The sequence below is a fragment of the Hemicordylus capensis genome, chromosome 3, assembly GCF_027244095.1.
Source record: "Hemicordylus capensis ecotype Gifberg chromosome 3, rHemCap1.1.pri, whole genome shotgun sequence".
NCBI classification, from domain to species: domain Eukaryota; kingdom Metazoa; phylum Chordata; class Lepidosauria; order Squamata; family Cordylidae; genus Hemicordylus; species Hemicordylus capensis.
The window spans coordinates 296,239,790-297,393,222 of record NC_069659.1 but is presented as its reverse complement, the minus strand read 5'-3'; the positions used below and the strand labels follow the sequence as shown (position 1 = coordinate 297,393,222).

At 44.7% G+C, this 1,153,433-nt stretch overlaps 5 protein-coding genes and 9 long non-coding RNA genes across 48 annotated transcripts; 4 read left to right on the top strand and 10 right to left on the bottom strand.

The window, feature by feature from the left end:
* Positions 1 to 52,867: 52,867 nt before the first annotated feature.
* AMOTL2 (angiomotin like 2) lies at positions 52,868 to 74,744 on the bottom strand. Its single transcript, XM_053311909.1, has 10 exons — positions 74,429 to 74,744; positions 70,172 to 71,015; positions 66,914 to 67,178; positions 63,491 to 63,635; positions 61,730 to 61,822; positions 59,211 to 59,506; positions 57,684 to 57,976; positions 57,138 to 57,337; positions 56,114 to 56,287; positions 52,868 to 55,082 (listed from the first exon to the last, which is right to left on the bottom strand). The coding sequence occupies exons 2-10, from the start codon at positions 70,918 to 70,920 to the stop codon at positions 55,024 to 55,026; spliced, it is 2,274 nt and encodes a 757-aa protein (XP_053167884.1). The 5' UTR covers positions 70,921 to 71,015; positions 74,429 to 74,744; the 3' UTR covers positions 52,868 to 55,023.
* LOC128351894 (uncharacterized) lies at positions 70,825 to 86,305 on the top strand. The gene is made up of 2 exons (XR_008320102.1): positions 70,825 to 70,962; positions 85,778 to 86,305. It is a non-coding gene; the product is annotated as an uncharacterized LOC128351894 (long non-coding RNA).
* A 4,213-nt stretch (positions 86,306 to 90,518) lies between these two features.
* On the bottom strand, positions 90,519 to 118,437 carry LOC128349152 (uncharacterized). Its single transcript, XR_008318587.1, has 5 exons — positions 118,286 to 118,437; positions 117,767 to 117,897; positions 102,900 to 102,970; positions 98,639 to 98,789; positions 90,519 to 91,275 (listed from the first exon to the last, which is right to left on the bottom strand). It is a non-coding gene; the product is annotated as an uncharacterized LOC128349152 (long non-coding RNA).
* A 43,284-nt stretch (positions 118,438 to 161,721) lies between these two features.
* ANAPC13 (anaphase promoting complex subunit 13) lies at positions 161,722 to 169,959 on the bottom strand. 5 transcript variants are annotated; one of them, XM_053309108.1, is made up of 3 exons: positions 169,821 to 169,959; positions 166,087 to 166,212; positions 161,722 to 162,769 (listed from the first exon to the last, which is right to left on the bottom strand). In XM_053309108.1, exons 2-3 carry the CDS (start codon positions 166,183 to 166,185, stop codon positions 162,644 to 162,646), a joined length of 225 nt encoding a protein of 74 aa, XP_053165083.1. In that variant the 5' UTR covers positions 166,186 to 166,212; positions 169,821 to 169,959; the 3' UTR covers positions 161,722 to 162,643. The 5 variants fall into 5 exon arrangements, with proteins under 5 accessions (XP_053165083.1, XP_053165082.1, XP_053165085.1 ...); XM_053309107.1 differs by having other exon boundaries at positions 169,737 to 169,872; XM_053309110.1 differs by having other exon boundaries at positions 169,696 to 169,835.
* Positions 169,850 to 231,965, top strand: CEP63 (centrosomal protein 63). 11 transcript variants are annotated; one of them, XM_053309101.1, is made up of 18 exons: positions 180,157 to 180,171; positions 180,850 to 180,946; positions 181,651 to 181,696; positions 181,807 to 181,933; positions 182,168 to 182,236; positions 188,270 to 188,447; positions 190,803 to 190,898; positions 200,909 to 201,031; positions 204,767 to 204,880; positions 210,339 to 210,572; positions 210,873 to 211,018; positions 214,045 to 214,164; positions 214,657 to 214,771; positions 216,806 to 217,003; positions 224,575 to 224,640; positions 226,508 to 226,713; positions 227,264 to 227,537; positions 231,447 to 231,965. In XM_053309101.1, exons 5-18 carry the CDS (start codon positions 182,193 to 182,195, stop codon positions 231,603 to 231,605), a joined length of 2,073 nt encoding a protein of 690 aa, XP_053165076.1. In that variant the 5' UTR covers positions 180,157 to 180,171; positions 180,850 to 180,946; positions 181,651 to 181,696; positions 181,807 to 181,933; positions 182,168 to 182,192; the 3' UTR covers positions 231,606 to 231,965. The 11 variants fall into 11 exon arrangements, with proteins under 11 accessions (XP_053165078.1, XP_053165072.1, XP_053165080.1 ...); XM_053309098.1 differs by lacking the exon at positions 180,157 to 180,171 and adding an exon at positions 180,203 to 180,241; XM_053309103.1 differs by lacking the exons at positions 180,157 to 180,171; positions 180,850 to 180,946 and adding an exon at positions 169,850 to 169,983.
* Positions 231,966 to 248,779: 16,814 nt separating this feature from the next.
* Positions 248,780 to 313,813, bottom strand: KY (kyphoscoliosis peptidase). 13 transcript variants are annotated; one of them, XM_053312099.1, is made up of 12 exons: positions 313,627 to 313,813; positions 295,932 to 295,994; positions 292,349 to 292,390; positions 291,037 to 291,084; positions 285,823 to 285,897; positions 280,896 to 280,952; positions 267,305 to 267,387; positions 264,918 to 265,026; positions 260,512 to 260,629; positions 252,906 to 253,094; positions 251,139 to 251,329; positions 248,780 to 250,325 (listed from the first exon to the last, which is right to left on the bottom strand). In XM_053312099.1, the coding sequence occupies exons 1-12, from the start codon at positions 313,655 to 313,657 to the stop codon at positions 249,421 to 249,423; spliced, it is 1,911 nt and encodes a 636-aa protein (XP_053168074.1). In that variant the 5' UTR covers positions 313,658 to 313,813; the 3' UTR covers positions 248,780 to 249,420. The 13 variants fall into 13 exon arrangements, 12 of the variants coding, with proteins under 12 accessions (XP_053168074.1, XP_053168077.1, XP_053168070.1 ...); XM_053312102.1 differs by lacking the exon at positions 313,627 to 313,813 and adding an exon at positions 311,579 to 311,597; XM_053312095.1 differs by lacking the exon at positions 313,627 to 313,813 and adding an exon at positions 307,266 to 307,539.
* A 9,097-nt stretch (positions 313,814 to 322,910) lies between these two features.
* On the bottom strand, positions 322,911 to 331,416 carry LOC128351991 (uncharacterized). Its single transcript, XR_008320163.1, has 4 exons — positions 331,282 to 331,416; positions 328,338 to 328,439; positions 324,747 to 324,821; positions 322,911 to 323,032 (listed from the first exon to the last, which is right to left on the bottom strand). It is a non-coding gene; the product is annotated as an uncharacterized LOC128351991 (long non-coding RNA).
* Positions 331,417 to 379,476: 48,060 nt separating this feature from the next.
* Positions 379,477 to 401,335, bottom strand: LOC128351990 (uncharacterized). Its single transcript, XR_008320162.1, has 3 exons — positions 401,188 to 401,335; positions 382,506 to 382,628; positions 379,477 to 379,895 (listed from the first exon to the last, which is right to left on the bottom strand). It is a non-coding gene; the product is annotated as an uncharacterized LOC128351990 (long non-coding RNA).
* Positions 401,336 to 401,455: 120 nt separating this feature from the next.
* Positions 401,456 to 415,958, top strand: LOC128350107 (uncharacterized). The gene is made up of 3 exons (XR_008319156.1): positions 401,456 to 401,510; positions 405,961 to 406,016; positions 415,701 to 415,958. It is a non-coding gene; the product is annotated as an uncharacterized LOC128350107 (long non-coding RNA).
* Positions 415,959 to 425,444: 9,486 nt separating this feature from the next.
* On the top strand, positions 425,445 to 908,070 carry EPHB1 (EPH receptor B1). Of its 7 annotated transcripts, none has more exons than XM_053307810.1 (17): positions 425,446 to 425,890; positions 574,124 to 574,188; positions 614,359 to 615,040; positions 773,667 to 773,822; positions 789,091 to 789,426; positions 818,498 to 818,622; positions 825,943 to 826,105; positions 831,491 to 831,599; positions 835,770 to 835,834; positions 847,854 to 847,976; positions 851,059 to 851,306; positions 853,160 to 853,375; positions 862,807 to 862,956; positions 865,446 to 865,639; positions 866,564 to 866,719; positions 867,583 to 868,830; positions 907,657 to 908,070. In XM_053307810.1, exons 1-16 carry the CDS (start codon positions 425,626 to 425,628, stop codon positions 867,689 to 867,691), a joined length of 3,162 nt encoding a protein of 1,053 aa, XP_053163785.1. In that variant the 5' UTR covers positions 425,446 to 425,625; the 3' UTR covers positions 867,692 to 868,830; positions 907,657 to 908,070. The 7 variants fall into 7 exon arrangements, with proteins under 7 accessions (XP_053163787.1, XP_053163785.1, XP_053163784.1 ...); XM_053307809.1 differs by having other exon boundaries at positions 818,498 to 818,679; XM_053307814.1 differs by lacking the exon at positions 425,446 to 425,890 and adding an exon at positions 557,515 to 557,601 and having other exon boundaries at positions 818,498 to 818,679.
* On the bottom strand, positions 507,041 to 522,994 carry LOC128350108 (uncharacterized). Of its 2 annotated transcripts, none has more exons than XR_008319158.1 (2): positions 522,758 to 522,994; positions 507,041 to 507,295 (listed from the first exon to the last, which is right to left on the bottom strand). It is a non-coding gene; the product is annotated as an uncharacterized LOC128350108 (long non-coding RNA). The 2 variants fall into 2 exon arrangements; XR_008319159.1 differs by lacking the exon at positions 522,758 to 522,994 and adding an exon at positions 513,914 to 514,093.
* Positions 753,957 to 764,265, bottom strand: LOC128350106 (uncharacterized). 2 transcript variants are annotated; one of them, XR_008319155.1, is made up of 3 exons: positions 764,239 to 764,265; positions 756,270 to 756,369; positions 753,957 to 754,774 (listed from the first exon to the last, which is right to left on the bottom strand). It is a non-coding gene; the product is annotated as an uncharacterized LOC128350106 (long non-coding RNA). The 2 variants fall into 2 exon arrangements; XR_008319154.1 differs by lacking the exon at positions 764,239 to 764,265 and adding an exon at positions 762,917 to 763,154.
* LOC128350104 (uncharacterized) lies at positions 882,434 to 904,638 on the bottom strand. Its single transcript, XR_008319152.1, has 4 exons — positions 904,591 to 904,638; positions 901,657 to 901,785; positions 893,822 to 894,095; positions 882,434 to 882,514 (listed from the first exon to the last, which is right to left on the bottom strand). It is a non-coding gene; the product is annotated as an uncharacterized LOC128350104 (long non-coding RNA).
* LOC128350105 (uncharacterized) lies at positions 906,337 to 918,169 on the bottom strand. Its single transcript, XR_008319153.1, has 3 exons — positions 918,044 to 918,169; positions 917,020 to 917,118; positions 906,337 to 906,866 (listed from the first exon to the last, which is right to left on the bottom strand). It is a non-coding gene; the product is annotated as an uncharacterized LOC128350105 (long non-coding RNA).
* Between the last annotated feature and the right edge of the window lie 235,264 nt (positions 918,170 to 1,153,433).

Here is a 1,153,433-nt window from a genome sequence, read left to right as displayed (position 1 = left end):
AACTGCAATTCGGGCACCTTTGGCCGAGAGTAAGTGATGCAAGTATTTGACTGATTGTCTGGAATAAAGCAAACTCAAGTACAACTGAGTGATGATCATACAGCCATCCAACATTTGACCCTATCCTAAGCATGACAACTTGCAAGTCAACCGAACTGAATGGGACATACTCTGAAATATGTATGCATCAGATTGCAGCTTTATAGTTAGTGGATGTGTGATGAAGTTCCACAGCTACCATATTCCTACTACCATTTTCTTTTAATTACAGCCAATGAGCTAAATCTTCCCACTAACATCAGTCCAACAGTCAGCTTCTGAAGAAAGGTAATGTGACTCAAATGGACAGAGAGAAATAGTTCATTGATTTATTGGGCAACTTTGGGCGAAAGATTGTTCTTCACAGGCAGAGGTGCACCTAGGTAATTTTTGAGCCTGGACCTAAAGGCCTTTGGAGTGCCCCCTCCCCCCGCTGCAAGTTAGGCATCATTTTTTAACACATAGGTACTTGAGGGCACAAACCACACCACCCAGGACAGATTAAAGATGATTCGGGGGGGCCCCAGTGAGTGTGGAGGCCCTGGACTTTGGCCCCGAAGTCCAGGGGTAAGAGTACCTCTGTTCACAGGTCTCTTATAAGGACCAACACAAGAAAGTTTGCAAAACACTTTGCAAATGGAAAGTATTTTATGAATGGTTGTTCTATCAGTAGTTCCACAGCACGTATAAATGATCAGCTCAGATGGAGTTCTGTTCGTTCATACCACTGAGGTATCTGCCTTCCTGCTTATTTATGTGCCACACCATAGATTCATTATATTAGCATAGCAAGCTAATAACTTCCCATTAACAAAAATGTGTTGGCTTCTTTGCTGTTCCGTGCAATAGATGTTGCCACATATTTGCAAAAGATATGAGTAGTTTCATTAATGAAATATGTACAGAAGGTACTTATGAGAGGCTTGTAATTAAGAATGAATTCTTTTTTTCATTTTCCCACATGTGGGTGGTAAAGGAAAGTGGGTTGCTGCTTCCCGCATATCTCTTGCAATAAGTCTACTCAACCCTTTCATCCTGATGGAGGCGAATACTGACTTAGCTATTTTTAAAAATGTATTTCAAAATGTGAACCTGCCCTTCAGGCCATAGTAGGCCCCTGTGGTAACTTACAACAATAAAAGTACTTATCATAGATTCAAAGATTAAAAACATCTGAGAAGCTGTCTTTAAAAACTGGATGCTGATATCCAATATCCCATAACTGATATCAAGGGCATTTTCTTGGCAACTAGCTGCAGATCGTCAGCCAGTCCAGCAATATTGCTCTCAGACACAGCAGCACCAGATTCCTGCTGCATGCCACATATATAAGGAAGAAGCCTTTCTCACATCCCTGAAAATAGGGTAAGAAGAGATCATATTCTCCTAACTGGTATCTCCACCTCAGCGATCTGACTAATGCCTTTCATCGGTAAGAAATGTATGATTGAGCCCAGAATGACTTGTACTACAACTTTGCTCAGGGCAAAGACAGACTGACTAATTTTCTATGTATAGTAAGTAGGTCTGGCACCAGGCAGAAATCCAACAAACACTACTTTTTCTCATCACGCCCTCCACATGTCTGGAAAGGCTGTGCCAGTTGAATTTCTGACTGCCATACAGCTGATAAAGTTAGAGGCTCTGTCAGTATGAAAGATAGAAACCCAGTAATAACATGCTGGAGGCAATAACTCCTCTTAGGCAGTCAAACTACCTATTATGTTAAGCACATGCTTCAAGTGAACATACTTTTTCCCTTTTAAATAAATAGCAGCAGGATTGGGCTCCCCTGGGGATTAGAGCCATGATGAAAGGGCCATGATGAAAGCTTTCCATGATGATGAAAGCTTTCTGCCTCTGTCACAGTTCCAATCCAAATGAAATTCCAATCCCCACTATCAGCTGCTATTTACCCGGGCAGGGGGGATTCCATTGACCTGTCTATGTAGGTTCTCAAACTTGGGTCCCCAGAGGTTGTTGGACTACAACTCCCATCATCCCTAGCCCTCCGTCATTGTGTCTGGGGGTGATGAGAGCTGTAGTCCAACAACCTTTGGGGACCCAAGTTCGAGAACACTGGCTCTAGGAGATTCATGACCTATCTCCCAGTGTTTTGCTTTTTACTGAAATGCCAATAAATGGAGCTCCCAAGTGGCTCACAGGAGAAGTAGAGAGGAGAGAGAGGGTCTCTAATCCTTTTCACTGTATAGTTTTCCCAGTAAAAACTCAAAGCAAACAGTAGCTATGGTTTTGATCAGGAAAACAGCTCAGAGCAAAGGGAAAACAACCAGGGCAAAGCACCCTTTCCTCCAGCACTGCTGTTGCAAGCAGACAGCAACCTCTCCTCCAGGCTGTATTTCATAAACAGAAAATTAAGAGATCTGCTATGCATTCCACAGTCTAATGTGTAGACGGGCCCTAATTAAATGCTGGGAACTGATCTTTGTAGGACCCATAATTCTCAACTTAGTACACGCCTGCTTTTAAAAAGTTGACCCTGTGCCTTTTAATAGCAGCCTGACACTCAAAAATTAAACATGTGAAGCCTTTCCTTATCACTTAATTCCATGCATGCCACCCAGAGAACAATTTGTTATGGGGTGGCTAATAAATAAAGTATTATTATTATTATTATTATTATTATTATTATTATTATTATTATTAACACAGTCAGACAGGTGTTATTGACTGGTTTGCTTTATCCAGACATCGAGTTCTTCCCAAGGACCTGGGATGGCTGAATTTTACTATCAATGTTGTTGCTGTTATTATAGATATCGTCGCAGAATATAGGCTGTTCCCAGTAAAGCTGTTTTTTGTAATTGGCTGATGGTGATTTCTGTGACCCCTATGGTGTTGAGGTGCTCTTCAAGTTGTTTTGGAATTGCACCCAGGGCACCAATTACCACTGGGATTATTTTGGTCTTCTTATACCACAGCCTTTCAATTTCGGTTTGTAGATCTTTGTATTTTGTTATTTTTTCTATTTCTTTTTCTTCTGTTCTGCTATCCCCTGGTATTGCTATTCTTAAGCCATTGCCAGGTCTTGGTGATGTCTGATTTTCCACTTATATTGTGCAAATATTGACCATGCAGTGACTTATTTTTCTGCTTGGTTCTTGACTTGTTCTTTCTTGTAGGCCTACTTTATATCATTGGTGTTGAATAGTTTCGCGTTATTGATCATTTTGAGTGCATCTTCCTCACTGTCCTTGATATATTCTTCAAGGCCTCTTTTCTCCTCCTCTACTGTTTGATGGACTTGCAGCATTCCTCTTCCACCTGAGCTGCGAGGGAGGTAGAGCCTACCTACATCACTGCGGGGGTGCAGAGCATGATTGATGGTCATGATTTTCCTGGTCTTATGATCTAGCGTCTCTAGCTCTGCCTGGGTCCAGTCTATTATTCCTGCAGTGTATCTGATAACAGGTATAGCCCAGGTGTTTATGGCTTGTATGGTGTTCCCGCCATTGAGTTTGGACTGTAGGATATTTGTAACTCTCCTGATGTATTCACTTCCAATTTTTCTTTTAACTTCAGTGTGTGTGATGTTATCAGCCTGGAGAATGCCCAAGTATTTGAAATGTTCTTTCTCTTCCAGGTTCTTGATCTTGCTTCCACTGGGCAGTTCTATTCCTTCTGTTTTTGTTACTTTCCCTCTGTTCATTATTAATGCAGCACACTTGTCTAGTCCAAACTCCATTGCTATATCGCTACTGAATCTTCGGACAGTGTTTAGCAGTGATTCGATTTCTGACTGCGACTTTCCATACAACTTCAGATCGTATATGTACATGTAAATATCTGAATGTGTTTGCTGACACCAGTTGTTTCTAAACATTTTAGTATCCATGTATGAGGCAATGAGTTGAAGCCCTTCTTGTAGTCAATCCATGCAACACTTACATTTGTTTTTCTTCTCTTGCAATTTTCTAAAATCATTTTGTTAATCAGCAGCTGGTCTTTTGTGCCTCTGGTGTTCGGGCAGTTTCCTTTATGTTCAGCTGGAAGGTGCTTATTAGTTAATAAGTGTTGCATTACTCCATCTGCTATTATTCCAGTTAATAATTTGAACATGGTTGGCAGGCAGGTTATCGGTCTATAATTACTTGGAACTGCACCTTTTGCTGGGTCTTTCATTATGAGATGAGTTTTCCCACTTGTTAGCCATTGTTCAATATCACCTCCTTGCTAAATGTGATTGAACTGTTTTGATAGTTGTTTATGAAGGCTTGTTAGGTGTTTAAGCCAAAAGCCATGCAGTTCATCGTCGCCTGGCGCAGTCCAATTTTTAATTTTCTTTGCTCTTTCACTTATTAATTCTGGTGTTATTATTAGATCTTGCATTTGTTGGTTACATTTTTCGACCTCTTTCACCCAGCCTGCTTTTTTATTATAATCTATTGGATTGTCCCATAGTTTTCCCCAGAATTGCACTGTTTCTTCTTTATTTGGTGTTTCTACGTTTCTTGCAGTTTCTCCTTCTATGCTTTGGTAGAAACGTCTCTGATTCGACTCGACTAGAATTGGAGATTCTGCCTGTGTTGTGTAATTCTGGCTTTGTATCTGCTAATCTTTTTTGACACTGCTGTTATTTGCTGCTTTATTATTGCCAGGACTTCTCTAATTTTCCTTGAATCAGATACTGTTTGGTGTTTTCATTCTTCAGCTTCTTGTCTTTCATATCTTTCAATTTACTAGCATCTGATCTAAGCCTGGTGATTTTATTTTTTAATCTAACCTTCCATGTAGGTGATGTAGTACTTTCTTTTTTTACAGGTCCACTGATCTTATATTCGAACTCTTGTGTTGTTATTGTACTGCACTGTACATTAGTTGGTTTGTTTCTTGCAAATTATTGGTTGTTATTTCTGCAAGTGCAGCATTTACAGCTTTTAATGCCTGAGCAAGTTGTTTTTTGGCAACTGTTTTTAGAGCTGGAAGCCAAACCCTGGTGGTTGTTTGGTTCATGTGTTCAGTTATTTTTTGCTTTAGTTCTTGTTGTTTTTCTGTTAAACGGCATTTGGGTTTTGGAGGTTAAGGCAAAGGGGAGGTTGCCTTGTTTTGATTTTGAAACAGTTCAGCAACAGTGGCATCCTCTATTTCCAGCACCTCCTCCACCTGTGCCTGAGCCACTTCTTCAGTTGGTGTTAATTCTTCTTCCATATCTTGAGCCTGCATTTCTCTTTGCAGTTCTTCCAGCTCAACTTCTGTGAATATTTTATTTCTTTTTATGAATTTTCTCTGGTATGTTATCCTTTGTTCTGTTATTTCTGTATCTGGATGCTTCTCTTTCCAAATCTTGTACATTCTTTTTAAATAACCTCTTCTAGTTGGACTAGACTTGTAATAGCAGATCATTATTTCCTTGTTGGCATTTTTCGTATTTTTTTTCCAGTTAAGCGACGTTTCTTCCAGTAACCTTGCAGTCTCCAGCCCTGGTTGCTCAGTTGAAGATCCTGAGTCCTGTAGCCCACTTGCCACCAGATATCCAGGGACTCCAGCACCTGGCGCAGTCCTTGTTGACCCGGGCAACGACCGATCCGGTATAGATTTATTAAATTTATGTCTCACCATATTGTTGATGGGAGAGGCACTCTTCATTTGGCTCCGCTGGTGAGACCTGTCCAGTATAGTTGGACCTCTGGCATAGCTCTCACCTTCCTCTGCACACGCAAGCCCCACAACCATGCCAAGATGACGACGACGATGATTATGATTATGATTATTGCTATTAAAATCATCACCTGCTTAGTGAGTGTGTTTGTGTGTGTTTGTGTGTGTGTTGACCGCTGCTAACAGCATAGGAGCAGTACCAACTGGCAACTCTAGCAGATTTTCTGAGGTACATTGTCTGATACTTAGCTTTATTTGTTCAAGCATCCTATATATTGGACATTTGATTTATCTTTGCTCAGTTCCTCTATGGTAGTGGACTTTTCAGGAAAGATCTGCAAACTGGAGCTGTCAGAAATCTAGTATCCTTCTTGCATATCTTTCCTGGCAAATCTATGTGGAATTTTAAGTACTGACATAATGTTTTCTGTGCAAACTTCTCAGCTTAGAATAGGGTGACCACAGATGCAGCAGAGGGCAGGGTCCCCATACTTTAGTCCTTGATTGTGTAAAAGAGAGAACTGGGGCTGATGGAGTGGCCCATGCTAGGAGGTACAGAAGCCCTTTGCCGCCTTCTTTGCATTTGGTCTCCCCCTAACAAGCAGAAGATTGCTGGTTTGAATCCCCACTGGTATGTTTCCCAGACTATGGGAAACACTTATATTGGGCAACAGTGATATAGGAAGATGCTGAAAGGCATCATCTCTCCCTGCGCGGGAGGAGGCAATGGTAAACCCCTCCTGTATTCTACCAAAGACAACCACAGGACTCTGTGGGCTCCAGGAGTCAAAATCAACTTAATGGCACACTTTAAAGTTTAAGGTAAACCTTCTGCTTGTTAGTCAAGCATTTCCCCGCTGCACCATTTACTTTACTTTAATTCACCACAATCTTCCTTCAGGATGTATCATCATTCTGACCTGTGTAATATAAGCAGGTAAAAACTCTAAGAAAGCTTCTGCAGAGTTCCACAGAGAGGGTATTTCCAATAGACGTGCTTCTTTTGTCACTTACAGCACTTTGCTGGGGAAAGTGGCACACCTTATGAAACTCTCCTTTGTCTGCCATTCCTAAAAGCATAGAGGTGCTCGCATGGTCTGGCCCTGACACAGTAGATGTGTGCAAGCCAGAGGGTGGATCAATGATGGGAGAACATACTCTGGGAACAGCACTCACCCATTTCTGACTCACAGAGCTTGCATGCTGAATCTTGCATATACCTGCCCTCCATACAGTGCTGAGAAACAACACAAATTTGTATACAGAAACAGACCCAGGTGCAGGGGCGTAACAAGGTTAGAGTGGGCCCAGAGACAAAATTTTAAAATGCCCCCCCCCCCAACACTGCCTTCCTCTAAATTTTTTTTAAAAAATATTCAAGGAAGCTCGGGTGGGCGTTGGGTGGGGGAGACATGTCTCTGGGTCCCCCAGAGGCAGGGGGCCCTGAGACAACAGTCTCCCCTTGCCCTATTATAGTTACGCCCCTGCCAGGGTGGTCTCTCCATGAGGATGCCAGTGGACTGAAATGTTTGCCTACACATGCTACCTGGTGATGTATTCCAGAGCCAATGCATGCTAGGACAGCCACTGTAGCTGTATATATGGGGCTGCAGCTTAGTGCTAGAGCAGCTTAGTGCTAGAGCTTCTGTTTTGCATGCAGAAGGTCCCAGGTTCAATGCCTGGCATTTCCACGCCAGGCTGGAAAAGACTCCTGCTTGAAAACTTGAAGATTCACTTTCAGTCAGTGTTGATCAGCCTTGTACAATTTTGGTCCTCCAGGCTCCAGCTGTTTTTGAGTTACAGCTCTCATCATCCCCAGTCTCTCAGGGATGGGATTATGGGCGTTGTAGTCCCACATCTGCAGGAGGGCTGAAGTTGTGCAGCTCTGGTGTAGACAATACTGAGCAAGATGGACCAGTGGTGGTCTGACTAGGTAGAAGGAAGTCACCTATGTTACTGTAACAGCATGATCAGTGGATATTAGCCGGTGTTACAGGAACATAGGAAACTGCCTTATATTGAGTCAGGCCTTTGGTGTATCTCACTTGGTAGTGTCTACACAACAAATCTTCATACTGTGAAAAATTTCACCTGCTGGCATGGGCGCAGCAAGGATCGGAGTGGGCCCAGAGACAAGATTTTAAAATGGGCCCCTCGCTGATATACACACACAAACACACTTCACAATATATAGTGCACTCACACCCACATCTTCATTATGAATATGGTGAATATCTAGTTCACACTGAGTCTAGTTTTTTTACTCTCTGCTACTGCCGATCTCCAAGAGACTCAACATAATTCATAGGGGGTGCAACACAGGTGGGCGGGGAGTCATGTGACGTGCCTCGGGGGGGGGAGCTTGAGGCCGTGGGGCCCCGAGATGACTGTCTCCCCTTGCCTAATGGTAGTTACGCCCCTGCCTGCTGATTTCTGCAAATAAAACTGTTGTCAAAGGCACAACATGAGTCACAAATAGTCCCCCCCACCGGTTACTTGGCAATCCTAATTCACACACCCCAAAGCTGTCATCAGATTGTTTAATCTTGATTCCAACCCGTAGCTAGGCTTTCAGTTTTTGTTCTTACTAGCCCTGCTAGTGTGACTAATGTAGCATACTGCCTAGGAGGTTGAGCAATCAACCAGGAAGATTTCTGTTGGAATCTTACTTCTGCCACAAGCTCACTAGGGACTTAGCCAGGCCCCTTCTACCTTGCCTCCCTCCAATATGGAAATAATAATACCTCTCTGCTTTACAGGGTTATTGCACGGATTAATGAGCAGCAGCCTGACATGCAGAAATTAGGTAGGTAATGCATTTCCTACCATGGAGATCAAGTGGTAAGAAACCTTGCTTAATTAATTTCTGCATGTTAAGAGTACTGTCAGAGACAGTGGAGCAGGGCCAGAAAAAGGTAACAACCTTACTTGTTACCACAGCACTGGTCACTCTACTTTGGGAAGGTTTGCAGTGATCAAAGCCATGATCTGCATATCGGGAAACAATCAGATGGCTGTTTTGCTGTGGAATTTAAATGCTTGCTTAATATATCTTACCATGCTAAAGTGATTATATGAATTGATCCCAGGACTTGCAGAGAGAGACTACAGCTGAGCTACTCACAATAAATGATGTACCCAGCCCTGGTTCTGTCCCCTGCTCTGGAATGTCCGTAAATAACTTTCAAAAGTAGCTCACCATTATTTTTATTACATGTCAAGCTTATCTCATCAACTTCCAGCATCTGCAAATATTTACTGCACCGGCTAGTTATAACTAGTTGCTGGATTAAACTGAATGACATTCTTTTCTCTCTTTTTTTCGAATTAGCACAAGTACATTTGTTACAAAGAACTTGCATGCAAATATCATTACATGTGGAATTTGAATTCTAGGAATAATTCAACTGAAGGAGATACAGAAATGAGGCTGTTACACCCTCCAGCCAGAAATGGTGCAGCAAGCAAATATACAAAAGGAAAAAACAAGTTCACCTGTTGAAATAGAGAGGTGACTGTTAGGAGAAATATTTCAGTGCTAGTTTTCACAGAGCTTGCTAACATGGTTTGGAGATGGCTCATACTCACTTGCTTTGCATATGGCCCAACCAGTTAGACCAGACACAGCATCTCAGAAATGTTCATCAGTGTCTACTACTGGCATACCAAGGTTAAATCGGGCTGATAGGGTAAAAAAAGAGTAAGTCCCCCTACAAAATTTAGGCTAGTCATACTGACTCCGATACGCATAGTCAAAAGTTTTTCTGAGCTGGAGAACAGGACTGCACCACTGGAAACATTGGGGCTATATCTTGAACAGACTAGGACAGTTTTCACATGTGTAATGTAGGCTGCAGACCTACATGCACTTTCTTGAGAGCAAACCCCATTGAACACAGCAAGACTAACTGCTCAGTAAACATGCATAGGATGATTGCATTGTTAAAGGCCTTTTGAGGTTCTCCCCCACAGTTAGTGTGACTGCATGGAAAACAGAAATGCAGTTTCAAATGCACTTGTATCAATCAGTTGGTGGCCATGCAGGTAGGTGGATTTACAATTGCATTTCATCCTTGCTGCATTTGTTGTGACAGGTGTGAACGGATGCATCCTAACTGAAGCACATGTTAAGCCCCCTCACCAACCCATTATTTTCTCCACAGAGTTGCACACATTTGAGGAGTGGCCTTTTATTTGCATCCATTCATTCGCTTATTTATTTATTACACTTGTATCCTGCTCTTCCTACGAGGAACTCAGAGAGGTGTACATAGTTATTTTTATCCTCACAACAACCCTGTGAGGTAAGTTAGGCTGAGAGATACATGACTGGCCCAGAGTTACCCAGTGAGTTTCATGGTTGAATGGGGATTCGAACTCGGGTTTTTCCGGTCCTTATCTAACACTCTAACCACTACACTATGCTGGCTCACCTTCGCTATGCTGGTACACTTTAACAAGTATGGCATGGCTCTCTTCCCTGAGTCCTCCTTGTTGCCCATTACTGTGGGCATCTGCTGAATGGCCATTTCCTCACAGTCCCCCTAGCCCTGGCCCCTGGTGAAACTGGCAAGCTTTTCCAGTTTCACATATCTCATCAGTTATTTTTAATAAGCATCACTAAGTGAACCAGCCCCATATAGATGCCATTTTGAAGTGGGGGAAAGAAGAAAAAAGAATACGGTATTCCCAGCCATGTCCTGATGGGATAGTTTCTGAATCTGGTCACAGTTTCTGAATCTGGTCACAGGGCAGTATGAACTACCATCTACGGTAGGCAAGTGAAGGAATGTCTTCTCCCACACCAGCTAGAGTGGGTATGCTGATGTTTAAACGGGAGTAGCGTAACTTGTGAGCAGTAGTAATATGAAGAATAATTTTAAAAATGAACTGAAGCAAGGGAAGATGACCAGTGATTATTAAAGCAGTCAGGAATCTTTACCTTAAGACTAAGATATTTCTCCATAGATATCCGCTTGCCAATGAGGCCATTTTACTCATTATGTAATTCATCACAAAGACTACATGTACTCATATGACTGTTCAAAGCAACCTGTGTTTCCAGCCACATGTGCATTTACAGGAACATGCACTCTAAAATAGATTGAGCCACCCATTCCTCCTATGAACCTGTAGTTTACCATTTCCCCACCTCTTGTAACTAGCTGATTGTCTAGTGTGTCTTGACTTGATTAGCAAGCCAGAGGTTGCCGGTTCGAATCCCCACTGGTATGTTTCCCAGACTATGGGAAACACCTATATTGGGCAGGAGCACTATAGGAAAGATGCTGAAAGGCATCATCTTATACTGTGCAGGAGATGGCAATGGTAAACCCCTCCTGTATCTGAATTCTACCAAAGACTACTGACTCCGACTCAACACCTACGACATCTTTTAGTATATACTAGCCGACCCCGCACAGAGCATCTGTGCACTCTTTGGGGCGGGCGGTTACCTCTTTCCCTGCCACCTTCTGCCCCAGTCTCCACTTCCGGGCACAGCCGCCTCTCCTCCCCACCGCCACTTCTGCCCCCGCACTTTCTTTCCCCCCTCCTGGGCCTTGCCTCCATCGGTAGGCTGGGCCCACCACCACCTCTGGCCTCCGCAACCAGGCCCACTGCGGCAGTGACCAATCCTCCTCGGTGCGCCTCAGCCAATCAGGCACGTCCACTGCCCAGCCAATCAGCTGGGTGCTGGGACGCACATTCCAAGGCACACCCAGGAGAATTAATATAATAGACTAGTGTTTCAGGCCCGTTGTGATAACGGGCGCTAGTAGGGGAGAGTTCCCCCCCCGCCCCACTTCCTCTGGCCTCCCCCCCCCCACGCCCTCCCAGCTGGCCGAGACTTCCTTACCCAAAGCAGCCCGCGACAGTCGGGCGATCAAAAATCCATTTTTTGCGAAGAAGAGAGGAGCTCCGGAACAGAGCTCCTCTCTGTGCTAAGCCAATGCCCAAACTGCTGCTATGGACGCAAAGGACGCAATAGGCGTCCTTTGCGTCCATAGCAGCAGTTTGGGCATTGGCTTAGCACAGAGAGGAGCTCTGTTCCGGAGCTCCTCTCTTCTTCGCAAAAAATGGATTTTTGATCGCCCGACTGTCGCGGGCTGCTCTGGGTAAGGAAGTCTCGGCCAGCTGGGAGGGCGGTTGGCGGCCATGGCGGCGGCCGCGGAGGCATTCTTCTGGGCCATTTTGGCCCTTAATCATTTGCGGGGGGGGGGAGCGGGGAAGGAGTATTTGGGCAGCTGGGAGGGCGGGAGAGTGGGCGGTGGCGGTGGTGGTGGCCGGGCAGACTCTGGGGGCGCCGCTGCCGGTCCGGTCCGCCCCCGCCTCACATTCCCGGCCGGTCTCCCCGGAAGGGCAAGGGCCCCAAGGACTCGCAGCCGCCTGGCTGCGGCGGCGGTGCCAGGCCTCGGCGGCGGCTCTGCCGCCACCTCGGCCGGCTTACCCCGTCACCTCCTCCCCCCGCCCGGCTTCGGCGGCGCGGCTCCACCGCCGCCTTGGCCGCGCTGCATCCTCTGGCCGAGGCGGCGGCTTCGCCACCGCCTCGGCCAGTCTCCTCCTTCCCCGCATTCCCGGCTTCTTCGGGGCGGCCGCTTCTGGCCGCCCAAGATGGCCACCGGGTGCCGGCCCTCATGTCTCCCTTGCCCTGTTCTGCGCCTGCGCTTCGCGCAGGCGCAGAACAGGGCAGGGAGGCACGAACACACGCTTGGTGCCCGTCCACGGACGGACACCAAGCGTTTTATTAGAGAGGACTAGTATTTTGAAGCCCGTTATAATAACGGGCGCTAGCCTTTTCCTCTCCCCTTTACTGTTTTTTTTTAAAATTCTGACGACGACGCTGCCGCCGAAGTCCCACCCTCCCTCCCTCCCAACTTCTGAAACCACCTTACCCCTCCCGTGACAGTTGAGAAAAGAAAGACCTAAACTGAAGAGGGAGAGAGGAGCTCGCAAGCAGTGCTCCTCCCTCTGCAAAGGCTCTGCCCGAACTGGCGCTTGGGGCCGAAAGGACGCCTCTTGCGTCCTTTCAGCCCCAAGCGCCAGTTCGGGCAGAGCCTTTGCAGAGGGAGGAGCACTGCTTGCGAGCTCCGCTCTCCCTCTTCAATTTAGGTCTTTCTTTTCTCAACTGTCACGGGAGGGGTAAGGTGGTTTCGGAAGTTGGGAGGGAGGGAGGGTGGGACTTCGGCGGCGGCAGCATTTTTCTTCGGCCGCCACCCACCGCGGCCCGTGTCTCCGGCCGGGCCGGCCACCCAGGGCTCTGGCGGGCCCGCCACCCACCGCCGCCGCGGCTCCAGCAGGCCCACCGCCGCCGCCCGCGGCTCCGGCCGGGCCCTCCGCTGCCCGGGGCCTCTCCCTTGTCGCCGCGGCGTGTCCTCTGGCCAAGGCGGCGGCGGCCAGTGTCCCCCGGCACCGCTCACCCGGCTTCTTTGGGGCGGCCGCTTCTGGCCGCCCAAGATGGCCACCGGGTGCCGGTGGCGTGTCTCCCTTGCTCTGTTCTGCGTATGCGCTCCGCGCATGCGCAGAACAGGCCAGGGAGGCACGGACACACACTTGGTGTCCGTCCACGGACGGACACCAAGCGTTTTATTATAGAGGATAGAGGCTATTCTCACGAGGGGCGGGGGAACCGGGCTAAGGGAGCCCAGCCCAGTTTGCGCCCATCGTGATAACCATCTAAAACAATCAAATAATTTAAACACATCCATATTAATAGCATATCTGTACATTGCTTCTAACCATTAGTAAACAGAGTACTGTTATTGTCCAGTCTTTGCCATTTGTAGTATGGACAGGGGAGAGGAGAAATAGGATTGCTGACTGGCCAGGATTTTCCTGGTCTGGCCAGAATTTCATTCTGCCCAGCCACCAACCCAGAAGATGTATAACTGGGGTGGGGTGGGTGGGATGTTCAATTTTTACTGTGTTACTGCTATACTATCTAAAAAAACACAGATTTTATATTTTTAAAATACCGTTAGATGGGGGCACTTTGCACATGCTCAAAGGCATTCTGTCATTACTTTGATTTTAAAAAAAACAAAAAAGGGGCTTCCTTTCAGAGGAGAAAGAGAGACATGATGGTCTTAGGTCCATCTTTTAAAATGAATTTGGATCCCTTTACAAAGGAAAAGATGCTCAAGGGTGCTCAGAAAAAGGTGCCAGTGTTTTTGGAAACCAACACTGGCAACTGGAGCAACAACAGCATGAGATGAAGTTGAGAGTTCCTGAGGATGCAAGATATTGGTTGTGCCCTTCCCTGACAACCATCAGGTAGACTTGGCCGTAAATGTTAGCAGAGCCCCAGTGACCATGGACAGATGTAGTACTTCTTACTCTAGTGTCTGAAATATGAGGAAGTGCAAGAAAAATACTTCCATGGACTCTTGGGCATCCTAATGTGATGGTTCATCAGGAAATGATAAAGGAGAAATGGTATCTGACCCCAGGGAAAGGAGCAAGATGACAGAGATGTGACCTACTACCAGGTTAGTAGTGAGCAGTGATGACAAATGGACACAAAATCAGCTGCAAACCATGGTGTTGCCATGGTTACCACACACAGGCCTGTGAAAAGGGCCTGAGGTGGGTTACCTCGCCACTGCCCCCTCAAATTTGGCAACATTTGCCCAGTATGTTGCCCTGCCAGTTCCATCTCATGGAGCTGAAACAGGGCATATGCGACTGTGCATAGCCTACATCACAATTATCTGGTGCTTGTGTGTGTTTAAAGCAGAACAAAGCCAGGATGTAGTCTTCTTAGTTTGCCTGAATAAGCAGAAAGCCTTGTATGTCTGAACAAGCTTGCCAAATTCTCCCTCCCTCTTGCCTGCACTATACGGCCTGCCTGACATTCCTTGCATATAAACAGTAAACAGCCTGTTATTATCCTGGCATGCTTGGAATAACTGTGGCTATTTTTTCTCTTCCCAGAATTCAAAAAAGGCAAACAAAACAAAACAAAATTATAAAGATGGAGCAGTTTTTGAGTCCTCTCTCACTCTTTCTTTCCCACCACCCCCACGACCTTGAGAAACAGGCAAGAAAGTCATAGTCCTTCCCCTCTCTTTCCTTTGTTACGTTTGTTGCATGCTACTTTGGCTCCCCAACTACTGAAGGCTGCGTCTCGTGTTACAAAATACACAGAAATCACTTCTCTGTAGGAATTAACGTGTTCCCACATGTTGGCCCTAAGTTTGCATACTTTATGAGCCCTATTCACATGTTATATTCAACATTCGTACAGTCTGTGTACAGTGTACACAGGTACAGAGCTGTATGCAGGTAAAATTACTCACATGTTACGTTGAACGCAGGTACAGCAGTCCACTTTCTATCTGTACAATGCATTTCAAGGGGCCAGTAGCCAGGTTCACTTTTAAAAGGCATGCAGGTATTGTCATGCACACAAAAACATGTATGAATGTACAGACATCTGAATGCAGGTACAATATAATGTCTGGATGGTGTATGTGCTGCCACAAGAGCATCACGGGTTTAGAATGCATACAAAGTAAAAATGCTATGTATTATTGCTGTGTGATGCAGCCATGAGCCTGTGTAGTTGTCTAGAGCAGTGGTTCCCAACCTGGGGTCCTCCAGATGTTGCTGAATTACAACCCCCAGCATCCCCAGCCACAATAAATTGTAGCTGGGGGTAATGGGAGTTGTAGTTCAGCAACATCTGGTGGAATCCTGGTTGGAAACTACTGCTGTTTACCATTGAATTACCCAGGAACACCTGGTTACATAAACAGGAATTAACTTGTCAGCACTGTATATACCGTATGAGGCTCTACACACGGTCTGTGTGTAGAGCCCAACCGGGCTCTGCGGGGAGAGCGGGTTTAGCACACAAGCAGGCTGAGCAGGTGCATCCCTGGGGGGTCGAATTGGCTGCCCACATGATTACTGGCTCCGTCATGGAGCCAGAAGGGGGGATTGGGGGGCCATCCAGCCCCCGAAATTCGCAGGATGCCCCTCATGAGTGTGTGAGGCATTCTGTGGAAATCCCCAAGGCCGGGAGACTTGCAAACAGGGTTAGCGGAGCGCTGGAGCTCCACTAACCTCATTTAAGGGGAGGGCTACTTTGGTAGACTAGCCGCTATTGAACCACCGGGCTCGCGGGCGAGCCATCATGAGAACCAAAGACCGAAATAAAGACTGACTGACTGGACAATCAGTGCAGGTAGTAGCTGTGCTTTGAGTTGGAAAGAAAGAGAGAGAGAGAGAGAGAGAGAGAGAGAGAGAGAGAGAGAGAGAGCGAGAGAGAGAGCTATTTCCCCCCAAGGTCCATTCTTGCATTAGCCCTTACAGAGTGACCAGAGGAAAGGGAAAGAGGGTTTGTCTACTTTTAACAGTGGATTATGATGTTTAAACAACAACGGCTTTTCTTGTTAGCTTTTAATGGAGTTTGATGTGTGCTGCTGCTTTTATTTGTGTGAATTTTGTACTGATGGCTTTATATTATTGTTAGTACTAATTGATATCTACATGTTATTGTTAGTAGTTCAGGAATCCTGTGATTTAGAGGTAGGGCACAGATCTTATCAATAAATAAAAATAAAATAGTTCAAGGAGAGAATTTGGCCAGGTGGAGCTTGTCATGCAGGAATGAGAAAAATGGCAAATTGCTGAAATTCCCTCTTCTGCATTACTATTATCGTTTCAGCTGCCCTGCCCTGTCCTTTTTTGCATCTGATCATCCTGCACATCCTACATTTTCCATTTACAAATGAGCCTGTGGGAAGCTGACGTCTGGATACACCCTAAAAAGACAATCAGAGAACTACACTGCTGCAACTCAGATGTCTCCCTGGTAGAAAGAATGGCACATCCTGATGGTACTTTCCTGTGCTCCCATCTAAATTGCCCAGGTGGCAATTCAGGAAGTATCTCAAGAACAGCAGACACCTTTCCCCTCAAGATAATTAAAAGTTGTGAGCAAGGCCTCTTTCCGAAAGTTATTATCTTTTGTGGTCAGGAGAGTACATTACAAGTATATGTGCAGCAAAATAAATGCATGTATCTGACTAACACAAAGATACACAGGGTTACACCTGTGCCATACCCTTTGATTTGAAAGATGTAATGTGGGTCTGAAGATATATGATACTGTTGCGCTGTTAAAAGTAAGGAGGCCTTACCAGAAGGGAAGATGAGGTGACTGCCTTCAAGAGCAATTGAGTGGGAAGCAGACAGGTCTGACGCAGGCAGGTGTAGTCAACCAAATGTTTATCCTGAGCAAACCCCACTGCAAGAAAGAGGAGTTAAGTAGTGCAAGAGCACAGGAGTCTTTCATAGCTCCTATTCATTTAATTGACATTTGCATTGGAAAATGTCCTCCTGGACTGGGCCCTACAGCAGATCACTTGCAGGTGTCAGTGCCACCAGGCAACTGACAAGACCCCATTTCTTCAGAAGGACCTCCTGGTGCTGACCCTTGAACAGCTGCTGAGAGGGTTGCTGACTGAAGCTATTCCTGGATATTTCACCCCAACAACCATATTTCACCAACCACCCCCATATTTCCCCCAATATTTTTCATAATATCACGCCATTACAATAATCAGGATTACTTTTCAACCTTTCCTGGAGACTGATACCAATTCCTGCAGATTCCAGGCCAATCCTAGATGGCTGGAATCCCTAGCTGATGACTGGCAGGAAGGCCTCCTGGGAGGTTTGCCCTCCCATGGCTGCCTTGGGCAGATTGGTTGCTGTGTCCAAACCCAACTACCCCGCCACCCAGAAAGTGGATGCAGGGGACAGCTGGCATTTCTTAGCCACTTGGCTAGGCAAGTGACAACAGCACTGCAAGGAGCAGCCACTTCATGTCCTCCATTTCAATGATGAAATAGGGATATGCCTGTGAATGTGTAGGGGGTCTGGCCAAGCATCCTGGGAGGTGTGGCACACAATTCTGACTACCAGCATGCCACAAATGGAAAACGCATGCAGAGCACGTGATCCAGATTATCAGATCAGAGGAGCCCAATTCACATCTGCCAACATTTCACAGATCTTACTTACCTACTTACTTACTTACAATACTTGTATACCGGCTGATATGTATATCTCTAGGCGATGTACAAAATTTTTAAATATGTTTAGGGAGGAGAGCTGGTCTTGTGGTAGCAAGCATGAACTATCCCCTTTGCTAAGCAGGGTCTGCCATGGTTTGCATTTGAATGGGAAACTACATATGAGCACTGTAAGATACTCCCATTAGGGGATGGGGCCGCTCTGAGAAGAGCATCTGCATGGTTGCATGAGGAAGGTCGCAGGTTCCCTCCCTGGCATCTCCAAGATAGGGTTGAGAGAGACTCCTGCCTGTAACCTTGGAGGAGCCACTGCCAGTCTGTGTAGACAATACAAGCTAGATGGACCAATGGTCTGACTCTGTATAAGGCAGCTTTCTATGTTCCAATGAAAATAGAGATGCACTTTTAATAACCAATTAGCATACCAAGGATTACTGCCCAAGCCCCCCACCCACTATTATACATTGCCTATAGGACTGGGTTCTACACAATCTATGCTGTGCACTTCATGGCATCTTAGTGTTGTACACACATTTAATCCAGGTGTCCTAGAGGCAGGATGCATCCATTCAGCCACTTGCAGATTTAATTTCTAGAGGATCTGAGGAAGGAGCTGAATCCTGGAAAATGACAACTAGTAACTTACAAGATAAATATTGAACAAGGAATCCCCAAGAGGCAAAAATAGGGACAAAATAGGCTCAATGATTTATCAGGGACAAATGCTAGAAGAAAGCTGGCATTGTCCATGGTAAATAGATGCAGTTGGAGCTGATGTATTGTTAGACTGTTTTATCACACATACCCATGTATACTTCCCTAACTTCAATATATATATATATTTTTTTTAAGAAATAAGCAGGCCTAAGGGCCTGACTCACAACTTTTAATAACAGGCAAGTAATAAAGGAATAAATACATGAATAAAAAGCAGCATGGTAGTTACAGAGGGAAACCCCCAAAAGATGAGCAATAATGCTTTAGGGGGGAAATGAAAGAAGACTTCATGGTGTGAAAGCAAGGAAGAAATACAAAGAAAAGAAGGCAAAGGGACCAAAGGAGAAACCGAAACATTTTTGTCCTGCCTACTTCTTTGCCTGACAAGAGCTGTAAAATAATTATCATGATTTTTTCTTTTTCTTTTGTAAATACCACAGCCTTGTGTCATAACTCCCGGTGGCTGCCAGCTTTTTACAACACATGAAGAAAGAAGTGACCCAGAAGTTTGATAGGTCTCTTTTTAGATTTCATTAATAGCTAAACAATGAATTGTGAGGACACAGATCTGCTCAAACATAGAAGGGGGGGTGGGGGCAGAGTTCTCAGCTCAGTTCTGGTTCAGAACAGGGGGAAAGAGGACAAGATCAAAAGAGGTAACCATTCCCCCTGAATATGTTTGCTTCCATTAGTACATGCTCCCTAACCTATGGAGACATTTAATGAGTTTGTTGTGTAAATCTTTTCTGCATTCTGTTCATACCACTGGCTCCCAGTTCTTTGGAAAGTTCAAACAATCAATTTGTGTAACAGGCTGGACATTCCAAACCTTATATAAAAGATAATGAACACCCATCGGACTGTCACAAAGCAGCCGGGCTCCCATTCCAAAGGGGATTGGGTCAATTGTACTGTTGCTGCTCCTCTGCCATGTCCGTCCTCTTACATGCAGCAATGCAATTATAAAGCAAATGGCTTGAAAGAGGCTGAGAGCTTTAAGTCCTGTTGCCTCTACTCTAAGGAAGAATGCTCCAACTCTGACAAATACTGCGGACTAAGATTTTTGCTGGCCTCCACTGATATTTTCAAAACTGTACTTGGAAAGGTGTAGTGGTTAGAGTGCTGGACTAGGACCGGGGAGACCTGAGTTCAAATCCCCATTCAGCCATGAAACTAGCTGGGTGACTCTGGGCCAGTCACTTCTCTCTCAGCCTAGCCTACTTCACAGGGTTGTTGTGAAAGAGAAACTTAAGTATGTAGTACACCGCTCTGGGCTCCTTGGAGGAAGAGCGGGATATAAATGTAATAATAAGAATAAGAATAATATGCTACAAACCTCTGCAGAGGAAGTCCCATTCAGAGGTGTAGCTATAAAAAGGGCAGGTGATGTGGCTGAACATGGGCCACTGATGCCCAGGGGCCACTGTTGTCCCCTACCCTCATGGCTGTCTTCACTGACCATCTGCCTCCACTGGCCTGCCTCCTTTTATTGGGCTGGGCCACACCTTAGTCCAACGAAGTTACCACACTGGTGCCTGTTCTCACTAGGATGGGGTAGCATGCACACGCTGGTGCAGAGATGCCATTAAAGCATGTCACGATCCAGCAAAGGGAGGCACGTTGACAGAGGCCACCTCAGATCTCGCTCCAGGGCCACCCTCAATGTTGCTATGCTACTGGTCCCATTGAACTCAGTAAGACCTACTTTTGAGTACTCATGCATAGAATGAGGCTGTGTATGGGGTTGGGTGCAGACCCTTAAAATCCTTGATACCTGGAAGGAACTCTCAGATCTCTTCAGGGTTTGGAGCTTCAGGGATCCATTACAATCAGATTTGCAAGCTTGTACATGAAAAGAAGAAAATTTAACCACGCAGGGGTAGAAATCTTACATTCTTATGGTTATAACAAGCTATGTCTTTCTCTATGCAACCTGTGCTCCCTTTCTGTTATACCCTTGGCCAGGAGTGTGTGTGGGGGGGGTGTGTAAATGGCAAACTGCCTTGGTGTAGTGGTTAGAATGCTGGACTAGGACAGGGGAGACCCGAGTTCAAATCCCCATTCAGCCATGAAACTAGCTGGGTGACTCTGGGCCAGTCACTTCTCTCTCAGCCTAACCTACTTCACAGGGTTGTTGTGAAAGAGACACTCAAGTATGTTGTGCACCGCTCTGGGCTCCTTGGAGGAAGAGCGGGATATAAATGTGATAATAATAATAATAACAACAACAACAACAACAATAAATAATGATGTTGAGGGTACCCAGTGTTTTGGTTCATAGTGACAGCATTTGTGGGGGGTGCAGGAGGAGGGCCCCAAGACTGTCTTGCCCCAGACCCGGGTTACCTCTTTGCAACCCCGCAAAATAGGAAGATATACCAGTGCCGATAGCAGTCAAACCAGCACTTGTTTGCCCAAGTCTGGAATGTCCTTCCCATTCTCAGAGTTTCCTGGGCAGCAACAGAGAATGGTGGGATAATGTGCTTTGCACGTCTGGAGCTGTAATATCCTACACATATATGATGACTCCATCGCTACAGTATAAATTAATGGTTTCTTCCTTGCCACTTCAGAACTTATGAGCTGGAACTCCACTCCACCCTTTAATACTCCACTGGCCTTAGAAAGCCATCATTTAGGACCTCAGTTATGTTTGGAATTCAGTCAGTCTATGAAGCAATTGGGCTGAGTGGGCTAGCAAGAATTTCCAAACAAGCTGATAGGGTGAAATGAATAGAGAGAGGTTAGAGCCAGATCTCAACAAGGGCAAGATCTCAGGGTGTTAACTAATGAGAGAAAAATGCTTCTGTATCAAAAGCATCTCCTTGTGGAAAGAGAACGACTGCTTCTTGCTCAAGAATGCTGATTTCCAAAGAGCCTGGCATAACATATGGTGTGTGTCTGCCTATGTGCGTTTGCATGTGGGTGTGGGTGTTTGTGGGTGTGTCATTTGTCTGTTAGACAGTAGGAAAGTTTCTGAATCACCTTTTCCCCCTCAGATGCATGCCGTAGACCAATTTGACAGAATCCCCAAGTGAACTCTCTGACCTTGGCGAGAAAGGAAGCTCACCAGACCTTTTCCTATTTTTATTCACAAGGGGAAATGGATCAGTAGTTGGCTGAGCATACAACTGTCTGTGAAATAAACAGCTCATAGCTCTGTGCATATGTGCTCGTTCTTGCTTGCCAGCTTGGAAAGGTGTTGGTACATGTATGATTGCACTCCCAAGAGAAATGCCAGTGGGACACGCATGGTTTTCCTGGCATGTGCGGAAACAAGCACACTGTCCAGGCAACTTTAAGACTGTCAGTAAATGGATTCCTTGATTTTAAAAAGAGCTTAAATCAACTAAAAAGGTGCTTCCAACTGATCAGCCAGTTGTTGTGTTTTTTATTTTAAGAAAGTATTTTTAATACAGGTACTTATAAAAACTTCAGGCACCACAGGAACATAGGAAGCTGCCTTATACCAATTCAGACGATTGGTCTATCTAGCTCAGTGTTGTCTACAGTGGCTGACAGCAGCTTCCCCAAACATTTAGGCAGGAGTCTTTTCCAGCCCTGTCTGGAGATGTCAGGGATTGAACCTGGGACCATCTAGCAGATGTTCTACCACTGAGCAACGGTCCTATCCCCATGCTCGCAAGTAGTCACCCATCCAAATGCAAACCAAGGTGAACCCTGCTTAGCAAAGGGGACAGTTCATGCTCACCAATGCAGGACTACATGTTACATTTGTCTCATCAGTGGGGCTGATGTGGGAGGGCCCAAATCACATGATTGCACCGCGGCTGCAATTTCACAAAGAACAGCCCTGCGAGGGATGGTGGAACTGGATCAGAATCGTAGCATGGAGGAGGGGGCTTGAACCCTTGCTCTCTTCATGGTCCCAGTCTGGATCAGACTGCTGTTTCCCCATGGAGGAGTCTGAGGGCACCACTGCCACTCCATTAGTTATGAGAATATGGCAGGACTTACCACTGCCATTGGTACTAGTAGCAGCTTCCATCCTGGGGTAAAGAGCCACAAAGGGAGCAATCTGGATTGGGACCATGCTTGAGGCAAAGGGTTAAATCCACTCCCTTGCACCACAGTCCCAGTCCAGTTTGCCCTTCCTCACAGCTGCTGTTTAACAACAATTGTAAACCGCCCTGAGCCATTTTGGAAGGGCGGTATAAAAATCAATTTAAAAATAGAATTAATAACAGCAATAACAAAAGGCAAGCCAGCATGTGGTTTCTACTAGTTTTCTGAGGCATAAGAGGGGCATATGGAGAGATTCCCCACATCCAGAGACTTGCAGAGGAACTCCACGTTACCCCTTAGCTACACAATCCATGCAAGAGAGGCACCTCAGTGTCTGCCTCACAGCCTGCATATCTGTGGCTCTGCACCAGAGACCAGCATTCCTCTGATTAGGATCAAGTTCAACAATGGTGTTTGGAGCACACGGATTTTTCAACCACTGTTGTACTCTCTGGAGCGGGATTAGCATGAGGAATTTGCAAGCAATAAATAGTGTTATCTTGTTATAGAAAAGCAATTAAAATTTACGCTACAATTCTTCTGCCACTAGTAGTTATGACTTAATTTGGTCTGTCACCAATCCAATAAATATTTGTATATATTTGCATATGGATAAAACCAATAATTGTGAATCCAAAAACACATGTACTTCCTTCATATATATATATATATATATATATATATATATATATATATATATATATATATGTAGGTGTACTGTAGAAAAGGTAACATCTTAGAAAAGGCATCCCCTCAAGCATAAAAGAAAGGGAGCTCTTCTCTCTCTCTCTCTCTCTCTCTCTCTCCATTTATATTCCGCTCTTCTAAGATGGTATTTACTACCTGAAGTTTTTATATGTAGCTGTATTAATAAACAGAGTTTTTGTTTTGTTTTTTAAACTGCTTTCTTGGGGCATCTTTTAGTCAATCAATATATTTTAATTGATTAATTGATTGATTTAATTAATTAAAATATATTGATTAACTAAAAGATTAATCTGATTAACTGATTAAATGGTGCAGCCCATTACTATATTTATCCAAATTGAAGATGACTCTGAATTTAAGATGACTCCCTTTAAAAGCAGAGGTTAAATACAGGTCATACCTGCATTTACTCAAAAGGAACAGGACTCTGAAATTAAGATGACCTCCCGATTTCTAATATAAACAAACTTGGGGAAAACCTTGTCTTGGATTCAGTAAATTATAGTATTATTTATGTATGGGAAGAACACATTTATAACTACCTTAGTTTAGAAAGCACTTTTTCTTACCTTAGAAAGCACTACCTGAGTTTAGAAAGCACAGAGTTTGACTTCTGTGCCCGCTCCCGCTCCCACCCCTTTTAAGAAGTGCAGAGCCCCAGATTTAACTTGAGTCACACAGGCTGCACATTCTGTGTGGATGACCAGTGCATAACTAGCCTGCGCTGGTTTGGAGATACGTTGGGAGAGGGGGGAAAGTTCAGGAACTTGGAGCCCACCCAACCCTTCCTCTACAGCTGCCACCTCCCTCCTCTCAGCAGTGCAGGCCCTACAATTCTTAGGGCCAACCACACTCTCCATCTCCCTGAGAGGCAAGTTTTAACAGCACTGAAAGGAGCTTCCCTCCATGACCTACCAAGCCTGACCACAACCAAGACAACCCCCATGCACACACTTACTTCCCGTTTTGGTCTGGGCACTTGAGAAACCAGGATGGAGGCTCCTTCCCAAGCAGCTGTACAGCAGTAACAGAGTGAGGGAGCCCGCTTCAGACATTATAAATCATAAGCATGAGCTCGGCTCGAGAGGGGAAAAGTAGGGAGGAAGCCCCACCCCCCACTGTCATTCCCTGTGCCCAATGACAATGCTTACTGCACTTTTTGTCTGAATGGGGTGGCCCCGTAAGCATGGTGGCTAACGATCCCATGAGCTGCAACCTTGATTGATCAAGGTCCAGAATTCGCCAGCCATCATGCTTACAGCACTGCCCCATTCAAACAGTGCCGTAAGCATGGTCTTCAGGCACAGGAAGTGAGTGATATCAGGCGCAGGGCGGGAATTCCTCCCTGCTTTTCCTTTACAAGCAGCGCTCACACTTATGATTTATAATGTCTGAAGAGGACTAGGAAGGGTGCAGGTACTGAGTGCATTGCGCGGGGAGGAGAAGGAAAACAAGCCAGAGATCAGCTAGCAGGTAGGTCCTACCCACTCAACTTTCACACAGGGATCTGCGGCACCTGCCACCCAAGAACCAGTGCCCCAGATGATTGCCTTAGTCTGCCTAGTAGACGGGCAGGCCCTGAAACTAGGATTTGGCATTTCCCAAGTCATACTGATTGCTGTTTTCTAGAACACAACACATAGGGCATGATGTGGACATGACTGTCTCCTTTTCTGTATCTTAGCATCTGGTAACCAGAGGTATATTGCCCTTGAATATGAAGGTTCTCTACGAATGGAGTAGGCTGATGGTGCCGCCATTGGGGATGTGGGCCAGGATACAATGGCAAGTTAGGGTAGAACCCTTAAATGTGGCAATATTGTTTTGGAGAATTGACCTGGACTATATCACGAATCCCAAGTTCATCAATGCTTCACACAACATTTAGATTTCATGTCAGGACTCAGGCAGATTTAGACAAGGAAGTTTGGAGCCATACAACATTCTGTGCAAAATGAGGTTGTGGTGACTTCGCACGGATTTGCTTGAATAAATGCAAAGGATGACAAGAGCATGGTACATCTTCAAGCCATTCCCTGTTGTGGGGAATGGCTAAAGATTGTTCTTGTATGCCCCCCACCCCCTGAGAAATATTATCCTTGTCCCCAGAGCTCTCAGCAGCTAGGATTGTACTCTTCCAGCAAAGTGTTTTTAAAAGAGATTTTCTCCAGCTATCTTTTGTGATGAATGTCTATAACTCTAATTCAGAATTTAGGCACTTGAACGGCAGATCTTGTTGGTGCCTTATATACAAGATAAGGGTCAGACTAGCTGTTCCTTCCTGAGCTTGGATTCCCTAAACCAAGTCGGTTTATTAACTCTTCTCCATCATTAGCTGAGCAAGGCATGTAGTGCTGATTGGAAAGATCACTCATCATTTTTCATTCTAGTAAAACCCTGGGGCCTGGTAGAAGCTGAACTGTCCAGCAGGCTAGACAGGGATGGTGAATGGATATTGCACAAGTTGGGTAGCCCTTTGCTTATTCAGTTATGCAAGGTGAACTCACTTGTGCAGGTGTCAAGGCTGGCTTATGTGTTCACAGCTGGAGTATGAGGCAGCTCTTTACCCTCAAGGGTTTCTGGAAATGGAAGTCAGAACAGTTCTGAAGCACCATGACCAAGAAGGACCAGCCTTATCCACTTGTTATCTAGATTCAGACCCATCTAGAGAGGGGACATTCTACCCCTTCCTCTCATATCAAACGGGACTTTCAAATGTCTAGGCCCCACATATATAGAAGACATTCTGCCTGGAGAACACTGAAGATTTTCAAATCCAGTTGTTTTGGACCAAGCACTCACTGCATCTTATCACATTTGTATCCCAACTTTCTTCCATCATGGAATTCCAGTGGCAGTCCCAGGTGGTTACCCATTGAGGCATTGACCAGATTTAGACTTGTTTAGCTTCAGCATGGTGGCTGTTAAGCGCCCTTGGACCATGCCCTGGGAATTAACAGAGCCGCAGAGAGGACTCAGCCTCTTTACATTCTGTGATGGCCCCTGAACTATAATTCTTAGATTGCTGTGGCAGGCCATCATTTGGCTGAAATTGTGGGGGGTGGGGTGGGAATAAGGGGGCATTTGGATTTCATTAAATGCACCCTACCTTTTCAGGGGTATAACTATAAAAGGGCAAGGGGAGACAGTTGTCTGGGGGCCCACTGCCTTGCCCCCCCCCCAGAGGCAAGTAATATGACAGACTCCCCGAGCCATGCACCCGCCCGGGCTTCCTTCAGTTGTATTCATCCTCTGAAATTTATATGAGTGTTAAGACCTGGAGCTACCAGAACAGCATGTCTTTATCTAGTACCATTGAATGACTTGCATTGTCCACAATTTACAAAACTTTTAAAAATAATTTAGGATGATGTTCTATTGTGGCACATAGGAGAGAGAGAGAGAGAGAGAGAGAGAGAGAGAGAGAGAGAGAGATAGAGAGATGCTTTGTGTTACCATGGTTCAGCTTCATTTAAGATTTCTTTACTTCCATCAACTGAGCTTCAGTGAGGTGGGGCCCATTTTAAAATCTTGTCTCTGGGCCCACTCCATCCTTGCTACGCCCCTGCTTTCCCCTCATAATTTATGCATGGTCTGGACTTCCAGAAGTTTCTAGGTGACCAAGCCACAGGCAAAATAAATCTCCTTTGGCCTTGTTTATTCCTCGCCTTCTTTCTAGCACCCCCATCTCCATGCAAGTGATATGGCCTTCCAATTGCTCCCCTCAGGCCGGCACACCCACCCTCTCACTGACAGATTTTGTGGATATTAGATTGCCAACCCTTTGCAAAGGGGGAACCCACTGAGGACATTGCTCATTGCAAACGTTAATTAATTCATAACAAGACACATTTTTAAATGGCTGAGCTCTTAAAACAACAGTCCGGTGGAGGGGGGCGGGATATTAGTCTGGTAAGTCAGCCAGGTAGATGACTAGCAGTAGTCACAGATGGAAAAAGAGGAAGAACCAAGTCCTCCTGTGTGCTTACCATTTGCCATGCCATTAGGCAGCTCTCTGGACATTTGCCAGTGTCTGGTGAGGGCGCTGGGCTGATCACCAAAAGAAATGGGAGCTGCTGGGGTGGCCCAGGAAGAGGTGCAGGAAGCAGGAAGAGGCACGAGGGCGGCCAGTGCTGGGCCCCTGCCACCATGGATACCACACTCTACTGTCCACCACCATTACCTTTCCTCATCCCACTGTTCCTAGCATGGGCATCCACAGGACATTGTTCTGGTGGTGGGATGGGGGAAGCCAGAAATCCCATATCCCCCCCAGGAGTATGTCCCACTGAATTCAGTGGGAACAGGCTCAATCCAAGGGGGGCATGCCCCTCTTGCCCCCCCCAAAGCCCTTGCTTCCTAGCCCAGCTGGGGCACACCTCTTTCCCCCCCAAATCCTACCTGAGCTAAGAATGCCCCTGCCCCCACTTCCTGATCTGAGTGTGATCACCTGTCGCCACTGGTGCCACAAGTCGCCACTGGTGCCTCAGCAACATGGCCTGGGAATGCTGAGGAGCCCACCGGCAGATGAAGGGGGTGTAATATTCTCCTTCACCTCAGGCAGCAACATGTCTTGGGTGTGGAGCTGTCCCGGTGGAGCTGCCTAGTATGAATGGTGGCCAGAGACCACCAGCTTCCTTCCTAGTGAAGAGAGGAGCTACCTCTAGCATTCATGCTATGAGCAAATGGTCTGAATTTCAAACACAGCATCTGAAGAAAGTAATAGCTACAGAAACCTTAAACGTTTGCCACCACATCAGTGCCTTGGCCAGACTTCTCTCTGCATTAAGCCATGCAGTGGGCATTTTTCTTTCTTCTTTCTTATTGCCTTCGGTCTGAACTGCAGCCATGGGCTTTTCAATAGGAGGCAGAATGGAGCAGAGGCACAGCCTGTGGACTGGAGAAGAGCTGTTGGGACTAAAGTAAATAAGCTGCCACTCAGCAAGATGTGAGCTATGCCTGGAATGCAATAAAGCCATTTGCTGGCATCTGCCTTGGCGTTCACAACAAGGAGTGCACAATGCGCGGTTCATTTCTAGGAATGCACAAGTGTGTGTGTGTGTGTGTGTGTGTGTGTGTGTGTGTGTGCTGCTTACAGTACAATTTTGCTGTGTGTCTTCACAACATTTACTATGATCTCCACCATTGGCTAGGAAAGAGCCCCCCTGATGTTGTGTTATTCTCTTTTTCTAGACTTGGGCGGGGCTGGTTGAAGAAGGAGCCCCAAATCCCTAGAGCTTTGAGGTTGCTTCCCTATTGATATGGACTGATGACCTCCTCACTGAGCTCAGGGTGAAGTAAAATTTGGGTATTGAGTCTTCCTCTGGAACATGTGATAGCCACAATAAAGAAAAGAGAGTTTCTGCTTATGTGCGGAGTGCATGTGCTTCGCAGCCAACTAATTGCAGTATGACCTGGGTCTGGAAGAAAGGTCTTACCAGTCAAAGGTGTGGCTTCCAGACTGGCCTGAGCCTCCCTGCCTCTCATTTTAGAAATTAACTACTGCCTAGGACCCATATATGTTCCGTGGGACCATAATGTGAGGATTTGAGATGGCCATTAGCCAAGATGGCTTTAAAAGGGAGTTAGGCCAAAGTACTTGTGACATCAAAGCAGGGCAACACAACTTTGACTCTCCTGTAGATGTTGGACTACAGTTCCATCATCCCTGACTATTGGCCACTGTGGCAGGAGATGATGGGTGCTGTAGTCCAACAACAGTTGGAGGGCCAAAGTTGTGCAACTGTGCATTAAAGCTATCATGACTGGCTGAGGGGGGTGGGTGGTATCCAACCCAGGACCATGGCATGTAGTTAGTACTGTTTCCCCTTACACTGTTTTCACACTGTAAATCACTCACAAAAGTGGCTGTTAGCTATCTGCTGGAAATGCAAATTTCTGGGTTAAATAGCCACTCAGGTGGGCAATTTGCTGTGAAAAAATAGCTCAAGAAGAAAGTGTTAACCCCACCACACACATACACCCCACCTCACCACACACCACAGGCTTGGTTCATATTGCCACTTGTGGCAGATTTTGGGGGTGGAAAAGGACTGCTTCTGATCCACTTTCTTGTTCAGCCTGCCAATCAATGGATTTTTCTTTATTTCAAATAAGTAATGCAACTTAAATTCATTACCTAAAAATGATACAATATACATACACACACCAATGATGGATTTAATGTTATGTGTCATTTGATTCTTAGATAGATTCATGGAAGATAAGTCTATTAAAGGCTTGGCTGCTTCCCAGTTCGGGGCAATATATCTCTGAATACCAGCTGGGGATAGCTGGGTGGTAGAGCATCTGCTTTGCATGCAGAAGGTCCCAGGTTCAACCTTTGGCATCTCCAGGTAATCATTTGCTGCCAATCAGTGAAGACAATACTGAACTAGGTGGATGAATGGTCTGACTCAATATAAGGCAGCTTTCTATGTTCCTATGGGAGCAAGAGCAGGAGAGGTCGACAGATTCTACTTCTGGGCTTCCCAAGACATCTAGTTGGCTGCTATGGGATGCAGGATGCTGAATCCATCTTGGGGCTGATCCAATAAAACCATTCTTATGTACTAACATACATGGCTGAGGGCAGCCGTGCCTCTTCCCCCCTGGGATTATGCAATGGTGTTTCTACTGCTGGGATACGCCCCTCCTTGGTCAGTACATTTCTTAATGTCTGGGTGGTTATTTTTAACATGAATTTATGTATGGAAGCCAGGCGTGCTCTTTTGAGAAAGTGGCCATGTATCCCAGGACACATCTGCCTCATTTCTGGCACCCAGGGCCACATTTCTCTGCTTTCTGAAGGATGATGGTCATAGCTTTAAATACATGTCTAGTTGCTATAACTGGGGTCGCTATCATGTACACACAGACTGCTTTCTATTTTCTGCAGGAGGCTCTTCTACACTCCTTGAATCAGAAACATGTTTACAACCCTTCCTTGTAGGGACATGCAATGACACATATCTTACTGATGAGAAACTGAAGCCCAAAGACAAAAGGATTGGGCAAGTCTTGTAGAAGGATTTATTGACAGAGACATGACCCAACCCCCACCCCACAGTCTTTATTCTCACAGTGATAATGGTGGTGATAATGAATAATAGATTTGCAAGAGATCCAGCGCTCAATTAGCCCAACCTCTGCCTCTCATACACAGTATCTAAAAATGTGAGTTGTGAGCCAACATGTTCTCAGTTCAAATCTTACTTTAGCCATAAATGAACTAGGCACCTTAGACAAGCTACTGTTACTAAGTGTACACTGCCAACATGTGTGTGTCTTTTAGACTGTGCTTTTAGACTGAGTTAGGGGAGTTAACTCAAAAACCAAACCTACAAGTGTGCATAACAAAAAATTGCAGTGTGGACACAGGCAAATGCCAGAGTACCCCAGAGAAGCAACAGACTCAGAGACAAGGTTTTTGAATCAATGAAATAAAGTTCATTGGCATAACAGAAGCACAATCAATAACAATAACAGCATATTTCTTACGCCAGATATACAATGTCCTAGCTCTATATTGCAGCAATTAAATTCGAAACAAGGCATTGGAAATGTGAACAGCACCATGCTGTCCGCGTAGGGACTGCGGAGTCACAACACAGGAAATGTGGAAGTACACATCCGAGATACGACTTGACCCCGTTGCAGGGTCTAATCTAGAAAGTGCCGAGGTGGGAAAGACCCATCTAGAACCTTGGAGAGCCACTGCCAGTGAATGCAGACAGTACCGACCTAGATGGACCAATGGTCTGACTTGGTATGACAGCTTCCTATGTTATCCCACCTGTGTGATAGACTCACTTTGTGAACTTATGCAAGTAATTCCCACTCTGCCTCAGGCCCTCATCTCTAAAACAGGAATTGTAGTGATTAGGATTTAAACCCCGCCCCCCTTCCCTCCCAGGCAGGACACTTTTAACAGCTGCAGAACAGGACAGAAATGCAATAGGTGAACCTTTGCCATCACTGCATCACTATTCAAAGCAAAGCTTCACCTACGTGCATTTTTGTCTGTTATGCAACTGTTAAAGATACAGGAGCCTTGCCAGAAAAAAAAGGTGGGACAGCAACAACCTACTTTAGAGGGTTGTTGAGCAGATTAGTCTAATAAAGATCACAAAGCTATCCTCAATTTTTAAATGAAAAAAGCAACTACACATTTCTGTTTGCAGAGAGATTTACAGTATTCCATTGATCTGCACCACAACCCTGCGAGGCAGATCATTACTTAGTGATGCCACCTTTTTTTTTTTTCTAACAAGGCTCTTGTGTTTAACAGCTGCATGACAGGCAGAAACTCACTGCCTGACATACTGAGGAAAATTACTCAAAGTACTCCCCTTAAAATTAAATGGACAAGTTAAGAAATTCTTAACTGTTTGTACAGAAGCAATCATTTCAGGAGGAGGTAAAGGTCAATCTTGACAATAAAAGTGTTAACCTTGAGCCTAAAAGATGCTACATCTACTGCCAGGCAAGCTATTAAGGGGAGGAAGTTCCATAGATCAGGTGCCACCAATGAAAAGGCCTTTACCCTACTGAGCATCTGTCTCCTCTCAGAAAGCAAGGACACCCAGAGTCAGGCCTCTGATGCTGATCTCCATTAACAAGCAGGTCTGTGTGGTCCCAGACATTTTGGGAGTTAAATGTTTAATGTCCACACACCCCCTCCTACACCCAGCTGTTGAATGAAGCACTCACTGGCTGGGAAAGACGGACATGTGGCTGCTCAACCTCTCCCAGCTGGCCCTCTCTTTGTTCTCCAGTTGGGTGCTTTGTTTTTTTCCCTTGCTTCGAGCAAGGGAGAGGAAAGAAGCAACCAGGTGGCGAAGAAAGCACTTGCTGGCTGGGAGAGATAGAAGTGTGGACCCTTGCCTCCTCCAAACTAGTGAACAAAGCTCTGGCCGGCTAGGTACTTCCCGTCTCTCGCTCACTCCAATACTTCTGACACCAGTGCAAAGGGCGTAGCTGGTGCAGGTGCATGGTGGGTGGCCACCCCAAAGGCAGGTGGTGGCAGGCTACCCCAGGCCACTGCCAACCTTCCTACACCCCTGTTTGCACTTTCAAATTTGTGTTTGGAAACAAGCCAGGAGCCAATGCAGGTCTTTCAGGTCTGGCAAGGTCGATTAATGCCTGGCTGCATCAGTTAAGTGGTTTGAGCTCTTTTCTGAATAAGCTGAAGTTTCTGAACAGTCTTCAAAGGTAGCCCCAAAGTGTGCATTCTAGCAATCTGTCCCAGATATTACCAGAACATGAATGACTGTGGCCAAATCATATTTTTCCAGGAAGGGACGCAGCTGGCAAACCAGCCATAGCAAGTGAAAGGCAGTTGGCGCAACAGTTGTTGACCTTTCTGCTAGGCAGGATCTAACGGCACCCTCAAGTTGCCGAACTGATGATTTATGGGGAGTGCAAATGCCATACAGAACTGGACAAACATCAACCCCCCCCCCCGCCACCGCCAGGCCCATCTTACCACCAATCAAGATATCACACGGGTTTTATCTGAATCACACTTCAGAGAGTTGTTGGCTTCCAGTCAGCCAGATGTTATGTAACATGAAGTAACAGCTCTGAGAGTTAGCCATGCCTTAGGAGATGTTTTCCTCTAAGCATAAAGCAGTTGCTTGCAACTCATTCTGGTCTGCAAGTTCAGAACATATATCCTCCCCTTCCTTCCAGCACACTCTGCCTGCCATCACTGTGGATCCCGCCCTCCAGCTCTCCTGCTCCTGCTCTGAACCTCTGGGAGTTTGTTTGAGGGTGCAGAAGCTACATTCCAAGCTAAGTCTGGAAGCAGCCATCACTGAGCTAGCGCTGATAAGAGCTGGTATTCAACAAGATAAGGAACCGAACCGAGGGAGGCATGCATGTAATGTCATGGAGCAGAGAGCTAGGGACTCTCTAGCTGGCTCAGAAGAGCTACAGAAGTTGGGATGGGGACCCCGTTGGTTTCTTTCTTCTCAAGTCGCTTCTTGCATTTAGCCACAGGTCATTGTAATGCAAAACTCATGCTACAGCAGGGATTCTCAAACCTGTTCCCCGCTCACAGACCACTTGAAAATTACTTGTGGTCTTGGAAGACCACTTACACTTTTTTGTTGTTGTTCTACAAATCAAAGCACATAATTCATATATATATATATATATATATATATATATATATATATATATGAGTTTGACTTCAATACACAGTAAAACATTAGACCAAAGAATAACCTGAACAGCTAACAGGCTTCTTATTCAAAGCTTTGATCCAATTTTTCTCTTCTCATCTTTTTTTCATTTCTTTTCTTTTCTGCTGATACTGCACTATGCATAGCATATGTATCTTTCTCCGAAAGCAGTCAGCAAATAGCATCAGCTGAAGACCAATCTGAATGTAAAGACAAAAGTTAGGAAATAACTTCCCTCCAGGCTGATCATATATTATTATTATTTTATTACTATTATTTCTTGTTTACACAGTCAGACAGGTGTTATTGACTGGTTTGTTTTATCCAGACATCGAGTCCTTCCCAAGGACCTGGGATGCCAGAATTTTATTGTCAATTGTTATAGATATCGTCGCAGAATATAGGCTGTTCCCAGTAAAGCTGCTTTTTGTAATTGGCTGATGGTGATTTCTGTGGCCCCTATGGTGTTATTAATTATTGTTATTATTATTTTATATAGAGGGCACTGCAGCACATACTGTACCACATCTTCATCTTGATCAGCGCCATAGATACAATATCAACAGACCGCAGGAATTTGATGATATCTGCTATCCAGATATGCAAATAGCATGGATTGAAACCTGAGCTGTGTAAAAGTCTGCCTGACTGAAGACTGAGTAGACCTTCCTTCTCAAATCCTGTACTTTTAACTGGGGTTCACTGTCTTTGGGATCAGCTTGCTCTAAGGTCTTGATAACTATCAGCCGAAGACATCGATGTTGGGTATTTATCAGTGATTTTAAAAAAATCTAATATATTATTATAAATATGATATAATGGTATGCAAGTATGTAATTCCACATGTAAATATGGAAGGGTTTTGTATGGAAATGTCCTGTAGCCCAGAGGTAACTTGTATAGGGTCTCTTTGTGATTTGAATCACGTTTAGTGTTCACTAAGCACTTAACTATGAATTTAATGGTGTACTTATCTGTTTACTTATCCTGATTGGTTTCTGCATCTAGGCTATGGTGTACTTTCCATTTCCTGTAATGGAGTTCTAATGTCTGCACATGCAAGTGTTGCTTTAATTTTTTTTAAATTAAAAACCTCAAATAAATAAATAAATAAATCCCAAGACATCCATGTGAGAACAAAGATCAATAAAGAGGAATATATGAGAAAGAACGGCTACAGGATTTTGCAAATGCCTGGCTAACTTTTCGATGGCCATCTCTTTACCAGAATGAACTGACTGCTTTGTCATGCATTGATAACAACCACCAACAAGGTGGAGATCGTTGCGGGTCAGGGATGAAAAGAACGTACAGTGCTGTAGCAAGGAAAAACACATTGCAGGCTCAAGCCCCATCTAAACTGCCCGTCTGGATCTGGAGGAACTGTTACACTCACTAGCTCTAGTTGCATACTGGAAAGTGACAGGTTTTTTCAGAAGACAGATGCATGCCATTAAAAGCCATGAAGTGAGGAGAGAAAGCATTTGCATGGGATAGTGGTTCTCTGCTTCTACTTCCTTCCTCTTCCCCTAGTGTCTCCCTCGTGTTTGTTTTCAATTATAGAGCCCTTCAGGACTGGCCTTGCCGCTCTGCGTAAAGTGCTATGCACAGGGATGGTTCTATATAAATAAAAATCATGGCTGGATTCTGCCTGTGGTTCCTAATCTGGCAAGTTATACTTTCATGTGCAGATCTCCTTCACTTGTCTTTTTTTTTTTTTTAAATGGTCAAGTGCTCTGGAGAACCTAATTCACTAGAATACACCCTCCGAGTGAAGGTTCACTCTTTGACATCTGTGGCTAATTTTAAAAAACAACTAAAGACTTTTTTTTATTTGTTCAGGCTTTTACCCCTTAGGGGCTTGCAGGTCTCTCCGCTCTCCAGCTTCTGTTTGTCTTTTTAATGTTTTTTTCTTTTTTCTTTTGGTGTTTTATGCTTTTTACTGTTCAACTGATTTTAAGGTTTTAAATGTGGTTTTTATGGAGTTTTATTGTATTTTAACTTTTGTAAACCACCTTGGGATGTCTTATGAAAGACGGCATTAAAAAATTGAACAATAAATAAATAAATAAAAATTAGTCCATGCACTTTTTGCTTGATGGTTTTCATTTCTTTGCAAGTTGGCAACAACTGCCCATTATATGAACAAGGCAAATTATCAAAACACCCTGGATCTCCTTTACTAGCATATCTTTTGAAAACTGACATATATATATATATATATATATATGAATGAATAAGTGCTTGGTGAAAGAGGACATGCACATTGGTGCCTCCACATATGCTTGAAAACCAGGAGGTAAATTTAAGCTATTGTATTCCAAAAAGAACCACATGATTCAGCTTTTAGGATCAGTAGACCAGATACGATGAAGCTCAAGGCTCTTGTGCCTTTAATACGTATATAGAAGAATGCAGATCATCACATCATAATACTGGTTGAGTTCAAAGAAGCAACACCTGCCAAAATTTCATCTTTTACCCTGCCATTAAAGTCATAGCAGCTGAATCATCCACTGCATCTAGTTCCTCTACTTTTGGGCCCTCCTAATTTCTCAAGCATTTGCTGAGCGGCAAAATAGTCTAAAAAATCTGGAGTTTGATCTCTGAGCTCTACAGGTCTCAACCTAGCCCAGGAGTTCCCATATGTGGGTCCCCAGATGTTGTTGGAATACAACTTGCATCATTCCCAGCCACAATATATATTATGTATGTATTTAACATATTTGTACGCCGCCCAAAATGCAAGTCTCTGGGCGGTTTACAACAAAACAATAAAAACAAGAAGTAACAAGGTTAAAACATTACAACAATTGAAAACTTAGAACAACGTTAAAACTATTAAAAACCACCAAACTATTAAAACAGTGAGGCTATTCTCACAACCAGCAAAAATCGGGCTAGGAGAGCCTAGCCCGATTTTTGCTGGTCGTGTAAACCACGGGGCTCGCAAGCAAGCCTGATGGTTTGCAAGCAGGTAACCCGCTTATGGAGCCCTCCTCCTTGCCCAGGTTAGCGGAGCGAGTGCTCCGCTAAACTGTGCTTTCGGATCGTGTGTTGCCACAGCGCAGCTCTGCGGCGCGGCAACTCACGAGGAGACCCCCGACCGAGAGGCTAAAAAGCAGCCTCTCCGCTCAGGGGTCTCTGTAGCATGCTCTGCACGATCGCTCAGAGCATGCTGGAACTTCTGGGGGCTGCACGGCCCCCAATCCCCGCAGCCCCCGCCAGTTCCATGATGGAGCTGGCAGTTGTGTGGGCAGCCAATCCAGGCACCCAGGGCTGCAGCAGGGATCATCTGCGGGGAGAGCAGGCTAAGCCCGCTCTCCTCGCAAAACCTGTAAGAGACTCTTGTTTCAGCAGGGAGCATGTTCCAAAGCGTTGGGGCAGCAACAGAGAAGGCCTGTCTCTGGGTAGCCACCAGACGAGCCAGTGGCAACTGCAGATGAACCTCTCCAGATGATTTCAATGGATGGTGTGGTTCATTGCAAAGAAGAGTGAGGAGAAAGCTAAGTATGTAGTACACCGCTCTGGGCTCCTTGGAGGAAGAGCGGGATATAAATGTTTATTATTATTAAATAAATGTTTATTTATTATTATTATTATTATTATACAAGGTCTTAGTTGTAACCTATATAAAGCCCTAAACAGCTTGGGCCCTGGGTATTTTATTATTATTATTATTATTATTATTAATAATAATAAAATACCCAGGGCCCAAGCTGTTTAGGGCTTTATATAGGTTACAACTAAGACCTTGTATTTTACCCGGAAACTTATCGGCAACCAGTGTAGCTCTTTTAAGATAGGAGTGATATGGTCTCTCCAAGATGACCCAGAGACCAACCTGGCTGCTGCATTCTGGACCAACTGCAGTTTCCAAACAACATATAAAGGCAGCCCCACATACTGCACATTGCAGTAGTCAAGTCTGCAGGTGTTCAGCAGATGTAGTACTCTTCTGAGGTCATTTATCTCAAGAAACGGGCACAGCTGACGTATCAGCTGAAGCTGATAAAAGGTACCTCTGGCCACTGCCTCAACCTGTAACACCAGGGAGAGGTTTGTGTTCAGAAGCACCCCCAGACTACGTACCTGTTCCTTCTAGGGAAGTGTGACCCCATCCAGAACAGGCAGATCACAATCATCTCCTGAGTTCCAACCCTGCACAATAGGTACCTCCGACTTATCTGGATTCAGTCTCAGTTTGCTATCTTTTATCCAGCCCATCACTGCCTCCAGGCAGGCATTTAGAGAGGTTATGCCTTCTCCTGATGGTGTTGACATTAAGAAATAGATTTGGGTGTCATCAGCATACTGATAACACCTTGCATGTCTGGATAAAACAAACCAGTCAATAACACCTGTCTGATTGTGTAAACAAGAAATAATAACCCCCCAGTGAGGCACTACCTTGGCGTGGTTGTGGGGCTTGCGTGCTCTGAGGAAGATGAGAGCTATGCCAGAGGTCCAACCATACTGGACAGGTCTCACCAGAGGAGCCAGATGAAGAGTGCCTCTCCCATCAACAATATGGTGAGATGTAACTTTAATAAATCTCTACCGGATCGGTTGTTGCCTGGGTCAACAAGGTCTGCGCCAGGTGCTGGAGTCCCTGGATATCTGGTGGCAAGTGGGCTACAGGACTCAGGATCTTCAGTTGAGCAACCAGGGCTGCAGACTGCAGGGTTACTGGAAGAAACATCGCTTAACTGGGGGAAAAAATACGAAAAATGCCAACAAGGAAATAATGATCTGCTATTACAAGTCTAGTCCAACTAGAAGAGGTTATTTAAAAAGAATGTACCAGATTTGGAAAGAGAAGCATCCAGATAGAGAAATAACAGAACAAAGGCTAGCAGACCAGAGAAGATTCATAATAAGAAATAAAGTATTCACAGAAGTTGAGCTGGAAGAACTGCAAAGAGCAACGCAGGCTCAAGATATGGAAGAAGAATTACCACCAACTAAAGAAGTTGCTCAGGTGCAGGTGGAGGAAGTGTTGGAAATAGAGGATGCCACTGTTGCTGAACTGTTTCAAAATCAAAACAAGGCAACCTCCCCTTTGCCTTCACTTCAAAAACCCAAATGCCGTTTAACAGAAAAGCAACAAGAACTAAAGCAAAAAATAACTGAGCACATGAACCAAACAACCACCAGGGTTCGGATTCCAGCACTTAAAACAGTTGCCAAAAAACAACTTGCTCAGGAATTAAAAGATGTCAGTGCTGCACTTGCAGAAATAACAACCAATAATTTGCAAGAAACAAACCAACTAATGTACAGTGTAGCAACGATAACGACACAAGAGCTCGGATATAAGATCAGTGGACCTGTAAAAAAAGAAAGTAGTACATCACCTAAATGGAAGATTAGATTAGAAAATAAAATCACCAGGCTTAGATCAGATGCTAGTAAATTAGAGGAGAGCTGGTCTTGTGGTAGCAAGCATGACTTGTCCCCTTAGCTAAGCACGGTCCGCCCTGGTTGCATATGAAAGGGAGACTAGAAGTGTGAGCACTGCAAGATATTCCCCTCACGGGATGGAGCCGCTCTGGGAAGAGCAGAAGGTTTCAAGTTCCCTCCCTGGCTTCTCCAAGATAGGGCTGAGAGAGACTCCTGCCTGCAACCTTGGAGAAGCCACTGCCAGTCTGTGAAGACAATACTGAGCTAGATAGACCAATGGTCTGACTCAGTATATGGCAGCTTCCTATGTTCCTATGAAAGACATGAAAGACAAGAAGCTGAAGAATGAAAACACCAAACAGTATCTGATCCAAAAATACCATCTAGATTCAAGGAAAATTAGAGAAGTCCTGGCAATAATAAAGCAGCAAATAGCAGCAGTGTCAAAGAAGATTAGCAGATATGAAGCCAGAATTACACAACACAGGCAGAATCTCCAGTTCCAGTCAAATCAGAGACGTTTCTACCAAAGCATAGAAGGAAAAACTGCAAGAAACCTAGAAACGCCAAATAAAGAAGGAACAGTTCAGTTCTGGGGGAAATTATGGGACAATCCAATAGGTTATAATAAAAAAGCAGGCTGGGTGAAAGAGGTCGAAAAATGTAACCAACAAATGCAAGATCTAATAATAACACCAGAATTAATAAGTGACAGAGCAAAGAAAATTAAAAATTGGACTGCACCAGGCAACGATGAACTGCATGGCTTTTGGCTTAAACAACCAACAAGCCTTCATAAACAACTATCAAAACAGTTCAATCACATTTAGCAAGGAGGTGATATAGAACAATGGCTAACAACTGGGAAAACTCATCTCATAATGAAAGACCCAGCAAAAGATGCAGTTCCAAGTAATTATAGACCGATAACCTGCCTCCCAACCATGTTCAAATTATTAACTGGAATAATAGTAGATGAAGTGATGCAACACTTATTAACTAATAAGCACCTTCCAGCTGAACATAAAGGAAACTGCCCGAACACCAGAAGCACAACAGACCAGCTGCTGATTGACAAAATGATTTTAGAAAATTGCAAGAGAAGAAAAATAAATCTAAGTGTTGCATGGATTGACTACAAGAAAACCTTCAACTCATTGCCTCACACATCGATACTAAAATGTTTAGAAACAACAGGTGTCAGCAAAAGCATTCAGATATTTATTTATTAAGCAACTAGCATGTGGAGTACACAGTTAACAATCAATGGTGAGAGACTTGGACAGGTCAGCATTAGAAGAGGTATTTTCCAAGGGGACTCACTATCCCTTCTGTTAGTTGCAATCGCCATGACTCCACTCTCACAAATACTAAATAAAACAGGCCTCAGATACCAAACATCTAAAACATCAAGTAAAATAAACCATCTGCTGTACATGGACGATCTGAAGCAATATGGAAAGCCCCAATCAGAAATCGAATCACTGCTAAACACTGTCCGTATATTCAGTAGTGATATAGCAGTGGAGTTTGGACTAGACAAGTGTGCTGCATTAAAAAAGAAAAGAGGAAAATAACAAAAACAGAAGGAATAGAACTGCCCAATGGAAGCAACATCAAGAACCTGGAAAAGAAAGAATATTACAAATACTTGGGCATTCTACAGGCGGATAACATCACACACACTGAAGTTAAAAGAAAAATAGGAAGTGAATACATCAGGAGAGTTAGAAAAATCCTACAGTCCATACTCAATGGCAGGAACACCATACAAGCCATAAACACCTGGGCTATACCTGTTATCAGATACAATGCAGGAATAATAGACTGGACCCAGGCAGAGATAGAGATGCTAGATCGTAAGACCAGGAAAATCATGACCATCAATCATGCTCTGCACCCCCGCAGTGATGTAGATAGGCTATAACTCCCTTGTAGCTCAGGTGGAAGAGGAATGCTGCAAGTCCATCAAACAGTAGAGGAGGAGAAAAGAGGCCTTGGAGAATATATCAAAGACAGTGAAGAAGATGCACTTCAAATGGCCAATAATGAGAAACTATTCAACACCAATCAAACAAAACAGGCCTACAAGAAAGAACAAGTCAAGAACCAAGCAGAATCATGGAAAAATATGCCACTGCATGGTCAATATTTGCACAATATAAGTGGAAAATCAGACATCACCAAGACCTGGCAATGGCTTAATAACGGCAATTTGAAGAAAGAAACAGAGGGTTTAATACTGGCTGCACAAGAACAGGCACTAAGAACAAATGCAATAAGAGCAAAAGTAGAAAAATCCACAACAAACAGCAAGTGCCGCCTTTGTAAAGAAGCAGATGAAACAATGGACCACCTAATCAGCTGTTGTCAAAAGATCACACAGACTGACTACAAACAAAGGCATGACAAGGTAGCAGGGATGATACACTGGAACTTCTGCCAAAATACAAGCTACCTGTAGCCAAAGATTGGTGGGACCATAAAACTGAAAAGGTTGTAGAAAATGAAGATGCAAAAATGTAGAAAATGAAGATGCAAAAATATTATGGGACTTCCGACTACAAACAGACAAACATCTGCCACACAATGCACCAGATATAACTGTAGTCGAGAAGAAAGAAAAACAAGTTAAGATAATCAACATAGCAATACCAGAGGATAGCAGAATAGAAGAAAAAGAAAGAGAAATATAACAAAATACAAAGATCTACAAATTGAAATTGAAAGGCTGTGGCAGAAAAAGACCAAAACAATCCCTGTGGTAATTGGCACCCTAGGTGCAATTCCAAAACAACTTGAAGAGTACCTCAACACGATAGGGGCCACAGAAATCACCATCAGCCAATTACAAAAAGCAACTTTACTGGGAACAACCTATATTCTACAACAATATCTATAATAACAACAACAACGATATTGATAATAAAATTCAGCCATTTCAGGTCCTTGGGAAGGACTCGATGTCTGGATAAAACAAACCAGTCAATAACACCTGTCTGACTGTGTAAACAAGAAATCATCATCAATCATCATCATCATCATCATCATCTAACAAATAATGACCAGATTATTTTTAGGCAGCATGCAAATACTTCCATACCTTATGTCCATGTCATTTTTACACTCAACATAAACATCTTTTGGAAGTATTATAAAACTGTGCTGGCTTTGGGCCGTGTAGATTAAACCAGCAGGGGGTGGAAATTGACACCTTTTGGGGCATGATCCAGTTGCCCACTATATCTTCCCCACCCTGTACTGTTGCGCAAGCTGCTCCAGAATTCCAGCTACCAACCCCATTTGCCCATAGAAGGTCCTCCTAAAAGTGGAGAATTACACTCACAGAAAGGCTGTGCACACCAATGGCATACTTAAGGGACTAAATGGATCTTGTGTTTTAGCTGTGAAGTGTTTATCCAGTGAAGTAACAGGTGAAGCTTTTTATGGCAACGAGCTAAAACATGCTTACCTGCTAATTGCTGCAGATCCGACTGCTGTGAAGGGCCAGCAGAAGCTTCTCTCAAAGTTGGCAACCATATGTGAGAGAGAGCATTGATTGGAGGGCAGGCTGAGGAATGAGCCTTCTTCCCAAAATATTCCCGCAAGAGACACATTGGCAATGGTTCTTTGCTTTGCTGGAATGTGCATGAGAGAGCAAGAAAATAAAATGGATGTGAAACTTAGAGGGTGATTCATGCTTCTCTGGAGCATTTCATACAAGATCCAAAGAGAATTATGATGTTAAGATATGGAAGCTCTCTGTCTCTCACAACTTTTGGAAACATTTATTGGGCAAGAGAGAGGAGACTTCTTCTTATACCAGGATTCAAGGGTGGCCCAAGGTATTGCAGCACCTGAGGTAAGGTACCAAATGCTGCTTTGCTCCATGACCCTGGTGGGGGCCAAATTCCTTTCAAAACTGACCTTTGCAGGTTTTGAAAGTGGTACAGGGGTTGGGGAAGAGGGGAGGTTGCCAGCAGCCTCCGCTTCTCTCCTCATTCTTCTTGCAAGCTTTGCAAAGCGTGTGAGGAGAGGCACTCCTTGCAAAGCTTGTGAGGGTCAGATCAGTCCTGAAGAGCTGCTCTGATGGTGGCAGTGGGGGGCATCTCACCACCTGATTGGAGCCCTAATAATGTGCTGCCTGAGGCTAACAACTCACCTTGCCTCATGAAAGGGCCACCCTTGCCTGGATCAAAACTAGGTAAGGCCACCATTTAACTATCCTTGGTCCTGACAAAGATATACTGGCAACAGCCATCCCAGGTTTCTTTTGTCAGGTGTGCAGTCATACTGATGGAAAAATGTAGACCAGTTTGACCAAGCATGTTAGCAGGGTCTTCACACCAGCCCCATCAAAATCAGTGCAAGTATCTAAAATGAAACTGGACTCACTGCTCAGGCAAGGGGTCTCAGCCTTGGGTCCTCAGATGTTGTTGGACTATCAGGCCTTTGTGGCTGGGGATAATGGGAGTTGTAGCTCAACAACATCTGGGGATTCAAGGACAGGGGCCCTGGCTTAGGCACTTCACTGGATCAGACCTGAGTGCCTTGCTCCTATCAGATTTGAGCCGTGTGTGTAGCTCAAGGTTATGACCTGGTCAAAGTAGTCCATATAAGGCAGCTTCATATGTAAATCCAGTAGTACGTTCTCCCAAACAAATACTACTGCGGAGGCTGATGCCTTATCCATTAGGTGACTTCCTTATGATCAGCGCTGTTGCCCCTGCAGCTCAGGGGATATAGAGTCTATCACCCATGGTCTTCTTTATTGCCAATTTTATAAGGACGCTCGCACCAAATTTATTGCTCCTATTTTAGCCATTTATCCTGGTCACACAGATAAATTTTATCTGGAAATTATGCTGACCAATTTTAAACCTCTAATTTCAGATAATGTGGCAAAGTTCTGTTTCGTGGCTTTGGAGCTCCATAAAGACTTTATTAGTAATTTGAACAGTTTGTGACTTTGTAAACTTTGAAATTTCCAGAATTTTCTTATTAATGCTATTAATTGTTATTGATCTGGTCTGTGACCACAATAAACTTACTACTGCGGCAGCCAGACTGGTCTCTGGGGTATCCCGGAAAGACCATATTATGCCTGTTTTAAAACAGTTGCACTGGCTGCCGAGATCTTTCCAGGCAAAATACAAAGTGTTGATTATTACCTTTAAAGTCCTGAACAGCTTAGGTCCGGTTTACCTTCAAGAGAGTCTTCTTCTGCATGATCCCCACTGCATGTTAAGGTCATCTGAGGAGGTCCATCTCCAGTTACCTCTGGTACATCTGGTGGCAACTCACAAGCGGGCCTTCTCTGTAGCTGCTCCTGGGCTATGGAATGCACTCCCGGCAGAAATCCATTACTGTCTTTCAGGAGAGCCCTTAAAACCTTTGGCCTGGCCTTCCAGGATTTTTAAACTGTTAATGTTTTAATTGCTAATGGTTTTGTGCTGTTTTTAAATTGTTTTTTAATGACTGTTTTTTAAAGGATTGATTTTATTTTTGTTGTTGTGCACCACCAAGAGCTGTTTGGATGGGGCAGTATATAAATGTCATACATACATATTAGGATCCTATTGTACGTGTGCGTGCTTACTATGGGACTGATACCCAAGTGTGCAGTACAAGTCACTGCTGAAGCTCAAACGACATGTGACAGCATCAAACTGTTTACACTTGAGCCTTATTCACACGTTGTATTCAAGGCACTTACAATCTGTATACAGGGTACAGACATAATTCCCACATTATGCTTCCTGCCTGTACCCTGCGTTTGAGGGGGCCTGTGCCAAGGTTCACTCTTTAAGCCAGACTCACTTCCAACTTGACTTATTTGCCAAATGAGCCTCAGCCTCTAGCTTAATTTGCAATACCCACCTTCAGATGTTTTGCTTGAATGGCCTGAATGTTGTTCAGTTGTTTGGGCACCATGTGACAAATCTTTAATTGGTTGAGGATTCTTTTTTTAAAAAAATCATCAGTGGTCACCTGGGGAAAAATGGAATGTATCAACATCACTTTGCACAGGTCTTAAAATAGCTTATCTATTATGTTTATTACAATAAATAAGGCAGTCCTGCCTATCATTGTTTATTTCGGAGAAGGAAACCACAGAAAGGTTGTTTAAGCACTGCTTTCCTCTCTGCAATAACTTTGTTGGCTTCTAACTCAAATTCTTCAGGTTAATCACAACACATACTGGGGCCAAATGCATTGTTAATAGTTACAGATTAACCACCAAGGTCAGTGTCTACAGGATACAAGTTGCTGAGATGAAGCAGAAAATGTTAATGGACCTTAACAGGACATTTTGGAAGTGTACCCTTCCCTGCAGTGGAATGTAACTGCAAAGTAAGCGTGTGTGTGTGTGTGTGTGTGTGTGTGTGTGTGTGTGTGTGTGTGTGTGTGTGCGCGCACGTGCGCACATGTGTTGCTGTGGGCACAGTGGTTGCCATTGATCTCTTTTAATGTGCTGGAATCTGCCTCGCCCTGATCTAGAATTGCCATGTGCGCACACATTGTTCCCTTATTACATATTGTGTTTGCGCGATTTCGCGCTCAGTCAGAAATTGGGCCCTCTGGACACAAAGACAGCTTGTACACTAATTGGCTTGCAGTTTAAAGTGGATACAGCAGACAGATACGCTGAGTTCAAGGCACTATGAGATTCTGCTGGACAGCAGAGCAGACAATGGCTCTAGCATGCCAGCCACCCAGCCAACCCTCACCAGTGCAGTCAAAGAGCTTGTGTCAGCTACCTGCCACTCTCTAGCTTTCAGACTACACTCACCTAGAGCTGCTTCTCCCATTAGGTTTCCCTAAATCTGGGGTTGGCAACCTTGGCTCTCCAACTGTGGTTGAACTACAACTCTCATAATCCCCAGCCACAATTTATTGTGGCTAGGCATGATGGGAGTTGTAGTTCAACTACAGCTGGAGAGGCAGGATTGCCCACCCCTGTCTTGAACACATTCTTAGAACCAGAGCACACCCAGCATAACAGGGTGGTCCTCTGGCCAGGGGTGCAGATCCTCCACTAAGCATTTGAGGAATTCCTCCCTTCTCTTACTGAACTTCCTCTGCCAAGCCTATTAACCCCTATCTCCCCCACAAAAGTGCCTTTTCTCCCCCTCACAAAAATTTAAGTGAGGAGAGTTGCTCCCCAAGCCTTCCTGCTGTCTGCACCCCTGCCTCTGGCCTCACTCCTGTGCTAAACTGCTGCTAGACCAAGGCTGATACTGGCATTAGGTAGTTGTGTGACCGTAAACAAAAGGATAGTGGCATTGCATCATAGAATGGGGAACAAAATCAACCTCAGCACTGACAGGCATGCCTATAGTGTCCCTGGTCAGCCAGTTGTGAAGCTCATTGTGACGGCAAGTGATATCACGGGCTTGCGGCGATCTATTCCAACTGTGCAGGCATGCTGGAGCACCTCGCAGTTCTCAAGGGCTGCTGGGCTGGACAGACAGGCCCAGCAGTAGTTTCACCCACCATGGTGGGGGGCGGACTGCTCAGCTCACCTCCTACCCCCGGGTGCACACATGGCAGATAAAATTATGGGGAAAATCAGTGATTCGGTGCAGCAGGGCAGTGGTGGGATGGGTGCTGGGTGGCAGCAGGAGCCCCCCTTGGACATCTGGAGGGCCCCTGGACCTTCAAGGCCACAGACTGGGCCCCCAAGGTTCAAGGGTAAAAGCACCTCTGGACAGTGCCATAACCATGGTTCCATGCAGTCAGAGGTGCTCTTACCCCTGGACTTTGGGGCCAAAGCCCAGGGTCTCCACACCCTCTGGGGCCCCCCAAATCCTCTTTAGTCTGGCCGTGCTGGTGTGGGTTGTGCCCTCAAGAACCTACATGTTAAAAAATGATGCTTTACTTGCAGCGGGCAGGGGTGGGATGGGGCTCCAAAGGCCTTTAGCTCCAGGCTCCAAAATTACCTAGGTGCACCTCTGCATGCAGTTTCTGGAACTGCAATCAAGAGATGGTGGTGCAGACCCACCTGGGATCATACCTGCTCCATGCCTGTGGCACTTCTCGCAGGCCGCCTCTTCGAGAACTCACCCTGCCCTTTCTGTCTCCAATAGGGATGTGCACAGAACCAGCCAGACCAGTTCAGTTCGAATCTGAACCGGATTCAAACTGACCTGGCCAGGCCCAGTTCTGGTCTAACCAGTTCCAGCTCAACAGTTCAGGTAGAACCAGACCCGGTCTGGTTTGGCCACTGAACCTGTTTGAACTGGTTCATGGACCAGTTCAGGGGTCTACTTGTAAAGAGGCGGGGGTCTTCCTAGATCTAGAGGGTGTGGGAGGAGAGTCAGGGCTACTGACATTCAGTGGCGGTGACAGCAGTGGTGGCAGTAGTGGCTCCTCCTCACCCCCCCTGGCCTCCTCCAGAGTAGCTCAGGCCGGAAAAGGCCTCAGTTGGGCTGCAGCTGGCCCAGGCTACTCTGGAGGAAGCCAGTGGGGGTGGGAGGAATGTCGCCGCTACCACTGCCACTGAAAGGAAGTTGTCCTGACTCCACTCCCACACCCTCTAGTCCTAGGAAGCCCCCCAGCCCAGCCCTTTAACTCATAAAGAGGAATCCTCACGGACTCCCCTTTACGAGTAGACCCCGAACCAGTCTGAACCGGGGCCAGTCTGGTTTGAACTTGGACTGGCACCCCCTTTTGGTGTGCCGATCTGGTTCAAACCCAGGCCACTCGAACCACCTCGCATCGAACCACCTCCCACGTGGTCTCCCATTTGAATCAAACCAGGATTCGAACTTGACGGGTTGCACACCCCTAGTCTCTGATCCAACAAAGCAGTTGCCTGGCAATAGGGGTGATCCACATCCCAGCCCAAGCTTGTCAGCCTGTCAAATGGCAAAGACACACAGGGCCATGCACTCTTCACTCTGTCCCTTGCTCCCTGACCCTGGCAAGCAGGAGGGAAAGGGGATGGGATGACAGGATGGGGAGTCTAAGTGCACTAAGTGCTTTGCTCCCTGAAAATCAAGTGGCAAATATGTATGCTCACAAGCAATCCAGATGGCATCATAAGCAGGGTATCCCACTCGAGCACTGTCACAGAAATATAGGGGATATCCAGGGTGAGGTTTAACGGGCAGCCCCAACCAGGGATTCTTATATGGCTAAGGTATGTTTTTTGTACAAAGTTATAGGAAAAGGGGGGCCCAGCCCCTTCCCCTTGGGGGTACCTGTGCGGTCACTAGGTTTACTCATGAGAAAGGCCGGGCAGCAGGAACACCATTGCCAACCTTGAGAAGGGAGATTTCTCCAATTTGATAATGATGGATGCTGATCTTGAGTGGACTGCTCAATCATGAGAATGTAAGACCATGGCGACACCCTCTCACAACTCATGAGAAGAACTGTCTGTGGAGACAGAGTTGTTGAGCTGAATTGCTAATAATGTGTGATGGCATCCCCTTCTCCCACGGACCGCTCTCTCACAAGAGTGTCAGGCCATGGGGACCGGATAACAGATGCTACCCAGACAGGTTGCTCTATATAGGGAAACTGTGGGAACGGGTACCCCAGCAACCGCTCTTGGTGACTGCCACCAAGAAGCTGTCAAAGTGTGCCCTCTGCTAGCCCATTTGCCCATTTGGACATGTCCATCCTTGCTTGTGCCCCAAAATGGCAACCTTACAAGATCAAGCAGTGATCCAAAGTTGATCTACCATGTCTAAAAGGCAACCTTACTCTCCTGGAGTCACTGGAAATCGGGAAACCCCTCTCCTGCAATTCCCTGTGGCAGCAGATCTTCATATGATGGAACACCAGTCCGAACCCAGGAATTTTGAATGAGTGTAAAGATCCGTCCCCACACCTGGTGTCTACCCTGTCTGCACATGTGGCGAGGCTCTGACGCATTAGGCATCAAAATCTCCTTTGGGTCCATGCAAGCCTTCCCAGGGGAGGAGGGGTTTGCAGTGCAGAAGTTCTATCATTAACCAGAGAGAGCAGTAGCCCCATGCAAGTGCGTCCCCCCTTTGTTGGGTTAGCTCAACTTATGCATGCACAGTCAACAGAAGACCACAGGTGTTTCACCCTAAGGTCCTCTTCAGTAGACTGGCCCTCTTAGGAGAGTGCAAATGTGCTGGCAGCAAGCCACCCAGGGAGCAGGGGTGTGGTTTCATCTGCATGGACTGCTTTGACGAGTTGAACCATCACAAGAGCATCCTTGGTCACAGAGGGCCAGACCTCAGGATCCTTTGCCCTCCCTCATATACATATTCCTTCCTAGGAAGTCATCATGTTCTTTTTCCTTTCCTGAAATAACAGGAACATGGTGCCTCCCCCCAAGATCCCCCTCCCCAGTTGTGCTTGTGCGGAACAGTTTTGTTTCAGGGCTCTTAGGAAGGCAGTGGTGCCATTGCTATCAGAAGAAGTGCTGGCATGGCATGGCATTTAAAGGGATTTAAATGCCTTTCCATGACAAAGGTGGTTGGACCGTTCTGAAAATGTATGATCGAGCTTGGTACGCCCCCTTTAAGATTGTGGCCAATGGCTGCTGCTCCTCTGATGTGCTGACGCCTTGCTTGCAGTCTGGTGACACCAACACTACGGAGCTTGCAGGAATATGGCCTCTGTGGACCAGGAAGAGGGAGGGGCTCCCCTGTCCTGAACTGGAGGTTGCCAGATGAATATCTGTAATGCAATTTACAATTTGAAAAATTAACTGACCTGGTTTCACATTAGGTGCAAATTTGGCCATTCTGTGGAAGCAAGGTAGGAGGAAAGCCTGGATAGCTTTTCCTCCTACCTTGCTTCCAGACAATCAGTTCTGCCCAGGTTTTCCTCTTACCTTGCTTCCACACAACCAAAAACTGGGAGCACACACAGCTCCCAAGCCCGGGTAGAACACAGTTTTTAATTGTGTGAATGACCTCAGGGTTTCCCTGACAGCACAAGCATAAACAGCCTACAAGCAGGCCTTCTTTTGCCAGGCAAAATGCCAGGGCCACAAAAGGAAGGAAGGGGTGCCATTCCTGTCCCAGCACTAAGCTACCTCTACAGTGCGTTGGGTAGGAGGCACACATTGAGATCCCATGTGCTCCCCACGCAAAGAGTTCAACTCCTGATGGGAGAACATACAAAGGTTCAAGAGAACACTTGAGGGAGGCTCTTATTTCAGCAGGGAGTGCATTCCAGAGTCTCACGTCATCAACAGAGAAGACCCATCTTTGTATAGCCATTATCTGAGCAGGTGGCAACTGCAGACAGACCTCTCCAGATGATCTCAATGGGTGGTGGGGCTCATGGCGAAGAAGACATTTTCTTATATACTTATATGTTATAACCAATACCTTGTATTTTGCCTGGAAACTTATTGGCAGCCAGTGTAGCTATTTTCTTATAGGAGTAATATGGTATCTCTGAAATGACCCAGAGACCAACTTAGCTTCCGCATTCTGTAGCAACTACACTTTTCAGACTATGTACAAAGGCAGCAGCTCCCCATAGAATGCATTGCAGTAGTCAAGTCTGGAGGTTACCAGCATATGTACCACTGTTCTGAGGTCGTTTATCTCACGAAATGGACGCAGCTGGTGTATCGGGCGAAGCTGATAAAAAGCACCCTTGCCACCACCTCAACCTGGGACACCGGGGAAGAGGTTTGGATCCAGAAGCACTCCCAGACTGCATACCAGTTCCTTCTGGGGAAGTGTGACCTCATCCAGAACTCACAGATCAAAATTGTCTCCTGAGTTCCAGCCTAGCACAGTAAGTACCTCTGTCTTATTTGGATTCAGTTGCCGTTTGTTATCCCTCATCCAGCCCATCACTGTCTCCAAGCAGGCATTTAGGGAGGCTATACCTTCTCCTGATGATGTTGGTATTGAGAAATAGATTTGCGTGTCATCAGCATACTGCACCAAATCTCCTGATGATCTCTCCCAGAGGTTTCATGTAGATGTTAAACAACATTCAAGTCAATATTGAACCCTGAGGGACACCATATGAAAGTTCAAGTTTTGAAGGACAGTCTACAAGTGACACTATCTGGAATCTGCCCGAGAGGTAGAAGCGGAACCACTCCTGCCTGTAGCTTCCAGAAGCATCTTGTGGGCCACTGTGCGAAATGGGATGCTGGACTAGATGGGCCTTGAGCCTGATCCAGCAGGGCTGTTCTTATGTTCTTAAAGCAGTGCCTCCCACCCCCAAACCCCTCAGATGCTACAGAAGGATACGATGGTCAATAGTATCAAAAGCTGCCAAGAGATCCAAAAGGACCAACAGTCACAATCCATCAATTCCCAATTGGAGTCCATCCATCCGGGCTGACCAAGGCAGTCTCCACACCATAACCTGCCCGAAAGCCAGTTTGAAATGGGACTAGATCAGGGATTCTCAACATTGGGTCCCCAGATGTTATTGGACTTCAACTCTCATAATACCCAACCAAAGACCACTGGGGCTGGGGATTATGGGAGTTGAAGTCCAATAACAGCTGGAGACCCAACATTTAGAATCTCTGGTCTAGATAATCAGTTTCCTCCAAGATTGTCTGGAGCCCGGAGACCACCACCCTCTCAATTACCTTGCCAAGCCACAGAAAGTTGGAGACAGGCCTATAGTTGCTTACCTCTGAGGGATCCAAGGCAGGCTTCTTCAGAAGAGGTGTATAACTGACTCTTTAAGACAAGGAGAAGGTATGAAGAAAATACTTCCCCTTTGAATGATCAGCTGGGCGGTGGAACAACCTGCTTAGGCCAATTATGCCATCTTAGTCAGTGGAAGTTTTCAAGACTGTCCTGGAAAAGTACCTGCCGCTCATCATGCTTTCAATGCAGGACTTCCTGCCTCCAGGCAGATGGGCAGTTAGACAGGATGACCCGTACAAATCTTGGTTCTCTGACTGTGTGTAGCAAAAATGTGAAGTGTGCAAGATGAGTATCCTTTCCACATTTTCCTTTGGCGAATGGCTTGTGCTGCTCCATCCTGGGCCACTAGCTCTGTCACCAGGTTAAATGAGAGTGCTATTGAATAGTACCTGTATTGCCACTGCATCCATTTCTAGGCAATGACATGGTATGTTGCATCTTTCTCAGAGCTAACTCAAATCCCCTTTCACGTGTCTTTCTTCTAAGCATTCTAATCTAACCAAACTCACGTACACACTTCATTCGTCTAATTTCCAGAAGTTCAAAGCACATGGGGGAGGTGGGGTGTGTGTGCACAATGCCACCTTTATTTGGCATATTATTTAGGCTTAGATTTGTGTCCCAGAAGTCATTCTGAGATTCAGACTATGAGAGATTCCTCTCCCAATACATTTTAAAAAATGCATTACTCTGATCCACAAAAGCCCACTTTAAACAAATTACTGAGGACAAAAAGACAGCCCCTGGAAAATATCTTCAAGCTTAGTTCCCTCACTGTGTAACAACCTTTGAGAATACCTTACTATGCACTCTTTTGTCATGTGAATGTGGTGCAGGAGTACAATATATGAAGCCGCCATTACCATATCAGACCACTGGTCCATCTAACTCAGTATTGCCTTCACTCACTGGAAGAGGCTCTTCAAGACAGGAGTCTTTTTTAGCCTGACTTGGAGATGCCATGGATGAACATAAGAACATAAGAAGAACATAAGAACTGCCCTGCTGGATCAGGCCCAAGTCCCATCTAGTCCAGCATCCTGTTTCGCACAGTGGCCCACCAGATGCCACTGGAAGCCACAGACAGGAGTTGAGGGCGTGCCCTCTCACCTGCCATTACTCCCCTGCAACTGGAACCTGGAATCTTCAGTATGCAAAGCATGTACTCTGCTTTTGAGATATGGCTCAAAACTGGAACCTGGAATCTTCAATATGCAAAGCATGTACTCTACTTTTGAGATATGGCTCCTCCCCTAAGTAGTACTATTAAGAGTTAGGTAACACTCTCAATCTTAGAAAGCTGATCATATGTAGAGGATGAGTTGGAGGAAACGGTAATAGCCTCTTAAGTAAACTGGGGTTCCCAAGCCATTTAAGGCAAGTTGTGGATTGTACCTAGAAGACAATAGGAGAGTATGCATGCAGTGTTAGGAAAAGGCTTCGGAGACACCCACTGCTTATGATCTCCTACACAATGGCAAATGTAAGGTAGTGGAAGAACACAGGCTTATTAGACAATATTTTTTTATTATTAAAATATTGTTATACCAAGTGGAATGCTACAGCAATCTCGGTATAAAGCGGCATAATAAAACAGCCAGGTTTACATTTAAATACTTAAGATAACTTAAAATGCATCCAAAACAACAACACCCCTCATTGTCTTTGGCAGAAAAAAAAGTTCACAGCACACACAAAAAAAATACTTAAAGGGATATCAATATTAATACGAAATATATTAAGCTGTGTTTCTCACTCTCTCTTTCATAACTTTTTTGCTTTTTCACTTTGTAAACAATGCACGATAACTGAACACCTTTTTACATATTTATGGAGGGGTTTTTTAAAAAATGCAGTTGTCCAGCAAACGCACCTGTTTAACACAAACAGGGGGTTGGGGGGCATGAAAGTGTGTGAATGAAGAGTCAAAAAAGCACCATTGTTTGGTGGAGTGAGTAATGTATTCACATCTGAGTTGGCTACTGTCAGAAGCCAGCTGTCAGTAGACGGGGAGTGTGTAAAAGGCCTTTATGTGATCAAGACAGCATGTTCTGGAGTGATTCCAGAGGGGGGAAAGAGAAAAGGGTGTGTATGCATAATCAATATTCATCAAGAAATTTAAAAAAGAGTTACATTTAGGATTTAAACTTCTTGTGCATCTCCATATTCACTCGCATCATTCCCAGAAATGCCCCTTATTTCTTTAGAAATATACTACTCAGTATTGGCCACGCTCCCCTCTTCACAAACATACCAGCTCAACACAAACCCCCACACACATACTGCATCATCTCTCCTCCTCCACTCTCTTGAAGTAGTTCAGGTTCACTTTTTTCAAGCATTGCTTGTGTGAATAATCCTCGTTCCTGTCACCCAGAGGCCAAGTCATGATCTTGCCTCGGACCAGATGATACTTTCCACTGATGAAATGACCCCCATTTTACCCTAGCCAGGAATCAGGGCCATTTGTCCCAATACAGCTGTTCTGATCTCCCACCACCTGAGGATGCATCCAGTTTAAAAGGCTGCAGTTTGATAACGGCAGCACACAAGCAGAAAGCACTTGGCTTGTGGCTGTATTCAAACAAAGAGCAGGGAAATTCCAATCTGAAGCATCATGGGAAATTGCTTCAAGGGAAATGGAATCTGAAGGACTCTGAAGGCGGATATTTAACTCTGGACAAACAGGATATGAAATGGAGGAAAAGAAAAAGCAAACACTAGAGCAATCCGAAAACAAGACACACACACACACACACACACAAAAGTGGTGGGGACCAAACAGAAAGCTCAGGCAGAACCATTGCAAATAGCAGAAAGGGACAGGAAGAGCCAAATTAGAGGGATTGTGGCTGAAATGTTGATTTCTGTTGTGCTTTTTCTTCTAGAAGATATTTACAACAAAAATGGGACCATCCCCTTAATCCCCCAACCCCAGTAACCATGTGCTATTCCCCAGCCAAAGGTAAGAGACTGCTTGCAGTCCCCAGTATCTGCAGCTGCCCTCTGCTTGGGAGGCAAAGGGTGGACTGTGCGGGGCGGGGAGGGGGGGCAGGGGAAGAGAATAGGGTCTGCGGAACGAATTCTAGCCACACCAGCACCAGAGAGACACTCTAGGCTTATGATAGCTTACACTTCAGGTCCAGGTACCTGCCAGGAGCCCAGTGAATCAGGATGCCACCTCTTTCAGTGCCAAAGTCCAGCATGTCACCCTCTATTGGGTCACATCCAGGCAGCACAAAGGTCCCACTTAGCATCCCAGTTTGTCTTTCCATCTCTCAGGAGAGTCAGTGGCAAAGAAAACATGGAGCAGTTGTCTCTGTACAAGCATCAGCTCAACACACTGTGCTCCAGCTCTGGCTCAGTCCATTGGAGAGGAGATGTCTGTCTGGGCACCAGGGGACACCCCCAGCCCCAGCCGAGTTGTGCTGCTCTTGTAGCTTTTCATCCCAAAATGCAACAGCTGGTCTGCTTCATGTGCTCCTCCAGCCCAGTCCCTCTTGCGGAGTCTTTTGCCTAGCCACCACAGGCCATCCTAATGGCTGAAGGGTTCCTCAGTCTGGGCTCTAGCAGTCAGTTTCTGTCCCCCTGATAAGGCTGCAGTCTGCTAGGGCAGAGAGGAGCAGCTCGGTCCGGTCACGTTCATGGAGGCCTCCCTGTTCCTCAGATGAGAATCTCCACCATCTCTGACAGGTCCAAGGCTTTAGCAGCTGGCAACGTCTCTGCAAGGCAACCAGCCAATGTTATTGCAAACGTATTGAGGAAGAGTTCAAAGCTACTTTTAGTACCAAGGTGCCACAAGGGACCCCAGGGTCTCTGCAGCAGGAGCTTCATCATAATGTGAAAAACAAGAACAAAAACTGGAAGGAATTTTAGAGCCATATGCTGAAAAATCACTTTGCAACCAAGCAACCGTCCCTTTCAAAACACTTCATGGGATAAGCACCAAAACCTCACATTGAAAACTCCAACCACGGCAACCCCTTCCTGATGCTAATGGAACATATGGCACATTGACATAGCCATGGGCATCAGTTATTAATTCAAGCCACGTGTAGGAGGAGGCTGATCACATCCTGCTCTCAGAAAAAGTTCTAAGCACATCTGTCCCTCCTACCTCTGCTAGCTTTGTAAGCTTGGGGGTTCAGGATAAGACTTCTTGTGGGTTTGGGGCCTGGACAGAACCCTAAAACACAAGCTGAGGTAAGCACCAGCCACTGAGGTGGAGGGAAACAGAAGGCAGCTGCTCAGATTTCACCAGCCCCCCCCCCACTCCCAACTTGAATCATCCTTCATAACTTCAGTTCTCCGGTCCATGATGATTAGACAGTGGAATGTTGGGAACATCTGGGCTTTATTGTGGAATGCGGTATCTGTAAGACCACTAGGGAATTTAAAGGAGCTCCAAGGATGCTGTTCTTCCACACAAGCCATTGTTTATCCTCTCTTTTTTCTGTGCTTCCCCCCACTCCCTCAGTCCCATCTGCTCCTTTCAGATAAGCCTGCATCACATTGCATGAAACTCATGATTAGTCACTATGGCAGGAATCTCAGCCCTGGCATCTAGTCTACACAAGGCAGCTCTGTGTTCACCGCTTAGTTATGTGAACCTTGTCAGGCATCCCTGGTAGGGGAAAGCAGTTCACTGGGTTTACTGAAGGCATTGCTATGAGGCTAGTCTACAAGAGAAGGTCAAGCACTGTGGTAGTCCTATGGTCAGTCATTGGGGGTTAGACCAGCACTTGGCACTTACCTAGTGAATTTGCTGCGCCACTGCTGTTTTCAAGATGGGGCTCAGGCTCATCAGACTGAGTACTCTCAGATGAGCCATCTGTCTGCGTACTCCCATCTTTGCTGCCATGTTTGGCATGGAAAGGAAGAGGGCCACAAACTGATGGGACGGTCGTTTCTGCTGAAGCCTTCGGTGCTGATGGATGAACAGGAGACTAATTTAGACCAGCAAATTCAGGATAGGCTTACAGAGAAACACCTAGAGAATGACTACAATATTATACTCCTTTGCCTTCTGTATTTCCTCCTTGTTGCAACCGCCAGCAAGAAAATAAGTTGGGAGTGTCAAGATTTACTGGCAGATATTTATCTTATCTCTTGCTATAGGTCTGTGTAGAAGTAAATTCCACAGCTGGATGGTTGACTTTGGAGTATAGTTAATTACAGAGCACAGGCCACTGACTGGAGAGAGGCAATTCACCCTCAGTTCTAAGACCATTTCTCACTCAAGCTCTGATCAAGGGACTCACATGTTCAATTCAGATCTCATAGTATCAGTTTTCCAAACCAGACGCCTGAAGTGAGAGCTCTCATAAGGATCCTATCGCCACATACTTGGTGGATTTGAAGCCATGATTTGAAATGGATTGCAAACCACGGATTGGAGGGAAACTATGGTTTGGACTAGGAACTATAGTTTGCTTGATTTGGACACAATAGCAAACTATGATTACCCAAACCATGGAAGAAGTATGAAAAATCTCTACATGACAGGGCATGAGGGAGATTTAAAGTCCACAATACATTCCTGATCCTCCAATCCATGGCTTGGGAGAATTGAAAACATGTCACCTGAATTCAGCCAAGGTGTTTTCCTTGCAGTACAAGAAGTAGAGGAGAAAGAATATAGATCCTATGCAAATTGCAGCTAGTCAAATGCTTCTTGGGAAGCTTAACAGGGACCCAAAGCAAAGGAACTCTATACACATTACATATTTAGAATTTCTCTCTGCCCTTCTCCCAACATTATGCAAAGCTTCTGTTACCTGGACTCCCTTGGGAACCACTTTCACTGGCTGAGGCACCTGGCCAATACTGGGTGCCAAAGGCTGCGAAGATGGATGGCACAGATTTGGCAGGCCGCAGGGAGCCCTGAAGTGCCTTGCTGGGGTCCTTGCGAGAGCGCTGCTGCAAAACTTTGATGACAGCATCCTTCTCGAGTATTTGAGCATGAAGTACTTTTAACCTGGGAAATGAAGAAGGACGGGCAATGTGATAAAAAGCAGGCAGTAGTGTCAAGGTTTGCAGGCAGGTTATCTTAGAGGAGCACCATCTTGCGGACTCCTGCTCTTCAACTGTTAACTGGAGTTTTCCCTCTACCACCACTGTTTCCATTTTGCCAATAGAGAATCTGCTTTTAAATTTGCCATTAGTGCTAAAGAGCTCATCATGGACACTTTATTTTCTTATGTTTCGAAGGCTGGCCAAGATCTCAGCAATGCAATGTTTAAAAGGGCAAATCCCCTCCTTTCTGCTGGAGCCAGGCCAATGGACAAGCATCTGCTTACGCATCTTCCTCTGGCAGGATGTACCTGTTCTCCATCTCCTGGTGCTTGTGATTTGCCAGCAAGAGGTCCTCGTCAAAGCTGCTGTTGGGGGAGTGGCGGGGAGAGTGGTTGATGATGGTGGTGTCTCGCTGTGCAGCAGCAGTGGCAGCAGCGTCCATGGCAAACTGCCTCATGGTGCACTCTTCTAGGTACTTTTGCTCCCACTTGGTCATATCAGCCTCCAGGGCTAGGATCTTCTCTTCCTTCTCTCGCAGCTGTTCAGATAGCATGTGGGCATTCAGCTCAGGAGATCCTCCATTAGGTGCTCCCATTTGTCTCTAGATTGGCAGAGAGAAACAAAAACTCGCATCACACTGCATTCTATGCTGCTGATGGAAACAACCTATTCATTATGTGAGGTGTAGTGGGCCAGAGTGCTGTGGGTGTGTATCTCAAACCACTTTGAGATTTCAGCAATTTTGTTTTGGAAGGAGTCTGCTTCCATTAAGCCTGTTCTTTGCAGCAGCCTCTTCACGAGGATGTTGTCCAATACCTACGGTTCCCAAATTGGCCATCCAAGTGGGGGAGCTTCAGTGTGCCTCACCATCAGGTCACTTTTGGATGCAGGCACATCTCAGCTTAGTAAGTAGCTGTACCGAGGACAGCACTAGAGATGGCAACCAATCCCCCCTTTTAAAAAATTCATCTTCCCCCCGCTTTTTAATTTATCCAACAAAATGACCAGTGTCTTTCACTTCTTGCCAGCTGCTGATCTAATAGGTTAATTTATGTAAAGCACTTTGCACATAGGTGGCAATAAAATAAATAATAATAATAATAATAATAATAATAATAATAATAATAATAATAATAGCAGCTGACATGAGGAGGAAAATTACTCAGAAAAGCCCGGCTGAAATTACAAGCACAAGTTAGACAATTACTTTGAGTAAATTTCCTCATCCTCTCAGTCACTAATAAGAATACAATATAACAATTTTTACAGTCAGCAATATCTTGGGGTATCGTTCCTTTATACATGATGCACAACTTCTCCATTTTGTGGCTACCAAAATCTCAGCACACACTAATTTACAAGATATCCACTTGCTGTTCCAACTAGCTGTTGTTCCCCAATGAATCCTTCAGTATGTGGTAGCCAGATACTTAACTAATGACTGTGTGTACCTGCCGCCACTGATTTTTAATCACTGGGCAATCTAACCAGCTGAGTAAGACGACCGCTGGAGAGGATCCATATGCCAACAACAGTTATTTGACTGATGTTCTATAAATTTGCTGTATATTATTGGGCTTGGAGGTACAAACTAGCCTTTTGTTTGACAGACCTCTCCTTTTGAGTTATTGCAAGGTGAACCTGCTGGGCCTCTCTAGCAAAGAGTTATGGCCATAATTCACCAGAGGAGTTGCCTTGATCCAGAGTTAGAGTCATGCCACCCAGGGTTTTTAAACAGTGTCACTGGCCCTGCTTGTTAAACTCTATCACATATGGATGGAAGACTTTCTACAAGTGTTACTTCCAGTTCCTTGGAGTTGGCCTTCTCCTCTCACCTGCTGAGCCCGCAGCATCTTCAGCTCCTGCTCTAGGCGTGTACGGAGGCGCAGTTCCAGCTGCTCTCGCTTCTCACAGGCTGTCTGGAGCTGGCCCAGTGCCTGCTGCAGCCTCTCCACTTTCTCCACATACGCCCGCTTCTTCCGCAACTCATCCTCGGCTTTGGCGGTCCGGACTTGAGCACTGCTCAGGGCCTGTTCCAACAGCTCTGCCCGCCGGCGTTGATCTTCGTTGGCACTATGCAGTCGTGCAACATCCCTCTCCAGCTTCTCCCTTTCTTGCTGGTGCTCATAGTCTGGAGGAAACACAAGGAGGAGAGGCCGTTAACGAGAGAGATCTACTCCTCCCTAATCAGGAAAAAGACACACTGAAGCCAAAGGCCTTCCTTCCATTATCTGCAGACAGAACTTCTGACAGCTTCATCACAAACTTAAACCAGCCATTCCCTCAGTCATTAGAAGAGAAATGGGTGTTGACTGCATTCTTAGCAGCCATTTACTCTTCCCGAGCTGAATTATTCTATGGTGTGGTCATATTGGGCTGGTGCCCAGGCAACCGACAGCCACAGGAAAGAAAAAGAAAAAAGCATATTTGTGCCAATGTACTTTGAATTTGGGCCACCTAATGGCGCAGCAGGGAAGTAACCTGCCTAGAGAGCAGGAGAGCAACTGTTGGCTGTTGGTTTGAATCCCCGCTGGTGTGTTTCCCCAGAATATGGGAAAACTCCTATAATGGGCAGCAGTGATATAGAAAGGTACTGAAAAGCATCATCTCATACTGTGTGGGAAATGGCAATGGTAAACCTCTCCTGTGTTCTACCAAGAAAACCACATGGCTCTGTGGTTGCCAGGAGTCGACACCGACTCGACAGCACAACAACACACCTTGAAAATATGCTATAATCTTAGGTACAAATACCCCAATTCAAGCATCCTCACATTATTGCTCCTCCCAATGTGATCATGAGGGGTGCCCCAAGTATGTTCAGTGCAGTGAGATAAAGTGTGGGGGGGAAACTGACGGTATGTAGCATAGTGTCCAAAAAGCTCCAGACTAGATTTACTGTACCAGTTTCTTTCAGCCTGTGCATGCATGTTGGGACTGCGTACATACTATCTCCCACTAAGTCTACCAGAAGCAAGGAAGACGGGATAGCCTGACAGAGCTATGGAAGTTCCATCCATAGTTCTGGGGAAACCATCCACATTCTTTCCCTCAGTTCCATGAAGACTCAAAAATCACCTACACAGGAGCAGGAATGTGTTAGGACGACAACAGTGGGCTAGTCGCCCCTTCCCTCCTCTCCCAAACTTGCAGCCTTCCTGCCAAGGCCAGTGTCAAGGGTCGGCCGTGGGGCATTCGACAGGGGCCCAGAGCCATCAGAGCAAACTTGCAGCCAAAATCTGCCCAGTACCCAATTTCTTGCATATTTTTTTTAAAAGATGGTGGCCATCAGCACCACTGAGGAGTGTTCTGAGTTTCTGCAACTGCCAAAGTAAGCCTCCCTCAAACCTTGGTGATGGGGCAGTAGTGGGCTGGAATGCTCCTTGGCAGCTGTCTGCCAGCCACATATATTTTACCAATAATGCAATGCCTCTGTTGCTGTGAGATGGTAACACAGGCAGGGACACTATATTACTGATTTTTCAAAGAAGGCGGCCACTGAGGAGTGCTCCATGTCACTGCTGCCTCCCCCATGAAGAAAATCCCTCCTTGGGATTGGAGGGCCCACCAAGACATCTGGTCGACGGTCCCCATGAATCTGGAGATGGCCTTGCCTCCTGCCATTACAAGTTACATGAGAAAGCTGAATGGATACAAACGAAGGACAGGAGGCCTCTTGATGCAATTCCTCTACAACTGAAGTTAAATGGACCACTATAGCTATAACAAAAGAGCTATCAGAGGGCTATACCCATTTAATGCTTAACGGAGTTTCATGCTGCCTTGTTTACAAGGCTAGGAAGAAAAGTATGCTTTGGGAGGAACCAGGAGTGATTTCTATGAAGGCAAGACAGTTCCTTGCATTAGCTGCTGAAAAGAGAACTCATACTTTTCTTCACTGTTCCCACCCGCCCCTGCCCCAGGGCACTTTCCACCCCTTGGCAACAATTTCTCTTTAAAAAACAACAAACCAACAACAACAAAAAACCCACCTAGAACAATAGCAAGAGAGAGACAACCGCTTGGACCTAGGATTTAAAACAGAGGGAGTGCACCCTGTGTGCTGGAACAGCCGGAACAGCCACTGGAATGCAAAGAATCCAGGTCACACTGATGGCTGTGGTGATTAATGGCTCTAGTTTAAGTGCCAAGAACAGCTTAGCGCTCTCCGGGGAATGGCAAAAAGCTTCCAAGGGAGGATCTGCCTCCTCTTCATTCTTAAAGGAACCTCAAACTTTCCTTCCTCCCAGCCCGTCCACAGCAAAAGCCTTGGGAAGAAGACTGCAGTGTAAAAAATAACCCAACTAAGCTTGACATGCAGTTTCATCAGCATAAACTGCTTTATGAGACTTACTTTGGGCAATAAGTTTTGCCATAGTCCCTTGATTTCCTTCTTGGTTTTCCTGTGCCCGTCTGGCCAGCTGCTTGTTTGCAGACTCCAGGCGTTCTGTTGCAAATTGTGGAGGGGGTGGGAGAGAAAGGAGGATCAGAATGTAATTCTTACAACGGCCTCTGAATTATTAGAAGGCATCAGGCAGTCACTTTCAGGTACCAGAGATGGCGCTTTGGTAACATGCAGTTAGTAATACAAGGGAAGCATAGCAGCTAGCAATGGCACTCACTTTTAGATGGGAACAGAAGCAGGTTTCCCCACCAAAGGAAGACAAGCAAGAACTTCTCTAGTTACAAAGCCTTAACACACACACTGCTGTCATATTTTGGTTTGGTTTATTATTCACATGTTCCCACAAGTGCCAAGGTTTAAGAACATGATTTTAAGAACTGAAATGGATTTCAAGATCCTACCAAACTAAGTTGTTTTCTCCAGACCATGGTTTGAAGCAAGGCTTCCAAATTTTGGATTCCCAGAGCTTCTTGCGTCTTATTGGACTATGACTCCCAATGGCCTTTGGCTATTGTGGCTGGGGATGATGGGAGTCATAGTCCAGCAACATCAGGAACTATGGATGTGCACGGAACCGGCTGGCCCAGTTCGGCGGTGGGGGTGTATGTGTGTCCGCGGAGGTACCCCCTCCTCCCCAGCCTTCAAAATCACCCCCTTGGCCAGTTTGGCCAGTCTTCAGCCGGTTTTCGGCCTTCACCCGGCGGCCATTATGGGAGCCGTGCGCCACTGGGCTGCCGGGTGTAGGCCAAAAACCAGCCCAAGAGTGGCCAAACTGGCTGAGGGGGTGATTTAGAAGGTCAGCAGGGGGAGGGGGAACCTCCGCGGACCCCCTCCTGCCACCTCCAGGAACTCCCCCGAGGGGAGTAAAAGGTGAAAAAATGTTTGTTTGTTTATTTATTTTAAACCAAAACTAAGTTTGTGAATCCCCTGAACTTTCGGGGGTGTTTGGTACGGTGTTGTTTAGTTCGACCCCAAACAGGGGGTGTTTGGGTTCGACCCTGAACAGTCGAACTGAACCGGTTTGACGTCAAACACATTCAATGTCGAACCTGTTTGCACACCCCTATCAGGAACCCCTGGTTTGGAAGATCACAAGCAAGCCATCAGTGTTCCCTCTAACAGGGATTCCCAGATGTTGTAGACTACAACTCCCATAATCCCCAAGCAAAAGCTATTGCAACTGGGGATTCTGGGAGTTGCAGTCAACATCAGGGAATCCCTGTTAGAGGGAACACTGAAAGCCATCAAGCTGCACCCTTCCCACTCTCCTCTTGTGAACAGCTTCTCTCTGCATTTCCTGTTTAGCATTCATCAGTTTGCCATGACATCCAGCCTGGCAAACTACTACTAGCACTCGCCCTCCAAATGAGATCTAGAAACCCACTGGTAAATAGGAGTGAGAGGGAAGTTGCACATGTGAAAGGAAAAAAGTGTGCACAATTCCCAACCTCATCCATTATCCTCCAAACCAAATCAGGGTGCGGAAGATCATCTGAACTGAACCAGAGTCTGCTACTGTGAGAGCAGATACACAGTCTGATTGGACCCCTAAGTAGGACCACACCAGGCAGAAGAAAATATTATACCAAATTTCTGGGTTATTTTAAAGGGATGCAGGAGTGGAAGAATCCAGCCTTCTTATGACTACCATTTGCTCTACTAAGATACTAGCACTGAGTGTACTGTCCAGGGCCAGCCACACAGTCTTACCTTTCAGATCCCGGTTGAAGTCCTGCAACCGTCGCATTTCCCCATCCTTCTTATTCCTCATGGCCTTCTCCAGTGTCTCTCGCTTAGAAGATGCTTTCATTAGGTTTTCATAATCCTCTGAAATTCGCTGAATCTCAGTTTCCAACTAAGGGAGAGAACCAAGAGATCTCTGTTAAAAGTTATCAGCATGAAAAGATACACACTGAAATGTCCTGACAGATATTTGCTCAAGACATACTTCACAAACCAAGTGAGAATATAGATTTGCAATCATTTCCCATCTATAAGTATCCAGAATTGGCCTGTAATCTGAATGCCAAGATAGATATCCAAATGCCCTTAGCAGATATTTGCTCGATAGATGTACGTCACAAACCAAGTTAAAATACAGATTTGCTTTTGAAGATAGATCACAACATTCAAACCTACTTTGACCCATGAAACAAATAAGCAGAGCTGCTCAGGGGAGACCAAGGACTGGAAAAGCAGGAAATCTTGTAAGTCATGAGTGAAATGTAAATTGCAGGATACAGGGAAATCTTGCCTGGCATCTGCCTGGCCCAAGCTGTTGCTCTTATAGCATGACTACCGGGCAAGTTTAACTTGGGTCTATTATCACTTCCTATCTTTTTGTCTAGCCAAACCAGGAATGTTTACATTCAAACACATTCTTAAGTTTTCCTTCTCACACAGAAGCACAGGAGAGAAAAACAGAAGTCAAAAAAGTTTAGGACAAAGACTGTGTCAGCATGACTGGCCTCCACTCCAAGAGGATTTAAACTTGCCACTGTTCAGTTCTGATTTCCCAGCTGATCACTCTGAACGCCCATCCACCATTTCCTGCTGGTTCACTGAACTATCCAACATATTGCTGAGAATGCAAGCTGCAACTTAAGCTAAACAAGGCTTGGCCTTTGTCTAAAAAGGAGCAGCAAAACTCATGGCTAAGGAGTTATGTTGGCTGCAGCTCCTTGCCTGTCCATTTTTTATGGACAGAAAAGCTGTCAGTGTCTTTTTATGGACAGAAAAGCTGTCAGTCTCCAAAGCTCCAGAAAAGTTAAGTGACACACAAAATCATGGAAATAGATTTAAAAAGTAAAACAATCTTAAAAATCAGTTCTTTCCCCTCTGTATTAAGAAGCATTATGATTTCCTGGAAATTTTGCCTTCTTTCCTTTCTTCCTGACTCTCCTCTCCCACTCCGTTCCAGCTGGCAGGGTCTTGACATGTTCCATTTTTACCCCTTTCCTTTGCAGGCTTGGCACATTCCCTCTGCATCCCCACCTCTGTAGGCCTGGCACGTGCCCCTTAGTCCCCAAATAACTCTTTGGTTCAGAGGGGAATCGTCTCGCTCTTGGCTCAAGCCAGGCTAGAACAGGCCTCTCCTTATGTGCTGTGGGACAAAAGACTTTCTGTGACTTGCCTAATGCAGACCCTAAGAGGGAGGGCCCGATAGTGAGAAGGCACAACTGTTAAGAGAGATGGTGAATGCACTCTTTTCTATCCACTCAACAACTGCTTTCGCTTCAGACCTGTTGTGCACTGTGTGCTTGTGCTCCACAGCTGTTTAATGGAGAAGGGCAATGATAAGAAGGAATGCATTTTCATAACAGCTGTTTCAGAGAAACAAAAGACAAGAGTCAGAGAATTTCAGGAAATGTTGCTGAAGACAAGGCTAGGGCCAAGAGGCATTTTGAGGAAAGCTCATCTGTCCATGGGAAGGAGCATCATGGCTGCTCCCACTGACAATGGCTACCTCATAATGACCTCGACAGGCACTTGCTTTGCTATCGCTCTTCTCCTAACTGGAGGCTCCCAATACGGGAAGAACATAGAAACCTTTGGTGGGTGGCAAATTTGGGCACTGCTTCTTTGCTACTTGTTCTGCAACACACCTTCAGCCCTTGACATAATTGGGGAGCTTGTGGACAAATCAACATTAAGCTATTTCTCCTCATTCAAATGTGCACCAGTGACCTCAGGGGAAGTGCAGTCAAGGTGGTGCTGACACAAACCTAGTCCCAATGGCTTTACAACAAGGTTTACCAAAAACATTAAAATAAAGATGGTTCTAGGGTAGATTTACTGGATGGGGTCATTGTTCAGTGATAGAGCATGTGCTTTGCATGCAGAAGAGCCTAGATTAAATCCCTGACATCTCAAGGTAGGGCTGGGAAAAACTCAACCAGAAATTCTAGAGTGGCTGCCAGCTAGTGTAGACCAGGGGGTTTCTAACCTGTGGTACTCCAAACGTTGCTGAACTACAATTCTCATCACTCCCCAGCTACAGTTTATTGTGGCTGGGAATGATGGGAGTGGTAGTTCAGCAATATCTGGAGTACTTCAGGTTGGGAATCCCAGGTATAGACAATACTGAGCTAGATGGACCAATGGCCTTACTCAATATAAGGCAGCTACCTATGTATGTCTAGAATTTCTAACTTCTGATCTAGGGGAGAATTTGTGTGGAAGAGAGGGAGAATGGTTTCTTCAATCAAAATGGTAGGAGAAGCCACACCAGAGAAATGCCTTATGGCTAATAAAGGCCCAGCAGCCCCAAAGATCACCAACACACTCCAATTCATTTGCTCAGCTATTAACTGAGCAAATGCATATTATCACAATCACTTGGAAGAGTTCATTTAAACCCCAATGCAAAGAAGGGATTAACAGCACAAGCTGTGGACATACTGGAGCTAAGCTGGCTTCTCAGAAGGACATGACTGTTATGTCCCTTGCCTTCTGCATATGCTACTCTCTGGTATTGTTTCTAAATCACTTTAGGAAATTCGGGTTAGCTCTACAGCCATAGTGCAGAAAAGAGAGGTTAGAAAAGGGTCAGAGTAGAAATTCCAACTGTAAGCAGTTAGGAATCACCCAAACTTATTCTTATGAGAAAGCCCCTCCACCTCTGGCTGCAAATCTTTTTTACGTTGTACTGTCAAGTCAGTGTAGACTCCTGGCGACCACAGAGACATGAGATTTTCTTGGTAGAATACAGAAGTGGTTTACCATTGCCATCTCCTGCGCAGTATGAGACAATGCCTTTCAGCACCTTCCTATATCACTTGCTATATCGCTATATAGGAGTTCCCCATATTCTGGAAAACACACCAGCGGGGATTCAAACCAACAGCCTCCTGCTATCTAGGCAGGTTGCTTCCCCGCTGCGCCATTAGGTGGCTCAGTCTGCAAAAAGCCATATCCTCCGTAGTCTCACTGCCAGCCATGCCAAGTTAAAGGAGGTTTATATTCCAGATATTAAATATAGATTTAAATTCTAGAATCCTAAAGTGTGCTTGCCAAGTATGTGCAATTCCTTTGCTTGAAGCAGTTTCAGCCTGCATGTGGCTCTGAATCTGTTGCATATGCTTTGCTCATAAGGCGCTGTTCAGAAAGCTATGATGATGCCCACTCTTTTACCTTTTGGATTCGACTGGCTTTTTCACCGTAGCTTTCCAGTTCCCGTCGCAACATCTCGTTTTCCCGCTGAAGCTTCTCATTCTCTCTCAGCAATTTCTCATTCTCCATCAACACGGCTTCCATCTGGGACAAATGGCTACTAGTGGAAGCAGCCTGAGCAGACATCAAGGCCTCCATCCCAGCTGGAGTGAGTGATCCCAGGGGACTATGGCACATGGCAGCCTGTGGTGGCAGGAAAGTTTGGGACATCTGTGCCTGCATCATTCTAGAGAAAGGAGACATGAAGGAATTAAAGAGAGGTTCTTTCCAACAAGAGGGCCTCAGCACAGGTCTTGATCCAAATCTGTAGCTCCAGTTTGGGTACCCAGTAGAATCAAATGAACAACATAAGTTGCTAGGCCTCAAGAAGTTTTACACCTTGGATTTTTGTGACTAAGATCTATTGCTGTAGGGCAAACTTTGGTCCCCATATGTTATACTACAGTTCCTATCATCCCCAGTCATTATGGCTGAGGATGATGGGCACTATAGTCCAACAACATCTGGGGACCTAAGATAGAGACCCCTGCTGTAGGAGCTTTTCACATTCCAAACTTTTAAAACTCTTCACTAAACCTTGAGAGGCTGGGGTTGAGAACACAATCTGGACAGTGAAATCTGTTTTAGACTTCTGCTGTACTCATCACCAAGTGATTTTTCCCTGTAGGAAAAATGGCACTGAATTTGCTACTTAAACTCTTTCAGTATTGCTTTTTTCAGAATAATCCTTAAATGCCTAAAAGATTCCTTGAATAACTCCCAAAGCATTTTTGAGAAAGGGCCAACCTCAGTTTGATAACACATGGTCTCCATGGCAACAAGTAGCACTACCCAGCTAGCCAAAAATCACTCCTCACTGGCCAGACCTTATTCTTGAAGAAAGCAAATGTCATAAAGGTTATTCGGAACAAAAATGAACAGAAGTGCTTTTGCAAATCTAACCCATATTTTTGCAAATGTTACATTCTTGCACTTCATTCCTTCCCAAAGTCCCCATGTTAAAAGAGCAAATACTGTATACCTCTCAACACATTGCAAAAATTGAATACATAAAATGTAGCTGAAACACAGTCATTCACCACTAGTGTACCACTTTTACAGTTTCTGATATTAAGCAAACTAGTCTGTAGATACAGAAATAAACCTGTATTGCAAAATACATAAAGCAGATTTGTTGCTCTGAAGTACTCTGATATTTGTGTGAATTAATATTCATTTAATTTTTCAGAAAGTTTGATTGGTCGTGCTGTGCCATGCAGCTAAAAACACACCATTGAAGTTATCTGTACCCTGCTCATTTACTAAAGAGAACCAAGTCTTCTGACGTCAGTGGAGTCTCTTTCCAAGTAAATGTGCTTCATCCTCAATGGCAGTCTGAAATGCTTAAAAATTCAACATGGCTACCATCCTCCTGCCTGAATGGTAAAGTGTTTCCTGAAAAGACATGGCCTCATCTGACTGCGGATTGTCCGGTGGAGACTTATTCAGACATTATCGTGAAGCAATCTTGGAGCAAGAATGAACAACTGTGCCTTCCTTTTAGCATATAGCTGCCACCCCTCCTTTGTTCCCCAGGAAAGAGGCTATTTCCTGTCTCCAATATTATCTCTTCCTGTCAGCATTCACTACAGTTTGCTTCACAGCAAGAAACCACAGTTCAGTTTCCCCCATCTTTCTCTGAATCTATGGCTTGCCAGTAAGTCACAGACAGAGGGAGGTAGTTGTGAGACCTCTTAAGACAGCAATAAAAGTGTTTATTCCTTAGCAAATAGGAAAGCCCTTTACATGGTTTTAAGGTGCCTTGCATTCTCCAAGATCAGCCCTCTGCATACTCATCCATTGCTGGAGGCAGAACTCATGATTTTGGAAGGCATAATGAGATAGCATGTTACACCCCCACTGATATTTTGAGGGCTTACTCTGCAACCTCTGAAGCACTCACCACTTTTACCTTCCTTCTATCAGGAAAACACAAGTTCTGTGAGTAACCACATGCAACTTAGGCAGAGCATAACCCTGCTATCCCTTCCCCAATTGTGCAGATCTGTTCTAAATGTAAACTCAACACTTTCCTAAGTACTTTGCAGTTTAAAAAGCACAAGAAATGGCACTTTTTAATTCTGGTACAATGTTTTTATCTATGGCTTGATTGAGTGAAGCACTGCAGTTCTTGACATCTCTCAGAACAAAACCTTGTGGGGTTTGCACCTCATTTCTAGTTGTATTCAGAAAGGAGGCTGGGACCCAATAAGGCAACCAGTTACTTCTCATAAGCTGCTTAATTCCTTCAAGTATTTCGTTGCCACTTGAGTCTGCTGCTTTACTTCTTTTCTGACCTGGGACAAGAGTGAATACTACTAGCCAAAAGACCCATCTCTTTTTTGGCTTTGTTTCCTTTGAGGAAACTCAGGTCCTTTCCCCCACTCAAAGCTCACTATAAGCCCTTTCCAAAGCAAAAGGGGACAATGCATTTAAACCAGCCCACAAAGAGAAAAAGGTTTCCATGAGGAAAGGTAAATTTGAAAACAAACTGAGCCAAGTTTACTCCCAACAAGTAAATCAGTACACAAGATTCTGAGTCACTTTATCCCAAGTTCCACTTACACTGATCACATTCCAAACTACTTCCCTTCTCTGAAAAAGAGGAAGGTGCTTTACAACCAGAGGAAAAAGACAATTGTTTGAAGCAACAACTGATTACCTAGCTGGATCAAACCACAAATCTTTAACACTTTAAGAATCCCAGCTTAACAAAACAAAAACAAATTTTTTTTCCAGCCAAGTGGTAGGACATGTTTTGCATGCAGAAGGCCCCAAATCCAGTGGGCAGTATCTCCAGTTAAAAGGATCAGGAGAGGTGAGGTGGTCACCTCAGGCAATGGATTCTTAGGGTGCCACCAAAATGCCCTCATCCCCTGCTTTTAAAGAGGGGGAGGAGGCAGCATTTGACACACAGAGGTCTTGAGCCACCATTGGATCATGTAGCAGGTGATGGGAAAGCCCCACTCCTACCTGAGACCCTGGAAAGCCACTGCCAATTAGAGTGGATACCATTGGCCAAGATGGACCAATAGCCAGACATATAAGGCCGCTTCGCATTCTGAGTTGAGCCAATTTACTACCCGAGTCTTTCTAGACCCACCAAGGGACCTTTTCATCACAACTGAAACCCATTAAGGTGTGTGAGGGCAAGGTATTGCACCAAAACAATGGGATTACCTGAATTCAGGATGCTGAAATCCTGGGTCTTCTCTGTAGTGGTGCCTGGGGTCTGGCAGGTAACCGCCCGAAGCATCCTGTGAAGGGATGATGTAGGGATATTCTGGAGGGGGGCCACGGGGCTCCACCTCATCCGAAGACTTTCCTCTAGAGATAGACAGCTGGTAGTGCCTAGAAAGCTGAGGATAGCTGTGAGAGGAGCTCATGTGGTTCTGAGATTTGGCCCCGTTCCTCTCAAGCGACAGCTGCAGGAGCCGCTCACTGAGTGACCGCACGTGTCCATGTTTCAGCTCTTTCAGAGACTCGTCCTGGTGCTTGCTGCTGGCGTCAGAGGCACAGGCCCTGCGCTGCCCTCCTTCGCCATGTGCTCCAGACAAGGCCGCCCCAGCCTGCTGTCCTCGTTGCGAGGCATAATACTGGGAATGAGCTTTGGCCTCCTCGTAGGTGGGGAGCTCCTCTCCCTTGTGCTGAGATGGGTAGAGCCGATACATGTTATTCTCCAGGTAGAGGTGGTCAACGTGGTGCTCCTGGCCTTGAGGCTCCTGCCGAGTGGATTGCTGCACCATCTGGCTCTCTTCCTGGGTGAGACTCTCAAGGGAAGACCGTGGGCTGCTGCTGCTCCCTCCTCCACGCAGGGCCTGCTGCTGTATTGCCAGGAGTGTACGGTTCTCAGTAAGGTTGCCATACCTCAACTGCTCCTGGATGAGGCGGTGAAGGACAGTCCCGGAGGAATCCTCAGCTGTCCGCATTCTCAACTAACTGGTTGACAACTAACCAGCTACTTTCCAAAGGTACTGAAAACACGATCCCCAAGATCTAGTAGCCACTGTCCAGCCAAATGATCCTGAAAGCAAAGAGAACAGAAGTCAGCAGATAGCACAGCTCAGTGAAGTAGAGAGCGGGCGGAAATCCTTCCTCTTTTACATCTCCATGGATGTCCAGCAGAACTCCAGCCTGAAAGACTAGGGCCTACTTTTAAAAGGAGCTGCCTCACGGAGGCCAAACTTGCCTCACAGGGTTGCTGTGAGGATAAAATAACTCATCTAATTCTGTGCTAGGCTCTTTGGAAGAAGGAAAGGTGGGATGGAGAATGGGATACCAACACTGTAAGAGATTAGGTTTTGTTTCACATTGCTCATTGCAAGCCTTGTGTTGCTCACTGCAAGCCTCACACAGCTCTTGCAGTTGGATAAGACAGAAGTTCAGTATATATAAACATGCTTAGGATTGCAGTCTTGCAAGCTAATCCTATTGCTATTTCTCAGAAACAAATTCCCCTGATTTCAATAGGACTTACTCCCAAGTAAGTGTGCATAGAACTGCAAACTAACTGTGGGCAGTGTGCAAACTGATGTTCATTTTTTAAAATCAGATTCATCCTCACAGCCTGTGTAGTTGGCCACAACCCTGTGACACTGGCCACACAAACTGAGAGATCTCACTGACCTGGCTGGTATAATGAGCAATGGCAGAGAATTAAACCTGTTTTCCCCAGGTCCTACTCCAACCCTTTGACCACTATGTGGCAAGAATTAATAAGCTTTAACATTCTGAAATAAGTACCACAAGGGTCTAGGAGTTGCAGTTTCCTCTCCCAACAGATCAGGATTCGTCAACCTGAGGATGTCCAGCTGTTTTAGGACTACAACACCCATCACCCCTTGCCACCACAGTGGCAGGGAGTGATGGGAGTTATAGTCCAACACTGGACAGCCTCAGGTTGGTCACTCCTGCAATATACTTTGCTTCCATAACATGCATTATCACCTCATCTAAGAGTGGCAGGGGGAGTCAAGTTTAAAGTGTTCTCAGCAGGATCATTTGTATATGGACAGTCCTACTAGGAACAGCCATCATGCCAGTGGCAATATCCTGGGAGGACTTCTACTAACTTGGCTCCTAGAAACTGCCCCTCTGTTCTCTGCCTCAGTTTTTGTAGGCTTCCTAACCTTCCACCAGAGAGGAGCTGCAAGTCCCTCTCCCAACACACACATATTTTATTCAAGCCCAGAATGAAAAACAGAACACAGGGCAGGCTCTGGATAAATTCTGGTTAAACATTCATTTCCTTGAAATGAGAAAAGGAATCTCACAAAGGCAGCATTGTTGGGGCTACAAAGCAGTCAGTCCTTGATTTCTACAAGGAGAAGGTCCACAGCTGGAAACCAACCATGCCCTCTGCCCTGGAAGCCTTGCCACCTTCTGGCTCTGGGCATGCTAACCACTCTCTGCGCACCCCAAAGCGCTCTCTTTAGTAATATTCTGCAGGCTACACAGTGCTGGCACTAAAGAACTGGAGCAGCGAAAGGTAAAGTCCAGCGGGAACATGCTCTGTTTCTCATACATAAACTCTTCGGGAAAGAGCACCTTGTAGTATGGAAGGCGGGGAACAAAACTGGTAACAGTTGGAAGTGGACATTTGCTCATTTTGCCATACCGTAAATTCCCAGAGCTAAGCCTTTGTACTGCAGAAAAGGGTTTGGGGTCCAATAACATGGGAGAGTCCTGTCCAAAATTAATTCTTGGATTCAAAAAAGGAAGGGAAAGGGGGTAGAGGGGAGCTATAAATTAAGCATGATTTCCTTTTTGCAGATGTATCCATCACTTTGAAATTTCTAATTCCTGATTATTTGATGGTATTATGACACTTTGCAGTGTAACAAATGCTTCACAGTTTCTACTGCACTAATTTTTAGTAAGCTATATGATTAGTCTTTAAATGGCGTGCATTTTCCAGATTTAGAGAGAGCAATCCTGTGCATGTTTACTCAGAAATAAGCCTCACAGTGTTCAATGAGGCTTACTCGCCAGATAAGTGTGCTTAGGGCTGCAGCCTTAATAGCTGTAACAACATTAATGTATTATTCATCTAGGCTCCAAGTTCCTTCCCTGGCATCTCCAGGATAGGACAAGATTTTATTTTATTTTTTTATAGGACAAGATTTTTTATTGAACCAACAAACTACCAAAGCATACAGTATGTCTCCAGGATAGGGCTGAGAGAGATTCCTGCCTGCAACCTTGGAGAAGCCGCTGCCAGTCTGTGTAGACAATACTGAGCGAGATGGACCTATGGTCTGACTCAGTATATGGCAGCTTCCTATGTTCCTATGTAAGATTCCCACAACACTTTACAGTGTGCAAAGTCTGACACTTCTTATCTAGAGCATGAGAAATTGCAGAGGGGTGGCGTGTAAAGTCTTCTTCGGCAGCAAACACACACACACGAAGCCTAGTAGTGGCATTTTAAAGGTGAATAATAAATGTCACAATAAATCTGTTTTTATTTAACGTGCCACAAGACGAGTGTACGCGCGTGTTTGCTTATCTTAATGATCTGCGATAAGCTCTGCGGCCAGTTCCCGGGCAAGTCTCCCGTCCCGTCTCCAGCATCGGCCAGAGACTGGAGCGGGCGAAGGGCAGGATTCCACCCCCGGCCCGCACCCAAATCGAAGAGCGAGCGAGCGAGCGCCTGTAGCTCACTCAGCAGATTGCCCTCTGCGGCGCAGTATTTCGAGTTCCCCAGCCTCGCTGCCCGCTCTTTGTTTTCCAAATAGTTCTGCACTGACATCATAGGGGTTTGGATTGCAATTAACATTCCTTCTAAGTGAGAAGAACGAGCGCTCCTGGGCTCCGGAAAGCATCGGCCAGCAGTGGCAACACAAAGCCGAGGGAGCTTTTCGCAGGGGATACCCCCAGCAGCAACACCTGCAACGCCCGCCCCCAGCAACTCACCCCGCGCACGCCCTCCTCATCCCCGATTAGCAGCGGCCCCTTAGAACCCACACAGACCCCCCGCCGCGACGCGAAGCTTTTCCTGCCGTGCATGAGGGCAAGCCGCAGAGAGTGAATGCCATTTGCAAACACGGCAGCAGCAGCTGCAGGCAGGCTATGAAAGAAGGGGGGAGACGATCGGGGACACGGGGGGGGGGAGAATTCAAAAGGAGTCGCATCCCCAGGTCTAAATCCGGGCTGCAGGGGAGGGAGGACGCTGCCCGTGCCCGCAAGCTTGTCAAGATCACCGACATGAGAGACAGGGAGTCATTGGGGGGAGTCATCCGATCGACTCCCCAAGACTTTTAAAACAGGGGCGCAGTCTTGGGAGGGTCCAGTCCCCCATCAGCGCAGCACCAGACGCCACGGTGATGGGCAGAAAGCCAGAAAGCCACGGCGCTCGCTGCAATCTCCGCGAACACAGAACGACATATGTCACACGGCCGCTTCTCCTTGCAGTCCCGAGTGGCGTGTGAAACTTACCGGACCATAGCAGCCCAAATGGCCTCGTCCTGCCGGCACGGTTGAGGTCCCCAGAAGCCGCCACTCGGCTCCTCTCTCCGGCTTTGGGAGCGCGAAGGAAAACGAGGGTTCAACTCCTCTCCTGCTCGCAACGTGTTGGCGCTTCGGCGAGTGAGTGAGTGAGTGAATGTGTGTGCATGCAACAGCCTGGCCTCGCAAAGCGCCTGCCTCTCTGCCCCTGCTGGAAGGAAGGCAACTGAGCACAGTGCCTGCCTCCTCCAGCTGTAATGAGAGCCAGGGAAGCCGGACTGCGCAAGAGCCTGCTGCTATGTCAGGAATGCAAGAGTTTCAGGTTCCCCCCGGGGATCAAAGCCACTCACTACAAATAACCTTGCTGCTGCTCCTCCTCCTCCCTCCACAGCTGAGCTGAGGGACGGAGCCCGGCAGGGGGCGCGAGGCAGTGTCCCAACCCTTACCCCACACATGCCGGCCAAACTCAGCAGAGTACAGGCTGCACACGCCCCCTTTTCCACAGAAAGACTCAGGACAGGAGGGCAAGGATGTTGGGGGGGCCGTGTAGGAGGTGGAAAGTGGGTCCCGTCCCAGCGCTGCTTATCTCTTAAAATGAAAGTGGTCTGCCTGGGATGTTATTGAATAGTTTCATTTTTATAATTCCTCCAAGCAGCAGCTCAGGATAGCATGCCTGACTCTTCTCCCTTCCCTCCCATTTTCACAACTGTGAGGTCGGTTAGACTAAAGAGGGAATGAGTGGCCCAAGGTCAGGCAGTGAATGTCGTGGCAGAGAAGGGAATCTGAACCTTTGCCCCACCCCTCTTGTTCCAAACATTCTAACCACTCGACCAGGGGTCTCCGGCCTTAGGCCCCAGCCGTTTTGGGGACTGACTGATTGATTGATTAAGTGTGGTCAAGTCAGTATCGACTCTTAGCGACCACGCTATAAATGGATCATGACTGATTGGTTGATTAAGTGCCGTCAAGTCGGTGTCGGTCTCAAGTCTTAGCGACCACATAGATTCTCTCCAGGATGATCTGTCTTCAACTTGGCCTTTAATGTGTCTTTCAGTGGTGCATTCATTGCTGTCGTAATCCAGTCCATCCACCTTGCCACTGGTCGTCCTCTTCTCTTTCCTTCAACTTTTCCCAACATTGTGGACTTCTCAAGGGAGCTGGGTCTTTGCAGAATGTGTCCGAAGTATGATAGTTGAGCCTGGTCATTTGAGCCTCAAGTGAAAATTCTGGATTGTTCTGTTCTATGGATCATTTGTTTGTTTTCCTGGCTGTCCATGGTGTCCTCAAAAGTCTTCTCCAGCACCAAAGTTCAAAAGCATCAATGCTTTTTCTATTTTGCTTCTTCAAAGTCCAGCTTTCGCATCCATAGAGTATCACGGGAAAAACTGTGGTCCAAATGATTCTAATCTTTGTAGGTGTAGAAACGTCACAGCATCTAAATATCCTTTCCAAGGACTTCATTGCAACCCTACCAAGTGCTAGTCTGCAGCATATTTCTTGACTGCTGGATCCTTGACTGTTGATGGTCAATCCTAAAAGGCCGAAGCTATCCACCACTTCAGTGTCTTCATTATCAGTTCTGAGGATGGTTGCTGTACCTGTTGTCATTAGTTTAATCTTCTTTACATTTAGTTGTAGTCCCATTTTTTCACTGTGCTCGACTTTCATTACTAGAGCTTGCAGATCATCCGCATTCTCAGCTATCAGAGTGATGTCATCAGTGTAGCACAGGTTATTGATGTTTCTTCCTCCAACTTTAAAACCATGCTCATCTCCTTCCAATCCAGCTTCTCTCAGTATATGGGACTACAACTCCCATAATTCCCAGCCACAATGGCAGAAGGCCCTGATGGGAGTTGTATCCCAACAATGTCCAACAATGTCTGAGGACCCAAGATTGGGAACCCCTAGATCTGACACCAAGTTGACGGCACTTAATCAATCAATCATAGCCACCTAATGGTGCAGTGGAAAAATGACTTGAATAGCAAGCCAGAAGTTGTGGGTTGAAATCCCTGCTGGTGTGTTTCCCAGACTATGGGAAACACCTATATTGGGCAGTAGCGATAGAGGAAGATGCTGGAAGGCATCATCTCATAGTGTGCGGGAGGAGGCAATGGTAAACCCCTCCTGTATTCTACCAAAGACAACTGCAAGGCTCTGTGGTCACCAGGAGTCGACACCAACTCTACAGCACACTTTACTTTTAATCAAACACTAAAGGACACTAAAGGACTAAAGGAAAATTAAGTTGAACATAATTAAGTTAATTTTTGCTAGACTTAATCTTATGACATAAACCTGTATCTGGGCTGTATCACTCCAGACTGCAGGTAGCACTGAGCCACATGACTGACAGTTCCTCCATATATCATTAGTAGTGTTTTTAATTTATTTTACAAATTTCTCAACTGCCTTCATCCAATACCAGCATAAAACAATATTAGTCATATTTCACTAACCTCACGGCACAAAAGTAAATTGTCTAGTGAATCTGTTTAATGAGAAACTTCAGGTGCTTCTTGCTGCTACAGTGCTGAGGCACTGAGCTGCAGAACCTGTTTTTCACACTAAGGAGCATATCTCATAATAGTTGAGTCCCCCACCCCTCACACTGGCATGCTAGCTGGTGATGAGATGAGAGAGTGCCTCTGAGCTTGTGCAGAGTGGTTTACTCTTCCTAATGAGTAACTGCTGCTAGTTTCAACATAACAAGGACTGTAGATCTGGAATTCCAGGTCAGAGGTCAGAGGTTCAAAGCAAGATTGAGCCCTGGCTCATTTTGCAAATGAAGCATGGTTAAGAATATAATGTCTGTGATCCAAAAAACAATTGTCCTTGTTTGGTGGGAACTCTTGGAGGAAAGGTGGTCCCGTATTCTTTCAGGATGGGACCTAGCTTTTCCTTTTCCCTTTTTAATTTCCCAGTGGTGCTGGAAAAGTGCAGGGGATATTTTACAGGAGTTATTTACTGAGGGGGGGAGCAAGAAGTTTTTGGAACAGTTAGTTGGCTCTCAGTTTTGTGTGTGTGTGGTGTGTGTGTAGAGGGCAGGCAGCTTGTAGCTAGAGGAGGGGTATTTACTGACAAGGGGATAAGCGTTCTGCCTGCCAGCTGCCTGTGGAAATAAATCTTATTTAATCAAAGCTGTGAGAGGATCTGTTGTCTTTAATGCCAAACAAGGCTGATTAAAACAAGAAAGAAAGAAAGAACCTGCCTTTACCATCTGCTCTTCCTACTGCTCACCCCACAATGAAGCTTCCCCCGCCCCAGTCTGCCTCCATTTGACAGGTGATGGCTGTTTGTAAGAAAGAAAAAGGCACAACATCCTTTGACTTGCAGGAACATTCCAGGGGGTGGCTTGGGAATTCCTCTCCCCCTTTCTGTGCTTCCTTCATGATGGCAGATTTCCAAACTATTTCCTGCTTCACCCAAAGGACATAGAGCCATGGCATTAGGATGAAATTTTGATTCTGTGACAGCGAATTAGACTGACTGAAGACCACATTTGATAGGAATATAGTAGGGGAGGCTTTAGAAGAGACAGAACAGGCACAAAGGTGAAGACACTGTACTACTGTTTATTACGTTTTAAATCTGGGAGTCCAGAGTCTCCGAAGAACTACTCCAGCACCTAAGCACAATGTGCAACATGTTAATACAATTTGTTTTTTTAATTACCATATCCACCGCTTCCTCTAAGGAGCCCAGAGTGGTATACATGGTTGTGCTTATCCTCACAACAACCCTGTGAGGTAGGATAGGCTGTGACATAAGAGGCTGGCCCAGCGTCCCCCAGTGAGTTTCATGGTTGAATGGGGATTTGGTCTCTGCAGTCCTAGTCCTAGTGCGATAGTGGGGAGGAAGGTGAGTTATGTTGCTCCAGGAGTCACTATTTGCATTTTTCTCCAATCTCCCCTCCAATATCAATCTGTCTGTCTATAATATTTGTTATCCTACCTTTCAAGTCACAGCCCTAATTAATGGATAAAAACCATCACAATTCCACATTTTAAAAAGTATTTAAGGTAGAGACTAAAATGTCAGCAAAAACGTCCCACAGGGAAATCCACAGAGGGACCCATCAACTAAAACTAAATCAGTTTAAAATCTTGCAGAAAAGGTTTTCATTGTTTTAAAAACAAAAAACAAAAAACCCCAGCTTGTAACAGTGCTCAACAAAAGCCAGAGCACAGTTGCAGTGCCACCACCAAAATGTCCTATCTCTGGTTGCTGCCAAATGGGCGAGAGAGAGAGAGAGAGAGAGCAGGGCTTGTGAAGCTGATTTCAGCACCCAGTGGGGTTCATTTGGGAGCAGGCGGTCCTAATTGCCCACAGCCCTTAAGCAACCATATTGCACCCAGCAAACATGAGAGCAAGAGATATTTGTGGGAAACACTGTACTTTTGCAGAGACAGAATATTGTGATTTTAAGTGCTTGGCCACACAAATAGAGGCAACAGCAGTCTAGCCCTGGGGAGACGAGGTGCAACTTAGTCAAGTACGACAAATGAAAAACAAAAGTGCATTTATGGCACAATGAACTGCTTGTTCAGAAAAGCCCTTAGGCTGACAGCTGGTATGGACACCTTAAAAAAAGAAATATTTAATACAGATACCATAAACAAACAACAACTATATCCTCAGCCTACTCTTAGTCATTGGAAACTTGCTTATTTTTTGTGTTGCATAATGCCTGGGAAGTGCCCAAGCTTGAGCTTTGGCTGATCATAAAGAAATGCAAGACCTGAAAAGCAGGCAAAGAAAGCATGGCTTTTTACGTCCTCACTATTCTCATTTTTTTTTTAAAAAAAATTGGTTACATTTATAAACCACCCTTTGTCATTGTCCCCTTTGCTAAGCGGAATCCACCCTGGTTGCATTTGAATGATAGACCACTTGTGAGTACTGTAAGAAATTCCCCTGAGGGGATGGGGCCTCTCTGAGAAGAGGAGAAGGTTCCAAGTTCCCTCCCTGGCATCTCCAAGATAGGGCTGAGAGAGACTCCTCTTGCAACCTCTGAGAAGCCACTGACAGTCTGTGTAGACAATACTGAGCTAGATGGACCAATGGTCTAACTCGGTATATGGCAGCTGCCTATGCTCCTATGTTCCCGTAATTGGCATAGGAAGGGCACTGTCAAGATAGCCTAAACACATTTACTTGGAAATAAAGTAACAAAGAGTTTTGTGGCACTTTAGAACCTAAAATAGTTATTGTGGCAAGTGATCATGAACTAGAGCAGTGTTTCTCAATGTTTTTGGAGTCGTGGACTGGTACATTCTTTGTGCGCGGTTTCCCGGACCAGCAGTTAGTAAAGGGGTCACCCCTTCACCCCTACCCTCACGTACCCCCAAAACAATTTTGAGCTGGTGGGGGCCGCCAGTGGGGCGCCAAGGATCCATGGAGCCTGGGCGAGCTCCCTGAGGAAGTGAAATGAGTGTTATCCCAGCAGCGAGGGCTGCTTGCTTAGAAATGAGTTCTGGAGTGCTCCCGGCGGCAGCAGCCCCCACTGGCTCAAAATTTGGTTTCTTGGGGGGTTAATTCCTCATGGACCAACATGGACCAGCACTCAACTCCTCACGGACCAGCACCGGTCCACAGACTGGTGGCTGAGAAACACTAAATTAGAGCCTAATTCAATTGCTTCTCGGCCTTTTGGCTAAGATAAAGTATAGAGCCAACTTCTTCAGATGCATGAAGTGTTATCCTCAGTGGGCAGACACATATATACATTTTTCCCTACAAAAGACTAATGTGGTTACTCTTCTGGTAATAAAAATAAATTATATTTAACAAAATTTGCATGTACACAGATATGCGTCAAATTGCAGTGTAAGAGATTTATCTTTCCTTGCATTGTTAGCTAGGGTTACGAGATAGTTGTTGCTACAAGAACGTGTTTATTGGTACATATTTGGCATATGGAACTAAGGTTAAATCTTGGTTTTATGCTATGAGGTCATCCACACAATGAACAACTGCTTGGGTGTAGCGCCTATTGGACAAACAGGGACAAAGGCCCAGAGGTCTGGGGGGGCCTCCAAGGGGCCCCCAAGCAGGCTTCTCCGCCACCCTTACCTTACCCCACCGCCGGCCCTGCCTCGCCACCGCTGGCCCTGTCCCGCCATTTCTTAACGGTTGGCGTCCGGGGGTGGGGTTGGGGGTGAACCAAGTGGGGTGAACCCTGTGGTGGCAGCAGATGCTGTGGCTGCCTGGTGGGACTTTCCTTTCCTCCCTGGCCAGCTGGCTGAACTGCATGCCTGAGCAGTTCAAATACGGACATCGCATGCCCATGACGTCACGGGCATGCAACGTCCATATTCGAACTATACAGGCATGCAGTTCGGCCAGTCAGAGAGGAGAGGAAAGGTCCACCAGGCAGCCACAGCGCTTGCTGCTGCTCGGCTCATCCCCCCACCGGAGGCCAACAGTTAAGTAGCGGTGGCAGGGCAAGGGTGGCAGCAGGGAGATGCTGGTGGGCAGGGGCGGTGGCGGGGAGATGTTGATTGCCCCACTCATTGTATCTTATGTCAGATGCAGGGGGCATGGCTTAGGGTATGGGGGGCATGCGTGCCCCCTAAGAAGACTTTGTCTCCTGGCCCCCACTATGCCCCTGAACAACTGTGTTCTACCCAGGTTTGGGAGCTGTGTGTGCTCCCAATTTTTGGTTGTGTGGAAGCAAGGTAAGAAGAAAACCTGGGTAACTTTTCTTCCTACCTTGCTTCTACACAATGGGGCTATTCTCACAAGCAGCAAAAATCAGGCTAGGAGAGCCTAGCCCGATTTTTGCTGCTCGTGCAAACCATCGGGCTCGCAGGCAAGCCCGGTGGCTTACAAGTGGCTAGCCCGCTTTTGTAGCCTCACGTGCTCTGCAAACCCGGGCTTCCTGATCGTGAGTAGCCGCGGTTCCGCGCCGTGGCTACTCATGAGTAGACCCCCAGAGGGGAGGCAAAAAGCCTCCTCCCGGCTCTGGGGATCTCCCCAGTATGCCCTGCACACTTGCGCAGGGCATACTGGAGCTTTTGGGGGCCGCGTGGCCCCTGAGCTCCCCAACCCCCGCTGGCTCTGTCATGGAGCCGGCAATCGTGTGGGCGGCTGATCTGGCTGCCCAAGGCTCCCTCCATGCTCGTGTGCAGGGAGAGCGTGCTTAGCCTGTTCTCCCCACGCACTCTCCGAAACCAGGTCTCACTAATTGTGAGACCCAGCTCAATAGATTCTACGCAGGTTTGCCTCTTACCTTGCTTCCACGCAACCAAAAATTGGGAGCGCACGAAGCTCCCAAACCCAGGTAGAACACAGTTTTTGATTGTGTGAATGACTTCAATGTTTCTGAGCCTTGGAAGCACGCACTTCCCATTCCCTTGTCTGCTTGTAAGTCAAAAGAATTATACTTCCAATCATGGTTAGGAACAAACCAAAATAAAGACATCTGAACTGACTGATCTTGGTTTATTCTAACCAGATTGCTTGAAATAAACTGAGATTTGAATCCAAACTTAGAAGTTAGTTTCAGATCATGGTTTATCTCATGCACGTTGACTAAAATAAACCAAGGTTGGTTGGTTTGGATGTTGCGGCTGATCTTGATTTGTTTTTAACCTCAGCTGGAAGTAGAATTCTTCTGAGGCGCATGTGGGGATAGAGTTGCCATGCCCCCCGAAATTCTGGGTTTTACCCAGATTTAAAGCATCTCACCAGGCTTGCTTAGCCCACTCAGATTCTCCCATATTTCAGAGTTCATTTAAAAAAGAAAAGGAAAAGCTAAGCTCCAGCCCTTGTAGAAGCAGAGCTATGGAACAAAATGTGCAGTCACTATTCTGCTCAGAAATTATTTTCCAGCCAGTTTACATAATATGCAAATTAGGCAACCAGATTTGGAAAGCCGGGTTATGGCAACCCTTTGTGGGGAGGAGAGAAGGGAGCATGCACACTCCCAAGACTTGGAGATGTTGCATGGAAGCCAGATTAACCGTGGTTCTGAATGATGTCCGAACTGGCCCAATCTATCTATTATATTAATTCTCCTGGGTGTGGCTTGGAATGTGCGTCCCAGAGCCCAGCTGACTGGCTGGGTGGTGAACATGCCTGATTGGCTGAGGCGCACCCAGGAGGATTGGTTGCCATGGCGGCCCAGCCATGGAGGCCAGAGGTGGCCGGCCCGGCCCGGCCCAGCTGCGGAGGCAAGGCCCAGGAGGGGGGAAAGAAATTGTGTGGGGGGAGACGTGGCAGTGGAGAGGAGAGGTGGCTGGGCCCGGAAGCAGAGACTGGGGCAGAAGCGGGTGGGGGGAGAGGTAACCGCCGGCCCCAAAGAGCGCACAGATGCTCTGTGCGGGGTTGGCTAGTACCTTTAAATGTGCCAAAGCACTTAAGAAATGCCATCGTTTCTGTGCCTAATCCCCTAATCTAACCTCATCCCTTATCTGCTGAAACCAGCAGGGCTCTAATTTACTACTACAACATTATTTATACACTGCTTTTCAAAAAAAGTTGGCAAAGCGGTTTACATAGAAAAACAAACAAATAATAGAAAAGATTATTCTCTGTCTGAAAAGGCTCACAATCTAAAAGGAAACATAAAGTAGACCCCAACAACCATCACTGGAGGGATGCTGTGCTGGGGTTGGAGAGGGCCAGTTGCTCTCCCCCTGGAAAATATAATAGAATCACCACTCTGAAAGGCATCTCTTTGCTCAGTTAGCAAGTATTTTAGCTTGAAAACCAGCAGGGTAGAAGAGCTGAGGGAAGGCTAGAGGTAAAAATGGGGTAGGAATGTATAGCAACACATGTTTAGATTGTGAGTCCTTTGTGGCTAGAACATTTACTATGGTTGTTGGTGTTGTTAATATATCTCTTTCCAAAGACAAGTTCTCATAACAATTTACATAGAAAATAATAATAATAATAATAATAATAATAATAATAATAATAATAATAATAATAATAAATAAGTAGATGGTGCAGCAGCGATATAGGAAGATGCTGAAAGGCATCATCTCATACTGCACGGGAGGAGGCAATGGTAAACCCCTCCTGTATTCTACCAAAGAAATCCACAAGTCTCTGTGGGCACCAGGAGTTGAAATCGACTTGGCGGCACACTTTACCTTTACCTTACCTTGTCCCCAAAGACCCACAATCTAAAAAGAAGCACAAGTAGATACCAGAAACAGCAACTGAAGGAACTATATGCTGGGGCTGAATAGGGAAAAATGCTTTCCTTCTGCAAAAAGAACCATGGTTTGAAAAGGTGCCCCTTCTTTGTCCAGTTAACAACGCTTTAGAAAAACTGTGTGGGATAGAGTTAGGGTAGGGTTGCCAACTGTCCTGCCCTGTGCAAATTGTCCTGACTTTCTGCAGGGAAATGCTCGTTCTGATAGGGACTCAATTTCTCCCGCTTTTTGACTGCCCGTTTAACCTTCTTCTTAAAAACTTTTTAAAGCTGCCGCTGTGCAGAAGCAATGGAGTGGGACTGTGGCGAGAGCTCTCCTGCCTCCCAAACTATGTGAAGTCGGGGGGCTCGGGGTGCACATGCTGGCAACAAGCACGCTGGAGTCAGGCAAGACTAGGAGAGAAGGCAGCAAAAGACTCCCTTACCCGAGCCGCCTTCCTCCCGAATGAAGCAGATCCAGCCGATCCGATTTCAGGCCTCTGCACACGCACCCACTCAAACCGGTTCACCAGTTCAAGTGGCTGTAAAGGGAAATCCGGTGAGGTTTCCCCTCTGCGTCTGAAGTAAAAAAAAGTGTTTGTAAAGGATAACGGGGGGAGCAGCAAGTGAGAGGTGCCTTTAAAAGTCAACTAGAAGGTGCTTATCAGCAGGCCTGCAACGCTGCCCCACTTCCTTGCAGCAGTGGCAATATCTGGTCTCTGTGCATGCATGGAGGCCATTTGTGTAGTCAGCATGTTTATAGGGTGACCCTATAATGGTGGTCCCTCAAAGATGCTGGTGAGAATACCATCAAGAGAGTAACTGGCAAATAAGCTACACCCAGGCGGAAAACAAAGATGATCTGTATGGATATATAATATTTTGAGCTTCAAATCCTGGTCACACAAGCATTGAAATTATGTCAGGAGTACATTTAAAATCTAGGGGTTTAACTGGCTTGACATGGACTATGTGCCATTTGAGGTTAAAGTGTTTGACATACCAGAGAATTGTGAAAAGGCAAAGAATGTTGTGGTGCCACCTTTGGGACTAAACTGGTTTATTGGGGCATGAGCTTGTGTAATCAGTTACAGAGTGATTTTATTGTGGCATGAGGTTCATCAGCGACAAGAAATTGACTAAGGAAGAGGTAGGTGTGTATGTACATGGGCTGAAATCCAAGGGTGTTCCCACAGACCAAAGTTACTATTTAAATTTCACACATCACTGCAAGCATCTCACAAATGTCTCCACTATGAACATTCATATAGTAGTACGTTCCTGCTTTTACCACTAACTTTAGCCTGGTCTACACATGCAGCAAAAATAGATGGTAGAATTCTGAAGGGGTAAGAGTGGACGGTACCAATTAAGAATGCATGTGGGGGATGTTATTTTTGGTTGTTCTCCCATGTACCAAACATGGGGTGGGGGTGTGGGAATATCCCTGGGGCTCTGAGTAGGGGGGATGCTGGTTGGGTGACAGCTTGCTCTTTGCTCTGTCTCATGTGCCTCTCTGAAGAAGGTGGGGTGTGGGGAGCCCATCTTCACCTTTTGCCCCAGGGCTCACTCCAAGCTTGCTACACTTATCTTCCCAGCCCATTCCATCACCCCAGGATTTTTTTTCCCATTTCATCATTACCACAAGATTCTTCTGTATGTGTAGCAGGTCTCTTTAGTTGTTTTTCTATGCAAACCACTTTGAGAACTTTTGTTGAAAAGCAGTATATAAATATTCATAGTAGTAGTGGTGGTGGTGGTGGTGGTAGGTCTCTGACACTATTTCCCAGGAGGAAAACATATATGATTAATTTTCAGTAGTGATAAGTGTGTCTATTCAGTATCCACTTTGTGTCCATTCATTATATGGACACTACTATATGGCTTAGGATTATTCTATTTATTAATCACTCTTTATATCTCATCCTTCCTCCAAGGAACTCAAGTGGACATACATGTGCCCGCCCCACCCCCCACACATACACACACAATTCTCCCTCACAACAACTCTGTGGTGTGGGTTAGGCTAAGAAATAGTGACACAAGCTCACCAAATGAGCTTGATGGCTAAGCAGGGATTTGAACTCTGGTCTTCCTGGTACTACACTTAGGGCTGGCCTCAGGGGTGACCGAGCTGATCGGTGCTGAGCTCAGTAGGGTGACTTGCTGTTTTTTGTGTGTTTTGTCTCCAGTGAAGGCCTGTGAGAGTTCACTGGCATCCCAGGACTGGAGGAGGAGAGCCCTGGCAGCAAAGCAGCAAATTATTACGAGCCGCTTTTCATGCACATTACTGGGGAAATCTGGAACTACAAGGTTTTGCAAACCTGCACAAACAACATAACTTGGCAAGTTGGAAACACTAATAAACTAACTATGGGGCAAGGGGAGACTGAAGGCACAAATTATCCTAGGGCTGGCTCTGAGGACATTCTATCCACTGCACCATGCAGTCTCTTTAGCCTGCCAAGTAAGTGCCTGACCAGATAGGTTTAATGCATGTGGGCACAAAGTTACAGATGGATATCTTTAGTTTGGTCGCACATTGGACTCCTGTTTCCAGTTAAGCTGTGTAGTTTGGGTTGTATTTTAAAGACTATGTTACTCATAAGATATCTATGTATTGCTTTCTTGCCAAGGATGTTTGTGGACTGAGGCTTTTTATCAGGAGTTGGGTTGGTTCTCAAAATTACTGTCACACAATTAAAGAATTTTTTTGTCAATTGTTGTATGAAGTTTTATTGATTAAATCTGCATTGATTTGCATATGAGAAAACAATTGTTCTAAGGAAAAAGGGCATGCTTTCTTGCTTTCCCAGGAAGGTATGGAGTCTTCCCAGAAGAGGCCCATCCTCTCCCAACCCCTTTCCAATTAATGCATTGGTTGTGCCAGGAGGTAGCGCCAATACATCTGCAAAATACTGTATTCTATGCCTCCATTATAGATGACCAATGCTTGAATAACTATGATGGCCAATGCTTGGATAATCATAGTCTCTTTGTATAATGTTTTTGTTTCTGTTCCTTGGGGATTTATTATTATCTATATATATATAATTCTCGAAGGCGTACCTATGGATAATCCCATGTATGACAGCTCTCATGAGAGTTCGCAGGCAGAAGCACCTGACCTGGCAGTGGGGATTCCATATGCAGATAGGAAGGAGGAGCCTGTCAGAGCAGAAGCACCATGGTGATTGCTCAGTGGGGATTCTATATGCAGATAGGGAGCAGGAGCCTGTGGCACCATGATGATTGGGCAGTGGTGATTCCATATGCAGATAGGGAGGAGGAGCCTGTGATGGTTAAGGTCAATTGGAATGGAACTGTTACTGGTTGGAAGATGCTCTTGATTGTAGAGGAGAGATAGATAGATAGATAGATAGATAGATAGATAGATAGATAGTGAATGAGATATTTGGCAGGGGTCTGTGAAGAGAGAGGTTCTGAGGGAGGAAAGACCCCTTCAGGGGAAGGAGGCTGCCGTTGTGTGAATTAGATGAGGAAACAAGATGAACAAGGTCTGTTAACTCAGGAAGGGAGAGAAGGGGAGGGGAAGAAAGACAGAGGGGAAGAGCAAGTGGAGGAGAGAAAGAGAGGAAAGGAAGGGAAGAGAGAAAGAATGGGGGGCGAGGGATGGGCCCAAGCCTGTCAGCGGCCTGAGGGGAATGAGTGGACATGGTGGCAGCAGCAGCAAGGAAGGGCCCAGTCAAGCACTGCTGCTGTTTGGGGCTACCAAGGCCATTGGAGGAAGGAGACAGGCAGACAAGGGACAGGCCTGGGCCTGTCAGTGGCCTGAGGGGAATGAGTGGCCCAGCAGCAGTGAGGAAGGGCCTGGTCAACCACTGCTGTTCCTGTGGGAGGAGCAGGTATGGGGATTGGGTGAGTGAGGGTGGGAAGGTCTCTGGGGATAGTGGGCTGCAGCTTGGCCAATAGGCTCCAGCAACGCTGCAGTCACAACCAAGAAGGGTGAGGGGGATGGAGTAAAGGGATGGAGGAGTGACCAAGAGGGGTGAGGGGGGTGGAAGCAACGGGATGGAGGAGGAGGAGGAGGAGGATTGCGGCTCAGGTGAGGGTGGAGAGATCTCTGAAGTGAGGGGGCTGTGGCAGGGGGTGAGGGGAGCAATCAAGTACTAGTGCACAGATACTCTGCGCGGGTTAAGCTAGTTGTTATTATTCCTGCTGGGTCTCACGCATTCTCATTCCATCCTTTTCCCCTTGATCCCGTTGGCCTTGGCCTTTGAGGAGATTCATTATGACAAAGTTAGTACACACACACGCGCGTACACACACCCTGATCTAGCTATATTGGGCAAATGCAAGGCCGATTTATAATTAATGAGAAGTCTAAGGGGCGGGGGGGTCACCATCTTGATGAGGAATAATTCTCACATGCTGCAACAGGCTTGAAAGCTCTATTAAATAACAGAAGCCACAGCTCACATTGCTGAAAGGCAGGTGATCACACAACAATTAATTTGTTTTGGGTTTTGTTTACAGTATTTGCATAATCGTGATGGACAGAGCCAAGCCTAAGCTCCTTGAAAAATATTTCTTAACACAGGACACGACAGAATTGAAACTAGAGTACACACCACAGATTGTGGAGAGAGTAGAAGCTCATCTTTTGACCCCTGTACTATAGAATAGGCTTCCATATCTCTCCATCTGCTTGGCACTCAGACCTAGAGGCAGCTGCAGATGTGAGGAAGACAATGTGCAATACTGATTTATAGGAGACAGCATGTTCTCTTATGTCCTCCTGCCTGGGCACAATGATCTTTGCATAGTAAGAAGCCCCATTCACCTTCCAGCTTTTCTTTGTTCTGTATGGAAATGAGAGAGACCACTGAACAGATGTCATCTCAGGAACTCAACACAAAGGTCATAGTTAAAGGGTTTGGGAATATGCCAATAACCATCAACCATTGAGTGCTCCAAGCTGTTGTAATCTTAACTGGCTTTCTCACTGTCACCACACTTGTCTTTTTAGCAGAAAATAGAACAAACCCTCTGTACCTGTGCTGTTACCTTCTGAAATCTAAAGTCTTCTGAAATTGTCAGTGAGTGTGAAAGTTGCTATATAACATACCATTATTTGGGTGATAGCCACTTTGCTTTAGAAATGTCAATGTAACTTCAAAAATGCTGGGGAAAATAGAATGGGGACATGTGGCACTCTGGGCACAATGCTGGCTGCTGGTAAATCCAATATGCTGCTGGATCGTGTGGTTTGTTTTGTTTTGAGGCGGCGGCATAGCACCCCTGCCCTTACTGGTTACTAGGCCCTTGCAACCTGGTGAGGTGAGGTTGAGAGGCTGACCATGGCTTACTCGGGGTCACACAGGGGGAAATACACAGCTTAACTATCCGCAGAAGTGAATTCCTACCTTTGCATGGAAAATACCCCAAAGGAGTTGGACATGTTGAACTGAAGCAAGAGTTTTATTAGAGGCTTGTTTCTGGTTGGGCTCTTTTCATCCTAACAACTTTTAGTGCTCCTATGATACCACACTATTCTTCATATACTGCTCTGTTCCCCATATATTGCAATAGCATACCCATGGACAAGACTAAATATATTTACTCAGAAGCAAGTCTTGTTTGCTGGAATGGGGCTCTCTAGAAAAGGGTGGCCAACCTGAAGATTTACAGCTGCAATTGAACTACAACTCCCATCATCCCCAGCTGAAATAAATTGCAGTCATGGGTGCTGTGGTCCAAGAATGGCTGGAGAGCCTTAGGTTGGCCACTCCTGCTCTAGAAAGTGTGTCTAAGGTTCCTGCCTTCAGTCAGCAAAAGTCTCCCTGGATGGGAGGGGATGCCAACATCTTCTGGGGTTCAGAAGCAGCAGGAGGTGGTTGGAATGGAGTCCTGAAATGGTAGCACAGACCAAGCTGCTCAAAGAGTCCTGGACTCTCGCCACCCCCTACTAGAGTTGCCATTTCCGGGGTTCACCCTGATTTTAAGCATCTCACCAGATTGCTTAGCCCACCCAGATTCGCCCAGATTTCAGATTTCATTTTAAAAAAAAGCTAAGTTCTAGCCTTTGTAGAAGGGGAGTTATGGAGCAAAATGTGTAGTCAATACTCTGCTCAAAAATTATTTTCAAGCCAATTTACATAATATGCAACTTAGGCACCTGGATTTGGAAAGCCAGAATATGGCAACCCTACCCCCTACCAGTCACTTTTCCCCAAAGCAGAGAGCGGGAGGGAAGGACCTAGAAGAGTGATGCATACATTGAGCCAGGGTCACTGGCCACTAATGCCCCTGCTGATGGCTTCCTTTAACTGCAGTAGCAGCAGCAACCAATAGCAGCCAAGGGGAGACAGGACTTGCTGCTGCTTGTACTGTCAAGCACCTGGGCCGAGGGTCTCCTCTTTGAAACATAACAGATGGATTACCCACTGCAGCCCTCTCCCTGCGCCCCTCCTCCCTGGGTCAACTTCTCCAAAGCATAGGGGGGTGGGGTGGTGCATGAGTGTGTGCCAATAGCAGGTTTTCTGTCCTGACTGACAGGCTCATGCTGCAATTGTGTTTACTATTTTTAAAAAATCACAAATCAGATCTGAAAAAATGGGAGGAAAACTCGGAAGACACTGGAATGCAGCTATTGGAAGATGACAGCATTGGGATGTTCTGTTAAGAAAAATAAAAAAGATGGACAAGGTACAAGCAATTCCAGAGGACAGAGCTAACGTGGAAGCAACCCGAGTAACTCATCAACATATACACCTAGCTCTTGTAGACCTGTAAGAATAAGAATAAACTTTATTTGTCAGCCGCCCCATAACAAGTTGTTCTCCTGGAAGCTCACAACAAAACATTAAAACATCCAATAAAAACACATAAAACACATCAAATCACCCTCCCCCCCACCCCAATTTTTAAACTTTAAAAAATAATAATCAATTTTAAAAAGCCTGTGTGAATAGAAAGGTCTTCACCTGGCATCTAAAAGAACAAAGTAATGGTATCAGGTGAACCTCACTGGGGAGGCTGTTCCATAAACAGGGTACAACCACTGAAATGGCCCTCTCCCTAGTAGCCACCCACCTCACCTCGGTTGGCATGGCACTTGGAGCAGAGCCTCCAAATAAGGTCTTACGGTCTGAGTCGGGACATATGGGACAAGTTCCCTCAGGTAACCAGGTCCCAAGCCATTTAGGGCTTTAAAGGTTAAAACCAACACTTTGAATTGGGCTCGGAAACGGACTGGGAGCCAATGCAGTTGACAAAGTAATATGATCAAAGTGCCCAGTCCAAATTAATAATCTTGTAGCCCCATTTTGTATAAACTGTAGTTTCTGGACCATTTTCAAAGGCAGCCCCAAATACAACACATTGTAGTAATCGAAGCAAGAGGTTACCAGAGCATGAGTAACTGTGGCCAAGCTATCTCTATCCAAGCAAGGTTGCAGTGGGCATATCAGCCGAAGCTGATGAAAGGCACTCCAAGCCACAAAGGCCACTTGGGCTTCTAGCAACAGTGCTGGATCAAAGAACACACCCAGACTGCAAACCTGGTCCTTCAGAGGGAATGCAGGCTGAACATCATTCACCCGAGCATAGGAACCACCAGCCAACACTACCTCTGCCTTGTCTGGATTGAGTCTCAACTTGTTCACCCTCATCCAGTCCATTACTGCATCCAGGCACTGATTCAGGACAGTCACCGCCTCACCTGCATCTGATGAAAAAAGAGATCCAACTGTATGTCATCCGCATACTGATGACACCTCAAGTCAAATCTCCGGATGACCTCTCCCATCAGTAACATACATGTTAGGGGAAAGAATGGAACCTTGTGGAACCCCAAAGCACAACTGCCAAGGGGTTGAGCATTAATCCTCTAGCACCACCTTTGGGAAATGGGCCTCAAGGCAGGAACAGAACCACCTCCAAGCAGTGTCTCCCACACCCAACTTGGCCACCCTATCCAAAAAGATAACATGGTCAATGGTATCAAAATCTACTGAGAGGTCCAAGAGAATTAATCCCCTGTCCCTGCATAGGTCATCCCACAGCAGTGTTTCTCAACGTTTTTGGAGTCATGGACCCGTGCATTCTTTGTGTGCAGTTTCCTGGACCAGCAGTTAGTAAAGGGGTCATCCCCCCTCACCACCACCCCCAGGCACTCCCAAAACAATTTTGAGCCGGGGTGGGGCTGCTGGGAGCTTTCCAGAGCTCATTTCTAGGCAAGCAGCCTTGCTGCTGGGATAACACTCATTTAGCTTCCTCAAAATGAATGTTATCTCAGCAGCAAGGGCTACCTGCATAGAAAGGAGTTCCAGAGAGCTCCCAGCAGCAGTGGCCCTCACCGGCTCGAAATTGGGGTGTTTTATTTTTTTTTAATTAATTCCTCATGGACCAGCATGGACCGGCACTCAACTCCTCATGGACTGGCACTGATCCACAGACTGGTGATTGAGAAACACTGTCCCACATGGCAACCAAAGCAGTTTCTGCTCCAAAGCCATGCCTGAAGCCTGACTGAAATGGATCTAGATAATCAGTTTCATCTAAGAGTGTCTGGAGCTGGTCAGCTGCTACATGGTAAAGCACTTTGCCCAGGAAGGGAATACTGGCCACAGGCCTATTGTTGTTTACATCCTCTGAGTCCAGACTGGGTTTCTTTAGGAGTGTCTGCACAAGAATTAGTTCTTTAAGAGGCTCCATGAGAGTTAGGTATTCAATACTAGTATGTCTCCTAAGAATAACTTTCCTTCTTCTTTTTACAGTCACTGGCCATTAGCCAGAAAATCACCTTCAAGTGACTGGCCTGAATACCCAATTTTCATTTCTATATTTGATCTTTGCTCCGGTTCCACTAAAACCACAGTCAAAACACATGTGTGTGACAATTAACCAGAGGTGCTGTGTAATCCTTTCTAGGGTTATTCCCCTCATCTTCATACCAGGTAACAACATTGTAATTCTAAATGTATTATATTAAAGTAAATGTGTTCCTTGCTTGTTTGAATCAGATCTGCTCTGATGCACATCCAATACTGCACCTGTGTTTACTTGACTACACATGCTTCCCTGCCTGTCTACACAACAGAAAGAAGTGTTTTTTGTGCCAATGTGGTGGATACAGTCCACACAATGGCTTGCAGGAATGATCTTGTCACAGGGTCCCATTGCATTACATTGTTCCTGTTCCTAGGAATGTTAATGCAGCTTAAGACTCTGAAATGTGTTTACTTTCGCATACTGTATTCAGGTTCATGGTATGAGTCTGTTTATTCCAGGCATTACAGCACTCTCAGGCCAATAAATTCTTACTGGTAGAATCTCATAAATGAGAATGGTTCTTCCTTGCTTTTTCCTACTCATGTCAGTGCTACTAACCATTGTTACGGACAAATCAGCAATTCAACATGATAGAATTCTAACTTCCAGGCAGCAGTCCCTTTTGCAAAGGAAGAGATAATTACCTACAACAATCTTCCTAGTTCCTACCTCCAGTGACTGTTGCTGGTGTCTATCTTATGTTTCTTTTAGATTGTGAGCCCTTTTGGGACAGGGAGCCATCTTATTTATTTATTATTTCTCTGTGTAAACAGCCTTGAGCCATTTTTGGAAGGGTGGTATAGAAATCGAATTAATAATAATAATAATAATAATAATAATAATAATAAAGCTGCTGATTGAGAAAATGATTTTAGAAAATTGCAAGAGAAGAAAAACCAATCTATGTGTTGCATGGATTGACTACAAGAAAGCCTTTGATTCATTGCCTCACACATGGATACTAAAATGTTTAGAAACAACTGGTGTCAGCAAAAACATTCAGATATTTATAAAAAAAAAAGCAATGAGCATGTGGAGTACACAGTTAACAATCAATGGCGAGACACTTGGACAGGTTAGCATTAGAAGAGGCATTTTCCAAGGGGACTCACTATCCCCTCTGTTGTTTGTAATCGCCATGACCCCATTTTCACAAATACTAAACAAAACAGGCCTCGGATACCAAACATCTAAAACATCAAGTAAAATAAACCATCTGCTGTACATGGACGATCTGAAGTTGTATGGAAAGTCCCAGTCAGAAATCGAATCACTGCTAAACACTGTCCGTATATTCAGTAGCGATATAGCAATGGAGTTTGGACTAGACAAGTGTGCTGCATTAATAATGAACAGAGGGAAAATAACAAAAACAGAAGGACTAGAACTGCCCAATGGAAGCAACATTAAGAACCTGGAAGAGAAAGAACATTACAAATACTTGGGCATTCTCCAGGCTGATAACATCGCACACACTGAAGTTAAAAGAAAAACTGGAAGTGAATACATCAGGACAGTTAGAAAAATCCTACAGTCCAAACTCAATGGCGGGAACACCATACAAGTCATAAACACCTGGGCTATACCTGTTATCAGATACACTGCAGGAATAATAGACTGGACCCAGGCAGAGCTAGAGAGGCTAGATCATAAGACCAGGAAAATAATGACCATCAATCATGCTCTGCACCCCCACAGTGCTGTCGATAGGCTCTACCTCCCTCGCAGCTCAGGTGGAAGAGGAATGCTACAAGTCCATCAAACAGTAGAGGAGGAGAAAAGAGGACTTGAAGAATATATCAAGGACAGTGAAGAAGATGCACTTAAAATGGCCAATAACGAGAAACTATTCAACACTAATGAAACAAAGCAGGCCTACAAGAAAGAACAAGTCAAGAACCGAGCAGAAAAATGGAAAAATAAGCCACTGCATGGTCAATATTTGCACAATATAAGTGGAAAATCAGACATCCCCAAGACCTGGCAATGGCTTAAGAATGGTTGCTTGAAGAAAGAAACAGAGGGTTTAATACTGGCTGCACAAGAACAGGCACTAAGAACAACTGCAATAAGAGCAGCAAAAGTCGAAAAGTCAACCACAAACAGCAAGTGCCGCCTTTGTAAAGAAGCAGATGAAACCGTGGACCACCTAATCAGCTGTTGTAAAAAGATCGCACAGACTGACTACAAACAAAGGCATGACAAGGTAGCATGATGATACACTGGAATATCTGGGATGATACACTGGAATATCTGCAGGGATGATACACTGGAGGTATGATACACTGGAATATCTGCAAAAAATACAAGCTACCTGTAGCCAAAAATTGGTGGGACCATAAAATTGAAAAAGTGGTAGAAAATGAAGATGCAAAAATATTATGGGACTTCCGACTTCCCATAATGTGTGGCAGATGTTTACAGACAAACATCTGCCACACAATATACCAGATATAACTGTACTTGAGAAGAAAGAAAAACAAGTCAAAATAATCGACACAGCAATACCAGGGGATAGCAGAATAGAAGAAAAAGAAATAGAAGAAATCACAAAATACAAAGATCTACAAATTGAAATTGAAAGGCTATGGCAGAAGAAGACCAAAATAATCCCAGTGGTAATTGGCGCCCTGGGTGCAGTTCCAAAAGACCTTGAAGAGCACCTTAACACCATAGGGGCCACAGAAATCACCATCAGGCAATTACAAAAAACAGCTTTACTGGGAACAGCCTATATTCTGCGACGATATCTATAACAGCAACAACATTGACAATAAAATTCAGCCATCCCATGTCCTTGGGAAGGACTCGATGTCTGGATAAAACAAACCAGTCAATAACACCTGTCTGACTGTGTAAATAAATAATAATAATAATTTTCTCTGTGGAGATGCCATAGAATCTCTGCACAGGCTGTTTCACTGTAGTAAAGGTACAAAACCAATAACTACAGCCAGAAAATGGTTGTTGAAGTAATTATTTATGGCCATAATTTGCAATGATCACTGTTTGCGGTTATCAGTCAGCTACTTATTTCTGGGCTCTCTTAGTATTTCCAGACCTTTTTCTTAACAAATGAAACATAAAAACAGCTAAAACAAATCGCTTCTAGCACTGGAGTACATTCATTCATTCATTCATTCATTGCTTGCTTGCTTGCTTGCTTTCTAAGATAGGGACATCCTACCACAGCAATGCTAAAATTTTCCATTTTGTGGGGACAGGATATCATACTCGTATCATATTCACACGGGTATGCAAAACTGGGCTAAGGCAGCCCAGCCCAGTTTTGCATGTGTGTGTGAAATGCCAGGATTGGGCCAATCCTGGCAGCACCATGATGGCAAACCCACCTACGAAGTGAGCACTCCCTTAACCTTGTTTTACCGCTAACTGCTAACTGGGCAAAGAGGCACCTTTTTAACATGGCGATTCTCTTTATTTAGCAGGGGGAGAGTAATTGGCCCTATCCACCCCCAGCACAGTATCCTCCCGGTGACTGTTGCTGGTGTTGTATCTTATTTTTCTTTTTAGATTGTGAGCCCTTTGGGGATAGGGATCTAACTTTATTTATTATTTCTCTATGTAAACAGCTTTGGAAACTTTTGTTGAAAAGCGATATATAAATATTTGTTGTTGTCGTTACCAATTGTCCGTCAGCCATGGCTGTAAGCAGCAGCAGCAAGCAGACTCGGAGGGGTCGGGTGGTCCCCATAATGCACCACGCACTCACGCGGTGCATTATTAGATCTTCGGGAGGAGGCAACACGGGGCAACGTGTCCTGACACCCCAACCCTTGGAGTTACCAGCAGCAGCCAGTGATCATCTAGGTGGGTAATCTACCCTCCCATACGCAAGGACCTACTCATCTATGGGGGAGGTAAGCTTTGCATGGCTCCCTTCCCCTTGCCTCATCAGATCCCTTTCTTTGCTCATGAGAAAGGGCAGGGAGTTGGATAGGAGCAAACATATGTGATTAAGAATGAAAGCCAGGGTTGTTGTTTTTAATCATGTGAAAAGGCCTTAAAGGCTATGACACTCAGAAGAAGCATGAAACTTCCTAGGTGACCCTGGGCCTGTTACACTACTGTATTTATCTGAATCCAAGACTAGGTTTCATACATAAATCAGGAGCTCATCTTAAAGTAATAGTCCTGTTCCGTTCAAGTAAATGCAGGTATAACCTGTATTTAACTTTTACTTTTTAAGGGGGTTATCTTAAATTCTGAGTCATCTCTGATGCAGGTAAATACAGTATCTCTCAGAATAGCCTACCCCACAACAGTTCTGTGTGAAAATACAGTTGGGGCAAAGGAGAACTTTGTATACCTCCCTGAGATCCTTGAAGGGAGAGCTCATAGATAGATACAGGGGCGTAACGAGGCTGGAGTGGGCCCAGAGACAAAGTTTTAAAATGGGCCCCTCGCTGATACACACACACTCACTTCACATGTGACTTGCCTCTGGGGGCCCCTCGAGGCGTGGGGCCCCCCAGGCAGCCGCCTCCCCTTGCCTAATGGTAGTTATGCCCCTGGATAGATAGATAGAGGAGGTATAGTGCCCATGATGGGACTGTACCACTGCGGAATGCAGATGGGCAGGGTGTCACATATATGATGGCTTGCTCACATCAAAAACTTTCTGTACATACAAAAGTACCACATTGTTTTGCTTCTGAAAAGGTGAACGCCAAATGGTGTCTGCATTGTGCACTCACCAATGTCCTTGGCTGGGTTTTTGCAGCATCCTTCTCCCTCCTCTCTATGCAGATGGGCAGAATTATTTGTAAAGAACAAAATTTTGTCACACACTGGATTTTGTTTTGCTATGTGAAACTGCCATTTGTTGTATGCAAACCTAGCCACCGTAGGGGCGCTTAGTGTTGTAGTTTTCCAAGAATTAATATCAATGTAATCTTGAAGCTGAGAGCAGCCTCAGTTTCTTAGTTTTACATTAAGGTAAAAATACTGTAGGAGGGGTTCTGGGCAGGGGGACAGGCATCCCTTTGTACAGAATCACACTCACACACACACACCAGCCTTCCTCCACTCTCCCTCCCTAGCTCTGTTTACATTGACATGGTAATGTCTGGAATGCAGCTATTTCCTCTTCTGTTCCCAATACAATGCAAGGGGACAAAAGGCAGCAATTTGCTCACCTCAGGTCAAAGACTAACTCCCATGCCTTTCCTTGAACACCATAAGTCCCCGCTGTATATTCCTTCTGACTAGCCCATTATCTCAGCAGGGAGGTGGAGAGAGCCATTCCTTCCCATCAGGAGGCCTGCTCCAACAGCAGTCCCTTTGGAATGGAAAGGGGTAAACAGACATACACACACCTCATGCCCTAATGCTCAGACATACCTTTCTGCTTATCTACTCACAAAACAGAAGGGCCAGTGGAGATGCCCAGTGCTCAGGCGGCCAACTCTGAAGCTATTTCTGGAGATTATTTTTCTTCAATATTTTTCACAATATCAAGTCATTAAGAACTCCAAGATTGCTTCCCATGGTCACCTGGAGATGTATGTTGATTCCTGGAGGCTCCTGGCCAATCCGGGAGGGTTGGCAACCCGCGCCTGCGCGATTGGCCCGAAAAGTGGGAGGTGGGGGAATAAGTAAAGTCGGCAGGGGGGGAGGGGGAACCTCCATCCCAAGCCATCATTTTACATCTGGTTCCACCTGAAGCCACTATTTTACATGTGGCTTTGGCTGGAGGACTTCGGGATTCTTAAAACAAACAATACCAAAATTTGATCCCACAAAACTGAAATTTTCTTACAGTGTAAGGCTGTGCAGGACACATGGCTTTATTTTGCTTTCTAGACAGTTCCTCGTTGTTTTAGGTTTCCAAGAAGAAAAACCAAGCCAAAAACAGGGTGTGATGAGCCTTGCATATGAATGGCTTGCATGGAAACAGGCCAATCATGTTAACAACATTAACAATAATTACTTCTGTAGAGTTCTCTGTGCACAACGCAATGACATAAGATGTCAGGGAAACAAAGAGTTGACTAAGTAGTAAGAGTTGGCATCACAAGTGGTAACAATCTTGTAGACATGTAACAAATAAGGAATCCATGATAAAATGCCAGCAAGCAATGTTTGAGACTGTTTAGTGTAGCTTCTGGTTTCTGTCAGGCCACTGCAAACTTTCGAATTGGAGGTGAGAGAAAGTGTCCCATGGTGGGAATGCTTGTCTTATCATCCAAAGCATCAAGAACTGGGTATGGTACACAGCACAAGACTGAACTTACCACTTCATTGGTTTTATTCCCTCGAACTTTTCTTGGTGGGCTTCTTCTGACTTTATCAATCAAAAAAGGGTAATTTTACTACTGTTGGGCAGTCAGAGAGGATTTCAGCTCTTTTAAACAGCCCCTTCAGATTGGTTCTTGTCAAATAATTCTGAAAGTTCAAATTAGAATTAGGAAACAAATAATAGAGTTTAATAATATAGTGAGTAGGGATGTGCATAAACCGAGGTTTGTCAACAGGTTCAGCACTGAACCGAACTGGTTTGACATTATTAATTATAATTATAATTATTATTTTTACATTTATATCCCGCTCTTCCTTCAAGGATCCCAGAGCGGTGTACTACATACTTGAGTTTCTCTTTCACAACAACCCTGTGAAGTAGGTTGGGCTGAGAGAGAAGTGACTGGCCCAGAGTCACCCAGCGAGTATCATGGCTGAATGGGGATTTGAACTCGGGTCTCCCCGATCCTAGTCCAGCACTCTAACCACTACACCACGCTCAAGAGAGCAGGTCCTTACCTGCTACCTTGCACCGCATGCAGCTTCCTGCTGTGGTGGCTCTCTTCCCAAGAGCCTGCGTATGGCTCCAGGCCTCACATGGCTTCCGTGCATGCATGGGCACCATTTGCATGGTCAGCAGCACCATGCTGACCATGCAAATAGCACCTGCATATGCATGGACGCAATGTGCATCCTAGTGCCATGCGCGGGTTCTTGGGAAGAGCGCTGCCACAGCAGGAAGCTGCATGTGACGGCAGATGGCCGGTAAGGACCTGCTCTCCTGCTCCAATTCCTGCAGTGCCAAACCGGTCCGGACCTTGTTCGAACCGGTTCATTGCTGAACCTGTGCATGAACCTCAGTTCATGCACGTCCCTAATAGTGAATGCTTGCAATCCATTTACCCTATATTTATTTATTTGTTTGTTTTATTCATTCATTCAATTTATGTACTGCCCTTCCAAAAGTGGTGCAAGGCAATTTACATTAAAATAAAAAACACACAATAAAGCAATTAAAATCAGGAAACATTTCAATCAGATTAAAATTAAAATTAAAACTAGACGTCATTAAAAGTCAGGCTAAAAATATGGATCTTTAAGGCTCTCCTGAAGGCCTCCAAGGAAGATAATCCTCTTATATCCATGGGAGCGGGTTTCACAAGCCAGGGGTGACAACTGAAAAGGCCTGATCCCAGGTTATCACCAGATGAATTTATAACCTCAGTTGAGATAGAACAAAAATAAAAGGATTTTTAAGGCTAGCTTATAAACAGCTATCACTAAATCTACACATATCAAATACTATTAATTAGTTATATATGGTAAAATACAATCTCCCAGTGATTCACCTTTATATAAAACCATATATAAAATGGGAGGAGAGCTGATCTTGTAGTAGCAAGCATGACTTGTCCCCTTTGCTAAGCAGGATCCACCCTGGTTGCATTTGAATGGGAGACTACATGTGAGCACTGTAAGAAATTCTCCATAGGGGATGGGGCCTCTCTGGGAAGAGCACTTGCATGCAGAAGGTTCCAAGTTCCCTCCCTGGCATCTCCAAGATAGGGCTGAGAGAGACTCCTGCCTGCAACCTTAGAGAAGTCGCTGCCAGTCTGTGTAGACAATACTGAGCTAGATGGACCAATGGTCTGACTCAGTATATGGCAGCTTCCTATGTGCCATAGACCATTGGTCCATCCAGCTCAGTATTGTTTGGTTCCATCCGAGCACAAATCTTCTTCATCAGAACGCAGCACCTTCAAAACTCTCCATGTTCTAAAACTGGATCAAAATATCAGCTACATGAAGCATCTAAAACAACTGGTAATAAATAACCTTTTTTTGAATATTATAAAACAAAATACAACATAGATATCAATATGTATAAGTATTTTGCTTTATTATATAAGGTAAATTATTGTGTACTTTTTTTCTCTTTTAAGGTTCTTGTATATTTGTTTGTATATTCAATTTGTTTTAAAAGGTTTTTTTGGGGGGGGATATTGAGCATTTTTTTTTTTAAGGGAAAAATAAAATAACTTGCAAGGAGAACCACAATTCACCATAAGTAAGCCTTGGAAACTTTCCTGATACTTGGAGTGCAATGAACACCTAAACCTTCTTCATGGTCTCCCCACTGTGCCAGTGCAACCTAATTATGAACTACTCATCATGAATTGGAGGCATTAAAGAATGAGCGCATGGTGTAGCTCTAGCATTATGATACTGTATAGCCAGAACTTGCTTACAAAGACCTGGAAGAGATCCAATGTTCATTAATGATGTCCCTTGTAGGTTGAAGTACTGAGTTGTATGACTGTTCTGAACAAAACCATGAAGAAGGCCATGACACTTTAAAGATGTGCAGTGCAATCCTATACATGTTTAATTGGAAGTTGTTGCTGTTAAAATATTAATACTACTACTACTACTAATAATAATAATATTTTATTTAATAGTATTTATATCCTGCTTTGCAACAAAAAAAGGTTCACAAAACAGTTTATACAGAAACTGTGTAAGATGGCTCCCTGTTCTAAAAGGGCTCAAAGTGTAAAAAGGAACAGAAGAGAGACACCAGCAACAGTCACTGGAAAAAAAACTACACTGGGGTTGGATACAGACAGTTGCTCTTTCTCTGCTAAATGTAACAAAGCCACCATTTTAAAAGGTGCCTCTTTGTTCGGTTAGTATAGGTTAAGTCCTACTGTGTTCAATGAGACCTACTCCCCGTGTGTGCAAGATTGCAGCTTAAACCAAAGGGATTGTGCTATATCAGACAGAAAAATCGGTTCTGATGATACATTAGAGGTCTACTTGTGCAAAAACACTTATCATGCAAGTGGTCTATAAGTGTGAATCATGTAGAGTAGAGCAGTAAACTCACACAAGATCATCTGCTCCCTTCTGTGAACTTCAGATTACTTGGGAACCAGAGCAGGGGTACAGCTATAATTGAGCAGATAGGTTCAAAGAACCCAGGCCCCCAGCTCCTGAGGGCTACCCAGTTCCACCCCTCCTTATTTTCTTCATTATCTCCCTCAATCTGAGGGGCTGCCCAAGAGAGGGGTGAACATGGGCCCCCTCTCCCCTAGCTATGTCCCTGTCGGGAACTTTCCCCCACCAAGATTTTTTTTTAAAAGTGAGATTTAAAATAACAGCCAGAATGGCTCCTAAAAGAATAAGTACTTTAGTTCTTGAACATTTCTGAAGGAAAATATACTGGAGTTGGCCACCACAGAAATACAGAAAATTGGATCCAAATAGCTTACAATCCACATGACACCTATGCAGCAGAAAGATCTCATCATTTATTTGCTTGAAGCCTATTGATTTGTGAACGCCTCATTCCTGAGCATGTTACTAAGTCCCATTAATTTCAATTCTATTTACTTCCACATAATATTTTTACAATCAGTGCTTGAATTTTGGAAAGCTGCCTTGATGTTTCTGAATGCCTGAGGATTGGCAAAATTGCCATGTGAGCACTCCTGAGGACTAACAAAAGCTCCTGTATTTTGTGAATAGTCGACTGCCTAACAAAAGATGCCAAGAAACTGCTCAGATTACTTTGCAGGGCATTCAGAACCTCTGGGCATTGAGGAATGTAGCTGGCACTCAACCCTCCTGCTGTTTTCAAGGGCACTGACAACTGAATCCAAAATAAGCCCCTTCTTGTCTTCTGTTCTCCCCGAGACGCACATGTATGCAGAGCTGCCCAGACGTATAGCTGCTGCTGCTGCTGCTGCTGTCTGTATGGACTTTGAGACAGCAGATGGTCAGAAGGATGACAGTGTGAGGCAGAGAGAAAGGGAGAAGGGGCAGGTGCAGGCAAAATTGCTAATTAGATATGGAACATTAAGCTTCCATTCTAGAAAGCTGGTATTCAGCACCTTAAAAAAAAAAAGGACAATCCACAGAGGCCTTGGGATTTACTGGCAACTCCTCAATAAACCACATTCTCTGGAAGAGACTGTATCTCTCCCAGCAAAAAGGGGAGCATGCTTCTCAAAGAGAGGGAGAGGATTTTTACCACTGAGAAAGAAAATTTCCAAATTTGCTTTGAAAGTTGAGCTAGAGACGGCAGATTTGGGTAGAAAGCAGCAAACGAATCACAAGGACTGGGTATGAAAGAAACCTCACAACTCCTTATCTGATACAACAGGGATTCTCACAATATCAAGTCCAACATTTATTTGGATAGATTATTCACAGTTATGTAAAAAGGCAGCACTTACTATATTATTTCTCAATTACCTATTGTGTAGATGCAGCAGAATATTCTTGCTATACATTTCTCTTGTTATGGATTTGCCTTAAATCAGGGTCTGAAATTTAATAAAATAATGTTTTTATCATTAAGAATATTTATATATTGCTTTTCAGCAAAACATCCGCAAAACAGTTTATACAGCAAGGAATGTGAAAATGGTCCCCTGTCCCCAAGGGCCTCATAATCTAAAATGAAACATAAGGGAGACAGGAGCAACAGCCACAGGAGGGATAAATAGAGACAATTGCTCTTCCCCTGCCAAATATAAGAGAGAGGCTACTTTAAAATGTAGTTCTTTGTCCACTTAGTGGGGGTCAATGTTAATGTTCCTTGATGGTGAATAGACATTTTTTAATGGGAGTTAATTGTCAGGAGATGACTTCTTAATACAGATCTCTCTCTGAAACATTTGGAATATGGAAATCCATTGGAGTCTGCAGAAAGTTGCTTGCTGTTGCTACTTATTTTTATGTATTTATTTAAGGTTTATGGTGGTTTTATATTCATGAAAATGTCCTTATATTGTCAGTCACCTTGGACAGCTTTGTGATTTAGAAATAGGATGCACAACATTTAAATTAATAAATAAGATGCCATAAAACTCTTTTTGCTGCTACTAACTACCAGCTATTCTTCTTGATCCTTTCCTGTATGCACACCTTAGCCTTCCGTACAACAAAGAGTACATTGTTGCATTGACTTTTAAACCCTAGCTTTTGTCCTTCAGTGCCCTTTGAGGTGGCATCTGTATTAGTCTGTGAAATCCTGGCATAGGCAACCGACGACAGCAAGAAACATGCTTCACCTTCTCTCAACCCCCTTCCCAGCCCCACTTCCAATATCCAAGCAAGCAAATGATGAGAAGTTAGCAGCTTGAGGTCACAAGAGCCTTTTAAAGCTGTAGTTGCTTCTTTCTTTCTTTCCTCCAAATGAAAACAACACTTTGGTTCTGAAAGCTGCCACCTGTGCTTTAAGGAGGATTTCCCAGCCTGCCTGCCGTACTTCCACCTCAGCAGTCAGGCTGATTCTGTGCTATTTAGACCGAGTAAAAGACTGTCACAAATGTGCCTGTTTTGTTCTTGCAGTGCTGTTTACTTCATCAACATTTTTGTCCATTTTTATCAACTGACCTTCATCAGCAATCAGATTAACTTTCTTCTTTATCAATAAGAAAATATTCCTATTTCTTCTTCTTCTTCTTCTTCTTCTTCTTCTTCTTCTTCTTCTTCTTCTTCTTCTTCTTCTTCTTCTTCTTCTTCTTCTTCTTCTAGAAAAACCCTGATAATATGACAGTTGAAGCAAATTTGTCCCCGTTCTCTTCCCTGAGAATGCTGGTGTCAAATGTCTGCCAAATAGAAGCCCCTACCTAAAGCTTGGGTCTTAAGCGTTAAAAGTCACTCCATTGCTAAGACTGAGAAGCATGATGGCTTAACTAGGCGGGCCTCTGGATCTGTGACACTAAGGGTTGGTTCACATGAACACAGCCAGGCTCGCGTGTTGAGGTCAGGGACATGGCAAGAACACACTCACCCTGACATCTCTAAAAGATGTCCTGACTCCTGATGCACTGTCAGGATTAGGGGCATATCCAGGGTGGGGCAGGCAGGGCACATGCCTCGGGCGCCACTTGAAGAGGGCGCCATTTTTAAAAATGAAATTATTTTTAAAATGGCCACCGGAAACAAAATGGCTGCCACACATGCTCAAATGGCCTCTGTGAGGCCCTAGGCCATGCCAGGCTTTGCAGAGGCCATTAGAGCATGCGTGGTGGCTATTTTGTTTTCAACGGCCATTTTTTAAAAAAAATATTATTTTTAAAAATGGCCACCACACATGCTCAAATGGTCCCTGCGAGTCCCTGGGCCTTGCCAGGCCTCACAGAGGCCATTTGAACATGTGTGGCAGCCTCCAAAATGGTCACCACGCCAATCTTTGCAGGCCCAAACAGGCCCAAAAATCAGCCTGGGACAGGCTGCGATGGTGAATTAAGAGGCTGGCGTGGGAGGGGAAACCTTTGCAGACCCCCCCCCAGCCTTTAGGAAGCCCCCCGAAGGGGCTACAGGTAAAAAAAATTAATTTAATATAATATAAGTCACTGTACACATATTCAGTTTGGCACTACGTACAGAGAATCAGGGCTTGTGAATAACTAAGCTGAAGCTTATGAGCTAGGATTGTATTCATTTGCTCTTACTTTGCTTCTTGTGATAAGTGAGTTAAATGTGATGTCTTAATAATATGGCTATTAATTGTGCGTTTGTCTTTGAATCACGGTGAAATCCTTAGTATTAAGCCCCACTGGGAGTTTCTTGCTCTCTTTCTCTCATTTTAACTGTCTTTCTGAAATACTAGAATATATTCCAAGCAGTGACACAGTTTGCTCTGCATATCCTTCAATTATTTTCAGAGTATCTGGGAAAAGTCAAATTCTCCATTTATTTTTAAAACTTATGGAATAGTGATGTTACAATGCATAGTAGAGAATTAGACAGGCACTTCTGTTTAGTTTTCCAAGTACATAGTATTTGGGTATTTCATGAGCCCCAGCATACTGAAATTTATAGTTTTCCAGCATTTTTTGGTCTGGCTACATCCACAGCTAAATAGTTTTTGAAAGATTAAAAGATTAACGAGCCTGACTTGTATTTTTTAGCTGATATTATGGTAAAGTTTTCTGAAAGACGGGTGTCAGATGTTTGGAAAGGGGGCGCAATTTCAGTGCTTGCCCTAGGCGCTATTTTCCCTAGATACGCCTCTGGTCAGGATGTCCTTTAATGGCACAAGAGGGGTATTTATCCTTAGTGTCCCTCTACATGCACTCCAGAACCTTGTGGAGCACACATAATGGGACAATTTGGATGAAAGCCCCTCATGTGATTAAAGGATGTTCCAGCAATGTTTCAGGATGTTGTTTAGTGAAGTCCTGCTATGTACCTGCCCTCAACACTTAAGCCAGTGGATACTTATCCTAATCGGCTCTGTCTAATAAAGATGCTGCCAATCAACTTCCCAAAGCTCAAATGTTCTCATATTTTAAATTTTGAAGTAAAATACTGTCACATACAGACTTTGAACTGTGCAGATTCAACTCATTTCAAAAATTTCTGGAATTTCAGTTTTAGAAAATTGTTAGAAGAATCCACACTTTTTCTGTGTGAACCTCATAAAAATTTCAAACATTAAGCTGCATCTTCAAGGTCACTACACTTTTCCATGCAACATTTTAGTTAGTTAGTCTGACTCATACATGTGTGCTAGAGACTTAAATCTAAAGATCCAGCCAGTTATTTCACATTAGTATGTGACTTTCAGCTCCCGCTGGCACTTTGGATGATTGCAGTCTTGGTTACCTGCTCCACAGCCTCCATTTTTGCTGCCCTTTGTGGGATTTTGTTTTTTTGTTTTAATTCTACCAGAGTTTTTAAGGTGGTACTAACAGCCTCAAAATCATCCTGTGCCCAAGCCCTATGTGAGATTTTTCTCATACTTTAGACTGTTTGCCTCTTCCTCCCCCAAACATAAAACTCCTTCTATCCTTAGGCCCGGCATGGGGATTTCACTTTCAGTCTAATCCACCTGTTGTTTCCCTTCCAGTTAATATTCTATTGACAGTCAATATTCTATTTACAATATTCTATTGACTCCGCTAATCTCATTTAAGGGGAGGGATGTTTTGTGGGGTTTGCTGCCTGGAGCCCTGTGGCTCCTGTAGCAGCACACAACCAGGAGGAGTCAGGCTAGGCTCGTTTAGCCTGGTTCTTCTTGGTCGTGAGAATAGCCTCTGTGCATCATATAGATAACCAGATTTTAAAAACCCACTCCTGCAAGATGCATCTAATGGGCTGAATCTTGCAGGAGACATTTTAATGTGTGGTTCATGGAATCATGTGCATCCCCAAGATACTACGTTTGTTTTAAAGTTTTGTTTTTTTTTAAAGTGCTGGTGCAGCAGATTCACTCAGATTGAGAATGGGATGGGTGGGGGGGGGAGCTGGCCATGCACCATACAATATCTATGCATGTTAGCTCAGCTGACATCTGCATCCTGGAACATGGGGGAGGAAGCAGAAGCCAGCTGAGCTGACCATTGAATTCCTAGTGCTCACACCTGGCTGTGATTACATTCGAGAGCACAATTTGCCTAGAGGTCCAGCATGGCTGTCTTATTGAAACCTCAGTGCCACCAGGTTTTTGTGGGGGTTTTTTTCACCTTCAGAACAGATGGATCCTATTGTCTGACCATCTGCCTAAGAATTTGGGAGGATCTGTGGATCCATGAGAAAGGTCATATTAAACCTGGTCCTAAGAGGGTGAATGTCGAAGCAAGACAACTCCTTTTTGCTGCCCTTTGTAGGGTTTTGTTTTTTGTTTTAATTCTACCAGAGCTTTAAAAGTAGCTGGATGTCAACCCAATTGTAAGTAAGTAAATTTATTTATTGTTGTAACCACTGGTCATAACGTAACAAAACATACAACATAATACAACATTAAAACAGAGCAAAAAACATGAAATATAACATAAGCATAACATAACAGAAAAGGGGGGGGGCAAAATCTTAATAAGATACAATTAAAACCAATAACTTTAAAAACCTATCTGCAGTTACATAGATAAATAAAGCATATAGAATAAGACTAGACCTCCACAATTTAGAAAAAGGCTTAGTAGATATAAATCTTTTTTAAGTTTAAAAGACAACAAAGCAAAGGTAGCAACTTGGTAACTAACATATGGAATCGCATCCACAAGAAGGTAGTTTAAACATGCCACATTTGAACCCTTAAATGTACCAATAATCTGCCTCAGCATTTTTCCCTGATCACATCATAAAAGGGACAGTGTAGGACATAATGGAAAATGTCCTCCACTTGCCCTGAACCACAAGGGCAAAGATGCTGCTCCATTGGGAGTTTGTGAAATCTACCTTCAAGATATGCTATAGGCATAGTTTGAAAGCGATACGTTGGTAAATGCCTTCCTCAGTGGTGCACAGGTGAACTTAACCAGGTAATGCAAGAAACATCTATGTTTCTCATATTGACAGTACCAAGATGAAAACTTTGAGGACTGCAGCACAGCGGCGTGGCGTCTCAGCTAGCATCCCACTTAAGGAGACAATCTCTGATTTTAATCTGCTCCAAGGTTTAAGTTCCTCTATCGAGGGCAGGGCATACAATTGCAAAATATAGGACAGTAAATTTGTCCACTGATTCCCATCTTATATAATACAAGTAGCAGGGTTTAATTAAATAATGTTCTGGGAAGCTGTTTAATTTCTTAAAATACTTTAGCAATGCCAGATGTACTCTAACGGATATTGAGGGCAGCCCTACCTCCATTTTTAGATAAGCAGCAGGAGTGTCCTGGGGGAGGCCCAGAATTTTCCTTAGGGAATTGTTTTGAACTATTTCCAACTGAGCGGTAACTTTCTCATCCCACTCCCAGATCTCAGCACCATAAAGAGATATCACCTTGCCCTGGAAAATTTTAAGAGCAGGAGCTATTAATGCCCTCCTTTGGATTTTTTTTTTCTTTTCCAAATAGTCCCCACCGAGCATCGGGCAGTTGTTAGAGCAATGTTAAGGTGTGCCTTCCATCCAAGAGACTTTATGGAAGGAAACACCCAACTACCTAAAAGAAGAGCATTGCTCTATTTGTTGAGCATTGATTGACCACCTGCTGAACATGACCACTTTTGTTTTGTCATAATAAATCCTTAGTTTCTTCTTTTCACAATCATCAGCCAGTCTAACCAAAAGAGGCGCTCTTACCCATGGACTTCAGGGCCGAAGTCCAGGACCTCCACACCCCTGGGGCCCCCCAAATCCTATTTAGTCTGGGTGGTGTGGTTTGTGCCTACAAGAACGTACCTGTTAAAAAATGCTGCTTTAACTTGCAGCGGGGGTGGGTGGGTGAGGTGTCCAAAGGCCATTAGGTCCAGGCTCCAAAATTACCTAGGTGCACTTTTGCTAACTAGCATTCTTCTAAGTCCAATCTTAGCACAAGAAACAAGTGCCATATAACTGACATACATTAAGATCGAGACTTTGCGTCCACTGAGTAAGAGAGGGAATTCCCCCCCCCATTCCATAGCCAATAAAATATCACTGATATAAACATTGAATTAAAAAGGAGCCAATAAGCAACCGTGTTTAACACCTCTCTTCAATGAAATAGGATCAGTTTGATGTGGATCCATGAGAAAGGTCATATTAAACCTGGTCCTAAGAGTGGGAATGTCAAAGCAAGACAACTCAGTTGTTGCTGCCTTTTGTGGGTTAAAAAAAAATTCTACCAGAGTTTTAAAAGTAGCCAGACGTCAACCCATTTAAGGAATTTGTCAGTCAGAAGAGAAACCAAAGCAAATTGCAGAGCTCAGCTCTCACAAGTTCCTTTGGTGACTCACAGCATAACCATTCAAACCAGTTTTTCTCTATCGCCACCAGCATTATTCTGGCCAGACTATAGGACTACGATGAGATGAGTAGATTAGCAAAGTATTTAGGGACTGAATTCACCCTGATTTCTGGACCTTGTTTTCTCTTTCCCCTCTTCTCCACCAGACAGATTATTTCCCACCCAAAGAGGTTGTGACCTCTGGCGGCTGCTGCGAAGGGCTGTGAGGAAGACAGGAGCTCGCTGCCTTCGCCGACAAGCAGCCACCCTCCTTCCGACCGCCCTGCACGGCCACATGATGAGTGGCAGCGCGGCGGCGACAGGGGCTGGGAGCGGGAGGACTTCCATCTCCCGCATTCCAAAGTGCCATGGTGAGGCGGCTGCTCTCATTAGTGAAGCCGGCACAGCTGCTCTCCCCGCCCAGCTCACTGCCAGAAATGGCGGCTGGCCAGGGGGAGGCCTTTTAACCTAGCGGCAATCATTCACACGATTGCCTGCAGAGGTTAAGCGAACCACAGCTTTGTTTAATCTCAGCTAAATGCAGAGTTTAAAAATTGGGCTGGCGGGGGCGGAAGTGCCCAATTGGGATTGGGAGCAATTCCAGCATTCCACAGGAGCAGCCCAACCCAGGCTGGGCTGCTCGTGTGAACAGCCTCACATGCTTTCATTTATTGCATGAAATCACCACTTCTTGGCAATTCAAAAGGAGGGTCTGCATTTGGGGGTAAGAAAAAGTGAGACTTTAAAATGGCAATCCTTTTGGAGAAGTTACATACAGCTTCAGGGGTGGAAAGAATGCTCTTCTGTTCTGCAACTAACATCTTTAATGGTTTAGCAACAATTCAACCAGTAAATGTATCCAAGGTATCAATATGATATTTCCCTGTGTAAAAAATACCACAAGTCGATGAGATCATAAGGGGCTTTCAGAAGGAATTTTTATCGCAGGCTCATGCCATGATTTAATGTTTTCCTAGAAGCTTTGGCATATTGAACTAGAAAATGGTCAAAAGCAGGGGGAAAAAATACAAGAACAACTAAGATGACTGCATCTGGAGGACATTTACATTCTGGTTCACAGCCTACTTAAGTTTAAGAATTTTGATTTAATCGGATGCAGAGCCCAATTCTATGAATGTTTACTCAAATGAGCCCCACTGTGTTCATCCAAATATGCCCAACTAAATATGTATGGCATTGCAGTCTTAGTCCTGTTGGCCTGAACCTAAGCTTAATGTTGCAAGATCCTGATGTATTGCTTGGGGCGAGTCTCTAAAAGGGTTGGCAAAACAGTGCAAAATAAATCATGGGGAAAGGCAGGAACAATAACACTGACAATAGGAAAAACACTCTCTTCTCTTAATCCATTTAGGAAATTCTTAAGAAAGCAACGAAAGACCATCTAGAAGCATCCAAACAAGTCAAACCGACTCAGGTTTGATGCCAGGTTCAATAACTCCTCTAAATCAGGAACGTTCCTCTGAATTCTGATTTCAGTCTGTTCGGAGAGCCTGTAAAAACAGATGTTTTTCTGGAGGTTTGTGGTAGGATAAGATACACAGAAGGGTTGTGTGTTTTTTGTTTGTCGGTGTCTATCCTGCCGTTCATTTCATCAGAGACCACATCAAATAGCAGCTTGTAAGAAGGCTAATAATTCTAGGACAGTAGGGAGAAGACAGACAATACCAGCAACATTCCTTCGCAATGTGTGTTGCCCTGTGAAGTGGGGGGAGGGGGAGAGAAAAGGAAAGAAATTACAGGTCTCTACTTGACTGCTCCTGCATCAGCAGATGATAACTAGGTGACTTAACTGTCCATTTTTCTATTTGGGAGTGGTGTCGAGTGTAAGGTGACTCCCTTCCTTGTGCTTCTGCTAATTTGTGCAGTTCTGTTTTAAGAATTGCAACAGTAGGACCTGAATGATCTCCGATGGGAAAATAACTACAGCCAAATGTCTTACTATCGGGATGTTTTCTTTACTAGTCATCTAAAACTAACATTCATAGCTGTAATGCCACAAATGTAGGTCACACCATGACTGTCTGAGGTCTAGTCAGCTATCCTATTCTTACCGGCTTAGATGCTGATCAGCAAGTCATGCACTTGTGGGATTCAGGCTCACTGCTTCTGTGTCACTTACCAGTCTGCTGCTGCTCCTAGAACAGGTATGGAGGCTCCATGCTAATGACACAGTGAGTTAGAGCAAATGCACCCAACTCCGATTGGGAATGCTGGGCATCAGATGTAGCTTCTCTGATGCACCATGTTTTTAGCCACCTAATGGTGCAGCGGGGAAGTGACTTGACTAGCAAGCCAGAGGTTGCCGGTTTGAATCCCTGCTGGTAGGTTTCCCAGACTATAGGAAACACCTATATCAGGCAGCAGCGATATAGGAAGATGCTGAAAGGCATCATCTCATACTGCACGGGAGGAGGCAATGGTAAACCCCTCCTGCATTCTACCAAAGACAACCACAGGGCTCTGTAGTAATCAGGAGTCGATATTGACTTGATGGCCCACTTTACCTTTAATGACAGACTGGTAAGGGCCATGGAAGCAGTAAACCTGCATCCCACTTGGTTTGTGGCTTGCTGAGCAATATGTAAACCACTGAGCTATAGTTGTCAATGCAGTATTGACAGAACCATGGATGGAAGGTGCTGGACTACTGCAAATATTATTGATTGATTGATTTACACAGTCAGAAAGGTGTTATTGACTGGTTTGTTTTATCTAGACATTGAGTCCTTCCCAAGGACCTGGGATGGCTGAATTTTATTATCAATGTTGTTGCTGTTATTATAGATATTGTCACAGAATATAGGCTGCTCCCAGTAAAGCTGCTTTTTGTTTTTGGCTGATGGTGATTTCTGTGGCCCCTATGGTGTTGAGGTGCTCTTCAAGTTGTTCTGGAATTGCACCTAGGGCGCCAGTTACCACTGGGATTCTTTTGGTCTTTTTCTACCACAGACTTTCAATTTCAATTTGTAGATCTTTGTATTTTGTGATTTTTTCTATTTCTTTTTCTTCTATTCTGCTATCCCCTGGTATTGCTATGTCGGTTATTTTAACTTGTTTCTCTTTCTTCTCAAGTACAGTTATATTTGGAGTATTGTGTGGCAGATGTTTGTCTGTTTGTAGTCGGAAGTCCCATAATATTTTTACATCTTCATTTTCTTCAACTTTTTCAATTTTATGGTCCCACCAATCTTTGGCTACAGGTAGCTTGTATTTTTTGCAGATGTTCCAGTGTATCATCCCTGCTACCTTGTCATGCCTTTGTTTGTAGTCAGTCTGTGCGATCTTTTGACAACAGCTGATTAGGTGGTCCACGGTTTCATCTGCTTCTTTACAAAGGCGGCACTTGCTGTTTGTGGTTGACTTTTCGACTTTTGCTGCTCTTATTGCAGTTGTTCTTAGTGCCTGTTCTTGTGCAGCCAGTATTAAACCCTCCGTTTCTTTCTTCAAGTTGCCATTCTTAAGCCATTGCCAGGTCTTGGTGATGTCTGATTTTCCAGTTATATTGTGCAAATATTGACCATGCAATGGCTTATTTTTCCATTTTTCTGCTCGGTTCTTGACTTGTTCTTTCTTGTAGGCCTGCTTTGTTTCATTGGTGTTGAATAGTTTCTCGTCCTTGACCATTTTAAGTGCATCTTCTTCACTGTCCTTGATATATTCTTCAAGTCCTCTTTTCTCCTCCTCTACTGTTTGATGGACTTGCAGCATTCCTCTTCCACCTGAGCTGCGAGGGAGGTAGAGCCTATCGACATCACTGCGGGGGTGCAGAGCATGATTGGTGGTCATTATTTTCCAGGTCTTACGATCTAGCCTCTCTAGCTCTGCCTGGGTCCAGGCTATTATTCCTGCAGTGTATCTGATAACAGGTATAGCCCAGGTGTTTATGGCTTGTATGGTGTTCCCGTCATTGAGTTTGGACTTGAGGATTTTTCTAACTCTCCTGATGTATTCACTTCCAATTTTTCTTTTAACTTCAGTGTGTGCGATGTTATCCGCCTGTAGAATGCCCAAGTATTTGTAATGTTCTTTCTTTTCCAGGTTCTTGATCTTGCTTCCATTGGGCAGTTCTATTCCTTCTGTTTTTGTTATTTTTCCTCTGTTCATTATTAGTGCAGCACACTTGTCTAGTCCAAACTCCATTGCTATATCGCTACTGAATATACGGACAGTGTTTAGCAGTGATTCAATTTCTGACTGGGACTTTCCATACAACTTCAGATCATCCATGTACAGCAGATGGTTGATTTTACTTGATGTTTTAGATGTTTGGTATCCAAGGCCTGTTATGTTTAGTATTTGTGAAAGTGGAGTCATGGCGATTACAAACAACAGAGGGGATAGTGAGTCCCCTTGGAAAATACCTCTTCTAATGCTAACCTGTCCAAGTGTCTCGCCATTGATTGTTAACTGTGTACTCCACATGCTCATTGCTTTTTTTTATAAATATCTGAATGTTTTTGCTGACACCAGTTGTTTCAAACATTTTAGTATCCATGTGTGAGGCAATGAGTCGAAGCACTTCTTGTAGTCAATCCATGCAACACTTAGATTGGTTTTTCTTCTCTTGCAATTTTCTAAAATCATTTTGTCAATCAGCAGCTGGTCTTTTGTGCCTCTGGTGTTCGGGCAATTTCCTTTCTGTTCAACTGGAAGCTGTTAGTTAATAAGTGTTGCATCACTTCACCTGCTATTATTCCAGTTAATAATTTGAACATGGTTGGCAGGCAGGTTATCAGTCTATAATTACTTGGAACTGCACCTTTTGCTGGGTCTTTCATGATGAGATGAGTTTTCCCAGTTGTTAGCCATTGTTCAATATCACCTCCTTGCTAAATGTGATTGAACTGTTTTGATAGTTGTTTATGAAGGCTTGTTAGGTGTTTAAGCCAAAAGCCATGCAGTTCATCATCGCCTGGTGTAGTCCAATTTTTAATTTTCTTTGCTCTTTCACTTATTAATTCTGGTGTTATTATTAGATCTTGCACTTGTTGGTTACATTTTTCGACCTCTTTCACCCAGCCTGCTTTTTTATTATAGTCTATTGGATTGTCCCATAATTTCCCCCAGAATTGCACTGTTTCTTCTTTATTTGGTGTTTCTACGTTTCTTGTAGTTTCTCCTTCTGTGGTTTGGTAGAAACGTCTCTGATTTGATTGGAATTGGAGATTCTTCCTGTGTTGTGTAATTCTGGCTTTGTATCTGCTAATCTTCTTTGACACTGCTGTTATTCGCTGTTTTATTATTTCCAGGACTTCTCTAATTTTCCTTGAATCTAGGTGGTATTTTTAGATCAGATACTGTTTGGTGTTTTCATTCTTCATCATCTTGTCTTTCATATCTTTCAATTTAGTAGCAATTTACTAATCTAATCTTCCATTTAGGTGATGTACTACTTTCTTTTTTTACAGGTCCACTGATCTTATATCCGAGCTCTTGTGTTGTTATTGTTGCTGCTTTGTACATTAGTTGGTTTGTTTCTTGCAAAATATTGGTTGTTATTTCTGCAAGTGCAGCATTGACATCTTTTAATGCCTGAGCAAGTTGTTTTTTGGCAACTGTTTTTAGAGCTGGAAGTCGAACCCTGGTGGTTGTTTGGTTCATGTGCTCAGATATTTTTTGCTTTAGTTCTTGTTGCTTTTCTGTTAAATGGCATTTGGGTTTTTGAGGTGAAGGCAAAGGGGATGTTGCCTGGTTTTGATTTTGGAACAGCTCAGCAACAGTGGCATCTTCTATTTCCAACACCTCCTCCACCTGTGCCTGAGCAACTTCTTCAGTTGGTAGTAATTCTTCTTCCATATCTTGAGCCTGTGTTGCTCTTTGCAGTTCTTCCAGCTCAACTTCTGTGAATACTTTATTTCTTATTATGAATCTTCTCTGGTCTGCTAGCCTTTGTTCTGTTATTTCTGTATCTGGATGCTTCTCTTTCCAAATCTGGTACATTCTTTCAAAATAACCTCTTCTAGTTGGACTAGACTTGTAATAGCAGATCATTACTTCCTTGTTGGCATTTTTTGTATATTTTTTCCGGTTAAGCGATGTTTCTTCCAGTAACCTTGCAGTCTCCAGCCCTAGTTGCTTAACTGAAGATCCTGAGTCCTGTAGCCCACCTGCCACAGATGTCCAGGGACTCTAGCACCTGGCGCGGTCCTTGTTGACCTGGGCGATGACCGATTCGGTATAGATTTATTAAAGTTACGTCTCACCATATTGTTGATGGGAGAGGTACTCTTCGTCTGGCTCCTCTGGTGAGACCTGTCCAGTATGGTTGGACCTCTGGCATAGCTCTCACCTTCCTCAGAGCATGCAAGCCCCAGAACCACACCAAGGTAGTGCCTCACTGGGGCATGATGATGATGATGATTTTATTTAATGCCCACCATTTCTCCTAGGATCTGGAAACAGCACACATGGGGGTTATCCCATTTTACCTTCATAACAACCCTGTGAGTCAAATTATGCTGAGAGCTTCAGGGCTCATCAAGGATTTGAACCCAAATCTCCCTAATCCAAGGCCAACACTCTATCCAAAACACCACACTGACGCTTTGCTTTGGATTTTTTTATCCACATCACAACATTCCTCATAGTATACAATCAACATCACCTCCCCTGTATGTGATTACCAAAGTCAAGCTGTAGTAACCATTAGTCATACACGGCAGTGACCTTGCCTACCTTCTACCTTGGACTATGGGTCACTTCACATGTTACAAACTTTTTCAGACACAGTGAATAATATCTATGTGAAAAAGTATGAATCTTACAGTTTCTGAGGGCAGAAACTATATTACATGTAGTTCTATGATGCTTCCCTCCACTCCACAAGTCGTCTCTCAAATCAAGTGGGTGATTTCATATTGTCCGTCACTTCTTACTGAGAGGAGGACCAAAGTGTGGCTCAGGAAGAAGGTGATACCAGGAAGAAGGAAGTTGGGGAGCCATGGTGCAGTTTTGAGTGGACAAATGGCTGGGAGAATATCCTTTGTAACATTTGTCCAAATTGCCCCCAACTGCTTTTCTCCCCAAGAGACAAAAGAGATAAGACTCTATAATGTTTATTTCTTGGGAAGAAAAACTGCTGCGGGGCATCAAGAGCAGATAAGTGACTTGCAAATAGTGGCAGAAGCGGTGGGGCTAGGGGCATTGGCCTCCAATGTTTTTTTTTGGGGGGGGGGGTTCCTTGGACTTCCCCCACCTTGCCTCTCACCTCACCTGATGTCTTGCTGCCTCCTCCGCCACTCCCAGGATGTCGGTAGAGGAACTAAACAGGATGCCACCAGGCATGTGAAAAGCGAGCAGGGAAGTGGTGGCGGGTGCACATATGTCCAGGGGCGTAGCTATAATTGAGCGAAAGGGTTCAAAGAACACAGGCCCCCAGCTCCTGAGGGCCCTCCAGCTCCAGCTCCCCCTATTTTCTTCATTATCTCCCTCACTCTGGGGGCCGCCGGAGAGAGGGATGAACATGGGCCCCGTCTCCCCTAGCTACGCCCCTGCATATGCCACTTCCTGACTGGTTTTTCGCATGCAGTTTAGTACTGCTACTGCCATTAAGATTATTATTATTATTTTGATTTCTATACCGCCCTTCCAAAAATAGCTCAGGGCGGTTTATACAGAGAAATAATAAATAAATAAGATGGCTTCCTGTCCCCAGAGGGCTCACATTCTAAAACGAAACATAAGATAGACACCAGCAATAGTCACTGGAGGTACTGTGCTGGGGGAGGATAGGGCCAGTTGCTCTCCCCCTGCTAAATAAAGAGAATCACCATGGTAAAAGATGCCTCTTTGCCCAGTTGCCAGATGGTGGCAATCCAAAAAAAGAGTTTTTAAAAGTCATGGCGCTGGCCTTGGACCCTTTGGGGGCATAACATTCTTGCTTGCAAAGAAAGGATTAAGCAGTGCCTCTATACTTTGTGGTCCTCTGCTCAACCTGAAACCAACAGAAGCTGCTTTTCCAAATAAAATAATACCCCTAGGCAGGGGTGCCAACAAGACCGTCTGGGCCTAGCCCACTAGGGATTGGGGGCACACTCCCCCCACACCTCCCCCATACACAATGTATTGACAAATGTGCAGGGGCTGCTGTATTCTCCTGCTATGCAGTGTGGTGACTCACAGAAGCAGGCCCCAGGCCCACAGCCCCACTTTTGATTATTAAACTCAATCATAACACACACACACACACACACACAATATTATAATACATTATCTATGAAAGTGGAAGCAGCAGAGAGAACTAGTATAACCCTGAGTTTCTGTAGCCTTGGAAGTTCATTGAATTACTTTTGGCCCTTGTGGGTTGCCATAGGGAACTGTCTGTGAGGAAAACCATTCTGAGGAAGAGACTGTATGAGGAAAAGAAGAAGATCTTGAGAAGGAATGAGATCAAGGGCCCATTCGGATGACAAATGAAACAGGAGGTATACTTACCTGAGGTTAACCTCAGAAGCCAAGAGGCATACCACAGATGATCTGGCAGCTGCAATTCCATTGCCTTCACCTGGAATCTCCCTCCTGTTTCCTTTTCCGCTGAGCACAACACTTGCCTGGCACCATTGGCCCTGATATGAGAGAGGACGTCCTTGCATGAGGAGCTTTTGTGCAAACCCAGGTCACTGCATTCAAATGACACAATGGGGTCAGCAGAGCACTGGTTGCAGCAAGCTACCAACTTCAAACCGAGGGTTCAGTCTTCAGTTTGAAGGTAGCAATGGAGTCACGGTTGTGGGATTTTCCCGCATTTGTTGGGATGATGATGAATGCTGATCTCAGGCAACTGAGGGTTGCCATGTTGTCCAAAGTGGGCCTAAGAAGGAGAAGATTCTGGAACAAGAAGAGGAAGGACAGAGACTGGACTGTTGAAAAGGAGAACCAAACACCAGCTTTCTGCTCTCCAGCATCACTCAGTAAGAGTCTGCACCAGAAGCCAGAGAGACTGAGGCCCCATACCTGCAGAGAAGCTTGAGGAGCAGCTGCTTAATTGATCCCGTGTGGATTACAACATTCTGTGAGAGTGACTCCTGTAGTCTGTTTTGCTTGTTTGCTTCTACCCTTCTGAGCAAGAGACTGGGGTTTTTGTTTGAATCTATTATATTAATTCTCCTGGGTGTGCCTTGGAATGTGCATCCCAGCGCCCAGCTGATTGGCTGGGCGGTGGACACGCCTGATTGGCTGAGGTGCACTCGGGAGGATTGGTTGCTGCAGCAGCGGCAGGCCCAGCTGCCGAGGCCAGAGGGAGTGGTGGGCCCGGCCGCAGAGGCAAGGCCCAGGAGGGGGGAAAGAAAGGGGGGGCAGAAGTAGTGGTGGGGAAGAGAGGCAGCTGGGCCCGGAAGCGGAGACTGGGGCAGAAGGTGGTTGGGAGGAAGAGGTAACTGCCGGCCCCAAAGAGTGCACAGATGCTCTGTGTGGGGTCAGCTAGTTACGTATATGTGCTGTAAACAAAGTGTCTAGATCCCACTCATGGAAAGGCTTTGTCCTTGTGACTCTGGGGAGGTAGAATCCATAGAGAGGAGCATGTGCTCCTGTCATGTCCCTTTTATAAAGACAGCCATGACAAGCTCATATCTCCCCTGCTTCTCAAATACCCTGGTTGCTGCTCTCGGATGACAATCAGACTTTCACATACAATACTGCCAGGTTCTGCGGGGGCAGCGTGCAAGATCTGCGGGTCCTGATCACCAGTCAATACCCCTTGCAGCAGATTTTTAACTACTGATCATTTTACCTGATTGCATAATTTTAATTTGCTCCTCTACTTCACATGTTAGCTTTTATATGTTATATTAGCTATTTTATATTTTTAGATGCCCTACTTTTAAAGATAGTTATATACTTACCCTTGTTTTATCTCTACTCTATTAATCTCCCTACAGCTTCTAGGATTATCCTGCTGTATCTTATTTTATTAATGACCCACAGTTTTTAGAGTTGTCTTTTACTACTACTAATAATAATATAATCATAATCATAATTTTATCGGCTAATTATAGTTAGGGATTCACAGCATTTTAGGTGTATCTATCTGGTTTATAATAATTTTAATGATTGTTTAATTCCGTTGTATCTGTACTATATCCTGTGCTGGTCTTTGACCGTAATAAAGATGATTGATTGATTGAACAAAGTGTGTATTTGTTTTACTTGATTACTTTAAGTATTGTTAATGAGTAAATTTGCCTGTAAATTTATTTTAGTATTGGTCTCTGGAGCAGGGGTGTAGCAAGGTTGGAGTGGGCCCAGAGACAAGATTTTAAAATGCCCCCCCTCTGAAGTAAAATGTATATCTATCTATCTACCTATCTACCTATCTCCTATGTGCCACAATAGAACATCATCCTAAATTATTTTTTTTAAGGTTTTGTAAATTGTGGACGATGCAAGTCATTTAATGGTACTAGAGAAAGACGCGCTGTTCTGGAAGCTCCAGGTCTTAACACTCACATCACTTTCAGAGGATGAATACAACTGAAGGAAGCCCGGGCGGGTGCATGGCTTAGGGAGTCAGTCATGTGACTTGCCTCTGGGGGGGGGCCAAGGCAGTGGGCCCCCAGACAACCGTCTCCCCTTGCCCTATTGTAGTTACACCCCTGCTCTGAAGTGCGGACTATAGAAGAAATAGGATAAGATTACACTAGGTGAGGCTAGGAGCTCTCTCCCATGCTTTGTGAAGGTGCCTCCATTGCTGCTCTTCCTTTCTGAACAAGATCATGGAGGAAGGAAGTGGCTGATGAGATCTGGCCACTCGAGCAATTCACTCCCTAATGATGCCCTTGGTGCTGAGCAGCATTCCTCCCATAATGTAAGACACACCAAGCAGCTATTTTTATTTTATTTTTTTATTCCACCCTGCAGCCCAGATCACCACCTGCCTGCCCAGTGTCTCTGTAAAGATACCTGAGGCCAGCACTTTTGCAGCAGCAAGGAGGAGAGGCTGAGCGGACAGGCAGGTGGGGTGGCACTTCTGCTGCCTCTGGGCTTAGTATGAGAAGTTCTGTTCTCCCCCACTGTGAGCAGTCCTGGCCCTAGCTAAAATAATCATGGAACTACACATCCTGAATGTAGTCCTTCCATTTCAGGTACAGCCAGAAGGAAACCAATGCACACAGTTTACAAGGAACACACTTTTTTTGTTTTTTTTGTTTTATTTTTGGCCAATGCAGGGCCGGTGGGGGGCGAGACAAGAGGTGAAACTATTTTTATATTTGTCTGAATCATTTCTTTATTTTATTTAAAATATTTATACCCTGTGCTACCATGCCACCATGTTCAGAGTAAGAGCAATGTGCTATAATATGAAGAGATTTGAACCACCTGTAAGATCCCGCTTTTTCCTGTGGAAACTGTCCTACCATTATTTTGAATACCTTATTAGACTGATCTTCCTGTTGCCCCTTAGCCAAATACTAGACATTTGACTCTGAATCTGTTCACAGAAGCCAACTGCAAATTCCAGTTTTAACACCAGCAATCAAAGTCAAGTTCCTTACGCTCTGAGAATGCCACTTCTGCAACACCAAACCACTTACATAACTGTAAGATGAGGCACAGGCCAACAGAGACAAGATCTTAATTGTTCCTGGTGTAAAATTACTCTGTCTGTAAGCTTTTTTCTTTTCACAGAAAAATGCAGTCACAGCGAAATGAAGGCTTTGTGGGATACCTTAAGGATCTCTCATACAATGAAGTGGTGTTATTCATGTCTCAGGGGATGGGCCACAATCACAGAGGTCAGGAATGAAACCATGGCTGGGATTTGGAAACTGAAAACCAGTTGACCTTCTGGTTCTTTCCAATCTTACCGTTCTATAATTTTATGGCTGTATCCGATTTGGCTTGGTGGGGCAAGCAGCCAGTCACCAGACAGGTAGTCTTCCCATACAACTGAGTGGAGAAACAATATTGCAGGGGTTTAAAATCATTGTGCTGAGGATATCAGGAAATGTAGATTAGCACAGGATTTATTCTGAACATAGAATATTAGTTTTCATATTACAGAATGTCCATTTCTTGGGTGAGAAAAATAGAATTCCCCCCCAACTTGGTTCTGAAGTTTGCAAGCCCAGGGTATTATCAGCAAAGGACACTATAATATTACCCTATAGGCAATGATAGGGGCATATTGATAATTCCTCGCGTTTATCCCACCCTCCCTTCAAAGAGCCCAGTCATCCGTTGCCAACCATGGTTTCACCAACCACAGTTTTGAGTATCTGCAAATGGGAAATTGTGTCCAGTATCGCCAATCGTGACCCAAGTATCACCAGTTGGCAAAGTTTTTTAGTGACGGGGAGGTGGGTTAGCAATTTGGGTGGGGGTTCAGGGGTTCAATATGCTCATTCCTCTTGCTGACACTTGCTGACCCTTGCCTCATGATTAAGTGCCTGAATAATTTGGGGGATTCAAACAATTTCCAGAGGTTCAATCTGTTCATTCTTCTAGGTGACTCTTGGTGATATTAAGGTATTTGGGGGGATTTTTCCCAATTAAAAAAAATCAATCACCTTTGTGCCCCGTTGTTCACACTTACAGCAGGACTTGTCTGAAGAGGGAAGAGCCCTACCTGTGAAAGTGGGTGCTTCCATGATTGCTTGTCTGAAGAGGGAAGAGCCCTAAGTGTGATGGCATTCACTTCCATGATTGCAAGACTGGATCGATCCAGCCTCATACTCACAAAGGTGCCTGCCACCACAGGTAGGGCTTTTCCCTCTTCAGACAAGCCCCATTGTAAGTGTGAATGGTGGAGTGCAAGGCTGATTGATGGAGTGGGGGTGGGACCTCCTCCTACTTTGCACTGCTGCACACAGCTACAGTCATGCAATTTTAAAATGTTGGAATCAGGCTATTGAGACATTATACTGTACATATGCACAGGTGTCGATACACATCTGTATGCATGTTCATTTGAAAAGTGAACCTGGGTTAAGACCCCATCAAATGCAGATACTATACTTGCATTGAACATAACATGTGAATAACTGTATGTGCATGCAGAACTGTATATGCGTACACTGCACAGACACATAGTATGTGCACTGAAATAACATGTACATAAGGTTTTAATCTTTCCTACTTTTGCCATTAATACAATGTTTGATTTTTACTAAAGACAGTGACTTGTGGAGCGTAAGCTTTGCATGAAGAAAGACACATTTCTGGCATCTCCAATTAAAAGGATCTCAGACAGAGGGACTAGGAACGTACCCAGTAGTGCTGAGATAGATGGACCAGTGATCTCATATGGTCTCACACTATAAGGCCATCTACAGTGGCATCTCTGTGTACCTGAGGCAGGACAGGGCACCAAATGGCACCTACCCTGTGCCACCTCCCTTGGTATTAAAAAACCAAGGGCAGACGGAGGGTATCTTGCCGCCTCACTGGCACCCTAATAATAATCTGCTGCCTGAGGTGACTGCCTCACCTTGCCTCATGGAAGGGCCATTTGATCTGTAAAGTTCATATGAGGCTCAGGCAACTTAGCTCTTGAAACAGGGAAGTGGGGTCATAGCTCAATGGTAGAGCTCATGCTTCCAGGTTTAATATTTGCACATTCAATTAACGGAGGGATCTTAAGCAGTGAAACTGGGAAAGACCAAGACCTAGGAAAGCTGATGCAAGAGGAGGCAATCTTGGGCTAAATGATTAAATATAATGCAGCTTCATATGCTCACTCTAATATTCATTGGTATTGCAGGGCTGGGAAAAAAATGTTCACGTTCCTCCTCTTTCTGGCCTTTGTCTCACCCTTCTTCCTTCATCTTCAGAGCTCTTTTTTTGTTTTTGATCTTGTTAATAGTGAATTTTCTTCCTATTCACCCATTCTGCTAAAAACTTTGTCCATTTTGTCTGGTAATTTATTTTAGCAGAAGCTACACCCAGCAATTTTGTTAACCCACAATCCAGCTACAGCACAATCCTGTGTCAAGGTTCTCTTCACTCCCCCCACCGCCCACAATTCCAGCAGGAGGAAGTGCATATGTACGGGAAACATTCAAAGATTCCTTTTATAACAGGAGGAAGAATGTAGTGTAGGCAGAATAGCCACATCACCAATTTAGCTCATAACAGACCATCCATAAACTAGGTCATTGCCATGTATCAACAAAGGAAGGGGTAGCAAAGTTGTGAAAAAGAAAGAATGGGGTATTGGTTAAAATGGAACAGCATGTGTGGCATGCTTGGTCCTTCCTTTTATTCTCACAACAATCCTGTGAAGTAGATTAGGCTGAGAGATGCTTATTGGTTCAAGGTCACTGAGTAAGCTTTGTGGTGGAGCGGAGATTTGAACCTGGATCTCTCCAATCTAAGTCCAGGATTAACTAGTACACCAGGGGAAGGCAACCTTGGCTCTCCAGCTGTTGTTGAATCACAACTCCCATCACCCCCAGCCACAATTACCAACATTCTGGTTCTCAAACAGTCTGATCCAATATACTGCCATTCCTTATGTGCTCTGGAATGTTCTAGAGTGACCAGATTGCTCCAATGACATATAGTTAATGGATGGCCACATCATACTGTTGTGAGCCCTCCCACCCTACTTCTTTGAGCACGAGAAGTTAGAGGGAAGTAATAGGACTCAGATTTTAGTTTCACTTGTAGGAGAGATGACTGGAGGCTTATGCTGTACTTCCTAGCATGATGTGATCCTCTACACACCCTGAACAGGGACCTTGTGCAATTTTTGCAGCACCATCAGGTGGCCAGCTCTTGCATTCCAAAGAGAACTCACCCACTACTTTTGTGGCAACTGGAGAAAGGGACAGATTCTGCTCAGAATGCAAGAGCTGGCTGGCAGGTGGTGCAATGAAAATCATACACAGTCCCTGTTTGGATGTGTACCAAGGGTAAGACTGCATGAGGAAAAAGCATGGAAGCATATGTTTAGGAAGTAAGATCATACTAGGAACTTGTGCAAAAGCTCAGTATATCCTGTAGTTTGTTGCCATCTGGAAGAGCCCAAAGACTGTTCCCAGTCATTCATACAATTGAACCAGGATTGTTATTGCAAACTTTGTGCTTGAGATAGATACGGCACCTACAGATGTAGGCTAACTGCTCCCCCTCCCCCCACCCCCACCTTAGCAGCCATGTTAGATGTGAGACTATCTCTGAAATGGACTTTGGGTGAGATCCCAAGAAGGACTTTTTAGAAGGTTATTTGGCAGTTGGTTTATCTCCTGTTTGGGATCACATTTCACCCTGCTTGGGAGATTTATTTTCTTCCTCCTTTTTTGCATGAATTCTATGGGGGAAATGGTGTCCCATGGGGCACATCTCCCAACCTGAAACACAAAGGAGGAAGTTTCCTTCCCAGGATTCCTGCCAGAACATATCTAAAGAACTGGGCTTTATCACATCCTGCAGCTGGGCACCAGTCATCTGATAAGAGCAAAGGCACCTGCAGCCATTGCACTGGGGCTGCATGTAAACTCTCTGCTTCCACAGCTCATACTTCAGAGATAAAGGGACTTTGCTCATTTTAACTGAAGAGAAATAGCACCTTTGGTTATTTCTCAAGTTGTTGTTGTTGTTGGGGGGGTATAAAAGCAACCCTCAGCAAAAAACCAGTCCTCTTTTCCTTCTTCCAATTGTGAACAGCGGCGCTCTTACCTCTGGACTTCGGGGCTGAAGTCCAGGGCCTCCACATCCCCTGCCCCCCCCCCAATGTCTTTAGTTCCCCTGGGTGGTGTGGTTTGTGCTCTTAAGAACCTATGTGTTAAAAAATGATGCTTAACTTGTAGCCGGGGTGGGGTGGGGTGGGGGCTCCAAAGGCCTTCAGGTTCAGGCTCCAAAATTACCTAGGTGCACCTCTGATTGTGAGTGTAGCTGAAATTAGGACTGGGACATTCAACAGGACTGCTGATGTTCAGCAGTTGAGACCTCTTTTCAGGGTTCTGCACAAAGAGCTTTATGAATCCTGTAAAATGGTAACTGAACAAATAAAACTGTGTTCTGTAAGAAAGTTATCTCATGCTTCTGGGCTTGGTGCTTTTTCCAATCTATTTTAGAGAAGTGAATGCTTCTCCCAAATTTTTGAGGTCCTTTGTCAGAGGCAAGACTGGCTTCAGGGGTCATCCTTGTTGGATAGCTGCCAAAGGCCTAGGGCCTTCAGAAGGGACTGCAGTTGGTCCCTGATATTACCTCAGGTGGGACAAGTAGTCCTATATGGGATAGGGCTGCAAGAATAACTGTGGGCTCCATGGTGGACCTCTATGATCTCAGGAAAATTTCCTCTTGCTGCCCTCACTGGTGCACAAAAATACTCCACTGCTTGTGGTGGCTGCTTTTTCATGGCCGCCCTTAACCACTGATGGCATGGCTTGTATGTGCATTTATTTCATGTTTATCCTGCTTTTCTACCCAGAGGGGCACTCAAACTAGCATACGATAAAAATAAAAGATTAATATTAAAAACAATTCAGTGAGCAGTAAAACAATGTAAAAGCAGTTAGAGCAGCATAAAAGAGATCTATTATTGAATGTTTGCCTAAATAAAAAACATATTTAAAACAAGTCCCAAAATGGGAAGAATGGGAGCCCCTGAGGTATTTCTCAGCTATGGCACCATCACTGAGAAGGCCCTGTTCTTAGTAGCAAGCAACCATGTCTCAGTTGCAGATGGGCCAGAGAGTGGAACATGTTATATCTGGAGGTGAACCAGTAGTGAATGTGTTTCCCGTTCATCTCTACCCTTGCCTGACTCCTGCTTTGTTCAACAAAGCATTCAACAAATTCACCAGTTCAGCAGCAGAATTGCAAAGCTACCCAATAACCCCAGGTTGCCTACAAAGAGCTCCGCTTACTGCTGCCCAAGAGGAAAATCTTTATTGATTGATAACTTATACCCTACCACCTTGTAAATATAGATTGTCTGTGGTGTATAAATTATGGCCCCAAACTAACGTTCACTACTCATTATTATTCTTTGTCCTTTCCTGTTCCACAGATAAGACCCCACAAAGTATGGAAGATGGCAGGCTGAGACCTGTCAAGTCAAGGCAAGGTAGGTTTCAGTACCACAGACAGCTCTATGGGACAAGTTGCTCCAATAGCAATCACAGGCAGACAGAACTGTTAAATAAATCTCAACTTGTGCTACTTGTTCTGCCTCCATGCCTGGAGAATGAAATCCTTTAAAAGACAGACTCTTCCAGCTGAGTCTGGCACTCCTCCTCCTCTCTATTGGATCCTGCCTAGTCTGCTGTCAGCACTGGTGTGCAGGTATCAGGTACTGCAATGCTGTGGTGGGGGGAGCTCCTCAAGGAGCTTGGGTTCCATGGGTTCTGTTTTTGAGGTTCAGACTGTTAGGGTGCTATTTGGGGGGCTCAGTTTGTGTGTGGGGTGGGGTGCAGTGTGCTTCTGTCAGGCTCTGACCCAGTGTCAGGGAACAGGACTGTGTCTTGTGCTGGTCCTGCCTCCTCAGGGTCATGTCAGGGACATCTAGGACCACCAGAGGGAGACCTCACAGAGGGCTCAGATTCAGATGGACATAGCTTTGGACTGTGAAAGAGACCTCAGCAACCTGCAGGGGCAATTGTGGGACAAGGTGCCACTTGGTGAGCCTGAGGCCCCTGTCATGCCCGGGGAGTCCTATGCAGATGTGGAGACCCCCAAACTTAACATCACAGACCCACCTGTGAATGATTGCGAGCCCCAAGAACAGGAAAGTAGCAAGGAGATAAGGCCCCAAAACTCTGCCAAAGACACATTTCCCATCCATGGCCCCTCATGATCATTGGGGGGTCTGTCCTGATCTCCTGGAAGATGCAGACAGGGAGGAATCCCCAACTTGACAAGAATACCAGAGGAGAGCTCAAGAAGAACTCTGGGAATGGAGATGAAGTACTCATCTAGCTGGCTGCCAAGAAACATGAAACAAGGGCTACTCACAAATAGGAAGAAAATGAACTACGTGTAAGTATGGGACTACTTGCAAGTCAACAGAAATGCAGCCAGCTGCAAGGGATATGCCATTAAGCCTCTGTTCTTCAGGCACAGCCTTATAAGCCCTTCAGAACCGCCAGAAAACTTCTGGAACAACAGCTCATGTTGTTCCTATTTCCAGCTCCCCAAAGTTTGTACTCTAAGCTCCAGAAGAGAGCTCTGAACCTAGCACTAGTGGTGTGTAGGGATGTGCACAGAACCATTGGTTCTGCCGGTTTGATGGCGGGGGGTGTCTAACTTGAAGGGTGTGGGAAAGTGCACTTACCCCTCCCCACTGCATTTCCCCCCACCGGTGCTTGGTTTTCCAAAAGGCCTTTGGGGCAGCAGCGTGTCTCCTTGCTGCCCTATTTGCCCCGTTGTCTGGATGTGACCAGAAGTAGTGAGCAGTGCACGCCTGTGTGCTTTGGCATGCGCACACATGTGTGAGTGCACTCGATGCATGCACTAATGAGTGCACCATGCATGCAGGCACACCTGACATGTGCAGGAAAGCTCACTACTTCTGGTCATATCCGGACAATGGGGCAAATGGGGCAGCAGGGAGGTATGCTGCCACCCCGAAAGACCTTTGGAAAACCAAGCACTGGTGGGGGAAACGTGGGGGGGGGGGTAAGTGCACCCTCCCCTTAAAGTTAGACACCCCCTGCCATTGAAGCAGCCCCTGCCTGTTCCATGCATATCCCTAGTGGTGTGCATGGAACTGGTGCCTGCCGGTTCGAAGGTGGGGGGATCTCTTTAAGGATGGGGGAGAGTGCCCTTACCCTGTCACACTGCATTTCCCCTGCAGCACTGCCTTTTAAAATGGTCCAGTGGGGTGGTAGCATACGTCCTTGACACCCTGGTGCCTCCTTGGACTGATCATGACCAGAAGTGGCCACTGTGTGTGTCCACATTGTGACATGTGCATGCACAGCGGCAACTTCCAGTCACTTCCAGCCCAAGGAGGCAATAGGGCGGCAAGGAGGTACACTGCCACCCCGCTGGACTGTTTTAAAAGGCAGCGTTGGCAGGGGAAATGTGGCGGGAGGATTAAGAGTACCCTCCCCCATCCTTAAAAAGATCCCCCTCCTTTGAGCCGGCCAAATTCCCGGTCTTTCAAACTGTTCAGTGCAGTGTTCTGCACATCCAGCAACCTGCAGATGCAGGAAAGGAGCAGAAAGAATGGGACAGAGCAGATGAAAAGGCACCAGGAATAATTTTCTTGGTGGTGAGTGACCCAATCTTAGTGCATCTAAGAAACAAAGAAAATGCAAAGAATATGTGGGAAACTCTGAAGGGATTATATAAAAAGAAGTCTGTGGTTTCCAAAGTGCATCTAGTAAGAAAACTGAACTATAAAAGACTTCGAGAAGAAGAAAGTCTGTCCAAGCACTTAGATGAAATATTAGAAATATCTTGGCAACTGCAAGCTCAAGAAGTAATAATGCCAGAGGCAGTTTTGATAGGATTGCTGTTGAATAGTGAACTTCTGCCAGACAACAGTGAGAACAGGACAGTGACTGGAAAACTTTTATATATGATTATGACAAAAACACTGGATATAGGTGCATCTGTGGGAATCTTGAGTAGGAAAGTAAGCACACCTAGCAAAGATGGCTGGACTGCAGTAAAGAGACTAGGCAGGTACCTAAAAGTGATAATCCATCTAAAATTAAAGCTGCCTGCTAGTAGTGGATCCAAATTAGTAAGTTATATGGATGCAGACTGGGCTGAGGATCAAACAGTTGGGAAGTCAACCAGTGGTTCTGTATTCTTTTATGGTGGAGCAGTTAGCTGGCATAGCTGAAAGCAATCAATAGCTGCTCTCTCATCTACTGAGGCAGAATATGTATCTGCCACTCAAGCATGTCAAGAGGTGGCATGGCTGCACAAGCTAATGTCGGATTTCAGCATAGTTGGACCAAAACCAACAGAGATGTCCGAGGATAATCAAAGCTGCATCCAGACCTCACAAATGGAGAAAATAAAATTTAGAACAAAACACACTGAAACAAAATATCACTATGTACAGGATGCACAAAAAAGGGACCTGTAAAGTTGATGTATTGTCCAAGTGAACAAATGGTAGCAGATGTGCTAATTAAGCCATTGCCCAGGGATTGTTTCAAAACCTTGAGAGAGAAGTGGGGACTTAAAGACTGCAGCACGGATGGATGAGAAGGAGTGTTGGAGCTGGGACCCTAGCAGCATCAGCTCTCAGCTGCGATGTCTCATAGTAACCACTGTGGGGGGATGGAGTTAGGGTCATGGATAAAAGTGTTGGGCTCCTCCCCGATTTGTTCTTCCAGTGTTATTCTCCATTTTGTCTCTCCAGAGATGGCTGTTTGTTTAGTCTCTCTCCCCTTTCAGCCTTAAGCTCAGCTTTCCTATCCTTTTGTAAGTTCTAAATAAACCCTTGTTGTTCTCCAAACTGAATTCTCCCCAAACTGGCTTTGCTCTGCTAATGGGAGTTGAACTACCATTCTTCTCCTACAGTGATGACCTCCCAGCGGTTCTGTTCCTTGCTCTGCCCAGACTGCTCCAGCCTTGCTCCTAACTCCGTGGACAAGTGGATTGACTCTGTAGGTGAACACTCTGGTCTGATGCACACTAATGCCTTCAGGACCAGACAGGTCAGACATGGAGTTATGACTCAGGAAGGAGATCATATCATTATTATATGCCGGGATCCACAAATTTAGAGTTAGTTCACTTGCCAGCCATATTTGTGGTTGCCACCAATCCCATTCTTCTCACCCACCCCCCGTTCCCAGGTCATTTTCTGGCACACAGGCAGAGTTCTTAGAACAGAAGTGGGTCTTCTGTCATTTGCACTGGGATGTAGAGATTGTCTTTTTTTCTAAACTAAAAAGCCTCAAACACATTAGCTTTTCCTCATAGGGAAAGTGCTCCAAATCCCTGATCATTTTGATTGCCTTTTTCTATAGAGCAGGAAGTGGAGCTCTTCATGGGCAGCACCTACAGTTCAGAAAGGTGGGGAGATCAAGAAAGTTCATGCTTTGGCATTTTCTGCTTCTGCTGTAACAAGCAAAGTGGATCTCACCACAGTGAAAATCTTGAGTTCCAGGGAAACCAGAAAGGGGAAATAGGGAAAGCAAGAGGAGGAGCCACTCAGGCTTCTGCTTCCCCTGCTTCTGTGAAATGAACCAGCTCTATATGTGTAACTGTACCTTTTAAGTAACACATGTCCTAATTTGCAAATCAAAGCTAATTAGGTTTGGCTACAGAATTGTTAATATCCCCTTGGTCCAACTGAGATTTCTCTCGGCTGTTTCCACACCCATCTCCTTCCCCTCCCTCCAAGCCTTAATTGACCCCAAGGCCTCCTCGTGCCCCAGGCTTTTAATCCACACCCCTTTACACATTAGGATGGGAAATGGGATATAGGACAGGTCCTAAATATAGCTGATAACACACACAGCATTCCCTCCAGGCCTCTTGCTTTCCTAGAGTGTCTGACCATTCTTCCGTGGCAGCGAAAGTTGAGCCTGAGAAATAAGGCATGAGTCCTGACCTTTGGTTGAAGTTTTCACTACAGACACCCCATTTCCCCTCCAAGCCTTGTCCTCCTAAATTCAAGCATGGACAATCAATTGGACCAGAGGGTCCCTCCCAAGCCAGGAAGTCATGCCCTATCAAGAAACACGCTACCTCGAAATTATTTCCTGCTCAGTTTCACGACCTGCCATTCCAATCCATTTGTTTCACATCCTGCTTTTTACAAGGCAGACTCTGCATGCCACACAAGCCAAGGCACAAAAAACAAATACGCTCTTACACTCTATATTGCGGCAAACTTAAGTCCTACAACATTCTAAAACTTCCGGCTACAAACTGCATCATATATTACCTTTGGGCACTGAAACAGACATTTAGCAGGTATTTCCATGAGCATGTTGCATTAAAAAGGTCAAGGACAACCCTCTTCTGGAGCAGGGGCATAGCACGTTTACAGTGAATCCGGAGAGAAAAGTGAAGGTGAGCCCCTGACCCTGCCCCCAACGTTTTTCTCCTTGCCACCCTTGTGTCTTTGCTGCAAAAGAAGTGTAAGGATATGGTGGAAAACAACATTCTCAGCACACCCTTTATCTCATTCCTATGCAAATAATATTGCAGACACAGACACTTTCACACATGCACACTTGCATGTCTGCATTCCCCTGGTTCAGAGAGAGAGAGAGAGAGAGAGCGCCAGCGTGGTGTAGTGGTTAGAGTACTGGACTAGGACCAGGGAGACCCGAGTTCAAATCCCCATTCAGCCATGATACTAACTGGGTGACTCTGGGCCGGTCACTTCTCTCTCAGCCTAACCTACCTTCACAGGGTTGTTGTGAGGAGAAACTTAAGTATGTCGTACACTGGTCTGGGCTCCTTAGAGGAGGAGTGGGATATAAAATGTAAAACAAACAAACAAACAAACAAACATACAGACCTATTACCTACATATCAGTGGTGTGCACAGAACCAGTGACTGCCAGTTCAAAGGTGGGAGGGATACCTGTAAGGACAGGGGAGGGTATTCTTAACCCCTCCCTGCCACGTTTCCCCCACCAGCATTGTCCATCAAAACAGTCCCACGGAGTGGCAGCATACCTCCTTGCTGCCCTGGAATGTTGCAGACTGGAAGTGGCCGGAAGTGTCCTCTGTGCGTGTGCACGTTGCGACAGCCACTTCCTGTCCACGATGCACCAGGATGGCAAGGCGGTATGCTGCCGCCCCGTGGGACTGTCATGATGGACAGTGCCAACGGGGGAAGCATGGTGGGAGGGTAAGAGCTCCCTCCCTGGTCCTTAAAACTATCCCCCCACCTTCAAATCGGCAGAACCGTCGGCCATTTGAACCAGTCCGGAGGTCCGTAAAAGGGCCTCTGAACCGGTTCCGTGCACATCCCTACTACTAGGGATGTGATTGGAACCGGTGTAGGGTGGCTCGAGGGTGGAAGGTGAATACCTTTCAAGGTTGGGGAAGGTGCTCTTACCCATCCCGACTCATTCCCCCCCCCCGGCACTGCAGTTTAAAAGGGTCCGGCAGGACAGCAACATACCTCCCTGCTGCCCCATTGCCTCATCAGACCAGAAATGACTGGAAGCGCCAGGTATGCGTGCCCAATGTGCGCGCTTGCAGCTTGCACACATGCACACGGCACTTCCCGGCACTTCCAGTCTGACAAGGCAACGGGTCGGCAGGGATGTATGCTGCTGCCCCGTCGGACCCTTTTGAACTTCAGAGCCGGCAGGGGAAATGCTATGGGAGGGATAAGAGCACCCTCCCTCGCCCTTAAAGGTGTGTATGTATATATGTATGCATGTATTAAACTTTTCTTATATGCCGCCTCCTCCAAAGACTCTAGGCAGTGAACAACAACAATACCAGTAACAGTTTTTTAAAAAATTAATGGGCAAACGCCTGGTGAAACAGGTAGGTCTTTAAAAGGGCCTTAAAAGCAGCCGGGGGGGGGGGGGGCTGAATGAATCTGGGGGGAAGAGTGTTCCAAAGAAAAGGGGCAGGCACAGAGAAGGTCCTCCTACTGGCCCTGGCACCATGCATTACACTAGGGCCCGGGACACTAAGGAGGGCCAGCTGAGAAGACCTCACAAGACAGGGTACAACCGGCTGAGAGAGGCGATCCTGGAGATATACAAGTGCTAAGCCCATAGGGTGCTAAACCCATAAGGTATCCCCCCTCCACTTTTGAAGCGGCTTGAATGCCGGTCCACGGAACCAGTTTGGTGCTCCTAGAATGGAGCGCCGAACGGTTCCATGCGCATCCCTGCCTACTATATACAGGTGAAACTCGGAAAATTAGAATATCATGCAAAAGTCCATTAATTTCAGTAATGCAAATTAAAAGGTGAAACTGATATATGAGACAGACGCATTACATGCAAAGCGAGATAAGTCAAGCCTTAATTTGTTATAATTGTGATGATCATGGCGTACAGCTCATGAAAACCCCAAATTCACAATCCCAGAAAATTAGAATATTACATGGAACCAAGAAGACAAGGATTGTAGAATAGAACAATATCGGACCTCTGAAAAGTATAAGTATGCATATGTATTCAGTACTTGGTTTGGGCCCCCTTTGCAGCAATTACTGCCTCAATGCGGCGTGGCATGGATGCTATCAGCCTGTGGCACTGCTGAGGTGTTATGGAAGACCAGGATGCTTCATTAGCGGCCTTCAGCAATTCTGCATTGTTTGGTCTCATGTCTCTCATCCTTCTCTTGGCAATGCCCCATAGATTCTCTATGGGGTCAGGTCAGGCGAGTTTGCTGGCCAATCAAGCACAGTACACTGTATACTTTTCAGAGGTCCAAAATTACTGAAATTAATGGACTTTTGCACGATATTCTAATTTTCCGAGTTTCACCTGTATGCACCTGCTGGAAAGGTGTCTTTTTGGAAGGCAAGATATGATGAGTTCTCCAATCAGGAGCCACAAGTGTGCTAGTGGGTTGGAGTTGGAGAGGCAGGAGGGGGAGAGAGAAGTGTAAGCTGTCATTCAACCTGGGCGGGGGGCTCTGACAGGGGCCCAGGGACATTTGTCCCTCCTACACACACTTGGTTGACATCCAACAAACAATGGTGACTGGTACCACCACTGCCACTGCAACAAGGTCAGCTGGTTGGATGGACATGGGCCCTCAGGTGAGTGTGGGCAAACGTGGGTGCTCAGACCTGTATTCAATCTGGCGCATGCATGATGCAGGTCCTGATATTTCCAGGAGGAGAAGAAATAAAAGCACAGCAGGGCGAAGATGTTTTGCAAACCAGTAAGGGGGCCAATGGTCACCTTAAGTGTTGCAGTGGGGAAATGTCTGACTAACAAGCAGAAGGTTGCCGGTTCAAATCCCCGCTGATACTATATTGGGCAGCAGCGATATAGGAAGATGATGAAAGGCATCATCTCATACTGTGTGTTAGGAGGCAATTGTAAAACCCTCCTGTATTCTACTAAAGAAAACCACAGGGCTCTGTGGGTGCCAGGAGTTGAAATCGACTTGATGGCACACTTTACCTTTTTTTAAAGGCAGCCAACAGTTTGTGCCAGTTGCTCTTCTGATTCTCCTCCTGCTGAATGCATTTTGTTAATTATATTCTGTGTATATATACCTAAGGTGTATGTACATGTATGTGGTCCAGATTTAAAGCAAAATGAAACCAGAACCAGACAAGTTTTTCCCCTATAGATTGGTTCAATAGTGCAGTTATACGTTCCTTTTAGTCCAATGGCTGCCTCTCCACTTTGCCACCTCTAGCTGTCTATTGCAAATACATTAATTTTTATTAGGTATTCAGAGTCTTTCTCTCTGCATTGCCACATTTAACAGCTATTACATTTGTATTTATTATATTAGACCTGAAGCCCCATATCTTACACTTGGAATCTGCTGTGCAGCTTGAGGTTCACAAGAAAAGCATGGGGTGAAAGCAGGAACAAGGATTTATTCTCTCCCTTGTTGATAAGAATAAGCTCGGCTTTGTCTGCATAACATTCCAGAGCAGTAACCTGAATGTTAGAGATGCAGGGAATGTACTCAAAGAGGCTGCTTACTCCCTCTGGACATGACCAGTCCATGTTTGGAAAACATTTACACGTTAGAAATGAGCTGTGAAGCCTCAGGAACCAAACAGAACAGTGACTCCTGTCTGTGCATAGTTTTCATCCGATATCCATCTCTGTGGAAGCAAGGGCTCTCTTGCATGGCACAAGACCAATGGCCAGGCTGGGAGCATGCTTGTTTGCCTACTAGGGAGGCTGTCAACCACGTAAATATTTTTGTACGGTTTTATAATCTGCCTTTTAACTAGTTATTCAATTGATTACATTTAAATGAACTTGCCAGTTATGAAAATGATTTATTAAAGAACAATAATTGTCTTGAAAAGAAGAAAATTCTTTTTTTAGTCTACTTTCCAGTAGGCTTATGAGATCACCCGGCATTTCGTGTGTCCATGAGTCCATCCCCACCATCAACTTCGCGCCTGGACCAATATGAACCAAATTGGGTACAGTTGTAGAGACACATAGTGACACCTCAATGACGTAGTTTGTGATGATTTCATCCAGCCCAATTCAAGATGGAGAATGCATAAACATTTGAGGTGCAAGTGGGCTAACCTGTGAACCACCTAACTGATTTGAACCAAATTTGCTACAGTTGTAGGGACATATAGGGATTCCCCAATGGCATTGTTTGTGATGATGTAATCCACCCCGATCCAAGATAGCGGATGCCTGTACGTTTGAGGCGCAAGTGAGCTAAGTTGTGGAACGTTTAACTGATTTGAACCAAATTAGGTACAGTTGTGGTGAGTCACATACAGGGACACGTCAGTGGCATAGTTTGTGTTGATGCTATCCACCTCAATTCAAAATAGCAGGTGCATAAACTTTTGAGGTGCAAGTGGGCTAACTTGTGAACTGATTAACTGATTTGAATCAAATTTGCTACAGCTGCAGGGTCACATAGAGACACCTCAATGGGGTAGTTTGTGATGATGTCATCTACCCCAATTCAAGATGGTGGTCACAAAAACATTTGAGGCGCAAGTGGGCTAACTTGTGAACCGACTAACCAATTTGAACCAAATTTGCTACAACTGTAGGGACATCTCCTCTACTATCAAGTAAATAAGGGGGAATGACAAGGCCAAGGTGGAGGGAAGAAGAAGAGGAGCCCTGCCAAATGGAATCAGGGGGAAGGGGGAAGGTGAAAGGAGCCCCTCAACACCACCAGGTGGTGTGGGAAGATTAAGCCTCTGCTGGAGTGAGGAAGCCAGTGCAAGTGAGGTGAGGCTGAAGGTGATAACTACTCACAGCATCACATCAGGTGTTGCTGCGGGTGGTGCTTGAGCTCCTTTTGGAAAAGAAACAGAAGCAAAAGATACAGCTGAAACATGGTTGGAAGAAATGCAATAATCTCTTCTGGCCATTAGAGTCATGATGAGATGTTAATAGGTCTGTCTTGGTCAGTTAGAACTGTTCGGCTATGAAGGCTAGTGCCTTTTTGTGTATGTTGTTCTCTGTCTCTCTCAGTATGTAATAGTTTTGTTTCTGAATAAATCTTTATTTGTGTTTTCAACCCTACCTACTGTCTTCAGATAATCGCTTCAGCTGAACTTTTTTTATCACCAGAGCATATTCTGCTATGTGAGCCTTTAAATGTTTCTCTTCACACACAGCCCTCAACAGAGACTACCCTGGCTCCAACCAGGAGTGTAAGGGGAAAACAGATGGGAACATATGCAGACCTCTGCTGCTTTTGACATTTGACCCCAACTTCTGCTCCAGATTCAAAATTCATTAAAAATAAATTTAAACCCTCTCCACTAGACTCCAGATCCAAAGGGAGCACAATGGCATTGCCCAGTTATGAGAAATGGAACCATTACTAATGGCAATCTCACAGTGCAGATTAGAAGGGATCCTTTTAAAACCTGGAGCTGGCCATTTTGCCTAGTTTAGCCTGAAGGAGGTATTAGTGAGAATGGACCTAAATGAGAGAGAAAAGATGTCTCAAAACAAATCTTACTTATTTTATGTTTATCTCATCTTTCAGTCAAGGAGATCAGGGTACCTGGTTCTTCCTCCCTGATTTTATTCTTACCATGTGAAGTAAGTTGGGGGAGGGAGGGGAGGGGAGGGAAAGACTGGTCCAAGGTCGCCCAAGGTCAAGCTTCATATTTGAACCATGATACCATTTTAGCTTGAACAACCATGCATCTTGCTCAAGGTCAAACTACACATAATGGGAAGCATGCTGTAAGTGTGGGGTGGTGTGGGGTGGTGTGGGGTGTGTGTGTGTGTGTGTGTTAGGGTAAATAGCAGCTTCTAGTGGGGAACAACCTGGGTCCCCACTCTATAGCTGCTATTTCCTCTTGGTGGAAATGCTAATCTGGGATGGAGAGAGGAATGCTCAGGCTGCCAAAATTATACCACTGACCTAACTGAGTTCCACTTCAGCTGATCCACTATTTGAGAGCCAATTTAGTGTAGACTAGAGAGATGGATTAGGGACAGAACAATCTGGGTCCAAGTTCCCAGAAAATATAGGAATCTGAGCCAAGTGGAGCTTTTCTCCCTTCACTAGCCAAGACATGAGTGAGTTGGGTGCGCTCTAGCAGAAAATCCTCATTGATCCACATTGGATTTGTGGGCTTAATACCCCATTTGTTCCTTTATCTCAACCTGATTTGAGAAGAGCAGTTGCTTTTGTTCTAATAACATTTCCCTGTTTGGTGTTTGTTTTTTTGTTTTTGGAGAGGTCTGAGATATCTTATTCTATTCCATTTTCTATGTCAGCGTTGGATTGGTACACTGGCATACACAAATCTTAGCTGTGCAAATACCTGCAGATACCTGACTGAATGCAAGGATTCTGGACACTCTGTTATAGAGGTTGAGAGGGCCCAGAAGTCAGAATAAATTTAGAAGGCGGTCTTCCAAATGGAAAAATGTTTGAGATACATTGCCCTGAAGCAACACTAGTTACCAATTCCACCCCCTCCACCTCCACATTTCAGTCCTTATTTCCTCATTTCCCCTTCCCCATTCTGTTCTTCCTTTGATCTCTTAACACCCTCTCAAACTGTAGCCTTCCAGCTAGTTAAAGAGCTTTCCTCTGATATTCCCTTCCTGTTTCTTACTCCCAGCATCCCTACCTTTATTATACAATGATCAATCACTTACACCTCAGTGCTTCCTTCAGTAGTGCCCCCAAAACAGCCAACAAATCTTGTCAGGATGTTTTAAAACATCTTGGAAATAGGTTTTCACTTGGTCGAACAGCACATGGTGGCAGACGATGGACTTGTTTAAAACTCAGGTCTATCTCAGTCACATATAAAGCAGAGGGTGGGGGTCCAGTTTTTAGAGTAGAAGGGGTCACGTGGGTGAAGGGAGCTGATTCTTCCCTACATCTGCCACTTATCTCTTCATAGCCCCACTTCCTGCCAGGCTCACTTCTGGCATCAGAGTTGTTCAGAGAAAGGGGTAGTCCTGGACACTGGAGAAGAGGCATCAAACTGGTCAGGAACCATCAGGTATCAGCTTAGTTTTCAGGAATCAGAGGGGACCCAGCTGTCAATCAAGCAACTGGCACAGAGTTATGCCTCATCACAACGTGTGTGGGTGACCTTGGAGGCTGTGGGAAAGCAACAAACTCCTCAGGATCTATCACTGTACTTGCTGTTTGGGGCAGGGCCGGACTGAAAGCACTAAGAGGGCAGTGGAATGTATGTGGGGAGGGTGTTGGGTTTTGAGCAGAATGGGTACTGAAGGGTGGGAGCATTCACTGCTGCCAAGTGCAGCGGGACGCAGGGGCACCCCATGGGTGGGGCGCACCAGAAATATGCCCTGTTGCCCTGTGGGCCAGTCTGAGCCTGATTTGGGGACCCTTTCACTGGTATTAGAGAAATATAGCTCATATTCTAGGAATGCTCCGTTTTCAAGAAGCAGTGTAGACAAATATGGAGCAATAGAGACAAACAGAACAAGGTATGCTAAAATGACTGCCAAATTTTGAATAGCAAACCAATCTGCAGAAATTAAACAGGTGAAACTTTCCCAATCACTTTATTTCCAAGCCAAGAAAAGTATGTCGAGTTCTGCTTGGCGCTTTCTAGATTAGCCGCTCAACAGTGGCAAAATGCTTCATTTCAGGCAAATCACATTCAAAACGTAAATAGCCAAAGCACCCAGCAGGGGGAGCAATCTCGTGAAAACTAACAACCTGAATAAACAGCAACCTTTTTATGCTGGACATACAAAGTTTTATCAATAAATCGCAGCGATTAAATCCGAAACAAGGCATCGGAAATGTGAACGGCACCCTGCTGTCAGTGTAGGGACTGAGGTGTCACAACACAGGAAGTGTGGAAGCATACTTCAGAGATATGCCGTGACCCCGTTGCAGGGTCTAATCTGGAAAGTGCCCTTGACAGGTTGATAAGCATCATTTCAAATTGTTCCTGTCCACCATCATATTCTGGTCCACTGCTAGAAAGTTATAAGCATACTAGCTGAGCCGGGTGCAGAGCATCTGCGCCTCTGTTTCTCTCCCCTCCCACCCACTGTTGCTGTTTTCTTTCCCCACCTGCTGCCACAGTTGTTTTCTTCCCTGCCTACTGCCACCATTTTCTTCCCCCACCCACCCACAGCCTCTGTTTTTCCCCCATCCATTCACTGCTACCGCCGTTTTCTTCCCCCGCCATCTTTCCCACATTGCCCACAAGCCTGTTTGTTGGCGCTGCCAGCAGTTCACTCACAAACTCTCACAAGAACTGCCACACATGGGATTAGCAATGGCTAGGCCTTAGAGAAAATATATATATTCTCAGAATGGAGCTAGATGTTAGATTCTGGTGTTAGATTCAAGCCAAACTAAATGTAATGGCAATAGACACAGCCAGCGTGGTGTAGTGGTTAGAGTGCTGGCCTGGACTAGGACCGGGGAGACCCGAGTTCAAATCCCCATTCAGCCATGATACTAGCTAGGTGACTCTGGGCCAGTCACTTCTCTCTCAGCCTAACCTACCTTCACAGGGTTGTTGTGAGGAGAAACTCAAGTATGTAGTACACTGCTCTGGGCTCCTTGGAGGAAGAGCGAGATAGAAATGTAATAATAATAATTTCTTTTCATGTGTTCACCCGGTTCACATATAAGAGGGGGATGGAGAGTCTAACTTTAACAGTATAAGCACATGGGAGAAATGTACTGAACTCTTCCCCTGCTCCAATGCAGTACTTTGCAGTACTCAGCAAATTGTTCTAGGCATTTCCCCCCACATCCTGACTGACCAGGCTTTGGAGCCAACAGGGAGAAAAGCATATTGAAAACCCAACTGTAGGAAAGTACACACCTCTTTTACACATGTGTTTCTTTTACTGGTAAAGATACACAACACAACCTTCTTTAAATATTAACAGGAAGGACATGTAAATGGTGTCCCTGCCACATCTAGTTCTGCTCTTAGTCCCTCATTGTTGATAATGAAATGGACTTGGCCCATTAAAAGAAAAATTTACTAGGTAAGTAAGAAACTCTTGTTTTTACAGACATGTGTAAAACACACGCACACAGTAGGAAATGCAAACATTCCAAACATACCAAAGGATCCATGGGATTATCATTCTCCAAACAGCCCAGAGGAAAATATTTCCAGTGTATGGAAGCACGGATGAAAAAAACCCAAGGATTTAACGTCTTATTAATGGTTAGCCATGAGTGCTGATAGGGAGAACCTGAACCACATGAGAAGAGTCACCTGGGAAGGAAAAATGACCCACATCCCTTTGATGCCTGAGGAATTGTTGAGCCTCATATCAAGGCCCCACATTTTTTCTGGCTAATTTGATGGGAATTTGTATTGCCTCAGTTCCTTAATGACTCAATGGGTGGTCACTGTTCTCTAAGCCCGAACGCTCTTCTAAAACCCATTGATGTCAAGGAAAACATCAATGAATTTGCATTCAACTTTATGGGGATAGCTGAGCCAGTTAGGCATTCTTGTCACTTTCAGCACAGAGAGTGAAACCCTAGCTGAGGGTTAGAGAGAACAGCATATAGAGCATTTCACACACGTCCTGTACTACAAACTCAGCCCAACATTGGCTTGCATTAATACCTTCTTATCACTGCCAACCTTTTTTCTGGCAGACTCTGTGCCCAACACAGAAGTTTAGCAGGTGGTTTCCCTTAGTGCTACATTTCCATGTCAGGAAAAGCACTAACTGTAGTGATATTCAGACATTACGTTGTACATGAATACAGTATCTGTTCTTGCATGGACGACTGTACATGCATTCATTTAAAAAGTGAACCTGGATACAGGCCACTCAAATGCATTCTACAGATATGTGCTTTCAACATAAAGGTTAGTAGGCCATTACAGGGGAAGGGAAATCAGAAATCTAATAGCTGTTTCCTCTTCCGGCTGTCCTGCCAGCTCTTTGACCTCCTCGGGGAGCAGTAAGGGTGTGCACGGAGTAACGGAACCAATTCTGGTGATTCGGTTTGAATGAATTTGAGCCAAATTACAACCAGCCTGCCAGTCCATGAGCCAGTTCGAGTCAAACTGGCCCCGGGTTCAGTCCAAGGGTTGAACCAGGCTGAACCGGTTTGGAACCAGTTTGATTTGACTCGAGGGGTATGCCTTCCAATGAGAATTGGAGGGCATACTCTCCAATGAGGATTCCCCTGTACAAGCAACAGCGGGGGGGGGGGCTGCCTCCTTTAAAAAATACTCCTATTTGGGGGGGTGGCGGCGAGAGGGCACCTTGGTGGCAGTGGTTTTTTGGAACACCAGATAGGGTCTGATGGTCCAGTGTGGCCTGGTTCCAGCCTCTGCACATGTGCAGAGGTCACACAAATGGCCTCTGTGCATGCGTGGAGGCCAGACCCAGGACGTGCTGGAGTGCTCAGCTGGTTTGCCAAGGTGCCCTTTCACTGCCCCCCATTAGGAGTATTTTTAAAGGCAGGCAGGGTCCCCTCTCTTGCTTGAAAAGGGAATCCTCACTGGATTCCCCTTTATAAGCATGCCTTTTGAACCGCCAAATCAGTTCCATTAGAACCAGGAATGGTTCAGCTCAAACTCAGACCAGCACCCTTTTTGGGGGGTACAGTCCAGTTCAAGTCCAAACTGGTTGAAATGGTCGAAATGGCCCAGTTCTATTCAAACTGGGTTGAAATACAACCATTTCCACACATCCCCAGGGAACAACGCCAACTACCTACAAAGCCTCCCCTTGCTCCTTTGTCAGCCAGTCCAGAATGAATCAGAGATCATCCATGATTTGATTCTGGATGAAGGGGCCAACCTGGTATGTATCACAGAGATTTGGTTTGGGGAGACTTGTGGCCCAGTCTTGTCCCAGCTTCTCCCTCCAGGGTGAGAGGATGTGGGCAGGGAGGTGGAGTGGCTGTGGTCTATAAGAATAACATCTCCCTTTACAGGATCCCTGTCAAAGTATCTGACCATATCGAATGTGTGTACAAGTTTAAGGACCAGGGATAGACTTGGACTTCTGTTGGTGTGCTGAACATCCCACTGCCCAACAGAGTCCCTAACTGAATTGATGGACTAGGTCTTGAGCTTGGCATTGGAGTCCCCCAGGCTTATGGTGGTGAGGAACTTCAATGTTCACTTCAAGACCAATTTGTCCAGGGTGGCTCAGGAGTTCATAGAGGCCATGACAACTATGGGCCTATACCCAAGCAGTCTTGGTACTGATGCATGTTGCTGGACACATGTTTGTTCTGGTCTTTTACTCTGATCAGGGTGGTTTTCCATGAGTGGAGAATCCTGTGATCTCCCCACTGTCATGGATGGACTACCATCTGGTTAAGGTTGGACTCACAATCACATCCCACCTCTGCAGCAGTGAGGGTTCTATTAGAATGGTCTGCCTGAGAAGGTTATTGGATCCAATAAGATTCCAAGAAGCCTTGGAAGGATTTAATGTTGGCTCTGCCAGTGATTCTGTTGATGCCCTAGTGGAGAACTGGAACAGCAAACTCACCAAGGCAGTAGATGTGATCGCTCCTAAGTGTCTGCTCTGACCTGCTTCAGAATTGGCCCCTTGGTTTATGGAAAAACTACATGAGCTGAAGTGGCAAGGTAGACAACTAGAGCGCAGTTGGAGAAAGACTCAACTCGAATCCGACAGATGACAACTTAGAGTGCATTTGAAGACCTATGTTCAGGCAATATGTGTGGCAAAGAAGTGATTTGTTTCTGCCCATATTGTATACGCAAGCTCACCATGTCCAGTGAAATTGTTTGGGGATATGAGAGGGCCAGCACATGCCCCTCCTCCCTTGAATCAGAATTTGGAACCATCATCACCTGTTGTGATGTTTTTAATGAGTTATCTCGTATTTGGGCCGACTTAGATTCAGACACCACCATTTTTGCAGAGTCTAATGCGGAGATGTTCAGCAACTCCTCTTGTGTGGCTAGGCTGGATCAGTTTCCGTTTGTGACTCCTGGTGATGTGGATAAGCTGTTTGGAACAGTGCAGCCTACCACCTGTTTTCTTGATTCTTGTCCAAGATGGCTTATAGTGTTTGGCAGGGGCATTGTTGTAGAGGGCCTGGAAGATATTATAAATGCTCCTCTGAGGGAGGGCAGGATGCCTCCTTGCCTTAAGAAGGCAATTAATAGACCTCTTTTGAAGAAGCCTGCTTTGGAACCCTCAATCAACTATAGGCCTGTTTCTAACCTTCTGTGGCTGGGCAAGGTAATTGAGAGGGTAATTGAGAGGCCTCTCAACTCCAGACAGTCTTGGAGGAAACTAATTATCTAGACCCATTTCACACTGGTTTTCGGGCAGGTTATGGTGTGGAGACTTCCTTGCTCAGCCTGTTGGATGATCTCCAATTGGGAATTGATGGAATGTGACTCTGTTGGTCCTTTTTGATCTCTTGGCAGCTTTTGATATTATCGATCATAGTATCCTTCTGGAGTGTCTGAGTGGGTTGGGGATCGGAGGCACTGCTTTGCAGCAGTTCTACTCCTATCTCTCGTGCAGATTCCAGATGATGCCTCTTGGAGACTGTTCTTCAAAATCTGAATTTTCATATGGTGTCCCCCAGGGCACCAATGTGTCTCCAATGTTGTTTAAGATCTACATGAAACTGTTGGGAGAGATCATCAGGAGATTTGGTGCAGGGTGTTATCAGTATGCTGATGACACCCAGATCTATTTATCCATGTCAACTTCATCAGGAGAAGGCATAACCTACCTAAATGCCTGCCTAGAGGCAGTGATGGGTTGGATGAGAGAAAACAAACTGCGACTGAATCCAAATAAGACGGAGGTACTTATTGTGGGGGGCCGGAACTCAGGAAACAGTTTTGATCTGTGGGTTGTGGATGGGGTCACAGTTCCCCAGAAGGAACAGGTACGTAGTCTGGGAGTGCTTCTGGATCCAAACCTCTCCCTGGTGACTCAAGTTGAGGCAGTGGCCAAAGATGCTTTCCAGCTTCAACTGATATGCCAATTGTTTCTGTTTCTTGAAATAAACCTCAGAACAATAGTACATCTATCTATCCATCTAGCCATCTATCTATCTGTCTATCTATCATATTATATTATATTTGTGCACTGCCCCAAATTCAGTCTTTGGGTGGTTTACAACAACATATAACAAGTTAAAACAGAAATAAAAACCTTAAAACAAATTTAAAATCACAGTCTAGTGAAAAAGCTTGGGTGAAAAAATGTGTCTTTAAAGACTTCTTAAAAAGTGTTAGAGATGGGGAGGCTCTTATTTCAGCATGGAGAGAATTCCAGAGTCTTAGGGAGGCAACAGAGGCAGCCTGCCCCTGTGTAGCCACCAGAGCTGGTAGAAACTGCAGAGGAACCTCTCTGGATGATCTCAATGGGTGATGGGGCTCATAGTGAAGAAGATGTTGTTGTTGTTGTTGTTGTTGTTATTGTTGTTGTTGTTGTTGTTGTTGTTATTATTATTATTATTATTATTATTATTATTATTAATACCTGGCAGTGGCTTAAGAATCGCAACTTGAAGAAAGAAACAGAGGGTTTAATACTGGCTGCACAAGAACAGGCACTAAGAACAAATGCAATAAGAGCAAAAGTCGAAAAATCCACAACAAACAGCAAGTGCTGCCTTTGTAAAGAAGCAGATGAAACCGTGGACCACCTAATCAGCTGTTGTCAAAAGATCACACAGACTGACTACAAACAAAGGCATGACAAGGTAGCAGGGATGATACACTGGAACATCTGCAAAAAATACAAGCTACCTGTAGCCAAAAATTGGTGGGAGTGGGACCATAAAATTGAAAAAGTGGTAGAAAATGAAGATGCAAAAATATTATGGGACTTCCGACTACAAACAGACAAACATCTGCCACACAATACACCAGATATAACTGTAGTCGAGAAGAAAGAAAAACAAGTTAAAATAATCGACATAGCAATACCAGGGGATAGCAGAATAGAAGAAAAAGAAATAGAAAAATCACAAAATACGAAGATCTACAAATTGAAATTGAAAGGCTATGGCAGAAAAAGACCAAAATAATCCCAGTGGTAATTGGTGACCTGGGTGCAGTTCCAAAAGACCTTGAAGAGTACCTCAGCACCATAGGGGCCACAGAAATCACCATCAGCCAATTACAAAAAGCAGCTTTACTGGGAACAGCCTACTGTATATTCTGCGATGATATCTATAACAGCAGCAACAACATTGACAATAAAATTAAGCCATCCCAGGTCCATGGGAAGGACTCGATGTCTAGATAAAACAAACCAGTCAATAACACCTATCTGACTGTATAAACTAGAAATAATAATAATAATACCTACATTTTGCGGCAATACCTATAACAACTTGCGGTTTTAAATTGTTTTAAGATTTTAATTTCTGTTTTAATTTGTTTATGTTGCTGTAAACTGCCCAGAGATGGAAGTTTGGGGTGGTACACAAATATAAATAGATAGAGAAATAAATACATGCATAAATAAAGTGTGAATAACTACGTGAATATAGATCTGTGTGGACATTGTACACAAATTGTACATCTATTGAGCATAAAGTGTGAATAGGTCTTTCCTTTCCCCTCATTCTCAATGTTCAGTATAGTCCTAACTGTGATTAGCAACATTTGTGATATTAGTAGAGGGTGCCTGGATCTCAATGAGAGAGAGTTGGAGGTCTAGAGAGAGTTCCTGAAATGGCAGGGCCTTGCTTTGGCGAAGTGGATAATCTTGTACTGGTGGTTATTTTTTTGAACATAAGAACAGTCCTGCTGGATCAGGCCCAAGGCCCATCTAGTCCAGCATCCTGTTTCACATAGTGGCATATGAGTGAGCATATATGAATGCTCACGCAGCTATGTGGATATGCACACAGCTATCATAATATATTAACCCTTCTCCAGGCATTGGAAAGAGAGTGGAGAGAGTTATTCAACACTAGTCATACATCAATTGGAACAGTGTTGAGAGCTAGTTTTGGCTTTCCCCAGGTGCTACCTAATGCACTACAAAAACAACAGACATGTTCCCATGGGCAATGATGGGTCTGCAATACCATCTGCCCCTAGTGGATCTGGGCCTAGTGGTTACATGTTACATGCTACCTAGAGCTCTGTTTCCCCTTATCAGAGATTCTTGGGTGGCTGGGGTGGCCAAAGTATTGTGGTTAGGGATGTGCACAAAATACTTCAACATCCCAGAGGGCAGGGATGCCCTTTAAAAGAAGGCAGGCAGGTTTTACCTGCCCCTCCCTCAAGCCTTCGCCACCCCACTGTTGCGTGCTGACGCAGTGTGAGAAATGCTGGGAGCAGCATCCCATCACCACGGTGTGGTGCTTGAAAGAAGCCAGCAGCACAGGCTATCACTTTCACTGAGCAGCTTTGCTTAGAAGAGCACCGCGATGGGTGGCACAGGGTGGTGGAGGCTTGAGGGAGGGGCGGGTAAGACCTGCCTGCCCCCTTTTAAAGGCACCCCACACCCTGTGCCAAAATGATTCGGCTGCAGGGAGGCGTTGAAGAAGCACCAGAATGATTCAGGCTCAGTCCTAATTGTGGTGTCCAACACGAGGCACCAAATGCTACCTTGCCCCACAACCCTAGTGGAGCCCAGCCCCCTTTCAAAATCAATCCCTGCAAGTTCTGAAAGTGTTGAAGGGATGGGAAGGCAGGAAGGTTGCCTCTTTTCTCTTCATGCTTCTTACAAGATTTGCAAGGACCACGAGGAGAGGTGCTCCTTGTAAAACTTGCAAGGGCCAGATTGGTCCCAAAGAGCTGCTCCAATGGTGGCAGCAGTGGGGCATCTTGCTGTCCTGCTGGCACTCCAATAATTTGCTGCTTGAGGCAACCAGCTCACCTCGCCTCATAAAAGGGCTGCTGTTTGGGGGCATGAGAAAAGCAGCCTCTTGCCAAGAATTTTTTGAATGTTTTTTTGAGAAGGAGCTACGTCAACCCCTTGTGATTGTTTGGGAAAGGTAGAGATCCTCTCTCCTAACCAGTGTTCCCCATAACAGGGATCCCCAGATGTTGTTGATGACAACTCCCAGAATCCCCAAGCAAAAGCCTTTGCAGCTGTGGATTCTGGGAGTTGTAGTCAGCAACATCTGGGAATCCCTGTTAGAAGGAACACTGCTCCTAACCTATCCAACTGTTCCTTCCCTGATTTGTCACCTTCTTCATCCACATCCACATACCTGAGCCGAGAAACGGATATATGTCTCTCTCTGCCCACAAAAATTGTATCCATGCTGTTCAAGCATGTTTGCAAATCTCAACCAATGTTGCAATATACAGTAGTATTTATATACCATTTATACACCTCCTTTCTACAAATTGTACTCAAAGTGGCATTTATATCTGCAATGTTTAACATATTCACTATTAAAACTTATGTTGTCCATTAATGGATTGTTTTTCTGCCATCTCAGTTTATTCCACATTCTTATTTGTTTTCAGATTCAGGGCAAAAGCTATGATAGATTAAAATAATAGATAAATATATAACACATATATCTGTGGAGAATATCCAGAGTAACAAGATTTTGATTCTAGATAAGAGTCCTGTCTTAAAACTAGGCTATTGCATGGTCCGTAGGCCATGTGATAGATTCTCACTGGGGACAGCAATGCATCTGCTGGGGGCTTCTTTTGAAGAAGAGCAACAGCAAGAACTTTTTGTCCATTTCACACTGCTTTAGGGTCTCCAGTAGTCAGTGATTTTCTCAGAAACACTTCTGCCCCCTATGTGTTCCTTGGACAAGCTTTTATTTTTCTTCATTTTTAAATGAGAACTTTTCTTGTTCCAGTGAGGCCTGGCTGGCAAGGCTGAAATTCCTTTGCCTCTGTTTGTTGCTATCCTCGTGGCCAGTTTCCATGGTGATCCAGATTCCATGCAAGCTGGCGGAGGGCCTAGCAAAACCCCATACCTCAAGGTCTCCTTGGAAGAGAACCTCCCCCTGCTTCTAAAGAAAGCACACAGGGAGGGGAGAAGGGGACAAACACATGTCCTCGCTTTCTCCCATAGCATACATTCACACTGTGTCATCCTTTTTCGTTTGTATGCTGGGAGCAAGCTAATATGTTGATTCCTATTATATTTGGGGGCAACAAGTAGCTCACTCCCCCACTCCCTGGCATACACTCCAAAATTACCACATCATGCTAATATTTAAACATTAGCAAATGCTCCAGATGGTCCACATTAAAATTCCAGTACTGTCTCATTTGCCAACAGCTTGCTCCTTAAATTATCTCCCAAAATAAAAATAATATCTAAGCATTAAGAAATATTTGAGGTGTGTGTGTGTGTGTGTGTGTGTGTGTGTGTGCGCGCGCACGCGCGCATGTGAGTGCATGCATGCATAGGGTGATGGTGGAAATCAATGGCAGATTAAGAAAAGAAGGGAAAAGATACAAAACCTGTTCTGCTTCTGTGCTTGAAATTCTTATTCTCTCCATGTGTGCAATTGGTAGTTGTGCAATCTGCTGCATCTTACTAATAGTCAGTTGGTTTCACTTGGTACAATCCAGAGAAAATTAGGTTCACCCAGTGCCATGGATTTTCATGGGAATTGCACATGACTAACTTTCTCTGGACTGTATCCATTGTCTCTCTGTAGGTAAACAGGAGCTGTGTATAGGAGTATTTGCAGACCTGGAGTTCAGATAGATTATCCTCCTTTGGCCTGAAAACAGGACGAGAGTCTTGATCAGGGCCATCCAGAGGATTTATTGGGCCTGGGGTAGGTGTGATATTGGGGCTCCTCTAAAATAACTCATGCTATGTATGCACAAAGTTGGGCTATATGTAAGAATTCTATTCCACATCACTGGCATAGCTAGGGGAGGGTTCCTGTGTTTGCACCCTGCCTCAGCAACCCCATGGGCAGATTGCATATGCATCCACCCCCACTGCCTGCAGTGGTGCACACTTTGCACACACACCTTGCCTTACCATTGGCAGCCCTACAAGTGCTGCTACCTCAGCCACCACCCTGAAAGCCTCCCAGGCAGTGGAATCCCAAACTGCCTCTCAGCATTCGCGCTGCCTCTCACTGCCCATTGTGCAGCTCTACCCTCTGGCTCCCAGGCGGTGGGAAGCCCCGAATTTGAAGCCAATTCAAATGTAGATTACCAGTGACCAGAGAAGCTCGGGAGAATGTTGGGTGAACCTGGGGAATCTGGTGCAGGAACTGGACTTGGGCAGATTCAGATGCCATGCCCGCCAGAAGTGTGCACTCTCAGTCCTGGACATTTCCCCAACTTGTTCTTGGCTTTTGGACTTGTGAAGCCATCCACTTTATAGTTGGACATGAATATTTCTGCATTTCATTGGTACGGCCTTTCCCCCCCCAATGGACCTGGTCTGCTCATTTTTGAGGATGCATTTCTGTAGATGAAACCCTTGTCCTTCAAGTGTGAAGCAAGTTTTCCTGTTTTCCCATGCTGACTGGTGGAGGACATGGAATGCACCCTCTGCTTCCATGTGTCTTACGCCAGAGAACCAATCCAGTTTTCATACAGATAATCTCCTTTGTTTGCTGGTTGTTCTGATGGCTGGAAGAGAGTCACCATTCCTTTCCCTGCTCCTGAAGGTCTCCTGCTGCAGCTGGAGACTTGCTGAAACAAACACCAAAATCACTGTGAAGGATGATTAGTTGGGAAGATAATTGTGTTAAAAAGTGGGGGGAAGTTAAGGCTCCACATGAAGCATTAAACATTTCTTTAGTACCTGCTATGCTAGAATCAAGGATGTGCAACTACTGATTGTAACAAACATGATTATTACTCTGCTGTTGTCCCCATTTCTGCCTTCCTTCCCCATCCATAACTTGGCTTCAAACCTTAAAGAAGACAAGGCAATGAGGCGAGTCTCACGATGAGTGAGACCCGCCGGAGGGGGTTCTGTGGGGAGAGCGGGCTTAGCCTGCTCTCCCCGCAGATGATCAAGGCAGCAGCCTGGGTGGCCGGATCACAAGTGCGTGGGGCATCCTAGAGAGACCCCCGAGCCCAGGAGCCGCACCGCAGCAATGCATGATCACGAAGCCCGGGTTAGCGGAGTGTTTGCTCCACTAACCTGGGCTAAGGGGAGGACTACTTTGGTGGGCTAGCCACCAGGGAACCGCCGGACTCGCCTGCTGGTTCTCACGATGACTGGAAAGTGAGCTAAGCTCCCTTAGCCCACTTTCCAGTGCTCGTGAGAATACCCTCAGTATCTTGGACAGAACTCTGAACAGCCACAAATGGACCCTATTCATTTTTTAAATAAGGAGGTTGTGTGCACTAACTGAAATTTGCCTTTGTCAGCTGAGATGGAATGCCAGTTTGGTGCAGATTCTATTATCACAGCGGAAAATAATCTGTGATTGAAAGATTTTTCACCAACAGCTTCTTAATTAGCTGACAAGTGAGCCTCCATCACACATTAAGGAGTACAGTGGCGCTCAAATATACAGCTCCAGAAGTAGGGAGGAAGTCCTGCCCTGGAGCGGTCAGTCACCCCCATCAGCTCACAGTTACAGCACTGTCTGTGTGAAGAGGGAAGCGTCAGAGCAACCATGATGGCTGGGGCTTCCATGAGCGGCAGCCTGGATTGCCCAAGGCTGCTGCTCACAAATGTGCTGGCCATTATGAACTAGTAGCATACAAATGTGTGGCCATTTTCTTAGTTTCACAAAAGAAAACAATGTCTGCTCCTGCAATGTACTGCCTTGCTTTTTATTTCCATGAGGGGTGAAGAGAAGCCAAAGCTTAAGGAAGATAGCCAGGAAGGCTAGAGCCATTTGCTTCAGTTCAGCAAAATACCTGCTTAATTGTATCTGCTAAAATGTGAATGTCGGATGTAATCAGGGCTGTCCTTAGGGTATGGCAAGCAGCGTGACCACCCCAGGCCCCACTCTTTTAACCCCCATTAGAGTTAACTGGAAGGGGGCCCTGCACTGGCTGATCTGCCCTAGGCCCCACACCCCGCCAGGGCTCTCTAAGGACAGCTCTGGATGTAATTGCTGTAAAATTGCTAAGTTGCTTATTTCCTTAGTGTGGCTCATTTCAGTTGTAATGCCAAATCATAGTTTGCCCAGTTTGGATGCAACATGGTTTGCCACTAAATTAGAAGTGAGTGGGATAATTTTAGCACGTAAGAGGAAGAAAGAGTGGGAGGAGGAAGTGCACAAGCATAGGGCTTGCTTGCATACCTCCGGAGTATGGTTTGCTGTTACACTGGAACAACTCTATGTTTTGCGGACACATTTCACAACAGTCTGCCTGGAAAAGCACTCTACAGCTCAGGCGTGTGTAAACCGTCCCCAAGGCCTCATGTACACATTCACGGAAATGATAGGAATCCTTACACTTGTGAGGTTACCACCCGTTTTATATAACGTTCATAATTATTACTACTTTCTAAAATCTCTGACTTTGCTATGCTAGTGCTCACACAGGGTTTTAATGTGCGAAGTTAACCCTAAATGCAAGCTGGGGGAAACACTCTATGGATGTCAATTTGGGGAGGGAGGGAAAGATGCAGTTATCGAACTCTGAAGCATGGTCTTCCCCCAAGGAACTCTGACTCCATTGCTTACATGGGGTGCCTTATCCTTGTGATCCCAGGTGCAAGAATGGAGCTCCAGTTCCTGGTAGATGTCTGGAGTACTTCTACATAGGGATGTGCATGAAGCATGTTGTGCATCCCTGGGGCAGCAGCTTTAAAAGGAGGCATGCAGGTCCCTACTTGCTCCTCCACTCCCCCCTGCCAACCCACCGCAGTGCTGCTCATTCTAGCCATTGTAAAAAGCCCCACACCACGTGGCTGCTTCCCTGTTCCCAGGAGCATGCAGGTGGGCGTTGGCATGCATATGGCATCCATGGATGTGTGAACACCACGTGCGTGCTGATGCATCTGTGTGCACTGCTGGGATCAGGGAAGCAGCCGCGTTACTTTTTAGAATGATAGAACAGACAGCGCTGTGGTGGGGTGACAGGGGCAGCAGAGGAGCAGGTAGGCAAGGCACCTACATGCCTCCTTTTAAAGCTACTGCTCTTCCCCAGCTGAAATATTTTGGCTGCGGCAGCCTGATTCATTCCAGCACCTCTCTGTTGAGGCGCCAAAATGATTCTGGCACATCCCTACTTGTAAGGCAGTAACCTTCACTATTTTTCAAGTGGGGGCCACTTTGGCAAGAAAACCCTTCACTGTTAGAGCCATTTCCCACTGTGCTGACCTCTGTACAGTGCTGCACTTCCCCCCAGTTGCCCCCCCTCTTTCTCAAAGGGGAGCCCTTTGAGAAATGGAGCCCTGTTGAGCCCCAGCTCCAGCATGGAAGATTGTCATGAAGCACTGAGAAGCACAGTCCACCACAGAGCTTTCCCTATAGAAAAGGGGAAATGTTTTATGTGGGGAAAGTGGTGCGAAAGACTACACTTCCTCGTCACAATGCCCCTGGCAGCATTGTGTGGTGGGTATCCTTTAGGAACATAGGAAGCGGCCTTCTACCGAGTCAGACCACACTGGTCCATCTAGCTCAGTATTATCTACCCAGAGTGGTAGTGGCTTCTCCACGGTTGCAGGCAGGAATCTCTCTCAACCCTATCTTGGAGATGCCAGGGAACGTGGAACCTTCTGCTCTTCCTAGAGCAGCTCCATCCCCTAAGGGGAATATCTTACAGTTCTCACACATGTCATCTCCCATTCATATGCAACCAGGGCGGACCCTGCTTAGCTAAGGGGACAAGTCATACTCCTCTCCTTTTGCACAGGCCTAATTAACAATTAGTCAGGGACCCACTTAGGGTTGATGGAAGCTGCCACTGGCTCCTGTATCTTGCAATGAAGAATACTTATATAAAGTTTCTGATAAAGCAAGTGTTATTGACCTCCCTTTATTTTTCTTTGTTCTCTCTGCAGCTGAGTGTTCACTGTGCAAAGTTTCCTTTTCCTACTCATATTCGCCAAGTTCTCTAGGCATGAGCCCTATTTAGATGTTAGTTTTAAAATGCTGTACATGAGTGCAGTCTTCCAGAAATATGTTGGAAGTCCTGCAGAGAGAAAGGACTGACAGGGGAGTTCTCTCCCTCCCCAGTGACTAGAAAACAATACCCTTGGGAAAGTTTGCAAGAGAACCACATCGGTTTCTTTCTTTATTTTTTAAAATAATATTTTCATTATTTTATCCATAATATAAACAGAAAAACATAAGAAAAATAGAAATGACAAAAGAAAAAGGGAAAAAACCAATACGTGATCAAACGATACTATTACAATGATTCTCATTACATAGATTTCTTTATTATGTTGGTGCAGCCCTCATGGGCAGATTCCCAGAAGTAAAAACTCCATCTGGAGGGAGGAGCAACAAAAATTGCATCATATCCCTTCTGCTGCCACTGGGGCTTTGGGGAAACTGAAGCACAGTTAAGCTCCAGTCTGTTTGCATCTCCACAGGGCTACTTCAATTTTTGTAGCCCTGCAGAATGCGGAGGATATCAGACAATGTATTTTGTAGACTGCATTTTAATTTTTTGCTACACACCTTGAGATTTTGTATGATGGGGTGTGGAAAAATATAAAATAAATATAAAAATATAAAAGCAAGCAAGCAAACAAAATGTTCTAGCTACCCAGAACTGCAGTCTGCTTACAGTTATAAGATCAGATGGATTCAGCCAAAAATAGACTGTTTCTTACATATTCAGTTTAGAATATTGATATAGAACTTTCAACAAAAGGTTCTCAAAGCTTTTTATACAGCAAAAGAGACAAAATAATAGTTCCCTGTCCCAGAGGGGCTCATACTTTAAAAACCAAGAAGACACAAGAGAAACAGCAATGGAAAAGATGCGAAGGGTGTTCACATGCACAGTCTAACCGAGCCTAGGGCTGTCCTGCCTAGGTTAGGCTACGCGTGTGGAGCACTGGGAGTGAGGTCGCTCCTGGCACTTCTCCCATGCCAAGCCCCACTTTTAAACCCAGTGTTTAGCCAAGGTTAAGTGAGCTTGTACATAGGAACATAGGAAGCTGCCATATACTGAGTCAGACCATAGGTCCATCTAGCTCAGTACTGTCTACACAGACTGGCAGCGGCTTCTCCAAGGTTGCAGGCAGGAGTGTCTCTCAGCCCTATCTTGGAGATGCCAGGGAGGGAACTTGGAACCTTCTGCTCTTCCCAGAGCGGCTCCATCATTCCCTAAGAGGAATATCTTACAGTGCTCACACATCAAGTCTCCCATTCATATGCAACCAGGGCAGTCCCTGCTTAGCTAAGGGGACAAGTCATGCTTGCTACCACAAGACCAGCTCTCCTTTTTAAAGTTAAGTTTTAAGTTTGCTTAACCTCGGCTGGCGATCATCTGATAAATCGCTGCTGGTTTAAACAGCTTTCCCCCAGCTCACCGCCATTTCCAGCAGTGAGCCAGGCGGAAGGAGTGGCCGCGCCAAGTGTGGCGGCTACTCTAATGAAAGCAGCCACCATGCTTGGGTCCTGGGATGCGGTGGTGGGGAGTCCTCTCGCTCCCAGCAGTGTCTCCCTTGACCACACTACTGCTTGTGTGGGTGCATGGTGTGACGGAGGAAAACAGTGGCTGCTCATCTGATGGGGAAGGCAGGTGAGCTCAGCCTGCCCGCCCTCCCTGACGAGGTTTTGTACACAACCTCACTATGTCGAAACAAACAGGGACAGATGTTCTGCTCCAGCAGAATATGAGAGAACCACCTCAAAGAGGAAAGGTGCCTTTTTAAAAAAAAAAAAAACATTTTCTTATATCCCGCTCTTCCTCCAAGGAGCCCAGAGCGGTGTACTACATATTTAGGTTTCTCCTCACAACAACCCTGTGAAGTAGGTTATGCTGAGAGAGAAGCGACTGGCCCAGAGTCACCCAGCTAGTATCATGGCTGAATGGGGATTTGAACTCGGGTCTCCCTGGTCCTAGTCCAACACTCTAACCACTACACCATGCTGGCTTCTAATTTTTTACATTAACATAGTGAGATCATTCACACAATCAAAAACTGTTCTACCCGGGTGTGAGAGGTGTGTGTGCTCCCAATTTTCGGTTGTGCAAAAGCAAGGTAGGAAGAAAACCTGGGTAGAAGTGATTGTGTGGAAGCAAGGTAGGAGGGAAAGCTACCCAGGTTTTCCTCCTACCTTGCTTCCACACAACCTAAAATTGGGAGCACACAGAGCTCCCAAACCCGGGTTTTTGATTGTGTGAATGACCTGAGTGAGTAAATGAGAGCTGTAATGTGGGGAAGAACACAATTTTATAATTTAGGGACTCTTAATTTGAGCTTAATAACATGAAGAAAACACTCTAATTGTCGATGATGTATATGTTCAGAATATTAATTATATTGCATAACTAATTCACCATTTTGTTTAATGGATGTGGGTATGGAAGCTTAGTTCTGCATTTCTACCTACTAGCCGACCCCGCACAGAGCATCTGTGCACTCTTTGGGGCCGGCGGTTACCTCTTCCCCCCAACATTCTGCCCCAGTCTCCACTTCCAGGCCCAGCCGCCTCTCCTCTCCACCGCCATTTCTCCCCCTCCACTTTCTCCCCCTGCCCCTGGGCCTTGCCTCCGCGGCCGGGCTGGGCCCACCGCTGCTTCTAGCCTCTGCAGCCAGGCCTGCTGCCGCCGTGGCAACCAATCCTCCAGGGTGCGCCTCAGACAATCAGGCCCATCCGCCGCCCAGCCAATCAGCTGGGTGCTGAGACTCACATTCCAAGGCACACCCAGGAGAATCCTCTATAATAAAAGCCTTGAGCGTGATCCCGTGTCCTTTTCCGGCCCATGTCTTTCTCGGCTGTTCTGGGCATGCGCTCTGCGCATGCCCAGAACAACCGAGAAAGATAAGGCCGCAGGGACACGGGTGGCCATGTTGAAAGGAAGGCCGGAGGCGGTGGCCGCGGCGGGGCGACTGACCCTGATGGCGGTGGCCGCGCTGGTGGCAATGCGGGCGAGGAGGCGGCGGCGGCCGCCGCGCGGGGGCGACTGGTTCTGATGGCGGTGGCCGCCGCGGAGGAAGTGCGGACGAGGCGGCGGTGTCCGCGGCGGGCCGGTGGGCCCTGCTGGCGGCAGCCGCAGCAGCGGGGCGACTGGCCCCGATGGTGGCAGCAGTGGCCGCAGGGAGACTGGGCCCGCTGGCAGCAGCCGCCACGGTGGGAGACTGGGCCCACTGGCAGAGTTGGCCGCGGCGGGAGGACTGGGCCCGCTGGCGGTGGCTGCGGGAAGCCTGGAGGCGGCGGCCGCGGAACCAGACCGGCCATGGGAAGGGTAAGGGAGCCCTGAGGTGGCGGGGGGCCTGAGGTGGGAGGCCTGAGGTGGCGGGGGGCCTGGCCCGGCCGGGGAGTCCAGCAGCGGCCCTGGATGGCGCCGGCCCCGGCCGAAGGAGGCGGTGGGCCCGGGTGGGAGGAGGCGGCGGTTGAGGGCGCAGACTAGCACCCGTTAAATTAACGGGCTGAAAAATACTTTATATATATATATATATATATATATATATATATATATATATATATATATGTATATACTCTCAACACTTACTATAGTATGGCACGAGCTCAGCTTATATCAAGTTAATAACGTTTGTAATCACCTACTTTCTGGACACCTGATTAATTGGACTGATAAAGCTGAATTCCATTTTGTAGTTATTCAAATGGAACAGTTAGGTAGAAGATTGTTTGAGCTACTGTGTTTCACCATGGAACTTATTTGGGAGAAATGTAGTTAGAGGCATGTATTGTGATATGTCAGACACTCAGTGACAGTGGATATCTATCCATACAGCTTAAGATTTTTAGGAAACCAGTGGGAAATGTTAACCAATTCTTACTTTTGCCAGTAAATCTCAAGGCCATTTTGAGTCCCTTTAGTAAATAATTAATTTTCATCCTCATTTACATCATTGATTAATTGATAAAGGGTAGCATTTAACAAGTGCATATTGTAAATGTCCAAAACAATAAGTAGATATGCTTGTGGACAGGTTTATCAGTCTGGCACTTGAAATGCCAGATTGGGATGCTTACTGGCAAATCTATGTGCTTGTGGGTAGGTGTGCCAGCCTGTTGCTCGAAAAACCAAACTGGGTGTTTACTAACAAGAATATTTATGGGTAGGCATGCTAGTCTGCTGACTGAAATACCAGACAAGGGTGCTTCCTTGTGAGGAGATATTCTTGGGAGTAAGTCTGTGAGAGATCAACAAGATGTGACAAGGAGATCTTTAATCAGATCTCCCCATTTTAAAAAAATGTAATAGCAGCTGGGGACGGGATCCACATGGGACCACAACACTGGGAGATGGTGGTTTGACCCTGTCCTCTTATGCCATATGCTCAATTAAATGCCCATTGCTGACATTACTATTTGCCCTGTGTGGTGGTGGTGGTGGGACTTGAAACATCCAGGAGTGCTTATTTATACATACATATTATACACACATACAGACACACGTGCATATATCTGTATCTATTATCTATACACACAGACACCTTCAGATAGATGTTTTTGCCTATTGCTTGAAACAGCAAACTGGGGTGCTTATTTGTGAGCTGATATGCTTCTGTTTTGGCTAAAACCTCCTAAGGAACAGAACACAACCACCAAAGATGGAGAGCCTCATTACCAATGCTCCTCATGTCAACTGTGGGAAACCTAGGGCCATTCCTCTGTGGTCTTTCTCTTAAAGAGAAGGCTGCAGGAGTGAAGAAAGGTTACTTTGCTTCCCACTCTCCTGCACACAGCTGACTTTCCTCACTATAGTAAGGTTGAGCAGACCACTTTTCCATTTCTGCAGTGTCTTGACAAGTAGAATCTAAATCGCTGAGAAGTCATGTTGCCACTGATTGCCTCAGAGAAGGGGCATAACTAGAATAGGGCAAGGGGAGACAGTTGTCTAGGGGCCCACTGCCTTGGGCCCCCCCGAGGCAAGTCACATGACTGACTCCTCCAGCCGTGCACCCTTCTTTCGGTTGTATTCATCCTCCGAAATTGATGTGAGTGTTAAGACCTGGAGCTTCCAGAACAGCATGTCTTTCTCTAGTACCATTAAATGACTTGCATCATCCACAAGTTACAAAACCTTTAAAAAAAAATTTAGGATGATGTTCTATTGTGGCACATAGGATAGATAGATAGATAGATAGATATAACTATTTTTGTTACCACTATTCAGCCTCATTTAAGATGTCTTTACTTCATGAGCTTCAGTGAGAGGGGGGTCCATTTTAAAATCTTGTCTCTGAGCCCACTCCAACCTTGCTACGCCCCTGCCTCAGAGGAAGGGGCTTGGTGGATACACACCACACAACATTGCAACAACCGCAGGTGGTTGTTTTTTTAAAAAACAAAACAAAACTGCAGAATAAGACTTCATTAGGAAAGCCCTGGAAGGAAAGTCCAGAGTGCAGTATGCAAAACCCTGGCACTTAAGACAACAATCTGGAAAACTGCAGTTCTCTGTCATACCAGCAAGGCTTTTATATTTTTCTCCTTATCAGCCTCTAAGCCCTATGTTGCACACTTCTTCCCCACACCAACTCTGAGGAACATCAGACATAGTTTGCAATATGCCACTGAGTTATGGAAAATAGTTGAAAGCCCTGCAGAGTCTGCCACATATCTGAAAGGGCTCACAGGGTTTGTGGCTTATATGTTTAAGTATACAACATACTTTGCTCTTTATGTAACATTGGAATATTTTAATGCATGCTTGTTGGACTAAAGTTTGGTGCAGTTTAAGAAACTGCTACTTTCTGTGGAACTAGGGTCTAATGTGATGGATTCGACTACCACTTTGTTTTTACCATTTTAATGCATGCTTTGTTGGACTAAAGTTTGGGTACAAATTAAGAAACTGCTACTTTCCTCCCAGGGCTTTCCTTTTTTTAAGTAAGTACACTATGAAGCTGAATTTTGCAACCAATGAGAAAAACAGGGTGTTTACATTGCATACTAAACGTTTCAGACAACAATGTTCTACAAGAAGCTCATCTCCTGGCAACTACAAATGCCCCCAGCATATAAAAAGCTACACATTTCATGCTAACATGTGTAATAACACTGTGGCAAATACTTCCAGTGACCACATGTGCTTTGGGAAAGATCAAATATGCAGGGGATCATGCACCATTCCCGCCCTGCATCTCCCAGTTCCTTATTTGACCTCCTGTATAGGGTTCCAGATGAATGTTTATTTCATACACATGAATCTTTAAACCTGCAGCGACACAGTATTGGGTGGGGGCGGCGGCGGGGGAAGAGTTGCAATAAAAGAGCAGTGGATGGGGAAAGGGTTAAGTACACTCTTCCCTTACTTCTCTGGTGCAGATATCTCCCTACCAAGCCGGATTTTGGAGGAAGCAGAATTTTATTATATACATTGATCTGTAACATAATTCTGTCCTCAATGTTTTCTAAAAGAGCATCAAAAGATGAGCTTCAAGGGACTTGATGCAACAAACCATCCTGATTTCCCATCAAATCCAATTAACAATGAATAAGTGAATATGAATTAACTTTAAGCCAAACAAACAACCCACCACCAAAGCAACCCAAAACCCCATAACTGTTTATGAAATGTATTATAAGTTAACCAAAGGCTGCTTTTAGTGAAGCGAACTCTTGTACATTTGTGACCTCTGCTGGAAAGTCGAAGGGAGAGTGTACTGTTTGAGCAGCACAGAAAGCCTCACAAAAATGGTATAGGATAGTTGTATAGCACCCTCTACTGCATTTTAAGGGATTGTTCTGGCTCAGCTTGAAAGCTCTTAAACATCACTCCCAGAATCATACAAGACAAACTGACAAGTCAGATGTATCTTTGGATTCTACTATCTGAATCTGATTCTACTATCTGATTCTGAATCTGAATCTGATTCTACTATCTGAATCTGAACTCAAAATAACTAAGGAGTTACCAACTTCATTTCTTAAATCAAGAGACCTGTAGAAGACAGGGTTCACACTTTCCCCAGCCAGCTTAAAGCACCACAGCCTCACAGATAAAAACTTGGGCTTAGAAGGCTTAGCATTACAGTTTTAAATTCTGTCTTGACTTTTCACATTGTTTTAAAAATTCAACTAAAGTTTGCTTTGCTGTAGCCGGCACCATTCTGTTACTGTGAGAAGTCTCTCTCTCTCTAATGGTACCCACTGTTTCCAAAGGAAAGATTGCTAATTGAATTATCCCTTGAAATGTGGTCTGTCACAGTGAGTTTCTTGGCTGCAGATGCAAGAGCTAAGATCAGGCAATGAGGGAATATTATAAAGCTGACATCAGTATTGCTTGCAGGCAGTGGATTTCAGGGATTGTGGCTTTAAACTACCTGAACTTTTCCACAAAATGTCTTGTGTACAGACTATAAGGAGCAAAGATGAGATGTGCAAAAACAGCCAGGTAGGATTAGGGCAGAAGTCCCTGGCTGACATCCTGAGTAATGAAGACCCAGTGCAATGGGAGAAGCACTGGTGCTTTTGAAGAGTTCCAGACTAATGCAGCAGCATGTGTGTGTGTGTGTGTGTGAGAGAGAGAGAGAGAGAGAGAGAGAGAATACTTGTGTGTGCAAGAGAGAAGATGTCAAAGACCTCCCTTTCCCTCAGAAGCCATCCGTGTCATCCAAAATATGCCCAAAGGCTGCATAACCCTCAGGAATATTGGGGGGGGGGGCAGGTGGCCAGAGTACTTCCTGGGGAAGGAGCAGGGTCACTGGAATTTGCCCCCACTCCACAGCAGTTGCCTTCACTGCCCCCATTCCACAGCAATGGAGTTGCATTAGTTGGATTTTTCAGAAGCACCAGAGCTTCTTCTGTTGCAATGGTGCTTTGTTAGCACATCTAGTTTAACACAGACACTAACAAGAAACCATTAAAACCTATACAAAAGAGAGAGCTGGTCTTGTGGTGGCAAGCATGACTTGTCCCCTTAGCTAAGCAGGGTCTGCCCTGGTTGCATATGAATGGGAGACTTGATGTGTGAGCAGCACTGTAAGATATTCCCCTCAGGGGATGGTGCCGTTCTGGGAAGAGCATCTAGGTTCCAAGTTCCCTCCCTGGCTTTTCCAAGATAGGGATGAGAGAGATTCCTGCCTGCAACATCGGAGAAGCCGCTGCCACTCTGTGAAGACAATACTGAGCTAGATGGACCAAGAGTCTGACTCAGTATATGGCAGCGTCCTATGTAAAACAAGCAGGAAGAAAAATCTTGCAACACAAGGAGCATAATGTACTGCTGAGAATCTCATGAGAGAAGACAAATAGCACAACAAAACTTTTGATGCTCTAAAGTTGCTCCCAAATATTCAGACGAAGGATGCAATTCAATGCAGTTACATAGGAGTAAGCCCCACTGAGCTCATGGGGACTTAACATCTGAGTAAAAACCCACAGGAAGAGCCACACAAAGCTCCATCAAAAAGCAAAAACACAAGAGGTACTAAGAATGTTCTTTAATATTAAGAAATCAGAGAAAATAAATGTTAAACAAACTATGAGATGGCAATGGGAGGAGAATTTGTAATCAGAACATGTAAACTTCAAGAACTGCCTCTTTTTTCCTCTTTAGAAATATTTATGTTCAATTCCTTTCACCTCATTCTTATCTCATTCAGAAGATATCTTCCTGTGCAGCAGACTCATAAGTTCACACACCGTCTCTTCCACCCTGATCTCCAAGTCCAGTACAACACAGTGGGTCACTTCACAAAACACGCCGGAAGCGGAATCGCCAGTTTTTGGTGCAAGCCACAAGTCCAGTCCTGGCATTTCGTCTGAACCTGCCAAACAGGATTGCCAGTGCCAAGTTCCCTCTGCACCCAAAATTCGCCATCCAACTTAAAATGTAGGTTAAAGATGTTGGGTGGTGCGGGGGACCCAAACTGGGTTTGGACGACACTCCAGAACTTGCGGCTTGTGTTGGGAGTGTGCTTGCCGGGAACTGGAGGTTCTACTTTCAGCATGTTGTGTGACCCCACACAACAAGAGAAACGGGGAGAGGCCACACAACACAAAAAAAACTTCACACCCAAGTGCAAACTGAAGCTGACATTAATCACTCACATTTTTGTTAGTGTTCAGTACTACTGTGATCAGATTCCACATCACTGGTTGATATCACAATACCTGATACTGAGAAATAATTTTTTAAAAACCCTAATAACTGAGCAACTCCTTAAGGAATTGTCAATGATTACACTAGTTATATAGTGCTGTGAAGGCTCTGTTGGCTTTATCTCAAGGGATCTGATCACTGACTTAGGACTAGAAAGTTGATCTTAAAACAGGTTAACATAAGCTGATGAAGAGTTGCCAGAAACACTTTGCAGAAAAACTACAGCTTGAAGCATCACAGATAGACTAGTTTCCTGTGGGAGGAATGTTTTCATGAAGATACTGCAAAGCCAAGTCAGTCCATTTCATTTCTTGTTCTTTTACGGATTCAGTTGTACCACCATTGTCTTGTTCTGGTTCAGGAAGCTCATTCTGACAACAGAAAATATTATTATTATTATTATTTTTACATTTATATCCCGCTCTTCCTCCAAGGAGCCCAGAGCGGTGCACAACATACTTGAATGTCTCTTTCAGAACAACCCTGTGAAGTAGGTTAGGCTGAGAGAGAAGTGACTGGCCCAGAATCACCCAGCTAGCATCATGGCTGAATGGGGATTTGAACTCGTGTCTCCTCGGTCCTAGTCCAGCACTCTAATTCTTTGCATTGTAAGTAGAAGATAAAGAAATCTATAGTGTATTCAGTTTATAAAATACCACAGCTAAAATCTACCATTCCAGATATGGCTATATTTTCCAGAAGAATTTGTTCTCAAGTTTAAGCGGCCTTCTGTCTTTGACTCAGTCCTAAGATAACTTACTTTAAGTCCACATGCTTAGAATCCAGCTGTATTAGTTTACTCATTTCAACAGTGCACATGTGAGGAAATTAAAATCAAGAAATTAAGGCTACAATCCTAAAACGACTTAATAAGGAGTAAGTCCCACTGGATTCAGTGGAATTTACTTCTGAGTAAATGCTAATACTTGCACTGTAAGACTGCACTCCTATGCATGCAAACTTGAAGTAAGCCTCACTTAAACACAGTGGAATGCACTGAGAGAGAGGGGGGAAGCGTAAGACGAGGCTGTACCAATATGTCTACAAGTTCAGGGAGACTTTCCTTCTGGTTAGTAGGTTTATGATTACAGCCTAAAGATGAAGAAACAACAGACATGTTGTTGCATCATATACTACTCATGAGGCTCATACTTATGACAACCAGCCGCATGTACAACATGGGCACACCAATCCATGTGTACAGATACAGTGACACAAATATGGCTCTTGATAATGTCGCTACAGCTCTTCTTACATGTGGCAATCCTGACCTCCTTCATTATGAATATTTAGTACAATATATTTTGTACTAGATACAAAATCTCTTTATATTTAGATAAAGAAGTCTAGATACAACATACAAAATATATACAAATACACACAAAATCTAGATACAATATATTTACCTATGCTTGATATGATATTCCCTAGTAAATATCTGCAGTAGCATTATGAGGCAAATATGGTTGGGAATTACATATTTTCTTCCTAATGTGTAATGTTGCCTGTAGTCACAGGCTGTTTCATTCATTTGAAACACGATTTGTAGGGTTTTTGTTTTGTTTTACTGGCTATGTTCCAAACATACAAACACAGATTTTTTGTGTGCTGCTTTGCTGTGACAGCAAGCCCAATCCTCGGGCTTTTTTGCTGTCCTTTCCATCATTTGATACCAACAGCGGTGATTATTACTATGCCAGTATTCAGTTTCAGAGACAACTATATTTTTTGGTCAGATTACAGCAGACAGTAAGAAAAGGTTACAAGCAATAGCTCTCCCTGTTTTATTTCTTAATAAACGAAATAATCTTTTATCGTTTTGCCACTGTCAAAGATCACCTAATTGGGAATAATTTAAGCAGGGGTGGGGACAGGAGCCAACCAAGCTGGGCACTGGCCAGGGGCCCAGGACCATCAGAAGGTCCATGGTCCAGCCCTGAGGCCCTGCCCAGTGACTAGTTCAGTTGAAAAACTGGGCAGCACTAGCCAGAACTCTTTGCAGTAGTTCCACTGGCCACTACCACCTCCCCGGTCACCCAAACAACAGCGACTGGGAAGGGGGCATGCGGGGGGGGGGGAAGAAAGGGTCCTTTGTTTTCTCTGCTGCCTCCTACTCTGGAGTGGTCTCTCTGGAGACTTCCCAGCATGCCCCGTTCCCTGCCTTGGGGCTTCCCACTTGCCCTTTAGCAAAGTCTTCAGTGTGAGAGCCATTTCCCACCACACTCACCCCCATGCAGTGCTCTTCTCTTCCCAGCACCAAGAGCACCCCTTTAAGAGAAACAGAGCCCTATCAAGTCCCAGTGCCATTGTGGAAGGTGCACACAGAGCACTGGGAAGTGTAATCCTTCCCTGCACGCCATGCATGACCAGGAGAGAAGGTCTTGGGAGAGGAGAGCTGGTCTTGTGGTAGCAAGCATGACTTGTCCCCTCAGCTAAGCAGGGTCCTCCCTGGTTGCATATGAATGGGAGACTAGAACTACGAGCACTGTAAGATATTCCCCTCAGGGGATGGAGCTGCTCTGGGAAGAGCAGAAGGTTTCAAGCTCCCTCCCTGGCTTCTCCAAGATAGGGCAGAGAGAGATTCCTGCCTGCAACCTTGGAGAAGCCACTGCCAGTCTGTGAAGACAATAATGAGCTAGACAGACCAACAGTCTGACTCAGTATATGAAAGCTTCCTATGTTCCATGTCCCACCAGTGCTGGGCAAATTGCAGCACTGTGCTGTGGAAGTGGTTGGTTCTGTGAAGTGTCAGGGAGGCTGTGGGGAGTATTCAGGTTCAGCTGAAACTTCTCACAGTCCTAATAAAGAGTCAGGGTACCGGGTCTCATGATCAGTGAGACCCGGTTTCTTCAAGTACGCGGGCAGGGAGCCCTGGGAGGCCGGATCGGCTGCCCACATGATTGCCGGCTCCGTGATGGAGCCGGCGGGGGCTGGGAGGAGCGGGGGCCAATTGGCCCCTGCAAGCTCTAGCATGCCCTGCGTGAGCGCACAGGGCATTCTGGCAAGACCCCCGGAGCCGGGAGGCGGCTTTTCACCTCCTCTCCAGGGATCTCCTCGTGAGTAGGCACAGTGCGAAGCAGCGCCGTGGCTACTCACAATATACAAAACCAGGTTTGCAGAGCACTCGCTCCGCAAACCTGGTTTTGGGGCAGGGGTTCTTGAGCGTGTTACCTGCTCTAGAACCACTGGGCTCACAGCCGAGCCCGGTGGTTCTTACAATCTACAAAAATCGGGCTAGGCTCTCCTAGCCCGATTTTTGTAGATTGTGAGAATAGTCCCACAGAGTCACTCATTGGATCGATGGGGGCTGCCACTGGCCCCCAGGCCTTGCAATGAAGAAGATGGCCCTAGATTAAAGAAAAACAAACACCAAGCCCTCCACTTTGTCCCACATGAGTCATCCAGATGATTATGCACTTGTATTGCTGCTAAATTCCGACTGCTCTTTTTGTATTTATTGGTTAGTTTTATTGGATTTTTATACTGTTAAGCTCTTGAATGAATTTTTATTTGATTATAATGTAAATTGCATCCTTTATTATGAGTATTATTATTAGTAGTAATACATTATTATGTAAATTCAGGCTTTACAAGCCTGACTAATCTGATATATGGTCTAAAATAAATAAAAACTAGATTACTGATACAAGGAGCCCAATTAAGGACTATATTTGAAATATTCACTCACCAGTGGTATTGCCACATCTTCATATGGTAATTTATCTTCCCTCCACGCATCATCAATCAAATCCAAGATTCTCCCATCTCTCTGCACCTCACTGTCCATCTTTCTACAGTTGAGAGAGAACTAGATCTGCAATACAGAGAAAGCACTTGTGTTTATATATTCCTTCTGGTCTCACACCCTATTCCTAAAAATACCTCCTTAAAGGTTAATCCCACAGAGTTCAGTGGACTAAGTAAGGGGTTTCGGATTACAGCCTCTGAGCTCCAGTACTTATTACAACAGTTTTTGCAGGTAGAATTTAGTTTTCAAACTTGTTATTCTTTGCTGTTTTTCAGTCAGTACTTCTGGAGAGTCACAAGCAACCACAAGTGAGCATTTAGAAACCATAGGAACGTTAAGAAAGAATGAAATAAAAATGGTGCCCACCAGTAAATAAATACATTACTTACATATATTAAAAACCAGTTTAATTATAGCTTCAGTTTAAGAAGTAAGGGATGTGAGAGCCTTGTTGGATCAGAACGAGTATCTATTTAGACCAGCATCCTGCTTCTTACAGCAGTCAGTCAGATACTTCTTGTAAACCTGCATAAAGGAAGTGAAGTTAATAGAAGCTCTCCTCACGATCAGTGATGAGAGCTGCCAGGGTTAACTGCAGGGAAGGAGGGTTTTCCTTACCTTCCTGGTAGGCAATCTGAGGGGGTTCTATACGTGGGCAGATTAGCAGTGCAGACGAGTGGCAGCTCTCCTGCTGTCGCCCGTGCCTCACCTGGCAGCTCTGGAGGTCGGGCAAAGGGAAGCGCTGCTGCGTGGTGCCGCCCCTCCCCCCACAGAGCCCCAGTAATGCACAGTAAATTGCTGGGGTACGCCTCCTCCCCGAGTGTGTTCCGCAAGCAGCTGTGGCAGACACATGATCAGAAAAACAGCGTTAGCTTCTGAAAAACAGAGCCATTTTTCAGAAGCGGCTCTGTTTTTCAGCTTAGCCAGTGCTGGATTCCCAGCCTGCCCGGGGACGTGTCTCTCTGCTTTTTAAAGCAGGGAGAGCTGCTCTCGGCTGTGCTGCGAACGTGGCGCTGGCCAGAATTTGCTCACAAATGGGGTGCGTGACCCTGTTTGCGAGCAAAACCACATCCCCTGCATCTGACGTCAGATGCAAGGAGCATGGCTGGGGCACGAAGCACAGCCCCTGAGCGCAGCAGCCCAGGTTGTTTGAACCCCTTTGCACAATGGTGGCTCCACCTCTGGTCTGTCCGAGCAGCTATTTTTATTGTGGGAAACTGAATTATTATTATTATTATTATTATTATTATTATTATTATTAATTCGATTTCTATACCGCCCTTCCAAAAATGGCTCAGGGCGGTTTACACAGAGAAATAACAAACAAATAAGATGGAACCGTGTCCCCAAAGGGCTCATAATCTAAAAAGAAACATAAGACAGACACCAGCAACAGTCACTGGAGGTACTGTGCTGGGGGTGGATAGGGCCAGTTACTCTCCCCCTGCTAAATAAAGAGAATCACCACATTAAAAGGTGCCTCTTTGCCAAGTTAGCAGGGGTCTAACAATATTATAATATTATGAAATTACAATATTATGAAATATTATGAATATTATATTATGAATTACAATATTATGAAAGATAATTCTAGAAACCTCAGTCATGTTGCTTCATGGCTATTTCTGAACTAAAAAGTCCCAAATTTCTTCACATGGAAAGTTCTTCAATCCATTAATCATTTCAGCTGTCTTTACTACATCTTTTCCAGCTTTATGATAAACTCTTTAAGATGAAGCAACTAGAAGAGTAACCAGTATTTGGAATGCAGCCAAACCATAGATTTATATAAAGGCATTATGAAACTGTCAATATTCTTTTTAACCCCTGATTAATAATCCTTAGCATGACATCTGTCATTTCTCACAGTTCTCACACAGGGCTGATGTTTTCATTAAAAGTTATCCACCATATTCCCAGTATCTTTTTCTTGCTACTAGTTCACATCCCATCAGTGTGTGGTTAGGATTTTCTCTCTCTAAATGTGCATTACTTACCTTGAACCTCATTTGTTAATTTACTGCTCATTCACCCAATTTAGGAAGACCTTTTAATAGGTTTTGTCTACTCCCCATCTTGAATAATTGGCATCTGAAAATGTGGCTATTGCTTTGCACTTTTCACTCCTGATTCCAGCTCATTTAAGAGTACTGGTCTCAATACAGATCCTTACTGCTTACTTCTCTCCATACCAGCAATTCTCCATCTAGCTTCCTGTTCTTTAACTAGCTACCAATCTATAATAGGAATCTTAAAAAATTACACAACTACTAAGCTTACTCAGGATTATCTGCTGAGAAACTGTTTGGAAAACATAAGACGAGCCCTGCAGGATCAGACTAAAGGTCCAGCATTCTGTTTCTCACAGGGGATGGTTAGATGCCTCTGGGAAGCCCACAAGCAGAAGATGAAGGAATCCACTTCTCCTGCTGTTGCGCCCCAGCAACTGATATTCAGAGGCAGGTAACATATAATCATAATGACTAGTAACTGCTGATAGATTTGTCTTCCATGAATTTGACTAATTCTCCATTAAAGCAATCTAAGCTAATTTTGTTTTTACACATAAGACATCTGGTTCATCATGAGATTCTACACTACAGTCTTCATTCCAAACCAATTATCTTCTTTGATATAGTATTTTGTACCATATCAAACCATATTTCTCTTTTTTGAAGCTTTCTAGATCAACAAGGCTTTGCTAGCTATTACAAAGGTTTCTTAGTTGGCACAAAAACGTAAGAAAAGTCATGCTGGATCAGACCCATCTAGTCCAGTATTCGTCTTCTCAGAGAAGCCAAGCAAGTGCCTCCAGGCAACCTACAAGCAGGACATGCAGAAAAGTAGCCCTCTCCTGCCTTTGTACCCCAGCAACTGGTATTCGCAGGCATTTTGCCTCTGAACCTGGAGAAAACACATAGTCTTCATCACTAACAGGCAGTGATAGATCTATTCTCCTAAATGTGTCTATGACCCCTTTTAAAGCCATCTAAGAAAGTGGCCATCACAGCATCTTGTGGCAGCAAATTCCACAAGCCAACTACACACTGTATGAAGAAGTAAACTCTTCCATCTGTCCTGACCTAATAATCCAGCTCAGGGGTTCCTAACGTGTTGTACTCTAGATGCTGCTGAACTACAACTCCCATCATCTCCACCTACAATTTATTTTGGCTGGAGATGATGGGAATTGTAGTTCGACAGCTGGTGTACGAGATTGGGAACCCCTGTCTGGATGATGCTCCTCTCGCAATACTGGAATCCGAGGTCCTACAAAACCCATAGGCAGGAAAATCAGGGCAGACGGAAGAACGTACACAGTTCGCAACAATGATCTGGAATTTACTGCCACCGAACGTTTTAAGTATATTATATGTACACACCGCTCGCTAGTAATTCAAGGGAACATTTTTGCGCTGCCTCACAGTCCCCTTTACAGGGCTGACCAACGGACGCGAACTACGTCCGCACTACTCTTATTACGCCCGCCACATCTCGCCGCGCATGCGCATTAAGGAACAGCCTGTCCGCCCATCCACCCCCATTTGCCTTCAGGAGAAGAGCAGCGGTTTAAGGACAGCCGCTGATACCGTTATCCCTCCTCTGGATCTTCAACCGCCAGTTCTAAGCTATTCCCACTGCTTTCCTCTTCTCCCTTCCGCTCGTCTTCTCACCTCCTAAATCCCGCTTCCCGCTAATGGAAACGGGGACGGGACGTGACGTCACAGGTAGCTGTTCTAGTGGACGTAAACCATAGAGATGACGGGACGCGCTGCGACGCTTCCCAAAACAGCTGCAGCTCAGGCAACCCGGCACGAACTTTCAAGTCACGGAAAGGTAACGGTTTAAGCTTGGACGGAGCGTGGCAGAGGCGCGTGCGCGACAGCCGAGTGTGCCTGAGACCACTAGAGCAGCGCGCGCGGCGCTCCCGCGTGCGGCGTCAGTCTGCGTCTTTATTTGCTGGCAGGTTCGCGGGGCGCGCGCCTCTTTTCCTTCTTTTCCTTCTCCTCTCGTGCGCCAGTTTCCTTGGCGGTGAATGACTGAGCTGCCGCATCCCGCGTTTGTCATGTTACTTAAACTCAGCGACAACAAGTGAATGTGTGAAGCGTTTTGTGCCTCCTCCTCGCTCTCTGAGAGCTTACTGTGGCGAGGGGAGGACTGCTTCGCTCTGGCCCCCGTCAGGACGAGGCAAGTTAGCACGGGGCTGCAAACCACCATTGCGGGGTTCTTTATTTAACTGCTAAAAGGTGGCCCGGGACGGGGCGGCGAGGGACTGAAGACGGACAAAAGGAAGTACTTCTTCACACAGCACGTCATTAAACAATGGAATTCTCACTGCCACAAATTAATGTAGAGAGGATCACTATCTTAGACGGCTTTAAAAAGGAATTGGACATTTCATGGAGATCTAGACTGTCAGTGGCTACTAGTTTTGATGGCTATATGTTACATAGCCTGCTGGATCAGGCCCAAGGCTCATCGTCTAGCATCCTGTTTCACACAGTGGCCCACCAGATGCTTCTGGGGAGCCCACAGGTAAGAGCTGAGAGCATAACCTCTCTCCTGATCAGGGGCATAACTATTATTAGGCAAGGGGAGGTGGCTGCCTGGGGGCCCCCACGCCTCGAGGGGCGCCCCAGAGGCAAGTCACATGTAAAGTGTGTGTGTGTATCAGCGAGGGGCCTATTTTAAAATTTTGTCTCTGGGTCCACTCCAGCCTTGTTATGCCTCTGCTCCTGATGTTGTTCCTCTGCAACTGGTATTTAAAGGCATTTTACCTCTGAGACTGCAGGTGGCCTATAGCCCTCAGACTAGTTGCAATTGATAAACCCCGCTTAAAGACATCCAATTTGGTGACTGTCACCATATTTTGTGCTAGAGAATTCTAGAGGTTAATTATGTATTGTGTGAAAAAGTACTTTCTTTTGTCAATCCTAAACTTCTCTTGGCATTCAGTTTCATCGGATGACCCCTGGTTCTAGTGTTATGCAAGAGGGAGACATATTTTCAACTTTCTCCACACCATGCATGATTTTATAGACCTCCATCATGTCTCCCTCAGTTGTCCCTTCTCACTAGAAATCCCCAGGTGTTGTAGCCCTGATCATCTTGGTTGTCCTCTTCTGCACCTTTTCCAGTTCTACAATGCCCTTCTTCAGGTATGGTGACCAGAACTGCATGCAGTACTCCAAATATGGCCGCACAATAGTTTTGTATAAGGACATTATAATATTAGCAGTTTCATTTCCATTTCCCTGCCTAATTATTCCAAGCATGACCTTTTTCACAGCTGCCACACATTGTTGACACATTCAATGAGTTTTCCACCACGACTCCAAGATCCCGCTCCTGGTCACTCACTAACCGCTGAGATCCCATCAACATATATGCGAAGTTGGGGTTCTTTGTCCCAATATGCATCACTTTATACTTGCCAACTTTGACCACATTTGCCATTTTGTTTCCCACTACCCAAAAGGTGAGATCCTTTTTGCTGCTCCTCACAATCTCTTTTGGATTTCACTACCCTAAATAGATTTGTATCATCTGCAAATCTGGCCACCTTACTGCTTACTTGAACTTCTAGATCATTTATAAATAAATTTAAAAGCAGTGGTCCCAGTCAGTGTTCTCTCTAATTTTTTTCTTCTGTGTGCAAAATGAGTTTTGTTCTGGGCATCAGTATCAAGGCAGTGTATGCACACATGCATTCAGAGTGGGACCTTCCTGATTCAGCCTGAGCGGGATCTAAAATTAACTGAGTGCACATCAAAAAACATGTGAGCGCGTGCACACCTTAGAGGGAACACTGGTCCCAGTACAGATCCCTGGGGAATCCCACCAGTGTTCTCTCTGTTGGGGTTGTTAATTTTATCCCCAGCAAGTAAACAGCAGAGCACAAAGGAAGAGAGCACACACTCCAGTTACAGAGTAGGTCGCAGAGGATGGTTGCGTTGTTGCAGCTATTTAGAGAAAACACATGGAGATTCTTGTAGAACTAAATGCTAAGTATTTATTGGTTACGTACACTTGGATAGGAAGGTCCTAATCTAAAGGACTACATAATGAATAGGTAAGGAGAGAGATGTTTCCATCTACTCTAAAGAAAGGAAGGATTGTGACTCATCACAGGAAGTGTGCTGAAGAGTCAGATTAAGTATCATAGAGTAGAGACAGATAGGGAGACCCTTACTCACTGTCTCTACTTGCAGTGCCCCTAGTGGTCATTAGGATAGTTGATGCAAAAGGTTGATGTACTGGAACTCCATATCCAACACTCTGTAATTTTTTTCCATCTGTGTGCAGAATGAGTTTTGTTCTGGGTGGCAGTATCAAGGCAGTGTGTGTGCACATACATTCAGAGTGGGACCTTCCTGATTCACCCTGAGCGGGATCTAAAATTAACTGAGTGGACATCCAAAAATGTGTGAGTGCACGCATACGCCTTAGAGGGAACACTGGACCCCACTTCCTACTTCCCTCCACTTTGAAAATTCTCCATTTATACCTACCTTCTGTTTCCTGTCCTTTAACCAGTTACCAATCCACACATGAGCCTGTCCCCCTATCCCGTGACTGCTTTTTCACAGCAGGCTCAGGGCCAGTATGCCTCTGAATGCCAGTTGTAGGTAGCAAAAAAGCAGGGGAGTAGATATGCCTTCATCTCTTGCTTAAGGTCTTCCCAGAGGCATGCGGTTGACCACTGTAGGAATAAGGATGCTGGACTAGACCTTTGATGGGATCCAGCTTGTTCCCTTTGATGCTGCCAACTCTTCAGCCTGCTGCCCCTTGCCTTTAAGAACAACATGATGATGGGCAGGAGTTAGCTAGTGGGCATTATTTATCTTTTCTGGAAAACTTCTCTCTCTCATTCTTGCCTGGTAAGCGGCTGTTGAAAGCACACTTGCAAAGGGGAGGGCAGTTTCAAAACCTCTCATTCACAGTGAAGAACAGCCCAGCTGAGATTATAGGGAAGTTTGAGCCGCCCAGTTTACTTAGAAGTCCTACTTCATTCAGGGGGTCTTATTACTAAGTAAATATGCTTCTGGTTGCAGCCTCACACCTCATTTCCTTTAATAACTCTTTGTTTTACTTCTCTGTTGTTCCTTTTTCAACAGATGGTGTTGTGATAGACTTTACAAAAATGGTTAACCAAACCCAGAAGTGATATATAGACTTGTGTTCTACATGCAGGGTTGCCAATAGGGATGTGTGAATCGATTTGGGTACAAATAGATTTGTACCCAAATCTAGATAATTTGGGTGATTGGGAGACAGAATAAATTGCCCCTATGGTCCATTGACTAGATTTGGGTCCAAATCGAATTGCACCAGATTCTATTTGAATTGATTCAAGATTCAGATTCCCCCTATTGATTTCCCCAGATTGTCAGCTTTCATTTTTAAAAAAAGATAAGCTGTAGCCCTTGTAGAAGTGGACTGAATCCCTATGAGGATTCATTACACACCTTCATTTCTTCTATTCATTTTGACTGTCTTTGGACAGTGCCAACTGTCAACTGCCATGTGCCAGGCACACTCCCCCTCCCACCTGCAAGACAGTGGTGTACTACTCAGTTTATGTTCTAGGATTTTTTTCAAGTGTTTAGACTCTTTGGTGTCTAATAACCTTTCCTCATAATAAATCCCTATGAGGATTCATTACACACCAAAGAGTCTAAACACCTCAGACATTCCTGACATATAAACTGAGTGCCCAGTGGCTTGCGGGTTGGGGGGTAGTTGGCACATGGAGTGCCACTAATCCCCATCCCCCACCCACAAAGCAGTGAGGTCAAAATGAACAGAAGAAATGAAGGTGAGTAACGAAGACACCAAAGAATCTAAACATTTCAATATTCCTAAAAAATAAACTGAGTACCCCGGTGTGTGTGTGTGTATGTGTATGTATGTGAGGGGGGTGTATGTGTGTGTAGTTGGCACATGGCAGTTGACAGTTGGCACTGTCCAATGACAGTAAAAATGAACAGAAGAAATGAAGGTGTGCAATGAATCTTCATAGGGATTCATTATGAGGAAAAGTTATTACACACCAAAGAATCCAAACACTTGAAAAATAGTGACTGCACATTTTGCACCATAACTCCACTTCTACAAGAGCTAGGGCTTAGCTTTAAAAAAAAAATAAAGCTGGGAATCCATGTTAGGGTTAGGATATGGCGACTTCAAATCCCCATTATTTCCTATGGTGGAAAAATACAAAATCGGTAAAAACTAAAAGAAATCCTTAAAAATTAACCAAGTGCCTCACTGTTTTGAAATTTGGGTGCTAGGTGGCACCCATGGGGACCTACCAACCACTCAAATGTGGTGCCCCCTAGGACCTTTATAAGTGGTCCGAATCGATCCAGATCCGAATTGAATCGAATCAAATCCAAATTGAATCTGGGGTGATTTGGGGGGACAGATTTGGACACAAAGCAAATCTGGTGATTTGATTCAGGCACGAATCAAATCGAAAAAAATCAATTCAAGCACACCCCTAGTTGCCAGTCATCAGGAATTGGCATTACTCACCTAGTCACTATTGAAAGCAATCCTGATGATTTTAATGGATTGGTATTGTGGAAAATGTTGGGGAAAGTGTGTGTGAAATCTCCAGGAATAGTTTCAGTCAGAGTTGGCAGCCCTATTATTTGCATAAATAATTTTTTTCTTTTAAAAAACAACAACAAAACCCTCAACCCTAACTATACAAATGTTCCTGTTGTCCTAAATAGATTGTGATCTGATTTGACAACATGTTGTTTGACCTACAGGTGAAACTCGGAAAATTAGAATATTGTGCAAAAGTCCATTAATTTCAGTAATGCAAATTAAAAGGTGAAACTGATATATGAGACAGACACATTACATGCAAAGCGAAATAAGTCAAGCCTTAATTTGTTATAATTGTCATGATCATGGCGTACAGCTCATGAAAACCCCAAATCCACAATCTCAGAAAATTAGAATATTACATGGAACCAAGAAGACAAGGATTGAAGAATAGAACAATATTGGACCTCTGAAAAGTATAAGCATGCATATGTATTCAGTACTTGGTTTGGGCCCCTTTTGCAGCAATTACTGCCTCAATGCGGCGTGGCATGGATGCTATCAGCCTGTGGCAGTGATGAGGTATTATGGAAGACCAGGATGCTTCATTAGCGGCCTTCAGCAATTCTGCATTGTTTGGTCTCATGTCTCTCATCCTTCTCTTGGCAATGCCCCATAGATTCTCTATGGGGTCAGGTCAGGCGAGTTTGCTGGCCAATCAAGCACAGTACACTGTTTACTTTTCAGAGGTCCGATATTGTTCTATTCTTCAATCCTTGTCTTCTTGGTTCCATGTAATATTCTAATTTTCTGATATTGTGGATTTGGGGTTTTCATGAGCTGTACGCCATGATCATCACAATTATAACAAATTAAGGCTTGACTTATCTTGCTTTGCATGTAATGCATCTGTCTCATATATCAGTTTCACCTTTTAATTTGCATTACTGAAATTAATGGACTTTTGCATGATATTCTAATTTTCCGAGTTTCACCTGTATTTATATGGGGTGGGGGTGGGGGGAGCATGTCCACCATCTTAATTTCCCCTCATTATATCTCAGGTTGTTTCTTTTTTTTAAGTAGCCAGGTAGAAATATAGAAACTGAAACCTTTCTATGGAGAAAAAAAGTATGCAGAAACTTTCTGGAAAATTTCCCATCCCACATCTGAGTATACATAAGATTGCATATTATTGGCATAGTTTGTACTTGTTGGCAGAACAAATAAGCTGAGTCAGTGTTTTGTGTTGTGTTAATCATTTCTTATTCTAATTGTTATGGTTTTGTAATTAGGATGTTCTGTTATGATAAGTGACATATTGGCTGCTGGTGTGTTTCTGGACAAAATATAAAGTATTGGTTATCACCTTTAAAGCCCTGAACAGCTTAGGCTCAGGTTACTTGAGAAAGTGTCTTTCTCTGCAAGATCCCCACAACTCATTGAGACAACCAGGAGACATCCTTCTTTGGGTGCTACCAGTTCATCTGGTGGCGACTCGAGATCTGGCTTTCTCAGTAGCCACCCCTAGGTTGTGGAACGTGCTCCTTGTGGATATGAGAGGCTTGGCTTATCATCCTTGGAGGCCTTCAACATAAGAACATAGGAACATAGGAAACTGCCATATACTGAGTCAGACCATTGGTCTATCTAGCTCAGTATTGTCTTCACAGACTGGCAGCGGCTTCTCCAAGGCTGCAGGCAGGAATCACTCTCAGCCCTATCTTGGAGAAGCCAGGGAGGGAACTTGAAACCTTCTGCTCTTCCCAGAGCGGATTCCTCTCCTGAGAGGAATATCTTGCAGTGCTCACACATCAAGTCTCCCATTCATATGCAACCAGGGCAGACCCTGCTTAGCTATGGGGACAAGTCATGCTAGCTACCACAAGACCAGCTCTCCTCTCCAACATCCCTGCTGGGTTAGGCCCAAGGCCTATTTAGTCCAGCATCCTGTTTCACACAGTGGCCCATCAGATGCCTCTGAGGAGCCCACAAGCAAGAGGTGAGGGCATGCCCTTTCTTCTGCTATGGCTCCTTTCAAGAGAGCCATAAAGGCCCATCTTTTCAGCCTGACTTTTAATAATATTTAAATGGTTTTAAATTGTAATGGATTTAAAATCAGTTTTATGTTTTAACTGGTTTTATTTGTTTTATGTTACTATTTTATATGGTTTTATTTCTGATTGTGAACTGCCCTGAGCCATTTTGGATGAGTGGTATATAAATGAATAAATAAAATAAAATAATAATAATAATAATAATAAAAAAGTATGTTTCAAAAGCAGAATGACATTGCAATCCTTTGCAATTACCCAGGAATATACTCCATTGAACAAAGTTGAACTTAATTCTGAGCAAATATGCTTAGGTTTGAGTTGTTAGACTGTAGTTCTGTGCACACTTATTCAGAAGAACTCCATGTGACCCAATCTCAAACTGAGTCACAACTGTAGTGTGGTGTTTAGAATGACACTATGGCCTAAGCATGCTTTCCTGGATATATCCCATTAAAATTATTGGCATTTTTACAGAAACAGGTTTAGGTTGAAACAAAGTTCTTTATGTAGTGTGAACTCTCTATGTGGCATTCCACTGGAACAATAGAAAGGGTCCAGATTAAAAGTATACTTAATGTATTATATGTGACAAGATTTTAAGACCTCTTTTAATGTTTAGGTAAAAACAAATAAAAGAGCTTTGTTTTATTTGTGTTTACCTATGCATTCAAAGAGGTCTTAAAATCTTGTTTGGAGTGAGGGGGAATGCGTATATCATCACCACTGTATTGCCGTATTATATGTGGATAATTTCCTCCACAGTTAATTCTTTAAAAGCCAGTATGGACCGATCTACACAATGTGCTTCATGTGTTGCGGGCCTAGCTGTTATTTGGGCAGTAGGGAGCAGTGTGAAAAATGCTGAGATGTATTCATGGGATGGCATGGAATTCACCAATGATAATCTGTTCAGACTAGCACAAATCTATACCATAGGTGTTATCATACATTTATTAAAAACACCATGTTGAAAATGCATGCCTGTATGCCTAAATGCAAGAATTAAGTACAAGAATTTGCTCTAAAGATCTTGGGACAATTCATGACTTGTGGGAAAGTCTTTACAGGGTACACATGAAGGGAATGCTGTTCTGCAAACTTTCTGGAAGTTCAGATCATTACTACAAATGAATTTCACAATGGCATTTTTATTTGCCACAGCTTCTCAACATATTCGTTTCTTTCTGTATTTATTGCATCATCACTTGAGGCTGTTTATTCTGATACTGAGATAACTTTAGTGTTGGAAATAGCATGTAGAAGATGTAGCCTTAGTTCACATGTCCAAATGATGACTAATGCACAAATATGTTTGACTGTTATTAATGTGCTTCTGACACACGTGATCTCTCCTCCTTTGCCCTGTGTACTTTTGTTTCTGTGTACTCCTGTGTAGTTGCATTCCTTTCATTCCCTATGTATTTTCATTTCTTCCCTAATGGTTTGCCTGAATCAGGAAGAGAAGGGGAATGGAATGAGTGAGTCTGAGATATGGTTAATGTTTTATTGGCTGTGTAGATATCTAGATACATGTGAACACTTGCCATTGTGTATCTGACTACTCCTTTATCATTCAAGATTAAAATCCTGTCTGTTGCGTATCTCAAGCTATTTTAAAGGCTTCTAATACACTGCAACTTGAGACTAGGCTAGCTAGCTACTTTGCACATTATAGGGGCCAGTTGATTGATTTGGTCCTTAAGCTATACAGTTTAAAGGGAAGCAGGATTGCTAAGTCTGGGGAGTTGCTGTATCCTCAAGGGTCTGACACAAGCCAGAATGGATTTGCTTGCAGCATGCCCCACAGTCTGCACAGGGACCTAGTCAAGAGTCTGAGCATGGTCTTCAGAATACAGTTTTTGTCAAAGTGATAACATGTTTCTACATACACAGTCAAATGCAGTCAAGGATGATAGGCTACCGAGAGAGACTGGTTTAGGGTAGGACATTAGTGAATATTGGTGTCTATGAAATTATGTTTAGTTTTTTTCCAAGGAATGGGGAGGGCATCCTAACTTGACAGGTTGTCAGCCTTCTCATGCTTTAAGACAGGGCCAATCAGATTTCAGATCTGTATATGCTATGCTGCTCCAGCCACACCCAACCCAGTTCCGGTCCCGTATCACTTCAAGACAGTCCACAAGCTGCCCAGTCTCTTCTAGCTTCTAGCTGCCTTAGGCTTGTTTTTCCTTTGTTATTCTCTACCTTTTTGGTTTATGTCTCCACACTCATTCCACTCATGGAGCTTTCACGTTGCTGTGACATGCTGAAGGGCACCCTTTCGGAGGGTCCCCTCTCAGAGACTATGTTGGCACCCACCTATGCGGTGTCTGGGACCGCTGCCGTGTGCACTGCTGAGCTTTCTGAGGGAACAATTGCTAAAAGCTCTGAAATGGCTCCGTGCCTAGAGCTTGTTCCGCCCCGAAAAATGGCAATGAAGACCAAACACTTAAAGGGCCCAGACGTGGCCTAAAAGAAAAACGGAATGCAAGCTGGCCTCCGGCGGGGCTCCACTTTGTGAGAGGCTTCAGCTACAGACAGTATGGGCGCGGCTATCACGGACGACAGTCTCTGAGATTTTGTGCCAAAACCATGGCGGCCATTATGGTCGCTCCTCAGCCCATGCCTGTTTCTAAAGCTTTGCGACTCGTGTGTGGCATAAGTTGGATGTGTGAAGGGTTTTAAGAAATTATACCCTCCAGACTCAGTCTTTTAGGAAAACGGACTCTTCCTTTGTTTCTTTTCAAGCAGGCTTCCTCAGGACCAAAGCTTCTAAATTGTTTTTGGCTTGGTGGCTTAGGGCTTCTAGAGCCTTGGCTTATGAGACATTGAACCTACCTGTGCCCAGAGGTATCACGGCGCATTCGAGAAGTGCGGCTGCATCGGCAGCTTTCTCAGCAAGAGTTCCCCTGGAGGAGATTTGTAAAGTGGCCACATAGAGTTCTAGTTCTTCTTTTGTGAGACACTATAAGATTTCTTCCTTCTATGATCTGCAGGCGGCAGTTGGAAGGACAATTCTGCAGCGGGTGGTCTAGGCATCCGCTCCCCGCCTTTGATTTCATTCAGCTTGGGTACGTCCCGTCAAGTTAGGATGCCCTCCCCATTCCTTGGAAAAAGAAATATTGGTAGAATTACTGTGAATTGTTCTTTTTCAAGGTATCGAAGAAATAAGTATACTTATTTCTCTAAGACAGGCTATACATGGGGACGTGGCAGAAAGGAGGCGATTGGCTGACAGAGGGGGAGGAGGCAATTGGCTGACAGAGTTCGCAAACAGAAGCACCTGATTGGGCAGTGGGGATTCCATATGCAGATAGGGAGAAGTAGCCTGTGAGAGCAGAAGCACCATGGTGATTGGCCAGTGGGGATTCCATAAGCAGATAAGTAGGAGGAGCCTGTGATGGTTGAGGTCAGTTTGAATGCATTTTTTACTGGTCGGAAGATGTTCTTGATTGTAGAGGAGAGGAATCTATATATATGTAAAAGGATAGCGGGCAGGGGTCTGCGAAAAGATGGGTCATGAGGGAGGAAAGAGCCCCTTCAGGAGAAGGAGGCTGCCATTGTGTGACAGCCAGAAAGCCGGGCATGCCAGCATGTGGGGTGGGGTATGGCTGGGCCCAACTAGAGGTGCAGATGCTCTGTGCCCGGGCCCACTAGTAAACTAGGGAAAGGTATTAAAGGTAAAGTGTGCTGTTGAGTCGGTGACGACTCCTGGCAACCACAGAGCCCTGTGGTTGTCTTTGGTAGAATACAGGAGGGGTTTGCCATTGCCTCCTCCCACACAGTATGAGATTATGCCTTTCAGCCTCTTGCTATGTTGCTGCTGCCCAATATAGGTGTTTCCCATAGTCTGGGAAATTTACCAGCAGGGATTCGAACCGGCAACCTCTAGCTTGGTAGTCAAGCCGTTTTCCGCACACATGTGTTAAATAATAATAATAATAATAAATATGAGAAAGGTTTTATTAGCATATTATTATTTATTATTTATTTAACATGTGTATATTGCCCAAAATGCAAGCCTCTAAATTTATAAAATAAATGCTAATTTAAACCTATTGTATTACGTTGTCTTTCTTTCTAACAGAAACAAAAGTTCTAGAAGCTACTGCACAGGGGGGAAAAGTGAAATTGTACCTCCGTTTGGATCATCGAAGTATTAAATGTTAGAAGGCAGCTTTCAGGTCATCTGACATTTTGATGTTAGGATATTTTATTAAGCAGTGAATGTTAATGTTCAGATCTGACAGATTTAATGACAGATTAACTTGTAGTCCAAAAGGCAACTTGAGGCTGGTTTGTACGCTCACCTGGCTGAGGATTGCCATTTTGTGATGGAGGCTGCAGGTGTTCATGCTCTTTTCCACAGCATGTATAAGGCAGTATGTTTGCTGAATGGTTTACTTGCAGGTCCAGACTCATATTGATTAGTATTATGGTTTTCCCATTTATGAGGGGCAGGGATTGTTGAATTGGGGCCCCACACATAACAACCTATGAGTGGAACAATGAGTTCAAACCATGCCATAAACTTGCCGTGGGGAGAAGCATGTCTTGTTCTTCCCTTGCATATGCTGAACTTCAGCCTGGTGAACGAGCTGGTCCCTAGTTTTGTCAGAACTGATTGGCAGTGGCTTGGCCCTGAGCTCTGTTACATGGTGGGATCCTTCTAAATTCCTTGTGAACATTTTGTTGCCAGCTGCGGCCATGTTTGTGGAAGAAACTAGCTGTGTCTTATTAAGATTGATGCTTTAATTAAAAATACTAAAAACTTTTAAAATTACTGTTCACTGACCTTTAGCTTACATTTATTAAAGATAAACACATGGAGTATATACACATCAGAATCTCTCAAACTAGCTTTCTCTCTCTCTCTCCTCAAAAATAGTATTCGGACCCTTCCTGGACCTCCTGCAATACTTCCATCTCTGAAGGTAAATCTGTATGTGCCTGGACGACCAGTGCTTTGCAGCCTCATGTTTACTTCACTAAGGAAGAGTGAACAATAAATAAAATAACTGTATGTTCCTTCCATTTATGTAAGCCCTGAATAGTTGGTGTTGCTGGTTCTGGAATGCCACAACAAGATAATCTCTGTATTCTTGGTCTGAAAAAATACACACAGTGAACCAGTGCCATCAGAATTGGGTGTTAAGTGATGGATAGCTCAGGTTTGTGTTCTTATGATTTGTTTTTTATGTATTACCTGTCTGACATTTGGCCTGTAAATTTATTGAAGTGACAACTATTTCCTCAATCCTTACTGTAAATTGTGTGATACTTCACCCTTTCTTTCTCTTTTGCAATTGTCAGATACATCTCACACATTTTGCAGTCACCTGGAGAAAGATTGGACATGGTGATGAATTGCTGTAGCATAACCTTTGCTTTGTTTGCCTTCTCAGCTGCCCAGAAGGATGTGATTTCAGGATGGAGGCACTGCTAGAAAGAATGCAAAGGCAAGGAAAAGGCAGGTATGTGTGTATTAGTTCTTAATCATTTTATTCAAGTGCTTACAAAGATTATATTTAAATTGTGAGACCGTTTTGTACATGTGCTTTGAGCATGTCAGCTGCTTTTTCCTTTCACTGAAAGAAACTGACTCACCTGATCTTCAAAACACAGAAAGAGAGCACATCTGAAATATAATGCATTGCTTCCACAGCTCCTTCCCCTGCCCCCCTGCCATTATGTGGAAGTGTGCTACCTTATTTGAAACTTACATCCTGAGGTGCTTCACATGACGTGTGCGAAGCGCCTGACGGGGTTCTGTGGGGAGAGTGGTCTTAGCCTGCTCTCCCCACAGACGAGCAGCTGCTCGTAGCTGGGCAGCTGGATTGGCCACCCACATGGCTGCTGGCTCCATCATGGAACCGGCGGGGGATCGGGGGTCGTGCAGCCCCCAGAAGTTCCAGGATGCCCCACACAAGTGCCCGGGGCATCCTGGAAAGATCCCCAAGCCCGGGAGGCTCCCAGTTGGGGGTCTATTTGTGTGTCGCCACGCACCGTGGCGACACATAAGCAAAGAAATGAGGTTAACAGGGCACTCGCTCCATTAACTTCATTTAAAGGGAGGGTGTTCTAGGCAGGCTAGCCACCTTGGGAGCACCGGGCTCATCTGCGACCCCAGTGGTTCTCATGATCAATGGAAAGCGGGCTAAGCTAGCCCGCTTTCTGTCGATCATGGGAATAGCCTCCCTGTCTAGTGGATCAGCATTCAGAGGAAAAAAGCAGATGCAACTGCCAGAGTGCACTTGTGAAGATGTTCCTCCTCTTGTTAAATACTTCAGAACTTAGAGTGCTTTGTTAATAAAGTAATCTCACACCCAGATCCCATTGTGTTAGATAAGGCTTAAACTTGTACTATGATACAGCACAGTACTGTGGTTGTTTCTTACTATTATGCTTTTATCTACAGGTGAAACTCGAAAAATTAGAATATCGTGCAAAAGTTCATTAATTTCAGTAATGCAAATTAAAAGGTGAAACTGATATATGAGATAGACGCATTACATGCAAAGCGAGATAAGTCAAGCCTTAATTTGTTATAATTGTGATGATCATAGCAGGATTGGGAAAGTGTTCTGCAGAAACTCAGGGCCATAGTCAGTCAAGGCTGACAGTAGTCGTCCAAGCAGACTACTGCTCTGATTAAATATAAAGCAGCTTCTTATATCCCAAAGTGAAATGTCTAGTTCCATGCATAACTATTGCTTATTTTCAGGTCTTCAGGAATAGAGTAAATTTTCAGACTGTAAAGTTGGCTTCCTTGGAAGTATTTTTCCCCTTATAGAAAAGCTGTCAAGTTGTGTGGACACTCTGGGGGAAAATGAGGAATTTCAATCTCTTAACCTATTGATTTCCATTTCTTTTCAGTCTTTTATATTTGACAGGCAAATTAAAGGGGTAAAGATCAATGAGAATTCCTTTTCTCCAGAGTTCCATCTTGCAGTTCTTAGTATTGTCTCTTACAAAGTTCCAAAGAAGTTAGAGCAAGTTTGACTGATTACTGTACCAAGGCAAAATCCAAGAATCTTTAGGGAGTCAGGCCTTGCCAGTAAATGGCAAATGTATTTTGTCTCATTATCGTATTATCACCTACCCTGCTATAGTTAAGAACTTGTTGGCATTTATGGTATAAACCTCTATCTGCAGAGTTGATAACTGGGCTATACATTATGTATAGCCAATATACATAAATGTATGTATATTGGCTATACATACATTTAATGCCAAGTGAAACTTGGCATTAAAATCCCCTCTCAGCTAAAGATCAAAAATGTAAACTTTAAAAAAATCCTGTCCACTTAACTTGGAAATGTCAAGCTTCCAGACAGTATTATAGTTGTCTTTGTGATCTTTGATAGTAATTTCATTGATAATATCTCTATTTCATTAAGCAGCTTCATTCAGGCATTGCTTTGACTCCCATCTAAATCAATAGAAAACTTCAACTGACTATGATAGCATCAGATTTTGGCCACTATTATATGCAGAATTATAGTGGCTTGGGATGAACTTTAATTGTTTTTGTATAAACGCAAAATCCTGCATGTGTGTTGGTGATCCAGGATGCTCCAAAACGTGAAACAGGTTTTTGGGGGAGTTGCATGTTATAGTTGCTAGCAAAAGCTGTAAAATGGCATCCCTCCCTGCAAAATCACTTTAATTCTGTCTTGTACTTGCAGGGAGAGAAGAAATGTGATCTTATTTCAGGATTTGTGTCTGAAAGCATTTTGTTTCCTTGGAGCAAAGTCATATAAATGGATCCTGAAAACAGAACAGGCCCACATGGCATTGCTTTTTGGTTGTGATGAGAACTCTACCAGCTGAACATGTTAAATTCGTTACATTTTTTTAAGGCTCAAATTTTCATTAATCTTGGCGAGTTTACAGAATGATATGGAGCATATTTAATCAGAAAGAAATCCCAGTTAGCTAAGAGGGATTTACTGCCTTGTCAGTGTGCTTAGGATTCTGCCTTAATATGGTTGAAAGGAGTCACGAAGCCATGTAGTCTAAGCAGCCTTTCAGCTCTTTATATGGTTTTGATAGGACCCTTGATGCTGAGCAGGTTCCTCAGCAATGTCAAGTGTTCTGCTGAAAAGTGTGCTGTCAAGTCTGTGTTGACTCCTGGCACCCACAGAGCCCTACAGGAGGGGTTTACCATTGCCATCTCCCGCACAATATGAGATTGTCTTTCAGCATCTTCCTTTATCACTGCTGCCTGATATAGGTGTTTCCCATAGTCTGGGAAACATACCAGCAGGGATTCTAACTGGCAACCTCTGGCTTGCTAGTCAAGTCATTTTCCTGCTGTGCTGAAGATTCCCCATAATACATAATGCCCTATGTTTCTCAACCTTTTTGGAGTCAAGGACTGCTAAATTCTTCGTGCAGAGTTTCAAGGACCACTATATTCTTCATGCGCAATTTCCTGGACCAGCAGTTAGTAAAGGGGTTTCAAGTTTAAGTTTATCTATCTATCTATCTATCTATCTATCTATCTATCTATCTATTTATTTAACAGACTTCTATACTGCCCAAAACTTGCATCTCTGGAATATTAGGGGTTCTCAACCTTGGGTCCCCAGATGTGGGTGGACTTAAACTCCCATAACCCCCAACCACAATGGCATTTGGCCATTATGGCTGGGGATAATGGGAGTTGAAGTCCACCAACATCTGAGGAGCCAAGGTTGAGAACCCTTGAATCTAAAAGCCTGGGTGAACAAATATGTTTCCAGTATGTCTTCAGTATGTGCGGGGTGGGGGTGCTTGTGATTACTCAATGGAGAGGGGATGTTGGGCCATTAGAAAAATTCAAAAGCTACATGGGGCCAACGAAAACAGACAAGCAAGCTTTTGAATTCCCCAAAACTCTTCATCAGGCTGGATGTCAAGCAAAGCAAAAAGGAGGTGAGGAGAGGAGAGCTGGGCAAGTTGTCAGTAGAGCCCGAAGTCTACAATTTAACCCTCTTTTGATGGAGGTGGAGTTTTAGCAGGAGTTGTGTAGTCGCAGGGCCGAATCCAGATGATGTTAGTGAGGACCACCCACTGAAATTAATTTAGTCATCTCTCATTTGTGTCAATGCTGCTTGGTCATGATCACTTGGCTTGATCTGGATCTTGCTCTTAGATGTGCACTTTGTGAGGCGGACCTAATGAAACCCGCGCAGCTCCTCCAAAACTCCTTAAAAACAGTTACATGGCAGGTGCTGGGAATGCTGGGGTTTTTTTTAATGGCAAAAGAAAACGTGAAGAAGAGTGGTGGGGACCTGGTGTTAAAGGGAAGGGGGCAATTCTGAGATGGCGGGGGGCACGGGGTGTTGTAGTGGTGGATGCCTCGCCTTCCTCGCTGGGGAGACAAGGCACTGTTCAGGTTGGGCGAAGCAATGGTGCACTGGACCGCGCTTGGAAGGTCACCTGGGTCCAAGAGCTGCTGCCACTGTGCTTGCACACCAGAGTGTAGCAGATGTTCCCCATCCTCTCTCGCAGCACGCACTTCTGTGCCCCCCTCCCAACTCCCCTGAATGCGCCAATCACACCAGCCTGCCTTTGGGGCCACGCAGCTCACATGGTCCCACATGCTGCCCGCGTGTTGTTGCGAGGCGAGCCAAGGCAGCCCTCCTCCCTCCCTCCCTCCCTCCCTCCCTCCACTGCTTAGCCCTCACTGCGGCATGATCCCAGCCAGAGGTTGTCCCCCCCCCCGCCCGGCGAGGTCATAAAAGGGACGGCCATCTTCCACCAGCGGTGCAGACCAGGGGGTTATAGGGGGCTGAGGGACCACAACGCCCCACCCATGCCAGAGGGAAATGGCGTTCCCTCTCAAGGTGCCTTGGCCACAACAGGCAGCTGGTTTTAAATCAGTTGAGATCAGACATGAACCGCGCTGGGCATCAAATCCCCAGGATAACTTCATTCCAGTGCCATTCATCCAATGACCCTTTTGCATGAATGCACAAAATGGTCTCTTGCCTCTCCCCAGCACTCCCTCCCCACGCCGCCTCCCTCCACCACTTAGCCCTCCTTGGTACGCGTGCTTGCTCCTCCTCCCCCGAGGAAGGTCCACCTGCACTCCCTTTCTGCAAAGCCCGAGCCAAGACGGCCCTCCTCACTCCCGCCGCCGCTTAGCCCTCACCACGGCATGATCCCGGCCAGAGGTTCCACCTCCTGGCGAGGTCACAAAGGGGACCGCTGTCTTCCACCGGCAGTGCAGACCAGGGGTTTATAGGGGGGCTGAGGGACCACAACGCCCCACCGATGCAAGGAGAAAATAGCGTTGCCTTTCAAGGCGCCTCGGCCGCAACAGGCAGCTGGGTTTCAATCAATCAACCTTTGGCTGCAAATAATGAGCATGCAAGAACCAGCAGCCCTTCAAGTAGCGCCCACTGCCATACCTTTTCCTCAGTGCCCCCGTGCCGCATGCAGTTTTAAGCTGTAAAGATAGAGAACAAGATAGCTGTAGGAAGATCTCAGCAGCATGTGGAGGCAAGGCGGAAGCAGGGTCCCACACTTCCATGATACTACTCCTCTCCCTTTTCCATGCCATGTGCAAAATTGAAGAAGTGAGTGCCTTGATTGCAGTTGTTTGCGGTGGGGGGTTGACTCCCAGTCAGGGACCGGCACTCAACCCTTCGCGGACCGGCAGTGGTCCAGGGACCGGTGGTTGAGAAACTGTGCTCTATTACATGTTGTCTCTGAAAACTGACACCCCTTTGGTTAGAGAAGTGGTTCCTAACAGGGCATACTTGTACACCTCAGGGTTCTTGAAGGAGTCCCAGGCATACTCGGAATCCTCTTGTCTCCCCACACTACAGCCATGCTGTTTGGCCCCCATATGAGAATTGGTTGCTCAAAGCCAGTGTATTCTCAGCAAAATGTCTACTGCAGAAGGGGAAGGAGGAAGGTGAAGACCTTCTTCTCTGCTCTTGATTGACTGGCTAAGTTCAGCATACCCCTCCCCTCAGCCTGACTGACAGGCTTCAGAAAATTAGCACCGTATACTCCCATTGAAATCAATAGGACAAGTAAATTTGTCCCATTAATTTCAGTAAAGCTGCTTATTTATTTATCTATCTATTCTATTTATCTATTTATGAGTCACTTAGTGTGGATGTGAGCCACAGACTGTAGTAGCCGGTCTCCTTAGCTGTAACGCCTGCATGTGTGTGTATACACACACACACGCAAATTTAACATCTCTGTGTGTGCATTCTCTCTCTCTCTCTCTCTCTCTCTCTCTCTCTCTCTCTCTCTCTCTCTCTCTCTCTCTCTGTGGGGTTCCTGAGCTGAAGGTTTGTGACTTTTTAAAAGGGTCTTTTAAAAAGTGGATATCCCTGGGTTAAAGGAACCCATCTCTTGCGATGAAATTAAAGATTCCAGGGAATGGATGGCTAGGGAAGTATTACTATTGCCTTGCCGAGATCATGATCTGTATATGAGAGAGGAAAGAAAGCTTTGCTTACCTGGTATCTTGATTCTGCAAACTATTTTATTGCCATCAGAGGCTTCCTGACTTCTTGTGAGGCTGAACTACAAGAGCTGATGAAGCAGATAGACATCATGGTGGCACATAAGAAAGCTGAATGGGAAAGCCAAACGCAGGCGCTGGAGTCTTGTCTGGATATCCGAGAGCATGAGTTGTCATCCCTTAGGAATGCATTGGATGAAAAACGCAGAGAGGTAGTTTCCCTGGGTTTTGTATTATATTCACTTGTCTCATATATACTTGCCTTTCCCTGTGAAATTTCACTGTTGTCATAGGAACATAGGACTAGGGATGTGCACGGAACCGCGGAGCTGCGGTCCGGCACTAGGGTGGGGGTACCTTTAAGGGCGAGGGAGGGTGTACCTACCCCTCCCTCCGCTTGTCCCCTGCTGGCGCTCGTCCGTTTAGCAAGCATTTGGGGCTACCTCCCTGCCACCTCCCAGGATACCTCCCTGCCACCCCTTCCCCCTCTGGCAGCAAAAGGCCCCTGCCACCTCCCTGGGGCTACCTCCCTGCCACCTCCCAGGATACCTCCCTGCCACCCCTTCCCCCTCTGGCAGCAAAAGGCTTCAGGAAGCCTTTTGCACATGCGCACGTCGTGTGTGTGTGCGCAACACGGAGATATGGCACCCATGTGTGATGTGTGCACGCGCAAAAGGCTACCTGAAGCCTTTTGCTGCCAGAGGGGGAAGGGGCGGCAGGGAGGTATCCTGCACCCCAAATGCTTGCTAAATGGATGTGCACCGGTGGGGGACAAGCAGAGGGAGGGGTAGGTACACTTTAAAGGGACCCCCACCCCAGCGCCTGAACCGTCCCAAGGCCAGACCGGTCCGAGCACATCACTACATAGGAAGCTGCCATATACTGAGTCAGACCATTGGTCTATCTAGCTCAGTGTTGTCTTCACAGACTAGCAGCAGCTTCTCCAAAGTTGCAGGCAGGAATCTCTCTCAGCCCTATCTTGGAGAAGCCAGGGAGGTAACTTGAAACCTTCTGCTCTTCCCAGAGAAGCTCCATCCGCTGAGGGGAATATCTGACAGTGCTCACACTTCTAGTCTTCCACACATCCTTGACTCTGAATAAAGCTTTATCATCTCATAGTTGTTAATTCCTATATCAGCATTTTACAAACTTCTAAGTAAGAAAACTGTAGCATAAATTCAACCTGTCCACCAACTCTAGTTTGGTGAATGTGCAAATCATGTCCATTTCCTGTTTTAAAAATAGGATGGCTAGCTCTGGCCTTGTCACTTATATGTCATGTGTCATACTGTGGAATATGAACATGGTATTTTTGTTGTGTGTTCTTTGTGCTGAACAAGTTCTTTGTGCTGATCAACATATCTGGATTTCTGAAGGCATAATCACAAATTAGTTAGATTTTAACTAATGCAGGGTAGGCAATGTGTGGCTCTCCAGATGTTGCTGAACTACAACTCCATAATCCCCAGCTACAATACATTGTTGCTGGGGCTGATGGGAGTTGTAGTTGAGCAACGTCTTGAAAGTTGTACATTTCCTATCCTGACTAATGGATACAGTAATCAATTTATTATTGGTTTCCTCTTTAGAGTATGGCACAGCCTCTTTGAATATTATATTTTGCTGTCACTGTGCTGGCTGTGGTGTGTGTGTGTGTGTGTGTGTAGTTTATTTCTTGTGGCAATGATCTCCATAATACAGACATACATTTGTTAAAATCTAAGGAGGGCCTTCCTATAGAAGCATGGACAGTTTCTAGGCCACCCTCCCCATTTACTGTATTTACCTGAATCCAAGACTAGTCCCCCCTGCCAATTCTTTGATGTTAGAAACTGTGGGGCGAGCAGGTTGTATTAAATTCAGAGTCCTCTTCCTCTTGGGTAAATACAGATACAACCTGTTTTTAACCTCTGTTTTTTCAGGATGTTGTCTTAAATTCAGAATCTTCGGTTTGGGTAAATGCAGTACAGGCACTCACTCACTGACTTACAAACACCTGACTTATGAACAACCCATACTTACAAACAAAGCTCCATAACTTATTAAATTAATGATGTCCCCAACTTGCACATACAAACAAGCCATCCCTCATAAGAACTATGTGTGTTTTGAGTTACGAACATTCAGCTTTAGAACACAACCCATTTGTAAGTTGGGGACTCCCACATTGTTGGTTCTGGAGGAGCAAAACAGTGTTTCCTGTTTTGCAGGAGTGTTTGCTCTTCTGATGTCTCTCTTTGGGGGACCTTAAAGCACACCTTTGGCCAATGGGACTTTTGCTCCATCCCTTTCCACTGATTACCCAGATCAGTCTTCTACCTCAGTTGTCTTTTGTTGTTGTTGTTCATTACACTTGGAGAGGTTCAAACTCTTTTGTTGTTGAGATGGAGAGGAAATTGTAATAAAGTTAACTTCTAAGAAAAATAACATATAGTGTTCTGCCTTGTTTGGGCTGAACAGGTTGACTTTTACATCTTCTGTTTTGTGCTATTTTTTTTGTTAATTGCCCTGTAAAGGTTTGCCAGAAAAATTATGTTGTGCTAAGGTGTTCTAATCTCCTACTTCAGATTGAGAGGTTATGCCAGCAACTGGAAGGGATGGAGCAACTCAATCATGATATTACTATGGAGTATGAACAACAGTTAAAAAATGTCCAGGAAGAGGTGAGTCTCCACAGGTCCTGCTTTATTTGTCATTTGTCCTTTTGTGTAGTTGTTTACTATTTTCATGCTTGTAATGTCATCTTTTTATTCTATATGATATACTGCTAACAACAGCACTAAAAGTAGTTTTGAGGCAAAATAGTGCACATTTTATAATAATTTTCAGGCCTTCCTACAACATATTAACTTCTCCACAAGTTATTCTTGTAATTGGAAATGTGTGCATGCACTCTCTTTATTTAATCAATTAATCAGTCAATGGTTCTGTGGCTATAATATTGCATCGCAATGGGCTCAAGAAAGTACCATTCCTTTGCCTACCTAATCACTTTGAGGCTGAAGGCTATCTTGTTCACATAGGAAAAACGGCTACATGTAGAGGCTCTTCACACGATCATTGTGAAGAGCTGTAAGGGGGTTTGTGGGGAAAGCGGGCTTAGCCCGCTCTCCCCACAGACAATCACGAGGCAACCCTGGGTGGCCGGATTGGCCGCCCACACGACTGCCAGCTCCATCACTGAGCCGGCAGGGGCTGTGGGGATTGGAGGCCATGTGGCCCCCAGAAGTTCCAGGATGCCCCACGTGAGTGCGTGGGGCATCCTGGAGAGACCGCCAAGCCTGGGAGGCTGCTTGCAGCCTCCCAGTCCGGGGTCTACTCGTGTGTTGCCACGCACCACGGCAACACACGAGCAAAAAGATGGGGGTAGCAGAGCCCTCACTTCGTTAACCTCATCTAAGGGGAGGGGTATTTATGGAGGTTTGCTGCCGGGAGCCGCACGACTCCCGTTGCACGCTGCTGCCCAATATAGGTGTTTCCCATAGTCTGGGAAACATACCAGCGGGGGATTCGAACCAACAACTTCTTGCTTTCTAGGCAAGTTACTTCTCCGCTGCGTCATGTGTTGAGGGCTAGGTGGCCAGATTTGGCTTTAAAAAAGCCAAATTCTGGCTTACGGCCCATTTGACCCACGAGTATACCCCTTAAGTTCTGGCAACTCTGGAGGGTACAGTTAAATTGAAACCAAAGGCTATAGCCTATAGATTACTTGGTATTTGATGGAGTTATTCAATAATAAATTCTTTTACTATGATTTGTATACTGCAGGGTATATATACTCATTATTAAAGAAATATATATGGGGTATGTGTTTTTCTTCAAAATGTGTAGCTGGATTTGTTTCTTGCCATATTCTTGTTATATTAACAGAGTAAAACAAGTTAAAGTCTCCACCCTGTAGAGTATTTGGTTGGTTAAAACCTTGGATGTCAAATGTAGAGTTCACCCATATCAGCTAGGCTCTTCCCATATTAAGCCCTCATGAAAAATAAAATTCCTTCTACCACTTTAATCATTTGCTTAGAACTTTGGATCTGAATCGTGATCTGTTGAGTCCATTAGAAATGGGGTTCTGCACTTGCACTGAAGCTTGTCGGTGTGCACTACCATAGCTCCTCTTGACGCTTGCACTCTGCCCCACATGACTATTTAAGGCAGTTGGAAGCACCAACAATTTAGTTCCTTTGCGACCGCCGTAGCGATCAGTCCCTCGGTCATTGCGGCTACTTCATACTGGTTCCTTTTCTATTGTGAGTTCTAGAAAGAGAGATAATTATTGGACTGATTTATTGGCTATTGGACTTTGGATTGCTTAAGACTACATTTTGATTTGTTAATGGACTAACTGACGCGACAGATCAGATAGATAACTTGGCTAACCGCTAACCAGAACGCTGACGACGGCTATGGATAACCCTAAACAGTCAGACAAAAAATTGATTAAAAAAACTTTTTAAAGATGTACTGAGTGTAACGCAAAGCTGCCCTCTCAAGACAGGCACGACCTATGCTTAATATGCCTTGGAGAAGCCCACAATACTTCTTCATGTAAAGTTTTCCAATCTTTCTCGAAGCAAACTTGTCATAATAACTTGTCATAAACTTGTCAGAAGAGCCCCTGGTGGCGCAGTGGTAAAACTGCCGCCCTGTAACCAGAAGGTTACAAGTTCGATCCTGACCAGGGGCTCAAGGTTGACTCAGCCTTCCATCCTTCCGAGGTCAGTAAAATGAGTACCCAGAATGTTGGGGGCAATATGCTAAATCACTGTAAACCGCTTAGAGAGCTCCGGCTATAGAGCGGTATATAAATGTAAGTGCTATTGCTATTGCTATAATAGGGACATAATAGTGTGTCATAATTCGGGCTACTCTTTATGACAATGTTTTAAGTCCCTGGGTCCATCTAAGGAGGGGGAAAATTATCTTCTAAGCCATCTGGCTCGAAGGCTGAGGCTTCAACCCAGTCTAAACCCTCGATGCCTGTGTTTAAATCTCCAAAACCACTGAAAAGGCATGGAGACAAAATGGTGGAAGTGTTGGAGCCCACCAAAAAGAAGAAGGCAGTGACATCAGGAGATACTCCTTCTCCATTATTGGTGCAGGATGTGATAACGTTGGTGACAGAACCGCCAACGCTGAGCTCTTCGACTCCGGGACCATTGACATTGATGCAGCCAGTCTCGGTTTTGGCAGCAAATGGATTGGCTTTGGCATCAACCTCAACAGCATCAATGTTGAGAGTGTTGACTTGTTCAACTACTGTTTTGCTGCCGTCAGCCTCAGGGCCTTCGACACCGAGACCACCAACTCCTTCAGTATCAAGGTAGATGTTGGTGCTGAGACTGGCATCTCTTTCCCTGGCACCGACTCAGATGAAATCTCTGACGCCGATGGTGAGAGAGATGCCCTCGATGCTCAATATACCGATTTTGTCAGGAACAGTGACTCCACGTTATCAGGTACCATTCACTTTTGAGATCAAGGATGCTGACTCAGCTATGCCGAGGGAACTGGATCTTTCGACCCCAGCACAGTCTTTACTTTCTATGTTAGATTCCAATAATACTACCCCTTCAACCTTTAGGGGATTCCCACAGTCTGAGAAGCATGAAACCCATTCAGTGCCTCAAGATTTGGCAGATCCATCTGCTTCTCAGCAGCATCCACCTGTATGCTATGCACTTAAAGCTGCACATCTAGCTACTCTAACTAGTTTGTTTATTTTACATTTAATATCCCGCTCTTCCTCCAAGGAGCCCAGAGCGGTGTACTACATACATCTCTCCACAAAAACAAAAAATAGGAGGGCTCCTGAATATTCAAGCAAAGTTTAATCCATCTGGTGAAAGTAAGTTCCCATGCTTAAAAAAAAAAAATAGTAAGGGATCCAGATTCCAAACATAATGCTGAATAAGGTACACATCTGGGTACCCCAAAGATAGCCCTAAGAAATAATGACTGAACCGTTTCCATTTCTGATGTTACTCCCTAAATCCAAAGTGGGACGCCATAAAGTAATTGAGCTACAATCTTTGCTTGAAAAACTTGGAGAGCCATAGGTATATACTGGCCTCCTTTGGAATAGTAGAATCGTAAAAGAGCGTTGAGAGTTTTACGAGCAATAGAGATAGAATGGAAGGCCTCTACACCCAGTACCCAATTCTCTCGTTATAGACTGTGCTACGTCATCCAGGACTGGCAGACGAAACATGAGTCCTGCGGATAAAGAGGGCAGAAAGTTGAACGTACTTGGGAGGAAAATCTACTCCACTGCCTGCTTATCAGTTAAAATAGCCAGTTACTCAGCCTGTATGGCTAAATACAATCACTGTCTCTGGGACAGCTTGGAGCAGGACATGGACAGCCTTACTCCGGAGGAGTTCATAGTGCGTTTCAAGAAGACCATGATGAAATTGGCAGCTGTGACACGGCAACAGCTAAGCACCTGACGGAATCTGAGTCCAGGGCAATGACCACATCAATCACATTAAGGCGCTATGCATGGCTCAGATTGGCCTCTCTTCAGTATGACATGAAAGATAAACAGAAAGGCTTCCATTTAATGGAAAGGGTTTGTTCTTAGGACAGACAGACTCAACTATGAAAAAACTAAAGAAGTCGAAGTTCACGGCAAAGACTTTCACTTTAGCATCCACATCCTCCTATGATACAAAATTAAAACCTTACAACAGGCCACGTTCCAACTATAGGCAGCAGGACCACAGATATTTCAAAAAGTCTTTGCAACCATAAAATAAAAAGCATTACCAATTGAAGAACAACCAGGGCCAGCGTAATAAACAGGTGGAGGCTCAGAAGCAGCACCTTTTGAGGTCAACAACAGCCCATCACAGCTTTTATCAATGGAGGACTCGGGCCTGGTTCAAACATCAGCCTACCCCAACAACGTAGCTATAAGTGTCACTGCCTGCAACACCTATCAGGGTCCAATAAACATCTTCAGCCATCAACAACATTGGATTGGCCAGCCATGCCATGGTACCACATAACATTGGATCAATGGGTGTTGAAGATATTCTCTTTGGGCTATGCTATAGAGTTCAAAGCACGTCCACTTTATGCGGGAGACCAGCCCTGCAGAAGGAGGTGCAGAAGTTGTTGAACAAGAAAGCGATTGTCCCGGTGCAATGGGTACAGAAGTGGGAGGGATTCTACTCCTGCTACTTTCAGATCCCCAAGAGAGATGGTGGAATACAACCTATAATGGACCCGAGAGATCTGAACAAGTTCATACATGTGAAGAAGTATCGAATGATGATGTTGCTGGGCATTCTGCTGCTTCTACATCAGGAGTGGTGGCTTGCAACGTTAGACCTGGAGGAAGCTTATTTTCACATAGGATTCAGGCCATTGTACCGAAAATATCTCAGATTCACACTGGGCAACTCAGTTTACCAATATCAAGTGCTACTGTTTGGCCTCTGCACTGCCCCCTGGGTTTTACCAAAGTGCATGGCAGTGGTTGTGGCACACCTCAGGACCAGGGGACTGGCAATTTACCCTTTTCTAGGCAACTGGCTACTGGCTACTAACATCAAAAAATAGAGAAGGGTTACTTTCTCAAATATGATTCTTGTAACTTCTCCAAGACCTCAGCATAGAGGTCAACTGAAAAAAAATCTCATCTGAATCTGGTAACATCAATCTCCTACATACTGGCGATCCTGGATATGTAGAGGGGGAAGGCCTATTTACCACAAGAAAGATTTCAAGTCTTATCGGAACTCGTACATCAGTTCCAGTTGAATTTGACAGGTTCAATGCCTTTTAGGCCTCATGCAAGACAATGGTTTGCTACATGCACCTGAAAATGAGAAAGTTGCAGTTGTGGTTCATATCCACCTTCCATCTGAATGTGGACAGTGCCCAAAAGGGCTTAGAAATTCCACCTCAAATCTTTCAGTCCTTGGGCTGGTGGACTCACACAGAGAGCCAGCTACAAGGTGTCTTGTTTCAACTGGAGTCTCCCACGGTGTGGGTGACAACAGACGCCTCAGTGTTGGGCGGTGAGGTCATTGCAATGGCAGTACGGTCCATGGACAGTGGAGCTACCAGCAGACACAGCTCCACATCAATTTCTTGGAGCTCCTAGCACTGTTTCAAACCATGAAAGTGTTTCTGCCTGTGCTCAAAAGGCAAACAGTGCAGTTAGAATTGGACAATACAACAGCGATTACCTATCTAAACAGGCAAGGGGGGACAGTGTCCAGATCGCTGTGTGCACTGAGTATTCAGATGTGGCACTGGCACATCAGAAACAATATCAGTCCCCAGGCCATACACATAAAGGAGATGGGCAATGTTCTTGCCAACTATCTGAGTCTCTCATTTACCAGATAATAGCAATAGCACTTACATTACAGATAAGAGAGACACGAGTGGAAATTGAGCAACAAGTACAACAACTCCAATATTCAGGGCATGGGGATACCCCAAAATAGACTTTTTTGTGACGAATCAAAATACCAAGTGCACAATGTACTGCTCGAGGGTGGGTCATGACCCACAGTCAATAGGGGACGTGTTCCAGATAGACTGGCCCAAACACCTGTTATATATGTATCCACTTCTGCCACTCATAGGGAGGGTAGTGGCATAACTTCTGGCTGTCCAGACCATATGTATCTTGATAACACCGTGGTGGCCTTGGCAGCCATGGTTTCCACATCTACTCAGACTTTCCGGTCACACTTGCAGGAGGCTTTCACAGTACCCACATCTTCTTTCACGGGAAAGCGGGCAGGTACTGTGCCCAGAGGTGCCCACTCTGCAACGAACAGCCTGGAAAATGGCTTTTAAATAAAATCTTGCTTAACCAGAGGAAGCTTCAACTAGGAGAAACTACGCAAGTAAATGGAAGCAGTTCAGTTGCTATGCAGCTTTGAGCGGCTTCCGACCTTTGAAAGCTGTGGTGCGCCAGATCCTGCTATATCTTACTACACTTAAGACCTCCCTGCTACCTAATGTCTCCCTAAGAGTACACTTAGCAGCTATCTCCGCTAAGCACCCGGGCTGGGATGGGGGGACAGTATTCTCCCACCCCAGCTGCAAGAGCTTCTTGAAAGGTCTTGCCAATCTATATCTGCCAGTTCGACAGCCACTGGAACAGTGGAGTATACCTTTGGTCCTTTCTGCTCTAGCAGACTCCCCTTTCGAGCCTCTGGCTAATGGAGAGGAGAGCTGGTCTAGTGGTAGCAAGCCTGAATGGCTGCTTAGTTAAGCAAGGTCTGCCCTGGTTAAATATGAATGGAGACCAGAAGTGTGAGCACTGTAAGATATTCCCCTCGGGGGATGGAGCCGCTCTGGGAAGAACAGAAGGTTTCAAGTTCTCTCCCTGGCAGCATCTCCAAGATAGGACTGAGAGAGACTCCTGCTTGCAACCTTGGAGAAGCCGCTGCCAGTCTGTGAAGACAATACTTAGCTAGATAGACCAATGGTCTGACTCAGTATATGGCAGCTTCCTATATTCCTATGAAACTGCTAGCCTGAAACTGGTCTCCCCAAAGACTGCCTTTTTAGTGGCAATTACAACTGCCTGCAGGGTGAGTGAGCTGACAGCCTTGTGGATGGACATACCTTACACCCGCTTCTTCCCAGATAAGGTTTTACTATGTCCTGATATTGCATTCTTGCTAAAGGTTGTGACAGATTTTCACATAAACGAAGATATCATGCTGCCTATCTTCTTTAGTGCTCCTTCTATTTATTTATTTTTTACATTTTATATCCCGCTCTTCCTCCAAGGAGCCCAGAGCGGTGTACGACATACTTAGGTTTCTCCTCACAACAACCCTCTGAAGTAGGTTAGGCTGAGAGAGAAGGGACTGGCCCAGAGTCACCCAGCAAGTATCATGCCTGAATGGGGATTTGAATGATTGACTGCTCCAGCGGTCGTCCAGGAACCAAAGTCCTGGCGTTTCCTCCTGCCTTAAATAGCCATGTGGTTACGTGAAACGGGATGCAAGTGCCGAGAGGGTCTGTGTTAGTCCACACTGACAAGCTTCAGCCCAGGTGCAGAACCCCATTTCTAATGAATGTCAATGGATCGCTACCAGATCATCAGTTACAGGTGAGCAACTGGTTTTTACCTGCCCTTGAACTTATTTAGTCTTTCTAAGGTTTGAGCCTTTGATAAGTCAATCTTGCCACCTGTAACCTATATTCATTTTTAATGCTTCTAGCTACAATTCCCACTCCTGTTTGGTAATGCTAACAGGTCTTTATCTAATGGCTGTTGAGTTGTCTTTCCAAAGTCAGCTAGCAGTTGCAGCTCCCTGTCTGCATCACAGCAGCAAGTATTTTAGCTGTTGACCAAGCATGGATCCTGAGTTCTGTTGAGCTAGTGGCCACTCCAGATCATACTGAGAGTGGCAGACAGCTTGTACCACAGCAGTTTCCATGCATTCATTTCATGGAGACTTGTGTATGTGCTCTCTTTCTCCTGAACATAACGTGGCATTCTTAACAAAAACAAACAGGGAACCCGAACCTCTATGCATGCTTAAATCCTGTTTTGTTCAGCTGAGCTTACTCCCAAGTAAGTGTGCCTAGGATTGCAGCTGAAATCCATTCTAAACATTATTCATTAATAAGAAACAAAAGGCATGCTTTACTGTTGACTGCTTCACTGTAAGTGCTCAGGTACTGGGATATCCTGCAGGTGGTGTGACAGCACTTAATGGTTGGCATTTGCTTTTTGTCCTGCTTTCTTGTCAACTGCTTAGAGTTAAATGCCATAAAAGACTAGTATTGCATTAACCTTTTCTCTCTGGAGAGTTGGTTCAAGTCCGCTTACTGTAGGCCATAAATAAAATTAATTTTCTGTTCTTGCCTTTGCAAGTTGAAGACATCTGTCTACATTTCTCAGTCTTTTCATTCCAGCATGAGTAATGGTACTTGTTTAGCAGGTGTCCCCATGGGGATAGTAAGGATGCTGCCAAGCAAGATTGAAGTATAGTGACAGATCTTTGCAAAAGTTAGAAGCCAGAATGGCAGCAGAACTGTGAGGTATTTAGGAAGGCTGAAGAGCATTAGCAATTCAGATAGTATGATAGCACAGTGCAGTCTCCAAGTATGTTAGCACTTAAGTGTATTGTGTAATAATTCCTGCTCTAGTTTGGTTCCCTTTGAGTATGAAGTATTCAGCTTCATGTGGCTGATGTAATAAACTACGGATGCCTATAAAACTGTGTTCAAAATAATAAAACCAAATCAATGTGCAACTTGCATCTCCCCCCGCTTTTATATCCTCCTCAATTGTCTTTGTAGCAAAGAAGGGTGTGATCCTTGATATTAGGGTAGACTCTTTTATCTTCCCCCTTTTCTTCTGACCTTCCACCTCTTCTTTCTTTGTCGATCCTTCTATTCTCTGTTCTGTTTAAACTGCCCCTTTTCTCCTTTTCTCTCTTTAAGTTATTGGTTCATATTCCTTTTATTGGATCATTGCAAGCTTTGTTGTATGCACAGCTGGCTTGCTAATTGGGCTGGATGAGAAAGCTTCAGATATGTGCAGGAAGCCAATTGCTTGCCTCACCAGGCCCTGAGCCCACCTTTCCCCAAAACGTCTCCTGGTGACTTTGGTACACACCCATTCCAACTGCTGCTCTCATCTTGTTTCTTCTTCTGTCCTGGTTGCGTCTGCCCCTGAAAAGCCAGTGGGTAAGGAAGTTGGAACAGCAAGAAATTATTCAAGACACTTCTGCCATTCCAACTTCCCCTCCCTCTTCCCTTTCAGATGGCATTGCAGGACAGAGGAAGGAGCAGGACAAGGAAGGCACCAGGTAAGGGGAAAAGGAGGGTGAGTGAAATTGGTGGGGGAGAGAACTTTGAAAGGCTTTAAAGAGGAGGCTGCCTGTTATCACCTTTCCCACTCACATGCTATTTGCAAAGCCTGCAAGTATCTGATCTGGAGCTTGAGCTCACAGTCTGACCCACCACTGGCTTTGCAAGGAGTATGGGCAAGGAGGAAGGTTGCTAGCAGCCTCCTCTTCTCATGTCCCCTTTAAAGCCTACAAGAATCAGATCAGGAACTCTTGAACCAACCCTTGCAGGCTTTGTGATGAATGCAGGCCTATAGGGTAGCTCCAGCAGCCTTCGCTTCTCACCTCCCACTCTCTGAAAGCCTAAAGGGAGGCAGGTGCTTGCCCTAGTGGGGGGCAGGGTAAGGTGTAATTTGATGGCTTGCATCAGGTGCCCAAATACATTATGCTGCCATTGAAGATGAGGGTTTATGGAAAATGCTTTCTTTTTATTTTTTGCTTTTTGTCCCCGTCCCCCCCCCCCAGTTTGTTTATTATTATTTTAATGATGGCAATTCATAAACATTGTTTCCAAGTTAAAGGCATCCTACAATAAAAACCCACTTACTGAGCCATAAGAACTTCTGTGAACTGATAAACACAGTTAAAAGCCTATGTGAAAACATATGTTTCCGCCATTGCCAAATAGAGTTCTTGTCCATGACCCTAATGTAATAAACAATTTTAGGTAATTGGTCAACTGAGTTTTGCTTCATTTATGTTGTCTTCAAAATCAACTTAAAAACTTGTAAAATATGATTTTTATGGCTGCTGTATCCTGGCTTTTGGTTTTCATTAACCAATATCCTTCTATATGAGAACTGATTCACATTGTTAGAAATTGCTTTTTACAGCTAGCCAGACTAAAGAGAAGTTATGAGAAATTGCAGAAGAAGCAACTGAAAGAAGCTAGACAAGCTTCCAAGAACCATGTGGAAGAAAAATTTGAAGTAAGCATCCTGAGCAAGAAGTTAGAGGTAAGTGGTTGAAATGCATCCTTTGTCAGGTTTGTATAAAGTAGTCCTGACTAGTTGATGGGATTGGCAAAATCTTTGGATTAACCATTTGTGCCCAGTAATGGGCACAATATTTTCCTGGTCTTACTATGGGCACAATATTTTCCTGGTCTTACTAGTATACTGTCAGCTTCAGAAGTTACTCTTAATGTTTACATAAAGCAGGCACACAAACAATAAGGCCTTGCTACTGGCATTGTCTGTTATCAAGTGCTTCCTGAATAAAGTTGTGTTCAACTCCCCTGTATATAGATCTGCATGGTTTCTTTGAAATCTCAACCGTTGGCAAGCACAGTTTACTAGGGATGTGCATGAAACATATTTCTCATTTTGTTTAGAGCTCGAAACAAAATGCACATCACTGGAACATTTCGTCAGAACAACCGGTTGAGCCAGTTGTTCTGACGGAATGAACTTTGAGTTTTCTGAGTGCCATTTTGGAGGGCTGTTTTTCTGGGGATTGCTGGTATGTCTGCCATGTGAAGCGAGTAGACCAGATCTTCGCTCTGGCCTTTGCATTCGGCCTGCCTTGGGGGGCTGGTCTACCCCGGACTTAGCACGTTGGCCCACCTTGCAGGATTAGTCTATCCAGTAAACCAATCCTCTGAGGCAGGCTGATGCCCTAAGTCCGGAGCGGAGGCTTGATCACCTTGCTGACCTCAGTTGGTAGACCAGCCTTCCCTGGGAAAACAGCCCTCCAAAATCTTCCATTTTGGAACGGGGTTGTTCTGTTCAGAGCTCGAAACAGGCCCTTCATTTGAAGGGTGTTTCGTTTCAAGCTTGAGAGACTCAAAACAGCCTGTTTCGATTTGGAATGTTCCGAGCGTAAAACATTTTGCACATCCCTACAGTTTATACTAAGACTTCACAGAACATTTAGAAAAATAAGTTACTTTTTTTTGCTCAGTGTGCTCCACTTACATTATCTGTGAAAGTGAAGTACTGGATATATTGGACAAAAACACCAATCCAAACTTGATAGCAGGTGGATAAAAATCAATAGCCAGTGTGCTGGACTAGGACCAGGGAGACCTGAGTTCAAATCCCCATTCAGCCATGATACTTGCTGGGTGACTCTGGGCCAGTCACTTCTCTTTCAGCCTAACCTACTTCACAGGGTTGTTGTGAGGAGAAACCTAAGTATGTAGTACACTGCTCTGGGCTCCTTGGAGGAAGAGCAGGATATAAAATGTAGTAGTAGTAATAGTAGTAGTAGTTGTTGTTGTTGTCTTTAAAAATTAGTTTTTTAAAAAGTTAGAGTATGTGTGTCTTTAAAAAATAATACATCTTAAAGTTAGCATCTGAGTTTAACACAAATATAAAGGCTGCTCTTATTATCTAAGTCAGTGTTTCTCAATGTTTTTGGAGTCATGGACCGGTATGTTATTCATGCGCAGGTTCCTGGACCAGCAGTTAGTAAGGGGGTCACCCCCCTTGTTCCTGCCCCCACCCCCAGACACCCCACAAAAAACAATTTCGGGCAGCTCTCCGGAGCTCAATTCCAGGCAGCCCTCGCTGCTGGATAATGTTCATTTCGAGGAAGTGAAATGAACATTATCCAGCAGCAAGGGCTGCCTGGAAATTAGCTCCAGAGAGCTCCCAGTGGTCCCCGTCAGCCCAAAATTGGTGTTTTGTGTGTGTGTGTGGGGGGGGGCGTTATTAGTGATGCCTCACGGACTGGTACCCAATGCCTCATAGACCGGGTGGTTGACAAACACTGATCTAAGTCATGGCTCTTTAACAAATACAAGCCTGCTTTTCAGTGTAAATAGAAAGTTTTGCCGGGGGGGGGGGGGGCGGGGGCGGGATACACAACTTAAGCAAGTCTTGAGGTCAAGTGTAATAAATATGTGGTTGTGCCAAGCAGATCATTTATTGCATTTTTGGAATAAATTATGAATATCTATGACCCTACCAACCAAAGAGTATAGAGAGTTACTTTTCCATGTTGTGGAGAAGCACACTTCTGCCCAGTAGCTGTCAGCCCCTTTTCCTATAAGGTTTGGGGCACTTAGACTGGGATCCAAAGAGCTGCTTAAAAGCTCATACAAGGGTTCCCCCCCCACACACTTTTCTCTTTCTTTTTTCTTTGAACAACTGACTCACTTGAAATATAATGAAGTGTGTCTGAAACTTTTTCTTAGTTTAAAACCAGTTTGCCATGCAGCATTGTGTAGCTAGCTGGTTGGTGCTGTTTAAGAAAACACAAATCTGCTCAAGGAACTAGTTCTGTGATTTTTTTTGGATGTTGGCATTAGTCTTAATGTAAGTAAGTGTTCTCCTATATGTGCAGAGAGAGCCAAACAGAAACTGATTAATTTCACAATTGCCCCCTTGCCTTCAAACAAATGTGATTACTGTATGGAGTGCAAAGGCATGTAGGCTGCATGAGCAAAGGTTTTAGGTTGTGTGAATAGGTTATTTAAAGGCCTTAAAAGTGAGCAAGCTCACTTGTTCTGAAAGTACATGATTTACAAATACAGGAAACTTGATTTAAATCATTTCTTAGTGACTGTTATAAATCACTGACTTTAATTGCCTTAACTTAAATTGGTCTCCATGCACAATAGTCTCTAATGTTATGCTTTCCAAGGAGAAGCCTAGGCTATAATCTTGCATTGCCATCCTGTCATTGTTACTAATTAATTTTATATAATAAGACTGGACATCCAGACTAGCACAGCCCACATGCAGCTGTGTGAGTTCGACTACCACTGCACTGTCACTTGAATGAGAGAAGGGGCAACCCAGTCTTCCCTGCCCTCTGAAGCTCATTGTGTGCCACCAAAACATGTCCCAGAGGGTTGTATGACTCACAATTAAAGCAGGAAGTCCTCTGAGGCTTTAATATCTTTCTCTCTGGATATATTAAAATGAAGTCTGCCTTCTCAGTCCTGGAAGGGGGACCTTCCCAAAACTAGCTGTCATCCTTGCCTCAAGGGGAACATAAGCATTATGTAATGGCAGAAAATTCATGGAACTGAGCACTGTTTGCCTCTCTCTGTTGGTTGGGAAATCTGTGGCTGCATTTTGTTGTATTTTCTAAGATCACCCAAACTTTTCTGCCATGATGCAGTGCTGATTTCTGGCTTTGTTGTTGCTACATTCTCCTATTCCATGCATCCATGCTAATTTTTTTTAAACTGATATTGTTTTGATTGTTTTAATGTTTTTAGAATATTGTTTTAAAATTTTAAATTGTGTTTTAAACTTCTTGCTTTTAATTTTTTCTGTTTTTGTTTTTAAATATTGTTTACTTTTAATCTTCTTGTAAACCGCGCAGAGATGTAAGTTTTGGGCGGTGTAAAAATATGATTGATAAATAAATAAATAGATAGATAGATAGATAGATAGATAAAGATCTCTGTAGGAGACTCACTGGAAAGCAGAAACCTTAATTCTTTGTCTGCAAATCTGTAAAGACAATCATGAGTCTGTTTGTTCTCCGCATCCATATAAGCAAGAATTGTTGTCAAGATGTTAACCCTGGAGGGGAAACCAGTATACAAACATTATTGTTCTTATGAGTAGTTGCATCAAGATTGCTGGCTTAATGGCATTCCTGCAGTGGGTAAAACAGTATTGGATAATAGGGAGGGGGTGAAGAGAAGGGAGAAAATACTAATTTGGGGTAGCAACTCCCCCCTCCCCCAAATGGACAGAGACTTGCTTTTACAGGAATTATTGTTTTTATAGGAGTTCCGCCAAAAATCTCTTGATTGGGAGAAGCAGCGCTTGCGTTACCAACAGCATGTGGCATCGCTGGAAGTTCAGCGGAAGGCTTTGGCTGAACAGTCTGAGCTCATTCAGGTAGAGTTGATGGTTGATGAGTCATTTGCCTTGGGAAACAGAAGAAAGGACAATGGCACTCCCCTGAGCCTCAGTACCATTTAGGTTGCCATTGAAATGTCCTTGAAACTCCTGATAACTCTGTCCTGTCCAATATGTACTCGTATTTGGGAAATAATCTGAAAATCCGTTCAGTTGCTGGAAATGCCCCCCTATGCTGTTAAGTGCCAGCAGGCGAAAGGCCATTAAAAGATTCTTGCAGGGGGATTGCATAATATGAAATGCTTAAAATACTATTTTGTTCAAAGGTATGTAGGTGCCAGACATCATGCAACAAAGTGTGTGCAAAAGGTTTAAATAATGCTTTTCAGAAATTGTCCATCTCTTCCAAAATGTGCATGTAGCAAGATAACCAAAGCAGCATAAATTCCTAGTGCTGTTGTTTGTGTCTCTTGAAGCAAGAGCACAAGGCTGCTGCTGTTTCTGAAAAAATTAATCTGTCCATTGAGTTACTGCTGTTGGAGCTTAGTTTAACCGACCAGGTGCCAGCTGTGAAGAAGCTTGCTCTGACACAATCACAACAGACGCTGATAAGAAGCTCTTGCTGGGAGCTTTGCACTTAATGGACTCCAGAGTTGCTGGTGAGTGGAAGTTCTGCATGGCAGAAGTTGGCAGTGATGGGATTGAAGCTGACACCGATGGCGGCTTTGTTAAAAGCAGATGATGGCAGACTTGCTTGGACAAAGTGTGAGCCTTTTTGAGAGAAATGCTTTGCTGCGGCTACACCTGTGATCCTGATGGCTCTGTCTTCTGAAAGCAGACTTCATTGGCACCTTGGCTGGCATGTTTTGTCTGTGAGAGGGCCACAGAAAAGTAGGAAATAGAATTTTGAGCAAAGAATATGTAGCTGTAGATACGTGATTGCTCTATGCTCATTGACTTGGGAGTAAGCCTTATTGAAACCAGTGGGGCTTACTCTCAGTGGTGTATAAGATTGCAGCCTTGGACACTGCACAGCTAGATTGCTTTGCAGGTCTCAGCCTGGAAAAGAGTGCCATTTTGTACAAAGGGCTGCTTGTTTTTCTAATTTCCTGTGGTATCAGAGGATGAATACAATATTTGCAGATTCCATACATGCTTTGTTCTGTCTCGTGTGGGTTATGATGACCATCCCACCAGTGAAAGAGTGCTAGTTTCTTTTGACAAACTGTGCTGCATTCGGAGAAATTGTTCTTGCAAAGCTCTTGGTCTTCCTGTTCTACAAAAATAATGTTGTGATCAATTCAACACTACAAATCAAGTGGGCAATAATAGAACACACATGTCATTTGTGTTCATACACATGCCTCCAAGAAAGTTTGCTTCCCTTACCTCATCCCACAGGGGTGAGACCACCCCCCGCCCACCCCCGCCATGTTAATGCCAGCATGGTGGTTGGTGCCTTGTTGGCTGTATTAGTTTTCTTGTCAAACTGTTAGGTAAGCAATGTGAGGAGAAAACTACAAAGATGTGACTAAATAATAAATCAGTAATGTGACATGTAATTAATATTCCTCTGTTTTGTAAAAACAAGTCCTGTGTTGATGGATCTGCTCCTGGGGACTTGGTGGGACTCTGAGCTACATTTTAGGCTTGTGTGGGGAAATTAGCTATCTTAAATGGAGCAGCCCACCTTCATAATAAATTTGCTCAAAGCTTCGGTTGTAGAAAGAACTGAATGGAGAGGGTAAAGTTCAAAATTAAATGAAGTTTATTGAAGGGTTTTGGGGTACAGGAAGAGAAGAATAATGGTTATTAAGCAATAATATTTAACTGATATAGACTAATAAGACCAACAAGTTACAAAGACTAAGTTACAGCTCCTAAGGAGCTGTAATTTGGCTTCAGTTTTTGAATTAGGTTCACTCAAGGCTGGCTAGAAAGAAACAAACAGATTTGGATTTAAGGAGAAATTAGGGGAAAGTTAAGTAGAGTTTAAAGATAGGGGTTATATACTACCTCAGGTAACACCTGTTGATAACACCTGTCAGTTTCAAAAATTTTCTAATTCAAGTGTCTGGAACTTTGCTAACAGCACAATGTAACCTATATCACCATCAGTTTGTTAAACTCTATTTGTGGCTATTCAGGCTGTGCCACTCTTCTAATAAAAAATGAGCCTATTTTCTGTAGTATGTATGTATGTATTTATCAAATTTGTACACCGCCCCAAACTTTCATCCCTGGGCAGTTAACAATAGCATAAAACAAGTTTAAAACATATACAAAAATTAAAAACAATTTAACAATTTAAAAATAAACCAGAAATTAAAACCTAAAAATTTAGGAAGCTGAGAAAGCTTGGGCGAAAAGATGGGTTTTCAAGTGTTTTTTGAAAATTTCCAGAGATGGGGAGGATCGTATCTCAGCAGGGTGTGCATTCTACAATCTCGGGGCAGCAACTGAGAATGCCCATCTCTGTGTAGCCACCAAACAAGTTGACGGACCTCCTCAGATGACCTCAATGGGCGGTGGGGCTTGTAGTGAAGAAGACGCTCTCTTAAATACCCAGGGCCTAAGCTGTTTAGGATTTTATAAGTTATAACTAGCACTGTGTATTTCATCTGGTAACCTATTGGCAGTCAGTGTAGCTCCATCAGTAAAGGAGTAACGTGGTCTCTCCGAGATGACCCAGAGACCAACCTGGCTGCCGCATTCTGAACCAACTGAAGTTTCTGGACTGCGTACAAAGGCAGCCCCATGTAGAGCGCATTACAGAAGTCAAGTCTGGAGGTTACCAACAAATGTACCACTATACGGAGCCTTGAGGGACACCATACTTAAGCTCAGATTCCGAAGAGCAACAATCTTCAATCAACACCATCTGGAATCTATCCGAGAGTTAGGAGCGGAACCACTGTAAAACAGTGCCTCCCACCCACAACACCCTCAGACGTTCCGGAAGGATACTATGGTCGATAGTATCGAAAGCCGCTGAGAGATCCAAAAGGACCAACAGAGTCACACTTTCTCTGTTGATTCCCAATTGGAGATCATCCATCAGGCCGACCAAGGCAGTCTCCACCCCATAGCCTGCCCGAAAACCAGTTTGAAATGGGTCTAGATAGTCGGTTTCCTCCAAGACCGTCTGGAGCTGAGAGGCCACCACCCTCTCAATTACCTTGCTCAGGCATGGGAGGTTGGAAACAGGCCTATAATTGCTCAACTCTGAGGGATCTAATGTAGGCTTCTTTAGAAGAGGTCTAATGATTGCCTCCTTGAGACAAGGAGGCATCCTGCCTTCCCTCAGAGAAGCATTTATGATTTCCACCAGGCCGTCTACAACAGCCTCCCTGCTAGATCGAACAAGCCATGTTGGACAAGGGTCAAGAGAACAAGTGGTAGGCCTCACCACTCCAAGCAACTTGTCCACATCCTCAGGAGTCACAAACTGAAACCGATCCAGTCGAATCACATAAGAGGAGTTGTTGGCCAGTTCAGACATCAAATTAATGGTAGAGTCTCCATCTAGGTCTGCCTGAATCTGAGAGATTTTATCTGCAAAAAACTCTTTAAACACATCGCAGCAGGTAACTGACTCCAAATTCTGGTTCAAGGGAGGGGGAGCAGATTCTAGTCCCCTCACAACCCTGAACAACTCCGCTGGATGTGAACTCGCAGAGGCAATACGGGCAGAAAAGAACCACCTCTTTGCCGCACGTATTGCCTGAGCATAGATCTTCAGATATGCTCTATGTCGCAATCTGTCGGATTCAAGTCGAGTCTTTCTCCACTTGCACTCCAGTCGCCTACCTTGCTGTTTCAGCCCCTGTAGATCTTCCGTATACCAAGGGGCCAATTTTGAAGCAGGTCGGAGGGGACGCTTGAGAGCAATTGTGTCTACCGCCCTGGTGAGCAAGTTGTTCCAATTCTCAACCAGGGCATCAACAGGATCACCGGCAAAGCCAACACTGAATCCCTCCAAGGCTTCTTGGAATCTTACTGGATCCAATAACCACTTCGGTTGGACCATTCTAATAGGCCCCTTGCCCCTGTGGAGGTGGACAGTGGTTGTAAGTCCAACCTTAACCAGATGGTGGTTCGTCAATGACAATGGGGAAATCACAGGATTCCCCACCCACGGAACACCACCCTGATCAGAGTAAAAGACCAAATCAAGCGTGTGACCTGCAGTATGCATCGGTCCAGAGACCACTTGGGATAGGCCCATAGTTGTCATGGCCGCTATGAACTCCTGAGCTACCCTGGACAGATTGGTCCCGAAATGAACACTGAAGTCCTCCAGCACCAAGAGTCAGGAAGACTACAACATGAGTTCCACGACCAAATCCGTGAGCTCAGTAAGGGATTCCGCTGGGCAGCGGGGCGATCGGTACACCAACACAAGTACCAATCTATCCCTGGTCCCCAAACGCAAGTACACACATTCAATATGGTCCGACACCCTAACAGGGACCCTGGTAAGGGAGATGTTATCCTCATAGACCACAGCCACTTCACCTCCCCATCCACGTCCCCTCACCTGCTCCTCTACAGAATATCCTGGAGGGAGAAGCTGGGACCAAACTGGACCACTAGCCTCCCCCAACCAAGTCTCAGTAATACATACCAGGTTGGCCCCTGGTATTTCCAGGGTCAACAAATTTTGGCTGGCCTTAGTATCCAATTAAAATTTGTGCTTGCCACGGAACCAGTCTCTCTCTTGAGTAGGGGCAAGAGTTGGGTATTTTTCTTTGATGGTGTGCTAAACTTCGGAAGTACCCGAAGCACTGAAAAAACAAGTTGCCCAGATCAGAGTTGGGTTGGAAGGTTGGGGCTCATCCCTGTTGTGTTCTGCTGTAGAAACATTTGGAGCATATCTGAATTCCAGTAATATTATTAGAGATATGGTGAGGGTTTCCTCTGCAGTTGCACTCAGCTTTAGAGGTGCTTAGTGTCTCTGAAACTGAGCATGAGTTGAGCCTGCACTCTCCTCCCTGAAGCTCCATGTAACTGCAAGGGTGAACCTCCCCGCTACAGTTGGTAACTGCAAAAGTGCAGAACTCATCTCTGTCATTCAGCTTCACCTCTGCCAGAACAGGGAAGGGATGTGTCCATGGGAAGTGAATTCATGAGCCCTTGAGTTTTCCAAACTTGACTCCGAAGGAGCTCAGCTAAGCTGAGGGACAAGTGAAGGGAGCCAGGTGTGTGACTGCTGTTTTCAAAGTAATTAGCTGCAAGACTGGCCTGGTAGGATGGGATTTTACACTTGGACATGGACAGCTAAATATCTGTTTCAGTTGTAGGCATGCTGGGATACCTTGGGAACATCTCATCCAGCTATAGCTTTTCATCCCTTCAATGGAAGCAAACTCTGGAAGAGTTATCTGTCACATTGTAAAATATGAATGTAAAGATCTGACGTTATGAATTCAGCTTTGTTTTTATTCTTATAGCGTGGTTGCTTAACTTTAACAGCACAATGTTCTTTGTGTTACAGACTCAGCTTTCCAGTCGGAAGCAAATGTTTGAGACTGTGGAGCTGGCAAGCCAATCTGAAATCCATCATTTAACCAGCAAACTGGAAAGAGCCAATGACACACTTTGTGCCAATGAACTGGAAGTGGAAAGGCTGAATATGAGGGTAGATGATTTGACTGACACCAACCGGAAGATTCTGGACGAACAAGAAAGAATCCAAGATGAGCTGAAAATGTCCAGGAACTCACTGGAGGTCTGTGAGTGAATTGCTTGGAAGCAGCATAATGTACAGCTTGAAGAAATGGAAAGTGGGCTCATAAGTTGCTACCTGAATGGGCTTCTTCCAAGTCTTATATTAAGCCCTTGCTCCAGAGATGTTTCTAATCAAGAAATAATGCCTAGTAGGGGAGGGATTGTTTCAAATTGTTGTCAGAGGTAGGCCTTGTAGAAGACTGGATGTATGCCCAGTAGTACTCTAGCTTAATTCTCAGATTGTCACCTCAGTCCATGTATTATATCTTTGTACCAGTCATTTTCATCTTCTCCTGTGAAGGTTCTACGTGAGGAGAAGATAGAACTCAGGGCCACTTTGCTGTCTCAAGAGGACTTCATTAACAGTTTGAAGGTTCAGCATGAGCAGTTACAGAAGGAGGTGTTCAGACTTAGTGAAACCCTGCACACCAAAGAAGTTATTATCAGGTATGGTACTTGCATCAAGGCCATTCCAAATTATTACCCTTTGTCTCTAACCTGGATGTTATCTCCTTCCCAGAATCAACGCACACATTGGATACTTGTCCTGAATTTGTTTTTCCATCCGAGGTCAATCAACTAACTGCCTGAACCTCCCAAAATGTAAGACAGAGAAATTAGTATGCAGTGTTTGGTGATAGGTATGTGCACAAACCTGTAGGGATGTGCACGGATGTGTGGACACCATGTGCGTGCTGGTGCCCCATTCTTAGGATGTGTGCTGCCCCAGCAGAAAGCTGCATGGGTCAGCGTAAAGCAGTTAAGGACTTGCTCTCCTTTTTCTTAAAGCTCCCAGTCCCCGCTTCCGAACTGTGCTTGAACCACGGTTCGTGCTCATACCTATTTGGTGAACAAATTCTTAAAGGAAAAGGCCTACAACATGATTTAAAGCATTGGTTAAAATACTGGTTTTTAGAGCCGGCGTGGTGTAGTGGTTAGAGTGTTGGACTAGGACCGAGGAGACCCAAGTTCAAATCCCAATTCAGCCATGAAACTAGCTGGGTGACTCTAGGCCAGTCACTTCTCTCTCAGCCTAACCTACTTCACAGGATTGTTATGAAAGAGAAACTTAAGTATGTAGTACACCGCTCTGGGCTCCTTGGAGGAAGAGCGAGATATAAATGTAGTAGTAGTAGTAACAACAACAACAACAACAGTTAAAATACTAGTCTGATGGCTATAGGCCACCTCCAGCCTTGGAGGCAAGATGCCTCTAAGTACCAGTTTCAGGGAAGCAACAGCATGAGAGGGGGCATGTCCTCACTTCTTGCTAGGGGGCTTCCCAGAGGCATCTGTTGGGCGACTGTGGGAAACAGATTGCTGGATTAGATAGGCCTTGGGCTTGATCCAGCAGGGCTGTACTTACGGTAGTCGACACAACTGTTATTGGGCTGATATGTATCCCATTCAAAACAAATTTTGGAACGGTGTCACTGAGGCTCAAGACCTGCAGTGGAAGCTGGCATCATCTTTTATGGTAGATCTGTGTAGAATCCTTAACTATTACTACTACTTATATACTGCTTTTCAACAAAAGTTTCCAAAGTGGTTTATGTAGAAAAAGAAATAATAAGATGGCTCTCTGTCCCCAAAGGGCTCACAGTCTAAAAAGAAACATAAGGTAGACACCAGCAGCAGACATGGGAGGGATGCTGTGCTGGAGTTGGATAAGTCCAACCCAACTGACTAAAGTTGTTATTTAAAAAACCAAAAAACCAACCCTTTCCAGTCTGACTCAGTGGCTAGTAAAGGTTTCAGGCATGAAAGTGAACCAAATCAGGAGATCATGAGAAAAATGAGAGTTGATTTAAAACAAACATTTTGTAAATCAGTACAGGCACTCTGAACTAAGTTGGAGTTACAAACATCCAACTTAAAAACAACTGTAGTTACAAACAAAGCTTCATAACATTACATTAAGGAAGTTCACAACTTAGAAATCTCAGCCCACATGTACAAACAAGTCATCACTCTTTGGAAATATATGCACTCCGAATTATGAACATCTGTCTTACAAACTTTTGGAACACAACCAGTTTGTAAGTTGGTGACCGTATATAACTTTTACAGGTTTCAGTTAAGTGGCTTCTTTTTGTTCTCTTTTCAGTTACAGATATATAGCAGCTATAACTTGCTTCCTTTTCTCAGCATTAACCATAGACTTTTCACTTCTTAAATCCCTCCCCACTTTCTGCTGCGGACTTCTCTTTTGAACAAGCTCCTCATAAAATGCGGTAGTTTGTGCAGTACTTGCTGTATAATCCTGAAGGAGGCATAGACCCTATGAAGTAACTGTGTTACACACCAAAGGATACATGGAAGGGCTTACAAGACTTGCTCTTTGTTCCTCCTTTTCACCTGACATCACTTTTCTCTTCCTTTTTTAATTTGTCCCTCAGCTTTGTGTTTGTCATTTTCAAGTTTTGCTTCCAAGCAAGCTTGTTTTCCTGTCCTCTCCAACTCCGTGCCATTTTTAAATGCTGAAAAGTAACTACGGTATTCTTTCCAACTGCTCCAGCCTACCCCACATATAGCCACACCTCTAAGTAACAGAATCCTCCTAGCAACCATCTGCTACTACATTAAACCCTTGTTTATCATATCTTCACGAGACCCATCTCACTCTTCTGAGGTGGTGTGGTAGAGCAAGAATAACAGGCACTCTACAGTGAAGTTTAGCAAGCGTATTAGTGCAGTTAATAGTAAAAGGATATAAGTTATTCTTATACTAATTATTTCGAGTGTCACCAATTCTACTCCTCAGGATTTAAATTTACTGATGAATTTGCCGCAAATCTATGCAATTTGAATACATTTTTTAAAATTATGCATTTTGGCTATGTTAGGATTGTGAACTGCTCTCTAGTGAAATACATGCAATTCCAGCACATCCTATACACATCTTCTTCCAAATACTTTTAAGGTAGTGAATTTCTCCTTGCATGTGGACTTTCTAAAGTGAAGTGTGTTCTTTGTCAAAAATTGGGGGGGGGGATAAGGTGAGATTGAACTGTATTTCCCCTCTTCATTCCTTAATGAGTTAGATCTAATAGCTTAGATCTAAACTGTAATACCCTCTCCCATCTAGTAAAGTTTCCTACACTAGTGATCTGAGATTAGGAAAATAAGTAGCAGTTTATTGTCAGCCCCACCTTCCCAGAGCTCAAGCTGGAAAATGTAGCAGGGATGAGCTGTTGCCTTTTTCATCTGGAGGGCTGAAGGTGGGAATGGGAGCCTGCCACCACCATGTCATTGACAAGAATACTTCATTAATGCAGAACTGAGCTAAAAGTACTTTTTGTTGCTATTTTAATTATGTTTAGCACTTTAGACATGCAAAGTGCATTGCAGCATTCATCTGTGTCATGGATGTGCCTAAATTTTAGGTTCCATGATAGAACTGGTGTTTGAATGACTTTGTTTGAATGTCAAGTGGATAAGGTTTCCAGGGGCTGACCTGTATTCTTGTATAGGTCACTGGAAGAGTGCCTGCAGAACAGTGAAGGAACCAAAGAAATCTACCACGATGGGGTGGAATCGGATCACATACTTCTGCAGCTAGATCATGCTCAGGGAAATCATCTAGAGGGCAGGTAGATGATCATCTCCAACATTTCTCTTAGAAATAGAAAAGAGGGAAGTAATCTTCTGAAAGCTATCTATAGAAACCAAAATGTACCGTTACATCTTTAATGTGACTGAGGGCTTTAGCTGTTTGCAAATATTATTTGCATTTTTTAGCTGTTTACTTTGGATTATGTACTTCCTTCCTTAGAAACAGCTGGCTCTTGATTATACGATAAATATCTCCTACTAAAGGCCAGGAATCACACACTTGCTACATTGTTCAGACATTACAACTAGCATTTTTCTTTTGTTGTATTTGTTTCACTAACCACAAGCTATCAAGGAAAGTCTTTGTGATGGGGCATTAATGGGTGGGATTTGTACATCAGAATTGTTTGGGATTCAAGACAGACATCTGAGGAGCAAAAAGCGCCTCGATTTCTTGGCCCCTGCATTGTGCTGCTTTAAAAGCTAACAAAAGGCTTTACTTCTGATCTGTGTCTGCTCCTGGACTCCAGCCTAGGCTCTGCGAATGCAAAGTGCCTCCAGCTGAGTGAAGAGCTAACGGAGAAGTGTCACAAGCTGCGGTTTACAGAAGAGCACCTCTGCCAGGCCAAAGCAGAGATTAAAAAGGTGAGGGCCTCTCGTGTTAAATACAAACACACAAACAAACAAATCATGGGATAGTAATACTAGGATTGAGCATGGACTGATTTTTGTACTTCAGACTGAACCGACTGGCCAGGCTGGTCCATCCAACTGAAGCAGCTCAAACCAGTCGGCGGTTCAAGGGGCCTTGCTTGAAGCAAAGGGGAATCCTGGCTTGAAAAGGCTTATAAAGGGTGGCTAGAAGGGCGGTGAGAGGACACCTTTAAAAGTAGATGTAAGGTCCTTACTGGTCCAGCAGCTGCTGGCACTGCTCCTAGAAGCACCCCCAGCTCAGACCCAGTGTGCAGTGTGCACCACAGGAGGCTGCCCACGCTGCAGCAGCATGTTTCTGGAACTGACTTGGCCTCTGCACATGCAATGGGAGGAGGCTCCTGGCCTCCTCCCATCAGCCGGGAGACTAGTCAATGGAAGGAGGATGGAAGAAGGCCAAGTGGTGAAAGGAGGCAGCTCTGCACATGCACAGAGGCCAGGTCAGTTCCGGAACCACACCGCTGCGAGTAGGCTGCTGGGGGGATTGCAGCACACTGGGTCTGCACCAGAGGGACTTTAAGAAGTGGCATCCACCAGACCATTAGGCACCTTACATCTACTTTTAAACATGCCCTTCTGCTTCCCCTGGCCACCGTTTAGAAGCCTTTTGAAGCCAGCATTCCCCTCACTGGATTCCCCTTTACATGCATAGCCCCTCGAACCCCAAGCTGATCTGCTGTGGATCTGGATTCGGTTCCATTTCTGACCAGACTGCCTTTCCTGAAGGCCATTCTGATTCGCAGTCAAATGGTTGAACCGACCCAGTTCGCAGAGGACTGATTCTCAGCTGAACCGTTCGTGCACACTCCTATGCTATTACATTTGAAAGAGGTCTGAGTACTGTGGAAATGTGTTATGTCACTGAAAATTATGTATAGCCTGTTGGCATTCTTATGGTACTAGAAGGTGAGATACAACGTGAAGAAGCCGTAAAATGTGTAAAGGCAACACTTGCTTTGCATCTTGAGATCTGTTGTCTTAAAAACCCTCAGTTGAAATTTGTGGGGACATGCGCACGTGCACACACACACACACACACAGAGTGTTGGTAACGGGATGTCAGAAAAATTACAGAAGAGAGAAATTCTTGAATAGTTGTGGTGTTCTGTTGAAGCAAAAACCAAAATGTCCTGTGTTTTCATGAAGCCATAAAACAGTGTTCCTCAAATAACTGGAGCTTGCTTCTTTTCTAAACGTATTTTATCATCTGCCTCCCCTCCTATTCATCAGCCTTCAGTTCCACAGCTGAAGTTCCAGCATGCAGATATCCTTGCATACCTTTTCTTGCATGCAGTCTGATGCTGAATTCAAAAATTTGTGGGCTTAGGCATCCCACAAGAGGAATAGAACAGGAACCTCTGCCAAAACAATCCACAGTGAGTGAATCAGCAGTGGAATAAAGCAGCAGGTCTTCACCAATTGGGTTGGAATGAAGAGGCAAGTGGGGGAGCAATCATCCTAATAAATCATGTTTCACTGCATAGTTCTTAGATGAGGGTTCTGTTCAGGTCCCTTTCTAATGCCAGTCTTGGATTAGTGTCTTCTTTCATATCTTCTCATTTCTGAAGTACATGTATTTCCTAAATGTGGTCACTGCTTCATCAGAGTGGCTTTTGTGTGTCACTATTATAACTGCCAGAACATGAATAATTTAGTTTGCCTATCCAAATGTGTGTAATTTTCTGGTTCACTATAAATAAATCTCAGATCCAACTCAATACACTTGCTCCAGAATGCAGGAGTTAAGTGTGTACATTTAGATCAGACAGGAGTAGTACACTGTATATGAACACTAAGCAATTTCTGAAACAATATTGCAGACTAGATTAGGGAGGGGGTGCTTCCAAAGAATCAGGTATCAGACTGCTGTAGTAACTTGACCAGCTTGCCTGTGGCAAACAGCACACTTAATATGCTTGCTTATCGTCACTGGAATGTTAACCTGAGTTCATATACCGTTCTGTCCAGTTGAAGGAGCAGCTCTTCCACATGGAACAAAGTCACAGCAGTGAATTAGAAGGAATGAAGCAGGAGGTTTCCCATCTAACGCGGGAACTTCACCAACGCGACATCACAATTGCCTCCTCCAGTGGTTCTACCTTGGGCTTGGAGCAACAGCTACGAACTGAGATTGAAAAAGCAGAGCAGAAAGCAGTGGAACAGAAGGTATTTTGTTTAAGAACTTTTGAGTTATGATGTTCAGTTGCAGGGAAGTAACAGCAGGATAGAGGGCATGTCCTCAACTCCTGTCTGTGGCTTCCAGCAGCATCTGGTGGGCCACTGTGTGAAACAGGATGCTGGACTAGATGGGCCTTGGGCCTGATCCAGCAGGGCTGATCTTACGTTGTTATGATCTGGATCGAGATCTGTCGATATCCATTAGAAGTGGGTTTCCGTGCATGTGCAGAAACCACGCGGTAGCTATGTCGAAGTGTCCTGACCATGCCCCCACTCCCTGCCTGTGCTATTTAAAGGTGGGCAGGACACACATTCCTCAGTTCTTCTCTGATGCCTTTGCATTTAGACCTCCGGTTTGCCGCTATTTGGGAAGTTCCTCTTATTTCTCAAAGACTTTCTGTTGTAAATCTGTTAGGTCGGCTCACCCAACAGGATTTACAACCCCCTTCAGCACTCCCCCTGTGAGTTAACAGAAAGCAGCAGCGAAGCTACACGAAGGAAAATAAAAGGCTCACAAAGAAAATAGTAAATGAATTAAGTCCCCCTGAACTGAACTAGGTACTCCCCTCTAACAATAATTGAGTAATAACTGAAAAGAAAACACAGAGCGAAGAATGAAAGAGCGAAGGACACCAGAAACAAGGAATTAACGGAACAAAGCAGGAAAGCATAAACAAGGGCAAACTGGAATTCGGAAATGGGATTTCACCTATCTTGAGAAGATGTCTCAAGAGGCAAGCTCAGTGGGAGTCATGCAGGCGCAGGAGATAACAAGAGAGGTAACAAGATAACAAGAGAGATAACAACAATGTCAGCAACATTGCTAACAGCATCTGAGCAATTGACAGACTGCTAAATATATATGGTTCAAGAGAACCAGCAGCCAATCAGGCTTCCCTGAGTCAGCACTTCTGCTTCCTCTCTTGTTATCTCCTGCACCTGTGTGACTCCCACTGAGCTTGCCTCTTGAGACGTCTTCTCAAGATAGGTGAAATCCCAGGCTGCTCCTCATCAGAAATCATGTCTGGCAGCTGTTCCGAATCCTCAGCTCCAGAGTCTGGTCTCTTTGCCAAATCCTGTTGCTGTGCCTCTGAGCCCTCACTAGCAGGCGAATCCTCCTGCTCTGACTCTTCTGAGTCAGAAGTCTGAGCCATGACACTTTAGTGAGTTTTTCTTTTATTTTCGGACTGATTATTTGGATTTGTGATTCGGACTGGTTGACGAACTACGTTCTCCTCTGACCCAGACCGGCTGATGTGTTTTTCTCTCCTTCAATTTTGAACTTTGATCGGCTGACGGACTACGCTGGCAATTGACTCAGACTGGCTGACAAAACTCCCTCGGTTATCTCTGACCTAGTGACTGCCTGACCTACCCTCTCATCTTCGTGATGGCTGAAGAGAAAAAATCCTTCAAGAGATGCGAGCGCTGTAAAGCGAAACTCCCCTCTAAGGATTTGCACGACCTGTGCCTAATCTGCTTGGGTGAGCAGCATAATGTCGCCATGTGTAAAATCTGCCTGTCATTTTCCAAACAGACTTGGAAAAACAGAGCACTCCGCCTTTGCACGGCAATCTGTAACAACATGCCGAGCCCCTCAGCACTGGGCACACCGAGCCCTTTGGCATCGAAAACAAAGACACCTCTGAAATCCTCCTGGACTCCACCATCGACTTCGGCTTCCCATAAGTCAAAATCTCAAACTAGATCGACCTCATGGTCAGGTCCTGATCATTCTTCAAAGAGCGGCTCGAAAAGGCCCGAAAAACGGAGCTTGGCACTGACCACAACCACTTCTTCGACATTACGCACGGCATCATCTGAAAAGTCCCCTCCAACACCGACGGGTGAATTGACCTCGGAGTGCTTGAGATGGCGACCGTTTGTCGACCTTGATGGGTGAATCGACCTCAACGCACCAAGAAAGGGACCACTTGTTAGCCTCAACCTCGAGATCACCTCCGCATCAAGGAATTATGCAAGGGTTGTCACCGCCTTTGAAGTGCCTCATCTCTGAACATTTTTCGGTGCTGAGTGAGAAACGTCAAAAGTTCATTGACCTAACGGTGGAACGCACTCCTTCCCCCTCGGACATACAGCTAACTTCTCCAGCTGTGAGGACTGACAGTGCTACCCTTGTGGCACCAGTGTGTGCTGCGCTTTTGGTATCAACAAGGATGTTGACAGACCTGCCTTCAACATCGACTGTCACAGTATTGAGGGCCTGTTCTCTTTCACCAGCTCAAACACCAATCTCGTCTTCTCTTCCTTCCACACCAGTAGTGGCTAGCCGGTCTCTCTCGACGCTTCATACCCTGGTGATCTCCATTTCAAGACAAGTTTCTCCTTGATGTTGATCGCCACGTCCGTCCTTCGACATAGATGATGGAGACACAGTGCTGATGCTGCTACATCTCTTGTTCCAGCAGAAACAGATGCACTCCTCATGTTACTAGACTCGCACTCGAGCATCCCGTCAACATTCTTGGGTTTTCTCCCATGAGAAACACAGCCCCAAGCAGCCTCGTCGTCCTTCGTCCACCCATCTCCCGCATTGTCAGCCGCCCACCTACAGATCCCCCTCTCATGGCACATGTGTGGTTTTGCCCACACATCGACACAACCAGCGGGCTCTTCTCCACCATCAACAGCGTGCATCAATGAATCCAATAGAACATGGAAGCCGGTATCTCAGCTCCTGCCTCCTGCGTCATTGCCATTCAATCCACGTCCTAAATGTGTCACTGTTGCTACCCAGACCTTTTCTGCGTCTCTTGCACACCAAGCATCCCAGACTAAGTCCTCCTCAACACATTCAGTAGCCACACAGACTGAACCGCCAACCAGACTGGGCAATACGGCAGGGACTCAAACTATAGTTCCTCCTTCATCCTTTGCCTCACGTTCTGACTGCTACTACTAAGTTCTCCAACTTTGAATCTGACCAGGAGGAGGAAATCGTTGTAGAGCCACCAACTGATGTGACCCCTACCACATGTATCGCCTAACGAAGAGCTCAAAGCATACCACAAGCATATCCGAGCCATGGCTGCTGCGCTAGGTTTGGAGCGCCGCTCAAAATTGACGACCATAGATGATCTGGTCTATAATTTCATGCTAAAGACCCAAATGACAGTTCCAGTTGCTTTGCCAATGCTTCCAGTTATAACGCGAGCAGCCAAGTGCACCTGGGAAGTTCTCCACACTTCCACCCCGGCGTCAAAGCACCTCAAGAGCCTATATTGCATCCAAGACAAAGAAAGTGCCTATCTCCTTAAGCATCCTGCACCAAATAGTCTAATAATTGAAAGTGTATTCGACCTCATGCTTCTCAGTCAAGGTGGCTAACTACTCCACCTGTACAGCAAAGTACAGCCATAGCATTTGGGAAAATTTGCTCGCAGACCTAGACACGTTACTTCCAGAAGAATTTCAAAAGAGATTCAGTCAGACTCTGGAAAGGTCTGGCGACCTGACCAGATAGCTGCTTAGCATTGCCAAGCACTTGGCTGAAAGAGAATCTCGCTCAGTGACAGTGGCGATCACCTTACGAAGACACACTTGTTTGCACTCTACTAATCTGCAATCTGATATGTGAGATAAAATAGAGGGCCTAGCCTTTGACAGTACTGGCCTGTTTAGTGAAGCAACAGATTCATTAATGGAACAATTTAAAAAATCAAATTTTCACGAGTCAAGTTTCCACTTCATCATCTTACCAGCAGGAATACCGCTCCAGCTTTCAGAGACCACAACCACCATTCCGGCTTCAAGATCATCAAGAAAACTGGAAGCCATATTCCATGTACCAAAGGAGGCCTTATTAGGCTAAATTGAAGTCAGGCCAGTCTCAACGCAAGGCCACAGACTCTCAGGAACGTCCCTGAGACACCTGTCTGCTCACCGACACCACCTCTCTCACCATTCCCATCTACGGGGGCTTTACTTCCATCTCCGCTGCTTCATTTCATCAGGTTGGCAAGCCATGCCCCCGCATGGCACCATATAACATCAGACTGCTGGGTTCTGAAGATCATATCAACGGGATACGCCATCAAATTCAGGACGATACCACAGTTCACGGGAATGAGATTCACTCCTTCCACAGAAGCCCTACAAGAAGAGGTGAGGGAGTTATTGAAGAAAGGGGCAATAGCCCCGGTGTCGTGGGCAGATAGGCAGAACGGTTTCTACTCCTGCTACTTTCAAATCCCGAAGTGGGACGGGGGGGATTCGCCCCATCATGGACTTCCGCCATTTGAACAAGTTTGTAAACGTCTGGAAGTTTCGAATGATGGCATTGCAACAAATTCTTCCACTTCTACAAGGAGAAAAGTGGCTTGCGACGCTGGACCTGAAAGATGCCTACTTTCACGTCAGCATCAGATGTCGACACCAAAAATATCTACAGTTCATGGTAGGAAGCCAAGCATTCCAAGTATTGGAATGAGTATTGGAATGAGAGTATTGCCCTTCAGATTGTCCATCGCTTCAAGGGTCTTTACAAAGTGTATGGCTCCAGTGATTGCCCATCTGAGAACACTGGGGATTACAGTTTACCTGTATTTGGACGATTGGCTCTTGGCCTCAAAGAGCAAAAAAGAGTTACTTTCACACACCCACTTTGTGTTGGACCTTCTGAAAGACTTAGGCATCCAAGTGAATTGGAAAAAGTCTCACCTGGACCCGGTTCCAGTGACCACTTACAAAGGGGCTGTCTTGGATACGGAGCACCAAAGAGCATACTTGCCAGAAGAACACTTTGTCCACATTCGAGACCTGGTGAACTTCTACCAACACTTCCCGGTCCAATCGGCTCTTACGATCCAACATCTCTTAGGCCTCATGGCCTCCTGCAATGTGGTCATCCGCTTTGCATGATTGAAAATGAGAAAGTTGCAGCTGTGGTTTCTGACTGTCTTCCACCCGACTAGACACAGCCAACGGAAGCGACTAGAGCTTCCACCACGGGTCTTGGACTACTCTCCTGGTGGAAACAGCAAAACAGTCTCCTCAAGGGGATCCCCTTTCAAATCCAGATTCCAACGGTATGGCTGACAACAGATGCCGCCCTTCAAGGTTGGGGAGCACATTGCGGCTGCCACCAGACTCAAGGCAGGTGGACTCCACAACAAACCCAGCTACATAACAGTTTTCTAGAATTACTGGCTGTTTTTCTTGCACTACAAGCTTTTTTGTCACTTCTCCAAGGCTTGTCCATCCAAATACAACTGGACAACACAACAGCCCTGGCTTACATCAACCACCAGGACGGGACAGTGTCTCACAGCCTATGTGCCCTGGCAGTTCAAATATGGAATTGGTGCATCCGGCACCAAGTCTCGCCAGTGGCAGTCCACATCAAGGGACTGGACAATGTCCTGGCGGACAACCTCAGCTGAGTTTTCCCCCAAGACAAGCATCACGAATGGGACCTCAAATCGGAGTATATCACTCCCTTTTTCAATCGGTGGCTTCAACCGACAGTGGACCTGTTCTCAACATCCTTGAACACCAAATGTGCCCGCTTCTGTTCCAGGGTGGGACACGATCCTCTATCCCTAGGGGATGCTTTCCAACTGGATTGGAAACAGGAAGTGCCGTACATGGTTTTTCCCCCAACCAGTAATTGCAAGGGTAGTAGCTCGTCTACTTACAAATCCAGTGCCATGTCTCCTGGTGACTCCTTGGTGGCCAAGGCAACCATGGTTTCCACAAGTACACAGACTGTCCCAAAACCAGTATCAACATCTTCCAAAAGTGCTGGACCTTCTGTCCCAATATGATGGCCAAGTCATCCTCCCAGATGTTCACTCTCTCCGGCTGACCGTGTGGCACATAGGATTCTGAAGGAAGTCTTATTGAATCGTAGAAAGGAGTCTACCAGGTGTAATTATGTAGGCAAATGGTTACGCTTTAAAAACTACACCAAGACTAGAGGTTTCGTGCCCCAGCATGCATCTGTCAGGCATTGCTATACCTCTACTCCTTAAAGGCACAGGCCCTAGGAAATGTTTCATCGAAGGTCCACCTGGCTGCCCTTTCGTCTCGCCACCCGGGCTCGGATGGAACCTCTCTCTTTTCTGACCCGGTGAGTAAGGCTTTTTTAAAAGGCTTATCTAACGTCTACTCTACAATAAAGCACCCAGTGGAACCCTGGAACTCTCATTGGTTCTCTCCACACTCACTGAGGCACCATTCGAACCTATGGCAACAGCATCATTGCAGCTAGTTTCCTGGAAGACTGCTTTCCTTGTCACCATCATGACAGCCCGACCTGTGGGTGAATTCATGGCGCTAAGGTTCGACTCACTGTATACTAGATTCTACTAAGATAAGGTCCTTATGCATATGGACCCAACTTTTCGACCCAAGATTGTGTCCAGCTTTCATCTGAACCGAGACATTGTCCTCCCGTCTTTCTTCAGGAATCCATCTTCAGCTCTGGAAAGATCCTTGCGCTCACTCAACGTGTGCAGAGCACTCCTGTTTTACCTAGCACAGACAAAAGACTTTCGCACCACAGAAAGACTATTTGTGGCTTATACGGGCTCTGCCAAGGGCACCTGCATCTCATACCAACGCTTATCCAGGCGGTTAGTGGAGCTCATATGCCTGACATACAAGCTTCAGGGCAAGACTCCACCGGAAGCCATCAAGACCCATTCAACCAGGACACATGCTTCCTCGGCTGCACACCTCTCCTGGGTGACCTTCATGGACATTTGCAAAGCAGCAACTTGGTCCTCCAAGACCTCCTTTATAAAATATTATGCCATAGACATACGGTCTGCAGCAGAGGCTACCTTTGGGAGGAGTATTAAAGCGGGTGCTGTCCTAACTGCTGCACTCTCCTCCATTTGGAGCTTGCCAAACACCCACTTATGGATCTCGACGGATCTCGATCCAGATAAACAGGTTGCTCACATGTAACTGATGATCTGGTAGAGATCCATCGACATCCATAAAACCCTCCCTACCTACCCCTCTGCAGTCGCGTTGTTCTATGTGTGTATGCTTGGGTGTGCAGCCCTTCTCTGTGGTGTTGCACTGCTCACTCTTCACTGTTTAAAGAAGGAAACTCACAAACTTACCTGGATGATCGTCCTCCGTGGTGGACTTCCAAGAACTGAGGAACGTGTGTCCTGCGCACTTTTAAATAGCACGCACGGGGCTTGGGGGCATGGTAAGGACACCTCGACAGGCGCGAAAACCCACTTCCTATGGATGTTGATGGATTTCTACCAGATCATCAGTTACAGGTGAGCAACCTGTTTTTCTTATGATGTTGAAAACTACAATAATGATGCAGGACAATTCTTTATGGGTTGCATGCTTGTTTCAGCTCTTTTAGCAGTGACATCACATTTTCAAATTTAGCCATGAGGACTAGAAACTTGCTAAAATGAAACCTGGGATTCTGACATCTGAACAAAGTTATGAGCTGTACAACAAATGCCTTTGTGGGAAATATGTGACCAGAGGCTGATATGTTTCCTGATACTGATCTGTACGTTCAATAGGGGGAAAGCAATTTAATTTTAAATTTTCCCCCTAAGGCTGTCCTATCTCAGCTGGAAGCAGTCAAGCAAGAAAATCAGCACCTCTCAGAAATGCTGCAAAAGGTAAAGTGATGGGCATGTGGTATTTCCAATGTGGCATAGTACTCTGGAAAACACTTAACCATTGTGCAGACATGTTCCTTTTCCATAGATTTATACAAAGCTGAAAAATGATTTGTTTTTCTGTTGAAGTTTGCAGGCAAAGACACAGAACTTATGCAAGGACTCACTGGGGCTTAAGTGAAAAAATTTGGGCTTACTTAGAAGTAAATATTGTAAGAATTGGGATAATAGATATGGAAAAACTATAGTACATGTATTTAATTTGCTGTCACCACTAGGTGTCAGTGCAAGTAGTCTTACTGAATGTTCATGAAGGCGATTATAAGGAAACATAGCAATCAAATCTGGCATTCAGAGCCTGCTCACACAATGTTTTAGTTGAACCACACAGTCACAGGAATTTGTTTGAAGCTCAGCAGTGTTGCCAGATATCACAGCTATAGGATCTTAGGGCCACATGTGCATTGCATGCAGTCTTTTATCAGTTAGAACACTGTTGTTCATGATTTCCCATGAATTTCCTATAATTTCCTATGAAAACACATTGCTGAATTTGTAGGACTTGCTTCCTGTACGTGACTGCAGCCAATAGAATTATCCTGTATTAGTCATGAAATCAGACTTGTCAAAAGGAGATGTTTCTTTTTTTCCTTGGATAACTCATGATCTCTGCAGAAAATGTGAACAAAGCTAGGCAGTAAAAATTAAATAGTAGGGAAGACTATTCTATTTTAGGGCACTTTATTTTAGTGCCCTAAATGTGCAGTTCAGAGGACTACCTGTACAACTGGTGAGGGAAGCAGGGAAGCTCACAAGCTCAAAGAGCTGTGTTTAATCTCTCTAGTGGGGGAGTATTGTGTAAGCAGCTCCAATGAGAGTGAGGATTTGCCTGTGTCTAGGTTTGATGTTTTCAGTTGTTCTGCATTTGACCTTCATATATATGTAGACTGTGTGTCATGAAGTCTATTCAAATGACGTAGCTTTCCTTGATGTAATAAGGCACAACTGGTAGAGTAAGAATAAGGGTAAGAACAAAACAAGAAAGATTTTTAAATTTCATGTTTCCATTTAAAAATAGAAGAGAAAGAAGATGTCACTGAAACATTATTATTTACATGACTTTGTTAAGAAATGTAAATAATAATATTCTGTACAATCTGGAACCAAATTTCAGTATATCAAGTTGTGTTGTAGTTCCTGCAATCTACTTAAAATGTGGAGGATGAGGGATTAACTGACTTATAATTTTGCAAATGTATATGTGAAATTCTGAGGAAAATGTTGGAATGACATTTCAAAAATAGATGCTTTTGCTTAAGGCTGCTGAGCAGACATCAGATATGTTCTGAGTTGTGTTTGCACATGAGGTTGATTTTTCTCTGTAATAACATCTTGGCCTCATTGCTCCAGAGGGGTCAGCCCCAGATGGTTATTTAAGCTTTTCTTTGTAGCTGGCAAATACACTAATCACACAACAGCTTCAAATGAATGGAGTTTCAGGAGTTTTTTAGTACAGCTAACTACAAGCAGGTAGTCCAAATGGCTTGAATGTAAATGGTGAGCTGTACAGCTGGAACACATTTAACATGACTGACATTTAAGTGCTCACAAATTGGTTTTGAAGTTCACACCCAATTGAGATGAATGAGGGAAGCTTGTACCTCCATAGGTTTGATTTGTGTGGTCTGTCTAGATGTCGAGTTGTTCAGACAGTTTGTGATTGATTTATCCCCTGAAGGGATTGTTTCCCTAATACAAGACTTGGAATTTTTACTTCTTAAATTTGCAATGCTGAAGCAAACTTTAGGGAGACCTGGGCTTGTGAACAAAGCAAGGCAACACTGACCAAAGCACTTCTATCTTCAAGGCAAAAGATGCCCCTTTAGTAGAACTCAAAGAAAGTTATACCAAGGCCCTAAGTGAAGTGGAGTCTAAGAACCAGCAACTACAGAATGAACTCTCAGAAACTCGAGCCATCATGGAAGAATCCTCTCGGATCTCACAAGACACGCATGATAGTATTGTACTGCAGATGCAGCAGCAGGTGACAGAGGTGAAGAATACAGAGAGCAGGTAAGAATCTGCATGGCATTGCAAATGGTGATTGCTTTTCCAAAAGGATCGTCACCGGCAAGTGTTGAAGCTTTATAGCATTACTGGCTTTAGGCAGTGGTAAATGCCAAAGCCAGTCTGAGATAGCTCATGGCTTTTTATATCTCTAATCATTTCCCAGATTATTTTTCTCTGACTGTAGGTGAGCTCTGATTAATCCTCTTGTTTGTTGTCGCTTTTGTCAGATGAAGTTGGGAGGAACAATGGAAGGGGATACCTTGCATTCAACTAGTTCATCTTGTGTTTTTCTTTTTTCTTTTCTGGATTGACATATAGCTTATGATGGCAGAAGCTGCTGTAGCATAGGTTCATAGATAGAATGTCACAGGTGGTTATTCCCCAGTGCCACTCTGAATTCTTTGTAGGCTTTCCCCCCTGCATTTGGAACTTTTGTGTAAAGCATCAAAAACAGCCAGTTTGTTCTAAAGGTTCCCTAAGCATACTTGCACAATGTTTGCAGCTGAAAAGCACTGGCCCATCTTGATGTAAATGGGTGTTAATTCGTGTTTAGGAGAATGCAAGAGATGCAGTGCAAGCATGAAGAAGACATGAGAGCTTTTCAGGCTCAATTTGATAGAACTGTTCAACACTATGAAGAGGAACTCAAAAGAGTACAGCACTTGGCAGCCAAAACAACCTCTATGTCTAGTACAACTGTTGGACCATCCCCTCAGATCAGCAGCGACTCTGTCCAATCGGCTGAGGATCCCTTCTTCAGATTGGAATCTGCTCATGATGTGTCAAGGGAGAGTCTCCTAAGAGATGAGAAAAACAATTCGCTTTTGGTAAGTGTAATAAACTAAGGAATGTACTATTTGACACCCAAGTGAGGATTTGTTTTTCTCTTTAAAACAGCCCCCTGCCGGCATGCTGCAATCTAGGTGGGCAGACTTGGTGGGCAGCTATTTGCCATGGCAGCTTCCCCCTCTCTTCCAGGAAAAAATCTAGAAGTGTAGGAGTGACCCTTGGAATAATAAGACATGGAGGTAGATGTAGGAGAGTAAGTGGAATTCAAATGTACCTAATAATTATGAGAATTACAACATGGGAAGAGCATATTACCATCGGAGAGGGTTGAGAGTGGGAGATACTGCTTTGCAGTGGTTCCGTTCTTGCCTCTCAGGCAGATTCCAAATTATGTTGCTTGGAGACTGTTCTTCAAAATGTGAACTTTTATATGGTGTCCCCAGGGCTCCATACTGTCTCCAATGCTCTTTAACATCTACATGAAACCGCTGGGAGAGATCATCAGGAGGTTTGGTGCAGGGTATTATCAATATGCTGATGACACCCAAATCTATTTCTCCATGTCAACGTTGTCAGGAGAAGGCATAACCTCCCTAAATGCCTGCCTGGAGGCAGTGATGGGCTGGATGAGGGATAACAAACTGAGACTGAGTCCAAGTATGACGGTGGTACTTATTGCGTGGGGTCGAAACTAGGGATACAATTTTGATCTGCCAGTTCTGGGTCATGTCACACTTCCCCAGAAGGAACAGGTACACAGTCTGGGAGTGCTTCTGGATCCAAACCAGAATCACTCCCAGGTGTCCCAGGCTGAGGCGGTGGCAAGTGTGCTCAGCTGATATGCCAGCTTTGCCCGTTTCTTGAGATCAACTACTTCAGAACAGTAGTATATATGCTGGTAATCTCCAGACTTGACTACTACAATGCTCTATGTGGCGCTGCCTTTGTGTGTAGTCCAGAAAGTTGGTACAGAATGTGGCAGTCAGGTTGATCTCTGGGTCATCTCGAAGAAACCATGTTACTCCTATATTAAAAGAACTACACTGGATACCATTAAGTTTCTGGGCAAAATACAAAGTGGTGATTATAACCTATAAAGCCCTAAACAGGCCCAGAGTACTTAAAAGAACATCTTCTTCATCATGAGCCCCATCACTCATTGAGATCATCCATAGAGCTTGTCTGGCGGCTACACAGGGATGGGTCTTCTCTGTTGCCACCCTGTGGCTGTGGAATGTGTTCCCTGCTGAAATAAGAGCCTCTCCATCTCTGACAACTTTTAAGAAGTCTTTAAATACACATTAATTCACCCGAGCTTTTTAACTAGACTTGTGGTTTTAAATGGTTTTAAGGTTTTCATTTTTCAGGTTAAAAGGTTTTAAGTTTTCAAGATTTTGAAAACTGTTGGAGGTTTGTGATCTGATATACTATCATTTGTGATCTGCAGAAAACGTGAGGCTGGACTGCAGGAATCATTATGCACTTTGGCTCACTTTTCAGAAACTGTGTCCTAGATCATATGACTGCTGAGGTGTATGCTTAGACTGATGTGGGGATTGTGAAAGGCTTGTAACCCAATCATGAGCATGTTTACTCAGAAAGACATCCCATTGATTTCAGTGGGACTTGGTTTCTAGTAAGTGTTCCTAGGATTATAATTCTGGTGTCTTAAAGCAATTTGTTCTACTATTATTGTAATCAGTCTTATGACTTCCAAGTTTGCCATGAGGCTGTAAAGAAGCCAAACTGCAGTTTTGGGGATTTGAGACTCTTGATCACCCTAGCTTGAAACCCTAGGTTTCAAGATTTGGCTAGAGAAAAATGCACTTCTACCATGTACTCTGCTTATATTAATGATCTGCAGATGTAATGGTCCTCTAGGAATATAGGAACATAGGAAGCTGCCATATACTGAGTCAGACCATTGGTCTATCTAGCTCAGTATTGTCTTCACAGACTGGCAGCGGCTTTTCCAAGGTTGCAGGCAGGACTCTCTCTCAGCCCTATCTTGGAGAAGCCAGGGAGGTAACTTGAAACCTTCTGCTCTTCCCAGAGCGGCTCCATCCCCTGAGGGGAATATCTTACAGTGCTTACACTTCTAGTCTCTCCAAATGATCTTTTGTGAACAAGTACTTGGTATGAAATAATAACATTAGTATGAAAGAAACTACTATCAGATGACTGATGTGCTCCCGGAAAGTACGTATTAGACTAGTCCGTGTATCTTTAGTGATAACTGAGGGTTTTGTGACTCTAATGAAGTTAAGATATTTCACTGTTTTAGAGATTTGTGTATTCCCTTTCAAAAACATTTTAAAGTAGGTTTATCTTAAGAGATAGCAGTTCCAAACTCCCTCACACCTCATAGTAACTTCAAAGTTTTTCTAAGGATGTAAATCTAGGTAAAGATAAAGTTGTGCTGTCGGGTCAGTGTCAGCTCCTGGCAACCACAGAACCATGTGGTTTTCTTTGGTAGAATACAGGAGGGGTTTACCATTGCCATCTCCTGTGCAGTATGAGATGATGCCTTTTACCATCTTCCTATATCGCTGCTGCCCAATATAGGTGTTTTCCAAGCCCTTTTGAAATTTAGTAAGAGGGTTTGTGTTTTTAATTTTAATTTTGTGTTTTTAATTTATACCCTGCTTGATGTGATAGTCTTGGGACTAGAATGTCTAAGCAGGAATAAAAGAGGAGGAAACCTCAATGTGCAGAGAAGATAATTTCTTGTCCAGCACATTCAAATCTCGAGGGCAACTCTCAAGTCTGTGTGTTGAAGAAGAGGCCAAAATGGTCTTATACATGAGATAGTATAGTTGTGGCTTCTCCTGAAAAGAATTGTATTGTATTTTCCCATGATAAAGAATTATAAACTCAAAATGTGTTGGGAAATACATTTTCTTCTCTGTGCCCAAAGTTCTCCCTTTTTTGTCCTGTATTATTTGCCTTCTTCCCTTGCAGGTATTTCTCAAGTAAACAGGTTTGAATCATAGTGTAAGTTAAATACAGATGGAACTCATTATCCGTATGGGGTTCTGTTCCTGCAGATTACTATGATAATGAGTAATTGAGTCTATGGGAATGCAGGGGCTAGGTTCCCAGACTTTAAAAAACCCCTAAAAAACCCACAAAACCCCCCACAAAAAAAGGCCAAATAAGCTGCCCTACCGTGCTCTGTGGGTCTCCTGGTGTCAAGCAATGTCCCCCAAATGCCCCCCAAAATCCAAAACAGCCCCCCAAAATTGTGACTTCCCCCATTTTTCCTGAAATGAGCCACAAAATGGCTCCTGCAGACAAAATGGTGGCCAGAAGTGACCTCTGCCGCCACTCCCGACCCCCTGGGAACTGCGGGAATGTATGTGGGTATTAACCCTTTCGTATCCATGGATACGAAACCACCCTGGGATTGTTTTAATGAAAGGCGGTATATAAATTTAACAGTAAATAAAAATAAATAAAATAAAATATTGAAATTGGGTGTCAATTAGACATCTGTGAATATGCAAAACCAAGATATATAATCCACATATAACAATTTATTTTATTTATTAAAACATTTTTATACCGCCCAAAACTTACGTCTCTGTAAGTTTACAGAGTACAAGGTTCTCTTCTACTATATAAACCATGTTCTTCACACTTTACAAAGCACCTCCCCCCACCCAAAAATGCAAGACATAAAAAAAATTGTGGTTGCCATTCAAACATGAATTCAAATGTTCTTAATTATTTAAAGTTTTGGGAAAGTGGTTCCTTTTCAAACTTTTTTAAAATTGTTTTTTTAAATCATGCCTTTTTTAAAATCATTGATTATGGATTTCTGTCAGTACACTGTGACAGAACTGTGCAGTGCTTTCTCCTTCACAGTTTAATGGTGCAACTTTATAGTTCAATCAGAAGTCATCTTTTCCACAGGGTCTGTTTAACACCTTTACTTTGTCTTTTAGTGTGCCCTGCCAACCACAGACATAGGAGCAGCTGCGGCCAAGTTCCTGGAGGAAGAGGAAGTAAGATCTCAACATATCTTGGAATGCTTAGATGCACATATTGAGGAATTGAAAAGGGACAGTGAAAAGACATTGCAACACTACACACATCAAAAGTAACATTGTTTCAAGGTCCATTGATTGAAGAGCTGGCTCAATTTTAAGTTGCATCAAGCAATGGGCAAGAAGTGCCTCTGACATTGGCGGCCCTCAAAAGCTACTAATGGATTCCCTCCTCCTTCACCCTGGGTTGTTCGGTGGTGGTGAAACCAAGGAAATGAAGTTTGTCTGGAATGAAACATTTTGTCTGGTGGCAGTAATTGCACTACTATGTAAAACATTTCTAGCTGCCTAATTGTGTCCTGTTGCCTCAGAGCATGCAGTGACCTTCAGGAGGGAGTTATTTATGTAGCAAACTCTATGGAAATTATCTATTTTTAAAATGTATATATGTGAAGAAATAAAACGACAAATACCCCATATCTTCCTCTTTATAAAAATATGAACCATCTCAATGACTATGCTCAATATCAGGTTTCCTGGGAATTAATAATCTGCTTTCAAGTTTATTTGCTGTCTGTTCTGCAAAACATGGTATGCAAACTGGCCTGAGAAAGCAAGAAAAGGACTTGCAGTTCTGCTTCTGTAGTATTTCTTGGGTAAAGTAGTGTTGCTCTCCTTTTCACTTGAATACCAAGCATCAAATTAATAATTTGGTGATTCCATCTTATTATTTTATAGCTTTCATGAGCATAGAGGATGAAATTCAGCCAAAGAGATAGATGCAAAGAGAGAAGGTAGAATAATAGAATTTTAGAATTGTAAGGAATCTTGAAGGTCATCTAATTAGGGATGTGCATGGTCTGGACCGGCACTGAGGGGGGGTCTACCTTTAAGGGCGGGGGGGTAGAACTTACCCCTCCTGCCACTCTTCCCCCTCTGGCGCTGTAGTTTAAAGAGAAGTTTTTGGGGCGGCAGCGTTCCTCGCTGCCGCCCCTGCCCCCGTCGTCGCTTGTTAGTCTCTGTAATAGCAGCACGCATGTGCGAGTGGCAGTGCGCGCGTGCCTGTTGCCGCCGTGCGCACGCGTGCCGCCTACGTCACACGCAGCGTGTGTGTGACGTAGGCGGCGTGCGCACGGCGGTGACAGGCGTGCACGCGTGCTGCTATTATGGAGACTAACAAGAGAGGACGGGGGCAGGGGCGGCAGCAGCGAGGACTGCCGGACCGGTCCGGCTCCGAACCGGTTCGGAGGCCTCCAACATGGCCTCCAGACCGGTTCGTGCACACCCCTACTTCTAATTCAACCATCTGCTCAGTGCTGACTGATGGCTATCCAGCCTTTTTAAAATTTTATTTATCTATCATATTCTTTACCACCTGATGTGCATCCCTAGGTGGTGTACTTAAGTTAAAATACAATATAAAAAAGAGAGAGTGGTGGGATCTCTTCCTTCCAGTGAAACAGAGCCCACCACTGCACAAGGTAGATTGTTCCACTGTTGAAAGAAAAGGTGTTTTGCTATAGAAGATAAGTTGGTTCAGAAGGTGAAGTTCATTGTAAGTAATAAATGTGTTTAAATGAGATCAATTTAACTTATGCAACAGCTGCCTTATGGAGTTCTAAGCAGCTGTTCGCAGCCATAAGAGAAAATTATGGCACACTGAGCCTGGTCAGTGTGCTGGGCAGCTTTTAAGAAGTTGTTTAGCTCCAGCAAGAAATGCCTTAAAAAACACACACACACACAGGAGGGGGAAAAAGTGTCCTTGGGGAATAAAAGAACAAGCCAATCATTGCCTTTCTAAATCTTGAACTAATCCTTTCTGCCACTGCTTCTTAGTAACCCAATCTGAATTACTATTGAGATTTCAAATATCTGTGTGACCAAAGTCATTTTCATTTTCAGTGAGATTTCAAATTGTGAAGATGTTTTCTACCTGAATCCTTGCTATAATCCTGTAGTGTTCAGCTGAGCTCTAAACCCCTACCTTTTCCTTTTCAAATATTTCCTTAGTGTAACATGACTTTTTTTAAAAATTTCTATAAGTCAGAGAAGCTTCTGCATGTAATGAGAAGACTCCTGCAGAATGGGTGAGGTGCCAGGAGACTAGAGATAAGAAAATGTTGTCCCTAACTTCAAAATTGGGGGCGGGGGGAGGAACCAGGAAACCACAGACTTCTCAACTTAATATCAATACCTGGCAAGATTCTAAAACAGATTATTAAGCAGTGTGTCTGTGAGCACTTAGAAAAGAATTTACTGATTAGTAGGAGCCAGCATAGATTTATCAAGAACAAATCATGTCAAACTAATTTCATCTCCTTTTGACAGTTACTAGTTTGTTTGTCTTAGTTATTATACCCTGATATATGTAGTTTAGTAGATCATGGCAATGCTGTGGATATGGTTTATCTTGCTTTCAGCAAAGCATTTGACAGTCTCCCCTGATATCCTTATTGACATGTTGGTAAAGTGTGGACTATATGATGCTATTGTTAGGTGGGTTCACAGCTGGATGAACAATTATACCCAGCGAGTACACATTAATGGCTCCATGTTATCCTGGAGGAAGGTATTGATTGGAGCACCACAGGGCTCTGTTGTGGGCCCTATGCTATTTAAAATTTTCATAAATGGCTTGGAGGAAGGAGTATATAGGGTGCTTTTCAAATTTGCAGATGACACAAAAGTTGAGGGATAGCTAACACCTTGGAAGATAGATTCAAGATTCAATCTGAGCTGGAAACACAATGCTTCTGACAATGCTGCTTAAAATTGCATTAGCTTTTTTAGCAGCCACATCATACTACTGGTTCATATTCAACTTGTCCAACTTGGCAGGGAACTACATGTTATAGTGGACAAGTTGAATATGAGCCAGTAGTATGATGTGACTGCTAAAAAAGCTAATGCAATTTTAAGCAGCATTGTCAGAAGCATTGTGTCCAGATCACAAGAAGTAATTGTTCTACTATTATTCTGTGCTAATCAGACCTTACTTGGACTATTGTGTCCAGTTCTGGGCATTTTAACAACAACAAATATTTATATACTGCTTTTCAACAAAAGTTTCCAAAGTGGTTTAAATAGAGAAATAATAAATAAATAAATAAATAAATAAGATGGATCCCTGTCCCTAAAGGGCTCGCTCTAAAAAGAAATGTAAGATAGGCACTAGCAACAGTCCCTGGAGGTACTGTGATGGGGGTGGATAGGGCCAGCATCTTTTAAGATCTTTTGTCAACTGGAACTAGTTCAGAGCAGGGGAACAAAGATTGCGAGGGGTCTGGAAACCAATTCCTGTGAGGAATGGTTGAACTGGGTATGCTTAGCCAGGAGACGAGAAAATTAGGGGGGATTTGAGAGCCATCTCAATAGTGGTGACAAAACCTAAGGATGCTTCTGGATGGTTGGGCAACACAAACTGTCCTTTACTCTGTTCTTCGTTCAGAGATAGCCTTGCTCCACGAGCATACATTCATGTATGCCTTCATTTTACATGCACATACCACAGCTTTGTACACTGCCATCTTCCCAGCTTGCTATCTCGTTTTTGTCTGGTTGCATCTAATTTTATGGCTCTTTGCCAACACCTTCTCCCACAATACTGTACATTGATACTGATGAATGATATGAAATCAAACTCTGCATGAAGATATACCAAAAGAGTAACATATGTTTTGATTTATTCTGTTCTGTAGGGATGGTAAATAATGCCTGTCAAAACACACGGACATTTTGAAAGCTGACTGTTCTCTGTCCCCAACAAAATGAGTGTGCCGCCATTTCTTCTTCTGCCCTGTGTTTGATTTTTGTGTAGAGCAGGGGTGGGCAAACTTCAATCAATCAATCACTCAATCAGTCTTTATTGATACTGTCACAGAACAGCAAACAGTACAGGTCGAACAAAAGAAACAGGTGAGTAAACATGATACAGTAGCACAGCTGGAAGTATACTTCTACTATGCAGAGTAAATTCATACCCCTTTCGCTACATGAGCCTGTTATGCGGAAGCCAATATTTGTTACCTGATTTTGCTAGCAATCAAATGAAACTTAGTGATATTTAGGGATGTCTTTCTGGTAGGTCAGCAAAAACCTGATATAAAATGAATCCATGTGGCCTGGGAAATTAATTAAATGTAGAGATGTAATAATGAAAAAACCCATTATAACTCAAAATACAGTAAAACATGGGATGTGGTTTCAATGGCAGCTGATGCACAGGGACAGAGTCTTTGAGCATATGGGATTTTCATGAACTTCCCTTTGAGCACTGTGGTGGGTAAACTTAAAACGAACTAATATGAACCACCTGTGACATTTTGGAATTGTAATTTGGGTTAAATATCTAGCAGGGTTAGAACTAAATGGTTGGCTTCTGAGAAATACTCTTTTGGGAATCAAAGATTGTTCTATTTGTGTGTCCATGTCAAAAACACGCTGTCTGAGTGCCATTTTGGCTCAGGCATAACCCATTCTTAATAAAGTCTCCAGGTTGAAGCCACATAAATTTAATTTTGGCCAAATAACTCTTTTCCAGTGTGAGTTAAAGTTGTCTACCAATGTTAAGGGGACTACACCTGTAGGATGGAAATTTAACCCTAGCTAGTAGTCAAAGACACTTAACCATACCCTAGATTCTACCTTGGGGGTGCCTGCTTCCAAAAAAAAAAATGACGTTAGGTACACATCGAGGTACTTGAAAAATATTTATCAGAAATTTCTTTTGTGCAGAAAGATTACTATATGGACTGGGTGGGCAAACCTGGTCCTCTAGTTGTTATCCCTCACTATTGGCCACTGTGGTTGGAGGTGATGGGAATCGTAGTTCAACTGCAATTGTTATTGTACAGCTGGAAGTCATGTTTGCCCACCCTTGGTGTAGAGGGACTAGAACAGTGATTCTCAAACTTGGGTCCTCAGGTGTTATTGGACTTCAACTCCCATAATCCTCGAGCAAAGGCCACTGAGGCTGGGGATTATGGGAGTTGAAGTCCAATAACACTTGAGGACCCAAGTTTGAGAATCCCTGGACTAGAAGAACAAGATATATATCCTCCAAGCAGCTGTCGCTGCAGATTCATCCCTTAGAAAGCAAGGGAGTGTTTGACGGAGAAGGAGAAAATAGTGAACAAGCCCTGCATCCTGAGCAAGTGACTTGTACCATAGATGTGGAACCAGAACTTACCCACTGGGATGGACTTTCTGAACAAGTAAAGTCTGAACAAGTAAAGTCTGTGGGACTGGAGTTAGACCAGCACACAAGTTTTTCTGGATCCCTCCTAGCTGCAATTTCAGAGGGAAAATTCTGATTTTTATTGTTAGCATGGTTTGCCATTAACGTCATGAAGCTCAAGTCTTCATGGTAAAAAATAATTTTGTTAGCATTAGGTAGATAAGGTAAAAATTTTAAATGAAGCAATGGTAAATGGGTGACGAATAGCTTTCCTTCATGAAGCTGGGGACAATATTTGCTCAGCTTCTGTGATTTATGGATCAACATTTCTCCACCACAGAACCTGGTGGGGGAATCCAACAGCCATGGCTGAAACTCTGCTCAAATTGTACAGTATGTCCTTGTGAGGTCAAATGATTGTAGTCCCACCCACTTAGGGCTGCACATTTCACAAAGCATGAGGCCATTGTTGTATCTCAGCAAAGCTATAGCAGGTGTGTCCCACCCCTTCCAGTACCAAGTTTCTCTTATTGTATGAGACAAATGTATCAAGTTGGGTAAAGCTGCAGCTTTGCTACATTTGATACAGCTATATATTTCTCTCCACCGGACAACACAATTCCTACACAATATGCAGACAATTCCTACACAATGTCCACACAATGTGCAGTTCTTTGGCAAACTCAAGTTAAATCTCATAATGCAGTTGTAGATATCTTAGAATATAAGTGGGTAGTGCCATTTGGTGCAAAGGCACCTATTGTTGCACCTGGCAAGGGCAAGGAATACCTGTAGGACATTTTTTCTGTTCTGATTAAATCAAATGAGAAGATGATGTATATTACACTGGAGTTTCATATAACGTCCCTTAGGAGTGCATAAATCAAAGATGATAGCATCTAAACATTCCACTTGTAAAGACATCTTGAAGAGCATCTTAATGTTTCTCAGTACCTTTTAAAAAAAAACTTCTTTTGCATCACTTTTGTCCTAAGCGATGCAAAAGTATTATATTTTGGAGAACTTGTTCTAGAGGGATCACTTTTTCTCTGTATGAGTCAACAAAAACTTTAAACTAAAAATTTGGGTATATTTAAAACACTCCTACATATCTGGGGCTATTTCTGATCCCCTAAAATCAGGTTTTTAAAAAACCCCTACCATGACTTGTGCCATATTTCCTATAGTAACAAATCAGTTATTTTGTCCTTCAGTTTTGAGGAAACACTGATTCTTTCTTAGAAAGAGGGCTGTAGTAACAGAGGTCAGTGGTGGCCTGTGAATGTGCCTCTGGGGGGGGCGGCGAGAGGCAGCTTTAAGAGTAAAGTAATTTGGGACTCACCTCCACCGCCGCGGCACCTGAACGCTATTTGGAGCTGCAACGTGCCGCCCAGCAGCCTCTACGGCGGGGAAGCACCTCTGCCACTCACCTGGCTGCTGGTGGGGGCTCCGGAGGTGCGTTCACAGGCTGCCACTGAGAGGTGCTGAGGACCTGAGACTGCTCTGTACTTTGGCAGAGTAATCTGTGCCCCAAATGGGCAAGCAATCTGAGATGAGCAAATTGCAAAAGAAGATTGGAATTCCTGGTCTTTGCTTCTCCATGTATGTGTGTGTGACGTAGGTGGGGGGAGAAAATATTAGATGTGCCTGATAGTAAGGATAAATTAAAAAATTTAAATGGAATGGTATGTGTAGCTCATAGGTTTATACCATCAAAAGATCTCTTTAGTGGGCTTAATGTGTGTTGAGACTGTAAATATGCATGTTTTGGAGGAGGAAGAAGGTTGTTTATCCTGGAGGGTGATGACAAAGCTAGTGCAGACATCTGAGGCACTTTTATCTGTGCCTGCAGGGTTTCCATGCATTCATCTATTCCTTCAGAATGTTGAACATCCCTTTGGAATAATCAGTTGGCCTTAACAGTTTTATAATTAATGAAGCTGGAGGGGAGTTTTGTCTTTGAACTGATCCTTTTAATAACACTAAAGAGTTTCCTCCTTGCTTGCAAGGCTGAGCCAGATGTGCATCTTCCACTTTACATATTTAAAAACTCTTTTCAAATAAACTTCTGGTATGCTGGATTTAATTTTAATTTGTACACTACATTAAGGGTTCAGAGAAAGTTTAGGGATTGCACTTGGCTACCTCCTTTCTCAGGTATAAACAGTGCTATCTAGTATGTTCAATTGTATGTCCATAATTAATTGTATGCCCATTCTAAATCTTTAGGGCACCCTGCACCAAGTATGATCTTTGTGCTCTGTAAGATTTAGTAGAGCTCAGAGCAGGGCTATCTGACTTCACGACACCTCACTGCCCCTGTCATGCATAATTCGTCCCCAACAAGAGCCCTAAACTGTAAGCCCTCAAAAGTAAGTGTAGAGCTTCTCTTTTTAGGATAGTTTCCAATTCTTTATAGACATGATAATGTATAAAAGAATGTTTACAATAGGTTTTTGGACTATTCAGAATACTTTACAAAAATCTTAAATTAGCTGTTTATGATTGTTCAGTATTATACCCATAATGCAGATGGGCTTTGTGATGGTATAAATGTTAATGTATGGAACTGGGTGTAAACTATTATTGTAAGGCATGTGAAGGAAGGTTGATTGGCGGCAGCAGTATTAGTAGTGAGACCCCTGCAGGAAGGGCAGAGAAACGCTGCTTGGCATGCAGGAGAGAAGGCAGTTGGCATGAGAGAGGTGACAGTTAAAAATCAGTTGGATGACTCTCAAACAGTGAAGAGGGGAGAAAGTGAGATGGCGGCTTGGATCAAGAGAGGAGTAGTGAACAGGAGGGACTTCTCTGGAGAAGAGAGAAGCGAGGCTTAAGGAGAGGCAGAGGGTAAATCTGCTTTTTAGCAGAGAGCCTATTGCCTGTTCACAAAAAGACCTGAAAGTACTGAGAGGGGAGCCAGTTCAGGAACAGAATCAAGCTAGGCATGTAACTCAACCCCTATGTGCAGGGCCCTCCCTAGGGGGCTGCAGGGCTGGGGGCAAATCAGCATGTGCCGGCCCCCCTTAACGTTTTCATTGATTACAAAATCATACTGACTGATGACCTACTGTGCAAACAGTGTGAGTGAATAAGTGAGTGAGATTTTTGGACATGTCCAAACAGCTTGTTCATATAGTTCATTTGTAAGGGGGAAAAGTTAAAAGCACAACAGATGCCCCTTGCTTCACAGTTCTCACTCACATATTCTGGACTGCAAACCAATTTGAGCATAGTGCATGTACAAATAAAACAAAGTTTATTTAGCTTTAGATGTTTACAGTTAGCCCTGCTTTCACTAGTTGTTAAATACTCTATGGATAGAGAGAACTCTTTCTGGTAGCTTCACTGTAGTAGGAAAATGTATTAAAAGTCATGAAACAAGCCACTGATAGGACTTTTTTTGGATATTTTTTTAAAAATTCAAAAAAATATTAAAAATAAGCAATTTGTCCAAACCATTTCAATTTCAACATTCAGAGCTCTCCCACCCTGCCCTATATCTGCCCAGTATCAAAGCCCTATGCCAGGTCATTCCAGGTGATCTAAAGGTGATCTAATGGAAAAAGCACAGCCATCCAGGAGACTATTCTAGGGATGTGCATGGTCCGGAGCAGTCCGGACCGGCACCGAAGGGGGGCGGGGAGGGCTTGCTTACCTTGCTTCCTTGCTTCCTTTTAGGGCGGGGAGGGCTTGCTTACCCCTCCCGCCTCTTTGCTCCCTCCAGCGCCTGTATTCTATTGTATAATTGGGGCGCTGGAAACCAGCCGTCTCCGCCGCCCCCCCGCGAGCGGATTAGGGGCAAAGGAAAACTACTCCCCCCCTCCCGCCGCCCCCCCGAGTGCTCACCACGTTTGCCAAAAAAAGAGAGGAGCTCGCGAACAGAGCTCCTCTCTTGCCAAAGTCTCTGGCCCAACTGGGGCCTTGGGCGCGCGCGCACGCGCGATAGGACTTCTCAGCTAATGGAACTTTCGCCGGAGGTCCAGTCTACCTGCCGGGAAGAAGCCGAGTAGACCGGGCCTCCGGTGATTGGAGGCCCAGTCTACCCTCCGGGAAGAAGCCAAGTAGACCGGGCCTCCGGTGAATGGAGGCCCGGTCTATCCTCCGGGAAGAGGCCGGGTAGACCGGGCCTCCGATCACTGGAGGCCCGGTCTACTCAGCTTCTTCCCGGCGGGTAGACCGGGCCTCCGGCGAAAGTTCCATTAGCTGAGGAGTCCTATCGCGCGTGCGTGCGCCCAAGGCCCCAGTTGGGCCGGAGACTTTGGCAAGAGAGGAGCTCTGTTCGCGAGCTCCTCTCTTTTTTTGGCAAACGTGGCGAGCACTCGGGGGGGCGGCGGGAGGGAGGGGGGCGGGAGGGCGGGAGTAGCTTTCCTTTGCCCCTAATCCGCTCGCGGGGGGGGGGGCAGCAGAGGCGGCTGGTTTCCAGCGCCCCAATTATACAATAGAATATGGGCGCTGGAGGAGGCAAAGAGGCGGGAGGGGTAAGCAAGCCCTCCCACCCTTAAAGGAAGACCCCCCACCCGGACTCGGACCGGCCAAGTCCGAACCGGTCTGGAAGTTCAGAGGCCTTTAGAATGGTCTCCAGACCGGTTCGGACACACCCCTAGATTATTCTGGATGAGCACGCAGACTTGGCATGCATTACAGAGACCTGGTTGGATGAGGGGGGAGATGTAAATCTCTCCCAGTTGTGCCTACCGGGTTACTGGGTGCAGCATCAGCCAAGGCAGTTGCCCTGGTTCATCAGGAGACCATCTCCCTCACCAGATGCACTGTCCACCTTTCTGACCAGTTCGAGTGCCTGCATATAGTGATTGGATCGTGAGACAAAGTTAGGGTTCTGTTGGTATACCGCCCACTCCACTGTCTAACAGTCTCCCTGCCTGAGCTGTTCAGGTGGTCTCGAATGTGACATTGAGGATCCCATGGCTGTTTGTTTTGGGGGGCTTTAACATCCATGCTGAGGCTGCCTTGTCTGGTGCAGCTGAGGACTTCATGTCTTCTATGATGACCATGGGCTTGTCTCAACTGATTTCTGGTCCCACACATGAGGCAGACCATATGATTGATTTGGTCTTTGGGTCAATGGTGGACAGTGGTGCTCTGTGGATAGTCCATGAGGCCTCAATACCTTTATCATGGACGGATCACTGTCTGGTGAAGATTGAACTGAAGGTGGACCCACAACACCCTCTGCACAGGTGGGTGACCAGTTAGGATGGTCCACCCCCAGAGGCTTATGGATCCTGATGGACTAGCCAACCTCGCACAGAGTATCTGTGCGCTCTTTTGTTACCTCTCCCCCCACCCACCTTCTGCCCCAGTCTCCGCTACCTAACCATGGCCAGCCTGTGCCGGGCCCAGCTGCCTCTCCACCCCACTGCCACTTCTGCCCCCCCTTTCTGCCCCCCCTCCTGGGCCTTGCCTCCGTGGCCGGGCTAGACCTGCTGCCGCCTTTGGCCTCCGCGGCCAGCCCGCCGCCGCCACAGCGACCAATCCTCCTGGCTGTGCCTCAGCCAATCAGGCGTGTCCGCTGCCCAGCCAATCAGCTGCGTGCTGGGATGCACATTCCAAGGCACACCCAGGAGAATTAAATATATAGATTCCTGATTGCTCTGGGGGAGTTTCCTGCTGAAAGAGTGGATGATTCTGTTGACGCCCTGGCAGAGGTGTAACTATAGGGGGGGCAGGGGGGGCACGTGCCCCGGGTGCCATCTTTTCTGGTCACGTGGGGGGCGTTGCCATGACAAATTTTTATTTATTTTTTTTTAAATTTTTTGTTAATACAAATGTTTCCTGCTCAGTGCAGCAGTGCTGCAGCAGTCAAGGGAGCACATCGGCGCCCCCTCCCCCACGAGCGGTCCCTTCCGCGCCGCCCGCGCCCCCCCCATTGCTTTGCTGGTGCCTGGCAGCCAGTCAGTGGCCTGGCTTGGCAGCGGCGGCGGGCGCTTGTGAGGAAAAACCTAAGTATAATGTAGTATGTTGGGGGGGCGGGGGGGCCCATTTCAGTGCTTGCCCCGGGCACCGTTTTCCCTAGTTATGCCTCTGCGCCCTGGTCTCCCTTTTGTATGAGGAGATGGGTTGGGCGATTGACACGTTCGCACCTAGGTGTCCTCTCCCAACCCGCTGAGCCCAAGCGGCTCCCTGGTATACAGGTGAGTTGTGGACAATGAAGCAGGCTAGTAGATGGCTTGAGCGTCATTGGCAGAAAACTCAGAATGAACGTGACCAAACACAGGCTAGAGCCCATATTAGGGCCTACTCTATGGCTGTGATGGCAGCGAAGAAATCCTACTTTTCGCCAGTGGAGCGTTTTTGAGTGGTTTGGGGTTTCCTAGGTGAGGAACCCAAAGACCATCAAATGGAACACTCAGCAGCCCAATGTGACCAATTTGCTTTACATTTTGCAGATAAAATCACTCCTATCCATTCTGACTTGGATGCCAAAATCTTTGCGGCCCTGGAACTGGATGTTGCAGATGCACCGTCTGGTCTTGTTACATTGGATGGTTTTCCAACTGTGTTGCCTGAGGAGGTGGACAGGCTGCTTGGAAGGTTGAGGCCTACTACGTGTGTCCTTGACCCTTGCCCTTCATGGTTGGTGACGGCTTGTAGGGAGGGACTGGGTCCATGGGTGGCGGGGGTGTTGAATGCCTCTCTAGAGCAGGGGGTAGGCCCCCCTGAAGGAGGCAGTCATTATGCCCCTCTTAAAAAGCCCCTATTGGACCCAGATGACTTAAATAACTTTCGACCAGTTTCAAACCTCCCCTTCTTGGGCAAGGTGTTGGAGAGCATTGTGGCGTCTCATCTCCCTGGATGAATCTGATTACTTAGATCCTTTCCAGTCTGGCTTCAAACCTGGATATGGGACAGAAACTGCCTTGGTCGCCCTGGTGGATGACCTATGCCAGGAGATAAACAGAGGGAGTGTGACTCTGTTGATCCTCCTGGACCTCTCAGCTGCTTTCAATACCATTGACCATGGTATCCTTCTAGGATGTCTCTCTGGGTTGGGACTTGGGTACATGGTGTTATGGTGGCTCCGCTCCTACCTAGAAGGTCATACTCAGAAGGTGGTGCTGGGGGATGCCTACTCCACCCCTTGGCCTTTGACCTATGGGGTGCCACAAGGATCTATTCTGTCCCCCATGCTTAACGTTTACATGAAGCCCCTGGGAGAGGTCATCCATAGGTGTGGGCTGCGGTGCCATCAATATGCTGATCCCAGCTCTACCTATTTTTTAAGTCAGCAGACACCAGGGAGGCAGTGGATGCTCTGAACCAGGGATTGGAGGCTGTTCTGGACTGGATGGGGGCAAACAAGCTGAAACTTAATCCAGATAAGACGGAAGTGCTCTGGGTTGGTAGAACTAATCATCTGAGTAATAAGGTCCAATTTGGTCTTGGCGGGGTCATGCTGTCTTTGAAAGATAAAATCCACAGTTTGGGGTGCTTCTAAACTCTTGGAGGCGCAGGTGGCGGCGGTGTGCAGAAGTGCCTTTTACCAACTACAGCTGGTATACCAGCTGCAACCCTACTTGGAGAAGTCGGACCTGACCTCAGTCACTCATGCGTTGGTAACATCTAGTTTGGACTATGGCAATGCAGCCTACGGTGGGCTGCCCTTGAAGACTGTATGGAAGCTTCAGCTGGTTCAGAATGCTGCTGCAAGGATGCTCATGGGTGCAAGTCACTTCATGAGTATTACACCCATCCTGCATCAGCTTCATTGGCTACCAGTCCGCTTCCAGGCTAGATTCAAGGTCCTGGTATTGACCTTTAAAGCCCTACATGGCTTGGGGCTGGGGTACCTGTTGAACCGCATTCACTCATATGAATCTGCCAGAGCCCTCTGCTTGTCATCTTAGGGCCCTGCTCATGACCCTGCCACTAACAGAGATCCTGTTGGTGGGAGTAGAGACAAGGCCTTTTCGGTTGTGGCCCCTTGGCTTTGGAATGCCCTCCATGAAGAGCTTCGCCATGCTCCCTCCCACACCTTTTTAAGGAGGCTTTTTAATGCTCCATTTTTTTGTTATATCTGGTAGGTATCTTGTGTCTATCTTATTGTTGTGAGCCGCCCCAAGCACTACTGCACTGGAGGGGCAGGGTATAAATATTTTAAATAAATAAAGGGTGGGGCAAAAAGTGGGGTGCTTTTACCCTTTTTATGATGGGCAGATTCCTCCACGTGGGGGTGGAATGATAGTCTGGCGGGGGTGTGTGTGTGCAATTCCAGAAGTTTTGGAATTTTCTGCCATGAAACAAGCCACTTGCAGGACTTTTTTTTTATTTTAAAAATCCCAAAATAAAAATAAGCAATTTGTCCAATCCATTTCAGTTTCAATATTCAGAGCCCTCCCACCCTGCCCTATATCTGTGCCTAATATCAAAGCCCTATAGGAAGCCATTCCATAAATATGCAAGGGGGTGGGGAATTAAGAAAAAAAGGAAGTCCCATACCTTTCATTGATGGCTCTGAGAAGGAGGAGGAAGGCACAAGCTCTCAGGACAGCCCAGGGTTGTAGGGCAGGGAGGACAGAGGGTGTGCACAGTGCTCTGGTGGGCAGCCAACACTGGCTACTCTGCCTCCTGGTTGGAGAGCTTCAGGGACTGGGGAGAGCTTCAGGAAACTGGGAGGCCTGCTCCAGCAGAGAAGCCCTTGGAAGCCCCGCCCACCCACTGAATGGCTGAGAGTCGGTCAGGGAAAGGGAGCTGTAGCAGCATCTCCTCTTGTGCAGGGAACCTTTGGCTAGCAGGCTAGCCTGTCCGTGGCTCCTGCAGGCAGCAGCTCTACAGGCTGGCCAAGCTGGGAGAAGGGAAGAAGGTCAATTTTTGCAGGGCAGGCTGCTCCCCTGTTGGGCCTGTTCCAGCACGGGGCCTGGAGCGATCGCCCTGGTCGCCCCACCCTAAGGACGGACATGCCTATGTGGAAGAAAGGAACATTGGTGGCTGGGGGCGGCTGCACTTCTGTTAAGCTGTAATAATTTTGACATCACTCTGAAACCTTTCCACTTATGTATATGTGGAACTTTGTAACCATCATGCTTTTAAAAGCCCATACTACTACACAAAAAGTGGGAGAAGTTAGAGCTGGTCTTGAATCCTGCCAGATCCAATCTGAGTGGTGGCTTCAAAGATACCTTAAAGTAGAGTGATGCCTCACAAGCTTTGAAAGAGGGAGAGATTTGCCTAATGCCATCAGATGAATTCAGGGCAGATAGATTTGAATGTGGGACTTGCTGTTTTGTAGCTTAGTCACCAGCTCATATTGCATGTATACGTTATAAAATTAGAAACAGTCCAAGAGCAGACTGAGAGAAATATTTCTCCCACACATTATAGTAAAATTCTGGGTCACCCCATGAAGCTGAAGGTTCAGGTCTGGCAAAATCTCACTCAGTAAAATTAATTCAGCTACCACATAATATGGCAATGGGCACCAAGGTTTAAGAGAGGATTAGACAAACTCTTGATGTCTTAGCAGTTATTGACCATGATAGTTATTTATTAACCATAATATCCAATATACCATTAACCATGATAGCTAAATTCTATTGGGAATTGCAGCTAAATGGTGCCCAGTTTCATAGGCATTACACCCTCAAAACAAGATGAGGAGGACAAACTACAAATGAAGGCCATTACCTCCAAATCCTACCTGTTTGTACTCAAAGAGGCATCTAACAGCCCACTGTTGAAAATGGAATACTCTGCTTTGGTCTGATCCAGCAAAGCACTTCTTAGGTATGTTCTTTGGTTTTTAGGTTGTTTTTATGTTAATATTTATTGTTATGAGCCGTCAAGCATAAACATGCTTGAAAGTGGTGAGAGAAAATTTTAAGTAAACAGTTTAAAGCAGCTTCGATATTCCAGCTCTTGTATTACCAACTAAAGAATGAAGATTGGGACTGGTTCTTGCTGATATAATCGGTTCTTGCTGTCTTGAATAGACAGCAAATGTGTATATTTAGTCTTTAAAGATGCTGATCCTTCATAAAGAGCAGTAAGCAGAGTAGGTTGAGTGGAGAATCCTTGGTGAGACTAGTCATGGGAATGCACAGCAGTATTTTCACTTTCAGGTGCCAGGTTTGAGGTCATTCCTACTGCAATACAATATAGTCATTTCCAGTCAGATCCCTACAGCGTTAAGTGAATGCAAGAGCTGCAATAATTAGGGTTTGTTTTCAATCCAGTTTTGGCAGAATCAAATGTTTGCTGCTGTTCTATCTCAGAGAGAAAAGAAAAATCCATACTCCAGCTTTTCCTATAATTAAATCTACCTCTCATTTGTAGCTCCAAGGCACTTAGTGTGGCATACATTTTAATGCACCGATGCAGTTTTGGTATGCTTCATATGTCATAGAAGTAGTGAGTATACACTAGATCTAGGTAATTCAAGCTCTTTGCGGCATATTTGTAGGGTACACATTAGTAGGAAAAGACATGTAATCGTCTCACACATGCTGGTGGAACCTCACATGCTGTAATTCTTTTAACATGTACTTTTTTGGTCTTAGATGCAGAAACAGCTGTTAGACACTTTTCTCCATTAAAAGTGTCCAAAATTCTGAGAGCTAACACTGCATAACGGTTATGATCAGGGAAAAACCAGGTTCAAATTTCTACTTGGCCATGAAGCTCACTTGGGGCCAGTTGCTCTCTCAGCCTAAACTAATTTACCTCACAGGTTTGCTGTGAGGATAAAATGGGCGAAGGAGAACCATGAAGGAAATAAACATGAATACACATCTTTGAGGTAATAAAAAATGATGCTTTTTGGAGAACAAATAGGGTGGTTGTCACTGATTTTGTTTGCAGGGGATGGTTGATTCCAGGAATTTCACACCATTTTGTGCATTCATATTTCCCTCTGTCGCTAGGAAACAGGGTCTCTCACCCTACAAGATGTTCCAATCAGTGCATGTGTTGTGGTTGTACAGTGCATGAAACAGGCACCTACTGGATAGTTCCTATTACTCTGACAAATGTTAACACTCCCCTCCCATTTTTCCTATTGGTTTAAAACAAGTATTTGCTAGAAGAGTATTGCCCTGCTTTACAGTTCTAGCAAATCTTATCATACAACGTGCTTACAATATAAAAATATGGACTCAGTTGTGCCACACCACCTTTTAAATCCTTCATGCAACAACACTCTTTCCCTGAGCTTCCTCCAGTGACTATGAAAACAACACTACATTTTGGGGTGGGAGGAAGAGATGGTGTGAACCCTAGCTCTGCTGTCTCCCCACAGCCACCCATACTGCCACCCCACCCCACCCCAAATCTGCATAACGTATTGACTGGATATGATGCTATGAACACCCTCATGCAAGTTGCTATTGGGAAAGTGTGACTGATGCTTGTATCACTTGATCATCTGAATAAGCCCTTAAACTGTGATACCATATGTATGTGTCATCCCAGCAAAAGATCAGGAAGAATGGCCTATTTGACAAAAGAGATGGCTCTGTGTGTGTGTGTGTGTGTGTGTGTGTGTGTGCGCGCGCGCGCGCACACACACACACACACACACACACACACACAGAGAGTATTTTGTATATCTACATTCCTGCAAAAACTGTGGTATTTTAATGATATTTCTGGAAAATGAATTGCTGGAATCTTCTTCCTAGGCAAGGAATCCATACTGTTCAATGAATGTATGAAGTGTAATCAAAAATTAATGTTGTAGCGGTGGAAGACCTCCAGGGCTATCAAGCTGACTCTCTGCATGTTTAATTAGAAATTTTTTTTAAGCAGTCTATTTGATCATGCAGTAGATTGGAGAGATTAAAACTTCCAGGACAAGAAATTTTATTTTCTGACTCAATAATATTGATAGTTTTAAAGAATAAAACACCCACATTTAAGTCAAGTGTTTCTCTGTATAAATAGGACACCCATTTCTGTGAGGACTAGGTATCATCCTGTGGTAGTCATCAGGTTTGTCTCTGGGTAGACCATTGCGCTCCACAAATAAGCCACACTTTGTGAAGTGGTATTTTCAAGACCTTTTGTGTGAATAAGTAACAAAGTAGATAGTTTAGCTACTTTTCTGTACATAAATAAAATAACTTCTTAGGCACAACGTGCTTTAAAAAATACCACAACCTGATGAGATAAAAGTAGAATTTTAATGGCATTTAAGATTTGGTGTAAAAACTTATTTAGCAGTATTGTTTATATTTGTAAGACAACGAAGTGCACCAGAAAGTCTTCCACTTAGATGGTCGTCTTGCAAGACCATGTCTGTTGTTCCGATTCTGCAGCCACTCTTGCATGGATGCTCAAAATAGGGTGGTCCTTCTCTTTCCCTGACCCAGAAGTAGTTATAGAATACTACCTTCTTGTTAATGGTAAAGGTTTTTTTGGTTTTTTAAAAAAACATATACATTCAGAAATCAGCAATTACATCCTAAAACGGTAGCAGGTAGGTGAGTGGGAAAACATACATAATTATCTCTTCAATCTACAATGCCAATAGCTCATACATCAATATACTGACATTATTTGTATGAAAGATCTTGTCTGAGTCTGCATGGGTAAGGAAGCTACAGTTCCTTCAAACATCAACCATTACATATACCAACAAAGGGCCATCAGGGAGTTTTGATATAGATATATTAATTTGCTGCTACCTCAAGAGTGGAGAACATTATACTACACCTTTTGGAGTGAAGGGAATTGCCCATTGTAGTATGGATTGTGGATATATCAAGGTCACTATTCATGTGTGCTGACGAGAAGAATGGTATCTTATTGGGGCTCCACTTCATATTTCAAGATGTGAGAGTAGAACTTATGGTTAGCATTCTCTAGCACCATCACAAACACCTCAGTGCAGCCGGAAGTGTTACAAGATCCTTCCCAGTACCCATCCTTACTTAGAGATAGGGGACAGGTTTTTTCACATTGAACAAAAGCTTTGGCAATGCTATGAAGCTTGAGTTTAAACCTGATGTAGCGGTTGGCTGGCAGCAATCCAGCTAGAGGCTCCACTAATTCATAGCCTTCTGCCCACTTGCTATAATTCTGGGGGAACATTGGCCACTTAACCTCTGTGTTTGGGCAGGAGATGAGGTAGTTGAAGACATAGTTATAATTACCAGGATCAGACTTCTTCTTGGCAAAAATTTTGAAAGCAAAATTTCCTGCATGAGGAAGATGGATCTTAAATTTTATCTGGTTTCCTTGGCAGACTTGCAAGACATGTCGTCGTCTTGTGTCCTCAGTCAAGCTTATGTTGTCAGAATGCAGTGAGGCTAAAATACTCAAGTCTTTACTGAGAATGAAGCTGAGATCACAGCGCCCATCATTGGTATGAATAATCGAGTGCCTATGGGAGGGCTTGAGGAATCCTTGTCTCTCTGTGAACCAACTAGGTCCAACAGGTTGATGGAGTTCCTTTGGGAAGCAAATGGTCCTGTCTACTGAGCTGCATTCTAAGGTGTATTCTAAAATGCAGTTGTAGATCTCCTCTGAACCTTTGGATGGTTTGGCATAGATCTGTAACTTGTGACTTCCTGTCTTCTGTGGATAGAGTTCCAGATTCATCCCATTCCTCTTCAGAGTCATCAAGCTAAACTCCTTTGCCCCTTTCAACTCAAACATGAACAGCATCGGAGAACGGCTCTCTACTGCTACTGCTACTTTTCCATTTACTGTGACATACAAATAAAGAGGCTGGTTAGGATGTTTTCTATGACTTACTTAAAAACAGAAATCACTCAAAAGCCCTGGAGAAAATGACTTGGAGAATAGAATATTCTGATGTATTGTCAATCATTCTGGCAGTGAAAGGGAGAATATTATGGTTGGTTGGTTAGAATTTGTCAAGCTTCTGTCAAATCCACATTCAGAATAAATAAGGGAGTTGAGGGTGGGAGAGCTTTTGGTTTGGGGTACTTATTTGCTTCTATTTTATTACAAATGCAACAGAACTGCTCATCATTCTGGGAAAACATGAAAGCATATGTGACTTTCAGTTACAGCTCAAACTGCCTGCACTTTTGACTGCAACCCCTTACAAGCTGTCAGTGTTCAGAGAAAACCAAGGGATTTCAAAAGGCAGGTTTCCAAAATGAGGTTCTTCGTTCCATGGTTAGGTTCTGTATGACACTGAAGAGATCTGGGAGTTCGGTGCATTGAAACCCAATGCACATACACACATGTGTACTACTATAAGGTGGTATGCTTAGATTCAAGCTGGAATATAAAGAAAATGATAGGCACCATGCAATCTATTATGTAGTAGTGCAGACTACTTGAAATCCCAAGGGTGACGGTGATTATGAAAAGGGAAGGCAATGGAACTCTTGGGTCCCAAAATTTGGTCCCGCAGAGTGAATATTTAAAAGTAATAAAAAACCAGCCTGAATCATAACCTTTGCTATCTATCTTTGTTGTTGTTGTTAAAATCTGGAACTGTTCCTTCTAATAATATCAGCGTGTGGCAAGAGCCTGTGCGCCTGTACCTGTTTGAATAATTGGTGTTTCTGGGTGGGCTGCCAGCAATCCCATCTTGTAAAAGTCACTCTTGTATAACATGTTGCTTTCAAACTGTTTCAGTGTCACAGTTGATTTAAGTAGCTGCCAGTTGCTGTTGTCTGGGAAATGATTATTAATAAATAGGGCAGGGTGGGTAAGGAAATAAAATTCATTGTATCTGGAACAAGAAGGAAGAGGTCAATACATCATTGGCAAAGTGCACACTTTTCAGACTTGCACCCATACTATGGCTACAATCCTAAATAAATAGGGAGCATGCTCTAGCTGCATCTGTGTACACACGCATAGGATTGTACTGTAAAGCTTATCTGGAGATAAACCTCATGAGATCAATTGCACTTAGGTCTGAGTAGCAGTGATCAGGAGTGGACTGTAAGGCCCACAACTGCATCCTAGAAAGTAAAAGCAGTTGAGATGAGATGTATAGAATTAATTTGGCTAAGAATACAATACAATGTAGTTTGCAGCCAAACCAGGAACTCTATTGTAGTGTAATTTATCCAGGAGTTTCTGTGCCGGGCTCATTTAAAATTTCCTACAGGCCAGAACATGATGGCAATTTCCTCATATAACTTAGAAGTGTTTAGTCTAGTTATTCTTAGAGAATTCTGAAATCCTGCTATTCTGCCCACTATGTCAGTAATTCAGCTGACTTCAGGAATGGGATCAACAAGACCCCAAAAGTTTGCATGCTTCTGTATGACTGAAGTTCTACTGCAAGAACGAATGAGGAATGGGGCCTCAGAATGCAATTTCTTATGTACTCCACTTGAGTGCTGCAACTTCTATAGTCTTGCCAGATTTGCAACATGCAAAACAGTGGGGGAAACACTAGGATTGCTGAGGAGGAGGAGATGTTATAGCCTAAGACTCTGGTCTAGCCAGAACTGAGTATAGTTCATGCACCAAAAACAAAACATATCCAAATTTTGGAGCCCCCACAAATGAATCTGAGTAAATTTTCATAAGCATCCTCTTTTATATAATTATATCTGCTTCAGCAAGTCATAGAGGGCAGAGTTATGCAGGGCACTGAAACCCAATGAAGGAGAACTTTGCTTTGTCTTTGCAGCCTTCAGGGCTACTACTACGGCTAGAAACTTTATGAAAATGAAAATTGGATGGAAATTTTCAGGATGCTGAATTCTGTTTTCCATAAAAGTTTCAGTCCTTACATGCAAATCTGGCATTTTAAAGTGCCAATGCACTGGGGAAAGGCCCTCTTCCTAAGCACTGGGGAGTGGAACTTTCAAAAACATGCAATGTAGGAATTTGTGTTGGTGCAGTCCCTTCACAATTAAGGGACAGCACCAAATGTAAGTGGAATGTTTTCTGAGTAATTATGTGACCAGTTCTCAGTGGGCTGTAACAAAAATATGTTTTCAGAGCCAGTACCTGTCCTTAACTGTCTCATTCCCACAAAAACCAACAGAAGCCTGATATTTGTCTGACTCTCTAGAATCAGACAAATATCTGTATAGATCCAGATCTGTCTTGAAAATGGATCTTGGTCACCTTATGCTGCAGTCTTCAAGCCACATAAATTGGTGTAGTGAAATCAATGGTCATTGGAACTGTATCCCAAACTGATATATTTTAAAATCTGAAATTTGGCAAATATGTGTCAAACAATTTAATCATTGCCCTGTAATGTGAAAAAGCCCAGCTTTTTTGCATGTCCCAACTCTCATGCCCAAGAACTATGCAGAGGATTTTTAAAAAGTGGACTATACCTGAAGGTAAATTTGCTGAAACAGTCATCCATTGAGCCACTCCCCCAGGTGCTGTCCACTAAATGCCACCTTCCATCCAGATAAACTGCATTCCAGGCATGGTCATACTCCCCTGTAAAGGTCTGCCCAGCTCTGTAGCCATGGCCTTTAGAATAGCCAGATAAATTCATGCACTGCACTCCTGCAATGCTAAAGGGAGGAAAGGAAAAGTGGAACTCAAAAACAGTGCCTTATTTCTAATGGAATGCATGTATTTCATTGTTCAGAATCCTAAATAAAGTGTTATGGTTTTTCACGCTTGTCAGTTTTCCATGAAGTGCACCCCAAATGAGGCTGCTGTTCTACATTACTAATTTATATGTGAAATAATACTGACTTGCATACAGCACAGTGAAACACAGGCGTCACTCACACTGAGCGTCACTCACATTGCTCTCTCAGTGTGTCTAAACCCCACGCAAGGTTCTGTGGAACAACCTTGTTTCACTGTGACTTATTAACTGTGCAAAAACAGTTGTGCAATCTGACACCCATTATTTCCAGTAGACATTATGTTGTGCCACTGCACTTGCACAATTGTAGTGGAACAAGGTGGTTCCACAACATCACTGGTGTTAGCCACATGCAGCAGCATGGACAACACTCAACTGCCTGCATTTTGCTGTGCATTATGTGAACTGCTATGTATAAGTCCAACTTCTGCTTTTTGTTTCTACTGGCACAGTAGTACAGTAAGTCTTAATAAGTTGTTTCTTCCCAAAGTAGTGGGTTACAGAATGTTTTGCATGTAATTCTCAAAGGACTGCCCAGCACAAACCTCAAAGTCAAGAAAGAGACTCGAAGAATTGAAGACTGTTCAAAGCACTAGCCTCTGTTTTCTTAAGCGGGCAGCTCAAAGGCAGCTTATAAAGCCTTTAAAGGCTCAGGCATGAAGAAGAAAGTGGTCTGACTTGTATAATCTTACACTAGAACAGTGACAGCTGCATACTTCCTTAGGTAATGCCCTGCCAGCAAACTGGTCAATCAGAATAACACTATTATTGCTTTTTTAAAAATGGCGGAGGGAAGGCCTGTTCCTCCTTGCTACATCCAAATCGTTCAGAATGTACAGGGCTGGAGCTGCTTGTAAGATCTCTGCTCTGCTGTTCATAAGCTCCAAAGGCAGTCCCACCAGCAAACCTGCATCCCTGAGTGGGCTCTGCTCTTGACCACTCAGGGGAAGTCATGCAAGGAACAAAGCTGTGCTGACTAAAGGTTTTGGACTGGATAAACCTGTGTGGTGTAAAGATGGCCTATCCAGGTTCTTGCCTCTCATTGTTAGCAGCTCATCAATTAGCAGTGAGTGGCTAGCCAAGGGATATAAAGAGCTCCTTCAGCACTTAACAAAGCTAGTAGCTTGAGCAACATGATGGTAGATGGAATTAAATTTGTAGTATCATAGATTGAAAGAAACAATTGGAATTGATTGTAGCAGGGTCTGCTACAAAAGCATCTGCTCAATGCAGATAATATGTTAGCTTGTGTTTCAAAGGGGAATAGAAAATAGGAAAACAGTATGAAGGTATTGCGTGAATGACACGACCTTGCCTTTAATACCACAGACAAGTTTGGTCACTTCTGCGTGAGAGAAAAGCAGTTCAGAGAGAGACAACAAGGCTATTCACATGAGCAGCCGAGCCCAGGCTAGGGCAGCCCAGCCTTGGCTAGGCTGCTCGTGTAGAGCGCCAGGATTGGGGCCAATCCTGGCACTGCCTGCCTACCTAACCCTGCTTCCAACCCAAGCCTTTAGCCAAGGTTAAGGGTGTGAGCCAGGATCCTGTTAATCCCAAGCATGCACAGAGCCAGATGCCTAGAGCACCCAACTCCAGGGGGTTTCCCTCAATGTACTGTGTTCATAGTGCAGTGCATTGTGGGAAATCTGGAGGCTGGGACATATTGTCCCGGCCTCTGGAGATTAATGCTGCTCCAAGCAGTGCGGATTGTGTGGGAGTGCGATCTGCACAATGCTGAGGGAGGATCATCAGGCAGGGGGCGGGGGAGAAGAGAGCGATAGGTTCAGCACAGCCTGCCAGCCCAGTGGTCATGTGTATAGCCTTAACAAATACTAGTAGCCTGGGGAAAGTGCATGAGGGAAAGAGAGTTATATCAGCTTGTTGGGTAAAGAAATTAGATATTGGCCTGATTCACACGTACATTTTAACTGCAGATAAAGCTGCCACAGGTGGTAACAGTAGTATGCCCAAATGCGAAAAATGGCAGTTAAGGGTCTAAAGCAGGGATTCTCAAACTTGGGTCCTCAGGTGTTATTGGACTTCAACTCCCATAATCCCCAGCCTCAGTGGCCTTTGGTTGGGGATAATGGGAGTTGAAGTCCAATAACACCTGAGGACCCAAGTTTGAGAATCCCTGGTCTAAAGTTAACTCCAGTTTGCCCCACCAAACGCTAATTGGAACCTGAGGTTTTCTCTAAGCTTCACCAACAACTGCAGTTTTGCCGCAAAACTGTTACACCCAAAGGCAGACTCGTCCATAACCATGGTTAAGCACCCATTTCCAAACCCCAATCATAGAGGCGGTGGCGCAGACCTGCCTAAGGATGCGGCTGCTCCATGCTTTCGGCACTTCTCACTGGCAGCCGCTCGGAAAACCAGCTACACCCCTTCAGTCAGCCGTACCGCTATGGAGTTGCTAGATTACAGGGCTTGATCCACCTATCCCGGATTGGCCAGCCTGTCAAGCCGCACAGCTGCTCGGGGGAAGCAGTCATGAGTGTCCACAAGCACAAATGCCCCGAGTGGCCCCACAAGCAGGGCACTCCATCATTGTGTCAGGAGAGGGAAGCCAAAAGGCAGACCCAAGCAGGGAAGCTGGAGAAGCCAAGTTTTTCCCCCCCACACAGGAAGGATGGGGAAGGAGGCGGCAGCCTCTTCCCCAGGTGGGGATATTTGCTCCCCACCTGAGTCTTACTCATGAGCAGGGCAGTTCACAGTGACAGCAGTGGTTCCAAGTGCAGCAGGACAGCCCATTTGCCCACGAACTGCACTCTCAGAGAGTTGCAGACTAAAGGGAGCGAGGGAGGAAGCTCCGTGCAGGAAAGCTGTGGTGATGGGCACTTGGGCAAGTGCTGCCCTGGTCTCAGAGACTGCCGCCAAGCCACTGTCAAACCCTGTGCCCTGCCAGCCCACCCACTAATGTGGAAATGTGCACCCCTACCCATGGCCCCCAAAGGGCAACACAGCCATCCTAGGGTGGCTGGAAACCAGGGCACTCCACTCCTGGGCATCACCACACTTTGAGATCTCCATATGCTACCACGCTGGCCCTGGCCTGGGAATTTCAAATGGCTAGAAGTGTCTGCTCATTGCCCACTGCCCACACTGTCCGTGGAAATGGTTTGTGTGGGAGTGTTATTGGCAGGGTCTGAAAAGCAGACCCAAGCAGGGAAGCTGGAGCAGCTAAGTCCTATTTTTTGCAGAGTAAGGGTAGGGAAGGGAGGCCCCGCCCCTTCCCCATGACGGCGGGAAGGTGATGCCCCAGAGGCCCATGCTCAGGGCCAGTCACTAAGGACAGACTGGGGTCCACTGAGGTCCTTTTTCAAGGATCCCATCTCCTGATGCAGGACTCAGTGGCCAGGCATGAGAGTGACAGGCCACAGGGACACCTCCGGACAGCTCATGAGAGGGCCCATCAGAGTGGAGAGGAAAGAAGCAATTTGTCTGGAAAAAAGCATAGCTATTTCAAGAGGGCAATACATTCCCTTCTCCACCTAACACTTCCCTCACAAGAGCATCAGGCCATGGGTGCTCTGAACAGAGCAAGGATGGTTTCTGGCTTGCAGCCGCAGGGAGTGCTATTCTGAGCAACAAATTCCTAGTCTTGGGGACTGCGGACAAGCTACTACTACTACTACTTGTAGTAAGCTACCATGATACCATGCTCCCTGCCTGCCCACATGTCCATGTGCACAGATGTACCTTTTCCAGCACCCTGGAACAGCCACCCCACTCTCTGGCGGTGGCCAGAGAACAGGTGCTCCCCTCTCCCGTCCATCCCCGCACCCGCTTATCGTCATATGGTGCACAGACGGACTTGGAACCAGGACTTTTGAAAGGGTGGAAAGATCTGTGCTGGTGTCCAGCCCTCCACCAACACTGTGCATGTGCCAGGGCAAGGAAAAAGCTTGGAGTCTAGATGCCCTTACAAGCCTGAACAGGAGAAGAGTGTGGTGAGGTTTTGGGGGGAATCTGTTCTTTTTTTAAAAAATTACCAATAAAGGGTGAGGAAATGGGGCCCAACCACTTCCCTGATTGTGTGTGTGTGTGTGTGTGTGTGTGTGTGTGTGTGTGTGTGTGTGTGTGTGTGTGCAACCCCCCTTGGTTACTCATGAGCAAGGCCCTGGCAACTCCTCATCAAGGCATGATGATGAGTGAGGCAATAAACTGTCCACATGGACTACACCCACTCGCAAGAGTGTCAGGCCATGGGTGCTTTGAGTGTTGCTGAGTTGCTGTGTGTTGGGAAGCAGTGGGCAGGGGTATCCCAGAGACTGCTTTCCTGCTCCCAGGGACAGAAGCCGAGGTGCCTGGGAAACCAGATCCCTGCCTGGCCATTCGCACCTGTGCAAAGGTGTGCCATCACTGGCGGACCCTGCAGTCGACCCATCTTCCCTGGGGTTGGGGGAGCAGAGGAAAGGGCCCTCTCTTGTGATTCCTGGCAGCCACCTATCTGCATACGGCACACAGATGGACCAGACCCAGCATTTTAAAAACTTGAGTGAATGGATTGCCCCACTGGCCCAGCCCACAGCCATGTGAGTAACAGGGCTATGGCACATGGGGTGTGGGGATGTCCTCTGGGGTACATGCAAGGCTGCAGAGGGATTTGGGGAGAGGGAAGTTGGTTTTTTCTTTCTATTTTTCAACAAAGGTAGTCAGGGGGCCCTCCAGCACTGGAAGCACCATCCCTGTTTTGCTCAATCTGGCCACAGAGCTGGCTGGGATTGGGTGGGGAGGCTGAGCAGGCAAGGAGGGGCTCCCCTCTCCCTCAACTCTAGTTAGGCTAATAGTGGTTTGCAATACATCTGTGGTGCTAATTGGAATTAGGAATTTTAACTCCGGTCAGGTGTTAGCTGCAGTTATAGTGTACGTCTGAATGTGGCCAATGTGTATGACTGGAACCACAGGGACTGTTTAGAATAATTAATGAAAGAAGAAATTCATCATCTGGATGCTTGAACTTTCCTACAATGTCTCTGCTAAATGGGCAAAGAGATACCTGTTAAAGTGGTGGTTCTCTCCTATTTAGCAGGGTAAGAGCAACTGTCCCTATTCAAGCCAGCATAGTGTTCCTGCTAATGGGTACTGCTGATGTCTTCCTCTTTAGAGTAAAGAGTCTCTTTGGGGCAGGGAACCATCTCTTCATTCCTTTTATTATATAATCAAACCTTTTTTGTGGGGGGGTTGGGGGGTTAAAAAGTGGTATATACTTTTCCTTAATACAAAAACACTCCTAATAACACTTGTAGCCAACACTAGAAGCAACACTGATGTTCTGATTTAACCTCTGAAACATAAGCCTATCTGCATGTTGCCACTTCTCACTGCCAAACTGGTATTTTGTTTGCCCAGTTAGAGCTGCCCTTAGTCAATTAACTTTGCTGTTGCAAATTGTGGGTACCAATGTGAGTGGCTACACAAATCAGCAAGGCTCCGGAATTATGGGCAGCTTCTGCCTCAATATGCCAAACAGGCTGTTCAATGTTATTAAAAATGTAATTGTGGTTAATATTATTTACATCTGTAACAGAGGTTGTTTGATGATGTCTTGTTAAAGCCATTTGCTTCTGAGGGTGTGTGTGTGTGTGTGTGTGTATGTTAATTAGTTGCACAAGGTGGGCTTTTAAAAGTTCAGTTCCTTCAAAGTTGTATTATTCTCAATGAATGTTCCTCTTCCCACTGCAGTCAGATCCTCCATAGGGCTGCCAAGCAAAGCAGCTGTCAGAGCAGATGCAAAATGTATGTGAGATTTGAACAGCAGAACATGTAACAGAGTGCCAATATGTTAGGCATACAGGGCCAATCTTATGCCCTAAAACAAAAACTTTTTAAATCAGAAATGTTATGCTCTCCATACACCTTAATTACAATAGAATGACTGGTAAGATGCACCAAAATCCCTTTGAAAACTCCCTACTTCAGTGTTTTTTGCAATCCCAATATGAATGCTGCTCTTTCTGTGCTATTTTTAGGATTTCTTTACAATCTGATCTCCGCCCCTCAGGGATCATGTAGTGAATGAGATAATGTTACCACACCAAGCCAATTTAACCATATGATGATATCACTGTAGGTTAACAAAGCTCTTACAGTGCCCTGCACAAACAAGAAAGAGTGGAAGATGGAGCACATTGCCACTGCCCAGATGACCAGGTCAAAACTGTCATGCCGTGCTGCATGGGCACATGATTTCAATGCCTGCCAGCACTGTGTAGCAGAACTTTGCCCAGTCTACCTACAATTGTGCTTGACTAGCTGTGACAGGGATGTATGTTTTGGATATGCATCTGGATGCATGTTTTGGATATACATCTGGATCACACCCCATTGAAAGTAATGCTCTCTGGGTGGATTATTTTCAATGGAATTAGCACTGGCATGCACATCCAAATGTACAGTTCTAACCACATGCTGCGGCAATTAGTCCATTAATTTCTAGCAAAGACCAATTATGGCAAGAGAGTGTTAGCCTGGATAATAAAAATAATTGATAAAATCCTGTCTTGCAACCCTAATATTCTATAATGTTAATATTTGCTTTTCATGAATGGAAGAGGCTTAGCCTGGCAGAATTCCAAGCTGCGATTAAAAACAAATTCCCTTTCCCTACCTAAAATGTCCATTATTAAGGATGTATTAGAAGACTCTGTTAGAAATTCACCGAAGGATGTGTAATAAATTATTGATTTATCTAAGGACTGCATGTGATGGAGAGGATGGTACAGGAGGCCAAGGCTACCAGAAAGTTCTAGTGATGGCTACATATAAAGAGAGTGGTATCACCAGCCCTAATTCATAAACTCAAGTTGACAGGAAAGTCCCATGTTGAAAGGGTAAGCTGGATCTCTTACTGCCTTTATTTCATGACAAGTCAGGTGGAAGTGATACTTGTGATAATAGCCAAATCCCCTCTGATCGATGCGTGGGCGTTGCTCTTGCTTTAGGTGTTCGTGAGCTCCATGTGGACTGCTGCTCACTGTGGTTTGTATGTGAAGGGCTGTGTGAGGCAGTCTGTAGTTCTTAAGCCTGCTGTTCTTTTAACCTTAAGAAACTCCAGGAAAAACACCCGGCCTCTTCTAACTAAATCATCCCCATATACTCATCTACCATTATGTTAATGCAATGCGAGCCTCAGCAGATGGCACAAAGTAAATTAGTGGGGGTGGGGGAGTAAAATTGACCTTTCTAGGACTTGCTGCTGCTGTTCAACATTACAGCTTCAAAATGACATTTTCAAATCTAGTTGGTGTAAATGGAGATGGAACTAGTACACAGGTGACAGTGAAAAGGAAAATCTTCCTGTGGACTGAACATTTTTGATCTTAATGTACCTGCACATTTGTTCAAAGAGTCCAGCATATCCCTCACAAATGCTCTTTCCACTTTGAAGGACATCCTTGGGCTTGAAAGATTGCTTGTCTTTGTTATAGAAGCCCACAACATCATATTCTGGCAGAACAAAGGTGAAAGTTAGAGATAAAATGCATAAAGCAAATCGTCAGGAAGAAATTTGCTATATCCTAGGGCTAATTTCAACTACCCAAGTCAACATGGACCTGTGCTAAGTAACAAGGAATTGTTCACATATAAACACATGGATGTTTTGTTTCTAGGTGTCTGCTTTTGAGCCTCATCTCATACCAAGTTTTTCTTCTGGAATATATGTATAATGTCTCAGATCATGTGTGCATGCGTAACTCCCATGTACTTTTATGTTAAAACATGGATATTGACTTAGGTACTGGGCAAGGGATGCAGGTGGCTTGAGCACTGCCTGTGTCACTGTGCATTCATAATCACTGCCGATGGGGCCATGCTGTAGGGAAGCCCCACTCCATCTTAAGGGCTCAGTATACACAGTTGCGTGATATGACCCACATTGAGCATTGAATCATGAGCACTGAATCATGCAACTGCAAGCACAGAGCCCTTACAACACAGCAGGGCTGCCCTGCAGTATGGCCCCATAGGCAGTGATTATAGGTGCACAGGGGTGTGGGCAGTGCTCAAGCTGCCCATGTTCTCTTGAGCAGTATGTAAGTATGTAACTTGCATTGTAAGGTCTAATGTTATCTGAGTAAATTATTAAACTCTGTAACCATAAAGGCTAGGACCATAATCTTTATTTTTAACGTGAAGTCTAAGATTTTCATGAGCACCATAAATTATGTGATTTGGGGTGCTGCAAAGTATCTGACATAGCAGGGCTAGACATTGCCATCAACAATCAAGCAGTATCCTGGACAGATCTTGTTGCCTGGGTGTTTTTTTGTTGTTCTGGCTGATGGTCCTGGTCTCCCCTCAGTTCAGGAGTCTGCCAACCTGAAAGAGACTGCATTGGGGAGGAAGGGCAGGTGTGTGAATGAACAGATGACCACTAGAAGAACCCCAGTTACAGGTAAGCAACCTGTTGTTCATCGTTGTGGTCTCTGTTCTTCACACTCTGGGCGCATTGCAAGCTGATGTACCTGGAGGTGGGATGCAGTCACTGAAAGATGGATCTCAGCACTGTTCTCCCAAATACTGCATCCTCTCATGACCTGACATCTAGAGTGTAATGCGAGATGGAGTGCAGCTTGGCCCAAGTTGCAGCTTAACAGGTTGTCTCCAGAGGTAGATTGTCATTAAAGGCTGTTAAGGTGGCTGACGCCCTGCTGGAGTGTGCCTTGATAGGGTCTGTCAGGCATTTCCCCACAAATTGGAAAGCTAGTTTTAAAGTCTCTACAATCCACTGTGAGATGGATTGAGAAGTGGGTCGAGACTCTTGTGTTCAAGTGCCATAAGATACAAAAAGCCCTTCCTGATGGCAACAGTATGATGAATATAGAACGTCAGTGCTCATCAACATCTAATGAGTGTAACTGTTCTTCCTCAGGTGTGGTTGGGTTGCAGGCATGGTTGGGTTGAAGGGTGAAACTGGCAGTGCAAAGGTTTGCAACCTTGAAAAGTGGAAACTATTTTGGGCAAGAAGGTGATATCTGGTCTTAGCAGCACCTTGTCTCTGTGGAAGACCAGGTAAGGATGGTCTGGAGGAAGGCACAATTGTCCAACCGTACCTTTTAAAGGGATTCCAACCTTTTAGAAGTCGGTTCTATAGAAGAAGGCTTTGACCAGCAATCTCGTGTGATATCTAGCAGAAGCTTGAACATAGGCAGAGTAATTGGGGGATTAGCATGAGCCTTGATAAGGCCAAAAATGGGGTGGCCCTCTGGTTTTGCTGGTTGCTTCACTTTTAATCCCAAGGAGGTTGCCATGCCTAGAACTGTCTCTGATGGTAACTGCTTCCTTAGTCTCATTTCAGGGGACGATATAGCATGGTCCCATCCTTAGGAAAGATGCGACCTTCCTCTGGGGAGTGCCAGCCCTCCAAGTGCCATTTGTCCAACTGGAGGCTGTCATTTTCCAGGCTTGCAGGAGAGGCACCACTGCAATCCAGACTGAAAGGCCTGGCGAGATTGCATGGAGTGGCAGGCTTGATGGGGAGATCGGGCTTGACTGGCTCCCAGTTGGGATCAGTATCAGGTTCGACCGGCACCAGGTCGGGGTAGACCCAACTCATCCCCTATTGGGGACTCTTGGCATGGAGGGGCACTTGGTTGGGGTGTCTCCAAGTGCTTTTTCTTTTTCAGGATTCTTGGGAGTCCGTGTCCTACCTGCAGCTGTGGCATTTTCGGCTTGGTTCACATAGGGGTTGCAGGATCCAAAGGAATGGGCTTTTTTTTTCTTTTGAGGTTTGGTACAGATGTGAAGTGGGTGTTGTAATCAGTTACTGTGTTGGAGCTGCTGGTGGAGGCTTTGGGACTGGGATGTTTGGTGTCCGGACCAAAGAGTCCAGCACAATGATGTCAGGCCCGAGACCCCCTGAATGGGATGGATCTGCAATAAGGGTGCATCTCTGATGTTGAGGCTGTGGCCATGTAATGAAGCGGCAGGTACCTGTATTGAAGCCACAGATGTTGTCGAGGCCATGGGTGTTACTGAAGCCGCCATGGACACTGAAGGGGAGGACAGGGCTTTCTCCCAGAGCAAAGACCAAAGTCTCAAGGCTCTATTCTTCCTTCCCTGCTTAGTAAAACTCAGGCAATGCAGGCAGGAATTGACACAGTGTGACTCACCTAGGCACAATAGGCAACACAAGTGCCTGTCTGTCAAAGGGAGTTTGGTCTGGCAGATGGTGCAGCATTTAAATGTTATCTTCACAGCTATGCAGGGGTCACAACAAAATTAGAAAAAAAAACACCCAACATTGTCTCCCATTCTCCAATAAAAATGGGGGTTGGGGTTGAGTGGTACCAGAGGAAAAATAAAAACACAAATGGCGATAGAACAAGAGAAGAAAAGACTGACAACTAAAGATAGAAATAGTAGAGGGGAAAAGGAGAATGAAAAGTAAAGCAGCGGGGGTTTTGTTGTTGTTTTGAAGGGAAAGGAAGGCACCAGAACAAGTGTAGATCCTTCGGTGGATGACAAAGAACTGAGGGGACCAACTCTGGGATAGGACCAATGCTGGGACAGTGGGAGGTAAAAGGTAAAGTGTGCTGTCAAATCGATTTCAACTCCTGGCACCCACAGAGCCCTGTGGTTTTCTTTTGGTAGGTTCCAGAATGAGCTACAGTGCACTGCAGGTACAACTAATTTGAGTGGGAAAAAACAGATGACCACTAGAAGAACCCCAATTACAGGTAAGCAACCTGTTGTTTTGGGGTTCTGGCTGCTGATGGTGCTGTTGCAATTTGTGCTTGTTTAGCAAAGCACCAAGAGGAAGCTGCCCACTCCATTTACGAAGTAGTGCAGAGCCTTATTGTTGCAGTTAGTCAAGAACAAGCATGGAGATTAGTGCAGTATAAAGTAAATAAGATTTATTAGGTTAAGTACATTTGAGATAGAAAAGACCTATCCTAACTATGAGCTACATAATGAATAGGAGGGGGAGAGAGAGAGATGCTCCCATCTGCTCTCCAAGGAGAAAGGAAGTAGAACTAACTCGCTACAGGAAATACCTGAGGAGTCAAGGCAGGGGTCATAGAGTAGAGGCAAAGCAGGGACAGGTAAAGGGACCCTCACTAACTACCTCTACTCCCAATGCCCCTAGTGGTCATTAGGATAGATGGTGCAAAAGGACGATGCACTGGAACTCCATCTCCAACAGGTGCTGACTCTCAATTTCAAGCCACAATGAGGCCCAAATTACACATGACACACAGGTGAATGTACGCTGGCATTTTAAAAACAAAAGCAGTGTCAGGAGGCTGTGAGTTTGAGTGGAGGAGAAGTCTCTTTTAAGCTTTTCTTGCTGGTCAATTTTCCACTCAATTCCCTCACCCCCAATTTTTTTTCTTCCTGTTTGTTTGAGTTTGTACTGATGAGACTTCCTCAGTTTTCTATTGCCTGTTTCCGAACAGTGCTATCAAGACTTCTGTGATGGCACTGCTCAACAATATTTAAATACTGGTGCCCTGGGCAGTGACAGGACCACAATGGCACAAAGAAAAATCATAATTTTCATAAATATTTCCTGGGAATGAACACTTCTAAGAAGGCATATGAATATGGATAGTACTGGCAAGAGAACATTTCCTTTTAGCTGGTAAGATCTTAACACTTTCTTAGAATGTTGATTTTCCAGGCCAACTGTCTTCCTGTACTATCCACACACAATGCCAACTGGGATTCTAGAACCATTGTACAGTTCAGTGTTATTTGCAGGTTCTAGGGAATGTCAGAATTCTCTGCTTACCTATATGGTGGCATATCCATGTCCAGATGGCTCTGACTTTTTCCAGATCGGTATGTGCTACACGGAGCAAGGTTTTCACTAGCTCTTCCACACTACTCTTGGCAATTACCTGTATTATACAGAGCAAATGAATTGGCAGCTTCAAATTACAAGATGCTATGCAATAGGGTTACTGTTCCAGCCTTCCTACTTAATTCAGGGAAGTCCATGTATTAGTTTCTCCCTGCTACTTGGCAGAACCACTGAATTAGTTAACAAAGTTCTTTTTACATTTCATAGAAACCACATTAGTTTACAGTTTAGCTCAGGATAATGACAGGACTCAACGTTTTGAGCTGAGATACTTGGAGGACAGGGTTTTCATTAGCTCCACCATGCTGCTTTTGGCAGCCATCTGTGTTTTAAGTCTGTTTACAAGCTTCGAAGATGTTGTTGGATAGGGTTACTCTCTCCTATTCTGCCTTTGCCCTTCAGATATGTTCAGGCACTAACTAGTTATAATTAGACTCTATTTAAGCAGTTTCCTTCACAGGGTCTGATTGTTGTCAACCAGACGTGTTCAACCCTCAGGCCAAATATGAGATTGTATTACTGTACAGTGTCCTCTCTACCAGCCAATGAAAGTGTGTGGCATCTGTTATAAAGATCTGGAAATCACACTTTCAGAGGTTGTCTCATCTGGGACTGCTGCCGCCCTGTAAGCAAGTTGTTTAACTGAGGTTAGTGCTGTCATGGAAATGTTGCAAAAGGTGATGTTTAAAGCAACATTTTGGAGTTCCTTGTGAAGTGACATTTATGAGGAATTTTGAGGCAAGCAAAAAGTGTGAAACCAGTTAAATTTCTAAAAGGGCTTCAGCACATCCCTGGGTTGTTCCCAGATTTTGCTTAAAGCCATACTTAAAGCAAATTTGCAGTTGCTCCTCAGGTAAAGCCTCTGAAGAATTTAGTTTCAATGAAACTAGCAAAGCCTAAAAACAGTCTTGCACATACCTAACTATATTCTTTGAGCAACCTGCACCTATGTGGGAATCCAATTTCTATTTGGCTACCTGTTTATATTTGGAATTGGATTGCCCTCCTCCTAGGGGAGTATGGCCTTGTGTGATGTCACACATCTCCTAGCTAGTGGAGGAGGGTATAGCCCCGTTAAGACGACTGTGAAGAGATTTGCTCAGTATGAGACATGCTCAGAATCTGAGAAGCAATTCAGAAGTGGACAGATTAAAGAAAATAGTAAAGTATATAGTAAATCATAGTAAACAGTGAGACTATTCACATGCACGTGCAAAACCGGGCTAAGGAAGCCCCACACCCAGTTTTGCACACGGGTGTGAACTGCAGGGATCAGGACGATCCCTGTGGCTACATGGCAGCAAACCCACCTGTTTAGCCACCCTTCTAAGTGAGTGAGCACTCTCTTCACCTCATTTTTGTGCTCGTGTGTCAGCTGTGGCTGGCACACTCAGGGAGGGAAGGGGGGATTCCCATAATGCACCATGCACGTGTGTGGGGCATAATCAGAGCTCTAGGGGGTGATGACGTGGGGCAGAGTGGCACATCCCAGCACCCTGACCCCCGGAACTGTAGGGTGTGCTGCTGATCATCTGGGCGGGCAATCTGCCTGCCCAGGGAAGAAGAGGAGATGGTCTGCAAGGAAGGTAGGTTAAACCCATCTTCCCTACAGCCCACCTGCGAGCCCTTCTCACTGATCGTGAGAAGAGCTCCAGTAAACAGAAAAATCCCTCAAAGTAAAGAGGGATTATTTTTGGTGTTAAAGTCTGTGCATGTGGCACAGGTTTGTCCGAAGGAGTCAAAGGAGCAATGGAGCCTCCAGCTATTATATCAGACTTCAGCAAATTATTCTAACTTGTCAAAAATATGATGGCAAATTACTTATTTTTCACAAATGATTCAGTTAATAACCCCAATTCCCCAAGAACCCCAGTGTATGATTAATTTATGCTAAAGGCCAGTTCACATAACCTTTTTTGCTATCCCAAAAGCAAGCTGATTTTTAAAAATACAATTTAAATTAACACATGCTGACAGTTACAGCATTACTTGCCTGAATTGCCTGTCTATCAGCAGCTGTGTAACATTTTGGATACATTGCTGTTGGGCATCCTAGCAGTTTGGGAACATGGCAAAGCAATTCACATGACCTTACATTGCATGCTGAATAGTTAACACAACGTGGAACAAGCTTAAAACCAGCTCATGTGAATTGATATCTAGGTTGATCTTTCCAGTAACTAAATTCCACTAGGATTCCATCATGGGGACATGAAACAATGGCGAGCAACAGTTATACAAGGGGGTGGGTAGTATGTATCTGGTGCAGGAGTTCAATCTGAACTCACGGTGCAATGGCCTTTATAAAGTTTTACCTTTGTTGCATATGCATCCAATTTCTCAAACTGCTTCAGGTCTAAAGGCATGGATTTTAAGCAGGACTTGTCCCATGGGTAAGCTGGAAACAAACATTAAACAGGAATAATCCTTCTAGAAAGGAAGAGAAATTTCAACTGGACAAACTACCCAAGCTAAAATAAACCAGATCTATACTAAAGACATGTTCATATGGGAGGCTTAAATCAGTTTGGGTTTAAATTAGACCATAATCTGAATGCAAAATAAAAAAAATAAAAAATCAGTACTATGGGACTTAAAACTAACAATATTATAGCAAATGTTTTCTTGGGCAGGGGTGGCCTTTTCATGAGGCAAGGTGAGGTGATTGCCTCAGGCAGCAGGTTATTTGGGTGCCAGCAGGGTGGTGAGTGTCTCCCGCTGCAGCTGTTGGAGCAGCTCTTCAGACCAATCTCGCCCTTACAAGCTTTGGAAGGAGTGCCTCTTCTCACACTCATGCCATATTTGCAAAAAGTGTGAGGAGTGAAGTGGAGGCTGCTTGCAGCCTTCCCTCCCCACCCCCTGTTCCACTTTTGAAGTTTGCAAAACTAAACAGTTTTAAAGGAAATTGGCTCTCACCAACATTGTTGGGCAAGATAGCACTAGGCACCTCACCTCAGGTACCACAATACCTTGGGCCACACCTGTTCTTGGGGTGTTACTGGGCACCACCTCCAGCCTCAGAGGCAAGATGCTTCTAAAAACCAGTTGCAGAGGAGCAGCAGCAGGATAGACGGCATGCCCTTGCCTCTTGCCTGTGGACTTCTCAGAGGCATCTGGTGGGCTACTGTAGGGAACACGATGCTGGAGTGGATAGGCCTTGAGCCTGATCCAGCAGGACTGTTCTTTTGTTCTGATGCATTCAGTAGCCCTAGGTAGGTAGATGTCTAGCAAACAGTGTGTCACATGCAGTGTACAAATTAATGAAAGTTCCAATCAGATCTTGTAATCAATGTAAAGTAATTTTTCCTCTATGTAGTAAACCTACCTTCTTAAGAGCTCACTTTATAGAAATACCCTAAGAAGAATATAATTGCAGGACTCAAATCTACAGGTCACAATTACACTATATTACGCTGGGTGCTTGTAGGTGCACAACCAACACACACTCTCTGTGTTGAGGAGTGATGCTCTGCTGTGCACTTCTGTGCTGGAGAACCTACATTGCAAACCAGGGTCTATGTGTAACCAGGGGTTATATCCAGGAGTGATCCAGCTGTGTTATACCATTCCTGGTGTTGAATGCCAGGTACAATGCAGCGCACAGTGCTTCCTCCCACTTTCTGCTGTGTCAGAACTCTGGCGTGAGTGTAGATAACAGCTGAAGAAAACCTCAGTGTCAGAAACTAATGTCGGTATTCCTCAGGCTTGGTTCAACCTCATTTCCAGATTGTGATTAGTGAAGGAGCAAGCACAGACAAGGGGGTGGTGGTGCTGTCACCTAATGTGCTGAACAGCCATCTGTTTGTCTCAAACCAGCACTCAAGCACAAGACATCTGTCTCTTTAACAGGCTTGTTTGTTTATCTGGCCTTTCACTGAAGAGGGCTATTACAGTGACCTAAAGAGAGCTAAAGCAGATTTACGCACTTATAAGGTTCCTGCTCTATACAGCTCAGAAAATTACTTTTTGCCATTTGGGAGCCGGGTAGTTTCTTCAAATTGGTGATCAGTTTTAGTCTTTGTCAGGCTATAACTGAAAAGGCTCCCTACAGCCACAGAATTTGCAATAACTCATACACTGTTACCATTAGCAGTTAGAATTGTGAACAAGGCTTCTGGTATGTTGCATACACTGAAGCATGGCAATTTTTAAACACTTGTAGCATCGGCAGGGATTGACTATCCCAATTTCAAATGCTTAATTGGAGGCCTGCCTTAAAAGTGGCATGCTTACATTCCAAGGGAACACGCTTTCTAAAGGGTGGCAGGGTTGGGAGGCAAGATATTATGATGCATTCCTTCCCACCAGTTAATTAAGGAATGATAGGATGCATTTCCACCACTGTTGTGTGTTGTTCTTTAATTCACTTATTCATGGTTGCTTCTGTGACCAGGAGCTGCTACAGTCACAGCCACAGACAGGGAGAAGAACATGGTGGTGTAATATAACAGCATGATTGCCTTTGCACCCCAAATGTAATACACAGCCCTTTTCAGACATTATGTTGTACCTCCATTGAAATGTCTGTACACTCGTAAGTTTTTGTGTGAATGACTGTACCTGTATCCATTTAAAAAGTGAACCTGACTATAGGTCCCCTGAAATGCATGGTACAGATAGGAAGTGTATCTGTTTTCAACACATGTGAATAACTGTACCTGCGTACACTGCACACAGATTGTGTAAGTGTTGAACGTAGCATGTGAACAGGGATATTGTCTACTTGAATGGCGTTTGGTTGACCCCATGGAATTCTATTGTATCTTATGAAAATTTCCCCACTAAGTAGATGGTAAGTGTTGACAGCTAAGAGTACTGATCAATCTTTGTGGGGCAGAAAAGGCAAAGGGAATGCATGGCTTCAGTTTCTCAGACCTCTCCCCCTCTTAAAAAGGAGATCAGAGCTGCCAACACTAACACACTGTTTGGGGATGACATTTGCCAGTGAACATGACCTACTCAGTTTTGGGTGCTGGATGTGGGGATTTCCTTCCCTAAGAACTCCATGTGTTGTGTGTGCAGTCCAGCAGGGAAGGGTGATCAATGTGCAGAAACAAACAAATTACCCTTGCTCAGTCCACACATTCATTTTTTATTACTGGAAATGGAACTTGGGGGAAGTAATAAGTCGGGGTGGGGGTGGAGAGGCTCATAGAGATGAGGCTCAAGGAGTTCAAGCCTCCTAACTCTGTAAAGACTAGCTGGTAATTCTTGGACCGTGTACTTATGGGCAGCTGAACCCATATTTATTCAGAATATACGATAAACAGAAGGTCTGTTGCCTGAGGAGCTACAATTTGTTTCCTGAACTGCCAAAGTTGATGAATTAATTAAAGGAAACACCTGGCTCTGTGTATGTATATATTGAAGAGTTAGTGTATTCTCTGCTTTTATGCTGCTGAAGAGGGCTCTGGTGGTAGAAATGTGTCTGGCAAATGGTAATTTTAGTATTATGTTTCAGGGGTGGCATTAGAACAAAAATTGAGTGCAGGCATAGAAGGGACCAAGCGCATTTCTGGGTGGGCAAGCAGTGTCCCACATGTTAGATTTCTGAAACCGAAATGGGGAGGGGGGGCAAACTACTTGTCTGAGGAGGCACACCCCAATCTTTGAAGCCACCCTTGTCCTATTTTAATATTCTAGCTAGCGCAGGGGTTCCCAATGTTGGGTCCCCAGAAATTATTGCACTACAACTCCCGTTGTTCCCAAAAGCCATTGTGACTAGGGATGATGGAGCATTTCATAAGCTCCAACATTCTAAGGCAGTGAGTCTACTATAAGCAGAGATGGGCAAGAAACTTCTAAAATATATTTTAGATACAAAATACTTAATACTTGGTAAACAACCAATAAAAATACAAGATAGTATTTCAAAATACATGTTAAAATATGAAATATAATTCCTGAAAAAAGGAAACAATTTTGAGATGTTTGTTACTTATCCAAACTGGTGTCCATTTCCTTTAAGCAATGCAAGTTTTTCAAAGATTACATCACTCAAGTTGTGCCTTCTGGGGCTGTGAATCCTCCCAGCAAAGGAAAATAACTGTTCTATGGGACCACTTGGTGTTAGACTTGGATTATATCTTTAAAACATAGCCATCGGATAACGGGATACCCATCCAACAAACTAATGTGCTTGGATTTGTCCTACAAAAACTGGAGTTATTTCCAGCATTTTAAACACTCAATCAGATCAATAATTCCAAAACAACATAATACCCTGTTTCTTTTTGCTATGTTTGCTATGTTTATCCATTCTCACCACTCTCTATGGGTGTCTGCGAGCTTTTTTCTGGGAGTGGGGTGGAAATATACACAAAGTAAGTCAACAGAAATCAAAACACAACAGGATGCATCCAATGTTAATCCTGCTTAGAGCAGACCCATTGAAATAATGCAAAGTTAGTCATGACAAAGGCTGCAGTCCTATAGCTGTGGAATAGTCAAAAGAGCAACAAGTTGTATTTATGGTGAAGCAATCATATGGTCAAATCATATGGGGAGGAGAACAATCGATTTTACCCCAGTTAATCTGCCCCCCCCCCCATTTTCTCTCTCTTTATGCTGTTCTTGAAGCACTGAGAGAAATTGCAGGGGTGGGGGTGTTTTACAGGAGTGACTCAGAAGTTGTTACTCAGTAAGAAAGCTAAAGAAAGCTTCTAGTTTATATACAAATCAAAAAGATGTATTTGTATATCCGCCTACAAATCAGAAAATAAATAAGATTCTAACAGCCCCAAAAGCCAATGCAGTGTAGTGATTAGGTTGTTAGATGAGGACTGGTAGACCCAGGTTGAAGCCCTCACTCACTCAGACCATTAGGTGATCTTGGCCACTCACTCTTTCTCAGCCTAGCCTACCTCAAAGGATTGTTATAGGGATAACATGGGGAAAAACAAACTTGGGATACTGTACATGGAATCATCTGCTCCTGGGAGGCAGTCTCTCTCTCTCATTGTCTCTCAGTGTGACCAACTTTACAGACTGTTGTGAGGGAAAAGATGGCTTTTAAAACTTTAGAATCTTTTAATCCAGTCTAAGCAAGCATAGGCTGCTTGATTTCTTGTATTGTTCTGTGTGTCTCATAGTGATACTGAGGCTGCTCTCATGACCAGCCTAATCCAGGCTTGGGCAGCCCAGTCTGGGATAGGCTGGTCATGTGAAGCTTCGGGATCCTTGCGGATCCTGGTGCTCCCATGCAGCATGACCCCCTTACTAAACCCAGCTGTTAGCTCAGGTTAAAGGTGTGAGCACATCCTTCACCCAGTTGCTGGGTATTGTGTTTCTCCTCAGGCTGCATTCAGCCCAAGGAGACACAGATAGGGGAATCCAGCAATGCACTGTGCACGGTGCATTGTGGGATACGTGGCACAATGGGTTCTGGCTGCATATCACTCCATGCTTCCCCAAGGAGCACTGCTTGTTTGGGCATGTGGGAGGAGTGCCAAAGACCCAGGACTTCCCTGCAGACCCATCTGCAGGGAAGGTGAGTTAAAAGCAGCCTCCCCGTCCGCTCTCACTGATTGTGAAAATCATCTCAATGTGACCCACTCCCACCTGGGCCAGGTAACCTGGAAAGCCAGTTAAGCACTCTACATGCCCTTCAGCAATCTGAAAAACAGGTTGCTTACCTATAACTGATTATCTGGAGGTGATCCGTTGCATTCATAACATTGGGTTCTGTGCCTGCGCAGTGACCTCATGGACCAATTAGCTAGCTCCTCGTGCCGCCTCCAACTGCCATGCCTTACTCCGTTTCTGGCGGACTGTCAGGTGCCTTTTTTGATGTTCCTAATGTGATTTGTCCTGCTCTTACATTGTGGGGAGGTTCGGGCGGGTCTTATGAATACAACGGATCACCTCCAGATCATCAGTTACAGGTAAGCAACCTGTTTATCTGGATCGTAATCCGTTGCATTCATAACATTGGGTGAGTAGTCAGCTGTTACCCTGGAGGTGGGTATCAACTATTTGTTCATGGCAGGACCTGTTTTAGAACTCCCTGCCCAAACTCTCCTCCTTTAGTTTGTCGTAGATCTATTGCATAATGCCATATGAAGGGCTGGCTTGAAGACCAGGTTGCTGTCTTGCAGATATCAGTCATTGCAACTCCAGCTAAATTTGCTGCCAAGGAAGCATAAGCCCTCGTAGCATGTGCAGTAACGGTTCCTGGCGGGATTTTGCCAGGAACCTGAAATCTGAACCGCATAGGCAAGCTTTATGGCCTGCACAATCCATTGAACCAACCTTTGCCTTGAAACAGGGCATCCCTTAGAATTCCCTTTATACAGGATGAACAGTTTTTTTGTGCATCGAATACGTTCTGTAGCATCTAAGTAGTATAGAAGTGCCCTCCGAACATCCAGAGTATGCATGGTTTTTTCTAGGTCTGACTCTGGGCTTTGAAAGAACATTGGCAGTATTATGTCTCCATTGAAGTGAAAATCAGTTGTCACCTTGGGGCAGAAACGTGGATCCAAGCGGAGAATAACTTTGTGTGGATAAATCTGTGTGAAAGGGCGATCTGCCCTGAGGGCTGCCAGTTCACTTACTCTCCTCGCTGTCATGATTGTGATTAAGAAGGCAGTCTTCAAAGTCTTTAGGCGTAAGGAAGCCATAGCCATTGGTTCGAACAGTTGTTGTAGTAATGCCTGCAGCACTAATGACAGGTTCCATTGTTGCTGCGGCCGCCGTATTGGTGGAAACAAATTATTCAAGCCCTTGATGAACTTTTTGCACTCCGGATGGGAAAATACTGTAGTATCTCCTCATCCCCTATGCTCTGAAGAGATTCCCGCTAAATGCACTCTCAAAGATGCATTCGCTAGGTCTGCCATCTTAAGGGTTGTCATATACAACAACACTTGCCTGACCGTGGCCCTTTTAGGAAAGAATCCATGCCACTTGGCATGCACTTTAAAACACCTCCACTTGCTGTTATAATTTAGGTGTGTTGACCTTTTCCTATTATTTAACAGTATTTTCTTTAAAAACCTATGCGCCAAGCCGTCAGCCTCAGTATTTCCAATTGGGGGTGGTGAATTGTGCCATGGCTCTGCGACAAGTCCGGTTGGTTGGGAAATCTGTGGTAGACTCTACCCGACAGATGTAGCACCGCCGAGAACCACTGTTGTCTGGGACACCATGGTGTTATCAAGATGGCCCTCGTGGTGTCCCTGAGCAATTGCAAAACCACCCCTGTTATCAGCGGCTGTGGTGGAAACAGATAGAACAGTCTCTCGGTCCACCTGAATTGAAAAGCATCTCCTAGTGAATCCTTGCCTATCCCTGCACGCGAGCAATATGCTGGACATTTTGCATCTGCAGTAGTCGCAAACAGATCCACATCTGGCCAACCCCAGTCGTTGAATAGGGCTCTTAGAGAGATCATGCTCAACTCCCATTCATGGTGTTGGTTGCGTATCAATGATCGGCTGAGGTCGTCCGCCTGAACACTGTCTACCCCTCTTATATGCAATGCCATCAGGGTTATAGTCTGAGCTATGCACCACTCCCAGATGTTCTGACTCAGTAGACATAGTGACCGAGACACTGTCCCTCCCTGCTTATTAATGTACGCCAGCGCCGTGGTATTGTCCAGGTGAACCTGCACAACTCTTCCCTGCAGCAGCAGCTGAAAAGCCCTCAGGGCAAGAAACACAGCAAGGAGTTCCAGATAATTTATGTGCTTCTCCCTCTGGTGACTGGACCATCGACCCTGTATCTGATTTTGTAGGCAATGTGTGCCCCAGCCCTGTAGGGAAGTGTCTGTTGTCAAACCGCATGTGGGGGTGAGTGGCTGGAAAGGCACGCCTATCAGCAAACTGGATGGAATTGTCCACCAGTCCAATGATTTCAATACCACAAGTGGCAGCGTAAGCCACTTCTGCTGACTGTCACGATTTTGGCGGAAGTTCTTGAGATACCAAATCTGAAGTGTGCACATATGTAAGCGAGTGTTGCAAACTGTTGCATTGCATGACACCATGAGACCAAGGAACCACTGAACCGACACTGCTGGTTGCCTTGGCTGTCGTTGGAACAAGTGTATAAGCTCCTTGATCTGTGCATACCTGGACTCTGGCAGGTAAACCTTCTTCTCCTGCATGTCCAATTCTGCACCTATGTAACTTACTCTTCTCTGGGGTTCCAACTTGGATTTTTTAAAAGTTCACCATGATCCCCAATTCTTTCAGGAGACTGAGCACATACTGGACTTGCGAAAGCAACTCTTCTTTTTTGTCGCTGACCAAAAGCTAGTCGTCCAGGCAAGGATAAATTACTATTCCCCACTTGTTCTTAAGTATGCTACGACAGTTGCCATTACTTTGGTGAATACTCGTGGCGCTGTGGATAGGCCGAATGGCAAACCACATACTGGTATGCTGTATTTCCTACGGTGAATCGCAAGTACTTGTGATGGCTTTCTCAAATGCCTATATGAAAATAAGCATCCTTCAGGTCCAGGGTCATGGCCCACTCCTCCCGAACCAGAAGGTGTAGAATATCCTGAAGCGTAATCATCCTGAATTTCCTCATGTCTACGTAAAGATTTAAGTCTCTCAGGTCCATAATTGCTCTTATCCCCCTATCCTTTTTGAGGATTTGAAAATACCGGGAATAAAATCCCTCCATTCTGTCCATCCACTTCACTGGAACGATTGCTTGTTTCTCCAACAACACCTGTACTTCGTCCATCAGCACTTGGGTTGGTCTGGTATACGTTATACCTTGAAAGGGTGGCAAAGTTTTGAACTCTATCGCATAGCCAGACATTATGATCTTCAAGACCCACTGATCTGATGTTATATTGTGCCATGCTTGGGCATGGTTTGCCAGCTTGATGGATGTGCTGACATGCACAAGACCAATGTTGCGGACCTTGGGTAGTGAAGCTTGTGGTATGATTGTTAGTTGAAGTGGATGGACCTTCCCATCAAAGAGACTGCTTTTGCTGGTTCTTGCTTTGTTTTTGACCCCTCTGACGTTGGGTATAGGGCTTGTTTCATTGGAAAGGCTTATACTGTCTCCTATAATCCCTCTTCTTCTGTCTGTATGTTGCACGACCTTGTTGCCTTCCGTACGTCCGGTTCCGTGATGCCTGGCCTCTCATGGCAGCCATGAATGTCTTTGCCGTGAATTTCGACTGCTTCCAGGACTGCATGGTTGAATCCGTAGTTTCGGCAAAGAGCCCTTTGCCATCAAATGGTAAGTGTTCCACCTTATCCCGCATTTCTTGCTGCAAATTTGTTGAACGCAACCACGCATGGCGTCGCAGGGTTATTGCAGTGGTCATTGCTCAAGTCTCTGTCTCCACTGCATGCGTAAATGTGCTTTGTAGGTGCCTTGTCACAACAGCAGCCTTCTCATAAGTCTTTTAAAAGTTATCCTGAAACTCTTCTGGTGACATTGTTGCAGAGTCTTGAAAAAGCACATCCCAAATGTGGTGTCCATATCATGCTAAGCAGGTAGAATAGTTAGCTATCTTAATCGCCAAACTCGATGTGGCACAGACCTTCCGGCCCAACACATCTAGCTTTCTGCCCTCCTTGTCATTAGGCGTAGAGTGACGCTGACCGCCCTTCGTAGAGGCACATTCAATAGCTAAAGAGTTGGGTATTGGATGCTTCATGAGGTAACTGTTGTCATCCTCCTGCACCTGATACAGCCCCTCCAGTTTACATGAGGTAGCTGTAGACATTTGCAAAACTTCCCAGGCAGCCTGCGCAGCCTTTGTTATTGCAGGCAGCATGGGTAAAGACACTGGATGAGCAACTTTAGCCCGCGCCATCATATTGTAAATTGAGTCTTTTAAGTCCAGCTCTGGCTGTTTCAATTCAAGGCCCAGAGCCTCTGCCATCTCACGAATCTGGATGTGATAAGCCTTCAGCTCTTCAGTCGGTGAAAGTATGCGAGGTGAAAATGGTGAAAGTATGTGAGGGCACATCAGCGGGGAGCTCTGGATCCAACGGCTCTTCTGGAATCATGGGGTCCTCCTTGTCAGTATCTGATGTATTAGAGGAATCAGCATCCCCTGAATCTGGCACTTCAATGGGTGCAACTGGCACATCCTGTCCTCGCCTAACCAATGTTGCAGGTGCCTTGGATACCTTGGGCACACTTATAGGTGCAGTTGAACAGCCTTGGCTAGCCCTGTTTTCCATGCCAGGGAATTGAAAAGTTGCTCTCAGCTGCTGCTGCAGAGATGGCTGCACAAGGCCGGCCTCCTGCGGAGCTTTCCAAATTTTATAGTCAGCATAATCCACCGGGTAAACAGGTGGGGCATGTGAGAAACCACACGTGGGTCATCTGAGATGAGGAAGGATGGGTAAAATAAGGTGAAGGTGGGTGCACAAGCAATGGAGATGGTCCAGTCAGAGTCGCCCTATCCGTCATTGGAGGTTTCTGGACCTGCATTGGGCTTGTGGCAGTCAAAATTAGTTGAATAGGTCTTGGTACAGCAGGCAGATGCAGCGGCAACATCGATGGAGTCTTTGGCGCAGGCTGCACGGTTGGTGTCTTCGGTACCGACAAGTGCCTGGTACCATGTTCAATTTCAATCCCCAAGAAGCCCTGAAACGTTGATCCAGTTGGTGTGCTATCTGTAGAGTCCAGAAGAGCCAGCAAGTCAGTTCTCTCCCTCGAATCTGCCAATATTTCTTTCTCCACGGCATCCTCTCCAAAATCAAGGTAGTCCTCTGTTCGGTATTCCTGCCTTGGAGTCACAGCAGGTGATACGAGCGGGGTGCGCGCAGGAGTAAGCTCTATCGCTCCACAACGCTATTGAAGCGCCTCCAATCCCGAAGCGTCGAAAACCTCCAATGTCGAAGCGCCCTGTGCCCTCGACACCGAGCCTGGCATCGACATCAATTCTGAAGTTGTTTTCACTACTACGCCTGATACTGACGGAGTCCTCATCGATCCTGATGGCCCTCAGGAGTTTTGGCTCTCCATCGATACCGTGACCCACAGTGCCAATGTGCCTGACCCTGTGGAGTCCCAGTCCTCATAGTCTGATTGCAGCGCAGTCTGTGATGGGGTTCGGCTATGGACGCGAGTCTTTTTTGTCCTTTTACGAGGCGGAGAACTCTCTGGCTACTCTTCCATGGAAGATTTGTGTTTGTGATGCTTGTGCTGGTGGTGCTTTCTCTGCACCTCCTCAGGCCGTTTGCAATCCTGTGCCATGGTGGCTTTAGACTGCTGCTTAGCAGGGTCCACCACAGGAACATCAGGGCCCAGTATCAAGGAGTCGAGCCCTGATCTCGATGTTGAGGGCTTCGGCGTCAGCAGGCGCAGTGCGTCGTCATAAAGGGCCGCCCGTAATCTCAGTGCTCAGTTCTTTAGCGTTTGTTTTGAAAAAGACGAGCAGATCTTACAACTCGCTGGGTTATGCTGCTCTCCCAGACATAACAAACAGGAGTCATGTGTATCTGTTGATGGCAACTTTGCCCTGCATTCAGAGCAGTGTTTAAAAGTTGTTTTGGGCTTGTCCTTGACTGACATAGCCTCACACATTCCCCTTGACCAGTGGGAATGAATCATTTCTATACTTTCCAGTTATGGGGTTTTTCCAATAAGCAAAATCTGATAAATACAATCCAATGTCCAAAAATCCTTTTGTCAGTCGTAATCCGTTCTGAGCCTTTACCAAAAATATCCAAAATATCTGAGGAGCTTAGCAATTCGAGGTGTTGATGCAACGATGGTCAAACAGAAACTGAGTATAGGCAACTGACGGTCCGCCAGAAACTGAGTAGAACATGCCCCAACTGCTAGGGATAAGGAGAGCACAATCTCGTGCATGGCAGTTGGAGGTGGCACGAGGAGCTAGCTAATCGGTCCCGTGAGGTCACTGCGCAGGTGCAGAACCCAATGTTATGAATGCAACGGATCACGATCCAGATCACAAAGCTCTCTAAAGGTAAACTTCAGACAGAGAGTATGATGATGCTTTGTATGGCAGAGAGAAAAGAAATGGAAATTTGCTACCATTCCTCAGTGGTAGTAAACAATAGGGGACATAGACAGGGAGATATTTGTAAACTACTCTGCAAAACAACCTGCCTACACCTTAGGCGAGTTGCAAATTTACACAGAGATGGGACCAGAAGAACTTCAGCCTTTTCAGGTCAGGTTTCTAGTTGCAGCTAGAGGGACAGGGAATCTTTAAAGCAAGTGAGCTTTGAGGTAGGGAGTTCTCTTGCATCCAAAATCTGGGGAGGGGGGAGCTGCTCCCTCTTGCCCCCCTCCCATAGACTCCCTTGCCACCCTCACCTCTCATTTCTCATTTTACTCATAGAGACAGTCTCTCTCTCTTTTCCCTTTGATTTTCAAACTTGGCTGACTGACCAGTCAGCAGCAGAGTAAAACTATTCAAACTTCAGAGGGCAGAAAGGGAGGAACAGAACACACACACGAGAGGATGCTTGGAAGCCAACAGGCTGCCTGCTTGCAATAAAAAGGCAGCTCCTGAAGTAAGAAAGCAAAGCAATGATTGGCTGAGATGTATTTTGGTTTTGCCAATGTATTTTAAAAAGACATGAGTAAATATATTTTAAATACAAGATACAAAATACTTTTTGAAGAGTATTTCGGTTACAAAATACAAAAATATTGAAAATATGTATTTTAAATACATGTATTTTAGATACTGCCCATCTCTGACTGTAAGTGGTATGCCCAGTGATGTAACTGTAAATCAACTCTTAAGCTCCTTGTGATTGTATAATGCTTGAGTGAATAAACCTTTGTATGTTTTTGTAGTAATATATATATACTAGCCGACCCTGCACAGAGCATCTGTGCGGTGCTTTGGGGCCGGCTGTTTCCCCCTCCTTCTTCCTCCTGCCCCGGTCTCTCCTCTCTTCCCCTTCCCTCCAGCCAGCGCTCTCCAGCCCTCCTCCCCTCCCATTTCTCCCCACACACAGAGCCGCGGCTGGCGGTCAAGAAGGGACCCGCGACCGCTGTTTTTTTCTCCCTCCCGTCCACCTGCCACCGCTTTTGTCTCTTCCCACTCCACCCGCCTGCCAGCCGCCGATTTTCTCCCACCCACCACCGCCTCCTCCGCTGCCTCTCTCCCGCCCGCCCGCTGCCCACCGCCTTTCTCCCACTGCCTGCCGCCCGCTGCCGCTTTTCTCTCCCCGCCGCCGCTTTTCTCTTCCCCTCTCCTCTGCCCGCCGGCCGGCCACCGCCATCACTTTCTTCCCCCTCTCCTCCTCACTCCACCGGAACTCTTGCAGCGTGTCGTGAGAGTTCCGCCGCCAAATCCTAGACACGCACTGGCTAAGAGAATTAATTATATAGATTTTAAAAATCTTTTATATATTTGTTGCCTGTTGATTAGGGAAATGTTTGGTTTTTTGGTGTTTGGCTTCCCAACTTTCTCCATGTTGCAATTTCATGATAGTCCATGGTATGACTGAAAGGGATGGATCATGTACAATTTCAGCATTCCCAAGTTCCAAAGTGGCTAATGTTGATCTCATTCTGGCCCATGCTGTGAGGCTCTCTAAAGCACACCAGCGTTGCTGCAGAGGTGGTTTGCTCCATGCTTACAAAGCGTTGCACATTTACAGTTACAATGCTACTTTCATTATTATTCCCAATGGAAGTAGCATTGCAACCATGATTGCGCAATGCTAGGCACAGAGGAGCCAGCCTCCGCACTAGCGCTGATATGCTTTGGAGAGCCTTGCAGCAGCGTGGGCACCTCTCTTGCTCATGAGCATTTTTCTGTGGAGAATGTGAGCCACTGTTGTTATATATTAAATGTCACTCTGCAATATCCTGATATATCATGTATAAGTGGTTTTCTTAAAATAATATTTCTTGTTCTGTTTTGTCCATCTGTGAAAACTGTACTGTAGGAGTAAGACAGATAATATAGTGCAACTTTGCAATTACCATGCTGGTCTTTTGATCCAGGTGGGCGGGGTCTGCGCTTTCCATTCTCTTGAAAACCTATAAAGTTGTCAAGAGAACATTAGACAGATAGCAACTGAAACAAAGGACAAGGGGAAGCATTAATAGAGAACAGGTACTCATTTTAGTATCAGTCCATTCATGAAATGATGTTAATGTCCATTATGACACTTTCCTATACATAGATAGTCTGTGCACACACAAAAAGGGCTGACATCAAGTATATTATGTTTATTTTGTTGTGAGCATACACACTGAGAAGTCAATAGCCCTCTTCTCAAATAATGTCCCCTTATGGTCACTGAATGTGGGGAAGGGGGCTGTGCTTACTGGTCATGCCTCCAACAACCACACATGCAGCCTTTTTGAGACAGTAAGAATTTGCTTGCAGGGAGGATGTGGGTATGCAGACAGTCAAATGCACAGCCCCTGGAGGTATGGCCAGCAGGTGCACTGGCATCAGGGATTGTGGTCCATAGGCACAGTTCCATTCCTGCTCCTGCATTCAGTGAACACAAGGAGAAAGTAGGCGAGGATGAGTGTTTTCTATTTTATTTGCCTTTTTCAGTCACTTGCAGCTCCCCCAAATTTTCATCTTAATAGGCCTGAGTATTGTCTCACTTATAGGAAGCGATTTGGTTATTTACTTCTCTTTAAAAAAATAATCCCCAAAAAAGTGGCCATCACCGAGACTAATGAAACACTGGTGTAGTGATGCTGTGTGTGCTATGGGGGAGAGGCAATTTTTGTCAATCTCCTCTTTCCTCTGAAGCCAATCGTCATGCAACCTTCAGAGACCTAATTTTAGGAGTCACAGAGTGCTTCAGAAAGAAGGGGGAGATAAAAAATCAAGCAGTACTTGTGTTAGAAGCACAAGTGCTACTTTAGTCTGGATACCAGCCAATCAATACAGTAACCAAGGAAAACTGAGAAACCATTCCACAAAAGTGGGGCAGTTTTCTAACAATAAAAGTGCCAAAGTGCTAGGAACTGAGAACTTAAATGTAACAGGAAATAGAGCTGCTTCCAAAGAAAGAGATTTGGATGTCTTCCTAACATGCTTCTCTGAGGGAGGGTAGGATGCCTCCTTGTCTTAAGGAGGATATCATCAAACCATACTTGAAAAAACCTGCATTGGACCCCACAGAGTTAGGCAACTATAGGCCTGTCTCAAATCTCCCATGGTTGGGCAAGGTGATTGAGAGAGTGGTAGCCTCTCAGCTCCAGACAGTCTTGCAGGAAACTGCTATCTAGACCCATTTTAAATTGGCTTTCAGGAGAGCTATGGAGTTGAGACAGCCTTGGCTGGCCTGATGGATGATCTCCAATTAGGTATTGACAGAGGGAATGTGACTCTGCTGATCCTTTTGGATCTCTCAGCGACTTTCGATACCATTGACCATGATATCCTTCTTGGTCACCTGAGGGAGATGGGGTTGGGTGGCACTGTTTTACAGTGGTTCAGTTCCTATCTCTCTGGTAGATTCCAGGTGTCATCACTTTGCTCCGCAAACCGAGAATTACTGTATGGAGTTCCACAATGGTCCATACCATCTCCAGTGCTCTTTAACATCTACATGAAACTGCTAGGAGAGATCATCAGGAAATTTGGTGCAGGTGTTATCAGTAGTATGTATGTCTTGTCTCTTTAAGATTAGGTTGTGTTTGGATGGGTGTGGCTTAGCTTTCTGTTTTCTAAGTGTAAGCTGCCCAGAGCTTACAGTTGTTGCAGTTTGTCTGAATAAAGAAGGCTTCTAAACCTACTTTGTCTCCTGCTCCTTCAGGCCCAAGGTCAGGCCAACAAAATAACTGGTTGTGAATATGCCTAACAACCTTACCTAGGGGAAGGTACTACATGATGTCAGAAGTGGGCCTGCACGTTTAGCAAGCTTGAAGTATTTTGCATGGGAGGCCTGGACTTGGAGAAACATGATAATAATGGGAGTTTTTAAGCCCCCTTCTGAGTTATGTTTGTCTGGCAATATGGGGAGAAATTGGAGAAGATGGGGGAACAAAAGTTTGGTCTGTATCTGACTATGACTAATTCAGAGGATAAATCAGAAGAGTATAAGACAGCAATTCTTCCTAGGAGATACTACATTATCACTATGCCAATGACACCCAAATCTATTTCTCCATATCAACATCATCAGGAAATCGCATAACTTCCCTAAATGCCTGAATGGAGGTGGGATAACATGGGCTGGATGAAGTTGAATCCAAATACGACAGCGGTACTGATTGTGAGGATCAAGACATGAGAGATGGTTTAGATTTGCCTGTTCTGGATGGGGTTACACTCCCCCCAAAAGAACAAGTACATAGCTTGGGAGTACTCTTGGATCCCAAACTCTCTCTGGTTTCTCAGATTGAGACAGTAACCAGGGAACACTTTTAATCAGCTTTGGCTGATATGTCAGCTATGCCCATTTCTGGAGGCAAATGACCTTAAAACAGTGGTACACATGCTGGTTAGGGATGTGCACGGAACCGGGCGGGGGTGGCTCAAAGGGGTGGGGGATAGGACTTTAAGGGCAGGGGAGTGCGCACTTACCCTTCCCCCCACCCCAGTGCTGGAGTTCTGTAAAATATCTCGGGGCGGTAGTGTACCTCTCTGCCACCCCTTCCCCTCTTCAGCCAGAAGTGGCAGGAAGTACCGGGTGCGTGTGCATGTTGCACGCATGCTTGTGCACATCAGACGGGCTCACGTGCCGTCGCAACGTGTGCGCACCCAGCGTGTGCATGTGTGCCCGGTACTTCCAGCCACTTCTGGTCGAAGAGGGGAAGGGGCAGCAGGGAGGTATGCTGCTGCCCCAAGGGATTTTACAGAACTCCAGTGCCAGTGGGGGGAAAGTGGGGAAGGCGTAAGTGCACCCTCCCCCACCCTTAAAGTCCTTCCTTCACCCCCGCTGAATGTTTGAACCGAAAGGGCCTCCGAACAGATTTGTGCACATCCCTATTGCTGCTAACCTCCAGGCTTGACTTCTATAATGTACTCTACGTGGGGCTGCCTTTGTATGTAGTCTCGAAACTACAACTGGTACGGAATGTGGCAGCCAGACTGGTCTCTGGGACAATTTGAAGGAACCATATAACACCGATTTAAAAAGAATGGCATTAGCTGCTGATATATTTCCCAGCAAAATAAAAAGTGCTGGTTATTACCTATAAAGCCCTAAATGCTTGGGTCCAGGATACTTAAGAGAGCACCTCTTTTGTCATGAACCCTGCCGCCTATTAAGATCATCTGGGCAGGTCCAGTTACAGTTGCCACCGGCTCATATAGTGGCGACTCGGGGCGAGGCCATCTCTGTAGCTGCCCCAGGGCTTAATGCACTCCTTGTGAAAATAAGAGCTTCTCCATCTCTGATTGCTTTTAAAAAGTCCCTTAAGACACACCTGTTTTCTCTGGCTTTTTAAAAATTAAAACTTTTAAACTGTTTATTTTATTGTTCTGTGAAATTGTTTCGTTTTTATTCTGTGAATAGTTTTCAATTGTGTTTTATTCTGTTTTCACATTGTATTTTGGATTATATACACCACCTATAGGTATTGATATCTATATCAGGTGATATATGAATAAGAGAAATAAATAAATAAATAATAACATTTTGCTTAGGGTCGGCCTACAAGGCGATTTGGCCATCACACTTGTGCATGATCTGGCCAGTTTTGCATCAGTTGCCTTGACAATGCTTTTGGTGATACCTCCAGTTAGTTTCCCTATTCTCCAAATGAGCAGCTAATGTTATCAGATATGACCAGGGCTGTCCCTAGCGGGGTGTGGGGCTGGGGGCGAATCAGCATGTGCAGGGCCTCCTTAGCATTTCATATTATTACAGAATCATACTGACTGATGACCAGCTGTGTAAATAGCATGATTTTGGACATGACCAACCAGCTTGGACATATAGTGCATTTGTAAGGAAAAATGTTAAAGGCACAACAGAAGCCTCTTGCTTTACAGTTCTCACTCAGATCTTCTGGACTGCCAACCAACTTGAGCATAGTGCAGTTACAAATACATTGTTTGTTTATTCAGCTGTTTACAATTAGCCCCACTTTCACTAGGTGTGAAGTACTCTATGGATAGAGAGGACTCTTTCTGGCAGCTTTACTGCAGTAGGGAAAATTATTAAAAATCAATGGATTGAACAATCCATTTCATATTAAATATACATAGTTTTCCCACCCTGCTCTTCATCTGTGCTCAATATCAAAGCCCTATGCCCAGTCATTCCAGGTGATCTAAAGGGTGGAGCAAAAAGTGCAATGCTTTACCCTTTTTTATGAAGGCAAATGGCAGATTCTCCACATGGGGTGGAATGATGGTCCAGGGGTGGAGGTGGGGGGCTTCAGTTCCAGAAGTTTTTGTAATTTTCTGCCATGCAACAAGCCAGTTATAGGACTTTTTTGATGTTAGAAAAAATTCAAAAAAATATTAAAAATCAATAATCTGCCCAACCCACTTCAAATTAAAGAGACATAGCTCTCCCACCCTGCCCTACAACTGTGCAAGATATCAAAGCCCTTCTATAAATATATAAGGTGGGGAAAATGAAAAAAGGGAAATCTTATACATTCCTTTTGAAGCCTACTCTGAGAAGAGCAGAAACAGATTCAGGGAGGTAACTGAGTGTGTGTGTGTGTGTGTATGTGTATGTGTTTTGTGTGTTTGGAGGGGGAACTGATCTGAGATCATTCATTCAAGGATATGATCAGCACTGTTAAGCTGACACTACTGACCATCTGTTTGGTAGAGACATACTTGAGCATAAAGCTTCTGTGAAAGATGCCAAGATCTTTGGGTTAGGCAATACCTAGAAATGAACCCCTTCCAGCCTGGTCTATTATACGACTTATCTAATATAAGGACCTAATAAAATCTTGTTTTTGAAAACCGACATACCCTTTCCAAATGAGAGTTTCTTGAATAATTGTGGTGTGGAATTTCTAGCATGTACCTCTACTGTCACATGGGTTCCTAAAACAAACAAGAATTTTGGAGTTGATCAACATTGTGGAAAGCAGGAGATTATATAAACATATATAACATACCATAACAAGAAGGCTATTTCTCTCTCAGAACCTTATTCAATAATATCACATACTTTTTGTTAAACCACCAAAAACTTCAGACCTTTTGTTTCTTTCCTGTCATCCACCATTCTCTCTATTAATTCTCTTGCCTACCTCATGGGTATTTAAAACAACAGAATTGGACTTTAAAGAGGTGATTTCACATATAAATATTCTAATTTTGTAAGCTATTTAAGGTGTCTAAATTGTATATATCTTATGACAATTCACATTTCTCAAACTGTCTTAGTAGGTAGCCATAAGGGACTAGGTGCCTTCCTTTAAGTCAAGACATATTATGAAAATTGTATCCCTTTTGAGTTTGATGTTACTTCATCAAACAGAGCAATGTGACTGGGAGCCTCTGGGAACATACAAATACAGTATATGTTATCATTTTTGTAGTATCTTTGCAGACAATGAAGTCAAGTAATTGACCTGTCATTCCTTGATTCTTCATTCCTTCCATTTTTGAAAAGCAATGATTGTGGGGGGGTTGGATTCTTTTTTTAGTTCAGTCTTATGTGGGATTCTTTATAATTTTTCTTTGCAAGATATGGTGCACTGTACTTCTAATATTAGCCACCTTAAGTGGGGCAGCGGGGAAATGCTTGACTAAGCACCGGTTGCTACCGGTTTGTCTGGTGGCGACGCAGAGGCAGGCCTTCTCTGTAGCTGCTCCTGGGCAGTGGAATGCACTCCCAGCAGAAATTCGTAATTTGAGGTCATTGCTGTCATTCGGGAGAGCCCTTAAAACCTACCTATTTGGCCTGGCCTTCCAGGGTTTTAAATGATTAACTGTTTTAAATTGTTTTAAATTGTTGCCCTGATTTTCAGGGCTTTTAGCTGTTTTATTGGTTTTATTGTGTTTTAATAGTTTGATTTTAATTGTTAATTTGTTTTAATTGGTTTTATCATGCTGTGAACCGACCTGAGCCATTTTGGAAGGGTGGTATATAAATCTAATAAATAAATAAATAAAATAACAAGCAGAAGGTTGTTTGAATCCCCACTGGTTCTATATCGGGCAGCAGCAATATAGGAAGATGCTGAAAGGCATCATCTCACACTGTACGGGAGGAGGCAATGGTAAATCCCTCCTGTATTCTACCAAAGAAAACCACAGGGCTCTTTGGGCGCCAGGAATCAACACTGACTTGATGGCACACTTTACCTTTAGTTCTAATATTACCTATCTGAGAAAAGGTTAACTTTCTCAGATAGGTAACAAGGAATGGGGAAAGGGCTGAAGCTTTGCATAACCATCAACAGATAGGAAACAGAACAAAAGCTGGTTACTAAATGTAGTCACCATGACAACTCAAACATTGATTATATAGCTTGAGAAGATAATCTCCATTGTGCTCTGCTTCCCAGGGGCATCTGATTTCCTCCTTTTAGAGGCAGAGTGCTGGAGCAGATGGGTACAGGATCAGGCCATAGCTCAGTGGTAGAGCATTTGTTTTGCATGCAGATGCTCCCAGGTTCAATCCTTGGCATCTCCAGGTAGGGTTGGGAAAGACTCTTGCTTGAAACCTTGGAGAAACTGCTGTCAGCCCATGTAAGTAATACGAAAGGACCTATGGTCTGACTCAGTACAACGCAGCTTGCTATGTTCCCATGATATTTGGGCAGACTCAAGGCAGTTCTCATGTTTTCATGCAGCTGTGATGGAGAGCATCAACAACAGGAGAATTTGTATAATGGAAGGTAAGTTACAGGATATTTGCCTAGAGTGTAGTAATAACCAGCCTTTTGTGAGAGTCGTGGTATCATGTACAGATGTAAATTTTATCTCTGGCTGATACTTTAATTTTATTTTCATTAAGTGAAAGGTATCAGAAAAGCTAACTACAGTCATCTAGTGTGGGCATCACTATGGTGATCACTATGTTTTATGTCATCTCAAACATTATGGGCCAGTTTACACATTATAATTGCCAGTGCAGAAGCCAGTCAAAACAGCCTCAGGCAACTGCTCCATATGGTAACCACAGCTTGTCTAATTGTGTTCATGTATATTTTAAATGATGAACATTACAGGAGCAGGCTCCAGTTTTCTCCAGACAGAATATTATCTAGTCATTTTCTTCTATGAATAGAAATTCCATAATTCTGAATCTTTAAATTTTAAACATACTGACAGATAATAGATTAAAAAACAACAACAAAACACTCAGGTAATGCACACAGTTCTCAATTATGGATAAGGAGAGACAGAGTGCTAATCACTCCTGATTCTAATGTTCATATTCCTTAATACTGCATGTGTACATAAGTTCAGAAATATTCTTTAGAGTCCTTTATCTTATAGATTTAAAAGAGTTAAGATAACCAAGTAATTAGCATTTTAATAATGATTAAACTAAAAAGACACACAGATGACCTACTCAAATTACTGTTGGTTACGTGATAGTAATTGTCGCTCTTATGTGGATAGCAGTCACTCCGGGTCATAAAAAGTTCCTGTCAGGCTGCCTGTGCTCACTCGTGTTCTCTCTTCCTTTTCTTTCAGATTATATGTCTTGCCTATCTGCTTTTTAAACTTCTATTCTGCCTCCTTCCTCGGTGTTTCTTCAGTGTCTTCAGCTTCTTCTCTGCCTCCAACTGTCACCAACTGACTTTCCCTCTCCTGATTCTTACCCAGCAGTCTATTCCCTTCTCTTCACTTGCCCTGCATTTCATAATGATACAGAAGTAGGAATTACAACATTCTTCCCCCACCCCTAATACTGTACATGTAATCAAGTATTAAATTCGAATAGCCCTTCCCCAGGAATATTCCTGAATTGCTTTTTGGGAAAACACCTTTATTGGATCTCTCAGAATACCTAAGCCTCTGTGATCCATTTATGGCTCTGAGTCAAGGATAGCCACCTTCCTTCCTAGATGTTCCTTCCTGGATACCCAGAGCCATTCTATTGGAATTCCACCTGAAGTCATTTTTTGCTGCAGGGTTCTTCTGTTCTCCAGGGCCATAACTATAATTGGGCAGACATGTTCTAAGAACATGGATTGCTGAGGACCCTTGTTTGTCACCCTTCGTTTTGCTGCTTGCTGCCCCGTGCTTTTTACATTTTTTAATTTTATCTATATATTTATTTCTCTTAGACGTACCTGTCGCTAAATCCCATGCGTGGCAGATCTCGCAAGAGTTCGCAAGCAGAAGCACTGTGGTGATTGGGGAGTGGGGGTTCCATATGAAGATAGGGAGGGAGAGCCAGTGGCACTGTGGTGAATAGGCAGTGGGGAGGAGGCGCCTGCATATGCAGATAGGGAGGAGGCACCTGTGATGGTTAAGGTCAGTTGGAATGCAACTGTTACTGGTTGGAAGATGTTCTTGATTGTAGAAGAGAGGGATCTATATATATACAAGGATAGCAGGCAGGGGTCTGTGAAGAGAGGGATTGTGAGGAAGGAAAGAGCCCCTTCAGGAGAAGGAGGCTGTCATTGTATGAATTACAGTAGATGAGGAAACAAGATAAACAAGATTGGTTAACTCAGGAAGGGAGAGAGAGAGAGAAAGAGAGAGAAATGAAGGGAAGGAAAGAAAGACCGGCTCAGGGAAGAGCGAGTGGAGGAGAGAAAGGAAAAAAGAAGGGAAGGGAAGAGAGAAAGCATGAAGGGCGAGGGATGGGCCTGAGCCTGTCAGCGGCCTGAGGGGAATGAGCAGCCATTAGGGATGGGCCGGACCGGTCCAGAGCTGGGTGGTTTGGTCTGGGGTTGAGGGGTCGCTTTAAGAGCGGCGGGAGGGTTTACTTACCCCTCCCGCTGCTTTCCCGATCTGGTGCCATAAATTTTAGAGTAATTGGGGTGGCAGGATACCTCCCTGCCGCCCCTTCCCCGCTGCTCCTCGGCAAACTTCCCAAGAGTCCTTTGCGCGCGCACACACACATCTTCACGTCTCTGATGTGCGCGCATGCGCCCAAAGGACTCTTGGGAAGTTTGCCGAGGAGCAGCGGGGAAGGGGCGGCAGGGAGGTATCCTGCCACCCCAATTACTCTAAAATTTACGGCGCCAGATCGGGAAAGCGGTGGGAGGGGTAAGTAAACCCTCCCGCTGCTCTTAAAGCGACCCCCACCCCAGTGCCGGACCGCAGTGTGGCGGTTCCGTGCACACCCCTAGCAGCCATCACAGCACCTATTGGCAGCAAAGAAGGGCCCAGTCAAGCTCTGCTGCTGTTTGGGGCTACTGAAGCCATTAGCGGAAGGGGGTAGGCAGGCAAGGGATGGGCCTGTGCTTGTCAGTGGCCTGAGGGGATCGAGCGGCCATGACGGCAGTGAGGAAGGACCCGGTAAACCACTGCTGCTACTCCTGTGGGGAGAAGCAGGGCTTGGGTGGGGAGGTCTCTGGGGATAGGGGACTGCAGCTTGGACGATAGGCACCAGCAACGCTGCAGCCGTGACAAAGAGAGGTGAGGAGGATGGAGTAAAGGGATGGAAGAGTGACCAAGTGGGGTGAGGGGGATGGAAGCAACAGGATGGAGGAGGAGCAGGAGTGCAGCTCAGGTGAGGGTGGAGATATCTCTGTGAGGGGAGCACTCAAGTACTAGTGCACAGATCCTCTGCGCAGGTTAGGCTAGTTTTATTTAAAACACAAAGCCTCATCACCACAGTGCCTTATCACTGCTGCTGCTGCTGCTCCTCCTGCCCACCACTTACCACATCATTCTTGTTGCCCTGCCCTTGCTCCCGTGGTGGCAGCAAACCCTGTGCTTACCACCACCACTTACCAGCTGGCTCCATGGCAGCAAGGAGCCGAATGGCCTTTTTCCTTGCTCTGCCGTCATATAATTATGTACATCTGTGTGCTCTCTAAATTCAGTTCAAGTTTTTCTTTCAGAGTGCTTCTTTAAATCTCTTCCATTTATTTGACACCCAGAGAAGTCACAGTGATTTTCCAAAACAGCTTGTTGCTGTCAAACTATTAAAACCTTCCCAAGAGCTTTGATTTATACAGTATTCTGGGATGAGGCATCTCTCAAAAAACAACTTGCATCTTTGGCATAAGAAACTATCACAACATTTACTAGATTACAACATACCTTGTTCTGAACAGGAAGAAATTACTTGCTGCATCTGAGTCTCATGGCCTGGTGATAAAAAGGAGGCATTACAGTGACCAGAAGAGGACTCTGTTCATGCTGCAGAGACTATGGTAACTGGATATGTCATTGCAAAGGCAGTTTGAATGTTAAGAAAATTTGGATTTTAATCACAAAATTTGAATGTTGGCACCATGATGCACATTTTGAAGCCAACATTTCCAAAATGGTCAATGTATGGGCAACAATTCCAAAATGGCCATTGCGTTCAGGAAATTAATTACATTTGATACTTACAAAAGATTTTTTTTCGGTCTGCTTAACAGCAGTCTATACCACAGAAACCCAATTCAGCCATTTTGGTATCTGTAAATATGTTCATTTTAAAAGCAAACCTGGATACAGGGTGCGGACAGGAAGTGTACCACTGTTACATACTTTGAACATAATGTGTTCAAATACATTATGCACACAGATGATATGTACACTGAAAATAACATGAATGGAACTAGACTAATTGCCAGAAATGTTCTCTACATAGAGAGAGAGCTCAAGGCATATGCCACATAATTTTAAATTTGAAGTTAAAGGATTATATCTCTTATCTTAGGGATTCAAGATTCATGAGTTCAGGCTTCTAATTAATGTTTGTCTTGGCAAGTAAACCTAGCCAAGCCAATTACAGGTTTTCCTATTTCCCACTTCCTGTTGAAACTATTAAGAATCCTGGGTTCTGACCTGAGGGCACTTCTAATGATACTGCTGTTATCCAGGGTAGTTTTTCTGTATGTATATGTCCAGCAGAGGCCTCTGCCAGCCTTACTGGCTCCAACATTCATTCAGTAGCCAAGGCCAGAGAGGCCCCAGGCGGGGCGGACGGCCAGGCAGCACATCCTGATGAGCGGCCAGCCAAGATGCTACGAGATCAAAGAGCCGGGCTAGAGGGGCCGGGGGAAGGGCAGGGGTGAGTGAAGGAGGAGGCAGCAGCAGACAGAGGCACAGCTGAGGGGGATACGGGTGAGAGCAGCTTGATATGGCAAGGTGGAGGCCCAATTAGCGGGGGCGTGGGATGCATCAGTTGTCAGGAGGGATTTAAGGCAGGCTCAGCCAGTGATGAGGGGCAGTTGGAGGGTGAGTGGTGGAGGCCTCCAGAGAGAAACTGCCTCAGCGACCCCAAGGAGCCTGGAGGAGGAGGGCTCGGGTGAACCAGACCCCCTCCCCTCAAAAGCTCTGAGGCCCTGCCTGGGGGGGAGGGGCAAGAGGGAGAGGTAAAACAGCTGTGGAGAGACCAGTGGCGTGACAGTGTACTTACAAATCTGGCAAAAGGTCTTCCTTTCAGCATCACCCTTTGTAACTATGAATTATAATTACAAAGAATTATAGTTACTTCATTGTCTTAAAGCCAATGTTTTTTTCTGCTTAAGTATCAGGACTCGGCTTCTCAGGATGTCATATCCTCTAACCAGAAAGTCCTTTCTTCTAATCCAGGTCACGTGGGGTCTGTCTGTGGCTATGCACTGATGATAGAAAGGCAATCTGTACATGTTTAGATACCCATATTCAAGGGGCATGCTTTGGCGAGGCCTGGTTCAGTTTAAGCTCTGCTTCAGGCTAGACTACTTGTGATACAGTGTGCTGGGCTTCCTCTGATGACTATTTAGAGGCAGCAGACCATTAGTAGGAGTAAACTTTGGCACAATTCAAGTTGCAGGCTCTGCCCACATAAAGCCTTTATCCTTTGTCCGATTACAAGCCACAGTTAAGTCTCTGATTGAACAAATGCCATTGTGTCTAAATCATATGAAGGGGGGCTCTTAAAGGGTTTCTTCACTATAAAACGCTCCTATCACCACTATCCACTTATTATTCTTAATATAAAATCACTGTTGAGTCTCACTCCTCTTGTGGGCAATAAGGCATGGACATGGTTTTAATCAGAAGATAGGGATGCTAGTTACTTTTAAAAATATAACATTTATTCAGTAAAACCACAATTTTTCAGTCACAAAATGTCTGAATGCAGGGCACCCTGGAGAGAAACTCTGGTTCTACAAGGAGAGCGACCCAAGATTTCACTTTCCAAACTCCAGTCAGAACCCTTGGGTTGTAGTGAGTTTTGCCACTCTAACCTGGGGTTAACAGCTGACTGGGTTACAACTGAATGCTGAACTGCAGGCTCGGCTGTCTGAAGCCGGAGTTGAGGGAGGAAGTTTGGCTATGTGGGTTGTCCTTCATGCAAGAAGGAAACCCTCACAACCATTTCCCCCTCCTCTCTGCAGTATCCCTGGCTGCAGAGAGCCTCCTCTCCATTATGTCCAGATGCAGATAGGAGAGTGGGGGTGGGTGGAGAGAGGAACCACGGGTCCATTGGACCCGCATTTCCACATTACATGCAAATGCAGCCACTGTCTAGTTGAAATCTCCAGTCCACTAAAGGTCTTTTCCATTTTATATTTGAATGTAAGCTGTGCTAAGTATATCCATCAACTGCTAGCTTCAAAGATGAGATATTCTCCATAGGATAAATTCTGGTTATTGCTAAATGATACTATAAAGAATGTTACTAGGACAGCAAAATTTCTCATTCAAGCACTCTTGCATTCTAAGGCTAAAGAAAATGTTATGGATAATTGTGGGCCAGGATAGAGATTTTGGTATTTCCCTGGCGTCATGATTCATGATTTCTATAATAACTTGTAAGACTTTTTAATGTTCAAAATTTAAAGGCATTTCTTATTTTGTGGTGAATTCTCTATAATGGCAAGTTGCTATATTACAATAAATGGGTTCGAACTTGGGTTCTTAAGGGTAGCTCTAAACTTAAGGAACTTTCTTTAGCTGGGACTTCTGAATATTAGTAATTCTGATTACCAAATGTTGGAAATAGACAAAAAGGAATGGTTACTACCATAATGTTCCACTTCTAAGTGGGGATGTGCATGGAACCAGTTTGGTCAGTTCAGTTCAAACCCGGACCGGATTTGAACCAGTCATCACTGGTTTAAACAAAATCCTCACCAAATTCCTCTTGACAAGTATACCTCCAAACCGGACCACAACCCAGTTCTTATGACCGGGGGCTGGTCTGGTTCAAACCACCAGGCTGGTTCAATTCAAACTGTGTTTCAGATTGAGCCAGCTTGCACATTCCTACTTGTAAGCCTAGAGAATTTGGGCTGGCCACTGTTGGAGACAAAATGCTGGACAACACTGATGTTTTGTCTAAAGAATACAAGAATTGCTTTACTAAACATCTTCTGAGGACAGAAATTCAGATCTCTCTCTCTCTCTCTCTCTCTCTCTCTCTCTCTCTCTCTCTCATACTCTCCTTCTATTTTAATGGGTAATATTCAATACTGAATACAAAATTCAATATGTATTCCGTACTGAATTCTGATTTAAAATAGTTGTCACCTGCCCAAATCCTCAAGACAGATGTAAATAAATATACTGGGTTGCATCCTCATTATTTCATATATCTGTGTCTTGACAATCCCCAGAGAGAAGCTGCAGCATTTGAAAAATGTATTTGCCATTCTGGGTACCACGTATCTCATGACTGGCATAGCTCAGACCCATGAATGATGAGATATCACTGCAATGTGTGTGATGGCCATGATGTGTTTGTTTAATATGGCTCAATCTGTAATTACATCATAGTATTCAGAAATACTGTAGGAGCACCGGCTGCTTCATGGTGTCAGACTTCACAAGTACAGTAATCCAGCCACAGTGTCTGAAACTGATTTGTTGACACCCCCATGCGGGTGCATGTTGATTTCTGACAATTCATTCTACAACTAGAGATCTTCAGTAGTTACTCAAGACCTGGAAGTTGCTGCAACATGTAGTGAGATTTAGTGGTACAACTAATCAGCAAATTTGCCTTACTGATCTGAACATGTCACACCCAGATTCTGTATGTATGTAAAGTGGTCATTTGTCCTAGGACCATGGCCTTGTGTGTATCACAAGGAACAGAATGCCTCTGCAGCCTGCACTGAATTAGAACACCAGAAGTGGCTGCACAACAGGGCTATGCACAAGGTCTAATATCTATGTTTTAGTTTGTAAACTCACATCACTAGTATCTGTATTTGGATAAATATTCAGGGCTTTAGGAGCCTTTTCTCTCAACTGTTTTCAAAATACAGATGTATGGCTCTGCTTATGTCCCTGTATTTGCTCCTGCCACTCTACCAGAATTCTGGTGCCTTCTTGTTTTTTGGGGTTTTTTTTAGTTAGTTTGTTTTTTTAATTGGGCATGCATGATGCCCAGATGTACCACCATTTTGCTGTGAATGTCAGAACAAACTCTTCCATTAGGCAGGATGAGCACAGATTTTGTGGTACTATAGATCATCAGTTGGTCTTGTTGTACCAAGTATAACATCCCCTTAGCTAAGCAGGGTCCACCCTGGTTGCATGTGAATGAGAGACTACATACGTGAGCACTGTAAAATATTCCCTTCAGGAAATGGAGCCATTCTGGGAAGAACAGAAGGTTCTGAGTTCCCTCCCTGGCATCTCCAAGATAGGGCTGAGAGAGAGTCTGACTCCTGCCTGCAACCTTGGAGAAACCGCTGCTAGTCTGGATAGACAATACTGAGCTAGATGGACCAATGGGTCTGACGCAGTATATGGCTGCTTCTTATGTTCCTATTTAGTTTATCATCATCATCATCATCATCAGTTACCTTTTTCTGTCTCAAGCAGCAAAATGTTGGGCCATTTCCGGTGCAAATCCAGGCTGACGATGGGTAAACTGTCAAGAGTCAGTTTCTCTCTCTCATGCACACAAAACAGTACGGTTGCCTTTAACTTCTATTAAAATACAGAGTGACATGACTGCATATCTTCCATGGAAAGCGAAAGGGTGTGAGAAAGTAACATACCATGAGGGTCATTTCCTTGGTATTGCTGTAGTTTGTTGTTTCCATTTCCATCCCCTTCGAAGCCTTAAAAAAAAAGAGAGCAAAGAATAGCTTCAGATTTTAAGAATCCATTCGGGTATGCAGAAATAACATGTGGTAAAGTCGGTTTTGGATTACAGTTCAGCAACTGCATAGCTGCAACTGCTTCTACATGTAAGTCCCTGCACAATGCACATGGAAACCTAGCATATCAGGTAGAAGGAATACAAGGTCCACTCCCTGCTTATTATCCTCATAACAAATACATGGAGAGACTGTGTAACTGGTCCACAATCACCTAGTGATTACCATGACTGAGTGGGGATTTGAACCTTGGTCTGCCTGTTCCTATTCCAACTCTCTAACTGCTACACTTTATTTCCTCTCATCAAACTAATTTTATGAGTTTTAGCTCATTAATCAATTAACTGATCACCCAAATGCACAAACTAGCATGGGGGGTGGGGGAAACAACAAGAAAAATACTGGCTGACATGATGTGCCCTCTAACAGAGCCAGAGCACTGGCTGGAACGCTACCTGAATGCTGGAGAGAACCAGTGGTCACATAATCAGTACTCTCATTCAGGCATTACAAAACCGAGGCTGTACATTTCTGAAGAGAGGTGAAAGTAAGTCCTGCCTGGCAGGGGCATTGGTAGGGGAGGGGGGCCATGTTCACCCCTCTCCCTGGCAGCCCCTTGGAGTGAGGAAGCTAATGGAGAAAATAGGGAGGGGTGGAGTTGGGGGGCCTTCAGGCGCTCAGGGGCTGGATTCTTTGAACCCATCTGCTCAATTATAGCTACACCCCTGCTGCATGTCAATCACTCTTCCCATGCTGGGCGGGTCTTTCACACTTACCACCTTTGATGAGGCGAAGGCTGTGATGGAGGGTGCTCCCGTGAGTGGGAGGCTTCTGCACCTGTCCAAGCCTCCCATTCACGGAAGCGCCCTCCATCCTGCTTACAGCCATCACCAATTCCGATGAAGGGTGTAAGCATGACAGACCTGCCTGTTCTGGCAGGGGAGAGTGATTGGAGTGCCAGGTGGGACTTCTGCCTCTTTTCAGAGGCTGTACTCAAGTGCAGTCTCCGTTTTATAACATCTGAATGAGGCTAATGTTACCGCTGTTTCTCCCATTCCAGCAAATGTGAGAAATGGCGGTAATGCTGACTGTTTCTTTCCAGCATTGGGGCTGCCTTTCAGCTCCACTGCAGCCCCAACAGGCTCCATTTGAGTGTGCAACATGTCAGCCACTTTCTTTGTTTTTAGATGATGATATTGCAGCAGGTATCCTGAGAAAATGAATTCCCTGTTTTCTCAAAGGAAGGAATAAAATGGCATTTCCCAATGCAGTTTTTAGAAGTACTCGTATTAAAAATAGTAGCATTGTTTAAAAACCTGCTGACTGATTAATGGGGGCACCTCTTTAGTCAATCAAAAGGTTTTTAATCAATTAATCTAACTGATTGACCAATTAAACACTGTAGCTCTAATTAAAAACAATATTAGGAATCAATTAACTAACTCAGCAGACTGGCTCCAAATCCAAACCTGAATAACACTGGGTCAGCACAGTGCATTTCCCCAGGGAATGTAATCAGGCAGCTACTATCTAGGAATCCGGCAGTGTCATTTTTGCTGTCTCTCTGCAGATATCCTTAATCTAGTAGCCTTTGTATGTTCAATCTACTGGTAGGACTGCTTTTCAAAATCACTTTCAAATGCTCACCCCTCTTCTGGTGATTGTCCAATGAAGTTGCAGAAGAGTTCTAAGCAAATTTGTACAGTGAAGTCCAATTAAATTGCAGACAAATTCTAAAACACTCTGTGTTTTAAATCAAAGTGTTATGCCAAGGAAATTAAATTCTCATATAAATTAAACATATTTTTATGTTTTACATAATTTTGTCTTATTCTGGGGGAGATGGAAGACCTATGAAGGCCCTGAAGCTCTGTTCTTTGTTTAACAGAAATCCTGTGTGGTCCTTCCATTAGTTTCTTCGGGTTCACTCAGAATTGAAAGCATGTCTTTGCAGTTGAAAATGAGTGATCATGGAATCATGATGCAACCCTGCTTATAGAACGGTTGATAAATGGTTGTCTAAAGAGAGATCACATTCCAAAGTGCTTGGATATCTGAGTTTAGAACTGATCTTGATATTGGAAGATTCATTCTAAGAAACTGCATTTCTGTTCTAGACTTATTCTTTAATTTTGGTAACTTAAAGGATTTGCAAAGCCTTCTCAGAGGAATGAACGAATCAAAAGCCTAGTCAGATACAAAAACATCTCCCCAGATTAACTTCTGATATGTGTTGGCTCCTCTGCAAGGAAAAATCTCCTTCTGCCTTTGGTCCCTGACCCCCATCCCTGTTACTCTTCCTTGTTTGGCAGCAAACATACAGCCCTGGATGCTTTGTTTGATCCACTTCACTGCAGCTGATCAGGGCAGAACACTGGAGTGATGAGTGACCGGGCAAAGGGAAATCAGAATGCTTTGATATTGCATATGAACAATTTCCATTATAAATATTGGTCAAAATCCAGCACAGAGATGGGTATGCTTAAGTCCACTAATTTCAATGACGTCAAGAAGGACTTAACATTGGTTAAGTAGTTCCCTGTTAGTATAGTGGTAAGTATCCTTGCCTGTCACATGGAAGACTGGGGTTCGGTTCCCCAAGGACATGCAGTAACCTTTGTGGAGGACATCTGGTCTTGTGGTAGCAAGTATGAATTGTCTCCTATGCTATGGTCTGCCTTGGTTTGCTTTTGGATGGAAGATGTCACGTGAGCACTGCAAAATATTCCGCTTAGGGGAATGGGTGTAATAGCTGTGATAGAGTATTTGCATGCTTGCATTCAGAAGGTCCCAGATTGACTCCCCAGCATCTCCAGATAGGACTCCTCCAGATAGGACTGGGTGAGACTTCTGCCTGAAACCTTGGAGAGCCACTATCAGCAGAGGTGCTCTTACCCCTGGACCTCCAGGCGGGTCCAGGGCTTCCACAGCCACAGCCCTGCCAAATCCTCTTTAGACTGTTCCGGATGGTGTGGTCACTCGTCCAAGCATGATGATGCTTAATTTACTGGGGAGGGGGCCCTCCAAAGGCCTCTAGGTCCAGGCTTCAAAATTACCTAGGTGCACCTCTGGATGTCGGTCAGTGTAGACAATACTGAGCTAGATGAACCAATGGTCCAATTCAATAGAAGGCAGCTTCCTATCTATCTATCTATCTATCTATCTATCTATCTATCTATCTATCTATCTATCTATCTATCCTGCCTCACATGTGCATCCCTAGGTGGTGTACATAAGTTAAAATATACCAAAACAGGTTAAATGATTAAAACAATTTTATGATATAAAACCAATTAAAATTAATTAAAAGCCTGAGAAAAAAGGTGCATCTTAAGGGTATTTTGAAAAAACAGCAGAGATGGAGAAACTCTGATTTTAACAGGGAGTGCATTCCAGAGCTCCGGGGCAGGCAAAGACAAGGCCTGGTCCTGAGTAGCCACGAATCAAGCCGGTGGTAGCTGTAACCAGACCTCCCCAGATGATCTTAAAGGGTGGGAGGGTTCATGACAGAGGAGGTGCTCTCTTAAATACTCTAGACCCAAGCCATTAAGAGCTTTATAGGTAATAACCAGCACTTTGTATTTCGCTCAGAAACATAGCAGCTGCCAGTGCAGTTCTTTTAAAATCAGTGTTACTAGCTGACCCCGCACAGAGCATCTGTGCAGTTGTGTACTGAGCCTGTGACATCCCCACGCAGCTCGCTCGCTCACTCTCCCCCATGCAGCTCGCTCGCTCACTCTCCCCCATGCAGCTCGCTCGCTCACTCTCCCCCCGCAGCTCGCTCGCTCTCCCCCTGCAGCTCGCTCGCTTGCTCTCCCCCCGCTTGCTCTCCCCTCGCTCACTCTCCTCCCGCAGCTCGCTCGCTCTCCCCCGCAGCTCGCTCGCTCGCTCTCCCCCCGCAGCTCGCTCGCTCGCTCTCCCCCCCGCAACTCACTCTCCCTCCCGCAGCTCCCCCCATTGGGCGGACCAGGGCCAGGCCATCCCACCACCGCCTCCCACCTCCTCCTCCTGGCTGGTAGGGCTTTGCCCACCATCTGCCCACCTCCTCACCGCCGCCATCATTTCTCACCGCCTCCTCTTCCTGGCCAACGGGGCTTCGCCTGCCACCCACCCACCTCTGCATCCTGACTGCTGCCATTATTTCTCTCCACTTCAATGCTGGAACTCTTGCACGCTCTAGAGCATCTGCGTGTTAGTACTTGATTGCTCCCCTCACGTCAGAGATCTCCCCACCCTCACCTGAGCTGCACTCCTGCTCCTCCTCCATCCCGTTGCTTCCATCCTCCTCACCCTTCTTGGTCGTGGCTGCAGCATTGCTGCTGCCTATTGGCCAAACTTCAGCCCCCTGTCCCCAGAGACCTTCCCACCCTCACCCGAGCCCTGCTCCTCCCTTCAGGAGCAGCAGCAGTGGTTGACCGGGCCATTCCTCACTGCTGCCACCACCATGGCCGCTCGTTCCCCTCAGGCCACTGACAGGCCCAGGCCCGTCCCTTGCCTGCCTGCCTGCCTGCCTGTGACAATGGCCTCGGTAGCCCCAAACAGCAGTAGTGGTTGACTGGACCCTTCCTTGCTGCCAGTGCCACCATGGCCACTCATTCCCCTCAGGCTGCTGACAGGCTCAGGCCCATCCCTTGCCCTTCCTTCTTTCTCTCTTCCCCCTCCCTTCTTTTTCTCTTTCTCTCTCCTCCACTCGCTCTTCTCCACTCTTTCTTCCCCCTCCCTTCATGTTTTTTATTCCTCCCTCCCTGAGTTAACAGATTTTGTTCATTTACACAACGGCATCCTCCTTCTCTTGAAGGGGCTCTTTCCTCCCTCAGGACCTGTCTTTTTGCAGACCCCTGCCTGCTATCCTTTTATATCATGAACATCTTCCGACCAATAACAGCTGCATTCCAACTGACCTTAACCATCACAGGCCCCTCCTCCTTATCTGCATAGGGAATCCCCACTGCCCAATCACTATGGTGCTTCTGATCTCACAGGCTCCTTCTCCCTATCTGCATATGGAATCTCCACTGCCCAATCAGGTGCTTCTGCTTGCAAACTCTGCATATGGAATTCCCACTGCCCAATCAGGTGCTTCTGCTTGCAAACTCAGCCAGTCACCTCCTTCCTACCACGTCGCCACGCATGGCCCATCTACAAAAAATAAGTATATAGATAATGGTCTCTTTGGGTTATCCCAGAGACCAGTTAGGCTACCACATTCTGCACCAACTGTAGTTTCCAGACTATATATAAAGGCAGCCCCACAAAGAGTGCATTATAGTAGTCAAGCCTGGAGGTTACTAGCATATGTCTCATTTTCCTTCAAAAATGGACATAACTGATGTATCAGCCTTAGCAGATAAAAAGTGCCCCTGGCCGTTGCCTCAACCTAAGACCCCAGAGAGAGTTTTGGATCCAGGAGCACTCCCAAGCTACATACTTATTCTTTCTGGGGGAGTGCAACCCTGCCTGTGCCTAACTCTGGGCTGGATGTCTTTTCTTTAATATATACTGTTGTTGTTGTTGTTGTTGTTGTTGTTGTTGTTGTTTAATTGGAATTCCCAGATCTGATCTAATAATTTATAACGTATCCAATTTACTGAGCAAAATGGGTGTAGGGGTATGGAGCTGAATTTTCCCTGCACTTACTGCTCTCCATCCTGCAGCCCCTGTGCTCAAGCAGCCCGCTTTCAGCTGGGCTGGTATCAGAACTGGCTGAGAGACAAGTGACACTGCGGGACAGAATACAGGGAGAGTTCTACACCTCTCACCTACATATCTCTTTTGCTCATTATATAGAACCTCTGGCAAATCTGGGTTTAAACACATGCTGCCATAGTGGGTAATATGAGCATCACCTGCAAGGTAATAGTGAAGTCTTTTAAAATCTGAAGACTAAAACTGCTTTGGAATACAGTGTGTCTGAACTGCACTTATGCAGCTCAGTCCTACGCATCTTTACATGGAAGGAAGCCTTGGAGTTCAGTGGGGCTTGCTTCCAAGCAAGTGTGCATAGGATTGCAGCCTTTAAGCTCCAGGCTGGAAAGGAGCTTAGCTGCAGAATGTCCACAAACTTTTCATCCTAGAGTAATCCCACAGAAGTCAATGCGGCCACTGAAAAGGAAGCAATTTGAGAACTCCAGTTTAATGCACTGTGCATTGGTCACAATGTTGTACCAAAAGCTACTTGCTTTAGTTGCAGGCATTTAAGACATCTTGTCTGCTCATAGATTGTACACACACATCAATTTTCCAGAAGTTACTGAGCTGAAAGACTGAGACTATGGCAGCAAATAACAGTAGAAATTTCATTTTCATAGCCATGTAGTTAAATTATCTAAATTTAGTGTGTCCCATTCCACTGCCTATACATAGCTCTATGTCAACCTATGTAACTATTGCTTCCATTTTGGGAGATTTGCTGTTGCCTGATTTTATTTTGGATATTCCCATGGCTGTTGAGATAATTTAGGTTGTACTATACTCCTCCTAAAGACAAAAATAGACAAATGTACAATGTTCTCTTGCATGGCTACATAACCACTCAGAAACTGAAACAGTACAGTATCCCTATGAGACTCATACCTGTTCTCTTTTCTCTTAATATGGTATCCATAGTGTTGCACTGAACATCTTTATGTTTACAGTATGTACGTAGGCTCATCTGTCTTCCATAACAGGGACTACTCAGTGTGGGTAAAGCTGTACAAAATTCCAGGTTTTTATACTGGGTTATATTTTTCTTCTAGCAAACCAGATAACCTATTCCCCATATTATCAGGGAGCTGCCTCGGGCAGAAAAAAAACCCAGGCATCATAGAACACTGCAAGGGGCAGATCCCCCATGAGGCAAACTGAGGCAATTGCCTCAAGTGTGCCTTTGGGGGGCCTCTTAAAAGGCAGCAGAATGTGCCTCCAAACCCCCTGCCCCCAGGGCCGGTGCTAGGGTTTTTTGCGCCCTAGGCGAGATCACCTTCTGCCCCCCCCCCCCCCCCGGCCAATCATATTTCAAATACAGATGTATTATAGGAAGAATGAAAAGCACAGAATTTGAACCCCCCCCCCCCCGCCAGCGCTCATCGGGGCAGCAGCGTTGCCCCCTTTACCGGATGTAACTGGAAGTACTCGACACGCCTGGGTGCGTTGCACACGCACCCAACGCGCACAGATATGTTGAGTAGCTCCAGTTCCATCTGGTAAAGGGGGCAACAGGGCGGCACGATGCCAGCCCAACGGACTTTTAGGAAATCGAGCGCGGGGAGGGGAGAGAAGTGCACCCTCCCCTGCCCTTAAAGTTACCCCAGGCCAGTTCCATGCACCTCACTAATGTGGGGCCCATGAGCAGACTTGCAGGAGCTAGGCAGCCAGGGGAGCCAATGGGATGAGAGGCAGTAGGGAGGGGGGGCCCTTCTGGGCAGTCTCTCCCCGCAGTGAGCCAGCTGGCTGGGTCCAGGGGGGCTGGGGGGAGGTGGTGGTGTCTTGCCATGGAGCTGGTGGCCCTTTGGCTATTGCCGGTCACCAGGCACTGCCAGGCTCTCCCGGGGCTGTGGCTGCTGGTTTCTGCAGCCCTCTTGCCTGATGTCTCTGTACCACCCACAACCCTAACCCTACCCCCCCCCACCAGAGAGGGAGCAGCGGCAGCCCGCTGAGTGTGCGAGGCGGGGGGGCAGCCTTTTTGCAGGCGGCGGCAGCAGCGGCCTCAGCCTCCTCCTTGCAGACCTCTCCTCCATGGCCGACCAAGCAGGCGCTGCTTTCCGCCCTCCTGCCGCTTGTGCCAGCGGCGTCGCCGTGCGCCCCGCGAGCTCCTCAGCGGGCAACTGCCAGGCTGCTGCTGGGCGGGCACCACCACCGAGGCCCTCGACTCAGCCGCGGCGGGCTTCCCGTGCTGAGAGTCACTCAGCAGAGCCGGCCTGCTGCTGACGGCAGCTCCGGGGCGCCCAGTGGCCGGTCGGGGCTCCGGGGTGAGGGTGGTCGCCCTCCTCCTCCTCCTCCTGCAGCTGCAACTGGCAGGCTGGGCAAAGCAGGGCGCGGGGGTGGGCTGGGGAGCCCCGCCACGCCAGAGGCGCGGCTGGCTGGCTGGCCGGGGTTGCGGGGTGCCCAGCAGCAGCAGCAGGCCGCTGCCCCCGCTGGCTGGCCTTCGGTGGGAGCCTCCGCGCGGGGGGCTCCCTCTGGAGCGGGAGGTGAAGGTGGTCCTCGCAAGGCCTGGACTGCTCTGTCCAGCAGGCGCGGCGCGGCCAGAGAGAGCGAGCTGAGTCCCACCCCGCCCCCGGAGGAGGCGGCGGCGCCTGCTTGCTGCTGCTGCTGCCGCCTCGGGGGCTGGTCGGGGCCTGCTGCTGCTGCTGCCTGCCTGGCCCCACCCGCGCACGGCGGGGGGAGCCCTGGGAGGGGGCGGCGGCAGCCCCGGGTTGGGTCCCCTGCCTCGCCCCGCCGCCAGACAAAGGGCTGCTGCCTTGTCCTGCCTTCTTGGCCCCTCGCTCTCCCCCGCCAGGCAGGGGCCTGCAGGCTGACCGCTCGGGGTGGGGGGGCGGCAGGCTGGCCAGCGCGGCGCCCCCTCAATTTTGGCGCCCTAGGCAACTGCCTAGTTCGCCTTAATGGACGCGCCGGCCCTGCCTGCCCCCCTCCTAGGTAGCTGATGTTGGCCCCAGGCAGAGCTGAAAATGTGAGGTGGCATAATCCTGCCCTTTCACTAGCCCCACCCCACCCCACCAGCCCCAGTGCTGCCATTTGCAGAAGATGTTGCCATTGCTGGGTGCCTGTGGGAGGCTGCCCCAGTTTCTCCATGTTGCCCTGGTAGCCAGAGGCAGTGGTGGCAGTAGAATTTCCTTCTCTCCAAGCATGGGAAGGAGACCTAGTACAAGCAAAAGAGGAGAGACCTGATGCTGCTGCCGCCGCTGCCGCCACCACCACCACCACCTTGATGGCAAAAGTCTGCGTGACACAGCTGCTCATGTTTGCATTCATGTACAGGAAGAACATTCATGAGTGGTTTCGTCACATGGGTTCTCATCATTAAGTCAGTGGCAACAGGAAGTTTCTCCTCTTTAGCTTCCACTGGGTCTCCTTCCCATGCTTGGAGAGAAGGTAGGAACATAGGAACATAGGAAGCTGCCATATACTGCGTCAGGCCATAGGTCCATCTAGCCCAGTATTGTCTTCACAGACTGGCAATGGCTTCTCCAAGGTTGCAGGCAGGAATCTCTCTCAGCCCCATCTTGGAAAAGCCAGAGAGGGAACTTGAAACCTTCTGCTCTTCCCAGAGCAGCTCCATCCCGGGAGGGGAATATCTTACAGGGTTCACACATGTAGTCTCCCATTCATATGCAACCAGGCTGGACCCTGCTTAGCTAAGGGGACAAGTCATGTTTGCTACCACCAGACCAGGGCAGCATGAAGAAGTTGAGGCAAACTACCATAGGGCATCTGGCTGTGGCAGCGTGCTCTGCAAAGGGAGCCCAAAAAGGTGCCCCTGAGCGTTACACTGCCTTGGGAACATATTTTCAGGTGGCACAGAGGGCTTCCTGGAAGTTTTTCAGACGGAGCTTTTAAAGCCCTTTAACTTGCATCTCCTCTGGAATGGAGGAGGATATATCTGCCAGATTTACCTCAAAGTCCCTGCGAGTTATTGGGGAGCAGTTCACACACAATTTGGGTTTTTCACTGCACATTAGTGTGTAGCCCAATTTATATCCAGAGTAAAAAAAAATCCACTATTTGTGTCGGTTTGGGGGGGACAATTTCAAGTTTGCAGTAAAGCCTCCCAGTAAACTTGCGGTACAGCCTGCTGTGTGTAAAAGTCCCTGGGGGAGGGGAGGCCACAAAAAATGTCCACTATCCCATTGCACTAGTACAGTTAGACGAGAAGTTCTATTACGCTGCTCTCTTGCTGCACCAATGCATCCTTGCTCTGTATGTCAGCTAGTATTTTTATTAGTTCACACTGAAAATGTCAGTAGCAGCATATACTGGTTCTCCTGAAGGTGAATGGACAACTTATTTCTTGTGAACAGAGACGATCAGTAGGGGGAGGAAAATATAGTCACTTGGGCAATCTTGTTCACTGGCTCCCAGACTCATTCACCTAACCCCTGCTAACTAAGCAAAGAGGCACCTTTTTAACGTGGTGATTCTCTTTATTTAGCATGGGGAGAGCAACTGGCCCTATCCACCCACAGCACAGCATCCCTCCAGTGGCTGTTGCTGGTGTCTATCTTCTGTTTCTTTTTCGATTGTGAGCCCTTTGGGGACAGGGATCCATCTTAATTAATAATTAATTAATTAATTAATTATCTATGTAAACCGCTTTGAACACTTTTGTTAAAAAGTGCTATATAAATATTTGTTGTTATTGTTGTAGTACCCTTCTTCTCCTTTCTCTCACTGGCGAATGGAAATGTTTGTTTTGCCCAACACTAGAATCAGATATGCTAGCTCATGGTTGTATTTTATTATTATTATTTCTTGTTTACACAGTCAGGTTATTAATTATTATTAATTATTATTATTATTAAATTAATAATAAATATGCATTGATTAATTTTCTAGGATGACTCTTTTCTTTTCTTTTCTGGACAGTGAGTGTACTTAAGTCACCATTACAATTATGTCCTCTGCAAAATGTGATTCATACTTTTGGTTTGACTGGAGCTATAAGCGTCTCATTCCAATGTTCCTTGAATTAACCACACACAGGCATGCAAATGCACACATGCACCACACAAGCATTGGTTCCCTTTGTTTATGGTGGCAACAGACTGAGATTGAATTACAGAATCACTGTCCATTTCAGCCCACTGACTGGCTCTGTCTGCAGACTGAGGGCATTTTCTGAATGACACTTTGGAGGTTCCTAACACAGTAAAGTCTCACATTCTGATAGGACTCTGTCCACATATTACTCTTGTAACAACAACCTGCTCAGTGGTGCTTATTCTCTCTGTTCCGCTGCTTGGGTTGGCTCCCAGGGGTGTGCCACAGAAATACCTTGTGCTGCTTTGCATGCAATATGTGCAGCAACAGCATTCATGTCAACCTTTTCACTTAAGGGTTGGTAGGAGAGAGCAGTGCTGAATGTCTGCAAACGGAACTAGACAAAAAGGGTTTCCATATTTTGTTAAATATTGTGCGTGCAAAAAATAGCTGCTTCCTTTCCCTTGATTTCCACCCTGCACAGCTGATCACTGGCTACTGGGTGTTACATGCACTGCTCAACCCTGCAAGCTACCCAATCAATACAGTTTGCTTTACCTTGGCTTTGGAGTGAAGCATGGCTCTCCGTCTGTTTGTCTATCTGCAACTTCTGCACAGTCTTCCTCTTCTCAGGCTGGACTATGAGAAGCAATTCTAGAGCTACTGCACTGGGGTCTTTTTGAAACTCCATAATACCTATCAGTGCATTGACTCTCCTCCCTTCCTCTCAGAGCTGTTATTGCTACTGCTGTTGCTGCCAAGTGCTGTGGGTATTTTCCACCCTTTGAGAAGCAAGTGCTCCCCCTCACCCAAATTGCACGCACACACACACACACACAGAGAGAAACACACACACAGCTTTTGGCTAACCCTGCCAAAGACACCGTGCCATGAGTGCCCTGCAGAAATCTACTCCAAGTAGCTTACAAGTCACCTTTGAAAGGAAATCCCAGCAGGGATCCATTTCCTAAACCTGGGGAAGGAGACACATTTTGGAGAGAGAGGGAGGTGGAGAAGAGGAGGGGGAGAGAGAGTGAGAGTGTGAGTGAGTTCTGATTTCAGACTATGTCCTCTTTGAACCCCCTCCCTTTCTGGCTGCCCTTTAAGCATTAAGCCCTTGCCCACAAGTAAATCCTGCTAACACCATTGTTGCTCTCGGAGAATTTGTTTTGTGAAGCCTGCAAGCCCCCTAAAAGGACTTCTCCTTGAGTCTTCTCTTTGCTGAACTAAGTGGGGGTGGGTGGGGAATCAAATATTTGAAAACAGTGAGGATCACAGCAGTGACAGGGATGCTGCTTATGATTTTTGGTTTTTGGCATCCAGTCCTAGGGTATTTGCAATAAAATGGGCAATCCCATTTATCCAAAATAATCCAGTTTCTAAAAGATTATGACAATGATAACGACGACAATAATGATCATGTTTAAAAGTTAAGAGTTGTGCACATCAAAAACAAGACACTCTGTGGCAAGACACCCATTTCTCCAACAACTGGTATGGTGGACTTAGTTCTCGCTGCAGACAGAGAACATGGAAAATGTGGAAATGTCAACAGTTCTTACACTTGCCCTGATCTGAAGAACAGGGTCTGAAATGGAACACAAGCAGTATGGTTTAGCAATTACAAGCGACCTAGTTTGGCCAGCCACTGTGATGAAGAGAGTGTGCTGGCTTAAGAATCCTTTCTAAATATATCCTGGGCCTCCATCCTGTCACTGTCCAAGCTGGCAGTTGAACGATGTTTGGCTTGTGGTCTCATGAGTATTGGAACACCTGTGAGTCGAAGGACTCTGAACGCAGCTATTCAGTTTCAAACTTTTGCTAACACGAATTCAGCGACTGAATGCCAGTCCAAACCTAGCCATGGTTTAAATTCTACCAGTCTAAGGTCCTCAAGCAAGGTACTGCTGGAATTTGGGGGATATAAGTATGTTTATTTGTATCTAATAGCTCTGGGGTAAATGTGTTGCATCTGAAAACCCTTCTTTAATATTTGTTTGTTTATTTATTTATCCAATTTCTATACTGCCCTTCCAAAAATGGCTCAGGGCGGTTTACACAGAGAAATAATAAATAAATAAGATAAATAAAATGGATCCCTGTCCCAAAAGGGCTCACGATCTAAAAAGAAACATAAAATAGACACCAGCAACAGTCACCGACACTTGCACATTATATAAAGGGTAAAAACTCTTTCAGCAGTACCCGGCCACAGTGGCCAGCCAGATCATTCTGGGAAACCTATAAACAGGGGTGAAGGCAATAGTCCTTCCACAGTGTTATCCCCATCAACATATTCAAGGTCATATTACCCCTGAATAGGGAGGTTCCATTTAGCCTTTATGGCTAATAGTTTTTGTTTTCAGTGGCCTTTTTAAAAATATATATATATATATTTTAAAATGGCCACTGCACATGCTCAAATGTTCCCTGGAAGGCCCTAGAGGCCTGCGGGGGGAGGGGGAGCCATAAAGGCTAAATGGAACCTCCCTATTCAGGGGTAATATGACCTTGAATTTTAGGACTGACAAGAGGAAGTGGGCATGATAGAGGCTTATGAGATATGCATGGTATGGAGAAAGTGGATAGGGAGACATTATATTAATACTCTCATAATACTAGAACTGGGGGTTATGCAGTTAAATTGATTGGCAGTAAATTGAGAACAGGCAAGTCTTTCTTCACACAGCACATCATTTAAGGAGTTTGCTGCCACAAGACGTGGTGATGGCTACTAGCCAGAGGTGTATCTATGGTAGGGCAAGGCAGGGCACGTGCCCCGGGTGCCACTTGAAGGGGGGCACCATTTTTAAAAATTGAATTTTTTAAAAATAAATTGCCACCAAAAACAAAATGGCCACTGCACTTGCTTAAATGGCCTCTGTGAGGCCCTAGGCCAAGCCAGGCCTCGCAGGGGCCACTTGAGCATGCACGGTGGCCATTTTGTTTTCAGTGGCCATTTTAAAAATATATATATATTTAAAAATGGCCACCACACATGCTCAAATGTTCCCTGGAAGGCCCTAGAGGCCAGAGGGGGGAGGGGAAACCTTTGCAGACACCCCCCCCACGGCCTTTAGGAAGCCCCGCAAAGGTGCTACAGGTAAATTATTTTTTAAAAAAATATATTAATATGTCACTGTGCACATATTCAGTTTGGCACTATGTACGGAGAATCAAGGCTTGTGAATATTGAGCTGAAGCTTGTGAACTAGGATTGTATTCATTTGCTCTTACTTTGCTTCTTGTGATAAGTGAGTTAAATTCGATGTCTTTGTAATACGGCTATTAATGGTGAGTTTGTCTTTGAATTAGTGTGAAATCCTTAATATTAAGGTCCACTGGGAGTTTCTTGCTCTCTTTCTCTCATTTTAACTGTCTTTCTGAAATACTAGAATATATTCCAAGCAGTGACACAGTTTACTCTGCATATCCTTTAATTACTTTCAGAGTATCTGGGAAAAGTCAAATTCTCCATTTATTTTTAAAACGTATGTAATAGTGATGCTACAATGCATAGTAGAGAATTAGACAGGCACTTCTGTTTAGTTTTCCAAATACACCTCCACATAGTATGTGGGTATTTCATGAGCTCCAGCATACTGAAATTTGTAGTTTTCCAGCATTTTTTGGTCTGGCTACATCCACAGCTAAATAGTTTTTTAAATATTAAAAGATTAACGAGCTTGACTTATATTTTTCAGCTGATATTATGGTAAAGTTATCTGAAAGATGGGTGTCAGATGTTTGGACAGGGGGTGCAATTTCAGTGCTTGCCCTAGGTGCTATTTTCTCTAGATACGCCTCTGCCACTAGCTTAGATGGTTTTAAAGGGAAGTTAAACAAATTCATGGATGAGAGATCTATCCCTGGCTATTGGTCATGAAGGCTATGAGTTACCACCAGGGTTAGAGCCAGGAAGCCTCTGAATACTAGTTGTTAGAGGACAACAGTGTAGAAGGGCTATTGACTTCAAGGCCAACTTGTTGAGTTCCTTGAACTCAACTCAAGTATGTAGTACACCGCTCTGGGCTCCGTGGAGGAAGAGCAGGATATAAATGTAACAACAACAACAACAACAAGAACAACAACAAGAAGTTCCTTGGTTGGGTGCAGTACGAAGGACAAGATGGACCCTTTGTCAAGTACTGGATGGACCCTTTGATGTACTGGACAAGATGGACCCTTTGAGCTGATCCAGCAGCACACTACATTATTATTATTTATCTGATTTCTATACCACCCTTCCAGAAATGGCTCAGGGTGGTTTACACAGAGAAAGAAAGAAAGAAAGAAAGAAAGAAAGAAAGAAAGAAAGAAAGAAAGAAAGTTGGATCCCTGTCCCCAAAGGGCTCACAATCTGAAAAGAAACGCAAGATAGACACCAGCAACAGTCACTGGAGGTACTGTGCTGGGGATGGATAGGGCCAGTTACTCTCCCCCTGCTCAATAAAGAGAATCACCATGTTAAAAGGTGTCTCTTTGCCAAGTTAGCAGGGGTTTATATAAGAGTATAAATTCTCATTAAGGAATCTAATCTGCACTATCTTTATAGGAAAGCCAGCATGGCGTCATGGTTAGCGTGTTGGACTAGGAGCAGTAAGACTAGAGCAAATCCTCATTCACATCCTCATTCACTGAGTGACTGGGTCAGTTACATATCTCTTAGCCTAACCTACCTCACAGGGTTGTTGTGAGAACAAACATAATTATGTACACAACTCTGGGCTCCTTGGAGGAAGAGCAAGAAATCTTACAGGAGGTGTTTAGTAAGCTGACTGGATAGACTGGGTCTGACGTACATGTCTGTAAGGCTTTTATAAGTATTACATTCTAGTATATTCAAGCTGCTTCAGCAATAGCAAATGTACCCATTATTACAGAATCCCAGTTTTATAGGATGTCTAAACTGGTCATCACAGTACTGCTGAGTTCTTCCTTCCAGGATTCATGAACTTGAGGAAGATGTCTGAAAAATAATCAATGACCATGTGCATGATTTTCAGGATAGTGACCCAGGGTATGTTAGAGTACATTTATAATTAACACACACAAATGGTTTTTACAGAGGCCAAACATAAAATTATCTAGGGCATACAATAAATCTGATCTGAGTTTCAAGTCACAAGAAGTCTAAAATCAGAAACAGTAAATAGATATGATAGGATTTTGTCACATCTCTTAAAAGGCATCATCCTTCCTGCAAAAGGGGGAAAAAAACTCTAAGTGTACTGCATGCAAAAGGGTTAAATATATTCAAGAAGGAAAAAGGAGGGTTCACAGACAGATTGGGTTATCCATGCCTCACACCAAGTTTGTATACCCAGGACAGGAGTATAATTTCACATACTTCTGGAGTTCTGAGCTGTGAACAGACATTGCATAAGTGAGATATGGGTACATAGAGAACCTTCCCTGTCCTCAGACTGGAGGAAACACTGTCATTTCCCCTCTTACTTCACACCACTGCTGTCTCTCATGTGCTTAGAAGATGTCTGCCCATTCTTTATCCTCCAGAGGGTCATTGTGCTATCCAAGGATGCATCCAGAAGCAGTTTGCATTTTATATGAAGTTTCTATTAGTTCAGGCATCTGCTAAGGAAAGCAGGAAGTACCAAATCAGGATGCATGTTTGGAATTGTGGGATAGCTGCTGCCATCTCTACCAAAATAGTGGTGTCAATAGAAGTTAAGAGCAAGCATTCCATCAAAGCAAGTGACGTTGCCTCTGAGCAGGAAAAGTAGTCGATCCACTTCAGTGTGGCGATTAGTTAAAAGGAAGAGGGTCATGGCTCTCCAGGATGTTTGGAAGTTATTTAAACAATGATAACAGGAGCTTGGCTAGGATGTATACTGCAGATTAAGAAAGGCACCATCAATCCTAAGAGGGCAACAATATAATTAATGAGCAAAGTCAAGGAAGCTATAAAAGGTTAAATGGCTTTCTCTCGACATGGAAGTCTTGCCCGATGAGAACAAAATGGAGCACAAGCTCTGGCAAGAGGAATATAAGTTGATAATAAGGAAAACAAAAAATATATAAAAAAGAATAAGAAGAATTTGAGCATCTTGCTAAGCAGACCAACAATAAAAATGTCTAAAAGGAGAGTAGGGAGGCTACAAAGAAGTTGAACTGTGTTGGTCTTCGCTACAGGAGATGCGGGAAAGATACTCATACCTTAACTGACCTTTTGAGGGAAAGACATCTGAAGAACCTTCCTCACAAGGAAGCTGCTCCAGGACCATGATCATCTTGGTTGCCCTCTTCTGCACCTTTCCCAGTTCTACAATGTCTTCAAGAAATGGTGACCAGAACTGTACGTAGTACTCCAAATGTGGCCCTACCATCGATTTGCATAAGGGCATTATAATATTAGCATTTTTATTTCCAATTCCCTTGCTGTTCCCTAGCATGGAATATGTCTTTTTCACAGCTGCCACAAACTGAGTCGGCACTTATTCAATAAGCTGTCCACCATGACCAAGATCTCTCTCCTGATCAGTCACTGACAGCTCAGACCCCATCAGTATATATGTGAAGTTGGGGTTTTTTGCCCCAATATGCATCACTTTACACTTGCTTACACTGAATCGCATTTGCCATTTTGTTGCCCACTCATCCAGTTTGGAGAGATCCTTTTGGAGTGCCTCACAATCTGCTTTGGATTTCACTACCCTAAATAGTTTATTGTCATCTGCAACTTTGGCCACTTCACTGGTTATCCCAACTTCTAGATCACTTATGAACAAGTTAAAGAGCACTAGTCCAAGTTATGAATTCCTTCACACTAATATTGTCATCATTTTACCACAACCCCAAGATCTCTTTCCTAGTTAAATCACCACCAGTTCAGTTTGCATTCATATATTGGGGAAATTGGGACTTTAGCCCCCACCCATGCACATCACTTTATACTTACATCTAATTTCATTTGCCATTTTGTTGCCCATTCACCCTGTTTGGAGAGATCCTTTTGGAGCTCTTCATTGTCCACTTGGATTTTTGCCATTCTGAATAATTTTTGATATCATCTACAAACTCAGCCACTTCACTACTACTCTCTAACTCCAGACAATTTATGAAAAAAATTAAATAGCACTGGTCTCACAGCAAACAGTACTCCAACTGCCTTAGTTAAGCCTTGTCCTGAGGTACTATGACATCATAAGAGCTTTTCAAACCTAGGGACATTTGATTGGCTAAGAAAGATCTGAACTCAATTGGCTGCTAGATACTGTTGTTTCCTAGATCTTACATATGCAACAAACAAAGGGCAAGGCTAGGGGAGAGGGAGGTCTGTCTACCCCTCTCCCCGGTGGCCCCTCCAAGTGAGGGACATAATGAAGCAAATAGGGAGGGTGGAGCTGGGGTGCCCTCAGGACCTTGGGGGTCTGGGTTCCTTGAACCCATTTGCTCAGTTATAGCTATGCCCCTGCAACAAACACCTGGCTGCTGTAGTGTCAGGTACCTGATTTTTGCCTTGCTCATTTCCTTACTGCCAGGCACTCCAGCTCAAATCTATTTCACTTTTCCTAGCTTTCTGCTGTTCAGTGAACAGTAGAAAACTGTTCAGTCTTGTTCCCCCAAGCATCTGGCCTCCTGAACCTTTACAAGCCTACGGTTGGTTTCTTGAGAAGACCAATGGTTTCCTGTATTTTAAAATCATGGCAGTAGACTTGGGCTATGCATGGTGTTTTACTTTTCTAACTTTTTTCCTTACTAGATTTGTCTTTCTGTGATATGGATCACTATACCTATCTTGTGAACTAGTATTGTAATCTTACACACACGCACACAAACACACACACACCCCACTTAGGCCCTGTGGGCAGGCTGCAAGTTAGAGTGGAGGAAGGTAGAGTGGAGAAAGGTTGGACAGAGGTGCTTTCTGGACTGCGAGCTTTTGCACAGAAGGAAATGGTGTAAGATCTCACAACTCTATACAACTGTATTCAAAGCATAAATAAAGGAAATAAACTGATTATTACAAAGTTCATAGTAAAGCTATGACCATTATGGGGCCATTCATATTCCCATCCTTGTGCAGTTTGGCAACGGGTTCTTACATCTTTTCCAAGCAAGGGACTGTTCATACAGTATACTCTCCCTGCACTCCTCCTGCCCCATTTTGGCCAATGGAGTTGCAGTGGCAGCAAAGGATGACGGCTCCCCTGCCCCACACTTAAAAAAATTCTTGGTGAATTTGTGCATGATTGCCAGGAGGGGGACAGGGTGTGATTCTTGCACAAGCCTTACCATTCTAGTAGCAAATTATGAAACAGATGCTATCAACTTTGTACAAGAACACCAAAGGAGAAAAGGCTTATTTTTTTTAAAGGCTAGTTAAAAAGGCTGAGAAGCAGAGATCAATGAAAATAAACTAAAATCAAACTGGAATTAACATTAATAGAGGAAGGTTCTGAGCAAAAGCAGATTTAAAATGCAATAAATGAAATGGGAGGGGCTACTGCTGTTAGCCTTGCTCAAGAACACTGAGAATTATTTTTTTAGGCTGATTACAAAGGCTGAGAGGCAGAGAGTAAAGAAAATTTGAAAGGAGAATGGAAGTCCAAAACACAGTGTGACAGACTCATGTGACTAACAGGAATACTTCTTTGTAGTAGTGGAGCCCCTCCACATGGAGCAATCTGCAAACTGTTCTCAAAATGAGGAAAATATTTTCTCATGCACATACACCACTGTAAACCTGAAATGTCAAGATAAGATCCAAATACAGGTTGTGGCTGTATGAACAGCACCTTGATGTTCCTGGTGTCAAAACCCTGCTTGTATGAACTCACACCAAGCCTATACGCAGCAAAGCATGTGTAAGTTGCCATCTGGAAAGGCTCAGAGTGATGCTTAACCTTTACCCCTCAGATCATTTTCCAACTCAAAATTACCCGCCCCAAGCTGCATTTTTGCCAGCTGGGTGTGTGTGTGTGTGTGTTAGGTCCCCATATCTTCCTTGTTTCTCTCCCCCACATGGGAGAAAAAACTGGTTGGGGAGGACTATTTTAAGATGAAAAATGACAATTAAGCAGATTATGTCCATCCTTCCTTAGCCCTAATCTGCAGCCTGTTCATCCTGATTTTAACTTTTAAAAAACAAAACGCGGAAGAAGAAACACAGAGCTCCATGCATCATGCAGTCTGAGCTTTAACCAGCACCAAAAGCTCTTTATTTGGAAGAAGTTCCACTGAGTTACTGGACTTGCATTTTAATAATTATGCTCAGGACTGCAGCCATGGGCCTTTAGTCATGGCAAATTAATTTGTATGTGTAAGAACTTGAATTGGTAGTGAATCCTCCTGTTCTGGGGTTCAGACTGAATTTTGAAGAAGAAACTTAATATCAAGAAGAAAGGGGAAGAAGAGATTTTGAAGTTGCTTGGGATCTTGAAATTCTATAATAAGTCCCAAGGAGATGGATTAGTGAGTATGGGAGGTTATCAGGGTACATGATAAATAAATTTATCACATATTGGTATCATATTTATATCCTGGTGCCTGTAATAGAGTGAGCGAGTGAGTGAGGGGAATAAATTATTTAAATTCCAAGAGGAATGGTAGAAAACTTTGCAGAACTTCTCCTTTTGAAGCAGGAAAAAACTATTTTATTAAGCCTTGATTGTCAGATAAACTCCCATGATTTACAATAAGATTATTAGGCTCATCCACATGGCAGTTTTGAGCTGATAGGAACCCAGGCAAGATGTTACCTTGTAAGTAGCACATGATCTTCATCTCTGCTGGGCTCCAGTTGGCACACAGTCCAGTTGGCACACAGTCATGGCTAGCAGTAGGTCCGCTGCTGAAATCGGCAGCTTCAAGACCCATCCCCTATGGAAGGCCAGGATACATTCCCAGCATCCCCTTCCCTGCCAGCAGACTAGAAACCCTTCATTATGCATGTGGCTTCCCTCCCATTGGCCACAAATGAGCGGGAGGCAGACAGAGCCCTGCCCAAGCTGTTCTGGCTTTAGAAGTATGGTGTGTGTTTAGAAGTCTGGCACCTCCATGCACATCAGTCACTGTAGATGGAGCTCTCAATGGTGTCATGTAGGTGAGGGTGTGCCGAGGTCCGGTAATCCGGATAGGAGCGGGGTGCAAATTCTTATGACCGAATGAGTGGAGTAGGAGTGCTCTTATAGCGGATTAAAGCCTTTGTCTCAGCGCAAGCTCATGTAAGGGAAAGAAATGCTGAATCGTTCCTGCTGAGCTGCATGAATAGGCTTCTCCTAATGCTCTTCTGTATTTTTGGTAGGTTCAAAAATGGCTGCCACCACCACCCCTCTTTATTACAGAACTTGAACCTCCCTGGGCTTGGGGTGGAATCCCAGGGAACACTCTCTTTATTTTGCTACTCGCCAAGTACTAAAATCTTCCACGTGCAAGCCACGTGGTGTCATAAATCTGTTAGCTCAGCTAACCCAACAGGATTTACAACCCCCTTCAGCACTCTCCCTGTGAGTTAACAAAAAGCAGCAGTGAAGCTGCATGAAGGAAAACAAAAGGCTCACAAAGAAAACAGTAAATGAATTAAGTCCCCAGAACTGAACAAGGTACCCCACCTCTAACAATAACTGAGTAATAACTGAAAAGAAAACAACAGAGCAAGGAATGAAAAAGAACAAAGGACACCAGAGCAAGGAATTAACAGAACAAGAACACAGAGCAGGAAAGAACAGAATAAGGGCAAACTGGAACTCAGAAAAGTTGAGAATTCAAAATAGAACACGTTCTGCGGTCAGCGAAAGTTGCTAACAGCATTGGTGGAAATCACAGACTGCTTGATATATGGCTCAAGAGAAACAGCAGCCAATCAGGCTTCCCTGAGTCAGCACTTCTGCTTCCTCTCTTGTGATCTCCTGCGCCTGCGTGTCTCCCACTTAGCTTTCCTCTTGAGACATCTTCTCAAGACAGGTGAAATCCCAGCCTCCTGATCAGCCTGCTCCTGATCCGGATTCATGTCTGGCAGCTGTTCTGATTACTCAGCTCCAGAGTCTGGTCTCCCTGCCAAATCCTGTTGCTGTGCCTCTGAGCCCTCACTAGCAGGTGAATCCTCCTGTCCCTCCTCTGACTCTTCTGAGTCAGAAGTCTGAGCCATGACACGTGGTGAGAAAACTGATAGCTACTGAAAACCCAAGGAGACATGTTTGCACCAGAGAAATCCCCCTTTAGCTTCTAAACGAACTTTCCCCTAGACTAAACTTCCTGAAGCCAAAGCCCAGGCTTCCTTTTCTTGAACTCACCAAACTCCAGAGGAGAATTGATGCTTCCTGCCCTCCTATCTTTCAAGGATCTGCAGAGTCATTTTCCTGCAACCATTCTTCCTGGCCACATGTCCTTCTCTAACAAAGAACTGCTACCTTCCTCCCAACAGCTCTCTAGGACCCACCCACCTGGTGTGCTGATTGGCTGAGCCCTAGAGTTCACCAGCCTGTCAGTCAGGACAGGGTTCACTTCTGGTTAACTTTAGTGGGAGGGGTGGCTGATCACTACAGCTCTGCTCTCCTCTACTCTTGGTAAAAAGCTGGGTACAGAAGCTGGGTATTTATTATTTATTTGTTTGTTTGTTTGTTTGATTTGTATACCGCCCTTCCAAAATGGCTCAGGGCGGGTTACAATTAAAACAAACCACTAAAACAGTAAAGAGCTAAAACCAATTAAAAAAACAATATAAAAAATAACAATTTAAAAACATTTTAAAACAACAATTAAACAATTACAGTGATTAAAAACCCTGAAATTGGGTTTTGAATTTTAAAATAAACCAGATATTAAAACCCCCAAAATTTAGGAAGCTGAGAAAGCTTGGGTGAAAAGATAGGTTCTCAGGTGTTTTTTTGAAAATTGCCGGAGATGAGGAGGATTGTATCTCAGCAGGGAGCACATTCCACAATCTCGGGGCAGTGACTGAGAAGGCCCATATCTGTGTAGCCATCAAACGAATTGGCAGTAACTGGAGACAGACCTCCTCAGATGACCACAATGGGTGGTGGAGCTCATAATGAAGAAGACGCTCTCTTAGATACCCAGGGCCTAAGCTGTTTAGGGCTTTGTAAGTTATAACTAGCACTTTGTATTTTGTCTGGGAACCTATTGGCAGCCAGTGTAACTCCATCAGTAAAGGGTAACATGGTCTCTCCAAGATGACCCAGAGACCAACCTGGCTGCCATGTTCTGAACCAACTGAAGTTTCCGGACTACGTACAAAGGCAGCCCCACATAGAGCGCATTACAAAAGTCAAGTCAGGAAGTTACCAACAGATGTTACCACAGTTTTGAGGTCACTGATCTCGAGAAACGGGCGCAGCTGGTGTATCAGCCGGAGCTGATAGAAAGCACCCCTGGCCACCGCCTCATCCTGAGAAACCAGGGAGAGGTGTGAATCCAGAAGTACTCCCAGACTGCGAACCTGTTCCTTTTGGGGAAGTGTGACCCCGTCTAGAACAGGCAGATCAAAATTGTCTCTAGAGTTCTGACCCTGCATAATAAGTACCTCCGTCTTATCCGGATTCAGCTTCAGTTTATTCTCCCTCATCCAGCCCATTACTGCTTCCAGGCAGGCATTTAGGGAGGATATGCCAGCTCCTGAAGAAGTTGACATAGAGAAGTAGATTTGGGTGTCATCAGCATACTGGTAACACCCAGCTCCAAATCCCCTGATGATCTCTCCCAGCGGTTTCATGTAGATGTTAAAAAGCATTGGAGAAAGTACGGAGCCTTGAGGGACACCATACTTTAGCTCAGATTTTGAAGAGCAACAGTCTCCAAGCGACATCATCTGGAATCTATTCAAGAGGTAGGAGTGGAACCATTGTAAAACAGTGCCTCCAAACCCCCAACACCCTCAGACGTTCCAGAAGGATACTATGGTCGATAGTATTGAAAGCCACCGAGAGATCCAAAAGAACCAACAGAGTCACACTTCCTTTGTCAATTGCCAATTGGAAATCATCCATCAGGCCGACCAAGGCAGTCTCCACCCCATAGCCTGCCTGAAAACCAGTTTGAAATGGGTCTAGATAATCAGTTTCCAAGACCGCCTGGAGCTGAGAGGCCACCACCCTCTCAATTACCTTGCCCAGCCATGGGAGGTTGAAAACAGGCCTATAGCACTGCTGCGAGCAGCCTGGGCTGGAGAGAAATGTGTGGGTTCTGATCATCATGCAAATCTGGGTAGCCCACCTCCTACCTTGATTTTAATGGCCGTGTGAACATGCCTTTTCTCTTCCATGGTATGATGATGCAGTGTAGAAAACTATTTATTGAATCCTTTTTTAGTCGTCCTTCTGCAGAAGTTTCACGGGCAGCGTACAATTAAAAGATTAATACTGCTATAAAATGCAACAAAGCAATAAAAGCAATAATAGCAATAGCAATAGCACTTACATTTATATACCGCTCTATAGCCGGAGCTCTCTAAGCGGTTTACAATGATTTTAGCATATTGCCCCCAACATTCTGGGTATGAAATAGCATGAAGAAATAGCAGCATCAACAAATAAAAAACAGCTAAGCCATAAAACAATTAAAACCAGCTATTTAAGCTACTGGAAAGCCTGGGCTAATTAAAAAAATGTTAGAGTGGGTGCCAGGCAAGTTTCTCTGGGGAGGGCATAACAAACACAGGGATCACAATCTCTCTGGTCGCTACCTTGCCTAACTACAGTTGGTGGTGTGGGACTCAGAAGAGCCACCCAGACAATAATCATAAGGCAGATTAGTGTGGTAGAAGGCAAAAGCCAGGTCTCAAGTCAAATAAGTACAGCAGAGTGGCTTTACCGAGCTGTGAACCAGGATGTCTCTGATTTGGATCTCCCCAATTCCATGAATTTACTCTGTGGTCCTAGGGCTGGCAAATCATTCTCCTTAGTCTCCTATCTGCAATTTGGGACAATAAAACTGACCTGTCATCAGGATTATTGATGGCAAGCACTTTGAGCACTCTAAGTAGTAGTATTGCAAGATGGTGGACTGTGGCTGAGGCACTAATATCTAGGAGAATATCTCGATTTTCTGTCGCATGTTGACATCAATTTCTAATTACCCATGAAGAGCACAGCTCTGAAAAGCTTATGAATACCTGTCTGTCTCATCCTGGCTATATGAGAGCTAACGTTTATCTAGTATGAATGATTAATGGTTAGTTCATAGGCAAAAATGGCACCTTAACTACTGTCTAGAAAAAGAAGGCTCACTCTCCATTTTCGGAGAGTTAAAACATGTAGCCACATCATGGTAAGGTAAGCACAGGGGAGTATTCTACCCTAATTGATCCCTTTGCTTTTTTATTTATTCAAATATACTGCAGAAAGGAAGAGGATCCTTACCTAACCTGTCAGAAACATTATGTTACGTAGCTTGAGGGAAATGTGGAATCCAAGACTGGTGTCAACTTGTTGGATAGTTGCCAAAGAATCAAGACTCTCAGAAGTGTCCACTGCCAAACCCAGAGGCCACTTCTGTGCCCTGGATGCAGCAGTGACAAAGCACGTCTCTCAGCAGCGAGATCTACTCCGTTGTTCCTCCCATCCTATTCACAAATGGAGTCTTCTTCCAGAGGCCCCTGTGATGACACAGAGGCCTCCCATGTAACCAATGAATGACCGCTTGACAAGTTTCAGTTACACAGCTTATGATGGGGGCTTGTGGGGAATGGATACAAAGACAGCCAGGAAGTAGGGACATTGCAGGGCCAGGTTAATGAAGTACACCCATGTACTTCATGAGGTACCTCTTAGAAGCCCATTAATTTCTGTCTTTTAAAAATAATGGGAAAAAACAGTGAAAAAGGGTGTCCCCAGACCTCATATGGCAGGGAGTTCTATAGGATGAGTGTCAACATGGAGCAAACCACCTTGCACGTCGCCACCAACTGAGCCTTCAAGTCCAAAGGCAATGAAATACACAAGAGGACGCCTCCCCAGACTGATTGATTATCTATCTATCTATCATATTTTTACACTGCTCAAAACTTACGTCTCTGGGCAGTTTACAACAAGATTATCTCAAGGGGCAGGGGAAAGGCTGTTCTCAAGGTGCCTTTGGTCCTAAGCCATGTATTATTTATTTATTTGGCACATTTCTATACCACCCCATATACACATTTCTGGGCAGTTTACAATCTAAAACATAACAATTACAACATTAACACAATTAAAACAATGTAAAATCTAGATAAATACTCTAAAACTTAAAACTGTAAAACTATAAATTAAAAGCCTGATCAAACAGGCATGTTTTCAGATTTAGGGCTTTAAAGGTAATAACTAGGACCTTGAATTGTACCAGGGGACAAACTGGTAACCAATGCAGCTGAAACAACAATGGTGGATATGATCATAATATCACATGCCCTTTAGAACTCTAGTAGCTGCATTTTGTACCAGCTAAAGTTTCTGAAGTGTCTTTCTGAAGCCCCATGTAGAGCACATTGCAGTAATCCAATCATGAGATGACCAAGGCACTGTGGCTAGATCTAATTGAATCAGAAATGGGCACAGTTGGTGTGCATGAGCAAAAGGACTTTGAGCCACTGCGGCCACCTGGGCATCCAGAAGCAAGGCTTGGCCCTTCAAGTGCAACTCCATCCAGAACAGGCGGATGCACTATCACAAAAGGATCCTATCTCCTGACCAGAAGCTCTGGCTTGCCTGAATTTTATTTTATTTTAATAGCCCCCATCCAGTCCTTCACCAGCTTCAGACACCAATTCAGAATGTCTAGTCTCCCTAGCTGGCAATCAAGGATTGCTCCCTCATGAGGCCAGGTGAGGTGACAGACTCAGGTGGCAAGTGCACCATGGGGCAGTGAGTGTGTGCACGCCTCACCCCCTTGCCTCAGATATCGTCTTACCTGCCTGCTGCCTTGATGCTTCTGCACCACCTCTACCTTTCCACCAGTTGTACCTCATTCTCTCACTGGCCCTATTCCTCACAAGCCCAGTTGCCACCATCTTCCTCCTCATTTCTGACTTCTAACACTCCCAAGGACAGAGTATAATCCTGCTATTGCCTCAAACCACAATTCAAATGATTCCTCTGGGCAGACATTTGTTTTGGATTGTCTTTTGCACTGTTACAAGTCAGGAACTAGGACTTTGCTTGACCTCTGCCTTGTCCTTTTAACTTGGTCACATGATTAAAACATGACGGTGTGTTCCATGGTGCTCTTTTGTTAGGCATCCAGAGGCTACTAAACATGGGAAACATAATGTTTATTATTTTATCACTGCATTAATAGAACGGCAGCTGCTCCTTTCATTTTGAGCTTGTCACTCTTCATAATGGCTCCTTGATCCATCTTTGCGATATGCCCTGGAAAGTCAAAAGGCAGAAAGCGAAACTAGATTCTTCCACATAAGAAACCTGGCTGTGGCCCTGTAGGTGAGATCCTCTACCAAACATGACCAACAGTACGCCAGTCAGTGAACAATCCACTTAGCAAGATATCCACTAGGTTTTCTACCTTCTACTCATGCAACAAACAATGATGTGAAAAGTCAGTCCTATTCATGTGGTATGTATTAGGGGTGTGTACAAAACCAGCTGGCTCAGTTCGGTTCAAGGCTAAACTGTCCTTGAACTGGACCGGGCCAGTTTGGTTTTGCACCCTTCGAACCCCTCTGGTTCAGTTTGACTCGGGCGGGGGTCGCGAATAGATAGATAGATAGATAGATATAGATATAGATATAGATATAGATATAGATATAGATATAGATATAGATATAGATATAGATATAGATATATAGGTCTTTTTTACTAGCTTGTGTTTAAATTTTTTTGCTGTAAACCGCCTTGGGATTGCTTTAATGAAAGGCGGTATATAAATTTAACAATAAATAAATAAATAAATAAAATTTAGTTGTTTTTTTTTTTAAATTCTCCAAGGCTGGGGAGGGGGGCGTCTGCAGATGTTCCCCCTCCCCCACTGGCCTCTGTTTTGCTAAAAAAGATATTTGGCCCTTTCCAGGCCTTTCCTCCACTGCGGCAACCAGTTTGGAGGCCGCCATACTTGCGCAATGGGCCCTGCATGCCCAGGTCATTACCCAGGCCATGCAGGGGCCCATTGCACATGCATGGTGGCCAGCAAAGTGGCCATTGCAATGGGGGAATGGCCCACAAAGGGCCAAAGATAGGACCGAACCGGGTGCTCTTTAGCAGAACGGAAGGTGGCAAGGGGAGGGAGAACATCTGCAGACCCCCATGTGGCCTCAGAGAAACCCCGCGGAGGAGATAAGTTAAATATATATATATATATATTCATGAACACCCCCCCCCCCCAAACAGACAGGGGTGCTCGGTCCAATGTCAAGCCATTGAACCGAACCAATTCAACTTTGTACAGGTTTGAATCCTGGGGCAGTGGCAGCTGAAGGGGCCAAGTGCATTCCTTTCAGGGTGAGTGAGCTTTGTGCCATATGTTAGATTTCCAAAACAGAAACAGGGATAGGTGCGGGGCAACTATTTTTGTGATGGGGCACTTGCTTTCCCCCGAGCTACCCTTAATACAGGGTGACTTTTCTGGTGAATGTGAGTTAATCATGGAAAGCAAGAGGTGGCCAGCAGGTGGCTTTGCAAAAATTGCACCAAGGGCCCGCTGCCTGTATGACCTCCCTGAAAAATCCCACAGGAAAAGAAAACGAAAATCTACGGGTCTATCTGAATGCCTTATTTTTATCTGCAAGCTTTTTTCAAAGTATTTTAAACTATTGTCTGGAAAAACCCTGAGACTCTTAAATATTTCCCAAGACAGAAATCTTTATCTCAGCACCTCCTTATTGTTAGAGAAAGGGGACACACTTGGCCCCCATAAACTGCTAATAAATGTCAGATTAACCTTGGAGCAAAGCAATAGTAGATGTGTAGTATTCCAGAGATATTGCCCATTACTTTGTGGTCACTGTGTTAATTAGTTCAGTTAGGCACAGCTTGCCTAGAAAGCAAGAGGCTGTTAGTTCAAATCCCCGCTGGTGTGCTTCCCAGACCGTGCCTAGTAAATATAAATATAAATATATATATTTGTAGTCACCTATATCGGGCAGCAGCGATACAGGAAGGTGCTGGATGCGGATGCTCACTTCAGTGGCAAAGGCATAATTTCATACTGCATGGGAGAGAGGCAATGGTAAACCACTCTTGTATTCTACCAAGAAAACCACATGGCTCTGTGGTTGCCAGGAGTCGACACCAACTCAATGGCACACTCTTTCCTTTTCCTTTGTTCTCCGCATATAGGATTAAAAACTGGCATACATACTACAACACTGCACATATATGAATAGCATCCATGGTTATGATTAGCTAGAAGACAATTGTCAAGATAGTTTATCACACTTCCATCATCATCCCATTTATTTTCGTTGCTATACGTTTCCTAATGGCACATCATCTGTCCAAAGCAGGAGGCATGTACTTTTTATTTTAAAACAGGAAAAAAGGATGCCTTGCTTCTGGTGGCTCTTCCTGTGAGCTATTTGCAGCTAATAGTCACTGTGCACCTCCTCTCGTAGTCACAGATAGGCCAATCAGACCTTTAAAGCAATTTCCATAAGGCAGCCAGTTCCAGCAGAATTGTCTTGTTAAATCAGCAGGTAACCAATTAAATGTGCTTGGCAGGGAAGCCATTTCCCCCCTCTGTTTTAAGATGCTGTCTAAATTAAAGGTAGCTCACCCTCTACACTTTGGCTGTACAAAGATTAGCTGAGGATACAGGAGTGTAACATGAGCTTGAAAGCATCTATTAATGCAAGCTGCTGCTCAAGTCTTCTGACTGGCTGGACTTTCTCTCCTCTTCATGGATGCAAAATCAGCTTTCAGCCAGCTCCTCGGAATTTCTGTTGAAGGCTTCTGACATATGACATCTTCTGACATATATTTGCTGTTTTTGTCTTTAATTTCTTTGGTACCCACAGCGACTAGTTTGACTTTCTCCAGCCTTATTCACTTAACTTATGCCAGAAGTTAGTGAAAATGAGAAGGGTACTCTTACATTTCAAAGCTTTGAACTCATAGCACTTGTTCATCCACCAAAGTGGGCGTCAAATGTGGGGCTCTGTATGTGAAAGACACTGGGCACATATCTTACCTCATCCTAGCAGCTGCCAATGAATGAGTTCATGTGAGAGGTAGCAAGGGCTAGCAAGAGAACATCACCACTAAGCATTGTGACTGGAGGGATGAGGAATCCTCACAGAAACATAGGGAGCTGCCTTATACCGAGTCAAATCATTGGTCCATCTAGCTCAGTATTGTCTACACTGGCTGGCAGCAGCTCTCCAAGGTTTTAGGTGGGGGGTCTCTCCATGACTTGACTAGCAAGCCCGAGGTTGCTGGTTCAAATCCCCCCTGGTATCTTTCCCAGACTATGGAAACACCTATATTAAGGGCAGCAGCAATATAGGAAGATGCTGAAAGGCATCATCTCATACTGCATGGGAGATGGCAATGGAGAGCCAGCATGGTGTCGTGGTTAGAGTGCCGCACTAGGACCAGGGAGACCTGAATTCAAATCCCCATTCAGCCATGATACTTGCTGGGTGACTCTGGGCCAGTCACTTCTCTCTCAGCGTAATCTACTTCACAGGGTTGTTGTGAGAAGAAACTTAAGCATGTAGTACACCGCTCTGGGCTCCTTGGAGGAAGAGTGGGATATAAAAAGTAACAAACAAACAAACCCCTCCTGTATTCTACCAAAGACAACCACAGGGCTCTGTGGTTGCCAGGAGTCAACACCGACTTGACAGGACACTCTCCCAACCCTAGCTGGAGATGCCAGGGACTTTTACACACAGCAGGCTTTACCACGAATTTACTGGGAGGCTTTACTGCAAACTATAAGTTGTCCTCCCAAAACGACACAAATAGTGGACCCCCCACCCTGCTGCCGGATATAAACCGAGCTACACTCTAACACACAGTGAAAAACCCGAATGGTGTGTGAACTATTCCCCAATAACTTGCAGGGACTTCAAGATAAATCTGGCAGATTATGTGGATGCACCCCCTCCATTCTAGAGGAGATGTGGCAAGTTAAAGGGCTTTAAAAGCCCCGTGTGAAAAACTTCCAGGGAGTGAAACTGGGACCTTCTGCACGCAAGCAGATGTTTTACCTCTGAGCTACAGCCTTTTACAGCAGACAGTACTGACTTGGAGTCACCCATCCAAATGCAAAACAAGGTGAATCCTGCTTAGCAAAGGGGACAATTCATGCTCACCACTGCAAGACCAGCCCTCCTCTCATGCAAACAACCAGAGAGAGTCATAAGGTAGAGGTGGAAGCAGGAGTTGACTGGATTCCACACAGTGCAGGTGTTTGGTGCTGACGAGATAGAAGCACCCATTGACCAATTTCCTCCTTCCTAATTCTTGCACTACCTCACTGATTGCTGCTGCTCACCCAAACCTAGCATGATTAGCACAGATGAAACCTTGAGATTCTATTTGCAGTACATGTTCTGTGCCTGCCGGAAGAGCAGCACTGTGCTTTGTTGCTGAGCAGAGAGAAAATAACGTACAGTGCCCAAAGGCGTGTCTAAACCCAAGGGCTGAGGAGCAGCTGGTGTGCTAAACTTTGCCATTTGTTTACACAGCTTTTTCTGGTGCTTGTGGGTACATTTAGGGGCACACATTTAAGCTGGATGGAGCAAGGGACAATAGAGCCATTTTATTAAAGGTAGTTGATAATTCTAGCAAGCATAATCCAGAGCAGGACAGCGCAACTTCAGCCCTCCAACTATTGTTGGACTACAACTCTCATCATCCCAAGTCATAGTGGTCAATAGCCAAGGATGGTTGTAGTTCAACATTTGCAGGAGGTCCAAAGTTCTAGAGTCCTGCTCTAGATAGATGGTTCACTTAGATTAGCTTTGACCAGTCTGAACCACAGAATCTTTGTTCTGGGCAGACTAGGGGAAACCCAACAAAGCCATCATATAGGCCCAAATCTGCAGGCTCTGGTGGAATTCACAAAAATATCCTAAAAGAAGTGTCAACGAAAATCATAGAGTGTATCTATACTTCAAACTTAAGCTGGTTTACTAATCATACCTTCTTCCCAGGAAATTTTGAGCATTCTAGTTCCATTAGGTGTCAGTGTGGTGGTTAGAGTGTTGAACTTGGAGACCTGGTTTCAAATCCCTGTTCAGCCATGAACCTCACTGGGTAACACTGGGCCAGTTACTATACTTCAGCCTAACCTACCCCATAGGGTTGTTGTGAGAATAACATAGGGCAGAGAGAGACCATTTACACTTCCCTGAGTGCCTTGTAGGAAGGGTAGAATAAATAATAAAAACAGAGATCATCTAACAGAATTCTCAGCCAACTTTTGATTCCAAAAACCTTGGTACTTCGGCTGAACTGGGCTGGGAACGCAGTCTGGGGCAGGTCAGGGGGAGGTCAGGGGGCAGAGCCACCACCCACCTTGTGTCCCTTTGCTCAATAAAAAGAACTACAAACATGCTCATGCATTAGCACATGTGCTGATAACACAATTCAAGCATGTGTACTAAGTGAAAACAATGCTGCTAACTTAAGCAGCAAGGAGAGACCTGAAGGCAGAACTTCAAGACTTTCCTCAAAGCTTGTAATAATTAGTGTATTCTGGAAGGTTTCCCTATACCTGTCATGATCTTGCTTTGCCAGCAGTTTCTGTTGTATTTTGCGATACATACTAACTCAATGACAGTGCCTGGATCTTGCAGTTTGGAGAATCTGTTTCTACCTGGAAGAAATGTACACATTTTAAGACTTAGAAAATGGATAGTTACATTAGACATTTCAGTTCTTCTTCTAGAGCCTTTCACACTTTTCTATGGATGTTACAGTCATAATTTAATAGCCATCAATACAGATTTCACAGGTGCTACTCAGAGCACTTTTAAGTCTCTTTCCTGCAGTCGATAAGCATGCGTGAAAGGCAGAAATGCAGTTTTAAATGTTTTTGTACCAGGTTTTTGGATGAATTGATGGCCATGCCAGAAGATGGGTTTACAACCACATTCCAACATCTCTCTCTCTCTCTCTCTCTCGTCACCTATGAACAAGTGCATTCTATCTGAAACATATTTTTTAATTATTTATTATTAATAATAATAATAATAATATGTTATATCCCGCTCTACCTCCAACGAGCCCAGAGGGGTATATTGCATGCTTTAGATTTCTCCTCACAACAACCCTGTGAAGTAGGTTAGGCTGAGAGAGAAGTGACTGGCCCAGAGTCACCCAGCAAGTATCATGGCTGAATGGGGATTTGAACTCAGGTCTCCCCGGTCCTAGTCCAGCACTCTAACCACCCACCCACCATTTTTCTATAGAGTTATACATATTTCGGGAGTGTTCCCCCCCCCACATTTTAACCCTTTCTCCCTGTATGAAATGGTCTCTATGGCACAGCTCCCATATGCAATTCCTCTTTCATGGGTTTTGCAGCATAGACAATGAGGTCATTCACACAATCAAAAATCTTATTCGACCCAGGTTTGGGAGGTGTGTGTGCTCACAATTTTTGATTGTGTGGAAGCAAGGTAAGAGGAAAATCTGGTTAGAAGTGATTGTGTGGAAGCAAGGTTGGAGGCAAACCTGGGTAGCTTTTCCTCCTACCTTGCTTCCACACAATCATAAGAACATAAGAACAGCCCTGCTGGATCAGGCCCAAGGCCCATCTAGTCCAGCATCCTGTTTCGCACAGTGGCCCTTCAGATGCTGCTGGAAGCCACAGGCAAGAGTTGAGGGTGTGCCCTCTCTCCTGCCATTACTCCCCTGCAACTGGTTCTCAGAGCCATCCTGCCTTTGAGACTGGAGGTGGCCCATAGCCCTCCAACTAGTAGGCATTGATGGACCTCTCCTCCATGAAGTTATACAAACCCCTCTTAAAGCCATCCAGGTTGTTGGCTGTCACCACATCCTGTGGCAGAGAATTCCACAAGTGGATTACGCGTTGTGTGAAAAAGTACTTCCGTTTGTTGGTCCTAGACCTCCTGGCAATCCATTTCATGGAGTGACCCCTGGTTCTAGTGTTGTGTGAGAGGGAAAAGAATTTTTCCCTCTCCACTTTCTCCACACCATGCATGATTTTATAGTCCTCTATCATGTCTCCCCGCAGTCGTCTTTTTTCTAAACTAAAAAGCCCCAGGTGTTGTAGTCTTGCCTCATAAGAAAGGTGCTCTAGGCCCCTGATCATCTTGGTTGCCCTCTTCTGTACCTTCTCCAGTTCAACAATGTCCTTTTAAAGATGTGGTGACCAGAATTGTACGCAGTACTCCAAGTGTGGTCGCACCATAGTTTTGTATAAGGGCATTATAATATTAGCCGTTTTATTTTCAATCCCCTTCCTAATGGTCCCTAGCATGGAATTGACCTTTTTCACAGCTGCCGCACATTGAGTCGACACTTTCAACGAGCTGTCCACTACGACCCCAAGATCCGTCTCCTGGTCAGTCACCGACAGCTCAGATCCCATCAGCATGAAGTTAGGGTTTTTTGTCCCAATGTACATCACCTTACACTTGCTAACACTGAACCGCATTTGCCACTTTGTTGCCCACTCCCCTAGTCTGGAGAGATCCTTTTGGAGCTCCTCACAATCCATTTTGGATTTCACTACCAGGAAGAGTTTGGTATCATCTGCAAATCTGGCCACCTTGCTGCTTACCCCTGCTTCTAGATCATTTATGAATAAATTAAAAAGCACCGGTCCCAGTACAGATCCCTGGGGGACCCCACTTCTTAGTTCCCTCCATTCTGAAAACTCTCCATTTATACCTACCCTCTGTTTCCTGTCTTTCAACCAGTTAGCAATCCACACATGGACTTGTCCCCTTATCCCATGACTGCTAAGTTTCCTCAGGAGTCTTTGATGAGGAACTTTGTCAAAAGCTTTTTGGAAGTCCAGGTATACTATGTCAACTGGATCACCTTGATCCACACACTCGTTGACACTCTCAAAGAAGTCCAAAAGGTTGGTGAGGCAAGATTTACCTTTGCGGAAGCCATGCTGGCTCACTCCCAGCAGGGCCTGTTCTTCTACCCAGGGTTTCCTCTAACCTTGCTTCCACACAATCGGAAATTGGGAGTACACACACTTCCCAAACCCAGGCAGAACACAGTTTTTGATTGTGTGAATGACCTCATTATATTTCCTCATTTCTGATTAAACTGATTGGGGAAAGTTGCACCAGTTTCACCAGCATGTTTTGTCCTTCAAAATTACGATTATTATTATTATTATTATTATTATTATTACATTTATATCCCGCTCTTCCTCCAAGGAGCCCAGAGCGGTGTACTACATACTTTAGTTTCTCTTTCACAACAACCCTGTGAAGTAGGTTAGGCTGAGAGAGAAGTGACTGGCCCAGAGTCACCCAGCAAGTCTCATGGCTGAATGGAGATTTGAACTCAGGTTTCCCCGGTCCTAGTCCAGCACTCTAACCACTACACCACGCTGGTTCCCAAAAGGGCATGTATGCACACCAGCACTGGTGCACATAGTAATACTGGGGTGGTGGGGGGGCAAACAAACGGAGAAGGCCTCCATGAAACTGGCAGGGCTTTTCTCTGACCTTGTCAGTTTCACTGCAAACCAGAGAAGGGAGATAATGCAATAAATGCAGTGAGCTGAAGGGTATATATTGCAGAGAGGGCTGGTTCAGAGGACCCCTCCTGCCCTGTTCTCCCCTCTACATTCAGACCTAGATCTCCAGCCAGCAAGACTGCAGAGAGGAAGGGGAGCCGGTTGTGCAGGCTTCCTTCTGTCCTGAAGGACAGCCTGGACAGCCAATAGGAGCCAGAGCAAGGGAGGAGCTTCCTCCCTCAACTCCAGTTGGAGTCAAAGGCAAACTGTGCACTTGGATTGGACATAATGAAGGCACCACTGAAATGCAGTTTATTAGCGGCGTAACTCATTACAAACCAAAAGGTAACAAATGGAGTTAGGGGAGGAAACCATGGGTCCAAATTTTTCTTTTAACTACAGTTCCCTGGGTTTGGATGTTCGGCTAGTGAAACCAGAGGTGAATGGACCTCCAGTTTTGTATTTCATCTGAACCAGCTCAAAGAAGCTTAGCTAAACAAATAGATATTGTTTTAATTGTGTTTTAATAGTTTTAACTTTTTAAATTTTAATTGTTGAAATATGTTAATCTTTTTATTTGTTGTTTTTATGGTCTTGTAAACCGCCCAGAAAACTTGTGTTTTGGGCAGTATAAAAATATGTTAAATAAATAAACAAGCAAAACACTGCCAGACTGTCAGCAATAACATCATTGATTCACTACATTTATATGCCACCTTTCCACCACCCCAATACTTTACAATTTAACATAAATGCAAGAAAATTTTTTAAAAGCCAGCACTGTCTCCGAGCTGTGGTGGCCTGTGTCCCTAGGCGTCTATTCTTCTGCCTTTTCCTCAGGGCACAAAGGACTTAACCAGTAGCCCCTGGGAAGGTAGGAGTGGGGCTGCCCCAACAATGATCTCAGGCTGGTGCTGGTCTCTTCAGGAGCGGAGGGACATTTGCTCCCTGGCCTGGGCTCCTCTTTTTCTAGGCACCTAGGCAGGCACTCAGCGTAGGTAAGTTGGGAGCGTTTTCTCCTGCACTAAAATGGGAAAAGCATAATTTGTAATTGTGCATTTAGATGAACAATGCACATAATTAATGTGCTTGAAGATGCAGCAATGATTTCTACCCAAACAGTGTCCTTTGACCACCAGGCTTACACAAAGCACCTCTGTGTATTGCCTCCTTTCAGAAGTGCACAAAACCCCTAGGGAAGATTGTGAACTCCATCTCAGTGAGCCAAATTGCATATTAAACCAGTACTTTATCATATTGACTAGGTCAGAATGATACCTAACCCTTAGGAAACGTACCCTGCCCACATTGTGTGGTGCCATGGTCGCAGAGCATAGCATGGTCAGTAATTCCGTATGCATGTGGCAAGACACTTTGCACTCCCCAGGTGGCATTTTTAATATCATGTGAGACAGGGGGATCGGTGCTGACAGCTTCTCTCAGCCAAGTCATTATGACCATCTGCTCTCAGCTGCACCGAGCCAACGGCTTCTATAAAGAGAAGGCATGCCACAGGATGTTGGGGGTTCTGGCAGTAACAGGATCCCTGGAACTTTTCAGAGGAGCTGACTCTGTCTTTTTGACGATGAGTTTTGGGCATCTTATCTAGATTTCCAGATAGAAACTCTAGCTTTTCCATTTACCCCGGAAGAGTAACTGAGGGCTTGTTCAAATGTTGCAAGACACACGGGGAAGCCACTTGCTTCCATCTGGCAGCAGCTCCAATGAATGTGTAAGAGACATTTTAAAACTTCTTGTCACATGGATCAGGGCAATCCATGCTAGTGCCACACATCTGTGGCAATTGCAAGTGTTGCACAGTCCTAGGCATAGTACACTAGCTTGAAGCCTCTTGGCATTTTCAGGGATATTATTTTTTATTTCCTGCCTATCTTCTGTCGTGGGAACTCAAGGAGGCATACACAGGTTCCCAGGCAGTCAGGCACTGAACAGGCTGGGAGGATCACATTTTGTTCCCACAACCATGCCCCAGATTGCAACCATGTTCCTTTTGCTTTGTCCCATAGAACTCAGGCCTGGTTCAAGGGAGATGCTGGGTGTGCTCATCTATCTGTTGACTAGCTCCCACACAGGATGAACTGAAAGTGAGCCTCTGTCACTGCAAGTGGATACCTCCTTAGCCCTTTTCACACAGTCAAAGTGCATAGTGTAAAAGTACATAGGGAGGGGAGTGGGATTGTAGTGGCAGCCCCTGGCCTCAACTTATACGTATTAGGCCTGTATGCATTCAGAAATTCAGATTTAGATCCACCCAATTCAACTTTGACAATGTCAGATTTGGATTTTATGGGTTCTGGTAATGTTGGATATCACATCAGATTCAGAATTTGAATCCAAATTCTGACTTAAATTCTAGTTTTTCCCAGTTGGGGGAATTGGGAAATGGGGAAAATAACAAAAAAAATCAGAGGATGATCCTAGGGATTAGATATTGGGGCACACATGTTGGGCTGGATGACAGGAGGCAAAGTATGCAATTTAAAAAAGATTGGGTGATCTTGTGATTTTTCATGAATTTTTAATTTTAAAAAAATCATCTAAGAATTGCCCAAACTGGCTTGTTTCTAATCAGAGAACTACAAAAACTTCTGGAATTGAAGCCCTTCTGCCCCAGACCCTTATTCTATTCACATCTGGAGTATTCTGAAATGTGCCTTCATTTAAAAGGAAAAAGGGGAAAAGTACCCCTTATTATGCCAACTCTTATATTTCTGAAATGCCTCAGCATAGAGCTCTGAAACTCTATGCTGTCTATGCTGAGACATAGAGATAGTCCTTGATGGCAGGACTCCTGGGTTCTTTCCCCAAGGAAATCAGTAAATCCCAGGGGCGTAACTATAATAGGGCAAGGGGAGACAGTTGTCTGGGGGCCCACGGCCTTGGGGAGGCCCCCAGAGGCAAGTCACATGACGGACTCCCTGCACCCGGGCTTCCTTCAGTTGTATTCATCCTCCAAAATTGATGTGAGTGTTAAGACCTGGAGCTACCAGAACAGCATGTCTTTCTCTAGTACCATTACATGACTTGCATCGTCCACAATTTACAAACGCTTAAAAATAATAATTTAGAATGATGTTCTAGGGGGCCCATTTTAAAATCTTGTCTCTGGGCCCACTCCAACCTTCCTATGCCTCTGGTTAATCCATTAAAAGATTCTTTGAAATAATTTGGAAAACTGTCAAAGAAAAAGATGCCCAAAATGGGCAGTGCATGGTGCACTACCCCACTTTTCAGGGCAACCTTCAACACTTTAGGAAAGGCTGCCAGCCATGGAGTGCTGGAACTGAACAGAGCAAAGCAACCTATGTTGGAGTGCACTCAGAGTTGGCCAGCAGAGCCCAGAAAGCATTGGTGGTGATATGTAGTGGCGGTGGTGGGCTGGAGCTTGGCTTTAGGCAGGCAGGTGGGTGGACGGACAGACAGGTGGGCTGGCAGAGACTCAGAGGCACTTTGGCTTGGCACAGTGCTGCAGGTGAGTAGCAGGGCACTCTGTGTTGGTGGAGCACACTAAGAGTTGGTCAGCAGAGCCCAGGCAGGCAGAGAGCGCTGGTGGTAATGGGGTAAACTTGGCTGCAGGCACGCAGGCAGAGACTCCAAAGTGCTTTGACTTGGCACTATGCTACAGGCAGGTGGAACTCAGTCTGAGGAGAGGAGGTGGAGAGCAGTGGTGGTAGTGGACTCCAGTCAAGGAAAACATAGGCTCTGGAATGGTAGGAACAAAATTGGAGCTACCCTGCTGGCGTGAGATGACCCTTGGAGTGTGCAGAGACCAGGAAGGAGAGCAAAAATAACTCATAATGGCAAAAGCAGTTGTCCGGATGGCCCAGCAAACGGGTGGGGTTCTACTGGGCAAGGACAAAGTGAAGCCAGGCACGACAAAATAAAAGGAAAGTGAACACGGTGTTGGTAGACTGCCAACTCAGGAGCCCTGACAAAGCTGGAACAGACTTGGGGCCTCCCTGCTGACATGCGAGGAGGCCCAGGGAGTGTGCAGAGAGCAGGAAGGCAGGTGAACAGAACACAACAAAACAATTTGTCAAGGTGGCCCAGCAGACAGGCTGGGTTCTGCTGGATAAGCAAACTGTGAAGCCAAGCAACTACAAAATAAAGGAAAGCGAAGGTGGCATTGAATTTTTAACTTTTTGCATTTTTCTCAAGATTCCCCCACCTTAACACACATGGGCATTTTAGCCACTTTATGGTGTGTGTGTGTGTGTGTGTGTGTGTGTAAATATATAAATAAACACCCAAGGTGACAATCGCATCAAAATGTGTTGCAGGTGCCATTTTGTGAATTCTGAAATGCCAACCTACTTCAAAATTATTCTCAATATTTAGGAATTAATTCTGACTTTACCGATCCGATTTTTTGGGGGAGGGTGGGGGAGAATCGGATTCAGGTTTTACCTATTTTGTGCAATTTCTGATAAAAACTGAATTTTCAAATCCAAATTTTCACAGGCCTAATATGTATTCACTAGGCTGTGTACAGTCTGTGCATATATAACCTCTGTGTGTACAGTCTGCACACCTGTAGGGACTGCACACATAATCTAGTGAACGTGTGTAGGTAAGTGTTGTGACTGGCCTGCTGCTGTGATCCCTTCTCCCTTTCCAGTGCATATTCATTCTAGGAACTTCAGCCATGTGAAAAGGTTATTCTAGATACTGTATAGTACGTTATCAAGCCCAGTGGCTATAAACACAGTTTGTATAGAGGTCCTGATCTTGCTGAAGTTCTCATCAAGCCCTGCTAAATGAAATAGACAGGGGTGTGAAATGAAAGAGCACCAACATCCACAATTAGAACAGAAAAGCTGAAGAGAGCTCCTTATAGACCCCTAGTGGCCAAGAAAAATAATTAAGATGAAGTTCTTCCATAAATGATTGTAAACAACTTTGAGTTTTCTCCGAAAATATGTCAAAGAAATTTTTGACATAATTAGCTAACACAGACAGACTTCATAGAGTTCCATTACAGCAAGTTATGATCCATTAATATAAAATAGGAAGTTTGACAAAAAACAAACAAAAAATAATAATATTATTTATGCATCAAGCAAGTACAAAATCTAAAAAAATAGCATCTGAAGACATTAGAGTCCATTAGGCCACATATAAGTACCAGATTATTTTGATACAGCACAAGCATATGATTGAGATTGATTGTGAGCTGGGTCTCATGATCAGTGAGACCCAGTTTTGGAGTGTGCGCGGGGAGAGTGGGTTAAGCCCACTCTCCCCGCACAAGAGCGGGGAGGGAGCCCTGGGTAGGGATGTGCGAAACGTTTCGGATACAAAACGTTTTGTACCCAAAACAGCCTGTTACGGGTGTTTTGTAGACAAAACAAAACACCCATTTTCCAGATCCAAAAGCTTTGTATACAAAACAAAATGTCCCTGTTTCGGCTACAAAACGTTTTGTTGTTTCGGACCTCCATTTTGTGGTCATCTCTGAGTCAGTCTCCATTTTGTGTTTGACATCTCTTTGAATTTCCCACCCTTCCAGCCTTCTGATTAGTGACCTAAATCATGGGCTGACCTGCTGACAATTCCCTCCTTGTTCCCCATTGGTTCTTTTGCTTCTTCCCACTCTTTACTGACCCCACATTGGCCAGGGGAAGGCTTGCTAACCCATGGGGTGCTGGGTTCTGCTGTTTCTGTGGTGTTCTGAGTGTAGATTCTCTGGTAGCATATGAGAGTGGATTCTTGTTTTTCACTGAAAATCTCATATGCTACCAGAGAATCTACAATGAACACCTCAGAAACAACAAAACCCAGTACCCCACAGGCTTGTGGGGGTGGGGGTGATTGGCACCCTATGTGCACTACACAACCCCTCGCTCTGGGTACAAAACAAAACAGGGATGTTTCGGATACAAATCGAAACAAGAAAATTCCAAAATGCACACCCCTATCCTTGGGTGGCTGGATTGGCCGCCCACACGATTGCCGGCTCCGTAATGGAGCCGGCGGGGCCTAGGGAGCTCGGGAGCCATGCGGCCCCCGGAAGCTCCAGTATGCCCTGTGCAAGTGCACAGGGTATACTGGGAAGACCCCTGGAGCTGGCTTTTCACCTCCTCTCCGGGGGTCTCTCATGAGTAGCCGCAGCACGGAGCCACACCGCAGCTCCTCATGATCGGAAAGCTTGGGTTTGCAGAGTGCTCGCTCCACTTTGGGGAGGGCTAAAAAAGTGGACTAGCCACTTGTAAGCCACCGGGCTTGCCTGCGAGCCCGGTAGTTTACATGGTCAGCAAAAATCGGGCTAGGCACTCCTAGCCCGATTTTTGCTGATCGTGAGAATAGCCGCTGTGTCTCACTAATCACAAATGATGATTGGCTTTGATGCTCCATATATTTGCTGAGAGTTCATCTCTGACTTCCTCTTGCTTGGAGACAGGATGTTTGCATCTTTCACTTTTTCAGGTTGTCCTATTCATACGTGGGTAGAGACGTTGCACCTTCACAGCTGCCTAGCAAGCAAAAATCCAACACATGTAGCTTCTCTGCAACCTCCATATCCTCCTTAATAATCCCTTTCACTCCCTCATTGTCTAATGGTCCAACGGCCTCCCTGGCAGGTTTCCTGCTTCTGATGTATTGAAAGAAGTTTTCATTATTCCCCTTGATGCTTTTAGTTAAATGTTCCTCAAACTCTCTTTTTGCCTCCCTTATTGTCACCTTGCATTTCTTTTGCCAGAGTTTGTGTCCCCTTCTGTTCTCTTCATTTGGACAGGCCTTCCAATTTTGTAAGGAAGTCTTCTTACCTTTTATGGCTTCCTTGACGGTACCCGTTAGCCATGCTCATATTCAGTAGCGATATAGCAATGGAGTTTGGACTAGACAAGTGTGCTGCATTAATAATGAACAGAGGGAAAATAACAAAAACAGAAGGAATAGAACTACCCAATGGAAGCAACATTAAGAACCTGGAAGAGAAAGAACATTACAAATACTTGGGCATTCTCCAGGCTGATGATAACATTGAACACGCAGAAGTTAAAAGAAAAATTGGAAGTGAATACATCAGGAGAGTTAGAAATATCCTACAGTCCAAACTCAATGGTGGGAACACCATATACGCCATAAACACCTGGGCTATACCTGTTATCAGATACACTGCAGGAATAATAGACTGGACCCAGACAGAGCTAGAGACGCTAGATCGTAAGACCAGGAAAATCATGACCATCAATCATGCTCTGCACCCCCGCAGTGATGTCGATAGGCTATACCTCCCTCGCAGCTCAGGTGGAAGAGGAATGCTGCAAGTCCATCAAACAGTAGAGGAGGCGAAAAGAGGCCTTGAAGAATATATCAAGGACAATGAAGAAGATGCACTAAAAATGGTCAATAACGAGAAACTATTCAACACCAATGAAACAAAGCAGGCCTACAAGAAAGAACAAGTCAAGAACCGAGCAGAAAAATGGAAAAATAAGCCACTGCATGGTCAATACTTGCACAATATAAGCGGAAAATCAGACATCACTAAGACCTGGCAATGGCTTAAGAATGGTAACTTGAAGAAAGAAACAGAGGGTTTAATACTGGCTGCACAAGAACAGGCACTAAGAACAAATGCAATAAGAGCAAAAGTAGAAAAGTCAACAACAAACAGCAAGTGCCGCCTTTGTAAAGAAGCAGATGAAACAGTGGACTACCTAATCAGCTGTTGTCAAAAGATCGCATAGACTGACTACAAACAAAGGCATGACAAGGTAGCAGGGATGATACACTGGAACATCTGCAAAAAATACAAGCTACCTGTAGCCAAAAATTGGTGGGACCATCAAATTGAAAAAGAAGTAGAAAATGAAGATGCAAAAATATTATGGGACTTCCGACTACAAACAGACAAACATCTGCCACACAATACACCAGATATAACTGTAGTCGAGAAGAAAGAAAAACAAGTGAAAATAATCGACATAGCAATACCAGGGGATAGCAGAATAGAAGAAAAAGAAATAGAAAAAATCACAAAATACGAAGATCTACAAATTGAAATTGAAAGGCTGTGGCAGAAAAAGACCAAAATAATCCCAGTGGTAATTGGCACCCTAGGTGCAATTCCAAAACACTTTGAAGAGCATCTCAACACCATAGGGGCCACAGAAATCACCATCAGCCAATTACAAAAAGCAACTTTACTGGGAACAGCCTATATTTTGCGACAATATCTATAACCAACAGTATTGATGATAAAATTCAGCCATCCCAGGTCCTTGGGAAGGACTCGATGTCTGGATAAACAAACCAGTCAATAACACCTGTCTGACTGTATAAACAAGAAATAATAATAATAATTTACGCAGTCTATGTGTGGGTAATTGAAGTCACCCATTATTACTGCCCTGCCTCTCTTTGACGCCTCCCTGATTTCCTGCTGCAACTCCCAGTCACTGTCAGCACTTTGATCTGGAGGACTATAGCATGTGCCCCATAGCACAGTTCCTTTCAGGCCTTGTATTGTCAATCACAGGGTTTCTGTGGAGGACTCCAGTCCTCCTAGATTTTCTAGCTTGTTAGATTCTATCCTTTATACAATGCTACTCCACCTTGGAGTTGGAGTAGCAATAGCAATAGCAATAGCACTTACATTTATATACCGCTCTATAGCCAGAGCTCTCTAAGCGGTTTACAATGATTTTTAGCATATTGCCCCCAACATTCTGGGTACTCATTTTACCGACCTCGGAAGGATGGGAAACAATGGGGCCCCCTGAGCCCCTGGTGGCGCAGTGGTAAAAGTGCCGCCCTGTAACCAGAAGGTTACAAGTTCGATCATGACCAGAGTCAAGGTTGACTCCATCCTTCTGAGGTCAGTAAAATGAGTACCCAGAATGTTGGGGGCAATATGCTAAAAATCATTGTAAACCGCTTAGAGAGCTCCGGCTATAGAGCGGTATATAAATGTAAATGCTATTGCTATTGCTACTCCACCTCCAAGGCCCTCCTCCCTGTCCTTTCTATAGAGTTTATATCCAGGGAGAACAGTGTCCCACTGGTTCTCACTGTCCCACCATGTTTCTGTTATGCCCATTATATCTATTTCTGTGTTAGTAACCAAGCACTCCAGCTCACCCATCTTGGCTTGGAGGCTTCTGGCATTGGCATATAAGCACCTATATACTGAATCTCTTCCCCGGTGTCTGCTATCTTTCTTTTGACTCTCTGGCCAGCTGGCACAGCCTTCTGTCTGTTTTTTATGTGGTTCTGCTCTGTCCCCTTCTGTTTTATCTGAATCCTTTACACCCTCACACTTTGAAGGATGGCACTTGTAGAAATCCTGTTTTCAGTATCTGTGGGTATCAACTTCCAATATGTGGGTCACTGTCTCTTCTTTTTGTCCTCTCAGTCTAAGTACTGAAGAGAGAATACTTGCTAAGCTTGATAGCTTAGCAAGAGAATGCTTGTGCTTATGGTGGCACTCATAGTCAGTAGTCACATTTGGGTATCATTGCATAGGGCAGTACACAGTGTTACTATGTCTGCCACAATGTTTCTGCTGCAATTAATTATGAGGTTTTATTTTAAACTTAAAAAAAAAAAAACCCTTTAGTTCCAACAACTGTCATGGCTTCTCAGAAAAACATTGTTTACCTTCCTATAACGACTAGAGGTTTTCTACTTCTCACAATATCCCTATTCACACATTATGCACAAAACCCATACCATGAGTGTATCATATACCCAGCTACAGTTATTAACATGTTATGATGAACATAGACACAGCAGTACACTTCCTAACTGTAGCATACAAGGGACCTGTATTCAGGTTCACTTTTTAAATGCATGCAGGTACAGTCATTCACACAAAAGCATGTACGAGGTACAGGCACATGTACAACATAATGACTGAATGAGGCTTGCATAGTACTTTTCATCTTTCTTTTTTTTTTAACCTGCTGCTGACCACAGTTAGTGTAATGAAAGATCTTAGATGAAAGAAAAACCCTGGTTGATATGATGTTGAAACCATGGCTCAAATACTGAGTTTTCATTAATAGCCACATAATAAATGTGATAAGTATAAGAGTGTGATAAGTATAAAAGTTGATTAATGCTCTTCCATAGGTGTGTGTGTGTGTGTGTGTGTGTGTGTGTGTGTGTGATGGGGAGATCCAAGGGAATTCATAGTCTTCCATAATTCTTAAATGCCATGCATTAGCCAATGGGTATTGGTGAAGGAAGGGTAGATTAATAAGCCCTAATGATAGCAATTGCTAAGTAAATAAATTCTGCAGTAAAGGTGTCGTTGAGCAACACAGTTATTTAGTATCCCATCTAAAACAATGGTGGTTTGTATAAATTGGTCATAGACAAGTCACCAAGACATCTAACCTCTTGATCGTAAGGAATATGCTTTTAGCGCAGCAGAGAAATGCTAGGAGAGCTTTTGCACCATTTGCTTGCATTGTATCTAATGAAAGCCACCATAATTAATTCTTTATCTTGGTAAACCCCTAATTAACTCCCATGCTTTTAGTAAAATGAAACAACACAGCGATCTGCCACCAGTGAACAATGAGATAATGCTGATGTCACCAGCTAATGCTTCAAGCTGTAATGTCACACTTAAGGTGCCCATTGTTTCTCCAAGCAATGAAGATGTTCCTGGAACAGTCAGTGGCAATGTCACCCTCCCCAGGGCTGCTGCTGTAACCTTCAGTACAGAAGCACAAGGAAGAAGCAAAGGGACTTTTCATATATAGACAGAGACACAGGAAGCAACACACATAGGAACAGCTCTCCAGAATAAATGTGCAAGGTTCCGCTAACCCTGTTTGTTTGATCGTGTGTTGCTGCAGCATGGCTCCACACCGCAGCGACTCATGAGTAGCCTACAACAAGCCTCCCCGCGTCGGGGGGGGGCCTCCCCAAAATGCCCTGTACATTTGCACAGGGTCCGTGGCGAAGTCGTGACAGAGCCTGTATTCGTGTGGATGGCCAATCCGGCTACCCAGAGAGAGCTGCCTGCTCATCTGCGGCGTATGCAGGTCAAGACTGCTCTCCCCGCAGAATCCTCTTAGGCTCTCCATGAGCCGTATTGGCTTCTGAGGGAAGAAATCACATTCACAGAAAAAACAGATAAGGGTTGTTTGACTTTCCTTTCCAGCTCTCCTTGTGGCCATGCTTCCTTCCTGCTTCCTCATCAACTCAGTATTGAATTGCTGAGCAGTGAGGAGCACAACTCAAGGAAGGAGGACCAATCCCTGGGCTGGTTTAATCCTTTCCTTTCTCCGCAGCCATTGTCCTCCTGCCTGAAAAAAGATAAACAGCTTGCTGACCGTGATTGTGAGTCATGCAGTTGGAGAGGGGGGAGAGAGAGAGAGAGAGAGAGAGAGAGAAACACGTTGGGGGGCAATGTCATACCCTGGCTACAAGTCTGTAGAACCTTGTGGGGCCCTGTGACCCTCTGGGCCTGGGTGCAAATGCACCTCTTTGTCCAATGGACCTTACACCCTTGATTGGGAATCAATGTTGTAAAGCTATCAGGTCTCTGGATGAAAGATTGAAAAGACCAAGTCATTGGCAAGAGAGAGTATAGACTTTAATACTGATCTCATTGTAAAATAATTCCATATATGCTATATCACACAGTAAACTGCCAGGCTGCAGTTTTCTCTCTCTTAAAAATAGTTAAGCTTTAAGACTAAGGAGATTTATATCTCACTTTTCCATAAATATTGTCTAAATAGTTTACATAGAAAAAATAAATAAAGTTGCTTCCCTGTTTGCCACAGGTTCACAATCTAAAAGAAACATGAAGTAGATACTAGCAACCACTGATGCTGTGCTGAGGTTGGATGGGGCAGTTGCTCTCTCCCTGCTAAATACAAGAGAATCAACACTTTAAAAAGGTGCCTCTTTGCTCAGTTAGCAGAGCAATATTTAAGCAATATACAAGCTACTAGACAGTCTTCTTACCTAGATAACTGTATTTGAGAACACCCCCCTATATTACGGTGTAATATAGAATGCCTAATTTCCCATTTCTGCCTTTTAGACATTTTTGCAGGAGGTAACTTCTTCAGGGCAGAGACTAGGCTTGGTCACATTATCCTAAACAGGGTCAGAGGAATGCCCAGCTAGGGTAGGAGAGCCATACACACTCCCAATCGGCAGTTGTATGAACTCAAACGACAAGGTATGAGGAGGAAAGAGTGACTCTGTGGGACGCAGAAAATGGGGTTGACAGCCTTTTGTCCATTTTTTGTAAAATGCTGGGGGCAGAAGGTGGATAGAGCATGCCCACCCTACCCACCTCCTGCCTCCCACATGTTCGCTCTCATCTCCTCCTACCTTGTTTGGGTTCTTATGACAGCTAATCAGGAGTGTGCATGGCTCTCCTACCCTGGCTGGGCACTCCTAGGACCTGGTTTAGGATAGTGTGAACAAGTCTGTGTCTAAAATAATAGTGCCATATGCTCTGCTACAACAGGTAGATTGTAACATCCATTTTAGGGGTGTGCACGAAATTGATTTTGCTTTTTTTTTTTTTTTAGCTCAAAACAAAATGCAGATGGTCTAAATATTTTGTCAAAACAGTGGTTGACCCCGGTTGTTTCGATGAAACAAACTCAAAACATTTTGAGTATTTTGGCCATAGGCAACAATGGGAGTACTTGAAATACCCATTGTCCCCCACAGGTAGCTTCTAGGGACACCAAAGTGAGTTGTGTGGTAGGGCATGAGGCCTACCACCCAACCCACAAAAGAAATGGGCAAGCAGGCAGTTTTAAACAGATTTTTAACCTTTCTCCAAAAACCCCATAGGATCTACCCATGGGGAACAATGGGGTGTTTTGAGATTCCCCTTTGTTCCCTAGGGGTGGAACAAGCTGCACTCACAGAGTGCATGCACACAAGTTTTGCATTGCAATTTGCAACCCTGCCTTGAAAAACAGCGCAGAAGCACAAAGTGAAAGAGAATCTGACCCTCCCAACACAGAACAGGCATTTCAAACACAGTCCAAAAAAAGAATCACTGACCCAGAGTCTACTGCCAGCTACAGTGCGGGCAGTGCAGTAACAACCTTAGCACAAGTTGCTCTCACACACACAATTATGACTCCATACACCAAGCATTGCAACAACTGCCACAGCAGCACCCTTAGCAACAAGCATAGCTGTAAGCTCGGTTAGGACAACTAAGCCACATTCTTTGACTGAGTACATCTTGCAATGCAGATTGCAGAGCAGCACAGTGAGTGAAGCACAAGCTAGTCTCATGGCTAGACATGGAGCTCATCACAGCAATCACCAAAAAATATCACACACACACACTGCTGCCACTGTCCATTTCTCACCACAACACTATCTCACAAAAACAAACAAGCCACAAGTCAAGGAAAGCAGGCACCCAAGTTCTGCCTTTGTAAATCTTGATATCCGGCAAAACCAGATAGTTATTGCAGCAATAGCACAGCATATTATACTCAGTACTGAGAAAATAAAAGCACAAAATCAAACCTACCTTTCTCCTCTCCTGATGTATCCTTTTCAAGAGAAGCACACTATAAGGGCTCTGTCTGCCTCTCAGTCCCTTTGAACAAATTCTGAAATTTCCTCCTTTTGTGTTCCCTCTCCAGCCAATGGAGGAGTTGCCTATGACAACACTTGATTTGTATGATGACAAGCCAACCAAGAAGCAAGGAGATATCACAAGTCAATTGGAAGCCAACGCCAGAAAACCAATCAGCAAGCAGAAAACTGGCCTCCAAAATGGCGCTTGAAATGTCAAAACATTTTGATCAAATGCCAGATTGGCTTTTTAAAAGCCAAATTTGGGGTTATGGCTCATTTGACCCACGAGTATACCCCTCAGATTCTGGCAACTGTGGATTCAAAGGGCGTTTTCTTTTGAGCTTGAAACACTCAAAATGGCGTGTTTCGAGGAGAAACATTGACGTCAAAACGTTTTGCATATCCCTAATCCGTTTGAATGAGTCTTAAACCTCAGCTTGCTTTGAGACATGTAACATTTCAGAGTTGCCAGCAACAGCAATTTCATTCTATCCCCTTCAATGTGAGCTGCTGCTGACATTCCCTTTGAAATTGATGTAGCATAGCCTGGAGATATTCTTCAGAGAAGAAACAGGATTTTTGAAGTGATTTTTTTCCCCCCAATTGTGAGCCAGATTAGAAATTCAACTCTCTTCTTGCCCACTATAGCTGGTGCCACTTGCAGCATGTCTGCTAGCAATCCTGGGGCTTTTGTTTTGAAGATGATGCCTGTTCCTTAGTGCCTCTTGCTAGTATAAAACTGAGACTGCAGTGTTTTCTAAGACCCAGAGCATGCTGAAATTTCCAGAACCCCTCAAGTGAGGAGGCTTTCTTTGTTCATGTACCTTTCTGCTCAGATGCTGGACTTTTTGCTGGTGCTTCCCATTTGGCAAAAGATGTAGCAACAATGTAGCCTTGGGCATCTAGACTTTCCTGGAACACACCTGATCTTTCCTCTTAGGTTGCTAGAAGCACAGATTTATAAAAAGGGAAACATGCAAACGGATGTTTGCTCAAAAGCCGTCTTGATCTTTGTGCTATGAGTTGGCATCCACACCAGCATATGTGTGTGTGTGTGTGTGTGTGTGGTGAACAAGCGTGTTTATGTGGTCAGGTTTCTTGTCTCACTGATCTTTTAAAGTGTGCCATCGAGTCGGTGTCGACTCCTGGTGACTTCAGAGCCCTGTGGTTGTCTTTGGTAGAATACAAGAGGGGTTTACCATTGCCATCTTCTGTGCAGTATGAGATGTTGCCCTTCAGCATCTTCCTATATTGCTGCTGCCCGATATAGGTGTTTCCGATAGTCTGGAGAACATACCAGCAGGGATTCGAACCAGCAGCAACCTCATGCTTGCTAGTCAAGTCATTTCCCCACTGCACCATTAGGTGGCTCACTGATCTTTTACTCTATTCTAAACTCTGAACACCCTCACCTACTCTTCTTGTGTGCAAAAGGAACAGGCAGGCAGCACAGCTAATAGAGACCACAACAGCACAAAATATTCAAGATGTCTAAGATAACAAAGCCATTGAACTACATGTCTGAGAACACAAGAACTGCCTTCTTTGATCAGATGAAGGCCCATGTAGCTTTACATTCTGTTTCCAACAGTGACCAGTAAGATGCCTATGGGAAACTTGCAGGCAGGGCATGAAGTTCTCCAAATGTGTGAATTCCAAAGGTGTGGGCAGAGTTCAGTATCATATGTCTCCCTGCTACTCAAAGAAGACAGATGTCAGGAATGAAGAAAATGGAAAGGCAGAGGAAGGACATTAGAGAAATGAACCCTAAAAAGCTGTTCAGCAACAGAGGCGTAACTATGGGGGGGGCAGGGGGGCACGTGCTCCGGGCACCATCTTTTCTGGTCACATGGGGGGGCGCCGCCATGACAAATTTTTATTTTTATTTTTATTTTTTGTTAATACAAATGTTTCCTGCTCAGTGCAGCAGCGCTGCAGCAGTCAAGGGAGCACGTCAGCACCCCCTCCCCCACGAGCAGTCCCTTCCGCGCCGCCCGCGCCCCCCCATTGCTTTGCTGGCGCCTGGCGGCCAGTCAGTGGCCTGGCATGGCAGCGGCAGCGGGCGCTTGTGAGGAAAAACCTAAGTATAATGTAGTATGTTGGGGGCGCGGGGGGGGCATTTCAGTGCTTGCCCCAGGCGCCGTTTTCCCTAGTTACGCCTCTGTTCAGCAAACATTTACGTTAGGAATTCAGAAGCTTGAGTATTGTCTGAATCCACCTGGACAATTTTGTTCTTGGTTTCTCTGTCAGATGTGCAGATCCTGTCCCTCCCTCACCAGCACTTGAGGAGTTCCTCCCTCATTTTACTGAACTTCCCCCAGCAAACCTAAGAACCTATACTCCAACCCTTCCTCTTCCAACCAAAGTGTATTCTCCCCTCCACCCCCAATTTAAGTGAGGAATTGCTCCTCAAGCTTTTCCTGTGTGCACCCCTGCTCTCACTGGGGATGCAGGCTCAGAATCAATACCTGTCCCAAGGTGGGGGGTCTGTGGTGTTTTGGGGATTATACTGGGAATGTAAGCATGCTGTTCGAGCTTGTGCTTTGTCTGCTTAGAGCACCATCAAGAAATTCTCCATCCTGAAAGTTTGCGCCAATTCAAACTATCAGTTGGCCCAAGAAAAGATAGTCCTATGAAATAGCAAGTAATTTGCTGTCTGACCATTCCTTTGTGAGTTAATCACTGATTGATGGGTGAACAGGGCCAGAGGATGTTTCTTGAATGACTGGTAGCAGCGATATCCATCCCCACCATGGCTGGAATAATTTTGCTTCTAGTCTAATGAACTGGGGAGAAGGCAGCAATGCAAAGCTGGAGAAGCAGGTAGGAGTGTAGACTTGATGGTATATCGAGCAGTCCTACATGCCCTTCTGTTCCTGTCACTTCTAGAATCATACCTGGCTTGAGCCCTATCCCATCATCCTGGCGTACTGCCAATCAAGACTGGATAGGGACTGAAAGATTGTTGTCAGAAGACAGCAGGATCTTGCAGCGCAGCTAAAACCAAAGTATAAACTATGCTCTGATTGACCAGGACACATACATATACAAAAATAGCTTTTTGTCCTGTGGCAGTGGCACTAGAATTATCTTTAACATTTTGATAAATTATTGGTACCTTAGACCAATGGAAACACAATGAGACTGTTCTCACACACAGCCTAACGCAGGCTAGGGATGCCCAGCCCGGGTTAGGCTGCATATAAGAACTGCTGGGATTGGGCCCAATCCTGGCGGTGCTTAGGCAGCAAACCAGCCAAAGAAGCGCGACAGTTAGCCAAGGTTAAGTGGCCGCTTGTGAGGTTAAGGCCACGCTCTGCTTGCAGCTGGGGCCAAGACATTGTGGGGCTCCCGGCCAGTGCTGGAGGGGGATCCCTACAATGCACCGCACACTGCCAGAGGCAGCAGCAGGGTCATCTGTGGGGAAGGTAAGGTCCTGTGGCTTTCCCTGCTGCCCACCCTCAAGCCCTCATGGGATCATGAGAAAGGGCTCAATGAATACAAATATTTACTGTCTTCTCTGTCTATTGTGAAACTATGAGTGAGCTCAGGCTAAAAATGGAACAATTTAGCATATAAATAGACAAACAAAACTCTGACATCATACTTCTGTACAGCAGCCATATTGTCTCCAGTTCATTAGGTTTGAGAATACATTTCATCATTCAAGGGCAGTGGAAACCTATTACTGAATGTCATGTCATATAGGTAGGATTAACAGAACTACTGTGGATAAAATAACACTACATCACCTCCTAGGATGCTGGGAATATGCCTTCATTCCTTAGTTAATAAAGATGTGGGACTGTCAGAGGCTAAAGTATCATACTGAGCGATGTCAGCGCAACCTGATGAATTAGAGCACAGCAAATTATCACGACTTGGATCTCATACACCTACACGTTTTCAAGGACCAGCAGCAGAAACAGATCTCATTAAAACAAACAGTTAGGTTGATTAATGTTGTATCTATTGTTGTTTCGTTTCAAGAAGAGATTGAAGCAAACCCAGCTTGGTTGCACAAATATCTAGTTGTTTGTGTGGCAATATTTTAAGGGATCGTAAGGAAGTATTGCACGAGAGACAGTTTCTGGGGCATCTATGGAAGGTTAGTCTGAATTTTGTATTGTAATAAAATTTGGGCCCAAAATATAATATTTGGAGGCTTGCCCCCCCCAACTGAAAATGAGGATTACACTGAAAGTTACACATGGCATGTGATCATTTACCACACAGCCCCAAAACATGAAGTCTCCTTTTTTTAAAAAAAAAAGTAGCAACACAGAATAAAGCAACATGTAAGAGAATACTCAGGCCACTTCCACAAGGCAATAAAGTATGGGATAATCAAAGTTTCTGGGCAAACTCCAAGTGCAATCTTATTCCCCATATACATGCTGTTTTAGGCTCCCACACTACTTCCTAGCATGATCTTACCCTGTATACACATTGTGTAGGGACCCCGTGTGATTTTGGCAGAATACTTAAGCATCTGATGCTGAGAAGAACCCACACCTTTTCAATACCACTTTTGCAGCAAGTGGGGGTGCAGCAAGAAGTGCAGCAAGGTCTTCTTAGAATGAAAGAATTGTCTGGTAGGTGACGCTGAAGAAATCATTCAGGGTCCCTGCTCAGCATGTGCACAGAGGGTAATATCTTGCTAGGAAGTAGCACAGAAGCCTGCAGCACTATGTGTATGGGGAATAGGATAGTGCTTTGAACTTGTGAGAAACATTTGAATATTCTACACTTTATTGCCATATGGAAGTGGCCTGTGATGAAACACATCTTAGCTCAAGAATGCCTGACACTTCCACTCCACCCTGAGTGCTCTGAATGGGAGACATTCCTCCCTTTTGTTACTGAATGAGGGCAATCCTTGCTTTTGTCATTGAAGGGAAGGGGCCATCTAGCTACAGGCTGAAACCCTTTTTCACAATAGGTAACTAGCTCAAACCACATCTAGCTCTAGATATGTAAGTTCAGGCCCATTCAAGAGGTGGATCCTCCAGTTTGGAGGGAAATCCTCAACCCTGGATTGGGTAAGACCAGCATTACATCATAGATGTGTTCATTCTTTTCATTGGATCCCAGAGCTATCTATTTTTGGAAGAGTGGGAAAGCCTTTCCCCTCTTCAATCACTATAAAATAGGGGCCAAGAACTGCACCATTTTGTCACCAGAACAATCATGAGTTGTCAGTCACCAGGCACCATGTCAACAGCTGCTACTAGTGCCCAGAAAGGGAGAAGCTGTAAAGATTAGTGCTCTCTCAGCCAAGGACCAGCCTAAAGCTGGACTAAGGTAAAACTCAGTGCTAGCTAGTTAGTTAATGTTTTTGTATTTTCTTTTGAATTCCTTTTAGGGGTGTGCACAGAACCGGCTGGCCCTGTTCGGTTCGAGTGCAAACTGCACTCGAACCTGACCAGACCAGTTTGGTCCAGCCCCCCTTTGAACCCACCCAGTTCTGTTTGGGCTGGGGGATGGGTGTTCACGAAGATTTTTTTTTAATTTAAAAAAACAACTGTACCTCTAGCTTTGGGGGGCTTCCTAAAGGCCGTGGTGTGTGTGTCCGTGAAGGCTCCCTCCCCCCACTGGCCTCGGTAATCACCGCTGCGGCCTGTCTGACCTCACTTTGTGGCTCGTTCAGGCCTCCATATACCTGTGCAGCGGCATTTTTAAAAAATGACTGCCGCTCATGTGCAAATGGCCTCTGTGAGGCCTGGAATGGCCCAGGGCCTCACAGAGGCCATTTGCACATGCGTGGTGACCATTTTTTAAAATGGCCACCGCGCAGGTAAAAGGGCCACAAAGTGCAGCCAGATGGGCCACAGTGGTGATTCCCGAGGCCGGCGAGAGGAAGGGGAACCTTTGTGGACCCCGCACAGCCTTTAGGAAGCTCCCTGAAGGGGCTAGAGGTACAGAATTTTTTTGAATTAAAAAAAATTTCACAAACTGGAGGGGGGTTTAGTCCCAGTCCAGATGGAACTGGGGGGGGGGTCTGTTCAACCATGAACCCCTGAACCATTTAACCAAACCCCCAAACTGCTTCGCACATCCGTAATTCCTGTTGCCTTTCTTTACTTCCAGTTTCCCCAATTGCTTATTCTGGGTACAATCCTTGTTTCTTAATACATTTCATATACTTAGAAGTGGCTTCAGTCTGGTTCAAATGGTTCTGGAGGGTTACTTGCAAAACTCTTCCCCATGTGCCTCATAAGATCATGCACTACTGCTGAGCTGTTTTTAGAATAATATATTGAGGCTATTCACACAATGGGGTGAAATCGGGCTAGGGGAGGCCGATCGAGCCCGGTGGTTTCTAGGGGGGTAACTCGCCTAACTACCCCTGCTCTAAAACCAGGTTTGCGGAGCAAGCACTCTGCAAACCTGGTTTTAAAGATTCTGAGTAGCTGTGACGCAGCTCTGCACTGCGGTTACTCATGAGTAGACCCCTGCAGGGGAGGCAAAAAGCCGCTTCCCGGATCCGGGGGTCTCCCCTGTATGCCCTGCACACTCGCACAGGGCATACTGGAGCTTCTGGGGGCCACACGGCCCCCGAGCTCCCCAGCTCCCGCCAGCTTCGTCATGGAACTGGCAATCGTGTGGGTGGCCGATCCGGCCGCCCAGGGCTCCCTCCCCACACACTCTCCAAAACCAGGTCTCACTGATCGTGAGACCCGGCTCATTGTTGTCTAGAGCTGGGTTGTGTGGACTCCAACTGTACAGTGCCTGCAAGTCCCAAGCCAGACAGTTCTAGGTTGTTGAAGCCATGTCTAATCCTAGTCAGTGGCTTCAGATCAGTCTTCAGCTGGTGGCAGCCTACCTCAAAGGAGTGGAGTGCTTCAAGACTGGGATCAGAGCAATCTCTCTACTGAGGGTAGATCCCAGGAAAGCACAGAGTAACCCCCGGCTCATCACATGGCCTCATTTGATTTAAGCATTAAGGAAAGTGAGTTGGATAAAGCAGCCATAAGTCAAGGGATCTATGTGCTACTAAAATGTGTTTGTTCCAAAATATAAAAATTCACCTTCCTAACACAGTCAGACTAGTAACTGGGAGTTATTCAGACATGGCTTCATGCCCTGGGTTATTGGAAGGGTGAATCTGCTTTGCAGCAGATTCAGAGCCGTTTAATTCGCGGCACTAAATGGACCATTCACATTTCCTCAACTCCTCTTCACATTCCTGTGGATCTTTCTCTGTGTGCATTCCCATAGCTTACTCCGGGTTTTTTCTCCCACCGATCACATCCCAGAGGAGGCGCGCGATGCCTCCTTTCATTATTACTCTTTTTTTAGTTTGACAGCCAGCCAGATTTCTGCACAACTGACTAGCCAAAACAACAGAATTCTTAACCTGAACCTGCTGAATCTGACCCAAATATTTGCTGATTTTTATAATGAACTTGCCTTTGTGACTGCCTTCATCACCTCATGTTTTCCCCCACCCCACCCCAGACCATTTAAGAGGCAGGAAATTTTAAAGTAGAAATCATTGCTTTCTTTCTGTGATGGAGAAAAATGCAGTCTCACAGAATCAGCTCAGACACAAAGGGCTCAGGTTACATTGAACCTGTACTCTCCATTGTTAAGCTTCCAACAACGTCTGCATATGTTAAGCCTACCTAGGTTCCTACAGTAACCCGGCTTCAATAAGAGGAAGCCGAACTTGAAAGCATAGGAGGACCCACATTTTGCATGTGCTTGTGTTTAACTCAGGAATTTCTCCCTCCCCTTCCCTTCTGGACTCCCTCCACAGAATCCCACCAATCTGCCACAACCCACCCCCCCACGCTCGCAAATGCAAATCATTCAAAGAGCAGGCCAGACTGAGCTGTCAAACTCTCCTTCCTGACACTTGTCCCGGAAATCCACCCAGCAAACATTTTAAACAATGGAAGTGTGAGTTTGGGGGGGAAAGCCGGGTGTGTGTGTGCGGGGAGCAAAAAAGAAAAAAAAGCATTATCAGCAATGGCCCCTCCACACACCACAGATAAGCACCAGGGCATACTTGAAATCTTGGGTCCCCGCCACCTGCAAAAAACCCCCACTGAAAAAAGAGGGTTAAAAAAAAAATGCTGCACATAATTTGGGCTAAACCAGAACGTGCAGCCATGATTTGGGGGAAAACTTGAGTCATGTCTGAACTGGTCCCTGATAGCCTACAGCAACTTTGGAGTAAATCCAGCTGATATGTGGACTGGCACCCTCCAATCCGGAGGAGATTCTAACTAACAGTCGTGTGTAAAAGCTCCTGGCAAGCTGTAAAGTTTGTCAGTTCTTTGTATAGACGTAGTTGCACATATCGTATGAATAAGATATGGATACATATTCTGTGAAATTTAAATACAACAATAAACTTGAACAAGATTACTCACAGATAATGACTGAAGTAGTAACTGTCTTTAGGAGTAAAAGATTTTGAGGCAGTTCTCAAACCCCTGCTAACTTGGCAAAGAGGCCCCTTTTAATGTGCTGATTCTCTTTTATTTAGCAGGGGGAGAGTAATTGGCCCTTTCCACCCCCAGCACAGTACCTCCAGTGACGGTTGCTGGTGTCTATCTTATATTTCTTTTTAGTTTGTGAGTCCCTTGGGGACAGGGATCCATCTTATTTATGTATTATTTCTCTGTGTAAACCACCCTGAGCCATATTTGGAAGGGCGGTATAGAAATTGAATGAATAAATAAATAAATATGCAGCCAAGCCCAGGCTTGGCTGCGTGTGAGAACCGCCAGCAGCTGAGTGGCTGCCGGCAGTACCTTGGCATCAAACCCGCCAAAGAGGCTCGCCTGTTAGCCAGGGTTAAGGGCATGAGTGCACCCTTAGCCCAGGCTAAGTGCTCATGTGTCGGCACTTCATGGCACCAACACAGGAGCAGCCTCCCGGTCAGCATCCACATGATCTCCAAAATGCACAGTGCACTAGCATTATGGGATTTCTGGTGGCAGAGGTGATGTGTCCCAGTCCCCAACCTTCCACGCTGCCAGGGAAGCCCGGTGTCCATCTGGACATGCAATCTGCACACCCACCCAATGATTGTCTGCGGGGGAGGTAAGTTTCAGCAGCCTTCCTCCCTGCGCACCTGGTAGCCTTTCTTCTCACTGATTGTGAGGAAGGGCTCCTCCAGATTGTGAGAAAGGGCTCCTCCTCCATATTAAAGCTTTGAAATGAAGTGTGTCAGAAAGCAAAGTTAGCAGAGACTTAAAAATCTGACTTAAAAATCTTCCAAAACCGTATTAGTTAACTATACACCTTACTAAGCACAGAACAGCTGATAATGTTTGCCCTGAGTGCTTGAGCAAAGTTGTGCAGGTATAGTTGTCATCTGATTATCAATAAGCAAGTAATTTCAGAGTGATATCAGCAAGTTACCTCGGAGCAGGCTTGTGTTTGCCAAGGGGGTGGCTAACATGCACTATTTTAGTGCTGTCTGAAAATGGACCTAGACCCTTCCTTGTAGCCAGGATTCTCAAAACCTATCCGTGAGTCTTCCCAAATCAAGGGCCGCAGGGAATTTTCAAGCTTTGAACAAGAAAAAAAGACAAGATAATTTGCCCGGCATTTCTTATGCTTAGCCTTGGCTGCAAGTAGATAACAAGAGAAGAAGGGAGAGAAAAAGAATCGGGCTGCCTGGCCTTGGATTTTTAACAAACAAATCAAAGATTGTAGCTTCATTGACGATTTGTGGGCTCATTATGAGGTTTATTTAACTAAAAATGTTTGTGGGTGAATGCCTTCCATATAACCTTTATAAAATTAAAGTTTTATAACTGTGAGGCACAGAACACGTACCTCAAGGAAGTGTAATGTGAGTTCATTCTTAGATACCAGTCCACTTTGCCACAGTCTTTGGAGTTCATTTAGTCCTCATGAGAGCCCAAAAGTGGTTTAAAGCAACTTCTAGTTTTCTTCCTTTACTTCTTGGGCCTTGAGAAGGTCATGATCCCAGCTGCAGCCCTACTTTCATTCAATGCAGGGACAGGTGAGGGACAATGTTATACCCCCTCATCTGTGGGTGGCTGAACCTGTGGTGGTGCCGAGGTGGTGCCACCTACAACCTTCTGAACCCCTCCTCATACCCTGCACCTTAGGCAACTGCCTCACCCTGCCTCATGAAAGGACTGCCCATAATTTATGGATGGAGATTATCATGGAGAGTGGCTTGGCATTGTCTCATCAGTCCCTCAGAGCTACAGGGTGCTCCACTACCCATAAGAGGTCAAAATGAAAGACATTGGGAGTTATTTATTCTGCAAAAGGAAAGAAGCAGAGAAATGGTATTGCTGCAAATTCAGAAGGGCAAATTATAAAAGAGAGAGAGAGAGAGAAGTGACACATGTAGAAAGGACTATTTTTAAACAGCAAAGAGCACAGTTATTTATTTGCTGTGCAATTATCATTCACCAACTGCTCCCTTTTAAGGTAATTTCATTTGAGGTTTAATGTCCAGCTTACTAATTACTATATTCGTATCAGTGCTACATATATTATATTTTAATCTGAGGTATACTGGAAGGTTAACATTTTAAAGGGCAGCACTAAAAAGGAGTTCCTTACATTAATGTGGGGGCAATATTGTAACATTTAGCTGCAATGGTACGGCCAATGTTATTTATGTATTTATTCCTGAGGTAACAGGAGACAGGAAGACTAATATATTGCATGTAATGAAACCTTGAATGTGTGCAGAAGACACGTACTGTTGCCTTAGGAATGTACTCTCTAGATTCACCGTCATTGGTGTACTGGGAGGGTCTGTACATTGGCTGGCATGATGAAGAAAATTACTCAAAGTAGTTCAACTGAAATTAAAAGGACACATTAAGCAGCACTTTCTAATTCCAATGGGTCTACTATGAGTACTTTTTCTCATCATGTCAGCCATAAGTTCCAAATGACTTCTGATCATTGCTCTACAATTCAGAAAAAGATTAAATCTCAAGTGGCTTTTTTACAAAACATATTCACAGGGTTTCTTAAAAATAAAAAAAAGTAATTTCACAAAGAATGCAAGCAAATGATAATTACTCAAGGGGTGGAAATATTGCAAATCTGTTTATTGAAAAGTGCTGTGAAAATTTGAGGTTTTTAGGATAAAAGATATTATGCAGAGCAAATGAAGCCCTAGTTTAAACTTGGTAGTAACGCATATACTTTGCTTGTCGAGGTTCCAAGTTCAATCCCTTGCATTTCCAGCTAAATAATCGAAATGTTCAGGGCTGGGAAAGCAAGACCCTAGAGAGCAGCTGCTTATCAGGGTAGACTGACATGGCAGAAGGCAGTTCCAGATATGTGTTTAGCTCTATTGTAACCATCTCAGAGCCTCTGGGTTTGAGTAGGCTAAAATCCAAAGAAATAACTAAATATATTATTATGTGAGCACAGTCTGTAAATGGGGGGGGGGATCCAAAAAGGAAGTGTTTTTGTAAAAATCAGGGAAGGATACATTTCTCTTACTGATGTCTATAGGGGAGTCTTGAATTTCAAGACTCTTCCCAAAGTCCAGCTCTGCACTATCCCTCCATTAAGCAGGCATCAAGCTGCTGTGGGATTTATTTGGACAACTGAAGATATTTTTAAAGGTTTTTTTTAGATCTTGGTTATATTCTAAAACCTCACCTGCAGTGCTCAATCAGTTCCTGCCCCCCTCCACCCCTAGGTGTGGGTATCAGCACTGCATTTAATGGCCTGCAATGAATATTCATAGCAAATAATCTGCATACATTGTTCATGCAGCCTTATTTAAGTTACTTCATGCTTCCTAAAGGAACTGGAGCAAAACAGCCTCCGGCAGACTTTGCCCTCATGGCACACATGATTAAATTCTGAGTGAAAGTTGACAGCATTGTGCATAAATTTAGCATGGATAAATAAAAGCAAGAAGGTAAAGAGAAGCTTTCCTGGACTCTGTGAGATGGGGCAGATGTTGGTTTTTAAAGTGCCCAAGCTGACAAATTACATGTAAAGTCATTTTTTATTGTATTGTATTCTTCAAATTAGGAAAGCAAGATGTTTAAAAAGAAAATGCTTAAAGTAAGGTTTTGCAATAGTCACATTATCCTGTGGAAAGTTACCTCTTAATTCAGGGGTTCTCAAACTTGGGTCTCCAGATGTTGTTGGATTACAGCTCCCATCATCCCCAGCCACAGTGGCGGGCCATTGTGGCTGGGGATGATCGGAGTTGTTGTAGTCCAACAACTCTTGGGGACCCCAGTCTGAGAACCCTTGCCTTAGTTTATTATTTATCCATCATATTTCTATGCTGCCCTTCTTCCAAGGAGTGCATACCTGGAGTTATCCTATTTCATCCTCCTTACAACAACCATGTATTAGGTTTGGCTCATACAAAGAGGCTATTCTCACAAGTGCTGGAAACCAACCAACCAACCAACCAACCACTGGAAAGCGAGCTAAGGTGGCCCAACCCTCAGCGAACCCATTGGCTAGCCCGCTTAACTCCCCCTCCCCTAAAACGAGCTTAGTGCATCATGACTCGCCATGGTGTGGCTCCGTGCCACAGCAATTCACAAGTAGACCCGCAACCAGGAGGCTGCAGCAAGCCTCCTGGCCTCAGGGGTCTCCCCAGAACTTCCTCCCCACCACCCCTACCAGCTCCATAGCGGAGCCGGTAATTGTGTGGGTGGTCAATCCAGCTGCCCAGGGTGGGCTCCATGCTCATCTGCAGGGGGAGTGGGTCAAGCCCGTTCTCCCCGCAGAAGCCCTGCAGGCACTCCACACTGCTCATGTGGAAAGCCTCAAAATGACATATTCAAAGCTACTCAGTGGTCTTCATGGCTGAACACAGACTTGAGCTTGTGTCTGAGTCAAGTGCTACAGCTGCCTGGCTCACCAGTATTGGCACAGCAATACATAATGGTTTCACATAATCCTGCATTCAGTGCTATTATTCCTTACTAGTTTTTTGGTGAGTTTTCTGTACCAGACTGACTGAGGCCTTAATACTCATTAAGGAGAATAGCAAAATGAAGTAAACTGAAATAGCCTTAGTAGCCACTTTAGGTTAGTTTTTTGCATTTCCCCCTTTTCCTTTAGCATCATAGTGTGTGAATACTGATAGATGGTAATGCTTATGAGTGATAACTAATTCTGTACTCCTGGATGTTCAAAGAGAATTTCCCCTAGATGGTCATATGTGAACATGGCCCAAATAGGGTACCACATTCTCCTCCTCCTCAATTTCCTTTTATCTTGTAGAATCTAAGGCTTAAAACTGACAGCCAACCTACAAACATACAACTGAAATTTTTTATTCACACATTGATAGTACTGACATCCTTCTTCCCTGCATAAGGCACTCTCCTGCAGAGGCATTTGACTGAGACTGCTTATGCTTTGAAGCAAAGAGCATTTTGCATACCTGTCAAAACCAGGGTTGCCACCAGGATGGTTTTCAGACTGATCACCCATCTGGGGTTTCTCACTCCTGACCAAGCCTTCCGTTTTGCTTTTACTTCAGCTGTAATACTAGTAAAATGGGCAATTTTAAAAGTTCATATCTCCATTTAAATGCATCGAGATACACAGGAGAAATAGCTTTTCTTCACCTCTGGGAGTGCAATGAGACTGCATTCTGATAATATCAACATTGTTGCTATACTTGGAAATGAGGTTTCTGCTTAAAATAAATAAATAAATCCCGACGTTTATTCACTTCCCCGGTGTTGACAGGAGAAAGGCCATAGCAGCCTGAGAAAATCCATAGGCCAGTATAGATATTTACACTCCTAGCTCCTTTCAGCCAAGTGCTGAAGTCAGACAAATGACTCGGATTCATTCCAGATACAGTTGCTCACCCTGGGATTAGCACGAAGCTGGGTTCAAACACACAGTGGAGCGTTACCATGCCCTTTCCTCTTTTACTGCTCTAGCAGCCGTAAGCAGTCATGGCTACATTTTAAAACACTGCTTTTGCTTTGCTAATAGCTCTAAAAATCTCTCCTCCACTTTTATAGCTAGCCAGCTGATTCAAAATAGAAACTCTCTATCACATACTTTGCCCTGTGTTACAGGGTGTTTTTTCCCTCCTTTATGCAAAAGACAGATTGACAAAAGTAAATAAAACTATTAAAAGGTATGTGGAACCATGTGGAGAAATTAGAAACAATCTCCAAAGATTACTCTGGTAAAAGGAAAGTGTACTCATAGTTGAAAGGTGAAAACCCATGTTCACTTTAATGGTGCTTCTATGCACAGAATTAGGATGGCTAAACAATTCCCTCCTCTCACACAAATCTGCCTGTATTCAAAGGTTGTCCTCAGAGGCCTGTTCTGAGCATCCCTCCCTCAAACATCTCAGGCGCAGCGTTGCAAAGAGAAGGAAAGCTTGAGGAGCAACTCACTTAATGGGGGGGGGGGAGAGAAGACACTCTTGGGGGATGTATGAGTTATTCAGTAAAATGAGGGAGGTGGAACTCTTCAAATGCTTAGGGGGAGATCTGCATCCCTGCTCAGATGTGGCAGGAGGTGACCAAAAATGTGTAGTCCTGACTTTTGAATTTCTTCCCCAAAGAAATTCACCTATCATCATCTATGTATTCCTTTTTTGCATCATCTGGAAACATTTTGATTTGCTTAGGCATTTTAGCTCTTGTTTGTTTTGTACTGAAATTGTGTCTGCTTCTCTGTGTTTCTTTTATATTGGATATCATTCATATATATATATATATATATATAGAGAGAGAGAGAGAGAGAGAGAGAGAGAGAGAGAGAGAGAGAGAGAATACTATTTCCTTTCAATCTTCATAGCCTTATCCTAATAGTATATTACAAGATTAATACTTGATTAGTCTATCTGTCTATCTATAATATTTGTTTACATTTTAAAAGAATTTTATTGTACAGTGATCTGGGAGCCTCAGCTGAAGAACAGTCAATAACTGATGAATTAATTAACACAGCAGCAGAAACTTGGTGCTCCTGCAGATCAGCCTGTTCATAGTTTATTCTAATTTTTTATTCCTAGTACCAAGCATGCGTGGAGGCCATGTGTGTGCCAGCATGGTGCAGAGGCAGCTGGGAGACGTCCCACTGGCACATGGACATAGCTGGGGGAAGCGCTGGGATTACAGTAATGGTGGTGACTGGAGGAGGAGCAGGTCCATCTCCTCCACTTTAAAGGGGCTGTATGAGCCCTCATTTTTAAAAGAATGTGCCTTTGATTTGGACACCTGAATTATGTTTTGGCACATTCCTAGATGACAACAGAAGGGGAAATGAGGTGTTTTTGTTTTTTTAAAAAATTGTATTGTTCTGTACTGCTATGTAATGGTTGCATACATATATGGCCCTGTTCAGATGTAACACAGAACAGCGGGTCCAATGGACCCATGGTTCCGCATCCCTCCCCCCACTCTTCTGTCTGCATTCATACATTGGGGAGAGCTGCCTCTCTGCAGTCAACAAGACTGCAGAGAGGTGGGGAAGCTGGCTGTACGGGCTTCCTTTTTGACAGAAGGACATCCGGAGGATTTATCGGGCCGGAGTGAAGGAAGAGCTTCCTCCCTCAACTCTAGTTCCGTGGGCCCCAATTGGTGGTGCCAGCATTCAGATGTAATGCTGGCACTGCAGAAATAGTTTGCAGTGCCCAGACTCTACTCTGAACCAAAGATTCAGATTAGAGTCCAGGGATGGGAACCGCAGGTCGCTTTCCCCCACAAAGTCAATTTCCCTGAATTCGAATGTTTGGGTTAGGAAACTGGCAGTGAAGGGACCTCTGGTTTCCTGTTACATCTGAATTTGGTTTAAATAGGGTTCAATATGAGTCAATAAATGCCTTTGTTTAATCAAGTAATTAATCTTGCAATATGCTATAAGGATAAGGCTACGAAGATTGAAAAGAAACAGTATTCATCTTCATTTTCTATTTCTTTTAAATCTTTCCCCCCTTAATTATTTCTTTTTAATCTATCTCTTATTAAGCCCCATATGCCCAACTGCACAAAAACTGAATTACACCTGCACTTATGTTTGATACTGCTCAAAATATGCCTAACTGCACATGAGAATAAAACATGAGCCCTGATCATGAGCTCAACTTGGGTAATTTTCAGATCAGATTTGGGAAGGGCAGGGATTTGACTGAGGTGATAAAAAGTAAGGACTAGAGTTGTCTCATCATGTCATGACTAAGAACCACAGTAGATGCGATATTAATTAAGTTATTTGCATGCGTGTGTTCAGTGCAAATAGGAATCCCACTGAGAGTGAGTTGGTGTTAACTCTTTACTCCCATGCCTCAGTCTTGGTGAAAATGCCTCCCATGGCCGCTTTTTGCCTCAGGAGGGAAACTGCTTTTGACACCAATGGCAGCTCCCTCCGCAGGGGCGTAGCTAGGGGAGAGGAGGCCTGTGTTTACCCCTCTCCCCGGCAGCCCCTCAGAGTGAGAGAGATAATGTTTGTCTGCGGTTGCTAACTCATCAACCCTGGTGAAGAGCCCCTGGTGGCGCAGTGGTAAAAAACTACGCCCTGTAACCAGAAGGTTACAAGTTCGATCCTGACCAGGGGCTCAAGGTTGACTCAGCCTTCCATCCTTCCGAGGTCGGTAAAATGAGTACCCAGAATGTTGGGGGCAATATGCTAAATCATTGTAAACCGCTTAGAGAGCTTCCAGCTATAGAGCGGTATATAAATGTAAGTGCTATTGCTATTGCTATCTGGCGGCTCCTCAGGTATGGGCCCTTCTCTGTTGCCACCCCTGGACTTTGGAATATGCTTCCTGTTGAAATAAGAGCCATCTCTGGCAAGTTTTTAAAAGGCACTCAAGACATATTTATTCACTTAGGCTTTTAATTAGATTTATAGTTTTAATTTTAATGTGGGGTTTTTAATGATTTTAATGTTTAAATGATTTTAATTGTAAACTGCCCAGAGACGCAAGTTTTGGGCAGTACAGAAATATGTTAAACAGAATCAAATCAAATCAAATCAATCAATAAATAAGAAAGAGAATAGGGAGGGATGGAGTTGGGGAGCCCTCAGGAGCTTGGGGGCCTGGGTTCTTTGAACCCATCCGCTCAATTATAGCTACACCCTGTCCCTCTGAAAGCAACCATGGACGGTTTTCATTGGACTGCAGCAGAGGGATAAAGGGTTACAAAGCCCTCCCTTGATCTCAATCCTGATCACCTCTCCAGGGCTGCTATCTATATTTGAATAAGCACATACACAAAAGCAAATGATGGCTGACATCCAGATTCAGTTACTCATTAGTAGCTCCATTGAGAGTAATGGAACTAGTTAGTCATGACTGCTCATGAATAATTTAGTCTCTGTATCAGCCAATGTGATTAGCATCTTGTATAGTTTTGCCCTAATTATGGCACATTCCCTTGTTCAGGTTGTCTGGTGATAATGTGCTGTTACTTCACGAATCAACTTATTGTGCAAGATTATTCTTTATAAAAGATCATCCATCAGTTGTATAAAACTTCGCTTCAAGACCTGGAATTAACTGAAGAATGTCTGGACTATATATTATATATACAGTAACTACAGTTACTTGAAATAATATAGAAGACTGCTTTAGCTATCTTCAGAATGGATTAAATCAGTTGTTTCTGAAGAAGATTCACAGGACTTGAAATGTGTTGGATCTAATAAACCATTTTCAGTGCCCCTTATGAGGTCTTCCCCTTTCCAGCTTTGCACTGGCACCCTCCCTTTCCTCCTTTCCTGATGTTTCCCTTGCAACATACATTTCCTTCCTGTATATTCTCCCTTGGAGGAAAATAAAGTGTACATCGGAATCAGATCCTAAAAACGCTGACCAGAGCAAGGCAGAAATAAGGAAGATACAGTTTTAATGGCATCCCCCACAGGACTCCCTTGTGTCCTATCACTGAATATGCCATTCCTGCTTAATTGTTTCCAACTATGTTGAGGTTTTGTGTTACAGACAAATATCCATTAGGGGATAGACTGAGACCACTCCATTAATTTCACTTGTGTCTGAAGCAACATTGAGCGTGGGGCTCTAAAACCCAAAGGCTAATGCACTGGCCTGTTACACCACTATTCGCTTCCTTGCTCCCACGATAGCCATTTATGTTTTATTTATGAAATTGTCCTAGATGACTTGATTTATGAAGGTAAGTTTACCAATACAGTATCTGAAAAGGAATGATACAAGACAGAAAAGCCAATAGCAAATTCTCAGGGCCAGTCCTGAGATACCTCCTAATAGGCATAGCATCATTGATTTCCAAAGAGCAAAGCTGCGTTCTATTAGACCTGGCCCTTACAAGTCTTTACAATCAATCTAAAATTCTGGAAAATTTCCAGAAACATTTATCCATCCAATAACCTAATATCCTACATTCTGTTTATATTAACAAATGTCTGGCAGTCAAATACCATGATATTTATAGAAAGGTGTATGGTATTAACCTTGACTACAAACCCAACTGGCTGCCCAGTACAATGTGAAATTTGGTTTTCTGTGGAACTTGTGTTTTGACATACTTATTACCTTGGGTTTTTGATTAACATCCGTGGTAATACAGGGTTCATAATGGATCATGAAAGTTACTATGAAAAAATGAGCATGAGAGCCTTCAAGTTAAATGGCCAACTTAGACATGTGTATTGTATTTTAAGTCAAAACAAAATTTTCATATATATATATATACACACACACACACACACACACACACAATATGGCATGCATCAAGCCTATAGAAATCTCGCTGGCAGTGAAGTTTCCTTGTAGGCCTTGCATGCAGTCTGCAAGAGAGCAGCTCACAAAGCTCTTGTCTAAGTACACCAATCCAACTGATGGTGGGTCGATGTACAACACACAACTGGGTTATGTCCTGATCTTAGGTGGCAGGTGACGGTCCAAGACATTCTGTTGCCTGAGGTGAAGGACAATATGCTGAACACCCAAATTGTGGGTGGATGCTCAGCCTTCTCAGGCCATGCTGCTGAGGCAGCAGCATGTGAGCACTCACACTATGCCACCAAACCAGGCAGCAGTTGCTGGGGCAGTCCTAGATCACATGTCAGTGGGGGGAGAAGAGAAGAGCAAAGAGACATGACCCAGAAAACAGCATGCCTCAGTGCAATGAGGAAAGGTGGTGGCAGTGGGTGGCAGGGAGGCCCATGTCTGGCACCCATGGCAGCAGTGGGTGAAGCAGTTGACTCATCTTGCCTCATAGAAGAGTCATATCTGTTAGGTGGGCCATACAAGGGCGTAGCAAGGTTGGAGTGGGCCCAGAGACAAGGTTTTAAAATGGGCCCCTCGCTGACATACACACACAAACACACGTCACAATATATAGTGCACTCACACTCACATCCCCATTGTGAATATCTAGTTCACAGGGGCGATCCAGCAGGAAATGACAGGGGGTACAACAAGACCCCCCCAATAAAAGATTCCACCCCCATATAAATATTGGGGTTTGGATTTTCTCTTTCTTGCAAATGCACTATGCCAGGGGTGTCTGTCAAACTAAAATTTGATGGTGGGCCAGATTAGATTTCTGATGCACCTCTGGTAAGCCACACATAGCCTTGCGCCCACGTCACACCACTTATCTTCCTCCTTCTCTCTGCTCTCTCATTCCTTTTCCTTTTCTCCCCCCCCCCCAAAAAAATTAGCTGAATTCACTACTTTTAACACTAAAATACACTCAGGGTAAGACTGATTTTTAAAATTATTTTTAGAAGAAATTCGGAACATACCTGCTAATACCAGCTTTTTGCATGGAAAATCCTATCACTCTCCCTCTCTCCCTTACAAAGGTGTTGCTAGGTACTTAAAAGATCCAGGGGGTGCAACAGGGGTGGGTGGGGAGTCATGTGACATTGGAGTGGGGGGCAAGGGAGAACCTGGTCACCAAGGCAGAAGCCTATCCCCACCCGCCCTTTCCTCCATGCCAGTATGTTTGGGTATTTACACAAGCCTGCCAGCATTAAGGAAAACAGAAAGGGGGGGAAAGGCAGAAAAGCAGGGGCAAAAGTAGAAAACAAAAAAGTTTTGTGGGGTGGGGGAAGAAAGAAGAAGGGGGGGGGAAGTCAGGGCAAAATGCAGGGAGAAAGGAGAGGTAAAAGGCAGAAAGAGCGACAAAAAGGAGAAAGCAGGGATAGCGTCCCCACCCCTCAAACAAACAAGCTAGTAAAAGATCAGACCTACCAGCAGCCAGGTAATCCTCCAGGGCAGGGAGCTTCCTCCAACACCTCCTCCCCTGCCTACAACTTCCTCTTTTGGTCTTACTGGCTGGAACAGCTGCTACTCAAGCCGTTCCAGCCAATCTGATCACTAGAGGGCTCCTTCTGGCACTGCCCCCAGGAAGAAGGGGAAAATGTATTAAACAAATACTCCCTGAAGCAACCAGGAAGTGCATCTTAACCCATTATTTTAGTTTTTCCTGGGGGCAGTGCCAGGAGGAGCTCCTTAGAAATCAGATTGGCTAGAGCAGCTTGAGTAGCAGCTGTTCCAGCCAGTAAGACCAAAACAAGAAGTTACAAGCAGGGGATGAGGGGCTGGAAGAAGCTCCCTGCTCTGAAGGTTTCCCTGGCTGCTGCTAAGTCTGATCCTTTATTAGCGTGTTTGTTTTTGTCTGAGGTGCACTGCCCCTCTTGCCCTTACTGACCAGCCGTCACTGGGCTTAGGAAGTGTGCCCCCTGCCCCCCAATCTTGAGGTTGTATGAGGATAGCTATCCAAGTTCTTGCTTTGGAAAGTTATGTTGCTGGTTTTTTAAAAAAGAAACTTACAGTGGTATTGATGCTGCAATGAAAAATGTAAATAGCTGAGGCCATTATACTATCCAAAGCAGCTCAGCAAACCAGTACATGGGGGTTTTAAGGAAACTGGGCACAGAGTTTGGAAATGACTGTGGTATACAAACATTGATCTAGTTTGTCAGAATATGTGTGAAGTGAGGGGAAGAGAATGGTGCTGGGTGATGTCAGAATAACAGAATAATTCTATTATTCAAATCTCTCTTGGGGATTTGTTCTGTATCCAATTAAACAGCATCTGGAAAATAACCTGATATTTTACACAAATGTAGGAAGTTAGAAAAGAATATGTGGGGGAGAAGTGCAGAATATAACATCAGAATATGACTATAGGGATAAAGTGGGTGGAATATGCATCAGTCTTATAAAACATATCTAAATGCATGCAGAAAAAAATAGCCTAAACAATTAAAAAGCAGCATGCTGCAATCAAATTCCAATTAAAAATATTTAATATAAGCGTACAAACTGACAATTTTAATTTTCTCTCACTGAACATCCAACTACACTATTTCTATTTCAGCTAAATATCTTCAGCAAAGATAACACAGTGATATTAATATGCACTCAATATAATGTCCCATTAAGTAAAGAAATAACCCAGACCAATTAAACGCTAAGCCTATTTCCTTACAACAACAATAAATAAATGCAAATGCATGTCCTCTGAACACTGTGAAGCAGGATCACCCTGCATTTCCTAAGTTCAAAGCTCTTCCGTAAGCTGTGAATTGCCTGGATCATTCTCATCCTTTTCTTATTCTTCCACCTCCAAAGCCTTATTCAGATGTCATATTCAGTGCTTGTACAATGAATTTACTCTAAGATAATCTAAGGTGCTTACTGGCCAGCTCAGCAACCACTGTTGCTGCTTGGTGTCCCCCAGTGCAGCCCAAGCAGTGCCAACCTGTCTTAAGTAGGCCACCCGTGTGGAGGCGGTGCGGTTCTAGCCTCCACACATGCACCTAAGACTACCTATCTTGTTGCTCCCCCACCGCCCAGTGGATTTCCCCATGCCTTTACTTGTAAAGGGCAATCCCGTGAGGATTCCCTCACCGGATTCCCCTTTACAAGTATTGCTGCTCAAACCACTGAACTGGTTCAGTCAAATGTACCGGTCTAGCCAGTCAGTTTGTCTGAAGCAGTTTGGTGGCACACAGTTTGGTGTGAATTTGATTCGATTTCAAACTGAATCACAATTTTGGGGTCGTGCACACCCCTAACTATAACTGTCTGGTTTTGCTGGATCTCAGTTTGACAAAGGCAGAACTTGGGTACCTGCCTTCCTTGAGTTGCAGTTTGCTTTATTTTGTGAGCTAGTGTTGTGGTAAGAAATCGACAGTGGCAGTTCAGATCTCTCTTGCTCTCCCCCCCGCCCCCCCGCCCAATATTGCTCTCCAATCTGCATTGCAAGGTGTACTCACTCAGTCAAAATGTAGCTGAAGACGTTGCTGTAGTTGAACTTATGGCTATGCTTGCTACTAAGGCTGCTGTGGCAGCTGTTGCAATGCTGGAAAGTAAGGATGGCATCATAACTGCATGTGAGAGAGCAACTTGTGCCAATGATGTTACTGCAGTGCAGGCTTTTTGGCTGGCAGTGGATTCTGGGTCAGTGATTCTTTTCTGGACCGTGTTTCAAAAAATGTATGTTCTGTGTTGGGAGGGACAGGTTCCTTTTACTGTGTGCTTCTAATCTACAGTGTTTTGCAAGGCAGGATTGCAAAATGCATTGGAAATTTCAATGCAAAACTTGTTGTGGGCACTCTGTGAGGGCAGTTTGTTTTGGTCATGGGGGAAATGGGGAATTTGAATTTATTCAAGTGATTCAAGGTTGATTAATCGAAACAGCTGGCTTTGGCTACTGTTTCAGGCTCAAAACGAATAGCAAAATCTATGTCATGCACACCCTTAATCTATACACTCATACAACTTAATATCTGGATAGGGCTCAGGTCTCACTATCTAATCGAGGACTTGCCTTTGAAGAGCCAGTGTAGAAATAGGATGAACAAAAGTGGGGGTTGCCGGTGCAGTAACAGTGCCCCCTATTGCCCCAGCACTGCTTAGAATCAGAATGAACAATTTTCCATTGACTTCACCAGGCAAAGAATGCTCTTTTACTCTAACAACACACATATAAGACAAAGAAAGATTGTCATGCTATTCTCAGATGAAATAGCTGTCACAATCATCATAGTGCTAAATTATCTTTAGTCTATTCCAAGATGGCAATATACTTGTGTCTAATGCCATCTACCTTTCTCATGTCAATAATTAACACAATGAATTAATTGACGTTATATCATGGCAGTGAAACAGGACAAATTCCTCTATTTTGATTCTATTTTGATTCCTTGTATACCATCTTGGAACACTTTCTAAAATAAACCCAAATAAAACTTTGGCTACCACCCAGTTGTCTCTGACATGAACAAATCCATGCAACTGCATCAATTATTCAACAACATATTTATGTTCATAACAGTTGTCAAAGCATCACAAAACATATACATTTTAAAACTAAAGATAATACCATTTTTTAAAACAACCCATTCTATAATGAGCCAATTAAATGCAAACACACTAACTCCTACACACCACCTTCTTTTTCTGATATTAAAGCATTTAAATCTATTTTCTTCCCTTTAATCAACATACACATTCAACTCCAATAGTCTAAAAGTGTCAGACTCATTAACTCTATTCTTTACTGGCTGCAATTTTAATATATCCAAATTAAATCCCCATCTATTGTTATAAAGGCTGGCCCTAGGCTTCTGACACAGTAGAGACAGAGAACCAACTCTATGTTCCTGGACATTCTTTGCTTCCAAGGGTTGAGCCTGGCCATCCTGCCAGGGTCCAAGTGTGTGTGTGAGAGAGAGATCAGCACCTGTGGTTGCCTAGCAACTGCAAGCATTTCTCCATGCCCTTTAATCCTGGACCTGGCACCAAGGGCAGAGTCTTCTACCAAAGTAGCAAAGGTTCCAGAATACTTGCAGTTTGCTTTCTCTGCCTCCAATTACTTTGGTGCGGTGTGAACACTTGATCCAGATGGTTTTCTAGAACGTAGTGCGCCCTGTGTTAGTGCTGGTTGTCCCAGCAGTCAAGATGGTGTTTGTCATATTTGTGTCTGTGTGTGCAAATCACCACAGGAGCATTTGCAAGAGAGAAGGGCTATTACGGCACAGAACTTTAGTAACATCCTAGCGGCCTGCAGTGTGTCAGGAGCTGAATCTTGGGCAGTGGTCACTAGGAGGCATGAGTCCAGGGTTGTTGCTGGGAGAATCAGGAGACTCCAGATCATTTGTTGAACAGCCAGTTTGGAGCCAGGAGATCAAGACAGGAGTCAAGAGCCAGAAACACGTCAAAAGTCAAACTGAGTAGTAGTAGTAGTAGTAGTAGTAGTCCGGAACTAGAAGGTCAGACAGAAGCCAGGAACATGCTAAAGGTCAAGCTGAGTAGCAGGCAAGAGCCAGAAAGCCAGAACAGGAGCTGGAAATCAAAAACAAAGCCAAGGATAGCAGACCATCAAGAGGACCTTGATATTGCCTGCCTCAGCCTAGAAGCCAATGATAGGGAAAGACCAATGAGCCATCCCATAGAGCAGGGCCTGTCCAGGGCTTCAGAACCCTAGGGTCCTACTGTATTGTAACAGGCTGCCACAAGGAGCAACAACATGCAGGGCAGGCAGAGTGATTTACATCTTTCTGGGATTATCATTCTGTGATACTACAGTTTAAACCTATTCTCATGAGCAGCCTAACCCAAGCTAGAGGGTTAGGCTGCTCATGGGCACTGCCGGGGTTGTGTGTGTGCTCGGACTGCTTGCAGCTCAAGCATGCACAGAGCTGGGTGCCTAGAGCAGCCGACTCATGGGGTATCCCCCAATGCACCGTGCTCATCTTGTGTGCATGGCCCCGCCCTCTGGAGAGCCACACTGCCAAGAGCAGCACGGATCATGTGGGCATGGTGGCACACCAAGGAATAGAACACAATCCATCAGGGGGAAGGTAGGTTTGTCCCTGCCTCTCCCCTGCCCCACGCCTTTGCCCTCCCTCCCAGTCGTGTGTATAGCCCTTTGTATGTGAGCTTTGTCTCCCACAATCCCAGAAGAGCTCTGGATTGACAAGGAGGATGGGACATTCAGGAACTTTTATGGCATCAGTTGCATAATGAGGCTCTACACACAATAGCACTTACATAGCAATAGCACTTACATTTATATACCGCTCTATAGCCGGAGCTCTCTAAGCGGTTTACAATGATTTTAGCATATTGCCCCCAACATTCTGGGTACTCATTTTACCGACCTCGGAAGCATGGAAGGCTGAGTCAACCTTGAGCCCCTGGTCAGGATCGAACTTGTAACCTTCTGGTTACAGGGCGGCAGTTTTACCACTGCGCCACCAGGGGCTCAATCCATGTGTAGAGCCAATCCATGTGTACAGCCTAACCGGGCTCTCCCCACAGAGGAGCAGGGAGCTTGCCCTGGGTGGCCGAATCGGCTGCCCACATTATTACGGGCTCCATCATGGAGCTGGTAGGGAAAGTGTAGATTGGGGGCCGCCTGGCCCCCAGAAGTCCCAGGATGCCCCACATGTATGCATGGGGCATTCTGGAGAGACCCCCGAGGCCGGGAGGCTCATAGGAGCCTCCCAGTTGGGGGTCGCTTCATGAGTCACCACAGTGTGGAGCTGCACTGTGGCAACTCACAATCAGCGAAACAGGGTTAGCAGAGTGCTTGCTCCGCTAGCCTCATTTAAAGGTGGGGGCAGTTAAGGAGGTTTGCTGCCAGGAGCCACTCCCATTGCAGCACATGACCTCCAAAATCCAGGCTGGGCTCCCCTAGCCCAGTTTTTGGAGGTTGTGAGAATAGCCTCAATATCTTACATAACGTGCAATGTTTGTGCAAGAAGCCTGGCTAGTACCTGCCTCCTTCTTTAGGGTTTCTTATGTTTTACAAAGTATCAGGAACCCATTGTTTTACCCGACCATAACTTGAATAAGAAATAGTTCTTCAAATGTAAGGTTTTATTCTGTGTCATACGATGAGCATGAGAACAGATTCATTCTCTGAACAGTTTACTTTATTCCTTGGTATTCATTGGCAACACAGAATTGTTACTGAAGGAGACAAATCAAAGGGGGCAGCTAGTCACGATAAGATTGCACGAAGATGCCTGATGCTTTTGGGATCCTTTTGTCAAGCCCAGGTATGCATCCAATCCTCCTGTGACTCTGTAGTCTTCTCATGGTGACTCTCTTGTTCTTTTTTTTAGAGTGGTTCTTGGGTTTATTCCCAGTGTACTTGACTTTGAGGAGCTTATGTTCTGTTAGGAATTTCTCCTCAGTTTGTGGGCTAAAATCCATTGGATGGCATTACAGTTCTTGATTAGCCATATATGATAACTGTTTGACTGGTTACCCATATTAGACAATGAATACAACAAGATCATCAAGCACCCACACTGGGCCGCAGAAATCAAATTATCTTCATCCCAAGTGGGCGTGGAATAAAACACTGATGGTAGTCCTGTTTCTTCACATTCAAAGCCATAGTGGATATGGAAGAAACATAGAAGTTGTCCTCACAAGGCTTGGCTGCCCGTGAGAACCACCAGGATCCAAACCCAGCACTGAAGCCCATCTCTTAGCCCAGGTTAAGGGCGCAAGCATGCACTTAACCCAGCTGCATGTGTCAGCACAGGCTGTTTGCATAGAGCAGAGGCAGAGGCCTAGGGGACCCAACCCATAGGGGAATCCCTCAGTGCCCCACGCTTGGTACACTGTGGGATACCTGGAGTAGGGATGTGCAAACCGGCTCGACGTCAACTGGGTTTGACGTTGAGCTGGTTTGGTTCAATGGCTCGGGGAGGGGGGCGTGTTTCATAATTTTTTAAAAAACAGTTTTTAAAAATAAAATAAAATTTACCTTATCGTTCTTCCAGGTGGTGGTGGGGGTTCCACAGAGATTCCCTCTCCTCTGCCGGCCTCCATAATCACCCCCTCTGGCCAGTTGCCAGGCTTCGCAGAGGCCATTTGCACATGTGTGGCGGTGTCCAAAATGGCTGCCGCACCAAGCGCCGCAGGCTGAACCGGCCGGAGGGGGTGATTATGGAGGCCGGCAGGGGGAAGGGGAACCTCTGTGGACACCCCCCCACTGCCTTGAGGAATGATAAGGTCATTTAAAAAAAACCCATAAAAATAAAATTTGTGAACCCCCCGGACCGAACCGGGGGGGGGGGGGCTCGAGGGAGTGCCGGACTGAACTGGTCCACTCAGGTTCCGAGTACGGTCTGGACTCAAACTGAACCAGGCCAACCAGTTCCGTGCACATCCCTAACCTGGAGGCTGGGATAATGGGTCTCAGCATCAGAGCGATCCACGCTGCACAGAGCAGCACAAAGTGTGTGGGAGTGCGCTCCACACTCCCACCAAGTACAGGACTATTGTCTAGGGAGAAGGCAAGGTTTGTGAAGCCTTCCCCCACCCCACCTGGTATGTTGTGTGAATGGCCCCACAGTCTTCTTCACTATGAGCCTCATCACCCATTGAGATCATCCAGAGAGCTCCGTATGCAGTTGCAACCAGCTCGCCTGGTGGTTACACGGGGACAGGCCCTTTCTGTTACTGCCCCAAGACTCTGGAATGCACTCCCTGCTGAAATAAGAGCTCTGACTACTGTTTAAAAGTCTTTAAAGACACATTTATTCTCCCAAGCTTTTTAACAATCAGTTAAAACAATCAGTGGTTTTAGATTGTTTTAGAGCTTTGGTTTCTGTTTGATTTGTTTTGTTTTGCTGCGAACCACTCAGACAGAAGTTTGGGGCAGTGTACAAATAGTGGCTCCCCTCCTCCTTTGTAAATTAGATTTCTCAGGAAAGTGTACCTTGAATTTGGCACTTGCTGTGTTGTCCCCTGGTTAAACAACACTTGTGTTGGCGTTTGTAATTATTTAGCAAAGCACACACAAAAAGAAGCTGCCCACTCCAGTTACAGAATAGAGTGCAGAGTTTAGTTGTTGCAGTTATCTCAAGAACATTCACAGAGATTGTTGTACAATCTAACTAAGTAGATTCATTGGTTAAGTACATTTGAGATAGGAAAGACGTATCTTATCAGCTACATAATTAATAGGTAGGGTGAGAAAGATGTTTCCATCTACTCTCTAAGAGGGAAGGAAGAGGACTGACTCAGCACTGGAAGTATCTGAGGAGTCAAGGCAGGGGTCATAGAGCAGAGGCAAGCAGGGTCAGGTAAGGAGACCCTCACTACTAACTACCTCTACTCCCAATGCCCCTAGAGGTCATTAGGATAGTTGGTGCAAAAGGTCGATGCACTAGAACTTTATCTTAATGGAGAGAGCTGGTCTTGTGGTAGCAAGCATGACTTGTCCCCTTAGCTAAGCAGGGTCTGCCCTGATTGCATATGAATGGGGGACTACATGTGAGCACTGTAAGATATTGCCCTTAGGGAATGGAGCCACTCTGGGAAGAGCATCTAGGTTCCAAGTTCCCTCCCTGGCATCTCCAAGATAGGGCTGAGAGAGATTCCTGCCTGCAACCTTGGAGAAGCCACTGCCAGTCTGTGTAGGCAATACTGAGCTAGATGGGCCAATGGTCTGACTCAGTATATGGCAGCTTCCTATGTTCCTATCTCCAACAACTTGATCCATATATCAGTTGTTATTGGCTGTCATTCCACAAGGAGGAAAAGGAAAAGGCTGACAATCAGAATGAAAGATCTTCCTCTTATTAAATTTTGGGTTCCAGGTTGCTTGTGAGGAGTAATGAAGTTTAGCCTTCTACTGAGGACAAATTGTACCTCCACATTTTTATGTCATTCTTATAGAGGTACAATCCAGAATTTCAGAGGCATGGAATGTACCAGCTGATCCAAACTTCCCCCTTCCTTGAAATACCTGCTTTATATGAACATACCCAATTCAAAAGCATCAGTGGAGAGAAGGTGGGAACAGAGCCAAACTTCATTGGGCTAAATTTGCTGTATATTAAGGAGAGGTTGATGGATTGGAGCAGTTACTGTGATCAGTGACAGCCCTGTTGTTGGTTAATCAAAGAACCCTGCAGTCAGCACCAGGCGATGTTGAAGGCTTGCAGCAGTTAGGGCTGGAATACTAAACAGGTGTATTTCACACCCTATCAACTTTTTCTAATTTCACAAGCTTTACTTGTAGAGAGCCTCCCTATATTATGTGGAACAGGGCAGCTGAGAGCAATAGTCAGAGACAGAAAAGTGGGGAGATGTTTTCATCACAACTCTTGTGGTATAGTAACCTATTCTGCATGAAATTGTGACCTGCTGAATTAAGGCTGCAAACATGATGGCAAAACTTGACCAAAGTGCCTTGTAGTTCTAAAATGCTATAGTAGTGGCAAGCATGTTCGTAAAATATACAAATGTTAACATTTCTGCTTGTATTTTGCGTAGAATGTCCATTAAAATGCCAAAATAGGAGGAGGCAACAGAATAATTCAATTTTTTCAGTAAACACTATATTTCAAATTTTATTGCTATTTAATACTTTAATATTAAGAAGATTAGGATGGTGCAAAAACCAAACATTCCTAAGATGTCATGCTTGGTGATCTTTACATCAAGATAGCTCCATTGAGGATGGTTGATGATCTGCTGCAGGATTCTGAATGGTCAGCCTCCCTGACTCAGGCTGGTGTTGCACCACTGGGAACTGCTGATTCCATCACATCATAATAAAAACTAGGTATGTCCACTAACTGACCATGCTGTTATTAGCCACACTGAAGCAAGATGTTGGCAAATGTATTGTATGGTGCACATATAAATGAAATAAACCTTCAAAAAGTAGAAGAGAAGGAAGTTGATTAAGAGGAGTCCTTTTTTCTGGTATTGCAATCTCATTCCTAACTTAGAACTCCTGGTTTTGATATTCATTCTTCTCCCTGTACATTCAAGTACTTTCCCCTTGGTTCATCATCCTGAATTATATCAATTACACCTGTTGGCTTCCTCAACATGTCAGGAACATGAAGACTATTCCTGAAAGCATACAAGAGAAGGTACACAGGTGTTCGGCCTGCCCAAAGACCAAAAAGGTCTCAATGAGTGATGTCTCCAGACTGGATAAATCAAGATTGTAAAAGCCTTGTGGTGCAGTGGGCCTGGTGGAGAAGCCTGCCATTCAAAAAGCAGATTATGGGGCAAGTCACACGACCGTCCTGGAGGGCGCTAGGGAACTTAACCTATCTTCCCTTCAGACGACCAAACTGCCCGTTGTCAGCATTCCTCCTGTGTGCCCACACAGACAGACCTGCTCCGTGCAGCTCTGTGAAGCACGGAGCAGTAGGGCGGAGGGATCTGGGGTAGAACTTCTTGTTCTGGCCTCCAAGCATCCCTCAATGCAACATGTGGCACATGTGTTGCACTGGGAATTCCCCCATGAGATGGGTGCTCTACGTGCCCTTCTCTGTGACTCCTCAGGCTTCATGCAGCTCAAGGATCCTGTCATGGGCATGCTGGAAGACTCCGAGGAGGAGCTGGAGATTGAGACAGAGCAAACAGCAGATGAGGGTGGGCAAGGACCAGAGCTTGCTAAGGAGAGTGGGTCTGCTGTACAGGGAATAGAAGAAGAATTACAGCTGGGTGAGGCAGCTCTTGTGGAGGAGGCGCAACCAATCCCAGCTGTGGAGGGGCGCTGATCCACAAGACAACAAGAGCTAAAAACTCACATGCGTAAAACAGGCAAAGCTGCTGACTCAGCAACTCTTAATTGACAGCGGGGGGGGGGGGGGCTCAGCCTATTTAAGACGCCTGTAACAGAACTTCCCTGCTGATAGCAACAACAGTTTCTTCCGTGCTACTTGGCTGTGTTCTTCTTTGAAAGTGTTTAGACGTTGGACTGACTGACCTTGCCTCTGGATTTCGCTTTGGACCTTGTTGAATTTTGGATTGACGTACTGGTTTGGACAATTTATTCCCATAGAGGTTTGTTATTCTCCTTATGCTTCTGGCTGCGTCTGGCTAAGCCCGGCAGATTTACGACAGATCCACACAATACCCAGTAGCCTGGGTAAAGTAAAGGTTTGCTGTCAAGTGGGTGTCAACCACTTGAGCCAATGTGGTGTAGTGGTTAGAGTGCCGAACTAGGACTGGGGAGACCCGAGTTCAAATCCCCATTCAGCCATGAAACTAGCTGGGTGACTCTGGCCCAGTCACTTCTCTCTCAGCCTAACCTACTTCACAGGATTGTTGTGAGGAGAAACTTATGTAGTACACTGCTCTGGGCTCCTTGGAGGAAAAGCAGGATGTAAATGTTAAAAAAACCCAACCTCCTGGTGATCACAGAGCCATGTGGTTTTCTTTGGTAGAATACAGGAGGGGTTTACCATTGCCATCTCCCGCTCAGTATGAGATGATGCCTTTCAGCAGCTTCCTATATCGCTGTTGCCCAATATAGGTGTTTCCCGTAGTCTGGGGAACATACCAGTGGAGATTCGAACCAGCAACCTCTTGCTCACTAGGCAAGTTACTTTCCAGCTGCACCATTAGATGGCTAAGAGCTCAGGTGACTAAAAGCCAGGTTTGTTAAGGGGGTTAGGTGGGTGGGGAGTGGAGAGATCCATGAAGATCCCACTGCTTCTCACAACCAGCCTGCTAATCCTCACTGCTAGGGGCAGCGCAGCCAAGCTGGTCATGAGCAGACAGCCTTGGTGTCTGCTTCAGAACTAGCACAACTGCAAGAGTTTCAGAAATCACTCAGAACTTGACAAGGGTTTTCAACAGTTTTGAACTAGCTCTAACCATCCAGGAGCCTTTTAAGATGCAAAGTCAATGATCTATGAAAAATGAGTTCTTCGAAGGGAAACCCATTCTTGGAGTATCAGGAACTCATGAACCTTGTTAGTCGTGACTGTGTTGATACAGCTGTGGGGAGTGCAGTCCACAGCATGGAAACACTGGGGAAAGACAAGAATGCAAAGGATGTAAAGGATATTCTTGTGGATAGTACTGTACCCATCAGCTGCCATTCTTCAAGCAACCACATCCTCAGACAAAAGTCCAAGACAAAACAACAGATCGATGATCTGAAAGTGACCAGTCATTCTTCCGTTTCTTCAGACAGCATTTCATAGCTTGCTAGTTGCATCAAAGTGACTTCAGTTACTCCCCTGTCTCAGCCCCTCCCCCCAAAACAGTCCATGGCCTCCATTTTTGTCTCAGCATGACAAACTCTGATTGCTTAGCTATAAATCCAAGTTACGGCACTGTTATAGGCCAATAAGGACCATCCCACTTTGATGCAAGAGTATTTGATTGGCGGGGGGCACTGTTTGTACTTGGGCTGCTAAAGGCAAAACTGCTTTTGGAGGCAGTGTTTTTGTTGTCTTGTCATGGGTTAAGAAGCAATTGCACCACTGCAAAAGAACCAATGTGGTTTGGGACACATATAAGGCAGCCAGTCTAAGGGAAGCCATTCAAGAGAAGAGAGGGAAGGCACCCAACAAAGCTCCCTGTGAACTTCATTTTCTTCTTTAAGGATTCCAAGAATAAGGAAGAACTCTTTCCATGACTAACTGAGGATGGGCCTGTGACCATCAAGCTGACAAGTGTATTTAACCTCTGGCCAATCATTTCTGTTAAAGGACAACAGTGATTTGATGCCAGCCACTGAGCTTGATTCTTTTCCTCCAAAACATGTCACAATTATTTACCTAAGTTGCTGGAATATACATATACAAAGCAAATTGAAATTGGGAGTGGGTTGGTGGTGGAACTCCAGTACTGACTCACATTGCATGCAAACAAACATTCTGAAAATTTAAAATGAGCAACACTCTCCTGCTTCCACTTGTTGATTGAGACACATGCCTGTTAGGGTTCCTCCCACCATGCCCAAAGATTTTTCTGCTCCCTCAGAACCTCCTTGAATATTTTATACTCCTCAGCCATTACCTGCAGGAAACATAGCAGGGTAGAATGTTTGACTGGACCAACAATTTCTTACTAAGAACCAGCTTCTTTGTTACCCAATGCATTAATACCCAAGCATTAATACCCAATGCATTGTAATACCCAATGCATTACCCAATGCATTAAATTTTACAGTGGGCCTATCCCACAATTCTTGTATAACAGCTCAGTCATGTTCTGCCCATGAACTATACAGAGCCCAATGTGATCCTGACCTTACACCCAACCTTTTGCCATAAAGCTTGAACCTGACAATGCCCTGAACATCAATCACCCTACTTCTTTTCAACCAAGTCTTGATTATCTTTGTTGTGATCCTGTTTGTTTCTTGACCTTGAGAGTTCCCACCTCTTTGAACTTGCCTGAAAGAGATTACTGGCCTGATCCTGTTTTATGCTGTTTTTGATGCTGTTTAGACTTTGGGCATGTTCCTGGTTCCCCTAACTGGGGTGCTTGAGCAAGTTGTCTGCATTCAACAAGTGCCCTTGAATTATGCAGAGCACGGGCCCCAAGTAAATCTTGATTCTCCATTCCCAGCTCTTATGTCCTGAGCATGAAAATGTCTTAAGTCTTCCACATCCTAAATATGTTTATTTAGTAGTATTCCTCCCTGGGTTTGATGGGATTTACTATTTAGTAAATGTATTGTAGAATTACAGTCCTTGATTGTGAACCATGTATGCACAATGGGCTGCCTGGCATGCAGACCACGCCAGTGCCTTTCTTGTGCGACCAGTTCCCCACCCTGGGTTCTGTGGAGGTGGGTATCCATTGGTGCTCTTGGGTGATTTAATTAGAATGGGAGCTCTGAGTCTGTGCTCTTCAATATTCATTCTAATCATGCATGAAGATTGAAGTGGAAAAATAGTCAGCCCATCTCTTCCCCCGCACCTCATTTCACCCTGCAGTGAGAAAAGGCTACCAGAGAGTGGGGGCGATACATCACAGAAGATGGGAACCAGGCAAGAAAAGCACCTTGCACTCATTAGTGCTATTAAAACATAGGCTTCTGGAATATAGATGGGTTTTAAGAAAGTGCCTCTGGCCTGTACTTGTGGTTTTCTCCTTTTGAAATTGCTTTCTTAAAGCTACTGACGCTCTTATTTGGATCCTAGGTTTTGCCCTGCTATGTTCCTCACCATCTCCCCACCCCACCCCTTTCTGTTCTATGCCAAACAGCTGACAATTGTCCTTGCACTTCAAGGACATAGATATCACATCCTTGGACCAATATTTGGGGGCAACTAATAAGAACAGGTGATGTTAATAGCAGTAGCTGACATCCAAACCAATGAAGAGCATTGCTTGTGAAAGGAGGTGGGATTTTTACTACCACCTTCCCTTCCCTATATCAGGCAGCAGTGATATAGGCAGATGCTGAAAGGCATCATCTCATACTGCGTGGGAGGAGGCAATGGTGAACCCCTCCTGTATTCTACCAAAGACAACCACAGGGCTCTGTGGTTGCCAGGAGTCGACCAACTCAACGACAACACACTTTACCTTTCTCTCTTCCCCTGGAAGGACTCTCTAAGCTATGTAAAATATTAGGACATACATTTGGATGTCACAGGGTACTTTGGTTCCAGGCAAGGTCATTGAAATTTGCACACGCGCGCGCGCGCGCGCGCGCGCGCGCACACACACACACACACACACACACACACACACACACACACACACACACACACCTGTGCTGGTGCAGCATTAGTCTGGAACTCTTCAGAAACACACCAATGTTTCTCTTGTAGCACTGGCATTTCAGTAGTCTGTATGCCAACCAGTGTTTGGATTTGGATGACCATGCAGCGGGGCTCTGTTCAATCCTGCTGACTTCTAGATTTTAGGAACAGGGGTATTTATATACACACACACACACACACACACACACACACACACACACACACACACACGTTTAAAGCACAACAAACAAACCAAGCTGAGCTTATCATGATCCAACCTGTGCAGTTTTGCAAGATGGATTTTAAACAAATCTCCTGCTGCCACTTCCTTTGATGCCATTAACTGATCCTGTAAATTCTGATTGTTTCCACAGATATCGGTTGAAGAAATGTGCCTTGTGCAAAATGGTCCTCACAGGGGATGGAAGCCAAGAGTCATATCTTGGAGTTATACACTAACCCAGCCAGGAGCAGCTCAGCTACCTGTCCTATGTCACAAACATTTTGACCCATGTGGGGAAAGTGGAAAATCAAAAATGAAAATGCCTCATCTCTTTCATTCTGAATGTCTGCATATTCAGTATTCCGTCCTGTAATCCTGAAGAAAACAAGCTTTCTGGATCCCTGAAACAAATGAATAAAAATTGTACATTCATTGGGCAACTTCCCCACTCCCAACAACAGAAAAGGCTCTCAGTACGGATTTCCACAGGGGTTTGCATTGTTTATTTTGCTTGCATCCATACTGGCATGTTTTATACAATCCAATGCTCTGTCAACTATACACTCACTGTTAAGATTCAACTTTGATCCAAAGCTGTATTTGTCTTTCATTTTAATTGACAGATTGGACTGTGCATTATGGAGGTGTTAATTAAGGGATGGACACAGATTCAGAAGTGTCACTGACTGGTTTCCATTCTGAATGATAGTACACAATTGAAACAACCAGAAACAGAAAGCAGAATATATGAAAGGATTCTTACAAGGTAGGCAGAGTGGACTGTACAATATAATAGTAGAATTTCCCTTCTTTGAGCTTTGGCAAAAAGGTGCAGGAATTTCTGGGTTTAAACTGTCTTGTCAATTCTGGGATTTTAAATGAAGACTTATCTTCGTGTACAATAGAGATCCCAATATTTCCCTAAAGCAGATATATCTAGACTGTTTTTGAGTTCAAAGCAAGATTCACTGGCTGAGAATCTATCCTCTGTATTATGCAAAAGGCTGGTCTCTGGACAGTTATAATTAATTTTCTTGCTAAAGTAATATCTGAATCTCTTGTGTGACAACACATCTTTAACATAACTGGATTATCACCAGGAGCTTATATCTGGGGTTCATGAATATTTATCTAGGTCTAAACGAATGAATACAGGCTCGGCAAATACAATATGATTTGGGTGAGATCTGCATGGACATTTTCAGGAAGGAAATCGATCTTTATCCTGTTGTGATTCCTGTAGGATTGGACCCTGTGTGTGCAAGTGTGCTGGAGACACATGTTTGCCCTTGGATGCAATCATCCATGTAATTATCTTATGAGTGATAGAAATGGGGCAAAACCACATTACCATTATGATACCTTGTGCAAGGCAGTTGATCAAGGTGACAATTGAAAATTAATCACAAAAAGGAAGGGAAGTCAGGAAACTCCTTTGGATGGAAGGGGGAGATTTAATTGATTCTACAGGCAGCCAATCAAAGCTAGCTTTCTTGCCATGGCATGGATCATCTAAAAGGAATGCTAAAGCTGTTAACAAAGTGTTCTGTGTATCTTTGCACACCAATCCCACAGTACTTCTTTAGATATTAAAAAAAAGTGTTACTTTCATTAAGAATATATTTATAATTTTCAAACAAAATAAGGGTGCATATAGCCAGGGGTGTCGCTAGGGGAGATAGGGCCCATGTTCACCCCTCTCTCTGGCAGCCCCTCAGAGTGAGGGAGATAATGAAGAAAATAGGGAGGGGTGGAGCTGGAGGGCCCTCAGGAGCTGGAGGGGTGTTCTTTGAACCCTTTCGCTCAGTTATTGCTACACCCCTGCATAGAGCTGAATGTGATATGTGATGAACAACACTTCTGGGGTTGTTTCCCAGGTTTTCAAAGCTATACAAGGCGCTTTCCAGATTAGCTGCTCATCAGCAGCAAAATGCCTCTGTTCGGGCAAGTTGCATTGAAAAAATAAACAGCAGGGGGAGCAGTCTTGCAGAAACTAACAACCCAAAAAAACAGCAACTATATTCCAGAAACAGCAACTATATGCCAGTTATAAGACCCCCCCAGCTCTTTATTGCAGCGATTAAATTTGAGACAAGGCATTGGAATATGTGAACAGCATCCTGCTGTCCGCATAGAGATTGCGGTGTCATTTATTTATTTATTTATTTGATTTATATACCACCCTTCCAAAATAGATCAGGGCAGTTTACAACAGAATAAAAACAAGTAAAACCAGTTAACAATTAAAATCAAAACTATAAAACCAGAATAAAACCAATTAAACATTCAAACAGCTAAAAACCCTGGAGAAACCAGGGCAAACATTAAAAACAATTTAAAAAAAATTAAAAACCATGAAAGGCCAAGCCAAACAGATGGGTTTTAAGGGCTCTCTTGAAGGTCAGTAAGATTACGAATTTCTGCTGGGAGTGCATTCCACAGCCCTGGAGCAGCTACAGAGAAGGCCTGCCTCTGAGTCGCCACCAAACTAACCGGTGGTAACTGGAGACGGACCTTCTCAGATGACCTTAACGTGTGGTGGGGATCATGTAAAAGAAGGCGCTCTCTAAGCTATCTCGGGCCCAAGCCATCCAGGGCTTTAAAGGTAATAACCAGCACTTTGTATTTTGCCCGGAAACATATCAGCAGCCAGTGTAACTGTTTCACAACAGGCATAATATGGTCTCTCCGGGTTGCCCCAGAGACCAATCTGGCTGCTGCATTCTGAACTAACTGAAGTTTCCGGACTACATACAAAGGCAGCCCCACGTAGAGCGCATTGCAATAGTCAAGCCTGGAGGTTACTAGCTGATGCACCACTGTTTTGAGGCCATCCTCTTCAAGGAATAGGTGCAGCTGTCGAATCAGCTGAAGCTGATAGAAAGCACTCCTGGCCATGGCCTCCACCTGAGATACCAGGGTGAGGCCTGGGTCCAGGAGTACTCCCAAGCTGCACACCTGCTCCTTCTGGGGGAGTGTAATCCCATCCAGCACAGGAAGATCTAACTCACCCCTCAGATTCTGAGCCCCCACAATGAGCAGCTCCGTCTTGCTTGGATTCAGCTTCCATTTGTTCTCCCTCATCCAGCCCATTACAGCCTGTAGGCAGGCATTTAGAGAATGAGTGCCATTTCCTGAAGATGAAAAGGAGAAGTAGATTTAGGTGTCATCAGCATACTAATAACACCCAGCACCAAATCTCCTGATGACCTCACCCAGCAGTTTCATGTAGATGTTAAAAAGCATTGGTGACAGAATGGAGCCCTGTGGGACTCCATATAACAGCAGAACGCAGTCATGATGCAGGAAGTGTGGAAGCATACTTCTGAGATACGTCCTGACCCCGTTGTAGGGTCTAGTCTGGAAAAGACCCAGGAGGCCCTCTTTATTTGTGGGGGTGCTGTTCCCGCTTATTTCCATAGATAATGAAACCGAGAATAAAGAGATCTTAACCCTAGGGATTGGAGGGTGAGGTTCCTAAGCACACTGAAGTGTGCTGAAAATCACAAGAAAAAGTGTGTGTGTGTGGGGGGAATAATCACAGTACCTTGTTCTCCAGCAATGCCTTCTACATCCTCTGATTTTTGATCTTTTTTGAGAGGTTTTGCAGAAAAAAAACAAAGTGGCTCAGGCTACAAAATGGCAGCATGAAATGATGTCAGAAGTCATTTTTGGTCCCTCAAGAACTGCAGATAGGCAAAAATAATCCTATTTTTGTTGGGAGTTTTCTATAGACATTGAGGCTATTCTCATGAGCAGCAGAAACCAGGCTAAGGGAGCCAGAGGTGCTCTAACCTGAGGACCTTGGGGACCCAGACTGTGGACTCCAAGGTCCGGGGGGGCCCTCAAATGGATGGGGGGCCTCTGGGGGGCCTCCTTCCACCACCACGTGCCCACCCCACCACTGCCCCACCTCACGAAAATTTGCCTTCCTTTAGCTGCCAATGTGTGCGGGTGGGGGGTGAGCCAGGCAGGCCTTCCCCCGGCCCATGGCAGCAGCAGTGGCCAGAGTGGCTGCTGGGCAAGCCTGTCTGGCCCAGCAATCCTTGAAAACTGTGAGGCACTGTAGAGCGCCTGCACCTCACAGTTTGCAAGGACTGCTGGGCCAGACAGGCATGGCCAGCAGCTGCTCTGGCCACCACTGCCGCCACAAGTTGGGGGGAGGCCTGCTCAGCTCAAACCGCCCCCCCCCGGCCATGCACATTGGTGGCTAAAGGAAGGTAACTTTTCCACTGGGCGATGGGGTGGTGGCAGGAGCCCCCCCATGCAGGGGGGCCTTGCAGCAGGGGGGGCCTCACGACAGGGCAGTCCAGGCACCACTTTTGGCTAGGTGCACCCCTGAAGGGAGCCCAGCCTGGTTTCTGCTGCTCGTGTGCTGCAACGGGAGCCAAGTGGCTCCCTACAGCCAGCCTTCTTAAATGCCTACAACTAACAGCCTCATGTAGTCAGAAAGAGAGAAGCTCTCCATTTGAAATTCAAGAGAGCAAGTAAGAAGGCTAAACTGAAACTTAGACTCCACCCCCAAGCCTGAAATCAGACACATAGACAAGCGTGCCCTGGGTCAGAACAGAGACAATGAGGTGCTCTGCACGAGCAGTGTGGATACCTGCAGAGGGTTTGCGGGGAGAGCAGGCTTGACCTGATCTCCCTGCACACGAGCTGGAAGCTCGCCCTGGGTGCCAGGATCGGCCACCCACACAGTTACCGGCTCCATCACAGAGCCAGTTGGGGTGGCTGGGATCGGGGGCTTCCCGGCCCCTGGAAGTCCCAAAATGTCCCGCGCAAGTGCATGGGGCACATGCTCCGCTAACCCCATTTGTTTTGGCTGTGTGTTGCCACGGCAGCAGCTCACGAGTAGACCCCCAATGGAGAGGCTACAACAAGCCTCCCAGAATTGGGGGATCCCTAGAATGCCCCGTGCATTCCCCCATTTTCTCCTCCTCCTTTCCCTCCCTTTTCCTTTCTGAATCCACCCTCCCCTCCCAAACACTCTCTACAGGATCCATACTGTGACAAACTTCTAAACAACAAAACAAAATAGATACTGGATAAAATACATTAGTTTATTGTTTTCTTAACCTATGTTTAATTAGTAATAAATATCAAATTCTTTTTTCTCAGTTAAAGTAAGCCTCCTTCGAAATCACTTGTACAAGATAGGCAATTACTCTGCAACAATTTTCGTCCTGCAAATAAAGAAACTGGGTTCCTATGACCCAACCGCAGATATGCAAAACCATGGGTGCCAGAATCATGGATAACAAGGGCCACCTTGTTTTGATTCCAGATAAGGAAATTTCCATGGAGGAAAGCAGGGGCAGAGCCACTATTGAGCAAATAGGTTCAAATAAATCAAGCCGCCCCCAAAGAGGGGCCGCACCTGGTGCCCGAGCCATGCCCCCTGCATCTGACGTCAGATGCAGGAGGTGTATCTTTGCTTGCAAATGGGGCACGGGGCCCAGTTTACAGGCAAAATGCCCTGCCAGTGCCACATTCGCAGCGCGGACAGAGTGGCTTTCCTTGCCTAAAGAGCAGAGAGAATCGCTCCCAGCCGTGCTGCGATTGTGTTGCTGGCCAGGGATTATGCTCACAAATGGGGCCACACAGCCCCATTTGTGAGCTGAACCAGCACTGTGTTCACAGTGTGGCTTGGAGTGACTCTCCCTGGCTTTTAGGCAGGGAGAACCGCTCCAGCTACGCTGCGAATGCGGTGCTGCCCAGGGGGTTTTGCTTGCAAGCAAGCCCACCCCCTGCATCTGATGTCAGACATGGGGGTGGGGCAAAGGGCCGCAGTGGCAGGCTGGACCTGGGCCACTGCTGGCCTCCCTCTGCCCCTTTTGGAAAGCATAGTTTTATGAGGGCTTTTGCTTTCAAAATTTTTACATTTTCATCTGCCTTTGGTAACCCTTTGTCTTCAAAGAGAACAAAAGCTTTTACCTTTAGTGGCAGGAAAAAAGCAAAACCCAAGGAGTTAGCAATGCACTCAGCTGCAGAGTGGAATGATAATCATGTGACCAATGCATCCAACTGGAACCTTTACACCACCTCAGATGATGACCAGAGGTGCTTTTGCACAGCTTTGTCTACTGCACCAACTGTGTCCTTTTCTTGAGAAGGCAGATCTGGCCACAGTATCCTACGCCTTAGTCACATCACCCCTGCTAACTGGGCAAAGAGGCACCTTTTACCGTGGTGATTCTCTTTATTTAGCAGGGGGAGAGTAACTGGCCCTATCCACCCCCAGCACAGTACTTCCAGTGACTGTTGCTGGTGTGTGTCTTATGTTTCTTTTTAGAATGTGAGCCCTTTGGGGACAGGGAGCCATCTTATTTGTTTGTTATTTCTCTTTGTAAACCGCCCTGAGCCATTTTTGGAAGGGCGGTATAGAAATTGAATTATTATTATTATTATTATTATTATTATTATTATTATTATTATTATTATGGCTAGGTTACTGTAACATGCTGTACATAGGGCTGCCATTCAAGAAAATTCAGAAACTGCATTTAGTGCAAAATACGGCAGCTAGGATTTTATCTGGAGCTGCCTGCTGGAATAATATTACACCCATTTTGAAAGAGCTGCACTGGTTATCAATTTGTTTTTGGTTCCAATGCAAGGTGCTAGTTTTGACCATTAAAACCCTTAACTGTTTGGGCCATGGATATCTGATGAAAGACCTGCTCCCAAGGGTTTCTGCCCACTTGACAAGATCATTGGGGATCTGCTCTGCATGCTGACGGTGAGAGAGGCTTGGCTGTGGAGCATGTGAGACAGGGGCTTCTCGTTCATTGCCCCCAGGCTTTGGAATGCTCTCCCAGCTGGCATCCACTCCTCAGCTTCCATCACAGTCTCTTCGCCCATGCTTTTATATGAGACTACAGTTTTTACTGCTGCTGCTGCTTTGTGTTTGCTTTGTGTTTTCTGTGCTACTGTGATATATATATATATATATATATATATATATATATATATATATATATATACACACACACTTTTTGTATTTTAATTGCATCAATCTGCCACTCAAAGAACACCTCAGACTGAGCTGTCAAACTCTCCTTTGTTGACATCTGGGTGGATTTACGGAAATCCGCCTGGCAGACATTTTAAAAAAACCACACAGACAAAAGTGCAAGTAAGCCAAATTGTCAGCAATGGCCCCTCCGCACATCAAAGGAAAATGTCAGGTTTTCTTCAAAAGCCACTGGAAATATAGGATTTTAAAAAGCTGGGCTTACTGTGGACTAAGCCAGAATGCCCAGCCTCGCTTCGGAGGAAAACAGAGTAATGTCTGTTTTACATCCATCTGCCTCCCTCATATTTGGGGGTGACTGTAATGCAAGATTGAATCAAAATGATCCACTCCTGTTTGATAACTTTGCCTTGAGCCCTCCAGATCCAGGTATCAACACCCATATTCTAGAGCGTGCCTCTTTAGATAAGATAGGCAATCTTGCTGGATGTATGTTTTTACAAACTATTAATAACCTATATTTATTTATGTTAAATGGGGCGATAAAATGAGATTACCCAGGCCAGTTTACCTTCTCTTCAGGGGGCAGACGCTCAGGTATTGATTACATAGCGACATCTTGAGATCTTCTAGGGAGGATAATAGAATTTAAGATCGTACCGAGACCTGAAAGTGATCGTTTCCCTCTCATTTTGGTCTGCAATTCATCTGGTTTAGATTCAAAAAAGGCATTATGTAATTCAAATGAGTACTATAAAACCAACACAGGCTTAGGGTGGCAGAAGATTAAATGGACACAACATTCTGCCCAGGCAATTAACGACTGGTGCAATTCAGAATCGGAGATGAGGATACGTGATTTTTTAATGGGACATCTGGGAACTGTAGAATGCTCCCCAGGTAAATCTGCAGGCTATTCACTAGTAAACCATACAGGGATGGTTTCTAATTATGAATATTTAATTTTCCATCTTAAGCCCTTATTGGTGAAACTGAGTATGAGGAGAGCGGACAGTCAGGCTAAAAAATAACAAGAAATGGTTTGACCAGGAGTGCATTCTTGCTAAAAGAGCATTAATTCAACTTTCAAACTGCCTCAAACAAAATTTTTCACCATACCTAGAGCAAGAAATGGCACAGTGTAAAAGAGAATACAAATCCCTCTTAAGATTTAAACAGGAAGCAGCCATGAAAGAGCGCTGGGCAGCGGTTATAAATGCTGTCAAAAACAACAACTTGATTGGCTTTTGGCGGTTAACCACACCACATGCTTACCCCTATAGACATATTCCCATTTCGGCTGATCAATGGGAGAACCATTTTGCGGCATTGTATAGTGAACCAATACCTTCCCTGCCATTGGATATCTCTTTGACTTCTTTGTCACATTGGCCCTCAGTCACAACTCATGAAGTTAAATGTCTAATTACACAGCTAAAGAGAGGGAAATCACCGGGTAATGATTTCATTTCCCCAGATTTTTTGTTATCTAATATAGATTGGTGGGCCCCAATTTTGGCAGCTTTGTTTACATACATAGACCGTACCGCCCATATTCCTAAAGATTGGGGGCTTGCGGTTGTCATCCTGATCCACAAAAAAGGGAGTATGGGACGACCCTATGAACTATAGACCGATAAGTCTGCTTAGCGTAATTAGTAAACTTTACGCAAAACATCTGTGTGTTAAACTTTGTGAATGGATGGACCAGGAGGGCATTTTAGAACAGGAAAAAGCAGGGTTTAGAGTAGGTAGGTCGGTGTTGGACCACTGCATTGTGTTGCAATATTTAATCAAAAAATATGTGCATATAAGGAAAACCCCACTTTATGCTGCTTTCATTGATTTTCAGATGGCATTTGACTCTATTTCAAGAGGCATTCTTTGGGCAAAACTGTTTCAAACATCAGTTGATAGGAGGCTATTGTTATTAATCCACAGACTTCATGAAAACTCAACTCTCTGTGTACGCCTTGATTACATGGGTCATCTCTCAAAGAAGATACCCACAAAAAAGGGAGTCAGACAGGGCTGCATATATTAGCCCCTTTTTTATTTAATTTCTATGTGAATGGCTTAATCCAGCGGCTACAAGGTACGGATACACATGCCCCCAAACTGGCTGATAAATATCTATCAATTCTTATGTACACCGATGATGCAGTGATCCTGTCCCAAACCAGAATAGGTTTAAAGAAAGCTCTGGGAGTGCTGGCTGATTACTGTAAAGAAGTGCCGCTAGTAATAAATTACACCAAAACTAAGATTCTCCATTTTAGTACAAAAAAATCATAGCTTTAACTGGTCAATCGATGGCCGTAGAATAAACCAGGTAAAGTGATTTAAATACCTAGGGGTAGTTTTTCAGTTCAATGGCCATAAAACTGCCCATATGAGATAAGGCCAAACACAGTACTACAGATATACTGAGATTTTTTTGGTCTCAGGGGGGACATTACATTCCAGCTGCCATTAAACTTTACACGGCCAAAGTAGTCCCTCAACTTCTTCATGGGACACAATTGGGGTCATATTCTGACTTTAACGAACTTGAAAAAATCCAAACAGGTTTTTTGAGAACGCTATTTGACGTACCTAATTGTGTGCCCAATGTGGTAGTTCGCCGGGAGGCAGGCCTACTCAAATTGGAATCTAGGGCATGGCTAATAAGAATATTTTACTAGATTAAACTCCATCTTTACTCGACGGGACTAATTCCTAAGTTCTTATCAGTTGAGCCGCAATCATCCTGGAGTAGGAAGATAACAGGCAAACTTAGTCAAAGTGGACTATCTCCTGCCCTACTGCTGGAGGCCGGCGAAAACATGGCCCGTAGACTGGTGAGACAGAGATTGATAGACATAGATTTACAAACTGAGAAGGCCAGCTTACCGCTTTTCTACAAATCAATCTATGCTAAGGCGGATCTTACTCCAGCAGCATACTTATTTACAATCACCTTAAGTATCACCTTAGATGGGCCTTCTCTAGGGCTAGGTTCAACGTTTTCCCATCAGCTTTACTGTACGGGAAATACGCAAAATTACCCTATGAAGAAAGGATATGTTCTTGTGATCAGGCAGTCAAAACTATGGCCCACATTTTATTGAAATGCCCTATATATCAGGACATAAGGCATCAATTAATTGGTCCATTATTAAAAGATCTGAATGGAAAAGACAATGATCTCATGGTAACGTACTTATTAGATGACAAGGATATAACAACTTCTGCCACAGTAGTCAAGTTTTGTTATGTGGCCTCAAGATTACGGCCCTCAAAGGAATAGAGTCTCTAAGGCTTCTGGGAAGCTACAATATGCACATGTACTCCATTTTAAGCGATTAACTGGTTTTTATTTAATGTTTCAAATTTTCTGAAAGTATGTTTTGTTTTCTCTTTTTTGTAAATGTAAATGTGTTGTATCATTTGGTCAAAGACCGTAAATAAATACTAAACTAAACACACACACAAAAGTGTGAGTAAGCCGAATTGTCAGCAATGGCCCCTCCGCACATCAAAGGAAAACGTCAGGTTTTCTTCAAAAGCCACTGGAAATAAAGGATTTTTTAAAGCCGGACTTATTATGGACTAAGCCAGAATGCCCAGCCTCGCTTCGGAGGAAAACAGTAATGTCTGTACTGGTCCATGATACGTTGGGGTAAATACAACTAATATGTGGACTGGCGCACTCCAGTCCAGAGTGGATTTGAATTAAAAGCCATGTGTGTAAAGCCTCCAGGTGTTCTTGCTTTCTGCCATAGGAAGCTTTCTGAGGGAATTGTACAGACTTATACTGATATGGGAAAAATTGCATGAGGGTTCACAGAACATGTAGATTTGGCCAAATGGGGTGCCGACTTTTATTTATATGGTAGATAAATTAATTTTTATGGAAAATATATATCTCACCTTTCTCGCTGCATGAGACTACATCACATAAACCAAAATGTGTACCCCTAATTTCAGCTCATCCCAAGTTCCATATAATAGCCATTTCTGGCTCTTCATGTCCTTTACTTGGATATACCATTTCCATGCTTCATGTCAACATGGCCTTTGAATGTAATTCAGAAACATCAGTTAGTTCAAAATGCAGCAGTCAGATCGGTCTCTTGGGTTTCTCAAAGAGACCATATTATGCCTGTTTTAAAACAGTTGCATTGGCTACCAGTATGTTTTTGAGCAAAATGCAAAGTGTTGGTAATTATCTTTAACCCTCATCAAGATTTGGGGGTAGATTTCCACCCCCAGCTGCATTAAAGGTGTGTAAAAAAGCAAACCACTGCACTCCTAGCTATGCTCTTGTACACTCTAGTACACAATATATCTACAAGTAAGGCCCCTCACCAGTTATGATATTATGTTATTAATAAAAATATGACACAGGGTAGAAAACTACCCCAAAATGAATGAGCTTCCTATGGTGGGGAGGTGTTTTTTTTTAATCTCATTCCCATTATAAGTCAGTTGGGAGAAAAATCACCCCAGGAATGAATGGGCTTAAATGGTGGGGTGGTTTCTATCCCATACCCATGTTAAGCCATTTGGGATGGGGGAGAACACCCTGTTTCTCTTTGGAAACTTCAGTTTTGTTTCCCCTGTTAATGATGATAGTGTTTCAAAACTGTTCTAAGGCACAGCATAATTCTGTTCTCTCAAATTATGACAGATGAAACCAGCCCCTCCCACAATGTCAGACCTAGCGTTTGTAACAAGTAAAGCATTTGGAAGCACCTGATTTCATGGAAGCAGGGATTTTAGCCAGCAGAACAAAGGCAAAAGGATCACAATGGCAGCAACCACAACATGACAGCTTCAGTAAGCCTGGCATCAGTGGATCAACCATCCACAGTACATCTTGGGTCTTTCCCCATTTCTCCTAGTGAGATACAGCCTAGAAGGGGGTGGAGTTGAAGCTTTGTTCCAGGTGGAGAGAGCAAGATGGTGTAGTGTAGAGGTGGGATGTGTGGCACTGAATAGTGTGCTGAAGTTTACTCACCTAGCAGTGAAGATGCCAAGATAATTTGTTACACAACAAGCAAAAATGGTGGTCTACAACCAATCTGTAAGGCTCTCCACACTGCTCGTGTGGAGAGCCTAAAGGGGGGTTGTGGGGAGAGCGGATCCGTTCTCCTCAAAGACTATTGCCTAGCTTGCCCGATCCGGCCACCCAGATGATTACCAGCTCCATCATGGAGCCAGTTGGGCTGGCAGGGTTGGGGGGCCTCCCAGAAGTCTCAGAATGCCCTGCACAAGTGCATGGGACATTCTGGGGAGACTCCTAATGCTGGGAGGCTTGTTGTAGCCTCCCCGTCGGGGGGGGCTACTCATGAGTCGCTGCAGTGAGAACCAGCTTCTTCAATTGGTGAAATTGTTCAGGCTTTCAAGCTTCACAGAGTACTAGATATCATGGAACTGAAGCTGTTTCTCTTTACTTGTTGGCTACTTGGACCTTCTTGTTTCCCAGAAAGACTGGACTATCTTCACTCTTCAGAGTTAGAGCAATGAATGGTTTTTTTTAAAAAAAATCTTGAATGAACTAGCAGATATATGTAACGTGAAATGTTTGAGTGAGGTATGTAAACTTTGACTCAGCTGCAGTACTTTGCAGAGTTGCTCTTATCAATCAGAGTGGTTAATATGTGCTGAAGCATCAGAAAGACTTCAAAGCTCTTATCGTTGCTTCCCTTCTGCATCTCACGGAGTCACAGGCACTTTGTTCCAAAAAAAAAGAAAAAGAAAAAGAAAAAGAAAAATAAGCTTGCAATTTATCTTTATTCTTTCAGTGAAAGGGACAAAGTTCTTCCATTATTGTTCTAACTGGTTTTCTCTTTGCCAAGGGAATTATTAGATTTTCCTCCATTAGGAAAATCCTCCATTATTAGATTTTTACTCTTTTTCTTAGTCTGGTTGCCAAATTAAGCTTCATCTCGCCTGATTTTCTTTCATACTGCATTTCAGTTTAGTCTTCAAATTGTTCGAGCACACAAGTAATTGCCCTGCTTGCCACTGCCCCCTTTACCAAGATAAGTCACTTGATCTCCTCCAGTAGCAGTTAGTGAAGCTAGCCCAGCTATTCCAAGTCCATATGTCACCCTGAGGCTGTTTCTGTCCAGAATATCTTCAGCAATTAATAGACCAGTTTGTGAAACCACAAAGCCATCTTGGAAATGCATTTAAATGACTAGCACTAATTAGTATTAATGTGGTGATTTATCACCTGATATTTTAAATATTGGCTTGTGGGATATGACAGCCTCATTTAACACAAAGCCAACTGTGTAGAGAAAGAGTGTTGCTTCGGATTGGTTATCCTGCCCTCCCACAGGGAGACTGGATTGTTTCCAAAACTTAATGCTGCATTCTGAGATGAACGCAGTTGCCTAGGCCATCACCTTATTGCTAATATTGTCTCCACCCAGTATGTCCCTAATTGCTGATATTACCTTCACCCTTTAGTAGTATTTTCAGTATCCTGATCCATGCTGAGGAGGACTTTTTAAAATTTATTTGGTGTTATTGTTTGCAATAGAAGTTTGACTGTCCTCTCTTTTACATTTGTTTTAATCTCATGCTGGTCGCTGACCGAAATAAAGAGATTGAATTGAATACCTTCACCCAGAAGGAGCACATGACTACTATTACATCTTTATCAGACCCTTGGTTGTGTACAGTACTGCCTCTGCCCCAAAGGCTTCAGGATGAGAAGGCCATACAACAGAACTGGGGGAACTGTTTTGCTGTAGCAGCCTATGTAACAAGCAGCCTTGTTATTAAACCCATCCCCCAGAGGAACTCTCTGTGCTATTTACTCACCTGATCTGTGGTGTTGGGGCAGGCCTCCCCCCACTTTTTTTCTTTTACATTTTTGTCAAGCCTTTGCAGAAAGCATCAGATTCCACAGTGCTTGGTGTTCCTAGCACTGGCTGCTTGGGCTGCCATCTTGTTTTATTTATTTATTTATATATTTATTGTTTGTTTGTTTGTTACACTTCTATATCACCCTATCTAAAGGCTCTGGGTGGTGAACAACACATAAAATACAACAAACACCATAAAACCAATTAAAATGCTTAAAAACAATTTTAAAACCTTGGAAGGCCAGGCCAAACAAGTAAGTCTTTAGGGCTCTCTTGTAGGCCAACAACGAGCCCAGACTCCAGATATCTGCCGGGAGTGCATTCCATAGACCAGAGGCAGCTACAGAGAAGGCCCGGCTCCGAGTCGCCACCGGATGTGCTAGTGGTAACTGGAGACAGACATCTCCAGATGACCTCAGCGTGCGATGAGGATCATACGGAAGAAGGCACTCTCTCAGGTAACCCAGACCTAAGCCATTTGGGTCTTTAAAAGTGACAACCAGCACTTTGTATTTTGCCCAGAAACATATTAGCAGCCAGTGCAGCTGTCAGGCATAACAGGGGCAGAGCCACCACTGGCTGAACAGGTTCAAAGAGGCTGCCACCAATCAGGGGTCATGAGTGTGGCCCCAGACATGCCCCCTGCATCTGACATCAGGCACAGAGGGTGTTATTTTGGTCTCATACAGGGCCATGCGGCCCCGTTTGGAGCCAAAATCAGCCCGCGTTGTGTTGGCAGCGCGGCCGGAGTGACTCGTCTTGCTGCCACTCCTGGTCTTGCTGCCAACGCAGCGGGGCCAATCAATATCCCTCCTAAATGGGGCCGTGCGGCCCCATATAGGAGAGAGATCAGCTTGCGCTGCATTGCCAGCATGGCCAGAATGGCTCTCCCTGCCTTTAAGGCAGGGAGAGTAGCTTGGGCCCGTGTTGCCCAACGCAACGTGGGCTGATATCCCTTCCAAATAGGGCCACGCGGCCCCATTTGGGAGGGAGACCACGCCCCGATGCTTGATGTCGTGGGGGCGTGGCTAGCCGGCCCCCTGCATCTGATGTCAGACGCGGGGGACGGGGCCAGGTGGCCACAGCGGCAGCCACACACAGGCCACTGCCAGCCTCCCTACACTGCTGAGGTCTTTCCAGGTTGCCCCAGAGACTCGTCTGGCTGTCACATTTTGAACTAATGGAAGTTTCTTAACTATGTACAAAGGCAGCCCCACATAGAGCACATTGCAATAGTCAAGACTGGGAGTTACCAGCTGCTGCACCACTGTTTTGAGATTGTTCTCTTCAAGGAATGGACGCAGCTGTCAAATCAGTCAAAATTGATGGAAAACAATCCTGGTCTAGAATGAATCTGAAGGGGCCATCTACTCTACATCTCAGGCCTTGCTTGTGACCCTGCTATTGACTGAAATCTGTTTGGTGGGGAACCAGAGGCAGGACCCTTGACTCTGCAGTGTCCTCTCAGATGAACTTCATGCTCTCTCCCTCATCATTTTTAAGTAACACTTAAAGACGTATATTTTTAGAGAGGCTTTTAATTTATTTATTCATGTATGTTCCAATGGGTTTTTCATTTGTAAATCTGGTTTTAATTGGGTCTAGTTTTAACTGGGTTTTATTTAAGTTATATTGTTTTATTTATTTTATTGTTGTGAACTGCTTGATCAGTAGTGCATTGGAGGGACAAACTATAAATATTTAAAATCAATAATAAATAGATAAATAGAACTCGGCAGGAAATTACCCTGGAGCAGTTCCTGCCTTATTCCAGGCTAAAAAAAGATGGTGACCTGAAGCAGCCTGCTGCTGTGGAACAGTATCCCCACTTAAAACACTGTGGAATCTGCTGCTGCTCACAGATGTGTGGTGGACTCTCTCTCTCTCTCTCTCTCTCTCTCTCTCTCTATATATATATATATATAGAGAGAGAGAGAGAGAGAGAGAGAGAGAGCACAAGCCCAGTGATGCTCCTCACTTGAATGTGAGCTCTAGGTCACCAATGGTGACCAGGCGAGTGGTTAGGAACAAGGTAGGGTTGAGCCTGCACAATCTCCTCAGGGGCCTAAATAGTTCTAGAAACAAAAGACATTCTACAGATATGCTGTGCTTCTCTTTTCCTGTACCAAGCTAACTATTATGCATTGGCCTTTCCCAGTGAGTTGTTAGCAATAAATAGTTGAGTTCTTCCAAGAAGTCTACTGTGTATTATATCAAGCATTTATTGCAAAGGAAATTGCTTAGAATAGTCTAATGAATTTCGGATTAGGTTTATGAAAGCTAGCTGGCCAACCCTTTTGTTAGGCAGATAATTAAGTAACTAGCTGATCCGGCACACAGCATCTGCGCCCCTAGTTCTCCCTGTCTCTCCTCACCATCTTCCTTCCCCCCTCCCTTCAGCCCCAGCCTGTTCTTCCCTTCCCAGACTGCTTTCCTTCCCCACCTGAATAGTTTCCTCGCCGGCCTGACCGCCACTTTCCTTTCCCTTCCTCTTCCTTTCCCTCCCTTGCGGCTGGCCTGGCTGGCGTTCTCCTTCCCTGCCCACTGATGGTGCTTCCCTGCCGGTGCTTTCCCTCCCCGCCCACTGGTGGTGCTTTCCTTTGGTGCCCGCCAGCTGGCAGGCCACCCCCAGTACCCCTGGCTATCTTGTGGGAGCTGCCAGACATGGGATTAGCCACGGGTACGTCTTAGAGAATTAAATATATAGATAGTTCTGAGGGCCACTAGATGCAGGAGTGCATCGAGGTAATTTTGAAGCCCAGACCTGAAGGGCTTCAGAGGAAAAAAAACCCCACACTGCTTGAGGGTGGGGGTAGGGGGTAGGGGACAAGTCAAATCATTTAAAAAAACATTTTTAAAGTGCCGCTGTGTGGTGGGGACAGGAACTGCCAGTGGGTGTGTGGGCACTTGGGGGAGGGAGGCAGTGGCAAGAGCACTTTCTCTGAGCCTGCCTGACTCCCAAATGACAGATCGGGCTGTTTTCAGCCCATTTAGGGGCTCTCTGTGCATGCACTCATGTGCACAGAGGCCCCAAATGGGCTGAAAATGGCCTGATCTGTCATTTGGGAGGCAGGCAGGCTCAGAGAAGGCGGTTTTGCTGTTGCCTCTCTCCCCTGAGTGCCCGTCCATGCCATGCAGCAACACTTTTAAAAATGTTTTTTTTTTTTACTTGCCCAGCGGGTGTGGGACAGTGGCAGGGCTCTGGGGAGGCCCCCCTCTGAATATTTGGAGGCCCCCAGAAGACAGGAGGCCACGGACCAAATCCCCATGGTCCATGGCTAAGTGCGCCTCTGACTCGATATTCCAGAATGTCACATTGATGGTTATGCAATATCCTGGGGCGGGGGAGTCATTAAGAGAGTCTTGCAGGATGCATGCATCTTTTGCCTGATCAGAAGGCCTAATGGCAGAGTTTAAGGCAGGGATGGCCAACCTGAAGCTCTCCAGCAGCTGTTGCTGGACTGGAACTTCCATTATTTCAGCTGCAATAAATTGGAGCTGGGGATGACTGCCGCTCCAGTCCAACAACTGCTGGAAAGCCTCAAGTTGCCCACCCATAGTGTAAGGTGACTCTTCTCCCTCTTTCCCCGGGCGTTGCCAGCTGTTGGAGTGATTTTGGAGTGCCATGTTTTAGAGTGGCCAGTGAAGGAGATCTAAATGGCAACCTAGCCCAGAGCTTCCCAACCTTGGATTCCCAGATGCTGTTGGACTACAAAGCCCATCACCCTCAGCCAGGGATGAGGGGAGTTATAGTCCAACCACATCTGGGAACCCAAGGTTGGGAAGCTCTGGGCTAGGCTAGGCAGTTAGCAAGAGGCACAGCGGATGCGTTGGAAGAGTCTAGAAAAGGAAGGCTGAGCAGGGAGCTGATGCACCTCAGGATGCAGGGTGGGGTCGCTGGGAATCTCGTGTATTCTCTGGATCTCATGTATTCTGCTGCTGACTTGCAGGAGATTGCTCTGCTGTTTCAACTCCATCAAATGCTCAGTTTGCATATTTGTAAACAAACCAGCGATTACAAAGATGCCATGAGTTTCTAGTGATCTCTCCTCCAAAGGAAGCCAGAACCCAAGTCATACTTCAGCTCTCTTACTTCTCATGGTGGCTACTTTTAGTAACATCATGTTACTGTGGGCACAGGGCTGTTTCTCACACATTCTTAGGTCAGTATGACCTCCTCATTTTGGGTGAGACAGGTGGTATTACTAGGTTAGGTCTGCAACTCAGGAAGGGTCTTGCGAAACAGAGGGCAGGCAGAGGCTGAGGTGCTCGCTCACACCAATGTCATGAACTGTATCATCATTGCCTGCAGATAATTAAAATGGATTTCCAGGAGCAAATGTTCCCTGCAGTGTGTGTTAACATTTCACATTTCCTTTCATCAGGCTTCCATATCTTAATCCTCTGGAAATGGCTTGGCATCACTTAAAACACCATCACAGAGCAAAAGTAAATCTATTAAGATGGAGCTGGTTTTGACATTAAACCACTGTTGGATTAATTTGCTGACCTTTGTTAGAGTTGCAGTTGTAAAAATCATCTCTACAGTCTTGCCCGAGATACCAAATGTAGATGTGAATATGGGGCCATTCCTGGAGGAAACCAGTCATGTTTATGCTTACAATTCATTACTGAAAGACTTCAATACACTGCTCCCAGGATCTTACAATGACATCTCCTATTGCCAAAAGACAACAGTATTGAGTAGAATGTTTACAATCAGATACATGGGATTCACTTACTGGAGCACTTCTCCTCCACTTGTCCATGATGACACAGATGGGAGTAGCTATAATTGAGTGGATGGGTTCAAAGAACCCAGGTACCCCAACTCCTGAGGCCCCCCCCCCCAGCTCCACGCATCACTATTTTCTTCATTATCTCCCTCAGTCTTCAAGGGTCTGCTGAGGAGAGGGGGTGAACATGGGCCCACTCTCCCCTAGCTACGCCCTTGATGATGCAGCTAGCCTTGGGTACACACAGAGGAGATTCTCATGATTGGCCAAAAGTGGGCTAAAAGAGCCTAGCCCACTTTTGGGCAAGCGTGAGAACCACCAGGCTCACAGGCGAGCCCGGTTTCCTCAAAGTGGGTAACCCGCTTAGTTAGCCCACCCCTTAGATGAGGTTAGCGGAGCAGGCACTCCACTAACCCCATCTATTTGATCGTGTATTGCAGCTCCACGCTGTGGCAACACACGAGGAGACCCCCGCCGGGAGGCTGAAAGAAGGATGCCCCATGCGCTTGTGTGGGTCTCTCCAGGATGCCCCATGCGCTCGCGTGGGGCATCCTGGAATTTCAAGGGGCCACGCGGCCCCTGATCCCTGCAGCCCAAGCCAGCTCCGTGACGGAGCCAGCAGTCATGTGGGCAGCCAATCCGACTGCCCAGGGCTGCCCAGGGCTGCCAGTGTGCTCATCTGCATGGAGAGCAGGCAAAGCCCGCTCTCCCTGCTAACCCCATTCAGGCAGGGCTCACTGATCGTGAGACTCGCCTCACAGTTTAATTTCAAAGGACACTTTTATTAATTTTTACTCTCACTGAAGAATGGGGAGAAGCCTGAGCCTATCAACATTCATCATGGTCTCTGAGCTAGATAGAATGACCAAGAGTCAAACTCAAATGTTAAATGTCAGGAGCTGAATACCTTTGATCACAGCAGCTTTTACATTGTGATATTCAAAAGCAGTTTGGTATTTCTTTAAATTTCCTTCTGGTTGCACTCTCAGTGTGAGAACCTATTATGGTATTTTTTTCTTTCCCAAACTTTGCTACATTTAACCAGTCATATTGGTAGCATTTTTAAATATAATCTCAGTCAAATTGTGACCAGCTCTTGTCTCATTCCTGTTTTTGTGTACATTCGGGTATGATGCATGTTCGTTTGTTATGTTTCTGAATGTTCTCAGACAACAGCACCAAACAAGCCTGTCTTGTATTATTTGAGTTACCAAGAAAGAACCTTTAAGACACCAGTGAATCTGCAGGTGAAAGAAGAACTTCAGCAACATACATCCAATTCACTTGCAATGGGAAGATAGATGTGTACCAGTGTTTGCTGTGTGACCATTTGCTATCTGTCCAGCTCTTATACGGGCCAAGCTTTTAATTTATCTGTGTGTAGACCCCCAGATATCTTCAAACAGTCTCCTATTATTAGAGTCTTGCACATGATCATATGGGGTTGATTTGGGGGTAAAGAGCTCCTACCCTGATCTCCACAGACAAGCAGGCTCTCTGTTTGGGTCTGCAATCTCAGCACCCCAGATGATCCAGATGGTCTCCATTGTGAAATCAGGAGCTGGGTCCTCTGAGAATCAAAAGAGCTATCCCAGCATGCATTGTGCTATCTGGAGACCGGAAACCCTCATTACATCATTAGCTGTCCCCTGATTGGCCTTGAAGGGGCAGGAGGTTGGACCAGCCATACAGAAGGCATTGCAAAGAAAGGACCATAGATGTTGGGCTATCTCTTTCATTCCTACCTCAGTAAAGAATGAGGTGCAGAAGCCACATTGAGCAAGCTGGATTGTAGGGATTTGCATGGTTCACACGAGCATTAATAGCTTAGTATGCTGCCTCCTAACTGTATGTGGATGATTGTGTGCATAATAGCTCTATTAACCTTTTTCAAAGTCTTCTATTTTCTATTGCACTGAGAGTTCCCTTTCTAACATTACTCCTGCATTCCCACAGACTTGCATCTTCTTTCCCAGATGGATCTCATGGGCTGCTCAGATGTCCAGAAGAGGCCTCATGCACTTTCTGCAATGCCACTTGCCAGCCAGCTCTTGCTTTCCATGAATAACCCATCCATTTGTATTAGTACTGTACTTTGGTGGCAAATGGGGGAAACGGTGGGTGGTTCATAGATAATAACAGCTGGCCAGCAGGTGGCACTGCAGAAATCACATTAGGATTCTTGCCGGCCATCTGAAAGGTCTGTGAAATTGCTCTGGGAAAGCAAGCCCGTGGGAATACGTGGAGTGTGTGATGTACTTGGAAGAGAGGTTTCCATCGATTGCGGGGAGGAGAAACGGAAGGACAATCCTACTCCAGAAAGATGTACTCATCAAATTGACATGTCTGCTGGGAAAATGGGGATGGCAGAAGAGGAAGGAGGGAAAGTATAGCTGAGAATTTGTCAGTCTTGTTTAAAAACATTCTGTGTTACTGAGGCAAAGATTCTGGTAAAGGATCTGTGGGAGGAAGAGGTAGAACAGTGGCCTCAGTATTATCTGAGAGAAGGCAGAAGAGACAGGGCCAAGGAAGATGCAAGTTTCTTAGGTAGGCTCCCCAGGAGTAGGGCAGCAGCATTTCCTGTTCATTCATAGCCTGGTCAAGCCGCTTGAGGTACCGTCCAGCTGTACCTCCGCTTCCATGCTCAAAGCCCTCTTACCTTGTGTTATGCTGGATGAGTGGAAGTGGCAGGGAGATCTTGCCTTGGGCTGTGTCAGAAAGGGAAGTGAAAACGTGGGTATATTCAGCTTCCATTTTTGACACACCTTGAGCTCATACAGGCTGGCCTGGCTGAGCAGAGCAGACCAAGAGGGGCAGCATGGCATAGCAGTGGGCCCTTGGAAGCCCCTGGGGTTTCGGCCAGTGCCTCACTTGGTTGACCTCTGACCAGGGACGTAACGAGGCTGGAGTGGGCCCAGAGACAAAATTTTAAAATTGGCCCCTCGCTGATACACACACACTCACTTCACGTGTGACTTGCCTCTGGGGGGGCCCTCGAGGCGTGGGGGCCCCCCAGGCAGCCGCCTCCCCTTGCCTAATGGTAGTTACGCCCCTGCCTCTGACACACACACACACAACCTCCCCTGCTGTGTTATTTGTTTGTTACAAGAGTCCTTACCTCCCAGAAGGTGACAGTGATTTACGCAATGATACCATTACCAGGCAGGTCCCCCATCCAGGTACTGCCCAAACCTAGACCTGCTTAACTTCCTTGACAGGATTACATTTCAGACTGCTCTCTGGATTTCAGAAGGTCTTGATTTCCATTACCTCCCATAGGCTTATAACATGACATCAACACAATGTTAAAAAAAAAAAAGCCAAGTCACAAAGGCTGAATGTTCACTGTGATGTCACAAAGGATTGTTACTTGGCAACCAGGTCTAAAGCCAAGGATGCTGAACCAGTGAGCTGAAGGAGACCAGCCATTGTCTAATACAGGTATACAACAAAATAGCTTAACTGCTGGCCTTCAAAAAGCTACTCTTTCTTTTTAACACTTACTTTTTAAAAATATAAATTCCAGCACTGCAAGCTAAGGAATGAAAACAGGTAATGCCTTTGATGTACAAAATAACTTATAGAGGAGACATAAGTACTCATGCCAAGAACATACAGGAGCAACATCGTGTGCGTGTGAAGCCAGAGTGAAAAGAATATAGGCAAACAGGTAGATGAGAGAGACTCCAGGATGGGTTTTAGAGAGGGAGCCTGGAATGGATCAGCTAAGGCAGAAAACTGCAGCATCTCAGGATGCAGGGACTGGCCGCTCTGATGTGTCCTGTTGCTGAGTTCTAGTGACGATCTGTGATCTTCTATTTTCATCCCATGTTCAGCCGGTCTATTTGTATAAATAAACCAAACACTGCAAAGACACCATCTGTCTGCAATGATTATCCTTCCAAAAGAAACCAGAAACCAAGGTGTGCTGTTGGCCGCTGAAATGTCTCACCACTTGGGGAAGTGACAACTAGAGGCAGCATAACAATAAATTATTATGTATTGTTTAAATAATGCAGTCGGTGTGCAAGATACAGTATACAGTGCAAGAGGACAGAGCCCTGCCCCAACAAGCTCACAACTGAACGTTTGACTCGGGATATAACAGAAGAAGGGAAGGAAAATGGAGAGGAGGGAAATAGAAGAAGGATATGCATTTATTTTAGTTACGTGTAACTTAGGCATACAGTAGTATATGGGGACTTAAAGAGCACAAGTGTGATGCTTAGAATAGATGTTAAATATCACATTAACAATAGTCTAGCAAGTTATAAAACATATTTGTTGTTATTAGTGAAATAACATGACCCTGTGCAGTAGAAGAACAATCAGTGTTGCACATGCACAGTGGTTCCACGTTTGCTGTTTGGGGTGGGGGGGAATCTACTTCACATAATCACTTTGCTTTACAAGAAAGAAGGTGGTGTGACTTCACCATACAGTATATGCAGGCTGTATGAGGTCCCTACATTTGCAAATTAATGCTACACGCACAGTGTCTTGGAGGTAAGCCCTGTTGAACTCAGTGGGACTTACTTCCAAGTAACACACATGGGATCCACTGACTTACTTATCTGCAGTATGGAGATAATATTGGCTTACACCACAGATTGTAAAGATTTTGGAGATATCTTTGGAGATAACTCAATATAAAACTCTCCAAAAACTTTTAAAATGCTGTATAAATGATGATGATGATGATTACTTGGATTAAAACCAGAACATAGGAAACTGCCTTATACAAAGTAAGACCATTAGCTCAGTACTGGGTACACTGGCTGGCAGCAGCTTTCCAAAGTTTCAGGCAGGAGTCTTTCCTAGCCCTATCTGGAAAGGCCAGGGATTGAACCTGGAACCTTCTGCATGCAAACCAGATGTTCTACCACTAAGCAATGGCCCCATCCCTGGTTGGGACCCAGCAGCTCTACTGCAGTGCAGACTTGAACTGTATGCGAGGAGCACAACCCAGGATTCTAGTTTAGCCGTTCTGAGTGTCATTACCAAAGTACTCTGCTAAGTCTGCTATAGCGTCTTGACAGCTGTTTAATTTCCTAGGGAAAGTGTGAAATCCTTCTCTAGTGGCTGATTTAAAGTCTCTCTCATGTCACCGATGTTTTAAAAAGAAATGTGATTGCTTATTTAATTGCAAACATTGGCACATTCAAGGTTTATTTACAGTAAAAATTGAAACATTTTGAGGATGCAGTCTGGAATGGAGTTCAGCATGTGCAAGTCTCAATGATTTTACCAGCTTTTCAAGTACTCTAAGCCAGGGATTCTCAATGTCGAGTCCCCAGATATTATTGGACTTCAGCTCCCATAATACCCAACCAAAGGCCACTGGGGCTGGGGATTATGGGAGCTGAAGTCCAATGACGTCTGGGGACTCAACAGTATTTATTTTATTTATTTATTTTCACATTTTATATCCTGCTCTTCCTCCAAGGAACCCAGAGTGGTGTACTGCATACTTAAGTTGACGATTAAGCTGACCATTAAGTTGATTCACATTGAGAATCTCTGCTCTAAACCTTGCACCCCAGTGGCTCAGCTGCCATTGGACATGGGGACAGGATGTTCCTAGGCTATGAGGGTGGGGTTTAGGGACCTGGTCCTGGTGTCCCTCACACCCAGTGACCCTCCTTATCCCAGAGACTCCCCCACTGTTGAAGCTACTACCAGATGTGCTGCCCTGCACTGGCCACGCCTCTTCTGTCTGCAACAGCATACTGATGCAGGGGCACTTGCAAGGGAGAGGAAAGTGTTTGCTAGCTGGATGAGTTGCATGTCCGTGGCCGGCGCCATCAGTACACCCTGCGTCTGCATGCTGAAAGAGGCATGGCCTGTGTGAGGCAGCACGCCCAGTGACAACAGGTAGGGTGTGGCACCCACCCTCAGAGGGCTGCTGCCACCTTTCCTAAGCCCCCGTTACAGCCCAGGCTTTTCAGACGACTTGCTCTCTTCATACAGAGATGGGACCTCTTCTATATATAAGAATAAGAATTCTAAGTTGTCACATCATGTTCCCTTTTATGAGGTGGTTGATTGTTAAAAGAAGAAATACAATTCATAGAGGGAGAAGAATCCCAAAGGCTTCTGTGTATAACAGGGCAGAACCACCCATCAACAGCCTTGTACAGCTCAATAAGATGGACTGCAGAAGATGCCCACAGACCAAATAGTGCAGCAAGCCCTGTGCTGCAAGGGAAGGCAATGCTGACTTCCCTCCTATGAGGGATGGGGCTGTAACTGAGAGGTAGAGCACATTGTCTGTATGCAGAAGATACCTCCATAGGACCAAGGGAAGCTGCCTTATACCCAGTCAGACCGCTGGTCTGTCTGGCTCAGTATTGTCTACTCTATGCTGATGGGCAGCAGTTCTCCAAAATTTCAGGCAGGCGTCTTTCCCAGCCCTACCTGGAGATGCCAGGGAGTGAACCTGGGACCTTCTGCATGCAAAGCAGATGCTCTACCACTGAGCTACAGCCCCATCCCTGAGCTATGGCCCTGTCCCCAAGGGCAGCTCCATGGGGGCAAGAGGGGCAAGTGCCCCCTCAGACACCTGCCCCCCCATTTCTGTTTCAGTGGCCCTATCCATCCCCAGCACAGCAACTCTCCAGTGGCTCTTGCAAGTGTCTATCTTATGTTTCTTTTTTAGATCGTGAACCCTTTGGGGACAGGGAGCCATTATTTATATAGGGAGCGGGCCAGCCAGCTGAAAAAAAATGGTGGCAGGTGGGGAAGGATGAAGACAGTGGATGGCGGCAGGCAGGGAAGGACAAAGACAGCGGACAGGGGGCAGGCAGGGAAACAGACTGCCGGCAGGTGGGGAAGGACGAAGATGGCAGGCAGGGGGTTGGCAGGGAAGAAGATGGGCTGGGGGGGAGAATGTGGCGGGGGCAGGCAGGCAAAAAAGCTGGGGTGGGGGGAGAAAGTGGCATCGGCAAACTAGGGGCGCAGATGCTTTGCGCTGGATTATCTAGTTCCCCTTATTTGAGTATCTCACTTTTTAAATGGAAGTGTAACTGAGACACATAGCACAGAGAGAGAGAGAGTGTGTTAAAGGATATCAATACTAACAGAAAAGACTGCAGAAATCAGGCCACTATGGTGGCAATCCAGATCTACGAAAACCAATGTAACTTTTGCAGTGCACAGGATATGGATTGCACCCTGTGTATGTTTGCCCTGGAAAATCTGTAACTGATTTGTCTAGCAAAACCACTGGGTCTGTACTGGAACCAAGAGTCGAATGCTATTCAAATCAAAGTTGACATATGATGGCAATGGACACTCACCTGCAATGTACAGGGCTTCGATACAGAATATAATTGCTTGTGCTGCCGCATTGTTTGGATACAAGAGACCACCATCCTGCTGAAGCAAAGCTGGTCTAGGTCTGGTCAGTATTTGGATGCAAAACACTGCCTGGAACCCCATCTCCCCCAAGTTCCATGATGGAAGGAAGGTGGGATATACATGCAATCAATAATTCAGCACCAGCATAGATAGCACAGACAGCACAGGGCCTGTTAGACGCACACCTGCCAACAAGCTCCCTATATTCCTCCTCTGGTGCTGTACATAGGGTTCATCAGAGAGAATTCCTGGACCCAATTGTTGGGTGTGTGTGTATGTGTGTGCACATTTCCAGACTCCCCCCCCTTTTTTTTTACTGGGCCTGGAAAAAGTGCTTGACAGTGGAGTCTGTTCCAAACATTTTTCTCTATAGTGCTCTTTGCAGAAGAGGGTAAGGAGCTCAGACAGTTCCAGGAGCAGTAGCTGAGGGTAGAGCTTCTGCAGAGCTTCGTCTTTTGTACTGTAACAATAAAGAACCATTGCGTTTAAGCCCTGCTGAGCTTTGCATTTCTTCCTGCCTTACTTTACACAGGAGATACTTCCTGTTGGCTTAGAGGACCCCTCACAAGACTGCAGGCGCTGCATCAGGTAATGAGTGTTCTAGAGAGAAATGGGACCCCACCAGTGCCATTGGAGGAAAGGGGGCTCTCTCTGTCCATATTCATTCATTCATTCAACGTGTTTTATACCACCCAAAACGTACGTCTCTGGGTGGTTTACAACAAAGCAAAACAAACAACAGAAAAAGTTAAAACATCAGTTAAAACAAAATAAAGGACAACATTAGTTAAAGCAAAAATAATAATGGAAAACATTAAAACATTACAACAATTTACAAAAATTTTAAGCAATATTTTTAAACAGTGTTAAAACACTTAAAATAATATTTACTAATAAGCCTGGGTGGACAGATGCATCTTTAAAGACTTTTTAAAAGCTGTCAGAGATGGGGAGGCTCTTATTTCAGCAGGGAGCATATTCCAAAGCCTCAGGGCAGCAACGGAGAAGTCCTGTCCCCAAGTAGCCACCAGACGAGTCAGGGGCAACTGTAGACAAACCTCTCCTGATTATCTCAATGAGTGGTAGGGTTCATGACGAAGAAGACATTCTCTTAAATACCTAGGGGCCAAGCCAAGTAGGGCTTTATAGGTTATAACCGCACCTTGTACTTTGCCCAGAAACTTATTGGCAGCCAGTGTAGCTCTTTCAATATGGGAGTAACATGGACCCAGAGACCAACCTGGCTGTCACATTCTGGACCAACTGTAGTTTCTTTCCAGACTATATACAAGGGCAGGCCCACACAGAGCACATTTCAGTAATTCAGTCTGGAGGTTACCAGCATATGTACCACTGTTCTGAGGTCATTTATCCCAAGAAATGGACACATACTTCATAGCTCAACTCAGAGGCCAACTATCACCCTTGCTAACTCTAGGGATGATCCAGAAAGGAGTGGAAGGGGGTTACTGAGCCATATAGTGAGTGCCAACCTAGCCCGCCAACAGCACAGGTGCTAGAGAAAAGATAAGAATATGGGGCTTATAAACCTTGACAGTATGTAGCTGCAATGCCTGGAGGAAAGCACCAGAAAAATTGGTACAATTTGTTAAAGCAGTCTTCCTGCTCAAATTCCTTCCTGCACCTTTTTCATCCACCATGACCTTATACCTACATCTTGGACAGGATATCCAATTCCTGGACTTTCCAGGCCAGTCCTGGATATGTGGCAATCATTCCCCTCCTTTCCCTCTCAAAAATACGCTTTGTGCAGATGCACCAAAGCAGGGGAACCAAATCAAATCTTTGTCCTTTCGTGGACTTCAACTCCCCTCTGGGAAAGGCTGGTCTTGTGGTAGCGAGCATGACTTGTCCCCCTAGCTAAGCAGGGTCTGCCCTGGTTGCATTTGGATGGGAGACTACATGTGTGAACCCTGTATGATATTCCCCTTAGGGGATGGAGCCGCTCTGGGAAGAGCAGAAGGTTTCAAGTTGCCTCTCTGGTTTCTCCAAGATAGGGCTGAGAGAGATTCCTGCCTGCAACCTTGGAGAAGCCGCTGCCAGTCTGTGTAGACAACACTGAGCTAGATAGACCAATGGTCTGACACATTATACGGCAGCTTCCTACATTCCTATGTTCCTAAGGCATGGAAGCAGCCTATGGTCTTCAAGTGTAAACCCTTTCCTCACCAGCCATTAACCTTGTCAAAGAGGCCATTCTTACACACAGCCTAACCCCAGGCTAGGGATGCCCAGCCAGGGTTAGGCTACGTGTGAGAACGGCCAGGATCTGGCCCTATCCTGGCAGGCCAGTGCTCCCTAGCCCTGCTTTTTAGCCCAGCTGTTACCTGAGGTTAAGAGAGTGAGCGCTCCTTTAACCCAGGCTACCAGATCATGTGTTCACTGGGGCTATGTTTAGCTGCAGCAGACACAGAGACAAGTACCTAGAGCATCCATCTCTTGGGGGAATGCCCCAATGTATCACACATGTTGTGCAGTGCATTGTAGGATTCCTGGAGGCTGGGACAATGAGTCCCAGCCTCTATTTACCCGTGTAGGAGTGTGCACGGAACCTTCTGGCCCAGTTCAGTTTGAGTCCAGACCAGACTCGAACCTCACCGGCCAAGTCTGGTCCGACCCCCATCGAACCCGCCCCCCCCCCCCCCGCGGTCCTGTCCTGTCTGGACACGTTCGCAATTTTTTTAAAAAAATTACATGAATTTAAAGTACCTTTAGACCCTTTGGGGGACTTCCTGTATGCCATGGAGGGGGGAGGGTCCGTGAAGTTTCCCCCTCCCCCCCGGTCTCTGAAGTCACTGCTGCAGCCTGGGAAATTGATCATTTTCGGGCCTCCACGGTGCGCAATGGCAGCCATTTTGGCCACTGCCGTGCATGCATAAATGATCCCTGTGAGACCTGGCATGACCCAGGGCCTCGCAGAGGTCATTTGCGCATGTGCAGAGGGCAGTTTGTTTTTTCCAAAATGGCCATTGTGCATGCGCAAATGACCTCTGTGAGGCTCTGGGTCATGCCAGGCTCGCAGGGGTCATTTACGCATGCACAGCAGTGGCCAAAATGGCCCGAATGGGCCAAAAATGATCAATTTCCTGGGCCGCAGCGGTGACTTCAGAGGCCGGCGGGGGAGGGGGAACCTTCGCAGACACACACACACACAGACACCCGTGGCATACAGGAAGCCCCTCGAAGGGGGCTAAACGTACTTTAAATTCAATTAATTTTTTTAAAAGAAAAAATTGCGAACATGTCCGGAGGTTTGGTTCCAGTTCGGATAGAACTGAGTGGGGGTTCAGTTCTATCCCCAACCCCCGAACCTCCGGACCATCAAACTGCCAGACCTGTTCACACATCCCTATACCCGTGCTGTAGGGAACAGCAGTGCAGAGATTCATCCATGTTGCTCCTGATAGCACTGGTTGCGTGGGCATGTAGCTTTTATGCCTTTGGGGCTATGAGCAGTCATCTGGGGAAAGTAGGTTGAACCCTGCTTCCCCCACCTGCCTTCATGCGTGCATGCAGCATGGTGATGTGCATAGCCCCAAAGCCTCTTTAAGAATCAGCCTTAAATTTGAACTCCTCTGTTCTCTGTCTCTTGGCTGTTGTGGTTCCTTCTGAGATGTCTTGGCCAAGTTGTTATAGGTTTTATTCCAAAAGGCTACACATGGTTCTCATGCCCAAAGAGAAGCTTGAAGACAAAGAGGTCATTCACACAATCAAAAACTGTGTTCTACCTGGGGTTGAGAGCTGTGTGTGCACTTCCAGTTTTCAGTTGTGTGGAAGCAAGGTAAGAGAAAAACCTGGGTAGAAGTGATTGTGTGGAAGCAAGATGGGAGGAAAACCTGGGTAGCTTTTCCTCCTCTCTTTCTTCCACACAATCACTTCTACCCAGGTTTTTCTCTTACCTTGCTTCCACACAACTGAAAACTGGAAGTGCACACACAGCTCTCAACCCCAGGTAGAACACAGTTTTTGATTGTGTGAATGACCTCAAAGTCTCTTTCTTGTGGCCTCCTGAGTTATGACAAGCTGTCCCTGAAACTCAGAGTGACTTCAAAAGAATCCTAAATTCAATACCAGGAGTTACAATCAATATTCAGTACCGGGAACAATTCAACACCAGGGAGTTATTCTCACATGGCTTCATGCTGTGGGGTAAATGTTGAGTGAAGCCACTTCAAATCACATGCGCGGCATTGAGGTTTTGTCTGCTCTGCTCTCAGGTTTTGTTTTGATGCAAGTTCACATGTCATGCCTCTGTGTTTTCTTTCTAGCCAATGGGAGTGGGGTGTGTTTTCCTTCTAGCCAATGGGGGGTGGGGGTGGGTGGGAGAGAGATTACTAAAGAGCTATGTCTGCATTTCTAAAGAGAGTATCCCTCTTATCATGCTAAGGATGCCACTGTATGTCAGTGCCTCTCCCTATTTGCTCCTGCGTTTTCAGAAAAAGTAGCTTTAAATCAGCATTTTAGAAACCCAGAAATCCATTGAGATAAGCTAGAATTCACAAGACAAATTTGTGTGTGGAGGATCTTGAAAGGACTTCAGGGTAAGTCTCTTCCGGAGGAGATTCAGGGTAACAGCCCTGTTTGTAAAGCCTCCAGGAGGCAAACGGACAGTTTCTGCAGTCCTTTGCATGTGCGAGGTGCCTCAAGGATTGCATCTAGTGGACTGGGTCTCACGATCAGTGAGACCCGGTTTGGGGCAGTGAGAGGGAAGAGCAGGCTAAGCCTGCTCTCCCCACTCACGAGCGGGCAGGGAGCCCTGGGTGGCCGGATTGGCCGCCCACATGATGGCCAGCTTTGTGACGGAGCCAGCGGGGGGTGGGGGGAGCGGGGGCTGTGAGGCCTCCGCAAGCCCCAGTATGCCCTGCACGAGTGCGCAGGGCATACTGGGGAGACCCCCGGAGCCGAGAGGCAGCTTTTTGCCTCCTGGCCAGGGGTCTACTCATGTGTAGGCGCGCTGCGAAGGCACGCCACGGCTACTCACGGTCCTAAAAAGCAGATTTGCTGGAACGCTCGCTCCACAAACCTGTTTTTTAGCAGGGGTTCTTGAGCGGGTTACCCGCTCAAGAACCACCGGGCTCGGTTGTGAGCCCAGTGGTTCTTACGGTCAACAAAAATCGGGCTAGCCTCTGCTAGCCCGATTTTTGTTGATCGTGAGAATCGCCCCAGTGTTTTTCTGGTCCCAGTTAGGAAACCATGAGGTGATTCTCACAATCAGTGGAAATCTGGCTAAGGGAGCTTAGCCTGCTTTCCACAGATCCCTGCAGCCCTCACCAGCTCCATGACGGAGCCAGCTGTCGTGTGGGCAGCCGATCCGGCCGCCCAGGGCTGCAGCCCTGATCGTCTGCGGGGAGAGCGGTCTAAGCCCACTCTCCCCACAGAACCCCCTCCGGTGGGTCTCACTGATTGTGAGACTCGCCTCAAAGCCTCTTTCGGGCTGATGCAGAATGACACTGAGCTTGGGCATCAGACACATCAAATATACGATAAAAAGCCCGCTGTGATAAAACAGATCTTGCGCATATGCTGTTATTTCTCTCTGTACCTCTGTTTAGCTAACCATTGTTGACTGTACCTAAAAGCCTTTCCTTTGAAGTATCTGTCAGCCCAGAGATAAACTGCCAGGCAGTAATCGGTTGTGGCGTAAAGCTAGGCAATATACGCTGTATTAAAATAGGATAATCTGTATTTCAATCTTGAAACTCTCTTGACCAAAGGGGAGGTATGATTTCTCTTCTGTATCAAATGAAAAAATCCCTTTGTTCTCTCTGACCCATTCCTGGAAGGCCAAACTTTGCCAGCTCTAACTGCCATTTGTTTGCGAAGGTCTTTCCCCTGATCAAAGCCTTCCAGTCTTACAGATAATATGTCTGCTAAATTCCTTTTCTTCCTTGCCAGATGATGGCCCATCAAGCCTTAAATACTCCCTATTGACTTGTTGGTCCCTGGCACTGGCAGATAACCTCCTATGGGGAGAAATGTCTAGTTCTTGCTGCCTAGCTCCACTACTGTACTACTGTGAATAACTAATGTCATTTGGTTCCCACAGGATGTGTGCTATGACTTTTATCACATTTCTGTCCCAACCTTCCTCCAAGAGCTCGGAGTGGCATACAAGTTCCTTCCCACTCTATTGGATCCTCACAACAACCCTGTGAAGCAGGCTAGGCTGAAATATAGCAACTGGTCCAAGGTCACTCACTGACCTTCAGGGCAGAATGGGGATTTGAACCGTGGTTTCCCAGCTCCTGGTCTGATGCTCTAACCACCTCTCCACACCAGCTGTGATTTGTCCAGATTTCACATGGGTAGGATGAAGGCAGCTTTCTCAGGCTAAACTCACATCTGCCGCTTTGAACATTTTCACAATCACTCCTTTGAACAGGAATTTCCTGTTTCCCCCACTTCAGTTCATGCGCATTATCATTATTCACAACTTATGCTTTTCCAACTTTAAACTTTTTCCAGTGTATGCTTTCCCAACATCTAGATATGGTTTCCTAACTGGACCTGGAAAGACACTGGGTATAGTGCAGAGTTCTAGGCACATGCAGAGGATTTCAGAAATTCTCCATTTGTCTCTGACAATTGCTCCTGGTGCTGAACTGAGGATATCTCAAAGCTGCCCTGAATTTCCGGGACAGCTTGTTGTAGCTGATGAGGAAAGTGATAAGAAGAAAGAGACTTCAGACTCTCTTTTGTGTGTGAAACTGAAGCCTTATTCAAACGTTGAGGTCATTCACACAATCAAAAACTGTGTTCAACCTGGGTTTGTGTGTGCTCCCAAACCTGCTTCCACACAACTGGAAATTGGGAATACACACAGCTCCCAAACTCAGGAAGAACAGTTTTTGATTGTGTGAATGACCTCAAAAACTGTGTTCTACCCAGGTCTGTGAGTTGTGTGTGCTCCCAATTTTTGATTGTGTGGAAACAAGGTAAGAGGAAACTTGGGTAGAAGTGATTGTGTGGAAGAAAGGTAGGAGGAAAAGCTACCCAGATTTTCCTCCTACCTTGCTTCCTTTGTATCTCTTCTACCCAGGTTTTCCTCCTACCTTGCTTCCACACAATCATTTCTACCCCTGGTTTTCCTCTGAACTTGCTTCCACACAACTGAAAATAGGGAGCACACACTGTTCCCAAATGCAGATAGAATATAGTTTTTGATTGTGTGAATGACCTCATAGAGGCTCTTCTCACAATTAGTGAGAAGAGCTATGAGGGGGTTAAGGGGAGAGCGAGCTTAGCCCGGATCGGCTGCCCACATGACTGCCGGTTCTGTTATGGAGCCGGTGGGGGCGGGGGGGATTAGGGGCCGCGCGGCCCTTGGAAGCTCCAGCATGCCCTGCGCGAGGGAGCTGGGAGGCTGCTTTTCAGCCTCCTGGTTGGGGGTCTCCTCATGAGTAGCTGCAGTGTGGAGCCACACCATGGCAACTCGCGAGCAAAAAAAAAAAAAAAACGGGTTTGTGGAGCGCTCGCAAGGGGAGGGATAGTTTGGCTTTAAGGGGAGGGGGATTTTTGCGGGTTAACCACCTGGAGGCCACCAGGCTCGCCTGCGAGCCTGGTGGTCACCATGATCAGGAGAAATCAAGCTAGGCTCTCCTAGCCCAATTTTGTCTGATCGTCGGAATAGCCTCATAGAGTTCTATCTTGGATCATACAAAACATTTCTGAAAATCCTTAGCAAACCTTCTTATTTGGTCGTAAACTACTTGGAATATAATGTTAAGGATTTGGAGGGGCCTTGGACAGACTCATGTTATCCTGAAATAGTAAGGGGGAGAAAAAGAAATATCTCCCAGATCCCCAGTACTCCTTGGGCTGTGTATTTTTCAGTTCCCATTTCCCCATTTCCAGTCTAAAGGATCATGGGTGGAAGCAGCAATCACTCTTGGTTTGAGGTTGGTGAACCCAGTGTGGTTTGTGGCAAGGGCATAACAAGGTTGGAGCGGGCCCTGTGGCAAAAAGTGAAGATGGGCCCAGCCCTAGACCCCCTGCTTTCTTCTCTTTCCTTTGTCTTTGCTGCTAAAGAAAGCTAAGGAATTAGTGAAAAACAAAACATTATTGGCATGCCCTTTCTCTCACTCCTATGCAGATAATATCAAACACTTCACCTCCTATGCAGATAGTATCAGACACTCCCGGCTTATAGTTTGCACCCTGTCTGGAATTTATTTATTTATTTATTACATTACATTACATTACATTACATTACATTACATTTTGGAGGGAATGGAGGATGTGCATTCACATATTGGCCAAATTTACTCCAATGTCCCTGCAAGCTATCAGGGAGCACTTCACACACAATTTGGATTTTTCATCACACATTAAGAGTGTAACCCAATTTATATCCAGGGTAAATAAAATCCACTTTTGCATTGGTTTTTTGGGGCAACTTGCAGTAAAGCCTTGCAGAAAACCTACAATAAAGCCTGCTGTCTGGGAATACATATATACCAGTCAGGCGGAGGGAGGTGTGTGTTGAACCTGAGCCCTAGCCAGCCAGTCAGATGAAGAGGAGGAGGGAGGGATGTAGCCTGATACTCCTCCCCCTCACTTCCTGGAGAGAACTTGCTGGAGAGGAGTTGCTTGAATCAAGACCAGTCCTCTGATCCAGAGCCGAAAGTGAGCCAGTAAGTCAAGGACGTGGGATGGGAAGAAGAGCAAGAAGCCCCTTCTTTCAGGTCTCAGTGACATTTGTTCCCCTCCTTTGTGGTCCATACATAAGGCCATGCCAAGTGTTTGGCCTTAAAGGGGTGAAGAATAATCTCTAATAGGATGTTTCCATGATCTGTGGTAATCTATATTAGGGGTGTGCATTTTGGAATTTTCTTGTTTTGATTTGTATCCGAATCGAAACATCCCCGTTTTGTTTTGTACCCAAATCTTCTGAATCCGAATCAGCCCTGTTTTGTTTTGTAGCCAAATTTTCCGAATCGATTTGGATTTTTAGAAAGGGTCCCAGGGCAAAAAGAGTGGGTGGTGGTGGTAGTGTCCAATGGGTGGAAGCTACCACCCAAATTTCAAAGGAATTAGGCAAATGGCTGATTTGTGTGTGTGTGTGTGTGTGTGTGTGTGTGTGATTTTTTTTTTTAAGTTTACACATATTTAAGAATTTTCCCATAGGGAATAATGGGGATTCCAGCAAATGTATCGCTTCAAATCAAGGGGAAAGGGATGACCCAGAGCAGAGTGTGGTGGGTGGTAATGCCCAATGGGGGCAAGGAAACTTCCAGAATTATTTCAAAGGAATTGGGCAAAGGGCTGATCTTTTGTGATTTGTTGAAGTTTACGTGTCTTTAAGATTTCTCCCATAGGGAATAATGGAGGTTTCAGCAGCCCCATAATTCTACTTGGGGGGGCGAGGGGTTGTGTAGTGCACATAGGGTGCCAACCACCCCATACGCACAAGCCTGTGGGGTACTGGGTTTTGTTGTTTCTGAGGTGTTCATTGTAGATTCTCTGGTAGAATATGAGATTTTCAGTGAAAAACAAGAATCCACTCTCATATGCTACCAGAGAATCTACACTCAGAACACCACAGAAACAGCAGAACCCAGCACCCCATGGGTTAGCAACCCTTCCCCTGGCCAATGTGGGGTCAGTAAAGAGTGGGAAGAAGCAAAAGAGCCAATGCGGAACAAGGAGGGAATTGTCAGCAGGTCAGCCCATGATTTAGGTCACCGATCAGAAGGCTGGAAGGGTGGGAAATTCAAAGAGATGTCAAACACAAAATGGAGACTGACTCAGAGATGACCACAAAATGGAGGTCCGAAACAACAAAATGTTTTGTAGCCGAAACAGGGGCATTTTGTTTTGTATACAAAACTTTTGGATCTGGAAAATGGGTGTTTTGTTTTGTCTACAAAACACCCGAAACAGGCTGTTTTGGGCAAAAAACATTTTGTATCCGAAACGTTTCACACATCCCTAATCTATATTCCCTGTGTGGTCACTCTAGCTCTGGAAAAGACTAGCAACTTCAGTTTGTGGTAATCAGTTACTACAAGGGCTCCTGCAAGATTGCACTAGGAGGGGGGAAATTAGGTCCTTTAATCTGTGAGAAATGGCAAGATGGTTGGTGTCCTTCCCCTCCTTTACATCAATGTGCTAATCTTCAAGGCTGCCTCATTCCCACTTCCCCAAATCTCATAAAGACCGAGGTGTCCAAACATGTAATTTAATGATTTTTCAAAATTATTATTATTTCTCTTGATGGTACAGAAGAGGGATTTCTTTATCTTTTTCCAGCCAAGACAGCACAAGAAGAATCAAAGGGAGAAATAACCAGGTGTCCTCGTCCATCAGCATTCATAAACAAAGATCTTTCTGTGCCAGTGTTTGGAGACGGGCTCAGCCGTGCTTTCTGAGGACAGGCCTTCTGATGGGACTCAGGCGTGATCCCAAGAGAGTTGGATCACTTGACATTTTGAGCCATTTGTATTACAAGGGAAAGCAGCGCAGGCTTCAAATGCAATCCTTGGATCAGCATTGGCCAGCCCTCTTGTTGCTGTGCCTGTCTCTTTGCTTGGGCGTGAAACTGCTGATGCCCTTCTGCAAGACAAATGAAATCTTTTGATGCCAAACAGATGGTCCTTGCTTTGCGGCCACATGTATTGGCCTGAAATACGTCGCTTGGATTAGCTTCCCTTACTGGGCATGGGAGGGCTAAATAGACTGATGTCAAATGTTCTGGCAGTTGTAGGCAACCATAATGGCTTGCTAGGGAGTACTCTTTGCTTGTGTCGGTGGGGGGAGGAACTGCATATGTTTGGCAGTTGCTTTGGGGAAAGAAATTGGCCAGGAGTTCTTCGTGTTTCTGTTGTTCAGACACACACACACACACACACCCCAAATCTTATTGAGCAATATAGAAGCCACATGCATAGTGATAAGAATATAAGATAGTGAGCTCTTTTCAATCCAGCTAATCCTATGTGTGCACAATTTATTGCTCAGAACCAAAGCCCACCACAATCCAAACCGGGCCTAATCAGATCTGAAGGTCTATGCTCTAAACAGCATGAATTGACTGGGCAGTCAGACAATCGCTTTGTAGCAGTGGACTCAACCCCAGCAGGTACTACATTATACTCTGGGATGAGGCACATAGTTCAGATATGATAATATGCAACTGCTCCATGCGAACTCGGACTATTGGTCCATCTAGCTCTAAACAAACTGGCCGCAGCTCTCCAGGGCTACAGATAGGGTTTATTCCTGGCTCTACGTGGAAATGTCTGGAACTGAACCGGACTACAGCAATAGAAGCCATATGAGGAGGCGGGGCGGGGGGTGGACTAGGTGAGTGCTGAGCTGGAAGGTTTGAGGGAAGGGTGATAGTGGTTGAGTAGCAAAGAGAATGGAGGGGCTGAAATTATCTATTGTTTATACTTTTCCGCTTTGGTGGTTCTAATTTCGGTTATTTGTTGAGGTTGTCATTTAATAAATGAAAGAAGAAGAATGTCTGTGGTTTTTTTAAACTAATAGGAAGGACGTAACCCTTTATATATAAGCTGTAACCTTTGTGTCACCTTGAGAATACACCTTTGGAAATTTTACACTTGAGGGAGGGTTTTATTTATTTATTATTTGCAAGGGGGATAATTATAGACTACCTGATAGGTTTAGTCTGACTATGGCACTTAACCTCCGCAGGGGTGGGAGGAGGGGTGCACACGGAACCAGTTTGGCTGGTTTGGTTCAAATCCAATCTGGATTTGAACCGACTGGCCTGGTCTGGTTCCAGGTCTTGCCGAACTGTTTCAAACTGGTTCTCAGGAATCTGGTGAGGGTTCCCCTTTACAAGTACAGGGGGTTGGGGGCCCTTCAGGGGGTAAGGGACAGCTGGGTGGGGGCTCAAAGAGATGCAAAGAGCTGCTTACCCTTCTGGTGTGGCTGCTGGCACCGCTTTTGCCCCCCCCAAGTGTGCTGGCCACCCCAAGGGCACTCCCCCCTTCTTTTTACCAAGCCACCAGCTCGGTGGCAGCTCAGTTCTGGCTTCCGTGCATGTGTAGCATCTGCGTATGCGCGGATGCCATGGTTCTGGCCTCCACACCATTTGCATGACAAATGGTACCATGCAAATTCCAAGGCCACGCAAATGGCCTCTGCACATGTGTGGATGCCATGCAAATGGCCTCTGTACATGCACAGAGGCCAGAATTGAGCCGCCACCAAGGTAAGCAGCTCTTTACATCTCTCACCACCTCCGTCCAGCAGCCCTTTACCATGCAGAACCGGCTTGCCTGAACCGGTTCTGGTTCAGTTTAGTCATAGACCAAACTGTCCTCAGTTCAGTCCACGACCAAACCTTTGAACTTACCCTGGTTTGAGCGGAACCAGTGCTGCACAAACCATTCATGCACACCCCATTAAAATGGTCCATCCCTGGAGACTAATGGGTCTGTATGGTTTCCTAAAGAACCTGAGGGATTTTCCTGCGGCCAAGACCAGATTTCAATGCCTATTGGCATACAGTAATTAATTTCTCAAATGTATAAAAGTGTCAGGGATCCCAGGTCGGGCCGTGGGTTGGGGCATGGGAGGAAGGTGATGCCCGAGAGCTTATCCTCCAACCAGATGTGCTGTCACCCGTGGTTCCTGATGCAGCTGCCTCTTGCCCGGGAATCTTTGTCCGGCCCCCACAGGGTATCTAGACAATGCCACTTGAGTGCGGTGTGGTCTCGCGAAGCCAGGGGCAACTCTCACGAGAGTTCAGGCCAAAGTCTCGTGAGACGGGGTCTCATGAGTGTTGCCCCATGTGTCTAGCTATATAAGATGGGGCTGGCCAATAATGTGGGGCCAGTCCAGGAGGAGGGCTGCCAGGAGAAGGAGCCATGTTACTCATACTATCTGGGGTGGTGCTGCAGGAGAGGAGCCTGTGAAGTCAACAGGCTCTCTGCAGAACTGAGTACCGCCAACCAGGGGCCATAACTTAATTGTTAAACTGTTTTAACCTTTTATATTGGTTTTAATTGTTTTTATGTTGTTGTTAACCGCCCAGAGACAAAAGTTTGGGCGTTATACAAGTTAAATAAATAAATAAATAAATAAATAAATAAATAAATAAATAAATAACTCTGAGGCCTATACTGCCCTCAGCCCCTGGCAAGGGAAACAGAAACTGACAAGAAGTTTTTATGTGCATACCTTCAACCTGACAGTTTTTAAAAAAAATGTACTAGATGGGGTAAGAGAAAAATGGTGTAGGGACCTTGAATCACAGATATCTCAAGTGCAATGGTCTAGCATACTGCCAGTGCCTTCAGTTAATCCAACAAAAACTTGTTATGAGCACTTATTTGCTACCTGCAAAATTATTATCATTAGGAATGCTGAATGATAACAGTTGTAGGAGATGTGGGTCTGTAGGCAAATGTATATCACTTGTTCTGGAAATGTGATGTTCCGGAATGAAGTTTTAAGGCATATAGGTTTTGTGTGTGTAAGCACTGAGTGTGTGTAAGCACTGAGTGTGTAAAGCACTGAGTTTACACTGTGTGTAAGCACTGAGTTTAAGCCTTCTCCTTTCTGTGTAATATTGGGCCTTCTGAGTCAGTTGATCCTCTTGAATTCTGGACAAAAGGCTTGGATTTCTAGAGTTCTCTTAAGAGTCAAACAACTGGTCTTATAGGAACGAAAATTGAAGATTACATCCACATTGTGGACTGACGTTCAGAATTGGCCACTTTGGCAGTTAATGAAAAAAATTATTTCCAGAAATGTGAAAGAATGGGCATATTTGAAGATATCTGGAAAGTCTTTCTGGACTCACATAACTGAGAGGACATTATTCGTTTTCTATATCTGCCATTTCTAATACAGATAATTTTACTTATCTATCTATCTATCTATCTATCTATCTATCTATCTATCTATCTATCTATCTATCTATCTATCCTTTCATTTACTTGACGTGTGCAGAGGCGTAACTATAGGGGGGGCAGGGGGGGCACGTGCCCCGGGCGCCATCTTTTCTGGCCACGTGGGGGGCGCCGCCATGACCAATTTTTTTTAAAATTTTTTTTAATTTTTTGTTAATACAAATGTTTCCTACTCAGTGCAGCAGCGCAGCAGCAGTCAAGGGAGCGCGTCGGTGCCCCCTTCCCCACGAGCGGTCCCTTCCATGCTGCCTGCGCCCCCCCATTGCTTTGCTGGCGCCTGGCGGCCAGTCAGTGGCCTGGCTTGGCGGCGGCGGCGGGCGCTTGTGACGAAAAACCTAAGTATAATGTAGTATGGGGGGGGCGCGCGCGGGGCGCGGTGGGGGGGGCACCATTTCAGTGCTTGCCCCAGGCACCGTTTTCCCTAGTTACGCCTCTGGACGTGTGAAATATATATATGCATGGGTGGGTGAGTGGATTTTCTGGGTCTGAAGCAGAGAATATATGGTGAAACTAAGGTTAATACATGCATTGCTTATGAAATTTATTAAAACAAAATGTTAACAACAACAAATGACCAGAAGTTCTGCTGAGGCACTGGCGGAGCGCTGGGACAGGGAAGTCAGTCACGCCATCCACACAATTGCTCCTGAGCTTAGTTGTTGTGGTTACTATTTTATTTTAATAAATTTCATAAACAAGCAATGCATGTATTAACCTTGGTTTCACCATGTACTCCCTACTTCAAACCCAGAACACCCACCCACGCATCATATATCTATTTCAGTAGCTCTGGGAGGAAACTACTGGTGAGTGAGAGAGCAAGCAGCAGGGAGGGGTCGGGTGAGCGAGCGAGCGGCAGGGCATGAGCAGGGAGTGAGGGAGAGAGCGGCAGAGAGGGGGCAGGTGAGCAGGAAGTGAGACAGTGAGCAGTGGGGAGGGGGTGAGTGACATACCCATCACTAATCCCATGCATGGCAGCTCTTGTGAGAGTTTGCGAGCGAGGGGAGGAGGAGAGGAAAGCAATGGCGATGGGGAACATAAGGCCAATGGACAGGCCAGTGAATGGGCAGGTGGGTGGGCAGGCAGGTGCGGGGAGAAAGTGGCGACGGTGGTGGTGGTGGGGGAGAAGAGAAAGTGGCAGGTGGCTGGAAAAAGCGGTTGGCCAGGCAACCAACCAGAAAGAAAAAACATTGGAGGAGGGGAGTGGGGAAGGCTGAGAACAAGGGGCCAAGAATGAGGGAGGAGGGCTGAGAATGAGGGAGAACTAGAGGCACAGATGCTCTGCACCCAGACCAGCTAGTTTTTTTAATAGATTTACTACTTATATTATACTGATAGTCTTAATTATATATTTTTGCATGTCTGTATATGTGTAAATGTTATATTACAGTATTCCATTTTGTTTCTGTTTAGCTTCAGCAAGGTTGCTGCATCATGTATGACCAAGCACTCTCCATGAGAAGACCTCAGTGCCTCCCCATCGGAGGCTTCCATGGCCCAATGGTTAGAAATATCATTATCTCAGCATAAATCCTCAATGTTGGCCTTTTTTTTCTTCCTTCCAGCCAGCACAAAGGGATTTAATAGCAATTCTAGCCTACAGTTCCAAGAGGCTCCTCTTCCTTGACAGGGGGAGGAGTGCAGGGAACTCAGTTAAGGGAGGTGAGGCTGGCAGATTGCTGGAATGGAATGAGGATACTCTCTTGGGTGTGTCTTGCCCATTTTCGCGAGGCAACTGACTGGCCAAGACAGGTGGGCTGAAAAAAAAAAGGCAAAAGATATTGCAAGTTGCATCCATGCTTACTTGTATTTTGTCTTGTGATTGTGAACACACACACACACACACACAAACAAACCCTCCCTCCCAACATAACTATTTGCATGAAGTTCAAATCCAGAGAGGTGATTCTGCAGTGTGAGGCACATCATTTACATGCTCTAGCGACATGAACTGAACTTGGTAAAGGTGGGAGTCAAGCTTCTGCTGCTTGCTCCGTTTTATTTATGCATTTTGATTGAACAGAAAGCGTCTAATGTCTCTCTATCACCATAAAACACATGTAGCGACATAAAATATCACCACTCTCTACAGCAGGAATTGATTTAGTGGCACCTTTTCCTTTTTCCTCTTGGGAGGGGCATGAAAATCAGAGTACACAACACACATATTAATAAGGAGGCTCAGCCCAGTCCATCAAACGTCTCTCTTGTTCTCTTATCCCCAGTGAAGTTGTCCTCCGAAGAGAGAAATACACACACTTCTGCACCCCTCCCTTTAGCTAGGAGAGGCAAGGGTTGTTCTAGTGCCGCCACTGGGGAGGGGTATTACCTGCCCCAAGCTCTTATTCAAAAACACAAAGAGATCTGCAACGATCTCCTAACCACTCAGTTCAAGGTGCTGCTTATTACTCTTAAAGCTCTTAATGGTTGAGGACTTGGGCCTCTCACATGCTGCATTCTCCAGTATGAGCCTTCTTGTGTGCTCACATTGTCACCTGAGGCCTTGCTCCAGGTGCCTTTGTTTTCCAGTCCTAGGAAGATGCCATGCCAGCATCAGGCCAGGTCACGTTACTTTCTGCTGAAGGACATACAAGGTGGAGCAAGGGCGTGCAAGTATCATTCCTAGAGAGGACTCTTGGGCAGCCACAAGGAGCAGAGCCTTTTCAGTGGTGGCACTAACTTTGTAGAGCACCCTCCTCTTAGAGGCTCACAAAGAGGCTTTTCAGTGGGTGGTTAAGATGCCACTTTTTAATTGTGATTTTGTATGGCCACTGGTATTAGGAGGTTTCCTGAGCTGGGATTGTTACATTGCTTGTTGTCTGACATTGTTTGGTTTTCTTATTTCTTTCTTTTGCTCCCCCCCCCGCCCTGTATTTTGTTTTCTACTGATTATTTTTTAATCTTTGCTGTATGCTGCCTTGGACTGTATTTTGCCAGGAAAGGTGGAATATAAATGTTATACAATACAATACAATACAATACAATACAATACAATACAATACAATATGCGATTTGCTCCCATCAGCTGACCATTCTGGGCTGTTAGCCAGCAATTCATATAACAAAAGGCAGCTTTAACATGTGTAATGTAAAAGAAGTGGGCTTTGTTCCCTTGCAAACTGTGAAACCTGGGGAAGGAGGCCACCATCTCTCAGCCTAACCTACTCCGAGTCCACTTAATTGCCATGAGGCTTAGAGCTCCTTGGAGAAGATATCCATCAAGTATGTGCTGTATCGAGTGGAAGGGAGTTGATGGCAAAGTAGCACTTTGGTGAGGAGGCCAGCAGGGACTTGACTGTAAGGGGATAGATGCAGCCCTAATATATGAGTAGTTTGTGGTTACAGAGGAAGGGAGAGGCAGGCACCACAGTCCCAGGGTGGAATTAGCAGCACTGCCTGTTGCCTGGAAGTGGGTGTGAGGGAGATGGCACTGATCCAAGGAGGCAAGCAAGCAGCTTGGGAGGGAGAGGATGAGCAGGAGGTAACATGCTTACTTTGCTACTCTCTGCATTGAACCAAAAGGCCAGAATTGAGCAGATCCTTTATCCAGCTGTGGCTTGCACATTTCCCACTTAGGTTCTGAGAGGGGGAGGTGAGGTGGGCAAGCTGCTCACAGGAGCCAGTGGCCTGTAGGAAGTGGCCAGCGGCTGGTCTTCTGGGCAACAGCCGCTCACTTTTAGCTGGAAGTGAGCCATAGCTCAGTGATGCAGCACTTGCTCTGCACAAAGAAGTCTCCAGGTGTGTGTGGGGGGGTGTATGTAAAAGGAGAGTCGGGCAGCAAATGATGAGCTAGACCTCTGCCTGAGACCATTACACAGAGCTGCTGCCAGCCAGAATAAACAATACTAGGCGTAAGGGAGGTGACTCTGGCGGATTGCTGGAATGGAATGAGGATACTGTCTTGAGTGTGTCTTGCCCATTTTTGAGAGGCAACTGACTGGCCAAGACAGGTGGGCTGAAAAAAATGGCAAAAGATATTGCAAGTTGCATCCAAACCATCTTAGACAAGGTTTGTCTAAGGCAGCTTCATATATGCATACTTGAGTGATGTGCAGCTTATATTCATATGCGCCATATCTTCACCTGCAGGGGATCTCATCATACAGTAAGATCCTAGGGGCTAGGACACATTTCCTTCTTTTCCATAGGAAAGTGAGCCTGGGACGATTCCATACAACCAAATATGGTTATCTGAAACATTTTGTATTGTAATCATAATTGATAATGTGTATATCCAGAGTAAAACAACAGTTAGTTGCAATTTTCTTGAAAGTGATGTTTGATGGATATTTTGATGGACACAACAAAGAAAGTTAAGGCTGCTCTCCTAGCGACATTTACCCAGGTGAACACATCTGTGTTCTACTTCTGAGTCAAACATGCATAAGACCAGGCAGGCTCTGAGTGTTTTGTATGAAGCCTTCTCCTTCAAGTCTGTGGTTCCTTTTATGTGCATTCATTCAGTCTAAGTAAACAGATATGTGAATAAAACTGAGCAAGGGTCTTTGCAAGATTTGGGGCTGCAGTAAGTGAAAAGGCTGGGAAATAAAATTCTGTATTTCCCCTCTCTTCTGCTCTTTTCATTTCTCAGAAGGCAGAAAGGTTGTTATCTATCTTACTGCTTGGCTGGAAATATAGGGGAGGGACAGAACATCTCATTGCAGTGCAACCTGGCAAAGATGTGACACAAACTGGGTAAAGAAGATCATATCTTCTTAGCTTGGCCTTGCTGCTTGTTGTGTCTCAGGAAGATAAAAAGAAAAAGATAGCAGATGAAAACCACAGCACAGGCATGCTTGTGAAATAGCACAAGTGTAGTTGATGGTGCAAAAAAGGCTGATGGGTTATAGAAACTCTTGTCTGAGGCCTTGTTTGATGCTGAACTGTACCTTCAGGTAAATGTGTGTTTCATTTTATATCCTCCATTGATGTGACTTTAATGATATTCACACATTATGTTAAACACTCGTACAATAAGTGTACAGTGTACACAGGTACAATTATTTGCATGTTATGTTAAACACAGATGCTGCAGTGCATGACCTAACTGTACCAGGCATTTGGGGGGCATGTACTTAGGTTCACTTTAAAATGAACTCAGATTCATTCACATGAAAACATGTATACATTGAGACAATATATGAGTATTGAGACAATAGGTGAGATGTAAAACATAATGTCTGGATGGGGCTGATGTCACACTCCAAATGTCTGAAAAACAACCGGACCCTGGGATTAAAATACACAAGAGAGGCTGTCTTTCTTATCTGAAGCCAAATCACTGGGAAAAAAGCAACCAACACAACATTATTAGATACAGGAGAGTATTTTGATGCTTTTGGTGCAAGTGGAGAGCATCACGCTGTGTGCCACAGAGTTTGTTAAAATAGCAGAGTTAAAATACCAGTATGACAAAATGATTTGTATCCAATCCAGCTGAATGTAATGAAAATATAGTTTTTAAAAAGACATTTGATCTCAAGGGTTATTAGTGGGATTAAAATGGTCCAGAGTCATGGAAAGGGCTTATTAGCACCAGCAGCAGGTTCAGGAAATCTCTGGGCCCTTGAGACCAGGATTAGCCAAGGCTCTGGATATTGTCTGGATATTGCTTAGCATGTAAATTCAGTTTTCATGTCAGGCTGCTTATGTGTAATTGGGGGAAATGCTGTATTGATATCCCCACCCACCTTTATCGCAAGGAAAAAAGGAAATCTAAGACAGGCACGGGAGACCCCGGAAGACAAGGAAACACGCTGTAAATAAAAGCAGGCTGCGACTGAAGATAAAAATAGGTGGATTCTCGTTAGGAAAAGGCAGGAGCTGGCTCTTCGCACAGTGACCTGAATTAATACTCTGTCTGTGGAAATAGGAAAACTGTGCAGCCAAGTCGTCACTAGGGGGCGCTCTTTCCCTTTCTTCTGGGCTCTTCCTCGCCCTCGTTCTCTCCGTCATTTACTGCAAAAGTTTTTCTAAAACTAACAATGCCAGTGTAAGGAAGTGCTAGCTGCTGATTGGACGGGGGATTTTTGTAGGTTTGATTCCTTGATTGGACAAAAGCTGCTGGGGGTGGGAAGAGTGTTGATGGTACGGCGGGGGGGGGTCCCCTCTCTCTCCCCCTCCCTTCAGCCTCAGTGGTTGATCTTGTTCTCACTGTACACTTTACTATAGCTTGCAATGTGACACTAAAATATAGACTCACTCTCGCACACATACATCACACCTCATACACACACACACGCACGCATACAGACACACGCACATACCTACACACACTCGCACACACACGCATGCACGCACGCACACACGGACCCACGCGGAGGACTGGGCAATCCGGAGGGGAGTTCTCAAGGATCTATATAGACATTAGCTCCGTATATTTTAGGAAAAGCAACGAGAGAGAGGAACTAAACCTGGTCCAACAACACGGAACTAATTTGTGCTTTGGTTTTTCCACCACCCACTCCTGTTTCTCCTGCATCATGTTTGGGGCCCCCGTGGCACTGGATTTTGTAGTGCTTTTCTGCCTGGCATCTGCGATCGCAGCTGTGGAAGGTAAAACACGAACAGCAAAAGGGGGGGAAACTTTTGTGGTTAACCGGCTCGCTCCGTTTGTTGGTGCCCGCAATAATGCATGCTGCGTTCTGTCTCCCCTCTTCCTTGGGCGAGAGGATGGCTCGCGAAGGGGGCTTGGTGGTGGGGGGGAGAAGAAGGGAAGAAATCGGCTCAGGTCGGAGGGATGGTATGGACGGCGTCTGTCTGGACACCCTTCCTGACTTGCCGCCACCGAGCGGGTTTCCCATCCAGTCCGGCTGCAATGCAGTTCTGGCTGGCCGTCCCTTGGAGCTGGGCTCCCGGGTGGGCAAGGAAAGGAGACCTTAACTCGGTCTGGAGTGGCGGGGCCGCTGCAAACACCCAGCCTCGGCATCAGTTGCCTTTGCTGCCGGCAGACCCATCGCCTGCCGCCCGCCCCTTTCGCGTCCTCTCTGGCAAGTAGAGCGAAGCTGGACGCAACAGCCCGCGGAGCCCTTTGGCGTTAGCCAAGCGAGGGCAGCTTTTTGCGGGGTGGACAGTTTGGAGGTGCGTGCTGGGCCAGGGAGCGAGCTGACCGGCTGCGGACGGAGCCTCTGAGCGGGAAAGGCGCCTCTTTTGGAGGACGCGCTTTGCCAGGGAAAGGAGGCGTGTGGGCAGGCAGGCAGGCAGGCAGGTGTTCTAGCGGGCGATGGGCAGCCGGCGGGACGACCGACCTCTTTCACGCACACGCACCTACAGGGACCGTCTCTCCAACCCCGCCTTCACAAAGTGCGATCCGCGGCCCCTCTGCTCGCAGGTATTAACACACACACACACACACACACACACACCGCCAAACACATACATTTTATCAGCGTGTCCATTAAGAGGAAAGAGCAGAAGGGGGAGAAAATTGCGATTGCTTTTAGCTGTGAAATATTCCAGAGGTGTCTCTGCCCCCCCCCCGCCCCCGATGCCTCATTTACGTGTATTATTCTGCCGTGCTCTCCATAGCAGATCGCTATATATCACTAGGCGAGACTGGAGGTGTGGCGTTTATTGTAGCAAATATATCACTGTGATCGCAAGCCCCTCTTTGCCTCCCACCTCCCCGAGTCTTGCTGCTCCTCCTCGTGGCTCGCGCGTGTGTGTGCCGAGGGAGACCTGCCACAACCTCCCCCCCCAAGTGTATGAATGGATCAAGCCTTAAATCAAACTTTGGCTCCCCCCCCCACCGGTCTAAAAAGTGGCTGAGAGTCTGTCTCCCCCCCCACTCCCACCCGTGTTATTATTTCGCAAACGGAGACCAGTGGAGGAACTTTCCCATTGGCACAAAGGAGAGAGTGCTCATTCCACCAGCCAAAATGGAAGGGGCACCACCCACTCTTTGGGTCTTCTAGTGAAGGTGCCACTGTTTCTTGGGTTCCTCCATTCAGAGAGGAGTCTCTCTAAGGAGTCCTGTCTGGATGGCTCCACGGCGGAAGGTGGTGGTGGGGGGGAAGAAGTGCTGTCACTCACTTTTGCTTGGGGGATGAATGACAAACGTGACCATTCAAAGGATGTTCCCCGTTTAGGTGCTAAACAGAATCCAGGAAACCGCTTAGCTGCTTCCCTGATGCAACAGGGCAGCAAAACTTTTGAAACCCTGTAAATCTAATCCCCACCTTCTTAAGCCGCAGGGAGCCTGTTATTTTACAACTGGGACCATCTTCTATGAATAACACACTGACAGCAAAAATCCCCTCTTTTTGTTTAGGGCGGCAGGAATCCACCTTCCAATCCTCTGCCTTATCCGTGATGTAACTGAGGGATGAGATTAGGTGGAAGGGGGCGTTTACAGTCTTTCTCTTTCCCCTTTTCAAAAAAGCAATTTTCTTCTTGTGTGGATCTTCTCTCAGCTGGTTGTCTTTGCAGGGGCTCTTTATTAAAATTGGCGAGAAGCAAGGGAGGGGTCTTCTGCCCATGGCAAGCGGCTGGGAAGCTGCCTGGATGGTGCTGGCTTCCTTACTGTTGACTATTAGAAGACTATGAAGATAATAATGATGATGTGGGAAACATACACACATGAACACACACACACACTGCAATTTGAGCGTGTACCCACCCATTTCAGTTTTTGTTACCAAAAAGGAAAACGAACATTGATGATGGGTGGTTGGCAATAGGCAGATTTGTCCTTTAGGAGAGGAAAGATTATCTCTTTGGGCGCACAGGACAGCAGCTGCTTAATTTGTGTAACTTCTCTCACTTTTTAATTACTGTTCAGAATTTGGTAGACGTGAGGCAGAAGACCCGATCTAGGGTATGGCACCTCCCCCCATAGAGTGGTTGCAAGGGTCTGATTTATGTGGCTGGGATATCATTGATTTTATTTAATCTTTGACTTGTTCCAGAGGAGGTAGGATACTTAGGAAAAACATCTTTTGAATATGCAAGGTTTGATTTAAATAATGAGCTCAGGCTGCTTCTTGCACAAAAGGGCCACTGCGTTTCATGTAAGGAACCATCCTTTGAAGTATGCCCTGTGATCTTTTGTAACATAGCTTTTGGATTACTTTCCTTCTCATTGTGTACCCAATGCCTTCTGTGTTTATAAGGTTTATTTAAAAAGGCTTTTTGACTATGGGTTCATAAGTGGCCCAAGTAAGCACTTATAGGAGACCCTCCGAAAGGTTTTTTTAAAAGTTGAGTATTTTAAAAAATGCAAAGGAATTTAGCAAAACAGTCAAAGCAACTTGCTATTTAGGCAGTGAAATCCTTCCCTGATCTCTGAACCTGCCAGAGTTTGGTAGTCTTGTTATCTGTGTGGACCGACCACTTTCAGAGCAAAGCTGACATCTGAATCAGCCTGTGCTTCAGTCCCAAACTCTGAAGGATTGCAGTTCATTTCCCCTTAAACCCTCTCCCCTTTCCTTTTTGCCCTCTGGATCTCAGGAGTGCAGAGTTAAGCTAACTCCATGGCAAACAGCTCTGCTTACCCAGCTAATTCCTCCGTAACCACAGTGAAAAATGTCTCAAATCTTGGCAAAGCACAAATGACAATGGCCGGGAGTGGTAGGGGCTGGTTGAGCTGCATAGTTGCACAATGCCTGCACTGTTGCTTGGAACTGGGCTGGCTGGAGGATTTTGGCTTTGGCTGGAATGCTATTGGAAGGAGTCCGGGAAAGAGACAACAAGAGGATGAGTGAGTGCTGGTAAGTCGGTATTATTCCGTTGGCATGACGGAGCTTGTGGCAGCAGAGTCGCTCTTCATGTTTCTGCAAAATGTTAATCAATCACCAGGCTGCAACATCATCACGCTCCACCATGTTTCTAGGACCTGATCCATTCAGACCAGTGATACCAGTGGAACATTCCCAGCAGGGGCTGCAAATTATTATTATTATTATTATTATTATTATTATTATTATTATTATTATAACATTTTCTATCCCACTCTTCCTCCAAGGAGCCCAAAGCAGTGTACTACATACTTGAGTTTCTCCTCACAACAACCCTGTGAAGTAGGTTAGGCTGAGAGAGAAGTGACCGGCCCAGAGTCACCCAGGAATGCCTTCCTGTCTCCTTTGCACATGGGTGAGGAGGGAGATGGGGACAGGCGAATTCACTATGGCTGCTTTTTGTCTCTGTACTCACTGTTAAGGGTTTTGGTCCTACTCATGAAACTTTGAAGGGCACTATATCAGTTTTTTCTCTGTTTGGTCCAGGCTGTGGCATGTTTTCTTTGGCTAAGGGAGCCAGCCTAAAGGTTTTAGGAACCAGTCTGCCCTCTGCTCCATGAGCTTGCCGCCACTGTTCTTCTAACAGGGATTCCCAGATGTTGTTGACTACAACTCCCCAGAATCCCCAAGAAAAAGCCATTGCAACAACAGCTGGAAATTTGTGTTAGAGGGAACACTGATCCAGATGAAATTAGTCATTACTAAGTCCCATAGAAATTAGTGGTAAAGGTTGTCATGACTAACTGATCTTATTGGTTCAGTGGTGTTTAGTTATGAGCAGTAGTCGCCCATACTAATAGGCTGGAGGGGCAGAAAATGAGCCCCAGGTGCTTGGGTATCAGGGAACTTAGTAATGCTAGTCTTGACTAGGGGTGTGCATAAATCAAATTCTGCAATTCAATTTGAAGTCAAATCGAATCGCAGAGCCCTCAAACTGATTTGTTGAAAATAGCCGGAATTGATTCAGGGTGATTCGGGTGCCATTTTGAAGCCCATTTTGCTGAGAAAATGGGCCTCAAAATAGCATCCCCCCCCCCAGGAGAGGTGGTCTACCAATTGGGGTCGGCAAATAGACCAGCCCTCCATTCTGGACTTATCATGTCCACCTGCCTCGGAGGACTGGTCTACCAGCCCTCCAAATTGGGTAGATGCACTAAATGGTGTTCAAATCACTCCAGTCGATTCAGATCAAATCAGGGGTTATTCTCTGATTATTCTCCATTTTGAGGGCTTTTCAATTTGGGGTTGAACCTGCGAATTATCCCAAATTCAACCCGAATCAATTTGAGGTCGAATCTAATGGCACACCCCTAGTCATGACTCACTGATTCAATGGTATTTAGTTATGAGCAGTAGCGGCCCGCCCTGTACTAACAAACTGGAGGGGTGGAAAGTGAGCCCCAGCTGCTTGGGTACTGGCAGCTACTCTCTCGCTGCCTTCTGGCCTCACCCTGGCTGTAATTGAGCTGTGCGGGCTGGTCATTCATCTGGTAAGGGAGGGAAATCCCCAATCCTGGTCATTCTCCCAGCTGGGATTACTGCACAAATGACCAGCCAGCACTTGGTTCAGTTATAGCCAGGGGAGGGTGAGAAGGCAGTAAGGGAGAGGCTCCTATACCCAAGCAACTGGGTCTCATTTTCCGCCCTTCCAGCTTGTTAGAATGGGCACTTACTGGTTATGAGTAACTAGTTTGGTTGCTGCCCACAGATTATAAAACCATAAGCCCGATCCCCACATGCACTTGATGTCTTTGCACCGAGTTACTATATCTGATTACTGTTGTGTGAATTGAGACTGCTGAAAAAAGCATTTTATTACATATGTGGTGGGAATGTCTTATCGTTTTGGGGTTTCAGAGCAGGATTATGTTTCAAACTGCGAGTTATTAGATGGATCTAATATTTGTCTTTGCTTATAATGCAACTAATTTCTTTTGGGGAGAAGACTGAATTCCAAACAGGGCCTTCCCAGTTAATATGATATAGGAAAACTTGAGATTTCTTAACAGTAGGGAAAAAATTGCATATTGAGGCAAGTCTCATGATCAGTGAGACGCACCTTTAGCGGGTTTGCAGGGCGAGTGGGCTTAGCCTGCTCTCCCTGCAGACGATCACCCGCAGAGCCCTGGGAGGCCGGACTGGCCACCCATGCGACTGTTGGCTGTGTCACAGAGCTGGCGGGGGCTGCGGGGATCGGGGGCCGTGTGGTCCCCGGAAGTTCAAGGATGCCCCGCACAAGGACATGGGGCATCCTGGAGACATCCCCAGGGCCAGGAGGCTGGTTTCAGCCTCCCACCAGGGGTCACCTCATGTTTTGCTGTGGCGTGGAGCTGCGCTGCGGCAATACACGATCAGGAAGAAGAGGTTAATGGAGCGCTCACTCTGTTAATCTTGGCTAAGAAGAGGGGGGATTAGGCGGGTTGGCTGCCGGGAGCTGCACGGCTCCCGTGGCAGCACACGACTGCCAAAAAGTGGGCTTGGCTCCCTTAGCCTGCTTTTGGGCAATCATGAGAATCACCTCATTGGCTCAGAAGCTCTCTCAAGTGGAAAATGAAAAATAGCCCGGTAATATCTGCTTACCTGGATTCCTTTACAGGAATTTCTGGGACCGGACGAAAGGGTCATACAAAATAACATTCAGGTCAACATTTTATAGGTAAAGGGGAACATATAAGAACAGCCCTGCTGGATCAAGCCCAAGGCCCATCTAATCTAGCATCCTGTTTCGCACAGAGGCCCACCAGGTGCCGTTGGAAACCACAGGCAGGAGTTGAGGGCATGCCCTCTCTCCTGCTGTTACTCCCCTGCAACTGGTACTCAGAGGCATCCTGCCTTTGAGGCTGGAGGTGGCCTCTAGCCTTCTAACTAGTAAGCCGATGATAGACCTTTCCTCCATGAAGTCATTCAAACCCCTCTTAAAGCCATCCAGGTTGTTGGCCCCCACCATCCAGCCCCCACCCTCTTGGCCCCTACCCTCTTAAAGCCATGGGGGCACCCTCATGGCCCCCACCTTCTTAAAGCCATCCAGGTTGTTGGCCCCCACATATGAACCCCCCCACTCATCAGCTCACTTTATTTTCCCGCCACATGTGTCACATTGGTCTGTTGGTGGCTGCCTTCTTTTCTTTCTTTTTAACCCAGCCACTTCTCCCAATGGCTGTTGGTGGCTGTCTTTTTTTTTTTTTTAAACCCAGAAGTCCTCTCATGTAATGCTATGCTATGTGTTGATGTAGTGTCATGATGAGGGGACTTCTCCCCAGAAGTTTATTCACAGTGATGTTTTGTGATGATGTACCATCACAGAGAGAAAAAATGTTGGCTGCCAGGAACCACGAGGTGGGGGTGGGGGGCGGAATGCCACTTGTCATTTCACCTCGCTTCCTCCTCCCACAATCCCTTAATTGACCCCACCATTTCTTTGGTTGTATGCAGGGTGGCAAAATCGATTTGGCCTTAGAAATTTCCAGTACTGTTTAGTTATAAGCAGTAGCGGTCCCTACTAACAAACTGGAGGGGTGGAAAATGAGCCCCAGCTGCTTGGGTACCAAGTTTTTCAGCCTCTAGTCTAGAGCAGGACTTTTTCTAGGCAAATTCTGCTTTGGTGAGTACCATCTTTGGGGACACCTCTGGAAAAGTGGAGCCATTTTTGGAAGGGCGGTATAGAAATCAAACAAACAAACAAACAAACAAACAAACAAACAAACGCCAGTGCCACTGCCACCAGAGATGACTCTTGTGTTCAGGAGTGGGTGGGTTGTCCCCCAGTTGCCCCTGCAATGTTGATCTCTCCTCCACTCTGCACCATCCACCCCTCCTTGCCTAACCTGGGCCTCTTTTGAAGAGTGGAACAGCTGCACAGCCACACGTCGCCGCTCTCTGATACATCACTCTCTTATTAATTTCCATCTCTGGTAGGGTCAGGCCAGGTAGAGCAATATCACATGGTCACCACTGAAGGGCCAGATACCACCATGAAGTATTATCATCAGTATTCATTGTTGAAAAGCCCCCAAATACAAAACAATGTCTGTATATTTGTTTGTTTATACTTTTATCGATAATACAAAAACATGGTATTAGAAACGTTATATTAGAAATGTAATTGATTATTCCTATTTGACATTTTATTTCTCTGTTCTGTGTTACACGTATCTCATTTTTGAATAATGGTACACTGGCACTATATTCAGTTTGTATTAATTCTCTGCAGTCATGTTTGTAAATGTTATTTCTTTTTATTCTTGGATTTGTAAAAGAAAAACAGAAAAAGTGCTTTAAAAGGAAAATATTTCAGTGGAAGTGATAATGAAAGCACTGTCTGTGGTGTTAAATCTGTGAGCTGGTCTTGTGGTAGAGCACATGAATTGTCCCTTGCTAAGCAGGGTCCACCCTGGTTTGCATTTGAATGGGAGGCTACATGTGAGAGCCCTGTAAGATATCCCCCTCAGGGGATGGGGCTGCTCTGGGAAGAGCATCTGCCTGCTTACATGCAGAAGGTTCCAAGTTCCCTCCCTGGCATCTCCAAGATAAGGCTGAGTGTGGCCAGAACCTAAGGGGTATACTCATGAGTCAAATGGGCCGTAACCCAAAATTTGGCTTTAAAAAAGCCAAATCTGGCAACAAAGCGTCCTGCTTGCAACCTTGGAGAAGCCACTGCCAATCTGTGTAGGCAGTACTGAGCTAGATGGACCAATCATCTGACTTGGTATATGGCAGCTTTCTATGATGGCCCATTAACACCTGCAAGGCATTATTTAATGTTGCAGCCACCAGGTAATGAACATGCATGTGTACCAGCCCATAGAATGAATCCTAAGGACCATCGCTCAGGGTAGCACATGCTTTGCATGCAGAAGGTCCCAGGTCCATCTGTGGCATCTCCAGGTGGCCTTGGAGAGCTGCTGCCAGAGAGCTGTAGATGGTTCTTAGCTGGATGGTCTGACTCAGTGTAAGGCAGCTTCTTTTATTTGCCATGCAAATAATTGTAATGAAACCTCTATTCAGTACCCTCTTCTAAAACAATATTATCCTTCCTTCCAAATCCCTCTCCAGTCTTTCCTTGAACAACTCTCGGAAAGAAGAGCATGCCGCCTCCTTAGGCTGCCTGTTCTGTGTAATCCCACTTCACCATGCCATATGGGCTAATGTTGCGCTCCAGACTTGCAAATCACTCCCACTCACTGTTTGGTGTGATGTGCTTCTGCCAAGATCAGAATGCTTGCACACTGAGGCTGTGCTCTTTCACAGAACCTACCAGCTTAGGAAATACAGCACCATATTGTTCTAGATGCAGAGGAATCTCCTCAGGATATATTGTCTGTGATTGAAAGATCTGCAAAAATGGAGGCTCACCTGAGGTGCTCTGCGCTGGTCCTGGGCTCATATTTTGGTTCCTAAGGAGGAACCGGACATTTTTTCTCCATAAAATGGATTATTGGCATCTTGGATAAATACCCCTTTTGGGGCTCTTGAGTGGTTGGAGGCCATATGCTGTCCCTCTCCTATGAGGAGGGGGAACTGGGATTAATGGCCAGTCCTGTGACCGGCAAACTTCCCTCAGCTTAGCTAACAACAGCAACATTGGTTTTTCTAAGCTTTCTCACATACGGAAAAAGAGGATTGTTAATACAATTGTCACAGAAAGCTTGTGGCGGGGGGGGGGGGACCCCATATGGGTGAAGAGTGACTCCCTCTACTGCCAGTAACTCCTAAAGTAAAGTAAAGTGTGCTGTCAAGTCGATTTCGACTCCTAGCACCCACAGAGCCCTGTGGTTTTCTTTTGGTAGAATACAGGACGCGTTTACCATCGCTATCTCCTGTGCAGTATGAGAAGATGCCTTTCAGCATCTTCCTCTATCACTGCTGTCCTATACAGTGGTCCCTCTACTTACGAAATTAATCCGTTCCGAATGCACATTTGTAAGTCGAAAAATTCGTAAGTCGAAAAGCGGTTTCCCATAGGAATGCATTGGGAACGGATTAATGCGTTCCGGAGCCTAGAAAAAAGACCCAGACCCCCAGTAAGGCTTGCAAACTGCACAGGAACATTTCTTTTCAAGAATAAACAGGCAGTAAACAGGCAGGCAAGTCAAGGAAACCGCATGTAAAATTTGTAAGTCGAGGAAACCCCATCTAAAAATTTGTAAGTCGAGGAAACCCCATCTAAAAATTTGTAAGTCGAAAAAACCGCATCTAAAACCGGATCTAAAACTGCCGTTTGTAACTCGAAAAATACTTATGTCGAGTAGTTTGTAAGTCGAGGGACCACTGTATAGGTGTTTCCCATAGTCTGGTGGGGATTCCAACTGACAACCTTCTGCTTGTTAGTCAAGCATTTCCCCACTGCGCCACTTAAGGTTACTTCAGTAACTCCTACTGCCTTCTTAAGCAAAAAGACATACTTTTGAGACGGGAGAGGAGGTAACTGGTGGTAAGGCTGACATCACCAGAGGCAGGGCAGGCTTCTGCAGCCTCTTAACTGGAAAATATGTATGCTCAGAGAATCCTTTTCTTATGAGGACATCGAACTGTGGTTTTGTCTGCTTCCTGATTCTGTCTGAGAGACAGATAGTGCCACATACGGTAGGAACGACAGCCCTGTCAGGGGCGTCGCTATAGGAAGGGGAGCTGCCTGCTGGGTGACTTGAGGGGGCTGCCTCCCTGGGGGCTCTCTGAAGAAGAAAGTGGGGAGGACAGGGGCCCGTCTTCACCTTTTGTCCCAGAACCCACTCCAACATTGCTACTCCCCTGCACACGAATACTTTCTAGCTAAGGAGAGGCCAAAAAGGCCTCCCCTGTCTCTTAACAAGCCTTTCCTGCTATTAATTCTCTCTTCCCCTTTCTTAGAAATGTGGTTCTTTTACTTAGACAGGGGGTATGTGAATTACATTAGCAAGGAGACCTGGCTAACAACAGGAATGGGATGAACCCCAATCTGAGCTAGAACCAAATTTGATAAAACCAAGCCTGATTTGAAAAGATGTGAAGCATCTAAACTGAGGGAGTTCATACATTTTAAAAAAACCAAAAAACATTTTATGTTTTACATTGTTGTAAACCTCCCAGAGATGCAAGTTTGGGGTGGAGTACAAATTAAAATTAAATTAATAAAATATTTTGAACTCTCATAACTGCAGATTTGCCTCTCTTCAGTAGACCAAATTCACACAATGATTTTTCTCCATTTGTTTTTATGCATTTGATCATGGACTGGTTTGTGTGGTACTTCATTCACCAGCCCAACACCAAAGAGTGTTTGTATGCTGGGATCATACATCTTCTTCCCTCCTCTCAGTGTGCAGGGGCACCCTTCATCTATTGTGTTTGTGCATGTGTGCTTAACTAGTTTAAACTAGTATTTGATCACGTGCAGTGGAGCAGTTTGAATAGGCCATCCCCTACGATTAACGGATAGTGCCCCTGTATGCCAGAAGGGGGGAAGGCCAGGAAAGGTTGTGCATGCTTGCAGTGGGCACATATCCTTATCCTGTGGAGTCGGGGTTGGCTGTCAAAGTGTGGTTCAGCCACATGTCAGCCTCTCAGAATCTGTGTTTAAGTATTTATATTACTTGTGTCATTTGGTAAAGCTGAAAGCGTGGCTTCTTATGCATGGAAAAACAAAGGGCTTTGAGTATTTTCACGTGTCTTGAAACCAATCTAGCACTGTTTTGTCCCATCTGAAAAGCATATTTGAAAAACAAACATGAAGCAAGATGGAGAATGATCAATTGATGGATGACTGGATTTATTTGTGAAAAATTGCAGCACTTTGCAGCTAGTAGGCCACTTTATAATAAGTGAAAGTGAAAGTACATATGATATCCTGTTTGAAACCATTCAAGTAGGCAAAATCTGATACCACATGTATTCAGGGCCAGACATCTTGCACATTCTCTGAGTTATAAGCATGTCTTGATTCCTGGCATCCAGAACAGTTGCCCCATTGCGAGTTTGTGGAATGACAGCTTCTAAGTGGAATTTCTTTTATTATTATTATTATTATTATTAGTAGTAGAAATTGGTTTTAAACATTTAAATCAGATCTTTTAATTTTTCACTTTCTTAACATTCAAATTCTAGTAAGCTTTAAAAAATTTTTTTTAATTAAAATTTAAAATCTAAATATAATACAGGCAACTTTTTAAAGTCTCTGTTTATAACCTCAAATTGAAACCATGCCCCTTTATCAGACACATTGAGTGTGACACAACAGCTCATGTGTTTTTTTATTATCATGGACTATGGGACCTAGAGACTGAGAAATCGTTGCAGAAACTAGGTTCTAAGAGACAGCATCCTATAACACTTCAGGATCATTCATTAACTCCATTTGAGTGATTTTGAATTTCTGTTCTCCCTTGAAGTAGGAGGTCACAGCTCACATAGGGTTAACTTCCACTCCTTCACTCCCAGTAGACAGAAAATATCAGGTATTCTGGGGTAGCTGAAGTCCACTCTCCCAGCTATAGTGTCTTTAGTTTTCAAGTTCTGAATTCATTCATTCATTCATTCATTGGATTGATAAACCACCTGATATAAAACATCTCAGTGGTTTTAATAACAAAAAAAGGAGAAAAAAGTGCCATCAATTAAAACCATTAAAAACAACACAATAAGGTCATTCAGATGACCTGTGAATGGGGCAGGTCATCTGAATTACGGAGGCAGAAGGGCTCAAGTACACCCCTCTTCCTTGATACCCAGTCGTGTGGGGGAGAAGGCAGGATCGATCTTACCTCCCCCTGGCTGATCTTTACTGGGCCGCGCAGCTCTAATACCCATATCATCCACGTTGCTTCTGGCAGCGTGGCTGTCTGGAGGCTGGGGGAATGCCCCCCAAAGCTCCTCAGTACACCGTGCAAGGAGTGTGATGCCCTTGGGGATTTCCCCAGAAGCCGGGCACTCTAGGCACCTGGCTCTGTGACTGCTCAGGCTACTGGGAGTCTGAGCAGACACACGACTGGGTATCAAGGAAGAGGGGTGTACTTGAGCCCTTCTGCCTCAGTAATAGCCGGGGAAAAGATCTTGGGCTGCCCGGTGGGGCATTAGTGGGATTGAGACCGATTCTGGCACTCCACATGAGCAGCCCTACCTCAGTATTAAAATTTTAACCAAAAGCCTAAAAAAACAGGTGTGTCTTGAGAGATTTCTTGCAGGCAGCCAGAGATGGGGATGTATGACTACTAATCAAATAAGCAGGATATTTACCTTTGATCTCTTGAGAAATGTTGTCCTACCCTAACTACCAGTCCTTTTTAAAGAATATTGCAGACACTTGTTGCCCAGTCCTACACATATTTTCTCAGAAGCAAGTCCCAACAAGTTAATGGGCCTAACTCCTATGTAAGTTTGCCTAGAATTGCACATTTGGTCTTTACATAAGTGATCTTGCTTAGTGTCCCTGCATGAGTTCAGAGAAAGCCAGACTCCAGAAAGCCAGAAATCAATTCCATAATTGCCCTCCCTTATGCCAAGTGGATATCATTCTGCACTGCAGAAGGCATGTACGCTACATGATCAAAGGGTTTAGATTATGCTCCCGGGTCATATAAAGGCTCTATTTAGTAACTATGCAATCTGTTTTAATTGTTATAGCAGCCAATTAGTATGCATGTTTGTTCAGGAAATGTATGGTGTATAAATCTTGATTGAGATCAATGATTTAAATTGGTCTTTTTTTGTGGAGACTTAAATCATGTTTTAAATCAATGATGTACATTGCCTTAATATAAATCAATCCACTCTGCTGCTACACAGCTTGCAATAATTCCAATGGAGTTGTGTGGGAACTAGCTGATGGATATAATCCATGGTGCATACAGTATGTGTATGTTTTGTATGTGTGCTAATACAAGAAACTTCCCCCTTTGAGAAAAAGCAAGCTGCAGTAATCCCCTGTTATAGTTCAACTGTAGATAAAGATCCTAGTATGTGATAACAAGGAAGATTTCTAGAGAGCAACTTTCCACAGCTTCTCCAGGGAGTCTCCTTATCACACTCTCCCAATGTCAGACTCTTTCTTTCAGGACTGATGCCATGGGGCAGTGAAAAAAGGATGGGATTGCCATACAGTATATCCATTGCTCCATGGCAAAACTGGGTGGAAGAACAAGTGTTGGAAGCTCAGAAGCATGGTCTTCAACACGACTCATACTTTCCTTCTAGGGATCTACCTAGAAAAACTTAGGATGGGCATGTATCATTTTGGGGCGGGGATGCTTCTGCCATATTTTAATAATTTGCATTAACCACTTGTTTTATGAGATTTTTAAAATTGTGTTTTGTGGATTTTTAATTTGTTATTACTTTTAAAAATTGTTTTAAATTTTGTAAACTGCCTAGAAATGTTCATATCAAGTGGTATAAAAATATAATATAATACATAATTATTAGTATTGTGAACATTTATATACCACGTTTCAACAACAAGAAAAAAGTTCTCTCTTTTTAAAAAAAAATTAAATTTTTATTAATTTTAACAATAATCTTAACATTAACATTCACAACAAATAAACAGATATGGACTTCCCGCTCACACCTCCTCGTGAATCATCAGTTATAAAGTTAACCCTTGCTATAATAATAATTCAAAGCATAAATTTAAACCTTACAAACACGATTTTAATCTACCCAACCTGCACTTATTACTAAACTTCATACCCTGTTGTAAAATCAATAGTAGGAAAATAGTTCTTTCGATACAGCAAGAATGGCTTCCAATCTTCTTTAAAACATTCTAAATTTTGGTCTCTTATCAATATTGTAAGTTTTGCCATCTCCGCATATTCCAAAATTTTTATCAGCCAATCTTCTTTTGAAGGCAGTTCATTGCTCTTCCATTTCTGTGCATATATTATTCTGGCCGCCGTGGTAGCGTACATAAAAATGTTAAATTAGTTGTAGAAAATACTCCTTGTGTTATCACCAGCAGGAAGGATTCTGGCTTCTTAGGAAATGTCATTTTAAATATTTTCTTTAATTCATTGTATATCATGTCCCAATAGTCCTTAGCCTTCCTACAGGTCCACCGCATATGAAGAAAGGTTCCTTCAGAGAACAAGAAAAAAGTTCTCAAAGTAGTTTACATAGTGAAAGAAATTAAGGAATGATGATTCCTTGTCCCAAAGGGGCTCACAGCTTCAGTCACTGGAGGAATGCTATGCTGGGGCTAAGTGGGGACTGTTGCTCTCCCTTTGATAACTATAAGTAAACCATTTTAAAAGGTACCTCTTGGCCCAGGTTGCAGGGGTTTGCCATATGCCCCAGTGAACTCTGGTCAGCAGCTAGTTCTGCGGAGTCACTGGGAAACTAGGCAGACAGAGTGGCTCCTTCTGGTGGTGACTTGCACACAGCTTGACTACCACAGCTCCCTGAAGAGAATGGGGAATCGTAGACATGCATGGTTCCATGTGTCTTCTGTTCTCCTTTCTCCTGTTGCAGGCACTAAGCAAGATGTGGAATCCCTCCCCCTGACATTTATGTTGCCTCCCTTTCTCCTCTGTTCTTGGAACTTGTGTTTACAGTGAATGTGGCCAGCAACAACATGGAGCGGGCCAGGTTTGGCCCAGGGGCCATCAGATGCGAATTGCTATCACAGAACTATGGTGTTGGAAGCGATTCAGTGCAGTTGAAATCAGCCCAGGGTTACACACTCCCATCTCCTGGATTGACAGAAAGCTTCAGAATTTGAAGGCTGTCTTAGAGGAATCGACTCAGTCTTTTATAAAGTAGCATTGGAAATAGTAATGGGGAGGGCAGATGGATGAATCTTCAGTAGCATCTGGGCTTTTTCTTTATAGCCAGAAGAAATCACAGATCAGCTTAGCATGAGTGAAGTCGTAAGACTCGCTTGGCTGCGATTGATTTCTGTTAGAATTAGGCTCCCAAATGGTGTGCTTGCAGAGTTAAAGGGACTTCCTGCGTTCCTATAAACATTTGTGCTGTATTTCTCAAACTTTGATATGGAGCACATCTTTTCTCCATTAAAATGGGAGGTATTTTTCACTCTTGTACCAAAAATGATACATAACATATTTTCTTGATCGGGTTTCAGAATGAGACCAGGGAGACTCCAACTTGTAAGTTTCTTCTTGCAAGTGTGGGATAGCTCAGTTAATATTGTCCTCTAGTGCCCCATCATTTCCTTTGCTCAGCAAGTCAGGGATGGGACCATATGATGTGGCCAATTAGTGTTTTGTATTTCAGGCTCTGTGAATTATGGCCTATGAATGAACTAAGCCTGCAGTTTGTTCTTGAGAAGGGATAACTTATGCAGGGAATGGCTGACATTAATCATTTGAGAACAGAGCTCTCCTACCTCTAGAGGCTTCTGTCCTCAGCATTAGAATCAGGAGGCTCCGGCTTTCATGCTCCTCCTTCTTTCTCTTAACTCCGGGTGCAGTAGTGCCATTGGGCAGCTCTTCGAAACAGTGAAACAACCATCAAACTGGTGCCAAAAGGAGAATTTGCTAAGGCTGTGCTCTCACAATTATGGTAATCCTGGAAGGATTGCTGAGCCCCACAGAACTGGCTGGTTGTGAGAATATAGATTTCCTAGGCAATCCTGGTCAAATTGCTGTAGTTAAATTGCATTTAACCAGGATAGATAACTTGGCTATCTATTATTAATATTTATATTGTAAATATGTATATGTTTCCAACAAAAAGGTTCACAGAGCAGTTTACATGTTCCTTGTGGGTTGATCGTATGTCTTCTTTAGGAGAAGGGAGCAGAGCACATTCTTATCTGGGTTCTGCTATGCAACAAAGTGACATTTCTTAAACTTTCCAGAAAGAGAGACATTCCTTTGGGGAACTAAAACTCTGAGAAAGAAAAGAGATTTTGTGCCCAGTTGGGCTCCTGATCATTCCTAGGTTTTGACCTTAATAAATACGGCTGTTGCAATCTACCTCATTTGGGCCTATAAAGCAATTGAAGTGACTTTTGGTCAAGCAAATTAGTGAGACACAAATGGATTTATGGGTCAAGTGCTTGGGTTTAGCTTATCAAGTTGGGGGGTTATAATTTATTGTTTACTTTCTTGTTCAATAACTCTATCAGGGGTTGCTGTCTTTTAAACTCAGCATTCAAATAGTAATTCTTCAGAACACAGCTAGTTACTTTAACCATTTTTTCTTTGTGGTGTATGCTACAATGCTTCATTCTCCATGTGAAACAGTTGTGCCTACATTCTGTCTTCACCTGCTGGTTCCTTTGTCTAAGATCCAGTCATGGAGCCTTTAAATTAGTTGCAAAAGCTTCTTTATGCCTCCCTGAGCTGTGTAGTCCTGTTAGGATCTTGACAACTTTAATCATAACCTTCCCAAACTTGACAACAAAGAATGTTATTGTTTCTAGTCTATTGAGGAAATTGCTTTGATAATAATGTAGTGTCTTGGGAGAGATTTTCAATTGAAAGGGAAATTTTGGATGCCTGAGATATTTATTTCACCTGATTTGATGTCAAAGTGAATGTCCCTCTCTTAGGACCTATAAAGAATACTCTTTTGATGACACATGTAATTAAAAAAAATCTTCCTAGAACTCAAGGTATTTTCTCATTTACTCACTGAATGACTCAAGGAAGAATGCTGACTGGACAAAGAGGCACTTTTGAAAGTGGTGGCTATCTTATATTTAGCAGGGGGAGAACAACTTTCTGCATGCAGCCCAGCACAGCATCCCTCCAGTGGCTATTTGCTGATGTCTCACCTGTGCCTTTTAAAAAAAAAAAAAGTGAGCTCCTTTGAGACAGGGAACCATTTTCTCATTCATTTTACTATGTAAACTGTTTCAAGATTTTGTTGTTGAAAAGTGGTGTGTGTGTGTGTGTGTGTGTGTATGAATGATAGGTGTATTCATTCATTCATTCGATTTATATACCGCCCTTCCAAAAATGGCTCGGGGTGGTTTACAACAGAATAAAAACAATTAAAACCAGTTAACAATTAAAATCAAAACTATAAAAACAGAACAGAACCAATTAAATATTCAAACAGTTAAAAAAACAACAACCCTGGAAGGCCAGGCCAAATAGATAGGTTTTAAGATGTAGAATGAGGCTGTTTCCAAAAGTATATTAGGAAGCTTTTAATGCTATATTTGATTCTGCATGGTGTTCCTACTAGTGGTATGTACGGGACTGGTGACTGCACACCGGGCACTTCTGGTCCAATATACACCAGGGCGGCAAGGAGGTATGCTGCCACCCCACATGACCATTTTTAGACACAGCACTGCGGCAGGTGTGTGTGTGTGTGTGTGTGTGTAAGAGCTCCATCCCCGGTCCTTAAAGCTATCCCCCCACCTTCAAACCAGCCAAACTGCTGGACTTTCTCCAAACTGCTGGTTCAGAGGTCTGTAAAAGGGCCTCCAAACTGGTTCCTGCACATCCCTAGTTCCTACTAAAGATTAATGTCCAAAGTGTAGTTATCTTTGTTTCTGTCCTACAGTGCCACCAGCAAACAGCAGGTCTGACTGCTGATCTACACATAAAGTACAAGTAAAGTGTGCTTTTGAGTCAGTGGTATTATGTCCTGTTACTTTCCCTGAACTGTATCATTCATGCATCAGCTGGAGCACTATATGTTTGAAAAAGCCTCCCTGCACATAGAAAACTAGCATGTCAGGGGAAAGGCATCCAGGCACTGTTCCCTCTAAGCAGTGGTGGATTAACGGAGAGGCAGAGTAGGCATTTGCCTACGGCGGCAAAATTTGAGGAGCATAGGCAAAAACCTTGTTGCCTATGGGTGGCAAAAAACTTAATCAGCCCCTGCCTCTAAGGCGTGCGCATGTGCAAGCGCTCACACATTTTTTGATGTCCATTCAGTTAATTTTAGATCTCACTCAGGTTGAATCAGGAAGGCCCCACCCTGAATGCATGTGTGCACACACTGCCTTGATACTGCTGCCCAGAACAAATCTGATTCCATACACAGATGTAGACTTGTGCTGTTGCAATTCTTAGAGGCTTCAGCTCTGTTCTGTTTGGGCAGATTCATATTACTCCGTATCAGTGCTTTCTCCCACTATGGCATCATCAAGATGAAAACATCTGTTAACTACTTATCAAAGAGGCATAGCAAAACAGGTTGAATTTGCTAGCTCTTCCCCTAGAAGATGTGTCTTCTAGCCTTGAAAGCTATTATCACACCTCTCCTTTTCAATCTTTCCAGTTTCTGCTACTTTAAAAAAAACAAACAAAAACAAAATAAGAATGCTTATTAATGTAGAAACTTGCAAAAGGCTGGATGACACACACACACTTTAACTTGGAGAAGCAATTATGAATTGACTTTTTTGGCATGTCAAGTGGTCTTGTGAATGCTCCTCTAACGTGTTTCCAACACTTGCCAAGATTGTGATGTGCCATTTTCTGGTTCAATTCTTATTTCAAAGCTTTTCTAGGAATGTGATGAGTGATGATCTTGACAAATGCCATGGATGTCTTTGAGCACTCATAAAAGCAGGTGCCATCCTGAAAAAGTCAAGCTGTGATTGCCTAATTATGCAACCACAGTCTAAAAAATTGTAATAAAAATGAACCTGCCCAAACAGAGCAGAGTGGAAGCCTCTAAGAATGGCAACAATGCAAGTCTAAGTGATGGAGCCTTCCTAATAGTTTTGGAGTTGGTGCCCGTTCACCCCATTGTCCTCTCACCTGCTCCTCCTTCCAATATCCACCTGTACTCCTTGTTTCCTCCCTCTCTGTGACTGATGGAACTGGGATAATCTTATAAAAAGCACTATACTGTCTATAAACTCTTTTTTCCCCCTGTACTTAGGGCTGACCCATCCACAAGGAAGACTTGGGCGGTTATCTAGGGCACCAGTTATTGGGGAGCTACGTGCCTCTCTCCCTCTCCAAGCAACCATTGACATGCCTGACTTTCTGCGACTGCCCATTTGCTCTCCTCCCCAGAGGGGGAGTGGAGGGGCATGGTGGGGGGAGAAAGTGAGTGAGAATAAAGCCAAGTTTGCCTTGCTTGGCTCTTCCTCCCATCCCAAACTCTCTCCCATCCTGGTGAATGAGCAGCCTGCATGGGTCAAGTTAAAGCCGGGGCTCCATACTTGTAGGTGGGGGAGGAGGCGCCAAAGTCAAACTTCACCGAAGGCACCAAAAACTCTAGGACTAGTCCTGTCTGTACATTGGCCAGAAGCAGCAATGTAGGGCTATCCCTAAACACACTGTGAGCCAGAATAGCTGTATATTACATTATGTAAGGAAAAATACGTTTGTTTGGTTTTTTTGCTCCCTGTAAGGTGGGGTGCAGGGATGTGGGTTATATGAAATTATTTTCACCAAGAGAGGAAAGGGAGGCTGGGAAAGGGGGGGGGGGCACATAGTGGCTGCTCCCCTCCCCTAGCAGGCTGGGAAAGGCAGCTACTGTCTCTCCAGAGTCCCTGATGAAGCTGCAGCCAGGCGGGAGGAATTGAGGTGGCGGCGGCAGCAGCAGCAGCTTGTTTGCTTGCCATTGAGCTCTCCTCAGCTGGCAGCTCCCAGTATTGCTTCCTCCCCATCTTAATTTCCCTGCTCTGCTCTGCCCTCCCTCCATCCTCCTGCCTCTTGATGCTGCTGCCACCATGGTTCCCTCTTCTCAAGTATGCCCCTCCCTCCCTCCCTCCCTCCGAACTGGCTCCTTCAGCCCACCTCTTCTGCTTTCTCTAGCTAGGAATACACAGAGTGCGAGGAATACACAGGTGCAGGCTATCTAGTTGTGTGTGTGTGTGTATGTGTGTGTGTGTGTGTGTGTTTTAACATAAATTCACATTTTCCACAGGTTATACAGGATGGGTTATAATAATCTGTGGGTTATATGTGCAAAAATATGGTACCTCCTGCAGGCAGGGAGGAGAACGTTATGGCGAGAAGGGTGGAGGAGGGGCTTCTGCCATAGCAATGCTTTGCTACTTCCTCCAGCTGGAAGAACAGTTGGGAAAAGGTACAATTTGCCACCTGGCTGTTTGCCTATAGACAGTTTCCTAAGGGAGTAGGCAAATAACAAATGTATTTTTTAAAAAATATTTCCTGCTTTAACCTGATTAAAATAAATAATTCAAATCATTTAGCAACATTAAAAAGAAGGGCAATAAAAACAAAACTATCAGCATTCAAATAATAACCAGTAGCGAAGAACAATGCAGCAGAGCAGAAAAAGGATATTGGATAGAGAAGGAATGTTGTTGTTTTTAAAATGTATAAATCAGCTTAGCCCCGAAGCTTTCCAGAACAGTCAATGTCTGAATTGGCCTGATGTCTGAAGTAGTGCATAGTGGGAGCCTGGTGAGCTTTCTGCAGAAAGACATTCCACAACACTGATACCACTGTTAAAAACGGCCTGCTCCGAATATCACTCCGTGGAGGCATCCAGGGCAGGACTTCGAAAGCTGAATAGAGTTCACAAGATGGAATATATGGGGAAAGGTGGCCCTTAAGGTACCTTGGTCCCAAGCCTTTTAGGGCTTCACTGATTAAAATTAGTACCTTGAATTGAGCCCAGAAACTAACAGGTAGCCATACCTGCCAACATGTCTTTATTTCCCCACTCACCTGAATAGGAAAATAGAGACATGTTGGCAGGTATGGATAGCAAGTGCAGACTGGATGAAACTAGAGGAAGAGCTCAAACCACCACTGCGCTGTTCAAATAGTGGGTGGGTTCACCACCCAAAAGTCAGTACGCCTTGAACTGGAGCTGCTGGTGTGCTCCTACTGAGCATGTAATCCAAACCCGCCCAACTCTGGTTCCCATGCTAGGTCATGGAGATTCTCCTATTTTCCACTGAACTTCTGCAACAAAGATTTGAAGTGGAGCAGAAGAAGTCAGAAGAATATTGGCATGAGAACTGAACTTGGCCGGTTTGGCTGACACACCTGCTGGAAGCATGGATTTGCCAGGAACCTCTGGTTCCCGGCTTACTGACCTTCAGGTGGTCATGTAAACCCACCCAATGAGTTGTTTACAGTGACTGCTTTGTGTGTAACGCTTTCCCTGCCATAAATACTTAGATGTCAGGAGAATTGTGCTACCACATTAGATTGTCATTTACCACCACTGTATATGTATCTGGTTTTTTTTGCTATGTGCAGTGGTGGTAAATGACAAGCATGTGCGTGATCACTGTGTGCAAAAAAGCATACGTTCAGTTTATATTTTCCCCCTACATAGAAGTTTTCCTACACGGTATAGGAAAATCATCATCTTTGAATTGAACTGTGAGTGCATTTGGTACAATGAAAGCCTGCTTAACTTACAGACTACAAACTAGTTTTAAACAGAACACCCCCAAGAATCTATTTATTTTGTCAGTGGGGGCATTTTCTCAGCCATGTTTAAAATGGCTCAATTTTCTCTCCTTCAGCACTTAGATCGTTAAAAGGTGGCCAGGATATTTTTATGGTATTCTTATTTCATTACTTTCCTTATTTCATGTTTTTTTTAAAAAAGAAAAAAACCCTGCAAGATCAAGTCTGCACATTGTCAAGCAGCAGTGAGCCAAAATAGGTTAAAATATAAAACAACTTCTGCAGGAGTGACTGAGATGGCTTCTACTATAATTAATTAATCAATCTCCCTTCCCCCTGCCTAAAACGAAGGGTGAAAGCCATAAAAAAGTCCAGCTCTGCCAGATGCTGAGCACATTCTGAAATAGTAACACCTCCACTTCTTGTAAACTTCATTGCAACTTGGATGCTCTCATTTCACACACATTTCTCAACATTTAATCCTTGAGCCACTTAATGGCAAGCCTGATGGTCTCCTCCAGTCATCTTATACAGTTCTCTGCGTGAGCCCTCCACCTTTTGCCTTGCTGGTAGAAATGTCTGTGCTACATCAGAGCCAGTGGTGGGCAGCCTCTGCTTGTGGCAAGCCCCCAGGTTAGCGAGATAAAGAGATCTGCTTAGCACTGCAAGGGCTTTGAAGTACATCCGAGGGAATCTCATGTTGCACATTCTAGGTGATGCATCCAGTGCTTGAGGAAATAGCACAGCTGGCATCTTGAACAACTCCCCGACTGAAAAAAGTATTTGAATTGCTATTGTATATCAAGCCTTGGCTATTTATATTGTTTCCATTTGCAGCCTAACATCCTCCAGTATTGGAAGTGGGAGGGAGAAGGCAGATAATTACATGGCCCTGGAATTTAGCCTGGGATAGCATTTTCTTTGGGGTGTGTGTGTGGGGAGTAGCAGAGCCGGGGAGATTACTTCACCTGGGACTTGGGGATTTGGCACAAAGGTGCATTCAGAGGTAATGGTGCTGGTGTGCCTGCGCTGGTATTCAAGAGGAACAATGCAAAGAAGGTGCTTTTCTAGGCTACGGATGACCCCGATGACTCATGCTGTGCAGTGTTATTAGATGCTGCAAAGAGTGAAGAGAGAGTTTTTGTTCTGACATTCAGAAAACAAGCCTCAATTGGATGCAGGGATGACCTTGATGCAGCTGTCCCTGACAGAGTGGCGCGTTTGTATGCAGATGTTTGTTTTCTCGGTGCTTCTGTGCACGATTGACATGGCTGGCTAATGCTAGCTCTAGTGCTGAGATACATTGTTCAGACTCCCTCCCATGGCACTGCCTGATTGAGGCTATTATTGTTCTGCTCTATTCAGTGTATTCCACTGGTGACTTGGGCAGCTATTGGATTCTCATGTTTTATCTCTGGATGTGACTGGTTTAGTTGAAATGCTGAAGTTTGCTAGCATTCTTGTTGACTTGCAGTATGGGCACATTAAAAATTAAAACCAACATCGGATGTAATGGCTCTCTTGTTCCTCTTGCAAGATCACACTTTCTCCTGGTCTCTGTCACTGTTTCTTCACAGTTTCCTGCTCCTACTGTCAAAAAGTATGACCTGCTCCACCAAAGCAAAGCTACTTTGAAGAAAAGAGCAGATGCCCTCATGAGAGGTCCTTTTTTAGCCCTCTTCAGATATTTAGGGAAAAGAATGGCATACTAGCATACGTCATCCATAGCAGGTCCTGAAGCCTGCCTTCTGGCACATCAGTTATGCTCCCTCACTCTTCCTCCCACACCACTCATGGTTAAGGCATTTGTCTGAAGAGGCGTATGCCATAAGCAGCATGGTGGTTGGGCGTTTCTGTGATTGGCAGCCTGGGGTGCCCCAGGGAGCCCCCACCATCATGCTTATGCCACTTGCCTCTTCAGAAGAATGCTGTTAACTGTGATCCGGGTGGTGGAGAGTGAGGAGGGATTATTGATGCGCTGGGTGTGCTGTGGTGGTGGGACTCCCAGACTCTCTTTGGAGAGCGTCTGTGAGTATGCCGTCCTTTCCCTCAAAAGTGCGAAGAGAGCTTTTGCCTCAGCAGCTGTTCTAAGATAAGAACTCTGGAACTCACTTCAACCTGTGGCTTGTTTATGTCTTTATGGGGTGCATCAAGAGGAGGAAGTAAGCGGAAAGAGAACCAAGTGCCCTGCAAATGTGGTGTTCCTAACTTATCTTAAGTGATCATGCGAATGTAGCAGGGCTGCTCTCTTTGGTGATTGAAGCTCATAGTTCCCTAGAGAAATAGAGTGAATGCCTCAAGAAGGATAGCCATGTAGTGTATGAAAAACACACTGGAGTTTCTTGTTCACCCAAGACAAATTGCCTAGGAGTAACAAAGCTGAGATAACAATTCCAGGACAATGGGGCATGCCAAAGGAATTGGCCAGTCTATGCTGAACAGTATATGCAGGTACATTTCTGCATGCAGATACAGTTATTCATATGTTATCTTGAATATAGGTACAGCAGTACACTTCCTATCTGTAACATGCATTTGTAGGGCCTGCAGCTGGTTCACTTTAAAAATGAACACAGGTACAGTGATTGTATGAGTGCACATTTGTATGCCCATATCATATAATGTCTGGATAGGGCTAATATGTCTCACCTTTAGAAGTCTCCGAATAATTTCTCCATCCTCTGTGCACAGTGGAGTATGCTTGTAAGCTATTGGTGGGGGGGATTTGAGTTGAGTCCATGGTGTGTGGGGCGGGGGCCTAACCTTTTATTCCTGTGTCATTTCTCCAGTTTAACTCCTTCCCCAAAGCTGCTGGTTTTTTTAATGGATGGGGAAAAACATTTATCAGTGCTTGTATGCATTTCCCTCCATGGCTAACATCACCTTTGGCAGTGGGAGGTGGTGCTTTTGAGCATTTTATTAGAAAAGGCTGATAAGGATGTTCAAAAGAACTTTCTTAATGTAATCCACAAATAATTAGTGCTGTGAACTTTCATTTATACTCCTGTGAGCAATTGATGTCCAAGATGATTTGCAGTTGATTTTTTAAACTGTAAACCTTAGCTGATATGTGGAAGTGCTAAGTACACTTTGATATGTCAAAGGGAAGCGTGCCCTAAGATCACAAGAGCTGGAGTGCTGTTGACATATGAAGAGTTAGTGTTTTTAATAGGCAGTGGCCACAGAGTGCAATTGATTAAAGAGCCTGAGAGTAATGCTTCAAAGGTTCAAGTATTCAAGCCAAGGAATTACTTTTTTAGAAGAAAGTTAAATGAAGGAGTTTGGGGTATTAATTGGGTATTGCATTTTGTGAAGAGAAAAATATTTGAAAAAGTAGCATGATGTGGAGTGTGTATGCGTCAGAAAATGACAGTATGGTGCCTAAGCAAAATGAAAAGATACCTGGAAGATAATCTGGAGATAAAAGAAATGAAGCTGGAAGGCCTTGAAGCTATTCTAGATATTAGATACATTTAGATACCTGTCCAAAAATGACCTTCACTAAGAGGAGATATTTCAAAAAAGGTAGCTAAATACTGGCCTGTCATCTAGAATAGGGAAGTAAAATGAAAGCGTGCCACCATTAAATAAAGAATCATGGGGATATGCAATAGAAAATGCACACATAATATCTGAATTTGAAATGTGTTATATACAGAATTGGTGTTTAGGAGAAATTAAGGAATACTTGCTGTACCTACCATTTTGCAAAAATGTAAGCCGAATATAACAAACTTTTAGAAAAAGCAATAACAGTGTAAGAAGAAAAAGCAATAAAAAAGCTAAAAACAAGTAAAGCATTTTACCCAGACAGAATGACAGCTATTTATTACAAGACATTTAAGGAAGTGCTTGCCAAGCCATTAACTGATGTAATAAATAAGTGTTTACATACTGGAAACATCCCAAAATCCTGGAAGGAAGCCAGAATTTTAGTACTGTATTACTAAAACCAAATAAGGCTCTCTTACAAGCCATATTCACTGCTGAATAATGATCACAACGTATTTGCTATAATTTTGACTACAAGAGGACAGGAGTGCACAGATTTTTATTGGCCTTGGTGGGCAACCAAAATTCTGTGATTGCTAGGAAAATACTTCTCCCGCAAGGGGTGTAGACTTCTTCCAGAATTGAACTGTGCCCCTGGACCGCAGTGTGAGGGCAAAATTTGCTACCTTGTTGCCCTTTCCAGTTCCAAGCTTGAAGCTGTGATGGTGGGTGGGGGGCATTCTGCACATTTGGAAACTAAGCCCCTGCCATCCAGCTTGGAGCTAGAGGTTGCTTTGTGTAAAGCCGAGCAAAGATGCTTGCTTTTGCTCTGGGCTTGCGGAGTGCTGTGAGTGCTCAGCAAGCATAAAGACAAGCCCACACACTTCTGCTTCCCCTTTCCATATCAGAGTTTGCATGGGGAGATGGAAGTGTGTTGACTTGCTTTTACTCTTTACCTGCTGAGAGCTCTAACAGGCAAACCCCAATACTTTCCCCTGCCCCTTTCAGCTCACAATGGGAAGTAGAGGTGGATCAGCTGGCTTTGTATCTGTGCATACCAGGTGCTCTGAACTGAGCCCAGCAGATTCAGGGCACTTCCCGAGTCTCTCCCCTACGCCTCAGAATTGGCAAGGAAGAGGTGAATATGTATCAGCAGGCACAGAGGCAACCCCAAGCATCGCCTCTCAACTTGGAGGGAGGGTTTCTGCTTGTATTGGGCAAGCACAGAACCAAAGCAAATCCCAGCCTTCTGCTCAACTTTGAGGAGACAGGGATCCTCCTCCTCACTGCAGTTCGGTAGTTAGAAGGCAATCTTTGATTCATCATGCTTTTTAGAGTCTGGCTTACTGCTCACCATGGTGTGACTGATAAGTCAAATTGTGGAGCTCTGTATGAAGCCTAGACATGTTTTTACTGCATCAAAAATTGAATGACAATACTAGAAAAAAGATATTAATCTTACAAGTTGTGCAATATAAAAATAAACTAATGTTGCTAAGTGCTGAAAAGGCATTTGACAATGTAGGACAACTTTCCCCACATAAAATCCTAGATGCTATTCATTTTGGCACATTCTTCCAAAGCTGGATTAAAAGTTGTAGTGATAGGGTTGAGGGAGGAATAGTTGTATTGATAGGGCTGAGGAAGGACTCTCTTCCAAACTTTATTTATTTATTTATTTAGCGTATGTTTATACTGCCCAAAACTTACTTCCCAAATAAGGAAGAAAGCCTGGGAGAATCAAATTCCTGTGGCCAAATTTTATTATTGATTGATTGATTTGATTTGATTTGATTTCTGTACCGCCCTTCCAAAAATGGCTCAGGGTGGTTCACACAGAGAAATAACAAATAAATAAGATAAACAAAATGGATCCCTGTCCCCAAAGGGCTCACAATTTAAAAAGAATCATAAAACAGACACCAGCAACAGTCACTGGAAGTACTGTGCTGAGGGTGGATAGGGCCAGTTACTCTCCCCCTGCTAAATAAAGAGAATCACCACATTAAAAGGTGCCTCTTTGCCAAATTAGTAGGGGTAATCCAGAGTCCAGAGTAATCCAGAATCCAGGGGTAATTCAGAGTCCAGGGGTAATCCAGAATCCAGAGTGAGGGGCAGGGTTTACTGGACAACGGCCTGTTGAGGAGCAGGGAAGGTGTGTGAGAGTTCAGTTCTTCTCTGGAGGCCTCTGAAGGAGATCTGATCAGCAACTACAGTAGGACAAAGGGAGTCTAACAGCCTTGGGCTGGGAATCAACTGGGAATTCCTTACCTGGAACACAAGTAGGAAGGATAGGGACCAGTTTAGCTAGACGCATCAGGGGATTTGTTTTTGTTTAAGTGCTTGGATCTGACTGCATGGTTATTGTAGTTCCTGGGGAAGGGTTCTGTTTGAATAGAAGCAGCGATTTCTGATGTCTCTATAGTTTTCCTGATCATCCAATTATTAATAAATTGTTGTTGTTATTATTATAGAGTGTCACTCCTTATGTGGTCCTGCTCTAGCCTCACACTCTTGAAGGCCTAAGACTGCTCAAGCCTTTCTTGTAGGGAGGGGTTTCCCACTTTACTCTCCCAGAATATTCTCTTGGAAGGGTGAATCTGCTCATATTAAAAAGTGGATGGTGGCAGCCTGCCAGTGTTCCCTCTAAGGCATGCGCATGTGCACACACCCCTAAGTTTTTTGATGTCCACTCAATTAATTTTAGATCCTGCTCAGGTTGAATCAGGAAGGCCCCATTCTGAATGCACATGTGCACATATTGCCTTGATATTGCCATCCAGAACAAAACTCATTCTGCACACAGATGAAAAAAATTAGACCACTGCAGCCTAACTGGGATTCCTCACAGCTAGAGGAGGGATTTTGTATTCTCCCCCCACTTTTTCCATTACAAAAGTGACATATATGCAATTTGAAGCATGTTTAATTGCAATCTTTCTAACTCTTCAGTTGTCAAAAAGGTGTAAATAAGATCACTAACTTTCCTTTAAAAAAAACATTTTTCCCCATTTTATTGAAACATAAAGCAAAAAAAGAAAAGAAGGAAAAACAGTGTCATGACATTTCTTTAAGCAAGCACTAGAAAGAAAACATTCTGAATATATTAACAGTTCAAAAAAAAAAAAAAATCAGCAGCTGTGATCAACATTTGATTACATCTGATCAACACAAGAGTGCAGGTAGTTGCAGAAGTTCCTCCACCTTTTTGGAGAATCAAGCTTCTTGCTTCTGTTCCAGCTTCTCCAAGTTGGTTAATTAAAAAAGCCTGAGAGAAGCGAGAGCAGATGAAATGCCCCTCCCATCCAAGGTCACTAACTTTCCATGTTGCTATTTGTTTTCTCCCTAGTGTTGTTATCAAACAAAAGAACTGTCCTTGGTTTGATAATCTTGGCTTGTTAACAAATTGTGGTTTGAAAAAAGTTCCCAAATTTGGATGAAACATGAAGCTGTGGTTTGAAGGGGAGGAGGGAGCATGTGAACTTGAGCCTCATGATGGCTCATGCTTGTAACAACAAGCCATTGTTATTATATTTGAACTGGACCCATGTTTAACTCTTGAGATAAAATCATTACGCTAATGTTTCAGTGATGTACTACTGGAAAAATACTAGGAGACAGATTAATACAGCAAGTGAGTTAAATTTATATCTTGGTCCCTCAATGTTTTTCCTTAGGTATACTAAAAATATAACACAACAGGGAGTTAATAGTACATTGTCACTAATGATTGTTGCAAAATATTGCAAAATAAGCAAAATTATCATTCCCTTCAGTGATTTGGAAGAAATGGAAACTCCCTGTATTACTGAATGGAAACATAATCTATTTGACCGTGCTGCAATGGCCAAACTGACAAATTATGTTTTTTTAAAAGACAGAAAATGAACTCTTTTGTTTTTCAGTGGTTGGTTATCTTTTATTAATCATGAATGGTGGGAACACTGGTGCAGCTAGTAGTCTGTTAAGAAGATATTGAAGTGCTTTGTTATGCTGTATGTTCACATACCATCCAGTTTTCAAGTTAATTAACAGTTAATTAACAAATTGTCTACCCATTCCTTGATGTAACAGATTTTTCAGCCTCTTGCCCTTTTGCAAGAGGAGCTATTTATTACTAAATAGTCTGCATTCAGCGAGTACCTTTGTAAAAAAGATTCATGGTATATCTCTGGGGTGGGGGTGGGGGTGCGGGTAGAGAAATGATTTGGCAGGGGAGAACTGGAAATACTTTTGACAAATATTTTCTCAAGAATGCCTTGATATATTTGTAATAACTTACAGCCATTTCACTAGGCCTTTGGAAGCAACTAACTGCTGGATGAGAGGGAAATCAAACATGGGTTTTAAAGAGAGTAGAGAAGGTGAAAGACCAATGCAAGCAGCATTATTGTATCCTTGTGCCAGCCTGACTGACTTTTCCACAACATTTCGAGTTCATGATGCAAATGCTGGGACTGTTGTTTCAACTCATGTGAATGTGTATCATCCCAAAACCTGAGACAGAGATATTGGCTGACATGATACATGCTGATATTATGGAGCTGTAACCCTGTGGTTTCTAAGCAAGCACCGATGCCGTTCAGAAGTAGAAGATGCAGAATCAGTATCTTTCTTTCTTTCTTTCTTTCTTTCTTTCTTTCTTTCTTTCTTTCTTTCTTTCTTTCTTTCTTTCTTTCTTTCTTTCTTTTACATTTATATCCCAGTTTTCCTGCCATGGTGCTGCTAGGATTGGGCCGATCCTGGCGGTTCACATGCGCATGCAAAACTGGGCTGGGCTCCCGTAGTTCAGTTTTGCACACATGTGTGAATACCCTTGCTGGCTCTCATTTCTGTAGGTTTCCCAATTTGTGATGGTGGGGAATCCTGTGGAAATACTGCTTCTGCATCCGCTGCTTCTGAATAGCACCAGAGCTTGCTTAGAAGTCCGTAGCAGCTCTGGGGTGCAGTGTTACAGCTCTGCAATGCTGCATGTATAGTCCGCCATTTTTCATACATAATAAATAATACATTTGATTTAAAGCTTCACCTTGTAGTCCATGGAACTTTTCCATTGGGTCCATGTTTCTGGTCCATTTGTGCCTTCCCTATGCTAGGACCAAAAGAGGTGGACACAAAGCCTAGATGGAATACCAGGATTCTGTGCCCCAAGTTGGATGAATCTGAACATGTTTGGAGTTCTTACATTCTACAAACTGGGTGTACCCCCAGGTTCTTATTGGGCCCAATAGTGTTGCAAAGACTGGAGCACCCTGATTAATTACAAGCTCATGGTGTAATTCTCTTATCTTTTAGTGAAATCAACCCGAGCAGGCTTGGAACAAATCCTGCCTGTAGGCAAGCAGTAGTGGCATATAATTTTCTGTAAGGTGTTTTGTTCCCCTATTGAACTCTTGAGTCTCTTTCTGATTGCCACAAGAACCATCAGTTCCCCAAACTGGTAACAAACATAGGCACCCCATTCTACCTGCCAGGTAAACTTTGGTGGTTGCTTGCGGCCATGACTGATTGCAGCTTTCAGCATGACCAATTTCCCAAGAATACATATAATGAGAAATAGCAAGAAAAATTGGAAAAGCGCAGAAGGGCCTAGCCTTTTTATTTCATATTTATGAATTATTAAAGAGCAGTGGATAGAGATTAACTCCCTTTGTTCAATATTTATTACTGTTTCATTTTTCTGAAAGTGGAAACACTGTGCGTTTTGATAGATAGGCTCTGCATTTGCATGATGGTTAATCCAAGTATCAGCCAATCCGTGGCTGAAAAGATAACTTGTAATCTCACCTACAGTATTGCCAATCTGTGAATGCAGTGCAGTGATATATTGGGTTCATCCATACCCCCATTTCATCTTACCCATGCCCATATTTTACTTGTGTGAGGATTCACACAGTTTTCTCATTGGAGCAATCCGGTACTTGACCATTTGTTCCATCTTTACAGTGTCAATCTCGTAACATAACTCCAGAAATCATGTAAACCAGTATTCTTTATTGCAAGATCCAGGAGCCAGTGGAGACTCCCACTGACCCTAAGTTGATATCTGCAGTGCTGGTGATAGTGGGTCTTTCTAGACGGTGATATATTCCGTCTTTTCTTCTTTTTTTTTTGGCTGATTCTTACAGCTGATTCTTACAGGCAATTCAAACTAGAGACAAAATAGTATTGGGGGGAAAACACTCTTTTTTCATGAATTAAATTGCTAATCATGGCCAAAAATCTGGGAGGGACTGTAGTACTGTACATCATCTGAACTACCTGCAAGTTCAGATGATGTACAGCCCCTCCCAAATATTTTGGCCATGATTAGCCATTTAATTCTTTTAAAAAGAGTGTTTTTTCCAATACTACTTTTTCTCTTATTTGAATGCATAATGCAAAATTTTGTGTGAGAAGGTGTGGATGCCCATAGTGCTATCTGTAGAGGAGCGGTTACCTGCATTAGTGGTGATGTATAGAAAAGTTGGCTTCCAAATTGGCTTCCCTGCATGTTTCCTCACTTCCACACCTGAGTGCATTTTTCTTCTAGTTCTTGCCTTGTGTGGTCCTTCCCACCCCCCGACCCCCCGGCAATTTATTATTTATTTATTCGATTTATATACCACCCTTCCAAAAAAGGCTCAGGGCAGTTTACATCAAAATAAAAACAATTAAAATCAATTAACAGTTAAAATAAATATTTAAAAAGCATAAAACTAATTTATTTATTTATTTATCTCTCTGTCTCTCTATCTATCTATCACATTTTTATACCACCCCAAACACAAGTTCTCTGGTGTTTAAAATCAATAAAAAGGTTAAATAAAAATCAATAAAAAGATTAACACATTAAAACTTAAAATGTTAAAACTATTAAAACACAATAAAAACACAGTTAAAACAATGTCGAATTAAAAGCCTGGGTGAACAAAAGCATCTTGACTGCCTTTTTTAAAGTTGTAAGAGATGGGGAGGTTCTTATTTCAGCAGGAAGTATGTTCCAAAGTCTCGGGGCAGCAATGGAGAAGACCCGTCTGCAAGTAGCCACCAGACGAGCCGGTGGCAACTGCAGACGAACCTCTCCAGATGATCTCAATGAGCGGTGTAGTTTATAGCGAAGAAGACATTCTCTTAAATACCCAGGGGCCAAGCTGTTTAGGGCTTTATAGGTTATAACCAAAACTTTGTACTTTGCCCAGAAACCTATCGGCATCCAGTGTAAATCTTTTAAGATGGGAGTGATATGGTCTCTCCGAGATGACCCAGAGACCTCTCTCGGGGTCATCTCTCCAAGAGATTTAACATTTAACCAGAGACCAATCTGGCTGCTGCATTCTGGTCTAACGGCAGTTTCCGGACTACGTACAAAGGCAGCCCCACATAGAGTGCATTGCAGTAGTCAAGTCTGAAGGTGACCCGCAGATGTACTACTGTATTGAGGTCATTTATCTCAAGAAATGGACGCAGCTGGCATATTAGCCAAAGCTGATAAAAGGCACTTCTGGCCACTGCTTCAGCTTGGGACACCAGGGAGAGTTTTGTGTCCAGAAGCACCCCCAGACTGTGTACCTGTTCCTTCTGGGGAAGTGTGACCCCATCCACAACAGGCAGATCAAAATCATCTCCCGAGTTCCGACCCCGCACAATAAGTACCTCTGTCTTATCTGGATTCAGCCTCGGCGTTACCTCTCAGCCTCAGCTTGTTACCTCTTATCCAGCCGATTACTGTCTCCAGGCAGGCATTTAGGGAGGTTATGCCTTCTCCTGATGATGCTGACATGGAGAAATAGATTTGGGTGTCATCAGCATACTGACAACACCCTGCACCCTGCATCTCCTGATGATCTCTCCCAGCGGTTTCATGTAGATGTTAAACAACATCAGAGACAATACGGAGCCCTGAGGGACACCATACTGAAGTTCAGTTTTTGAAGAACAAAAGTCCCTGAGGGACACCATCTGGAATCTGCCCGATAGATAAGAGTGGAACCACTGCAAAGCAGGCCTCCCACCCCCAAACCCCTCAGATGCTCCTGAAGGATACTATGGTCAATAGTATTGAAAGCCGCTGAGAGGTCCAAAAGGACCAACAAAGTCACACATCCTCTATCAATTCCCAATTGGAGATCATCCATCAGGCCGACCAAGGCAGTCTCCACCCTATAGCCTACCCGAAAGCCAGTCTGAAACGGGTCTAGATAATCAGTTTCATCCAAGACTGCCTTTAATTAACAGTTAAAACATTTAAACAGTTAAAAACCCTGGAGAGCCAGGCTAAACACTTACAGCAGTTAAAAAGAATTTACAACAAATTAAAAACCCTGGAAGGCCAGGCCAAACAGGTTTTAAGGACTCTCCTGAAGCCCAGCAATGAATTCAAGAGAACATAAGAACATAAGAACAGCCCTGCTGAATCAGGCCCAAGGCCCATCTAGTCCAGCATCCTGTTTCGCACAGTGGCCCACCAGATGCTGCTGGAAGCCACAGGCAGGAGTTGAGGGCATGCCCTCCCTCCTGCTGTTACTCCCCTGCAACTGGTACTCAGAGGCATCCTGCTTTGAGGCTGGAGGAAGCCTATAGCCCTCCGACTAGTAGTCGTTGATAGACCTCTCCTCCATGAAGTTATCCAAACCCCTCTTAAAGCCATCCAGGTTGTTGGCTGCCACTACATCTTATGGCAGAGAATTCCACAAGTTGATTATGCGTTGTGTGAAAAAGTACTTCCATTTGTTGGTCCTAGATTTCCCGGCAATCAATTTCATGGGATGACCCCTGGTTCTAGTCAGGGGCGTAGCAAGGTTGGAGTGGGCCCAGAGACAAGATTTTAAAATGGGCCCCCTGTCATTGAAGCTCAGCTCATGAAGTAAAGAAATCTTAAATGAGGCTGAATAGTGGTAACAAAAAGCATAGTAAAATTTATAGATAGATAGGTTTGTTCTGTCTATCTATGTGTCACAACAGAACATCATCCAAAATTTTTTTTTTTAGGTTTTGTAAATTGTGGATGATGTAAGTCATTTAATGGTACTAGAGAAAGACATGCTGTTCTAGTAGCTCCAGGTCTTAACACTCACATCAATTTCGGAGGATGAATACAACTGAAGGAAGCCCGGGTGGGTGCGCGGCTGGGGAAGTCAGTCATGTGACTTGCCTCTGGGGCCCCCCACCCAGGCAGTGGGCCCCCAGACAACTGTCTCCCCTTGCCCTATTATAGTTACGCCCCTGGTTCTAGTATTATGTGAGAGGGAGAAGAATTTCTCTCTATCCACTTTCTCCACACCATGCATGATTTTATAGACCTCTATCATATCTCCCCGCAGTCGTCTTTTTTCTAAACTAAAAAGCCCCAGGAGTTGTAACCTTGCCTCATAAGAAAGGTTCTCTAGGCCCCTGATCATCTTGGTTGCCCTCTTCTGCACCTTTTCCAGTTCTACAATATCCTTTTTTAGATGTGGTGACCAGAATTGTATGCAGTACTCCAGGTGTGGCCGCACCATCGTTTTGTATAAGGGCATTATAATATTAGCAGTTTTATTTTCAGTCCCCTTCCTAATGATCCCTAGCATGGAATTGGCCATTTTCACAGCTGCCGCACACTGAGTCAACACTTTCAACGAGCTGTCCACCATGACCCCAAGATCCCTCTCCTGGTCAGTCACCGACAGCTCAGATCCCATCAGCGTATACTAGAAGTTGGGTTTTTTTGTCCCAATATGCATCACTTTACACTCGCCAACACTGAAGCACATTTGCAACTGGGTCGCCTACTCACCCAGTTTGGAGAGATCCTTTTGGAGCTGCTCACAATCTGTTTTGGATTTCACTACCCGAAAGAATTTGGTATCATCTGCAAATTTGGCCACCTCGCTGCTTACCCCTACTTCTAGATCATTTATGAATAAATTAAAAAGCACCGGTCCCAGTACAAATCCCTGGGGAACCCCACTTCTTACTTCCCTTCATTGTGAAAACTCTCCATTTTTATCCCTTCCCACTGTTTCCTGTCTTTCAACCAGTTAGCAATCCACACATGTACTTGTCCCCTTATCCCATGACCGCCTGAAGGGGTAAGCATCCTTGGCTCTCCAGCTATTGTTGAATGACAACTCCCATCATCTGCAGCCATAATTTATTTTTATGTTATTTATTGTTTACTGAATTGTAAGCCCCATTAACTTCAATGGGATGTGATTGATTAAGTGCCGACAAGTTGGTGTTGACTCTTAGCGACCACATAGATAGATTCTCTCCAGAATGATCTGTCTTCAGCTTGGCCTTTAAGGTCTCTCAGTGGTGCATTCATCGCTGTCGGAATCGAGTTCATCCACCTTGCTGCTGGTTGTCCTCGACTTATCTTTCCTTCAACTTTTTCCAGCATTATGGACTTCTCAAGGGAGCTGGATTCACATAATGTGTCTGAAGTATAATAGTTTGAGCTTGGTCATTTGTTCTTTGAGTTAACATTCTGGATTGATTTGTTCTGTGATCCATTGGTTTGTTTTCCTGGCTGTCCATGGTATCCTCAAAAGTCTTCTCCAGCACCAAAGTCCAAAAGCATCAATACCTTTTCTATCTTGCTTCTTCAAAGTCCAGCTTTTGCATCCATAGAGTGTCACAGGAAAAACCATTGCCCAAACTATTCTAATGTTTGTAGGTACAGACACGTCACGGGACCTACTACCAGGAAAATTTGTATAAGATTGCAACCAAATCATTAGAGGGAGGCACTCAATCAGGGAACCAATTGAATGGGATTCCCATGAAGTACTTTATTAAGATATTGGCAGCGAAGCCCAGAGAACAAGAAGGCCCTTGATTTCTTTCAGTCCAGACTCCAACCCCCACAGGAGTTTCAAGAGAAGTATGTGGGTGGGGATAGGGGAATGTTGCAGGAGTTTGATAAGCCAGAAATGCAACAAACCGGAAGGGCACTATTGTGAAACAACATATACATAAAAATGTAAAATTCATTGCTTTCTGTGCATGTGCAATTAAGCACTTTGGGGCAGTGAAAGTGGGAGGGAAAGTTGGAGTTACAGGGAGGGGCCACAACCCACAGTGCCTGCCTCAGAGTGGACAGAGATGAACTATTGCAGGAATGGCTAGGCACAGATGCCCAAGAATTAACTCCCACAAGCAAAAACCCTCTCTGTCTGGAATACCCTGTAAGTTATCTTCTCAGCCAGATAGCTGCAGGCCTCACAGTTATAAGCCTCACAGTCTCCCCAACCATGGTGCCTGCAGCAGAATGAGCAAGAGGATGAGTGATCAGCTCAGTGTGCACTTGCGTACCTCTTGGCTACACCAAGGGGTAACTGCTGCATTTCTCTCTGCATAGGTGAGAACCCACATCTCATCAGTAACTAGAGATACTTCACAATATGCAAGAGCGTATAAAGGGTGTTCACATGACTGGAGGCTGGCCGAGTGGGCGGGGGAAAGGCTGTGCAAAACTTGCCTTCCCCCAGACGATTGTTGAACATTGGTGGGAGCGCAGACCGTGCTCCCACAGGATCTGTGCTACTCCCAGAAATGTGTCCTGGCCCCAAGGAATCCAATAATTCACTGTGTGACGAAGATGGTGTATTTGAGGGATTCTCCTGAGAGACCGGTGCTCTAGGCGGCCAGCTCTGTGTCCGCTCAGGCTGCAAGCAGCCCGAGTGAACCCTGGCACTGGGGTAAAAAGCAGGGTTTGGCGGGAGGGCAGCTCTGGGAGGCCTGTTTTTCTAGGCTGCTCGTGTGAATAGCCTTATCAAGTGGTGACTTATCTTTTTCTCTAGCATGGCAACTATCATGGGAGTAAAACCTATTTATCCTGGGACAAAGGCTGCAGAACATGTAGTATTTGTGCAGAAACCCCAAGGAAAGGCAGATGTCTTTTGATGGGAAAAGGGGAAAGGGATCATTCCATGAATGATATTAATTTAGTATGCTGCTATCAGAGACTTGTGCAATAAGGTATGGTGCTGAAGGTTTCTGGAGTGCTACTCAGCTTCTCACTGCTTAGGAGGCCTGTTTTGCTGAGAGTAATATAATATTCATGGGAGTCTTGAGGCGAAATCTCTGTGCATCATAATGAAAACATGCCAGTTAGTGTCAATTTGCGCCTGCCAATAAAACACAAAGAGAAAAGCATCTGTTCAGCTGAAGAAAGGACTAATGATAAACAAAATGGTTATCCTTGCCTTGAATAATTGAACAAGAACACGACTGAATATTTCATTTTGATAATACTTAGTTAGCAGGAGCCCCAACCATCTTTCAAATGCAGGATAATCAGTACAAGGGGAGAGAAAAACCTGAAAGAAAATAATTTTGTTATAGCCTACCATTGATTTTTATTAATCAGTTGTTAGCTAAAATTGGTTAATGAGCTGAGCTCAGTTAAGAAGTACAGACATTGAAACTTGATGTGGCTAAATAATTATAGCTTTTGTCTACTAAGCCTGTAGCCCCAGGTGACCCAATTATTATGAAAATTCAGTGTTCTCTTCCTATTTTTATAATTTGGCTGAGAAAACCTTTTTAGATAAAAAGGCTCAGAGGGTTTTGGTAAATAGAATATGGAGGTCTGAATTTCCTTGTTTTAAGATTGTTATTTGGGGTACACACATTTTTATTTCTTTATACACACACCCCACACACATTCCTAGCACTAAAAACTGAAAATAACAAAATGGTATAACCACATAATGCTAGGGTGTACAACTTTAAGTGCTAAATTGTGGGTTTTTGAGGGAGGTGCGGCAGACATACCATGTAAGTGATAAATTTGGCTGCTTATGCAGGTTTCAGCAGACTCATCAGTGTCTGCAAGCAGGGTAGGAAATGCGGTTCTTGCTTATAATCACTATAGCCCTACACAGATGTTATGAAGAAAGAAAAGCTGTATGTGAGTACAGCTATCAAAGGCAGGTGTGGAGGTCCCGCCCCAGTGTGTCAATCACTCCCTCACCCATGTTGCTCATGGTTGCAGTGGTTGTCTGAAGGGGCAACTGCTATAAGTGTGATGTGGGAGGCGCTTCCATGATTGGCAATCTTGGTCACAGTACCAAGTGGCTTGTCCTCACTGGTGGAGTACTGGACCTTGCACATGATGGAGAACATTAACTAACATCTCTTAATAAGACCATGTAAGTATCCAAACTTTACAACTTAAAGAAAAGATCTGTAAAGTGTGAAAGCTTGCATACTCTCCCCAGCTGATTAGTAAATGACATTTCCATCCCTACTTCTAATCTTCCTTAGAAGAGGGAGAAGAATGAAGTGAGACAACTTGGCATTTTGCCAGTACAAATCTGTACCAAGTTCTACAGCCAACCCCTTCCTGAGAACCAAAATAATTTTTCTTTGGTGAGCAGAAGTGTCATTCTTAATATGTATGCTATTTTGAAGACAGTGCTAAAAAAAGTGCTAAAAAAAAAAGTGTGAAGGTTGGGGATGAGGAACAGTTTCAGATAATGACAGTAATTTGTTTATCTTCTTTGACAATCATACCCCTAATAAGCAGGTGCTTCCTTTCAAGGATTTTGCTGTGTGTGTGAGAGGGGAAAAAAGGAGTATTAAATTTATTTTGCTTTCCCCCCTGATTATGACACTGAATGTCTATCTATCTATCTATCTGATTTTTATACTGCCCTTCCGAAATGGCTCAGAAAATGGATAGGGAGTAATTTCGGTTGTCTTTTCGCTTGTATTGCACATAAAGTGTTTAATATCTGAGCAGCATCCAGGTGTTAATGAACATGTGCATTGAGTGTACAATTATGGTTGCCAGTCCACAACCCAGAGAACCATCCTCTCTTTAACACCATTGCAGATGTGATGGAGGATGCCACCATTGCTTGTCCATGAAATAAGTGCTTTGCCATTTATATCCATGGATATCTAGTGACAGGAAAAAATAATTTTGTTTTCAGGAATTTCAGTGTCACTGGATACTTCTGACTTCCTATCATGGAACAGCCATCATACTTTGCATTCTATATCTCCCCATCTCACTTATTTTTCTCCTCCCTAAAACTTTTAAAGTATTTCCACTTTGTGTTTTTACAGAATAATATTTCTTCATTATGCCTCTCTCTAGACTTGTTTCAGCTCTACTGTATATTCCATTCAGTGACTGGTACAGGATACAGTATTACAGGTCAGGCTGTACCAGTTGGCTTATAAAATGGCATGACACAGTTTCAGTTACAATCAAGTAGGGTTTTCATCCCCAATTTTAATAAATGTTCACACTGTATTTAAAAGAACATTCACTTCTTGTTCTAGTTTTAGACTGCATTGTTTTGTGAATCGTTCATGGGCAATTTAGTACCCAGTAAATGCACTTGCAATTACATTATTATTTGTTTATATGTGAAGATGAACAATGTATTCATGTATATGAATACATACATACATACATCTTTTCATTTGCACAGACTGGGTTAATTCTTCCACGCGATTCCCTGGTAAGCTGAATTATTCAGGATTTCAGACATTTCCCCCACTTAGTTATCCTATGTGAGACCGTTTAGCTTGATATCTATCTATCTATCTATCTATCTATCTATCTATCTATCTATCTATCTATCTACTGCTGGATATGTGCTTCTTTAGGCAGTGAACACAACTTAAAACACAACAAATATAAAACAGTTCAAATAATTTCAAAAAATAAAAAGTTAAAAAATTCTCATGAGATAGCAAGTTCTTCTAGTAAGAACTAATCAGCCTACTTTCCTTTCACTGTCTCTACAACTGGACTAAATTTGATTCAAATCAAGGTCCACAAGTTAGATTTCTTGTACCTCAAGTGTTCATGCATCTGCCATCTTGGATCAGGGTGGATGACATCATTACAAACTACACCATTGAGTTGTCCCTGTGTGTCACTCACTACAATTGTACCAAATTTAGTTCAAATTGGTTAGACAGTCCTAAAGTTAGTGCACTTGCTCCTCAAAGGTTCACACATCCACCATCTTGGATTGGGGTGAATGACATCATTACAAATTACACCATTGGGGCATCCCTATGTGTCCCTACAAATTTGGTTCAAATCACTTAAGCAGTTCACAAGTTAGCCCACTTGCGCCTCAAAAGTTTATGTGTCCACCCTTTTGAATTGGGGTGGATAACATCAAAACAAACTACACCATGTGGTGTCCCTGTGTGTCTCTACAGCTGCAGCAATTTTGGTCGAAATCGGTTAAGTGGTTCACAAGTTAGCCCATTTGCAACTCAAAAGTTTAACCATCTGCCATCTTGAATCAATGTGGATGATATCATCACAAACTATGCCATTGAGGTGTCCCTGCATGACACTCACTGCAACTGTACCCAATTTGGTTCAAATGGGTTAGGCAGTCCACCAATTAGCCTGCTTGCACCTCAGGTGTTCAGGCAGCTGCCATTTTGAATTGGAGTGGATGACATCATCACACACCACACCATTAGGGCATCCCTATGTGTCCCTACAGCTGTAGCAAATTTGGTTCAAATTGGTTAAGCAGTTCACAAGTTAGCCCACATGCACCTCAAACGTTTATGCGTCTGCCATCTTGAATCGATGTGGAAGACTTCATCACAAACTACGCTATTGAGATGTCCCTGTGTGTCACTCACTGCAACTGTACCTAAATTAGCTGGCGTGTGCCTCAGATGTTCAAGTCAGGGTGGATTTGATTTAAATCAAACTGATTTAAATCACGATTTAAATCATGATTTAAATCACTAGCAGGGTGGATAAAAATAAAAAAAATCCAATTTAAATCAAGAAAATCGGATTTTTTTGATTTAAATCGGATTTTTTTGATTTAAATCGGATTTTTTTGATTTTTATCCACCCTGCTAGTGATTTAAATCGTGATTTAAATCGTGATTTAAATCAGTTAGATTTAAATCAAATCCACCCTGGTTCAAGTAGCTGCCATCTTGAATTAGAGTGGATGACATCATCACACACCACACCATTAGGGCATCCCTATGTGTCCCTACAGCTGTAGCAAATTTGGTTCAAATCGGTTAAGTGGTTCACAAGTTAGCCCACTTGCGCCTCAAATGTTTATGGTCTAGCATCTTGGATTGGAGTGGATGACAACATCACAAACTATGCTGTTGAGGTGTCCTTATGTGTCCCTACAACTGTACCCAGTTTGGTTCATATTGGTCCAGACCAGGGATTCTCAAACTTGGGTCCTCAGGTGTTATTGGACTTCAACTCCCATAATCCCCAGCCTCAGTGGCCTTTGTTTGGGGATTATGGGAGTTGAAGTCCAATAACACCTGAGGACCCAAGTTTGAGAATCACTGGTCCAGACACTGTGAAGTTGATGGGAAGGACACATGGATGGACACACGGACACACACACAGAGGTGCTTAACACAATTAGTGTAAAGCGATAGAAGGGTTAGTGCCGAGAGAGTGGGCTTAGCCCGCTCTCCCCACACATGAGCAGAGTGCTTGCCCTGGGCGGCCAGATTGGCTGCCCACATGACTACTGGCTCCATCACAGAGCCGGTGGGGGCGGCGGGGTTCAGGGGCGGCCCAGCCCCAAGAAGTCTGAGTGGGGCATGCTGGGGAGACCCCCAAGGCTGGGAGGCTTGATGGAGGCTCCCGATTGGGAGTCTACTCCCAAGTTGCCGTGGTGTGGAGATGCACTGCAGTGTCTCACAACCTGAAAACCCAGGTTAGCAGAGCAGTTGCTCTGCTAACCTGGGTTAAGGAGAGGGGTTTTTAAGCAGGCTAGCCACCAGAGAACCACCAGGTTGTGAGCCCTGTGGTTCTCACGATCGCACGAAATCGGGTTGGGCTGCATTAGCCCGCTTTCACACAGTTGTGTGAATAGCTTAACAGAATGTCGGGTGATCTCATAAGCATACTGGGAAGTAGGCTAAAAACAAATTAAACAGTTTAAAATTAATTTCCATTTAAACCCTGAGAAAACAGGTGAGGGCCTTCCTAAAAGCAAACAGAGAAGGAGATGCTCTTATTTCAACAGGGAGCATATTCCAAAGGCCTGTGACAGCCACAGAGAAGGCTGTGGCTTCAGAGTTACCACCAAACAAGCCTACAGCAACTGTAACCAGACTTGTCCAGATGATCTTAATAGGCAATAGGGTTCATGACAGAGAAGGTACTCTCTTGAGTAGGGATGTACAAACAGGCTCAAAACCGAACTGGTTTGATGTTGAACTGCTTTGGTTTGAAGTCGAGCCAAACCCCACCAAGTTTGACTCTACCCCGAACCAAACTCCTCCCCCCCTGGTTCAGGGGTTTGATCAGCCTTATTTTTTTAAAAAAAACAACTTGCCCCCTCTGGGGGGCTTCTCCAAGTTGGCAGGGAGGGATGTCCCCCCTCCCCCTGTCAATCTCCCTTCGTTCAAAATTTGCCTGGGTTGGTTGTCTTCAACCCTTTCTGGGCCTGTTTCTTGGCATGGTGGCCATTTTGGAGGCCTCCGCACCTGCACAGTGGGAAACTGCGTGTCCGGTTCGAACTTGAACCAAACTGGGCGAGGTGGTTTTCTGCACATCCTATTCTTAAGTATCCTGGACCAAAGCCATTGTAGACTTTTTAGGTAATAACCAGTTCTTTGTATTTTGCCCAGAAACATACCTGACTATGTACTAAGGCAGCCCTATGTAGAGTGCATTATAGTAGTCATGCTTGGAGGTTACCAGTATATGCACCATTGCTTTAAGGTCATTTATCTCCAGAAATGGGCATAGATTATGTATCAGACGAAGCTGATAAAAAGCTCTCCTGGCCACTGCCTCAACCTGAGAAACCAGAGAGTTTTGGATCCACGAGCATTCCCAAGCTATGTACCTGTTCTTCCAGGGGAGTGTAACCCCATGGAGAATGGGCAGATCTAAACCATCTCTCGGGTCTTGACCCAGCACAGTCAGTACCTCTGTCTTATTTGGATTCAACTTCAGTTTGTTATCCCTCATCCAACCCATTACCGCCTCCAGGTAGGCATTTCGGAGGGTTATGCCATTTCCTGATGAGGTTGATATGGAGAAATAGATCTGAGTGTCATCAGCATGTTTCTAACACCCTGCACCAAACCTCCTGATGATCTCTCCCAGTGGTTTCATGTAGATGTTAAAGAGCATTGGGGACATTATGGAGCCTTGTGGAACTCCAAACTCTAGTTCTCGATTTAGAGCAGCAGTCTCCAAGTGACACCATCTGGAATCAGTTCGAACCAGGCTGGTTCGAGCAGTTCGATTGCGAACGATGTCAAACCGGTTCATGGAGCAGCAGTCCGGTCCGAATTTGGCTCAAACTGCTGCATGTGGTCTGTGCACACCCCTAGTCAAGAACACACCAGAGGTCAGGCCAAGAAAGCAGTCAGGAATCAGGAGTCAAACTTAGGGCTGGTGGGAGCCTCCTCCGGCCCCTAAACTTTATGATGAAGAACACTGATCTGTATTCTAGATGAAGATTCAACACTGAATTGGCATGAGTTACAATCCAAAAGTGTACTAGACAAACCAGGATTAGTTCAGAATGTTGTCTCCACATGTGTTTCTGTTGGCTTTAGCGATCTTGAGGAAAGATTGCTATGCTTGAGTGAATCTGAAGTAACTTGGTTCAGTTTGCTGCTCTACCACCTTGAGGATCTTCTCAGGATCTGTGAGAAGAGCTTTTAGGGGTTTAGCGTGGAGAGCAGGCTTAGCCCGCTCTCCATGCACACGAGCAGGGTGGAAGCCCTGGTGGCCGGATCAGCCACCCACACGACTGCCACCTCCATCACAGACTCGGTGGGGGCTGGGGAGCTTGGGGGCTGCGCGGCCCCCGGAAGCTCTAGCATGCCCTGTGCAAGTGCGCAGGGCATGCTGGAGAGACCCCCAAGCTGGGAGGCTGCTTTTGAGCCTCCCAGTCGGGGGTCTCCTTGTGAGTAGCCACGGGCACAGAGCCGTGCCGCAGCAACTCACAATTTAAAAAACCAGGTTTGCGGAGCACTCACTCCACAAACCCGGTTTAAGGGGAGGGGTAGTTTGGCGGGTTAACTGCCTGGAGGCCACCGGGCTCTCCTGCAAGCCCAGTGGTTCTCACGGTCAGGAGAAATTGGGCTAGGCTCCCCTAGCCCGATTTTGCCTGATCGTGGGAATAAGCCTCCTTGTCTCCTTACTTGGACTTCAGTTAGTCATGTCATATCCCACACAAACGTGCTGTAAGACAATAGGTGAGTTTAGATGTACATGTCACTCACATGCACAAGTGAAAGAAATGTTTTACGTGTGTGAAATGACCCTCACAGATGAAACATTGCAGACAGAGCTTTCCTATCACCTAACATAACCTCAAATGATGCCTTTCCATGGAAGGAGTTTACCCACTCAGCTTTGAATGACTGGCTGATATATATTTATTTATCACATTTATCTTATTTTTAAGATACTGCCAGATATATAAATCTCTAGGCGGTATACATGGTTTTAAACACAGTATAAGACAGATTAAAAACTCTTAAAATTTACAAAACACAATGAAAACAGTCTGATTAAAAACAGAAAAGCAAATCAAACAGTTTAAAATTGATTTCAGTTAAACGCCTGCGAAAACAGATGCATTTTGAGGATCTTCCTAAAAGCAAACAGTGAAGGGGATGCTCATTTAAGCAGAGAGTTTCTTCCAAAGCCTCGGGGCAGCCACAGAGAAGGCCTGGTTCTGAGTTGCCACCAAACGAGCCAGTGGCAACCATAAATGGACTCAAAGCGATACCATCTGGAATCTACCAGAGAGGTAGGAACAGAACCTCTGTAAAACAGTGCCACCTAATCCTACCGCCCTCTGGTGACCCAGAAGGATACCATGATCAATGGTATCAAAAGCTGCTGAGAGGTCCAAAAGGATCAGCAGTGTCACACTCCCTCTGTCAGTAGCAAATTGGAGATCATCTGTCAGGCCAACCAAGGCAGTCTCAATCCCATAGCCCCATTTAAAGCCGGTTTGAAATCGGTCTATATATCTCTGTGTAAACACTGGCAGAATCTCATTTACACTAGTCCTACATTTCAATTTGGATTCAGCTGTAATCCTGGAAGAGAAATAAGTTGAATTGCTGTGAAAAGAACTCCAGTCTTTCATAGGATCAGAAGCAGGGGACAGACTTTATTTTATTATTAGAGACCTGCATTTGGTCTCTAATAATAATTCAAGCCACTCTTGAAATGCCTAGCTGCAGGGACTAAAATGCTTCATTATCATGTTCACTGGGGTCCTGTTGAAGCAAGGATAATTGGTTTTGTTTGGAAGAATAAAATCACCACCGAGGATTTGGACTGGTGCAAATTACTCACCTCTTCATCCCCTTGCAAACAGAGCGCTCAATAGAAGAGTTATAAATAGAATATTGCACCTGAGTGCTGGAGTTGGTGAGTCTGAGAGACTTGTGCTTGGTTGGCGTGGTTTTTATTTTCTGTCTCAAGCCCCTGTAGATTTATTGTCCTGTTTTTGGCACTTGCAGATGAGCACTAGTCTTAAATGTCTTTCAAGTGTAGGTGTTGGTAGGTCTGGTCTGGAAGCTAGTTTTAGTTCTAGTCTGCCTTAGCAGAATGTGCCTGGCATATCTAATTACAATAGCTGAGCAAGAACTCTATGTCTCGTAGGAACCAGCCTGTGTGAATAAACGAGGAAGGTAAGCAAAATTTTGTATTCTTGGTTTCTGTTTCCTGAGCTAACCTTTTCCCCTCAGGATGTAAATTTTTTCTGGGCTAATGTTTTGACCTTTGGCTGCCATTTGAAAACATGCAACATAACCCTAACAAAACACAAAATGGAGGATTTAATATCTAGCTGCTGGTGCCATACATGAAGATGCTGGTATGAAGGTTGGGGCTGTGCACAAAACTTTGAACACACTGACTTTGGCACACAGCCAAGAGCCCTGATAAACTCTTCTTGGAGCAGCTACTGAAAGTCAGATTATCTATCTAGCAGCAAAGTTCACAGCCACTGACACAAGCTATATGCCACTGACAGAAGCTAGTGGACAGAAGCTTCTTTCCCTTGGTATGGTTGTCAAGGGCAGGGTTTCTCAACTTTGAGTTCCCAACTGCTGTTGGATTACAACTCCCATCATCCATGTTGAGGTTCAGGGTTGCGATTCCCTCCTCTAGAGAACAGCATATGGAGCAGGTGCCACACTACGCACAGTCATGAGACTCAACCTTTAAGGCTGTTTCAAATCTACATAAAAATTGTCTTGGTGTATGTAAATATACCAAGTTTAGATAATCGCATGTGACAACTGCACGCACGTCCATGATCTATGCAAATAGTGTACAAGGTGCTGGGAAGGCACATTTACAGTGTTTGCATACAGTGAAATCAAAGCATGTGTAACCATTATGTATGATAACCTACATTTGGTTTGCATTCAAATTTCCTGTACAGCAGTGCTGCCTTTGAAGGAAATTTGTAAACCTGGTACTATGGTTTACTTTGTTAGGCTAAACTGGGAATCTGTCTGAGACTGTGCTGCTCCCCAAACTCCCATTAGAAAGTCGATGTGGCAGCTTCTGCTCCTATTCCTCCCCACCACCAGTTGAGTTGCTGCTGCTTCATTTTCTCACTGCTGCCAGCACCCTGTCCTGCCCACTCACTCTGTGACCTCTCTGTGCCCAGTCTGACTGCAGCTGCTCTTGCTCTTCCTTGATGCCATCTAATTGGGCCTAGGCAGAGCGGAGGAGGAGCAGCATCTGACATTACTGTGCCCCACCATTTCAGAACCAATGGATGAGCCACAAGTCTACTGCCCAGCTTCGTGTGTGTGTGTGTACAGAGAGATGGAAACGAGAGCACAAGTTCTAAATGTTCTCCCCACTACATCATAATGCCTTGCTATAGCCTTTGGCACAGCTGCAGAAGCCCGCCTTGCTTGCAGAGGAATGTCTGGGTGCTCGCATCCCGGAAAGCAGCCGGTGCTGGCACATGGTCAAGTAAACCGTGTTCCTTAACCCTGCCCACTCTCTTAGCACTTGCTCTCTTAATGCCATTTAAGAGGTGGGCTTCCTAGGCGGGTTTGCTGCTGACACACCACTGGGAGCCAATGGGCTTAGGTGCCCTAGCCCAGTCTTGGCTGCTGGTTGAGTAAAGCCTCTGCATTTCCCATCATCCCTGATTGTTGGCTATTGTGACTGGTGGTAACCGGAGTTGTAATCTGACAAGAGCTATACATTCTCAGGCTGGCCATCCCTGCTTTAACTGATCTTATCGGTTCAGTTGGGAACTGCAGCTAGTCTTCTGATGCCCTTGTTAGCCTTGTAAATGAGGCAGCTTCCCAAATGTTAAGTCCTTTGGTTGCCATGACTCATCTGATTGTGACAACCTGTAGTGTCATGGGGAAGCTTGAACCATGTTTGGGGGACAATAGAATAATATTTTACTGTGCATGTGTGGTCTAGAGGCAGCATTTACTAAACTGAACAACAAAAGGTGAGTATTTTTTTCTAGGGCCTTTCAAATGGTAACTTGAAGTTGCCCATCCATTTTAGTACTTTCAGAGCCTTTTTTTGCTTATGAGATAGCAAATGAAAACATTCCATTTCCTAATACAAAATTATCATTATTGAGATCATCTGTGCGTGATGCATATTTACCTTTCTTGGAATGTCTGACTGCTGAAGTGGCTGCAGTGTGGTAGAGAGCCTTATCATATCATAGCCTTTTGTGACCTTATCTCTGTTCCTGGCAGTTGTGTGCCAATAGGTCTTCTTAGAATACTCTTGTAGCAGGAAGCTCCCATATTATTTTAGCGAATGACACTTAGGTGTATTAAGGGGATGCAGTGGAACAAAATGGCCTTCCAGGCTAGGTTTCAAAGTCACTCCAATTCCCATTTCAAGGCAGGCAAAACAAAAATAAACATTTTTCCACAGAAAGTGAACAGGCACTGATTGCTGCCAGATGTTGCTCCTGTTGATTATTTATTATTTTTGAAAAGTAGTAATATCAGAACAATGCAAAAAAGTGAGCGTACATATAAGGAAATTTCAGTACAAAAATTAAAAATTGTAATAGGGGCATGAATTACAGTTGTTAATATTATGAGAGTTCTGATAAATAGCTCCCATCTTGGAAATTGTCCAAAGTTTGTCTGCCTTTGCAAACCCTTATAAAATAAGTCAGATTCATCATTCTGGCAACATCCCATATCTTGTAAAGCCATTTATTAATTCCTTGTGTCTTATTGTTCTTCCAATATTGTGCAGTTAAAATGTTTGCTGCTATCAGGAAATTTACTGTCAGTTCCTGTTGTTTCTTAGAAACAGCATCCATAAGATAACCAATTGAGTTTCTTAGCAAATTAATTCCCATTATCCTTTTTATAAAAACAAGAGCTTTGTTCTAGACATCAGCAAGACTGCTACAGATGCCAAAAGTTTTGGATTCTTAGGCATTTATGGATCTTCTGTGGGCAAAGATAGCCATGAAATACTTCAAAATGGGCCTCTTTCAGTTTTTATAAAACAAGAATGCAAACTCTGGAATCCAAAATTAAAACACACTTAATCAGACAATTGCTTACCTAAATCCCTTTTCTATGTTTTTATTTTAAGTATCTTGATATTTTTATTGGAGGTATGAGGAGGCAACATTGTGAAATTATCCCTATAGGAGTTTCAGATTGTGTCAACATTCTGTTTTCACATTTTCTCAAATATCTTAGAGTCAACATACTTTACCTGAAAATATGGGTGAAACGGTTGTTTCTTCTCATGTCTGTATTAGATTTTGATTATATCTTAGTTTCTTATTACACCCTTCCTCTTCAACTATGCCAGACACTCCCAATATACCATGTAAGTTAGTCTTGTTCAAACAAATATGCTGTCAAAGATGATTTTGTTGGACTTAAGACACCTTTAATAAGGAAATTACAAAATTGTTGGAAAACATACATTGCCAGTTCTTATTGATCCATAATAGACAGTCTAGAGGTGTCTTAACGTCTCACTGACATTTTTGTTCATTCCCTCCATTTAGGCACTTCAAAATGGCCATAAAGTGAGAGTCAATTACATTTTGAAACTCTTTAATGATGCCCGTATGGAGTACAAGGCTTAGTACAAATGAGCGTCAGTCACAAACATGAGACAGAAGGCCTATTCAGATATTATGTTGTATCTGCATTAAGATAACTGTATACATGTACAGGGCCAACTCGAGGCTGGCGGTGTGTTGACATCAGAGTGTGTGGCATGGGTAGCACCCACATGTCGACCCACATTTCCTGGCTGTGGATTACTAGAGAAAGCAAGCCACTCAGATGGCTAGTGAAGGATGGATGGGTGCTGCCCAAGCACCAGCCATGCCCCCTGACATCAGCTGTTGATATCAGGGAGCGTGGTTGACAATGGAATGGGCACCATCTGCCTGTCCACCCAACCTTTATTTCCCATCTAGTAAGTTATTTGCTAATTGCCTGGATGGCTTTCTCTCATTTGCTCAGAGTGAGAGAAGAAAAAAGGAATCATTCAGCTGCTTCTACATTAGGCAGTGCTGATGGACAGCGTGTGCCCTTTTGCCAACCACACCCCTGACGCACTGGCCCCGATGCTGAAAGTGGAGGAGCAGCAATTGCTAGTGCTACATTGAGGGAGGAAATCACCCAGGTGGCTAGCAAGTCATTTGCTTGCTGGGAAATGTGGGTTGGGCAGTGCCATTGTGCATCTGGGGCAGTAGATGAGGGGCAAGCTAGGGGTCACAGGGAGCTTGTGAGTTGAGGTGAAGCCCGTGGGTGATGGGGGCAAAATAAGATGCCCACATTTGCTGCTCCTGGGTGAAGGTGCTGCCTGATGTTGTTGTCTCATCTTGCCTTATTCATCAGCCACCTTGCACATGTACATGTTGTTGTGTGAATGACTGCACTTTCATTTAAAAAGTGGACCTGGATACAAGTAGGAAGTGCACTGTTGTACCTGCGTTCAACATAACAGGTGAATAACTGCACTTGCATACATATCTGTATTTGTGGACACAGATACAGATATGCATGTACACATGTGTACAGAGATGGCACATGTATTTAACATATCATGAGAATGAGGCTAAGGTGGATTTTAAAAGAGGTACTTGTGCCAAACATTCATCAACCTAGGTATATATGGATGCCATGCTCATTTCATAGAGGAAAAGAGAGATACTTGTTTCACTTGCACACATTGTAAGGAAAAAATGGCGGGGTGTGTGTGTTATAGTATAGTAGTTAGCAAGGTAAATGAGTGAGTAAGGAAAATTGGTCATGCTGAATATTGGTATCCCCTCCCCACCCCATGCAACATCCAGTTATATCTCTGATAGCAGCAGAACCTGTTTCCACATTCTAGCAGAATCTTATTTAGAAAGTACTACCTTTTATGTTTGTGCAGGTGTCTGTATACATTGACAATAACATGTGAATAGGGCTCTTTTCTCTCTGGATTGGGGCTATTATGCATTAGGCCAGGGGTCTGCATTCTTCCAAAGAAGAAGAAGAGCTGTTTTTTGTTTTTGCCTTTTTTCGAAAATAATTTGAGAGCTGCATACATCTGTATAATGTCCTAACACACAAACATGACCAGTTGTTATTAATTGTGACAGATGAAAGAGAAAAAAAATACAGTACACAGGGACGTGAAATGCCGCACAGAAAAAGTATTTTCTGTTCGGGTTGTTACTCATTACCAAAATAGTTTAATAACTATTATACATATTATTATCCTGTTCCAACACCTTTTGCTACCAGCAAACTTCCCAGCCGTCTCTCTTCTAGAGCAGCCTCATTGCTTTCCTTTCTTTCACTTTCTCTTTCTTTTAGAGTGCCCTCTGCAGCTGTGACTGGCTTCTGAAAGTGCAGACTTCTGACTTGGCCACACTGCAAATAAAGCAGTGCATTTAAAAGTGTAAATAAATAAATAAAACACAGATGTTTTATGTTAGTATGGATAAGTCAGGATGACTATCTGTTTACTATGAACTTTATTAACAAAGAGTTGCATGTATGTACTCAAAAAGCTTCAGGTTGCAAACCCCTACACTGGGCTGTTCGGTTTAAATTGTTTCTTCTTTGTACTCATGCGGGTATTAGGGAAGCCACTGCTTTCTTACCTGCCCTTTTAATCTTCCAGTTCAGTGGTCCTCAAACTTTATGAAATAATGACCTCTTGGTAATACCCACTTCTGCACTTCTTCCGAGTATACCACACTGTTCTACCCTCATGTCCAGCTCTCAACCCCAGCCTCTGTCCCATTTTTCCTCTGGCTCCTGGGACGCCATCTCCATCCTCAGATAACTGGACCTTTAGTATGGGCTGTTTCATACTGATTTCAGCAGAGATCCAAAATACTGAGGATTGGCAGGAGGAGGCTGTATGGGAACCCTTTGCTGTCACAGTCTAGCTTGACTGGACTGGTGTACTCTCAGGACCTCTGTCTGCCAGGCTGTCAGCCTAGTACTTAATGGACACAATGTCCTAAGAACGATGGCACCTCCATTGTCAGATTTTACTCCCTTTGGTATTTACAGTCATGCTTCACTGTTTTGTTTTTAGAAACCAAAATGCAGATCTGTGTGCAGAGAATAGTGTGTCCCAGTGGAAGGCTTCTGCATCAAGACTGGGACCTGTCAGGAAAGAAGCATTTGACTCAAAAACTCCTAGGAATAAAGACCTGTAGCTTTCAACAGGACTTTGCTTAAAGGGATCGGCAGATTTGCTGCAAGCTGGTTCTGTGGGTAGCACAGCAATTTCTCAGGCAGCACAAAATAATATGATCTGTGCCTATGAGCCATTGAATACCTTTGCATAAAGGGTTTAATGAACTATTTAACAATGAGTACATTTCCCATTGCATGAAAAAGTAACAAAATACGTTGAAGAATATGAGATAGAATTGCCTTTCTATTCCTTATTGTTAGACGGAAGAAAAGCTCATACAGGTAGATATGCAATTCTTTTTTCTGTTGTAATATGTCACAGTTTGAAAAACATTTCCAAAAACTGATCTTGAATACTGAAATGAAGTAGTAAGTGATGCCTTTCAAAAGAAACGTGCTTTAGGCTTGTGTTTTCTATTGGCTTTTGTTTTTTGTTTAATATACACTGCCTAAAACATTTAGCATTAGACTCGTTCTTAAAGCTAGATACGAACTTTGCCATCTATCATTCCATCTTGCTGCAGTAGGAAACCAGTTACCATATAAAAACTATTTTCCATTTATATTGGCTATTAGATAGGCTGAAGATTAATATTATTAGTAAGGACTGGGCCCAGGGATCATGGTGGTTTCAATGCGTGGATGAGACATTGGTGCTGGGAGGAGGGGTTTAGATTTGTTAGGCACTGGGACACATTTTGGGGCAAGCAAGGCCTGTACCAAAGGGATGGGCTGCACTTGAACCAAGAAGGAACCAGACTGCTGGCACTTAAAACCAAAAAGGTTGCAGAGCAGCTTTTAAAATGACACCTGGGGAATAGCCGACAGGAGCTGGGCAGTATCCAATTCGGTAAATGCCATCCTTTAAAGTGTGAGGGTGCAAAGGATTCAGATAAAACAGAAGGGGACAGAGCAGAACCACATAAAGAGCAGACAGGAGGCTGTGCCAGCTGGTCAAAGAGTCAAAAGAAAGATAGCAGACACCAGGGAAGAGATTCAGCATATAGGTACTTATATGCCAATGCCAGAAGCCTCCAGGCCAAGATGGGTGAGTTGGAGTGCTTGGCTACTAACACAGAAATAGATATAGTGGGCATAACAGAAACATGGTAGAACAGTGAGAACCAGTGGGACACTGTTATCCCTGGATATAAACTCTATTGAAAGGACAGGGAGGGGCACCTTGGAGGTGGAGCAGCACTGTATGTTAAAGAAGGGATAGAATCTAACAAAGTAGAAAACCTAGGAGGTCCGGAGTCCTCCACAGAAACCCTGTGGGTGACAATACAAGGCCTGAAAGGAAATGTGCTACTGGGGACGTGCTATCGCCCTCCAGATCAAAATGCTGACAGTGACTAGGAGTTGCAAGAGGAAATCAGGGAGACTTCAAGGAGAGGCAGGGCGGTAATAATGGGTGACTTCAATTACCCACCATAGGCTGGGTAAATTCACAGTCAGGTAATGACAAAAAGGTCAGATTTCTAGATATGCTGAATGACTGTGCCCTAGAACAGTTGGTCTTGGAACCAACCAGAGAGAAGGCGATCTTGGACTTAATCCTGAGTGGCACCCAGAACCTGGTGCGGGATGTCATCAACCCTTTAGGGAACAGTGACCATAGTGCAATCAAATTCAGCATACATGCGGGGAGAGAATCACCAAGGAAGTCTGACACAGACACTTTGAATTTCAGAGGAAGAAACCTCCAAAATGAAGAGTATTTATTTATTTTATTTATTGTTAAATTTATACCCCACCTTTCATTAAGAAAATCTCAAGGTGGCTCACCATAAAATTTAAAAACACGATTAATAAAAAAGACGCATTAAAATATTGAGCTTAAAAGTATAAAAACAAATCTGATTAAAAATAATAGTAATAATAATAATAATAATAATAATAATAATAGTAATAGTAATACATTCAAACACAAGCATAAAAACAGTAGAAAATACAAGAAGCAGCAGTGGAGACAATAATATAAAAGCCTGGGTAAACAGCCATGATTTAACATGATTTCTAAAAACTGTGATGGAGACTGAGGAGCGGATACCCACCGGGAGAGCATTCCAGAGTCTGGGGGCAGCAACAGAGAAGGCCCTGTCCCAAGTGCACGACAACCGAGCCTCCCTCATTGTCGGCACCCAGAGCAGAGCCCCTTCAGATGGCCTCGTCAAGCAGGTAGCAACCCTTGGGAGCAGGCGGTCCCTCAGATACCCCGGGCTCAAACCGTTAAGGGCTTTAAAGGTCAAAACCAGCACCCTGAATTGGACCCGGAAATGAACTGGCAGCCAGTGCAACTCTTTCAGAATGGGTGTGATGTGCTCCCACCGGGCAGCTCCAGATAAAACCATAGCTGCCACGTTTTGCACTAGTTGCAGTTTCTGGATATTCTTCAAGGGCAGCCCCACATAGAGCGCATTACACTAATCCAGCCGTGACGTGACTAAGGCATGGCTAACTGTGGCCAGATCTGCCTTCTCGAGAAAGGGACGCAGCTGGCGCACTAGCCGAAGCTGTGCAAAGGCACCCCTGGCCACCGCCTCCACCTGAGCTTCCAAAACCAGAGCCGGGTCCAGTAGTACCCTCAAGCTGCGTACTTGCTCCTTCAAGAGGAGTGCAAACCCATCCAGAACCGGTAAAATCTCCTCATCCCGATTGGCTCTCCTACTGACCAACAGTACCTCTGTCTTGTCTGGATTCAATTTCAGTTTATTAGCCCACATCCAACCCATCACGGCCTCCAGCCCCCGATTCAGGACATCCACTGCCTCCCTAGGATCAGGTGACAAGGAGAGATAGAGCTGAGTGTCATCTGCATATTGCTGACAACTCAGTCCAAGTCCCCGGATGACCTCTCCCAGCAGTTTCATGTAGATGTTAAACAGCATGGGGGACAAGACCGAACCCTGAGGGACCCCACAGGCCAATGGCCAAGGAGCTGAGCAGTAGCCCCCCCAGCACCACCTTATGGACCCTCCCCCCAAGAAAGGACTGGAACCACTGCTACGCATTACCTCCGATTCCCATACTCGAGAGGTAGCCCAGAAGGCTACTGGTTGATGGTATCGAACACCGCTGAGAGGTCCAGCAGAACTAACAGGGACGCACTCCCCCTGTCTAGTTCCCGGCATAGGTCATCCACTGGAGCGACCAAGGTAGTCTCAGTCCCATATCCGGGACAGAAGCCAGATTGAAAAGGGCCCAGATAATCCGTATCTTCCAAGACCCTCTGCAGCTGGGATGCCACCACACGCTCTATCACCTTGCCCCAAAAGGCCAAGTTAGAAACCGGTCTATAGTTGTCCAGTTTGGAGGGATCAAGGGAGGGCTTTTTAAATAATGGTCTTACCATCGCCTCCTTGAGGCACATTGGCATCCTGCCCTCCCTTAATGAGGCATTAATAATAACCTCCAACCATCTACCTGTACCCTCCCTGGCAGCTTTTATTAGCCATGAAGGGCAAGGGTCAAGAGTACATGATGTTGCCCGTACACTGCCCAGGATCTTGTCCACATCCTCAGGCTGCACCAACTGAAAATAATCCAACACAACTGGACCAAATGGTACCAGAGGCACGTCTGCCGGAACTGCCAAAACTCTGGAGTCCAAATCGGCACGGATGCGAGCGATTTTATCTGCAAAGTGACACGCAAACTGATCACAGCGGGCTGTAGATGATTCCTCATCTACAGAGTATGGTGAAAAGAAAGCTGAAAGGGAAAATCAGGAGAGTAACTTAACTCCAGAGTGCATGGAGTTTACTCAAAACCACAATATTAGAAGCCCAGTTAGATTGTATACCCCAAAGGAGGAAAGGTACCACTAAGTCAAGGAGGCCAGCACGGCTAACAGGTGACGTCAAAGAAGCCATCAAAGGGATGAAGAAGAAAAAAGGAGGGCTGAAGGCCATCTCCAGCCTCAAAGGCAGCATGCCTCTGAGTACTAGTTGCAGGGGAGTAACAGCAGGAGGGAGGGCACGCCCTCAACTCCTGCCTGTGGGCTTCCAGTGGCATCCGGTGGGCCACTGTGTGAAACAGGATGCTGGACTAGATGGGCCTTGGGCCTGATCCAGCAGGGCTGTTCTTATGTTCTTAGGTCCACCATCCAACAGGTACACCACCCATGCTGTCTGGAGTGCGTCAGTTTATATGATATTATAAGGATTAATTTAGTGGGGCTAGTGAGTTGGGGTTTTGTTTGTGTGTGTGTGGTGGGGGGTCTTGTTTGCTATATAATAAATGTAATTCTGTAATACAGAAAAAGTTTCATAAATATAGCCATATAGATAATACTAGGTAAAGGTAAAGTGTGCTGTTGAGTTGGTGTTGACTCCTGTCGACCACAGAGCCCTGTGATTTTCTTTTTGTAGAATACAGGAGGGGTTTACCATTGCCTCCTCCCGTGCAGTATGAGATGATGTCTTTCAGCATCTTCCTATATCGCTGCTGCCTGATAAAGGTGTTTCCCATAGTCTGGGAAACATACCAGTGGGGATTCAAACCAGCAACCTCATGCTTGCTAGGCAAGTCATTTCCCCACTGCTAGGGCCCCTGAAATGGAAGCAGAAATGGATCCAGGGTTCTGAGACCTCAATAGCAGAACATTCCCATCTTCCTACCCCTCTTTCTTTCTGCGTGTGCAGAATGGTATTGCAGAGCAGGTCTGCATTCCAGGCTTTGAGCAGTTCACCTACAGGATATGGAAGGCAAAGTCTTGTTTTGTTTAATTATGCAAAATAAGACAAGAGCCATATTACATGTTACAATTTCAGTTTTTCCTTTAAAGCAACTATGGGGGTGGGTCGGCTTCAATTTTGATCAGAGCAGTAACAGCCTTTACAAAAAATAAATAAATCATAGAGCTTGGCACATACAGTGAAAATGTGAATCTACTCATATTTGGTATCTGGAGAGGCTAAGAAGAGGCAACACTACTTTAGTTCTTCTTGAAAAGTGCTGATGGCATCTCAGAGCAACTGGTCCTGCAGCATATTGGCACATTAGTATTCTTTCAGATGTTATCAGCTCACTTAATCCTGAATTAAGATCACAGAGTACTACGGTGTTTGACTGTATCCTAAATTTAAACCTGTTAGAAAATCCATTTACTTTACTTACTTGTGCATTTAAACTTCAGCATGTACTTGATGTAGGACCAAGTAATGCAGACTAATGGGCATGGCAATGCCCTATAGTAACTGAGGCTCAAATGATATGCAATGGAGGCAGACCTTTTAAAACCACCACAACAAATGCATCTGAGCCAATCATGGATACAGCCGTGGGAGGTCTGATTTTCAGAATAAAATGGTTGCATGTCAGTAAGAGAAGCGGAACCTTCCCCAGGCTTGCTACTTTCCTCCCTTTAACCTCTTCCTGCCTTTCCAAGTCGTTTTCTCCCAGGTGGGCTCATTTCCAGTATTAGAACTCAGCTATGGGGAAAGTGACATCAAAAGAGAGGCTCTGGTTGGCAAGAGGGCGGTCTATCACTGCTGGGCTCTGCTCCCTTCCTGGAAAACAGCAGCCCTCTGGCCTAGAATCTGCTACCCCTCCTCCTCCTCCAGCAGACCCTGCCCTGCCTGATGCTGATGTGCCGATATCAGGGAAGGTGATGGAAGGGGTGGAGCTGGCACCCCTCGGGGTGTAGGTTCCAAGGGTGTTGCTTTGGGGGACTCAGGCTTTGTGGGCATTATCTTGAGGAGCTCCATCTCTGGAGCTCTAACCTAGAGTCAGGACCTGGGGCTGGTCTTGCCTCTTTGGGAACATGGCACTCTCTCTCAGTCTTACTTTTCACATTTTCAAAAACCTGAGGGCAAGGAAGTGAGAGGAAGTATGAAGGAGGAAAGTTGAGTAGACTCAAGCCTAGCCCTCTACCCTCCTCCCACCTTCCTCTCTGGCTCTTAAAAATGCTAGAGGCAGGAGGAGAAGGAGAGCAGTGGTGACCACCAAGTTAGGCTAGGGGGTGATGCCAGGAGGTGGCAGGCTGGCAGAGGCGCTGGTGGGCAATCCACCACTCTACCAATTTACTGGCTGAGATGGCTGCATCATTTACCCTTATTGTGGGCTGGCCCTGGGGGACAGAGCCCAGTTTTAACAAGTGGGCCTGTTGCCAATATGTACAGTTTGAGCCTCCATGGACTATTTGAAAATGGGGTGGTCCTATACCTTGTGCTAGAAATTTTTCAGTCAGCAAGAGCAGGTTCCATTCCCTATCTGTACTACTTTTCCCAAGAGTCTTTATTTTATGACTTTGCTTTCTTCTCTTAGAAGCATTGAAGATGTGGGCTAGAAGTGGTCACAGCCACATGAGAAGTCATTGAAATATTAAAATGATTGCACAGTGCTTATAAGCTTGCTTATGGCATTATAATAGCCTCTTCAAACTATCTGAAGGTGATTAGTCTATGATGTACCTTGTACACAAGCAGATTACAGCAATTGGCATAGAGGCAGAAAATCATATTCCTAAATCATTTGTCATGCAATAATTTTTTGTAAGCATTAGCCGACTAGATAATTGAAGGTAAATGAAGAAAATGAAGAAGAACCCATTAAAGAGCTTTTCGAATTTACCTTTAGATTGTTTCACAACTTAGGATCCTGGACAGTTTACAGAATCTTAAGATTTCGCCTTGAAATCTGTTTTCAGTCTTGAATGACCAGAACAGGGATTTTATTAAGTTGGAAGAGTTAGAAAATAATAATAAAACATGGTTTATGAAGTTGGCGAGAAATATAGAAATGAGACGAAGCTTTATAGCTGATGAAATTGATACAAGTTATAAATTTGAATTCCCAGATGAGTCCTCTGGATGTGGTCTTTATTACATGAGGTAATATTTCCACATTTAATAGTTTGTCTCTGCACACTGAACAGGGAGGAGTACTGTCTTTCTAAAAGGGCTGTTTTAAGTGTTCCATAACCAAGCATTCACCTTTCTTTTTAAGTCTCTGTTGATGACTTTCACTGGGAAACCCAATTGTCTTTTTGGTATTGGCAAATATCTTCTACCTGCCTTGTTTGAGTGGAGATTATAAGAGCACAGTGCGATGTTAGCTACTATGGTAATCCTCATGGGATTTCCACAATAACTCCTTTACTGTTGTCTTTCAATTCCTACTGGTCACATTTAGGATAAAATGGAGAATTAATGTTTCTAGGGAACAAATTTATGAGCACATTGCCCATCACAGAAAAATATCCTCCAGGAACCTATTAAATGTTTCCATTGGAATATGCTTGGAAGAGCTATCCCAGCAATTAAATGCCAGAAACAGTGTTGTAACTTGTGAAAGAAAACTGGATGATTAGTTTGCTGCAATGGAGTTTTGTTCCACTAGAAGTTTTTGTAGAGCTTTGGAAATAGCTTTGGAAAAAGAGGGAGCAGGCCAGGTAGTGTTCTGGAATGTGTAAAGGATGGTGTTGTTGTTGATGATGATGATGATGAGGTGTGATTATTTATTTATTTATTTATTAGATAATAAATTAATATGAATTATTATTATACAATATATAATTATAATATAATAATATATATAATATATTCTTTATTATTTTCTCCCAAAATAATAAAATCAGTTTAATTCTTTTTTTTTTAAAAAACCCTCATTTTAATTGCTTGTTTAATTTTAAGGAAAAGCATACAATCTTTAGAACCAATGAAAAATCGAGGCTTGTATAGGAAAATAAGCAAATAAGCAAAAATGTAATTAACTACTGTCTATGTTAAAATTAAAACTATATACATTGTCATTCATTTTATATTTTTGTTCCATTTTAGTGAGGAGTGTCTTTTTCCATTGACATCCCTTCTATGATTGTATGCTTTTACTCTGAGAAACTGTTTCTCAGAGTATACTGTTTCTCAGAGTAAACTGTTTTTACTCTGAGAAACTGTTCATTTGACTATGTTTGCCACATGCCACACATAAGACAGACACCGTTTTCTCTGCTGGGTGTTAGATTTTCTATAGTTTTTGGCAACCCAGGCATTTGCTAATGTCAATCAGTTTAAAATAAGTTCCTCATAAGAGTTTGAAATTTTTGCCTTAATTAATCTGTATAGTAAAGCTTTTGTATGTTGTGTTTTGCTGGTCGAATGACTGTAACAATAAAGATCTGATATAAAACACTTGCTATGCCCATAGAGTCTAGAAATTCAGGTTTGATTTTAATTGTGTGTAAAACCTTTACCCAGAAATTCAAAATACTTAAAAATAGAGTTGCCAGCTCTCAGCTTGGTTGTAATTTCTGCCTTTTAATTTTAAAAGCTCTGTAGCACTGAGAGATATTAAGCGGCTGCACTGCTCTTCCACCGCTTCCTTAGCAAACTGTACTCTCCTACCTGTTGTGCAACAAAGCTGGAGTAGCACTTGCTATAGCAAATGGGAGAGGAGGAGGAGGAAGGGACCTGTGGAAGAGTGGGGAATGGAAGGTCCAGCAGCTGCATATTTTCTTGACACAGTGGAGCATTTAAAGAAATAGGCAGCAGCTCCAGGTCAAGACCTGGCACAATCTGACCTAAAAAGCAGGGAGTGCAAGGGAGTACATTCAGACATGAAAAAGAGATCTGTAAGGTGGCTTCCAATCTCTTATTTTACACTTCTCACATCTCTCTTCTCTCTGCTTTCAGTAACACACAAAGACATTTAAAAATGAAGGGCATCATCAGTGTTGGATCAAGGTTGTGGGGAGGGGGCTTGGGCAAGAGGCCCCTTCCATGACTGAGCTCATCTTCTTTTCTCTGCTCCCTAGCTGTTTGCTCTCTTCCTCTGAGCATGGTCTGCATGGGTTCCTAGAGGGAGAGGAGGAAGCAAGTGGCGGCCACTTCTCCTCATCCTTACTCCTGTCATTGTTTGTTCACTGAGAGAGCGCAAGCGAGAGAGAGTGCGAGCAAATGAACAAACAGTAATTGCAAGGAGGAGGAGGAGTGGGGCCAAGAGGACTCAAGGGATTGACAACTGGGCCCTGCTGAAGCATAGGCCTTTGGTAGGTGCCCAAGGATGCCAGCCTCTAACACTGGCCCTGGGCTTGATAATGATTAAGCAATTCTGTGCCCTGCTAATTTGACTGGGAAAGAGTTAAACCATTCCCATTGAAATTATTAGGTTTAAAAGCACTTGATAATGGATCATATTATAAGGCTGGATCCAAAGAAGGCAGATGCAGGTGCACAGAACACCATGTGCACAATTGAAGCTTTCATTTTTTTCCCTGGAGCAATATTCCAGTGCAGAAGAAACAAGCCACTGCCAAGCAGCTTCTCTCTTTGGCAAAAGAAACTTCTGTAGTAAAAAATGAAAGCAAAACACTGGCAATGCATATAGCTTTCTTCCCCCACTCCTGCAAACGCCTTCTTGGACTCTATCCTTTTGTATAAAGAAAGATGTATGAGAAAGTAAGGATATGCAAGTTGATTTGTATAAATACACAACCACAACCACAAAACAAGGAGATCACAAGCCAATTGGAAGCCAGTGCCAAACCCTTTCAGCAAGGGAAAAACACGCCTCCAAAATGGCGTTCGGAACACTCAAAACGTTCTGAAAGGAATGGGGTCATTCTGTTCTGAGCTCGAAACAAGCCCTTCATTTGAGCTCGAAAGGGCCCATTCCAAGTCGGAAAGTTTCAAGCTTGAAATGTTCTGCACATCCCTTTGAGAAATATAATAGCACAGAGAAGTGAACAATGAGTGAAATTATTTTATAATGCTTCTGTTTTGCCTTGACTGTATGAGTACAGTGATTGAAAATAGTGTTTGATAAATAATTATTTGAACTCACTCATAAAGCATATGATCTGAACAATTTAGCTATTCATTAACTGGTTCATTATAAATTCTTCCTGAAGACGATATGCTTAATGGGCACACTTTAATAAATCCTTCATTCCTTAGTTCTTCTGGGGCATGTATACATGCAGCAGGTATATGTGTAAATATTTGATTTCTAATGAATCTTTCAGAGAAGTAGAATTGTTAAAAAATTGAAACCAGACAGCAGCTGTGTTGTTCAGACATTCCTTACAAAGCTGTATCTATTTGTGCCACCTTAAGGGTGACCTCAAAAGAAAACAAAATTGAATTTGTCCTTGTTTGTTTCTTTATGGTACATATAAAGAGATCTGCTTGTTCTTTTTTTACAATAGAAATGTACTGAAAGCCTGACAGTGATTGGAAAGTTATTGTGAAATGAAAGCTCTACAGGTGCTGAGAAACAGAACAGAACTGAATACAGAGTGGACAGGCGCTTTAGACCCCCTTTTAAATGTTACTCCAGATGGCTCTTTCCCCAAAATGGGACTAGATATCATGCTTGATGCAGGGCTACTACCAAAAAGACAGCAATCTATAAAGTTCTCCTTGCCCCCAGACACTTTACACATAGGTCTATAGCTGCGTGGTACAGTCTCTGCTTTGCATGCAGAATATCCCAGGTTAAATACCTGGTATTTCCAGGTAGAGCTAGAAGAAACTCCTGCCTGAAACCTTGGAGAGTTAATGCCAGTCAATGTAGATCAGGGCTGCAGAACTTTGGCCCTCCCGCTGTTTTTGGACTACAACTTCCATAATTCCCAGCTAAAGTAGCCAATTTTTAAAAATTTGTTTGTTTGATTGATTGATTGATTGATTGATTTCTATACTACACTTCCAAAAATGGCTCAGGGTGGTTTACAAAGAGCAATCATAAATAAACAAGATGGACCCCTGTCCCCAAAGGGCTCACAATCTAAAAAGAAACATAAGATAGAAACCAGCAACAGTCACTGAAGGTACTGTGCTGGGGTGGATAGGGCCAGTTACTCTCCCCCTGCCAAATAAAGAGAATCACCACATTAAAAGGTGCCTCTTTGCCAAGTTAGCAGGGATGATGGGAAATATAGGCCAACAACTGCAGGATGGCCAAAGTTCTGCAGCCCTGGTGTAGACAGTATTGAGCTAGATGGACCAATGGTCTGACTTGGTAGATGGCAGCTTCCTATGTTCCAGTGTTGTGATGCCATCATAGTATGCATTTCCCCCATCCCGATTAGTGGCAAGTGCTGATGTGGAGTATGTGGGATGGCAAGGAAGCATGTGATGTGATGACATCAAAGCACAAGTAAGTGTGCCAAAATGTTTTGGGGGAGAACTCAACACTACTCTTGGCGGCAGTCTTGAGCTGAAAATAATGTCTAGTTCTGCTGTCAATCAATGAAACTGTGACACACTGATTATTTAAATGGTTGCAAACTTTTCCAAGCTGCTCAAAAAATCTTTCTATGAATTTAATTATGCTAACAGCTGTTTGCCTTCAGTATCTATTGAAAATGCCTGAAAAACCCCACCTACGAACCAATCTTGGCTCCTACAGAAATCTGAAATCTTCTTCATTCAGCCATTTACCAAAAACTCTGGTCTCTTTGGGACTCAGTCACCTGGATGGATTTGTCACCATGCTTTCTTTTGTGCCATACATGATAAATATATTCTGTAAGAAGTATGTTGGGAAATATTCTTATTTGATTAATATGGATAACCTTCAATATTAACTTAATTTGGTTAATAGTGATATTTTTTTCAATTATAATGAGTATGTTTACTAATCAAGTTGCAAAATTTGTCCTATCAGCGAAGAAACCGACAGTCTGTTTTGTAGCAATTAGTGCAGTTTACTTGTCATTATTGTTAACCTTTCTTTTGCTTAGTCAGATCCGTGAGATGTTAATGTTAGCAGCTGCAAGACTCTTCCATTTTTAGCCTAGTATTTGAACAGTTTTGTGATGAGCCAATCAGTTGAACACTAAAAATCGACAGACTGACCAACCTAAAACTCTGATTCTAGCTCTTGGGAATGGGAAATCTCTTTTCCATCCTTGCTATTGAATATCTTGTCTTAAGAATTGGCAGTGAGATCAGGATAGGAAAAGAGCTGACCCCAATCTATATATGGGCTACCTTGAATGAGTCTAAGCTCTGACAAATTACACTCTTGGCTTTTGAAGGGAATACCTGAACAAATCTCAGGGATGAAAGCAATCATCTCTGAGAAGTCTTGGAAGACAAATAAAGTTCTAGGTGATTTGTGAAGGGCAAACAACCCCTATACTCAAAATGGGGAAAGAGGAAGACCCAAGAATTTATGGGCCTATTAACTGAGCTGTTGTCCCTGGGAATTATTATGTGAGCAGCATTTCCTATGGGGGCTGCACCTCTTCATTCAGTCTGATTCCACTGAAAGCAGTGCAAGTGAGCTGTGACTGTTCAGAGACCTGGCTCTTGCCTTTCAAAGGGGGCTTGTCAGCTTGTGAGAGGAATGTGCGAGTGGAGAATAGAGACACATTCCTTTGTGGCCTAGGACCTCCTGGGTAGAAAATTCAATGACAGCAGCAGCATTAGTGGGGAGCACAGACCCCAAAGTACCAGAGCACCCAGTGTTCTGCCAGGCCCTGGCCCTGGACTAGGATGGAGGCAAAGGAGAAAGAGGAGAGCTCAGTCGGTACCTTAGCATCTCTGTCCTCCCTGAGCTGGCTGGGAATTGACTTGCAAGGTCATCTGCTTGCCACAACTGCAGTTTTGTCATACCAACTGTAAGTTATTTATAGGAGAGTTGTGCCCTGTTCAGACATTACATTGTATGTGTGTGCAGGTATCTGCATACATGAACATGTTTTTATATGAATGACTGTACATGCTTCCATTCTAAAAGTGAGCCTGGGACAGGCCCTCTGAAATGCAGGCTACAGCTAGAGCGTACCTCCGTATTTTATTTATTCATTCATTCATTTGATTTCTGTACTGCCCTTCTCAAAAATGGCTCAGGGTGACGCAGAGAAATAACAAATAAGACGGATCCCTGTCCCCAAAGAGCTCACAATCTAAAAAGATACACAAGATAGACACCACCAACAGTCACTGGAGGTACTGTGCTGAGGGTGGATAGGGCCAGTTACTCTCCCCATGCTAAATAAAGAGAATCACCATGTTAAAAGGTAACAGAGGAAGGTAACAGGGGGAGCAGGGCCATTCCATCTGCCTTGCTGGGACTCACCATCTAGCCCCTCTGCCTCCTGTGGACATTCCGGCACAGGCGGAGTGCAGTCTGCTTGTCGGCTGCCAAGTTCCTGCTGGCTGGTTGCCAGCCTCCTAGACTGCTGAGACGTTCCACCTGTTGCCTGTCCTGGGAGCTGCTTGTGAGAAGTGTGGCTTCTGGGGCTTGCAAGCTTAAAAGCAAGGAGGATCGCTGTCGGCGTGGCCGTCGGGCCACCTGTAGGCGGCCGCCAAAGCCAGCTGCCAAAGGGAGCCAGCTGCCAAAGGGGGCTGGCCTTTGGGGCTGGGGGGTTGGGTTGGGCCAGGCCTTTTGCAGACATGTGTTTGGGCTCTCTTGAGTGGGATGGTGCTGGGGGTGTGCCTGGCAGTTCGGGGGCAGCTATTACTGTAGTGGTGGGGAATAGAAGAATCGGCGCTGGCAGAGTAGCTGGCCATTGCAGGGGAAGGGAAATCAGTAATTTAGTAACTGTTTCCACTTCCAACTGCTCTGTCAACTCTTCAGCCTTGGGGTGCAGCTTCAACAACCCACAGAATCTGGCCTTGCTCCTCTGCAATGCCAGGTCAGTTCAGAATAAGACCGAAATTGTCCACGATTTGATCGTGGATGAGGGAGCTGACCTGGCATGTATAACTGAGACCTCATTGGGGGAGGCGAGTGGTCCATTGTGAGCTCAGCTTCTCCCACCAGTTTACTCTGTCGTGGAGCAGGCCAGGGGAAGTGGGTGGTGGTGGTGGTGGAGTGGCTGTGGTCCATAAGAATACCATTCCCCTGTCTGAAGGAGGCAATGGTTACACTGCTCTTAAAGAAGCCTTCCCTGGACCCCTTAGCGATGGATAATTATAGGCCAATCTCCCTTGGTTGGGCAAGGTGATTGAGAGGGTGGTGGCCGACCAGCTCCAGGCAATCTTGGAGGAAACTGATTATCTAGACCCATTTCAAACTGGCTTTAGAGCTAGCTATGGGGTTGAGACAGCCATGGTCGGCCTGATAGATGACCTTTACTGGGGTATCGAAAGAGGGAGTGTGACTCTACTGGTTCTTCTGGATCTCTTGGCGGCGTTCGATACCATCAACCATGGTATCCTTCTGGATCGCCTGGGGGAGTTGGGGATAGGGGGCACTGCTTTGCAGTGGTTCCGTTCATATCTCTCGGGTAGATTCCAGATGGTGGAGCTTGGTGACAGTTGCTCCTCAAAACGGGAGCTGTTGTATGGAGTCCCTCAGGGCTCCATTCTGTCACCAATGCTTTTAACATCTATATGAAACTGCTGGGTGAGGTCATCAGGAGGTTTGGTGCTGGGTGTTATCAGAATGCTGATGACACCCAAATCTACTTCTCCTTTTCATCTTCAGGAAATGGCACTCGTTCTCTAAATGCCTGCCTACAGGCAGTAATGGGCTGGATGAGGGATAACAAATGGAAGCTGAATACAAGCAAGACGGAGGTGCTCATTGTGGGGGCTCAGAATCTGAGGGGTGAGTTAGATCTTCCTGTGCTGGATGGGGTTACACTCCCCCAGAAGGAGCAGGTGCGCAGCTTGGGAGTACTCCTGGACCCAGGCTTCACCCTGGTATCTCAGGTGGAGGCCATGGCCAGGAGTGCTTTCTATCAGCTTCGGCTGATTCGGCAGCTGCGCCCATTCCTTGAAGAGGATGACCTCAAAACAGTGGTGCATTAGCTGGTAACCTCCAGGCTTGACTATTGCAATATGCTCTATGTGGGGCTGCCTTTGTACGTAGTCTGGAAACTTCAGTTAGTTCAGAATGCAGCAGCCAGATTGGTCTCTGGGGCAACCCGGAGAGACCATATTATGCCTGTCTTGAAACAATTACACTAGCTGCCGATATGTTTCCGGGCAAAATACAAAGTGCTGGTTATTACCTTTAAAGCCCTGAATGGCTTGGGTCCGAGATATCTTAGAGAGTGCCTTCTTTTACATGATCCCCACTGCACGTTTAGGTCATCTGAGGAGGTCCGTCTCCAGTTACCACCGGTTCATCTGGTGGCGACTCAGAGGCAGGCCTTCTCTGTGGCTGGTCCCGGGCTGTGGAATGCACTCCCAGCAGAAATTCGTAATCTTAACTCCTTACTGACCTTCAAGAGAGCCCTAACAACCCATCTGTTTGCCCTGGCCTTTCAGGGTTTTTAATTAGTTTTAATTGTTTTAATGCCAACCTGGTTTTCAAGGTTTTAATTGTTATGCTAGTTTAATTGTTTTTTAAGATGTTTTTTAATTGGTGTTAATAATTATATCTCTGTTTTAATTGTTATTGGTTTTAATGGTTTCTATTTTTAACTGTAAACCTCCCTGAGGCTTTCCGGAAGGGCGGTATAAAAATCAAATCAATCAATCAATAAATAGGTGCCTCTTTGCCAAGTTATGCATTAGGAACATCGGAAGCTGACATATACTGAGTCAGACCATAGGTCCATCTAGCTCACTATTGTCTACCAGGCTCAGACTGGCCCACAGGGCAACAGGGCGTATTCCCGGTGCACCCCACCCGCGGGGCACCCCTGTGCCCCGCCACACTCGGCAGCTCCCACCCTTAAGCATTCATTCTGCTCAAAACCTGGCATCCTCCCCATGGACATTCCACTGCCCTCTCAGTGCCCCCAGTCTGCCCCTGCTGTCTACCCAGACTGGCATGGCTTCTCCTTGATTGCTCTTGCTTCTCCAAGAGCAGCTCCATCCCCTGAGGGGGAGATCTTACAGTGCTGTCACATCAAGTCTCCCATTCATATACAATCAGGGCAGACCCTGCTTAGCTAAGGGGACAAGTCCTGCTTGCTACCACAAGTCCAGCTCTGTACATGTGTACAGATCTTTGCACAGATTGTGCATGTATTGAACATAACACGTGGCTAGGGTTAGAGTCTCTTTTCTTTGGGATGGTGAAACGGGAGGGCTCAGAGCCTAGCTGAGTGCCCTCAGAACTTTGGGCTTTGACATTCTGCCAGCCCTTGCTTTTGAATTCCCCTTGTCATATATTAAAGACGATGCATTTATTTCAGAGCCTGGCTCATGTTTTGGCTCAAGCATTGTTATTTCTTCATTTTTGCTGCTGTACTTTATGGCACAGGGCAGAGATGTGTGGACCACATGGATATGTTCTGACTTAATGATTCTACATTAATGACCCACATCTCCTATTTAAAAGTAATCTGTACACACCTTTAAACCTGCCGAAGCCAGTTTGAAATGCAAATGCCGGTGTAAAACATGGGCCTTGTTCTGCACATGTATACTAAGAAGTAAAGTGTGCTGTCAAGTCGATTTTGACTCCTGGCACCCACAGAGACCTGTGGTTTTCTTTGGTAGAATACAGGAGGGGTTTACCATTGCCGCCTTCTGTGCACTATGAGATGATGCCTTTCAGCATCCTCCTATATCACTGCTGCCTGATATAGTACCAGTGGGGATTCAAACCAGCAACCTTCTGCTTGTTAGTCAAGCATTTCCCCTCTGTGCCATTTAAGATGGCTCATACTAAGAAGTAGGTAGTAGATCTCGCTGTAGTTTATGAATCTTTTACTACTACTACTACTACTACTACTACTACAATATTTATATACTGCTTATCAACCAAAGCAATTTCTCAAAGCGATTTCAAAGCGATTTCTCAAAGCGATTTACATAGAAAAATAAACAATACATCAAGAAGATGGTCCCCTGTCCCCAAAGGGCTCACAATCTAAAAAGAAACATAAGCCAGACACTCGCAACAGCCACTAGAGGGATGCTGTGCTGGGGTTGGATAGGGCCAGTTCCTCTCCCCCTGCTAAATATAAAGAGAATCACCACTTCAAAATATGCCTCTTTGCTTAGTTAGCAGGAGTTTTTAGACAAGTAAGTGTACATAGTGTTGCAGCCTTAGCTTGTTCACACACAGGCATACTGTACATATCTTTTGTGGTGAGCTAGCTGTGGAAAAGTACTCACCACTGTTTCTACACATGTAGTACAGCCATCCTTTTCCAGAGCAGGGCTGTGCACAAAGCTAATTGGTTAGCCCTTGAATCAGCTACAAAGCCAATTTCCTCACTTTTCTGAGCAGTTTTAAAATATTGAGGTCATCCACACAAGCAAAAAACTGTGTTTTAACCAGGTTTGGGAGCTGTGTGTGTTCCCAGTTTCCAGTTGTGTAGAAGCAAGGTAAGAGGAAAACATGGGTTGAAGTGATTGTATGGAAGCAAGGTTGGAGGAGAAGCTACCCAGGTTTTCCTCCTACCTTGCTTCCACATAACCGAAAATTGGGAGCACACACAACTCCAAACCAGAGTAGAACACAGTTTTTGATTGTGTGAATGACTTCCGTGTTCTAAAAAAATCATCGTTTTTAAAAGCCCTGAATATAAATCCTATAATCCTATATAACTGGATTAATTTGCAAGACTCCAGAAGGTAGGGGAGCAAAGTAGACTGCCTGCATGAAGCAGGGTAGCAGGAGGATAAGCAAGAAAAGGCAATCAGAGTTTGATCCACAGACTGCACATATGCTTTAACAGGAGCAAAGGTGTGTGGTGGAGGTCAGCACTGATTCTGCAGCTAAAAACCCACACCTTCTCTTATCTATAAGTAGTCTGTACACACGCTTAAACCCGCTGAAGCCAGTTTGAAATGCACATTTAAAACTACAGTGGCTGGTACCTCTCTTCTGCTTTCTTTTCTGCTTTATCTTTTGCAGTAAGGATCTGACAATGATGTAAATAGCACAAGAGAGGTTGAAAAGTGATTTAGGCCTGCTGTGTGATAAAGCTCTTACTTGAGGAACTGGTGGCCATACTCAGACTTGCAAGTGACTTGAATCTAGAAATAACTCATTATGCATAAATAAAAATAAAGAAGATTGGCCAAGCTCTGTGAGAGAGAGAGAGAGAGAGAGAGAGAGAGAGATTGAGATTGCAGTGTGAGGGCTGTTGCAACAAGGCAAATGGTATTTTGGATTCTGTTCACAGAAGCAAAGTACTTAGTACTAGTTGGACTCGACTGGAGCACTGAGGCCAAAAGTAAACACACACTGAAGAAGATTCCAAGAAGAACAATGTGATTAAGAGTTTGGAATGCAAAATGTACAAGGAAGGGCTGGATGCTTTGAAGACAGAAGTTCTCACGTAGCTGAAAGGCCGAAGAAAAACAGATGGTTACTATTAGGGCCAAATATGGAAGGGCAAGAAGCTACATATAAGGGCCATAGATGGAAGGGCAATGCGATGATTTGTGTTGTTGCTGAGCAGATTTAGGCTAGATATCAGGGCAAGCTTCCTGTGTGTGAGAACAGCAGAACAGTGGAACAGGTTGCTCATTGGAGTTGCTGAATTGCATTCCCAGCTTCTCAGAAGTTGGCTGAGCTTTTGTTGGCAATTTATGCTCACGTGTAGGGCAGGGCTACATAACTTCAGCCCTCCAGCTGTTGCTGGACTACAACTCCCATCACCCCTGACTATTGGCTACTGTGGCTGAGGATGATGAGAGTTGTAGTTCAACAACAGCAGGAGGGCCAAAGTTGTTAAACTCCGTCCTAGTGAAACCTGACATCTTCGAGGGCTGGACTGAATGATCCTTAAGGTATTTTCCAAATCTGATATCCTGAACTGTAGCTGATCTTGCATCAAGACAAGAGTAGTATGGTTTGGCTTTTGGAAGAAGAGGAGATGCCAAGCAATTGGGCATTGGATGCATTTGAAATCTGATGGCAATGGGGCACCATTTTATTCCCTATTCATTTCAGTTTCTCTGCCTCCACCCGAGTGGCTGCTCTGATTTGGTTTCCTGCTCCAGGGCAGCCACAGTATACAAGCTTTTTCCCTGACTTGAGTGATGATTTCATGAAAACATTCCGTTTGCCCTAGCACTGATGGATTATTCACAGGGGCCATCCTGGGTTATGTTTCTTCTCTTCCTGTCGCTAGAGCTGAAGAGCCACCTCTCTTTCAATTAATGTGTGAGTAAGAGCAGTATACATCATCTGATAGCACAATCTGGGAAGGCCAGAACTGGAATTACTTGTCTCAATCTTTTTTTTTTTTAAACCATTAAATTCTTAATTTAAACAAAACAAAATATTTTACCAGATGAAAACAAGGGCACTTACCTACATGGCAGAAAGCAATTGGCCAGCCTTTGCAAGCAACTTCTAGTAGGCAGGCCATGCAAAATTGAAAGCTGTTGAGCACCATGATTTTCTCATCTGTTTTCCAGACATCTGCCTGCTGGCTTTTGCAATCACAATGTGTTTTGGGAAGGTTAGTGGATTCTGTAACCTGCTTCACTTAAAACCACAAGGGTCAAAGAAATTAGAGTAGTGGGGGCTGTAAAGTCAGAGAGATAATTTCATCATTTTGTAATAAATAATAGGACATGGTGTGCTCAGTGCAATGAAACCCTAACCTATTTCATCCTAAAACTTAACGCAGCATTTCTCTTTAATCACTGTTTTTTGAACAGCAACCAGCTATGGTAGTCTTGTGCTTTCTTCCTGCTTATCTGCTCTACGACTAGACTTCTCCCTTCTCATCAGAGACAGATGAAAAAACAATCCTTTCTCTTTGGATAGCATGCAAGGCATAACTTCATTGACTGTACTGATAATTCATTCATGTTTCTAGCTGATGCCTCTGACTTGTGAAGCCTTTATGGGAGCAGTATGGATTTTCCAGTTTATACCCAAATCAGTAGAGTTTCATTCAGTCACTCTTCGAGAAAGTTCCTTGAAATCCAATCAGAATTAGTTCTGAATAAACTGTATAATTGAGTGAAGTGTAATCTTTATAGCAATTGCTACATTCACAGAATCATTTAAAAACTTATGTTTACATATTATTTGAAAACTGCTTTTTAAAATAATGCAATTAGAATGCTCTTTTTTTAAAAAAATGTACTTAATTATAATAAAAACTATGAAATTAAGATAGATATTCACTTGAGATATCAGTGTGGAAATCATAAAGGGTGTTTCAGTTAAAATTTTGGAATAACGGTATATTTCTTCCTGAAAAGTAATGATCAGTTTTTGCAATTGGATGTCAACTATCCGAAAAACAGTGTTTGAGAATTTGGAATTACCTCTTCCAAAAGGACATATGCTGCCATCATCTTACTGGAAACTGGGATTTTTGCTAAAACATTTGTCGCAACCTAGCTGTTTTATGTTACTCACAGTCCCATTTGATGCCAAGTGTGCCATTTGGATAAAGCTGGCCAGTTTTTAAACAAGGTTACTCTCATGTTTTATTTCCTCGCCTTGGAAATAGTCTGAATTTATTTAAGAGGCACAAGAAGGGGACTGGAGATTGTCTGCAAGATTGAATATGTTTTTAGCAGTTGAAATTCAAAGCCATCTGGGTATTTATACAGCAAAATCTTCCGGATGAAGAATAGGCCAATGTAGTCACATGGCTGGGGCCAACATGAAACAAAAGAATCCATTTATTATCCCGGCAGGAAATTTGTTCTTCTAGATGTTGTAGCTGCAGACATAATGATTTCATTTCCTTCAGTTTGCTCAGATTAATAGCTGGTGCTTTGGGGGTGTGTGCACGTGCTCATGTGGTTTTCTAAGTATTTTCCATCTAGGTGTACTTGCAAACTATGAAAAGGTGTATATGTGACAAACCCCGCACACTTTCACATATTCTGAATATATTGTGTGACTGACCCTTGACTTGTGCAGAGTTCTGATTTGGACCCATCTAGTGCCCTTGTACTTTTATTGTGAGAGAGGTGACTAAAATATACACACCCACCATAGAAACTGAAAGCAATAATAGAAGTGCTGTAATTGACGACTAGGATTCTTCAAATGACAACTAGGTTTCTTCAAATCTAAACAAAACCAGAGAGCACTGATGAAAACACCTTAGAACAGGGGTGCACAAGTCAAATACCCTGGTGGGCCAGAACCAAACATGACTTGGTATGCAGGGGCCCAGGTAAGTTTTCAGCACATCAGTAATTATTAAAAATATTAATGAAAGTAATTATTAGTTACCCTGCCCCCATGCATTTTCAATGCTTGCAAAGATCAGTTTTGAAAGGGGGCTGACTCCCACCAAGTCCATGGGGCAAGGTGGCATTTTGCACCTCACCTCAGGCATCACAATACTCACCTCAGGCATCACAATACACGCCTGGGGCCAGCAAAAAAGTCCCTGTTGTACAGGCCTGCCTTAGAGCCAGGGTCAGGAGAAATGTACAATCAACTCCTGTTAACTAGGTACCTTTTAAAGTGGTGGGTTTTTTTTTGTTTTTTTTAAAAAAATATAATTTAGTAGGGGCAGAGCAACTATCCCTGTTCAGCCCTAACACAGCATTTCTCCAGTGACTGTTTCTGATATCTACCTTGTGTTTCTTTTTAGAATGTGAGCTCTTTGGGGATAGGAAACCATTTTCTTCTTCTTCTTTTTCCTGTTTAAACTGCTGTGGGAACTTTTCTGTTAAAAAGCATTTTTTAAAATTATTATTATTATCATTATCATTATCATTATTAATTTTATGATAGTTCTATGTGTACGCTGATGTGTATGCAGAGCTCTTGTGAATTAAGGTGGGCAGGATTCAGATTCATCTTACCCTGCCACATGAAGGGGGCTTGAATTAAGTCCCAATTGGGATCACCTAACAGGAAACCTCTTAAGGGTCCATCTATTGATGTTGGCCTTGAGTCCCAGACAGCTGAGGAAGTATTGACCCAGAAGAGCTCTGAAACATAAATCTTAAGTGTTAGATTTGAAGAAGTTGCCCTAGAGGGGCATGCCACCTCAAGTAGCCAGAACGACCCAGAAAATTCTGAAATCTGGCTGATGGACCAACGAGGTGGTCTCATGGAATGTGGCAGGATTAAAATCTAAGTTACGAGCTCCTTCCTTCATCAAGTATTTGGCAGAGTGTGATGTGATTCTCTTGCAGGAAACGTGGCTGAGAGAGGACATATATATATGGAGGCGTTTGTGATCCTTGCCTTGTGTGCAGTGATTCATCTTAATGGAGGGAGCCAATCTGTCCACACAAAAGGATGCTCTGCATAAGTCAGGTGGATGGGAATCACTACCCTAATCCACAACTGACCACCGAGCTTTACCCAAGTGTAGGGGTTGGAGTGGTGCTTCACACACATCTGTCATGGTTTTGCCTGGCCTTAATAAATTATCTGAACACATTTTTCACAACAAGAGGGTTGCAGTAATGAAGTCTCTTTCTCTGAAATCTGCGGCTTGATTGTGCTACTCAGTTACGATATCTATGGCATGAACTTTTTTGTTGTTGTTGAATCACTATGGCCTGCTTGTTGAATATACTGCAAGCCAACACAAAGTATCAGCGAGGGCAGCGCTGGTCCAATTCAAACAACATAATGGAAATGGAGACATAAATAAGCTAATGTAAGGGTTTTGAGGTCTTCTGTGTGTGAGCTGAGACATGTTGGCTCAGAGGGTAACATTGTGGAACCTCAACTGCAAATCCCATCTTACAAAAGCTTCGGTAATATATTTATTTTAACTTTCCATAGTGAAAGGTCAGGCATTTCATGTCAATTGTAAGCTGTCAGCACACCCAGCCTTTGCTCTTGTTCTGCTCGAACAAAGCTTTCTTGCAGCTACAATAACGTTTCCGAAATCCTTTTATGAACTGCGTAAATTTCTCCATCCACTCCTAGGTGGGACAACTGTGTCACTGGAGGGCATGTAGTGTCTTTTCAGAGAGGCTTTGTTGGAGCCCTGTTCTCAGAAGCAGGAGGAGGCAGAGAAGAGGCTTCTCCCAGGGTGTGGTTGCTGTTCTAGATTATCCTGTGTATTTTGTGGATAGTGTGATGCTTCCTGAATTATATCTCCTGGTAGTAAGTTATATTGATGTGCTTGAGAGATGTGAAGATAGGCTATCATTGGAATATAATTGATTTATTCTTGTATATTACATTTATTCTCAGCCATTACTGGTGATTTAGGTAATGGCAATTTTCCTTTTCCAAGCACATTATGAGGACTTTCACCTCACTGGGAAGACCTTGCTGGGGAGGGGAAGACCTCGCTGGAGGGGAAGACCTCGCTGGGAATCTTGCTGGGGAGGTCTTTCACCTTGCTGGGGAAGACCTCACTGTGGGGGGGGGGGGAGGCAGGCAGGCTGGGGGGAAGGCAGGAGCTCACCTCGCCTTCCCCCAGCAGATGTGTGGCTGCCATCTTCCTCTCTGCCATGCCATACACCTGCACAAGGAGTGGCGCAGTGAAGGGAAATTCTGGGAGTGGGAGGATTTCCCTCTCCCACCTCCCAGGGTACCCCGGGACACGTGTGGTGGCTGCTCATATTAGAGCAGCTGCCACACTTGGTGTAGCCACTGCTTCCCCCTGCCCCCAGCTCACTGCCGGAAATGGCAGTGGAAGCCATTTAACCTGGTGTCAGTCACCCAGATGATCACTGGCTGAGGTTAAGCAAACCACAGGCTCATGGAACCTTGGCTAAATGCTGGGTTAAAAAGTGGGTATTGGCATGGGGACAGTGCCGGGAGCGACCTCGCTCTCGGCGCTTCACATGCTCAGCCTAACGCAGGCTGGGTTTCCCTAGCCTGAGTCTGTGAATGCCTTTTAAAGATGTCCCTTCAAGTTGGTGTCGACTCCTAGTGATCACATTCCACGTGATTTTCTTGGTAGAAGACCGGAGTGGTTTACCAGTGGCTCCTCCCGTGCAGTATGAGATGATGCCTTTCAGCACCTCCCTGTATCGCTGCTGCCCAAGATAGGTGACTACAAATGTATTTACTAGGCACAGTCTGGGAAGCACACTGGTGGGGATTTGAACTAACAGCCTCTTGCACTCTAGGGCAAGCTGCTTCCCCGCTGTGCCACCACAGCTGATGTGAATACCCTTTAAGGTAAAGTGTGCTGCCGAGTTGGTGTTGACTCCTGGCAAACATAGAGCCATCTAGGTTTTCTTTGGTAGAATACAGGAGGGGTTTACCATTGCCTTCTCTCATGCAGTATGAGGTGATACCTCTCAGCATCTTCCTATATCGATGCTGCCCGATATAGGTGTTCCCCATAGTCTGGGTAACATACCAGTGGGGATTTGAACCGGCAACCTTCTGCTTGTTAGTCAAGTATTTCCCCACCACCTGTTGCTAATTGAAGGAAATCTTGCTGGCTAGTTTGGAGTGTTGTAGTTTGCATTGTAGCTATGATGTTTTTAGCCTGTTCCACTCTTTTGTAGCTTTTCTGTTGTGGCAGCAAACATAGTGCGGACTATTTTTGTTTTGTGCTTCCGCAGTCTTTTAATGTCTGTTGCCAAATCCAAATAATTTGTTCCATTTTCTTTAATAATTCTTTCCCCCTAGTATCCCTTCTGATGGGAGGTGATGTCTATTGTTGTAACATGCAATGCTGCTTTGCTGACATAAATAATATTTGGTCCAGAAGTGCAAACCTTGGACGATTTTCTAGGAGTCAGACAGGAGTTGTTTCCAGAGAGATAGCCATGTTGTCTGTGGCAACAAAAACAGCAGAGTTTTCTTGTGGCACTTTAAAGACTTAACACATTTATTGTAGCATTAGCATTGTGGGCAAGAGATCACTTCATCAGAATCCTGCTGCCTTGTCTTTGTTGAACTAAGGTTGAACTCACCAGGCCAGTAGCTCAGAGCTGTAGCCGGCCTTCTCCACTAGCTAGAGCTGCCACCTTTCCAGGTGGAAATGGGGTTTCAATGAAATGAATGGAAAACCAATCAAGTCTAGCCATCTCTGGCAGTAATTCTGAGCACATTTACTCAAGAAAAGGTTCCACTGAAAACAGTGGGACTTACTTTTGAGAAAAGGAGCATAGTTGAGTATGTACACTAAAATAAACACACACCTTCCTTAAAGGTGGTTTTAGTGTGTACTAAATTTCATATGAAAAGGTACACACACACACACATACACACACACACACACACACACACCCCTACACCTTCCTTAAACATGTATTTCATTTGAAAAGATAGATTTTCAGGTGAGTTTGTGCCTGCTATATGGAAGTGTAGTGTAGTGGAAAAGTAAATACAAGCACTTTGAACTAAAGGACTCATATTCTTTGTTTCATAAGAATGAAGTATGTTTATGTAGACATTTGATCAAGGAACTCCAGAAGGTATAAGATGAACTAAACAGTTTTCATTATAACTTTAGGAAGTGGGGAGCTGCAACTATTAATCTCATGTCAGACATCAATACAAAGAAACAGAATAAATATTTCATGCAGACATTCGGTCTTAGATGTGCAGGATACACTTGATAAATATGCAGGAAAGAGGCCTGACATATTTCCAGTACAAATGTAAAAATGAACAAAATAGCACCTAAGAACCATGGCTTTAATAGTGCAGCTTTCATTTCCCCCCTAGAATCAAGTTCATTTGTCCTTCTTTTCTCAGCTGGAAGAGAAATGCTTGTGAGTCATTGAAAGTGTCTGTGGGCGAATTGTTGGCTCAAAGGGCAGAATGATGTCTACCATTAGCACATCCACACCTCAGACTTTCATAGGAATATTTTTTCCCTTTCGCTTTCACCAAATACACTCATTCTTTTCATCTTCATCCAGATTAGCACATATCATAATACCCATTTTCATTTGATGGCAGTTGACAGACTGATACAGTTCTCTGAAGTTGTGACGGCTACTTGTTGAAATTCAAAATATCTAGCAATCATGTGCTATTTCCTTTGACTATTTTTATCTGATGTGGCATATTAGCACTTATTTCAGATGACTGATTCTTTATTAAAACAATGCAGAGCTGGGGAGAGCATTATCTGTTTTTACATTGCCTAAATTTTTATTTGGAAACATCCTTTATTTGCTTGAATTGTTGTACCAAATAGCTCAGTTAAATTCCCATAGAGTCCTCTGTGTTTAATTTGTATATTGTATTAATTCAAAAAGGAACATATTATACTGCCAGTGCCCAAGAACCCTGGCAGTTCAGTTATGACCTGTAGATGTACTTCATGTTATACTGCAATTGAAAAGATGGTTAGCACAGGAATCAAAAAAGTCTAGATAGGATGCCATTCTGCTGTGACTAATATAAGAGCCTTAACAATCTGCCTATATAAACTATGTTTAGAAGAGCTGTGGCAATGGGGCAATGAATCAGGTCGTTGCTAGCAGGATTGGTGGCATCCAGGGCCCTGTGCGTTTCCTTTTTGTTTTTTGGTAACTTTGCTCCCTATTTATTTGATAGCATGTTATCTCTCCTTGCAGGCTCTCAGAGGATAATTTAATTTGGGCTGTACAGAGTAACAACTGACACTTCTAGCAGCTGGAGCTCGGCTTGGCCTAGGAAAAGTGCCAGTTTCTAAGTCAAGAGAGTTTAAGACAGTGGAGCAAACATTTTTGTAAAGCTGGAGATCATTCTTCCCTAGCTACCTGTCAGAGCTTTATATTTTCAGTGTACAAGAGTGCCGATTGTGTCAGGGAACTCAAATCTCAGTGTAGTTAAAATTCCTACTAAACAGATAGAATACTGGATGGCAACAATGCGTTACTTGATATATTTATGGTATCATGTCCACAATGTCTTTATTTCCTTTCTTCTGGTGCTGTCATAGCAAATATACTGTTGTCATGTATCGATAAAGTGTTTTGTTGCTTTTTGTTTTTTCAGAAAGGGATTGTATTTTATTTTGAAGTTAGATTTTTACACAAATGATGTGTAAATCAGTGTTACAGTTTCCCACATTCTTAAATGGAATAAATGGAGCATTTCATTGTTGGTGCAGACCAGGGTCCAGTGTTTCCTCTAATTCTTTTCATGTGTGTGAGGAATGGGTTTTGTTCTGGGTGGCAGTATCAAGGCAGTGTGTGCGCATGTGCATTCAGAGTGGGGCCTTCCTGATTCAACCTGAGTGGGATCTAAAATTAACTGAATGGACATCAAAAAACTTGTGAGTGCGCACACGTGCACATGCCGTAGAGGGAACACTGCCAGGGGCCATCTAGTCTAGCGCTTTGGATAGAATTGCTTGTTATAGATGTCATTAGGCTACCATTGGAACATAGGGAACTTCCTTATACCAGATCAGACCACTGGTCCATCTAGCTCAGGATTGTCCACACTGAATGGACCGGCAGTGACTTTCCAAGGTTTCCGGCAGGAGTCTCCCAGCCCCGCCTGGAGAGATGCCAGGGTATGAACCTGGGATCTTCCGCATGCAAGCATGCAGATGCTCTTCCACATGCAAGCATGCAGATGCTCTTCCACTGAGCTATGGCCCCATCCCCTAAGGAGAATATCTTACAGAGCTCACATGTAGTTTCCCATCCAAATGCAAACCAAAGCAGATCCTGCTTAGCAAAAGGGACAATTCGTGCTCGCTAGCCCCAAACCAGCTCGCCATCCCCATGTCAACATCTTCCCTTTGTAACATATATCTTGTGCCATTTGTGTGTTTTTCTGTTAGCAGCAGCCAATGGCGTGGAAGAGAGGGTAGGGAAACGTACGACATCATGAGGATATGGCATGAAGGTGTAACTATGTACATGTTTCTGAGGAGGAGAACTAGACAAAGGGAAGCCATTTCTTGCAGAAGCCCCATTTCCCACATGCTATATTGCATTAGTAACTGTGGCTGGAAGTCTGTGTAGTGGTATGCTGGTGGTGTGGGCCTGCCGGGGCTGCTACACAATGTTGCACGATTTTGCAACAGGGTCAATGTTCCCTCTAAGACGTGCACACGTGCTTGTGCTCACAAGTTTTTTTTATGTCTCCTCAGTTAATTTTAGATCCCACTCAGGTTGAATCAGGAAGGCCCCACTCTGAGTGCACATGCACACACACTGCCTTGATACTGTTGCCCAGAACAAAACTCATTCCACACACAGACAGGAAAAAATGGAGAGAACATTGAACAGGGTGGTCACACAGTGACTGAAAACAGCATCCATGCAGTTGCGCAGTGCTGCTTCCATGGTTTCCAATTGCCCCGTTGTGTAACACTGTTGGGGCTTCCTTTCACATTAATACAGCAGCCTTGGAGGGTCCCTAACGTTGGCATGCCACTGCGCAGAATGTTGGCCAGTGCCAGTGATCTGTTAGAGAGCCATTGTGAGAGGTGTTTGTTGCCGAGTCTAGGTGCCCGCCCCGTACTCCGCAGACAGCCAGTGATGAGCCGTCCTTGGAGTGCGGATCCTGCCTACAATTTTTCACCAGTTGATACTCCTTAATCCTTAGTGTTGTATACACAAGGAGGCGATTCTCACGATCGGCAAAAAGCGGGCTAAGGGAGCCTGGCCCGCTTTTCGCCGACCGTGTGCTGCAATGGGAGCCACGCGGCTTTCGGCAGCAAACCTCAGTAATTCCCCCTCCCCTTTGCCGAGGTTAAGGGAGCAAGCGCTCTGTTAACCTCAGTGTTTTGATCGTGTATTGCTGTGCTGCGGCTTCGCACCATGGCAACACACGAGGAGACCCCCGACCAGGATGCTGCAAGCAGCTGCCCCCCCCCATTTGGGGGTCTCCCCAGGATGTCCCATGCACTCACATGGCGCATCCTGGAACTTCCAGGGACTGCGTGGCCCCCGATCCCTGCAGCCCCCACCGGCTCCATGATGGAGCCGGCAGTTGTTTGGGTGGCCGATTTGGTCACCCAGGGCTGCCTGGGGATTGTCTGCGGAGAGAGCGGGCTAAGTCCACTCTCCCCACAAACCCTCTTAAGGTGGATCTCACTGATCGTGAGACTCGCCTCTATATTTTTTAATCTGTGTGAACCATCTCCTGTTCTCTCAAGCAACCCCACCCTTTCTGCCCTGGTGTCTCTTATACTTGGAACGGCCTTCCAGAACACTGTTGTGATGCCATCTCTTCTTCAAATCTTTTCTCAAACCCTACCTTTTCTGTGCTTTATTTGGTTTAATCCTCTCCCCCTGCCCTCACCTTTATCTTCCTCCCTTCCCTTTTTTGCCTCCCTTGTGTCAGATACTAGATTGCAAACACATTGCAGCAGAAGCCTGTCTTCTTTTTGTTACTCTGTTAATTGCCACTTTGGAAGGATAGCTGGAGCTGTAAATCTGTAATTTGGGGATTGGACCACAGCTCAGAGGTAGAACATCAGCTTTGCATGCAGAAGGTCTCAAGATCAATTCCTGGCATATCCAGGTAGGGTTGGGAAAGACCCCTGAGCCTGAAACCCTGGAGACCTGCTGCCATTCAAACCCTGGAGACCTGCTGCTCATTCACACATTGTGTTCAACACTCGTACATTGAGTGTACACTCTACACAGGTACAGATCAGTACACAGATGCAGTCATTCAAATGTTATGCTGAATGCAGGTACAGAAGTACCCTTTCTATCTATGCCATGCATTTGAAGGGCTTGTGTCTAGGTTCACTTTTAAAATAAACACAGGTACAGTCATTCACACAAATACATGTACAAGTGTACAGACATCTGAATACTTGTACAGCATAATGTCTGAATCAGGCTAATGTTGAGCTGGCTGGATCAATGGTCTGACTCAGTGTAAGGCAGTTATAAAGCAAATGGTGCTTTATAAGTAATAATTCCACACTAATAAAGGAACTATGACAGAGTTATGGTAGAAACTGACAATATCCGGGACATGGCTAAGGACAAAAAACCCGCCACCAAGTTTATTATAATAGCTTGTTTAAAAATGAGCAGAGTCTTCAATACATAAAGCTGAATAATGTTGGCTACAAGATTTTACTCTCTCCAAACCATCTCTAATTTGCTATAGCTCGTGGAGACAGGCAGGTCCAGGGGTCCATTAGCTCTGGTAATTGGACTTGTAGATTGCAACAGAACAAGAAGCTTTGTGTTTAATGGAGTTCTTCCTGGTGTAGTGCAAGAAACCTGCATGTAGAAGGAAAGGTTGCTCATAAGAAAGGAAATCTGAATCAGCAGCCACCAACCATAAATTGAATAAGGAACAGCCATGTTATTAAGCAGAATTTATGCCAGACATTACGACTAGCTTCACTTTGGGGGGATACCACACAATTTTCCTTTAAAGTAGTCAATTTACAGCCTCTCAGTATAAAGATGGAATCTTCATGCAAGATTACTGTTGCTGTAATTAGTCTAAATTCCTGGGCTTTATGGGAGGAGCCACTTTGAGGAACCAACTTGGAAGTAGACCAATCCCCTTCTCCCACTTTCCAAAAGTGGGAGATACAGCATAACATGTGAATGATTCCCCATTACCACAACTACTGTGCCTGCTGCATGCCTCTCTTACCTTTGGAGTTGGTAAACATAGATCAGCTTGTACTCTTAGGGAGTTGGATTTGGTCCTTAGGCCCCCAGCCATAGATTCCCAGCCTGGGTGATTAGAGGTTCCTTTTGGACTTCAGTTATCTGACTTTTCATGTATTTGTTTTCTTGTATTGCAAGAGTACATACGAAGAGCCCTGATCAGGCCTGCACAACTCAAAATGACCTGGTGGGCCGAAACCAACCGTGACTTGGTTCATGGGGGCTGAGGTCAATCCTTAGGGTGCTGATAATTAGAGTAACACTTAATATCAATCAATCAATCAACCAAATTAAATCAAATTAAAGTAAAATTAATTAAAAATTAATTAAAAATTAATTTAATCAATATTTAACTTTTGATGTTCTGGTGGGCCAAGATTTAAATTAATATGAAATAAGTTGAATTAAAATTCATTCTGATAATATAAAAATTATACAGTCTGTACAAAATACATAATAACATGCATTGTTCTTCCTTTCCACCTCTGCCAAATCATCACACATAACATGGAACACTTTTAAGGAAAAAAAAATATGAGAAGCACTTCTCATAATTGTGGAAAAGAAGGGAGAAGGGGAAAGAAAGATGGAAAGGTTGCAGCAGGAGACTTGGCTTGAGAGAAAGAGAGAGAGAATGGAGCAGTCTTGGGGAGAGAGAGGGAGGGAGAGGGAGAGAAAGAGAGAGAATGAATGGAGCAGTCTTGGTGAGAGAGAGAGAGAGAGAGAGAGAGAGAGAGAATGAATGGAGCAGTCTTGGGGAGAGAGAGAGAGAATGAATGGAGCAGTCTTGGGGAGAGGGAGAGAGAGAGAAAGAATGGAGAAGTCTTGGAGAGAGAGAGAGAATGAACGGAGAAGTCTTGGAGAGAGAGAGAATGAATGGGAGAGGGAGAGAGAGAATGGAGAAGTCTTGGGGGGAGAGAGAGAGAGAGAGAGAATGAATGGAGCAGTCTTGGTGAGAGAGAGAGAGAGAGAGAGAGAGAGAATGAATGGAGCAGTCTTGGTGAGAGAGAGAGAGAGAGAATGAATGGAGCAGTCTTGGAGAGAGAGAGAGAGAGAGAGAGAGAGAGAGAGAGAGAGAGAATGAATGGAGCAGTCTTGGGGAGAGGGAGAGAATGGAGAAGTCTTGGAGAGAGAGAGAATGAATGGAGCAGTCTTGGGGAGAGGGAGAGAATGGAGAAGTCTTGGAGAGAGAGAGAATGAATGGAGCAGTCTTGGAGAGAGAGAATGAATGGAGAAGTCTTGGAGAGAGAGAGAGAGAATGAATGGAGAAGTCTTGGAGAGAGAGAGAGAGAATGAATGGGAGAGGGAGAGAGAGAGAATGGAGAAGTCTTGGAGAGAGAGAGAATGAATGGAGAAGTCTTGGAGAAAGAGAGAGAGAATGGAGAAGTCTTGGAGAAAGAGAGAGAGAGAAAATGAATGGAGCAGTCTTGGTGAGAGAGAGAGAGAATGAATGGAGCAGTCTTGGAGAGAGAGAGAGAGAGAGAGAGAGAGAGAGAGAGAGAGAGAGAGAGAGAGAGAGAGAGAATGAATGGAGCAGTCTTGGGGAGAGGGAGAGAGAGAGAGAGAGAGGGAATGAATGCATGAAGGGAAGGAGATGGCCACGGGGGTGCGTGTGTCCTTCCCTCCCCTCCCCCATGGCAGCAATGCACAGCGACAGAATTCAGAGTGACACTCGGGCCTGCTATTTGGCCCGGCGTTGCTTCCAACTGCGAGGCACGCCTGCTCAGTTAAGAGACTTAACTGAGGAGGCACGCCTCACATTTGGGAATCAACACCGGGCCAGAAGGCAGGCCCGAGTGTTGCTCTGATTTCTGCCGCTGCTGCCGCCGTGGCAGAGGGTAGGGAAGGACACACGCACCCCCACAGCCATCTCCTCGGCCGCGTGGCAGCTGGAATTTGGGGGGGGGGTTTAAAGCAGCAGGGGGAGGAAGGGGAAATAGCCTCAGGGGTCAGGAAAAAAGCCCTTGCAGGCCGCATGCGGTCCGCGGGCCATATGTTGTGCAGGCCTGGATTAGACAAAGCCCTATCTAGTCCAGCACTCTCTTTCCTACAGTGGCCAACAAGATGTCTCTAGGAAGCTCTTAAACAGAAGATGAAGACACACCAACTCTTCCACCATTTTGTTCCTCTGCAAGTAGCATTCAGAGGCAACCTATAGCCATCAAGCCTAGTAGCCATTGACAGACATTGTCCAATTCCTTTTTTAAAGCCATCTCAGCTAATGGCCATCAATCATCACATCTTGAGGTCATTTACACAATCAAAAACTGTGTTCTACCTGGGTTGGAGAGCTCTGTGTGTGTGCTCCCAATTTTTGGTATGTGGAAGCAAAGTAAGAGGAAAACCTGGTTAGAAGTGATTGTGTGGAAGCAAGGTAGAAAGAAAACCTGGGTAGCTTTTCCTCCTACCTTGCTTTCACACAGTCACTTCTAACCAGGTTTTTCTCTTACCTTGCTTCCACACAACTGAAAATTGGAAGCACACACAGCTCCCAAACCTGGGTAGAACACAGTTTTTGAATGTGTGAATGACCTCCTTGTGTCAGTGAATTATATAGATGCACTGTGTAGAAAAGTATTTCCTTTTGTCTGCCTTAAATCTTCTGCCAATCAGTTTCATTTAATGTCTCCTGCTTCTAGTGCGATGAGAGAGGGAGAAAAACTTCTCTCAGTTCACTTTGTCCACAATAAGGGCCCAAGATCAGAGCATGCATAGATAGACATAGAAAGATCTAGTGTAATGTGGTGGTTTGGATTTGGATGTCAGAAATCCAAGTTCAAATTCCTCCTCAGTGAGGATGCTCAGAGGATAGTCCCTGGACCGTAAGACCCAGTTTCTTGCAGTGAGCGCTCCTTGCACATGAGCAGAGAGGGAGCCCTGGGTGGCCGGATTGGCTGTCCACACAATTGCTGGCTCCGAGACAGAGCCAGCGGGGGGTGGGGGAGCACGCAGGGCATACTGGGGAGACCCCCGGAGCCAGGAGGAGGCATTCCGCCTCCCGCTTGGGGGTCTACTCATGAGTAGCTGTGGTGTGGAGCCGCACTGCAGCTACTCACGAGCAGATAGCCCGCGTTTGCAGAGTGCTCGCTCCGCAAACCCGAGCTAAGGGGCGGGCTACAGGAGTGGGTTAGCCGCTCCAGAAGCACCGGGCTCGGCTGCGAGCCCAGTGGTTCTGACGATCAGCAAAAATTGGGCTAGCGGAGGCTAGCCTGATTTTTGCTCATCATTAGAATAGCCCCACTATCTATTAACCTAATTTGCTTTACAAGGGTTGTTGTGAGGAAGGGGTTCTCAAACTGGGGTTCCCAGATCTTGTTGGAATACAGCTCCCATCATCCCTTCTGCTATTGTGGCTGATAGGAGCTGTAGTCCAACATCTGGGGATCCCAGTTTGAGAACCTGTGTTGTGAGGATAATACAGGTGAAACTCGGAAAATTAGAATATCGTGCAAAAGTCCATTAATTTCAGTAATGCAAATTAAAAGGTGAAACTGATATATGAGACAGACGCATTACATGCAAAGCGAGATAAGTCAAGCCTTAATTTGTTATAATTGTGATGATCATGGCGTACAGCTCATGAAAACCCCAAATCCACAATCTCAGAAAATTAGAATATTACATGGAACCAAGAAGACAAGGATTGAAGAATAGAACAATATCGGACCTCTGAAAAGTATACAGTGTACTGTGCTTGATTGGCCAGCAAACTCGCCTGACCTGACCCCATAGAGAATCTATGGGGCATTGCCAAGAGAAGGATGAGAGACATGAGACCAAACAATGCAGAATTGCTAAAGGCCGCTAATGAAGCATCCTGGTCTTCCAAGGAGCGAGTGCTCCGCAAAACCGGGCTATCTGATTGTGAGTAGCCGCGGCGCGGCTCTGTGCCATGGCTACTCATGAGTAGACCCCCGGAGGGGAGGTGAAAAGCCATCTCCCGGCTCCAGGGGTCTCCCCAGTATGCCCTGCACACTTGCACAGGGCATACTGGGGCTTCTGGGGTCTGCGTGGCCCCTGAGTTCCCCAGCCTCCGCCGGCTCCGTCACAGAGCCAGCAATCGTGTGGGTGGCCAGTCTGGCTGCCCAGGGCTCCCTCCCTGTGCACTGGAAGCAACCGGGTTTCACGGTCAGTGAGACTCGGTCCTCTCTGTGTGAACAATTTCCCTTGTGCTATTTCTCCATTGAAAATCACTCCCTCCTGTTTCCCCCTGTGCAACAATTTGTGGCAAATAGCCATTTTGGGTGAGATTTCCAATGAGAAATTGGTGCCAGGGGCAGGAGGGGGCCTGAAGTATTATTCTTCCTCCCTCCCTGTGTACTGCAATCCTGAGCTGAATTGGGCCCCAGTGGATTTTTTTTTAAAATTTAAACTTCAAAGGTGCACTTCCAGCTTCCTTTTGGTCTCTATGTTGTATTCATATCAGTGGGACTTCAGGCTGTTTCACACATTGCATATTTCAGTGCAGAGTGCAGGATCACATACTTATAAAATACACACATGTCATAGACATATAGGTACAGTCCCTGGAACATTGGGATTAGCCTTGGCTGCTTGTAGAGTACCTAGGCACTCAGCGACAAAGCTGTCTTTTGCTGCTAGATAATGTCTGAAGCAATCCATAAGTGAAAATGTTTGAGGGCATCCTCAGGCAGTTTTACAACCACATCCACAAAGGAAACTGTTCTTGCAAAGAAAAAAAATGGCCTTGGCCTCTGTCCCAGTGTGCAGATGGTTCTCTCTATGCCTGCTCCTTTGGCGTCTTTTTCCAGTGTACGCTTGCACAGGCATCTAGACTGAAAGCAGGAGTGTGCTTTGTAGGAAAGATGCCAAACATCATGTCTTGCCAGCTTTTTCTTACCAGTTCCCCAAAGATTATGGACAGGAAAGGCTGATCGGAAGCCAAAGCCGTGTGTGTGTAGAATAGAGAGAGGCGGCTGCATGTTGCGGCAGGCGTGAGCTTCTGATTTGATATGTACCACGGGGTGGTTTTTGAAAAATTACTCCTAAATACAAGTTCTTTGCACTGTGTTTGACTTTCATATACAGCCCACTATAAAATCTACCCAGTATAAAATCTACCTCAAAAATCTTCCATTCTAGATCCTGAAATTGGTCTTGGCTTCGCAAACAAATGTCCCTTTTATATTTGGAGCAAATATATGCAGCAAACATGGATCACCAAGATTCCCTTTTCAAGTGGGTCCACATACGAGCTCTTTTCCTAACTTCTAAAAAGTCTTCACTGAGCACAGGGAAGGCGAGCAGGCCCTCTTGCCATGCTCCTAACCTCTGTGCATTCAGTGGTTATGCATGTACAACCGTACCACAGGCATATAGAGGTCAGGGAAGAGGGCAAGAAGGCATGATCCTGCTCCCCCTTCGCATGTTCAGTGAACATACAGATGAAGGTGTGAAAGCAGTTGCATAGGGAAACCATTGCCTGGTTCAGGCCGCCAGTGGCGGCCCCCTAGCTATGCCCCCTGCGTCTGACATCAGACACTGGGGGCATTGCCATGTGAGGAAATGGGGCTGTACACCCTGTTTGCAAGTCAGCTTAGACCAGCGCCGCATTTGCAGCATGGCTGGGAGCACCTTTCCCTGCTTGGAAAGTCAGAGAGACGTGTTCCCGGCCAGGCCAGCAACCCAGTGCTGGATGAAGCTTCTCAAAAACAGAGCCAGCCTGGCTGAAATTGACTTGCAAGCAGGCTACATGGCTCTGTTTCCTCACATGGAGATGCCTCCTGTGCCTGACACCAGATGCTGGGGGACTGGCTGGGGCACCCAGAGATGTGACTCCTGGCACAGCAGTTGGTGGAATTCTCGGGCAAGCAGCAACAGTTTGGTGGGCCACTGTGCGAAACAGGATGCCACTGTAGCCGCCGTCGTGCGCAAAACAGGGCCACTGTGCGAAACAGGTTGGGTGAGCCACTGTGCAAAACAGGATGCTGGACTAGATGGGCCTTGGGCCTGATCCAGTAGGGCTGTTCTTATGTAACAGTTTGGCTCACAGAGGGGTCCCCTTCCTCTCAGTACTAGGGATGTGCAGAACCGGTCCGGCGGTCCACGGTCCGATGGTTCGGTCCGGGGGTTCGTGGGTTCGTGATCGAACTGAACCCCCGCCCCCAGTTCTGTCTGGACCAGAACCAAACCGCTGGTCCGGTCTGGCAGGTCCGTGAACTTTTTAAAAAACAAAATTACATTTAAAATAACTACCTGTAGCCCCTTCGGGGGGCTTGCTGTAGCTGGGGGGGGGGTGTCCACGAGGGTTCCCTCTCCCCCCTCCGACCTCCTTCATCACTGCTGCAGCTGGGTAAAGATAGTCTTTTTGGCACTTTCGGACCTCTGTAAAGGTGAGCGGTGGCCATTTTGGCCACCGCCACGCATGCGCATATGCCCTCTGTGAGGCCCGGCATGGCCTACGGCCTCGCAGAGGGCATTTGTGCATGGGTGGCAGCGGCCAAAATGGCCGCCGCTTGCCTTTACGGAGGCCCCAAAGGGCCAAAAAGACTATCTTTACCTGGCCGCGGCGGTGATGAAGGAGGCTGGCGGGGGGTGAGGGAACCCTCGCGGACACACACACCCCCGCGGCTACAGCAAGCCCCCTGAAGGGGCTACAGGTAGTTACTTTACATGTAATTTTAAAAAAAAGTTCGCTGGCTGACCGGACTGGGGGGGGGGTTCAATGGGGGCCGGACCGAACTGGCCCAGTTCCGTTTGAGGCCGGTTCGGCCTCGAACCGAACCGGGCCAGACAGTTCCCTGCACACTCCTACTCAGTACCTCAGAATGTTTGCTTGTTCCACATTCAAGGTGGGAAGGGAATCCTTCTCCGCAGTGCCTGATCTCTTCAGTTCGATTGGAGAGGCATTAGCTCTGTTCACATGTTAGTTTAATGCACGCACAATCTGTGTACAGATACATGCATACAGTTATTCACACATTATGTTCAATGTACTTCCTATCTGCACCCTGCATTTTAGAGGGTCTGTACTCAGGTTCACTTTTAAAATTAATTCATTTACAGTCATTCACACATAAACATGTACATGTGTACAGACACCTGTATACAGTACAGTGCAATGTCTGAACTGGGCTGTTGTTAATTTCATATCTGTTCCTCTTTGTAAAACCTTTTAACAACTGCTTTGTTATATCAAACTTAGCATTTGCATAGTGCTTTTGAGCATTTATCACATTTCTCATATACAATCATGTAATCTTTTAAGGTAAAGGCCAATTGTGCTGTCGATTTGGTGTCGATTCCTGGCAGCCACAGAGCCCTGTGGGACTTCCAGGGGCTGGGAGGCCCCCAAACCCAGCTGCCGTAACCGGCTTTGTGACGGAGCTGATAATAATCTGGGCTGCTGATCCAGCCACCCAGGGAGGGCTCCCTGCTTGTCTATGGGGAGAGTGGGTCAAGCCCACTCTCCCCACAAACCCCCTGTGGGCTTTTCACACTGCTTTTGTGAAGAGCCCCTCCCTCACACACACACACACACACACACACACACACACACACACACACACACACACACACACACATCTGGGTGATCTTATAATCTTACTTTCCTTAAGGAAAGTAGGCTAATACACGAAACAAACGCTGATCCTTTCCATGAAACCCACAGTTCAAAACACATTCAGTTACAGTTCACTGTCCTTCAGTCGGAGACCCTTTCTGCCAGCTTCTTCCTTGGCCGTTAACTTCCAGCGGAGTCTACTTCCTAGGTGCTGAGATACATGGAACTCTCCCTGACAATTCCAGTGCCTAGCAACCATTGCCATGCTTACCTCACTAATACCCAGATCAAGCAACATGTAAGAACATAACCTGTTGCAAACCAGTGAATTCTGCACAGGCACCAAAGTCAAACTTTGCTTAGGGTGCCTAAAACCCTAGGGCCTGCCCCAACAATGTGATCTGAATGTGGCTAGAAGTTGCCAGATTGAATACAGGGCAGATCTTCTCCACAAAACATTTGCTGAGATGGTTGAATTCATCAAATGTGGTTTCTACTTTACCCCTGTGGCCGTAAGTATCTGCACAGTAGCTTTGTCTCATGCCAGAAATCAGTTTATCCAAAGTTATGAAGGGATCCCCTGTGCTTCCCCTTCAAAGATTTAGGCTTGTACACATATTATGTTGTAGTTTGTGGTTGGGTGCTTAGCGACATCCGACTGTGATCTCACACTTTAGGAAAGCTCATAGTCATTGAAAACACACATTGGTGAGGCTAACCATTACAGATGGTGTTTGGAAACCACTACAGATGCAGTCTGTGAATGCTGCATGAAAGGTCCCTAGGCTTTTTCAGGCAGTAGCTGTGATGAGCTCTTCCACAAACATAATGTGAATAAGACTGTAGTGCAGTGTAGTTGGAAAGGAAAGGTTGTGCCATTGAGTCGATGTCGACTCCTGGTGACCACAGAGCCATGTGGTTTTCTTGGTAGAATATAGGAGTGGTTTACCATTGTGTTTTCCTGCGCAGTATGAGATGATGCCTTTCAGCACCTTCTTATATCGCTGCTGCCTGATATAGGAGTTTCCCATATTGTGGGAAACACACCAGTGGGGATTGAAACCAACAGCCTCCTGTAGTCCAAGAGAATGAGGAGATAACCTTTAGGAACTACGTTTTGTAGTCTCTGAATCACTGGAAAGCAATTGGAGACCATGGACCCTTCTTCTCCACTCACTTTTCCCCTCACCTCCTCTCTCTCCAGCCTATGGCTACCAACTGGCCTCTCATTTACTTGTAACCTTTTAGTGAGAGTGTGGTGTAGTGGTTAGAGTGTCAGACAAGGAGTGGGGAAACCTGGCAACTCAGTCATGAAACTCACTAGGTGACCTTTTGCCAGTCATCAGTACTCAGCCTAACTTACCTCACAGGGTTGTTGTGAGGATAATGGCGGCTGGGGGGGAGGGTTGCGGGGGAACCATGTTCACTGCCCTCAGCTCCTTGGCAGAAGGGCAAGATAAAAATGAAATAAATAATGACTAAAATAAGATTTTTGGTTCCAGCCAACATCCTCTTAGTTTCATGAGTAGCAGGCCTGCATCTATAATTTGACAAAGAGTGGGAACACAAATGTCTCTGGGCCCATGAGGGAGGGAGAGCCTGCTAGCTGGGAAACAACCCTTTCTTTGCTCTCCCCGATCCCTCCTGCCTCCCCGACTCATTGTCAAGCTTCTGGCTCCTCATCGGAGTGTGTGATATTATTTGCATAGGAGTGAGTAAAAGGGCATGCTGAGAATGTTTTGCTTTTCACCATGTCTGTATAGTTCTTCTGCAGCAGCGGGGAGAAGAAGGCGGCAGGGGACCAGGAGCTCATCTTCACTTCTTTTCCCAGGGCCCACTTCAACCTTGCTAAGACCCTGATCAGAGGGGTGGGGAATGCCCCCAAACTAGAGATGTGCACGAATTGTGAACTGAAGCATGATTCAGAGCACACCCCCTGCCCCTTTAAAACAGAGGAGAGCAGGTGCATGCCTGCTCCTCCACCACTTACCGCTACTTCCCAAATTGGTGGCACTCCTCCCAGATATCTTAGTGCACTGGCAGTGCTCTCCCCAGCTGCCCCCACACGAGGCTGGTATGTACATGGCCTCCGTGCATGTGTGGCAGCCATTTGCATGGTCAGCATGGTTACACGCATGGAGGCCTTTCTGCCTGCCAGCATCATGCAGGGGCAGCTGGGGGAGAGCACAAAGATAAGTGGGAATCGTGTTGCCAGTTCAGGGAGTTGCAGCGAGTAGCAGAAAAGCAGGTATACATGTGCTTGCTTCCATTCTAAAGGGGCAGGGTGTGTGTTCTGAATAGTGCTTCAAATTGCAATTTATACACATCCCCCTACCAAAAACAAACTAGCAAACAAACCACTTCACATTCTGTGCCATTCACAAGTTTCCTGCAACTCTCTGCCCCACCACGGAGAGGCAGTGTTGCATACTGAGGCTTTCAATCTGAGTCCATTAAAAGCTCAGTGGCAATTAAAAGGAAGGAGGAAGCAGCTTGGCACTGTGACATTTTATCTACTCTGTCCTAGCCCACCAGCCAATCTCGTTTGCCTCTTCTGCCATAAGTGCACACGCACTGGAGGATGCAAAGTGGGGAAGAGGAAGAAACAGGCATCAGGACACTCACAGCTTGAAACACAGTTCAGATTTCATCGTAAAAGCTTGCAAAACCGGAATTCAGCTGACGTAGTTTTACCAGCAGGCAGCTATAAGCTGCAAGGTCTACCTGGCCCATCTTGCTTCCTTGCAGAAAGATAATCCTCATCTATCGCCTTGACACTTGTTTACATATTGTCACTAGCTAAATGGAGGCCACAAGGCTGATTGCTCTTTCTAATGCTTATGAGTGTGGAGACTCAGTTGACAAACAGCAGTGGAGATAACTTGCCAGCCCTTGAGCCTTGGACATTGCAGATACACGCTCAGTTTGAAGAGAGGAAATCCCACCTTTAAGTATTTCAGAAATTGCAGTCAAGTATCCTCTCTAAGCCCTGCTGGAAACACTTGCGATGATACATATGTGTAGCTTGGGAAATATACTGAGAATGCAAATTTCACAGCCAGTGGACAGCATATAAATTTTACCCATTAGAAGGCACTTTTAAGTTAATATTTTTAGATAATTAGCAAAAACTAGCCTGTTAGTTGTTTTGCCTGTCAAATGATTGTACTACCACCCCTTCCATCCTTGGTCAGAGAACCAAGATAAACTGTGATTCTGGGTCAAAAAAGCACCATTTAACCCTTCTCCCAGCAGTACCTCCCACAATTTCCTGGGTCTTTTAAAAACCAGACTTATTTTACTCGGTTATAAGGCTGTGCACTCACTCGCTCCAGCACTAGCTTCTTGGAATAATCCTCACGCCCCTCTCCTGCAATCTGTTACGTGTGGGCTGAATATCATTCTGCTACTTTTGAATTAGGACTAGTGTTACTGTCACAAAGGTTAAACTGTGGCGAAGCACCCATTCGCTGATTGTTAATGCATACAGCCTTTTCTCACAATCCGGTGAGAAAGGGATCAAGGGAGAGCAGAGAGGAAGGCTGCTTGCACTTACCTCCCTGCTGGCAATCCCTCTTCTCTCTGAGTGGCCAGATCACCTGTCCACATGATTGCTGGCAGCTGCTGGCAGCGCAGAGGGTTGGACGCATTATGGGTGCATCGCGAGTGCATGCAGGGGTGTAGTATAATTGGGTGAACGGGTTCAAAGAACCCGAGCCGTGCCCAATCAGGAGCCGCCATTCGCGGCCCTGACACGCCCCCCCACGTCTTGACGTCAGACGCGGGGGTGGTAGTTTAGCTCCCGAGTGGGGGCCACGCGGCCCCTTCGGGAGCTAAACAAAGGCTGGCGCTGCGTTCGCAGCACCAGCCAGGAGCGGCTCTTCCCTACAAAGGCAGGGAAGAGTTGCTCCTGGCTGGTGCTGCAAATGCAGCGCCAGCCTAACTAGCTCCTGAAGGGGCCACACGGCCCCTTCAGGAGCTAAGACTGGTGCTGCATTTGCAACGCAGCCCAGAAGCGGCTCTTCCCTGCAGGGAAGAGCCGCTCCTGGGCTGCGCTGCAAACGCAGCACCAGCCTTTGTCTAACTACCGAAGGGGCCACGCGGCCCCTTCAGCAGTTAAGTTGCTTCTCCCGAATGGAGCCTCAAGGCTCCGTTCTGGAGCCAGACCACGCCCCCCCCATGTCTGACGTCAGATGCGGGGGCGTGGCTATCCCCTGCGTCTGACGTCAGATGCAGGGGGCGGGGTTATCGGGGCGCCCGCCGCGGCCGCACACAGGCCGCCGGCGGGCTAGCTACGCCCCTGAGTGCATGGTGCATTATGGGGATTCCCCTGATGCCAGCCGGGAGCCCCTCAGTCTCCCAGCCCTGGCTGCAAGCAGCTGGGGTTGGCAGATGATAAACAAAAATGGGGCTAAGAGAGTGCTAGCTCGACTAACCCTGTTTAAGAGGGTGGCTGGCTTGGTGGGTTTGTGCTGGGATCTGGCGTGGTCCTGGCAGTTCTCACGCACGGGCAAGACCAGGCTCGCCTTTGCTGCGAGCAAAGCCTGCGCATGAGAACAGCCTTATACTCTGTGCATCTGTAAGGATGCTGTCTTATGTTGGCTCACAGCAACTATAAGCTTAAGTTCCACTTATGGGCTCCACACTGGCTGACCTTGTAACGTTGCATGCACACAAACTGCACAGACGATGTCACATAAGAGCAAGCTCATTATTTCCAGTGGATTTACTCGTGTGCAACACTCTTTGTGCAATTTTGGCAGTTGTGCAACTTGCACAATTGCTGCACAGTGTTACTAGGCTGATGTCGTTGCATAAGATGCCAGCCACTGCACAGCAGTTTGAGGGCTCTCTTGAAGGCTGTGATTGCTTAACTCTGTTTTAATTTTTCTTTGCAGGGATACTTTTTGCTGTGTTTTAAAATACACCTTTATTTCTCCTTCATTGTTCATAGACTTATTTTGTCCACAAGGATTTAGAGTTCTTGGCAGATGCATTATTTATGCAATAAACCCGCTGTCCTATAAATACACTCATAAAGACTACTCAAATTGACAGTAAAATCTATAGGAAGTGAAGCTGCATAGCACAGCTGCTAGAGTTTTGAACCATAGTTTCTCTTTAAAAAAGAATAATGTTTCCCTTTTCTGAAAGTTCCACGTCTTGTCACTATGTTGACACCTGTAACGGATAAACATCTGAAGTATAGATTAATTGATGTAAATCTCAGAGACTCCTAATTTATTAATAATTATTACTATTACAAATATTTATGTAATGCTTTTCAACAAAAAGTTCTCAAAGTTGTTTGCACAGCAAAAGGTATGAGAAAATGGTTTCCTGTCCCCCAAAAGGCTCACAGTCTAAAAAACCAAACACACACAGAAGATACATTAGCAGCAGCCACTGGAGAAATGCTGTGCTAGGCTGAGTAGGGACAGGTGCTCTCCTCCTGCTAAATATAAGTGAGGCACCACAAGTGCCTCTGTGCCCAGTTAGCAAGGGACCATTCCCACTCATGAAAATGGGAATGGAACTCCAATCCCCAGCCACCAATTCCTTCAGAAAATATCTGAGTAAATGGATATCCTGTTCTAGGCTGAGCTGGGCTTTCTGCTGAAGCAGGGATCCAGGAGGGGCATAGATCTCAGACAGCTCCAAGGGAATAGAGGTCAGGACCTTAGCTAATGCTGAGCAGGAACATATGAGAGCTGCACACAGCAACCTCAGAGGGATGTTGCTCCAGCAGCTGCTGAAGCAGGTAGAACAGATTGGCCACACCCTTTCACTTAGAAAGGCTCTGTAACTCAAACAGGGATTGCTCAGTTTTCTAAACACTGATTCTGGCTACACTGGGGGTTGTGTTTGAGGTCCTGACTTGGGTTCCTCAGGTTCTCCTGGTGTGGAGAGTCCTAGTGGTACAGTGTTGCCTAATGTCCAGATCATAGGGTCTTCCCACCCTGCCTTGCCCCCTGAACTTTCCATCTTATCCCCCAATTGGTGGGGTTCACAGAGCATAACAATGGCTTAGTCTTGTCACTTTCATTTCCCTTCACCTCCAAGTAAACTTGGTGAAATCAGGTGGAAAGGCACTGCTCCTGCCCAGTGGTTGCCATTCAGACCTTGCCATCACCCAATTCCCATTTAGGGAGTTCCTCTAGAAAACTTGGTTGGAAACAGCACATCAGCTTTAGTAACACTGCATGCACAGAAGCTGTTGCACAACTGTCAAAATTAGCTGCCCCATGCAGTAGCATACTGGAGGGATGGGGTATAAATCTTTCATATACATACATACACAAGCAAGATTATTTCTAAATATTGAAATATTGTTCCAAAAATATTGTTCTAAAATCAAGTGACCTTTTGTAAGAGCTGTTCAACCATGGAACAGTCTGCCTCATGCAGTGATGGGTTCTCTTTGATGGTGAAAAAGGAAGGAGGTTATTATAAAAAAAATGTTGAAAGTTCATAAAATAATTTCATGAGAACCTGTTGCGTGTGCTCTATTACACTGACAATAATGCATGGTTTAGATATGCTACAAGTGCACAAAATTCATGTGTGCAGATATACATATAATTGCCTGCAAGTCAGACTATATTTAAACACAGGAGAAGCATCTGATCATCACTGAATCATATACTGTAGCTGCACATTCAAAAAGAGCAAAGAAATAAAAGGCTGCAATAAATAGAACTGCTTAATTTGTTGTGATGCTTTCCCATTGGTCCTAGTTCTATATCCTGTGGCTTTTATCCTCACCTAGAAAAGACCTAAGGCATATGATGTTTGAAATTTCTTCAGCAAGGGTATTTCACTCAGAGGTGGTATTTGTGAGACCTGCTGCCCATGCACTTGTAACTGAATGTGTTATCAGAAGGCCCCATCATTGCCACAAACTGTAGTTCAGTGATCTAACACAAGCAATTCAAAAATTAGGATCACACTAAAAATCAAGTGAATGAGCTCTTAAAATCAGTCTGGTATTGCTAATTTGGCTATGTCAGAATGGTAACTTTACTTCTCAATGGATTATCCAAATGAGCTAGGGATGTGCATGAATCGATTCGGCGCATCCAGTATGTATGCACCAAATCGTTTCAGTGCAGCCCACCAAATTGTTTTGGCTGGGCAGGGAGTTGTACCTTTAAGCATTAGTAAAGCAGGTCCTTACCTGCTTGTCTACCACCCCACTGCTTTTATGGTCATGGTGCTGTGCCACTCAGAAGTCCACGTGCGACAGGGTTTCGCCCAGCATCCTGCACACGGTGGCTTTGTGTGTCTTGCTGCTGTGCGCAGGACACTGGGTTAAACTCCACGGCCACACACGGACTACTGAGCTGTGCAGTGCCACTCCTGGAAAAGCATCAGAGGAGCAGGTAAGGACCTGCTTTACATTTGATTAAAGGTACTGCTCCCTGGCCTGCCAAAAGATTCATGCACATCCCTATAATAAGTCTCTTCTTACATTGCCAGCTGTTAAAGTGATCCCTAAAGTGACTCCTTACATTGCCAAAATGATCCCTTCCACTCACCCCAAAACTGTTGTCCACAATCTTCTTCTACCCCTTTCTTTTAACGACAAGCTACTCCTAATACAGTACAGGCAGGCCAATCCTATGGTGCAGCTAAGATTGGCATTGCTATAGTGGCACTAACACCAATGTAACTGGTGCTCTTCCTCTTCCAGCAGGATAATTGGTATCCTCCTTTGCTCTTTCAGCAGTAATGACAAAAGCACAAAATGAGTGTTAGGAAAAGAGAGCCAACATAGCAACACTGACTGCCACTTCCACCGAATCCCTAGTAACACAACTGTCACCCACCAATTGTGATGTAACTCCTGACAATACCCTCACAATATGCATGCAAAGAGGAACCAATCAACAAGCAGAGTCAGCATGGATCACATGATGACATCACCGAACCCATTCCATATACCATCCCATAGAGTATACAAACATGGTGCCAGGGAGAGCCCACAGTAGGCAGCTTCAAATAACTGCTGTCAGGTTGGTTGGTGGGAAATGAAGGTTGTTGGGGAGCATATACTCCTGTGAGGCATGGCATCTGAACCTAACCAAGTTTGGTTTGCAGCCGGAGTTACTGAGTTTCCCCCAACTTTGTCACCAATTTCAGCCCTTGGGTACAAATCTCAGTACGAGGTCAGTGACTCCAGCTACAAACTGGACTTGGACAGGCTCAGATGTCATACCCAAGAAGAGCATACTCTGCCTGGGGATCCCTGGTTCCTGTCTTACTGACTTGGTGGCAGTCCTGTGAAGCCACTCAGTGCCCCTTTCAGCACAGCTATCCTAGCGTAATAGTTTGGAGCAGGGTTTCTTAACTTTGGGCCCCCAGATGTTGTTGGACTACAACTCCCAGAATCCCCAAGCAAAAGCCATTGCAGTTGAGGATTCTGGGAGTTGTCGTCCAACAACATCTGGGGGCCCAAGGTTAAGAAACCCTGGTTTGGAGGGCAGAAATGGAAGTCTGCAGCTCCGAGCACCAGGGCTTCCCTCAGGCAGGAGTTTAAATCCTTTGGGAGCACAAACAGCAGCACCCTTCAGACAGCTACTGCTTTGCCATGGAATCAGGAAAGGCCACAGAGAAGGAAGGGCTGTCATTCCATTCACAGCTTTCAGCCAGGCTCATATCTTCAGCGTGGTGTAGTGGTTAGAGTGCTGGACTAGGACCGGGGAGACCCGAGTTCAAATCCCCATTCTGCCATGAAACTAGCTGACTGACTCTGGGCCAGTCACTTCTCTCTCAGCCTAACCTACTTCACAGGGTTGTTGTGAAAGAGAAACTCAAGTATGCAGTACACCGCTCTGGGCTCCTTGGAGGAAGAGCGGGATATACATGTTATAATAATTATAATTCTCCCCACAGATGATCAGGGGGCTAGCCCTGGGCGGCCGGATTGGCCACCCACACGATTACCGGCTCTGTCACAGCTGGTTGGGGCTGTGGGGATCGGGGGCCACCCTGATCCTGGGCTCTCTTAGCCCGCTTTCGAGCAGTTGTGAGAATACGCTCTGTCCGTCTTACTCTAAAAGGGCCCTCATACCACCGAAAGCTGCAATACTTTGAAACAAAGTGCAATACAGTTAACAAAGAGGTGCAGCTTTTGCAGTCACTGCGTCCCATGGTGAGTATGGTGCACTGGTTCCCTTACTGTCTGTTGAACGTCTTTCAAGGGCCTGCTAGGACAAAGGAATGGCAGCCCTGTTTAGGAACAGCTGGTTTACCCCTGGCCCTTGTTGCCATTGGCGGCCTTGCTAGTGGTATGCATGGCGTTGGAGGGGAGTTGAGTTCCTTGCTTGTCTCCCTGTTGAGAGACTGCTCAGTTGCCTGTGAAGAGAGGAAAGAAACATGGGAATAGTTATGAGTAGTGGGTAGCAGCTGCCACAGATGGCTCCTGTGACTGGCTGCTCATTAGGAATTGTTGAGTAATTGAGCGAGGGTGCTGCCATCTAGGTCTTTTCCCATTCTGTGTGCTTCATCCTCACTCAGTGCTCTCCCCTTGGATGTGGGCTTAACTGGTATTCTCACTGATATCTGTATGTGGGAGAACATCGCTATCAGGAAAATGCTCATCCATCCTTTTGAGGGAGATGTAGTATGCCTCCTGGGAAAATATGCCAGGAATGGTTATTTGGCGAGCAGTGCCATTAGTTGGGTCACCTTAAATGACGCAGCGGGGAAATGCTTGACTAACAGGCAGAAGGTGGCCGATTCAAATCCCTTCTGGTATACTTCCCAGACTATGAGAAACACCTATATCGGGCAGCAGCGATATAGGAAGATGCTGAAAGGCATCATCTCATACTATGTGGGAGGAGGCAATGGTAAACCCCTCCTGTATTCTACCAAAGAAAACCAGAAAACCACAGGGCTCTGTGGGTGCCAGGAGTTGAAATCGACTTGACGGCACACTTTACCTTTACTATTAGTTGGAGTAAAGTGCTTGGTGTTCCCCAGTCAGTATGGCAGTGTCTCCTATTTTCCTACCAAATACCATACCAAATGGTATCCTACTTAATACCATATAACCAAAGGTTATATGTATTTGTTGGGGAAGCGGGTTGTGTCCAACAAAGCTCCCCCTTTGTTTAAACAGAATGCTTATTCAGTGTCCTCTGTGTTTGGGGTGCTGCTATTACCTATTGAGTAAGAGGGGGTTGTTAAGTCAGTAGCTTTTTCTGATTGCAGGAGGGGAATGGGAGACACTCTGTAGCCACAGATCTCTTTCCTTGAAGGAGGAATGGAAGAATTGAAGGGGTACTACTTTGAGGTATGGACTCCTCTTCCTTGGAGAGTCCGTCCTTCCTTCCTTCCTTCCTTCCTTCCTTCCTTCCTTCCTTCCTTCCTTCCTTCCTTCCCTCCCTCCCTCTGTGTGGCATTTTGTATTTGCAGTCTCAGTTGCAGGAGTGGAGTCAAGGTTCCTGGTATAGTCTGGAGCAGACTCCTTGGGTTATGAATGTTATTCCTCTTCTCTTCCTGTCCTATATTTGTTATTCCTTTTGTCTGTTTATGCAAAGTGTTTCCTTCCCCACAATGCCCTATCACCAAAGCCACCACTTGTGTGCTTAAAGTTGGTGCTTATAGTTGTTTGAGCCCATGGACGGATGTAGTCTTCTACTATATGTCTGTATATATGAGCTTGTTTCTCTGGCTAGGGTTTATATGCTCCTGTTGCTGTGCTGCGATTGATACTTGAATTTAGTTGGGATTGTATCCTCTGATATGGTGGAGCATTTACTCTGGGCCTTGAATTGACTCCTAGAAGAGTGTATTACATGCAACAGCTAATTTGCTGACATAATTTTAGGCCAGTAGAGAGTTGAGACCTGGCCCTAGGTGGGAGGATGAGATTCCCTACTAAGCTGGTCACTCCTTTGATCCTCCTTTGACCCATGCCCCAAACTCTGCTCTCTTCTCTTATGACAGCATAACACAGACACTGATTTCCGGTTACGACTGTGGGCAGCTTCACACAACCACTGGCAAGTCTATAAGCCAGGAACATGTCAGGGAGTTGTTGGGAACTGAGACTGTATTTTCCCAGCAAGGACCACTGATGAATCTGCCCAAGTCCGCTTCCCGTGCTGGATCCTCGACATTCGCCCAACATTCTCTGCCCACTTGTATGATGTTGGGCAGAGAATTTTGGGTGAATGTTGAGAGGGTTCAGATGTTACGCTCACTGGGAGCGCATGCTTTTGGTTCCTGACATTTCCCTGACTAATTCTTGGCTTATGGATTTGCCAGCGGTTGTGTGAAACCGCCTTATGTAACAGTATCACTTCACCATCCTAACTTTGAGCTACGCTGATTTAGGGAATGTAGTTGCAATCCTCCCTTCCTTCAGCTGGTGTAGCTGGAGCACAGGATTTCTCCGTAAATCAGATGTGAGTGCTGGGAGCAGATAACATGAGCCTGACATGTTAATCTCCTGTTTTGCCTAAAAGTCTCCTTTGCTATATCATGGTGTCTACTCTACCCAACAGTTTTAACTGAAAAAATATATATCAGAAAGCAGCTTTAAATTTCACTTTGAGTTTACAAGGGATATGTACAAAATTGGAGAACCAATCAAGACAGATGCCTTTGCATCTTTAAGGAACTTTTGAAACTTTCCTGCATTTGAAGCTTTTAGTTCAGGATGGTTGTGCCACTGAATTTTTGTTTTGATGAGCAGAAGGAAATAATGAGATTTGTTTAAAATAAACCATACTCTCCCCTCAGGATTACCATGTAGCTTGTTAGAGTTGTTTTCTGATGAAGTACCAGTGGAAAGAATCACACTGGTTGTATACTGCTGTGTCAGCTTTTGAGTAAGATTTTGTTTGAGGTCATAAATGTACAAGGCTGGTGTAAAACATAAAAATGTACTATACAGTTTGCAGGGAGCAATATTTTCAAGTTAGTATTTTAAAACTGCTGGGCAATGCCTATGTTGGTTGTTGGTATACCAGGCACTTGCTTTGGCTGCTTTCTGCAACATTATAAAATGATAACCCACTCTGTGGCACTTAGTACACCTGTTAAATGAAAAACGGGGGCAACATTAGAAATATAAACATTCTTATTTAAAAATGTTCTTGTGTCTATTAGCCAGTATCAGTAGCAGCACAGATCAGCTGGTTGGTTTTACATTGCACTGTGATGCACACTTGAGTTGTGTGATGCACCACTGAGCTGAGGGCCCCGCACTGCAGTCTAATCCAATTAATGTGACTGCTGCCTATGTCAGTGTCTGAGTACTGCCAAGAGTAGGTTGGAACTGGACTCTAACCCTTGCCGCACTCTTCATTTTTTAAGATATGAGGCACACTTCATGCCCTTCTGACTTCTTACACTGCCTTTACTCCAGTCCCTACAGTGCTGCTCCTAGCTGAGATATACTTCAAATTCTCCTCTTTCCATGTGTTTAAAGACCAGTAGGTATGGCTATGGAAAGGGGTGTGTGTGTGTGTGTGTGAGAGAGAGAGAGAGAGAGACAGACAGACGGATTTGGCTCTTACAAATCTTACAAAGATGGCAAAGATGGCAGAAAGTTACAAAGATGGTAGAAATCACCATATTTTACTGGAGAAGTGCTGGTCCATTGCCCCAATTTGACATGGTTCAGATTATGATAAACTGGTGCTTCTCAAGTGGCAGACTGGACTGAGCAGCTGGTTCAGATGAATACAAGCCCCAAAACAAGAGCAAGACAAGGTTGCATCCGGAGTGCTTCCCGATACGCTGCCAGGATGTCTTTTAATCACATGAGTGGGGCGTTAATCTGAATTGCCCCTCTATATGCACTCCAAAACCAAAACCTAAAACAGTAGTTAAAACAAAATAAATTATACTAGCTTAACTTGTGCAGAGCATCTGCGTGCTAGTACTTGATTGCTCACCTCAGTCCTGATCCCCCTCAACTCAGAGATCTCTCCACCCTCACCTGAGCCGTGCTCCTGCTCCTCCGCCATCATCCCATTGCTTCTATCCCCCTCACCCCTCTTGGTCATGGCTGCAGCGTTGCCAGTGCCGATTGGCCAGTGTTGCCAGTGCCGCAGCCCCCTAACCCCAGAGACCTCCCTACCCTCACCCTGCTCCTGCTCCTCCCTGCAGGAGCAGCAGCAGCAGCAGCAGCAGCAGCAGCAGCAGCAGCAGCAGCGGCTTACTAGGCCCTTCCTCACTGCCACTGCCATGGTTGCTCGTTCCTCTCAGGCCACTGACAAGCCCAGGCCCATCCCTCACCCTTCCTTCTTTCTCTCTTCCTCTCCTTTCTTTTTTTCTCTTTCTCTCTCATCTGCTCACTCTTCCCCTCTGTCTTCCTTCCCCTCCCTCCCTCCCTCCTTTCCTGAGTTAACAGGTCTGATTCATCTTGTTTCCTCGTCTAATTCCCACAGTGGCAGCCGCCTCCTCCTGAAGGAGCTCTTTCCTCACTCACCCCTGCCCACTAATCTTCACCATCACAGGCTCCTCCTCTTGCGAGAGCTTCCACACATGGGATTGGCCATGGGTATGCCTTAGCGAAATATATATAAAGAAGAAGATAGTAAAAGTTAAAACATTACAACAAACTCAATTTCTCAAACAACATTTTAAAATGACGCTAAATCTGTTAAAACAATATCAGGAGCGGCTCGTGAACGCACCTCCAGGGGGGCGGCGGGTGGCTTCTTTAAGGTAAACGGAGCTGCTCCGTGCCGCCCAGCAGCCCCTGCGGTGGGGAATTGCTTCTGCCACTTACCTGGCTCCCACGGAGGCGAGCCCCCGCCAGCGGCCAGGTGAGTGGCGGAGGCGATTCCCTGCCACGGGGGCTGCTGGGCGGCAGGGAGCACTGGCTCCATTTACCTTAAAGAAGCCACCTGCCGCCCCCCCTCGAAGGAGAGTTCACAGGCCACGCGTGAACAATATTCACAGGCCACGCGTGAACAATATTTAATTAAAAGCCTGAGTGAATCGGTGCGTCTTTAAAGACTTTAAAAAAGTTGTCAGAGATGGGGAGGCTCTTATTTCAGCAGGGAGGGCATTCCAAAGCTTTGGGGCAGAAGCAGAGAAGGAGCAGAGATTTAAACAGCTTAAAGGATGTGCCACAACTGTACGCCTCATCAGGATGGGTGTGCTCCATGCGCAACCCCGTCCTGCTCATGCATTGGGGCTCATGTTCATCTGAACCAACCCACTGTGGTTTAAAAATAATAATACCCACAATCAGGCAGGGGTGTATCTAGGGTGGGGCAGGCAGGTCACGTGCCCTGGGCGCCACTTGAAGGGGGGCGCCATTTAAAAAAAAAATTTTTTTTTAAATGGCCACCAAAACCAAAATGGCCACCGTGCATGCTCAAATGGCCTCTGTGAGGCCCTAGGCCATGCCAGGCCTCACAGAGGCCATTTGAGCATGCATGGCGGGGGCCATTTTGTTTTCAGCAGCCATTTTTAAAATACAAAATATATTTTTAAAAATGGCCACCGCACATGCTCAAATGGTCCCTGTAAGGCCCTAGAGACCAGTGGGGGGGAGGGGAAACCTTTGCAGACCGCCCCACAGCCTTTAGGAAGCCCCCCAAAGGGGCTACAGGTAAATTTTTTAATTTAATATGTCACTGTACACATATTCATTTTTGCACTATGTACAAAGAATCAGGTCTTGTGAGTACTGAGCTGAAGCTTATGAGCTAGGATTGTATTCATTTGCTCTTACTTTGTTTCTTGTGATAAGTGAGTTAAACATGATGTCTTAATAATATGGCTATTAATGGTAAGTTTGTCTTTGAATCAGTGTGAAATCCTTAGTAATAAGGCCCACTGGGAGTTTCTTGCTCTCCTTCTCTCATTTTAACTGTCTTTCTGAAAGACTAGAATATATTCCAAGCAGTGACACAGTTGACTCTGCATATCCTTTAATTATTTTCAGAGTATCTGGGAAAAGTCAAATTCTCCATTTATTTTTAAAACATATGTAATAGTGATGCTACAATGCATAGTAGAGAATTAGACAGACACTTCTGTTTAGTTTTCCAAGTATACCTCCAAATAGTTGGGTATTTCATGAGCCCCAGCAGACTGAAATTTGTAGTTTCCCAGCATTTTTTGGTCTGGCTGCGTCCACTGCTAAATAGTTTTTGAAAAACTAAAAGATTAACGAGCTTGACTTGTATTTTTGCACTGATATTATGGTAAAGTTATCTGAAAGACGGGTGTCAGATGTTTGGACAGGGGGCTCAATTTCAGTGCTTGCCCTAGGTGCTATTTTCCCTAGATACGCCTCTGCAGTCAGGTCAGGTGTATCCTAATTCCATATATCTTCTCCTATTTGAGTGCTGCTCTTCATTGCTGCTGTTCCTTCTCTGGATGCAGTTAGTTTTCTTTGTTCAAGGCCTCACACCCCCCTCCCCAATTAATCCCCTGTTCTGCAGGTTCTTATTTGTGCTCAGCAATCATGGAATGTCAGAAAGAGAGCAGCGAGGGCTCAGGTTTCATTACCCAGGCGTCAGGGAGAATTCCTTCACTTTGAACCACTGCAGCCTTTCCCTTTCCCTCTCTCTCTTCTTTGTTCCTTTCAGACGGCAGTGTATGCCAATATTCTCTCTTCATCCACACCAGAATTTCATTCTTTCTTCTTCCTCTCAGTTTCACTTTCTGCACAATGCCACATTTACTCCTCTATTTGTTTAAGCAATTCTGGAAACAAAGAGGGAGAGCAAAGCAGCCGCTCCTTATAAACATCATTCCCACAAAATCATAGAATTGGATGGGGGCTCCCTAAAAGGCCATCTAGTTTAACTCCCTAAAGGTGGGCCCACTCCTACGTTTTCCTCCTACAAACTGATCCATGCAATCCAGATTATATTGTGCTTCTTGAAGGGAGGTAGTGAAAGGCACAGGGAAATAGCTCCAGAGGACTCATGCAAGCAAGTCAAGCTATGGGCTGTAGGGGAACATAACTCCTATGTGCCAAGATTGTGCTAACTGATTTGGCCAGGAAAACATGCCTTTCCAATTTCAAATGCTGTAATTGATCAGACCCTGAGCACAAATAAAACTCATCTTCTGAGCCATCCCAAGGGAATCGTATTTGATACAACTCCACACTACTTAACACCTTGCCTCTGGTTCCAGCAGTTTAAATATTTGGGTATCCAAATTTGCCAAGATGCTCATATCTGCTGATTCCATCCATCCATGGCTTTACCCCATTAGATGGAGTTAGAAAGATGAGGCGGGGTGAGAGGTGTGTGTGTGTGGGTGTGGGTGTGTGTGAGGTTTAGCACAAGCTGTGCTAAAGCCAACCCTCATTATGTATTCTGACATCCAATATTTCACATAAGAAAATGGATCTTGCTCTTGCTTTATGCCAAGTGAACAATTATTAAACTGAGCAAGCCAAATAAGTCAGCAGTGTGGTCTGTTGATGTGCCCTACTAAAGACTTTGGGGAATATTAACGTCAAAAGATATTTCCTTACAATCCTGATGGTTCATTTTAAAATAGAGATGTTATAATGTCTTGGAGTTCAGCTTCCCTAAATACTAAATTTTTCAGCTTGACTTAATCCACTGTAAGAGTGATATTTTGTTATATGGGTAGAGTTGGAAGGTGATCTTCAGCACTTGACAGATTTAATGAGAAAATAGGTACTGTGACATGTCATCTAAGCAGGAGCAATCTGAACACTGTACCAATGAAATACGTACGTGTGGAAGATATGCTTAAAGTGACCTTGAGACGGGGGAATATGGGGATTATAGGAATAGGTTCCATAAAGGTCTGATGTTCCCTTCTGTTGCTGCTGGGTCTGGCTCTTTCACACAGTGGATAGTAAGCTCTGTTCCTTGCTGTCACCATACTAGCAGGACAGATTTATTTCTCATTGCCTTTCATGCTCCTTGCCTCATTTGCACCCTCACACTCTCTCCATATGGTGCAGAGATTGGAAAACTGTTTGGAATACTCACCAGCTTAAGGGAACTGATAAAGTGAAAGCTGTCTAGATAATAGGAGATGGGGAGTTTCCCCCAGCCACCAGGATCTTCTTGTAACTACACAGCACTTATTTTCCATTGTTTATTTTGTTTCTGCATTCCTGTTCCTCTCTCATTCCATTTCATCGTTTAATCTCCTGTTCTTTTAATGCATGCATTATGGTTCAAAGTATTGGTTCCTTTCAGTGAGCATGGGAACAGGAAGAGGCATTTATTAGGGATGTGTGTGAAACAGATTTTGCATTTTGTTTTGAGCTCGAAACAACACACAGATGGCTGAAATGGTTCACTGAAACCAGTTTGACAAAACAAAACACAAAACATATCAAGTGCTTTGGCCATAGGGAATAATGGGGAAACTCAAAATACCCCATTGCTCCCCATGGGTAGCTCCTATGGGAGGTTTGGGGAAAGGTTAAAAATTAGTTTAAAATTGCCCACTTGCCCATTTCTTATGGTGTCCCTAGGAACTACCCATGGGGAATAATGAGGTGTTTTGAGTTTCCCCATTATTCCCTATGGCTGGAACGAGCTGTACCCAGAGAGTGCATGCTCACAAGTTTTACAATCCAGCCTTGAAAAACACTGCAGAAGCACACAGTAAAAGGGAATCTGTCCCTCCCAACACAGATTTCAAACTTTCCCCCCAAAATGGCAAAACAACCCCCCCGACCCAGAATCTGCTGCCAGCCACAGTACCTGCACTGCAGTACCATCATTGGCATGAGTTTCTCTCTCTCACACAATTATGCCTTCTTATGTTTCTAGCATTGCAACAGCTGCCACAGCAACACCCTCAGCAGCAAGTATAGCCAGAAGCTCAACTAGAGCAACTTTGGCCACATTTTAACTTACACCTTGCAAAGCAGATTGCAGAGCAGACCAGAGCAATGAGTGAAGCACAAGTGAGTCTCAAGGCCAGATATGGAGCTCATTACAGAAGTCACCAATAAATATTACACACACACACAGACAGAGCTGCCACTCTCCATTTCTCACTACAACACTATCTCACAAACAAAACAAACCACAACTCAAGGAAGGCAGGCACCCAAGTTCTGCCTTTGTCAATCTGAGATCCAGAAAAAATAGATAATTATAGCAGCAATAGCACTTGGTGCTGAGAACCACAAAGTCAAACCAACCTTCCTCCTCTCCTGGTGTATCCTCTTCAAGAGAGAGGCATACTATAAGTGCTCTCTCTGCCTCCCAGTCTCTTTGAATAAATTTGAAACTCCCTCCTTTTGGGCTCCTTCCCCCAGTTGCCCATGACAACACTTGATTTGTATAACAAGCCAACCAAAAAGTAGGGATATTGGAAGCCAGTGCCAGAAACCAATCAGCAAGGGAAAAACAGGCCTCCAAAATGACACTTGAATCGTCGAAATGTTTCAAATCAAAATGGGGTTGTTTTGTTCTTAAACAGGCTCTTTATTCAAAGGGTGTTTTGTTTCATGCTCGAAATGGCCCATTTCAAGTTGAAACATTTCAACATCAATGTTTTTGCACATCACTAGCATTTATTGCTTATTCTTAGAGCAGTTGCCGCTTACCAAGTTTAATATATTGCATTAGTAAGGAATAATGTAATATGTAGCATATTGCTTTATAGCATATATTGTAATATATCATATTACAAGGGAATTACTCAGTGATTCCTAGACTTTTGCATAATGAATAGTGCTGTCACCCGATCAAAGGAATTTGAGTCGATTAATTGTATGAATCTAGTTAATTGTACTAATCAACTTGATTAATCTAGTTTATTAAGAAACACCTCCCTCCTACTCACAGTACATTTGCTCCTGGTAGTTATTGTTTTCTCCTCTTGTTGTACACCACCCAGAGCCTTCAGATGGGGCAGTTTCTAAAGGAAATAAATAAATAAATAAATAAATAAATAAATAAATAAATAAATAATATCAACAATAAACATTCACTCTCAGTAAAGGGATGTGCACAAATTGTGATTTGAACAGCGATTTGAAGCACAGCCCGGACAGCTTTAAAAGGGAAGAGAGCAGGTCCATACCTGCTCCTCTGCCACTTGCCACAGCTTCCTGTTTGGGTGCCCCCTCCCCACTTATTTATTTATTTTTACGTCTTTATCCCACTCTTCCTCAAAGGAGCCCAGGGCAGTTTACTACATACTTGAGTTTCTCCTCACAACAACCCTGTGAAGTAGGTTAGGCTGAGAGAGAAGTGACTGGGCCAGAGTCACCCAGCTAGTTTCATGGCTGAATGGGGATTTGAACTCGGGTCACCCCGGTCCTGGTCCAGCACTCAAACCAGTATGCCACTCTGGCTCTTTATTGGCTTGTTGCCAGTGTGTGTGCCTGCGGAACTCCCCCAGCTGCCCTCATGCGATAGTGGCACACACATGAATCTGCTGATGTGGCTGTCTGCTACAGGAAGATGTGGCTTTTCAGGAACTTCCTGGAACATGCATCTGGAACAGGAGTCTACTTGGAAACACATATTTATAACTGCTACATTGTAGTTCAAAGATTTGAAGCCAAATCATTTGCATCTCACCCCTGCCCCACAAGGGTTTCCTATAGTTTTGCTTGCCTTTAAGAACTGCCCTCCTCCCCGTTGCTCTGGGTTGACTGCTTTGCATGGAGGTAAGTGGGTGGAGCAGTTGTCCCCATATGGGGCCGGGGACGAGGTGCAAATAATGCAGCTTCGAAGCTGAATCTTTGCACAGGCTTATTACAATGTTAGCATGTATGATATAGACACATGCTAACATAACTTGCTTCTAAAGGTGCTGCAAATGATTGAGACTCCTAAGATATTCAGAAGTGAGTTTTTACGATGTAAGTGATAGTGGTCCAAGGTATTGAAACATCTGGAAAGGAATGCTTAGTTTATAGGCCCTGTACATGGACAACATCAAAAAAGGCAGATGTTTCCTCCGGGCTAGCTTTTAGGAGGGGCCATTGTCACTATTCTAGGAAAGACAGAGATGGGAGTGATCAGATACACTTTGTTTGTTGGAGTCATCTGGCTGGAGATAAATATTTAACGAGGACAGTGGACTGTTTCTGCTGACAATAAATCCCTAAAACATCCCTATGTTGTACTTGTATTGATCTTAAATATTGCACTACTGCTTCATGCTCTATTAACACCAACCCTTGAGAGTCTTTTTGATCATTGTATTTACAAGTTTCTGGGGTCATGTGGTACCACTGATGAAATCACCAAATGCTATCCTAGCATGAGTGGAAAACCAGCTGTGCACTCCTTGCATGCAGAGAACCTGAGATAACTGGGAACTATGGACAGGAAAGCTGTTACATGCGACACATCTGTGCACTGTGCAATGTAGCACTAGGAATATGAAAATGTTGACTTTAGAATTCCTTAAAAGAAAAAATTTAGGCTGCATGTACAGAAGAAATAAGAGGAAAATGCAGATGGCTACTTAGGATCAAACCAAGAGTTATGCAGGAGATGTGTGAATGCATCAACCTGTGGTTTTTTGGAGAGGGGTGGGTAGCTAAAAGCAGCCCTGATGCAGACATTTGGATCAGGGCATGGCACTGGAGGTGGGTGGGGTCTAACCCTTAATCCCTGCACCATGGCCCTGATATAAATTATACTCCATCTCTGTGCATGTTTATACTCCATTATACTCCATCCCTGTGCACACACAGACCACACACACGAACACACACTGCTGTTAGCTGTAGGAGGAGGGAAATGAAGGCCTCTGGGCTTCCTTTAGTTGCAGAATGGAAGAGAGGCGGTATTCCCTGTAACAGGGATTCCCAGGTATTATTGACTACAACTCCCAGCATTCCCAGCTACAATGGCCTTTCTCTGAGGACTATGGGAGTTGTCCTCAACACCTGGAAATCCCTGTTACAGGGAACCCTGGTATGAAATATCAGCCCCTGTGATTGACAAGCAATATGAAGTTTCTGAATTAGCTAAGCCTGGCTTGAAATCTAGGAGGAGCCTGGCCCTTCTATCTTTGCCTGACCAAGAGAACAGTGTCTTCTGCTTGCTACAGTTCAGTAGCGTGCCCCAGGGACTCTGGAATGGATAGCATGCACTTGTTATCAATTCAGGCACATTCGTATCAATTGAGTCAAGTAAGATCTGGTGGTGGTGGTGGTGGAGGAGGAGGAGGAGGAAGTAATAACTGAAAGTACACAGAAACATTCTCTTTTGTGGTGAAGCAAGAAGAAGTGGCACATCAGTCAGGAAGGCAGGAGAGATGTGGAACCTGTAGTCTGGGAAGCTACTTGAAAGCTAGTAAAGCTAGAGGTAATGTTGTGCCATTGAGTTGGTGTTGTCTCCTGCTGACCACAGAGCCCTGTGGTTGTCTTTGGTAGGATACAGGAGGGGTTTACCATTGCCATCTCCCGTGGAGTATGAGATGATGCCTTTCAGCATCTTCTTATATTGCTGCTGCCCAATATAGGTGTTTCCGATCATCTGGAGAACATACCAGCGGGGATTCGAACCAGCAACCTTTTGCTCCCTAGGCAAGTTACTTCCCCACTGCACCATTAGGTGGCTTTGAAAGCAAGTAAGCCATTGTAGCGGGGAAATGACTTCCCTAGCAAGAGAGAGGTTGCCGGTTTGAATGCCCGCTGGTGTGTTTCCCAGACTATGGGGAACACCTACTATATCAGGCAGCAGCGATACAAGAAGATGATGAAAGGCATCATCTCATACTGCGCAGGAGATGGCAAGGGTAAACCCCTCCTGTATCCTACCAAAGACAATCACGGGGCTCTGTGGTCTCCAGGAGTCGACACTGACTCGACAGCACACTTTACCTTTAAGCCATTGCTAATTCATCTGCTGCAGGGTGAGTGTAACCTGCTGAAAAGCAGGGAAACCAAAGGCCTGTTGCTTGAGCTGCTCTGTTTTCCTCCTAAGAGGAGAACAAGGCATGAAGGAAGGTGCCAAGAAGAAAAATGGTACTGATCTCCCCCGGCAGTCTGGAAGAGCAGCTGGTGAGGTGAGATGAGATCAGAGAGCAGCTATTGATCCTTCTTCATGCTTTTGACTGTCTAACACTTAGGAAGTGGCAGAACCTCCCCCCCCACCTCCTTTTAAAGGCAACTCCTAGATCTGCCAGAAAGTAACTCGGGGGAGGAAGATAAGATACTCCTCCCCTAAATCAATGCAGATTCTCTTAACATAGCAAGAAATTTGGATTGGGTCCTCAGAGGTTTGTTTGGGCTGTCTGCTATCTTGCTTAAAAGAGACTTCAAAAAGGGCCAGATTCTATGCTGGTGGAAATTGATGAAGCTCAGTGGAAGCAAGAGAAAGTCTATGCGGATTTACATCAGTTGAGATGTGTTTCTTCGGGAGATCAAATGGCAATACATGTGGATGTGAAAGGGCAGTTTTGCACCCCTTGTTTCTTAGTAGGATTTCTACTGTGTATTCTGGGGGGCGGGGGACTTTGCCAGTCGAACCTAATAAGTAATCTAGCAGGAATTTGTTTGCCTTGTTAGAAATGTCATCTAAGCTTTCTCTTTTTTTGTCTTCACTGGTAAAAGTAGCCACAAGTTAACAAAAAGAACTACTGGCCACTAATGTTAATGACTATACACAGAAGTCCAGAACGAAGATAAATTTTGCTTTCCCAAAGCTATTTCTTGGCTGGAAACAGCATGTACAAGTATGTGCTCACAGGTTTTTGCAATAAAAAGTTGTGATTCAGTGTCTAGGGGTGAAAAGATTGTAGGCTTTGATCTGTTGGAATTATGAGAGCAGCCCTTTTGCAGCTTCCCTAATAAATCTGAGATTATATTTTATGATGGCAGTAGAAGTTTTGAAAGGAGAATGATAACAACCAGTTAGCTGGAAAGCTCTTAAAAGTCTGCATAGTGTTGATCAGGTAATATAAGAAGGTAGCAAGCTTTATGGTGCAAAAGAGACAGCTGAACAGTTTTGCACCAGTATTAATAGAAATAACACCAAAAATCTTTGCAAGAATAATCCATTGTGATTGTGATTATTCTTAATTTGAGGATTGTAACCAAAATTGAGTATCGTTACAATAAATAGAAACACGAATTTTCATATTTTAAAAAATTGTCTATGGCCGTAATAAATGTGCTAACCTGCAGATATTGCCATAGATGTACACTCTGGCTTTTAAATTAAACAGCAAGAATGGACATTTCAACCCACTGTGCCAGAGAGCGATGTCAAAATCTAACAAAGTGTATTAATACAAGGAAGCCCCTTCTGGATTGTAGCCTATGTACACAAATGGGTGCCACACATGATTGCTAAATCAGAACATAATCCACAGTCCTCCCCGCTGACTTTTTATTTTATTTTATTTTATTTTATTTAACATATTTGTATACCACCCCAAACCCAAGTCTCTGGGCGGTTTACAACAAAATAATACAACAAAAAGGTTAAAACATTACAATAATTTAAAACTTAAAACAATGTTAAAACTGTTAAAAACAATCAAATTATTGAAACAGTGAGGCTCTTCACACAATGGGTTTGTATAGCACTGGACAGTTTGATGGTATCATCTTTGACAGTACAGGCTCAGGCAGTCCTCAGCTCAAGACAATCTGAGTTTAGATGAAGGGTCCTCAAAACATTTGCAAATTGCCACCTTGTTTCAACTTTATAACACTCACTGTAGGAAGAGAAAGGAAAAGGAACGGTTGTGCCATTGAGTCGGTGCTAACCCCTGGCGACCACAGAGCCATGTGATTTTCTTGGTAGAATACAGGAGGGGTTTACTGCGTGGCCCCCGGAAGCCCCAGTATGCCTGGCGTGAGTGCACAGGGCATACTGGGGAGGCTTTTCGCCTCCCCTCTGGGGATCTACTCGCGAGTAGCTGCGGCCCGGAGCCACACTGCGGCTACTCACGATAAGGCATCCCGGGGTTGCGGAGCACTCGCTTGAGAACCACCGGTTACCCACTCGAGAACCACCGGGCTCGCACCCGAGCCTGGTGGTTCTCATGATTAGCAAAAATAGAGCTAGGCTCTCCTAACCCGATTTTTGCTAATCGTGAGAATAGCCCCATTGTTTCCTATTGGAAAATAGGTTCTGGTTAGAACTTAAGACAGTTTTCAGGAACCAATTGTGTTGTAAATCTTAGGACTTGCTGTGGGGATAATTTTTTATGGGTTTTTATTATATTTGATAATCAAATCTACGTGGACATAATTGAACTTCCCCTTCCTTTTTATGAGAGTGCTTAAGCTGATGATGATCTTAATTGGTATCTTAGAAGGCCTTAGAGTGGCCTCATACTTTGATGGTGTGAACTGCCCTCTGGTGTCCAAGTAGAAGCTTGCCCACTTACAGGTTCTTGACCAGCAGCAAGAAGGTCTCTGTGTGCCCAGGATTTTTAAACTGAGGTGGCAAGCTTCCAGTGTTTCCTTGGCACTACAGTTCCTCCTTGTTGCTATTCTACAGGGTAGTTCCCTGTTCTTAAAATCATTTTATATGCATTTTGCTTGTAAAAATCTTCTTAAAATTAACTTTCCCGCCACATGAAATAGTTATTGTGTTCATTTTTATGGAGTTGCATTGCAAGCAAAGCAGTTCTGTATTGCTCTGCATGAAATGTTTCTAAACTCATTCAGAACGGATTCAAAGTGTCTGAACCAGTTACTGAATCACCTTTTAAAGTTTAGTGGCTAACATCTAGACCAACAACGCACCAGTAGAAGAGTGCTTTATATCACACAAGAGGGAAGGGGCATTTTTTGGTGATTTCCTGCCTCTTCCCTCTGCAGCTACCTGTGCCTTTCTTAAGTGGCACAGCAGGGAAATGCTTGACTAACAAGCAGAAGGTTCCAGGTTCGAATCCCTGCTGGTACTATATCAGGTAGCAGCGAGATAGGAAAGATGCTAAAAGGCATCCTCTCATACTTCATGGGAGATGGCAATGGTAAACCCCTCCTGTATTCTTCCAAAGAAAACCACAGGGCTCTGTGGTCGCTAGGAGTCAAAATCAACGGCGGCACTCTTTACTTTACTTGTTTCCGGAGGAAAATACTGGTATAAAACCACCATGATACCCATGGCAAACATGATTGACAGATAAAACGTAGAGCTGCTCTTGCATTTTGGGGGTGTGCTTTTGTTTATTAAAAAAAAAAACCACCACAGAAACTATACTATCAGCTTGGATTGAAGTGACAGCCAGTTGCGAACGTGCCATAATGCAAGTTTTGTTTGGTGTTGTTTTTCCCTCCCATGTTGTCTGCTTTCTCTGCTGTAGTTCCAATTGGTGTTGTGTGTGTGTTTGTGTGCGCGTGCAGGAGGGGTACCTATCTCTGCAGAAAGTGTGAAGCTTCTCTAGAGAAGATGGTGCAAGAAAATGACTCATTTTGAATTGTGAAGTAAGCTGTGAAATCTCAAGAAGCTCCAGATAAATGTTTTGACATAACTGCACTTCTTACAGTCTTTTCCTTGCTGGCACAGGCCACAAGAGTGGTGTGGGGGGAAATGGAAAGAAATAATTGATAGAGCATTACGTTTGGGCATGGAAGACCAAGATTCATATTCCTGCTTAGCTCTGAAGAACAGTGGTATCCTTGTCACAAACCCCTGCTAAGTAAGTTGACAAAAAAAGCCAGGACACTTTCCAGTTTACCCTTTCAACAGCAGCAAAATGCTTCAGTTCAAGCAAATCACATTCAAAGCGTAAACAGCAAAGCTACCAGCAGGGGGAGCAGTCTCACAAAAATGAACAACTGGAAAATACAGCAACCTTTTTATCCCGGACATACAACGTTATAGCAATAAATCACAGTGATTAAGTCTGAAACAAGGCATCCAGAATGTGAATGGCAACCTGCTGACTGTGTAGGGACTGTAGTGTCACAACACAGGAAGTGCAGAAGCACACTTCACAGATACGTTGTGACCCCGTTGTAGGGTCTAATCTGGAAAGCACCCAGCAGTCCCAAATTATTCTGCTTTCCCCTCTTGTAACCATGATCACTTGTAGTTTAACTTGTGACAAAGGTATTTACATGCTTAAGCCGGAGCATCCAACTGATGAGTAGATTTTAACTCCACTGTGTGGGGTTATCCACATTGTCGCTGGGGATGTCGGTAGTTGTAGTCTAACAACATCTAGAAACCAAAGATTGGGAACTTCTGCTCTATATCGTGGATGGACAGAAAGTAGGTTAGTATCTACTACTACTACTACTACTGCTGCTGCAATTTATATACTACTTATATTTATATACCACATTTTAACAAAAGTTTGCAAAGTGGTTTACATAGAATAAATAAATAAAAAATGAACAAGATGATTCCCTGACCCAAAAGGCTCACAATCTAAAAAGAAACTCAAGGCAGACACTCGCAAGAGCCACTGGAGGGATGCTGTACTGGGGTTGGATAGGGCCAGTTGCACCACTTGGGAAAGGTGCCTCTTTGATCAGTTAGCAGGGGTCTATTGTCTACTGACCTGATACATTGTCAAATCTTCCCCTTCCATAGGAAGTTGTATAATACCATTGTTCTTCATTGCATGGCCTTTCACCACTGGTGGCCCACACAGATCCCTGTGGTGACCCCTGGCTTGCTTCTCCCCCACCTCTTCCTGACACCTCTAGTCCCCTCAGCCATCGTGCTCTCTCTCCTCCTCCTCCTCCTCCCTTTCGCCTGTGTACACTTTCTCTCTCGTTCTCTCATGCATGGCCTTGGAGAATGTTCAGCTCCCAATTTCAACAATGAATGCCACACTTGGCTTAATTGCGTGTTTCTTGGGTTTACTGATCCAAACAGAGGTTCTGCTTGTGTGCTGTTAATGGGGTAAGAGCCCTCCAGCCCACCCCTAAATGGTCATGTAAACAGGCCTATTGTATCACACTTCCTTTGTAAACAGATGGTTATAGACCACCAACAGCATCAGCAGGACAAGGGATGGCTGCCAATTTTGAGACTGATTTGAGAGTGAGTGGCAGAAATAGAAAACATTAAACATTCCTGGGGAAACAGCATCTCCCCCCCCCCTTTTTAGGACTGCCTAGAGTTTCCCAGCCATGGTTAAAAGAGGTGATCACTGATCAATCAGATATAATTACAAAGACATCTCTTTGTGTTGTTTTTGCAGGGGTGAATAATGGAATATATGTTTTTCTATTGATTATATATTCTTGGTTGTAGCTTCCACCATTTATATTCATATGGTCTGAGAAAGATGCTGAACTATAATATTTATATGTCTGAAGTGTAGGGTCTTAGACTGCATTTCTTTTGCAAGGTTCATCCGCCTCAAACCTTTAGCTTTTCATCTCCATGAAGATTACTATCTTAGTTCTAATTTAATGGAAAGTGACCTTTTTGTGCATCAGAAACTGAAAACACTCACTTATTCATACTCTATTTCACATTTTAGCCCTTTTTGATAAATGCCCAAGGTAAAATATTACTGACTGCCTCAAGGAAGATTCCTTTTTAAACCATAGCGATGCAAGTTGCACTAGAAGAGATGGTCATTTATAATATCCCCCACCCCCACCCCAGGTAAGTGACACTGTCCATTGATGAAAGTAGAAAATACTCAGTTAATAGACGTGAAGCCTCCAGTATTACCTGCATTACATATACTGTAGCTCAGGATGGTTTCAGTCAACTGTTGCTTCTCTTTGTGCAGGAATCTTTTTCATTTTCTTTGTGGTGGGATCCACTTGTAGATGAGTCCTTTCTAAAGGGGTCCTTTGCATGATGAACTTTGACATCTGACGCTAATGAATCCCTTTAGATATTGCTGTGATATGCTGAGGAATAGATATTTCCAAGACTACCTTTGATGCAGAAATTTCTGATGTACAAGTTTCTAAAGCCCATTCACATGTTATTTGTATAAAACAGTACAAATTAAAATAAAATTTAAAACATTAAAATAATTTAAAATTCAACACAACGTTAAAAACTGTAAGTCTAATTAAAAGCCTAGCTGAACAAATGTGTCTTTAACTGCCTTCTGAAAAGTTATTAGAGATGGGGAGGCTCTCTGTATACAGGTACAGATCTGTATATGCACATGCAGTTATGGTATGCACGTATTAAGTTCAGTGCATTTACAGCGGTACACTTCATATCTGTACATTTGAGAGGGCCTTTACAGGAAATACTTTCCTGTGAGTTATTCCTATTTTAGTTTAAATCACGTACTCCATTCCTCCGTCGTTTTTCGAACTGTTCTTTGTCTCCCCTTTTTTCTCCCAAGATGCATTGTTCCTTTTGCAATTTTCTGCTGTTTTCCCTCCTGTTCTCTTATCTTCCCTTCTCGCCATCACCTCTCTCTGTAATTTGTTTGCAGGCAGGTTGTCTCTTTGATTTACTGTGTCTTTTCTCAATAGGATTATGATAAATGGATTGCTTTGCTCAGTGAGCACTAGACCAACACTATTTACTCAGGCTAGGTCAAGCCCATGCAAACAGAAGAGGGGTGCTCATCCTACTCTCCCCCTTTCATTCCATACTTGTCATTTGCTCCCATCCTACAATGAACTGAGCCCCCATTGCAGGGTAGTGGCAGCTGAGCTGCTGTGCTTTCTACAGGGAGCTGAACATCGCACAGGATTGACCCTCTACCCGTGAATAGAACTCTGTAGGTCCTGCACAGTGCATCGTGCTATGGAGAAAGATGAAACCTATTCCACTTATAATAAATGCTATCTGCTGATGCTGTATAATGCCCTGATCTTGCAAGTCTGGGTAAAGCTTAACATGGAAGTTGCTAGGTAGGAGAATCGGCTTTGACTGAGGTGAAGACTAAAGTGAATGTAAATCAAGAGCGGTGGTGTCAGCACTGTGAATATAATGGTTTGGAGCAGTTTATCAGATTCAGAGATGTGAAAGCCAGTTGCTTTTGAAAAACAAGAGAGAAGAGTGTGTGTGCAGTGTATGCTGCATGCTTATGTGGATGTGGTGCTCGATATCGGTGCTGATGCTCTCCACAAACCAAGGTTTTGATTATGTATCTGGTCCCAGACTGGGGAAAGCTTCTTCTTTGATGGGCAGCCTTGTGTTCTGGCTAAAATGACCACTGCTACACCATAGCTTACAGTCACCTTAAGTGGCGCAGCGGGGAAATGCTTGACTAACAAGCAGAAGGTTGCCGGTTCAGATCTCTGCTGGTACTATATCGGGGCAGCAGAGATATAGGAAGATGCTGAAAGGCATCATCTCATACTGTGCTGGAGGATGCAATGGTAAACCTCTCCTGTATTCTACCAAAGAAAACCACAGTGCTCTGTGGGCTCCAGGAGTCGAAATCGACTTGACGGTACACTTTACTTTACACCATAGCTTACACTAGCATAGGAAGTTGGTATCCTGTACTCTCTCAGCAGTGACATCACATGCACAATAATAACAGTAGGCAAGGGGAAGAGGTAACATTAGGCTCCCTCGTAGCTTTGCCACACTACACCTTCATGCATGGAATGAATATGTGGTGATGTCTGGAGTGCCATGATGCGATCAGAACATATCACCTCCCTCACATGGTGTACCATGATTGTTCCCAGGAGGAGCCCATAATGCCTTCCAGAGTGCACAAATATCATAGCACAAGAGAGCAACAACCTATGCCCATAGCCAGGTTGGCAATGTAATATGTGGATTTGAATTGCTGGTGTAGTGGCTAGCGTGCTGGACTAGGACCGGGGAGACCTGAGTTCAAAACCCCATTCAGCCATGATACTAGCTGGGTGACTCTGGGCCAGTCACTTCTCTCTCAGCCTAGCCGACTTCACAGGGTTGTTGTGAAAGAGACACTCAAGTATGTAGTACACCGCTCTGGGCTCCTTGGAGGAAGAGCGGGATATAAATGCATAATAATAATAATAATAATAATAATAATAACAACAACAACAACAATAATCTCAAGCACAGACAGCATCAGGACAGCCCCTTAGAGGGTTGCCATATTCTGGCTTTCCAAACCCAGGTGCCTAATTTGCATATTATGTAAATTGGCTTAAAAATAGTTTCTGAGCAGAATAGTGACTGCACGTTTTGCTCCATAACTCCGCTTCTACGAAGGCTAGAGCTTAGCTTTCTTTTTTCTTTTTTAATGAAAGCTAAAATCCGAGCGAATCTTGGTGGGCTAAGCAATCTGGATGAGATGCGTAAAATCTGGGTGAAACTCAGAATTTGGGGGGGCATGGCAACTCTATTTGAGAAGCAGTCAGTAGGGAGGGAAAGAGTGCCATTCCAGGCGGTTCCATAGCCTAATACAAATGAGGCCTGCACAAAGAAGCCCTCTCACCCAAGAGATGGGTCTGTGTCCTGCAAAGTTTTCACATAGACAAACCAAAAGATAGCCCACACCATGGAGCTATTGCAGTCTTCCAAAAGCTCAACTCACGACACACGCCTTTCCTCTCTACCATCACACCTAGAGATCCCAGTTATATAGCTCTGTACTGAAGAAGTCTTGCATGAAGCTGTAGCCCTTCAGTGGAGGTAAGGCCCAGTGGGAAAATATCCCTGTTGAAATAAGAGCCTCCCCATCTCTGGCAACTTCTTAAAAGGCACTGAAAACATATTTGTTCACCCAGGCTTTTAGTTAGATTTATAGTTTTAATAGTTTCTAATGCTGGGTTTTAAACGATGTTTTAATGTTTTTAATGTACAAAAATGATACAAATGAAACAAAATTAAAAATGATTAAATTTGTATAGTTTTTGTTGTACACCACCCAGAGACGTAGGTTTGGGGCGGTATATAAGTTTGTCTATGTTGTTGCTAAGAGTCGACACCGACTTGACGGCACTTAATCAATCATTCAGATAAATATGTTAAATTAAATAAATAAATAAATAAACAAACGTATAGGTATCATATAGAGGGAATGTAGGATTTCTGTGTGATCCTTTTCTTGGACTCCCAAGAGAAAGGTTCAAGAAGAGCTCATCACTGACATAAAATGATGGAGTGAGGTAGCCAATTACAGTGATGGTTGGGAGCAGTGGTATTCCTCTGGTAATTGCTTGGTGTATGCATTCCCCAGGACACACTGCATTTTGTGAATGCCTGAGGAAAGAGTGGGATTCTGCCACTGGCCACAACCTTGATGTCCATATGCTCGGCATTAGTGTGGATAGGTTTGACAAATTTGCAACTCCTCTGTGTTTCTGATTGCCTGTAGGAGCTTTGTATGCATGCAACCATTTTAAAAGTTCCTTCAAGAGGGCATTATTGATCACAGAGAATACAGATACAATGATTATTTATATACCACTTTTTGACAAAAGTCCCCAAAGCGGTTTACATAGAGAAATGGTGGTGAGGGGGCTTAACACTTTCCCTGCTGATTCTTCCTTTGCTTTCAATCACTGCCCTACCGATTTCTCTCTGTAGGTTTCTAAATGTACATACATTTTAAACCAATAGGGAGAGAAGCTACTGGCTAAGGGCATTCGGGAGAGAAGCCACTGGGTGAGTGGAGAAAAGGCAGATGGGGGGAAAGGCAGATGGGAAATGGGTTAAGTAGCTCTCTTCCCTGCCTCCTCTCCGCTGTAAGTTGTGCCCTCAGTAAGTGGATTTTAAAACAAAAAAGGATGCCGTGAGTTGTGTGTAGACAATGGTCCAGCATCTTGGGCACATGTCTGCCTCAGAACACAGAGGTTCCATTTGGGTATCACAGGAAATAACCCTTAGTTTTTAGATTGCAAGCTACTTGGAAAAAGGAACAATTTTTTCATTTATTTTACTATGAAAAGCGCTTTGAGAACTTTACCTTCCCCTCAGACAACCACTCCGTTGCTGGGCGCGCTCCCCATACACCCAGATGATATTCTGCTGGCCCAGGCAGTGTGGAGGATCAGAGGCCAGGATCCGTCATCCTGGCCCCCGGAAATCCTATAATGCACCACACGAGTATGCAGTGCATTGTAGGGATGTCAAACTGGCCTGATGTCGAGCCAGTTCGACGTCGAGCCGGTTCAGTTCAATGGTTCGGGGTCGAACTGAACCACCCCTGTTCGGTCCGACCCCAGACCGAACACACCTGTTCAGGGGTTCACGGACCTTTTTTGTTTGTTCTTTAAATAAAAACATTTATTTTTACCTTATCTCCCTCGGGGGAGTTCCTGGAGGTGGCGGGGTATGTGTGTGTGTCCGCAGAGGTCCCCCCTCCCCGCAGGCTCTCCTTCTCCCCACAGGCTCTCCCTTTGGCCCCCTCCAGCCAGTTCGGCAGGCTCTTCGGCCAGTTTCTGGCCTTTTCCCATCGACGCTGCGGCCATTTTGGAGGCTGTGGGCCTGCACGATCAGCCTCTGCGTGGCCCCACACAGAGGCCAATTGCGCAGTCACGCCACCTCCAAAATGGCCACCGTGCCAAGGGGAGAAGGCCAAATCGGCCAGAGGGAGCTATAGGGAGAGCCGGCGGGGGGAGTGGGAACCTCCGTGGACCCTCCCCCCCCGCTGCTGCCTCCAGGAACTCATTCCCCCCCCTTTCTTTTTTCTTTTTTAAAAAAACTCGTTCACAAACGGCCCCGGACTGAACTGAGCCGGGCGGGGGGTGGGGTTCCAGGGGGTGCCGGACTGAACTGGCCCGGTCGGGTTTGAGTCCGGTGTGGACTCGAACCGGGCCAGGTGGTTCCGTGCACATCCCTAATGGGCAGGTGCCCGTCACTGCTACAGGGCTGGCTAAAAGCAGCAGCACTGCATGCAATAAACAAAATGGGGCTAAGGGACTGCTCGCTCCCATAACCTCATGTAGGAGGCTGCCTCTGCAGGCGAGTTGGCCACCGATGTGCTGGTGGTTCTTATGCACAGCCAAGCTCAGGCTTGGCTCTCTTAGCCTGGTCTTGTCTGTGTGAACAGCCTCATAATGTTATAAATCCCTGCCATGTCTCTTTAGTTGTTGTTTTTTTCCCTACAGGCTTTTCCCATAGAGGAGGTGCTTCAAGCCCTTAATACTGCTTCTTACAATTTTCTATGTCAGTAGTTCTCAAAATTTTCCCCCCATGGACCACTTGAAAATTGCTTGGAGTCTCCATGGATTGCTTCATACATCAAAGCCCCAAACTCATATTTTATGAGAGGGCAGCCTTAAATAAAGCCTTAAATAGAGGTAAAAGAAAAGTGCCTTACCAGACTCCTAAAAATCCAAGTCTAAACATTAAGCCAGTAATCAACATTCTGAGCATACATGGGCAACATCCTGTGTGTGCAATTTTTGCCTGCTTCTGGTGGCCTGCAACCAGTAACAGGTAAAAGAAAAGCAGTACCTATATCCAGTCTCCCAAGAATCCAGAAAATGAGCAAGTCCAAAGTTTAAGCAAGAGATACTGCACATACCAAACGGTGGAAGTGGCACACTGGTTTATATTTATGCTGGTTGGGATGTTTGGGCAGTGACAATTGAAGTGGTACACCAGGAGGAGGAAGTGATGCAAAGATTTAAAGTGCATAGGAACATAGGAAGCTGCTATATACTGAGTCAGACCATAGGTCCATCTCGCTCAGTATTGTCTACACAGTCTGGCAGCATCGGGCTTCTCCAAGGTTGCAGGCAGGAATCTCTCTCAGCCCTATCCTGGAGAAGCCAGGGAGGGAACTTGGAACCTTCTGCTCTTCCCAGAGCAGCTCCAACCCCTAAGGGGAATAACTTACAGTGCTCACACATCAGGTCTCCCATTCATATGCATCCAGGACAGACCCTGCTTAGCTAAGGGGGAAGTCATGCTTGCTACCGCAAGACCAGCTTTTCTCTTCCTTGCCTAAGCTATGCAACTCTCACAGTATTGTATACTGCTGACTGGGAGGAGGAAGGTACTCTTCTCATGAGAGTTCTGGTGAGAGAGTTCTTGCAGGGCAGGGAACATGGGTAGTGGTGGAAAAAGTGGTACACAGGTGACGATCCTGGGCAGCACTCTGCAGATTGTTAAGGAAGAACTCATTGGCCACTGGAAAATGGCAGTCTATACCTCTCCCAGATCTCTCTCTCTTTCTCCATTCTTTATACTCTGTCTGCTCATGTGAGTGACTATAATCAACACTATAATCTACACATGAATCTACACAATTCATGTCAGTGTCTTAATGGCACAATCACATCCATCCATCCTGCTCTTTTAAAAGTCTCTCTCTCTCTCTCTCTCTCTCCCCCCTCTCTCTCCCCCCACCTCTCTCTCCTTTTAATATACCACCTGTGGGGTATATGTGTGTGTGTGTGCGTGTGTGTGTACACACACACACACACACACACACACACACCTGTGGTATATACCTGTGGTATATAAAAACACCTGTGTTTTATATACCACCTGATATCTGTCTATAATCTATCTATCTTGGTGGTGTACATAATCCAAATTACAATATAAAAATAAAATAAAAACAAAACATTTTCACAGATTATAAACAATTCCCAGAATATAACAATTAAACAGTTTAAAATTAGTTTTAATTGAAAGCCTGAGGAAGCAGGTGTGTCTTTTAAAAAGCAATCAGAGATGGAAAAGCTCTTATTTTGACAGGGAATCCATTCCAAAGTTCTGGGGCAGCCACAGAGAAGGCCCGGCCCTGAGTCACCACCAGACGAGCCGGTGGCAACTGTAACTATATCTCCCCAGATGATGTTAATAGGCGGCAGGGTTCATGACAAAGGAGGCACTCTCGTAAGTACCCTTGACCTAAGCCGTTCAGGACACCACAAGCTATGACTAAGCTGCATTAGATAAAAATATTAAGCTACAGTAGATCCAAATATTAAAGGCCAGTGAAAACACCTAGTGATATTGTGATGCTTAAAGCTTTGGCCATGCTTTGAAGTTATTTGGTTATTCTGGGGATAATTCTTGATCATAATTAATCCATGGGAGATTGACGGGGATTGCTTGTTATGTACTTGCTGAATTGTTCTGAGGCAATTCAGGAGCAGCAAAATTCACCATTAAAGGCAAAGAGCCATGGGAATGATGGGCAATAATTAGTTGTTGCTGTAATAGTTTTGATTGAATGTGTATAGATATTGTAAGAGGCTCTTTTGGGAACTGGTGCTCTTAGGGAACTGTTAAGCAGAGCGGTGCTTAGCAAATGAAAAAGGGTCATCCTGCTCTTACCCAGCCGTCCTCTCCAGAGCCATAATTAGAATGTCTGGCAGTTATGAGAGGGCTCTGGAAGAATCATGTCAAAGTGTTCAAAACATGCTATTCTTTAGGAAAGGCCGTCTCATTCAGAATGCAAGAGATGGGATGCAGAGAGCACAGCTGCACTTGCTCTTCCTCCAGATTAAGAATGAGGGGGGAAACCATTGTGATTTCTGCTGGAAATACTCTTTCGGCAGGTCCAGTGTGTCCTTGTGGCTGGCTACCTGGCAGTCCCTGTAATGATGCAGATGATCAGACCCCTGGGAATCATGTATTTGTTTTCTTCTTTTCTTTTTAAAATTTCTTTTTGCATGTGTATATGCTGCTTTTCTTAAAGGTGATTCCCAAGGTGGGTTGCTCATCCAAAGCTGCATACTGGGCTACATACAGATCTCCAAATCTGACAGAGATCAGGCTGAACTGAAGCAAAAAAAATACCAATCCCATCACGTTCTGAAGCTCAAAGACTTTGTGCTGCTGTTTAGCTCAGAAACTGGGGGGGGACCCAGTTGAAACCAAGATAAGTTGCGGTGATACTTAATGTGATTTGTGCTGAGAACTGCATTTTATTTTGAACTAAAAGCCTGCTCTATTGATGGGTGGGGTGTGTGTGGAGGGAAGATACCTGTATGTACATAAGGATGGTTGTGGGAGGGCAGGGTGTTCAATGGTGCATTGCATCTCTCTACAGGATCCCTATCAGTGAGGGGCAGGCTAGCTAGAGTCAGGTAGAGGGCAATTTTTTACCCTTACCATAATGCTGCCCTAAATGCAGTGCAATATCTTTTCCTTACAGGAAAGAATGGCAGCCATTTACCTATGTGGGGGAAAGTAAAGTGGTGTGGTTGGAGGAACTCACCATTGGGATGAGAGCTAAACCTGCTACTAGCTCTTAGTGAGCCCAGCTATTAGGAATAAAGTTTGTTCCTATATAACCTCATTCTACACACATTGGAGTAGGATGGAATGTGGTGCCTGGTTTATAGGTAAATAACATGAACTATAGCACAGCGGGGAAATGCTTGACTAACAAGCAGAAGGTTGCCAGTTCGAATCCTCACTGGTACTGTATCGAGCAGCAGCAGCAATATAGGAAGATGCTAAAGGCATCATCTCATCCTGCATGGGAGGTGGCCATGGTAAACCCTTCCTGTATTCTACCAAAGAAAACCACAGGGCTCTGTGGGTGCCAGGAGTCAAAATCGACTTGACGGTACACTTTACTTTACTTGGTCTATAGCTTACTGGAAGGGCAAGTTCTTTTTTGTATTCATGAATGAAGAATAATTGCACAGCTCAGTGGAATTTTTTCCACTAATGCTAATGGGCTTGGATGTAGCATCTGCTATACTTGCCACTTTGAGGAGATGGAGAATGTGGGATGGTGGCTCAGTTAAGTGGAGAGACTCTCCTTTTGAGGAGACGGGCCAGTGCCACCTGAGATATGGGGAATGGATACCTCCTGGGGATAATAGTTCAGGAGTTCCCCAAGCCTCAGTGGAGACTCTGCTCATCTTTGGCCCTTGTGGTAGCTGACAGCAATACAGCAAACCTTTGAGCCTCCAGGTCTGGACAGGCTCTGTCCATAAGGGCATGTATTGGCTTGCTCTGCACAGGAAGGATATAAGTTGCCTGAATCTGGACTTGGCTCACTTTCAAGGTCCTCTTGATCCTGATGTATTATGTCTGCCTCTTTTGGTTTTACTGCTTGGTTTCCTTGACTCCTGACTTCTTCCTGATCTCTAGCTTGCTGCTTGGTCCTTGGCTTCTAGTTTGTGTGCTTGGCTTGACTCTTGGCTTATTCATGACTATAGCAGTGGTTCCCAAACTGGGAGCCTCCAGATGCTGCTGAGCTACAACTCTCAGCAGCCCCAGCTACAATTTATTGTAGCTGGGGATGATGGGAGCGGTAGTTCAGGAACACCTGGAGGCTCCCAGTTTGGGAACCACTGGGATTGTAGGCTTTCTGATTCTCCTGGGCTGATTCTCATGACTGAGTGCTGGGTAGGAAGAGTGTCCAGCCAAATTCCAAGGCTCATGCTTCTTAATGAAGACACCTGTTTGTTTCTTCTTTAAATGTAGAAAGGAATGAGCAAAAAGAGGAATATTCCATTTTGAACATACCCTGCCCATACATAGTCAGGGTTTTAGTTCGAAATACACCAGATATAACTGTAGTCGAGAAGAAAGAAAAACAAGTTAAAATAATCGACACAGCAATACCAGGGGATAGCAGAATAGAAGAAAAAGAAACAGAAAAAATCACCAAATACAAAGATCTACAAATTGAAATTGAAAGGCTGTGGCAGAAAAAGACCAAAATAATCCCAGTGGTAATTGGCGCCCTGGGTGCAGTCCCAAAAGACCTTGAAGAGCACCTCAACACCATAGGGGCCACAGAAATCACCATCAGCCAATTACAAAAAGCAGCTTTGCTGGGAACAGCCTATATTCTGCGACGATATCTATAACAATTGACAATAAAATTCAGCCATCCCAGGTCCTTGGGAAGGACTCGATGTCTGGATAAAACAAACCAGTCAATAACACCTGTCTGACTGTGTAAACAAGAAATAATAATAATAAATACCTAAGTCCTTGTAGACCAATAATCTGCATAATTACAAGGGCTACCAGTTAGCTATGAGGATATATCTGGTTCCTTATGCCTGGGAAATAAACAGGGGGATTCCGGGGTGTGACAACAGGAGGGCAAATCGGAGCAGTGTCCCCCCGATGATAATTTTTCTGGGGATTATGGGCGTTGTAGTCAACAACACCTGGGAATCCCAATTAGACGGAACAATGCTCCTGTGTGGATCCCCCCCCTCAAATCTTCAAATTCCTGACATTTCAGCAACTCAAAACCTTAGCTTCTAGAGATGCAATTCAGGTATACCGCACTGAGGCAATGTTAATTGGTCACATTAAAAAAAAAAGTTTATACAGATAACTAATGCAAGAAATAAAAGTGTGAATGATCTTAAATGTCTCACTTTGCAAGTTGCAATCCAGGCCCGGTGCCCTAAACAAACAAGAAAGAAAAGCCAAAATCTGTAAACTGCAGAGGCTGTTCTCAAACACAGCCTAGTCCAGGCTAGAGATTATCCCGGTGGCCAGCGCCACCTAGCCCAGCTTTTTAGCCTGGTTGTTAGGCGGGGTTATGGGAGCAAGCACTCCCTTGACCTGGGCTACTTGCTCATGTGCGAGCTGGGCTGCTTCAAGCCTGGCCACACACAGAGATGGGCGACGAGAGCACCTGTCTCTTGTGGGGAATCCCCCAATGTATCATGCATGTTGTGCAGTACATTGTGGGATTCCCAGAAGCTGGGACAACAAGTCCTGGCCTCTGTTTACTCGCACTGCCTGCAGGAATATAGAGATTCATCCATGCTGCTCCCGACAACACTGGTCATGTAGGTGCGCATTTGGGGCTGCGAGCGGTCAGCTGGGGGATGCTAGGTTGAACCCTACCTCCCCTGCTGCTTGACCCCACGCGTAGTCATGTGAACAGCCCCACAGTGTCAAAGTGCTGTAGCCTCTGCCTCCTGTGTTGTTATTGCTAGTGCCTTGGGAGGGGTGTCTGTGCTTGCTAAGCACCGTTCTCATCGTTGTCACATTGGTACACCTGTGACCACACTATAAGACCGGTGACATCATAAGACTTGCTGTCTGTATCCAGTGTCCTTGCCTGTACACAGTACAATGAGAAAATACATGTAACTGTAAAATGAAGGAGGGAGCTGTTTAGAGAAATAGGGATTAATCTGTAAACTCAAACATTTGGGCAAGAAAATGGGAAGATTATTACAGAAAGACAGGAAAAGCAGAGATCAGTAGGATGAAACGGGGCCCTTTCAAATGAATAGGTGTGAGGTTTGAACACAGATCATGATGAATGTGAGACAAACCTAAGGATTTGAAGTTGGAGGAAGGAAAGTTGGGGGGGCACTATTGCTATGAACTGCAAAGTATCCCAACCCCACAATGCTCAGCCAGCCTCTGTGGGTGGTAAGGTAAAGGTAACGTGTGCCATCGAGTCAGTGTTGACTCCTGGCGACCACGGAGCCCTGTGGTTGTCTTTGCTAGAATACAGGAGGCGTTTACCATTGCCTCCTCCCACGCAGTATGAGAAGATGCCTTTCAGCATACTTCTATATTGCTGCAGCCCGATATAGGTACCAGTGGGGATTTGAACTGGCAACCTCATGTTTGCTAGGTAGGCATTATTAATGCATCTGTGGTGGCTAGTAGGCTTGTGTGAAGCAGCCCTGCTTTGCTTGGGGGATCATGACAAAGCTTCAGAAAGATCCCCTATTTGATTTGGCTCTGCTTTACTTCAAGCTGAACCCTTTGGCTCCTGGAAACTTCACTTTGGCCCCCTCATGCCCTCATCCCTAAAACTACTTACCAGGACCAGCAAGGGACAAGAGACAGGCCTCTGTCCTTCCCCTTGGCTCCCTGTTGCGAGGGAGCAAGCAGCCACCTTCTGCAGCTTGGATTTTAAAAGGATGCTTTCTTCCCCTGTTCCAGGGAGCAATGTGGGTGGGCCTGGGGTTTGTACTCTTTCTGAGGCCACAGCAATGGCCAGGAGAAGCCTGAAGGAGCCCTTCCCTAGCCAAGGCAATGGGGAGCTGGAATGTGGGGGGTGGGAATGTTTCATCCTTGGTTTATTAAAGCAGCTGAAAAATACTTACTCTTGACAAGTGAAATTTCCCAGTTGCCATTCTGTGATTATTTATTGTATTTAGTTCTCCTTTCTTTCCTCTGTAAAATTAATTACTTGTGTTCTTTGCTGATCAGCTTCTTCACTGATCACAGGCCAGGACTGTGTTCAGCGGTAAACTTCGGAATTCCTTCTTGGAATTCCTGGTCCCTAACCACAAGGAGGCCGTCCCTCATGGAGCAACTGCCTCAGGTAGGAGGGAGGGTGGTGGTGTGGGGAGCCCTTTAAAAGCCACCCGACACTAGTGTGAGGAAAGCTGGGTGGCTGGTTGGCTATAGCTTAGTGGTCCAGGGGATGGGCAAGTAGTGATGAAAGGACAGCTGGGCACTCATGCGGGGCATCTGGGAACCATAGGGATGCCTGGGGGGAACTCATTCCTCCTGAGCTTCTGCAGAAGTCATTTAACATGCACATGGAACCGCTGGCAAAGGTTCTCTGGAGGTTTGGTTGGGATGCCATGAATATGTAAGATGATACCCAGCTCTGTGCCAAGGAACCACTGGATGTGCTGAAGCAATGCCTAGAGGCCATGATGGGTTGGGTGTGAGCCAACCAGCGGAAATTAAATCTAAACTAGACTAGATGGAGATGGTTTTAGTCAGTAGAAGAAACATTTATCCTGAATTGGGAGTTCAACCTGTTTGGGATGTGGTTGCGCACTCCCCTTGAAGTAGATGGGAAGAAGACCCATTTATGCCTCCTCTGGAGATGGGGCCATAGCTCAATGGCAGAGCATCTGTTTTGTAACAGAAGGTCCCAGGTTCAGTCCCTGCCATCTCCAGGTAGACCTGGGGAAGATTGCTGCCTGAAACCTTGGAGAAGCCACTGCTAGTCAGTGTCGACAATAGTAAGATAGACGGACCAATTGTCTGACTCAGTATAAAGCACCTTCCTGTGAGATCTGTAGCTTTGGTGTTCTCCTCGACAACCAGGTAGCTGCTGTTGCCAGGAGTGCCTTTGCACAATTTAGGCCTATGTGCCAGTTGCAGTCCTTTCTGCAGAAGACAGATCTGGCTACTGTTACCCATTATTTGGTCACATCTAGGCTTGGCTATTATAATGTGTTCTATATGCCTTTTTAAAATGCTTGGAAACTGCAGCTGGTGCAGAATGGTGCTGCCAGACTGCTCTCAGGGGCTTGTCGGGTTAGGAATCATGTTAACTTCTTGCTAGCTGATCTTCTGCACTGGCTCCCAATATATTTCCAGGCTCAATTCAAGGTGTGGGTTATAAAGCCATTAGAGAGTTTGGGTCCATGGTATCTTAAGGGTCATCATAAGGGTTACCTTCTCCTGTATGAACCTGCCTGTATGTTAAGATCTTCATTAGAAGGCTTGCTCCGTATCTTGCCACCTGTCGGATTGCAGATGCTAACTGCAATTCCCTGCTAACTGGGCGAAGAGGCACCTTTTAACGTGGTGGTTCTCTTTATTATCACTGGGAGAGTAACTGGCCCTATTCACCCCCAGCACTGTACCTCCAGTGACTGTTGCTGGTGTCTATTTTGTGTTTCTTTTTAGATTGTGAGCCCTTTGGGGACAGGGAGCAATCTTATTTATTCGTTATTTCTCTGTGTAAACCACCCTGAGCCGTTTTGGGAAGGGCAGTATAGAAATCGAATGAATGAATGAATGAATGAATGATGTTGCCTTGTAGGTTCAAAGCCAACGTAGTTGCTGTGCTTTGTGTGAAAATATTCCTGTTTAAGTAGGTGTTTGCCCAGCCCTGATTTTCTGCCTCTGAGACTCTGTTGGGCTGCTGTGCTTTTTAGCGTTATTAATTGATATTGCTTTTATTGGTGCTTTATTCTTTTATGCTTTATTGTGAGCTACTTCGGTGGGAAAATGGCATATTACAACACTAATAATACTTGATGCAAAAATCTTCATGTAAAAAATATAGCATTAGCAAAACTTACATTTCCCCCCTCAAAATGAATAATATCTAAACTGTCTCCCGAGCCCCATCCAGGCACTGAACACTCCCAGACTGGCTTAGTTTCAGCAAGTTTGTTGCATCGTGTGCATTTTGACCATATCCTGCTCCCCAGAACTGAATCTGTTAGACATATTAGGGTGGTTTTGTTGTTGTTTTTAGTTCAAGCAGCTATCAAGGGCTCTTGAAATATCCACAGATTCTGAACTCCTTGTCTTGTTCATAAGCAGAGAAATATTGCCCAAAACTAGTTTTAATTAATATCAACTACACTTTAACTGCGACCAGCTGAGTCACAGACAGTTACACTTTTTGTGACTGTTTGCTCCTTACATTTACTCAAAGGCCCATGGCTCACTGCTCCTTTTTGTGCTCCTTAGACTCTGTTATTTTTCAAGTTCCCAAAGTATTCATGACATTGTCTTGCTCCATTATTCTCCCATCTGCAGATATTATCCATTCCTTCCCTGTAAGCCAAGCTCATTCTTAATGAGGGAAACCAGAAATATAGATTTAGATAGGCAGTCCTTGGAGTGGATCACAGCTGAGTATGATTACCTTCATTTCTTGGAGTCTCAGTAAAGATTCCTTTAGGAAAACATACATTCTGGGAGGAATAATGATTCACAGGAGTGTGAAGGAAGAGGTAAGATAAAACAGACTTTGCTTTCACGGCTGTAAACTACATTTTGTGTACCAAGTGGCTTCATCTGGCATTTGACTCTTCCTTGCTTTTCCTGTTAACATCTCTTCAGTGTGTGTGTGTCATACCTCTTTGCCCTCAATGACCCTGCCATATTGATTGCTGCAGTAAAGATTTTCACAAGAGCCCATCCAGCCTCAGCAGAACCATGTTAAAAAGGAAGCTACCTAGAAAGCAAGTTGGCAAGAAGCTTACTCTTGGGAATAGACCCATTCTCCCCCGCCCGTCCTTTCTCCTCAACTGATTTGTGTCTGGAACGTGAGAATAACATCACAGATGGATATTCTGCTCCTCAAAGAGTATGTTCGTGCATTTTAATTGCTGGCATCTTTACTTGTTACTGGTGTAATTGTGAGTAGACTTTGTTTTTGTATTGATAATTAGGGAGCAGAACAGATGGTGAAGGCTTAGTTTAAAGTAATGTGTCCATTAAAGAAAATCTACTGTATGCAGCTGAAGAGTCTTTACTCTAGCAGAACCTAGCTGCTTTTAACAGTGCTCATATCCCTGGCAAAATGACTCAAGATCAGCTAAGGGTGGGAAATGTGATGTGTAATCTCTAGAGGCTGGATTTTTGGAATGCAGTGTGCACTGAGCTTATCCCTCTGCATATACTGCAGTAGTTGGAAGCTCATATAGCAGCTCACAAGAAAATAGGCATCTGGAGTAAGTTTCTTTAAAAGGAATGGTTGTATCGACCACATGCAACAGTGGCGTGCAGTCTTATGGAAACAAGTATAGAAAGAAAAGGTCAGTCTGTTCCAGTTCTAGTAAGTTCTCCAAGTAAAAATTATAGTTATACATGTGTGGAAATTTAACAGAGAGCATCAGCTTGTTCATTTCCCTTCCTTTCATTGTACTGCTCCAGAATATAATGGGCTGAAGATCTACTCATCACATCACTTCCTATCTACTCATTACACCATGCTGGATCTACTCATTAGATCTACTCATTACAACACACTGGAGAGCCAGCGTGGTGTAGTGGTTAGAGTGCTGGACTAGGACCGGGGAGACCTGAGTTCAAGAGACCTGGGGGGAGGGAGCCCATTTTAAAATCTTGTCTCTGGGCCCACTCCAACCTTGCTATGCCCCTACGCCTACGCCTCCACCTCCCCCGCCTTGGTCTCACCTCACCTCCATGAGTGCATCCCCTGCCGGCCACCCCCCCCATCTCCACTACCATCCACAGACTCCGCCACACAGCAATGGTTGAAAAAGGTTTTTTTTTAAAAGTTTTACTTTTAACTTGTCCCTGGACCACCACCCCCAAGTCCTCGATCCAGGGCAGCAAATTTCTTTTGCCTACAGGCAGCCAAAAGCTTAATCTACCCCTGTGTAAATGGCTTTAGAAACTTTCTTGTTTAAAAGTGGTATATAAATAATACAAATTAAAAATAAGCACCCAGCAGGGATAGCATCTCAGAAGCTGCCATGTTGAAGGCACATTACATCAGTGCTGGGAAGAAGTATGTGAAATATCAGATGGAAGGGACATTTTGAACTCTGGTACCTTAAGTGGTGCAGTGGGGAAATGCTTGACCATCAAGCAGAAGGTCGCCGGTTCAAATCCCCACTAGTACTATATCAGGTAGCAGCGATATAGGAAGATGCTGAAAGGCATCATCTCATACTGCACGGGAGGAAGAAATGGTAAACCCCTCCTGTATTCTACCAAAGAAAAGCACAGGGCTCTATGGGCACCAGGAGTTGAAATTGACTCAACGGAATTTACCTTAGTAATCACATACAAGAACCTAAATTTAGTGGCTGACATCTAGACTAGCAATGAATGCATAGAAGAAAGTTTTGTATGGGAGAATGGTTTTGGGGTGTTTTGTGTGTGTGTGGATCCCCCTTCCCTCTAGAGCTCATTGTGTCTCCCAAAAACATGCCCCTAAAGTGGGGGGGGGTTCTGGAAGGCACAGAGGGCTGCAGAGGGAAAAGAAGATTAGCAAAAATAACCTCTCTCCTATTGCATGTACAAAAATTCTTTGCACAAACACATGGAGGCTAATCAGACGTGTGTGTAAAACCAGGCTAAGGGAGCCCAGCCTGGTTTTGCATGCACATGTGAACAGGGTGGATTTGATTTAAATCAAACTGATTTAAATCACAATTTAAATCATGATTTAAATCACTAGCAGGGTGGATAAAAATCAAAAAAATCCGATTTAAATTAAAAAAAATCCTTTTTTTTTGAATTTTTTTTTAAAAAATCATTGATTTTTATCCACCCTGCTAGTGATTTAAATGATGATTTAAATCGTGATTTAAATCAGTTTGATTTAAATCAAATCCACCCTGCATGTGAACCACCAGGATCATGCCCAATCCCAGCGGCACCACAGTGGAAAGCCCGCCTACGGAGCCTCCCCTCGAAATAGGGTTAGCGGAGCAAACACTCTCCTAACTCCATTTGAGTGATCGTGTGTCAGCAGCTGTAGCTGGCAGACTTGGGGAGGGAAGGGTGATCCCCATAATGCACTGTGCACTTGTATGTTACCTTATTATTGGAGCTCCGGGAGGTGGGGCAGTGCGTCCTGGCACCCTGACCCTAGGAGCTGCTGGCAGGAGCTGGTGCTCCTCTGAGCGGGTGATTCGAGCTTCCACCTGAATAAGCACTTTCAGGCTTCCTCCTCACAAAAATGGGTGGCCCTTTCTCACAGCATATGAGAAAGGGCTCATAGTCGAGATGTCAACCACTGTTTGTAGACTCCCCTTGCAGTTACAATCAAGATAATAGTCTTTGATTGTGGTCACTAATATAGGGTATTTGTAGCTAAGCAGTTGGGCATGTGTTTGGCATAACAAAGGTGCCAGGTCTAATCTCTGGCATCTCCATGTAGCCTGGGGAAGACTCCTGTCTGAAAGTCTGGAGAGCCAATACTAGCTGATCTGCACAGTACTGAACTTTACTGAACTCTGACTCAGTATGAGGCGTCTTCATACGTTCTAAGGAAATTGTGAGGGGACCCAGGTGTTGTGTCTCTTCTGTAGATCCAAGAATGTTTTCACACATCATACCAATAGTGCCTTTGAGTTCGCTTGTGTAGTTTGTATGAATGTTGTTAATGTGATAGAAAGGGAATATACAATTAAACTGAATATCTCTTCTAGCTGATGTCGATTTTATGTTTGTGCTACAGATGCAAGAAGTGGAAATGCCCTTGCATTGCTATATAAAATTACCCTGAACTCACATATGGCATTCCTCCAGTGATAAAGACTGACTAGTTGTAAACAGAAATAGAATGTTTGGTTTTTCTAAAAATAATGTGGATAAGGAAGATCACAAAGTAGGCTATGTGTGGGTGACTTGTGGAGGTGGTGATGAAGGGTTTGCTGAGATGCTTGAGATAGATATTTGAACAGCATGTGGGTATTCCTGCACAAATCTGTATGGATTTGTGGATGGATTACATGTAATATAATTAATATACTAGCTGATCTGGCACAGAGCATCTGTGCCCCTAGTTTTCCCTGTCTCTCCTCCTCATATTCATCCCCCCCCTTTAGCCCCAGTCCATTTTCCCTCTCCCAGTCCGCTTTCCTTCGCCGGCTGGTCTGGCTGGCACTTTCCCTGGGGCCAGTGCTTTCTGTTTCTCCCCACTGCTGTTTCCTCCCCCACCCATTGCCACCACCATCATTTTCTCCCTCCCGCCCACCCCCGCCTTCTCCTGCTGCCCCTGCCTTCTCGTGCCTGCCGCTGCCATTATTTTCTCAGCCCGCTGGCTGGCTGCTACCGCTGCCATTTTCTCTCCCCCCCCCCTCCGCCGCCTATCCCTGTTGCTATCCTGCAGCTCTCCGAACTCTTGCGAAAGCTGTCACACGTGGGATTAGCCACGGGGATTCGTCTTAGCAAATTATATACAAAGAAGATATTACATGTATATAATGGATTGCATATATATATATATAAAATGTGGATGGATTACATGTATATATATGTGCCTGGATGAAGTTATCTCTTCCTCATATTTGAAGCATGTGCCAGTAAAGAGCTTGCAGTATGGACTAATGATTTCTGAATACCCTCCTTTTCTGGAATGGGTGTTCAATCAGAGCCAGATATAAGCCCTATTCATACATAATGTTGCATGCACATACAGTCTGTGTACAGTGTACACATGTACAGAACTATACACATATACAGTTTGCACATATAGTAGTACATTTCCTATCTGTACACTGTATTTGAAAGGGTCTGTATCCAGGTTCACTTTTAATGAGCACATATACAGTCGTTCACACAAAAACATGTACATGTGTACAGATGCAAGTACAACAAGAGGCTAGTTCACATGATCATTAATTGGGTAGGACAAGTGTCCTACTCAAGTTTGGAGGTGTACACACTCCCATTTTATGATTTGTGTGTGATTAAAAAGCAAGGTAGGAGGTGGGGGAAGTGACCATGTGTGAGTCTTCTGCTGGGTGAAAGGGCTTTCCCTCTACCTCATTAAACAGCTGAGTGCAGCTGCTGAGGAGGATGGAGCCCTCCTACCCAGCGCAAGCCTAGCACACAATCACTTCCCCTGCCTCCTCCCTTGCTTTATACTTGCACACAATCACTAAATGGGAACATATACAGCTCCCAAACTTGGCTTGTCCTACCCAATTAGTAATTATGTGAACTATCTGGAAGTCTAAATAGGGCTATAGATGATTCGGATCAGCTTCTTACAAATTCTCATTGTTTTTTTTAAATCTTGGCTCTTGTTGTGTTTATAGTCATAATAGAAAAATGTTCTCTGGCAGCACTTCAGCATAGTAGACATTTTACAGAATGAGGAAATCTGCTGAGCTTTTAGTTCAAGACTTTTAGTTCTCGCTTTCTTTTTTAAGTAGCTGCCTCTGCACTGACCTGCCAGTGAATCTGGTTGGTTTGACTGCTATGTAAAAGTGCAACTTCTTATTTGGCTGAACATTTGATTTATGTTAAACAGACAAGACATCCTGTCTTCTAGCCCTGTCCCCTCCTCTCCTATTGTAGCTGTTCAAGGGGCTTAGTTTCTGCTCTCTTGTTAGATATTCAGGTTGTCAGTGATGAGTAGAGAATGTGTACCATATGCGGAACCTTCCCTGCCAAGCATACCTGTTGGATTGACACACATCAGCCCTGGGAAATGCATGAAGATCACTTTGTTAGTGAAACCCAGCCCAGTTCCTGCTGCTCGTGTGCACCAAGAGCAGCCGTGTGGCAAGCCCACTTGTGGAGCCTTCCACTTAACCTGGGTTTGGGGCACAAGCACACTCGAAAAATGGGTTGCCGGATTGTGTGTCTGCCACAGCTGCTTGCAGCTGCAGCGGATACACTCAGCGAGGGGAAGGAGGATCCCAGAAATGCACCACACACTCACGCGGTGCATTACTGGGGCTCCAGCTGTGGGGTGCTGCACGGCGGTGCTTCCCTTCACCTGACCCCAGAGCTGCCAGGTGAGGCGCGGGTGGACAGCAGGAGAGCCACTGCTCCTCTGCTCCACCCGCTAAGAGCCCTGGGCACTTTCCAGGCTAGCTGCTCAAGAGCAGCAAAATGCCTCTGTTCAGGCAAGTTGCATTGAAAACGTAAACAGCAGGGGAAGCGGTCTCGCAGCAACTAACAACCTGAAAAAGCAGCAACTTCCTTACGCCAGATATACGATGTCCTAGCTCTATATCGCAGCGACTAAATTCGAGACAAGGCATTGGCAATGTGAACGGCACCCTACTGTCTACGTAGAGACTGCGGAGTCACAACTCAGGAAGTGTGGAAGCACACTTCTGAGATCCGACGTGACCCCGTTGCAGGGTTTAGTTTGGAAAGCTCCATGGCTATGATCATCTGTGGGGAGGAAAGCACTTTTGGGTTTCCTCCCCACAAAAGAGGGTCGCCTTCTCACACAATCGTGAGAAGAGCTTCACAGTGTGCTGAATTTTTCGTTTAATTCTGGAGGTCATAGCAAATTGTACAAATAAGTGGATATGCAAACATCTTTTATTTTAATAAAACCAAAAAAGCTTAAGAAAATACTTCAAAACTGCTCCAGGCATTGTAGGTATGTATTAGTGTGTTACTGGAATTTTATTTTATATTTTATTGATTAAAATATATATTCAGCCTTTTGAACTATAAAAGATCTTCACGTCAGTTCACAGATTTAAATTCAAAATCCAAATTTTAAAAATGCGCAGAACCAAAATATCAGAGCAAAACAGAAGCAGGAAGTAACAGAGCATTCCTTTAAACTCAAAGAGCCCACAAGAGTCTTGCAGGGGAGGGATGCTCTCTGGAAAAGTACAACCATTGCTAGTTACTTGAATGGCAGCAGAGAGGGAGTGGAGTGAGCTTCTGTTGGGAAGGGGTTATTTTGGAAACATCCAGCAGATGCCCACAACAGCTAAGTAGGCAGGCATTTTTTACAGCCATCATACTACTGGGAGCTAGTTCTGGCATACCAGGGGAAAAGAAGAGAAAAGAACGCCAGCATTTTGTATATGCTTTGATTCTAAATTAACTACTCCCATGAAAGGGGGGGGGAATCTTGGAAAGGAACCATTCTGAGGGCATTGGTGCATTGCATCCCTTCAACAAAGCAGCAAGCAGTGTTAGGAATTCTAATTAAAGAGTTAGAAAACAGACTATTAGGATGGAGAAAAGCTGAATGAAAATTGGGGATAGGGAAAAAAGGCAGGAAAAAGGGCGTGAGGTTTCTGACAGCAACAAAGCAGATGAAAGAGCTACTGAGAGTGAAAGAGCAAGACACAGAAAGGGAATGGAGATGGCTCTGGAGCTTTTTTGTCTGATTAATGATGCTCAGGCTGTGATCCATTGTAACTCCCTCATTAGCAAGCAGAGAAAAGTAATTTTGCACTGCCCCCTGACCATCTTTCCCATTGCTATTCTTGTTCAATCAGTGATTGATTGTTCTACCAGTTTCTTTGTTGCCCAGATGCACACATGGCCAAGGTGGTGCCATGGTGCAGAACTTGATGTCCAACCTGGAAAAACACAAGACTTAGAGCAGCCACTTGACCACCACTCTTTGTCTTTAAAATGAGTTGATGTTTGTAGCAGGAACTAAAGTTGGGGAGATGCATATGAACATAAGAGTGCAACACACTTCTTGGTTAGCTACAGCACCATGCAACCTTGCTCATTAAAAGAAAGGGTCCTCCCCTTCAGAAGAAGGAACAGTGCTTTCAAATAAATGTAAGACTTTTCAGGAGCTGAAAAAGTTTACTTCTATTTCCACAAAGAATTTGGTTATTTGTTCTGGGGACAACAGTTCCTTTCAATGGAGAGAGAGGATCCTAATTCCTGATCTTGTGTGCTCCTGAATCTGCTGTCTCCATTGAAATGAATGAGGCACCTTATGTGTACAAGACTTCACAATCTTTTCCTGTATTCACATGGAAATGTTTAACTGGATTTATTAGTTGTGCTAGTAGATCCTGTGAATTTTATCATTGGTGCCTGCTAGATTGGGTTTATAGAGCCCGCAGTGAATGAGGAACACAGTTAACAAAGTTATGTCAGAACTGGTCCTGGCCTAATTCAGATGTCACACAAAACTGGAGTTAAATGCGGCAGAGGTTGGAACTCCATTATGTCCGAATTTGTGAAACCTCAGTTTTGAGCCAAAAGCAACCTGTGGTTTGGGTCACCAAACTCCAGTTTGAACCTTTGGTTTGCACAAAGGTCTGCTGCCAAGACCTCTGGAAGCATTATGTCTGATCCCGGATGCCACCATAACCACGGATTTGTGCTGATTTTCAAACTGTAATCATAAAGACAGTAAACTGCAATAATAAAGACAGATAAACTGCAGACTCACCCAAGAATGTGGGTGCCCCATGGCTGTGGCGCTTTTCTCTGCCTCCCCCTCCTTTCACCTGCCTAGCTATGGAGGTGCCTGGCAACAGGGACACTGCCAGGTCCCATCTCAAGATTGCCAGCCTGTCGAGCAGCACAGTCACACAGGGGCATTCCCTCTTCCCACTCTGTCCCTCGCTCCCCACACCTGTCAAGCAGGAGGGAAAGGGGATGTGATGACAGGACGAGCACTAAGTGCTTTGCTCACCTAGAATGAACTGACAATGATATATGTTCACAGCACAAACTCTGCAGGTGGCAACATTAGCAGGGCACCCCATCACAGCACTGGGAGGGGAACAAATGGCTGCAGGTGTTGGTGACCAGGGTTGGGTTTAAAAGGCAGCTCCAACCAGGAATTCTCGAGCAGCCAAGTTCTATTTTTTTCAAATAAATGTTGGGGAAGGGGGGACCCAGCACCTTTCCCTTGGGGGTTTATGGTCCTTAGGCTTACTCATGAGCAGGGCTGGTCACCAGGGTCAGCAGTGCTTTAGTAAAAGGAGCAATTCAACATATGTGCTGATGACCCGGGGTGGACCATGCTAGCTCAAGAGAGTGACAGGCTATGGGGATGCCTCCTCACACATCATGAAAAGAGGAGAGGAGAGAATTGCCCCGTCAGAGGGGAGGGGAGAGAATTGCCGAGCAAGATCTCTAATAATGTGTGATGACAAAACAACCCCTTCTCTCATGGACTGCTCTCTCACAAGAGTGTCTGGGGCTCTATAACAAGCCAGGTTGCTGTATGGAGAAGAGCCGCAGGGATGGGTACCCCAGCAACTGATCTCCCTATCTTCGGAACTGCTGCCAAATAGCTGTCAAAGCTTTTCCCCTGCCAGCCTGTCTGTCCATGTGGGCATGTGTACCCTTGCTTGTGTCCCAACATGGTGAACTTGTTCTTCTGGGTTCCCTGGAAATCAGGGCTCCTCTCTCCCGCGATTCCCCACTCCAGCAGATCTGGTGTGGACCCAGGAATTTTGAATGGGTTTAAAGATCCATCCATGTCCGCACATGCAGCCAGGCTTCAACACATGGAGAACCAAGGTCTCCATTGGGTACATGCAAGGCTTCACAGTGAAGCTCTAAATTACACTGAAGTGAAGCGGGGTGGGTGCAGAGCTATCTTATCATGGAGAGTTGGGGCCCTACACAAGTGGGTCCCCCATTGTTAGGTTAGCTCAACTTGTGAGCATGCAGTCTGACAGGAGTGCTGGGGGTTGCAGCCACATGGTCCTCACCACTAAACTGACCCTCTCATGAGAGGAATAGTCCACCAGCAGGAAGCTGCCAGCAGAATAGGAATGTAGTTTGGTCTGTATGAACTGCTTTAACAGGGTGATCCCTTGCAACAGCATCCTAGGTCACGGTGGGACAGACCCCCCAGGATCCTTTGCCCTCCCTCATATACATATCCCCTCCTAAGAAGTTCTCATGTTCTCTTCCCTATCCTGAGTAACAGGGAAATAGTGCTCCTATATCCCTCCCACCCACCCCGAAATCATGCTTGTTTGGGACTATTTAGGTGCTGGGCTCTTTGGTGGGCGGCCGTGCCATCATTGCCTGAAGAAGCGCTGACATAGCATGGCATTTAAAGGGATTTAAATGCCCTTTCCATGCTGAGGGTGAGTGGTCAGCTCCAAAGATGCACGATCACAATTAGCACCACCGCTTCAAGATCATGGCCAATCACGACCTCTCTGGTGATGTGCTGATAGCTGTGGAGCTTGTTGGGATTGGCCTCGGCAGCTGAGGAGCAGGAGGGGCTCCCCTCTCCTGGAGCTGGAGGTTGGTGGACCGTGGTTGAAGAATGTCTGCAGTGTAATTTAGAGCTTCAAATTGAAACCGCGGGTTTGCCAGTCTCCGGTTTTGCGTTACATCTTAATTCAGCCCCTGTGTCTGCTAAGATCTTAGTTACTTTGGTTACTTGCATTTACAGGCTGACATATGACCTCATGCAGCCAGAGTTGTAATATCCAGGCCAACAAGTGACAGACTTATTAGATGAGGCTCTGTTTTTGCTTTAAAAAAATACATGTTCTTGAGATGTGGTAAGACTCTGTGGTCTGATTAAGAAACCTTCTGGGCTGTGTGTGTGTGTGTGTCTGTGTGTGTGTGTATATGAGAGAGAGCTATAATATGTCTATAAGTTAATTTAAAATACCTGTTCCCAAAGGAGGGCCTATGAAAATTTGAATCCCAGTTGTGCTCTGGAGCAGCTATATTGCACTTTAGCCATGGAAGAAGACCAATAGGTTGAAACACATTTGGCTCTAAAGACTAAACAGCTCAGTACACTTGCAGTTCTCTTGTGCTGTATAATATCACGTGTCACATATGCTTATTAGAGAATTATTGTTTTATTCATATTGTCTGAAAGAAGAATTGTAAGTCATGTGTAGTGTTTTATGCAGCAGCTTGATGTACATTCATATGCAGGGCCATCCTTGAAGAGGTCTGGCAAGGGGTGTGTGTGTGCGCACGCACACGTGTGTGGTGGTGGTGGTGGGTGATTTCAATGGCAGCAACAAGTGAGCAGAGCCCTGGATAGTCACCTGTCCTGCTTGCCCTGCAGGTATAGGTGGTTGATGCCAGTTTTGCATGGGAATAACTAAATAACTGACCTGGAACTCTCTTGGAAACATAGCTAGGGTGACCACGTGCAGAGTAAGAGAGGCTTCTTGTACCTTAAAGCTTGCATAGAAGAGGAGTTTGTCATGAGGAATGAGAAAAGCTGCACCTGCTGCCATTCCTTCTACTAGGCAACTCTTGGGGTGGTTAGAGGAAAAGGGAAGACGGAGATCATGTATGGTTTTACTTGGGTAGGTAGTGTGGGAATAAATCTGAATTAACTGTGTACATGAGCAGAGGTAGGTCAGGTCTTAAAGGATATGTTTTAGATTGCTGTGTTTGGTTGGCCTTTACTTTGTTGATTTGCACTTCTTCAAAAATTCTGTTTTTTATATTTTAAGGTACTCTGTGAGGGCTTGCTGTGTGAAATGTGGGATAACAAAACTTTAAGTATTATATATTTTCTCCAATTAAACAAAACAAAACAAAAACACCCTCCAAGTGGACTCCACACATCCAAGCTTAAAGAAAAGACATTTCCATGGCATAGGCTGTGGTTTCTTGCACGCTTAAACCCAGAACCACATTTCGTAAAAAGTTAACATCTGCTGATCAGTGTTTTTAAGCTTAGATCAGCCCATATTTACTGTTCACCTTAGCAGAAGCCTGTCGTGCAAAAATTAAGCAAGTGAAACTCTTCTATTCTATGCCAAAAAGAGTTTCACTTCTTAATTAATGCATTTGACTCTGATGTTTAAGTTATAGAAGCAAAGCCATTGAAAGAGTTGGCAGCCCTATCTGTGCCTTCTAAAAAATTAAATTGAATTAAAGAGAAATATTCTCCCGTCACAATGAAGTTCAGTCACCAGGAGAGAAACTCTCAGCCAAATGCTCTACAGATGTTCAGAATGGAACCCTGGAGCAAAGGGCACTCTAATTGACTACAGGTGTGACCTGTGACCAGGTAACATCCTCCCCTGCCTCAGAGAGGCTTACCAGAGGTCAGGTTCTAATCCACTGTCTTCAGAAGCTTTTATCCATCATAAATGAGTGGTGCTGAGGAGGCTGAACAGACTAAAAGGGAAGAAGAAAAGGAGAAAACCGAGCAGTAATAGAACCAAGCATTCATTTGTCATGTTAGAGCAAAGCTGTGTGACAAGCTGTGGCTGCTAACACTAATCCTCCTGTGTATTACAGTCATGCACGGCAGCACAGATAAGGAAGCGGAGCTCAGAAGAAGGCAACACCAACCTCCCCCCAAAGACGGGAGCGGGGGGAAGATGGGGGGGGGGAGAAACCATATTTGTTTAACAGGGATATTTCCCCCTGAACTTCATGAGTCAACAATCTCAAACAACACCATCTACTGCCAAATCTAGAGTATGCAAGAGAGTGGTTTGCAGAGGAAGCACCTTGTTGGCTGTCTGAAGTTTATCAAAAGTACATTCCTGTGTTAGTGCTAAACCAGGAAACGTCCTTTAGGGAAGTCAATCAGAAGCACGCTGAACTGGACAGGAAGGGAAGCTGGAGGGAAAATCCTTTTGACGTCAACTTTTTCTTCTTCACAGAAAAGGCATTCCCTATAATTGGACACAGTCATTGACTTTAAAAAAGGAGAGGAAGACAGTGGACAAATCCAGTAGACTCCCCAATGCAGAATCACCGATAGCATGACTGCACTATTGGATTGCCATCCCTTCTTGTCCCAAAGGGCTATGGGCAGGGACTGTACTTCAGTGCTAGAGCATGCAAAAGGTCCCAGGTTCAATCCTGGCATCTGGGAAATACTCCTGTCTGAAGCCTGTGAGAACAACTGTCATACACTGTAGACAATATTGAGCTAGATGGGCATAGGTCTGACTCAGTTGAAGACAGTTTCAGTAGTTCTTGTATTGTTCCTTATGCATTTGTAGTTCACATGTAAAAAGAGCTATGCAGGAATTGCTTGCGTGTAACTGATGAATGGGAGTGTTTGCTTGATTAAATGCATTTGTAGGGAAGAATCTAGATTGCCATGTGAGGCTGCAGGCTGTGGCTGGATCCTTCCCCATGGTATGAAAACAGCTTTAGTGCTGGAAGTGAACCTCCAGAGTAATCTTCTGCAACTGAGGTGTATCAGCTCAGGGCTTTCATGGGTCTCCATGCACTCAATTCCTGCAAGCAACATGGCACCCCTGGACATTTCAGATGTGATGAGTTACATACACAGTGTGCATAGGCCACACAGTTTGCATGAGGGAAAGAGGAGCAATGCAAATGTATAAAATTGCTTGCCATATCGTGCCTTCTTTTTGCAGGTACCAGTTTCTGCACGTTGAGTTGTATTCAGCGCATACCAGGAACTTTGAAAACTACTAATCTGACCTAGACTTTTAAGCTAGCTATTTAATCCCTAATACATAAAATAAATGTTAAATAAAAATATGTTAAATAAATAAAATAAATAATACATTTCTGGCAGGTTTTTATGAAGGCTATACTGTACATGTTCAAGGAAAGGTTCCAGGTCCTTCCAACACAGCTTACCACTATGAATATCGACCATGCTGACTCAGCATTTTTAATACCTACAAAGCCAGCTGGACTTTGTTATGTGCTCAGAATATTTTATCATGAGTAATTGTTGTTTCTTTAATCTTAATATTTGAAAAAGTCAGTGTTCCTTGACATAGGCACTGAAAAACATAGTAGTCCAGTCCAAAGCTAGAAAAGTGGAGGGAGAGTGTGCTACAAAATATGTAGTATTTTTAGAAGATTAGGAATGAGGCCTTGGGGCAAAAGGTAGGGACTTTGAAGTATACCACTATCTGAGCTATAAGGAGGAGGGGGGGGGCACAAATGTGGACAAGCAGGGAGCTGCTTGACCAGACGCTAGTGACAAATGAAAGTTCTTTTCCCAGTCACATTTGTTGAAATCGCAGCAGACAAGCAACTTAATCTGTTGAAAACAAACAAATAAAACCTGGAGGATTTTTCCCATCTGTCTGTCTATGTTTTTGTTGTCGCTATTATTGTTACCCTTAAAAGAGAGAGAGAAAAAAACATTAACAGCATTACAACTCTTCCATGCTTTCCAAAAAAAGAAAAAGAAATCTCCCTTTAAAAAACCCACACAGAGAGACATTCTGATAGTATTGTTACAATAGTCATGCTTCTGATTTTTTCCAGGATGGGTAACACATGCAACAAATCAATATATCCAACAGATGCCAGTGAATATAATAGAAACTAATAATGTTACTGACCTGGTCAGGCACATGCCAACTACTCATGGAAAGGACCACATTCATCCTTTTTGCTCTGGGCAAAATAATGCAATTTGCCATCAGAGCTGTAGCAGTGGACACATTTATATCTTTAATTCTGTTTCTTTTAAAATTTGTTACACTTAACCCCTCACAATATTTGTGCAATTTCATGTGTGCATTAAAATGTTAGAGGTGTGACAATGGAGTTGCAGTCTTAAGATAACAGGGAATCTGATTTCCTTTACCTGGATCACATTTTCGAAAAGACGTTGCGTGCTAAACTCTGGTTGAAATCTGACAATTATTTAGGAACTCAGTAGACTGATCCACAAGCCTTGCCCTGTTAAACTGAAGTGCTAGAATTTAAGCTGTTTTAGAGCCATTGATTTGTGTGGGGGTGGGGTGGGGGGGTGGGGCGGCGGGCTGAGAATTTTAAATTCACATACTTCAGCTCTGTGCACCAGCGTCATGCCACAAAGCATGTGATGGCTGTTCTGCATTCATGAGATTTTCTTTGGGGGTATTCCCTAAAGCCCCAATTTCAGGGCCAGTTCATACTAGAAGTCAGCATCCTGTGTTTGGAATAATTGAAGAAAACTTCTTTTGAACTGGGTCATACATGGATATAGTCCACAGAAATCAGCAGCAATTTCCAAACCTGTTGGAATTATCAGTTGGGGTTGAGTAGGTATTAGGTATTTTATTTGGCTGTGGGCTAGATCTGATCCCCAATTCAACTTTGTCTGGCCCAATGGTGACCTTACCAAATGTAATCAAGGTATGTTACAAGATATTGTGCACAGTTTCACTTACAAGTAAAGGAATTGGGGAGCTTCTAAGCATTTTTTTAAAAGTACAGTTCTATTTCATGCACATTTTGGGATGACAAAGAAACCCTGCTAATCTGCCCATTTTGGAGATCTTTCAGGAAGCCCATTAGAACTTATTGTAAGATTGTCTTATCCCATTTGAGAACATATGCACTATATTGTGAACATTTTACTCGGTGATTAGTGGTGAGTGGTTTTCTCCTGACTCCTGTTGGATCAGCCCAGAAATTAAAACCTGAAAATACCTTGGCTTGTCTCCTCACCTGTTCTTGGAGATGATATAATGAGCCTTCAAACCTCATATCCATGCCCAAACTTGCTGAGCTCTGCCAACATCTCCCTAGGTGATTACAAGTTTATGACAGAGCCAAACATTCTTTTGTGGTGTCTGGACGATAGACTGGTCTCTCAAAAGACAGAAATCTTTGATCTAAATGTATGTGCCCATTATATCTCAAGAGACACGTGGAGGCTATTCTCGCGACCTCTGAAAACCAGGCTAGGGGAGCACAGCCCGGTTTCCGGAGGTCGTGTGCTGCAACGGGAGCCACATGGCTCCTGGCAGCAAACCTCGCTAACTGCCCCCACCTTTAAATGAGGTTAGCAGAGTGAGTGCTCCACGAATCCCATTTCACTGATTGTGTCTTGCCATCGCATGGCTCCAGGCCTGGCAACTCACGGGGAGAGCCCCAACCAGGAGACTCCGACAAGCCTCCCGGCCTCGGGGGTCTACCCAGAATGCCCCGCACACTTGCACGGGGCATCCTGGGACTTCCGGGGGCTGGGTGGCCCCTGATCCGTGACAGAGCTGGTAATCGTGTGAGTGGCCAATCTGGCCGTCCAGGGTGAGCTCCCTGCTTGCCTGTGAGCGGTTGGGCTCTACAAACAGATCATGTTTAGAGCCTCATGCCCTAGTTTCTAAAATATGGTTTGTGTGCTGCACTCCCAAATAATCTGAATTTGCTATTGGTTTTAATAGAAACAGAGAATCCCAGGGCCAAAACAGATGTGATGCAGGAGATCCAGACATTATTTTATTTACTTCAAATTAGCTGTGTGGGGCTGCTAGCTTGACCGAGGAAGCAGAGCTCAGAGAGAGTGTGTTTCTCAATTTAAATGTCCCAACATTGCTTCCTCAGTCAAATTAGCTGTCCCATACTGGTAATCTGAAGTAAAGAGAAAAAGTCAGGAGATCTGACCAGTGATCTCCCCTGTTACACTTATTTTGGCCCTCAGATATAAGTGGGACAGCCCATTGGGCATAGTGAGGCAACTGGCCTCAGGTGGCACTTCCGCCATAGGCAGCGACTGTGGACACCCTGAACGCCCCCCCCGCAGCATCTCACCTGCCTGCTGCTGCCACAGCCCTCGACTACTTGCTGCCCTCCCCATGTGCGCCCTCCCCATGTGCTCCCCCCCCCACTTGCCTGGCAGCCCACCCCCAAATTCCAACACTACCCTCTTCATCCAATTTCCACCAAATGTGTTTGCTTTATCTAGAAGTGGGGAGAAAAAGAGCACACAATCAAACTGTTGGAACTTGCACAGAACAGGTGGAATCCTCTTCACTGCTCTTTTGTGCAAACTCCAGCAGTTCCATTTGAGGAGGAAGACAAAGTGTAGAAGTGTGTTGGTGGAAGGGTATGTGCGGAGAGGATGCGATTAATCTGCTGAGTGCAGCAGGCAAGAACAGAAGCCACTGTTCCACTGCAGAAGTTGCCGCTGCCCTATCATTTGAAGCCGTGACAAGCTCAGAAGGTGAGGTGGCCTGGCCAGAGAGAAGAGAATGGTGTTAGCATTGGGCTGGTGTTGGTGCCGGGGCCAGGGGATGGGGCCAGTGACTAATTGTCTTTCACCTCGAGTAGCCAGTTCAATGAGCCAGTGCTGCTTGTAACATGTGCATTTTTGTTCAGACTCTTGATTGTGTAGTAACTCTTTTATTTATTTATTTTGTGCATCCTCAGAAAACCTAATGGATACTCGGACAGCCACAGCTGAACTTGGTTGGACAGCAAACCCACCTTCAGGGGTAAGGGGATGCCAACTATTTGACACCTTTGTGAATGCTCACTGGTTGTTTGAGAGTGGGGTAGGGGCTTATTTTCATTTTTATACAAACTTGTGCTATTTTTCTTTTTGTGAACGTCTTCTCTGCTTTTTTTTTTAAAGCTATCTTTTTTTTTTAATGTTGACCCAAGCAAAGGCAGAATTGACATGTTCCATTTTATGCAAACAAAAATATGTATCTTTTCCCAACAGGAGGATTCCTATAATGGATGGGGCGTTTTTCAGTGAGTGATGACTTTAAGAAAGCAACCTTATGATTTTGGTGGCTCATGATTTTTTTTTTTTAATTTAAAGCTGGAGGTTGGTGATAATATTGAAACACTCCAAATGACAGAGATGACGGAAACCTTGACTCACTACTCACAGTCATTAGGAGTCTAAATGTCACTTTTCCTTGTTGAAAAAGTTGAGAATTAAAATCAAGCCCACTTGCTCTGTGAATTCCCAGGCAATAATAAATAACTCCTGCCACAGATTCCCTGGCTAGGCACAGCAGTTTGATTTGGCAAGCAATGAATTACAGCCTCACTTTGCCAGCCATTTCGGTTACACACGGCCATTTCCCAAAAGTGACTCTGGTGGGGCAGGTGTGCCACCCTCTTTCCAACCTACCTCTTGACAGAGTGGAGGCAGATTGGGCACTGCCTGTTGTGCTATCAAGTCAACTCCAACACAATGATATTTCCCTGATGTGGGAAGTGAGTTCTTTTTATGTATTCATTCCTCCTTGCGTGGCTCTTTTGCCTACTTGCATTCAGATGGCAGCAGCCACCCCCACCCCTCCGGGTCCCACCTTTTTGGTGACACATAGTATGTAACTGGGAAGAGGTTGGCCTATGCAAGCGGCTGCTTGGGAGATAATTTAAACTTCTTGTCTGTGCCACCTTATGTGTTTATACTCCAAATCTTGTTACGCGGCAGTGAGTCAGACTCTGCCTGTGTATTAACCAGGCTGACAAATATGCTTCAGCAGGAAATATCACATGCTCATTTGTAGCTCGCATTACAGCTTGGGTGCTGAGGGAATTCCTTCACACATATTGCGGAGTAAGGAAACTCTTATTTAGAACTTGAGAGAGGACCTGTGCATGTATCTGGAAGTAACAGGGTAGGAAGAGGAATGGAATAGGGAGAATTGGGGAAAGGGGAGTCGTGTTTGTAATGGAGAATATGGGAGGATACAAAAAAGATAGCAACAGTGGGACAAAGTTGACAGGGGAATGGGGAAGATGGGAAGTGGAGAAAGTCAGGTGAGTGAACAGAGAGGAAATAAAGCTTCTTACAAACCCAGGCAACCTGAGAGTTTTGTGCACAGATATAGAGCTTCTCTAGCTAAGGAGGTGTGTGAACTCATGGTAAAGTCCTGCATGTGACTGTACCCCTTGAGGAGCATGTTGGAAGCATCTACTGAGGTGGAATGTTGCAGCGGAGTGGTGGCCAGAAGGGAAGGAAGAGTGCCCTTTGTGCCACTTTAAGCTGAAGCTGTGTCACTGCACCACTTTAAGCTGAACCTTCTGGGCTGTGCCACTTTAAGACTGAAGGTGCCACTTTACAGCAAAAGGGAAAGGGGTCTATTGAAATAACATGGTGCAGATACTACCACACTTTTTTTTTTCAAAGAACATTGCCAAAGTGGATTACAAGAAAAATAAATAATAAATAAGATGGCAGCCTGCCCCCAAAGGGCTCACAGTCTTATATAGTACTGGTCAGTGTTGCTGCTGAAGTGATGTAAGGATCTCATCTAACCCTTCTATTGACTAATCTAACACTTTTGTTGTTCAATAAAAGCCAGCTGTGGTAGCAGTGTTAGTACTGGAGGTGTGGGATGGTAGGTGCATTTTAAATACAGTATTCTCGTAGTGGTCATTCTGTAGGTCAGGAGTCAGCAGATGTGAGGCTTCTGGAAACTACCTCCCCACCACCAATTTTTGCCAGAGCTTTGGAAGCTACCATTGTAGAATAGCAGCTTGGGGAGGTGGAGCCAGCCAATTACAAAATGGAGGCTTGGCAAAGCGGAGGCAGTCACAAAATGGTATCTTGTACAAAAATGTGCATTGACAGAATAAGGCATTTTGACATCAAACCCCCTGAATTTCATGAGAATTTTGTTGCATGACAGGAGGGCCACAAGAGGAGCTGCTTTGTGGGGGCAGAAACTGGAAACAAATGGAAGAGAAAGTAGAATCAGTCCTGAGCGCATGTGTGCACGTGCACACACACATAGCCCACCCACTCAGCCAGTCAATCAGATTTGCAGCATTGGCTAAAAGGGAAGGGACAGAGGAGTAAAGCCAAATGCCTGGAGAGCTACTTCAGATACCAGTAGCTCCCAAGCTACCTAATTCCTGACTCTGCTATAGGTGATTGCATCTTATATGCACCGTGCTCCAAAATGGTGCTGCTCTCTTGAGTGTCCATTCTAGGAACGTGTTAATTTTTTTTGGCCCTCTGATGCAGATTCTTGTCTTGGGGCTCAAAATTCTGGGCAGAAATCTCTGTGCATTTGTGGTTTCAGCAACATACTCTCAGAAGTCCGGTGTGTGTCTTTGTACATTTAGGGATACATGTTTGTCTGGTATTGTCAATATGAAAGTCTGTTTCCAAACCAAAGGCTGCTGTTTTTCCTAGGTCTTTTGTTCTGGGAAGTTTGCCCTGACTGACAGCTTGCTTTATTCTGTAGCTGTCCAAGTGGAGAGAATTCATGCTCTTCTATGGTTTGCCATGTGCCTTTGGTGTGATAGATTGGTAGCAGCTACCACAGTATCAGTTGGCTCAATACGTCAGTATCGGTTTCACAGAAATATGTGTTCCTTGGAGCTAGGCTGACACTCCTCAAAAGGAAAGAACCAAAACCTGCCCCTTCTTCCCTGACTGGCCATTACCACCCTCTAGGTGACCTGAGCATGTATAAGTCAATGTTTAGCACTCCCTCTTCCCTCTTTGTCTCTCTTGCACTCTCCCCAAAGGATTATAATTAGGAGACATTAACAGGCTCAAAGCAGCTTTCATACCTGAACACCATACATAATTGCACTCAGCAGTGCTTTTCTCTGGCTATTAATGTCACTTCTATGAAGTAATGAGGAACAAACCACCTTCAGGCACTTAAAACATCTTTGTACAATAGAAGTATTTGAGGAATGGGAGCATAAAATAACTTGACTCTTATTCCCCTGACAGAGAAAGTGATCAACAAAGACAGGGACAGGTGTACGAGAAAAAGATCAGTTAGAAAGATGGTTGCTGGCTTAATAGGTAGGTTTAAACAGGTGATAGAGGGCTAGCTAGCGAAAGATGCTGTACCAGAGATTATTGTTTTGTCAGGCAATGAAAAGGCCAGAGAGACCGATCTTAATTGCATCAAAGCAATTAAGATATAAGGACTGATAAATGCAAAAACTAAAGACTATGAATAGTTCTTGCTTATTGACCTTTTCATAGGGTTTCCCTTTCTTTATATAATTTGGTAGCACCTAGAAGGATGTCGCTGATGATTGTTGCTCCAGCAATCATTCATTTTGCTGCAGCACTTCATCCCATCGAGCGAGTTTGGATGTGATTCCTCCACAGGAGTGCTTTGGAACTATTCTTGTGGAGAACTATGCATGGTGCATGCTAGATTAGAATAGAAAATTCGTCTATTTTGCTGGAAACATCCACTGGCAGGATATGAAAATTTGTGTTTTCCTCCACAGAAACTGCACTAGAGTATCTGTCTGCTCCATTTCTCATTTCTTGTTTCACATTCTATATGTATTAAAAACTGCTTCTTATGTTGAAAAGAGTAATGAGATGAAGGTACACCCAAAGTTGATGATAGCAGCACCAAGCCACTATTGGAATCTCATTTTCCTCATGTTTTTCTTGGACAAGATGCATGTATGTTAAGACAATGTTAAGCACATAGAGGAATGCAGAGAATACTTGCCTGTTGCATAAACACAACACAAGAAATGGTCCTTTAAAAACTTTCCACTTCCTTGCACTCTGGAGCTTCTTCAAAAGCCTTTCCCTGCCAGCTATTCATTGTCCATTTAAAAACAAACAAACACGAGAGTAATCACCAAATGAAAAGCATTATTGTATGCACGCAAGTGAAAGTTGATGCTATTAATGTTATGGAAGGTGGCTACCAAGGTGCCCCATCTAGAATAAGAAGCAGGGTATCCTGTGCCAACACTTCTTGGCTCTTCCTCCCAACTGATTTTCTGCTTATGTAAACAGTTGCAGGAAGCTGACCAACATTTTTTGTCAGTACCTAGAAGCAGTGGTTTCTGTCAACTCCTAGAAGTTGCTATATACAGTTCTATATACAACTACTAGCAGTTATCACAACTTCCTGTCACCTTTTCCTATGAATTCCCTGCTCCCAGCTCTTCCTTTCCCATCTCAAGGGAGTTGGGAGAATACTATCACTCACACAGATGTTTAATTAGTATGAAACAAAGGGCAGGCACCCATGTTTGGTGTCCTACACCATTCTTGTGGGTCAGAAACACTCAGTAATTTGTGTGCAAGCAATCTCCGGGTAGCTGTGTGAAAGTTCTTGCCTGGTCTGCCTTTAACATGTATACAGTAGTCCTAAGAAAATAAAAACATTTTAAAGTGTGTGTGTGTGTGTGTGTGTGTATATACACACACACACACAAAATAAAGAATTGCATTATGCACAACCTCTATTTGTGCAAATTTTACATTTGCACAACTGCACATACGTTATGTTCTGCCACATGTGTAATGTTGCACAGTATGTCAGTCATCATTATTTGTTTTTAGAGTATATTAGAGTAGGAATAGCCAACCTATTGAGCCTGCAGGAGCTGGATCCTTCCATTCAGGCTACACAGGAACTGGGCTTCCCCACTGTTGGCAAGAGGCATTTGCATTCACTATTGGAACATATGGGAATTAATACAATTGCATTTCCATTTGTTCCAAAATTAATGCCCCATGGAGCAAATGGCAATGAATGAGTTTCTGGTTTGGGAAACCCTATTTGCGGCCATTCATTTTGGTTCTTATTGATAAAGAGTAGATTTTACTTGTTACAAGGTGCTCCCACTCCGATTTCCACTATGCCTCCTTGCTTTCGCTGTTTTTGCTTTTTCTTTTTAAAAACCATATGCTCCTCACTGTAGTGTTATCATGGGGTAGTGTGGCCGCTTCTGTTTGCACTAATGGGAGCTCTTTTTCCCTAGCATTAAAAAACAGTTGTGGGGTGAGAGAGTGATTAGGACCATGGTGGGAAGGAAGCTGAAAGCCCCACTGCACTCATGCTACACACTGCAGAGAAGCCTGGTCTGGCTGCAGTTTTTGAGGGGAAAAGAGCAGAAAATCATCAGTCATTCATTTCTCATAACATGGGAAATGGCTCTCACCTCGTTTGAAGTGAGAAATGAGTCTTATTCAGACTGCATATCTAAGTACCGTAAGGAAAGCCTAAGTCTGCATAACTGAGAGACTTTGGTGTTGTACTTTGTACAGAAAAAGAAGTGAGATTATGCATTAAGCATTGCTTTTCTAAATCAATGGCTTGCACAACAAAATCTATTTAATTGGAAAAAAACCCTAACAAAATAAACCCTCTACACTGCACCAAATAGTTGGAGTACAAAGTTATAGAAAGTAGGCTTATTCAAAGCTAGAACATATTATTTAAAACATCCCATAATATCTATTAAATACAGTACAGTATTGAGCATTGTTCTGTAGGGGGAGAAACACCAAATCTGTTATGGATAATTTGCCTGTAGCTCTATTGATGCAGGAGCAACAAAATACACATTTATCAGTTTACAAGCAAATACAAACACAATTGTCAGTTTATATTGCAGTTTGCAACATGATATTTAATAGATCTTTATATATGAATGGGTGTTTTCAATAATCTCTTGTGACTTTGAATAAGTCTTTTGTGTAGCTTTGTTCTTAAATCAATAGGCCTTCAAATCCATTGAAGCGTGTTAAGGTGTGCTTTAAGCAAACATGTTTGAACCTGAACATTGCGGCAAGTCTTTTAACTTTTCTTCAGAGTCATAAAAGCAAGGGACATCCCACCACTGCCCCTTTTAAACAAATGCATTATTATTATTTATATAGTGCCATCCATGTACTGTATATAGTGCAACTAAACATCTTCCCATGCAATGCACACTTCTTTGAGTTCAGGGCTTCTGATAATATCCTAAATGTTGGCAGACTTGATCATGGTGCTCTGTATGTTTTAGTTCTACCTATTTAAAGGATCAAATTGAATATGCGAGGCCTGGCTCTGGGAACTTGAAACTTCTAAATGGCAGGGAGACGTTTGAAGGGGAGAAGTGGGAAGCAGTGTTCCCTCTAACAGTGATTCCCAGATGTTGTTCTCTACAACTCCCAGCATCCCCAGCTGCAATGGCCTTTGGCTGGGAATTATGGGAGATGTAAACAACATCTGGGAATCTCTGAGGCACTTTGCACGATTACTGTGAAGCGCCTTGGTGAGGTCTATGGGGAGAGTGGCCTACCCCGCTCTCCCCACAGACGATCATGCCCGGAGCCCTGAGCAGCCAAATTGGCTGCCCACACAACTACTGGCTCCATCACAGAGCCAGTGGAGGCTGAGGGGATTGGGGTCCACCCAGCCACTAGAAGTCCCAGGAGTAGACCCTGGGGAAGGTCTACTCATGTGTCACCACATGAAGCGGAGGCACATGAGCAATAAAATGAGGTTAATGGAGTGCTTGCTCCATTCACCTCATTTAAGGGGAGGTGAATTAGGCAGGCTGTCTGCCTGGGAACCACCAGGCTTGCCCGGTGGTTCCCACGATCAGTAAAAAGTGGGCTAGGCTTCCTTAGCCCACTTTCTACCAATCATGGGAATAGCTTCTCTTTTAGAGGGAACACTGGTGGGAAGAGAGGAGTTCTTGATACTTTCCCTGTCCAGTCCAGTGTTCCCTCTAAGGTATGCGCACATGCACACTCGCACAAGTTTTTTGATGTCCTCTCAGTTAATCTTAAATCCCACTCAGGTTGAATCAGGAGGGCCCCTCTCTGAATGCACGTGCACACACACTGCCTTGATACTGCCATCCAGAACAAAACTCATTCCGCACACACAAGGGGGGTGGGTTGGGAAAGGACATCGGTCCAGTCTTCTCCTTTGCACTCCTTTTACTAGCCACTTTCCTCCCAGTACAGCAAACATGTGCTTGAGAGTTTCAATGAGAGAAAAATTGCAGGGGAGGGGAATGCAGGAGAAAAGCAGTGGGTGTTTGCTGCCTGTTGCTTCTCTGCTGCCTACTCCCCTTCTTAGATGTTTCACAGAGACCCAGAATCAATGTCAGTTTAAGTGAACTCTCTGTCTCCTCCTGTGTGCCATTCTTCTGGTGAACTAACATAACAACAACTATTTATATACTGCTTTTCAACAAAAGTTTCCAAAGTGGTTAACATAGAGAAATAATAAATAAGATGGCTCCCTGTCCCCAAAGGGCTCACAATTTCAAAAGAAACATAGACACCAAACATAGACACCAAAAAGACACCAGCAACAATAACTGAAAATACTGTGCTGGATAGGGCCAGTTACTCTCCCCGTGCTAAATAAAGAGAATCACCATGTTAAAAAGGTCACTCTTTGCCCATTTAGAGTTTCTTGTTGCTATCTCAAAGAGAGAGAAATTGCCTCAAAAATCGTGGCAGGATGTCTGTCTCATTGCCCCATAAATAAATGGTCACAGTCTTTTATAGGTTTGATTTTATGGCAGTTTTAGTTTTATATGTATTGTTATATTTACTCTATTTACTGTAATTCTGAATGGTTGTGTTATTATCACTTTTGCTTCTGTTTGGCTTACGGCTGCAATAAAAGAACTAACGAACTACCCTCAAAAATCTGTAGACAACTGGATGGCAAACAGATATTATTATTATTATTTCTTGTTTACACAGTCAGACAGGTGTTATTGACTGGTTTGTTTTATCCAGCCATCGAGTCCTTCCCAAGGACCTGGGATGCCAGAATTTTATTGTCAGTTGTTATAGATACCGTCGCAGAATATAAGCTGTTCCCAGTAAAGCTGCTTTTTGTAATTGGCTGATGGTGATTTCTGTGGCCCCTATGGTGTTGAGGTGATCTTCAAGGTCTTTTGGAACTGCACCCAGGGCACCAATTACCACTGGGATTATTTTGGTCTTTTTCTGCCACAGCCTTTTAATTTCCATTTGTAGATCTTTGTATTTGGTGATTTTTTCTATTTCTTTTTCTTCTATTCTGCTATCCCCTGGTATTGCTATGTCGATTATTTTAACTTGTTTTTCTTCCTTCTCGACTACAGTTATATCTGGTGTATTGTGCGGCAGATGTTTGTCTGTTTGTAGTCGGAAGTCCCATAATATTTTTACATCTTCATTTTCTACCACTTTTCCAATTTTATGGTCCCACCAATTTTTGGCTACAGGTAGCTTGTATTTTTTGCAGATGTTCCAGTGTATCATCCCTGCTACCTTGTCATGCCTTTGTTTGTAGTCAGTCTGTGCGATCTTTTTACAACAGACTGTTTTGTTTTATCCAGACATCTAGTCCTTCCCAAGGACCTGGGATGGCTGAATTTATTGTCAATTGTTATAGATATCATCGCAGAATATAGGCTGTTCCCAGTAAAGCTGCTTTTTGTAATTGGCTGATGGTGATTTCTGTGACCCCTATGGTGTTGAGGTGCTCTTCAAGGTCTTTTGGAACTGTACCCAGGGCGCCAATTACCATCAGCACTACCTTCTAGAACCTACCTGTCAGGTAGGAGCAGAATTACCAGAGCATGAAGCATCCTACCCCTACACCAGAGATGTCATCCAGAAGGATACGGGATCATTGGTACTGAAAGCCATCAAGAGGTCCGGGAGTGTAAAGGGCACACTTCCCCTTCTATCTCCCAATGTAAGTTGTCAGTCAGGGCATCCAAGGCAATTTCTGTTCCAAAAATTACCATTTTGTTCTACATCAGAATGTCGGATCTGGGAATGCTTAATATGAGGACCCCAGCTGTCTAGCTCTGTGATTCAGTAAAGAGTAGGTGTGGAATTTTACCTCTTTCCCACCACCCAACATTGTCTGACATCCAAGAATAATAAATTCATGGACCACAAAACTGGCCCTCAAGGTTTTGAAGTTGAATCATTCCGGAGATGAATTTGTGGCATGTGAAAGTACATTAACTGGCTGGCTGCTTTGCATGCTTGTGCTCCTTACCTAGGGTTGCTGGAGAGGGCTATTAAGAGCTCTTTCCTAACTGCTTCTTGCAATACTGGTGCATGTGTAAATGGGATTGGCTGCAGCACTTAATTCACAGCTAGGGCATGGGGATTAGTTTTCCATAGGTTGTAACACATTTACAGCTGCATTGTGGCTGATGAGTGCCTGCTTTATGTGGTAATATATATCTCTGGTCTCTCTCTACTGAAAGATTGTAGGGACCATTGGCCATTCTGATTTGAACAAACCTAATGCAGCCTACTGAGACTGTAATAGGAATTAACATCTGTGTCCTTAAAGTGAAACACATCAGTAACGCCTAGCCTTAAGAAATAATTATTCTCTTAAAAAAATAATAAAAGCCAGTCAGATCGGGATGACCACCTGCTAAAGAAAAAGCAGCTGTGAAGAGTTAGATTCTCAACTGGTGTAAGCTAATGGCATCAGGACTTTCTTGATTTATTCTAATAAAGGATTAGATGCTTGCATTTGTGAGAGATGACTGGTGTAAGGAATTCTCTGCATGCCAGCCTGTAGTGCTCTTAACTTGCTCAGTGACACACATTTCTGTCATTTCCACAAGTTGTTTCATATGAATATTTCACCTGCCATCTGTAGCTTTTTGGTCTTAGCCTCCCTGGTGGGAGGGAGCCCCAGCACCAGAGCTCCTGGTGGTGCAGTGGTAAAACTGCCACCCTGTAACCAGAAGGTTACAAGTTCGGTCCTGACCAGGGGCTCAAGGTTGACTCAGCCTTCCATCCTTCCGAGGTCGGTAAAATGAGTACCCAGAATGTTGGGGGCAATATGCTAAATCATTGTAAACCGCTTAGAGAGCTCCGGCTATAAAGTGGTATATAAATGTAAGTGCTATTGCTATTGCTATATGTTAGTACTGAAAAGAAAATGTGGGTTAATTACTGTTCTTTATACAGTATAGCATTTTAATGTGCCTAGTGCACATGTATCTTGTTTATTTTAACAACAACCATCTGGGATCAGCTGGTTCCATTTTACAGATGGGGAACTGAGACCCAAACTCTTCTCAGGGAGTCCTGTGCTGATCACATTATCCAAACCTATGCCTTTCAAACCCCACTCCCAGCATGCAGACCACTGAACTAGAGAACAGCTTTATAAAGGGAAAGAAAGAACCCTCAATGTGGCACCTGAGGTTCGTATGAGCTCCCACAGCCCCGGGAGCATACACTCCCCCTTCCAATCTGCATGCATGTCTATATCACAAAGGCTATAGACAATTCATGCTTGCTACAGCGATATAGGAAGATGCAGAAAGGCATCATCTCATACTGCGTGGGAGATGTCAATGGTAAGCCCCTCCTGTATTCTACCAAAGAAAACCACAGGGCTCTGTGGGCGCCAGGAGTCAACACTGACTCGATGGCGCAACTTTACCTTTACCACAGACCAGCTCTCCTCCCATAGACCAGCTCTCCTTCCATGTACCTCTACACATCATGATGTGCCGAGGTGCATGGAAGGAGAGCTGGTCTGTGGGAGGAGAGCTGGTGTTGTGGTAGCAAATATGAATCGTCTCCTTTGCTAAGCAGGGTCTGCCCTGTTTGCATATGAATCGGAGACTACATGTGTGAACACTGTGAGATATTCTCCTTAGGAGCTGCTCTGGGAGAGCACCTGCCTGTTTGCATGCAGAAGGTTCCAAGTTCCCTCCCTGGCATCTCCAGAAATGGCTGAGAGAGACTCCTGCCAGCGACCTTGGAGAAGCCACTGCCAGTCTGTGTAGACAATACTGAGCTAGATGGACCAATGGTCTGACTTGGTATATGTCAGCTTCCTGTGTAGGTCGCTTGTGACGCATAAACCCATCAATCTTAGCATATTCTGATCTACTTCTCCCAGGGAATCTATCACTGACTTTAGATCTCAGTTACAAATGCCAGGTTCTCTGCAGCAAATAAGTCAGAATTTTCTGAGATTAGTGGGTTCATATTTCGCAACTGGTTTTGGCATATCATAACCTACAAATGCAGTAAACATGCACATAGGGATGGGAGGGAGAACAAGCTCTCCTGGGCGCAGCAGGAGCTTATGCGAACCTTAGGTACCATATTAGGCTTGTGCCCGAAACGTTTCGGTGGCCATTGAAAAGGCCGCCGAAACGTTTCGGGTGTCGGGGCAGATTTGGTGATTCGGCGCCAGCAGGGGTAGGGCTTTAAGGGCAGGGGAGAGTGTACTCACCCCCCCCCCGCGTTACTCCTTGCCGCCCCGTTTGCCCCATCGGCCGGAAGTGGCCGGAAGTTCAGAGCGCGCATGCGCGCGTTGTGTGTGCGTGCGCGTGCCCACCCACCGTGCATGCGTGCATGCGCGCCCACCCACCGTGCATGCGTGCATGCGCGCCCACCCACTGTGCGTGCACGCGCACGACGGGCGCATGCGCGCTCGGAACTTCCGGCCACTTCCGGTCGAGGGGGTAAACGGGGCGGCAAGGAGGAACGCTGCCGCCCCGAGGGGCTTCAAATTCGGAGAGCGCCGGCGGGGGAAACACGGCGGGGGTGTGTGTGAGTACACTCTCCCCCGCCCTTAAAGCCCTACCCCCGCCGGCGCCAATAAATATCATGCACATCCCTATACCATATTCAATGTGAACTCACCCAAAATTTAATGCATGCTCCATGTAGGATCATTTTTATTCCAACTTTTCTCCAAGGAACCAGGGCAGCATACTAGTTTTCCCCCAGTGTCATTTTATCCTCACAACCAAGGGTCTCCCTTTCATGAGAGTGGATGAGGCAGTGAGCACAAGTAGGAGTGAAGGGTTTGGCAAAAGCCCATTCTCCCTTTTTGACTTACTGGAGTGCACCTTTTATTTTCCCTCTTCCCCCTGACACAGGCTAGGAATGCTACTGTCTGGCTTGCTGGCATCACCTGAGCTTTTGCATGCCACCACCGCTGTCCTGGCAGCATGATCTGATGAGCACCCACTAACAAATGAGAGAGTGAGGCCTTTCTCACGAGCAGAGAAAGGGCTCTGATGGGCCAAGAGGAGAAAGTCTCAAAAAGCTTACTTCACCCACAGTCGAGCAGGTCCTTGCCCCTGGGCGGGCAGGTTGCCCGCTCACACGATCACTGGCTGTTGCTGGTTGCTCCAAGGGTCAGGGTGTTGGGACATGTCGCCCCACCCCTGGAGCTCCAGTAATACACCATGCAAGTGTGTGGTGCATTATGGGGATCCCCCTCCTCCCCAAGTCTTCTAGCCATGGTTGCTTGCAGCCACGGCTGTCAGACGATCCAGAGAATGAATGAATGAATGCATTTTATTACAGTCAATGACCAGTAATCAAAAGATAAAATAAATAATAAAATAAAAATAAAATAAAATAAAAATATCAGGACTGGGTAATAGAGCATCAGAACATATATACACAGAGGTCTCAGTTACAACTAATCCACTGTCCCTATCTCAGTTTACATGCTGTGGCACAAAATCTTGCTACCCCAACTGTAATTGCTGTATACTGGTCTGCCAGAAGGAAGGAAGTGTAACATTCTTCCAGTTGACCTGGCATATATTTTTAGAAGTGGTTCAATCCAGGCAATGTGGACGTTCCTATAATATAAACAGTATAAAAGAACATGTAAGATGCTCGATCTTGCCTGAACCACATGGACATAGCCAGTTCCTGAATTCTTAATTCTCTTAATTCTTCCATCCAAAATGCATTAAACTGCACCAGTGAGAAAGCTCTCCTCTGATTAATAGTGGTCAGATTTGTGAGGTACGCAGTTGGCTTTGGGTAGTTTGAGAAGCCACCTCAAAGAGTTCTAATGGTAACAAAGCTTAAATCAGATTGCTTCTCCATATCCGCAATATGTTGTTTAATAATTTTTTTGGCGGCATCATGTCCCAATGGAAGTAGATATGGTGGTGAGAGGCCATATCTGCCCAATCTTTATGGTAAAGACTCTTACACCAGAGGGCAACTCAGCTTTCCATACCAGGGGGGCAAGATCCAGAAAACGAGGTTAGGAGAGCACTTGCTCCTTAGAGGCTCCACAATCGGGTTTGCTGCTGTGGTGCCGCCGAGACTGGGCCCTATCCTGGTGGTTCACACGCACATGCAAAACTGGGCTGACTCTCTTGGCCTGGTTTTGCTCGCTCGTGAGAATCACCAGGCCCGGTGGCTCTACAGTGGCAAGCCCACCTAAATACTCTCCCCCTGAAATGAGGTTAATGGAGTGAGTGCTCCGTTAACCCCATTTTAATGATTGTGTGTCCGCTGCGGTTGCTTGTAGCCACAGCAGGCACACTCACGGAGAGCGGAGGGGAGATCCCAGGAATGCACTGTGCACTCGTGTGCTGCATTACTGGGGCTCCGGGGGGGGGGGGGGCTGCACAGCGATGCTTCCCTTCACTTGACCCCTGGAGCTGCCAGGTGAGCTGCAGCTGGGTGCAGGAGTGCTGGAGTCAAGCCGCTGCTTGTTTGGAGGGGTGAATGATTGTCTGCAGGGCAGGGACGTAACTATAATAGGGCAAAGGGAGACAGTTGTCTGGGGGCCCACTGTCTTGGGGCCCCCCCAGAGGCAATTCACATGACTGACTCCCCCAGCTGCGCACCCGCCCAGGCTTCCTTCAGTTGTATTGATCCTCTAAAACTGATGTGAGTGTTCAGACCTGGAGCTACCAGAACAGCATGTCTTTCTCTAGTACCATTACATGACTTGCATCGTCCACAATTTACAAAACCTTTCTAAAAATAATTTGGGATGATGTTCTATTGTGGCACATAGGAGATAGATAGATAGATATTTTACTATGCTTTTTGTTACCACTATTCAGCCTCATTTAAGATTTCTTTACTTCATGAGCTGAGCTTCAGTGATGGGGGGCCCATTTTAAAATCTTGTCTCTGGGCCCACTCCAACCTTGTTATGCCCCTGCTGCAGGGAGAGTGGGTCAAGCCCACTTTCTCCGCAGGACCAGCTCTACAAAATGCCTTATGGGTATTTTTCCTACCTGGGTGTACATGCATAGAGGAAAAAACACGTTATCTGAAAATAATGTATGTGTCTGTTTTACAGCATTATCACATGTTATAAGAGTTGTAACACAACCACTTCCAAATACATTTATGTGCTACAGAAGAGATTCTTGTACAGCAGTCACACACGTATATGGGAAGAACATAGTATGCTTGGTTGCCCTTCAGATCTGAAATTATTATACTTTGGCCATGTTATCACAACAACAGTGAGTGCAGTTAAAGAGTTAACCACGAAGGCCAAATCCCATGTGCTCCCCTGGGGTGTGATGTGAGAACTTGGAATTTCTGGCCAATCCCACTCAAACTGTTGCAGTTAAACCACATTTACCTGAGATATATAACTAGGATCATCCTAGTTATCTATTAGAGTTTAATGCAGTTTAAGCACAGTGGTTTGACTGGGATTTCCTGGACATTTTTCACACAGTGCTTTTAAAGCCCTTTAACTCGCAACTGCTCTGGAATGGAGGGGGTGCACTCATATACCTGCCAGATTTACCCCAAAGTCCATGTGAGTTATTGGGGAGCAGTTCATACACTATGTGGGTTTTTCACTGAATGTTAGAGTGTAACCTGATTTATATCTGGGGTAAAAAAAAAATCCACCATATGTGTCTTTTTTGGGGGACAACTTCGAGTTCGCAGTAAAGCCTGCTGTGTGTAAAAGTCCCTGGAAATTCCAGGTTCTCATGTCATGCTCCACAGGAACATATGGGGCTCAGCATTTGTGGCTAACCCTTTAACTGCACTCTCTTTGGTTTTGAGAAAGCAATCTTTACAGCTGTATTGATAGTGTAGTAAGGTTTTGAGTTGCACGGATTTCTCATCCAGGGAGATGAATTTCGAAGAACTGAAGACTTGCAAAATTATCAAGACATTTGCTATATTTTGAATCCTGGTTGCGCTTCCTAAGGGCTAATGTTGATAATCCATCAGAAATTCCATTCACAGCCAAGTAAGGAACCTACACATCCTGCATGTGCTGATGACACCCAGATCTATTTCTCCATGTCAACCTCATCAGGAAATGGCATATCTTCTCTAAATGCCTGCTTGGAGGCGGCAATGGACTGGATGAGATATAACAACTGAAGCTGAATTCAAATAAGATGGAGGTACTGACTGTGGGGGGTTGGGACCCGAGAAATTGTTTAGATATGCCTGTTCTGGATGGGGTTACACTCCCTCTGAAAGATCAGGTACGTAGTTTGGGAGTGCTCCTGGACCCAAAGTTCTCAGGTTGAGGCAGTGGCCAGGCGCGCTTTTTATCAGCTTCAGCTGATACAACAGGTATGTCCATTTCTGGAGGTAAATGACCTTAAAACAGTGGTACATATGCTGGTAACCTTCAGGCTTGACTACTGTAATGCGCTCTACATGGGGCTGCCTTTGTATGTAGTCCAGAAATTACAATTGGTACAGAGTGTGGCAGCCAGATTGGTCTCTGGGACAACTTGAAGGGACCTCATAACACCAGTTTTAAGGGAACTGTACTGGCTGCTGATATGTTTCTGGGTGAAATACAAAGTACTGTTTATTACCTATAAAGCACTTAATGGCTTGGGCCCAGGGTATTTAAGAGAGTGCCTCCTTTGTCATGAACCCTGCCACCTGCTATGAACTTCTGGAGAGGTCCAGTTACAGTTGCCACTGGCTCATTTGGTGGCGACCCATGACCGGGCTTTCTCTGTAGCTGCCTCAGGGCTTTGGAATATGCTCCCTGCTGAAATAACAGCCTCTCCTTCTCTGTTTGTTTTCAGGAAGACCCTCAAGACTCACCTGTTCTCACAGGCTTTTAATTAGAATTAAATTTTAACAATTTGTTTTGATTTATGTTACTGGTTTTTTTTCCTGTTTTATGCTACTGTTTTTATTGTGTTGTATTTTAATCTGTGCTGATTTTAAAATATTGTTTTAAATTTTGTATACCGCACAGAGATGTACATGGGCGGTATAAAAATATGACAAATAAATAAATAAATTTGTATACATGCTAAGTGGTAATTCTGCAGGGAACCCACAGACACACACACACACACACACACACACACACACACACACACACACACACACACATATATACTCTATACAAATACTAGTGTTTGTTTGGGTGCCAAGATGCTGTTTGGGACACCCTCTTCTAGCCCCTCCTTCGCTTGTTCCTACTCAATCTTCGAAAGACAGGAATGATAGACAGCATTTATTTGAGGACTTAGCTAATGACATGTATAAACCTTTGGAGTAGTGACAGCTGAATAGCAGGGCGGATATTGCCATGGTTACCAGCCAAGCTTTCTCCCCTCCCCATCCTCCTTTCCCCCTTCTGAAATGTGCTGTGTGTGTTGCTGTTGAGTTGGCTTCTGGGATAGTGAGGGGGAGGGGGCCCAGGAGGTGGGGCAGCCCATTATAGTCTTTTTAAATCTCCCAGCTGGAAGTGTTTTAAATCTCAACAGAGACAGAGAAAAACACTGCCTTAATCCTCAGCTCCCTGTGAATTATTTAAAGGGATCTTGTCGGAACAATGAATTTGTCACTGTTACAGTGTCAACAGCAGAGGCAGCTGTTTGGAATGGCTCTGGGATTTTGCCACAGGTAGGAGCTGGTGCTTTCGGGGTGGGGGCTGAAAGGAGGAGACAAGGGAGTGCTGAGGTCTACAGGGCTGTGCAGATGGCTTCTTTGGAAATGAAAAACCTCTGTTATCAGTGAAATGCGTTCCTTTGCCCAGTTCGGCTTCCACTTTCCTAGGGAGATCTGTGCTGTGTCTGCACCTCTGGATGTGCTGATGCAGTCCAGGGGAGAAGTACATACTGACAGAATGTAACTGTGATGCAAACAAAACCCAACACAAATGCCACTTCTGATGCATCGGCCCTGCACCCATCTGCAGTAGATTGTATGGCTTGGTTATGCATCTGATGTGCAGCCAATCTGTAGCACAGTACCAATTTGTTGGGATGGATGTATATTGGCACACATCTGGTATGTACTTGGGCTCTGGATGTGCACTTTCAACTCTTCCATCACTGTAAAGTTTGGGGATTGTTATGAAAAACAGCCTTGCTCTTAACTCTGGTTCTTTCTTGAACACTTGTGTGGAAAGGCAGAATATAATTTCTTATATAAACACGTAAAATCAATCCTTTCTAACTACTTTCTCCTCTCTTTTTTGAGTACTCATAATGTTACAATTCTGCAACCTCAGTATTTATTTTCTCTAGTTCTAATTCCTTTCTTAAAATCTCCTTTCCCCCTTTCACTCAATTCTCTTGCTTCAGTATCATACTGCTTTTAAGAGCCACTTAATAATATTCAACTGATACTTCGTCCTAGACCAGGTCTGCACAACATAGGACCCGGGGGCCTGATTTGGCCCACAGGGACTTTTTTGCAGGCCCACAGGTAGAAATATCCTGCAGCAACAGCAGGAGCCATTGTCTTAGCTTGTTTCCTCTTCTCCAAGGTTTGGGGCATCCTCTGTTCTCTCTGGAAATTTCCTTACAATGCCATCTTATGCATACGAGTACTTATGCATAAGATGGCATAATGCATTATGCATAAGAAATATGTCCCACAGCTTACCCAGTAAGGCTTATTCCAAAGTATGCATTAATAGGATTGCATCCTGAAAGCCACAGAAATTTAGAGGAGAGGACTTGGCATTTATTTTGGGCTGGCATGCACTCCAGGGACCCTACAGACTTAGCAGGGACAGGGCCTTTTTTCCAGTCCCTATCAGTTAAAATTGTGGGTCCCTTGATGGGAGGGGCGGAGACTGACAAGTAGTTAATATTTGCTTTCATTAATATTGGTTTTTTTTTTTAAAAAAATTAAAACTTTATTAGACTTTTTCCCTTCAAAATACAATGATAAGTAGGTATCATATTATGGAATAAAAATGACACATATTTATAACATCAATTCGCCCTGCATTGTTCAATTAAATTGCCAGTTTTGAACATAAAAAATAGAATCAGCTGGCTTCTGCAAATGAACATTCACTTTCACCAAGAGTAAATTCATTAATATTGTTAATTTTATTTATTTATTTATCAGTCATAGTTATGTACTGCCTGATACATGTATCTCTAGGCGGTGTACATAGTCACATAATCCAAAATACAATATAAAGCAATTCAAACTTTTGCACAGAATAAAAACAATTAAACAGTGTAACATTAATTTTAATTAAAAGCCTAAGAAAACGTGAGTCTTGATCTTTTTAAAAGCAGTCAGAGAAGCTCTTATTTTGACAGGGAGCATATTCCAAAGCCACAGAGAAGGCCTGGTCTTGTGTTGCCACCAAACAAGCTGGTGGTAACGGTAACAGACCTCCTCAGATTATCTTACCGTAATAGGCAGCAGGGTTCATGACAAAGGAGGCAGTCTTTTAAGTACCCTGGACTCAAGCTGTTAAGGGCTTTATAGGTAATAACCAGCACTTTGTATTTTGCTATCAGCAGCCAATGCAGTTCTTTTAAAATCAGTGTTATATGTTCCCTTCGGGTTGTCCCAGAGACCAGTCTGGCTGCTGCATTCTGGACCAGCTGTAGTTTCCGGACTATATACAAAGGCAGCCCCACATAGAGTGTATTACAGTAGTCAAGTCTGGAGGTTACTAGCTAGGGATGTGTAAAACGTTTCAGTGTTGAAATGTTTCAACTGGAAATGGACTGTTTTGAGTGTTTCAAGCTTGAAACAAAATGCCCTTTAAATAAAGAGCCTGTTTTGAGCTCAGAACAAAACACTGAGGACATTCACACATTCACACAATCAAAAACTGTGTTCTACCTGGGTTTTGGAGTTCTGTGTGTTCCCAATTTTCAGTAGTGTGGAAGCAAGGTAAGAGGAAAACCTGGGTAGAAGTGATTGTGTGGAAGCAAGGTAGGAGGGAAAGCTACCCAGGTTTTCAGCCCAGCGCAGCGGCCCAGGTTCTTTGACACCCCCCCCCCCCCGTGCAATGATGGCTCCGCCCCTGGTGTTGTGGTGAGAAATGGACACTGGCAGCTCTTTCTCTCTCTCTCTCTCTCTCTCTCTCTCTCTCTCTCTCTCTCTCTCTCTCTCTCTCTCTCTCTCTCTCTCATATTTCTTGGTAATTGATGTGTTGAGCTCCATGTCTGGCCTTGAGACTATCTTGTGCCTCACTCACTGCTCTGTTCTTCTTTACGATCTGCATTGGAAGGCGTACTCTGTCAAAATGTGGCTAAAGATTCTCTAGTAGCGCTTATGGCTATGCTTGCTGCTGAGGGTGCTGCTGTGGCAGTTGTTACAATGCTAGGAAGTAAAGAGTCATGATTGTGTGAGAGAGAGCAACTTGTGCCAATGATGTCACTGCAGCTCAGGCAGTGTGTCTGGCAGTGGATTCTGGGTCAGTGATCTTTTTTTAGCCATTTTTGGACTTCGTTTGAACTGTGTGTTCTGTGTTGAGAGGGACAGATTCCCTTTTACTGCATGTTTCTACAGTGTTTTTCAAGGTAGAGTTGCAAAATGCATTGCAAATTGCAATGCAAAACATGTGTGCATGCACGAGCAGCTTGTTCCGGCCATAGACAAAAATGAGAAAACTCAAAACACCCCATTGTTCTCCATGGGTAGCTCCTAGGGATACCAAAGTGAGTTGGATGGTAGGGCCTAATGGGTGCTACCTACCACCCAACCCGCAAAAGAAATGGGCAAGCCATTGGATCCTATAGGGGTTTTGGGGAAAGGTTAATATTGTGGGAGGGCGATCCAGGAGCACTCCCAAGCTATGTACTTGTTCTTTTTGGTGAAGCATAACTCCCTCCAGAACAGGCAGATCTAAACCATCTCATTTTAATGTAATAGTGCACTGAAAATGGACCTCAGCCCCAGCACACTAAGTCATGTGGTTGGTTCTGGCCCACCAGGGCATTGGAGTTATACACCCCTGTCCTAGATCAACTTACCTGTCCTTCTGCATTTACCTCTTTCATTTCTACCTTCATATTGTCGTACCTCAATGAAATTTATTCCCAGCTATTCATTACCAACTAGAGTTGCCAACTTTTTAATCTGCCCTGCTTGTGTTTTAAAGCTTGAAATCAAGAATTTAAGCTAACAAACCTTTCTCCCTCTCGTTATCTCTGTACTAGAAAGAGCAGGACCTGCTAAATTTTCCAGTGTTCACGTGCTGTTAGGTACAGGATTAGGTCCAGGGGAGGGGGAAACACTGGCCGGGTCCTTCTGGAGCTTGGAGGCACCAGCTCTCTATATAGGTGCACCATGTGGTGAGCCTCCAGGGCCACAGGTTGAAGCCTCTCTCTGGGCATTGCAGACCTCCCAGGTACTGAAATGACTCTACGCACCCAGGCTGGCCATTTGTTCTTCCTAACAGGAAGGGCTATAAAATCTTCCTGCCCAGACTGGGATTTTGCCTGAGAAGTGGTGATATTTTGTGACTCTGCCTGTCTGCAGATCAACAGTGACATCACCCTTGCTTTGATCTATCCCCTTTGCCTTCCAGCAGCTATCCTGGCTTCTGTCCCTTCTTCTCTGTTGCACATCATTACTTGCTCACCTTCCCTTCCCTTCAGACTTCAAATATGCCACTGTCTCTCTTATCCTCAAAAGGACTTCTCCTCCCACCTCCAGCTATTATCACATAGCATCTCCTCCTCTAGTTCCTTGAAGTGAGTAGCCTGCACTTGATGTCTCTTTTTCTTGTTCTCTCCTTTCTTGATTCAATTTAATTTGGATCCTGCCATCTCTAGTCTACGCACAGATCTTGGAAAAATTGCAGATGAACTCTGTATGGCTCATTCTGAGGATCTTGATTGCCCACATTGCTGCCCGTGTGCCACACTTTTATTCTCCTTTAAATACCCAGTCCTTCTTTGGACTTTTCTAGAGGATTGTTTCAGAGTGAACCCCTACCTCATGCATACCCTTGCTGTGGATTCTGAGTGTGAATACCAAAGATAAGCCTTGTGGTTTGTTAGACTTTGAGGCTGTTCTCAAGGGCAAAACTGGGCTCACAAAGCCAAGCCTGGTCCTGCCCACCCGTGAGAACTGCTTGGTTCGGGCCTGATCCCAGAGCTGTCTCGGTGGCAAACCCACCAAGCCACCCAGCAGTCTCTTAACCCCGTTTTTGTAACTGTCTTCGGGTTTGCAGACTGTGGGGCTCCCAGCTGGCTTCAGGGAGGGGGGATCCCCATAATGCACCATGTACTTGCATGGTGCATTATGCGGGTTCTGATCACCACGCTGCCTTAGGAGGCAGCTGCACGTCCGGGCGTGTGATCTCCGCGCCCAGGCTCTCAATGAAGATCGTCTGCAGGGGAGTAATTTTTTTAAGGCTTCTTCCCTGCTGACCTTGTAGCCTTTCTCACCAATTGTGAGAAAGGGCTCTTTGTTTGGGGACAGGGGACTATCTTATTTATGTCTTATTTATTTTTCTATGTAAACCACTATGAGAACTTTGGTTGAAGAGTGATATATAAATATTCATAGTAGTAGTAGTAGAATCAATCATTTCTGACATTCCTTGGTGCAACTCAAGAACCGCCTTTAGTAACTGACCCAATTTCTCCCTTATTCCCATGATTTACAAGTAAAGGTCAGCATTTGTGACAGGCTGGAAAATATACAGAGCTGTGCAGAAATGCATTGTATTTAATATATTTTCTTGCACTTATCATGATTTACTTAAAGCAATTGCGAAATCAGTGCATGTGAAAAGTTTGCTACAAGAATAACTAAGGGACAAGAAACCAAATAAGCGCCAAAAGTCAGGTTCAGGTGTTTGTTTTTGGATAAATATCTCAACCTGTTACTTGAAATAGCAACTTAGTATTTGCTCTTGATGCCAGTCTGCAGCATAAAATGCCAAATTTATTTATTTATTTATTTAACATATTTATAAACCGCCCAAAACCTATGTCTCTGGGCAGTTTACAATGAAACGATACACAAATTAAAACAAAATTAAATTGTTAAAACATTAAAATAATATAAAATTTAGCACAGTGTTAAAATTTATTTTAAAATGAGAGTATTTTTCTCTCAGGAGACATGTTCTTGGGTGGTTTGGTTGGCTTGCATTGGCTAGACTTTCACAAAACTTTATACCACCTTATACCGAGTCAGACCGTTGGTCCATCCAGCTCCATATTAGCTACATTGTCTTCATGGACTGTCCGTGACTCTCCAAAGTTTCAGGCAAGAGTCGTTGCCAGTCCTGCTTAGAGATGCCAAAGAGTGAACCTGGGACCTTCAACTTGCAGGTGCTCTTCCACTGAGCTATGGCCCCATCTCATAAGGGGAATATCTTACAGCACTCGTATGTAATCACTCATCCACATGCAAACCAAGGTGGACCCTGGTTCATGCTCATTACCATGAGACCAGCTCTCCTCCCCCAAATCAAACCAAATTGGTTTAGGAGTGATTGTTGAAGTTGGACTGTATATGTGAACTTGCAGCACCAACTGGAGACCTATGATATGTGGGTGTTTTTTTTTTTAAAAAGTACTCATGCTGCCCTATGTGTAAAGTGTGTTTCCTATGTGTGTGTGTATATGTATGTGTGTATGTATATATATATATATGAGACACACACACAAATCAATTAAAATATAAAATTAAAAAAAAAACAGTTAAAACACACTCACAGAATACAAACAATTAAAAGCAATTCACAGAATTAAAACAATTCCATAGAGTAAAGCAACCAAACAGTTTAAAATCAGCTTTCACTAAAAGCCTGAGAAAACAAGTGTGTCTTAAGGATCTTTTTTTTAAGCAGTCAGAGATGGAGAAGCTCTTATTTTGACATATTCCAAAGCCCTGTGGTATCCACAGAGAATGCCCAGCCCTGAGTTGCCACCAGACAAGCCAGTGGCAACCATAACCGGACCTCCCCAGATGATCTTAATAGGTGGAAGGGTTTATAACAATGGAGACACCCTGGACCTAAGCCATTAAGGGCTTTATAGGTAATAACCAGGACTTTGTATTTTGCTTGGAAACATATTGGCAGCCAGTGCAATTCTTTTAAAATGGTTGTTTTATGGTCCCTTTGGTTGCCCCAGAGACTAGTCTGACTGTCACATTCTGTACAAGTTGTATTTTCTGGATTATGTACAAGGGCAGCCTCATGTAGAGTGCATTACAGTAGTCAAGCCTGGAGGTTACCAGCATTTGTACTACCGTTTTAAGGTCATTTATCTCAATATATGGGTGTAGTTGTCGTATCAGCCGAAGCTGATAAAAAGTGCTCCTGGACTGCCTCAGTCTGAGAAGCCAAAAAGTTTTGAATCCAGAAGCGCTCCTAAGCTACCTACCTGATCTTTCATGGGGAGTGTAACCCATCTAGAACCCCTGCTAACTGAGCAAAGAGACACCTTTTCAAGTGGTTATTATCTTATATTTAGTAGGAGGAGAGCAACTCTCCAACCTCAGCACAGCATCCCTCCAATGGCTGTTGCTAGGATTTGCCTTATGTTTCTTTTTAGATTGTGAGCCCTTTGGGGACAGGGAACCATCTTATTTATCTATTATTTGTTTTTCTATATAAACTGCTGTGTGTACTTTGGTTGAAGTGCGGTATATACATATCAGTAGTAGTAGTAGTAGAAGAAGAAGAAGAAGAAGAACAGGCAGATCTAAACCATCTCTTGGGTCTTGACCCCATGCAATCAGTACCTCCATCTTATTTGGATCCAGCTTCAGTTTGTTATTCTTCATCCAGCCCATTACCACCTCCAGTCAGACATTTAGGGAAGTTATGCCATTTCCTGATGAAGTTGGTAGGGAGAAATAGATTTGGGTGTCATCAGCATATTAATAACACACTGCACCAAATCTCCTGATTATCTCTCCCAGGGGTTTCATGCAGATGTTAAAGAGCATTGGAGACTGTATGGAGCCTTGTGGGACTCCATACTAGAGCTCTTGTTGTTAGAACCATGTCGATCTATCAAAAGCCGCTGAGAGATCAACACACTCCCTCTGTCAATACCTAATTGGAGAGCATCCGTCAGGCTGACATATGCAGGATATGCAGGACACCAACATGGGGGGAAGAACCTGGGGTCTGTACAGATGGGATGAACTGTTGGGGTGTGCTGGGAAATCCTGATTTTATTTGAGAGTTGTGTCTGGTTCAGATTTTGGTAGTTTATTGATTTCATTTTCGTTTTCCTTTCTCTCTGTGTCACACTATTCTGTATGAAGAGTTGGGGAGGTGGAATCTCAGGGGACTGCTGTTATTGATTGTATAACTTTGGATAACTTCATGGGGTTTGGATAACTTCATGCAGGAGAGGTCTATCAATGGCTACTAGTCTAAGGTCTATAGGCTTCCTCCAGCCTCAGAGGCAGGATGCCTCCGAGTACCAGTTGCAGGGGAGTAACGGCAGGAGAGAGGGCATGCCCTCAACTCCTGCCTGTAGGCTTCCAGCGGCATCTGGTGGGCCACTGTGTGAAACAGGATGTTGGACTAGATGGGCCTTGGGCCTGATCCAGCAGGGCTGTTCTTATGTTCTTAACTTTACTGAAACTTTAATAAAATATTAGTACAGAAAACCCCCAACAACTCTGTCCCCCAGAGCAGTTATAACTGTAGTCTCTGAATTTTCAGTGCTCTCATCGTGTCATGAGTGAACGTTGGCACCAAAGAGCAGTGTGAAGGCACAAGCCGCCTTCTGCCAGAGTTGGGAGTTCAGAGAAAAATGAATGGCCTGCCACTTGCTTACTATCAGCCTGGGACCTGAGTGAAAGGAAGAGTATTCAGGGAATGCATACCCTCCAGCACACGTTATCTGAGAATCCAATTTCTTTCCCACAAAGGAGCCATGAAACTGTGAGAGGAAAACTTTCATTCACATGTTCTTTGAGCCTCACTTCTCCCCTGGATCCTTTGAACTGGGCCATAATTTCCTCTTGAAGTTCAGTAGGCTGCAGATATGCATTCAAACATGCTCTTGAGTGCAGAAACTGTCTACCTGCACTGGACTGCTTTCAATGAGGTGCCCCTGGATACAGTGGCTGGAAATATTCAATTGGAGGAAATATTGTTTATATAAAGAATTATCTTCCACCCTACCTTTTTCAAAAGCCAACCTGAAGGCAAATAATAGCCATTTAAGCCATTCATATTTAGACAGATTGCAACAACATCAAGAGATAGGTAGCAGCAGCATTCTTTATTTCCTCTTTGACAATTAAATTCCTTACTCTGCTGAGAAGCTAGGACTTGGTTGCACCTTACAGAGTCTTTAAGGCTGATTTATTTTAACAGTGGACTGAGCTCAGCCTCTTACACTATAATACATTCATCGTTAAGGTACCACAAATGTCCTTTATTGTTTTAAATCAACCATAGGTTAACGTGTCTCTGAAATTATATGCCATCAAAAGAGAAGTTTTTACAGTGGGATAAATTATCTTCCCATTTGTCCCAACCTCCTCCTCTTTGGGTCGGTGGGGTAATTATTATTATTTTATTTAGAAAAACAACAATCAGAAGCAAAACCCACAGACCATAAACATGGTTTCATGGTCCACATCTATCTATGTTTAATTTGATCCTCTGCACAACCTATGGTAGGTTAGGCAGAGAGATGATGCATGCTTGAAACCATACATTGATCCTTATGATTGAGCAGGGATGGCTGTGGCTCCTAAGCTCATATCTAAATCCACCATTGACTTAGGGCCATTGCAGGGTTGATTTGACTTAAATCAATTTAAATCATGATTTAAGTCGCTTCACAGAAGGACTCTTTTAATGATTTAAATCACTACTTAGTAAGATTCTATTTAATCAACATTTTCTAGTAAAAGTACATTCTTCTTGTCTAATATAACCTTAGTGCATATTTGGGGGTAGATGTAGGTTTCATTTTTAGAAGTTAGGTACACACTAATAGGTACACATTGCTCATAATGCTGTTTCATTCGGGCAACCAGGCCTTGCATTTCTTTGTTGCACTGATTGCATTTTGCACACATGCCTATCTTACCCACAGGTACAGGCATTTCAATAAAATATTACCAACTGGGGTCTATTTTACAGCTTGCTGCCATGGTAGGTGTTTCCCTTCTATAATGGAGGATACACGCAGAAAACCTTTCCTCAGGACTACTTGAATACTGTACATTTTGTTCACTTTTGGTTCCACTTTCTATTTTCCTCCCCTCTCCCTTGATTTATAGCCAGATTCTTCCTCCCTGCTTAGATTTGTGCCATCCCCCCAAATCCTCCTCATTGACCTTCTTTAGCCTGATTCAGAATTCTGCTGTACGAATACACAGATGTCTGTACACTTGTATACATGTTTGTGTGAATGACTGTATCTGACGTCATTTTAAAAAGGAACTTGGATACAGCCCCTTCAGTACATGCTACTGATAGGAAGTATACGGCTGTACCTGCATTCAACATAACATGCAAATGACCATACTTGTGTACAGATCTATACGTGTGTACACTGTACACTCATTGTACAAGTGCTGGACATAATGCATGAATGGGCCTAATATCTTTGCACTTTTGGGGTGTGGGGGCAAGGGCGTGTGTGTGTGTGTGTGTGTGTGTGTGTGTGTGTGTGTGCTGCATGAACATCACCTGCGGAATAGGATTGATCAGGTCCATTATCTCTCATCCCATATACTACTGTTAACAAATTAATAGATTACAATTTGAAGTTATGAGTAACATTTATGATGATATCTTTGACCTAAGTTCTTTTTAAATAATAATACTACAAAAAATTAAAATCCAATTTAAATTTTTTTAAAAATCTGTTTTAAAAGTTTTTAAAAAATCATTTTTAATCAATCCTGGGCCATTGACTAATCCACCATGAATCCACTGTACATTATATCAGCATCCACCACTGACTAAATCCACCATATACAAAACCCAAATTATAATCAAAGTGATACAGCTAGACTGTAAAGCTTTCATATCTGCCAGTGTTTTATTATGATTCAAACAAAAACAGCCCAGCTCTGCTGCAAACTTGGTGATGGCATCCTCAGATGACTGACCTATGGGAATGTCACTACTTTCCTTGAAATGCTAATTGCAATCGAAAATTGAATAGCACAGAAGCACCAAAGTGTAAACCAAACCTTTTTCAGAGTTAGATACAAAAGCACATCAGTTCTGAATGTATTAGTATTCCCAGGAAAATGAATTAGTCTTTAGCATAATAGTCTTTTGGATCTTCCAGCACTCTTTCATTTAGCTGTTTAACTGTTTACAACTCAAAGAGCCCCACTGGATCTGTAGAGATTTAAGTGATGCTTAATGTTACAATATGCATGGATTTTATTCAGAAGGTGAATTTTTCATTTGAGGATGTAAATTTAGTTTCTATGTCTATGATGTTTCTTATCTTTGCTACACTGATGTCTGGACCAAGATACCCTCACAGCTATCTATGTTCTTATTAACATCCTGGTTAGAGTGCAGCAATGCATTATATTGGTATTACTTTTGAGAACTGTTCAGAAACTTTAGGTGGTTCGGGATATGGCAGCTAGATTTCTAACTGATGCACACCAGACTGGTAATATTTTATTAGGATTACGGGCAAACCAGGCATCTATGGTTTCACGTATCCTCAGTTGGGTAATTTCTATCCGACCTCGGTATACGCATGAAAAATTGGCAACTGAAGGACTTGCATATCTGCGGGTCGGGAGTGGGTGGAAATGACCTCCGAGGGTTGAGGGTGCTGGCTTTAAATACCTAAAGGGCTTGGGACTGGAGTTCATAGATCACATTCTCCCAAGTGAACTTGTCCAAAATCTAAGACCTGCTTTACAGGTCCTACGCTAGGTGTCCCCACCATCAGAAATTAGGCAGGTGGTGAATGGAGGGAAGGTCTTTTCAGTGATGGCATCCTGTTTACAGAACTCTCTCTGCAGGCTGGTATAGGAGGTGCCAGCACTAGGGATGCGCACAAAATGGATTTAGCATTCTATTCTGAGCTTGGAATGGGACACTAAATAGGGGTGTGCAATTCGGATTTTTGGTGTTTCAGCTCGGACCTGAGCCGAAACACCCCCGTTCTGTTCTGTGGCTGAATATGGCCCTCCCGAATCACCCCCCGATTCGGTTCGGACCCGAATTTATTTGGGTCTGAATCTGAATCGATTCGGGGCAAAAAAGTGGGTCCCAGGGGCAAAATAGTGGGGTGGGGTGGTAGTGCCCAATGGGTGGAGGTGCCCACCCAAATTTCAGGGGGATTGGTCAAAGGGCTGATTTTTGGTGAATTTTTTAAGTTTTAGTGTCTTTGGGGCAGATAGGGGGCATAACATGGGATCTGGGTCAAAAGAGTGGGGTGGGGTGGTAGTGCCTAATGGGTGGAGGTTACCACCCCAATTGCAGAGGGATTGGGCAAAGGGCTGATTTTTGCTGAATTTCTGAAATTTACGTGTCTTTAAGGTTTTTCCCCCATGAAGGGTGTATTGCTTCACGTCGGGGGGAAAGGGGTGTCCTAGAGCTGGGTGGGGTTGGTGGTAGTGCCCGGTAGGGGCAAGGAAGCTACCTGAATTTTTTCAAAGGATTTGGGCAGAGGGCTGATTTTTGGCGAATTGTTGAAGTTCACGCGTCTTTAAGGTTTTTCCTCATAAGTTATAATGGAGCTTTCAGCAGCCCTATAAGTGCACTTGGGGGGTGCTGGGGTGGCCCAGAGAGAGTGGTGGTGTAGTGCACATAGGGTGCCAACCACCCCCATGGGTTTCTAACCCATGGGGTACAGGGTTCTGATGTTTCAGAGGTATTGAGTGTGGATTCTATGATAGCATGTTAGAGTGGATTCATGGTGTCTCATTGAAAATCTCATTTGCTATCATAGAATCCACACTCAGAAAACCTCAGAAACAACAGAACCCTGTACCCCATGGGTTAGAAACCCATGGGGGTGGTTGGCACCCTATGTGCACTACACCACCACTCGCTCTGGGCCACCCCAGCACCTCCTAAGTGCACTTATAGGGCTGATGAAAGCTCCATTATAACTTATTATGAGGAAAAACCTTAAAAGACGCGAAAACTTCAACAATTAACCAAAATCAGCCCTCTGCCCAAATCCTTTGAAAAAATTCAGGTAGCTTCCTTGCCCCAACCCGGCACTACCACCAACCCCACCCCACTCTAGGACACCCCTTTCCCCCTGACGTGAAGCGATATACCCTTCACGGGGAAAACCTTAAAGATGCGTAAACTTCAGAAATTCACCAAAAATCAGCCCTCTGCCCAATCACTCTGCAATTGGGGTGGTAGCCTCCACCCATTAGGCACTACCACCCCACCCCACCCTTTTGGCACAGATCCCACGTTATGTCCCTATCTGCCCCAAAGACACTAAAACTTCAGAAATTCACCAAAAATCAGCCCTTTGCCCAATCCCTCTGCAATTGGGGTGGTAACCTTCACCCATTAGGCACTACCACCCCACTATTTTGCCCCTGGCACCCGAAATTCGAGCAGACATCACATCCAACCTTTTTGCATTGAAGTCAATGGGATGCAAAAAGGTGGGAAATTCAAATAAACGTCATAGCTCAAAACGGAGGGGGGGAAAGAAGGCAAAAAAATGGAGGTCCAAATTACCCAAATTTTTGGGCCTGAAATTCAGGTGATTCGGTTCGTGCCCCAAATTTCTCGGATCTTTTCATGGGTGATTCGGTTCGGCCCCAAATCACCCGAAATTCACTGTTTTGGGCACAGATCGTTCTGTGTCCGAAACGTTTTGCACATCCCTAACACTAAATCCCTGTGACATTCCTGTTCCTGAGATAGAACATTCTGAGCTCCCTTTTGGCCTCTGCACATGAGTAATGGCCATTTGCATGGTGGTGTTGACAATTCAAATGGCCGCCATGTGTGCACAGAAGCCAGAAGAGAGCCATTTTGGATTTCAAATCACATTCAGAATGCTTGGAATGTTTTGACTCAAATGAGCCATTCCGTTCTGAGCTCGGAACAGGCCCTTCATTAGAAGGATGTTCTTTTCCAAGCTTGGAACACTCGAAATAGCCTGCTCCGAGTCAGAACATTCCAACTGCACATCCCTAACCAACATTTTTTTTTCATTTAATCAACCCTTTCAGAATTTTTTCGTTCTCCAAGAATTTTAATGGGTGATCTATGGCTGCTGCTTTTATCGGTTTGTTTTGATTTTCTCTCATTTTAGGCTTCATCTCTTGTTGCTCCTAGCAAAATAGTTTTATTGCCATTTTTACTATTTTATGTGATGATTCTGTTACTATAAACTGCAATAGGTTTTTTAAAATATTAAAGTAGTGTGGATATACTATAAATGAACAATAAATAAATGTTAATGACATTCACACCATCTTGTTTGAGAAGTGCTGAATGCTCTAGCTTTATCTGTGACAGAACGACACTCAAATATTGGATATGGATGATCAACTTTAGTGTCCATATTGATTCACCTTGAAGACTGGGTGGTAGAAAGTTTGGGTATCAATGTTTTAAATAAGTTCATTAATAAATATAATTTTAAACATAGACATTCTCTGGATTCCTGCTGACATGTGGGGTCTACATGTGACCTGACTATTCCATATTTCACAGAGGAGCAGAGGGAGCCCAGATTACCTCTCTGGTCTTCTGTGTGGCTGGGAAGTTAAACATGGAGGTATTACTTCTATCATTATTATCATCCTTATTTTAATTTAATTGGTCTTTATTGTAATCATTTTCATTATATTTGATCTACCACTTGGACAACTGCAAGTCCCTTTACAAGCATGTTAAAACTATAAGAAAGGCTCTAGCAGATGTGTTTCATTTTAAAGACCAGATTTTGATATTTAAAGAACATCCCTATAGATAAGTCAGTTTAGAGCCACACCAGGCCAGGAATGCCAGTGGGTAGACTGTGGCTTCCGCATAATCTCTGCTGAGGCTAGCTATCTAGATACTGTATGTACATTGATTTTTTTAATCCTGTGAATCAAATCAAAGGTGCCACAAGATTTGATGATGGCCACGAATTTAGATGGTTTCAAAAGAGAGACAGGACAAATTCATGGAGTTCTAACAAGCCTTTTTTCTTTCTCTTTTATACCCCAACCATGACTCATCAAAAATGGTGATCTTGCTGGTGTTCCACAAGATCACCCAGATTTTTTTTTAATGTAAAGAAAAAAGTCGCCTCTCTGTCATTATGGCTCCTCCATACATGCCAGAAGAAATGGAGTACTTTGAAGTATCCCAAAAAGCTGCCATAGAAACTTTTTAGCACAGGTATAATCCAAACTAAGCTCCAATGAGTAGGTAAAAACCCGAACCATCTATGGAGTGCTCTTCAATACCTTGCAGGGGCTTTGAGGTAAATTTCTCCGATGTGCGAATGCACACCCACTGCTCCTGAGGAACTTTGACGTATTTTTTCCATCTGGGAAAGCCCCCTGAGACCTCTGCTATTTTTCCTGGCAAATAAACTATTCCTTCCTCTTGTTCACACGTTGTGCTGATACAAAATGATTGCAAGCTGGGAGACTGCATTTCAGTGGTGGGTAAATGCTTCCTAATAATACAGTTCTGCAGGTATTCTGGGTTCTTTCTCTTGAATGAATGACATAATTGTATATACCCCTGCTAACTTGGCAAAGAGTCACCTTATAATGTGGAGATTCTCTTTTATTTAACAGGGGGAGAAAAACTGGCCCTATCCACCCCCAGCACAGTACTTCCAGTGACTGTTGCTGGTGTCTATCTTATGTTTCTTTTTAGATTGTGAGCCCTTTGGGGACATGGATTCATCTTATTTATTTATTTATTATTTCTCTGTGTAAACTGCCCTGAGCCATTTTTGGAAGGGCGGTATAGAGACTGAATGAATGAATGAATATTAACTATTACCATGGCTGGAAAGACTGGCCTTATCAACAGATGCACTTTTCAGAGAATCCAGTATAATAGTGTGTGTATAGATGTACATGTTTTTGAAACAATTTTATATTGTTGCACTTACAAGCAGCGATAGTACCTGTTAATGGGACTGTTATCACACAAGAATGAAGTAAATGGGTGATAGGTATCTATATTACGGTCTTACATGGCTTTGCTACTGCTCAGCATTTTGTACCAGAGCTGCAATTTAGTGGTGGAAAAACTGGAATAAACCTGTGTTGACTTGTTAAGTGGAATAATAAGAACTTTAAAACTTCCAAAAGCAACATGAGGTTGCAGATAGTTTGGCATTCTGTCGTGTACAGTAATCTCCTGCTCCCTTGCCACCGCATTAACTTCAGTTCATCTACATGACAGCCTAACATTTTACACTATACAGTTTTGCTTACATGTGTAATACTCTCATCTCCATAACAAAATATTAAAATCCTTCTGATAACGTGCCACGATGCAGTCATTAATTCATGCTTCAGTGGTGCTGGAGCACCTTGGAATTATGCATCACGTCCAGAGCAGCACTTAAAGGCTGCCATATGAATAATGCTGTTGCAAACAATCAGCTTGTAAACACAGAGCAATTTGGATGGCTTATAAATTGGGCTGCAATGCCATTGCAGGTCCAGGCACACTTTGTTCCTGCCCCTTAATTGCCACAGTAGCCAACATGACGTTAATGCCCTTTCATTAATCCACCTGCAAATTGGCACACTCTCTTTGTCAGTTTTGATGGATGTGCTGCTCATAAAAGTGAGAAATGGAGAGCTCTGCCTGGAGCACGTTTTCTCACGTTCTTTTTCTCCTCCAAAACTACATGTGTGAACCACAATTTCATTCACTGCACAGATGACCTTCCCTCCCATTCATGATTGCATAACACCTACTCAGTACAGCCATTACCTGGAGACTCTAATCATGGAAAGACATGGTGTTTTAGCATATTAGCAGATGGAGATGACGGAAGAACTCTAGAGTTGGTATTTAACAGACGTGATTTCCACTATCCTGGCAGAAACTAGCTAGTTGCCATTTAAAGCTGTTAAGGTATGAATCTTTTTAAATAGCTATAACTAGAGTTGAGTGGTTTTCCACATTTTTTGTTTGTTATAGGAATATATTGGTTCAAACCACTTTATTCACCAATTCCGAGAGTAGCCATATTAGTCTGCTGCAGCAAAATAGCCGTGTGGCACCTTGAAGACTGACAGATTTCTTGTAGTTAGTGATGAGCTGCTTCCCCCTGCCAGCTTCTGTCAGGTTAGCCTGGCAGGGGCGTAACTACAGGTGAAACTTGAAAAATTAGAATATCGTGCAAAAGTTCATTAATTTCAGTACTGCCAATTAAAAGGTGAAACTGATATATGAGATAGATGCATTACATGCAAAGCGAGATAAGTCAAGCCTTAATTTGTTATAATTGTGATGATCATGGCGTATAGCTCATGAAAACCCCAAATCCACAATCCCAGAATATTAGAATATTGTGAAAAGGTTCAACAGTCTAGGCTCCAGGTGTCCCACTCCAATCAGCTAATCAATCCATAACACCTGCAAAGGGTTCCTGAGCCTTTAAATGGTCTCTCAGTCTGGTTCATTAGGAATCACAATCATGGGAAAGACTGCTGACTTGACAGTTGTGCAGAAAACCATCATTGAGACCCTCCATAAGGAGGGAAAGCCTCAAAAGGTAATTGCAAAAGAAGTTGGATGTTCCCAAAGTGCTGTATCAAAGCACATTAATAGAAAGTTATGTGGAAGGGAAAAATGTGGAAGAAAAAGGTGCACAAGCAGCAGGGATGACCGCAGCCTGGAGAGGATTGTCAGGAAAAGGCCATTCAAAAGTGTTGGGGACTTTCACAAGGAGTGGACTGAGGCTGGAGTTAGTGCATCAAGAGCCACCACACACAGACGGATCCTGGACATGGGCTTCGAATGTCGTATTCCTCTTGTCAAGCCGCTCCTGAACAACAAACAACGTCAGAAGCGTCTTACCTGGGCTCAAGAAAAAAAGAACTGGTCTGTTGCTCAGTGGTCCAAAGTCCTCTTTTCTGATGAGAGCAACTTTTGCATCTCATTTGGAAACCAAGGACCCAGAGTCTGGAGGAAGAATGGAGAGGCACACAATGCAAGAAGCTTGAAGTCCAGTGTGAAGTTTCCACAGTCTGTGTTGATTTGGGGAGCCATGTCATCTGCTGGTGTTGGTCCACTGTGCTTCATTAAGTCCAGGGTCAACACAGCCGTCTATCAGGAGATTTTGGAGCACTTCATGCTTCCTTCCGCAGACGAGCTGTATGGGGATGCTAACTTCATTTTCCAGCAGGACTTGGCACCTGCCCACACTGCCCAAAGTACCAAAACCTGGTTCAATGACCATGGGATTACTGTGCTTGATTGGCCAGCAAACTCGCCTGACCTGAACCCCATAGAGAATCTATGGGGCATTGCCAAGAGAAGGATGAGAGACATGAGACCAAACAATGCAGAAGAGCTGAAGGCCGCTATTGAAGCATCCTGGTCTTCCATAACACCTCAGCAGTGCCACAGGCTGATAGCATCCATGCCACGCCGCATTGAGGCAGTAATTGCTGCAAAAGGGGCCCAAACCAAGTACTGAATACATATGCATGCTTATACTTTTCAGAGGTCCGATATTGTTCTATTTACAATCCTTGTTTTATTGGTTTCATGTAATATTCTAATTTTCTGGGATTGTGGATTTGGGGTTCTCATGAGTTGTACGCCATGATCATCACAATTATAACAAATTAAGTCTTGACTTATCTCGCTTTGCATGTAATACGTCTATCTCATATATCAGTTTCACCTTTTAATTTGCATTACTGAAATTAATGAACTTTTGCACGATATTCTAATTTTTCGAGTTTCACCTGTATAATAGGGCAAGGGAAGAGAGTTGTCTGGGCGGCCCCCAGAGGCAAGTCACATGACTGACTCCCCCAGCCGCACACCTGCCCAGGTTTTCTTCAGTTGTATTAATCCTCCAAAATGGATGTGAGTGTTAAGACCTGGAGCTACCAGAACAGCATGTCTCTCTCCAGTAAAATTAAATGCCTTGCATCGTCCACAATTTACAAAACCTTTTAAAAAACTATGCTTTTTTTACCACTATTCAGCCTCATTTAAGATTTCTTTACTTCATGAGCTGAGCTTCGGTTTGGGGCACATTTTAAAATCTTGTCTCTGGGCCCACTCCAACCTTGCTACACCCCTGTAGCCTGGAAAATAAAGCAAACTACTTAAAAATCAGAAATAACTTAGCTTGTTTTTTTGAAGCAATCTACTTTCAGAAGTTGTTCACCCTCTCAAAGAAACATAGGAAGCTGCCTTATACTGAGTCAGACCATTGGTCCATCTAGGTCAGTATTGTCTATACTGATGGGCAGCAGCTTTCTGGGGTTTCGAGAAGGAGTTTTTCCAAGCCCTACCTGGAGATGCTGCCAGGGATTGAACCTGAGACTTTCTGCATGCAAGCCAATCCTCTACCATTGAGCAATGGCCCCATCCCCTAAGCCTTAAGGGGAATATCTTATTGTAGACAATGCTCACATGTAGTTGTCCAACCAAATGCTAACCAGGGTGGACTCTGCTTAGCAAAGAGGACAATTCATGTTTGCTATCCCAAGACTGGCTCCTCCCTCTCCCTCCTCTAACTTACAGTAGCCCTTGGGGAAACTAAATTTCTTAAGGAGCACCAGACCATTTCTTCCTGGTGCTCAACCAACATGCTGGAGATGGGAGGGAGAGCTCAGAATTCCCTCTTCCTGCAGTCAGTGTGCTGCTGCTATAGCATCCAGGGAAGTGTTGCTTAAAGGGCAGGGAGGAGGGGCTTTGGCCTGAGGACTGGGTGGCTGGGAGAGGGTTGGAGGGTGCGTGTCAGGAATCCTATTCCAATTTTGGATTTTAATCCAAACTAGAGAAGAATTCAGTTGTTTTCCTGGACCCCAAAATTGGTTTAGAGAAGCCCTCCCACCCCTCAGTGAACTGCTACTCAACTAATACACTTGGTTGACTTGAACAGGAACCAAAGCCCTAGACACAAGCCGTGAGTGGTTGAATTAATCAGGCACTCAGCTTGCAATTGTATAATAGTTTTATGTTCTGGTTTTATCCTGCCTTTCACATGTAAAACCTTTTGAAATTGTAGACGTGCCATTTAAGAAATAATAATGGCCCACATGATGTGCAAGGCAATGCCGCATGGCCGCTCAGCTAGCATTGCTGTGCACATGGAAGCCACCACCAACAGTGCTGCACAAGAATGTAGTTGCCCTACTATTTGAAACAGTGTGCCCACACTTGCATGGCACAATTTATGTTATTTTCAGTGTAAGTAGCACCTACATACGTGCAGGTGTGGAACTGTACTCTGTGAAACACTCCCAGGGCTAGCTTCCATGTGTGTAGCATTGACCAATTGGGAACACCAGCATTGCCTTGAATATCATGTCAATATATCATGATATATTGACATGATATCATTGAATATCATTGCCAATGCTTTTTTTCAGATTAAATAATTACCATTGTATTCATTTTATAAGATCATAAGAATAGTCCTAATGGATCAGGCCAAAAGCCTATCTAGTCCAGCATCCTGTTTCTCACAGTGGCCAACCAGATGAACCTGGGAAGTCCATAGTTAGGAGTTCTATGCGTGCCCCCTTTTCTGCCATTATTCCTTGCAACTGGTATTCAGAGGGCATCCTGCCTCTGAGTCTGGAGGTAATCTATAGCCATCAAGACTAGTAGCCATTGATAGATCTGTCCTTCATTAATTTGTCTAAGCACTTTTTAAAGCCTTCCAATCTGGTGGCCATCACCACAACTCCTAGAAGAGAATTCCATAGAATAATTATGTGCTGTGTGTAAAAGTACAGTAGTCCCTCGACCTACGAACTACTCGACAACCAACGTTTTCGACTTACGAACGCCAAAAAAGACCGGAAGTAGTTGGCGGTTTAGATTTGGCTTCCTCGACTTACGAATTTTTAGATGCGGTTTCCTCGACTTACGAGTGTTTCCAGACCTCCGTGGGTGTGCTTTTCAACCTACCAAAATTTCGACTTACGAACGTCCGTTCGGAACGGATTAACTACATAAGTCGAGGGACCACTGTACTTTGATTTAGGTAAAGGTAAAGTGGTGCCGTCGAGTCGGTTTTGACTCCTGGCGACCACAGAGCCCTGTGGTTGTCTTTGATAGAATACAGGAGGGGTTTACCATTGCCTCCTTCTGCGCAGTATGAGATGTTGCCTTTCAGCATCTTTTATATTGCTGCTGCCCAAAATAGGTGTTTCCCATAGTCTGGGAAACATACCAGCAAGGATTCGAACTGGCAACCTCTGGCTTGATAATCAAGTCATTTCCCTGCTGCACCATTTGGTGGCTGACTAAAGTGTGCTGTCGAGTCGGTGCCGACGCCTGGTGACCACAGAGCCCTGTGGTTGTCTTTGGTAGAATACAGAAGGTATTTACCATTGCCATCTCCCACGCAGCATGAGATGATGCCTTTCCTATATTGCTGCGGCCCAATATAGGTGTTTCGCATAATCTGGGAAACATACCAGCGGGAATTCGAACCACTGGTCCTAAATTTCCTGGCAACCAGTTTCATGGGATGTCCACTGGTTCTAGTGTTGTGAGAGAAGGAGAGAAAGGAAGAGAAGGAGTGGGAAGCTGTCTGGTAACAACTGAATATCTCTGACCAGTTGCTATCCCTTTGTGGCCCTTTGGATCCTCCATTAACAATTCTGTTAAGATACATGCATTTATTGTCTGTCTGATTTTCATCCATCTGATGAAGGAAACTATCTCTAGTCCACAGGGGATTATGCTGCAATGAATTTGTTTGTCATTAGGGTACTACCATAAGACTCTCCTTTTTAGTTGTTCACCAAATGCAGTTGCCATAGTTGTGCTTTGGCATGCTTGACCGGAGCAGGGAAACTTCCAATTTATTTTTATTGTTTTTAAAGCAAATATAGAGATACAATGCTACAGTTACCTTTTCCTTCTCCTTTAAAAAAACTATTAACGGCCCAAGTCCTCCTGTCTCCCTGATGTACTCGCTCTCTTGTGTGTACATATATGCAAGAAATGAACCCCTCATATCTGGACAAGTTCCTGCTATTATTAATAAGAATAACTTCATCCTTTCTCCTCCCATAGCAGCCTCTGTTCATCCTTGTTTTCCCGACAAACATGGAATTTACATTTCTAGACAAAAACAGGTTGTTTTCTCAAACTGTCCATTTGTTGTTTGGGGGGTTTCTTCCCTGGATGTTGCTGACTTCATAGATTAGTTGGAAAGAGGCCCCATTTACAAGCCTGCTTGGCTCCGGCATTACTAGCTCTTAGGAATTTAATTAGAATGGTCTTTCTCATCCAGGCATTTGAAAGAATATATCTATCCTTATATTGAGTTTGAAATGCTGGCTGTTCTTTTTCTAAAGGTTGCTTCCCAGTGTTCCTCTAACAGGGATTCCCAGAAGTTATTCACTACAACTCCCAGCATCCCCAGCTGCAGTATCCTTTGGCTGGGGATTCTGGGAGTTGTAGTCAAAAAGCTCTCGGAATGTCTGTTAGAGGGGACACTGGTTGCTGCCATTTCTGTTGTGTTGTATTTATATTGATTTTATTGTCCATATTGTTTGTTTTTGCAACCCACCTTGGGAGGGTGAAGCAAGACAAGAAGGCTGTTCTCATGCACAGCCTAACTCAGGCTAGAACAGCCTAGCCTGGGTTAGGCTGTGCTTGGGAAGTGCAGGGAACTGCCCAGATCCCAGTGCTCCAGCCCAGCCTGACCCTACTTTTAAGCCTGGCTTTTAGCCAGGGTTAAGGGTTTGAGTGTGCCCTTAACCTGGCTGCTAGGATCATGTGTCTGCTTGGGCTGCACACAGCCCAAGGAGACACAGTGCCTAGAGCGTCAATCTCATGGAGGTATTACCCAGTCCACTGCACTCATTGCATGGTGCACTGTGGGATACCCAGAGGCTGGGATATGTCAGCCACTGGTGCACAAATTGTGTGGCTGCTCTGGAGCACCATAGATTGTGTGGGAACGTGGTCCGTGTTCCCACCACCATTGAGTGATTGACTGGGGAGAAGGTAATGTTTGCGTAGCCTTCCTCTTGCCCTCCCTGCCTCCCAGGCATGTGAATACTCTGAAGGTATACATGTTTTAAATAGAAATAGCATTTTCCTGATTCAGAAAGTATTATTTCCTGATATGAATAGCCAAGGGAACCCTCCCTGTGGATTATGGCTGTTTTCTGTTCTTTAAAGAAAACAAAAATATCACTTGAGAAGAATTACTGAATCATCAATCAGTTTTCGGTTATTTGCATTATTTTGCTTTTTAATTCAATGTTAATTTAATTCTGGCCCACTATTCTGGTTTTAACCAATGTTTGCTCACTGCATGCCCAAGAGAAGAGATTCTCAGGAAATTGCCAAGCTTACGGTGGCTCTGCCAATTAGGGGTTAAAACAGGTCAAACTACCAGAAGAACAGAAACTGGTTGATTTTGATTATCGTTGTCACAGAAGCTTAAGGGCATGAAATGATTCAGGGTTGCATCAGTTTCAAGAGGCGGCTTAGCATATGAGTGCAAAACTAAATGTATGTGTCACTTTGCTGGCCCCAAGCAGGCCGTGTGTGTGTGTGTTTGTGTGTAACTGGGCCAAGGGCTCTTTGCTTATTGGCTTTGCTTTTTGTTGGCTGATTCCATGTTCATGGGTATTGGAACAGACCCTAAAATTAGGGATGTGTCTCACGTTTTTAGAACTGAAAACTGAGCACACTAATCCTCCCAAGTCTGTGTATCCCTGGCAGCGTGCAGTGATTAATGACCTCATAGTTTAAAGTGTCATCCCTGAGATTCGTTCTCTCCATGCTGTTTAATTGCCTGATGTTTTCCCCCTTTTTATTTGCTCCATACAGTGGGAAGAAGTCAGTGGCTATGACGAGAACCTCAACACAATCCGAACTTACCAAGTGTGCAATGTCTTTGAGCCCAGCCAGAACAACTGGCTTCTCACCACATTCATCAACCGGCGGGGTGCACATCGCATTTACACAGAGATGCGCTTCACTGTGCGGGACTGTAGCAGCCTTCCCAATGTCCCTGGTTCCTGTAAGGAAACCTTTAACTTGTACTACTATGAGACAGACTCTGTCATTGCCACCAAGAAGTCGGCCTTCTGGACAGAGGCTCCCTACCTCAAGGTGGACACCATTGCAGCAGATGAGAGCTTCTCTCAGGTGGACTTTGGTGGCAGGTTGATGAAGGTGAACACAGAGGTGAGGAGCTTTGGGCCCCTCAATCGCAATGGCTTTTACCTTGCCTTTCAGGATTATGGGGCATGCATGTCGCTGCTCTCAGTGAGGGTCTTCTTTAAGAAATGTCCTAGTGTGGTGCAGAATTTTGCCATTTTCCCAGAGACTATGACAGGAGCAGAAAGCACCTCTCTAGTGATTGCACGAGGCACGTGCATTCCCAATGCTGAGGAAGTGGATGTGCCTATTAAATTGTACTGCAATGGTGACGGGGAGTGGATGGTTCCCATTGGCCGCTGTACCTGCAAGGCTGGATATGAGCCTGAGAACAATGTGGCCTGCAAAGGTAAGATCATGATTAGCTGAGATGTTTTGATGGCTACTGGTTTTGTTACCCAAAGGACTGCCTAGAAGGCTTTGAGATGAATCTATGCCTGCTGTTCAAGGGTGGACTCTAAACCAATTTCTCCCAGTAGTAGATGAGAACACTGAACCTGCATTAATGCCAATGTGAACTGGGAACTTGCAAGTTTGCATATAGTTGCCTATATGGAGCTTTGAGTTGGAATCTTAGCATTTGCTCTTCTTATGACAAAGGTTGCTAAGACCTATCCTTTTGTTGTATGGCCTCAGTCTAAATTAGGCAGCAAATGTGACACGACTTACCAAATAAAACAAGGACAGAAATGGTGCATGTCGAGGAATAACTATGATTTCCTTGTGCTTCCTCTCTGCTTTGATCCACCAGAGGTGTTTTGTCTTATACAGGGACTCCCCGGGTTACAAATATTTGACTTACAAACATGCATACTTACAATCAAAGCTCCATAACGTATTGTATTAAGGAAGTCCCCAACTTTCAAATGTCAGCACACACATACAACCAAGTAGTCATTCTTGAGAACTATATGGGTTACAAGTTATAAACATCCAACTTACAAATGAACCTTTGTTCATTTAGGGAGTAAATGAGCCCCCTAACTCATTGCTGAAGCTCCTCACATGACTCTCTTTAGTATTAGGTCATAGCAAATGGGCAGTCCTGCCAATGGATGATTCATGGCCTATAGGAAATACGTGTGGTGAAAGCACGATGGTGAGTGGCCAGTTTCTTAAGTGCAAGTGTTTCAGGATAAGTCTGGTACTGTTCACTCTTTTCTTTCTATCAGTTTGGCAGGGACTTTGAACAGCCAGTTTTATTGTCATCAGTTTTGAGGAAAGAGCTTTTGGCAGAACAAAAGGACTTGGGTAACTTGCACGTGTGCAAATATCTTATCTGGGTGTGTGTTTTAAATAAGATTAAAAAGTGGTCCTAGCTCAGCATTTTCCAGAGGGAAGTTGACATAGCAGAAATCTCTGTTATTTGTTCAACATAAAATCTCAAAAAGTCAGGCTCATGATGATCCATGTTGGGCTGATCCTTTGACACTGTTTGTGAGGTGTGAACCTTCCTGTCCTAGCAGAAGGACTTGCCTGGCTGTTTCATAAACACAGGACTTAGTAAGAGTGTGAGGAGCTCTGTTAATCATTCTGTAAATATGCTCAAAGCTCTTTATTTGTTTCTTGCTCAATGGCTATAAGAAAAGAACCCATCTCTCCTTCTCTCAAAAACTGGAGCCCAGATTAAAAACAAATACAGTGCTGTGAACTTCCCTTTATAGATGGTGTGACTTGACTTGGGATGGTTGTTTGTTTGTTTTTTTACTGTTCTAAATGGCATGGCTTTGCCCTTCTGTATGTATTGTGCCTTGGATACTATTTAGAAAATTAGTTCCTTGACCAGAAATCTGAGAAGGATAATAGTGAAAGTTAGAGAGAAAGGAAAACAGAAATGCTTGTCCTTTTCTATTTCCTCCATTGGTGGCAAAGGTAGGCTATACATCTGGAAAGGTGGAGAAACATGGCGCAGTGCTAAGAAAGTGTCAGCATCAAGGGAACATCTTGCAATCTGGCTTCAATAGGTGCAAGACCACATACTGGGGGTCTTTCATTATGAAATGAGTGCTGTCTGTGGAGACAACTACAAGTCACAATATCATGTCTGTAAGTGGATGGGAATCTGCAAATGGCAGTACATCTGCAAATTGGCTGCATGCCCAAAATGACACATTGTGAGACAGGAGCTCAGAATTGTTTTAGTGAAACCCTGAGAGAACCAACAGCAAATGTTTTAGTAAATGCTACAAGCAGTAGGGAAGGACATGTTCTTTTATATACAATGTGATGTAAAAAGTTTCTTGACCTTTTTTTCTTATTCACACTTTAAAATTCTCTTCAGACAACATCCTGCCAATGCAAACTATTAGCAAATATACTGCTTTTTTAAAGTATATCATCTAAAAAGATAATTTAGCAGTTTGTATATATATTTTTAAACAATGTAAATAGTGTCTGTGAAAATAAAATCTTAAAGCCAAAAGAGACATGGAGATCTAAGATTAAACCACTGATTTTTTTTTTAAACTTTAAAGCAAGTGTGTTAAACTTTTAAAGAGATGGTGGTACTGAGGGAGGGGTGTGTATAACCCCTTTTCCTTGTGCCATTTCCCCAGAATAAATTACCCAACACCCCTCCACTCCCAAGCTGCTATTAGTTCCTCTGGGGAAACTGGGAATCGGTACATTTATTCAGATGGGATGGATAGGAGCTTTAGGGGACATTTAGAATGGAAAAAACCAGTATGGGGGAGGAGGGTTAAATTCTCCCTTCCCCAACACCATTTGATTAAAATTGGTGCCCCTGCCCACAATTGCTTAAAATTAAAAAAGCAGAAAAACAATGTCAAGAGATTTGATTACAGCTCTCCACTGTCATGTCTGTTTTGGCCCTTAAGCTAGCTATATTTGGGGAAATTATTCAGTGGTAGAGTTAGTAACTGCTTTGTATGCAGAACGTTTTTTTGGTTTATGTAACAAATGATGAGAGACCTCTGCTTGGGAGCCTGGAGAGCCACTACCAGTCAGAATGGACAATACTAGGCTAGATGAACCAGTGGTTTTACACAGTGCATGGTAGCTTCATGTGTTCATGTATCCACGGTTTTCTAATTGAGAAAGGTCTGGAGCCATATAAGCACTGTTCACATGCTATGTAGAACACATGTACAATCTGTGTATAATGTATACAGATGTCTATACACACTGACAGTTATTCAGACATTATATTCAATGCAGGTACAGTAGTATACTTCCCATCTATACCCAGCATTTGAGGGAGCCAATATCTAGGGTCACCTTTGGAGAACACATGTACAGCCATTCACACAACATGTACAAGCGTACAGACACTTCTGTGTATAACACAGTAAGGTTGTTTGCATGGCACAGGCTACTTGGGTAAAATTTCTCCTACTCAAGCAGGCCGTGTCATCTGGGAGATCAAGAGGTCTCCGGACTGTCCCAGCGACTGCAGACCAGGTAGCCAAGTTCAACCACCCAGGCAAAAAGTGAGGTAGGATGGAAAAGGAGTCCATCCCGCCTCACATTTTGGTCATTTTTAGTACTGGGTGTCTGAAAATGGCCACCAAGAGTGGTGGCCATAGAACCCCGACTGCTGTGTGGCCAGGGAGAAGAGCCCTACTGCACTGCAGCAGGCTGCCACATTGCTGCCCATACTAGCAGGCTGCCACACTGCTGCCCACACTGCTGCCCACTGCAGCAAGCTGCCACACTGCTGCCCATACTATGTTGTGGGATGCAGGAGGACTTCCTCCTTCTGATCCAATGCTGTGCCGGTTGTGTGGGCATGTGACTGGCGCCCTGAAGAGGTGATGATCGTATGGGGGCGGGGGGGGGGGGAGATAAGTAGGCTCCTGCCTTTCTTCCAGCCCCAGTGGAATTGGTTATGTGAACAACTTTAATGTCTGAATAGGGCTAAAGTAATGGGAAAAAACTGGATTAATCTTTTTGGTTGTGTGATCAGTGTGGCTGAAATTCACAGCAATCTCTTTGTGGCTCCTTTTTTATTCTTCTGCTGAGTTACAAATTGTGGGAGCCTTTTTGTCTCTGAAGTCCTAGGAATGCCAAAACTGCCTTGACAATCAGACCAAAAGTGCTTCTAGTCTCACAGATGGGGGAAGGGGCTGTAGCTCAGTGGCTGAGGACATGCTTTGCATGCAGAAGGTCCAAAGTCAATTTATGTTATCTCCAGGTAGGGCTGTGAAAGACCAATTCTGAAACCATGGAGAAGCACTGCCAGTCGATGTAGAGAATGTAAAGAATGCATGAGCTAGATGGGCCAGTGGTTTGATTCAGTACAAGGCAGATTTATGTGTTAATAGGTGCCCCTGGGAAGCTCAGAAATAGGATATTAATAGAGCTATTGATTCCTGTTGATTGTCTTCAGCATCTGGTAATAAGAGAGTCCAAAGGAACATGGAACTCCAAGTTCCCTAGAGGTAGGATACTTCTCCCAATTGCAGAGGTTCAAATTAATGTTAACCTCAGTATTCCTAGTTGATTTAAGACAATATTTGAAGCTTTTTACACTGCAGAGAGACCAACAGTTTCCATTAGGATTAATAACCGAAATGTAAGATGCTTAGGAATGTTAAGATGCCTTGAAATAAAAATAAGTATAATAATAGTTGTGATTTTCTATATATCCTGTGCAATGTAATACAGCCATAAGAGATAATTGATTGCCATATCATACTCACCATCTAGTGGCATCATGAGCAGGTGCTGAAATAAATTGAAACCTAATTATACCATGCAAAGATTAAATATGAATAATGGAGAGGAGTAAAGCTGATAAAGGAGACAAGGAGTGGAATGATTTTGTGCCATCACAAGCTGTTACAGTATAGCCAGAGTTTTTAAAATTGGCCTTAATGAGCCTCTGTAGACCTAGCACAGAAAGATTTAAACCTCCCCAAGCCTAACAAAGAATCAATGGCAGCTGTCTGCGCTTCTGGTGTGGCGCTGTGGTGCACAGCTAGAAGCATGGGCAGTCTTCCTGGAAAGCACTAGTATTTGAACAATCTCATGCTGTTCAACTTCAAAGCATGCGGTGGTCATGGATTCCTGCTTGCCAGTCCATGCTGACAGGTAGGAAGCCAGAGTGGGTTGCATCACAAACACTGTTGTGTTTTGTGGCTGTATAGCAAAGCAAAGACACACAGGGTGCCAGAGGTTGGAATGTGGAATGCTGCTTACAAGTGATGTTTGAAATGTATACCACTAGGTTAGCAAAATGTCACACTGGGCCACTTCACACTTTGAAATGGTGCCTGTCCATGTGGGTATGCATGATGGTAGGAATCTGTGACTCACTGAAGGTTTCTGTGACATGTATCCCTATTCCATGTGTTTCAAAACACGTTTTGGAACACAAATTTTCTCCTTTTAGCATGTATAATACAGATGGTCTTCATGTAACTTGTTAATGAGCAGAATTATCCATTCCTTTTGCAAACTTATGGGATTCTTCCTGGGAAAGTAAACATTGTGATTTAACTTATCCATGTGTATGTCCTCATGAAATCATTAAAAAACAAAAAAACGCACACACAACCCTAATCTCATGAGCAGCAAATGCTACAACAGAACGAATCCTCACTTTTCTCTTACCTAAAGGAAGAAAGAGGAAGTAGGTCAATGTGGGTTTAAATATTTGGGGGGTAGGGGTGCAATGAGAAAGCTATTATATTATATTATATTATATTATATTATATTATATTATATTATATTATATTATTGATTTTATATCCTGATTTTACTTGCACATTTGTGCTCAAGGTGGCATACATCAAAAAAGGGGGGAAATACAATTTAAAAAGTGAACTACAATTTAAAATACAACCACAGAATAAAAACAATAGCAGCAAGGATAACACCAATCATTTCCAAACCAGGCACCCTAGAAGGTGGGGCAAATCATGCAGTGCCCAAAGGGAATTGGACTTCTAGCAGGGAAGGAGTGGTACTGGATTGCCAGCTAATGGAACTCGCAAACCCAGACCTTTCTCTGACCCACAGGGATCCTTATGGCAGTATGCTGCTCACATTCCTGCTCAACATACTCCTCTTTTGTCCTGTTGCATCAAAACATCCCTTATTCAGCAGAAATAGAGGGTGCAGATACATGACTAGTTACTTCCTGCATTCAATGACTTTATAATTCAGCCCATAGTGATTTAGTATTCAGTTGTCAAAAAGAGTCCAACACACATTTTGTGTCCAAGTTGCATCAAGGTAAGAAGTGGAAGGAAGGAAGGAAGGAAGCCCAGTTTTGAACAGCAGTAGTAAAGTGTAGATTAATTAATGTCCGTACCCTTAGATTGATTGTTAACAGTAGCTCAGTGGTGGAACTCATACTTTACATGCAGAAGATCCCAGCTTCAATCCCTGATATATCCAGGTGAGGCTGAGACCCAAGTCCGAAGCCCTAGAGAGCTGCTGTTCATCCGTGTAAAGAGTACTGAGCCAGATGGACCCTATAAAGCAGCTTTTATGTTCACATATATGTACCTTTCGGTAGTTTTTTCTGTAAAGACACTCAAGCTATCTTTCCATAGTTCAAATCTACACACATCTTTCCAGTATAAGTTGTTCCTGCCACAATTCAGCGCAATGACATGCCACATCCTCTGGATCTCTGGAATTTGCATGAGGGGTAAAATCCTCATAATCAAGACAAGTGGTTTGGCTTCTAAGCTCCAGGATTTGTATGACCATGACAGCACAAACAGAAACAAGATGAGTAACTTGAGGCAATACCACTCTGCTATTAATCTTGGTAGCGCCCTGGCATAACCTCTGTCTTCAGAGATAGAATGCCATAAACCTGTTCCAGGCCAAGCCATGGCCTCCATCAAAGTAGAGATATAGGAGTGGCACAGACCTTGGACAGCTCCAAGGAAAAGAAGGTCAGAACCTCAGATAGCTCAAAGTAGGAGATCAAGATTGCTGGGCACAGCAAATATGAAATGGATGTTGCTCAGTGGATGCTTGGAGTTGACTGCCAATTTTAATAGCTGCTGCCCAGGTTGATTGAGCTTGGCCCACTCCTTTCTTGGTGAAGGTTCTGTTATTTAAAGGAACCTTGTCTGGTTTTTATAAGCAATGGCTTCAGCATCACTGGGGCACCTCTATGGACTGGTAGGTCCTTGAGGGACTCCTCTGAGTCAGAGGATGAAAGCAGGGTATGTCCTTGAGTTGTGATGGTGTGCTGGCTCTGGGTCTCCTGGTGTGATGAGTCACAGTGATGCAAGGTTGTCTGATGTCTGGGTTGTTGGGTCTTCCCATCATGTCTCATCCTGTCTTCGCCTCCATTTGGGGGTGGGGTATATCTGGGATCATGACAGCCACTAAACACCAATTGCTGAGGAGCAACAACAGGGAAAGGCTGCCATCTTCATTCCCAGCTTGGGGACTTATTGGAAATATCGGTTGGCCATTGTGAGAAGCAGGATGCTGAACTAATTGGACTTTAGGTCTGATCCAACGGGACTCTTCTTGTGTCTGTATATTCATTCACCTGAAGCACACGTGTGCATGACCTTGGATCCCCTTAAAATTAAAATAAAAAACAATTGAGGGCCTAGCTCTTAGGGCAGCCTGATTTGACGGCCTGACCAGTTTTGATGCTTCTCTTCAAAAGGCTGCAATTTTCCCTTCCTGCATTGAAACCTATTGCCCACACAGCCCTGCCTGGATTGTTTGTTAAGGTTAAGGTGCAGGGGCTGTGGCGAAGGAAAATCAAACAGCAGATCATTCTCTTGAAGGAGGCTATGCAACAGCTGCCACACGAACAGAGAACTCTCTAAAGTGATGTTTGTGATTTCCTGGCTTCAAAGGGCTGCGTGGGGCTGCGTTGGCTGGCTGGGCCTCTTTCATCTTTCTCATTATTTCCTGAGCGAAGCTGCAGGAATCAGAACAAGCCTTGATTGGTTCTGATTTAAATGGAACTCCGGGAACGACACTCTGATTCTTTTTCTTAATTGGAACTTTTTCTCTCTCTTGTTTTGGATTTTGCCATGCGTGCTGTCAATTTTATACCGCCTGCTGGAATCCTTAGAGGGGCTGGATTTATAAATATGGAAATTATGTGATTTCTTCTTTTCTGTCACTGCTTTCTGAGTTTTTATTAACGTTGCTCACATTTTTCTTTATGCCTAGTGGCCTTACTTACACTTTCCATCTTCTGAAATTACATTTCAGTGTAAAGGGATCAGTCCAAAGTTGTTGGAAGATGAAGCAATGAGAATTGTGGAGTGTTCGATATGGTGACATGCAGGCATCATTGAAAGCAGCTTTCGAATAGCCATAGTAAAAATCTTATCATGAGCCTGTAATATCTGAATTCTATATATGCATCTCCAAAATGTGGAGATCAATCAAGAATAATCTTTTTCTTTTTTAAAAAGGTATCTAGTTCTCATAGTTGCAGATATTGCTTTGAAATTCAGCTTGCAGCTTCCACCCCTCCACCTCACAAAGAAGAAGTAATTTTAAATATTTGAAGCAATGTTGTTTTTGTTTTGCTCTCTCAAGTCTTTGGATACTATAATTTGCCATGACTGTTAGTGCCACAGACCTGAGCATAATCAATTTCAGGTTCAGTCTTTGAAAATCAATTTCTGGGCCTTATAGATATTTCAGAAACTTGGGATTAATGGCTGCAATGTGCCCATAAAATTTAACCCCCCCCCCCCCCGATATATTAAGAAATGTTCATTATTATTTTAACAATTTCATTTCCTAATCTTAAAACCAGTGTTATGGTTGGATACAGAATCCACCCCCCACCCCAAGGTATTACTTTTTCTTTTCAGTTAACAGATGAGCTCCAAAATTATATCATGTTTTCAAGATTAGAATTTCAGATGTATTTTGTTTTGGTCACAAAAGGGGTCTCTGTGTGTGTATGTGTGTGCGTGTGTGATTTGCAAAGTAGACTGCAGTTTGATATTCAGTCACTAGATGTCTCTGTGTGCTTTATGGAGTTAAATAGAGGGTGTGTCTGTGGTAGACAAAGAAGAGAAAGAAAGAGCTCAAGGTGTGTGGAAACCTTTTTTTGTTTACAGGTAAAACTGCCCTGATTACAAAGACTCCCATGCTTTCTACAGGGATCAGTCGAAGACCTGGGCAGACTCATGTGACCCTCAAAGCTTTACTCTACTAGAATACCAATCTGCATTTCTGTTTAGTAAAAGATATCATCCAATATATTCAATTATACACTAATTATGCCAAACAAGTGTGATTCTGTGTCTATCTACACTTGTTTCCAAGACCTTCCAATCTCCAGGGAATAAAGCAAAGCGTGAAAGCATAATCTTCTTAAAAGATTTATTTGTGTTTTACAAAGAAGTGTAAGGGTGTAAAACTGACAAAAGGGCCGTCTTCCAGGTCATCCTCTGCATTTCTTTCCATCTGTCTGTACCTTATCCCATGTCAGTTACCTCACGGCCTCAGCATGTCTCTCACAGCAGTGCAGTCACTCATTGCTGCATATTTGCGCAAAACTAATGACATTTTCATCCATTTAATCCAGGGCAAAAGGTTCTTCTCAACACTGAAAAGGCTGAAATTGCTCACCCTGGGTAAATTACCTCTTTTAATACCAATCAGGTATGAAATAATGCAGTTGTTTCTTTAGTGCTTTCCTCCATCCAATATCTCCCAAACACAAGTTCTGATTGTTTAAAATGGTAAAAGCTTATTCCTTGTTGTGAAAGAATTAAAATGGGGGGGAACCTATTTTGATATAAGTAAACATAAAAATGAGTAGCATTTGTGGAGGAGTCCATGGCAGCATGTTGCAAATGTTCACAAATGATTGTTTTCAAGGAGACAGCCCAAAGCTCACCTGCTCTGTAGTGTACCTGCATGACATATGGTGCATGGATTCATCCCAATCATTTTGCTTTTGTTTCCTTCCTCCCCCTTTCCCTGCAAACATCAATTGCGTAGAAGGACCTACAGTCACATCTTTTGCCCAGGGCAATGTTTCCTTTCTTGTCTGAAATCTTTTGATACCAGTTGGAAATGATAAATTCACAGGCCTTTTCAAGCTCCTTTGTCTTACAAGAAAGAAGAAGGAAAATACAAATATATATTAGAGGTAAGTGTTGGTGAGAGCCAAATCCTGTAGTCTGCACAGTGCGATAATGAAGTATGAATCCCCCCCACCCCCTAATCTCTCCTTTCTAAATGCTTTTCTTGAGCCACTGACAGAGTTGGGTGACTGATCACTTGCAATATGCTGCCGATGGTCAGTTGTGCCCCCTTGTCCACTGTTAACAATGATGAGCTTGCTTTTTGTTCTCAAGGGAGTCTCATGCTTAGATTTCCCCAGGCCCTCTAGGTGATGTTTTAATGGCCTCTCTCTCACTAAAGCTTAAACTGCAGACACAAAAAGCGAGAATGTGCAAAAAGGGTTCAGACTGATCAGTGTATGGTGACCACTGGTAAACAATTGGGATGCAGGAACAAAACAAAAGGTTCGATACTGCACAGATTTTTTACTTGAGAGCAAAAACTAAGGGTGTATGTAAAGCATCAGGAAACCAGGATGCTTTAAACATCTGCTCCCATTGGTGTAGTAGTAGTAGCAGTAGGCTTGCTCCCGTGGATTATGCTTGTCATTTAATTTTGCCAGGACTTGGAAGCGAATCTAAAGAACTCACAGTATGGGCCATGAATCTTGATCCTGCTGGCAGGGACCATGGGTGGATGCAGCAACCACAGCAGATGGGCCACACCTTGGGTGCTTTTCCAGCCAAGAGCTTTTACAGATGAATGGTTTGGGTGAACTGTGCCCCAAAGAAGCCCTCACTTGTCCCCTCTCCTTCAGGAAAAAAACAAACTTTTCAGAACAGAGTCCGAAAGGGGAAAAGAAATCAAGTCATGCCTACCCTTGTGAAAAGCTCCCATTGCCATGAGCTGATTTGGCAAGCAGATTTGTTTTCTTTTTCATTTTGCCTTGGCTTTGGAGACATGTACACTAAAAACATGTTTATCAAAGATAACAATTGATCTTCCCCGTCCGCTGTAATATTGGACAAAGCTACATTGCAAAAAGTAACTTTAAGTGATTGTTTCTTCTGATCCTTTACTGATTAGAAGCAAACTTTTTTCCCCCTTTGAGCAAAATGTGCTTAGCTGGCTCCCATGTTTGTCTCTCTCTCTAGGGCAACCTAGGAATATGAAATTGCAACATTTGTGTGTGCTAAAATAGATTTTCCCTTGATAGTAGCCTTACTGCTCTAGCTGGTGTATTTGAAATACTGTAGTGAGCATTCTTCTTTCTTCTGAGTTAATTGACATTCCTATGAGTTCATCTTGACTCTTGCATATTCTATTTAAAAACAGCAAACCCCAACATTTTTAGATGACTTGTCTAGAAAGAAGATATATAGGGCAAAATCCAAGGTCTCTTAAAAGAAGAGACCAATGAAAAGAAAATCCATGTTTATTGCTATACTTAGCATTTACATGATACTAAGATGGCTCTCATAGATACTTGATGTGTGAGTACTGTAAGATATTTCCCCTTAGGGGATGGAGCTGCTCTGGGGAGAGCAGAAGGTTCCCAGTTCCCTCCCTGGCTTCTCCAAGAACAGGACTGAGAGAGATTCCTGCCTGCAACCTTGGAGAAGCCGCTGCCAGTCTGCGTAGACAATGCTGAGCTAGATGGATCTATGGTATGACTCCGTATATGGCAGCTTCCTATGTTTAGTTGTTGGCCATCCTGCACAGACAGGATACAAAACTCACAAATAAATGCTGATACCATACCCCAGTCTGATTCATTATGTGATCCATCTTTCATGAACTCATTCCCCAGGTGACTGGAAGAATTCCAGTTTTTTTTAAAGGAACTCTTTTCCCATTTGTCATGTTGGCGAATACATGCTGATGGTGCATTGCACATCTGCATTATGGGACTGGTGCTTGGGATTTGTTGTTTGGTTGCCATAGTGTACAGCATGTATTGAACTTGCACAGCATATCAAGTGATACACATGGGATATTTCTTAAATTTACGACACACCTTGCAAAACTGCACTCCACCCCATGTTTACTTGCATGTTGGTGCAACATGTTGTGGTTATTCTTAGAAGCAAAGTGAAGCACTTAACGTTTTGTCATTAAACCAAAATGAAATCGCATCTTTGGATTTGCTACCTATATAGGAGAGGATCTTGCTGGTAAAAGCATTAGAAAGAGTTCATACTTGCTGAAACTTGTTGGAAAAGAATGTGATTGTAGTGAGTTGTGTAAATATCAACAGTGTTCTCCGATGGGGTGGATAAAATAAAAAGCAAGCCTGAAATCCTGTGCATGCTTACTTAGGAGTAAGTCCTATTGAACACAGTGGGAAAAGATGCAAAGGCTACACAGCACACACCTCAAGTTAAAGGATTATTATTTCACAAAAGAGGAATGGCACAAGACAGTATTGTTTTTGCAAATGACACATGTGTTTTGGGCATTCAGTTTTTGAACAGAGAATAGTGTTTAAATTATTATTGAATCAGTAGAGCACTATATTGTTTTGTCTGTAAACTTCATGTCTATTTCAAAGAGTATGAGCTTCAGAGCAAGTAAGGGATTAACAAGAAACCTTGTGAATGCATGTGTCTACCAAAGTAGCTGATTTTCAACCAGATCTACTGAACACACCCACTTAGCAGTCAATAACCATTCTAGGCAGTTAGAAGGAAATTGAACCCTGTTCCATTTCCCAAATAACTCTGTGATTTGGCACCATCACTGCTTCCTCTCAAACTCTGTCATAGGTCACCTCACCAGGTATGAATATTTATATTTCAGCCTGCCCATTAGCTGATTCATGTAACCTTTTGAGTGTGGTGAGTTGAAAAATAGATATTTCTTTATTGATGCCCCATCACTTTTGATTAGTATAAGGGAAAGGATACATAGCGCTTGTTTTTAGATTGTGAGCCTTTTTGCGATAGGGAATAATCTAATTCCTTTTATGTGTAAACCACTGAGAACTTTTGTTTGAAAGTGGTGAGGAGGAGGAGGAAGAGGAAGAGGAAGAAGAAGAAATAACAACAACAATACACCAGATATAACTGTAGTCAAGAAGAAAGAAAAACAAGTTAAAATAATCGACATAGCAATACCAGGGGATAGCAGAATAGAAGAAAAAGAAATAGAAAAAATCACCAAATACAAAGATCTACAAATTGAAATTGAAAGGCGGTGGCAGAAAAAGACCAAAATAATCCCAGTGGTAATTGGTGCCCTAGGTGCAATTCCAAAACAACTTGAAGAGCACCTCAACACCATAGGGGCCACAGAAATCACCACCAGCCAATTACAAAAAGCAGCTTTACTGGGAACAGCCTATTTTCTGCGATGATATCTGTAATAACAGGAACAACATTGATAATATAATTCAGCCATCCCAGGTCCTTGGGAAGGACTTGATGTCTGGATAAAACAAATCAGTCAATAACACCTGTCTGACTGTGTAAATAAATAAATAATAATAATAAATACAAATTTTGGAAGGACCTGGGATAGGTGCATCCCGTGTGTCTGTTTTACATCAACACATGTATACATGGAGCCAGGTCTCCACAAGCACTTGTTTGGCTGTGTCCACACAGTAGCTTCTTTTATTGTTGGTTGAGTGCTGTAGCATACAACTGAGAGAGTGGGAATTGCCTATTTCCCTGGGACCTTCTCCTTTTCATAATTCACTTCAGCAAACAACATATGCAAATGACAAGCTTGTGCTAGCCACATAAACTAGGGCATCCTGAGCAGGAAGAAATAACCCACACATATGGACTAGAATGAGCCCTTTGATCTCTAAAATTACAGTGGCTAAATCTGGGGAGCCTCATTACAGCAACCAATTACCAATTAGTAGGGTAAAGAATACAGCTAAGTCCTTGTGTTCTTTGGCTTGTTCTTCAGTGATTTGTGATTGGCTAGTGTGTAGAGTATGGTAAATAAATGTGTAGCTCGTGGCCGCTTCAATACTGGTTAGGTAAAACAGAGTCTGGACGTTTGAATTGTCACTAGAACAGTGTGTAGAGAGAGGCATTCCTGTTTCTCAATGAGGTTGGAATTTACCTTGTGTTGGAAGGAGGCACGGTCCCCCCTCCCTCTTTTGCAACCTCCCAAGAGGCACACACAGTTTGACATCTGTTCAAAGCCATCGTCAACCTGAGCAGCTGAGATGAGCCACTTAATAAGCCTGGGGGAATTGTCACTAAAAATTCCTGGTATAGGAGGCTGAGAAAATGGCCCTAATTCCACTGCTGCAGGAAAATAGGCCTACATTGTTTAGCTCTCATTCTCCATGTTTCCTCCCCACCCCAACTCTAGAACAAAAGCAGCAGATATCATGGGGCTATTAGACCAGAGCGCTTCATGCTGACAGCCAAACTCTGGGGGCACTTAGGGAGCCATTAATACTAGCTTTTATCGGCACTTAGCTGCTCACTCTGAGGCCCTAAGTGAAAGGCAAAGGCAGAGCACAATCTTAAGCAGAGGAGGTATGTCAGGTCTCTGGGATTAGCAGCGTGATTTTGGGGCGGTGTGACCAGGGCCATTATTGTGGTGGCCTTGGAAAGAAAACGGTTGTATCTTTGTGTTTTCCTCCTCCTCCTCCTCCTCCTTTTTGTCTTTTGTAATTTCCCCTCTTGCATAGACGGCTGTGTTAGATTTTATTGGACAAGGAATCTTGGTCATTTTTTGCTTTCTCTGAAGTTCATAGCTTGTGGATCCTGCCAGGCAGGGCTCTGCAAACTGCCAGAGTTGCTTTTGAAGCAAATAACAGTTTGCAAATGCCAGGCAAGAGGAGGATTATAAAGATTTTCCTATGAACAGATAATGGTAGAGTCTCCGAACAAGCCAATTGTGCTTCAGACCCCTTTTGATCTGTTAAGCACAGCACAAGTAAGGGCCATATTTGCCCCTTGATTGCTGAATGTTGGGGGCCTGGACAAGTACAGTTGCTTGTTATACAAATAAAAGGGTTGTAGTGAAGTCTGCATTCTGGTAAATGGTGGAAATATGGGTGCTGCCTCACCCACCCCCAGGGCGAAGCACAGCAACATAGCTTTAATTGAACAGGGAGGAGGAGACCTATCATATCAGACTCCCAGGGCTGCTGACTGGGTGACAGCTTGCTCTTCCCTCTCCCTTCTCCATCTTGCTGGTGTACTGTTGGCTCCGGAGCAGAGGACTCATCTCAGCTTCAAAAAGGATGAGCCCTGCCCAGCTGGTATATGTAGGTAGTAGGTATATATGTTTAAAAAATGGGGAATGCACATGTGCAATTCTGTGTATGTGTAAAAGTGTCTGCACATGTGAGGAATGTGTTATATTATTTGCACAGGAATGAGAGAAAGGGCATGCTGAGAGTCTTTTGCTTTTCATTGTGTCCTTACACCTCTACAGCAAAGACACAGGGTGTGGGGAGGAAGAGAAAGCGGGGCAAGGGCCAGTGTTTCCAGTAACAGGGATTCCCAGGTGTTGTTGACTACAATTCCCAGAATCCTCAGCCAATGGCCATTGCAGCTGGGGATTCTGGGAGCTGTAGTCAAGAACATCTGGAAATCTCTCTTACAGGGAACACTGGCAAGGGCCTATTTTCACTTTTGTCCCAACCTTGCTGCACCCCTAGGAGGGAGCTCTATGTCAAAGGGCCCCAGAGTATTATCAGAACAGAGCACACAATAGCTCAAAATATTGCTGAATAAAGGCTGTTTATTAAAATAAACACATCTGGGGGTTTGTCTCAGCCCCTCTTCCTCATTAATCAAGGTCCACATTACTTAATGGGGCCTAGTGTCTTTACCTCTTCCTGGCTACATGGAGGTTCATTGGGTGGTATTTACTCTGGGGCTGAAGCCTCTGTTTCCTGTAAGGCCATCTGGACTGCCCTGCTTCCAAAAGGTTGAGGTAACAGTCACTGGAGGTAAAAGTAACAGTCACTGGAGGTACTGTGCTGGGGGTGGATAGGGCCAGTTACTCTCCCCCGCTAAATAAAGAGAATCACCATGTTAAAAAGTGCCTCTTTGCCAAGTTAGCAGGGGCTCATTGACATGAACACCTGGAGAATTGAGATTTCCATATGCTTTAGCCCTGGCAGTTCCCTCTAGGTGGGTCTTGTTGGGGCCACAGGCAGCTTCATAAAGAGAGGAATTGTGCTAAGGATAAAAGTGCATGTTACACAGGAAATTCACAATTAGATCGTCCAACATTTAAAAAACTGAAATACAGCTGGGGGGTGGGGTTCATTTACAGAAGAGGGGTGGTGGTGATATTTACTCTTTCCTCCTGTACCATTTTGCTGATCAAAATCTCCCCATGGCTGCTGCTTATGTGTAAGGTAAGGTAAAGTGTGCCATCAGGTCGCTTTCGATTCCTGGTGCCCACAGAGCCCTGTGGTTTTCTTTTGGTAGAATACAGGAGGGGTTTACCATTGCCTCCTCCCATGGATGATGCCTTTCAGCATCTTCCTATATCGCTGCTACCCGATATAGGTGTTTCCCATAATCTGGTAAACATACCAGGGGGGATTCGAACCGTCAACCTTCTGATTGTTAGTTAAGCATTTCCCCGCTGCGCCACTTAAGGTAGCTGGGAATAAATATCTAAATTTTCTCCTGTGGAACAAACAGAAGCCTGGAAGGGTGGGTTTTGATTGGGGGGGAAAAACACCCCTCCCACTGTTTAAAAGAACTTACCAGTCCCCTGTGTCTGCATTTCAGTCAAAAACTTCAACTATGGATCACCCATGTAGCATATAGTTTGGCCCAAAGAGTGTGGCATCAGATATTCATACCATCACACAAACTAACAGGCAAAATGTCATTGGTTTCTTAATCACAGCTCCTATCCTCTGGATTGTAATGCGTGAGGATAGGAGCTGTGATTAAGAAACCAATGACATTTTGCCTGTCAATGTCATTTTGGCAAAATGTCATTTTGCCTTGAGTGGCAAAAAGGATAGTCTAAGGCAACGTTGGATAAACTATCAGTAGAAGGAGATATTGGACCGCGTCTCACGATCCGTGAGACCTGGTTTGGGGCGGTGAGCGGGAAGAGCGGGCTAATCCCGCTCTCCACACTCACGAGCGTGGAGGGAGCCCTGGGTGGCCGAATCGGCCACCCACACGATTGCCGGCTCTGAGACAGAGCCGGTGGGGGCTGGGGAGGTCGGAGGCCGCGCAGCCCCTAGAAGCCCCAGTATGCCCTGCATGAGCAGGCAGGGCATACTGGGGAGACCCCCAGAACTGGGAGGTGGCTTTTCTCCTCCCCTCCAGGGGTCTACTCGTGAGTAGGCGTGCCGCGAAGCCACGCTGCAGCTACTCACAATTTTAAAAAACCAGGTTTGCGGAGCACTTGCTCCGCAAACCTGGTTTTGGGGCAGGGGTTCTTGAGCGGGTTACCCCCTCCAGAAGCACTGGGCTCACAGCCGAGTCCGGTGGTTCTGACGATCGGGAAAAATCGGGCTAGGCTTTCCTAGCCCGATTTCCCCCGATCGTGGGAATAGCGCCATTGAATTAAATGGAAAACTGCGGTTCACTTGCTGCTGAACTGAAAATGTGAAATACAATCCAGGTAACATTTTACATGCTGCTTATTTTGATGTAGGATTGATTTTATTTTGCCATACTTGCCTTTGGGAGTTAAGTTTACTTTTGAAACTCATTGACAAGTTTGCATGGGCTGAAACTTAATTTGCCTTTAAAAGATTTTCTTTGCAGCATTTGCAATGCACTCTTGTCCTACAACTGGGTAAACTCATTATATGTAGCCCAGGTAATTTCACTGCACATATCAACCCAGTCCTATCAAGCCGCTTTAGCTTTGGCCTGCAGCAAAATCAAGTGGCAGAGTTCTAGGTAGTAGAGTGCACTGTGTGACTTCAGAGTGCAGATGGAAAAATCACATGTTTTGAAGAGGCAGAGATGCATGCTGGAGACAGGGGCACCCCTAGGCAATTTTGTTGCCCAAACCTGAAGGGCTTTGAAGCCACCACCCGCGACCTCCCCACCCGTGAGTTTTAAAAAAAAGGTTAAAGGTTTGGGAACCTGCTCCCCAGAAGCATGCCACCACTCCCCCGAACCGTGGTGCCAAAAACGTCAATAATTCTAGCTGCCATGTGTGCGGCCATGGGATGTAGAGGGTGAGCTGAACGGGCTTCCCCCACCCCTGTGGTGGTGGTGGTGGTGATGGGCAGAGTGGGAGCAGCCACTGGGCTGCTTGAGAACTGTGAGGTGCCTGCGCAGTTGGAATAGAGTTTTGCAAGCTCCAACATTAACGGTTTGCGACACTCTATGCTAACTATGCAGGCACACTGGAGCGCTTTGCAGTTCTCAAGGGCCGCTGGATTGAATGGTCGGGCCCAGCGGCTGCTCCTGCTCCACCCACCATCACCACCATGGGGGTGGGTGAGGCCTGCTCACCTCACCCCCACATACCCCACACCCTGGCCGCAGACGTGGCAGCTAGAATTATTGACGTTTTCAGCAGTGGTGGGGCGGGCATGGGGTGGGGTGGTGGCAGGAGACCTCCCCATGAGCCTTTGGACACCCCTCTGGACCTTGGAGGCCATGGACTAGGGCCCCAAGCTCCAGGGGTAAGGGCACTTCTGGCTGGAGAGCTGCAATTGCCTAAGGCTCCCTGGCACATGTCCATTGAATGTTTGAAGATCCATGTCTCCATTTCACATCTTATATATTCACCACAGTACAGGATATTTTGACATAAGAAGCTGTTTGACAGAGCCAGCTCTTGGGCCACCAAGCTTAATATTGTCTACACTGTCTGGCAGTCAGTGACATCACTAGAAAAAAATTTGAGAGGGTGGAGGCATGTATTTCTGCGTGGGCAGCTATGTACATGTTCGGTTTCTGAATATTGGGGCAAACATCTGAGGGAGTGCTTGCCCCTCTTCTGTCCCCTGCACTGAGCCACTCTTGCTGGCAGCATCTTTGCAGGGTTTTGGACAGGGGCCATCTAAGTCCTATTTGGGGTTGCCAGGATCAAACCTGGAACCTTCTGTGCACAAAGCCTATGCTTTACCACTGTGCTGTGTGCCCTCCATAAAGCAAGCACAATTGCTGCCTGAAGTGTGAAGTATAGAAAAATAAAAGGAAGGACTACAAGGGGTGAACCAATGGTTTCCCCTCCATGTTGCTGCTTAAGTCTAACACAGGTAAAGACTTTCAAATGATATACACAGCTGGATGTTTCAATCAATGTGACAAATTGAAGGGGAAATCACTGTGTGCTGATCTGGGCTGAGTCCACTTGGAGCAAACAGACAATTGTGCATTTGTTTTGCTTCCTCTGGACATATCCCAGATCATACATGTTCCAGTGGTTTTGTCATTAACATTAGGGACACCTTCTTGATCCCCAAAGGCAAGTCAAATCCATTCTGATTGCTGGTAAGTGCTTATGCTTGACTATTTATAAATAATGCATTACTCCCCCTGCCTTCTATTAATCTCTCTTTTGAAGAGGCTTTGGATCATGTGAGTCATGGAAGAATCTCATGATTCACATGATCTTATCGCCTTCCAGAAAGACTTTTGTTTCTTTGACTGAATCACAAAATGGCCGTATTATGATGCACAATAATTGGTTGCTCTCGACTGTGGAGATTTAGCAATAGCCTGAAACCAAGGTGGCATTTTCAAATCTTCCCCTCCTTTCTTTCTGCATATCACAGCTTTTCGCACAGTTTAGGGCCTGAGTGATGATCTTGGTATATGCCATGGGAAGCCAGGGAGTTGGTGTTTAGAGATATGTTCAGAAGGTCTGTCACTAGTATCTCTAAATTAGCTTTGAGTAAGTATGATATGCTGCCACAGTAGTCTGCTTCTCTGATTTGTTTTGTTGACTGGCAAATTCAAGGGTGACTTCATGTGTACCCTTAACATGGCTGAAACTAAGGTTTGTTCCATTCATGGTTCTCCACATGAGCACACATCCAAAAAGTCAATTAATAGTCCTTTTCAGCAGCACGCATAGGGGTACAACACGAGTAAACAATTTTGAGGCTGTTTTTTAGTGGCATGCTATCCCTATACAGGTAGGTGTGAATCCACCAAAACTGCAAGAGTGATTGCTTCTCTGGAGGCCTTAGACACTCTCTGCAAAAGCTTAAGTTCAAACCTCCAGCATGGAACAATGAGTAACATTAACCCCAAAGTGCTTTGGGAGCATGCCCATTTCACTCACTTCTGATAGAAGGTGAACTATTGATCCCTGTCTCTCAGTGTGCTGTGGGTGAGAAATGTTGTCTGCTGTGGAATCCATACTTCATAATGTCACTCTGCTTTGGTATTAAAATGCTTCATTATTTTATGAGCTGTAGTTATTATTTCATCAGATTTGACAATATGATTGTTTTCTAGTTCTGCTTGTACAGAGAGTTCACAGACATTTGGAAATCGCTGTTGGATCCTGAGCCCTTCTGAGCTGTAAAGCAGTGTTAGTAGATTATACTGTCATGTGGGTCACCCCCCGCCCCCAGTAATCTGCTACTCCTGAGCCATTGCCTGCCCCATGTCCACGCTGCTTTTATTTAATGTGCAGTGCTGCAAGTAAACATGACACCCAGGACTAATGTGCCAGGAGCAGCAGCAGAGAGAGGTATGAGCATAATGCCAATTGGAGAAATACTGGCTTGGTGGCTAGTTGGATGTGATTCATAGACTGATTAATGAAGAACAAGTCTCTAAAGGCTCTGGCCCAATTTGGACATCAAGCAAAATGGAGGATAGGCTCACCTGAGGTTAACCTCAGAAGCCAAGAATCATGCCACCGATGATCCAGCAGCTGCAGTTTTGTTGCCTCCACCAGCAATCCCCCCTCTTCCTCTTCCGCCGAGTGTGTCACTCGCCCAGCAGCCACTGGCTTTGAAATGGGGGAGGGCTGCTCATGGGAGGAGCTACAGCACAAACCCCAGGTTGCTGCACTATGTAGAGCACGATGGGGTCAGCAGAGCTCCAGTTCCAGCCACCCGCCTAACATCACACTGAGAGTTCAATCTGTGGTTTGGAGGTGGCTGCGGAACTAGGGTGGCAGGACTTTCCCACATTCAAACAATGAGAAATGCTGACCTCAGGTAAGTGTAACTGAGGGTCAGTGTGTTGTCTGAATGAGGCCTATGTGAAGATTGAACAGAATGCTTTGAACACTGCACCCTTCCTCCCTGGTCATCACTGTCAGGAAGGATGCAAAAATCATTCATATCCTCTCTGGTCTCCTGAGGGGTCAGGACTCCCCCCTCTCATGAATAACTCTTGAATAACCACTGCTTTTATCATAAATTCATCCATGCCTTTCCTCTTCCAAGGGGTAGACAGCGTACGTGCAAGGGTGAGTGTGTAAGAGTGTGTCAGGCTTTACCCCGCCTCAGCTTGACAACACAGTTTTGATTTGAAAACTTCCTCTCCTTTTGCTGAGCTGAGAATTGAACAAACAATGTTTCCTGAGGACAGTCAGCAGGAGGTTCTTGGAAGCTCATTTTTGACGAAGCTCCCACCCCCTTGTGAAAACAGCATGCGCAGCTGTACTCTAACCTGACACTAGGCAATAACAAGCTCTTTTCATTATGCCTACCTTTGCCATTTTTCCTAGCAGTGATCCCATTTTATTCAAATACTCTGTGCTCTAGTTAACTTTTTTCTGAGTTTCACTCTACCAAAGTGTGTTCAACTGTTCATAACTTCCATGGACAAAATTTGGGGAGACATAACCTCCCTTCTTCTGCTTGACCATCACCAAAGTTGCATTTCATCACTCTCTCAAGCTGCATTTTTATTGCTCTGGCAGCATCCACATTTTCTCCTTCTGCACCACTGTTTGTGGTGTGCTTTCTCTCTATCCTTCTCAGTTTCCTGATTAAACTGTTTTCTGTATTTTTGCCATGCTACTCCTCCCCGCCCCATCTTCCCCCACTGCCTGTGCTGTCTTTGTCTTCCTTTCTCATTTGTCTTTCTCTCTAGCCTGTCTCTGGTTCATTCCCAAGGCCAGATTCATGAAAGGGATAACGGGACAGCATTTTCCGTTGGTAGAATTTTAATGACAGGGTGCCTACGTTCCTAGCCAATGCCTCTTTTTCCCTATTCTCAGGAGCGGGGCTAGTAATGACTGATTTCCTGCATTTATAGCTCACAGGCAGATGGAAACAATAGTATGGCTAATAGTTGAAGAGCAACAGTTTGAGTTTGTTTTAGTAAAAATGGACATCCTGTAATTGGCAAAGGAGCAATTTGCTAAAAGTTGAACAGAGAGAATTATGTCTTTGCTTAAGGGTGCTCAGATAGAAACTCAGGGCTTCTTCCAATGTTTTAATCTTTGTGGCTGTACTTTTTCCTCCCCACTTTCCATTTTATGTGGATTTGAGTGCGTTTCTGCCCAACTGAAAGTCCTGACCTTTTCCCAAGGAGCAGCAAAGGATTCAACATCATAGAACATTTCCTGTATTTCCTGAAGGTGGAGTTAGTGGCTGACACCCTGACTAGTGAAGTGTGGGTGCTCCTATAATCAGTGTCCGTGCCGCACTAGCCCCTGCACTGGTGTCTGTGCTTTCTGAAGGGGAGGTGGTCTTGTGCTTTTGTGCAAGAGCAGACATACTTTTTGGAGCTTGCCTGTGCTCTGCAACCACTCTTAGCATGTTGCTAAAGATCAAGTGACACGTTTTCACTCTAGCAGAGTTCTGGAGTATGGGCAAGCTCCAGAAAGTATTGGTGCTCTTGTACAAGACTGTCCATGCTTCATAAAGCATGGAGACCAGTGTGGGGATCAGTGTTCCCCTGTAACAGGGATTCCCGGATGTTGTTGGCTGCAACTTCCATTATCCACCTTGGCTAAAGGCCATGGGGATCCTGGTAGCTGTAGTCAACAACATTTGGAAATCTCTGTTTCAGGGAGCACAAGTGGAGGCTTGATGTTAGGAGCACCCACTCTTCGTTAGTCGGGATGTCAGCCAGTAAAACCAGGAATATGTGGTATTACTATCACCTTGTTTGCAACATGGAATGATGTTTTTGCCAGCATATTTCTGTTTCAGTTTTCAGTGTTTCATTTCTTATCATGCTGCTCATTATTGTCTCCATACATCTTTGTGTTTCTTGTGCCTCCGGGAATCTTGCGTGTTGTGCTTTGTCTGACAGCACATATTAAGTTCCTCTTCCCATAATAATTGTGCTGCTCTTTGCGATTCGTAGGTGGTGAGCTTTATGCTATTTCTAACTACCCACCATCAAAACATTTGTCTACATGTGCCTGTCACCTGGGCATATTTTGTGAATCTGCCCTTTTAAAATAACTACACCAGATTTTGCACAGAAAGAGAGAGAGAGAGAGACTATATTGTGGGAGCAGGATTGCTTATGGAACTGAAGGTTTAAACACAGTGTTCAAGTATTTTCTAATAATATCACAAATGAAACTGTGTTATTACAGGTGGATCATGTCTAGAACATGAAAGCAGGTGACTCTAATTGTAAACTGTTTTAAGAGCATTGATAAGAAGCTGTCTAATAACTGAGTGAATGAAATCAGAGTCCTGCTGGATCAGTTGAAAGGTTTATCCAGTTAAGCATCCTGCCTCAGTGGCCAGCCAGATGCCTTTGGGAAGCCCACAATCAGGGCTTGAAAGGAATAACCCTTTCCACATGTTTCCCAGCAACTGGTTTTTACTATTTGTGGAAGAGTGAAGTCATGAAGGAGATTCCACTTAGCCGTCATGATGAGTAGGTGCTGTTAGATGCATCCTCCAAAAATACAAAAATACATAACTAATTCTAGTGCCAACTCAGGGCTTGACAAATCCCAGGAACCAGGGAGCTGTGGTGCTTAGACTAAGATATTAAGAGGTAGAATTATTTAGTAAAATCTGTCTTTGTCCCAGGCAGCCCTATTTCTGTTTGAAGTATGTTACTTATAAAGGGGATAAAGAGAAGCCCATTTACCTTCCCTAACCCCATAATGTCTGCCATTAAGTCCGGTAATTTTATCAAGTGTCCATTGTCTGGCTCCTCATTTTTTGGGTTGGCTCCTAGATCCAAAGAAAATTTGTCAAGGCCTGTGCTAACCTTTTGAGGTACAGCTAACAACAGGAAGTTCAGATAGGAGAAATTCAAAAAAGATATGTTGTTCCTCAAAAATATTCGCTCAGCTGTTGGAAGGGTGTGTAAAGAATAACACTTACAGAATAACACAGAGCACAAGTCCAGCTGATTGAGCTTGTAGGGAGATTGGGTATATTTAATGAATGGGGTCTAAAGAAGGCTTTTGAAGGATTACATCATTAGAGGAACAAGCAGGCAATATTAGGAAGTTGGGAGGTGCCATCTCCACTTACAGCAGTGTCACTGTGCTGTCATAAGGGGGAAATCAATACAGATTGACAATTGAGATGTTATCATGAGCCTCCATAGCATATGATATGGATTGGCACATAGAACATCAGCGCCCTGGAAGATACTGACTCTAGTTGCTTCACGCGCTGCTGTTATGTTTTTCTCAGAAGCTCTTCATATAGCCCGATTACCCCACCCTGCTCCTCTTTCCCATAACACAGGGATAGATTCAAGCTTAGTATGGTTTGATGTATGAAAGATGACCATGTTGTGATACCATGGTAATGCTACAGTATGCAAGTGTCTTTAAGTATGCAGAATGTAAGTGATGGTTTGTTAACAAGTAAATGAGATGACTTGAGAGTACAGTGGATGAATAGTTGCAGATATTCTGAATTTGATTGGACAAGGTAAAGAAGGCATTCCATTCCTTTAGCAGAGTCTGGAATTGGCCACCATGTTCAGTTACTGCTCCTGAAGTTTAGTTCCTCTTCCTCCTGTCTTTGGAACTGTCAGGAGGCATTGGAACTGTGTGGCATTGATCAGAGATTGGTTTTCCTGGAAGACCATTTTGACAGAGGAATGGTGGTGGCAAGTAAAAGTCCCATGCCCTATCCCACAGAACAACATGCTGGCAAATCCTCATTCACACCCCTATTTTCCCTCTAGGGCAGTGTTCTTCATTATAAGACATAGGAGCCATTGGCAGCTCCCATCAACCCTAAAAGGCTCTACACACTATCAATGTGCAGAGCTAAAAGGGGTTCAGCAGGGAGAACGGGCTTGACCTGCTCTCCCCACAGACGATCACACACCCCTCCTCGGGTGGGCAGATTGCTCTGGCACTCCTGCACCTGGCCGCAGCTCACCCGACAGCTCCAGGGGTCAGGTGAAGGGAGCTGCGTGGCACCCCACCCTAGAGCCCCAGTAATGCACTGCATGAGGGCCTGGTTCATTCCCGGGATCCTCTCTTCTCTCTCCCCCCTCCTCGAGTGTGCTCGCCAGGGCTGCAAGCAGATCATTAAAATGGAGCACTCCACTAACATCATTCAAGAGGGAGGGTGTTTAGGCAGGCTTGCCATTGTGGAGCCACTGGGCTCGCCTGCAAGCCCGGTGGTTCTCACGAGCTAGCAAAACCAGGCTAAGGGAGCCCAGCTCGGTTTTGCTCACTCATGAGAATTGCCTCTAAGTGTGGCTCACTGACAGGCTGTGAAGCAGAATACTCAGTGTGAGCCCCATGGCACAGTATGGAAGCAACTCACAGGTGGGGCTCCTTTAAGGGAAACAGAGCCTTCTCAACCCCTAGTTGCAACCCTTAGAAAGGTGCACACAGGACACTGGGAAGTGTAGTCCTTCTCAGCACTTACCTCATAGAGCTCTATTAATAAAGTACTGGGAAGGACTACACTTCCCAGCACCTCATGTGTGCCTGCCAAGGTGGTGCTGGGGTTTGACAGAGTCCTGTTTCTTTTAAGGCCCGCCCTCCCCTCTTGCACTAGGAGAAGCAGAGCACTGTGCTAAGTTTAGCTTGGTGGGAAATGGCTCTCACATGGGAGGGTTTTTGCCAAAGTGGCTTCCACTTGAAAAATAGTGAAGATCACTTCTCTAGGGTGTCTGTTAGAGGCAGGTGGCAATGCTCCTGGGTACTGGGAGTTGAGCTGCTGACCTCTCTCCTTAGATACTAGGGAGGTATGTTAAACAGGGAGAGGCCACTAAGGTGCTATGCATTGCAATAATGCTGTCCCGTCAACCTGACCTGTATTTTAATCCATGACCTAGATGAGTAGCAGCGAATCTCTTTATACATCCTACAAGCCATCCATTCATTGTGTCGCATTGTCAAAGACAGTTTTGAAATGTGCTGTCTGAATCTAACCCAAAGCTGTTGATGCTCGGGTGTACCTGGGATTGAGGAGAACAGTCCGCAGAGGACTAACGGAGTTTTAGAATACATGAGGAAGACCATCTAAGGGCAGGGAGCTATATATGATTGAGTCAAAGGGTGGCCTTGGGCCCCAGCATTTGTGTTGGTGACCCTCTTCTTCTTAGGCAGCTGGGAACAACTCTTTTTTCCAGGCTCCCTCCTCGCCCTCTCCTTCATTCCTCCCTTTCCATGCCCTCCCATCGTAGCTTTTCATCTTCCCTCCTTTTCTGCTGTCTGAATGGTGCACAGCCCACCACAGTCTCACTGCCATCGCTGCACTGTGATCTTTAGATAGACATAGTACATTATTTGCCAACAGGATGGTTCAGGCGCAAAGAGGAGCTTAAGAAGACACCATCTGCCCCTGTCTTTCACACACATTCTCTGCTCTCTTTCTCGGTTTTTCTCTCTCTCTGTGAACATCCATACAGAAAAGCAATTGCTAATTAGAGCGAGAGAAAGAGGGAGTGGAGAACAGAAAGAGGGGATCTGGGAGTAATTCTGCCTCCATGCAAATCAATCACTCTTTAAAGGCAGAGGGGAGAATAACGGGGAGCAGGCCTTTCTTCCAAAGGAGTGGGAGTGGGTTATTTTGACAAAACAAGTAACAAAGGTCTTTCTAGTGTGAAAAGATGGCTTTAAAAAAAACTTTTCACCATAAAAAGGGGGGTAAAGAATAAAAAAGAAGCAAAAGAGAATGTTTCTTACAAACTCCCACAGCTAAACTCTCAATAGATCCATTCTGCAATTGTCTCCATTAAAAGGACTGTAAAGTGTATCATTTTCACGAATGCTTTGTGTGTACATGTTAAATATGTGTGGATGCTTTCCCTCCCTGCCCTCCCCCACTAAAAAAATCTGGCTACAAATTTGAATACTGGAGAATTTCCATAACATTCTTCGTAAGAGATGAAATGCGCTGAGCTTCCAAGAATCAGATCTGCTAAGATGCTGAGAACTGGCCAAAATCCCAAATGAGAAAATTTGTGGAGCTGTTTCTAAATTGTTTTCTTGGGTCCTCTCCTCCCCCACACCCACCCAGCAGTTTCTGCTCCATCTTTTCATCTTACTTATAGCAGTCTTTTTATCCAGGGTGAGCCCCAGGTGCCCAAAACACCTTTTTCCACAGCTATTGTGATTTTAGCAATGGACAGTAGTGCTATTACTCTTACGGAATAAGAGTAATGATGAAAGCATTGCTTTCTGTTTTGATGCATTTCTAATGAGTGCTGTGAAGCTTTGTGACTTGAGATAGGGATTCCTGTCGTTAATGAGACTTGGCCTCCTCCCATCATGCATGTTTGCAATTCTGGGTGCTTCTTGATCCATCTTAAATTAATACTGATCTTTACATTGCAGGGATGTATTTTGTGAACTCTTCTGTCTCCAGTACAGAGCAAGAAATAGGCACTCATCCTTAACCTCAGGTCTGGAAGACAGACATGCACTCTAGGCAGGGGTTCCTTTGGAAACTCTTTGCATGCTTTAAGTGATACTGAATGTGCAACATATTTCTTGATAGGGTTATGTTACTGGGATCCTATTCCCGCTGTGTGTTCCAGCTACTCTACTGACTCCCCATTTCCTTTTAGGCACAATTTAGGGTGTTGGTGAAAATGCTCAAATTGCTTGGTTGATGCATTCCTTAGAGATGGTCTCTTCTCCCACGCAACATTGTGATCTGTTAAGGACACCTTTCTTCTTGCACCATGGCATATAGGAGTTGAATTCATTTGATTGTTTAGCCCAAAGGCTGTAACAGTTTTGCACAACATGTGGAGAGGTGTTCTCAGCAGCTGACCTACAACCTCCTACCAACCTTGCTATCACTTTGCTGGCCATTTTAATAAGTTTAGAATAAGCTTCACCAGCCACTTGTCATCCAAGTGTGTTGTACTGCTCTCTATGTAAGAAACATATTCTTGGGTCAGTCCCCGGGACCTCTTATATGATTTATGATGCATGAAGCCATTTGCTTCTTGATAAATATGGGACATCTATTTAATGGGCTCTGAGCAGTCCCTGCCCATTTTCCATAGTGATTGCTGAGCCCCATAGATGATATTTGTGTTTAAAGGATGTACATCATTCAGACATCCCACCAATAGCACACTCTCCTTTCAGTGTAGCTAATTCACATGACATTTCCCTAAACAACTTCGCATTGGAAGAAACTGAAACTGAAACTGGAAAACAGTCCCAAATCAGCAGTAGTGTCCATATTGAACAGATAAAGTGTTAGTAAGAGTAATATTTATATAGCACTTTTTGGTATACATGAGTGTACATAGTGGTTTGTTACAGCCACCCTGTAAAGCAGTTCATTATAATTATCAGCATATTGTAGGCTAGAGGTGGGTTGGGCTGAGACAGTGTGACTTGCCTAAGGCCACTTCTTGAGCTTATGGATGAAATGAGATTTGCACTGGAGACTTCCTGATTTGCAGCTCCTGTTACAGTAGAGATGAAGATTAGATACAGTATCTGAAAGTAGGGAAACTGGGTATATTTTAAGCCAGTTTATAGCTATGTTGAATTCTAAGTTGCCTTTCTCAAATGATATTAATTTTGTCATCTTGATCATTGGCCACATTTGAAATTATACTCATGAGACTAAATGTTGACTTCTTTGAGCTTCATTTGATTCACCTCATCTTTCTACTCCATATATAACTTACGCATTATGAGTCCTTTTTAATTTTTTGCTGTCTCCTATGTCCCATGCTTGTTTGAACCAATCACTTTCCCTTAGCTGGCTATTTGCACTTTATCTCCATGTGATTCTAGAATGGAGAGGAAATGTCTTAATTATAATTTTTTTTCTTTCTCTTGGCAGCCACTGCTGTAGAATATTTTAGCATGAGGCATGTTACTAACAGACTTTAAGACTCCTGGTAGCATTTTTTGTTGTCCCTCAGGCTTTCCCTCTCTCTTACCATGTTTGCCCATTTTCACCACTGGGTGGAACAGGCAAGCTACTTTTCTTGATTGCCTCTCAAGCTTCGGTGAGATTTAGGTAGTAGATGACTTTGAAACGCCATACTTCAACAAAAGAAAAAAGTGTGTGCAATTTTTCTTAAATGATACCTTAATGAACACATCCATTACCACTTGTAATAATTTCATAAGGAAAATGGGCAAGAAAACCTAGTTACCATTTTTACTAATGAGTACGAGGAGTTTTAATGGGGGTCTTAATTGGACATTATTAGCACAAATGTTACACCAGTGATTTGAGGCCCTTTCCTGCTCTGTTCCTGGAAATGTATGGTGCACACTTTGAAAGTTTTAGTTTATCAAGCTATGTACCGCTATCTTTATTAGTACTGCATTAGAAGAAAGTTGTGCTCTTGATAGTTCTTGGAGCATGAGAACAGAATCCAAGGAGTATGGGGAAAGGAGTGACATGGAAACCAAATCCTCTGCTTTTCTATTCATTTTCAAGCCCAAACATCATGTCCTAAAGAGGCAAATGTTTTCAACAAGAGGGACAATTGCCAAGTTGCCTTTATTTTGGGCAGAGTTCCATAGGCACCACAGCTCCCAGATAACAAAATAGGAATGCTACAGCTTTGGAATGCTACAGCTCCAATGAGGGCCATTGAAGACAGACCACATTTCTGAAGTTTTGCTTTTTTTTCACACCAGATGTCTCTGGTACTGGCTGCTTACAATGCTGATTCCTATGAAATCTATCTAGCCCTTCAGGAAACCTACACTGTATCAGAAGAAACGTCTTTAGTGGCAATTGGGCATGGGTTCAGCAAAATCTTGAGATTGTTTTTAATGAAAGGCGGTATATACATTCAACAATAAATTAAAAAAATTAAATCTCACTTTATTAAGCAAATGTCTGTGCTATGCTGCCAGCATGGCAGGTTTCAGCATGAGAGCAGGAATAACTTTGTAAGTTTCCATAGTTTTGTCACATCAGCCAGCTGGATTATTCTTGAAAGGTCCTCCTCGTTTGAGCAGAAGGGCGCATTATGACTGTGCATGCTCCTTTCCCACTTCCAATTGAGAGACCTAATGTCCAGTCTTGTCCCACAACACAGAGCCCACAAAGACTGTCAGCTAATGAGGCAAGGCAGAGTTGGTTAGGATAGCACCATGGACAGGTCCATGGGAACCACTGATCCAACAGCAGCCAGAGATAGACTGAACTCTTAAAAACCTTTGAGCTCAATCTTTCCCTGCTGGCTCTGCCTCTCTGCCTGAAGAGCAGCAGCCTTAAAGGGGTAGCTCCGTGGTATGGCACTCTTCCTCATATCCAGCTGATCCTTCCTTGCCAGTCATTGCCACTGATATCAGGGAAAAGGAGGAGCCAGATCCCCTGGGTGCTTGAGTTCTAAGGCTGTTGTTTCAAGGGGTTCAGGCTCTACAAGTGCTGTATTGAAGCTCTTTCTCTCTGGAGCTCTTTCAGACTCTGGCCCAATGTCACGGCCTGGACCTGGTGCTGGTCCTGCTTCTTTGCAGTCATTTAGAGTCACTAACAGTCTCTCTGTTCTCATGATGCCTTTTCCTCTGGCCCCTTTTGTCATGCAACACAGCCAATGCAGAGATGTAGGTTTTTCCTCTTGCTCAAGTTGTAGTGTTTTACTGTGCTTGAACTGGATGTGGTTTGGACACAGAACACAAAGGTGTGTTAAATGGTATTGGGTGCCGGTTCCTTATATCAGGGCCTAGTTCCCTCCAGATTCCTTGCACCATAATATCTGGTTCTTCAGTTCCTTCTTACTTCATGTCATGTTGCAACATCATGACAATGTGTGTTTTCCCATTGTGCAGCTTCCTTATATTTTTCAATATGTCGTTTTGCTATTGGAGTCTCCACTTAATCTGCTGCTTGGTTAAAAGCTCATCATCTCCCAGGAGCAGATTGGAAATGTTGCTGTAACTTCTGTATTCATGTCTGTGTCAAGATCAAGGCATTCATTTGTGCATGTTGTGGGGGAAGGGATGCTCTTTTGGTTGCCCTCGATTTTTAAGCTAAAACCAGAAACAAACAACCTAGGCAAAGTAATTTCTTTCATGTTGTGAAGCTTAAAGGGAAATCCCACAAGGTACCCAGTCCTTGGTGTGAAACCGCATGTTTGAGTGGAAGCAATGCTGTAACGTTGGCGCCTTTGATCATAACTGTGTCTGTCTGGTCTGATGAAGTAAAATCAATGGTTAGACTCTGCAGAGCAAAAGAGTCTCAAAGTTTTGATGTTGCTTTGGCAAAAAATTATTTTGTCCCTGCAAGTCATGAGGATGACCTGAAAGGTGGCTCTGCTCTTCACCCCCAGTGCTCTTCTCAATGAAGCAGAATACTGTGGGGGCTTTTCTCTTGTTTTAATGAGAACGTTTGAATGTCATATTGATTTCTAGCCTTAAAAAAAGCCTGTATTGATTTTTTTTCCAGGGGACTTTTCATGAGCTTATTTAAAAATGGTGGGATAAAGCTGTTTCAAAATTGTTGACTTTGTTCTATTGAGTCAGCAGTAGATATAAACTTTTTTTGTGGTAGTTTAAGTGGTTAGGGGAACTTTTGTGGCTTTTCTTAATGCTTTTTGAATTGGGGTTCTGGTCTTAGACAGAGTTCTAGGGACTTGTGTGCTGACATAAGCTAGTTCCTGATGGAGCTGTCTAGAGAAACTGCTTTATAGCTGGCTCTTCAGAACCTATTAGAATACAAGGAGCTTAGCCTCTTGGTTTGCCTTTCTCCATTGTTTGTCTTTGAATGTGAGCTTGTGTGAACCTTAAAAGGTAGAACAAAACAACATACAAAAGAGGAAGGGCTAACTGTGTATCTTAACATGTTACTTGTTTGAAACTAGAATATGAAGCCAGTTTAGAATATGAGGCCAGTAATGCCCATGATCAGTAAGCATCTTTACATATTTGCAGACCTTATATTTCATTCCTGCCAAGGGAAGCTATTGATTTTCTGACAAAACTGAAAGGGCAAGGACATATTGGGGGGAAAGCAGGGCAGCGGGGTGGGGGGTGGGGTGGGGCACAGGACCAAATGATATATTTAATCCCAGAAATTCATCCAGTTTGTAGAGAGTCACTTAAGTCCAGGGGGAATTATCTGCGTCTCCTAAAAAGACAAACCAAATAACTGGCAGCTGAATTAACTGAGCTGATTTTTGCTGTTGGCCCATGAGATTGCAAACTGTAGGGAAATTGGAAATTGAAGAAAAAATAAAGTCATGTATGCTTGTGAAGTACCCTAATGACCTGGGTGTATGTGAATTTAAAGGTGAGTTATTTTATTTTTTGCTATTTTAAAAATAGCATATTGGTACATGCCCTGAGTGTCTGTGGTAGGGCATGATGTAAAACCTCTTAAATATCATTCTTGCCCCAATGTGAGGACACAATTGTTGTTTCTCTCCCCTTCCCACAAAAGTTCTGTTTGCTTGAGGGCTGTGCAGACATCTTGAGAATATAGGAGCAGGAAGGGAACCTCTTAGCAGGAAGCTGGAGTCTTACACAGGGGACTTAGAAGCAACTGCTGGTGGTTCATACTCTGTTGCCAAGATGAAAGCTAAAAACCAGGCTCCTGATATTTATATCTGGCTCGTCCATTCCCGAGACCTCTCACTACCAATCAAGATGTTGTTGGGACTTCCTGTGTCTGTTGAGTCTGAAGAAGGCTCTGAGTCTTGATTGCATATAGTACCAGATGCCTTACCAGACTTCTGTATTCATTTTTGTACTTGCTTCCAGACCTTTGACCCCTGACAAGCAAGCCCTACACACTGCTTCTGTTTATTTTGTGCTAAAGACACATGAGGTGTACATAAAATATTGTCTGCTAACTGGCTGCTGCTTACAGTCTTTTAATCTTGACTGCGTGAGTGTGAGTGATGGGGAGTCTGTGGTGTTTATGAAGGACCTGTTTCATTATCCTTGTCAGTGTGTATCCCTATGCGGCAGAGTTACAGCTGCAGGCTTGTCCACCCCAAGCTTATATACCTACCCTCATTTCTAATCTAAATGCTTCACCATGGCTGCATTCTTATAATTAGGACAATGTGAGTTGAAGTGGGAATCTAGTATCTCCAAGCCACACATGCTCCTGCGATACATATTGTGAGAACCTGGAGTTTTACTGGGAACCTGGATCCACCACTGTGCTGAACCCAGATGAAGAAGAGCAGTAATCTAGGATCTGATCTGAGCTAGTGGCCAAACCAGGCTTGATCTGCATTCCTGTGGAAATGCATCTGGATTCCAAGTAAAACTCCAGATATCTGCTTCATCTCACATAATTCTGATTGTGTTCCATGTAGAGTTCTGGTATCTGTTTTTGTTATAATATATTTTTATTTGAAGAACTGTTTCCATTTAATTTTTCTTGCACCTTCTTCATAACAAGAATTAACCAAGCAACACTGCAATGATTTTCTGATAGAAGAATATTATCAGACAAATTTCAAAAATTTGGAGGGCGTGGTGGTGGGGGAAAAATGAAATTTACAAGAGTGAGAAGGACAAGATGCAGGGATAAGAATGCCAAAGTTCCCAGGTAAACTTGACCATAGGCTTCTAGAGCCTGACCTATTGGAAGAATTAAATTCTTAATATTTGTTCTCAGTAATTACAGGAATCATGACTGATACATCAGTCATATGGCCTCATTTGTGGCTGGAGTATAAAAGCCCCAGCATTTCCAGCTGCATTTAAGCAACAACATGAATGGAATGTGAGCTATGCCTCATAATGGGCTCTGCCACAGCTGATAAAAACGCCATGCAGAAACGCTGAGACATTTATATTTTGATGTAGTCACAGACCATAATTGGACCAAAACCTCATGTTCTATTAGCATTATTCCCATTATACCAACTCTAATCAGAGAAAAAATGGACCTTTTGTATATTTCAAAGCAGCTGCCTAGTATCCTTGTGAATGAGGAATGATTCCACATAGATTGTTAGGGGGCAATCTGTAGTTTCCATTCTGAAACAGCTTTTTAAGCCTCATTTTGGTTTTAAAAACAAACTTTTGAGTATTGCAACCATGTAATTTTAATGGCAGGCTAAAGACATTCATGTTTTACGGTCTTCAGCTGCCACTGCTCTATCTGAAAGAAAGCCCCACTATTGGTTAACTCACAGTCTTACAGAACATCCTCTGTTCTGGCTGTCTGGAATCCATGCTTATGCTGAGTGTGGTACTTTGTCATTATAGGAAGGCTTCCAAGATAGTTTGATATGGTAATAGTTGGATGTCCAATGGAGGGGGAAGAATGTTTCTGTTGTCATTGCCCACATTTTAGAATTCAAAAGCAGCACTGATTTCTTCATTGCTAAAATGCATTGGGAGGTACAATAAAAAGACAAATGAAATGGGATGAGAGTGGGGTTGTTTTAAGCTGCACAGAGTCTTAAATGTCTGTTAAATTGTAAGCCTCAGTTTGTGGTTAGAACTCCAGGAAGCAGGAAGTTCCAGAATTAGGAAACTGCTGTCAAGAACAATTCTCTGCATGAGCTGTCTCATTTGTGTTGGAAGCACTGACTGCACCATCAAGTCAACTGACTGTAGAGGTTACAGTGAGAAGCATTCATAGAGGGCATGGACCATTATGATTTTTTGTAGATGAAGACCAGCACTTTGAAATGTATGTACCATGTTGTAGAAAGCCAGTACAGTCCATTGAACACCAGTGCAATACAGGTGATCCACCCCACTGGGATACAAGCGATCGTGTTCTATACATCACTAGTTTTCAAGCACAATCCTGTGTAAAGAGTACCCAGAATGTTAGGGGGCAATATGCTAAATCACTGTAAACCGCTTAGAGAGCTTCCAGCTATAGAGCGGTATATAAATGTAAGTGCTGTTGCTATTGCTATTGCTAAAGCTCACTACATTGATGTGGCCATATGTTGTTATTATTATGAATGATGGTTGCAATGACTAAATCTGACAGAAAGGATTGCAGTTTTCTTCTTCTTCCTCCTCCTCCTTGCCTTCTTACAAGATATCCAACAGCAGTGGTTGAGGCTGCAACCACCATCTGGTGCTAATCCAAATGGATTCCTGTTTTTTGCTACCCTGTTTGCAAGTGGCAAAACTAATGTGAGGGGACTGTTTGGAATTTGGGGGGTAAGGTGGGGCAAATTTTCAGAAAGTTTTATTAGTTCATTAATTCATTTATTATGTTTACATTTATATCCTGCTTTTTCTCCAAGGAGCCCAGAGTTATGTTTAACCCCCAAACAACCCTGCAAGGTGGGTTAGGCTGAGAGATAAGTGACTGACTCCGAGTCACCTAGTGCATTTCATGGCCGATTGGGGATTTGAACTCAGGTTTTCTTGGTCCTAGTCCAACATTCCACTAAGTCATAGAGGTGTGTGCTAACTAGTAGTGGCTCCTTCCTTCCTTCCTTCCTTCCTCCCTCCCTCCCCCTCCCAGCTTCACTGTACCTGTGCAGAACCATGCTGGAGTTGAAAATAGATGTCATGATGTTGTGTCATACATTTGGGCTCAAACAAAGATGGTTTCCAGCAGAAATCAGCAACTGGAAAGAACTATAGTACATTGCAGTTCTAGTCACCGCTTACACAGGTGCAGCATGGGGTAGTTAAAAGAGAGAGAGAAAGAGACACCTGTACTGTTGTTATTAGGCAACCTCCCCAAAAAGACTTCCAGAAATTCTCTCACTCCCATGATTGTGGAATTCTCTTCTGAATCATCTGTGTCCAATCCATTCTGTAGGTTTCTTTAAATAGTCTGTAAAACATTTCTCTTTTAGGAACATAGGAAGCTGCCATATACTGAGTCAGACCATCTAGCTCAGTATTGTCTACACAGACTGGCAGCAGCTTCTCCATGGTTGCAAGCAAGAATCTCTTTCAGCCCTATCTTGGAGATGCCAGGGAGGGAACTTGGAACCTTCTGCTCTTCCCATCCATCCCCTAAGGGGAATCTCTTACAGTGCTCACACATCAAGTCTCCCATTCATATGCAACCAGGGCGGGACCCTGCTTAGCTAAGGCGACATGTCAAGCTTGCTACCACAAGACCAGCTCTCCTCAATCTTTATTGCATTGTACATGTTTGCGGGCCCCACCCTGGTACAAATAACCAGGCTCAGTACTCGGGCTTCACTCACACACTTAATGGGCTAGTAATTCTCTTTGTGTTGTTAAGGGACAGGCACATACTTTCCCCCCCGTGACACACATGACACTTTACTTTCTGTGAGGCAGATGTTCCATGAGCAAACCCAATCCATGCAATCTTTCTTCCCAACTTTTTTGAGAGAGAAAGGTGTAAATTATGTTTCTCGTCTTGCATGTAACATTTTCCGTGTGGTGGAGGGAAGGATCCCGTGGCAGGCGTTTAGACCATAGGCTGTTGGGAGTTTTGATGTTCCAAATGCTCTCTCCTGTTTTAAGATTGTAATTATGCTGAACTAGTTCTATTGGGTTGGATCGTAACTTGCATGAATGGAATTAATGTTGCACAGGGAATCTTCCCTGGAACATAGGAAGTAGGGATGTGCACGAACCGGTTCGGAGGAGGGGGGGTCTACCTTTAAGGGCGGGGGGTAGTACTTACCCCTCCTGCCACTCTTTCCCCTCCGGCGCTGCAGTTAGGACCGAAGTTTTGGGGGCGGCAGCGTTCCTCCCACCGTCGTTGCCAGGAAGTTGCAGAAATACAAGCACGCATGCGCCCGTCGCGGCGCACGCGCGCCTGTTGCCGCCGTGCGCGTGCTCACCGCATACGTCACGTAACTACTACCACCCGCCCTTAAAGGTAGACACCCCCCCTCAGTGCCAGACCACACCGCGTGGTTCCGTGCACACCACTAATAGGAAGCTGCCATATACTGAGTCAGACCATAGGTCCATCTAGCTCAATATTATCTACACAGACTGGCAGTGGCTTCTCCAAGGTTGCAGGCAGGAATCTCTCTCAGCCCTCTCTTGGAGAAGCCAGAGAGGGAACTTGAAACCTAGATGCTCTCCCCAGAGTGGCTCCATCCCCTAAGGGGAATATCTTACAGTACTCACACAGCAAGTCTCCCATTCATATTCAACCAGGGCAGACCATGCTTAGCTAAGGGGACAAATAATGCTTGCTACCACAAGACCAGCTCTCCTCTCCCTGCTTATCCCTTCCTTTAACAGCCACCTGTGCCTGCATGAAAAGTCTTTCTTAATGATTGAGGGACCCTAGAGAAAGGGACTGGAGGATGCAGATGGGAGAGGAATCTACAGAAACCTCCAGAATCTCAGGCACCTTTTTTTGCTAATACAAGTTGGGATCATCCAGCCCAATGTGTTTAAATTTTAAAAACTCACTGTAGTAGAATGCATTGCATTTACATTGTGAGCCATTTGGGGAACTCTAGGCATCCATCCATCCATCTACCATCCATCAATCAATATCTTATTTAACTCTAGTACTGTTCTGGGAACTAATAAGAATCAGTGAAAAACAGTCCCAGCTACCAATATGACCTGTAGATCCAAGCACAGTGATATATATAGGGATTTCCCAGGATGACGCCTCTGTTCACATACTCAGGATCAGGAGATCTGTCACAGATCAAACAGCACAGATACATTTTTCATATTATCATCAGCACAGTGCTTTTCAGTATAGACAGTTCGGCGTTCGCTCATTCACATAATCAAGTGATGACTGGTCCAGTAACATACTGTTACTGTTAACTAACCCTGTGCATCTAACATCCTAGTCTTATTGTTCAGGCTTTTGTCCCCAGGGTGTATGGGTTTAAGAATCCCACTGGAGGCACTAGACAATGAGAGGCAGTATAGTGCTGGTTGCTAGCTGCTAGACTCCTGCCTGTCCTCTGGTGAGACAGTTGCCATCAAGCCAGTATGGTGCAGTGCTTAGAGTGCTGGATTAGGTGGGGGAGACTCGAGTTCCAATCCCTGTTCAGCTATGAAACTTGCTGGGGGACTAGGCCAGTCACTTCTCTCTCAGCTTGACCTGCCTCACAGGGTTGTTGTGAGGATAAACAATCATGTTCATTGCTCTGGGCTCCTTGGAGGAAGAGTGGAATATAAATGTAGTAAATAAGTACATAAATAAATACAGATGGCCTTCATTTTCCGCGGGGTTTCCATTCTTGTCTACAACCACGGATAATGGAACCATAGATAACAAGACCTTGAAGCTATGGAAATTGTGGAATGATAAGCATGTATTTCTGGAGGAGGTTCCTGGAGGAGAAAAAAGGCAAAACATGGCTAAAGATGGCAGAAATAAGAGAAATAAAGTGTTCTGTGGGTGTCCAGCAATGTCTCCCCCAACCCCCAATTTTAGCAATTTCCCATGAAAAATCATATATATTTAAGAAAAGACCCACAAAATGGTTCCTTTCAGAAAAATGAAGGCCAGAAATGACGTAAGAGGTCATTTCTGGACATGTAGGTATAGGGGATGACGTATATCATGTCCTCAGATCACAACCCTCATCTGGATTTAGCTTAAATTATCAGTGCCAGTCCTCACCAGATTGACAAGGTGTAAGAGGGGAGATTGCTCACAGAGGATATTGTATGTTGGACCCAGTGTTCAGTGATCAACCCAGAGTTCAGTTTTCCAGTCCGCAGATCTGCTTCATAACCAGATACTTTTCAGAGCAAAGCTGGGATGAAGGGGAGAAAGAAGTGCTGTGCCGCTTATTTGTCTGGACAAAATGCAAACATAGTTTAGGATCTATGTTATTATTCTAAAACAGATAGTTGTGTACCCTCAACCTATCTTCTTTATACATATTGTAAGAAGCATGTTTAGCTTATATGTATTTTTATATATGCTGGCCCACATGTTCCGCAGCAGCTTGAGTGAGTGGAAGAAGGGCTGTGCGCTTGCAGAGAGGCTGAGGAGTAGCTGTAGTGAAGGCTGCTTCCTCAGCTGAGTGAGTGCAGATGGGGAGGGGGAAGTGATTTTTGCTTCTCTCCCCTCAGGGGCGTAGCTATAATTGAGCGAAAGGGTTCAAAGAACACGGGCCCCCAGCTCCTGAGGGCCCTCCAGCTCCACTCCTCCCTATTTTCTTCATTATCTCCCTCACTCTGGGGGGCCGCCAGAGCGAGGGATGAACATGGCCCCCTATCCCCTAGCTATGCCCCTGTCCCTCCCTCTAAAACAACTACTACTACCACTACTACTACTATTACTACTGTAGTAGTGGTAGTGCTACTGCTTTTTACATACTGCTTTCAAATAAAAGGTTCTCAAAGCAGTTTACATAGAAAGTGAATAATAAGAAAATGTTTCCTTGTCCCCAAAGGGCTCACAGTCTAAAAAGAAACACAAAGATAGACACCAGTAACAGCACTGGAGGGATGCTGTGCTATAGTTAGATAGGGCCTGTTGTTCTTCCCCTTCTACTGTGAAGAGAATTTCCATTTTGAAAGGTGCCTCTTTGCTCATTTAGCAGGGGGCTCTGAAAGCCCTTTTTGCACTTCAAGAAATTTGTGCCTGAGGGTCACATCTTAGGAGGGAGGGGGAGGGAAGCAAAACTTGCTTCCCCCTCCCATTCCAAGTATGCTTGGCTGTGGAAAAGCCTTTGCTGCAGTTCCTCTTCAGCCTCTCTGAAGAGTACGCAGCCCTTTCCCCACTTTTGTACTGCTGCAGAATATGTGGCCACTCTCTTTACACACATTATAAATAAATAAATCTTTACCAAGAATCTGTTGAGGGGAAATAAAAAGGAACACCACTGAATACATCAAACAATGTTTTGTGTTTCTGAGGAGCCATTAAAAACAAAATCCGGAGACTTTAGCTGGAGAATTACACTTTAGCGTCCAAGGTATAATTAAGGACTTCTCAAAAAGGCAAAATGTTTACCCTTGGCACCAAAAATGATGGCACTACAATTAAGGAACCTGCTTATCTGGTGGGCATGTCCACAGTTTCAAGGAGAGTACATCCAAAGAGACAATAATTAGACAAAGGGATGTTGAATAGGGTGTAACACAAAGCAAATAACCGGACTGCATTATTGAGTGGAAGACTTGCCATTCCAGTTAGAATTTGAGAACAATGTTTACAATGTGTAAATAATGATTAGAAGGCAGGACTAGTTATAAGGCTACTGGAGAAATGCATTTATGACAGGGAACAACGAAGAAAGCTCTAAAGCTTCCAGCTCCTTTCTTTTAAGGGATTTTCTGACTATGGGGCTGATGACACAGAGTTGTTTCAGTCGCAAGTGACTGTTGATTGATTCCATGTGTTGCTGATGTCGGCCAACTAGATGAAACTTCTCTTTTCATCTTTTTATTCCTCCTTGCCCCCTACAATTTGTAGGACACATATAAAACCAATTGGCAGTAATGAAGCACTGAGCAGTGTGTGTGTTGGGGGGGGGGGCAGCTTATAAAGTATATTTGCAACAGTGTGTGCAAAAGGAAAGTGTGGTTTAATGTACCCACATCCAGCATATCAAGATAATGTGGCAAAGTGTTTTCCACAGTGGTGACAAGTTGCAACAGAGTGTTTCTGCTTAAAACGCAACCTGCCAAGTCTTGCTGCAGCAGGGGAGTTCAATATGATCTGATGGGGCCGGCTGCAAGGCAATGTCGTGCTGCCACCTTATCTAAAAGACATGGCAGAATGCAATCTGATGGGCTTTGCTGCAGGGATATTATATCTTGCTGCAGCAGGGGAGTTCAGTGTGATCTGATGGGGCCAGCTGCAAGGAGATGTTCTACCATCTTATCTAAAAGACATGCCAGAATGCAATCTGATGAGCTTGACTGCAGGGATATTATATCCTAGCCCACACTGATTGTGGCAAGTTCCCAAATTGTAAGTTGCTAGAGAAATCCTGGAATTCAGCTTGGCATATGGGAGATGACATATGCATCTAATTCTTTGGAGGTTTATTGGAAAATCCCCACTGCCAAACAATCCTTCATGCCAGTACTTACCTGCTCTTCTTTTCTGAGTTGTGGCTAGTGCTTTTTATTTAGGCAGGTCCAAGGTGATGGTGAAGGAGAAGTTCATTATCCTGGACCATTTTAAATATAAATCAGTAACACAATGGCAGCCATGGGAGGCTATTTTGCTATTTGGCAGATTCTCCTTGCCCTCCAGATCTTCTTGCCCAGACTCTTGAAAAGATGCCTGCTAGCTTGCTTTTCTCCCATTCTCCGTCTCTTCCTGGGATGTAGCCCATATTCACTTCTTTACTGGCTCCCAGTCCTTCCTAATTATTTACTAGGTCCTTTGGATGTATAATCCTTCCTGTTTATAGCACCAATGAGCATGATGAAACTTGGAGGTGCAGCGTGAACCACTTCCTCTCTCAAACCTCACAGCCCGCATTCAGTTTCTTTTGCTGTGGTTTTCTTTAGAAAATGTATAGTGGATCGGCCTGCTGTTTCTGAACGTTTTGGCAAGGTGGTCTATACCGAAAAGTTCCCAGGGGTCCTTTACAGCATCTCTCTGTGATGGTTGCAGTCCAGCTGTGTCAGCATCAAACTGGCAAAGCCCACTGCTAGGTCCCACAGCCTCAGCTCAGTGGGGAGCTTGCACTATTCAAACATGGCAATTGTATACACAGTATATAATAATGCTGCTGGCAGGGAGTATCTGCTTTACTTGCATGTAAATGTAATTGTGATTTGTTGGAAATCACTTGCTATGTAGCACTTTGATCTCCCTCCCCCCCCCCGCCATTTTCCGGGTTCAATTATACTGAAGGAGAAATCTGATTCTAAAATCTCTTTGAAAATGTTTGCACTGTGTGTGTGTGTGTTTTAATTTCCCCTTTGTTATAATTTCTAGAGTTAAAAAGATTCAGCACAACCAACTGCTGTGACCAAACGCACAGAACAAAAAAGGAAAGTGATTATACATTACATTTTTATATACACAGTGGCGGGGCAGCGGCAGCAGGAGTGGGAAGAGAAATTGTAGCATGAGCCATGGCTAGCTGGATTTAGTTCCCATTAGGCTCCATGTTGATCACATCATACCAGACATAACCTTACCATTCTGGCCACTCTTCCTTGTTGGCTTATAAAGTGGAGGGAGGCAGCATGAGATGCATGGGCTACATTCACCAGTCAAGGCTGTTCCTCCATCTGCTTTCCTGCCCCCTTTCCCAGGAATGACTGACCTGCAGGTGAGAGGCCACACACCAGCGTTGCAGAGGCACAGGGGTGGCCCTCTCATGGGGCAAGGTGAGGCAGTTGCTGCAGGCAGCAGATTATTGGGGCACCAGCAAGGTGGCAGGATGCTTAACTGCCCCCTGCTTTTAAAGGGGGAGAGAGAATTGGAGGAGGGTGTACACAAGGAGGGCAGCGTTAGTTAGCCTGCCTCAGGTGCACAGAGGCCTTGAACCAGCACTGCATGGGCAGGAGGGAAGGCACAGATATGGCCTGTGGGGTTTACGGTTGGCTACACCTAGTATAAACAATTGAACAGGACAGTTGTTCCGCAGGCTTATTTACCAATGAGAACTCCCTCTGAAGCACCACTGTGTTATTACTATTGCTTGTTCACAGAAGCACTGCCCTATCGGGTACCATGAAGTACTGGCAAGGGATTGACTGATTGATTGATTGATTGCTCTATGTGAGAGAGACAAAGCAATATATATTTTAATACAACTTCCTTGAGTGCCAGAGTACACAGATTTCTTACAGAAAAGCCTATTCCTGAAGAGAATTGAAATATTATCAGTATATATTGGCGAGAGAGGTAGATAGATAGGAAGAGAGAGAGAGAGAGAGAGAGAGAGAGAGAGAGAGAGAGATTAACATGTAAATGTTCTTCATCATTTAAATAAGCCAGGAGATATTCCACACTGGGCTGTTTACACGTTTCTCTTGTGGTGACCAGGCATACTAAATATAAATTTTAGTCATGAGGACAGAGCTAGTGTTGAGGATGGTTGTCAATGGCTGTGTGGCATCTTCTAGACCAGTAGTTTTCAAGCTGTGTTCCAGGGAATCCTAGGGCTTCTTGGAAGCTTTCCCAGAATTTCTCAGTGATAAGATCAGTGCACTGCTCAGGGTTCTTCCCTACTGACTACTAGATCTTCCCTTGCAATCTGCAACTGTAGGAGGGGGCTGGGTACATTCTGGGACCTCTTCTCAGTTTATGCAGGGCAAGAGTGAGACCCAGTAGCCTTAGTTAGTGCTGCATGTGAACGGAGTGTGTGCCCTGAAATATGCCCCAGAATCTTCTGCAATGCAGACGGGTTCTGTGGTAGACATCCAAGAATTCTTTGGCAGAAGAATCAAGGTTTTCTCTCAAAATGGGAATAATCTAGACCAAAGATGCCTCCTGCCTTTGGCTCAGTGGCTGACGTGATAGGCAGCCCTCCATTGAAGGGAAGGACCTGCTGGGATCGCTGAGCAACTTAAAAGGTAGCCTCAACAGTGCAGCAATGGGCTTCTGTGGAATGCCTTAAAACCACTTCTGGGCAGCAGCACAGCACTCCTTCCATTATGGAAGGAACGCTGCTGTCCACACCTGGTTTTAAGGCATTCTGCAGCAGCCCACTGCTGCACTGTTGAGGGGCTGACTTTAACATTGCTCAGCAGGTCCCTACTATTGAGAGAGGGTTGCCCTTTGTATTGGTCACTATATATAAGGGGACAGAGCATGCCTCGTATTTTGATATATTTACCCCCTTATCTAATTTTCTCTCATCTCATTACACTCCCACTCTCAATCTCAGTTAAAACTAGAGAGCTTTGATTAAAACCAGTTTAATCCTTTTGATCTCTGTAGGACTAAACCATTTTAAATCCAAGTACTCTGCCTTAATTGTCTTGTGGGGTAACTAGCCATATAGAGTTTTTTCCTTCAGTTCTTAGAGAGCAAACCCCACACCACATTCTGTTTCACATATAAGAATTGCTTCCAGAGCTGCCTGCGTATGTTAAATTTCCACAATCTCATATGGCTTTATCATATGTGCTGCAGATGATAAATAAGGGAGGGTGTCTTCCCTTGCTAAGCAGACACAGTTTGCTTTTCCAATCCTCTTCAGAAAGAACATGACTAGAAATATTCAGGTATTGCTGTTCCTGACATTTGCACACTGGACAGGTCTATTACATTTTGATGTCCATGTTAAATATTAGAAAGGTCATCCACTCTTTATGCTGTTCTCTGAAGACCTTGCAAAGAAATGACAATTGATATGTTGTGTATGAATAGGAGGGAAATCACATTAATGCACGGAGAGCTATTCATAATATGTTAAGCACAGGGGAAATGTTCTTAACCCTTCTGTAAACTTGCTGATATATGCTTTGCCCTTGCAGCAATATACTCATGTGGATCTAGTCAGTTAAACATCTATAAAACTACTAATGTATTCTTGGTGTGCTGTTCAGGGCTGGTAGACCCTTCTAAGTAGACCCTTCTGGTAGCCCCTAAGAAGGCTGGTACCAGCCTTCTTAGGGGCTGGTAGACTCTGTTTTTTCTTACCTCTATATGTGGCTCACGCAGTAGCTCCTCATCCTGTCCCACCAGCCACTGGGCTTCCTCTGCAGGGGCCTTTGGGAGGCTTTCTCCCCTGCTAAATGGTCCCTTTGAGGGTTGGAGACATCAGGAAGAGGACTGGAGTTGTTTCTGTGTTGCCTGCCTGTGGGGGAATGATCATGCATCATTGGGGCATCCTGGCACAAGCATCATGACTGGAAACCCTGGGGCCTTGCCCCAGTGCCAAGAACAACAACCTTTCTTTCCTGGCACCAAGTATTAGTTTAAATTGCAGTTTCCCCAGGATCTTCCCTGAAATTGGCTTGGATGTAAACAATATTATTTGTCTCATCAGAATTTCTGAAATGTTGAGGCCATAGCTCACTGTTAGAGCATCTGCTTTACATGCAGAAGGTCCCAGGTACAATCCCTGGCATCTCCAGATAGGGTTGGGAAAGATGCCTGCCTGAAGCCTTGGAAAGCCACTGCCAATCAGTGTAGACAATACCGAGCTAGATGGACCCATGGTCTGATTTGGTGTAAGGCAGCTTCCTATGTTCCTGTGTCTCGTATGCTTTTGCCCACATGCTTTTTCTGTTTAACAGAAACAGGGTAAACCCTCCTACTCCTTTCTCTCTCAATTTTTAGCATAATATTTTGTAGAAAATATTAGCAATTAGTAAGCTTTCTCTCAACAGACTTGGCAGATGTTTAGTCCTTGTTTGGAACGCGAGGTATAATTTTGAATTTAGGCCTCACTGGGAACACAATTATTTGCTGGCTGAAAAACTATGAGTACAGCCACACCATTTTAAAGTCTTGGGTCATAATCTGTTCTCTAGCACAGTCTCATTCATTTCAATGATAGTGGCACAGCACAATGCTGGTCATGGATATTGCCCATTTTTCTGACATTCTCTTAGAGCCAGATCCTGCCGTTATGTGGCAGAAAATGACAATACATTCAAGGTCTTGATATTACTGCAGCCAACGCAAAGGCCTTTCCCCAGTGGCTGCCTCAGGAATGAACGAAGGTAAACTTTCCTTTCCCCTCTGAAGTGACTGCTGGATGGGGAGGAAGAAATCAGGTCAGAAAATTATATTTCCCAAGGGGCATTGAAGCCCTTGTTTCTGCTGCACCACTACATTGCATCTGAGGCATCAGAGAACAAAGGTAACTGCATGGAGTAGAGAGATGCATGGAGTAGAGAAAGTGGACAGAGATACATTTTTCTCCCTCTCTCACAACACTAGAACCAGAGGTCATCCCATGAAACATAAGGTTGGGAAATTTAGGACCGACAAAAGGAAGTACTTCTTCACACAGCGCATAATTAACTTATGAAACTCTCTGCCACAGGATGGACACCAGCTTGGATGGCTTTAAAAGGGGCTTAGGCAAAGTCATAGAGGACAGATCTGTCAGTGGTGACTAGTCTGGTGGCTATAGGCCACCTCCAGCCTCAGAGGCAAGATGCCACTAAATACCTGTTGCAGGGGAGCAACAGCAGGAGAGGGAGCAAGCCCTCAGCCCCCTGCCTGTGGGCTTCTTGAAGGCATCTGGTGGGCCACTGTGTGAAACAGGATGCTGGACTAGATGGGCCTTGAGCTTGATCCAGCAGGGCTGTTCTTATGATGCGGTAAAATTAGAAGGAAGCAGATTTAGACTAGACTTTAGAAGGAATTTCCCAACTCTAACAGTTTTTCAGTTGTGGAACAGTCTGCCTCATGCAATAATGAGGCAGACTCACCTTTGTTGGAGGTTTTGAAATCGGAGATTGAACAGCCATATGTTCTGCAGGAATCCTGCAGTCGTTTCCAGCACTGAGCAGGGGGTTAGACCAGCAAAACTTTTTCCAACTTTAAGATGGAGAGCTCCCTCTTTCCCTCTCCCCATGGCTGAAGTGCTGTCACTCCTGGTGCTTCTGCCAGCCCCAATGGTAAGTGAGGCTTAAAGGGAAGGGCAGGTTTGTGAAGACTGGGAGGGTGGGGAGGCAGAGGGAAAGCTAGACATCCACCTAGTCATATTTTAATATGAGCTGGAGAAGAATTTGGGACTCAAAATGCTCACCTCTTCTTTATGGTGAGCATCTACATGCTCCAAATTAATATCTGAGACCAAATTTAATTACCACTTCTATGAACCACTGCTACAGGTCTGAGTTAAAAAGTGATAATAAAAGATAAGGATGTAGTGATATGACAAAAATTAAGATGTGATAACTTTTTATAGGAGAGGCAATCTGGGTGAGTGAATAACAGGTTACCAAGAGGACTTCGGAGTGAAACAGTCCTTGAGGAATGGTCTGTGCATACACCTGAATGAGGTAGTAGGATGGACTTTGCCATGTGAAACAGTAGGTGAATGATTACATTTCTGAATTGTGTTCAGAACTCCCTGCAAGTAGAAAACTAGCACAGAAGGGAGTGAACTGTGCTAGCATCTAATTTTGTTGCTACATTTTCCTGCCTGTATAGAGCAGGCCTGAAATGTAGAAGCAGACCAAAGATGGCCATTCCAAAAAGTGCAGCAAAAAGGGATAGGTTTCCAGCGTGGAAAATGAAGAGAGACCTCCAGACCCCTGGACCAGAGCTGACAAATTCTATGACAGCTCTTGCAGAGACAGGCGGGAGAGTTTCCTGTTTGGTGAAGGGCAGGGGGAGAAGAGAATTTAGGCACAGGCCAGACAGATTACAGCTAATCTGCTCTGCAGGGGAAGAGAGTGATATTCATTGGTGCTGAGTGACATGAATACCATCTACTGTACTGAAGGGGCAAAATAGCCCGAGGAAGTGAAAACGGAATTTAAAACCCCACAAGAGTTAATAATTAAAGATTAAAGAGCAATCAAGAAACTTCCTTTTCAGTTGCAGTGCCCACTGTTAGTTGCCCAGCAATAATGTTCAAAGAGCCATCTCTAAACGTGGAGGCTGCCTGCCAAGGAAATGTAATAAAAATATAATGAAATATAGGAAGAGCAGCATGAATAAACTCAATTAAATGTGGTAACTTAAGGGTCTCCCTGAATGAGAGAAATGACCCTGTTCAAGGATGCTGTCAATAAAGATGGCTACATGCTTAGCATCTTTGAAAATCCTATCCACTCATTTTGAAGCCAAAAGATAAAATGAAATGCCCATGGGTAGGATTCTGAATTAAGATGAGCAGATTACTTCAATTCTGTTCTGCAGTTGTTCTGAAATTTTGAGCTGAATTCTGACAGGAGATTCAGATTTTGGAAAGTCTTGGGGCAAGAGGGTCCTCAGTGGGTGGTTTTTCCCCACCCCCAGGGTTTTTTTTTTAAGAGTGCAACCTCCTCCTCTCTCCCCACTCCCCACTATTTTCAGTCCTAGGTAAGTCTCTCAATGGATTGGATATGGGGAAAGAAAGAGGCTGCAGCCTGCAAATTTCTGCTGGTGGGGCACAAACTTGCCCCTCTCCCCATGAAGACCCCTGACTCTCCTCTCTTTCTTCCAGCTACTGTGGTGCTACAAGCTGGAAGACAATCTCTTCCAGTGGAGCAGGGTGGGTGGGTGTGGGATTCTTGCCATATACCAGAAGAATAACAGATTCTGAAGGCCCGAGTTCTGCTCTAGAAAACAGTGGCTGGTGCGCTGCACAGTGAAATGCAGGTTGTTTTGAACTGCCCATGTCACTGTGAGCACTGAAAGAAAATGCTGGCACTCTTGCACAAATACTTCAATTGGCATGACTGCACTTCTGCAACACTTCTTACACTGGAAAAAATAATGTTAGTAACGTTGCTGAAGTGCTGTTGCACCAGTTTATGTCTATGCACAAAAGCATTCCTGTGCAAAAATGTGGGTGGCTTTTTTAGGTGCTCACAGCAGCACACGCAGTTCAGAACTGCCTACATATCATCAGTCATTGTGTAAAAATCTGGGAAGAATCCAGTAGAGGTGGATTCTGTAAGCATCCTTGCTTCTGTGATAAATAATGTTGGATGAAATCGTTTTTGGAAAAGAAACTGAGATATGGTGAAACACCTGCTGAGTTCCATGCCTGCAAGTGCCCTTGCTTGTCTACACACTTTAGTCAAAGTTGTTTATTGACCACGCCGTTTCCTTCCTGAAGGTATTGGGTTGGCATATTGGATTGCATATTGTTTGTTTTTCTGCTTTAAGCTTCCCTTTTTAGGCTCCTTTGCAAATGTGATATCCATTTCAATGGACTTGAGGACTGCAGGGTGGGGGTAAGCCAGGAGTCACATTAACAGCTCCCCTCCCCACACAATGTGGCCATAGAAACTAAACAGGGCTTAAGAGAAATAAGTAGTGGGGAAGAAAAAGATGAATGGAGAGACCATAGGTAGCATGGGCTTGTATTTTGGGGGGACTCCATGTGCAGATTTCCTGCATTTGTCTTGTCAATTTTTCTCGCTAATTAAGGGCATACCCATTACGGCTGTTGGGGCACAGAGGGTGAAGGACTGGGAGAAAAGGTGGCACACACCCTGGGAGCTGGGAGGGCTTGGCCCAGGCTGGGCGGTCCTCGCCCACCAGCCCTGACTGCGGGTGATAGTGGGGCCACACTGGCCTGATTGAAGGCTTGTAAACAGATGTGGTCCCTACAGACATAGCAGCAGGGATTGCAAGAATTCGAGGAATTCTTGCGTGAAGACCCAGATCTCTCGTGAAATTTCAGAGCAATGGTCCTGAATCTTGCGAGAGTTGCGTGAGATGGAGAGAGCTATTTAAAGGAGGATCAGCTGATGACGAGGGGCTGACAGTTGAAGAGAACGACTGAAACAGTCCATGAATTGGTGGGCTATCTGGCAGAGAAGGTGGCAAAAGGTGACAGAATCACCCCTCTCCCATGCTAACTGAGCAGAATTTTAAAGTAGTGATCCATCTTTTTAAAGTGGTGATTCTCTTTATTGAGCAGGGGAAGAGCAATTGGCCCTACCTGTCCCCTGCACAGCATCCCTCCAGTGGCTGTTGCTAGTGTCTACCTTATGTTTCTTTTTTAGACTGTGAGCCCTTTGGGGACAGGGAGCCATTTTATTTATATCACATAGATATTATTTATATCTATGTAAACTGCTTTGAGGACTCTTGTTGCAAAGCGGTATATAAATATTAACTGTATTCATATATATCTCTGAGGCCTCCTCTCAATGACAGGGAAGGTGCAGGGCTGATGGGACAAATATGGGCTCACAACTACCTTTAATGGCTTTGAGTTTATTTATTGATCATTTATTATTTTTAAATCAGAAATCATTTTTTTTAAAAACAAAAACTACTTAACCTTGATGGCTCTGGGCGGTTCACATGAATAAAAACAGATAGAAATAAAAGAAATAAACCATGAGGCTGTTCTCGTGTGTGCCCTGACCCAGGCTAGGGAAGACCCCCCAGGATTGGGCCTGATTCCATCAGGGCAGCACCACCTAGCCCAGGTTTTTAACCTGACCTTTTAGCCAGGATTAAAGGCTTGAGTGAGCCCTTAACCTGGGCTCTGGGATCATGTGTTCACTGGGGCCGCATTCAGTCCCAGTGGACACAGAGATGGGCTCCTAGAGTGCCCATCTCCTGGGGGAATCCCCCAATGTACCGCGTGACATGATGTGCATAATATCCTATCATTGTGTGATATCTGGAGGAAGACACATTGTCCTGGTCTTCGGAGCTGTGTGCTGCACCATGTAGTGTGGATCGACTGGTCTGAGAGCACAGTCCATCCTCCCAGTAACATTTCAGTGATCATCTGAGGGGAAGGTGAGTTGGACCTGCCTCCCCTACCCTGCCCGGTTGTACAAATGGCCACCACCATGAAAAACAGTTAAACAATTTACAGCCATTTAAAAACCACTGAAGGCTGAACTAAAAAGATTTGTTTTAAAAGCTATTTTAAAGGCTGGTAAAGATCGTAACACCAGTTATAGGATGTCTTGTGTTATAGAATGACACAGTATTGTTTGTGTCAACAATAGGGATTGTGTTCTAGTGTGCCCAAACTTCAGCCATCCAGCTGTTGTCAGACTACAACTTTCAACATCCCCGTGGCTGCAGATGATGGGAGTTGAGTCCCAAAAAAGCTGAAGGGCCAAAATTGGCTACTCCTGAGCTCGTTAGGTGTTCCACTGGCCCCCTTCTCATGATAATCTTATTTACTCTAAAAAGGATTGTGTAACAAAAGTTGGATGTTGAAATTCCCAGAAATAAATGTTGTGCCACAGATCCCTAAAGACTGTGTTTAAATTTGGTTTCCTAACATCCAAAATAAAGTTCTAGAGACTGGGAATGCTTGGCTTGTTAATTTTCACTTACACATGGTGCGAATAATTTAAGTAAACCACATGGTAATCGTACTCCTTGTGACACGCTTCCTAATTGTTTGTGGCATCTTTGGTAGCTTTTCCAGGAGTCAAAACATTTTGGCAGACCATCTTGAGAATTTCTCTTAATTTTAGTTTGGAAGAGTTTTAGTACCAACCAGGAAAATTGAAAGCTGTTCCCCTACAGATGTAGGCAATGGCATGTCACAGGGGAATACCTCCTGCCAACTTTGTATTTCTGAGGGTATATCCAGAACACCCACTCTTTCTTTCTGTGGTATCTTTGTTTGGGCTGTGCTGACGGCACAGCATGATTTCAGCTCAAGGGATATGGGTGCATTGAGTATGAGCCTTTGGCAGATGCACTCCCTGCATTACAGCCTTTTGGCTCTGCTTCTCTCTCCTCTCTAGAGGGAGCTTCAAATGAAGCTTTACTGTGACATAAATGCTAAAGGAGAAATTTCCTGGCTAGCTGAGGTATCTTTCACATTATGATAATTATATGGGGGGGAAAGAAGTTAGTAAGGTGGAGACATGGCCAACAGCTTAATGGGAAAAGGTCCCTGTGAGTGAGCTATCTTGGCACTGAAACATCTCTCATCTGGCAAGAAACCCTGCTGCTATTGCTTAATGCACCATCAAGGTGACTCAACTACATCCTTCTGAAGGGCAGGGATAGGAGGCAAGTTGGACAGAGGATGGCATGGCCTAATTTAAGAACAGAGTCTCCCTTTAAATAACTCTGTGTATGCCTTTCTTGTGCCCTTGTTATTTCTATTGGATCTGCTGAGCTGTTCCATCTTTTGCTCACCATCTCCTAGTGTTGGTTCCCAACTCTTCAACTTTAATTTGAAATGAACACTGGGATGAATGGATCCCAGTTGTTAATAGCTCCCTTTAGTGACGCAACATTTTTATTTGCTGATGGGGAGAGAATCTAAATAATGTTCTGAACCTGGCCCCATAGATACCTTACCTGCCACTTTGTGCTGCCTATTAAAACTTGACTATTGAATTCAAGGTCCATATAGGTGTTTGTAACATAACTTGTTTCTTAACAAGGTTATATACAGCTCAACGGCTGGGTTCTGAAACACAGTCCTGCAGCAGGGGAGTGAGTGTGGAGGATGGGCTATACTCAAGTGGACAGCGTACAGCCAATTTACTGAAGCCTGAATACATCCTTGAAGTGGAAGGCCATGCTGTAGGGATGTGCAAAGAAGTTTGACGTCGAACCTGTTCAGTTCGATGGTCTGGAGTTGAATTGAACCATCCCCTTTTCAGTCTGACCCTGGACCGAACACCCATTGACTGTTCAGGGGATTTGTGAACGTTTTCAGTTTTTAAATTTTATTAAACCTTACTCCCTTTGAGGTAATTGCTGAAGGTGGTGATGGCCTCCCGCAGAGGTTTCCCCTCCCCCTGCTGGCCTTCTTTATTCCCCCCTCCAGCTGGTTCAGCCGCTGTTTGGCTGGCTTTCGGGCTTCACTGCTTGCCACGGTGGCCATTTTGGAGGCCGCACACCTGCATGATTGGCTTCTGCGTGGCCTGGGCCATGCAGAGGCCAATTGTGCAGAGGTGTGGCCTCCAAAATGGCCGCTGAGCAGGGAAGGCCGGAAACTGGCCGAAGAGCTGCCGAACCAGCTGGCCGAACTGGCCAGAGGGGGGCATAAAGAAAGCCAGCGGGGGGAGGGGGAACCCCCAAAGACCCCCTGCCTCCTCCAATTTCAAGGGGGTGCTGGACCGAACCGGTCCAGCCATGCATACCCCTAACATGCTCTAGTACAAAAACTACAGCCCCGAATAAAGCCTCCTACAAAAGCTTACAAGCAATTTGAAAAATTAACTGTATAAGCCAGTAGATGTCCTGTAAGCAGGGGTGCAGATTTCCCCTAAGCCATCAAGGAGACACCCCTCATTTTACTTAACTTTCTCCCCCCACACAAACCTAATAACCCATATCAGCTCCCCCTTGAAGTGCCTTTCCTCACCCCTGCCCCAAATTTAAGTGAGAAGTTACTCCTCAAGGTTTCCCCCTCTGCTTCCTGCCTGTGAGCATGGATCAATTTTTTAAAGAATGGTGGAATCAGACATAGATGGCCATCATTGCCTAATGCCATCACCCTTGGCAAAGGAAGCAGATGGCCCTGAGCAGTGTTTCTACAAGATTAGTGAATTTGTGGTGGCTGTGATCTCCCCAGTGATGGGGAGGGACTGCTTGCAGTTGCAGGTGGGATTAATGTTGTCCCCATGTCTCCACCTGAGATGCTGCATTATACCTCCCTTCTCCCTCCCCACAGAGCTGCCTTCGCATAACATCTCTGAAGCTGACCAGTAATCCAGTCCTCTGCTTTTAGCTTATTGCTTCCTGTTTGGGAGCACTTATAGAAAGGTGACAGGTCAGGTTGTCATAAAGCCAAGCTAAAAACTTAGTAATGGCAAGAACCCTAAAGGAAAGTGCTTTTTCATATTCTGGCCAGAGAGGGCTCTGAGCCAGGAATCCCTGAAAAAAAATGCTGTTAACCTTGACAGAGGAGAACGACCTGTGATAAATCCCAAGCTTTGTAAAGGCAGTCTTGAAACACCTTGGTTTGTGGGCACTGAGAAGGGGGAAGACCCAAGCACTAAGAAGGCCATTCAGATCAGAATGAAATTGGGAGTGAGTTCTGTGGTTGGTTTGCTTGGGAGATTGACATGCATGCTAACTATTTCTGCTAAATATGTTGTAGAAAAGGGTGCTCTTATCCTGCCACTAGCTTTTTGAGAAAACCGTAGCTCCTTGCATCACATTGTGACAGAAGAGCAGGGGTCGAGCGTGACTGCAGGGCTTCTTATCAAGTAACAACAAAAATAGGAGGGGGCCTCTGAGCAAGAACAAAATGTACTTCCCTTACCACTGACCAAGGACCACACCCAACCCTGATACATCTGGGAGTAGGAGATGGGGCTTTCAACGCAAAGGTATGGCTTCCAGGCAGGCTTGAGCTCTAACACTTCTCTTTTTAGAAATAAAGCCCTGGGGAAATGTTCCTACTGGATTGCTATCTGTTATTTTTATTATAAACATTCCGTGTTTCAACAAAAGTTCTCAAGGGAAAACGAATGAAATTATGGTTCACATTCCTAAAGGGGCTCACAATCTAGAAAGAAACACAAGGCAGACACCAGGAGCAGCCGCAGTAGAGAAGCTATGCTGGGCAGGGGTGTGTGAGCCGGCTCGAGGTCGAGCCAAACTGGCTCGGCTGGAAGGCTTGACCTCAAGCCGAACTAGGCCTGGTTTGGCTCAAGTTTGAGCCGAGACAGTTTGGGCCGGGTTCAAGGGTGGCAGGGGGCATTACAGTTGTGTGTGTGTGTTTTAATGGCGACTTACCACCACCGAGGATCTGCCAGCCTCGGGTGGTACTGCAGTGGCCGCAGGGGATCTCTGGTGGCTCCCCCTCCCCCTGACTGCCTCCCCCCTGGCAGTTTTGGTGCCATTTTGACCCTGTGTGAGCACACGGTGGCCATTTTTGGAGCCGCTGTACATGCGCACTGGCCATTTGCATGACCCAGGCCAGCAGGAGGAGGGCGTACCACTGGAGATTCCCACTGCCACAGACTGCCACAGCAACCCCTGAGGCTGCCAAAGTCTCCGTGGCAATAACAAATAATTTTGCCACCCCCCGCTGGGCTCAAATTGAATTGAACTGGGCCTGGCTCCGGTGTGCACAGGGCCAGACTGGGGGCACTGAGAGGGCAGTGGAATGTATGTGGGGAGGGCACCAGGTTTTGAGTGCTTAAGGGTGGGAGTATTCACTACTGCTGAGTGCTGTGGGGCACAGGGGCACCATGCAGGTAGGATGTACCAGGAATATGCCCTGTTGCCCTGTGGGCCAGTCCGAGCCTGGGTGTCCACAAAACCGAACTGGGTCTGGTTCAGCTCAAGTCCAGTTTGATTTGAGCCAAATCAGGTTTCCTGGTTTTGTGCCCACCCCTAATGCTGGGTTGTATATGGGCAACTGCTTCCTCTATGCTAAATATAAGAGAGCTGCATATGATATATAATGAGTTGAAGAAAATCTTTAAAGTGACATTTCCTAAGAGACCAGAATCCTTCCTGCTGGGAATAACAAGGAGAGTCCTCCAGAATAAATTTAACATTATTTATGTATGCAACCACAGCGGCCAGGATAGTATATGCGCAGAAATGGAAAGACACTAAAAAGCCCTCAAAAGAAGACTGGTTGATAAACATTTTGGAATATGCTGAGATGGCAAAGCTTACAGCACTTATAAGAGATGAAAATTTGGAATGTTTCAGAGAAGACTGGGAACTATTTTTGCTTTACTTAAAGAATTATTTTTCCAATATGGACTTTTCAGTAGGGTTTGAAATATATTAATAACAGCAGTTTGGGTTGGGTAAAATTGAGTAGCATTGTGAGTATGTATGTTTTGAATTGTTATAGCAACTGTTTATATGTATAGTTAATGTGAACTGCGCAGATAGGCAAGTGGGAAGTCAATAATTACTTATGTAGAATTAGATACATGAAGGTAATTTGAAATGTTAAAGCTATTGTAAAAACCAATAAAAATTTAAAGTGAAAAAATATATAAGAGAGCTGCTACTTGTGTGGATGCCTCTTTAGTAGGGGCCTAGCATTAGAAGCAAAGTGGGAATGTACTCCACACTGCAGTGGATTTCATTCTGGTGTGGACTGAAGAGCTGTGGAAGGATGTCAGTGTAGATGTGGATGCCTTCTGCTCTGCATAAATGCAAGTGAGGGACTGCGAATGGCTGTGGGACTAGAGTTCTGCAGAGTGTGATTGATGTTAACCCCCGTCTCTGCTCCTCAGCAGTGCTAATATTATTCATATCAGTATTGTGGTGAGATGGGTGAAGCAAAGAAAGAAAACTTGTTTTAAAAGTTGCACAGCTGGCCATTGTCTTATCTTTGACTGAGCAGGTAATTGTCTCACCCCGTTCAGGTCAGCACCCTTGTTTCATTCTGCACTTTTGAAAAAACAACTTGAAGGATATATCAATTAAAAGAAAGGCCAAGGTCTAAGCTTAATTAATCATGCAGAAGAAGCAGCAGTGCCAACAGGATTTTCTGGCCGATTTCCCTCACAGTTTATTGGCAAATGTTTGGTGGGTTGCTTCTCCCACTCTTGGCGAGCAGAGTAAGTGCATTGAGGCCGGTAGAGTGGCTCAAAAGTATTTTATGCATTTATGGCTTGAATTTATTTTAAAAGGACTCATGCCTCTACCCCAGAAGAAACAGCAGAAGCCAGCATAGCCAGGAAGAGCTGGGTAAGACCATGAGTGTGGGAGGGAAAGTGCAGGGTCCTCCCCGCTGAAGATTGCGGCAAGTAGCCTGCCACTGATCTCTCTATGTGTCTCTTTCCTGGCACATGGAAGAGAAAACTAGCCTGGAAAGCAGACTGAAAGGTTTGGCTGAATCCAAAAAAGCAGTATTTTCTAAGAGGAATCTGGCCTGTATTCTCAATAAGTTTGAAAATGTTAATAAGGTAAATAAACAGACATTAACTTCCTTACCTCTATAAGTATGTAACGTGAAGCAGAATCTTCAGTTACCCAATAATCTTCTTTGCTACTCTTTTGTTCCCCCAAACTAGTTCTAGAGTCACTCCTGGCCATATAGTTAAAGGAAAAGCCAGGGTGTAAGCAGAATGAACAACGTAGAGAAGTTAGGGGTGCCAAAAGGATTTTTGGTTCAACTCTCCCAACAATTTGTTGACAACTGTTCCCTCTCTTGGTGTGCAAAGTAAGTGCATTGAGACCAGCAGTAGAGTGCTGGCCTAGAGTGTCTCTGTTTATTTATTTATTTGATTGATTGATTGATTTCTATACTGCCCTTCCAAAAATGGCTCAGGACAGGTTACACAGAGAAATAACAAACAAATAAGACAGAGCCCTGTCAAAGGGCTCACAATCTAAAAATAAACATCAGATAGACACCAGCAACGGTCACTAGAGGTACTGTGCTGGGGGTGGGTATGGCCAGTTACGCTCCCCCTGCTAAATAATGAGAATCACCACATTAAAAGCTGCCTCTTTGCCAAGTTAGCAGGGGGACAGTTTGAGGACAGCACCCTACTGGCCTCCATGTAGCAGCTATGGTGAGGAGGAGGGGTGGTAGTGTGCAGGCTGGTTTGGTGGTACCTCCCCTATTCAGCCTCCCGACTGCTACTGGGCTCAGTACAGGAGTTTATTTCTTTTCTCCTCCCTTCTTTTCTCCCTCCCTCCTCCATTGGTGGCCCCGGGAAGAAGTATCTGTTAGGAAAGATAGGGATTTGGAAATAACTTTGCTGGTTTTATATAATCATTGCTGTTCCTTCTGTACTGATCCTGCAATCAATTTGCCTTATTGATACCCTGTTTTTGCAGAGATGGGGAATGGGGTTGGAAGTCCTGTTTTATTATGCGGATCACAAAGAATGACAAGCTGTTCTAGTAAGAACTAATCAGCCTACTTTCCTTTCATTGTCTCTACAACTGGACTAAATTTGATTCAGATTGAAGTCCACAAGTTAGATCTCTTGCATCTCAAATGTTCATGTGTCCACCATCTTAGATCAGGGTGGATGACATCATTACAAACTACACCATTGGGGCATCCCTATGTGTCCCTACAGCTGTAGCAAATTTGGTTCAAATCATTTAGACTGTCCACAAGTTAGTGCACTTGTGCCTCAAAAGTTTGTGTCCACCATCTTGAGTTGTGTTGGATGACATTGTCACAATCTACACCATTGAGGCATCCATATGTGTCCCTACAACTGTACCCAGTTAGGTTCATATTGGTCCAGGTGTTGCTGTAGCAAATTTGGTTTGAATCAGTTAAGCATTTCACAAGTTATCCCACATATGCCTCCGAAATGTATGCATCCACCATCTTGAATCAGTGTGGATGACATCATCCCAAATGATGCCATTTGGGCATCCCTGTGTGTCCCTACAGCTGCAGCAAATTTGGTTCAAATTGGTTAGGCGGTTCACAAGTTAGCCCACTTGCACCTTAAAGGTTTACGCGTCCACCATCTTGGATCGGGGTGGATGACATCATCACAAACCATGCCACTGAGGTGTCCCTATGTGTTCCTACCACTGTACCCAGTTAGGTTCATATTGGTCCAGATGTTGCAAAATTGATAGGGACACACACACACACACACACACACACACGGACAGAAACAAACACAGAATGCCGGGTGATCTCATAAGCCTACTGGAAAGTAGGCTAAAAAACACAAGAGTAGATTGTAGATTGTAAAGTGGCTTTTATGGAATCAGCTTTTTTGGTGTGCACACAAAACATTTTTGGTTTTGCAGAAGGGCTCAGTGATTCTCAAAAGGGTGCACTGTCTTGCCAGCAATATCACTGCTTTGTGTTTGTCCTTGTGTGGGCTGGAGAGGAAGATTTCCAAACATTGCAATTGTTTTCATAGGCATTAGCCCTGGTGCCAAGGGAAGCAACTTCCTTAGCTTAGATGTGCATGATTTAGCTATTTCAAGATTACTAGAGTACTACAGATGAACTACTATGAATAAATAAATAAATAATAATACTATTAGTTCATCAGTAGTAGAGATTAATGAACACTGACTAATATCCATCCAGATTAGAAGCTGCACCTTCTAACCTAGAATCCTCAGTCCATAAACACACATGTGGAAGCTCAGTGGTGAGGCATCCTGAGGAACAATCTCTTTGTGTTTACTTCCCATGATCTAGGGCTGAATGGCGGCATTCAAAGCAGATACCAAAGCAGAGTTTGGGATGGAACCTGGCTTAGATGAAGCCAGTGAAGCTGAAGTGCAAATGCGACTTCTTGTTATTTATGAGAAGTCCAAGATTATAATCTCATCACAATTTACTCTGGAAAAGTGTTTTGAAATAATTGCAGGTAAAATATAAGAGGGAAAAAGGTGCAGAAATATTGGGAGAAACCAGCCTCATGCTAACACAGCAGGACCCAGGGATCTTGGGGTTGTGGTTGACAGGGATCTTGGGTAACACAGGGATCTTGGGGTTGTGGTTGACAGCTCGTTGAAAGTGTCTATTCAATGTGCGGCAGCTGTGAAAAAGGCAAATTCCATGCTAGGGATCATTAGGAAGGGGATTGAAAATAAAACGGCTAACATTATAATGCCCTTATACAAAACTATGGTGTGGCCACACTTGGAGTACTGCGTACAATTCTGGTCACCACATCTTAAAAAGGACATTGTTGAACTGGAGAAGGTACAGAAGAGGGCAACCAAGATGATCAGGGGCCTAGAGCACCTTTCTTACGAGGCAAGGCTACAACACTTGGGGCTTTTTAGTTTAGAAAAAAGACAACTGAGGGGAGACATGATAGAGGTCTACAAAATGCATGCATGGTGTGGAGAAAGTGGAGAGAGAGAGATTCTTTTCCCTCTCACACAACACTAGAACCAGGGGTCACTCCATGAAATGGATTGCCAGGAGGTCTAGGACCAACAAACAGAAGTACTTTTTCACACAACGCGTGATCCACTTGTGGAACTCTCTGCCACAGGATGTGGTGACGGCCAACAACCTGGATGGCTTTAAGAGGGGTTTGGATGACTTCATGGAGGAGAGGTCTATCAATGGCTACTAGTCAGAGGGCTGTGGGCCACCTCCAGCCTCAAGGGCAGGGTGCCTCTGAGTACCAGTTGCAGGGGAGTAATGGCAGGAGAAAGAGCACGCCCTCAACTCCTGCCTGTGGCTTCCAGTGGCATCTGGTGGGCCACTGTGCAAAACAGGATGCTGGACTAGATGGGCCTTGGGCCTGATCTAGCAGGGCTGTTCTTATGTTCTTATGACCTGGAAATTCAAGAATAGGGTCTCTGTTCTATGGGATCACACTGCTCACATTTCCAATTATGCTTACTTTCTGGGTGATGGCACCTGGTGAGAATAAAATCCCTGGAAATCTCCTGTTTCTTTTCACATGTCTTTCTTAAGAGTTGGTTACAGGCAGTTTTAGCAATGTATTGTGACATAGGTCATTCACACATGACCATTGTTGGGCTTGGGAGGGAGGGCAAGGGGAAGGCCGGGTTTAACCTGTCTTCCCTGGAGATGATCCAGGATGGCTTAAGCAGTGCAGTGCCATGTAAGACACAATTGCTGCAGTGGCAACCGATGCAACATTCTGGAGGCAAGGGAAACGCTCCCTGGCCCTTGGGAATCCCAAAGTGCACTGCGTGCTGAGCACAGTGCATTGTGGGATTCCCCTTTCAGACAGATGCTCTAGGCATGCAGCCTGCGGAGACACACAATCCCTGCTTGCACTCTTAACCTCGGCTAACAGCCGGGCTTAACAGTAGGAACATAGGAAGCTGCCATATACTGAGTCAGACCATTGGTCTATCTAGCTCAGTATTGTCTTCACAGACTGGCAGCGGCTTCTCCAAGGTTGCAGGCAGGAATCTCTCTCAGCCCTATCTTGGAGAAGCCAGGGAGGGAACTTGAAACCTTCTGCTCTTCCCAGAGCGGCTTCATCCCCTGAGGGGAATACCTTGCAGTGCTCACACATCAAGTCTCCCTTTCATATGCAACCAGGGCAGACCCTGCTTAGCTAAGGGGACAAGTCATGCTTGCTACCACAAGACCAGCTCTCCTCTCCTCTCCTCTCTAAGTAGAGTTAGGCTGGGTGGGAGCGCTGGGATCCATGTGGATCCTGGCATGCCACTGGAGCAGCCTCAGCCAGGCAGGGCTGTCCTAGCCTGGGTTAAGCTGCTCGACAAAACAGATTTACTATATTGTGGTTTCAGGAAGAAAAGCTCTGTGACCAGAGTAAGTTTGCACATGTATTTTTTCTTTTCTTTTTAAATCCGAAAAAGGCAAGCACCAGATATTCAGAAAGTAGAGAAAAGAAGGTGGAAGCTTCAGAAATTGCCTCTCTGTATTTCCAGGCTTTATTGGCACCTAATGGTTCCTGAGATTAAGGCTGATAATAGCTTCTCCATGGGAGTAACTGAAATCAATGGAAGTGGACGCCAGGCAGGATCCATTTAACTGCTTAAGGAAGAATGGAAGGTGTTATTAAAAAAGGGACAAATTACACAAAATCCATATAAATGATGTTCATATGTAGAAATAACAGGGAGAGTATAAATTGCACCCATTTGTGTGAAATAAAGCATTATTTTTCTCTTGAGTTGAAAATGAGATATCAACTCATTCAGACAATTTTACGTGTTTTGCAGGTATTTCTAGAAAAACAAAAGTACAGCTTCATTTTGTGTACACATGGAGATAATTTATAATGCTTAATGTTGATAGATAAAATAAAAGCATGAAGTGCTGTATGTAAGAGGACAAGCCATTAAATCCCATAAAAGGGAAATCTTCATTTCCAAGTGTACCTGTAATTGGCTAATTGGTTGGATAGGGAACCTTGATAAGTACTATGTACTAACGCTATCCAGCAGCAGTTGCATAGCGGGGAAGCAGCTTGCCTAGGGAGCAAGAGGCTGTTCGTTCACATCCCCGCCGGTGTGCTTCCCAGACTGTGCCTAGTAGTAAATACATTTGTAGTCACCTATATTGGGCAGCAGCGATATAGGGAGGTGCCGAAAGGCATCATATCATACTGCACGGGAGGAGCCACTGGTAAACCACTCCGACTCCGGTCTTCCATCAAGAAAATCACACGGAATGTGATTGCTAGGAGTCGACACCGACTTGATGGCACAATCTTTCCTTTTTTCTTTACTAAACAGTACATAATAAGAACTAACCAAATGACATTAAACTTTGGTGAAAACTGAGGAAGAAGCCATGTTTGAAAAAAACTGATGGGGCTGAACTGAAATGGGGGGCTGATTCCGATGAACGTTTTATATTCCGACCCACCTTATGGCTATTTCTTAGGGAGGATTCAAAAGGAAATGAAAACATTTATAGGACTGGGGCTTTCCTATTGCAAAGGCAAGTAGCTCAGTGGTCCTGGATTGGCTACGCTGCATAGCAACCACTACAACCGAGTTATGGCAAAACGCAGAACATCAGGCTGTGATCATGTTGCGAAGAAACCCTATAAAGTTCAAACAATGGTGCTGAAGCGACAGCAGGCTCAGGGAATAATGGCTATAAACAGTGTAAACATGAGCGAAAATGGAAAGTAGGGTCTTGGGAATTCCTCACTTCCTTCAGAAGCTCCCCGCCCCTCACCCCTCTCTTTCCTCTGTTAATGTCCACAGGTAAAAATGCAGCACAACCTTAAAAATGAGTTCAGTACTAATATGAAAATTATCATACATTCTCTGCTCAGGCTAATTCTTTGGACTTGGAATACATGGGAAGCAGATGACAATACTTAATTTCTCTTGTGCAGTAGATGGAAGTTTGTTATGGAAAATTGAAAAGTGCTTTAATTCTGTACACAGGAGCTCATATTATGGCAGGTATCTCTTCCATACAGTATTTCTTTGTTCACTTCTAGAATTGTCAGCTCTGATTGAAGCTATTGCTGGATATTTCCCCTCGATATTTTTCGTAATATTACATCTCCAAGTCTCCTTTCAATGGTCAACTTGAGATTCATGCAAATACCTAGAAACTCCAGGCCTTTCTTGAACAGTTGGAAATCCTGTTCACTATTGCTAGAGAAGCTGACATTTAGAAGCACTTCTAAATGGGAGATGTATGGAAGCAGCTCAGAATTCTCTGAGGATGTTCTTCTCACGAGCAGCCAAGCCCAGCCTGAAGCCCAAGCCCAACCAAGCCCAGCCTGAAGCCCAGCACGAATGCACCCTTAAGCTGGCTCCCAGGATCATGTGTAAGTGCGAGCTGCTTGCAGCTCATGCTGACACAGAGATGGGCACCTAGAGTGCCTGTCCCCTAGGGGGAACCCCCAGTGTGCTGTGCTTGGAGGGTTCTGTGCACTGTGGGATACCCAGAAGCCAGGATGACGAGTCCCAGCCTCAGAGCAATCCACCCTGCTCTGTGCTGCATGGAGCATGGCTGATCATGTGGGAGCACAGAGCACACTCCCACCAAGCAGCAAACAATTGTCTGGGGAGAAGGCAAGGTTTGGGTAGCCTTCCCCCTGCCTGCCCATTTCCCAGTAGGTCATGTGAATGGCCCCCTTGTGTGTTCTGTTTCCAAATGTGAAACTGAGCAGGTGTTTAGAGAGGAGCCCCCTCTTTCCCACTAACAGATCCAATTTTGTTGTCATCCATTCTCTGGCTTGCCATATCTCTTTATAACAGAGTTTGTTGACGGTTTCCAAATCAATGATCCCTTTACAGCAGGGTGGATTTGATTTAAATCAAACTGATTTAAATCACTAGCAGGGTGGATAAAAATAAAAAAAAATCCAATTTAAATCAAAAAAATCCGATTTAAATCAAAAAAATCAGATTTTTTTTATTTAAATCAGATTTTTTTTATTTAAATCAGATTTTTTTTTTATTTTTATCCACCCTGCTAGTGATTTAAATCAGTTTGATTTAAATCAAATCCACCCTGCTTTACAGCCATTTGAAATGTGGATATTAATAACATTTAGGATAACAAACCAATTGGGGCATTTACAATGACCACAAAATCCCTTTTGAGTTGAAAACAGTTCTTATTGTGGCCTGTGTGTGTTGTCTTGTACTATCCACTTATGAATAGTAAGGGAATAAGGTGACTTATTAAGGCTGTGTGGAATAGAGGGAGCTTATCTCATTCTCTTCCCACCCAGAGAATGTTTAGCCTTAGGGCACGTCAATCTACTTACTATTCCCACAGATTTTTAGAATTTAGGTTCCTTTTAGAAACAGATTTGCTAGTTCCCTGCATGGTGGACCTTTTTTCTCATCTCCCACCTTTGTAATAGAGCTGGCTCCACATTACTTAGGGTAATTACACATTACAGGGCAAACCCCTGCTAAATGGGCAAAGAGGCACCTTTTTAACATGATGATTCTTTTTATTTAGGAGGGGGAGATTAACTGGCTCTATCCACCCCCAGCACAGTACCTCTAGTGAATGTTGCTGTTGCTTCTTTTTAGATTGTGAGCCCTGTGGGGACAGGGATCCAATTGATTGATTGATTGATTGATTGATTATTTCTCTATGCAAACTGCTTTGGAAACTTTTGTTGAAAAGTGGTATATAAATGTTTATTGTTGTTAAGTATCTACCAAGTTTAAGGAGTCTCTTAAGTGGATAATGACTGCTCCATCAAGTTTTAGAACAGAACACTTGCTCTGCGAGGAACACAGTTCTCTAAGGAGCAGCTTTCAAAATGCCATCCTCAAACCAAAGACAGAGAAGATGTGGCTACTACACCTGAAAGTTGCCGATTAGTTATTTAGGGTTAATAAAAAATCCTCTGAAATAAATGCTCTGCAGAAATAGAAATGCACCACTTTCTCAGCATCAGGGTATAGACTGATCTCTATCTGGGGTAGAAAAAAATCCACTTTTTGTGTTGGGTTTTGGGGGCAACTTTGAACTTGAAGTAAAGCCTTGCAGAAAACCCATGGTAAAGCCTACTGTCTCAGAAAGTTCCTAGAGAGAGAGAGATTCTGTGGGACTGGAAGTTCTAGCCATGCCTTAAAGGAGGCAGTAGAGGGGATGCTTATCAAATTTGGAGATTACACACATTAGAAAACACCATAGGGGGATAACTAACACCTTGGACAACAGAATCAAGATTCAGTCCGATTTAGACAGACTTGAATATTGGGCCAAAAGCAACAAGACGACAGTTGATTTTCATTTGAGACAAATGCAAAGTCCTGCATTTGGGTAAGAAAAATAAAATGTCCAAGTATAAGACGGAGGAGACCTGACTTGGCAGCAATATGTATGAAAGGGACCTAGGTATCTTAGTGGATAGCTGAACATGAGCCAGCAGTGTGATGCAATTGCAAAAAAAGCTGATACACTCCTAGGCTGTATTAGCAGAGGTATAGTGTGCAGAAGTACAGAAGAAGTATCATGAGAAGTAATTATTCCATTATGTTCTGCACTGCTCAGACCACACTTGGAATACAGGTTGATATCCTACCTAACAAAGCACTTGTGTAATGAGTAAAATTTGAGCTAGCACAAGAAGATTGCATTGCTGCACTTAAAGGGTTGTGGGTTTTTTGCAGAATTGTGATCTTGCACAAAAGTTCCCTTTAAAACAAATGAAGCCTGTTGCAGGTTGTGCCAGTGCAATCATGCTTATGGTAGTGCAGCACTAGTTGGGAACACATGCTCTAGACTTAGCATGACATCCTTCCATAAGTGCTTTGGTAGTCAGGATATCAGCCACCGCTTCCAATCCTGGGACTGCATTTTAAGAAGAATATTGATAAACTGGAACAGGTTTAGAGGAGGGCAATAAAAACAGTGAGGGCTCTGAAAACCAAGTCCTCTGAGGAATGGTTGAAGGAGATAGGTATGTTAAGCCTGGAGAAGAGAAGACTAAGCAGGGGGACGGTATATGATAGCCATCTTCAAAAGTCGGAAGGGCTGTCATATAGAAGGAGGAAGAAACTTGTTCTCTGATGCTCCTGGGCATTTTCCAGATTACACACTGCAACAGGTTCACAAGGTTTCCTTTGAGTGCCCCTCTGTATTGCCTCTGTTCTGACATTGTGGTTGTTGCGTTGTCATCAGGGTGTCATCCATATTCCCGATGCCTTGTTTCAGCGTTTATTGATGCATTACGGCTGTATAACGTGGTAATAGCATTACAGGGAAATAGCTGCATTTTTCCATTGAAGGGAGGCTTGCCTCATTGGTTATGTGTTGTAGTGTGGACAGTAATTTTCATAATAATATTTTGTTGATAATATTTTAATAATAATATTAATATTTTCATAATAATGTTTTCCTGGTGGGGTGGCGGGGGTGGGTGCTGCTTATGTGGGGGACCAGAGGCTCGATTCCTCCCTTTCCCCGCCAAAAGCACGTCACCTGCCAAAAGAGACTCTGGTGGCCGGCTGGTTTGCTTCCAATCAGATCACATTTAACTCTGGGATTCCTGTGGCATCCCCTTTTAATTTCCTATTAATTTGTGCCCAATGGGCTGCGGGACCTGGGCGGCTGCTCATTGGAACAGCCGCTAAATGATTTTTAAAAAAATTTCCCTCCCAAGTTCTTGTGCAAGGGTGGGAGGGTGCAATCCGCAAGGTTGCAACTTGTTTCTCATCTGCTTTTGGCTTTTGATTTTGATCACATTTATTTTTTTATAAGACTTTTTTGTGTGTGCACATTAACGCTGAGGATTTGCTGGCGCATTCGGCAGATTGTTGACATGTAAAAGCAATTTTTTTTAATTTAAAAAATATATATTTCCACTCCATTTCATTTTGGTGCTTCTGCTTGCACAAAGGAAAAAGTTGTTGCACCTTTGCACAAAGGCACCAAGAATTTTTTTTTTAAGGTCATCACGTCAACGGTTCCCCGCCTCCTCCATGACACTATTGGCCGGAAATGGAGGAGAAGGAGCAGGCAGTGAATGTGATCCTAGGGGGAATAGGGACACCCCCTGCCTGGAAAATCTTCTGCAGTGATGAGCAATACGGACGGGCAAAACCCTGTCACGTCGCCTAGGAAAGCGCCTGAGAAGTTAGAGCTGCTGCACTGCCTTATTCCGTTACACTTTGCAAATAAGCATTGCAAATCTCATAGCACAGAAAATGCCCTGAGGGCAGGACTAGAACCAATAGGTTGAAATTACAAGGAAGCAGATTTAGGCTGGACTTTAGGAAGAATTTCCATGCAGTGGTGGGCTCTCTTTTACTGGAGGACTGCAGCTAGAAAACAATCGGTCAGGGATATTATATCCGTTTCTTGCACTGAGCAGGGGGTTGTATTAGAAGACCTCCAGGATCACTTCCAACCCTAAAGTATGATGAAGCTTACGACCACCACCCTCACATCATTTGCAGACTTCCCAGAGAGATTCTTATGTTTATCATTGTAAGATAAAAGTGTATAAATTGTTGAGAAATATTTAGAGAGCTTGGCAATGGGAAAGAGTAAAACGTATTTAAGAGAGGATCTTCCAACATACACAAAGTACTGCACAGAGTCGTTATGAGAGACTAAATTATGGGAAGCAACAATTGCTGCATGTTTTGTTTCACCAGTGTCAACAAATAACTTCCTAACCACCAGGGATAAGACTTGGGCATTGAAAATACTTTGTGAAACCATCTCTGGGCAGCCTTTGGCTTCTGAAGATTCTCAGCACTGACTAGAGGGGATAAAAAAAGATCTAGAATGAATGTAAAAGAAAAAAGAATACAAGACAAAGGAAACAAAAGCACCTCTACACACAGAGAGCCACTTATTGCAGTGCCTTTAGGGAAGACAATACAATAATAAAAAGGGGTCAGTAATCCCAATAGTACCTCTGTCCATCATTACAACAACCCACAAGGTCTGTGCCACTGTGTGCACACTTACCATCACGCTTGGCACAACACCAAGGCACAGTGTCCGCCTTGCTGGATTAAATAAGGCCGCTCAGAGTTCCTTCAGTAGGTGAGCTGGTTACAAAGTGCATGGCCCTCCCAGATCCAGATGGAACAAGGGCCTGCTCCTATGAGGGGCAACCGGGAGTGCTGCCAACTGGCTTCATATCGTGGATGTTGCATAATGATGACAGGTTCCATTGGGGGCACAGAAGCATTGACCGATGCAGCTGCCTTGACATAGGATCCTGACTAGGCTTTCAGTGCTGGTATACCACCATACATTGTTACATTGTGTTGGTGTACAACTGACTTTGCACCAAATCTCATTCATTTGTTTCCCTGCACAGAAGCAAACATATCTGCCACACAAAAGTCTGCAGCACTGGGACTTGTAATGGCTTCTTTAGCTGCAGTGACATCACCATACCTCTGTTTAATATGTTGGCACAAGGTTCCCTTCCTTAGAGTCTGTCCACCCAAAAGACCTCATGTTTGTACCAAGTCAGGTGAGATCATTTCAGGTGATGCATATTTTGCTTTGCTGGAGGAGAAAAGACTTTGCCCCATCAATTAGTTTTGCAATAAATGCTCTGGCTGACATCCTGAGTAATGGTGCAAGTGTACATCCAGTAAGAGCATATGCACGGCACTAGCCTCTGCACTTCCACAGAATGGGTGAGCTTGCTCTTGCTGTACTCCCCTGCTCCAAAAGAGCTCTTTGACCCATGGCAACATGTCTCTGAGGGCTGTGTGACTCTCAGGGACATGTTTCCACTGTTAAGAATGCTTGAGGTGCAAGGGAAATGTGGCAAAAATTATTACACTTTTGCACAAGAGTGCCTATGCTTCAGAAGCATGTGGGCTAGTGCTCTGTGTATCCTTTTGTTAGAAAGAAGTACACAGCATTAGGATGATGGCCAGTGTGAGCACGTCTTTCCTAACACAGGAAATCTCCAGTTCATTGATAGCCACAAGGTGAAGGTGCTGTGTATAGAATCTGTTCGAAATCACAAATAGCTGCCTTCTCTGTCTTCTCTTTGTAGCCTTGGGCTGTGCATATGGTATAGACTTGCTGCCATAATAATGAAAAACAGCAGGTTTTCAAGCACAGTGATGTTTCTTGATGTCTTGATGGCCCTCTAGTAGCTTTGAGCAGGCATTTTCAATATACTGTCATCTGGCCTTGCACACGTTTGCATGACTTCATGGTAAAAATGTCGGTCAGGCTGAATTAGAACTTCCAGCAACAGTGGCAGCCTGTGATAAATGGGGTATGTGTGTGAGTGAATAAATTATGGAGCATTTTGCTGCTCTGATCACTCGATTAGCTCAACATTCTCCCCTCCGCCCCCTCCTTTAAAAAAAATAATAAAGTTGTTCCATGTAATAACAATTATGGGTTTTTCCATTATTAATATTCATGGGAGAACGTTTCGTAATTATTTTTAAATTAATTACATATACGGGGCCTTGTGGGGAGGGTGAAAAATGTGGTAGAGTGATTATATCCCAGATGATTAGTTCCAGCCCTGGTGAATTAATCCTCTCCTTAAAATCCCCAGCAGTGTGCTGGCAATAAAGCTGAATATCACAGCCCAGTTGTTGGAGATCTAAGTGAGAGAGGGGCAATACAATTTTTAGTACTGCTGGAGCTTCTGCAAATGAAGCGCTACAAACATATTGTTAGTGTGGTCAGAGCCACTGTGTTGGTATGGAATGTCTTTCCTTAGCTGGTGTGCTAAGGTCACAGTTAAACTCCCAGAGATGGAGCAAGACAGACCAAGGTAAGATGAGGATGTTGCTTGTTAATTGATGAGAGCAAGAGCAAGGGAAAGAGCTCTATCGCTTGGAAATTAACATGGCACACATCCCCTATTGAGACTGAAACAGGCATCATTGAAATACCAGCCATGGGATGGCCAACTGCTGCTCTCCTTGATAGTCTTCCACTCCATTTCTTCTCTCTGTCTGTCTCAGTACATTCTTCATTCTCTTATGGGGCCAAAGCATACTCTGAGGCACCTGATGTTGCCCTTTTGCTGAAACTAAGCAGGTCTAGGTCTGGTCAGTGCCTGGATGAGAGACCACCTGAGATACCAAATAAGCCATCTTGAATTCCATGATGGAAGAAAGGCAGGATATACATGTAATAAATATTATGTAATACATGAAGCTGATGTGGACCAGAGATCCTCTTTAGATTGGCTCATGAATAAGCCACAAATAGTTCTTCTTGAATTTAAAAGCCAATTCAAATGATTCCCCCTACACCCCACCCACTCAATTCCCTCAAATTCCCTTCTCTTGAATATTTACCAGATTGGGGGAGAAACAGCAGCAACACTGCTTCAGCTGCTGGAAGAGGGAAAGGGGGAACACCTGATTTATCTTTTCCATCCCTTTCTACCACAGTGTCACAGGAAGAAAAATTCTGGTGACCCTTGGGGGAATTTAGGTTTCCCAAGGGCTACTGCTATCATTTCAGCAGGAGCTATAAGTCCCTGACTCCCATTTCTAGGGATGAGCTTGGAGATCTTTGCTGGCATCTCTAGTCCAGATATGATGAACAAGCCATGGTTGACTGAACAAGCCTTCTGCCATATGCTCCCCCCCTTCTCCTCATACTCCCCAATTTTCTTCTGTAGTTCCAAGTTCTTAGTATTGAGTGTTGTGCATTCTTCACAAAATAAGTTACTTCTCTGAAGCACTGTTTTGTGGCTTGCCTCTTCCTTCCCTCTTCCAGGTTTTTTGGTGTTGCAGCCTTCTGGCATTTCATGTCATGTCACCTGTACTTCTGTATCTTACTGCATGCATGCCGTGACCTACCATGTTCATGGAGCATGCCTGTACATCTTGTGAGAATGTGCCAGTGGCTCTGTCCTTTTGCACAACTTTTGAGAATACTCAAGATTCCTGTTCAAGATTTCAGAAGCTTCTGAGCCGGGAGAGGAGAGCTGATCTTGTGGTAGCAAGCATGACTTGTCCCCACAGCTAAGCAGGGTCTGCCCTGGCTGCATATGAATGGGAGACTAGAAGTGTGAGCACTGTAAGATATTCCCCTCAGGGGATGAAGCTGCTCTGGGAAGAGTAGAAGGTTTCAAGTTCCCTCCCTGGCTTCTCCAAGATAGGGCTGAGAGTGATTCCTGCCTGCAACCTTGGAGAAGCTGCTGCCAGTCTGTGAAGACAATACTGAGCTAGATAGACCAATAGTCTGACTCAGTATATGGCAGCTTCCTATGTTCCTATGCTCCTCTGATCTATCCATCAGGGGTGGGGGGGACACAGGATTAACATCACTGCAACACTGGGACAACATCACAGTCTTGTGACACTGCATTGACATAATTGTCCCTTTCCCACATACCTGCACCTCATCTTGTCTTGCTACTTGGCAATTCAGTGATATAACAATGCTCCTTCTGGCATGATGAAATCATAGATGGTCATGGACAAAGCCATGTAGGTTGGGTGTAGGCCAATCCAACCCAAGCAGTATGGACCAATGAGATCAAGCCAGTCACTGAAGTGAGTGCAAAGCACACAGAAGAAGATGCAGAACAGCCACAGCCAGAGGAAAGGAAGGCTGTCGAACGACATTAAAATGACATGAATATTTGACAAGCAAAGTTTTTCCCCAGTAAATTGTTCAGCTGCATTGAAAGAAGTACTTTGAAAGTGCATATCAAAATTGGAGAATATTTGATGTAGCCTGAATAGTAGGCGAAGAGATAAAACTTTGTGGAAATCAAAACCTTCAGAATGAAATTTGTTCATTAATTCCCTCCTCCACCCTCTCTCTCCTGTAAAGATTGGATTTCAAGTGAGATAGTAAGGTGAGGCTGTATACTGCTTGGGTTTTCCTTTGGCAAAATAGCTCACATGGTCCGTGGTCCTGGCCTCAACTGCTAACTAACAAAGGGTGAAATCAGAATTTCAAGCTGGGATTTACATTCCACAACATTTACCTATAGTTGACCTTCAGATTGAAGAAGGCTTCCTGTAGGACTGGAATTGCATGACCCAGCTCTCCTATTCATGAAGGTTTTCTCTCCATGTTACTCTCCTAGTTAACCCTTACTGTTTACTGCAGCATTGTATTATTATGCTGTGTTATCCTTTATGTTTTGTGTGTGGGTCTTTGCCCTTTAGGGAATGCCTGCATGCAAAGGCTTGATGCCAGTGCCTAAATAAGAACAGCCCTGCTGGACAAAGGCATGTCGAGACCAGCATCCTGTTTCACACAGTGGCCCACGAGATGCCCCTGAGAAGCCCGCAGGCAAGAGGTGGATGCGGGCATGCCCACAATCTTGCTATTGCTCCTCTGAAACTGGTATTTAGAGGCATCTTGCCTCTGAGGCTGGAGGTGGCCTATAGCAACCAACTATTAGCCATTGATAGACCTCTCCTCCATGAATTTGTCGAAGCCCCTATTAAAGCCATCCAAGCTAGCGGTCATCACCATATCCCATGGTAGAGAATTCCATAGATTAATTATGTGCTGTGTGAAAAAGTACTTCCTTTTGTTGGTCCTAAATTTCACAGCATTCAGTTTCATGGGAAGACCCCAGGATCTAGAAATGGGAGAAAATTTTCTCTCTGTCCACTCTCTCTACTCCATGCATAATTTTATACAACTCTTTCATGTCTCCCCATAGTTGCCTCTTTTCCAAACTAAAAAGCCCTAGATGCTGTAGCCTTGTCTCATAAGGAAGGTGCTCCGGGCCCCTGATCATCTTGGTTACCCTCTTCTGCACCTTTTCCAGTTCTACAATGTCCTTCCTGAGATACGGTGACCAGAACTGTACACAGTACTCCGAATGTAGGCACACCATAGATTTGTATTAAGGCATTATAGTATTAGCATTTTTATTTTCAATCCCCTTCCTAATAATCCCTAGCATGGAATTGGTCTTTTTCACAGCTGTTGCACATTGAATCAACATTTTCAACGGGCCATCCACCACAACCCGAAGCTCTCTCTCCTGGTCAGTCACTGACAGCTCAGACTCCATCAGGGTATACATGAAGTTGGATTTGTTTTGCCCCAATATGCATCACTTGACACTTGGTGACATTGAACCACATTTGCCATTTGGTTGCTCACTCAACAAGTTTGGAGAGATCCTTTGGAGGTCTTGACAATCTGTTGTGGATTTCACTATCCTTAGAAATTTAGGGTTATCTGCAAATTTGGCCACTTCCCTGCTTACCCCAACTTCTAGATCATCGGATCATAGATTATAGGGATGTGCATGAACCTGTTTGGAGGCCTCCAAACAGGTTTGAACATGGTGCCAGTTCAAAGTTCGAATGCGGTGGAGGTGCTGCTTTAAGGGTGGGGGACGGTGCACTTACCCCTCCCACCACTTTCCCCCCGCTGGTGCCCATTGCTGTTAAGTCTTCGGGGTAGCAGCGTACCTCCCTGCCACCCCATTGCCTTCCTCGGCTGGAAGTGGCAGGAAGTACCGGGTGTGCGTGTGCCCATCGTGTGCGTGCATGCATGCAACAGGCACACACGTGCCTGGTACTTCCGGCCGAAGAGGGCAACGGGGTGGCAGGGAAATACTCTGCCTCCCCAAAGACTTTTAACAGCAAAGGGCGCCAGCGGGGGGAAAGTGGTGGGAGGGGTAAGTGCACCCTCCCCTGCCCTTAAAGCAGCACCTCTGCTGCCTTCAAACCACCCAGCCGTGGTTCGTTCATTCATTCATTCATTCATTCATTCATTCGATTTCTATACCACCCTTCCAAAAATGGCTCAGAGCAGTTTACACAGAGAAATAACAAACAAATAAGATGGAACCCTGTCCCCAAAGGGCTCACAATATACAAAGAAACATAAGATAGACACCAGCAACAGTCACTGGAGGTACTGTGCTGGGGGTGGATAGAGCCAGTTACTCTCCCCCTGCTAAATAAAGAGAATCACCACATTAAAAGGTGCCTCTTTGCCAAGTTAGCAGGGGTTAGCAGGGGTTCCGTGCACATCCCTAATTTATGAACAAGTTAAAGAGCATTGGTCCCAGTACAGATCCCTGGGGAACCCCACTTCTTACTCCTCTCCCTTGTGAAAACTGTCCATTTATTTCTACCCTCTGTTCCTTGTTCTTCAACCAGTTACCAATCCACACATAAACCTGCCCCCTTATCCCTTGACTGCTAAGTTTACTCAAGAGCCTTTGGTGAGGAACTTTGTCAAAAGCCTTTGAAAGTCCTATGCAACTTGCCTGTTCTTGCAAGTTGCAGCATTCCATTATTTCTCGGTTGCCAGCTAGATATCATTAAGATGCATTTCTGCTTGGAAAGCAAATGGATGTATTCAGAGAGGGCAGTAGATTTTCTTTTTCAGTCTGCGCAATTTCTTGCAAACTTACAGATAAAAAGATATTCTCTCCTACCTGCCATGGCAGCTAATAGTCTCTAGGCTGACACTCATGCTGTACCAGTGTCCTTTCTGCTTAGGTCTAGGGTTACCTGATGTCCATTATCTGAAGGAACATTCCTTATTCCAAATAGTGCTCTCTCTTATTCCAGAACATCGAAGCACCATATAATACAACATACGATGTTGTAAGCCACTCCAAGCAGTATTGCATTGGAGGGGGAGGATATAAATATTTGAAATAAACAAACATGTGACTCTCATTGCCACAGTTCCATAAAACAAAATAGAGCTATATATCTGAAATTATGGATATCTATTTTGTTCTATGGCAATGTGGTGATTTAAGGCACCCCAGCTTTTAGGACCCCCCTTATATGAAATTTCATGTGGCCACGAGGAGCTTCTGTGTGGTAACTGCTACAGACAAAGCAACAAGCTATTTTATGTAATCCAGTTTGCCACACTGATTTTCCCCTACCGTGTTGTAGCAATGTTGACAGAAGCTCATGTTTAAATTTTTTGGCAGGCTGCTGCCACTGCCACTGTAACCACTGCCACTGCAGCCTCCTCTCACCGCAGCCTGCAGCCCCCCCAGTCAGTGCCATCACACCACATTTCCTATGCTGCTTGCTCCTCCTCCTCCTCCTCTTGCCTTTGCATACCTGCAAGAGCCCATTCACTCACTTATTGCTTCACAAGCTGGCTGGGAAATCGTGGCAGGCAGTGGCAGCAACAGGAGGAGGAGGGGTGACAGGAGAGAGGCCTTCAGCAGCCCCTCTTCTTGGTGTGTGTGTGTGGCATGGCCTAATTACAGTTATGCCCCTGTTCCCCTGTGGTCTGGTTTGGCTTGCACTGCTACTTTCTTCTGTATGATCCCCAGCGCACATTAAGGTCATTGAGAGGGGTCCATCTCCGGGTGCCGTTAGCTCGCCTGGCAGCTACTCAGGAGCAGGCCTTCTCTGTAGTTGCTCCTGTACTGTGGATTATACTCCCTATAGATATCTGTGGCCTAAGAATGCTTTAAGTCCAGAATGCTGCTGCAGTGATACTCATGGGCACAAGTTGCTTCATAATCCTGCAGTAGCTGCATTGTTTACCGGTCTGCTTCCAGGCTAGATTCAAGGTGCTGTTCTTGACCTTTAAAGTTCTACATGGTTCGGGGAATGGGGTACCTGTCAGACCCCATTCTCCCATGTGATCCTGCCAGGGCCCTCCACTCATCATCTCCAGGCCCTGCTCATGGCCCACTAACACAGATCCAGTTGGCAGGGACTAGAGACAGGGCCTTTTCAGTTGTGGCCCCTTGGCTTTGGAACGCCCTCCCTGAAGAGCTTCACCATGCTCCCTTCCATGTTTTTTTTAAAAACAACAACTAAAAACACAGCTTTTTAAAGAGGCTTTAGAAAAATAGGTGTTTTAAAGTTCAGCTTCGGGTTATATCTGGTAGTAGATGTTAACATTTCTTTAGTTTTTATCAATCTTAATTTTTTGCTTTTAAAATGATTTTTAATTTGGAACTTATAAAACAGCAGTGGTAATTCTGATTGTGGTTTTTAGCTTGAACTTTTAACTTGTTTAACTTAGTTTGGTTAATTTTTCTTAGTTTTATTTTACACTGTATCTGTTTTAATGTTGTGAGCCGCCCTGCATTGTAGTGTACTGGAGGGGTGGGGTATAAATACTTTAAATAAATAAACAGCATCTTTGTCAGCCGTTAAAAGAGCCCTTAAGATGGATTTTTTTTAGCCTGGCTTTTAGTAAACTTTGAATGAATGTTTTAAATTGTTTTACCTCATTGTTGTTTTAATCGTTTGCTTTATTATGTTTTTATTGTATTGCCTAGACTTCAGAGTCAGGCGGTATATAAATTAAACGAAGAATGAATGAATGACAATCCTGGTGTTGACTTGCAAAACACGTGTATCACTGGGGACAGTCTGTGAGATCAGCCGTTCACTTGCAATAGCTCACCATGTAGTTAAAGGTAAAGTGTGCTGTCAAGTCGATTTTGACTCCTGGCATCCACAGAGCCCTGTGGTTTTCTTTGGTAGAATACAGGAGGGGCTTACAATTGCCTCCTCCCATGCAGTATGAGATTATGCCTTTCAGCATCTTCCTATATCGCTGCTGCCTGATATAGTACCAGTGGGGATTCAAACTGGCAACCTCTGCTTGTTAGTCAAGCATTTCCCCACTGCGCCACTTAAGGTATAGACCAGCCACTAATTTCAGTCTCTTTGCCAAACCAGATGAGATGGTGCAAGATCTGTGATCAGACCACTACCTCTTAGGTTTGTTTGTTTTTATAGTTAAAAGCAGGGGGAGGTTAGATCAGACTGGGATTGTAGTGCTGGGAATGGGGAGTGTTAAATCTTTTCCCCATGCTGTTTTTACAGTTTCAGTCACCCTTCTATTTACTCTGGGCAGCTTAAGATGTAACACAGAGCCAGGATTAAATCCTGGCATGGTCCTCCACTTTTGTGCATGAGGCTTAGAAGAATTCTGTTTCCAGTTCTGGTTAAGAACAGGCCAGGGTCCTGTTTAGAGTCCCAAACGAAACCTGTTCACACAATTCATCCTGTACCTGTTCACACAATTCATCCATGCTAGCACTCCCTATTATCCCTGGGAATGTGCTTAGATGGGTAGATGTAATGTGTATGAACTGGGCTCTCTCATCAGCCATTCCTGTGGGTTTTTTTGTTGCTGAGCACCACTCATATTGAAGTACACACAAAGTGCATACTTGTGACAATTTATGTCAAGATTCTTTTTCGTAATACAGCACTGAAAGAAAGGTCTCTGTCTCTCTGACCTGTGTATTTTTAGTGCCACTTTTAAACTTACACATTCATGAGTCGTCTTCCTCCTATATATTTCTGCATCTCTTGTCTATGGTAGGTGGTGTTTCACATATGTTATGGGGGGACTGTATGACCAGCTCTGCATGTGCAGACTTTGGTTGGTAGCAGTTTAGTTGATAATGTGCAAAGTACAACGAAAATCTAAGCTCCTTGTTCTGGAGCACAGCAGGGCCTGCACTGCTGAAAGGAGCAAAGGGGAGTCAAACCACACATTTTTCATCACAGTCAGCAGATCTGGCTGAATCCATAGAGGGAGTCAAGGTTACAAGTATGACTCTACCAGCTGTGAAAGCTGTTGTCTTTTCCCAGACAAAAGCCGTTCTATGTGTTTGTGGCTTCCAGTCTGCTGTTTTAAAACTTGAATGACTATGGTTCCCTTTCTACAGCCAAATGCTGGTCTATGAAGTGTTTCATGCACATCATCTTTTTATGTAGAATACTTATCATACTTGGTAAAAACATAAACAATACCTTTCCCCACAGGCTTAAAATGCAATGTAAAAGACAAGACAAAAGGGAAGGGACTATGGAGGGAAGAGAGAAGCTTTGTATTTACCAGAGCAAAGGTAAAAAAAAAGAGGGATAGAGCAGGCACAGCAAAAGGACCAGGAAATAGAAAATAATTTATTAAATTGGCATGCATTTAAATGAGTTCGCAAAGGAGACTGTGAAGTTGTGCTGTAGGTGACACCAATTAGATACCTGCTAACCTCCTGAAGTAGGAGGCACAAATGCATCTCCAGTTTGCCAACCACGGATGGCATCTAAGAACCATGCATTCCCAGTTCTTGTATCTGATACTGAAACGTTCCATTTCTGAATTTGGGGCACATCGTGGGACTTTTCCAACCATCATGTAGTTTGCCTCGATGTATGTGCTTACTACTCTGCTGTAGTTGTTTTTTAAGCATTGGATTGATGTGATTTTCTCAGACTTAAACATTTTTACAAAAAAACAATCTATCTGGAAGTTTCACAAATTACATTAACAGATTTTCAATCTGATGAGATTACCAAGCATTTGTTGTCCTTGTAATCGTGGAGGAAGCTACACACTTTTTTCAAATAAAAATCAACAGGCTGCATCCTGCACAGTCTTCTGTGGAAGTAAGGGACCCTCTGAGGCTGCTTCCCAACTCAGTGTAAAAGAATACACTGTTGTTGGACAGTGTAGTGATGAGGTAGCTGTGGAAAGGCTTTAAAGCATTTCTGGAAAGTAGCGCAGAGCTCCTTTCTATTTTTTCCAGTAAAAAGGAGCAATGTGCTACTGCACCAAAGTGTTTTAAACAGGGCCAGCCCTAGGGTTTTTGTCGCCCTAGATCAGTGATTACCAACCTGGGTTCCTCCAGATGTTGCTGAACTACAACTCCCACCATCATCTCCAGCTACAATTTGTTGCTGTTGTAGTTCAGCAACATCTGGAGGAACCCAGGTTGGGAACAACTGCACTAGGTGAAGCTTGGCACACACCCCATCCCAGCTGAGAAGCCCCGGCTTTAACTTGAGTCACGCAGGCTGCTCACTTGCAAGGACAAATGACCAACCCATGTAGATGCCAAGTGAATGACTAGCCGGCGCTGGCTTGAAGATACAGTGGGAGAGAGTTTCCAATGTATTATGGGGGTAAAACTCTTTTAACACTTCAGAGATGAAAAGCTGCTGCTGTTAATTTGGAAAGCCAGTCTTCTAATCTAGACCGTTTCTTTTTGGAAATGAACACTGAGGCAGGCAATTCATTTTCATTCATATTGCTGGCAATTAATATTGCTGGCAGAGCCAGCGTGGTGTGGTGGTTAGAGTGCTGGACTAGGACTGGGGAGACCCAAGTTCAAATCCCCATTCAGCCATGATACTAGCTGGGTGACTCTGGGCCAGTCACTTCTCTCTCAGCCTAACCTACTTCACAGGGTTGTTGTGAAAGAGAAACTCAAGTATGTAGTACACCGCTCTGGGCTCCTTGGAGGAAGAGCAGGATATAAATGTAATAATAGTGTAATGAGTACCCAGAATGTTGGGGGGCAATATGCTAAATCATTGTAAACCGCTTAGAGAGCTCCGGCTATAGAGCGGTATATAAATGTAAGTGCTATTGCAACAACAACAACAACAACAACAATAATAATAATATTATTATTCAAGAGAGGGAGTGCAGCTTATAAGATCAGCTGTTTATTGGGAGATGAGGTGCAATGAGCAAATAAAACTGTACATTTTGGGGTGCAGAATGTGCAGGCCCTTTGGGGAACAGGGTGGAGTATTACATCTTACATCGCTGTGCAGTACTTCAGGGGTGCAATACAAGAGGGAGAGAGAGAGAATTATGGGCAGTGCTATATTTTGGCATTGCTTATGCCCCCCCATTTATACCCTAGGCCAGGGATTCTCAACTTTGCGTCCCCAGATGTTATTGGACTTCAGCTCCCATAATCCCCAGCCCCAGTGGCCTTTGGTTGGGGATTATGGGAGTTGAAGTCCAATAACATCTGGGGACCCAACATTCAGAATCCCCGGGCTAGGCAGCTACCTAGGCCTGCCTAGTGGATGGGCCAGACCTGGCTTTACAGCCTCATCGCTACATTGCTGTGTCTGGCTTGGAGGTTTTGCAGCAGCCTCGTTTTCCTTACCTCAGTGGAAGTCTGTGCATATTCTAGCCCACCACTTGCATAAAATCATATGATATCATGAGCTGAGGCTTCAGTATGGAATTATTCTCAAATTAAGAATATGTGAACTAGACAAATGAGTGTAATATTTTCACAAGAACCATACTACAATAAAATGTTAAAATCAAACACATTTGGGAGAATCTCAGGGCAGAGAGACGGGGGAAATACATCATCTAATCTTGACACCTTGTATTGTCATAATAATGGTACAAGTGTATTAATATTTCATTAAGATTGATATAAAAACAAGGAGGGGCTTTAGCTCTGCAAGCAGCTGATTGTAATTCTGGGTGGAGAGACTGACATGCTGCCCAGATAATTATACTTCTCAAGCAGAACATTACTAATCGCTAAACCTGATAATTATAAAAGAGACACCTGGTGGTCTCACTCTAGTTCTCAGTGAAGATTTAGTAAAACAGTGCAATGATGGGGTTCTGTGGTTCTGAAATTTATTCTCAGCACATTAACTCTGGCACTGTGAGACATCATTAAAACTGTATGCTGTAACTGCAAGGACATCAACAGTGTATATTTTATAATACACCCTCCATTTTTATTATTATTAATGGTGGGTGAGCTCTCCTTAGCTTGATTCAGAATATGATCAGTCTTTATTATCTTTCTTGCTAAGCATTCAAGAAAGTTTGTTTTTCTTTCCCCTGAGAGTTATCTCACAGCTCGTCGTATTGGCACATGCACACTGATAGTGCCACACATGTGCACATTATAACAGCACCACATGGGAATTGTAGTTTGGTTTTCCTCTCCCTGCACTTATCCCATAGCACCAGCTATGGTGCAGCCATTTGGAAATTCATCCTTCCCCATTGTATTTACTGATGCTGATCCAGTGGGCCTATTGCTTTGTGAAAAATACAGGGAAAGAGATAACATATATAATCCTAGTTTTCAGTATGTGGATTTTGTAGTCTTGGGCTCCAGCTCCCGACTCTGACCAGCCTGTGCAAACTGCAGGGCTAGGATTGTCCTCCCTCCAGGGCAGGTGTAGGGAACCTCTGGCAAGGAGGAGTGCTGGTCTTGTGGTAGGAAGCCTGACTTGTCCCCTTAGCTAAGCGGGGTCCGCCCTGGTTGCACATGCATGGGAGACTAGAAGTATGAACATTGTAAGATATTCCCCTCGGGGCGGAGCCGCTCTGGGAAGAGCAGAAGGTTCCAAGTTCCCTCCCTGGCTTCTCCAAGATAGGGCTGAAAGAGATTCCTGCCTGCAACCTTGAAGAAGCCGCTGCCAGTCTGTGAAGACAATACTGAGCTAGATAGACCAATGGTCTGACTCAGTATATGGCAGCTCCCTATGTTCCATGCTAGCTGTTGAACCATCATCTCCAACCACAATAGATTGTGGATGATTTGATCTAAATTGTGGCTGGGGGTGATGGGAGCCAAAGGTTGCCTACCTGTGCTCTAGGGAGTAACAAGACTTACTGAGCTCTTTTGCTTAATCCTGCCTCCTAAAGGATTTCACAGATGTGGGAGAAGCTTGCTTGCTTAGCACATACCTTAAGTTTTGCCCATTAGATATTTTTGCTGTGCCTGTTTTGAATAAAACACTTAGAGGTCATTCCCTCAGACCCCCTATTAAACTGGTGGTTTTGTCATTGCCTTTTGCTAATGTTTTCCCATACCTTGTGGGGAGCAACTTTGGGGCAACCAAGGCAGCCTGGCCACATCACAGCCTGGTGCTAGGGTGGGAATGCATCATTTCTATTGATCAGCTTCTGCGTCACATGCACAGGTCTCTGTCTAGTGCACTGGCCATATGCAGCTGGAGTAAAATTATCTGCTTGCTGTACAGCTGTCCATTTGCTTCCTTGGAAATTTTGCTACTTCTCAGGAATGCTCCCACTACACAAAAGAAAGAATTGGTCTATTTTGACAGACTGAGGATAGAATCAGTGGCCTGAAATTGCAGCCAGGCACCCATCCTGCTAGCAATTAATAGTCACCGTACACACAGAAATGCCATACGCGGATCCATCGGATTGGCCGGTCCCAGCATGGAGGTGAAGACATACAGATGGACTGATTGATGGCACTAGGAGATGTAGATTGATTGGGAAGCAGCGTAGTAGACCAGCGAGCAGAGACAGATTTATGGATAGCTTTTAAGTAGGTAGATGAATCACTGCAGTGTGACAGAGATAGAGTCATTGAGCTCTTCAGCCCTCTCCAGAGTCTGCCAAAGCCACCATATTAGACAAAGGAAAGGCCAGGCCCATGTATCTACTCTTCAGTCAGGCTTGGGGCATAAAAAACATAACACGGCCTTCAGACATCCAGCGCAAAGGAGCTTCTTTGATGCCCTTTCAACAGAGAGATTCATTGCAAGCTGCTGCAAGTCTAATAGGCAAGAATGGTTATGGGGACTGCCCAAGGTCATGAAGCAAGGCACTGGCAAAATAGAAAACCTACTGCTGGGATAGTTAACTGGCCAGCCATTCTTTTATACATTAATCACTGCTAAGGATTCTGGATGGCTCTCCTCCTGGAAAGGGTGGCACTGGGAAATGTGAATGAGTCACATTTTCCCCACCTCCTGACAGACTGACAGAAAAGTTTAGGATTATTTGATCTCCCCTGCAAGGGGTGTGTGTGTGTGTGTGTGTGTGTGAAGCCAGTGTGAAAAGAGCAGGCAAGTTGCTAGTTAAATACTCAAGGAAGGGTTTTAGGGAGAGCCTAGAATGGAGCAGCCAAGGCAGAAAGTTGCTGCCTCTCTGATGTAGAGTTTGACCTCTCTAGTGTAACCTGCTACTGACTTCTAAGAATAATTTGTCATCTTCCCAACTTCATCCACTGCTCAACGTGTATATTTGTATAAATACACCAAATTTTACAAGGATACCTTAATTCTGCAGTGACAAACCAGAATCTAAATCATGTTTTCATAGTGGTTCAATGGAGGCTGCACTTCCTTTCTGGAAGAGGTCATGGAGGTTGCTGATGCAAGGCTGGTATAGTGAAATTCTTTGTTAACCTGTCAGATTTTTTTTTTAGCCCTATGCAACTGAGCATTCTCAACCACAGTGGAGCATGCTCAGTATGATTAAAGGAAGCGGCTTTCTTTTTTTCTGCCCACAATTCCTGTCGGACTTTATCACTTTCTTCAAAATGGGAACAAAATAAATCAATATCTTACAGGAAAGAATCAGATTTTGTTGCTTGGGTTATTTGGTACCCAAAAATAACTCTGAAATACTAAGAGGGAAAGACTACAATGTGATTTATTAAGTCAAATTTTAAGTGATGTGAAATGCCTGGATAGCTTGCAAGAAAAGAGCATGCTCAGTCTCTCCATTTGTAGACAGTGCCCTTAGTGCCCTGACAGAACAATGACAAATTATGGTCCAGTCCATCAGAAAACATTATTGGAAAATACTGAAATCTGTCAGAGTATTGAAAATTTATGGTCCAGTCCAGTAGAAAGCATTACCTATCAGAAAAGCTTACCCCAGTACTGAAATCTAAGAGGGTAATGAAAAGTTATCGTCTAATCCATCAAAAAACATTACCCATCAGATAAGCTTACCTCACTACTGGAATCTGACAGCATACTGAAAATTTATGGTGACGTCCATCCTAAAACATCATCCATAAGGAAAACTTACCTCTGTAAAGAAATATGAGAAGCTAATGAAAAATTTCAGTCTTGTCCATTATAACGTATTACCTATCAGAAAAGCTTGCCCAGGAATTGAAATGTGAATGGGTCATGGGAAAAACTGAAATCTGACAGAATAATGAAAAATTATGGTCCAGTCCCTCAGAATCCAGTCCCTCAGAAAACATTGCTGAATAATTCTGAAATCTGACAAGGTATTGATAAATTCTGTCCCAGTACATCAGAAAACATTACCTACTGGAAAGGCTTATATTGGTATTGAAATGTGTATGGGTGCTGAAAAATTTCAGTCTAGTCCATCAGAAAACATTACCCATCAGAAATGCTGAAATCACATTCTTGTCAATCAGGAAACATTATCAGGTAAGGAAATCTGACACGCTACGAAAAAAAATTCACCTCAGCAACCATGGGCTAATGAGATTTGGGGCTCTAAGCAAGTCATAGAGGGCCTGTGCCCCATGGGCTGCTCCCCAATGACCCCTTAATGATCTCCCATCTTCTCTTTTTGTTTCAGGGCCCACTCCAACCTTGCTATGGTTGGAGCATGCTTTTTTCCTTGCATTTGCTGTGTGTAGGCAGCATGTATCAGAATATAGAAGAAAGGTGTCTGGGGTTTTCTCCCTCATTTGGAAGACACTGGACATCACTGACTTAGCATGTGAACTGAGCATCCAAAAAGTCTACAGAGGTCTGGGCAGAGGCTCACATGTGTTGCTTCTGAGTCCTCCCGTCCATTGTTTCCTTAGCAACCTCATTTGTACTCCCCTTGATTCACAAATGTTTCTTGCCTTCAGGGTTTACTACATGGGGGATTAAATATATGGTTCTCTATAAGGTGTGAGTGAGTTTTCCATTTGAAGCTACCAAGGAAAATACCAGATGCTAGTATATTCCTAGGACCATGAAAGAATAATAATGCTGAGCAAATGTTTCTTTCCTCCTAGGGGGAGAGCTTTGCTTGCCATTACCATGACTAATAAGAGCTTCTGGGAATAAGGGTGTGAGCCTCCACTTGAATCTCTATGTGGTTCCCCCCCCCCCTTTGCTCTTCTTCCAAGGAACTCAGGAATCTATCCATTATGTCCTTATTATACAAATCTCCCTATTATGTCCTTACATGTAAAAACCCTGTAACATAGATTCGACTGAGAGAGAGTGACCAGCACAAGGTTGCCCAGTGCATTAAATGTCTAATAGGGATTTGAATCAGAGTTGCCAACTCCTATAGATCGTACACACCACCAAATAAGCGAGCGAGGCAGAGGGCACATGAACAATTTTGGCCTCTTGGTGCTGCCACTCGCCTGACACGGTTGGTGTCATGGCGAGCGGCAGAGCAGGAAGCTGGAGGAGGAGGTCCTCCGGCATGCCTCAATGCACCATGCCAGAAGCGCAGTGCATTGAGGAATTCTTCCTTAGCCAGGTGCTCTTGCTGCCCAGCTCTGTCTGTGCATGGGCTGCCTGCAGTCTGTACACACACACGGGGCGGAGGGAGGCCAGCAGCGGCCCGGGTCCTGCCGTTGCCGTGGCCCCCCTAGCCCCACCCTCTGCATCTGATGACACAGGGAGCATTTAGCCACACACCCCGCATCTGACGTCAGACGTGAGGGCATGGTTTGGCTCCCAAACAGGGCCCTGTGGCCCTGTTTTTTTAGCTAAAAATCGGCCAGTGCTGCCCTTGCAGTGCGGCCGGAGCAACTCTCCCTGCCTGTTCAAGGCAGGGAGAGCTGCTCCAGCCATGCTGTGAAGGCAGCACTGGCTGATTTTTAACTCAGAAATGGGGCTGTGCAGCCCCATTTTTAAGCTAAATCACCCCCCTGCATCTGACATCAGATGTGGGGGGTATTGGGGGTGCCAGGTGCAGCGCCGCCCGGGTTCTTTGATCCCGTCTGCTCAGTATGGTTCCACCGCCCCCCCCCCACACAACCCTGAAGCTGGGGTAAATTCCTGGGCTTGGGGTTGAGGCAGCACCGGGATTGGGATCGATCCCGGCGCTGGACACAAGAAGCCCAGCCCAGGCTGGGCTGCCCAAGCCTGGTCTTGGCTGCCCGTGTGAATAGCTACCTAGTCTAACATTCAGACCATCATGTCACCTTATTTCTGCTCTGGACAGCCCCATGTGGTAAAGATACCTGGGAAACTGTGGGGGAGAGGGAAAGGGGTGGGGAGAGAGGAGAATGATTAAAAGATTAGGAGAGTTTCGACTCTTCTAATAAGGAGAATGATACCATGAAAATAAGCACTGAACACTCTGTCCAGTACTAAGTATGGAAATGAAGGGAAACAGTCATTAATATTAGGGGTAACCTAACCAGACAAGCGAGCCACCTAATGGCATGGCAGGGAAATGGCTTGAGTTGACTACCAAGCCAGAGTTTGCGAGTTCGAATCCTCACTGGTGTATTTCCCATACAATGAAAAACACCTATATTGGGCAGCGGAGGAGGAGCTCGACATGGATGCCGGACAGCAGAAATTTTAATGAGCTCCTCGTGTTTCTTCCCTTTAATGCTTTTTATCTCATTGTTTTATGATTTAAAATTTATCTATCTATATCGGGCAGCAGCAATATAGGAAGATGCTGAAAGGCATCATCTCATACTGCGCAGGAGATGGCAATGGTAAACCCCTCCTGAATTCTACCAAAGACAACCACTGGACTCTGTGGTCGCCAGGAGTTGACACTGACTTGATGGCTCACTTTACCTAAAATAACTATGCTGGCTACCAATAAGTTTCTGGACAAAATATGAGGTGCTGCTTACAACCTATAAAGCCCTAAACAGCTTAGGCCCAGAGGATTTACGAGAACGTCTTCTTCACTATGAGCCCCATCGCCCATTGAGATTATCTGGAGAGGTTTGTCTGCAGTTGCCACCAGCTCGTCCGGTGGCTGGCTACACAGGGACAGGCCTTCTCTGATGCTGCCCTGAGACTCTGGAACACACTCCCTGCTGAAATAAGAGCCTCCCCTTCTCTGACAACTTTTAAAAAGTCTTTAAAGATGCATTGAGGTCATTCACTCAATCAAAAACTGTGTTCTACACAGGTTTAGGAGCTGTATATGCTCCCAATTTTTGGTTGTGTGGAAGCAAGGCAGGAGGAAAAGCTACACAGTTTTACCTCTGCCTAAGGCCCCAGAATCTGATAAGAGAGTAGATTATATTAGGCTCGACTGACCAGTCATTGGACTGCATATTATTTTCTTCTTATATTCATCTCCTCTCTCATTTGCTTAGCTCTTTTCCTTGCTCTCTTTATTATCTTTACCAGAAGTCTCTCTGCACCCCCATATCTGTTACTCCCTCTTTTTTCTCCTTCCAAGGTCTCTCCCTCTCCAACTTTCCCCCCCTTCTTTTCTAATTGTTTCTGGCCCACTCATCTTCTGACTGGGTTTAGTGACTTGATTCACCTAACAGTTCACCCAGGGATGCACTGTTAGATAAAAGTATGTCATGCAGCATGACTGGCTGGATGACTACAAAAGGCTACAAAAAACGGGTTGCAATGACATCACTTGTCCAGGGATAGAGGAGGAGTAATGCAGAGGTAGGGACATAGGCATTCTCTTAGCGGTACACCTCCATTCATGATAGCCTTGGCTGGGCCTATTCTTACAAAGTGGAGGGGAAGAGATTGCAAGCAATGGGTATTTGGAATTCCCTCAGGGGGCTGCACATATTTAGGTAAGCCTCATGTTGTGCAGACATGCTGCAGACTGCACATCTGTTGCAGGCATGGGCCATGCGTGACACAGATAGTGGCTGGTAATGTTACAAACTGATCTAACAACTCTTAGTACTCGGTGTAAGTGAACTGTGACTCAGAGATTATGGGCAGTTCACTAAATAGAATATCATAACATTTGTGGTATTTGTTTACCTGCAGTTGACAGTTTGACATGGAAATAGCTATCAGGGGCATCCATAACTCTGAGAAAAGATTAGACAAATAGCTTAATAATACTACAAGGATCAATGAGACACCTACTAAATGAATTGTGTAAAAATCAAGAGAGAGAGAGAGAAATGAGAGGATAAAACATGATGCACTGAAGGCAATGGGATACTGCTATCAAAAATAATGAACTTTGTAAGAAGCCAAAAAATCCACATCATCTGTGGGTGCATTGCTTGAACGAATGTTCTTTCCCTTTCAATATGTTTCAGATCCCATTCCTTTTGGAATTGTTTAAACCCCAAGTGTGGAAAGTTTTATTTTCAGTATTTCTTTTCCATTAGAAAAGAGCATTCATTAAAAGCATTTTTATCCATAATCCTGTCAACTGTCCTTAATTGTAAGACATCTATAAAATGATAACTCACCATTAGACTTTTATTTTTGGTTTAAAAATAGATTTTGTCCAGATTTGCTACCCATCCTGCTTTTCAGCAAGCAACATATTATTTTAAAGTGTTATTGTCTCTGCATATTCCCAATGTATGGTAAAAATCCCAAACACTAAAAATCTCCAAATCCCCCCCACCCCGCCTTTTTTTAAAATCGAAAAATTATGGGCACAGAGAAAACCTTGAAAATCTGACTACATTCTATCTGGATGACTCAGAATTTAGACGCCAAATAAAAATAACCAGCAACTAAAAATGGGACTCAAGAAAAACACACATCAACTAATTTAAGAAGTTAAATCTGGATGATGACACTGGTATGTAAGTGCATTGCAGTAATAGCGCAGCCATGACTTACCTTTGCCCAATCACCAGTTTTGAGCACAATATGCAATTTCCTCCTTGAAGAGCTATTAATCACAGGCACGAGATTGATTCATCACTTTCTAGCCCACAAGCTATGCAGCTATGCAGAGGAAACTAAAGGAATCTCAACATGGCTGCAACGAGTTTACCTCACTATGGATGTTGTTGGGTTACACATCAGACTTATGGATTTTGATTATGCAAGGCTGTGTGGTATATTACCTGCTTTTGCAGTAACCAACTCATCTTCTTTTAGCCCTAAATGTGGTTTCACTTCAGCTGAAGCAGAGATGGGATCGAATCAGTCCAATGTTCATATTGGTAGTAGTGGCAATTTGAAACTGCAAGGCTATGCACATTTAATTGAACTCAGTGGGACACACTTCATAAACTGAGCTACGTGAATTCTGTGTCACATAGGCAACTGGGCCAAAATGCAACATTTAATAGGGATGTGCATGGAGCCCTTTATGGGCCTCCGAAATGGTTTGAAAAGTCGGCAGTTTGGCCAGTTTGGCCATCCTTAAAGAGATCCTGCCACCTTCAAACTGGCTTCAAACTGCTCTTACCCCTCTTGCTGCATTTCCCCCACCGGTGCTGCCTTTTAAAACGACCCAGTGGGGCAGCAGCATACCTCCATGCCGCCCCAGTGCCTCCTCGGACCAGAAGTGACCAGAAGTTGCCACTGTGCATGTTGCGCTTGCTTGCTTGCACGTCACAACTTCTGGTCGCTTCCGGTCTGAGGAGGTACCAGGGTGGCAAGGAGGTATGCTGCCACCCCGCCGGACCATTTTAAAAGGCAGCACAGGTGGAAGAAATGCAGTGGGAGGGGTAAGGGCACCCTGCCCCATCCTTAAAGAGATCCCCCCCTTCAAACTGGCAGGCACTGGTTCCATGCACACCACTATCATGTAAATGATTTTAAAAGGGAATGTAACAGTAAGACCCATGTAGTCATGAAGTGTCGGTCAGGCTTCAGTGAATCATAGACCTTATACAAATGTCTTTCAAGCAAAATGAGTCTGCAATTACTAGGGCTGTGCATGATTGCAAAGTTCAGATCGGGTCTGATCTGATCCAATCTGGAACCACACAGTCGGGTTTGGGTCCTATGGACCCTTCAGAATGTCAGGATCAGATCTGATCCAATCCAAAATCCATGGTTTTGTTTTTGGAGTGTTTTTTGCGGGACAAAAATTGCCATAGAAGTCTATGAGAAATTTTTTTAAAAAATTCTGGAGTGTTGGGGAGAACAGTGATAAAGGGAGCCCTGAAATTAGGCACAGAAGCTATTCTCACAGTGTGCAAAACTGGGCTAAGGGAGCCCAGCCTGGCTTTGCATGCTTGTGAGAGCCACCGGGCTCGAGGGCGAGCCCGCCTAAGTAGCCCCCCTCTTAAATAAGGTTAAGGGAGCGAGCGCTCCCTTATCCTCATTTTCTTGATTGTGTGTCAGCCATGGCTGCTTGCATTATTGGAGCAACCCACATTATTGGGGCTCCGGAGCCTGATCCCTGGAGCGACCAAGCGAGGCGCAGTTGGCCAGCAGGAGAGCCACTGCTCATCTTGGTGGGTGATCCATCCGCCCAGTGACTGGTAAGGGATCAACTGCAGGGAGGGTTGGGAAAACCCGCTCTCCCTGCAGACCCACCCCACAGCTCTTCACACGGATCATGTGAAGAGCTTCACAGATGTAGGTAAGAGGGTGGCAAATGAATCTGATCATCTGGTGTTTTAAAATTAATTTTTCTTTAAGTAACCCAGAAATTGTACTCACCGAGAATCACAGAAGAAAAGTGATGACATGTCCGAGAATCTCAGGGGAACTGATATAACACCAGAGAGTATCAAGGGAAGTTATGTGAAACCTGGAAATTGGCCACTTTCTTTTTAAAATTGTGAGTAGAATATTGGGCTATTTTAAAAGAATCAATAAATTAATGCATGGGGCAGACAGATGCCATAAGATGGCTTCCCCTCCAGCCACAATTGCGGGGAGGGGAAGCAGACTCCCACTGCCATTTGGCGTTCCAAAATTCTCTGAACTTAGCCAGATGGGGTCAGAAAACCCTAACCTGAAATTGGCTTCCCTCGGTCGAGGTGAGAGTCCTTTTGATGCACTTTGAAGTAGGCAATGTTGAACTATTCTTGACCTTCCCAATCCAACCTTTCACAGCCCTAGTAGTTATTTTTCACCAAATAGTTCCTTTGATACATGGCTCTTGGTCAGAAGGGGAGTTTAGCCAAGCTGCCTAGCGCAGGAATTCTCAATGTTGGGTCCCCAGATGTTATTGGACTTCAACCCCCACAATCCCCAACCGAAGGCCACTGGAGCTGGGGATTATGAGAGTTGAAGTCCAATAACCATCTGGGGACCAAACGTTGAGAAGCCCTGGCCTAGTGGACCCTTTCCAGTGCCATTGTGGCAACTATGAACATGGAAGTTCTCTCTCTCTCTCTCTCTCTCTCTCTCTCTCTCTCTCTGTACACACACACACTTATATACACACACACATACATATGCCACACAAGGGTGCACTACAAACTATGTGGAATGTAATCTGTAATGCTAAAGATCTCCATGAGTCACTATGCATCTGTACTGCTTGTCCTAGCCTTTTCTCTGCTAACACCCAGTAGCACCCAGTTCAAAAGCCCCTCCCCTTGTCCTGAGGCAGTGAAGTGATCAAGCATTGCAGCATGTCCCATGCAGGCATATACTGCTATCTTGCAGTTTTGCTGTGTAAAACTGTTTTATCCTTCATTATGTGGTAAACCTACCACATTTCTTGGTGGCTTCATGCATCTAATTAATCCAGCTGTGGCCTATAAAAGGTCATGCCACAATGAATTTGTTAGCATTTAATGTGCTACAGAGCTTTTTATAATTTTTCCCAGTGCTAGTTTGCTGCCATTAAGAGGAGGGGGAATCAAGGGAGCTGAATATGCTCTTCTACGACCCCTCCTTTGACTTTCTGTTCAGAACATTGACCAGATCTGTTAATGCCACCTGATTGTAGGGTGAGGGTCTCTTCTGCACTTTCTGACCCCCCATTAAAAGGGTCACTTAGCAGAGGTGCAAGATTGGACCAATGGCTGTGTAGTTGGTAGGTTGGGAGCCCTTGGAAAAGTCCTACACATCTGGCAGAGGCTCTGGGCCTGAAGGTATGGCTTCCGGCAGATGTTTGACCTCCCTGGCTTTTGTTCTGGTGGCCTCTACATAAAAGAGTGAAAAATGGGAACTAGCAGCTGTAACTCTAATCTGATATATGTTGTAGCTGATAGGTTTCTCAAGCACATTTGTATTTTATGTGTGGTTGCATCTATGTACATGCACGAGAAGGCTCTGAGCTGGAATCCTGGACCAAGGTACACATACTTAAGTTCCACTAATACCAATGGAGCTTAAGTGTTCCTAATTGAGGGCAGCCCCGTTATGTCAGTCATAGAACTGAATAACCATCATGGACAAGAGAAGTGTCCTGAAGGTAGCAGAACATACGGTGGGCACACTGGTTCCTTCAGTGTAGCTTTTCATATATGGAAGGAGCACAGGACCATGCCCTATAAGTTCACTTTCTCCCCGTTATAACATGAACTTAATTAAACAGATTTTTTACCTTCCAAAAACAAGATACAAGATGATAGTAAAATGGGAAAAAGACACAAAATATACATACAAACACAGAAAAAATGCACACAGTATTAAAAATGATGCTGTAATGAGAGATAAACATGTTTACATAAAAATATTTCAAACTAGTAAAAGCTTCATCTCTTTCTTAGGGTGGGCCTTACTGTGAAACATGAAGCAACCCACTCTAAGCAGATTCTACTGGGACATCATTCTCCTGCTCCTAATCTTCCTTGTGTGTTACTGAAGGGGGTGGAATCAAGTCAGAGCAGAGAATGTTTATTTGAGATTTCACTTCAGATACAAAAATGACCAGCATCAGCTCCATAGGCTCTGTGCCATCTTATACAGAAGGGAAATAAGAGTAGCTGAATGCGGGGTGGGGGTGGGGGAGAGGTAAATGAGAAAAGGGAGGGGAAGACCTGTATGTATGATTAAGGAGCAGGGGTGTGGCGTCTCTTCATGGGATAATATATCCCACCTGCCACTATCTATCCCTGTGTTTCCCTGTACACTTCATTTACCTTCCACAGAGTTCATAAAGGGAGATTAGGTGACCCTCATCCTTCATCAAAAGCTCGTGTCTCATCCGCCTTCCCTGCTCTGAATGCTGATCACCTTCATCATACTAGCCCTTCACAGCCGCAAAGAGCTATTGCTCCACTCCCTCGGTCAATATTTACCCAGCAGTCATTGTGCACAAGTGAAAATGAAGTAATGGCAGCTGAGTTTCTGTGAGTAATTATTTTTACTGCAATAACAGCATTGCCACAAGCCTCTCCAGTTGCTGCTCCCATTCTTTCTGGTAATATCTCTTTAGTTTCTTTTTATATACCATTTATTTGCATCTGTCTCTGTCACTACCTTCCTCCCTTTCTATATTGTCCCCCCCCCGCCCCACTGCATTTTCCAAATGCATGAGGTCATCCTTCCTGGGCTATGACACTGCAGATCTGTGGGGATCACTTTCTTCAGACCTGTGCTTCTCCTCTTGGCATCAGCAATCCTTAGTGCTGCTGTTCGCACTTACTCATACATGATGCACAACCTGCCTTGCAGTCTATTGTGGGGGAGAAGAGCTGAAGGCAGATATTTGGACAGGAAGGAGAGGGACCTCATGCCTCTTTCTAGCCAAGATATTTTCCAGTCCAACTTGTATTCCACCATCTTTGCTGACAGCAGGGGGTCTCACAGAGCATTGGTTAAAAAACAAAGGTGGGAAAGCTGCTGCAGATATTGCTGGGGAAATGGTCAATTTTTAAATCCATGTGATTTGAGTCCTGTTCCTCATTTCCTTCAGGAGAAATGATGAGGAGGAAATTATCTGAAGCCCTCCCATTAAAGGCCCCTCCCTGCAAGTTCAATAATAGTTTTCATGAGGTTTCTCCACTCCAAGTAATGCATTACAAAAGTGATCCCTATATTATTTCATGTGAAAGGGTCAGGGTATAAAGAGCAGAGCACTGCCAACTGATTCATCTGCCCTTGGCTTCAAAAGAAAAAAAGAGGGGGGAAGTGCAGCTCTTGTAAATCCAGGCACATTTGGAATAAAACCCCAGACTCTGCAAAAAGCCCAGCAATGTAAATAGGAGAAACGTCATAAAGCTGCCCAGGGATTCCATTTGCACATAAGAAAGCACTTTCAGATTATTTTATTGAAAAGCAGTATAGAAATCAAAAAGTAAATAAAAAGCAGTTATTAATGGAACTAGCACAGGTACATTAATTGCAGGACTTGCCACTGGAAATACAGTCTGATAATGCTGTGCATTTCATGCCATGGCTGGATCCCCCACCCCTGGCCTTTTGGTTATTTTAATTCTCCATTTGGGACTTGTCTTGCTAAGCATGAAAATATAGGCCTGATGATGGATGTGTCTCTGATTGGAATCATGCCTGTAATGCACATCCAATTCAATTTCATTGTGCTGTCTTTAAGACACCACTGATTATACCCAATGAAATGGTACACGTCACGCCGTGCACCATGTACTTAAGTGATGACATCATCCTAAGCAAATAGGCATGCACAAGTACAAGAGCTCTGAAATGTGAAACCTTGCTAGACATTTTAAAAAGCACACAACCCATTGTGCTTGCTTTGCTTGACCTTCCATGCCCTGCGGATTGAGCACTGTTATTACAGGACATCCCCTCTATTGAGATGAAGGAGAGCATTTCAACAACTGGCTCATCTTCTGTGCTCAGTATGGCGAGCATCTGATGACTGTCTTATCCTGCCTCTGTGCCTTGCATCAGAGGAGGTGCTTGTTCTCAGCTGATTGCAAAGGTTGTTGCTAGGAATGAGCTGTGCATTGGGTCTCCAGAAGCAGGAAATGAGAGGGATTTTTTTTAAAAGTCTTCTCACCTCTGAAGGAGGATACTCTCAGAGTAATTGGGTCAATAAGGCTTGTTTCTTACATGTTCATCCATCATCAGGGAAACTGAATCCCCTGATTGCTGCTGCTGCTGCAAATGCATGGGGATTTGATGAGCTTATAGGATGCAAGTTAACCCTTTTCTCTCTTGAAGGTTTGTGTTCTGTTTATACCCAGACGCTTCTCTGGTTTTCTGGAATCTGTTTTTTGTTTTATTTTAGAAATGCAACCATCTTTGCATGCCAGGGCAGCCTATGGTGCTTTGGTATCATGATCCTTGGATATTATGGTCTTAACGCTGCATAAACAGAAGCTGCATAAACAGACCTTCTTGTGCAGATATGTTGTGGTCAGGAGAATTAATGTTTTGGTGTGGACAGATAAAGGTATCCTGACAATGCTGAGTAAAAAAAAGAATAAAATTATGTGAGAACTGGGATGATTGCCACAAACAGACTGAAATATCAAAATATTGTACCACATGCTTATATAATACTAATTTGTGCAAGCAAGACTTTTAAGTGGATGTGTTGAAAAGCATGGTGGATTTCAGAAGGGTTGCTTGAATATTCATTCAGATCAAGGTTCAGAAGTGATGGAATAATCAGGTTCCGTTCATTATTATTTTTAAAATCTGTATCAAGCCTAGGTAAAGCCCCTGGTGTCTCTCTGCCTTCCCTAGTTTATTTATTTTTACATATTTATGTATTTATTTTACATATTTTTACACTGCCCAAAACTTAAGTCTCTGGGCGGTTTACAACAAGATAAAAACAACATTAAAACATTAGTTAAAAACAAATGCAAGAAATTTAAAACACAATTTCAAATTTTTAAAACAATATTCTTGAACAACATTAAAAACAATCAAAACAGTATCAGTTAAAAGCCTGGGTGAACAGATGCATCTTTAAAGACTTTTTAAAAATTTCCAGAGATGGGGAGGCTCTTATTTCACTAGGGAGCGCATTCCAAAGCCTCGGGGCAGCAATGGAGAAGGCCCGTCCCTGAGTAGCCACCAGACGAGCCGGTGGCAAATGCAGACGGATTTTGACTTGGTACACAGTTGCCTTGACTTGGTACACAGATGGTATTGCAATAGCTTAATTTCCTTGAAGATGATGATGGCATGTGGAGAGGAAGCAGTTCTCATTTGGCCTCCTTTTACGTGTCTTACACTCAGGTTCTAATACATGAGTATAAAATATATGTGTTGAATGTTGGAACCCAAGTACAAGATGTCATTTAAGAAGTGGCTGGTGGGTATATTTTCCTCTTGGTGGCTTGTTGAAGAGCTCATTAGAATAGCTTGAAAGTAATGGAGCAGATTTGCCCACTGGTATAAATCAGGAGCTTCCTGAGAATACTGGCAATAGAGTATTCACTGTCTGGTAACTCAGCCTTGCAGCTGTAGAAACAGTCAAGATGGGCATAGGAAACTCAGTCCATCAGGTTTGAAGGATAGATGTTGGTTGTAAGCTTTTACTTAATTTTATGAGGATGGGGTGTAACCCACTCATAGAGAGATGTGCTGATGATCTTGTATGATTGGGAATCGCCATTACAAGATAGATAAAGATATTCTATGTTGCTGAGCTAGGTTGATTAAGTATATAATAAAGAATGAGAAGGTTAAGTACCCTAAAATCTTCTTTAAGAACTTCATCACTCGTCTTTTGTTGGTTCAGATTAATAAACTTGGTCAGTATTAGAGCAGTTAGCAAAAGCAGATGGTAATCATTGCTGTTGCTAAGCAGCAGCCATTTATTAAACTAGGAGACAGGCTGCGGAATTGCACTGAATTGTATAGCATTTAATCAATGAAGCTGGATGCTGTAAAGAGTCGAACGCCTCCTTGTTTCCTAAAATACTGTATGTATATATATTCTGGTACCTGCTCTCTTATGGAACAGACCTAAATGTGCAAAGTAATAATGAGAGAGCTCCAGCCTCCAGAATAATAGCTATTTCTGACTGAACTGGGTTAAAACTGCTTACTAACCAACCCTGTTTTAGTAGCTTCAAATATTGCTGCAGTCTTACAAAGCACCTATTCCAGAACAGTCTTCTTGAATTGAGTAGAAATGTTTGAGTACGTAGTTGGCAGATTGCAGCCTAACAGACTGGCCCTCTGGAGAATTTGCTACTCTGCTATTCTTCTTAAGTCTTTTGTATGGGCATTTTCACACAAGTGACTGAATTGTGTCAGTGAGCTTTCTCTTGCACTATTGGTAGGATTTGTATGGTTAGGATTAGGATTTGTATGAGTTTTATTTTTGAATGAAAATATGTACGTTCAACAGGGGAGAATGGTTTTTTCTCAGACCGCTCTTTGAATTATCCAAACATCAAAGCTGCTTCATTGTTAGGCCAGGGCTGCACAACTGTGGCCCTCCAGTTGTTCTTGGACAGCAGCCAGTGGTCAGGGATGATAGCATTGATAGTTCAACAACAGCTAAAGTTGTCAAGCCCTGGCTTAGACGATCCAACAAATTGTGATTTGTTGGATTGGCAATGGGAGCTGAACCTGCATGTTCCCTCTTCCCCACTCCTTTTTTCTCCTTAGCTCTAGTGCAGAGCTGAGATGCACAATGCCTGGCTTGTTAAAGCACAAGTCAGCCTGTGTTCCAAATCTGGGACCCGTGGTGTAACTGTGGCTTACAAACCAGTTTGTAGAACCAAGATTTGGATTTGGTTTCATATCGTGGTTTGAACTGGGCCTGTCTTTTGTCCAAGTGTTGAATGCAAAGCATTGCTCACAGGAAGCTGTGATGTGACCCCTAAAGGGCTGAGTAGGACTCCAGGCCTCTACACAGTCCCTGAGCTCATTTATAACAGCTAGGAATATGCCAAACGTGCCTAAGGCATTATGTTTCTAGTTCCTTTTTGAATTCAGCAAGTAGTATCAGAATTCCTCAGAATTCTATCGCTTTTCATTATTTGGGTCAATTAAACATCTCCAGAATGTGAACATTCATTTTCTTCTCTGGCACTTGGAAGCTTACTCCTGCCCTGAATCCCATATTTGCTAGTGCTCTTTGCCACTTGTATTCACAATTCTACACATGCTCACAAAATCTCAAAAAGAGGACTGGGAAATTTTCCCTCTAGAGGAATCTAAGAGCTTGTTTTGCTTGGTTATCCCCAAGCTCAGATTTCCGTGTGCTCGCTGTGAGTTTCTGTGGGCATTTCTTTGCTGTAAGGAACCTGCAGAAGGTCATGAAATCCATCCTTGATCCAGTACATCTTGCAGAAATCTTGTCCTTTTTACAGTTGAAAGACAAGCAGAATTTCATCAAGTGAAGCTTTTCCTGGAAGGCAAATGCAATTATAACTTTGCCTCTTTGCTAGAAAGGAACCCTGTTCCATTCTGGATTATGTTTTAAAAAATAAAAAATGGCTGGCGCTGTTGGAGCTAGGACTCTGGCAGCATCAGCTCTCAGCTGCAATGTCTCATAGTGACCACTGGGGTGGAGTTAAGTTAGTGGATACAAGTGCTGGACTCCGCTCTCTTTTTCTTCAGTGTTGGTCTCCATTTTGTCTCTCCAGAGATGGCTGTTTGTTTCCTTTCAGCCTTTAGCTCAGCATTCCTATCCTTTTGTAACTTCTAAATATATCCTTGTCATTCTTCAAACTTAAAGAATTGTCTCCATACCAGTAGCTGGGCTGCTTTCTCACCAAACTGGTTTTGCTCTGCTATTTTGCGGCTGAACCACCATTCTTCCCCTACAAGATCACCCAAAATGTATTTCCTTGGAGGAATGTGGAGAGGCTGAAGAAGAATCTGGCAGGAATGAAAATTAATGTTGCCAATAGATGCCAATAATGATTTATAGAAAGGCTCCTATGCCGTTAATCACTGTATGTAAAGTAGAAATTCAGCTGATGCTTTGAGCTGTGCAATTTATTTCTCTATGAATCTATGAATGAGTGGTCTGAGTATGTTCTATGTGTAAGCCCTCATATAGCTACTTGGGCAAAGTTCTCTTGTGAGTTAGTTCGGAGGCTGCACAGCTCCCTGGAACTTGAAAACAAGTAGGTCTAAGCAGAACTAATGGAGCCTACCTTCCACTTCTTTCAACATCTAAGTCACATTAAGGGTTTAAAATGAAATCCATTCAGTGGTATTTGATTTTTACAAACTGGCAGTTGTTTGTTCATTGTTTTTAAAATACAGTTTTAAAGGGGAGCTGCTTATAGTCTATGTGACTGCCATCTATTGAGGCTGTTCTCATGCCCAGCCTAATCTGGGCTAGAGATGCCCAGCCCAGGTGAGGCTGCACATGAGAACCGCCAGGGTTGGAAAGCAGAGCTAGGCAGTGCTTCCTAACTTTGCTTTCAAGCCCGGCTGTTAGCCAAGGTTAAGGGAGCAAGTGCTCCCTTAACTTGAGCTAACTGCTTGTGTGTTTGCTGAGGCTATGTTTATCCCCACTGGACACAGAGATGGGCGCCTAGAGTGCCCATCTCCTGTGGGAATCTACCAATGTATTGCACTGGATTCACAGAGGTGGATTCAAAGAGGCCAGGATAATGAGTCCTGGCCTCAGATCAATCGGCCCCGCTCCACGCTGCACGGAGCAGGGCTGATCATGTGAGAGTGTACTTTGCACTCCTACCAAGTAACAAACAATCGTTTCGGGGGAAGGCAGGGTTTGGGAAGCCTTCCCCCTGTCTGCCCACTAGCCCATGCGGTAGGTCATGTGAATGGCCTCATTTTCACTGTGGTGGATTGTAATGAAAAGAGTCCTGTCAAGATACTGCAAAACCTGTGTTATGAGAGCTCAGAGGAAGGCAGCCATTATAGGCTCAGGCTACTTTATTGTATAACAGGAAGAGAAACCTGCATCTGTGTGCTGTGAATTTGGTTTGTATCAGAGAGTAAACACATGACTTCTCAAGGGATATTGCTTATACCTTGGTTGGCTGCCATCTTGTTTCAAGATGGCAGATGAGATCAATAGTACCCCTATCAGCATACCCCAGTACTACCTCTCTGTGGTTTTGGTTTGTATCAGACGCTAAATATATGAGTTCTAGCAGAGTGTCTGCATATGCCTTGTTTAGCTCCCATCTTGAAACAAGATAGTAGATGTGGGCAAACTCCTGTCAGAGTTCCCAGGGCCTATTGCATGTGCTGCAAATTTAGATTGTATCAGACTGTAAATCAAAAGTCATCAGGGACATAGATGTGCATGCACGCACACGTACATGGGTGTACAGGTGAAACTCGGAAAATTAGAATATCGTGCAAAAGTCCATTAATTTCAGTAATGCAAATTAAAAGGTGAAACTGATATATGAGACAGATGCACTACATGCAAAGCAAGATAAGTCAAGCCTTAACTTGTTATAATTGTGATGATCATGGCGTACAGCTCATGAAAACCCCAAATCCACAATCTCAGAAAATTAGAATATTACATGGAACCAAGAAGACAAGGATTGAAGAATAGAACAATATCGGACCTCTGAAAAGTATACAGTGTACTGTGCTTGATTGGCCAGCAAACTCGCCTGACTTGACCCCATAGAGAATCCATGGGGCATTGCCAAGAGAAGGATGAGAGACATGAGACCAAACAATGCAGAATTGCTGAAGGCCGCTAATGAAGCATCCTGGTCTTCCATAACACCTCATCAGTGCCACAGGCTGATAGCATCCATGCCACGCCGCATTGAGGCAGTAATTGCTGCAAAAGGGGCCCAAACCAAGTACTGAATACATATGCATGCTTATACTTTTCAGAGGTCTGATATTGTTCTATTCTTCAGTCCTTGTCTTCTTGGTTCCATGTAATATTCTAATTTTCTGAGATTGTGGATTTGGGGTTTTCATGAGCTGTACGCCATGATCATCACAATTATAACAAATTAAGGCTTGACTTATCTCGCTTTGCATGTAATGCATCTGTCGCATATATCAGTTTCACCTTTTAATTTGCATTACTGAAATTAATGGACTTTTGCACAATATTCTAATTTTCCGAGTTTCACCTGTATATGTTGATTTCATAAGTCAACTTCCCTCTGTGGAGTTTCCAGCACAGTTCCCTCTGAGCAATTTGTTGGTGTTCTTTTTTATTCTTCTTTTTCTTTCTTTCTTTCTGTTGGTCTAGAACAAAAAAAAATAGCAATAATTTTGAGCTAATTGTTTGGAAAACAGAGATGGTTTTGATAACGAAACTGAAAGAGCATAGATAGTCTTGGCTTAGCCCAGCCACTTATGTCAATGTTGTTAATGTAGGTTAGAATGAGGAAGAGAAATCAATTGTACATTGCAGCTAATGGAGGCTACATTCACTCTACAGAACAATTTAAGCCAAACTGAATTAAGCCTCATGTGCAAAACACCCTCCCTGCAAATATCTTTCTTCATGCAAAGCTATTAACGACAACCCTCAAAGAGGGTTTGCACAAGACTAATCGAGTTTCATCTTAAATCGTTCTGTGGCATGAACTTTTCAGCCAGTAGTTTGCCTATCTGATATGGACTGATAGTGAGATGAAGAACTGTCCAAATCATGCTTCACCAAGTCCTCTTGATTTGGGGCTTATTGCCTTTTTATTATAATTCAAGTTATTTTGAAGAATAATAAGAAAAAATAACCTTGTATGTAGTGCTTTCAGTGTTCCATGTGCATAATAATCCTTACAACAGCCTTGTAAGGAGATGTTGTTGTTACCGGGCAATGCAGTTCCCCACAATCTGGAATCCTTAAGAGGGAGGGAGACTCTGGAGATCTGGATATGGATTGGCATCCTTTATGTAACTTTTATTCGGTATTCAGGTTAACAGCAATGCAGGCAGCTCAAACAGTAAAAATAACAGTAATACACAAACTTATTTATTCTCACACAAACACATCACACATATATATCACACACACACAGAGGGAGGGAGGGAGGGAGGGAGAAGCAGGCATACTTACTAACTCAGGGTTGACCAGACCCAAAGTTAGTAGGCGCTGGGCGTAGCAGGGGTGGAGAAGTTGCTGTATGTACAGGCCTCAGTTGCAGGTAGAGGGTGACTTCTCCATCTTTGTCTTGAGCCATATCGCTTTTATAAGTGGACTGTGGATAAGGCAATCTTATCTGGCATCCGTCCTCCATCCAAGGATGGTCATCTGATGGAAAGTCGCTTCCTGAAGGGGTAGAAACTTCCTTGTGGTCAGGACTTGAATGCCTGCCTGGCTATCCTTAGAACACGTAATCACTCCCAGGAGATACTCATTCTTACCATTATAGAGAAACATCCTGACCCAACGTGGTTCTTCAGCCTTTTCCAACTGCCCTAGTCACTCACTCATCCATCCATCATGTGCATTCACCCGGCTGTTCTCCTTTGGGGTCACTTGTGCTCTGTATTCTGTTACTGAGTCTTGGGCAGCAGACTGCAACCAACAGAAAGCATTCAGAACAGTCACGAGAAATATTGTGAAATGAAGTATTAGTAGTAAGCACAGCAGCCAAAGCAAGAACCATTGATTTCTTTTAGCCTTAGAGCCCTAGCATTAGTTCCACCCTCTTGGCTGGAGGGGGTCATCCCTCCCTGGGCTCATTTGCTCAAACCCTACACAACTCTGAGGCTCCCCACATGAACAGTGTGGAGAGCTGTGAGGGATTTTGTGGAGAGAGCGGACTTCCCTGCAGATGATCAGGTGGTGCAGAGCCTTGCCATGGTGACACATGCTCAAGAGAATGGGTTTAGCGGAGTGCACGCTCCACTAACCTCGTTTAACCAGGGCAGGGGTAGGATTTAAGAGGGCTGCCTGGTTTAAGATGCTGCTCCTGTTGCAGCACACTGGGCCCTTAGCCCAGTTTCAGCTGCTTGTGAGAACAGCCTCTCTGTCTCATACTCTCCATGGAAGACTAGGCTGAGAGATAGTAGGCTGCTTACAGAGCTCATGGCTGAGATGAGATTTTCAACCAATGATCTCCCAGATCATGGCTTATAGTCTTGGGGCCGAACTAGATGTGACAAGCCACCATTCACATGCCCACTCCATGCACAAACAAAATAGGAAGTAGGGGTCTTACTGTAGCCTAGGACCACTAGAAGTAAGGATGTGACGTGACAGTGCCCAGTTCACATATAAAACCAGGGGATGGAAGAAGGGTGCTGAACCCCTGCCCCAACTCCTGTGTATTCCCTCCCCAGTTGTTTGCTCCAGGCACTCTTCTAGCACCCTGGCTGTGATCCTGGAAGTGAACTGAGAAAGGAGAAAGTGTCTGGAGGAAATCAGATTGGGGGGAGGTAAGACATGGGACAGGGGAGGATTCAGTGCCACTTTCACTTGAGATCCTGTTACTATTCAAGTAAAATAGTTTATATGGTGGCAGATGCATGAAACACAGGTCTAGTTAAGTCCTCAGCCACTACATTAACTGAGACTGGAAAAGAAGAAAATTGAGGCGGCATTGACTACAATGAACATACCACTTTTCAACAAATGTTCTCAAAGTAGTTTACATAGAAAAATAAATAAAGAAGATGGTTCCCTGTCTTCAAAGGGCTCACAGTCTAAAAAGAAAGATAAGGTAAAAAACAGCAACAACCATCCTATGCTCGGGTTGGATAGGGATCGTTGCACAAGTTTTTTTCTACTTACTTGGAAGTAAAATTCATTTTCCAGAGTTCCGCTCTACACAAAAAAATCAGTGGTGCAAATTTAGATTACCCCTAGTTTAATCAGTTGTCTGGACCTTCCTCCCATCTGTTTGAATGTGTGTATATCAGATGTGTTTTATAAGGTTAGTCCATGTGCTTCAGACATGCATACAGAAGTACCTGGACACTCAGACATGCCAGTTGTTGCAGGCTTCCCATCCTCTTATAATTGAAATTTACTTTGATTTTGGAGACACAACTTGTTTATGTTATGGACTGTAGCTATTACATTGTGGACTGCTGAATTCAAGACTGTCTGGCATCCATTTTTTTTAGTCCTTTCTCTTCAGCTGAGCTATTTGTAGCTCCTTTTTTCTTTTCTCCTTTGAAACAAAGGCTTTCATTTTTGTTCACTATCTTACACTGAGGATAAATTTGTAAAAAAGTATTTAAAGACACTGGTTGATCTGTGATACTACCTTGTAGAAGATTTCCAATACTTCCCCTGGGTGCTGACTGCTCTGTAACACAATGAAACAGATCAAAAGCCAGTTCTCAAGGATAACTAACAGACCAGCTGGAGAAGTTTATAAAACGATGCCTAACGTTGGAGAGACATGCAGTTCTTCCAGACAGTGGAATTCTTTTGCAGGAGCTTCATTGAGTTCTCACAACTGTGGCTTCCCGGAGTCATTCTTGGGCAGCCACACCTAAGTGATTTTTCTAGTAATCCCATCTTGGGTTTTTTAATCCTCATAAGAGCAGATGTTGTGGGTTGTGTTCCTTTTGCAGGTTGCGGTCCTTCCCTCTATTAAAAAACCAAACAAGAAACCTTCCCTCAGATTTTTGTGTGCATGCACATAGGGCTCTGTGTCATATTGTGACTAACAGGCATATCGGACCCGATGCGTCCCCTGTTGGGCATGATTAGAATGAGTTCTGCAATGATAGGTGGGATCTCCAGCAGAACTCAGCCAGAATTAAGTTCCCTCCTGTTCTCGCAGAATTCCGTCAGAATTCTGACATGTCTGTTAGACCTCTGCCTCCACTGTCTTGTCCTCATCCCCCTCTCTTGTCTGGGGCACTGGAGGAGGCAGGAGAAAGCAAGTGCGATGCCATCTTTGTCCCAGAGTGCAAAAGCCAGCAGGCAAGCTGCTTGCCTTTTAGCATGTCTTGAAGTGAAAACTCTCAAAGATTCCATTCTGTGTTTCCTACATAGAATTAGAAAACCATTGTCGCTCCACACTTCTGAATGCTCCTTTTGGTGCTATGGCTGTGGTTCATTCATTATCCAGAAGGAAATCATTTGTTCATGTTTTCATCTAACAGTGACTTTGTGGATGAAAAGGTTTGAGGCATGGATACAGTCCAGCTGCATCTCAATCAATAGGTATTTTGCTGTGGATTAAAACAGAAAGATTATGGCACCACAAGACCATCAAGATTGAATAAAATGGACTTGGAATGAAAGAGGCTGGGGTGGGGCGTATATTATTCCCAGGGGACATGTTTCCCATGAACTTGGATTTGCTTCTAGAGTGCTTTTCTCTTTTGGCACTAAACATCAGGACTGGCTCCAGGATCCTGGGGACAAGATATCCTCCATGGTCCCATCCCCCCACCTCCCCAAGGGTGTGTAAGAGTCAGAATGCACAAACTGAGAATTTTCTCCTTCTCCTTCTGACCTTAAGAAGAACTTCATTGGATCAAACCAAATGCCCCTTTAATCCAGCATTCTGTTTCCTACAATGGCCAACCAGAGGCACTTAAGAACACATTGCATGACCATCCCCGATGTGTTTCTGATCGAACTAGTGCTGGCATGCTACTTGATATATATGTGCTCCAGCACAAAAGTGCAAGACCACTGACGCTTCACTGCAAGCTCACATCAGCATGGGTGGATCAGCACTGCCCATATTACGCTACACTGGTTGTCAACCATTGAGGCTCTACACATGATCTGTGTGTAGAGCCTGCAGGGCTGCTGCAGGGAGAATGGGCTTAGCCCACTCTCCCCGCAGATGATCACATCTTTAGCCCTGGGTGACCAGATCAGCTGCCCATATGACTACCGGCTCTGGAGCCAGCAGGGGCTGCGGGGATCAGGGGCCTCCTGGCTCCTAGAAGTCCCAATGCACTAAGCATTCTGGAGAGACCCCTGAGGCCAGGAGGCTGGCTGCAGCCTCCCGGCCAGGGGTCTACTCATGTGTCACCCCATACCATGGCAGCACACAAGCAAAAAAGCAAGGTTAACTGAGCTCTCGCTAACCTTGTTTAAGGGGAGGGGGGATTAGTGGGGCAAGCTGCTTTGGAATCACCGGGCTCTCCCGTGAGCCCAGTGCTCTAGACAATTACTAGAAAGCGGGCTAGGCTCCCTTAGCTCACTTTCTAGTGATCATGGGAATAGCTTCATTGTGTTTTTAAAACTGCATGTACCTTATGGAAAGTCACAGGTCTATAAAGCAAAGTAAATTACCTTGGTATCTAATCTAGGCTAGTATGTGTATGTATATCAGTAACTGAACATCACACAGTTCCTGCATTTACTGTAACAATGCAGGAACATACATGAAGTGTTCAGTCTTGCGGGTGCTGAATGCTTTTATTGCCATTGAAGTCAAAGAGAATGGTAGGTGCTCAGTACTGTGGCTGAGTCAGCACATAACTCTTGATTTAAAGCCTTTTATGGTCTTGCAAATTATTCTACAGCCCGCTTACACATGTGCTATGGAAGCGTTATCATTAATAATTGAAATTGCTTTTGTCAAAATAAATGAACAATGTACTTTTCCCTGATGTAGTGGCTTAAAAATATGCAGACTGAGGAACTGTAGGGAGCATGTACACTGTGTAAGCGTATTAGTTTCATTGTCTATTCCCCCTTCTCCCCACCCATGGTTGAATGTTCCCTTCTGCCCCGCACAAAATGGAACAACAAATGTTACCAGAGCATCAAGACCTTAAGATGAAGGGCTCAGAAATAACTAAGTGCAGTTGGCGTTTGGCGTGATTATAATGTCATGGGTGGTTAAAGTCTTTGGTGTTTTAACTTTATTTTTGGCGTACTTGAACTCAATTTCCTCTAATTTCACTCGTTGGCTCTGCTCAGTTTTTTGGTATTATGGAAGGGTACATATATATTTAGATGCAAAGAATCCATTTTTATTAGATTTGTGGGTTTTTTTTATCCCACACTTCCCTTCTCCCCCTTCCCCCTGCCCAACAAACCCTGTGAGGTAGGTTAGGCTGAGAGACTGCGGCCCAGTTCATACAACCAAAGAAACCATGGTTGGTTTGGTATGGGATGCAGGCCAAGCCTTCCATTCTCTCATCCCCCTTCCCTTACTTCCTTGGCTCCATTGCAGAGCTCTGATGGTTCAGTCTTCTGGATTGTTAAACCATGGTTCATACTAGGAACTGTGTGTTAACTCTGGTTTGCAAGCCAGGGAACAAACCGCAGTTTGAAGTTGGTTTCGTATCCTGGCTTGTAAACCACAGTTAGATCACAGTTCCTGGCTTCACATGAACTGACGAGATATGATTTAACCAGCAAAGATGTCTGGTGGTGCACAAGGTAGAGAGGAAAGAGCAGTGCACGGGCTTGGCTTGCATTCACTGGTTACCACTGCCCGTTGATTGGTCAAAGGTCATTAGGGATGTGCGGTTTGGTCCAGGGGTTCGAGGGTTCGTGGTCGAACCGAACCACCACCACTCCAGTTCCGTTGGACTGGAACCGGACCGCTGGGTCCAGTCTGGCAGGTCCGTGAATTTTTAAAATTTTTTTTTAAAGTTAATGAAATACCTGTAGCCCCTCTGGGGGGCTTGCTGAGGCTGTGGTGTGTGTGTGTGTGTGTGTGTGTGTGTGTGTGTGTGTGTTGTCCACACGGGTTCTTTCTCCCCCCGCCGGCCTTCCTCATCACCTCCACGGCCAGGTAGGTAAAGCCTTTTTGGCCCTTTCGGGCCACCATAAGAGTGAACTGCCACCATTTTGGCAGCTGCCGTGCATGCGCCATGGCCTCGCAGAGGGCATTTGCGCGTGTGCAGCGCAAATTACGGTGGCCTGAAAGGGCCAAAAGGCTACCTACCCGGCCGCGGCGGTGATGAGGAAGGCCGGCAGGGGGAGAGGGAAACTGCGTGGACACCCCCCCTCCCCCGCTGCCTCAGCAAGCCCCCCGGAGGGGCTACAGGTATTTCATTAACTTAAATTTTAAAAAATAAATAAATCGTGGACCGGTCCAGGGGGGGCGGGGTTCGATGGGGACCGGTCCGAACTGGCCCGGTTCCATTCGAGGCCAGTCCGGCCTCGAACTGAACTGGGCCAGACTATTCCGTGCACACCTGTAAAGGTCACCCAGGGAGCTTTATGTCTAAGTGGGGATAGGAACATAGCTGCCTTATACAGAGTCAGACTGTTGGTCCATCTAGCTCAGTATTGTCTTCACAGACTGGCAGCAGCTTCTCCTATGTTGCAGGCAGGAGTCTCTCTCAGCCCTATATTGGAAATGCCAGGGAGGGAATTTGGAAACTGTTGCAGGTGAGCAGGCAGGTGTTCTTCCCAGAGCGGCTCCATCCCCTAAGGGGAATATCGTACAGTGCTCACACATGTAGTCTCCCATTCAGATGCAAACCAGAGTAGACCCTGTTTAGCAAAGGGGAAACTTCATGCTTCCTACCACGAGACCAGCTTGTGAACCTGGGTTTTCTTGACCCTAGTCTAACACTCTACTCTCTAATCACACTGTCTCTCTTATGCAACGACACCATGGTGTAGCAATTGTATTGTCATGGAGGTGCTGGGATCCCACTCCATTAGTCCAGTGCTTGAAGATGCCTGGGTGACCTTAGCTAATAGCTCATTCAATACATCATAGCTAAATATCTGAGAAGAAGGCAGGAGACGTGGACTAAATCTACTGATGGCACTGGCCCACATGTGGCGCAGAGTGTAATTTGCACTGGAAATTGTTTCCAACAGTTTGCATTGTTGGAAACAACATTCTGCCCAGCCTTATAAAAGCAGAGCAAGAGCTTCAACATCGCAAGGAGCCTCTAAACCAACTGTGGGCAAGGATTGACTTACAGAGGGGGAGAGTGGAGTGATTTTTCATTTCTCTCCCCTCCCTGGAAAAGCCCTTTTCAAATCTAGTCTGTGAGAGCTGCGCACAGTGCACAACCCTAATGTACATTAGGGGTGTGCATGAACTGTTCAATCCTGAAATGGTTAACATCAAACCAGGCTGGTTTGTCAGTTCAGTCATAAGCTGGACTAGAGGCAGTCCAGTCTGCAATCGTGGTGGACTGGTTCAGGATAGAGGGACTATGCTTGTAAAAGGGAATCCAGTGAGTTTTTCCCCTTACAAGCAAAGGGGTGGGGGAATCCTTAAAAAGTGTTCTAAAGGGTCACCCGGGGTGGCAGCAAGAGTAGTATATTAAGGTTCTTACTGTCCCATTGCCTTTCGTGCCCCTGGCATAGCCTAAGCACACAGTGCTCCCTCTCTAGTTCCGGCCTCTGTGGATGCACAGAGGTCACGCAAATGGCCTTCACAGAGGTCAGAATCATGCAGCCACTGCTGCCACATGGCCGGCTTGCTGGAGAGGATGAACCACGCACTTCAGCTGCACCAGTGGGGTGAGAGGTGGCTGCCTGGCCAGTAAGAACCTTAATCTGTTTCTCTCACCACCAACTGCCCTTTAGTATACTTTTCAAGGATTCCCCCATCCCTTTGCTTGTAAAGGGGAATCCTCACCTGATTTCCCATTACAAGTAGAGCCTCTCAAACTGCCGAATTGGTTCAGTTGAACAGACTGGACTGGTCGGTCAGTTCGACCAAACTGGTTCGGGGACCAGTGGTTCGGTTTGAATTTGGTCCAAATTAGAACTGAATCACAATTTTCAGTGAGGGCACAGCACACCCCTAATGTACATATATTCTTGAATATTTAAAGGGATTTTGTGGGAATGGGAGATAAGTGAAAATTGCTTCCCTCTCTGCCGGTACTGCACTGTGAGTCAATCCTTGTCTGCAGTTGGTTTAGTGGCTCCTTGTGAAGTTGGAGCTCTTGCTTTGCCATTGTAAGGCTGCACAAGTGTGCAAAAGGTTAGCCAATGTAAGAGAGAATCCTAAATCCAAATGCTACTATATTTAATCCTAAGACTGTAGTAAGTATAAAATATTATATAAATTGCATTTATAGGTATAAACATACATTTAAAATATATATAAATACTTTTTAAAAGCTTGAAGAGGGGAAAAAAGTTGTAACAATTGGACGGCAAAGAAATGTAGTTTGCAAGCCTTGAGAGTTTATACCTAAACTTGGTGTCAGACATTCGCTAAGCAAGGTAATTTATAAAGAAAAAGAAGCCAGTATATTGTTGCCACTGAAGAAGACCAAGTGTTGGTTGAAATGGGTTTGGTATCCGCTAAATGATTCTATATTGTCCTCTTCAGTTACCACTAGACTGTTGAACATATTAGGACTTTTTGAGAGCATCTCTTTCAAACAACTGTTACATCTTTTTTATATCTTTGATGGATGGACTTTACTACCGACTAACCTACTTGCTGGTGATCGTACAAGGACTTAATTGAACTCTCATGTATACCTTCTCATATGCTTTTAAAATATTTTTGTTTTTAAATGTATGATTATACCTATAAATGTAATTTATATAATCTTTTATACTTACTACAACCTTAGGATTAAAAACATTAACATTTTGATATAGGATTATCTTGGGTCTGCTCACGTTATAACTGAATCCTATATTTCAAGTTTTCTCTTGTTTTCTTTGTTGCCAATGTAAGAGGTCATTTTCACAGCCGAAACTGGGTAGGACAAGTGTCCTACCCAGGTTTGGGAGCTGTATGTGCTCTCAATTTTCAGTTGTGTAGGAGCAAACAACTAATCAGGAGGAGGGGAAAGTGATTGTGTGGAATCAAGTTAGGAGAAAAAGCTGGGTAGGACAGCTTTTCCTCCTATCATGGTCAAATTTTGTGTATGAAACAGGCATGGAGGGAGGCCGCCAGCGGCCTGGGCTCAGCCCGCTGCTGCGGCCCCCCTAGCCCTGCCTCCTGTGTCAGTTTCTGATGTCAGATGCAGGGAGTGGTTAGCCATGCCCCCGTGTCTGACGTCAGATGCGAGGGGCGTGTCTGGGGTGTGAGGCATGGCCCCTGAGGGGCAGCAGCCTAGTTTCTTTGAACCCGTTTGCTCAATGGTACCTCCGCCCCTGGTAAGAAAGCTGGGTAGGACAGTGCTGTCCAACCCAGCTCTTCTTCCTACCTTGCTTCCACACAATCACTTCTCCCTCCTCCTGCCTAGTGTTTTGCACCCACAAAACCAAAAATTGGGAGTGCTGCATGTAGGGGAAGAATGGCAGTTCAGTCCCCAAATAGCAAAGCAAAACCAGTTTGGTGAGAAAGCAGCAAAGCAAGGGGTCTTGAGACAATTCTTTAGTAATGAAGAACTACAAGGATGTATTTAAAGAAAAGGTTACAAACAAATGTGAAAAAGCCTGCAGCTTAATTTCAGCTGTAGCTCATGGCTGAAGAGAGAGACCAAAACAAACAGCCATCTCTAGAGAGACAAAATGGAGAATAACACTACAAGAACAAAGAAGGGAGGAGTCCAGCACTTTTATCCATGTCCCTTAACCCCAACCCCAGTTGTCATTATAAGACATTGTAGCTGAGATCTGATGCTGCCAGGGTCCTAGCTCCAACAGTGCACACACCTCCCAAATCTGGGTAGGACACCCAGTTTTCAGTTGTGTGAATGGCCTCTAAGTCGTGCTTCTGAAGTGATGGTGAGCAATATCTGCACACTTTCACTTTTGCGCAAGACTGCCGGCACTTTTTTAGACATCCACAGCAGCACAGGCTGATCAGAAATACTGGCATAACACTGTGCAACATGTGGCTCACTGTCTGCAGTGAGAGTACTCTCTGTTGAAGTCAATGAGGGGTGTTCCCATTTAATTTAATGTGGGTCAGAGGGGCGTTTTGCAGAATGGATCCTGATGTTCTAGTGGTAAACAAATAAGCTTTCAATGAGTTCATCACCTAACACAACCATCTTGTGCTTCTTAAAATGCCACCCCAAAGCTTCTAATATTAACTGCACATGCTTTGAAGGAAAGGAGGTTGGACGGCAAGATTTTATACATGAGCAAGCATTTATGGCAGACCAAGCTGAGAAGCCAATGTAATTCACTTGTAACTTAAGGCAGATTTGAAACTTTTTTTCTAAAGGGGACAGGCTGATTTAATTAACCCGCCATGGCACCTAGGGCAAGACCCCTTCTTCCTTTTTACATCTTTGATAAATATGTACCATAGCCTGCAGGGGACAAAACCAGATGCTCTGAAACTCATGTTTATCTTGTGAGTTTCTGTGTATATATATTTAAAATATGGAACAAAAAAAATGCTATGAATGAGCACTGTTCGCAATTATATGGAGGAATAGCTCTTAGTTCCAAACTTGTAAATAGCTCCTGGTAATCTTCTTAACCTAAAATAGCATGAATTGCATCTTACACAGATGTAGCACTAAGTTATATGTTTCATATGGCACATTTTCCATGACATAAAAATAGAGCATTACATCTAATGTGTTTTTAAACTGCTGTAGGTCTCAAGTGGCAGCTGTCCAAAGGACCACACATGGCAGGAGATCATGGAATGTCAGTTACCCAAATGTAATACGAGGCCTCCTTCTCTTTGTCCCCATTTTGCTTATATGCACAATTTACACCAGGAGTGGATTTGTATGGTGGCCAAATTGCTAAATTTAAATTGCCCAGTGGGTTGCAGTCAGGAACTTTCTCCTTCTCTCTTTCACTCATACATATATTCCCTCAGCTCATGTATCCACACAGGCCTATCACTTCTCCCCCTCCCCCCTCCTCCTTCTTCAGCACCACCTTGGTTTGGTCTTGTGCAGAGCAAATCCAAGCTCATAATAGAAGTGGAAGAGTGACGGTCGATCTATTTGTCCAGTCCTTACCCTCATATCACTCACCTCAGGATCCAGAGGCGTCTTGAGAGGAGAAGGGTTGCTCCTGGGAGGTCCAGGAAAGGAACAATGGCAAGTCGAGACCCCCACCGTTGCAGCCAGCAAAGAGCCCAAACCCCCACAGGCCAGTCATCCCAAGCATTGCATTATATAGCCCGGTCTGATGACATTGGCCAGCCAGTGATGGCCAAGGGATAGGAACATGGTCAGGGCAGGGCTGGGAATGGGCAAGCAAGTGCGAGGCAAAGTGGAAAGGCAACAAGGCTGGCTGATGAACCTATTGACAAGGGGAATGTGGGGAAAGAATTCAAGGGGCAGTTAAGAAAGGCTTGGGAGGGGCAGAAGGGTGGGGCCCAAGTGAGAGTCCCAGCATAGGAACAGGAGCATAGGAAGCTGCTTTTATACAGAGCCAGATCATTGGTCCTTTTAGCTCAGTATTGTCTACAGAGAACTTCTGCAAGGTTGCAGGCTGGAGTCTCTCTCAGCCATATCATGGAGATGCCAGGGAGGGAACTTGGAGCCTTCTGCATGCAAACATGCAGATGCTCTTCCCAGAGCAGCCCCATTCCCTAAGGGGGGTATCTTACAGTGTTCACACATATAATATCCCATTCAAATGCAAACCAGGGTGGACCTTTTTGGGGTCCTGCAGCCGAACCATTATGGGAGAAGCAGAGGGGACGACCTGAAGACAAGATCCATTCTCACGCTTCTTTCCGATTCTGCTTTCACCTTCCCTTAATTCCCCTTCAGCCAACCATAACTCAGCAGCATGCATCAAAAGCATAGTGGATCACTGTTCATGTGAGTGTGCAAGCTGCACAGCAACAGGAAAAAACAGGATCATCTGGGGAGAAAGTAGGTATGATCCTGCCTCCCCCCCAGCCCCCCTTACAGGGTCTTGTGAATGACCTTAATATGTGGCTCTTTGGCAACAGATGATATGTGCAATCTAGAGAAAGTTGGGTACAATTGCAATGGAATATATGCACACCTTAACTTCTTCTGAATACTGGCTGCTATCCAGACCAACATTGCACTAGTGCAGACATGTTACACTACTAGTAGTAGGCGCTTCATTCCAGACTACTGTTGCATAGTGCAAGAGGGTGTGCTTTCACAGCCTGTGGTTCACCTCCTGCTGTGAAACCTCTTCCTTGGCCTATGTTCTTTCTAAAAATGTTGCAATCCCTGCTACATTCTCTGTGTTGCAACGAATGATGCAAAGCTATTATTATTGTGCAAGCACAACCGTTTTGCAAACAGAGTGAGAGCACAAGATATTGAACCACTTTGAGCATCTGCTCAACTGCATCACCTTGGTGCTTTCCAGATTACACCCTGCAATGGGGTCATGGCAGATCTCTGAAGTGTGCTTCCATGCTTCCTGTGTTGTGACACCACAGTCTCTACACTGACAGCAGGGTGCCATTCACATTTCCAATGCCTTGTTTCAAATTTAATCGCTGTGATATAGTGCTATGATGTCATGTATCCGGCTTTAAAAGCTTGCTGGTTTTTTTGGTTGTTCGTTTCCGCGAGACTGCTCCCCCTGCTGTTTATGTTTCAAATGCAATTTGCCTGAACAGAAGCATTTTGTTGCTGTTGAGCAGCTAATCTAGAAAGCGCCTTTGTGTGGGTGCATATTTGTTGTACTAATACTCAATTAGTCCGGGTGTCAGCCAGTATCTACTCCATTCTGAGTATAGAATAATGATATGAGAAAGGTTTAGAACTTTGAGTTACCTGCTTTGGAAGGTAATAAAGATTAACAAGGGAACTCTGTTATTTATTATTGAATTCTATTATTCTATGAATAAATTATATTATTTTAGGATTCTATACTCTAAAAAAGCCTAACTTTATTCCTTGTTGTTGGAATGAGGTTAATTGCTATTAGATTGTCAGAGTAATATTAGACACATAATAGTGAGGCGTCTGTGCCAGTTATGGAAGATATTCCAAAATAATAATAATATACCGCCCTTCCAAAAATGGCTCAGGGCGGTTTACAAAGAGAAATAACAAACAAATAAGATGGCTCCCTGTCCCCAAAGGGCTCACATTCTAAAAAGAAGCTTAAGACACACACCAGCAACAGTCACTGGAAGTACTCTGCTGGGGGTGGATAGGGCCAGTTACTCTCCCCCTGCTAAATAAAGAGAAGCACCACATTAAAAGGTGCCTCTTTGCCCAGTTAGTGGGAGTATTGTGAAATACACAAAAGGCTAAATTCCAAGGCAATAATGACATGGGCTCCCAAATCCTAATCATGTTTTCTCAAAATAAAGCTCCACTTGATTTCCCTCCTCTATTCCTGATCCATTTTCATGCTAAATGTTCCATCTCTTCCTGTCAGCATGACAGGATTGCTCTGAACAGAGGATATTTCAGATTTTATTCTTTCTTGAGGTTTTGGCATGGCTGCCCACTACAACTGATGCCCGATGGCAAATCTTACTGTCTCAGTCCCTGTTCGCTGTACTAGCGGTGAGTGGTGCTGTGGTGCCAGTCTTGATGGGCTTGGAGTAGGCAGGCAGTAGCTGGCGAGAAATGAAAGGGAATCAAATAATTAAAAAGTTGTTTTAAAAGAAATGTAATTGTGAGGAATCAGAGCATTGCCTTCCCAGAGTTCCTATTAAATCCTACCCAATCAGCATCCACCCTCGCTTCCCTTATTCTGTTGGAAAAATAATGAGAGAGATGAAAGAGGCCCAGGCGAGTGAAGTCCTTTGCTGCCCTTTGAAGATGGGGAAATGGCAAACATTGCCTGAGAGATGCTCTACTTATCTGACAGCTGTTCTTGGCTCTTTAACGTACAAGGAGTTTGGCGGGAGGATCTAGTTTGCTTGCTTCAAGGACTCCTCGAAATAAAGGCAGCCTCGGTAACCAGAGTCTAGTGCATCTTGACTCGCAAAATTACATTTTTAGAAAGAACAACTCTGGTTTTATACAGATGAATGCATGAATAGAATCTGCTTGAGACCCAGCTCTTCTTCACACCTCATGTGATGTCACTCTATAAAGCTCTGATTTGTGCTGTTGTCATCACAGATTACCAGTTCAAAGAACCAAAGGAAGGAGAGAGAAAAGCCTCTGAAGAAAACCAGATTGGGAAGCTGTTCACTTCATAAGAAGCATAGGGAGTTTTTGCAGGACTCTCTCTTGCTGTTTTTGTGCATGTGTGAATGAATGTTGCTGCTGCAAGAATAGAAGGTGGAAGGGAAACATGTTTTGACATGCACTTGAGCTGGTTTAGGATTCTTCTTTAATGATAGGTGCTAGCCATGCCATTTTTTAGTTTCATGTGTGAAAAGGCCCCTGTTCATGATCAAGGGCTAGTTTCTTAGTAGCTCTGAGGATGCATCTATGTTGCAACTTTGATCTTAGTTAAGGATTTAACATTTCAAAGTGTAGCAAATGCAACTGGAATCCTTCACAGCAGGCGTGGGAGGAGGTCATGGGTGGGGTGAGGAGAAATTGCCTGCTAAGGAATAAATTAAAGTGAGGGATAGTGTTCAGATCAGAAACTAGTTTGTGGTTTGGACATACATTGTACGTTTTTCAACATATGTTTTCTCTTTGGGCAAATTTGCATGAATTTACATGAGTTGAATTTGACTTCAACGTCCTTTTCAGATGTGCACAGTTTGCATGCAGGTTTTCCCAAATGACTGTCAATCTTTTGTAATTAATGGTCTTGCATTTTTTATATTCATGACTTCCTAACTCACAAACGTGCTGCTTATCTCTTAGTTCAAATCTCTCATTCACTTGATTAAACATGACTGAATATTACTAGATATTGGAAAATGCATGCAGACCAATTGGAGTTTTGTAATGGCTTTGTGAACTAAGTGAAATATGCAACCATACGGAAATGGATTGAATGTGCATCCTTCTGAATAATAACAATGATTTGAATGGACTCCATTTCATAATAAACACAGAAGATTTTCGATCAGTGCAAATATTGACATGAATACTTTTTCTAATATTTCTGAATTGATATTAATGAATATACATTCATCAACTAAAATTGTATGGATCATCCCCAAATACAGTTTAATGCTTATTAAACCATTGGTTACCCATCAAATGTTTCTTAAATTGGTACACTGATGTTGTGTTTCCCATTTTTTTAATCTCTTCTACAAAGTGTGCCTTTGTAACTACTGCCACTTTTCTTAATTTTAGATTCCAGATATAGTGGGAAGGATGTGCAGAGGCTATTGGGTAACCTGATTGATTTACTACAAAACCCAGTTTTGTGATCAATAAACAATAGTGGCCAACATTATGCACACCGTGATGGAGATGCACTACTCCATGTCAGGGCTGCTGCAGTGCAGAGCCAGAAGGCAACCCTGATGCTGGAAAGAACTCAAAGCTGTGCAGTTGTAGCGAATGGGAGAAGCAGCATTAATGCTGACTGCACAACCGCTGGTTCTCTCCAACATTGGGGCTGCTGTTTAGTAGGGTTGTGCTTTTTTTTTCTGTTTTGTTTTTGTCCCGAATCCGAAACACCCCCATTTTGTTCTTTGTTCGAAATCAGCCAATCCGAAACACCCCAATTTTGTTCTTTGTTCAAAATTGCAAAATCCTAATCCGAAACATTTTGGATTTTAAAAAATGGCCCCAGGGAAAAACTAGTGGGTGGGGGTGGTAGTGCCCAATGGGTGGAAACTACCACACAAATTTCAGAGGAATTTGGCAAAGGGCTGATTTTTGGTGAATTTTTGAAGTATAGGATTTTTCCCATAGGAAAGAATGGAGGTTTCAGCAAAAGTATAGCTTCATGTTGAGGGGAAAGGGGTGGCCCAGAGCAGAGTAGGGTAGGTGGTAGTGCCCAGTGGGGGCAAGGAAGCTGCCAGAATTATTTCAAAGGAATTGGGCAGAGGGCTGATCTTTAAAGATGTAATGGAGTTTGTGCATCTGTAAAGTTCTTCCCCATAGGGCATGATGGACCTCCATAATTCCTTCCCCATAACTGCATTTATGGGGCACCAGGGTGGTCCAGAGTGAGTGGTGGTGTAGAGCACATAGGGTGCCAGCCACCCCCATGAGTTGCTAACCCATGGGGTACTGGGTTCTGTTTCTGAGATGTTTTGAGTGTAGATTCAGATTCTCCGGTAGCATATGAGAGTGGATTCATGGTTTGTTGTTGAAAATCTCATATGCTACCAGAGAATCTTCACTCAGAACACCTCAGAAACAACAGAACCCAGCGCCCCATGGGTTAGCAACCCATGGAGGTGGTTGGCACCCTGTGTGCACTACACCACCACTCGCTCCCGGCCACCCCAGTGCCCCCCCAGGTGGAGTTATGGGTCTGCTGAAACCTCCATTATTCCCTGGAGGGGGGGGGGACCTTAAAGAAGCGTAAACTTCAACGATTCCTAAGAAATCAGCCCTTTGCCCTATTCCTTTGGAATCTGGGTTGTGGCAGGCACCCCTTGGGGCACTGCCACCCAACCCACTGTTTTGCCCCTCAGGCCCCCTTTCTGCCCCAAATCTTCCCCAAAGACATGTCAACTTTAGACATTCTTAAAAATCAGTCCTTTTCCCAATTCCTTTGTAATCTGGGTGGCAGCAGGCACCCATTGGGGCACTACCACCTGAACCACTCTTCTTCCCCCATAGCCCCCTTTCTGCCCCAAATCCACCCCAAATAACATCAGCATCACACATCAACAACAGCAGAGCTTTGGAAAAAATCAGGCAGATTTACAAAGGTCATGCACATCCACGACCCCCTGCCCGAAATGCAATTGATCTACACACAACAGTGTGAACCAACAACAATGAAATGCATACTGCCCCACTGGCCAATGAGGGTAAATGCACACTGCCCCACTAGCCAATGAGGGTAAAATTTACCCTTAAATTTGCTTAAAAGGAATGAAGCAATTGCCAGTAGAAGGGGCATTTGCTGATCCCTTTCCATTTTGGTCCCACTCAGAAATAACTCATGTTGAAACAGAAAAACAAGGAAGGGGGAGGAGTGCTGGAGCTTGCTCATTTCACTTCTAGAGCAGGCGGGGGTGGATTAACGGATAGGCAAAGTAGGCACTTGCCTACAGTGGCAAAATTTGAGGGGCAGCACATTTTGCCACCCCTCTACGGGGGTGGTGGTAGCAGTGTGGGAAAGGGGGAAATTTAGGAACATAGGAAACTGCCATATACTGAGTCAGTCCATTGGTCTATCTAGCTCAGTATTGTCTTCACAGACTGGCAGCGGCTTCTCCAAGGTTGCAGGCAGGAATCTCTCTCTGCCCTATCTTGGAGAAGCCAGGGAGGGAACTTGGAACCTTCTGCTCTTCCCAGAGCGGCTTCATCCCCTGAGGGGAATATCTTGCGGTGCTCACACATCAAGTCTCCCATTCAGATGCTACCGGGGCAGACCCTGCTTAGCTGTGGGGACAAGTCTTGCTTGCTACCACAAGACCAGCTCTCCTCTCCAATTTCCCCTTTTACCTTTTAAAAACTGCCACGACAAGATGGGATGGGGTGGCGAGAGCTCCTTCTTGCCTCCCAAATGACTGCATGGTCCAGTCTGCAACCCATTTTGGGCCTTTCTCTGCATGCATGCCTGTGCAGAGAGTCCCAAAACGGACTGCAGAGTCTGCAGATTGGCACGTGCAGTCATTTGGGAGGCAGGAGAGGAGCTGGAAGAAGCTGTTGCTGCCATCGCTGCCCCCAGCCTCCCGTGCAGCAACATTGTTTAAAAAGGTAAAAGGGGGAACATTCCACTCTCACCGCAGCTGCTGTGGCTGCCCCCGCCCCCAGAGGAGGGCGGCAAATCTTTGGCTGCCTATGAGCATGGGCGTAACGATAGGGGGGGCGGGGGGGGCACGTGCCCTGGGAGCCACTCTGTTTGATCTTTGGGGGGGCGCCAAAAAGTGCCCCCGCCAAACCCCTGCCTTTCCGGGAAAAAAATTTTTTTTGAGTGCAAATTTTTTTTTTGTGCCCCCTCCCCTGGTCCCGGCGCCACCCCCCCGCCCATTGCTCAGCTCCGGTGCGTTTGTTTGCAGTGCCTGCCTGTGCTTGCTGCCTCGGCGTCATCATCAGCAACCAACAATGGAAATTTGTCCTCTACTCTATCCTTCCAGGAGTGCTGTGCCCCTCCTGCACTGAAAGCCCGGAGCACTTGCTATTTATTTCAAGCAGCGTTTGCAGCCTGAAGGCGTCTATTCCCCTTTCTCTCCCTCCAGAGAGGGAGAGAAAGGAAGAATAGATGCTTTCAGGCAGCAAGCCTGCCTGAAATGGAAGACTCAAAAGCTCGCTCCGGCTCTTTGGAGCTTGAAGCCACGCCCCCTTTGTGCGATCACATGTAAAGGGGGCGTGGCCTCAAGCTCCAAAGACCTGGAGTGAGCTCTTCCACATGGTGGTGCTTTGGAGGACTGCAGCTGAACTGAGGAGGACACTGCCAGGACTGGTGAGAGACACGGAGGAGCCCTCAGTCTCAAATAATCCCATCCTGGTGCCTCCTTCTGCACTCCCCACCCACCCTTTGCTGGGAAGCTCCAGCACAACCAGCCCTGCTGGAATAGTCAGTGCCTCCCCCCACCAGCTGCACCTTGATGCCTTCCCCATACACTCCCTACTCAGAATGGAACAGTTCAAGCTCCTCTTGAACTTAGGTAAAGCGGAGCCCCAACGTTCTCTCCTCCCTCCCTTTTTCTTCTGCCTTCCTTCTGCTGCGCAGGGATGGGTGGGTGGGTTTCTTTTGAGTTTCTTAGGTGGCGGGATAAGCAGGCAGGCTGTGCATTTATTTGCATGAAGTGGTGACTTGCCTAGGAGCTAAACTGCTGGTGGTGCCTATTGTGCTTTTGGAGAAGAGCCTTGTTGGGGAGGGGGATGATAGTTTGTTTGTTTGTTTGTTTGTTTGTTTGCATGAAGGAATGAAGCTGAGGAATTCTCAAAGTTGTGATTAGGAGCTAAACTTTGCTGCTATTTGCTTTTGGTTGCTGTCAGCTGTTTGCAAACGTCCCCACTCTGCTTTTTGGTACTGTATGCTTGCCACTTTTTAAATCAGCTCTGCTCCTGCATCTTTAATAGCAGCCCAACTCCCAGTAATGAAGCAGGTGACACTTCCACCCCGTGCATTTTCATTCTAGGAAAGGCTTCAATTGCTAACTTTCTGTTTCTCACAGACTACTGTTCAAGTCACAGGAACAAGACTGGTTAAAAAAGGTGGCAACCCTATAGACTGTGTTGTGTATATTGTTCTTAGTTGCTGCTATTTGCTTTTGAATGCTGCCAGTGGTTTGCTAATGCTTTTTGATACTGTATGTTTGCCATCTTTTTTAATCATCTCTGCTCCTGCACCTCTAATAGCAGCCCAAGTAATGAAGCAGGTGAAACTTCCACCCCCTGTATTTTCATACTAGGAAAGGCTTCAGTTGCCATCTTTCTGTTTCTCACAGACTGCTGTTTAAGGCACAGGAACACTGGTTAAAAAAAGGTGGCAACCCTATAGACTGTTGTGTGTATTGTTCTCCATTTCTCTGCTTCTGGAATCAGAGTCAGGATTCTTCAAATAGAAGGGTAGGCTGCTTCTAGGTTGCACTTATTTGTGAAATGGGAAAGAAAATGCCTTGCATTCTGGTCTCCTGCTACATACATTAATTACTGTGTGGGGTTACCAACCATCTAAGAAATAATGGTCTGCTGCTCTGTCAGATGTTTGGACAGGGGTGCAATTTCAGTGCTTGCCCTAGGTGCTGTTTTCCCTAGATACGCCTCTGTAGTGGCTCACTTGCTCAGCTGTTCTCGTTTTGGTTAGTTCTAATCTTTGCACACAGTAAAAATTGCATGTTGCTTCTGGACAATCAGGCTTGCCCCTTTCTGGCTTGAAACTCTGACGACTAACAGCAAACAGCAAAAAGTGCAAAGGGTTTGCTTTTTAAAAGTAATTCTTGTTGCTTCCCCACCCCACTCTGGTTGGCTCTCAAACAAAATCCTGCAAGTGTGGTGTTTAAATGGTTTAAAGAGTACCTTCAATTGGTAGTAGCTCTAGGTGCTAAACATTCAAGATTATAATGCTATGCACACTTGGGAATAAGTCCCTTTGAACTGAATAGGACTGACTTCAGTTAAACACAGAACTGGGCATTGCCCTTCTACCACCATTCAATGCAAATCATAAAATTAGAACTGGAGAAGATATCAAATTGTCCTTATACATGAAAGACTCCACAGGTAGAAATAGCAATGCTCACTAAAACTAGTATCCAAGCCAAGATTGAAAAGACATTTTTGAATAGAAGTTGTATCATCATTGCATCATAATTCTGATGTTTGAGATACAAGCCAACTTCACAGGGTTGTTGTGAGGAAAAAACACATGTGTGTCAGTCAGATGTATGTTGGGGTGGCGGCGGGGGGGGGGCGCAATTTCAGTGCTTGCCCCGGGCACCATTTTCCCTAGTTACGCCTCTGCTTATGAGCAGCAAAAAGATTAATCTGCCCCTGAGAGCAGGGCCTAGATGTCTGACTGATCTTCTGAGCTATTTACCTTACAGAAGGGTTTATTGACCTTTTAAAAACATGTGTACCCCTTCTGTCTCAAAGTGTCAGCTCAGGTACACTCATATAAGCAGCCAGGAAATGTGGGGGAAAAACCCCAACACTACAATCTTACCAAAGTTAGTGGGAAATAGAATACAAGCTAAATGAATCTGCTCTGGAATCAGGGAACAAAACAAAAATTTAAAATGAACTCTACGCTGTGGCTTCCTTCCTTCTCCCATCTTTGGAGTGTCACATCCAGGGCTCCACAGCATACCCCTGACCTAACCCCCATCTCCCTCCTTCTCTCCACTTCACTTTCTGGCTAGGTGCTCAGGCTCAGACTACCCCTCCATGAGGCTTGGCAGCAAGAGCAATGCCAATACTCAGTCAGCATTTCCCTTGCTGCCCAGCCTGTCAGTCAGGCTGAGGGAGGGGTGAGCTGAGTCTGAGCACGTAGTCAGCCCGTCACATGGAGAGGAGGAAGGGATGCTGCTTGACACTCCTCCTCCTCCTCCCCTCTTGCAGAATTCAACTGTATAGCATGCAAGTGAGTCAGATATGTGGAAGGGTTCTGTGTACCCCATGTACCCCTCTGAGACTTCAAAGGACTGCTCGGGGTTCAGGTACCCCTGATTGGAAACGCCTGCCTTAGAGCAGCAGTTCATAGGATGGTGCTATAAGACAGATTTCATTTCCAGAAATACTTTGTGCAGTCGCTACAGGCTGGTCTTTGCCGATGCTCTCCACAGGGAAAGATCCATTTAGAACAGCTGGAAATGTTTAATGAGAATCATGATTAAGAAAAGCATTTTCTTGCGGATATTTTAGTTTTAAACAATATGTCTTGAGACCTTCCCCCCATTCATAATATTTGGACTGTCTCTAACCATATGTAAAAAGCCTTAGTAATTCCTTAAAATAGATTCTGCTTCCCCATGCAAAGCATTAGGACAGTGTTCTTTCATTGTAAGGCCCAGTAGCCAGTGGCAGCTCCAAACAACCCTAAGTGTGGCTCCCTGATGATTGTTTATTGGGCCTCTGCAAAGCTTTGGCCAAAACTGAGTACTCTGCACAGTCACCAGGGCACCATGCAGAGATGGCCATTCCTACTGTGTAGTACTTACTGTGTTTTGCTTTGCCCAGCACCACTGGGGCTCCTTTAAGGGAAACAGAGCCCTCTTGAGCATCTGCACCATCTTGGAAGACATGCACAGGGTGCTGGGAAGTGTAGCCTATCCTTATGATCTATCTATGGACTCCATCTCTCTTAAAGAGCCCTTCCAGCACTGAGAAAAACAAAATATATGCTGAAGTCAGCACAGAGGGAAATGACTCTTACATTGAGGTTTTTATGCCAAAGTGGCGTAAAACCACTTGGAAAATATAGTGAAGGTCACTGCATTAGAAACAGGGTTTGTGCATAGGTTAGAATAGGAACCGGTTCGTGCCAGTTCAGCCCAACCATGAATTGGTTCGGTGGTTCGAGGGCAGCATGGGGGGCCGCAAGTGGCACCTTTAACGGTGAGTAGAGCAGGTCTTTACCTGCATGCCACTGTTCTGTGCAGCATCCTGCTGCTGTGGCGCTCCCCGCAAGAGCCCGCATGGCATGGCGGCAGCACGTACATGGCCTCTGTGCATGTGTGGAAGCCATTTGTGTGGTCAGCATCACCATGTTGACTATGCAAATGGCTTCTGTACATGCACAGAGGCCATGTGTCTGCCGCCACATGGGCTGTTGTGGGGAGCATCACAGCAGCAGGAAGCTATATGGAGTGGCAGCATGCAGGTAAGGACCTGCTCTAGCTTCACTGTGAAAAATGCCTCTTGCTGCCCCCCTGCGCTGCCCCCAAGCTGCCAAACTGATTCATGGTTGGGCCAAACCGGCATGAACTAGTTCAGAGAACCACGGACCAGTTCGTATTCGAACCTGTGCATGGACTTAGGTTCGTGCACATCTCTACTAGAAGCTACACTGGCCCAGTTCTCTGTAGAGGAACTGAAGCTGAAAATAAGGCAACTCGACACACGAACCTGTGTATTTGGATAAGCAGATAAAATGTGGTAAGGTCACTTTTCGAAACAAAGCAAAGCTATGAAGTTTTTATGAAGATGGAAGTGCAACCCAAGCAAGACCAGCCCATCTCAGGCTGGCAAGGGTTTGGTAAGGTTATATAAAAATCCTGATCCCCAAAATGCTTTTATCCTGATAGCAAATCCAAGATTTATGGTGCTGGTTGCCTAAGAGGGAGCGCAAAGGAGGCTGTTACTCTAATCAGTACTATGGTTTTGCTGCAAGACAGATGGTTTTACCATTGCAATCTGGCTTCCCTCTAGTATTTTATGTTCAGAAGGCCATCACTCATGCCCACCACTGTGATTTACCTGCTCGCACTGCTGCAGTAAGTGACTGAGAGCATTACCTCAGTCCTCCAGCCGCTGAGCCACAATCACATTTGTCAGGCTTGGGAGGTGGGGGTGAGGGACGGAACTAAGGGAGCAGGGGGCACCATTTTCTTATCCTTGCAGAAGAATGCTGTGGAGAATCCCGCCCCCAAAAGAATATTGTGCTGTATAAGAATATTAACCTCCTTATTGCAGAACAGATTTGTATTACTGGACATCAGTATGCAGAATTATTTGTTGCATTTAATAGGAGCATAGAATGCTGTCTTGTACTGAGTCACACCATTTGTCCATCTAGCTCAGTATTGTCTACACTGAATGTAGACACTGACTCTCCTAAGTTGTAGGCAAGAGTCTCTCCCAGCCCTGCCTGGAAATGCCAGGGATTGAACCTGGGACCTTCTACATGCAAAGCAGATGCTCTCCTGCTGAGTGATGGCTCCATCCCCAAATTCTCTAATCGGAGAACAAGAGAAAACCAAGAGGTTGCCTGCAATGGGTTGCCTTCAATATAGGAAAGTGAAGTGACAGATCTGGATCTGCAGAACCTGAGAAATAAATAAAGGGGAGATGTAGGCAGAAGAGGAAGGGTAGACCATGGAGAATGAAAGTGATGCCTACAACTCTGTATACTATCTCAGAGACGGATCTTGGAGAGGCAGCACTGGAATTACCCAGGAAATACTTGAAGAACTTCCTCCTTTCATACAGATCTCCCGAACTTTAGGAACTTCTTTGGAGGCCCTGTTTCAGGGGCCTGTGGGTGGGAGGAAACATAGGACAGGACTCTTCCCATGAGGATATCCCTTCAGGAAATCTTTCCCAGGGAAATGTGTTCCATATATTTGCTGGCTTTTAATACGCCCACAGAAACAAATGGAATATATAAAAGTTTGAACTGCTTCTGTAAGGCTCATCAGATCTGAAATGTGTTTTGTGAGACAGCCTCAGTGGAACAGCACCATTTTTCTTGCACAATCCAGAAAGACAAAACCAATGTGTCCACAACTGGCACTTTGGGAATATTAGACCTGTGAAAATTACAGAGAGTGTTATCCAGACTTTATTGCTATCATTACAGCAAGGGGCAAGGGATGGGGTGAGGAATTGCCAGTGAAGTCTTTTCTTGATATGTATTAAATGTGATAAGAAAACATGCCACCAAATTTTCCTTGGATAACATTATAGATGTTGAGAAGTGTGTGTGTCTTTTGTGACGCTTCCCTGTAAGACTAACCACAGAAGTTTAGGTCCCTTATGAAAAATATGAAAGACCTATCAAAGTGGAGAGATCCTTTCTTTGTTCATTGCCTTGGAACCACATGCCCAAGGCTGAAACATTCTCTCTCTCTGACAACATCACTGTAATCATACACTGTGACTGATGCCATCCTTCAGTGTGGTTAGCTGATTAGTCAGGTGTCTGGAACTTGGCTTGGTTGGTTGTGTTAATTTCTGAGGATCTTGGGAATGTCCTATTTAAACAATCCCATGGTTGTTATTTGTCCATCTATAAGATAACTTAGTTGCTGCCTTTCTGCCTCCAAACTCGGGATGGTCAAGGCAGCTTACAAACCACAAGGCTGAAAACAATAATAAACTAAAATCAAACAAGCAACAGCGAACAACAACAAAACCAGGGGCTGATCTGTCACACAGGCTGCTGGCAGCAGGGGAGCCACTGTCCATATCTGCCAGTCACCTCCATAGCAGTCCTCTGTCAATCTGCACTACTGTTGCCAGTTACTTCTCACTATATTCCACTGCAGTACTAATAGGCGGCAAATGGTGCCAGCAGTGTGTGTGTGGGTCACTGCAGAGGCCCACTGCAGTTGAGTAGGCAGTGGGGTTGCAATGGGTGAGCAGCTGCAGTCTGCCAAAATATCTAGACATGGTATAGCAGATTTAACCCAGCCTTTGTCTTAGAGCAAGCCCACGGAAAGGCTGTTACTGCCTGATCATTACACATGAGCTGCCAACATTGCTAATCTAGTGAATAAAACCCACATAAAGCAGCGTTAACAATTAACAAAGAAGCACTAATACGAAAGTATTTCTGCACGGAAATGTCTTAAGTTAGGTTGGCAGCAGAACACGGGCCAAAAGTAGGAGAGCTGGACCTCCCAGCGTAAGGTGCCTGGGTGCCACAGCAGAGAAGGCCCTCTCACACATCTCTGGCAACCATACCTCAGAAGAAGCCCTTGAATGGCTACCTCTGAGAATGGACAGATTCATATGAGGAAATACCATTCTCTAGGTATTCATGGGTGTATTGCTTCTGAGAAAATCCTGAAAGTATTTAAAAATAACTTTTGGTGTGTTTACACAAGAAGTGAATTTGATTCTCTCTTGCTAGTGGTGTGTGGAAGTTGCTATATTCTGTATGTCTATTATGTTTTAATTTTGAGAGGTAGTGGACCCTGAAAGCTTTCTAGCTGAACAGAGATTAAACCCAGATCTCCCTGATCAAAGTCCAACACATTAATTGCTATACTGGATCCTAATGACAGAAAGTGGAACAGATACCAGATGTGTAGGCGATGTATTATTTATTACACATCTATGGGCATGTTTCTCTTCTCCACCTGTGACTTATTTTATCTTCCCAAGAGCCTTGTGAGATAGGTCATGGCCCTGGATCAACTAGTGAGCTTTAAGACAGAGTAGGGATTTGAACGGGGGCTCTCAGATCCTTATTTGATACTCTAACCACAGCACCACACTGGCTCTCCTACTTCTTCAGTGTAGGGTTTATATTCACACTAGACTTGTAGTCTAACAGCATCTTTGGCCTTTGTTGCTGAGAATGGTGGGAGTTGTAGTTCAGTATTATTTTTGGCCTTTGTCCATTGTGGCTAGGGATGATGGGAATGATAGTTCAAAAACATATAGGCATTGCCCAGACTACAAGATTTGCACCAGTTAAGGCTGGTGCAGCAACTGCAGTGTGTGGTGGGGAGAAAAGGGGCTCCCCCAACATGGTGGAAAAAGGAGTGTCACAGCAGGGAGAGGGAGGGGCACCACAAGGGGGTGCTGCTTGGTTGGGGGGGACCTCCAGGTTGGAGGGGGCAGCACTATGCCCTCCCTATACCACTGTATTCTTCTGCTGAGTTCGGTGTTTGGATGGATTTATCAGGGTTTCTTTCTTTCTTTTTTGCGCCCCCCCTTTAATCTTGTGGAAGATCAACGAGATAAATGGGTGAATTACTCCTCCTTCAGTCAGTCAACCTTCTGCGCAGTCACCAAGTAAATCTTTTTAAGAAAAGTGAGGCTTTAAGAAAAGAGCTATATTAGTATGATCCCTCCATACATCTCAGAAGAAACATCAGGATACATTGAAGTATCCCAAAAAAGGCACCATAAAAAGTGGAACTTTTAGCATGGAGATCATGTGGGCAGTGTACAGGGGGAAATCCAGATTGTATATGGAGGGCACCTTGATGTCTTGTTTGGACTTTGGTGTAAATCCACCTCTCCCCGCTACCATATATGAATGCACACTCACCTTTGTGGTGAATCTATCTGTCTGTCTGTCTGTCTGTCTGTCTGTCTGTCTGTCTGTCTATCATATTTTTATACCACCTGATATGAGACACTGCCATCACTAGGCAGTGTACAAAATTTAAAACATTTAAAAGTCACAGATTAAAATACATGACACAATAAAATAATAGAATAAAATAGTTATTAAAACAAGTTTTTAAAATTATTAGAATTAATTATAATTAAAAGCCTGCAAAAACAGGAGTCTTGAGGTTCTTCCTGAAAACAAACAGAGAAGGAGATGCTCTTATTTCAGTAGGGAGCATATTTGGTCGCTATCAAGCGAGCTGGTGGCAACCGTAACCGGACCTCTCCAGAAGATCATAACAGGTGGCAGGGTTTATGACAAAGGAAGTGCTCTCTTAAATAGCCTGGACCCAAGCCATTAAGGGCTTTATTGGTAATAACCAGCACTTTGTATTTCATCCAAAAATCTGTTGGCAGCCAGTGCAGTTATTTTAAAACTGGTGTTATGTGGTCCCATCATGTCCCAGAGACCAATCAGGTTACCACATTCTGTACTAAGTTTCCGGACTACGTAGAAAGGCAGCCCCATGTAGAGTGCATTACAGTAGTCAAGCCTGGAGATTACCAGCCTATGTCCCACTATTTTAAGGTCATTCTCCTCTAGAAATTGACGTGGCTGATATATTAGCCGAAGCTGATAAAAAGTGCTCCTGGCCACCGCATCAACCTAAGAAACCAGGGAGAGTTTTGGATCTAGGAGCACTCCCAAGCTTCGTAACTGATCGTTCAGGGGATTGTAACCCCATCCAGAACAGGCATATCTCCTCCTCCTGTTCTCTTGCTTGATCTTCAAGCTTACTTGCTTTTCTGTATTTGCTGGTAGGAAAGGGGGCATTATAGGCAATGATAACTGGCTCACATGGGACTTCTTATTTTGAAATTTTGGAAGTGCAATGTCTTGGCATTCTTGAGACAGAAGGTCAAGAAGAGGTTCCTTCCTCTTGAGAACAGGTGATAATGACTTTTTTCTGTGTGTAGGGGTGACACACGGTTCAGATAACAGGTGTTAAGGGTAGTCATTGCTAGGTGAGATTGTTCCAGTTGCCATTATGGTGAACTTTGAATGCACCCTGACCAATAGGTCACCTACAAAATCTATTTAGGGGTTACACAAGGAGCAGTCATTGCTATGTGCCAAGGTAAAAATGCTGAACCTTTTTGCAAACTTGCAATTCTGGTGAACTTAGAATCTGAATGCACCATGACCCATAAGTCAACCAAACAAAACTTGCAGAGGCAAACCAAGGCCAAGAAGCATATATTTCACTAGATAGTGGGTATTTTGCAATTCAACTAAAGGGTATGACTGTACTCCACTTGTACCCCAGCAGTGTTTGGTTTTTTTTATCATAGAGACAAAACCATTCATAGTAATGACCTGCTCTTTACAGGTTTTGTTTACTGGGGTGTCACTGACAATGTCCTAAATGGACAAAATTTTAGAATGAAGAACCAATGATTAATTAATGTTTTGAGCCTCTAGGGGCACAAAAATACCCCATGATAGCCAGTGAGGGTTAAAGGTTCCTTTGTGGGCAGAAGTAGAATTGCAGGTGTTGCACGCTTCCTTTCCATCACCCGCTATGATGCAACACTATAGGTTACTCAGAAGTTTAGTGGGGGGGGGATTACAAGCCCATGCAAGTGAGGTCCTGCTTATGACTATCATGATGGAAGTGGGTTCAGTTTGAAGTATGCTCTGCTAGAGGCAGAAGGAGGGAGAGACCAAAGAGGAAGGATCTTCTGAATTTTCCTTCAGAGCAAGCCTAGGGACATGGAGAAGGGGTTAGGTGGGCCTTCCCTCTTTCTGAAGCCTTGAGTAACTGATTAGAGCAGTCAGAAAGGAGGGTCTAAAGGTCCCTCACCCTGCACATTTAGACTGATTTACATCCAGAGTAGCTCTCACAAGGAAGAAAAATTCTGCTGTTTTCCAGTGCTTATGGTTAAGTCTTACTGACAAGTGGAATGCGTTCAGAAATTTTTGAATACATTGAGAGAATTAAAAGACTTTCAAATAACTTCTTTTTGAAATGTTGTCAGAGCGTATAATGCTTCTTTGTGTCCTTCTGACTTGCAAACAAAATAACATTACTCCACAGGATTTGAAGCACAGATAGATTCTGACACTAATTCATGCAAGAGGTAGTTTTCAAGGGCAGTAATGGTAAGATGTTTAAGAAATTGCCATTAGTTGAAGACTAGACACAATTTTCTATCATTGAAGCTGATGGAAGAGAAAGGGGGAAAAACCAAGATGCAGCACAGAATTTGCATAAGCTCTCTCCAAGCTAGCCTAGGCTGTGTTTCAAAAGTAAAAGGAAACTCCCAGATTTGGTGAAATCAATTCTTCAAAATGGACAGTATACACTTGCTGCAGTAGACTAGCTGCACAGTCATAGCTGACTTAATTGTAACTGTGCGCCCCAGCAGGCAGTGCTGCTGTACACAATCCACCATAATATGAGAAGTAGATTCTTTGGCTCTCTTTAAACAAGGGTAAGAACATAAGGACAGCCCTGCTGGATCAGGCCTAAGGCCCATCTAGTCCAGCATCCTGTTTCACACAATGGCCCGCCAGATGCTGCTGGAAGCCACAGGCAAGAGTTGAGGGCATGCCCTCCCTCCTGCTGTTACTCCCCTGCAACTGGCACTCAGAGGCATCCTGCCTCTGAGGCTGGAGGTGGTCTATAGCCCTCCGACGAGTAGTCATTGATAGACCTCTCCTCCATGAAGTTATCCAAACCCTTCTTAAAGCCATCTAGGTTGTTGGCTTTCGCCACATCTTGTGGCAGAGAATTCCACAAGTTGATTCTGCATTGTGTGAAAACAAATTGGCTTACTGCAACCTGCCCTCTGACTGTTCGAAAGGCAGAGGGCACGGAAGCCAGGGCAGTAGGAAGTGTCTGTCATCCAGGGCTGACCCTAGGGCTTTTGGCACCCCAAGCAAAGTATGACTTTGGCTCCCCTCACATTCAATTAAGAGTGTATCTGTAATGTACAGAATATAAATTTGTACTGAATGTTGGGGTAGGGGAGTCACACTTGGTAGCTGGCTCTGGTTGAGGCAGGAGAGTGGTGGTGAAGAAGGAGATTATACTTTTTTAAACCTGCAGGGCTGCCACTTCTGCCCCACACCGCTGCCCAGCTCTGTGCATAACCCACACCTGCCTTGTGCTCTGCCTCTGCCACTCACATGGCCAATGTACATGCCAAGAGCTGGGCCACAGTCTGGAGCTGGGCAGAGGCGGTCTTATGGATTTTGAAAGTTATAATCTCTTTCCTCACTGCCCCCTTCCATAGCTGCCACAACCTCCGGCACCATGTAGAGGGCGGATGTTCATGGAGGGATAGTGCTTGAGACTGCCCCTCACTATCCAATAATTAGTGGCCTAGGCAACCACCTAGGTCTGCCTAGTGGACGGGCTGGCCCTGCTTCCATCACTTCCTGCTGCTCCATCTTCCCATCCTCATGCTTCTTACCTGTTAGCAGCTGTGGCGACAGCAACCACACATCTCAGGAACTCATACTTCTTTTCCTCAGTGCTGTTTCACAGCGACTCATTAGTGGACTGGCCCTGAGTCTCGTTGGATCCTCCTCTTTGTCTCAATCAGAGCTGGAAAAATATTTCAGGTGGTTGGCACACTCATCATTTATGAACCAGCAGTGTGTGATCCAGAAGAAGAAAAAAAGAGTAAAAACCCACTTGTACTGAACTTTGAAAGAGTCAAGTATTTGAGATTTTCCAGCTTTGCCTCTTGCCAAGACTTTTTGTACTTCCTGAATAGGTCATAGTGTAAAAAGCATGGGCAGATTGTCCCGCTCAGTTTATGTAACACCAATTATAACGTGTTTACCCCATTTTGTTGATTGGTGGTTTTGGCAGCACACAAAGCAATTCCACTAGAATGATGTCTTTCCTACAAGACTTCCCATGAAAATTAACCACTCCATCAGCCAGTTTGGCCATCTGCCTTTCCCTTCTTTGATCTGCTTGGCCTCCTCCTAGGATAGGCCAGGTTGTCTTGGTGTTGTCTTTACTACTGTTGAAGGGGCTCAAATCACTTGTTTCTTGAACATGCCTGAGGGATTTCCAAACTTGGATCTCCTCTAGCCTGGAGTCATCCAGTGACTTCTAAACTGATAAACCATTTCACAGCAACTCATCTGTAAAAGTGAAACTGCTTAACATTCTTAAATCATTATTCTTAACATTATTTGCTTCTGTCTCTGTCAAATGGTGTAGGTTTTCCAGTGTTCCAAGTGCAGTGATGCTTTACATTTTCTATTAACATTTTAAACTTATTTTCTTCACTGACTTAGCCAGCTTCAGTTTTGTTTGACACTGGCCCTATATATGTATCTACAGACATGGTAGAGCTTCCAGAATTTATCACAGGATATGAATACCTTAATAAGGAAAAGAAAAGGCAGGATTACATTAGAACATAAGAACAGCCCTGCTGGATCAGGCCCAAGGCCTATCTAGTCCAGCATCCTGTTTCACACAGTGGCCCACCAGATGCCTCTAGGAAGCCCACAGGCAAGAGGTGAGGGCATGCCCTCTCTCCTGCTGTTGCTCTCTTGCAACTGGTATTGAGAGGCATTGTGCCACTGAGGCTGGAGGTGGCCCACAGCCACCAGACTAATAGCCATTGATAGACCTGACCTCCATGAATTTGTCTAAGCCGCTTTTAAAGCCATCCAAGCTATTGGCCATCACCACATCCTGTGACAGATAATTCCATAGGTTGATTATGTGCCTGTGTGAAAAGGTACTTCTTGTAGGTCCTGAGTTTCCTGAACTTTGGTTTCATGGGGTAACCCCTCATTCAAGTGTTGTGAGAGAGGGTGACACATTAATCTCTGTCCATTCTTTCTACTCCATGCATAATTTTATACATCTCTATCATGTCTCCCCTTAGTCGCCTCTTTTCCAAACAAAAGATCCCCAGATGCTGTAGGCTTGGCTCATAAGGAATGAAGCTTTAAAAGATTACAATACACATAGAGGTTAAAAAAGTAATACAATATGAAATATAAAAAAGTGTGTGTGTGTGTGTGTGTGTATGTATATATACACACACACACACACACACACACACACACACACACACACACACACCTGAGAGGGAGAAAAAGCCTTGAAAAGAAAGCTGTGCTAAAATAACAAAGCTAAATTGGGCATTGACTATAGATAGCTCATGCCTTCCCAGATTGCTCATGTCTTCCCACTTGCTGCCACAGCTCTGATGCAGCAGAAAGCAGCAACAGCTATCATGAGTTACATAGTGCATCTAAAGCCATTAATTGCATAGCCCAGTACAGTCCAATATACTCTGAACCTGCATTGGCCTAGTAGTGGCACCAGCAAATGTGCCATAACTCATAGGACCCAACTGCCCCTCTTTCCAGAGGGTCCCCTTTTTCAGGAATCTATCCCTGGCAAAGTGCTCTTTCTATTTCGTCTCTATCTTTGCCTCAAGGGGATGCTGTCTTCAGTCCTTTTCATACATAGTTGTAATTCTTTGGAATGTAGCTTCCTCCCCAGAGTGTGGCGCAGCAGGGAAATGCTTGACTAACAAATAAAAAGTTGCCGGTTTGAATCCCCGCTGGTATTTTTCCCAGACTATGGGAAACACCTATATCAGGCCGCAGCAATATAGGAAGATGCTGAAAAGCATCATCTCACACTGCACGGGAGGAGGCAATGGTAAACCCCTCCTGTATTCTACCAAAGGCAATCACAGGGCTCTGTGGGTGCCAGGAGTTGAAATCGACTCGATGACACACTTTACCTTTTACCAGAGTGTTTAGAAATTAAATCTCCAAGCAGGTGGGTAGATGCATCAGGTCTTTAGTCCACCTGAATGTAAATGGGTGCCCAACACTAAAGCAAAAAGAAGTGCACAGCATCCAGTGAATTGAATTGAGCCTCCAACGTTGTGCAGTAGTGGATGTGGGACTTGGTCAATTATCCTTGGTATGAGAATTGGTTGTTACAAGTGTCCCCCTATTTTCATGTGTGAAATGTTGGAGATATGGGTTTGGGTCATCCGCTTTGGTAATCTGGAATAATGTGCTCTGCCTGCACTTGCTTTCCATTTGAGGCATACATGTAGTCAGAGTAGAACTCCATACCTCCCAGGTTGCTTGACCATTCCCCCTATGCATTCACTAGCATGTCCATCTTTTCATTGGTGAAATGCTGAGAGTAATATGCATATCTGTGAAAAGTCCTGCATCCCAGGGCCAAAGTAGATGTTCAGCTCTCACAGGAGTTGTACACCACACCACACTCTACATATGAATAGGGCAAACAAATATGCTTGTTCATGTATCTGCTGCATTCATTTATATAATATGGTGGTAGGGGATGGTTTTTACATTTAAGAGTGTACAAGTGAAGGGAGCTGAACTCACTCCTGTCTAGTGGAGTCTGTCTTCCCAGGCGCACACTCTCTCTCTCTCTCTCTCACTCTCTCTCTCTCTCTCACTCTTTCTCTCTCTCTCTCTCTCTCTCTATATATATATATATATATATACACACACACACACACACACACACACACACACACACACACACAAAGCTGCCTTATACCAAGTCAGACCATTGGTCCATCTAGCTCAGTATTGCCCACACAGACTGGCAGCTGCTTTTCCAAGGTTGCAGGCAGGAATCTCTCTCAGCCCTATCTTGGGGATGCCAGGGAGGGAACTTATAACCTTATGCATGCAAGCATGCAGATAGGAACATAGGAAGCTGCCTTGTACTAAGTCAGACCATTGGTCCATCTAGCTTAGTATTGTCTGAGTTTACACAGACTGGCAGCAACTTCTCCAAGGTTCCAGGCAGGAGTCAGCCCTATCTTGGAGATGCCAGGGAGGGAACTTGGAACCTAGATGCTCTTCCCAGAGTGGCCCCAAGCCCTAAGGGGAAAAGCTTACAGTGCTCATACTTCTAGTCTCCCATTCAAATTCAACCAGGGCAGACTCTGCTTAGCAAAGGGGACAATTCATGCTTGCTACCACAAGCATTTTATGGGGAACATATCCCCCGACTATGGGAAACAGCTATATTGGGCAGCAGTGATATAGGAAGATGCTGAAAGGCATCATCTCATACTGCGTGGGAGATGGCAGTGGTAACCCCCCTCCCCCGTATTCTACCAAAAGAAAACCACAGGGCTCTGTGGGTGCCAGGAGTCGAAATCGACTTGATGGCACACTTACAGTACCTTACCACAAGACCAGCTGCTCTTCCCAGAGCAGCCTCATCCCCTGAGGGGAATATCTTACAGTGTTCACACATGTAGTCTTCCATTCAAATGCAAACTAGGAACCTGCTTAGCAAAGGGAACAATTTATGACCAGAAGCCACCTAATGGCACAGTGGGGAAATGCTTGACTAATAAGCAGAAGGTTGCCGGATTGAATCCCCACTGGTATATTTCCCAGACTATGGGAAACACCTATATCAGGCAGCAGCAATATAGGAAGATGCTGAAAGGCATCATCTCACACTGCATGGGAGATGGCAATGGTAAACCCCTCCTGTATTCTACCAAATAAAACCACATGGCTCTGTGGTCAACAGGAGTCGACATCAACTCCACGGCACACTTTACCTTTGCTACTAGACCAGCTCTCCTCCTCTCTAAAGTGAACCAGTTTGGGAGAAAAGTACCTCAAGTAATGGATGTTGAGAGGTATGGTGGGAGAAGGTTTAGGGTTCTACGTTTATCCATCTGCTTAAAAAAGAAGAAGTAAGAATCTGAGCCCGCATCGCCAGCTTTGCAGATGAACACATTTGTAAATAAATGTGTCTGCCACCATCCCATTATGTTTAATCCTTGGATGCACGTGAGTGTTTTGTGGGCTGCAAATTCGATATACACCAGTATGTTAAGCCAGACCACAGATCTGTGTCCTGAACCATAAAAATTTTTTTGTGAAAGAATTCATTGCCAATTATGCTGTAATCTGAGCCTATGACATGAATGTCAAAATCCACCCAACTGATTGATAATTTGCTTCTTTGGGTATGCAGATTAACTTTAGAAGTGGGCAAAGGCATGCAGAGAAATTATGCAAATCGCTTGGACAGCTGCCACTGTTAGGGTACCTCCACAGGCCTTCAGATAAGTGGTCCTGTTTCTGATTTGCACTATGCAAACCCATTTACTAATTTAAGGAAGCAAATTTCTGAATCATCTGATGGTTTTCCTACCATTTAAATCTTAACTGCTATTTATATAAACTGGCTGCACATATAAAAGTGTCCTTGATGTAGACTAGTTGGGCAAAATAATCCCTTAAACTGCAAGTGATATCGCACACAGATTGGTAGATGTTGAGTCAGGCTGATTTAGCTTTTTGGTTGCAGCACACTTTGTTTAGGGATTAAAGGATTTTGTGTTCAAAGTGCTAATAAAAACAAAAAATCTACTGCCTTTGTTTGTGGTGAGAATATTTTCTACAAGTTAAGCACCACCAATTCATTTGCTTTATATGTTTTGTCTCACAAAAGAAACATTCTCCTTGCAGAAGAATACGTAGTGATTGTACACAGGGCAGGTCTTTTCTTGTGTTCAGTCAGGTTCGGTTCCCCCACCCCCCACCTCAGCAGTTGTGTGATATTTCTGGCCATTGTGCAGATGCTGTTTGTAATGTAGCAGAGTTTCCATAGCATAGAGGCGATTATGTGACGCTCACTGTCAGCTTGCAGCTGTCCTTCATGCTCAAGCCATTTCATCTAATGGTGTTTAGAGACTGCTGCTAACCTTTTTAGATGTCAGGGCTTTCTTTTGCTGTTTTTGTATTTTAGCATATTCAGATTTCAGGCTACACAGAAACACATTTCAAAGGTTGGATAAAAGACAGCTCTTTGTGTAAGGAATGTCATTGATTTGGACGAATAAGTCAACATGTGTGCTCTCCACTAGCCTCTGTATATTTTTGTCTCTAGAACAAGGTTGTTTATGCATTCACTTTTTAATTGAGCAACTTACAAATTTAAAACACTAAAATATAACTGATAAAATAGCAATCTAATCACAAGAGAGCAGCAGCCACTAAACTAGGGTTGGCCAGTGTGAGACTACCACACTCTTAGACAACAACTCCCATTATCCCCAGTCACAGTAAATGTTCAGATCAACACCCACACCCATACCCACAATGAAGTTACATGCTGGAAGGTATTGAGACATCCACAGAAGATGCCATGATATGCACAATCTTAGTACATCCCCTTTCTCATTTTGTTGGCCAGTAAGGTATTATCCAAACTGGCCCATTCTGTTATAGAAGGAAAATGCTCAGTTTTGTTGAGTTTACAATATTAAAACAAGCAAGACAAAGGACAATGTGAAGGTCTGAGAAAAAAGGTAGCAAGAACAGAAGACTTAATGTTGGGTTTAGCTCATTGTTCTTCATCACAAGGCCTGGGAGACAGTGGCCACTCCCATTGACCCTAAGTGCGACTCCTTGCTTAATTGACATACCGGTAGGTTTTGGGTGGTATATAAATCTGTGTGTGCAACAAACAAACAAACAAACAAACAGCTTATTAGGCTTGTGTTAATCTGAAGCTTCTGCTGTCCTGAGTAGAGAAGAACAAGGCAGAGTTGAGGCATCAGATTCCTAGGCAGAGTGGAGGCAGTGACCTAGAGGCAGAGAGCTAGATGGCGGCTGCCGTCCTGTGCAGGGTAATGTGGGTGGTTCTTAACCACACACAGTGCCACAGATGTCTAAAACAATGCCCACAGTATTGCACAAGAGTGCTTTTGTGCTAACATTTGAAATTGCACAAATGCAGCTGTGCAATGCTACCTGTTGGAAATAATGAATGTAATGTTGCACAATTGCATTTACACAATTGTAGGTGTTAGTGCAAGAGCACCCAACACTGTGGGTGTTGCTTTAGACAACACAGCAGCTTTGGCAGTTGAGAACCAACTGTGTTGCCTTGTCAGCCAGTGAAGGTGAGAAGTGGAGGGACTTTGCTGAATTGGGGGAGGACTCCATGTACTATATCTGTATGTTTGCAAGGACTGGAATTCACTGCAGAATGGCCATTTATCCCCACATTTCTGAGAGGTGTTTTGCTATTAGATATACATCTCCATGATTTCCTAATAGTCCCTGCATAATTTTCTTCTCCACTATATTCTGAATTATGGCTTGAAATTATGTTTATGGAGATAAAACTATTTATCACTTTCCTATTTCTGCGGCAATGACATAGGAACATAGGAAACTGCCATATACTGAGTCAGACCAGTGGTCTATCTAGCTCAGTATTGTCTTCACAGACTGGCAGTGGCTTCTCCAAGGTTGCAGGCAGGAATCTCTCTCAGCCCTATCTTGGAGAAGCCAGGGAGGGAACTTGGAACCTTCTGCTCTTCCCACAGCGCTTCATCCCCTGAGGGGAAGATCTTGCAGTGCTCACACATCAAGTCTCCCATTCAGATGCAACCAGTGCAGACCCTGCTTAGCTATGGGGACAAGTCATGCTTGCTACCACAAGACCAGCTCTCCCTACAAGACCAGCTCTCCTTCCTAAACACAGTGCCCATAACAGCTCCTGGAATTCTGGGAATGCAGTGGTGTTTTGCTCTAAAAAATGTTGTGTTTGAGTTGAATGTGAGATCTGTCTTGTACTGTTCTTGGTCACATCCCACTGGGCATGTTTCCATATGCAAGTCCATTGACATGAGTAGAAAAAGCCGTGTCTTTCCCATTAATGTTGATAGGACCTGTGTAGGAGAATGGCCAGCAACAGCTGAGCTTTGGTTCCGTTCATCCCTTGGTAGACATTTTTTCAAAAAAGAGAACTTTGATATGTGTAAAACCAGAGAAAACAGATGGATGCAACAGACAGGCATCATATGGAACGATGAGGGAACAATTAAATTATTGAGATCATCAGAAAAGATATTGGTTAGAGTTGCCACTGAATTATGTTAAGTGGAATATTTGAACTTGATATTTTTAATCGGTTTATTATATTTTTAAAATCCTGCCTTTCATTCAAGGAGCACAAAGTAATGTTTACATTCTCCAATTTTATCTTCTCAGCAACCCTGTGAGATAGGCTATTCTAGATAGTGATTGTTCCAAGGTCACCCAGTAAGCTTTGTGGCCGATAATGAGGTACCACTTCTGTACTTTGCAGGTTGTCCCCTCACACTGGTACCTAGAAGACTCTGCGTAGGAGAGACCAATAGATTCTGTTGTGCTGTAATTTAGTCAGAAGATTGTTGAGGCTCCAGAAATTCTATGGAAACTCCACGCTCATATTTGGAATTTATGGAATTCTTCCTTTTAATTGTCCTGATTGTAGTAGTATTTCTCAGCACTTCACCATGCTAATCTCACTATACCTACAGAACTTCTCTGTCCTTAGACACTAGGGGTGTGCATGGAAAACCCAGTTCAGTTCGAGTAGAACCATGCTTGAACCAATCTGGGTCGGGTCCGGTTCTGTGCACACTAGAGCTGCCCCTGGTCCAGCTCTAGTCCGAACCGGTTCAGACCTGGCTCAGGGGAGGAATTTTTTTTAAATTAAAAAAGGCTGACTTACCGCCATTCCCAGGCTCCGGGGGTGGTGTTGTGGCTGCGGGTGTGTGTGTGTCTCCTGATGTCCCCTCCCCCCATTTATCAGGGGGAGGGAGGACATCAGGAGACACCCCCATGGCTGCGATAGCACCCCCTGGAGCCCAGCAATGGCGGTAAGTTAATCTTTTTTACTTTTAAAAAAACCAAACAAAAAACCTTGGACTGGCCTGACGGGTCCAGCTCAACTTCAAGCTGAACCAGGCCCAGAACCTTGAGCCAGTCTGACATTGAGCTGGGCCAGTTTGATGTTGGACCAGCTTGAGGTCCAGCCAGTCCTCACATCCCTATTAGACACTCCCCTACCACATCCCCAATGTTCCCGTATCCATGCTTGGCCTTTCTCCTATTTCCTTCTTTTCCATATACTTTAGACTGTGCATTCCCTGGGAGGGATCATATTTTGTAAAATGATTGACAGTAAGTTTAAGTAATAATAGTGCACTTCTTTTGCCTTTGAACAATTTTCTTTTCCTTTGCATTTCCCCATTACTTCCATGTGGTTGTGAAACTGGGAAAAGAGTGCTCTTCTTAATGAAAGAGAACTGGTCCCTGATGGAGTTTATCACTTTGGCCCTTTCAATAGAATGGAAATGTTATTGTTGGCTTAATGGGTGCTGAATCTAAGGGCTTTGACAGCCCTCATCAACAATGTCAAACAATTTAGGACAGGAAGTGAAGGAAGTCCACTATACTCAGCTGAAACTGCTGGGGAATGTAGGCAGACAGACTAATTATAGGAGAGGGATGCTAATTTGTAATATCAACTAAGAGACACATTGCATATTACTGAAATTAGCAAATTAAATAATAAGTGAAACCCAGGGATAATGTAGTACAAAATGCACTTTGTTCATTTATTTTGAAAAGAATCATTTATAGTAATTATCTAAAATAAACAAAACCTATGAACAGAGCCACCAAGTTGTGCAAATGGCAAAGAAGAGTGGTCCACAATATGTGCTACCCACTTTGTCTCTTGCTTTGTGGTTTAAATGTAGACTCTACACTATGCGCTATGGGGATGTTGGTGTTCTCCTCCCCCACCCCCCACTTTTACTTTCAAAAGTGCCAAACTATTTGGAATACTTCGCAGAGGCATGAAAATTGTTTACTTTTTTTCTGGTGAAGATGTTCCATAACAAACCAAGAAAACTGCTGTGTATGTGGTGTTTAATAATGTAAACCGAGTGAAGATGTCAGAGGGCCGTGATGCTGCAGTACTGCAGTATTATGATGATATAGTAAACTATTAAAGCTTACCAATTTGTGGAATGTATCCATTATTTATGCCAAAGAATAGAGGTGGCCCGTGGTGGTGGCGGCGGCGGCGGCAGCAGCAGCAGCAGCAGGAGGTATTGCAGGGCCTGAGGCAAGGCACAAAATGCTGCCTTTCTCCACGATTCTGTTGTGGGCTAGCCCCGTTTCAAAACTAATTTTGCAAAGCTTTGAAAGTTGTGCTGGGGGTAGGGAGGATGAAAGGTGGCCAGCAGCCTCTCATGCTTCCTGCCAGCTTTGCAAAGGTGAGCAAATCATTCTGAAGTCCTGCTCCAATGGCAGCAGCCGGGGGCATCTTCCTGTCCTGCTGGCACCCCAGTAATCTACCACCTGAGGTGACTGCCTCATCTTGCCTCATGAAAGAGCTGCCCCTGCAAAGGAAGAGAATGAAGTTACCAAAACAAGGCAATAGCTATTGAGAATACTGAGTTGTCAGAGCTGGGAGGCTTACGTTGCAGTCAGGAAGGCAAGCAGCAAGTTGCCGTCGAGTGGAATGTTTATAGAGTGAAATATTCTCCCACGCTAGTGGCATCTGTTGTAAACAGCCTGTGGACAGAACTTGATTCAGGGAATGTAAATTTAAGATGATTTTGAACAGAATAAGTAGGTTGCTGTTCAGTGCCCCATTCCTGCATGCTGGGCAAGCAGTCCAGTCGAGCCAGCAGGTATATGTGAAGAACTAACAAGCAGAGCATTGACCAAATGGGGCTGTCCAGCAGTGTCAGCAGCCAGAGGACCGAGCGCTAAGCAGGAAAGGAGCTATCCAGAAGGCAGCTCGGAATTGATCTATAGAACTGCCATGTAGCTTCCAGGCAGCAGTGTAGTCAGCCTGACTACCCCACCATTCCTGGTTTACCAGTGGGGCCCTTATCTTAACAGTACTTAACAGGTAAGAATCCCTGCTCTGAAGTAGGGCTCTGAAATGCACTGCAAAAAAGGATAATGTTGCTGTGCTATTTGGTCTGAACTTTGGTTTGGGTTCATTGCTATTTCTGTTCTTGAGGACTCAGTGATGATTGTAGAGGTCATAAGAAAAGTCCTGGATCAAGCCAAAGGCCCTTCCAGTCCAGCATCCGGCCTCCTGTAGTGGCCAACCAAGAGCATCTGAGAATACTGCAAGCAGGGAAAAGAGGGCAACCATCCCCTCTCAGAGTCAGGGGGTGAGTCCAGTTGGAACATGTTATCCTCCCCCCACCCACAAATTCTACAGGTGCCTAGGTAAAGCATCATCATGGAGAGTGGCCTCAGGAGTTTGGTGTCCTGTTTTGTCCTGGTCCTGGTTCATGCTGGGGCCCTCATGAGGAGGTCTTGACTGATTCCAGCTCTGGAAGTTGGCAGCTCTTGACCTTGAGTTAAGAGATATCTTTCATTGTCCTCAGATTGGAATCCTGTAACTTGGGCGGGGGGGGGGGGAGGAAATACCCTACTCTATACAGTAATAATATGGCATTTTTGTTTGTGCAAAATGAGTGAAAAGCCATTGGTGCTAGTTCAGCTGTAGTCCCATGACTTACATGATCATGGGACATCAACATCCCTATACTGGAGGTGCTTACTGAAAAAATTAGGTCAGTCTGTGCATGTTTAACATAGTCTTGATGAAGTGTGTTGCTGGCAAGCCCCACCCACTTCAGATAATGTGTTCATGATCAAAACTGAACTCAATAGCCACAACTGACAGTTTAAGTCAAAACTGATATGTCCCTTCACCAGCAATTTAATATGGAGCATCACATTCAAGACACACAACAGAACACAAGTTCATGAGAAAATGTTGAGAAACCTAGGGAAGAAATGGTTTTATGCGCCATGCTGCATGGTTACCATAGCTAACAGATGCTTGCATGGTTACAATAGCTAACATACCTTGCAGATGCTGAAGTAATATAGGATTTCACATCTGGAAAGCGTTGCCATTAGAACGATGGTGACTATACCTTCTGGGCTTCAACTGAAGTAGGAAAGGCTAATTAGAATAAAAAAAGAAAAAAATATTTCTCAGTCAGTGGCATAGGAAGCCCTGTAGCAGCTCGTGCCCAGGTGGCATGAAGGGCCCCCTGCACTGCCCAGCTAAGCACCCTGTTCCCCTCCATTATCATGTGGGGGCCTAGTGCTGGCCTCCAGGCCATAGGGACCATGGAGCAAGGGGAGATTATTGTCCCCTGGCTGCCAGGGTCTGGAGGGGGACGCCAAGGTACCCCCTTGCCCTCAGCCAGGGAGCCTCCTTGCCATCTCCCACCTCCAGCCAGCAAATGAAGCAGTTGCCAGCTGGGAACATGAGGTACGCCCCTCTCCTCCTCAGTCAGTGTTTTAATGAAACCCTGGCTGTGATGGACGGGGACCATCAACCCCAGCACAGCTTCCCTTCCCCAGTCAGTAGTTCATGGAATCGCTGACTGGGAGTTCCTTTCCTTGCCTCTTTGAGAAGGCAGGGGAAGGAACTGTCAGTCAGAGATTCCATGAACCACTGACTGGGGAAGGGAAGTTCTGTCTAGGCCAGGCCTGCTCAACTTAGGCCCCCCAGCTGTTTTTGAACTACAACTCCCATAATCCCCAGCCACAGTGGCCAATAGCCTGGGATTATGGGAATTGTAGGCCAACATCTTCAGGAGGGCCGAAGTTGAGCAGCCCTGGTCTAGGCTGACGAGCCTGTCCTTGGCATTGGCCCCGCCCCTTGCATCTGATGTTAGATGCGGGGGCGTGGCTTGAGGTGTGCATGTGCAAAGCACAAGCAGTTGTAAAGCCTAGGGGATGGGGGAGCTGCTGGAGGACTTCACCCTCCAGCCACAGCCAAGCTTCCTACGCCCCTACTGTCCTCTCTGCATTGCCCCCCCCACCTTGCCACCATTTCCTCCTCCTCCTTCCTCCACTGCCTGCCTGTCATGTCACACTGGCTCCTGCCAGTGAGTGGGCAGGTCAGTTGTTTCCTCTCTCACATGAACAAGAGAAGAAGCAACCCATCTGCCCTCTTGCCGCAAGAGCTGACTGGGAATGACAATGGGCACATATGCGTCTGTCACCATTCGCAGTCGACTCTTGCTGGCAAGAGTGTGGATAGGTTTCTTCTCCTCTCGCTCACATAAGAGAGGCAATAACTGATCTGCCTGCTCACCAGCAGGAGCCAGTACAAGGCAGGCAGTAGAGAAAGGGGCAGCAAAGCAAGCCTAAGCAGGGGACAATTCAGAGGAGCCAGCTCTGGGCCCCCACATGATAATGGAAGGGAGTGGAGGCGGCTCTTGAAGAATAGGTGGCTTGTGTTCTTTGGATGTGCCTGCCATGTTACAGCTCCACCCCTGTTCCAGGTAGTTCAGAGGTTCTTTCCTGATAGTTGAGAGGTTCTCAGACTTTTGTCCCCAGATGATGTTGCACTACAAGTTTACAACCCGCATTATCCCCAACCACCATAGCCTAGCACTGTGACTGGGAATGATGGGAGCTGTATAACAACACCTGGGGACCCTAGTCTGAGAACCCTTGCAATAACTGAATCATCAACAAGGTTGCCAATAGAGATTGGACAGAACCCATTATTGGAGGCCCCAATATTTGGATAGACCCCATTAGAGATTGGACAGATGCCATCATTATTTTTGTTTTTGAAAAAAAGGTTATTGAACATCTATCAGGGATTGGTTAGGTAGTATACATATGCACTAGGCTGTTTGTTATGAATCTTCCACCACTAGAGAAAATCAGGTGTAGTGTTATCCTAAGTATGTTTGCTTAGAAGTAAGTCCGATTATGTTCAATGAATCTATTCACAAATAGGTGTGCTTAACATCTAATGCAGGCATCCCCAAACTGTGGCCCTCCAGATGTTGCTGAACTACAACTCCCAGCATACCCAGCCACAAAAAATTGTGTCTAGGGATGCTGGGAGTTGTAGTTCAACAACATCTGGAGGGCTGCAGTTTGGGGATGCCTGATCTAATGCTTAGCATTAGGGGTGCACACAAAACGGGGTTGTCCAGTTTGGTTTGAGTCTGGATTGGACTCAAACCAGACAGGGGATTTTTGGTTTTGTGAACCCCAACCTGCCCCCCCATGGTTTGGGGGTTCTCAATGTTTTTAAAAAAGAAATTTTAAAAGCTTTGATCAAATTTGGTTTACCCCCCTAATTTTTTGACTTGGGTTAATCTTATATATAAGGCTCCTTATTCACTAATGGTATATTATCTCCTTTGATTAAATTGAAGCAGGGCACACAGCAAGGTTATCCCCTTTCTCTTCTCTTCTTTAATATAGTATTAGAATCCATGGCTTGTGCAATTAGGGATTTAGATGAGATAAGGGGCATCAAATTGGCTGGAACTGAACATAAACTGATTTTATATGAAGATGATATTTTATGTTTTGTGGATACACCAACAGATTCAATAGTTGCTTTGGTGTCAATGGTAAGTAAATTTGGCAAGTTGTCTAGTTATTCTATAAATTGGGAAAATTCAGAACTGATGCCATTGGGTTCTGCAAGCCTCCCTGCTAATTGTAGATCATGGGGTTTTAGGTGGTGCCCGAATTCTCCTGAGATTCCAAATGATCTTTCTTATTTGGTAAATTTAAATTTCTCTAAATTTTTGAGTCAGATGAAAAATGATTTAGATCGATGGTCTGTGATACCCTTGAGTATCTGGGGAAAGAGAAATGCGCTTAAGATGAATATAACACCCAAACTTATGTATATATTAAGAGGCCTCCCAGTTTTTATACGTTTATCTTATTTATAAGATAAAAGTATAAGATAATTAACAGGTTTATATGGGAAGGTTGTCCACCGAATTTTTCACTTGGCAAGCTGGAAAGCTGAGCCCCAAATTTTGGATACCCCATGGGCACGACTGGAGAATTACTATTTAGTTCCACTATCTGCTTATCAGGTACTGGGTTCGTTATTTATTCGCTCTTCTGGTAAACTACCGGTAGTTCAGGCAGCTAGATGTATATGGAGGAGTTTAGGACTTAAGTATGGCTTTGATCCTTTTCAGCACGCAAAGCTTATATTATGGTTGAACCCGGATTTGAAGATTGGACAGAAACCTTTCTATTGGGCCAATTGGGCAACTTCTAATATTATTACTTTAGATCCATTAATTACCTCAGAAGAGGTTTTAAAATCTTTTGATGCTTTGAGAAATTAATTCCATATCTCTTCGAATGCCAGTTGGCAATATATACAATTAAGGCATCTTTTAACAGTTACTTGGCCATGATGCACTTGCTGCTTCAGAAACTCCATCATTAATACTAGATTTGGAACATCTATCAGAACAAGCTAAACCTACAGTCTCATCTATATATTTAATTCTCTAAGGAATACCCGTGGCTAATCCCATGTGTGGCAGCTCTCGCGAGAGTTCACGAGCAGCTGCCAGATAGCCACGGGTGTGCCCGCTGCAGGTGGCGAGGGAAAGCACCACCACTGGCCCAGCCGGTAGCAAGGGAAAGCGCCCTCCGGGCTGGCCAGGAAGGGAAAGCACTGGGAAAGCAGACTAGGAGGGGGAGAACAGACTGGGGCTGAAGCGGGGGCAGGGGAGGAGAATGGACTGGGGCTGAAGAGAGGAGAGACAGGGAGGACTAGGGACGCAGATGCTCTGCACCAGGTCAGCTAGTTTTATTTAAAACTTTAAAAGAAAGTTGATATTGATTATACTTGTGTATTATGGAATCAGGATCTTGAATATACCATTACGGTAGACTAACGGTTAACAGCATTAAGGATAATGAAACGAGCATATATAGAGATCTTAAACTGAGATTTATTCAGCAAAACCTTTTATTTCGCTCTTACTGGACCCCCCAGAGGATGTTCAAAAAGGGCTGGGTTCAAAACGCAGTTTGCTGGAGATATAATATGTATGAGGTGACATTGTCACACATGGTTTGGTCATGCCCAATTATAGTATCTTTTTGAATGAATTCCATAAAATTGTAAATAAGACACTGCAATTATTATTATTATTATTATTATTATTATTATTATTATTATTATTATTATTATTATTTAAAGATAGCTATGTTCTCCTGGGATATATTCCCAGAATATGTAGCTTAACACTTTATCAACAACTATAGATTCTTTGCACTTGGGGAGTGGCAAAAAAGATTATAATTCAACTTTGGAGAAGCAGATTTACTCCGGAACTTCAGCTTTGGTCTACTGAAATGTGTTCATTATCCACATCTGAATTGTTGTTGTTTTTTTGCCGTTTAGGCAAAGAAGAAAAGTTTCAAGCTATATGGTCAAAAATTAATGAATTATATGTGCTTTAGAAGGTGATTACGTATATATGCATTGTTTGTCAGGTTTTTTTCTTTTCTCTCCCCCCCCCGCTTTTTTTCTTCTCTCTTTTTCTTTTAAAACTTTATATGAAAGTGTTTCATTCTTAGGAGTATCTTAAACTGTAATATTTGTTCTTTAAAAAATTTTTTAAGAATAAAAATAATTCACCGCTGCTACTCTGGGGGGCTTCTCCAAGTCCGCAGGGGGGTCTCTGGAGGTCCCCCCTCTGCATGGCCTGGCAGAAGCCCATTGGGCAGAAGCCACGGAGAGCAGGCCTGGAATGGGCTGGAGACCGCCCAAACTGGGTGAATTGGCAGGGGGAGGGAGGACCTCCGGTGGACCCCCCCCACCCATGGTCTCAAAGAAGCCCCCCAGAGTGGTGGTGGTGAATTGTTTTTCTAATTTTTAAAAAACAAAAAATTTAGAACCCCCTTAACAGGCCAGGGGTGGGGTTTTGGCATGATATTAAACCAAACTGGGGCGGGGGGGGGGCGTGATTTGGTCTGATATCAAGTCATCAAACTGAACTGGTTCAATATTGAACAGGTTCAGAATAGAACCTGTTCACACATCTCTACTTAGCATTGCAACATGAGTAATGCCTATTTTCCATTGTTTCTTCTATACGTATATGTGTTGTAATTTTTGGAATGCTACCTCTAGCATTTGACATCAATGCATAGCAAATATGTAAAATATGATTTGTTACCTATAATAATATAATTGTTAAGATTATATAGAAGGGACAAATAAATCACTAGCTTCTGCAGCTCACCAGTTGCCACATGTCTTTCTGAAACTGAATCTGCAAATGCTTGAAAGGTGAAGATTGGAGCAGGCTGACCAGTGACAAACTGATTGCCTTAAATATCTTCTTTGATTGCTATAATCCCAGCCCATTGATGCAGCATTAGTTACACTGCACTGTTCCTTTCCTGCCATCAGAATAGCAGCCAAAATAAATAAAGCATAATAGTCATCGAAGAAAAATTCCAGAGTCTGAAAGGAAAAGAGGATAAATGGTTTTGGCTGGTATTTGACTCTTGATAGCTAACAAAAGATCCAATGTAGGGAACTAATAGCACTTTTATGCAAAATAGGTGCTTTTGTTAATCATCTTGCAGGTTCCTTCACTGCTTTGCCAGAAAATAGCTGTGGTTAGTAATGTCTAGCAACCTGGAGACTCTAAGAAACCATTGTTAGATTTTGTTGGCTCTAGTTGAGAGTAGAGAGAATGGAGGGGAAAGGAGGCTAGGCACATGTTAAGTCAGGCGGATAGGTAGCAAGGAGGACCTCTTTTGCTTATGTTACTCTGTAAAACACGATGTATGCTCATAGTGCATTATTATTATTATTAGTAGTAGTAGTAGTAGTAGCAGCAGCAGTAGCAACAGCAGCAGTATTACAAATATCACTGATCTGATATTCACCCTTCCCCATTTTTTCTGTTATTCAGCAGGTAGCAAAAATGGAAGGGGAATTTCTACAGACTTTTGTGGGAAGCTTATGATGCCTCCTAAAAATTTGGAGGGCTTATTAAAAGATGTACAAAGATGTGCCTCTGTGGGTTGCAGCGAAGCCCTATTTTTAATTCCCCCAAAATGCACCAGGAGATGATAGATGTCACAATGTCATGCAATTCCCTGGTACATTCCAGGAAAACACTAATGGAGGCTGACTGTGGCCCCACAGAAATAGTGATGTGAACAAGCCAGTTCAGTGCCTGGTGTTGCTGACCATGCAAATGGCCAGCCTGCATGCACACCGGCCATGTGTGTGCTGGCGCTATGAGCCACCTGCAGGGAACAGCGCTAGGGGTGTGCACAAAACCAGAAAACCGGGTTTGGTTCTGGTAGAACCATACTCGAACTGAACTGGGTCCGGTCTGGGCCCGGTCCAGCTCTAGTCCAAACTGGCTCAGGCCCAGTTCGATAGGCTTTTTTTAAAGTCAATCAATCAAATTTATTACGGTCCATGACCAAAAAAACCCCAAGGAATAAAAACAATATAATACAATAAAAATATACAACATCAAAAGAATAAATTACATAAAACTGAGTTACAAGCATGGTAAGGTCATACACAGATAAGTTTATCTTGTCTCGTTTTATATGCTGCAGCACAAAATCTTGCAGTCCTCTCTGTGACCTCCGTGTGGCGATCCATTAACAAATAAGAAACACAATAATCTTCAAAATAACCCGGTTTTTAAAAGTCTAAAAGGCATACTTACTGCCATGGCCGGGCTCCGGGGGTGGGTGCTCTCGTGGCCACATGGGGTATCCTGATGTCCCCCTCCCCCACCAGCCCCCGGGTCAATTTTGGCCTTTTGGGGGGCTGTTTTTTGCCCCTTTGGGGCTGTTTTGGGCTCAACGGGCCTGCCTATGGTGGTGGTAGCCATTTTGGAGGCCACCAAACATGCTCCAAAATGGCTGCTGCCACTGCAGGCACACCCCAAACCGGCTGAAAATGGCCTGTAAAGGGCCAAAAATATTTGGGGGCGGGAGAAGGGAGTACATCAGGAGACCCACCCTCACACACATGAGCCCGGCAATGGCAGTAAGTCCACCTGAAAAAAGACAAACCCAAATTGGCTCCCGCCTGGCCTGATGGGTTTGGTTCAACTTGGAGCCAAACCAGGCCTGATCTGGCTGGAGGGTGAGCCCTTGAGCCTGGCTAGTTCAATGTCGGACTGGCTCAAGGTTGAGCTAGTTCGCATATCCCTAAAATAGTGCTGGAGCTGTGCATGGCCTTTGCTCGAGCAAGTGCTGCACCTGCAGAAGCAGCGGGGCGGTGGCAGAGCAGGTAAGTACCTACTTACCTATTCTTTAAGGGAATCGCGCCCCACCTGCACCTGCACGAAGAGCTTGTGCATATCCTTATACAGAAACGTTATTAAAAAGACTTCAGATGACATATGTTAAATGCTTTGATTATTTGGAATCTGTTTCCTGAACGAAAGAGGAAATGCATCAGGCATGCTAGTATAACAGTGTACACAATGGGGTTTCCAGAATGCCTGGTGATAAAGAATGATTTGGATAGTGGTAGTGATAACTCAGGTGGTCCATCCTACAGGATGTCTATCTGTGAAGAGTTGTGACCCTTGTATATCCATCATGAGTGCATCTCATGACAGATGTATTATGTCCTTATACTATCTGAAGGAACTGGGAGAGCAAAAGATTTGTGTGTGTTTTGAATTAGAGGTTAAAGAACTTCAATAAAGATTAGATGGCCCACTATCTCCCAAGGAAATTGCATCAAAGTTGTTGCTCCAGCTTGCTCCTATTAATTTCCTCCTCTTGGCTGCGAGGAGATATCCTGATGCAGCAAACGGGATAAGAGGTATTTTCCATTATCTCAATCACTGCACTGTTTATGAGACACTTAATATGTTTCTTTACAAAGTAATGGGACTGTCAGTGATGGATTCTGTGTGGGTGAAAGAATATATGTGTGGGATTGGGGGGAGTGCTGGAAAAACCAGCTCTGATGGCTTTTGCACAAGTGGAGACCTGTGAAAAAAAATGATTTTTAAAGGTTTGTTCCTACCTTGTTTGTTACAGTCCAATATTTCTCCTGATTTTCTTCTTCTAAATTTAACAAAACATTATTTTGAGTTGCATTGCTTTTAACTTTTATTTGTATTGATGATTATTTGTATTGATTACACAGTGCAAAACTTCTCTTATCATGTTGAAATTATCTTAGGTAAGAGAAAGATAGATATCTTATTGAAAACACATTATTTTGTACTTTCAAAACAGTTATGTGTTTTCTCCTTGGCAGGGAACGGAACCATTAAAAATCTGAATTCAGTTCTGCTTCAAGTTATCAGCATTTTTTCTAACCCTTCAGTTCAGTTCCAGTTCAGACAGTACCTTTAAAAAGAGGTTCGGTGATGAGTTCAGACAGTATGAACTAATTCTGAACCAGTTTAGATACATGTAATGCAGAATAATATCTAACATAATGTATTCAAATCTTTAAGAAAATAACTGAAATTAATCTTGCTTTTAAAATGCTTGCTTCCCCTTCACTCTGGCCCTGCATCCACATATGGCACCCTTGGCACATGTTGGGACCCCAGTGCACCAGGAGGCCTCACCACTGCTGATACCTGAATTACCATTGTTTGCCCTAAATTCTTCCCAGTGACATCAGGTCAGAAGGCAGGTCACTGTCAATTAAAATGGTGCCCCTACCAGGTAATGCGGCCTCTGATGGGCCTGAGAGGGCTTAGTGGATGGTGGTAGCAGCTGCACTTATGACGGCCAGTCATGTCCCTCTCAGCACTAGCACTGCTGGAGGTGCTGTTTTAATTTCCTCACAATGTCCTGCCCCTTGAAGTAGTGTTTTTCTGGAGCAACACTACACTGGCACCTGGGACACTGTGGGGAAATTAAAATGCAACCTTGGGCCATGCTGGTACTGAGGGGGGTGCTGCTGCCATCATTGTCACTGCCTCAGTTGCAGCTCTTCCCCAAACCATAGAGAGGGTGGATCAGAGCAGCCAAGAAATGGGTCAGCTCTTTGTTGGCTGCATTTCTCATTGGCCTCTTCTTGGAGCTGTTGCCCCTCCCTCCGCTGTCTCCACACTTCTCCTGCTGGTACTTGGCAACAGAGATGCTGTGTCCCTAGTGTTCATTCTTTTAAGGGGAAAGAACCACATTGAAGAAAGCCCACTTTCCCCTGTGTCTCATGCCCCACCCCTTATTGATTCTCACAAAAAGGATGGGATGACAAGATGGGGGCAGCAAGAGAGGTCTCCAGCAATTCAGGACTGCAGAGATAGGTGGACAAGCACAGGAAGCCCTGTTAACTCCAGAAATTGAACGATTAGTTTACCCACAAAGGGCACACATGCCAGGTCGTAGGGGGAGTGGTACCATGGCGCTTTACAGAAATACCCATGTCCCAACCCCATGCACAGCAGGGCTCCTATCAATGCTACATCTGGACTATACCTGCAGAAACCCCGGTCGTGGCAACCTTCCTGTGGTCCAGTCATATAAAGAGCCAATACATAGCCCCACAAATCTGGTGTCTGTCCATTGGATTGGATTTCTTGTGCATCCTGCAACACACGCCTTGGTGCTTTGAGAGTCATGTAGGGCCTTCACTTAGAATCACCATACAAAACATTCTGACAGCTTCCAATCAGGGAAGGAAAGGGTGCTCACATGCAACAAACCCTTTCATTAATAACACACCGGATCTAGCATGGCTGCTCAGCAAGGCATCCTTTCTTAGGTGTTGTGTGTGCTGTCTGGTTGTGCAGCAGGGCATTGATTGCCCTCGATGCCTGGACAGTGTCTGTATTTTTAAGGTTCCTGTGGAGGATGCTGCCCCTTCCAATTGTATAGAAATATGTATCCACATGTTCAGCCCTGACCTTTGGACTGGAGGTACACCACACTAGTGCGGTATCATGTGTGTCAACAAAGGAAAATCTACCAGGAATGGGATAACCCTAAATGTGGGTTAAAGGAAAGCCCCTGTTTTTTTCAATGGTCCTTTTCTATTTTTTGTACCAGTTTGTAGGGGAAGGGGGGCCCCAGCCCCTTCCTCTGGGGTGCAAACATGCAGTCTCAGCCAAACCTTATGAGTGGAACCATCCAACAGGTCAAAGGGAATGAGCTCGAGAGCCCTGTGTGATGGTGAAATGTACAATAGATGCTTATTCCCTTCTTCCAAGGACCACACTTTCATGAGAGTGCCCGGCCATGGAGATACGTATTGCGGCAGAGGGCTGTTTCTACCCAGCCTGGTGTAGAGATGTTCACGGAATTGGCAGGCGCCGGTTCAATGGTGGGGGAGAGATAACTTTAAGGGCAGGGGAGGGTGCACTTACCCCCCCAGCCACGTTTCCCCCACCGGCACTCACTGAAAAAGTGGTCTGGTGGGGCAGCAGCGTAACTCCCTGCCGCCTCGTCCACTTCTCTGACTGGAAGTGACAGAAAGTAGCCTGTGCACATCACACATGTGCCTGATGTGCAAGCGAATGCGATGTGCATGCACACATGCTGACGTGCACATGCTACTTCCTGTCACTTCCAGTCCAAGGAGAGGACGGGGCGGCAGGGAGGACCAGTTTTTCAGCAAGTGCCGGTGGGCAAAACGCGGCGGGGTGGTGGTGGTAAGTGCACCCTCCCCTGCCCTTAAAGTTCTCTTCCCCCCTGCTATTGAACCTTCGGACCTCCCAATGTTTGAACCTGTTCGGAGGTTCAAGGGCCTCCAAACAGGTTTGTGCACATCCCTAGCCTGGTTGCTATATCCATGCAAGCCCTGGGAAGGGCACCCTGGGAACACATTTCCCGGCCCTGGAGACTGCCATGAATGAAGAATCCAAGCACTCCCTTTGACTCTCTAGTCTCCTCTGACAATCTAGTCGTGGGTGGGGTCATCATGGAAATGGCGTCTGCGCATGCACCATCTTGAGTGGTCAGCATGACTCAAGATGGCACCCATCCACACACATATGCCATTTCTGTGATGACCCCGCCTGTGGGCTTTTGGGAGCAGCCCTGCAGCCACACAGCGAGGCGTTTAATCCTGAAAGCATCATGCTGGGGCAACAGGGGTGGTGGACAGGCCATGGAGGAACAGGTCAGACCTGCTTTCCTCCTCTTAATGTACTCACCCACCCCTGCCAAAGCAATTCAGTGGGGGAAGCTCAAAACATTTCGGCGCCTTGAAATAGAAGTGCCAAAACACTTCATGCACAGCCCTATAACCCACCCCTCTCCTGCAGTTCTGCCACCTAACTTTGGTTCCGCATTACATTTAAATCAGTGAGCCTGTCTTCACAGCCACTGATTCCTAGGTAGGATGACGTTAACCTAGGCATCCGTGGTCTTCTGGAGAGCTGGGAGGCCTCCCATCCCAGAAGCTGCTAACTTAGGTAGCCCAGATCTGCTAGGTAGGAGGGAATGGAGGCTGTATTACCTTCTTCTTTGGTTGTCTGTGCTTCCGCACAGCTTTAAACTGCTCCAGGTCAGCCTGCAGTCATTCTAACCATAGAGTCCTGTGGCTTGCAGGGCCAGGGAGAGGAGAGCTACTGCAGTACTGAGGGCTGCTTCTCCACTGCTCCCTGAACGCCTTGTGTTGTGGTATATGTGAAGGCCCCAACTCCCAGTTTCATCAAGGGAATGCTACCACGGCATTCGTGTGGGCTCATGAGTTGCAGAGCCCAAAGGAGGCTCTGGTCATCTAGGAGGGATGAGGTAGGAGCATGCCTTCCCTCCAGCCCACCCACATATGGTCATGATAATGAGCCCAGTGAATGGTTTGTTTTACCAAACCACATTTAGAACAAATCACAGCTCTTAAGCCATGGCTTAGATGATCTTCTGACTCAACCCACTTTAACTCCATCCTCCAATGGCTATCCTCTTTCTCCTTGCTCCTGCACATAGCCCTTAACTGCTGTTTTTGCATCTTCCGAATCCTCCAATTGCACTTGTGTGATGTTTCCTTTTTCTGGCTTTAATTCAGCCCTATGTTTTCCCCATTCCAACAGCCAAGATTTCCCTGCTACTTTCCAGTATTCCTCTCTCATCAGGACTTATTCGTGCCCTCTCCCTAAGAATATGTTGGGCCCAGACCTGCACACAGGACACCTGCACACAAGAGGAATGATTTGTGCTAGGCTAGCAATGAATTCCCCAGGGAATAAAATGTTAATGGGTCCTAGTTTTGACTCCTTAGATGCCAGTGAGCACTGTGAACTGGGAAATCCTGTGTACAAGTCTCAGCTCAGCTTCCCAGTCTCACAGAGACCCTTTGCGTGCTTACCTGGGGCAGCGGCTTTGTCTTCCTGGGACTCGCAGTGTTGAACTCAACCCTGGTATTGGTGACAACCGCACTTAGCCCTATTACTTTGCTCCCTTCCCAAGCTGGGCCCCAATGAATGGAACTAGAACTGGGCAAGATTGTGGGGAAAGAGGAAGGGAGGAGGTGATAAACAAGGTCTTTGCACACAGTAGGAGACTGCAGGCACACAGCTGCACATGTGCCTACTTACTAAACAGAAGGTTGGCTCTGAGTTAGGAGTACCCAGAAGATACAGCAAGTTTTGATGGGATGAGAGGCAGAGCTGAAGAAGTTAGAGAAACAGCTCAATGGTTGATATCCAGCTTTACAACATGTAGGTGCTGCATGACAAGTGCTAGTGCTACTGCTGAGTTCCTGACTGATCCAGCAGCGGTGCCCGCCCAGTAGGGGGAATTCCAATGACTTCCCTTTCCCCTGCAAATGCTTTGTGCCTCCTGAAAATATATCCCTGAAAGCTGTACACCCCTCAGGGGCATGTTTTCAGGTGGCACAGAGTGCTTCTAGGGAAAGTGGCGGTCACCAAAATTTGTCCACCTCCATGTGAGTGCTGGAGCAGTTAGTTGAACCCAAGGGTGTTATTAGGAGGTTGCCCATGGGGCATAGGCCTGCAGTGAATGGCTAAGAGACCCAGCCTCATCAGCGATAAGAACATAAGGACAGCCCTGCTGGTTCAGGCCCAAAGCCCATCCTGTCCAGCATCTTGTTTCACACAGTGGTCCACCAGATGCCTCTGGAAGCCACAGGCAGGAATTGAGGGCATGTCCTCTCTCCTGCTGTTACTCCCCTGCAACGTACTCAGAGGCATCCTGCCTTTGCTGGAGATGGCCTTTAGCCCTCCGACTAGGGGTGTGCTATCTCTAGGGGTGTGCACAAAACCTGTTGGCCCGGTTTGGTTCAAGTCCAGATTGGACTCAGACCAGGCATGTTTGATTTTGTACAGCCCTGAACACCCCCTGGCTCGGTTCAAGTTCAAATCAGCTCGGGGGTTCTAAATATGGTGTGTGTGTGGGGGGGGGGTAACTAAAGCTCACTGCCAAGTCTGGGTCATCCGGCAGCCTCCAGGGTGTGCTGCTGTAGCCATGGTAGGGTCTCAGAAAGTCCTCCTTCCCCCTGGTCTTCGGGCTGCAAAGGCCCATTTGGGGCCTTTCCGGCCTTCTCTTGGCTCTCAGCAGCCATTTTGAAGGCCACCACGCATGTGCACTGGCCATTTGTGTGCCTGGGACCCAGTGGTGAGTTTCATTTAAAAAAAAACCTTTTTTTCCACATTTAGAATCCCCGAGCCATCCCAGGGGGTTCGACTCGAAGTCGAGCTGAACAGAACCGAACCAGGCACTGTTTGGCTCGAGAGCAAGCCATCAAAGAGGCCTGGTCCAAAGGTGAACCAGCTTGACCTCGAGCCGGTTTGCACATCCCTAGCCACTTCCCTCTTCCATGACCTCTTCTAAAAAGAAAGTGTCGCAGTGGAGGTACCTGCACAGAGCATGGGAGAGAGCTCCTAGCCTCATCTAACTTCCTGCTTCTTCCACCTTCATAGGTGCTGTATTATAATAAGAGAATAAATACTATTATATTCTTGGGTGGGGTCATGACTGAGTTTAATTATCAAAAGGAGGCCCCCAGGTCCTGGATCTTTTAAGTACCTAACAATGCCCCTGGTCAAAACCATCAGCAGCAGTGATGATTAGGATGTAGCACTCACACTTTGTTAGCCTGGATGTCAGATGTTGACATATAAGATTATATATGTGCAGTGTGTTTGAAGCTGTTAGTAAAGTTCACTTAGTAAAGGTGGATGAGCAACAGTTCTGTAAAGGCTGATGAGCAACAGGGTTTTGCAACTGTTAGATTTTCCACTAGTTCCTATGATCTGTAGTTAATCCGAAAATATATTCATGTGATGAGGTACACAGCAGAAGCTACCATGTGCAAATTCTGTCTGCAGTGCCAAGAGGGTCATCTTAGTTTTCTAAAGTGATTAGCTGTAGTCCTCAAACTGTTTATTACCATGAGCTACTCTAATAAGGGTTTGGAGAATGTGTAAATAAGGACTAGCTTTCCTTCTCTCCATCTCAATTCCCTTCCACCCTAGAGTTTCTGAGTTTCTTATTGTTGCAAATAGAAATTCCCCTGTCTCCCTGCATAAGTACTTCAGTCAGTTTCATTCTCTGCTCTTCTCAATAGCTCAGCAGGATCTTTTCCATTTTCTCTCCTACTGTGTTACACATGTAGTTAAGTATGTAACCCTGAGATCTCTCCTGCAGCACCCCAGTCCTTTGTCTTTCATTCACATAGTAGCAGAGACGGATATATAGAAGGCTTTTGGAGGCAAGACAGGACTCATTCAGCTTTGACCTGCATGTCTTCCATAGACGTTGGAGCAAGCAATTCGTTCCCAGTACATTGATATTTTGTTATAGGATCACAAGTCATGGAGAGGTGGTTGATTAATGAATCCTCACACCTGCAAGAATTAAGGCATTGTTACTGCTCTAGTTGGAGAGGGCTTCCTGTTTATGAATTAACTGCTAGCTTCTGCTTGAATAAACTCTGAGGTGATGGCCTAGAAACACATTAGCCCTGGGTACAGTTGACAGGAAGATAATCAAAAGACACTTCAGGTTGCTGTTATTATCAGTGTACAGGCATTGCAAAGAAACTATGAAAACATATCAAAAAGCAACTTGAAGTGAGCTCTTTGAATAGCTGAAGGCTGAATTTAAGTAGCAATCCCCAGATATTAGTCTCTGTCTCTGTCTCTCTCCCCCCCATTCCTGTATCTGTACCTACCTGTCATGAAAGGGGTTGGGAAATCTCGTAAGCCATCTTGGTTGCTGTCACACAACTTGGATATTCTGCATGCAAAGGCATATTACCATTCAGTGATTATGCAGATCAAACACCCACAACCAATCGGAGTGAAGAGAATTGTGCAAGAGTAAACTGCGTGATTTTCTGTCCTTAATGGTGCATCATCCATCATTATGATTAGATGAGACAATTCCATGTCAAGCTAATGTTTCTTAACTTTGTTTTAGTTTTATAAATTTATTTCAGCTTCTAAACTTCCCACCCTTATACTACTGCACAGACAACTAGCTATTATGCAAAGATTTCACACTGGACTCATGTCAACAGCCCATTTCAGCTCACCCATCTCATTAAGACAAATATCCTAGCTGCCTCAGCCCACTCCATATCACTCCACATTAGCATCTTAAAGTTTGAAACCTAGAAGGCAGCCTTTTCAGAACACTGAATCCCAGGGGCTTGGTTAAATTTTTCTTTCACAAATGGACTCATGCGCCAAAGGTGCCAATTAGACTGAAAAGAGCCATGGTGTTGATGATAACAGTTAATTGTGAAGAAGGAACTGGACTGCAGCTGCTCATTGATATGCCAGGCTACCAGAGCCATGATAGCTGCTAATCCTTTCCAGTTATTGCCAAGCAAAGTTGGTCAAATATTGTGACATGGACCTCTGATGTAACGTGACATTTATAATTTAAAATATACATTTATTTCTGTTTATAATCCTTCTTCCTCTTCTGGAGGTTTAGGGCTGGTAGCATTTGTTTTATGTAGATGTGGATACCGGATTCCAGTGACCTCTAAATCTAAAGAAAGAGAGGGGGAAATGAGAACATCCCACCCCCAAAGCACCAGCAGCTAGATCTCTTTCATATGATTCTGCAGCTGCCCGCAGATCCATCCCTATGGATCCACCCAAGCTTCAACAGTGCCAGGGTTTAGCAGTCCTGTAGATTAGTACAAAGCATTGCTCATCCTACAACATATTTGTTGTAGTATGAGCCAACACCAACAAACACTTAGCTATATGTCAAAGGATAGTCTGAACAGTAGGTCTGCAAAGCAGTAACAGCAGTCTTAAGCAACTTGAAGAAAGTACAGAAGTGTTACCAACACAACCACATATACTGATGTGTCAGAAGGCATTATGGTGATTTTACCAAGACATCAGAGTGGGAATAATGAATTGCATTGAACATTTTTCTTTGAAATTTGTTTCTCAGGTGATTACTTAACTGGGCCACTTTCAAAACCACACATTACAGCGAGGTCTTGCTATATGTGGGTGTAGTTTGCTAGATGTTGCTGTGATAGAATGAATGGCAGTTGCATTGGAGCGCTACTTGGAGGTCAGAAAATTGTCTTTCAAAATTGTGAGGCTGGAAGAATTCCTAAGAGGATATCCCTGCTATTATCACCAGTTCAAGAAATGCAGAATTGTTGCACACAGATAGCTAGTAACCCCTTAAAGCTAGGAGGAATCAAAGCCACTCCATAGCAGCTTATGGCAGGGTGCATGCATGGTACTTTGTATATGTCTCTATTCTCATGCTAAAAGACCATTAATTCTTTTATGAAAGACACGGATCCAGCATCTACAATGGAGCTCAGTGTGAAAGATAGTGCCAGGATGGCCTGCAGATATTAGGCCCATCTGCACATTATATTCAACACTCTTACAATAAGTATACAGTGTACACAGGTACAGTCATTAACATGTTATGCTGAACGCAGGTTCAGAAGTACTCTTCTATCTGTACCATGCATTTGAAGGGCCTATATGCAGGTTCACTTTTAAAATGAATGCAGGTACAGTCATTCACACAATCGCATGCACAAGTGTACAGACATCTGTACACTCATATAACATAATGTCTGAATCAGTCTATTATTCTATTGTTGCAGTAGGACTAGTTTGTCAGTTGATGTGCTTGTGGGGGCAATTTCAACTTACCAGAGGTGAACAGATAATTGTTAAATTGCAGCCTGCATTAACTTGCATGGTTGTCTTGTGTCACTTCACATAGAAGAGAGCTGTGCCCCAAAATGTGGTAAAAATGCTTTTAAACTCTGCAAATAATTCTCAGTCAGTCTAATTTAATCCTATTTATTATCTTCTCTCTTTTTTTAGAACTCCGTTTTGTTTCCTGGTAAACTTTGCTTATATAAGATTGCTAAATGCAATATAATTATTGACTATGGTAATGTCTGTTTTTAAAACCGTTATTGATAAAATGCAGTGAAGCAAGGTTCAGGCACTTCCTCTCTCATGCATGTCCTTGGATGAAAAATAGATGTCTGAAAGTTTTATTTCATTCTCTCCTATGATATTGCAGCTTGCCCAGCAGGGATGTTCAAGGCAAGCCAGGGTGCAGGAGTCTGTACACAGTGCCCCTCCAACAGCCGATCCACATCAGAAGCTGCCCCCATCTGCACTTGCCGCAATGGTTACTATCGTGCTGACTTTGATCCATCGGAAGTTGCATGCACCAGTAAGTATTAGTATGAAAACTACTATAAATATGTTTATATATACTGCTTTTCAACAAAGGTCCTTAAAGTGGTTCAGATAGATAGATAGATAGATAGATGAAGCTTAAAGTGTGCCATTGAGTTGATGTTGACTCCTGGTGACCACAGACACTTGTGGGTGTCTTTGGTAGAATACAGGTTTACCATTGCCTCCTGCCACGCAGTATGAAATGATGCCTTTCAGCATCCTCCTATATCACTGCAGCCCAATATAGGTGTTCCCCATAGTCTGGGAAATATACCAGTGGGGATTCGAACCGGCAGAGATAGATAAAATAAGATGGTTCCCTGTTCCCAAAGGGCTCACAATCTAAAAAGAAACATAAAGTAGATACCAGTAACAGCCACTGGAGGGATGCTGTGCATTGGTTGGACAGGGCCAACAACGTTTTATTGCTGTACATCAGAACGTATCCTGAGAATCTGTTCTATGAGAGACAATTGATAAAAGATTTCTAATATCCTGAGTAATATATTCTGTATATAATGTTACTTCATTGGGTATATTCTTCCCCTTACTATATGGGCCTGATGGACAGCATTCAGTAATTGCCTGCTGTCATATGATATTGCATTGCTTATGACATCAGCCTTTATGGCATCATCCCTTTTTATGGACATGGAAATACCCAACATGATTAATCCTTAGTCTCTAGGTCAACTCATGAGATAGGTGCTCTTTGTAGCTGCACATGAAGACATGTCCCAGTACACTTCAATATATTCTGCCAAGAAAAAAAAAGATGACAAAACAAATGTACCGCAACAAAAATCAAAGCCTTTTCCTGTAAGTACAATTAGCCCCAAGGAAAGAATGTGGTAAAATAATTACAGATCATCCTACTCATAATTTAGTGTACTCTTGGATGACACTAATCTTTTATGTGAATGATCGCAAAAGAGTAGTTTGTATAACAAAATTGTATTTACTTCAAGTTCTCTGCCTGACCACCACTCATATTGATGGCAAGTGTCCCATATATGACTCCAAATGATCCCAGAATTGATTTCATCCCATTTGTGGTCGTGTTTTCATATGAATGCATAATTATATGGGGATATCACCACAATCCCTATATAAATTGTGTCAATTCGGTAAATTGGTAGGAAACAAAATCCTATTTAAGAGAACATGTTCTTCACCATCAGCCCCACTGCCTGTTAAGATCATCTGGAGAGTTTCATTTGTGGTTGCTGTCAACTCATCTGGCAGCTACTTGGGAACAGACCTTCTCCGTTGCTGCCCCTGGACTTTGGAATGCGCTCCCTGTTGAAATAAGAGTCCCCATCTCTGGCAACTTTTAAAAAGGCACTGAAGACGTATTTATTCACCCAGGCTTTTAATTAGATTTATAGTTTTTTAATTTTTTTAATACTGGGGTTTTAAATGTTTTTAATGTTTTAAATTATTTTAATTGTTAGTTGATTTGATGATTTAAATGATTTTAATTGTAAACCTCCCAGAGATGCAAGTTTGGGGCAGTAAGTAAGTAAATAAAAACATAAATATTCTATGTGCTTTTAAATTTATAAATTTAGGATCTTGAGAGTATACCTTTAATATAGGTATGTAATATAAGACAAGTTGATCCTGCTAAATATATAGGACAGACTTATAAGAGGTAGGAAATGCATTCTGTTCCAGATTATGTGGGTTGATTGGGGAGCAGCAGGTGGTATGTAGAACAGGGATGTGCACAGACCGGTTCGGAGGCCATTCTAAAGGCCTCCAGACCGGTCCGGACACGGGGTGGTTTTGGTTCGGGTGGGGGGTTCCAAAAGAGTACGGGGGGGGCTTTACTTACCCCCTCAAGAATGGCACCGTATTTCATTGAGTAAGTGGGTGGCATACCTCCCTGCCACCCGCTTCATTCCCCCTCCTCTCAGTGCGGTTAATCCTCCTCCTTTTGAATATTCAATCGGGTGGCAGGGTATCTCCCAGGGTATCTCCCGCCCGGCTCTTCAATTCCCCCGGCTCGGCTGGCAGCCGCCCCCCGCAGCCCCAAGTCCCCTGCCGCCCCTTCCCTTCCCATACTCAAGCGGTCGGCAGGAGAACTCCCCTGCCGACCCCGTCCCCTCCGCCGGCTGGGCTGCAGCAGATACCATGCACAGCATCCAGTGAGCAGAATCCAGTCTCCAGCAATGTGTAATGGTGGGTGGGGGGCTTGGGCAGTAATCCTTAGTATGAGGATTGGTTGTAACAAGTGTTGCTTCATGTGGGCTTGGCTCATCTTCTTTAATCTGGAATAATGTGCTCTGCATACACTTTATTACCTGCTTTCCATCTGAAGCATGCTTAGAGTCAGAATTGTATTCATGCCTCCCCTGAACAATGTGTGCCATGCCTCCCAGGTTGCTTGGCCACACCCCCTACTGATTCACAGGCATGCCCCTATTTTCATTGGTCAAGTGTTGGAGGGTATTTTGTAGTCTTTAGATTTTTCACCTTAGGACTCTAAAGGCAAACAAGATGGAGAAGTGAAAACTGTCCATTTGTTTTTTATTCCTTGTGCTTTTCATGATCATCCCAGATGTCAGTTTTATTAAATAACAATTTGCAAAACTGGGTGTTTGCTGCGGGGAGGTTACTGTAATAGCCTGTACCCACTCCAAGTGAAGAGGCTGACTTCCTAGCACAGTTTGCCGGAATAGGAAGCCCACATCAACATATTGCCTTGTGCAGTAAGGCTTCTGCAGGTAGTTAGACATGTATGGTTATGAGATGTCTAATGTGTGTCTGGAAAAAGAGATTAATTTCCATATTCTGCCTGATCACTTGTAGCGGGAAGTGTAGTAGTAAATAAATCTGTTTTTATTGCCTCTTGTTATATAGCTGATTTACAGTATGTCTCACCAGAGGAGTACTGTATAAAAAAGTCCATTTGTTGATTTTTATTTCTTCTCGTTAAGGCTTAATTTTAAAATGTTCTAATTTGAGGTGCCAGCTGTTCAATTTCCAAGTTGTTACATGTCATAGGAGTAAATAAATTTAGTAATATATATCTGTGGGTGCTTCTGTTCTCTGGTAACATAAAAACGTGTCTTTGCTTTTGCAGTGTCTTTCCTACTATGTTGAGCTTTTCAGTTATGTGTTAATGGAGTTCCCGTAGTTGGCACTCTGCGCACCATTTCCATTTTTGTACATTACACAGCAAGTTACTAAGAAGCAGGCCAGTAGCAGCATCTCAATAGAGATTATTTTATCTGTGTTTGATGTGACTTCAATGGATTTGAACATATTGCAGTGATCTTGTGAATAGGCCAACACATGCCTAGATAAAAGCCCCATTCTCTCCTTCATATCTGCATTCACTGAACTTGTAGAGGGTGGAATACGCTTATGCCTGCTGCCCCCACCCATAACAACCTCCAGTAGAAGGTCTGAACACAAAGAACTATATGCACGTTTGGAATACTTGTATGGAGGTGAGAAATAAGGCTACGAAGTGAAAAATCTTTGGGAAGAAAGTTGAACCTAGGGATATAAAACCAATCACAAAACCAGTTAGCACGTGCAAGATCACAAAAAGCCAATATATATTGACTTCAGTTGCATTGATTTACGTCTGGGTTTTCTGCTCATTCCTGTAGGGAAGTGATCTCAAGTCTATCCTGTTATTAGCAGGGACTAAGTGAATTATTCTAGTCAGAATCTTGTCTTTTCATGTTTTATTCTCTTGAATATATATATCTATATATATCGAGAGAGAGAGAGAGAGAGAGAGAGAGAGAGAGAGCTTTGCAGAAGGCCAGATCAAGGTTCCAAAATCTGAAGCCAGCAATTAATGTTTTAAAGGTTACAGGGTTCAGATGTGCCTGGAAACCACTTTTCCTGATCTGGAAGCTCTTTCTGCTCATCTTGGATTTGTGTGGTTTTTTTTCCCCCTTGGGGAGGGAGATCATGCTGGGCTATGGCTATTTCATGATGCAAGGGAAATGCACTATGTATGTGCCCAGAGGCATCTTAATTGCAGCTTCAGATGTTTCAGAGCTCAGCTCTGATGCTAGAAACAGATTCTGGGGCTGAGCCTTAGCTTGCATTCAAGGCCGTGATCCCACCTTGTTTAAATATCGTAAAATGCTTGTCAGGAGATTTCAGTGATATTGAAAGATGAGTGCCCTGCCCCTGGCCATGCTTCTCCATAGTTCTGACACAAGTTGGGCAACGTTATACCAGTAAATCAAGAGTTGACAAAGAATGGAAGATATGTATGTGTGTGTATAAGGGGTGCAATTTGTTGTGAAATCCCTCTGGTAAAATAAACTCCATGTTACTTTTGCTGTGGTTCCAGACATGACTGCAACAGCTCTGTACAAGATAGATAGTGTTAGGAATTCTACTATAAATCTCCTTCCCCCACCCCCCTTGGGCTTTAGAAGTCAGATATTGAAACTTGTTCTGGGCTGTATTGACATGTGTTTGTTCCCTGTTTGGTAGAAAGGCTGAAGGGAGGAGGATTTTTTAAAAGCAGAATGTTTAAGCTTTCTCTCCTCCCTTTTGGTTGCCAGACATGGACCCAACCCTGTACCTTTTTGAAGGTTATGTATATTTTCCCTTGTATTTTACAGTATTAGTAACTGTCAAGTCTGGGGGATGACCAAGTACCTTGGAGAGAAGACTGACTATTGGACAGGCTAAAGGCTGCTAGTCTGGTGGTGGTGCAGGGGAATATCCCTTCATAACATGTTGCCAGAACTAAGGGATGGTGGCAGCCCTGAAAACTTGATATCACCTAGCAGCAACAGACTGGTCCTGTATTGCCATTTACATCCCAGGCCAGAAGGGTTATGGGCAACTGGAACTGTAATATCCTCCTTTGGCCCACAATTACATTGATGCAGAGATCAGGGACACTCCTAGGTAATTTTGGTGCCTGGACCTGAAGGGCTTTGGAGCACACACACACACACACACACACACACACACACACACACACACCCAAGTAAAAATTAAAAGCGGGGTTTTTTTTAACGTTATACCTGCTGCAAATGCCACCTCACTCCACCTCTGCCCCACTGCACCTTCAAAAATTCAAGCCATGTCATGTGCACTGCCGAGGTCTGGGGTGTGTGTGTGTGTGTGTGTGTGTGTGTGTGTGTGTGTGTGTGCCAATCTGGCCTCCCCACCTCCGTGGACCTTGTGGTGGTGGCGTTGGCGGGTGGAGTGGGACTCAGGATTGGCTGCTGGGCTCGGCCTCTCAGCCCATCAGCCCTTGAGAACTGTGAGGAGCTTCTCGGAGGTTCCAGCATGCCGTTTCTCGTGAGAACTGCAAGGAAGCTCCTCACAGTTCTCCAGGGCTGCTGGGCCAAGAGGTTGAGCCCAGTGGCTGCTCCCAAGTCCTGCTCCACTGCTGGTGAAGTAGAGCACACAGCACGGCTGCAGCGGCACGGCCCCATCTCCACTGAGGCTCCTGCCCAGCCCCCATCCACTACTGCGCCCGCCATTTGCACAGATGAGTGCTGCCAGCACTACTTGGAGGCTCTCCCCATGGCCTTGTCCTAAGAGTGCCTCTGGCAGGGATCCAGAAGAAGTTTCTGACCCACAGAATCCAAAGGCTTTCAGACTGAGCTTGGCAGTCCCGACAGCAATAAAAGCAGTTATTCCATCTCTCTCTCTATGAAACAGATGGTTTGGCTTCTCTTTACTAACTAGGAAATTTCAACCAACTGACCAGCATCTGAAGAGCATTATTTTATACTTGGATTTTATACCCCAGGTTAAGTTAAGGAGGCCTTTGGAGCAATAATGTCTGTTGCACAAAGGTCTACCATTCACTCCTCAACTTAGCTGAGGCTGAGGAGGTTCTGGCCTGTGATTGATGGCATCACTTTTAGTAACATTGCCAGAGACTGAATCTCTGAAACCTGGAAACAGAGGCTCGTGGTATACAGGTGAACCTCATGATCCGTGGGGGATCTGTTCTCGGCTGAAGCCATAGATAGGAACATAGAAAGTTGCCATATACTGAATCAGACCCTTGGTCTATCTAGCTCAGTACTGTCTTCACAGATTGGCAGCAGCTTCTCCAAGGTTGCAGGCAGGAATCTCTCTCAGCCCTATCTTGGAGATGCTAGGGAGGGAACTTGGAACCTTCTTCTTCCCAGAATGGCTCCATCCCCTGAGGGGAATATCTTCCAGTACTCACACTTCTAGTCTCCCTTTCATATGCAACCAGGGCAGACTTTGCTTAGCTAAGGGGACAAGTCATGCTTGCTACCACAAGACCAGCTCTCATCTTCTTTGTATAGATACCTCTATATCTATACCTCTCCTTGGTATAGATAGCAAAACAGCAGATATTGAGGTAATGGGAAGTGTGGGCTAGGTTTCTGGAGGCTAAAAAAATTGGCTAAAAATGCTAAAAACTGAAGTAATAAGAGAAAGAATGTGCTGTGCTGCGCTCTGTGGATCTCCAGCTATCCAGCAATGCCTCCCCATAGCCAAAATTCCATGATTTTTCTACAAAAAAAATATCATAGGAATCTCTCCCCCCCCCCCCAAAAAAAATCCCAAAGAGCACAAAATAGCTCTGTGCTGCAAAATGTTGGGTGGCAATGACCTCAGAGGTCGTTTCCAGCTAGGAACTGCAGATACGTGGGTTTCAACCTTTTGAAAAGCTCTATATACCGAGGTTGGGTGTCAGTTGCCCGACTGTGCACACACAGAACTGCAGATGTCAGGACCACAAGTAATGAGGTCCACCTGTATACAGTCGAGTCTTCCAAGATGTAGGATGCCATGTTGCTAGTCCATCTAGCTCAGTATTGTCTACATTGACTAGCAGCTGCTCTCCAAAGTTTCAGGCAGGAGCCTTCCCCAGCCCTATCTGGAGATGTCAGGGACTGAACCTGGGACTTTCTGCAGGCAAAGCAGATGCTCTGCCACTGAGCTCTCCCCATCCCCAGATTTAGGGAAGCAAGAGACCTGGGAAGAAAGAAATTGAGGAATTATGATGATAAGATGGGTGGAAAGAACTGGGGATTGGGGAAATAAGGCTGGGGGGACAGTAGACTTGGTTATAGAGGGCTGAAGGGTAGGACATAAATACCTGAAATAAAAATAAATACCTGAAATAAAAATAACTAGCCGACCCTGCACAGAGCATCTGTGTGCTCTTTGGGGCCGGCCGTTACCTCTTCCCCCCCACCTTCTGCCCCAGTCTCCGCTTCCGGGCCCAGCCGCCTCTCCTCCACACCGCGACTTCTGCCCCCCCTTTCTTTCCCCCCTCCTGGGCCTTGCCTCCACGTCCGGGCCCGCCGCCACCTCTGGCCTCCGTGGCCAGGCCTGCTGCCATGGTGGCAACCAATCCTCCTCGGTGCACCTCAGCCAATCAGGCACGTCCACTGCCCAGCCAATCAGCTGGGCGCTGGGACACACATTCCAAGGCACACCCAGGAGAATTAATATAATAGATGTTTATAAAGCCCCCAATATATCATGTATGTGATATTGGTGAAATGGGATGCAATAGCATAAAACTATGTAATTTAGAGTAAACCAACTGGGGCAGGAGGGGACACTTTCCTACAAAACTCTGCGGGCTTCCACTTTGCATGTCTGTGTATATACATCTATATATACATATGAAACACACTTGCAGCAACAGTTTAAGTGCTGCATCACTTTAGTACATCACATTCAGAACATCACCTTTCCACTGTGTACACAGCAAAGCTTTTGCTGCTAGATGGCTCGTGACAAATACTTTAACTGTGCTGACGGGAAAAAAATTAAATGAAATGGAATTTTTGTTAAAGGATAGCATTTTTCTAGCAATTTTAACAAAATGCTTTCATCTGCAGTAACCATGGCAACAGATCAGAGAAGCTCTCTCAAAGTGCCTCTCTGAATGTAATTATGAAGAAAAGGGGAAAGAGAAGGGAAGTGGGGAGTTTGGAATGGGGACAGCAGCTGAAAAACCCTCAAGGGGTTGAGCAAAGGTAGGTTGTGACAGATTCAGCAGAACTGCCTTGGATTCATTTTCTTCCAAGTGAGGTGCTGAAATGCTTGCCTCTTAATTATATTCCCTGATCCCAGTAGACTGGCCAACATGTTCAAGGGATGTGCTTTCTCAAGGAACTAAGCAGGCCTGTCAGTCTGTCTTTACAGCGGGTGTTGCATGAGGAAATTACTGGAGGTGCCATCTTTGGAAAAGGAATGTGTGTGAAGCTCATGATGAGGTGAGCACATATTTTAAATGTACAGATATGTTCACCTAAAACACAAGGAGCTAATTGTGAAAAACGCAAAAGACTTGCGTTATGAGCAGCAGGTGTGGTGCAGATGTAATTTGCAATTTGGACATACCTTTCTCAGTCAATGAGACTGTTCTCACGCACAGCCAGGATCAGGCTAAGGCAGCCAAGCAAGGTCTTGGCTGCACATGAGAACCACCGAGAGCCACACAACACAGCATGGTGGCAAACTTGCTTAGGGAGCCCACTGCTTAGCTAAGGTTAAGGGCACGAGGGTGCCTTTAACTCGAGCTAAGTGCTCGTGTGTTGGTGCTGTGTGGCACCAACACAGGATCAGGCTCCCGGCCAGCCCCAAAATGCACTGTGCACTTGCGTGGTGCTTTATAGAAATTCCAGGGGCAGGGATGATGCGTCCCAGCCCCCAAAACTGGGGAAGCTGGCAACTGTCTGGGCACACAATCAGTATACCCAGCAAGCATGGAAGAATCAACTGTGTGGAAGGTAAGTGTTGGAGCCAGCGTGGTGCAGTGGTTAGAGTGCTGGACTAGGACTGGGAAGCCCCAAGTTCAAATCCCCATTCAGCCATGATACTTGCTGGGTGACTCTGGGCCAGTTGCTTCTCTCTCAGCCTAACCTACTTCACAGGGTTGTTGTGAAAGAGAAACTCAAGTATGTAATACTCCACTCTGGGCTCCTTGGAGGAAGAGCGGGATATAAATGTAAAATAATAATAATAATAACAATAAGTTTTACCAGCCTTCCCCCGCCGCCCGCCCAGTAGCCCTCATATAATTGTGAGAAAGGGCTCATAGCATAGCTCCCCATAAAACCCTATACTTCAGGACTTCTGTGGTTTCAAATTGTCGTCATTACAAACTGTGACCTCCACCTCTTTGTTCATATTGCCTCCTCACCCCTCCAAGATGCTGTGCCCTACACCATGTATTCCTTTGTCTCCCATTCTTCATTCACTTCCTCTCTCATACAGATGCCATTTTCAAATGTTGTTCGCAGCATTCTCATCAGGATTTGACAGGCTCCACTTTCATTGCAAATTTCCTTTTAAAAAATAGCATTTTTAATGGTCTAATCATACATTCCTGAAAAGCAAAATCTTCTCTTCTCAGAGCCCCTTTGGTTCTCAAGCCTGCTGGTGTGTCACATGACATGGAGGCAAGGTGAGATATTGGATCTCATGAATGCATGAGGTTAAGCGGAAGTTCAACATGAAGAGGTCCAAGGCACAGAAATCTAGACTTCTCCCTTCCTCCATTGCTTCTCATCCCACTAAGGAAGGGTGACTTCCTAATTCCAACTTAATCTCTCTCCTTTCCAGTGTCTAACTTGTTCACCTAAAACACAAGGAGCTAATTGTGAAAAACGCAAAAGACTTGCGTTATGAGCAGCAGGTGTGGTGCATCATGTCTCTTATGTTGTGAGACATGATGAGGGCCATGACTTAATAAAGGACACCCAATAAATTTTTGACTGAACTGCAGCTTAAACCAGACACAACACTGTTCTTTTTGTCACTGGGTTATAGCAACTGTGTATTAAGTAATACACAGTCCACAGTCCCTCCTTGCAACTTCTCATTCACTAGCTGAATGATTTCCTACTATGCCTCCCAAATATCCCCTGCTGCAACTTCCACCCATCACCACTCCTTTTCTTTCTTTAGAGCCTACAGAGAATTATTGCCACTTCCTATTAGTAGGATGCCAGCATGTTTGTAAACACTGGGCATCTTTCCACTTGGTTTCTTTGCCTCAGCTCTTCATTGGTCAAATTTTGAATCATTTTTATTGTTATCTACATCTCATCCCATTGTGCCTATTCCTGTTTCAAAGTAGGGCTTTAGTCCTACTGTGTGGATCTCACAGATGGAACTAGCTTATTAGCTTTGGTTTTTCCTGCCCAAAGATTTCCATGGAAAAATGCATCAGTCACATTTATTTGCTCAGTAATGCAAAGCCCCTTTCCTTGTTTTGGATGTGGTGCAATGAATCCTAGTATTCATAGTTGTGCAATTGTATAAATGATAGTTGTTTCCATGCATGCATTTTTGCCCACCAGATCATTGCATAATTGAATGGATAGTCTTAAACCTTAAAAATCACAGAATCAATCTTACATATCACCTTGGCAGGAAAAGAGATATCACAAGATTTCGATCTGATTTACCACAACTGTATTAAAATATGTTGAGCATGTCAATGGCTTGGAACATATAGGTTAAAATAGCACATATCACAGGAATGATGCGTTTGTAATAATAAGTAATGCTCACTGAAGTAAATACAATGAAAACCTCTTGGTCCAGGATGCTGGATTTGTTGAAAGCATGGAGGATTTCAGTATGGCCACCAAGGTTCTTAGAACAGGATTTGGAATCTCCAGAATTGCAATGTCTGATCTCACTTTTGTTCTGGAGAATTTTGATGCCAAACCTATTCAAGTCTGAATTCAGTCCTCTGGTTTAGAAAACAGTAGGACTGAGCAGACTGACTAATTTTTGTGCCTGTTTAATAGAGTTTGGCCCACTATGCTATTTGCTTTGCCTGCAGCATGACCACAGTTGACTCATTCTATTTGTCATTATTTTCAGCCCTGATATTTTTTTTCTCTGTGGCACAACTGCCTGCTCAGCATTCCCTTATTATATATGTGTGCATTTGATTACTCTTTCCAGCATCATCCACACTGTATTTGATCTCCATCAGTTGATTCTAGCCCCATTTACTCAGCATAAAATCAGGTGCTACACTTAATTCTTACCCTACAAAATGCTTGAAATCACTCCCAGAATGGTGCTGCCTACCGATCTGATATATGTACTTGAAAATCTGGTGTCCACGTTGCTAATAAATAATAACTGCATGAAGAAGAGATATAGAGAAGACCCTTGTAGGACCCCACTAAATACCCATCCTTTCAGCCTGACACATCGAACCGTTAATAACTGCTCTCTGCTTCTGACATTTGCTGCTAGTTCTGTGTCTGTTTTTACAACATGTGGGCTTTTATGAACCCTAATGATGATAATTTTTCATGGAACTTTAAAAAAAATGTACTTTGTCACCTCTGTGTTATTTGTTCAAGATGACATGATTCCGGCAGATCAGATTTGGTTTTCAATGGAGTGTGGTTGTGTAGGAAATTTCCAACAGCATAAGCTTGCAACTTGAATTCTTATCACAACCTACAGCACAGTGGTGTTAAAACAGATAGGCTGAGGATTGGTTGATGTAGTGACAGTGACTCTAGAATAACTGGTTTGGGGGAACAAAGGGGTGGCAAAGAACATGATTAGGGGAGCAAAGGTTTTCCTATACATTAAATACTTATGGGGTAAGGTAACTAACATAGTTAATTTATTTACCTTATTAACAAAGCATGCTCCTTAACATTTTCAAACTTATTCAGAAAATGGGCCAGATTCCTCTCAGAAAATACTAAGTAGGAATGTGCATGCACTGACGCTGCACGAGGGATGCTGGGGGAAGCATCCCATCGTTGTGGGGGGTGGTTTAAAGGAGATAGTGGCACGGGCTGCGACTTTCATGGGGATGCTTTTCTGAGAACAGCGCTGCGATGGAGCAGCATGGGGCAGCGGAGGCTTCCAGGAGGGGCAGGTAGGACCTGCCCATCTCCTCGCAAGGGAACCCCTTGTCCCACACCGAAATATTTCGGCTACAGGGAGCTGGATCATTTCAGCACCTCCTCAAAGATGCACCAAAATGATTTGCGCACATCCCTAATACTAAGGTCATGCACATGACCATCATGTCTGGTGGGGCAGAGGGCTGTCAAGGAGGCAGGCTCCTGCCTGCCTCTCCACACACGATCCCCATCCCTGTCCAGGCTCTCCTGCTCGCTGCAGCACATGAGTGGCGCTGCAGCGAGCAGCAGAGCAGAGAGTTGGAGGAGGAAGTCCTCTGGCTTCTCTCAATGAACCCTCAGCCGGGCATGCTGGCCGCCTGGCTCTGTGTGTGCACGGGCTGTTTGCAGCACACACACACACATGACCCTGAGCCTGGGCTTAAGGGCACACTTGTGCCCTTAAACCCAGGTTATTTTTATTTTTATTTTTTTAATATACCACCCTTCCAGAAATGGCTCAGAAATGGTCCAGAATGCGGCAGTCAGGTTGGTCTCTCCTAGATGAACCAGAGACCAACCTGGATGCCGCATTCTGGACAAACGGTAGTTTCTGGATTATGTACAAAGGCAACCCAACATAGAGTGCACGGCAGCAATCCAGCCCAGAGGTTACCAGCATATGTACCACCATTTTGAGCATATGTACCACACCTCGTTCATCTCAAGAAACGGACACAGCTGGCGTTATCAGCCGCAGCTGATAAAAAGCACCTCTGGCCACCACCTTAACCTGCGACACCAGGGAGAGGTTCGAATCCAGAAGAACTCCTAGACTGTGTACCTGTTCTTTTGGGGGGCCCTGCTCTGGGTGCCGACAATGAGGGAGGCCCAGCTGTCGTGCACTCGGGACAGGGCCTTCTCTGTTGCTGCTCCTAGACTCTGGAATGCTCTCCCGGTGGCCATTCGTTCCTCGGACTCCATCACAGCTTTTAGAAAGCTTTTAAAGACTTGGCTTTTTACCCAGGCTTTTTTACATAATCGTTTTTTACTGCTGTTCTTGTGTGTTTTTTATTGTGACATCGACCCATTCAGTCTTGGTTGATTCTAAACAACTTACTTGAAATAAACCAAAAACTGGAACCCATTGCGATCCTTGGGTTCAGATATTGGTTTATTTCAGTGAATCTGGTTAGTATAAACCAAGATTGATTGGTTCAGATGTTATGGCCAATCTTATTTGCTTTTAATTGCAATCGGATGTAAAATTCTTTTGAGACAGAGGTAGGCAATGGAGGAACACACACACTGGAGGTGTGCAGAAATTGCATGGAACCAAGACTTAACCATGGTTCCATGTGACATCTGAACACCCAGAATTCCTATCCATGGTGGTGCTGCCTCCTCATCAACAATCTGCTCCTCAGCTTCCAGGTCATATTTTCCCCAACATTAATTCCACAGCTCCAACTTTTCCCTCCTTCTGCTCTTCGCCGGTTCTTTCTTCCATTTCCTGCCGATAGCACCATTGTCAAATCCGGCTGCCATTACTCCCTCACATTTTGGGACATCTTGGTGCTGTATCCCTTCTTCCCTAGCCTCAGTATTTGTGATGTTGCAGATTTAGGCCCAGGCAGTATAACTTCCTTGAAGTGATGATACTGGAAGATGTATTTTCTTAAGTAAAACTGCTTTATTAACAAATTCTAAACCATTTATATTCCTCTGCTGTTACTTAACTCAGCTGCTATGACTTAACTCAGCCAGACTATCTATGATTGCTATGACTTAACTCAGCCAGAAGATCTCAAAATACTGCTTTACTTTGTCTCTTCCTTTCCTTTGTACCACACTTAAAAAAACCTCTCTCACTGTAACTGTTCATATGAATATGACAAATATTTATATACCGCTTTTCAATGAAAGTTCCCAAAGTGGTTTACATAGAAAGACAGACAGACGGACAGACAGATAGATAGAGCAGCTCTCTGTCCTCAAAGGGCTCACAGTCTAAAACAAAGAAACTTAAGTTAGATACCAGCAACAGCCACTGAAGGGATGTTGTGCTGGGGATGGATAGGTCCAGTTGGTCTCCCCTTGCTAAATAAAGAGAAGGTTCCCCTTGCTCAGTTAGCAACTGAATAAACTCCCTTAAAATTTCAACAATATGACTAGGAGAAGAGATATGGAGAAAGGAAATGGCACATTTTGCACCACAAGTTCATATGCCCCTTCCCTTTCATTTCCTTCCCTTTTGGAAGGGTAGTGTGGTCATTTTCTCTTAAATCTATTCTGATTAACTTTCTTGATTCTTTGGTGCCAGAAGGGCTTATGTGGCTTCTGAGCTGCAGTCTGGCCAGTCTTATGTGTGTATATTACAAGAATTACATGGGTGAACGCTGCTTTTAGGGATTATAGAGATATGAGCTGGGAGCATGGCTGTCAGATTGACTATTCAAAACATTCTGGGACCCCATAGAGTTGAGAGGGTTGTGCTGTGTTACTTGATAATCTCCAGCAACCACAGGCAAATTCAACAGTAGTAAACTGGTGGGACTTGTAAAGCTAAGGAGAAAAGGTGTGACAGTTACAAAAATGGAACCACATGCAAGAAGTATTTGAGAGAGAGAGAGAGAGAGAGAGAGAGAGAGAGAGATGGATGAATGCTATAATTTGGTAGAATTGTGGTCGGAAGAGACAAAAGTCCATCTAGTTTGACCTCATGCCCAAAGACAGCAGTCTTAAATAATCCAGACCAGACATGCTGTGAGCAGAGAGCAGATGTTCTGCACAAAACTGTCTACAGAACAAATAGTTCTCAATGACCCCCAAAACTGATCCAAGTCACAGAGAAATACAATATTATCCCCCCCCCACACACACACTTTATTTAAGCAAGTGGAAATTTCAAAATGTGATAAATTGGTATCTGCAGAAACTAACTTAGCACAAGTTAACTCAAACAAATTAGCCAAAATACTCAATAAAGGTAAAGTGTGCTGTTGTGTCAGTGTCAGCTTCTGGCAACCACAGAGCCCTGTGGTTGTCTTTGGTAGAATACAGGAGGGGGATAGCAAAAACCTTCTAACCCAACTGACCTTGGAAAAATTCCATCAGTTAAGGTGATCAATGAGATCCCATATGAGCTAAACCTGTCCATCAAATTTTCCAAAAGGATTTTTCTCCCCAATTATCATGCCACATAGTACATGCCACAAAGTGGAGGGGAAACTCGAGATAATTGACAGGATGAGAAAAACCTTCTTGATCTGAATGCTTCTCAATAGAAGCACTACATGGAACTGACAAAGATGCTTCTAAATTCATCCAACTCTGGTGGAGTCTAAACTTTCTAATCTCTACTATCTCAGCAAAGGTATCACAACCAGCCATTTACTTGCATAACGTTTATTTGCAATTGCTTTTTAACAGGTGTTCCTTCAGGGCCTCGCAACGTGATCTCCATTGTCAATGAAACATCGATTATACTTGAATGGCATCCACCTCGGGAGACAGGAGGACGTGATGATGTGACCTACAACATTGTCTGCAAGAAGTGTCGCTCTGACCGCCGAAGCTGCTCCCGCTGCGATGACAATGTGGAATTCGTACCAAGACAGCTGGGGCTCACAGAAACCCGGGTCTTCATCAGTAACTTATGGGCCCACACGCCATATACCTTTGAGATCCAGGCTGTCAATGGAGTTTCCAACAAGAGCCCTTTCCCACCACAGCATGTCTCAGTGAACATCACCACCAATCAAGCTGGTAAGTCTCAGTTTAGAGACCACATATGTGATATGTTTTGTGATATGGAGAAGGGAAAGCTAGATTGCTGTAAATCATTGCATTTGCCTCTGTGATGTAAACACGATGTTGATTCAGCATTATCAAAGATTTACATTAGGCTGCTGGAAACATCTATTGCTTTTGTCAGTTTTCTTTGTCTTTGCTGTCTCCCACTTGTTAAAAGTATCAGTGGGGACATATCTCTCACCAGGTTATTCTATAATTAGACAACTCAGTCACCCAGATGATCATGGAGAAATGGATAGCCTGATGAAAATAGTTTCTGATCCCATCTTCTCCCATATAGTCTTGGAAGACTTGATACTTATGTAGTTGTTTTCTAAAGTGTTCCATGTATATTATCTCACTAATCTTTACAGTACCGTTATATTACCCTTTGATGTAAACTGCCCTGAGCCATTTTGGAAGGGCTATATAAATCAAATAAATAAATAAAACTAGACCAGTATTCTTATCCCCTTGTTTTGGCTGACATATTGTGCAATGTTACACCCATGGTGGAACATAACGTTTGTGCAGTTGTACAAATGCAAAAATTGTGCAGAGTTGTGTGACAGAGCTATCATGAAACTCCATTTCCACAATTGCACAAGGGTGCATGCGTAAGAGTGCTCTTGTGCAACTGTGCATACATTGCATGCCACTGCATGTGTAATGTTTCACAGAATCTTACCCATTAGAAGTGGGGCTAAGAGTTAATGGCTTACTTAAGAATATCTGGAGAACTTTGGGGAGCTGAGATTGAACTGGGAGGGAGATTCCCAGCTTCGAGCACACACTCTTAACCCCTACACCATATCACACTTCCGTAGAGTGTACTTGGGGATCTTGTTCAGGAATACATGTGTGAGTGTACCAGCTTAAAAGAATAAAATAACTCATCTCAGTAACTTCAGCTGCATGAATAAATTGGGTGCATGGCCAGGAGTGCATGAGGTGCTATTGTCTTGCTGTTCTGTGCTCTGTGTGCAGCACCAATATGTTCTTTAGATGCTTAGAAGTGTTGATATTCCCTTGTTAGTTTTTCTTTATGATATATGCTAAGCTTGCATATGAAACAGTATTTTTAAAGGTACAATTAGAATCAAATTGTCTCTTAAATGCAGGCATAATTTAACTTGCAACCCCACCGTGAGAATGGAACTGTGGACTGTTTGGTTCTAGGCCTTTTCTTTGGTAGATCACTTCTGCTAAGAATTTATACTCTGGGCTGATGTTAGTCTCAGTTCTAAACATTTTCTCAATACTGTGACCAGAGAGTCCAGACAACCTGGCCAGCACTGCTAAATGTAAAGGGGAAAGGGTTGTATCTCTTATCAGTAAAGGTGCCACAGGCACTGGCCGGTAGGCGCCTATGCCATTCACACCACCGCGTTCCACGTGGTAGTATTCAAAATCACAATCACAATGTGATTATTATGCTGTGATGGGGAAAACTGCAACTTCTGAGGGACAGAATAGTGTAGTTTGAGTGCTGGGACTATGAGATTATGACAGCAGAAGCCCTAACTTGAGGGAAGACACCTGGGCCCCACATTACGAGGGAAGATATCACACTTTTAACAAATCATATAAGAAGACCCTTACTTTCTTTGTCTCTCCTTCCATACATTTCCTCACAAATTCATGTTTAATAACCAGGAGTTGTCTTGGAGAAATTACTGCTGAATGTCAGAAGTGGAGGAGAGATATAAAAGGAAGCTAGAGTAGGTAGCCAGATGGTAGTGGATCTGTGAAGCCCTTGAGCTTGTGCACGCATGTACTATACATGAAGCTAAGTGGAAGGTGGGGAGGCACAGCTGCCAAGTGGTGACCCTGGCCTAATGCTTAATGAAGGGAAGAATTGACAGTAGAAGGCAACAATAGGTGGCAATCTGTTTGGTTCGGCTACCAAAAGGGGATAGTAATTTCAGCTTTGTATGATACATGTAAAATGGGAAGTCTTTGTTGGTTCCACTCCCCTGGGATAGTTCGGAACAAAAAGTGGCATAAATATTTTAGCATCCCATCTCTGGAGAATAAGAATTCTGTCAGGCTGTCATGTTAGGTTTGTGCAGAGATGTCACTTCTATCTCTGACCAAGTACAATTCAACCTGCCACTTGTATCTGGGCTCTTGTTGTCTGTTCTGCCTGCTTGCTCCTCCCACTCTCCATGATGACATTTACCTACCCACCCATCTGCTCCTCCATCCATTTGTAGTGGCCTCTCTTCAGAAAGCAAAGGGGCCTAGAGGTGGCCTCAACATGAGCAGGTCACACACCCCCTTCGGTCTATTGTCTAGGTCTGCATCCCCCAAAGCACTATCTAGTCCTATTCTGCCCATCCTCCTCCTTGTGCGTTGATCCTTGCCTTTGTTATCCTTTCAGACGTTGTTTCATATGCTTCTTTTGTGCCTGCCTGCCAGTCACTCTGTTTTCCATCTGTCCATCCACTTTCCTCTCCTTCTCTGTTTCTAGCACAAAGCCATGGCTATTAAAAGTCGATATATTTGCATTGTATTGGGACATGCTCTGTAATTATCAAACTGAAATGCATTTGCTTTCAGTGCATTACGCCTGTGAGCAGTGTTTGAGAGACCACAAAGATAAAATAAATATTTGGCAGTTAGATACGAGGTGTTAACATTCAGCACTTGTTTAAGCAGGTTGAAATGGGGTGCCAAGCACTGGAAGCATTTAAAGGGAGGTTAATGGAAATGCACAGGCGGAATAGATTGTGCCGATTTGGCACTGACTCAGTCACTGATGCTTAACAATTTAGTTTTGCTGGCCTCCCTTTTTTGTTTTGCTGCTGACCTAAAAATGCAATATATTTCTGACTGCAAGAGTTACTGCCTAAGCAGACAATAACAGAAAAGGCATGTTATTATAGGCAGCTGTATCTCCATACACCGACTTTCAATGGGATTGTGCATTCAGAATCTGCATGGACTTTATTAAAATCATGCATGCATGAAAAGGGAAAAAGCAGACTCCAAGTAATGACAAATGATGGAGAAAATTGTATGCTCTGAGTTCATAAAAATAGTATTTATGTCAATTCTCTTCCCTTTAATTAGCCTAATTAAACATTTTTAACAGAAACAAACTTGGCTGCCTTTCTCAGGTTCATAAGAACTGATCAGTACCCTTGTCTTAACCATCTGTTTGTCCATTCACCCATATATCCATCTCCACACTACCCTTCTTTTCATCCCTTGGTAACAGCTATCTCCCCATCTGTCCATCTTGCCATCCAAATAACCCTCCACCCATTGAGTTTCTGCTTAATTGCTTGCATGTTCAGGGCTCCCTTCCATTCTTTGGATTTTGTTGCTGTGTGGGCCTGGGTGCCTCTCTAAATGGTGCCTCCCAGAATTGAGAACTTCTGTAGTGATCACAGATTTGCCCATTGGCCTGAAAGGTTATTGCTGTGTGAAATGCACTAACTGTGCCTGTTCCCAGAACATACAGGGTTGTAAAATAAACGTGTAGCACATTGAATTGCCTGTGTGAGCAAGCTGCAGTCACAGGTGTAAATGAATACAAGGTGGCCTTGACCCGGTGTTGTAGGGTTGTTGTTGTTGTTGTTGTTGTTGTTTACACAGTCAGACAGGTGTTATTGACTGGTTTGTTTTATCCAGATAGCGAGTCCTTCCCAAGGACCTGGGATGGCTGAATTTTATTATCAGTGTTGTTGCTGTTATTATAATAGATATTTTCGCAGAATATAGGCTGTTCCCAGTAAAGTTGCTTTTTGTAATTGCGTGATGGTGATTTCTGTGGCCTCTATGGAGTTGAAGTGCACTTCAAGGTCTTTTGGAACTGCACCCAGGGTGCCAATTACTACTGGGATTATTTTGGTCTTCTTCTGCCACAGCCTTTCAATTTCAGTTTGTAGATCTTTGTATTTTGTGATTTTTTTCTGTTTCTTTTTCTTCTATTCTGCTATTACCTGGTATTGCTATGTCGATTATTTTGACTTGTTTTTCTTTCTTCTTGACTACAGTTATATCTGGTGTATTGTGTGGCAGATGTTTGTCTGTTTGTAGTTGGAAGTCCCATAATATTTTTGCATCTTCATTTTCTACAACCTTTTCAATTGTAGGGTCCCACCAATTTTTGGCTACAGGTGGCTTGTATCTTTTGCAGATGTTCCAGTGTATCATCCCTGCTACCTTGTCATGCCTTTGTTTGTAGTCAGTCTGTGCGATCATTTTACAACAGCTGATTAGGTGGTCCACTGTTTCATCTGATTCTTTACAAAGGCGGCACTTGATGTTTGTTGATTTTTCTACTTTTGATCTCACTGCATTTGTCCTTAGTGCTTGTTCTTGTGCAGCCAATATTAAACCCTCGGTTTCTTTCTTCAAGTTGCCATTCTTAAGCCATTGCCAGGTCTTGGTGATGTCTGATTTTCCACTTATTTTGTGCAAATATTGACCATGCAGTGGCTTCTTTTTCCATTTTTCTGCTCAGTTCTTGACTTGTTCTTTCTTGTATGCCTGCTTTGTTTCATTGGTGTTGAATAGTTTCTCGTTATTGAGCATTTTAAGTGCATCTTCTTCACTGTCCTTTATATATTCTTCAAGGCCTTTTTTCTCCTCCTCTACTATTTGATGGACTTGCAGCATTCCTCTTCCACCTGAGCTGCGAGGGAGGTATAGCCTATCTACATCACTGCGGGGGTACAGAGCATTATTATTATTATTATTATTATTATTATTATTATTATTATTCAGAAAGATTGGTTCTGTATATTGGCTTGCTTTCTATGGACACTCAAATGCCATCTAGATTAGGTATCAAAACGGAAAAAGGAATTTTTCACTTTAAGTTTTTGCAATACTGACCTGGGTTAGTGGGTATTTGTCACAATTTACCATTTCCGACAAATCCCTGTTTTGCTATTTTGCCAAAAGATTTCCATCCCTTTTAAGTACTTCTGCATATCACTCTCAAATGGACATAGGGTAGGCTTTTCCAATGTGCTCAATGTTCACCTAATTCTATCCCCTAGCAGCCGTTTGAATTTTTATAATTGAACTTGAGGGCTCAACCCTATCTTTTTGGGGGGGGGGGATGAAATCATCTAGTCCATAATCCTTTCTCTTTGAAAATGAGGGGCAGCTTTGGCAACTTTTAGGATGCAGCCACACATCTATTGAACTACTTGTGCATTCTAATGGAAGATGGGATCCTCTGTCTTTTCAATTATATATAACCTTTTGCATGGTCTTGCAAGGAAAATCTGCCTGTATAGTTTGAGCGGATTAATTCATTGTCCAAGGTTACCACTTCACAGAACAGAATTTAAAACAGTATCCCTCTCATTAATGGGTGCTTTCCAGACTAGACCCTACAACAGGGTCAGGACAAATCTCGGAAGTGTGCTTCCACACTTCCTGTGTTGTGACACCGCAGACCCTATGCGGACAGCAGGGTGCCATTCACATTTCCAATGCCTTGTTGCAAATTTAATCGCTGTGATATAGAGCAAGGATGTTGTATATCCGGTGTGGAAAAGTTGCTGTTTTTCCGGGTTGTTAGTTTCTGTGAGACTGCTCCCCCTGCTGTTTATGTTCCGAATGCAACTTGCCCAAACGGAGGCATTTTGCTGCTGATGAGCAGCTAGTCTGGAAAGCAGCATGGATTGCCAGTTTGCTTCTTTATACATTAAAGGGTCTCCTCACTCCTCTGACCATTGACACAAACTGCTACTCTGAAAGCTGAAATGTAGAAATGGCAGTGGCTAAAGAAACTCATTTTACAAGTGGCTAAACATGCTGCCCTTTTCCAGGGAAATGTTCTGAGACTGGACCAGTCTTCATCATTTCACCAGTCTTCATCTCACCTGCCATATGTAAGGAGGTTTAATTTTATATAGTATGCTCGTGGTCCAGGGCTGCTCAGCGTTGGCCCTCCTGCAGATGTTGGCCTGGAACTCACATAATCACTGACTATTGTCCATGGTCACTGGGGATTATGGGAGTTGTAATGCAAAAACACCTGGGGGACCAAATTTGAGCAGGCCTGTCTTGGACCATGGAATTTAAAATAAAATTGTAAGATTTCCCCATTCCCCTAAACACTAGCAACCTGGACCAAGGCTGGTCAAGAGAAGACCCTCTGTGCCATCAGAGCAGCTTAGCTAATGACAGCCAAAGAGGGCCATCACATCAGAGGGCCTTTGCAAGGCCAGGCAGCTGACTTGCTTGCAAGAATAACACAAACTTACTATGACATTCAATCAGGCAATGACATCAACAGTAATAAAAGCTCAGGAGGCGATTCTAAGAATGTGTATCCCCTTACTTCTAAGTAATTGCATTTGGGTTTGGGACATAAATTGATTTGAATCTAGGAAGTGGGAAAGAGCTGGACTGGTAACGATACTCATGGTCTGTTCTATTGACAGGCCTGGAGCTAGTTTTATATACCCTTGATACATTGCAAAATCAAATAAACTGGAGCAGCTGCCAGTATTAGAGGAAACAGAACTAGTTTCAAGCCAGAAGAGCCGGGGATTGGGTTACTTTTAACCTTTCTTTATGTTTAACTTACTGTAACAAATAGATTATAATGGTGATAGCCTGTGGGAGAGATTTTTCAAGCTGTTTGTATGATTTAGAAGCTTAACAGCCCACTCCTCAATGAAGTTAAATCAGGGCTCTTGGATTTAAGATGACATAGTCAGTTGGCTTCAATTTGACTTCACCAAGATTAAATTGGCTTCAATCCAAGTAGCTTTGACTTAAGTGAGTTTGTGCACAGGGCTGGATCCTATTTTATCAAGTTACACAGACCTTTCATTTCAGGTCTTCCAAATGCTTATTTTGGAGCTGTCTGTGGAATATTCCAAAGTATGTGGAGGGACAGATATGTGAATATGACTAGGAATTTTGTACCAAAGGCCATATTGTACCAAAGATAACAGCCATGATCCACAAAGGTTTGTGTATCCAAGTCGTATGTTTAAGGGATCTCCTCTTCCTTCTTCTTTTAGTACTGCAGTTTTTACCTTATATCGCCTTTCAACTTTTTTTTAATATTTGGGAGAACTTTCAAAAGAAGCTTGTGAGAGGATGAAGTGTTTATTTCCAAAAATGGCAGGGGGCTGTGGGTGGGGATATGTTAGGGTGCTAACTAAAACATCCAAATGATTTTTTAAAACCCTTGTTCAGTGTTCTCTCTAATGTTTTTCAGCTGTGTGTGGAATGAGTTTTGTTCTGGGTGGCAGTATCAAGGCAGTGTGTGCACACATGCATTCAGAGTGGGGCCTTCCTGATTCAACCTGAGCGGGATCTAAACAGCATCTTAAAAGAGCAGCTGTAAGGCAGACAGAGAACAAGCTAAACCCACCAACCGGGGAGGGTGAGCTCCAAGACAGCCCTCGTGGCCCCCACTACCACTGTATCATCCATCTATTTTACCATTCCAGACAGGTAAATGCCACTAACATGGGATGGGGCCCAGGTAAAGTCTACTGTGCTGGGCGAGGCTTCCCCAGCCTCCTATCAGCTGGACGCTCATGGAAGGCATCATGCTTGCCTCTGGCAATGAGGACTGCTTTAAAATAGGATTTATTTACCCCTCCCAAAACATTCTGCTTACTCAGCTAACTAAATCCACCTCCCAGCTACTCATAGCCAAGTTGTGACCAGCAAAAGCCAATTGATAAAACCTAACACAGTCTCTGTTCTGATGAGGGTGAAAACCTACCTGCTCAACAGCCTGTCAGAGTGAGAGGTAAAAATTGCCTCATGGTCCCCATGAAGGGCAACCAGCACTAAGCCTGGAGAAAATGAAAAGATAGTTGGGAGGGTGCAACCACCATCACACCCTGAACCACATGAGCCTAAAATGGCTGCTCTATAAATATCCCCCATTCCCACCTCCTGTGTGGTAGCAAGCATGACTTGTCCCCTTAGCTAAACAGGGTCCACCCTGGTTGCATATGAAAGGGAGACTAGAAGTGTGAGCACTGTAAGATATTCCCCTTAGGGGATGGAGCCACTCTGGGAAGAACATCTAGGTTCCAAGTTCCCTCCCTGGTGGCATCTCCAAGATAGGGCTGAGCGAGATTCCTGCCTGCAACCTTGGAGAAGCTACTGCCAATCTGTGTAGACCAGGCCTGCTCAACTTCGGCCCTCCTGCAGATGTTGGCCTACAATTCCCATAATCCCTGGCTATTGGCTGCTGTGGCTGAGAATTATGGGAGTTGTAGTCCAAAAACAGCTGGGGGGCCTAAGTTGAGCAGGCCTGGTGTAGACAATATTGAGCAAGATGGGCCAATGGTCTGACTCTGTATATGGCAGCTTCCTATGTTCCTATGAGGCAGGGCTATGAAAGATTGTAATACTAATGGGGAAATAGCCCTTTAATGTCTCAGCGCAAATACCCTCCTCACATCGAGAGAGACCAGTTGGCCCAAATGTATCCAAATTGAAGGAATACCTGGTTTCATATTACCATGTACATGTACATGTGAATCTTCTTTATTCAAAACAGTACTGATTTGTAAGGTGTTTATGGCTAATCTTGTCATGATAACTTCACCTTTGTGGTCTTACTGGTGTTGGTGGGGACGTGGAATCATTTAAATTATAGACTAGAGCACGTTTTTGACGCGAATGAGTATTTTGGTGCATTTGCTGTTAAACTCTTAGCAGTTTAGACTTCATGTGGTCTAAAAATCACCCAAACAAGAACAAAAAGGCCACTGCATACTTACTGTGACTGATGCAGACTGGAGTGCCTACAACCTTATTCACTACTCCATTCCCTTTAATCCCAATGTGACTAGAAATTGAGAGTGACTGGAGGATCACAGGTTTAGGAAATGGATTTCCACTGAAAGTGAGGGAGATTTGCATCCTGCAGCTTAAGCTTTAGTGGCTTGGAGCATTGTGACTTGCACCACAGCAGCTGAAACATGATTCCGTGCCATGGAACTGGGCTGCCTTTGACAGGCTCTACTGTCCCTCCTGAGACACTCCAGTCCTCTCCTTTTGTGGTGGATAATATATCTTTGCACTGACCTCTATATCTCCTATGGACCCAAAAGGAGATGATGTGCAAGGAGACAGGAGGGGTACATAGGTGTATAGGAAGCTGCCTTATACCTAGGCAGACCATTGGTCCAGTAGCAGCTGGTGCGGATGCCGTGTGGTGGGGGGGGGCAGTGAGCAGCGCCTTTAAGGGTAAATTAATAGGTGCTTACCTCTGCTCTAACTGCACCTGAACACTGCTTGGAGCATCAGCACGCTCCTCCCAGCACCCCCTGCAGTGGGGAATTGCTGCCGCCATTCACCTGGCCACTGGCGGGGGATTGACTCTGTGGAGGCCAGATGAGTGGCAGAGTCAGTCCCCTGCTGCAATGGGCAGTGCACTGCTGCTGAGCAGTGTCCAGGTACGGCAAGAGTAACTGCTGAGCAGTGTCCAGGTACAGCCAGGTACAGTAAACACCAGTGTTCCCTCCAACAGGGATTCCCAGATGTTGTTGACTAGAACTCCTATAATCCCCATCCAAAGGCCACTGTAGCTGGGAATGCTGGGAGTTGTAGTGAACAACCTCTGGGAATCCCTGTTAGAGGGATCAGTGGTAAATACCTATTCAAGTAAAGTGTGCCGTCAAGTCAGTTTCAACTGCTGGCGCCCACAGAGCCCTGTGGTTGTCTTTAGTCTTTGGAGGGGTTTACCATTGCCTCCCCCCGAGCAGTATGATATGATGCCTTTCAGCATCTTCCTATATCGCTGCTGCCTGATATAGTAGCAGTGAGGATTCAAACCAGCAACCTTCTGCTTGTTAGTCAAGCATTTCCCCGCTGCACCTATTAGCTTACCCTTAATGGTGCCTCTCACCACCACCACTGCATTGTTCTATCTAGCTCAGTATTGTCTATACTGACAGGCAGCAGCTCTCCAAGATTTCAGGCAAGGGCCTTTCTCAGACCTACCTGGAGATTCCAGGGATTGAACCTGGGGCTTTCTGCATGCAGAGCCGATGCTCTGCCATTGAACTATGGCCCCGTCCCTGCCCGTGATTTTGTTCTGCCATTGTGGCACAGAAGCTAGGGACAAAAGCATCGGTACGGCAGTGCCAGAAACACTCCTGGGACAGCCTCTGATGTGATGCAAGGCAACAAGGTGTTCGAATGCACCAAATCTTACATGTAAGATCAGACTGTGAAGTTTGGAAAACCACCAAATAAATGGATGGTTTGGTTAAAAATCCAATGGATGTTTATTAAAGCTAGAGCTGAGTCAAGTTTGATTCATTCTGCGGCCTCTAGTTAAGTTGTTTAATCAAAGCAAGTGCTGTATGGAAGTCTTAAGTGTAGGGTGCCTTACCAGAACCTATGTTACTGTTGCTGCCCCTTCACTCTGGAACTCTCTGCCCCCCCCCCCCCCGATTTGGTTTGCCTCCTTCCTTTCAACCTTTAAAACTTTATTAAAGACATTTCTTTTCCGCCAGGTGTTTGACTTTAAGTGGTTTAAAAAAATAATAATAATCTTGGGTGCTATTCTTGTTTTGTACACCACCCTGAGTCTGTGCATTGGGCGGTATATTAAATCTCTTAATAAATAATAAAAATAAATATTATCAGCCCCTGGCTGGCAAAGTTGTTCACACATACCCTACTGTTAGCAGGGTGGTGAATTTCTTTCTCCTGATTCCTGTTTTGCTCTTGCATCTGTGAGATTTCACAAAGACATTTCCCCTTCAGTTTAATTCTTTCCCTTTGTGCATTGATGCTGGGCAATCCATCTGAATGAGCAAGAATGAGGCGGCCTCAGTCTTGCCGCCCGTCCACCTGCGCACCAATTTGACACTGATCATCTCTGCAGCATTCTCCATGTTAAACAGGCAGGAGCACCAGGGGGGTTTGTGAATGTGGCAATTAACAAAACAGCAATCAAGCTAAGTGTTTAATTCCGGAAAATTATCATCTTCTCTGAGCGGATGTGGAAAGATTTTTAAAAATTCAAAAACCAAGGATTAAATGTGCTGTGTAAACAAAGGCAGTACTGGACTGTCAACATCACCCACTAGAAAGAAGCAGCAGCACCTCACTAAGTGAATTCTTGAACACCCACAGGCTGCCTGACCCAAAGCAGGAAGAGCGACATAAAAATAAGATTCTGAGCATATACATTTGCTCTGAGGCCAATCCCCCTATCCTCAGCCCCCTCGTAGTTTCCATTGTATAGACATCATTTGCATGAGTGGGGCTGTAGCTCAGTGGCAGAGCAAGCAAATGATCCAAGCTTCAATTCCTGGCATCCCCAGGCAGTGTCCCAGATGGGACACAGTAAAGCTTTACTGTGGAAGGAAGTGATATAAGTTGGGACAAGTTATGACAAAAGTATATAAGGCACATATAAGGCTATATAAGTATAAATAAGCATAACATCAAAGTAAATCTGGGCCATTCACATTACTGCTTTTTATTGCAGTTGATTACAGTTTGTTAGGGTTTTTCAAATCTAGGCTTCTTCAAATGGGAGGCTTCATTCCATCCATCCAACCCATTTACAATACAGTCGCAGAGGAGTAGGGATGTGCATGAACCGGCAGATGGCCAGTTCGGCGGCAGCAGAGAGGCTACCTTTAAGGAGCAAGGAGGGTGCTCTTACCCCTCCCCCGCCGCGTTTCCCCCTGCCAGTGTGAAATGTGCATGCGCACCGGCCCTTCCGATCTGACACTGACTGGGGCAGCAAGAGGGTACGCTACCGCCCCATGCCAGCCATTTTGAGCACAGCGTCAGCAGGGGAAACATGGCGGGGTGGGTGGGTGGGTAAGAGCACCCTCCCTGCTCCTTAAAGGTAGCCCCCCGCCACTGGGCTGCCAGACCGGTCCGTGTACGTTCTCTACAGGGTAGACAAAGGAGCCATGTCTCTTGCTTCCTATTGGTGCATTCACCTGTGCCCAGGTATGCAAAGGAGCAAGTGTGTGCACATTCATGGTTTCCAGTTTTTTTAAAAATATATATTATTTTAAATATTTTTTCTCCCTGTGCTCTTGCACAAGCACATCTGCACGGGAGCACAATCCTGTGGTCCCTATTCTATCTGCTGTCACTTAGAGGTGCTTCAGCTTTTCAGTTCACATTGGGAGGGGGCGGGTAGCCCACACACCAGGTTCTACAAATGCGTACTTCTCTGGAATTTCCTCACTTTAAAATACAAAACCAGTGATCTTGCACAGCCCTGCCATCTTCCACTATCAGTGTGCCAATTTTCAGAGCTCTCTGCCCAGGCATTATATACTCTGAACTTGTTCTCTTTTTCCCATAGATGGCTGTGTTTCTTTGGTTTCAGAAGGTACTCTTGTGCAAATGTGCTACTTCAAAAAGATTTCTGACCTGTTTTCTTCCTTTTGCAATAGTGGGGGTGCACAGGATTATCTTGACACACACCCCCAATGCAAAAAGCTCAGAGAACAGTTATTGTGACTGCTATTAGGGGGGAAATTGCTAGAACTGCGGAAAGCAGCAGTGGACACCATTTTGTATTTCTGCCACTAGTTAGGAGCGCAGTAGACACAACCACTCCTAAGCGTCCTCTCTGACTTGCTTTAAAGACAACCTTGTGGTATTTGGATGAGTTATGGGAGCTGAAGCAGCGAAGTAGACAACTAGAGTGCAATTGGAGGAAGACTCGGCATGAGTCTGATCGGACACAACACAGAGTACATTTGAAGAGCTGTGCTCTGGCAGTATCGGCGGAAAAGATGCAGTTCTTTTCTGTCTGCATTGCTTCCACAAACTCATGTCCAGCTGAGTTGTCTAGGGTTGTGAGGAGGCTAGTATATACCCCTCCTCCTTGAATTTAAACCTGGAACCATCGGTTACTTGCTGTGACATTTTAAACGACTTTTTTATGGATAGAATTTCTCACATTCGGGCCGAGCTGGATTCCACAGTTATTGCAGAATCTACTGTGGAGGTGTCCAGCAACTCATCTTATGGGATTAGATTGGATCATTTTCAGTTTGTGACTCCTGAGGAAGTGGACAAACTGCTTTGGATTGTGCATCCTACAACCTGTTCTCTTGACCCTTGCCCAACTTGTCTTATCTCATCTGATAATTATATTATCAGAGAGGGTCTGGTAAATGTTATAAATGCTTCTATGAGGGAGGGCAGGATGCCTCCTTGTCTTAAGGAGGCTATTATTAGACCACTTTTGAAGAAAGCTGAACTGGATCCCTTGGAGTTAGCTAATTACAGACCTGTTTCTAACTTTCTATGGTTGGGCAAGGTGACTGAGCGTGTGGTGGCTTCTCAGCTCCAGGCAGTTTTGGATTATGCAGATTATCTAGACCCGTTTCAATCTGGCTTTCGTGTAGGCTTTTGAGTTGAGTCTGCTTTGGTTGGCCTGATGGATGATCTCCAATTGGCTATCTACAGAGGGAGTGTGACTCCGCTGATCCTCTTGGATCTCTCTGCAGCTTTCGGTACCATCGACCATGGTAGCCTTCTGGACTGCCTGAGAGGGGTGGGATTGGGTGGCGCTGTTTTACAATGGTTTTGCTCCTACCTCTGGTAGATTCCAGATGGTGTCACTTGAAGACTGTTGCTCTGCAAAGCCAGAACTGGAGTCCCACAAGTTTCCATTCTGTCTCCAATACTCTTTAACATCTACATGAAACCACTGAAAGAGATCATCAGGAGGTTTTGTGCCGGGTGTTATCAATATCCTTCTCCATGTTGACCTCATCAGGAAATGGCATATCTTCCCTAAATGCCTGCTTGGAGGTGGTAATGGGCTGGATGAGGGATAACAAACTGAAGTTTAATCCAAATAAGATGGAAGTTCTGACTGTGGGGGATCAGGACCCGAGAGGTGGTTTAGATCTGCTTCTTCTGGATGGGGTTACACTCTCCATGAAAGACAAGGTATGTAGCTTGGGAGTACTCCAGGACCCAAAGCTCTCCCTGGTTTCTCAGGTCGAGGTGGTGGCCAGGAGCACCTTTTATCAGCTTTGGCTGATATGTCAGTTACGTCCATTTCTAGAGGTGAATGAGCTTAAAACAGTGATACATATTCTGGTAACCTCCAGACTTGACTAGTGTAATGCACTCTGCGTGGGGCTGCCTTTGTATGTAGTCCAGAAACTACAATTGGTACATAATGTGGCATCCAGACTGGTCTCTGGGACAACATGAAGGGACATAAGAACATAAGACCAGCCCTGCTGGATCAGGCCCAAGGCCCATATAGTCCAGCATCCTGTTTTGCACAGTGGCCCACCAGATGCCGCTGGAAGCCACAGGCAGGAGTTGAAGGCATGCTCTCTCTCCTGCTGTTACTCCCATGCAACTGGTACTCAGAGGCATCCTGCCTTTGAGGCTGGAGGTGGCCCACAGCCCTCCGACTAGTAGCCGATGATAGACCTCTCCTCCATGAAGTTATCCAAACCCTCTCTTAAAGCCATCCAGGTTGTTGGCTGTCACCACATCTTGTGGCAGAGTATTCCACAAATGGATTATGCATTGCTTGAAAAAGTACTTCCATTTGTTGGTCCTAGATTTCCCACAATCAATTTCATGGGATGACCCCTAGTTCTAGTGTTATGTGAGAGGGAGGAGAATGTCTCTCTATCCACTTTCTCCACACCATGCATGATTTTATAGACCTCTATCATGTCTTCCCACAGTCGTCTTTTTTCTAAACTAAAAAGTTCCAGGTGTTCTAGTCTTGCCTCATAAGAAATGTATTCTAGGCCCCCGATCATCTTGGTTGCCCTCTTCTGCACCTTTTCCAGTTCTACAATATCCTTTTTTAGATGTGGTGACCAGAATTGTATGCAGTACTCCCAAGTGTGGCCGCACCATAGTTTTGTATAAGGGCATTATAATATTAGCAGTTTTATTCTCAGTTCCCTTCCTAATGATCCCTAGCATGGAATTGGCCTTTTTCACAGCTGCCACACATTGAGTCGACACTTCAACGAGCTGTCCACCACAACCCTAAGATCTCTCTCCTGGTCAGTCACCGACAGCTCAGATCCCATCAGTGTATACTTGAAGTTGGGGTTTTTCGTCCCAATGTGCATCACCTTACACTTGCCAGCATTGAACCGCATTTGCCACTTTGTCGCCCACTCCCCCAGTTTGGAGAGATCCTTTTGGAGCTCCTCACAATCAGTTTTGGATTTCACTACCCGAAAGAGTTTGGTATCATCTGCAAATTTGGCCACCTCACTACTTACCCCTACTTTTCAATCATTTATTAATAAATTAAAAAGTATTGGTCCCAGTAGAAATCCCTGGGGGACCCTACTTCTTACTTCCCTCCATTGTGAAAACTCTTCATTTATACCTACCTTCTGTTTCCTGTCCTTCAACCAGTTAGCAATCCACACATGTACTTTCCCCCTTATCCCATGACCGCTAAGTTTCCTCAGAAGTCTTTGATGAGGAACCCTGTCAAAAGCTTTTTGGAAGTCCAGGTATACTATGTCAACTGGATCACCTTGATCCACACACTTGTTGACACTCTCAAAGAACTCCAAAAGCTTTGTGAGGCAAGATTTACCTTTGCGGAAGCCATGCTGGTTCACTCCCAGCAGGGCCTGTTCTTCTGTGTGCTTTACAATTTTATCCTTGAGGATGCTTTCCATCAATTTGCCTGGAATGGACATTAAGCTAACTGGCCTGTAATTTCCCAGATCGCCCCTGGATCCCTTTTTGGAAATCGGTGTTACATTGACTACTCTCCAGTCCTCTGGTACAGAGCCCGATTTCAGGGATAAGTGATATATTTTAGCAAGGAGGTTGGCAATTTTAACATTTGAGTTCTTTGAGGACTCTTGGATGGATGCTATCCGGCCCTGGTTATTTGTTAGTTTTCAGTTTTTCAAGACAGTTTAGAACAGGCATCCCCAAACTGCGGCCCTCCAGATGTTGCTGAACTACAACTTCCAGCATACCCAGCCACAAAAAATTGTTTCTAGGGATGCTGGGAGTTCTAGTTCAGCAACATCTGGAGGGCCGCAGTTTGGGGATGCCTGGTTTAGAACATCATCTCTTGTCACTTCTGTCTGACTCAGTTCTTTAGCCTCTATCCCTAAAAAGCCTGTTTCAGGAACAGGTATATGCTCAGTATCTTCTGCCGTGAAGACAGATGCAACAAACTCATTTAGCTTCTCTGCAACCTCCATATCTTCCTTAATAATCCCTTTCACTCCCTCATTGTCTAATGGTCCAACTGACTCCCTGGCAGGTTTCCTGCTTCTGATGTATTTAAAGAAGTTTTTGTTATTCCCCTTGATACTTTTGGCTAAATGTTCCTGAAACTCTCTTTTTGCCTCCCTTATTGTCACCTTGCATTTCTTTTGCCAGAGTTTGTATTCCTTTCTGTTCTCTTCATTTGGACAGGCCTTCCAATTTTGGAAGGAAATCTTCTTCCCTTTTCTGAACCAGCGTTACCACAAAACCTGTTACACAGAACTGGTGTTACCACATCCCACCAGTTCTAAAATAACTGCACTGGCTGCTGATATGTTTCCGGGTGAAATACAAAGTGCTGGTTATTACCTATGAAGGCCTTAATATCTTGGGACTAGGCTATTTAAGAGAGTGCCTCCTTTGTCATGAATCCTCCCGCCTTTGATGATCTTCTGGAGAGCTCCAGTTTAGGAGTGTGCATGGTTCGGTCCGGCACAATTCAAAAGACCGCCGGACCGGTCCGGCGGTCCAGATGGGCGGGGGACTGTTGCTTTAAGCAGGGGTGGTGGTGGTAGTACTTAACCCCCCCCCCACCGCTCTTCCCCCTCCGGCGCTGTGTCATTTGAAAAATCTTCTTGGGGCGGCAGAGTTCCTCTGCTGCCCCTGCCCCCATCGTTGTTTGTAAAGCCTTCAAAGAGACAAGCGCTAGCAGCACGCAAGCGCCCTGCGCAGTGCGCGCACTTGTCTCTGATGCTGCCGCGTGCGCGCCGTGACCGCTAGCATGCTGTTAGCACTCGTCTCTTTGAAGGCTTTACAAATAATGATGGGGGCAGGGGCGGCAGAGGAACTCTGCCGCCCCAAGAAGATTTTTCAAATGACACAGCGCCGGAGTGGGAAGAGCAGCGGGGGTAGTGGTTAAGTACTACCACCCCGCCACTTAAAGCAACAGGTCCCCCCCGTGCCGGACCTGGGGTGCACCAGACCATGCACACCCCTACTCCAGTTACGGTTGCCACCATCTCATTTGATGGCAACTCAGGACCGGGCTTTCTCTGTGGCTGCCCCGGGGCTTTGGAATATGCTCCCTGCTGAAAAAAGAGCATCTCCTTCTCTTGTTTGTTTTCAGGATGAATATGATTAGATAGATAGATAGATAGATAGATAGATAGTCTGATTTTTTGATAAACCAGAGAAGATCCTAATTATGGACCTCCCATCTCATGTCTAGTTATAACTTTCAAGCAGGGGGACCTGGGTTCAGATACCTACCCAAGGCCAAAGTATGCATTACAATAAGTACACCAGTGACCCTTGAATACATGGTTTTGGTTTCCTAAACTGCAGCCTCCGGGGCATCCAGATAGGGAATGTGGCAGGGTAAAGAGTCAAATCCCCTCTTTCTCTACATTAGGGTCCAAGTTGTGATCAGCTCACCCCCACAGCTGTGATGTTGGAAACATAAAACAAGCATGCCAGGACAAATGTCATGCCTAATGTAACGTGTAGTTTGGCCTTCAACCATTAAGCTCACTGGGTTTGGACTGGAGGGAGTTTTAAGCAAGATGATGAGACTTCAGTAGTTTGATAGAGCCATTGTTGCCTATGGTGTAGACGTTCATAGTTAAGTAGACTTTGTCAGTTCTTGAAGCACTGCAAAAACTTCCAAAACCTTTGATGATATTGGGATGAATGTGCATTCCACAGGGCATCAAATTATATTTTTGTTTCAAAGCATCTATTCCCTGAACTCAGGGATGCTTACAATAATATTAAAACATGGTTTAAAACATTCTAATAATAATATAATACTTTGCACTTCTTTAGTGCTTTTTGAGTGTGCAAAGTGCTTCACATGTATTATCTTGATATAATCCTTATAGCAACTGTGTAAGACAAATATTATCATCAACCCCATGTTGCAGCTGAGACCGAGTGGCTTACCTAAACTTGCCTATTGCTTTGTGTAGAAAAGGGCTGCTCAGCTTCAGCCCTCCTGCAGATGTTGGCCTAGAACTCCTGTAATCCCTGGCTATTGGCCACTGTGGCTGGGAATTATGTGAGTTAAAAACAGCTGGTGGGGAGCCTAATTTGAGCAGGCCTGGTATAGAAGAAAGAGCAAACTTGTCTTCCCTAGAGATTTTCAAACAGAGCCTGGATGGCCATGCTGCAGCTGATTCCATTACGGAAGAAGGGGTTGAACCAGAAGACCTACAAGTCTCCCCTAACTTAAAAATGCTATGATTCTATGGCAACCTTGTGAGTTCATGCTAGAGGCAAGATTCAAACCAAGGAATTCCTGATTCATAGGTTATTTTATCTACATGAGATTTTTATTAACTTCATAATATATTTTAGCAATAGAGTGTGCAGGGCATGCTGGAGAGACCCCTGAGCAGGGAGGCTACTCATGAATTGCCGCGGCGCGGAGCTCTAGTGACTGTTGCTGGTGTCTAACTTATGTTTCTTCGCTAGCCTCCGCTAGCCCGATTTTCTCCCATCGTGTGAATATTCTCACTGATTTCTTGATTCAGAAAACAAACCTCGGTGACTCGTAATGCTTATTTTCAGCATAGTGAGTATTATGGCCCCTGAGCTCTTTCCTGGCTCAGAACTGAATCAAGTGGAGAAGCACTCCTCCCTCCCACCCCCATTTACCAAACTTCTTCTGCTCTGGCAACACTCTCTCTTGCTTCCTCCTTCGTGTTGGGTCTGATTTACATTATAATTTGAATCTAAATTTAAAGTTGGTAACCAACATTACTGTGATTGTGTGAACACACACAAGGCTAGCCAGTGCCAGTTTGTGTCTCAGTATGAGTCTCAGTTTTCCATCTTAGCATGGGTTCAAACAATTATGTGAATGTTGGATACCAACTTTAAACCTAGATTCTATTAAGTTAATCAACAAAAAGTGTGTGTGTTTCCCCCTCGGCCGTTTTTCACGCCTATCCCTGCCCCCCCTTGGCCTAGCTTATGATAAGGCCAAAAGTTCTACTTCCAGAATCCTCAGTGTTCCATGCAAATTAGATAATTTACAATTACTGAATCAAGTGACTGTGAAGTTCAGCAACATCACTAATTCTACACAGAAAACCAGGGGGCAGAAGTGGCTGAACTTTTCTTCTGCCTGCCAGCACCGTCAGCCCCACAAACCTTTTCCCCAGCTGTTATTCTAACTGCGCAAAGAGGCACCTTTTTAATGTGGTGATTCTCTTTATTGAGCAGGAAAAGAGCAACTGGCCCTATTCACCCCCAGCACAGTACCTCCAGTGACTGTTGCTGGTGTCTCTAACATGTTTCTTTTTAGATTGTGCTTTTTTTATTGTGATTTTAGATTTGGGGACAGGGGGCCATCTTATTTATTTGTTATTTCTCTCTGTAAACCACTTTGGAAACTTGTTGAAAAGCAATATATAAATTGTTGTTGTTGTTATTCTCCTAGCTGCACTTATTTCTGGTCTCAGAGCCCATCCAGAGAAACGCTACTGTGGGGAGAGGTTGTAGGGGGCAAAACAGCAGGTGGAGGAAGGATTCTTTATCCTCATCTAAAAAAGGACAGTGTAGAACTGGAAAAGGTGCAGAAGAGGACAACCAAGATGATCAGGGGCCTAGAGCACTTTCTTATGAGGCAAGGCTACAACACCTGGAGCTTTTTAGTTTAGAAAAAAGACGACTGTGGGGAGACATGATAGAGGTCTATAAAATCATGCATGGTGTGGAGAAAGTGGACAGAGAGAAATTCTTCTCTCTCTCACACAACACTTGAAACAAGGTTCATCCCATGAAATTGATTGCCAGGAAATCTAGAACCAACAAACGGAAGTACTTTTTCACACAACGCATAATCAACTTGTGGAATTCTCTGCCACAAGATGTGGTGACAGCCAACAACCTGGATGGCTTTAAGAGAGGGTTTGGATAACTTCATGGAGGAGAGGTCTATCATCGGCTACTAGTTGGAGGGCTGTGGGCCACCTCTAGCCTCAAAGGCAGGATGCCTCTGAGTACCAGTTGCAGGGGAGTAACAGCAGGAGAGAGGGCATGCCCTCAACTCCTGTCTGTGGCTTCCAGCAGCATCTGGTGGGCTACTGTGTGAAACAGGATGCTGTACTAGATGGGCCTTGGGCCTGATCCAGCGGGGCTGTTCTTATGTTCTTATGTTTCTCCTCTTCCCCGCCAGTTCTCAGCTTAAAATCCTCCAGTCCACCCTCACTGTCTTGCGACTCTTTGGTGCACCTGTATTTCAATATATGAATATTCCACTGTAACATACAGTTGGACTAGCGGCCATGGCTAATGAAATGAGCACATCCTGAATCTATAACTCATCATCAAGTTTTGGTTGTTTATGTAATACTGTACTGTGCTCAGGTGTATATCCTCCATTTTTGAAACATTTTTACAAGGATGAATCAGTCTGCATTCCTTTATCTTTTCAGTCATGTATAATGGCAAAAGCAGGTTTAAAAGAAAAAGGAGGGGCAAAGACACCCCTTCCAGAAGAATAACTTTCAAACAGGAAGGAATTTAACATCATTTTCAGGCATCCTATAATAATTACCAGCATCCAAGAGTTTTTTATTTACATGAGGGCTGATTATGAACCTTGAGTCTATTTAGATCATCTATTTCATTTTGAAGCACATTCTGATCAGTAGTAAATTATCAGCATTCTTGTCACCTGTGCAGAGCATCACTTTATGTACCAGTGAAGAGGCGATTGACTGTCTGTAAGTAAGTAGCATTGTTCTGTGCACCATTAAATTAAGAAGCTGGCACCACTGCTCACCAGGGACCTAAGGGACAGTGACTTCCAAAGACATGCATGGAGTAGATCATTTAGAAGACTCTGAGGATTAGTCTCTGCAGAACCCTCCCCACATGCTTCAGTGGGCTTTAAAATGAAACACTTTGATGTCTCAGGAGGACCAGACAGGAAATTAACTTGTTTAATGAAGCACAAGTTATATTGCCTTGATTCTGTGTGGACTCCCCAGCAGGGATTCATAAATAAAATGCAGAAGGCAGATTCAGAGATGACGTCAGTGGTTCTCCGGGAGCCTGGCTCTAAGCAATATATTATCCCTTCTGGCACAAATGGTACAAGGAGAGATTCCACTCTCGCCCTTACCAGGTCTAGTTAAATCAGCTAGAAGTAGTATCACATTGATTCTGTAGAATTGTTTGTACTAAAAATACTCCATGATACTTGCTCATGGATCACAGCCTTGCCCTTTCCTCCTCTTAGTTTGTATCCACTGAACAAAAACCCCATCCTCTTTGAACTGGCTTTGGAGTTCAGGTTTTTGGTGTGACTCCCTGCTGCAGATTGCCTCCTTTAAAGTTAATCCAACAGCCATGAGAAAGGAAACAGCCTGCAGCAATGTGCAGAGCAGAATCCTTCCCCTCTCTTGACAAGGGAGGAGAAGATTTGGTTGGTGGTTGATTGAAGTGGCTATTGCAGCCATTTTCAAGGGGGCAATCTACAGCCACAAGCCTCCCCTGCTCTGGACAAGCACTTTGCCAAAAGAAGCCGAGGTGGGGGGTTGCCATGCACAGCACACTGCAGTTTGCCTCCTTTAAAGAAGCACAGGCATGCAGTGCAAACCCTGAAAATTCAGCACATCCTTAATGGTCCCTCCCTTGGTTATCCTTGGTTTCAAGGATAGCATGATGGGAAGGCGAAGGAGATCAAACTATGTTGCATCCACAGTGAGTGAAACCTTCTCTGAATTTGCTTATTCATTTGCAGATGGGTTTGTGTAGCTTCCCTTTGATAAAGAGTCCCCAAGAATGTTAAATTCTAATTAAAAGTAACTAGCCTTTTAAATATTAAAATTTTATTATTTGCAGACTGTTTCCCTTTCATTCCTCTTGCTGCAATAAAGTTCTTCAAACAGCAATTAAATATGGGGAAGCTTTATCACCACGGCAGAGGGAGGGCTGCTTTGCTGTGAAAACTAGCACCATTTTAGGCATCCTTGCTAAGTGGAGATTGTGGTGAGACTCTTGATACATTTTTCCCCTGTTAGGATTTAGGCTGATTGCAACCTCTAGCCTCTTGAAGGGTGGCGGGGACCTATTAGGATGATCCACCCTTGAAGGCTTATGGATCCAGATGGATTTCTAATAGCTCTGGAGGATTTTCCTGCCAAAGGGGCTGATGATCCTTCCAAGGTCCTGGTTGACCTCTGGAATGGGGAAATGTCCAGGGCTATCAATATGATTTTTCTGAAGCATCTTCTTCCCTGCTGCAGAGCTCAGGTGGCTCCGTGGTTTTCTGTGGAGCTGCTGGTGATGAAGCAATGGTGGAGGAAAGCTTGTGATGAAGCTGACCAAACATGGGCTAGAGCCATGATGACAACAAAGAGAAATCACTTCACTGTCATCATTGTGTCTATAGAAAGCTGTCCAGTAAAGCATTTTTGAGTGATGCATGGCTTGTACATCTGGCCCCTCTGGTCATTTTGATGCCTCCATGGCATATTGTGACCAATTTGCAGAGCACTTTGCAGATAAAATCACTCACATCCACTCACACTACTTGGATTATACTTTGACAGTCCAAAATTATGTACCGGCAGCACCTATCTGCCCTGTAAAGACCTGCTCGCTGGTTGCCCAGCAGCAGAGAACCACTCTCTTCAGAGGGGATGGGAGAGCTGCCAGACACAGTCTGACAGGAACAGAGACAGGGCGTAGCCCCAAAATGTTGCCAAAAATCTGCACTGGGAATTCCACAGACGTCAGGATCAGGGGTGAACACAATCATAGTCAGTCCAAACAAACAGGCTCGGTTCCGTGGTCAAGGTTGCTCACGATCAGGGCTGGTCACCATGGATGTTATTTCCAGCACAGATGCAGCTCTCAAGCAGCTCTAAATAGGCTGTGTGCTGAGAGTCCCGCCCATCACTGCAGCTGCGCCTTGTCAGGGAGATGCAGCCAGGTCAGAGCTGGAACACCTGTTCCTTCTGGCCAGCCTTTCTGACCTACGGCGTCCCTCCCTTTGAGCCTGTACTCTGGCCAAACGTTGCTGCCGGGGGTCTGGGACAGGCACCTCAATTTCAGGTGCCTTGGAGGCTTTATCAGGAGGAGAAAGGGAGGGAAGCGGAGGGGCCTGCAAGCCTGTCAGCTCTGGCTCTGCTAAGTCAAGTGGAGTCTCAACCTGCTCCCCCTGCTTTGAGTCTTTATCTGAGGAATCCTCCTTCATGACCCCCATTGGGGTCATCAGATGCCCTGTTTTGGAATCTTTTCAGCTTGTTCATTCTTAAGATGTGGACAGGATCCTTGGCAGTGTGAGAGTATCCATATGCAAGCTTTACCCTTGTCCAGCCTGACTGTAGGCATTCAGGCTGGATGGAGGACTGTGTCCAAAGGCCAATTGAGTCAGAGAGGTATTGAATCTCTCTGTGGTATGGTGTATGATTCCACTGAGCCTGAAGCAGTGGTGGTCCACTCTCTACCGAAGAGACCCTCCCTAGACTTTGAGATTTTGGACAACCATTGACTGGTCTCCAATTTGCCATTCTTGAGCAAGTTGCTTGAGCATGTTGTAGTGACTCACGACCAGAGGCACCTGAATGAAACTTTCTGTCCAGGGATAGGATTTCAATCTGGCTTCTGTCTTGGTTTAGGGACTGAAACTACCTTGGTTGCGCTAGTGGATGCCTTATACCAGGACTGCATTGTGCAGTGGTTCTGCTCCTTCCTGCAGGGTTGGTTCCAGGAAGTAGTGCTGGGGGGAACTGATACCTGGGCCATGGCCCAGTTGTGTCCCATAGGGTTCTACCTTGTCCTCTTTGCTCTTTAACATTTACATTGAACGGTTGTGGGTAGGCATCCAGGAGTTTGGCATTGGTTGTCATTGGTATGCAGATGATAATCAGCTCTTTGTATCTGTGCCTTCGCCAGCTAGAGATGCTGTTGACATCCTAGAGATGCTGTTGACATCCTAAATCAGAGTCTGGAGCTGATAAGGAAATGGATGTGGGCTAACAAGCTGAAATTAAATCCAAGCAAGGATTCTGCTGTACTGACATGAGTGTAGAGCCTTGCTGGGTTCTGCGGAGACGATCCCTGCAGACGATCCCCAGGCTAGCCCTGGGTGGCTGGATCAGCCACCCACATGACTACTGACTCCATCACAGAGTCAGTAGGGGTGGCAGGGATCGGGGGCCGCCCAGCCCCTGGAAGTCCCAGGATGCCCCACGCGAGTGAGTGGAAGTCCCAAGATCTCCCCTGCACGAGACCCCTGAGGCCGGGAGACTTGTTGTAGCCACCTGGTCGGGGGTCTACTTGTGTGGTGCCGCAGCATGGAGTCGTGCTGTGGCAGCACATGCTGAGTGCTCGCGGTGGCACATGATCAGTGCTCACTCCGCTAACCTCATTTTAGGAGAGATGATCCTAGGCGGGCTAGCCGCTGTTGAATCGCCGGGCTCTCCCACGAGCCTGGTGGTTCTCACAATGGAGGGAAACTGGGCTGGGATCCCTTAGCCCAGTTTCTTTCCATTGTGAGAATAACCTCAATGTTTACCAGCCTGTTCTTGATAGGGTTGCACTCCCCTTGAAGGAACTTGGGCATTCTCCTGGATCCAGAGCTAAACCTGGCTACTTGTCAGCAGTGGCCTAGGGGTCAGCAGTGGCCTAGGGGGCTTTTGCAGTGGCCTAGGGGGGGTCAGCAGTGGCTTTTGCAGTGGCCTAGGGGTCAGCTTCAGCAGTGGCCTAGGGTCAGCAGTGGCCCTAGGGGTCAGCAGTGGCTTTTGCAGTGGCCTAGGGGTCAGCTTCAGCAGTGGGCTAGGGGTCAGCAGTGGCCTAGGGGGCTTTTGCTCCGCTTCACCTGGTGTGTCAGTTGTGTCCATTTCAGTCACATCTGAGCATAGTTGTCCATGTTTTCATTACATCTCAACTGGATTACTGTAATATGCTCTATGTGGAGCTGTCCTTGAGGACCCTTTAGAAGCTTCCTTTGGTTCAGAATGCAGCATCAGGGGTCTTGATATGTACAGCACCCTCAGAACATAAGTGCACTGTTTGGACATTCAAGAGAGGGCCTTTTCAGTGGCTGCCCCTGTCCTCTGGAACTCCCTGTTATGGGAGGCCTGATTGACCTTTTCTTGGAGATATTTCAATGGCTGGCCAAGACTTGCTTTTTTTCTATTAACTTTCTGCAATTTTGTTTGGCATTTGCTCTTGTTCTCCCCCTTTTTTGCCCACAACTGTGAAATGGCTTTTTATTGTATTTTATTATTATGTTGAAATTTCTTTTAACTTTTGTTGTTGTAAGCCATCTTGGGTTTCTTTGGGGGGAGGGGAGGGAAGGAGAGGCAGGACATAATTTTTTTAAATAATAAATCAAGAGGAGATATTTTACCTCTGGAATGGATATCACTGTTAAGGTCGGTTGTTTCCCAGATATGATTTCTATAGCTAGACGCTTAAAGTGAGACCTGCTACCAGAACTGCCCCAGAGCGCTGGCTAGACGCTCTGAATATACTTTTGGCTGAACATGGGGAATAGGGATGTGCAAATTGGTTTGGGGGTTCAGATTGGGGGTTCGATGGTTCAGAGTCGAACCGAACCCCACCCTCCACTTCCGTCTGGACCGGGACCAACCCCCCCCCCGACAGTTCATGATTTAATTTTTTTAAAAAAAAATAATTATTATTATTTACCTCTAGCCCCTTTGGGGGGCTTTCTAAAGGCTGTGGGGGGGGGAGTCTGCGAAGGTTCCCCCTCCCCCCGCCAACCTCAGTATTCACTGCCACAGCCCATTTTACCGTAGTTTCTGGCTCATTTGGGCCTCCATAAGAAGGTGCGGTGGCCATTTTGCCTGTCACTGCGCATGCAGAAATGGCCTCTGCAAGGCCATTTGCGCATGCACAGTGGCCATTTTTTAAAAAAATCTTTCATGGATTGATCAGCTTGGCTAAGGTGCTTAACCAAAGTCTGGCTTAAGGCTTGCCATGGGAAGTGCCTGAAAATGGGGAGTCTGAAAAGAGAGAGAGAGAGAGGGCAAGGAGGCTTAGAAGGGCAAGAGGTCCATTTATCTATCCTTCCATGTTAAGTTGGTGCTTTCATTGCACGTTGGCAGAAGTCTCCTTGCAAGGAACAGGCAGGAAGGTGGGGAAGAGAAGTGAGGAGCGAAGAGCTATCGCTCACTTGTATGCGAGTCCGTAGGATAGTGAACCAAACAGATTCCAAGGCCATGTGCTTTGACTAGAGGTATATATACCTTGATACGTGCCCTGAGGCGGTTCCCAGGCCATTCTGTTTATCCAGGGGATGGCAGATTTCATGAAAGAAAAAGAAATCTATTGCCTCTCAAACTTAATCACTCTGAGGGTAGCTTGCCCAATAGGAAGAAGCTATGTAAATGTGATGTACATGGTGAATAGGACTATAGTTGGTCAACTATCTTAAGACCAGGTGTGGAAATACTACGTATCTATAGTTTTTATGGGCTGCTCCACTGAGTCCTTGCCAGTTAATTTGTTAATTCAAAACAGGTTTGGCAAATGTGCCACCTTATCTGCTCTACACCCAAGAGTGCTTCACTGTTATCTCTTTTTAGATGAGGCGATCCCTCCTGTCTTTGAGTTGCCTTTGAAGTAGGGTCTGAATAGTCCAGCATTCCTCTTTAGTGAGCCGTGAGTGCGTCCCAGTCTTGATCTGCCTTGATAGTTTAGACCTGAAGGCACACTGCCAGCATAACCTGTGCCATCGACCTGCTTTGAGCCAGGAGTCCAGTTCTTTTGACTAGGCCAAGTAAAGTGGGTACTAGGATCATGAACCCATGATCCAGTGTAAGTGAGATATTTTGATAGAGGGGTGCTCTCTGTGCTACCCCGAAATATGGCTTGCTAGCAACAGACCAACCAGCGTTTTTCTCTCCATTTGGGTATGGGAAACTATGTTTCTGTTTGTCTTTCACTTGACTTGATAAGAAGAGGAGGAAAGGGATGTAAAATTTATAGGGAAATCATTTCAGGGAATTATTAAATCTACCTTGCCCATGCTTTCCCTACATTAGAGGTGGGGGGACATTCTCCATGGGTTTGTGAGAGGGCATAGGAAGAAAAATGAGAAAATAAATGTTTACATTGAAATCCTCTGCCCAATTGCTTTGGCAAATAATAAGGCCATGCATTTGACTGTTTGTGGGGTGGGGAGGGCGGGTTGAACCTATCTTCCTCCCAGATGATCTGTGATGGCTTCTTCAGCATGCTGTTGCATGCCCACATGATCCACACTGCTCCATGCCCCGTGGATCTATGGAGGCCAAGACTTGTTTTCCTGGCCTTCAGGAATCCCACAATGCACCTTGCAACGAGTGTGGTGCATTGGGGGATTACCCTGGGAGTCAGGCACTCTAATGCAGCACCCCAGACCTGGGGTGAAGGGTGCGCTCGCACCCTTGAACCCAGATTGAAGCGTGGGTCAAAAACGCAGGGTACCAGGAGAAGCAGAGCCAGGATTGGCCTCAATCCCAGCGCTACACACAGGCAGCCCTTCCCAGCACTAACCTGGGTAGGGCTGCTCATGTGCACAGCCTCAATATTTTCAAGGAATGTGGTGGAAATGCCTATATATTAGCAGAGAGAAACTCCAAGCTAGCCTACCCTACTCTATCTTCACTAGCGGCAGGACCCACAGGCATGGGCATCTGCAGGAATTTTTCCAGGGGCAGGGCAAAGTGTGTGTGTGTGTGTGTGTGTGTGTGTGTGTGTGTATACACAAATGCAAACGTATGTATGTATTTACAAATATATTGCCATGAACTGGGGGTGGGGGTTGGGCAACTGCCTCACTTATATGCTGCCTTCTATGCTGCCCACATGCCTTCCCCATGCTATTCCTGAGACAAAGATAGAGAGACAGACTTTACTACCAGCAATAGACCAGCAGATTCCCAAAACAAATATACATGCACAATCTTGGCACTGCCTACAAATAGCCGGATCCTGACCATTACTTACATTCTGGTCAGTGATCCCAGTTCCTACTTTCTGCTCTCTTTCTGTCACTGGCCACCATGCAAAAAGGGTAAGGCAAAGCATTCTAACCTTAGTACCAAACTAAGGCAATACAACTGGCTTGTAATGGACTACAACTGGAGTCCATTACCATCCTTGATTTTTCTTTACAATTTAAGGATAAATTGTGTGCTATTGATGAAAGGAAAAGGGAATCAGCTAAGGGCCTTCAGAGGCAGGTGGGCTGAGAAAAGTGGAGACAGTCTGCTTTACTGTATCTTCACTCTTGGCAACAAGGAAGCAAGCTTCATCTTCTGTGGTTTGCCTGTTAAAATGTCTCTTCCCCCCCTCCCACTTACTTCCCCAGAGTACTGGGAATGGTGCTGGCACTCGTGGGAATAGTACTCTTTTCTGTGACCATTGCCCAAATTGAAGTGTGGCTGCTTCACACAGCCCTAGAATTCTGCATATTTTCTAACCAATCTCCCCTCCCCCAGAAGCATTCTGTGCAACCTGCAATTTTTTTCCCCTTGGGAAATAATCCCCACAGAGCACTTCCAGGGAAAGGGGAGACTGGTGAGGATCACCCTCCTGTAATCGAGCATGTGCTTCAGAAGCAAGCATGCATTCTCTGCATATGTGTTTTTTGGGGGGCTCCACAAGTGCAGTGTTAGTGTAGATGTCGGCCAGAATGTTTTTTGTATGCAACTTCATGCTACTGTACTGAAATGTATTGTTTTATATAATATTCGTTTCCTCCTTCACCCCAATGCCCCTTCCTCTTCCTGCTCCTCTCCTGATGTTTTATTTCTACCACCTCTTTAGAATGCTCTTATTTTCCTTCCCCTGAGTTAATTTTCACTTTTTTTGCACTTCCTATTCCCTCCTTTCTCCATAGCTCCCTCCACAGTTCCCATCATGCACCAGGTAAGTGCCACCATGAGGAGCATCACACTGTCGTGGCCTCAGCCGGAACAGCCCAATGGTATCATCCTGGACTATGAGATCCGTTACTATGAGAAGGTGAGCCGGATCTGCATCCCCGAGATTAGCAGCACTATGGGCTCAAGACCAGCCACCGTAAGCCTGAATGTATTCGAGGGAAGGGAGTTGGGCTGGGCCATTAATAACCTGGGAGTCTGAAACTCTTTGCTGTTTTCCCATGTGTTGTGAAATGTCCAGTATTGGCCTGATTCAAAGCCTAGTTGAAGTCAATGGGGAGGCACCCAGTGATGGAAGTGAAATTTAAGGCAGGCTAGAATGGATATTTTTGAAAGATCTATACCAATTATGCTTGTAGCCCAACCCTGAACACTCTAGTGGGTAAGATGGATTTAGTGGTTGTTTATATCGACCCTCACCATGATTTCAGCTAAATTACATTCTGTGCACTCCAGTACTGATTTATCACTCGGTAGGATTCTTCCTGTTCACCCTACTATGAGAATTTTCCTGCTTTCTCATCCAGTCACCATGGAAGCTTGTTTCTCTACAGGCACAGGAACATAGGAAGCTGCCTTATACTGAGTCAGACCACTGGTCCATCTAGCTCTGAATTGTCTGTATTGACTGGCAGCGCTCTCCAAAGTTTCAGGCAGGAATCTTTCTCAGACCTACCTGAAAATGTCAGAGATTGAACCTGGGACATTCTGAAAGCAAGAAGATGCTCTACCACTGATCTATGACTTCATCCCCCAAAGTGAATCTCTTACAGAAGACAAATTCTTACAGTTCCCTATCTAAATGCAAACCAAGGTGAACCCTGCTCAGCAACAGGGGCAATTCATGCTTACTGCCAAAGCCATCTTTATATCCCTCCAGTGGATTAGCTCTTTCAGATTTCGGTTCCACCTTGCCATAAGGAGCTCATAGGGCACATGTTCCTTGGGAGAGTATTCCTCGGTTTGTAGGAATTTCATTCCATGTCCAATCTCTACAATCTTACTATAGCTCCAAGATCACCCACCGCACATATGTGCCCTTCTAGTCTCTATTACCTGTTGCTTGTCTGAGCCATACAGCAGTGGCAGAGAGACTTCCAGCCTCAAGCTTTGCTGAGCCTTTCATCCAGACTGCTGCAGAAAGTTTGGAAATAATAGTTAACTGACGCCAGGGACTCCCCATTGGTTCCTGCTTGCCTGCTGTGTGTACTTGTTTCATTTCCTCATGTTTTTGAATTGTTGTTGTTTCGAGTGACTAATAGCTTGCTAGGAGTAGCAACCTGCAGACAGAGCTAGCCTTGGAGAAGTATAGTGAGTGCTTTGTGCACTCTGTGCTACTCACCTGAGCCTATAATACCCTAAATATCCTAAAGTTCTTCGTTAAGCCACCAAAATCCTAGAGACGATGTCTGTTTTATTATCTTGTTAGAGTTGGATAGATAGAACCCAGCACAGATCGGCATAGAGAAGGCTAAGAATGAGTTCTGCCCATTAGTCCCTAGGGTACTGTGAACAATAACAAACGCCAGACTGTCAGGAAGCAAGTGTCAACTGCAATGTTACTGTACAGACCTGCTGACCCATATCTGGTATTTTTTATGATTGCCGGTCTACCTAAGCAGATAAGAGAGGCTGGTAGCATCATACCTGTTTGCATTGATGCACTTGTATTGGATCCTTCTGCTTCAATATCTGAATACTCAAGATGATAAGAAATTGTCCAGGAAACACTCACGCATGCACACACAGAGATTTAAAGCTGCAAACAGAACCCTATGCAAATGTTTTTTGGATTCTGGAATGATGCAGTTAATAAAAAAGAATATTATAAATGTATTATTCATTAAAATGACAGAAATATAATAGGCAAGATGTGTTGGCTTCTGCCTTCTTCAGCTGTTCTGATGTTATGGGAAAGGTACAGTAACATCAGAGCAGCTGCAGAAGGTGGAAGCCAAAACTTCTTGCCCATTATATTTGTTATGTTAATCAACTGTGTGTCTGTGTGTATTTTCTTTCCTCTGAGTCTTTCAATTTATATAAACAGTAACAGATGACACAGATGACATACAGAATAAGGAAAGAATCAGATTTGAAACTGCTATATAAGGGACAATGCACTGTAATCTACATAAGGTTTTGATATTCATTGTGATTCAGTGTGATGCAAGCAGAAATTAGACATTGGGGAGTCCTGAATTCAAGCAGAGGTACCATGGTGGCCTTGGGCGATTCCTTGCCTTTCACCTTCAGTTTTCTATCTGTCAAATGAATATCTGGGTATTGAAGCATAAGAAATAGTATATGACAATCTCCAGCCAAAAAAAAATGGATAGAGATGCATTGTTTCTTCAGGCCTCATTGTCATTGAGATAATGAGGCGACTCCCACAATCAGCAAAAATTGGACTAGGGAAGGCTAGCCCAATTTCTCTCGATTGTGTAAGGAGCTGCGTGGCTCCCGGCGGCAAGCTTGCTTAAATCCCTCCCCCTTAAATGAGGTTAGCGGAATGGGGGGCTACAACAAAGCCTCCTGGTGTTGGGGTGCTCTACAGAATGCCCCACGCACCTGCACAGGGCATTCTGGGACTTCCGGGGGCCAGAAGGCCCCCAAACCCCACCACCCCAACTGGCTCTGTGACAGAGCCAGTAAGTGTTTGGGTGGCCAAGCCGGCCGCCCAGGGCAGGCATGCCAGCTCATGTGTGGGGAGAGCGGGTCAAGCCCACACTCCCTGCTGAACTGTTCTTGCGCTTCATACTTCTCGTGTGAAGTGCCACATAGAATAGTGATGGCTCGTGTGCCTATTGCAGACATGATTCTGGCCATGGAACCAGAACCTTTCAGACCATTCCTTCTGAGCTGGGACGAAGAGCAGAGACTAAGAGAAGATTTGATAGGATGTTCAATTATGTTTTAAGTCAGAAGATAACTTTTTAGCAAGGTTTGGAAAATCTCTTTAACAGCCAGGTTGAGGTTTTTTAGTAGGTGGTTCATGCTTCCATTTTCAAGAGAGGTGCTGAAAATATGCTGAAAGGATCTGAGATCCTGGTTAACAAAGCACACACATTAGGAGGCTCTTCTTGGATGTGATGGACCAACATGTCCCAGTCCTCCACATGTGCTGTTCTACCAGCAGATGAAATTTCCCAACTCTGTGTTCCACATCACTGAAGGTGCATCCCTGCAGAGCCTCTTAACACATGCTTTGTTTGTTAGGATGTCAGCCAGGGTTCAGAGATAAAATGATGAAATATTTAGGGCTCAAACACAGGCCCCTAAATCAGCATTTGAGTTCTGATATTGAAATTCAGTTCCAAATGGGCAATTTTGATTATAGTGACTGACGGGATGAAGAAACTTACTCAAAAGTAGTCCCATTGAATTAAAAGGGCATATTAGGCATTGCTTAACTTGTCCTCTTAATTTCATTGGGACTACTTTGAGTAATTTTCCTCATCATGTCACCCAATATTTTCATATATGGTGCACTAGAAGTCAAAGTAATAAAAAAAAGTTTGAGATTGCTGAGAGTGACTATATTTGGGAATAACAGGTTTTCATTCACACGTGCCTGCAAAACTACTCAGCAACATATTACAATGGCTCATGGCTGAATGTGTGAATTTCTCTGAAAAATGATGTAATTGAGGAGGGATGTTAAGCAATATAAAATCTCAGCCCATGGTATTTGATCTGTGATGCCTTTTTTTACATATGGGCGTTAATATTTCTTATCAAGTGATAGAACATGCATATCTGAATTCTCCTATGATTTCTCTTCTGCTGCTCTTTAGCAGAGACAGTAATTTCGCTAAAATAAAAATGTACTGGATATTAAGCTAGTTAATCTACAACTAGAAGTCTTTCTTTTTGTACAATAAATATTCATTTGTCTTTTGTACACAATATTTCATGTCTTCAGGTTGCACTTCTGTTGTAGGGGTGTCATATTTTCTGTATATTATCTGTGCATTGCAATATGTTGTTCCTTTTGCCACATAGCACATCCATAGCTTTTGCTGTGTGGAATGTGGGTGCACACATATCACAGGCTTGCATTTACTTCCTTTTGTGACCTGTGATCTAACACTCTCTCCTATAGGCTTGAATAATTTGGTGAATTCTTATTTTAGTTTTTGTTAAAAAAAAAAAAAAAATCTCCAAAGTCTATGTTTGTGTGTGCACGTGCGCGTACACACAGCCTATTCACATGGCCAGAGGCTAGGCTGGTGGGGGAGAAGACTGCACTGAACTTACCTTCCCCCCAGATGATCTCTGTGCTCTTCCAGCTGCCTCTGCCGTGCGGCTTAGCCACGCATAAGAGTGGCACACCCAGGAGCACTTTAAACCTCATGCCTTTCACCTCGGCTAAGAGCTGGGCATAGGAGTAGGGCTAGGCTGGGCAGGAGCACCAGGATCCGCATGATCAGCCTAACCTAGGCTGGACTTAGGGTTGCCACATTCTGGCTTTCCAAATCTGGTTACCTAATTTGCATATTATGTAAACTGGCCTGGAAATAATTTTTGAGCAGAATAGCGACTGTACGTTTCGCTCCATAACTCCGCTTCTATAAGGGCTAGAGCAGGCATCCCCAAACTGCGGCCCTCCAGATGTTGCTGAACTACAACTCCCAGCATCCCTAGACACAATTTTTTGTGGCTGGGTATGCTGGAAGTTGTAGTTCAGCAACATCTGGAGGGCCGCAGTTTGGGGATGCCTGGGCTAGAGCTTAGCTTTTTAAAATATTATTATTATTATTATTATTATTATTATTATTATTATTATTATTGAAAACTGAAATCTGGGTGGGCTAAGCAATCTGGGTGAGAAGCTTAATGCATGTGAAACCCAGAATTTCGGGGGGCATGGCAACTCTAGCTGAACTGCCCTAGCCTGGGTTAGGCTGCTCATGAGAAACTAGAATGCCAGCACACACTAGAACACCAGCACAAACATACCCATCCAGGTTTTGGAGGAGAAGTGCTGTGGTGCACAGAAGCAGGCCTATCCCCTCACTACTGTTTTTCCCCATTTTGTGAAGCTTTAGTTTATTTCACTTTTTTTAAAAAAACAAAACTATTCTTTGGAGACTGGGAGCTTCTTGTTGCAGGTCAAGCTGAAGTCTGTTTAGTCAGAAGTAAGCCCCACCAAAAGGGGCCTTACCTCGTAGGAATGTGCACAAAACCGGTTTGCCCAGTTCGGTTCGAATTTGAACCAGGTGCAAACCAGGAGGGGGTGGTTGGATCTTTTGCTCGAACTTGGATCTTTTGCTCGAACCGCCCCCCCGTGTTTGGTTCAAATTCGAACTCGTTCGAACCTCCAAAAGTCGGTGTGGTGGTAGCTGGCACCCATGGCTATTTGCCACGCAAACCCCAAAGCAATCTGACACTTGTACGATTTTTTACCCTCTGTGCACTACACCACCACTCACTCTGGACCACTCCAGCACCCCACAAGTGGCTTCAAGGTTTTTCTCCATAGGGAAGAATGGCGGTTTCAGCAGCCCCATAACTGCACTTGGGGGGTGCTGGGGCAGCCCAGAGCGAGGGTGTCAACCACCCCCATGGGTTGCTAACCCATGGGGTACTGGGTTTTGTTGTTTATGAGGTGTTCTGAGTGTAGACTTGTTAGCATATAAGACCTTCAATGACAAACCATGAATCCACTCTCATTTGCTAACCTTAAAGACACATAAACTTCAAAAATCACTTAAAAATCAGCCCTTTGCCCAATTCCTTTCAAATAATTCTGATAGCTTCCTTGCTCCCTTGGGCACTACCACCCACCACAGTCTGCTCTAGGCCACTCCTTTGCCCCCGATGTGAAGCTATACATTTACTGACACCTCCATTCTTCTTTATGGAGAAAAACCTTAAAGACGTGTAAACTTCAAAAAACTTCAAACCCCTTGGGCACTACCACCCACCACACTCCACTCTAGGACACCCTCCCCCCCCAAACATGAAGCTATACATTTGCTGCAATCCTTATTATTCCCTGTGAGGAATTCAACAATACTTTAAAAATTCACCAATAATCGGAGGAGTGTCTGATTGCCTTGGGGTTTTGTGGGTGGTAGGCACCCCTGGGTGCCTACCACCCACCCCACTTTTGTGCCCCCTAGATGCTCCACAATAGGGGATAATGGGCTGGTTCAGGTCCCATTATACCCTATGAGAAAAATAATTAAAAATATTTCAAATATTCATTAAAAAATCGTAGGGGTGTCCGATTACTTCAGGGTTTGGGTAGTTGTTGGCACCCATGGGTGCTCCACAATAGGCAATAATGGGCTGGTTCGAGTCCCATTATACCCTATGAGAGAAAAATAAAAATAAAATTCAAAAATTCATTAAAAAATCTACGAGTGCCTAATTGCTTTGGGGTTTGGGTGGTAGGTACCCATGGGTGCCAGCTACCACCCCACCCACTTTTGGAGGTTCAAATCAAACCACTCCCAGTCTGGTTCGAATTCGAACCTGCACCTCAAACCTGATGTCTGGTTTGGTTTGAATTCAAACCATTTAACCACTCCAGTTCGAATTTGAACCGGTTTGAGTTCGAACCGGTTTGCACATCCCTAATACCTTGAACAATTGCAGCCAATCCTTTCTGTGTGTGAGTGCTCATTTGCTCACATTTCTTTTAAAAAAAACAAGCAAACAACAGGACTCTTGTCACTTTTATTTATTTATCTGTCGTATTTATATGCTGCCTGATATGTGCATCTCTAGGTGCTGTACACAGTTTAAAACACAACTAATATAAAAGAGTAAAAACAAAACAATTCCATGGAATAAAACATTTTAAACAATAAAAACAATCAAACAGTTTAAAATTAATTTCAATTAAAAGCCTGAGTAAACAGGTGAGTTTTGAGGGTCTTCCTAAGAGCAAACAGAGGAAGAGATGCTCTTATTTTGACAGGTAGCATATTCCAAAGTCCCAGGGCAGCCACAGAGAAGGTCCCAGAGATAAATAGAAGGCTCTTTTATGAGGATTGTATATCATTGTTATTGAAAATGGATCTATGGGAGATCATACATAGGTCATAATGTGGCTGAGGTGCTCTTTGGTTATGCATAAAGACCCTCATTCCATTAGCTCTTGCTGAAAAATGCAACATCCTTGTGAAGCTGATTAGAAGATTCAAAAAGCATATGATCAGTTACCGCCATCATTCTACTGCATCCCATGCACCATGCCAAATGGGAAACTTGCCAAATGTTGTCGCCTGCACGATCCATCGCCCTGTTGAGGAGTAACCCAAGTATGTAGCTGAATGTTGCTCTAGGTTGCTACTCTACTTTACTCGCTAGCATACAGTAGTTATTCTGGAAATGCTGTAGGTTGTTTCTTCCCTTTCATTAATACCTTTCTTTTATATGCTTTTCCCCAAAGGACCACAGCGAGTACAACTCCTCCATGGCCAAAAGCCAGACCAACACAGCACGAATTGATGGGCTGAGGCCAGGGATGGTGTACGTGGTACAGGTGCGGGCCCGGACTGTGGCTGGCTATGGGAAATACAGTGGGAAAATGTGCTTCCAAACCCTGACGGATGGTGAGTATAAGAAGGGTGGAGAGAAATGGAGGAGAGGGGAGGGAGGGAAAGAGGTTGCACTCTTCATCAAATCTCAAGCAGTAATTGGATTAAATCAACTTGTCTCTTCAAACCCCTTGCCTCCCAGTGGGGCAGCCTGGTGAGAGCCAGGTGATTTACAGAGATGTTTGATTAATTGCCAGCTGGAGTACTAATCTGGTTGAAAACTCTTGTCTCTGTTTTTGCCCTGACCATGTAAGAGATTTTTTTTTTTAAATTGTTTTGCTTCCTGCATATGAATAGGCTGTCAGCATTTGCAAGCACATTAGGAAGACACAAGAATAGCCAGTGCTTGAATGGTGAGGGGCTTGGGAGATAGGGGGCTCTTATTGCAGTCCATTAGCCCTGATTCTCCCAATTTCCGCCACATCATGCCCCTCATAGCCTTTTTAAAACAAAAAACTGAGGGAGGAAACACAGAATGCAGGGGGGCCAGGCCGCTCTCTAGGTCAAGCACTGAGGATAGACTTTGTAGATCAGAGTCATGGTCCATCAGTCCAATATTCTGGTTCTCAGCTGTGGCCAATAGGGGATGTTACATAGGATTTGTACACAAGTGTAATGTAGCATGACATTCCTAGTTGTTCGCTTCCCGCATCTGAAAAACTATATTTTGGAAGTTTAGAAAGACACTGAATATGAAAGCCATTTTTGCTAACGTCATTTGATTGTCTATAAGGAGTAGATACTACTTAGAGTTTTGAATGTTAACTTGCACTTATCCTATCAGAAATGTGCTTTTAATACATAAGGCAAGGACTTTATGAGAGCATTGGATTAACTAAACACATGTCTTGCATTAGAAATGGTTCGGTTAATTATTTTACCTACATATTGTGAGAAACTGGGGAAGAGAATGAGCTCCAAGGTCCTGTAATGTCATCTGCTGGGTTAGAATTCGCATTTAAGGTTTGTCATAATAGGTTTAAGGTTTGTCATAATAGATCGTTGCTTCCAATTAATTCATCGGGATTTAAACACCTATAAATATAGTCTTCACAACTGTGTCGCATATTGCATTTTGACGGACTAAAAGCAATACACAGCCATTAACTTGCTCTGATTAATGTGTTGACAGACATGCAACATAAGATATATACACTGATATAAAAGAAGTCTACATGAGTCAGTGAGCCAACTATTGATCAAGGTTCACTGCTGCTTATACACATCCTTAAAAGGCTCATCTGTCTCTAACAATATGTCAAGCAGTCCTACATCTAAGTGTTACCTTCTACAACTAGTATAAACATCAACAAGGTTCAATATTAAATGCGAATAATTTGGTTTCCCAGAACCTGATCATCATTGCCAAAAAGAATCTGCCTTGGTTGATTACAAGTGACCGTTTCCTTTTGCGGGTTCATCACTCACAGTTTCACCCATTCACGGGCAACTTCCTTGTAGACCAATTTAATTATCTGGGGTAGTTTTGGTTATTTGCGGGATTCCCCACTTGGGAAGCTCCTTTAACTACTTCCAAACTAAATTGGTCTGTTTGGAGCAGCCCATACATCAACTGAGATGTGACATGCAGACTGCTCTAGGAGGTTTTAAGTGTAAATATCCAATCTCACGCTGCTTCTCAGCTGGTGATTTAAATGTTAAACCCCCAGGAGAAGCCTGCATACTTTTCAGCTGGTGCAGGGGCTGCTTCGAGTGACAAAGTTTAAATATCCAACTCTGCACACTACCTGAGAAGCAGCATGAGGCTGGGTATTTAAACTCTAGCCCCACCCTCACCCCCCGAGCATTTCACATGTAGCTTCTCAGAAACATAACCTGAGGAGCAACATAGCCCATGTTTTGGGTTTCGTTTAGTATTTGAATATAATAGATTTAACACTCATGGAATTTTAGAAGAATGTTACCTCCATGGAACTTTCTTGGAACGTTACATCCGTGATACTCTGGGTTCTCCTATATATCTTGTAGAATTGTTCAAAGTTTCTAGCTCAGCTTTGGTGAAGAGAAAAAAGTGAGAGGCCTCTGGATGACATGGAAGCAAGTGGGATGGACAGCCATCCTGTTTCTAATGCTCCTCCACTCCCATCCCACCCCAGAGTCTATTTAGACAAGTATACATTCTGCTACCTCTGTTACCACACATCTGTTGCAATATGTGATAAAAACCCAATGTGTGGGTTTGCCAGTGTGCGGCAAAAACTGTTGCAACATGTTGCAAAACCCTCTTAATCACTTAATAGAATAATGCAGATGATGAAGCTACCCCAGGGGTGAAAGAGCTCCTGAAGTAGTTTGATTTGGCTAACTGCTGTATAGCTATTGGGAGCCTGGTGAGAAACATGAAGTAAAAAATTGATAGAGAGAGCTGTTATTCAGCATCCTTAATCAAAGTTGGTTTGAGTCACACAACCTATTGGATTTTTTTTTATTTTATTTTTTTTTAACATGTTGATTATTTTTCTTCCTGGTCTGAATACTGAACTAACTGAACAGATAGGTCTGCCATGCAACCCAGGTTTCTTAGCTTTTAAAATAACTTTTAATTTGAAATGTAATTCTCATTGTGGCAACTTGTTTACTTAATTTGGTTGATTTTATTCATTTTATTTTACATTGTATCTGTTTTATTGTTGTGAGCCGCTCCGAGCATGAGTGTACTGGAGGGGTGGGGTATAAATATTTTAAATAAATAAATAAATACCATGTGGCTGACTGTTTTTGCGTGCAAGAAAGTTGCCATCCTCATGATGGGTGCACGTTTCTTAGAATACGAATGAAACCCAACAGATCCAATAATTCAATGAATGCAAAAAGGAATGAAATATATTAACCTTGACTTTGTTAGGTTAAAGACCTGGAACGCCAGGTCCTGATCCTTGTGCTCCACACAACCAGGTCTACCCAGATAGGGCTATGCTAGCCCAAGTGGACCTGGTCATGTAAACGACCTTACTTTCTACTAAGTGGCAACTAGGTACAAGGACTCTGTCCTACGCAGCAGCTGTAGAATGGGGTAGGGGGGAAAGCCCTCATACCCAGCTGCAACTTAGCAAGTAATGAGCCCATTCTTGCCATTGCAGAGAAAGGGCTCAAGGGAGAGCAGAGAGGAAGCCTTAAAAAGCTTACCTCCCTGAAGATGACCTTCGGCACCTTGCTGAGCAGGCAGATTGCCCACCCAGACGATTGCTGGCTTCTGCTGGCAGCAGAGATGTTTGGGGGCCAAGAGGCCCCAGGAACTCCCATAATGCACTGCACGAGTGCATAATGCACTGACGCCAGCTGGGAGCCCCACAGTCTCCCATAATGCCCCACACAAGTGCATAATGCACCGATGCCAGCCGGGAGCCCTGCAGTCATCTGCCAGCCCCGCAAGCATCCTCACAGGTAATCAAAAATCAGAAGCACGCACAGCTCCCAAAACTAGGTAGGGCAGTTGTCCTACCCAGTTAATGATCCCGCAGGTTGCCTTACTCTCTAGTCAAAATTTAGTTTTGCTATCTTCATTTTTAATCACTCTGGTGGCTTCCTTCATGGATCACTCTAACTAGGACTCTATTTCAAAGCCTAACAAAGTCTATTTTTCTACAAAAATCCTCTGTCTCGTATCAAAGGGTTTTAATTTAATAAGGAAATAGGGGGCATGTACACACACCATATGACTGAATAGATGACTTTTTTAAAAAGAAATGAATTTCCCTTATACTTACAATTAGACAGGGAAGGAGAACTCTGTCTGAAATATAAGCAGCTAATTGAAATTTAACAAGAACGGATATTGTATATTACTGAATAATAATTGATTGTTAGATGATAATTTTCTCAGGATTTAAGCATCAGGTAGGAGATAAAGCAGAGTACCAGTAATTAGCTGCAAAAAAGAATAAGAAAATTAAAAGGAAGTGTGAAATATTCCTCTTTGAATGAATTTATTTTAAACCTGTGGTGTGTGTGTGGCTTGTAGATATTACTCACAGAATTATCAGAAAATGAGAACAATAATGTTAATAACATTAATTTGCTAACTGATGTTGTCTCCAGGCCCATTGTGGCAGGAAACATATACAGAGAAAGTATGTCATTTATTTGAACAGCTTATTGAGAAAGCCAGAAGGTGGGTGGCAAAGGATATTATTTCCCATCATCATAACTGGGGCTAGATCTGACTTCAGGGGTGGGGGGGAAATTCAATATGCTCAAGTCTCTCAGAAATGAGGAAGACTTTATCTCTGCCCTGGTTCAGATGTAGTGACAAACTGGTTTGTTGCTCAGATGTGAGCTAGCTTAAGTCTCGGGTTTGTGCTTTCTATCCGCCCTTTTATGTATGAGTGGAGGAGACTGAAAGCTTTTATTTATTTATTTATTTAACATATTTTTATACTGCCCGAAACAAATGTCTCTGGGTGGTTTGCAATAAAAACAGTACAAATTGAAGCAGAATTAAAACAGTTTGCAATTTAGCACTATGTTAAAACTGCTGAAAACTATTAAAAACCATAAAACGAATTCATGGCTTGTAACACACCACATTTTCCTATTTTGTCCTCAGTTAGTTAACAAGCCAGATATCAAACTGTAATAGGAAACTGTGCTTCATAATGAAAGCCACGTGAAGCCACTCCAAGGTTTCAAAAGGTGTTTCCCAGCTTTGTCTGGCGATTCCAGGGATTGAACCTGGAACTTTCGACATGCAAAGCAGATGCTCTTCACTGAACTTGAGGCCTTCTCTTGGTCGTCCTTATGCTCCACTCTGTCTATTGGGCATAACAAATGACACAGGACTGCTATTGATAATGGGGCATTCCCCAGTGAAATTGTCCCCCTCCATAATGTGTTGTATAATGTACCCTGTATTCAGAGGTGGCCGGTGAGGGTGGCACCAGGCAGGGTGGTGAGAGGTACCTTGAAAAGTCATTACCACTGATACTGCTCGTACCTGGCATCCATCACAAGCAGCCCCGCCTACAGTTCTCATCTGGGGCTCATCTACCCCCAGCGCATTGTGACATCACAACATTAACATTTCTTTGCTGCTGCCACCATGGATCTTGCTAAACTGCCAAGTTACTTATAGGACCTTAGATCCCCTCTTGTGTAGGCAGGGCAGATTCTGTTTTTTGAAGCCAGTACGGTGTTGTGGTTGGAGTACTGGGTTTGGACCAGGAACATCTGAGTTAAAATCCCTGCTCAACCATGGAACTTGGAGGTGGTCTTGAGCAAATTCCTCTCTCTCAGCCTAGCCTGCCTCATAGGTTTTAGGATAAAAGGTGGCAACCTGTACATGCAGGAGGGAGGGTGAGATACAAATGTGGCAAATGGAGATTTGCTATTAGCAATTAGAGCTGGTGTGAATGAAGATTACAGAACTCTTTTCTTTTCCAGATGACTACAAGTCAGAACTGAGAGAGCAGCTGCCATTGATTGCTGGGTCTGCAGCAGCAGGGGTCGTCTTTATTGTCTCCTTGGTGGCTATTTCAATTGTTTGCAGCAGGTACTATTTGCCACATTATGCATTTAGCATTCCCTTTTCATTCCAAAGACTGAGTGTTCCTGGAGGAGACTACAGATGCGTCTACACAAATCTACTGCATGGTAGTGCTGGCTGAATTTAATTCAGAAAACATCCTGTGAATCAGTGTAGGTGCCAGTGAAAAATTGGTTGCCATAGTTAAAGTCGGACCTTCTTTAAGATGGGCAAATAGTCCTGCTAGAAAATTCTCTTACACATGATGTGAACGCAGAATCTTCTATATATTCTCTTGCTTCGGGACAGGCAACCTTGGCTCGCCAGCTGTTGTTGAACTACAAGTCCCATCACCCCCAGCCACAATTTATTGTGGCTGGGGATGATGGGGAGTGTAGTTCAGCAACAGCTGGAGAGCCAAGGATGCCTACCCCTGCTATAGCTGATGTCCTACCTAATAGAGTGCACATGTAAGTAAGGTGTACAGGCACACGAGAACACTCCTTGCACAACTTTCCCTATCCTCCTATGCTTGCGCTGTTGCGCAAGAGAGCTAAGAGCACTCCCTGTGCTCTGTAAGCAATTAGTAAGATTAGAAATTAGGCATGTGCCCAAAACGTTTCGGAGGCCATTGTAAAGGCCTCCAAAACGTTTCGGGCTAGGGGCCGCTTCTGTGTTTCGGCGCCGGCAGGAGTAGAGCTTTAAGGGTGGGGGAGGGTGTACTCACCCCTCCCACCACATTTCCCCCGCCGGCGCGCTGTCGGTTTGAAGCCCCTCGGGGCGGCAGCGTTCCTCCCTGCCGCCCCGTTTCTGCCCTCAGCCAGAAGTGGCCGGAAGTCGCAAGTGCGCGTGCGCATGCCCATCTGCCGTGTGTGCGCGCGCAGGCAGCGTGCGCACACGCACTCGCGACTTCTGGCCACTTCCGGCTGAGGGCAGAAACGGGGCGGCAGGGAGGAATGCTGCCGCCCCGAGGGGCTTCAAACCGACAGCGCGCCGGTGGGGAAATGCGGTGGGAGGGGTGAGTACACCCTCCCCCGCCCTTAAAGCTCTACTCCCGCCGGCGCCGAAAATCGTTGTGCACATCCCTATTAGAAATGTGTCACAGAGGGTCAGCACAGGAGCATGAGTACAGGAGGGCAAGGGGATTTGTGCGAGGGGTGCTGCTGCATGCCCGCCCACTCCTACTTACACATACACTTCATTAGGCAGGAGGAGAGCTGGTCTTGTGGTAGCAAGCATGACTTGTCCTATTAGCTAAGCAGGGTCTGCCCAGGTTGCATTTGAATGGGAGACCACATGTGAGCACTGTCAGATATTCCCCTTAGGGGATGGAGCCTCTCTGGGAAGAGAAGAAGGTTTCAAGTTCCCTCCCTGGCTTCTCCAAGACACGGCTGAGAGAGATTCCTGCCTGCAACTTTGGAGAAGCCACTGCCAGTCTGTGAAGACAATTCTAAGCTAGATAGACCAATGGTCTGACTCAGTATATGGCAACTTCCTATGTTCCTATTAGTCACAGTGTCAGCCACTATTTCCAGAGAATGACAGATCGAAAACCTGGCATGAGCTATGACAGTCTCCAGTCTTGCTGGGCCTTGCTTTGAGATAACTCCTTGTGCCTGCTTCTTTCCCGTATCAGTCCTGAGCTGGATACACAGTGACCTAAAATGTTTGCCTTCCTACTACTTTAGTCTCAAGCCTGGCCCTTATGGTGTCATGGAAGAGGCCAGACTGGTCTGTTTTTGTGCTTTTCTTTGGGCTGGTTCACAAGATATCATGATAAGTGGCTGTCTGTCTGAAGAAGAGGCGTGAGGGTGTGTCACTGCTTCCTGCTCACCTAGCATTCTGCCTCTGCAAGGCCACATGGGGCTAGAGGCCAACACTCTGATTAGGGATATGCACAGAACTGGTTGGTCATGCCAGGTCATGCAGAGGCCCATTGCACAAGCGTGGCGGCCTCCAAAATGGCCACCACTCCAGGGGAAAAGGCCAAAAAACCATCCAGAGAACGGCCAAATGACTGATTTATGGACTAAGGGAGGCTGGGGGAGAGGGAGCCTCCATGGACACCCCCACCCCCACTTCGGACAACTCCCCCACAGGGGGTAGGTTTTTGTAAAAGAATTAAAATTTTAAAACAACAAACTCGTAAACCCCTGGGGGTGACCAAAGAGGGGGTGTTTCGGTTCAATCCCCAACAGCCAAACCTGTTTGCACATCCCTAACCCTGATTTAAGAAGTGCCAGTGCCAGCAGTGTTGCATTCCACACTAATGCTGTGGCAGTGCCCACATCACTGGAATGCAGTACTGCTGCACAGGCACTTCATTAGTCCAGATGTAGCCAGAATGCCCAAATCAGCCCCAGCCACACAGTCAATATACTGCTTTAATATAGTGAGTTCGTTTACACGACAAGACAAGCAGGGCGAGAAGTGGGCAAGGGGGAAGGCTGATTGATTGATTGATTGATTGATTGATTGATTGATTGTTGCATTTATATACCGCCTTTCATTAAAAACAACCTCAAGGCGGTTTACAAAAGTTTAAAAAACATACAATAAAATGACAATAAAATATTAAGCTAAAAATATAAAAACAAACCAATTTAAAAACCTATAAAATACAAGCATAAAAAACTACACACAGGTAAAAACACCTAGAAGCAGCAATAAAAACAATCATGTAAAAGCCTGGATAAAAAGCCAAGATTTAACAAGCTTTCTAAAAACTGTGATGTTTAAACTCACCTTCCCCCCAGATGAGTGTTTAACTGTTGCTGGAAGCGTGGCTCAGTGCGGAGCTCCGGAGGCCAGGATGACACATCCCAGATATCTCACAATGCACCATGTGACATATACAGTACATTGGGGGATCCCCACAGGAGATGGGTGCTCTAGGTAGCCGTCCTTGTGTCTACTGTGGCTTAACATAACCCCGGCGAACACACAATCCTAGAGCCTGGGTTAAGGGCTGGGTTTCAAAGCAGGGTTAGGTGGCGCTGCCTTGCCAATCCTAACAGTTCTCATGCACAGCCTAACCCAGGCTGGGCTTCCCTATCCTGGGTTAGGGTGCACATGAGAACAACCTCAGTATATCAGTCATGCAAATTAGAGGTGGTTTTAGATGTTCCATCCCAATGTGATCATGTTGGGGTGGGGATGTACACTCCTTCTCTTTGTGCAATGGACAGCTGCCCAGGGTCATAACATCTGCACCAGCCCAAAATCTTTCTCCATGCCGGCTTTGTTTCACCTACCTCTCACAAATCATTATTATGCTGTGGAAATGTGTGGTGTTTTTTTTTTTTTAAGTAATTAGAAAGTTAAATCACAAGATTATTTGTGATAGTTGTAAAAATTGCAGATTTTTACAACTGTGCAAGGAATCACTGATAAATGCCCAAGTGATTTAGTATGACTGATGGCAGTTGTGCATTTCTCAGTGAGATGTTTAAACAGTTAAAAAATGGGTGGCAGAAAAGCAAATGTCCACCGCAAAAGGCAGACCACACTTTTCTTCAGAGCACCATTCTGGCATTATGTCACCCACACAGAGCTGCTTCACACAATGAGTATGAAGCACCAGATGGGGTTTGTGTGGGGAGAGCAGGCTTAGCCCACTCTCCCCACACATGAGCAGTTGCTTGTTGCTGGGTGGCCACATCGGTCACCCAGACGAGCAGCTGTTCTGGTCCGGTGCTCCCGCACCCAGCTGCGGCTCTGTGTGGAGCTCCGGGGGAAGGGGAGTGCCGCTGTGTGGTGCCCTGGCCCCCCAAACCCCTCCCCCCACCCCAAGTATGTCAGCCGCCACGGCTGACACACAATCAAAAGAATGAGGTTAACAGAGCACCTGCTCAATTAACCTCATTTAGGGTTAGGGTTTCTTTTGGTGGGCTAGCTGCCAGAGAACCCCCGGGCTCGCCCACAAGCCCGGTGGTTCTCATGATTGTTAAAAACTGGGCTGGGCACCCATAGCCTGGTTCTGAGCAATCGTGTGAATAGCTTCATTGGGTTCTCTTTTAATTCAACATCAATTGATGGAATTAGACACGTACAAAGGTGGTAAAAGTTCTGCAAACCAATAACATTAGGTTTCGGCTACCATGTAGACAAGCTTTGTGCTCCTTTAGCAATGAGACCTGCATTAAAGGGTCTTGCTTGGACACTGACTGAAGTAGCTTTTACGTTTTGTTTTCCTAGAAAGCGGGCTTACAGCAAAGAGGCAGTGTACAGTGACAAGCTACAGCACTACAGCACTGGTCGAGGTGAGTCTAACAGAAGCCTCGGGACAGTTGGAGGCTCATAAAGTTGTGTCAACTCCACATAGGTGCTTCATGTTGGGCATGATGAGAAACAATATTTTGTTATAATTTAACTCAAAGGTGACATGAAGCTAAGGAGACTGGACTCAAAGGAATGAATGGTAGACACATGAAAAGAACAAAGCACACAAGAGGTGGGCAGAAGAAGTGAGATAATTTGGAAGAAAAACAGGGGTGATATCAAAGAAGCTGTAGAGGGTGATTGTGATTTACTTCATAAAATTATGGCTTGAAAAAGCAGAATGTAAAGAAGGCTGTTTATGACCATATTGGCAGGGAGTTTAATGCAAAACAAGCTTCTCGAAGATCAGTCTTTTAAGGAATAAGATGGTCAGCAAAGCAAATCAAGAACACAGAGCAAAAACCAGGGGAAAAGTAAGAATTCAAAAAGCACTGAAGGAAATCCTCAGCCTGTGATAATTGGGTCTCCTGGCTTTTGTTTAGCTGGATGTTTAAACCATTCTTTGGAATTGTATTTATCAATAAATATTTTGTGAAAATTGAAAAGCCAGGATATACTGCTTATTATCTGTGGTATAGGTTTGTTGTCAGCCTTTCTGCAAATGCCCCTCAGAAACAGGCCTGCACTTAGACTTCAGCTTACCAGCAGTGGAGTTTGTCACAAATTACTGTAAAGAGTAACTGCCTTTATGCTTGCTATAGTTTGGTGAGCGAGAGAAGGCAAGGGCTTGGAAGGAATACATAAACCAACATTTTTTATTCTTTTCAGTCCATAAAAGCCTTTTTTAAAGTTTCCTTTAAAAATGTATAGATTCATTAGTCACAGTGAAATATAGGGAAATGGCTTTTCATCAGCTGTTTAGTAAACAGATCATATTCGGATCCATCCCAGAATGCACACTGAGCTCTTGTGAAAGGCAGCAAATGAGCCTTTATAACCTGTATTAGGAAAGTTAATAGGATAATAAAATAGCAAGGCAGCAATCTTGGCCAGTGAGTAATCACTGCCCATCCACCCTTCTCTGCCAGCACCTATACATACTTTACATGCTCACTCTGCATGCAGAACCAGCTGCAAACAATTATATTCGACAGTTCCCAGGTGTTTCGGGGGAAATCTCCAACACAAATGCACATAGCTCTTTAGGGCTCTTCAGATTACAGCCAGGAGCAATACCTAAGTAAACCACAGCCAAAGCAGGAAATGAGATAGGGGGAGGAAAACCAAATTGGGAGCAGCTGAAATCCAATTTGCACTTAGAAGAGAAGGCTTCCAGACTTTCTCTTCTTTAAAAAGAAAGTGTGAGCCTAAAGTCTAGAGTAGAACCTCCTCATTGTTATTCAAATGGATGGATCAGGAACCTACAGTTATGCAATTAAAGATTAACCAAAAGCATACTGCAGAGGGGCAGAATTAAGGTTTCACAGTAAATCTATAGTTACTTTTACATTCCCTGACCTTCAAAATTCAAATGCTTCATTGTGTAGCTCTGAGATTTTCTTAATTTTAACTTTCAGACAAAATGTATCTGCATCTCTTCTTATTTTAAGAAAAAGCAAATTCACCTTAAAACACTGTGTGGGTCTGATGATTTTGAATAAGTTTAAAGCAGTTTAATGAGACCAGTATGAATATGGATGATGAGGTTCTCACAGTCTAGAAAATTTCTACTGTTGTGATTCATAAAGTGGTAACACTTCCCCGCCCCACCATCCCAGCTCATTTAGCGTACTCTTTGAAGAAAGACATGACCATTTGATACATGTGCCAAAACTCAAGGCAATTTCACACAATTCACTGCAAGTCAGTAAGCCAGTAAAATGTTGGGATGCAAGAGTTTGTGTTTCCAGCAGGTGTGATATGGATGCTGCCCAAGTCTGGTTTCCATGATTCTACCAACTTCTGTCATCAAGGTTTGAAGTTGGCTTGACAAAGTCAGTAGAATCGTGGTAACGTGGTGCCAGAACTGGACTGGATGTCACGCCTGCCGGGAGCACGTGTTCGCGCATCCTGACATTTTACTGGCATGTTGCCAGCATATTGGCTTGCATTGGATGGCATGAAGCTGCCCTCAGATTGCCTAAGTTGCTTATCACAGTACAAGAATATAGTCATGTGTACCAACTGAGTATATAGAGGATTGTTCAAAACTGCAGAAAACTTGTTATTCAGAAATTATAGGTATAAAGTTACTATATCAGCTTTCTAAATAAAATACTGGTATGTGAAAATGTACAGGCATTGTTTATAAATCATAACTTGTTTTTATTTGACTTTTAAAAAACTGAACAATAAGAAGAAATATGTTATAAATACTTGTTCTTATGGTATGAATGTATCCACTTATGAGAGAAATATGAAGGTTTGAATTCAGGTTTGATAGTCTGACAACTGTCCGCGTCCCATTTATGGAATAGTGACCTTTGGGGCTGAGGGAAAAGAAATATGAGCATGTGGTACTAAAAATTTGTAATAAGCAATCTGTGAAGTTCAGAAACATCTAAATACAGAGAAGAGAGGAAAATCGGGGGACTGGTCATCCAAGTTTTCCAGGTATAGCTATACACTGTACAATACTTCTGGGCAATATGACAGAGCATTGCAGCTCATATGTCACATGCATTCTTTATTGGAAAGATACATTGTAATAAAATGCATCTTGGCTCAACTTCAGTACAGAAATTATTGGGTGAAATTCAGTGGGGCGGACAACTTTCATCTGTCATTACCTTGGCTTCCAGTATTGTGTTTCCATACTCAGTTAAACAGACAGACAGACAGACAGACAGACAATTACCGAAGACATGTATAATTGTAATGTCATAAGAGTCAGACAAAGGTTATGACACTTGGTCCAGAGAATGGTTTGAAGATGCCATGGGCAGCTGATAAGTTTTCAGCTTAATTCCCAAACCAACTCCATCCTGAGAATGTTTCAGCCATTCTTTGTTGTTCTTTTTCTGAAGCTAAGCTCGTCAGGACTTGGCCAGTACCTGGTTGAGAGATCACCTGAAAATCCCCTCGCACACTGTTTCAGCTTCTCAGAGGAAGCATGATTTGCAGATATACCCAAATAAGTATGAGAACAGCGTTTCTCAAAGCTCCTAGAAATGTCTTTGAAGAACTGTCATTTACAAACATTACAGTGATGAGAACTTCTCTCCTTTTTCTACATGCTTTTAAAAATGTGAGCAGGAAAGTGTAATGTCAGAGAAGTGGCCCTGGGTCCTAGATGGCAGCCCAGTGATGGATAAAGTAGAGCACACCCAGTACTTGGAAAAGTTGTTCATCCTTACCTTAAGTATTGTTTTTTGCATTCGTGGTAAATACTTCCCATGTACTCATCCCCATAGTTGCAGTTTGCTGCCTCTTTGTACAGGAAGTTAGTTTTCTGTGTTGTGACATTTGGATGGATTTGGACTTTCTGTGCTCTCTACAGAAAACTCTTCAGTATGACCTTGCCATCCCCATAGCCAGCAAATCTTTTAACAAACGTTTTTGCTGCTCTCCAAACAACCTGGGCTCCTTGTGTATATGATAAGCCTCTTCCCTACTGTCGCTGTGCTCTTTTGTGGCATTTCTGCACTTCTAATGCCCATTAGCTAAGCCCTGTTCCCTGAGCCATTACTGTATTTCTCCATCTGTCCTTGGTCCTCTGATGTGTTCCCACTGCTGACAGTTCTCCAAAAGCAGCACTTTGTCTCACTGTCTGACAGCATTTCCCCCCCACCCTTCATGGCAAGAATTATTTCCTATAAAGCAAAAGCAAGCACACAGCCCAGTGGCAGAAACATTGTAAGGGCAGCTCCATCAGGACAAATTTGAGACAGCTGGCATAAAGTGAGGCAAAAATATGTAGGTAGAACAGCACATAACAGCTGGCCTGTGGCATGTAGAATTCTATAAAGTCATGGATAGGCAGTAGGTTGATCCATCCATCCTGAGACAATGCAAAGTTCCTGCAGGTATCTTTTTCTGCATTTATCTGCAATTTGAACAATAACCCCTACGAGCAAATGTCCTTTTTGCTAAGGAAAGTAAAAGAAAAAGAAAAAATCTGACCAGCTTCTTAAAACTATTCTTAGGACAGGAGAGATTATAATTCCTGCATGGAGGCCACTGAATGAAAAGTGGCCATGAAATCCTGCCATGAAATCCTACATGGCAGGAGAAACATTTAAAGGCTTTGTACCCCATTTTCAGCAGCCCAATTACAAGCAGGAGCTCCTGGCCAGTGGTGCCCATCCCAGCTCATGCGGGCATGGAGACACTGCACACATTTAAACATTATGCACTTTTGAGCAGCCTCCATGCAGGGGTTATAATTTTTTAAAATTGGTACCACATGCACCTTAATGAAGGAAACCTTTCTTGGAGTTTGAGCATTTGCACCCAATAGTTCTGCATGTGATGATGGGAGAGAAGAAGAGGAAAAGATGCTGCCAAGGCTACAGTGACATTAGGCATCACTGACCGACATCCTAATTAACAAAGCTCCAGTGCTCTGTGAGATGTGCCACTACTGCAGATGGAATTGACTGTAACTCAGCACTGACCTTTGTACCAAGGGACAATTTCAGAAACCTCCCCTTCCCCAGAAGCCCTCTGTTTCACTCAGAAAATATGACCCCAAGGGTCACACAGCCCTCAGACATATTTTGGGGTGACACAAAGGACTTCTGGGGAAAGGGGGGGTCCTTTAAATCCACCCTCCTGCAAGCTCTGGTGCTGCATCAGTGGATCCTGGAACTTGTCTGTAGCACTGGCACATATGGAGCATTAGTTAGGATGTCAGCCACTGAAGATGAAGTATTCTAGTGCAAGTTGTATGTTGAAGGAAGACAGGTAGGAGATTTGGGCAAATGCATACAGGGGAGGGGGGATTAATTGAGTAAACAGCAGGTTCTCCAAAGTTGATTTAAGTGAGACATTCAAGTGGAAGAGTGGTAGTCAAGAAAACCTGAAAAGTATAGAGTGCAGGATCCGTGAATGAACAAGGGTATAATTCTCTGACAGAGAGTTACTTACGCACAGTGCTAAAAGCCTTTGAAGGTAACTTGAAACAGGCTATTTGGCTGGCTCTTGCTAGCAATATTGGTTATGGAGGAGGTGGGTGATGAGGCAGTGAAGAAAAGGTTTCCTTTATAAGCCCGAACTCTGGAAGAATCCTGGTGGAATGATCAATCTATAATAGGGAGAGAGTTCCTCACTAGCACTGCAAACTACCAGCAAGAGCAGAACATTCCAGTTCCCTATATGTGGCTGATGCAGAGAAAAGAGCAGGCATGGTGGAAACAAAGTGGTGCAATGCTTTCCTTTTTTTGCTTCAGCACATTGTTGCTTTCTATCACTACAACGGTAAAGAACAGGAAACTTAACAACCTGGAACCTTTAATTTCTTCTTCTTCCATGAAACACCTATGTCAGGCTGCCTAAGTAAACTTTTTAACTCTTCTGACCATCGTCTAGGTCAGCGGTTAGGCAACCTTGGCTCTCCAGATGTTGTTGAACTACAACTCTCATCATCCCAAGCAACAATACATTGTGGCTGGAGATTATGGGAACTGTAGTTCAACAGCTGGTGAGCCAAGGTTGCCTGGCCCTGCTCTGGGTATCCAGTCCTGACATGTAAGCACTGGGCATCCATTCACAGAACAAGCCGTTTCAATGAGCTTCCTCATTTGGCAATTCAGCTTTATGTATTCCTGCTTACCAAGTGCATGTTTTGTAAGTTCGATGTTAAAAAGAGAGAGGCGAGTCTCATGATCAGTGAGACCCGCCGGAGGGGGTTCTGCGGGGAGAGCGGGCTTAGCCCACTCTCCCTGCAGATGGTCCAGGCTACAGCCGTGGGCGGCCAATGGCCACCCACATGACTGCCGGCTCCGTCATGGAGCTGGCAGGGGCTGCGGGGATCGGGTGCCATGCAGCCCCCAGAAGTTCTACGTATCCTTGAGAGATCCCCAGGGCTGGGAGGTTTGTTTCAGCCTCCCGCTCCTGGCGGGGGTCTCCTCGTGTGTTGCTGTGCCGCAAACCCATGCCACAGTAATACATGATCAAAAAGACGGGGTTAGCGGAGCACTCCGCTCCCTCCGCTAACCTCGTCTAAGAGGAGGGGTAAGTTAGCAGGTTACTTGCTTTGGAGAAACCAGGCTTGCCTACAAGCCCTGTGGTTCTCACGTTCTGCCAAAATTGGGCTAGGCTCCCTTAGCCCGATTTTGGCCAGTCATGAGAATAGCCTCAGAAATTTTCTGGATCAGAACAAGGTCCATCTAAACCAGCATTCTGGTGTCCACAGTACCCACCCAGATGCTTCTGGGTGGTTACCAGCATTTGGTATCTATGTTCAGATGTATGCTACTTCTTTCTATACATGAAAGTTCCATTTATCTGTTATAACTGATTGCTGATAGACCTATCTTCCATTAATTTTGTTTAATCCTTTTTAAAGTTATTGGCTATTTACAGTTCATTTCCTTAAGCAAATTATCCATTTCTTTGTGCTAGCAACAATTATATATGTATATATAGTAAAACCGTGTATCTATATATATAATTCTCCTGGGTATGCCCAGGAAAAATGCGTCCCGGCAGCCCAGCTGATTGGCTGGGCTGCGGGGGCGCCTGATTGGTCCTGGCGCACCCAGGAGAATTGCCTGGCTGGGTGGCTGCGGAGGCAAGGCGGCGGGCCCGGCCGCGGTGGGCCAGCCAGTGGCAGCGGGCCCGGCTGCGGAGGCAAGGCAGCGGGCCTAGCTTCGGCGGCAAGGCGGCGGGCCCGGCCATGGCGGCGGGCTAGCTAGAGGCACAGATGCTCTGTGCCCGGGCCCACTAGTATATTCATATAACAGCAGGATTTGTACTATCAATTATTGTTTTGGTAACTACGTTAGCAAGATAGGAGGTATGTCCTTGAAAGCAAAGAGACACAGTCTAACAGCTGTGTGGCTGCCCATCAGTTTGGTGATATAAAAGTGTGCAACGTAAGGTACACAAAGGTCTTCCATAGGCAGAATGAAAAGATTGCTCATTCTGCACAAGATAAACAAAACAAAACTGTTGCTGTCAACCGTAAATATGTACCATTCTGTTCCCCATCATTAATGGTGAAGCCCTGTTGTTGAAAGCAGTGTATATAGCAACATGCAGCTTCTTCAGTACTCCCTGGCTGGATCTAGTTTTTGTACTCTGATCTTTACACTTTAGGACACAATGTTCCAGATATGTTAAACCATCTTTATCCACAAACTGGTTCCAAACTTTCATAAATGCTCTCACACTTGTAATGAACAAAGAACCATTCATCCCTAGTATATATTCCTAGCTGGCTACTGGCATCCTGTATCGCTAGGCATTTAGAAGCCATGTTACCCTGGCAGAGGGTAGCATTATGGGGTACAAGGTCATTGTGTCCCCAACTTGATCCTTGTGTGTGACATGTTTGTTTTGCTTTCCTAATCTGTAAACTAGCCTTGGTTATTATCTTGTAAATTCCTTTGTAATCCTGCTAGAGCATCAGCTGCACTTGTAAAAGGATTTATGGAACAATAAAAGTGTATGTGATGAAGCTGTAAAAAGATTTATGAACTGGGCAAAGCACAGATGGCTTCATTGCAAACTTCACCATGGGCAATGGAAGGCTGGAGTTTTGGTTTTATGTGTGCCTAAGGCTATATCCAGACAGCAACTTCCCCTTTGGTAGATTTAATGTTGTAGCATTAAACATAAAGTAGGGGGAAAGCAAGGAATGCCAACTAGTGTGGGGCTTTGCCCTGCAGAAGTTGCCACCCACACACTGATTCTGCTAGACCTGGTCCACCATTTGGATGAGCAGCAATCAGCCTGGGGATTTTCATAACTTCCATGTGGCTCGTGGGTGTCAGGCACTCTGAATCACCATTCCTGACACTCAAAACACTCTCTCAGGCTGGAAAGACTCTTCCAATTGTGATGAATCACAATTCATCACTCTTCTCCAGTCCTGGGATGTTCTATAAGTTGAATCTTTATGTATCATAGGGTCAACTGCTGTCAATTACATTCACTCTGTCGTCAATGAGCATTGTTTGGTTCTAGTTAGTTGAGTTATGTAGAAATTAAGGCTGCAATTCCGGATACACATACCTGAAAGCACTGTACACCCCACAGAAGTCAGACTGAATTAGCATGCTTAAGATCAGTGTGTAGGTAACTGCTCCCTGGGCTAATGAGTTAGTCGGGTGTCTCCATTTACAGCACATGGAATCATTAAATGGCACATAGGGCATATCAGCATTGGAAACGTTAGGTTTTCTGCACGAATCCTGGCCCCTGTCTTTCACAGAGTATCTCACTGAGATCCATGTTAAGGCAAACAGCAAAGAGAAGAAGTAAACCAAAGGCAAGGACAGAACATTGCTGTTCTGTGTCCATATGGCTCGTAGTCAAATAAGGCCTGTGTAATGACCTGTAACATCATTTGTGCTGTTTAACAGAGGGCTTTTAGTATAAACCACAGTTGTAATGGTGGGAGTAGATAAGCTTGGGAGGCAGGGGAGAGGTGGAGGACCTTTGCTCTCTGAATGATTGCCAAACACACGGCAGGTGAGGAGGAACAAATCCCGGGGGTGCGGGGAGAGAAACAGCAACCATGAATAATGGGAGGGGAAGAAAGCGTACAAAAAGGAACAAGAGAGGCATAGCAGTGAGGCTGAATTTGGTGCCATCACACAGAATAAAAGGATTGCTGGTGTGAGAACACAATACATGTACAGTACATCCGAAGGATTTGAGTCCTAGAGTAGCACACGAGTAGCCCTACTCAGGCTTGCACAGCCCTACCTGGGTAGGGCTGCTCAAGTGGAGCGCTGGGATCAGTCTCAATCCCAGTGCTCTTTGCCGAGGTCACCTGGGTTTTTTTTTAACCTGGGCTTATACTGAGGTAGAAGGGCAAAAGCACCCCCTCCTACCCCAGCCATATGAACGCTCAGGCTGCCTGCATTCCAAGTGTTCATACAGCTGGGCAGCTAGAGTGCCCGGCAGCAGGGAAATCCCCCCAATGCATCCCAATTCTCATGCGGTGCATTGCGGGATTTCTGGAGGCCAGGCCAGGCTTCATTTCCCTGGCTTCCAGATGGTCATACCATTCCCTGCTGCGTGGCTCATAGCTCAGACAGCAAGGATTGTCAGTGGCGGGGGGGGGGAGGTGCAATTCTACCCTCCCCACCCCGGGTTTCACAGTTGTGTGAACAACCTTATAGAATGTTAGAGTTGGTAAGGATCTCGGAGATCTTCTAGTCCAACCTTCTGCTTGGTCCAGGAATCTTGCTGCAGCATCCCTGATAGATGGCTAACCTCTACTTCAAAACTTCAAATGTGTTTAACTACTGAGATGACCCAGAATATTGTCTCTTTGGCTGTGCGCATTGGTAGATGATTCAGGAATACAAGCCTGGACTTCTGGTTTTCACACCTGTGGTGCTCACATGACCTGTGCTGCTTGGAGAGACATGATAGAGGTCTATAAAATCATGCATGGTGTGGAGAAAGTGGATAGAGAGAAATTCTTCTCCCTCTCCCATAACACTAGAACCAGGGTTCATCCCATGAAATTGACTGCTGGGAAATTTAGGACCAACAAATGGAATTACTTTTTCACACAACGCATAGTCAGCTTGTGGAATTCTCTGTCACAAGATGTAGTGGCAGCCAACAACCTGGATGGCTTGAAGAGGGGTTTGGATAACTTCATGGAGGAGAGGTCTGTCAGTGGCTACTAGTCGGAGGGCTAAAGGGATGAGCCCAGACCGGTCCGGAGACCATTCTAAAGGCCTCCAGACCGGTCCGGACCTGGGCGGTTCGGTTTGGGTGGTGGGGTTGCTTTAAGAGCGGGGGAGGGTTTACTTACCCCTCCCGCCGCTTTCCGCTCTGGCGCCCGTAATTATAGTAGTAATTGGGGCGGGAGGTAGATGATTCACGTCACAGAGACGTGAAGCACGCACACAATGTGCGCACGCGCAGAGGACTCCTGGGAGCTTTTCATAGCGAAAGCGGGGAAGGGGCGGCAGGGAGGTATCCTGCTGCCCCAATTGCTACTAAAATTATGGGCACCAGATCAGGAAAGCGGTGGGAGGGGTAAGTAAACCTTCCCACGCTCTTAAAGCAACCCCCCACCCCAGTGCCGGACTGCAGTTTGGCGGTTCCGTGCACACCCCTAGAGGGCTATAGGCCACCTTCAGCCTCAGAGGCAGGATGCCTCTGAGTACCAGTTGCAGGGGAATAACAACAGGAGAGAGGATGCTGGACTAGATGGGCCTTGGGCCTGATCCAGCAGGGCTGTTCTTATGACCACTTTGCCTCCTTGCTTATGTCGCATTTCCCCGATTGAGGAATTGTAGTGCTTTGCCTGGCTTGGGCCACTTTCCCTATTTGGAAAGCCCCTACCCACTTTCAAGGGAATGGGTCCTGCAGCTGCAGCCTACTGGGCTCACAAACATAGCGACAGTAACACCCTTTTGGGTGCTACAAACAGAGCAGTCTGACAAGATCCTTTGAGAATGACCCAGAAGGCTCTGCTGTAGTTTGGGAGGTGTTGAGGCTGTTGTTTCTTTTTAACAGCACCTGGCCACAAACCAACACCTTTGTAGCAGGTGGTTCCCCACATTCCCAGTGCTTGGGTTTACAGGGTTTAATCCCAAAAAGCCCTACTGCACAACAGTTGACTGGCCTAGTTAGATTCATGTGTTCCACTATTTAATGTGCACCAGATGGGAGGAAGTGCTTCCACCGACACAATTTGTGTTCCTGAGTGTGAGATTTCTCTTAAAATTTAATGAGTGAAATAATGAGGTTTCTCTCCTAGAGTTAACTCCTGCAGGCAGCCTCCCAAACTCTCCCCAGCACCATACACATTCCCTGCCAGGTCTGGTAGAGCATTGGCAGCCTGGTATAAGGGACCTTGTGATGCTTTTAGGAGGCTAAAGCAAAGCCTGAGCATATTTATTATGGAGGCTTATTTTATCATTAGGATGTTCACTTCTTTGTAATTGCTGCATTCTGTCATTTTAGTAGCAGCCACAAAACTATCAAAGGTGTGTTGAGTAAATAAAAATGACTTAAATTATGCATGAGCAGAAGCATCATAAACTTGCCACCATTGTTGCCATAAAACCAGCAAACTCGGTTTGGGTTTGTAATGTCCCTCTTGTAGGCTGGATGTTCCGTCTAAACAAGAGAGAGCAGAGCTCACTCAACAAGGGGAGGCCTTTAACTCCAGGCTGCAGGGCTGGTCAGTCTGCATCAACTGGAAAACTCCTAGAATGTCAAAGGGCTGGAAGACTACTTTCTCCACTCACTTAAGGCCTTCACCTGTCTGTGTACACCTCCTCTTTTAGAAGCACACTGTGATGATCTTGTTTTATTTTGATTGAATCCTCTTGATCTTGGTTTTTTTAAAAAAAATATTATTTTTGAGAAAACTTTTTCCAAAGTAATTTCCTTCTTTCTTCTCTCTGCTTTTTTCCTCCCCCTCCTGCTCACTCATTTGTCCGCCCAGCTTGCTGCAATTCATTTTGGTTTTTTGCTCTGCATTCAGTGCTATGCCATAGCCACCTGGTATAACCCTTGCAATCAGACGGATGCAGGAAAGGTGTCAGATTGATAAATATTGATCTCTACCTGCAGTTCTTTCCTTGACTTGTCTGCTAATGGATTTGCTACTGCTTCAATAAATAACAGTATGCACCCACTTTCTTGGTGCAACTCATGGCCTGCTCCCAATCTGCCAGTTATAACTAATATGTTCTAAATTTCAAGGAGAGTAGCAAAAAAAAGACAACTTAGGGGAAGTCGAGAACAATATCAAAGGAGGGATGGAAGAACATGAGAGACTGAATAGGAGAGCTAAGAGGATACTTAGGTAGGGAAGGAAGAAGGGTTTAGGGACAGATGCTGTTGATCCCTCTGCCCAAGATGAATATGATTTTTCTCTCTCCCTCTCTTTATCCTGCTCTTCTCTCAACTGAGAAGGCTCCCCAGGAATGAAGATCTACATTGACCCTTTTACATATGAGGACCCCAATGAAGCTGTTCGTGAGTTTGCCAAGGAAATTGACGTGTCATTCGTGAAGATAGAAGAAGTCATTGGAGCAGGTGTGACTCATTTCCCATTGGGCAGGTGTTCAGTGCCATTCCTCCCCTTCCTCTCCTCCCTTCGTTTTCCTTCCTTCTCTCTTCCACTGTGGATGCTCAGGCTCATTCAACTCAATTAACAATGGACTGGCACTTTTCTCCTTGAAAGCCTAACTGAATCTTCTTCTGTGATTTAAGAGATTGTGCTTAATTAATTGACTCACTTTAATACATTGTTGTTTTCCCTGGTTTAATTAACAATAAATAGGTAGGGCAATAGCTCCCTAGTTTATGGCATTTCTCTATTTGCTGCAGCCGGAATCTTACCTTTTTGAAGCTGTTAGCTAATTTCACTGGAGAAAGCCCCCATAAAAACCTGTAGCTGTTCAAAACCAATAGTTTGTACAAAATGACTATGTAAAATCATAGCATTTATGAACTCAGTAATAACTGGCCTTACATGTTCTCTTCGAGTCTTTTGTTTGGTTCATTGCAACCTGTAGGAAACCCCCCCCCCCTCTTAAGACACGTTTCATGGATGAACTGGGGGAGGCAGCATTTTCTCTCCCACCCCCATGCAAACAGAGTCATGAGGCCATGCAAGGAAAATGCAGTGGACCCCAGATGGACATCCCTGGAGCCATCTTGTCCATCAAAGGAGAAAAGTATTATCAGCTGAAGACACTAACATTTTCCATGTCTGCTATACCATGGGAGGATTGATTTCAGTCTTGCATGGTTGGTTTGTTATTAGTAGAATGTGTGGGTTGCTAATGATTTTTAAATTTACAAAGGAAGAGTGCATGCTCAGGATCTCTTCACAGTGAAGACACTGAATGTGCGATCTTGCTTAAAAGCATACGGAGTGCCTTCTTGGTTCAGAACAAGGCCTACCTAGTCTAGCATTCTGGGTACAAATACCAGTACGAGGTGGTTCATCAGAAATTGGTCAGTGGTAGGCCACAATCTACCTCTTGGCCTCCTCTTTGCTACTCTGTTATTTGGAGTCAGCTTCAGCAGGGTTTAAATTAACATTCATTTGCTGACCTGTCATATCTCTCTCTCCAGAGTGTCTGAACTCACCCACTGCTGTTTGTGCCTGCTCTTTCATTTCACTCCAGGCTTCTTCATCCTTCTTATAACCAGTTGTTGTCTGTGGCAACCCATTGTTTGCATCCATTGCTTGTTCTTTGCTTTGCAATCATCCTGACCCCACGCCTACCCCTCCACCAAGGTGCTTTCAGATGGAGCTCTTTGCACCAGGTGTGCTGGCCTGGCATGCTTAGCATCTGCCAGCAGAATCCCACTCTGATCACGACCAGTCCAATGCTCTGGCAACATCAGTGTGCGTGGCACGGCACAGCAATGGTTGCACCATCAGGGCACCACACTTCTGCACTGGGAAGCACCTCTTCTGTGGGGTGATGGCACTGCAGTCATTGAACGAACGTTCTGCCATCTGGAAGCATCTTTAATTCTCTTTTACCTTTTGGTTCCTTTGCTCAGCCCCCTGATCAACCCACAGCCTTTCCCTTCCCATTTTGTGAGAGAGGATATAAGAAGGTGGTTGCTCACATGCACTTTGGGAAAGAGCTCAAGCAGCACGTCCCCCACTCCCTCCTTTTCCTTTATCAGTCTCCTTTGGTATAATGTTTGGATTTAAACAAGCAAACAAAAAACACCCAGACTTTAATATTTTTCTTTCTCCTTAACATTGCTTTTCTTTTTGAGTTTTTAGCCTTTCACTAAGCGTGACGAAGTTAAATTTATCCTGCCTAACTTGCAACCTGATCCTAAATGTATAGATTTGGAAGTAAGTCCTACTGGATCATAAATAGTAATTGTAGGGGGCCCCAGTTGGAATGGAGACCATAGCATGAGGGTCATCGGGGCTATAAGCCTTTGCCTCTCCCATGGCTCTGATCTATATTGGTACCAAATGGAGCGTATTTCTGTGGGAAATCGCCCAGGAGGAGCCCAATCAGGACCTTGACAGATAAAGGTTTAAAGCTGCTCTCTTCCACACTATGGTCCCAAGCATAAAAAGAACATATGCACACGCCTTAATCATGCACTTCTCATAGTGTGTAGGGTGACCCTTCGTTACAATGGCAAAAATGGACCAACCAGGTAGGTATGCCATATAGTATAGGTCTTCTGGATCTTCCGTGCATGTGAAAGAATTCACACCAGAGCATTTCAGCAAGTACCCCTTGTCTGTCACAGTGCTAAGGAGGTGGGAAAAGCTGCCTAGCCAGCATCTCCCTCTTTTGCACAACTTTTAAAGATACCAGAGCCCTGTCCTCTTGTTGCATCTGCTTACCTTATGCTTGGGTAGTTTTTAGTAGGGATGTGCAAACAAATTTGACGTCGAACATGTTCGACATCGAACCTATGTGGTTCGACTGTTCGGGATCGAATAGGACCATCCCCCATTTGGTCCAACCCCAGACCAAATACCCCCTGACTCTTTCAGGGGGTTCATGAATTTTTTAAAAAATAAAATATTTATTTACCCCCTTCGGGGGAGTTGAGTTGTTGGAAGTGGAGTGGAGGGTCCGCAGAGGTTCCCCCTCCCCTACCGGCCTCCCTTCATGCCACCACCGGCCGGCTCTTTGGCCCATTCGGGCCTTCCCCCTCCAGCACGGTGGCTATTTTGGAAGCCGCCGCACCTGTGCAATTAGCCTCTGTGTGACCCAGGCCATGCAGAGGCCAGTTGCACAGGCAGAGCAGATCCCCCCACCCACTGCCTCCAAAAACTCGCCCAAAGGGTAAGTTAAAAAAAAATATTATTATTTTTTAAAATGTTCACCAACCACCACCACCCCCGACCAAATCAAGCTGGGGGTGTTAGAGGGGGTGTCGGAATGAACTGGCCTAGTCCAGTTTGGGTCCGATCCAGACTCGAACCGAACTGGACCACCCAGTTCCGTGCATACCCCTAGTTTTTAGACACATGCATTTTCCTACCACTGATCTTTCAGAGAAGCAGCTGAAATCTTGTTTTTAGGTGCCCAGGGGGATAATTAGCTCTTAGAACTTTTCCCTTTTGAAATGCCAGCTTGGGTAGAGTTGGTAGTGACTTCTCTCCATACCATTACAGGGGAGTTTGGTGAAGTATATAAAGGGCGCTTGAAACTGCCTGGCAAAAGAGAAATCTATGTGGCCATTAAGACACTAAAGGCCGGCTACTCTGAAAAGCAGCGACGAGATTTCCTGAGTGAGGCCAGCATCATGGGTCAGTTTGATCATCCGAACATCATTCGGCTGGAGGGAGTGGTCACCAAAAGCCGCCCGGTGATGATTATCACAGAATTCATGGAAAACGGAGCATTGGACTCCTTTCTGCGAGTAAGTGAGACTATCATTTTTTAGCCTACTTTCCTTAAGGAAAGTAAGTTTATGAGATCACCTAGTTTTGTGTGTGTGTGTGTCCGTCCATGTGTGTGTCCGTGTGTGTGTGTGTGTGTCCGTATGTTTCTCCCACTATCAACTTTGCAATGCTTCGACCGATTTGAACCAGATTTGGTGCAGTTGTGGGGACACATAGGGACATCTCAGTGGCATAGTTGTAATGACGTCATCCACCCCAATTCAAGATGGCGATGTGTGATAATTTAAGGTGCAAGTGGGTTAACTTGTGAACCGTCTAACCAATTTGAACCAAATTTGGTACAGCTGTAGTTAGTGACACATGGGGACACCTGTAGTTTGTGATGATGCCATCCACCCCAGTTAAAGATGGCGGACTCATGAGCTTTGAGGTGCATGTGGGCTAACTTGTGAACCACCTAACTGATCTAAGGCGCAAGCAGGAACCTATCTGGACCAAATTTATACAGTTGGAGGGACACAATTCAAGACGATGCATGCATGAATGTTTGAGACGGAAATTAAGATTATAATTAAAGGAAAGTAGGCAGATTAGTTCTTACTAGAACTTTTTGTTGGAAATTGTTAATGGCATTGAATCATCTAATTAGACCAGCTCATGTGGTGGTGCTAGCTGTGCAAATTGGGCTCTGCACACACAAACCCTGATTAATTGATCCTAAGCCATTACTACTACCAGGTTTCATTCTCACGATCATCAATCTTGTTAAGAAATCATCCATAAACATGTATTGAGATAGTGACAAAACTCTATAAACTTTTACTATACTTCTAGCTACACACAAACATTCTGCCCCTAGTACTGTTGTATCTCCCCCCCCCCGCCCCGACTTTCTTCCACCAGTATTCAGCTTCTCCTGCCCTTAGGCATTTGAGCATTATCCTCAGATCCCCTTCACTGACCCTTCCTTTCTTCAACTGCCTGTGTTCTCTACCCTTATTTTCCTCACGACTCTATTTCCTTCACCCACTCTTCCCCAATTTCCTATTTCTCAGCCCTTTGCCTATTCTATCCCCTTTCTTCAGGCCCTGACTCTGAACTTCTGTACCTCCCGGGATTTCTTTCCACTCAGTTTTCCAATCCTCAGCCTCCCCTACCTGCCCAAATAGCTCTTCCTTTCTTAGGGCCTGTGTTGAGGGCAATTGTTTCCAGTCTGGATTTAAAAAAAAAAAAAATCTCTGAGGCCAATCAACATGTTATGTTATATGTGTAGTTTGGGCCTGTGTGTGTTTGTACACAGGTTCCTAGGAAGCTGCCTTATGCCAAGTCAGACCATTGATTGAACTAGTTCAAAATGGTCTACTCTGACTGGCACTGGCTTTCCAAGGTTTCAGGCAGGAATTTTTCCCAGCCGTGCCTAGAGATGCCAGAGATTGAACCTGGAAACCTATGCATGCATGCAGATGCTCTCCAATGAACTGTGGCCTCCATTTCAGTTAAATAGCAGCCATGGGATAGGGGCTGATCAAGATCTGGCCATGGCATATAGGGAGAGGATATTTAATGCTTTTGCTCTGTGTTGTTGCCACATTGCTACAACGATGTGCCCTCTGAAGCTGCTATTAGCCTCCAAAGGGAAGCTTCCATTGGTGCCAATGGGTGCAGTTTTTGTCAGGACTGCAGCAGAATGGGAGAGGGATAAATTCCCCTCCACATGCATTGTGGTCCTGGTCTTGATCCCTGCCCCACTCCTAGATGCTCTTTTAACTTAAGCACACACACGACCAAACTCCATGTTTAACCAAATGTGTAGTTTAGCACTGGATAAAAGGGGAATGCTAACTTTGGTGTTCAATTTTCACTAATACAGCAAAATGATGGGCAGTTCACAGTCATCCAGTTGGTGGGAATGCTCCGAGGGATTGCAGCTGGCATGAAGTACCTTGCAGAAATGAATTATGTCCACCGGGATCTCGCAGCCAGGAACATCCTGGTCAACAGCAATTTGGTCTGCAAAGTATCTGACTTTGGCCTCTCACGCTATCTACAAGATGACACCTCAGACCCAACTTATACCAGCTCCTTGGTATGTACCTGTTACCCTTAGTGCGTATAAGAACTTCAGTGGAAGCAGGCATGTGTGCAGGTCCCAGCAGTTAGTACTAATTGCAATAATAGACTGGGCCTCACATTTCAGTGTTTTCTTGGAACTTAAGCTGACTCTAATCTTTATTAGACTTAGAATCTGTGGGATGATGATAATGAGGATCAGGGTTGAGCTGCAGATGTATTTCAAGCAGTAGACTTGGCCCCAAACAAATTAGAATTTAAATATGCAATACAAAAAAGAGAAAGGGAGGAGAGAGAAAAGCGCCTGCTCCAAAGAGCCTAAAAATGAAGCTGTTGCCAATAGCAAACAGGTGATCACAGCAGATGGCAAATCCAAGGGAACAGCAAAATAGTACTTATCATTAGGACTTGCGATAGGCTCAGCACAGCAGCCACCTCACAGCCATTCAGCTAAAAATGAAATTGTGGAGAGGCTGGAAATGTGCTCTTTTCAGAGTTTGTGTTGTTGCCAAGATAGTGCACTACTTCCGATATCAGATTTCCAACAGCTCATTAAATCCAGGGTCTCATATTGCAATACATATTGAATGTCAGTGGTAGAGCAACATGAGTTGTGAACATGATGTCACTACAAGGTACATGTGTCAGTTGTATTGTGTGGTCCAGATAGCAGATTCTAGCCCTTTAATGAAGGGGTCTAAATGCTCTATTCATTGAAAAGTCTACCAAATAGAGTTATTAAAATGCATCTGAACTGTCAGTTCTCCTATTTAAGAAGGGCTTGGTGGTTTTTCTTGGCAGGAGACTGAACCAGGTCACAGTGGTCTTGGCTTAGCTTGATAATTAGCAATCTTCATGGGCTTAACAGACCCCACATTCACAATTGGCTCAAAGAGCTCCTACTAGTGCCATGCTGTGACTTGGAAATATGTAGCTAGTGTCTGTAAACACCACACACTACTAGTGTTGATGATCAGGAGCTACTGGTCCTTAGCAGGGTTGTTCATACACCAGCAAGCTTCAGTAATCTTTTTCTTTTGGTAGAATTAGAGAAACCAGATAGTAGAAAAGAATCCAATGAATCATCTAGTTTTAACTTCTCAGTGACATTTCAGGACATCCTGTACTGAAAGCTTCCCTTATCAGGGCCTATCAGCCCCGCCTTTTTAGCCCCCCAAGGAAACATATTCTACAACCTTCCTGGAAAACTTGTTCCAGCACTGAATTATATTTTAGTTGGGATGTTGTGCCCAATGTTAAGTTAAAATCTGCCTCATTATACCTTTAGCTTGTTTCTTTTTAATTTATTGTATGTGTGTGTATGTATATATATCCTATATAAGCTGCCTTTTTCTGTGCCCAAGGCAGCTACAATATTGTAAAACACAATAAGGTTAATGTCTGACATCCTGGCTGATGTAACACTTGAGTAACAGGCAAAATTGTGTTAGTGCAAAAAAGATTACTCAGTAGTGCTAAAACCTGGGGATTTGTGGAATTGTGCTATAGCACTGTTGTACAAAAGTACCCTTTAAAACAAATGAGGTGTGCTACAGGTTGCACAACTGTTGTGCAAACACAAGCAAACTTGCAAGAGCACAACACTAGTCTGGGACACAAGCTCCAGACTTAGCACAAGTAGCTAGTGCAACATCCATTGGCGAGTGCTTCATTAGTCGGAATGTCAGCCAATAATGTCAAAATACAATCAAACAAAGGATCATAAAGAAAAACAGTGGACCAGGTCTCACGATCTGTGAGACCCAGTTTGGGGCAGTGAGCAGGAAGAGCGGGCTAAGCCCGCTCATGAGCGGGGAGGGAGCCCTGGGTGGCCGGATTGGCCACCCACACGATTGCCGGCTCCAAGCCGGAGCCGGCAGGGGCTGGGGAGTTCGGGGGCCATGCAGCCTCCAGAAGCCCCAGTGTGCCCTGTGCGAGCGCGCAGGGCATACTGGGGAGACCCCCGGAGTCAGGAAGCGGCTTTTCGCCTCCCCTCCAGGGGTCTACTCATGAGTAGGAGCGGTGCAAAGCCGCGCCGTGGCTACTCACAATTTAAAAAAAACAGGTTTGCGGAGTGCTCGTTCCGCAAACCTGGTTTTCGGGCAGTGGTTCTTGAGCCGGTTACCCACTCCAGAACCACAGGGCTCGCAGCCGAGCCTGGTGGTTCCCACGATCGGGAAAAATCAGGCTAGGCTTTCCTAGCCCGATTTTCCCCGAGCGTGGGAATAGCCCCAATATGATAGTCACAGTGGAGAACAGCAATGCCATTGCTGCACTGGATACCAATGAAGAGGTGAGTTTTGCAGCACTTCTGAAAAGCCACCAGAGAGGACACATTGCAAACATCAAAAGGAAAATCATTCCACAGCCCCTGGGTGCATTTAACAACCCTGATTCTAGCCACAACCAGTCTTGGCTCACTCAGCAGCACAGGTCCAGCCAGATCAACGAAGGAGGTGTGGAGGACAAAGCAATAGCTTCAATAGCAGCTTGTTATTGAACTTTGCAGCTTGTCAACATCCTTCTTGAACTGACACATGGCAATCCAAGTGAGATCACAGAAACACAGACTGGGGCAGGACTAGCAGACCATCAAGCTTTGGGACCTTTCCAGAGGTGCATTCGTTTCTCACTTGCTTCACACCAGGCACATGTCTCATCTTGAAGTTGTACTTCTGTGGAGAAATCTCAGCCAAGCCATCAGACTCTCTAAGGACCAGGGAACCCAAGCTCGTCCCGGGGCTCCTCACAGTATGAATACACAGATCAGAGAGATGCAGTCAGCAGGAGATGCCTGCAGAAGCCTGATTCAGTTTCACCTCGTGTTATACCCTTTCTCTAACTGTGGATCTGTGGGTTGCCTGTAGGCTGTCCTTGAATCTTTGGAACACTCACTTTTTGCACCAAACCCAACATGGCATTTTCTCTGGATCAGCCTATGAGAATATAATACAAAGGATAAATATAGTTAGGGCAGCTTAATAGATCATGTAGAAAAGTCCTTAAGATGTTGTCCCCTTCATATAGTTGAGAGGGTGTGGCTAAGAGGGTCCTATAATCTGTGATAGTCCCAGAATTCCTTTCTCAGCTTAGCTTATCAGAAGGTTGATCCATAATCCTCCCAGACATGCTGCAAAGCACACCATTTAACCCACTCACATAGCAGATAGGATCTTAAGGAGCATGGCTGTGGCATTTATTCTGGGCATTGGTTAGACAGAAACAGCAGCACATGACTGATGTCAGCATGTGCTGGCAGAGGATGTGCCAAACCGAACCAGCAAGCCAGCAAAGAAGGAGAAGGCAGCTGGTATAAGTTGGTATACGCTTTACCAGACCCAAAGAGGCAGTTCCCCGCTGACATGAATCATTGGAGTAGGTATTCTTGCCGTCAGTAGAGCTATGCCAATTTACACCGAGTGAGAATCTGAGCAGCCATCCTTGAGTCAGCCATCCATGGCTTAGCTGGGAGGTCTTTTTTCTCCAGGCTGCATATTGAGGCCCATTTAAGTAAATCAGTGTGAGCTTAAACTGCCTAGCGCTAGCTGCCTAGATTGGGCATGAAGTGGCCTCTCCCACCTCTGGAGAAAAATCAGATTTTCTCATCTGTATTTTTATTGTTAGTTTATGCCACAAATGGCCTTCCCAGCAGCTGGGAAATGATGCAGTGCCTGCAGTTACTTCACTACCTCCCACAGCAGGTTCATAGCTCTGCTCTGGGGAAACGGTAGGACAAAACAACCTTCAAGCAAAGTTCTCCCTTTTCTGTTATTTAAATGGTGTTTCTATATGAAGACCAGATTTGTTTTGCCATCCATCACTGAAAAGCAACTGAAAACTAGAGCAACCAATTCCACCCAGAGTCAGTATCTTACTTTTGTCTGTGTTTCTCTTCCTCCCCGCATTAGTTTTAATTATGGCATGAATCATTTACATGGAAACAAGATTGCTGTTTTCTCACAGTTTGCATGCTCTGGCTGCTGCTTACTTCCCTCCTGGTGTCCTGACTCTCTCTCTTTCTGCTCTTTTGATGAGCAATCCTTGTTCATCAAATAGGTCACGATGATGTCACAAAACAGAGTTATTCCTTTTGTTATGCAATGTGAGAGCAGATTTATTATTTATGTATTTGTTTTAAAGATTTATATCCTGTGCTTTCACAAAAAGTCCCAGGGTGCCTTACAAACGTTAACATTAATAGGGCTGTGCATCATGTCAAATCCTACAGGCACATTGGGCCCAGTATCCTTATGTCAGGTGTTACTGGAATTAGTTTTGCAACAACAGGAGTGTGTTGCAACAGTAAGAACTATGACAAAAACCCCTCCTGTCATTACAGAGCTTTGTCAGAGTTCTGGCATGCCTGTTGGATCTCCACCCATGTGTAACAGGGATTCCCAGATGTTGTTGACTACAACTCCCATAATCCCCAAGCAAAAACCATTGCAGCTGGGGATTCTGGGAGTTGTAGTCAATAACATCTGAGAATCCCTGTTAGAGGCAATACTGATCCCCACCCACTCACTGCCCTCTCCTTGCCCTTCTCACTTACATAGGAGCTGAATGGGTTCAGAAGTCAGCAAGCACAATGTTGCTCGCCTTTCTCTGGGGCTTCCATTCTGGGGCACATTGACTTGTTCCAGTGCTTCGGGGGCAGGGAGAGAAGAGGGCATTCTGCCTGCTATCTCCTGCACCCACCTGAGTCCCATATAAGGGAGCTGGATGGGGAGAGGTCAGGGGAGTTCAACTAAATGTCAGAAAATTGACAGACTGACAGATTTCTGACATGATCCCACCAAACCTGGCTGTTGTTGTTGTTGTTGTTGTTTGGGGTGGGGGGAGGTTCATGGGAAATAGGGCACCAATTTCCTGGTTGGGTCAGACAGTTTTCAACCTGCACAGACCTAAACATTAACAACAAAACAACCATAGCCAACAGATCAATAGTTCATGTAAAAGGCGTACAGGCTCTTATAAATAAGGGAACCATGTTTTTCGTCTTCTCTTCATATTGAAGAGATGCTTGGCTGAAAAGATTTCTCTCATACACAAGATTTTTCAGGATAGTGAGATATTGTATCCTCCTATTGGACAGGTGGGGATATTGTCCCAGTCACCAGTCTCATGTGAGTGTAGGGCAACCAAATCCTCAATGTTGTTGCCAGTGTTTCCCAACACAGCAAGGTAAGCTGGCAGTTGGCTACTTGGAGGCTCCTCTATATTCACTGCTCACAACAGCTACTATGACATAATGGCTCCCTTACCCCTGCACTTCATACACATGCCCACAGTTCAGCTCTTTCACTTCTCCATTTAATCTTGATGTCTGGGTTGTATATTCAAGGACTTTCAAAGGAACATGAACCCTGAACTCATAAAACCAACCTTTTGCACTTGTATAATATTAGCACAGGGACACTGAAGCCGAATGAAATGGGATGCAACTGAAAGAGCTGATGGGAATTCATATTTATACCAGTAGAATGTCAGGACCAGTCAATACTCACACCATGGAACTGATGGGACTTTCTTTGAAGAGCAGGATCTTGTGGTTGCTCCCAGCATAAATGGAGACTGAATATGCATGAAGGACATGATTCCCCACAAAAAAGATGTAGGGGGTTTGAGGCGGCTCCAATAGCAGGAAACCATGCCCATTGTCAGGACCCCCATCCCTGCTCTGGACTCCCCACCCCATTACTCCTGAGATCTCAGAAGTGACAACAGGCCCAGGACTCAGATCCAGTGCCACAGTGCTTTGGCAGCTTGAGCTTCCCATCCTCCTGGGAGAAGGCAACAAGGCCCACATATGTTCCAGATTTGGACCCTGGGTACTTACAAGTCAAAGCTGAACCACTGGGCCCACTATAAAGACCACCAGTCCCTGGCTGGAGGTCCTCACAACCTTTTGGGTCCAGCTTTAACTCCTCCTCTGGTAGTCCCAGCCTTTGGACTGAGGCAGTGCTCCTGCCACTCCTGATGCCCTCCAACTCTCAGGTTATGGAAAAGACACAGAACATTAAACATATAGACTTCTGCTGTCACTATAACCAACATTATGACACCACAAGTGCATTTTAGCCTACTTTCCAGTAGGCTTATGAGATCACCCAGCATTCTGTATGTGTGTGTGTCCCCCATCAACTTCACAATGCTTGGACCAATATGAACCAAATCAGGTACAGCTATAGGGACACCTGAATGGCATAGTTTGTGATTACGTTACCCACCAAGATGGTAGATGTGTAAACGTTTGAGGCACAAGTGGGCTAACTTGTGGACTGTCTAACTGATTTGAACCAAATTTGGTGCAGCTGTAGTGAGTGACATCTAGGGACACCTCGGTGGTGCAGTTGTAATGATGTTGTCTACCCTGATCCATGGTGGTGTGTGTGTGAATGTTTGTGGTGCAAGATGGCTAACTGGCTAAATTTTGGACCGCCTAACCAATTTACCAAATTTGGTACAGTTGTAGTGAGTGATACACAGGGAAACGTCAACAGCATGGTTTATGATGATGTCATCTGCCCCAATTCAAGGTCGCAAACATGTGAATAGTGATGTGCATGAATCAATTTTTTCAATTCAAATTCGAATTCAATTTTGAAAATTCATTTTGAATTCAAACCTAATTTGAAAATTCATTTCAAATCAAATTTGAATTGATTTGAGCTTGTTTTGGTGCCTTTTTTAACCAATCAGGTGGCTTGAATGGTTTTTTAAAAGGTGCCCAAAAGCCCTCAAATCAAATGTCAAAAATTTGATTCAAATTCAAATCTAGTTTCCCTTTTAAGGGGTGATTCGATTTGAATTTGAATCACTCAAATCACCCAGATTCAAGTCGAATCTATTCAAATTCTAATCATTTGCACATCCCGACACGTGAACATTTGAGGTGAAATTAGGCTAACTTGTGAACTTCCTAACTAATTTGAACCAAATTTGCTACAGGTGTAAGGGCACATAGGGGGACAGCTCAAGGGTGTAGTTTGTAATGATGTCATCCACCCTGATTCAAGATGGCAGACACGTGAAGGTTTGAGGTGCAAGTGGGAACCAATATGGACCAAATTTGGTCCACTTGTAGGGACACCCAGGGACACCTCAAACACATAGTTTGTGATGATGTCATCCACCCCAATTCATGATGGTAGACACATGAACATTTGATGTGTGAGTGGCTTAACTTGTGAACTGTCTAACTGATCTAGACCAAATTTAGTCCAGTTGTAGGGATAGTAAAAGGAAAATAGGCAGATTAGTTCTTACAAGAACAACTTGTTACCCTTCCGTTTTTACTAGGTTCCTCCCCATGACTTTAGCAATAGGTATTACTCCTCATCCTGTAACCATAATGAGATGTACTCACACAGAGATGCATGTTTGCAGACACACCCAGAAACAGAAGGAGAACTCATATTAGCTGCCTCCTAACATTGGAAGTTTATCGTTTTAGACTGAGAACTCGAATACCTGTTGCTCCTCATCCGGTGTGCTCAGCAACTTGTGATGAGCTGTCATCTTTGTGCCAAGGGCAACTAAACTTCCTTGCCCTTCCCTTGCCATCTTTCTTAGGGGAAGGGGCCTGAAGCAAAGGAAGTTTGCGTGCTTCACAATACAAAACAGTCAAGGGTGAGGAAGTGTCACTCAGGATAAAACCCTGAAGACTGTTGTTTCTACTTTATATGCAAAGAGGTGCAGGGAAGCAGCTGTTGCTGTCAGCCTTTGACGTCTGCTTTTGGGCCTAGGAAGTGTAAGAGCACCTTCATATTCTCTGCAGGAAACATGCCATCCTTTCTAAAAGACTTGCATGTTCATTGGCATTCATGGGAATGAGAGTTTGTTAGTTCAGCTACTGTTTATGTTTTGAGCACCACAGCTGGAATAAATGTCATAATGCTAATTTTCTCACTACAAATACCTCATGCAGGAGAGAGAGATCTGTGCCTCCTGCATCAAGGTGTATGTGCAGAAACAAAGAGAGCATATTAACTAGAGCCATCAACAGAGGTCTGTTCTACTGAGCGTATCTATTCCATGAACCTAAGCCACTTTAATTGTCATGCCTTCCCCCCTGGAACTTTGCAACTTATAATTTGGAAAGGGGGCAAGAGCTCTCAAGCAGAAAATTCTTAGCACCATCACAAAGCCTGTGTGCCCTTGAGAAACTTCCTGAAAGGCAATATATACATACCCCAAATAAATAAAGCTGCAAATCTCAGGGTTCCTTGTGGGAAATAGTATAATTACGCTATTTTAAAAGCCAACCATATTCCACGCCTAAGCTTTGTTGTCTCATCCTAAATTTCCCTATCTCTGTAACAGGGACAATAATAAGCTTACAGTAATAAGGAGAGGAGAGCTGGTCTTGTGGTAGCAAACATGACTTGTCCTCATAGCTAAGTAGGGTCTGCCCTGGTTGCATCTGAATGGGAGACTTGATCTGTGAGCACTGCAAGATCTTCCCCTCAGGGGATGAAGCCGCTCTGGGAAGAGCAGAAGGTTTCAAGTTCCCTCCCTGGCTTCTCCAAGATAGGGCTAAGAGAGATTCCTGCCTGCAACCTTGGAGAAGCCGCTGCCAGTCTGTGAAGACAACACTGAGCTAGATAGACCAATGGTCTGACTCAGTACAGTATATGGCAGCTTCCTATGTTCCTATATTATCAGGGGCACCATGTAAGCTCCCCTTCTGAAGCTAGTTTTGGGGGATGCAGTTTTCATTGGGACTGCAGCATGGTCGGGAAGGATAAAATACCACCTTTTCTCATATCCTGGTCCTCCTCATGGTTGCCATGTTAAAAGTTAAACGTGTAGAGCCAAACTACATGTTTAATATAATGAGGCGAGTCTCATGATCAGTGAGATTTGCTGGAAGGGGGTTTGCAGGGATTGTGTGCTTAGCCCGTTCTCCCTGCAGACGATCAGAAGGCAGCCCTGGGCGGCTAGGTTGGCCGCCCACATGACTGCCAGCTCCATCGGTGAGGGCTACAGGGATTGGGATGCCCCGTGCATTCCTGGAGAGACCCCCAAGCCTGGGAGCTTGCAGCCTCCTGGTCGGGGGTCTACTCGTGTGTCGCTGTGCACCGCGGCAACACACAAGCAAAAAGATCAGGTTAACGGAGCACTCACTCCATTAAGCTCATCTTAGACGAAGGGTATTTTTGAGGGCTAGCTGCCAGGAGCCATGTGGCTCCCGTTGCAACACAAAACCGCACAAAAGCAGGCTAGGCTCCCTTAGCCTGCTTTTGGGCGATTGTGAGAATCACTGCAATGTGGAGTTTGACCCTCTGACTGGGCTCACATTGATAATGGAAACTATGTTTGAGTATATTAGGAAGCTACAACAGATATAGAATGTCACATGCCTATTAAGCAGACTCTGATGCAGAGAGAATGTTGGTACACTCAGCCACCCACTGTTAACATTTGTCTTTCCTTCTCCTTCAGGGTGGGAAGATCCCGGTGAGGTGGACAGCTCCAGAGGCCATCGCCTACCGCAAGTTCACTTCTGCAAGCGATGTATGGAGTTATGGCATTGTTATGTGGGAAGTGATGTCATTTGGGGAAAGACCCTATTGGGATATGTCCAACCAAGATGTGAGTGTTGTTAATCCTTCTTTAAGATGTCCTTGTGATTTTGTGGGGAGGGGAATGACTCCACCACCACAATAACACTTCCAGGTAGCATTGCTTAATGGTGCTCAAATGCTATCGCCACTCCGCTTCACGAAAATTCTCTACACAAAAACCTGCAAACAGTTGTGTAGCTTTAACTTTAAGATAAATTGTTCCTTCTGTATATAGAAAGTGGTTTGGTTTAGTAAGCAGAATATACTTGTACAATCCTCTGCCTTTCAGTAGTCACACCAGTAAATAAATTGAGGAGGGGGGCACCAAACAGGCAAAGTGCATTTATGGGTGGGTGAACTGTGTCCCACACATTAGATTTCAGAAACAGAAATGTGGGGGCAAGTGGGGAGCAAAGTACTTGTCTGGGGGTGCTTGCCCCCCCCTCTGCCCCCCTCTGGACCCGCCCTTGCTACCTTTCCCATGAGCACTTGTGCTTTTTCTGTGCCACAATATTATTTATACTTTTGTCTATTCTGAACCTACCACCAATCACTTCTAGACCTCGAGGTATTATGAGAGAAGAAAGAGTATCTTTCTCTGCACTATACATCATTTTATATAAATCTCTGTCATGTTAGCTGAGATTAAAGCAAGGAAGGGAATGACCCTTGGAAATCTTCCGCCTAATCAGTCAGCATTTTCTGTTTTAGAACATAAATAACTCATCCTCTCCATTTAGTTGCACAGAAAAGAATAGAAACATCCACTTACATACTAGGCTGTGTACCAGGATTTGGAATGAAGTATGTTTATCAGCAGTGTAAACAGCATGGCTGTACTTTGCATAAGTGCAGTACAGAAATCATGTCTCTCCTTAATATTTGTGGGGAGGCAGTGCAGGTTTCCTTCTAGCCTCAGGTTTGCAAGTGATAGTGAGGTGAAATTAGCATAAGCAGAAGGTAAGAATGGACTTTGATCAGGTGCATAATCATCAAATACTCTTCAGCATGTGACATTATCATGCTGTCTAGAAATAAAGGCTAGCTTATAGTGAAGGGATCTTGCCTTGTGTCTTAGTTAGGCCGAATTTGTGCTTCTGCCCCATGTCCAGTTTCAGGGCATCGGAACACAACCCCTTAAGGCTGTTGATGGAGGAGATTTGGGGTTTTGTTTGGTGGGGGGGGGTAATTACAGGCTAAGAGCTCATACTGGGGGAGAGGATTGAAAGAGTTATCTGAATAACAGCTGCTACCTGCTTTTTTCTGCTGCTGATTTTAATTCAGAAATGTTAGAATTGGCTCCAATCTCAAGCCATCCTGAGCTCTGCAGAAAGGCTTGGCCACGCTAGCTGGGAGGTGGAAAACCTGGCCTGCCTCTTCTTTTTTCGAACCTCTGTAGTAGGAAAGAGTTTCTAAGATGAAAGAAGCGGAGACGGGGAGAGGAATTGAGAAGACAAGCCAGTGCGGTGGTAATTGGACACTGGGAACCTGTCAGGCCTTTGAAAACATTCAGAGGTTTTACCAGACAGGCACAGAGACCTGATGAAGTCCTGCACTCCAGCATGATATGCAGAGATAATGAGAGTGGCGGCTGCTAACAGGGAAGAGACTCCTTTTGTTTTGAAGCATTAGAACTCAAATTAACCTCTGAATGCCCTGCTTCCTTCAGAGCCAGGAACATTTCCTTTGCTGCTTGTGCACAGGGCAGCCTGCTTCTTTTACTCTTGCGCTCATGTGCACAACTTTGTGGCTTGGGGAAAGGGCTCCACTTCTGAGAGTAATGAGGGTACTGTAATGACATGGGTGGAGGCTCAACAGGTCAGCTGCTTGAATTCAAGGCTGGGTTTGCAACATCCTAACTCTTCAACAGTTTAATCCATGCTTATGAGACAACAAAGATTCTTATGGAGGCCGTAGTAGTATAGTAGCATTCATATTAGTACTATGCTTTGCTAGAGGCAAGCTACAAGAGCACCTGTTGGCTGTGGAACCTGAAGTAAATGAGTAAGATTACTCAGATAAGCAATCTGTGTCCTCAGCAGCAAGGGCAGGCAAACCTCTCCTTCTCCACCTGCTGTATCACTAGTCAACCTGTGTGAAATTAAATCCTCAATGTGCAAGCCAGAAATCAGCAGGTTCATAAACCATGCCATATTTATTCACTCGTGGAAAATGTAAGAGACTCGCTGATATGTCCATGGTGAATGTATGTACGCACACACTTTTGACTAGGAAGCTTGCTCCATTGCTTCCTTCATTTGGCTGGATATTTAGCAAGGGCAGGTGCAGAGGAGGAGAAACAGATGCCCACCCAAAGTGCAGTATGTACATGCATCTGGTAAGAATATAAGAGTTCTTATTATTGGTCCTGATGAAAATTTTTATACAAACCCAGTGATGGTCCAAGGCATTTATCTTCTTTTTCTTTTTTAAAATAGACATTGCAGTGACCACTCTGAATTGCATTTCTCTATGTCTGTATTTCTCAAGCACACCAATACACTTTTCTTTCTGTAGGTAATTAATGCAATTGAGCAAGATTACCGGCTCCCTCCTCCCATGGACTGTCCAGCGGCCCTTCATCAGCTTATGTTAGATTGCTGGCAGAAAGACCGCAACACCCGGCCACGCTTTGCTGAAATAGTTAACACCCTTGATAAAATGATCCGCAATCCAGCAAGCCTCAAAACTGTGGCTACCATCACCGCTGTGTAAGTTTCCAGATGCCTTTACAGTGCTGTGACTCAGCTCCTGAAGGCACTGTTTGAGAACCGCAAGTAAGGTTGTTTGATTAATCTTCACGTCTTTACTTTTAACCAATTAATGAATCTATTAAATGATTAAAGAAAACATTTGCTTATTATCAGATCCTCACTATAGGTGCCTTGAGAAGGATATGTGGGAGCTAATTTACCATTTTAATTAACAAATGCTAGTAGTTGTTAGAAGGAATTGCCATCTTTAACGTTGTCTTTTTCATTCCCTATCACAGTAAGTAACAAACCAGAACATTACAATCCTCTAAATATAAACAAGGATGCTCTTAAAGTTATCTTAATGGTTGAGACTTTTCCTCCTCAATTAAAACTATTTATTTAACCAAAACTTTAGGAGAGCAATCTCCCGTTTAAAGGTTGTAACCCTGTTTTCGAGTTGTCCCTTATTTTTCTAAGCCAAGGGCAGAGAGTAATGAAGAGGCCTGAAACAATTGTGTGCTGCCTTGTTTTTAATCAGGGGTTTCTGATTCATAAACTGCTATTCCTGTTGCCTCCCCTAACAACCTCTTAGAGGGCAAGGGTGGCAGGAACAGCCCAAGCCAAGCCAAGACTCAGGCCCAGAATGTTCCCAGGTACAGTTGGTGCTTTCCCTGCAGTCCAGAGTGGTCCTGTCTATCATTCTCTAGTTGAGACGTGGGGGAAAGGGTAACAGTTATAATGCTGGGCTGTCACAGCTGTATAAATGGGAGGGCAGGGGTGGTTAAAGGAAAACCTGCTGGAGTTCAGCCAGCTACACGTGAGTTATTGAGAAGAGGCCAAAAGCAACAAAATAACCCAATTTTTGCTTGTTCATTTTTCTAATCATAGTTCACAGCAACTTCTTCTCTTCCTCAACTCTTTTCTTGTCTCGTGTTTTAGGCCTTCTCAGCCACTGTTAGACCGCTCCATCCCAGATTTCACTGCCTTTACCTCAGTAGAAGATTGGCTCAGTGCCATCAAAATGAACCAGTACAGAGACAGTTTTCTGACTGCTGGATTCACATCCCTTCAATTAGTTGCACAAATGACATCAGAGTAAGTCATTTGCTTTCTTCTTCTGACCACAGTCTCATCAAACTGATAGAGTGTTATTTGCTCCAGTGGTGGGAGAAAAGGGGATCAGACCTTTCTTTTAAGGCTTTGGGTAGCTGGGTGACTCTGGGACAAAGCAGAACTTCAGCACTGGGAATGTATAAGAAAGGGAGGTAGTTCATAATTTCCATATGCTTGGAATACAAAGTATCTCCACTTCAAAAGCCCTTTGCTAATATGCCTCTCTTGATGTCCCATTTACTCCCAGAATCCACTTGTGCCCTGTACCCACACTGTTTGATTCATTCACTCATAAATAATCTTCATCCAGCAACCTGTACTTCCCAGTATTCACCCACTTGTTACCATCTTCCCAGGAGCCCTTGTAGAGATTAAGATCCACTGAATCCATACATCACAGTATGTCTCCAGACCCTCCTTCATTCAGAGGCTCCAGCAGCTCCATAATCTCAGATGTAGAAGCCAAGCAATAACCATGTGATTGATCAGTAACATTATATATGGGGCATGCCTCTCTTTACGTTCCTGCTAAAAATAACCTCTCTTGCAGCAACATAATAATAATTTATCTTCTCAAGAGAACTGGGAACTTCAAGGAAAATAGCCTCCTAATCCTTTTGTACTCAAGTGTACATTTGTGGTGGATTTGGAGAAAATATTAATGTTCTATCATACACAAACATAGCCACACTCATTTCAGTCTTTTGTGAATGCAGATTGCTCATCTTGGGTTACCAGCCTGCAATTTCTGCTATCATAGTTTGGATTTGCCAGCTCAAAGGAAACATTTGGGACAAAGATTTCTGTGGCACAGGTCTGACCCTGCCTCTTTTATTTTTTTGCAGAGATCTTCTAAGAATAGGAGTGACCTTAGCTGGACACCAGAAGAAAATCCTGAACAGCGTGCAGTCTATGAGAGTGCAGATGAGCCAGTCACCAACTTCAATGGCATGACACTTCCTGTCTTCTTGCAGCAAAGGGGGAAAGCGGGGAGAACAGAAGAGGGTTGGACGTGGGAGGGAAGGGTATGCTGACAAGACAGTGAGACATTTGCAGAGGTTGGATTATTGTCTGAGAACTTTATAGTGCTGCAGATGAAGAGTACATGGAACTCATTTCTAAGTGGCAACTTCCGTTTCTTGTCAACAGAAGCACACTTACTGATGCCATGGGAAGCAGCATATAAATAAGTATAAATATGTACAAATCATATATTTAAAAACAGTGAAGACAAACCAATGTGTGTTGGGAGAAAACAAGAGACTTAAATCCCACCACCAGTGAGCAGTAGTCAAAGGCGGCCAGTGGGGAGGAGAAAGGTGCAACCCAGAGCAACCGTCTCCAGCAGTCATATTCCTTTTCTTCTCTTCTTTAGTTCTCCTCCCAGAGCCCTTCTCACACACCCATTTCCCTTTTTTTACTCATAACCCATGGGGAATTTTCTTCAACAGTCTCTACAACTACCTACTAGACCATCAAGACGTTGTACCATCAGTTACCAAAGGACTTCACTGACCACTGCATGGGGGATCCAGACCAATCCAGTTAATGTCTTCATATTGAAGAAGAGATGTACCTTCAATAGAAAACCTTGTTTTTTTCTTTTGCTTGCATTTTTTTGCAAAAAGGGAAAAAAATCCTCATGGAAAAAAAGAAAACGGTGTTCCCGCAAGTGTGTGCGTGTGCGTCTGTATGTTGTCAACTGTGGAGTCACTCACTGCTTGTCCATAGCAGAACAACAAGGAAGTGGGACTGACGGATGATAAATCCATCACCTCCAGGGAAATTGGGGATTAGTGGGGGACAGAAGTGATATGCTTTGCTTTCTGTCTAGATCAACTGTGCATGGAATGTGTAATGGGAAATGAAAAAAAGAAAGCAGTTGAATTCATTGTCCATAGGAGGAAAGAAGCAGAAGAGAGGAGTATGGAACAAGGGTTTCGGGATGCACAACCATAGAAGCAGCTGGACAGCAGAATGTTTAGCCCTCCAACATCCCAGTGACCAACAAAGGATGTTTCGGGGATCTTTCGTTTCATTGTGTGGACCTAAGGATGTTGATATTTATTGACTTTGGTTTTGTGGCATCACAGGTAGGTTCATGCATTGCTTCTGCCCATCCACCTGTCTCTTCCTTGTTGTCTCTTAGTATTATTTATTTAACAATTTGTCCTCCATTCTGCCCTTCTTTTTCTGTATTTCATTTTACTATTAACCGAGCTACCAGTGCCATTGCTGATTTCAGTTAGACAACTTTAATTAGCAGATGTACTTCTCTATTTACATCAGAGTGTGATAAGAAAAGATAGTAGTATCACCTCTTTATGGAGGAGGTAGAGAGTTTGTGTAGATGAATTGGCCCTCACTGAGGCTTTTACGTAGACTGTATTGTTATAACTGTATGTTTCCACTATCTTCGAACTAGCTGTCATACTGGCAGCATAAACAATGGGTGCAATGGCCCATTCTTTCAAAACAGAACTGGACATGCAGCTGGCTTCAGAATCCCAAAGAGACCTAACTGATAATCTAAGGCATAATCTGATCCTGATAATCTAATCCTGCCCTAAAACAGGATATCCTATATTTAATAGCATCTTTTTTAATCACAAAGGAAAACAAGTTCACTACCAATTCTAGTGGGTCCCATAGGAGAATAAGATACACATACCCTTGTCAGTTTCTTCTCTCTTAAGGGAGCACAGGAGCTCTTGTGCCCATCTTCCATGCCATTATTCCTGACCCTAATCCTTGAGAGTGGTGTGTGCACATGCATGCAGGTGTTTTGTGTGCACATGTGCCCATCATTACTGCACATTAAACACCAATGCAAACTGAAAAAATGTGTGCCAACGCAGCATCTATTAGAATGGGACCTCCTTTTGAGTGGACAGGGAAAAGCTTCCAAAAAGAACTTTTGAGAGCCCCGGATGCTTGGGCAGAACACGTAAGAAGCATGGGATTATATAGCTCTCCTGGATCAATTAGGAGGGGGCATTTCCCCGTATCCCCCATGCTTGCTATATTCATGTCATAACTGCAACTGCAGAACTCTCTCTCTCTCTGTGCGTGCATGAAATACAGGTGTGTTAGATGGGAGAAGTAAACACAGCTGTGTCATCATCTCCACCAAACAGATCTTTTCACTATGCCTTGAATCTCTTTTTACATTGCATAGCTTCTTCTCCAACATAAGAACATTCACATATGGCAGCTAGTGTGACAGCCATCCTAACCTCCTAATGGGAGCAAAAAACCTTGTTCATTTCAAAACAATTGAGTCATTTAATGGAAGTAATATTTTTATTCTGGTGCTTCAGGAGCAGTATAGTTGCCCCCACCCCAATCTCCTGTGTCATTGGGGATTGCAATAAATAATGGCAGAGAGGTCATGCACACAATCAAAAACTGTGCTCTACCTGGGTTTGGGAGCTGTGTGTACTCCCAATTTTTGGTTGTGTGGAAGCAAGGTAAGAGGAAAACCTGAGTAGAAACGATTGTGTAGAAGAAAGGGGGGAGGAAAAGCTACCCAGGTTTTCCTCCTAGCTTGCTTCCACACAACTGAAAATTGGAAGCACACACAGCTCCCAAACCTGAATAGACCACAGTTTTTGATTGTGTGAATGACCTCGGGTTCTAGGAATATATGGGCCTGCTATCCTGACCTGTAATGTTTATTTTAGAAATACTCAGTGGTTGGCATTAACAAACAGGAGTTGACTAGTTCCTATGTTTGCTGTTGGGAAGGGTTCTCTTCCCATCCTCCATTCATTTGCTAATGACTCAAGAGCCTCCCCATCTCTGACAACTTTTTAAAAGTCTGTAAAGACTTATTTTTTCACACAAGCTTTTTAAGTTGATTGTGGTTTTAAATTGTTTTTAGGTTTTTATCTTCATCTTAATTTGTTTTATGTTGCTGTAAACTGCCCAGAGACAGAAGTTTGGAGTGGTCTAAAAATGTGATAAATAAATAAATATGATTATATGAGGATGCTTTATATTATATATCATACTATTTGGTGCATCCAACTTAGTATCATCTACTCTGACTGGCAAAGGCTCTCCAAAGTCTCAGGGAGATGTCTTATCCTTCCTTGGGATCTTCTGTAGGCAAATCATGTTTTCAGACTCTGAGCTTATTGCCACTTCAAAAGGAATGACCCTAGGGAAGGAAAGCAGGGGGCATCTTCCCCTGTATTATGTGGCTTGGCTTATTTGCTTGAGCCATCTGGAATGATTTCCTCTGCAGACCCTAGACATCTAATTAGGCTGTATCCATTTGAGTTTCTCTGTGCAGAACTGGGAAATGAATGGCTATAACTTAGGGAAGGAGATTGGATAAGATGGCCTTTCATTCCCTTTCTAGTGCTGCGACATTCTAGAAAGCTGTGTGGTATAGAGAGAGGAGGAAGTGAATGGTGTGCTTGGAAAGTACAAGAGAAGAGAATGATGGAACATCAGCCTGTCTCTGGCAAGTTGCCACAAGAAAGGAGGGCCTGAAAGCTTCTTTATATCATTGGACTATCATTCCAGTGATCATGATATATCATCCGTATATCACTGTTGTGTTAGAAAAGTTCCCAGCAGCCCAGGTTAGAAGTAGATGCTAACAAGATGCAAGAGAATTGTGTTTTATCTTGCGGAGCCTCCCCTCGAGACAGAGGCAGAGAAAAAATGCCCCTTGTTTAACAGCATGAGGGAGTGTTTTTAGTCCTGTCTGATAGCCGGTCATGAATCCCTTTTGGAGTATTCAGCACAAAAATCTGTATTCAAGTATGTTGTCAAACCAAATACAACATGCATAGAAAAGGTGTATTCTGAATATTAATCCTCAGTACCAGTCCATTGATACTCCTGCAAGGAGGATTGAAGGAGCTTTTGTGCTCTTTTTTTTATGACTTTTGCTTTTATTAGGATCTATCCAAAGTATAAAAAGCACACCAGTGACAATTTCAGCTATAAATATGGCATTCTGCCTATCTGGCAACACTGCCACTGATTTCACGGAATATGTAATATAATACGTGCATGGCTTAGAAAGCTTCCTCATTATCATTTGTGCAGTTTATTAGCCTTGCACAAGCACAACTGTACAACCACCTAAGCGCCTGCTCTCAGCAGTACATGGTGGTTGCAGGGAAATGTCTGCCTTCTTGGGACTCCCAGCCCATGGTGAGCTGGCTGTGTGCACCTGCCACCAGTTTTCAGTACCCTTTGGGATACATCATTCCCCCACCACTTTTCAGTGCGGGCTAAAAAAAGCCACAATTTCTATATATGGTGATGGATTATATATTTTAATTTAGAAGAGTATATCTTCATGTAATCAATTCTCTTGATAATTTTTGTACTACTTTTTGGTCTCTCTGAGTAATCATGCTATTACTTATATGTATATTGATCAGTTGTGGTGTGGTTTTTGTTGATGTTGTTGCCAAGGCCTATGGCTAAGGCACCTTACAAATGGCCATAATCCCCATAGCCGTCATGTACCCGAGCACTAAAAAGAAGAGGCCCTGACTTAGGGCAGCTGTGGGTTCTGTGAGATAGTTTGCCTGTCTAAATTAGAAAGTTGCCTAGAAAACGAACTACTCCCTTGCCTTCTAGTGGTGCAATTGTTACATGGGCTAGAGTACACTAATTACCTAATTTGTATTTATTGTCTCCATTGACCTTTGCATTATTTCCCATCTGTCACATTGTCCACCATTCCAAGAAAATTCTGTGTTGCATTTCTGTTTCATGCTGTGAACATGACTTATGTGCCCAACTCCCCAAATGGGAGGAAAGGAAAGCAAGGCCAGATTACTTCTGGAACGGATGCCAAAATTTCCCCAGTATATAGCCTGCTGTCCAAGCTGCAGTGCACCCAGTAACCAGGACATTCTGATCTATCTCTATATGTAACATGAGGAGAGGCATGTGGCTGTCAGTCCCTTGTAACACACACCCTATATATGTACTCTCCTCCTCAACTTTCTGTATCTTTATTTAGAATGTATACCTTGCCCTATCCAGTAAATGCTGGAGTCTGTTGGGCAACAGATAGTCAAGTACTTCCACAGCTAGGTCAAATCAACTGAGTTCCTTTTAAGATACATACTCTGCATCTGAATCAACCCTAAGATTTCTGACAATTTTAATGAGCACCTCTGAAGCATCTGTACGCTGACAAAGTAACTTTGCACAGGGCTATTATAAAGACTTCAGACAAGCACTGCTTCAGACAGAACTAAGAGCTCTTCACATTAGGCTGTTGTCCATGTGGCTCCAGGACCTGCCTGAGGCTGCACAAGTAGGAGGCTTATGAAGTAATGAGAGGATATGGTGTTGACTAGGAACCACAAGTCTGATATGCCTTAGCGTCAAATTCTTTCACCTAATTATGTGCTTGAGGTGTGCTTAAAAGTAGGGATGTGCACGGATCATTTGCTGCAGTTCAGTCCAAATTCGAACAGAATTTAAACCGAACTGCAGGTTCCCAAACCAGTTTGGTCAAACATACTGGCTAGGCCGGTCAGGTCAACAAACTGACTTGAACCAATTCAAAGTGGTTCACAATCGATCTACTCAAACTGGCCCAGTTCTAGGGATGTGCACGGAACTGGCTGGTCCGGTTCGCCAGGGAGTTGCTGGAGGCGGTGAGGAGGTCCGCGGAGATTCCCCTCCCTCCACCAGCTTTCTATATGCCCCCCTCCAGCTGGTTTGGCTGGCTCTTCAGCCGGTTTTTGGTCTTCCCTGCTTGGCATGGTGGCTCCAGCAACTCCCCGGAAGAGAGTAAGGTAAATATACTCTGTGTGTGTGTGTGTGTGTGTGTGTGTGTGTATATCTATATCTATATCTATATCTATATCTATATCTATATCTATATCTATATCTATATCTATATCTATATCTATCTATCTATCTATCTATCTATCTATCTATCTATCTATCTATATCTATATATCTCTCTCTATATATATATATATACGAGTCTCATTGTCTCATAACAGAAAAACATTTGCAACCCACCCAAACATTGGGGGGGGGTGTGTGTGTTCGGACCAGAGTTGGACCGAACGGGGTCGTTCGGTTTGACCCCGAACCATCAAACCGAACCTGTTCTATGTCGAACTGGCTTGACATCAAGCTGGTTTGCACATCCATACCCAGTTCACTGCGGACCAGTTAGGAATCAAACCAGTTATGCACATCCCTACTTAAAGCAAATGTGCCTCTTCTTTAACCAAAAGTAGTTGTGTGGGTGAAGTTCAGATCAGGACCACGGTACACAGGGAGAGAGGAGTCAGCACCTCCCCCCCATTACTGTTTTCCACTAAAAGCCTCCCCCAAAGCTCCTGTTTACACCTGAAGTGGCTATTTGCAGCAATAGCCATTTGGGGTGCAAATAATTTTTGAGGTAGGTATTTTTGATAGGAAACTGATGTGAGAGGAAAGAGTTTGCACACTGTGGTCCCAATCATTACTGCCTCCTCCTGCCACCCATAGTTTTTGATTAAATAAAAAGCAGCTCTGCTTTTAACCACACCTCTTAAGCAATTAGGAGAACATATTGAGGCTATTCCCACGATCACTGGAAAGCGGGCTAAGGGAGCTTAGCCCGCTTTCCAGTGATGGTGGGAACCACCATCCGAGCCCAGTGCTCCCAAGGCGGCTAGCCCGCCTAAAACACCCTCCCCTTAAATGAGGTTAACAGAGCAGGTTTTCCTGCTCGTGTACTGCTGCGGCACATGGCAACACATGATTAGACCCCTGACTAGGAGGCTACAAGCAGCCTCCCAGTATCGGGGATCCCCCCAGAATGCCCCATGCACTTGCACAGGGCATCCTGGGATTTCTGGGGGCTGAGTAGCCCCCAATCCTTGCAGCCCCCACCAGCTCCATGACAGAGCCAGTAGTCACGTTGATGGCCGATCTGGCCGCCCAGAGCTGCATGACTGCTTGTCTGCAACAAGAACCCTCCTAGGCTGTACACACGAGTCTCATTGTTTGACCTCTAAAGAAGCCAACAGGAGATTTTGTTGTGGTTTGGTTGGTTTTACATATAAATATGCAAGTTGTTTGGTGATAAATGTAAATGGATGCTTCCAAATACATAATACTGTTGGACACTCCCAATCCCACTGCTCTAGATGGTGACATTCCAGGAGTGCAGTGTTGCTTGAATTCTGATGTCCATTGGAGGAGGGAAGCCTGTAGGCTTATGGTGTCTTTGTAATATTTGGCTTATTTACAAATACGCATGATGAGTATTATTAGATGGAGTTGGAAAAGTAGCAGAGCACTCCAATAGATAAGGAACAGGTTACATCCATTCCCACAGAGCAGAGCCCTGAACTCTAAAGGGCCCCAGCTTTCATATGAGTGTTGTATACAAGAACACTAGATACAGTAGAGAGGTCCACAAAATACTTTTATTGAGCAGTTCCCACAATACATAACAAACCCAGTTAGAGCTGAGCGAGCCTCCCTTCTGCTGCTTCCTGCCATTTTAAAATACTGACTTCCTTCAGCTGGCTGACACTTCTAAACCACTTAAAGAAACAGTATTATCTTAAAACCACATACACCACAATTAGCTTGTGCATTTCAGGCTCTCCAAAGATCCCTAGCTTGCAACTGCTTCTCATTTCACATACAGCTCTGGAGCGGTCAGGCAGAGAGGGGTTACCAAGAGTGACCTTTACCAGCCTCTCTCATCAGGTCTAAGATGCTTTTCAAACACTGCTTATGACTTCTCCTTCCGGATGCAGCAGAGCCATTAACAGAGCCATTCAGGAACATCCTTTGGCATATTGGCCAGTTATTTGTTTAACAGCAGCCCCATTCAGACACTGTGTTGTGTGTCATCCAGGTGTCTGTACAAATATACTTGAATGATTCTACATAGGTTCATTTTAAAGGCGAAACTCTCAAATGCAGGGTGCAGATAGGGATTGTACTGCTGTACATAACTTTTGAATAACTTTATGTGCATATAGATGTGTACATCTGTATATGGTACACAGCTTGGTATGTGCATTGACCATAACATGTGCATAGGGCTAAAAAGTTGGCCAGGTCTGAGTCTGGCCATGAATGCAGACTTACTGCTATTAAAAATCAAACAAAAACCCTTATTTTGCTCAAATAAAATTCTTTAGATGAAAAAATCATTTTTAATCATTTGCACCTCAGAATTTAAAACTGTCTGAAGATGTGAGCAGCCAGTCCAAGTAGGAACACTGACTGATAATTACCATATCATCAACCTCATTTATCAAGCCTGCAAGTGAACCCATTTGTGCTACTTCCATTGTTTCAAAATATTCTGCCTTCAAAATAATATCCTTTAAGATGACATGGTGCAAGCTGGACACTGAGCTGCATTTTCTGGCTTTATTGGCTTATGGGTAGATAGTGGGAAGTAGCATCTTTGGGAAAACAGAACTTGTCAGCTAACTGAATTGGGCTTGTGTAGGGGGAAACGGATGTTATATTAATATTTACCAACCTAGTATTTACTGATTCCAACACACTAATTATTACAGGGGAGGCAGATCTATGTATTCTGTGTATATTAATATTTCTCCTCATTTAAAAATCCAGCTTGTCATATGACCTTGTGGAAGAAGGGGGATTCTTAGTTATTACACAGTTTCTGTATTTCCCGAGTGAACGTGCTATTATTTTGTATCTTCTTGTAGTAGCACCATTCTACTGAGGTTTCTTGCTGGTGGGCGGTACTTTGTTTCACACACACTCCCCCAGAGCAAGCAGCATTGTGGCCGCCTGTGGTTGGGTCCTTCTGGGAGGTGGGGTAGAACTTCAAGGGCCATTCGTCCAGCACTCTCCCTCCCAAAGTCAGTCCTGTGTAGGTGAGCTTCCCCTCCCTCCCTCCCCAGTTATAGAACAAGCTCTGGCTGGTCGTCCTTTTGGAGGCCAGGTAGGAATTCTTTGCATTTCACCTGATTGGCCATGTGTGGAGTTTTGTTTTTTTCCACCTACTTTGTTCTGTAACCCTTGAAGCTTATAGTTAGCTAGGACAGGCAGGGGCAGTGTGGGAAGGGGTATTCAGTGGGTGTTGGGGGTTTACACTGGTGAATATCCTGGTGCTATTTAAATCCAGGTAGTATGCAATCTGTCCTTAGAGGCTTCGTGGCTCCGGATCTATGTTTCACACTCTCACCTGCTTTGAGGACTTTACAACTTCAATTAGGTTATGCAGCCTGGAAGCGTGAAGTCCATTAAAGGGCCACGACCCTTTGGGTTGGCCATGAGGCACAGGTATCAGCACTGATCTGATGCCAGGTTCTGATCCAGGGTATGTCACCTGTTTGGCTGGGGGAAGGGCTACGTTGTCCAATCTCAGCATAGGTTAGTCCTGCACTGCCTGGGGTGGATTTTTCTAGCAGCAAAATCCAATTTGAATTTATCAATAAAGTTGTGGCCCTTTCATCCAAGTCTTGCTTCCAGTGTGTTTTTGGGTGCCGTGCTGGTGGGTGTGGAACAATGCTCAGTGTGTCTTCTGGAACAAAAACACTGGAACCCACAATGCTTACTGAACCACCCATTTCTGTTCTTTCAGAAGATTTGGCATCATTGGACATTTGTTTCCTCCAAACTATTTCTCAGATGTAGTACTTCTTTCCTAAAAGATTTTATTTACATTTGTATTGTATTTACAGTTGTATTTACATTTACCCATCATCATCTAGCCCAGGGATTCTCAACATGTGGGTCCCCAGATGTAATTGAACTTCAACTCCCATAATCCCCAACCAAAGGCCACTGGGGCTGGGGATTATGGGAGTTGAAGTCCAATAACATCTGGGGACCCACATGTTGAGAAACCCTGATCTAGCCCACCACATACGTTGTATCCCTGGTATCATTAATCGTTGCTACCCCCATCACTGAGAACTGTGGTGATCAGAACACTGTATGCATTTCTTGTCCTTCGAGTGAGTTAGAGGTGGCATTAGCAAGATCACTTTTTCTGTCCTACTATTCCTGTGTCTTGATTAAGGAAGAGCTTAGTGTTTATCTTTTCTTCCTGCTTTTCACAGCTAAGCTGTTCATCTCTCTGGCTGGATCTTCCCCCAGCTCTCTGTTTATCAATTTATCTGTTTGTCTGTCTTGCCTTTCCCCTTATTTCCTGTGACGGAATCTGTCTTGTTCTCCCTTGTTCTCAGCCATGTCTTTAAATCTATGAAATGGTTTTCAGTTGTCAGCTTCATGTCTACATTTCTGGCAACAGCACATTCCTATCCTACTCCTCTCTCTCCACTCCCCCCAGCCATGCCCATCCCTCCTCCCATGTCGTGGATGTGGTGTGAGGATGCTGACAAGCTGTAACACAGGTAATTTATCTCATCATACAGACAGCTGTGCCAAGAGAGGAATAGGGACAGAAGTTGGGAGGGAGGTGCCACCAGGGAGTTGCACTGTGGAGATAAGGTTGCTTGGTAGGTTTGCTAGGGCAGATACTTAACAGGAATAAAACCTGCTCAGAGTGGCTGGGGAAGGTGCAAAAATACCCCTTATAGATACAGACAGATGACCTGGTGTTTGTTGAATGACTGTTCACAGTTCCACTGAGTGCTGCAAAGCCATAGCCACAGCTCAGGAGCAGGGGCAGACCTGGCCGGCTGGCTGGTGGAGAGCTGTGGCAAACTGGGGCACTGACTGAAAATGCACTAATCCCAGAAGTTGAAGGTGGAGCATCTGGTTGTCATCAAGGATTCACTTCTCCCTCCTTGAGCCACCCCTGGCAAATGTGTGGGCTGCTCCAGCAGTTCTGTGTTTCGCTGTATGTATCTGTGTGCGCTGCAATCCAGGCAAGGTCAAGCCACGGAAGGGTTAGGAAGGGGGCTGCTTTGTGATAACAGTAATTCAAATGGGATGATGGAGTGCATAGCTGGTAGCCAAGGGAAGTCAATCGCTTTCATATCAGAGATAATAAATGCTGCAGGAACTGGGAGAGGAGTCCATATGCATAGCATTATTATGCGCCTCTTTATAAATAAAGGAAATATATTTTTCGCTCTTTAATGACCTTCAAATTAACAGCTCTTTGAAAGCACTTATGTATATTTAATTTGAAATGGTGCTGAAAGCCTGAGTGGGAATCGCAGCGAAAGCAGCAGGCAGCCGGTTTTTAAATAAGAGTAAACTCAGGCCATTATTTCTCAGCCTGTCAGCTTTCCCCGGATTTAATGTAACAATTTTTAAAAGAGAAAACCTTTTCTTCCCTCTTTTGTGCTCTAAAGCTCTCCAGGATCCTACTTTGTAGGCAACAGCAGCAACCTTGGACTGTATTTAATTGTTTTCTGCTTTTTTCTTCTTCTTAATCATGTTTCTAGAGTAACAGCTTTTACTTATGGGTCACTCTTAGGAATACAAAGGATTAGGCTCCCTTATGATCTGGGTAATATGCTAGTTTGTGGTTGCTAATGTAGCTGTAGTTGTATCATCATAGAGTTGTTTCCTGCCTCAAACTGTGCAACTAGGCTGGTATATGACATCCATGATCTATACCGTAAGTCATAAAGTGCATTATACTGTGGATTTTTATATCATCATGCCCATGCTGCAAAGAGGTGGTCCAGAGAGCCTCACACATGCAGGAGCTTGTATCTGTGAACAGAAATACTCTGTATATGCATAGTCATGTGACTGTGTCCATAGTGCATTTCTTCTCACAAGTAAAAAAAGGAAGCTCCTTTATGCATGATGCTCAGGAACGTATATAACATTTGTGACGGAAATGTCACAAGAAACAGCAGGATATCCATAAATGTAAATGTAGAGACCAATAATACATTTTCACACATCTCTACGGTTTTAAATGTCTTGAAAGGAAAATAATAATAATCAGCAGGTATATGTATATGAGGCCATGTGTAAATTGCTGTTTACTTTTACTTTTGGATAATTAGTATTTATGCTCATGGAGTTTCTTCCCCAGTACACTACAAATAATTTCATGGATTGTAAGCAAGCAAATGTTTTGTAGCAACTGAACAAACACAGAGCCTTTAACATTATTCCATGGCCCCATAAGGTCAGGCCATGAAGTAAATAGGAATCAAAGCAAAGTTCTCCTGGGGTACAAACCCCAGCCTCAAACTTTAAAAGAGACCCCTCTTCCTGGCAACTCATTGACTGGCATCTGTCAAGCTTTTAGACTGCAATAAAGAGGTGGGATTTCGAGAAGAGCTCAATTATGGGTATAATTAGCTTCCCATTTAAGCTAAATATAAATCTACAGCCAAAGATTGATTGAATCCATAAGTGAATTTCAGGCCTCCTCAGTTCACCAACTTCTGTGTACTTGCCTTCTCTACATCTTCTCTCTCCCAGATTCTCCTCCTTTCTCAGACGTTTCCTTCTGGTCTTCTCATTTCCTACCTTCTTCCAAACCCCCTTTTCTAAATTAATCCTTCATTCATCTGGACTTTACCTACACCTTTTTTAAAAAAAGCTAAGTACTATGCCTTTCAGCCTTCTGCCTCTTCTGATCCCTACATCCTCGGCTTCTCCTTCACTAGGCAGTGCTGTGACATCAGAGCAGTTCAGCCATACTCACTAAGGCCTCAGCAAAAAAAAAAAAAAAAAGCATTCACCATTGGTACATTTTAACATTGTGTCATGCTACTCAGCTGGCTCTGCCCAACATAGTTTCAGAGAATTACTTTTCTTTTAGAACTTTGAGGACTGCAGGTGTGGATCTGAAGGTGAGTCTGTGATCCAGCACCTGTGAAGCTGGAAAAATATTACAGACAAGAGCATTCAGGAATATTTCTCTAGACCACACCAGCAACAGCTGTTATGAATTATGGAACATAGGAAGCTGCCATATACTGAGTCAGACCATAGGTTTATCTAGCTCAGTAGTGTCTACACAGACCGGCAGCGGCTTTTCCAAGGTTGTAGGCAGGAATCTCTCTCAGCCCTATTTTGAAGATGCCAGAGGGAACTTGGAAGCTTCTGCTCTCCCAAAGCAGCTCCATCCCTAGGGGGGATATCTTACAATGCTTACGCATCAAGAGCCGGGTCTCATGATCAGTGAGAGCCGGTTTTTGCAGCTAAGCGGGGAGAGCAGGCTAAGCCCCACAGATGATCACGGAGGGATCCCTGGGCGGCCGGATCAGCCACCCACACGATTGCCGGCTCCGTGATGGAGCCGGTGGGGGCTGGGGGAGCAGGGGCCAATCAGCCCCCGGAAGCTCCAACATGCCCTGCGTGAGCGTGCAGGGCATGCTGGCGAGACCCCCGGAGCCGGGAGGCAGATTTTCACCTCCCCTCCGAGGGTCTCCTCATGAGTAGGTGTGGTGCAGCGCTGTGCCGCGGCTACTCACGATCTTCAAAACCAGGTTTGTGGAGTGCTCGCTCCACAAACCTGGTTTTAGGGCAGGGGTATTTAGGCAGGTTACCCGCCTAGGAACCACCGGGCTCGCAGCCGAGCCCGGTGGTTCACATGATGGGGCAAAATCAGGCTAGCCTCCACTAGCCCGATTTCACCCCATCGTGTGAATAGCCTCAGCGTCTCCCATTCATACGCAACCAGGGTGGACATTGCTTAGCTAAGGGGACAAGTCATGCTTGCTACCACAAGAGCAGCTCTCCACTCTATGCTATGCTTTCTGTCCATTATTTTGCACCCTTGAGCTATGGATCAAAAATTTGTGTCAAGGCACTGCAACAGTTCTGTGCTCCTTCCCTTTTGAAAGAAACTAATCCTGCACACGGGGTTCCCATATTCCAGGAAAGGGGAACAAAGCTATAAATTTCCATGGGCTTTATAATGAGCAAAGTTAGGCAGAAGGAAAGGAAGATCACTGAAAAATCCAACAGAAGTACAGTTTCTTTTTCTTTGTAAATATGAATAGTTTTCTTATGGAATCATGAGAATTTGTCCTGCAGCAGACAGATGCACAACTTTACCCTGTCCTGTTGTCACAAGGTATAACCCAGCAGGCTTCCCACCATTTGTAGGAGCAATGTTTGTAATACAATGAATTGGCAGAGAAACTGGAGGCTGTAGCTGATTCTGATGCTGTAGGAGTTTTCCAGCTGGCAGGGATAGGGAACACAGAGCATCATTTATGCATTATGGTTTGGGGAGAATTACTATGATTACTGCTGCTGATTTGCAACTGCAAGCTACACATTTGCAATTCTAGAATGCAAGGTAGATTCTCCCTTTGATCTGTAAATGTTCCTAATAAGTTTTAACTACAATGTGTTCACTTGGAAAGCTGTCAAATCATTGGGTTTCCGTTTTAAAATTCATTTTCAAACTGTAGCGAATGAATCTTAATGTGAACCGGCTCCCCTCTCTGGGCCTATTTGTGTGTTTCAGTAGCAGGCAAATCAATTTGTAAAATGTAAAAGCTTTTCTTTTCTGATCAGAGGTTAAATCTTGACTCAGGCACTTCAACAAGACATTTTGCATCTGGTTCTCCTTTAAAGCTTAGAGAGAGCAAAAGAAGAGGATCTACAGAAATGTTATTCATTTGCATGTCATAATCTGATTTGGGGGCTCTTGTTCACAAGATCTTGCCAAGATGGAAACTTTCCAGTTACAGCCTGGCAGCCTTCCAAATTATTTTGAAGAGGAGCTGGAAATCAAGAGACGAATCCCTGGACCTTGCTGTTTAAAAAACAAACCAAAAAATCCAAATAGAGTTAGAATAATCTTTGTATTGTCCCCACTCCATGCTGTATTTGGATGCTTTTTCTGTTCAGTGGAAGAAGACAGGCTCATTGCTGGGGATAAGGGGTCAAAACCTGAGAAAGAGGAGGAACTGATGTACCAAAATGCTCTATAGTCACAGGCCTAGATAAAATAATGCATCTCATGATATATGATATAGTAATTAGGGCTGTGCAATATCAGATTGGAAACATCAGAAATGGCCTGATATGGACCATTGCAGAGGCAGTTGGATAAGTTCCTGATCTGAACTTGGGAAGCTGATTTTGGTTCGAACGTCTGCAGTCTACCTCGTTCTGAGAAAATTGGATGCATCCTGGCATCCCCATATCCCACAATGCACTGTACGATGAACACAGTGCATTGGGGAATGCCCCTGTGTGATGGGCATTCTAGGCTGCCATCTCTGTGTCCGCTTGGGCTTCACACAACCTCAGTAAAAGGCTGAGGTAGGAAGCTGGCAGGCAGCACCGGGATCTGCATGGACAGAAGCAGCCTAACCCAGGCTGGGCTGCCCTAGCCTGGGTTAGGCTGCTCATGAGAACAGCCTTATTATGTTTAACACACATACAACAGAATACTTCCGATCTGTATTCTGCATTTGAGGGGCCCGTACTTGGGTTCACTTTTAAAATGAATGCATGTACTGTCATTTACACAAACACATGGGCAAGTTTACAGGCATCTGACCAAAGATTCAATGTAATGTCTGAATAGAATTTATGCCTTGATTATTTATTACTATACATAGTTCTATAATACGGATCACCGTACTGCCCCCCGTTCCAGACATGGTGAATAAGTAGTGGCAAATCTTTTCTTGTTTCTTTTGTCCTTGAGCCTGAAATTGGTCCTGGGACTGTGACAAGAGTAAGGGAGACAACTTTATCTGTAGCTGTCCAGACTGCAATGTGCATTTTGCTGAGCAGTTTTTTTCTGGACAAATGGAGGTTCATAACGGCCATTGACATGGGTGACATGGAATCCACAGAGGGCAGAGAGGTGGGCAATTTCCTATTGATATAGAGATGTTGATACCCACAAAAACCCATGGAAAGCAATTTGGTAGGAAGAGGCATGGGGGAATGTTGTGTCACTGGTCACTGAGTAGCTGTCACTCCTGGTCGCTAACTTTGCTGAAGTCTGCTGAATCACTGCTGTTGGTTCTGGAAGACTGGTGGGTTTGTCCTTAAGATATCCAAAAGGATGCCCTGAATCAAAAAGCTTAGCACAGGGAAGGCCTTTTCATGGGGCAAGGTGAGGTGGTTGCTTCAGGTGGTGGAATGTTGGAGTATCAGCAGGGAACCAAGATGTCCCCGACCACTGCCATGAGAGCAGCTCTTCAGAACTGGTCTGACCCTTACAAGCTTTGCAAGGAGTGCCTCTCCTCGCACACCTTGCAAAGCTTGCAAGAAGAATGAGGAAAGGAGAGGAGGCTGCTGGCAACCTTAATTGCCCCTGTGCCACTTTCACAGCTTGCAAGGGTCAGTTTTGAGAGGCCCCCAACAAGGCATAAGGCAAGCCAACATTTGGCACCTCGCCTCAGGCACCACAATTCTTGGAGTGCCCCTGGCTTAGCAACTTTCTAGATTCTTCCACATTCCTCTGAAGCCATCCAAGTGGATTTGGCAGCTTTTTGATACTTTAAAGGGACCATTAGATATTGGTGATCAGCAGGATGTGTCACCCCGTTTTAATATGCTGAACTGTCCACTTTAGTTCTCTCTCCCTTTCAACCAACCTCCCTTGATTGCTGCGGTTCCTATTCCCGTTTCTGCTTTGCAGTAGCACATCTGGCTTTAAAAGCTGTGCTGAGATGTCACCTGCATCATATCTTTCTGCTCGTTCAAATCTCCTTGGTTGCAAGCTGGTCTTTCCTCCCTGACACTTGCTTGAATATGTGTTAGATACCTCTCTGAGATATCTCCTTCAGGCATTTCCTGTCACTACATCAATTTCCTTAACTCTTTATCTTTCTCTCCTTCCAAATATATTATTTGTCTGTGTTGCACATTGTTTGCCTTCCTTGATCAACTCAAGATTTATTCAAGTGGAGATCTCTCTATCTCTAACCTGCACACAATCATCGTAATAAAATGAAGCCAGAGATCTGGCATTTGCTTTCAGAAGGAATGTTTGTCCTTCTGCAGCCTGTAGGAATAGGTTTTGCCCTGACACTTGTATTTGTGCCCTTATAAACCCTGAATCAAGTCTCTGTGATCCCTTAATAGGGAATCCACACAGAAACTGAAAGTTAGAGGTAGCTTATGGAGGAAGAGGGCAAACGTGAAGAGAGAACAGGGACAGAGAAGATGGGGATGATTAACTAATGGTAGACATAAGTAAGCCAGCTACCAGAATTATTTAATAGTACATCTGGTTTTAAAAGGAAAATGTGAAAGGGAATCAGCAAGAGGTGTACAAGAAAGCATTGCAGTTTTTGAGGGATCCCAGTTCTTGTTTACAAGAACAGGCACTCGTTACATTCACAACTGGAAAAGTAGGCATACTCTAGTTCTATCCTGATATTCTGTTGTACCTGTGTACAGTGTGTGTGTGTGTGTGTGTGTGTGTGTGTGTGTGTGTGTGTGTGTATTCACACGTAACATGAAACTGGAGGTTGCCGAATGTATATGAGGCAGGGCAAAGGATTCTGGGGTCTGGCCTGATGTGACCAAGGATGCTCTTGTGATGGACTCCATGGACTCAGGGCAGTCCATGGAGACCAAACCACACTCCTTCCCCCATAGTGGCTTGCTCCCAGGAGACTGGCACTCTCATGAGAGGGCCAGTCTACTGAGGAGGACCTTAGGTCTTCCACCAGACTCCATGCTCATGAGTTGAACTATTAAAAAAAAGGGGTCCCCGCTTGCATGAGGCCCGTGTTCTCTCTGGTTAATGATAATGTGAAGCAAACCCCGCCTTTCCAGGGAAGCCTTTGATGCACCCAAAGCAGATTTTGATGCTCCATGTGTCCAGGTGTATCCAGGTGGTCAGATTGGAGAAACACCGGGTCTGGGGGCAGATCTTTATTCTCATTCAAATTTCCCAGGTTCAGACCAGCATTGCACTGTATGCAGATCTGCTGACATGGGGAACCACAGGAGAGGGGAGCCCCAGTTGTCTGCAACCCGAATAGAGTGGGGTTGCTGTTTCAGGCAAAAACAAGGATGGACATGTTCAAATGGGCTGGCAGAGGGCCTGCTTTGACTGCTTCTTTGTGGAAGTCACCAAGACAGCGAGAGGTGTTGCCAGGGTACCCGCCTCTGTGTCTTGCTTGTGTGGAGCAAACAGGATGGACAGCATCTGCCATCCGGCCTGCATACATGTCTCTGTGGTCTGACACTCTGGTGAGACTGCAGTCCATGGGAGTAGGGATGTCATCACACATTATTCGTGATTCTGCCTGACACCCCTGTCCCCACAGATGTTTCTTCTCATGAGCTGTGAAGGGGTCTCCCCACAGCCTTACGCTATCATGAGTAAGCAGTCTGCTCAGGAGCAGCATCCATCCTCATCACTGTGAGGAATCTCTCCTTTAATTGGAGGCAATGCTCATCCTGCTGCCCGGCCCTTCTCATGAGTAAGCCTAGGGACCGCATGTGTTAACCCAAGGGGAAGGGACTGGGCCCCCCATCCTCAACACTGTGCAAAAAATAGACCTGAGTCATTCAAGAAGTCCTGGCTGGGGCTGCCTTTTAAACCCGTCCCCAGGTATCACTGCCCTGCCATACGTTCCCGTCCCAGTGAACTAATGGAGTTGCCCTGTTTATGCTGCCACTGTGACTACATGTGCTTGTGAACATTCATCTTGATTGCTTCGTTGTCAGAGAGCTAAGCACATAGTGCCTGACTTGCCATCCCGCCCCCTTTCTCTCCTGATTGCTGGGGGTGGTGGGCAGGACAAGAGACAGAGTGGGAAGAAGGCCTGTCACCATGTGACTTTCCTGTTTGATAGGCTTGGAATGGGATGTTGCCCTGTTGCCGGGCAACTGCTTTCTTAGATCAGAGATGGGGGTGGGGTGGGGAAATGCTCAGAGAGGCGACCAGCTAGAAGCGCTGCAGTCATGGAGCAGGTGCAATCCCAAGCAGGTCTGGCCACCCTCTCTATTATTATGGTTCCAGAAACTGCACAAAACCACAGTTATGGTGGCATCTGCGTTCAGGTTGTGCCAGCAAAACTCACTACGAATTGGAGATCCAAACAGGAGTTTGCCAAGGCAAACTTCAGGTCGCTTTTGCCGTGCAACTGCGGTTGCACACATTCAGATGCTCACAATTGTCAACTGATGTCCCATTTAACCGCAGTTTTGCATTACATGCAAATGCGGCCAAAGTGTACTGCTTTACCTGAGTTCAATATAACTTGTGTACCTGTGCTCAGATCTGTGCTTGTGTACAAGATTTGTACAAGTGTTGAACATAACAAGTGAAAAGACTTCTGTCAGCTGAGAAGTGTGAAGGGACCCTCTGGACAGTCAACATTTGAGGAAGGCTTGAAGGTGTCTGCCTTGACAATGAGGAGAAGATGCTATTGGCTAATAGCCTCCCGCCTCCCACCACTGTACTCACTATATGCCTTAGCTCATTTCTCCTGCTTTTCAGCTGCTAGAGGAAATTAGTTGAGTTAGATAACAAGAAGCAAAAACCTGTTGCTCAAAGTGTCTCCTCCTCTTTCAGGATGACATCGAGCCAAACACTTTCAAGTATTTCCCCAAGTGTTGACTTTCCAGAATTCATAGTAGTCACAATCTGGCCACTTTTCATATGGGTTGAATGTAACATGTAGCCAGGCAGAAGAAGCTAAATATACATTTGGAAATCAGATAACATCTTGCCATCTAAAATAAATTAACCACTTTACTTTTTCTCTACTCCTTTTTAAAAACCAGATGTATTATTCACAATAATTTGAGGTAATCTTTTTTTGAATACCTAAAAAAAATTTCATTTACAATTCAAATACTAGTGTGATGAGTAGATATCCTTTGACTTAATTCATGGCAGAACTAAAAAGAGCCACCAGACCCTCCATTTTTAGACGGTCTTCTTGCATGTTACACCAAACTTAGGTTTCTCTCTTTTTTTTTTTTACAATATAATTTCCCTCCCTTTTATTTTTCATTGCTCTCTCCCACACACGATGTCAATAATTTTTTGCTTCCCTAAGAACTATTTCACCCTGGGAGTAATAGTACTGAAGTTAGCAGGGCTACACCATGAATGGATTTGTCCCTTTGCCTTTCTGATTATCCTCAGGGGTCTCATTAGGCAACTGAACCCTTGTTTTGAAGGTGAGGAGAAGGGATGAAAATGATGGTTAACATCAGTACAATTCTCCATGCTAATTAGCAATGAGTGGGACTGACAGCATGAAATACAGCCCATGCCAAGAGCTGTGCTGCAGAAGGAGGCTGCCTGGAGTGTATCTTATCTAAAATGCAAATTGTGCTTTCCAAAGCCGATCAGGAAAAGGTGGAATTGGTACAAGACACCCCCACCTCACTCTGAAATGAATAATAATATGGTCCAAATGTTATTAAAATTCCTGTATTAACCTTTTAGAAAGGAGCTTGTATAACAAAATGTAGGGTTTGTACATATTTCCTCCTGATTTTTTTCCCCTGTAGGTGAAGGCACTGATTTAGCTTGAAGGGGTCAAGAGATCCCAGCGTACTCTATTAAAGGGGGAGATCAGATCATCATCAGTATGCATTGCTTTGGAATATGCTCCAAACTCAATTGGAACATTGTGGGTTAGTGTGACAGTGTGCTCTCATGAACATTTCCCTCCTCTCCCATATGCTCTGAATTTGAGAACTGGCTGAGCGCCTCTTGCAAGCAAGGCTAACTGCCCACTCTAGCTCATATTCTATGCATGCAGAAGCATTTGCTAATGAGTTCTGGCCAGGCCATTCCCTAATCATCTTAACCTTACCATATCATAGTGCTGCTACTGATGCTTCCCTGTCTGCTTTGCCATTATTTTTGTTCCTGCCTGCTTCCTGGGCTTTCCTTCTCCCCTCACTTGGAGTCCCTACATGCACAATTGACTGAAATATCAAAACATGTTGTGCTCATCTTCCTCTGGACTTCCAGCTGATGGGAAAGGGCCATGATAGCGATGAGGCGGTTGATGGGATCTTTTTCCCAATAAGGTGACAATTAGAAGGTCTACTTCTTCCACTGTTGATATATCTGAGAGGGAAAGCTGAAACAGATATCACAGAGGTGGTGGGCAGCAAAAGAGAACAATGCCGAGTATGAGTACCTGAAAGGCAGCCTTATGGCCTTTCGGCAACTGAAGAGCCATCCATGGCCTGTGAGCAGGAAAACCAAAGATTTCCTAAGGAAATATTCAAATGCAGGGGTGGATCTATAATTGAGCTACTGTGTTGCATGAGCATAGGTCACCCAGGGCCTCAGGGGGAAGGGGTGGCTGCCTGGAGTCACGCACCCAAGAAGCTGCCACAGCTCCCACCATACACCACATGCCCTCCTGCCCCGCCATTTGCCACCCGGGCACCCACCTGCCATCTACTGGCCTACACAGCCCCATCCAATATAGTTCCTTCAGCTGGTTTGCTGCCCTTTGCGGCCATCACATTATGGTATAATGATGTCATGGCCCAGCAGCATCCAAGCACTGGACCATGATACCAACATATCACACTCTGGCTAGCAATGGTGGACAGGGCTGCGGAAGCCAGCAGTGGTGGCTGGTGAGTGCACGGGCAGCATCCCACCAATAAAATAAAATAAAATGGACACAGGCCACTACCAACATTGCTACACCACTGTCCACCACTGCCCACTTTATTACTGCTTTTCTGTTTCAGAATATTTGACTAGGGAATAAGGTATGACTCAAGTTACTTGGATTGGTGGGAACAAAGACTATTGACCACAGGGCTTGTGCCATTTATTCTTTTGTAATACATTAGACCAGAGGAATTTTATTGGTTAGTCCCAGGAATTATGTGACTTAATGAGCCGGGTCTCACTGATCAGTGAGACCCGGTTTTTGCAGGTGAGCATGGAGAGCGGGCTAAGCCTGCTCTCCCCGCACACAAGCAGGGCGGGAGCACTGGGTGGCCGGATCAGCCGCCCACATGATTGCCAGCTCTGTGACGGAGCTGGCGGGGGCTAGGGGGAGCGGGGGCCGATTGGCCCCTTGAAGCTCCAGCATGCTGGCGAGACCCCCAGAGCCGGGAGGTGGCTTTTCGCCTCCCCTCCGGACGTCTCCTCATGAGTAGCCACGGCGCAAAGCCGCACCATGGCTACTCGCAATCAAAAAAGGTTAGGCGGGTTAACTGCCTGGGAGCCACCGGGCTCGCCTGCAAGTCCAGTGGCTCCCACGATTAGGCAAAATCGGGCTAGGCTCTCCTAGCCCGATTTTGCCTGATCGTGAGAATAGCCCCATTATCTTTGAGCACAATCCAGAGAGAAAGAACTGTGCCTAGGTTTAATGGAACCTCACAAACCCTAAACACACACCTGAAATGTTTATTTAGTTGGGTCTAAACACACTGGCTGACATATGTACAAGGTACATCAGTCCAGTAACACTGCGAGCCCTTTCTCACCATCTGTGAGGAGGGCTTGAAAGGGCAAGGGGAGGAAGCCTTGAAAAGCTTCCCTCCCCTGCAGACGATCCTCTCCTTGTTGTCTGCTCAGACAATTGCTGGCTTCTGCCAGCAGCAGGGAGGTTTGGGGCCGGGAGGCCCCTGGAATTCTTTACTGACACTGGCCAGGAGGCTGCTGGTATGTCGGTGTTGTGCGGAGCCGTGCAGCACCAACACGCCATCAATTAGTCCAGGTGAATGGCGCAGCTCCTGTGCAGGTTCTCAAATACAGGCAAAATTAGGCAGGCTTCCCTAGCCCAGTTTTGCCTGCATGTGAAAATAGCTTCTATGTATACAAGCTGTGTATGTTATGCAAATTGTACGAACACATTTGCACAACTGACGTTACACAAGAGTATTTCCAATGAACCGATTCTTTTGTCATGTCATTTGCACAATTTTTGAATTTGCTACATTACTGGGCTGACATAATCTTGCATGGTATGTCATCCACTTACGTTTCTCTCCAAGCATCCTAAGTTTGGAATTACAGTCTTGTAACAAATGGAAATTGTCTACTAAGGCCTATACTGCCTCTCCACTCTACCTGTAGGTATTGCATCTTCATAACAATGGCCAACATGATCAGCAGCCCTCCAGCAATGGAAGGAATGGTGCTCTGTACAGCAGACTGGGTTTGGAGAGGGGAGCAACTTCGGGAACATATTTATACAAGTGGAAGGATGGGAGAGATGCAAACATAATTCCACCCCCATGCCTGGCCTACTGCACAACACAGCCTTCAGTGCAGGGACTCTGAAGGCTACTTCAGAGCCACTGCCCTCTGCACTACACCTTCCATTGCTGGAGGACGGTGGATCATATCAGTCACCATCATCTCATTTATTTGTGCAATGTGTACCTTTCTGATAGCACTAGTTACTTTCCTTCAATTTCCCAGTTTTTACTAAAAACAACCATATTGTCAACCTAAGCCATTATTAAGTAAAAAACCAACCTCAGTAACAAAGGAAGCATACAAAGCGTATGCCAACTTCAGTACTAAAGGAAGCATTAAAAAGAGTTGTGACTCTTTAGAACTCAACATGTGTTGAGGTGGTTTTGTTTTTTTTATACAGTATAACAAAAATTATTTGCCAAGTCCTTTCATCATATTTATGGTTGATTACTGTTAAATCTCCTAGACTCTCCAATTATTAAGGAACCTGAAGTATCAGGAACTCATCAAATTTAGAGTGGCTGTTGACTTACTGAAGATTGTTAGAGAAGTGAAGAAAAAAAATTGTTTATTGTATCAAGCCTGGGGGATTCTCCATTCACTGTTAGCTCCTTTAGTAATCCTGCATTCATCATTGTTTGAATCTAGTGTTATGTTGCCACTTCAATGGGCAGAATTTTAGGGAAGCCAGATTTAGCACATACAAAGGATGTTTTCACAACCAAGCTGGAGAAGGTCGATGAGGAGGCAAGCTCCTACCTGCCTCCCCACACACGATCAACCCTCCCGAGTAGGCTCTGCTGCTCATGTGGCACACATGCAGCACTGCAGTGAGCTGTGGAGCTGAGAGCTGAGGAAGTTCTCTGGCATCCTGCAATGCACCATGCCAGGAGTGCGCTGTATTGGGGGATTCTGCCACCGTTGGGTGCTCTTGCATGGTGAATTTTATTGGTTAGTCCCAGGAATTGTGTGACTTAATGAGCCGGGTCTCACTGATCAGTGAGACCCAGTTTTTGCAGGTGAGCATGGAGAGCAGGCTAAGCTTGCTCTCCCCGCACACAAGCAGGGCGGGAGCACTGGGCGGCCGGATCAGCCGTCAGGGAGTGGCGTGGAAGGGTACACTTGCACCCTTCTACCCCACTATAAACCTTGGTTTAAAAAAAACCTTGGTTGCCCTAGCAAAGAGCACTGGGATCGGGACCAATCCAGGTGCTCCACGTGAGCAGCCTGCAAGCCTGGGTAGGGATGCTCATGTGAAGAATCGTACTGAATATTTCACAAGATTTATGTGATTTTGTTTAAGAGAAAAAGTCAGCCCCAGGCCAATAGATGTAAATTTTTCGATCATGGTGTTAAGCTTGGCTGTCAGTTCCATGATGTGGGCAGAACAATGCATTCTGCCCCTCCCACGACCTCATGTCTTCAAGGCCCAACTACTATTTATCTTCTGCAGATTGGAACCAAGACAGCAGGGGTGCAGCTAAGGGAGAGGGGGCCGTGGTCACTCTGCTCCCTGGTGGCCCCTCAGAGTGTGGGAGATAATGGAGAAAATAGGGAGGGGTGGAGCTGTGGGCCCTTCAGAAGCTGGGGAGCCCAGGTTCTTTGAACGCATCTGCTCAAATATAGCTATATACCCCTGCAAAACAGCAAAGAGGAGGTGGGTGCTTTACTGTCGAATGGTTTTTCCTAGCAACTTCCCTCCATCTGCTTTTCCAACTGCAAAGGGAAACTAAAACTATGTTCCTATACAAACAAAACTGTAACATGACCTGGAGACAAGGCAGTTGGTGGGGGAAAGAATTGCAGGGGAGAACTGGTGGGTGGGAAAGGAGATGTATTACCCATGAATCACTATGATCCAGTGACAATTAGAGCTAGACTTGTATCTCAGAAACCTGAGCTCTGCCATGGTCTCATTGTTATTTTCTAACTGCCTCAAATTCCTAATTGTAACAAGAAAATAATAATGACCGTCCACTTGTGAAGGCAAGCACAATAAGAACTGAAAAATATTTTGCAGCATAGTTTGAAAATTGAGATATGATTTGCTAGTAGATGTTTTATCATTTCCTTTTAGAAGTTGATGCATGAGATGTGTATGGCCTGTGAAGGTCTCTTCAGATGGGCTTTGTAACATGGCCTCAGAAAAGTCTTACTTTAGCCATGTGCAGATGGCAATAGTTACTGTGATTCATGATGGGCACTCAGTGAAAGTAGGTAGTGTTGGGTTTTATTAAGCCAGTGAACAACGGTAAAGAGGGCTGGGGAGATCAGAGTCAGGCAAAGGTCAACCAGTCAGGGCTGGAAACCAGAGGATAGGGATGTGCGAAACATTTCAGGTATAGAATGTTCTGTACCTGAAACTGCCTGTTTCGGGTGATTCGTTGTGGAAACAAATCACCCCCTTGCCTTCCCGAAATGTTTTGGAGCTAAAATGAATCACCCCCATTTTGGCTCTGAATTATTTGTAGTTCCGGCCCTCCATTTTGTGGCCGATAAAGTACTTCTTCCTCCTCCTCCATTTTGAGTTCTGACAACTATTTGAATTTCCCGCCTTTTTGCCTCCCATTGACTTCAATGCAAAAAGGTCCGATCTGACGTCTACTTGATTTCCGGGTCCCAGGGCCAAAAGAGTGGGGTGGGGTGGTAGTGTCTAATGGGTGGAGGCTACCACCCACGTTGCAGAGGGATTGGGCAAAGGGCTGATTTTTGGTGAATTGTTGAAGTTTATGTATCTTTAGGGTTTTTACCCATAAGGTATAATGGTGGTTTCAGCAGCCCCATAACCTCACTTGGGGGGTGCTGGGGTGGCCCAGAGCGAATGGTGGTGTAGTGCACATAGGGTGCCAACCAACCCATGGGTTTCTAACCCATGGGGTACAGGGTTCTGTTGTTTCTGAGGTGTTCTGAGTGTAGGTTCTTTGGTAGCAAATGAGAGTGGATTCATGGTTTGTATTGAAAATCTCATTTGCTACCAAAGATGAGAACTCCCATCATCCCCAGGCAAAGGCCATTGCAGCTGGGGATTTGGGGAGTTGTAATCAGCATCTGGGATCCCTGTTACAGGGAGCACTGACCTCATCTGCTGTCATAGTCTCTGGCTCCAGTGGTTCTCTTTCACATGTGAATTCCTTGGCATCCGAATCAAATGGCAATATCCTCTGGCCTTACAAAAGAGGGCTGGGAGTCTTGAGTCTTGAGACATGGGTCCTTCCTTGGAGATCTCTGAGGGTCCTCTAAGCTGAGCTGTAGTTCAGGTTTCTATGCCCAGTCTTCCTCCTCATCTGTGGTCCCATCCAGAGTGGATGAGGAGGCCTGACTGCAGGTTGTAACCATCAAGGTATACTGAATCTGTGGAAAAGAGAGGAGGATCACAGTGGGAGTACCACAGTGCCAAGCCCTGGCCCAACTCTGACTCCCACACACTAATGGACTCTATATACAGAGACAAGAGCCTATGTATATTCACACCATACGTACCATCATGGAAACATTGCATTTGGGGTGGGGTTCAGATTGTGTGGAGAGAGCCAATTTACATACAGTCATCCCTTGCCAACCGCGGTTTTACCAATTGTGGGTTTGAGTATATGTGAATGGGAAATTATGACCGGTCTTGCCAACTGCGACCTGAGTATCTGCATTTGGTGAGATTTTTTAGTGATTTTGGAGGGGTTTCAGCTATTGAAACCCCTGCTAACTTGGCAGAGAGACCTCCAATGACTGTTGCTGGTGTCCATCTTATGTTTCTCTTTAGATTGTGAGCCCTTTGGGGACAGGGATCCATTTTATTTATTTGTTGTTTCTCTGTGTAAACCACCCTGAGCCATTTTTGGAAGGGCGGTATAGATTATTATTATTATTATTATTATTATTATTATTATTATTATTATTATTCATTAATATGGAGGGGTTCAATCTGCTCAATCCTCTTGGTGACCCTTGCTGAACTTGCTGTCCCTTGCCAATTTAAAATGCCTTTGAGTGATTTTAGGGGGTTCAAAAAATGCCCAGAGGTTCAATCTGCTCATTATTCTTCTTGGTGACTCTGGGCGATATTACAGGATTTTTTTTATTTTTGGCAAAAAAAATGTATTCCCCCCCCTTTATTTTTAGGTATTTTTGCGGTCATGGTTCCCCTAATCCCCTGTTTCCCATAGACCTTAATGCCTCACCAACTGCAAATTTGCTAACGGCGAGATTTCGCCCGAACAGAACCCTAGCGGTTGGTGAGAGATGACTGAACAAACGTTGTTGCATATAGGCTCTGTTCACAAGGCATGCATGGGAATGGGTCTACTGTTGTAATCCTTCTCCTCACCATGTGTTCAGTATTCACTGTTTCCGTCACCTGCACAGGGTCTGTGTGTTGCCTGCCTTCTCATGGGAAGGACCAATGAAATAATGTGACTAATCTTGTAATTGTCTGTACTGGGCTGTTGCTTCTATTTTTCCTAGCCCTTACTGCATGCTTCCTCCTGGCTTACTTTCAACAGTCTGCTGAGTAGTTGCTCAGCATCTATAGCAAAAGAACTTTGGATCTTGCTCAGCACCTGCTATAGCAAAAGCGGAGGGGAGTCTGAACCCATACTGAGAATTATCTCCCATTCTCTAGTTTCCTTTTTGTCTGACTTGTATCTTGCTACCTCTTGCTCTGTATTCCCACTCTCAAGTACTTCTGGAAATTAACAAGCTTTGTCTCATACGCACCTGGCAGGGGAGCAGTGTTAACAGAATGTTTTAACTTTTAACTACATGATGGCCTCCCTTCAGAGAATCAAAGCCCCATTTGAGTTAATTGTGGCTGTCAAATTATCCTCCCTGTTAAGTGTGAAGCCGCATTCTGCTGACAATTTGGATTCCCCAGGGAGATGACATTGTTAGGGCAACTAGCCAGGGAGTGCTTGTGTGAACAATTAGAGGGAACAGTGGCTGTTCTGCCTTTCTTCTGTCCCCGCTCCCTCAGCTTACCTAGCCTTCTCCATTATTTCTCTATATTTGCAAGCACTGTTTGGATCCATACTGCCTTGTGTTTCTGTCCTTTCATTGCAATTTATCGTGGCATGGAAGTTGCATTGGCTTGATACTGGAGCTGGAGAGCATAGCATATACACCATTCTGCAAAGCAGCTTCCACTACATGAGACTTGAAGCAGAGGATGCTGCATGGCCTAGATACTATATGATGTGTTTGACAATACTTTGTATTTTTATTGGGCTATTTAATCTCAATACATTTAATAGAGTTTTGCCAATATTAGCTATATTGCAGTCAGGAACTGTGTTGTCCAGAGGTGCACCTAGGTAATTTTGGAGCCTGGACCTAAAGGCCTTTGGCGGCCCCGCTCTCCTGGAAAATAAGCATCATCATGCTCCACTGGGCAACCACACCACCTGGGACAGACTAAAGAGGATTTTGAGGCCCCCAGGGGCTGTGGAGGCCCTGGACTTCGGCCCTGAAGTCCAGGGGTAAGAGCACCTCTGTGTCCAGTCTGCCACTGTTGTCAACAAGGAATTTTCTTAGAAACTTGAGAATCTCTTGTCAGTCTGCATAAAGCCCATGATCAGGGTTTTATACACACACTAGTATGTTTAAGCCCGTTATAATAACGGGTGCTAGCTGCTGCTTCTTCTTCTTCTTCTTCTTCTTCTTCTTCTTCTTCTTCTTCTTCTTCTTCTTCTTCTTCTTCTTCTTCTTCTTCTTCTTCTTCTTCTTCTTCTTCTTCTTCCCTGTCTGTCTGTTTCTTTCTCTCTCTGTCTCTTCCTCTTTTTCTCTTTGTTTTTGTTTTCCTGCACCTTTCCACCCCCCCTCTTTCCTCTCCCTTGTTTCGTTTTTTTTTTTTTTTTGAAAATGCTGCCCGTGGGTGCTTTGTTGCCGCTGCCACCTCAGCCTTTCAGCGGCTGCCGCAGCCACTTCTCTGAATGCCGTCTGCGGGTGGTCTGGTCCCGCCACCCCCGATCCAGCCCGCGACAGTCGGGCGAAGTAAAAGCATATTTTGCAAAGAAGAAGAGAGGAGCTCGCGAACAGAGCTCCTCTCTGTGTTAAGCCACTGCCCAATAGGCGTCCTTTGCGCCCAAAGCACCAGTTCGGGAAGAGGCTTAGCACAGAGAGGAGCTCTGTTCGCAAGCTCCTCTCTTCTTCTTTGCAAAATATGCTTTTACTTCGCCCGACTGTTGCGGGCTGGATCGGGTAAGGAGGGCTCGGGCAGCTGGGAGGGCGGGAGGGCGGTCGTCGGCTGTGGCGGCGGCCGCGGAGGCATTCTCATGGGCCATTTTGGCCCTTAATCATTTGCGGGGGGGTGCGGGGAAGGAGAATTCAGGCAGCTGGGAGGGTGGGAGAGTGGTCAGCGGGAAACATGTGGGGCAAGGGCAAAGGCAATTTTGGGGCCGGGCAAGGGCCCCAAGGTCTCCCAGCCACCCGTCCTTGTTGGCTCCGCCGCCACCTCGGCCGGGCTTCACCGGCTTCTTCACGGCGGCTGCTTCTGGCCGCCCAACATGGCCGCCTGTTCCCTTTTTTCATTTCTGACTCGGCTGTTCTGCGCATGCACTCCGCGCATGCGCAGAACAGCCGAGGGAGGCACGGACACACGCTTGTTTGTCCACGGACGGACACCAAGCCTTTTATTAGAGAGGATAGGAAGGCAAGTAGCGATTGGCTCAGTGTTCATCTAATCCCTCCATGGGCCTCCTTTATCCTATCTCCTCTTGATTCCTTCTTGCAATTTCCCCTGCCTTTCTCCTTCCACTCCACCATGTCATCAGCCACTTTCTCCTCTGGCTTTTTCCCCTTTTCTGCATTCAAACATGCCATTGATTGCCCTGCTCTCAAAAAATGTCCCTTGCCCTATTCTCCTTCTCCAAATGCTGCCCAGTTTCCCTTTCACTGTTTGCCTCCAAACTCCTGGAACTTGCTGCTTCCTCCCACTGTCTCAACCTTCCTCCAACTTCTCTTCTGACCTCCTGTAGCCCAGCTTTCATATCCTGCCTTCACCAAAGTTACTGACTGACGTGTTCCGCCTCATTAATAGGGCAGAGCAGGAGTTGAGGCTGTCTTGGCGCTCAGCCCAAAGCTGAGCGGTCAAATGTACACGGAGGGGGGAGTGATTTTTGGTTCTTCTTCTCCCTCTAAAAGTACTTTTCACTGCCAGAAATATGTCCCTGAGGGCTGCATGACCCTCAGGGACATATTTCTGGTAGCAGGAAGTATTTTTGGAGGGTCTGGGAGCAGCAAAAATTGCTCCCCTACCCCTCCATGCACATCCAGCCACTCAGTAATGCTCAGGCTGAACTCTGAGACAGCCTCTTTTGAAAACACAGCTTCTGTTCTGCCCTGCTAATACTGTGGAACACCATAAGCCACTGACATTATTTTCAATGCCAAATGTAAAAGTGTCATCATGCTTCTTGATCTCTCTGCCAATTACGACAGTTGACTCCTCTCTGTTATTTGACTCCATTTGTGCCTGAAGTCTCTGTGATTCTGTCCTTAGATGCTTTTCTTCCTACCTGTCTAATCACCTTTCCAGTGCTTCAGTAGGGAGAAACCTCCTTCTTTCTGTCTCTCCACTGGAGCAACTCCAGCCCCCTTCAGATGTTCAAATAAAAAAAGAGACGCTGCACTCAAATACAGCATCCTGAGAGTGCACTCGCAGGCCCCGCCCTGGTTCTGACAGTCTCAGCCACATGCTGAACATGGTTACACCATTTGTCTGCAGAGACAAATGCTGTAAAGATGAAGAGATTTGCACTCTGTGATCTGAGGGTGTACAGCCCTGGGAGACAGATGTTTGGGTGACACAGAGAGCTGCCTGGGGAAGAGAAGGGCACAGAAAATGGCTGTTTCCAGCTGCATCGAGTTCTGTTAGGCCGCTCTCTTGCTGCACCAATGCTCCTTTGCTTCGTATGTCACTCTCTGGATCTACTGATAGTGTCGTCATCCACCCTGTTGAACAAGCACAAAGCCTCCATTTTTCTTCAGCTCCTCTCTGCTTCCCATACAGTCCATTGCCAAATCATGTTGCTTCTCCCTTTATAACATTGCACACTCCTTTCTTTCCACTCAGCCATGTCCCTGTTTCGCACTCTGGTCATCTCTCACCTTGATGACTGGAACCTTCTCCCCTCTAGTCTTCCATTGTCTCACCTCAGTCCCCTCACTTTCATCCAGCATTCTGCTCTCATTTAAATGTTTTTTTTTTAATTTGAGCATGTGTTCACATATTTCTTATCCAAACAGTTGGCACAATGATACGTTGTGATGTATGCATTTAAATGTGCAAGTATCCACAAACAAATGGAATGCATAAAATCCATAGGTAGAGCTATAATATATAAAAATCAATCTATTGGAGAGCAGGAGGGTCTGCAACCATGCATTCCATCACAAACTTTGGCAAGAGATTAATTTGATAGCATCCTTAGTGGTTTTACTCCGAACCTGTTAAACTAGTAAAACTAGTGGTTTTACTCCTTTTGCCCTGTCCTCAATACTAGAAGGACTTCACATTCATTTCAGTTGAGATTTCATCCATGCTAAATATACATCATATTGCAGCTTTGTCTGCATATACAGATGAAGCTATACTCAGCGGATAACCCTGCTGTACGCACATTTCCCCCCTTAACAAATAATTTCTATTACTTCTCCCTTATTCTACATTTATCTCTGTCTGATTGCTACTTTCCCATCTTTCTCTCTCTCTCTCTCTCTCTCTCTCTCTCTCTCTCTCTGTGTGTGTGTGTGAACTCCAGATTACTAAATAAAAGTTTCATTACTACCTAGGATTGCAAAAATGATTTGATTCCAAAAGATGATGAATTTTAACAGAAGCCAAATGTCAGGCACAGCAGGGGCATTCTTTAAGCTTCAGTAAGTTAGGATGGTGGAACACAAGCCCCAGTATAATTGTGTTGGCAGTCCCTAGTTATCAGGAGCTAGGCAAGAGGACACAGCGGTCAATTGCTTTGCTATTTAATGTGGCGGCTTTATGTTTCCAACGTGCAATTGTATATTAAAAGCATCTTTGCCCCCCTGACGTGGCTAAATAATAGGATTTTGCTGCTGGGCTGCACTTCGATGTTACAGCATGGGTAACAGGCGGTGCCTGTCTTGCTCTTTTCAGGCTGGAAAACGCACTCATTAGGTTCCACTATGCGTGGATGCAATGTCATTTCTCACTTTATGAGAGAGCTTTCACTGGTGCAAGGAACTCTTTAAGAGGGGGCCCATTCTGCATTTATCCAGCCCTGTGTTCTTCATCTTTTCCCAGCACAAGTTGTGGATTAAATATGGAATAAGGAGTCAGCTGCATTCAGGAGTGGCCCATATGGGTGGGACAGGGAGGGTGGCAAATGAGCTTCAGGTGCTGCTCATTCCTGCTCTCCTCTCCCTGCTCTGGCTGCTTGGTTTTGCCTGTCACCATGTTAAGCCCAGGCATGCATGCTGGTTTTTTGCCTAGTTGGGAAACCGGGTGAATAACCAGCTTGCACTCCTGGGGTTAATGCAGCAGTGGGCAAAGTGAGGTGGCTGGGACAGGGAGAGGAAAGTGAGAACCAGTCATACCTGTGGCTTGTTAACCGTCCCCCTACTGCCCCACCCTTATGGGCCTCTCTTGGTCAAGTGCAGGTAGCACTGATTACTGTGAACACTTTGCTCATGGGAACTGGTGCAAAATGAGGTAGTGTGAGAGTTATCAGTGTTCCACTGATCCAAGTTGCTTGAAGCAAGTGTGTTGCAGTGCATAATGCTGGATTTTGGCAATTGAGACTTGAGTTCAGAGTTTATTCTCAGCCATTGGTGCCTTATATAGCCACGAGCACATTACTGGTGTGTACGGAACCGCACTTCTGCGGTCCGGCACTGGGGAGGGGGGCTCTTTAAGGGTGGAAGAGGGTGTGCTTACCCCTCCTGCCGCTTTCCCCCCTCCAGCGCTCCTGTTTTTTAACGCATTTGGGGTGGCAGGGTACGTCCCTACCGCCCCTTCCCCTGTTTCTCAGCAAAAGGCTTCAAAAGCCTGACTGTGCGTGTGCTTGTCGCACACGCATGTCACATCTGTGCATCGTGTCTGTGCATCGCATGCATCATGCGCACGCACATGTCTGACGCACGCACGTGACACATGGATGTGATGCACACAAAAGGCTTTTGAAGCCTTTTGCCGAGGAATGGGGGAAGGGGCGGTAGGGAGGTACATTGCCGCCCCAAATGTGTAAAAAAAACGGGAGCACTGGAGAGGGGAAAGCGGCGGGAGGCGTAAGTACACCCTCCCCTCCCCTTAAAGGTCCACCTCCCCAGCTTTGAACCATCGAACCAGCCCCAGGTCTGGACCGGTCTGGAGGCTTTTAGAATTGGCTCCGGACCGGTCCGTGCACATCCCTAGAGCACATCCTTCTCTTGCATTTGCTGATTTCCAGCATACCTGGAAATAAGAATTTTAGTAACCCAATTCACAGGGATGTGGAGTGAAAAGGATAAGGATTGTAAAGCACTCTGAGGGCCAAACTACATGTTGCATTAAATCCATTTATAAAGGCTTATGCGCTTGATTCCCACCCCCACCAAGTGGCTAGATTGGTCTCTCCAGATTGGAAGCACAGCATGGGGGGGGAATGTTTAACACTCTTCCCCACATGCACCCCCCCTGCCCCCCTGCCAGGGTCCTGATCTGGATTGGGCTTCCTGTGGCTGCTGTTTTCCCAGAAGGGCATCAATATATGCTGCCCTCCTAGAGCAAAGAGCAACTGCAAGGAATGGACAATCTAGATCAGAATCATGGTGGGGATAGTGGGATAAAGCTCCACTCTCCACAAAATTGCCCAAATTTTCAAGAGGACGTGATCCATAGGGGGAAATCCAGCCTATCACCAGCAGTGGCTCTTACCTGAGGGCACAGTGGTGCACACCCGAAAAATACCTGAAAATATGTGTCATTTTCTCTGTCTGCCATTTCTCTGTCTGCCTCGCTGTCAGTGCCTCTTGCCTGTCTGAAGTCTGGCCCCAGTGTGTACGTAGGGTGGACGATGGTATCAGAATTTTGTAAACACTAATGGGAACACACAGAATTGTTCAAATTTGAATATTAACGAGGCAGGAGCCAATTACAAGGCTTGCCTTTATTTTCAGAAGTTGGGCAGAGCTTAAAATGCCCTGAGCACCAATCAGAAGCCATCATGCTGATTGACTCCTCAGGCAGGCAATCAGAGTGCTCCGAGGGTGGGGGAAGTATTTTTCTTTTAGCTACTTCTTGTATTTGATTCAGTAATCTTTTGCAGTTCATTTGTTAAATATTTACCCCAAGGGGGATCCTGTAGAGATTGTGGAGGGAGGAGTCAATAGGAAAGGAAAGGGAAGGAGAAAATGGAGTTGTTGCTGAATAAACCTTTAGTTAAATCTACTTCAGGTTTCCTTGTGTGTGTGCAGGAAGCAGCTATAAAATTACTCAGAAGAATCCAGTCACCATTTACGTTAGGTAGTCCAGCTGTTGGTGTGATATTTTGGTGGCTTCTTTGTTTGGAGAGAAGGAATGCAACCTCTGCTTTAATGCAAAGAGCATTATGGCCCATTCCCAAAATGTCGTGGCATAAAGCATTGGAAGGAACTGCAAACTTTAAGATTGTTTTAAGACATTGGCATAAGAAGCCAGAAAGTTCTTTTAGGGCATATGCATGGATTACTGAGTCCAAATTGCTTTTCAAATAATTGCAGAAGTGACTTTCCATATGGATGTGGTGTATGTAGAGAACCTGTGGTTCCACCCATCACCTGCCCTGTGCCCCCTCCCCAGTCACCACCAGCCGCTGCCTATCACTTAATGAAGCATTTGATTCTGTCTGAGTGTACTAAAAATGAATACTCAACATCCTTTCATGCAAAGTAGCTACCTCCAAACACCCTTTAACTACACTTATCATAGTTGCAATTTGGATGGTGGTTAAAGAGCACAGTAATAACATGCAGAAGGTGAGAACTTGAATTGCATGAGGGATTGTGAGGGATTGTGAGTATTGAAACCAGGAGGCAGGGAGCTAATCTGGATCAAATAACATGGATTAGAATGGTGCAATCCTGTATATGCAGCATATAAGTGCTAAAGAAATTATAAATAAGTCTGTTGGAGAAACCTTAGTACATAGCTTGCATATCCTGTCCCATGACTGTTTCCTGCCTTCATTTTCTGCCTGTAGGAGGACAGAGTGTATATTTGCCTTGATAAAGGTGACTAGAACTCAGGCCTGCATCTCTTCTGACCTACCAAGTCCAATGTAGCCCAAAGGCAATGTATTGTAACTTACCATGTGCTTTTTCTATCTCAGACACAGGGACAGAGCCACCCTTGAGCGGTAGGGTTCAAAGAACCTTGGCCACCAATGAAAAGGGCCGCCGGTGCCTTCCATGCATGAATGATGTCACTCATAAAGGGGTGTGGCCTGGGCTCTGGAGAGCCATGCAAGCTCTCTCAAGCTCATTTCCAGCCAGCATTTGCTGTCTGGCTATGACTAGTTCCCTCCAGCGAAGGAGAGAAAGGGAAATAAACACATCCAGTCAGCAAATACTGGCTGGAAATTCAGTTGGGAGGGCTGGGCCCTTCGTTGATTGGGCCACATCTCCTTTCCATGTGATGTCACGTGCATGGATGTTATGCAAGAGAGCCGCCAGTGGGCCACCCTTCTGCTGGGTACGCTACTCCTCAAACAGGCGGCACACACAGCAGGGGTTAATAGAAATCTGGCTGATGTGCTGCCTTCTGCAGGGTGGGAAACAAATTGTGCAGGGCTGCTCTTGCTCGTCCCTGCACTCCTCTTTTTCTGCTGCTCACCTCTTGTTTTCTGTGTTGTTGGGCGTGTAATTCCTCCATCCCTATTGAATGCCCAGGCGACAGCCATGTGGATCAAGCTTTTCATACACATGCAAAATTGTGTTTGCATTTCCCAAACAAATACTTCTTCTGTTTACTCTTAAGCCCCACTATGAGCTTGAAATTGAGTGGTGAGTAGAAATGAAGGCTATGCAGAGCTTTTGGTTAAAAAACAAACACACAACCCAGCCTTTTGAGCCATTTGTGGGAGAATTGCAGAGGGGAAGGAGGCAACCTTTGGACAGGGGTTATTACTGCTGCAACATTAAGCAAGCCCTGTTTTATTAAAGTTATGGCTCATGCTGGCATTAGGGCAATAGAGGTGTCAATTCTCCTGTTATTAACTCCATTGCCTGCGGGCATAGATTTCAGCAAACATATCCAGAAGCTGGAGCTAATCTCGAGCACAGAGTGGAGGCCAGGGGTAATTACCTCGGCCCAGCATAAAACCAAAGGAAGGGCAGTCAAGCAAAGCTAGTATTTTTGTAGAGAAGAAAGAATGGGGTGGGGGGAGAGAAATAATGACAAAGGATATCTGCCTCCCAGATTTCCTAGGACTGAAACATTAAAAAAAATCAATATAGCCAAGGGACAGTTATGTTGCTGCAGCAAGATTATTTACCATTTACAGATAGCTTTAATAGCACAGTCATGGAGAAGTCATACAGGGTGGGTGAGAAAGGAGTTTTAGTGCTCTGTTTTGAGTATAATGGATAACCAAGTAGAGTGTGGAGAAAGGGGCTTTTAAAGGATGCTGCTCTTCCTACTTGAGCATGGTCTTTGTGTCAACACAGGGGACTAGCAAACATCGTGGCTTACCAGGGGCGTAGCTAGGGGAGAAGGGGCCTGTGTTCATCCCTCTCTCTGGCCCCTCCAGAGTGAGGGAGATAATGAAGGAAATAGGGAGGGGTGGACCTGGAGGGCCCTCAGGAGCTAGGGGCCCGTGTTCTTTGAATCCTTTTATTCATTTATAGCTATGCCCCTGTGGCTTACCCCACCAATCCCAGAGCAGAGTGCTGTGCTGCTTCCACCCGATTCTAAGCTGCATCCACACTGTTTCTGAGCTCACAGAGCTTGCATGATGACTAAGAATTGTGTCATCGCTGTAGTGATGACATAGCTCAGTGCTGATGCAATTCTTAGTTGCCATGGAGCCTCTCTGAACTCAGAAACAGCATGGACACAGCTTTGAATCAGACAGAACCAGCACAGGCATCCCGCAGTTGGATTGGTGGGGCACTGCACAGTATGTAAGCCCCAAACAGGATTCTGGGTTGATGAGCGAGGAATCATGCCCCAGAGGTTAGAAACTGCTCCAAAACTGGGTTCAAGGAGTCATTGTTTAAGGGCATTTGAATTAGGGATTCTTTTGAATAAGAGTTACCATTAAAGTTGTGCATCCAGAATGAAAAGGTGGATTATAATGGACTGATATACATGGAGAGCAGGGCCCAAAGCAGAAGCAGCTGTAAAGTGTGAAATCATAATTTAAAAAACCCAACCTTCTCTGTATGTACATGCTTGCATATATGGACCCAGACACAAAGTTCTGCTGATATACATGTTGACTAACAGTGGTTAGTCAGCTAATGAAGAATTCCAGAACAGGAGGGTCGGGAGATGCTCCAAAGTCCTCAAAGACTTAGGAGTTCTGAACTCCCTATGTGGCAGTATTGCCGTATTCTTTGAATATTCAGCTCTCCTGAGAAGCCAGTTCAAGGTGTATAGGTCTCTGTCACATGCTACCTACCAGGTTGGTATAACCCTTCAGAGAGGGACTCCACAATGCTTCAAGTGTGTTTCAACTGCAAGAGGTTTCAGCTTCTGCCTTCTTCAGCTGCTCTGATGTTATAGGGAAGGTATAGTAGGTGTATTGACAGTTATAGAATGCCTGTGATGTTATGTTCAGCAATCTAGGATTGGCTGCTGCTGCTGAGATGTCGGTGTTATCCTTGAGGTTGAGGTCCTCTGAGGCTAGATGTGGTCCCAACACAATGAGGCCCCAGCCATGTTTATTGCCATATCCATCCACTCCACACTACAGTTGATGAACACAGTGAGGACTCAGGTTTATCCCTGGGAAGTGTGCATGATGAAGTCGAGAGGAAATAACCTAGGTTCAGTTTCATGGAAGAAGCATGTCTTGGAAAGCTACTGTCTTAACTGTGCCAGGCCTTCCCTCCAGGCTAAACCATCACTTTGGGAATAGTAGCAGCAACTCCAACCCTTGGTTAGGGCATTCTTCTATGGTAGGAGCTAGGGGTGTGCATAAAACTGGTTTGCCAGCATTGGTTTGAGACCAAACCAGAATCGAACAGAACAGAGGAGGTGAACAACATCTGGGAGTCCCTGTTAGAGGGACCAATGCTTGTTCCCTGGTCTTTTACAATTTCTGGGGCTAAAGCAGTACCTGGATTATGAAGAACAGTAGCTACCCACTGGTTCCTTCTCAGATGGATCAAAATGTAGGTACCCAAGGGTGTTTCCATCATTTATTTTATTTCTATACTGACCATTAACAAAGATGCTATATTTAACATTTCTATGTTTTATAGCATCTTTGGCACTAAAGAAGTGATAATGAAAGCCATGGAAGGTGCTTTCCCTAAGAGATGTAATTATAATTTATTTCTAGCTATTTGTGGCAGGGCATATCAAGGAAACCCCATGCAATAACAGATGGAATGAACAAATAGATTCTTCCAAGCGGGTAATTACAAACTCCAAACTCAAATAATCTTTGGTTTCCAATACATTTGCAATAGGCTCAAAATTTTCAGGAAGACTGTTCAATAACAATTCAATCTGAACCATGTCAGGCAAAATTACTCCTTGTGCTTGCAGCTGTTACAAAGTTTTCAACATTTCAGTTACATGCTTAGACAGATCATCTCCCTGTAATTTCTTATTACACATCTTTATGCACCTTTGGAGACAGCTGACTTTCTTTCATACAATTTCTTCAGTCTCCCACATGTCCTTTGCATGTTGTTTATTTCTTAAATGCACCAATATAGAGTCACTCACTGATAAACACAGTATCCCAGTGGTTTTATCATTTTTGTCTGTCTTCTTCTCTGACAGGGTGCTTTGTGTGTAAGATCCTGCTGAGCCTGTGGCTTTTAAGGAGCATCTCCATTTTGAAAGACTGCAGCTCAAAATCTGGACCTTGAAACTTCTCAGTCTTGTCTCTATCTTTGAGAAAACCTGGTTTTCTTATTCAGGCTAATTACTTTCTTCACCCGTCCTGGAGCTCTGGGCCCATAACCCTGTTGAGGGGTGTGAGGAGAAACATTAAAGCCCTCACACATCTGAGTATGCTCTGGTGGTAAAGAAGTTTAGCCCAAGAGATTATCTGAAGACTGATATCTGAGTTCAAAAAACAAAGATTAAGAAACTAAAACATCTCATACTGAGAGAAGGTCCGAACAACATACCCAAACAGGCAATAAAGTAAAGTTTGCCATCGAGTCAGTGTCAGCTCCTGGTGACCACAGAGTCCTGTGGTTGTCTTAGGTAGAATAAAGGAGGGGTTTACCATTGCCGCCTCCTACGCAGTATGAGATGATGCTTTTTAGCATCTTCCTATATCGCTGCTGCCCGATATAGGTGTTTCTCATAGTCTGGGAAACATACCAGCGGGGATTCGAACTGGCAACCTCTGGCTTGGTAGTCAAGCCATTTCCCCACTGCACCATTAGGTAGCTTAAACAGGCACTAGCCTTCAACAACTGAACAGTTCTAACTGACTCTAACTGACCAAGACAGAGCTATTAACATTGTATCGTGCCTGTAGTGGCCAGAAGGGATTACTGCAGTGCAATGCTAAAATTTTCACCTCTAACATATTTTTCATTTTTTAAAAAAACAGTTTTAATCAATTAACATAACTTATGAATCAGTGAAAACGTTGCAGTCTGATCTAGAACCAGCAAGATTCAGTCTCTCTCTCCTCTCCTCTCCTAAAATGTGATTATATTAGTGGTGACATAAAAGCACACACATTCTAAGAACAAGATAAACTCACAATGGTTTCTGTTTCTCCTTGTTCATGTGTAGGGGCATGTTTTTGTCACTGTTTGATGCCAGAAGGACATGGAAAGAGGCCAGTCCTGACAGTCAAGCTTACCACCACAAACTCCTCCTCCTTTTCCACTGGCAAGGCAGCCATGCCCTGTAGATGAGCTGTAACCTCCTGGGAGTGATAGGCTCTTCTATCAAGGATACACTCGGTCCTGAGGAGCAGAGGCAACAGAGACCTACTGCAGTAGCATGCACTGTCCCAACCAACAGAGGCCCTGCCATGTACATAGCCAATGAGATGTCTGTAAAGGATTGCCCCCTCTTGTACATTTCCCCCTCTCCCTTTCAACTCGTTGATTGTGTCCAAATTGTCAAGAGTTTGTAACAGTAACTTTCAAAAAATATTGTACTAAAAAGAAAATTGCACTCAATAAAAATTATGAAATAACATTGGTGATTTATTTTTCTTTTGATTCTCTGCCGAGAACTAAGCATGCTATTATAAGGACAAGGGGCAATTCTATCAATATGATGTAGTAAGGTTAGATTACCAGCAGATGCAGATCTGCATGAGTAGGAACATCAAGACACCTAAGTGTGGCTTTTCATACAATATTTTGTATTTCAGAAAGGATACGCAAGTACAGATTACATTTATTTTTGAAGGGTCATTGCATGTTTCAAAAGAGGCCTTTTAAAATAAACGAAAGAACCAGGTAGAGAAAGAATTCCATCTTTTCCAAGTAGGAAAGGTGGTCCTTCTATTTTAGAAGGCAGATGCATTCTTGAAACATGTGTACACTCTTCAAAATTGATGTGGTAAGGGTGTGTACTTGATGGGGTATCACAAATCACTCAAGTGTTTATTGTTTTCAGAGGCAATGTGCATAATGCCAATCACTATATCATATATACATTTTTTAATGAATCACAGGAATGCCCAAGAGAGAGCCGACTCCAAAGTACATTTTACATCAAGCTGTTCTTTTTACGGAGTCAACAAGATGAGGAGGAGTTAGGAGGTTGTGGCATACAGGAACTGAGGGATTCCGGCAGCCACATTTTGAAAACGTGAAGGAGAATGTGGATTATTTATAAAGTAAAGTGTGCTGTCTGATTCAGTGTCAGCTCCTGGTGACCACAAAGCCCTATGATTATCTTTGGTAGAATACAGGAGGGGTTTACCATTGCCTCCTCCTGTGCAGTATGAGATGATGCCTTTCAGCATCTTCCTATATCGCTGCTGCCTGATATCGGTGTTTCGGGGATTCGAACCAGCAACCTCTGGCTTGGTAGTCAAGCCATTTCCCTGCTGCACCATTACTTATAGCCCAAACCTATATACCTGGAAATAAATTCCACTGACTTTCAATGGGACCTGCTCCCAAGGAAGCACACATAACATTGTGTCTTTAGTTACTGAATTATTGCTTATATATATAAAATAATTTTAAGTAAATAAGTACTGCTTTTGTCCTACTTGAGGATACAGATAAGGAAAAAGGAGCATATGAAACACAAAAAACAAGTTTCTTTCTGTTGTTGCTAAGATGTCCGAGGACTGCAGCTGTTGAACAACCAAAGAAGTGATTGATCAACTGTTGTATCTCTCTCTCTTCCTTCCCCACTTTGGAAAATAAGAGGTTCCTGTATTTGATCATAATAATTTACACAAGCTAAGTACCATTTTCTAACAAGTTCTGGATGCTGATATTTAAAAAAAGATTTTGTCTTGTTTGCTAATTCCCTCTTTTATTGCTCCTGTCAGTCCCAAGGAAATAGCAAGAGTAGTGGCTTGGACATCTGGTATGTTCCTTCCTTGGATTCATAAGGTTGACACAGTCTAGAAACATTGTCTAAAGGATAAGGGGCTCCTAGATCAGGGTGGATAAAAATATTTAATTTTTAATTTTTTAAAATTTGTTTTTCAGGTATAAATTTCTTTTACAATATTTAATTTATTTTCACATTTATTTTATTCTATTTTTATTTGTTTGTTTATTTTGACATTTATATCCCGCTCTTCCTCCAAGGAACTCCAAGGAGTACATGGTTATTTTTCTCCTCCCAAGGTAGGTTTTCTCTGTGAGGTAGGTTAGGCTGAGAGATACATGACTGACCCAGAGTCACCCAGTAAGTTTCATGGCTGAATGGGGATTTGAACATGGATCTTCCTGGTCCTAGTCCAACACTCTAACCACTACGCTATGCTGGCTCTCTTGCTCCAAGGAGCCCAAAGCAATGTACATCATTATATTTATCCTCACAACAGGCCTATAAGGTAAGATAGGCTGAGAGATACATGACTGGCCCAGTTTCAAGGCTAAATGTGACTTTGAACTCAGGTCTCCCTGGCCCTCATCCACTCTAACCATTACAACACAAATAATCTGACATAAAATGAAATTGGAACATAATGCAAAAATGTCAGTGTTCTTCATTTCAGGGCCCACAAGCCAGTGGCTCCCGTCAATCCTAATTGTAGCGACTCCCTGATGAACTGCAAAGCCAATTGCTTGGCACAGCTCCCCTGGAATCACACAGAGGTGACCATTCGCACCACACCGTGCTGCACTTTCCCCAGTACCATTGGGGCTCTTTTTAAGGGAACAGGTCCCCAGCACTATATTGGTGGGCACACACAGAGTGCTGGGAAGTGTAACCCTTCCCAGTGCTTTCCCTATTGAGCTTTCCTATAAGGAAAGAGCTGGGAAGGATTACACTTCCCAGTACACTGTGTGCGCATTCCAAGATGGCACTCAACACAGGGCCATCCTTAGAAAGCCTTGGCAGGGTTTGGGGCCCGAGGCAAATCAGCCAGTGCGGGGAGCCCTTCCTGTTAATTCTAATGGGGGTTAAAAGAGCGGGGCCCAGGGCAGTCACCCTCCTTGCCATGCCCTAAGGTCAGCCCTGACTCAACAGGACTCCCATTGCTCTTAAAGGACCCCTTCAACATTGGGGAAAGCACAGCACTGTGTGGAGGTCAGTATGGTGGGAAACAGCTCTCACCATCTTGAAGGTTTTTGCCAAAGTGAAAAACGGTGAAGATCACTGAAATGTAGAATCTCATGAAGTTGAATTTATGACCCTCTTATGAACTTATGAAAAGCTGTTTCTCTTTGTAAAGGAAGAACTGAGGAGAAAACATTCATCAATCATCATGCAACATAATGGTCCATGTACAGATATTATGGCTTGATACTAGATACCAGGGTCTGACAAATCACCACAGATTCCATCCATTGTTCTATCTGTTGAACCCTTTCTCATATTTTATGCCTAACAACCACCAATCTCTGCAACTGGGTCCGAGTCAATACTATAATTACAAATATTTATGTTTTTATCTACCAATCAACCAGTTAGTATGCGCGTTTATTTAAGAATTATCTGAAACGCACATAGATTTTTAAAATTAAAATCAATGGTTGACATGCCCCACAGTGTAACATGGGCAGTTCAGAATCTTCCATGCTCTTGCAGGACTCTAATACACACATGCCCATGATGTTGCACAAGTGAGCTATTCCAGTACAACTAACACTTGTGCAATTGTAGGTCATGCACTACTTGCATTATTCCCAAAGCAAGTAGTATATTACCTATGATCATGCAAGCATGAGTTCTACCGGAACAACCTTCTTGTGCAGCAGCATGGGTATGTGTGTGTGAGCATGAGCCCCACAGTGATGTTGGCCAATAGCTTAAATTGGTCTTTTTGTCTTGGTAATTTAAATCAGTCCACCCTGTCCCAAATGATGGGGACAGGAGCAGAAAGTGAGGGTTTGCTTGGGCCCTGCATATAACCACTTAGAGCAGCAACACAAGCCTTCTCCCCTTCCCTACCTTCCTGGGATCTAGGAACATAGGAAGCCACCAAGTCAGACCACTGGACCATCTAGCTAAATATTGTCTACACAGACAGGCAGCGGCTTCTCCAAGGTTGGAAGCAGTAGTCTACCTCAGCCCTGAAATGAGGAGCCTGGAACCTTTCAAGGGAGCTTGGAACTTCCTGCATGCAAGCATGTGGGTGCTCTTACCAGAGCGGCCCCATCACCTAAGGGGAATATCTTACAGTGCTCACATGTAGTTTCCCATTCAAATGCAAACCAGGGTGAACCCTACTTAGCAAAGGGGACAATTCATGTTTGCTACCACAAGACCAGCTCTTAGGAGAAACTGAGTAATGGATGAGCATCCTTCCATGGAGTACAGCTCCCAAAATAGCTCAGACACCAAAATTCAAGCATCTGAGCCAATGACCAGGCTTCCAGCAAAGGCACAAAGTTGTGTGCTGACTGCTTAGCTTCCTGATTCCTACACACACTTGGGATGGAGTCACAGCACAACTGACAGGGCCAGCACTTTCTCTATATGGCAGGAAAGCCCTGCAGCTGAATCACTGGGACTGCTAACAGTATCTGGAACAGAGGAAACCCATAGCAAAGGTTCTGGAAAGCATGAAGGTGGCATGAAGTTAATAAGCAACTCCGTCCATACTCATCAATCTCCCTCCTGGCTGAGAAAAGTGGAGCCAGCTCCAGCACCTGTAACAGAGCTTCCTTCTACCCTCGGGTGAGGCAGAAGCAGCTCCACCTTCAACAGGATCCACCTTGAACATCTCCCAACCCATCCCCTTGCAGAGTGGCATGGAGAATGGCCTTCTGGGAGAAATCAGGAAGCGACACAGGAGGACCAAGAGGGAGAACAGAGGCAGAAGTTGGTTTTCCCACTTAACTATTTCTCTAGGCTGCTCCCCATGGCATTCTGCTTTTTTACAACTCTGATTATGTGCAACCTGAAGGTTCCCCATGGGTTGCAAAGCCCAAGGGTTTTCACTCTGCATTTCCCAAGAGGCCTCACTCTGCCCCAACAGATGCCTTCCCATTTTTTTGTATAGGATAATCAAAGACAAGTATCTAGAGCAAGCAAAGGGCAAGACTCACCATCGTATTGTATACCATGCCCCAAGAGGGCATACTAAAAAATATTATTACTGGATATTCCTCTTATAGATCTCTTGTCCTCTTCTACCTTCCCAGCAAAAAATGCAGAAATAATAGTCAGAAGGGGGCTAAAAGTGTTACATTTTAATCTGCAGGCAACTGACATTGGCATTGCCCAGAGAGTCCCCTTGCTTCTCCCCGTAATGTGTAGTGTAAACTACATTGCATGTGTGCACAAGTGCATGGACACACACCCCACCACCACCACCAAGGGATTGCTGCTAGTGAGGACTCAGCCACATGGTGTTAGGGATAGTTGGCAGTTTTGCTGCCACTGCAATGCTGTGCAGTGTGTTACTTTTCTCCACGGGCATGAATGGCATTCATCCACTTATAGGAGTGGAAGTAAAGAGCTGCACTGGCTGCGTGTAAAATCTAAATCTGCTAATGGTGACCTCGGCTATTAAGCAGTCCACTTCTATTTGCATAGGCTCATCACAGATTCTGGGGTGTGGTTTTTTGTTTGTTTGTTTGTTTGTTTGTTTGTTTTATATGCTGGAATGAGAATGCTAAAAACTAGAGATTGCTCCCATGCTCTCTGAGAGGGACAACACTGTCTAGATATCCAAGTTAAGTTAAGAATCCAATACCTAGTTCTGAAAGGGGAAACCCATGTCTGAATTGTACTTCTCCAGACTGCAGGTGAGGACATACATGATTGAAATACTTCTCCATCCCCCAACAAATCCCTCCACACAGAAAACTAGATATCAAGGAGAGCAGTTCTAGTCTAGCATTCTCCTTGACATGCTAATTTTCTATGAGTGGGTTCAGACATGGTTTATTGAAGAAATGTGGGTTGGCATAACAGATAATAACCAAATCTTGGTTTAACCTTCTTACCTCACATTATCTGGGTTTGCTTCTCTCTATGGGCCCTGTCAGACAAAACACGGAGGCATGGAAACTTCTAACCAAGTCTCCAAAAACAAGCAGCTAATTCCTTTCACAGACAACCCGACATCAGCGTAGTTTGTCTTGCTGCCAGTGATTTCTTTGGCCCCTCTACCATTTGCCAATCCACAGCTGTTTCTCTGCAGTTCTGTGCCAAGCCTCTTGCAACAAGCCAAGAATAAAGCCTGGGGGTCAGGTTGGCTGCAACCCGATGGCAAATTCAGCAACGCTTTAAACAAACAAGCCAACTATACAACTTGGTTTCAAAACTCAGTTTGTGTGGTCAAACTGAACCTCAGACGAATTTGAGAGGCACATTTGTATGGAAGAGCATAGCAGGAATTCTCAAATTCAACCATGGATCTGTGTTTCATCTGAAAAAGCCCTATGTGTGAGAGCCCTGCAAAGTTGAAGATACTGAAACAAACCAAGATTAAACCACAATTGCAGGTTCAGACATCACATGAGACCATGGTTAGAACAAACTAACTAATTTCGAACTTTAGGTTCTGACATTAATTTGACTGCCTGAAATAAACATGGGTTCAGACCAACAAACTAATCAAAGTTAGATAAAATAAATCATGGTTCCACCTGCCGACTTTATATGCCCAGTGTTTTGGACTCTTGTTGGGGGAAGGGTCTTTCATATTACAAACCCTCATCTGTAGTCTGAAAATGTACTGCTGAGGACAGGTTGCTGCTTCACTGAGAACTACGTCTGAGTGAACACATTTTGAGCAGGATGAAATATGTACCAGCATTTACTCTTTTCTTTTTTGCTTTAGTGCCTGTCATCAGAAATGGTAAGGCAATACAAGATACTTCACAATTTGTACTTAACTACTTGTACTGTATTTCTTGGCAAAGGCCACTTGGGAGGAGCTGTGGCTTTAAGAACGCAAGAAACATTTGCACATCAAATCCCCTGGCTTTGCTTTCACAGTATTACTTTGAAATAACATCCCTCAATTGCTGCACCAGATTTGAGGTTACTCTTTACAAAATAGAACATGTCGCCATGTAGCGTTCATTTTCTTTGTCTGCTCTGACCTGCAGCATTTTCTCATGTCTCTTCTACCTACTGATTTGCACAGACCTTCAATTCCCCCAGCCCTGAGGTAGTGCTTACTCACTCAGCAAAGCCTTGAAACCAGACTGTCACAGTGACTTGGTGCTACATATTGGATAGAATATCTTTTGAAGCTAGACCTTTGACTCTAAATTCAAATACGCTAAATCTAATACCCTAATGGAAATCTCAACACTCTGAATGCAGCATAAGAGCCCCCAGATTTATTGAATCATACCACTTTCAAGAGGGGAAAAAATCAATACACTAAACACCTTAAATAGTGCATGGGGAAGCTGTGGGGACGGTCCAAGTTTGGGCCTTCAGGTACTGATGTAATTGTGGGAGGAATTTGGTTGTCGGAATGCTAAGAGCAGTCTTGCTGGGCTGTGGGTGAGTATGATTAAGGAACAGTTAGACTGTGCAACAACAGACTTGGCCAAGTATTAAATGAAAATTCAAATGCAGTAAATGTGCAGAAAAATAAGTGTCAGGACAAAAGCTCCCCTATAATTAATAAAAGGCTAAACTGCCCTTTAAGGGCAGCAGCTCCTGTAGCTGGTTCTGCCAACTTTACCTGAAGTGTTTCCTTGAGTCCTCCCCCCGCCCCCCCCCCCCCATGTACACACAATATTTTCATACTGGTTTTCATAATATCAAGCCATCAAACCTCCAGGATGGTTTTTAATGTTCACTGGGAGACCGATGCTGACTCATAGAGACTCCAATCCAAGAGAGCCAGCATGGTGTAGTGGTTAGAGTGCTGGGCTAGGACCAGGGAGACCTGAGTTCAAATCCCCATTCAGCCATGATACTTGCTGGGTGACTCTGGGCCAGTCACTTCTCTCTCAGCCTAACCTACTTCACAGGGTTGTTGTGAGGAAAAACCTAAGTATGTAGTATACTACTGGGATCCTTGGAGGAAGAGCAGGATATAAAATGTAAAAAACAAACAAACAAAAAACCCTACCCGCAACTCAGAAGTCCGTTCCTTGAGCTTGAGTATTGATCTGAGCAGAAGCAAAACTGGAGAATTCCAAATTAGGGAAGGGGCACAATTGTGTCAAGATCCAATTCTAAGAAAAGCTGAGGTGAGCCTCTGGGGGAGGTTCCTAACCCTTAAGCAATTGCTGAAGTGATGGAGAAGGAATACATTGAGGTCATTCACACAGTCAAAAACTGTGTTCTACCCGGGTTTGGGAGCTGTGTGTGCTCCCAATTTTTGGTTGTGTGGAAGCAAGGTAAGAGGAAAACCTGGGTAGAAGTGATTGTGTGGAAGCAAGGTTGGAGGAGAAGCTACCCAGGTTTCCCTCCTACCTTGCTACCACACAACCAAAAATTGGGAGCACATACAGCTCTCAAACACAGATAGAACACAGTTTTTGATTGTGTGAGTGACTTCATCATATGATCCCTTACCAAGGAGAAATCTAGAGGAGAAGCTGGTAGTGATGGCAATTTTGGCCTTGGTGGGGGTGAGAAGCATCAAATCTGAAAGAATATTTGTTTTGTTGTAAACCGCCCAGAGACGTAAGTTTTGGGCGGTATAAATTTTTTTAATAAAAGTAAAAATAATACAAATAATATGAGGCATTTTAGATGTTGTTAATTTAGATCTGGGCTGCTCAACTTCAGCCCTCCTGCAGATGTTGGCCCACAACTTCCATAATACATACTATTGGCCAATGTGGCTGGAGATTATGGGAGTTGTAGTCCAAAACCATCTGAAGGGCCCAAGTTGAGCATGCCTGATTTAGATGGATGTTGGGCATGAATCATGGCACTCCATTCCTATGAACGGATCCTTTGGACCTGGCAGCCAACAACTTAAAGCCTGGCTCTTTTAGGAGAAGGTTGCATGTCTCTTATCTCTCTCCCTCTCCCAAATACTGCTACAGCAGTGACGCAGGTGCCAGGAGACCTGGGAATGTCATTTCTCCAGGGTGCCTGATGGTCACTAAGAACTCTGGGGAAATGCTTAGGTCACTGCTGCTACAGCATTTCTGGTGCCAGGGCAAGGGAAAAATGCAGAGATACCTCCCTTTACCAGAGCAGCAGCCAGATAAGTGAGTGGGTAAAAAAGCAGGCAGGAGAATAACTTCTTCTCTGGCTCAAATTATAATCCAAGCCAGAGAAAAACTCAGAGAGTCATATCGCTCACCTCATTTTAAAGACTAGCATTACGAATCACCAAGGTTTGTATTCTGAGCCAAACAGTTATGAAAACCAGCAACAAGGAGTTGAGCAAAATTTCTGTTTTTCATTCATCCATTCATTCAATTTATATACTGACCTTCATAAAGTGGCTCAGAGCAGTTTGCATTAAAATACAAAACACATCATAAAACAATTATACTAAAAACACACACATTTAAACCAGATTAAAACTCATTAAAATTAAAATTAAAACTAGATATCTTTACAAACCAGGCTAAAAAAGACGGCTCTCCTGAAGGCCTCCAAGGAAGATGAGTCAGAGGGGAGAAAATCTATGCCCATTATCCTTCTTGGTCTCCCCATATTTAGCTGAAGCAGTATGGATTGTATAAAGTAGTAAAAGGAAAGAAAGGAAGGAAGGAAAGAAAGAAAGAAAAGAAAGAAAAAAGGGGGGCAGAATAAATAATGCAAAATAAGAGAAACCATGCAAAGGTGTTTAACTTTAATAATTTATATAGGTTGCAGAATAATTCAGCTTTTGTTGTCATAAAATTTGAGCTACTTTGTTGGAAAATTTTGATTACTGAGGACAAACAGTCCTGCTGCTTGCAGCTACATAACAGCAGCTGTATAAATTGGCTTAGTGTGCCAATTTGCAACCAGTACAGGGATTCCCAACTGAGGTTGTGCACAGCAGTCGGTTAATGGGGAGGGTGCTCAGTTTGCCTGTTGCAACATGTTTAGAGAAACCAGACAACAACATCGGAGCCCTTCAAAGAACAGCAGCTCCCTGGAAGCCAAGAACTGCAAGCCCTAAATATGGACTTAATCACCTTATTTTGATTATATGTATATTCGCCTTAGTGGCTCAGCTGCAGGGAAAAGCCATTCATGCCAGGGGGACACGCTCAGCAATGGACAGAGGCCAGTTTGTTTGGAGAATTAAAGAGACCAAAAACCATCTGTGAGCTTTGAGGAAGCTTAGTGAGAATTGCCCATAATCCTTTCTCCACTCAGATGTTTGTCTCCACTGCATTTGCCAAACAAGCAGGCAGCTCTACAGAAAAATGATAATGAAAAGAAGCAAGCAGATTCTGAGTAAGATAAAACATTTTCAGTAAAATCCACTTCCCCTCTAACCATGTCACTCAATCTCTCTCTCACACACAAGTGTGCCCAGTAGGGCCGTTGGCTAGATTATAATTAGAACAATATGGCCCAATGGCAAAGATATGTGCCAATTTGCATAAAGGAAAGCATCTGTTTGTATGATTTGAGGTGTTCCACTACTAACCAAAAGGGTCTTTCTTCCACAATGAAGAAACCATGTAGATCTCTCTCTCCCCGCCCCCTCTCCTTACAGTCTTCTGAATCACACCTCAGTTGGGGGGCAATTTTTTGACTCTCCTTGCAATGCTCCCAACTGCCCTCAGTGACATCATCACATAGCTACTCATCATCACAACACATTGTGACATCGATTCATCATCACAACCTATTGTGACATCATCCATTGTATGATCCCTGAAGGCCAACTCAAGGCCAACATCAGAGATGGACATCATTGGACTACTGCTGGGAACCTAATGCTGATCCCTGTCTGTAGCCATAGCACTGTGTGGTGATGGCAGAGGAACTCTCTTGAGACCCACTCAGATAGGAAAAGGTCAGTGGAGGACAATTTACCAAGGGCTCCCCTAAAACCTGGAACTGGCTCTTGGATCACCTGTGTGACTAAAACAAGAAGGAAGGAAGAACCAGGAACCAGAGGATAATGTTGCTAAAAAAAAAAAAAGCAGCGGGTGAATAACTGAATGAGAAGAAATTTCCATCTGATCAAAAGCTTCTACCGAAAGGCTAAACTGAAGAATATTTGGTTCAGCTCTAGCATGTCTATTAGATATTTGAGAATTTAGAATGCTTGAGTAGTGTTGAAATATTGATACTGAAAATGCTTTTCTCAGCCCCTCTTCTGCCCCAGCAACATAATCTTCAACAACAACAATTTTTGTGAATTGTGATCCCCCCCGCTCTATTTTTGTGAACATCCTAGAAACTTTGGAGGAGGCTTTATATGCATTTCAGGCAGTATATACATTTAATAAATAACAACAATGCATAGCTTGTAAAAAAAAAAAAAAGCTGCCACACCAACATAAAATTAACAATGACAAGACCCTGGCTGCAAGTTTACTGTCTAAAAAATGTATGGTTCAGATGTATGTGCCCTTTTAAAAAAAATCATGTCTCCCCATCTCTAGCAGCTTTTTAAAAAAGTGTCTAAAGACTTATCTTTTTACCCAGACCTTTTAGCGTTTTAACTTTGTAACTTTTTAAATTTTGGATTATTTATTGATTTGTTTTAAGCTGTTTTTAATATTTAATTGATTTTAAGTTTTGTTTTTATTTGTTGTGAACCGCACTGAGACCCTGGGTTAGGGCGGTATAAACATGCACTAAATAAATAAATAAATAAAACGGGGGCAGTTCACCTAGGCAGTGGATTATTGGGGCATCGGTAGGGTAACAAGACACTCCCCACTGATGCCATCGGAGCAGCTCTTCAGGACTGACCTGAAGATCAGCCCTTCCCCATCTCACACTCCTTGCAAAGCTTGCAAGAGGCACCAAGAGAGGAGAGGAGGCTGCTGGCAAACTTCCCTCCCCCTCCTCCAGAACTTGCAAGGGTCAGTTTTGAAAAGGGACTGGCCTCCAGCAGGGATGTGGGGCAAGACAGCATTTGGTGCCTTGAACCTAGCAGCAAAAGTAGCATTTGCTAAGGGCCCCACATTTTCGAGGGCCCTGCACTATCAGTGACCATGCTGATAGTCTTTATAGTCTATCACGCTGCTCGACACCCGAATGGGCGGAGTGGCTGGTTTGCCTCTGCTCCCCTGAAGAAGCACGAGGCACAGGGGAGTCTTTCATTGGCTGCCTGGCCCATGCGGGGACGGAGCTTAGCCAGCATGGCCGGCTTCGGCCTCCGGCCTCTTCAGTCCACTCTGTGAAGGCAAGGAGAGCGGACGTGGAGGCCAGAACTCTGCCGGCTGAGTGGGCAGGCCGTGAAGGCTTGCAGCCTTGTCTCTGTGGATGCGCGGCGGGGAGGACGGATTCCCACCCTGTGGGGTGATGGTGGCAGCTGCAGCATGGCGGGGATGGCAGAAACGGGGGGTGGTTTTGTCACAACCCCCCCATGGTTTGGCGAAGGGCCTGAGGGCCGGGCTCGTTGGACAGCCTCCTTGGGGAGCGCGGGTGGCATAGCAGGCCTCCTCACATGGCAGTTTGCTTCCCAGGCCGCGAACAACAGTCCCGTGTGGGTGGGCCTGAGTGGGAGAGCGGGCGTGGGGTGTGTGCTAGGGCCATAACAGCCCCTTTCAAACAAAGGTGTGTTTTAGCAGTATTAAACATTTCCAGTGAGAGTTTATATGAAAAGTCCAAAATCTCCAGAACTGCTTAGGTATGTGTGTGTGGCAGGGGGAGTTCTTCCTCTTTTTATTTTATTCTGGATGATTAAACACATAACTGTTCCTCAGTCAATAGTAACAAAAGCTTCCCACATGATTCTCCTATACAAAATATACCATAGTTCAGCTCAGTAATTCTATTTTCTTGAACTTTCCCTACTGACCCACTTCTTGCCTTTCACTCCAAAAATGTAATTTTTGTGTAATTTAGGGCCCCTTTAAAACATATGCTACAGGCCCCTCACTAGCTTAATTTGGCCCTGTGCCTTGCCTCAGGTGCCACAATACCTTTGGCCATCCCTGGTGGAAGATGCTATAAACTGTTGCACACTGGTGCATGAGGCATAATCCATCCCAGAGAAGCTCACTTATCCATCCATCCATCCATCCATCCATTTATTTGATTTATCATATTTTTACACTGCCCAAAACTTACGTCTCTTGGAGGTTTACAACAAGATTAAAAGTGAAACATTAATTAAAAACAAAAAATTTAAAAGCAAGAAATTTAAAATACAATTTAAAATTTTAAAACAATATTCTAAAAACAACATTAAAAAAATCAAAACAATATCAGTTAAAAGTCTGGGTGAAGAAATGCATCTTTGGGGACTTTTTAAAAGAGGTCAGAGATGTAGAGGATCTTATTGCACTAGGGAGCGCATTCCAAAGCCTCGGGGCAGCAATGGAGAAGGCCTGTCCCTGAGTAGCCACCAGACGAGCCGGTGGCAAATGCAGATGGACCTCTCCTGATGATTTCAATGGGTGTTGGGGTTCATAACGAAGAAGACATTCTCTTAAAAACCCAGGGCTCAAGCTGTTTAGGGCTTTATAGGTTATGACCAACACCTTGTATTTTGCCCGGAAACATATTGGCAGCCAGTGTAACTCCTTCAATATGGGAGTAATATGGTCTCTCCTGGATGACCCAGAGACCAGCCTGGCTGCCGCATCCTGGACTAACTGGAGTTTCTGGACTACGTACAAGGGCAGCCCCACATAGAGCGCATTGCAGTAATCCAGTCTGGAGGTTACCAGCAGATGTACCACTTGATCCCCCTGGAAAAAAACAAATCTAAGCACATGTAATTCTGATTGCATTGTAATCAGACAGTATTTTTTGCAAGGGTCTGAAAGTAATGTGATGTCCTTGGTCCACATTTTTCTCTCTGTTCCACTGTCATCTTTAGTCAGTTTTGCAAGATCTGTAGTAATTCAAAAATCTTCCAAACCTGTTTATCCGGAAGCAACAGTGAGACTAATTTCTATTGATAATGAGGAAGGGCCTTATACTGGGTCAGATTTTGGGTCTAGCTACCCTATTTTGCTACTCCTTCCCAGCCCTAGTACCAAGATCCTTTTAACTGGAGATACCAGTATAATTACATATATAAAACATAGGATATCTGAAAGAGCTGCTATGGGGATTCTATGAGGCAACAATGGCTCTACCATATTACTATTAACTATAATTAAAGAAACAAACCCTAATGTGTCTCCAGCCTAGGGTTACTTGGGGTCTAACCAATCCCTGGCAATTTGGAGTCTGCAAAACTAGACAACTATAACAACATAGCTTCTGAATGTGAGTGATCTGACAGATGAAGTACACTTCCATCCATGCTAGGTTTCGATCTGGCTCCCATCCGCACACAAAGACAAAAGGGAGAGGAGGCATCAAAGGTGCAATGAAAATTATTTATTTGGCTTGAGATAGTATTGAAGACTCCTTTAGTTATCTCCTGAAAGGATTAAACCAGTTGCCGCTCAAGAAGAGTTGCGAGACTGGAAAAATATTTGAACCAAATAAATCATTTTCAGTGCACCATTATCGTCTTTGTCCTTGCACTGGTGCCCTCCTCTCTCTCTCTCTCTCTCTCTCTCTCTCTCTCTCTCTCTCTCACACACACACACACACACACACACATTTGAGCGTACCTGTGGAAATGATCACTTCTGCCATGTGTAACCCAGGCAGAAAACATTCTCGGCAGGCCCCAGATGCTTATGAGACCACAGCCTTGGAATGTAGTAACCTGGTCCCTGGAATCAGCCTAGCTCGCTCTGGGATTGTGCGTGGGCAAGCCGTTCTATTGACTCCTTTGTTGTGAACTGGTTTTCAATTACCATCTTAATGAAAAGATGCCCAGGTGACCTGCTGCTGTTTGGCTGCCCCCATAGTCAACAGCTGTTTCCAGAGTCGGCAAACCCAGGGGGCTTATTTGCTTGCCTCAGGTGGAACACCTTGATCCAATTACTTCCTCACTCATCACAGAGCTGGAAGCTGGCACAGCAGCGGCTGATATTTGATCAGCACTCCAAATGAGTCCTCTGTATTATATGTGCCTCTTGGCATTAAACAGGATAAGCACAAACACAACAGAGCCCTGCCACAGCGTCAAAATGTAAAGTATCTTCTTCTGACAGGATGTCTCCAGGCGCTTTACGGAAGATGTACAGTAACACAGTGATGCAACACACTAATAAGGGGAGCAAGACGGAAGGAGGGGTACTCCTGCTGTCATTTCCGAAGGAGAATACAGAGTGGTCTTAGCAGCCTTGTCACTTGTCATCTTAATTAAGGGAAGTCCACATTGGCTGAGCGCGGTTCTCATCTCCTGCCCAATGTGCCCAGTGGGGCAGTGCCTAGCAGACAAGGGCATCTCAGCCTGTGTTTGTGGTGCCCTGAATGCTTCCAGGACCTCCACCACGGCGCATGATCTGGGTTGATTCAAGCAGTGGCCATCTTCTTCTGATTTCAGTGGGAGAAATGGGAACTCACAAAAACAAGTTCTGAAGCGTGAGCATTCTTTCTGTAGCAGCTCCATTACAATAGAACTGTTTACAGTTTTCTCTACCTAGGCTTCTTGAAATCCTCCTCTTAGAATGCCCTTGAGCATTCCTGGGAGTGGAGGGAGGACTCCCAAATTAGCCGTGGGAGCAGGGGCATCATTAGAGGGGCCCCATGGGGCTTGGGTCCCCAATGAATGGCTCCGAGCCCCAAGTCTCATCAGCTTCTTCCTTCTCGAATGGTGAGTGGCACTTGCCTCTGCTGCTGCTGCTCCAGCAGCCACCTTCTCTTCTTGTCTCTGCCCCCTTCCTAAAAGGTGCTGTGCTGGAGACAACAGACACTTTAACTCCCAATGCAGCATATGTCTCCTCCAGTTTCCCTTTGGGGATGAACAAGATAATTATGGTTGGGGGGGCATGATTGCGTTTAATTATCAAAAGGAGGTCTGTGGGCTCAGCCAGGGCTGTGAATGCTTAGCAACTCCCTTGTTTGGGAGTTAATATGGCTGTCATATAGAGCCATTGGCCCTCTATTGCTGCTCTTCAAAACCGAGGAACAGGTGCTAGTCTGGAAATGGCTCTTCCAACTAGATCGAGCACAGAGGCCCATGGGACACTTACCACAAGTGCTTTAGGAATATTTTGCAGGGCAGAACAGCAACTCCCCATCCTACCATTCAAGGAAGTGGGCATCTTCATATAATGACGGGGGATCAGTAGTCTGTTCCCCATGCTGTACCTACAGGCTTGCGAAAGGGGGACAGTGTGAGGAAACCTAGCAGCAGCAGCCCCAACCTTAATATTGTTCAGTTACTCACACCTGGATTCCACCTGCAATCCATAATCCCTGTCTGCAGTCCAGATTATGCTGGCCTCTTTGGAGGCGATATGCTACTGACCAGACACTCAACACAGTTTGTATGGTGTGGTTGGGAGCCCCCATCCATCATGTACTGTATGTATATATATTTGTTTATTTCGGCCCAAGGCCAGAATCCATCATGCAGTGACCTCTGCTAATGCAGTCCCAAGTTAAAGGCTGATTCGGAAAGTGTCTGGTGCCCCTTGTTACTCCTCCCCTGGTAATATATTCATTGAACAAGTGGGTGAGCGTGCTCTTACTGGGCAAGAATGTTTCTATTGCACTCCAGGAAATTATTTCATGTTTCCCACCATCATGGAGAGGGGAGAACATCCTTAGAGAACATCTGAACCAGACTTTAATATGCTGACACAAAGATCTCATTAGAGGATAGCTTATCAAGATGGGGGGGGGGCCTGTAAACATTGTTATCCAAGGCGTGGTTGTACTCTGAACATTCACATTGAAACTGGCCTTTTATGGTCAGGTGGTGGCGAAGGACTTGCATTGTCCTTGCATTCTTTTGCGAGGAAGCTTATTATTAGCTACTCCTTCACAATATATAGCAAATACCAGCCAGCGAGCATCAGTGCTGCTTCTGCTTTACCAAGAGCCTTCCAGCAAATGGGAAACATGGGGTTCTTTTGCAGAGTCTCTACTGACAGCCTTCCAATTAGAAGGGAGGGGGAGAAGCCCCCACAGCCCTTCTGCACTTACGCAACCATATTTTTAGAAGCCGCTCTTATTATTAGCTGCAGGTACAGAAGCCATCTTCATCTGATAATAAGAACTTTTGGAAGAAGCTTTCCTCCCACTGGGCCAGCCCACCCTTTTGTCTGTTCCTCCCTCCTCTTGTGTCTTGTCATAGTGTGAGATTCTCAGCGCTTTGGGGGCACACAGCCTGCCTTTATTCCTTCTCTAGAACAGAGCACGTCCCATGGTGGTGGGGGTTTCTGTTGCCAGCACAACGTGGACTACGGAATAGCAGACTTGCCATTTGAAAGGGAGACTAAGGCTGAACACGACTGGATTTTAAACCTGCTGTTCTGGCTGTGGCACTTGAGAGCCAAGAAACTAACTTTCTCCAACTGGGTTTGCCTTTGCTTTTCTGCCTATCACTATCCTAGGCATTTTGGGAGAGAAAATGGCAGCCTTGGCATATAACTAATCCAATGAGTCTGTAGGTGGCTAATAATTCCAAGCCATGACCAAAATGTCCTCCTCCTATTCTGGCAGAGGCATCCAAAGCTTCCTGGCATTGCTTCCCAGTCTTCTGGCTCTCATTTCCCAAGAAAGGGCATCATCATTAGCAAAGAGGAGTCCCTATGGATAGCCATGACAAGCAGCAATTACTGCTCTGCCAAAATAAAAAGAGGGAGCTGTTTTGCAAACATTTTTGAAGTCCTGCTACCGCAGGAGAAGTAGGTGTAATTACAGATGAAAATGTATCTTCCTTAATAGTCTTTTAATTATCTACTCAGGTGAACTATAATTTGAGAGAGGATACATTAAATCTAGTCTTTTAATACAAGTGTGGATGGTTAAGGATGTGATTTTATATAATCGAGTGATGGCAGGATGCAACCAGATTGCTGCTATGTGTTACAAAACTTGACTAGGGATGACAGGGGTGTCTGGGTAAGCTTGGATAAAGGTTTATCCGTTTATCCCCTTATTTTCCTGCCCTCTTTCTGCCTGGTCTAATTTACCTGAAATTTCTTTATATTCATGGATGCCCATGAATATGTATCTGAACAATGCCCAGTTTAGTATTCATCTTTGCATATGGTGTCTGTGCCCTCCACTGAAATTAATGGAGCAACCCATGCAAACAAGAACTCAATGAGGTGATTCTCATGACTGCGGGAAAGCAGGCTAAGGAAGCAGGCTAAAGGAGCACTTTCCTGCAGTCCTGTGCTGCCACAGAAGCTGCGCGGCTCCTGGCAACAAATCTCAGTAAGTACCCCCCCTTAAACGAGGTTAGCAGAGCGAGCACTCCACTAACCCCACCTAGTTAATTGTGTGACACTGCAGCGCGGTTCCGTGCTGTGGCAACAGATGGGTAGACCCCCAACTGGGAGGCCTCCTGGGTCTCTCCAGGATGCCTTGCACACTCACGCAGAGTATCCTAGGACTTCTGGCGGCCCCCAATCCCTGCCACCCCTACCGGCTCCATGACGGAGCTGGTAATCATGTGGGTGGCTGATCCAGCCGCCAAGGGATGGCTCCCTGCTCATGTGTGTTGAGGCATTTCACTCATCACCTTGAGGCATTTCACTTTGCTGGTGTGAAGCACATCAATGTATGGTATATCATAGTACATGTGGGCCTCTGAATTAGGACACCCACATGAAATACAAGTAAGAGAGAGGCTGAACTGGTGAGATATTGGGAACAAAGGGAATAAAAGCTAGAAAAAGAAAAAGCACCACTTGGATGTCAGAGAATGGAAAAATGGGAAGATGAAACACATAAGTAGGGAATTAAGAAAAAATGTCGGTTGGGAGGGAGGACCAGAGGCCAGGATTAGGGGGGAATGTTCGAGAGATAAGGGGAGGTAGTGAAGAAGGTGCAATAGGCTGATGGGCAAGCTAGGCCCAGTTGCCTGTCCTGGCCCTAGTCTCCCCACTTGAGGGATGAACAGCTGGAAGAGAAGAGGAATAAGCCTTGAGGAGCAGAAGCTTGTGAAGCATAGTTGAATGGAAAAGATGGAGGTCCCAGAGGATGATGTAGGGAACAGGGTATCATGCAGTGGCCCCAGCAACTAGGGGTTTCATGAACCAGAGACCTTGGGCTATGCTAGTTAATGAAACCAATACAGACAAGCCTTTCAAAGCTGTGTCCAGACTGATTGCTTGAGTGGGGTGGTGGGGAAGAGAGAGAGACCGAGAGACTAAGACTGAGCTATAGATGGGGTCTATTGTGGGTGGGAGATGTTGCTGGTTTCCCATTTCCACCAACACTGAGCTTGGACTCCCTGTCCTCCTGAACTCTTTGTAGACAACACACCCATGTGTTCACTGAACACATTCAAGGGGAATGGGAGCACAGTAGCTAGCCACCTACCCCAGCAACTGTTCATCCAGTATTAGTCTGGAAAGGACAGTGCTGAATGCATGAAGCAATTTGGAACCCTGATCAGCTAGGGCTCTAAATTGTGCCAAGGAACACTTTATATGTTCAGTATTGCACTTTGCAGATAAATGCTGAAATGGCCGGCAAGTGCATTGGCATCAGCAGCATGACTAGCTGGTGCACTCCTGCTCCCATTGCATGCATTCAATGAACCCAAGATGGCTGTCTAAAATGAGCTCTGGCAAGGCTGAGAAACTGTCCAGCCAGGCAAAATAGAGGGGCATTATTTGGGTGCTTAAGAAAAAAACCCAGTGAAGCTGTCCAGCCAAGAAGTCAGAGCTGGAGCAGCAGTGATGCACCAACAGCATCTAGGCAGCAATTGTTTATCTGCCTCTGGTGCCCCAACCTTTCCTGGGCCCTGATCCAGACTAGACTGAAGGTAGAATTCCTTCTCCTGAATAGGACTCATAGATGGAAGACATTTTGCTGGTTCTCATGAACAAAAGGTGGGTGGGAGAAGTATCCTACCCTGCTTCAGAAGCTGTGTGCACTTCCAATTTCCAGCTGTGTGATTGCAAAAAAAAAAAAAAAAAAAGATGGAAAAGGGGGAGGAAGTGATTGTGTAGGAGCTGGTTGCTGCATAGAACAGCTTTTCATCCACCCTCAATAATATGTTGGGTACAAGTGCTGAGTAGGATGGTGCCATCCAACCACATAATCACTTCCCCGTCCTCCTACCATGATTTTTACAGGCAGCCAACCAGAAATTGGAAGAGGGAACAGCTCCTGAAGCTGGGTAGGATGATTTTCCCACCCACTTTTCACTCATGAGAACTGGCCCACTGTGTTGCTGAACATATGCTATGCCTTCTGGTCTGGGCTTCACTCATGCTCCCAGGGTTATCTATGGAGGGTCTGAAACTGGAGTGTGTAACCAGTAGAGATGTGTATGTTCCCCAGACTTTGCAGATTCTCTGGATGGTCTGGCTTCCAGAGTGACTGTCTTGGGATGTCTGTCAGGAAATCATTCATCTCATTCATCAGAGTATGTGCTGGGGTTGGTAAAAGGGTCTTCCTCTGAGATGTTAACCATAGTTACCTGAGAGAACGTCTTTCCCTGAAAAATCCCCATCATTCATTAAGATCATCAGAACAGGCCAGTTCATCTGGTGGTAACGTTGGATCAGACTTTCTTTGCATTTTAAATTTTTATTGGCTTTTATAATAGCTTTTACATTCAAATTACATTCATTTAATTCTACACATAAGTAAATATTGACTTCCCGCTTACCTATCTGTGCAGTTCACAATAACTATACATAAAACCATTGCTATAATAATTCAAAACATACATACTCCACAAGACTACTCGATTCTACCCAACCCAACCTGCTGTTGTAGATTGGACTTTCTCAGTTGTCATCCCTAGGTTGCAGAATGCATTCCTCGTGAGGATAAGAGGTTTACGATCTTTAGAGGCCTTCAAGAAATCAAATTAATAATAATAATAATAATAATAATAATAATAATAATAATAATAATGGGATACCACTGTTGCTGAACTGTTTCAAAATCAAAATCAGGCAACCTCCCCTTTGCCTTCACCTCCAAAACCCAAATGCCATTTAACAGAAAAGCAACAAGAACTAAAGCAAAAAATAACTGAGCACATGAACCAAACAACCACCAGGGTTTGACTTCCAGCTCTAAAAACAGTTGCCAAAAAACAACGTGCTCAGGTATTAAAAGATGTCAATGCTGCACTTGCAGAAATAACAACCAATAATTTGCAAGAAACAAACCAACTAATGTACAGTGCAGCAACAATAACAACACAAGAGCTTGGATATAAGATCAATGGACCTGTAAAAAAAGAAAGTAGTACATCACCTAAATGGAAGATTAGATTAGAAAATAAAATCTCCAGGCTTAGATAAGATGCTAGTAAATTGAAAGATATGAAAGACAAGAAGCTGAAGAATGAAAACACCAAACAGTACCTGATCCAAAAATACCACCTAGATTCAAGGAAAATTAGAGAAGTCCTGGAAATAATAAAGCAGCAAATAACAGCAGTGTCAAAGAAGATTAGCAGATATGAAGCCAGAACTACACAACACAGGCAGAATCTCCAATTCTAGTCGAATCAGAGACGTTTCTACCAAAGCATAGAAGGAGAAACTGCAAGAAACCTAGAAACACCAAAGAAAGAAGAAACAGTGCAATTCTGGGGGAAATTATGGGACAATCCAATAGATTATAATAAAAAAGCAGGCTGGATGAAAGAGGTCAAAAAATGTAACCAACAAATGCAAGATCTAATAATAACACCAGAATTAATAAGTGACAGAGCAAAGAAAATTAAAAATTGGACTGCGCCAGGCGACAATGAACTGCATGGCTTTTGGCTTAAACACCTAACAAGCCTTCATAAACAACTCTCAAAACAGTTCAATCACATTTTGCAAGGAGGTGATATTGAACAATGGCTAACAACTGGGAAAACTCATCTCATCATGAAAGACCCAGCAAAAGGTGCAGTTCCAAGTAATTATAGGCCGATAACCTGTCTGCCAACCATGTTCAAATTATTAACTGGAATAATAGCAGATGAAGTGATGCAACACTTATTAACTAACAAACAGCTTCCAGTTGAACAGAAAGGAAATTGCCCGAACACCAGAGGCACAAAAGACCAGCTGCTGATTGACAAAATGATTTTAGAAAATTGCAAGAGAAGAAAAACAAATCTAAGTGTTGCATGGATTGACTACAAGAAAGCCTTCGATTCATTGCCTCACACATGGATACTAAAATGTTTAGAAACAACTGGTGTCAGCAAAAACATTCAGATATTTATTTAAAAAAGCAACTAGCATGTGGAGTACACAGTTAACAATCAATGGCGGGACACTTGGACAGGTTAGCATTAGAAGATGCATTTTTCAAGGGGACTCATTATCCCCTCTGTTGTTTGTAATCGCCATGACCCCACTTTCACAAATACTAAACAAAACAGGCCTCGGATACCAAACATCTAAAACATCCAGTCAAATCAACCATCTGCTGTACATGGACGATCTGAAGTTGTATGGAAAGTCCCAGTCAGAAATCGAATCACTGCTAAACACTGTCCGTATATTCAGTAGCGATATAGCAATGGAGTTTGGACTAGACAAGTGTGCTGCATTAATAATAAACAGAGGAAAAATAACAAAAACAGAAGGAATAGAACTGCCCAATGGAAGCAACATCAAGAACCTGGAAGAGAAAGAACGTTACAAATACTTGGGCATTCTCCAGGCTGATAACATCGCACACACTGAAGTTAAAAGAAAAAATAGGAAGTGAATACATCAGGAGAGTTAGAAAAATCCTCAAGTCCAAACTCAATGGCGGGAACACCATACAAGCCATAAACACCTGGGCTATACCTGTTATCAGATACACTGCAGGAATAACAGACTGGACCCAGGCAGAGCTAGAGACGCTAGATAGTAAGACCAGGAAAATCATGACCATCAATCATGCTCTGCACCCCGCAGTAATGTTGATAGGCTATACCTCCCTTGCAGCTCAGGTGGAAGAGTAATGCTGCAAGTCCATCAAACAGTAGAGGAGGAGAAAAGAGACCTTGGAGAATATATAAAGGATAGTGAAGAAGATGTACTCAAAAAGGTCAATAATGAGAAACTATTCAACACCAATGAAACAAAGCAGGCCTACAAGAAAGAACAAGTCAAGAACTGAACAGAAAAATGGAGAAATAAGCCCCTGCATGGTCAATATTTGCACAATATAAGTGGAAAATCAGACATCCCCAAGACCTGGCAATGGCTTAAGAATGGCAACTTGAAGAAAGAAACAGAGGCTTTAATACTGGCTGCACAAGAACAGGCACTAAGAAAAAATGCAATAAGAGCAAAAGTCAAAAAATCAACCACAAACTGCAAGTGCCGCCTTTGTAAAGAAGCAGATGAAACAGTGGACCACCTAATCAGCTGTTGTAAAAAGATCGCACAGACTGACTACAAACAAAGGCATGACAAGGTAGCAGGGATGATACACTGGAACATCTGCAAAAAATACAAGCTACCTGTAGCCAAAAATTGGTGGGACCATAAAATTGAAAAAGTTGAAGAAAATGAAGATGCAAAAATATTATGGGACTTCCGACTACAAACAGACAAACATCTGCCACACAATACACCAGATATAACTGTAGTCGAGAAGAAAGAAAAACAAGTTTAAATAATCGACATAGCAATACCAGGGGATAGCAGAATAGAAGAGGAAGAAATAGAAAAAAACACAAAATACAAAGATCTACAAATTGAAATTGAAAGGCTGTGGCAGAAGAAGACCAAAATAATCCCAGTGGTAATTGGCACCCTAGGTGCAATTCCAAAACAACTTGAAGAGCACCTCAACACCAAAGGGGCCACAGAAATCACCATCAGCCAATTACAAAAAGCAACTTTGCTGGGAACAGCCTATATTCTGCGACGATATCTATAATAACATCAACAACAGTGATAATAAAATTCAGCCATCCCAGGTCCTTGGGAAGGACTCGATGTCTGGATAAAACAAACCAGTCAATAACACCTGTTTGACTGTGTAAATAAATAAATAAATAAATAAATAAATAAATAAATAAAAAAAATAGAGCCCTAGTGACCCATTTTTCAGCCTGGCTTTTAATAATATTTAACTGCTTTGAAATGGTTTTTAAAATGAGTTTTATATTAGTATTTTAACTGTTTTTATTTGTATGTTTTGTGTGAACTGCCCTGAGCCATTCTGGGATAGGCAGTATATAAATGAAACAATAGCTATCCATCCATCTATCTCTTTGGACAGATAAAGTTTTCATCCAATTTGGGATCCCTGCATTGTCTGGTCCTAACAGCTAGCTGCTCAGCTAGAAGGTACAAGATCCTCGCCTTGCTGAACTCTGGGGTGCTCTGTATGACACAGCTGTGGCATAATGGGGATGGTGAGGATGCACATATACACTGCTCCCAGGGGATCAGGGCTAAAACTGGCAGCTGTGCCATCTGGCTTTTCATATGCTGTTTCACTCAGAGGACCTTTGCACCTTGCCTTCATGCACCACCGATGGAGGTAGTGATGCACTCAATAATATGGGCCTCTGAACTGGTTCGAACAGCAGGTGGTTCCGCTGGTTCTAAGGGTGTGTGTGTTGCTTTAATGGCATGGGAGGGTGCACTTACCCCTCCCGCTGCTTCCCCCCCATGGGCGCTCCATTTTTGGCAAAGTCCATGGGGCAACAGCGTACTTCCCTGCCGCCCCGTTGCCCCCGTTTACTGGAACTAACAGGAAGGACTTGACGTGCCTGTGCACACCAGTGCATGCGCATGTCGGGTGCCACATGCGTGCCCCCACACCAGCATGCACAGGCACATCGGATACTTCTGGCTAGTTCCAGTAAATGGGGGCAACTTGGCGACAGGGAGGTACGCTGTCATCCCATGGACTTTGCCAAAAACAGAGTGCTGGTGAGGGGAAAGAGGTGGGAGGGGTAAGTGCACCCTCCTTGCCCTTAAAGCAGCACCCCCAAACACACCTTCAAGCCTCTCCCACCCAGTTCCGAGCACATCCCTAATTCGCACAACCAAAAACTGGATAGGACAAGTGTTGTGCCCAGGTTTGGGAGCTGTGTATGCTTCCAATTTTCAATTGTGTGGGAGCAAACAACTAGGTAAGATGAGGGAGAAGTGATTATGTGGAAGCAAGGTAGGGGGGAAAGCTGGGTAGGAGAGCTTTTCCTCCTACCTTGATCAAATGCTGGGTATGAAAGCTGGGTAGGGCAGTGCTGTCCTACCCAGTTCTTCTTCCTAACTTGCTTCCACACAATCACTTCTCCCTCCTCCTACCTAGTTGTTTACTTCCACACAACCAAAAATTGGTAGCACACACAGCTCCCAAACCTGGGTAACACACTTGTTTTACCCAGTTTTCACCCATTATGTCAATGACCTCAGGGTCAATTGCTTTCCTCCATGACCACACCAATTCCAGACTCTCACAGTGGAGACTTCGGGACTCAGGAGACCAGAAATAATCCTGCTTCAGCCCTGAACTGACTTGGCCTAATCTCCATTGTTTAGCTTCCTTCCCCTTTTGCCGAAAGGGAATGATAGTGACCTATTTCAAAGACTGTTGTAACAACAAGATAAAAACTGTGAACCAGTCTTTGCACTTTAAAGAGCTTAATATACATTACAATTAATAAGAAGAAATTATCTTGGTTTATCTCACCTCCTGCATGCAGGGTGTGTGTGTGTGTGCTTTCAGCTGCCACCTACTTCTTGCCAGTTATATTAAGATCTACTTTGCTTAAGTTTGTTCCCATGGCACTTGCTTTGTGCATACTGTAGAATCCAGAGGAGAGGGTGGAGGAGAGAATGCAAGGATAAGACAGTGCAGTTGCATCAGGAATATGAACAGTTTAATGAGGTAGATATTATTTACAGAGAGGTAAGTGCAGTCTGCCTTTCAGTGCTCTTGCTGCTGGCTGTTTATCTGCCCCACCTCTACTTCAGGACTAGAATATAAGTAACTAAAGCACCATTCAACAGGTGGCCTGGATCAATGAATGGATTAACCACTAACACCATACATATTTCTTGGTGCTTTGGAGACATAGTCAGATGGGGAAAAAATCCTAAGCATAAAGGAAAATTCATAAGTGTCAAACTTCCTGAATTCCTTGGGCCAAGCAGCTTACTAGCAGGAGATCTCTGCCAGAGCTAGGGGCACAGGCAACCAAATGCAAGGGCTCCAGTCAGCACATGTGGTTCATCTAAATCACCCGTTTCCTATTATAGTTTGTATTGTGCTCTGTGGCTTCATTTTGTGAAGTCAGATTCAATGGAAGTGATGGAGTTAGGCAAAATCTTAATTTTCCCCAGTGCTCTGTGTAACAACCACATTGATCCAATCAGCAAAATAGTTTTGTGTTCCCATAATTCAGATCCACGTATTATATCTTAGTTCTGTGTTCTGTGACATACTGTAAACCCTAGCACTTGACCATGGAAGCAGAGCTACTTTATTCAGGAGTCACAAATAAAACTTGCCAGGACCACAGATGTCTCTCAGCCAGGGATGTATTTGTTCTAAGGCATGTAAGAAACAACAGTATCCAGCGATAGAACTCCAGCATGAATGAAACACCTTCGTTTGGTTATGCAGCAGTCTTCGGAGAAAGAAACCCCAGTAGAGAAACATGGCTTAGAGCAGGGATTCTCAGCATTGGGTCCCCAGATGTTGGTGGACTTCAACTCCCATAATCCCCAGCCCCAGTGGCCTTTGGTTGGGGATTATGGGAGATGAAGTCCAATAACATCTGGGGACCCAACGTTGAGAATCCCCGGCCTAGAGGTTCCATACAGAACCACTATCTTCTGATAACGTCAGCATTGTATGATTGGAACCCAGATGGAGGCAACCTAGCCCCATAATTTGAAATTCAAGAATAACTTCATGTATGGTGATAGGTCAATGGTGATCTTTAGCTGAGGCATGTTTAAAATTATTGGCCAGCATGACACACATTCAATCATTACTCCTTTAAGACCTTCAAATTTATTACACAAAAACAGATGACAATACCTTGCAAAAACATTGTTTAAAATGTTGTTAAAAGCATAGTAAAAACAAACAAACAAAACATTTCCACATCCAACTCCAGGTTCAGTGTTGTTCTTCTGTCTTCTGTGGATCACCTGCCTATATGACTCACAGCTTTAATTACCCACTCTGGCAGTTTTTTCAGTCAACAAATGAGGTAAAACTGCCGCCCTGTAACCAGAAGGTTACAAGTTCGATCCTGACCAGGGGCTCAAGGTTGACTCAGCCTTCCATCCTTTCGAGGTCGGTAAAATGAGTACCCAGAATGTTGGGGGCAATATGCTAAATCATTGTAAACCGCTTAGAGAGCTTCCAGCTATAGAGCGGTATATAAATGTAAGTCCTATTGCTATTGCTATTGCTAAAAAGTTGGGGGAGAAGACAAGAGATAAAGGGAACCAAGGCCATACAGTTGTGTGTGTGTTTGTTCCATGTGAAAACCCTCCATGCTTATAGTGTTTGTCTGCAGACTGCAGTACTGTACTTGTGGAGAGATCCTCTCTGTGAGCAGAATGCAGGGGCGCCCCAACATTCTCTATCACAGTGAGAATCTCTCCACGAGTCCAGCATTTTTCTGTGCAGACAAACACTGTAACCATGGAGAATGCGCACAACAGGGTTTTGTGACATGTGTCACAGTGAGGGCGGGGCTTTCAAGTGCTTTCTCGGGGATGTTGTTTGCATAATGCCTGAACAGGGCTGAAAAAAAAGAAGAAAATGCAAAGCAGAATGGTTGTGTGGTTCTGTAGCACAAGCAAGTAAACAGGACAGGCAAACATCCCAAACGGTATCCTCTTAAATGGAGAAACTTTTTTCTAAACAACAATCAACACACAGGTGTTCTATAAAACAGAGGATTCCCCCCCCCCCCGCAACACTTTATGGAGACCCTGTATTTGTGTAATCAGATGGTCATGCACAACTGGAACACTAATACCTACTCCATCCCCAGGGAATCTAACAGTCAAGAGGATACAATGATCCCCACCAATATATCTGTATCTATATATCTACAGTATATCTATCTATGGCGGGGTGTGTGTGTGTGTGCGGTCTGTGCTGCAGATGTTTAAGAGAACATCTTCTTTACTATGAGCCGCATTGCCCATTGAGATCATCCGGAGAGGTCTGCCTGCGGTTGTCACCGGCTTTATTGGTGGCCACACAGGGGCGGGCCTTGTCTGTTGCCGCTCTGAGACTCTGGCATGCATTCCATGCTGAGATAAGAGTCTCCCTATCTCTGACCACTTTTTAAAAGTACCCATAGACTTATTTGTTCACGGCCAAGCTTTTGAATTTGACTATGGTTTTAAATTGTTTTAAGGTTTTTATCTTTTGTGTTTTAATTTGTATTATGTTGTTGTAAACCACCCAGCGATGAAAGTTTGGGGCAGTATACAAACTTGATAAATAAACATTAAAAAATAAACAAACATGGCTACACCAAATATGTCACTGGTGTTGGCCATGCACTTGCCATTGAGATCTCCCTCTCATGAGCAGAGAGGCAATGCAAGATCAAACTTCTCTGCCTAGCGACTTCCTCTTCATTTCTTTACACTCCTCCTTTCTGATACTTTGTAGTCTCATTATGCAGCCAAATGGAGTTTTAAAATATATGATGCTGTCAAAACAATGGCTCGGTGCTTCAGCATGTTGTTGCTGGAAGCACATAATAGACGAGGAGGCTGGCTGTCATTATCAGCACACTGGAAGGATAATGGATTTACTTCAATGTATTCCGATGGTAGAGTAATGGACTCCACATTTTTGGCAACTAGGAGGGGGAAGAGAGATATTTGATTACTGGGGTAGTTACCGCTTCTAGAGGTTGCTCCTCTAGTCCAAACGCACTCAAGCATTTGCAGAAACCATGCCTACATATGAAGACACATGACAGTACAACACCACCAACAACAACAACAACAGCAACAAATATTTATATACCGCTTTTTAACAAAGTTTCCAAAGTGGTTTTTTACATAGATAAGTAATAATTAAATAAGATGGCTCCCTGTCCCCAAAGGGCTCACAATCTAAAAAAGAAACATAAGAGAGACACCAGCAACAACCACTGGAGGGATGCTGTGCTGGGGGTGAAAAGGGCCAGTTACTCTCTCCCTGCTAAATAAAGAGAATCACCACATTAAAAAGGTGCCGCTTTGCCCAGTTAGCAGGGGTTATCATGTGAAAACTACAATATATCCATAGTTGAGAGAAGATCTGTGAAGAGCACAGACTGATTGACATTACTGAATTTCTCTACATAGTCATCTCCCTGAGTATATACCATATGAAGAAAGGTTAACATGAGCTTAATGGCACATGTGGTGAGCCAGCAACCATTTCTGTGTTCACAGCTGCTGGGCAAAGTGCAGCTGTGATACATGGAGGTGGCTGCCAGCTCACCATGTGTACCATCTAGTGCACATAAATGTTTCCACATGTCACTATATATCCATGTACCTATGCACACAATCGTGCAGAGAAATTCAATAGCAGAAACTGGTCCTGAGATGCTGGGAATGGCTCTGGAGTTCATGGGACATTTCCTAGGGCCAAACTAGATGTCTTGTGAGGGAATCATGGGGTTCCCAATCCCATAATTCCCTTGTAATGCTGATGCAAAGTGGGAAGAGGCATTTGCAGGGGATTACAGCTCCCATAATCCCCAGCCACAGTGAATAGCCAGAGATTATGGGAGTTGTAAGACAACAACTGCAGGAGGGCTGAAGTTGTGTAGTCCTGGTCCATGGCCTTCTTCCACTGGATCTCTCATGCAAATTTATCCCATGATATGTAATTTTTTACTTAGAACAGAACAGAAAGTGAGCTGAACTGATGAGTGGGTAGGCAATAGGCATTGTGTACCATTTGTAGAGGAGAATCCGCAGATGCAGGAGGGGTTAAGTGTTACCCTCCCCCACCCCCACCCTCACACACTTCCTGATGTCTCCCAGTAATTATTGTCCTGTCCCTGCATTCCTGTCTCCTCAGCAAATGCGTGGTTGGGACCACCCACTTGCCAACACAACATTATCTTTTAGACATAGTTTAATGTTTGTGGTCCTCACAAGGGGTGTGGATCCCCACTAAGTATTTGAGGAGTCACTCCTCATTTTATTAAATTCCTCCGTGCCCAACCTAACAACATATGTTCAATTTTTCACCCCCTAAAGTGTCTTTACTCTCCCCTAAAAAATAACAACAACCAAAAAACAACACATTAAAAGAGGAGTTGCTCAAGCTTTCCCTTTGGCTGTACCCCTGGTCCTCACAATATGTTACACAAAACCAGAGAGAAAGATGTCCTTCAATGCACTTTTGCTTTTTAAACAGAAAATAAAGTGCTAGCCTTAATTCCTCATGTGGACATTTTGCATATTTTCTCTGAATATGCAAATGCACATCGATTTAAAAATATAACCATTTATTTGAACACAGGCCTATATTGAAATTTGACCAACTTACAGTCTTAACCATTGACAAGCACCCTTGCCTCATATTTACTTTGCTGTCGCATCCTTCTCACATTCTCAGTTGACTGTGTAAGAGTCACCCAGTCACCTTGAGATCCTGCTTTAGCTGGTCTTGTGGTAGCAAGCATGACTTGTCCCCATAGATAAGCAGGGTCTTCCCTGGTTGCATCTGAATGGGAGACTTGATGTGTGAGCACTGTAAGATATTCCTCTCAGGGGATGAAGCCGCTCTGGGAAGAGCATAAGGTTTCAAGTTCCTTCCCTGGCTTCTCCAAGATAGGACAAGATTATTATTATTATTTAATAGGAAAAGATTTTTTATTGAACCAACAAACTACCAAAGCATACAGTACGTTGCCAAAGCACAATTATATACAAAGTGGTTGTTTGTACATGATATATCTACAAAGATTTACACACAAGGATTTGGAAACCTACAAGGTTATGAAGTATATGCAGGCAGTACTGTAACTCGGGGGTGGGGGATTACAAGGCACATCAGGTAATCGGTGGGGTTACGTCCAACGTCCATTTCCACAATTTGCCCCATTGCTGTTTAGAAGATATACTCTTGCCTTTTTGCACATAACCATACAAACTTTTCCAGAAGAGATTTACTGTCTCATCTACATGAACCTCTTGGTCGCGTCTTCCCTCCCTATTCCTATGCAGGAGCATTGCATAAATGACATACAGGTTTACTAACCTGATTACGAGGAGGGGAACATTCCAATTCCCTAGTATGAGGGCACCCGTTCCATCCCGTTTCCTTGAAGATTTCTTTCTGGGACCTCGAAAGGAGGTTCTGTCGCTCAAACCTGATATTAGTTCTTCCCAAGTCTGTTTTTCCAAATCAGGCCACTCTAACAGCTTGCTTACTCCCTGCCACACTCTTTTGGCTACCACACACAAAATGTGAGTGGGTTTCCCTGAATGTTTTACCTAGCTCACTAGCTTTCTGTTTGCAGGTGATTTTAGGGTACTCTTGCTGGTCCTCTGGGTGGTAGTACTTGATGGTATAAGCGCCACCTTGTTTCCCATGAATGGAAAGGGACTTTTTTCTCCTTAAAGAGAGCAATAGGGTGATCGGGTTGCAACAAGTACTGTGAAGTGCGGTGTTTGTAGCGTTTACGTTCTAAATCAGGTTTTAAGAAACCCACTTCTAGAATCTCTCCATAAATTGTTTTCCTTAGCTGCTTAACTGAGGAGGATCCTTTAAATAGATCCGGTCCAACCTTCCATTTTTTAAGTGTGAATAACAAATCTCTCAAGTAGTCCGGGTGTTCTCTTTTTAATACTTGTGTGATATTACCATTGAAAGATCTTTTTCCCCACCATACTATGCCCCATGCTGACTTGCGCCAATGCAGAGCGAAAAGCGAGATCCAGGTTTTTTGCAGGAGGTTGGACATATTATGGACATTCATGAAAATCCAGTTTCCAAAATTGTAGGACATGAATTCAGTTACAAAATAGGGTTGCAGGGCAGGTAGGGCTAGGTCTCCCCGCTCAACCTCCTTAAATGCTACCGCACGGGCCAAAGGGAAGGACGCTGTGTGCCATACTAGATGGAAGATCTGGCTTTCAGCTCTCCGAAGGAGATTGAGCGGGGGAGGATAGACTACCGCCAGGTTATGCACCGGGGGTATCAGGTAAGTCCGGATGTAAACCGCTTTCTGGTACATGGCGAGGCTCCATTTTTTCCACATGGTGCTGAGAGAGAGATTCCTGCCTGCAACCTTGGAGAAGCTGCTGCCAGTCTGTGAAGACAATACTGAGCTAGATAGACCAATGGTCTGACTCAGTATATGGCAGTTTCCTATGTTCCTATATCCCACTCAGAGCTCAACCCTGGAGACCTTTCATTTGAATCGCAAGAGATTTCAAATCATTTCCAGGAACACATTCTGATGAACTTGCTTAGCTTGGCTTGATCCCCACACTCTTCTTATGCTACATTAGTTCATATGGGACCTAGAACCTAACCCCTTCAGGCTCTTCATTTAATGAACAGAGTTTTCAAGTGATGTTGGTCACATTGTGCACTGTGATATGTAGCAGCGCATAAAACCCCTCAGGATATATAACATGTTCGTTGTACTTGCAGATTCAGTAAAAGACTAATCTATGTTATTTATGTACCTTTTTTTAAAAACCCACTGTTAGGATTCAGGGCTTGCACTGGGAGCCTCATGATTTGGGGCTGAGCCCTTTGCTAGATAAGCTACTAAGGATTGTGAATAGTGACGCTCCAGTCCCAGCACAGAATGGCAGCGGGGTATGCAACATCAGCCCCTTCACATGCCCCCTGTGACTGATGTCAGATGTGGGGTGGTGTGTTGGTGCCATGAGGCACAGCCCCTGAGGGGTAGTGGCCTGGGTCCTTTGAACCTTGACGCCCAGTGGTGGCTTCGCCCCTGCGATGGCCCCTACCTACTTCCTGGCTCTGGTTCTAGTTTCTCTCATCAGTCTCTCACTCTGGGCTGTAACTCAAGCTTCCAGCTCCAGCTTCTGACTGCAGGGACTCAGGGCTGGAGAGGATACACACTCTAGATTTGGTCCTTATGGCTGCCTGCAGCTCCAACACTGTTCTAACATCCTACCTCAACAAAATTTGATCAGGCTTGCACATGGTCATGACAGTTAAACTTCACAAACCCATGATGAAATGCCAGCAGATGACAAGACCACTGAAACCCATCCAAACAGCTCTAGTTACCGTACAATTTTAAAAGGAGGACCTTTCACTTTCCTCCTACAAGTTACGCGGGAAGTGCACAGAGGAATATATCTTCAGGGACCTCACTCCCCAGCCCTGGGGCTTCAACAGAGAAGACCCTGCTCCTGCCTTAGCTGATCTGTTCTTTTATTGTTGGGACCTGCTGATCTTAACATGTGAGGGGGTTCGTGCCATCTAAATGGATTCACAGACAGAATACAGAAAAGCAAGACAAGCCAAAAGCGCCAGAGCAAAATTAAGCAAATAAAAAATTCACCCATCGTTGCATCAGAGCTCACTGGCAAAACCAATCTCCTGCTTTCCACGCTGCCTCCCTTGCTTTACGAGCAAGCAGAACAAGTTACAGAAGACAGAAAGCAGACAGGGTTACAAATACTTTCCATATTGAGGGTGGGGGTGTCTATAGCTGCAAATCTCTCACAATAATGAAAGCCAAGTGCTTTGCAAACAGAAGAGTTAAATGTCAGATCGAGTCCTGACAAGTCTCGGCTGTAAATTGAATTATCAGCCATGCTCTTGTCTTGTACTGTTCTCATTCTCTCAAATGATAAACAGCATCCATCATATCATCATGTCTTGAAGCCAAACCAGAACCTCCTTTATAGTGCATAGCCAAGAAAGAAAGCCGGGGGACGCATCTGTCTACTTTCCTGCATGTCTTCAATTCCTCTGGGCCTGATTTTTAGCTGAGATAAACTGGTCTTGTTACACTGGAGTCAATGTCTTAGACCTCCAAATGGTTTAAATTTGCATTATTCTGCAGAAGTAAAAGGATTTGCCACCAAGATCTGGGCACTTAATCTTAGTTGTACTTCTTCCATCGTGCTAGATTGGAATATTGGTTAAAAATAGGACAGTCTGGCACATCATTACTTTTGCAGAATTTCCTCTGGCTCTCCATTCCTTCAAGGCCTTCCATGCACAGACATGCACATTCCATTTATGCTGCTTCAAACTGAACTGCGTGTCCTATGCCTCTACTGCTATTCCTTCTTTCGTTTTTAACTCCTGCTTGCCTAGGTGCCAACCTTACCCACCTGCATTCTTGATCTCTTGTCCTTCCTGTTCTGCTTAGCGCTCCAACTTGAAACAGTTTCCTTGGTCTCATTTCTGCTCAAACTGTGATTGTGCAGTCAGCTATTTCCTTTGAACTTTGAGTTTAAGGGACTGCTTCTTTGATGCAGACCTTTGGTATGAAGCTGGGTTGTGCATGGGGTAACTTCAGTCTCATTCAGTTCAGATCCTGGTCTTGTGTAGTCATCTGTTCATAGACTGACATTCCTACAAGAACCATTTGCCTGGGTGCAGATTATGAGACTCTGTTTCAAAATCTGCTTTATACAGAATAATTAAGCTGTTTACTGAAAGGGAATATCCCATCATCTTTCCAGTGAGATGCCCTTCCTTAGAAGCCACACCGCAAAGCACTAAGTATCTGTAAGCAATGCTGGGGGAAAACCACCACCCCATTTTCGTTCATTGTCAATAAACGACTTTGCTTTTAGTATTCACTGAACTCTTGACCCAAAATGCTCTCATCATGCATGTGTATGATGAATGCCAGTGAGTGGCTTGTCCCACATGAATGTGAAATAATCACATTCTTTGGGAGCAGAAGGACTGGTTTAGGGGCTAAACTAATAGATTCAGTTTGATTTAATCCCCCAGTGTACACAGTGTGGCAGGTAGCTTTTCGGGAAAATGCTTGCTTAACAAGCAGAAGGTTGCCGGTTCGAATCCCTGCGGGTACTATATCGGGCAGCAGAGATATAGGAAGGTGTCGAAAGGCATCATCTCATACTGCGCAGGAGGAGGCAATGGTAACCCCTCCTGTATTCGACCAAATAAAACCACAGGGCTCTGTAGGCGCCCGGAATAGAAATTGACTTGACAGCATACTTTGTATATTTTTTTCAGATCCAAGTGGTATGGTTTTCTGTGCCAGTGCAAACTGACAGCAGTCATGTCCGCCCTCTATATAACCTGGGGAGTTCAGACCTGGGCTTTTTGTTGTTGCTGCTGCTGTTAGCATAATTGCTCTTCCCACAGTGCCTGCCGCATGGTTGTAAGCTCATTTTGAGCTCGACTGTGGGGATTAGTGATAACACTCCCTATTGTACAGTGTGTCTTATTATTTAAAATCCCAAAGAGAACAAAGGCCGTTTGGTTCCTCTTCTGTAGCTTGTGGATAAAAAAATATGCCTAGAAAATGATTGCTGAAAAGCCCCACCCTTTTTTTCCACTGGCTATTTGTTCCATTGGCTTCCTGTGCCAGTGAAGGGCATGATTATGAATCATGATAATTTGTGCTTAATAAACTGCCTGCCCCTTAAAGAGTGCTGTGATAGCAAGTTGCTCTAAGGGGCAGGGATACTCCAAACAAAGAAAGAAAGGTGGGTAGGGCAACGGCATAATATCATCTGATAGAATGTAACCCCAGCAACATTCTAGCTCTATACAGGGGATATTTATTCAGTCTAGGAGCTATAGAAAAATAACAGCATTTTTCATGCCACAGTATCTTACAATTGTGTCAAAAAGGACAGGCTCGTGCTTTAAAGGATACTTTTGCCTAATCTGAATCAGGCTTTGGTACATTTCATGCATGTATACTGATGTCTTCATGAAACATATTCCTATAGTTATGGCAGAGCATGAAGAGGCAGGCTGAGATGCAAGAACCAGCATAAGCTATGATCAAGGTGTAGCACTAGGCTACATCTGTGAGAACATGGCTAACTCATCATCCTTTTCTTCTCAACTCAATATTGAGTGACTAAGCTCTCTCACATTTAAGGTAATTACGTTCCAATATATTACCTCCTATGTAACCAAATAATAGAGGGCTACAGATCAGGGCCCCCAGCTCTTAAGGAGAGAGCTAAGATACAGGCAACCTGGATGTTAAACATGGTGAGTGGGAGGACATTTTGACTACTGTCTTTGGGCATTTCCATTGTGATGTCACCTATTTTACTCATGTAAAGTTGACCTCAGTTTGGTTCACCTCTCCTGATGTCAAATCCCTTGTGTTCTCTGCTGTTCATGCACATACCCTGCTGGGTAAATGACAGGATTTAGGCCAAGGCCTTAACTTGGTCTGGACATGGTGTATATGATACTCTCCATCATATGGTTCTATCTGTTGTTGGTTCCCAATCAGGCCTAGGTTGTACCTGGAGAGACAGCACCGTTCTGAAAGTGATCTAAGCTACATCTGAAAGCACTCTGCTGTTCTCAGTTGGAACAGAACTGGATTCCAAATGGTGATGGGAAGAGGGAAGTCATTGTTATTATTCCTGCCATGGAGTTGCACCATCCCCAGACCCTTCTGCTGAAGCAGTATGCCCCATTTTTCACCCTCCCACTTTCCTAATCTGAAGCAGCATCATTCAACAGCCCTTCATCTCCACACCTGATTCCTGCCCCAGTGGGTGGGGTTGTCCAATATGGCCCACTGTGTTCTTCTGAAGCAATAATGGGCCTGTATGCTTCATTAAAAGGGTCTTTTGGCTTAAGACTAATGCCTCCCCCCCCTTTAATCCTATTGAAAGGATTTCAATAAAGGAGGAGGGGCAAATTGCAGTGGGGGGAGACAGAACTCTGAATACACAAAAGCTAGAGGAATGGCAAGAGGTAGTAACCTAGCAACAGTGTCTCAGGATTTGAATCTAATTATGCCTCCAACGTGATAAATACTCTAAAGGACTCCTTATGTGGAGATCATACTAAACAAGTCTTTGAAATTACCATCATCAAATATTGATAGAGGGAGAGGTGAAAGAAAGAAAGAAAGAAAGAAAGAAAGAAAGAAAGAAAGAAAGAAAGAAAGAAAGAAAGAAAGAAATCTAGCAGAATCCAGTGAGCCCATGCATTGCGGGTTAATAGGACAACACTGATTCATTAACATACAGCAATAGTACCAATAGCCTCAGATGGCAACAAAAGGAACAGTCAAAAGCACAGCTATCAAGAAGGCCTGTCGTATTGATTCTCCTTTTGTTTTATGTCCTGCATACAGAGCAGCAATCACAATAAACAGGATTTATCTTACCCAGCTGAACTGATGAAAGTTTAATTGTTGTGGAAGGTGAAAGGGTGTTTCCCAAAGGGAAGCATAAGTAGGAAGAGGCTGGGATGGGAGTGCATCTTGCCTAATTAATAATCAAAAGTATTGCTGCCTCAAGGTGTGTATATATGTGTTCAATCTCACAATCTCCTCAAATATCTGTTATCGTCAGAGCATGCCTGATTGGAAAAGAGCTGATTCTGCTTGAATGGGAAGGATTTATCACATGGAGGTGACTATTTAATGCTACTACATCACAGGTTTATTTCAAAATAATTACACAAAGTCCAAGTGACCAAGGAGTCCAGCAGCAAATGCCAGTCTCAGCCTAAGAAACATGAGGTACCATTCACCAGAACCTAGGTGTGCCCACATGTCACTAAAAGTAATGGGACCAGTGGCCTATTATTAGCCACTTAACAGTATGAACCTGTTCCCTCATGGTCACTTTCCACAATGCTCCAGTAACAGGGGAGACCACAAGGGTTACCTCTCGTGGCAGAATTCCCTCAACTCCTGTAAAATAGTGTCCTTAAGTATGTCACTAGATTATGTCCAATGCTTACAAAAATAGGTATCCTCTTTGCTAAGCAGGGTCTGTCCTGGTTTGTATCTGGATGGGTGATGACGTGAGCAGTGCCTGCTGTAAGATATTCATTCCCCTTAGGAGATGAGGCCATATCTCCGTGGTCGAGCATCTGCTTGGCATGCAGAAGGTCCCAGTTTCACTCCCTGACATCTCCAAGTAGGGCTGGGAGAGAATTCTGCCTGAAACCTAGGAGAGCCGCTACCAATCCAGTGTAGACATTACTGAGCTACATGGATGGACCAATGGTCTGACTCAGTAAATGGCAGTTTCCTATGTTCTTAAAACTTACTTCTGTGGTCAGGTGATAGTTATTTTTGAGGTGGAACGTTCATTACACGGTGAATGTTATTTTCAGCTTCCATGTGGTGAGATGATCTTGTGATGATGTCACTTTGTGGTAGATCAGAAGTTACTCCATCTTGAAAAACCCTTAAATCTAAGAACTTACTTACACATGCACATACATCACTTTTTGTCTCATCAGACAATTCATATTACTTTGCTTTTTGGCCCACCAGAGGCCCTCAAGGTAGCTCACAATTAAAATCAATAAATAATACTAAAAGTAGCTTTGAAAACAGCATATTAGGCACCCAAAACTGCAATAAAAATAACATGTCATAACTATTCACTAGAATCAGTAGAATGGGACTAGCTGGGATTGGCTGATATACTGTATGTCAGCCTAGTAACTTTGCATACACCAGTTATGAAAATACATATTTGTGCAAATGATGTTACATAAGAGTAACCCCATTATTTTCAATGGGCTTACTCTCACATAGCATTTGCACAACTTCCATGCATGCAACATTACTAGATTAAGGTACCATTGTGTGTCCGCCAATGTTTGGGGTGATCTTAAAACTGATTATCTAGACCTATTTCAAACTAGTTTTGGGGCAGGCTATGGGGTGAAGACTGCCTTGGTCAGCCTGATGGATGATCTCCAACAGGTAATTGACAGAGTGTGTGTGACTCTGTTGGTCCTTTTGGATCTCTTGGAGGCTTTCAATACTATCAAACATAGTATCCTTCTGGACCATCTGAGAAGGTTGGGAGTGAGAGGCACTGCCTCTCGGGCAGATTCCAGATGGTGTCGCTTGGAGACTGTTCTTCAAGACATGGACTTTTATATGTCCCCCAGGACTCCATACTGTCTCCAATGCTTTTCAATATCTACATGAAACCGTTGTGAGAGAGCATCAGGAGATTTGGTGCAGGGTATTATCAGTATGCTGATGACACCCGAATCTATTTCTCCATGTCAAGAACAAAAGAACACAAGAATAGCCCTGCTGGATCAGGCCCAAGGCCTATGTAATCCAGCATCTTGTTTCACACAGTGGTCCACCAGATGCCACAGGCAAGAGGTGAGGGCATGCCTTTTCTCCTGCCGTTGCTCCCCTACAACTGGGGAGAACAAAATTCTCTCAACTCTCAGTGTGCCTCTCAACATCTTCAGAAAAAGGCATAACTTCCCTTAATGCCTGCCTGGAGGCACTGATGGGCTAGATGAGGGATAAACTGGGACTGAATCCAAATAAGATGGAGGTACTTATTGAGCAGGGTCAGATCTCAGGAGATAATTTTGATCTGCAGGTTCTGAGTGGGGCCACAATTCCCCAGAATGAACAGGTATGCATTCTGGGAGTGCTTTTGGACCCAATCCTCTCCCTGGTGTCTCAGGTTGAGGCAATGGCTAGAGGTGCTTTCTATCAGCTTTGGCAGATATGCCGGCTGTGTCTGTTTCTTGAGATAAATAACCTCAGAACAGTAGTACATCTGCTGGTCACCCCCAGACTTGACTACTGCAGTGCACTCTATATGGGGCTGCCTTTATACATAGCCCATAAAGTGCAGTTGGTTCTGAATGTGGCAGCCAGGTTAGTCTCTGGGTCATCTCAAAGAGACCATATTACTCCAATATTAAAAGAAATACACTGGCTACCAATAAGTTTCCGGGCAAAATATAAAGTGCTGGATATAACCTATTAAGCCCTAAACAGGTTAGGACCTGGGCATTTAAGAGAATGTCTTCTTCACTATGAGTCCCATCACCCAATGAGATTATCTGGAGCGGTTCTTCTGCAGTTGCCACAAGCTTGTCCAGTGGCTACACTGGGACAGTTGCCACCCAAGCCTCTGGAATGTACTCCCTGCTGAAATAAGAGCCTCCCCATCTCTGACAACTTTTAAAAAGTCTTTAAAGACACATTTTCTCACCTAAGCTTTTTAACTAGGCCTGTGGTTTCAAATTGTTTTAAGGTTTTAATTTCTGTTTTAATTTGTGTTATGTAGCTGTAAACCTCCCAGAGATAGAAGTTTGGGGCAGTGTACAAATATAACAAACAAATTCATACTAACTTCATTACAGGCTGATGAAATCACCGTGTCTAATAGATCCAGATATTTCTCCACCTGATTTACAGTTTTGTTGGCGCAAAACTGCCGTATTCTTAATGGGCAGAAACACACATTTCCTCAGTGTACAAAAAGTACACCTTTAATGGTCATACCGAAGCCTTCAAAACCAAAGTCACAAAATGCAGAGCTGCTAGGGCTTTTCAGATGATGTGTATGTGCATTGAATGTGTGAGTGTGATGTGGGGCTACTATCATGTAAGTATTAAGGTATAATTGCTTGAGCTTTCTGTTTATAATTACCAAAGAACTTAGAAATTAAAGCATTATACACTGGCTTGAAAAATGGCTGACCTACTGCACAACATTACACATGTGGTGAAATGTATCATTTGCACAGTTGAGTAAGAGCATTGTACAGATGGCACAAACGGAGTTATGTGACAGTGCAGCCATTATATATAATGTACTCACTATTGCACAACTCAGTTAACATAGTTTTTGCACTTGGTATATCCTGACTTTGGTGCTGATGGCCTGGGAATGTTCATCAGAAAACCCAGCCCAAAACAATGGGCAAACGAATCTAGAACAAAGACAAGGCTAGGTGGGAGTCAGTGTTCCCTCTAACAGGGATTCCCAAATGTTGTTGGCTACAACTCCCATAATCCCTAAGCAAAAGCCATTGCAGCTGAGGATTCTGGGAGTTGTAGTTAACATCTGGCCATCGCTGTTAGAGGGAACACTGGTGAGAGTCAGCAGTATTTGTACAGATGGAATCTAGCATTTTCTGAAGGCCTCATACATCATACGAGGCCACTGATGATACAAACCTCATATGCAGTTCATTCACATGGGCTCCATAGAAAGTGTGCTTATGAAGAGCCCTCTGGGCAAGTGTTCTAAGTCCCTGTAACTTCTAAGTCCCTGTATGTAACTTCTAAGTCCCTGTAACTTCTAAGTCCCTGTATCTACTGATATGTAGATAATCATTTGGCCAAAGAGCCTAGGAAACTGCAGACACATGTGGAAGGCCAATGTTCAGCAAGAACACTGTCCATGCTGATCCCTAGAACAAAGTGGAGAAAACTTTTCAGTCAGGCCTAAAGTTTTAGCAGTGATGTCAGGCTGCGATTTGAAATAATGACCTCATTCCCCTTGGGTGAGCAAGAAGGAAATGTTAACTCAGATTAAAAGAATGATTAAATTTCATCTTGGGGAAGGTATAGTGAATGTTGAGCTAGTGTACAGGCTGAATGTTAAGGATGAGACTGGTGATCCTATAACCTTGGGTTCAACCCAGATCTCTAGAAATTATGCTGGGATGACATGCAGCACTTTTTTTTAAATTTAAAAAGTTAATTTTCCATTTGAATAGCAGATGAATCCTGGCACACTCAGAGGCTATTACAGGGTTTAGGCTTTTAAAAAAATGTTAAAGTGTGTCCTAATTAATTTCTCTATACACCTGATATTGCCTCCTAATGCAGGGCCACAGAAAGGGAACACTTCTGGAGCAAGTAGTAACCTATATTCCACCTCCTCCTGCTCCAAGGTGGCAGAATAAAAGAGCTCCTGCAGTAATCTTTTTCTAAGAGTTGCATTGTTAAAACCATCCTTAGGGAAATTCAAGCAGCATAATTGCTCTAGTCTGACTCTGTGTGCTTAGCTGCTTGAATTAAGTGGGTGTTTTGGAATCCTGAGCAAAGCCTTCTGGGAAAGAACCTTTGACCCACACTGCCGCACTTCTCAACCTGCCGCTAATTAGGATGGAGAGAGTCTGCCTTTGTTTTCAAATACTAGTTTACCTCTGTCTTAACTTTCTGCTGGGAGCTGACCGCAGTGACTTAGTGCATAATGAACAGGGCATAGCAGATGGTAACACACCAGCACGCCTTTGCCAGGAAGGAAAACTTTTAGCGTTGCCGTGTGAAGAGGCAATGCTCTGAATTGTTTGTTGAGCCTCTACACAGCAAAACTATTCATTAGCCACACAGCTCATAGCCCTGGAGGTAATGTCTTGGAATGTGGCTTTGTTGAAAAACATCATTCCCTTCCTCACTTAGCATTGGCTAATGTATGTTGCGGGAAGTCCATGAAGCAGAAAGCTTTCAGGAGGAGAGAAGACTCTTGCCTCATACAACAACTACTGAAGGCACTGGAAGACTCTTAAAGCCTATGTTGCTAGGCTGCGTCTAGATCATTTTCTGGGAGATCAAATGGAAGGACAAAGTTGATCTTCCATTCCAATCACTTTCATTGGGATTCGTATCACCAGATATTAGGGCTTTAAAGTAACATTAAAGACTGGTGCATGAAAAGAAATTTGGTGATGGTATATCTAGGCAGGAGAATACTGAGAAAAGTGCAAATTCCTAATAGGAAGAGAAAGGGAGGCTATTCCCACGGCCACTGGAAAGTGGGCTAAGGGAGCCCAAGCCTGGTTTCCAGCTGTTGTGGGGACCTGGTGGCTAGCCTGCCTAAGTACCCCTCCTCTAAAATGAGTTTATGTGGAGCAAATGTTCTGCTAACCCCATTTTCGTGATCATGGGTCGCCGCAGTGTGGCTCTACGCCGTGGTAACTCATGAGGAGACCCCCCGACAGGGAGGCTACAACAAGCCTCCCAGCCTCGGGGGTCTCTCCAGAATGCCCTGCACACTCACGTGGGGCATTCTGGGACTTCTGGGGGGCCAGACAGTCCCCAATCTGCACCGCCCCAACCAGCTCCATGATGGAGCCAGTTATCATGTGGGCAGCAGATCCAGTCACCCAGGCCTGGCTGTCTGATCGTCTGTGGAGAGAGCAGGCCAAGCCCACTCTCCCCGCCAAACCCCAGGCGGCTCTCCACACTGCTTGTGTGGACAGCCTCATTGTATGCTTCAATTTACATTTTGGCAGATGATCTACAGAGCCTTGGGGCCACATTTTTAAGAGCAACCACCCAGGGTTTTCTTTGTTTGAGATGAAGTAAGCACTTGTAAGAAACAGATTCAGCTTTCTTGTGCCTCTGCCTCTGAGAACCGTTTTATCAGTCTAAGTGCTGAGAAATTACGATATACAAGATTAATGGGCACAGGGGACCAATCATAAACATGTAGCAGACACAACTCCTAAAGGCTGCAGCCCAGTGCATTAATGTCATCAAAGCCCAGGGAATCCATCTTACAGATGACAGTGCCTCAAATTCACCATCTTTATTCTCTTCACCTTTTTTCATATGGAATGGCCTGTGAGAAAATATGCCCCCTGTCAGTTTTGCCATGCCCCCAAAATGAAGGCAAAGAGACTAAGTGTCAAGCATGGAGATTTATGGGAGACATAAATCAAGGCTGGAAATCAAGGCTTCTTCTGAGAAACATCCAGGCCACAATCACTTTTCTAAAGGCATGGTAACCCTAACCCTCAAGTGACTTCTCTGGTCACAACTTCAGTTGTACTAGTTGCAGTGGTGAGAGCTACTCCACCTCCCTCCTGGAACAGTATGCCTTAACAATGAGTTTGGATGTGATGGAGATGTGGGAGGAATATCAGGCCTGTGCCTCAAATGTCTCTGTTTTTATGTGGGAGAAGATAACATGCAGAAACAGTATGCAGGTGGGTCATGATGGTCTAAATGTTGGAAGTGAAGGACTCTGCGCTGGCTCATGCCTCAGTGACCGAGGGGGACAGATTAGTGAGTCAGAGGGCTAGAGGGGTCAAGACGCTGGTCATCCCTTCTCTACTGCTCTGACACTATCCCTTTGATATGTGGATTGCTACTCTCAGGCACTTCCTTCCTGCCTGTCTTGCCCCTTCCTCTTCCCTCTTCTTCTCCATAACAACACACATGCTCCTCTCTCCCTACACCATGTGTGCAGAGATGCAGAAACCATCCATCTGCATCCAGCTAGCTAGCTAGATTTGAGATCCTATCTCTCCTGTCTAGAATGGAGTTCACCAATAAAGGTTCCTTATGTTGATTTGAAACTATGAACTGGCTCCAAGTTTCCTTTGCTCTTAGCATACACACACATGCCTAGGCAGACTCCACTGTGTTTTGCCTCTGTGCACTCTGCTGTAATAGAAGGGTATCTCTTACCAGAGAGAATTCCCAACACTAAAGCCATCTAAGTTCCCAATAAAATCCAAAACAAAGCTGGACAGCGGCTAATATTTATGTGCTTGCCTGCTGGAACAAAATGGTTGTCATACATTGCCCAAGAGCCACAATCCAGCAGGCCTATGAAAGTTCAATTTTGCATGACAAAGACATGTTGAAAACAGGATGTGTGAGGCATTTTCACCTTCCATTTATCCTGCATCTCTGAACATCAGAAATCACATTCAGACCCAGCTGCATGCATCCTCCCTTCTTACACTGTTTTGTAACTATGAGCTGATTTGCATGTTCAGAAAAAGTACAGGATACAGCCCTCCTGGGACTATACCACTTCAGAATAACTTGACAGGGAACACATAGCAGATTTTCATTCACTTTTTGTCCCACCATTGTTAGTGATCCATGACAATGGATCAGTGATGGCAGTTTCACATAAATGCAGGCTATCAAATAATAGCTGTAGCTATCGTGAGTCAAACATAATGTGTTGACTCATCCTAACACTGGAGCTTTGAGCTACAAAAGGTGCCATGCACATTTCTAGCTTTAGTTCTACAACAGTAACAGAATGTCCCGTGCCTTGCTACAGACAACCTTGCTGTGTGAGGGGACAGAGTGAGGATACAATTCACTGCTTAAAAAACAAAAAGCAAACACACGCACACACATTGGGGCAGAGATGCATCCCAGAGCTGAAGAGGTGAAGTTATGACTTTCAAACATTTCGACAAGTGCATTCGAGCACTTACGGTTGGAGGAGCTTCCTACCTGACTTCAGGAGCTGGACATGCTCCCAATTTTCAGTTATATGTTAGATAAAAACAGGGTCGAAGGCAGGGAGCTGGATCATCAGCCAAGTCCTAGCGGAGCAGGATTATTTCCCCATTATTTCTACCTCATTCAGAAGCTGGGGATGGGATCTGTAGGGTGTGCTCCTTCTACCCTGCTGGGAAGTTACTGATGGTCCAGCTTCCTGCCTTTGACCTTGTTTTTATCTAGCACACAGTACAAAACTGGGAGTGTGCCCAGTTCCCAAATTTAGGTAGGAGGCTCATCCTATCCTAATGCTGATCGTGTAAGCTACCCTACAATTTCACTTTACAAATAGAAACAGGGGCAGGGCTTCCATGAGGTGAGATGAGCAGTATCTTTTTTAGGGCATCAGCAGGGTTACAAAATGCCATCTCATCTGCCTCCCTTCTGCACACTGCCTCCCAGCCCTGGGGGCAGCTTGTCAGCGAGAAGCACCACACCACTCAGCAAAGAGCACCTCCAAGGCAGCCCTCCTCTTCTATCTTCTTCCATTCCCACTCTGCTAAAAGGCAGAAACCGGTGAAGAGAAGAAGGAAGCGGACTCCGTGGAGACACTCTGGGCCAGCATTACTTGCGATCACAAAACACTCTCTGCTTCTGCAACTTTTGCGTCACCTTAGGTGGCGCAGTGGGGAAATGTGTGACTAACAAGCAGAAGGCTGCCAGTTTGAATCCCTGCTGGTACTATATCTGGCAGCAGAGATATAGGGAGATGCTGAAAGGCATCATCTTATCCTGCACAGGAGGAGGCAATGGTAAACTCCTCCTGTATTCTACCAAAGAAAACCACAGGGCTCTGTGAGCGCCCGGAGTAGAAATCGACTTGACAGCACACTTTATCTTTACCTTTTCCTGCTCCTTTCTTTGACTTTTCAAAGCCAGTTGGTTGGGGTGGGTTTGGAGGTGGATGAGACATGCACTGTTGGGTAAGGTAACTGGGGATGAAGTGAGCTGTGTGTCTGTGGGTACATGAGATGAAGTGAGCTGTGTGTCTGTGGGGTGGTGGAAGGAGAAGGAGTGAGTGACAGGTAGGATGGGGAAAACTTTGGCCATGCTTTGCACGTTGTGCACCATATTGCTCTCCTGCTTCCAGCCCCACAAGGGCTTGGGCTGCTACTCGAAATAAATCTGCATGTTGAAAGGGAGAGGCATCTTTCCTTCCTCTGATGCTATTGTCACCAGGTAGGAGGAAGGCCTTCTTCCTCTTCCTTCTTCCTGTGGCAACCTTACTGGTGCAGCTGACAGGGACTGTGGCAGGAAGAGGAGGAGACTCTCTTATTTACTCTGACCTACCTTTGTATTTATGCCCTCTAGAGCAGCAGTCTTCAGCCTCTACAGATTCAGGATGCACCTTTGATCACAATATGGGACCTACTTTTAATTTTTTTTGTCCTGATATGTCCATCTTTCTCCTCTCTCTCTATTGACCAGGTGTTATGGAGGGCAAGGCAGTACATGTTTCAGGTGAAGCTTTTCCTATGCCTGTGTGATTTATTATTGATTGATTGGATTTGATTTCTATACCGCCCTTCCAAAAATGGCTCAGGGCAGTTTACATTAAAATAAAAGCAACTAAAATCAATTAACAGTTACAATCAGAAACTATTTTTAAAAACCAACATAAAACCATTAACAATCAAAACATTTAAAACAGTTTTGTAAAAACCCTGGAAAACCAGGCCAAACATTTATAGTTTAAAAACTGTTTAAAAGCCCTGGAAGGCCAGGCCAAACAGATAGGTTTTAAGGGCTCTCCTGAAGGCCAGTCAGCTGTAGTTGCCCCATTCCCTCCAGCAGATACTGTGAAAGACAAAAGAGCTCTTCCCTCCTTTGCAACTGGATACTTCCTGTCTTTCTATTTCTCTTTTAAGAAACTGAAACATGAGAAAAAGTTTACCAAAAAACAAACAAACAAACAAACAAACAAACAAACAAACAAACAAACAAACAAACAAACCCTTGAAGCATAACCAACAAATGCTGACATTACCAGCCTGGCAATGCCACTGGTACAACCCAACTTAGGAAAGAGTGTGTCCCACTTGTGGGTCCTGCCTCACTTGCTGAAAACCAATACTCAGGAGGGCAGGAGAGATATCCACACCAGAAGGAAATGCAATTCATGGAGAAACATCCCAAAGGGACTGCCTGTTAAGCAGAATGTTTGTTGCCAGTGTTTTGGATGTTTTGACCCTGAGGTAGAGCCTGCTGCTGAAGGATGGTGTTTGGAAGAGCAGGGGGTGTACCTGATGATTTTGTTAAAAGAGCTCTCAAGCCTCCCCTTCTGATTGATCTCCAGTGAGGAATTATCGCCCTCATTCTCAATAATTTTTGAAACAGATTGATTACGCCTCGCTTTGCAGTTGCTTCTCAATTATCTGTCCCACAGAAGGAGAATAACAGATACAAGAAAAAGATGCAGAAAAAGAAGGTGATTTAAGATTTAAAATGGAGGCATAGGTTGGGGATGGCTCCATGGAAATCAGTTTGCCACCTTGCTTTTGGTTCCTCAGCCTGAGATTTAATTCTTTCTCCTGAAAGTTTTACGCACAACAGTTTTATTGTGAGGTTTTTGCTATTAGCTCGCATCTCCTCCAGAATGGAGGGTGCAAGTACACATATTGACCAGATTTCCCCCGAAGTCTCTGCGTGTTATCGTGGAGCAGTCCACACATGCAATTCGGGTTTTCCACTTCACCCGAGTGTAGCCCGATTTATCTCCAGAGCAAAAAACTCCACTATTTTCAGCAGGTTTTTTGAGACAGCTTTAAGTCTGCAGTAAAGCCTCTCGCAAACTCGTGGTAGAATCTGCTGTGCGTAAAACCTCCTGGAGACTCTGAGGAGGCAGCAAAAAAATACATTGTGTGAGTGTGTGTGTGTGTGTGTGTGTGTGTGTGTGACCTCTCTTTGTGGCATTCCTTAATATGAAATACTATGGATGAGTCATAAACTGGATGGAGACATTAGGCTGTACAGGTGTACCAATAGCTGTATACCTATACATGGTTTGTGTGAATGACTGTACCTATGTTCATTTTAAAAGTGAACCTGGATATAGGCACTTCAAATGCATGGTACAGATAACATGTGAATGACTGCACCTATGAACAGCTCTGTTCCTGCGTGTACTGTACACGTGTACAATTGATGAACATAATGTGTGAATGGGCCTATAGGTAGAAGTGGGCTAACTTGGCCCTCCAGCTGTTGTTGAACTACAACTCCCATCTTCCCCAGGCACAATTTCAATGTGGTTCAACAACAGCTGGAGGGCCAGGTTTGCCCACCTCTGCCTATTGACACTCCTATATAAGGTTCTTGCCCTAGTCATATTTGTTTATTTGTTTTTTGCTTTTCTTTCCTGCAGGAAGCCAAAAAGAGGCTAAAAGCAAACAAGAAAACTAGATATAAAAGGAATAACCAAAATGTCATTACAAAAACAAACTAGTTTTCATTTATCATATAATATAGCAATTATAATCATGTAATAATCATCAAATTATGGATTACTTTCACTATATTTCTGGTTCCATTGTATAACATTCAATATAAAGCCAAACATAAGCACCTCCAGGCTTGGAGATTACACTTTAGATATGCTCAGGAGCTTCACAGTAATGTGAGCTCTCAATTTAGGGTACACATGGAGACAGGTCACTAAGTTGTCAATGGGCTAGTCACTCCTAAATCTGGCTACAAACAAAGCAAATTGGAACAGGGATCAAGATGCACTCCCCCTCCCTATGCAGGAGCCCCAGCTAAGCAGACTCCAGAAGAAACTAAAGGTAAAGTAAAGTGTGCTGTTGAGTCATTGAACTACAGTGAGTTAACTGCACCCAAGGCCACTCTAAACTCAGAGTGAACTGCCTTACCTCCCCTCATCCTCTAGCAAGAGATAACGACATGCTAAAGAGCCAATTATGCCAAGCAGGAAGAAAAGTAGATAAGGTAGTGAAGCAATAGTTTCCCCATCACAAAGAAGATGAGTCAGTGACGTAGACCTAGAGTTCTCTGTATTGAAATTAATGATAGGATTACTGGAGAGCCCGTCCAGGCACAGATACTCTTTTGTGCACCTGCATACTCTGATTTTCATCAAAAACAGCTTTACTTAAAGAAGGCAAACTCCACATTGTTACACTCAGGAAGAATGATCAGCAACAATGCATTCCATTCAGGTCCATCCTTGCACTTGTAATCAGACAAGTAGGGCAGTAGGAATTTGCCCCCAAGGCATGTTTTGGGATACAAGCATTTCCACTTCCATGAACCAGTGTGTTCCCTTAGGTTTTCTACTTGGGACTCCAACAAGTGAACTTCGTGCCCCCTCGTATGCTATACTTGGGACTCCATTGAGCACTCCTTTTGCTCTTCTGTAACCTACAAAAAGCTTGAAATCACTAGCAGCTTGGGTGATCTGCTGCACATCCACCATTGCCACTGGGGGTGCTTGGTTTTTCGTGCCACTTCCTGGATCGGTCCCCTTGCCAACCCACCCAACTTGCCTGGCCTCATGGAAGTCCCCTTCTCTTGGCCACCTCTCCCTTTACTAATCCCTGCAACCCTCCTGCTTCCAATCACGCTGTCTCAGAGAATGAGTCTCTGCCGCCCTCTCCAGAGTCTTGAGGTCCTGTCGTCCAGAACAGGTGAAGGTGGCCATTTGCCTGGCAACTATGTTCAAACTAGCTCTTTCTTAAATCTAGCCTACCCCATTTCTTGCAAGCCTCTTTCTCTTGCCCACCTGGGAACTTACACAATTAGACTTTCAGCTAAAATGCCTCATTGCAGTTCATCATCATCATCATCATCATCAATTTTATTACAGCCATTGGCCAGCAGAAATAGAAATAACAAACATGTCCAATACAACAATGCTAAAACACAATAAAACAAAATACAGTCATTCATAAGAAATTAGTTTAAAAACCATAAACAGCTCCCACAATTAAGCACTAAGTTGAGATCTTAACCTAATGGCAATATAGAAAAATTTAGCTACAATTTTTGTAATCTCAGAGCTTACATCCGTGAGACAATAATATGTATGGAAACGTTCGCACCTCCCAGGAAATTTGAGTAACAGAGGGGAAATAAGTTCTTCTCTAGCAGCCTCATTGCAGTTGGTTTACTTAGAAACATATTTTTATTTGCTTTAATCACACAATTCTCTTTTCTGTATCCCCCTTCCCTCAAATAAATATCTTCTTATTAATTTTGAAACTGTAATCCTGTCTCAATCCAGTCATTCCTTGAGTCCAAACATTTGCACAAATTAAAACTGGTGGAGCCGACCCCCTCAAAGAGCTAATTCCCTCACAAAGCCCAAACATTGAGGTGCTGACCAAACACCCCAGGGCAGTTCTATTAACAAAACTCACAGGGGAATGGTAAGGAATACTAAGTGGATAAAGTCAAAATTGAGGGTGGGGGGAGCAGAGAACAATGAAACATTTCTGCTCACAATGACAAATTATGATCTGTGCAGCAGAAAATGTCCAGCTGTCCCTATTTAACAGGGACATTCCCTGCTGTACAACTGTGGCAAATCATTGTCCCTATTTGGTGGAGATTTTGGGATACCTCATGAGGTTCTGGATTGAACAGATCTTGAACAGCCAAAGTGTGTCACCCCTTGAAGGCATCTTCAAGGTATCTCTGGGGATCCAGTGACCCAGCAGGACTCTGCACCATCTGCCTCCATTGCCCTCAGGATTCCAGGAGCAGAGATGACACCAAGCCAAGCTCCAACTCTGGATACAAAGTACTCCAGGGAGGGGTGGGGCTCCTGCCTCCTCTATAACCTCTCCATTTGAAGCCTGACCTTGCTGGATCAACATCTCCCTCACTGTGCTTTGCTTCCAGCTGCTGACTTCCCTGCCAGAGCCAGGCGTGGGCAGGTCTTATGTGTGGACACTTCTATGCATGTTGATTCTGAACCTGTTGTTTCTGTAGCCTTCATTGTTGCAGAGCACAGATGGCACATTTAAGGCATACATGCTTTGGGGTGTTCACACACAGGGCCCTGTATACAGTTTCCAACTAATAAGTGAAAGTTGGGGGCAGAGCCAGCAGGTGCAATCCCATTTTGCTCCCATGCATTCATTTCTAACAGCCTGCACAGGGCTTCTGAGTGTGGAAATAAACATCCTTTTTTGCTTTAAAATCATATCACCTATAGACCCAGGCTATGGCTGTTGATTCTTTCTGAGTTGCCTGAACACAACAATTTAGTATGCCGTTTCTCTTGCAGCCCTCATCCCCCATAACTGTCTATCCTAACAGTAAAGATTGCTTAGTGAATGTTTTGAATTGCAGCTACCCTATAACAAGTGCAATCAGATGACTGCAAGATTAAACATACCATTAAATATAATTAAGTTTTGAAAATGGAAACTGTTATGGTTCACTTTACTAGCACACCTTGCTTCAGAAGCCACTGTGGGAAAGGCTATTACAAACTCAATGAATACAGCAAGCAGAAGAAACCCTTCAGCAATGTGAAGCTGTCTCTGGGTAATGGTGGCCAGAGAGTGGTCCTTGGTGGGAGATCGGGGATGTCACAAATACGAGTGTCCATATTTTCACTTGTGGAATCTTACAGGATCTGCAGGGGCACCACACCACTTCCTGGATGCAGTGAATTCCTCTCTTCACTTGCATTTCTGGAGTTGTTTTCAGCAGATGGACATCCTTTCCCTTATGCAGGGAGATTGGTCTTTCCTCCCAGTGGCAACCTCAGAGAACAATGCTTTGTTAGGGGAAAATTCATTCAGGATGTTCAGCCATGACCAATTTTCATGGCTTCTGCTCCTTTAATGAGTGCCAGCATAAACTCAGATGGGGGAAGAATCTGTTTGGGGCTGAGGAAGAAGGAATGGTGGCTGGAGCCTGCTGAAAAGGAGAGGGGCTCAGCTAGCATGACAACTGGGAAAAATCGGTCAAGAATGCCTGAGTAAACCTGCCATCTGCGCTGGCGAGGAAAGAAAACAAGCCCAGTCTTAAGCTGTGGCTAGCAGTCAGTACATGCTGTCGATTAAATATCCATCCATTTGCACATCACACCCTGTGTTTGTGTATCCAGAGCCAGCAGTGCACTGAATTACAGCGCTGCTGTCTTACCAAATGGGTGCTGTCAACTGACAGGCCAAGGGGCCCTAGAGCAATTTCATTCACTTTTGATTCATGACTTGTCAGAACACTAACCAAATATTCCATTTTCCCCCTCAGGCTGCTTTCGTACTGCTGACTTGCATCGCCAACTAGGAGCCCTTGGTTCTTGGAGGGATGTGCTTGGCGCTGTGTTCCCTAGAGGGCAATCTCTAGGGAGGATGGATTGTTAAATAACAGTCTGAATTCCTGCAGATAAATGGTTCAAAGATGGAGGGGGCAAATGCAGTTGCAATGTGCAGATCTTATTACCATGGGGATTTTGATTCTCTCTCCCCTTCACCTCTCTCTCTGTGATCTCCCCCCAACCCCAAACTCAAGGGACCTTTGTTTGAATCCAAGCTGCACTCAGATATAGTCTTATCCTGAACTCCTCCTCGCTGCCTTTTTGATACAAAAAGATGGCAAGGTGATTTCTGACCTTTAGGCTTTTCCGTTGTAAATGTCTCCCCGTCCCTTGCTCTCTCCTACAGGTTGTATAGTGGAATGATTGTTCTGATGTAGGTTACCTCATGTCCCCAAACTGTTCTGATCTGGAAGGTAGGATGCTTGGTTCCTTCCTTTGATAATCCCTAATACTTTCATAGCTCACAAGCAGCTGCACTTGTTTGCCAGGTGGAAAGTGTGTGCTTAATAATGAATGAAATAAAGCAAAAGACACCATGGAAGCAATCTAATGGGCATTTTGGCAGGAGTCCTCCTGTCCTAGTGGTGTCCTAATGGTGCAATGGGGAAATGACTTGACTAGCAAGCCAGAGGTTGCTGGTTTGAATCCCCACTGGTATGTTTCCCAGACTATGGCACACTTTACCTCCTGTCCTGGCTTCTTGCTGCTTTGGCCCAGCTAGATCAGGCTGGCAATAAAAGCAGCATGGAAAGACTGAGCATGGAAAGAACTAGCAGGGGGAAATACAGGAAAGGATAGTGTGGATGCATATGCTGGCAGATGGGGGGGGGTATATGGTGTGATGTCTACAGGATGTGGGTGGTGGGGGAAGAAAGAAAGAAAGTGGTATAAGGGGTAGGAGCCAGATGGATAGGGACATAGGAAGCTGCCATATATTGAGTCAGACCATTGGTCCATCCAGCTCAGTATTGTCTACACAGACTGGCAGCGGCTTCTCCAAGGTTGCAGGCAGGAAACTCTCTGAGCCCTATCTTGGAAAATCCAGGGAGGGAACTTGGAACCTTCTGCTCTTCCCAGAGCGGCTCCATCCCCTAAGGGGAATTTCTTACAGTGCTCACACATCAAGTCTCCCATTCAAATGCAACCAGGGTGGACCCCTGCTAACTTGGCAAAGAGGCACATTTTAACGTGGTGATTCTCTTTATTTAGCAGGGGGAGAGTAACTGGCCCTATCTACCCTCAGCACAGTACCTCCAGTGACTGTTGCTGGTATCTATCTTATGTTTCTTTTTAGACTGTGAGCCCTTTGGGGACAGGGATCCATCTTATTTATTTGTTGTTTCTCTGTGTAAACTGCCCTGAGCCATTTTTGGAAGGGCTGTATAGAAGTAGAAATAGATAGATAGATAGATAGATAGATAGATAGATAGATAGATAGATAGATAAGGGGAAAAGTCATGCTTGCAACCACAAGACCAGCTCTCCTCACCTATGAGGGTTTCTGTGATGACAAAGAAAGAACAGAAGATCCAGTACATATTGGAAATGTTAAGGAAGTTCACACAATTATAATTAAGGTAGGACAAGAGTCCTATCCTAATTCAGGAGCTGTGTACACGTTTTGTGGTTTGTGCAAAGGAAGCAGCAAGGTTGGAGGGGGAGGCGGTGATTGGAGAGAGGAATTGGGTCGGATGCCTCTGTCCTACGCAGGTACATAACAGCCCTGCTGGATCAAGCCCAGGGCCTATCTAGTCCAGCATCCTGTTTCACACAGTGGCCCACCAGATGCCTCTGGGAAGCCCCCAGGCAAGAGCTGAGGGCATGCCCTCTCTCCTACTGTTACTCCCCTGCAACTGCTATTTAGAGGCATCTTGCCCCTGAGGCAGGAGGTGGCCTATAGCTCTCAGACTAGTAGCCATTGATAGACCTGATCTCCATGAATTTATCTAACCCCGCTTAAAACCATCCAGGCTGTTAGCTGTCAATAAATCTTGTGACAGACAATTCCATAGTTTGATTATGCATTGTATGAAAAAGTTCTTCCATTTGTTGGTCCTAAATTACTTGGCAATCAGTTTCATGGGATGACCCCTGGTTCTAGTGGTATGCAAGACGGAGGAAAAAAATCGGCTTTCTCCACATCGTGCATGATTATATAGATTTCTATCATGTCTCCCCATAGTAAGCTTTTTTCTAAACTAAATAGCCCCAGGTGTTGTAGTCTTTCCTTGTAAGGAAGGTACTCTAGGCCCCCGATCATCTTGGTTGCCCTCCTCTGCAACTTTTCCAGTTCTACAATGTGCTTCTTAAGATATGGTGAACAGAACTGTATGCAATACTCTAAATGTGGCTGCACCATAGTTTTGTATAAGGGCATTATGATATTAGCAGTTTTATTTTCCAAACTCTTCCTAATTATACCAAGCGTGGAATTGGCCTTTTTCATAGATGCCACACATTGAGCCAGGTCTCACGATCAGTAAGACCCAGTTTTGGAGAGTGAGCGGGGAGAGCAGGCTAAGCCCGCTCTCCCCACACACGAGCAGGGCGGGAGTCCTGGGCGGCTGGATTGGCCGCCCACATGATTGCCAGCTCTGTGACGGAGATGGCAGGGGCTGGGGGAAGCGGGGAGCAGGGACCAATCAGCCCCTGGAAGCTCCAGCATGCCCTGAGTGAGCGTGCAGGGCATGCTGGCAAGACCCCCGGAGCCGGGAGGCGGATTTTCACCTTTCCTCCGGTGGTCTCCTCATGAGTAGCCATGCCGTGGAGCTGAGCCATGGATAATCACAATTTAAAAAACCAGGTTTGCGGAGTGCTCGATCTGCAAACCTGGTTTTAGGGGAGGGGTACTTAGGCGAGTTCACCGCCTGGGAGCCACCGGGCTCGCTTGCGATCCTGGTGGCTCCCACAATCAGGCAAAATCAGGCTAGGCTCCCCTAGCCCGATTTTGCCTGATCGTGGGAATAGCCCCACTATGTCATCACTTTCAACAATCTGTCCACCACAACCCCAAGATCTCTGTCTTGGTCATTCACTGACAGCTCAGTCCCCATCAGCGTACATGTGAAACTCGGGGGTTTTTTTTGCCCCAATATACGTCACTTTACACTTGCTAACATTGAACTGTGTTTGCCATTTTGTTGCCCACTCCCCCAGTTTGGAAAGAGCCTTTTGGAGCTCCTTGCAATCTCTTTTGGATTTCACTACCCTAAATAGTTTGGTGTCATCTGCAAATTTGGCCACCTTGCTGCTTACCCCAACTTCGATCATTTATTAACAAATTAAAGAGCACTGTACAGATCCCTGGGGGGCCCTGCTTCTTACTTCTTTCCATTTAGAGAACTGTCCATTTAATCCTACCCTCTGTTACTAATCAACACATGAACTTGTCCCCTTATCCTATGATTGCTCAGTTTTCTCAAGAGTCTTTGTGGAGGAACTGTGTTGAAAGCTTTTTTGAAAGTCCAGGTATACTATGTCAACTGGATCACCTTTATCTACATGCCTGTTGACATTCTCAAAGAACTCCAAAAGTTTAGTGAGGCAAGATTTGCCTTTGAAGAAGCCACGCTAGTTCTCCTTCAGCAGGGCTTGTTCTTCTATATGCTTTCCATCAATTTGGCCAGAACAGATGTTAAGCTAACTAACCTGTAATTTCCCAGATCCCCCCAGATCCCTTTCTGAAAATTGGAGTTACTTTGGCTACTTTGTACTTTCCAGACCTCCGGTACAGAGCCTTATTGTAGGGATAAGTTATATATGTATTGCAAAGAGGACAGCAATTTCACATTTGACTTCTTTAAGGACACTTGGGTGGATGCCATCTGGCCCTGGTGATTATGTTAATTTTTAATTTTTTCAGACAGTTTAGAACATCATCTCTCGTCACCTCTATCTGTTTCAATTCTTTAGTGTCTGTCCCTGAGAAACCCGGTTCTGGCACAGGTATACGCTCAGTATCCTCTGTTGTAAAGACAGATGCAAAGAACCCATTTAGTTTCTCTACAATCTCCATATCCTTCTTAATAATCCCTTTCACTCCCTCATTACTAATGGTGCAACTGCCTCCCTGACAGGTCTCATACCCTGCACTTTTCCAAGGTAGGAGGAATCACCATCATACCCAGCTTCTCTCTCACACATGATCACTTTCTCCCCCTCCAACCTTGCTGCTTCCCTTGCACATTATTACAAAACGGGAGCATGCACGGCTTCCAAACTAGGGCAGAGCACTTGTTCTACCCTGATTATAATTGTGTGAACTGCCTTGTTATTGTTGCTTCTGAGTTACCCAGAAAAGAGTTTCTGAAGCAGTAGAAATGTATGATTGGCAGCTTTTAAACATCTGCCACTATTTTTTTTCTGGTCAATACAACACAGGAATGGTGACTCCAAGATCCCTTGCAGTTAAAGTAATGATTAGAGATAGTATGTGCAAATTTGTGGGGTGGGCAACAGGGTCAGAAACATCCAGGAGAAGCTTTTCTTTCTCACCAACAGGTTTCTTATCTTCTCTAGCATAAGCTTCATTCTCTGTGGCTGAAGGCAGTGAAGAACAGTTGTTGCTTCCAGTGCTCTTCTCCACAGCTGGCAGCTTTCTCAATGTGATGCTAGCCTCTATTTTGCTGTAAGCCAGCACAATCCTCATTGACCCTTGCTGTGTTGTTGTAGACAGGCAAGGCTCCCACAGCTACAGTTTCCCTTTTTGTTAGACAGCAATTTTTAGATTTTGGGGGTGGTTCTAATGGTTGCTAATCAAACAAGTGTGGGCAAAATTTGAGATACAGATGCACGCTGGATAATTGAGAAAGCCAAAGAATACCAGAAAGAAGTCAATATGTGATTTATTTATTTATTTATTTATTTCTATACCTCCCAAAACACAATTTCTCTGGGCGGTTTATTGACTACAGAAAAGCCTTTGATTGTGTTGACCATGTCAAGTTGTGGAATATCCTTAGGAAAAAAGCCTTCCCAGAACACCTCATTGTTCTCATGAAAAACCTATACACAGGACAGGAAGCCACAGTCCAGACGGAACATGAAACAGACTGGTTCCAGATTGGCAAAGGAGTAAGACAAGGCTGCATACTTTATTCAGTTTATATGCTGAACATATACTGAGAGAAGCTAGATCGGAAGAAGATGAATGGGGTTTTAAAGTTGGAGGAAGAAATATCAATAACCTGTGATATCCTGATGACACCTCTCTGATAGCTGAGAATGCAGATGATCTGCAAGGTCTAGTAATGAAAGTCAAAGAGCACAGTGAAAAAATGGGTCTACAACTAAATGTAAAGAAGACTAAACTAATGACAACGGGTACAGCAACCAGCCTCAGAATTGACAATGAAGACACTGAAGAGGTGGATAGCTTCTGCCTTTTAGGATCGACTGTCAACAGTAAAGGATCCAGCAGACAAGAAATACTCCGCTGACTAGCACTTGGTAGGGTAGCAATGAAGGCCTTGGAAAGGATATTTAGATGCCATGACATGTCTACACCTACAAAGATTAGAATGGTTCAGACAATGGTTTTTCCCATGACACTCTATTGATGTGAAAGCTGGACTTTGAAGTAGCAAGACAGAAAAAGCATTGACATTTTAAAACTTTGGTGCTGGAGAAGACCTTTGAGGATACCATTGACAGCCAGGAAACCAAACAAATGGATCATAAAACAAATCAATCCAGAATTTTCACTTGAGGCACAAATGACCAGGCTCAAACTATCATACTTCAGACACAGTATGCGAAGATCCAGCTCCCTTGAGAAGTCCATAATGCTGGGAAAAGTTGAAGGAAAGAGAAGAAGAGGACAAACAGCAGCAAGGTGGATGGACTTGATTACAGCAGCAGTGAATGCACCTCTGAGAAGACAGATCATCCTGGAGAGAATCTATCTATGTGGTTGCTAAGAGTCAACATGGACTCAATCAATCAATCAATCAATCAATCAATCAATCAATATATAAAAGAGCTAAAGTGCTCTTTTCCTCAAACACATTTATTAATTGATGGAAATTTTAGTCCTAGAGCAGGAACCGATGTCAAATTGTCCCCTGCTAACTTGGCAAAGAGGCACCTTTTAACATGGCAATTCTCTTTATTTAGCAGGGGGAGAGTAAGTTGCCCTCTCCACTGCCAGCACTATACCTCCAGTGACTGTTGCTGGTGTCTATCTTATGTTTCTTTTTAGATTGTGAGCCTTTTGGGGACAGGGATCCATCTTATTTATTTATTATTTCTCTGTGTAAACCACCCTGAGCCACTTTTGGAAAGTCTGTATAGAAATCATATAGTAATTCACCATTATCCTCCTTATGATGTCCACTTACCATTTGTGTCCCACCAATTTAAGGATAAAACAGGGAATTAGGCAGGGCTGTGTTTGGTTCAAACATTTGATAGACTACATTTATATTTCCAACCATTGGACCTTAAAAAGGAGGGCAACACTGGGGGAAGGCCAGGAGGCCACTTGATGGAGCCATTGGGAGGTACACGCTTACTCCATCTACTATCGCTTCCCACCCCACTCAGGGCTGGGTGACTAGCCAAGGCTGAATGCTGAAGGCTGGCCTCTCCTGGCCTTTCCTTTCCTCCCTGGCAGTTTACCGGCTGCTTTGCTCTCCCTAATTGCTTTAACATCCAGCAGCTGGGCCAACTCTGCCTCATAGGGTGAGTGAGAGTCACCTGGTGGGCTCCCTCCCAACCTTTGGCCTTTAAAAAGGAGGGCAATGCCAGCAAGCTGCCTGCAGGTGGCCCAAAGGGTGCTGGCCTTTGGTGGTGATCTTCAGGGACTTTTACACATAACAGGCTTTACCATGACTTTGCTGGGAGGCTTTACTGCGAACTCGAAGTTGTCCCAAAAAACTGATGCAAATAGTGGGTTTTTTAAAACCCCAGATATAAACTGGGCTACACTCTAACATGCAGTGAAAACCCCAAATTGTGTGTGAACTTCTTCCCAATGACTCATAGGGACTTTGAGGTAAATCTGGCAGATACATGAATGCAACTCCTCCATTCAGAAGGAGATGCGAGTTAAAGGGCTTTAAAAGCCCTGTGTGAAAAACTTCCAGGGGTGGGACTGAGGGCTGGGGTTAATGTATTGTTTTTGACTCCTAAAAGGAAGACTCCTGCTCATTACATTATTGTTGCCTAGTAATTGGCTGGGCTTGCTATGCGAATGTATATTGGGTTGTCCAGAGATGGGAGGTAGAGGACAACTCTGGGGCAGCTATTCCAGTGGTGGTGGGGAATCAATGAAGATACCATGCTGGTAGGTCAGAAGGTCATTACAGGGGAAGGGAATTCAGAAATTTAATTGCTTTGTGCACAAAGAAAGGCCCCAATCCTGCTCAGACCAGTGCTCCTGGCTCCACTCCATCCCGCAGCCACTGTGGTTGCGGCCGCCCCATTTAAGAGGTAAAAGGGGAGCTTTAAGAGTAAAGGGGGAGCTTCCCCCTCACCTCCCCCACCACAGCCCTCCCCACCCTCCACTTTGTGGCCACCACCACTCCATCCCACTGTGCAGTGGCGTCTTTTTTAAGATTAAAGGGAGAACTTATCTCTCACCTCCCTCCACCTCCACCCCTGCCCCCGCCAAACTGCAGCCCTTTACTTGCAAAAGGGAATCCTCTCCTGAGTGGAGAGCTGGTTTTGTGGTAGCAAGCATGACTTGTCCCCTTAGCTAAGCAGGGTCTGCCCTGGTTGCATTTGAATGGGAGACTTGATGTAGGAGCCCTGTAAGTTATTCCCCTCAGGGGATGGAGCTGCACTGAGAAGAGCAGAAGGTTTCGAGTTCCCTCCCTGACATCTCCAAAATAGGGCCGAGAGAGTTCCCTGCCTGCAATCTTGGAGAAGCCACTGCCAGTCTGTGTAGACAGTACTGAGCTAGATTGACCAATGGTCTGACTCAGTTTATGGCAGGTTCCTATGTTCCTGGATTCCCTTTTACATGGCCCTCAAGACGGCTTGCAAGCAGGAGGCTTGGCTTGGCTCACTGCTGGACTGAGTCCCACCTCAATTCGGCATGAGGAGCAAGCGAATCGGTGCAAACCGGCTCAAGTGCAAATGGGGGCAAGCCAGCTCACACATCCCTACTGCTGGTGTCTATTTGGGTAACCAAGTTTTGAGTTTTAATCCTGCTAGATATTTTAACTGGATTTCAGTGCCAAAATCCCCCAGACCTTGATGCTGGCACATTGTAATGTCTTAAAACCAGCAGTTCTGGAAGGGAGATATTGAAAAATCCCCTACAAAGAACATTTTTGTCACTGTAATTTGGGTGATATCAAACCTACGGCTCATGTGCTCCTCTATTGTCAATTTTATTGAGATCTATGGCACAAATATGTAGTTCCTTTTATAAGTTGTCATCCAGGTCATATGGATTCTTCTTATCTTGATTATCTTCTAGCTGCCCAGAATGATTTAATATCTTATGATGTAGCTATGTTTTGTTTGGTAGCCAGCAAGATTCACTAGGAGCTCATTATGAATTCAATTTAGCTGTTCTGCTTTGAGGTTTAACCTGTCAATATTATATTACAACTTTTATGGTTTACTCTGTTGGGCTTCTGTTATTATGTACTGGTCTGTGACTGTAATAATGTATTTTAATTTGTTGCTGGTAGGAACAACAGTACCAGGAAGATGGTCTGTGAAACCAAAAGTATAACTTTAACATGGTGCTCCCTGTTGCAATGGTTTTGAGCTACCATTACTGTATAGTTGTGAGAATAGCCTTCTCTCCATGCCAATCCTGCTAGTCATTATGGACTAGTAATGCCAGGAACAGGCATTGCTCTTCTTCCTCTGTAAAATATGTGATTTGTGGTTGATCAACATTCTGAATCAGTTTGCCATTCTCTGGGAAGAGTTGACACCTGGACAATTAATCAGGCACACACTGAGGCGAGTCTCATGATCCGTGAGACTCGCCTCTAGGGGGTTAGCGGGGAGAGTGGGCTTAGCCCGCTCTTCCCACAGACGAGCAGGGCGGCAGCCCTGGGCAGCTGCATCGGCAGCGCACACTACTGCCAGCTCCGTTATGGAGCCAGCGGGATTGAGGGCCGCGTGGCCCCCGGAAGCTCCAGCGCAGGGCATGCTGGAAAGACCCCGAGCTGGGAAGCTGCTTTTTAGCCTCCTGGTTGGGGGTCTCCTTGTGAGTAGCAATGGTGCGGAACTGCGCCATGGCAACTCATGAGCAGAAAAAATGGGTTTGCAGAGCACTCGCTCCACAAACCTGGTTTAACTGCTGGGCTACTTAAGTGGGTGACCCGCTTAAGAACCATCGGGCTCGCAGCTGAGCCCAGTGGTTCTCACGATGGGAGGAAATCGGGCTAGCCTCCGCTAGCCCGATTTCTTCCCATCATGTGAATAGCCTCAAAGTCTAGTCCTCAAGGATCACCGTATTCTCTGAGTTGTAAGTAGAAAAGTGGTCATGTTGATTTTTGCATTGTAAGGACCTGTCAAGCAATAAATACAATGAGTCATCCTTTAGGCTTGATGATGTAGGCCTAAAACCAAACAGTAGTTGTGCAGTCTCAAAGCACATGGAAACCAGGGAGCTTTTATGCTCACTGGACATGAGCGATCACCACCATGATGTGTGGACCTGCTTTCTTACCACCTTATTTTTGTACACTGCTTAGAGTGTTTTACTATAGGGATGGGCTGTAGCTCCTTAGTAGAGCACATGGTTTGCCCTCTGAAAGTCCCATATTGAACCCCTGACATCCCCAGGTAGGGCTGGGAAAGAAAGTCCCCTGCTGGAAGCCCTAGAGAGCTGCAGCCAGTCAATAGATACAATTCTGTGCTAAGATGGACCAATGATTTGACTTGTATTAAAGCATCTTCATATGTTCATATATGTAGTGGTGTTGCTAGGCCCTTCAGGATTTTATAAAGGAATGATGTCAGGCAAGACTGACATAGATGCAGGCACAGCCTAATCAGCAGCAACACTAGGGGCGGGGGAAGCAGGGGCGGGGCAGGGTGCAGAGATGTGGTTCAGCCCTGGCCCATTCTCTGAGTAACACAGATATCAGCAGGAGCAGCCGTAGAAATTTTGCTATCCTAGAGAGAGCAGGTGGCCATTTTGTCTAGCCGACTGTGCTCCCGCATCACCGTTACCACTTTCTGTTCCCTCCAGCCTTGCAAGCCGTAATAACATGAGAAGAGCCCTGCTAGATCAGAACAAGGTCCATCTAGTCCCACATCCCGTTTCCCAGAGTGGCTAACCAGATGCCTCTGGGATATTTAAGGGGCATTTAAGAGAACGCCTTCTTCATTATGAACCCTGACACCTTTTAAGATCTTCAAGGGGGCTCATCTGAGGGTGCCGGTGCCACTGGCTCCTCTGGTGACGACTCAGAGGTGAGCCTTCTCTGTAGTTGCCCCAGAGCTGTGGAATGTACTTCCTGCTGAGATTTGAGCTGCTCTATCCCTGTTGACTTTTAGGAAACAACTGAAGACACATCTCTTCAGCCAAGCTTTTTAGCTATTTAGTGGTTATTTTAATTTGAACTTCTATATGTTTTAAATTGTTTTTTTTTTTAATTTCTTGGTTTGGTTTAATGTTGTAAACTGCCTAGAGACTTTGGTAGTGGGCAATATACAAATATGCTAAATAAATCAATAATAAATGATAAATAAGACCCCCAAGCAGGCAATCTCTACTGTTGCTCTCCAGCACTGGTATCTGGTGGCTTTCTGCTTCTGAACTCTAAATGAGATTCCATTTAGCCATTGCAACTAATAGCCATTGATTGGCTTGTCCTCCATGAGTCTGTCTAATCCTCTTTAAAGCCATCTAAGCCAGTGGCCATCACCCTCCTCTTGTAGCAGTGGAGTCCATAAACGAATTCCACATTGTGCAATTTAAAAGCACTTTCTTTTGTCTGTCCTGAATCTACAATAAGTTAATATCATTGGATGGCACCAAATTCTAGGATTGTGGGGGAAAGGGGGGGGATTATTTGCATTATCTTTTTTTATACCATGCACAATCAATCGTCTTTATTATGGCCATAGTCTAGCATACCATGCACAATTTTATGAACTTCTATTATGGTCTCCTTTAGTTGCCTTTTTTTTTTTCTAAACTAAAGGGACCCAAATACTTTGGACACTCATCAGGAAACACTGCAGTTTAGGATGTGAGTGGGACCCATCTTAGGTGCGGCTCGTGAACTCTCCTTCGGAGGGGGCAGCAGGTGGCTTCTTTGAGGTAAATGGAGCCAGTGCTCCGTGCCGCCCAGCAGCCCCCGCGGCGGGGAATCGCCTCCACCACTCACCTGGCTGCTGGCGGGGGCTCACCTTTCACGAGGTGAGTTCACGAGCCGCATCTGACCCATCCCCTGGGCAGTAGGAGCAAGACCAGCAATCAGCAAGGGGTTGTGTGCTATCTGCCATCTCTGTAAGCAGAGAAATCTCAGGCCTTGGGGTGAAGATGGGGAAAACACTTCGCTTCTCTGTGAAGTGAAAAATCCTATTAGTTAAAAATCCTACCACAGATCAGTTCAGGGAATTCAAACTGTGATGTGCAGAAACTATTTAAGAAGTTTCAGAATTAAAATGCTGCTCCTCGCCCGTTCTTTGTGCATGTGTTGAATTGCATTATGGGTGAGGAAAGCCTGAGGCCTAATTTATGGATTCCAACCTGGAGCATCTGAAATGCTGATGATGATGAATGCTGGAGGCATTCAGCACACAGGAGGGAAGACAACAAATATCCCCCCAGGGTGTTGTCTCTGGATTATTTAATAAGAATGTGTATTCCTAAATCCTACCTCACATCTGTGCTAAACTGGCTTCTGTGCAGTAGATTTAGGTGTTGCTGGTTTCTGGAATGGCTGTCCCTACACACAGAGGCTCAGGCTTCCATGCTAATTCTCTGACCATCTAAACAAGTACAGTTGGAAACATAACAAGAAGTGCCACCACCCTTAAAGATGGGAGATGATGGGAGTTGTCATCCAGCAACACCTGAAGAGCTGAGGTTGCCTACCCCTCTCCTAAACCTTCTTTCCAGATTTTTGACATTTCCACACATGTGCAGCCTTTGCAGTAAAATTAAGTTTCACAAATCTGGTCAGTGGCTGACATCCAGACTAACGAAACTCTTGCACAAACATGTGCTAGCACAAGACTGTTGTGCTAACTGGTTGTGTTGGCTTGTACACTGTGCAGTGCACTGCTGATCTAAGAGTGGGGTGCATACGCTGGTTCCCCATCTCTGGCAGCTTCTAAAAAGGCACTGAAGACACATTTAGTCACCCAGGCTTTTAATCAGATTCTTGTTTTTCAATGTTGATTCTAATGGTAATGATTTTAATGTTTAAATGATTTTAATTGTTTAATTGATTTTGTTTTGATTTTAATTGTTAATTGGTTTTAATTGTTTTTGTTTTGATGTAAACTGCCCTGAGCCATTTTTGGAAGGGCGGTATATAAGTCAAATCAAATCAAATCAAATTTAAATAAGTAAGTAAGTAAGTCCAAACTCCATCCATGTTGGAAGTGAGCTCGGAAGGGCTCCATGTCGCCTAAGAATCACGTCAGCACTGCCATGATGATTCTCCCCTTAGGAATGATGGGAGAATTGTTGCTTCAGCACTGATGCAATTGTCTCCTGATGCAATTCTTAGGAGACATGGAGCACTTCCAAGCTCACTTCCGGCATGGACAGGGTTTGGACTCAGACAGAACTAGTGTGCATGCCCAACTCTTGGATCGGCTAGGCATTGCACAGTATGTAAGCCAGCAAGACTGGAGCTTGTGCTTCATACTAGTGTTGCACTACTGCAAACATGACTGTACTTGTGCAACAAAGTATATAACATGTGGCACACCTCATATGGTTTTCAGGGAAACTTGCACAATAGCACAAGAGCTCAAAAGCACAGCTTTGAGCTTCTCTGTGCCTTTGCGAAGTGACAGTGTATTCCTGCACTAGCACAACTTTGTTCAAGCAGACTGTGTTAGTCTGGATGTCAGATAGTGTCTGTATCACCATCTTTCAGCCACCTTCCTCCCCCAGTTGAATTATTTACTGTCATTCTTCCACAGAGGGGTGTTAATTAACATCTACTCCATGGAAGGCAGAAGCAATGGTAAGTTGTCTGAGGGTGGGAGTGTGAGAGCAGGGATGGGTGTTCTGGCCTGAGTTAGCATACGATAGATGGAGGTTTGTGCAGAAAAAAAATCAATACATCCTAAATATTTTTTAAAAAATAATGTAATCTTGCACAATCAGTTTCAAAGAAAGCCTCGTTAAAATTTTGTGCCACTTCTATTATAGTAATAATCCATTTCCCCCACAAAATGGTAGATAATGAGATTATAACTGATTTACTGTTTTGTCTCCTGGGAAGCATTCTAAATTCTCAATCATATTATCTTTTTGCTTTGCTGAATACTTATATACATACCACAGCTAAACTTATTAATGATGGGAACAATATTTAAGGGTTTCTTTAAAATTAAATGACTGAAATTATGTGCACTTTAAGGATGGAACTAGATATTATGAGAGACATCAAGCTGCTCAAGATCCCCATCTCTTTCTCCTTCTTACTCGTAACATCTAGGCCCGATTTATACATAACACCAAACTGGAGTTAAATGGGGCAGAGGTTGGAACTCCATGACGTCTGAACACATGAAACCATGGTTTTGTGGCAAAAACAACTTCTGGTTTGCTTCACCAAACTCCAAAATGAACCTTCAGTTTGCACAAAGGTTTGCCACCGAGACCTCTGTTTGGCCACTGAAGCGTTATGTTCAGCTCCAGATGCTACCATAACCACAGTTTCATGCCAATTTTTAAACTGCCGTCATAGAGGTGGCAATGCAGACCCGCTCAAGGGCTCCCTCATCTACATATCTCCTCCTAGGAAGTAGGGATGTGCACCAAATTGCCTCGGTGCACATCCAAGGGTGGCAAGGGGTTCCCTCAAGAGGAGATGGGCAGGTCCTACCTGCCCGTCTTCCAATCCTGCACCGCCCCACCACGGCACTGTTGAAACAGAAATACCTTGGTGCAAGTGGCAGCTTGTAACTTGGCACCTAAATGGCGTCAGTGCATGCATCGACGCCATTTGCGCTGATGCCATTTACATGCCAATGCCACATGAGGGATGCCGGAGGATGCATCCCATTGCCGTGGCGTGGCATTTTAAAGTAGGAAGCAGCACAAGCTGCCGTTAGCACTGAGGTATTTCTGTTTCAACAGTGCCATGGCAGGGTGGTGGGGGCTTGGAGGACAGGCAGGTAGGACCTGCCTGCCTCCTCTTAAGGGAACCCTTCGCCCCATGCTTAAACATTTCAGTGCCAGGGAGCCAAAGCATTTTGGCACCTCTCCAAAGAGGTGCCAAAATGCTTTGGGCTTATCCCTACAAGGAAGTATCCATGCTCCCCTCCCCGCCCCGAGAAACAAGGAAATATCATCCCCCACTCACCTCCCCACCCCAAGCATGCTTGTCTGGGACTATCAGAGTGCAGGAATCTTTGGGAGCTGCTGGTGCCATTGCTATCAGGAGAAGTGCTGCCATGGCATGGCATGGCAGAGAAATGCATGATCACGCGCGGTATGCCCTCTTTGACATGGTGTCCCAATTGCAGCTGCTCTGCTGCCATGCCAGTGCTTTGCCCACAGTCTGGCCTTGGAGCTTGCTGGGAACGGCCTCGGCAGCTGAGCAGCAGGGAGGGGCTACCCTCTCCAGGAACTGGAGTTTGGCAGGCCACAGTTTGACTGTGGCCAATGTCTGCAGCACAATTTGGAGTTTCCAACTGAAACTGTGGATTCTCCAACCTCCAGTTATATATGAATTAGGCCCTAGTGTGATCTAACATGTGCTGTGTATGGCCTGGTTCTGCCATCAACAGCCAGTTATGAGTGGAGGGGGTGGGCCAACGCAATGTGATGAAATCACATCACACATTGTGTTAAACTAAATTATATGAGGGAGATGGGGGCACAGAGATAGCTTTCTTCTCAAGTAATATCTAGTTCCACCCTGGCAACTGTCTTACAGACTGGGCCTACCTCATGTGAGTGTGCCTGGACTTTGCTCTTAGGTTTTTAGTCACCTCACCCAAAGATGGGGCTTCTGGTGGTACATCCACTTTAGCTGGTGAAAGGCATTTTGTACCATTGATGCCACATGGTCATCAAGAGCAAAGCCAATCACAAAATGGCAACTTGGGGAGTTGGAGGAAGTCACAAATTGACATTTTGTGACTTCTTCCAACTCCCCAAGCCCCCATTTTGTGCCTGGCTCTGTCTCCCTAAGCTATTATTTGTGCTAGTAGTTCCCAAGGCAAGGCTTCCCCCCCCCCCAAAAAAAAGTTGTTGCCAGAAGCCTGCCCAGCCCTGGTTGAAGAGGTGGTGTTGAACCTGTACTGGGAAGTGTTGCACTCCCACTGAAGTATCAGATCCACCCTTACTCTTGATGCCCAAGTGGCATCAATGGTACAAAATGCCTTTCTCCAGCTGAGGTGGATGTATCAGCTGAAGCCCCTCCTGGACAGAAAGGTAAAATGCCTGGTAAAATCCACATATTTCTGAGAAGACCTCAGTGTCACTCGAACAAAACATAATTCCAACAAGATTATTAACTGGTTTCATTTCTTCCCAACAATGCTGAGACTTACATATTTGGAGGTGCAGCTTCGGAAGAGGTTCATGAATCAAGTAGGGTGGCGTGGACAGGTTTGATTCCAAACCTTTTCAACATCGAACCGGTTTGGTTCATTGGTTCAATTGTGGACTGAAACCCACCCACCACCAGTTCTGTTTGATATCAAACTCTATTTGTGGGGTTCTAAGTTAAAAAAAATGTTTTTTAGAAAAACAGCTCACTGCCACCGCTGCCATTCTGGGGGTCTTCCCCGAGGTTGTGAGTGGTCTCTGGAGGTTCTCTCCCCCACCAACTGCTAGTCTCTGTTATTGTCCAAATTGCCTGGTTTGGGCTGTCTTCAGTCTGTTCCGGGCCTGCCCTCTGTGGTGGTGGCCATTTTGGAGGCCACCGCGCATGGCCAGTGACCATCTGTGTGGCCAGGCCATGACTCCAGAGACCACCTGCAGCATCGGAGAAGCCCCAGAGAGTGGCGGTGGTGAGTTGTTTTTCTTTAAATTTTTTAAAATTGGTTTGGTGAGGAGAAAGGTCTTTCTAATTAATTCTTTATACATATTGTAGATTGCTACACAGACTCTACTAGTTGTAGGTTGTAGAAGGCCTAGTAGAGATCAGAAATGCTTCTCTGAGGGAGAGCAGAATGCCTCCTTGCCTTAAGGAGACAATTATTAGATCACTTTTGAAGAAGCCTGCCTTGGATTCCTCAGAGTTGAGCAACTATAGGCCTGTCTCCAACCTTCCGTGGCTGGGCAAGGTAATTGAGAGGGTGATGGCCTCCCAACTCCAGACAGTCTTGGATGAAACTGATTATCTAGACCTGTTTCAGACCAGATTTGGGGTGGGCTATGGGCTGGAGATTGCCTTGGTTGGCTTGATGGATGATCTCCAATTGGGAATTGACAGAGGAAGTGTGACTCTCTTGGTCCTTTAGGACCTCTTGGCGCCTTTCAATACTATCAATCATAGTATCCTTCTGGAGCATCTGAGGGAGTTGGGGGTGGGAGGCACTGCTTTGCAGTGGTTCCACTCATACCTCTCGGGCAGATTCCAGATGGTGTCTCTCGAGGACTGTTAACTTGGCAAAGAGGCACCTTTTAACATGGTGATTCTCTTTATTTAGCAGGGGGAGAGTAACTGGCCCTATCCACCCCCAGCACAGTACTTCCAGTTACTGTTGCTGGTGTGTCTCTTATGTTTCTTTTTAGATTGTGAGCCCTTTGGGGACAGGGTTCCATTTTGTTTATCTAATTTATTTGTTTATTATTTCTCTGTGTAAACCACCCTGAGCCATTTTTGGAAGGGCGGTATAGAAATTGAATGAATGAATGAATGAATGAATGTTGTTCTTCAAAAACTGAATTTTGGTATGGTGTCCCTCAAGTCTCCATATTGTCTCTGATGTTGTTTAAGATCTACATGAAATCGCTGGGAGAGATCATCAGGAGATTTGGCACAGGGTATTATCAGTATGCTGATGACACCCAAATCTTTTTCTCCATGTCACCATCATCAGAAGAAGGCATAACCCCCCTAAGTGCCTGCCTCGAGGCAGTGATGGGCTGGATGAGAGGTAACAGGCTGAGGTGGAATCCAGATAAGATGGAGGTACTTATTGTGCGGGGTTGGAACTTGGGAGATGATTTTGATCTGCCTGTTCTGGATGGGGTCATACTTCCCCAGAAGGAACAGGTACGCAGTCAGGGGGTGCTTCTGGACACAAAACTCTCCCTGGTGTCCCAGGTTGAGGCAGTGGCCAGAGGTGTCTTTTATCAGCTTCGGCTGATACACCAGCTGCATCTGTTTCTTGAGATAAATGACCTCAGAACAGTAGTACATCTGCCGGTCACGTCCAGACTTGACTACAATGCGCTCTATGTGGAGCTGCCTTTGTACATAGTCTGGAAACTGCAGTTCGTCCAGAATGCGGCAGCCAGGTTGGTCTCTGAGTCATCTCGGAGAGACCATATAACTTCTCTCTTAAAAGATCTACACTGGCTGCCAATAAGTTTCCGGGCAAAATGCAAGGTTTTGGTTATAATCTATAAAGCCCTAAACAGCTTGGGCTCTGCATATTTAAGAGAATGTCTTCTTTGCTTTGAACCACACCGCCCATTGAGATCATCTGGAGAGATTTGTCTGCAGTTGCCACCAGCTCGTTTGGTGGCTACTCGGGGACAGGCCTTCTCCATTGCTGCCCCGAGGCTTTGGAACACACTTCTTGCCTCCCTATCTCTTACAACTTTTAAAAAGGCAGTCAAGATGCATTTGATCACCCAGACCTTTAATTAGATATTGTCTTAATTGTGTTTTAATAGTTTCAACATCTTAAATTTTAATTGTTGGAATGTTTTAATCTTTTTATTGGTTGTTTTTATTGTTTTGTTGTAAACTGCCCAGAAAAGTTGCATTTTGAGTGGTATAAAAATGTGTCAAATAAACAAACAAACAAACAAACAAAAAACCCCAAATACATAAATAGTAGATCTCTGCTTACTTAATTGGATGCTTCTGGCTAATTCTGTGGCAGATAGACTAAGAAACTCTAGTACAAATTATATAGACTTGTGGTAAGATTCACACAATGGCTCTGTAATTTCTCTAAACACATAATGCTATTGAAGCAGCATACCACGTTAAACTAATGTGTCGTTGCTGTCGCAAGTCTTTGAAGACTACTTTGAAACTACAATTGGTTCAGAATATGGCAGTTAGACCAGAAACATCTACCAGTTTTAAAATAGCTTCACTGGCTTCTTGTTTGTTTCCTAGCACAATCCAAAGTATTCAGATCATCTTTTACATGATCCCCACCGCACGTTAAGGTCATCTGGGGAGGTTCGTCTCCAGTTACCACCGGTTCGTTTGGTGGCGACTCAGAGGCGGGCCTTCTCTGTAGCTGCTCCTGGGCTGTGGAATGCACTCTCAGCAGAAATTCATAATTTTAATTCTTTACTGACCTTAAAGAGAGCCCTTAAAAGCCATCTGTTTGGCCTGGCCTTTCAGGGTTTTTAATTAGTTTTAATTGTTTTAATGTTAACCTGGTTTTCAGGGTTTTAATTGTTTTGATAGTTTAATTGTTTTTTAAGATGTTTTTAAATTGGTGTTTATATTTGTATTTCTGTTTTAATTGTTTTTAATGATTTCTGTTTTTTAATTGTAAACCTCCCTGAAGGGCGGTATAAAAATCAAATAAATAAATAAAAATTAAATAAATAAAGGGCTCCCTGCTTCCACATGATCCCACCCACATGTGAAGATCATCACCTGACACTCTTCTCCAGATGTTGCCACCATTAAAAAATTAGGTGGGTGATAATAACACAAATACCTTCTCTGTGGTGGTGGTGGTACCTGACTGAGCTCTCATCTGCACCGGTTTAATGGATTTTTTGCACCAGGCAAAGACTTTTTTCCCTTTTTTCTTTAATTTGCCAGCTTTTAATGTTCAATTAACTTGATGTTTCTGATTCAGCTTTAGCATATTACTGTTAATGTTTTACTGCCATTTTTTGATATTTTATGGATGACATTTTATGGACTGTATTTTACTGTTGCTATTTGTTTATTTTAACTTAATCTATGCAAGCTGCCTTGAGATTTTTCTTTAATTATAGGACAGGCTCCACTGCATTTTAAATCCATGTGTGCATACATACACACAAACATATATATATACATACATACATACAAGGTGGAACAGTAGTACTAAAGAAAAATTTCCACCCTTCATTTTGGAAGAGGTTATGGTAGTTCCCCCAGCTTCTCAGACATTTGTAAGGTATCTTACAAGTCAATGGAATCATGGAATGTAATATGTATTAATGTGAGCACAAGCCTCCAAAGAGAAATAGCACGAATTAAGACATGGGAGTATTATCACCACTACACAAGCAAATATTGTTTATATGTGGCTGGTCAAGAGTTCTAGAGAGTGCCTGCCCTCCGTGGTGTTAGCTAGTAGTTTGAAAGCATGCAAAGCGATTGCATCCTACATCCATTCCTTTTCCATGGCATTTTTAGAGAGTGGGCAGATGTAAGAATCCTCCTGGTGGTACTGTGTTGTCATCCAGCAGTTTATGCATTGCCAACGCATCAGGATGCTTTGCCAGGATGCCACCTGGGTCAGTCTGTTGGCTGCTTGCTTTGTTTGCCTCCCAGATGCTGTAGGAAGAGACTAAGCCTTGGTGAGAAGTGCCGAGTTGGCAGTTTTTGATCTTGCTGTAACATAATCAGCTTTTGCTTCTGCAGCAATTACCATATTATTACCCATAATGTTTTGCATGGCAATTTTGTTGTAAACATTTGTACTAATTCACCCTAACCTAATTATTTTTATGATGCATAATTATGGAATATTTTCCAAGAAGGAATGTTTCTATTTTCTAGCAATGTAATTCTTCTGGAGAAAAGTCAGATAATCCATTGCTGCCCTCAGCACACTTTCCTCCCTCTAAATTTCTGTTTGCTTTGGTTAGGACTACAGTTTGCCAAATGCCCTGTATCCCAGCTGCTTGGTAAGAAATAGTCCATTCTCATATGGAAATTTTTGTAGCCTATCTTGGGAGATAGGTTAGAGGCTATGAGTCTCCTCTGTCTTGTTCCCGGCAAGGAGGATACAGACAATGATTTGGACATAAGTAAGTTATTTCCTTATTTGCAAACTTTTCTTATAACATTTGTCTCCCATCCCCTTTCCTTCCTTTCCTCCCTCCATTCTCTCTCTTTCTCTGTTCCTTTCCCTTTCTCCCACTCTAAATCCCCAATAGATTCAGTTGTGCATAATTTGAGAATTTCTTTCTTGAATGGCTTCCTCAGTGCAAAAGGTACATTTCTTACTTTATATTGTACTGGGGAAGCCTTTTCTTTCTGCTGAATCTTATGTTTGGACTTTCTGGTAATCCCTGGTCTGGTAATCTTCTATGTTTTGTTGTTTAAACGTTTGTCTCAGTGGGGACCCTGTAGAGAGTGTGGGGGGTGGAGTCCGAAAGGAAAAGGGATGGAAAGGAGATGGCGAAAATGAAGTTGTTTCTGAATAAAGTCTTAGTTAAATCTATATAAGATTACTTTGTGTTTGTGAGGGAGGCAGCTATAAAGTATCATGGCCATTAACTTACACTAGGTAATGAGAATAGAAATGGTTTTGACTCATTGTCCACACTAAGTCACAGGGGCGATTCTCACGATCACCAAGAGCGGGTGGGGTTGTGGGGGTGGGGAAGGCTCCCAAGATCTTACCTTCCCCACAGACACACAAGCAGCCCTGCTCCATAAAAGGAGAAGGGATCCTGGGCTGGAACTTCTTGTTCCAGCCTCTGGGCATCCCACAATGCAACACACAACATGCCTGTTGCATTGGGGGATTCCCCCGTCAGATAGGTGCTCTATGCACCCATCTCTGTGTCTCCTCGGACTGATCTCTGAACTTAGTCTGAGGAGGCACATGATACATGGCAGCAGCATTAAGGGTGTGGGTGCACCCTTAACCTTGGCTAACAGCCGGGTTGAGAGAAATCCTGTCATGACATGGACAGGAAGTTAGAAGGAGAAAAACTTGATGCCATTTGGGATGAACTCATACAAGCAATTCTCCACCTACTCCTGCATCCTGTTCCTGGGCCTGACTCGTTCTCCTAATGAAGGAAATGGCCACCGCCTCATTGACTTTGAAAGTGCCCAGTCATGCCCTCCGGTGTTTCAGAGGAAGGAAAAGAAATGAATTGCAGTAATACTTACAACAATAGAACCCCATAGTGTTACTGGCCAGGTGTGCAAAGAGGAAATCTCTCTCCAGTGTTCCCAGGTGATCAGCTTACACTCTGAAACATGAAGTTTGATTAGCCCTGGAACTTTTTATAAGCCTGCATAACTGCAAATGTTATTAATGCTCATAAAGTTATCCAGGTCTTTAAAAGCCTATTGGGCCAGTTCAGGTCTCCCTGGCTTCCTGAGGCACTGCATTCCAGGGGCTATGCTGTGCCACAGAAAGTCCTCTTTCTGTTTAATTTGTCTGAAATTGACTGCCTTTTATTTGCAGAGAAATTCCTTTGTTTGTGTGTTGTATTTATGTGATGGGGAAAGATGACATTTCTGGTGCCTTTTCACTGCAGCTTGCTATTGACTATATCAGGGGTTCTTGGAGGACCACAGGTTGGGAATCCCTGGACTATATGATGATGATTAGGATACAAAAGTCAAAGGCCTGGATATTGTTAGAGGTTCCCCACTTTCTTCAACCTTTGAGGTCATTTCACCTGTTACAAGACAGAAACACACATTCTTTCCCCCATAAAAATGTGTGTTGCAGGGAGCCTTGACTAATTGTAATTTGTCTGCAGCATGCATCTGAATCCAGTTCACATCAAACAGGTGTTTTAGAAGATGGAATCTCAGGGATACAGGTACATGTTAAAAATGTAACCTGTGGAGCAGGCCTGACTATAAAGATAGAATATTGGTTGACCAGGGTTTATCACTGGACCCAGATGACTTAAATAACTTTCAACAAGTTTCAACCCTCTCCTTCTTGGGCAAGGTGTTAGAGGGTGTTGTGGTGTCTCAGCTCCAGGCAGCCCTGGATGAATCTGATTACTTAGATCCTTTCCAGTCTGGCTTCCGACCTGGATATGGGACTGAAACTGCCTTGGTCGCCCTGGTGGATGACCTACGCCAGGAGATAGACAGAGGGAGTGTGACTTTGTTGATCCTCCTGGACCTCTCAGCTGCTTTCGATACCATGGGCCATGGTATCCTTCTGGGACGTCTCTCTGGGCTGGGACTTGGGGGCACGGTTATACAGTGGCTCCATTCCTACCTAGGGGGTGGTGCTGGGGGATGCCTGTTCCACCTCTTGGACTTTGGCCTATGGGGTGCCACAAGGATCTATTCTGTCCCCCATGCTGTTTAACATTTACATGAAGCCCCTGGGAGAGGACATCCGTAGGTGTGGGCTGCGGTGCCATCAATATGCTGATGACACGCAGCTCTACCTATCTTTTAAGTCAGCAGGCATCAGGGAGGCAGTGGATGCTCTCAACCCGGGCTTGGAGGCTGTTCTGGACTGGATGGGGGTAAACAAGCTGAAACAATCCAGATAAGACAGAAGTGCTCTGGTTTGGTAGAACTGATCATCCAAGTAATGAGGTAAATCTGGTCTTGGAAGGGTCACGCTCCCTCTGAAAGAAGAAGTCTGCAGCTTGGGGGTGCTTCTGGACCCAACACTGTTCTTGGTGGCGGCGGTGTGCAGAAGTGCCTTTTACCAACTACGGCTGGTATGCCAGCTGTGACCCTACTTGGAGAAGTCGGACTTGACCTCTGTCACTCATGCGTTGGTAACATCCAGATTAGACTACTAGTACAATGCGCTACAATGCCAACTGGCAGCAGCTCTACAAGGTTTCAAGCAGGAGTTTTCCCCATCCCTACTTGGAGATGCCAGGGACTGAACCTGGGGCCTTCTGCATGCAAGCAGATGCTCTACTACTGATGCTCTACCAAACAACAACCACTGAGCTACAGTCCTCCCTTGGAATTAAATTCATCACCTGTGCCATGGCCCTGATCCAGATTGCACCTCTCCCCTGTGCTGTTTTCTTAAAGGGCAGGAGGACATGAGAGATGCAATAATGTGTTTCATCTAATTTGGCTGTACAAAGAAAGGCAGTTGGAATTGCTTCCAGGTCTTTGTAACTGCAGGATACTTATGGTCCTGGTTTAAGGGAATCAAGGATAACTCTCAAAAGCCACCAAATAACACTGTGGTTTTTCTAACCACAAAAATCTTAACTGGGGACCAAGTGACCTGCACAATTTGGGTTGCCAATATTTGGTCTTGAAAGATGTTCCCGTGCCAAACATCACAATTCTTGACATGCAGAAATGTACATACCAGGTGACACTTTTCCTGGCATAGTATTAAAGTCATGGAAAAGCTCCACTGCTACATGTTTGTGAGGCTATTCTCACGACCTCCGAAAATGGGGCTAAGGGAGCCCAGCCTGGGTTTTTGGAGGTTGTGTGCAGCACCGGGAGCCATTCCCAGCTGCTAGCCCTCTAAATTGCCCCCCTCTTAAATGAGGTTAGAAGACTCACGAGGAGACCCCTGACCAGGAGGCTACAACAAGCCTCCCAGCCTTGGGGGTCCTCCCAGAATGCCCCACACACTTGCACAGGGCATCCTGAGACTTAATGGGAGCCAGGTGCCCCCCGATCCCCACCAGCCCCCCCAGCTCTGTGATGGAGCCAGTCATTGTGTGGGTGGCCGATCTGGCTGCCCAGGGCTTGCCAAATGATCATCTGAGGGGAGAGTGGGTCAAGCCTGCTTTCCCTGTAGAACCCTTCTCAGCTCTCCATACTGATCGTGTGGAGAGCCTCTGCGTGTCATGGGTGCTGGAACAAGGCTCGTTTAAAATGTGGCAATCTTTGCCGCAGCTCAAAGCAGCACCAGATTGATGGGAAATGAAGCAGGGCACCTGACGTTGCCCTATTTGATTGGCAACCCACCCTCTTTTTGTCCCACCCCGTTTCAGATCAGCACAGAGTTGTGCTTCCCACACTGTTTGTGTCAAAAAGAATGTAAGACATGGGTGGGATTGATGGGACCTGATCTGTGTTCTTTTCTCCTCCTTCAGACCTATGAAGTGACAGTGTCTGGCACTCCTGCAGTACTAGCAACTAGTTGAGGGTTGGTTCATGCTCTCAGGTCATCTCTGTCAGTTGCTGCTGCCAAGAGTCTTAACCATGGGTGATACAGTGATGGGAGCACCGCACTAAGAGTATGCTCTAGGTTAGGGCTGGGCAAACCTGGCTCTCCAGATGGTGCTGAACTACAACTCCCATAACCCCCAGCCACAATTTATTGCTCATCATCTGGAGGGCCAAGCTCCATTCATACTGCATGTTATGAAGCTATGAACTGGGGTTGTGGAGCAACGAAAGGCATGGGAGCCCTCTGCACTATCAAGATTTGAATACTTGCATAAGCATGTAAGTATGAATGTCTGTCAGCATATTTTTAGGGCAGCCAACTTTGCAAAGCATGGAAATGGCAAAGACATTTTGAAACAGTAACATAGACGTATAGAGATATTCTATCTGAAATGTTTTCAGATTGTTCCATTAACTCAGGAAATGAGAGACTTGCCTTTTCACTGGGCTGATACAGGCTTATCTGACATCTTTGGGGGAAAAATCCATGTTTCTCATCTACCTCCTATTTAAAACCATGTTAAATATATTATTTCCCAAAATAAAAACAGCTTCCTTGTTTGGCTATCAGATCTTGGACATTCTCAAAAGGGTTTCTTTCCCTTTCTGTATGATGTTCTCCTCCTTGCAGAGAAGTGATTATGCAAACCATGACTTCCTGCCATGTTTCCAATGTACGGAGCCAGGGATGGGGGTGTGGGGAGACTTAGCCTCTTTGGTTCTATAAACTAAAAGTGTGACGTGAAAAATGATGTGATAAAATCCTTCACGTGTCCTCTCAGGAAGCTCAAAGGCAGCACAAAGAGCAGCTTCCCCTTTGAGAACCTTTGACTTGGCCAAGGTGGGCTTGGTTACATCCTAAGCACAATTCCCCCTGTGATTGATCTAGCATTATTATATGGAAGAGGGGTAAAAGATATCTCCAGTTAGAGAACCCAACTAGCTGTAGCCATTCATGTTCAAGTTTCTTTGGCCTATGCCACTCTTCCTCATTCTGCTAATCGCTTCTCCACCATTTGGACTAGCAGCAATCATTGTTGGGATTGGCACAGGAACAGTAAGGCTTGTGGGTGTCAGGAGAACTGCTGCTTCACTGTGCTTGACACTTGAAACACCCTCCACCTGGAAGTATCCCCACAGCTCATGATAAGAGCCGTTTGGAAAAGACTACAGAAACAAAGCTAAAAGAGATGAGAATTCATGTTTGCCAACTCTGGAGCTGTCTTCCTCAGAGCCTCAAGCATCGTCTAAGATGGCAGCCCTCCCAACAGCCAAAGGGAGCAGCTAGAGAAACTATACAATCAAACTGGAGCTGAAACGTTACTTCCTCGGTTATCTTGGGCCTGTTCAGCTCCTGGGTTTTTACGGGCAGGATAAAAATCCAAGCCTTTGCTGAGATATGCAGCTGTGATCTTGGGATAGAGCATTTCCTGGTGGGTCAGACTTGAGGGTGTGGAAGCAGAATCGGAGGCCTATGCCACCTCTTTTGCACACATCTCTGGAATCTTTGCATTAGCATGAATTAACACCCTCTTGTGCACACCCAGAAGAAGAAAAGCATGCCAAAGTTAATAACAAAGCCAGCCATTCAGTCAACAGCAGGCAGAGAGGTGACTGGGGCTCTCTCCAGCAGCTGCCTCAGAGCCTTGCCTGCTGCTGCTGCTGCTGTTTTAGCCTTGTAAAATGAGAATTTCACATGGCACAGCCTTGTGCTCTGAGCTGTGAAAGCTCCTGATTCCAGACCCTGCTATGTGATCCTGGGAGGGTGCTCCAGTTTATGAAAATAGCCACCTGCCGTGCCCTAGATTACAAAACCTAATGCTGAGCACTGGAGTCTATATTTCACTTAGCATCTCCCTCTCATCTTGGCGAAGCTGCCAAGCTCTCACGATTTCCCATATGGCACCTCATATGCTTGTAAGAGCAGAGAGCTGGATTCATCAAAGGGATGGCTGCTTTACCTTCTGAATGACAATGATGATGAGGTGCTCCAGTTTGCTCTCTGTTTGTTTTGGAAAATTTGCAAATAGTTCTGGTGACATACAGTGCATTTTGATGGAGAATAGGAATGGGGCTCGTGGTTCAGGCACAACAGTTTGATCAGCAGGAGTGCAGCTGATATAACCACTGATCCCACATACCTTATTTGGGTATGGGTCCTGTACATCCTTCAACCCCATGGTGTGTGTGTGTGTGTGTGTGTGTGTGTGTGTGTGTGTGTGTGTGTGTGTTGAGCAAACACTTGCATGATTGTCCTTTCTTGGTGTCTTTGGGAAAAATAATTATACTGGTCAGACAAGGTTGAATTGCTACCAGTGCTATATAACACTGATGACTGAGCTGAGCTTGTTGCTCAAGTAATTGCTGAATTGACATTGATTGGCTTGGTTCTGGAGGCAAGGGGTCAGAAAGCATTGCTAATATACTGCTGAGAGTCATGTTATATAGTATGACTCTCCCTTTCATTTTGGTATGGCCAAGCCACAGTTTCCAGAGTTCGGCTGTAATGGGAAGTGGTGATTTATTCAAAAGTGAAGCTGGAAGCATGCAGTCTCTTCCCCTCACATGCAAAAAGGTCAGGGGCCGTGAGCAAGCCTAAGGTTTACTGTGGCTCATTTATGGTCATCTGAACCATGGTTTGAACCAAGCTTAAAATTCCAGAGCTTTGCCCTCCATCAGAAACTGACCTTGGAAAAGCTGGTGTGAACTTCATAGGAACATAGGAAGCTGCCATATACTGAGTCAGACCATTGGTCTATCTAGCTCAGTATTGTCTTCACAGACTGGCAGCGGCTTCTCCAAGGCTGCAGGCAGGAATCTCTCTCTCTCAGAATCTCTATATTGGAGAAGCCAGAGAAGGAACTTGAAACCTTCTGCTCTTCCCAGAGTGGCTCCACCCCCTGAGGGGAATATCTTGCAGTGCTCACACTTCTAGTCTCCCTTTCATATGCAACCAGGGCAGACCCTGCTTAGCTAAGGGGACAAGTCATGCTTGCTACCACAAGACCAGCTCTCCTCTCTGAACTTGCCACCACTCGGAGGCTGTGAAATACGATGCTATGTTTTGGAATCATACAGAACCATCACAGAATGATATCTAAGTGAAGAACAATGAAAAACATTGTATACACTTGTGTATAAATGTAAAAATATGTGTTTATAGGTGGGAGGAAAATGCTTCTTAAAGTTAATATCTGCAGAATTCCTTAATGGGGTGTACTAGCATAGGTTAATGTGACACCAATGTACCTATTTCCATCTCGTATATTAGATGGTATGCAAGGGGGGAAAGGATTTAACACCCTCATTCTTTTAAAATTGGTCTTATTCTCTTCGTGTATGGATCCAATTTTAAATGACGCACACTGAATTCCCAAGTTTGCTGCTTTCCTCCCTCAAACTTGGATCCTGATGTTTGCAAGTAGAAATTTCTATTTGTGCACTGATTTAGGGCTATAGTTGAAATAAAATTAGTAATGCTAATTGCTGTAATTAGACTTCTTTAGTCTCCATATGAATTTTACAGCTCTTATCACACACAGGACAGAAGAAAGGCTTTCCCAAGAGAGATGGAATTAACTGGTACAGCAATAAAACCCCTTGCTTATTAGCAGGTGAGGTAGGGATGTGCTAACGTAGCTTCTCTGTCACCATCTGGCTGGTAGATGGTGATATATTTTCAAATAACAGAACTCTAAAATCATGGCTGGGGATGCTGTCCTGTGACATTTCAGATACCAAATAAGTGAGGAGCTACCTTTATCTGCACCAGTTTCTTTTGGTGTGGGAGTCTCAGCCTTTGAGGCTGTTCTCATGAGCAGACAAGACTGGGCTAAGGCAGCCAAGCCGAGGCTTGGCTACCCATAAGATCTGAGGGCTCCCTTAACCCCGTTTACCTGATTGGGTGCCAGTGCCAGCTTCTTTCAGCCAGTGCTGAACCACTGACAGGTGCCTGCACATCACTGGAGCAGGGGCGGAGCCACCATTGGGCGAACAGTTTCAAAGAACCCGGGCTGCTGCCAATCATGGGCCGTGCCTTGCGGCCCCGACACCCCCCACCCCTGCGTCTGTGGTCAGATGTGGGGAGCATTATTTCACTCCCAGACGGGCCCAAACGGGCCTGAGCTGCATTGGCAGCGTGGGCTGGAGCGACTCTTCCTGCCTTTAAAGGCAGGGAGAGCGACTCCTGGCCTTGCTGCCAATGCAGTGGGGCTGATCTCCCTCTCAAACGGAACCATGCAGCCCCGTTTGGGAGGGAGATTGGCCCGCACGGCATTGACATGGGCTGATCTGCAGCATAGACCGATCTGCCTTCCAAACAGGGCCACATGGCCCTATTTGGGAGGGAGGCTACATCCCCGCATCTGATGTCATAGACTACACCCCCCGCATCTGATGTCAGACAGTTCGGCGGTGGCCAAACTTCACTCTGCAGCTGCGCTGGAGAATCCCCACAATGCACCGTGCACTCATGCAGTACATTGTGGGATCTCTGGAGTTTGGGATGAGTCATCCCGGCCTCTGGAGCTCAGTGCTGCAGGCATTTTCTGGGAGTGCAGTTCATGCTTCCAATAGAAGAACTTGGTCATCGGGGGGGGGGGGGTGAGTTAAAAGCAGCCTTTCCCCCGCTCCCTCCCCACCTGCTCTCTGTGATCATGAGAATCGCCCCTTTGAGTTATGTAGAATTTGATCAGGCAGGAAGGAAAGGTATCCAGATCACAGCTACACACACTTTTTTACACATGCATTATTTATTTAGGGAATGTTTACTAGGCCTGTGTGTTGGAATGTCCTATTCTGAGAAATGTTTGTCACGCACACACACACACACACACACACACACACACACACACACACACACACACACCTGGTGCGATAAAGAGGCAGGCACTCCCAGAACAGGCAATAACTGCCATTTCCTGTGCTGAGGGAGACTTTTCTACAGTGCCAGAGTCCACGGGGAAGGTGCATGTGGGGACCTTGCTTTTCCCATGGTGAAGGTTCTGGGAGGAATTACCCTTCCCAGATGTTCCTGTGTGCCTTCCTGGCATCTCCGTGGGCCTTCCCAGCTGTCCCCATAGGCTCCAGTTCCATAGGAGAATCTCCTCTAGACAAAAAGATTCTCACGTAGCTGAACTGGGAAATATTTCAGCCTGGAGTCTGGAAGAGCTGCTGCCAGGCAGAGTAGACGGTTTTGGGCTAGATCCAGATGTTGCTGAACTAACACTCCCATCACCCCCAGATATACATTATTGTGGCTGGGGATGATGGGAGTTGTAGTTCAGCAACATCTGGTGTACCACAGGCTCAGAAGCCCCGGACTGGATGAATCAGTGGTCTGGTATCAGGCAGCTTCTTTTGTATTCCTGCTCACTGTACGTGAATGAAGAAAGAGGCATTAGAGAAGTTTAGAAATGTCCATGAGCAGCTGCCAGTTCAGCTGACTATTAGGACAGAGAGCATCTGTCCTTCTCCTGGGTCTCGGGATGTGTGAACTGGCTCGCCCTCAAGCTGGTTCACCCTTGAGCCGGCTGGGCTGAAAGGCTCGCCCTCAAGTCAAACGTGTGTGTGTGGGGGATCAATCTGGCGGCAAGCCGAGCCAAGCCCCCCACTGGTGAATTGGCTTGAGGGCCATATTTGTAAAGGGGAATCTGGCAAAGATTCCCCTTAACAACAAGTAAAGGGCTGCCGGTGTGTGTGTGTGTGTGTGTAGTAGAAAGTCCCCCCTTTTACCTTTAAAAACTGCACCACTATGCAGTGGGACGGGGGCAGCAGCAGCCCCAGTGGCTGTGGGATGGGCAGTGAAAGCTCCTTCCAGCTTCCCTCCTGCCTCCCACATGACTGCATGGGCCAGTCTGCAACCTGTTTTGGGGCCTCTCTGGGCATGCATTTGGGAGGCAGGAGGGGAGCTGGAAGGGGCTCTCGCCACCCTTGCTGCCCCTATCCTACAGCCGCTGGGGCTGCCGCCTCCCCCATCCCGCTGTGCAGTGGCGCATTTTTTAAAGGCAAAAGGGGGGACATTCCCCTCACACCCCCTTGCTGGATTCCCCTTTACAAATATGGCCATTGAGCCATTGAGCCAGATCAACAACTGGACTGGGATCGGGGTGGCTCGAATCTGATACGGATTCGAACCGAACCAGGATAGCTGGCACATTGCTAGGTTATTACTGTGATTATTTATTCTAAAATATGACAGGAATCATTGTTGAAAGTTCAGCATCAAGAAGGATTAGGAAAAAAGAGCCTAAACTCCTTTGCTGACTTCCTGATTAAATTACTCAATGGAAGTACCATTGAAAATAACAGGGCAGGTTAGTCATCACGACTAACTTTCCCTATTAATTTCAATGGGAATTTGAGTAAAAGTCAGGATGTCAACTCCTATGTTTTAAAAATGTGTTATGGCTTCAGCCAGTGTCATGATTTTTGAGAGGCAGACTAGGGATACATTGACATACAGTATCTTGTATTTAATGGGCTGGTTCACACATCCAGTGTGGCAAAAGTATCATTCACTGTGCCTGCCTTCCTAGCCTACACAAAGGCTTCTTTCCTTCAAGGGATAGAAAACACAGAGGCAATAGCTTAGGTAAATGCAGAAGGCAATTTTAAAAATCACTTTTATTGAATTTTGGCTTTGAAATTTTCATGATTCTGGAGTAGCTTCTCCATCATGTGGGAATTCTAATTTAAGGCTGGCTGTGGCAGAAAGGTAGATAACCTCTACGTGTCTGAGAAAGGAAGGGACACAAAGATAAAGTTAAAAAAGGAAAGATGGGCTAGAGAATGACAGCCAGTTATGCTAGACAATTTCCATATCAGCAGAGACAGTGTGTGAGAAAGAAATACTAAGTTTGCAAACTTGCTGAAAAGTGATGTCTTAAAAGGCAAGAAAAAACCGAAGGGGTCTAATGAGGGAGCTTAATGAATGATCAGCTCTTTAAAAATGGACTTCTTCCTTATGCAATGGATTATTTTTAACTGCATGGTAATTTGCATGCCAGTCAATTTGCATATATTAACCCAAGCCCTCCTCCTGCTTCGCTGTACCTTTTCTTTCCGAGTCACATCTCATTATAGTTCTTTTGGGACCAGACAAATCATGGCTCTGGAGTATACATTAATTTATCCAATGCATGCAGCATGGGCTATTTTCTTTTTATCGCTTGCCACATATTGGACCTGGAATCTTTGAAGTGTTTAGCTCGCCTCATCTTCCTGCACCAAGCAGCAGAAACAGGGGGTGAAGTTGGCGGGTGGGAGAAGACTGACAGCTGAAGTGATGTGCAATGAGGAGAATGAGATTTCTCTCTCTGGGAAAATGTGGCCGAAGTGGCAGAAGAGCAGGAGCTTCCAAGGAATCCATCATATGCATGCTTCGTGCCTATGGATTACATATGCTGGATGTTTCTATTTCTTTGTGTCATTTGTCTACAGACTACAGGGTTAGAGAGCCAGTGTGGATCGCTTATTGGACTAGAACTGAGACGAACATGATTTCCTATGCAGTCATGGAGTCCACATTGGGTGATCTTGGACCATTTGCTATTCCTCAGCCTAATCTCCCTCCCCGGGGTAGGATGAAACGGGGAAAACAAATACACTCCACCCTGAGCTATTTGGAGAAAGGGTGGAATATAAATGGGAGGATGAGGAGGCATTCGGAACTTCTATTGCAACTTTACAGGCTCAGGTTCCTTTTGATAAGGGGTGGTTCTACTCAGGGTGTAGCTATAATTGAGTGGATGGGGGTCAAAGAACCTGGGCCCCCCAGCTCCTGAGGGGCTGCCCAGATCCACCCCTCCCCATTATCTCCCTCACTCTGAGGGGCCATGGGGAGAGGGGTGAACATGGCCCCCCTCTCCCCTAGCTATGCCCCTGGTTCTACTACTAACCAAATGGAAGGAGGGAGAGAGAATGAAAGTGCAGCACTTTATTTATCTGATATTCCAAACTAATCCAGATTAGCAGATAAGCAGTGGAAATGGGATCCTGTAGAGTTCACAACTCATATGTTGACTCTTCTCCAAAGGCAAACACAATGAGGCTGTTCTCATGAGCAGCCAAGACTGGGCTAGGTCAGCTCAACGGCTCCCAGCAGCACCTCAGCAGCAAACCCAGCTAAGAGGCTGGGCTGTTGAACGAGGTTAAGGGAGCGAGTGCGCCGTTAACCATATTTAATTGAACGTGTGTCAGTGCTGGCTGCTCTCAGCTGGAGGTGAAACACAGATGGGTACCTGCCCATCGCTGGGGGGATCTCCACAATGCACATTATTAGTTATTATCTTATTAGTTTAGAAAAAAGACGACTGCGGGGAGACATGATAGAGGTCTATAAAATCATGGTGTGGAGAAAGCGGAGAGAGGGAAATTCTTTTCCCTCTCACACAACACTAGAGCCAGGGGTCACTCCCTGAAACTGATTGCCAGGAGGTCTAGGACCAACAAACGGAAGTACTGTTTCACACAATGCGTGATCCACTTGTGGAACTCTCTGCCACAGGATGTGGTGACAGCCAACAACCTGGATGGCTTTAAGAGGGGTTTGGATAACTTCATGGAGGAGAGGTCTATCAACGGTTACTAGTCGGAGGGCTATAGGCCACCTCCAGCCTCAAAGGCAGGATGCCTCTGAGTACCAGTTGCAGGGGAATAACAGTAGGAGAGAGGGCATGCCCTCAACTTCTGCCTGTGGCTTCCAGCGGCATCTGGTGGGCCACTGTGTGAAACAGGATGCTGGACTAGATGGGCCTTGGGCCTGATCCAGCAGGGCTGTTCTTATGTTCTTATGCTTACTGTGCACTCATGCAGTGTATTGAGGGATTTCCAGGGGCTGGGATGATGCATCCCGATCACTGCAGCTCAACGCTACCTCTACCAGAGCCACAAGTTTTGGGTGGTATAGAAATATTTTAAATAATGTGGCAATCATGGACCATCTGGGTGTGCAATTTGCACACCTAGCAACTCCATGTGGATCGTCTGCAAGGAAGGTGAGCTTCTGCTGACTTTCTGGACACCCACCCTTAAGCCCCCTCTCTTGATTGTGGCTCAATAGCTGCCTCTTGGGCTCAGAGAATAAACCCCGTCTCATTCACAATGGAGGTCAATGTGTTGGAGAGACTAGATGTCTGGTTACAGTCCAAAGAGATGAGGCAGCTTGAGTAATCACATGGCAGACTTCCCTTGCCCCTGCCTGAGTCTGAACTGCACTTTAATGCCTTGTCTCAGGCAGTCTGGCTAGATTTCTGGAGAAGCCACCTGGCTGAAAAATACGGAGATAATGTTCCTAATTTGGAACGCTCCTTTGTATAGGTCATTTTTCTTTGTATAATGTTTAAATTTTTGTATGATGAAGAGGAATATTAGTTGATTCTGAGCTTCACCTATGTGGGAGTAGTGTCATGCCACAATACTTCAATTTAGAATGACACTTTATACATGTCCAACACACTTCCCTCTCATCTGCCCATCCACCTGCCTCCTGATCTCCCAGGCTGCTTTCCTCCACACTTACTTTTCTTGCTGTTCTAGTAGCGGCAGGAAAATGAAGGGATGTCCCCCCACCCCTACTCTCTCTGGAGGACAGGAGGAGTGGGAGGGGGCTTGGACAAATGGCGGTGGGTGGGTACAAGGCAGAAGGGGAGGAAAGCAGGACTTAAGTGCCTCTCCAAATTAAAATCCAAGCTGAAGAACATTTGGATCATAATGTTTGTCTTGCACTGGAGGCAAACATTTCGAACCTGATGAATTTGATTTCCGAGCTGTGCTCAGATAACATCCGGCAGCTTCATATTTCCAGGACTGAGCCATGGCAATGAGAAGAGGTCCTCATGCTAGGCTCTGGTGGGCTTTCTTCAAATCAAACCCTTATGTAGCTTCAAAAATCAGTTCTTTCAAGTTTGGGGGGGGGGATGTTTAGTTTTTGAACATTAAAAAACAATGAAACAAAAGGCTTACAACTAGAATCAAGTGTTCCCTGAAATCTTAAAAGCTTTGATACATTTGTTGTTCTGGGATTTGACAAAGAGTGTGTTTGTTTTCCACCTAAAATATACATAGCGTTAAGATTTTATGCCATGGGTAAATTTCTGAATAAGAGCTGTTGGGACTCAGCGTGACTCGGCAAATCATGCTATTGCCTTCTTATGTGGGAAGCCGTTCCTCCTTTCCATGAGTACGCAGAGAATACAATTCTCATGACCCTAAACTGGGTGCTGCAGACCCTAAACTGGGTAGGAGAAGCATTCAGCCAGGATGCACACTCCTGGTTGGCTGTTGTGTGCATGCAAAGATCAAGACAGCATGAGAAGAGAGTGATTTACTTACTTACTTACTTACTTACTTAATTAATTAATTAATACATTTCTATACTGCCCAAAACGCAAGTTCTCTGGGTGGTTTACAAAACAATAAAAACAGCCAATAAAAGATTAAAACATTGCAACAATCAAAATTAAAAGTTAAAACTATTGAAACACATGTGTTTTAACATGTGATCGCATGTGATTGCATGTGAGCCGGGAGCAGGGTAGGATGGCTTTTTGTCCACCCTCAATAAAATGCTGGGGACAGAATGTGGGTTGGCCACACCTAACAGAGACCTACAGGAAACGTGCTCCCAAAGATAGGCAGCCTCAGGAAGGCAAAGAGGAGCCGCTGGCACACACAGCAAACTCAGCTCACAGAGGCTGTTCACACGAGCAGCCCTATCCAGGCTTCCACTTCTCATGTGGAGTGCTGGAATCGATCCCGATCCCAGCCCTGCCCTGCCAGGTAGCCCAGATTCTTGCCCTGGGCTATTGCCCAGGTAGAAGGGCATGAGCATGCCCTTCTACTTGGGATCCTGACAGGGGTGTAGCAAGGTGAGAGTGGGCCCAGAGACAAGATTTTAAAATGCCCCCCCCCTCACTGAAGCTCAGCTCATGAAGTAAAGAAATCTTAAATGAGGCTGAATAGTGGTAACAAAAAGCATACACACACACACACACACACACACACACACACACACACACACTCTATGTGCCACAATAGAACATCATCCTAAATTATTTTTAAAAAGGTTTTGTAAATTGTGGATGACGCAAGTCATTTAATGGTACTAGAGAAAGACATGCTGTTCTGGTAGCTCCAGGTTTTAACACTCACATCAGTTTCGGAGGATGAATACAACTGAAGGAAGCCCGGGCAAGTGCACAGCTGGGGGAGTCAGTCATGTGACTTGCCTCTGGGGGGGCCCAAGGCAGTAGGCCCCCAGACAACTGTCTCCCCTTGCCCTATTATAGTTACCCCCGGGGTCCTGATTGTGTGTCTGCTTGGACTGCCTGCAGCCACAGAGCCAGGCACCTAGAGTGCCCATCTTGTGGGGAAATCCCTCATTACACCGCACTGCTTGCATGGTGCATTGAGGGATTTCTAGAGGCCAAGCTGCATTTCCCTGGCCTCCAGATGGCTATGTGGCTCCTGGCAGTGCTGGTCGTGTGGGTATATGGGCTGTATGGCCAAGGAAAGGAAGAGGACTGTCTTTGGGGGTAGGTGTGATCCTGCCGCTCCCGCTCTCTCCGTTCACTGGTCACGGGAACGACTTAAAGTCTTCGAAGGTAGGATGGTACATCAGTAGCTGGACTCCCTTTTCTCTTCTGGAACTGGTGAGAACAGTAGGGCAGCTGCTCAGTGGAGCATTGCAGAGGCGGACAACATGCACCTGGCTTATAGGCCTCATTGTTCTGAAGATAAAAATACCAAGGCAATAATTTGTTGCGTCCTTAAAACGCTGCCACTGGTACCTGAAATATCTTGCAAGAAGACACCCAACCTGGCATACTGTAGGGAAGATTCCCAAGCCTCAGTACTCAGTTGGTCTCCATGCATGTGTGGAGGCCATTAGAGGGATTAGTAGTACAGTACAATCCTGACGTACTAACTCCTCGTATGGCCTCGGTGCACGTGTGGCGATCAGCTGAGCAGGACAGTCTTCCCACGGGATTCCGGGTCAAGTGGGGCTCCTTAAAGTGATATTTCCCCACCCTCAGCCCATCACCCCAAGCAGCATTCACCAGCTGCTACAGTTGGGTGGGGAAGGTAGGCACACTCACTCCCCTCCATGCATATAGGCTAGATCAGAGAGAGGCATTGTCCACTCTGACTCCTAGAACTTCCATATCCCACATTACATTAAGCACCATGCTTTTATGTAGTCCAAGGGTTGATTCATGCATGCACATCCACAACTTAGTTATTGTAATTTTCAGTGATGACTCTTGTGTGAATGAGCCACCACAGATCCAGTGCCACAGATAAACCTCTCCCATCCATGTGTATAGCACATACATGTCTTGGATGACTCATAAGCGACTGAGAGTGTAGACTTAACTTCATAAAAAAGGACTGCATTTGAGATGGCATTGACTGATATGAAAGATGCCTTTGATAGATTTGTGATGACTCCTGGCTATATAACCTTAGACATACAGTCTCAGAGAGACATAAGTGACTAGTCAACAAAACTCTTACCAAATTCTGACACACTTGGTCCATATGTTATTTGAAAGGCTGGAGGTTATGGATTTGCTGGAAATCTGCACCAGGAGGACCAAGCCTGGCATCCATATTAAATAAACAGCCCTCCAGAATAGGTCTCAATCCAATCACTGAGCTCCACAGAGTATGGAATGGAATCCATAAGCGTAACGAGTGACCACAGGAGGGAATGGAAAGGCGGAGGAAGGAAAGCAATGAGGGGAAGAATTAGGTTTTTAATAAAATATTGAAGTGTGAAATTGTTGACTTCTGAGATAAAACTTCTGATATATATAATAATGATATCATCCTGTGCTGTTGTCTCCATCTTCCGTCTCTATTCAATCTCTATTTTCCATCTCAATACTGAAGCGTACACTGCTATTTACATTTTTCAAAATGTCAGGACCTTTCATTTAGATTGCACAGGGAAGCTTTTACCTTATTTACCTTTGATCTCTGTTTAACGTAAAATTTGCAGACTTCCACCGTTTTATCTCAGGTACACAATGCTTTGCAGGTACTTTTATTTAACAAATAACAGTTTGAAAATGCCAGGTTTAAGGAGGCTTTTTAATTGAATTTTGCTTCCCATCTGGATGGAGCTTGGCACACACTTTAAAAAATGATTTAATAAGGAAGAAATATATTTCTATCCATATCCAAAGTGTGCAGAAATGAAGGGAATGAATAAACTTATATTAGGTTCTATAGCTGCTTTATGAAATGAATCGAATTTAGACTGTCTTTTGGTTGGCAAAAAGAATTGCTCAATGCAAAGGCTGTAAAATGCAAAAATCAATATGTTTTAAAGGTTGTTAGCAAGAGTATACCTTTTTAAGGTTGTTGCTTCTTTTATGGGGGGGAGGTGAAAATAAGAGAAGAGTTTTTAAGAACTGGTTTATTTTAGTCCGTTTGCTGTATTTTAAATACTGATAATTGTCCAAGTGTAATGGAAAATACTAGCCTAATGCAAGAGAGCAGCCTGACATAAGAATTGGTTCAAGCAAGGGTCTAATCCAGGTGTTCTCAAATTTGAGTTCTCAGGCTTTGTTGAAATGCAGCCCCCATCATCCCCAGCCTACTAATCCATTGTTTTCTACTGGTTCAAGACTTGTGCTCAACCCCAGTCAACCCCAGAAAGGCCAGCCCTAGGGGTTTTGGTGCCCTTGGTAAGGTTTGATTTTGGTGCCGCTCAATCCAAGAAGTGCAGATCCCTGGCTTTAATTTGAGCCTTGCTTATCCAAGAGGTCAAATGACCAGCCTGCACAGATACCCAGCGAATGACTAGCCTCCACGCTGGTTTAAGGATACAGTGGGAGAGAGTTCCCAGTCTACTATGGAGGCAAAACTCTAACACTTCAGAGATAAAAAGATGCTGCTGTTAATTTGGCGATCCAGTCTGGGACCATTTCTTTTTGGAAATGAATGCTGAAGGAGGGAGCGAAGAGGGGACACAATTTATGAGACTAGCTGCTTATTGGGGGCTGAAGTGCAATGAGCAAATAAGACTCTGTATTTTGGGGTGCAGAATTTGCAGGCTATTTGGGAAGCAGGGTGCAATATGACACATTACATTTTTACACCACCAGCAGTGTAGGTCCCCTAGCCCCGCCCCCTGCATCTGACATCAGATACAGGGACCTGGCTAGCCCCGCCCCTGCATCTGACATCAGACGCGGGGGATGTGGTCTCCCTCCCAAATGGGGACACATGGCCCTGTTTGGAAGGGAGATCGGCCCACGCTGCATTGGGCAGCATGGGGCAGAGTGCCTCTCCCTGCATTAAAGGCAGGGAGAGCCGTTTCGGCTGTGCTACCAATGCAGCACGGGTCAATCTGTCTCCTAAATGGGGCCGCGTGGCCCTGTTTGGGAGGGAGATCGATCAGCCCCACTGCATTGGCAGCAAGACCAGGAGCAGCTCTCCCTCCTTTAAGGCAGGGAGAGTCACTCTGGCCACGGTGCCAATGCTGCATGGGCTGATTTCACTGCCAGTGCAGCGCATGGCCCCGTTTGGGACCAAAATAACACCCCCGCATCTGACGTCAGATGTGGGGGCGGTGTGTCTGGGGCCGCGCTCACGGCCCTGATTGGTGGCTGCCTGGGTTCTTTGAACCCGTTTGCCCAATGGTGGCTCCACCCCTGTACACCACTGTGCAGTACTTCAGGGTTGCAATACCAGAGGGAGGGAGGGAGAATAACTGGCAGTGCTATAGTCCAGCACTGTTTATGCCCCCCCCCACAACTCCTGGGGTCCTGGGTGACCGCCTAGGTCTGCCTAGTGGACGGTCTGGTCCTGCTGTGCAGGAAAGTTTGAAGAAGTTCTTCTTGTGGAAGCAGCTCATGCTGGTCTTCCCTGGCCAGTGCTGACATTAAGCCAAATGCAAACCAGAGGCTACCCTGTTGTAGAAGAGTGGTGAATGAAGTATCCGGGCCCCTTGGATGGAGCTCATTTCCAGTGCGGGAGAACAATACCCCTTCTTCCAGCCAAGAACCATTCATTATTACCCTCAACGTTTCATATGCTCTTTGGGGAGGAAAAGAAGCAAAGGGAAAATATATATCTTTTCTTTTTATTGCATGCCCAGGACTGTTCCATCACATCATGTAATAATTATCGCAGCTTGCAGGCAGGGAAGAGGGGGTCATTTGGAAGAAGTGCCAGTTCCGCTCTCCAAACTAAACAGTCATGAATTTCGAGCATCTTTTCTTCAAAATAAAATGGGCAATTAATTCATAAGGAGAGTTAATTGTTAATTGTTGTTTCTTTCCTTGCTTCCTCTCTCCCTCTGTTTATGTTCAACATGGAGATGTGTAAGGAGCCGGGGCTGCGGCTGTTCGGTCTGAATCATAAAACAGCACTTGTCAGCTTTATTGCCGGCCTGCCGGCCTCTTCCCTTTCTGCCTCTCTTCAGGACTTTTGAGGTCAGAGGTGTTTCCTAGTTCACTCCTTTGTCCCTGAGTGAAATTATTAGGGCCGGGGGCCTCTGCTGGGGTAAATCAGTATTGATGCATTGATTTATCCCACTTGGGACCTGGTCTTTGCTTTCTCACAGTCCTTAAGCTGCCAAACAAGAGGGAAAGAGCAGCAGTCCCTCAAAGCTCCCCCTCCTGTGATGGGCCAGGGTGGAGGGAAGCCCACACTAGAAGAAAGGGTGGGCACTGATGCTTGTCACTGCTATTAATACTAGCCATCATCCAGGGGAGGAGAGCTGGCCTTGCGGTAGCAAACATGAATTGACTCCTTTGCTAAACAGGGTCCATTCTGGTTTGCATTTGAATGGGTGACTACATGTATAAGCACTGTAAGGTATTCCCCTTAGGGGATGTGGGGCTGCTCTGGGAAGAGCACCTGCATGCTTGCCTGCAGAAGGTTCCAAGTTCCCTCCCTGGCATCTCCAAGACAGGGCTGAGAGAAACTCCTGCCTGCAACCTTGGAGAAGCCGCTGTCAGTCTGTGTAGACAATATCGGGTTAGATGGACCAATGGTCTGACTTGGTATAAGGCAGCTTCCTACATCCCTATGTTCATCCTAACAAAGTGCTTGCATGGCAATTGCGTAGATGTGCTAAAAAAAGAGAGAGGTGGAAATGCACATTTGCATGAATGAGGCGTGTTGCAGTTTGTGCGACTGTTGCACAAGCATGCTTGTGGCAGCATGACACTGGTCTGGAACACAAGCTTTAGATTTAGTGCAAGTAGGTAGCACCTTAAGTGGCACAGTGGGGAAATGCTTGAGTAACAAGCAGGAGTTGCTGGTTCAAATGCCCACTGGTACTATATCAGACAGCAGTGATGTAGGAAGATGCTGAAAGGCATCATTTCATACTGTGAGGGAGGAGGCAATGGTAAACCTCTCCTTTATTCTACTGAAGAAAACCACAGGGCTCTGTGGGCGCCAGAAGTCTAAATCAACTTGACGGCACACTTTACCTTTAGGTAGCACAACAGCTTTGCACTGGTGCAACATCCTTCCACAACTACTTTGTTAGTCAGGATGTTAGCCATTGTCTGTGGGGAATCCTTGAGTCTTACTTATACTTCCAGCATGAACATAATGCCTCCATCATGTTTCAATCATGTTATGCTTCCAGCATGAACAACAGCATGAGGTTCATCAACAGTTGCCACCGGCTCGTCAGGTGTCTACTCCAGGGACAGGCCTTCTTCCTTGCTGCCCTGAGGCTTTGGAATGTGCTCCCTGTTGAAATAAGAGCCTGCCCTACTCTGACAACTTTTAAAAGGTTAGTCAAGACACATCTGTTCACCCACACTTTTAATTAGATTGACAATTTTAATAGTTAACACTTTTAACATGTTTCAAATTTGAGATTGTTTTAATGTTTTAATTTCATTTTAATTGTATTTTTATTGTAAACTGTCCAGAGACAAGAGTTTGGGAAGGTATAGAAACTTGTTAAATAAAGAATGAATAAACATATTGAATTTCCAGTGTGAAGCTCTGCCTACAAACCAGAGAAATCCTGCTGTTTCTCATGAGGCTCTGCTAGCAGAGGCAAAAATGTGCTATTGGTTAGGGAAGAGACAGTTGGTAACATGGATGCGTAGCATGCTTGAGGCCTGTGTCCATTTAAATGGGTGGCAGGGCTGCAAAAGTCCTCTGACTGAGACCCTTGGTTAGGACTTAGCAGAAACTACTTGTTTGATTAAATTTTTGTGTCAAAAAGTACCTCCCATTTTGAGCGATTTTTAAAAAAACATTTGTGAACATATTTACATTCTTTCCCATTTTCTTCTTCTTTGCTGCCCTTGGCCACATTTGCCTTCGCTGATGTTTTATCCTATTGGCTGTGGTGATCCATATGATGATGTCAAGATACTATATTTGATATTATGATGTAAGGGATGCCCATAAACAAAATCATGCGGATAATGACAGCTAATTCAATTAAATGAGGGGAAGTGAGGCCAAGATGTGTGATGGCAAAGAGGAAGGAATTTGGTGCTCAGAAGAAGCCTCACTCATGGGGACAAACGAAACAGGTTTGAACAGCATTGAAAAAAATGTGAATGTTCAGTGAGGTGAGGTTTTTCTGGGTAACTTGTTCAGCTATATCAAATGTATTGACTTCGAGGTGAAGCTTCAGTTCTGTAATCAGAGAACATTAAGTACAGAGCTACTCTTGATAGCTCTGACTAGATGGAGCATTAGGCCAGTTCAGCATTATTATCAGATCTAGTAGTTCTTAACTGGGAATCTGGATATAGGAGCCAGTCCTGGTGTTCCTCCATTGCTGAGTATAATAATATAATTCATCTGTATCCTTGCTAATACAAATCAAGGTGTCTGAGTGATTCTAGTATGGGGAAGAGTGAGGAGGTGGTGGCTCCTGTCCTTTTTCTTTGTGGCTTGAAGCTGAAGGTAGGCATAAAGTTGTGCTGTCGGGTTGGTGTTGACTACTTGTGACCACAAAGCCATGTGGTTCTCTTTGATTGAATACTGGAGGGCTATTGCCATCTCCCATGCAGCATGAGATGATGCCTTTATCGCTGCTGCCCAATATAGGTGTTCCCTATCGTCTGGGAAACATACCAGCGGGGATTCGAACCAGCAACCTCTTGCTCCCTAGGCAAGTTACTTTCCCATTGCGTCATTAGGTGGGCATACCCTTCATAGAAACACTATTTCTCAGACACCTTCACCTTCTAAGGCCCTGCTGCCAAATCTAAGCTGTGAGAGACTCAAAATGCAAGTTGCTGCAATATTATCCATAAAGAAAATTTGAAATGTGGTGGTGGTGCTACTTTTAACACCCTTCAGTTTCATTATTTCTTTCGTTTTAAAATAAGCATCCTCGTATTTCAGGAATAATGGCTATGTGCCAAGTTTTGGGGGAAGTAGAGTAGCACTAGGTGGGTGGCATTTTTCATACTGTCAGGCGCTGAAAATGGATAGCATGTCTCAGAGAGATGGTAGTTGAGCTTCACTCTTCTCATCTGAATTTCCTTTCTCTGTATGGAATTTAGTCCTCATAAAACGTAGCACTATACCACTGGGGAAAGCCTTGCTTACTGAGGTGACATTGGCCAGACAACCGCACATCTCCCATTGGATTTAACTTCCACCCATTGGTTTATAACACTTCCTTCCCCAGCTCTCTAAAGGGCTGTTCAGGAATTTAATAGTCTCACTTCCAATAAAAGCCAATTGCAACCACATGAGGAGCCCCCCCCCCCCACATTGGTTTGGAAAGTTTGAAGGATTTGTCCAGCATTATGAGAGCTGGAAATAAACCTCTCATATAGAAGTAGACAGACTGGATTTAAAAACAACAACAACAACAAAACCACTCTCCAAACATGTAAGCCTCAAGAGACTCTTGTTTATAAAATAGATTTGAAAGATCCCTCGCTTAACTGAATGCTGCAAGAAGGTACTTTGCTAGGGTAGCAGCACCCTTTTTGCAGCTCAATACAACAAAAGCAAAAGACAACTGTGTGAGCATTTTTTCACCCAGGTGGGTTTCACTGACCTCATATTTGGTGCACTGAGATCTAAGATGCATAATAGCATAATAATACTGCGTATTTACATAGTTTGTTTCAAGGAAGTGCTTCATATACATTATCTCAGTAACCCTTACTGGATTGTTTGTTACTATTATTTGTAATGACATGGGATGATCAAAGACCTATGTCTAAAACAGACTAAAGGTAAAGGTTAAGTATACTGTTGAGTTGATGTCAACACTTCCCCACATCCCCACACATCCACAAGCAGTTCAATAAAATGAAAAGTCAACATTTTGCAATACTCTGCCTCATTTTATTGTATTATCTCTTGATTACATACTGATGAGGAATGGAGAAAATAGTACCTTATCTAGGGCCACCTGGTGTGTTTGTAGCTACAGTGAGAGTGGAATGTTTTGCCATTTTTTCATCATAGAATTAAAGGCAGCATACACAGCATACACCATCTAAATAGTCACTCATCCAAGCACTGACTAGACTTTAGACCCAGCAAGGTGGTGGTTCCACCATGGCTTCTCAGACCATGTCTTGGGAATTCAGATTCTGAGCCACTACACAACACCAGCTCTTGTTATGGGTTTCCCTCTAAATGAAGTTGACTCTGGAGTTCCTGCCTGTGTGCCAGGTAACTTCAGACTCTGTACTCATGCACAGTCATGCTGGGATTTGAGAATTGCTGCAAGCCACAACCTCTAATGTGGAAGCCTCACCACCTAATCTCAATATGTGAGGGAGCTGTAGTTATTAAGGTCATTCATAGGACCATTTTACTTGGGGCCAGGGAGGACTGGGGGGAAGGTTTCTATCTTCCTCCACATGACTGCCATTCCTGCCACTACACCACACTCACATATGATCCCCACTGCAGTGAGCGGTGAGAGACAGGTGGGAGGGGGTAGAAAGGATGCCCAGCCACCAGGGTTCGCACAATACACTGTGTGAGCAGCGCAGTGCATTGTAGAAATTCTAGAGGCTGGGTCACCCCTTTCCCCAGCTTCTGTGGCAGCAATAGTGGCTATGTTAATGCAGCTGCTCTTGGGGTATTGGCAAACCAGCCTTGACTAACCTTTGGGCTTGTGTGGGGAATCAGCAACTCTAGAGTGATCAGTTCATTACATAATAAATTTGTGCAAAGCTTCGGTCTTGGAAATGACTGACAGAGAGTTGAAGTCAAATGTAATCAGGTTTATTTAGGGTTCTAGGGATACAGAAAGGAAATCTTGATTAGCAAGCAAAATAATGTTAATGAGCAAAACTAACCAGGCTAATAATATCAACAGTACTAAACTGAAACTTACAAGAGGCATTTTAGCTTGAGATCTAAATTAAATCCACTCAAGACTGACCAGAGAAACAGTCGTAGAGAACAGCTTTAGATGTTAAAGAGAACAGGAAGAGAGGGGAGCAAGAGATTTTAGAGCAGGGATTAGCATACCTAATTCCTTTCCGGTGGTGTGTTAGAACATTTGTTGCTTGGTCGATACCGAGGGACCTCTCTCTCCAGGAAAGAAGGGAAATAGGATGCAAGCGTGGGGACCCGTGTGCCAATTGTGGGTCAGGAAGCAACTAGAAGTCCAAAGGAGGTCTGATCTCAGGGGACCAGTCCCTCAATGCAACCAAGTGTGCTGCACAGATTAGGCCTGGAAGCAGGGCTGATCTGGAGGTGAAAGGTGGGATGGGCACAAGAGCCAAGGCACAACAAGGTGCAGTGGCATAGTGCAAACACTGGTGGCCTGAATCCAGTCCACCAGCGGCAGCCCCTGCCTCCCCAGCCACGTCTCCTGTGCCTGATGTCAGATGCACCTCCATCTGACATCAGATGTGCAGGGGGTGTTGTCGCATTTGCAAACAGGGCTGTGCCCCCCCCCCGTTTGCGATTAAGTTACAGTTAGCACTGTGGTGGCAGCGGCAGCCGGGAGGCGCCTTTCCCTGCTTGTAAAGGCAGGAAGACACATGTTCCCAGCCAGGTTGGGAACCCAGCGCTGGCTGGGAAAGCATCTCCCTACCTTAGCAAGCAGGGAAATGCACTCCTAGCTGCAGCAGCAAATGCAACATTGGCTGTAATTTACCCGCAAATGGGGTGCATGGCTCCATTTGCAAAAGCGACCCCCCCCCCGTGTGTCTGACATCAGATGCAGGAGTGTGGCTGGGGCGTCAGGCATGGCCCCTGGGTGTGGCAGCCTAGGTTCTTTGGAAACCCACCCCCCACGCAATGGTGGCCCTTCCCCCTGGCAAGATGGTATCGCTGGTGCCCAGGTGCATGTACACGCAACGGATGAATCCAGAGAAGAGACAAACAGCTTGGTTGTCTTGGGGACAGAAATAGGCAAATTCTTGCCTGGATGCCAAATGCTGACCACATCTTTCTGTTGAAAAGGGTATCATGGTATCTATCCATGGTAGAAAAAAAGAGTACATTTTTGCCCTGTTCAGATTTCAGTGGGTGTGCTCTAACAGCACAATGGAGTGAATAGGTTTGAGAAACCTGTCCAGGATGGAGTGAAATGGGCACATCTATATAATTATTTAACTAAGGCAGTGTATGGTGGGTGGAAATGAGGGGCTGGAAATGCGTGCAGATGTGTGGGGATGTTTGGTGGGTGGACATGTGGCAGCAGAGGCAGGCCCAGGCCACCGGCAGTCTGAGGAGGAGCTGCAGAGGCCACCTGAAAATGGCGGGCGGAGGGGGGAGCCAGTGGGCTGAGGAGGAGCCAGTGCGGTGTCAGCGGCCACCCAAAAATGGGGGGGGGAGAAGGAGGGAGGGAGCAGTAGGAGGCCACTGGTGGGCTGAAGAGGAGGCACAGCGGCGGGTGGGCAGAAGGTGCGGCAGTGTGGGGGAGGGCAGGAAAGACTGGGGCAGGAGGTTGGTGGGAGTGCATTTTCGCACAGATGCTCTGTGCGGGTCAGCTAGTTAGGGTATATTTCTTGTCCAGGAAGGACCTTGCTAGGTGATGGAATGTGTTAACAAGCACTTTCTGAATTGAGCAAACTATTAATGCTTCTTGATAGAGAGATGAGCCTGTTACTTCTCATCTGTTCTTACTGAGATAAGCCGGGAGGCTTCTCTGATGTGTCAACAGAGGGGAACACTTGGCTATTCCTGCTTAAAGAATAACTCTTAATTAATGTGTGTCTGCTTTGGCATCCTCGCCTGAGCTTAAACAGAGAGGAGAGTATGGGGGCTAGCCCCACTTGCAATCACGTGTTAGTTTTGACCTGGGCTTACCTTCTCCATGCCACCTGCCAAGCGACTTACCCTCTGGAGTCATCCTATGTAAGCAAATGGTGAGGCCACAATCCAGTGGGTGTGGAGAGTCCAAAATGGAAACTACAAGCCAGTAGCACCAAATCAGGGGTAGAGGTACTGCAGGGAGCCCCCAGTCAGGCTATCTTTGTAACAGCTGGCAGCCTGTGCTCCAGGCAGTGGAATAGAATGGCACATGTTGGCACAATGGGATCAGGACCAATCCCAGCAGTTCCCACGATCAGGGCTACCTGGGTAGCACTGCGCTAGGCCTGGTCATGTGAACGACCTCATTCAGTGCTGAAGGAAAGGTCCTCACACCTGTTCTAGTATTACTGCACATGTTCACACTGAAAGCAGGTTCCGGTCCTAAGCCTCGGTGAGCTGTGAGCCAAATGAAGCCCTCCCCACACATGGTTCTTATCTTGTACTGTAGACCAGTGCTAACTAGACTGGCATTTTAAAAGCAACCATGACTCCCCTGGAGCTCCCATAAAACCTGTATACCAGGGAAACTTGTTGGAAGTGAAGGACTCTGCGCTGTCTCATGTCTCAATGACAGAGGACGACAGACTAGTGAGTCAGAGGGCTAGAGGGGTCAAGACATTGGTCATCCCTTCTCTACTGCTCTGACACTATTCCTTTGATATGTAGATTGCTACTCTTAGGGACTTCCTTCCTGCCTGCCTTCCACTTCCTCTTCCTCTTTCCTTTCTTCTCCCTTGCAACACACACGCTCCTCTCTCCCTGCACCATATGTGCAGAGATGCAGAAACCATCCCTCTGCATCCAGCTAGCTAGCTAGATTAGAGATCCTATCTCTCCACTTTACGATCTAGAATGGAGTTCACTAATAAAGACTCCTTATATTGATTTGAAACTATGAACTGGCACCAAGTTTCTTTTACTCTCAGCATACACACATGCCTTGGCAGACTCTCTTTTGTTTTGCCTCTGTGCACCCTGCTGTAATAGAAGGGTATCTCTTACCAGAGAGAATTCCCAACAAAACTGACAAGGTATGAAGTAGCTAACAATGGGGAGGGAGTATAAAATAAAAGGTAAGGGATCTGCAGCATGTTGACTTTTCACTTCATTGAGCTTTCCTGGAAATTCTGGCATGCTGCCTTGGAAGTTCTGGAATTGCCCATTGCCTTATGAAACATTGCTGTGGAACTCCACATGGCCCCAAATGAGTACATTTTCTGTCAGTAGAGTTGCGTGAGTAATACATGCTCTCATGCTCCCCATAACAATTGGACTTGCACATAAGTGCCTCCAGGTTGCAAACGGGGGTGTTTATCCTATGGATCTATGTACAACGTTTTTGGAACACCCCATGCTATTATGATGATGGCTAATTTAAGCAACCTAGAAGTGGCCCAGGCCACACAAATGATTTCAGTGTACGATACATTTGGCAATATGGCAAGAAGTGCCTTTTACTGTGGTTTCATGTGGCTTAACTCTTGTTTCATGTGACATTTGAAACTTTGCTGAATGTTTATGAGGAGGAAAGTGGGTCTTGTGTTAGTAAGACCATGAATTGCCCCTTTTGTGATGCAAGGTCTGCCCTGGTTTTCATTTGGATGGCTGACTACATGTGAGCACTATGTGCTGTAAGATATTCCTGTTAGGGGGTAGAGATGTACAGTGGCATTGCAAGGGCAGATGAGCCTGTGTTTGGTGTATGAACACAGGCTCATACCCCTCTGCCCCCTGTGGTACAGCCCCCCCCCAATTGCATGCACCCCTCACCTGCAGTTGTGTACTGCTCCCACCACCCCCTTGCCAGGCTCCTCCCAGCCAGTGGGAAGCAGGAAGGGCCTGTTCTGGGCTTTCCTAATTCCCACCAGCTGAGAGGACCCTGGTTAGGGAGTGGCATGTTGAGTGAAAACAGATTGGTAATGGCAGAAGTACTGGACAGGTGGCCAGAAGGGAGGGGGGAGGGGAGGAGAAGCAAGCAAGGTGGCTCTGGAGGCAGGGTGGCATGTGTTCTTCAACACACCCACCCAATTACAGCTCCACCCTTGAGGCTGTAGCTCAGTGGTAGAGCAGCTGCTTTGCATGCAGAAGGTCCCAGGCTCACTCCCTTGCATCTTCAGATAGGGCTGGGAGAGACTCCTGCCTAAAACCTTGAAAAGCCACTGCTAGTCAGTGTTAGGGGTGTGCATAAAACCGGAAAACACAGTTTGGTTTGACAACTGGATTCAAAACTAACTGAGTCCAGTCCAGCTCTGTGCATACTAGAGCCTGGCCCAGTCCACCTCGAGACTGAACTGGCTTGGGCCCGGCTTGTGGTGGAACAACAAAAAAAAAAAAAAGGTGGATGTACCGCCACTGTGGGGCTTTAGAAGGGCTGCAGCAGCCATGGGAAGGTCTCCTGAGGTTCCCCCTCCCCCTGCTGGCCTCCCTCAGTTGTTTTTGTCCCATTTTGGTCCCTTTTCTGCCTGTTCCAGGCAGCTCTGCACTGGCAATGGCCATTTTGGAGGTTACTGCGCATGTGCACTGGCCATCTGCATGGCCAGATCATGATCCTGGCCACAAAGATGGTCAGTGTGCACATGTGGCAGCCTCCAAAATGGCCACCGTCCTCACAGATAGGCCTGGAATGGGCTGAAAAGAGCCCCAAATGGGTCAAAAATGGCCCAAAGGGCCAAAAACAGGCAAAAAATGACCGGGGAGGCTGAATTTCAGGAGATTCAACCACAGCCATGTCAGAACCCCCAAAGTCCCGCAATGGTGGTAAGTTTGCCATTTAATTAAAAAAAAAAAAACAACAACAACCTTGCTGGCCCATGCTTGTCAACTGAGTGCAGTTGCTGAACTAAGGGCAGAGTTTATCTGGGGGCTAGCTGTTCAAGTGGAAAGGAAAGTCAAACAAACAACCCTTATCAGTTTGGGTTTTTGTGTGTGTGTGTGATTTGTTTTGGTTTCTCCCCACTTCCCACATTTAGTGGGGGGGGGGAGGGAGAGAGTGTGAGAGAGAGAGAGTCAGTCTTCCCCCAACTGAAAACCTTTCGTTATGTATCTGTGTTTCCCTTGTTATGATTGGGTTTTTCCCTCTGAATCCTGACCCCTGTGATCTTCCCTTTGGAACTTGCAATGAGTCATTTTCCTTTCTGTGGAAAGAAAAGAGGGGGTGGTGGCAGGGGGTTTATTGCTTGGTTCTTTGAAGGTGGTTGTTGAAAATATATTTAAGTGTTTTTCAACCAAACAAGTACTAAAAAAATGTTCCTTGCTCCCAGAATGGCTCACAATACTTGAGGGTTGGGGAAGAGTGGAGCTAGTCTAGCATCCTGGACTATTTACTAATTTTAAACTGGTTTGTCTGGATATCCCTTCACCTGCCTTTTCCAAGTGAAAAATATTTTATTTTATTTATTTTGTGTGTGTTTTTAATCCTGCCATTCTATAGCCCTAACAAAAATTGTTAAGCTTGGAACAGAAGCTTTCTTTGGAACCCACAGAAGGGGAGGAGAGCTGGTCTTGTGGTAGCAAGCATGAATTGCCCCCTTGTATTTCACAAAATTGATACTGTTGTATTATATGGTTCTGCTGTTGTTTACACCTTGTAACTGTAGTCTCCTGTCCTCTGTGAATCTGCTACACTATATTACAAGTGTCCTTAATGTTCTTCTGCAGCAGAGATGTTGGTCCAGGAGGAGAAGAAGGCAGCGAGGGGCCCATTTTAAAATCTCATCCCTGGGTCCACTCCAACCTTTGCATGCCCCTGTCACACCAACAACTTGGTGTCACCAAGGACGATACCTACAACTTGGTTATCTGGCTGAATTTTCAACCTGCAGTGAGGTATACACTTCATGTACAGCAAATCAATCTGGCCATGTGGCTAAAGGAACAGAGTCAATTCAGCCTACAACTGTACTGAACTTTCCATCTGTCTGAGGCTGAGTTTCAATTGTATCAGCTGGCCTTGATTCAGATCTATTAAAAACAGAGTTCTAGTGTACTTTGTGACTAAAAGAGCTGGATGAAAAGCCCAGGAACAGACCTCGCCTTTTGCCTGGAACTTGAACTGCAATGATGTTAACCCTTTTGGAAGTTCAATAAAGTTTAGTGTGTGTCAGGGGGAAATCCTATTTTAAAAAGTGCACACTCTTGCATTTCCTAGTTCAGGCTGGGTCTAGGAGCCAGGACACCCTGATCCTGCACTATCAGCTCTTCTCAAGGAATTTCTGACCAACTGGAAAGTGCTCTAAATCTTATTATGATTAAATGACACTATGCTCTTGTATCATTTCCTTCATTCCCTCAAAAATAAGGTTTCTTTCAGCAAACAAATGTAACCCTCATCATTTTTTGCATGCCATTCACTGTGCTGGTCTTTACAATTTTGCAGCTTCCCAGTCAGCTATTCATATCCCTGGCTCCCATACTTCATAGACCAAAACAGGCGCGTAACAATGATAGGGCAAGGGGAGACAGTTGTCTGGGGGCCCCACTGCCCGGAGGAGCACCCCAGAGGCACCTCATGTGACTCCCCATTGCCCCCTGCCCAGCCCCATAGCCTCTCAGCCACTTGCCCTCTTCGCCGTCTCTCCTGCTTGTTCTGCTGGCCCGCAATCGAAGCAGCAGGCAAGCTGCAAAGAGCTCCTTTTCTCCCGCCTCTCAGCTGATCGGCAGGTGGGCGGGGCTTCCACGGAGGCCTCCGTGTAGGCCGCAGTGAAGCCTGAACTCGAGTAGGGCCCAAGCAAGCCAGGAAGGAGGAGGCAGCCAGAGTGTTCTCTGCAGCGGAAGACCCCTTGCTGCCCTGCTTAACCCAGACCAGCATTTGCCAGGTAGAGTGTGAACTCCTTTTTGTGGTTACCTTTCCCGCCCCCCCCCCCCCCCATATATAGGGATCTGCTTGCCATAGGGCTTGGATATGGGGGGGGAGGGACCGAGAAGTCTCTGAATATTTATTTTGAAACAGCTTGGAAAATTTGCTGACTTAAACAAAACTATCTAAAAAGTCCTATAAGTGGCTTGTTTCATGGCAGAAAATTGCAAAAACTTCTGGAACAGTATTTTATTAATTTTATTTATTTATTCATTTATTTATAAATGCACTTATGTTCAAGTTGTTTTGCTACCCAGAAGGTCTGAGTGAGAACTGTGAAGCATGTGTGGTGCTTTTATTTTATTTTTCTTGTGTGTGAACTGCTCCCCAATAACTTGCAGGGACTTCAGGGTAAATCTGGCCAACATGTGAATGCAGCACCTCCATTCCAGAGGAGATGTGTCTTAAAGGGCTTTAAAAGCCTCCTGTGAAAAACCTCCTGCAATCAAACTTGACTGAATTTGTTCAGAATTCTGAGAAAACAAACATAGGCTCACCCTGCATGGTTGAAAGTCTCCTTTGCTAATCTGCAGCGAGGGGCCCATTTTAATAATTCATCTTTCTAGTGTGTTCTAGGCATTAAAAGTAATACAAATGTATAGTACTCAATGTATATCACTATATATTGTGACGTGTGTGTGTGTATTCAGTGAAATGTATTTGCAGGCAGCATACTTATTTTGGAATATCAGACTTAAATCCTTGGGGGCCTGGGGTGTGCGGAGGCCCTGGACTTTGGGGGGGCCCCATTTTAAAATCTTGTCTCTGGGCCCACTCCAACCTTGCTACGCCCCTGGACCAAAAGCTGTATTTTTTCGTACCTAAATTGCAAAGATGTTTGAATGAACTGAAATTCTTACTGTTTGCTAGACTTCTCTATGTATAGATGCTTCTTGCCTCTAGTTGCCCGTGGTTCACCCATGCTGTGCAGGGAATCCTGTAACATTGTCACAATACAGCTCATATAGACAGCCAAACAGATCGGGGTGAGCTATCACTCACCCTGGGGTAGCACAGTTGGCTGTATTATCCTTGCAAGTGGAAAGAGAATTTTGCCACCTACCAGATGCAAATGCATGGTAGAAGGTATGTTCACATGGTTTAATATGCTTGAAATAATGTAATAATGTTCTTACATTAGCATCGTTCTCTGGCTCTGGTCCAAATAATATACAATATATATCTAATCTATTATATAGCATACTTTAATATACTACATTACTTTGAATACTATATATGATATTACATTGTCTGTGTATGTAGGTGACTGTATGTATTTACATTTATATATCTTGCCTCCAAGAAGCCCAGAGCGCAGTGTGCACATTTATATATCCTCACAACGAATACGAATATGACATATCTGTCTGTCTGTCTGTCTGTCTGTCTACCTACCTACCTACACATAAACAATAAAATGGCTCCCTGTCTCCAAAGAAGAAGCAAAAAGAAACCCTGTGATGTAGGTTAGGCTGAGAGATAAATTACTGGCCCGAAGTCACCCAGTAAATTTCATGGCTGAGTGGAGATTTGAACTTGGGTTTCCCCAGTGCTAGTCCAACACTAACCAGTACACCACACTGGCTGTCTCCATGCTATGTGAGCCACCAGGTCTACCTGTGGTCCTCTCTACTATCCCTGCAACCTCAGCAAGAGAAAGGAGGAGTGGAGAATAGGGATGTGCACAAACCAAGATCCATGCATAGTTCAGTGCCAAACTGGTTTAGGCGAGGTATGAACTTGTTCAGCTCTCCGGTGCCCCATCCAGCTTCCTGCTGCAGCAGTGCTCTCTTCAAGAATGCTCATGGTGCCAGCACACACACATTCGGCCTCCTCACATTCGGGGGCCATGTGCATGCCTCCCTTTCCACCTCCGTGTGCGGGACTCCCTCTCCACCTCCCTAGTGGCGAGGTTGTTGCACCTGCATCCCCATCTGCCCCCAGGAACTCCACAGCCCCAGTTCCAACCTTAATGGTGAGAAGAAAGGGTGAGGAACAGGCTGCTTCCCAAGCATTTGAGCCCTCATTGTTGTTGCTCCTCCTCCTCCTCCTGCTGTTGAAATGCTTCCTGGCAGCTGTTGCAGATCTTGCAGGAAGAGGAGCTTCTGTCCCACACAAACCCCAACTCCCATGAGATCACGCAGGGCCAGGAAATCCTGTGACTGATCCCTTTGTTGCCATGGCAGGTTTTCCAAGCTAACCCTGTTTTAAGTCTCATCTGCTTCAGATGGGATCAGGCACGACCTGGTGTGACCTGCCCCTCCAAGCCCCGACAATCTGTATACAAGTACATGTTTCTGTGTGAATGACTGGATATGCATTCATTTTGAAACTGAACATTAGTACAGGCCCCCTCAAATGCAGGGTACAGACAGGAAGTGCACTACTGTACATGCATTGAACATCATCAGCGAATAACTACACAGTCAATGAGTAACTACTTGTATACAAATTGTGTGCCGGACATAACATTGAACAGGATGACTATGACTTAGGTGTAGATATGAATCTGACAGTGAATTCTAAGAATATAAGAAGAGCTCTGCTGGATCAGGCTGAAAGTCCGTCCAGTCCAGCATCGTGTTTCCAACATAGACCACTCAGAAGCTTCCAGAAGACCCACAAGCATTGCATGAGGCCACCCCCTATGGAATGACCCCCTCAGTGATTGAAATTCAGCGACTGAAATTCAGTTTAACTGCTTTTGAACCCTGATGTTTCATTTGGCTTTCATGGCTGCTAGTTGCTGAGAGATCTTTCCTCCAGGAATTTGTCTGACCTCTTTTTAAATCCGCCCAAAGTGGCCAACCTTCTGTCTAATGCTGCGCTTGCACAAAAACCAACATTGCGCTGGTGCGAGAAGTTCGCATGACTGTGCAAAATTACTGGGGTTTTCAGAATTGTGCCTCATGTGCAAAAGTTATCTGCAAAATATATGAGGTGTGGCACATATTTGCATCAGCATAACACTAGTTTTGGAACACACACTCCAGATGTAGCGTAACTAGCTAGAGGAACAGCCTTGTGCTAGTGCAGCATTCTTGTGTGAGTGGCGCACTCATGGCCAAATGCTCCCAACCATATTGACTGTTAAATGTGCAAGATGCTATACAAGCAGGGATAGGCAATGTGTGGCTCTCCAGATCGTTGGGCTGTTGCTGAACTACAACTCCCATCACCCCCAGCTGTAATAAATTGTGGCTGGTGGTGATGGGCATTGTAATTCTGCAACATCTGGAGAGCCACACATGGCCTATCCCTGCTAGACGGTCTTCATTGTGGTTGCTAACAGCAGGCGTGTAGGGAGGCCAGCGGCGGCCCCTGTCCCACCTGCCCCCTCTGGCTCCCCCAGCCACGCCCCCGGCATCTGACGTCAGACTGGGGTGTGAGGTGTAGCCCCGGAAGGGTGCAGCCCAGGTTCTTTGAACCTGTTGGCCCAGTGGTGGCTCCGTCCCTGGCTGACAGCCAGATGAGGTAGACCATTATTATGAGCCATTCCACATGCAGAGAACTGAAGCTGAGAAAGCTGGGAGGAGTGGGGCACTGTTCAAGTGAAAAGTGAGCCCATATCAGAGATGAGATGTGAAGTCAAGTTCCCAAGGTCCAGGCCTAACTCCCTCCACTGGATAAAATGGTGTTTTTACTTCTGCCGGTTCTCCATATTTGGTTCTCTTTAATTCTGAGGCTGATCTCTGCATTCAGGCCCCAGGCCCCACCAGGCCTCATTTAATTTACGGATGTTGTCCTTCCTTTCCATTCCATCTGGCCAAATCAGCAGTTTCATATCCAGAGGCGCAACTAGGGAAAACGGCGCCCGGGGCAAGCACTGAAATGGCGTCCCCCCGCGCGCCCCCGCCCCCCAACATACTACATTATACTTAGGTTTTTCCTCACAAGCGCCCACCAAGCCAGGCCACTGACTGGCCGCCAGGCGCCAGAAAGCAATGGGGGGGGGCGCGGGCAACACGGAAGGGACCGCTCGTGGGGGAGAGGGCGTCGATGCGCTCCCTTGACTGCTGCAGCGCTGCTGCACTGAGCAGGAAACATTTGTATTAACAAATTTTTTTAAAAAAATTAAAAAAAATTTTTTTGTCATGGCGGCGCCCCCCATGTGACCAGAAAAGATGGCGCCCGGGGCACGTGCCCCCCCTGCCCCCCCTATAGTTACGCCTCTGTTCATATCCCTTCATGACTCTCAGTAATTTGCACCGGAATGTGTGTCTGCACTGGGGACCAAAGCTCCTCTTTGAAATGGAACAAAACACTCACTGCTCAGCAATAATCGGCTGTAGAGGGTTCCACTAACTCTTACCCTTCATCTAGAAGCAGCTTTCCTCTGTATCTGTCTCTTTCCTCTCAATGCCACCTTGTAGGGAGAACCGAACAGGCCTTGGCTTGACAGAAAAATGATGCTTTCAGCCAATTAAAAATATAATAATGGGAAGAAGGAAAGGAACATGGTGCTTCCTGCATGGGGGGACTTCATTGTCACTCAGTGCTTCACACTGCTGCAGGGTTTAGAATGCACAGGGGTGGTCCATGTCACACTTAATGTTAAACTCCTAAGCCACAGCTACATTTTCAGAGCACAGAGACATTAATTGACTACTGATGAGAATGGGAAGATTACTACTTTAATTTGCTTATTGATCTCTCTCCTTCCCTCCCTCTCTCTCTCTCTCACACACACAGAATTATTGTTCAGTCAGTATTACTAGAAATAGCCTATGCTGTAGAGAGTTCTGTAAATGGTTGTGGTGCAGGTATGCCATTCCTCTCTTCCCCCCGACTTAATTTCCCTGATGAAGAATACGCTTGGGAAGCTTCCATTTGTTTCGATAGCCTTTGCATAGGATAACCTTTTGGTGTGCCCTTGGACACTTTTCCTGACTCTGAAATGGATGTTTCCCTGTGCCTCTGCTCGCCCTTATTGTAAGCCGGCCCTTAGAAGAAATGTTTAGCACAGACTGGCTTCAGCTAGGAAGTGGGGTGGAAGGTAGTTTTGAAGGCAGACGTACTGTGATATAAGCCAGACTAGGGGTCAAGCCCAAAGGGACAGGGGATGGAGTCCATGCAAAATGCTCTGTTTAACCCAATCCCGACTACCACTCCAAAGACAAGAAGAGGCCCAGCTAAATGGGGGGGAGGGGGGAGTGAAGCAGCCAGCCCAAGCACAGTGCCACCTAGTGGCCTTTTGGAGAATCCCAAATTGCCATATGCTACTATGTGCTCCAGTTCAGGAATGACTTCTAACAATACGAAGAAGACACTAGCCCAACATCCTATTGCAGCAGCCCAGGAGATGAGCCATTATATACCCCACTATTTAACCTCCCTTCTTTTAAACTCTTTGGTTATTGCTAAAGTAAATATCAGGTTTGGGGGCCTGCCTTTAGGTGCTACAAAGAATAGCATCCACAGTGATCTTTGCGAAAGGATGGTTGTGATGTTTCACAAAGTTACACTACCTCTAGTGGAAGAGGAACCACCTGAATGATTGTTGTACAAGGAGTTCACCATTTGCACATATAGGGACTTGTGCAAGAGGTGGTGCAACAATTGCAACATATTGCACTAGTGCAGGGACTAGTCTGGAACAAAGGTGAATCTCTTCATGTGTGCTACATCCTTACACTAGACTTGTGTGCTACATCCTTACACTAGCACAACAGCATCCACATTGGCACAAGACTAGTTTGGATGCTACCCATAAATGATAATTGGAACATATTGACAGGGGTGGTGGCCCTTTAATTAGGCAAGAGGAGGCTGTTGCCTCAGGTGGCAGATTCTTGGGGCGCCACCAAAGCAGCAAGATGCCCTCTGCCATCACCATCGGAGCAATTCCACCCTGTAAACTGGGAGAGACTGGAACACATTTGCAGCAAGAGCCCAAAGCCTGGGCAAAACCTTTCACTTGCTTGCAGGGTTATTGTAAATGCTGTCTGAACATATAATGATATCACCTAACAGACTGATTTGCCATAGCCCAGTAGCATAGAGAGTTTTCTCCCTTAAATTTTAGTTTTGAGAAAAAATCAAGAAAGTAATTACAGGGCTGAATCATTAATTACTGGCTACTGCACAATTTTGAATGGAGTGCATGGAAAGCCCGAGGCATCTATTAAAAGCTGCTTTAATGCTATTGATCTATTTGTGCTTATCATTACATTTCTCTGCTTTTATGACATTTTATCGAGCACACCACAAGGTGAGTGGAAACAGAGCATAGAGCTCCTTGCTCTCAGATCTTGAGCTAGATTCTCTCCTAGGCATTACACCTGTTCAAGCCTATGGAGGTTCCAAGGTTCAACCCTACTGAAATCACACCTTTTCACCCAGCAAGCTCACCCTTAGTCCTAGATGCAGTTGAGGAGAAGGGAGCTGGCTGCCTTTCCTCAGTGGTGAGGGAATGTCATTCTGCACATGCTCGGGGGCACAGTCAGGGCAATCTGTAGGTGTAGGGAAACAGTCTCAGTCAATATATAAGGAAATAAGTGCTGGGTCCCCAAACTAGGTTTCTAAAATGACACCTGTGAGCCCTCCCTGAAGTCCTGTAATTGCTTCAGAGCAAACACGCTTGGTTAACAGAAAGCACATGTTCATAACCCCAACATTTGATCTCTGCTCAAAAAGAGCTGAAACACACATACCTTTGTGATGCTTTGGGGATGTTAAACAAATAGGTCAGAGAAGAGGCACAAGCACATATGACGGAGAAGGGAAGTGTGTACTTTCACTCAGCCAGTTAATGGCAGTGCTGGAAATGGGAGTCAGGTGTCTTGACTTCCAGGGTTAGTGGCCTTCTGGAACATCCATCATGCGTCACATAACCAAGAACCCTGAGCCACATTTTCAACAAACACCCATCCTGGAATTTATGCACATCAAGATAAATTCTCTGTTTTGCTTACTGTACAAAATTTGGGCTGTACAAAATTTGGGCTGCAGGTATTGCAATGGCATAGATATATTCTCATAAATAAGAAGTGATTAGTTGACCTCTGGCTGCCATTTAGATGAAACTGGTTTTGCAGCTAAGTGTGTGTTATTTGATTTGTATTTTTTAGTATGTCTTTATGATTGTTTTAATGGTGGCTCACCACCTTGGGGTCATAGGACAAAGGATGGCCTGCAAATGCAAACAAACAGACAGACATCCATACTACTGTGCAAACAAAGCCCCACTGTTCGCAAAGGGGGGATTTTAGCTGCTCTCCCCTGCTCCCTAAAGTAGGTCACTGAGGGTTGTGCAACCCTCAGGGACCTAGTTCTGGGTTGCAGGGAGTATTTCCAGTGACAGGGGAGATTGGCAAAGACTGTTACACCGCAGGCATGCACACTGTCTGGAATGCAGCATCAGAGCTTCATAGGAAGTACTGATGCTTCCTTAGTCTGGATGTCAGCTAATATGAATACGGACATTATGGGTGGGATTATGTGGTACTCATCACCATGAGGAATGATTTTGACAGCAAATTATAAAGACTCGCTGTTGGAGTAGCAATTGATTGCTAGCATCTGCCTTTTGATATGTTTAAAACATGAACAGGATTCACCTGCAGCCAATCCACCTGGCTGCAGCAGAGGGAGAGGTCAGAGAGCCAGGCTTCCTCCAGCCTCCACTGGCTTGGCTGTGACCAGTTGTGATCTGGCTTCTTCCCCACTCCCTGCAGTTAGCCAGCTGCCCTCCATCAGGGATGCTGATGGAATCTTTAATGCATTTATTTTATTTTATTTTTCCATTTTCCCAGTTTATTAATTTGGGAACTCAGGTTGAAAAGTGGGATATCTATCTATCTCTGTCCCGAGCTGTCCCGGGTTGTGAGGAGTTTGATTCAGGCTCCTTCCAACTCAAACCAATCCCTGGGGACTTTGTTCTGCTGTGATGCTTTCAATGGGTTCTTTGCAGACAAAATCTCCTGTATTCGGGCCGGCTTGGACTCCACTGTTTCTGCAGAGTCTATTAAGGTGGTGTCCAGCAATCCCTCTTGCAGTATTAGATTGGATCAGTTTCAATCTGTGATGCCTGATGATATGGACAAGCTGCTTGGGGCAGTGCGGCCTACCACTTGTTCTCTGGATCCTTGCCCAACTTGGCTGCTTTTATCTAGCAGGGAGATTGTTTGGGATGGCTTAGTTAATATCATTAACTCATCGCTGAGGGAGGGTAGGATGCCTCCTTGTTTGAAGGAGGCAATTATTAGACCACTTCTTAAGAAGCCTTCCCTAGATCCCTCAGTGATGGACAGTTATAGGCCGGTCTCCAATCTCCCATGGTTGGGTAAGGTGATTGAGAGAGTAGTGGCTAACCAGCTCCAGGCAGTTTTGGAGGAAACCGATTATCTAGACCCATTTCAAACTGGCTTTAGAGTGGGCTATGGGGTTGAGTCTGCCTTGGTCGGCTTGATGGATGACATTTATCGGGGAATCGACAGAGGGAGTGTGACTCTGTTGGTTCTTTTGGATCTCTAGGCGGCGTTCGATACCATCAACGATGGTATCCTTCTAGATTGCCTGGGGGAATTGGGGATAGGAGGCACTGCTTTGCAAGTGGTTCCACTCCTATCTCTCAGGCAGATTCCAGATGGTGGAGCTTGGTGACAGTTCCTCTTTAAAACAGGAGCTATTATATAGAGTCCTTCAGGGCTCCATTTTGTCACCAATGCTTTTTAATATTTACATGAAACCACTGGGTGAGGTCATCAGGAGATTTGGTGCAGGGTGTTATTAGTATGCTGATAACACCCAAATCTATTTCTCCTTATCATCATCATCTTCTTCATCATCAGGAAATGACATTCACTCCCCAAATGCCTACAGGCAGTAACAGGCTGGATGAAAGATAACAAATTGAAGCTGAATCCAAGCAAGACGGAGGTGCTCATTGTGGGGGGGTTGGAATTTAAGGGTTGAGTTAGATCTTCCTGTGCTGGATGGGGTTACACTCCCCCAGAAGGAACAGGTATGCAGTTTGGGAGTACTCTTGGATCCAGACCTCACCATGGTATCTCAGGTGGAGGCTATGGCCAGGAGCGCTTTCTATCGGCTTCGGTTGATTTGACAGCTGCATCCATTCCTTGAAATGAACAATCGCAAAACAGTGGTGCATCAGCTGGTAACCTCCCGGCTTGACTACTGCAATGCGCCCTACATGAGGCTGCCTTTGTACGTAGTTTGGAAACTTCAGTTAGTTCAAAATGCGGCAGCCAGATTGGTCTCTGGGGTAACCCAGAGAGACCATATTATGCCTGTCTTAAAACAACTGCACTGCCTGCCGATATGTTTCCGGGAAAAATACAAAGTGCTGGTTATTAACTTTAAAGATCTGAATGGCTTGGGTCTGGGTTACCTTAGAGAGCACCTTCTTCGGTATTATCCCCATCGCTCGTTGAGGTCATCTGGAGAGGTCCGTCTCCAGTTGCCACAGGTACATCTGGTGGCGACTAGGAACAGGGACTTTTCTGTAGCTGGTCCTGGTCTATGGAATGTGCTCCTGGTCTATGGAAAGCACTCCCGGCAGATATCCGCAGTTTAGGCTCGCTGTCGGCCTTTAAGAGAGCCCTAAAAACCTATTTATTTGGCCTGGCCTTCCAAGGCTTGTAAAGTGTTGTTGTTTTTAAATGTATTTTAATAGGTTTTAAATCGTTTTAATCATTTTTGATTTGTTTTTATATTGTTTTTAGCATTGTTTTAATTGTGGGGTTTATGTCTTTTAAAAGTTGTTATACACTGCCTAGAGCCTCTGGATGGGGCGGTTTATACATGTAATAAATAAATAATAATATCTATCTATCTATCTATCTATCTATCTATCTATCTATCCTTTACAGACTAGTTTTTTGTTTTTTTTTAATCTGAGTCTGGTGGCAACTTTGGCAAAACCTTCCACCTTTGGATGTTCCATGGACCCTTTCAATAAGATGTTCAAGTTTTTAATCGCTCCTTTGATTTGAATCAGTTGAATCAGTGCTTGCAAACATCTTTTGCTGCTACCTACAAGAATTTATTATTGTACATTTTTTGTGTTATTTATTCCTCTTCAGCAGTTTGTAGTATTGCAGGCCAGGTTCCGGGAAAATCTTTGTGATATGCTGCATGCTCTATTTGGAAATTAAATTGTATTGCAAGAAACTATATGCCGACTGCATTAGCTTATAGGCAGGTATTGTGATGTCTGCTCTTTCTCTGTCTGTGTGGTAATAAACCTTTCTTTATGTGTCTTACATTTTCAGAGGGTCATGAAAATATCATTTCCCTTGATTCTCTGAATCCTGTGGCCTTCTCTTTGAGTTTTGCATGTTACACAAAAGTGGTGTACCATGATCTTGGAAGCATAAGAGACATGGCACATCCTCTGTGCATGCCGTGTAATGCAACCCAGGATGTGAAGCTTCTCCTTTACAATCTGATAAATCCACATACACTACAACCTGAGCGTCACACTGTGGGGAAGATGTGCATGTTTCCTATTTGCATGTCATACAGGAAGTGCAAACAGAATTCACAAGTTACTTAATGCCTTTTCACACGTTATGTTCAACACTCATACAAGTGTACAATGTACACAGGTACAGATCTGTACACAGGTACAGTAATTCACACGTTTTGTTGAACATCCTATCTGTACCATACATTTGAAGGGCCTGTATCTAGGTTCACAAATGAACACACGTACAGTCAGGGGTGTAGCAAGGGGAGAGGTGGCCCATGTTCCCATATGGGCAGCCTCTCCACTTTCAGGGGCACCCACCCTGCAGCGCACACACTTATATGCGCATGCATCCCCACTCTTCTGGCTTCCCCTATCCTCGAGTCCAGCCAATGGAAGGAGAATGTGCAGAGGGCAAACGGCTGAAGGAGGCAGCCAGTGGCACACATCTCTAGTGGCCAGGCCCTGCCCATTCTCCTTCCATCAGCCAGGCTCCCAGCTGATGAAAGAGGGTGGGGGAAGCCAGGTGAGTGGGGTGTGTGCATCATCCTTCCTGTTAGAGATGCAGCTCCTGAGGGCATTGACTCTTAGCACCAGCAACCCTATTCACCACTAGGGGCATTGGGGTAGAGATAGTGAGCAAGGGAATCCCCTCTCTGACTAGACTTTCTCTGCTCTACTTCCCCTTTGTTAGACTGATAGTCTCAGGTTTCATTCTCTCACTTGACAGACAGACTTCCTTCTTCTCCCTTCCCCTCTTGCTGTATGTAGTAGGGGTGTACATACAGTTTTGGTATCGTACTGGCTCAATTTTGAACATGCCCAGTTCAAGGGCTCAACATCGAGCCAGCCTTGAACCAAACCTGCCCCTGTTCGGCCCAATCTCGAGCCGAACAACCCCCAGTTTGTGTTCGGGACTTCATTGTTGTTGTTGTTATTTTGTTATTTTGTTTTTTAAAAACACATTTTTTAAAAAAGTCCAAAAACCTCCTGCCGCCAACTCTGGGGGCTTCTCCATGGCCACCGGGTGTGTATGTGTTTGTTTCTGGAGGTTCCCCCTCCTCCTACTGGCCTCCCATTTGTTACAAATATGCCCAGTTAGGGTAGTTTTCAGCCCATTCCGGTCCTGTCCTCTGTGGTGGTGGCCATTTTGGAGGCTGCCACACATGCCCAATGGGCCTCTGAATGGCCTGGGTCATGAAGCCCTTGGAGTAGGAGGTGGTGAGTTTTCAGACTTTAATTTTTTTAAAAAAAATATAGAGTTTTTTTTAATCGAATCCCTGAACCTGAACCGAACCGAGGGTTGTTCAGTGATTTTTGGGGTGCACAAAACTGAGCATGCCTGGTTCAGTTCGAGTCCGAACCGAAATGAGTTGAACTGAGTTGAACTGAACTGGACAAACCGGTTTTGTCCACATTCCTAGTATGTAGCTAGCAGTGAGGCATGGTAGGTCTTATCTATCTCCCTGATGGATTTTCTAAATAAACTACTTTATTTGCAACTTTAACTCCATGTCTCCAGACAACATTAATCAGCAGTGTTCCCTTACCTGTGCACTTCCACTGTAACTAGGGCAGGTATAGCAATCTCCTGGAGAGTTCTTGGAACAGCTCCTTCCCTGGGCACAGTCATTCAAACAAGCACATGTATGACTGTACAGACATCTGTACACTCATACAGCATACTGTCTGGATCAGGCTTTAGATTTGTGGTGTATCCACCTCTTTAAAGTGTGCAAAGGCACATCTTTCTTTCTTTCTTTCTTTCTTTCTTTCTTTCTTTCTTTCTTTCTTTCTTTCTTTCTTTCTTTCTTTCTGTCTCAGTGTGTGTGATATTTTACACAGTAAAATAAGCAAAGAATAGATCAAAGAAATGGAAAGCCAGATGATCCTGCTGGCAAAGCACTGATGTGAATATGGAGGAGAAACATGCAGGGTGCACACTGTATTTGTATTGATAATGGATGCAAATCTTGAGTACTATCTGATATAGTAAAAAAAAAAAATCTAAGGCAGAAATGCAAACTTCTGCTATAAATGAAGTTGAACTTCTTTTGGAAATGGATTGCTTGCTACACACGTAGGTTTTGCTAACAACAAGCAGAGTAGCCCCAAGTGGGAATACTGTATACAATGCCTCCATAAGTTTTACTCTTAGGTGTGAATGGGCACTCGTCTTTTAGTTTCACCTCCTGCATCCACAAGTAGTGTTCATTCCAACAAGTGAGTTCTGAGAAGCATTAGAATCTGTAGTTCAGAAGGGGAAAGGTCAAATTGCAACGTCTCCCTTTTGTAGTTTGACAATTGAAGAGAAAGCAAAGTTAATTTAATGGTCCAGAAAGGACATGGTTGTTTAATAACCTTCTCTTTTATCCCCACCTCCCTATCTGGCAAGCAATGTCCAAAGGTTGCCTTGCTCCTCAGCCGGGCAGGAAAGTGGCATTTAGATCATGATAAGACAATTGTAGATGATGCTTAGAGGTGGAAACCTTGATGAGCCAAACTCTGAATTACTCCCATGGGTAGAGGTTTGCCAGAGCATCCTCCAATAGCTGTTAAGTCATATGTGTTGAGTTTTCAATGTCATGCAAAACATCTGCCCTAAAATCCTGATCCTCTGGTGGATCAGAATTTTGCAGCATGCCTGACCATCTTCTTTACAATCACTGTAGTCAGAAAATATGCCCAGCCAGTTTAAAAATCTTTTTAAAAAGCAAGTTCATCCCAAATTCTCTGCATCCAAAATGCACCCAAATTGTGCAGGTGGGAAACTAATGTACATTAAGGAACACATTGCATATGGTGGGCTTTGGGATTTTGTGGTAGGAAGTTTTTGCTCATTTGCGGTGTTGGGGGGTGGGGAGAGGCTGACTGGGGAAAGGAGGGTTGAGATCAGTGTTCCCTCTAAGAGGGATTGCCAGATGTTGTTGACTACAGCTCCCAGAAGCCCCAGTTGCAATGGCTTTTGCTTGGAGATTACAGGAGTTGTAGTCAACAACATCTGGGGATCCCTCTTAGGAGGAACACTGGTTGAGATCAGTGTTCCCTGTAACAGGGATTCCCAGATGTTGTTGACTGCAGCTCCCATAATCCCCAGTCAAAGGCCATTGTATCTGGGGGTGCTGGGAGTCAACAACATCTGAAAATCTTTGTTACAGGGAACTCTGGTTGAGACTTGTGAACAAATGGGTGGCATGTGGGGAACAGTTCTGATCTGGAACTGGGATCCATGTGAACAGAGTGGGATCTCTGCCGAGTGTAGACATTTTACCTTCCCTGTACTTCTCTTGGACTAGCTGTACTGCACATGACATGTGTCAGAATGAGGCAGAACTGCAGTGGAGAATGGATTGTGCCACTTTAGACTGCACATGGGAGAGACCACATTTGAATGCTGTACATGTAAGAAACTCCCTACAAATACGATACTGGAACCAGGATTCTCCACATATCCTGAAGTGGTGCTGCTCCCCTTAATAAGCTGTGGGGGCATCAAACAAGGCAGAGCTTCCTCTGGTTCCTGGCAGCTCTGTTGTGCCTCTCTTTCCTATTCTGTCCCACCCCGACATTAATGAGATCAGGTGGCCAAGTTGACAAGAAGAGGCTGCCAGCAAGCAGCTTCCTTTCTTCAACTTGTTTACAAGCTTAATGGAGCAGGGCTGGGGAGGGGCAAGCTGAGGTGGCATTTTATGACTCACCTCAGGTGCCCAAATTCCTCCGACCACTCCTGATTGTCTACACTGACTGGCAGCATCTCCCCAGGGTTTCAGGCAGGGGTCTTTCCCTGATCTACCTGGAGATGCCAGCGAGTGAGTCTGAGAGCCTGTGTGCAAAGCAGGTGCTTGGCCACTGAACCATGGCTCCATGCTCCTCTCTAATGTAAGAGGGGACCCAGAGAAGGACACTGGAAGGGGGATGGCTCCTGATCTGCACAGCACATTCCCAGCCAGGGGTGTCCCTTCCATGAGGCGAGGTGAGGTGGTCACTTCATGTAGCAGATTATTGGGGCACCAGTGAAGTGGCAAGATGACCCTAACTCCCCCCCCCTTTTTAAAGGGGAGGGAGAAAGGGAGAAGTGCACATACATAGGAACATAGGAAGCTGCCATATACTGAGTCAGACCATTGGTCTATCTAGCTCAGTATTGTCTTCACAGACTGGCAGTGGCTTCTCCAAGGTTGCAGGCAGGAATCTCTCTCAGCCCTATCTTGGAGAAGCCAGGGAGGGAACTTGAAACCTTCTGCTCTTCCCAGAGCGGCTTCATCCCCTGAGGGGAATATCTTGCAGTGCTCACACATCAAGTCTCCCATTCATATGCAACCAGGGCAGACCCTGCTTAGCTATGGGGACAAGTCATGCTTGCTACCACCAGACCAGCTCTCCTCCCATAAGAAAGGGGGACAGCATTTAGCACCCTACCTCAGGGGCATAGAAATGGCTAGTGCTCCTAGCAAAGGGGAATGGGGACAAGAAACACCTTAGTAAACAACTACCCTATTCCTAAATAGAAGAACAGCGGGTTCTTCGTGTCATCTTTCTCTGTTTCCAGTTTATTTTTCCCCTTCCTGCTGGGGAAAAGGTGCTTCCTCTGCATTTTCTTTCAGGTTAGGAATGTGCACTGAGATTCACAGCTGGGACAATAGGTGGATAACTGCATGGTTAATTCCTGTAATTGTTCTGTTCTTAACTGTCCTGCAAATGAAGGTCATTTGGGGACAGAATATGGACAGGCCATAAGTGCCAGAGAACTAAAAGGATGAAGAAGACAGACTCACCTGGACAGCTGTGCACCTGCAGTCCAGCTGTGTGAGCTGATTTGGCCCATGCTACTAGTCTACACTGATCCAAATGGGAACCAGTATGGGCCACGCAGTCCCAGCTAGCAGTGGAAGCTGCCACTTGCATGTTTCTTAAGAATCTCTCCTTGACTGGAGAGAACTACCACTCCCCAGCTGTATAACAGCAGAAAACACAGTTGCATTTCGAATGAGTAGGGTACAAAGAAGAAGAAAACATTTACCCCTTGATCTTTTGAGAAGCCAACCCCTTTTCATTCAGGGAGAAAGAGGGATTGCTGTCATCACAATGATCTTCTGGTTTCCTGACTGAGACGTATCGATTTGCAGGCTTTACATTACTTTCTGCTCTAAACCATGCTTTTGTTCTCACAATCAGGGTGGATGAAAAATGATGAACAGGTGGGTTCTCCGCCCCCAACTCTTTCAGGGCAGGCCTATGAGCATAAGGATTCTCAATGGATCTGAATGTGGACATGGAGGGGTGATTCTTACTACAGCTAGACAAAGTGGAAGAAAAGCACCACTCCCTTGGGACTGAACATGGACTGGATGCCATGGCCAGTTTACTTCCTTCCATTTGGCAAGATTTTAACAACTGCTTCAAGTACTTTCTGTTCTGTTTAATGCCTCCTGTGCCATGAACATAAAACCGATAAGCTCCATGTCTGGGCACTTTGTGCACAGGGGATTAAATTTCAGCATCAAGGTTATTGATAAGGGTAGTAATTATAGTACTACCATTATCTCCAGCTGTTAAAAAAAATCAATGCACATCCCTAACTTTGATCTGAACACATAGCTTCTCTTTACACTAGTGTACTCTGATTTGTATGTCTTTCCCATGATGCTGATCTTTACAGTACATATTCCTTGGCAAAGGAGGTTTGTAATGATTCCCCTCCCCCATTATTAGTTGCATGCCCCTGTATCTTGTTCCCTTGGAAAAAAAGCCTACCCTCCTCCTCTGAGCTAGGCAAATCATCCTGTTCCCACAGGCATCCTGTGAGAAAGGCAGATCAAACAGAACAATTAATTCAGCAAACAATGCAATTAAGCCAGGATCCCAGCATAGTTTCCAGCCTGAAACAAAACAAATAGCCCTGGCAGCATGGATAAATAAGATCACAGATGGAGGGATTTCACAAGCAGCTAACTTTTCCTGCTTGGAGATTTCAAGAACATAAAAATGTTTGAGCATGAGGCCCTTTCCCCAAATCCTCTCAGCCCTTTGGCGTTGCGCTTGTGAGCCTGCTGAGAGACACCATATTGGATGCAGGCACCCCTGGGATCCTCCGATCACCAGCTCCAAGGGAATAATTATGCAAGAAAAACACATGCAAAACAACTGGCGCTACAGCAGACTTTTCAGCATCTCCCACTGGGCTGGCCCCTGTCACCATCTTGACACTGAGTACAAAACGATAAAGCTGTGAAAAAGAAATCAGCTTCACACCTGGCTGGGTTTGCTTGCTATTCCCGGAATTGATAGAAATTCCAATTTCTGGCTGAGTATAAAACATGTCTGCTCCTTAGTGGGAAAAATGAAGGGTGTGCAGCCTTGTGAAGTAAGACATAGGGGGCATCTGAGCTACCCGAGAAAGAAATTGGTGAAGAGCTCCATCATTCCTATTGGGTGGCAGTTCTGTTGACCAACTTTGACATTTTTATGAAGATGTGCCAATCTGCTTCTTTCAGTGAAGGTGGTTTGGGAAGTGTGAAGTGTTTCATTTAAAATATGTACACTTTGGTCCTAGTTGGATATATTCATGAAGGAGAAGGAGGAGAAGGAGAAGGAGAAGAAGAAGGAGAAGGAGAGGAAGGAAGAGGTCTATAAAATTATGCAAGGTGTGGAGAGAGTGGAGAGAGATACATTTTCTTCATAACACTAGAACCAGGGGTAATCGCATCCACTGTTTGCCAGAAAATTTAGGACTGACAAAAGGAAGTACTTTTTCACAGAGTGCATAATTAATCTATGGAATTCTGTCACAGAATGTGATGATGGCTACCAGTTTGGATGGCTTTAAAGGAGGCTTAGACAAATTCATGGAGGACAGGCCTATCAGTGGCTATTAGTCTTGATAGCTATAGGTGATCTCCAGGCTCAGAGGCAGGATGCATCTGAATACCAGTTGCAAGAAAGCAACAGCAGAAAAGGGGCATGTTTTCATCTCTTGCCTGTGGGCTTCCCAGAGGCATTTGGTGGGTCACTGTGTGAAACAGGATGCTGGACTAAATGGGTCTAGGACTTCATATACATTTTTCTCAGTAATGCTTACCACATCCTTGTAAGGCAGGCAAATCTTATTTCTTGTTTACACAGTCAGACAGGTGTTATTGACTGGTTTGTTTTATCCAGACATTGAGTCCTTCCCAAGGACCTGGGATGGCTAAATTTTATTATCAATATTGTTATTGTTATAGGTATCACGGCAAAATGTAAGTTGTTCCCAGTAAAGTTGTTTTTTGTAGTTGGCTGATGGTGATTTCTGTGGCACTGGCCCCTATGGTGTTGAGGTGCTCTTCAAGATGTTTTGGAATTGCACCTAGGGCGCCAATTACTACTGGGATTATTTTGGTCTTCTTCTGCCACAGCCTTTCAATTTCAATTTGTAGATCTTTGTATTTGGTGATTTTTTTCTATTTCTTTTTCTTCTATTCTGCTGTCACCTTGTATTGCTACGTCAATTATTTTAACTTGTTTTTCTTTCTTCTCAACTACAGTTATATCTGGTGTATTGGTGTATTGATGGCAGATGTTTGTCTGTAGTCAGAAGTCCCATAATATTTTTGCATCTTCATTTTCTTCAACTTTTTCAATTTTACAGTCCCACCAATTTTTGGCTACAGGTAGCTTGTATTTTTTGCAGATGTTCCAGTGTATCATCCCTGCTACCTTGTCATGCCTTTGTTTGTAGTCAGTCTATGCGATCTTTTGACAACAGCTGATTAGGTGGTCCACTGTTTCATCTGCTTCTTTACAAAGGCGGCACTTGCTGTTTGTTGTTGACTTTTCTACTGTTGCTCTTATTGCATTTGTTCTTAGTGCCTGTTCTTGTGCAGCCAGTATTAAACCCTCTGTTTCTTTCTACAGGTTGCCTGTCTTCTTCCTCCTCCTCTTCTTCTTCTTCTTCTTCTTCTCCTCTTATTATTATTATTGTTATTATTATTACCATTGTAATATCAGACAAATATTATCATTATAATTATACCCACACTGTATTGCAAATGGGAGACTAAGAGCTAGAGGCTTGCCTATGACCACCCTGTGAGTTGGCATTGGAAGTGATATTTGACTAGGAACTTCCCATTCTCTCGACTGTTTCCCTTTGGTCTCCGGTTCTGGTCTGAAGGCATGTGAGGCAACACTGGCAACTGATCTAGGTCTGTCTGATAATCCCAGCTATACCACCTTGCACTCCAGTATGGAAGGAAGGTGGGATATGAATGCAATAAATAACGACGGTACAATGAAAAGTGCAACCCCCTTTTATTCAGTTCATGATCCTCATGTTTGGATCCGACTCAGAGCTGCCTTGTGTGTTGCTGTGCAGCCAGGCAAAATGCAGCCAGGCAAAAAGTGCTACTGTATGTGGGTAGCCACATGTTGCATCCAATGGATGCCAAGTTTGCACTGCTGTAGAGGAAGGCAGCCAGTCAGTAGCAATAAGGTGCTTGTAAACTATCACCATGATTAGGGGTGTAGCTATAATTGAGCGAATGGGTTCGAAGAACCTGGGCCTCCAGCTCCTGAGGGCCCCCCAACTCCAGCACTCCCTATTTTCTTCATTATCTCTCTCACTCCAAGGGGCCACCAGGGAGAGGAGCGAACACGAGCCCCCTCTCCCCCAGCTATTCCCCTTACCGTGATCCAGCAAATGTAAGCCATTTCCCACGCATATGTCTGTTGTACTGGTTGTACCAAAGCCTGCTGCATGGGAACAAGCATCAGTCTGATAAGCCATGGATTTCAAACTGAGGTTCCTCCTTAGACACTTATCAAACATTCTTCAAGGAGAAGTTCGGTAGTGGTTGGTGGATTTTTCAGAAAGGCGGCTTGCCTGTATTGAGCTCCTCCAGCCTTCCACAGCTTCAGGAGAAGCTGTGCAACACTTTTTGAGTGCAACACTCTCAAGTGTTGTCTAAGGAACAATCAGAATTGGTGCAGGGCCACAGCGAGGTCCGAAAGACCTGTCTAGTACCCTACATGTACCATGAGTGCTCTTGAACATGTTGCAGAAATAAAATGTTAGAATTAGTATATAAAGACAATGGCTTACACACTATGCAGCGAGTCATCAATCTAAGCAATAGGTGCTTGCTGCTTCCAAGTCCTTTCAACGCTGCTGGCAAAGCTTGAGAAAGTGATGTTTAAAGGGGCTCAGAAGCAGTGAGCACACTTGTTGCTTAGATCAGTGGCTTGCTGCAAAGTTATCTTGATTTATTACTGACTAAATTTGATAGTATGAGTACTAACTCTGTGGCCAAGTTTTGTTACGTTGCATGTAAGTTGCGTACTACTATTTTATGATGTTTTATTCTCTCTTTCCTTTTTGCTTGTGTTTGTTCTGGTCATTGATCGAAATAAAGCTTATTTGGATTTTGCAAAGTATGAGGTCGTTCACACAATCAACAAGGCTATTCTCATGATCGGCTAAAATCGGGTTAGGGGAGCCTAGCCCGATTTTAGCAGACCGTGAGAACCACCAGGCTTGCAGGCGAGCCTGGTTGCCTCAAAGCGGGTAACGAAGCCCTCCCCTTAGCCCAGGTTAGCGGAGCAGGCACTCTGCTAACCTGGGTTTCCAGATCATGTGTTGCCACAGTGCGGCTCCACGCCATGACAACTCACGAGGAGACCCCCGACTGGGAGGCTTAAAAGCAGCCTCCCAGTTCGGAGGGCTCTCCAGCATGCTTTGCGCACTCGCACTTCTAACGGTCAGGAGAAATCCGGCTAGGCTCCCCTAGCCCGATTTCACCTGATCGTGGGAATAGCCTCTTTGATTGTGTGAATGACCTCTATGTGAGCCAATGGCTGACATCCAGACTAACAAAATGCTTATGCAAATGTGCTGTTCACTGCCATACTTGTCACAGTTTCCTTGCATTGTTTTATATTGCATTCAGGGAACTCTGAGCCCCTCAACTGATTACTATTTGTTCGCTGCTATTATTGGAGGCCATCTGCCTCTAGTCACATTATACCCAGCAGAATCAATTCAGTGACAACCTGATGTATCTGGTAGGTGCCCCTTCATTAATAGGCCAAATGTATTCCTCAGCTGAGGGTTAGTATTTTGTGTTCCAGCTCCTTGCTAGGAAGACCAGCTACCTTTTTCTTATACAGAACAGAAGATCCCAGCCTGCCAGACCTTGGTGTCTACCTTTCTTCCACCACTCTTTCTTCAGTGTGGTACTTCTTGCTTTGTTTTAACAATGTATTTCATCTTCTCTGCCTTTCTTTTTCTCTTGCCTCTCTAATCTGCTCCCCTCATTTTCCCTTCCACTCTCTTTCCAATTCTATGGTACTCCCCTCCCCCTCTCCAATTATCTCCCTCTTCTTCTTCTTCACGCACACTTTTTTGGTCTCCACTTCACTTCCACCCCCATTTATATTCCCTTTCTATTATATATTTAAGGCCATGCAGAAACAAATTATTTATGAAGGAGTGTAATTTACGATGCGTTCTTAATGTCTTGGAAGACACAGATAATTTATTTAATGAGCAAGGACATGATAATTCACAGAAGATGATTCCAGTCAGAAAATTAGTTTCATTAATTTGCTGTAAATTCTTTGCCTTGATTTAGTGCAGCAGGAGCTCCTGTAGCCAATGCAAATCGTTGCCAGAGTGTTTTTGTCATCCCAGAATTGGAGTGCAGGTGTTCTTTTCAATCTCTTCCTCACCTCCAACTCTTCCCTTCGTATAAATGCAGCATGCATTGCATCAAGCTATCTTGTGGCTCTCTACCCAATAGCATCCTGAAAGCAAAGGGTTCATTTTTCAACGGAAGAGTGGCTGGGAATAGATTTTCCACTTGGATGCAGTGAGGTTTATAAAGACTTAGGGGCTGGGAATTATATTATAAAGTGGTTTTGCACTCCTACCTCTCTGTGTGTGTGTGTGTGCACACGTGCGTGTGCGCACAGATGCAAAACACATACACACACACACACACACACACACACACTTCTGTAATGAACACAAATTATCATTTTGTGCAGAAAAAGGTCACTACCAAGGCAGCCAAGCACGTAAATTTCAAGATACAGTTTAGGAAGGTTAGGCAGTGGAATTTTAAATGGCTGCTTTAGCAGCCAAAGTGGGACAGTCATAAATATGGCATCCTATGCCTAAAGCAGCATCCAGTGCAGAACTTCATGGTCATGGGAAAATCACCAGAAGTCCCTTACCATTTGGAATGGCACTGTGTACAGCACGCTGTACATGGAGGAGATCTGACTAGAGGCTCTGGAGTCCTTGGAGCTCTGCTAGGCCTTCCAACCTATGCCTATAGGCCAGGCACGGCCCATGAATGCCCATCCAGGGGGTGGCGGGCGGCTTCTTTAAGTGTAAACAGAGCCGGTGCTCCATGCTGCCCAGCAGCCCCCATGGCGGGGAATCGCCCCCGCCACTCATCTGGCTCCCACAGAGGCGAACCCCCGCCAGTGACCAGTTGAGTGGCGGAGGCGATTCCCCCCCCCCGGGAGGTGCGTTCATGGGCCGCGCCTGATATAGGCCTCTGACTCATCACATGGCATAATTACATCATCAAGCAATAGACTGGTTCAGATGTCACATGTGAACCAAGATTCAGTCTTGGTTCTGTGCAACATGTCACATGGGAACCATGGTTCAGTCTTAGTTCTTTGTAACATCCCTGAGCCTCAGGAGCACATGGTCCCCGTTCCAGAGGCCATTCTAAAGGCCTCCGGAACGGTCCGGGGCGGTCCAGTTCGGGTGGGTGGGGGGCTTTAAGAGCGGGTGGAGGGTTTACTTACCCCTCCTGCCTCTTTCCTGTTTTGGCGCCGTAGGTTTTGTAGTAATTGGGGCGTCAGGATACCTCCCTGCCGCCCCTTCCCCACTGCTGCTCTGCAAAACTCCCAGAAGTCCTTTGCGCGTGCGCACATCACAGAGACGTGAAGCGCGCGCACAATGTGCTCGCGTGCAAAGGACCTCTGGGAGTTTTGCAGAGCAGCAGCAGGGAAGGGGCGGCAGGGAGGTATCCTGCCGCCCCAATTACTACTAAACTTACGGCGCCAGAACGGGAAAGAGGCGGGAGGGGTAAGTAAACCCTCCACCCACTCTTAAAGCCACCCCCCACCCCAGTGCCGGATCACAGTTTGGCAGTTCCGTGCACACTCCTGCTTTCAACTGAGGTTGAAACAAACTAAGATTAATTGTAACTTCAGACTGACTGATCTTGGTTTATTACAACAAACTTCCTCGAAATAAATTGAGATCTGAATCCAGAGTTTGAAGTGGGTTTCAAATCTTATTGCATTCCAAAAATGTTGGTTAGAATAAATCAAGAATGCCTCTAAATACCCATTGTAGGGAAGGAACAGCAAGAGAGAGCCGGTGTGGTGTAGTGGTTAGAGTTAGGGATGTGCAATTTAATTCACACACGAATTGATTCGCACCTTATCGGGGGCAATTTACTGATCTGACTGTGAATCAAATCACCCCTTAAATGAAGGGGCTGATTCAAGGTTGAATTGAATCATCCCAAATTTGATGTGAATTGATTCATGTGATTTGTGTCAGCACCATTTTGTCTCTGTATTTTTTCCTTGCTGATTGGCTTTTTGGAACAGGCTTCCGATTGGCTTGAGATCTCCATGCTTCTTAGTAAGCCTGTTGTCATTCAAATCAAGTGTTGCATGGGCAACTGTGCCCCCATTCGCTGGGAGGAGGGAGCAGGGAGCAGGGAGGGGTGGCCAAAGGGGGGGATTTTCAAAATGTATATAAGGGGCTGCTTGGAGGCAAAGACAACTATTGCTTTTTGTGGCTTGAGAGAGAAGGATCAGAGAGAGATAGCAGCAGCACTGAGAGCAGAGTGGTGGTGGTGGTCTGGGCCTAACTGCCTGCCTGGTCCCCAGTGAGCAGAGAAAGAGAGAGACAATGCCTGCCTGCTGGGCTTATCTATCTCATTTTTTTTAACCTTTTAATTTTCAGTGCCACAACTGCTTTTTTTCATTTCTTCCATTTAAAAAAAATTGTACCAGCAGCACCAGTGGCTTTAACTGTGTGCCACTTGGAATTTTATTTTCTTATTCTTGATTGTAGCCACCCCCACCCACAGTGGCATTAATAAGTGGGGTGCTGCAATGTTTTTTCTTTCTCTTGTAGCCCCAAGCTGCACCTCTTTGCTGCTGCGCTCTGCTGGACCAATTTTTTATTTTTATTTTTGAGGCTGATGTGCTGTGACATCTTCCTGGTGTCCAGCCTGCCCAGTGTCTCTCCGAGTGTTTCCCTTTTTAGGGGGGTTCTTTTTTGTTTCAATTATTTGGGTGGGTGGATGCCTGAATGGTGCCCACTCCCCTCCCCCCAGCTGTTGAGTCCTGGCCTCTGCTCAGCCCAATAGTGTCTCTGAGAGCAACACCTGCCAGAATCCAGCCAAAGACACCATTGGAAGCCCCCAGCCAAAGATGCCAGATGGTGAGAGACCCCCACCCCCACACCTTGGTGAGGTTCAGTTCTTTAAATTGGGCCTAGTTTGGGGAAGGGATAGATTAGGTGGCATGTCTGTCAGACAGGAGGGGTGGTTTAGAGAGGGAGCACAGTAATCCTTCTTTGCCTTCCCTTCCCTTTGACTTGCCCCATTGTAGTTCAGTCCCCTCAAAAAACAACCCCTCCCAAATAAAGCCTGCTTCTTTATTTGGGGGATTTAATTTAATCTTTCTAGCTTTTGCATGTGCACCACAGTGCTGTAGATAGTGTTGTGTGTGGCACACAGAGCATAAATATATCACCCCCAGCATGCTTCTCTCCCCCTCCATCAGAGTTAGGGCTTAGATTTTTTTAAAGCCCAAGTTTAGGATGTGCACGAATCAGCAAACGGCCGGTTCGGCGGCAAGGGGGTTTACCTTTAAGGAGCAGGGAGGGTGCTCTTAATCCCCTGCTGTGTTTCCCCCATTGGTGCTGTGCTCAAAATCCCTGGTGCAAGGTGGCAGCATACTCTCTTGCTGCCCCAGTCAGCATCAGACCAGAAGTGGCCTGTGAGAGTGAGCAACACGCGCATGCAGAGCGGCCACTCTTCCCACCACCACCATAGCTGCTGCTAGCCTCCACCCGCCTCCCTCCCTCTTCATTGCTACCAGTGGCAAAGAGAGCTGAGGGAGGCAGGCAGGCAGGCAGGCAACTCCCCTGAACCTGGCCCTGTTAGGTGGCCCATGTTCTCTCCAGGGCTGTTCTTATGTTCTTATGTAACCATGTTCCACATACTTTGCAGTGTAGATACTGTTGATCCTGCAGCGTTGCAGTGGCTGCTGTTTGTTCATGATGAGTCTCAAAAGACATTCTGGCCTATGCCAGTTTCTAGATCTACCAGAAAGTTTCTGGAGAATCAGGTGGTGGTGGTGGTGGCGGGGGGGTGGATCCAGTTCCACACAAATCAAGAACCAAATCTGATTGTTCTGCTCAACTTTAATTACAGGTAAGAACATGGTACCAGTGCCAGTGATGTCATATGATTGTCCTCAGAGGTGCACCTAGGTAATTTTGGAGCCTTGGCCTAAAGTCCTTTGGAGCCCGTCACCCCCACCCCCCGCTGCAAGTTAAGCATCATTTTTAACACATAGGTTCTTGAGGGCACAAACTACACCACCTAGGACAGACTAAGGCCCTGGACTTCAGTCCCAAAGTCCAGGGGTTAGAGCACCTCTGTCAGTGCTGGATCACAATAAGATAGATAGACAGATAGATAGATAATCCTACAAAATGCAGTGGCTCCAAAGATTAGTTCATTAGAAATGAATGTTTCAATTAATATGCTTTTTAAAAAATTGCTGAAACTACATAGCCTTTCACGTTTACAAACAATATTATATTTTAAATACTATTTGTTCTATCTTCAGGAACATTATTTTTGATTTTGCAGTTAAAACAAGAAATGTAAAATGAATTATGAAAAAAAAATCAGATGTAAGGTTAACATTCTATGAAGTTGTTTACATGAAGTCATTTACATGAAGTCGTTTACATGAAGTCGTTTACATGAAGTCGGTGGGCATTTGGGTGGGTGGGTGGGTTGGGGGAAGGCTTCGCTTCACACTTCCGCCCAGACGATTGGCAAACTGTAGGTGGGAGCGCTGTCCACGCTTCCACATGATCCATTTTCAGAGAGCCGGGACGATGTGTCCTGGCCTCCAGCTATCCCACAATGCACTGTGCACTGAGTGCAATGCATGTATGTGGCTGGGCTGGAAGCAGCTCAAGCTCACACATGAGCAGGAAGCCCGGGTTAAGGGAGCGCTCGCTCCCTTAACCTCGGTGAAAATTCGGACTACAAAGCCATGCTAGGCAGCGCTGTCCTGCCAGGCATTGGGCTTGACCCTGGCAGTTCTCATGCGCAGCCTAACCCAGATTGAGCTTCCCTAGCCTGGGTTAGGCTGCGCGTGAGAACAGCCTCTATAAGAATTAAAACCGCACACATTTTCAGCAAAATGAAAATGCATTAGCATTTTGAAATTATTCACAAAATAGCTTCTTGGTATTTTTTTCAATCAACTCTTCAGCAATGATAAGTTATTTTTAAAATATGAAGTATTGGTTAAATGTTAGCCCTTTATTTTTGTGTAGGAAGTTATTGGGAAGTGGCAACAAACACTGGCTAATGCATTGCAGAGCTCTGGGCCATTGTTGGCTTCTGTCTGACTGAGGAAACCAAAGTGGTTGTCAATGAGGCATAAAAGAGCAGTGTAGTATAGTGGACAGAGTGGCGGGCTAGGACAGAAAAGGCCCAGGTTAAAATCCCTTTTCAGCTGTAACATTTACTGGGTTGACCTTTTCCTGGCCATTCTCTCAGCCTAACCTACCTCATATGGTTATATGGTCACCCTCAGCAACTTGGAGAAAAGATGGACACCCCCCCCCAAAAAAGGCAACAAACAAAAGAATGAACAGCCCCCTTGAAAAGGAACCCAATGTGTCCCCCTCACGGTTCTTTTTGTGTGGTATTATCAGGGAGGTTTGTGGTGCTCTAGAGTTCAAACCACACTGCTGTTCAAATGTTTCCCTCCTGCAGACGAAAATAATTCCACTGCTACCTAAATGGGGTGAGAAAGTTTTCCTCTCAAGGGTGTAACTAATCTTAGATGCTCTGTAGCTCCTGAATACTCTCCTGGACTTGAAGGAAATATGTGAGAGCTGGATCCAAAAAAGCCAGGAAGTGATGATTCTGCACAGATCCAAAACACTGTATAAATAACCAAGGGTGATTTTCTTGTCATGCTGCCTGTTTCCTTTGGGCTTTATGGGCCTTCACAGCTACAAGAATAACAGGCAGACCTGGTATGAATCACACTTCATTCTGGACAACACTGGCATGGCATGCCTGAGAAGATGCAGGTGGGATTGCTTGATATCAAATACTCAGGACCATGCCACTGACTGTAATAGTAGGGCTTGGCATCTGAAACACGGAACACAATAAACTGCCTTATCCTGAGCCAGATCATTGGTCCATCTAGCTCAATAGTTTCTATGCTGACTGGCAGTGACTCCCTAGGGCTGTGTGATGCTACAGATTGGGAACCTCTGCACACAAAGAATGTGCTCTACTCTACCAGTGCTGTGGTCCCTTCCCAGAACTGGATGCTCTGCCCGGCTGCTTCATTAATTGGGGAAGAGCCCATCATTTAGTGGCAGAGCTTTTGCATGCAGAAGATCTCTGGGTCAACTCTGGTATCTCCCCCAAAGGAGTTTAAGTAGCAAAAGTGGGAAAGAGCTACTGCCAGAGTAGACAGTATTGTGTAGGGCCAACTCCTGATGTTTATAGCCTGAGCCACAGTAACGCCATTTGCTTTTAGGATCATACATGTAGCACACAAAGAACGGGGCGGGGCTGTGGAGTATTATCATATTAGAAGCTGTTATCTTTCTTTGCTGTAACGGCCATGCAAGCAGGAAAGCTTGAGCATGCGCTTAAATGGTAGTGGAAGAGTACGGGGAAGATGATTTGGGGAAGGGCTGTTGGGGGTGATATGAAACCTATTTTTTCTGTCTTATCTACACTATTGGAGAAGTGAAACTGAGCTCATCTTTTCTTGAGAAGCGAAACTTATTTCTTATCTTTCTGTATAAATACGCTGCTGCGACACAGAGCAGGCGTTCTGGAGTTTGAGCATTAGCAGACCAGAACCTTTGCTACCATGGAGCAAATTTTTAAAAGCCTTTTGAAACCTTTCTCATCTGGTGAAGTCTTTGGCTCGCTGACCCAGAAAAGAACCACATTTGGGGTGGTACACCACTCCTACAGAACTGAATGTAGGATTGTGGCCTGTCAATGGCTTATTCTTACCCATCCAGATGTTCCCTATGCTTATATGAAGAAAAAAAATGGTGACACAGAAATGCATCAGTTTATTTATTATAATTCCTTATTTATACCAGATATGCCTTTCATGGCTAAGAAGAAAAGAGCAGCAATACAGAGTATTTGAGCTGACACAAATTCAGAGATAGTGGCTACTCACTATTTAGCATTTCTTTGAAAGTTAATTGAGTACTTACTGCAACTAAGGAGACAGAGGGCAAATTCTCTGGATGATTTCCACAGCTCTTTCTAGTCTAAATACCTACCCACATTAGGCTTGTGCATTTCAATTCGGGTACAAAATGTTTTGTGCCTGGAAATGGCAATTTCAGAGGTTTTGTAACCAAAACAAAATCAAGAATTAAAAACCAGAGATTTTTGTTTCCAAATCGAAATGACTGTGTTTCGGACAGAATGGTTTGTTCTTCGGAAAAGCATAGCAATTCAAATTGACTTCTCTGACTCTCTCCACTCCAGCTGAAGCACTGAGTGATTAGTAGAAGATAAGATATGCAAAAAGCTGTTGAGCATGAATGGTTTAGTTAAGTATGTGTTGTATTCAGTGTGATTGAAATGCAAACTAACCTTGCAAAAGGATTTGGAAGACAGCATTTTGAGACAGACATACCCAAATATCTTTGGGAGCTCAATGCAATCCCAAAGCTCCTGCTAAAAGCCATGGTATAAATTGTGTGGAGAAGCTTTTCAAGAAGCTGGTTAGGAAAGTTCTGAAATTACACAGGTTTTTCTTTCCAAAGGTTTAGAAAGAATTTCTTGACTTGTTCAGGGGTCTTTTGAAGAGCTATTTTGTTTTTCTTCTGATTTTTATGAGTTATAGTGGTGTCTAAGTTTTGTTGCCCAAGTTGAGCAGTCTAATGTAATTTAGGCCACAATGTAATTTGGTGGGACATGATGTCTAAGCCAGTGGTTCACAACTTTTGCCATTGCAGGGACAGGTCATCCACATGGAACTACAGGAGACAAAAGGAGGGGGTGGGGAATACCCCTGTCAATCTATTGACATCCCCAGGAATCTTAGTTGCTTCTCTCTTTCTTGTAACCATGATCCATGGTTTTGCACTTTCTTAAATGCAGTGATGATAAATCTCAAAAATTCTGAACAGTAGGCTGATTTGTTTGGGTTACGGCTCACTTGACTTCAGTTAAATGAACATTTGAAGCTGTTCCATAGTACCAAGGCAGTTCATTGGTCTATCTTGGTCTATCTTGCTATCTCAAATGACCCGTGGTCACTGTTCCATGGGGAGGGAGTGTTTTTATTGAAAGACTGCTTGAATCCACAAATGGGTTGTGCTGCTGTGCTAGTGCCACAGGGACAGACTCCCACCTGCTGCAAAACTGTGCCAAAAAATTAAGTGTTGTTGTTCATCATTCTCTTCACTCTTTCAACTTGTTTATTTGGGGCTTCAGGGGGAAAACAGTGGGATGGGTGGCAGTGCCCCAAAGGTGGCGCACCCAGATTCCAAATAGGGCAAAGGGTTGATTTCTTAGGAATTTTTGAGGTTTATGCATCTTTAAGATTTTTCCCCATAGGGAATAATGGAGGTTTCAGCAGCCCCATAACTCCACCTGGGGGGCACTAGGATGGCCCAAAGCAAGTGGTGGTGTAGTGCACAGAGGGTGCCAACCACCCCCTTGATTGCTAACCCATTGGGGTACTGGGCTTTGTTGTTTCTGAGGTGTTGAGTTTAGATTCTCTGGTAGCAAATGAGATTTTTTAATGAAAAACCATGAATCCACTCTCATATGCTACTAGAGAATCTACTCTCAGAACACCTCTAGAACAACAAAACCCTGTACTTCATGGGTTGGCAACTCATGTGGGTGCTTGACACCCTATGTGCATTACACCACCACGTGCTCTGGGCCACCCCAGTGCCCCTCAAGTGGAGTTATGGGACTGCAGGAATCTCCACTATTTATCTGAAAGCCGCATAACTTCATCAATTCTTTAAAAATCAGCCCTTTGCCAAATTCCTCTGAAAAAATTGTGGTAGCTTCCTTGTACCAACTGGGCACTACCACCAACCACACTCCACTCTGGGCCACCCCTCCCCCCCAGGTGAAGCTATACTTTTCCTGAAACCTCCATCAAACCCTATGGGGAAAATCTGAAAGACACGCAAACTTCAAAAATTCACCAAAAATCAGCAGTTTGCCCAATTCCTTTGAAATCTTTGTGGTAGCTTCCACTCATTGGGCACTATAACCCCCACCCACTCTTCTGACCATGTGACCCATTTTTAAATCTGAATTAATTCAGATTCGGATTAATTTGGATACAAAACAAAACTGGGGTGATTCAGAAGGCTTAATTATGGACAAAATACAAAATGGGGTTGATTCAGATTTGGTACAAATCGAAACAGAAAAAATACAAAACACGCAACCCTAACCCACATCTCCAAATTAGCCATTGCTCTTTAGCAAATCCTGAAGGTGTCTGGAACACCGAAGGGAGAGAAAAGTATAAGAATAGATCACTGTGCCCCCTAGTGGTTTCTGTCACAACAGCATGTTGACCTTTCTTGCCTCCCCTGCTTTCCGCTGGTGTGTGTGTGTGTGTGTGTGTGTGTGTGTGTGTGTACCATCTCTAAAATCCAAATATAATCTTTTCCTCCCATCTGCACCCAAAATCTGGTGGTAATTTCCAGAGCAACAAGCCAGAGGGTGTAGGCTTACTGTGTTTTGACACTATGAATAGTGCTTGTTACCATCTTGCTCTGAGTACTTAGGACTGCCAATCTGTAACCCTGGGAGAGCTAAATTCCTGTTTCATGGCCTCTGCTGCCCCGCCACACTCCCCAGCAAATTGCTTCCTGGTGGTGGTTAATCTCTGCCAGCAAACCCAAACATTTATGTGAACTCTGTTGCAGTTGCTCATATCCCTGATGCCTCCTTTGTTCGGCAAGCGACAAGAGCTGGCAAAGCCCACTTATATTCATTGTGGTTTCACTGCTCCGAACATAATGAGGTAAAATGAAAACAACTCCTCCCGCCACAGCTATGTGAACTGGGAATTCATAAAGGCTAAAAAGCTTTTAATTACGAGCGTGTTCCGATTATGCCCAGCCTCTCCGCTTCCTCCCAAAGAGCAGACAAGCATTCAGGGGTCAAGATGAACTTCAATTAAATACAACTTGGAAACCTGGAAAGTTTCTCCTTCCTTCGAGCAGACACCTGGGCTGTGTGATCTAGCACTCCCGAAGGCCCCATTCTCATGGCTGTAACGTTGCTGAGAGCAGAACAGACACATTCTTTTCTGAGCTGAAATAAGGCCTTTCTTCCCTCTCCCTCTCTTTCTCTCCCTCTCCCCCTGCTTCTCATGCTCTGCTACAGCTAAGGGTCCCCCTGGCTCCTGCTGCAGCTGCAGGCTCACAGGGTCTTCTCCTTCTCAAAGCAAGGGCCTCTGATCAGAGCAGTGGATTTCCACTTGCAGCCTGCCAGGAACAGGTTTCCCTCCCATTTGCTAAACAAAACCAAAGATGGACTTTTAATTTCAGGTTTGCCACGCAAACAACAACAACAACAATAACAACCAAAAATCTGCCTCCAGGCACTCTTCAGGAGGTGCCAGCCTCAAGAGCTTTTCATCTAAATGGGAATGGCTGAGCGCAGAAGAGAAAGCTAGATCGTATCTGCAAGCTCTGCGTGATCTACCTGTAGCAGCAGCCTTGCTTGCCCCTTTATCTCCCCTGGGGGCATTGTTAAAAGAGTTATGGCCAGGGACCCATCGGGCTGGATCAGGTCCATAGCCCCTCCACAATTTTGGTAATTAAACTTCTTCATGTTCTCTAAAGGAATCTGGCACTCGCTTTTGGGCTTTGTTTGTTTGTTTTTTTGAAGCCATTAATCACCAGTTCACCCAGAAATGGTAGGCAGCACAGAGAATCAGGGCACTAAAGAATTGATCTGGATCACATGCTCAGGTGGTGCACTGTCTCAATGCCCCTGAACTCCCCTTTGTGAAAGTGGGTAGCTATTTAGGATCATGAGGCTTGTGCAGACATCTCCTGCAGAGTCTTGCCTCTGCAGCAATTTCTGGGATAAAGCTATTTTCTCCTAAGACTCCCATGGATAGTGGATCACCCCCAAAGGGGCGACGCCTGTATAGAAACAGAAACAGACACCTGTATATGGATATCTCATGTCCAAACCCAGTACTATACCAGCAGTGCCACAATGGACACATGAAGCTGTCTTCTACTGAGTCAGACCATAAGTCTATCCAGCTGAATATTGTTTACACTAACTGGCAGCACCTCTCTAAGATTTCAGTGGCCTTCCCCAGCCTATCTGGAAGTGTCAGGGAGGGACTGAACAGGGGACATTCTGCATGCAAAATATCTGCTCTGTCATTGAGCATCAAGCCCAACAATGGTTTCTCCTTCTCCTCCTTCTCCTTCTCCTTCTGCTTCATCTCCTCTTCCTCGAACAGTGACTTACATACAGTGCAGCAAAAAACAGGAGTTTCAGCAATGCCTGCATTGCTGCATATGTCTAAAACACCACCCATGCCATTGCAGGACAGGGCTGTTCTGCAGCAACTTAAAATTGTGCAACCACTGTTGTGTGACACTCCCTCCATTATTTTCAATGGAGGGAGCATCGCACAGCTGCAGTTGTGTATTTTTAAGTTGCAGCGAAACAGCCCTGTTCTGCAGCAGCACAGGCGGTACTGAACTGCATGCATTTTACTGCACTGCATGTGAACCAATTATTGTTACAAATAGGCTTTCCATTGCTCATATGTCAAATGCTCCTGGGGTAATAATTTGTAGGGGTTTTTTGTTTTAAAAAGAGAAAACTTAAATCAGAGGTTTTGAACACAATAACTTGTGAACATGGTTTTTAGGGAACCACTCCCTTGTTAGTCTTAAATAATCACACATAATTTACCTGTATTTCTGTTGTGTGCATTGAAGATATTTCTTTGTATTACAAAAGCACTTGGAAACAGTGTCAACATTAGAGCCCCTTGAGAAATCCCCTGGAGGTCCAAACATTGATTCTTGGTTTGATTTCTTTGTTATGAGAAGGGAAAACAAAGAAGTGAAAAAGTTAGCAATATGTTCATATATTTTCATTCTTAAAAAAAAAAAATTATGCTAGCAAATGTGTCTTTCCTTGTAACAATGTCCACAGGCTATTTTGTTAGCATTCTAAACAGAATTCTGATCAGAAATCTGTTTTTGAAGACAGAACGACAATGAAGATTGCAATGAAAGGAGAGAAAAACCAGATATTTTGTCTATCATCTTCTCATCCTCAAACAGCCCTCTTCCACCCTTGCCAAGTTTTCATCATCCAAAACCTCCTCTGATTTAATTAAAAAAAAAAGAAAAAATGCTCGGCCTTTCAGCTCTGTGGAACATGCAGACAAATAAATTAAAAAGTGGGAGAAGTGGAACTAACCCAATAATCCGTGAAAACCTAATTTCCCTCACCAGCGTTGCTGACGCAAGCATGTCCCTTCTCCTTTCCCCATCTCTAGTTCTGGGGCAGTGATTGGAGAAATTGGCTAACAAGATCAGAAAATTTAATTACTGTTCTACTTCCCCTTCTCCAGAAATTGGATGTCACACTTCCTTGTTGCCTGTTTTGTAGATGTGCTATAACTGATTTTCATATGGCTTGATTCCTCCTCCTCTCTTTCAGCATTGCAAATAAGACTTCCAAGTTCAGCCTTAGGGTTACAAAGTAGAGGTCAGGGTGCCAATTCACAGGCAATGAGAGGGAAGGCACGGTCCTGACCTCCCCATGTATTAGTGTTTGACCTTTCTTGTCCCGAAACCCTTAATTTAACAGGCATGGGCTAGAATTGCTTAAAGAACGTGTGTGGGCTGTGGTGATCACCCATCATTTTTATTATAGCAAAGTAAAGGTTAAGATCAGGAGTTGCTGGGTATTGGGCATACTCTATAGGGAGGTTTATTAATCTGAAATTATACAAAGACTGAGAAAAACATGCTCGGAAATATCACCATGTTTAGTAATTGAGAACAGGCACAGGCATTACCACCACCATGGGAATGCCACTGAAGCAAAGCAGGTCTGCGTCTGGTCAGAATGAGGGAACAAGGTGGCAAGTCCTGGCATCCTGGACGACATATATGCCCAATTTCAGAAGACTAAGCCCAGCCATTCTGGAAATGTAAATGGTTGGGGAAAGGGGGGCATGTTGCACTTCTTTCATGAAGGCAAAGGGGATATTCCTTTCAATAGGGATTGGAATGATGATCTGGGAGGGGGGGAGTTCAGTTCCAGAAGTTTTTGTAATTTTCTGCCATGAAACAAGCCACTTATAGGATTTTTTTCCTTTTTTGAAGTTTTTTTTTAAATTCAAAAAATCATTAAATATCAAGGGATTGAACAATCTACTTCAAAATAAATACACAGCGTCCTGATAACCTGACCTAAATCTGATCTCAGTTTCAGAACTCTAGGCCCAGCCATTCCAGAAATATAAATGGGGTGGAAAGGGAGGGTGATGTTTACCCTTTTATGAAGACAATGGGTAGATTCCTTCATATGAGGGTGTAATGATGGTTCGGTGGGGGCGTGGGCTTCAGTTCTACAAGTTTTTGTAATTTTCTGCCATGAAACCAGCCAATAATAGGACTTTTTTTTGAAGTTTTTTTTAAATTTTAAAAATCAACACACCTGCTTTGAACTCAGTACACGGTGTCCTGATAACCAGTCCTATATCTATGCCAGATTTCAGAACTCTAGGCCAAACCATTACAGAAATATAAAAGGGGCCCTCTTTTCCCTTGTGGAAAGTCATGGGGCCCTCTAGGAGAGTGGGCACATGGATCTGGGCCCCTAGGACCGTGCCAAACAGTGCCCATGGGTATAGGCTCGAACCTTTTTTGCTGAGCTGTTAGTGCTCTGCTTGTAGGACATATTTAATGCAAGGGAGCATTCAGATATTGTCTCTATTCACTTCATTGCAAATCTGAAGTGTCCAAGTCCATTCTACCACCTCAACATTCTATTCCTTCATTCTGCTGCATGTGTAGACCAGGCCTATCATGTGCATTAGCTGTTGTTGGTGGAGGCTCAGAAATGCACATCATCAGCCCCACAAAATCTGGAGTGGGGAGTGGAGTGGAGTGGGGAAGGGAAAATACCTCCCCCAGACATGTGGGACTTTGGAATTGTATGAGATAACAGCTCAGTTTTAAAGGCTCTCAAGTCTTGCACTTCAGCTCAGTAACTGAAACAGGATGATACCCTGAGCCCAGTTACAGTGTACAGACACACGTGACTTCCAAAAAGATCAGAAATCTTGCAGATGTACACATTACAGAAAGCCTTTTCCCAGTCCTGACAATTGTGAGTAAGGAAGGGGCTTAACAATATTAAAGAAATGAATTGAAGCCAAAGCTTAGCTTCTGTTTCTTACTAGGATAGTTCGATTTTACTGTTTTTGAAAGGTGATTTCTCTTCCTCTATATTTACTTAGTTTTTAGTGAAGGACACTGCTGCTTGTCTCCCCAGAGTGTGAGATTGTGCTCTTCTTCAAATTTAGGAAAATAAACTCAGTGAAGTTGCTGAGCAGACATTGAAGGTGTAGGATTGAATGCTTCGCACGTAAAAGAAATATTCCTGCAAGAAGAAAGCTAGCGCAGCAGAGTGTGGGCTGGCCGGCCTTTTACAATGATGTGTTAGTTTTTGTTTACAATTTTTTTTATGTGGGGGGCATTCAAAGAGGCATCCCCACCCACAGTTTTAAGTGGTGGAGTCTGCACTACCATCTGAGCATTCTACCACCTAATTCTGCTGCATTTCTTGACCAGGCCTCCAGGTATTCCACAGTTCAAGCCACATGCCTATTATGCAGCTGAACAGCTGTCTCCTGCACAAGTAAGAAATGATCAAAGGGCTCTTTGATTCCCCTTTAACGAGTGTGGACAGTACGGTAATCTTTGCCAGAGCTCTCTTCTTTACCTGCACATCTGCTACTGAATTGGAGATTCAGGCAAAGGGCACTTTAATCCCTCTCCTGTAGTGTGAATATCTACAAAAGTGTTCACAGAATTATCTCCCTATTCACCTTAGTTGCTTGCTCCCATGCATGAGTCAAGATACAGGCAAACAGGAGTGAGCATCTGGGGTGCACAAGCGGAAGGCTTTGCCAAAGCCCCTGTCGTGGTTCATACTGGAACATAGGAAACCTTATATTGAGGTAGACCCGTGTTCCATCTAGCGCTGTATTGTGTACACTGACTGGCAGTAGCTCTCCAAGGTTTTAGGCAGGAGCCTTTCCCAGCCCTGCCTGGAGATGCCAAGGATTAGGAACATATAGGAAACTGCCATATACTGAGTCAGACCATTGTTCTATCTAGCTCAGTATTGTCTTCACACATTGGCAGCGGCTTCTCCAAGGTTGCAGGCAGGACTCTCTCTCAGCCCTGTCTTGGAGAAGCCAGAGAGGGAACTTGAAACCTTCTGCTCTTCCCAGAGCGGCTTCATCCCCTGAGGGGAATATCTTGAAGTGCTCACACATCAAGTCTCCCATTCATATGCAACCAGGACAGACCCTGCTTAGCTATGGGGACAAGTCATGCTTGCTACCACAAGACCAGCTCTCCTCTCCTAAATTGAACCTGGGGTCTTTTACATGCAAAGCAGATGCTCTGCCACTGAGCTATGGCCCTGCCACTGGTGTGGGTGGGGAAATTAAGAGCCCTTTGCATGCCTCTTAGCTTATGCAGGAGTGGGTCAGTGACTGAGATTCTGTAGAGCATCCCATGGGTGGTAGAAGCCCTACCTGTGCTGCTGCCTGGTCCTAAGGTACCATTCATGCTGTTGTGCTACAGCGCAATTGCACAAATGCTGAAAGTTGTGCAAACGCAGTCGCACAACCAGAAAGCCATTGAAAATAATGGCTATATTGTCATACAACTGCGTTTGCACAACTTTCAGCATTGTGCTTTAGCATAATTGTATGAATGGTGTCGTAGGACCAGGCAGCAGCACAGACAGGGCTTCTACTGCCCACAGTATACTGTGTGGAATCTCAGCCACTGACTGGTGTCAACAGTGGCCTCTGGTGGACCACTGTGTGGCAGAGGATGCTGGCCTAGATGGGCCTTGAGGCTGATGCAGCAGGGCTGTTCTTATGTTCTTAACATTGCTGTCTCTTCAGCCTTGACTCAGCTCAAAACAGTGCCCGTTTTAAAAATTAGTTCCTGACCAGCTTTGTTGGTTTAGTTGGAGAGGAAATAATGCGAGACCTATGATGTCTGTGCTCCTTCTTTTCTCGTTTTATTTATTTATTACCCCATTTTTATACCGCCTTTTTTACCTTCCATCTCTGGTGTGGGATTCTCTGTGTTTCTTTTCTTTCGCAGCCAGGATACCAGCAGGGTCCCTTGAGAGACTAACAGACTTACTAGGCACAGCTGGGCCATTTACTGTACCTGGTCATTTGTATTCTCCTCAAGCTGCATTTCCTGTAACCGTAAGCCCCACTTAAAATTCAGCACAGACATCATATCAGATAAAGAATAATGATTTATTGAACATATTGGTAAACAGCAGAGATAAGAGAGAAATGCACTTCAGAAATGCAAAAACAGTTATAAGACCATATTCTGAACTGCCACTGTCCGCTTTCTTCCATCAGCTTCCTCACCACAAACAAGAATACAATTTTTGCTGCACATATATCCATACACACATACCAGCACAAACAGGCACTTAATACAGGTGTTTGAACTTGCCTTAAATGATAACCTAGGAATGTGTTTATGCACTTATAAAATATTCATCCACCCTTGCTCTTAAAATGCCCCTTTGGCCAGAATCATCTTAACATATGAAACTGCCTTACCCTTGATAAAACCACTGGACCATCTTGCCCTATCTGCTGCATCTTATTTATTTATTATTTCTCTGTGTAAACCACCCTGAGCCATTTTTGGAAGGGCGGTATAGAAATTGAATTATCATTCTCTTGTTTACACAGTTGGACAGGTGCTACCGACTGGCTTGTTTCATCCAGACATCGAGTTGTTGTTGTTGTTGTTGTTGTTGTTATTAATTGGCAGTAGCGACATCTCTTCAAGGTCTCAAGCAGGGGTCTTTTCCAAACCTGCTAATTGATATCTTTGTAAGTAGAGATGCAACAGCTTAAACCTGGAACGTCCTGCATACAATGCATGTGCTCTGTTAATAAGCAATAGCCCCTCCTGTAGACATGTATCTCATCAATGGCACATATGCACATATATAATCAATGGCTCATGAGGATGCTGCCATACATTGAAATGCATATGGTCATGTGCACAAGATGTCTGCATGTGAAAAAGCATTTCATAATGCATTTTGACCGATTTATGTGTATACATTTTTGTACAACTAAAGCCTCTGTTTCTGCTTAGATTTTATTCCTGCATCTCCACCCACTTCTTTAGATCTCTGACATAGACTGACATGACAGAAAATCAACCATCCTTCCATATCATGGCAGTTGCCTTATTGATTCGGGTTTAAATCCCCTCTCCCCCCAAAAAATTATAAGAACCACAAGCAACAGCTAATGATATTTAATATTTATATGCTACCACATCTTAGGGCCTTTCCCAGTCCCATATTTTACTATCCGCCTTCCAGAATATCCTATCCACCCCCAGCACAGTACCTCCAGTGACTGTTGCTGGTGTCTATCTTATGGTCCTTTTTAGATTGTGAGCCCTTTGGGGACAGGGATCCATCTTATTTGTTTGTTTGTTATTTCTCTGTGTAAACCACCCTAAGCCATTTTTGGAAGGGCAGAATAGAAACTGAATGAATGAATGAAATATGTACAGGGCAGCAGCCAGAATAAAGCAAGTCACACGTTATGGTAACCATCTCATGATCTTCAATTATCATGCTGAGTGTCACAAAGACATGTTTTCAACCATTTCCTGGCTGCTTTTCTCTCTGCATTTTTAAAAATGGAAGAAGGGAAAGTAGCATTGGCAGCAGTACTTAACATTTACCCTTCTTATTTCCATCGCCTAGCTCATGCGCTAGCCATGGTACTGAATATTTATCCCTTCATGCAATACCATAATATGGCAATGGGCCAAAGTGTTCTAGAGTGTACACTTATTTAAAATCAAATTAGACATGTCAATCATATTATACTAGGATAGCAATTATCATACTTTCCCCCTAGTCAGCCACCATAATCTAAGAGATGGGAGGACAGCCTAAACAATGTAAGCCTTCCCAAGGGAAATCAAAGGTTATGGTGGTTTAGCAGGTAGTGGTCACTTGTATCCCCATTAGCTAAAGAAAGACAAAGGGCAAAAGCATGTGAAGCTAGGAAAAGCTCTAAGTTCCATAAGAGAGGGACCCAAGAAAAGCCAAAAAGTCTATGAAAAACAGGTGATTGAGCTACATGCCTCAGACATGTTTATGCTAAATGAAAAGGTACCCAGCTGCTCACACTGCAGTGGGTAGGAAAGGGGTAGGAAATTAATTGGCACTTGAGTTCCTTGGGCTAGCAAGATATGCAGGAACAACATGTGCTCATCTACCACATCTCCTGATAGGGGACTTCACACAAGGAGGCCCATGACACTGGTATGCATGTTTAGTAGGTTAACTTCTATTGGAGTGAAAAGGGAGAGGTGCTGCCACTGAATGAAGACATTTTAGCCGTGGTTTGGGGGCTACAGCTAATTTCACAAAAACCATTTTAATAGGCCAGATTCCTTCAGAAAACAAAACATGTGATGCTCACCTTTGAGTCTCTAGATATGTTAAGCATATTCTTCCTTGAAGGGTTTTAGGCTGATCATTAATTAGCTGGTTATTCCTTTCTTCTTTTTCACCTCTTTTGTCACCATCTCTCTCATTTCATTTAATTTATAAAACACAAAGCAGATGGGATATTCAGGAACACATAACTTGGACATAATTCTATAAGTGCCAGAAATATGAAGGTCGTACACATGACCGATCCTGGTGCAGGGAGGGCGAGTGATGAAGGCAGGGATGACCCTCCCCCCCAAAGAGTGATGCTTTCCTCTTTGGTGTGCCACCGCACTACCACATGATCTGCACTGCTCTGTGTGGTGTGAATCTCTGTTGGCTGGGACTTGTTTTCTTGGCCTCTAGGAATCTCACAAGCACAGTGCATTGGGGGATTCCCACGGGAGATGGGTGCACCCAACTCTCTGTATGCTCGGGCTTCGTGCATCCTGGTCATGCACATGATGCCAGACCTGGGGTAAAGGGTGTGCTAGTGCCCTTTAGACAGGAAAAAGCCCTGGTACAAAACTCAGGCTACCGGGGGAGGCAGCGCTGGGATTGGCCTTGATCCCCGTGCTGCACATGAGTAGCCTTACCCAGGTAGAGCTGCCCTAATCTGGGTCTGTTCATGTTCCTTGGTGGAAAGGGCTCTGGAATTTATGGGGGAAATCTCCCTTTTCATTATCATTATCAGTATTACCATTGCTTATCTATCTATCTATCTATCTATCTATCTATCTATCTATCTATCTATCTAATGTTAGCAATGGGTTGTAACTAGGGGTGTGCAATTTGGGAATTCAGTGATTCGGTTCGGGACCTGAACCGAATCACCCCTGTTCTGTTTTGTGCCCGAATATGGGCCACCCGAATCACCCTTGATTCGGTTCGGATTCGGATTTAATCTGAATCTGAATTGATTCGGGGGATAAAAAAGGGGCCCAGGGCAAAATTTTGGGGTGGGGTGGTAGTGCCCAATGGGTGGAGTCTACCACCCCAATTTCAGGGGAATTGGGCAAAGGGCTGATTTTTGGGGAATTTTTGAAATTTTAGTGACTTTGGGGCAGTTCGGGGGCATAGCATGAGATATGGGCAAAAGGGGTGGGGTGGGGTGGTAGTGACTAATGGGTGCAGGCTACCACCCCAATTTAAGGGGAATTGGGCAAAGGGCTGATTTTTGGGGAATTTCTGAAGTTTTCATGTCTTTAGGGCAGATTGGGGCATATTGGGGCAGAAAGTGGGGACTGGAGCAGAATAGTGGGGTGGGGTGGTAGTGCCTAATGGGTGGAGGCTACCACCCCAATTTCAGGGGGATTGGGCAGAGGCCTGATTTTTTGGGAATATTTGAAGTTTTGGTGTCTTTGGGGCAGATTGGGGGCAGAAAGTGGATCTGCCCCAAAGGAGTGGGGTGGGCTGGTAGATAGTGCCTAATGGGTGGAGGCTACCACCCATCCCCAATTTCAGAGTGATTTGGCAGAGGGGTGAATTTTGGTGAATTCTGAGGTTTGTCTTCATAAGGTGAAGTGTGCTAAATTGATTACTTCCTCATATTCATAGTAATTGAGAGTGTGAAAAAGTGAAAGTGGGGTCATGAGAGTTGTCTAATTGAAAAAAATCTCATTTGCTATGATAGAATGAGAATTCACACCTCAGAAAAAACTTCTGAGGTGTGAATTCTCATTCTATCATAGCAAATTCGGGTGCCCGAAATTCGGGTGATTCGGCTCGTGCCCGAAAAATATTGGGGGACATCGGGGGTGATTCGGTTCGGCCCCGAATCACCCGAAATTGCTCGTTTCGGGCACAGATCGTTCTGTGCCCGAAATTTTTTGCACATCTCTAGTTGTAACCAAATGAAGTTAGTCATGACTCAGCCCCACTGAAAACAAAGAAACTAGCTATGACTAACTGAAAGGTAAAGTGTGCCCTTGAGTCGATGTCGACTCCTGGTGCCCACAGAGCCCTGTGGTTTTCTTTGGTAGAATACAGGAGGGATTTACCATTGCCATCTCCTGCGCAGTTTGAGATGATGCCTTTCAGCATCTTCCTGTATCGCTGCTGCCCGATATAGGTGTTTTCCATAGTCTGGGAAACATACCAGTGGGGATTCGAACTGGCAACCTCTGGCTTGCTATTCAAGTCATTTCCCCGCTGTGCCATTAAGTTGCTCCCACTAATTTCAATGGCTGACATGATGCGTGAGTCTAATGGTAAGGGTGGGACTTGCGGCATGGCTATTGCAGATCTGGAAGCAGTGACATTACTGCAGAGATCCAGTGGTTGTGCTAGCAGTATTGATCCCCATTACCATGAATGGGACAACCTGCGATAATGCTGTCAGGCTTGCACATCATGTCAGCAAATGGAACTTGGTTATCATGACTCACTTTCTTTGGATTCAGCCTAGTGTGTCTGGCACATACAAAACTCTTCAGTCCAACTAAGAACATAAGAACATTCCTGCTGGAATTAGAGCAAAGGTCCATCCAGTCCAGCATCCTGTCCCCCACAGTGGCCAACCAGATGCCTCTGGGAAGCTCACAAGCAGGGCATGCAAGCAATCATCCTCTTTAGGGTTACTCCCCAGCAACTGGTACATAAGTCAATGGCATACTGCCTCTGATTAGGGAGTTTCAATACAGTCATCTTTACTAATAGCCATTCATAAACCTACCCTCCATAAATTTGTCCTATGCCTAATGTTAAATATCGCAGCTGAGATTAAGGCAGCAACAAAACTAAATCAGATAACTGGATGAAAAATCCATTTATATCAGTGTATATTGGGCACCGGGTCTAATTCTAAGAGGTACCAAGTCCATAATATACCCATACTCCTCCAATTACAGGATCTCCTGTGGACTTGCTATCTTCGAGAAGCAAAGCACTTAAAGGTAGACATAAATAAGGATGTGGGCACTTAAATAAGGATGTGGAGGCCCAACTTTAAATCTCCAGGATTCAAGAACATAATCCCTGCCTTTTTCAGATTTGCAGCCCTGGCTGGTTGCTGCTCATATAATAGATAATTCCAGCATTCAGCTCTTGTTCCCTGGAATTGAATTTCACTGCGAGGAGAGAGAGAATAGGAAGAGTGAGTCTGACTGTCACGTTTACATTTGAAAGATTAAGGCAGAATCTAATGAGCTCATTAATTTCATTTCATTAACCAAACAGCACTGGGGAGAACTGCAAATATTTAAAGAAGCCCAGCAGGGTCAGAGATGCATTTAATTAATATTGTCACATGATGTGAGGACTTCTAAAAAAAGAGAAAAACCATCCTGTTGTTACATTGTTAAAAATAATCGTTTTGTCAGGGTGACATCTCCTTTATTGTTAAAAGGTTACATGGTCGGTGAAGATTTCCCTGGATTTAAAGAACATACTGTGATACCAAATGCAGCTATTGTTGCATTTTAGGTTTGAGTGATTTGTGCTGTATTATGTTCTATATTTAGGGGTGTTTGCCATTCTGCGGATAATTTTGTCATAAATCCAAAAATCTTGCACATTTGGATTCCTGAAAGCCTTCAGGGCTGTGGAATAAAAATGTGCAGGCAGCAGTACTTGTGAAAGGCTTCGCTGTACAGGGACTGGAGTTTTTACTACGGCTGTTACCTGAGTAAATACATCTTTGATTATTATGTGTACACGTTTGAGTGAATTAATTAATTATTCAATTAAATCTGTATAATCTACATAGGAGAAAAATGAGAGTGCAGAAGAAATGTTAGTTTTGTTTTCAAATGATGCATGCATACATTCATCACAGCAGGTGTCACTTAAGAAGATGCATTCCCCTCTCACACAGGAGGGAATGCCTCTTTTACAATAGTGCTTGTCATCTGGGGTTTCTTTCTATCTATCTATCTATCTATCTATCTATCTATCTATCTATCTATCTGTCTGTCTGTCTGTCTGTCTGTCTGTCTGTCTGTCTGTCTGTCTGTCTATCTAACCACCCAGAGATGCAAGTTTTGGGTGGTATAGAATTTCCCCCCCCAAATAAATACATTATTTTTTAAAAAAAAAATAGCTTCTGAATTTATTGAGGAGATTTCTGTAGAGCAACATTTTTAAACTGATTAATCTAAGGGCTGGTTCACACAATTGCAGTAATGTCTGGTAAACAAAACCCAGAGATCTTGGTGGTGCATGTGCCCTCATGGGAACATAAGAACATATGAAACTGCCATATACCGAGTCAGACCATTCGTTCATCTAGCTCAGTGTTGTCTACACAGACTGGCAGCAGCTTCTCCAAGGCTGCAGGAAGGAGTCTCTCACAGCCCTTTCTTGGAGATGCAAGGGAGGGAACTTGGAACCTTCTGATGCTCTACCCAGAATGGCCCTATCCCTTGACAGGAATATCTGACAGTGCTCACACATGTAGTCTCCCATTCATATACAACCAGGGTGGACCCTGCTTAGCAAAGGTGACAAGTCATGCTTGCTTCCACAAGACCAGATCTCCTCCCTTAGTCACAGGACATAGGAAGCTACCTTCTGCCAAGTCAAACTATTGGTCCATCTAGCTCAGGATTGTCTACACTGGCTGGCAGCTGCTCTCCAAATTTACAGGCAGGAGTCTCTTCCAATCTTACCTGGAGATGCCAGAGACCTGGACTCCAGCTACTCTTCCACTGAATTATGGCTCCATATTTTACAGAGCTTATATGTAGTCTCCCATTCAATTGCAAACCAAGGCAGACTTTGCTTAGCAAAGGGGACAAATCATGCTCAGTATCACGAGACCAGCTCTACTCCCCCAGGAGAGCTCAGTTGTGTGAACTAAACCTGACATTTAACTCAAGACCATTAATCTTAGATTTGAACTTGCGTGTTCAGTATCAGCTTAATCTCAGATTTTTTTGTGGTGTGACTCTGGGGATAGATGAAAAATCCTGAGTTCACATGACACGGTCCACAAAGGTGCATGCACCCTGAGATATCTGTTTTTCCTTTATCAGACACTGCTGTGATTCTGTGAGCCAGCCCTAATTGTCATTGATTAAACACTACAGTCCTGGATTCAATTGCCTTGTATTGTTACCTGTTCCTTCATGATGAACTCGCATCATATTTTCACAGAAATAAACATGCACTGCCACTCACTTATCAAAACCTCTCATCCTGCCAGCAAACTTAAAAGATCATTCTCATGAGAAAAGTGGGCTGGGGTGGGGTGGGGGGGAGACTGTATCCTACCTACCTTCTCCCAGGCTACCGGAGCCTCTTTGGGGCTCTGCCACTCGTACGCCCACATGACCAGCATGGAGATGGACTCCCAAAGTGAAGTCGGGAGGAGGAAGTCCTCCTGCATCCCACAATGCACTGCACAGGCAGCGGAGAGGCAGCCTGTGGCAGTGTGGCAGTGCTCCTCTCCCTTGCCGTGCTCTCCACAGCACTCTATGAGGTTGTTCACATGCCCGGGTGGGTGGTGTGGTGGGTGGGTGGGGGGGGGGGTAAGGATTGCTTTCCTCACCTCTCCCACAGATGAGTGAGGTCTTATTTTGGGAATGCAGTCTGCAGTCTGGCATACGAGCAGTGCTGCGTGGCACAGCACACAGCTCCAGAGGCCAAGACAATGTGTCCTGGCCTCTGGAAATCCAACAATGCACCATGCGCCATGCACAATGCATGGGGATATTTCCCCTGGAGACAGGAACTCTTGGCGCTTGTCTCTGTGTCAGCTGGAGTTAAAGATAGCTCCAGCAAATACACAACCTGGTAGCCTGGGTTAAGGCAGCACTCGCTTCCTAAACCGCGGCTAACGTCTAGGTTTCAAAACAGGGCTAGGCAGCACTGTTCCACTGGGATTGGGCCCAATTCTGAAAGTTCTCAGGCTCAGCCTAACCCAGGCTGGGCTTGCTTTCTTGCTTGCTTACTTATGTATGCATGCATGCATGCATGCATGCATGAATTTCATTTCATTTCTATACTGCCCTATCCATCCAAAGGCTCTGGAAGTTGTACAAAAAGGCTCTGGGCTTCCCTAGCTTGTTAGGCTGCACATGAGAACAGCCTCTTTTGCTGCCACTCCTGGCAACCATTTTTGCCAGTGCGAAGCTACAGATGACCGAAAAGTGAGGTAGGTCAGTTCTACCTCACTTTTTACCTGGGTAGCAGATCTGGGCTTCCCAGGTGGCCAGGTAGGAACTGATAGGGCTGTTACCCCGAATCTCCCCTGGAAGAGAGTGTGTGCATTCACACACTAGCCAAACGTACCCTGAAGTCCATTCGAGGTCCTTGGAAGCACTCCACACACAAATTGGGCTCCCCCACCTTTTTTGTGAATTCTAGCTTATCTTGATGTATTTCTGGGTTTTGAAAATGCGGGTTTTAAGTGACTTTTTCCTGAAAAGGCCAGAGCAAGTAGGGAGAGGTACTGATGTAGAATCATTAACGTGATGAGAGGGAAACCCTCTTTAGGAATGCAGATATAGGCTTTAGAAATCTCCCTCTGCCCCCATTGGCTGGAAGGCATGTGTTGTGAACCTTCACAAAAAAATCCAAGAGCAGAGGGGAGGGGCTGCTTCCCTCAATGTTGCGAGTGTAATTCAAAGTGGCTTCGCTCGACATTTACCCTGAAGCATGAAGTCATGTGTGAATAACTCCCAGGTTTGCAGCAGCTGGGTCATAGGAACATAGGAAACTGCCATATACTGAGTCAGACTATTGGTCTATCTAGCTCAGTATTGTCTTCACAGACTGGCAGTGGCTTCTCCAAGGTTGCAGGCAGGAATCTCTCTCAGCCCTATCTTGGAGAAGCCAGGGAGGGAACTTGAAACCTTCTGCTCTTCCCAGAGTGGCTTCATCCCCTGAGGGGAATATCTTGCAGTGCTCACACATCAAGTCTCCCATTCATATGTAACCAGGGCAGACCCTGCTTAGCTATGGGGACAAGTCATGCTTGCTACCACAAGACTAGCTCAGGAGGCCTCCTGGGCCTATGAGACAAGCTACCTGGGTTACCTCTTTCCTCCCCAAGCATCTTGTGTTGTAAGAACAGCCTCTGTTTGTTGCTAAAACAACTTATGGATTGTGCAAAGATTCAAATATAAGTTCACAATAAATGTGCACAGGAAAACCATACGCAGAATCAGAACATTTTCCATACATCGGACTAGTTTGCATACTGCATTTTGAACATATTTAAGGTTTCATTTGTACAGGTGTTAGGATTTTGGAACAGTGTTATGAATGCCCTTGTATATGTTTTCAATGTGCATTTTGCCCTTTGGGAGCATTTTAGGATCTATTACTGTAGGCCCTGGGAGCAGGAAGCCCTTGCTCAGATGGCTCAAATTTATATGGAGAAACACACACCAAATGAATACCACAAGAAGAAAATACCACCATAGTTAAAAGCAAGACGGTTAGGACTGGTGCAATAAACAGTCATTGCAATACACCAGCTGCTTAATTACTATCAGATGTTTTATAGGCAGTATAGTACAGGTGGGCTTTCAGGAGAAAGCTTAAATATGCAAACATTTACTGCAGAAATAGATGCTCAGCTCAGTGGCTTGATTCAAGCATTTTCTAGAGTTCAGTGGGGAGGATGGTCTTTTTCCATTGCATGCTGCCTGTTGCTGTAAATCCCTGGTTCGGTTACGGTGGAGTAATACTGGCACCCAGAAGCCACTGAACAGAGAAGATGCCAGTTAATGTCTCAATTTTCTGACCTCAGCATAGGGAACTGCCTTATACTGTCAGGCAGTAGTGGCCGGTGACGGCAGCGCCGGTGACGGCAGCGCCAAGAGGAGCCTTTAAAACAATTCAACAAGTGCTTAAAAGTGTGGAGAAGCCACTGCCAGTCTGTATAGACAATACTGAGCTAGATAGGACAATGGTCTGACTCAATATATGACAACTCCCTATGTTCCTAAGCGTTAGGGCAGCACCTGCAAGCTGCCTCAAGCAGTGGCACTCTGCCCAGAATCCTGTGTGGGACAGTGGCACCCCTGCAGCACCCTGCACCCTGCAGTATGGCCCTGGCCTCTGCACGTGTGCAGAGCCTGCACGTGTGAGCAGAGGACAGGGCCATACCGCTGCCTTGTAGGGATGCCGCTGCTTGACACAGCTTGCCCTAATGCTGGTTAGCACCTGCTGATTAATTTTTAAAGGCTCCTCTTGCTGCTCCCCACACCTGGTGCTGCCCTCACAGGCTGCTACTGTTGCAGAGACTAGGGGTGTGCAATTTGGGAATTCGGTGATTCGGTTCGGGACCCGAACCGAATCACCCCTGTTCTGTTTTGTGCCCGAATATGGGCCACCCGAATCACCCTTGATTCGGTTCGGATTCGGATTTAATCTGAATCAGAATCCAAATCGATTCGGGGGGTAAAATTGGGTGCAGGGGCAAAATTTTGGGGTGGGGTGGTAGTGCCCAATGGGTGGAGTCTACCAACCCAATTTCAGGGGGATTGGGCAAAGGGCTGATTTTTGGAGAATTTTTGAAGTTTTAGTGACTTTGGGGCAGTTTGGGGGCATAGAATGGGATCTGAGCAAAAGGGGTGGGGTGGGGTGGTAGTGCCTAATGGGTGCAGGCTACCACCCCAATTTCAGGGGGATTGGGCAAAGGGCTGATTTCTTGGGAATTTTTGAAGTTTTAGTGACTTTGGGGCAGTTTGGGGGCAGAAAGTTGATCTGCCCCAAAAGAGTGGGGTGGGGTGGTAGTGCCTATTGGGTAGAGGCTATCACCCCAATTTCAGGGGGATTGGGCAGAGGCCTGATATTTTGGGAATATTTGAAGTTTTGGTGTCTTTGGGGCAGATTGGGGGCAGAAAGTGGATCTGCCCCAAAGGAGTGGGGTGGGCTGGTAGATAGTGCCTAATGGGTGGAGGCTACCACCCATCCCCAATTTCAGAGTGATTTGGCAGAGGGGTGAATTTTGGTGAATTTCTGAGGTTTGTCTTCATAAGGTGAAGTGTGCTAAATTGATTACTTCCTCATATTCATAGTAATTGAGAGTGTGAAAAAGTGAAAGTGGGGTCATGAGAGTTGTTTAATTGAAAAAACTCTCATTTGCTATGATAGAATGAGAATTCACACCTCAGAAGTTTTTTCTTTGGGGCAGATCCACTTTCTGCCCCCAAACTGCCCCAAAGTCACTAAAACTTCAAAAATTCCCAAAAAATCAGCCCTTTGTCCAATCCCCCTGAAATTGGGGTGGTAGCCTCCAGCCATTAGGCACTACCACCCCACCCTACTATTCTGCCCCAGGCCCCACTTTCTGCCCCAATCTGCCCCAAAGACATGAAAACTTCAGAAATTCCCCCAAAATCAGCCTTTTGCCCAATCCTCCTGAAATTGGGGTGGTAGCCTGCACCCATTAGGCACTACCACCCCACCCCACTCTTTTTGCCCAGATCCCATGCTATGCCCCTGAACTGCCCCAAAGTCACTAAAACTTCAAAAAATCCCCCCAAATCAACCATGAACCGAATCACCCGAATTTTTCATGCCCGAAATTTGGGTGATTCGGCTCGGGCCCAAAAAATATTGGGGGACATCGGGGGTGATTCGGTTCGGCCCTGAATCACCCGAAATTGCTCATTTCGGGCACAGATCATTCTGTGCCCGATATTTTTTGCACATCTCTAGTTGTAACCAAATGAAGTTAGTCATGACTCAGCCCCAATTTTTTGCACATCCCTAGCAGAGACCATTGGCTCCAGCATCATCTACTACTACAATATTTATTAACCGCTCATCAACCAAAGTTCTCAAAGCAGTTTACATAGAAAAATAAATAGTCCATAAAGAAGATGGTCTCCCGTCCCCAAAGGGCTCACAATCTAAAAAGAAACGTAAGGCAGATACCAGCAATATCCACTGGAGGGATGCTGTATTGGGGATGGATAGGGCCAGTTGCTCTCCCCCTGCTAAATATAAGAGAATCATCACTTTGAAAGATGCCTCTTTGCTTAGTTAGCAGGTACAGCTCTTTCCTAGACCTCTTCTCTCTTTCAACTGGAGATGCTGGGGACTGAAACCGGGACTTTATGTATGCAAAGAATTTGCATGGTCACTGAGCTATGGGCACAGTGCATTTCTTATGTATTTTTTAAACTGACTTATTGGGGCAAGAAAAGAGGTGTGAGCTAGTGCAGCCGTATGTGGTTGGGATGAACTGATCCTAGAGCAGGAGTTCCCAACATTGGGTTCTGTCGTGAACTGCTCTCCCAGCTTTCCCTACAGGATTTACAACCCCCGGAGAGAGAGAGTAAACAGAAAGCATATATGAAATTGGATGAAGGAAAATAAAAGGCTTGCAAAGAAAACAGTAAATGAATTACGTCCCCCTGAACTAAAACTAGGTACCCCCCTCTAACAATAACTAACAAGTGGAAGAAAAGACAAAACAAGGAATTAAACAAGCAAAGGACACAGAACAAGGAATTAAGGGAACAATACAGGGAAGTACAGACAAGACAAACTGGAACACGGAAAAGATATAATTCCAAGAGCACAGTATCTGCTGCCAGTGAAGTTGCAAACAGCAACTCAGCCATGAGAGACTGTTGAATATATATGGCTCAACAGAACCAGGAACCAATCAGGCTTCCCTGAGTCAGCAGTTTGGCTTTCTTTCTTGTGATCTCCTGCACCTGCGTGAGTCCCTCTGAGCCTGCCTCTTGATACTTCGTCTCACTATAGGTGGAATCCCAGGTTCTTCCACATCAGAATTCAAGTCTGGCAGCTGTTGAGAATCCTCAGGTCCCCAGTCTGGTTTCTCTGCCAAATCTTGCTGCTGTGGCTCACTAGCAGGCAAGTCTTCCTGCTCTGAGTCTTCTGATTCCAAAGTCTGAGCCATGACAGGTTCCCAGATGTTATTGGTCAACATAAGTTTTGGGCGGTATAAAAATATGTAAATAAATAAATAAATAAAATAAAAATAAACATCATTTCCCAGCCACAATGGCCTTTGAATTTGATAAACCGGTTGACTTGGACATCACAACCAATCATGGTTTATTGGAACCTAAATTGGAAATAGGTGGTCACCGATCATGGGGTCAGGGGAGGGGGGAGCACGTGCTGCCGAGGCTCAGGGACGTTGCATGGGACCAGGCTATAACCGTCATTCCATGTGATGTCTGAACTGGTTCATATTCTGAGGAATGAAAGAGGAACCAGCAGCCTCAAGGCCATGGACTCATTTGGTGAATATAGGGAGAAGCCTTTCTCAAGGACGTGGCTAGACTGTGAGGTGGCTGCATCAGAGGGAAGGTGCTAAGCAGGGCGATCTGCTTCTGAAGAAAGGCAGGTTTACATAGTTGCCATGCAGGGAGCGGGATGTGGCAGAGGCCACTTCTAAGCCTGAAGACTTAGTGTTCTCCTCGCAGGACAGACATCAGCAGCACGTGGTTCCGATAAGAGAAGTTGCCAGCTTGGATCACCACACCTGTAACTTAAGAACTGACCATTAATGCAGAAAGGTCTCTGGACAAATATGAAATTTGGCAGGTAATGGCAATGTACTTATAACTTGCCCTCCATTGTGTTTCCTTATTGCTGGGACATACCTTGAAGGGCTAGGTCACCGGTACCTTAGGGCCAGAAAACTGTATTTTAGATTGTGTTGTGCACAACAGAGCCCTGATGTCTCCTTCTCCCTTGCAAAGCACACCCAGGAGATGGCAAATTGCATCAGGTACGGATCAGGAGAGAGGGAGGTGCTTAAGCTTTCTCCATCAGTCATTCAGCCTATTCGCACAAGCAGCCTAACCCAGGCTAGGGCAGCACATCCTGGGTTTGGCTGCTCACGTGCAATGCTGGGATCCGCATGGATTCTGGTACTGCCTGCCCACCTAACTCTACTTTTTACCCTGGTTTAAGGGTGCGAGCATGCACTTAACCCCAGTGCCCAGGTCATATGTTGTGTTGCAAAGAGTCATGTGTGCATGCACAGAGTCAGGCAACTAGAGTGCCTGACACATGGTGGTATCCCCCAATGCCCCATGGTCATGGTGTGGTGCATTGTGCGATAGCTGGAGGCCATGACACATTGTCCCAGTCTCCAGAGATCCATGCTGCCAGGAGCAGGACAGATTGTCTGAGTGCAGTGACATGCCGAAGAATGGAACACCGGTCATCTGGGGAAGGTAGGTTCATCCGTGTCTCTCCACTGTGTGTCTGCACGTCTGCCCTCATGTGAATAACCCTACTGTCTCCAGAATTTTGCTTATGAAGTAGAAGTAAAACTGGCAAGGGTAAAAAGGTGCAGGGGGTTGTTTCAAGGGAAAACAGTGGAAAGGGAAGGGTTAAGTATCCTTCTCCAGCTCTTTCTCCAGTGTAAATTGCCCCTTGCTACGGGTGATTTGCAGTCGAGAAGAGGGTGCTGGGACTTCATAACGTGTTGCGGTGTAAGATGCAGTCTGGCCCTTAAATGCTTCCAGGCTAAATCTGGCTGTTGTGTTTTAGTTTGCCCCTGTATGAAATCACAGGTTGTAGCCAGCTGAAGGTGTATCCTCTGGTAGACTAAAAAGCTGTGCTTTTAGCAGCTTGTTCAGCAGGAAATTGGGTACCCCCTGAGTGCTTCAGCTAGGGGACTGCAGGATTTATCTTAAGCCACATTTATCTAAAGCCATACAGATCAGTGCAGCAGCTCCCAATAGATTCCCTTCTCCCCACCAAGCACTTTACACCTGGGACCACACACTGACCAGTGACCTGGAAATATATCCAATGGGAGGTTTTAGTGAGTGTTGGGTACAGAGAGGAAGTGTGGTAATGTTGAAGCAAAACAAAAAGAAAGAAAAGAAAAGAAAGAAAAGCTTTCTGCTTAATAAGAGAGATCATTCTGAAAGGGCAGAAAATGACCTCTGTGGACTAAAGTTACTTTAGTGCATCTATATTGGTGTGCAGCAGTCAGTTCAGGTGAAATGCTAGGCAGCTAGATGAAGCTTGCAGGTATGCACTTTCCACTCTGTGGATGGATGCCTCACTAACAAGGGCTTCAGTTGAAGTTGCTTGCACCCAGGTCTTTTCCTACAGCTTTATTTTGCACACAGAAGGGAAACATACATTTTATGTTCTAATATAAGGGGAATTGCAGAAAAAGTCTCAGAAGGAGGTGAAGTTGAAAAACTGGGATGCAAAACTTTATTATGATGTAATGATGTCAGTGTGTTCTGGTCCTGGCAAAAGGGCTTGATGCTCTGGGATGCTCACCCTTCTGGGTTTACTGTATGCTGGAGGCAAGGGCAGCCAAGGTGATAAGAGAGGCTGTAGAGATCTTCATACAAGGGTCAGGGAGACCCAGATGATGAACTTCTCCCGGGCTCTTCTCTGAAGGCACAGGGTCATTGGAAACTAAGCAATCAAGTTATTTACTGGGAGCTGGGAGAAGCAGTAAGGAGCTATTGCTCCAGCAAAGAGCCTTTGACTTATAAATGCTAGGGCCTGGAGCTGGGTGTTGGCCCATCATCTCCTGCAGCTGGATCTGGCCTTCTCTGGGTACAAAACGACTTGTGGGTCCGACTCATGGGGTTTGTCCTCATAGGCTCATAGCCTTCTTCCAGGGTTGTGATTTCCTCAGTCTTGGGAACCACCACTGGCTCGTCCTGATTCTGCTGGGCCTCCTCATGCTGGGACTCTCTCAGGACACATTCATACATTGTGTCCAAGTCAGTCTCTTCCCCTGGCTCCTCCTTGGGTAAACCAGGGTGGATCCTGACACAGTGCAGATTGAGACCTTTGTGCACCTAAGGCAGAGTGCCAAATGCTGTCCTCTTCTGTCAAGGAGCTGAGTCATGGGCAGCAGTTGCTAGGGGGCATGAATTCAAAACCAGGATTGAGAGAGCCAGGAACATGCCAGGGGCCACACCAGTCAGGATCTAGGAGGGTCAAGATAGGAGCCAAGTTGGGTCAAGTAAGGAGTTAAAGGGTCAAGACAGAAGGAGTTAAAGGGTCAAGACAGAAGCCAAGAGCCAGTAAAATGCCAGAGGTCAAGTTTTAAGTGACAGCACTGCAGCAATAGCTGCCACTTGATCTCATGTATGTATTCACACACACACACTCATCTCCTCCTCTTCCATCTCCTCCTCTTCCTTCTTAGCAGCAGTAATTGCTGCCATCATGTGTCACATGCTACCCTCCTCCACCACCTCCCTCATGCACCCCTGAGCTGATCATGAAAAGGGTGAAGATGCAAAATTCATAATCAGCCCAATGGTGCATTAGGAAGGAGGGTACATGCTGTCCCCCACACACTGAGGGAGGAGGAGGAGGAGACTCTTCTATGGCAGGGGAGAGGAGAGTAAAGCAGATAAGGTTGTAGAGGGCATCTTGCCACTCTGCTGGTGTTCCCGTAATCTGCTGGCTGGGATTACTGCCTCTCTTTGTCTCATGAACTACTGTAGTAGTCCCAGGATTCTAGGAGTTTTCCACACATTTATATAGTGCTGGAGTGCAATGCTCTTCTAATCCATAAGAGTGAGAATTTGTGTGTGCCTGTATGTGTACTGGAAATGTGCACAGATGTGCTGTAATGATTAGAATGCATGCTTTTCTGCAGCTGTTTTAACTGTAATCAGCATAATGTGTGAGCTGATGAAAGTGTTGAGGCGGGGAGAGCACTGGGACATGTTATATAAGCTTATGTCACCAAGGGATTGTATCTTGTAACTTTTCCATCACCATTTAGGTACAGTCAGAGTTATGTAGGCAAGAACTGACTTGCAGTGAAAATCAGCAGAGATAGATAGATTGATAGAAAGGCAGATAGGCAGACAGATAGACTGGTGGGGTCAGGGAGGCAGAAAATGAGCTGCAGGTCTTGCTCGTTCCCACTCTTCTCACCTTGCCCTCTCTCATCCCACCTTGCCTTGCTCTCTCTCATCCCACCCCACCATGGTGTTAATCCCAGGTGTTCAGGCTGGTCATTCACCAGTTACCCAACCCAGTGAATGATCAGCCCATGTGCCTGAGGTTAATGTTGTGCTGGAGTGAGGCAAGGGAGGTTGAGGCAGCTTGGGGCGAAAAGAGTGGGAATGAGTCACAGCTGCAGCTTGCTTTTTGTCACCCCACCCCCATCTAGATGGGCCACCATGGAAGGAAGGACATGAATCAAATATTTTAGTCCTCTCACTTCTGATTACTGATCGCACCATTCTGGTGACCATGCCAAAATTTTACATGCTAACACAAATGAGCATTCTGTATCCTGCCAGTATTTGTATTCTCACAACATGTGAATCTTTTTCATATCAAACCATCTCTGTCCTTGCAATATTTTCATCCTTCCATGTTGAACCATCTTCATTCTCATGGTGGTTAATCTGTTTGCAACTAGTCAAAATATATGTGTGAGAAAGCCATTAATTGCCTTGGGACTACAAAAGCCACAATGTAGTGCAACTGTGAACAAAATATAGAGGTGTGAAAACATCTGGAATCTTTGATTAAGTGGAAAAACAAGATCATGTGGGTGAATATGGTGTCTTTGTTCCCCTATTTTGCCACTTGTTACAAATAAACTGGAATTTGTGGAAAGTATCAAACACTTAATTTTGTTTTAGGCACAATAACGTCAGTTTTGTTATGCTGAGAGTAAAATAAACATTTTTATTACCTACTAAACAAAATCTTATAGGCATAGCACCATAGCCCTCACTTTTGAGATGCCAGTCAGTAAAATGAAGCAATTCACAGGAGAAGAAAGTGGAGTTCTTGTTCAGAAGGTCCCCAAGCTCAGGCCCTCCTGCCTGCAGTTTTCGTAAACACAGAAATAGTTTAGAAGCATCTGTCAAGAAGACTTGGATGCTTCCCAGGGGCAGCCCTTTTATGAGGCAAAGTGAGATAGTCACCTCGGGCAGCAGATTATTGGGGTGCCAGCAATGGTATAGCAAGGCTACCTGCGCCCCCTGTTCATCCTGCCACTGCGGCCCCACTGCCCAGCCACACCCTCTGAGTCTGATGTCAGATGCACTCATGCATCTGATGTCACATGCCTTGTGTCTGACAGCAGACGCAGGGGTGTGGTGAAATGTGGAAACGGGGCCTCATGGCCCCATCTACAAACTGCTTCAAGGGGTATATATATAAAGACAAACCAGTAAAACCACTGTGAATCAAGAGCAGATAAAAATAGGAAACAAGCAGCACCATCCATGTAGCAGATAGACAACAGATACATTAAAAGGTTGATGGAATAGGAGGGTCATGACTGGGCAATAAATAGCTACTAGAGACTCTCTAGTAGAGAGGGTGTGTGTGAAATGTACCTCCCTTGGGAGGAATTTCCACAGTCTGGGTGCAACCATGGAGATGGAGAAGGCCTTCTCCTGAGTTCCAACCAAGCGTGCACCAGAGGTTGATGGAAAGGAGAGGAAAGCCTCTCCCACAGATCTTAAGACTCAGACAGGTTCATTGGGGAGATGGTAGCCCTTCAGGTATCCCAAGTTGGGGGTTGTTTTTTTAAAAACCATTATAACCCTACACACACCAAACAAATGCCCCCCCCGCACCTATTAGGGCAAGGTTTATGCTTTGAGACTGTTATATGGCACACCAGCTAGGAAATTAAGATGTCATGTCCTGCCAGTTTGACCTGCCATTAGAGTGACAGCCCAGGTCACACTAAGAACAAGTGGCTCACCTCTCCAGTCAAGTCTACAGAAGCCAGCCTGCTCTTTTATTGGTTGCTTGGGACCCAAGAAAAGGACTTTACTTAACTGCATTGTAATCTGCAACTGTTAAGATAGATAGCGCTCCCTACAGCATTATCTGACTTGGGGAGAGACTGGAAGCACAGCTACAGGACACAGGTCAGAGTGCTGAAGGAGGAGTCTGTGTGACTCCAGCATAGCATTCTCAATAAAGCTTGAGTTACAGCAGCTAGGCCTCTGTGTTCATTGGCACTATTAAAAATGGTGTCAGAAACATTTATTTATGGAAATGCGTATTTCATCTCCATTATACTGTCTTTCTTATTTATTTATTTATTTATTTATTTATTCATTTATTTAATCATATTTATATACTGCCTGATCTCTCTCTCTCTCTGGTGTACATAATCCAAGTTACAATATAAAAAACAAAACAAAACTGTGTTACAGAATAAAAACAATTCACAGTAAAGCAAAACCATTTGACAGAGTGAAAGTTTAATTAAACAACTAATTAACAAACAAACAAACAAACAAACAAATTAAGGCCTGAGTAAACAGGTGTGCCTAAAGGGTATTTTAAAAGGCAGTCAGAGATGGAGAAGATCTTATTTTTACAGGGAGTGCATTCCAAAGCTCTGGAATGCACAGAGAAGGCCTGACCCTGAGTTGCCACCAGCAGCAACCATAACCAAGCTCCCTGGGGTGCTCTCCAGACTAGCTGCACAACAGCAGCAAAATGACTCCATTCAGGCAAATTGCATTGAAAACGTAAATAGCAAGGGGAGCAGGCTCACAGCAACTAACAACCCCCCAAACCAGCAACTTCCTTACACTGGATATACAATGTCCTAGCTCTATATCACCGTGATTAAATTTGAGACAACGCATAGGCAATGTGAAGGGCACCCTACTGTCTGTGTAGGGACTGTGGTGTCACAATGCAGGACGTGTGGAAGCATACTTCCGAGATCCAATGTGACCCCGTTGCAGGGTCTAATCTGGAAAGTGCCCTGATGATCTTAATAGGTGGCAGGGTCCATGGCAAAGAAGGTGGTTTCAAGTACTCTGGATCTAAGCCATTCAGAGCTTTATAGGTAATGATCAGCACTTTGTATTTTGCTTGGAAACATATCAGCAGCTGGTGTAATTCTTTCAGAATGGGTGTAGTTGATGCATCAGCCGAAGCTGATAAAAAGCACTCCTTGCCACTGCCTCAACCCTAGAACCAGAGAGAATTTTGGATCCAGGAGTTCTCCCAAGCTACGTACCTGATCTTTCAGGGGGAGTGTAATCTCATCCAGACCAGGCATGTCGAAACCATCTCTCGGGTCCTGAACCCCCACAATCAGTTCCTCCATCTTATTTGGATTCAACTTTAGTTTGTTATCCTTCATTCAGCCCATTACCACCTCCAGGCAGGCATTCAGGGAAGTTATGCCATTTCCTGATGAAGTTGATAGGGTGAAATAGATTTTGGTTTTATCAGCATATTGATAACACCTTGCACCAAATCTCATGACGATCTCTCCCAGCGGTTTCATGTAGATGTTAAAGAGCATCGGAAACTGTATGGAGTCTTGTGGAACTCCATACAGTAACTCTCACTTTACAGAGCAACAGTCTCTAAGTGACACCATCAGGAATCTACCCGAGAGGTAGAAATGGAATCACTGTAAAATAGTGCCAGCTAATCCCACCTCCCTCAGGTGACCCAGAAGGATATACAGAGACGCTCTTTCCCACGGACTTTGGGGATCTGGTCCATGGCCTCTTGTCTCTCACGGGGGCTCCAAATGGTCTGGGGGGCCTTCCCAGAGGCCTGCCCCCATCCCGTGCCCTTCACACCGCTGCCCTGCATTTATCCCGCTGCTGCCCCACCGCACCAATCTAAGTCATTTTAGCTGCCATTTGCACAGCTGGCGGGGGGTTGGGGGGTTGGGGGGTGAGCCAAGGAGGCTTCCCCCATGGTGGTGGCTGCAGCAGCTGGTGGGCCTGTCCGTCTGGGCACGCCTGCACAGTGGGAGGAGTAGCGGTTGCAGCAGCAACAGCAGCTTCCTCTGCATCCTCCTTCCTTGGTGGAAGCCGCTTCGCATGCCAGTGCCAAGCTACTCTCCTCCCAGGTCCACCTGCCACATCACCACAGCTAGGGCGGACAGTGGCAGGGAGCGCCTCTTACTCCTTCCCTTCATGCTACTGTGTGACCCTCCTGGGCCAGGGAAGATGCTGCCACTGTTAGCTGCATTGCTTGGATAACCCCTTCCCATGTTCTTGCCACCGCACCTGCTCTTCTTCTCAGGCCGGATAGAGGATGCTCCCCTGGTTAGAGAGGTGCTGGGATGAGGGAACAGTGGCTGTTTCCTCCCCCCTCACTCTGGCCATTAGGGTTCCCCCTGCCGCAGCCACTAGGTCCTTCAGTGAGCTCTGACTTCAAAGCACCAGGCAGACTGGATCACTTGCAGGTATGCCAAGAGGCACTGGGTTGGCTACATCTGTGTGACTGTGACCCTCCACCCCCATCCCGTGCCACAACCCCCATTGTTTCCAAAGGCTAAGGAAGTGTCTCTGAAGACAGACTGTTTGCCTGCAAAGTTTATTTTGAGAGCAGGGAGTGGAAAATGCCGCCTTGTTATTTTGAAGTAGGCAGAACATTCATGCTCTGTTTGGGGAAGGGAAGAGGAAAAGACCCAGGAGAGCAGAGTGATTACTAAGAAGAAGCTGCTTGATTGTAGGAAAAGAAGATCCATGAATGAAAGAGTTGTTGCAGCCATGAAGTTTTGCTATTTTAGATATGATGCATGCATGGGCAAGGCACTTTAATATGTTGTCCTATAAAACACAAACAACAACAACAAAAATGACTAAGATATCCAAAATGCACCCGGATGGACAGGCCCAGCAGCCACTGCCCCCACCACTGCCATGGGGTCACCTGCTCAGCTCACACCCCACCCACCCCACCCACGCAAATCAATCCTGGTTTTCAGTGATGGCGGATAGCCTGATTCCTGTTCCTGGGCCCATGGACATGGCAGGTGATGTTTTCATTAACTGACTGTTTTTCAGGGCACAGTGGGGAAATTATGAAATTGAAACTGGCCTAGAAAGCAAAGACAAAAAAGTCAGAGTTGCCACTATATTGTCTGTAAAGGGTAAGGAATGCCACATGCTCCAGCAGCATCTAGATATACCATCCGTAGACAGAGAAAATTTCCCCCACAGCCATTCCTTTTTGTCCCTTTTCCACTGCCCGAGGAACCTAACGCCCCCAATTCCCATTGCCCTAATGCCCCATTATCTATGGTTTTGCTACCCCATCCGCTGCAGAATGGAACCCCCATGGATAATGGGGTTCTCCTGTATAGCCAAACAGCAACAACAAAAAAGGCTGCTTCCTGTGCATATGGCCCTTTAAAAGATGAACTGATCAGAGGCAGGTTGGTCCTAGGCACCAAAGACAAGATAATTCAGATGAGGCGGCTCAGAAAGCCGTCATTAACTCTACAAGAAGCCATAGATATCTGCAGGGCTAGTGAACAAACTACAACACAGATGCAAGAAATCCATCCATCTGAAGCTGAGAGCATGTATTATATCAATAAAAATAAATCCACTAATCCTCATGCATCTTGACATAAGAACAGCGAGCCAAGCAAATTTCATAGGGGAAACTGTGGCTACTGCAGCTACCAATATGATCCTGGCAAATGTCCAGCTTTGGCAACACTGGCAGAAGCTGTGGCAGGGGGAAAAAATTCCAATTTGAGCATTATTCTGTAAATGATCAAAGCAGACTAAACCCACACACTACCTGACACGGGTGAGTAACAACAACACAGACAGCAATTCAGACATGGATGTTTTCATCATACATGACATCAAAACAATACACAGTTGGAAAACGGGATGGTTTGTTAACCTTGTGCTAACACTCTGCTAAGAAACTTCGTGCTCATGGCTCAAGATAGAAACTAATTGCCAAATAGACAGTGGTGTAACAGTAAATGTAATAGGTTACAGGAGCTTTCCCAACGTCATGCAAGACGGAGCAGCACAACCATCACCAAGCAATGCCAGCCAGACTGCGACTATATGATGGCAGAATTATCACACCACTAGGGCAATATGTGCTCCAGGCAGAATACCAAGGGGAAGAAAAATACTATCTGGAATTTCAAACTGTACACTCAAGGTAAAAGCCCCTCCTCTCCGCTGCAACTAGTGAGCAAATGATCCTTGTAACTCTGAATACAGCACACACCAGCCACACCATTACTAAAAACAGTACCCCCAAACAACACTCTAGCACTTGTACCAAGGGGAATACCAAAATAACACATTCTTAAAAACTATCATGATGTATTGGGAGGACTTGCCTGTCCCCCTGGTACCCTGCTCCTTAAAGGTGATGAAACCATCCAGCCTGTGCAACGCCTACCACATAGAATTCCAGTTGCGCTGAAAGACAAGGTCATGAAAGCAATAAAGAAGATGGAAACAGATGGCATAATTGCCTAAGTGACAAAACTTACCAAATGGACTGGCAGCATGGTAGCCATAGAGAAACCTGGGAAAGTCTGCATCTGCATCTATCCCAGCAACTTAAACAAAACATTACTGTGAGCTCACTACCAAATGCCCACCATAGAAGAAATCTTATCTGATCTTGCCAAAGCAAAAGTATTTTTTGTGTTAGATGCCAAGGATAGGTATTGGCAAATGAATTACTAGATGAAGAGAGCAGCTATCTGACTGCATTTTGGACTCCAGAAGGGTGTTACAGGTGGCTGCAAATGCCTTTTGGAATAAAACCAGCTGCTGAAGAGTATCAGTGCTGCCAACAGGATATGTTAGCAGGTCTCAAAGAATCAGTATCATTGCAGATGACATCTTAGTGTACGGATGTGGCGACACCATGGAAACAGCTATTGCAGATCATGACTACAATCTCATCTGCCTCTTGGAATGGTATAGATAAGTCAATCTCAAACTCAACAAGAACAAGCTGAAACTATGTATGACTGTAGTGCCCTACATGGGACACCTTCCAACCTCTCAAGGCTTGCAACCAGACCCTGAAAGGGTGAGAACAGTTCAGCTGGTGTCCAAACCATCCAATGTCAAATCATTGCAGCAGCTACAAGAGTTTGTTAACTACCTGAATAAATTGTTTCCTCACCTCTCTAATGTCTGTGAGCCTCTGCGGTGATTGCTGGACATTGCTTGGATGTGGCTATCTCAGCATAATGTTGCCCTCTAACAGATCAAGGACCTAGTCACCAAACACCCTGGTTTGAAATACTGTAATGTTAATGAACCAGTCACCATCCAGTGTGATGCCAGTGAAACTGGCCTTGGGGCAGTACTCCTGCAGTGCAAGCAACCTGTTGTATTTGCCTCAATGTCTCAATCACAGACTGAATGGCACTATGCCCATATTGAAAAAGTATACTTGGCAATAATTTCTGCCTGTAAAAAATTTGACCAGTACATACGTGGTCATATGTCCATCTGAGTTGAGGAGCGATAATAAACCACTAGAATTCATTTTTAAGAAACCCTAGTTGTCTGCTCCAAAACACCTCCAATGCACGTTACTCAGAGTGCAACTTTATCCACTGGATGTACAATACAAAAACGGGACTAAACTGCACATCACAGATCTCCTTTCCAGGGCACTCTTGCCACAGAAAATACCCCCAGACAGACAAGAGTAAGAAATACTCAATTCGGTTGAGGCACAGGCACTTCAAGTGGAATTAGAAGGTACTACCCAAGCAAGTGCATCCCAATCTTGCGACAGGGACTTCAAAGAATCAAGGAAGGTAATTTACAGGATGATGAATTGCAGCTTCTAACATCTGTTGTTTTAACCGGTTGGCCACACACCCTGCACAAAGTCCCTGTACCCATTCAGCAACACTGGAACTATCGAGATGAACTCAATGTCCAAGATGGCATCTATACATATAATTCTCCTGGGTGTGCCTTGGAATGTGCGTCCTGGCACCCAGCTGATTGGCTGGGCGGCAGAGGCACCTTATTGGCCGAGGCACACCCAGGAGGACTGGTTGCCGGCAGGCCCGGCCACAGAGGTCAGGCAGCGGCGGCAGCAGGCCTGGCCATGGAGACCAGGCAGAGGTGGCGGGCCTGGCCACGGAGGCCACTCGGCGACGGCGGGCCCAGCCATGGAGGTGAGGCGGCAGCAGGCTCGACCTGAGGCCAGGCGCCCGTTGGAGGCCTGGGCAGGAGGGAAATGGGCAGCGGGACTTCCCTGTTCGCCACCTGGGAGAAGCAACGATGGCAGCAGGGCCCTTTTTGGCCACCCGCCACCCAGTAAGAAGGGCCTGTGGCGGCGGTGAGGACTGGCCAAAAATGGCTGCCCGCCACCTGCTGCCTGCCACTGTATAATGCTCAGTGTGGGTAGAGGGGGAAGGAGGGCAAGAGAGAGTGAGGCAGGAGGGAGGGGGAGGGGGGCAAGAGAGAGGGGGGCAGGGGGGAGGGGGCAGGAGAGTGGGGTAGGAGGGAGGGAGGGGGAAACAGCCAGCCCCAAAGAGTCCACAGATGCTCTGTGTGGGCCAGCTAGTTATATATAAGGCACATCAAATAATCATCCCAAAGGTCCTGAGAACTGAGATATTCTCCAGAATCCATTGCAGTCACTCTGGCATTGAGGGTTGTTTGAGGAAAATCAGAGATGTCACATATTGGTCTAATGTCACTAATGAAATCCTGCACCTAAAGAAACTATGATGTTTGTGCAGAATCCCAACCAGTGCAACAGAAGGAACTGCTGATGATTCACAACATACCAAGCAGACTGTGGAGCAAGGTAGGAATGGACCTTTTTGTGGGAAATGACTTTCACGATCTCATCCTTCTAGATTACTACTCATACTTCTGGGAATTGGACAAACTGCCAAATACCACAGTGACTACCATAGTAAGATTCATGAATCATTTTTGCAGATTTGGCATACTGCTGGACTGTGTAGTTTCAGATGTGGGGGGCACAATTTAGCAGCAAAGAATTTTCCCAATTTGCAAAAGATTGGGAATTTCACCATCAAGGGCTGGTGAAATTACACGCTGCGTGTCTAAGTGTGCTTCTGTACTGCCCACAACCCAACATCACTTGAAGTGAGGTGCCATCCATATTTTTGATGCCCTATCTCAGGTTTTATTGCTGTGCAGCAGCACTACAATGTTGCATCTACGTTGCAGGAAAGTAGCAGTATTTTTCTGTTGTAGGAGGGTTGCAACGATGTTGTCCCAGTGTAAGTGGTGTTGTGTGGACAGTTCATGGGGGAGGGGAGATCCACATTGCCCCTTCCCGCTTCAATTTTATTTGTCTCTTTTTATATTATCTTTTATTTACCCCCCCCCCATTTTTTTCTCATCTTTACACTGTGTGAAGGGGGAGCAACCGGTGGGTGGGTGGAGCCTTAAGAGCCAAGAGGCTCTGCCCAGGCTTGCTTTGCTAACCACTTTTCGGGGGCGAAGCAAGGCGGACAGCTGCCTTGACTCCCCCACCATGACTCTCTTGTTCTAAATTCACCTGATCCCCAACTCCCCTAATGTTTCTCCAGGGCGCTCTCTAGGGGTGTGCCCGAACCGGTTCGGAGGCCATGCTGGAGGCTTCTGAACTGGTCCGGATCCGAGCCGGTCCGGTGGCTTGGCACGGAGGGGGTTTGTACCTTTAAGGGCAGGGGTAGTATTTACCCCCCCTCCGCCGCTCTTCCCCCTCCGGCACTGTGTTTTTTTCATAAAGTTTCTGGGGCGGCAGCGTTCCTCCCTGCCGCCCCTGCCCCCGTCGTTAGCCTGCCAGAGCCTCAGTGAGTAACATGCATGCGCCCGTTCCAGTGCACGTGCGCACCCGCCGTGGCGCACGTGCTCTCCGCATACGTCACACGTCGTGCCACCCCAGAAACTTTACGAAAAAACACAGTGCCGGAGGGGGAAGAGCGGTGGCGGGGGGGGGAGTACTACCCTCCACCCTTAAAGGTACAACCCCCCCATGCCAAACCAGACCGGTTCGGAGGCCATGCACATCCCTAGCCCTCTCAGCCATTTTTGTTTGTTTGTTTTGCTGGATCACTTGTGCAAGAGTGTAACGCTGCAATTAAATTCTCGCTTTGGAGTGGCATTTTCCCCGCCATTGGTTTTTGTTTCTTTGTTTTGCTGTAGCGCTTGCACAAGGGTGCAATGCTGTAATTAAAATCTCATTTTGGAGCAGCATTTTCTCCACTATTTTTGTTTTGTTTTGTTTTTTTCTGTAGCACTTGCGCAAGGTTGCCACACTGCAATAATAATAATAATAATAATAGCAATAACAATAATAATAATTTTTTAAAAGACATCACATCACCCCTCGCCTCCTCTGCAACCCCACTGGCCCAAAATGAGGCAAGAGGAGGGGACAGATAATGCAGTTCAAGAAGAATATGGACACCACTCACCTGGAAACCACATTGTAGTGGACAGCAATATGAATGGCCACCAGCCTACCACAAAGCATTGCCCAACCCTTTACTCACAGTTTGAAACCTTTGCACCATTCCATCGCACCTTGCAACACTTCTACTGGCGCAAAGCTCGTAATCTGGAAAACATCTGGAAAACACCCTACAACAGTCCCCCTACAACAGTCAATCAAATGGAAAAGCTGAATCTGCCATAGAAATGGCAAAAAATGCTCTTAGGAAAAAAAACTGCAAAAGGCAAAGAAAACAATCTGCCAAGCTATCCTGGAGTGATTTTTATTGCTTCTCGGCCTAAGCTATCCTGGAGTGGCAAAACACTTCTGCAATGGGTAAGACCATCAGCCCAGTTCAACGTCTTATGTCCCAATGCACACATTCCCTGGTGCCCACAGCCACTGAACACTTGAAACCTGAAGTGCCAGAAAATGTGGAAGAGCAATAGGAGCATATACACAGTATAACTAAATCCTAGTGTGAGAAGCATGCTGAAGAGCTACCAGTGCTACTCATCAGAGATCCAGTATGTGTCCAGTTATTTCCTCATAACAAGACCTGCCCTTGGACTAAAGGAACATGCATAGGCAAAATAAACCCCCGCACGTACACAGTTAAGGTGAATGGAACTCATATAAATGGAATCACAAGTTCATTTGTCCGATTTTATCTCCAGCGATGGATACTACATCAGATATGGATGAGGATGATATGCAGACACTTGCATCTTGCCACCAGAAAAGGATGATGCAGTGATACTATCCATTACATCAACATCACAAGATGAAAGTAACAACCTCCATGGTCAAGAAGACACAGATGAACATGGAGGGCCTATGAAGAGCACACTTACCCACAGCAATATCAAACCACCAGCACATTACAAAGCTTTTGTGATGAATGACTGTTAGGCTGCCTGACTTACCTGAATTCCATGGTTAGATTGTTCAAAATTGAATATCCACTGTTTTTCATGTTTAGTTAGAAAAGTTATGACACACATTTCTTTGGCTGTAAGTTTTCTCAAACAAGTGTGACGTTGGGGATGTTAAAATAGATAGCCGTCCCTACTAACAGAGGGAGCTGCAGTGACAACATTATCTGACTTGGCAAGAGACAGGAAGCACAGCTACAGGACCCAGGTCAGATTGCTGAGGGAGGAGTCTGTGTGACTCCAGCATAGCATTCTCAATAAAGCTTGTCTCACATCAGCTAGGCCTCTTTGTTTATTAAGTAGACTATGCACTATTAAAACAGCAACCAATATTTGCAAAAAGGGACAGATGAACACATGGGGTTATTTTTCATACCTGAGCAGCAGAGTGTCCCCAAGGACCTGATTCCCAGTTGGTATCTGTCTGCTTGGGCTCACTGTTGATGGAAATGGCACCTGTGCACCTGGGGTAATTTGGGAGGCCAAGCCATTCCTTGATGAATGCACAGATCTCCATGGCATTCAGAGCAGCAGCTTCCCTAAATCTCTTCTGTTTCCTAGTAAGTGACATCTTCATTTAGCAATGCATCATATTTATTATTTGTTTGCTAATAATTTAGCCAAAGAGTCTGTAACAACATGCTTTTGAAAAGCTAGAGGCCCAGGGTCAATGTCAAGACTAACCCTGGCACAGGGGTGGAGCCACCATTGCGCAAACAGGTTCAGAGAACCTTGGCTGCCACGCTCAGGGGCCATGGCTTGCACCCCAGCCATGCCTGGGGTAGGGCATGTAGCATGCTCACAAACGGAGCTGCACCCCCTGTTTTCAAGTATATTCTGGCCAGCGCTGCATTTGCAGTGAGGCTGGGAGTGGCTCTCCCTGCTTTAAAAGGCAGGGGGCTGCATTCCTGGCCAGGCTGGGAAGCCAGCACTGGCTAAGCTTCTCAAAACCAGAGCTGCACTGCTCTTGACATGCTATGTGGAATGGAGGTACAGCAGTCCACTTCCTATCTGAACCATGAATTCAAGGGACCTGTACCCAGGTTCACTTTTTAATGAAGGCAGGTTCAGTCATTCACACAAAAGCTTATACAATATAGGTTTACTGACATCTGAGCATAGATACAACATAACCTCTGAAGAGAGCTTCTCAGCTACATGTTTCTGATCTTACAGAATGCGAGCAGCACTCAGAAGCATTAGCCTCCTTGCACAACAGTGCTCGCACAGGAGGGTTGGAAAGTTGTGCAAGGGCTCCTGTCATGTCCCCACAGACCCTCCCAACATGAGCACTTTGCTAGTCAGGATGTCACCCAGTATCAGGAAAGGAGCACTCTGGGATTTTCATTTTTTACCTTCCTTCAGTGTTGTAAAAGTCAAACAACGAAAGCTCTTGGAGCTGGTTTTCAGAGCTCTAAGTGTATCATTCTGCTATTTTCAATGAATGCTGTTGACCCTGGTTCAGGACTGTCAGTACAAGACAGAGTATATTATCATGTACATAGTGGGCTCCTAGCTTAGTTTATTGGAAGAAATGCACCAATGCATTCATGTAACTGTAGCAGAGCAGTTGCCATGCTGCAACTGATGGCTGGAGCACATGCCCATTTGTGATGTAGATTATGTCTTTGTGATGCGTTGGCACAACCTATGGCACAACTGAGGACATTGGTCAACTGTACCTTCTTGTGGGTATTGATATTGATTTGAGGCTACCTCTTGTGTATCTGATCAGGTGGTTCCTGTAGTATTAGTATTGCAAGAACAAGATATAATTCTTGGACATTAGAAGGCATCAGGCATTAGTTATCTATTACAAAATAGAAAAATATCTTTGCCAGTACTTAATAACCTTTACTGGCTATTAGTTTATTCCTGGACACAATTCAAGGTACTGGTTTTAACCTTTAAGGAACTAAATGGCCTAGGACTGGAGTATCTGAAGGACCCTCTACTCTGATATGAATCTGTCCAGGTGGTGAAATGATCTATGAAGACCCAATTCTGGACCACCCCCCGCCCACACACTTTCCTGAGGTAAGTTGGGTGGCTATCAGAGAGAGGGTCTTTTTAGCAATGGTGTCTCAGCTATGGAATCCTCTTCGTCTTCTGGCACAAAGAGCTTTTCCAGATGATGGTTTATTCCATAGTTTTTCAAACTCCCACCTTACTAAAGGGCAGGCTCTTCTGCAGGTTCCAGACACCTGCGTCCAATTCTGAGGGGAAAACCCCCCACCATCATTCCTTACAAGTTTTGCTGCTCCAATGACTATGGGAACATCTTTCTTGCACTATTTCTGCACACTGTCTGCCAGCCAGTGCTTCCTTTCCCATTTCTTTTCACACTAATGAAACCCTTGTTGTCTGCTCCAAAACACCTCCAATCCATGTTACTCAGAGTGCAACTTTATCCACTAGGGCTGTACACGGGGAGAGCATTGATTGAGGAAACCTAGGCTTGACAACCACAATGATGATGAATATTTATATACCGCTTTTCAACCCAAGTTCCCAAAGTGGTTCACATAGATAGATAGATAGATATAAATAAATAAATAAATAAATAAATACAATGCCCCCTGTCCCCAGAAGGCTCACAGTGTAAAAAAGAAACATGACAGACACCAGCAACAGCCACTGGAGGGATGCTGTGCTGGGGATGCAGGTATGAGTCCCTGCTGGACCACAAATCTCCTTGGCGCTTTCCAGACTAGCTGCTCAACAGCAGCAAAATGCCTCCATTCAGGCAAGTCACATTCAAAACGTAAACAGCAGGGGGAGCAGTCTCACAGAAACTAACAACCCCCCCAACCCAGCAACTTCTTTACGGTGGATATGCGATGCCCTAGTTTCTATATTGCAGTGATTAAATTTGAAACAAGACATTGGAAATGTGAACAGCACCCTGCTGTCCACGTAGAGACTGTGGTGTCACAGGGTCTAATCTGGAAAGTGCCCAGTAGATGGATTTTTGTCCAGTCTTTCTCTGCTGTAGAAAGTTTTCTGTTCTGAGCAGCAGCTTGGGCTAGGAGACTTCCAGGGTCCTTCCTGATACTTTAATATCTAGGTGCCAAGGGAACACTGGCCCACATGATTATGGCAGCATTATGAAGCCATAGGAATGTGCCCCAGGGCTGCTGCAAATTCTGAAGGCAGCCCCAATGCCATTAAGCACTGGAGATTGCACAAGCGAATGGGAAAACCAGCGGTAGAGCTGCCTGCACAAACGCCAGGTCTTAACAGCACCAGGGCTTCCTTCAAATTTCACAGCAGCCATGGGGCACATTGTTACAGCTCTGTAATGCTGCACATCATGTTGGCGACAATGTTGTTTTCCTGGGCATTTAATGATTTTGAGCAGATTAGAACTCTGGTTTTTTTTAAACACTTCTCTTTTGCTGACTGAAATGTTGCTTGTTGTTTCGTTGTGTCTTAAACTGTTACTGTGAACTGCCTTGGATTTTTTTTAAAAAATGGAAAAGTGGGATCGAATGAATAAAACATATAGAAATCGACTCAAGCTCTCCTGCTTGGCAGGCTGCTGCTTTGAAAAAGGCCACACTCCAACATGGAATAGACTTCTGTGCAGGGAGTGGGCCCCGTATGTGTGCTTGAAACTATCTGTGAGATAGAGAAGTCTCTTCAATCAGCCAGCTAAAACTATGCTCCTGCTGTAGCCCTACCATCCTTCCTTCACATTTAAAATAATCAAATCAGTTGGTATGATGAAAAAACAGCCTCCAACAATGGGGAGAAAATGTCAAGACAGTGCTCTCCTTGGGTGGGCTTCTCACTACTTTTGCCTATCCACACAATTCAGGCTTTGGGGTGGAAAACCCATCCTTTTTGTTTTATTTATGAATAAATAATTGTCTTTTGTGAAGAATACATCAAATTGCTCTCTGTGAGGTGACACTTTAAGTGAGCTTGTTCCTTCTTCCTTTATCCAGCTTTGATTGATGCTTTTCTGGAGTTTGCAGGGCCTTCCTCCCCCACCTCCCCCTTCTCTCCTTATATTGTTCTCCACCGTGACTGGCTGGAGCCTCTGACTTTCTTTTAATTCCTTGCTTTTGGCCAGAGTTCAGACCACACATGTGAATTGTCTGGAGCATCAGCCAAAGGCTGGAACAGAATGAGGAACATTTTTAATGCTGTCTTGAGGATGGCCTCTACGGGAGATCCCTGATCCATGAAGAATCTCTAGGTGACAACATCTCATTAGCTTGGCATTTGTGCTCATAATCCAGGACTGCATCTGCATTTACCTTTGGATCTCTCCAACTCATAGACACTGAAAATATCCTAAGATAGCAGTGGCCAACATGAGGCCCTCCAGTTGTTGTTAGACCACAAGTCCCATAATCCCCAGTTGCAATTTACAGCTGGGGATGCTGGGAAATGTAGTCCAAAAACAGTTGGAGAGCCTCAGGCTGGTCACCCCTGCTGCAACATAAACCCAAAGAACTTAACCAGAAGTTAACCAGTGTCAGACTGGAATGGCTTTCTAGAAAGATGCATAAAATGTTACCTCTTCTGGGGATGTGCAAATATTTTTAACAGCACTTAGAAAGCTTTCTGTGTGAGATTTCTCACATTTTGGGGGTGAAAACTATCCCGTTTTCATTTTGGCTCAGAATTAAAGGACCGGTGTAAGTGAAAAACGGAAGCATAGCTTACTTTCATATGAAAGCCTCACGGTTGTTTCTCCTTCCAACTTTCAGTTTCCAAAACGTTATTGGAAAATGAAGACTGAATTTGAATCTCAATGTGTTTTGACACAAATCGACCAAGCTTAACCAAAAATATTATACAATGCAGAATTTCTCATCTGTGAAATATTTAACAGTGAAATTGCAAATATTTTGTCATGAACAGTTGCTTCCATTCTTGTTTGCAGCTGTCCTTGTTATTGAGAATGTACAGTGATGGGGAAGAAATTGATTTTCTTGTCCATCTCTAGAACCTAGTAGAACAGCACCTCTGGGAGAAAGATATTTCTCCATGGACAGTCTTTTATACTGGGTGAGAACAATTATCCTGAACAGATGGGTGGAGAGATCCAAAGTCAAAACAGATGTGATATGGGACATTTGTGATCGGATCTCCCATTTTTTTAAAAAAATGTTTAAATAGCTGTTTGGGGTGGAAGTCTTGTTGGGTGCAGTGGCACTGGGGGAAGAAATGTTTCAAGCTACATACTTTTCACAATCTACATAATGACATTCCCATCAGCTAAGGATACAGCCAAATAGTTTGTCAGTAAGAACAATATTTATAGCCCCATCGTGACACGGGAGCTTGGGAAAGTTTCCCAGTCTGCACAACCCACCTTGAAACTGCTATTAGCTCTGCTTTGGGAAAATGTATGTACTTGTTTCATGCCTATATTCTTCACACTTTAGGCTTATTCATAGGGAGGGGGGGGCATATCTGTGCTATAAGCAATCTTCCAGTAGATCCTCATCAAAATCCTGCTAAGCCTTGAATTAAGCTCACTGTTTTGACCATGTCATTTAAAACTGAAATGTTTTCTTGCAATGGTGCAATGGACACTTGGTGGGTGACACCCAGCCCTTGATTTTGGATGCTTTCTGGATCTTCCGCTCCTGAAGGATGTTTTTATCTTATATAATATAAAGATAATAGAATATAAAATATAAAAGGCAATATAAAAATGTTTCCAAAACTTCCATACAAGGGATCTGCTTTCAGTTTCAGTTATTCTTGTCTGTCTCCTTGGATCAGAAGTCTGTAAGAATCTAGGCATGTTCTGTGCCCCCTGAGCAATCTGTCAGCCTCTCAACACCATATACATGAAAAAGTTCATATGTTTAGAGAAACTGGAGAATCTATTGAGATTTTGCCATGGACATTGTCTCAGTCCTTTGTATGGGGCATGCATGTCTATATTTCGATGTAGCTATGGACTGGCTTGGGGGTGTAGCCACAGTTTTGTTTGCTCCTCACTTGTTGCTTTGAATTGAAACTGGGATGTTCTTCCTCTCTCTGCATAAGAGGCTGTTAGTCTGTTTATTGTTTTCTTAGCCTGTGTTTAGTTAGTAATTAGGGGTGTGCATGAACCCAAAAAGTGGTTCAGTTCGAATTTGAACCAATTTGAAACGAAATGCATTGCACCGAACTAGTTTGATCAAATGGACCAGCCAGTCTGGTCTGTTCAATCAAACTGGTCCAGTGGCTTGGGTGGCAATTCAGTGGTTTGGACGGCACCAGTACTTTATGTCCACCACAATACAGAACCTGGCTGTGAAGCGGCGTTGGCGGGGTGGGGGTGGGGGTGGGGGTAAGAGAGATAGTTAAAAGGCTCTCTTACTGTGGTGCCTGTGCCGCCACTCCTCCCCCCTCCCAGCACAGCCCATAACGAAAGCCGCACGCTCCTACCTCTACCAAGCAACCCCCAGTTCAGTCCGTGATCGAACCTTCAAACCAGCCTGGTTCAAGGCGAACAAGTTCTATGCTGAACCATTTGTGCACACCCCTCTTCATAATCAATATCATAGTCTTGTTGCTCAGTTAAGTTGCTTCCTGTTCAATTACTTATAGAGGATAAGTAATCTCTCTGCAATAGAATCAATAGTCCCAGTTCTTTGCTGAAGACTCATAGCACTCAGGTTTTGCTTATTTATTTATGTTTAAATGTATATCCCCCTTTTCTGCCTATATGGCTGTCAAGGCAACTTTCCACAAGACCATCTATTATATATTTTGAATAATTGGTTTGGTTGGTTGGTTTGTGTGAAATTACTTCCTGATGTTCTCATACTTCCTGATGTTCTCCAAATACCAAATTTTGCTACACAATCCTGCCACTGAAATTAGCTGAATGACCTACTTTTAACACCAGAATGTGTTCAGTGAAAATGTAATTTTTTTGGTATTTTTTGGAAGAAATTCTGAATCTCATCCTTCCCAATTATCTACAGATACTAAATTTGCATACACAATCCTGGCTCTTAAATTAGCTACACGCACTACTTGTAACACCAAAGTATGCTTGGGAAAATGTCTAAACACTGGGGTGGGTGCATTTTTAGAATAATTTTGAATATAATAATAATATTTTAACATTTATTGTTTGCAACACATTTTAAACAGTAATTAGATCAATAATTCCAAAATGACATCATGCCTAAGAAAATTAGATATTTCTCAGATTCATATTGACTATGATTCAAATTTACCATATATGATAATTAGTCAATCAAATGAATAATGTTTGAAGTTGAAATCCTACAAATTTCCTACTGTTCTTTTACTTCCCTTTTGCAAGTACACTAATAAAAACTTCTATGATATTTACAGCTGGCCCTCAAATAGCAGTTTTACTCATTCATGGGCCACCTCCTTGTATACTAATTTAGTTATCGTGGAGGTAGTTTTGGTTACTCACAGTTTGCTACCCCCCTAACTAAGTTGATATACAATTTAAATAGCCACTCTCCCCTTTTCTCAGCTGGGGGCTTTACACACATTGCTTTTACTTCGAATTTCCTCCAGAATGGAATGTCCCAGTCCACATATCTGCTGCATTTACCCTGAAGTCCCTGCGGGCTATCAGGGACCAATACAGACATGATTTTGTTTTTCCCTGAATCAAGCCTGCATATTTTGGCTTAGCCTGAATTATGTCCAGCTTTTTTTAAAAAAATCCTGTATTTCCAGCGGCTTTAAACAAACAAACAAACAAACAACCCACCCGAGGCTTCTGTTATGCCCCACCACTTCTCCCTTGATGTGTATAGCGGCCATTGCCATTTCCCAAAACTCAGTGAAGGGGAGTTTGACAGCTGTGTTTGGTATGGTCTGCTCTGAGTATTTGCAATTGCAAGTGCTGGGGGTAGAGGTGGGGAGGGGTTTAGCAGATTGGTGAAATTCTGTGGAGTGAGTCTAGAAAGGGAGGGGGAGGGAGAAATTAAGAAATGTGGGTCTTAACAGAGGCTTTAGATACGCAGAATGGAGACTACAGCTTGAAGTAACCTGAGACCCTTTTGTCTGAGCTGAATAGCTTGCATTTTTCTTAATGACAGAGAAAGCGATGATTTCTACTTTGAACTTCCCTGCCACTTAGATGGTCAGCGGGGGGTGGGGTGTGTGTGAGGTGATGAAGGCATTCACTCACAAAGGCAAGTTCATTATAAAAAACAGCAAAGATTTGGGTCAGATTTGGCAGGATTGGGTTAAGCGTTCTGCTGTTTGATCTGCCTGCTTGGCAACTCATCATGCTGTTCTTTCATTCTTAACTGTCAAACTAACAACAAAAAAAGCTCTCTCACCATCACCTCCTCTCTGATGTGATTTGTGATTGGTTAGAGGAAAACTCCGATGCAAGCCGGTGGAAATGCAAAGCAAAACGATCTGCCAGGGATTGTGGAGAGGAGCCGACCCTATGTGAACTGTCCATTTAATCCCCCTAATTAAATATCTTGTGAATCTGATGAGAAGCAGATTCGCTCCTTATGTGTGAAAAACCTCTTGGTGTGTGGGGAGATTTAAAGAAGCAGTGCAAGAAGAGCAGGCAGCATATAGATAGATAGATAGATAGAGCATTAACATAAAATCAGATAAATTAATAAGGTCATTCATACAACCAAAAACTAGGTTGGACAAGTGTCCCACCCAGGTTTGGGAGCGTGTGTGCTCCCAATTTTCATTTCTGTGTGAGCAAACAACTAGGTAGGAGAAGGGAGAAGTGACTGTGTGGACTCAAGGGAGGAGGAAAAGCTGGGTAGGACAGCTTCTTCTCCTACCTCGGTCAAATGCTGGGTATGAAAGCTGGGTAGGACAACACTGTCTTACACGGATTTCCCTCCTGCCTTGATTCCGCACAATCAATTCTCCTGCCTTCTACCCAGTTTTCAGTTGTGTGAATTACCTCAATGTGTTCTTAAAATTGAACTGAAAGTTAAAAGTTCTTGACCTTGGAAGGAAGCACCACTGCCACCTTTATCCCCCTTCCAACAAATGATGAAACTGGTGTGCTGTACTCATTATCCAATGTACTTGTGGTATTTGGGAGTTTAAAATAAAATGGTATTGGTTGTCATATGTCCAGGTTTGGTAGCTTTTTCACCTGACTGCTCTCAGAACAAATAATCAGTTTGGCCAAAGTAACTATATTGCAGCTTGCTCAACAGAAGCAGAGTGTAACACCTAACTCCAGAGTCTTTATATTTTCTTGGTTGCAATGTACTTAAAGGGCTGATGCTGGAGTCTGAAACTATTTCTCAAGGCCAGACAGAACGCCCATGCTGTGTGTTTAATTTACAGCAGTCTGGCAACAAAGGGATAAATCTTGGTCTTATTGTTTAATTAACAGCCTGTACAGTGGTCATCTGATGTAACAAATAGTATGCCCAGACCCATCAAACACATCCTTTATTTCTAAATTTATGTTTTGTCAGAGGGTTTGTTCTCAGAGACGCTTAATCCAGGTTTAACAGCCTCTGTACTAGTTTTACCCTCACTACTTTTTCCATGAGTCAGAAAGACTTCAGATATTATAAAGTAGTGTTGGAGGTTTGGAGGAAGATGTCTTGGAATGGAAGAAATATACAGGGGTCATTCACACAATCAAAAATAGCTCCCAAGTTTTAGTTGTGTGAAAGCAAGGTAGGAGAAAAACCTGGGTAGACTTGATTGTGTGGAAGCAAGGTGGGATGTTTTCCTCTTACCTGGCTTCCACACAACTGAAAATTGGGAGCCCACACAGTCCCCAAACCTGGGTAGAACACCATTTTTGATTGTGTGAATGACCTCACAATTTGACATGATATGCCAAATATCTTGTCAGTGTGGTGTAGTGGTTAGTGCGATGGACTGGGACTGGGGAAGACCATTAATCTCACTGTGTGACTCTAGGCCACTCACTTATCTCTCAGCTTAACCTAACTCACATGGTTGTTGTGAGGATAAACATAACTATATACACTGTTCTGGGCTCCTTGGAGGAAGAGTAGGATATAAAGGTTAAATGTGCCAACTTGAGACTTTTTGTCATCCCTGGTTTCTTTTTCTTGCATCTTTCTTGTTCAGCTATTTCCTTGCAGATTGTTGGCTGACATACTGTTCAACATTATGTACAAGTTGCAATATAATGTTCATGCAGTTGCACAACAGCACTGTTGTATTAAATGCAAGGATGATGCAAACACAGGTGTTTAGCACAACACTCTTGCACAACTGTGAGAACATGTGAGCTATTTTTGGAGGGGAAGTATATAAATCAAATAAATAAATAGATAAATGACATTGCACAAATAAATTACATGCACATTGTGATGTGCATGTAATGTTTCACAGCGCATGTAACACTGTGCAATATGTCAGCTGCTACTAGCAGTAACACATTTAGTAAAATAGTGAATGCATGGGAGGGGAGGGGAAGGGAGGGGAGGGGGAGAGTCCTTTCTCTGACTGGAATGTCTGTGAAAAAGGTGTCTACTTTTCAGGTATGGCTCTTCTGTTGTAGCATCCAAGGGACACAAGATGCTCTAGCTATATTCCTCCAAGGTGCTTTGAGTGTACAGCCTCAAGTGGAAATACAGCTTTATGTTGCTGATGAATGTAGGATAAAGTCATAGAAGCTGATGAGATGAGATGGATTTTTAAGGTATTTTGGGTAGATGATTAATTGTTTAGGGGGAATGGAGAACTAGGTGAATGTAAAGAGATAAATAACAAATCAGTGGCTTTTATCCTAACCTGTGTGCTGCTGCTCTAAGAAAACCTCCCCCAAATATGGTACAGCTCACTGCTTCCAAAAAGCCGTGGCAGTAATTTTGGAATTGTGGGCATGTTGTAGAAGGAACCATGCTCTCTACATTAGCCATGGGATGATGATTTCATAGGAAGGAGGCCTTTCTTGCCACAGGACAATTTTCCACTGTAAAGATATGATGCTTGCAGAGACTGTAGGATTGATTTATGTCAGTGGTCTGCTAAGACTTAATCAATAAAATAACAGTTACCTCCTCATTGTGAGGAACTAGCTGATTAGAAAATTGATGAATGGGGTAATTTTTCATGGCTATAATTAAAACACTACATGACTTCATATAATTGATATTTAATGCTTTCACGGAAAGCTGGTCATCTACAGAAAACATTTTCCCCCTAAAGGTTCATAGGGTTGCTGATGCCAGGAAGACCATCTCAGAGCATGTAGGGGAAAAATGGGAAGAATGCTGGAGAGGGCTTTGTGGCCAACGTGAACTTGTTAATAACAACTGAGGTCTTACAACCCCTTCCCATGAATTCTTTGGTTTTAGAATGATGTGATATTTAGATTGTGTGTGAGGAGATTGTTTGGAGGAACCCGCTCAATCAGGAAAAGGGGGGAGCCACACCGGGAGGGGAGAGGGATGTGCTTGTGCACATACCAAATCACATGGGGTAGGAGTCACTTTCAGACATATTGTCTAAACTGGCACATTACACTTTACTGTGCTTGTTTGATTGCCTTGTCTTGCAGTGTCAGGAAAACATGTGTCAGGAAAAGTCTGATTTAAATCTGTATAATATCAGGAAAGGGCTTGATTGATTGATTGATTAAGTGCTGTCAAGTCGGTGTCAACTCTTAGCAACCACATAGATAGATTCTCTCCAGGATGATCTGTCTTCAGCTTGGCCTTTAAGGCCTCTCAGTGGTTCATTCATTGCTGTCATAATTGAGTCAATCCACCTTGCCGCTGGTCGTCCTCTTCTCTTTCCTTCAACTTTTCCCAGCATTATGGACTTCTCAAGGGAGCTGGGTTTTCACATAATGTGTCCAAAGTATGATAGTTTGAGGCTGGTCATTTGTGCCTCAAATGAAAATTCTGGATTGATTTGTTCTAGGATCCATTTGTTTGTTTTCCTGGCTGCCCATAGTATCTTCAAAGGTCTTCTCCAGCACCAAAGTTCAAAAGCGGCAATACATTTTCTATCTAGCTTCTTCAAAGTCCAGCTTAAGGGCTCATATAATAATCTGCAAGAAACCAGATTATTTCATAGTGTTGGTTTCATTATTTCATAGTGTTCGGTTTCATAGTGTCTCTGGAGGCGGGGATGACCAACTGTGGGAGCAGTTGGGAAGGGTCTTTCAAGACATTACAGAATCCCACATACTGGTAGTCTCTAAGAGGAATGTTTGGTGATAATGAGGCTCATTTCAGTACAGGTTGCTGAACCTGAGGTAGGAACATAGGAACATAGGAAGCTGCCATATACTGAGTCAGACCATTGGTCTATCTAGCTCAGTATTGTCTTCACAGACTGGCAGCGGCTTCTCCAAGGCTGCAGGCAGGAATTTCTCTCAGCCCTATCTTAGAGAAGCCAGGGAGGGAACTTTAAACCTTCTGCTCTTCCCAGAGTGGCTCCATCCACTGAGGGGAATATATTTCAGTGCTCACACTTCTAGTCTCCCTTTCATATGCAACCATCATTATATGTGACATGAGTGGTGTGGTTACCAGCAAAAGCCACGTGTGTGTGTGTGTATGTGTGTGTCTCCACACACTTGTCTGTAACCTTATAAAGAACTAACCTGTATGTCAGATCATATGGAAACTTATCAGCAGTGACTGCTTCTGGTGTGGGGACGTACTACAACATAGCATGCCATGGTAAGATCCTTATACAGTTCCAGCCCATGTGGATCCTCATAAGAACACAAGTAAAGCACTGCTAGACCAGGGCATGGCCCAGCTAGTCCAGCACCTAGCTTCCCATGGTGGTCAACCAGATGCCTCTGAGAAGCCCACAAGATGGAGATGAAGGCTTACCCAGTCCCCTGCTATTTCCTCCCTGCAACTAGCATTCAGAGGCATACTGCCTCTAAACCATGATAGAGGTCAATAACCTGAATGGCTTTAAGAGGGGTTTGGATAACTTCATGGAGGAGAGGTCTATCATTGGCTACTAGCTGGAGGGCTAAAGGCCACTTCCAGCCTCAAAGGCAGGATGCCTCTGATGAGTACCAGTTGCAGGGGAGTAACAGCAGGAGAGAGGGCATGCACTCAGGAGAGCAGGCATGCTCAACTCCTGCCCGTAGGCTTCTAGTGGCAGGATGCTGGACTAGATGGGCCTTGGGCCTGATCCAGCAGGGCTGTTCTTATGTTCTTATCCAGAAGCAGTTTTTGGAAGCTGTGTCATGTGGTACTGTAACTTACAAAGGGTGTACCATGTGGGGCTTTGCTGGTCAATGACCGAATAAACTTATAACTAACCATGTGGGGCTGTTCTATAGGAAGCCTTCACAGCAATGCTAGCATGAAGTGGTCCTGTAATTCCATCATGTGGGCAATTCTTTATTCTCATATAATTTACACTGGGTTTCTCCAGTCTAGTGGTCTTGAATTTCTCTCCCATCATTTCTTTCCTCAACCTGGCTACTCAGGGCCCAAGTAATGAGATGCAGATGTTACACGTAACAAATCTTCATAGACAGGGCTGGGGGGAAAAAAGAATCAGAAATGTCACTTGTACATTATTAAAATGTGTTTCTCTTCTGCTTCTGCAAGCAAGGAATACAGTGCTCAGAGGTGAGTGGAAAATGTTAAATTGTTTTTATTGCATTGTCTATTGAATATACAGCATGTCTGCTTCAGTCCCTGGACGATTACAAATGTTGTGTACCACACGATAAAACCTACAAATGCAAATAGGAATGGATGAAAATACCAGATGTACCAGTAAAAATAAAAATGCAGGGGTGTAGAAGGAGGATTACTGATGCCCTGGAGAAGTGTTCCTCTTGGATATACTGTGTCTCTCCTTCAGTAGGCTATTGGGAGAACATGAATGGAAGTAAGAAAGAATCTGCATGACAGACAGTTTAGGAATACAAGATGCTGGCAGGCACTGGGGCTGTGGATGTAGACACATCTCACGTGAGTTTGGGGGGCTGTTCACACGATTGCATGGATGGGTAGGTGGGCAGGGGGTGAAGGCAACTACCTTCCTTGAGACCATCAGTGATCACTTCATTGGTGCGTGAGCCCTGTACCTGCATGACCCATGCTGCCGAGAGCAGTGCAGAGCAACAGAGGCCGGGACTCATTTTCCCAGCCTCTGGATATTTCATAAGGCACCACACAACAAGTTGGGGGATTCCTCCATCAGACGGGTACTCTAGGTGCCCATCTCTGTGTCTCCTTGGGCTCTATGGCAGCCAGGTTAAGGGAGTGTGTCGGAGCAGGATTAGGCTGGGTAGGAGCGCTGGGATCCCAGCTCTGCATAGATCCTGGTGCTCCATATGAGCAGCTTAGCCTGGGCTAGGCTGCTTGTGAGAACAGCCTCATTCTCTCTCCCTCTCTCCAGGATTCAAGCATTTGGATAAGTGTACAGTAAAAACTTGGGAGCTCTGATTTTCCTGAGGTTTAGAAACCAGGATATAAAATGAGAATCTCCGTTTCCATACAATATATTATTCAGTAAATCCCAGTATAAAATATTTACCCTATTGTTGCTTATTTGCAGTGTAGGAACTAGACAATTCTATTTAAGAGAGCGCTTCTGTTTCAGAGACCTCTCTTTCCCCACTGCCCAAAGTACAGTGTGTTGCTGTTGTTATGGAAAATGTGATATTTCCCCTAGCTAGAGGACTATTATGAACTGGAATGCTACGTGGTTGCATGATTTGCACAGGAACCTCTTGGACAGGTGATCCAAGACATCACAGGTGCTAAATTATATAACTCCTCAGCCACAGTATCTGTGTCATGCAGTGATATTTTAAAGCTTGTTTTCTTTGTTTTGTTTACATTGACATCCTCAGGTGCACTCTCTCATTCTGTACTTCTCCAGCTCATCTACTGTGCTTTGTTTTAAAAGCACCAAAGTAGCAAAATTCACCTATTTCCTCCACTGCCATACTATTTCAGAAACTTAGATGACACTGGGAGGAGCAAGTTTTCTGGTCAAATTGATGAAAGGGAGCCTTTTAGGAGCAACATTGCAGCCTCTGAGTATCCCCTTGGAGGCATTTCTGATTTTGCTGAATTTTGAAAAAGCAAATAGTAACGTGACTATTCCCTTCTGCAGCTACACTCACCACCTCATCCAATCTGTGAGGACAGGATATCACTATACAGGCAGTGTTTGTTTGAGGCTATCAGAAACACTACTGATCAAATCTGCTTTTTAACCAACTGGAAAAGCTCTATGGTGTTCTGAGGAATCAGGCCTTGACATCTGACATGAACCATAGACAGAAGTTTCAGTGGAAGGAATCTTTGGTAAATCCAATTTGATGAGATGTGAACTTCTCAAGTGCGGGTTTATGGACTGTTTGTCAATGACACTGTATGGGCTTATGGTGCTCAATGTAGCCAGGAGTGCAGTCTGACAGTACAAAGTCTGCCCCTTGACTAATCATATTAGTATTGTTGATGGATACTTTGTAATTTTTAATTAGCTTTATAAGTTTATTAGCTTCAGTAGACTGATACTATTAGCAGCTGCGAAATGCCTGTTTTGAAGGGACCAGATATTTATATCCATCAAAATGGGTCAAGGTTTCACATTACAGTTTTTGCAAATACTTTGTGTTGGTAATTAAGAGCATTCCATAAGGAAAGAGGCAGAATTCAAGACGCAAATGTGTTTAAGAGGTTCCACTTTTGAACCGTGTCATGTGTTCATGGGAACATAGTGCCAACAATGAGTGCATTCAACAGTGTAGCCAACAGGCTACTGTACACCAAAACTTTCTTTTGACAAGATTCCCTCTGTGGTGCTGGCTGCTGACATGACCCAAACTCTACTTCTTGTTCTCAGTGTTTGTTTACATCAATAGGCCTCAAAGTGTGAGGTGGGTTCCTCTAAAGAGGTGCAGGCAGTTGCTAGGGAAAGCAAGAGCAGAGGTCAAGAAGAAAAGCGAAAGTGGCAAAAAGAGAAGGGAAGCAAGAAATAACAGGAGAGAAAAGAGGGTCTCTCTCTCTCTCAGCAATCGAATGGTACTTATAGGTGTCACTAGCATTGTTTTATATTGAAATCTTTAGGGTGGTTACACATTCCCCTTAAACACTTCATGAAGAGGTTTGTGAAAGGTAAACTGTGTGTGCATCAGTACCAGGGCTCCTTATTAAGGAGAGGGGGGTGGAAATTAATTGTAATCAAAACAACATTTTGTTCCAGAGATACACTTTTGGAAGCAGTGTTTTCCTTTTAATTATTAGCAATCCACTCCTAAGAATTTATTGTGTTTGCGTGCGCGCGTGTGTGCACACACACACACACTTATATATAGGGGCCCATGTTCCTGAAGAATTTAATTCTTACTCCATTTTATTTGCAGAAAAACAAACATGCTTATTTGTGAGAAGTACAGGCACCAATTTATAAATTAAACAGACAGATAGATGGATAGATAAAAACTGAAAGAAATGGGCACTTGTGGAATGCTCTTAAAACTGAAAGGAATAAGAAAAGTCCAAGAGTGGAGTCCACAGTAGGAAGTACAGGGCTGCTCAACTTCGGCCCTCCTGCAGATGTTGGCCTACAACTCCCATAATCCCTGGCTATTGGCCACTGTGGCTGGGGTAATACTACTATACTTATCTTAAGTGGAGAGGTCACCATTGATCTGCATGATCCCTTTTGTGACTGACATACCATCTTCCTGAGAGAATTGAGCACAAGCAACCAGTTCTTCCTGTTTCCAGCAAAACCTGGCTGTGTAGAATGCTTATTGGCTGGTCCTTGTCATAGTCACAAAGCCACGTTCCTTCACCCTATTTGCAGCAATATTTCAAGTTTTGGCTTTTTTTTTTTTTTTTTTAAAGGCTTGCTAACTGGGCAAAGAGGCACCTTTTACCGTGGTGATTCTCTTTATTTAGCAGGGGGAGAGTAACTGGCCCGATCCACCCCCAGCACAGTACTTCCAGTGACTGTTGCTGGTGTGTGCCTTATGTTTCTTTTTAGAATGTGAGCCCTTTGGGGACAGGGAGCCATTTTATTTGTTTGTTATTTCTCTTTGTAAACCGCCCTGAGCCATTTTTGGAAGGGCGGTATAGAAATCAAATCATCATCATCATCATCATCATCATCATCATCATTAATAAGAAGAAAATTGTATTTTTTTAAAAAAATGCAGAGAATAAATGTTTAACCAGATAAATATGCTGGGTACCTGCAACACATTTTAAAATCAGCCAAAAGATTTGGAGCCAGCTACAAGTATCAGTGGAGGAGCGAAAGTGGAGGAACAAGCCCCACCCCCAGCCCCACGTCCTTTAGCCATCCCCAGTCTCATATACCACTTTCAAAGCTTGAAAAGGAGTTTTGAGAAGAGGCTGGGCCCCACCAAGGATGTGGGGCAAGTCACTTCACCTCAGGCACTGCAATACCTTAAAGGTAAAGTGTGCCGTCGAGTTGGTGTCAACTCCTGGTGACTAAAAAGCCATGTGGTTTTCTTTGGTACAATACAGAAGGGATTTACCATTGCCATCTCCCGCGCAGTATGAGACGATGTCTTTCCGCACCTTCCTATATCACAGCTGCCCAATAGAGGTGTTTCCCATAGTCTGGGAAGCATACCAGCGGGGATTCGAACCAGCAACCTCTGGCTTGCTAGTCAAATCATTTCCCCATTGTGCCATTAGGTGGCTCTCTTAGCAAAGTCTTATATGGGCCCTTTTACCTGTCCACTACATAGCATTTCCATGGGGAAATGGGAACAATGGCTTACGCAATCAGATTCAAGGTATGAAATAAGTGTGATTAAGCAAAGTCCGTGGTAAATTGCAGAGGAATCTGAGCCTGGGTTTTGAAATGTTTCTGCCACCGTCAAAGTTCCTTCGTTTTTATTCTGGCAACCCAGGCTGAGGGCATAAGAGATGACAAAAAAGCCCTCACAGCCACATTTCTTTTTCCAAAACACCCATTTCCTTAAATGCTTCTAAATTAGCTTCTCTTATTGCGTTTATTCTCCCTCTCGATGTTGTTATTATCCTGTTTACCCAACGTCACTCTGTGAGCGTCTCCAGGCTCCTTCCAGCCAGCACACACAATACGTTACAATTATATAATTACGCCATTGTAATCAAATAATTAAGATACATGTTAAACACATATTAGAGCCTACAAAGAAAAACGAGCTGCAGACACAGGCAAGGCATGAGCAAGAAAAATGAAGGCGGGAAGTGGGCCGTTCTGGTGAGCCATGGACTCCAGCCTTCGGGATCTGGTGACTAACTGGGTTTGAGCTCAGACAGCTGAACAAATTAGGATAGTTGTGGCTTTGTAACAAAGCCAGTATATCTTATCAAAAGAGCTTTTCAAGAGCTGGCTAATGTTTGCAATCTGAGGAATGCTTTTCTAAATACCCTGCTGGTTGTACAGCCTGAGGAGGCTCCGCTGTTCCTGCGTGAGATGTGCAGCTAGCTGGCTAACTGACAAACACAGATATTTCTCACTTCTCATGACCTATACCAGGGGTGGGCAACCTTGGCTCTAGAGCTGTGCTGAACTACAACTCCCACCACCCACAATTTATTGCACCTGGGGACAGGGGCGAAGCCACCATTGAGCAGATGGGTTCAAAGAACCCTGGCTACTTTCAATCAGGGGCTGCGCCTGGCGCCCCAGCCACAACCCCTGCATCTGATGTCAGATGCAGGGGATGTGGTTTCACTCCCAAACGGGGCCATGTGGTCCCGTCTGAGAGCAAATACCAGCCAGCAATGCATCCGCAGTGTGGCCCGAAGCTGCTCTCTCTGCCTTTAAAGGCAAGGAGAGCATTCCTGGCCATACTGTGAATGTGGGGCATCTGACGTCCAACGCAGGGGGCATGGAGGGGTTGGGGCGCTTACAGAAGTAACATAAGCTGCCAGCTGGCTTCCTCTGCCAGTGGCTGGGGATGATGGGAGTTGTAGTTCAACAGCTGGAGAGCTAAGGTTGATCTACCCTAAAACAATTCTACACAAGTCTCCAGTGTAGGAAATTTGGGATTTCCTAGCACTTTGATAACAGAATGGCACACTTTGGTTAGTAAGATGAATAAACATGCAAACATATAACCCTGCAATTAACCCCTGCTCACTGGGCAAAGAAAAAAGAAAGGAAAGATTGTGCCGTTGAGTCGGTGTTGAGTCCTGGCAACCACAGAGCCATAGCGGCAGTTCTCTTATATTTAGCAGGGGGACAGCAACTGTCCCTATTCAGCCCAGCATAGCACCTCTCCAGTGGCTGTTGCTGATGTCTATCTTGTGTTTTGTTTTAGATTGCGAACTCTTTGGGGACAGGGGACCATCTTATTCCTCCCCCGCACAATGTAAACCACTTTGAGAATGGTTTTTTAAACTGATAAATCAAAAATTTATTATGTATTTATTATTTTATTTAGCAGATTTTTATACCGCCCTAACCCAAGGTCTCAAAAATAACTAGCCAACCCGCACAGAGCATCTGTGCACCCTTTGGGGCCAGCTGTTCTCCCCTCCCTCCCCTCTTGCCCTCCCTCCCTACCTCTCAAGGTGGTTTACAAAACATTTAAAACAATATAAAACTATAAAAGTTACACCCCAGCATATTCAGGTGTAAAACTGTAAAAAGTGGTACATCCAACTAATTTCAGTGGCACGATTGTTCATGCAAAATTTGGTATCTGTAGGTCATTAGAAAGTTAAGTATGACTTTATTTTGCACAAATTATTCAAAATGTATAATAGATTATTTAACTATAACCATACACTCAGTGACCACCATTGAATTTTGAGTTAAGTGTTCCTAGATGCATTGTAAGCAATCTAATTATGTACTGGATGATATGATGTTAGTGGAGTACAATGCAATGCCAACAGATGGTTTATTTTCTTCCTTTGAAATGGAGGAGCAGTGGGCTTTCTGTCAATTTGGATGGATGGTACTTTCCATCAGGCTGTAATTTTGGCTTTAAAAAATTAGACTTTTTCTTTAAAATGGTTATAGATCATTGCAGGTTATTGTAAACTTTTCTGAAATAATTCATTCAGAATAAATCCTGAAAACTGTAGCCACTAAAGTAACAGAGATTTTCCTTAAATCAACATCTTGCTTAACACTAACTTAATATTTATCTTCAACCTAGTACAGCTAGTGTAAAAGAGTTCAATCTAATTCCCTATAACTGATTCTGGTGAGAGTGAATTCATTTAAAACCAAGCACTTCAAATTAAGAGGGCTGTTTCAATGGTTTTTAACTGAAAAGAAAAATTGTGTAAAAATGAGAGGGGCCTCTTACCTAGAAGGAATGCCACCCACTGAACAATTGGGTGCAGAGTTGGTTTTCCCCACTCTTAAGAAACAAAATTCCCCCCCCCCGCAACCAATCCTTTATTGAAGGGGGAAGGATTGCATTAATTTTACCTCCATGCAAAAGTGTGAAGTGCCTTGTTAAAATGATACTTTCCCCTTGCAGTAAATGTACAGTCATGTTAGGTATCCAAGTGTCTTCCTTCAAAATAAGATTTTTACTGCGAGAATTCAGTTTTGGAATGAAAGTTATGCAAATGTGTTAGAGTATGTATGTTTGTTTCTGTGTCTTACATATAATGTATATTAGATTGGAATGTTAAGGGGCCCCTGCACATGCTGATTCACCCCAGCCCCTCACCCCCGCTAGGGACAGCCTTGGCATCACAGTAATCCAGCTGTGACATGACTATGGTGTTTGGTAACTGTGACCAGATCTGCCTCCACAAGGAAGGGACACAACTGGCACACTACCCAAAGCTGTGCAAAGGCACCCGTCGCCACTGCCTCCATCTGAGCTTCCAAAAGCAGAGCTGGCTCCAGCAATACCCCCAAGATGCACAACTGCTCTTTCAAGGGGAGTGCAGATCTAGAGTATGGCCTGCCATGTGGGTAGGGCCTGATACCAATTGAGATAGGCCCATGGTTGCCATGGAGGCCATGAAATCCTGAGTCACTCCGACAAAGGGGTGCTCAGTATGGACGTTGAAGTCCCCCAAGACAATATGTTTTGGGAACCTAACACTAGGGATGTGCACGGAACCGGCTGGCCTGATTCAGTTCGAGTCCAGACCGGTCTTGAACCTGACTGGACTCGTTTGGCCCGGCACCGCTTAGAACACCCCCTGTCCGGTAGGGGGTGGGTGGGTTTCGCAAAGGTTTTTTAATTATTTTTTTAACCTCTAGTCCCTTCAGGGGGCCTCCTCTAGGCCATTGGGGGGGGGGTCTGCAAAGGTCCCCCTCCCCCACTGGCCTAGTTTATCACTGCCGTGGCCCATTTTAAGCCCTTTTTAGGCCTGTTTGGGCCTTGGTAAGCTGAAGCAGTGGCCATGTTGCCTGCCACCGTGCATGTGCAAATGCTCTCTGTGAGGCCTGGCATGGCCCAGGGCCTTGCAGAGGCCATTTGCACATGTGCAGCAGCCATTCTTTATTTCAAAAAATGGCCACCGCAAATGTGCAAATGGCCTCTACGAGGCCTTGGGCTACTCCAGGCCTACACAGAGAGCATTTGCGCATGCACAGCAGCAGGCAACATGGCCACCGCGCCAGCTTACCAAGGCCCAAGCAGGCCAAAAGGGGGCTTAAAATGGACCATGTTGGTGATAAACAAGGCCGGTGGAGGGAGGGGGACCTTTGCAGACCCCCTGCATTGCCTAGAGCAGGGGTGGGAAACTGGGGGGTGGCAGAAGTCTCTGGGTTTACCCGAAGGGATCATATAACACCGATTCTAAAAGAACTGCACCGGCTGCCGATATGTTTCTGAACGAAATATAAAGTACTGGTTATTACTTGTAAAGCCCTTAATGGCTTCGGTCCAGGGTACTTAAGAGAGTGCCTTCTCTGTTGTGAACCCTGTCACCTATTAAGATCACCTAGAGAGATCCGGTTATGGTTGCTGCCAACCTATTTGGTGGCAACTCGGGACCAGGCCTTCTCTGTGGCTGCCCCAGGGCTTTGGGATGAACTCCCTGCTGAAATAAGAGCAACTCCTTCTCTGTTTGTTTTTAGGAGGACCCTGAAGACATACCTGTTATCCCAGGCTTTTAGCTGAAATCTAATTTTTCTATTATGATTTTTATCTTTTTATGAATTTTAAATGTTTTATATTATATTATGTTTTAATTCTGTACACCACCTAGAGATCTCGATGTTATGCAGTATATAAATTCAATAAACAAACAAACAAATAAATAAACAAATAAATAAATAATATGAGACCTGTGAGTCCTGTAATCATTACCTTAGGCATGTCCCTTGTGCTCAAGATTACAAGGACTGCAGCCAATTTCCGCTCTGTGGCTTTTGCAGATGTCTGTCACATATCCCTGGGGTTGTGCTTTTAGCAGCTCTATCAACACCCTGATGTTAATAAATTCTGTCCAAAATTACTTGGTTAACCAAGCTTCTCAGGGGCATAGCAGGAAACCATCCAGGACTGCATCTGAAACAGAGCAGTTTACTCCACAGCCTATTCCTAAGCACACATAGTTTATTACTTTCTTCTCATGAACCTTTCCCATGTGTCTCTCATGCAGCAACAAAACCAAATGTTATTTCATATTCTGTGTTTAATCGGCTCTGGACTCAATGGTGGCAGCTCTTAAAGGAAACTGAGCATGTCCTAGAGCAGGAAATGACAATAGAGGTTCTTTTGCATAACATGAACTAGAGATTTAATACTTTATGTAAAAGCAAAACATTTTGCTTTAACTGCACTCCACATTCATGGCTGCTTGGGGAGCATGTACCATGCATCTATAGACATAGTAGCACTGTAAAGCATACACTCATTTGGCCAATGAAAGAAAATACACCACTGTGAGAAGCCAATCATCTAATTGGTTCATGTTAGAATATAAGACAGACTACACTCTGAGAAGCAGCTGTGGCATATTTTATGCAAGATGGACCCATACTCAAAGGTAGCACATCAAGGACTGCTGAAGTACATTTAACCAATATGGAAAGAATATCCACACAAAAACATAGGTAAGTTTATCAGCGACATCTCACAGCAGATATCTCAAAAGTGTGGATGACAACAAAGTTATTATACTACTTCTTATTTCTCTTAAAGCATTCATAACTGTTTCAATACCCAAGTCAATTGCAAAAATATTCATCCAAATAAGAGAGTGGAAGGGGATTTGGAGTGAAATAATCCCACGGGCTGACATCCTGACTAAATTATTAGACAGAGGTCCTAATGAAATTAAGAGGTCCTTTTAGAGTAATTCCTGAGTTGCAACACGGAGTAGCTTAATTTGGATGCCAGCCACTGTCCTTATTGCCTAACTTGATCAAAGTAACATGATTGTTTGTTTGATTGATTGATTAAGTGCTGTCAAGTCGGTGTCAACTCTTAGCAATCACATAGATAGATTCTCTCCAAGATGATCTGTCTTCAACTTGGCCTTTAAGGTCTCTCAGTGGTTCATTCATTGCTGTCGTAATTGAGCCATCCACCTTGCTGCTGGTCATCCCCTTCTCTTTCCTTCAACTTTTCCCAGCAGTATGGACTTCTCAAGGGAGCTGGGTTTTCACATAATGTGTCCAAAGTATGATAGTTTGAGGCTGGTCATTTGTGCGACAAGTGAAAATCCTGGATTGATTTGTTCTAGGATCCATTTGTTTGTTTTCCTGGCTGTCCATGGTATCCTCAAAAGTCTTCTCCAACACCAAAGCATCAATACTTTTTCTATCTTGCTTTTTCAGAGTCCAGCTTTCGCATCCATACAGTGTCATGAACAATGTTACCATAGAGTAACATGAACAAAGATATTATTTCAGAATCTTTATCTTGGATGTATCAGCGATGACAGGATCCTTATCACAAGAAGGAACAGGCAGGTATGTATATTGCCTACTTCCTCTAATCTTGGTGTACATATTACTAGTAATGTTATCTAGCCTTGTTTCACTTCTGAGGGGCTAACAAGAGTATTATCAGAATGTTTACAATCAAAACACATGTGGCTCAAGTGATAAAAGGGAAAGCAGGCATCCAGTCTCCAAGGATATGAAGACAATGCAGCCTTGAGGAGGAAGAGATGGATCTTATTATTGAAAGTGGTTTGGCAGGCTGGGAATGGGCAAACAACAAGCCTGGGCAATTGTTCAAACTGTAAGCTCAGGAGGAGAGAGAGAGAGAGAGAGAAAATGAAAAGGCGATCATATCAACCACACTTTCCACTGAAAGAGAAATTTGTTTCAATAAATCTTTTATGACTGTTTTTCCTTTCACACTTGAAGATGAAATGCAGCAAGTTGCCAGTGAGTGATGGGTCAGGAGGAACGTTTCTGCAAGTAAGGAAGAACTCCTGGGAGCCTTGGGCCAAGATGTGCACAAAGGCAATTTAAGGGGCTACGAGGAGTTTAAGGACTGTTGTTGCCTACATAGCCATGAAGAGCTCAGAGGTACCTTACCAGAGTTAGGACCCATTATGCTAGGCAATGTACTAGTGTAATCCATGGGTTTTAACTCCTTTTCTGTGCTCCAGAGACGGAGTGCAAGATGTTTTATTTATTTATTTCATTGATAGACTAGCAGTCATTAAATCTTAAGAGGGTTTAAAAAACAAGCTGACATACATAAATTAAAACAATTAAAACTGTTAAAACAATTCAAATCAGTTAAAACAATGAAATACAATTAAAAACATCAAACTAACAAAAAACCTGTGTTTTCAAGGCCACAAAAGATGTTATTCCATCTCAGCAGGGAGCATGTTACAAAGCTCAGGGGTGGTTACAGAGAAAGCCCAGCCCTGAGTTTCCTCCAGATGGAGCTGGTGGCAACTACATCCAGGCCTCCACAGATCTTTTCAGTGGAAAGTGGAGATGATATACAAGTAGTATCCCAAGCCATTTATGGCTTTATTATTTATTACAGTTGTGTTGTAGCCTACGTATTCAGCTTTGAAGCTTGGATAATAATGGCTCCTATCTTAACATCGCCTTGGATCCTTGGTGTGTCATTCTAATAGCACGAAACATTATTTATGATATACGTAGGGGTGGCCTTCTATGAGGTGAGGCAAGGAAGTAATCTCAAGTGGCAGATTACTGGGGCACAAGCAGGGTAGCGTCACACCCCCTGCCACCTCTTCTGCCTTACCTGTGTCCCACTGCTTCAGCTTGAAAAAAAGGAGAGTTGGGGGCAGCACTTCTTGGGCTGCAATTGTATATATATTCAGTAATTTTAAAAAAACCTTTGGTTAAAGATGAGAATTTAGATGCTTTACATTTTTACTTGTTCTCTAAAAAGAATGAAAATTGCAAGTTAAGGTGGTGCCCATCTTAACTTCCACACAATATAAGTTGTAAGGAAGACTTTGGACAGTCTGGTATCTGATGATGCCTTTAGAAATGAGGCTCTATGGAAACACACTTTACCTTGATCAGAGATGCATCTATTATATTAATTCTCCTGGGTTTGCCTTGGAATGTGCGTCCCAGAGCCCAGCTGCAGACGATCCTGCTGCTGACTTGTTAAATGTCTGCCTGGATGCATCCCTCCCTTCCCTGCAGACGATCCTGCTGCTGACTCTGGCAGTATGGATTGTGCACCCAAACGTTTTGCTGCTGCCGCTGGCCCAGCCCCCCAGATATCCCATAGTGCAACACGTGAGTGTGCAGTGCATTGTGGCCCCCGGCATCAGCCACGAGCTCTGAAGTGTCTCAGCACCGGATGCAAGCAGCCAGTACTAGGCTGCACATGAGAACAGCCTCAGAGACATGCACACTGCAGCCATTCACACAGGCACAGTTACAGAAACTGCAATGGCTACACACACACACACACACACACACACACACTACACAACACCCTTCCTCCCTCACCTGGTGTGGTGTGTGCCTTGCTCCAGTGCCTGGACAGCACATGTGCTGAGGCCATCTGAATCAGAGCACTAGGAGCAGGGCAGCTGACAGGGAAAAGCAGCTTGCCAGGGCTAGGGGCCGGGGTGAGGCATGTGCTGGAACCGGTGAGGGGCAGTCTGAGTGCTAGGAGTGGGGCAGTCGGCCGGGAATGCTGGCTTGCTGGGGCCATGCTGTGCCGGGCAGGAGAAAGAGGGAAAGCCGGCTGCATCCTTGAAAGTATTGCTCGAGGTGTGCGCTGGACGGGGAGTGGGAGAGTGCTGGGCAGGAGAGTGGACAGCGGGAAAGCCGGCCACATCTTTAACAAGACCGCCCTACTGGTTGTGGGCAATGCTGTGGGCATGCAATCTAAAAGCTGAAATTATGCAAATGGATGACAAAATCATCTATATACCACTTCCTCAGTCCAAAAAATTAAAAAAAAATGTTGCCAACCCCATTCAAAAAAGAAAAACTATCGCTCGATCTAAGCCATTTTCCAATGGATCTTCACCAGGTTTGCAGGGGTGGTGTCTCTTGTCACCTTGTGAATGTGTGCTGATGGCCAGGCAGACTAGACAAATGGTTTTGATTTTATATGCAATAGAATGTTCAGGGCTTATAATAGTGGAATATTGAAAACATTCTCCATCTTAACTATATTGGTATGATGGTGCCGGTATAATTCACCGTATTATAATACTGTAACAGGCCCTGGGTTTCCAGAAATTAAGGAGATCTATCAACAAAGTATGTTTGGGCAAAAGCAAGAAGTAAATGAAACTGAAAAGGCAGTCACAGAAATATAATGCGAGTAAACAAACAATAACAGTTATGCAATAACAGTTCCCCCCACCTCTGGAGGTCCCTTTTCCATAGTCCCAACCAGCTTCCCCAAAGCTTCAGTCAGGCCTGACACTTCCAGTATTGGTCTCTGGCATTCCGAATCAGTCACTGGAGCTGCCTCCTCAGATGAGTCTGTTTTTCCAGCCTCTGCTGCTGCTTGTCCTGCTTAGGGGCAGAGCCACCATTGAGCAGACAGGTTCGAAGAACCTGGGCTGCTGCCAATCAGGGGCCGCGCCTGCCGCCCCAGCCACACCCACACATCTGACATCAGATGCAGGGGGTGGGAGGGCACCGGCGGGAAGAACACGGGAGGAACAAGGGCACCGCCGACTGGCTTCCTCCGCCAGTGCTTCTGTTTCAGCCTTCCTCTGTTTCTTTCTCCTGATGTCTTCTCCTCAGTTCCTCTTCCATCCTTTTCTTCCCAGCAACTCTCCCCAACTCCCTCTTTCAGCAACAGTTTAACTGCTTCACCCCTGGTCACCTAGGTAACCTGCCACTCCTCTACTGCCTTCTTCTAAGCATTCCATGCTAGCCTATGGAGTTTTGGCAGAGCGGGTCAGCATTTGATGCCCTCCTTCAGATGCAAAAACTTCTTGGGCTGCAACAGTATATATATTCACTACATTATAATACTTTGAGGTTAGGATCCTTTGAGATTTCATTCCTCTGAATGAGAATGCCCATAAGAGTATTTCTGGACAATCACTTCTATAGATAATCATTCTCCATCCACCCCCCCACCCCCCACACCCCCCCAAAACCTATCCTACTTGTCCAAATGAAAAGGCAGGGTCAGAATAGGTGGCTGAGCAACTACCATTTGTCACAAAAAGTGATAGCCCTAAATTTCCACATTAGTTTGTCCCTCTTCTGGAAGTTACGGTCCTCCATATAAGCTCACTTTTTGGCAGGTATGCTGTCAAATGTTGGCAAGTGTGCTGTCTCTGAGGGAAAATTAAGCTGCATGATCCTTGGTATAGGCGACATTTGCACGTAATGCAGAACCATGGGTCCAATGGATGCATGGTTCCGCTCCCCACCCCCAACCCACCTTCCTGTCCAAATTTGAACAAAACAGAGGGCACTCTCTCTGCAGTCAGTGAGATTGCAGAGATTTAGGGGAACTGGCTGTGCAGGGCTTCTTTCTTGCATGAAGGACAGATGGCAAAGCCAATCACAGCCAGAGAGAGGGAGGAACTTCATTCCTCAACTCTAGTTGAAGGGAATGCAGCCTGTGGTTCCAAATTTGGACACAACGTAGGCTGCATTGAATCTTGGGTTGGGGTGACAAAATTCACTACAACCCGAGGATTCAGACTGGAGTTCCAGAGAGGAAACCTCATGTATCTCTCATCGCGGAACCAGAGTTACACGCATTCAGATGTTACGGTAGGACAACCTCTGGCTCCTTTAACTCTGGTTCCGCATTACTTGTGAATGCGGCCATAAACTGACAACAGTTGTGCACAGTTGCTTAAAGCCATAAAGATCACCTTTTATCATTTAATATGTAATGTAATTTTATTGAGATGAGAAGTGGGGAATTGTTTTGGATCCTTTTTTGGTGGACATGTGAGTTTTCAGTTTTGCTGCTTTAGGGTCAGGCAATCACCCATGGTCTGTTTATATTATACACGCAGATGTGTGGTCTTCATGATCTCACTCATCTGTTCCTTTAAAAAGTTATACTAAAGTGTACGTCCCAGATGTGCAATACAAATGGCCCTGCATCTTCTTAACACTACTCAAAAGAAGACTTCCCAGAAGGCCAACCGATCCAAGAGCAAAGGTCATGTCTGAAAGAGGTACATCTGAGGATGAAAAGGTCAGTTTGATGTATTGAATGTTATCTTTTTTTTCCCCTGGATGCAAAAGTGATTTCTCTACACTTTTGCTGCTGGTTAACTCTAAGTTCCTTTTGTAGAAAGGGTCACTAAAACTTATTTGCCTTCAACCTGTCTGAAATTATTCTAGATCTCTTTCTGTTAGTTGTTTCCCATTAGTGACCTGTTCTGAGTTTGTAGTAGAAAGCAAGCAGGAAGTATGCTTGTGCTGCTTATTGAACATAATCTTTGTTCAAAAGTAACACATGCTTCTTTTTCATTGAACATGTATACCGGTTAGTCCCTAAGGCAACTCCCCAGTTGACCGTAGGCATGTTTCTTATCATTCTACCCCTGACCTTCACTTCCTGCTCTCTCACATGCATTTAATAAGATCTTCTGTTTCTGAAGTATACAGAACTCATTATTCAGCATGCATATATATATATATATATATATATATATATATATATATATATATATACACACACACACACACACACACACACAGAGGTTCTTTGCAGTATCACCCTTAATTAACCATTCCTACTTTATTTTCTTTTGCTTATCCTCTTGGAATCTAAACACACCGAGACAATCCAACAGCCCCTTCTACACCTCTTGCCTTCATCAATGCCAGCCAGGCAGCCAGCCATGACTAGATAAGAAGAAATGGAATTCCTTATCTCATATAAAAACCACAAAAGGTCAAGGTTAGCAGGAATAGAGAAGGCCTTCCAAAACAGCAACAACAAAAAAATCTTTTTCAAATCTCCATGGCAACAAAATGGTGCATCATGGGAGGCCAGAGGAAGAGGGGCCTATTCTGTTCGTGCAGCAATCTTTCCACTTCATTACCCTCTTTATCAAGTATCTTTACACTGGGCTGAGTGTCATGGAGCAGTGCAGATGATTCAAATACATATTGACCTTTTCAGTGGGATCTGGAGTTCCTTGTGGGAGTTTTAGTAACTCCCCCTCTTCTTGTTTCCCTCTGATCTCCTGTTCGCATGACCTCTCTCTCCCTGGTCTTCTCAGAAGAACTGTGTAACTAACTGGTGAGCTACAAGGGGTTGGTTAAAACTGGGAGGGGGGGGGAAATCGACTTCAGAAATGATATGGAAGTCAAGATCTCATCTGTCAAGAGTTGTGTGTCTATGAGGAAGATTAATGACTCCTGTAATAGAAGATAAAATAAAATAGAAGCAGAATGAGGGTTTTTACAAATAGGGATAGTTTTAGGCATAGTAATTCGGCTTTGATCTCTTTTTAATTGTATGAGTAATTCCTGTAGATGAAGAGGTTTGTCACATGCAGTTTGGAACTTTTAACAGGAAAAAAGCTTATATTAGGCTGACCTTGATAGATGGAGTGAAGAGGATAGGAAGGAAGGAAAGAAGGAAGGAAGGAAGGAAGGAAGACATAAATACATATAGATTTAGAAAGATACATACATATCTTCATTAGATCTTAATAGTTTGTGATTTTTAAAATACAACTAGAGCCCTTTCTCACCATTTCATGAGAGGCCTTGAGGGTGAGCAGCAGGGAAGGCAGCAAAAGCTTACCTTCCCTGCAGACGATCTGGCTGCTGGGTCTGGATGGGACAGGGCATGTGGATCACATGCCCAGACGGTCTCCCACTACTCCAGGCAGCGCAGAGGTGTGGGGGTCAGGACACGTGGTCCAAGCCCCCAAAATCCCACAGTGCATCACACAACTGTGCGGTGCATTGTGGGGATTCCCCTGGCAATAGCCAGGAACCTCCTGGTGATAGCAGGAGCCTAAGTGTACTTGCACCCTTAACCTCGGCTAACCGGCGGGCTCTGTAGGTGGGTTTGCCACTGCAGTGCTAGTGGGAGCCACTCAGCTCCCACCAGTTCTCATGGGCAGCCAAGCTCAGACTTAGCTGTCCTTGCTTGGTCTTGGCTGCTTATGAGAAGAGCCTCCTAGTGGACTATACAAGAATGAAATAAAGAGCTTGTAGAAAAACCAATTCCTTCATTTTACTAGAACTTCGACTGTATCCTGTCCAAACATGGCCTGAATCTAGTTAGATTTGGAGGTTTGAATTCTCTCTAGACTGGAAATTAATTGACCCTTCCCACTGAGAAGAGCTCACTTGCTAGGGTCACCTGGAGTTGTCTGCTCTGTACCAGTGTGGTGGTGGTGTGTGGGTGTGTTTTGCACTACATTGGACTGGTATTGGTGATACTCTGATCATTCTGTTTAAATGTATGAGGTCAGAGCATGCATGTACACATCTGCTCTTCTACCTGTCATGCAATCTAGTTGCACAACACAATGGCCTGGTTCACACAGCCATTCAAATCTATGTTGAATGTGGGTTAGTGACATTAGTGTGATTGTGTGAACCCACACCAAAGCGGGAATCTCAGATTCATCTCAGGCCATAAAGTGCCTGTTGATGGTTCACACAACCACACTAATGTTGGTAAACCACATTAAACCTAGATTTGAATGATTGCGCGAACCAGTCCACTGTTTTAATAGAAAAGTAAAGTGTGCCATTAAGTCAATTTTGACTCCTGGCACCCACAGAGCCCTGTGGTTTTCTTTGGTAGAATACAGGAAGGATTTACCATTGCCTCCTCCTACGCAGTATGAGATGATGCCTTTTAGCATCTTCCTATATCGCTGCTATTTTAATAGTACCTTAATGTAATATTAAAATTAGATTACCCCCCTCTCCCCATGATTAAACATTGGCACACCAGTGCACTGGGTGGAAGGAGAGATTTCTGCATGATGGGGAACCTATGTTTCTTTTCCATGTGTTTAAAGGGAGGAGCCAGAGTATCATCCAAACTAGCCCACTGACTCTTACTATCTGCTCTTGATATGCTGTGGCATTGATTATGCAGGTATATAGAAGGCTGGTGTATTTCCTTTTACAGAGAGTTGCACTTCTTAACTTTTAGAGACAACCCCATGACTATGTAAATTCCACACAATAAACATTTCAGATGCTTATTAAAATCTCTAGAGTCCACCCCCATCCCTGAGTTTGCCAACTTTTTTCCTCTGACATCCTTTAATATATAACTTTCCTCTTATCTGTGGTAGCTTTTTCCACCTTCAGATATCACAAAATCAGTCCCAGTTTGATAAACACAGAAGTACAGAAGAAAATTTCATGACAGCTGAAAACATTTGCTACCTGATAAAACAAAATGATCTGGGGAATAGCTGACAGGAGCTGGACAGTATCCCGTTCATCAAATGCCCTCCCTTAAAGTGCGAGGGTGCAGAGGATTCCGATAAAACAGAAGGGGACAGAGCAGAACCACATAAAGAACAGACAGAAGGCTGTGCCAGCTGGTCAAAGAGTCAAAAGAAAGACAGCAGCCACCAGGGAAGAGATTCAGCATAGAGGTGCTTATATGCCAATACCAGAAGCCTCCGAGCCAAGATGAGTGAGCTGGAGTGCTTGGCTGCTAACACAGAAATAGATATAGTGGGCATAACAGAAACATGGTGGAACAGTGAGAACCAGTGGGACACTGTTATCCATGGATATCAACTCTATAGAAAGGACAGGGAGGGGCACCTTGGAGGTGGAGTAGCACTGTATGTTAAAGAAGGGATAGAATCTAACAAAGTAGAAAACCTAGGTGGACCTGAGTCCTCCATAGAAACCCTGTGGGTGACAATACAAGGCCTGCAAGGAAATGTGCTACTGAGGATGTGCTATCGCCCTCCAGATCAAAATGCTGACAGTGACTAGGAGTTGCAAGAGGAAATCAGGGAGACCAAGGAGAGGCAGGGCGGTAATAATGGGTGACTTCAATTTCCCACACATAGACTGGGTAAATTCAGTCAGGTGAATGACAAAGAGGTCAAATTTCTAGATACGTTGAATGACTGTGCCCTAGAACAGTTGGTCTTGGAACCAACCAGAGTTAAGGCGACCTTGGACTTAATCCTGAGTGGCACCCAGGACCTGGTGCATGATGTCAGTGTCATCGACCCTTTAGGGGACAATTACCATAGCGCGATCAAATTCAGCATACATGTGAGGAAAGAATCACAGACGCTTTCAATTTCAGAAGAGGAAACTTCTCCAAAATTAGATGGTGAAAAGAAAGTTAAAAAGGAAAATCAGGAGAGTCACTTTGCTCCAGAATGAATGGCGTTTACTCAAAACCACAATACTAGCAGCCCAGTTAGATTGTATACCCAAAAGGAGGAAAGGTACCACTAAGTCCAGGAGGATGCCAGCATGGCTGGCATCAAGGAAGCCATAAAAGGGAAGAAGACTTCCTTCCGAAATCGGAAGGCCTGTACAAATGAAGAGAACAGAAAGGAACACAAACTCTGGCAAAAGAAATGCATAGTGACAATAAGGGAGGCAATAAGAGAGTTTGAGGAACATTTAGCCAAAAGTATCAAGGGGAATAACAAAAACTTCTTCAAATACATCAGAAGCAGGAAACATGCTAGGGAGGCGGTTGGACCATTAGACAATGAGAGAGTGAAAGGGATTATTAAGGAGGATATGGAGGTTGCAGAGAAGCTGAATGAGTTCTTTGCGTCCGTCTTCACGGCAGAGGATACTGAGCATATTGTCAAGGTCTGGCCAAATGCCAGGGAAGTTCACGGCTTGGCTGAACGCTGTCGACTGAATGACGTACGTTGTTTTTCAGCAAGGAGTAGACGGCTGGTGACAGGATTTATAGTGGAAGCCGATAGCTCCCAGCTGGCAATAATTCATGGCTTATCAGCCTTCAGCAAGAGGCGTTTGCTTCTTCTAATAGATTCTAATTGCGTCCTGCATTTAGTGCGCCTGCGTTGTTGTGGTGTCAGTGTTTCATTGCATAGTTGTTCTTCCGATTGGTCCCTCACGCCTTCTGCTGACTCAGGTTGCCGTGCCTGCTCTAAATCATTAGTTGGATCTACCACAGCCGTTTCATGAACGCTGACAGCCGGGCTCTGCCCCTCAGACACTCCTGAATCGGCAGGAAAGTTGACAGCTTCCCCTTCCTCCTCGCTGTCGGAGCTCGAGGGCGTGACACATATACCTGTTCCTGAACCAGGCTTTTTAGGGATGGAGGCTAAAGAACTGAGTCAGATAGAAGTGACAAGAGATGATGTTCTAACTGTCTTGAAAAATGAAAACTAACAAATCGCCAGGGCCAGATGGCATCCATCCAAGAGTCCTCAAAGAACTCAAATGTGAAATTGCCGACCTCCTTGCTAAAATATATAACTTATCCCTGCAATTGGGCTCTGTACCAGAGGACTGGAAAGTAGCAAACGTAACACCGATTTTCAAAAAGGGATCCAGGGGTGATCCGAGAAATTACAGGCTGGTTAGCTTAATGTCTGTTCTGGGCAAATTGATGGAAAGCATCCTCAAGGATAAAATAGTAAAGCACACAGAAGAACAGGCCCTGCTGGGAGAGAACCAGCATGGCTTCTGCGAAGGGGAATCTTGCCTCATGAACCTTTTGGAGTTCCTTAAGAGTGTCATCAAGTGTGTGGATAAGGGTGATCCAGTTGACATAGTATACCTGGACTTACAAAAAGCTTTTGACAAAGTTCTTCATCAAAGACTCCTGAGGAAACTTAGCAGTCATGGGATAAGGGGACAAGTATATATGTGGATTGCTAACTGGTTGAAGGACAGGAAACAGAGGGTAGGGATAAATGGAGAATTTTCACAATGGAGGGAAGTAAGAAGTGGGGTCCCCCAGGTATCTGTATTGGGACCGGTGGCCAAATTTGCAGATGATACCAAACTCTTTCGGGTAGTGAAATCCAAAGCGGATTGTGAGGCGCTCCAAGAGGATCTCTCTAAACTGGGAGAGTGGGTGACAAAATGGCAAATGTGGTTCAATCCTGGCAAGTGTAAAGTGATGCACATTGGGGCAAAAATTCCATCTTCAAGTATATGTTGATGGGATCTGAGCTTTCGGTGACTGACTAGGAGAGGGATCTTGGGGTCGTGGTGGACAGCTTGTTGAAAGTGTTGACTCAATGTGTGGCAGCTGTGAAAAAGGCCAATTCTATGCTAGGGATCATTAGGAAGGGAATTGAGAATAAAACTGCTAATATTATAATGCCCTTATACAAAACCATGGTGCGACCACACCACATCTGGAGTACTGTGTACAATTCTGGTCACCACATCTAAAAAAGGACATTGTAGAACTGGAAAAGGTGCAGAAGAGGGCAACCAAGATGATCAGGGGCCTAGAGCACCTTTCTTATGAGGCAAGGCTACAACACCTGGAGCTATATAGTTTAGAAAAAAGACGACTGTGGGGAGACATGATAGAGGTCTTTAAAATCTTGAATGGTGTGGAAAGTCAATAGAGAGAAATTCTTCTCCTTCTCACATAACACTAGAACCAGGGGTCATCCCATGAAATTGATTGCCGGGGAATTTAGGATTAACAAACGGAGGTACTTTTTCACACAACGCATAATCAACTTGTGGAATTCTCTGCCACAAGAGACAGCCAACAACCTGGATGGCTTTTAAAGGGTTTTGGATAACTTCATGGAGGAGAAGTCTATCAACGGCTACTAATCTGAGGGCTATTGGCCACCTCCATCCTCAAAGGCAGGATGCCTCTGAGTACTAGTTGCAGAGGAGTAACAGCAGGAGAGAGGGCATGCCCTCAACTCCTGCCTGTAGGCTTCCAGTGGCATCTGGTGGACCACTGTGTGAAACAGGATGCTGGACTAGATGGGCCTTGGGCCTGATCCAGCAAGGCTGTTCTTATGTTATTATCTGTCAGACTACAAGATTTAGTCGAAGGCAGACCTGCACTTTTTGTGTCTCCAGTTCTTTGTTTAAGTATTTAGTACACAAGACATATTTTAACCAATTGACTTTTAAAAATAAACCTTCTAGTTAAATCATAACATATACATTACATTTGAAATGATCAAATGCTAAAACAAATAGATACCAAAGGAACAAATATGTGCAAAACCATCCCGATGTACATATACTTCAAATTTAGCATTACAAATGGTGCAAACTTTGAAATTTCTTCAAGCATTTGTTTCAGCTCTGGGCATGTGGCTTGATATGAGAAAGGGGAATGACACTTCATCGTGGGTTACAGGCTGCCACATGTTATGGATCCAATAGTGAATTGTGTTGAATTTTGTGATTAAAATACTATGCTCCCCATATTTCACTGATAGTAAAAGCTATTTACACTCATATTGGAACTCTGTGGTCCATGTGCTAAGGTTTACTGCTCAAACCATTTGTAGCCACCATGCTGTTTACAATATTAATAATGTTTCCATGTTTTACCCCCACCATGTGATTTTATTAAGCAGCCTTGTGGTATCTTCCATGCAGTGCTTGTCAGAGGGACAGTGTTTCTCTATGGGAAAGGTGAATGAAGGGCAACAATGGTACTTGGGGAGATAAAAGAGAAATCTAATCTCTCTCTCTCTCTCTCTCTCTCTCTCTCTCTCTCTCTCTCTCTCAGGTGTTTTTCACAGGTCAGAAATCAATTAAGAACAAATTTCACAGGGAACCCTTTAAACAATGTAATATTTCATTAAATATTATTGCAAGCTTCATCGGATTTGCAGTCCAAGTGTAAGTTACAGAATTACTTTGATTCTTTTAATCAAGGTTTTTAAAGATTACAGGCACTATAATGTGGGAGGCTCACTCTGTGAAGCTATTCTCATGACCAGCAAAAACAGGGCTTGAGGTCTGAAGGCGGGGTTAGCACTACTATGTGGAACCTCGGCAAGCTCTCAAACAGGGCTCTGTCAAAAGAGGGTCACCCAGTTCCCAGCCCCTCCTCTAAAACCAGGTTCAGCAAGCAGGGGAGGTTGCCTACCCCCTCCCAGTGCCCGTGTGGAGCCAAGGAATGCTGTGGGACCCTGCTTGAGGCTCCCTCCCCGGGGATACCATAGAGACTGGATAACAGAGTGGGCTGCAAAGCAAGCAGAAGTTTGTTTGGGGAAAGCCTGTCCAGCAAACAGCACTGAGCTTCCTTAAAGTGGCAGGCACCTTGCAAATGAGCCCAAGGGAAAATATGAACATAGGAAACTGCCTTCCACTGAGTCAGACCATTAGTCCAGCCAGCTTAGTACTGTCAACACAGACTGGCAGTGGCTTCCCAAGGCTCTCAGGCAGGATTCCCACTCAACCCGAGCTGGAGATGCCAGGCAGGGAGCTCAAATCCTTCTTCCTATAGCAGCCCTATCTCCTAAGGGGAATAGTTGCACATACACATGTCATACTATTAATTCATTTTACGTTTTACTAGCTGACCCTGCACAGAGCATCTGTGTGGTCCTGCACTGAGCCTGTGGCATTGCACCCCCACAATGCTCTTGCTCGCTCTTGCTGCCCCCCGCAATGCTCTTGCTCGCTCTCGCCACCCCCGCTCTCCCCCCACAAGTCTCTCACCACTCCCGCAACGCTCTCGCCTGCTCTCGCCACCCCTGCTCTCCCCCTGCAAGTCTCTCACCACTCCCGCAACGCTCTCGCTCGCTCTTGCCACCCCCATTCTCCCCCCGCAAGTCTCCCCCCCCAAGTCTCGTGCTCTCTTTACTCCGTCTTTCTATCTCTGTCTCGCAGTCCTTGCTTCCCCCTGCCACTGCCAGGGACTGTTGCCTACTCGCCTGACAGCCTCCGAGCTCCCTGCTACTTCACGGCACAGCTCAGCCAATCGTCTGCCGCCCGCAGCCCTCAGAGCCAACTGTCCAGCTCCCTAAGCTGCCCCCAGCCTCCGAGCTCCCTGCTGCTTCACAGCACCCCCGATCCAACTGTCAAACTGCTTTCCAGCCACCCCGCAGGGTGCATGGCCCGTTTAGAAGAATTAATAATATAGAATATCCCAATCTTCCTCCAAGGAGCCCAGAGCAGTGTACTACATACTCAAGTTCCTCCTCACAACAACCCTGTGAAGTAGGTCAGGCTAAGAGTGAAGTGACAGGCCCAGAATCACCCAGCAAGTATCATGGCTGAATGGGGATTTTTGTGCTCCTTCCTGTCCCCTGCAAGTCACTGGACAAGAGCAGGAGTGTCCCTGCCCTTGCCTGCAGTGTGGTGTAGTGGCTAAAGTGCTGGACTGGGACCAGGGAGACCCGAGTTCAAATCCCCATTCAGCCATGAGACTTGCTGGGTGACTCTGGGCCAGTCACTTCTCTCTCAGCCTAGCCTACTTCACAGGGTTGTTGTGAGGAGGAACTTGAGTATGTAGTACACCGCTCTGGGCTCCACTGGATCCTCCTTCCATCTGCTGGTGGAGTGGGAGCGACCGCTGGAATGACTGTCCGTGCAAGGGTCACTGGTTCGGCCTCATGGTGGCAATGGCAGTGGGGGGAGGCTCGCAGTGGCAGCAGGGGGCTCACAGCAGTGGCGGAGGGCCTCACGGCGGGGGCAGTCCAGGTGCCCAATTTGCCTTGGTGTGACACTGTCATCAAGATGCAGAGGGTAGCAGTGCCAATGAGGGTGTGCAGGTGTAGGTGACACTTTGCCACTCACTCTCCCACCCTGCTGGCACTGCAAGAGTGGCACATGGCAGCATCAGGGCAGGTGGGTGATGAGGACACCCTCCCCCACATGCCTACCCTTCTACACCCAGAGAGGCTAGCAAGGGGTGGCAGTGGCTGATTGATGGGGAGGCAGAGTCACCACCTGGCTACGGTGGCAGTTGGGGGGGGGGTTCTCCCTTTTACCTTCTACACACACTATACAGTGGGGTGGGGGGGTGTGCCACGGAGGCCACAGCCACAGCTGCGGGGAGGGTGAGCAGGCAAGGGGAAGGTTCCCCCTTCTGCCTTCCCAAACCATGCTGCGGTGTACGGAGTGTGCCTTGTGCCTGGGCTGCTTATGGGGGCATCTTGCAATTGCTCTCATCAGCATCTGGCAATTGCTCCAGGGGGCATCTGCTGTGTCCCTCCTGGATCTGAGGAGTGTGTTGGGGGTGTGTGTGACTCTTCCTTTGGGGCTGGTTGGCAGCTGCAGCTGTTCTAGTCTTCTCTCTCCTTTTGGGCATCAGGACGGAGTTCAGTTCCTTTGACAGTGCTGCAATTGCCAGGAAAGGGTTAACTGAGGGTACCAATCAGGGAGCAGCAAAGTGAGACTGCAGCTTGGAGCCCTCTGAGTGGTCTCCTTGGGTCACATGCTTGCTCTGTCCACTCACGGACTGCTGTTGCCATGGGCGGGGCTGGAGGACCAACAATGCTAGCAATGGCTGGAGAGAACCTTAAAATGTTAATCGTGTGTCGCTCACACTCCCTGCCGGGTTTGCAGCATGTACCCGTCTGTTTGCTATGAGGTAAAAATAGGGTTCTATCTGCTTTCAGAATGTAACACTATTTTCTGCTCATCTGAATAGCTTCTGTGTCTAATCCCAGAAAGGGTATGTTTATTGAAACTAATATTTCTTTAGGTTTGCATACTGCCCTTGTTTTAACATATGTATTGATTTATTTATTTTCTCAAATTTGTAGACTGCCCCAGACTTCCATCTCTGGGAGGTTTACAACAACATAAAACTAATTAAAATGAAAACCTTAAAACAATTTAAAACCACAGTCGTATTAAAAAGCTTGGGTGAAAAAACGAGTCTTTAGGGACTTTTTAAAAGTTGTCAGAGATGGGGAGGCTCTTATTTCAGCAGGGAACACATTCCAGAGTCTCAGGGCGGCAACAAAGCAGGCCTGTCAGTGCATAGCCACCAGACGAGCCGGTGGCAACTGCAAACTAACCTCTCCAAATGATCTTAATGGCTGGTGGGGCTCATGGCGAAGAAGATGTTATCTTAAATACCTAGTGCCTAAGCTTTTTAGGGCTTTAGAGGTTATAACCAGCACCTTGTATTTTGCCCAGAAACGTATTGACAGCCAGTGTAGCTCTTTTAGTATAGGAGTAATATGGTCTCTCTGAGATGACCCAAAGACCAATCTGGCTGCCACATTCTGTACCAACTGCAGTTTCCAGACTATGTAAAAAGGCAGCCCCATATAGAGTGCACTGCAGTACTCAAGTCTGGAGTAGGACTGTCCTTAGGGCAGGGAGACTGGGGCCATCTCCCCGTGCCTGGACAGGTCCCCCTGTGGCGGTAGCGGCACTACTGCGGCACACGAGTGGCAGAGTGAGCGGTGTGCAGCCTGCCTCTCTGCTTGCACGGTAGCCTCGCACCTGCCTCGGCTCCCGGCATGGCAGCTGCCATGTGTGCTAGGGGGGTGGGTTTCCAAGGCTGAGGTGTGTGCTGGTGGCATCACAGCCCGGCTCACCCTGGAACAAGCCTGCCTGCCTGTGCTTGCCCCATGTCTCTCTTTTGGGGCAGGGGCGGGGCTCAGTGTTCCCGCTAAACTTTGTGCTGGTGATTCCAAGCAGCCACACATTCTCCTTTGCCGCCTTCACTGCTTCCGGCTTCCCTACTGCCGGCTGCTGCGCCCCCAGCCCTCCCACTTCCTTCTCTCCCCGACTGATGCTCCCCTTCCACTGCCAACTTGCCCGCCACCGCTGAGTGGGCTCTTGAGCAGCAAGATCATGGAATTGGCTTCCTCCTCCTGCAAGCAAGAGAGCCATTTTCCCCACCCTGGACACAGCAAGAGCCATTTTGACCCCGCCCTGAGCCATTTTGGAAGGGTGGTATACAAATCAAAATAATAATAATAATAATAATAGCCTTATTACTTTTTCCAAGCGTGTCTCTGCCTTCCTTCTGCTCCCTCTCCTGGGGAGGAGGGAAAAGGCTAGTAGCAACCCGACCAGAATCCCAGTCTATTATGCAATTTGAAAATAACTGAATCAGTCACCACTATGCAAAGGAGTTGAAAGCGATTGGGTAAAAATATATATACTCACGATATTTGTAGATAAATGATTAGCATGTTATTAATTAATTCCATATTGATTTGTAGTCTGCTCCATCCCAGAAGTGTGGTTCAGTATACAAAAGTGATGCCAACAGCGGCAAAGAGAAACCACTCTAGTAAACTTGCTTTCCTAGATCCTCAAAGCTACTCACCACCAGTAGCTTCTGTACATACAAAATTGCTATTTTAACTGATTTTGTCTAATCGAGGGCGACATTAGAAATATAGGAAGTTGCCATATACTGACTCAGACCAGTGGTCTATCTAGTTCAATATTGTCTTCAGACTGGCAGTGGCTTCTCTGAGGTTGCAGGCAGGAATCTCTCTCAGCCCTATCTTGGAGAAGCCAGGGAGGGAACTTAGAACCTTCTGATGTTCTTCCCAGAGCAGCTCCATCCCCTAAAGGGAATATCTTACAGTGCTCACACTTCTAGTCTCCCATTCATATGCAACAACCAGGGCTGTCACCTCACCCTTTTATGCTCTTCTCTTTCACACTTCATACCATTGTATTCATGGGCACTACTCTTTTCCTGCTTGTCCTCATCAAATATGCCCCAAAGGCAGTAGTATTGTCTCTGTGGGGGGTATTGTGGGGGACATTGTGGGGGATAAGCTATTGGATAAGGCATTGTGGGGGATAAGTTATAAGTCTGAGGCTTCTAACCTTGTGTCCCTCTTGACTGCACGCTTCGTGGTGCATTTGGGGGAAATCCTCATCTGAGAGAGCCAAGGCTGCAGGCATACGCCATGCAGATTACTTCTGAGTAGGACGTGCCTATCAAATTGGGCTCTGAACCTTTTTTAACATTGCCTACATCCATGTAAGGATTGCTTACTCAGGTTTTGCTTCTCTCCATAACTGCTGTTGGCTGCCCTTGTGACTGGAAGTCATTCATTGATTCAGATGAAAGAAAAATAGATGGGGGCAGGTTGCTTCATCACCTGTTTTGCTTTTCCTTCCAGTAACAATGGGCCGGGGCCAGGGTGCATGCATGCCTCCTGTAGTCATGGAGGCTGCCTACTGCAGGAGGAGCTGGAAGAGCCAACATGGCAATTCAAGCTGTTGTGGGTCTGACTAAAGTGTGAACAGGCAAAGCACAAACACACAGACAAAGGCTGAGTAAAAAAAAAAATGATGGTAATCTTCTGGTAGTGACCTTGTGAGACTGCGGGGCAAGAGACCTGAGAGGCAGTAGAGGGAAATAGCTGGACAGAGGGCTAGTAGGAACGAAAGAAGGACTGCGTGGCATAGAGCATTCATTTATTGCTGCTGCTGAATCTTTCTCAACCTTTCTTGACTGACTTGACCTTTTCAAACCCTCTCAAAGAACCCCCAGAGGAGGTAGGAGTTCCACTAATACATTTATAATATTTATTTATAAATAATAAACTAATTATTTATAAATAAGGAGCCCCTGGTGGCGCAGTGGTAAAACTGCCGCCCTGTAACCAGAAGGTTACAAGTTCGATCCTGACCAGGGGCTCAAGGTTGACTCAGCCTTCCATCCTTCCGAGGTCGGTAAAATGAGTACCCAGAATGTTTGGGGCAATATGCTAAATCATTGTAAACCGCTTAGAGAGCTCCGGCTATAAAGCGGTATATAAATGTAAGTGCTATTGCTATTGGTCATGGCCACTGGTATGGTACCATGGAAAGAATAAATAAACTTGCTCCCCCACTCAAAGAGAATTTTGAAAGTTGACTTATTAGTTCAATATTAGCTGAATTAGTTCATTTTTAAAAGACATACTTAAAAAAATTCTTACCACAGAAGGAAAATACCCCATGTGTATGTGTGTGTGTGGTATCTGCAGTGGCACATAATAATGCCCATGTGTGCAGTGTGCTGCCGCCCAGAACAAAACTCATTCAGCTCACTGATGAAAAAATTAGAGGGAACACTGCTAGGTGCACCTCTGAGAATGTCACGCACTAAACAACTTGGTGCAGAGTTGTTTTCCTCCACCCTTTAAAAGACAGTTGTTTCTCCATGTTCTTTAATGAGGAAGGGAGGACTGCATTAATTCTGCCTCCTTGCAAAAGTGTGGACTGCCTTGTTCAAAATGATACCTGCCCTTGCAATAAATGTACCGTCGTGTTGGGAATCTAAGTGACTTCCTTCAAAATAATATTTTTATTGCAAGAGAATTCAGTTTTGGAATAAAAGTTATGCATATGTGTAAAAATGTGTATGTTTGTGTACGTGTTCTACACATGATGCATATTAGAACAAAATGTTAAGGAGGCCCCGCATATGCTGATTCACCTCCAGGCCCGCACCCCGCTAGGGACGATCCTGGTTTGGAGGTTACCAGCATATATACCACTGTTCTGAGGTTGTTTATCTCAAGAAACAAATGCAGCTGGTGTTTCAGCCAAAGCTGAAAAGAAGCACTTCTGGCCATTATTTCTCATACAATACCCACTGATTTCAGCTATGTGAATTTCCTTGTGACTCTGTGGATTTAAGGAAATAAGACCTGAAGAGGTGAAGTAATCCCCTGAACTATAATTCTTAAGAGCTCATTAAGAGTATTTCCTACAAGCTTAATATGATTTGAAATGTGAAATACTATTTTTAATGATGGAGTTAGGGATGAACTAGAAACTGACATTATCACATGCGTTATGTGATAGGGTATATGCTCTGTGTGTTCTATTAGAAGAAGCCACCCTCTATACTTGAGATATTATGTATCACTCAGTTTTCTGTGACATTATAAAAATATGAGTAACTGACCCCCTATAAGCATCATAATAAATTGCTTGCTTTGGGCCCCATCCAAGATGGAGTCCATTCATTGTGCCTGCCAGAAGTTCAGTCCTGTGTGCCTTTTGTTTTTGAAATTTGTTATAAATAATTTTTCTTGTGGAGAAATTGGCACAGCTTATGTTTGTCTGTCTTTTAAAGAAAGTTTATTTCATTTCATGTTGAACACGATTTATTTAAAAATATATTTTTTAAAAATTATGAACTGAGATTCCTCTGCTTAACCTGATTTCCAATACTTTTGCATCATGTATCTTCTTCTTCCTTATTTCTTTTGCTGCTTTTTCTGTTTGGAAATGAAGTTGTGAAGCAAGTCAGAAGGGTGGGGGAATAGGGATGTGCGAACCTGTCTGAATAGAGATGTGCACAACCCCTCAAAAGGAGGGCTGGTTCGAGTTTAAGCTGAACAAGGCCCAGTTTGGATTGAACCGTTTTGGCCCGGTTCGACTAGTTCTACATGCTTGCAAAGGGGAATCTGGTAAGGATTTACAAACAAAGGGGGAATCCTACAGGGTTGACAAAGGGTGGGCGGGGAGGCAGGTTGGAAGTCACCTTACACACTGCAGTGGTGGTTTGGCTCCTTGCCAGTGGCGGGCTGGCAGCAGCTCTCCTAGGCCCCACCAGCACTCCCCACCCCATCAGTGAAGGCTGCTGGGGCCTGGTTTGGGTCTCTTCACAAGCGCAGAGGCCATTAGAGGGACCTCCGTGCATGCATGGAGGCCATTTCCATCACCACACAAATTTGCCAGAGCGCCAAACCCAGCACTAAAGCCCAGCTCTTAGATGAGGTTAAGGGCACAAATGCACCCTTAACCTGGCTGCCCGAATCATGACTGACACAGAGATGGGCACCTAGAGCACCCATCTCTTGGAGGAATCCAGGGGGAATTCCCTGGATTTCCCTGGATTTGCATCACCACACAAATTTGCATGGTGACACAAATGGCCTCTGGGCATGTGCAAAGGTCACTCTAATGGACTGAGCAGTCCAGTTCAAATTTGAACTGAACCACCTGGAGCAGTTCAGTGCACACCCCTACTGGAAAATCAATAGTGAATGTAACCTCTGAAAGTCATTTGTATTTCTGTTTTGAAATGTAACATGTAACCACAATATTATAATGCCACAATGCAGTACATTTCCTAAATCCTCAAACCACTTCACAAATGTTTTCTTAATCTACAGGTTGCTTGTAATGTAGTCTAGCATTTCTATTGTCTCCATATTACAGATTGGATACTGAGAGATGGTGGATGCTCAAGGCCTTACAAATGAGATCATGGCTGGACTGAGAACTGAACTTGGCACGTCAGAGTTTAGGTCTTTAACTAATATGCTGTTCCAATACATAGTGAGAAAGGAAGAAATTAATATCTATACATTAATAAGGAATTAGGACTGTTCTGCCCATATGAAGTTTGTTTGTTTGTTGAACACATTTCTATGCTGTCCCATACACAAGTCCTTGGGCAGTTCACAATCTAAAAACACAACAATTAAGACATTAACACAATTAAAACAGTTTAAAATACAGATTAAAACTCTAAAACTTGAAACTTTAAAACTATAAACTAAACACCTGACTCAACAGAAGGGGAAGCTCTAGTTTTGTTAGAAAGCATGTTCCAAAGTCCTGGGGCAACCCTAGAAAAGGCTTGGCTTTGAGTCGCCACCAACTGAGCTGGTGTAGCAACTGCAACCGGACCTCCCCATATTATCTCAATAGACGGCGTTCATGAAGAAGGCGTTCTCTTAAATACCTTGGACCCAAGCTGTTCAGGGCTTTGACATGGAGAAATAGATTTGGGTGTCGTCAGCATATTGATAACACCCTGCACTAAATCCCTGATGATCTCTCCCAGCAGTTTTATGTAAATGTTAAAAAGCCTTGGAAATAGAATGGAGCCCTGAGGGACCCCATACAATAGCTCCCGTTTTGAGGAGCAACAATCTCCAAGTGACACCATCTGGAACCTACCTGAGAGGTAGGAGCGGAACCTTTGCAAAGCTGTGCTTCCCACTCCCAAATGCTTCAGGCACTCCAGAAAGATTATGGCTGATAGTATCGAAAGCCGCCAAGAGATCCAAAAAGATCAACAGAATCACACTCCCACTTTGAAATGGGTCCAGATAAGTTAAGGCACTTACAAAGACGCTTACCTAGGCAGGTGTGAAGTAGTTAGCTTGACTTCCCCATAGCTCACTTCCAATTGCTGCCTCAGGTGCAAGAGAGAAAGGATATCATCATGAAAATTCCTCCTGTCCCAAGCTCTTGCTTCTGCTTTTTCCTGACTCTCTCTGGGTTTTGGGAATCTCTGGGGTTGATCTTCCTGACTGATGCCTGACTAGCTTATGTACAGCTAGCTACAGGCTTGGCAGGAGCCACATCCCTGACCATGCCCTCTGAACTATATGAACTTCCTAGCAGATGAAAATTGTCTCCCTTGCCTCAGGCACACCTATGTGTCATATTACTTTCCCTCTTGCCTAGCCTTGGATTTGGCTGAACTGCTGAGGCAACTGGGATGTAGGGCTGCTTAGTCACACCAATAGTCTCCTATGGTATGTCAGTGCACTTCACCTCAACTGCAGGGGGTATTATTGGGTGACCCCTGAAACCAAAATTATAGTGATGCACAAAAAATTCAGAGTTGATTACTCAAAAAATTGAAAGGGGGGGGTGGGGATCCCAAAGCACCAGCCAGAAATTTTAGCTCAAGAAAAATTATTGTTCACATGTTTATATGTGTGCAGAGCAGAAGCTGGACAACTGTACTGGGCCTGACTGTTTGGGGCACCTCAGATGATGAAGCATGGATGAGGATAAAGTCTTCCAATGAGCAGAAACAGGTGGCTAACCAGGGGCGTAGCAAGGTTGTAGTGGGCACAGAGATAAAATTTTAAAACAGGCCCCCACCTCACTGAAGCTCAGCTGATGAAGTAAAGAAATCTTAAATGAGGCTGAATAGTGGTAACAAAAAGCTGTGTGTGTGTGTGTCTACATATATATAAAACCTATGTGCCACAATAGAACATCATCCTAAATTATTTTTTTAAAGGTTTTGTAAATAACAGTCCAGTTTGGGAGGATGAATACAACTGAAGGAAGCCTGGGCGGGTGCGCGGCTGGGGAAGTCAATCATGTGACTTGCCTCTGGGCCCCCCCCAAAGCAGTGGGCCCCCAGACAACTGTCTCCCCTTGCCCTATTATAGTTACTCTCCTGTGGATAACCCTGCAGGATCTGAGAGAGCTGAAGATACGGAATTAGTCTGAAGCCTCAAGAGGAGTTTCAGGAAAGAAATACCAGGTGGAAGAGTGTGAGAGTGAGTTAACATGAGAACTGGGGAACATGGCAAGTGCTTTACAATTCTCATGCCTCTTTATCATGGATAGGCATAACTAGGATGTGCATTTGGTTTCAGATGAATGGGAAAACACAATGAGTCCGTTCTCATAAACAAACAACCGAGGCTTACTCAGCCAAGCCTGGGTTTGCTGCCCATGAGAACCACTGGGATCCACAAGGATCCCAGTGGTACAACAGTGCCAAACCCAATGCCACAGCCTAGCTCTTAGCCTGGGTTAATAGAGCAAGCACACCATTAACCCAGGCTCCAGGATTGTGTGTCAGCACGGGCTCTTTGCAACCCATGCTGACACAAATATGAGCACCTAGGGTGTCGATTTTCTGGGGGAATCCCCCAATGCACTGGGATCATTGTGCAGTGCATTGTGGGATTCCCCCAGCCTCCAGAACACTGCACCGGTTGTCACTGTGGTGCTAGGGTATGCGGTTGTGCGGCTGGGGCCAGTCTGGATCATCTGTCGAGAAAGTAGGCTTAACCCTGCCTTTCCCCTGCCCACCTGTGCAATCATGTGAAATGCCCCAATGACTTAGTTTCCTTTAATTCAGGCATTATGGAAAACTAAAAACTATAGGGAGGGATGAATCCCAAATAATCTTCCCTACCCTATAGCAGTCACAGACAGTTAATTCATTTGGAATCCACTTTCCAAGCAATTCTTCCCACACAACCCAGTTATTCCCTGATATTCTCTCTTTCTCTAATAGCCAGTGGTGTGGCAAGCTCTGAAGCCAGTGGTGTAGGAATTGAACATGTGTCCCATCAGATAATTTCCCCATAGAAATCAATGAGAAATTGAAAAAGATTAATAACTCTGAGAATTATCAGCAGTCTCTCCAAACTAGAACTCGCAGGATAAGACTGGTATAAAACATTTATGAGGCTATTCACATGATGGGAGAAAATCGGGCTAGCGGAGGCTAGCCTGATTTTCTCCCATTGTGAGTACCAAGAGGCTCGGCTGCGAGCCTGGTGGTTCTTAAGCGGGTCACCCGCTTAAATAACCCTTGCCTAAGCCCATGTTAGTGGAGCAAGCGCTAGGGCCCACTAACCCGGGCTCTATGATCGTGAGTTGCTGTGGCGTGGCAACACCGTGGCAACTCACAAGTAGACCCCCAACCAGGAGGCTTAAAAGCAGCCTCTTGGTTCAGGGGTCTCCCCAGCATGCCCTCCTGTTTGGGAGGGATGTGCCCGAACCACTTTTGTGCCTCCTTATGGAAGCGCTGAACTGACTCCAACACCTGCATCCAAACCAGTTTAGTGGGGCGGAGATCAGTTCCTTAAAAACCAGGGAAGGAGGTTCTTATCTGCTCCTCCACTGCCCCACCATGTAATTCTGGGTGCAGTGCTTGCTTTTCAAAACGCCATGTGCAGTGGTCATGTGCATGCTGATGCTGTATGCAGGTTGCTTACAGCAGTGCTACAGCTGTGCTTTTGGAAAGCAAACACTGTGCCTGGAAAAGCGGTGGGTAAAGACCTACTTACCTGGTTTTTAAAGGAACTGATTGTTGCCTGTGGCTGCCCAAGCTAGTTTGGGCACATCCCTATTTAGGAGCTGTGCGTGCTCCCAATTTTTGGTTGTGTGGAAGCAAGGTAGGAGAAAAATTATAGTAGAAGCGATTGTGTGGAAGTGATTGTGTGGAAGCAAGGTAGGAGGAAAACCTGGGTAGCTTTTCCTCCTACCTTGCTTCCACACAATCACTTCTACGCAGGTTTTCCTCCTACCTTGCTTCCACACAACCAAAAATTGGGAGCACACACAGCTCCCAAACCCAGGAAGAATACAGTTTTTGATTGTGTGAATGTTTTGATTGTCTTCTCTTTTACATTTGTTTTAACCTCATGCTGGTCACTGACCGAAATAAAGAGATTGACTGATTGTGTGAATGACCTCACTATGTTGCCTGGAGAAGAATCTTCACCCAACTTGAACAAGAAATTACAGACAAATGGACAACAATAAGACAACCTTTATTTTGGGAATCATCTGGAAAGATTGAAAAAATCATAGATTCTGCCAAGTTTAAGAAAATAAATTCATAACAAAATTGTGATACCAAGTAAGTGATGCAAAGTAAGGATCATAATTGCACTGCTTCAGAAAAAGGGAAGCTAAAAACTTCAGATATTAACATCACCTACACAGAGGGGAGTGCTTCATTGTCAAATAAATCTACCATTTGGTTTCTTTCCTAGAGAAGAGGCAATACCATCACAACATGCTTTATTAGCAGGAAATGACTTGATTTGAAATGCATGGTTTTCAATCATTTTAATAAAGCAACACACTCATAACAAAAAGTCCAATGATATACATTGTTGCACTGTTTCAGGAAGGAGGAAGAGTAAAAGATCACAGGTGGTCACCACCAGAATGGAAGTAAGTCCTTAAAAGGTAATTCCTTTCTTGTCCCCAAAAATGGCTATTTGGCTTATTAACTGGTTCACTGGTCTTTTCAAGCCAACCACAGAAGACATCTGTCATGGTTAAACTTTGATCCGACCATTTTGATTACTGTTTTGCAGACTAAAGGTAATTTTCCAGTTTACAAGGAACTGCAATCTATCTGTTCTCTCGAGAAAAAGAGATACTTCTCCAAGGTAAGTACAAAATACACCTTTGTCTTGCATGGGAACAGACCTGTTCAGAGAACTGGATAGAGGGCAATCTTTATTTGTGGAAAATGGCTTGATTTGAAAAGCATAAAGCAATTCATGTTTTCTCACAAGCTTAAGAAAGCAATAAGCTCATAATAAAAAGTCTGGTGTGAGATAAGGAACATCGAAATTGTTGCTTTGATTCAGGACATGTGAAACATCATCAGCATGGATATAGACCCTTAAAAAGCAAGTCATTTATTGCTAATAGAATAAAGGTTGCTTGTTTCCATTTCTACCCCCCTGGCCTTTTCAGACCAATAACTGAAGACTAAGTATGTGGACTTACAAGGATATTAGTTTACTTTTTGTTTTTTAATGATTGGGGCAGGGAGAGATTCTAAAACTGTTTTGAAGTGTCATATCTGCTTTGTTTCATGGCAGAAAGTTAGCAAAAGTTCTGGAACAGAACCCCCCACCTTGTCCCTCATTCAAGCCTCATTTGCAGGAAACTGCTTCTTGCGTTCTTATAAAAGGAATAGTACCCTCATTTTTGTACCCCATGTTATATCTCCTGAATGGCTGAAATGGCTCCAGAAATAGCTCCTGAATGGCTGAATGGTGCCAGAAAGTTCTCAAAGTCATATGGGAGTAGCACATGAAGATAGCATTAAAAGTGAGGATGTTCAAGGAGATCAGTCCACCTGTTGATTTTTAATGATTTTTTAAATTTTTTTAAAAAAATAATTAAAATTCATGTTCTGACTGAGCTCCTTGAATATCCACACATTTAATCCTGCAACCATGTAGGAACACCATATGAAATTTCAGAACTTTCTGCCGAGTCCTTGATTTTTTTTTTTTAAACGATTTTTGAGTTTCCAATTGATCCCTATGGGGATTTTTTTTTAAAGTTGGAAATTTGGTCACAGCTCCCCCTAGTTGCATCTTGTGCTCATTGTACACATTTGCTCAATTGTAGATCTGCCCCTGAGTATAGCATTAGAGTCTGACGGTTTTGTGAAGGCTTCCCTATCCTATAGCAGCCAGGGACAGGTAGTTCATTTGAAATCCAGTTTTCAGTATTGATTCTATACACTCTAGTACAGGAGTGTCAAACTGTGGCCCATTGGCTGTTGTTGGCCCACAGCTCCCATCATCCCCAGTCACAGTGGTCAGTAGCCAGGTATGATGGGTGTTTTAGGCCAACAACAGCTGGAGGACTGAAATTTTATACCCCTGCTCTTGTATTTTAATCTTTACTCTTTCCACATTATATATTCGTCTGAGGACTCTTCCTACTTCCTAACCGAGATCGAGACAGAAATCCTGCTTTGCCTTTTGCCAAGATCTGCCTGCCTGGGCATTGTTTCACCTGGTGTCCAGGTCTGCCTGCATCAGTGGCCCTCTACTCTGCTTATTAATTTATTATTATTTACCATTTTTAAAAGATAGTAGTTAGGTTCTGTTTCTGTGTGCTTTTTAACAGCCTCTACAGTGGAACTCTTTTTCCTATCTGTCAGAAATTCAGAAGGTCTGATCTCTTGGACAGGTCCTAAAATGTCTGCAAATTCCATGCTCATTGGCAGAAACCAGTGAATTTAGACAGGAGAAGTATGGCTACTTGTCCTTTTAAAATCAATGGGGATGGATGGATGGATGGATGGATGAAATTGATGCATTTTGTAACAATACCAATGTGGTTTGAATTAACAAATAGCAAATACCAATGTAAATGAGGCTTTTTAGCAATGAACACTAATAGAGGAAAGGAATACTATTTTTTGTGCACATCCCTAAGTCATAAGAACACAAGAACAGCCTTTCTGGATCCAACCAAAAGCATATCAGCTTAGCAATCGCCCGCCAGATGACTCTGGGAAGTTTACCTACAGCATTAGATCATATTGAGCAAAAATGCTTTCATGGTGGAGGAGGAGAAGGAGGAGGGTAGGGGTGAGGAGAGAAGGATCATAACTTGCCACTGTCACCTTACATCCCAGAACCTGAACTTCACAAGAACTACAGTGTGGGAACATCCCTGCACGAAGTCCAGGAATCCCAAATCTGTTGTCCTGCTACCTTGCAAAAAGTGGGAGGATGCTGTAAGACAGCAGTGATGAAGATGGAAGGAACAAAGACAGTCAAGGAAGAGACTTCTCTTCATTATGCTACTATTTAAATTGCCTGTGCAGTATCCAGAATGCAAGGTTTATCCCTGCTATGATGTTCCATCTTATTGCTGTCACTAGTCAAATAAAAATACAGATACTGATCCCCACCCCACCAAATGTTCTTCTACCAGGGCTTGTACACTCCTGTTACCGTCAAGTCCATATAACTGATTTATTCCATAGAGCTCAATGACCTCCATCTGCTACCTGTATATATTTCCTGTCATATACTTGACTGCATTGCAAATGTCCTCAAACTGTTTTTGCTTCAGAAAATTTCAGGAGGAAAGGGACATGTTGGGTGCATAGAGAAACAATCAGATCAGAAGTCAAAGTGGCCCCACAGAATTTTGAGGACAAGAATTAAGCTGGAGGTCAGCATTAATGGTCAGTGGACATATGAAGTTAGAACACCTGGAAAATTCACTCCCAGATGGCATCATCAGCACAGATAAAAGTCTATATGGTAGTAACAAATTAGTGCTTTGGTTTAGCCAAGCAGAACATCTTTGTTCTAAGCTCTATCCTAAAGCAGAACAAAAGTAATGATTGAGAATCTAACAGCTCTTGTTTGAGTTGTCTTATACATAGTGGTCCCTGTGTGATTGGCTCCAAGAATATGTGGATTCACGTGGCTTGGAGCATGACTGCTACAGATGCTTCATTTGCATGAAGCAGTACTACCACACAGGTAGTGCATCCAACAAATGCTTAGTTCCCAAGATAGTGGTAGCTTGAAAAAGTGCCCATGTTGTAAGTGGAATCAGAGTTGTTAAGGACACACTGCTCTTCTGAAAGCATCCATTCAAATGAAGGCATCGCATTTTGATCTGACTTAGGCCTTGTGCCAATCACTGGCCTTGCACACATCTATCAGTGATTGTATAGGGGCTGTTGCTGTGTGTAGGTATGTATGAGTCTGTTGCATTGTAATCTTTGTTTGCTGGCTCACAATTACATCACCAAAATCCTATTGTCAATGAATATGCAGAATAGTACCCAGAATGTTGGGGGCAATATGCTAAATCATTGTAAACCGCTTAGAGAGCTCTGGCTATAAAGCGGTATATAAATGTAAGTGCTATTGCTATTGCTAGTTCCTGTGAATTCATTTACAATTGGAATTGTCTGATGTAACTGTTCCACTGTTTCCCCACAATGATTGGAATTTTATGTGAAAAGCTAAGATTCTTGATTTGGCCTCTGTAATTCACATGCTCAAATACCATTTAAGTCCCACTGGGAACTAGTTACTTGAATCTCTCTGAAGGACAAGGATGACATGAGACCCTGATGGGAAAGAGAAGCTTGAAACATGAATTATCTCCCCCCACTTATAAAATATTAGTCCATTTTGAGTTTGGTCCAGCCCCCTTCAAGCTGGATCCAACTTTAAAATGGGATTTGTGCCCTGTCCCACCCCCACTCCACCCCCGCGCCTTCCTTGACAGTACCTGTCACATGCTCTAAGAATCAAGACTTACCTTGGGAAAGAAGGAGGGGGTGGTGATTGGGAAGGCTTTCAGGAGAGGTCTTGAGGGGCCTCTCTTGGAAATGAGCCCCCCCTTCCCTATTGCTTATCCCCTTCCCCAAGGTAAGGCTTATTTTCATTGGGGAAGGCAGGTGGAATTGGCAGGGAAGCAGAGTGCCACACTAACCAACTGGGCTTTTCAAGAATACCTTCCAAACATGCAAATAATTCCTCAAGGTTTTTTCAAGACTTTGCCAGTTTTTGCTGCAAACTAGACATCACACATCTCCACTGAAGAACAACATCCACACATCTCCACTGAAGAACAAAAGCCTAATTCTTCCAATCAGTTATTTTTCTCAAGCTGCAGAAAATCCAGACAGATGTGTTACTAGCCTGTCCTCCTTACAAGTATGAGCCTTCACTAAAATTGACATTTTCACTATTCATTTGCTAAACAATAAATCTTTTGTATGCACAGTCTGATTATTGATTTCCTCCCCACCCCCTATTCTCTGTCTCCCTAGGGTGCAGCACTCTACTTCTGATAGCCTCCCCCTGCCCAAAACAAAATCTTTGAACCTCCTCTGTATTCAAAGAAACTTTGGGACACTTCAGGAATGTAAAGCCAATAATCCAGCTCTGTCAAAAATTGAAGTTATTGCTATTAAAGCTTCTGGGGTGGTGCCAAAGATCTGGATCATACTGGAGAATATCAGCTTGCAGGTAAAATGTGTGAGACAGGTACAGAATGGTTAGCATCAGAAAGCCCCATGATCCTCAGGGACATATTTTCAAGTGGCACAGAGTGCTTCCAAGGGAAGGGGAGGTTGTTGAAATTCAACCCCTCCTGCATGAGTTAGTCGAATCCAGCAGCTTCAGCAGTGGCAGCGGTGGTGCATCTTATGTAGCATTCACATTTCATTAGTCAGGAATGGATGTCAGCTACTAAATAAATAAAAACCACATGGTGCCAAGAAGACATCAAACTCAATGGCAGGTATTCCTCCCTGGGGAAAGCATTCAATATACAGAGCATCACAACTGAAAACATGTGGCATAATAGCATCTTGTAATGAAGTTCCTTTGGTACAGAAATGCTTGGAGATGTGATGGGGTGCAGGATAAGACAGCAGCATGATTAGGGACAGCCAGCCAAAATTCTATTCTGTTTGGGGATGAAGTCACACATAAAGTAATGGGGCTGCTCTGGAAACACCCTTAACACATTCAGTTCAAAAATATACCTGTTTTAAACTACATTCTGTTCAAAAATGTATCTCTAGAGTTGAGCTTTGAAAAAGTGGGTTCTGAAACTTTTAAGCAGGAGCTGACTGTGCATGGTGCTGATTGGCTGGTACCTGTGATGTTTCCAAGATACATTCAAATGATGTCTCTAAGATACATTCAACCCAATTCCTGCAGGCTGCAGCAGTTTCGTACTCTAAAAAACTGTCTTTAATGAATGAGGTGAATGAACGAACGAACTCATAAACATTGTATGAAGTGTTTCCCTCTTGCATTATCACTATTTATTTGCATTATTTCCCTTTCTACCTTCCTTGATTTTTCCTTTATTATTGACCTTTCCTTAGACTACGTGACCTGCTCCACAGGTGCATCCCTGTATTATTAACACACGCTGAGAATAAGCACTGGTGGAGATAATTAAAAAGATTTAATTAGATAGTGAATTTAGATATGTCAGCTTTGTCCTGACATTCTCTCACAATAGTCAGACAACTGGCCCTTTGTTCTTTACTTGATTCTAGGCCTGTGTAAGAAGAAGCTGCTGGGCAGCTAACAGGAGGGTAGTATTTGGAAATTAGAGAAAAGGGTTTGATTGTGCATGGAGGCAAGTGAGCAAGATTGGCTTGCTGTGATACTTCCATATCCTAGGGCTTCTGTGGGGTCCTAATCAAATTTAACATCCATGGCTTGAGCCTTAGAGTTCTGCTAAAGCTTGTGACACCAATCTGCTTTAAAAAAGCACACTGATGTTACGTTCTGAGTGTTTTGCATGGGCACTCCAATCTAATACAGGGTCGTTACTATAATAGGGCAAGGGGAGTCAGTTGTCTGGGGGCCCACTGCCTTGGGTGCCCCCCGCAAGAGGCAAGTCATATGACTGACTCCCCCAGCTGCGCACCCGCCCGGGCTTCCTTCAGTTGTATTCATCCTCCAAAACTGATGTGAGTGTTAAGACCTGGAGCTACCAGAACAGCATGTCTTTCTCTAGTACCATTATATAAATTTTACTATGCTTTTTGTTACCACTGTTCAGCCTCATTTAAGATTTCTTTACTTCATGAGCTGAGCTTCAGTGATGTGGGGGGCCCATTTTAAAATCTTGTCTCTGGGCCCACTCCAACCTTGCTACACCCCTGATCTAATACACTAAGTGGGAGGAGAGCCTGCCTTGTGGTAGCAAGCATGAATTGTCCTCTTTGCTAAGCAACCTCTCCTGGTTTGCATTTGAATGGGAGACTAGATGTGTGAGCACTGTAAGATATTTCCCTTAGGGGATGGGGCTGCTCTGGGAAGAGCATCTGCATACTTGCACTCAGAAGGCTCCAAGTTCCTTCCCTGGCAACTCCAGATAGGGCTGGAAGAGAATCCTGTCTGCAACCTTGGAGAAGATACTGCTGGTCTGTGTAGACCAGGGATTCTCAAACTTGGGTCCTCAGGTGTTATTGGACTTCAACTCCCATAATCCCCAGCCTCAGTGGCCTTTGGTTGGGGATTATGGGAGTTGAAGTCCAATAACACCTGAGGACCCAAGTTTGAGAATCACTGGTGTAGACAATACTGAGCTAGATGGACCAATGTTCTGGCTCAGTATAAGGCAGCTCCCTATGTGCCTAAGTACAAGGGAAAACAAAGGATGGGGAGCAGGGGCGGAGTCACCATTGAGCGGATGGGTTCAAAGAACCCAGGCCATTGCCAATCAGGGGCCACGCCTGGTGCCCCAGCCATACACCCTGCATCTGACGTCAGACACAGGGGTCGTGGGAGTGGGGCTGCTGGCGGGAGGAACACGGGCTGCCGGCTGGCTTCCTCCACCAGTGATGGGGAGTTATGCTTTACTAAAACAACAACAACAACCCAAAAAATGGCGTGAAAAGAGGCCCACTGTGTAAAAACAGTGGATATTTCCACAGAGATAGGAGAAAAACATTTGACTGAAGCATCATGTGTCTCTACTCACACAGGCATGACCTTCTAGGCCAGCCAATCTAGAATCTCCTTAATGCAATGGATATTTATCGTGGAGCTTAGCTACAAGCTCTCATAGCAATGAAGAAGTCATAGCTAATGATTTGATCACGTCTCCCCATGGTTAAAATTTCTCTCCTCCTCTACTCATTGCTGTTAATTCTTTCCTTTTTAAAATTCTGAACTCCTCTCAGCAACTAGGAAGACAGACCCAGTCTCTGACAAATCTTAAGCTTACAGCCTTGCTTCTTCAAATTCCCTTGAGATCTTGCTGAATACTGCTAAAAGCCACTGATGTTCAAAGATAATGAAGCTGTAATTAGAGCTACACCATAAGCAGAATTTCTCTTATATAAGTGAAATTCCAATCTTTTTAAATAGGAATTTTCATCCTGAATTGAGAGCTGCCATTTTTCTTTCTTTTTTCTTTCTCTATGTGAGTTTGTGGTTGCAGTGTTTTTGGATGCCATGGCTGCTTTCTTCTGCATGAGTTATTTATCCTCTGCCCGACACCTCATCCCTTGATAATGCTTTCGATCAGAAGCAATATCATTAGACATTAAAACCACAGCTGGAAACAGACAAGCATTTTAAAGAGAACTAGCCAACCTGCACAGAGCATCTGTGCGCTCTTTGGGGGCGTGCTCTTCCCCCACTCCAGCTGCACTCTCTCTTGCCCCCTCCCTTTCACCCCTGCTCCACTCTCTTGTCCCCTCTGCCCCACTCTCTCTTGCTCCCACCCCTCCCCCTGCCACACTCTCTCTTGCCCCCTCCCCCTTCTCTACTCTCTCTTTTTCCCCTCCCCTCCCCCCTGCCCCACTCTCTCTTGCCCCCCTTCCCCTCTGTCCTGCCCCACTCTCTTGCCCCCCTGCCCCTCCCTCCTGCTCCACTCTCTTTGCCCCCTCCCCTGCCCCACTCTCTTTGTCCCCTCCCCCCTGCCCCACTCACTTTACCCCTCCCCCTCCCTCCAGTCCCCTCCCCCACTCTCTTCTTACCTGGGCGGCGGCGGGCTGAAAATTTTCCTTCTCATCCCAGCCTCTGATGCCTCCTGCCTCTGGCGGCTCTTCCATATCTGGGATGGCCAGGTCAGGCCGTCCTGCCATCTCCCACTTGGTTGGGCTGCCGCCGCCACCACCACCAATACTTGGGACGGCCTGGCCAGGCCAGGCCTTCCTGCCCCCTCCGCCTCCTGCTCGGTCACATCACCGCCGCCGCTGCTGCCGCCACCACCACCTCTCATACTTGGGATTCCTGCCGCCTCTGCCTCCCGCTCGGTCATGCCGCCACCTCTCATACCTGGGATGGCCTGGCCAGGCCAGGCCACCCCACCACCTCCCACTGTCAAGTTGGGCCACCGCCACCACCTCTTCCATACCTGGGATTGACAGGCCAGGCCGTCCCGCTGCCGCCACCTCCCAGCAGTCAGCCGAGCCGAGGCCACCTCCTCTGGCCGTTTTGCAGCCCACTCACACCACCGTCATTTTTTCTTCCACCTCTCAACTCTCGCAGCTGGGTAGGCCCAGGAACTCTCGCAATGTATCGCGAGAGTTCCGCCACCAAATTACTCAGGACACGCACCGGCTAAGAGAATTAATATACAGGTAATAGATTGTTGAAGCTAGGGTGACAGAAACAACATTGCCTGTCCTGTATTTATTTATTTTCTTTTGTCCCACCATTATCTTTGGTTGGATTTTGGAGCACCTTCAGAATGCTCTGAAGAGAGATGATGGTGATGATGATGATGATGATGATGATGATGATGGATTATTATTATTATTTTGGTTTGTGTGTGAACAGCATGAGCCACAATGCTTGCTTCATACCATATGGAGAAGACCTACACTGGCAACCTGACATATGTGACTTGGCCTATTTGCGGGGATCACATCAAAGAGCACTTCAGGGGGAAGGGGAGATCAGTGAAAATTGTGTGCCCCTCACATGACCATTCATGCTGCTTTACTCTGGAGTGCAGCAAATGTGCACAAGCTTCCTTTGCTGGACACACACTTAATAAGTCAGGATGTTGGCCCCTGTTTACAGCTTGTTTCTGCTTAGGAAAAACTGTATTTACTATTGGAAAACGTCTTATCATTGCTGCTTGCAGTGCAGCATAATGAGCATCTGTCAGGAATGGTTTAGGTATAATGAATCACAACTCACTACTAAGGGCTGGAGTCATTGACCCTGAGATTTCTCCTCTTCTATAATCCTTCAGATGTAATGGTCCTTGAGAAACTATTTATATACCAACTCATCTTGTATGTGATGATGTAACAAAATACAGCACTGAGCTGTAGGGCCTTTCCAGAAGATCTGTCCATCATGCTCCAGCTGCATGTGAGCCATTGTATGATACTCTTCATTATAGCATGATATCCAGTCTATGTGATGTGCATGTTCAGGTACACAATAGCAGGGTGATAGCTGACAGGCGGTAGGGAGGTTGGCAGCTGCCCCCCTACTGCCACCTAATGGCTCCGCCTCCACCACCTTTGTGTGCCTCCCCCACTGCTGCCTACCTCTGGGAGAGGGCAGTGGGCAGCACTTTCATGTTCCAATGCCAGCCATGCCCTTACACCCGCAAAGGAGGCATGCTGAAGCAGGGGGCGTGGCCAGCATTGCAGCATGGCCATGCCACTCATCACCCTCTCCCAGTTGCCGAGTGGTTCCTTTGCCCACTGGGTGATTTTTGTCTTTCCCTTGCTCTGAGCAAAAGAGAGGAAGGAAGGAAGGATTCATCTGGCTAACCAATTATTCAGCAACTGGAAGAGGGTAAGAGGGTGTGTGTGTGTGTGTGTGTGTGTGTACGCACATGCACGAACGCGCCTCAATGCCAGCCATGCTCCCTGCATTGATGTGTTTCTGACACTGGTGCAAAGGGTATGACCAGTACTGGAACATGGAAGCATCGCCCATTGCCCTCTTGCAACTGGTGAGTGGTTCATTTGCTGGCTTGGTGCTTTCGTGGGGCTGGGGTGCCCTGGGCTGCCCCCGCCACCCAGACATTGTTGATTCAGGGACATTTGTCTCCTTCAATCCAATAGTGGTTATGCCGCTTCTGATAGTTATGCTTGTGCTTCTTTTTTAGGCAAACTGTAGGATGCACACTCCTGCATTAGAGCTGTGAAAACTAGGATTGTGAATGAACAGGAATTGAGCTGATCCCAATCCTAGACATTCTCACTAATGATGCAGAGGGTGGTCTGGATCACACTGAGCTGATGATCAGTATGAGCTTGATGCATCAAGGTGTGTATGTGCTTTACCTTTACTGAAGATCCAGCTTTTCTGAAGAAATTGGCTGCCTAGCAGGCATCCGCAATACTTGTATTTCAAAACACTGCCTTCCCTTCCCTGGTTTTGACACAGAATGCGTGAGGAAAGGCAGCAACGTCATCTGAGAATGGGGGGTAAATAGCCGTGCCCTGTATTTATAGGATGTGGCCATTTCCCTCCTCCCATCCCACCACCCAAGTAATGCACCAGGGAATTCTTCACACAGCAGGCTTTACCACAGGTTTTCTATGAGGCTTTACTGCGAACTGAAAGTTGCCTCAAAAAACCAAAAGTGGATTTTCAAACCCCAGATATAAATTGGGCTGCACTCTAACTCACAGTGAAAAACTTGAATTGTGTGTGGAGTGCTCCCCAATAGCTCACTGGGACTTTGGGGGTAAATCTGGCCAATACGTGAATGCACACCCTCAATTCTGGAGTAGATGTGAGCTAAAGGGCTTGTGGAAGCCGTCTTGCCTTGCTTGACCATTCTGAAGCCATCTTGTTTTATGCCTTTATGCCAAAGGTGCCTGAGCAGAAACACTTTGCAAGTAGGAGACAAAATGACAGCCAGGCTTAGCACAGCAAACAGGAAACTGCTAGCTTGGGGTTTTAGTTTGAAAATAGATTTTGGAAAAGTCCCTAGAGATTTAAATAATACTTGAGCAAACTAACAGCAGCTGATTTTTCCAAAAGCATGTCTGGAGCATTCTAAATCATGCAGGATCAATATGACCAGTTACTGTAACTTCCTTTGTTTGATATACACATGTAAATGTCCAACTAACTGTTTGAAATGCTTAAGCAACTTGTCAAATTATGTAACTTCCTCTTTTGACCAGATAAAACAGTGTGATGTACTTGGCAAGTGGTCTTTGGGTCTTGTCAGATTTTAGAACCTGTGTGAGCCCTCTGACTCTTACAGCTGAACTGTTATTACCAATGAAGCAATCTTACTTGCATTTACCTAAGCACAGCATGAAGGCTACGTTTCTTCCTTATGCTTTAAAAGCCCTGTGTGAAAAACTCCCAGGAAAAGGAAGCAATATAATGACATTGCTTCTTTTCCTGGTTCATTTTAGGGTGAGACCAGTGAGGGAGGGGCAGCATTTTTGAAATGCCACTGCTGGCTGCTCAGAAGACAGCTGATTGCTCCAGAAAAGCTGTTATCTTTAATAAAGGTCAGTGTCCCCTCCCCTTATACTCCCTTATAGTATACTTCCCTTATAGAATACTATACTCCCTTATAGTATTCAATAAAATACTGATATGATGCTGTACAGCAGGGGCACCCAACCTCTGGTACTCCAGATGTTGCTGAACTACAACTTTCATTATCCGCAGCTACAATTGTTTGTGGATGGGGATGTTGGGAGTTGTAGTTCAGCAACATCTGGAGTACAACTACATGATGGGGACCCCTGCTGTGCTTTATCTAATGGATTCTCTTTATCGGAGACATTTGTTAATGGAATCATTTTTAATTAAAGATGCTCAAATAGGGCTTACAGTGCTGCTGTAATGACTGGACCGATATGATGCATAGCCCTAGTAAAAGCTCCATATAGTGGTGCATGTGTGTGAGTGGTCTGGAATACAGATGACACTGTTTTCCCTTTAGTTCTTTAACAAATGTCTGGATGCTGTTACATCCTGGATGAAGATAAGGCCACCCCGGATGTCTGGGCAAGGTTACTGAGTGAGTGGTCGCTTCTGAGCTCCAGGCAGTTTTGGATGACACAAATTATATAGACCCATTCCAAACTGACTTTCAGGTGGGCTATGGGGTTGAGACTGCCTTGGTCAGCCTGATGGATGATCTTCAATTGGTGATCAACAGAGGGAGTGTGACTCTGCTGATCCTTTTGGATCTCTTTGCGGCTTTCGGTACCATTGACCATGGTATCCTGCTGGGTTGCTTGAAGGAGGTGGGATTGGGTGGCACTGTTCTACAGTGGTTCCATTCCTACCACTCTGGAAGACTCCAGATAGTGTTGCTTGGAGACTGTTATTCTGCAAAGTGAAAGCAAATGTGGGGAGTTCCAGAAGGCTCCATACTGTTTCCAATGCTCTTTAATATCTACATGAAACCGCTGGGAGAGATCATCAGGAGTTTTGGTCTGGGATGCACAGTCCTGTAAATGACCCCCCTAAATGGCTGCCTGGAGATGATAATAAGCTGGATGAGGGATAATAAGCTGAAACTGAATCTAAATAAGACAGAGGTAGTGTGTGTAGGGGGTCAGGATCCAAGAGATGGTTTAGGTCTGCCTGTTCTGGATGGAGTTACACTCCCCCTAAAAGATCAGGCCCATAGTCTGGGAGTGCTCCTGGATCCTAAACTCTCCCTAAACTGGGAGTGCTTTTTATCAGCTTTGGCTGATATACCAAATACATCAATTTATGGAGACAAATTACCTTAAAACGTTGGTACATATGTTGGTAACCTCTAGGCTTGACTACTGCAATGCATTCTACGTGGGACTGCCTTTATATGTGGTTCAGAAACTACAATTGGTACAGAACGCGGCAGCCAGATTGGTCTTTGGGTTTACCTGAAGGGACCATATAACATCGATTTTGAAAGAACTGCACTGGCTGCCAATATGTTTCCAAATGAAATATAAAGTACTGATTATTACCTATAAAGCCCTTAACGGCTTGAGTCCCAGGTACTTAAGAGAGCACCTTCTCTGTCGTGAACCCTGTCGCCTATTCAGATCATCTGGAGAGGTTTGGTTATGGCTGCCGTCAACTCATTTGGTGGTGATTCAAGACCAGGCCTTCTCTCTGGCTGCCCCAAGGCTTTGGAACATGCATCCTGCTGAAATAAGAGCATTTCCTTCTCTGTTTGCTTTTAGGAGGACCCTACCTGTATTCCCAGGCTTTTAATTGAAATCTAAATTGTAATGTATTTTTATATCTTGAGATTTTATCTGTTTTATGGATTTTAACTGTTTTATATTGTTTTATGTTTTAATTTTTACACTGCCTCAAGATTTCTATATCAGGCAGTATAGAAATACAACAAACAAACAAACAAACAAATTGAAACTGGATTATGTCAAGTTTCAGCAAGTATGGTTGCCTGTTCTAGATGGGTTCATTCCACAAGCCCAGAACAGGTTTGCAGCCTAGGGATGTCCTTGCCCTGGATCCAGTATTGTTCCAGAATTGACACCTGTGGCTAGGATTGGATTGGAGCAACCAGCATTGATAAAACAGGTGCAGCCCTAGCTTGTTGACAATCACCTAGTCACTGTCATCTATAGCCTGGTAACATCCTGGATTTGTTCTTGTACTGAATTCTGTGTAAGACTACCCTTGAAGATGCTGAAAACTCCAACTAGTACAGAATTGTGCTGCTTGCCTCCCTTGTTATGGGGACTAACCACAGGCAGCAATTTTCTTTAAAGAGACCAGCAGCCAGGGTTTGCCTACACTGGCTACCAGGGTGCTTCTGGGCCCAATTTAAACTGGCGATTACTACTGGCTGACATACTGTGCAAGGCTATGTTAGCCCAGTAACGTTGTGTGTATGCAAGTTGCGCAAATGCAAAAACTGCCAGTTACATTACATAAGAGCAAAGCCATTATTTTCCACGCAATTGCTCTTGTGTAATATCATTTGTGCAGTTTTTGCTTTGGTGCAATTTGTGGGTAGAGGTTACTGGGCTGACACACCCTTGCACGGTATGTCAGCCATTACCTTAAAGGCCCTAAATAAGTTGGGCCTAGGATATCTGCGAGATTGTCTTATTCCATATCAGGCTCTCTAGCTGCATTCACATGTATAAAATCACTCCACTGTAGCCATGTACAGCAGGGCAAAGGGAGAGGAAGTCTCCCCCACCCAACCACGTCAATCAGCAGTTTGCCCTGCTGCTCATGCTTACAGCGAGACTCATCTGAAGAGGGAAGAGCCGAAAACATGATGGGGGTGCTTCCTTGATTGTGAGGCTGAATAAATCCAGTCTTACAGTCACGGAAGTGCCAACCACCATGCTTTCAGCTTTTCCCTCTCCAGGCAAGCCTCACTGTAAGTGTGAGCAGTGGAGGATGCTGCCGAGTGACATGATGGGGTGGGACTCCCTCTCCTTTTGTCCTGCAAAGGGAGATTTCATAATGTCTGAATGAGGCTCCTTTCTTTCAGGGATGGTGTGAGGTGCCTTGCTTTGTAGATCAGTGATTCTTCAGGCAGGGCTTCTTTGATGGTGGCACTGCTGTTGTGAAAGAGTCTCCCTAAGGAAGCCTGCCAGGCCTCTTTACTTCATTTTGGACATGCATCAAAACCTTTTATTCCCTCAAGCAGCTGAACTGGAGAGCGTGTGCGTGTTGTGTTGTGTTTGTTTCTGCTGGATGTCTTTGCTTTTAGCTCTTGTTATTTTGTACAATTGTTCTGATGTTGCAGCTTTTTGAACATCACCATCCTGGGACAGAAAGGTGATTAATACATTTTATAAGAAAAGAATTGTCACCTTTACTTAGCAATAACATATTACAGTCTGAGTGCTGGGAAAACGTGATATCCTTGCCACGATAGTGCTACCTAGAGAAAAGACACCTGGCTCTCTAGCAACAAAAGAATAACAACTGCATATATTTATTGTGTGGAAAAAGATTGTCTGGAAAAATGGACTCTGGAGGAAACAAGCAATTTCTTGTCCTCTCACTTTAGTTATTTAATAGGTCTTCAGTTTCTCGCTATGTATAATTGCTGAGGGTGTATATTGAATTTTTACTTAATAATCGAGCATATCCTCTAAACGCATCTCTCTGATAGATTTCTTGCTCTACTACGGGATCAAACAACTTGGCTAGTAGGCAAAATTCAGAACAGTATAATATTTGATGCAAGATTTGTATGGTACACAGAAGCATATGCAGATTTGTGGGATCTAAGTGCAAAACTGCGGGGTTTGGGGGTGGTAAAGAAAAGTACATTTTAAGATTTCCAAAATTCTTCAGTTAGTTGTATCACTGCTGAATTGCATGGAAGACAAGCAGCCTGTTCATGCCATTTGCTTTCTGCTCTACAAGCCTGTTCAAATGTTTCCACCACCTCACCTCTGTGGGCAGTGAGATCAGGAGGGGATCTCAGGCTCACACACTTCCACCTTATTCTTCCTTTATCCCTCACCATGCATAGAAGATCATTTAGATATTGCATAAAAATTCTTTAAAATCATATAGGAACATAGGAAGCTGCCATATACTGAGTCAGACCATTGGTCTACCTAGCTAAGTATTGTCTTCACAGACTGGCAGTGGCCTCTCCAAGGTTACAGGCAGGAATCTCTCTCAGCCCTATCTTGGAGAAACCAGGGAGGGAACTTGAAACCTTCTGCTCTTCCCAGAGTGGCTCCGCCCCTGAGAGAAATATCTTACAGCACTCACACATCAAGTCTCCCAGTCATATGCAATCAGGGTGGACCCTGCTTAGCTAAGGGGACAAGTCATACTTGCTACCACAAGACCAGCTCTCCTCTGATTCCAAGTGTGTACATAAGATGCTTGAAAGATCATGACATTCATTAATTAACTGATAAATTAAAAGCTTTATACCCCATCTTTTTTTTTTTTTTTAAAGCTTGGTGTCTGATTGCTTGAGAATGGGCCTACCACTACAGTTTTGTCCTTAGACAATGTCTGATCAGGTAACAAAATAATATTAGTGTGATGTATTGAACAGTTTGCATAATAGGTTGCTGTAGGTTTAAGAAACACTTCCGGGTTGTGAGGTTCTTAGTTAGAAGATACCTTGTGTTTCAGCAGTTTAGCAAAGAGCTGCAGGACTGCTGGCTGTACATCTTTCTTCCTATTCTGTTTTTTCTCTTGCTTGGTCTCCAAATTAAAGTTGTTGAGATCTAATACTGCATTGGTGTGGAGTCCATTCACAACATTATTCTTTGGTGACAAGAATGGGGTCTCATTAAAGCAGAGGCTTGTGAAAAATGAGGATGGACAATGGCTACTTATGGGAGCATCAGGAGCATAGCTAGGGGAGAGGAGGGTCCATGTTCACCCCTCTCCCCCTCTGAGGGAGATAATGAAGAAAGTAGGGAAGGGTGAAGCTGGTGGGCCCTCAGGAGCTGAGGGGCCCAGATTCTTTGAACCCATCTGCTCAATTATAGCTATACCCCTGGGAAGCATGGAAGATTTCCAGGATAAGGAAAAGGAGGAAGATTTTGCATCCTATATCCAGAGACTAGAGTATTTCCAAGCACATGGTATTGAAGAAGAGGACAAGAAAAGGGCTGTGTTCCTCACCTTAGTAGCAAAGGGAACATTTTCTGTGCTGATGGATTTGGCTTACCCACAAGAACCTGAGCAACTGGACTTCAGGGACATTGTTAAAATATTGAAAAGCCATTATGTCCCTACAAGTGATTTCCTGGTGGAATGATGTGAATTCCACTTAAGAGATCAAAAGGAAGGAGAAAGCATTTCAGAATTCCTCACAAGTTTAAAGAAGCTGGCAACTACACATAGTTTTGGAGGCTTCCTGAAGGAAGCACTGAAAGATTGATTTGTACTTGGAATCAAGAATCCTCAGTTGAGAGAGGGATTATTAAAGATGATGCAGAAAAAAGAACTGTCATTAGAAGGGACAGTAGAGGTTGTCCTAATGTTTGAAATCACCAAAAAGAACTACTTACAATTTCAAAATAAATTGCAGGCAGTGACACAGTAAAAATGAAAAATCTAGCTCAACGTTATTTTTTGGAGGCCAGACCTTGATCAGGATGTAGAACAAGAAAGCAGTAGTTATGAGCTTTGTAACACTCACAAATGTGCCATCCATGGAATTGGGCTATGGATCTTTGGCAAAGCCTACATATTGATTTTGCTGGGGGGGAAAACAAACAGATGTATTTTGCTGGGGGAAAAACAAACAGATGTCTATTCCAGGTAACCTGAAGTAATTCCCATGTCACGCACAACCACAGAAAAAAAAAACTTTTGCCAAATTTGGATGTAACATGAAACCGGTGTTAAATGGGACAGAGGTTGGAACTCCATTACATCTGAATTAGTGCAACAGTTTTGCAGCAAGAGACCTGAGGTTTGCCTTGCCAAACTCCAATTTGAACCTCCAGTTTTCTGTAAGGTTCAGCACTGAGATCAGAGGTTTGGCCACTGGAGCGTTATGTCCGAATGTGGATGGCGCCATAACTGTGGTTTCAAACAGTTTTTGAAACCACAATAATAGAGATAGCAAGTCCCGCCTGGGATTGCATCCACTCCATGCCTGCAGTGCTTTTTGATGGCTGCCTCTCTGAGTACCAGCCCTGCCCCATCTGTCTTCAATGCAGCTATGTAGTTGCTTGGCAACAGAGACACCGCCACGTCTAAACATGTCATCCTGTCAAGCAGAAAAGTCACATAGGGGCATTCCCTCTCCCCATGTCCCTTGCTCCCCTTTCCTGGCAAGCGGGGTGGGGGTGTTGGTAGATGACAGGATGGGCAGTAAGTGATTTGTTCCCCAAGAAAGCTACAATGATGTATGTTCACAAACACTCCAGGTGGCAACATAAGCAGGGCACCCCATTACAGCGACAGGATTTGAACATTTGGTGGGGGTTCCCAGGGTCAGGTTTGAAAGGAAGCCCCAAAAGGGGTTTCTTGTTGGGGGCCCTTCCCCTTGGGAGACATTTATGTTCCCCAGGCTTACTCATGAGAAGGGCCAGGCAGCAGGAGCAGAATTGTTAACACTGAGAAGGGAGAGTCTTCATATGTGATGGTGATGGATGCTGATCCCCTCACTCATGAGAGTGTAAAGCCATGGGGACTTTCTGTGGGGATAAAGGTGCTAGGCAGAATTTCTAATAATGCATGATGACAAAACAACCCCTTCCCCCATGTACAGCTCTCTCACAAGAGTGTCAAGCCATGGGGGCTCTATATCAAGCTAGGTTGTTCTGTGCAGGAAAGCTGTGGGGAAAGGTACCCTGGCAACTGCTCTCCCTGTCTTGGTGACTGTCACCAGGTAGCTGACAGCATGCCAGCCTGTCCACCCATTTGGACATTTGCACCCTTGCTTGTGCCCTGAAACAGCGACCCCACTTTCCTGAGGCCACTGGAAATCGAGGCTGCCCTCTCCCAAGATTCCCCATGGTGGCAAATCTTCATATGGTGCAATGATGGCCCGCTTCCAGAAATTTTGAAAAGGAGTAAAAATCCATCCCTGCACACAGTGTTCCTCCTGTCTGCACATGTGGCTAGTCTCCGACACTTGGAGCATCACAGTTTCACCCTTTCCTGAAATCAGAGGCTGCCGAACTGCAGTTGGACAAACATCTGTGATGAGATTTATGGTTTTAAATTGAAATTGCGGGTTTGTCAACCTCCAGTTTCATGGCATGCGTGAATTTGCCCCTTGTTTGCTTCTCATGGGCTCCCTGAAGAGATAATTCCTGATAACAGCCCACAATTTATTTTGGAGGATTTCCAAGTCTTTCTTGTAGCACAATGTAACAGAGTGGAAATGGAGGCTTGTTACTGAACAAAATTTCTAAGGTGTATTACTTAACTATTAGCAAATCATGAACAACAGTCCTACTAGGAACATAAGCTGCCATATACTGAGTCAGACCATTGGTCCATCTAGCCCAATATTGTCTTCACAGACTGGCAGTGGCTTCTCCAAGGTTGCAGGCAGGAATCTCTCTGAGCCCTATTTTGGAGAAGCCAGGGAGGGAACTTGAAACTTTCTGCTCTTTCCAGAGCTGCTCCATCCCCTGAGGGGAATTTCTTCCAGTGCTCACACATCAAGTCTCCCATTCATATGTAACCAGGGCAGACCCTGCTTAGCTAATGGGACATGTCATGCTTGCTACCACAAGACCAGCTCGCCTCTAAGTGAAAGATCATCCCAACAGAAAAATAACACTCAACCATTCAGTAAGAAAAACAAGCTGACCAATCAGTCTACAGAACTGATGATTGACACGAACGTTCTAAACTCTACCACAAGTCTATACACAGATATACATACATACAATGCATTAGTGGCAAGAACAAAGACAATGTATATACACATAAATCCCGACATTCCCCTTCTCATTGGGCCTATTCACATGTCTGCAACAACATGCAGTCAAGCGGGCAGGAAGGAGGCAGGGTCAAACCCACCTTCCACCAGATGACCGTTCTGAGCACTAGCAGCTTGCAAGCCACACACCCAAATAACAAGCACTGCCAGAAGCAGCGCAGATGACTCTCCAAGCTGCTCCCAGCAGTGCTGGTTAACAGAAGCTGGGACTCATTGAATCTCAGTGCACTGGGAGATTCCTCCAGGGGACGGGCGCTCTAGGCGCCTGTCTCTGGATCAGCAGCACAAGCTGCATCTAGCTTGGAGTGGAAGTTAAGGGCGCGTTCGTACCCTTAACCTCGAGGATCCTTGGTTGCTTTAACCTAGGCTTGGCTGCTTGTGAGAACAGCCTCATTGTCTTGTTCCTTATATGCCCAATTGCTATCCACAGATTTCGAAACTTTTCTGGTTAATGGTTTTGTCAGTATGTCTGCAACTATTTATACTGAAGCACAATTTTTATATCAATAATATTTTTCTCTTGTAATTATTTTACAAAATGATGAGCCCCTTCTCACAAGCAGTCAGAAAAGGCAAGAGGGCTATTGGGGAGGAAGCCTTTAAAAGCTTACCTCCTTGTAGATAATCTGGTTCCATTGGGCAGGTGGATCACTGGCCCAGTCTATTACTGGTTGCTGCTGGTAGCTCTGAGGGTCCTTCCCCTCCGCAGCTCCCACAATGCACTGTGTGAGTGTGTGGTGCCTTATGGGTATCCCCCCTCCCCTCCCCAAGGTTGACTGGGAGCCCCACAGTCGGGTAGGCCTGGTTGCAAGCAGCCAGGGATGGCAGATGATCAAAGAAATGGGGTTAGGAGAGCGCTCATTTTCCTAACCTCATTTTGAAGGGTGGCTCCATAGGCAGGTTTGCTGCCATGGTGCTGCTGGGATCAGGCCTGACCCCGGTGGTGCACATGCTCATGCAAAACTGGGCTGGGCTTCCTTAGCCCATTTTTTGCATGCATGTTTGAATAGCTTTGATATTTCACATCAATAGGTTTCCTTCTCTGTGTAACCTTTACACTTTGTGACAGAATACTACAACTTTTATTGTCTTCATACATTATAGTAGGCTTCAATGCAACTACTCCAATGTTTTCTAGAAGTTTATGCAACCAAATAACCACTTGACAAGCTTGTGCCACGGATATATACTCAGCTTCAGTGAAGAAAAAGGTACAATAGATTGTTTCTTGCTTAACCATGAGATTGCTCCTCCTCCATAGAAAAATACATTGCCACTAGTTGACTTCCTGTCATCTCTATCTTCAGCCCAGTTGGCATCCAACTTGGGTTGCTCACATGCTGGCAGTACTAGTACCAGATCTGCTGTGCCCTTTAAATACTGTCCAATTTTTTAAAGTGCAACCCAGTCCTTCTTTGTCAGTGAATTCATTTTCCTACACAATATTCCAACTTCTGCTGCAATATCAGGATGCATTACAGTTGTAATGAACAGTAACTTTCCCATTCCCATTCTGTAGTTTTCATTGCTTTCCAGAGACTCGTTGGATTTCTTCTTCTTTAAGAAACCCACTTCCATTGGAGTACTCATCTCATTTGCCTGTTAAACCAAGATTCTCAATTGTCTATTATCTTTTGTCTCTGAGTGTAAAACTTCAATCATTTCGCCTTTTTATTTGTATAGCAAGATACTTCACTCAAATCTTTAATTTCTACTTCTTTGTTTAAATTATTCACTATCTTATCATAATCCCTTTTATCCTGATGACAATCAGATCATTCACACACACACACGTGAATGTCCATCTCCCGTCTCTATTTCTAGTGTACAGTCAAGGGTCAGCTTTTCCCTGTCTAAATCACTTTTCCCTGTCTAAATCTTTCTTCCAGAAGCAATGGACTTGATTTACCATTCCAAGCTCTGGCTGCTTGTTTAAGTCCATATATACTTTTCTGTAGTTTACACACAAGAGTTTGTTTATCTAACTACTCAAAACCTGGAGTTTGCTGCATATCTATACCCTACTAGTGTACACAGAACCAGCGTCTGCCAGTTCAAAGGTGGGGGGATATCTTTAAGGAGGAGGAGAGGGTGCTCTTATCCCTCCCACTGCATTTCCCTTACCAGCACTGTCATTTAAAACGGTCCGTTGGGGTGGCAGCATACCTCCTTGCCAACCCAGTGCCTCCTTGAACTGGAAGTGGCCAGAAGTGCTTGGTGCACGTGCACACATTGTGTGCATGCATGCAGACGTCACACGCACACACACCAGGCACTTCCAGCCACTTCTGGTTTGAGGAGGCACCAGGGTGGCAAGGAAGTATGCTGCCACCCTGCTAGATCATTTTAAAAGACAGTGCTGGTGAGGGAGATGCAGTGGGAGGGGTTACAAGTGTCCATGTCTTATTCTTATGAAGTGAACCAATCTCTTCCTTAGCAGCCTGTATCCACTTATGTATATCCAAATCGGGTATTCCTTTTATTTTATGCCAATCTATGGTTTCAGGTATTTTCTCCTCTTTTGCCTCAAAAGATAATCTTGTAGGTGGGCTCCCTTTATGAATCCTATTTGAACATCTCACCTCTAATTTTGGTTCAGTCACCACTTCTTGATACGATCTCTTTGCAACATCAAGCTTGATTATTACTTCTTTATTTTGACATTGTAGTTTCTTTTTCATCTGTTGGACAAACAAAGCCACAATTAGGGGTATGCGAGCTGATTCGGCTCAAGCTGGTCTCAACATTAAGCTGGCTCAGCTTAACAGTAGGGATGTGCAAAAAATTTCGGGCACAGAACGATCTGTGCCCGAAATGAACAATTTTGGGTGATTCGGGGCCGAACCGAATCACCCCTGATGTCCCCCAATATTTTTCAGGCACGAGCCGAATCACCCGAATTTCGGGCATGAAAAATTCGGGTGATTCGGTTCACGGTTGATTTTTGGCGATTTTTTAAAGTTTTAGTGACTTTGGGGAAGTTCGGGGGCATAGCATGGGATCTGGGCAAAAGTAGTGGGGTGGGGTGGTAGTGCCTAATGGGCGCAGGCTACCACCCCAATTTCAGGGGGATTGGGCAAAGGGCTGATTTTTGGTAAATTTCTGAAAATTTCATGTCTTTGGGGCAGATTGGGGCATATTGGGGCAGAAAGTGGGGCCTGGGGCAGAATAGTGGGGTGGGTGGTAGTGCCTAATGGGTGGAGGCTACCACCCCAATTTCAGGGGGTTTGGACAAAGGGCTGATTTTTTGAGAATTTTTGAAGTTTTAGTGACTTTGGGGCAGTTTGGGGGCAGAAAGTGGATCTGCCCCAAAAGAGTGGGGTGGGGTGGTAGTGCCTAATGGGTGGAGGCTACCACCCCAATTTCAGGGGGATTGGGCAGAGGGCTGATTTTTTGAGAATTTTTGAAGTTTGGGTGTCTTTGGGGCAGATTGGGGGCAGAAAGTGGATCTGCCCCAAAGGAGTGGGGTGGGCTGGTAGATAGTGCCTAATGGCTGGAGGCTACCACCCATCCCCAATTTAAGAGTGATTGGGCAGAGGGGGGAATTTTGGTGAATTTCTTTTTATGAGGTTTGTCTTCATAAGGTGAAGTATGCTAAATTGATTACTTCCTCATATTATTCATAGTAAGAGAGTGTGAAAAAGTGAAAGTGGGGTCATGAGAGTTGTCTAATTGAAAAAAAATCTCATTTGCTATGATACAATGAGAATTCACACCTCAGAAAAAACTTCTGAGGTGTGAATTCTCATTCTATCATAGCAAATGAGATTTTTTTCAATTAAACAACTCTCATGAACCCACTTTCACTTTTTCACACTTTCCTTTACTATGAATAATATGAGGAAGTAATCAGTTTAGCACACTTCACCTTATGAAGACAAACCTCATACAAATAAATTAACCATAATTCACCCCTCTGCCCAATCACTCTTAAATTGGGGATGGGTGGTAGCCTCCAGCCATTAGGCACTATCTACCAGCCCACCCCACTCCTTTGGGGCAGATCCACTTTCTGCCCCCAATCTGCCCCAAAGACACCCAAACTTCAAAAATTCTCAAAAAATCAGCCCTCTGCCCAATCCCCCTGAAATTGGGGTGGTAGCCTCCACCCATTAGGCACTACCACCCCACCCCACTATTTTGGGGCAGATCCACTTTCTGCCCCCAATCTGCCCCAAAGTCACCCAAACTTCAAAAATTCTCAAAAAATCAGCCCTCTGCCCAATCCCCCTGAAATTGGGGTGGTAGCCTCCACCCATTAGGCACTACCACCCCACCCCACTCTTTTGGGGCAGATCCACTTTCTGCCCCCAAACTGCCCCAAAGTCACTAAAACTTCAAAAATTCTCAAAAAATCAGCCCTTTGTCCAAACCCCCTGAAATTGGGGTGGTAGCCTCCACCCATTAGGCACTACCACCCCACCCCACTATTCTGCCCCAGGCCCCACTTTCTGCCCCAATATGCCCCAATCTGCCCCAAAGACATGAAATTTTCAGAAATTTACCAAAAATCAGCCCTTTGCCCAATCCCCCTGAAATTGGGGTGGTAGCCTGCGCCCATTAGGCACTACCACCCCACCCCACTGCTTTTGCCCAGATCCCATGCTATGCCCCCGAACTGCCCCAAAGTCACTAAAACTTTAAAAATTCACCAAAAATCAGGGTTTTGCCCAATCCCCCTGAAATTGGGGTGGTAGACTCTACCCATTGGGCACTACCACCCCACCCCAAATTTTTGCCCCTGGGCCCCTTTTAACCCCCCCGAATTGATTCGGATTCAGATTAAATCCAAATCCGAACCGAATCAAGGGTGATTCGGGTGACCCAGATTCGGGCACAAAACAGAACAGGAGTGATTCGGTTCAGGTCCGAGCCGAATCACCCGAAATCCTGAATTGCACACCCCTACTTAACAGGTTTGGGGTCCCACTGGTCTGGCCTTGGCCAGTCCAAGATTGAACTGAACCGAGCCCGGTTCAAGCCAAGCAGGCTCAGAACTCTATTGGTAAAGGGGAGTCTGGTGAGGATTCCACTGGGGGGGGGGGACACTGTCCCTGCCCCCTGCAGCCATCACCACAGCCACAACCAGCAGCATGTTTAAGGTTCGTTTTGACTCCCCTCCCATGCAATCTACCTTTAGAGACGCCTCCCTGCCCTTCTCTTCACTTTACTAGTTTGGCCTGAGCCATTTTTTGAAGGGTGGTATATAAATAAAATAAATAAATAAAGAGAAATCCTCACCAGATTCCTCTTTACCGATACTCCTCCAAGCCCTTTCAAACCAGCTTGGTTCAAACTCAAACTGTGCCTGGTTTGATGAGGCACAAAACCAGGCCAGGTCGGCTCAAATCCAGTCTGGATTTGATCTGAACCAGCTTTTCTGATTTTGTGCATATCCCAAGTCACATTTAGACACTGTATTGATATTAGATTTCTGTTTCTCATCAAAGTTAGCAATACTGCAAAACTTAATAGAGTCTGAGGGAGGGTTGAGTATTATATATTTTTACTGCCCGATTCATATCCCATAAAAATTTCTTCTTCACTTTTACAGTCCGATTTCCCCCTCCTTGGAGATATATGTAGCAGATTTAAGCCCAGCCTTGGTATCAAAGCAAGCCCATGTGGGGAAAAGAAAAATGCCGAATCATTCCTTCCATGTTTGCTCAACAAAGGCTGTTCCTTTAAAACTTAAAACTATTTCTTTGGTACTCACTGCCACCATGCTGACTTTTTAAACAGAGTTTAATCCCTCCCCGGTGTGGGCAAAACTCCAGGGAACTCTCCTTTTCATTTACCAATGGAAAATTACAAAAACACCCCTCCACGTGCAGCCTACACATGAAGAGAACACTCGGTAGCGAGTTGCTGAGCAATCAAACTTGAGACGTGTTTACACCAGAGTAAAATCTCCTTTCCTGAGTTAAAAATCCATTAAGAGGCAGGTTAAATACAAAGAACAAAAAGAGAAAAAAAACTTTATTCAAAATACTGCAGACTGCTTCAGTCTGAGGCTCTCTCAGCTTTTAGTTACAGGTAAAGATACTCAGTGGTTACAAGAATACTTTAAAAAAGCACCCCTGTTGCAAGGAACAGGGGATATAGGAACCTTTAAAATCACCTTTAAAGGTTACAGAGACTTTTGTAGCACCCCTGGATGGATAGAAAGGGTGCAAGCTAGTGCTTCTTAGTTTGTTACATTACAGATAAAACTCAATAAACCAGTTGTAAGGATTTGCAAAGCACACCAAAGTAAAATAATCTAATGCAGGCTAACTAACACACTGTTCTCTGTCTAAACCTTTCTGAAGCCAAAAGCCCTTGGCTTCATTTTCCCTTGAACTCACCCCAAAGATGCAGAAGAGGGCAACCAAGATGATCAGGGGCCTAGAGCACCTTTCTTATGAGGCAAGACTACAACACCTGGGGCTTTTTAGCTTAGAAAAAAGACGACTGTGGGGAGACTTGATAGAGGTCTATAAAATCATGCATGGTTTGGAGAATTTGGAGAGAGAGAAATTCTTTTCCCTCTCACACAACACTAGAACCAGGGGTCACTCCATGAAATTGATTGCCAGGAGATCTAGGACCAACAAACGGAAGTACTTTTTCACACAACGCGTGATCCACTTGTGGTACTCTCTGCCACAGGACGTGGTGACAGCCAACAACCTGGATGGCTTTAAGAGGGGTTTGGATAACTTCATGGAGGAGAGGTCCATCAATGGCTACTAGTCAGAGGGCTGTGGGTCACCTCCAGTCTCAAAAAGCAGGATGGCTCTGAGAACCAGTTGCAGGGGAGTAATGGCAGGAGAGAGGGCACGCCCTCAACTCCTGCCTGTGGCTTCCAGCAGCATCTGGTGGGCCACTGTGAGAAACAGGATGCTGGACTAGATGGGCCTTGGGCCTGATCCAGCAGGGCTGTTCTTATGTTCAAACTCCAGGAGAGAATTCAAACTTCTTGCAATCCTTTCTCTCAAGGATCTGCAGATGTCTTTCCATGAGATAATTCTCCAGGCTGGCTGTTGACCATGAGGCAACAAGATTTCATTGCTGGTGCTCACTAAGCCTGCTCCCTCCTAGCTCCTCTCTCTCTCTCATTTCCCTTCTAGCTCCTTCTGAGAACAAATACACACTTCTCTTCCTGCTGCAAGTCCCTCAAGTTCGGAATGGCTGTTCCCTAGCCTGTCAGTCAGGACAGGGTTCACTTCTGGTTCACTCTTTAGGGTAAGAGAGGGTCACTTGCTATAGTGTACTGTACTTCCAAACACCTTGATGTTCTTTAAATGGGTTTTCTTTCATTCCACAATTCAAGAAGGAGTTAAATCTTTGGCTTTAGAAGGTAATCTATTTTGTAGATAAGTTTCTGTCTTAATAGCTTCCCTCTAGAACTTATTCTCCAGTCCTGAATTAAGTAGCATACTTCAGCACGTCACATATAAAGTCCTATTTTTCCTCTCAGCTACTCCAAATTGTTCTGGAGTATAGGGAATAGTTTTTTCATGCTTAATTCCCTGCTCCTTTAAATACTGCTCAGTGTCATTGCCACAATATTAATCTCCATTGTCAGTGTGCAAAGTCTTAGGTTTCTTCTCAAATCTGTTAATGACTCTGACTCTATAAACACACACATAGCATGAAAAATCATCAATAAAGATGAGAAAATACAAATTTCTCCCTGGTGTTTTCATTTGGAAGGAACCACAAACCTCACTATGGATTAAGTCCATGGCCTCACTAGACTGAATTTTCATATTTGGAAAGTGTGTATTTCTGATAGCATTCCCTTTAACACACTCAATGCTCCTGTTTTCAAACTATTTATCTATTTTATTATTTATTAAGAGATTTAACATACCGTCCAATCCACAGACTCAGGGCGGTGTGCTGCATGTCTTAGAGATGCTATCTTTACTTTTATGACCCATCCTATGATTCCACAAAGTTATTCAATCCTTGTGTACACAGTCATTTGCTACATTTGCCAACAATCTTCTACAATCTCATAAAGTTTGTCTAACATAGCGCTAAGTAATTGCTCCCTTTAAACACAAAACAACGATTTCTTCTAAAAACAATTCTGCTTCCCCTTTTTGTAGCT

What these genes read in the sequence shown, in the direction of transcription:
- AMOTL2 (XM_053311909.1), bottom strand. Translation starts at nt 70,920, where the DNA reads ATGCGGACAGCTGAGGATTCCTCCGGGACTGTCCTTCACCGCCTCATC. An exon ending in GGCAAAACTTATTGCCCAAA is followed by an intron (nt 59,507 to 61,729) that starts GTAAGTCTCATA and finishes TGTTTCCTCCAG; the next exon opens with ACTATGAGCACCAGCAAGAA. An exon ending in TGGCGCAGCAAATTCACTAG is followed by an intron (nt 55,083 to 56,113) that starts GTAAGTGCCAAG and finishes GTTGCCTTGCAG; the next exon opens with AGACGTTGCCAGCTGCTAAA.
- ANAPC13 (XM_053309108.1), bottom strand. Translation starts at nt 166,185, where the DNA reads ATGGACAGTGAGGTGCAGAGAGATGGGAGAATCTTGGATTTGATTGAT. An exon ending in AAGATGTGGCAATACCACTG is followed by an intron (nt 162,770 to 166,086) that starts GTGAGTGAATAT and finishes TTCTGTTGTCAG; the next exon opens with AATGAGCTTCCTGAACCAGA.
- CEP63 (XM_053309095.1), top strand. Translation starts at nt 170,582, where the DNA reads ATGGCTATATGTTACATAGCCTGCTGGATCAGGCCCAAGGCTCATCGT. An exon ending in TCTCAGAAATGCTGCAAAAG is followed by an intron (nt 224,641 to 226,507) that starts GTAAAGTGATGG and finishes TCTATCTTCAAG; the next exon opens with GCAAAAGATGCCCCTTTAGT. An exon ending in AGAAAAACAATTCGCTTTTG is followed by an intron (nt 227,538 to 231,446) that starts GTAAGTGTAATA and finishes TTTGTCTTTTAG; the next exon opens with TGTGCCCTGCCAACCACAGA.
- KY (XM_053312095.1), bottom strand. Translation starts at nt 307,398, where the DNA reads ATGGAGTTTCAAAAAGACCCCAGTGCAGTAGCTCTAGAATTGCTTCTC. An exon ending in CCAAGGAAATGACCCTCATG is followed by an intron (nt 292,391 to 295,931) that starts GTATGTTACTTT and finishes TATAATTCATAG; the next exon opens with TTACAAAGGGTGATGCTGAA. An exon ending in ATGGATATGCCACCATATAG is followed by an intron (nt 260,630 to 264,917) that starts GTAAGCAGAGAA and finishes TTGTTCTGCCAG; the next exon opens with AATATGATGTTGTGGGCTTC.
- EPHB1 (XM_053307809.1), top strand. Translation starts at nt 425,626, where the DNA reads ATGCACGCACGCACACACGGACCCACGCGGAGGACTGGGCAATCCGGA. An exon ending in CTTCCAAACCCTGACGGATG is followed by an intron (nt 826,106 to 831,490) that starts GTGAGTATAAGA and finishes TTTCTTTTCCAG; the next exon opens with ATGACTACAAGTCAGAACTG. An exon ending in ATTTCAATTGTTTGCAGCAG is followed by an intron (nt 831,600 to 835,769) that starts GTACTATTTGCC and finishes TTGTTTTCCTAG; the next exon opens with AAAGCGGGCTTACAGCAAAG.